Source organism: Puma concolor, chromosome C1 (genome assembly GCF_028749965.1).
Source record: "Puma concolor isolate L17-30 chromosome C1, mPumCon1.1.hap2, whole genome shotgun sequence".
NCBI lineage: Eukaryota > Metazoa > Chordata > Mammalia > Carnivora > Felidae > Puma > Puma concolor.
In genome coordinates, this window is record NC_141674.1 from 72,173,375 (window position 1) to 73,235,290 (window position 1,061,916).

At 37.7% G+C, this 1,061,916-nt stretch overlaps 7 protein-coding genes and 7 long non-coding RNA genes across 38 annotated transcripts; 4 read left to right on the forward strand and 10 right to left on the reverse strand.

The window, feature by feature from the left end:
* Positions 1–243: 243 nt before the first annotated feature.
* On the reverse strand, positions 244–13,169 carry BCL10 (BCL10 immune signaling adaptor). The gene is made up of 3 exons (XM_025935067.2): positions 12,841–13,169; positions 5,424–5,712; positions 244–2,385 (listed from the first exon to the last, which is right to left on the reverse strand). Exons 1-3 carry the CDS (start codon positions 12,895–12,897, stop codon positions 2,030–2,032), a joined length of 702 nt encoding a protein of 233 aa, XP_025790852.1. The 5' UTR covers positions 12,898–13,169; the 3' UTR covers positions 244–2,029.
* A 16,479-nt stretch (positions 13,170–29,648) lies between these two features.
* LOC112848663 (uncharacterized) lies at positions 29,649–81,222 on the forward strand. The gene is made up of 3 exons (XR_003222441.2): positions 29,649–29,761; positions 78,319–78,447; positions 80,906–81,222. It is a non-coding gene; the product is annotated as an uncharacterized LOC112848663 (long non-coding RNA).
* Positions 45,767–183,751, reverse strand: DDAH1 (dimethylarginine dimethylaminohydrolase 1). 5 transcript variants are annotated; one of them, XM_025912438.2, is made up of 7 exons: positions 183,309–183,436; positions 111,529–111,579; positions 85,494–85,593; positions 78,920–78,993; positions 77,973–78,092; positions 51,076–51,219; positions 45,767–48,818 (listed from the first exon to the last, which is right to left on the reverse strand). In XM_025912438.2, exons 2-7 carry the CDS (start codon positions 111,562–111,564, stop codon positions 48,702–48,704), a joined length of 591 nt encoding a protein of 196 aa, XP_025768223.2. In that variant the 5' UTR covers positions 111,565–111,579; positions 183,309–183,436; the 3' UTR covers positions 45,767–48,701. The 5 variants fall into 5 exon arrangements, with proteins under 5 accessions (XP_025768223.2, XP_086573565.1, XP_025768224.1 ...); XM_086717439.1 differs by lacking the exon at positions 183,309–183,436 and adding an exon at positions 183,038–183,133; XM_025912439.2 differs by lacking the exon at positions 111,529–111,579 and having other exon boundaries at positions 183,309–183,751.
* On the reverse strand, positions 179,197–183,010 carry LOC147578139 (uncharacterized). Its single transcript, XR_015254837.1, has 2 exons — positions 179,944–183,010; positions 179,197–179,701 (listed from the first exon to the last, which is right to left on the reverse strand). It is a non-coding gene; the product is annotated as an uncharacterized LOC147578139 (long non-coding RNA).
* A 10,477-nt stretch (positions 183,752–194,228) lies between the features above and the next one.
* LOC147578140 (uncharacterized) lies at positions 194,229–197,413 on the reverse strand. Its single transcript, XR_015254836.1, has 3 exons — positions 195,774–197,413; positions 195,399–195,535; positions 194,229–195,178 (listed from the first exon to the last, which is right to left on the reverse strand). It is a non-coding gene; the product is annotated as an uncharacterized LOC147578140 (long non-coding RNA).
* Positions 197,414–205,208: 7,795 nt separating this feature from the next.
* Positions 205,209–291,696, reverse strand: LOC112871726 (uncharacterized). Of its 5 annotated transcripts, XR_015254834.1 has the most exons (6): positions 289,526–291,571; positions 289,240–289,398; positions 216,414–216,615; positions 213,648–213,779; positions 208,394–208,530; positions 205,209–205,348 (listed from the first exon to the last, which is right to left on the reverse strand). XR_015254834.1 is itself a non-coding variant. In XM_086717441.1 (5 exons), exons 1-5 carry the CDS (start codon positions 289,785–289,787, stop codon positions 205,346–205,348), a joined length of 612 nt encoding a protein of 203 aa, XP_086573567.1. In that variant the 5' UTR covers positions 289,788–291,586; the 3' UTR covers positions 205,209–205,345. The 5 variants fall into 5 exon arrangements, 2 of the variants coding, with proteins under 2 accessions (XP_086573567.1, XP_086573568.1); XR_015254833.1 differs by lacking the exon at positions 216,414–216,615 and having other exon boundaries at positions 287,394–289,398; positions 289,526–291,589; XM_086717441.1 differs by lacking the exons at positions 213,648–213,779; positions 216,414–216,615 and adding an exon at positions 206,196–206,246 and having other exon boundaries at positions 289,526–291,586.
* Positions 249,939–265,140, reverse strand: LOC147578141 (uncharacterized). Its single transcript, XR_015254832.1, has 3 exons — positions 255,473–265,140; positions 250,895–255,224; positions 249,939–250,846 (listed from the first exon to the last, which is right to left on the reverse strand). It is a non-coding gene; the product is annotated as an uncharacterized LOC147578141 (long non-coding RNA).
* Positions 291,697–291,887: 191 nt separating the features above from the next.
* Positions 291,888–294,853, forward strand: CCN1 (cellular communication network factor 1). The gene is made up of 5 exons (XM_025935293.2): positions 291,888–292,215; positions 292,516–292,729; positions 293,080–293,436; positions 293,568–293,779; positions 293,893–294,853. Exons 1-5 carry the CDS (start codon positions 292,153–292,155, stop codon positions 294,193–294,195), a joined length of 1,149 nt encoding a protein of 382 aa, XP_025791078.1. The 5' UTR covers positions 291,888–292,152; the 3' UTR covers positions 294,196–294,853.
* Positions 294,854–296,898: 2,045 nt separating this feature from the next.
* Positions 296,899–408,416, reverse strand: ZNHIT6 (zinc finger HIT-type containing 6). 2 transcript variants are annotated; one of them, XM_086717443.1, is made up of 10 exons: positions 407,553–408,416; positions 406,354–406,419; positions 406,161–406,267; positions 405,991–406,076; positions 396,970–397,073; positions 374,284–374,352; positions 372,816–372,896; positions 371,105–371,182; positions 353,751–353,875; positions 296,899–302,702 (listed from the first exon to the last, which is right to left on the reverse strand). In XM_086717443.1, exons 1-10 carry the CDS (start codon positions 408,212–408,214, stop codon positions 302,686–302,688), a joined length of 1,395 nt encoding a protein of 464 aa, XP_086573569.1. In that variant the 5' UTR covers positions 408,215–408,416; the 3' UTR covers positions 296,899–302,685. The 2 variants fall into 2 exon arrangements, with proteins under 2 accessions (XP_086573569.1, XP_025790983.1); XM_025935198.2 differs by lacking the exon at positions 296,899–302,702 and adding an exon at positions 348,922–349,948 and having other exon boundaries at positions 407,553–408,413.
* LOC147578142 (uncharacterized) lies at positions 319,411–343,887 on the reverse strand. The gene is made up of 2 exons (XR_015254839.1): positions 341,590–343,887; positions 319,411–321,209 (listed from the first exon to the last, which is right to left on the reverse strand). It is a non-coding gene; the product is annotated as an uncharacterized LOC147578142 (long non-coding RNA).
* LOC147578143 (uncharacterized) lies at positions 321,314–323,687 on the forward strand. The gene is made up of 3 exons (XR_015254838.1): positions 321,314–322,067; positions 322,965–323,050; positions 323,430–323,687. It is a non-coding gene; the product is annotated as an uncharacterized LOC147578143 (long non-coding RNA).
* A 74-nt stretch (positions 408,417–408,490) lies between the features above and the next one.
* LOC147578144 (uncharacterized) lies at positions 408,491–434,183 on the forward strand. The gene is made up of 3 exons (XR_015254843.1): positions 408,491–408,643; positions 411,895–411,915; positions 433,894–434,183. It is a non-coding gene; the product is annotated as an uncharacterized LOC147578144 (long non-coding RNA).
* Positions 425,296–829,814, reverse strand: COL24A1 (collagen type XXIV alpha 1 chain). 5 transcript variants are annotated; one of them, XM_025934829.2, is made up of 61 exons: positions 829,672–829,814; positions 829,077–829,207; positions 819,188–819,252; positions 806,145–807,496; positions 797,722–797,775; positions 794,631–794,684; positions 768,784–768,837; positions 764,461–764,514; positions 751,442–751,486; positions 744,258–744,311; positions 742,986–743,030; positions 738,591–738,644; positions 735,416–735,460; positions 722,108–722,161; positions 719,616–719,660; positions 713,322–713,375; positions 713,200–713,244; positions 712,898–712,951; positions 712,583–712,636; positions 707,912–707,965; positions 676,659–676,712; positions 657,598–657,651; positions 656,121–656,165; positions 652,016–652,069; positions 648,143–648,187; positions 596,151–596,204; positions 591,402–591,455; positions 589,681–589,734; positions 588,108–588,161; positions 579,531–579,584; positions 579,232–579,276; positions 579,067–579,111; positions 563,891–563,944; positions 554,292–554,345; positions 550,992–551,045; positions 550,501–550,554; positions 548,768–548,821; positions 548,497–548,604; positions 527,146–527,199; positions 525,415–525,522; positions 521,549–521,602; positions 521,238–521,291; positions 520,538–520,594; positions 511,765–511,818; positions 498,981–499,034; positions 498,816–498,869; positions 492,267–492,320; positions 490,728–490,835; positions 474,939–475,046; positions 473,053–473,160; positions 472,905–472,958; positions 472,277–472,339; positions 468,791–468,844; positions 463,077–463,112; positions 454,408–454,443; positions 454,277–454,303; positions 440,148–440,213; positions 439,342–439,510; positions 433,002–433,111; positions 430,183–430,398; positions 425,296–426,761 (listed from the first exon to the last, which is right to left on the reverse strand). In XM_025934829.2, the coding sequence occupies exons 2-61, from the start codon at positions 829,130–829,132 to the stop codon at positions 426,615–426,617; spliced, it is 5,127 nt and encodes a 1,708-aa protein (XP_025790614.2). In that variant the 5' UTR covers positions 829,133–829,207; positions 829,672–829,814; the 3' UTR covers positions 425,296–426,614. The 5 variants fall into 5 exon arrangements, with proteins under 5 accessions (XP_025790614.2, XP_086573570.1, XP_086573571.1 ...); XM_086717444.1 differs by lacking the exon at positions 829,672–829,814 and adding an exon at positions 829,449–829,619; XM_086717445.1 differs by lacking the exon at positions 829,672–829,814 and adding an exon at positions 829,444–829,619.
* A 139,401-nt stretch (positions 829,815–969,215) lies between these two features.
* Positions 969,216–1,041,707, reverse strand: ODF2L (outer dense fiber of sperm tails 2 like). 12 transcript variants are annotated; one of them, XM_086717452.1, is made up of 17 exons: positions 1,041,489–1,041,706; positions 1,033,521–1,033,653; positions 1,032,745–1,032,870; positions 1,030,762–1,030,821; positions 1,030,566–1,030,637; positions 1,029,709–1,029,825; positions 1,025,701–1,025,886; positions 1,017,172–1,017,281; positions 1,015,857–1,015,992; positions 1,010,924–1,011,034; positions 1,008,766–1,008,870; positions 1,006,080–1,006,238; positions 1,004,549–1,004,634; positions 1,004,304–1,004,466; positions 1,001,405–1,001,530; positions 1,000,268–1,000,286; positions 996,770–999,161 (listed from the first exon to the last, which is right to left on the reverse strand). In XM_086717452.1, the coding sequence occupies exons 1-17, from the start codon at positions 1,041,665–1,041,667 to the stop codon at positions 999,118–999,120; spliced, it is 1,932 nt and encodes a 643-aa protein (XP_086573578.1). In that variant the 5' UTR covers positions 1,041,668–1,041,706; the 3' UTR covers positions 996,770–999,117. The 12 variants fall into 12 exon arrangements, 11 of the variants coding, with proteins under 11 accessions (XP_086573583.1, XP_086573578.1, XP_025791152.2 ...); XM_025935367.2 differs by lacking the exon at positions 1,000,268–1,000,286 and adding an exon at positions 1,035,708–1,035,870 and having other exon boundaries at positions 1,041,489–1,041,625; XR_015254840.1 differs by lacking the exons at positions 996,770–999,161; positions 1,000,268–1,000,286; positions 1,001,405–1,001,530 and adding exons at positions 969,216–969,506; positions 975,573–975,727 and having other exon boundaries at positions 1,041,489–1,041,707.
* Between the last annotated feature and the right edge of the window lie 20,209 nt (positions 1,041,708–1,061,916).

Genomic DNA, 1,061,916 nt, shown 5'->3' on the forward strand with positions numbered 1-1,061,916 from the left:
TATAAATCTAAAACCACTCTAAAAAATAAAGGCTACTAATTAAAAAAAATTAAAAAGTGAGCTCAGAATTGTTGTCTTTGTATGAAGTGATAATATGGTATCTGTAAAAAGTAACTTTGTCATTGCTGCATTCATCAACCTGTCCAATCTGTCATTCTAATTTATACATTTATGGCAATAGGTGGTTTTCAGTGTCTGAAGGAAAGAAAATTGACATCACAGGATTCAGAAAGCCCAAAAGGCTAGGTTTGTTAAAACATTAATTTTATTATCTGTATAGTTAACAGTCTGAAAGAAAACTCAGTGTTATAAACCATAAATGTAGGTGATACAGCGTATCCAAATTTTTTCGATCTGAGTAAATTCTATTTAAATTTTAAAAAGTAACCACATATCAAATTTTTATTGTCATCAACGAATGAAAAGCCTCCTTCTGCTTTTTAAAGAGATTTCTTCAAATGTAATGTTACTATTTTCTTATGCCTTGCTGAAGGTGAGATGTTTCCCTATAATCCTTAGAAAATGTTACACTACAAAAATCATCCAGGCTTGAAAAAAATTTTAAAGCCAATATGCCAATCTTCTTCATGACTGATAAATTCATTGGTCTATCCAGAAATGCAACTTGATCTCACAACCTGAAGTAATGTGTGTATAAAAATTGGCATATATAAAAAAGTATTTTAGGTATTTATTTCCTAATGAAATACTTGAAACTTCCAAAACATCCGCACTACAATTTAAAACCTTTTATTGTTAATAGCATATTCCATCTCTGCTTTTTGAAAGTAATGGAAATATATGAGACATATAATCAGGAAAATAGAATTATAATTTAAATAAAAATAGTGACAGCATAAAATTTATAAAGGTGTAAAATTAGTCAAACTTTGTTATGTAACAAAAAGACAGATAAGGCTAATGGCCACTTGTTCCAAACAATATTAAAGACAGAACTGTCACACACACACACACACACACACACACACACACACACACACACACACACTTTGTCCTAGTTATTTCAACTTGTACAGTGGTCTTCATTAAAAGCGAATGAAAAGCACAGAAAAACGTTTTTAAATCTCATCAAATTATATGCAATAGCAGGCTTTTGTCAAGATTTTTATGTAGGAATTAAAATGATAAGCAAAGACTGTGAAAATCCTAAGAAGGTACTATTAGTAAGGTGAGTAAGAAATGTATTTTGGCAAATTGAGATCTTTGGTGGTTCCAACCTCAACATTTCTCTCTGATGTCACCCCACATTAGAAGGGGACTCTGTGGGGTGCCTGGGTGGCTCAGTCAGTTGAGCATCTGACTTCGGCTCAGGTTGTGATCTCACGGGTTTGTGAGTTCGAGCCCAATGTCGAGCTCTGTGCTGACAGCTCGGAGCCTGGAGCCTGCTTCTGATTCTGTGTCTCCCTCTCTCTCTCTGCCCCTCTCCTGCTGGTGCTCTGTCTCTCCCTCTCAAAAATAAAATAAAATAAAATAATTAAAAAAAAAAAAAAAAAGAAGGGGACTCTGTAAGTGTCCCTAAGACCAACTGAGTGGGAAAGAGATTCTTTTCAGTACACTGGCAGTTTTCCTGTCAGTGATTGGCTTTATTCCATCCAGAAATAGCTTAATCTGAAAATTTACTGCTGAAGAATTGGAAAGGACTATTAGACCTCGAAAATTTCTAGCACAACTGCACTGAGACATTATTCCCAGCCTGAGACTCTACTCTCAAATAGAGCAATGTTCTCTGTTAGTCTTAAAACATAAAAAATGTGAACACACTCAAGATACCTCAAAAATGGAAAGAACAGAAAACACTGAAAATTACATGATCAACATGATTTTCTTTAGCTATCTAAAAGTATGCTTCTTTTATTCTAAAAGACTTTATTTACAAAGTATGCTTCCATTGCATTTTAAAAGACGCATATCAAATGTTAAGTCATTATAGCAATTCTATAAAAAGATTCATATCCTTTCAAATATTTTTTGTCATTATTAAAAAAAAATTAGAAGGCTGTAATCTCAGTCACTGACGCGAAAGAGCACGTGATCGTAAGGGAAGAAACATCTCACTAGAGTTTCCACAAGTTCCTCCTCCTTCTAACTGCAGCTCCGGCGGCAAAGGCGGGGCCCCAGGGTCCCCAGGTCTGGGAAGCGTAGTTGAAGAGAAGGTGGGATTGTCAGTTCTGCCCACTTCTAGAACAGGCAAATTCAAGGAAGACTCCGTAGAAAAAAAGGGGGCTGTGCTGGATTCTCCTTCTGGATGGTATATGACAGTGGATGCTCTCAGTTTTTCAGAGAAATTACTCTCATCTGAATTTGTTCTACAGAAGTTGTTTGTGGCGCCATCTGGAAAAGGCTCACAGCTGCTACATTTCAGTCCTACAATAAAATTATTCAGATGTAAATGAAAAAGTCACTAAAACAAAACAAAACAAACATACAAAAAAAACTCCAGCCCATACTCATCTTGTAAGTTTTGAAAGATTACAAGCTGGTTACCACACAACCAAAAATTTAAATAGCAGTTTATAAATTCTGTCATAATCCGTTTCATGTTTCATTTGCTTTTCCCAACAACCATGAAGTACACCATTATTTTTTATTTCCTAGATAAGGAAGTCATCGCAAAGAAGCTAAATGACATGCTGTAAATCACATTTAATTTGTGTACTCATATACTTAACTACTGAATGACCTGGAAAAAATTATGTGGCCCCTAAAATTTTTCATAAAGTAAGAAATAGCTTTCACAACTAATATTCTTTAGCATTCTGGCACAAACGCAGTAAGAAACAAACTGTAAACAGGGCATATGCTAAAATTCTATGAGTTAATACCAATTATAGATTCCTGAGTCATAGGGTGTTAGAAGTAGAAGGAATTTTAGAGGTCCCCTGGGATAGCTTCTCACTATCAGAGACGAGAAAATAGAGGCCTCAAAGAGTTAAGTCATGCCCAGCATTCTAGAACTACTTCATGGGAAAGTGAGAACTAGAACCCAGGTCTCTTCACATTAAATAATGTTCTGGTTCCCAACCTTAGAGTTTAAATGATAGTGGCTCTTCTGATCAAAGAATTTTACCATATCCAATGGGTATAGGTATCAATTAGCCTCAGGGTGAAAGAATGAACACAAACAAATTTTATCTGTTCGGCTTAGCAAATATTTAACCTGTCTATAGGCACAGAACATCCTGAGTTGACAAATTTTATGGAAAATCTGCAAAGTCTATAAAGTACATTTATATGTCATTTTTTCCCCCACTAGCTTTTCAGCTTCACAATACATTCAGCATTTCTGTTCCATGCTATATAAACAATTTTCTTTTCTTTCTTTCTCTTTTTTAATGTTTATTTATTTTTGAGAGAGAGAGAGAGAGAGAGAGAGAGAGAGAGAGAGAGAGAGAGGCAGAGAGAGAGGCAGAGAGAGGCAGAGAGAGAGAGGGACAGAGGATCCAAAGCAGGCTCTGTGCCGACAGCAGTGAGTCCAATGCAGGACTCGAACTCACAGACTATGAGATCATGACCTGAGCCGAAGTCAGACACTCAACTGCCTGAGCCACCCAGGCGCCCCTAAATGATCTTCTTAAATGTGCTCAGGAGGGAAGACTTCCAGTGTGTCCCAGTATGGACTTAACAGACTGTGAGTTTCTTAAGAGCAGAGTCCTAAATTACTCATTTCTGTATCCCCAGTGCCTAGAACAGCTGGAGTAGAGCTATATCACATGCACATTTATCTCAAGTGCTCTGCAGAAAGGCAGAGAGAGAGAGAGAGAGAGAGAGAGAGAGAGAGACGGAGAAGGGGAGAGAGAGAGAGAGAGAGAGAGAGAGAGAGAGAGAGAGAGAGACGGGGTTTGTGGGGAGAGGAGGATTTAAACAGTGCAGGCAATTCTATGAAGTATTCCAATTGGTCAGGGTGTACTCCGGGATGAGGGTGAGATGTGGGCGGTGAAATTTGCTGAGCCGTTAATCAACCTCCATTCCCACACCCTTCCCGTCTTGCCAGACTGTGACTCTAGTATTTAAAATTACGGATAACTTCTATAACATGATTCTTTTTTTTTTTTTTAATTTTTTTTTTTTTCAACGTTTATTTATTTTTGGGACAGAGAGAGACAGAGCATGAACGGGGGAGGGGCAGAGAGAGAGGGAGACACAGAATCAGAAACAGGCTCCAGGCTCTGAGCCATCAGCCCAGAGCCTGACGCGGGGCTCGAACTCACGGACCGCGAGATCATGACCTGGCTGAAGTCGGACGCTTAACCGACTGCGCCACCCAGGCGCCCCTATAACACGATTCTTATAAACATGCCGCCCACTTCATTCTGTGATTAGCAGGTGGAAGAAGAACTATCAGAGTTGGACTTACTATAAAAATACTTCGTCTATATATTGTTCTTCGTGTGTGATGTGCATTTTCAGCGGTTATTTTTGAACAGATTGAACTGACATTCTGCTGACTTCAGAAACCAGCTCCTGCGTATACCGGGATTTCATTACAGTTAGAACTCAGATTTCATTACCCTCAGAACACTGAGTGATAGTCGTCCACTTTTCCAGTGAAATGGCATGATAAAAGGTAAAAACAATGTAAATCAAATGTAATTCTGAAGCTGAAACTTTTTGAATAAAAACAAAATGATCATTTCTGGGTTTTCAGTTTTGTATTTTTCAAGAAAAAAAATTTTTTTTAAATTTTAAGTAGGCTCCACACCCAATGTGGGGCTTGAACTCACATCTCTGAAATTAAGAGTCACGTGCTCTACTGACTGAGCCAGCCTGGAACCTCTGTATTTTACTTTTAAAAGCACTGTCAGGGGCACCTGGGTAGCTCAGTTGGTTAAGCATCCGACTTCAGCTCAGGTCATGGTCTTACAGTTTATGAGTTCGAGCCCCGCACCGGGTGAGCTCAAGCCCTGCTCCGGGCCCTATGCTCTCTTCCTCTTTCTAACTGCACCTCATGGGATTCTCGCTTTCTTCCTCTCTCTCTGCCCCTCGCTCACTCACATTCTCTCTCTTTCAAAAGTAAATAAATAGCAAAAATAAATAAAAATTTAAAATTCAATAAACATTACAAATAAATGAAAGCAGGGGCGCCTGGGTGGCGCAGTCGGTTAAGCGTCCGACTTCAACCAGGTCACAATCTCACGGTCCGTGAGTTCGAGCCCCGCGTCGGGCTCTGGGCTGATGGCTCAGAGCCTGGAGCCTGTTTCCGATTCTGTGTCTCCCTCTCTCTCTGCCCCTCGCCCGTTCATGCTCTGTCTCTCTCTGTCCCAAAAATAAAAAAATAAAACGTTGAAAAAAAAAAAAAAAAGAAGTTTAAAAAACAAACAAAAAAAAAACACAACAAAAAAAAAACAAATAAATGAAAGCATTGTCACATTTAAATGAATTCTTGGCCACTTAAAATAGTTTACCTTTCAGATGTTCTAGTTTTATATTTCTAAGTTTCAGCACTTCATCTGTAATCTTCTGAATCAGGAAGTTCTGTGTTTTTTCTCGCCGAATAGATTCAACCAGCGTATCTAGTCCTTTGGGGTTTTCTTGTAAGTAGTCTAGTAATTTTCCAGCCCTTTTTCTACTTGATGTTCGGCAAGAAATTTCTTCAGTGTCTTCTCTACTGAGTATTTTTTTTGCACGTAGATGATCAAAATGTCTCTCAGCTATGATTTTCTCACACAGGTATACACGTAAATTTTCTAAAGCCTAAAAGATACAAACCATGCTTCAGTGTTTTTGTTTTTTTTTAAACACCAGAGGAAATCACATAGGTGACTGATTATTAGGTGACTATTATTAGAATCTTAACTGGTGGGAGAAAACGTACTGAAGTCAAGAAACTCAGGCCTACTAAGATCTATGTTATTAAGACAAACGGCCAAGCGGACAGAAGTAGGTCCTAGACTAAACATTGCTCAGTTTCTATGCTGCTTTAATCTCATCTTCACACCTACACACCGAGACCAGGCTATTATGAGGAGGGGGTGAATCTAGAGGGCCTGGGTCGTGGAAAGAGGGAGGTCTGCTGCGCGCCTCCACCTTCAGGGGTACAGATGAGAGCAGAGGCTTCCATACATTTTAGTTACCATTTAACAAGGAATCCGAGATTAGTCAGGACCAAAGAGGAGAGCTTAGTGAGGTCTCATAATTTATAACTTTCTCATGTTTGTTAATTTTCCATTTTCCTAGAGTAAAACAAAATAACAGTAACAATAATAATAACAATAATAATAACAACAGAAACCCTGCACTAAAAGGACTCATAATGTATCTATCTTTGGAGTCAGTTGGAAAGACTAACTCAGTGAGTCAGTTGGGAGAAGGAAAGCAGAAGGGGTGGGGGTGGGGAGGCAAACGCTAAAGAAATAGTGAATGTTGGAAGGAATTAAAGAAATGAAAAGGAAATCACAGAAAACAGACCTAGATCTGAGAAGTGCCTCAGGAAATTTAATTAGCAGAAAACTGATGTGGGTCCCAATAAATAGCATTAATAATTTGATTCTGCTGACTATACTCTAGCTCCTTCATTTACTAGATATGTGATCTTGGGTAAGTTAACTCCTCAGTGCCTCAGTTTCCTCATCAGAATATTATGAGAAATAAATACATGTAAAATACTTAGAAATGTGCCTGGTAAATAGTAAGTGGTCAATAAATGTTAGCGATGAAGACAGTGATGACTAAATGGACTCACAGGTATCATGATGAGCTAGAGGGAATGAAAGATCTTAGAAATACCCTACCTAGTACATGGTGGCAGGAAAGCAAGCTAGGTGAAGGGTTCCTATAGTTCTCAGGCCACTGAATTCCCACATTCATTTATGTATTCACACAACAAACATTTCGTATATCTAAATACCTACTATGCTATGTGCTGAGCATACAAAGATGAACAAGGCTTGGATCCTACATGCAAAGGGCACATGGTCTAGTTGGGAGAATACATAACAAACTCAAGCCAGTAATTATAAAACAATGTGAAAAGACCCAGAATTAAAAAAAAAACAAAAAAACAAAAAAACAAAAAACAAAAAAACCCAAAAAAAACACAAGTACTGGGAAAGCACAGAGTAAGCAACTAACTGTACCTCTAGACCTGGGAAGTTTACAGAGGCTATACTTGTAGCATGAAGGTGCACAGAGGGAAACACTAACAAGACTAGGGTAATTGGGATGAGGGGTGCATGTGAGGGTGGTGAGAAATTAAGCTGGAAAGGAAAACAGGTCAGATTAGGGAAGAACTGTTATAACATGTTGAGGAAAATACATCTCCCTGTAGCCAAAAGAGTCATCAAAGGTTTATAAATCAGAAGCAATAAAAAAAACTTCTGCAGAGGACTGGGGGTTGGGGGGAGCAAAAATTGGGAGACCCATAAGAAGATTGCTGCCATATTTTACATAAGCTATGTTGAGTGTATGAATTTAAGCTGTGGGGATGGAGACAATAGATTTAAAAGCTGAACTCCTCGAGGGGCACGTGGGTGGCTCAGTTGGTTAAGTGACCGACTCTTGATTTAGGCTCAGGTCTGAGCTCATGGTCCATGAGATAAAGCTGCACTATCACAGTTGTGCTGTCAGAGTGGAGCCTGCTTGGGATTCTCTTCCTCTCTCTCTCTGCCCCTCCCCCACTGGTGTCCGCACTGTCTCTCAAACAAACTTAAAAAAAATAAATTAAAGGGGCGCCTGGGTGGCTCAGTCGGTTGAGTGTCCGACTTCAGCTCAGGTCATGATCTCGCAGTTTGTGAGTTCGAGCCCCGTGTCGGGCTCTGTGAGGACAGCTCAGAGCCTGGAGCCTGCTTCGGATTCCGTGTCTCCCTCTCTCTCTGCCCCTCCCCTGCTCATGCTCTGCCTCTCTCTGTCTCAAAAATAAATAAAAACATTTAAAAAAATTAAAAAAAAAAAAAAAAACCTGAACTTGAAAAACTCCATCTGCTGTCATTTTTACCACTTAGATGCTGATCATTCCCAAATTTGTATATGCAATCAAGACTTTCCAAAGGTACTTGGACATTCCAAAAGTACTTCATTTTTAAAAAAAAAAAAATTTTTTTAATGTTTTTTTATTTTTGAGACAGAGGGAGACAGAGCGCGAGTGGGGGACGGGCAGAGAGGGAGACACAGAATCTGAAACAGGCTCCAGGCTCTGAGCTGTCAGCACAGAGCCAGACGCGGGGCTCGAACCCACCACCTGTGAGATCATGACCTGAGCTGAAGTCGGACGCTTAACTGACTGAGCCACCCAGGCGCCCCTCCAAAGGTACTTCAAATTCAACATGTCCCAAACCAAATTTATTACCTCTGCCTGTCCCTTTCCTCTGATATTCTTTTTTTGTTTTTTAAGTAGGCTCCACTCCCAGTGTGGACTGTAAAGCGGGGCTTGAACTCACAACCCCGAGATCAAGACCTGAGCTGAGATCAAGAGTCTGATGTTTAATCAAGTGAACCAGCCAGGTGCCCCTCCTCTGATATTCTTAACTAATTTGGGAGTACCACCACCCATCCAATCATACAATAAACCTACAACTCATCCTTGACTTCCTGTCTTTCACTCACTTGCCATATCTGATCACCCATCCACCAAGTCCTGCCAATTTACTCCTTATTTTTACTGAATCTGCCCCTTCACTTCATCTCTATTATAATCTTGCCTTAGTTCAGGTCTTTATCATATGCTGCATGGACTATTAAGAATAGACACCTAGCTGTACTTCCTAGTTCTTTCCTCCCACTCAAATGTCTCCTTCACACATCTATTAGATCTTCCAGTTTTTCAAGAAAAAAAGTACCATACGAATTTTACTAATATTGAAATACTGTCAGTGAATTTTGTAAAAATTTAAAATAGTGTGTTCCACCAACTTAAAAGATGAAGTTCCTCAACTATGGCAGAACAGTGGAGAGGTCGAGTTTGGCTCTGGATCAGGCCAACTTCAGTTCGGATCTTAAATCTGCCATATACTCCTGTAAGAGCTGGGGTAAGTTATTTAACCCCTCTAAGCTTTGGGTTCCTTACTGAAAAAATAGTGATAAACACTTCCCTTGAAGGACCTTCAGAAGGACTAAGTGAATATGAAGGCTCGACACAGTTCCCAATACACAGTAAGTACTCAATAAATAATAGCTGTTTGATAATGGCAGACAGGGCAATTCATAGTATGGATCCTGCCTACCTCTCCAGCTTAATCTATCACCACCTCCATGTGTCCTGGTACATCATATTCTACCTAAAATTGCTGTTTATCACTCTACAGTTCATTGTGTTTTTACCTTTGTCTTGTTTTCTCCTCTCATACCCAAAGTCTGCATTTATCCTTTAAGATTGAGCACAGTGGGCATCTCCTTCGCGAAGCTTTGCTTAAACTCCCTAGACGGAGTTAGGCACCCCTCTCCTCTGTCCCTGTAGCATCCTGTGCATATATTTCACTTTTCTATATAGCAGGACTCCACAATTCATTTCCACTATGTCTCACTACTCTTCTCAGCTACAGTGACCTCCTGTCAAATCTGATACTTGCCAGTCTTCATCTTACTTCTCAATAGGGTGGACACAGTTGACCACTCCCTCCTTAAAATACTCTTTTCTTGTTTTAGAGGAATACCACACTCTCCTGGCTTCATTCTCATCTCTGTGGCTGTAACCTTTCACTTTGTAAAACTCCCCTGTGATCTCCCTTTTCCCTTCCAGCTCTCAACTTCCTAGGTGAACTCATTCAATCCCACATTTATAGTTCTAGCTCAGATCTCCTTTCTGATCTTCAGACTTGTAGGTCTAATAGCTGATTTGACATTTTCACTTACCAATCTAATTCCACTCTCTTTCTCAACTAAATCTATCACCAAGTGATATCATTTCTACTTCAAAAATCCATCTGGAATTCCCTTGTTCCATCCATTTTGCCTGCTTTGACCCTGATCCAAATCACCCATTAGCTCTCAACTATATAAATTCTAAGAATCTCCGCACTGGTTTTCCTCTTCTCACTTCTGCTCTCCTCAGTTCATACAATACGCAAGGAGACTAAAAATATAATTCTTCAATAGGTCCCTACTATACTTGGGGAAAAAATCCCAACACTTTATTACCGTCTCTAAGACCCTTTATGATCTAGCTCTAGCCCACCTTTCTAACTTCACCTCAGGGCACCTGCTGCCTTCTGCCTTCTTCCAATTTCCCCAAGTCATCAAGGTCTTGCTTGCTTTAGGTCTTTTGCAAATTCTATTCTGCCTAGAATAGAATTATTCCCCCAGTTCTGTCATATTCTTCAGCAGCCAATTTAAATCTAATCTTCCCTGACCATCCTATTGCAAGTAGATTCCCCCCTGCTATTGTCTCAACACCTGTCTCCTTCATAGTACTTAGCTTAATCTGTAATCATATATTTATTAATTTTCAACCCTAACGACCTGTATGTTTAAAGCAGGCAAAAACCAGATATGTTTTGTTCAACTCTGTATATCTTGCACTTATCAGAATGTCAAGTAGTGTTATAGATGAATGTAAAATACATTGCACTTATCCCGTAATTGGAGATTATCGTTTTATGTCTGTCTCCCTCCTTCCAAGAAATCAAGCTTTTCAAACTGGGACTGTGTCTTAGTTTTTAATTTTTGAATTGTTAGAATCACCCATGCTTCACAGCAGAATGTAATCCATATTTATGAAACAGAACTAAATTCAACCAAAAAGATGAGGTAAAGAACTAGATGGGGGCAGGAGGTGGGGACGGAAGGAGCACAGTGAAAAAGTGGGATTTTCCAGGAGGATGGGTGGTGGTACACTATCCATCAAGACAGAGAATACAGCAGGGACAGCAAGCAGCTTTGGGGAAGGGATAATAAAAAGTTCAGTTTTTGAGTGTGCAGAAAAAAGAAGTGGATTTCCAGCAGATATTTGGAAATAAGCACCTAGAGCTGACAGATAAGGAAGTCCAAATATGTGTATGATAATTTTATTTTTTTTAATTTTTAAATGTTTATTATTGAGACAGAGACAGAGAGAGAGAGAGCAGGTAAGGGCCAGAGACAGAGAGGGAGACACAGAATCTGAAGCAGGCTCCAGGCTCTGAGCTGTCAGCATGGATCCCGACGTGGGGCTGGAACTCACAAACTATGAGATCATGACCTGAACCAAAGTCGGATGTTTAACCAACTGAGCCATCCAGGCACCCCTGTGTATAATTTTAAAACCTTCTGAAGTCATCAACCGTTTTGAAAATAGCATGAAAAAAATTTCTAAGAAAAAAATATGCACATACTTTTTTTTTTAATAGACTTCCCGAAACCCATTCATGATTCCTCAAGGTTATGAATTTCTGATATAGCTATAAATTGAAATCATGGAGATGCATAGTATCAATGAACTGATAGGAAAAAAATGAATTAAGACCTGGGAGACACTCCTCATATCTGTGATTGTGTACAGGTTTTATATTTATGCCCACTCCTAACCTCTCACAACCCCTTTTTTTTTTAATCAGCTGTAAATTGGGGACGATAATTATTTCCCTCAGAGGCTGCTGTAAAGATTAAATGGAAACATTGCAAAGTGTGTGACAAAAAAACCTGGAACACTGAAGGCTTAGTTCTTGACATTCCTGTTTTTACTGGCACAAATTTTATATAAAACAACATTCAGGTATTGTACAGTAGTTATCAGTGTCCCAGTCTTATCTCAAATAGAATGTAAAGCAGAGGCCTGACTGTCCTTTTTTTTTCTTTCCAGGCCCAAGAACAGTACTTTATCCATACAGTAAGTGCTCCATAAATATCTGAATGAGGAACCTAAGGCACAAATCCCAGTCATAGCCAGTTTCCTTCTACTGATGAGTCATACCAATTGTAATTGCGAGTTCAGTGTAATAAACCTTTCCAGGGAGGGAAAAGGGAAGAATTTAAGGTAGATTAACGTTTAAAAAGCTGCTGTTTTGTCCAGTTCACAAAGATGATTCTGTATACATACTGCAGTGTTAAACCAGAACTCATTTTCTGTTGAGTTTCTGTTTTGGCAGGTTTTTTTTTTTTTTGAGTTTCTGTTTTTAATTTGAAATTATGTAAAGTATTTTAGTGGTACTCCTATAGGTCTCACATGGCAAAACAATTAAAAGCAAAAGAGAACAAGAAATACCTTAACAAAGTCATTCTTTGCAAATAAGTATTAAGATGTGTGCAGTTCTGCAACATCCAAGCAAAAGAGACTAATTTAGGTACTGAGTATTTTCAGCATTTACCTGTATATTAATTTTCGACTACACCGCCCCCCCCTCAATTTAAATATGTGGGCGTTTGCCTACTAGGGGAATTCCAGGTTGTGCTTTCAGCTGTTGAGCTTCCCCCAACCCCCTTTATAAAAGAGTTTCACATATTTGCTTTGGGATCCTTTAACTGACTTTGCTCCAGGTTGAGCCAACGGCCTAAGGAGTCTGACTCAAGGATGAACCTGGGCAGTCGATTCCCAACAACGCAGCTCCAAAGTACAGCGGGGGTAAAAAAAAAAAAAAAAAAAAAACACCAGAGGAAGAGTGAAGAGTGGGCAAACAGCTGACTGCGAAGAAACGCTCCACTGGACAAGGTTTCAGAAACCCAAGCCCTGCTTTTAGCGATTTAAAACGTAGATTAACAGGTCACGGGGGATCACTTCCACCAAGGCCCTCGGATGTAGGGCTCCCAGCAGTCCTGCGGTGTCTGGACCTTCCGCTTCTCTGACCCGCAGGCTCTTTTCCGACTCGGACTCCCACTCCGGGTTTCCGCTTTCCTTGCCCGCCGGGCCGCAGCCTGCCCCTGCCCCCCCTCGACCCCCGGCCCTCGGCGGCATCTGGACCAGGCTATGCTACTTACGTCCTTCTTCACTTCTGTCAAGTCCTCCTCGGTGAGGGACGGCGCGGTGGGCTCCATGGCGGAGACGAGAGTTAATGCTTCTTCCGGGTCCGGGAGCTGCCGCAGCACCGCCAGGCCAGGCTGGGGGCTTCGGCCTCCGGGCGAAGGGGGAGGAGGGAGGCAGCCCCGGGCTAGAGGAAGAGGGCTGCCCCTTCGAAAACAGAGGGGCTCAGAGCTGAAACCCGTAGAGCTTCCGGCTCCGCCTCTAGGGCCCAGGGTGCTGTAGACTTTTACGATTCAAAGCGCGCTTAGCGCCGGGTTCCTTCCTCTCCAGGAGACTCGCGCGCAGGTCCCTCCCCTCCGCGGGGCTGGGCCAGCCTTAGAGCCCGCCCCATCTCTGCGTCAGCCAATCGGTGCCCCTGGATCCTTTCAGGCGTGGCTCCGCCCACAGCCTCCGCACTCTATTTGCAAGGAGAGGCCGGTTGGCCTCCCGGTAAGGACTCGTTTCCGTGGGTGGGGCCCGTTACTCCTCCTGCCGCCCGCCCCCGCCTCGGCAGGCTGCTCACTGGTGGAGGCGGGCTCGACCTGTTTGTACCTCTGGGTTCCTCCCTTTTTCCCAGACCCTGCCCTACAATATCCGGTTGCTGTGTTTGCCCACTAAAGTAGTTAATTTATTTGGTCGCGTACAGATTCGCCCGCGTACGCGTACACAATACACACAGACGCAGCTTAACTACAATGTTAAAGAACTTTTTTGAAAGACAAAAAACACTCATAATCCTCCTCCCCCTCTTTAATACTTAATTTAACGTCTGCATACTTTTTGGTTACTGTTTTTTATAATCCTATTTCCTTATTTACTCATCTGTATAATAAAGACATGTCTACCTTACACCTCTCACAGGGCTGCTGTGAGAATTAAATGATACTATTAATATGTGAAGTTCTTAGAGGTACTTGGCACACAGTATGAACTCTATTACTGTCTTGTATTACTCATTTATTGAGTTCTTAGTAACATGTTCTGGTCATCTTATCCTGGAAGAGTTATCTTATTTTTATGCAACAGACTGATAGCTATTCCCAGAATGGTATCTAACTACCAATAGAGGTGTATACAAAACAACATGAGTAATGAATAATGTGGGTAAGCTGAAAACAGCCTGGGCCCGAGACGGTGGTTTGGACGACATGCTAAATAAGCTATAGTATTGGTAGATAGAAATGGCAAGAGGACCAAAGGCAAACTTGGGAACTCCAACATTTTTTTTTTTCTTTTTTAAGTAAACTCTACACCCAGCATGAGGCTGAAACGCACAAACCAAGATCGAGAGTCCCATACTCCACCCACTGAGACAGCTAGTCAGGCATCTCTTGAAAACTCTAAGGGAAGGGAAACAAAAGAACCAGAAAAGAACAATGTTGCCAAACCCATATCAATGTAGTTTTGATCACATAACATTGCATCATAAGCTTTTAACAGGTTACATCATATGTCCTTTTCTATATTGTTACACAGTAGGGTACAATTTTATCTGATTGCTTAATCTTCCCACATCTTGGTATAACCCAATTTACTTAACCATTTGTGCTTTCATTTCACAAACATTTATTGAACGTCAACTATATGCCACATACTGTTCTAGGTCCTGGGGAAATAGCTATGAACAAAATAGATAAAAATTCTTTTTTTCCTGGAGTTTAATTCTAGCATACATGTATTTGGGGCAGGCCAGATAGACACTTGAAAAATGATATGTAAAGTTATCTTATTATGTTAGAAGATAATAAATGCTAAGAGAAAATACAAAACAGAAAAGTCAGATGATAGTGTCTGGAATGGTAATATTAATTTTTTTTTATTCAAGTAAAATTAACATACAGTGTTATAGTAGTTTCAGGTGTAGAATGTAATGATTCAACAATTCTATACATTACTCAGCACTCAGTGCTGGAGTGGTAACATTTAAAATACGGTGGTTAGCGAAGATCTCACTGAGAAGGGGAGATTTGAGTTATCACCTGAAGGAAGTGAAGGAACGAGTCATGTGGACATATGGAGAAAGAACATTATGAGTAGAGGAAACAGCCAATGAAAAGGATTCAGTGGGGCAGGGCAGGAGATGAGGTCCTTGTGTGCTACTCTGAACGTGTACTCTGACTTTACTCTGAGTCATATGGGTGTATTCTGAGTCAAACGGGAAGCCACTGCAGGGTTCTGAGCAGAGGAGTGACATGATCCGATTTATGATTTGAAAAAGGAACACTTTCACTGTTGCTTTGAGGGGAAGGAATGAATATGGAAAGGGGGAGAGCAGTGAGGGCACGGTCCCTGAAATCCAGGCCCCGGAGGTGGTGGCTCAGGCCACGGGTAGTAGCAGCGAGGGAGTTGGGAACCTTTGGAAGATAAGTGGGGACGCGATTTCATTTCCTTTTAAAAGGATTGCTCTGGCCGCTGAGAGTACACTGTAGGTGTAAGGGTGGAAGCAGAGACAACCAGAGGCTACCACAGTGATCTAGGGGAAGATAAAGGTGGCACGACCAGAGTGGGAACAGTGGTGAGCACTCCCCCAGGGTTACTTTATTTCCAGTTTTTCATTGTTATTAACAATTTTGTCCCCAATGTTTTCATCTACGTATCCTCCATTCTTTTTTCTTATTTTTAAATTAAAAAAAATTATTATTATATTTATTTATTTATTTATTGTAGCGCAAGCAGGGGAGAGGGGCAGAGGGAAAGAGAGAGAGAGAATCTCACACAGGCTCCATGCTCAGCATGGAGCCCAATGTGGGCCTTGATCCCACGACCCTGGGATCATGACATGAGATGAAATCAAGAGTTGGACGCTCAACTGACTGAGCCACCCCAGGCACCCTATCCTTTTTTCTTTTGAATGATCGTCTCCCTTGCATAAATTCTCAGGAGCAGGAGCACAGAACCCAAGGAAATGTCTTTTCATTTATATTTCCACAGCTTCTTTTCGATGTATTGATCCAGCCGTGTGTGGGAATGAACTGTTTTGCCACAACTATACAAGCTCTGCTCGCAAAGGTGGGGATTCAGCACCCATCAAAGTAAAGGGATTTGAATGATGCTGCTTTGACACATCCATTTTGGTCCAGCCATTAGGAGGTGGTTGCTCTTCTATTGTTGTTCTTTGTAAAAAGAAAACATTTAAAACACACCACACTATTTAAAGAAAAAATACTACAAACACCTATGTTCACTACCAAGATTTGACAAATACTGATATTTTGCCACATTTGCTTCTGTTACGGCTACTGATTACCAAATGTTAGTGACATTTCTGATTCTTGAGCCCTCTTTCATGACCCTTGCTATATATCTCTTTTCTTGTTGTTGACCATTATTTCATTTTTTGACACCTCTAACCTCCTTCTATCCTCCATATGCAGTTCTTTCTTCAAAAGTTAAGTGTCTGCTATGTCAGAAGCAGGAATTATGGACAGAGGATTGGGGACTGAGTGGGAATGGATGAGGAGCTTGGGAATTTTTTAAAGCTGAAAGGTTAATATTTTGTTTTTGAGGCCATGCCTCAATGTTCCCAAGTGGAATAGTCTGTGTCAAAGCAGCCACATCTGAATGTCATGTGCCTGATCACAGAGCTGGTTCATGGCAGACCTTGCAGTCTCCAGTCTTGGCTTTCTTTCTAGTGCACGATACTTCCTTCATAGTCATATGCATTTCCCCTTTTCTGCTAAACCACAGGTTCAGACTGTAATCAAGTTTGGGCCCCTTTCCAAGAAATAGCCCTGCCCATTCTCTACCTTGCAATCATTTTACCTCTTCCCCACCCCCTCCATCCCCACCTTGAGTTCTGGGTGCACCATCCGTCTCCTACTGTGAAATACGAGGCATCTGAGAAATGTACCATGAAGGACACAGTTTAGGTGCTGCAGACGCAGGACAGCATGTCATAGTGGCTAAATATGAAGAGTTAGCCACTGACAGACTCAGGCTGGTGTATTAGTGTCCTAGGGCTAGGACTAGGGCTGCTGTCACAGATTGCCACAAAGTGGGTGACTTAACAGAAGTTTATCTTTATTCATTTATTAAACATTATTTATTTGCTTATTTATTTTTGAGAGAGAGCACAACTGAGCAAGGGGCAGAGAGAGAGGAACAGAGAGAGAATCCCATGCAGGCTCCGCACCGTCAGTGCAGACCCTGAAACTGGGCTTAAGCTCACCTGAAGTGGGGCTTGAACTCACAAATGGTGAGATCATGACCTGAACCGAAAGTCAAATGCTTAACTGACTGAACCACCCACCAAAACAACAGAAATTTCATCTCTCGCAGGTCTGGAGGCTAAAAGTTCAAAATTGGCAGGGCCATGTTTCCCCTGAAGACTCCAGGGAAGACTGTTTCCTCGCCTCTTCTGAGCACCTGGTGGTTGCCAGCAATCCCTGGCTTTGGCAACATGACTCTAATCTCTGCCTCCGTGTTTACATGGCCTTCTCTGTTTTCCTACTGTATCTTTGTTTCCAAATTTCCTTCTTCATCTTCTTTTTAATGTTTATTTATTTTTTGAGTGGGCGAGAAAGAGAGAGAGACTGCACACGCATGGGAGAGAGGCACAGAGGGAGGGTGACAGAGAATCCAAAACAGGTTCTGCACTGACAGCAGAGAGCTGATGCAGGGCTTGAACTCACAAACTATGAGATCATGACCTGAGCTGAAGTCAGACGCTTAATTGACTGAACCACTCAGGCACCCCCAAATTTCCTTCTTCCAATAATGACACTAATCATTGGATTTAGGCCCACTCTAACCTAGTATGACCTTATCTTAACTCGAATGCATCTGTGAAGACATTATTTTCAAATAAAGTCACATTCCAAAGTTCCAATGGACATGGATTTTGGGAAGACATCATTCAACTTAGTACAGTTGGATTCTAAATTTGTCAATTATCAGCTATCTGACCTGAGAACAATTAATAAGCATTCATTAACTAACTAACATCCCCATAACTATCATAGGGATGCAGAGGGAGGGAAGAGGAAACCATTTTTGACTGAGGTATATTTAAATTGGACAAGAGGACTTTAATAGATGGCACTTTAACTGCTATTTAATGATTTATTCCAACACTTTCTGCCAGATACCAGGTGCTAGGTTGAGCAATGAATTCTATTCCAAGTGATTGTGAATTACACATTTCCTCTAAATAGTTGGAGGAAAAAAGTGGCCAGTTCTGATCCAGACACTTCTGGGTTTTAATGGCGAGACGATCTGTAGTGGAATTCAGACAGTTTAGCTCAGGAACTTTGTGAACTTTCCAAGCAGTCTGTCCCAGAAGTGGCTCCCAGTTTAGGAAAGAAAGACCAGGAGGGTGCAGGTAAGCATGGGCCTAAACAAATACTAGGAGGACATTCATAAGTACACCCTGAGACTAGGACATTGTTGGGGTTGATGAGGGAACCTGAAGGAAGGGATTAGTCCCTCTGCCTTGTGCTGAGGGGATTTGTTTGGGGAGGAAAAACAGGAATTTGGTATTAGAGGCTTACATGTTTATGGGACAAAGTACCTTAAATAGAGTTGAGGAGAGGCAATATCCTATGTACCAGCAGAGAGATCTTGAGGGAGCAGTTAGATCTCCCAGGCATACAAATACTTAGGAAGAAATATTCGCTATCGATTTATTTCGCACCCACTCTGAACCAAGAACGTTACATCTGCTGTTGCAATTTAATACCTGTTAACAATCCTTTCAGGTAGGCTTTATTACCCTCACTTTACAGAGGAGAAATCTGAGGCTTAGAAAACATTATTTGCCCAAGGCACTCCTCTACCAAGTAGCATAATCAGGATGCCAACTCAACATGTCTGATCACAAGGCCAGTGCTCTTAACTGCTAGCTACAGACTGAGCTAACTGCTTTAGGATGCAGTGATTCAGAGGAGCTAGGATACTAGAACATTCCCTGGGGCAAGGCCAAAGATATAATGCATTTAGGTCTGTTCTCTGTGCCTGAGGCAGGAAAAAGAAAAGCTAAGAAATTTATGGTGGGATTGTCCAACTCCCTACATGTGAAAGAGAGCATCCCGAGATTGTCAGGAAAAGAGTCCTCCAGCTTTTGATAGATCCTGAACTGCTACCTTACAAGAACATCCTGCCAAGGTGAGGAGGCTAAGGAATGGGTCCACTGCTCAAGGCCTAGGGATGTAAGTGATGGAGCATGACTCCAGAAGGTGGCATCAACACTATTGAGCAGAAGCTCAGGATTCTAGTAAGAAGACTTCTTAGTCTACAGTGAGTTTCTACAAATGGACCCTCCTCTGGTGAATGAAGAGATGATAACAAAACAGCTTTACATGAGTTCAGAGGTTCGTAGTTCTGTCAGATGGCACCTTGGGGTATATGTAAGGAATCTTGTAAATGAGAATGCCTGATCCTGCTGAAGATCCATGAGACACGAAGATCCATGGGTAACATTGAAGGGGCTTAAATACAAGTCACAGAAGGAGAAAGAAGATGGTACTTGCAAACTCCAGGTGGGGCTCCATTGCAGGCATAATTTGGGAAGGGCTAGTGAAGGCATAGCATATGAGTGCCCAGAGTGGAACGATACCCAGGGCTTCCCAGAGCATCATTTGAAAAACAGGGATCCAGATCCAAACTGAACTTCTCTGGAGTGGACTGAGTTGAGAAATACTAAGTTTTCTTTCTGGGAAGGTATTCAAGCATACATACCCCAGATAACTTTTTCTATGAGGGAATTCACAAACTGGAAGGCAAGGTGGTTTGCCTAAGTGATTTTGACAGTGCTACCAACTCTAAGCCTCTGGGAGACCATGTTCCTACTGCCAGAGCCACTTGAACCTTGAGAATCTTTGCTAAACAGAGGTAGGGAGCTGGCCTGCAGGATAGGAAGTTATTTTTTTCTTTATCTTTCCCCTAATTTTTATTTTATTTATTTATTTTTAATGTTTATTTATTTTTGAGAGAGAGAGAACAAGTGGGCGAGAGGGCAGAGAGAGAGGGAGACAGAGGATCTGAAGCAGGCTCTATGCTTTCAGTATGGAACCCAACGCAGGGCTCAAGCTCATGAACTGTGAGATCATGACCTGAGCTAAAGTTAGTCGCTTAACCGACTAAGCCACCCTCCCCTACTTTTGAAAATCCAGTTCCAGTGGGGTTTTTCCTTGGAAAGGACTGTCTGTGATAGCACACCACATCAGATCTACTATTTTTATTGATTAGTATTTAATCTATTGTTATTCAGCTAAAGTGTAGCTTCAATAAGGCCAGCATTTTATCTACTTTTTCAATGCTGCTTCTATAACAGTGCCTGGTAGATAGTAGGTGTTATTAAATGAACATGTGTCCCCAAAACTCATGTGTTGAAATCCTAGCCCTCAATGTGAGTGCTAGGAGGTGGGGTCTGTGGGTGGTGATTAGGTCATGAGGGTGGAGCCCCCAAGAATGGGATTAGTGCCTTTGTAAAAGAGACCCCACAGAGATCTCCCTTGTTCTTTCTGCCATGTAAAGATGTAGTGAGAAGTCAGCAGTCTGCTCTCGCCAGAACTGGACGTGTTGGCAGCCTGATCTCAGTCACACACCTTGTAGAACTGTGAGAAATAAATTTCTGTTGTTTATAAGCCAGTACAGTTTATAAGTCAGTAGTAATTTGTTATAGCGGTCTGAGTGGACTAAGATAGGAGGTGTTCAATAAATACATGTTGAATGACTGGCTAACGGCTCTTCAATCATATAAACTTCAGTTATGCAAGATGATTATGTTCTAGAGATCTGCTCTACAACCCTGTGCCTATAGTTAACAATACTGTATCATACACCTAAAACTTTGTTAGGAGGGTCAATGCCACGTTAAGTGTTCTTACCACCACAGAATAAATGAAAGCAAAATAAAATAATCATTCTTCTCTACGTCGGCAAACTTTTTCCATTATCCCCATCCAGTCCTGCAGAGTTCCCCTCAGCAGCCACTCTCATTTCGATGGCACACCAAGACACGGCTAAAGGAGAATTCCGTGTTCTGGAACTTCCTGACCTTAGCTCTAACCTACTTGCCTCAACCCATCCTTTGTCTGTCCTCCATTCTGACCTCCATCTTGTGGTCTCTGACTCACACCTCACTGTCTGATTTTCAGCCTTACTTCACTTGGCCTTGAGTCATCCCTTTACCACTTACTGTTCAAGTTCAGGCAAGTTTCCTAACTGCTATAGGCCCAAAGTTTCTCATCCACCCAGTAGAAAAGTTTAAATATGTAAAGAGAGGAGGAATAGAGGTGGAATGTTGGGAAATACTAACATATAAAGGATAAGAAAGAGCAACATCTTATCTCATAGATTGAATGCATGTAAAGTGCTTAGTTTCTTTTTTTTAAGCTCTATTTATTTATTTTGAGAGAGAGAAAGAGAGAGAGAATCCCAAACAGGCTCCACACTGTCAGTGCAGAGCCCAATGTGGGGTTCGAACCCACGGATCATGAGATCATGACCTGAGCTGCTATCAAGAGACTGACACTAGACCAACTGAGCCACCCAGGCGCCCCCAAGTGCTTAGTTTCTGTATACCAAATGCGCAGTAAATATTAACAATGATCACTTTTGTTATTGAGACATACTGTCACTATTAAGTCATCCTTCAGATCTGATGCTTGCCAGCATCTTCTTGATGATGACCTTGATTCCCCTCAGCCACAATACGGTTTCTCCCCCAACTATGCTGCCTTGAGGAAACTCAGCCCACAGGCTGCCTTTCTAGGTGCTGGTTCTCTCTTGGCAGCACCCATACCCTCTGGACCCACCTTCAGAGCAGACACAAAACTTGATCCTGTGTTTCTGATTGGGCATTGCACACCTACTCAGCTCTCAGTTACGTCAAGCTGCTGGATGTGAGGAGTAACCTGCAGCTTCTCAGCGAATGGGCAATGAACCAGCTTCACATGCTTTAAACTGCTTGGTGCTAACTCTCAAAACCCCCAAACAACCACTTGTGATTATCGGGGTTGCTGTCAAGATTAGCTTAGCTCTGTCAACCATCCACAGTTTCTCAGAATTATTGCTGTTCTGAGATAATTCCTACAGCAGTGAAAAGTGTGTCGACCTTTCTAAACAGAAAGAGCATTTCACTCTTGCTTTGGGAGAAAGAATTATTCCATTGTGCTTTTTGCAAGTACGATTCTATTGACCAATAAACCTGTGTCCCTCAGTGTATATTTTACCAAAGGATCTTTGGCAAGCATATTATCAATTTTGGAAGGCCTGATTCAGGAGAAAGGCAGTGACAGGATTTGTATTTTAGGGAACGATCCCTCAGGAAGCACTATGGGGGCCAGGATAGAGATGAATAAGACTAGAGCTTGGGAGGAGAGCAGCTTGAAGGTTGAGGCCCCAAACTCACAAAGTGGTACCAGGGGTGGGAGAGAGGGTGTGGATTTGAGGGAATCAGCGGAACCGCCAGGTCGAGATGTAAGCAGTACCCCAGCTCTGTTGTCCATAAGAAATCCAGTTACACTTGACATCTCGTGATGCTTAGGAATTTACTGTTTGGGGATACTTTAGGTGAAAATCACACATTGCCCCACAGCTTTCTGTCATCTTCCAGCCTCTGACTCATATTCTCCAGCCTCCAAAGCCTACGACCTCTCCTTGCTTGTTCAGAAAGGGTATTTTGGTGTCCAACTTCTAAAAACTATCAGTAACGGAGGCTTATGGTTTAATGATGTCTCTCCATACTACATTGTGAGCTCCAGAAGGGCACAGGTCTTCGTCTTACTTTCTGATATATCTAAGGTGCTTATAACAGTGCTTGGTTTATAGTAAGTGATAAAAAATATCTGTTGAAATGGAATAAACAAAGAAAATGTTGTTCAATATGTTGAATGCTGCAGAAAAAATTCAAGTAGAACGAGAATCCCTGGTTAGGTATTGGGACAGGAGCTCATTTGTGACCTTAGAGAGAGTAATGGAATAGAGTGTATTGTGGAAGCCACAAAAATGTTACCATTGTCATTTTAAATTCATTTTTTGGAAAAGATAATGAAAGCACATGGTTTTAGGACGTAAGGATATAAAGCCCCAAGTTTAGACTAGTCTTCTGTAAGATATTTTGGTCATTTCTCATGTCTGGCTCACCAAAGTTAAAATGTATTGGCCTGTATTTGGTGAAGATGATGGCTTGAGAAAAAAATATGCCTGGAAATATGCCCAGAAAACAGCCAGTTCCATTCTAAGAGAATCGGAGATGGAGTACAAATAAGCAGGAAGGAATTTTCTGTTTTCATCAGGTAAATACAAAACAATAGGTTTTGTTAATATATGTGGACATTTTGGGGTCAGGTTTCTTCTAGGGATACTTCAGTGCTTGCTGACATAAAATTGCTCTCTCATCTTTGCTCCATACCCTGATAGGGCTGTTTTATGTGTCTAGTATTATTTGACATCATAAGTCATGCTCTGACTCCTAGAAGAATGCACCTCTTCTAGCAGAATTTATAACCAGTGCCGGAGTCTATCTGCATCTCAACCTGTTTTTCTTCGTTACTTTCAGAGGCATGGATGGAGGAGTCTCTGAAGTCATCCTGATTGAGCCAGCAAATTGAGACTTAACAAGGCACTCAGGTGTCCAGACTTTACCACCCATGCTTATAAAAATTTAAATTTCCTTTTAAATATAAAATTGTGGTAGCTGGGACACCCTTCCCTTGGTTTGGTGGCTAGAAACTGTCTTCTGGCCTCTCTGGGAGTCCCCAGCACCATCTTGTGTGAAAGCAAATGAGTCCCTTGTATTCTTCCATGCCAGCCTCCTTGTCACTTGGCTACATTGCTGCTGGTGACCTGCGTGAAATTGCCCCTCTGTTGGGCATAGCTATCCCCATGGGTACTGACACTGCTACCGCCAGTTTGGCCTCAGGGGAGGGGACACTGTTCTGTCTTTTGCTCTTCAGGCTCAGGAACAGCAGACCCTTCCCCCCAGGTTGTCACAGCACAGAACACATCTTGCTATAACTTTTAGCAAGTATTTATTGCATGTAAAAATAACAGAAGGAGGGGCGCCTGGGTGGCTCCGTCGGTTAAACGTCCGACCTCGGCTCAGGTCATGATCTCGTGGTTCATGGATTCACGCCCTGCGTCAGGCTCTGTGCTGACAGCTCGGAGCCTGGATCCTGCTTTGGATTCTGTGTCTCGGCCTCTCTGCCCCTCCCCTGCTCGGCTCTATCTCTCCCCAAAAAATAAACATTAAAAAAATTAAAAAAAAAAAACAACGGAAAGTTCAAAATTGAGGACAACTTAATAACTAATATGGAATGTAGCTAACGTTTAGAGCCTGTAGGCTTAGATCCATCACATCTTAGGTTGTGGTCCCCAGAAGCGGACTCAGAGACACGGATATGAGCGCAAGTGGTTCATTTGGAAGATGAACTCAGGCAGTATTGGTAAGAGACTGGAGAAGTCATTCAGGGAAGGGAAGGGCCAAGGGAAGGAAATCTCAATAGGGTGCATCCATAAGAAGATTACCACTGTAGGCAGCTGGGGCTCAGTCACATTGGGAACCTTTGGGAGACAGTATAGATCTGGCCTGGCCAATATGAGAATCACTAGCCACGTGTGACTGCTGGGCATTTAAAATATGCCTAATCAGAACTGAGATGTGCTCTAAAATACACACTGGATTTTTAACCTACCAAAAATGTAAAATATCTCATTGATAATTTTATATTGATTATATATTGACACGATAATATTTTAGATATATGGGTTAAACAAAATACACTATTAAACTAATTTCACCTATATCATTTTCCGTGTTTTAAAATTTTTTTCATGTTTATTTATTTATTTTGAGAGAAAGAGACAGCATGAGCAGGGGAGGGGGAGAGAGGTGAGGAGAGAGGGAGAGGGAGAGAGAGAGAGAGGGAATCCCAAGCAGACTCTGTGCTGTCAGTGCAGAACGCAACTTGGGGCTAGATCCCTTGAACCGTGTGTTCATGATCTGAGCTGAAATCAAAAGTCAGACACTTAGCTGACTGAGCCACCAAGGTGCCTCTCATTTCACTCTTTTTTAATGTGGCTACAAGAAAATGTAAAATTACACATGTGATTTACATTACATTTCTGCTGGACAGTGCTGGTATAGACATGCCTCAGAATTGTCCTGAGGACTGAAGAAATTGGGTATATTTATCCACTTGCTCCAAACCACCACTGGCCGGACACTCCCCTGGGGGTGTTAATTCCCTGGTACTTCTGGCTGCCACGTGCATGGCAGGGTGTGCTTCCAAGCTTTTAAGTAGGGAGCCGGTAAGGTGCGGTGGGTGCCAAGGCATTTTGGGGGTACACTTTCTCATTTCTACCTCCCAAGGCCATCCTAACCAACAAACCCCACCTCCCCAAACAGGAGGTTTTCACTTGTGTTCATCCTCAGAATCTAGGCCTGATACACCCCCGGGAAAAGGAGGAGGTATTTGGTTATTTTTGTCCCCTTCACTCAGCTCTAGGTCAGCTTACCCAAGAAATAATTCAAATGACATCCCTTCAGGGGAGAAACATACCTTCACTGCTGGAGGTGAGGCCTGGCATTATGGTCTTCAAAAAGCACAAGGAGATAAAGCCTAATATCAGTACATTCCCCAAGATCTGACCCCTTAGTCAACTCTGCAGCAGGACAGCCACGGTTCAGCCCCCGTTGTGCTGCCCCAAGCCAAATCCAGCCACTTTCCCTGTTTTCTCCTCAGGGTCAGGTCCACTTATCTGTCCTGTAACCCTGCAGGAAACCATATGAACAAGAACAGAAAACTCCAGTAACAAGCATTATGGTATGGGCACAATGCCTAACCCATATGGAAGAGGGGAACATTTTAAGGAATTATTTTCGTGTTCTCACCACCCCTCAACCCTCACAATCCTTCTAACTCTGCCCTCTCTCGTTTTCTCTTGCACCCTGAGGATCTTCCTTCCAGCCCAGAAAACTAGATATGAGTCACCCAGTGCTTTAGAGGAAGGATGTTACTCTTGAGGCAGAGAATAAAGGAGGTGAATTAGTAATGTTTAAGTTCAAAAGTCCCTGGTACAGGTGTAAGACAGAAAGAGCCAGATGCATAGCTGCATAATTGCAAATAGAGCTCTGTCCCCAGACTAAAGATTCCATAGGCTGGGAGATGTCCCTCTCTCTCAAGGACAGAGAGATACCTGTACTCCACTGGAACATGGTTCCCAGCTCATCAGCTCACACCCCTGGAGACTTCCACCTGTCCTGAGCACCTAGATTAGATGTCCTGTTCACCTGTGGTGAGGAATGATCATTGGCTTAAATTACTGTGATTAGCTAGGTCTGAAAGTGACCACCTGTGCCCCAGGATTTCCTTCAGCTGTTCCCTCATACTATGTGGGAAGCCCCATTTCCAATAGCCCAGGACACTTAAAAGCTCCAGGATCGAAGTCTTGGTCACCTAGAGGGATCTTCACGGAGCAGTACCTGGGTGCATACTAGCATGGAACCTGACAGAACTGGCCCCGAACCTCTCCACAAGCCAGGACAGTGGTGGACACATAACTGCATTACACTTAGGGCAGGAACATTCTCCAAAGGAATCATCATTTTTGGAGATATGTTTCTGCCCAGTTATGACAAATCTTACATTAACGTGCACAGCAATTTCTCTCCTTGAAGCCAACATGTTTTACCCTCCCCACAACCCCAGTCTATTGAATAGACTTTCCACAATAAAGGAACAACTTTGCTCAAAGGTCAATCAATTGAAAACTAACAACAAGTGGAGCTCCTGGGTGTCTCAGTCCGTTAAGTGTCTCTTTGATTTCAGCTCAAGTCATGATCTCACAGTTCATGGGATGGTGGGATGGAGCCCTGAGTTGGACTCTGAGCTGATAGCATGGAGACTGCTTGGGATTCTCTCTCTCTCTCTCTCTCTCCCTCTCTCTCTCTCCCTCTCTTTCTGCCCCTCCCCTGCTTGCACTCACTCTCTCTTGCTCAAAAAACAAAACAAAAAAACAAAATACACACACACACACACACACACACACACACACAATATCAAGTATTCAAAACACCCAAGGTATGATTTCACTGAGGGTCATCTTGTATCACGTACCCCTGGGCTAAATAGCCAGAAAACCATTTGAATGAGTCAGAAATAGTGAAAGAGGAGGTATAAGGCTATGTGAGCTGGCCTCATAATTGCCCATGGAAAAATGTGTTTTGGATGCATTCAGGATACACCATCTTACTCTGTTGAGGTGGTTGCACTCAGTGGGTACATTCCAGGAGTTGTTTTCTCAGGCCCCAGAATCAATGAAAGAGGAAGGTGGAAAGTTGCCCACAGGATTTCTGTCACATGTGGCTTCTTTAGGCTATGTTCGGTCAGTAAATATTTCTCTGTCATTGACTTATGATTGCTGCTTTAGATCCACTAAAACTGGAAACAAGTGCTTAATGCCCTAGTGACCCAGCACACATTTCATAGGGTGACCTTTTATATTTTATGCTCCCAGTGCTAGATGATTATGGGTTAATGACAGAGAAAACAAATGGAAAATATCTGGACATTTGAAAAGAAACGACAATAAACTGCTTCTCAGATGTTATCAGTCTGGAGCATACCACGTGTTGATTAAGGTAAAGATGAGGGGCGCCTGGGTGTTGGCTCAATCAGTTAAGCCTCGGACTTTGGCTCGGGTCACAATCTCATGGTTGATGAGTTGGAGCCCCACGTTCGGCTCTGTGCTGATAGCTCAGAGCCTGGAGCCTGCTTCGGATCCTGTTTCTCTCTCTCTCTCTCTCTCTCTGCCCCTCCCCTGCTCACACTCTGTCTCTCAAACAAACAAAAAAAGAATAAACGTTAAAAAAAAAAAAAGTTGGTAGCATCCTTTGGGGTATTCCTCAGCCACAGACCACCGTCTCTGAACACTTCCAGCTGCCACGCCCGTACAACGTGAGCCTGCCCCACAGCTGCTGAGAAGGGATGTGGACACTTGACTCCAGCTGGCCCTGTCAGCTTCTCCTCCCGGAATTGGGAAATGGGTCTGTGGGGCTCCCGAGCAGCCACATTTGGCTCCTGTGCACAGGTCTGCAGTGAGAGAAGGAAACAGATGCACGGAGTAAAGGAGAGATTGACAACGCAGTGGGACGAGCAATAGCATCGCAGCCTCTGGCCCCTGGCCTTTCCGAGGCCGCAGTGTGCCACCTGTTTCATGGGTGCCGAGACGTACCGAAAATGCCCGTGGCTCTCTGTGCAAACCGTGTTCCCCGTTTTCTGACACTCAGCAGGTCCTTACTGCACACGGGCAGCACATGGCTGGAATGTCTCCAGGACAGCTCCGTATCTCTGGACGCCACATTCCTTCCTGTATTCTTCTTTGCATCTTGAAGGATAAATGGCTGGAGACGCTTCTCACTTCCTTCACCCGTTCTCCCACCAAAGAGGTTTTCTGGACCCTGTAGTCTACATTGAAGAGCCAGGGGGAAGATAAGCAAAGGGCAGAAGAACAGTTTCCTTTTTCTCCGTGGAGGTTCCCACTGCTCTATATTGAAAAGTTGATTGAATCGGGCAAGGGGGAGGGGAGACATTCCCTTCCTCCCTCCCTCTCTTTCTCTATTTATTCATTTAATTGGAACTCTTTAGGCACTTACCACATGCCAGGCATTATTTTAGATACTGTAGCTAAGGTACTTCCTGGAGCTTACATCATAGTGGAGGGAGATAGACAATAACTAAACATACAGCTAAAATAATTTCTGATAGTGAAGAGCCAAAAGTGGATAAATCAGGGAAGGAAGACAGAAGGTACCTGTGTGTATGTGTCCATGTGTGCCTATTTGGTGGCTCCTTTAGGAAGGGTGCGGTCACTCTGAGGGGGTGAGATTGAACGGACATGGGAGTGATAGAAAGGAAGGAGCTGGCCATGTGTGGAGACATGTGGAGAAAATGTGTGGAGACAGCTTTTTGGAAAGGGGTACTAGCATATGCATGGGTCCCCTCCTGAGCTCCTCACTTCTTCCTTTTTCTTTCCCTTTTCCTCAAATAGTAACTGAGCTCCCGCTAGGAGTCAGGAGCTAGCTGGAACAGACCCAAAGGATAGGACAGAGTTTTGCTTTGGCAGATTTGCTGAGTAGGTAAGGAGAAAGTGGAGTAAGTCACGAAAATACAGATGGTGTGTACGTAGCAGAAGGAAGTATAAAGTGCTGTTGGGAAGATAATGGGAACACAGGGGAGAGTGCAACTACCTGCCAAGTCCCTTTAGACACCTGCCCAGCTGCTGGGGCCCACAGGAGAAGACCAGCCTCTGAAACTCAGAAATTTCAGTTCCTTTCCAGCGTATTGGTCTTTACCTTAGATGCCTTTGAAACAGAGTGGGAAGCTTATTGGAACAATCCAGCAAAGCACCCACACCAAACACTAATGGGGAAGCCCGGCAGAAAATTGGAATTGATTCCGTTTGCTGAAAAAACCGGAAAGGTGGCTTTTATTTGCAGGACCAGGATGCTGACATGAAAATACACACATACAATGATCAGAGAAGGACAGAAGGGAAAGGAAGGAATTGGCAGTCGTCCCTGAAAATGTGTAATCCAAGAATGAAAGTTTTACAGAACAAGGAAAAAAAGCCTTCACACAACACAGGGTCAGAGTGAACTCTTTGGTACTTGTGTAACTGATTAAGGGTTTAAAGGAAACTGTGTATTTACTTAATGGTATGACTCATTTAAATGGAACAAACTTAGGCGAAAAACCACAATGATTAGGTTTTCCATTTATTGTTGTTGTGGGCTCATGTAACACTACTGACATTGGAGTCCAAAAATATGGAAACCACCGACAGAACCTGCCTATGTAAGGACAAAAGACAGACAGGTCGTATCATTTAAACGGTTTAAGAGGAAATGCTAACTCAAGCCACTATGTCATGCGTGCCTTCAGACTACAGCTGGTGGTGAGTGGGTGTTGGGTGTTAGGTAAACGGAAGAAGTGACTGCAGTGGAGGGAGGTGTGAATGCCAGAACACAATGGGGGTTTGTGGTAAACACCAGAAAGAGCATGGAATGGAGATGTGTTAATTACTGTGTCAGAATAGAACAGAACAGAATAGATCAAGGTAACCTCTTGAAGGAAATTGTCATTCTACAAGCATTTGCCTCAAGAAGACTTTGAAAGAAAAGAGTAGTCCTTGACTAGAATTAGTCTATGGCAGGGTTCCTTCTACTTGGTGAATTTGGGAAGAAAATGGGAGCTTGGCTCAGTGCCTCACTTTTTCTTCTAGGAAGCAGGCTCCTCTGCTGTGAGCACATGCTCTGCTCAGCAACTCTCGGCAGGCTCTGCCCCCACCCTGCTGGGAGAGGCTCCCTCTGCTCCAGCACTGCCTTGAAAGGGTACAGCCTGGAGCTAAGGTTCCATTTGCCAATAGATACAGGTCAGATCTTCCAGCCTAAGCTATATCAGTAATAAATGAGACATTTTGGTCTCCAACGACTTGGTCTTTTGTATTTTTTCTCAATAGGTTCAGAACTCAGGCTGGGAAGCAAAGCATTGTTACCGAGTCCCCAGCAGGGTCCTGTGGGGTGGTGAAATTTTGGGATGATAGTGGGGTGGTCTGGAGCCAACGACCAAGAAAGAATTCTTGAAGACGTCGTTGGTGTAAAAAGGTGATTTTATTAAAGCATGGGGACAGGACCCATGGGCAGTAAGAGCTGCACTGGGGTCGTGATGGGTAACTCATTATATACCCTCAAGTTGGGAGGCGGTCAGTGATAGAGTAAATCTCTAAGAAATTTTGGAAGCAAGGTTTCCAGGACCTTGAGGGGCTAGTTGTTGCTAGGAAAATGCCATTTATTACCATTTAATAAAATCTCAGTTATGAGACTCTTTAGATGTATATCATGGAGCCATGAGCTTGGAGTATGACCGCCAGTATATATCTTGGGGCAGCTGAGATAAAGGAAGTTGACTTACAGGATCCTTGAGGTTGGGATAATGTTAAGCTAGGGTTCTCTTTTGCCCCTAGCAAAGTGTCATCATCAAGGCAGCTGAGATCCTCAGAGGGAGGTCACTCTGCTGGTTTCAAGGACTTGTCAGTGGGCTATAGGCAGTAAGAGAATTTAATTTTTCATTTGCCTTAGTTTCCCACATTACCATGGCAAGCACTTAAACCCCTCTCCTTTGTTCTTGGGTAGCTGGGAGTGTCCAAGAAATATCACACAGATCCCACCTGGAGTGGGAGGGGGGGTGCTAGCTTGTGCTTTACCCCTCAGCCTGCCTCATGCTCCCTCATCATGGGGCACCTTAAAGGGTCCTCTAGAGCCGCTGCATTTGACATTCAGTTAGAAGTCTGTGAACTTGCCAATTTGGAGGGGCAAGTCTTTATGTTAGGACAAAGGAATCATATTGTGGTTTCTGATCCAATCCCCAAATCAAAAGTCACAAGGACAGACACTCCAAGTGCCAGGTGTGAGTTTGTAGTTGAACCACTTCTCACCTGAGCAAATCTATGTAGCAAGCTGCACAGTGTGAATTATTTCTCCAGAGAATCATGTCTCTATCTCAGCCACACTGGGAGGCCAGCTAGGTTTTTTAAATACCACCAATTCCCGTAGGAACCGGAATGTGCACAGAAACCAGAACCCAAAAACAAGAAAACAAAAAGCCAAAGACCCTAAAACTAAACAAACAACCTCCCACCCCCAACTAAAACCAGCACTTTAACTGATGGTATGTGACACATACAGGCTAGTTCCTGTACTGAAAAGTAAAACAAGGAAACATAAATTCTGTATAGCACTTTACAGTTAACAAGGCATTTTTAGACACATGTACTTTGATGTACTTAACAACCTCATGGTATTAATATAATCTCCATTTACAGGAAAGGATGGCAAGAGGAAGAAGAATGGGAAGAATGAAGGGGCTGGAGAGATGGAGACAGGAGATGGGTTAGACCAGGCCGGGGGAGCAGGGCACAGAGATGCCCAGGCCCCCAGTGCGCAGCTGTGCCTGGCTATGTACTGCATAGTCATATTTGGTGGTCTCAGAGATATCTGCCAGGTAGAAAGATCTAGAGATGTGAGATGATTGTCTTTTATGTCTCTAACTACATCAGATTCCAACAATCACTTATACTACTGGGTGAGGCCATACTGCCAGGACTCAGGTACTGGGCCTTGAAAGTCTTTGTTGTGCTGGCTCTGGGCCTTCTCAAATCAGGGCCGGCACATCAGAGCTAGATTTTTTCCACACATGTCCTTTTGGGGTTTTCTGGGACAGGCCTGATAAGGGTGGAAGAAAAGTTCCATTTATTGAGCACCTCTGATATATTAAAAATGCACAGAATAGGAACATGTGTAATATCTTTTAAAATTCTCTTGGGGCGCCTGGGTGGCGCAGTCGGTTAAGCGTCCGACTTCAGCCAGGTCACGATCTCGCGTTCCGTGAGTTCGGGCCCCGCGTCGGGCTCTGGGCTGATGGCTCAGAGCCTGGAGCCTGTTTCCGATTCTGTGTCTCCCTCTCTCTCTGCCCCTCGCCCGTTCATGCTCTGTCTCTCTCTGTCCCAAAAATAAATAAACGTTGAAAAAAAATTAAAAAAAAAAAAATAAATAAATAAAATTCTCTTACTGACCTACAAGGTAGGTGTAATGCCATTTTCTAAAAAAAAAAAAACATTTGAGCCTTTGGGAGGCTGACTTCTCCAATCCAACTCTGGCATCAGATAACATGTGAAATCTCTAGGAGGAACTGGGCAAACATTAAGATTAACGATAGGAAGGGCACCTGTGTGGCCTAGTTGGTTAAGTGTCTGACTCTTGGTTTCAGCTCAGGTCATGATCTCACAGTTTTGTGAGTTTGAGCCCTGCATCTGGCTCTGTGCTAGTGGCATGGAGGCTGCTTGATATTCTCTCTCTCCCTCTCACTCTGCCCCTCTCCCACTCGGACTGTCTCTGTCTCTCTCAAATAAAATAAAATAAAATAAAATAAAATAAAATAAAATAAAATAAAATAAAATAAAATAACTTTAATAAAAGGATGAATGAAAGGAGTTAGCAAAAGGAAAGGAGAGCACTTGCTGAAGACAGGGATGAAATAGGTAGAGAGAAAGCTACAGAGTCATGGAGTATAATGATTTACTTTGAGATATCAGGGACAATATTACACGATTTTCTCCCAATAATTGATTAAGTTTGCAGCAATTCAGTGAGGAAGAGTCTGTCTGAGAAGAAAGTTGCTCAAGAGGGAAGTATTCCTCAGAAGAAGCCACTGAGAAGGGAGCAAAGGGTGCCAGATTGGGAGCCCAAAGGTAGCCACCACCCAGATACGGAGAATGGAAGAAACTTTGACTCTTGACATCATTGCTGGGAGATGACCAGTTAGCACAGAACCCAGAATGAAATTACAGCAATATGGGAATGGAGTATTTTATGAGGCAGATTAACTGAGATGAACAAGTAACTTTTTACCTTTTACTCTACCCCCAAGAAGTAGGCATTATATGTCTATCTTACAACCTGAGAAACTGAGGCACAGAGAGGAAAGGCCTGACTTTGTACTGTTGTTGTAAGGATTAAATAAGAAAGTTCACAAAAATATCTAGCTCAGCCTGGAAAACAGAAAGTACTCAATAGCTATATCAACTTTTACTATTTTAACAGAGGAAGAAACTGAGTCTTACAGAAAGCAAATGCTTTGCTGGTGTTGGCTCCAGAATTTGGCTTAGGGTAGTGACCTGGTTTGGGATGTCGGGGGGACTGATAGGGGATTTGTCTTGAAGCTGTGTTTGTGTAAAATGCACACTGCATTAACTTGGCTCATGTATAAAAAAACCCCTACATTTTCTTACATGGTTATAGTCACATAAGATCAAGTATATTTCAACTGTTCATTACAATGATGGTTGTTGCCTTTGTTTGGAATAGCTTGAAATCTGATAGAGATCATGGGTGGCTAAAGCCCCTCTAAGCTACCTTTTGGTGTCACCACTATAATGGTCCAAACCAGCAAATGATAGACTCTTGATTAGAGGGCAGTTCTGATTTAGGGGTTCAGTCTTTACTACTACCCTGTGCCACTTCTGTGAGCAGCCAGTAGTTGTGACTCGCTGGGGGTTTGGTTTTCCTTGAGCCCGGCATCCTGCCTGAGGTGTTGGGGATTGACGGGCTCCCATACTTTTGTGAGTCTTTGGGTCCACTATCACTGTTTTCCACAAGCAAAACTAAGACACAGAAACCCAAAAGGTAGATTTCTCTTTCTTGCATTTTCTGAATAGCAGAGACTTGCAGCAAGTAAGATGAAGTGAAGATGGGTCTCCTCACCCTTTTCCAAATTGTTCTAGAAACCTGTCTCACAGCATTAGAACAATTCTCCTGTAGCTCAGCAGGCTCATGGGCTATGACAGTCTCCATTGAATCAGGCTTTTCATTCTCCCCTGGAAGGGCCCGTGGTGCTGTTGCTGGCTGCTTACGGATTACACTAATTGCACAGTATTCCTGGCTTTCCCTAAGGGGTCCTGTGGGACTTTGACAGTTTCTGGGTAGCTGTGGTGACAACAGGCAAGGCTGGGATTTTACAAACAAAGATTTCTGAAACCTGAAGAGAACGTAAAAGATACCAATTGGTAACAGCCTGTTCTCAAACTTAGACAAGAAGTGAGAGTGGTTTTGGTCAGCTCCAAGTGAAAAGCAAAGCCTGCCCCTTTCCTAAGAAGGGGATCACTCAATGATTCCTGGGTCACCAAATATTTATGGAGCACCTGCTATGTGTCAGACACTGGGGGTAGGATGCTAGGAAAGGCTGTTTCTGCTCTTAGCCTCTACTGTCTAAGGTGAGAACAGCCTGGGCACAGACAACCAAAAAGTGGTGTGCCGACAGGGGCTGTTGCCAAATGGGATGGTTAATTTTATGTGTCAACTTGCCTGGGCCATGGGATGCTCAAATATTTGGTTGAATATTACTTTGGGGTGTGTCTGTGAGGATGTTTCTGGATGAGATTAACATTAAAATCCGTAGACTGAGTTAAGCAGCTCGCCCTTCTCCATATGAATGGGCCTCAGCCCACTGAGGCCCTGAATTGAATAAAAAGCTGAGTAAGAAAGAATTCTCTCTCTCTCTCTGCTTGTCTTTGATCTAGGACATCAGTCTTTTCCCACCTTCACACCTGGACTCAGAATGGAACTTACATTATCGACTGTCTTGGGTCTCAGGCCCTCAGCCTTGGACTGGAACACAGATACCATTGTGTCTCCTGAGTGTCCAGCTCATTGGCTGTGGATGCGAATCCTCAGGCCCCATAATCATGCGAGCCAATTTGTTATAGTAAATCTATCTACTTCTCTCTGGCCTATTCATTCTGTTTCTCTGGAGAGCCCAGACTACACACCAAGCAATGATGGGAGCCCAGTGGGGAGCCATTGAAATGTCTTGTGTATTGAACACACTGCCTCTGAGTGTTTATCATGCTTCTGAAGCCTGGGGCAATGAGGACTGAGGCAGACTGCAGAGGCATCTGGGATATACCTCTCCTGTCTTCTTGGGCCCTTCCCCCCTTCCCTTTCTGTTTCTATTTCTTGCTTTTCTCACCAATCCCTGGCTCTCATTATCTTTAGGTTCTTCTCTTTTCCTTAAAACACTTGTTATCAGGGAAGGGTCAGATCTACATATTTCACAGGAGGATGTGAATAATTACTAAGAATTAAAGTGATTAATTGTTTAATTAAAGAATTAAAGTGAAGGAAAGCAAAAATAATATAAAAACAGGGAGGGGGACAAAACATAAGAGACTCTTAAATATGGAGAACAAACAGAGGGTTACTGGAGAGTGTGTGGGAGGGGGGATGGGCTAAATGGGTAGGGGGCATTAGGGAATCTACTCCTGAAATCATTGTTGCACTATATGTTAACTAATTTGGATGTAAATTAAAAAAATAAAATTAAAAAAAAAAAAATTAAAGTCTTACCTCTACCTCAGGGTAGGTGATTTTCTTTTTTCTCCCAGCAAGGGAACAAAGCTTCATCTGGAGCTGGTGTTTTGTGGGAAGAAATGCACGTATGGGCCAAGGAATAGGTGGCAGGGGGGCAGTTTCCTGGCCACAAAGCCTCCAGACTTCATATAGGTCTGCATGGATCTTAAACACCTCTGTTGGGACTTTGCACTTCTGGTTTCAGTCAAAGTGGGAGGGCCCAGGCCATGAACTCTGCCCAGGTCAGGCCCACAGCCAGGTCCTTGGGGGTCATGTGTACCAGGAAGGCCACCAGGTCAGCCCCAGCAGCCTCCTTCCCAGGTCTCCTTGCCTAAAGACCACATGAGAAAATGCAAATGACCACCTGAGGGTGCTGTTACTCCACACTTTTTCTACAAAGCCTGCTGTCCGCAACCAAAGATGTCTAGGGTTCCTTTGTTTTTAAGTCTCAACCAAGGGATGTCTCTGGGAGAGAGGGGCAATACATACTCTCAGATCTAGATTAATATGGAAAATCAGAGGAAAACTTTTTGCTTTCTGAAAATGCCTTGATCTGTAACAATTTTGAAATTTTACTAGGGTACTGGTTTTCCAGCGTGCAGCACAGAATAATGCTGTGGAGCACAGGCCACACTGTTCAAACAGAATCAGGGTTTGAGCCTTAGTGCCACATTCACTAGTGGCGTGACATTGTGCCGTGACTAAGTCTCTCTGGGCCTCAGTTTTGTCATCGGCTTCATAAGGCACTTGTGAGGAGGCACATAACACTTCTTGGCACCAGGCTAGGCACATAGAGCTTTTTAAAAAAGCTCTTATCGGGGCGCCTGGGTGGCGCAGTCGGTTAAGCGTCCGACTTCAGCCAGGTCACGATCTCGCGGTCCGGGAGTTCGAGCCTCGCGTCAGGCTCTGGGCTGATGGCTCGGAGCCTGGAGCCTGTTTCCGATTCTGTGTCTCCCTCTCTCTCTCTGCTCCTCCCCCGTTCATGCTCTGTCTCTCTCTGTCCCAAAAATAAATAAATAACCGTTGGAAAAAAAAAATAAATAAATAAATAAAAAAAGCTCTTATCATTAAATACTATTTGCAAAGTTTAAAAAAAGAGATCAAGAGGGCATCAGCTGCTTGCATGCCAAATGAAACATGACTGGGCCCCAAGGCTGTATAATTGCATGAGGAAGCTAGGGTTATTTAGACTGCAGGATTGGCCAGATCAGCCAAGCAAAGAAAATGCCTCCAGAAGGGTAACTTGATTTCTCTCTCCTTCTCCTGTCTAAAAATGGTGCAGTGATGCTGCATTCATAGGCTCACCTGGCCAAGAACCAGATTCTTTCAATATTATTCTCAGCCTCACCACTTCGAGCAAATATCTCATCTCCTTTTGCTTTATTCAGACTGTTGTTCACCGCAGCTCAGAAAAGCATAGTGATGGCCAAAATATAATGAGGGGTTTGGGAACTTGAGGGGAAAGGAATGATTACCAGTTAGCAAATTATTATATACACTATGTAGACTTCATGGTTGACACAATGAGGAACTTGGGATGAGTGGTAATTATGCACACTTGAGCTGAATTTTAGGAAAACATATAAAAGAAATGTTATTTCCTCTTTTAAAAAGGCTGTGATGGTAAGAAGCATTCCACGGCAATTATTATGCAGAGCGATTTCAAGGGTGAAATGAATGAATTTGTCCATGAATTTTAACTACTGAAGAAAAGGAAATCTAATTGGGGGCTAAGGTAGTTTTAGGAATGGCAGCTTATGAGTTTTGTACTGACAGGTGCTGGTGAAAAGCTGATTGATCTCATTCAAGAATATAAAAGGCTACAGACATCTGTATGGCACTGCATAGGGTCCCAAGTACTTTCACATAAATTCTCTCACTTGATGTTCCCAACTACCTTTTGAGATATGAAGAATATTATTACTGTTATTAAAAAAAATAGTATTATTGAGATATAATTCATATACCAAACAATTCACCCACCTAAAGTGAATTCAGGGGTTTTAAGCATATTCAGTTACATGCAGCTATCACCACAATCAATTTTAGAACATTTTCATTTTGTCAAAAAGAAACCCTCTATTCCCAGCTGTCACTTCCTCTATTCTCTCTTTCCCCTCCTCCTCCACTCTTAGCCCTAAGCAACCAGTAAGCAACCAGTCTGTCTCTACAAATTTGCCTATGCTAGAATTTCACATCAGTGGAATCATACAGTATGTAGTCTTTGGTGACTGGCTTCTTTTCCCTTAATGTTTTCAAGGTTCATTGATGTTGTAGCATGTATCAATACTCCATTCTTTTTAATGGCTGAATAATACTCCATTGTGTGGAGCTAACACATTTTGTTTATCCACTCATTTGGTATACATTTGGGTTGATTCAACCCTTTGGTTATTTTGAATAATGCTGCTACAAGTGTTCAGGTACACAATATTTGTGTGGACATGTGTATTCATTTCTCTTAGGTATATACCTAGGAGTGGAACTGCTGGGTCATTTGGAAACTGAATGTTTAAGTGTTAAGGAAATGCCAGACTGTTTTCCAAAGTGGCTGTGTTTTACATTTCCATCAGCAGTGTATGAGGGTTCTGATTCTTCACATTGTTGCAAATGTTTTATTATCTGACTTTCTGATTTTCCTCATTCTTCTTCTTCTTTTTTTTTTTTTTAACTTGGCTTCATGCCCAGCGCAGAGCCCAATGTGGGGCTTGAACTCACAAACCCGAGATCAAGACCTGAGCTGAGATCAAAAGTTAGATGCTTAACCAACTGAGCCACCTCGGCACCCCTGATTCTCCTCATTCTAATGGGTATGAAATGGTATCTCCTTGTAATGTTGATTTGCACATACCTGATGACTGATGATGTTTCATGTGTTTGTTGCTTATTTGTGTATCTTCTCTGGAGAAATGCCTCTTCAGATCCTTTCCCCATGTTAAAAATTGGGTTATCTTTTTTTTTTAATTGTTATTCAGTTTTAAGAGTTCTTTATATATTCTACATGTAATACCTTATCAGATATGTGATTGGCAAATATTTTCTCCCACTTGGTGAGTTATCTTTTAACTTTCTTGATAGTGTCCTTTGAAGCACAAAGTTTTCAGTTTTGAGGAAGTCCAATTCATCTATTTTGTTGTTGTTGTTGTTTATGCTTTTAGTGTCATAACTAAAGTATTTGGCCATTGCCAAATTCAAGGTCATGAAGATTTGCTCCTATGTTTTCTTCTGAGAGTTTTATATTTTCCCACTTAGATATTTGGCCCATTTTGAGTTAATTTTTATATATGGTGTGAGGGCAGAGTCCGACTTCATTCTTTTGATGTAGGTATCCAAGATGTTCCAGCAGCATTTGTTGAAGAAACTATCCTTTCCCTCATTAAATAGTCTTCACACCCTTGATGAAAATTAATTGATTATAAAAACACGGATTTATTTCTGGAATCTCAGTTCTATTCTAATGATCTATATGTCTATGCTTATGCCAGTACCACACTGTTTTAATTACTGTTGCTTTTGAAGTTTGCAATTGGGAAGTGTGAATCCTCCAACTTTGTTTTTCAATTTCCACAAAGTCAGTTTGTCAATTTCCACAAAGAAGTCAGCTGGGATTCTAACAGGTTTTGCATTGAATCTGTAAATCAATTTGGGAAGTATCACCATTTTAACACTATTAAGTCTTCTAATCAATGAACATGAGAGATTTTCCCACTTATTTAACTCTTCTTTAATTTCTTTTAACAATATTTTATCATTTTCAGAGTATAAGTTTTGTGCTTATTCTATTAAATTAATTTCTAAGTATTTTATTCTTTCTGATATTATTGTAAGTGGAATAATTTTTTCTTAATTTCACTTTCAGCTGGTTCATTGCAAGTATATAGAAATGCAGTTGATTTTTGATATTGGTCTTGTATCCTTCAACCTTGCCACACTCTTTTTACTAGGTCTAACCATTTTTTAGTGGACTCCTTAGGCTTTTATATAAACAAGATCATGTTATCTGTGAACAGGGGTACTTCTTCCTTTCCAAGCTAGCTGCCTAAAGTTTAGCCTGGATCTCCAAGTAATCTACCAATCTCCTCCCAACTGCTTTTCATGACAACCTCCACTGTTTTTGAGGGTGCCTTTAGTTTTTATTATTTTTTAAAGGAGATAGAAGTTTCCTGAATACCCCTCAAGGGAGCAGCTGGCGGGATAGCAGAGGAGAGGCTTTTCTGCTGAGAGCACCTTTAGACTTGAACTTGCAAATGAAGTCAGTTCTTTGGTGAGGAATTTGGAATTCTTTGTTCTATAGCCTGCTTTCTCCCCCTGGGCAAAATCTCTGATGCTTGGCTCTAGCTGGGGGCAGGGAAAATGGTGAGTTCTTCTCTGAGGCCTTTGCTTTAGTTGACAATGTTTGGTGGAGGGGGGACTGTAGCCTCAGGTCTTCTGGCTTGCCTCTTCTGGCTAGAACCGCCATCCCATTAGCTGGGGGAAGGGTGTTCGAGGTCTCATATTCTTCTTGGTGCAGTGCTCAACATAGAGCCTTTGTCCCATACAATTGAGGTTGGGAGGAAGAGGGGAGCCCAACTTCGCAGCCACACTTGCCCAGAATTTAATCTCAGCAACAGGTGGCGTGGGGCAGGTGAGAAATGGAGAGGTCTCTCCTCTCACCTGTGGGGAGAAAGGGCTCTGTGTTCTTAGCTCTCAGTCTAGAGTGGGAGGTCTCTCTCACTGAGCTGGAAAGGGAGGAAGAAACGTGCAAATACCATAGATTCTCAGTGATCTTACCAAGTTGGGCAGATTTTCTTGACTGTTTCTTCACTTGATTCATGCACTTACAACCATTTCCAGATAATGTTTCTTAAAAAAAAAATCTGTGTCAACTATTCTTCAAAAAAAAAATCTAGTGATCAGATTGGAGACTGTAGTTAATAATGCTGTATTATATACTTGATATTTGCTAAAAGTAAGTTGGCCTTGAGTACTTCACTAAAAAATATTATCTGTGTAAAGGTAATGGATGTGTTAACTTGACTGTGGGAATCATTTCGTCATATATACATATATCAAATTACCACGCTGTACAACTTAAATATATTACAATTTTGTCATTTATACCTGAATAAACCTGGAAAAAATAACCCATCAAAAAAAAATGTTCCTCAGTTTTGTTGGAGAGTCAGTCCACGGATCTCATGCAATCATGGTAGACGTGGAACTTTTATTATTGTTATTTAATAGATGAGAACAATGTTCATATGTTCAAGAGACTGGGGGGTAGGGCCCAGAGTGGGAAGGAAAGTCACCAAGGATCAGAACAGCACAAAACCTAATTATAGAATTGAAGGGTGGTAAAAGATGTTAGATGTTATCTATATTAGATTTTACCTGCTTGAGTAATCTCTCTACAACCACTCTTGGATGTGGTTCTTTAGTCTCTGCTTGAACACCTCCAGGAATGGGGAGCTAGCTGCTATTAGTTTAGACTGAATATCTGAATATTATCCCCAGGAACAACATAACCATGGCCAAACACAGCTTGAGCCTAGCGGGATTGGCTGTGTGTACAAACAGAAGGGGAAACAGAAAATAGGTTCTTTGGAATCCTAAACAACTTTATGTCACCAGCAGGTCATGAGCATGCTGTAAAAAGGCACCTAGCTGTTTTTGAACACCAGGTGCCCAAGGGACTGCTCTAATTTTAGAATTAACATAGTGCTTACTAAAGAGGTCCAGGACTCATGGGTCTGGAATGTGATGTACTCTCACCCTCAGGCTATGCAGACTCTTGTCCTACTGTTGATTCTGCTCCAACCATTTTTTGATGTTGAGAGGGAGAACCAGACCATAGAACTGGCATGTGCCTGAGCAATTTGCCAAGAAAAATGATTTAAATGCCAACCTTGAGAGACAGAGTTGGTGATGGCCCTTTCTGAAAGGGTAAGAGCTCATTTTCATAGTGTGGCATTGTGCTGAATATCCTCTACCCTTTCCAGATCCTTTCTCTGCCCTTCTCTGCCAGCTCTATGGCCCAGGAGGCTCACCTCTGAAGACGGCATTGCCTGGGCTCCCCCACTGGCCATCTTGCCATTTTGTTCAGTCATTGGAGGCACCAGCAGATCAGAGAGTGGAAAGAGAGGCTGAAGTTGGATTCCCTGTTCTGGAACCTGATCTCTGGCTGGAGCTGTGGACCTTCTTTCTCTGTCTCAGATGCAGTAGCATGATTTTCTGTCCTTGTTCTGCTGGTCATAAGGGTGCTGCTGACAGCTGGTTTCTGGGTGTCACCACCCCTTGTTTTTACCCTGAACATCCATACCTTTGACACAGACCATCATTCAAATCTCTTTATCTGATCTAAGGAGGGGTGAATTCTATTTCTTGTCAGATAAACTTCTTGTTACCATCCTTCCATTGATAACAATGTTCCTTTGGTCTCCCCTAATTATTATCAAGCCTAAAAAAGGAAGCAAGCCCCATGTTGCTGTCCTAGAATTAACTCTAGGGGACCTCATATGCTCACATGGGTCCCATGTAAACAAGACAGATGATTTTGTTCGTGTCCTGCCCTGGAATTTGAAGCCTCTGTTGCATCCACGAATGTGTTTATTCCACAAGCTCTTTCCAGAAGTAGAAGAGGTAACATTTCTACATAGCTTGGCTGTCGTTTAGAATCAGAAGTGGTTTGGTTCCTGAACGTTTCCTGCATCAATGTGAAGTATGTAGAGTCTTTTGCACCTTTGAGAGATAGTGGAAAATTTCAACACATAGCACATGGTTTCCTAATTTAACTTTGAGCTGTCATCCTATGAGTTCTATCCCAAAGTCCTAGCTAATCAATATGTTTCTTTGTCCATGAGCAGGAACTTAAAAAAATTCTTTTAAAACTTAAGCATAGGAAAAAGCAAGCTACTTTCTTAGGTCTATGTTAATTCACTGAAACTCTTTCTTTGTATTCATAGCTAGATGACTAAACTTTCTATTTATAAACAGAGGGGGCTTCCTAAGACCTAGAGACCCAACATTACTTTTAGGGATTCATGTCACAAGCCAGCCCAAGCTATATTTTACCAAGAGGTTAGCTGGCATACTGGTTTGAATCTTGTACTTATTTATAGTGACAGTAACATATTTGGCTCTTACACATTCTCCTAAAAGGCTGATAACCTCAGTTATCTTGTGCTATAAGTGGCCAGCTTTCACTGAGTTAGAAATGAATGTTTGGAGGGGGAAGGGAGATGGGGAACATTCTGATTTGCCAACAGTTGCTTCATGCAAGTATGTCTTCAGAACAGCCATGTCGGCTACCAAGGAAACCTGTGAATTCGCCATGGAAGCTGTCAGGCTAGCTTACAGGCATCAATGATGAAAATCTTGTTATTTCTGGAGCGGTGATTGATGTTTCAAATAGAAGATGACATTTTGATGGGATCCAGACTTGCTGTGATAGGAGTTAATGAGGATAATGATGATGATAATGATATTTACATTATACCTTTCTTCCAAAGAACTCTTCAGTCCTTTTTATCTCATTTGTGTTGAAAATGTCCCTTTGGAGTTGGGAGGGAAAGGTGTTATTAATCTGTTTTTCAGGAGAGAAAATACATATAGAGAGATAATTGCCTGGCTTTCAGGCTCCATTTTGGTGGTGAGAAGAGATATTTAAATGACAAATTAAACCAGGGGAAATTAAACTCAGCAAAATGCCAGTCTCAGTCCCCATCATCCTATATGATGCTGCCATATGCAGTAATATCACTCCCTGACCCCAAAGTCTTCAGGAGATCCTCACAGACTGCTGATTCAGTCTAATATCCCCTTTTAGCAGGCAAGACTCTTGACATCCCAACCTGCATGGTCTCACTGTTGTATTTCCCTGTGTTTCAGCCCAACAAATCTACTTGCTTACCCCTACCATCTGCTCTGCACACCCCATTCTCCTTCTACAATCTTCATCACACCTGCCATCCCTTGTTTAATGTCTGTCTTCCTCTGTGAATGTGAATTCTAGCAAAGCAGGTCCTGTCACCATTGTGCCCCCAGGGTCTAGCATAGTTAACTGGTACACGATAGGCACTTTTTTTTTTTAATGTTTATTAACTTATTTTGAGAGGGGGGCAGGAAAGGAGAGACAGAGAGAGAGAGAGAGAGAGAGAGAGAGAGACAGAGACAGAGACAGAGACAGAGAGAGACAGAGAATGAGAGAGAATCCCAAGCAGGCTCCATGCTGACACAGGGCTCCATCTCATGACCCTGAGATCATGACCTGAGCTGAAATTGAGAGTCCGATGCTTAACCCAACAGAGCCACCCAGGTGCCCCCACGAGAAGCACTTCTGAAGTGCATACTATGCTCTCCCACCTCCATGCCTTTGTTCATGCTGTTTCCTCATCCTCAAATACCTGGCCTCCCATCTTGGCTTACTGAAGCCTGGGCTGTCCTTCCAAGTCCAGATCAAACCCTGGTTCCTCTGTCAGGTCTCCCCTACTTGGGAACCACCATGGTGCTGTTCTTTTTAGTTCTTACCCTACCTTCTTTTGTGTCATAATCATTTGTGATCTTGTGTTGTCTTCCTTGGCCCTCCCACACTGCCAGCTCTGGAAAGACAGGAGCTGCACCCCAGAGCCTGGCAGTGTGCGCATTTGTTAAATATGTGCTCACTTGTCTAAAAATATTGTTGGCCAGCATTATTCATTCAGCTAAAAGTCCCATTTCCATAATCTGTAGCTTGTCACGAGAGGGGATTTTTCTCATTCTTACCTTCTGCCATTCTTCTGGAAGGCTGGGAGGAAGATCAGTCAGGAAAGCCCTGCCAACTCTTCCTTTAAAAAGTTCTCCTTTCTCTTCTGTGAGGAGTAAGTACTCTGGCACTTAGGTGGAGGGTTCCATTGCCTACGGGGGCCCTGGGCAGATGTGCCAGGGTGGTAGTTGGCATTTTCTTTTTCGCTTCCATGCCATTTCAATGCTGGCCTAGATAAGGGAGAACTAATCAAGTTGAGAAGATATGGTACAACAATGATGTCTCCAAGGAATTTTAATTACTCTGTGCTTCTAATGAGCAAGTGCACATACCATTTAGTTACCACGAGAAGACACCAGATTGAACTGACTCTGGGTGTGTGTGAAACCTCATAAGCAGCACATTTTTGACGGCTTGAAGACCCCGGGCTACTAGCAACATGGGCATACTGAACATCTGTGATATAACACTCCATATAAATTAGAAAGAACTGCTTCGACAACCGTATCATAGAATATTCAGGGCTGTTAAAATTGATGATGTAGATCTCTACTTATTGACATGGGGAGATGCCTTCAATCTATTGTTAAGTGGAGGCAGGCTACTGAACTGCATAATTATGTAAAATTATTCCACATTTATATCTGTACCTCTTTATAGATGTGTGGATATTCTTCAAAATATTAAGAAGAGCATCTCTAGGTTATGAAATTTTGGGTATTTTTTCTTTACTTTTATTTTTATAGTTTCTTTTGTATTATTTGAATTTTACTTTTACAGTGAGTGGTTATTTTTACAATCAGAAAAGGAAAACAATAAAGCTGATTTCAGCTCGAAAAAAAATTGGTGGAAATAAAAAAGACTCATTAAAAAATCTTCAAATTTCCTAAAAGATGCTTACTGCAAACAAACAAAAACCAAAACCAACCTCTTGCATGAACACAGGAAAAAATTGTTGCATGGTTTCCATGACTGAACCGTGTAATGTGCTGACCACAGTTAGGAGTGAAAGGGAACAAAGGAAGCCTTAAGGAGGAGCACATGTGAAATCACGATCTCCTGACCTCGCCTGGGTATCATGCACACTTTTTAGTGCCTGAAGTATGAAGTATCACTTCAAATATCGTTTCAACCCAAGATTTTGATGGCAGTGGATTTACAGGTACAGTATTTCTAATTATGGGACAACAGAGAAAACTTCCCATCTCTGACAGCAAGGCAATGGTGACTTCATTTACTACAGCAGTTTTTGTTGCAAAAAAGAGACACATGCTGTTGGTCACAGTACAATTCACACTTTATTCCATCGTGATTTGTATACTTGTAGGATCAGGACAACAAGAGACCAAAATCAGTGCAGAACTTCTCTGGACTAAAGAGCCGTGAAAGGCATTTACTGGTTTTGGCACACAGAGTGGATAACCATACATTGGCTGGAATGTGATGGTCAGCAAATCAAAATGCACACATCTAATACCATGTTGAAATCATGTCTGAGTTCTGTAGAATGTTAAAGATTAAATAATTACCAAGACTAACATGCAACTCTATATAAGTCACATTATTCATCTACAGACTATTTCCCCCTTAGAGATGAAGAGATAGCCTTAGTAATCTGTTCACAGTAGCTTAAAGAGCAATCAATACACATTAGAGATCTGCCTGCTGATTTCTATAGCGATTCATTAGAGTTGAAGAAATAATGCTAAATAATGTACTTTCTCTATATTGCCCCTATTAGATTGAATCTTACCGACCAAGTAATTCTGACTCAACTTTTCCTTACTTTAATATAATTCCTATTGTCTTCACAATGTCAAAGAGCAGCTTCTGTTAGTTTATTTATCCTTATAAATCACAACGGGCCAGAGGGGAACCTATGTAATAACAGGTTATCTTTCCTCCGAACAGAGAACATTATGCTTACGAGAACATCAAAAAATACTACTACTATGCTGCAGATATTTTGGGTTTTCACATCATCACATAGGGAGTCCAAAGAAGACAGCCTAGTCAGTTGACATAGCATAGAATGAGATTCTGTAGAAGAGGCACACAGATTCTAAGTGACTTCTTGGGACAGAGGAGCAAAGAGGGCAAGCAAAGGAAAGGAAAGGTGGAAAACAGCCTTCTGCAGAACAGATTGTTCAGAAGAAAAATCTAACTACCTGCAATCGACTATAATACAGTTCTTCAGTTGGGGATGACAGAAGTAAAGATATTAAAAAGTATATGCCACTTGCTATTAAGCCTCATGTGGCTGACTAGGTTAATTTTCCCCAGATTGTTTCTGAGATGCTGAACTCTTCCAGGGAGAAGTTCTGATTTTGCCAGCTCAGAGCCAGATTTAACCCAAAAGGGCAACCATAATTGTGGAAGACAATTTTTCCTTATTAACTTGAGCATGTGGGTAACATTCATTTTCTCTCTGGTAAAAACATACTATTCACCTATGATGAGACAATTCCAAATATGACAGTGACTAAGATATGGTTCATTCATGGGATGCTATAAAAGATATCTGCATGTGAAATGAATTTAAAGTTCAGCAAAAAGGAGAGGAAAGGAATTCTTCAAATCCTGGCATTAGATCATCAAATAAATGAAAAAGACAGATAGTAGTTACGGATGCCTTGGTTTTCTCAGAGGCTTATCACTTCCATTTGGTCACTAAACCTAAGAAATGATTGGTTAGAAATACATAGGTAAGCAGAGCAAGACTTTCAGTCATATTTCTTAATCTCCCTGATTGTTAATCTTGAACAACAAGCTACAGGCAATACCGGAAAGGTGGAGATGACTAGGAAGTTTGATAACATGCCTGGATCAGTCACCATTCCTTGGAAAGTACCATTTCCTTGGCCTGCTAAGAGGCTGTTTCTTTCAGGTTTAAGTAAAAGACAATGATCTCTCCCTTCACTGCGGCATTGTTCTTTGTAAGAGACTGGCATCAGTTTTAGGTTGTGTAATTTAAAAGCTAGAGAGGAAAGAAGTGTTAATTGAATTCCACAGTACATAATCATAGATATTTCAAAGTAGAATTGTCCATTGTCTGCGGTTTCAAGCACCAAGCGGATCACTTCCTGTACATGCTCCATCTGGCTCTCACTAGACCATCAATAATCACTTTTAGATGCAATGTCTCTTTTGAAAGAAATAACGTCGTTAGACCAGGATAATTGCAGGGGGGTAGAAGGCTGGAAATAGGGTGAGTCACGATGGGGGGGGGGTGGGAATAGAAATGAGCTGATGGAATAAATAAGAGTATTCCCCAAGGTCTGTAAATGGCTAGTGATAAAGCAAAAATTCATGGAATGTGACTTAAAAGACTTCCTAAGACATTGTACCCATATGGTGTTTCCAAGTGTCTTGATCTACGATCCTAGCAACCCTATGGAGCTGAATTTACCTTCCTAGCTGTGGTGTCCTACTTATGGAATTTAGTTATCTAGGGCAAACCCCATCAGGATATGCTTCTTTGTAGTTAACTCTTCCCCAAATAGTCTCTCTGATTTTGGTCACAATTCTGCTGAGGGACCTGTCTGCCTTTCCTGGGGAGAATGGAGGTGGTGGCCAAATACGTAGCCACGAGCCAGAGGAGACGGATGCGGCAGATGGGGGAGGCCTGCAGGAAGGTATCCAGAAGGCAAGACAGTGGATTTTACCTAAGGTAATAGAAGTGGGAAAGGCAAAAGAAAATAACTGGAAACAAAATTTCCAGAGTTCAGATGAAAAAAAAAAAAAAAAAAGAAGGAAACGGAGAGGATCCAGGAACGAGGGAATTTTTCAGGAACCAAAGATGATTAATGATACAGAGAAAAACAAAAAACAAAACACAAAACAACCCAGCCTATCTGACTGATCAAGAAGATACCCTTTAGCATATATTGGCAACTAAACAGCATATATATATTTCACACCAATAATACAAACACTAAAATGAGTGTTTCTTTACTATTATTAATCACAGTTCAATAATTCATTAGCTCTATATTTTCTAGATTGCTTAATTCATTTAGCAAAACCCACGGCTTAGGTACCACCGCAAGGGGCGGGGGGGGGGGGTGCAGAATGAAGCAAACTTGGAATCAGACTTTTGTAAACCAGAGTTAGTAGCACAGTGGCACAGTAGATTGTCAATGAACACGACAGGAGTGGTACAGTTATCGGCCTTGTGAGTGCAGTATTGCTGGCTACAAGGGAGGGACTTCAACTCAGGAGTCTACCTTCTTGTTAATTAAAATTGAGCAGCATGTGAGCAGCCCATCCACCTTTTCCAGTTCAGAATGGCTCACGGGGATCAGCATATGGTCCTTCAGCTTCTCATAAACCTGCAGCAGGAATCAAGGAAAGGTAAAGAAGAAGGATTGTGCCTCTGCCTCTGTCTTACCCTACCCCCACCTCCTTGCCTAGTGCAGAGAATTAATGTGGCTTGCAAGTTTAGGCATCTCAGCCATGTAACCCCAAGATGTGCATGCAATCTAGACCACATATGTGCCCACAGCCATACTGATGGAGCTAGCAGCACTGGTTAACCACCAGCTCTATGCTTTAACCTCAAAGGCAAAGATGTGTCAAAAATGTGGTTGTTACTAGAGATGCCTTCACTCTGCCGTTGTCACTGGGAGATTGAGTGATACGTGAAAGCCGGTGGCAGTGTTTTCAGCCTCAATAGTACTCTCCCTCTCCACACTTTAAAACCCTCTTAACTGTACTTTAGTGTTTCTTTCCTTACCAACACCACTGGAAAAACCTGACAAAACAGAATTTAAATGAAGTATTTCAGGTCAAACTGCTTTTAAATTACAGGTGTGAATTTTATAGCATCTTTTGACACTAATAGAAAGCATGTGTCAAAACTTCAAATTAACAGTCCACAGATTGTTCTCTGATGATCAAACAAAGCACATTTAAAAAAAAACAACAACAAAATCCCTTGAAAACACACTGTCTAAAAGCAATCTACCCTGCTTCTTCAGGAAGCACTTTGCTCCTTAACATTCAGTACAGTGGTTAATTAAGAGTGCTGGAGCCAGAGCTGGGCTCCAAACCCAGTTCTGTCAACTCACCACCTAAAGTGTGACTTCAACCAAAATGCCATGTCCCCTCTTAGCCTTGGGTTACTACTCTGTAAAATTAGAGTAGCAAGAGTGCCCTCCCAGGGCCGCAGTAAGGAATCAATAAGATAATGCACGCAGCGCACTTGGCCCAGTGCCTGGAGCAGGGGAAGCCTCAGTGAACATGGATGCTATCATCGTTACTGTTGATAGACACAGGACTGAATCCAGAAGAGGTTAATCATCATCTGGTTGTCAGATGATCACTGTGGCTGGAGAAGCAGGAACGATCCAGAGCTGTGTTTCTCCAAGTGAGTGCGGTGACCTAGGTACTTGTTGGTATTGCAGATTCTAGGATTCTAGGGTGCAGATTCTAGATCTAGGAACATGCTTTTTTAACAAACCTGAGGCACAATAAAATATGAGACCCACTATTCATCTGAGAGCTGGTTAATCCCCAGTATGAGGTAAGGGGTCCTATAGTTTCCTCAGCGTCACACTTTCCGCCATGGAAACAGAGAAATCATCTATGTATCTCCCCACCATTTTCTTTTAATCTGCCAAGAAGGTGACTAATTAAGATAAGCCTAGTAATTACACAATATCACATATTTAAAAGATAGCCAAAACATTTTCTAAAATGTTTAAAGATGTAAAATTTTAAGTTAGATGTAAAAAAAGATGAGTGGTTATCAAAGGCTCTTGTGTAATGCTCAGTATGAATATCTTATTCCTTCAGGCAGAGCTGAAGATGCTGAAATGCCTAAAACAGATATGGACATGTGGAGGGCCTATGGATGAGCACTGTTGTGTCTCCGTGGTTAAAGTAAACTGCAGTTGCTAAAGTATACAAATGAGACTGGCAGAATGCCCTGAAAGACAAAGCAACATCTTCTAAGACCAGAAAGAATTCCATATCTAGGGACAATTCCCTTGTTGGCACATAAATGCAGAGGCTCTTAGAGGGACAGGTAGGTGCCTGACTGCAAGTATATTTTCTTTTTGCTCTTTCTGATCCTTTGCTACCTGGGGTGTGCAGCCCAAAGCCCTTCTTTTTGTAGCCCTGACAATTAGCGGCCACCTCTGGGTCATTCATACTTCTCTGCCATAAGAAGCTAATGACGTTCTGAGGAAGGGCAGCTCACATTTGTCCGAAAACAATTCGAGTTGACCATCTAATTGTAGGTGTCTATGCTTAATGGGTATTTAAGTGTGGGGAGGTATGTGTAATCAGAGCTGGAGCACAGACTTAGGAGATCTAAGTACTTATTTGAAAAGTTCTGAATACCAGACACAATCACCTCAACTACTGTGCACACATTAGTGACCAATGACATGAATGAGAAGCGTGAGTTAAATCAAACTTTCCTTGTGACCTATATTATTCTTTCTGCTTTCATAATGATTTGATGTGTATAGAGGAAAAGGAAGTGCCTGTTATTTGTCACTCCATCATGAAAAAATTCCCTAGGCAGGAAGACTGTCATGGAGGCTTATTCAGCTGCAGTGGCCAGGAAGGAGGGTTTTTTACCTTTGCACTTTCTGGATACTCTTCTGGGGTTCGGTGTAGCAAGACGTGGCCTTTGTTGGGGATATTTAGGTATATACAGTTCGCGGCCATGTCATCAGGCACAGTGAGTTTGTCATAGCGGTGGTCACTCATCTGTTGCATGATCTATAAAGAGAAACAAAGCAGGTTTAAGCAGAGCATTTCCCCACACTTTCAAACAGAAGGAAGGCAGTGTGTGGGAATAAGCTTGCAACGGATGCCTAAGAATGTTCTTGTCAAGTTCCTGCCCATTTCCTCTAGTCATTGAGAATCCCAGGAGGAAAACTCGAAGAAGCTATGATTCTTTGGAAGAGCTGGAAGGGTTCTTCTTGTTTTGTTTTGTTTTATGAAAGTGTGCATTTGTGTGTAATTTTAAAAAGGTTTTAAAACTGTCCATAATTTTTTGTTTTTGCTCATAAGATCTATCACTAAGACATGAAATGGACACATATACAAAGGCCCAGCGGGGGTTTTGATGATATTCTTGGCTGAGTAAGAAGGGCTGCCCTGCTCTATAGGAAAAAGGGTCCCTAGTGGTAATCATTCTGGTCAATAATCTGATTTAGTAATAACCGCCCCCCCCCCCAATTTCCTTTGGTAGATACATTTAAATTGAATTAACCTGTTACAGGTGATGTCCTTAATACAATAAACATAAAAATCACTTGAGAATGTTAAACTCCTATTCCTAGGTCTCACTAGGTCTCATCCCCAGGGATTCTGGTCTGTCAGATTTGAAGTGAGGCACAGAAAATTTGCATTCTAAACCTCTCCAGGTAATTCTGAGGCAGATGGTCCCTAGACCACACCTGGTTAAAAAACAAACAAACAAAAAACCTGATGTAACAGGTCTATTCATCAAATGATGGGATTATTAATGCCTTACTATAAAAATAGTTTAAAAAAATCACAAAAATGAACTTTGCACAAAATTTAAAAATTGATCTCATTCTCGTCTTTTCAAAAAAAATGAAAACAAAAACCCAAAAAACAACCACAACCTCACTACAAAAATATCGAAACACCAAACAAACAAAACGAAAACAAAAAACAACCCCACAACAACTTAAATATATCTTGGGCTTCGCTATGCAGACTCTTTCCATTCTTTATCAATATCCATACATTATAAGGAATTTGCTGAAATGTCATGCCATAACGGTATACCAATATCTTTTCCACAATCTGGCTTGATCTACCTTTCCAGCCAGGTCTCCCTTTATCCCTTAATATTTGTATGGAAATGTGCTTCATATTATTAGGCCTCAGAATTCGGAAGCCTTGGCCACTCACTTGTGGCAGCAATGGACAGCAAGATTCACAGTATGGAAGAGTGCAAGAGACAGCACGTTCCCTGCAGAAAATTCATTCCAAAGACCACGTGAAGGGTGGCATATGGTAAGCTCCTACTGACCCACCAATCAGGTCAACTGCTCACTTCTCCTAGTGTGGAATATGTCAAGAGCCGGGAAAGAGCAAGAGGAATCTGATAATGGAATATCCTTGGCACAGAAGGAAACATCAGCAATGGGGATGAGCTTAAGCACTATATCAAAGGCTGAGAGACAAAGATGAGTAAGACACAGATCCAGTGTTTGCAGAGGTTATAGGCTAATGGAGGAGACTGGCAAACAATTATACTACAATAAGAACAGGCAGGGCACCATGGAAAACATTGAAAATTTATTATCTAGTCTCAAAATTCCCATTTTATAGATGAACAAACAGGACTGATAGAGAAGTCAAATAACTTGCTCAAAGTCATACAGGTAGATTTAAACCCAAATCTGTGCAACTCAAAACCTTTCTTAATCATCTTACTTTGCTCTCTTTCTTGACCTCCAGAGCTGCAGCACATCTCGCTTTCCTATAAACTACTATAACATCTCCTTTTCTGTACTCATTTGGTACTTATTATTTATTGTCCTGTGGTATCACTAACTCTTCTTTCATATGTAATCCTATTCTGACATGGTACAGTTTGGTATAGTTATAGGACTTGACTGGACATTTCTCTTGCACTTTTAAATTGTTTCCTAAAGGGATGGATCCAGAGAGGGTGTCATCCGATGGGTTGGTTCTTCTTTAGAGCCCTGATTGAGAAATCTTAGATCTACTTGGATATGTGGACATTTAAGAGGTTAAAGACACTCCTGGGGCACCTGGGTGGCTCAGTCAGTTGAGTGTCAGACCTCAGCTAAGGTTGTGATCTTGCGGCTTGTGGGTTTGAGCCCCATGCTGGGCTCTGTGCTGACAGCATGGAGCCTGCTTTGGATTCTCTGTCTCCTTTTCTCTCTGCCCCTCTCCAGCTCATGCTCTCTCTCTCAAAAATGAAATAAAAATTAAAAAATAAAAATGGAGAAAAAGTGTATAAAAATGAGAAGTTAAAGACACTCCTAAAGTGTAACTACTCTAAGCAAATTAAAAACATATTCAACTTAGCCCTCTTTATAAAGTGGGTATGTCCAGAAATAAAATGGAGAGGCTTATTTAAGAGAAAAACAATGCATATCCAAGTAACCCTCTTCTATTATGAATTTCTATGTAAACACATCTTATGCAGACTTTCTTTTTGGCTGCTTTCAAAACACATTAATAGTAGCTTTCACTGTATGGGAGGGGGCACATTAAACCATTAACTCTGGAGTGACCCCTGGGTTTGAGTCTCAGCTCTAGGCTTTAAATGTAAATTTAAGCTTTTTGTTTGTTTTTTGACTTCTTGGTTTCCTCACTATAAAACTGGGATAATAATAGCCTTTGATACACTTATTGTGAAAGTACATGAAGATAATGTATATAATGAGACACAGTAATAAGCCCTTAATAAGCTAATAGTATTTTATGGCAGCATGACCAGCCAAGTAGGGGTCAAGTTTCTAGTCTGCAATCAGAAAGAGGTAGGTCTGAATCCATGCTCTGCTATACACTAACTGTGTGACCTTGAGCAAGTCACTTAAGCTCTCCAAGGCTCATTTTCCTCAACTGTAAAATGGGATGACAATGTCATACCTATTTCCTATAGAGTAATTCTGAAGGTTATTTTAAAAGACAAAGCAAAAGAGATTATGTCTGTAAAGTGCTTAGCACAAGTTCCTAGTACATATTCAATGTGTAATAAATGTGCACCTTTCCCTCTTTGTTTCTTGCAAGTCATTTGGCATCTAGCAGGTGATCAAAATATGCTTGCAACTAATTGATTCATTTCTTCACCCCTTTCAAAGGATATAGCAAACTTCAAGAGTATACTGAGATGTTCACAATTATGTATGTGAACAACTGCATGTATAAAAATGAGGTACGGTCTACATCCAGAAAAAGAAACACAATTCATTTGTTAATGTGAACCGGGCTAAACCAGTGAGGCCAATGTTTGTCTTTTTCCTTATGCTGTACAATAGGACACTATACCCTGTGGTCCTAACCCAAATGATTTTGGATGTAAGATAATAGGAAGTGGTGGACCTGGGGCAAACTAGACCTGAAAGCATTAAAACAGAGAAAGAAAAGAAAAAACCTTATGTATATCAAACTGAACACATACATGTCTCTGTCAGTTTGTGACCTGTGATTTAGTGAAATAGTCCAGAAGCTCAATAAGCATGTTGATTTCTTCAAGATATAAGTGGAGCTATCTCTAAACGCAAGACAAAAACTAGGATTTATAAAACTTCTCTTCAATTTCTCTTAGTCAGTCTGGCCAGCATGTTTCTTTCTGGGTGCAGGGAATAGAACTGCATGATGTCTGAATCTCTGTTGTGTGTTGTTGAAGGTGGGCCAAGATGGTTAGTCTGCTCATTTACAGTTAGAACTATCATCCTTCATGTGGATTAGATACAGTTTATCTGAGAAGTTTATGATTTCTTCCAGACCACCGGGAGACAGTTCCCTGGGCCAAAGGTTTACTAAGTGGGACCTCAGTGATTCAAGGACTTCCCAAAGATCCTTAAAAAACATGGTATGTACAGCCATTGTTACCTGGTCAAGCTCAGACACAAAGAAAACAAAATCCAGAAAACTGAATATTTCCATTGACCCGATTTTCTAATCAACTGGGAGAACTGTGGGCAGCCCATTTTAGTCTATCACATTAGGCTAGTTGCTCCCACCATTCATAAGCACTAGATAATTGCCAGTTGGTTTTCCATCTGCTCTACAGATGATTCGCTGCATTCTTTATCCAAAGGTAAAGAAATCACCTATCCCTCCTGAGATGAGTTGAAAGAGAAAGAAGCATGGCAAAATCACACAGATAGGCCTGACTATACCTTCAATGGTCCCATGAGCAGCCCGGCCAATTTTCCCACCTCGCAGTCTGACTCATGCATGTCCGGTGGTGACAATGAAGTAGAAACATGGAATGTTGTACATTCCAGAGGAAGTGTTATCAGGGATCGTTATCAGTGCTGACTTCTTGTTTATCAGTGAGGGAACAAACTAAAATCTCCAAGGTTGTGCCTACTTCAGAAAGTGCCCAGTTTCTTCTGAGTAATGGAGACTGCAGATTTCCTTTCGTGGTGTGCTTTATTTACTTGGGTTCCATCTCTTTCTACCCTCTCTCCCATCCCCCACTCTCACTTCCTTGAGTGAACAATCCTGCCCCCTTGGTGCCTATGTGTTTGCTTTGTTGACATTTATTTGAAACTGTAATCACTGCTTTTCCTCACTCTTTGGTGTTTCTCTTTTTTCCAGACCTTATATTTATAATTTATAGCTTCTGGTGGGAGTATTCTCAAAATTACTGACATCAGAGCCAGTAGCCAACATAGCATTGTTTGAGGATAGTTTCATTTTTTTTTTTTTTTCATTACTGTCAGGAAAGGAATAATAACACCCTTGGTGGAGAAATAATTTAATACTGGGAATAGATAAAGTAACTCACCAATAAATTCTACTGAGAGTTATTCTTAAAATAAATGTCTTAACAAAGCCACCTTAGGAGAAGTTTTTCAATCAATTTATCAAGGTCCCACGGTTATCATTTTAAGACAGGTTAAAAATGTGCCAAAAGAAATGACTTTTAATAATAGAACAGGTCCCATTTGGAGCAGTGAGTGGTTCTGTTTAACTGTGGAAAGGAGAAAACACAAAAGCAATGCCAGGTGTAGTCTTTCTAAATGAAAAGGATTTAGGAAGTGGTAACTGTAAGTAATAAACAAAAAATACATTGTTTTTTTTTTTTTTTCTTGAAAAAGCTAAAGGTTCTGATTCTAAACACAAAGAGTTTCTGTGTTTTGGAACAAAGAACAGGTTTCTCTTTTCCTGTGAGAGTGATTGTTTTCCTTTCTCATATATGTTGCTATTGTCTGAATAAGAAAGCTTGCCATTTATTTATAGCTGGGTTCAGGAAATACATATATACACACAAGGCAGGGTGCGCAGCTCCCCATTTGGAGGGGAACACACAGAAAAAGATTCAGAAGACCATGTCTCTAACATCTTTCCTCTGTTGTTGGAACTGGCACTGTGAGGATGTGCTCATGTGGCCTGCCTGGCAGGGCATCGCCTCAGAGAGCTCAGGCTCCCAAGGAGGAAGATGCAGTCACAGTGAGGGGAGGAGATCTTGCTTCCTCTTTGTGGGTGCACAGAAGCCTTTGTTAAAAGATGAGCATCATTTCAAATATCTTGAGAATGTGGCTGTTGGCTGCTTAGTTCTATGTGCCAACATTTTTCCTAAAAGGGTGGAGGTGGTGCACTGCTCCAGAATGCTGTGTAAAGTGTTCTTTGAACCCCAGGGGATGTACTTCCTGCTTCTCACTGTGCCCCAAGCCAGAAGGGAAAGGAGAAAGCACCGAAACCCTCTATAGACACTCTAAATTCCCGAGAGACCCTAGACTCTGGCTAATATCTATGAGTCCTACACGGCTTGGAAGATCTGGGAAGTCAAGTCCCTGCTCTAACGTGCCATTTCTGACTTTTGCCATTTCCCAAAATAATTATTCCACTTTGTGCAAAACATAGTAAGTATTATTGGGATTGGACACAAATGGTGTTTAGTTCAATCCAACAGTCCTTTTCGGAGGCCCCCTTTGGGCTAGACACGATGGCAGTGAGAGGTGGCAAAGAGAAAGACACCCAAGGATAATTCAGTTGCAGACTCTGCCTTTAGGAGATGACAATCTATAATTTAAAGCAGGACAAGCACACGAAGGCGATGCCAGCAGTAAAAAGAAAGTCAACTTCACTTCTATTACAGACACCCCCTTACTGAAGAAGGCACGCGGCAGAGTGGAAATGGTTCTGAGGACCATCTTGGCTGCATCGTCGTGGTCTGTTACACAGCTGTGGGTTTGGAGGAATCGGCCTTGCTCCCCAGAGTAGAGCTGTCACAAAATAGAGTGGGAAATGTCTGGCTTTCAGCCCAAGAGAATTTGCATGGCTAGTTGCATTAACAACCAGGCATTTCCGTCAGTCCTAACGTTTCTGGGAATTTTCTCATTCAAAGGACTGGAAGACAGCTACATTCTCCCACTTGTTACTCATGGTTTCTTTGTATTACATCAATTACTTAAAAAAATTCTTGGGCTATGTTGTTTCACAGAATGGTTTAGGACTTATTGGTCAAATACTGAAGCAAAGGTGTATAGAAGGTATTTAGAGATGTTTAGGAAATATTCAGAGCACGGTTGGCTCACTCACAATTGATCTTTTATGAAATATACATATGTACCCATCTCAATGTATCAAAACAGTCAATATTAAAAGGGACAGATTATAGATTCTATTGAGATGTATGATATATGATGTTCAAGCCCACTACTTGTTGCTACTGGATACCTAAAATCCCTCATTTGTTTATACATCCATCAAGGTTTTATTGAGAGCTGACAATATACCAGGCATTAAGCCCAGGCAGTCCTTTTAAGGCTGGGTCAATATAACTACGGATAACATTCTAGAACTATTATGCTTTCATTTTTTTTTTTTTTATAGTCTTACAGTGGATCAACTCAAAATGAACAGAACCTGAGAGAGGTTGTCTTTTAAACATCCTCTCTGAATTGATGGGCTGTACATATCCTAAAACTGAAGTGACATGGTTCTTTTTAGTTAAAGCTGGGCCAACTTTCAATGCCAAATATTCCTTTCGAAGCTAGCTGCCATTTTCTCCACAACTCTCTCTCCTATTTGGAGCTGCTCCTTTTGTTCAGATCATAAGGCCCACTTGAATATGGGGATGAAAGACTTCTGTTATTCAAACTACAACCATAAACTGTATGAACCATTTCTCGAAGGGATCCTCAAAAACAATGGTTTCTGTGGAAGGCTGGGAAAAACTCACACGCTGGGAGGACCGCTCTGAGCTCTGTGAAGGGATGGGGAGAAGTGTATACGCAGGAGGAACAAGGGAGAGCCTCTGGGTGAGTTATAGTCCTCACTTTCTAATTTCAGGGGTGCAGGGGAAAGAAATTCAGACCAAAGCACCCCTTCCAAAAGGCAAAATCTGGGATCCTATCTCCTTTCTTACCCCTGCCCATGCATTCTCTAAGACTAGCTCTGTCGCAGAAGCAGATCTCCCACAGTCTAGTCCTTGTATGTTGTATCCAAGATATATCTTGTTGCCTCTTTGGCTACTGAAGTCATGCCCTGACTATGCTTCCCCAGATACCTGCACCCTAATCTCACCTTTGAAAATTAACTCCCTTGGGTACTGGAGGCTTGGTGATCTTTCAGGTTCCCTGTGTCACTGGATAGCAGGAAACAACTGCAGCATTTATTGAGCTATCTTCTATTTATTGGTGGTTCATCTATTCTTCATTTATTTCTCACAACAATTCACTTTTATGCATGAGGAAACCAAAGTTCTTAGAAATTTAATAATTTGTCCAAGGTCACATGTTAAGACAGTAAATCCAGGATTCAAGTCTAGGTACCTCAACCTCCAAGTTCCCACCTTTTTCCTGTCAAACTACCACCTCTCCAACATCCCTTGAAAGACTAGACTCTGAGGGGCACCTGGGTAGCTCAACTGGTTAAGTGTCCGACTCTTGATTTTGGCTCAGGTCATGACCTCACGGTCAGGAGATCGAGCCCCGAGTCAGGTACTCAGCGTGAAGCCGACTTGGGAGTCTCTCTCTTTCCTTCTTTCTCTGCCCCTCCCCTGCTGGTGCATGCACATGCACGCTCCCTCTCTCTCAAAATAAATATGTATTTTTTATTTAAAACATTTTTTTAATGTTTAGTTTTTTTGAGGGAGAGAGAGAGAGGCAGAGAGAGAGAGGGAGACACAGAATCAGAAGCAGGTTCCAGGCTCTGAGCTGTTAGCACAGAGCCTGATGCAGAGCTCAAACCCACAAACCGTGAGATCATGACCTGAGCCGAAGTCAGATGCTTAACCGACTAAGCCACCCAGGTGCCCCAAAATAAATAAAAATTAAAAAAAAAAAAAAAAAAAAAAGACTAGACTCTGAGCTCACAAGCTGGCAGCCTTTGGGCTAATTTTTCCTGTAGATACAACTTATTTAACATGCATATATTTTTTACAGTTTGCATTTAAATGCACTTTAGATGGAGAAGGTCTGGCTCCTGAAGCCATCTGAGTTCGCTACTGAACTCCATGGATTGGTTTCTTTAAAGCTGGCTGTTATGTTCTTTAAGTAGATGAAAGATGAGTAGAGCCTTTGGGGATAGAAAAAAAAAAACAGTGGGTAAAGAGGCATTATTGCTTCTAGAGCAGCAGAGGGGCAGGCTCTAAAGTGAGAGATAAGAAATGGCCAAACATACACACTTTGCAATGACATCCAGAATCAGTCCTGTTCACTCTGACCCTAGCACTGGTGGATTAATGCTTATTTTCTGTGTGAGTAAATATTCCTTAGTTATCTCATCAGCAGGGCATACATTTAAATTTTCTTTTGCAATAACTGTGATTGCTTTGCTTTGAGTCATTCAAAATCCTCTGCCCAGTCTGCTGGGCACAAACCCATTTGTCAAAGTGTTGCCTAGGGGTTAGAGAAGAATCTGTCCTCATGAAAGAGCTCCCCCCCACCCCCCTTCTGGAAGAAGATGAAGAAATTCATCATTGGGACCTCCAGTTATATCACTCTACCTGAATGTATACTCTTAGACTAGGTGGTTAAAAAAAAAATCTTTAATGTATGTTCGGTACTCTGAGATTTTTAGCTCCAGGAAGTAGTGTGTTGGTAAATGTAGGGGAAAATACATGCATAATATACCCACATAAGTTTATTATAAATTTTACTGGTATAAAGGATAGGTAGCACACAATTTATAAATAATAATAAAACAGTTAATATTCCTTACTGTAAATTTTGTATTGCCAATTGATTCTCACAACAGAATGCTTCTGTTGATTTTTTGCAGAGCTCGTGCATCTGACGCCAACCTATTGTTGCAATTGACAAACCAGTGTAGTTCCAACATGGCTATTGGTTGATATTTTTGTTTATCCTAATGAGACAAGTGAAACAATGAAAACATACATTGGAACTTCATTTGTTTGTTGATGATATGGGTGACTTCTTTGCTGAATTACATAATAGCTTTTGAATACTGGAAGAATACTCCCTCACTGTAATGGCTATACAAGTGACACACTTTTAAGTTTAATCTGTGGGATTAAAATTTCTTCCATCAGTTTCTTATGTCTGGACAATCAATAAAAAGCTAAATTAAGTTGATTTTTGTGATGCACACATTCCCACTGTTGTCAATTCCCAGTTACCAACATAACATTATTGAATACAGAGTTGGGAAGAGATATGCAATGGCATGCCATTATCGAATATTACCATCATGCATGTACACAACAGATGTAAATAACCTTTAAGAGCACAGCTAATGAATGGTAAAATGTAGTACAGGAATTAGGAAGTGATAAGTTTTTAGTATTGTTTTTAGTATAATTTATTTAGTCTTAAGTTCACATAATTTAATGTTTTAAGTTTATTTATTTATTTTGAGAGAGAGAGTGAGTGAAAGCAGGGTGGGGGGGGCAGAGACAGAGAGGGAGACAGGGAATCCTAAGCAGGCTCCTCACTGTCAGCACAGAGCCCAAAAAGGGGCTGAACCCACAAACTGTGAGATCATGACCTGAGCCAAAAATCAAGAGTAGGATGCTCAACCGACTAAGCCACTCAGGCACCCCTACATAACTTAATTTTTAATAATGGCTGTGTTTAACAACCAGCTGGCAAAATTCTGAAAATTTAACAATTGGCTCTCATAAGCTGGGAGGAGGTGGTTCCAGCGAACCACTGCCCTACACAGGAGACTTCACAGTTTTAGAAGACTTGGTTCCTGGATGTTAGTATGAGTTGGCTTTCATTAAAGTTACTTTAAGTAGCCCTACAGCCTCTTTGTTAATGACACAGATAACTTTAGCTTTAAAATTTGGCTCATATAACTTTTGCTTCCTCATGGCAAACAACAATTGGCGATTAACCTTCAGTGGGCTTATGAAACTCAAGAACTCTTGGAAGGGTGGCAACTGGGTTTGCTAAAGAGGAGCCTAAATTCACTGATGCTCTCAAACATGCCAAGAAAACGTGGAAAGACTTTCCCCTTTTCATACTAACTGGAAGCCTAAAGTCTGATTGTCCTATATGTCAAGAATGAAATGAGAATCCATGGTCTGCATTCTTAAACTTGGCACCGATTTAAATCATTGTTTTCCCTTTAAATCTTCTGTTTTATTTCTGGTTATTATGCTATCCTTCATGCATCTTTGTAAGCCACTTTTACAAAATGAGGTGAGGTAGGAGCATATAATTTCAGACAGTTCTTCTAGAAACATATTTTTAAATTATAAACAAAAAAACTAATTATGAAGAAAATCATAAAACACAAGCTTTTTGTAAAAGAATCAACTATGAAAAGTTAAGATTCTAGTGAACTTAAAACAACCATATACTTTTGTCAAAACTCATTGAATTGTACACTTACAGTGTGAAGTGTATGAAAATTAAGTGTTATTGTATGGAAATTATATTTCAATAAAGCTAATAAAAAAGACTGAAGTCTTCTTTCTCCCCTCTCTGCCACATCTTACTTGTCTCCTTTTTCCTATATGGTAGTGACATGGGTTCATCAGATCTTTTTAATTAATTAAAAAAATTTAATGTTTATTTATTGTTGATAGAAAAAGAGCACGAGCAAGGAAGGGGGAGAGAGGGAGGGAGACACAGAATCAGAAGCAGGCTCCAAGCTATCAGCACACAGCCTGACGCGGGGCTTGAACTCACGAATTGTGAGATCATGACCTGAGCCAAACTTGGCTCCTTAACCAACTGAGCCACCCTGGCATCCCCTTCAGTTGTTGTTGTTTTTTTTTTTTTTAACATACATACTTGAAACAAAATCTGCTTACTCTCCATTGAATTTGTCAGTAAAGGAGTCTGAACATCACAGGTCCAGAAGCTCCAACTCCATTTCCTTCAAAGGCTGGTAATGAAAATCTCTAGAGATGGGCGCCTGGGTAGCTCAGGCATCCAATTCTTGATTTCGGCTCAGGTCATGATCTCATGGTTAGTTGAGTTCAAGCCCCACATCAGGCTCTGCGCTGACAGTATGGAGCCTGCCTGGGATTCCCTCTCTCCCTCTCTCTGTGTGCCTGCCATACTCATGCGAGTCCACACGTGCACTCTCTTTCTCTCTCTCTCAAAATAAGTAGATAAACATAACAAAAAGAAAATCTCTAGAGGCTCTGTACCCACGAAGGCAATTACATGTGGCCTTGTTACTCAGTTTCTATAATCATCTCATATTTATTACGTTTTTGCCCATGTGTACGAAGTGGTTCCAATACCTGAAAATAGTATGTTACACAAAAATCTAATAAACGTTGGTACTGTATATAGCTACTTAATTCATGGCTCCTGAAAAACACTCTTGCTAGCACAGGCTACTTGATGTTCAGGAGTCACTGTTGTCCTTCATCAGGCATAAGCACCTTAACTATCATGTGCTCAGAAATCACAATTTCTGTGAAATAGGGTGGACAAATCTCATTCATATTTTAGGACTGGGTTTCTCAACCTCAGCACTCTGGATATTCTTTGTTTATGGGGGCTTCCTGTGCACTGTAGCATGGTTAGTAGCATTCCTGTCCTCTACGTACTACACGCCCACAGCATCCACTCTCCCACCCACCATGCTGTGACAAAAATATCTCCAGATATTACCAAATGTCCCCTGGGGGGCAAAGTTGCCTCTGGTTGAAAACCACTGTTTTTAGAATAAAGTCATCAAATTTATTTATATTTTAGGAAAAGAGCAGATGGTTATGGGAAAGAGGAGGAAAATTAACCAGAAAAAGAAAGAAATCAAATTTCCAAATAAGTATACTATTTACTCTTCAATTCTTCCTCTGAATTAACAAGAGCCCTGAAAAGAAAGAGATTAGTGTTTAAGAAAACAGCTGTTGTCCCCATATATCTTTTCCCAGAAACCAAAATACCCTGTAAATGACTACAACCAAACCATGGCTAATGGAGAAAACAGCCATCCTCATTTTTCCTACTCTTGTGTGGGGAGTTACCTGGCTTTCTGTGTTTCAAGTTTTATGTTTTGAAATGGGGTGGGGGAGAAACCTTGTTTCCTTCTGGATATGGCCTTTGCTAGTGTCAGACAGTGAATGTTGATAAAATAATCTGAGCAGCTGGGGAAGTGGTGTCATTTTATAGACTACTGAGAATCATAAGTTTGAGAACTAGGCATGAATTTGGAAATTATCAAGCCCATTTCTCTCTTTTTTTAATGTTTATTTATTTTTGAGAAAGAGAGAGAGTGCATGCAGGGGAGGGGCAGAGATGGGGGGACAGAAGATGTGAAGCAGGCTGTGCACTGACAGCAGTGAGCCCTACGTGTGGCTTGAGCTCCTGAACTGGGAGATCGTGATGTGAGCCGGAGTCAGATGCTCAACTGACTGAGCCACCCAGGTGCCCCTTACAGAAATGCAGAGAGATGAAAAAGTGACTTACCTAAAAGCACACAAAGTTAGTGAACTGCAAAGTGAGGACTAGATCTTAGCTCTGTGCCTCAGTCCAGGCTTTTCTACTGGTCTTAGTTTGGTGGAGAGAATTTAAGTGGGACAAGAAGGAACAACATCAACTCCTCCCCTATCTCCTCCTCCACGTCCACTTTAAGGGGGTCTCTTTTCTCTACAAGATCTAGATAAGAGTGTCTTGCACCTTATTCCTTGATTTGTGTAACATTATAGAGAACCAGTGATTCTCAACCCTGGTTACACACTAAAATCATCCAGGGAGCTTTTTAAAGAGTACAGATTTCTGGACCCCAACCATAGAGATTTTTTATTTAGTTGGTCTGGAGGGAGACAAAACAACAGTATTTCTATTTAAACACTTCTCCCAGGTACCTCTACTATGTAGACAGGATCGAGAACCAGTATTCTGTGCCCTCTCCATAATCTCTACCAATCTTGGGGGTAAATAAAGAGTGAGAGGGGAAAGGAGGCAGCTTATATTCTCATGTTATCTCTCGTCCTAGCTTCCAGTGAATTAGATCCATTCAGAGGTACAGTTATTTTATAGGTGCTACCCTTCTTTTAAACCATGGCAACATAAACAGGGACCTCAGGCTTCCTTTGATTGCCTCAAAAAATCTTATTCACATAGGGTAATAGATTTTTCTCAAGTTTGGCAGGTTGGAGTACTGCAGTAATAAGAACACTTAGAATAGAGAACTCTGATGTTCTTCAAAGACTTGCCAACCTTGCCTTGTGCCTCAGGCCACTTCTCACTCCCTTTTTAATTCTCTCTCCCTGTCTCCACGTTCCTAGTGCTTCTAACAAAGGACATTTGTTTTTGCTTTCTCTCTTGCTGTATTGTCTGGCGACCCCAAGCCTTCAAGGATCCCACCTTTCACCCCAAAGGAGTTGTATGTTCCTAAATAAAGACAATTCCCTCCTTCAGAGCAATTCAGGATTTGCTTCCCCCACATCTGTTCTTTGCTATCTTCCTAACTACCCCACTTTTCATTTGCATATCCACACAGCCCAGTGTAGCCCACATAATAAGGGGAAATTAATTCTACCCTTGACTCTAGGCCAGGGACTCCTTTCTTGGTTCAGAACGCGTCGTGTCTCAGTAATATTTTCACGGTGCCTTGAGGCCAACAAAACCTAATCACAACCAAAATAAACACAATACTCCTGTCCAAAGAATACCCTAACACTTTTTGTTTATTAAGTAGTTAGGTCCAAGCAATCTAACAGTAGAATTGTGTGTGATGTCTGACAGGTATATCTGTGCTATTTTTGAAAATTTAAAATAGGCCATGGGGCCCCCGCGTGAGTTTGCTGCAGTGTCTCAGCAGGCCTCCGTGCAATCAGGGAATTGTAGCTCCAGTGTAATTCACCCCTTGGTTATAGTTAGTGGTTCAGGGATGGGCAGACGCCCAATTCAGACTAATAAGAATGGACAAGATCCGAAGGAAGCGTCCTTACTTTTCTAAGAAGATCAATGTCTCTCTTCCTGAATACAGGTGAGCAAGCATGTAGTCAGAAAGCTGCTGGCAGTCACTGTGCTGCCCTGAATGGGAGCCAGCTTTATGGTGAAGTGCATCTGTGTAAGGTGAAGAAGAGAGACAAAAGAATCTGGTTCTTTGATGGCATCATTGAGCAGATCAATCAAAACTACTGTCAAGTCCGCATTACTTTAGACTACGGGGACCAATAAATCTCCGTTGTTTTGACAGCTTGAATTTTTCTCCTAATGCCTAATGAACATGAACAGCCTTCATCAATTAGGACTAAATTTGGCTATAATAGAAACTACCTGCTCTCCAAAGAGACTTTAAAGAGTTTATTTCTCTCTGATATGAGAGTTTTGAGGTTATAGTGTCATCAGGAGTCCAGGGTCCTTCTAGCTTTTTGCTCTGCCATACCTAGGATCTAGCCCTTGTCCTCGTGGTATAAAATAGCTGCTGGATGCTCCAACCATCACATCCCCTTTTCAAGCAGTAAAATTCAGGAAAGGGAAAAGGGTACAACTCTTCCCTTTCAGTCCAGATCCTGGATTTCACAGCCAGCACTTCTACTTTTATCTCATTGGTAATACTTAGTTTCATTGTTATAACTAGTACAAAGGAAGCTGAGAAATGACTATTCCAAGTGGCAATGTGCTCATTTAAAAGGAAGGATGGGATAAGAAGCTGGAAAAGGCCACTAGCTGAGAGTCATTGATTGATTCAGAAAGTAATATACATAGTTTTACCTTTCCATTATATATATTTTGATCCCTTGGGTGATTGACATACTACTTGAATTCGATTAAGTCAAAGTATCCAAGTCATCCCAGAAGGACAGACGATTATTGAAAAGCTTCCAGAGAGGCACAGTTACACCACTGGCCGTTTGTGCAGTGTTTTGCAGCAGTGCTTGGCAGATGGTAGATGCTTAATACACATTTGTTAAATGTTGAATGAATGAATAATCTTTTAGCAATGCATTTCAACATTTCAGTAACTATTAAAATACTCCTAAAGTCTCCAGAGGCAATTTCCTATAAGACACACTTACTCAGAGCTCAACCTTTAGTGAAGAGCAATGAAGAGTTGCCCATCAACACTTGTGCCATATCCTGTGCAATCAACACTGGTTACTGAATCTCTGACTTTAACCAGCTTTGGTTGCTCTCCAGAAGCCCTTCTCAAATTCTCCCTCACAAGCTGAAGGATGGGACCAAACTTCTTACCCAAACAGAGATCTGGGTTTCCTTCCTCCTTCCACTATTCCTACTTGAAGAATTTAGTATCATGTTTATTTTCAAGCCAGAGGATGGTAGAGCTCAGAAGAAATGTAGACTTTTCTATTCAAGTCTGATGGCCTTTATGCCTAATGAGAATTAGAACTTGCTTCCGATACATTGTTTTTAATAGGCAAGTGTTATCAACAGAGAGAAAGGCACCAGATGTAACACATGATATGTATCTTTTACTCTGTAAGCATCCCCCCCCCCACTAAAAAGATACATCATTTTAGAGAAAAGTTAGTTGTTCATAAGCATTTGTATTTCAATCATCTAGTGGAATTCTGCATTGTTTTCTTTCCCACGAGAGCTATTTCTCTGAAGTGCCAGTTATTTCTACTCAATGTGATATTATTCTGAATGATAGCAGTTGGCATTTTCTGTTCACTCTGTGGATTCCAGACAGAGCCAGTGTTTCTCACAGTGTGATCTGTGGATTACCTGCATCCAAATCATGCAGTGGTTCCTGGGCTCCATCCTCCTAGTCTTGCTGAATCAGAATTTCTCCTGGTGAACCTCAGGAATGTGACGTGCATTCAAATGTGCATTTTGGGTGATCCTTGGGCATACTAAAGTTTAAAACCCAGTAACTGAGACTTCTCAAATTAAATGAACATGATTTTCACACCGAAAAGGTATTATTACTGCTACTGATATTACAACTACATGTGAGCTATCTTGAGCTCTTATCACTTGCCAGAGTGTGGATGGAAAAACAAATGAGTGACTAGAAAATGTGCATGAGATGTAATATTTTCAACACCTTTCATTTAGCTTCCAATTGCCATTTTTTGGTTTTTATTTTATTTATTTATTTATTTTTTGGTTGAACTCTGTATGATGAGTCACCTGTGGATTTGTGGTCACAGCTTTGAACTTAATTCCACTTCAGAAAGAGATTAAAAGGGAATGGCTGTTGTAACATATTTCCAAAGCTTCCTTTTTTAACATCTGCAGACAGATAGTGTTTGAGTAATAGTGGGCCTCAACTGCAGCATCCAGTGATCATAAATGAAAAGTAAATTTAGAAATATTCTTTTTCTTTCCCAGAGAGAGAGAGAGAGAGAGGGAGAGAGAGAAAGAGAGACAGAGAGAGAGAGTGTATGTGCACACACATGCATGTTGGGGAGAAGCAGAGGGAGAAGGAGAGAGAAAATCCCAAGCAGGCTCCATGCCTAGCACAGAGCCCAATGTGCGGCTGGACCCCATGACGATGAGATCATTACCTGAACCGTAATCAAGAGCCAGATGCCCAACCAGCTAAACCCTCCACGTGCCCCAGATCTAGAAATATTCTTACAGATTGCTGGACTAATATGACATTTTGAAAGATAAAAATAAGGAGAGAGAGTGATTTTTAATAGCACTAGAAACACTAGTGGAATGGTTTTGCAGGAAGGTGGTGGCAAATTTAATTTGTTTCCCTTGCATGTCATTATTTCAAAGGATGGCCTAATTCTGGTATTGTATGAGGTGGTATGGATGGTTTCCTTAGAGGCTGGAGAATAATTCATGGTTAACATGTCACTTCTAATTTAGGGTCTATATTTTACCATATGCTTTATTAACCTTCAGCCAAGCAATAGGATACTCATTAACACCTAAGGCATGTAATACATGTGATTTCCACAGAGAAACAGTAACCTAAAACTCAACCATCCTCCCTACTAGCTCAACTGATACATTTCCTAATCCCTTCAACATTAAGGGTACTGGTGTTGGCATGGCCCAGAGTATCACATAGGCCGTGCTGTGATGCATCATTTCAGCCTGTGACACAGAAATCATCCTGTTTTTTTTTTTTTTTTCAAAGGAGGGGGCCAGTCTCTTGCCAACTCACTTCAGCCAAAAAAACAACAGGACACTGCTGGAGATGGAGGGCATGTAAATGTTGAAGTGATTTTTTTGGTGTGCCTTGAGAGTGAGTAGATAAAGATAAAAAAACAAATAAATGGAAAAGAGTAAAGGACAGAGACTCCAAATTTGGATGAGCCACAGACTGCTGCCAATGGAAAGTGAAATGGGAGCCAACCCCGTTAGTGTCTTACGAGCTTAGACATCGGATGTCTACCCGAGCCACTGTCAGTTGAATATGCCTGAGTATAGCCCAGTTCCCAAAATGTGAATCTAGGTCAGTGAAATCCAGCAACATACTTCTGCCCACTGATCTTCTATAGTTTGTTCCTGCGTGGAAGGGGAGGACTGAGTTCATGGTCCTCATGATAGGTCCTCCCAGATAGGGAGAACTGGAACTCTTTTCCCAAAATTCCACCAAAGTCACCCATCTGGTAGTCATTTCTGAAGTCATTTTGTTCATCATTGCCCCCTAGGACCTAGTACAATGCCTGGTACAGAGTAGGAGTTCTATAAATATCTGTCAAAGTGCTGATCGGCTCCTTTTTTCTCCCATGCTCCTCACATCCCTCAGTCACAGTGTTCTATTACTTTTCCAAATGGAACTCAGCTTCTGTACAGCCCTTTCTATTTTCACGGCTATTTCCCTCGTCCAGACCTCCTCTTCTTTATTTCCTGGACTGTGTGATGGCACCGAACTAATTTTATTCCTCCTAATCTTTATCCCTGTTAAATCATCACAGGCATACTGCCAGATAGATTTTTCTGAAACACCACCTTCAGCTTTTACACCTCTGCGAAAAACTCTGAGTGCCTCCCCACAGCCTGCAGGTAAGAAATCCCTCACTCTTTGACTTCTGGACCAGCCCCAACTTATGTCTGGAAACTTAACTTTCTTTCCCTGCACCCAGCCCTTGCTCCAGCCATTGTCTATGGATCATAAAATAGACATTTCCCTAGGTGTCCTGTTCGTAATAACCACTCCTTCTCTATGGCAGGCTTGCTGTTCATTATGGTCTACTCAGACTTTGACTCCTACCTCCTGTGATCACTCCCCCCTTAGTACTCCCATCCTCTCTATGAGGACCCTGTACTTATTACTCATTTATCTTATGTTACACTGTGACAGCATTTATATCTTCATGTCCTGTCCTATATCTTCAATCAGGCTGGAGGGACCTTGAGGGCAGAGACTGTTTCTCACTCATCTCAGTGTCCCCTGTGTGTGGGGAAGTATCTTTCATATAGTTGCTGCTCAATAAAGAGTTGCTGGAAGCTCATCCAGCAATAGGAAGCTCAAGCTTCAAGCTCAGCTGTGACTCTTTTCCTCTGCCCCGGTTTTATTTTTTCAATTGTCTTTTTTTTTTTTAAACAATTTTTTTAACGTTTATTCATTTTTGAGACAGAGAGAGACAGAGCATGAACGGGGGAGGGTCAGAGAGAGGGAGACACAGAATCTGAAACAGGCTCCAGGCTCTGAGCTGTCAGCACAGAGCTGTCAGCACAGCACAGACCGCGAGATCACGACCTGAGCCGAAGTCAGCCGCTTAACTGACTGAGCCACCCAGGCGCCCCTTCAATTGTCTTTAAAGAAGCCTTTCTGCAAAAGGGACAGTAACAAGCGCTTTTGGGAGCTTCACCTTTTTTTCCTATTAGATTTTTATGTATAAATTACAAAATGATGTTTGTTAGATATCCAATTTGATAGTTGGATGCCACTGATGCCTCCTCAAAGAAAGATGGAATTAGATTGGAGTCTGCTGTGGTTTTCTATCCTCAAACAGGCATGAAGATATTCAGCTAAGCACAAGTCTTCAATCATCCACAGCCATCGAAAGAACAATGTCACAGTGATCAAAGAGTCTACAGTCAACCCACTTTGGAACTATCCCTGTTCTGGTGCTACTTTTTGCCAGGTGTTTGCACATCCACATGTTCAAGACACAGTCCTTTACCCTGAAATTTCCAATGGAAAAGAATGAAGCTCTCATTCTCTAGTGAGGCTGATTCAACTTTGTTTAGAATGAGATTGAGTACAGGAGACAGGGGTCACCCATGGGGAGAGTTGGTGGCAGAGCCAGAATGACAACCCATGGATTACCCAAGATAACAAAGTTATCTGCTTAGTTCTCATAGCCATTTTGGACCTTTGGACAACTATGCTTCTTTACTAGAATCAACATATGATTATTTATTTTAATGCTTATTTTTTTTTTTTTTTGAGAGAGAGAGTATCAGTGGGGTGGGGCAGAGAGACAGGAGGACAGAGCATCCAAAGCAGGCTCCAGGCTGATAGCAGAGAGCCCAATGTGGGGCTAGAATTCAAGAACCCAGAGATCATGCCCTGAGCTGAAGTTGGACGCTCAACCGACTGAGCCACCCAGGTGTCCCAACATACTATTATTTTCAAAGGTACATTCTTTAATATCAGTAATGGTGTGTGAAGTTTAACCTTTTTGCCTCTTTGGCACAAAACTTCACACCTTGAGATCAGGTCCTGTTAGATGTGTGTGTGTGTGTGTGTGTGTGTGTGTGTGTGTGTGTGTGTGTGTGTTGGGGGAGGGGTATGGAAACGTGAGTCAAATGCAAATATCCTGCCCTCAGAAAATGATAACAGCGATTTTTTGGTCACTTGGAATATTTTAATAAGGAATTTTAGCATGCCAAATGGATTAAATATTGGCATTCAAGCTATTGCCCAGTTGTTATATTTTAAGTTATGCAATGTTGAACTCCAGGCAGCAAAAAGGTAAGGAGTTTCTAGCTTTTGATGGCTTTAATCATGACACTTTCTCTACTTTTATTGCTACGCAGAATGCATACTTTTGCACCTACAATGCATAGTGGCTGGATTCTTCAGGTGCGTGTTATTCAGGATTCTAAGCTAGGTGCTTTTGGAAGTTGCAGAAATCCATGAGGGCAGTGTGGCTCTCAACTTCATCTGTGCTCCTAGATCATCTGTGGAGCTTTTCAAAAATGCAGATGCTGGGGCTTGAACCCAGACCCAGAATTTAGGGTTCTCTGGGATAGGTCCAGGGCAGTGTGTTTTCAGAAAGTTCCGCAGGTGGTTTTAAACCACACTTCTCATTAGAAAACACTCATTTAAAGTCACTTAGGCCTTTTCTTTTGTAAGCAAGAGTCTTGGATTCAAAGGCCCATTCAGAGGACATTTGTTCGGTCACACAACAGATGCTTGATTTCCCCCTATAACATCCCATAAAGTCTATTGAGTATTTTTTGATGTCCCATCGTATAATGGACAGAATAAATGGTCCTTTAAATGTAATTTCTTCCTCTGAAATTTTCCTGAAACCTCAAGAGAATAAAACCCTATTATTATTCCCTTTCTCCTACTTGGCTAATTTTGCCTTCTTCCTGCCTTGGAACTAGTGCTGAAATTCAGCATGGCTGTTTTGGTCTCACAGCTTCAGATTATTTATGGCCCTATCATGCCAAAGTATTTTATTTTGGCCACCCCAGCCTTGTTGGCATACAGCTCTGGGAATATCGTCAGATAAGGCAACCGCTGCCAGGAAAAAAGCATAAACAGTTGTTACAAACTCAGAGGCGATTTGGTTTTCTGTTAATTTCTTAATTCAGACATGGTAGATTTTTTTTTAAGTCATTGTTTTGTGGGTCTCATGAATACAACTAGAACAGACAACCAAATAAGAAGACTAAATTAAACCTACAATGGGACTGTCAGCATTTATTTCACAGAAGAGACCCAAAGTGGGAAATCTTGTGGCTACACACCATAATTCCCTGTGACAACAACAACTAGAAATGCAAAGTCTTTGTTTTTCCATTTCAATCACCCTTTTGATACTAGTTAGGTCTCATTCTGTCTTTTGGTTTTTGCTATTTGTTGTTCCAGTTATCATCAAAGGAAATTCCAGGCAATAAAAAAACATACAAAATCCAAACACATTAAGGGTTTTTCCATTTCTTTCTTTATGTGACCATCTATAAAATAACATGGACATTTTTGGACAAAAAATCAATGCTGACGCTGAGTCAAAACGAGAGGAAATACTGTCTGAGTGACCTCTGTTATATCGTTAGTCATTCAAAAGAAAAAACATGCTTCGTGCTATGGAATTTAAATTCTCTGCGAAGCAGCCCATGTCCTCATTCAAGAAATGTTACAAATGCAGTTAGTTATTTCAGGAAGTAGATAAGAAACCAAAAGACATTTCCATCAAGATACGTTATGAGCATCTTAATTTAAAATTACAAGTCTACTGGATTTCCACTTACTATATTTCAGCTCCATTTACATGACAAGGACCAAAAAAAGGAGTGGTGAACTCATAATTCTTTTCTTACCACATCCTTTTAGTACTTCTATCAAAAGCATTTAAAAATAATAATTTGTTGTGAGACAAAAGAATGGAATTTTAATTTTAAAAAAGGCCAATAAACAAAATTGTAGATGCCAAAAGGAGCAAATAACTGGTTTCCTTGAGGGGTTAGGAAGGTGAGAGCACTCTGCTTGCTACCTGGCCAGCAGATGGCACAGCCCCCCCAGCTTGTCAGTTCCACGGGGTTTCCCGGTTTGAGCTTCCTCATCTCCCTAGTTTTGGGAAAACTTCAGCTAAATGTCACCCTCCCTCTTACTCTGCCTCCCTCCCTTTGTCTTTCCTTCCTTTCTCCACTCCCCCCCCCCCCTTAATTGACTGGAGGACTGAATGCCACCAAGGAGACTGAGTTAAAAATCAATATAGTGAGTCCCTCGAGAGGGCAGGAATTACAGTCTGTCCTCCTATGACAGAGACCATGTAATTAATCCAGGTTCCTGGAAAGCAAGTTGATTTTGGAATGGATCTAGAAAAAAAAAATGGATGAGATGTGGCACAAATCTACTTGTTGTCATGTCTTTGCCTCCCCAACTTTATTGAGGTATAACTGACAAAACTTGTATATATTTAAGGTGTATAAGGGCTGGGGGGAGGGAAAATGGGAAGATGTTGCTCAAGGGGTATGAAGTTTGTCTTGTTTTTCTTCATTAATAAAATAAAAAACAAGCTTGTCTGCAGGAAAGACAGGAATCATGTAGCAGGTAAAGTAAGGGTTTAAGGGTTAGACCCAGATTTTGGAAAATTACTTTATGTAACTTAATTTCAGCCCACTTCCAATAATACATTATATACATAATTCTGTAACTTTAAAAATTATAAATACAAAATAGCCCACTGGACCACAACTCCCTTACCTCTTAAAGTTTTGTCTTTTGTTTAACTTTAAATGAATGAAATAATAGAATACGTATTTTTTGGTGATTGAATTCTCTTGCAGTTAGAAGGGCAGGATGAAGGTATAACTGCCCAAAGGCATGAGCAGAATTATGGAAAGTATGGGGAAAACACTATAAAATGGACACGTTGCTCTAAAGATGAATTTTGCTTAGATAATAGTATTTCAAGGGTAAAACTTGATGTTAAATGTCTTTAGGTATTTGTTCAAATCAACCTAACCTCCAGCACCTTGGCCATATCAACAGGAAAATGCAGTAATAATATATCCTTTTTTCCTTCCTTTCATTAAATATACTCTGTGTTAAATGTGTATTAAATGTGCCCTGTATTAAATGTGTTCTGGCTTTTCAGCAGAGAGTTGCTCAAGTCTTCCTAGACTGATGATTTCATTTAAATATACAATGTACACACTGTTAAATCTACTACAACCTAGACAGATATGATGACTATCTCCATAAGATCCCACTTCATTAACCAAAATTGATTGCAACCCATTACAAAGTGTTTCAAATGCAATAAGTCTAACCAGAAACCCTTGGGCTCTCAGCTTTGCATGAATATGTAAGAAATAGTTTTCTGGCTCTGAAGGAGGCAAGTATTCCACAAGCAGGGACAGATGTGGGAAGTATTCAAGCTCTCAGTGTGTGGCACAGGAAGGCATGATTCACCTGTTTAAGTGTTATGCCCTTCAACAAGATGCCCAAATGGCCACAGGCTTCTCTACAGAGACATCAAGATTTGCAAGGGAAAAACAGACATCTGGGACCAAACTCACATCTTTCCTGATGGGTCAGATCCTGGACACTGCAGCAAAAAAAATGGGAAGAGGTAGTGGGTAGTTGGAGAGAGGAAAGGAGAAAGAGGAAGCCTAGCCAGAATAATTTTAAGGCAAAATAATTGGGAAAAGTTTTCCAATTGAAAAAGAACAGGTATAGAGTGAGGTGGGCAACTGGGAGGAAGAAAATTAAGGCCCAGGAAATCTGATTCCAAAACCCTGAGGTCGTATTCAAAATGTTTTATTTCATCAGATCTCAGTATTTTCACCCGTCAAATGGAAAAAAATATGTGTTCACTATGTGCAAATGATCTATTTGTTTCTATCTATTTGTCTTTCTGCCTATCTATGTCAGTACTGATATCTCCAAATTAGTAGTAGGACTTGCCACACTATCAATTTTATTGACTTTTCTAATACAGAAGCCAAAACTGTTCTCAAATAAATAAACAGTTGAGTTCACTAAATCTGAATTTCACCAACCCACCTAGTTCCGACCTGAGAACATGCCTGCATGGAGATCTCACTATTCTTACTTTGTCCATCTGCTTTCACTACAAATAAGAGAATCTTTTTGATGCTAGAAACATGGCAGGTAGGCATTAGCCAACTCTACAGGCCTGTGGCTTAGGAAGCACATTTGCTGATGGAAAACATGATCTCCAAAGAGTGAATGCCTTTCTAGTGAGGATTATTTATAGCTTCTGACACAGAAGGTTTCAAGTATAGAGTGAGCATCATTATTAACACTAACTCAAATAGACTCTACAGGAAGGAGGACTGTAAAGTCCACATAGGAGGCCCTTAAAAGATGTGACCTTAGAGGACTTGACTTGACAATGGGAAGGGAAAGATGAAGGGAGAAAAAAAAGGTGGTGAGTTACTAAGGCATACAATGGGACTTGGGGCTTGGCTTTCTTTTCCCAGGATATCAGTGGTCCTCTTTTCGGATTGCAAGGTCTTTCCCCTTCATCTTTTTTTTTTTTTTTTTTCAAAACGAATGCTGGTTCAACATCTCTAAAGCAATACAAACCCTTCTCTTCAGAAGCCCATGTTCAAAAGCCATGTTTCATGGAGAAAAGCTCATCTTCTTCCTCACTTTTAAGTCCCTATTTCTTCAGACTTCATCTGCTCCATCCAGTTGTATCTCCCGGAGCTCACAGGAAAACTCTTCATTGGTTAGACTAGTTTGTATGTGTCTGGCTCAGTCTTTACTTATACTGTGTCCCCACCTGAAACACTGTCTCACTGAATCCCGCCCTGCCAAATCCTTTAAGACCCACATCTAGGCCCATTTTTGTCTGTGAAGTTTTCTCCCAATATCTAGGCTTCAAGGAGCTCCATCCTGTGAAAGCAGTCAGGACTACTTCATAGAATGTTTTGTTAGTTAACCATAATTGTATTATTTCTTAATTTGTTAGATGTTTGCTTCTCCAGACTATTTGAGTAAGTGACCTATCTGAATTAGGGGCCAAGCTACTTGAGTTAGGGATCTAGTCTACCCAGAATGGCAGATGGGGCTACTTTTTGTAATTTGTCTACCCAGAAGAGGTTCCTTCTGCTAATTAACACAAGAGCACAGTATAAACCAGTTTCAGCCCTCTCCCTCCCTTATACTCAATTTCAGACATGTGCTGACCAACCCAGCTGCCATGGATAAACACCACAGTTAGACCCTGAGGAGAAAAATAATCTTCCTAGATCCTTTGAGTGATACCATCCATCAAATACTTTCTTTCAAGGCACCACCTTCTTTATGTGTAAAGTTGACATAGCCATCCAGATGAAGCAGAACAAAAAAGGGAGCATAGAAAAAGCCACCAAATTCAAGTTCTGAGGCAGGTTGTTTAGCAACAATTGTTAAAGTCCTAGAAATACAATCAAAGATATGGTATGAGAAAAGGAAGATGGAAAGGCCAGCAGAGCTGGCTGAAGAAGCTGCAGAAAATGCAGGGGGAAAATTCAGTAAATGGCAGGCAATGATTTCTTCTGAGACAAACTGCGCCAAGTCTAGCACTCAGGTAGACAAGTAAAGACCTAAAAGGGCACAAAAATTAATTGTGCACCTTGGGGCACAGACTTCCTCTCTTTGCCTGAGAAGAACTTCTCTCTTTAGTCCTTCAGTAAATCATGAGGAGGGGGTGGTAATGCCAGCCCACCATTTAGTGCTAGCCTCGGGGCCTGGGTTGAGTCATTTGATCTAGTTTTCATCTGCAAAATGGAGATAACTATCGCCTCTCTCACTTATTTATTCATCCATTAACCTGATTTTTATTAAGGGCCCACCATGGACCAAGCACGAAGGAGAACAATAGTGAGCAAAACAGACATAGTCTTTGCCCTGAAAGAGCGTCCAGATGATCTCACGGGGCTGTTACAGAGAAGGAACGGGTCTTTGGACTATAAAGCACTGTAGCAGTGGAAGGTTTTCTTCATTATCAATGACTTCCACTATTGACCTAGCTGTGTGATTTGGGCAAATCACAATTTTTCTGTGCTTTCCTATTCTCGCCTGTGAAATGAGACAAATTCCTGTCCTAAAATTTAAGTGTTCTAAATGCAAACAAAGAAGTTATAGTTTTTATGTACTTCCCAATCATGCCTTTCTAAAAGATCATTATCAAATATTTCAGACATACAAAAGGGTAAGAATAATAGAACAACCCCTTGTGTACCAACTATCTTACTTAGGAAAAGTGCTACTGGCTGCATGCCTTCCTTTTTCCAGGAGGAAATAACTGTGATGAGTTTGGTATTTTTTTTTTTTTATTTTAATTGTTTTTAATGTTTACTTATTTTTGGGAGAGGAAGAGAGACAAAGCATGAGTGGGGAAAGAGCAGAGAGAGAGAGGGAGACACAGAATCCAAAGCAGGCTCCAGGCTTTGCACTGACAGCAGAGAGCCTGACACAGGGCTCGAACTCACAGACGGTGAGATCATGACCTGAGCCGAAGTCGGAGGCTTAAACGACTGAGCCACCCAGACGCCCTGAGTTTGGTACTTCTTATTCTGTCTGAATCACGGCCTTTCTAGGAAACCTGGTGGATGAGTAAGAATGCTTCACCAGTGATGAGTTCTTCCAACACTTAGGTGTTGCTGGTTCTCAATGAATCTGAGGTCACGATAGTATATCTGAGAAAGTTCCAGTACCAGCCTATTCTCTTCCCCCCAATCCTGCTTGCTGCCCGCCCAGTAGACAGAATTAGAAAAAAAACATGTGGTAGGCATTGCCTGTTGCATTAAGAAGCATAGTTTTGTTTCTACCTTTAGGGCCTTCTGTGCAGATTCACTGGATCCAATTGCGATTAGGTTAGGCCCAGCCATGCTGCAGAAACTCTTCAAATGCAAAGCATCAGCCACCGGGACTGTGGAGACTGCATAGTCCTATGCGTATAATAGAAACAAGCAGTTTGGCATTGCAGAATAATTCTAAAACCGATTTAAACCTGCCCCAAATATGCCTATTTCTAAAGAGGGTGCCAGGGGCCCTGAATATCTGGAAGAAGAACTGGGACCTGTAGGTTTTGGTATTGCCAATTAAATAAAGACTACTTTTAAGAAGAAAGTGCAGAGACTTCTCTCTCAGATGTGTGACTGTGTCAACACCTAGCTTTGCTGCTTGATCTACGGAGTGGGCTACTCTGGAAGGATATGTCTGAAAATCCTGTGCAAACTAGAACCTCACACCCTCAAGACGGAAAGAGCTTCTTGGGGGTTATATCCCTTCCTAAGCCGTCTGGTGAGTCAATCTATTAATAATCAATAGAGTAAAGGGACCATGAGAGGATGTATGTGCAATATCTAGCACAGCTTCCAGCACATAATAGGTACCCGAGTACAAGTGATCCTTGATTCCAATCCGAAAAATCTACACTTCATGTTAGAGTTAGCTGGGTCCCCAGAATTTTTTTGAAGTCATTTATTGTGCCAGGAAATCTGCCAGGTGGTTGCATGATTATACACGGAGAGAAAACAGAAGACGTCCATGATAACTTTGTCTTTTGTGGCTATGGTAGCCCAATGCAGCTTATTTATTGAGAAATTTGAATTTGATAACTCTTAAAACTTCTAGCAAATGTACAAATATTAGGCATTATTTTGCAAAGCTGGTAACATATAGATACCATTATTCATGACATACTGATTCAATGTGTCTATGAATATTTATTAAATAATTACTGTATGCTGGGCATAAATTATCCTTTACCTACCTTAAAAGTATCAGCCAAGATTTCAGCACCTCGTTGATTTGTCCTTTTGGAAAGGCCCACAAAAAATTCTCTGCCTATAATAAATGTCATGGAACATAGTGAGTATGTGGCACCAGTGACGGCACACTATTTCTTTATCTGTAAATAATGACCTTAAAGCACCACACAGTTTTTTCCTATCACAGAAGGCAGCTCTGCTTGTACTCTGACCCCTGCTCTCTTTACACTAAACTGATTTCAAACCACAGTAAAACCTTGGATTGCAAGAAGCTTGTTCTGCCAAGTGTTCTGTAAGATGAGCAAACATTTCTAATAAATTTTAATTTGATAAACTAGTGATGTCTTGCAATATGAGCAGTACAAGACGCCGAATGTCATGATCGCAACTGAGCCAATGGTTCTCGAAATTCCCTTTGATATACAAGTGCTTTGGATTATAAGCATGTTTCCAGAACGAATTATGCTTGCAAACCCATATTGTCCTTAGAAAAACCTTTTTCAAATTCACAGATGTGGAAAGTAGAACAGTGGCTGCCAGAAGTTGAGGGGAGGAGGAACTAGGAAGTCAGTGTTTAACGGCTATGAAGTTCCAGTCTGGGAAAGTGAAAAAGTGCTGGAGATGGATGGTGGTGATGGGTGCAACACAGTGTGGATGTACTTAATGTCTCTGAGCTGTCCACTTAAAAATAGCTAAATGGCAAATTTTATATTATGTATATTTTACCACAACAAAAGAATAAAATTTTCACTTAGGAAATAATAGAATTAAACATATTAATGTGTAATAAAAAATTAAGTAATAGCAATGGAATGTGAGGAATGCTTCCTTCCCCTCCCCCCACCCCCAATTAATAATTCTAGGAATTTGTGATGAAGTCGGATTCCCTGTCTTATAATGATGATGTAAAGGCTGAAGAAACTATCTGGGTAAAGCAAGTTTAGGGCTGACTGGTCTTCAGGTCTGACTTCTAAGAGATGTCCTTAAAACTTTTATCTTTCGTTTCAAATCAAAATGCCTATCTACAAAGTACTACAGTTTAGGAGAATGGAACATTCTACTTATTTGGCTTTTCTGAAATTCCATAAATATTCTTCTCAGAAGGCAAAACCCTAAATAACAATGGTCTCCAACTTAGAGGCAAGCAAACAATTATAGTAGATTGCATTAGGCAATATATAATTGTGGGGGTTTTTAATCTCCCTGAATACTTTGAAAAAGAATTATACATAATATGTGAAAAAATATTCAAATTGAAATCAGTATATAGTTTGATCCAGAACATTAGGGTAAAGTATAAGAAGAGAAACCATGTAAAAAGAATTGCTTGATAGACTTTATAATGTTACAACTTTAATCCTCATGATGTCCTTATAAAAGAGGTAAATGACATAGGTCAAATGATGTTATGACAAGTTAATGGCTTATTCTGTTGGAAGATGGGAAGATTCCTTGGTGGTATACTGACATGTATTTTTTGGTTTGTTTGTTCGTTTTTGTAATGGTATGTTTATGTTGTCCCTTGAGAAAAGTCACTACATACAAATCAAAACTTAACTAAGGGAAAGGGTCTTTTATTTGACAAAAGTATTACTCACTTTACTAAAAAAGTCAGCTGAAATTTAAAAAGCAAATTTCTTTAATTCTTTTAAGACAAAAATAGATTTATAAATTAGATTTATACACAATTTTTAGGAAAAACATCTAACGGATTAAGCAAATTTAAACAAATTTATAATGGGGCTTGCATACTATTTCTATTTTAAAAGACTAAGGTAGCAAAGTACAAAGAAAAGCAAATTTGTCTCTTTAAAAAGTAAGTTGGACTTCTGTTTCTAGCAGTATGGTAGACTATATCCCCTAAATGGCCTTTCTGATGTAAGTAATAACTTCTAGAACTGCAAGATTAAAAAAAAAAATTGTCGTTACGTTTCTTATGTCATCTTTTTTTCTGTATCAACTCACCCTCTCACCTTATTCTTTTACAGAAGAAGCCAGGTCATTTGTCCTATTGATGATCCTACAGCCTGGATTCGGCTGGTTGCTTCCTCGTGTATCATCTAACATGAAAATGTTCCTTTATCCTTTGTATTTTCAGTAAACTGATAGTTTCATGTAGATGCTTAATTAGATCCTTGTTCAAAAGATTTTTTTTGGATAGGACTACTTCTGAGGTGGGGCTGCACTATTGCAGCACATCATGAGGCACATGACTGACTGCCACGTTTTCAGTGATACTAGAATAATCTGTGTGTTCCAGTGGTATTTTGGAAAGGCCAACAAAAAATTCTCTGCTTAATAAATGTCAGCCTGATTCCTACATTATAAAGTTCTCCGTCAAGCTCTCATATAAAGGTTTTAACATCGTGTGACCATCATTACACAGATCCATTAGTTTATTAGGAATCTACATTTACGGGCTAGAATTCTAAAAAGAAAAACTTTCTTAGCCAAGTATTTGGTTTACTTGAAATAGAATGCATAAAGGAAACACAGCTAAATGCCTGAATCTTTCCTTCCCTTATGAACTATCAGGGTAATGAGTTGGGTGTCCCTGCAACTTGCAATAATGATCGATACGTTTTTTAAAGAACACAAATGAGTCAAAGAATAAATCGTAATGGAAATCAGAAAACATTTAAAACTTAATGATAGCAAATATATATAAAAACAGGAAGGATTCCGCTAAAGCAGTACTTGAAAGTTACTTGAAAGTTACAACAGCTTTAACTACTTGCATTAAAGATGAGAAAAGTTTCAAAATTAAAGAAACAAAGTTCTAGCTTGAAATATAAGAAAGAAAGAACAGAATAAAAACAAATTTGAAGGAAGGAATTAAAGATAGAAACAGGAAGAGAAAAAGAAATATACAAGAAAGAGGATTCAACAAAACCCCAAATTGGTTCTTTGAAAAGATTAATGAAATCAACAGATCTCAGACACAAAAGAAAAAAGATAAGGCACAAATAAACATTATGAATGAAAAGGGGACATAGCTATAGTGCTATGAAGCTTAAAACAGATAGGAAGAAGATATGAATAAGTTTATACCCAACATTTTGAGAAGTTAGATAAAAACAAAGTATTAGAAAACAGAACTCTCGAAAACTGACTCAGAAAACCCTCAACAGTCATGCAATCATTTGAGGAACTAAATCAGTTTAAAATCTCCTGACAGAGAAAACTAGGGCCTGTTTCTAGGTAAGTTCTACCAAAGTTCAAGGAATGAACAATTCAAATAGTACTGAATCTAGGGAATGGAAACACAGGAAATATTCCCAATACATGTTGTGAGGTTAAGATAACTCTTTTACCAAAGCCAGACAAAGATAGCAAGCAAGAAAAATTACAGGTCACAGAAACAAAAGTCTTGAAAAAAAAATTAACAAACTAAATCCAACATTGTAGTAAAAAGAGAATATATCACAATGGAGTTTGACTTCACCCCAGGGATGCAAGACTGACCAATATCAGAAAATTAATTAGTGCAATTAATCACATCAGTAGATGCAAGAAAAAAAATCACACACATTTCACTGGAGTAAAAAGTTTATCACCTGAAACTCCATTTCTAGTTGTTTACTTGAGAGAAACTCTTATACACATTCCCAGGAGACACACACAAGAATGTACATAGCAGCACTGAAGACAACAGACAAAAACTGGAAAACACTCAAATATACATCAGCAGTAAAATGAATAAATTCATCGTGGTGTAGTTTTTCCATGGCATACCATATAGCAGTGAAGACACTAGCTACACACACCAAGTTGAATCAAAAACACACAAATCACAGAATAGTTCCTATAGCAGGACTCTAATCATACAAACCTGTAAGACAAGCAAAACAAAGAGGAAAAAAAAAAAAAGAGAGGAGGAGTGGGGTTCCTATGGTCCTGGCAATTTCTTAAGCCAGGTGGCAGGCACCGGGTGCTCATTTTATCATTAGTCTTTAAGTTGTACATAAACATTTATAACTCTTCTTTAGTTGCTCCATATTCCATAAAAATAGAAAAATAGAAGTAGAGGTAAGTTCATGATTATTTAAGAGAAAGAGGATTGAAGTAATTTCTTCCAGTAGCTGCTCGCCTGACTGACAAGATTCTCAGCAGAACTGGAGTGGGAAAGCTGCTTTCCTTCTGTCCATTTCTTGATCAGTTGTGGGGTTTTTTTTGTTTGTTTTTTAGTTCCTTGTTTTTTTCTTTAATTTTTATTTGAAAGAGAGAGAGAGAGAGAGTGTGCGCAGGGAAGAGGGGAGAGACAGAGAGAGAGAGAGAGAGAGAGAGAGAGAGAGAGAAAGAGAGAGAGAGGGAGAGAGAGGGGGCAGGGGGAATGCCAAGCAGGCTCCACACCAGCATGGAGACTGACACAGGGCTCCATCCTGGAACCCTGGGATCATGACCTGAGCTGAAATCAAGTGTCACCCAGGCACCCTTCAATCAATTGTTAATGAAACTCTGAGTTACAGAAGGAAGAGGACCCAGAAAATGTGGAAAGTGCTACCTGACTCTGCTGAGTCCAAAAATTGAAGGGCACCTGGGTGGCTCAGTCAGCTAAGTGTCTGACTCTTGGTTTCAGCTCAAGTCATGATCTCATGGTTTGTGAGGTCGGGCTCTGTGCTGGCAGCACAGGGCCTGCTTGGGATTCTCTCACTCTCTGTCCCTCTCTCTGCCCTTCTCTTGCTCATGCTCTCTCTCAAAATAAATAAACTTAAAAAAAATGTTTAAAATGCCAAATTTCATGTTATATATATTTTACCACAATTTAAAAAAGGAAAAACTAATTGAGAGGTAGGAAATAGAAGGCAGGACCAGACATCAGATGTAAATGAGGTGCCAAGCAGATAAGGATCTAATATCCCAACAGGATCTCAGTTTTGAATAAAATAACTTTCAAGATATTAACTTAAGGATTGAATGTTACCAAAAAAGTGCTTACAGATAGTGATAGAGGCAAGCCTCGATGCTTAGGTGCGTAATTAGAAGTTGGGGCAAAAACGTTAAGGTTGAAATGCTGTGGAAAGACCTCTGACCAGAGGAAGAGGTTCTTGGCATAAACTGTGCCATTACACTGAGAAAATTTCAGGGAATCTGTTCAGTTCAGCTGGTGAGATAACTAGGTGGCTGTGAGCACAGCTTGTTTTAAAGCATACTTCAAATATTATCAGTACCTGCTTACACATTATTTATTATATGGCTGTGTTCTGGTAAAGAAGAGTTTTATTGCAAGAAGTGTGATTTACACATCTAGCTGCTCACAAAAGCCTATTTTCTAAGAGAAACAGGCTGTTGTTCTGTGCTGCCAAAAAGAATGAAAGTGCCGTCAATGGGAGGCACAAAGAATATTCTCAGGGGAACTTACTAGGCAGATTCGAAAGAATGCCTGAGTCTGCTCAGACATGGCCAGAGCTGAGAATGTGGCATAGGCCTCCTTGACCCCCTTTTCTGTATTCTTATGGCTCAATGGGTGTACATACAATGCCCCAGAGGCAGTGGTAGCACAGGTTGTGCAGTGCACAACTCCAGGGGGTACTATGCATAAGCTTGTGATGAGAAAGGTGCCCCCTGGAGCTCAGCAACACAGTGGCTCCACCTAAAGGTATGTGACACTGAGCAAAGAACTCCTTAAATGTCACAGGATAAATACCTCTTCTCCAAGAAAATTCATTGTATCAAAATATAATACAAAAATATTATCTTTGCATTAAAATGAAGATGGCTATATTTTGCCTATATACAAGGGGTTCAATATAAAATTCATATCAGCTAAAACCTTAGACTTCTGAGAAACTTCATGCTTTCAGTGGGGCACCTGGGCTACATTCCCAAGGAACCAGTCCTTGCTGGTAGGGATCCATCCGTGAAACAGGTATTTATTCTCTGACATTCAAGTGAAAGTAAACTCTCACTATAAGTTACAAATTGTCAGTTTAAGTAGAATCAATCTGGGGATCCAAATTTTAGCACATGACTTTTCCAAAACAATAATACGATCATAAAAGAGTTAGAAAGATTAAATGCTACAATTACTGTTTTTTTTAGCAGCCATATTATACCCACTATAAAAACTGATTCTAGTTAGATCAATAATAGTATTAGCTGTTTATACTTGGCTGAGTTCTGCTATTATTCATCTGGCACTGAAGCCAAATCAATTTACACTGAAAATTACTTAAATTCATCTTGCTGTCCAGGAAGAAAATTATGTGTAAATGACACATCTTGAATTAAGAATCTTTTAAATACAAACCAGATATTATATCACAATGCAAAACAATGCACCCTGTAGAATGTAGTAGATGCAACCTATGAAGTGATAGGTACACCCTGATAACATTTTTGTAAAAAATATGCAAATACTACATGCATATAAAGGTCCTAAAAGGACATACACCCAAATGTTGGATGAAAGGTCATTTTTGTTTTTTTTTCTCTTTTGTGCTTTCCTGTATTTTCCAGCTTCTCTGCATTTGGCATTTTTACTTTGGTAATTAAAAAAAACCTATAGTTAAACAAGTGAATACAAGCCAGGTATCAGAAATAGTTTTGGATAGGAGAAAGTAAGGACTAGGATACCTGTGAATAAGACATCTCCACCATCTAAGGTTGCGTTTTCATCTTTCATCTCTACTAGATTGAGCTGAAGTTTTTCTAACGCTTCTTTCATCATGTCAACCTGTTGAAAATAAAGTGATTCAGATTAATATTCTACCATTTTCTGACAAGAAAACAAATCACCTAAAACTTATGAATGCTGAATCATGCTCCCATGTGCACACACTCAGACACATAAACCCTTGCGAATATATGAATATAGGTAGTATAGTTTGGACCAGCCATGACCAAAGAGAAGAAATTATCTATTGTAAGAGAAATTATTGTAAGAGAAGAAATTATCTATTAGAAATTGTCCAATTTGTCTCTGTCTAGTCTATGCTCACATCAGTATTATAGCCCCTTTTTCTTTTGGAGGCCGACTAGTTAGGACATATGAGTCAAAAAAGGTAGAAGGCAACACCCAATCCTCAAATTCTTGCCAGAAAGTACAAGATTTAATTTAATTTAATTTTATTTTATTTTTTTAAAAATTTTTTTTTTCAACGTTTATTTATTTTTGGGACAGAGAGAGACAGAGCATGAACGGGCGAGGGGCAGAGAGAGAGGGAGACACAGAATCGGAAACAGGCTCCAGGCTCTGAGCCATCAGCCCAGAGCCCGACGCGGGGCTCAAACTCACGGACCGTGAGATCGTGACCTGGTTGAAGTCGGACGCTTAACCGACTGCGCCACCCAGGCGCCCCCAAGATTTAATTTTAAATCTTAAGTCAGTCAGTTAGTCAGTTAGTAAGTCAGTCAGAATTGCATACACACAGAGTAATATATGGAAGAAATATTAATGACAATAACCAGTAACTTGAAATCTCAGCCCACAGGATAGTCATTATTTTCTATTCAAATATTTTCTAAAATGTCAGAACATCTAAGACTACTCTGTAAATCTGAACTGTTAGTTAAATTTAACCTATGTTCCTAGAGGTGATTAACACATACAATAATTGCAATCAAACCAAAGAATAGTTGAAAATGAATTTTAGGGGCTTTCTATGATTCCAGGGTATAGTTTAAAGCAGAGATATTCTGAGCTGAGTTAGGGAATACTTCTAAGTGAGGTTTATTTTAATGCAAGAAAAAAAATTAAGGCATAACAAATGCCCTTTGAAGTTCATAGTTTAATTCAAGTCTTTCCAGCTGCTCAACAATTTTTAGAAAATGTTTACTTCTTTGAGAGAGAGAGAGAGAGAGAGAGAGAGAGAGACAGAATGAGTGGGGGAGGGCAGAGAGAGAGGGAGACAGAGAATCCCAAGCAGGCTCCCTGCTGTCAGCACAGAGCCGGACCTGGGGCTTGAACCCATGAACCGTGAGATAATGACTTGAGCTGAAATCAAGAGTCGGATGCTTAACCAGCTGAGTCACCCAGCCACCCCTCAACAAAACAATTCAAGTATTTCTGAAGGTCTGTATAACCTTTGACATGGTAAAGACATATGTCGAGACAACATGAATGGGGCTAATGGAAAAACAAGAGATCCCATGACACTGAGAGAAGCAGGTAGTCCTGCCAAAATTCAGCATGCCCAGGACACAGAGTGAATTGTCAATGAAGAATTTAGGAGACACAACTACAGCAGTGTAACTTCTAAAGCAATAAAAATATGGGGATATTCTGACAACAAGCCTGACATTCATGCAGTCAAGAAAAAAAGAGGATACAAATTAAAATAAATATATCATCTCATCCCTGTGCTGGAACTCATGTAAAAATTCCACAAACCAGAGTGACTCAGAACAATAAAAAATTATTTCCATGGACAAACGGTCTTAATGTTGTAATAAACACATCTAGTGTTCTCTTTTAACAGGAGAATAGGTTTTTCTATGTAACAGGAAGGAGAATCATTGCTGTAGCATAAAAAAAGAAGCCGAATAACAATTACCAGGGCTTGCTGGGCTACAGTGAACCCAAGAAAACACACAACTGTTTCCTTTTGGCATCTGCCTCTGGGTCTATGGAAAATTCTCTGAGCTTGAAGAGAGGTCAAGAGAATGAAGCAGCTATTGTTACATTTTGTCTCTCTTATGATGCTACTGCTTCTACTATAACTTAACATTTCAAAGATTACTAGGAATACAGCAATTACATGTATTTTTCTGAAAAATGTATATGTAATATCAACTCAGGAACTTTATTCAATTCTTAAGAGTTTAAAGAGAACAGAAGTAGGGAGGCTAATATATATCAGTTTCAGAAACACTGTATTTCTTTAAAAGTCCTGTGTCTTTCAAATTAAAGTTTTAGAGGATAAAATGCTTGTGGTTTCTTAAAAGTTAAAACAGCTGCACCAACATGAGAAAACTGGCTTTTGCGCAAGGCCAGTACTTTATTTTTTTCTCCTTAAATATTCAGTCACATCTATATAAACAAAGTCGTCAGGATACAAACATTGATGATACCATATTACTTTCAGAGTTAAGGGTATGGACAAGTTAAAAAATTTATTAAATGTTAAGTAAATGGTTCTGAGAATCATAGAGCCATATGGCATCAAATCGGCAATGCTAACTCCAGCGAAGTTTCTGGAGAAGAAACGAGAGGCTGAACCCAGAGGCTGTCGACTGAAAACTGCAAACTCTTGGCATCATGGTTCCACAAAGCAAACTTGGAGGCAAACAAGGCCCAGTATTGCCGTGACACAGGGACCCATAGCAAGCCAGTTATTCAGGCAGTTAGCACACTAAATATAGCTATAGAAGTGGGAAGTTTTGCAGGAAAAGATCCAAACCATGAGCCTTCAAAGAAACTGCCCATTCTGTGGTTACATAGCCATGGTTAATGTTGACTTAATTAACTTTCAGGAGGAAAAAAAAAAAAACCCAACTAAACAGCACACCCACCTTTTACTGAGATGCTAACCTTGCAGGGTGGAACTTAGTGTTACTCAGGGTGGAGAGAAACTGTCAGACAAACAGTATTAATTCTAAAGGTTGAGCTGAATAGGTCATTTTCACCCATGAAATTGGAAATAAAAGGGTAAATCAGAGAAACAACTTTAATTTAAAATCTAACTACGTTATTTTCATACTCCAAAGATTTACACGAACTTTCTTCCTCCCCTTTACACTCTGCGTGTACTTGGTTTCATTCTTTTACTTTGTACTCCCATTTCTTTTTTTTTTTTTTTCAACGTTTATTTATTTTTGGGACAGAGAGAGACAGAGCATGAACGGGGGAGGGGCAGAGAGAGGGAGACACAGAATCGGAAACAGGCTCCAGGCTCTGAGCCATCAGCCCAGAGCCTGACGAGGGGCTCGAACTCACGGACCGCGAGATCGTGACCTGGCTGAAGTCGGACGCTTAACCGACTGCGCCACCCAGGCGCCCCTGTACTCCCATTTCTTCTTGCCCCCTTTTGGCTCCTCCTACCCTTTGATTCGCTATAGATTCCTTCTCTGACCACAGAGAGGTTCAGATCACCTCTACGGCTTCCAACCATCCAACCCACATGTCTTCCTCAAAGCTGGTACTAGTTTTGAGGTCATTATCTTCTCCTTCTTTTCTTAGTGCCCTCTCTGCGTCCCTTTCCTTCTCTCTCTCTTTTTTTGGAGTACTCATGTCATCATGGGGTGACACAAGTCACAGGCACTTCATAGTGTAGCGTTATGATCAAGGGCCTGCAATTCAAATCCCAGCTCAGCTACTTATTAGCCAGTGATAGCTTGTTTAATTTTTGAGCCTCAGTTTTCTCATCTTTAAAATGGGTGGTTGGTCATAATAGTACCAATCCCCTAGGCTCCTCCTGATGATTAAATACATGTAACGCACTGGGCACACTATAATTGCTCAATGACTATTAGATGCGAATTTTATTATTTTGGTGAATATCAGCTTATGTGGACCGAGTGACACATACTTGTACTATGAAACTGACGCACAAAAGGAAGCTGTTGCTTTTTCTTACATTTGTACAGATTTCTTATGTTTCACCCCATGACAGATTCCACCTGCTTTCCAGTGAATTAAAATGACACGTGTTTTCTGCAAAGCCAACGTAAAGTTAGAGCACATACACTGAAGACACATTTAAATCTGAATCATTCCAGTTTAATTTCTTTCCAGCTCCTGGAAGCTGTCAGGCTATGTGGTAGCTTTCTTGTCTAATCTCTGCTTTAAAACCGCCCCGCTGGATGCACTAGATAAGGCGGTAAGTGGACCTGTCTGCTAAGCTGCCCCACAGGACTCAAAGGGGCATCAGCCAAGATGATATAGAATGATGACAGTTCCTGAAGACATGACCACTCTAAACGACTCAATCGAAAGAACTCCCACTCCTTCTCAATGCCTGGTCCCTTTTCTTACCCTTTGTGTTCTACTCTCTTACCTTCTTTCATGGCCCTCATTTCTGTTCCCTCATGTGTCCTTCATGTTTACATCATCTTCCTGTCTTCTCATCTTACTCCTTTTGGGTTCTCATGGTGAATGGAAAGAACTGGGGATTTGAACTCAGGCTCTACCACTTATTAGGTATGCAACTTGGGACGAATTATACTTCCTGAGCCTCAGTTTTCTAATCTGCAAATTGGATAGTGCTTCCACTCTAACAGGAATTATGTAACAAATAAGCTAATATATACTGCCTGGCACACTGTGGTCAAAACCAGTAGCTGCTGATGTTATTGTTTTGCCCTAAATTAACTCAGTGCTTGGTTTGGATTCTGGCCACCTTTCAAAAAGAAATAAAAGATACAAATATACCATTTGATCCCAACTCTTCTTGCAAAATTTCCCCCAAATACAAAATACTAAAATAATTATAAAACCTTACACATTTTATTGGGAATTTATACTCCCAATAGCTTGTAAGAGCACTGTCATTAGTTCAGTATTCTTTACGTAGATGCCAATATTTTCACGTTGGCCCTGTCCAAAGTTGCTTTTGTTGCCTATTTTCAACAACGACCACTCTGATGTTTCATATCTTCCATTTGGATGTGGTGAATGTGCTCACAAGGCCTGATGAACAGTTTTGTGCTGCAGTCCCATTAAGAGTCTGCACTGACCTGTCTGCCAAGCTGCTTTCCTTTAGCTGCTCTGCTCAGTGGGGTGCCAGATGTTATGACCACGAATGAGGACACTGGCATTGGCTTGTCTGTGGCCAACATAACTCTGTTCCCCCCAGATCTGCCATGTGCTAGGAGCTGTGCTATCACCACTAGGTTTTCAGTGCCCATTTCAATGTTCCAAGTACTCATCGTATTATAAGAGCTTTAAAATTACACTGTCATCCTATTCACACTCTTATCTAGCTCTTAAGAGCTGAATAGCAGCAACATAGCTTTGTTGGTAGTCATAGATAATGCTGAGGAAGCCACTCAAGAAGCTGATGTGATGCCTCTATCATGTCAAGGCACAGCTGGCTTGAAACTTGTTGATACATCAAAGTTACACTGTGTTGTCCCTGGTCACACTCAAAAGGTCACATTCCATTTGTTTATGCCACTTTAATGTTCTTTGTCAATCAGCACATCTTTGATCCTGTGGCCACTTGGACTAGTGTACATTTGGCTGATTTTATAACAATACTTCAAGTCTCTATCATACTTTTATATATCTTTTCTCAGTCAACATTTCAGTTCAGCAAACTTTTAGTAGATGCCAACTTTTTTTTTTTTTTTTAACCTGGCTACAAATATTTAAACACTAAACCATAGTCCCTGTTCCTGGGAAGTTAACAAGCCAGCAGAGCAGATATACCTTATGAATATATAGTGATAATAAAATGAAATATTTGTTGTGATGCTCACAATAACTTGAAAAGGAAGTAAGGGCAGGCATCAGTATACCCATTTTACATATGAGTAAACTAAGGCTAAAGGAAGTTGACTGACTTGCTGAGTCAAGCTTTCCGAGCCCACGCTCCTGTTTGTGTTCCTATTCACTGCACTGTGTGATTATGATTTTCCCGAAGCCTCCACACAAAGCACAGCCCACATCAGAAATGAAGCTCATGCCTTCTGTTTTCCAACTTTGTACACTCAAGTCCACTTGGTATTACAAGATCCTATTTAAGAGGATCCAGATTCCATGACCTCTTCATTTCAGAGATGGGTGACATTTCTGTATACTAGGGTCTTAGAATGCTAAGGTGCAGTACAATTAAAACACTAAGTAATATGAACAGAATGTATAAACCACATCGGAAATGTTCACCAATGACAGCCTACATATTAATTACCACCCTTCAACTTTGGGATGCCTGAGGTTTGTTCAGTGGTTTATTCCTTAACTTTCCCACGTGTGCTAATTAAATTACTAAAACTAACCAGAACTACAAAAAAAAAAAAAAAAAAAAAAAAAGATCAGAGAGAGGCATAACATACTAAATGACTGCGTCTGAAAAATTCCTAAATAAAAACATATTGGAATCCTCTGCTATAATTTTAGGACAAAACTCTTAGGAGGAATTTACTTAGCAATGATAAAAGCAAACATTTGTATAGTCTTCCTGTATCAGACACTATCTTAAGAATTCATCTTTAATAATCTAACCCTCATAACCCAATAAAAGTTGTACAAGAATTATCTGTTTTAGAGACAAGGAAGCAGAAGCACGGTAGGTGACTTGACCAAGGTCTTACAGCAGCAGAGCTGAGATATGAACTTAGAGAACTTTACTCTGCAGTTTGTGTTCTTCTCTCCTATACAACTTGTCACTAACAAGATAATTTATATATCTACTATGCAGTCAGACAAAAATAAATATTAGAAGAGATTGTAAGCATTTATAATACTCTTAAAAACAGATTATGGGGGCGCCTGGGTGGCTCAGTTGGTTAAGTGTCTGACTTCGACTCAGGTCACGATCTCGCAGTTTGTGAGTTCGAGCCCCGCATCAGGCTCTGTGCTGACAGCTCAGAGCCTGAAGCCTGCTTCGGATTCTGTATCTCCTCCTCTCTCTGCCCCTCCCATGCTCATGCTCTGTCTCTCTGTCTCTCAATAATAAATAAACGTTAAAAATTTCAAAAAAAAAAAAAAAAAGAAAAGATTTAAAAAAAAAAACAGATTATGTTCAGGGTGTCTGGGTGGCTCAGTCCGTTAAGCGTCCAACTCTTGGTTTCAGCTCAGGTCATGATCTCACGGTTCACAGGTTTGAGCACCGCATTGTGGAGCCTGTTTGGGATTCTCTGTCTCTCTGTCTCTCTTTCTCTGCCTCTCTCCTGCTCTCTTTCTCTCTCAAAATAAACAACTAAACATTAAAAAAAAACAGATTATGTTCACTCTATTTGTATGAACAAAAATGTGAACTCAGCCATGCTGGAGGAACGGGGGTAGGAGGGACAGGCTACAAATTGCAGCAATGTGAACTTAGGTTTGGTTCAAAGATCCTATCCTAAATTTTGTTTTCCTAAGCATATATATAAACTAATGAATTTTGAGAACCCCTACTTCATCTTTCCAATTCCTAGATCAGATTGTGAGAAGGAGTTATTTGTAGAGAAATCTTCAGACAGTCAACAAAAGCATTTTAATTACAATGAGATTACAAAAGCACAGAGACATGAAGATACACTCCAAACCAAGTCACCACACACATTTCAAACCAATTCAATCAACTGGGAAAGATTCTGAGAATTTACCACATTGGGAACTATGGAGGAAGAATTCTACAATACCCAAGACTGCCACTGCCTGATGTATATACCATGTGCAAATCTCTCCCTTTGGGTGTTAAAAGAACCTATAAATGTGAGGAGATATCACTCCTATGATTAGGCACATTTTTATAGCACAGGTAAAGTTATTTTGCAGATGCAACTGAGTCTCTAATCCATTGATTTGAGTTCATTAAAAGGGAGATTATCTTGGGTGAGCCTGACCTAATATGATGAGCCCTTAAACGGGGGTTTAGAGGTCAGAGATGGAAGAAGTCAGAGAGATGTCCTACTAGTCTGGAAAAAAAAGCAAACAGCCATGTTGGGAACTGCCTTTAGAGATATGCCCGCAGAGCTGCCTCTAGGAGTTAAGAGAAACCCGTAGTCAACAGCCAGCAAAAAAACAGGGACCTTGATCCTACAACCACAGGAAATGAATTCTGACTACAACCTGAATGAGCTTGGAAGAAGACCTAAGCTCCAGGTGAGAACAGAGCCCAGCCAACAACCACAACCAGGTATGCCACACCCAGACTTCCAATCTGCAAAATCTGAGAGATAATAAGTGGGTATTCTTTTATTTTTATTTTTTTAAATGTTTGTTTATTTCGAGAGAGTGAGAGTGGGGGAGGGGAAGAGAGAGAGAGAGGGAGACAGAGAATCTCAAGCAGGCCCCATGCCATCAGCACAGAGCCCGATGTGGGGCTCGAACTCACAAACCATGAGATTATGACCTGAGCCGAAATCTAGAGTCAGATGATTAACCAACTGAGCCACCCAGGCACCCCAGTGGGTGTTCTTTTAAGTGTTATATTTATGGTAAGCTGTCACACAGCAATGGAAAACTAATACAGAAAGTTCCTAATTTAAACATTTTACTTTAAAAATTTATCTATAAAGGCCTTTGGTCAGAAGCAAAATGTTGAACTTATCTCTAAGTTGTTTATTCAGAATAAGATGCAAAAGTTCTTAAGATGTTCCTAAGAAATTCCCGAGAAAAAGAAAATGTTTTAACGGAGTTTAAAGTTTTAGATCCACCAACTTCCTTAATCCAATATTTACTAAAATGTTGTACAGTTAGATTTTAAAATATAGAAATCAAGTTGCAATACTGTTTTTTTAAAGTTACAAATCTAATACATGCTCATAGAAATGAAAATGACAGAAGTATATACCCTAAGTAGTAATGCAGAACAAAAATGTGCCTTGAGCCATCCCAGTCTTATTCTCAGTTTCATTCATTCAGTAAATATTGAGTATCTGCTCTGAGCTAGATACCACAATAGACAGTAATGAGTGGTGATCAAAAAATAGACATGACTCCTGCTATATAGTGCCCTTAGGGTAACAGATATTAAAGATTCACCGAAATCAACATATAGTTTACACATTATGATAAGGGTTATGGAGGAAAACAATAGTGTGCTTTGAGAAATAAGAAGGGTACATGATTCAGGGGTCATGAAAGGTCACTTTGAGGAAGTAACGTTTAAGCTAAGAAATAAAAATGTTTATAATGGTTATCTTTCCTGCTGGTGGGTCATCTGGAATTCTTCCTTAGAAACCAAACAGGTTTCTGGATAATTCTCAGATCACAAACAGCTTACTTTAACTTATGAAAAATTAATTAAGGCCTTACTATACTAAGAATATGGTCAACAGAACTGGAAATTATTCACTGCATTAAAATCTTCAGAAGTTATCAGGAAGAGTCAAGTAAATGTCATTAATCCTTTGATTATTCTGGGAACTCATGATATTTGTGGTCAACATATGTGAAAGTTTTATAACTACCTAGTTCATTTTCCTTTTTTTGAGCTTTGATAATTATAACTGTTACACGAATAAGATCTCTTGAAACATTTCCCAAAGACAATTAATATCCATTGCATTTTTACCATTGATTTCTTGGAATTCTAAACTTATTGGTTTATCTTGTGATATGGACTTCTAAACTTATTGGCTTATCTCTAGTGACAAGATCTAAAAATTAACCACAATATTTAGCATCTTGGTTCCCATACTTGTAAGATGAGGGGGTACAGGTCAGCTTAAAAATGAAGTCATTTCCAGCTCTACATTTCGAAGAGTTGGAGTCTCAAAACAGTTTCTGGCATTCATAAATGTGACTTTAACTGCAATTTTATTTCCCTCCAAGATAGTTTACTGAAAACATTCCAGATGGTTATTCATGAATAATGTATTCTAGACTTTAACCAAATTCAATCAGAAGCAAGAAGCTGAGTATATGGATGGGGAGGAGGGCGGTGGGAAGACATGGGAAACCCAAAAGTAGATGAAAAAATCTGAGAAGGATGCAAACCCTCAGAGGCCAAAAGAAGGATTCTGCTGCAGTGGGAAAAGCTGTATCTAAAAAACAAGGTGTGTGAGTGTCAACACTAACTTATGATACTTCATGTTTTTTTGTTTTTTTTGTTTATTAGTAACCCAAGGTGCTGCTAATTATCTGCCAACAACGATAATAATTACACTATGTAGAGCGCCAATAATGCCTTTCTTATGAGAAAACACATATCAGGGCCTGCTTAGCTGCTAACCTCTGCATACTTTCTTACACTAACCATTTGGAGGATAGGAAACTTCAACTTTGGGTTCATCCCTACCAGGATCAACTGTCATCTAAAAAAGGAGGATCTAACAAGCTCCAGGCCAATCCTCTGAGGCTCAGCATTAAGTCATTCTTTATACCTTGTTCCACATTAGACTATAAACCCAGGTGTGACTTTGGTTTTTTTCCCTGGAGTCCTGTGGCAGTAACTTATCCCAATCTCTTCCTATGAGTAGGGACCTTGTCTGTGCTCTCTCTAAAGATCTGAGCCTTAAACTACAACCCTGCACTGTAGATGGCCTTTCCAGGTGTACCTACTACACATAGATGGTACTGGTCACCTCTCTCTATCTCCTCAACATAGAATCAGTAACCCCAATGGCTGAGGAATCTACCTCTTAATCACTCATAACTCTGGCCCTCTTTTACAATATTAATGCCACAGACTTATCATCATTAGTAATATATAAAATTTATTAAGTTCTTTCTAAGTGCTAAGCATTGTGCTAACTGATTTTACATGGATTATCTCATATCAATAATAACATATCCCTCCTAGTCTGAATCAGTCAAGGTAGTTTCATCCCTCTTGCCAGGGACTGGTACACATGACCTAATTTGGGCCACTGAGAGGAAGTCTGTTGACAGTTCCGGGAGGTACAGAAAGAAACATAATCTCACTTCTTCCTTTGGATACTGTCTGTCTGGATATGGTACGTGGAACTGGTACTAGTCTGAGAGCCCAACCGTCATCAAGGATGACAGGACAGAAAGATGGAAAGAACCTGGGTCCTTGATGACATTATTGAGCTGATGAATCAACCAACTCCGGAGCACAGAAATTCTTGGCATATGAGATTCTTCATTTCCTTAATCAATTTTGAATTGAGTCTCTGTTAGTTGCAGCTAAAAACAATTCATTTACTTATATAACAAACCTGACAAGCAATATCCAAAGAGTTCATAACAATAGACCACATTACTAAAATTCATTAAGTTCTGATGTAGAAACAACTGTTAAATGGAGGGTTTTTCTTTCTCTAGAAATACACCTGACTTGCCATTCAATAAATTACACAATATGTAAGGTGTTATCTTAACTGATAATAACTGCTATTGTGGCTGACAAGAATTTTGACTAAATGCCATTAGTGACACTAAGACCATCCTGTTTATAGAAGAAAGAAGATTGTAAATAATAACTTTTAAAGCCAAAAAGAAGTATTATACTGCCTCAATTCTTTAGATTAAGCATAATTGTTATAGCTCCATATGTCAGAGTGGGAAATTGATGTTCTGACACTCTCATCTCTGAACCAGTGCTCAGATCTGGAGGACATGTGAATACAAAGGTTTGGCAGAAATGCAGAAGGAAAACTGATAGGGCCAGAGTACACAGGAAAGATTAAAAACAGCTCTGAAGGGGCGCCTAGGTGGCTCAGTTAGTTAAGCATCCGACTTGTGATCTCAGGATCATGAGTTCAAGCCCTATGTTGGGCTCCACACTGGGCATGAAGCCTACTTAAAACAAAACAAAACAAAACAAAACAAAACAAAAAACAAAACAATGGGGCTCCTGGGTAGCTCAGTCGCTTGAGCGTCTGACTTCAATCCAGGTCATGGTCTCGTGGCTCACAAGTTTGAACCCCGCATTGGGCTCTGTGCTGACAGCTCAGAGCCTGGAGCCTGCTTCAGATTCTGTGTCTCCCTCTCTCTCTGCCCCTCCACATGCTCTCTCTTTCTCAAAAATAAAAATAAAAACATTTATAAAAGAAGGAGGGGGGTACAAAATCTTAAAACAAAACATCTCTGAAGAAAACTGGGAATGAGTGCTCTCATTATCTGGAAAGTTATAGATATTCAAAGGCCCCTCCCAGAAACTGGAAACCTGCACATACAAGAATGAAACTGGATTACTTTTAACACCATACACAAAAATAAAATCAAATGAATTAAAGGCCTAAACATGAGACCTGAAACCATATAAATCCTAGAAGAGAACACAGACAGTAATAACTTTGACATAAGCCATAGCAATATTTTTCCAGATAGGTCTTCTAAGTCAAAGGAAACAAAAGCAAAAACACACTATTGGGACTACACCAAAATAAAAAGCTTTTTCACATCAAAGGAAACCACAGACAAAACAAAAAGACAACCTACTGAATGGGAGAAGATATTTTCAAATGATATATCTGATAAGGGGTCAATATCCAAAATATATGCAGAGTTTATACAACTCAACATCAAGGAACCAAATAATTCTACTAAAAAATGGGTACCATTGCAGCCACTCTGGAAAACAATATGGAGGTTCTTCAGAAAGTTAAAAATAGAACTACCCTATGATCCATCAATGGCGCTACTAGGTGTTTACCCAAAGAATACAAAAATACTAACTCAAAGGGATACAGGGCTACACACAGTAATAGCCAAACTATGGAGAGAGCTCAAGTATCCATCAATTGATGAATGGATAAAGAAGATGTGGTATATATACAATGGAATATTAGCCATAAAAAATGAAATCTTGCCATTTGCAGCAACGTGGATGAAGCTAGAGAATATTATGCTAAACAAAGTCAGTCAGAGAAAGACAAAAATCATATGATTTCAATCGTACGCGGAATTTAAGAAACAAAACAAATGAACAAAGGGAAAAAGAGAGCGAGCGAGCGAGCGAGCGAGAGAAGCAAACTAAGAAACAGACTCTTAACTATGGAGAACAAACTGATGGTTACCAGAGGGGAGTTGGTTTAAATAGGTGAAGGGGATTTAGGAGTGCACTTGTGAGGAGCATCAGAGGATGTATGGAAGTGTTGAGTCACTATATAGTACATTTGAAACTAACATTACACTGTATGTTAACTAACTGGAATTTAAATAAAAACTTAAATTAAAAAAAAATTAAAAATGAGCAGAGGACCTGAATAGGTATTTTTCTAAAGAAGACATACAGATGGCCAACAGACACATGAAAAAATGCTCAACATCACTGATCATCAGAGATAGGCAAGTCAAAACCACAATGAGATATCACCTCACACCTGTTAGAATGGCTAAAATCAAGAAGACAAGAAACAAATGTCGGTGAGGATGTGGAGGAAAAAGGAACCCTGTGCACTACTGGTGGGCATGTAAAAGGGTAAAGCCACTGTGGAAAACAGTATAGAGGTTCCTCAAAAAATTAAAAATAGAAATACCGTATGATCCAATAATTCCACTAATGGATATTTACTCAGGGAAAATCACAGCACTAACTCAAAAAGATATATGCACATCTACATTTATTGCAGCATTATTTACAATAGCCTAGACATAGAAGCCACCTAAGTATCCATCAATAGATGAATGGATAAGGAAAATGTGGTATGCACGTGTGCGTGCACACACAAAATCAAACATGCCATAAAAAAGGATGAGACTGCGCCATTTGAAACAGCATGGATGGACCTAGAGAGAATTACGCTAAGTGAAATAGGTCAGACTGAAAATGACAAATACCGTATGATTCCACTCACTCATAAACGAAACCTAAAAAATTGAATAAACAAAAAGCAGAATCAGAACTATAAATACAGAGAAAAAAATCGACGGTTGCCAGAGGTAAGGAAGATGGCAGGATGGGGCAAAATGGATGAAAGGAAGAGGGAGATACAGACCTTGAGTTATAGAATGAGTACGTCATGGGAATGAAAGGAAGAGTCAATGACACTAACAGGGACGTAATGGGACAGATGGTAACTATACTTGTGGTGGATATAGCATAATGTATAAACTTGTCAAATGACTGAGTTGTACACCTGAAACTAATATAACATGTGTGTCAACTATGCTAAAAGAAAAAAAAACCCCAAAACTCAAACACACACACACACACACACACACACACACACACACACACACACACCAGAGGCCCCTTGATAAAGATGCCAACATGAGAGTTTCCCAGAAGAAGCCTGAAAGCAACATTTAACTTTTAAAATGAAAAACAAGGCAGAAGCTCCGCTGGTCTTGTCACTCTCCTGACATATAATGCACTAATTCAAGTGGCCCATTTCCTTGTTGATGATAATGTACTGAATGTCTAAGAGCCACTGACATTCTATCTGCAGAGAACAAACAGAAATATGATTTACCACCAAATACCAAATAAAAATAAGTGTCAGCTGCCAAAAGGTTTGCAAAATCTAGTATGTTAAAAACTAGGGAACTGACAAGGTTCTAAAATTTTAAAGAAATTTTCCCAAAAGTCAAGAACCATAAAAAGTTGCTGTGCACACCATTCAAAATAAGCACCAGACATAGAGCTTGAAGGGCCCATAATTTTTTGTAAATTCAGAGAAGCTGCAAGCTGCCATTTATAAAGGCAAACAGGGGTAAACCGTGACAAATATTTTGTATGTCCAGAACACAATTAATACCTTGTAGGTATTAAGCTGCCTTAGAAGCCTTCCAAGAGACCCTTGGGCCCACACCAACTGCAGGCCCTGGCTGGGTTACATATGCCTTCTGTGTGCTGCCATGTTTCCCAGGGCACTCTACTAACAAAAGATCTGGCCACAATAGACTCTCCATATGTTTAGTAATGAGTAGCTGAAAAACTCTGCAAGTTACACATAATTTCTAGAAATGTTATAATAAACTTATGCTTCCTTTAAAAATATCCACTTTGTCTAGCTAAGGCATAGTAGGAAGGTGAGGTGACCTCTTCTAGACAGCTCTTACAACATTTCAAGGGTAAGCAGATTCATCTTATTTCTAAAGACCCCCAAGTGAGAAAACCATCCTTGGTCTATTTGTCACAATAATCACTAACTGAACTGCCACTCTTCTCTTCACCTTCTCTAATAATTTCATTCATTTTTCTGGTCATTCAATAATATTGATTCAACATTTTTAACACATCTGGCACTATTCTAGGTCCTAGAAACACATCAGTGAAGAGAGAAGATGTTTGTGTATATTCTGGTGGGGATATGAAGAGATCATAAATAATAAATAGGAAAAAATATTAAGTAGTAGTAGTAGGTACTAGGCAGAGAATTCAGGGAATGTGATATACAGGCATACCCCTTTTTATGGTAGTTTATTTTGCTTCACTTCTATTCCATTTTTTTATAAATTGAAGGCTTGTGGCAACCCTGCATCGAGCAAGTCTATCAGTGCTGTTTTACCAAGAACATTTGTTCATTTTGTGTCTCTGTGTCACATTTTTGTAATTCCTATAATACTTCAAAATTTTTCATAATTATTATATTTGTTACTGTAATCTATGATCAGTGATCTTTGATGTCACTACTGTAATTGTTTTGGGAAGCCATGAAACGCACCATATATGATGGTGAACTTAATAAATGTTCTGTGTGTTCTGACTGTTCCACTGACCAGCTGTTTCCCCATTTCTCTTCTTCTCCTCAGGCCTCCCTATTCCCTGAGACACAACAATACTGAAATCAGACCAATCAATAACTCTACAAGGGTCTCTAAGTGTTCAAGTGAAAGGCAGAATCACACATCTCACTTTAAATCGAAAGGTAGAAATGATTAAGCTTAGTGAGGAAGGCATGTCTAAAGCCAAGAGAGGCAGAAAGCTAGGCCTGTTGTACCACCCAGTTAGCCAAGTTGTGAATGCAAAGAAAAATTTCTTGAAGGAAATTAAAAGTGCTACTCCAGTGAACACAAATGAAAGGAAAGCAAAACAGCCTTATTGTTGATATGGAGAGTTTCAGTGGTTTGGATGGAAGATCAAACCAGCCACAACATTCCCTTAAGCCAAAGCCTAATCCAGAGCAAGGCCCCAACTCTCTTCAATTCCCTGAAGGCTAGGAGAGGTGAGAAAGCTGGAGGAGGAAAGTCTGAAGCCAGCAGAGGTGGGTTCATGAGGTTTATGGAAAGAAGGCTTCCCCATAACATAAAAGTGCAAGATGAAGCAGCAAGTGCTGATGTAGAAGCTGCAGTAAGTTATCCAGAAGGTCCAGCTAAGATAATTAATGAAGGTGGCTACACCAAACAACAGATTTTCAGTGCAGATGAAATAGCTTACTGGAAAAAGATGTCAGCTAGGACTTTCTTAGCTAGAGAAGTCAATGCCTGGCTTCAAAGCTTCAAAGGAGAGGCTGTCTTATTAGGGGCCAATGCAGCTGATAACTTGAAGTTGAAGCCAGTTACATGTACCATTCTGAAGATTTTAGGGCTCGTAAGAATTATGCTAAATATACTCTGCCCATGCTCTATAAATGGAACAATAAAGCCTGGATGATGGCACATCTGTTTAAGACATGACTTACTGAATATTTTAAACCCACTACTAAGATCTACTGCTCAGAAAAAAAGACTCTTTTAAAAAAAATATTGCTTATTAACAATGCACCTGTTCACCCAGGAGCTCTGATGGAGATGGACAATGAGATTAATATGGTTTTTTTTTTCTTTTTCAAAAGTGAAGAAACATTTTTTAAAATTTTATTATTTTTTTAATATAACTTATTGTCAAATTGGTTAATATGGTTTTCATGCTTGCGAAACACAACATCCATTCTGCAGTTCATGGATCCACAAATAACTTCGACTTTCAAGTCTTATTATTTAAAAAATACATTTTGTAAGGCTACAGGTGCCAAAGATAGTGAGCCCTCTGATGGGATCAAAATATATTTTCAAAATAGGTTTTCAAAATATATTGAAAACGTTCTGAAAGGATTAACTACTTTAAATGCCATTAAGAACATTGTGATTCGTGGAAAAGGGTAAAAATATCAATATTAACAGGAATTTGGAAGATGTTGGTTTCAACTCTCATTGATAACTTTGAGGGGCTAAAGATTTCAGTAATGGTGGTGGATGTGGTGGAAATAGCAAGAGAACTAGAATTAGAAGTGGAGCCTGAAGATGTGACTGAATGGCTGCAATCTCATGACAAAACTTGTACGGATGAGGAGTTGTTTCTTATGGATGAGCAAAGAAAGTGGTTTCTTGAGATGGAATCTACTTCTGGTGAAGATACTGTGAAGATTGTTGAAATGACAACAGAGGATTTAGAATATTACATACACTTAGTTGATAAAGCAGACACAGGGTTTGAGAGGATAGATTCCAATTTTGAAAGTTCTACTGTCCATAAAATGCTATCAAACAGCATCACATGCTCAGAGAAATTGTTGGTGAAAGGAGGAGACGATCAATGCTGCAAACTTCATTTCTGTCTTATTTTGAGAAATTACCACAGCTATCCTAACCTTCAGCAACCATCACCCTGATCAGTCAGCAGCCATCAACATGGAGGCAAGATCTTCCTCCAGCAAAAAGACTATGACCCACTGAAAGCACAGATGATGGCTAGCAGTTTTTTCTTAGCAATAATATATTTTTCAATTAAAGTATGCATATTTTTTACACATAATGGTATCACACACTTATTAGACTACAGTATAATATAAACATAACTTTTATATGCACTGGGAAACCAAAAAATTCAATTGGCTTACTGTATTGTGATGTGAAGCTGAACGTGCCACATCTCTGAAGTATGCCTGTAAAATGAATGGGCTAGATTGGGAGCTCAGGAATAGCCTTTCTGAACATGTGACATGTATGTGTCGACCAAGAGGACCAACACTGTTGCCATCAGGGAGAAGAATTTTCTAACAAGAGCCAGTGCAAGTCTTAAGATAGGAACAGGCTTAATTTGTTCAAGGAACAGAAAGATAGTCAGTATGGAGCTAAATGGATAGGACAAGTGTTATGAGATGAACTCTCTCCCCCCCACCCCTTGCCATTCATATGTTAAAGTCTTTACCCCCAGTATCTCAGAATGTGATTGTATTAAGGCCTTGAAAGAGGTAATTAAGTTAAAATGAGGCCATTAGTGTGGGTCCTAATCCAATGACTGGTATCCTTATAAAAAGAGATTAGGAAGTATACAGGTACAAAGGTGACACTATGTAAAAACATAGGGAGAAGGTAGCTATCTGCAACTCAAAGAGAGAGTCCTCAGGAGAAACAACCTGGCCCATACCTTGATCTCAGATTTCTAGGCTCCAGAATTGTGAGAAAATAAATTTCTATTATTTAAGCCACCGGGTGGTACTTTGTTATGGCAACTCTAGAAAACTAATACAGCAAGGTGGTAGATAACACTGGGGATGTAGGCAGGGAACAGACCATACCAAACTTAGTAAACTAGCATAAAGGATTAGAATTTTAAGTGTTATTAGAAGCCACTGGACATTTGAAGGAGGAAAGTGGCATAATCTAATTTACAAAGATAATTCTGGCTAGCTGCTTTGTGGAAAATGTATTGGAAGGCAAGAATGGAAGCAGAGAATTTAGCTGAGAGGCATTTGTAGTAGTCTAAGCAAAATATAATGGTGGCTTGGACAAGGTGATGATAGTGGAGACAAAAAAAAAATGGGAAGAATTTGGAATGTGTTTTGAAGGAGAGGTGACAGGACTTGCTGATAGATTAGATATGGGAGTGAAGCAAAAAAAAAATCAAAAATTATTTAGATTTTTGTCTTGAGCAATTGGGTGGATGATGGTACTAATTTCTGATACAGTAAAGTCAGAGGAAAGGAACAAATCTAGGGAGAAAATATGAGTTCTGTTTTAGCTAAGTTGATTCTGAAATATCTTCCAGATATTCTAGATATGGAGAGATCAACACATTTGACTATATTAATCTAGACTTCTGGGAGGGTAGTCAGAACTGGAAGTAAGACATAAAAACAGTATTTAAACCAAAGGAAATTAGAACTATCTCAAACTATGTTCTGCAGGAAGTGATGTGAGAAATCTGGCCTTGACAATTCCTCTTAACAACTGTATTCCAAGAAACAGACTCTTGGAGATATTTTTGAGCCATTGCTGTTGCACAATATGGTGGCTGTTTGCAGCAATGGAAGGAATAATCCCCCTTTGGCAGGAAAAGACTATTTAATGCACATACATTATGACTGCACAGATACCACCAGGATAAAGGGTCTGGAACACATGTGGATTGAAATGAACTTTCTGGATGTAATGTATGTTAAGGCTTCAAGTGCTATACTTGTTAAACATCGGTATGTTTTTTGTTAGATTCAATTTTGTGGAAGCTATAAAACAACAGTGGTATAAGATTTCATTCTTTCAGAAACCATCAATTTTGGAATTGTGATCACTTTGAACAGGCGACAGGGTGAAGTTCATTAAGCAAATAGAGTTAGCAAGGCTATAGGAAGAACAACTTTCAAACACATTTTAGATCAATTAGTCCAAAATAATTCATACCAAAGCAACTATAGGACTAAATGGATGCTTGCTGTGCTAATTAAAATACTCTTATTCAATTATTCAAGTGATTTGTATCTGGTTTGATATAATTTAGAAACCATTAGTATATTCTAAATGACTGTTGTATGTGCTAAAAATGAATAAGGCTGAATACCTTTTAAAAGTATTGTACTTACTAATTTTTTACCAATTGAAACTAATTTTCTTCACAACTGGTACAAAGCTGGTGCTTTTTTAACTGTACCACATTGCCCAGTGTTTGAACACAACATTCAGGATGGTTTTTGGAATGCTGGGATGATTTTTTTGGGAATACTGCTTTTCTTTTTTCCTTCCTAGTCTTAGACTATTTTATGTGTTTTGATTGAAGCCTTCATTAGCAATGGCTGTGACAGGCTCCAGTCATTGTTAGTAGAGGACATAGTAATTCATTCTGAGAAGTTGCCTTCTGATTCCTGGCTGGAGCATGGCAAGTGATTTTGTAAATATTCACCCTTTGTCATATGTTCAAACATTTGCTTCTCCTAGAGCTTATTTAAAATGTGTTACTGAAAAACCACCAGCTGAATATTTGTATGCTTATGAATATTAAGTAAAGGCTTATTTCCAACCATAGTTGTACAAAATGGCTAGTTTCAAGAAACTGTTCTTGTTTTTGACAGCTGTCCAAATTTTAACATAGTGGTAACAAAAATAGTGAATAATTTTTCTTCTCTGTTATCAAATCTGGGCATCCTTGGCTGGACTGAGACTGGAACAGTTTGATAATATTTTCCTAATAGAAACATTCCAGTCAACGTTTTACCAAGGAAAACTAATTATTGTCTAGCTGGTGAGTTTTGCCTTTCCCAAATTGTTTTAGGGAAAAATATGGTAGAATTCTTATCCTTATGATTTTCTTTTTTTTAAGAAAAAGTTTATTTATGTTTCCAATTATCACTGAGTATTAACTAACTTTTAAATAAAACATTTATCTGAGGAATAGCTACTAGTCCCTTCTATAAGATGGAAGGCACTTTGTATCTGGTTTTGAGTAATTCTCAAAGTACAATAACCTTAATGCCATCTAGATTCTCTTCTTATGAGGCAGTGCATGATGAAATTAGATTCTCATAAATGTCATTACCCCTATTTATTGTCTTTTTCCTTGAACCAGGGCTGAGCTGGCTAAGTTCCATTGTCTCTCAACTAGATTTATTATGGATCAGACGCATTCCATTTCACAACAGGAATGTGCTTATTATAAAATGTACAAAGCTTATAGTCTAACAAAGCACACAATCTGTTGGCAAAAACCACTTTGTTTAATAGTGGGTATAGTTTGTAAAGTTTTCGAATGTATCTGAACTAAATTTAGTATCACATAAGTTGACACTCAGATCTTGAAGTAAATACCAAGTGAACACAGTAATGTTTACGCTAAACGCAAAGCTAAATGTATTTTAGTATTATGCAAATATACTCCTTAAGTATTTCTTGTTGACATTATATAGTTAGCCAGATTTTCTTGTTGCTTCAGCTTCTCTCAGATAGTACCTCAGGAACTCTGAAAAGTAGATTAACTCTTTCAGATCTTAAGAGCGTAATTTCACATACTGTGTCTTTAGTGACTAATGTCATTTAGAATTTGTGCAATGAACTGAATGAAGCATATCCTTATAAATACCCAGGGAGAAACGAAGAGATACTTCTAAGAATAAGAACATGGATAAATTTAGCAGTTAGAAGACTATGCAAAAAACTAGATTGCAACATTTTTTTTATAAGTATGATTGTTAACAAAGGCTAAAAGGAAATACGCAAAAATGATTTAGGGCCCTGCTTGGTCAGTGGATAATGATTGTTGTCACTGGTGGAAAAAGCTGAATGCCTAAAACTCTGTCTACCTATCTACAACTGTAGTAATCACTCCCGAGGCAGATGCCAAGGCAGATCTATGCATAGAGGACATGGCTTGTCAATGCATGCTTTCTACTATTCTAAACATTCAAGTACTAATGTGACTCTGGGTAAGGAAGAGCAGACCACTTGTAGCCGCATTTCAGAAGTCTTTTTTGCCTGAGTTACCAACCCCTAGTTCACTGGTGGTTTGCTCCATTCAGGCTCTCACTGTGGGGCTACCTTGCTTGGTATACCAAGCTATCTATACCTTTGGACTGGACTTGAAACAGCCCCAGCCTAGCTTTAGCTCCTACATTTCTAGTCCATGAAAACACTTCCACAAACTCTGGCAGTGTATCTGTGCCCAACAAAGCAGCAATTTCTTGGCTCCGTATCTAAGCCGTTAGTCACTGAGTTTCTTGCTCTTCAGATCTCCAAGACCAGTGCCCAGGGCATTTCCCAAATACAGGGAATATCTATCAACTCTGAGTGGTCTCTGTAAAACCCACTCTCCCTAGACTCAAGATGAAAAAGGTAGTACATCCCATCCCACACATTCTATGCAGAAAAAATTAGAAATTACAGATCAGTAAAAATAAAACCATTAAAAATTCTTGTAATCCCAACACTATGTATAGATACCACTACTAATAATCTGTCACATAAACTTCCAAAATTTCCTATCGGAAATTGTTAAGGAAATTGTTTTTTTCCTCATGCTATTATAAAATTACACTAGAAGAACCCACATGCCACATTTAAATAAAATATGGGGCACTGTTATAAGGTAGTTTAAAAATGAACTCACACTTCAAATTGAGATTGCTTTAAAATGGACTTCCTGAAAAATTATCTTCGGAAAACAGACTTTTGTTGTAAGGTAGCTCCAGATACAAATAGTAAAGCTCCCTGTATTGGATTTCAAATTATTTCAATACTTTTATCCCTAAGCAAAGAATCAGATTTTTACAGTGGTAAAAATTTTTACAGTGGTAACAGAAATTGAGAATAACTTTAGGACCAATTAGGATATGTGTTAAAATTTGAGGGTACAAATCCATGTCACAATTCACAGAGGTTTTCTTCTTTAAATATACATGAATCAGACAGGAGAAGGAAACAAACATAGAAATATTTAGCTGCCCCAAAATAATTTGTTCTGAGACAGTAGTAAAGATTTTCTTCTGTGATGACATGAAGTTTAAGTCTTGAATCAATTGCTGGGAAAGTAACTTTACAATTGCAAAATAATTAATTATTAAATGTTGTACAGAAAGAGGTCCTCTGTTCTTTGTGGATATGCAGAGCAGACCTCTGAATGCACCTAGTGAACCCAGGTCCTCAGTATGTTGAAGACACCTGATATCCCATAACACACAGCGAGGCTGCCAACTCCTTGTCCACACTGACTACATGCCATGTAACCCATTTTATGACTCAAAAGGATTTAAAATTCATGAAGCTTGTTGAAAGCTCAACTGTCACATTCGACTCATTCCAAAGTGTATGGGAAAAAGAGCAGAGCAGACATTTCAACTGAGGCTATTATTATGCTTGAATAACCATATTCCATTAAATTGCTAATAAACCTACTAGAAGATGTTGATCACATCAACCATACAGTTGCATTCCCTTCCTTTATACTAACTTGCTCAATTTTGTTTTATGCAGTATTACTCTTTCTGTGCCCTTTATTCCAAGGTTGCCCAGAATTCAAAGCACTTATTCAGTAAGTTTGTAATCCAGTTTAGTGTGCTATTAACAGAATTCTTTAGAGAAGATCATGGAAAAAGAAAAACTTATTTTTGGGTCAGTGACCAGTTTTAAAGGAAACACATACTAAACCAGTTTAAAGGAAAAGGTCAGGATCCATGAGGTATTAAGGAAAGAAGAAAAAGAAAAAACATTCATTTCCACAATTTTCCGACATTCCTTAAAAATAAAAACAAGCCTTAGTATGGAATGGCAAGGTCCCGGCTCCCCTATACTGTGGGGAACAATACTGCCATTCATAGGAAGTTAGAAAGCAAGGGTTTTTCCTCAACACCAGGGAAGTTTTGGCTTCCCTTCTCTTTATTTATTCTGAGGTTCAAAATTGAACCCTATAAATCTTGAGTTAGTCTCTCAGAACAAATAATAATATGAAATGTATTAAATGCTTTAAAGTTTGCTTTTTACTAGCATAACTCATTAACTCTCTCTGCATTACAAATGGGATATTAAGCCACTGTGGTGTTAGTGTTAAATAATGAAAATATATGAAGCTGAATATATATCCCATAGAACTAGGCATTTTTAAAGAACGAATACACTATGTGTACTATCTGATGACTGAGTTAAATAGTTTATCCCTCATTTAAAGACTGATTGAAATCTATGATAGAAAAAAAAATCAAAGTTAAGGGAACAAATGTTTTAATTTAAAAACTCTTATATTAAACAGGAAACAATTTATATCCTGTAGTATTTTTTTTTTTCTATTCAGTATATCCATCTAAGAGCCTCAGAAGAAAGGATGGGTATTTCCAATTTCTTTCCATAGGGCAACTGGCCAGTAACAGAATGTTTTTGTTTTGTTTTGTTTTTTGTTTTCCTCACTGGTAAAGTCAAGCTGAATAAAAGTAAACTTTACTTTCTGGATTATTTTACGATTATGATAGTATTTGTATCTATCTTTTTAGGTTGACTAAGATTAGGTGTAGTGAAAGAGTTTTTCCTCCAGCTTCCTCTCTGAAACACATAAAAATAACTCTACATCATGCACAAAACTATGGTAGAGAGTAAGTAAATGTTAAAGCAGCAATAATATCATTCAGCAAAAATAAAGATGAGTAACAGCCCGATATAAAAAGCTGTGAAATTACAGTAATTTCACAACCCACCAGAAACAGCAAAATACACATACCATTACTTTAATAAATATTTATTGATCACCTAATAGATCACCTAATAGATGTCAAAGCTAGATGCAGATATATGTGTGATAAATTTCTGAACTGGAGAATTAAATGGAAAGAAACTAGCACATCATATAACTTATAGAATCATGGACTATTAAAATCAGAAGAGGTCTTAGCAGTCATACAGATCAAGGGACTAAGTTCCATTAGGTTTAATTAACTTTTCTCAGTCATAGAGGCAAAAGCAGGACTTAGGACCCAAGGCCCATGTTTACACTATAACAAGATTCCTGACTCAGTAAAAATTTTTTAAGACAAAAAGTCAATGTTAAGACTACTAATGTAAAATAGTTTCTACTTAAACAGTTTGAAAATAATTAATACATAATTAATTATATATACATATAAATTTAAATTGTCTTCTTAGACTCAAGTACAATTACCAGACTTCATTTATAAAGTTTTCATATTAGCTGGAATTTCACTTTTTGTGGCATGAAAGGAGGAAGCATCTGTCATCTAACAAAACCAAGATTACAGAATACATGTGGCTTGGCATCGGAAGACAAGAGTGGGGACCATAGCCCTCTGTGACATTATCTAGGTGGGCACATTTTTACAAGTTTCCAAACAATGCACAGTTAGTGGCCCAGGTATTTTTCAACTGATAAGAAAAAATTTTAAATCATAGCTATTTACAGTGTCTGCCAGCTTTTCCCTAAACGGTTCTTTCCCAAAGCAAAACATAACTCCCTCCTTGCCAACATACATACATGATACATACACACCCATGTACAATAAGACCTTTGAGTAATCTGAGAATTGAATATCTGGCTTCCCAAATAAGTTAACAACCTCTCTTCCTCTTATTAATATTTGAAGTCTACTCACATGAAAAACTGGAAAATATGTAGTATAAACTGTGATACAGTTTTTGTATTTGACTTCTTATTCTGATAGCCGAACATTTTGAAAATGTATCTAAAGTGAATACTAAACATGTGTCATATGAAGAAAGTTTTCAGCATGAATATGAGATAATAAAGTAATTTAGGCTGATTTTTACAGGTGACTTAACTGGACTTCATCCTATTATTTCAGCCATATTTTGCATATTGTAATTTAAAAAGGACATAAGTGAAAAATGATTTTGTTCAATACATATGGGTAGGTATCAGATTTTGAAAACCAGAAAGGGTTAAAGAAAATAAGGGTGAAGAAAACCTCCCCTATTAAAAGGTAAAATGATAGGGGAGGAATAAGCTATTAAGAGGGAGTTCTTTGGTATTTTTTCCTTATAGCTCCTCCTTCATAAACTTTCCCCTGTGTATGCCACATGCAAATCTTAACTTTGTTTATGTGCTTAGCATGTTTCTATTAATAAAAATTTCTAGTAACCTAATGGGAAGAGGATTGCATTCTGCTCTAGAAGGCTTATCTAAAAACAGCAAATTAATACCCTGTCTATGGAGACTGAGACTCTTTTTAACAAGTGAAAATCCTGGCAAATGAAAAACCCTATTCTTGCAGATGAAGTAAGCGTCCAGACAGCTATTCTGTGACATCACTAAGCCAAGCATAACAGGAGAAGACTCCATACATTTACCAGAAACTCTGCAGAAAATTTACAGTGACAGGTAAATAGAAAAGCCACTAGAACAATGCACACTTGAAATTCTAAATTAAAAAAAAAAAATCTCCAGAGGCAAATTTCAAAAAGCTTTTTACCTTTACCATGTTTAAATTTCTAATGTGCTTTAAATGCAAAAATATGACTTACGGACACACAGGTACTCAAAAATGTGATGAACACCATTTACTGCTCCATTATCTGTGAATAAATTATTTCCATTATGGTTTATCTGTGACAAATTTTACTTTCAGCCTCAACACAATCACACAATGGTAAGAGCTCTAAGAGGCCTTATAAAGAATTACCCAATCCCTCATTTTCACACATGAACTGAGGTGTGGCTGAATCCCTTGTTCAAAGTCACCAGCTAGGGGCGCCTGGGTGGCGCAGTCGGTTAAGCGTCCGACTTCAGCCAGGTCACGATCTCGCGGTCCGGGAGTTCGAGCCCCGCGTCAGGCTCTGGGCTGATGGCTCAGAGCCTGGAGCCTGTTTCCGATTCTGTGTCTCCCTCTCTCTCTGCCCCTCCCCCGTTCATCCTCTGTCTCTCTCTGTCCCAAAAATAAATAAACGTTGAAAAAAAAAAAAAATTAAAAAAAAAAAAAGTCACCAGCTAGTTGAATGTTCAGAGCTGTATCTCTTGTCATCCACAGCAGTGGGAAGTGCCCTTTCTTCATGCCCTTTGTACCATCCTCCCACCAACAGTGGCCAAAGTAGCTACATTCAAAGATGGTGCCTTTCTAAGTATTCCTCCTGGATGACTTTATATTCAAGCTTTCTAACAAATCCATGAAGTATGCACTATTTTCACCACTGTTCTCCACAAAAGAAAACTGAGGCACTGAAAGCTTAAGTAACTTTTCCAAGAGTCTGCCTCCAGAGCCACACCACACCCTCACTCTTAACCATTACAATACTGTTGACTTCTTTTTCTGGAGGGCATCTTTGTACTCAATGTTCAGTGTGCTTTAAACTGAACTCATCTTTTTCTCAAACCTGCTGACATCCTTACTTTTGAACGCAGTTAATATCATCCTTGTCCTCCTAGTCATCAAGCCTGTAACCTTGGAGTCATTTCTGACTCCTCCCTAATTCCTTACCCTTCTTCACATTTGTACCATTGGAATGGCTCTTGAACCCAAAACACGGCAATTTCCTAAATATGGCCTCATTCCCTGTTGTCTGAACAAGGCCTCCTAACTGGTCTCCTCCTAATGGCCTTCCTTTCTTCAAGTTATCATATTCATGGTAGCCAGAGCAAGCCTCCTGAAATAACAGAAATCACATTGGTTTAAAAACCTAAGCCTGGGGGCACCTGGCTGGCTCATGGAGCATGAGACTCTTTCTTAATCTGGGGGTCATGAATCCAGGCCCTGTGCTGGGTGTAGAGCTCACATAAAAAACAAAATAACCTGGGGCGCCTGGGTGGCTCAGTCGGTTAAGCGTTCGTCTTCAGCTCAGGTCCTGATCTCACAGTTTGTGAGTTTGAGCCCCGAGCTGGGCTCTGTGCTGACAGCTCAGAGCCTGGAGTCTACTTCCAATTCTGTGTCTCCCTCTCTCTCTCTGCCCCTCCCCCTGGTAGTCTGCCTCTCTCTCTCTCTCTCAAAAGTAAACATTAAAAAAATTTTTAAAAACCCACAAAATAACCCAAGAAAACCTAAGCTTACCTAACATTCACACTGGAAATTTTCTTCTAAATGTATAAATGTTCCCCCCACCCCGCCACCATAAATTATCCTTTGAAATCTTATTCAGTTGTATGAGGTTGATATTATTTTCCCTATTTCAAAGATGATCAATCAGGTCCCATGACATTAAATAATATGCCAGTAGACAATTTTAAAAACTACAAATTGTTATATATAAATGATTTTATTTTCCTATAATTGAACACATTTTCTAGAGACAGAAAACAATTCAGATACATGTAGTCAAATCCAGTAACTTCTTAATCATTTAAAATTTAAACTAAGTTAAATTCAGGTCTTTCCTTTTCTTCTCTACCTTTTTCTTTTTTATTTTTTTAAAGTCTATTTATTTGGGGGAAAGAGAGAGAGAAAGAGCATGGGAGGGGCAGAGAGAGAAGGGGAGTGAGCGAGACAGAGAGAGAGAGAGAGAGAGAGAGAGAGAATCCCAAGAAGGCTCTGCAATGCCAGCACAGAGTCGGATGTGGGGATCAAGCTTACAAACTATGAAATCATGACCTGAGCCGAGATCAAGAGTCGGACGCTTAACTGACTGAGCCACTAGGGCACCCTGCCACCTTTCTTTCTAGGCAACATTCACACTGAGCATTTATAGAGAGTCTTGTGCTGGAATATTCCAGGATATACAATCATGTCACCATGGTCCTAGATTCTTGATCACTGGCACTGTCATAGCTGAAATGGTCATATTCCCACTGGTCACTGGTTACATTGTCCATGTTGACTTCTCTGGCCATTTATTCCAATCCTGATCATAAGATCCCTTTGCACTACTGACTCTCTCCTTTGTCTGTCTGTCTCTCTCATTCATATACATGTTTTGAGATCTCTCTATGCTGGCTGATATGAATATGAACTATTCCCATGTATTGTGAGTTCCAGGAATTTTTTGGTCTATTTTCTAGTGTTTCTCTCTCCAGTGTTAAGTAGTTGCTCTTAAGTATGCATAGACTAATAAATTTGCAGCCCAAGACTGAAGGAACAATTCTGCAGATGTCTAGAATGCTCTCGTCATGAAGCTCCCTCACCCCCAGACTTCGTCCTGAAAATTCTACCATCTTGATCTCCCCATACTCTGATCTTTGTCCTGTGAACTCGGCAAGATCCCTGGGCTGTGTTCTGTTCCCCCTCTCTCTGGAAACTGACTCCAGACAGTGACCTGGGGCAACCGGACATCTCACTTCATTTGTTTCTATCCCTTTAAGGATCACAGTCCTATACTTCTTCTTGTACATTGTCTGAAAACTAGTGTTTCACATAATTGGTCCAGTTTTCTAACTGTTTACAGCAAAAGAGAAATTCCTGGAATTCCTGGCTAGCAGTAAAAGGCTCAAGCCCAGACACTAAAACATTGTAACTTTACTTACCTGAACCTATGTGACAACATTCTGTAATTTCTCCTAATTCAAGTGATTGTTTTTTCTCATTAAAACAGTGAGGACCAATATCCTCCCCTTTAACAAATAAATGGATGGTCTAGAAAATACTTCTGTAAGAACAAGTATAATGATTCTTGATGATTTTGGTGACAGTGGCATGAAAGGGAACAGACTACTAAGTGTGATAAAACGCCTTTAGGATTTATTTAAATGTTATTTAAAATGCTATGCTCTGGGGGGCACCTGGATGGCACAGTTGGCTAAGTGGCCAACTCTTGATCTCAGCTAAGGTCATGAACTCACGGTTCATGAGTTTGAGACCTGCATTGGGCTCTGTACTGATGGCCTGGAGCCTGCTTGGGATTCTGTCTCTCCTTCCCTCTGCCCCTCCCCTGCTTGTGTGTGCTTTCTCTCTCACTCTCTCTCTCTCTCTCTCAAAATAAATAAACTTAAAAAAATTTTTTTTTAAGTGCTATGCTTTGATATAGCTATTAACTCTAATAGAGCTTGGAAGCTAATTAAGAAGGCCATTTGAAACTATGCAGCAGTGTGTTTCTGGAGTGTGTTTAGGAGATGAACCTGTAGCAAAATGATTAATAAGAAAATGTAACCATTATATTAAAATTTACACAGACCCAGAAACACAATTCATAACTGCTGTGATTCTTCTCCTCTGCAATATCTATTTGAGCTCCTATATAAGAGAGCCATGGTAGGCCAGCGTACCTTTACTGAAGGAGTCAAAACCATCAGCACAGAGCAAAGCAGCTGAAAACATCGAACCACAGCTATACCCAGGGAGCTTTTCTAACCTGAAGCAAACAAAAATTCAGAATGGCTTGGGAAAAAACATAAAATTCAGGCCTGGAGAAGGAAACCAGGATCCTCTTAGAAGAAAATAAGTAGTAAATAGGTATTAAATATAATTTCAATGATGGGTGTTCCTTAATAATTTGCTTTTAGGAGGACTATCTCATTTTAAAAACCACTTTACGAGAGTATTATCAAGTTGGAAAATGGGTCATTCTCTTCTCCAGATCACTTTGCCCTGGGAAACTCCTATGTATGGACTGCAAGGCTTTACCTGATGGCAGTTTAGCCAGCAGTCAGGCTAACCTCTCAAGAGGGTGGGCCAGTAGAGTAACTGAGTCCATGGACACTGGAATCAGGCACTTATTAGGTCGGTTACCCTGAGACAATCCTCAACCTCTCCAAATCTTGGTTCCTTGACCTTGAGCTATTACTCTACCTGTCCAACTTTTGGGTCCTTGTTTTTAAAGTGGAGATTATAACTGTCTCCTAGGGTTGCGGGGATGATAAAGTGAAATAATGCATGTAAAAGCTTCAGCACAAAGCCTGGCACACAGCAAACAATTTTAGGTATTGTTACTGTGGCTACTATTATTAAGAAAAAAAACCCCAAACTGCTTCTTGAACATTAGCTCTGTAAATACAAGTTATATAGACAGTAAATGTCATAAACTATGAGACTATGGAAATAATCTGCATGGTTTGAATGAAAAGTAATTACATAATTTTAACCTATCTTTACTGTTTCCCCTAAGAAGTAAAGTTGGAGGCACAGTGGGAGGGAACAATATATTTATTTGTCTCACTTCCCCCCTCCCTTATTCCATTTCTAAATGTGTTGTCCAGAATCATTAGATCCCTTAGTAAACTATAAAATTACATTTTATATTAAAATTCATAGAAATTTCATTATAAGAATCCATAGGCAACTCCTCTTTAGCTTAGCTGGATGTAGCATTCAGGAAAGTCCTGGTATATACTACCACTCTAAGACCATTAATGGCTCTCTGAAAAAATGACAAAAAAGAAAAAAAGCATGACCTTCACTGTGCTCCTGATGAAGCTATTTTTATCTGCTTTTAATGTGGAATATTTGGTCTCCTGACTGATAGATGGCTTCTTTGTTAAGGTCCCACTGGTCCAAGTTTCACTAAAAGGAATAGAAATAGATAACCCCTGGGAAGTTGTACAGCAAAATGCTTAGGTTCACTAGCTTTGGAATTGAACAACTCCATTCAAATCCTTGTTCTGATAGTTGCTAGTTGACTGGGCAAGTTACTTATATTCTGACCCTCAGTTTCCTCATTTGTAAAATGGACATTAAAAGTTGTTTGTACCTGACAGGGTTTTTGTGATGAAGAAAATGGTATATATAAAGCACTTAGCATGGTGCCCTACCCACAGTAAATGTTATTTACTGAATATTAATTACTCACTCTGTGTTAAATTCTAGTCTCGGAATCCATAAGATCCGTACAAAAAACTCAGGACACTGACTATGTGCCACTTCCATCACTACTGATGGATTCATCCACTGAACAGATGTGTGCTGAGTGACAGATGCCATGAGGCCCTGTGCTCAATGTTTTAGTTACTCAGTTGAAATCCTTTTGTCATGAGGGGCTTTACCAGAAACTGTGAGGGCAGCATCTCTGCTCTCATGTTGGTGGCTACATCACTGTGGGACCTGGTGCAAGCCTACCACACTGGAGATGCCAACAAGTTAGTTGTTTTTTGTTTGTTTGTTTGTTTTAAATGAATATATACATAAGGGATGAATGAACCGAATGACAGGATACAAGAATGATTAAGATGAACTCTTTGACCTCAGAGAACTCACATTCTAGCTAAAGTTGGAATTAGCCCTCCAAAAGGAAAATGAAAGCGGGGAAGGCCTAAGGAGGATATTTCAGGTAGCAGGATCACCAGGAGTAAAATACCTAAAATTTCTATTACAGTTATGCTAATATAATTCAGCAGTAATGGCAAAAGAATGTGTAACCGAACTTGACATTTCTAGACCTTTTAACTTCCAACAACAACAACAACAACAACAACAACAACAACAACGACAACAACAAAAACCCCAAGAAATATCTTTATTACTTACCATAGAGAAAAGAAACTCTGGCCAACTTTACATCTGAAGTCAAAGGACAAAAAAGAATATACTGTCACATACTTTTCTAGGTCTGGTCAAGCCTAATCCTACCTCAGTGTCCTTGCCTTATTTGCAAGCGGTTAGGGGTATCCATTACTACCCCATCCTCTTCTCCACACTATGGCTAATTAGGAAGAAACAAAGGGAAATGGGGATCAGATATGAACTTTATACGGGGTCCCCTGGTAAGAATCTAACTGTAGAACTGGCAAGGTCTCCTGCTTTCCAATCAGAACTGAGAACAACCTGATCCATGAGCTGGGCCAATGTCATTTTAAAACCCAATGCACCAATATTCACCTCACCCACCTGTCCCAAGACATTCCACAAGGAAAGAGGAAACACAGGGGCACGCTTTGCTGAGCAAAGAGAGAAAGGTAGAATCTGCTTCCTACTTTGAGTAAAGTGACCTGCAAATCCACTAAAAAATGTAGCTGACCAACAACAGGATTAGCAATTTGCTGACAAGGATCAGAGGACCAGAATGGTTCAGTGCAATGGGCTCCTTTCAGGAAACACGAGGAAAAGAAATAAAGAGTTCCTGAATTTTGTACTCCACGTGCAACTTTTTACTTAGGAAAGAGAGGATGCTATTTGGATGAAATAGATTCTTGTTCTTGTGCTATAGACAGCAGAAAGCCAAGCTTCCTGATTTGGTTTATTTTACCTCTCACTAGGAATGGCCTGATAAGACAAGCTTATAACCTATAATTACCAAAACAGAAAAATAAAAAAAAAAACGACTCAAATATTTGTAACTCAAATATCCTAAATCCAAAGTTATTCCATTGTTTATATGTCTTATAAGTAATAATTTGGGAGAAATTAAATCTGTTGGTTGCCTGGGGGTGCAGTTTTCAAATAGTTCATCTTGAAGTCAATGCAAGGAAACAGTATCACCCAAGTTCAAGACATGTTTAATACATGTTTTGTTGAGATTTTATTTTGGTCATAAGGAGTGTAGATATAGGACCTCACAGTTGTTTTTGTTTTTTTTTTAATATTTATTTATTTATTTATTTATTTATTTATTTATTTATTTATTTATTTATTTTTGAGACAGAGAGAGACAGAGCATGAACAGGGGAGGAGCAGAGAGAGAGGGAGACACAGAATCTGAAACAGGCTCCAGGCTCTGAGCTGTCAGCACAGAGCCCGACACGGGGCTCGAACTCACGGACCGTGAGATCATGACCTGAGCCGAAGTCAGACGCTTAACTGACCAAGCCACCCAGGCGCCCCATAGGACCTCACAGTTTTTTGAGATGGTATTTATTTCAGCCCTGTTAATAATGGAACAGAACTAGGGAGCTGTGAAGGCCTACTTTTGTTTTTTGTTCTTGTTTTTTGGTCCATGTGCCTGAGTAAACCCAAAATTTTTGCTCAGGAAAATCTTGGCTTTGTTTTGCTGTATCTCTGCTACTTTTTCATAATAAAATCATGTGCTCATTGGCACAATTTATTTTTTTTATTTATTTTTTTTTATATATATATATTTTTTTCAATGTTTATTTATTTTTGGGACAGAGAGAGACAGAGCATGAACGGGGGAGGGGCAGAGAGAGAGGGAGACACAGAATCGGAAACAGGCTCCAGGCTCTGAGCCATCAGCCCAGAGCCTGACGCGGGGCTCGAGGCACAATTTATTAAAAACAATCAGGGAGGACTGCCTGAAGAACACACAGTCTACTACTCTTCCAGAAATACTAAAATGTACACCCAAATCAAGAGAGTTTACCTACTGTAATACTGAACTCAGTGAGTTGCACCTACTACAGAAAAGTGATAGATGATGGTATTTACATCATCACACTCTGGTCACATGGGGCCCCAAGAGGAAATTCTGAGCTTAGTAGTAAGAACACTATCAGTTCTCATTAACTGATTTGCCTGCATCTTTGTGTCCTCAGACTGAAGCACCTACAAGGTCCACCTCTTACTGCTGGCAGTAGAAAGCTTATAGTGGAATTTGTAGCCCATCTGTAACAGTGTCTAGACCATGTGTATCATAAACTGCATTTCTGGCTCTTCCCAATGGCAATTATTCTTATTTTCTTCCTTTATCCGTATTCTGATTGATTCTACTTTGTATTTTATATATCCTACTAAGCTGTCTTCTATTCCTTCAGCAGCATGAGGGTGCAAAAATGGAAAACATATAAAAATGTAAGCAAAGACATCACACCCACAATGCGATTATACTCTTCAAAGACACAGCAAGCAAATATCTGGGATTTCTAAAGTTTTATCTATACAATTCTAGAACAATGAGCTGAAAAGTCAATACTTCTCAGAACACTAACTTGCTACTCTTTCATCAGTAAATTTCTGTGTAGAAACTGCCTTTGGGTATTTAAAAGTACCTATGATAATAAACTGTGTTGATGCCATCTGACAATAAAATGACAATGTTCCCTTTTTCCACAGGCCTAGAGCTCCTAAGAGAGAAGAGAGACTACTGTGAAAACTTTAAATTCATTGAAAGTGAAATCCTCCATTATTGACATGTTCTTTTAAAAAAAATTGTTTTTTAATGTTTATTTATTTTGAATAGACAGAGCGAACACAAGGGGGGCAGGGGGAAGGAAAAGACAGAGGAGACACAGAGTCTGAAGCAGGTTCCAGGCTCTGAGCTGTCACCACAGAGCCCAACGCAGGGCTTGAACTCACAGACTGTGAGATCATGACCTGAGCTGAAGTCATTCACCCAACTTACTGAGCCACCCAGGTGCCCCAACAGGTTCTTTTTATTTGTATTTATTCACTTTTCATGGGGCAGAAAAGAACTACTAAATATATCCAAAATACTAACGACAGTTTTAAAGCATATACAGAAGGGCATGGTTCATAACTACCTTAAGGAAAAAAGGTTGCAATGAGGCTGAAATATAATTTTACTTTAAATTTTAAGAGAAGCAGCTTTTGAGCTATTTTAAAATTCCTTTCATTTAGCTATAGAATCAGATATTGTTACATATAAATTTTTAAAAAGAAACACTATTATCTTATTTGAAAGAAAATGTTTTCATAAACTGTTCTGCACCTAGTTCTTTTTTAATGTTCCCTGAAAGTGTCATTTTTTAAAAAAATTCACCTCCTGTTTCTCTTTTCCAGCTAGGGTCTAAGTGTGAATTTTTTTTTCTCCTCAATCCCGTCTTTCACCTAATAACAAATGAGACTGCCATCCAAATTTTTTATTGACAAAATATTTTGAAAAGATAGTATATATGAACTTACCACACTGTTTCAGACTCAGATTAATTTGATATTTTCTTCTGAAATCTGTAATTTCTTACAAATACCAAGATATCAAATGCTTTTCTGGATTTTCTGGTAAATACAGCTGACCTCAAGTTCCATTTCTAGAAAACACAATTAACCAATAAAAATCTCAGGATTCTTGTTTTTGCTCCAAAAAATATTAGTTTAACCTCAACAGATATCTGCTCTCTTAAGACAGCAGTGTATGTGCCCACAGAGGAGTGTCTGTTCCAAGTGATAAGAAGGGAATCTGTGAGTCGGCAGTGAGCTGGGACCCTCCCTAGGGCTTCTGGGGTTTGATCTGGAGAGGAATGATAGCAAGTTTGAGGAAAATTTTCCCTTGGGCATGGAAACTCCTGGGTTTAACAAATAGAATTACAGAAAAGAAGCAAAACAAAATGAAATCGTTATATCCAAGAAAAATCTGAGAAGAACCATTCAAAACGTGCGAGACACTGTGTACTTAAAATGTACTTGAAGGCTCATTTCTGTAAGGGCCGCCTAAACATCCCCAAGCTCTACTATTCAGGAATCTTATTTCCAGGCACAGTGTCCTGGAGCATTTGCAATTTTTCAGTTGGAACTCTCCGCACTTTAAAAATAGTCTAAAGTCAGAAATTGAAACACTGATCTATTTTTCAACCCCCAAGTTGCTCCTTAGTCAATATAACACTGAACCTTTCTGAACAAAGGGATTCTTAAGGCTGGCTGTGGTTCAGGCATGTCCTAAACTTATTAAGGGGAAAATAAGTTAGTCACAAAAGAAAAAAAAAATGTCTATTCTCAGTTGGAAAAAGATCTATTTTCCCCCCTAATGCTGAATTATGTATTAAATCAGTTCAAATTTTATTTTGGACCATTAATCTGTAATTTAACACAGTTGCTAAAATAAATGGATGTTTCAGTCTATTTTATGTTAGGTTGTTTACTAGAAAAATAATTCAATGGGCTGAACACATAAAATATAGTTTCCCTTGTGTGATCGCTTACAAGTAGATATATGTACCCTTGGCAAAATTTACATGTTACATTTTAACAATGTAATTGCTGACAATAAAACACTTTATGTAATACAAAACAATTTTTATACCTTAAGTCATAACTATATTCTTTCTGCTACCTTCAATAGGATAAGAAATCTTTCTATAACTAGTTTTTAACAGTAAATTTCTACAATATTTTAAATCCTACACAAAAGATTTATGGAATTTTCCTTTAAGAAATGCGTATTGTATTTCACAAATAAGGCTAATTAGAGACATGCAGAACAACATTACAATTCACAAATATTAAGAGAATTCAACAACCTCCACTTCTAGGATCCACTTCTTAGAGGATGCCACCTGGTCCTAAAGACCCATTTTACATGAAACTTCTCCCTAAAGATTGCAGGTGACAAACCTTGCAAGACCCCATTCTAGAAGGTACTGCTAGGCTTCATTTGTCCTTACCATAGCTGACTGCCACCAAACTGCCATCCAAAACTGCTTTAGGGAAGCAGTTCCTCCACAATCTTTTCAACAGATTCCCTGTTTTAACATCCACCTGTGTTACTGCAGAACAGTCTGACCCGGATTGAGCCATGGAGCAAATAATAACACTAACTGCAACTCCAGACAGAAAAAAATAGAAGTTAATTTTCCAGACTCTTGTGGGAATACAGAACATGTCTGCTGAAACTGAATCCAAGAGTTCAATGATATTGTAGACTCAAGTATTTCTTTATATTCCACGTAATGGCTTTTCCGTTCTCAGTGTTTTATAACACACTACTGAGCCATGATTTAGAAAGTGAGGGAAATTCTCCCTCTCCCTCCTTCTCTCTCTCTTTCTCAAGTTGAATTGTATGAAAAGTATTTGCAAAGTGAAACTCCAACAGGAAACCACAAGAGTTTTACCCTGTAGTGCTTACTGAATGCCACCCCTGCAATTTAAGTCAGTTTATGCTGGTTTTTTTAATTTTTATTTTGGGAGACCATAATCTCTTTATGCATTAAACTTAAAGTTCTTTCCTTTGGGTTTTATTTTGCTTCATTTTTGCCAGGGAATGTCCAGCTCTACCATTTGCCCTAGGACAGCCTAAGCATTACATCCTCACTCTGTCATTTACCTCTGTTTTATCCTCTCTGGGCAGGGACAGACACGTTCTTTTGTGGATACTGTTCAGCTACATTAGGACTTCTCTTTTTATGCGGGGGCTACCAGATTCTCTATCAGTTCTATACAGCTGCCACTTCATATTATTCTGAGAGCAGACATGCTAGCAAGTCTCTTCAGTTTAATTCAATGATAGGCCAAATGGGTTCGTTTCCATTTGATCTACAATCAAGCATAACAAAGATTACCTAAAAGAAATAGGATTAAAACTGTATCTAAGACTACAGAGGGAAAACACTCAAACACCTGAGGAAAAGATACTGTTTTTCCCTGACATTAAAAAAACTTACTGTAAAAATAATGTACTTGGTTCTATAAAGGGTGTATGTCATCAAATTGTTAGTACAGACATTGAGTTATTTCCTCTACACAAACACAGGTGTCAGGAAGTTTAAACACATAAATAGGGTCAGTCTTTATTTTTCTGTAAGCTTGCTTTGAAGTCTTAAAAAGTAATGTTCTGGGTCAACAGAACAGGGCTGGTAGTAGTACTAAGGTACAGTTCATTCCTTACTCTGCATTTGGCTGGGGAAATACTTGGTTTTTGGCTAAAACGAAAGTGCCCTCGATGAAGTCCTGCTTTATAGCAGTGAATAGTAAACTGGAGATGGCATGTTGGAATAGAGGTCTTGAAAGAAGGTGGGGTCCACAAAAAGAGGACCTCATAGAGAGAGGGGAGGCAGGAAGCCACGAATCACAAATGTTTTGTTTCTCTGCAAGAAAGAAGGCCAACGTGTAAGACTTTTCATGTGCTCTTATCCCAAGCTCCGCAACATGAGATCAATGTTCTCATCCACTCATCTGAATACATCTCTGTTGAAATTAGAAGTAAAACAAATAGCAATATTGCCAACTTAAAACAAACAAGGTTTGGTTGTGAGCATTTAAGAGCATATCAGTAACCAGTCCCCAACAGTTCTAGGGAAGCTGAGAGCTGAGTACCCACTATGTGACAAGGCTATGACGTTTCCTCACTTGAATCCTATAACAACCTGTTGTGATGTACTTTGTTATGTCATTTTACAAATGTGGAAGTGGAAGCACAAAGAAGGTAACTTGCCCAAAGTCACACCATCTAGAATATGGAGCAGCCAGGATCATAATTCAAGCCTGTCCAACTTCAAAGCCCACATTCTTATCTCCAAAGCTTCATCTTTATGAGAGATTTATGGAATAGCATTTTATCCTGGGAAACTAAAGAACAGACTCAAATCCAATAACTTTAAAAATAGCTTGTTTTTGGGGCACCTGGGTGGCTCAGTCGGTTAAGCGTCCGACTTCGGCTCAGGTCACGATCTCGTGATCCGTGAGTTTGAGCCCCGCGTCGGGCTCTGGGCTGATGGCTCAGAGCCTGGAGCCTGTTTCTGATTCTGTGTCTCCCTCTCTCACTGCCCCTCCCCCGTTCATGCTCTGTCTCTCTCTGTCTCAAAAATAAAAAAACTTAAAAAAAAAAAACTAAAAAAAAATAGCTTGTTTTTAAGTTAAGATTTGTTATGCTCTCTTTCTCTTTCTCTTTTAAAATCTGTAGTCCAAACATCCTTTTCCTCTCATCATATGAATCACTAGCCTCTATGATAAATTACGGGATTCTCAATAATGTGAAATTATCAGAGTCCCAAAAGAACATAAGGAAAACAATTATTATATATTTTAAAACTTGAAATATCAGTAAGGATATATATAAAACATAATAAACTTTATACATTCATAAATAGTAAGTTGAAAAAAACTACATTTTATTTTTATGGTATTTTAAAATTTCTACATTTAAAAACTATTACATCAAAGCTTTAAAATTATAGGCTAAATTAGAAAGAAAGTCTGTATGATTCAGAGAAATGAAAATTAAAGTACATTTAATAAAACCGGAAGAAAACCTTATTCATTTGAAACATAATAATACACACACACACACACACACACACGCACACACACACAGACACACACACAATTCTTCATTAAAAGAGTTTAGACCTTCCTAGTTGAGTTTTTGTTTTTGGTGTCTGCGTCCACTTTTTAAATATTTCCATTTCCTCCACACACATAGTTCTGAAGAGCTATTAACTGGAAGTTTTCTCCTATTTTTTCCCCAGTAGAAACCCTCCAGCTACACACTGACTTTCTCTTTGCCCCAAATATTAAAGTCCTGGGCAAAGTTTTAATTAGGAAAGAGGAGACATTTACAAATTTAATACATTTTGTTCTTTTTACAGACCATGTAGAATGAAGCAGCCTCAGTATGCTTGAAAAATCTCTTAGCAACTGAGAGCGGGGCTGGCCAACAATGGATGATTCATTGATTTAGCTTGAGTGTGCAGGAATGTCTGCCAAAAGGTCTGCACAAACTCACATTGCTAGACACTATGGTAAAACGTACTCTGACCTCTTTTAAAACTCTATCAGAGCGGAAAGTTAAACTTGCAGCTTTCCAGCAATTCACTGGCATCTGGAAATATGCTTGAATTACAATATCTTGCTTTTAAAACAATCAATGGACTTTCTTAGATTATCATTTTCACCTAATTAGACCACAGCTACTACTAATTAGGGATTTCCAAGGGGATGCCACTGTGTTTTTAAGCACTAGAAATAATGGTTGCCCATTCAATTTAAATCTGAAAGGAGGCTTTTTGAAATCAGAAAACTGAAAGAACTGATTGTTAGTTTTTCCGTAATATTGACCCAAGGATTATGCAAGATTATCTTAAACAATAATTTGCACATTTAAAATTGGTAAACAGTATGCAACAGATACCCAGTGTCTGTCAGTATATGTATATAGGTAGAGATTATACCAGAACATCCTATCTTATGCTTACATAAAATTCAAAAGAGTTAAATTCTTTTGCTTGCATTTGTCATTTGTCTCTTCCAACATCCATTGTAGAAATAGGTATTATTTCTCCTGCTTTAGAGTTAGAAGACAATGCACATGGAATTTAAATTGCTTGCTTGAGTTCATAGCTATGCAAAGGCAGGTCCAGGTTTACAATATGGATTTTTCTAGTTTAAAATTGGGTATCAGATTCATTGCACTACTTCACCAATCACAACTTCAGCCTCAGTAATGAAAATAATTCATGAAATCAAATTCTTTTTTTCTCCCAGTGTTGGAAAAAGTCATGTTTCTCAGTTTCTTTTGCTCTTGACAAACATAAGTACAGAACAAGGAATTTTCTGCTTTGAAAGAGTTTTGCTCTGGCTACTTTATCTTCCTCTTTTTTTTTTTTTTTTTTAAGTGTTTATATATTTTGACAGAGAGACAGAGAGAGAGAGCCAGGAGTGTGGTAGGGGCACAGAGAGGGGGAGAGAGAGACAGAATCCCAAGCAGGCTCTGCTCTTTCAGGGCAGAGCTCAACACAGGGCTCGATCTCAGGAACCTTGAGATCATGACCTGAGCCCAAATCAAGAGTTGGATGTTTAACTAACTAAGCCACCCAGGGGCCCCCATCCTCCTCCTCCTTTTCCTCCTCTTCTTCCTCTCCTTCTCCCTCTTTCTTGCATTTGTTTTAGGGGAGGGAGGGGAATATTCAAATGTAAAGATTAACCAAAAAATTCACCTCTCCCCTCTACTTCTGGTCTTTCTCTGAGAGGTAACCACCGTTATCAATTTGGAGTATTCTTTTTCATACCGTTATCTGGGTAATAATATATACATATAAAATAAGATCTATAATTTTGATTTGTGGTTTCTCTGTTTAATGTATTATCACATTATTCTATAAATTCCTTTTTTAAAAAAACACTTCTTAGAAATGTTTCCATATTTGTACATCTACTTCATTTTAAAAATGGCTAAAGTATCTCATAATATGTACCTTCCTTTCTGATCACGCTAATTACACACATCCACTAAAAATGTAGCTGTTCTTCCAGCATAGGCTAGATGGACAAACAGAATGAAACAGAAATATATGAAAAAGTACAAATGAGTGAGGATATTTAGTTTAATTTTTTACTCAATTCATTGATGTTAAGTCTATATATCTGACAGCAGCAGAAACAATGAGTGGGGCTACTACACTGAACAATTTGGACCAACTAGTAAAAACTGAGTAGTAAAGTGGAAAGGGTGGGGATCTTGGAAGAAAGGGGTCTTGTCGACTCTGGGATCACACAACAGGTACAGAGAGCTTTATGGGGCAAAATCCAATAAAACACACATGATTCCTGCTCTCACAGAGCTAATAACCTAACTCTAAATACCTTCCAACTTCATCTCCTGTTCTACATTCCCATGGTCACTGTGAGTCCAGAATCACAACATGTCTGGCATCAACTACTGTAGGAGCCCTAAGTGGTTTCCCTGAGTTTGGTGTTTTGAACTTCTAATCTACACGGAGATATCCCCAAACATCAAGATCTGATACATCATTGCCCTAATAAAACACCTTCTTCATTATTTCCCATTAAACTATAATACTGGATGAAGCACCACCATTTCAGCTTGGCATTCATAGTGTAACCTCCCAGTGTTTCTCCTGTCACTTAAATTTCTAGTCACATCAAACTTCCCTACTGGTCTGCAGAGATCCTCTGTCACACCTCTATGCTTTTTCACATACTGCCTACAATATCTTTCACCTTTCTCCATCTGGAACTCCCAACTCCTCATTCTAGACCCAGCTCAAACACTGCACCTTTTGTGAAGGGCTACTTAACTCCACAGCAGGTATTTAGCTCTGTGCTCCCAGAGCAGTTTGCATTCACTGCTATGATGGCATTTCATGCTGTAACAGCATTACTGAAATACATAGATGAGCTTTCAACTTTGTGTATAGCAAATGCTACTTATTGGTTAAAACCAATTTTGAGGGCCATATGCTAAAGTTTTTACCAAAACCCAAGCTATTGGTCAAAACTCATAGCTTCACTAGTCTTCGCTCCCTACTTGAAATGTTGTACTAAAAGTTAACTAGGCCATTTCAATGCCTATTTAATCATAACAATTCTCTTTATGTGTATACCAGGAGAGATTACGAAAAGATAGATCTGAAACAATTTCCTCAAAATTAATGTTAATCTCCTTTTCAGAAAAGGGAAAGTGAGATTATATGAGTATTTTTAGGTTTAGGTGAATATGATTCAGTTTAGAATGCATAAGTTAAATTCATTTTAAAAGATAATTTTGCAGTGGTAGGCATGGCTTAGTCCCAAGGATATTCTGATTGTCGATTTTACTTAACTTTATCTCATAAATAATTAAGTCTTTGCTTCTCTGATGGAACACTGAAGCAAGCAAACCAATGAGAAATATCCCCTTGCTTCTGGTATAACAACCTTTGGAAATACGGACCAAAACAAGGAGCAGACACTCTGATGTGTGAGGGAGATATTATAACAGTGTAGAGTCACCACCAAAGTGGGGTTAGGCTGTTGTAGATATCGCCTATGGGGCTGAAATGATGTCGTGAGATCCAACTCTATCTAACTATATTTTTCATAGGTCCTCTGACTAAGTGTGTCTGGCCAGGACCTCGACCAGCCAGTCTTGGTCTAGCCCACAAGTTATTACAACATCACAAAAACCACTGTAGTGCATGTGAAAATATTCAGACACCATTATCCATGAAACAGACCAATAGCAGTTTGACAGAGAGGAGGAGTCTAAGAGACAGCAGTAAACTGTTATAAATTATCTGAATTAAATTTTCACATGGTTTTTTTAGAATAGAATTATTGCTTCAAGAAAGGTAGGCTGGAGTTTTTGTTGTTGTTTTGGCATGGTTTTATAAATAGTTAACCTTCACAAAGTAGAGGAGCTGGAACAAAGAATTATGAATTAAACATTTGGCACAATTGCAATAAGTAGCTTAGAATTAAGATTTTAAAAACAAACTAGAAGTATTGAGGTCAAATAAGACAAAGAAAAGACTTCACACCACTGGAAGAGCCATTAGAAAGGTAATGGACCTGCCTTAAGTAAAATGCTCCTTTGCCTGACAAAGTAAATGCGGACCTTGATTTGGGGGGGGGGGGGGCAGGGATTGATGCAGTGTTGATTATCACATCATGCTATCACTGTGTCTTTCATTTCAGCATCCCAGCCTTTAGCAAAATGGCTGCTCAGTGTACATCTGTCTAGATCCAGATGCCAAGACAGCAGACAATTAATTCTATTGGGCCCTAAATATAAAGACTGTGAAAGAGACATCTGTAGCTCCTGATAGCTGCCATGATGACAACTGCTGAGCCATTTGAGGGTAAATGCTGTGTTTCACTCTCATTTTGAGGCTCCCCATGGAGATTGCTGCCGAAGATTCCTTAGAAGTATTCTGGTCCTGCTGGCTTCTGCTCTGAAAGGGAGGAATCTTAAGAAATCAGAGAAAGATCAGCTGACACCTCTGCCCTTAGCACTGCAGAAGCCAATCAATAGCTGGAAAAGGAATTAGAAAGGGATGAAAGCAGAACTTCTACCCCACCCAGGCCTGGAGGAATGTTCTACACTGATAGCATCAGGACTTCCTCCTAAATGATCAAGCCAATGTAGAATGTACTTGTGGGATTTAGGAGAGAAAGGCATTGGACTGATTTTTTAATTCCTACTTATACCAAATTCCAGGTGTAGTGCCAGTGGTATGAAATAGAATGAATATATTTATATTTATATTTATATTTATATTTATATATAATAATATATATTTATATATATATATATATATATTTTAATTAGTTTGAAACATTTTGTTTTAGGGCCCAGGACAATCTCTCATTTATTATAGATTGTCTTTATAATTCTACTCTATCTGATGATAACAATTTATTGAGTGTGGAGTCTACTATACTATGCTAGATGCTCTAATGCTATTTGTTAAATGATTTGAATGCAAAGATCATCAGTCTGCTGTTGGAACACAATTAAGAGATGTAGCTCAAACATCTCCGTTTGGTTCTCTCCTAAACTCCCCTCCCCACCTTCGTCAGGTTCCAGCCTCTATTGATGATCCATCCCTCTGCCTTCGGCTGGAGGGAGATAAGATGAATGGAGAGGACTTTTTCTCCATTCTTGGGTTGGTTCCCTAGGGAATGATGAAGCAAGCCTCTTAAGAAGAACACAAATAGTGAATATGTATAAAATAATTGGAGGAAAGGTGACTTTGTTAATATATTCTGAAATACATAGCTGGAGTAAGATGTAAAATAAGTTCATCACTGTGAATGCTTTGGTGGGAAAATAAAATTAAAGAAGTTTTGAGAAACCCATATGACATTAGCTAATAGAATGAATCCACATACCACCTTGCTACATGACTATTACCATTATTGAGCTACAATTATTTTTTATAGGATCAAGGAAATTTAGAGCCTTTTAAACAACTGAGCTGAATCTCTGATAACCAGGAAGTAAAGGAAATTTACTTATAATTTTACCATATACGGATACTGAACCTCAGTCCTGTGAACCTGTGCCTTTGCACATATTTTTTGCAGCTGCTGATATACTTCAGAGCCAAAGCTGAGCTTTGAAAGTTTGGATTCCTGTGTGTTGTGATAATCAGCTGGGGTTTGGAAATGCCTTCAAAAATCTAATGCTCTGGCACTTTAACAAGGCTTCTGAAAAAACAATTTAACATCTGGAATCAAGTATTTTGTGGAAGTCCAAGACCAACAGAGCAAAGAACATTTCTTTCAGTAACAGTTAAAATGTGGCACTTCCTTCTTCTTCATCAAATAAATGGGTTTATTTTATAAAGATTCTGAGGTGGTTTATAATAAGAAAAGTATGGAATAGAAGCAAGGTGTAGAAAATTGGATGCTGTAGATATTTATCAATGGAAGTTTCCCCTACATACGCTTCTATATTCTTTCACATCATTTTCTCTTCCAAAACTCAATTCTGAAAAAGAAACAAACTACTAAAGTAAAGCCTCCTTCATTTAGCCTTCCTAAGAGACTCTGAGTGAGGATAACTAGAGAATCTAGAGAGTTCACCTTTCACCTTTTCCTACATGCTTCAGAAAAAGGCAAAGACAATGACTGATGGTGTATTTCTTTCTTTCTTTTTTTTAGTGTTTATTTATTTTGAGAGAAAGAGCGTGCCCACACACAGGGGAGGGACAGAAAGAGAGGGAGAAAATCCCAAGCAGATGCCTTGCTGTCAGCATAGAGCCCGACATGGCACTCAATCCCACAAACCGTGAGATCATGACCTGAGCTGAAATCGAGTCTGATTGCTTAACTGACTGAGCCACACAGGCGCCCCAGAGCACGTGTATTTCTTCAGTCTCTGGACAGCCAGGTAACTTGGATCAAATGCAAAAAAAATTTCTACCGAACATTCACTAATTTTCTACAGAGTTTTGGATATTGTTGGAAAACTATATTGAAATATATTCTCCCCCAAAATGTGTTCCCTACTAATATAATAATAGATGACATCTACTGAGTGCTTCACATGTGTCATGTACTGTGCATTTAACTTCCAAAATAGTTACAGTAGACCCTTGAATAATGTGAGGGTTAGGGGTGCTGACCCACTGTGCAATTGAAAATCTGTGCATAACATTTGACTCCCCTAAAACTTAACTACTAATTGCTTACTGTTGACCAGAAGCCTTACCAACGATCTAAACAGTTGATTAACACATATTTTGTATATTATATGTATTATATACTGTATTCTTACATAAGGTAAGCAAGAGAACAAAAAATGTTATTAAGAAAATCATAAGGAAAGTACATTTACAGTACCATACTGTAAATAATCCACATATAAGTGGACACATACAGTTCAAACTCATGTTGTTCAAGGATCAACTGTATTATCTTTTTTTAAATGGTAAGTAATGCATACAGTGATACAGTGGAACTGGCACAGAGAAAGACAAATAGAACAGTGACCTACACATATACATAAAGACATGACTCATAACAAAGAGGACTATAGATTAGTAGGTAAAGGAGAGACCACTCATTAATAATGTCACAATGAGTTAGTTCTCCATATGGGGAAAAAATAGAAAGAAACAGGATCCCTTCCTCATATAATGTATAAGAATACATCTCAAATAGTAGGAAAGTCTTAAATTTGAAAGGCAAAACTCTAAAGTTTTAAAAAACAATATAAAGAGAAAGGATCTGATTATATTAAAGTTAAGAGCTTCTGTTCATCAAAAAATACCGTAGAGTAAAAAGGCAAGCGATAAACTTGGAAGCAGTATTTGCAAAACATGTATCCAACAAAGGATGTTTCCACAGCATATAAAGAATTCTTTTGAAAAAAGAAAACAACACAAATGAAAATATGGGCAATCAATAGGTACAGAAATTTCAAAGAAGTAGGAGACACTAACAGTGCCCGGCACATGAGAGGTACTCGAACAGAATGAATGAAAACACAAATAGCCCATAATCATATGAAAAGATATCCAACCTCACTGGTGATCAGGGAAATAAAAATGAAAATCACAGTGGGATACCATTTCTTACTCATTACACTAGAAAAAATTAAAATCAAATAATATCACATGTTGGAGGACATGTAATGCAATAAGCACTTTCATCCATTGCTTGTAGGAACATAAATAGCAATGATTACTTTGGGAAACATTTTGGCAGTACTTAGTATAGCTGGAAATATATATACCTTACAATCCACCTCTACAGCTAGGTATCAATCTGAGAGAATCTCTTGCACATGTGGCCTGGAAGGCATGTTTAAGACTACTAACTGCAGGATTGCTCATTACAATAGCAAGAAACTAGAAACAGCTCACATGTAAATCAGCAGTAAAATGGATACCTTTGATATATTCATATACTGGAATACAGCACACAGTAGTGTTAAGCAAAAGAAGTCACACTAAAAATACAGAGTTGTGATTCTCTTTGTGTAAAGTTCAAAAAGGACAAAAGTAAACACTATATTGTTTTGAAGGAAAACACACAGGTGATTAAATTATAAAGAAAAACAAGGGAATGGGCTAACATTAAATTCAGATGAGGAGTTACCTCTGTTGGGAGGACTGTGATTGAGGAGGGGTATCCAGGGGCCTTTTAAGTTTTGATTTCTTTTTTTTTTTTTTAATGTTTATTTATTTATTTTGAGAGAGAGCAGGGAAGCGGTGAGTAGAGAGAGAGGAAGAGAGAATCCCAAGCAGGGTCCACACTGTTCGTGCAGAGCCTGATGTGGGGCTCGATCTCACAAACCCATGAGATTATGACCCAAGCTTAAATCAAAAGTCAGACACTTAGCTGACTGAGCCACCAGGCACCACAATTTTTTTGTTTTTTAAGTAAACTCTATGCCCAACATAAACTTCAAACTCATAACCCTGAGATCAAGAGTTGCATGCTCTACTGACAGAGCCAGGCTGGTACCCCTAAACTGCTGTTTTTAATTCTCATTTTCTCAAGAGCTTTCACTGGGTAGTGTTCCTACATGTAACACCATGCTAGATAACATTGGATTTTATTTTATTGTCAGGAAGACAATTTTTACAGATGAAATCTACCAACTGAGAAATGATCAAATTACCAGGTGAGAAAATCTGATTTTAGTGTATGAACTGTCTTTAGTTGGGAGATGAAATCTGAGGCGTCTGTAGCCAAGCTGGCTGGGCTGGAAGGCCGTGTGGAGCACAGCGTGCAGCCAAGAGCTGGCTCCAGCCACGGACAGCTGCCTTCTCGCAGGGATGGGTCAGACCTCTGCTGGGTGAGGGGGAGGAGAGGAGAGGAAGGGGACTGGGAGCCAGGCCTGTGGTCAAGAGCCCCACTCACAGAGAGGCAAGTGGGCTCATTCTGCTTGTGTTCTAGGAATGTTGGTCCCCATCCCTACATCATGCCAGTCTGAGTCTCAACATTACCACCTCAGACACTCCAAATGTAGACAGTCCCTCCTCCTCAGGACAGGGCTCCTGATCACTTTTACAATTTCATTGACCGAGGAGCACAATCATATTTTCTGAGAATTCCAGCCAACAGGGACCTTTGAAGAAAACCAAGGTTAGACTGTGAATCCTATCTTGTTCTAGGGAGATCTTACAGCCCTAAAAATGTTCCTCTTTATCAACCTTCATATACATAACACTTCCGGTAATCAATAGAATTATCCAGCGGCGCCCAGGTGGCTCAGTCGGTTAAGCATCTGATTTTGGCTCAGGTCATGATCTCACGGTGGTTCATGAGTTCGAGCCCCATGTCAGGCTCTGTGCTGACAGCTTGGAGCTTGGAGCCTGCTTTGAATTTTGTGTCTCCCTCTCTGTTACTCCCTTGCTCACACATTCTCTGTCTCTCAAATATAAATAAAGGTTAAAAAAATTTTTTTTAAATAGAATTACCCAGCACAAAAAGAAGAAAACAATCTCTGTTACCTATATTACCAAATGGCAGCTACTTAACTTATTTGTGCGATAGAAACCATATCCCTCATGAACTGAAGAGCAAATTTAGGAAATCAACTGCAATGCATGGAAAATAATTGCAAAATACTCCAATTTGAAAACTAAAACTAGAAAAAAAAAATCATGCCAAACTGAGATTCTTTAAAAGATGGTCTTAAACAATGTCTTAGACATTTAACTGTTAAGTACATTTATGCACCACATACCATTCTACTAATGATGGCAAATATAATGGTTGCTTTGCGGAAAGACTGTAGGAAACGGTGGCAGAAGATAAGCTTTCAAAGAGTTTGATTAGGATGAGCATAATGACCAAATCTACAGAACTCTTTGAAAACACTGGTGTAAGAGGCTGAGACAGCAGCTTCACCTCTTTGAACCTCATTTGTTATTAAGCTTTGCTGCTGCTGCAGGCAGATAAGATCCAAGACCAAACACAAAAACACACATTTGATTTAGCAAGAGGCTTATCTCAGCAACAGGACCTACTCTGTTAAAAAAAAGTTGGCCCAAGTCAAGTATTTTTGCCTTTTTGCCCTAACAGTTCAAGGTCTCCCTTCAGTGTGGAAAAAAGTAAAAACATGAAAGGTCAATTTTTCTTCTGTCTCATTAACAGGACCAATAAACCTCGGTAAAATAAGAAATGTATGAAGTTCTTTCAAAAAATAAATTTCTTTTTATATGGTTTGCATTACATAATTTGGTTTATAATTTACAAGAAAGTAAATGAAAGACCATTGGTTTCGAATGGGGGAACTTGATGCTATAAAATCTGGTGGAACACAACTTATGGACTAAATGCCAGGGGAAGGCCTCACATTTCATAGGGATTGAATATTTCATTTGCATATCTCAGTTAAATGCCCGAGTTTCAGAGTAGTCAACAATTTTTGTATTTCAGGTTCTCACTGAAGCAGGCTAGAAAATGTATCATTTCTTTGGATGTTGGAAAAGCCCTTCTCTATTCAAAAATGCTTCTGCTGCCACTTTCAACACAATTCCTACTACATTCCCTGGGCTTTCCTGGCCCATTTGGGTTGATTCCTGGTTCAGGAGGTTGAAGCACCAGGATCGTCATGTCTGCCATGCTGTGCTTCCTACCCCATAACCAAGGTCAGAAGTGGGTCAAAGTGTGGAGTATAGATCATAGGCCAGGACAGGAGAAGCCAACCAGATCTACCCAAGTTGGCTACGTCTTCCCTGTCTGCTCACATTTAGTTGGGTTGATGCCTGCTTAAACAAGAGGGAAAGTGCCTTCCCTACCTCCGTGTGAAAAAGGTTGGTCACCTTCCCCTTCTGAGGAAACCAGTGGGACAGGATCTATAATCAATGGAGGGAAAGTTTCACTGGGAACACATAAGTTGACACATGGCAAACATGATAAGTTTTCTTAGGAAAAAAACCATTGAAGTTGCAGCCTAGCACAACTCTAGGGGAAACCATTCGCACTGAATTTTATATGAATGGTGTTTCTTGGAGTTGTGCAATGTAGTGACCCTGAGGACAGCCGCAACAGCAAGAAAGTCTTGGAAACATTAAAAACAACAACAACAACAAAAAAAACCCCACAAACTTTGTTTTTAGTTCAATTTTAGATTTACAGAAAAAACTGTGAAGCTAATACAGACATTTCCCATGTATCCCTGCGACCATCTTACATTAGCATGGCACATTTGTTACCGTATATTGGTACACTGTTAATGAACCAATACTGGCAGAGTTTTAATTATTAAAACCCATACTTTTCTGTTTCAGGATCCCAACCAGGACACCACATTGTATTTAGTCACCCTGTCTTCCTAGGCTTCTCTTGGCCGTGACAATTTTTTAGACTTTCCTTATTTTTGATGACCTTTGTGTTTTTGAAGAGGGCTGGTCAGGTATTTTGTAGAATGTTCCTCAACTTGGATTTGTCTGATGTTTTTATCATGATTAGACTGGGTTTATGGGTCTGGGGGAGCAGGACTGCTGAGGCAAAGTGCTACATTTTATCAAGTGTACATACTATCAGCATGACTTATCACTGTTGGTATTGACCTTGATCACTTGGCTCAGTGTTTGTCAGGCCTCTCCCTGGTGAAGTTACTTTCTCCCCTTTCTTTGGAAGACAGTCAGTTTGTACAGTCACACTTAAGGTATGGGAAGTTTTGCTCTATCTCCTTGAAGGCAGAGTATCTACATAAATTATTTGGAATTCTTCTGCATAGGAGATTTGTCTTTTCTCCCACAAGTATTTATTCAATCATTTATTTATATCAGTGCAGACTCAAGGATATTTATTTTATACTTTGGGTTATAATCCCATAGTGTTTTATTTACTTTGTTGCTCAAATTGTTCCATCTTTAGCCATTGAGAGCTCTTTCAACTGCTTTTTGTATCCCTTTGACACACTCTATCATTGTGTGCATTTTTTTAATGTTTATTTTTGAGAGAGGGTGTGCACATGTGTAACACACACACTTGCATACACGTGCAGGGGCGGGGCAGAGAGAGAAGGAGACAGAGGATCTGAAGCGGGCTCTGCACTGACAGCAGACAGCCAGGCCCAGGCTCAAACCCACGAACTGGGAGATCATAATCTGGGGTGAAGTGGGATACTTTACGGACTGAGCTACCCAGGCGTCCCCACTGTGCATTTTTATTTTTTATTTATTAAAAAAAACTTTTTTGATGTTTATTCATTTTGGAGAGACAGACAGAGCATTAACAGGGGAGAGAGGGAGACACAGAATCTGAAGCAGGCTCCAGGCTCTGAGCTGTCAGCACAAAGCCTGACTCCGGGCTCAAACTCATGAACCATGAGACCATGACCTGAGCTGAAGTTGGATGCTTAACCAACTGAGCCACCCAAGCATCCCTCCATGTGTGCATTTTTAAAAGTACTTCCTTACTTTCTGGCACTATAAGATGCTCCAGATTCATCTTGTATATTTCCTGATCTAGTGCTAAAATCAGATATTTCTCCAAAGAGTCCTGGTTCCTTTTATAGGAGAACAGTATAAGAAACCAAGATCTGGGTGCTAAGTATGCTTGTTACTGCTGGAGTGTTGTTATTTCCAGACCCTTTCAGCTTAGGAGCAAAAAATATATTTGCATATATTAGCTCTTGTATATACACATATCTATAAATATTTCTATATGTAACCATCTGTATTTATATTATGCTAAACATGAATTCATACTGATGTCTCCAACTCTGATCTATTACCATAGAGATCATTCTAGCTTTTCTTGTTACCAGTAAACTCTCCAACAATGAGAAACCCAGCTTCTACCAACTGCCATCCATTTACTTAATTGCTCAGTTCCAGTATAGAAATACCAGAATTGTTAACCTGCATCTTCAAGGCAAACAATTTTGTCCACTATGGTTCAGTGTGTATGTACTGTTTCCTTTGCCTTTTTTTTTTTTTTAACGTTTATTTATTTTTGAGACAGAGAGAGACAGAGCATGAACAGGGGAGGGTCAGAGAGAAAGAGACACAGAATCTGAAACAGGATCCAGGCTCTGAGCTGTCAGCACAGAGCCCGATGCGGAGCTCGAACCCATGGACTGTGAGATCATGACCTGAACCGAAGTCAGATGCTCAACTGACTGAGCCACCCAGGCGTCCCTGCTTTGCTTTTAATCTTACAGATTCCACACATTTCCAAAATTACACAGGTCAGCAGCTCTTCCCCCCACCTCCTTCAGTGAGGTGGTTTCATACCTTATAATGGTTAGATTTTTTGTTTGTTTGTTTGTTTGTTTGTTTGTTTTAATCATACTGTTTTCCATCCTGGGACTCCCAATCTCCTAAATGATTTTTTTAAGTTTGCATACATTCAGGTTTACTCTTTGTGTTGCAATGTTCTATGGGTTTTGACAAATGCATAGTGTATGTGTCCATAATTATAGTGTCATACAGAAGGGTTTCACTGCCCCATAAAATTGTCCTGTGCTTCATGTATTCAACCTTCCTCCTCTCTCCTGGAATTTCTGGCAACCACATCTTTTCACTGTCATGGCTTTACCTTTTCCAGAATGTCAAATAATTGGAATAATACAGCATGTAGCCCTTTCACACCAGCTTCTTTCATTTACCAGTATGTATTCAAGATTCATCCAAGGCTTTATATGGCTTGATAGTTCATGTCTCCATATTGAGGACTAACATTCCTTTATATGAATATATCATAAAAAGGTCCTAATAAGGACATCTTTGGAGTTATTGTGAATAAAGCTGCTATAAACATTTACATACAGGTTTTTGTGTGGACATAAGTTTTCAAGCCAGTTGGGTAAATACCCAGGCCATTACTGCTGGATTATATGGTAAAATTATGTTTAACTTTGAAAGAAACTGCCAAAATGGCTGTGCTATTTTACACTCCTATTAGCAACAAATAAATGTTCCTGTTGTTCTATATCCTTGCCAGTAATTGGCACTGTCAGTGTTTTGGATTTTAGCCATTTTAGTAGGTAGGTAGTGGTATCTCGTCTTAATTTGTATTTCCTACTGACAAATAATATTAAGCATCTTTTCATATGTTTATTTGCCATCTGTATATCTTCTTTGGTAAGGAGTCTTTTCAGACCTTTTGCCCACTTTTTAGCTGGGTTGTCAGTTTTCTTATTGTTGAGTTTTAAGAGTTCTTTGTATGTTTTGGACACAATTTCTTTACTGGACGTGTTTTGCAAGTATTTTCTCCCATCTGTGGCTTATTCTTCATTCTCTTAACAGTTTCCTTCACAAAGCACAAGTTTTTAATTTTAATAAAGTGTATTTATCCCATTTTTCTTTCATGAATCATGCTTGTGGTGTTGTACTTAAAAATTTGTTGCCAAACTGAAGTCACTTATGTTTTTTCCTATATTTTCTTCAAGAAGTTTTATAGTTTTACATTCTACATTTTGAGTTAATATTTATGAAAAATGTAAGGTCTATGTCTAGGTTCAGTTTTTGCTTGTGGACATCCAACTGTTCCCATCCTGTTTATTGAAAAATTATCCTTTCTCTATTGAATAGTGCTATGTACTGAATTGCACATCCCTAAAATTCATACATTGAAGCTCTAACTCTCAATGTGGTAGCATCTGGAGATGGGGTCTTTATGCGGGTTTAATGAGATTATTGGGGGATAAGGTTCTCATGATGGGATTAGTGCCCTTACAAGAAGAGATACCAGAGACCTTGCACTCTCTCTCTCTCCACACACATTCTGAGGAAAGGCTGTGTGAGCACAGTTCACCAGAACTGAACCAATGCTGGCACCCTGACTTACAGTTCTAGAACTGTGAGAAAATAGACATCTGTTGTTTAAGCCACCAAATGTATGGTATTTGTCATGGCGACCCACTAAGACAAATAACTTTTGTTCTTTTGTCAAAGATCAGTTGACTATAATTCTGTGGGTCTATTTCTAGGCTTCCTACTGGGTTCTATTATCTATTATCTATTATCTATAGTAAGTCTGGAAATCAGGTATTGTGAGTCCTCCAACTTTGTTCTTCTTATTCTTGCCTTTCCATACATTCTTTAGAATCAGTTTGTTGATATCTATAAAATAGTTTGCTGGGATTTTGATTGGGAATGCATCAAATATTTAGGAAATTAGAGAATAATTAATATCTTAATAATATTGAATCTTCCAATCCATGGACATGGAATCATTCACTTAGGTCTTTTTTCACTTTTTTATTCAGAATTTTGTAGTTTTCCACATATAGATCCTATAGATATTTTATTAGATTTATATGTAGGTTTTCCTTTCTTCCTTCCTTCCTTCCTTTCATTTTTCTTTCTTTTTTTTTGCTATTGTAAATTTTTTTTTGTTTTGTTTTACTTCAAATTCAAATTGTTCATTGCTGGCATATAGGCAAGCAATTAACTTTTGTGCATTAACATTGTGCCCAAGACTATGCTATCCTTTATTGGTTCTAGGAGTTTTGTTTTTATTTTTTGGTTTCTTTGGGATTTTCCTCCCTAGATAATAATAATTATGTCATCTGCAAACATAACACTGTTATTTCTTTCTTCTCAATCTGTATATCTTTTATCTCCTTGTTTTACTGCACTAGCTAGAACTTTCAGTATAATGATGAATAGCAGAGCTGGGAAAGAACATCTTTGCCTTTTTCTTGATCTTAGGGGAAAAAAATGTAGGCTATTACCATTAAGTTTGTTTTGTTTTGTAGATGTTCTTTATTAAGTTCAGGTAGTTGCTTTCTATTCCTAGTTTTTCATAGCTTTTATCATGAATGAGTGTTGGATTTTGTCAAATGCTTTTTCTCCATGTATTGATGTGATCATATGATTTTCTTTCTTCAACTTGTTCATGTGGTAGATTACACTGAGTGATTTTTTTTTAATGTTTATTTACTTTTGAGAGAGAGAGAGAGAGAGAGAGAGAGAGAGCAAGTGAGTAAGCCGGGGAGGGGCAGAGAGGGAGACAGAATCTGAAGCAGGCTCCAGGCTCTGAGCTATCAGCACAGGGCCCAATGTGGGGCTCGAACCCATGAACTGTGTGATCATGACCTGAGCCAAAGCTGGACGCTTAACCAACTGAGCCACCCAGATGCCCGAATATACTGAGTGATTTTCAAATACTGAATCATCCTTGCATACCTGAAATAAATGCCACTTGATTATGCTGTATAATTCTTTTTCTACATTGTTGGATTCAATTTGCTAATATTTTGTTGAGAATTTTTATATCTATGTTCATGAGATATATTGGCCTATAGAGTTCCCTTTTTGTAATGACTTTACCTGGTTTTGGTATTAAGGTAATGGTGACCTCATAAAATGAGTTGTAAAGTGTTTCTTCTGCTTCTATTTTCTAGAAGAGATTATGGAGAATTGGTGTCATTTTTTCCTAAAATGTTGAGTAGAAGAGAATTCACCAATTAAACTAACTGGGGCTGGTACTCTGCTTTTATTTTGTTTTGTTTTCTGAATGTCTACTTATTTATTTATTTATTTAGAGAGGGAGGGGCAGAGAGAGAGAGAGAGAGAGAGAGAGAGAGAGAATCCCAAACAGGCTAGACATTCAGCACAGAGCCCAAAGCGGGGCTTAATCCCATGATCTTGGGATCATGCCCTAAGCTGAAATCAAAAGACCGATGCTCAACCAACTAAGCCACCCAGGCATCCCTTATTTTGTTTTTGAAGGTTAATAATCACACTGGGATCAAGATGGAAAAGAGACTATGAGACTAATGAGACTAGAGTATAGTATGTATGATGCAAACTGATACACCCACGTCTTACTCCGCACATGTGAACTAAAGTGATATCTGTCAACACATAATATAGCTATAAGTACAGAAAAGAAGCTCTCTATATATGCAGATATCTAGCGAACATAATTTTTATTTATTTATTTTTTGTATCATGACTCACAAATATAAAGTGAACATGTGCTAAATATTGTACTTAACTCATTTTTTAAAAATGTGCATTTATTTATTTTGAGAGAGAGAGAGAAAGAGAGAGAGAGGGGGAGGGACAGAAAGAGAGGGAGACAGAATCCCAAGCAGGCTCCTCACTGGCAGCTCAGAGTTCAATGTGGGGCTTGAACCCATGATCCGTGGGATCATGACCTGAGGTGAAACTCAGAGTTGGAAACTTAACCAAAGGAGCCATGAGGTGCCTCTTGCATAATTTTTTAAAACTCCACTTGTTTTTCTTTCTTTCTTTGGCCAGCATCTCCATTTTTTCAAATATAAAATGAGTACCATCATCTCTCTCCTCTTTAGTTCACATGGGTATATAATTAGAAAATACCAATTTTTTTGATTTCTTAAAGGACTGAACATAGGCATATACACTATCCCTCTAAAGGAAATTTCTAAGCTCTGATATTAAAAACTTTAAATTTTTCTATATTTTCCAAATTTTCTGCAATGAATATGTATTAATTAGTGTTATGATTAGAAAACATTGCAAAATAAAGGGAAACCCATCTTTGGCTTTCCTTTCTAGTTTATCAATGTAAAACAAGTAGCAAGTGTAAATACACAAGAAATGGGCAAGAATTACATTAGTTATATGCAAACAATAATGAAAATTATCATTCAGTCTATTGTCGCATGCTATTTGTAAGGAAAGAGTATACTTTAAGAGTACACTTTTTTTTTACTGAAACATTTACTTATGCTCTGCTAAAAAGCTTTTAACATTTTGATTATGGAAATCATACAATATAATTCTTAAATTAAGCATTTCTTTACAGTTCATTTCCAGGTGAGCTGTCATGTCACATTAACTACTGGGTGAAGTTAGGCATTGCATTTCACACTGCAATTCTTTCACTGTGAAGCCCAAATCTCACATTGGGATTGTATGTTTTACATTTGTACTTTTCAAAGGTAATGTATCACTTCGTGTCTTATTTTCCTTTCTAGATTTTCACAGGTTCATCTTTGCAAGCTGGTACCCTTCTAGTAATTCAATTTTTCCTAAGTATTTTATTCTAACTAACCTGAACTTGCAATCATACCCATCCCCCCACCCACTAACACCCTCCCATTTCAAGCTTCTATGGCTAGTCACACCATTTCTCAGACATTTATATTTCTATGATGGATAAACCAGAGCTAGACTTTCCCAGTTTGTAATGAGTGCCTCAGGCAACACAAACAAAACATCACACATTTAATTAGAGAATGCATTCTTAAGCAGAAATATCAAAATACTCAGTTAAACAACTGTCTTCCAAGCCTGATCAGTATCAATACAATATAAGGGTTTTATATCAAATCTAGGATTTTACATCAATTAAATGTTTCTTTGCAAAGAACCTAAATCCAAGGATAAGTAAAGTTATTATGATTTTTGAAGTTTAAAAATTCCCCCAAAGCACATACAGTTAGTATAGTTGGTGGGTTGTTTCAATACAAGGATAGCTTGTGGCCTTAAAGAATTCTGGATTAGCTAAATTCAAATCTTGCATCTACCTTGTTTCAGCTGAGTGATCGTAGTCAAGAACAGTTACCCAGTTATTCCAAGCCTCAGTTTCTCTGTTGGAAGAACAGAGACTCGTTCATTCAAATCATTCAGAAACTTTCATTCCTTCAAAAAATATTTACGGGGGTGTCTGGGTGGCTCAGTCAGTTAAGCATCTGATTGCGGCTCGGGTCATGATCTCATGGTTTGTGAGTCTGAGCCTCACATTGGGCTCTGTGCTGTCAGTGCACAGCCCACTTTGGATCTTCTGTCCTCCTCTCTCTCTGCCCCTCCCCCGCTCACATGTGCTCTTTCTCTCTGTCAAAATAAATAACCATTAAAAAAATATTTACAGAGTGTCCATTTTGTGTTAGGCACTATTCTAACTGCTGGGGCTATAACAGTGAACAAAGCAGATTAAAAGAAATCCTGCCCTCCTCAATTCCACGTTATATTTATCACTAGTAGGAATAATTTCAGTATCTCCTTCATAAGATTGTTGTGAGAATTAAATTAGTTAATATATATATAACACTTAGAACAATGTCTGGCACACAGTGAGAGCTCATTAAATGTTAACTGCCATCATCATCATCAGATAGTTATTTTTCAAAAAAGTTTGCCTTTTATATTTTTCCATCCCTCGTATCCTTGGAACCCAGGAACAGTAGATTGAAATTAGGATTCTATGCGACATCACTGAGCCTCAGTTTCATCTGTAAAATGGTGATAATACTTGCCCTCTCCACTCCATAGTGTTGGTATAAAAATCAAGTGAGACAACTCATGAAAGGGCTTCATAAACTATCAAAGCTGTCATTAAAGATTAAAGATGTCATTATTCACCTCCTAGAGTAAGTAAGTCCATGCAGTCAGAAGTCCTTGAATATACATTTACTGAATTAGATGTCAGTTTATTGCCTATGTACCTGCATAGCCACTGATCAAGAAATCCCCAAATGCTTAAGACCCAAGATACTAGACACTTACAACTTGGTAACTAGCTACTGGTTTACTCAAACAAGTTCTGCTAATTTAATACTGGCTATCAGTAAGTTACCTGATATCTTAAAAGTGTTGAAAAACATATTTTTCTCTGCACACCTACTTGGGCTAAAATTTTGAAACCTTCTTACTACACCTTATGAATGATCTTAGTTCAAGTTCCTTATCTTACAGCTGAGGCAAACAAGGCTCAGAGAAGTTAGGTAAATTTCTCAGGATCATAGCTAGTTAGTTTCCATTTCACATTTAACCAAAGACAAGTACATGCTACGTTCACACATAAAACAGAATACAGGCCTCCAATTCTTATTTAAACCCTACTTGGTTCTGCAGTGTGTAAAGAACTTATCGTTCTTGTGGTTCTGGTTTTGTTTTCAGTTTTGTTTCTTTAAATGCAAGAGACAGTGGAAAGCAAGTTAGAAAAGAGGGCATTCTATATTATGGCATGTTGGAAAATCTAATGATTTTCTGAAATTTTTTATGTGAAGCTTCAAACTTCTAGTCATCGAGAAGCCTGCTCAGAACAAACAAACTAGTTACGGAACTTTGTTTTGGGGGTTTTATTCTAATTGGTTCATATGGTAACTTGGATTCAAAGAAGAATTTTACAGCTGTAAGACCTCTATATAGAAATGACATGTGCAAAATGCTTGTGTCCTGCCAGTCCATGCAGGGCCAGCTCAAAGGGACAGACAGGAATAGTCATCTATTTCCTTACATGATTGTTAAACTGGGTGTGTTTACATGACTGTCTGTTGTCAACTGCTCTTAGAAAACAAACAAATAAACATGGTGGAATACCTTGTTTCTCTCTAAGGATGTTATGGAAGTGAGAGTGAGAAAAAGTGTATGGGATAGAAAAGGTCATAACAGGGGTGGGTCCTTGATATTTGGGCATATTTTTTTTTCTTTTTAGTACCCCTCCCACCTCATAAACATTTAAGTATTTCCTAATGAACTGTCCTCCTAAATATCCTAGATGAGGGAGGGGGTAGGAAAGGCTGTCCTTCAGCTGTCATATATCTCCCCCAACACTGAGATCTGAACACGAATGAAAGAACTATAAGCCGAGGTACTGAGGCCCAGCCCTTACAGCATTCTTGGATTCCAGTCTTACTGGTTGGGGAAGGTTATAAACTACTTGGCAGTTAGATTTTAACTAGCTGAGTCCTAGCTAACTGCTACTACCTTGTCTACCCATATTAAGAGCCCAAGTAGTTTGTGTCACCCAAGACCCTTTAAGTTATCCATCTGCCTTTCCAGACTTCTTAGAATCAAGGCTCAGGAGAGGGATATTATTGCCTATGCAGATGTTTTCTCAGAGACAAACACTATTCAAGAAGGGTAGGGTTGTTGCCAGGTCTGTGAACGGATATCTGAGAAGGCAGTGGGAATGGTCTGTTCCCCACCAGCTTCCTGCAGCACACTCAAGACAAGTAACCCCAGACAACACAAACAGCCACCAGCTTGCCTGTTTACTCCTGCTTGCCTGGACAGCAAAGAAAACAGTGCTTTATTCAGGATGATCAAGCAAAGGCTCAAGATAGCCAGACTGAGCATCACCAAACAGGGAACTCTTTGAGGGCATGACCTCTCCTCCAGCTCCCATTTCCCTTTCCCCATGGGCTAACACAGTGCATGAAATAAAGCAGACCCTTGGCTAACCTATGCTAAACCAGTGAGAAGGCACCCCATCTCCCTCCCAAAGCTAGGATTCTGAGAAACACTGGCACACAGAAATAATGTAACTTCTGTTGGTATAGAGGCTTCTAGATATAGTGAAATCTATTTTATTTTTGTATGGATTATTCATGGCCAATTTTTATTTCCAGTAAATTCTACCCTAACTGGAATGATAAAGGAACACCATATCCCTTAATGGCACAATTGAATTGTATTCAGGAAATGTGGTTATTTTAATATTATTGTAAACCAAACATAATTAAGAATATGAATCTTCCCAGGAAAATATCACATGACACACTCCAGAAGCAAATACAAATGAATTATAGTTTACTTGATGATTTGGTTCACCCATTCAATCTTCTATTAGTTAATTCAAATGTTCAGCATTTAAGGCATCTATAAAAACAACAGAATTTTTCACTTTTCATTCTGGTATTTTAGCATCTTGAAGGTACAATGTGGTGAAAGCAAATTAGGGGCCTGAAATGATCAAGACCTGGGCTGATTCCTACAAACCGAAACCAGTAAAACAAACAATACTCTAGACCTTATAATTCCCCATTCAGTTTTGGCTTAAACTTATTGGTTCAGAGAAGATGACTCCAAACTATGAGATCTACTCTGTGACACTGATATTTATACTGTGTGATACAAATCTATGTAACAAAACTGGTCTGGGGCCACGATGCCAGACACGTGTGTGTGTGTGTGTGTGTGTGTGTGTGTGTGTGTGTATACAATATTCAATTTTGTTTTTGTTTTTAAGTTCCTGTAGGTGCCACTTAGGGATTTTCATGGAATGGCTGAGGTACCAAGAAGAGGTACAATTAGGAAATAAAACACCAAAGACCTGGCAGGGGACCTGGGCCGACAGAGGAGAAGTGTGGGTTTGAGCTTGGCTGAAGGGACGAAGAGAGGGTTTTTTTCTTGACCTCTGCATATGAAATCTACCTCCCCTTAATGACTTCAGAAAAATGCATTATTTGGTTGATATTTGTAGAGATTCCTGTCCTTAATGCTAAACAACAAGGATAACTGCAATAATATACATCTAGTATACAGACTGAGAACATAATTAGGATGTTCTACACAAATCTAATTAACATACAGAATTATAAGGATATTCGCAGGTATTGTCAATTCAACAACTAGGCAAATAAATAATATACATAAACCTTGTGCCAAATTCTCAAGCTAGAGAAAAAAACAGCAAATTAAAAAAAATCTCATTCTTCTATATTTTATACCATTCTTTGATAAGAATATCATTAAAATCATCCATGGTCTCTCATAAAAACAAGAAGGAAAAGAAAGAAAGAAATGAAGAAAGGAGGAGGGAGGAAAGAAAGAAAGAAAAGCATATCATTCAGAGAGGAAGAAGTAAAACTTGTTTTTTCAGATGACATGATCATGTATGTGGAAAGTACACACACAAAAGTGTGAGAATAAGTTAATTTGGCAAGGCTGCAGATAAAAGATGCAAGACTGCAGATGCAATTGATCAACTGTATTTCTATATACAGTAGTCTCCCTTATCCATGGGGGTATGTTCCAAGATCCCTAGTGGATGCCTGAAACCTTGAATATACCAAACCCCATATATGTTATGTTTTTTTCCTATACACACATACCTATAATAAAGTTTAATTTATAAATTAGGCACAGTAAGGGACAAGTAATAAATAACAGAATTATAGCAATATATCATAATAAAAGTTATGTGAATGTGGTCTCTGCCTCTCAAAAATCTCAAAATATCCCTCTCTCTTTCAAAATATCTTATACTGTGCTTACTCTTCCTTGTGATGATGTGAGATGATAAAATGCCTAGGTGATGAGATGAAGTGAGGTAAATGATGCAGGCAGTATGACATAGTGCTAGTTTACTAATGACCTGATAATATGTCAGAAATGGGATCATCTACCTCTGAACCATGGTTGACTGTTGGGTAACTGAAACCATGCAAAGCAAAACCACAGAAAAGGGGGGGATTATTGTATTGGCAATAAATAATTGGAAAATAAATAAAAAATACCGTTTATAATAGAACCCCCAAAAATCAACTAGTTAAGGAGACTATAAAATTACAACATATTGCAGAGAGGCATTAAATAAGAACTAAATATGCATTTGGGTCTTCTTTGTATGATTCAATATTGCTAGGATTACATTTCTCCCAAAATTGATGTACAGATTCAATACAATAAACACAATGTATAAACAGTAAATGAGAAAAAAATTGTGAAAAATTTTCAAAGGTACTGAGGCATACGATGCATGTAACATAATATTTTTCAGAAATAAAAATGAACAACCTACTAATACTGGCAACAGCATGAAGTAATTTCAAAAGGTTATGCTGAGCAAAATAAGCCAATACAAAACCTCCTACCTGGCAATAATTAAGCAGTGCCCTCACCTTTCCCTTGCCAAAGGAATGTCAAAGGAAACCAGCTAAAATAGAAGGTTTAATAAAATCCAGAGTCTCATAATATAATACCTAAAAGGTTCAGGTTTCAATTCAAAATCACCCATCACTCTAAGAACAAGGAAAACCACAATTTTAATTACATTAAACAGATACTCACCATCAACAGATACCAACACTGAGATGGCAGAGATGTTAGAATTATATGACAAAGATTTTAAATTTTTTTTTAACATTTATTCATTTTTGAGAGACAGAGAGAGACAGAGCATGAATGGGAAGGGGCAGAGAGAGATGGAGACACAGAATCTGAAACAGGTTTCAGGCTCTGAGCTGTCAGCACAGAGCCCGACGTGGGGCTCAAACTCATGAACTGCGAGACCATGACCTGAGCAGAAGTTGGACGCTCAACTAACTGGGCCACCCAGGTGCCCTGACAAAGATTTTAAAGCAGCCAGCACCAAATACTTCAGTGAGCAATTACAAACATGCTGGAAACAAATGAGAAAATAGAAAGTTGCATCAAAGAAACAGAAGATACAAAGAAGGACCAAATGAGCCTGTGAGACTAACTCTAAGAAAAGTTATAATATTCTTGTCATTAGAATTCCAGATGGAGAGAAGAAGGCAAGGCTGAAAAAGCACTCAAAGAAATAATGGCTGAAAACTTCCTAAAGGTGGCAAAAGCATAAACCTACAGATTCAAGCAGGTGAATAAATTCCAAACAAGATAAATTAAAAAAAAAAATCCAAACCACGATACATCATAGACAAACTTCTGAAAACTAAAGGAAAAAAAAAACTCTTAGAAGCAGCTACAGAGAAATAACAACTTATCTATAGAGGGAAAACAATTCAAATGACAATGAATTTTTTATCAGAAACTATGGAGGCTGGAAGGAAATGAAACATTTTTCAAATGATGAAAAAAATAACTGTCAATCCAGAATCCCATATCCATGAAAATGTCCTTCAGGAATAAAGGGAAAACCAAGACAGTCCCAAATAAATGAAAACTAAGATTATTTGTCACCAGCAGTCCTACCCTAAAAAATGGCTAAACCAGATTCTCTAGGTAAAAAGGTAATAATAAAAGAAGGAATTTTGAAATCTTTGGAAAGAAGAACTAGCAATCCCTATCAAAATAACACCAGCATTCTTCACAGAGTGAGAACAAACAACCCTGAAATTTATATGGAACCAGAAAAGACCCCGAATAGCCAAAGCAATCTTGAAAAAGAAAACCAAAGCTGGAGGCATCACAATCCCAGACTTCAAGCTGTATTACAAAGCTGTAATCATCAAGACAGTATGGTACTGGCACAAAAACAGACACTCAGATCAATGGAACAGAATAGAGAACCAGAAATGGACCCACAAACGTATGGTCAACTAATCTTTGACAAAGCAGGAAAGAATATTCAGTGGAATAAAGACAGTCTCTTCAGCAAGTGGTGCTGGGAACACTGGACCGCAACATGCAGAAAAATGAACTTGGACCACTTTCTTACACCATACACAAAAATAAACTCAAAATGGATGAAAGATCTAAATGTAAGACAGGAAGCCATCAAAATCCTCCAGGAGAAAGCAGGCAAAACCTCTCTGACCTTGGCCACAGCAACTGTTTACTCAACACATGTCCAGAGGCAAGGGAAACAAAAGCAAAAATGAACTAACTATTGTGACCTCACCAAAATAAAAACCTTCTGCACAGTGAAGGAAACAATCAGCAAAACTAAAAGGCGACCAACGGAATGGGAAAAGATATTTGCAAATGACATATCAGCTGAGGGGTTACTATCCAAAATCTGTAAAGAACTTATCAAACTCAACACCCAAAAAACAAATAATCCAGTGAAGAAATGGGCAAAAGACATGAATAGACACTTCTCCAAAGAAGACATCCAGATGGCCAACCGACACATGAAAACATGCTCAACATCACTCATCATCAGGGAAATACAAATCAAAACCACAGTGAGATATACGACCTCACACCTCATACCACCTGTCAGAATGGCTAACATTAACTACTCAGGCAACAACAGATGTTGGTGAGGATAAGGAGAAAGAGGATCTGTTTTGCACTGCTGGTGGGACTGCAAACTCATGCAGCCACTCTGGAAAACAGTATGGAGGTTCCTCAAAAAATTAAAAATAGAACTACCCTATGTCCCCACAATTGCACTGCTAGGTATCTATCCAAGGGATACAGGTATACTGTTTCGAAGGGGCACATGTATCCCAATGTTTATAAAAGTGCTATCAACAATAGCCAAAGTAGGGAAAGAGCCCAAATGTCCATCAATGGATGAATAGATAAAGAAGATGTGGTGTGTGTGTATATATATACATATATATATATATGTGTGTATATATATACACACACACACACACACACACATACATACACACACAATGGGGTATTACTTGGCAATCAAAAAGAATCAAATCTTGCCATTTACAACTATGTGTATGGAACTGGAGGGTATTATGCTAAGTGAAATTAGTCAGTCAGAGAAAGACAAATATCATATGACTTCACTCATATGACAACTTTAAGATACAAAACAGATGAACATAATGGAAGGGAAGTAAAAAGAATACAAAAACATGGAGGGGGACAAAACATAAGAGACTCTTAAATATAGAAAACAAACAGAGGGTTGCTGGAGGGATTGTGGGAGGGGGAATGGGCTGAATGGGTAAGGGGCTTTAAGGAATTTACTCCTGAAATCATTGTTGCACTGTATGCTAAAGAACTTGGATGTAAATTTAAAAAAATAAATTAAAAAAATAAGTAACACAACTATATGCTGTCCACTAAAAACTCACTTCCAACATAATGATATAGGTAGGTTCAAAATAAAAGGGAAGAAAAAGATATATCATGCAAACCTTAGTCAAAAGAAAATAGTAGCTATATTAATGTCAGATAAAGTAGACTTCAAAGCAGAGAAAACTACAAGAAACACAGACAGAGAGAGACATTACAATATGCTAGAAGGGTCAGTCCATCTAGAAGACACAGCAATCCTAAATGGCTGTGCACCAAACCACACAGTGGCAAAGTATGTGAAGCAAAAACTGATAGAACTGAAAAGGGAAATTGACAAATCAACAATTATAGTTGGAGACTCAACATCCTGCTCTCAGCAACTGATAGAACAATCAGACATAAAACAGCAAGGATACAGAAGAATACATCACCATCAACAAACAGCATATAATTGACATTTATAGGACACCTAACTACAGTGGGATATCCATTCTTTTCAAGTGCCCATAGAACATATACTAAGATATGTTAAACTTAATATATCCTGGGCCATAAAACGAACCTCATCAAATTTAAAAGAACTGAAAATATGCAGTGTGTTCTCTGACACAAACAAAAAATTAGTAACATAAAGATAACAGGAAAAGCTTCAAACATGTAGAAACCAAATGACACACTTCTAAATAGTCAATGGGTTAAAGAGGAAATCTCAGGAGAAGTGAAAGGACTTCACCGAAATAAACAAAAGTGAAAATATAAAATATCAAACGTTGGGGGATACAGCTAAAGCAATGCTAAACAATACTTTTCTTTCTTAGATCAGGAACAAAGCAAAGGTATTCACTGTTACCACTCATTCTTATTTAACACAGCACTACATAAGTTTTTTTTTAGGTTTTTCATTCATTTGGGATAAATGCATACAAACATACACAACACATACACACACCCCTAAAAGCAATAAAATTATCTTAAAAAGCAAATAAATGCTCATCTTGTCTCAGATGTCACCACTTCTGGTAAGTCTTCCTGGACCTATCTATTTTAGACAAGGGCCCCCATTCCACTGTGCTCAGTGTTTCTCTCAGTCATAATTCTTATCACTGCTACATTTGTCTGTTTATTTTTTTCCTACCCTTAATCCCAGTAGACTATGGTGTAGTGTCTAGCACATTGACCTCATGTAAGTAGGAGTTTTATTTTAAGAGTTGGCTGGATAACAACACAATCTAAAGTCAAAAGGGAACTGTCATCAGAACCTCAACTACCATGAACTTGTGGAGTAAACTAATTTCATTGCCACCAATTTTAGAGTCAGTGGACAAAGTCTGAATCTTGATTGTCACTGTTTCTACAGGGGTACCATTCTGGGAGTCTCTCCTCCCTCCTTTCTTCAGTAGCTTTCATGTGAGATGCAAGCAGTGCCCTTCACCCTCTAGGTTCGCAATTTTATAGGCATTTCTTGCTTAGTGTTACTCCATTTATAAGGGTTGCTCTTCCCGTATCTCATTGTATATCATCTCATTGAGCTCTACACAAGCCCTCCACAAGCTTGCTCATAAAATAGACCAATGAACACAGGAAAGTGGGAGGCAGCCTGGGTCCTTCCTCCTTGCCGCACAGTCTCAATTTAGGGCTGGTCATCAATTCCAATGTTTCCCATGAGTTCAATTCAATTATATAAAGATATTCATTATGTGGTAACACAATGTCACTGAGTCCTACAAGGCTCATTTGATTCACATGCAAACAGAAACTCTGCAAGCTCTTAGATGTCTATTTGCATTCTCTTCTTACTATACATGGTACTTCACAGTGCATGAGAGAAAAGAATTTCATATCACAGCAACAGCATCCTCTAGCAACTGAGACTTTTTTGAATTTCAATAAGGTAATGGGGGGGGGGGGGGAAAGAATGGCAAACAATGGTTGTAGTAATTAGGCCAAAAGCAAGAGCTGGGGAGTCAAAAAACCCAGTTTAGAGGAGCCTGAGTGGCTCAGTCAGTTAAATGTCTGACTTTGGCTCAGGTCATGATCTTTAAGTTCGTGAGTTTGAGCCCCACATCGGGCTCTGCACTGATGGCGGTGTGAAGCCTTCTTGGGATTCTCTCTCTCTCTGCCCCTCCCCCACTTGCTCACTCTCTCTCTCTCTCTCAAAATAAATAAATAAATAAATAAATAAATAAATAAATAAATAAACTTAAAAAAAAAAAAAAGGCCCAGTTTAGAATCAACTTTTCAGCATGTATTAGTGTGCAATCTTGGTCAAATTACTTAACCTCTTGAAGTCTTGGTTTTGATGCTTATAAAATGTAGATATTAACAACTGTCTCCAAGGATTAAGTGAGATAAGAACTCTCAAGTCACTGGCACACAGTAAACACTCCCTAAATGACCACTGGTGATTGTCATAGTCAATAGTGTCTGAGTTTAGCCCTATAACCTGGCATGCAGTAATGTACCAGGATCCCTGGTACAGGTTACTATATCCTCCTGGAGACCAAAGATTGGAGACAGCTACTTATGGAAGTAAGATTAAGCAGCATAAGACCCCACTGCTCATGTATGATGAAGTAACCTCAGAATTAGGAGTTAAGGGCCACATCTGCATTCCCCAAATGATGCACCATATTTTAAAATCAAAAAATGTACTTTGCTGGTGCCTTTATCAATTGCTATGCAATTGATAAGACGATTAGAAACAAGGTACAGAGTCCTTGGCCTTCACACTATAAATCCTGCAGATTATTTTAACTTCAAGAACACAATGAAAATATGATATTTTGGAAACAAGGCAGAGGAGATCCAGAAAAAACTACAATAATTTATTTTACTAGCACATAAAATAATATTCCCTATTATCTCTCAAAGATGTAAGAAGCTTTTAGTATTTAAATTTAATTTTTTAGAAGTGCATTTTCATAAACCTGAGAAAAATATGCAGCAAGATTTATGAAAATACTGAGATACTATATTTTATTTTCTAGCACGTGAAAATCACTAAGACAGCCAAAGAAAACTCCTGCTTTGTCTCTACAACCACTGTACTCTTCCTAGGAAGGTGAACCCACTCTTTCCTATGCCATCAAACAGGTGTTCGCTACACCAGAGCTAGTGTGTTCTATTAATGCCATCCACGTTGATTTAGTATTTCAGAGAACACAAAAGTGTGGTATAATGTGGGTAATGAAGGTTTTGGCAGAAACATCTTGGCAAAGATCATTAATACAAATGATGAGGAAGCAATAATGTACGATTGGTGATGTGCAGATATGTGCTATAGCAATACAGGCACACTGTGAACCTTGGTCAGAGCTGGCTCAGGCACCAGGCAGTGCTGACACTGTATAAGTTCTGTTGGCTGTGTTGGTAATGGTGCCGAGCACCTCTCTGGGCTTCACTATCCTGGGTGAACTGATCATCTAGATAAGTATTAGGATGGAGATGAGGATGGGTGTGGAGTGGGAGAGCTGGAAAGTTCCGGGCTTGGGAGAGCAGAGGAGCTCTACTAATGTACAGTGCTATTACTGGTGGGAAAAGAGGCTCTAAAAGAGGCAAAGCAATGAATGTTGTTGACAACTTGCGTTTCTTGCACATTTGAGCCCAGGCCCAGCCCTACTGCCTTGAATTGAGATAGGAGTAAACCTACTTAGGAAAGGCACATGGTACCATGATGAACAAGTTCACCAATTCTTTGATATTCCTCTAGCAGTAGGTAAAATCTAATTTCTTTTCCCTTGAATATGGGCCAGCCTCAGTGGCTTACTTCTAACGAATAAACTGTGATATTGCATGATTTCTGAGACTTGGTTAAAAAAGGCAATATAGCTTCTATCTGGCTTTCCCTCTCTCTCTCTCTGTTGCCCTGTCTCTTAGGTGTCCTGAGCTGACATATAGGAACCCCAGCAACTCTGGTACCACCATACAGGACACAAGCAAATCCATATACGGATGGGGAGAGAAGCCTGTGGAGCCTCAGCTGTGGCAGCCAGAAGCTATTGAGTCTTTCCAGTACCAACTGCCAGAATTGTAAATAATTATTTATTCCTTTTTGAGCCACCCCAGTTGACACCAAGCAAAGCAGTGACAAGCTATCCCCTCTAAGTCCGGCCCAAACGGCAGATTCATGAGCAAATTAAATTCTGTTATTGCTTTAAGCCACTAAGTTTTGGAATAGTTTGTTATACAGCATGAAATAATCAGAACAAGGATCAGGATGATGGTGGAAGATTTTCAAAGGGTCTTTAGCTGTGAGGTATGAAACATGGACATCTGGAAAGTTCTGTTGAGCACCCTAGGGTAGGCCAAATTATAACTTATGAGAAGCTAGTGGGAAAGATGAATAAAAAGTTCTAGAATAGGATGATAATGAAAAGGATAGGTTTTGGACTCAAGACAGACAAATCTGAATCTAAACAACTCCAATTTTTACTAAGTTTGTGATCTTAGTCAAGTTACTTAACTTCAACTTGCCCATCTAGAAAACTGTGAAAATAAAATCAAATTCATAAAGTTGTTGGGAAGATTAAATGAGCTGACAGTAAGTGCTTAATTAATGGTAACTGTTATTACCATTAATTAATGGTCACTATTATTATTACTATTATTATTTATGCAGTTTTCCGATAATTGCATTTGACCATAATTAGCAGTGGTGGGATACAATGTTCCAGTGTATGCTGGTTACCAACACATTCTACACAGACAATTCCACCAATTAATTGAGAATTTCCCACTGTGTCCTCTACATTCTCACCACTGTGCCAGAACCATGGAAACCGCAGAAGGTGTAGACTCTCACCCTGGGAAGCTGACAAGCTAAACATCCCAGACTGGAGTGGCATGTTGAACAACTGACTTGAGCTTCCCAAGTATCTGATGCAGTTACGACCCTCCGAGTCTTCCTGCCAAAGGGCTATGGTGCTGTGGAAAAGGCTTCTATCACAATCTCTGGCTGCTACAGAGATTTCTGCATATTACACATATCATGAATATGTAGCAATCAATACATTACACATTTGATACTCTTCTCTGTTTTCTGATATCTAATTTTAATATCTAATATTAATATATAATTTCTGAAATGATCTGCTCTTTAAAACAAATTTTAATTACCTAATTACTACATACTAAAAAGTTCTTTCTATGTAAAATTTAGAAGCAACTTAGGGGTGCCTGGATGGCTGAGGTGATTTGAGTGTCCAACTTTGGCTCAGGTCACAATTGTACATTTTGTGAGTTTGAGCCCTGTGTCAGGCTCTGTGCAGACAGCTCAGAGCCTGGAGCCTGCTTCAGATTCTGTGTCTCCCTCTCTCTCTGCCCCTTCCCTGCTCATGCTCTGTCTCTATCTCTCAAAAATAAATAAACATTAAAAAAATAACAATAAGACTATAGTATTTTACTTTTTTAAATTTTTTTATTTTAAAGTTTATTTTTAATTTTTTTCTTAATGTTTATTTACTTTTGAGACAATGCGAGAGACAGAGTGCAAGCAGTGGAGGGGCAGACAGAGGGAGACACAGAATCTGAAGTGGGCTCCAGGCTCTGAGCTGTTAGCCCAGAGCCTGACGTGGGGCTCGAACCCATGAACCGTGAGATCATGACCTGAGCCGAAGTCGGACGCCCAACCGACTGAGCCACTCAGGTGTCCCAAGACTACAGCATTTTAAATGCATGTGTTCTGAACAGTTCAGAGAGCAGAATTTGATATAATGTCTCATAGTGCTACATAGAGGAGTTTATACTTTTCTGAAAAAAAAATGGAGAGATTTCATTAAAAACCTGGATAATTATCCAGGTAAATAAAACAAAAGCTATCATGGGCCTTAAAATCCTTTAATTCCACATAGATTTTGCCCAGCTTATTAAGATTTTTGTCATCCCATTACTTTTGACATTACTGAATACTGAGTACCTGATAAACATCATTAGTTTATAAACATTATTAGTTTATCATTGAGCATTAAGTAATCTAAAAAGAAATACAAAATACTGTGGATTTAAGACGTTTTAAATTTCTATTATACTTTTTCCTAATCAAGAGCATGCTTTTTCTTTAAAGCAAAGTTTGATTTTTTTTTTTTTTTTTTAATTCCTGAGTCAGATCTGCAATCTTCTTTACAGGTCTGAACAACTCCATCATCTTTGGCTATTAGCCTTTCTCCTCTCTAACTTTCCCACATCCCTCTAAAACTGATGTGCAATACCTAAACTGCACTGTGAGTTTATAGGGGTTCAACCTGTGGTAAGCAGCAGCAAAGGATCACTATATAGTTCTACAAACTGTCTCCTGGAACTTAGAAGTTTTATTTCTCATCTACACGTAATACTCTCAATAACTCTTGTCTTTGAAGGGACTAAAGAATGTTATATAAAACTATTCAAGCTTCAACTTTTCATAGGTCAGAAACACCCAGGGGCTTTGGTTTTTAATGTAACTTCCTTAGATAAAAACCAGTTTCCTTTTTCCAATCCGGGAAGTGGATGTCTGTAATAGAACATAAATTACACAGTTTCTGATTTTACTGTCTAGACACCATCAACCCCCTTAACACTACCTTCTCTGTCAAAAGTCTGGGCAGGGCCCAAAAAAAACTGATGTCCAACTAAGCTCGGAAATATATTCCTTCCAACTAAAGCTGGCAGGACTCTCGTGAGCACATTTGAAGCCAACAAGAAAGTAGGACTGGAAAATTAAGAATGGTTAAAAAAAAAAAAAGAGGGCAAGTACAAAACCCTTTCACAAATTAACAAGGCTCAATGGCATCAAGTACTTGAAAGGTCTCCATCTCCACCTCAACTTCCAAATAAAGTAGGATATTGGCTTTGTAGATAAATGCAGACATTTTTATAGCCTTGCCATTCTCAGTAGAGGTTCTGCTATCTGACAAACAGATAATGAGAGAATTAAAGTGCATGCTCAAGAGGATAGCTATGCTCACCTGAATTTTTAGAGCTCCTCTTCTCTGAGCTTGAAGCCATCCTACAGTACACAAGTGAAAATTAGAGTTTAAAGAAGACAAGAAATCAGATGCTCGTTCAGAAATAGAGGGTTATAGAACTGTATGAGGACTGAAGATTCATTACCCTTCTTTGATAGCCCAACTGCTTTCCTCTGAGCCAGCCAGCTGAGGAAATGCTACATTATCCTAATAACAGTAGGGGTGAAAACAGTAATGATAGCTATCATTCACTGAATGATTACTATATGCTAGGCATTATACTAGATGCTTCGTATTTATTATTCTCACAACAGTATAGCTTTTAACTTTATGACATGTTTGCTACAGAGCTGGTCTGTATACAGAATAAAGGTAGCTGGTCTGCTACAGAATAAAGGTCTGTCTTGAATCACATATCTAAGGGGGATTATTTTCTGAATTTTCAGAAGGATGTTATCTTTTGATGATATCATGTTTATATATAGCACTTTAACATTACAGAGACTTTTCATATTTTTTAAAATTTCTTCTTCACAAAAGCCTTGAGGAGCAGGAATCATTATCTGTATTTTACATGCAAAGTTCAGGGAGACTGTGACCAAAGCCACATATCCATAAAGAACAAGGTGAGGGCTTGAACACAGGTGTCTTGATTCCAACTCCTTTGTTCTTCCAACCACACCAAAGTTGTCACCTATTGCATGGCCTTACAGAATGGCTCCCAAGAATATTATGCATGCTAAACTGTATTGAACACAGTCTACTCAATTCAATGAACATTCATTGAGCATCTACTGTGTACCAGTTATTGTGCTCAGGGCTGAAAGCTCAGAAGTGAAAAAAATGAGAAGTGGTGATACAGGAAAGGAGTTCATGGATTACTGAGGGAGAACATCATGCAAATAGGTAACTACGGTAAGAGTGTATGTGCTGACCCAAGTTTAGGGGACACAATAACTCTAAGAATCTGTGAAAGTTTCAAGGAATAAGGCATCTGAGCTATGTTAGTAGAATGAGTTCAGGAGTTCAGTAGGCCCTGTTTTTTAATCACCAAGAAAGAAAGGTAAAAGATTACTGATATGTGCAATGTAAGCCCTGCATTCAAGACCAAATATTTAGGAAGCTTGATATATGTGGTTTTGTAGGCCAGACCATAGGATATCAAATTAGGAGAGACGGTTAATGTTAGAAGCAAGTGAAGGGGTGCCTGGGTGGCTCAGTCAGTTAAGTGTCTGACTTCAGCTCAGGTTCCGTGGTTTCGAGCCTCGTGTCAGGCTCTGTGCTGACAGCTCAGAGCCTGGAGCCTGCTTGGGATTCTGTGTCTCCCTCTCTCTGTTCCCGCCCCTGCTCATGCTCTCTCTCTCTCTGTCTCTCAAAATTGAATAAACATTAAAAATTAAAAAAAAAAGCAAGTGAAGATACACCAAAGAATAAAAAGGTTCTTTTCTCCTTCCCAAAGGGGATATGCTAATTGAAAAGATCAGGTTACATTTTAAAGTCAAATAAATCTTTCCCAACAGTTAAATGTCATCTGCAACTCTGGCCATTTGTTACAATGGCAAACTGAAACATTACAGCCCAGTAAAGATGTCTGGAATACCTAGATGCTTGTTGTCTGGTGCATCTCTTTTGGGGCTGGTTAGAAATTGAGACACTCATGCTGAGCCCTGGGCCCTAGAGATTGCTCATGAACTTGGCTCCTGGAGTGCTTTCAGAAAGAGGGAAAGATGAAAGCCAGCCCTGCTCACTGGTTCACCTTCGTTTCTAGTCCCCCTTTCATCCTATCCTTTGGCAATCACACTTCAAAGACACCAAGGTGGAATTTCCACCTACCAAGGCCCCATATCCCAAACTGTCTCCTTCATATTCTTCTGCCCTTATTTAAACTCCATCTCCCTCCCTCTCCATCTCCTTCAAACCTCCCAACGTCAGCCCTAATCATCTAGTTTATGGCTTAGCGTCATGGAAATGTATTAAGTTTATGGGTGCAAAGTGAAGATCCCATCTCTAGTCAGTTCTTCCCCCACTCTCTCCTTCTCTCTTTCCGTTTGCTCTTCTCCTTCTCAGTTGCCACTCTTTTTGCAGCAATAGTATTTTATATTATGTTTTAATTTTCACTTGGAGGCAGGAGAGAAGGGACATAGGACAGGCCACCTTTCACCAGGAGAGAAAAGGAGGTCATCTTCATTGAATTTAAAAATTCAAAAGGAAAAAAGACCAGACTGGGGTCTCCTCATCCAGAGCACTTTTCGTTCACTACAGTTTAGTGTTCAGATTCACTTAAAGCAGGTGGCAGCTAGTCATATATGAGACACCAACCACTGCCTATTTATATGCCTGAATCTGCCCTGTCTACAGACTCTGCTGCTCTGAGTCTGGCTGCTCTGAGACCCCTAAAACACAGCTGAATGAACCAATAATGGGCACCTGACACAAAACTAGTCTATTCTCAGGCTGGCCAACTACCTACCTACTTGGTTGCCTGGCTCAAAAAATTAATATGGGCCATGAGACTCCCCCTTTGGGAGTTGGAAATGGAGAAATAGAAATTTGAGTTACATTGATACAGCACCTACGTTAAGGGGATATAAGGTAATTCTGGACCACAAGCAAGCTAAAGTTATTAGAAAACATGATAGGATACAGCAGACCCACAGAGAAAATAGAGAGCATGAGGAAAAGAGGGATTCCATGTTCCAAATGATTTTGGGATTTCAGTTTGAGTATATTCTTACAATTTCCTCCTTTTTCATTCAGCAGACATGATTGATTTTTAACAATCTAAATAATCTGACTAGAATGCAAAATCATTGACCCAGTAATATGATTGCTAATCTTAGCCTGGAGGTAGATCTGATAGCTCCCTATCTAGTTCCAAAGCTTGCCAAAGATTCAAATTGAGTTACCAGGAATTGTAGATTTAGTCACCCTGAGTTATGCAAAATGCTAACCAAAAGTTACACGGCCTTTGTTCTCTGAATTTCAACAGGCTAATCCTCAATGGAAACTCTGGAAAGATTTCTCTTTTGCAAAATTACCCTCTTTCCTCACAGTCAATCATCAAAACAAGCCAGCTGTGCCCCTGAATTCATCACTTTCTCTAACCCAAGGAAGACATGGAGAGCTTGTGCAGTGCTGTGTTCAGCAACAAATATCGACCAATTGTGATTGGGAGCCAGAATCTTCATCATCCTTTCTTGTGAGAACATCAAGATCTGTTAGTTTGAAGTTGTTATCCTGGATCATCAATCAGAATTCACGTTTCTAGCATTGCTAATCCTACTTTTTAATTCTCCCCATCCTCTCTGTTCTAAAAGATAAAGAATGTCAGGAATTATTAAGAGTGAGATGTTCTGAGGATCTGGCTTATTTTAGAGTTCTACAAAGGATTCACTTCCTCCTCACACTACCTGCCTTTGTTTACAAGTGTATGTCTCGAGTGCCAATATTCACATGAAAAACCTCTACATAAATGAGTGGTGTCATAATCTGAAGAAATGTGCTGTGCATCAACAATGGCTCTAAGTGCCCTCTATGGTTCAGGACACTCCAATGACTCAAATGACCTTTCTGCTAAAGGATTTGCATCACTTCCTTTGTTCTAGTTTTGCACTGTATGGAATTACAATAATGTGAATAATCTTTCTTTTACAGAAAACAACAGAAAACACAGGAAATCTACAAAAACAGTTTTGACAATTGAGATAATCACATTTTAATCTGCTTAATTAAACACTGTAACATTACTTTCCTACCAGCAAATGCCATTTTACTAAACCATACTAAAGTCAGTTTAGTGAGAATTCCAAGAACAGACTGATTTGTTAAATTGAGTCAGAAAAGTAGCATTTATTGATAGCTAATTACTATAGGAGGTGGAAAGGGAGAAGGAAAATTAAGAGTGTGCCCTAGTTAAGTCACGTTACCCTAAACTTCTCAATAGGTTGGACCTAACAGATACTTTAAAATATAAGAGCATGTGTTCCATCTGAGGTCCAGAGAGTAGAATGGTCCCCCAGGGCAAGACCAGTGACCAGGGATGGTTCTAACTGTGAGCAGAAGGAAGAAGCGTCATAATGGCAGTGGCATCAGAGACTCCAGCAAAAGGGAGCATGCTGATGGGCTCACCCCAGCATAAGGCAGGCTCGTGTCTGGCCTGACATTTACCAGGCAGATATATGAGAAGGCTGGCACAACATGGAGCCAAAGGGTTTGGCAGTTAGCTTAAGGAGGCCTCCCATATAGGACTGTAGGTCAGTCTTGAAGTCTTTCACTGGGGATCCAGGCAGGAAATCAGCAAAGGGTATCAATATATAAATGCAGTTAATGGAACTGGGGCACAACTTAAGCAAGGGTCATGTCAGAACAAGGCCAACAGCAGAAATGATGAGGTTGACTCACTACTGACTATTGACCTATTGACTAAGGAGTCTTCTAATTCCTCAGCTAATAGCCAGATTGCTCCAAGAGTTAGGAACAAGACCAAGGCTGCTGATGAGAACGATGGATTTAAAGTGCTGATGCACAATAAACACATGATAAATGTTATTATGCTGTTGTTTGTTGTGGGGGAAAGGATTAACCAGGAGAAGGCAGGTTGCACTGGAAGGAACCTATAAACCTGAAAATTAGTTCCAGGCACGAAGAGACACACATTTGGTAGGTAGAAATCTACGCACGTGGACAGAATGGATATCCAGAAAGCATGGTGGCAGGAACAAGTGGGTGGTGATGTCGAGGGTTAGGAAAAATGTGTGATGGTGGTGGAGAGATGGACACTGCGGGGTGCAGAAGTCAGAGCAGTCCAGAGGCAAGTCCCCATGGGGATGGAGTACAAGGCCAGGACTCAAGTCCTCTACAGAGGGGAGAAGGAATATTCAAAAGAACAAAATCAGAGCTGTACAGTGTGGGTAATGTATTCATTTTATTAAATATGGGTTACACTAGTCCCAAGAGCAAGACTGGAGAGAGAGGAAGGGTAAGGAGCCAATGGCTTAACTAAGCCATCACAGAAGTCAAGTGTCTTAGTTAATGGGGTTAAGGGATGCTGGAACCTAAAGCCAGGCATGTCATCCTACCCTCCCTCTTCTAAGATACAAAGACAGTAAGATCCAGGCATGCTTCTATGTGTATTCCTGCTCCTTCAACTAAAACTCAGGTGCACAGGAATGAGACAGGTTTGCAGCCTGCTTGTGTTAATTATTGTTTGTATTGTTGACCTGGGGTCAGCTGAGACACACACAGAGTTACAATAATATCTGTGTCAATAAAAGTGATAATCTGTCTCTTTCATGCATAACTCACATAATTTTTCCTTTGATTTGTCTCCAGGAAGACTGAGCAAGAGTTAGTGTGGGTGTATGGATAGAATTAACCCTTGTTTTTTACTCTAGAGAGCCAGGGGAGTTTCCTTCCTTGAGCTGAGGCTATCTTAGGATTCCTATTCAGACTCTTACTCATTACTCAGCATGCCTTTCTGTGTTTGTAAGTTAAGATCAAGGTTCTCCATGGGTTGCTTAACTATTTGGTGAGGAACCCTGCCAACAAATATCAAGCCCAGACTAAGTCCATGGCTGTAGATGCTGGTCAGATTCTGTGATTCTCCTAGGTGGGCAAGGTTTCTGGGCTAGCCTCATGGATTAGGAGGTAGAGGGATAGAAGGATAGGTAGTTGCTGAGCTGCAACCTTGTCTTCAGCCACAGAATCCCTTGTCTCTCATTCTTCTCGGTGCCCTCACTGGTGGATTAGACAATTGCCCTTTGGAGATATCAAACCTGTGACTTTGGTTTTTATATCAACAGGGAGGGTCTCGCTAACCCAAATCCTCTAATGGTTGGCATGGCTGCTTGTGTGTTTTCTGTAGTATAGTGGCCAAATGCTCAGGCCCTGGAGTCAGAAACACCAGGCTGTCCATCTCAGTTTCACTACTTAGTAACTATGTGACCTTAAGCAAGTCATATAGCCTCTCCTCAGTTTCTCCATTCATAAAATGGGGGAAACTGTATGGGTAAGATGAAGTGGGGTAGACAAAGCAGCAAGCATAGTACACAATAAGTGGTGGTTACATGTGTTCTTGAAACCCATCTAGCTCCCAAACTCTTTAATAGGGTGCATATTCTCACACAATTAGTCTCCTGGGTCTAACAGAGGGCTCTCCCTAGAAATTCCATAAAATAGGTAATCCTTTAACACGTGGCAAAAAGCTAGCCATACGCAGTGCCATTGCTATAGATCCTGCTATCAAAGGTCTGAGACCCACATCAGGCAAGCTGCGGGACTCCCTCAAGAGCTGGTTCTAAGATTTCTACAGAGAGGACTGTGGGACTAGGGACCCATCTCCAGATGTTGTGATGTTGTGGCAGGGCAGGCTGTGGTCCAATTCCTACAGGTGCTAAGTTTACAGTTTATTTATTTATTGAGAGAGAGAACATTTGTGCAGGTGTATGCATGAGTGGGAGAGGGGCAGAGAGAGACGGAAAAAGAGAACCCAGAGCAGGCTCTGCACAGTCAGCACAGAGCCCGACATGGGGCTTGATCCCATGAACATGAGATCACGACTTGAGCCTAAATCAAGAGTCAGACACTTAACCAACTGAGCCACCTAGGCACCCTCACTTCTCTGTTTAAAGCTCAAGACAATACAGGGCGCCTGGGTGTCGCAGTCGGTTAAGCGTCTGACTTCAGCCAGGTCACGATCTCGCGGTCCTGGAGTTCGAGCCCCACATCGGGCTCTGGGCTGATGGCTCAGAGCCTGGAGCCTGTTTCCGATTCTGTGTCTCCCTCTCTCTACCCCTCCCCCGTTCATGCTCTGTCTCTCTCTGTCCCAAAAGTAAAAAAAAAAAAAAAAAAAAAAAAAAGTTGAAAAAAAAAATTAAAAAAAAAAAAATAAAGCTCAAGAAAATAGAGGATGACAAAGAGCAGCATTATCCCCAGTTAACAGATGGGAATCCTAAAGTCCACAGCAATCATCTGCTAGCTCTTAGCTATACAGCTTTTAAGTAGAGTTGTTTTAAGACTTCCTAGTCCAGGTGCCCCCTCAATGCCAATCTACCTCTTTACTGCCTTAAGGAGTGTCTCTGGTAACATTATATTAGACCAGTTATTTATCATTTGATCAATGAACATTTACTACCTACTATTTAATAAGAGGTGTATGTAAAAACTGATACTCAAGTCCTTTCCAGCAGAGGTCTCTTATTTTTACAACCTTATGAAGTAAAACATCCTTTTCCTTTACAGTATTTACTGTTTTTAAATATGCATATATTTGTGATTGTTTATTTTATGGTTATCTCCCCACTTAGACTCCCTGATAAGGTTCCACTGGGGTGGGCATCATATTTGTTTACTTTATCAGTTTTACATACAGCAGGCACTCAATAACAATTAAATGAATAAGAGGCATGCTATCTTTTTTTACAGAATGACAAAAATGTACCCAAAGTTTATCTGCCTGAGTTCAGAGTTTCCAGAGTAGATCTGGGTCTTTAGAGTTGACTAAAGCTTTTTAAGAGTGCCTCTATCAGGGCTCCTCCTAAAAGGGTATCAGAGCTTAGTGGTCACAGTGCAAGTGACACTGCTCAGATCTAGTCAGAGACATCTTCAAGAATAAGCTAGTCATCTCTAGTCCGTAAGTAATAAAGTTACTGTAATCATTATGTACAGTCTATCATTTACCATAACAATGTTACTAGTGTAATCACATTTGTATAAGGCATCATAGTATTCAGTATACTTTGGTCTTCAACATCCTTGGGAAGGAAGAAGAAATATTTCAGTAGAAACTAAAACTTGTGAATTGCCAAAGATGATATAACTGAGAAGTGAAACCAAGACTCATTTCCAGGTGTAATTTCACCTTGCAATGAAAGAAGAATTTTTAAAGTTCTTAAAGGAAAAAAGAGAGTACCCAAATAAATAAATAAATAAATAAATCAGAAATAGGACAGAAGTAACAATCAACACCACAGAAATACAAAGGATTATAAGAGACTGACACAAAAAATTATACACCAAAAAATGAGACAACCTGGCAGAAATGCAAAAATTTCTAGAAACATACAATCTTCCAAAACTGAATCAGAAATACAAAATGTGAACATATCAATCAGTAATTAAAAAACTCCCAAAAAACATAAGTCTAGGATCAGATGGATTCACAAGTGAATTTTACCAAACATTTAAAGAAGAGTCAATACCAATTTTCCTCAAACTATTCCAAAAAACATAAGAGGAAGGAAAGCTTATAAATACATTCTATAAGGTCAGTATCACCCCAATACCAAAACCAAAGACACTGCCAAAAACCTCCCCAAAACCAAAAAAAAAAAAAAAAAAACCCAAAACAAACAAAAACTACAGGGCAATAGCCCTGAAGAACATAGATGTAAAAATCCTCAACAAAATATTAAGAAACCACACTCAACAACACATTAAAAAAATCATTCCCTATGATTAAGTGGATTTTATTCCAGGGATGCAAGGATGGTTCAATATTTGCAAATCAATCCATGTAGCACACCACATTAACAAAATCAAGGATAATAATCACATGATCATCTTAATACAGGCCGAAAAAACATCTGACAAAATTCAACATCCATTCATGATAAAAACTCTCAAAAAAGTGGTGGGTTTAGAGAAAACATACCTCAACATAATGAAGGCCACATATAAAAAACCCACAGCTAACATCATGCTCAATGTGCTCAAGCTTTTTATTTTGGTTTGCACAACAAAGGAAACCATCAACAACAAAAAGGCAACTTACTGAATGGGAAGATATTTGCAAATTATATATCCGATAAGGGGTTAATATCCAAGATATACACCTATATAACTCAACACCAAAACACAAATACTCTGATCAAAAAAATGGGCAGAGAACCTAAACAGACATTTTTCCAAAGAAGACATACAGATGGCCAACACATACGTGAAAAGATGCTCAACATCACTAATCATCAGGGAAATGCAAATCAAAACCACAATATAAGATATCAGAATGGCTAGACCAAAAAAGATAAGAAATACCAAGTATTGACAGGGATGTGGAGAAAAAGGAATTCTTGCTTCACAGTTGATAGGAATGTAAAATGGTGCAGCAACTGTGAAAAGCAGTTGAATTCCTCAAAAAATTAAAAATAGAATTACCATATAATCCAGTAATTCCACTACTGGCTATTTACCCAAAGAAAATGAAAATGCTAATTCAAAAAAAATATACACACTTCTATGTTTATTGCAGCTTTACAACAGCCAAGATATAAAAGCAACCCAAGTCACCACCAACAGATGAATGGATAAAGAAGATGTGTGTGTGTGTGTGTGTGTGTAATGTATATAATGTATATGTGTGTATGTGTGTATATATAATGGAATATTATTCTGTCATAAAAAAGAATGAGATCTTGCCATTTGTGAGAACACAGATGGTCTTGGAGGGTATCATTCATGATAAATGAAGTAAGTCGGACAAAAACAAATACCACATTATTTCATTTATATGTGGAATCTAAAAAACCAAACAAATGAACAACAACAACAACAACAACAAACCCAAAGCAGAAAAAGACCCATAAATACAGTGAACAAACTGATGTTTGCCAGAAAGGAGAGTAGAGGGATGGGCAAAATGGGTAAAAGGGAGTGGAAGACACAGGCTTCCACTTAAGGAATGAATAATTCACAGGGAAAGAAGGTACAGTATAGGGAATACAGTCAATAGTATGGTAAGAACACTGGTGACAGATGGTAGCTACACTTGTGGTGAGCATAGCATAACATATAGACTTGTTGAATCACTATGTTGGATACCTGAAACTAATGTAACACTGTGTGTCAACTATTCTAAAATAAAAATAATAATAACAATATTGTAATAATGTTGTATAGTGGCTACTCTCCTCTTGAGCACTGTGCAATATATAGAGTTGTTGAATCACTATGTTGTATCACCTAAAATATAAAATTATATGTTAAATATACTTCAATAAAAAGGGTAATAATAAAAAAATTAATAAAATAAAAATTTAAAGTCCTTAAAAATGGAAAACATATTAAATATACAGATACTAGAAATGTGAATTCAAATCTAAACACCCATAAATGAATAGTTCAGGATCAAATGGTAAATTGAAAGGAAGAGATTCTCTAGGTATTCTTTTACTTAGAAGATCAGGGGATGAAGAAGAATTATGGAAAGGGCAGTATCTTTTGATTCAGTTAAGGATGACTTACTCCTACAAAAGTGAAGTGGAGAGAAAGCTAGTGCCCTCATCAGACCTGCCTGTACAGTAGCCACATAGGTGTTGGGGGATTGATCCAGCTGCCCAAGCAGGCTCAAGCATATGTTCTAATGGTATTCCCAACCTTCTGACATGTTTCAGGTTAAGCCAGCATAGGGGTGCAAAAAGAGCCACAAATCCCAATTGCTAGGCAGAGTCTTCTTGTCTAAAGGGTTACGGCAGCAAGGCTGAAGCCAAAGGGATGGAGATCTTTAGTTTCAGGGTGGGAAGTAGCAAGAGTAAAGCACAGTCTCCACCTCAGGGGCTTAAATGACTGACAGCTCTCTAGAAATACAGAAAGCAGATAACATAAGAGGAGGGACTATCACTGACAGAAGAGCTACTCTGTGCACAGTACTGCTAGGCACTTTAACATGTTAATGCATATAGGCATCCTAACAAAGTTACAGATGGTCAACCCCCCCCCCCCCCATTTTTACAGAGGATGAAACTGAAGCTCAACTTGCTCAAGGCTACACAGCTAATAAGCAGTGGAACCATAATTTAAATTCATAGCTGTCCTCTTCCACCCCTGAAGGCAATGGAAAGGAGGAAAAAGCACAGCTCAAGGAATGTCACAGGAATCAGTCTGCCTCCTGAGGCAGTTTAAAAGTACATGTCTCTAGGTACCAGATTTTGTGTGAGGGGTATGCATGTTGGGAATGACAATGACTGAGGCACCTGAGATGATCTGGCACCTCAAGTGATGATGGATTTAGGGAGTGGGGCACACTGAAGATGCCGATGGGCAGATCAGTGCGGGGCATGGGAAAGTAGAATCGGTAGAAGTGAGGTTGGGGTCAACAAAACATAAAAATGCACTGGATTCTAATGTGGCCCTTTTATTTATTTTTTAAAAATGTTTATTTGTTCTTGGGGCGGGGGGAAGGGAGGGAGACTGTGAGTGGGGAGGGGCAGAGAGAGAGAGAGAGGGAGACAGAGAATCCTGAAGCAGGCTCCTCACTGTCAGCGTGGGGCTGACACGCTGTCAACGTGGGGGCTCAAAATCACAAACCATGTGATCACGACCTAAGCCGAAATCCAGAGTCTGTCACTTAGCTGACTGGGCTACCCAGGTGTCCCTAATGTGGCTTTTTTTTTTTTTTTTTAATTTTTTTTTCAACGTTTATTTATTTTTGGGACAGAGAGAGACAGAGCATGAACGGGGGAGGGGCAGAGAGAGAGGGAGACACAGAATCGGAAACAGGCTCCAGGCTCTGAGCCATCAGCCCAGAGCCTGATGCGGGGCTCGAACTCACGGACCGCGAGATCGTGACCTGGTTGAAGTCGGACGCTTAACCGACTGCGCCACCCAGGCGCCCCTCTAATGTGGCTTTTTTAATAACAGGTATGCTTTCTAAACAACTGCCATCCTGGCCTGTAATAACACATCATCATAATTTGGTGTACAAATGAAGATATGTCTAAGAATACAGAAATACTCTATAGCATTTATGTGAAGGAGTCCTTAATATTTGAAGTACCTACTTACTGAGAAGAACTCAAAACCTACCATCTACACTGTTTACTTTTCTTCCCTTCCTTTCCATCTCCTGCATTTTGCTGCATTTACACAAGTGGCTTTACCTTCCTACTAGGTAATAAAAGGAGACAAACAGCCTATTTGCTCAATGAAAGTCAGTGCCTCTGACACATGCCAAAATTCTATTGTTACTGCAAACAGCAAAGACTATCAATAAAAGGTAATTTTAGTACTTTTTTAAAGTTTTATCTTGGTCTCCTAGATAAGCAGATTTCAATGGCAAATACATCTTACATCACAACCCACAACACACTAGTGAACATGTATATATTTGTATGTATGTAAATGAAAAGACACCTGGCTGTCTTATGGGTAATGAACGTGCTCCGGTATTTTCAATTCTAGTTCGTTTGCAATAAAGCAAACAAAAAGTAGAGTGACCTGCTAGGTGGACTTTATGATCCACCTATGAGTTGAAACTTGCAATATGAAAATCACTATCCAGACCCAGAATATGAGGATAAATCCATGGTGGTAAAGGAACTCCCCAACAAGAGGAGGGTAAGGGAGGGTAAGAAAGTTCCAGGAACTGCATACACCCTTTCTCCTCCATTGACAGCTCTAAAAAGGGGTGACATCAAGAGGAAGGAAGGATGATATGGAGGTGATCCTGGGCTGAGAGAGCCCAGTGAAAAAGCAGAATTCATTAAAAAAAAAATATCTCTCCTGGATAGTGGTCCACCAAAATAATGTAACTCAAGAATCTCTCTAATCGGTTTTGATGATCTGCATCACTACTAAGCATTATACACAAGGAAGACATTGTTAGAAAACTGATTTTATCCCAACTTGATACTGAGTGTGTATAAACCGTATGTGCATATGTTGTGTGTTGAAAACAGTCCAAGGGACAGTAGCTGTTACATTTGCAGAGTTTCCAGTCATTAGGCTGACCTCAGGGCAGGCAAGTGTTTTCAGGGAGTGTGGATCGAATCCTAATTGAGCCCTCAGCCACGTTGAGGCCAGCGGGCAATGTCTTGTATGTTTTTCGTCATTTACTTTCAAAAAAGTGTTCCAGCCTAAATCCCCATTCCTTCTCCCCCTCACCAAGAAGCTTCTCTCTGGGGACCAGATTAGAAGCAATATTCGTCCTCAGTTCTCTTGCAAACCACTCCGAGGCTTCAGTTATCCAGCTCAGTGCTCACAAAGAAAAATGTTGTCATAGACATGACAATTGTACTACCCACTTTTTCTCATGTAAACATAGTTCCAAGATGCACAATTCCAAGCCCCTTTTCTACAAACACACAATTTCTCCAGTCACAGCAGCACACTGTTTGCCTCTATTATCATTCCCTTACCGAAATCTTGACAGCACTCCTTTTGAGGGGGACAAAAGAGCAGGTGTGAGAGTACACTCCACTCTCAGGACTAGGCTGCTCAGCTGTGACGGGGGTGGGGGTGGGGTTTACCACTGAAAATCGGATACCGTTTTCCTGTAATCACAGACTAACTTGTTCCTAACCAAATACACTTTGTCAGAATGAACCCAAACCTGTATGTCAGTCCAAATGACTCATACTTAATGAGCACCAACACTCACAAATATTGCTGAAATGGGTTACTTGAGGAAGAAAATTAAATTTCATTTGGGCGTTCCTCTGTAAAGGCTGAGATTTACACCTATTCAGTGTTGCACAAGTGTGAAAGAAAAATGGTGAAACCAGTGATTTTCAAGGTCCCTGCTAGGCCTTTAGTCAGTGGTCTGAAAATGATGTGAACATTAAAATTATGTTTTAGGACATTCTGTGTTTTGACATATTCTGGGGTTCTTTGAACAACAACAACAAAAAAGCGTTCTGAGTTTCCATCTCTAGTGGAATGGAAATCCTGACATTAGACACTTGAGGCTTCCTGGGGTCAATGCAGATAGCTTTCACCGGGAGGCTGCAGGCAGGAAAATGTCAGGAGTCACCCCTCTGGACGCAAGGAACTCTGTGGTTCAGTTCTGTGCTGCCACCACAGAATCCACTCTCAAAAAAATGGAAAAGGTGCCCATTCAAATGGAAACCATGCTTGCCTGTGTTAATCAATGTAACCTTCCCTTAACTGGCTTAGAATGTTACCAAAGGAGAGGCAGAATCCGTTTCTAGAGAATGGTGGAGTTGACAGTCTTTCTCCTCCTCATGTTCCTCAAGTAAGTTTTTTTTTTTTCTCCCCTGAATGGACAGGGGTCCAAATAGCCAGAAGGTTCAATTTCTAACCTAGGTAAATGGAAATAAAATGTGACTTGATATACATAAACATTTGGGATTTTTGCCATGATTCCCAGATCCCAACTGGACAACAGGCATGGTCCTCCAGAATTTCTATGAAGAGGCTGAAAGGTGCAATCTGGTTGAAAGGAGATACAGTGGGTTTTCACTTTTTTTTTTTTTTTTTTTTTTTGCCAATTATCTACAGCAAGGAATGTATTTTATATACGTAATTAGTATACACACAAACACAAATGTATCAAAATGAAAAAAGTTTCAGGACACTGTATTTATCCTACTATGTTGCAGTGCACTCTGACATTTTCTATTGATTCTGTTACAATAAACATAAAAGGGCTGGTCATGACCCACTGAATTGATTTCATGACCCCTCTATGATGGCTGGAGAGCAGCACTTTGAAAACACACACACAACTATACAAGAAGCCTTGTCTTGAAGCTGTGCTCTATTCATTGTTAAACTACTCACATGGGGTGGCCTGGGGAAGCTTGGAGACTAGGGGAGGCTGAAAGCTTTAGACATGCTTAGTTTGAGCGTAATGTAAAAATGAAATCAGTACCCTTTGTGACTAGGGTACTTCTCTCTCTCAACACTATTTTTTGCAGAAAGAGGAGCTGGAAAACCTGGGTCCCTGCTAGAGGACTAAGATGGCATAAGAAAAGTCAGAAGAATACCAAAAGCAAGAGCAAAATGGTTTCACTACCTCAAAATAAACCACTAGATTATAATTTCTCCACAGAAAACTCTTGAATTGGAAAATATGTTTATATCACAAGTGACCTAAAATATGACCCAAAGCTGAACTATAGTTCTTTCTTTGTAAAATGATGGTTCCCTAGGACTAAAAAAAAAAAAAAAAAAGTAACAAGAGAATAAAGTGGATGTGTTTTTCTTCCATTAGTATCTTTTAACTGCACCAAGATTATTAATTTTAGCTCTTTGAATGATTTCAGACAAAGAATGTCCAAGTTTACCACAAGCATATCTCCAAGCTTTAAAAATAATTACATCAATATCTTACTGTTAACAATATTAAATTATACATGGCTATAGAAAGAGCCTAAATGTCCATCAACTGATGAATGGATAAAAAAGATGTAGTTTACATATACAATGGAACGCTACTTGGCAATGAGAAAGAATGAAATCTGGCCATTTGCAGCAACGTGGATGGAACTGGAGGGTACTATGCTAAGTGAAATAAGTCAGTTAGAGAAAGACAGATACCATATGTTTTCACTCATGTGTGATCTTGAGAAACTTAACATAAGACCATGGGGGAGGGGATGGGGAAAATATAGTTACAAACAGAGAGGGAGGGAGGCAAACCACTGAGACTCTTAAATACTGAGAGCAAACTGAGGGTTGATGGGGGGTGGGGGAGACGGGAAAGAGGGTGATGGGTATTGAGGAAGGCACATGCTGGGATGAGCACTGGGTATTGTACGGAAACCAATTTGACAATAAATTATATTTTAAAAATTATACATAGGTAACTACAGAAAAGCTACATTTAAATGGGTATCTTTTTTCTTTCTTTATTCAGAAAAATAACATGCAGTTTTGGAAGACAAAAGTCAAAATTTAGAAAACAGAGCTCCAAATGTAGCACCAGGATTGGAAGTCAACACATATGTAAGAAGAGTTTATGGGAAAGAACTGCCATGGGCATGTCTAGCAAAAAACACAGCTTCCAGAACATATTTCATATCCGCTTGCTCTTCATTTCTTCAGGCCATTGATTCACGTTTGCCACAGACACATCAACTGGCAGACACTGATGAAAGTCATGGGATGATAGAAATTGTGTGGGTCTAGGGATATTATACTCTTCCAATGGCTTTTATCTAAAGCTTTCTATACAAAAAAAAAAAACTACTTTTCAAGTATGTTATGAATGGTTAAGGAAGCTGAGCTTTTGAAACAGAGTAAATTGAGCTTCATCTCATAATGGAGTATCACTAGCAAGACATAAGTTTTATGATTGGTTAGTTAAGTAGCACAAATATAGTGTCTCAGGTTGAATAAAAACCAGTATTTTTTATTCATCAAACCCTCATCTCACCTCACAAATGTAAATTATCAACATTGCCCCATCAATTTTTCCACATCTCTTATCCTTCTCTCACCCACCATGTCCCATCTCAACATGACCTGAGATCCAGAAAGAAAGCAGAGCATCTCCAAATTGTAAAGAATACTAGATATTCATATCAAGGCAAAAAGTCAAAACCGGCATCGCCCAACCTCTAGGATGGCGTTATATCCCTACCACGTTGCCTTTCACAGCATGTACAAAATTCAACTCTGCCAAGATGGAGAGATTTGTAAATAAAACCACATTTTGACAGCAAAGAGGAAATAGTTTTCTCTTATCTTGACTGGATAATGTTATATATATCTATATACTATGGGATGTCATATTTGCCTGATACATCCTAACGTGACAAATTTGGGGCCAAAGAGGAAAAATTACTGCGTCTGCAAAATAGCATGCTAGCAACCTCAAGAAATAAGTGGACAATTAGGAATAGGTTGTGCTAGGGAACCAAATCCCTTTAGGCCCCAAACAGGAAATAGTTAAGGATATAGTTCTCTTGGTGAACTTGGAGCTACAGATCCAAAATCTCAAAGTTCTGAGAGGGCATAGGTGGGCTTTTTTCAATCCTGCATCCTTTTCAACATTAATGAAATTATTTTTTACTGGAGTATCACCCTCATTCTACTTCATAGTCCTCTCTATCTCTGGAAGGCTGTCCTCTCTGACTTCTCCCATTACTTCTAGCTCAATAATCTCTTCTGAGAAGTCCTGGTGTGGGTCAGATATACCTCCTCAGAGTTTCCATAGCACCAGACAGAACTCTGTCGTGAAACCTCTCCCCTTGTTCTGCAAGCATCTGCCACCAGTCTGCATCCCTGGTGAACTGGGAGATCCTGAGGGCAGCAGTGAGATCTAATTCATCTCTATCTCCCTAGCACCAAACGTTGGGTCTGGCATGTAGGAGACAGTTGTTGAATGCATAAACATACAGGAGTCATGTAACTACTATTGCTTTACCTTCAAAAGCACAGTCATTTTTAATGCAATCATGCACTCATAATTCAGCTTCATCTCATAATGGATCATCATTAGCAAGGCATGAGTTTATATGATTGGTTAATTAAGTAGGACAAGTATAATGTTTCAGGTTGAATAAAAACCAGTATTTTTTATTCATCAAACCCTCATCTCATCTCACAAATGTAAGTTATCAACACTGCCCCATCAATTTTTCCACATCTCTTATCCTTCTCTCACCCTCCATGTCCCATCTGAACAGGACCTGTAAGCAAATTAGAAAACTCTAATATTTCTTAAACAAGAACAAAGAAATCAAATACATATTTTTAATTAAGGCAAAGGTTTATTTAATCACACATATTCAAATAAAGCAACATACTGATGTATTCATCTTCACTATAATGACAATTTACTCCTATGAGCGCACCTACTTGCAAAAGCAGCTTAGAGGTTGTATTCTCTTTAATTTGCTAACATAAACTAAGTTAAGTTTGCCCACAGTGATTTAAACTGACCCTGTAATAATGTATACTTTCATCTTTTTAGTCTGCTGTGCTTTTTCCTCTGGTCATACTTGCTTGGATGACCTAAACATTTAGAAACAGGAGTCTAAAGTCTGATGATTTATTCTTTCCATGTGATACTACTGCTCCTTCAGCACTCAGCTTCAGGAAGACCATGTACATTATTAAACTGTTTGACAATGATGAAGTGAACTAGGATGGCATCATATGCACGCATTTTAAATGGGATTTGTTGTTTGAGACTACTCCTGCTTGTCCATTTGGATGAAAAGTGCCTACTTATGAAATGGGCCTGAGGACTCTAACAGATTTAATACCTCATATCAGTTTAGGGAAAGCAATAAAAGCTAACTTCAAAGGTGAGGGGAGCATTGTGGTGGAACACTGGGGATTTCTTTATGGTAAATAAATATTTATTGACTATCTGGAATGAACAACACGCCATGTTCTATACAAGATACGAATGAAACTTCTCTTTCTCTCATTAAAATTTCAGTTATTTTAACTTTAATTATGATACCCCTTGAGCAGGGGAATGAACTCTACCACATGTCCAGTTAGAAAATGAGGCTTTCTGAAGTGGTTACAGAGTTGAACAGCAAATGCCAGTAAAATCAGTAACAACCAGCACTCAGTTTTTAAACATGCATCTCCAAATTTATAGTGAGATTCATAAGAGGCCATGAATACTTTATTTATGAGGCAAAATCAATGGAAGGTAAATCTATTTGTTCGAAAGTCTTAAGTACATTTTTCTGTGTTGAGGCATATAGTAATGGATAGATACACATCATTACTCTAATAAAACTAATTTTGAAGAAATATGAGCTCAACAAGAATTTAAATATATGCAAAAGCAATTTTCCAGCATATCTGAATTATAGGGATCCATCTCTGCCTTCTTAGTTTTATAACGATTCTCTAATGATTCTAGGAATCTCTGCAGAAAGCTCATTTTCAGCTAATAGTATCTAATAGAAGTCACTCCCTACTCATCATTATGTTCTTTATTTTCAAGGCTTTCAAGATCAACTGCATGGGAATAGATTGCATTATATAATAGATGTACTCCAGTTTCCAAGACATATCAATTTCCAAACATTCATTGCCAAGGCCAAGTAGAGTCAAAAAAGAAACATCCTGAAAAGGAGCAGCTGTTCTATCCAGTTGGAGGTGACAGTTTATCACGAACTATTAATCCGCTGCCATGGAAAGAGCCTCCAGCACATTCACCTTCCATCTTGGTGAGAGTAAGAGTAATTTCTTTTTTTTTTTTTTTTTTTTTTAAATTTTTTTTTTTTTTTCAATGTTTATTTATTTTTGGGACAGAGAGAGACAGAGCATGAACGGGGGAGGGGGCAGAGAGAGAGGGAGACACAGAATCGGAAACAGGCTCCAGGCTCTGAGCCATCAGCCCTGAGCCATCAGCCCAGAGCCTGACGCGGGGCTCGAACTCACGGACCGCGAGATCGTGACCTGGCTGAAGTCGGACGCTTAACCGACTGCGCCACCCAGGCGCCCCAAGTAAGAGTAATTTCTAATTATGGCTTAGGGCAGTTTTCTCACCTGATGTTAAAAAGAAGTTTGAGGAAATGTGTGCATTTAAAAAAAGCAATTGTCCAGCCTCCTGGTAAACAACACAATTCTGGACAAATTGTGCCTAGGCAATTCTGGGGTTTCATCAAGGGATACAGGAGTACTGATGCATAGGGGCACTTGTACCCCAATGTTTATAGCAGCACTCTCAACAATAGCCACATTGTGGAAAAAGCCTACATGTCCATCAACTGATGAATGGATAAAGAAATTGTGGTTTATATACACAATGGAGTACTACGTGGCAATGAGAAAGAATGAAATATGGCCCTTTGTAGCAACGTGGATGGAACTGGAGAGTGTTATGCTAAGTGAAATAAGCCATACAGAGAAAGACAGATACCATATGGTTTCACTCTTATGTGATCCTGAGAAACTTAACAGAAACCCATGGGGGAGGGGAAGGAAAACAAAAGAAAAAAAAGAGGTTAGAGTGGGAGAGAGAGCCAAAGCATAAGAGACTCTTAAAAACAGAACAAACTGAGGGTTGATGGGGGGTGGGAGGGAGGGTAGGGTAGGTGATGGGCATTGAAGAGGGCATCTTTTGGGAGGAGCACTAATTTGACGATAAATTTCATATAATAAAAAAATAAAATAAAATAAAATAATTCTGGGGTTTCATGTAAATGACCAGATAATTATTTTTTAACTAAAATGAAAATAATCTACTCTCATTTATGAGATGACGGAAGTAAAACATTCACTTTGTTAATATCCAACTGAGATTATGTATTGTTAGCTGTATAAAATGGGATTTAGGTAGTTGTTTTGTATTGATTTAATGTTCTGTTATGATTAACCACAACCGGCTACAAGCACTTCAAGCAAAAATGACCTTCACATTTTCATGAAAACCTCAGTTTGGTCACTTATTAGTTGTGTGTCTTTGGACAACTTACTTAACTCTGGTTACCTAAGCCTCAGTTTCCTTCTTTTAAATAAAGCTAATAATAATACCATGTTTTGCAATTCACACACACACATAACTTGGCACATGTTAGCTAGTCATTAGACATTGGCTTCATATTCAATTTGCCTCTGGGATCAAAAGGGTTATGCTTTTAGCCTAACCAAAGAATATACCCAGGGCCAAAATACGTAGATCCAAACAGTTAAGTGCTCTAATAAAAGGGGAATTTCTATCGAAATATGTATTGCTCACTCTTTCCATTTATACCTCCCTGCCCTACCTTAATGTCTAATTCCACTTTTGAGATTTATTACTGTGCTATGCATTGCCTTCCTAAAGAGGTCCCTAAAAATGCAAATGGTCCAGGAAAGGATAATTAAAGCCATTCTCACACTGTGAGAATGAGTCTCTGTTTTTTTCTCTCCTAGACAAAATATTCCACATACCAATCCTTGATACCTGGTAAAGGATAAAATAACTCTCAAAGAGGGGTTAAAGGGCACAGGATATACTTTACAATTTTGCTTGAGTAGCCTTTGTCAGTTAATCATTTATTAGGTACTAAAAACCTGCTAGAAGGAAAAATCAAGAAAATGGTATTAAAAGTTGCCTCTAAGAAAGGGAACCAGGTAGTCAGGTACAAGAGCAGGGAGACAACTTCACTGCATATTTATCCTCTTACACCTTTTCATTTTGGTATTGCAGAAGTGTATAATTTATCCAAAATTTTTAATTTTTTAAAAACCCAATTCTCACACCCTGTCACTTGTCTTACATTAGCTCTTAGGTATTTGTTTACAGGACATTGACATTTGTAAACTGACTTTTTTTCCTTCAGAAATTAAGCTGGATTCATTTAAAATATGACTGGTTCTCTGAGTGCCTGGATGGCTCAGTTGGTTAAACATCCAACTCTTAATTTCAGCTGAGGTCATGATCTCACAGTCACGAGATGGAGCCTGTGTTGGTCGGGCTCCACGGTGGGCATGGAAAAAGAGTCTCTCTTTTCCTCTCCCTTTGCCCCTCCCCCACTTATACATGAGCATGCACACACACACTCTCTCAAAAACTAAAAAAAAAAAAAAAAAGACTAGTTCTAAAAGCTAATTTATTTGTCTTTAAAGTATTAAACATTAAAATATTCCTATTCATGAAGACACAGAATTATGAGACACTTAACATTATTTGCTGACTCTGTACACAGTTTTCTTCACTAAAACTTAAGCTTCCTGCAGATAGTGTCTGTGTTTTATTAATCTTGGGAGGCCCCATTGTGGCAAACACTGCTTTCACAGAGGGTTATTTTCTTGAGTTCAGTTCTCAGTCCTTTCTTCCAAGAAAGAAAAGTCATTAAATATAACATGATGCTTTGATAAAGAAGGATTTCTCACAATTTTTATAAAAACAAGCAAAATAATAAGAGACAGAGTCAGGGGAAAGGAGAGGAAGAGTAAAACAGTTATAAGTCACCTGCACTTATAATGAAACTTTTGGGGCTCTATTAATTGAGAATGCTTGCAAAACACCAAATATGTCATAAGGAGGGAAATCTAAAGTCATGGACACACTTGTTCAAAAAGATATTTGCTGGGGCGCCTGGGTGGCGCAGTCAGTTAGGCGTCCGACTTCAGCCAGGTCACGATCTCGCGGTCCGTGAGTTCGAGCCCCGCGTCAGGCCCTGGGCTGATGGCTCGGAGCCTGGAGCCTGTTTCCGATTCTGTGTCTCCCTCTCTCTCTGCCCCTCCCCCGTTCATGCTCTGTCTCTCTCTGTCCCAAAAATAAATAAACGTTGAAAAAAAAAAAATTAAAAAAAAAAAAAAAGATATTTGCTGCATGACTCTTGTGTGCAAGGTCCTGGTTATAAAATGTTGAAGAATGTAGACGTGATCCCTGCCCTGACAGTTTTCATAACAGTGGAGGGATACAGAAAGGTAAAACAGGCCATTATCATAAAGTACGACAAATACCACAGAAGGGAGTGCAGAGAGTCATAGGCGCTCATAAAAGGAGAGCCAACCCTAGACTTGGTTGTCTAGTATCACAGTGGTTGTGACTAGAGCTTGAGTCCTACAAACCTGAGTTCAAATCCTGGTTTCACTGGTTCTACTCTATGATCCTGGCCAATGATTTAATCCGTCTAAGCCTCAATTCCATCAACTTGAAAGTAAGAATAATGATAGCACTGAGCTCTAAGAGTTGATGTGAGCATTCAGTGAAACCTGTGACATAAATCTGACACAATGTTTGGCAGATGGCAAGCACCCGAGAGAGAGTAGCTAGTAATATTAATGATACCAGTAAGCTGAGAAGTGCTGCATGAATATAAACAGCTAGGTAAAATGGAGAAGAGGAAAGAGGCGGAATGTCCCAGAAAAAGGAGAAATGTATGCCTAGAAAAGCAACAGCATGGTGAGCTTTAGTGAAAGAAGCTGGCTTGAGCCAAAGGGTTGGTAGGCACCTGGGGTAGGGTCAGAGATGCAACTGAAGCTGGAAAAGCAAGAGAGTCCAGTTCAATGGGTTCATAAAGCTTAATAGGGGTCCCTCAAGAAGTTTCATCGTAGCAGGGACAAGATCAGATTTGAGTTTTAGAAAGACCAGCTTAGTCACGGTGTGAAGAACAGAATAGAGAATAAGGAGACAGAAGGCAAGGATATCAGTGGCAATAATCTTAAAATAATGCCTTAGTCGTTGTGGAATTTCAGTTAGAGAGTCAAGTATCGCATGAAAAATATATACAACAGTACAAAGAAGGCCTTGAAGTAATTATTATCAGCTTGTTAATATCGGCTAGTTAGGATTTCATTTATTCATTTATTCACTCAACAACTAAGGCAGTAAACTGGTATTGTGAGCAGTTTCAAAGAGTATTAGTCACCCTGCATAGCCCTGCTTTCCAGAAGCACCCCATCTAATACAACTGCCCATATTTCTCTCTCCAGCTGGAAGGTCTGCTACTCTGCTGATTCAGATCATGTGCAATGGCAAAGGTGTTTTTGGGAGACCACGTGTACCTGCAGGAAGCTCAAGCTGGGAGGAAGTGCTACAAAGCAGATTAGGATGGATCCTAAGGTATGCAGATGACTCCCCTTCACCCTGGGAAGGAGAAATGTCACTGTAATGTCACATCACTATATAGTAGACTTCTCACTGCTCAAGAAGAAGCAAATCTTCCATGACCTAATATGAAGTGAATAATAACCAGCATTCATGAAATGTCCTATCCTATACATTTCAGATAGGTTAATAAATTTATTACAACCACTTTATGAAATAGGTATTATTATGTCCACTTTTCAGGTGAGAAAAATGAGGCAAGAGACACTACCCAAGGCCACAGAACTGGATGCAGTCTGACGATCCTACCCACTACACCATGTGGCCTCTGGCAGGGGGCCACCAGACCGATATAAGACTGAAGCCGTTCCAAAATGTATGCCTCAAAAACTGACAGAGAAAGATCACTGCCCACTTTAGCACTGGGAAGGCCAAACTTGGGAAGGTTTTATTACAGGAATAAAATGAAATGGATGATTAAATATGTGACAGTATGTTGACAGGAAACTGGATTACTTTCATCAAATGAGTACGATTTTGAAAAGGTTTCTGAAATCTTTTACTCTTTTAAGCACAAACCACAATTGTGTCATATGGCCTAGGATATACTAGTATTCAAATGGCGTTACATGCTTATCAGTTTAAAATAGAGTGGGCCATCTCACAAACCCAAAGGTGTGGCAAAGAAAATAAAAAGGTAAAGTGAAAAAGACCCATTACTCTTTTTGTTTTCTGCTAAGGCAGGGTGGAAAAAAAGATAAATTGTCTCAGTAAGAATTAAGTGGAATATGCTTATTCTTTCAGCCCATGTATGGTTCTATCAACTAACTAGCGAAGCGTGTGTAGAATAAGCATATTCAAAAAAAATTGTTTTAATGTTTATTTATTTTTGAGAGAGAAAGAGAGCGAGCAAGCCAGGGAGGGGCAGAGAGAGGGGGAGCCACAGAATCCGAAGCAGGCTGCAGGCTCTGAGCTGTCAGCACAGAGCCTGATGCGAGGCTTGAGATCATGACCTGAGCCGAAGTCGGAGGCTTAACCCACTGAGCCACCCAGGCGCCCTTAGAACAAGCATATTTTAACCATAAGCTCTATGGGGGCATTTCCAATGTGAATTGAATAAAGACAAAATAGAAGAAAAAAATCCCGAACCGCCCAGATATGAAAGAAAACACCAGCTTCTTGCAATGCCACTCGATGCAATAGCAACGGAGAGTCTTGAGCTTGGGCTCTTAGCCGGTCAATAAGGGGAATCCCAGGCCAGATGGCTTTTTAAAATCCATTCTCACTCTGTCTCTCTCCACCAACCTACCACGGGTTTAAAGCAATCACAGCCATTTTCCCAAGCTGCAATATTTTAAAGGAGTCTCTTTTCCTTGAGAACACAAAAAGCTCTAATTGTTAGAAGTTTAAAAACACAGAGAATAAAGATCATGGAATCTGTGAAACAACCATTTCTAATTAAACACAGACACACACCCCCAGCACTCTACCCTGAGTACAGCTTTTCACACCTAGCCTATTCACGAACACATTATTCACAGCTCACCAACAAACCATTCTTACAATCTGCTGGACTCACTCCTCACCACTCAAAAGTAACTCGGGACGCCCTAGGTCTGTGGGCGCCGACACCCGCTTAGTTCATCTGCCCCGCGCTGGTCCGAAAACCCTCGGCAAGGCTAGGGGGCTTCAGTGTCACCAACTGACGCTGCCCCCCACCCCCTCCGGGAGTCCTCGCCCGGCATCCGCCCGCCCGCCTGGAACAGCCACCCTCCCTGCCCCTGCTCCCTCGGAAACGCTCCGAGTTGCATCGTCTTTGCCACTGTTTAATCTTTCCAAATAAAAATGTCTGTGAGGTGGATTCCCCACCCCACCCACCTGCCGGAGTCCGCACAACCACACTCAGTCGGGTCGTCTTGGAGGCACCCAAGCTCTGTTCACCCGGAGGCGTGAACAATGAACTTCTCTCTCTTTCTCTCTCTGACTCTCTCTCTCAGACACACCCTCTCCCCCAAATGAGAAGTTTTAAACTAGCCCGGGGGCCAATTCCGCGATTCCGGCTGCAACTGGGGCGCGGGCGGCGGGCGGCGGGGGAGGGACCGGTGCGCGTCCCCGGCCGCGCCCCTCGCGTGGCCGGGCGGGCACTCACCTCCTTCCTCCGGCTCGGCGCTCCGGGTCGGGTGATGAGGGCCGTCTCCTCGCACACCACGGCCACGTCTTCCACGAACACGCAGTCGGGGAGGCTCTCGTCGGCTGGCAGCTTCACCACCTGCAGCCCCAGCTTACTGCCCAGCACGCCCACGTAGAGCTGATGCTGCCGCTCGGCACGGGCGAAATCCACCTCGTCGCCCTTGGCGCGCCTCAGCGCGTGCTGGCAGAGGGACTCGGGCAGCGCCCGCACCACGGCATGGGTGGCCCGGCCGAAGGCGGCGGGGTGGCCGAGCGCTGCCATGGCTCCAGGAGGCTGCGGGGCGGCGGCGGGGGCGCGGCGGCCGGGTCCTCCCGCGGGCAGCGCGCAGAGCCTGCGAGCGCCCGGCGGCTTCCCTTGGCAGCAGATGAATGTGATGCAGAAAGAGCCCCGCTCGCGCCCGGAGCCCTGCCCGCGCGACTGAGCATGCCCAGAGCTCCCGGCGCCGGCCCGCGCGCAGCCCGCGCGCCCACCCCGGCGCTCTCGGGTTTTGCGGCAGCCTACGTGGGGGTTGTAGTGGCGAGCACCGCACGAGGAGTGGGCTCGCGGAGGCGGCGGAGGGAGCGGGGAGCGAGCGAGCCGTGCGCAGGTGGGGGGACCTCGGTGGACCCGGCCCTGACGTTACCTGTATTCCGCCGCAGGTGCACACCTCACATCAGCCCCAAGGCGCACGTGGAGAGCGTGCAGTGCTCTGGGCAGAGTGACTGGAGGGCTTCTCGGGGGTCAAGAGGCAAGGGATAGGATGATGCCTCCGTGGTTAAATACTTTGACCTCTCTCCCTACTCTCTTGGTCCCAGGTTGCCCAGCACGTGGTACCACCCCCACTTCCTGGCGTGAGAATCTCTCTCTCTTCTTACCCAAGTCCGCCAATGACCCCTCACCCCAGGTGAGACTCGCGATTATAAAAAGAGTGCTTTTCTTCCCGTCTGTGATAAAGAGGAAGAGTCCAAAAACACACGTAGAGAAAAACAGACATATAGAAACTCAGAGTATTTCAAGGACAGTCCGTTGTCACGAACAATGTGATTCTGGTGTGTTTGTCTCCAGGGGCCGCAGACTAGGGGAGGCAAAGACCAAGCACGCTTTCCCCACTACAGAGAAGCGCTCACCTTGCGTAGCGTCAGACTTCATAGCGTTACAACTTCTCATCCCTGGAAAAGGTTTCCAGCCTTCTCCCTGGCCTTCCCCTCACGCCTGTACAGGCTCCGTGCAATTTCTCCTGGTATTTGTTGAATGTTTCTTTTTCCATACACCTTAGGCAGTGTCTTTCTCTTCTTAATGGCACTTAATGCCTATTTTTCTCCTCTTACATATCGTAGATTAAATCATCCATGAATTCTGTTTCTTTTGAGGGGAAAATCCACTTCAAAACCCAGACCCCAGCTCCAAAGTGATCTCAGGTAATAATCTTGTTTCCTCATATTCTGTAGCACATTTCTAATTTAAAGATTGATTAGATCATAGAAAACAATAGATTTGAATGAGACATCAGAAATCCTCTAACTTCCCACCCAGTGGTCCTGAATTCCAGCTAGAACATCTATGAAAATCATCAGATCTGAAACCATTTTATTTAAAACAAATTTTTAATGTTTATTTTTGAGAGAGAGAGAGAGAGAGCGCGCGAGAGAGCGAGTGCGCACGCAAGTGGGGGGAAGGGTGCGGAGAGTCGGACTCACAGAATCTGAAGCAGGCTCCGGGCTTTGAGCCCAACCACATGGGGCTCAAACTCAGGAGCCTTGAGATCATGACCTGACCTGAAGTCAGATGCTCAACTAACTGAGCCACCCAGGTGCCCCAGATCTTAAAACATTTTAAACCTCTCTTACTTACAAAGCGTATTCTACTTTTGAAGAGCTATAATGGTTAAAATCTTCATTTTGGGCTTAAAACCCACTGGTTCCTGTTCTGTCTTCTAGCCTTACCTAATAGGCTAGTATTCTTTCACATTACTTGAAGACAGTTCTAACATCTACACTGCCTGACACCACCCTCCCACCCACCATCTTGACCCCTTCTAGGCCTTGAGCCTGAACCACCAAAAAGTAACTAGTGATTTGGTTTCTAACATTCTGGTCATCTTCTTTTTGACACACACCAGTTCGCCTGTATCCCTTTAAATCATGGTATCTGGCCAGATTTCATTCTTTCTCATTGCCACGTAGTATTCCATTGTGTATATAAACCACAATTTCTTTATCCATTCATCAGTTGATGGACATTTAGGCTCTTTCCATAATTTGGCTATTGTTGAAAGTGCTGCTATATGAAATATGGCCTTTTGTATAAATGTGGATGGAACTGGAGAGTGTTATGCTAAGCGAAATAAGTCATGCAGAGAAAGACAGATACCATATGTTTTCACTCTTATGTGGATCCTGAGAAACTTAACAGAAGACCATGGAGGAGGGGAAGAAGAAAAAAAAAAGGTTAGAGAGGGAGGGAGCCAAAGCATAAGAGACTCTTAAAAACTGAGAACAAACTGAGGGCTGATGGGGGGTGGGAGGGAGGGGAGGGTGGGTGATGGGTATTGAGGAGGGCACCTGTTGGGATGAGCACTGGGTGTTGTATGGAAACCAATTTGACAATAAATTTCATATTTAAAAAAAATAAACAAAAATAAAATGTTATTAAAAAAAAAAAAATCATGGTATCTGGAATAGAAACAATTCTTCCTGTGTGTTGTGACCAGCACAGATGACAGCAGGATCCTTGTTCCAGATGCTAGGCTTCTGTTAGCACTGCCTAAGATTGTATTCACTTTTTAAATGATCCAGTGCTAAGGCTTAGGCCATAGGCTTCTTGCCAGAATTCTGGCAAGTTTTTAGCAAGTGGGTTTCTAGAAGCAGATCTGAGGATCCTGGAATGATTGTCCCAACTGAGCCTGGAGGAGATGTGATTTGCTTTCTCTCACCTGTCTCAAAGCTGACTTGAATTTACCCAGATGACGTACTTCTCAGCTTCAAAAGTGAAGTGTCTTAAGTGAAGGGCAGCTCTGACCCTGACACAGGAGAGTGTGGCCAAAAGTAAAATAACAAACCTTTAAGACCTACTTGGGGGCAAAACTCTTAGGGGCCCCAGGTAGCTTAGTGTCAGAAATCACTTAATGGCGGCCTTAGACAGGAGATTCCCACTAATGCTACAGCTGAAAGCTAACCCATGCACTGACGTTGCCCTTCGTTCCCTCCTTTACCCAACATTGATGCTACATCCGCTTCTAATTGGCCTCCACCTAGTGATGTTTATTCATGCCCTGTTAAAACCAGTGCCCTGTTAAAACCTGAATACTTTGCCACTCGGTGCCTGGAGCCTAACTTAGCGTGGGGTCTTGTATACCACCCTGGGCTCATGTCAGCCCAGCAGCCAATTAAAACTTAAACAGTTTTTTCTGTTAGCCATGTCTTTCCATACTGAAATTGGGCTGCTGGCCTTTTTTTTTTTTTTTATGTTTATTTATTTTTGGGAGAGAGACAGAGCGTGAGTGGGGGAGGTACAGAGAAAGAGGGGGACCCAGAATCCGAAGCAGGCTCCAGGCTCTGAGCTGTCAGCACAGAGCCTGATGCAGGGCTCTAACTCACAAACTGTGAGATCTTGACCTGAGCTGAAGTCGGACACTCAACCATCTGAGCCACCCAGGTGCCCCTGGGCTGTTGGTTTTTAAAAATTTAATCTTGTAGTTATCCTTATTAAATGCTATCTGCTTCATTCCCACTTGCCTACTTTTGATTCTGGCATCTTGTGCATTATTTATTACCTTTAGTTTTGTGTCAACTGAAATTTGATGAGCATGCCTTCTGTCTCCTCTAAGCAGTTGTCAAAAAGTGTTAGAATGTATATGTCAGTGAAAAGAATAAAAACACCAACTCCAGTAAATTATAGTTTACATGCCTTCCTGCTTGAAGTAATGAAGGGTCGTTTTTAGGAAAGCAGATTTTATTGAGCCTAATGCATCTATAAATTCATTTCCCCCACACATATTTATTGAAAATTCCCAAGGCTCAACACCGTATTACATACTTCAGAGACATACAAGAAGCATAAAAACATGATCCTTGACCTTGAAGAGCTTACAACCGCATTGGGAAAACAAGACATCCAAAATTGAAGCTATGGCAAGGGCACATGAAAGGCATAGACAACAAAGTGATATAGGCATTGAGGGAAGGAGATATCACTGTGGCTGATGGGTGTGGAAGAGAGCTGCTTAGAGGCAATTGGTCTTGGTTTAGTCCTTGAATAATTTTTAGGATGTGAATAACTGGAATGGGAGAATGAGATTTTAAGGAAAAGTATGTGCAGAAGCGAGACACATGTTCCAGGGATAACAGATCAGCTCAATTCACATATATATTGGTTAAGATAACTCTAGCTGCTACAACAAACACCCCCAACAAATATAGTGGCACAAAGTTGACATAAGTTTATCTTTTGTTCCCTTAAATCTAACACAGATGTTCCTGGTTGGTTCCTGACTCTTTTCCCCCAAACATGCAGGGATCCAGCCTTCTTCCATTTTGTGGCTCCAACACTTCAAAATATGGCATCCAAGCTCACCATGCTTACCTTCCTTAAGCTGAAAGGAAGGGAAAGCACATACAGCATCATATGTGAGAAGGTTAATGGGCCAGGCCAGGAAGTGATGCGTATCACCTCTGCTCATGTTCCTCTGGCTGGAATTCAGTCACATAGCTACAGTAATCACAGGGAAACACTAGGAAGTAAAATCTGTGGGCCCAGAAAGAAGAGGAAACAGGTTGCAGAAACACCTAGCTGGGTTCTGCCTCAGAGCACAATGGGAAAAATGGAAAATAAAGGTAGAATGGTAGAATAAGCTTTCCTCACTTGAGCAATGAAGAGACAAATGACATGGAGATTGAGTGTAGCTTCTAGAGTCAAACTTTGTGGGTGGAAGCATGGCTTTGCTATTTCATTGTATGATCTTAGGCATGTTACTTAAAAACTCTTTGTCTGGGGTGCCTGGGTGGCTCAGTAGCGTAAGCATCTGACTCTTGATTTCCGCTCAGTTCATGATCTTGCAGTTTGTGAGATCAAGTCCTGCACTGAGCTCTGTGTTGTCATGGAGCCTGCTTGGGATGCTCTATCTCCCTCTCTCTGCCCCTCCCTCATTCTCTCTCTTTTCTCTCTCTCTCAAAATAAATAAATAAACATTTAAAAAAAAGCGCTCTTTGCCACAGTTTCATCTTCATCTGTAGAATGGGAAACAATGAATTCATTATCACAGGGCTACTATGAAGGTAAATTAATAATGCAAGGTACTTAGAAAAGTGCCCAGAATAGTATCTAGCATCTAGATGTTTAATAAATATTATCCATTGACAGGTTGTGAACAGAAGGCTTTGAATGTGATTTCCTACCAAAGGCCAAACCACATATCCATATTCACTGAATTACCAGAGTCATACAGGTATCCTAATGCTTTCCAATTGAATCCATGGCTTTCCTAGGTTGACAGACCAAGTCTCACCTACAAGTATTGTCATAGATTCAGTACATATTTATTGAACCCTTGCTACATACTAAGTATAGTGCTAGGCACTGGAGATGTAATCATAAATGAGAATGTAGGATTTATTATAGTCAATTTGTTCTTTTTTGCTCTTCCACACATTTTAAGATTTTTATAACCAGTTGAAATTGGTTTAATTCCTTTGAAATACCTAGAGCTGTTTCTGTTCTCCAGGTGGACACTGATACAAAGGCAACTTTTCTTTCCCATTGATAATATTGCTGGTACCTACATTTGAAGTCAATTTTAGATAGCAATTATTTCAGGATTAAAACAGACATTCCTGCCTTAGTCCTTTCTTACTCTATTTTTAGAAGATTCAAGATTTACTTTCTTTTTTTTTAATTAAAAAAAATTTTTTTTAATGTTTATTTATTTTTGAGACAGAGAGAGACACAGCATGAGCAGGGAAGGGGCAGAGAGAGAGGGAGACACGGAATGTGAAGCAGGCTCCAGGCTCTGAGCTGTCAGCACAGAGCCCGACGCGGGGCTCGAACCCACGAACTGTGAGATCGTGACCTGAGCTGAAGTCGGATGCTTAACCGACTGAGCCACCCAGGCGCCCCAAGATTTACTTTCATTAGGGATGGGTGTTTGGGAATTCTAAAAGAGAATGAGGGCTCAAGGGTGTCCTTGTCCGTTCCAGTGTGAGGAATACTGGATCAAGTAAGTACCATCCATAAGTCTATATTCTGAGAATAAGTCCTGAGTGTTTACACATAGCAATCATTAAATTTTATGTGAAAAGGTTTACTGTGGAAGGCACCCATTGTTACAGAGTTTCCTTGACATCCAAGGAGTAAATGATGTTTGGTCAAGAGGGCAGGCAGTTAAGTTATAGACTGGGAGATGGTTCCCGGGTAGTCAGGGCTCTGGTTTCTAAAGTCAAGATGTGTAGCCTCCTAACTTCAGTTTCTTCAACTTTCATATGGGAACTCATTCACTAACCAAATATTTACCAAGCACCTGCAATGTGTGGTAGAGGAATATATATAAGCAGTGACTAAGGCGTGATAAACCTGACTTTGGCTCCTGGCCTTCCCGCATTCTAGTTGTGTAAACTTGGTGTGCCCTAGAATCATGCTCCACCATTTTCTGTCTTGCTCTAAGTCCTGGAGGACTGACCTGCATGGACTGCACCACCTGGGATCCGTTATTGCTGGCTTTGGCCAATGGGAGGCACTTACAGGAGACTGGAGGGAAAGAGGAGAGAGAGGTCAACATATTGATTCCTCTCACTCTCTTCCTACTTTTTCATGGTCCTGTACCATGCACACACTTCTATAATCATAGCTTCTGTCTGGTGGCCCCTTCTGAGTGATTCCAGGTTCTGGCTGGATTCTGATAACTACTTACATGGAAGTAATAAACAGCACACGTTTCAAAACCCACTTTTAAGCACATGACATTGAATACTTTTTAAAAACAAGTTGCAAAAAAAAAAGTCAATTCAGCATTTTCAGAAAGAGCATTTGGCAATATTTAATGTATAAGGAGGCTGTGTTTGGGGCCATCCACTTTCTCCAGTTTTTCAAAGTGTTTCCTGGAATTGTGAATGTTGATCAGAGTAGCTGCAGAAGGGATCCAGCATAACATAACCACCCAACATAACAACCATTACCTATGTGTTTAATGTAAAGATGTCAATGAAAGCAGCAAAGTTAGAATTCCTAACTCCCATTTTCTAGAAAGAAGCAGCTAATTTGCTGCAAGTCAGCTGAACCGCTTAACGGTGTTCCTTAAATGATCTACATCTGGAGGTGGTAATGGCTTCCCATTTTTGCTAGTCCCTGGATAATTCAACATCCCTTGTTGGTTGTCTTTAACCTGCCCATACCTCTAAGAACATTTTCTTTAATAAACATTCTCTTCAAAATTCTTAGTTGAGTATGCCTTTTTTTTTTTTTTTTTTTTTTTTTTTTTTAACCAGGGAGCTTTGTTGGGTTACTCACTTAACTTCTATGTAAATGGGAGTTATAACACCTTAATCTGTAGGTTGTTTTGAGGCTGAAATGTGATAGCATGTACAAAGGGTCTTATTGTGACCAGCACCAGGAAGTATTCAATTAATGATAACCACTAATATAGCTCTTCTGCTCTTGTGCCAGGCACTGTGACGAATACCCAAGTCCTTCAAATGAGATAACATATAAAGTGCTTACCTCGGTAACAGGGACACTGTAAGCAGTCAATAGGTGCTCTTGGCTCTTCAAAGCTCTGCTTTTTCTTCTCCCTCCCCCCTCCCGTACAAGGAACATTTCCCCTTTCTAAACCTCTGTAACCCTTTCTATTCCTCTCTTATGCTGTTTATTATTTTCTCTTAGCCGCGTAATAACCCATTGATGCCAGAGTCATCTACTTCATTACAACCACATTAGGAGCTAATGGGATAATCAAAGTATCCTCAACAGTACAGAATACTACATAAGTGTATTGAGTCTGAACAAGTTGTGATGTATTATGATGATTTGCAAAGGTTACTGTGGCCCTGAGCGTTTATAATTCCTTTTATTTTCTGTTTCTCAGAGCTTTTTGCAACACTGTCTTTCCAGAACTACTTTGTATGGTTATTTCATATTTAAATGTATGTCTGTGGGGGCACAAAAAGATTGCGAGAAAAGCCTTTTCAAACTTTAGGCAATCTAAGTGTTCAAGAAAAGAAAAGCATTTCTCTAGTTGAAATTGTTACACACACACACACACACACACTCCAGGGCTTTGATAAGCCCTCTTCATTTCTTTATGAAATTAAGTTGCTTCATTCCCTGATGAAGAACAATGAACTGCTAGAGCTGTGATTCCAGGGAATGGTCATGCTTGCTCTTGTGCTATCAATCCACACCTGTTTTAGCATTACATCAGAACACACATGTCCTAGGAGTCTTCTTTCCTGCTTCCTCTTTTGCGTCAGTGGTACTGCTCTCTCCTAGCTGCTGCTGCTGCTTCTCCTCCTCTCCTCCTCATCCTTGTCTTCTCCTTCTTTCCTCCTCCTTCTTCTTTTTCTGTTCCACTGCTTTTAAATGTTAGTGTTTCCCAGAGTTGTCTACTCTCACTCTATTTTCCTCAAACATTATATGCCCCCTCCTGTGGGAGCTAATCTACACCCGTGACTCAAATATCTTCTCAATGCCAACAATGCCCAGACCTTCATTTCTGGTCCTGCAATCTCCACTGAGCATCAGAACTGCCTAGAAGACACCCATGTTTGGCTGTCTCACAGGAAATCCAAAGTCAACATGCCCACCTCTGAATTCATCATGTTCCTCCCAGGATCTGTCTCCCCTTTCATTCACTCAGAGAGCTGCTCAAGCCAGTAATCTGAACATTATCCTTAGCTTAACTTTCTCCTTTGCTTCCACATTTAATCAACCATCCTATTCTGACAGATCAGTCTTCATAAAATGGCTCAAAATCCACCCATGTCTCTCCAATTACTCTGCCACCACCTAGTCCAGAATATAATTATTGGTCTTCTGGACTATTGCAACAGTCCTATCCAGAGTGGTATTTCTAAAATGCAAATCTGACCATGACACTCTTGCTTAAATCCTCCAGTGGCCACTCCTACTCTCAGAATTCAGTCCCAATGTTTTATCATGGCCTGCAAAACACCCCTCCACAACCTCATTCTGGTCACTTCCCCCTCCTTTGTCTTATGTGGGCCTCTGTACACGGTGTTCTAACACCTGGAATATGCTTGATCCCATCCCTGCTCTGGTAGCTCCTAATCCTCCTTTAAGACTCAGTGGAGGCATCACCCCCAGTAAGAAGACTACCCCGAACCCCTAGGCTAGATGTGGTAAACCTATATCCATTTTCACTCCCATCACAATACTGTATTACTTGCTAATTGAGGATCTCTTGGCAGACAGACACATCTTTTTATTGCCGAGTCCTCAATTCAGGTGTTTAGAGAATGGCTTAATTAAAGCAATGGATAGCACGCACCTCTCCGTATTTCCATCAGCCCACCTTTATAAGAATGGTTTTCAGCTCTTATAAAATAAGAGAATTATACCAGGCCCTGTTCCAGCTTCAAGAATCTATGATTCTTTTGCTCCAGATGCCTGCTACTTGCTGTGCAGTCGAGTTCATGGTCTGAGTTTGAATCTGGCTCTGTTACAGCTGTGTGATCTTGCACAGTTTGCTAACCTTTCTGATCCTCAGACTCTTGTATGCAAAACAGGAATGGTAATACTCATCTTAGATGGGTATTAAGAGGATTAAGTAAAATTATCTTAGGGGTGCCTGGGTCATTCAGTTGGTTAAGCATCTGACTTGATCTCAGCTCAGGTCATGTTCCCATGGCTCATGGGATCAAGCCCCACATCAGGCTCTGTGCTGGTGGCATGGAACATGTTTGGGATTCTCTCTCTCTCTCCCTCTCTGCCCTTCCCTGCTCACATCCCCCCTCTCTCAAAATAAATAAGTAAACATTAAAAAAAAAAAAAAAACTACCTTAAACAAATAGGACACATGTACTCCCTGTCCTTCTCACTGGTTTAGTCAGTATTCAGATAGCTCTTTGTTCAAATCCTGGCTTCTGTACAATCCTGATAAATCACCTTAACACACAGAGCTTTGAGTTTTTAATTTATAAAATGAATATAGACACCTACCTTATGGTTTTAAAAGATTTAGATGATCCATGTAAATAAAGCTTTATAGAATATAGTTAGAGTAAGCACTGATAAACAAATATTATCAGCTTCTGTGATGATGATGATGAAGAACCAGAAGGGGAAGGAGAAGAAGATGAAAAAAAAATATGCAAAACCTGACGATAATTAGCTTTCAATGAAGGTTACTCCTTTTCCTTTTCCTCATTCCATTCATGGTTGGGTAAAGCTTTATATACCCATTCTAGGGCCAAATCTCATTATAACAAAATTGTTGCCCAACTTCCCCTGACAAATGGGAAACTTATGTTGAATATTGGGTGAAAATTTGTTGCATTTTAAATGAACTAGTTTATATTCCATGTGCTTGATGATATACAGGGACAATCCTTATAAAGTCATGTAAAAAATGGTGTCAGATTATTTCCCCACACTTTTTACTTGCCAGCACCATTATAAAATTATAGTAGAAGGTCTCTTAAATTGGGACCTGCATTGTGTATAAATGAGTAGCTTGCAAACTTCCAGTGCTTTTTATTTTTATGGAGAAAGCCTCACCATCTCCATTACCTGAACTTTTACCTCTGAGGTGCTTGTTACACATTTCCTTCTTTTACCCTTTACACATTTTCTCCTCTGAATCATCTTTCCTCAGTTCCTCATCATCATGAACTGCTTTTCCTATTCTTTGTTCCAGTTATCTATTGCTGCATAATAAACTATCCTGGAACTTAGTGGCTTAAAACAATCATTTTATTTTGCCAATGATTTGTAAGTCACGAATTTGGGAAGGGCTAATCTAGGTGGTTCATGTCTTATCCATGTGGAATTGGTTGGGGCAACTGGAGCTGGAGGATGTACTTTCAAGATGGCTTCTTCACTCACATCTCCAATGCCTCAGTGTTGTCTGACCTCTCTCTCCTCTGAGTCTCTTCCTCCAGGGCCTCTCCAGGTGGCTTGGGCTTCTCACAGAATGGTAGTCTCAGAGTAGTCTCACTTCTTAATTGATAGTTGGCTTCCTAGAGGTAAGAAGTGGGGGGGGGTCTCACCACTTAAGGGCTACACATGAGACTGGCATGGCATCATTTCTGTCATCCTGTATTGGTCAAAGCTGTCACAGTCCTGTCCAGATCAAACAGAAAAGAAACAGACACTACCTCTTGATGGAGGGAGTGCCCATCATTATTCAGCCACATTTTTATTCTCCAAGTTCTGTTATTCCGGAAAGTACTTATATTTTTTTTTAGACAATTTGCCTTCAATTTCCTGAAGTTTTTTTTCACTTCCTGAATTAAAATCAGGGTCCATACATATACATTTACTTATGCAACTAGCACTATTTACTGACTAGTGCTGGACACTACTACTGTCCAGCAGGGAAGATAACTATTAATCAATCATACAATTAAATATTTATAAAATAAGTGCTATACAGGCAAAGGACTGGTTTCCCTGAACATATAATGACAGAAATATCTGGGGGATCAAGAAAGATTCCCCTGAGGAGGTGACTTTTGAGATGAGAATTGAAGGATGGGTAAGTATGAACTAAGATTGGAGAGAATACTCCAAACTAAGGGATCATATTAGCAAAGACAAAAAGTGAGAGGAAGCTTCATGTGTTTGAGGAAACAGAAAAGAAATCCATGTACTACAGCTGGAAAGTGGGTGATAGCGTTAATTCACTTTAAAAGTGAGGAAACTGAGGGGCGCCTTGGTGGCGCAGTCGGTTAAGCGTCCGACTTCAGCCAGGTCACGATCTCGCGGTCCGTGAATTCGAGCCCCGCGTCAGGCTCTGGGCTGATGGCTCAGAGCCTGGAGCCTGTTTCCGATTCTGTGTCTCCCTCTCTCTCTGCCCCTCCCCCGTTCATGCTCTGTCTCTCTCTGTCCCCAAAATAAATAAACGTTGAAAAGTGAGGAAACTGAGTGTCAGTGCCCAGCTGGGTGGCTCATATAAGGTTAAGGGCTCCACTAAGTGTGTTTCCTCAATAATGGGGAGTTTGCCAATGGTTTGCAACCTGCCTTCAGGCTTCTTTTACAGCCTTTTTTATTTTTTATTTTTTCAACGTTTATTTATTTTTGGGACAGAGAGAGACAGAGCATGAACGGGGGAGGGGCAGAGAGAGAGGGAGACACAGAATCAGAAACAGGCTCCAGGCTCCAGGCTCTGAGCCATCAGCCCAGAGCCTGACGCGGGGCTCGAACTCACGGACCGCGAGATCGTGACCTGGCTGAAGTCGGACGCTTAACCGACTGCGCCACCCAGGCGCCCCATACAGCCTTTTACAACTAGAAAAGAATTCCCTACAAACCTAATGATGTCTCACATGAGAATCACCCAGATTCAGAGAAAACAGCATGAAAAATCACCCTAAGAAAACATCTGCAGAAAATATAATACATCCTGGTGATATCACAGATACAAGTATAGTTTAAATGTAAATCAAGACGAAGTCATGCCAAGATTATCTAACTCTAAATGTGATTCATGATTCACACTACCCCTGTTATATATGTATAATTTCAATTTCTATGTGAAAGCTAGAGAAAAATGGAAATTTGTGTTCATACAGGTCATACATGTAGCTACTTATTCAATTTTCCTGAGAATTTATTTAAACATTCCATCAAATCAATATATGCATCAGTATAAAATGCTGCACAGATCATCAATAATTTGATAGTCTAGGATATTTTATGCTTCTATATCCTAACATGTGGGCTTCAGTTCTCTGTTCAGTTCTTAAATTACTTTTAATGTACTTATAACTGAGAAAAAATTAATTAACTATGTCATCTGCCAACTCAGAAGTAGAAAATAATTGGGCTTTTAAACAATTTTTTTTCAAAAATACAGAAAGAAAAACAAAAGCAAGATTACCTTGGAAAACATTCCCTCCCTGCCCCCTGCCCCTGGTGGGCATACATCATGTGACAGCTACATCACTTTAGGGGGAAAAGGGATAAGCATATTATATAGAAAAATCAGAATTGTATTTTTATGCATCTTTAAGAAGAAAGATGCTTCAATTCTAATTTACTTTTTGCCAAGAACTCTTTCTGACATCCTAATTAATGTTAGGGATTATCCTTTTAGTTGTATCCTTCCTTTTGACTTAATATTTCCTGAGCTTTACAATACTGACTGCCTCACTGTAATATTCTGATCCTCATCAGAAATGGTCATTGACTGGTAAGGAGGAGATCAAGGGAAGAGGCTGGGCATTGTCAGGAAAGAGTGATGAATGTCAATTGATGATGAATGGTCTAACATTTTGGGGAATAGTCCTCAGGATTTATATCACTCTGTAATATTGTATTCTATATAGCTTTATATTACTTTATAATATTTATTCTAAGGAATATGAAAGTAAATACCCTCTCAAAGGAATTGTATTTCCATTGCCTTTTGAAAGTTTAAACAATTTTTATTTTAATTTAAATTGTGCTATGCTTTTTTTTTTCAAGTTTATTTTGAGAGAAAGAGAGTGCATGAGCTCAAGAGCATGAGCAGGGGAGGGTCAGAGACAGAAGGGGAGAGAGAGAGAGAGAGAGAGAGAGAGAGAGAGAAAGAGAGAGAAAGAGAGAGAGACACTCTCAAGCAGGCTCAGTGCAACCAGTGCAGAATCCTACGCAGGGCTCGGGCTCGATCTCACCTCAAGATCTTTACCTGAGATAAAACTAACAGCAGGATGCTTAACCGATGGAGCCACCCTGGCACCCTAGTGTCTTGCTTTTAAAAGATTCATGGTTTGCTATAGCCCAAGAGGTAGTAACTGAAAAGCTTTAAGTAGTTAATAACTGAGATTATTTTTTCCTCCCTCTTTTATTTTATAAAAAGCACCAGAAGGAAATTAAATGCTTAATTAAATTAAACAAATTTGCTGAATGCTAGCATTACCATAACTAGTATTTGCACCATTTTTTTTTTAATTTTTTTTTTTTCAATGTTTATTTTATTTTTGGGACAGGGAGAGACAGAGCATGAACGGGGGAGGGGCAGAGAGAGAGGAGACACAGAATCGGAAACAGGCTCCAGGCTCTGAGCCATCAGCCCAGAGCCCGACGCGGGGCTCGAACTCCCGGACCGCGAGATCGTGACCTGGCTGAAGTCGGACGCTTAACCGACTGCGCCACCCAGGCGCCCCTATTTGCACCATTTTTAAAAGTGTATTTATTTATTTTGAGAGAGACAGAGCGCGAGTGGGGAAGGGTCGGAGAGAGAGGGAGAATCCCAAGCAGGCTCTACATTGTCAGCATGTTGGGCTCAAACTCATGAACTGTGAGATCATGACCTGAGCAGAAACCAAGAGTTCGATGCTTAACCAACTAAACAACCCAGGTGCTCCAGTATTTGCACCATTAATTGCTTATTGAGTATTTTGACAGTTTTCAGATAATCTGAATGTAGAGTAGGTTCGGCCCCAAATCAAAAAAGGCAGTGTTCGTTCTACATGGTATGGGAACAGGCATTCTGGAGGAGCCCATGCAAATATCATCAAAACACCAGCAGACCATCAAATATTGCTAGTCCAGTTTGCTGGGTCTTGTCTCAATCATGTTAGAGTGAAAATGGTGCTTCCGGCTTCCATCTGCTTGACTTTGCTTGGGGGAGAGTCCTGTTGAGCTGGCCTAATTACATTTCCTGGAAGACATCACATAGATCTGATTTGGGAGTTTCCAGAAATGACTATACCCATCTTAACACATACTGGAATCTAAGAAGATGCTATTTCCCCTTGTCATATTATTCTAAAGCAGACATTCAATTAAATTCAAAGAGCACATGTCTGCCCTCAAAGGAACGACTATGAGCAATTAAAAGAGAAAACAGAAACACGCGACAAAACAGCCACTTGTTGAGAAGCATGGGAGAATGAAACCATTGCAGATGGTTCAACACTTCCCTCAGTGGGTCAAACTGTGACATAGTCAAAATTCATCTTAGAAGTTTTTCAAAGCTTCCTCTCCCCACCCCACACACTGTTAGCAACTCCTATCCCTGCACTGCCTCTCTCAGTCAGGCTTAAACTGCTCCCTTCATAATCAAAATATATTTGCTCTGGAGTTCATTCTTTCAGATTCCTCCTAAGTGTCTGATTAAACCTAATAAGCCTATTTGTGCTAGGATCTTAGTAGATGAAAATAGCTTTAATCAATTCAATACTTTTTTATTGAGTGAGGAAGTGCTAGGCACTGTGCCTAATAATCTGTTTAAGAAACAGCTTCTCTAGGGGTGCCTAGGTGGCTCAGTCAGTTAGGCAACCAACTTCAGCTCAGGTCATGATGTCATGGTTTGTGGGTTCGAGCCCCACGTTGGGCTGTGTGCTGACATCTCAGAGCCTGGAGCCTGCTTCAGATTCTGTGTGTGTATGTGTGTCTCTTTCTCTGCCTCTCCCCTGCTTGCTCTCTATCTCTGACTCTCAAAAATAATAAATGTCAAAAAGAATTAAAAAAAAGAAATAAACTGTTTCTCTATTCATTTAAAAAATTGGGAACGAGTAGGAAGTCCTCCAATAAGGCAGTAGTTAAATAAATCATGGTTCTCCATACCTATGGAATACCTTGCAGCCACTAGAAATAAAGATTTTTAAAATAATGCTTCCATCCATTCAGTTATGGACGTTAACTAAACTTATTGTGGATAATCACTTCACAATCTGCACACATGTCGTTATGCCATACATCTTAAACCTACACCGAGCTGTATGTCAATTATATCAATAAAACTGGGGGGAAAAAAGAATATGCTTTAGTATGGTCCCAGTTTTATTTTTAAAAATATGCATAGGAAAAACCATAATGAAATATAATAGGAACTTTGTCCTTAATATGTGGGATTATATATTATTTTTATTTTCTGTACATGTTTCTGTACTTCCCAAATTTTCACCAAGGAACATACATTTGTGTTATAATCAGAAAATAAACAATAAACGTTATTTTTTAAAGGCAGTTTCTCTCTGGAAGAGTTGTCGGTCTAGTCCAGAAGATACTAGATTGAAAACAAACTATTAGTATGTTAAGTGTTATAGTTTTCTGTAAGAGCAACTAATCACCCATATACACAGGTGATGGAGGATTTAACAGCGACTGCCCATAATGATTTTGTGTTAAAGACTTTAACACCGTAAGGAAAGGTACAGCTCACAATTCCTGATACAAATCTTTGGTGCCAGGTGTGTTTCAAAACTCAGACTTTTTTTTTTGGGGGGGGGGTGCAGTTAGAAAGGTAATGTGAGTATATGCACTTACATAACACCCCTAATAGGCCTGGGCCAGCACTCCATAATCTAACATATTGATAGTCCCATTTAGTGAGGTGGGATTATTAGAATAAGAACTCTAAGGCTTCTCATGAGTCTAGGCCACCAAATTTGTTACTAAAAAGTCCCGTTTTCCAGAGCCATTTGGATTTCTGAATTGCAGTCTGTGGACCTGGATGGGAAATGTGGGGGCTCAGCACCACACCCCATGCAGGGTGGTGTTGGTCATCTACCTCTCTGCCCCCAGTTCGTTAGGCCCAGCACTTGCTCTGATGGTAGGAGTCATAAAACTGATTTCAATTCACTGTTAGAGCATGTGATCATATCTGATCATAGATACATGCACTCCAGGAGTGAAAATGCTCTAATTCTGTCTTGAAGACACATGTACTTAAGAGGTCTGAGGTTGTTTTAAAGGTGAAAGAAATGTTATCATAAACACACTTCACAAACATCTAAAAGATGTGAAGAAATATGATGATCTAAGTAGAAGTAATATTAATAGACCTGGCAAAAATGCATTTCTCAGTAATTTTTAAAGCTTGTCTATAAGCCAAACACTTCCTAATCTCTCTTGGAAGAACACTGACCGCTAAGTGACAAAGTGGCTGTGGTTTCAGACCTTAACTCTAATACTCCTGAGTTTATTGATACATAGCCAGTTCAGGGGAAATATATTATATTATATTATATTATATTATATTATATTATATTATATTATATTATAATGTTATAATATATGATGTGGTTTTTTTTCAATTTCTGTGGTATAATGAATTGTGTACAATGTCTGAGCTAATACTACATACAACTGAGGACAAGTAGCAATTTCTATGAAGTGACAGAGAGGCAGTTTTGGGGGGGAAATGCCAAGGATGATGATTTATTTGAAATCAACCTTGACAGTTTTCTTGCTGACAGAAAGGACTAGAACAAAGGTTAAATCCTTCATTTTTAGAAAACTACTTTGTCTTTCAGGCTTGCTCCTCCAAGCTCAGCTAGTTCATGAAGATCAACCATTTGACTTTCTCCCATGGATACAAGATCTTCCACAGTCAGACTTGCCATACAGAGCCTCTGACAGAAAAAGGAATTCCTCCATGTTTCTACCAACTAAACATTCAATGAATGTTGATTTATTAATGCCAGATCTAATTCCATCAAGATCTAATTCTACAATAATCCCTCAAAATAATGATTTAGCAGTCATTACCACCTTCTCTTCAAGTAACATTATTTTTTAAATGTTTATTTATTTTTGAGAGAGAAAGAGAGACAGAGCTTGAGTGGGGGATGGGCAGAGAGAGAGGGAGACACAGAATCTGAAGCAGGCTCCAGGCCTGAGCTGTCAGCACAGAACCTAACACGGGGCTCAAACTCATGAACTGCAAGATCATGACCTGAGCCAAAGTCGGATGTTTAACCAACTGTGTCACCCAGGTGCCCCTCTTGGAGTAACATTATTACCAGAACTATCACTATTTAGAGAATTCACTGATTTGACCTCCTCTATGCCTTCTCTGGCTGGAATCATAAAAACGGAAACATGGCCATAGGGCAAAGGCAGGCGAGCAACTTAAGGGACACATGTACCCTATGAGTCACTGGAAGTTGGCTATTTTGCACCTTTTCATCCATGTTTTCACATCATACTAAATTCTTCTGAGCCACTGATAGACTACTGTGTGCTATAAAAAGCACTAAAGCTTTAATAAGTGTCTGTTTTCATGTTAAATTCATATTTTATCAGCCTACTATAGATTCCTGTCTTTATCACCATCACATTAAACATAATTATTACCTGTTTAATATCATATAATGCTGGTTAGGCCCCATAGAAAATAAATTAAGGATACTTGGTTCTTCTGGGACCTTATGGCTTTGAACAGATGATGACAACAGAGACACATGAGCTTTATAGTAAACAATGGGATGAATTAAATTGGTAAAATGTTATATTGAGAACAAATGAGGCAGTTCGCTTAGGTAGTTGAGGAGTGTAGAGGCAATTATAAAAGCAATCCACAGGGAACTGCTTGTTTTTTAAAAGGCTTAATTAATTATTTAATTAAGACTCTCTTTCCTGGAGGAGGGAAAATCTGGAGATTTTGCAGATTTGTGACTGCAAAATAACTAAAATTCTGGAGTGGGAGAAATATTCCAAGACTTCTGTCATTTTTATATCCAAAGGTTGCAAGAAATGGCATCAGAACTAAGATCCAGCAAATTCTGTTGGATTTAAGTTTTGCCTTCAGCCACATGTCACTAAGAACAAATGTGCTATTTATATGGAGAAAAGTGTAAGGATTGTGCTCCAATGTATATCGGACTCAGACTTCAATGGTGCTCATTACTATAGAAAATGTTTTGGATTTTTTTAACTGAACACAAATAATGTATTTTTATGAAAAAGTAACCATAATCTCCAAAACAAAAAATATATACTGAATGGCATTATTTTACATTTTTGCAAAATGGAGGACAGCTGGATTCCTCTATCTTCTGCATTCAATCTATTGCAAATCTTGTTTTTTAAAAAATAACGATTGTATAGGGGTGAGTGGGTGGCTCAGTTGGTTTAGTTTCAGTCTCTTGATTTTGGCTCAGGTCATGATCCCAGGGTTGTGGGATCAAGTCCTGTGTTGAACTCTGCACTGAGCATGGAGCCTGCATAAGATTCTCTCTCTCTCCCCCACTCTCTGCTCCTCTATCCTGCTCATGTTCTCTTTCTCTCTCTCTAAAAAAAAGAATAATAATAATGATTGTATATATTTAAAGAGTACAACGTGATGTTTGATATAAATATACATAGTGAGATAATTATAGTTAACCTAAAAAGCATGTTCATCTCCAAACACATTTTCTTTTAATAAACTTTTTTAAATGTTTATTTATTTTTGAGAGAGAGAGAGCAAGCAGGGGAGGGGCAGAGAGAGAGGGAGACATAGAATTCGAAGCAGGCTCCAGGCTCTGAGCTGTCAGCACAGAGCCCGATGCTGGGCTCCAACTCATGAACCTTGAGATCATGACCTGAGCCGAAGTCAGATGCTCAACTGACTGAGTCACCCAGGCAACTCCAAACACATTTTCTTTTGTGTGTGTGTGGCAAGAACACCTGAAATCTTCTCTCTTAGCAAATTTCCAGTATACAATAAAGTTTTGTTAACTACGCTCATCACGCTATACACGAGATTTCAAGATAATATAGAAAATAAATGCTAATACATTAGATATATAAATGAACACATTTTAGCAGCATCAGTAAGACACTTAAAAGTCAATGAACTTTGAGAGCAAATTATTATGAGGCCATGTTTATACAAGCATGTCTTAATAGCTGGAGTTCAAGCATTTAATTTACTTTGTCCAGGGTAAACTGAATTAACAAAAGATAATGGGCCTAATTATAATATCTGTCTCCCTAGTACCATATTGACACAGCTGAAACCCTCCAAAAGGTGGCAAGTGAATTCTTTTAGCTAGAAAATATTCATGATTTGTTTTCTGCAAATATCTCAATATTTTAAAAGAGCATCTTTGAGAAAGTTACACGAGAAAGATACCTACTACAAAGTGACAGAAATCACCTTGCTGTCACTCTTACTCTCTGTCAAGCAAATGTGGAGCTGAGCCTTCTACCCAAAGGCTCACTTCCACGGGGTGACTTCTATAGATGCATAACTTACTTTGCCACAAAGCATACAAAATATGGTTTTCTGGAGATAAGGATGAAAATCCACTGGAATGAGAGCTGCCATCTATACTTTAAAATGTTAGAAATAAAATGCTCTTAAACAGAGGAAATCCTCAAAGAGATGCCTTAGTAGGGGGATGCCCAGCAGAGTTTTCAAAACATGCACAAAATATCCACACAATTGAAAGTCCCCCAACCCCCTGCAAAAGGCTAATGGAAAAATGGTCCTGACAGAATTCAGCTCTTACAAGTCAATCAGGACCTGAATAACACAATCACAGTGCAGAGAGTTAGAATCCTCCTGTGAGGCATTTTCCCTAAGCATTGGTTAGGATTTTATTATAGGCTACTATGACATTTTTGTCTTTAACATTTCGGCCAGAGTGTATATTTATTCATTCATTCAACCATCACATGCCTACTGGATGCCAGCATTGGGGATGCAAAATGAATATGCTATGGCCCCCAAACTTCTTGAATCTGACAAGAAGTAAAAAGCACATAGAGAATATTATTGCTGTTCAAAAATTTAGGGTGATGTCAAGAAAAACAGTCAACTCCATTTAGGGAACTTCATCAACAGAAACAAATAGAAGGGTAGTCCAGGCAATGGAAATGACATTTATGAAGGTGTGGGGACAGAAATAAAGGTACTTTGGGGTCATGGCAGAACAGCTCAAAATGAGTCCATGTAGGGGGGAGGTGCCTGGCTGGCTCAGGAAGTAAAGCATGTGACTCAATCTCATGGTCATGAGTTCAAGCTTCATGTTGGGCATAGAGTTTACTTAAAAAACAGTCAATGGGGATAAAGAGATAGGCCAGATGACCAATGGAGAAGAAATCTTTGATGGAAGTTAAAAGCAAAGAAATGGCCAGAATTACATTATTATATTTAAGGACAACACTTGGGAGTAGCATGATGTAATGTCTCTAGAACAACTGGATGTTTAATTGGCCAAGGTAAGTTGTGAGAGATGTTACATCTTTGTCCACAGAAGAGACACTGGCCTCTTTCAAATGAATGGCTTGGTCCTTCTCTCAGGAGTTGTCCTTGAATACTGGACCACCAATTGAGGGAAGCTGAAGAAGGCTTTACTCCCAGACAGACGACCAAGAGAGTACTCGGGAACCCATGGCCAACATCTTTCAATCAAACGCATGATACATGGGGTACTTCAAGCTCTGTTGTTGTCAGCAATGCAGATCCCAGGAAAGGGCAGTAGACAGAACTGTCTACATGATCACAGCAATTGTTAAATAATGGCCCAAGAAAGCAATTTAATATAACTGCTCATATTCCTTCATCTTCAAACGTCAATCTCTGCCGTAATTATTCTGCTAATCAATAATTTTCTTTCAATATAATCCATATTTTCCTTATTTCAATATAATATTGTTTTTCCAAGTGGTTTTATTATTATTTTTAAATGAATTTTATTTATTTAGTTTTCTGAAGTGGGGGCACATACACATAGCTCAAACATCAAAAGACAGAGAAGGATATACAGCAAAGGTTCCTTTCCACCCCGTCCTCTGTCAAGTTCTTATAGCCCCACAAAAAAGTAAACAACATTATTAGTTTCTCATTTATTCCTAGGACGTTTAGAATGGATATACAAACCAGTACAAGTATAGACTCTTTTCTTTTTTTTCATCCCAACACTACACTCTTTTGGCACCCTTTTTTCCCTACCTACAAATAAATCTTGGAGATTGTATTAATAAACTTGGGCGACCATAAGAAAACCCCATAGATTATGCGGCTTAAACGACAGAAGTTTATTTTCTCACAGTTCTGGAGACTGGAAATCTGAGGTCAGGGTGGCAGTATGGTTGGGTTCTGGTGAGAGCTGTCTCCCTGGCTTGCAGATGGCCACCTTCTCACTGTGTCCTCACTAGGGAGAGAGAAACAGTATGTCTTCCAGTGTCTGTTTTTATAAAAACAGTGATCCCACCCTGATGCGATCCCATCTTTATGACCTCATCTAACCCCAATTACTCCCCAAACACCATAACATTCAGGTTTAAGGCTTCAACAACACAGGAATTGGGGGGATGGGGAGACACACCCAGTTTATAACAGAGATCTTTCCATATAAACACATAAGGAGCTTCTCGATTTTTTTTAACAGTTACACAGTATGCGATTGTTACCATATACATCTTTAAGGTTGAAACTGAGAAAACTAAAGCTGTCCTTAATCATTCCTTATTAATAGGATATGCAGAAATAAAGCAAGAGGACACGAGTCCTAGAGATTGAAGTGATATTTCTGATGAGTTTACACATAAACTGGAATTATATGCTGATGATTGCTAGAAATGTATAAAAACTTAAGCAATATGTTTAATATACATTTACTAGCCCATCATTAGATCTTCCAAACTTTAGCTTTCTAAATCAAATATGGTTGAAATGATATCCTAATATGAAGTTACTGACTATATTTGAAGACGTGAAATTATACTAATAAAACACATAGCTATGAAATGTATTTTTTTCATGTCAATGCTTATAAACAATGGTCAGCTTACACCTGTTACTTAACTAGACATGTTATACAGGCCATTCGAAACATGTTAGTATATATTTAGGTTTTGAGAAAGGTATTAGTGTAGAAAAAGATTTAGTGATCTTTATGAATAAAGTTCAAATGGTTATTCAGTTCAGAAAAAGGGAAAGAATCCAGAATTAGGAAGAGAAAAAAAGTATGGCCACAAAATACTGCTAGACAACCTTACCAAAAGCAAAATATGACTGTGTGCTATCCCAGCAGCTTGAACTATCACTGCCTGAAGAAAGAGAAGGCAGAAGGCAGAGACAGAGTGAAGACAGGTGAACAGAATAATATGTTCTTAAAATATAGCTTAAATTGGATTCAGGGATAAGAGAGCAAGGAATCAAAACAGGGACCAAGGTTTCAAGCCTAGGTGACTAAAAAGTAACACTGTTGGCTGAGATAGGGTGGAAGATATTTAGGACGGGGTAAGAGTTTATTTTACATACCTCATGTTTGGGGCTAGTGAGATATGTAGGTTAAAATTACAGTGGGCATTTAACAGGTTGAAGGGAAGAGACAGAGATGAGATTTGTTTTAACAAGTATTTATGAGAACAAAAGAGAGGGGGCAGGGTAAGTAGGAGCAAGAACAGAATGACAGAGACAACTCCCATTCAGAGGCAGAAGGAAAAAGATGGGCATTAAAGGAGAGAGAAGAGTACTCAGAGAGGTGAACCAAAGCAGTGAGTTACAGACACTGAAAGAGAGGGCAGAGTCAAATGTGCCACATACTGGAAGAAGACTCAAAGATATGGACACCTGCCCCCGCCCTCCCATCCTCAACACATTACGACACATCAGATTTTAAGACATTAAGTAATGAGTTGATAGTGAGAAAGTAAAGTCAAGAAATACATTACATTGATAATTTTTTGAGATGACTGTTAAGAAAGATAGGATAATGATGTTATTCCATATTTATATTACACTTTACAGTCATAGAGTACACCCACATTCATTATCTCTTTTGATGATATCTCAAGGGGACAGTCCTGTAGGTAGATGTGTGGAGAAAGGTGCAGCAAAGGGGTAATCGAAGATGTAAACAGAAGTTGGCATAATGGATGGAGTTAGTTTCCCAGGGAGGTGAAAGAGGAAAGAATTTGGTGCTGGAAAACAGTTGGGATACTTCTAATTTTGACACAGAAAAAAGCAACAGTGAGTTGTTAAAGACACTATTTTGAGGTAAAAATAGTTAAGAAAGATTCATGACTAAAGCCTTGAAAGTAATCAAGGTAACCTTGAATGGAGAGCCCAGATGACAGGAGGCTCTGGGGCTCCTGTGACATGAGCGGGGAATGTTGATTTTGGCATAAAAAGTCAAAACAGTCTCCTCCCCCAGTCATGATCTCCCCATATCTCTAATATAATACCATGTTCTCCTATGAACGAAATAGTGAGTGGACACTGAAATACTGGAGCCAAGAGCAAACAGTTCAGTGTCTTAAATAAACCCAGCCAAGAGTTTTGGAGAAGTCCCTCCACTATAGAACTCAATTTATAAGTCTGCTTTGAGTTCCTACCCCCAACCCCTCTCCACAGGAAGCAAAAGCATTAAGCAAGCTGTTAGAATAATGCATTTCCCCCAGGACTTTTTCAAAGGACAGGAAGTCAGTCTATGGTCCAGCCTCCAGCCACCCTCTTGAGAGTTGTGCTTTTTCTTTTCTTTTCTTTCTAGTTTATTTATTTATTTGAGAGAGGGGGAGGGAGGGAGGGAGGGAAAGGGGGAGAGAGAGGGAGAGGGAGAGAGGGAGAGAGGGAGAGAGGGAGAGAGGGAGAGAGGGAGAGAGGGAGAGAGAGAGAGAGAGAGAGAGAGAGAGAGAGAGAGAGAGAGAAAATATCCCAAGCAAGCTCCATGCTCATTGCAGAGCCCAAATCAGGGCTCAGTCTCACAACTGTGAGATCATGACCTAAGCCAAAATCAATAGGAGCCAGAATCAATTAGGAGTCAGTCACTTAAATGACTGAGCCACCCACGTGCCCCTAAGAGTTCTGCTTTTTCTAAGATAGTACCCAAGTGTCTGTAACTTTCTCCATTAAAAGACATGCATGTTAAGAAATAAATTTATGTCTGTACTCTATGAGCTAATACGTTGGGAGGCAAAAATATGGTAAGTTTCCCTTTTTGGCTGAAAAATCCACATGACATGTCCACCTGGGCCCTGTAGTATCTTAGCTAGACATCTTGAGATTCTAGTCTTTTGGCTCTTTAAACCAACTCTACCATTAAAATATTAATTTCTTTATTACATCTCATATAAGATAAAGGTTACTATCTTTGCTTGCTCCAATAAACTTCCTTCCATGAAGAGAAAAAAATAAAACCAACACCTTAATGATAAGGGTCGACATGAACTCTTGATTGGACCAATCATATTACCCCATCTTCCTGGCTTGGTGTGCAGTTTGGGAGGGAGTATGCAACCTCCATTGATCCAATACAAGTCATTCTTGGGATTGTTTCCAGGCTGGAGCCAAATGGGAAGAAATCCTCTTTCTTTGCTGGTAGAAGAGCTTCTAGGAAAAGATGAGAGACCAAAGTTATTGGAAGCCATATTCCCCATGGCATAGAGACAGCTATCTGCAAAGATAACCTTGTCAGAAATAGAAACTCTTGTCAGAAATAGAGAGTGTAAGCCCTAAAAGTGTTCCTGACATTGAATTCAGACATCTCTATGATCAGTTCCCTACAACCTGTGTTTGGGTTACACCAGCCAATAAGTTTTCCTTTTTGTGTGTGCAAGTTGGGATTTGGCCATTTGCAATCCAAAGTAACCCAACTTGTGCACAGAATACCATATGCTTACAAGGTGCTCAATAAATACATGTTGATTATTTGCTTGCTTTGGTGTTACTGATTTTTCTATACTTTTTGCTTCTGAACTTTTCTGTGTGTCCTACAACCTCATTCTCAGTGAGGCTTGATCAAAAGTCAGGCTGCAATTTTCCGATAATAACTGGGAACCTTATCCCCCCAAAGCTGGCCAAGGCCATTTAATATGTCTGTGTTACAGCTTCCTAATCTGTAAAACATGGAAAATAATAATAGCAGCTACTTATCTAGCATCCACTATATTCCAAGTACTGGCCTAATGCTTAACATACATTAGTCTAGTTCCTAATGTAACTTTGTAACACATGCATAACAATCCCCATTTTACAGAGGGGGAAGCTGAGATTCAATGAGGTGAAATGAATTGACCAAAGTCATATAGCTTGAGTGACAGAATTCTGATCCATAGCCAGGTCTGTCAGAGTCTGTGCTCTTTCCAATGTCCTATGATGCCCTACTTATTCAAAAAGCATTTGCATGTGTATAATAAGATAATGCAGGTAAAATTGCCCTAAAAATAAAAAGTGATCAAAAATCGTTCTCCAATTGGCAACAAAAAAATGTGGAAGTGGGCCCAAATATTAGCAAGGAAGATTTAGGCTTAGAACATTCTGACTACTCCAATTATGGCATTAGAAGTAGTAATTGAAAAAATAAAAGCTGAATCTTATATAAATGAGACATTTTATGAAGACAGAAAGTATAGCCAAGATTCAGCTCCATTTTTGAAGCCTCAATAAAACTCTAAAAGATATAAGCTAAGTTAGCTTTGCTATGCTAGGGAGACATTTCTAATTTCCTCACTGAACCATCAATATGGAGGACCTGGCATTTCCTTCGTGGCCCTGTTAATGAAGTTGCTAGTAAAATATGAATATTTTCGCTTACAGATCCAGATGGTAATATCACTAGTGTTTAAAAGAAACAAACATATAGTCATGGTGTCTATGTATCATTGAAGTATGCAAATCCTATTTTTGTATAAGTTAACTGAAAGAAGGTTAAGACCAGGGCTACATGTTAAATGACATTTTGTAGAAAAATGCCTGTGTTCCTCAAGCTGTAACAACTATTTCAAACAAATTCAAGGAAACCATTTTATGAACTGTCTGCTATATGCCCATTTTCTTCATTAGACTATGCTGCTTTGGGCATAGAAATTGTGTCTTACTCATCTTTTTATCTCTAGAATCTAGTATAGGTAGAATTTGGCACAGGTTGCAATAGTACTTCTGTGGGTCCTGGGAATGTTAGCCTGCATGAACTTCTTCCACCATACAAAATATTGAAAATTGTATTTTATGACCATATTGGTAAAAAAGATGAATAGATTAGTTCTATATATTTAAACATTTCCTTTGACCTAAAATTTCTTTTTTTTTTTTTCCTTCTGATTTTAAAGGAAGTTAAAACATTTGCATGGGCCCCTAAAAGTCCTGTGGGCTCCAGGTGCTATGCCTATCTTGCATATGGATAAGTCAGTCCTGTTATGTGTTAAATACAATTTGGTTGAATGAATGAAATGAATAAATGATTTAAAATTAGTATTTAACTGGTGGTAGGAATTCTTAAAGCTTCTATTTTGAAGTCACTTTCAGTTTAAAATATTTTCAAAAAGCAAATAATAAAATTATCAAAAAGTACTAATATTCATGTAATCTGAAGCCAACTACTGACATACTACTGTAAACAAATTTAAAAACCAAAAGTAGCATAGAAAGTAGCAAAATAAATATTTTAAAATAATATCAGACATTGTTATAATTTTGAACAAATACAACACACCTCTCATTAAACTTTAAATATTTTCTTTTATAAACTCTGACATTCCAAGAAAGTCAGTTCATAAGGTAGATGCTTAAAAAATGGGGGTTTAGGGGCACCTGGGTGGCTCAGTCGGTTAAGCCTGTGACTCTTGGTTTTGGCTCAGGTCATGACCTTGGGGTTTATAGATCAAGCCCTGTGTCAGGCTCTGTGCTCCAGAACAGAGCCTGCTTGGGATTCTCTCTCTCCCTCCCTCTCTGTCCCTCCCCTGCTTGCACCCTCCTTCTCTCTCTCAAAATAAATAAATAAACTCAAAAAAATATGTGGGTTTAGGGGCACCTGGGTGGCTCAGTTGGTTGAGTGTCTGACTCTTGATTTCAGCTCAGGACATGATCTCACGGTTCATGAGAAGGAGCCCTGCGTTGGGCTCTGTGCTGAGAGAGCAGAGCCTCCTTGGGATTCTCTCTCTCCACCACCGCCCCCCCTCAAAATAAATAAATTTTAAAAATGTGGGTTTATGCTTGGAGCTACATAATTATTGACTATAATTAAGTTAAACACGTGCCCCAAATGCTAGAGCTGCTGCCTTTCACAACGTTGCTTTTGGAACTCAGCATTTCTCTACTGTTGTTTTCAAAGACATCTTTTTTAAATGGAAAATTGATTGATGAAATCTTAGCCATGAATAAATGCTAATGCATACACTAAATTAAAATGCTGTCATTTTATAAGAAAGCCTTATTGGCTAACTGTGCTATTTCTTCTAGTAATTCAAAGTCTAGTGTTTAATTTACAGAATGAAATGCGGAAATCAATTATTCAGTTCATAGTATGATAAGACTGATTTTCAGAGTTATGTTTCGGGAAGCAAACAGACTGACTTATTCACTGACTTAAAATGTGAAGTCTCATATCTGAGCCGTTTTCCCCACTTCAAAATGTATTGAACGATGTTCAAACTATGAGGAAGCATTTTTGCATTGTCTAGACAGAGTTGTGTGCAAATTAATATCTGGATAATAATTCAGATTCACCCTTCCAAAAAAGGGTATCATACATATAAAGTAGTGCTAGTATTTATGGGATGGACATTTACCAGAATTGCTCTTAAAGGCTACATAATAAAAGTGGATTAAAGCTGCCTAAATTAATTAACCATAGACACTGAAATGGATTCAGCTAATGGATTCTGCCTCTTCAGAGAGTGCCTCTTTTAATAATAAAACAAAAGCAAAAAAACATGTTTTCCTCCCTTTTTTCATAACATCTCACCATCTGACCAAGGGCAGGAGGGAGAGTGAGACTGCTCACACCATCCCTGAGCCAGCAGGAGGGAGAGGTCATCTAGTGATCAGACACTCCTGCTTCTCTCCAAGGGCAAATGGGCTGCCTCTGCAGCGGTCACATCCTGCTGCCCTTCGAAACAGGAAACCAGTCTAGAGTTTCAAGCTTACCTTCGGCATTGCATTACCGAAGCGGCAGTCTTGCCAGATCCTCGTAAAAGCCTGTTATATGTGAAGGTGGTGAAGGTTTTGAGGGTTTGGCAAACAGGAGGGCATTTATGTTTGGGACGGGGCACTATCTGGCTCAGCTATCTGCCATCTATTGGATGACTGCAAGACAGAGAGGTGAAACAAGCAAAGAAGAATGGAAGACACACAAGGTCATTTGGTCCATCTCATGCCATTAGGTAGAAGCACATTCCCAGGCACAGCTGAACCAATAAAGGGTCTTGTAATGAGACTGCTAGCTGCCCAAAGGCAAGTAAGGAGGAGCTTCAAAGATCTAGGTTGTGAATTGACAAATCACAGTTATTCAACTTGCTTTTCAGTCAGACAAGCCCCTATTTTCCCATGTTTCCCACACCACGTCCTGCTTTGGCCCTCTTATTGCTCATTAGCAGTTCCAGCAGAGGGCAGGCAGGGGAAAGGAGAAGAGACATATGTTGTAGCAGCCGATCGAGAGTCTTCTGAACATGTTAAGGCAAATTTTCTCCACTACTAAGAGCAACAACAGTCTTTTTGTCCAAATGTTGTTCTTGTTATTTGTTGTGTATCTGTGTATATAAGATATTACCACTTTTCAGAGTCTCCTCTCTCAGGGAGTTTACAGTCTGGTTTGGGAAAGCAAAATGAAGACACATGACATAGTGAGAAAGCCATGCTCTAAAGCATCCCAAGCTATCCCAAGTAAAGTCATGGTTTCAAGAGAAAGAAGACAGGTCTGTGAGTGCTGACAGTGCTAACATTTATAGATTGAAAGTAAAAATTGAAGTAAATAATTAGTGCAGAGAAGTGAGAATCAATGTCTGAGCAAGTGTAATTGCCGAAAAGTCTCTGAACAGGCTTGCGTGACAGCCTCATAGAGAGGACTTGCAGGCATCCTGTTAGAATTTGGTTTATGTGGAACAGGTCTCATCAGACCTCAGCACCAGGCCTCTGCAGTGATCAGCCAAAGTGAAGGGACTGGTTGGCATTCAGGACTGGCTGGCATTCCTGGAGGAAAAAAATTCAGTATCTTTCCATATCATCCATTAAGGTCTGTGTGACAGTGTCATGAGCAACTCGCTATGGGGAGGTCTTCATCAGATAAACAGGGCTGCAGAATTCATAGCCAAGGAATGCGGGCTGGAGAGGCACTCCCAGCCACAGCTGCTACCTGAACACCCAGGACTGGCTGGGAACCAAGGAGACGTGCTGAAACCAGGAGCCTCGGCGACGAATGGCAATGTTACAGCCGCTTAATCCTGAAATGAAAAGTAATTGCTTCTGGCTTAAAGAATAAAGGAAAAACAAGATCAGCTTTGGCTGAATTACATTTTTTTCCCCCAAAACAACCATGCTGTAGACCAAGGTTCTGAAACCTGCTTGGTATTTGAAAACGTGAGCAAATGGATGTTTTCTGTCAATATAATTTAAATCCATCCAGAAGCACTGATATATAAGAGCACTTGAATGCAAATACATTTTGATTAACATGATTAAATCAAATGTGTGTACTTTCGGCTATAAGGGATGACATCGAAAATTTAGCTTACCTAAATATAATTTTAGAAAGTCAGTCTTCAAAATAGCTGCTTCTCTCTTTTCTTTTCTTTTCTTTTTCAAAGCATTTTCTACCGAAAAGTCTCAGCAGAGGCTACCAGAGCTCCTGTTTTGTATAGGTGAAACTGAAAATGGAGAAATATGGGAGCAGGGGGGAGGGGAAAGATATCTTAATACTTGTAATATATTCCTGTGACGAAATTGTCTTTTCTACAGAAAAAAGAATTCATAAAGGAACTGCCAGAAGTTTAAATTATTGTTAGAAGGATCTGAAGATGGCTTTAACCCACAACTGAGTAAGTAATATTCGTATTTTTACTTGTTTACCTCTCAAGAGGGCTACAGAATGGCAAATGCCAGATTTTCTGTATACAGAGTCTCCATTTCCTGGAGAGCAAGAAGGCACTGACAAAGAGTAAAAACACAGCAAGAGTGAGAACAAAGAAATCTTGCCTTCAAGTTTAAATATATGTATTCGTTTAAAATATTTGCGGCAGACTCACAATGATATGGAGAAAACTAATTAAAATACTTCTTATTTCCTAGAGCCATATAAAATTGCCTACATAAACAATGATTTCACATGGTTTCACCTAATACCATAAGCCTTCACAGGAGTATCATCAGCCAATAATAACCGGTAAGGAATAAAACCCACTTTGTCTTCCTGCCATCATTCTGTACAAATACTAATATTATAAAACCAATATGACACATGCTATCCTACTGCAGGTGCTAACACTGAGGACATTCCTTACAGAAAAACCAAGGCTATTTAACAGTCATTATTCACAGCATATATTTCCTTCTTCATTAATTCAAATAAGAAAATTTGTTTTAATGTTTGTGTATTTTGAGAGGGGGGAGGGGCAGAGAAAGAAGGAGAGAGAGAATCCCAAGGCAGCTCCATGCTGTCAGCCCGATGCAGAGTTCCATCCCACAAACCAGGAGATCGTGACCTGAGCCGAAATCAAGAGCTGGATGCTCAACTGACTGAGCCACCCAGGAGCTCCCTGCTGCCAAGATAATGCTTTTACCAGAAGTTTTTTGGATACCACCAGTTTCTACATTTTATTTAACCTAACAGAACAGCATCATGGCACTGACAACTATGCCCACTTTCCTGTGAGCTCAGGCCGGTGACTGTGCAAGGCCAGCCACAGACCCAATAACTTGAGACAGTAATCATAAACATAAGGGCTTTTTTAAAATGAAGGGTGTCATACAGCCCATTATGTAAAGAAACAGCCACGAACAACACTGAGAATACAAAGAAAATCCACAGCTGATGCATTGTGCTCTCTGCTGGAATATGACACACAGCCAGTGACCCTGAAAGCCACAATATTTCCAAAGATGAAGGACCACGGCACTTAGTAACACTTTGAATATTAAAAAAAAAAAGCAGTCCTTTTTACATCAATACTCTGTCATTCTATGCCAGGAAAGGGGACTGAGTGTGGAGATGGCCCCACTTTTCTTTTTTATGCTCAGCATGATTCAGATGTTAGCAAGGTTTCTATTCCCATTAAAGAGAAGCCTTAGACAAGATTCCTATTCTTACAAAACATGAGAGTGTCAAAAGGAGATATAAATCTAAAGCATAATGTAAATATATATTTTAATGGAGATACACAGTACTCAAAAACGTTGAGGTGATTAGAAAGTGTACGCAATGTTGTTCAATGCAATTTTAACCCACATATATCACTAGCACGTTTAAGGCAGTCTGGGTTTTCTATGTAAGAAAAATGAAATGAGAGAAATGTAATCTCTCACGTCAAATATTATTAAATCATCAATGACACATTTTCTTCAAACCCTCTTACTCCCATACCAAATGACCTTGGGAAGAAGCAAAGATCTTTCTTTGCCCAGGGACTTCAATTACCCACTCACTCTTTAGTACCTGAATTTTGCTTTCTGGAATTACTGACAATTCAAGTATGATTTTCAGCATCCCCCCGCTGGGTGAACTAACTAACCCCCAAGTGCCTCACAACTTGCTTTCTGAAAAGAAATATATCTCTTCAAATTATACTTCATAAAAAGTGAAGATTAATGAGATCTTAAGATACAGACTTAATGGGGTTTTATCCTCTCCATCTCCTGGTCAGTATTCACCCTCCTCTTAAGCACCCTGCTGTCCTCTTTTCCTACTGTGAATATTGAAGAGATTCTGAGGAACAGACTCTCAGAAGTCAGCAGAGGTGACTTCACTGACGGGTTGCTTCACCTGAACCCAGCGGGTAGGGGCTGTAGAGGACTTTATACACCACATTTGGAAAATACAGCAAGCAGAGAGTAAACTTAGAAGGTTTCCCAGGACTGCTCTAATATTGACATTATTTAATTTCTTTAAAAGATGATTGACTATGTAAATCAAAAACAGTAACAACTGTGGGGCTTTCACATATGAAGGAGTATGACATGTAACAATAGTGCAAAGGACAAGCTGGGGAACAAGAAGTATTCTTTCATGAGTTTGTTATACTACGTGTGTAGTGATATAATGTGAAATCATAGTAGACTCTGTTAAGGATCAGCCACCAAAAAATAAAACAAAGACGTACAGCTTTTAGGCCAAGAGAGGAGATAAAGTAGAATATCCAAATATTCAGCAAATCCAAAAGGAGGAAGGAGGAAACAAAGGAATATAAAAACAGATGGGACAAAACAAACAGATGGAAGGGGGCAAATAGCAAGATGGCAGATACAAGCTCAACATCCACAATGATATTAAATATAATTAGACTAACCACTCCAATTAAAAGGCAGGGATTATAGGGGCGCCTGGGTGGCTCAGTCGGTTGGGCGTCCGACTTCGGCTCAGGTCACGATCTCGCGGTCCGTGAGTTCGAGCCCCGCGTCGGGCTCTGGGCTGATGGCTCAGAGCCTGGAGCCTGCTTCCCATTCTGTGTCTCCCTCTCTCTCTGCCCTTTCCCCGTTCATGCTCTCTCTCTGTCTCAAAAATAAATTAAAAAAACGTTAAAAAAATTAAAAAAAAAAGGCAGAGATTATAAAAGTGAATAAAAAGACAAAAATGAGTTTATAAGACAGATGTATATAAACATCTCTGTTTATATAGAGATGTACAGTTTGTAAAAGAAAAGCTTTAAATATAAGGTATAAGTATAAAGAATAACAGGTTAGAAGTAAAAGGGGAAAAAAGAATATATTTCTATTCTATAGCATTGACCTATTTGTCCTTTTACCAATACCACAATGAGTTTATCAATTGTAGTTGAATTTAATAAGATTCCCAGGTAATTCATATGCACACTAAATTTGAGAAGCAATGGGTAGATAGCCCTTTGGAGGTGTTTCGCAGCGATAAAAGGAATTATTTATTGCATGCTTACCAAAAAGAGAAAAATATCAAGTATTAGAATTCTACTTGATTCATGATCCAAGCAAGGTAAGAGATTAAGCAACTTACTTAAGGTCATAGAAATGAACCAGGCCCTAGATGTCCTGATTCCCAGACAACTGCAATGTCCACTAAGAACTTAGCTGTATAATTAAGAGTGACACTCATTCCAATAATAGGCAAGGAAAAAAGAAATTTCTATTGATCCACATATTTACTATTTCCAGCATTCTTCATTTTCCATGTTGATCTGAGTTTCCATCTGGTATCACTTCCTTCACCCTGAAGACATTAACATTTCTTAAAGTACATGTCTACTGTTGACAAATTCCCTCAGCTTTTATTTGGCAATGTTTCTCTTTTTCATTCGTTCTTTCTTCCTCCCTCCTTCTTTCCCTTTACTTCCTTTTGTTTTCTTTCTTGCTCTTGCTCTCACTGTTATTATTCCCTTCATTTTTCAAGGATCTTTTCACTAGGTTTCTAATTCCAGGTTAACAGATTTTCTTCCTTTCAGCACTTTAAAGATATTATTGCATTGTCTTCTGGCTTGTGGAAAAGTCAGATACTGTTCCCCTTCTTGTGCAGAAGGAGTTTTTCCCCCGCTCTGGCTGCTATTAAGATGTTTCTCTTTGGTCCTTGGTTTTAGATATTTGACTATGATGTACCTAGAAGGGGTTTTCTTTATTTCTATCCTCCTTATAGCTCATTGAGCTTATAAAACTCACGGGTTAATATTTTTCATCAAATTTGGATTTTTTTCCAGCTTTTTCTTGATATATATCTATATAGATATATCTATCTATATCTATCTATCTATCTATCTATCTATCTATCTATCTATCTATGTTTTATCTATCTATCTATCTATCTATCTATCTATCTATCTATCTATCTATGTTTTATCCCAGTCACCCTCTCCTCTCCTTCTGAGACTCCAGTTTCATAGATGTTAGGCCACCTCATATTACCCTACAAGTCAATGAGACTCTGCTCATTTCTAGTCTTTTTTCTCTATATGTGCTTCAGTTTGGATAATTTATATTGCTGTCTTTAAGTTCACAATTTTTTTCTGTCTCTAGAATGCAATGTACTGTTAAGCTCATCTAGAGATATTTTTTCATTTCAGATAACTTTCAGTTCTAGAATTTCTAGTTATCTTTTATAGTTTCCATTTCTCTCGTGAGACTTTTCCTCTATTCAGTTGAGTCTTTATTTTCTTTCAAATCCTTAAACATATTTATAAAAACTATTTTAAAGTCCTTGCTTGTTAACCCTAACATTTCTGTCATCTCTGCATATGTTTAATCCCTGAAGATGATACTGAAAGATAAATAAAACCCAAATAACAACAAAACCAATAGTTCTGTCAGAGATCACACATACTTAACTATTGGAATGCCAAGTACCCGAACCCTTTCCTGTCACCTGGGAAAGGGTGAGGGGTCAAGTGCCCTCCTCACTGCCACTTGCATTCATTGCCTCCTTCCCAATCCTTTATGGCTTAATCCTGGTGGGAGGCAGCCTCACAGGTCAGTACCTCTCTGAGATATTGTCCTTTTGGTACCACCACTGCTGCCATATTTTCTTCAGTGCTGTTGCCACTGGCCCAGGGCTGCTCCAGCTTTTCTCCGCAGTCCAGGCCGGCATTAAAGAGCCCTATCTTGTTGCTTCTCCTCTGGATGCTCCAAATGATGGCCCTACCTCTCCTGCTTCCTACTGCTTCTCTCTGCAGAGCTGAGGGGAAGCCCTGGAGGAGCTGGGCTGCCAGAACACTCAGGGCCTCCTGCCTGCCCTTGTCCCCTGAGGTTGGGCCTGTTTCTCCTCCAGCCAGATTTTCTCACCATCTACAGCTACTGGTCAGAGGATTGATTTCCCCCTGGTGGTAGCTCTTGTTGAACAAAGATTCATTAAACTGCTAAGTATTTGCTAGAACTTGCTGTGTGTATAGAATCCTATTGCTTGTCAGGAAAGAACTAAATAAACACACAGATTAATAATTTAAAACCAAATATTATGCTTTGGTACGAGTCCTCTGCTTTAAAAAGTTGAAGTCTACTGAACTCTATAGATGTTCTTTAGGTCTCACTAATTGATTTGCCAAATATATACTGAGAACATGAAATGTACCAGGTTCTGTCCCCAGTGCTAAAAATATAAGATAGACGAGATGCCTGATCTCACAGAGGCTACAATAAACAAATAATAACAGTTACTAGTAAGTACAATATCAGATAGTAGTGAGTGATCTGAAGAAAATAAAGCAGGATAATGGGACAGAAACTAATGAGAGGAGAAATATTGGATAGGGAGGTACAGGAAGGTCTCTGAGAAAGTGACATCTCAGCTGAATGACATGGAGATCTAGGGAAAAAGACAGTCCAGGCAGGGGGACAGCAAATTTATAGGGACGTAATAACCCAGGTAATGAATGACAGGAAATAAGGTCAGACAGAAAACCCAGCCCAGGTCGGGTAGTGTTTTCAAAGCTACAGTAAGGAGTTTGGATTTTATTCTAAATACAGTGGGAAGTACTGGGAAATTTCAAAAGGGAATGACATTCTGTGATCACACTATTAAGTGATCACTTTGGCTGCTGTGTAGGGACTAATCATAAAGGAGCAGGAGTAGAAGACCCCAAGACATACTAGGAGCTGTTGTAACATAAGAAATGATGGTTCTATAATTCCAGGAATTAAGTGTGTGTTCTATTAGATAATTCTCTCTGTTGATAGCCCATCGTGCAGGATCTGGATCTACTATGTGATAAAAGTAGATGACAAGGTCAATGGCCTCAAAGACCTTTCTATAATTTAATGGAGATGACAGGTAAAATTAGAGAACAAAGGGTGATATCTTGCTGGGGCAATAAAAATTGGCAGGCTCTTGACAACAGTCTTTGGCTAGTATAAAATCTTCTGGGTCACCCTACCGTAAATCACCACAGTGTTACAGAAGAACCAAAGAAACCATCATCCAAACCTTGACTCCTATTTACATAACCAGGCAAATTAAAAGCAAATATAACCATAATTGTCAATATTTACTGAGCTCTTAGAATGTTCCAGGCACTGTGCTAATGTTCTCCATGAATCATTTGATTCTTCCAGAACAGGACTATAATAATGATTATCATTCCCATTTTGTGCATTAAAAATACATGGCTGTTGGACACGGTAACTTGTCTAATGTTGCACAGAGGTACAAGGCTAAAAGCCCAGCCTGAAATCCTGAACAGTCTGACTCCAAATCCAACCTTATAAAGATGAGGCTAATGCTTCCCAAAGTTGCCTGATGTTAAGAATTAGCTGTGGCCATTGTTAAAAATACAAATTACCTGTACTTATCTCCATGCCTGGTCCCCCAAATCAGAATCTCCAGGGAAGAGTCTAGGAAGCTATTATTTTAACAATGGTCTTCAAATGACTCTTACTATATTATTCTTAACATAATTATTCTAATTATATAGTCTACAGTGGAATATGACATACCCAACATAAAGAATAAATGGAGAATATAACATAATGGAACAATTAAGGCTGGGGGCACTTATCAGAGACTCCTTGGAAGAAGTTTTCAGCTGGATTTTGAAAGGAATGCTGAATAAAAGTAAGCAAGCATTGCAGGAAAGAAAGCCATGAAAGAGACAAGAAGGAGAGAATTGGGTATGTAGGGCACTGATAAAAATTGATGTCCCAAGAAGAGGCGGTGACTTGATTCAGCACACACCTCACCACTCAGTTCTTACAAGAATTCGAGCGGTTTGGAGCATTTATAGGTTGCCAAAGCTGCCTAGACTCATTGGCCTGATCGTAGCCAAGATTGCCTTTGAAAGGCAATCCTTAAAACAAAACCCTATTATCATTCTCTTGGGTTAAAAAGTCAGAAAGAATCCTGTTTTCAGAATTTAAAAAAAAAAAACAAACTAAATGTGTTTACCTGATTTCCTGCAATAGACAAATGATCTCAGAAGACAGCCTTACTTGGGATATAACAATAATTTTTCTTTTATTGATTCATAGACATTCTTAAGTACATTTCCAACTGGATGCCGTAGAAGCTATGTCCTAAATTCTTCTACAGCATTACTTTTAAGAGGCAACTCAACCAACAGATGCTCATCAGATGCTGAAATATATAGGACTCCAGGAGCAGCACTAGGGAGACAATAAGTAAAACGTGGCTGTTAATCATGAGGGTTCAGAACCCAGTGGAAGAAGACAGACAATCAAATATGTAATTCCATTACAAGTCCTAGAATGGCGGTTTGTACAAAAGGTCACTCTACAGAAGGAGCAGTGGCTCTGCCTGGGGGAGTGAGGGAAGGTGAATGGCATTGCTTGCTGGGTTTTGGAAGATACACAGGATTTCGATGACAAAGGATGGAGAAAGTATTCTAGACAAAGGAGAAGGAAGAATAACACAGAGGTCGATGCCAAAAAGTGAGCATTCAGTCATGCAGGAGTCATGCCGGGCAGCCCACAATTTTTTTTTTTTTTTAAGTCTGCAGAATGTTTTTTTAAAAAACTACTTGTCCATGTTTAAAATGGGGAGAATTTGTACACAAACCTTTATTTTTGACTTACTGGAAACGCAAAGATTTAGCACCACTGGGTCCACATTCAACTGATCTTGAATAATAGCTACCTCTTTTAGAGGGAGATTCTTCTCCCTAGCCCACCCCAAACCCCACACCCTCTATTGTGTTATTCCCAGCCCTCCCTATGGGCATTTGTGGTTGTGACCCCTGACAGAGCACAGGCTACGAGGTGCCAGGAAAATGCCTTGAATGAGAATGTGGTATGAGAAGTCTGGAATCCTGCTTGCCAAGTGTTTTCAGACTTTACCATGTGGGTGATGGGGGAGAGTGAGACAGGGTAGGAAATTAGTGAGAGCTGATTTTTAGGAGACTCTGGCAGGTAACTTGGAGGCATTTAGATCGAATTATGGCACTACTCAGGAGGCCACCACAATAGTTCAAGAAAGACATGATGAAGACTGCAGTAGGAAGAGTGGTGAGGAAGACGGAGGCAAGGGGCAGAGGCATAAAAGGAGCTGAGGTTTAAACATGTTCCCAAACTGTTTATAAAAATGTTTAAACATCAAGAAAAATTGAACGAATAGTACAATGAATACCAACTGCTACCCAGATTCAACATCATCTTAACAACTGTTATCATTTTGCCATATTAGCTTTATTTTTATACACACGCACATATATACGTATATATACACATATACGTGTATACACGTATACGTGTGTGTAAAAATAAAGCAAATATGGCAAAATAACAGTATGCACACATACATGTATATATGTATATATATATGTGTGTGTGTGGATGTGTGTAGGTGTGTGTATGTATTTTGAAAGAAAGTCATAGATATCATGACACTTTACACCTAAATAACTCAAATATGCATCACCTAAAAATAAGAGTTTTCTTGTATATCACCACAATATCATTATCACATCTAAGAAAACTAATATTAGTTTTTTAATATCACATATCATGTCATTTAATATATAACTCATATGGAAATTTTCTCCAATTGTCCCCAAAATGTTTAGCTGTTTTTACCAAGCCAAGAGTCAATCAAGGTTCATATATTGTATTTGGTTGTTAGGTTTTCTTACTCTCTCTCCCCTGATGATAATGACTTTTGGAAGAATCCAAAAAAGTTGTCTTATAGAATACCTCACTTTACAGATTCCTCTGTAGGTTTCCTGTAATTTCATTGTTCTTTGATTTCCTGTAATTCCTATATATTTGAAGTTAGGTCTAAAGGCTTAATTAGATTGAGTTTAACACTTTTGGCAAGAATAGTTCATAAATGATTTTGTGAATTTCATCTGCATCACAGATGGATCAGTCTGTGAATGATCACATCAAAAGGAATACAATTCAAGGTTACCCCATATTATTGGAATAGCCAAATTAGTGACCCACCAGATTGCTCCTTTGCAAATTGGTAAGTCACCTGTGTGATGATACTTTGTCATTGTGTGAATATCCTGTTCTGAAATATTATTTCATTGGGGGTTGCAAAATAGTGACTTTCAAATATCACTTCTTCTACGGCATTCTTTTCTAAAGGTAAGATTCCCTCATCAACTAGGATGATGATATACATATTTCTCCTAAAAAGACAAAGTAAATGTTTAGTTCTTTCCCTTTTACTGTCAATTTCAGAGTAAGGATTTGTTACTTCTATTGATGTAAATGTTTTTCTTCTTCTTTCCATTACTTTTTGGGTATCACTATGGATTTTTATATTTTCAATGTTTTGCAGTTAACTACAGTCATCTTCAAATTGTCCAAATGTGTCTAGTGGAAGCCCTTTAAAACTAGCTCTTGTGTCCCTTTAACATGCCCCCATAAATCACTGAGCATTTCCTTAGTTCCTAGGATAACAGGATATCCTAAGTTCACCTTGTAGTTTCCCTGCTCAACAACTAGAATCAGAGATTTCTCCAAAGATCATTGTTCTTTTTAGTAGGTTAACGATGGAAACCAAAATGTGGATCTAGATGTATTTATTGTTCAAGGGGTATCATTGCTTCTATACTCTCCTAGTAGACAAAACCAGGATGGACAGATAGTGGTGCTGTATGCATGTATATTTTTAATTCATGAGTCCATACTGATATTTTTCATTAAAATTTAATATTATAATTTAATATGACAAATACTTTCCCATTAGATATTTTAAAGGATGGATGAATAGAAGCGGATAAGGAGTTGCACGTGTGAGGTAAGGAAAAGAAAGAACAAGGACTCCCTAAATTCTTAGATTGAGAATCTGAGTCTAGATGGATGGCACTGCTGCTGCCATCTTACCGAGATAGGAAGTAAGAAAAAATGGAAACACTCCTGGGCTATGGGTGAGGGATGAGAACTCAACTGTACATAGTTCAGTGTTTTATTATATTAGTTGTAAAATTAAATAATCTGCTTAAGAAGTGACACACACAGGTGAGTCAGCGTCAAGGATTTCACATAGGTGTAGAAATGTAAGCTATATTCAGAGTACCAGTCAAGAGTAATCTAACACTAAGTATTCTTCAAACACTGTTAACATCTGTGAAATGTCTGTACCCCAGTTCATGGATGAAGCTTGATACCTAAGTATGACTTATTAGGGTAAGAAAATTGAACTCAAGCAAAGGAGGAAAGAAAGAAAAACATAAAGGTGAAGATATTCTGAGAAGTAAAGGAGAAACCTTAAAAACAGTCCTGGATTTAAAATATCCTGTGTTAGTTTGCTAGTGCTGCCATAACAAAATACCACAGATTGGGTGGCTTCAGCAACAGAATGTTATTGTCTCACAGTCTGGAGGCTAGTAGTCCAAGGAGTTAAGGTGTTAACAGGTTTGTTTTCTTCTGAGTCCTCTCTCCTTGGCTTGCTGATGGCCACTTTTTCCCTGTGCCCTTACATGGTCATTCATGCCTTCATCTGTATTTGTGTGTCCCAATCTCTTCTTATAAGGACACTGGTCACACTACAGTAGAGCCCATAGGACCTCATTTTACCTTAATTACCTCTTTAAAGGCCCTGTTTCCCAAAGGCAGTAACAAATTGGGATTCGGACATCAAAATATGAATTTGAAGAGAACACAATTCAGCCCATAACATATAGGGTAGAAAAAAGCTATGTGATAATGATACATGTTTGAGAAAGTTAGGAAGTCTTCTCTATGGCTAGGTCTCATTTCTGACTGGACAGAGACAGCTTGGTAGATTACTCGACAACAGCTTGAGCAAGTTTGAGCTGATGATTACACGATGAACCACACATTCACCCACATTTCTATGGTCAACGATGGATATACAGAGAAAATTGGAGACAGAACATATCCACCCTGTTTCCGCCAAGATTTTCTAGGCTTTGAATTTGAGTCATTATGCTTAGCTTTGCTCTCTGCTGAGGTGGAGGGGAGGGCATTTAATCATTGCTTTTTCCTTCTTTTTCAGGACAAGTAGCCCTGTGCCGAATGACTCATCCGATACCAACCTTAACTGTCACAAATGACGGAGCGGCAGGTTTCATCTATCTTAGAAAAGGGGAAATTAAAGAGGAAGTCGATTTTTTTTTTTTTTTTTTTTTTTTTTTTTTTTTAGGATGCTAGAAGATTGGTGCTTTTACAGATGGGAAAACAAAGGCCAAAGGAGGAGCTAGAGAAAGACTTGAGGACCTGCCTGTGGACTTGCTCAGCTAGTAAGAACACAACCTTTTGACTCCTATCCCAATACTCTTTCTACTTCACCACAAACTAAGGAGCTCTTTTGCTATGGTTTTTTGGTTTTAAAACATTCTTGGAAGCATTGCTTACAAATGATTTGAAATGCCAAAGAACATTCTGGTATAGTGGTTAAGAACCCAGACTGGTCAAACAAACCTGTGTTTGAGTCTCAGCTTTATCATTCACTACTATATAGCCTTCAGCGGGTTGTCTAACTGCTTAAAGCCTCAATTTCCTCAACAATGGAATGCGAATAATAATAGCACCTACCTCACAGAATGGCCCTCAGGACTTTAACACATTTACAAAAAAAATGAGTAGTGTTAGGCACATGGTAAGTGTTCAACAAATAAGAGGTGTTATTGTTCATTACAATACCCTAACATTTATCAGAATTCAGATTTTCCTTTCTGGTTTCCTAGGCAAAAATGAATCAAAAGTAAATGAGTAAATAAATGAACATCATTAGTTAGACATCTTTCCATTTCACAGTCAAGAGGATGTTTATTACAATGCCCCAGGATCTAGCAGCTGAGCACAAGGGCAAAAAACAAACATAACAATTGAGTCAAATTATTTCACAACTTTGAAGATAAAAAATCACAGCCTAAGGAGAAAACCAAAATCTCCAAGAGAAAAGAAAGTTCTGAGACAAAAGAAGGGGGGTGGGGAAGAAAGGGTGTTATGCCACCTATAAACTCAACAAAAGCATTGGTACCAGCCAAGAGTGACAGAGACCACTTTCCAGATAAAAGAATGGAATTAAGATGCTGAAGAAAGTAAAAGTTATCTCCAGCAAAAAAGACTTATTTTTCAGAGTCCAGGATCCTTTAATGTGAAAAATGTGAAGAGGTTTTTTCTCACATAGAATCACACGAGGAACTGACCATTAAATCCTGACGGGGCCCTGCTGCAGTGACTCCCATAACATATCAGCTAATCACAGAGCCCACACACTTGAACAGGTTGCTATGTTAATTTTCTTTAATCAGTAATTTTTTCTAAAAGTAGCGTTCCAGGACCCTGCTGGGAAGCCTATCATTTAAAATTGATGAAATGCGATTACTGTTTTCAAGTGTCTATTTGTGCACAAGGGAAACTCTAGCCTCAACTGAAGTAATAGAGCATTTTAAAATAGATCACTAGCACAAGAGATACTTACTAAAAAGGCTATTTATTTTTGTCAATCTTTATTGCCTCAAAGGCCAAAGCAAGACCCAGAAATAAAAGCACAAAATGAATTTATCCACAATACACATGAAAAAGAAAGAGCCAGAGGGACTCTTCTGGAACAGATAGGTTCTCTGCTTAAAATGAAGGAGAAAGGCATTTTCAGTTACGTGGTCCCTTCATCAGTTCTTTGCTGAAATGGTTACAATAAGCCAGATCCATTCCTATTTTTTGTTCACTCTTTTCCTGCTGATTTCAGTTCTTGTCTAAGAGCTGCACTGGGAACATTCTGTAAGGCAATTTGGCAGTATTTAGAAAAATATTTAATATGATTATCTTTTGACCCAATAATTTCACTTGTAGGAAATTTTCCTATAGGAATTCTAATTAAAGTGTTTGAAAATACAGACATGAGGAAATTGGGGTGCCTGGCTGGCTCAGTCAGTAGAGCACGTGACTCTTGATCTCAGGGTCATGAGTTCAAGCCCAACACTGGGCCAAGAGCTTACTTAAAAAAAAAATCTTTTGAGGTGCCTGGCTGGCTAGGTCAGTATAGCATGCAGCTCTTGATCTTGGGGTCGTGAGTTCAAGCCCCACGTTGTGAGTAGAGCTTACTTAGATATGAAGAAATCTACTATCCCATTGTCTGAAATACTGTAAATTGAAAGCAATCTAAATGTCCACTAACATGAGCTGATTAAATAAATAAATACTGATTCAGCTATATATACACACACCCTGGAGTCAGATCACCTGAGTTCCCATTTTACTACAACTTATTAGTTGTGGCCATTTATATTTATTTTCTATTGCTGCTATAATAAGTTGCCACAGACTTAGAGGTGTAAAGCAACACAAACTTATTATAGTCTGACAGGTGAGAATTCCTATATGGGTCTCACTGGGCTAAAAGCAGTGTGCTGACAGTGTTGGGGCCTTCTTATAGAGTCTAAGAGGGAATCCCTTTCCTTGCTCATTCAGGTATTGGCAGAGCTCAGTCCCATGCGTGTGGTTGTAGGACTGAGGTCTTGGTTTCCTTGCTTGCTGTTGGCAGAGGCCTGCCCCTGGCTCCTAGAGTCTTCTTGCTGGTCCTTGCACATAGACCCCTACATCTCAAAAACAGCCACAGAGCATGGAATCTCTTGTGGTGTCATCTGACCCTGCTTCTGTCATCATCTCTCACTCTAACTCAACCAAGAAAGGTTCCACTTTTAGAGACCCAAGTGATTTAACTGGGCCCACCCAGACAGTCCAGACCAATCTCCCCATCTCAAGGTCTCAACCTTAATCCCATCTACAAAGTCCATTTTGCCATGTAAGGTAATACATTACAGTTTCCGGGGATTTAGATATAGACATCTTGGGGGGGGGGGCATTATTTTACCTGTCACACCTCTCTAAGCCTCAGATTCCTCATCTCCAAAATGGAGCTTCTTCCACATGTGGTTTTTATAAACTAAAGATGTGACAGACTCTTGGCACATCGTAATCACTCAGGAAATGTTAGCTATCACCACCACTGCTATGTAGCCAGTGAAAAAGAGATAGAGCCATATTACAGACATAGAAAGATGTTCAAATGATGTATTTGAGAAAAGTCAGCTATAGAAAAGTGTGTACAGTATAACCATTTTTTTTAAAGAAGAAAAAAGTAAAAAGATAAATACTTGTTATTTGTACTTACATGGGGGAAAATGGATGGATGCCAAAAGAGGGTTGTAAAAGGGATATTAATTATATCTGTAATATTTTCTTTCTAGTATAAATAAATGTCTGAGACATATATGACAGGATGTTTGCCTCTTTTTTTTTTTTAAAGTAATCTCTATTCCCAATGTGGGGCTCGAACTCATCACCTCAAGATCAAGAGTTGCACACTCCACTGACTGAGCCAGCCAGGTACTCCAGGATATGTGCCTTTTAAAGTTCTGGTTTGTTATATTCTTTACTTCTCTGTGTATATAAAATGTTTAAAAAAATTTTTAAACAACTTCATGGAGAAGTCAGAAATAGGGATGCTGTCCTGATGGTACATGTATTTTGTGTTCTAGAAAAAACAATCTAAGGTTTTATAGGTAAACATAGAATTAGGGCAGACAGATGAAAATGTATTTCTACTTTCTGTCCATCAGTTAGCACCTATTGAACACTCATAATAGGCTAAGGATAATATTGTTTGAAAAGGCCCAGGGGTGCCTGGGTGGCTCAGTTGGTTAAGCATCCCACTTCAGCTCAGGTCATGATCTTGCAGTTCATGAGTTCAGGCCCCACATGGGGCTCTGTGCTGACAGAGGGATTCTCTCCTTCTTTCTCTGCCTCTCTCCCACTAATGCGCATGCTCGCTCTCTCCCTCAAAATAAATAAACTTAACAAAGAAAAAATAATAAAATGCCTAAAATATGTATGAAAATGTTTAAGAAGACTTAAGCAGAAACATGTATGCAAATTTAATACAGTCCATAAATGTTGTCAAGAAACAAAGAAGTAATCAGAAAAGTGATTACATTTCAGAGAGAAATTTAATTTTGAGACAGATTCTGAAGGAGGAGACGTTCATAAATGTCTAAGAAGGAACAATTCAAATAAGAAAATGGCCTATATGAGGCACATAGAAGAGGCCTTGTCAGCAGAATGTGGGGAACAGTGGTAGAATAAGGTGGTTGGAGCAGAAGTTCCTTCTCCAAATTCTGAAGAGCTAGGAAAACAGATGTAGATATTTACATGAACATATGCACAGAAAAATGTCAATACACAATTAAATAGAATTTAGGCTACCAGGAAAATAGATTTGACATCACAGATTTACACTGACTGTGATAATCACCTTTTCCCCTATATTTGCTGGCTCCAATGGAGACTTGGTAAAAATGTAAAGTATGAAGCCAGTATTTATGAAGTGCTTTGAAAGAGAAAAAGGGAATGCTGATGGAGACCAGGAGTGAGCCTCCCTTCATTCTCTGTTGGAAGTGTTAGTGGAAGTGGAGTTATCTCTTTAGGGTTAGACGTAATTATTTAATAGATTAACATGGACAAATATCCTCCCCTCCAAAAGGACAATCTGTTTTGAAAATATTCTGCTTAATGCCATAAAATATTCTACTGTTGGGTTACATTCAGCTTTCTGCCTAATTTGAATGAAAGGCTCAACCTAATTTTTATTGGAGGGGATGTAGATGGCTATGACTGTAACAGAAAATTTGAGTCAGTCCTGATTTGTAGCTTACAGTACAGAGGGTGCCCCATGGCCCATCTGGCCAATCCCCAGGTCCTGCTGCCCCTGCCTCCTCATCACTGCTCACATCCTGATTCCCTCTACCGTTGTTCCAGATCTGGCCTCATCCCAGTTTGCCCAAATACTGTGGCAGCTTTCCCATAGTCTCCCCACCATACTGTGGCCACAGTGACCTCCTCCTCTCTCTTGCTCTGACAATCTGAACAGATTCCTGCTATGCTTAAAGTTGGACTCACAGTGGGGTTGCCTCACACTGATGTCTCTGTGAGTTGTGAGGTGGGTCATAGGCCATGTATTACTGATAATAAAGCCCCAAAGATTCCAGTGAGGCATTTGTCTTAGCTCTGTGTCTAGAATACCTTCCCCCATCGCTCAGTCACTGGCTCTGATATCTGGCAGACTCCTGTTCCTGAAGGTCTCAGCTCAGATGGGAATCCACAGTCTTGACTTCCCCAGCGAGTTCACACTCTTCTCCTAAAGCCTTGCTATGCTTTGTGTAGACTTCCACATAAGACTTGTCTTGTTTGATTGCAATTGTTTATTAAGCTCCTTGAAGATAGAGACCGTGTCTTAGTTTTTTTTACATGGTTAGTAAATAGCAACTTCTAGTACATTCTAGGCACACAGTGAACATCAATGGATGTTGAATAAATAGATTAGTACTACCACTGATATGGGGTAGAGATTCCCGTTAACTAGGTCAACATTTTTTCTCCCATTCCTGCTATAGATGACAGCAGGGAAAAACCTTTCTCCCTAATTATGTTATATAACATTGTCCCATAAAGTTTCTGCATTTTGAGAGCAAAGGCTGAAAGACTTTTTCCTTCATAAAATTAAAGATCTTGATTATTGGCAAAGAAATGATGCTAGATTCATTAGAAAGAGAGTGGTCTAGCAATTCTTTCTCTGTTTCTGTAACTAATTACAGATGAGTAATTTAAAAAAATTAGTATCCATAAAAATCAACTGCAAACCAATAAGGATGATGAGTTGAATCATAAAAATTCCATGCTATTTATATTTCCCCACACACACTCAGTGCATTTATTCTAAATGGAAAAGTACAAATATTGGGATAAAAACATTTAAACTACAGAAACAAGAAATTCCAAATGCTAATCCTGCCTAAAGGGCAGAATTTAATTCTGTGCTAAGCTACTGTATGTAGGATTAAGAGGCGTGGTTAACTGAACATTTGAGAACAATTACCACTGAGTCTATCATACATTTGTCTCACACATAATTTACACAATAAGCCCACAGTGGAGACTAATAAAAATGCTGTTTGAAACATTTTTTTCCAGCCACAAATTTTTCAGGCATCTCCCTCCCGGCCCCCCGATTAAAGATCATTTACTCCTATGGACTTAGGTTGGATGGCAGTGAGAGATTTTTTTTCTCTGATAGGTAGGGACAGAGAAATAACATTTCTAACTTGTTCTTCTTGGCTGTGTCCTTCCAGCCAGTCTTGGGCATCTGAATATGGAAATGCATGGTCCCTGTAGTTGTTTTATGGAATACTTCAGAGTGGAGTGGACATGCAAAGGAACACTTTTATTTACCCACTTATTTGTTCATTCAACAAACACATATGCTCCCAGAATTGTGCTGGGTTCTCAGGATACCAGTGAATAAGACAGGTCCCCACCCTGACAGTTCACAGTCTAGTAGCAGAGACTATTAAGCTAACAATTATAACATAGAACAAGGGGCACCTGGGTGGCTCAGTCAGTAAGCGTCTGATTTCGGCTCAGGTCATGATCTCACGGTTGGGGAGTTCGAGCCCCATGTTGGGCTCTGTGCTGACAGCTCGGAACCTGGAGACTGCTTCAGCTTCTGTGTCTCCCTCTCTCTCTGACCCTCCCCTATTAGCACTCTGTCTCTCTGTCTCAAAAATAAACATTAAAACAATTTTATAATACAGAACAAGAAGCCAGGACAGGTGGTACTCAGAGAGTTGCTGTGGCTCTGACACCTGTCTGGGATGGTTAGGGAGGGCTTCTAGCAAGAACTGCCATCCAAGTTGCATCTCAAATGATTTCTAGGGCCCAAACAGTTGAAAGAGGGGAGAAAAGTAGAAAATTCACAGCCCAGGGAAGAGCTGGCAGAGATGAGATTACAAGGGGATGTGGAAGAAGATAAGGCAGGATGGTGCTTACTGATGGAGTAGAGCAGATATCTGCAAAGATATGGGGTCTGAGACTCTAAAAGCAACTGCGTCTGTGGCCCTCCTTCCCCTCTTTCCTTGGGACACCTGCCAGAAAGAAGATAGCTGAAAGTTCAAATATATTTGAAAGAGACATTAAATTTCTGTGCAGCAGCATCTTGGCTGGACTGATTCTGGCATTTGCTCTCATTTTAGCATTTTGCAGGAAACAGGGTGATATGTGCCATCAAAGCCATAACTTTCCAACTACAGCCCAGCTCTCTGGCTGTAATTCCGTATTTGGCAAGAGCGTGACCTGGGGCAAGGGATTTCACCTCACTGTGCCTCAGTGCCTCACCTTTAGAACAATTTGCAGAAGGAAATGAGTGACTGTATATAAAGTACTCAGGACATAGCTTGGCACAAAACAAATGCCCAATAAGTATTAGCCATAATTATTGTACTCTACCCATGGGAAGTGCCGATGAAGCCAGTTATTTAAATAACCAGCACGTTATTTATAGGACTGGGCCCAGAAGTAAAGCTGTTGTTTAATGTCTTTGGCACTAAAAGGAGATTAGAAAAGTTAACCCTGTGAACACAAAGACTGAACTTTGGCTGCCTTTCAAAAGTTACAATGGAAGTTTCTGTTTATAACCATTCATTGAACATTCATTATCACCACACTTAGTGAAATGTGTTTACTGAATATCAGGCCTGGGCATACAAAGATACCTGAGTAGGTCTGAAAATCTGTTATTCATTCAATACATGCTTAGCAAGTATCCAGAAAGTGCAAATCACATTGAGGATAAAATGATGATTTGGACCTTCCAGCAGAAGGTGATACATGCTACAAAGAAGCAGAGATGGTAATAATGAAAACCTGCTGAATGCTTTCTTTATACCATGCTCTGTGCTAAGTGTCTTACTGGGATTATCTCTGAGTGCCTGGGAGCTGAGAGGATGGAATCATGGTTCTGAGCTGGGGGATCAGGAAAAACTTCATGGAGGTGGAAGTATTAGAACAGGATCTTGGGGGCGCCTGGGTGGCTCAGTCAGTTAAGCGTCTGACTCTTGATTTTGGCTGAGATCATTATCTCAGAGTCACGAGATCAAGACCCATGTCGGGTTCCATGCATGTGGAGCCTGATTGAGACTCTCTCTGCCCCTCCCCCCACCCTCTCACTCATTCTCTCTCTCTCTCTCTCTCTCTCTCTAAAAAAAGGACTGGATCTTGGAAAACACTTCTGGAGTGTTATGCTTAATCCTGGTTTTACAACTGAACGGGTCCAATGGCTTTTTCTAAAGATGCTTTTTCATACAAAAGGTTATTTTAAAGGAAATAGCCAACAAAATGGGAAAGTTTCTACTAAAAACTTTCGTCTGGCTACAAAATAGAACTACTACCAACCTGAGTCCAGCTGTTGCTTAAAAAATTAAGAACTTCCCATTACATTCTCCAATGTGATAGCCCTGTTGCCTGCAATGCAATCCAATCCCATTTCTCCCTGAATGCTCCTTCTTTCCCACAAATCACTGGGACTCATGTTTGCAGCAAACTCTGAAATCCTGTTCCCAATTATTGGTTGTGTAATTTATTGATAAAGCAAAGCCAAATATGAGTAAGAAGGAAAGCCTAATTAGAAATGAAGCACTCAATGTCCCAACAAGGAAAATTCCAGGGCTTCAAAAATAGAAAATCAGTGATGCATAGTTTGAGGGCTTTGTCACCAAAGAAATAATCCCAGTACTTAATAAACCAGAAAATGGATTAAACAGATGGGGCAAAGTTATCAGTGGCCGAGAATGGGCACCTACAGAGAAATAGAATGATTTAGAACCAAAATGACTCTGGTACACACTAAAGAATATCTATTTGGGTCCTGAAATGAACACGATAAAAAAATCCGTATGAAAAGAAATATAAAATCAGCCATGAAGAGAGAACATAACAGGGTATGGGCTGATATAGAAATGCCAGAGCTACTTTAAAAAAAAAAAAAAAGATTGATTAGCCAATTCAAAGAGTTGATTTGTAGGACTTTTTTTTTCTTTAATTGAACCGACCTCTTGAGTGAATCAACAAAGATGGTAACTTTTAGTAGAGTGTGGATGCAGCTTCATTTTAATAAGTTTGCCCTTAAACAGAAAACCTTTTCTCACAACAGAAAAACCACCCCAACAGCACATGTATCTGTATATTTTCTGCCTACACCTACCTGAACATGTTTCTAATCAGTTGACTACCTACATTAAGGCAACTCTTAGAGCCTGCATTTTGCTTTATAGGAGAAACAGCAAAGGCTCAGTATGTCTAAAAGTCTTTGAAAATTACAGGACTGAAATTATAGGACACTCAGTTTTGAGTGTTGGCGAGTTGCTGGATGGTCCTTCCCAGATCACTTAGCCTCCGTGTTTTCTAATTATTGTATTACACAACTAAAAAAATGATATTCACACATACAAACACACACACATGCACATCCCATACCCTTGAGCACGGAGAGACAACAGGCTGATCAGGAGGCTTCTACATCTGCAAGAAACAGAGAACGGGAGACAACAGGAAAACACAGTTTCTGAGTGACGGCAGAACAAGTTGCTATTAATGTCCCATCTTCCAACCACTGATGTGACCTAGGGGTCTTTCCCAGCCAGAGAATAATTTTAGGGAATGAGCTTCCTGGTGAGCTCACAGCTTAACACTGCTTGTATCACCATCTTGAGTCAGCAGTGGATAATGCTGTGCAGAATAAACTAATTTTAGTCATCTGTGGGATCCTTGTAAACGCTCCATAGTGACTTCAACAAGTCAGTGTGAACTTGCTATCTGTGCTTCATTTCCTGCTCTCAATAACCCACTAAGGGGTATTTTTAGATGATGACATCTTACAGGATTTGTCTAGGTGGGTTTCTTTGTTTTAGAGCTGGCAGCTGAAAATTCTGCCACAGATTCCAAAGTCAGGAGGCCTTCTGGTAAACGACCCAGGAAAGTGATTAACAAATATGGAAACAAAGAAGATGGAAATGTGTATCTTATACGTGCTACAGGAAAACAGTACTGCCCACCTTACTCTCATTGTAGCAACATGTTCCAGGAGCCTCAGCCCACAACTGCATGGAGGGAAGACAAGAGGAGAGAAAAATACTTATGCTGAAGCTGATACAATTTCCTCCAGCTATCATACTATACATTTGGAATGTGAAATGATCCCTCAGCTTCTTAATCATCCCGTTCTGTACTGCACCTCTGGGCTCTGAGTCATATTTCATCGGCAGTCAATCATATGCTGAATATAGAACACCTCTAATTTGTTCAGCATCTCATGGGTCACTGAGAAAGAATAGAGCCTCAGGACAAACTCCGCTGGTCAGATCACTCAGGTCCAGGTATGTGAGCGCATCCTGTAACACTCACGAACTCGTATTTCATGGAAGAATTGTGTGTAAGATGTTGCACTAGGGTTTTGTGTTTCTGAGAAAGATGCTGGGTTTGGCTGTAATTATCAAGGAATGTGGAAACCAAGAGGGGCTGAGTTGGGTGAGGAGAGTTGTAGGCAAATCAACCCCCCAGGGGTTGCCGTGAACAGTCAGTCAGGCGGAAAGAATGTGAAGGGACCCAGTCATAGGTAAAAGATGTTTTTGGGGTTTGTCTTTTCATCCTTAGAAACCTTCAGCCCTGGAACATTTGATATCAATTTGTCCCTGGTCTAAAAGGAGACTTAGACAACTTCAAAGGAAGTGTATGAGAGGCATAGGGAGGAGAGAGGGAGGGAGGGAGGGTGGAGGGAGAGGCAGAGTTGTAATTATTAATAGGGAAAAAGAAGGAAATGGTGTGTCCTGTAATTATTTGTGTAAGAAAGGCAGCTAAGAAGAGTTCCAGTGTAGAATTACCGGTTCTTGAATTCATTAAAAGTAACTCTGAGACTCTTGGATTTGGGGGGCCAAGACTTTGCTATAGGAAACTTCATTTAAATTCCTCTTTCCAAAGAAAACACACATCACACCAAGATATACAATCTATGTGTAGCTTCCTTGTGCTGGTGGAAACTCGGCCCCACTGACTGGTTCTTGTCTACCGAGAATCCCAGTGTCCTCATTTACCCCTCTAAAGGCGAGTCTGATGGGCTCCAGTTGAGCAAAGCCAGTCTTTCAGAGCAGAGACAGCTGCCGCTGTCTGGCCCATCTGCTCCTGAAAGAGGCCTGTGCGGCGGCCTCTGTGAACCACGCGGGCAGCTCTTCCACAGGATCCTAAGAAACCAACCTTTTGAGGAACGTTGTGTTAAGGAATGTCTGGAATGTTTTTCGTCCTGAGAGTTCCCGGGAAGTCTATATGGTCCATGATGAAGAACGGGCAGAGCAGTATTACAACGTTCAGGAAGACCAGTTCAGATCAGAGGCAGATCAGGGGGGGAATCATTAAGAGGAAGGATAAGACTGTCTCTTCTCAACCATTAAATGCAGTTTCAGAATTTCTCTCTGGATTCCAACTGCATCACACAGACCACCTACTATCGTTCCAGGCTAAAGTGACAGGGTAGGTGCTAAATAGGCTGTAAATTTTCAACGAAAAAAGTAGCGACTACCTGCAATTTGTTTTCATACTGGCCTTTAGCTTAGTGTGTGAATGTTGTTAAAATATCAGCATAACTGCACCTTTGACTTTATGTTATTAACGACAGTTATTCATAGAATCAGGAAGTCCTATTTCTAAATATGTTTTAAAAGTTTTAAATATATTTGAAGGTTTTAGAAATTCTATTTATAGGTAGGTGCCTGTATGCATGCATACACATACCCATATATGAAAATACATTTTGCCTGAATGCCTTTTTTTATTAGAACTGTAAACTTGCTAAGGCTGAAGACATTGCTTTAATAAAGATATTTAGCATTTAAAATCATATTTAGTGGGTAGGGTACCATGGTCATTTTTTTTTTTTACTTTTTATTTTGAATATTCTTCACCACAGGATTTCTCTGAAACTTTTTATGTGCATTCCACAATAAGAGATACATTTAAAATTTTCATTCAGTACACTCACATGTATATGTTTATATGGCATTTATATACACATATATGTGCAAATGTATATACATGTGTGTATGTATGTGTATGTGTATATGTCTATGTATGTGTGTGTGTATATACATACATACACATATATACACACATACATATGTGTGTGTGTATCCATACACACGCACTCAACAAAATTTCACAAAACAAAACCTACCCTTACAAAGTGAATGCATTTCTGGTATTTTCTCTTCTATTCTATTTCTTAAGTTGTATAAAATATCAATTATGACTCATTTTATTCATTTCCCTACTCATTAATGGGTCATAACCTGGAGTTTGAGAAATACTATTTTACTTGGCCCTTCAAATAATTTCATAATTCTATTAAAGAAAATAAAATGTTGTAAGGCAATAATACAGGTATCAATTTGAGATGAATTAAGGAAATAAGTGAGTGCTAATAAAACGACTGTATCTTTAAGTTAATATGATCATTATGTTATATTTTGAAGCACATTACCTTTTTAAAAATGAGAATAGTATGCAATCCCTTTCTTCTTTTTGAATAAGATTCTTTACAACCTTTCAAACTTAAAAATTAAGTTACCTCTTTTCTTTAGGCTTCTGACCCCTCCCTACTCCCCATTTTTTTTTAAAAGAAAAGATAGGGGCGCCTGGGTGTCTCAGTCGGTTGAGCATCGACTTTGGCTCAGCTCATGATCTCACGGTTCGTGGGTTTGAGCCCCACGTCTGGCTCTGTGCTGACAGCTCAGAGCCTGGGGCCTGCTTCAGATTCTGTGTGTGTGTGTGTCTCTCGCTTTCTGCCCCTCCTCTACTTGCACTCATTCTCACTATATCTCTCAAAAATAAGTAAAAATGTTAAAAAAAAGATAATGATATTTAATAGAATAAAAAATTAAGAGTAAGTCTAGCCTTTATTATAACAGATTTCTACTAGCTCATTTAGAATTATGAAAAGGCCATATCCAGCATGAGGATAAATGCAGAGTATGGCTCTGAGCCCTTGAAGATTCTTTAGAATTGATCTATAAATTTGACTTTTGAAGACAAGAGCAGACATTAGTTACCCAAAAAGGATAATAATTAAAGAAATTTTGTGGTGACTATGTGTGAATATGGAGATTCTGTCTGTAGTGTGTTTGATGATTCCCTAATATGGAGGTCCGGTACTTGTCAATAAAACTGATGGACTGGTCAGAATCCAGTAAGCTGACAACACTGAAAAGACTGCATGTTTCCCTTTAACCTATCTGATTTGTAAATTGAGATTTTTGCGTAATGTGAATTAAAATGGACCCTACTGGTACTTTTTCTTGATGCTGCCTATAGAGTCAACAAATTGGTGTTGAGAGAGAGGTATGTTAAAACCCCAAATACCACAAGGTGGATTCCCTGGACATTAAGACGGACAGACTCTTTTGATAAGAATGACCCTTTGACAATTACCTTACTGAATGGGACTTCTCATTAGTGGCAGGTGAGGTGGAAACACTATAAACTTCGTCCCCACCCAGAGCAGAGAATTATGACTACAGAGCTCTCAACATGCCTTTCCATCCTCCGTCCCCACCTGGCTTTCTTCACAGGGCCTCCCCTGATTTGCCCACCACACCCAATGCCTGTTGACCTCTGCCTCCCTCTAGCCTCTTGGTGCAAAAGGCAGGCAGGGGTGTTCTACTGTCCACTGTTGCATCTCCAAACTAGCACAGTGAACTAGGCACATTGGGTACTTCATAACAAAGGAATGAGGTAAAGAAGAGATGACTAAATGAATTTTAAATTAATCACCCACTTTAACTTGTAGCCCCCTCCAAGAGTCAGCCTTCTCTATATAGCCAGACTAGTGTGAAGCAAGTGCCAATCACTCTTCAGGGCAGCTCACTATCTCCAAAGCCAGCAGGCAGTTCCCTTCCAGGAGGCCTCTAGCCCCTTCCAGCTAAAATAAGAGGGAGGAAGCTAATATTTTATAGATAAGTTGCTATGGACAGCACTGAAACGTACACAGCTGACTCTTACCAACATGGAGGTTAGGGGCGCAGACCTTCTGCACAGTCAAAAATCCACATGTTTGATACCCCAAAAACTTAACTACTAATAGCCTACTGTTGACCATGGCCTCTCGGATAACATAGATGAACACATTTTGTATGTTACAGTATTACATACTGTATTCTTACAATAAGGTAAGCTAGAGAAAAGAATATGTTATTAAGAGAATTGTAAGAAAGTGGGGCGCCTAGGTGGCTCAGTCAGTTAAGTGTGACTTAACTCATCTCATGACTTAAGTCATTCATCTCATGGTTCCTGAGATGAAGCCCTCCCCCCGTTCAGCTCCCCCCCCCCCCCCATCAGGCTCTGTGCTGGGATTCTCACTCTTCCTCTTTCTCTGCCCCTACCCCCAACGTGTGCATGCGTGCATGATAAATAAACTTAAAATAAACTTGAAAAAAACTGTAAGAAAGAGAAAATACATTTACAATACTGTACTATATTTATAAAAAAAAAATCTGTGTGTAAGTGGACCCAATTATTTCAAACCTGTGTTGTTCAAGGTCAACTGTAAAAGGCTTTCCATGAAGATTTTTTTTTTTTTTAATTTTTTTTTTTTTTCAACGTTTTTATTTTTGGGACAGAGAGAGACAGAGCATGAACGGGGGAGGAGCAGAGAGAGAGGGAGACACAGAATCGGAAACAGGCTCCAGGCTCTGAGCCATCAGCCCAGAGCCTGATGCGGGGCTCGAACTCACGGACCGCGAGATCGTGACCTGGCTGAAGTCGGACGCCCAACCGACTACGCCACCCAGGCGCCCCTCCATGAAGATTTATTAAATGAAGGTACAAAGCAGGAGAATCCAGTTCCTAGACACTAACTACTCTCCTTCCGGTATGGTTAGGAAAGGTTCTGAACCAGGTGGACATAAAGGGAAGTCACTATCCTATGAGTTTGAATTATATGAAACTGTTATTTTAGTAGGTCAAAGACAAGCAAATATCGTCATCATACAGTTCAACCTATTACAGGTTTAAATGTGCTGCTGCCTCATTACTAGAAACAAATTGAGGTTGAATCCTGCTGATAACAACAAAGCCTGAATGACATTCCAGGCCATTAGCCACCTCTGGGGACTGAAGTGGACACAATGGCCCCAGGACTGCCCAGGTCAGTTCTTCCCAAGTGCATTCTAAGGCTCTTCAGTCTCACAAGACATTTTATGGGGAAAGAAGAAAAGGATTGATTTAGGAAATGCTGCAAACAGCATTCCTTTTCTAACATTTCCAAATTTGTATCCAACAATCAGATTAGCACAGCAAAGCATTGGAATGGTTCTACAATAAAGTTATTTACCCATGTTTAATCCAGGACATTCCAAATTTATTTGACCAGTGAAATCTTATTTGAATGTAATGCCAAATCTTATTTTAATGTAATGCTAATCTGCCCCTCAGATTAGCACAGCAAAGCATTGGAATGGTTCTACGATAAAGTTATTTACCCATGTTTAATCCAGGACATTCCAAATTTATTTGACCAGTGAAATCTTATTTGAATGTAATGCCGAATATTACAGTTAACAGTTTGCAGTTAGAGGGGCTATTTCTGCCCCACAATCCAGGCACTTCTGGCCTCTCCCAACCCTGACTCCTAAGGCCCGAAGCCACTACATAGTCAACACTGACAGAGATCCATTTCAACTTCTCACGTTTCTGAACAATGGGGAAAAGACAGAAGCTCAGGATACTCCACATGTTAATGCAAAAGTTGCATGTTAATGCACAAGTTGCTTTCTACTGATTTATGCAGATCTTCAATGCCATCAACCCAGTGTTTATGTATTTTAGTCAATGAAACTAATAGAGACCTGCCAATTATGGTATACCTACCATGTCACACTATATTATAGTTTATATATTCAATATCTCTTGTGTATATGACCCTGCTCACAATGAGCTGAGGAAGGAGGTATTTTTGCTCCTTCATTTTGCACTCTTTAGTGCCTCGAAGATGTTAAATTTTGTGGCCCAAAGTCCACAGCTGGGATTTAATGACACCAGTTCCTATGCTCCTTCCACACATTAATAAGACTTGACACTTATATAGAGCTTCCTATAAGCCAGGCACCAAGTTTTAACTCATTTAACTCATAATAAACCAATGAAGGTGCTATTACGGTCCCCATTTTGCAATTGGGGAAACAGAAGAAGTTAACCAACTTGCTTCAGTCACACAGGTCTCAAGAGACGGGGCTGGAATCCAGATTAAGGCTGATTATTGATTGGTTCTACAATAAAGAAAGCTATTTAACCACATTTAACCCGGGATTTTCCATACTTGTTTGACTAGGGATCATTTGTAGGCCATACCTGTTAACAATTTGGGAAAAATCACAGGTCTATCTCCTTCCACTTGATCCAGGATGCTCTAACCTTTCCCAATCCAGAGTCCATGCCATTCACTGATGTGCTTAAACACCCCATAGTCTCCATCTGCATACCTCACTAACCAAATCTCCTAGCTACAGAGGCTAGATGTCCAAAACTATCCATTTGCACTCTTGATTCTCTCTAAAAGCTTTGTAATATGACCAAATCAAGATAGCATCATTGTAAAGGTTAATGTAAAATAAATTATTTTAGATTATAAAGTGACTTTTACTTCCAATGTCCATATAGAGAAAAACAATCTTTTCTTCTTTGAGCAACTAAAAATACCAAAAACCCTTGAGGTTTTCAGTGCCGTGAAGCTACAAATTACAGTGTGAATATCAAATAATTCTATGAAGGTCTTGTAAAAAAACAAAACAAAACACTGAGTTCAACGCATCACCTTCAATCTCACCACTGCTGGGATGGCTAAAATCGAACATTTATTGGGTATTTATTATGGGCCAGGCACTCTGCCATGTGCTTTCCACAGATTATCTTATTTGGCAACAACTTTATGAGATAAATCCTGATGTTACTCTCAACCTAGAGAAGCAAAACCCAAGGCACTAGGAGTTTAAGTAGTATGCTCAGTATCACACAACCATCTAGCAGGTGGTGGAGCCAGGATATGAAAGAGAGAACCTGGTTTTTAAACGTTCCCCAGCCATTTTACATGTTAAGTCTGGGGTGCACAGAGCAGAGCCAAGTATGAACCCCCCAGGTTCTAACAAAATGATCATTTGCTGTTTGCAAGCCCTACATTAAAAGGTACATAACATCTACTAAAACCCTGGGGGAACCTTCAAAATCTGTCAACTGGAAATAGGATTCCAGTGGGGGAAACCCTAAAACCTTCAATAGCTCTAAGATGATATGTTGCTTTGGCATCTCTGGCTCATCTTAAAAGGATGTTTTTTTTGGAAGGTATAACTGAATAATATGGTATTAAAGAAACACGATTCGAGTTCTCATGCTTATCAAATCATAGTTGTCATTTCTAGGTTTGCTGAAGACTATCTTATAATCTCTTACTAAGTTGGAGGAAACCAATACTGTATACACAGAGATACGTTCTGCACTTTTCTTCCCTTTCCCAAAGAAGCTCACAAGGTTTTAGGATTTTTAGTTACTCACACTCAAAGCAAGGATTGCTTTTTTCTATATGGACATTTGAGGAAAACGTCACTTTTTATTCTAAAGCCGTTTACTTTACATTAACCTTTACAAATATGCCACATTGATTTGGTTACCTTGTAAGGTTTTAAGAGAGAACCGAGACTGCATTAAGTGCTGAAAAATCTAAAACAATTGGGAACTCATACAGTTTATTGTTTTTTTCTTAAAAAACACCCTCAAATGGGGGCACCTGGGTGGCTCAGTTGGTTAAGCATCCCACTTCGGCTCAGGTCATGATCTCACAGGTTGTGGGTTCAGGCCCCATGTTGGACTCTGTGCTGACAGCTCAGAGCCAGGAACCTGCTTTGGATTCGGTGTCTCCCTCTCTCTCTGCCCCTCCCCCACTCACACTCTCTGTCTGTCTGTCTCTCTCAAAAATAAACATTAAAAAAAGTTTTAATTTAAAAAATTACAGATGGATTTTCAATGATGTAAAAGAGATGAGAACAGAAGGTAAAAATGGTCCTTCAATGAGGCGTAGAGGCAGCCTTGAGAATGTGTACTTAAAGAAAATCTCTATGGCAAAAAAAATCATAGCATAAATAATCCTGGGAGGCAGTACAGGATGGTGGTTAAAAAAAAGGCTCGGAGTCCAAAAGCCCTGGTTCACTCATCAGGTATATAACCTTGTGCAAGATACCTATCCTCCCCGTATTTAGGCTCTTCCTATTTAAATGAGGTTGTTAACAAAACCCATCTCATAAGATTGCTTGCTGTGAAAATTAAGTAAGGTAATTTATAAAATGCCCGTAGGACAATGTCTGGTAATTGCTCAAGAACTGTTAGCTATTAAAAGCAGAAAATGTCATTATCATTACTGCACACATGAATGGGCGTGGAGAAGGTAAGTTAAAAAAAAAAAAAAAACAAGGATAATCATAGGTCTGCTGCTATAAACCTAAATGATAGAATTGACGTATTGTAGGTGCTCACTAAATACTGAATGACCAAATCAATCAATCAACCAATCAGTGAATGAATCAGTGAATAGAGTCACAGGAAGCAACGCTTAACTTTCAGAAAAGCTAAAATCTTTGTCTTCTGCAGGCTCCTTGCTCCCCTCTACTCTATCCGTAAGAGAACTTATCCACATAACTCAGAATACTCTTCCTATTCCCCATGCAGCATTTCAGTTTCAGTGCAGTACATTTTCAACTTTTTCCAAAACTAGACTAAAATAAACATGAGGACACAATGAACTTATAAACACTTTAAGTGACCTCAACATTATGACAGAAGAAAAAGATGTTCAAAGATGAGGTTATATTTAACACACCCTTGATTTCTAACTAGTATGACTTGAAATATATGTGTCTTGTGATAATATGTGTATTTTTTAATTGTTGTTGCTTTTTGCAAAAGGGTAACTATAAAAGACAAGGTACGGTGTTGAGTGAGGGAATAGGAAGGGAAAGCCAGGAAATTGGCTGTTTTCCTGCCAGTACGAGAGGTATCCGTTATTCTATGTTCCTTCAATTCAGTTATGTACCTTCAGAAATTACTTTCTGCTTCCTTCCAATTCTGAACCAGGAGCAAAATCACAAACACATTCGACAACAATATGTTCCTCTTGCGTAAATGTCTCTTCTAAGCCACATACATAATTAAAATCCTGTTGACTCAGGAATAACGTCTCAGAACTGAATGTCCAAACTCTGTAACTTGCTTCCTTTTCTAACCAGACAGCACAGCTGCCAAGAGCTTCTGGGCCCTCTGCCTCTTTTCTTCATGTATAATTATTATACATTATATAGCATATACTTGATTTGCCAAAGCCTGCCAGAAAAGGTTGCTGTGACTACTCATTTGAACTCTGTTTTTGGTCACATGTATACACAACATAGTGTGCCAAAGCAAAAGAAAAAAAGGAGGTGGGGTGGGAGTGGATGTGCTTAGCAATTTTTTCTTTCCCCATGGAAAGGAGATGGAAGCCATAATATATAGGAGATATATATCTAAATCCATATAGATAGATAGGTGACACAAAGATATATATCTTTGTATAGCAAACTTTACTTAAGGTGGAAGAATATTTTAAAAATCAATGATGTCCTACTATAACACAAATCCTTAGTTTCCAATATTTGAAATGAGGAAATAGATTTTAAAAGGTCTTCAAAATATATATGAGGCATAAAATAAAGCTCTTTGGCTTTCCTTCAGCTTTGGGCAGCACCAGATTTAAATCAGACACAAAAATCTGTCCTATTTTTAAAGACGTCTAGAGAAAGAGGTTGCACAATGTTTCTTAGGAAGTTGTTCCAATATTCCTCCCAGTCATAAAACTTACCTTCTAACCTAAATCCCTCACGTTCTGGTTTCAGTCCACTTCCTTCTGCTCTGCCTAAGTCGGGTTAAAGAACAGTTGCTCACTTACCAAACCAACATTATGACAATATTCCCAGTGCTGTGTGTTCTTTTCAGCAATGGAAATTAAACACACAGCCTGCAGTTGGCTGGATCTCGTCTATTCCTTCAAAACTATTTAGATAGGATATTGGCTCTCTTTCAGTTTTCTGAAAGTTCTCCATTCTTCCACAAATTTTCACAAAAACATGTCCTTCTTTTACAGGATTTACTCAATTATTTTAGTGCATATCTATATAAGCTACAAATAATTGGAGGTTTTAGTATCTATAGATAATTTAAATATATATAATTATAATTATAATTATTATTATTATTTTTTTACTGGATAGTTCCCTACTTGCATTCAGGTTTTTGTACCTTAGTTTAGAACTTATTTCAGAAAAACAAGGATCATCAAACTTTGGTGTGTATCAGAAAATTAGGGAAGTTTCTTAGAAATAAGATGCCCCAATCTTGGCCCAGACTCAGTAAATTATAATCTTAAGGGCCTGACATCTTTTAATTGCTCTCATTCAAAAGTCTTAATTTGGTTTAGTCAACTAGAGCATTAAAAAAATTTTTTTTTTTTTAACGTTTATTCATTTTTGAGGGACAGAGCATGAGCGGGGAAGGGGCAGAGAGAGAGGGAGACACAGAATCTGAATCAGGCTCCAGGCTCTGAGCTGTCAGCACAGAGCCTGACGCAGTGCTCAAAGTCATGAACCATGAGATCGTGACCTGAGCCGAAGATGGACAGACGATCAACCGACTGAGCCACCCAGGCGCCCCAACAAGAGCATTTTTTAAAGCTATCAAAACCATTGTTAAAATTAGAAAAAACAAACAAAACAAAAAAACACACAGAAAATAAATGTGTGTTCTTTTTCCCTTTGGTAAAGCCAATTCTGCTTTTGCTGTTAAAACTGACACATTAACAGAGTCACATATTTGGTGCTGCACTGAACACTCACATCACAATTCCCATTAGCCGGAAAATCAAAACCAAACCTACTCCATGCCTACAAGTTTCCAACACTAGAACTAAATGCTCTGCCAACAGGCTATTGATGTATAAAACTTTATGGCAGATATAGACTAGCACTTTCTGCAAGTACATTTGGCTATATTATAATGTATTCAACATAAGCTATGGGGTAGCTTTCTCAAAATTTCAAATGGGTTCTGTGGATATGTGCTTATTTAAAGGACCCTGAATGGCAAGGTAAAGAAAGAACTGATTACTGTATAAAACAACATGGAAGTAGAACTATCAACACAATGGGACGAACTGAAGAGGAGTGGGAAGGTTCTGTGTGACAAGCAAGAGTATCTTTTCCAGGAAATTTTTTTTTTAATTTTTTTTTTCAACGTTTATTTATTTTGGGGACAGAGAGAGACACAGCATGAACGGGGGAGGGGCAGAGAGAGAGGGAGACACAGAATCGGAAACAGGCTCCAGGCTCTGAGCCATCAGCCCAGAGCCTGACGCGGGGCTCGAACTCCCGGACCGCGAGATCGTGACCTGGCTGAAGTCGGACGCTTAACCGACTGCGCCACCCAGGCGCCCCTCTTTTCCAGGAAATTTTAAAGTGAATTTAGGTAGGTCTATGCTTGGATCCTAAACCAGATGGCCATATTATTATTATTATTAGTGTTGAATTGCCATAAAAGAGGAACACCGGAGGCTTGACTCCATGATTTTGCCCAGGTGGGCTTAGTTTTATTTTTCTCTGACATTCTTAAGCATCAGTATTGGATTACCCTAAGGGTCTGCCTTAGAAAGTCTGTGCTCTGCATTTTCCCACAAGCACATGAGCAAGAGGGAAAAAAAATAAAATAAAACCCCTCAAAGCTACTAAAGCAACCACAGAAATGCAGGTCAAAATGAAAAGGGCTCAGAAATCGAAGCAAAAGCAAAGAAGTGAAAGCAGGAAAAAGATGACAGCCAAACGCCAAGAGATACTCAAAGACAAGTCAGGTGTGCAAAGAGGCATCTCTTGTGATGGAAGCTTTTAGTATCTATTTGCTTAGCAACTCTCAAATTACAATATAGTATTAATATAGTCACCACACCACAAACCACACCCATATGCTTGGAACCAATATGTTATATGTCAGTTATATCTCAATTACAAAAAGAAAAAGAAAGAGAAAAAAAGTATTCATACCAATTTGTCTGTGAATGTGTGCTCATGCTTAGCACTGTTTCTCTTTGGATTCGGGTTCATGGTCCTGTTCCAGTTCTTCTCCAAATGCTCAAATTCTTCTTTCTCTGGTTCCTGTTTAAAGTCTCCATTCTTTAATTTTCTTCTCTTTTCCTTGTATATTCCCTTCCTTACAAATCTTATCTGCCTCCATGGATTCAACCATCACCTGAATGAATATGATTCTAAAAGGACATCTTTAGTCTCTGTTTTCCAAAATGAAATTACAAATTTCTAAATGCTCCCTGGACATCTCCATCTGGAGCTGGGCTCAAGGGGTCTCAAATCAAACATATCAGCTTTGCTTCCGCACTTGCTGCTTCTCCCATAAAATGTTCTAGATCACCAATTTCACCATGTGTGTGGGTGGAGGGGTTTCCCCCAATGCTGTCAAGCAATTCTTGGCCAGCTGGGTGTCCTACAATTTGACTCAATTCATACACTATCTACCCAGAGACAGCATCAGATTCCGCAGGGTAAGAGCTCAGTCCTACAACACTGCCCTCCCTCCATCCCCCACCACTTCAGAAGTCAGTTGCAAGCCCAGGTTACCTGTGCTTCTGACCAACCAGTTATAGATTGGAAGTTCCCTTGGCCCCCACCTTGGACTTCAGATGCGAAACACAAGTCCAGATTGTTATCTGCACTTCCGACCAATGGGCTCTAAATCAGAGGTTCCCACAACCTCCTCCTCGGGTTCCATTAATTTGCTAGAGTGGCTCACAGAACTCAAGATACATTTTACTTACTAGATTACAGGTTTACTATAAAAGGATATAATTCCGGAACAGCCAGACGGAAGAGATGGGTAGGGCAAGGTATGAGTACAGGGCGAGGAACTTCCACGTCCTCTCCTGGTGTGCACTCTTCCAGACACCCAAGTGTTCACCAAGCCAGAAGCTCTCTGAACCCTCTCCTCTTTGGATTTTATGGAGGCTTCATTAAATAGCCATGATTGATTAAATCACTGACAGCTGGCGACTGCTTCAACCTCCAGGCTTCCCCGTCCCCAGAGGTTGGGTGGGATTGAAAGTTCCAAGCCTCCAATCACAAGGTTGATTCTCCTGGCAACCAGTCCCACTCCTTAGGTGAAATAGAAAAGTCATTTCATTAACATAACAAGAGACACCTTTGTCTCTCTCGACACAGGAAATCCCAAAGGTTTGGGGAGGTATGAGTCAGGAACTGTGAAGACCAACTATATGAGAAATAGATATTTGGTTATCTAAATGACCAAACACATATTTTTCCTTACAAAGTACAATATCATATCCCATGTCTTCTATTTCTGCTAATAGTACAATCCTCTCAATCACGACTACCTCTCCTTGTGATGCACCCCACCCGTTGGCAAGTCCTGGTGATAACACCTCTCAGGCAAGGCAAAGGTCACACTCACTGTCACTGGTTCACTCCTTGATTAACCCTTCATTACCTCTTGCCTAGACTATTGGAATAGGGTCCCAAGAAGGTTCGTTCCATCCCTAACTGGTTCTTGAAAATACTGGAAGGTGATTTTGATGTCAAAGTTTGATTCTTCCTGTCTCTCCCTTTTTGAAATCCTTCTGGACTTCTCCCTTGCCTGTCAAACTTAGTTCAACCCTGTTTTTGTAAAAATACTCAGTTTACTGAGCACACTGTATGACAAGTACTTTGCATGTGTCATTTTCTTATTTCTCCAAAAAGCTTATAGAGTGTTTGTGTATGAAATAGAGAATTACAGTCATGGAATATTAAAATATTTCCACCAATTGTGGATATACCATTGATTCAATAACCTCTTTTAGGTGATAAAGAAGTATTACACTAAATATACATATTGACTGTTAGGTTTTTCTTGATTTCAAAAACATTAAAATAAGAAAAAAATGTGACCCTTTGAAAAAAAGGAAATATACCACTATTCCAGTTTATGCCAAGCCAATACTCTTTCCAATTTACTATGGCCCCCTTTTTCTAAGCCTAGGGTTCGACTTTTTAGTCTTATTTCCCTCTTTTGTCTTTAGGTTCCTTCCGTCTACCCACTCTTACACCTTGACCTTCATTTCTCCTGCACCAGGAATTTCATTCCTCCTTATTCCATATGTCCATGCAGCCTGGTTCACACCACCTCTCCTCCATTAACTCTTTCCTGATTCCCTAAATGAGAACATCCTCTTATTCTTCTGAACGATCATACATTTTATCCTCTCCTATGAAACTACTCTTGGTACCTTGTGATTGGGCTATGTATACTTTTATCTCTCCACTAGAATGTAAGTTTCGTTGAGATCCAGACTGTAACTCCTGTATCTTTAAACAATTACCCCCAAAGACATCCTCCTGTCCTCCCTACAAAAACCAGCAACTTCTTGCATATGATAGGCTCTTAGAAAATATTTATCGACTGGATGACTAATCAGAGCACATTTGTGATTTTCCCTTTATCATTCGTTATGATCAAATGAAGACTGATGGTCCCCAAGCATTTTGCCACTACCCAGCCAAGTTAGGAGGTTTGGTACTTCAAGAAAAGTTAATTCTCCTGCCATAATCAAGTCACAACTTGAAAGGCCTACCCAGCTGCACTTTTTCTAAGTGATAGCCTTTTTATTTCTCTAAGATTAAAACTCTTCTTTGAAGGAGGCTCTGCAGAACTTAGGCTAAACCAACCTTCCTTTTAAAAATATACAATCTTTTGGGGCGCCTGGGTGGCGCAGTCGGTTAAGCGTCCGACTTCAGCCAGGTCACGATCTCGCGGTCCGGGAGTTCGAGCCCCGCGTCGGGCTCTGGGCTGATGGCTCGGAGCCTGGAGCCTGTTTCCGATTCTGTGTCTCCCTCTCTCTCTGCCCCTCCCCCGTTCATGCTCTGTCTCTCTCTGTCCCAAAAATAAATAAACGTTAAAAAAAATAGATATACAATCTTTCTAAGTAAACACACACACACACACACACACAAAACAAAACAAAAAACACCAGAAGAAATGCTTGTGTGCTAAAGTAGAAATTTACTGTCATTTTGTTCTTGCCATTGCCTGGAGGGGAAGTTGTTGTGGGAAACCTAAATATTTTGTGCTCTTGGCCCTTGCCTTGGCATTTCATAGGAAAGTATTACAGGTAAAAAAAGTATTTCATCAGCATTTGTTTGCATTCCTGATTGTTACCGTCTCAAAAATTGGTAAGTGATTTTGTATAGATTTGTGTTTATTTATTTTGAGAGAGAAAGAGAGAGTGCGTGTGCAGGAGAGGGGCAGAGAAAAAGGGAGAGAGAATCCCCAGCAGGCTCCTGGCTGTCAGCACTGAGCCTGATGCAGGGCTCGAACCCACAAACTGTGAGACTCTGACCTCAGCCAAAACCAAGAGTTGGATGCTCAACCACCTGAGCCACCCAGGCACCCGTGTTTGTTTATGTTTTACAGGATATAGCAGAATCCTGTAACCATCTACCACTAAAACTCATCATTTCAGTAGTAGAGCTTGCAAACAATTTTAACCACATTTTCTTATTTAGTTCTCAAAACAACTTGATGTAGGTATTAATATACACATTGTTGGAATGGATCAATTGAGGCTCAGCATTGTTAAAGAATACTTTCGCCCAAGGTCATATAGATAATAATGGCAGAGGTTAGGGTTGAATACAGATCTCCTTATTCCAGACCTTGAACATTATTCATAATTGTACAAGGGAGCTCAGATGAGAAACTGGTGTTTTTAAATAGGAGACCATTTATGAAAGAGTCTGACAAAGTGCTGGTATGCCCTGACCTTTGAAAACACACCAAGAATGAATGATTCTGAAAGCCTAAGTGTGGGCATGCAGGAATCTGTGTGACTTTAAAATGTTACCTCATCCTATAAAAAATAAATAAATAAATAAATAAAATAAAATGTTACCTCAGCCCATGACTGCTCAGATTCTGAGGAAATCAGAATTCTCTACCCTTTCAAATCTCTTTTATGGGGTGCTGGGTGTCTCAGTCAGTTATGTGTCAGACCTTCAATTTCGGTTCAAGTCATGATCTCACTGTTTGTGAGTTTGAGCCCCACGTCAGGCTCTGTGCTGTCTGCACAGAGCCATCTTGGGATTCTCTTTCTCCCTCTCTTTCTGTCCCCCCCCCCCCCCGCTTTCTCTCTGTCAAAATAAATAAATAAACTTAAAAAAAAATCTCTTCAAGTTCTCCTGTTTCCAGCTATCTGGCTGGAATTCGTGTCACAAGAAAATAGGCAATTTATGTTAACCTCATAGCTCAATTTCTGAAAATCTTTCAACATCACAAATCCAGGTAAATGGTGATAAGATGTGAGAATCCAAGGGCTAGATCAATGTTTTCCCAATCTTTCAAAAGAAACAGTTCTCTATCTATACCCTCAACCAACATATTGATTTATGAAAAGCCACCCACAGCCAGGGAGAAAATGATGGCACCGATACTCAGGCCCACCTTGTCTAACCCCAAAGTATACTTGTGTGCCCTCCAGCCATCTTCCATTCTCTGTTTACCAAGATTAGGATTGTTATTTGGCTAATAATTGTTAAAAATGAAATGGGGAACCACAAGTTTTCAGATGACACCAAGACAATCTTTGAAACAAACTGATATTCATTGGCTAACGCTGGGTAATTTCACAAAAATGTATGAAATATGTTTAATCTTTATAAGGATCTAAAGAGATGGGCATACCTATCCCCATTTTATGAATGAGGATGCTAAGGGTCAGCAAGGTTAAATATTCACCCAAGATCACACAACTAGAAAGTGTTGAAGTTGGGATCCAAACTCTCTTTCTTCCAAGTCTGTGTTGTTAATGATTCTACTACACTCCTTCTCAGATCTATTTTTTTATGTAACATTAAGATAGAGATGAAGTTCAATATAATACTTCACCAGATTGTCTTTACAAGGATCCAATAAATGTGGTAACAAAAGACAACGAATGACCCAGACTCCCTCACACACTGGCTTCCATTTCCTCCCTCCTCTCTGGAGTTACTCTTAAATTCTTAGTCACAACACTGTATGTACATGTCTAACACACTGAACCGTAAAAATGACAAAACAACAATTCAAACATTCTGTTATTTTGAAGAAAACAACAATATATCAAGGATACTCTGAGATCTAATTGAGTGACAGACTTCTCCTAGACTGGTACAAGGCCAACTTGTTCATCATGCTCACTAAACCTCTAAACCTGTCTTTCATCAATTCCTGTGGTTCTAGACCACTCACCAAGACCAAAAAGTTGATCACTTCAAGAAAACATACCCACAACAACATGCAATCTTGTTTTCTAGTAATTCCCAGATTGGTTTAGGCAAGTTGAGAGGACACTAAAGAAAGGAGAAACTTAGCACTTCAATTGCTTATGGTGAAACTGGATGACAGAGGGTATAGTTGGTCTTTGGGCACGGTGCTTCCATCTTTGCATAAGAGTACTTGTCTAAGTAATTATTTGAGCATTTTTATGGGTTTTATCCATACACATTCATAAAAGTGGGGCTGACAATGGAAAAATACATACTGATACTACGATAAGAAGGATAAATCTCAAAGAATTAATACAATTAAGATGAAAATGGGAAAACAGTGGCCAAGTCAAAAGCAGAGAAACCTTTGCCTCAGTTGGATGATAGTTGGACTTTAGCCAGGACTCCAGGTATCCAGTGGTGAAGGGAAAGAATTAAATGAGAAAGCACAAACCAAATTCTAGAAACACACAATTAAAGATTATTTCTAAATACAAGATGTACTCAGGGATTTTATAGCACTTTTAGTTTTTTGGTCCCAAGATGCTGTTTACAATAGGCAAACCTATTATTTGAGTCTTGCAGATTTATACCTATTTGCAGGAATGCATTATGTACAGATGTACATAGAAAACTACCTGTACCTAGTTGTTTTGTCTCTATGCCCATTTGTTTAAGCTAAACAAAAACCAAACAAACAAAAATTGGACATCAGAGTGGTGAAGGCTGCAGAACATGTACACAAAAACCCAAGCAACTTCAGATTCAGGAGCTGGAGCAAACATCCCAACTTCTGCATGGGGAAGGGCCGAGGTCAGTGCAGCTGCAAACCAGCCTCCAGCAGGGGCTCAGGCACAGGCAGGTGGCACTGCTTGATGGACAGAAGGCTGTCAGGATTGCTGCTTGCTTTCAGATGTTGTGGGGAAAAGAAACTAGATACATGAATTGCATTTAAGTTCACTTTTTTTTTTTTTAAGTAGGCTTCCGGCCCAGCGGGGAGTCCAGTGAAGGGCTTAAACTCATGACCCTGAGATTGAGACCCAAACTGAGATCGAGACCTAAACTGAGATCAAGTCTCTTAAGTGACTGAGTCACTCAGTCGTGCTAAATTCACATTCTAAAGAGCAGCTAAATATACAACCTCAGAGCACAATGTCCTCAGAGCACAACACCCTCTGACAGTGTGTGCCCGATTTTGTCCTCAGTCTGCAGTTATAGTTTTTTCCAGTCAGACACCCAGAAGCTTTCTTTTAGGTGTGGTTTTAGCAGCCAGCCCTGCCTACCTTAATCAGACTGCCTTCCTTCGCACTGGATGAAGTGAAGAGGAAATTTCTACCCACCCACTCATCAGGGACTACAAGACTCAACTCACATCTTCCAAGCCTCAGGATGGAACACGAATCCTTTTAACTACCTGGGCACAGTAGCTGACTATCAGGAAACTGCCTGTGGCTTCCACACATTGCCACACTATTTACACAGCTGATGGAAGTTTGCCCTGGTGAAGAATCTGGCTCTGGAGGATTCCCCTTAGAATTCCCAAAGGGCCCATTCACGCTGTCACACCCGCACAGATGCCTGTGGAGATAGGAACTGTGGGGTTCATTTTCTAACTTCCTCTGTACATGCTATAATTCTTCATGTTTATTTAAAAGGGGGGGGTGTCAGAGATGAGCTAGGGGCATTACAAAACCTAACATTATATGAGGTATTTTCAAAAAATATTTTAAGTGAAGTCAACAGCCTCCTTCCCCTGCCACCCAATCATTCCTCTGCTTCATTCAGTGGCCCAAACTCTGCCTTCAAGTTCACAGGCACAAAGCAGGGCTGGGAGTGACTCCCAACAGAAAATGAACCTTTCCAAGGAAGAGAGAGGGAACCTCAAAAAGTGAACCAACTCTCACAGCAGAGAGGAAGCAGCAAAGCAGAAGCCTTAACATTCTTTTTCTTTAATAATTTAAAGGCTTACTATTAGCAAAGGAAAAGAAAATATCGGACAAGTGATTTTAGCATGACAAGAAGAGAAAGTGGAGGTGACAAGATGGAGTGATTTCCTGAAGATTATAAAGATAAGGGTTAATTTTCATCCTGTCAATTATGAAAATACGTTAAAAATGACAGAAAGCTATTCATTCCTCCAACTTACTACTAACTGGGATCACAGTGGCAGTTGAATCCTGCCAGCCATGGGGCCTGCTTTTCCCAGCCGTGAATGACCTCTTTGACTAGGAAAATTGGTCAGGAAACAACTCTCCTTTCGGGAAAGAGGTGTGTGTGAGACGTAAGTATATATCCAAAATGTTCCCTCTCTTAATTTCCTTCCCTTGCTGCCTAGCCTAAATAATTAATCTTCCTATATTGCTCACATAAGCTCCACCTAAATCAGCTCGAGCTAAAGAAGGAGGAGGAGGAGGAGAAAAGGTAACCAATCCTCCTACATATGTCCCACTTCTTTCCTTTGGAAGAGGCAAAAGTGTAATCTCAAGTTTAAAGGCTTAGGTTTTGGTGCCAAACTCTGAGTTTGAATCTTGACTCTGCTGAATGAGTATGCAACTTTGGACAAATGACTTTCAACTCAATATCCTTACTTGTAAAATGGGACAATTAGTGGTTCCTAACTTTCGGGGGTTTTCAGCAGATCAAATACAATACACAGCTGAAACAGCGTGAGCACTCAGTAGAAATTCAGGATGACTGTCAAGGGCTCTTTCACCTCTAAATGGTCAGATTCAAGCAAAGACAAAAGGCAAAAAACCCTAATATAGAGATTGAAAAAGTCACAGAATTCTGAACTCCTAATGCGGCAGAAGCAAATGAAAAACAATGTAGTTATTCTTTTATTAAAAGTCTAAATGTGATACTATGCTTGTGATTATTTACAAGCTAATGATATGTAAGAGGTGGGGAGAAAATGGTCTGTCTGTATACATGATGATAGGAAGAGCTTTACTTAAGAAATTAAGAACTTAGGGGCGCCTGGGTGGCGCAGTCGGTTAAGCGTCCGACTTCAGCCAGGTCACGATCTCGCGGTCCGTGAGTTCGAGCCCCGCGTCAGGCTCTGGGCTGATGGCTCGGAGCCTGGAGCCTGTTTCCGATTCTGTGTCTCCCTCTCTCTCTGCCCCTCCCCCGTTCATGCTCTGTCTCTCTCTGTCCCAAAAATAAATAAATGTTGAAAAAAAAAAAAAATTAAAAAAAAAAAAAAGAAATTAAGAACTTAGAGGCACGCCCGGGTGGCTCAGTGGGTTGAGTATCTGACTCTTGATTTCGGCTCAGGTCATGATCCCAGGGTCATGGGATGGAACCCTGTGTCCATGCTCAGCTCAGAGCCTGCTTAAGACTCTCTCTTTCTCTCTTTCTCTCCCTCTGCCCCTCTCCCCTGCTCACACTCTCTCTCACTCTCTAAAAGAAAAAAAAAAAAAGAAATTAAGAACGCAATGTCAAAATGAAGAACTAAAAAAAGAAAAAAGAGAAAAATACCTCCAAAGGAAAAGGTTAATGAATAAGCAACAAACTCACTTCATGTTCAGCTGATCTTCATAATAATGCTGCTGTTTGGAGACAGAAATAACCTCATATTATAGGTTTTCTGGGGTCAGGGAGGGAGTTGTACTATAAATTACCATGTACTCTGGGCATTGAGTTAGACCCACAGTGAAACTCAATCTCTGCCCTCCCCCCTCTCAGAAGGTCCAACTTAAACCCTTTCTCATCCCCTCAAAAGGGAAGGTTGGCCCTGTGATTAAGCAAAAAGCAGACAGAGTACATCAAATTTGGGTAGGAGTACTGGAACCAGATATAGCTACGCAGTTGTAGGTTACATAACCTTGCTGAGCCTCAGTGTCCTTAAGTGAAAAATGGGACTACTAACAGTACCTATCCCAGAGTCTGTGTGAGCATTCAGTGTGAAAATGTGCATTGGGAATAAAGGTCTCCCATCATTAAGTGGCAGCAGGCAGAGCCTAATCCAGTTGTCCATTCTATGGATAAATCTAGAGATGTTAAGATCTAGCTCTAGGTCACATTTCATTTCAAAGCCTGTAATTAGAACCTAAATCCCAATTCCCAATTTAGCATTTTCACACTAAACACAGCTTCTGCTTCCACAGAGCTTTGCAAGTATTTTCCCACATTGATTGTGCCCTTTTCTGAACATCAACTGCATTTTCAGCCTTTATTACCAGTATAACACATGGATACTCTCAAATGATAAATTTGTTCCCTCCGCTATATAATAAGTTCCCTGAAGTGACAGAAGAGGTTTCAAATGTCTTCTATCTGTCCAAAGGTGTCTGCTCAAGTGCTGGGCACATAATATTGTAACTGACTGATAGAGTGGTTTCTTTTTTTTTTTTTTTAATTTTTTTTAACGTTTATTTATTTTTGAGACAGGGAGAGACAGCATGAACGGGGGAGGGTCAGAGAGAGAGGGAGACACAGAATCTGAAGTAGGCTCCAGGCTCTGAGCTGTCAGCACAAAGCCTGACGTGGGGCTCGAACTCACGGACCGCAAGATCATGACCTGAGCCAAAGTCGGATACTTAACCGACTGAGCCACCCAGGCGCCCCTAGAGTGGTTTCTTTAGGAAGAGGTTTTACTCTGAGTAAAATGTCACTGTGAGGAAGATGCTGACCAGCGGTTCAGGTCTGCAGAAGATTAGACCAGAAGAAATGGGTTTTGAACATGCCCAAAGAGACACATAAAAAATTAACTGCAAGGCAATTTAAACACAGGATAATAGAACAAAGAAGGCCGAGGGTTCTCTCCTCATGTAAATATTTTAAAAATAGACGGTCTATTTTTAGATAAAAATAGGGTGACATGGGCCATTGGTTCCTAATGTGTAGTCTGTAAACCTCAAATGTTGTAGAATTACTCCAAAGAATCTGCAATTTGATTTGCACATCAAACTTTGTAGAGTAAATAATGTCTTTGTACCTCTATACAATATTTTCCCCCAAAGGCATGTACAGTCCGTTTTGATTGCATAAAACACAAATTCTATAAAGGCCTTGTGGATTTGGTTGTAACTTCTGTCCATTATATATATTTTCAATCAACCAGTGAAACAGTGGCTAACATTTATTGAGCATTTACAGTGTGGCAAGCACAGTGCTAACCATGTTATAAAAATTATGTTGTTTGCCTCTTATTACCGCCCAGAAGGGAGGTACAATAGTCATCCCCATTTTATGCATAAGAAACAGATTTGTAGAGTTCAAGTAACTCATCCTTTGGTTTTACTGGTAGTCAATAATGGAACTGGAATTGGGACTCCAAAGCTTGTGGTTTTACCCATTGTTAGGCCACTATCTAACTGACGGGTATAAAATATTATACCTATTTTCTTCCATGTAGGAGGTGGGTGTTTATCCATGAAATTTGATGTTTACAAAAAGATTCCCATATCTGTGAAGGTTGGTAACAGCACAAAAAGGAAGTTAAAAGTAGCTCCAGGATAATTAGTCCTGTGATTCTAGGCAAGCCAGGTGTTTGGAACTGAGGGATTCAACTGGTTGATACCAAGTGGTTGAGACAGCTCCAAGCAAGAAATTCTATCATTCTATAATTCAGATCAGCGTTTCCCAAAATAGATTCTGCACAACTCTGGTCCCAAGGGATGCTCTATAGAAAAAGTTTTCCACAGTCCACCAGTTTGAGAAACACCATAAACTAAAGAACCATTCATAGACAAAAGAGGGTATCTTCTTTTGGAAATCTACAATTATACCCTCACATATTAAAAGCTCTGAGAAGTCCTGCAGAGCACTGGCTTAAACAAAATTAAACACGTTCACTTCTTGTAACACTTAACAGGGAAAACTTTTTCATTTTGTGTAACCCGGAGTACCCTAAAAATACTTGGGCATCAATCTCCTCTGTACATAACTATGTCATGGAACTAGTTTCACAGACTATTCATAGGTTATAACCTCACTTTGGCAGCTAAAGCATTTCTGTATTAATGAGGTAGGCTATAAAAGGTGACCTTTGAATCCTCCCCAAACTACCATTCTATAGTGGTGTTGGCTTCCAGAAAGCTATTAGTCTAAAGGTATATTTAGCTAAGGACCATATAGCCCTGTAATTTTTTCTCTTCAAGCATGCAGTACAATTTTTATAATGACATTCTGAAGATTATGTTCTTTTATTCTTCAAACTCTAGTCTAATGATTCTCAAACTTTACCATGAGCAGAATCACCTGGAGAGTGTTAAAACAAGGATTGCTGAGTCTACCTCAGAATTTCTCATTCAGTAGATCTGAATGAGGCTGAAGAATTTACAGGACTAACAAGTTCCCGGGTGGTGCCAATGTTGCTGGTCTGGGGACTATACCACTCATCTACCCTCTTCTATTAGACTTAGACCTTGAAGTAGAACACGAAAGATGTTTGATTTCTGCTTCCATCATCAAGAGCTGTCATCTTTTCTCTTGTTTCTGTAAGTTTGACTCCTGAGTATTTAGCCAAATGTTTATGGTGTTTTCTTTGTACTTCACATTTTCCACTCGCAAGTTTCAAAAGCTTCGGGAATCAATGATGGAAGAAAGGAGTTACGAAAATAATATCTTTGATCAAGCTTTAATAGAAGATATTAATATATTTAAGAGTGAAATCTTATTTTCTTAGTTAATTATATGGATTAAAATTTCAGTAGCGTGAACTCTTCCTCATCTCCTTGGAGGAGTGACTAAGAAGTATTTTATAAATATAGGTAAGTTTTACATCACTGACACTTGGGCTCGGGATCCATTCACTGGAACCTGCAGACCTTTATGTCTAGACCTTTAATTTCTAGAATAGAAATTTTTATGATGCTAATGAAGCTTTAGAGTCAAGGGGTCTTTTGAAATAATGGCGATTATAAGTATAGCTACAGAATCACAAAATTGGCACTGCCTGGTATAATAGATGTGTGCCTCGAAAATTGCAAGTCAAATAATTGTCAGTTGGATCCTATTTACATATTTATAGATTCTAATTTTAGATGTGCCCAATTGACACTGTTTTCTAACTCTTCAGTGTGAGGTTTCTGATTCGTTTGCCCTCTCCAGCCCTACCTACCTGTCAAGGAAGAAAGGACAGAAACCAATCTTTACTGCACATCTTCTACGGGCTACCTCATTTCATCTATATCAAACCTCTGATGAGGAACTGATTCCAAGAAAAGTCAAGGCCCAGAAAGGGTCCAGTCACATGGTTAACTGGCAGCATTAGGACATAAGCCAAGGAGACTAATCCAGAGTCCCCTCTCCCTTCAGTGCCCCTCACCAACTGCTCTGCTTCAAATCCCTAGTGATCCTTCGATGGCATAGGGGAGCTCCTTCCTTAAAGGACAACTGTAAGGGAGAATTATTTGGTGTTGAGATGAATTACCCATAATCCAGAAGCCTTAAAATGATCATTTTCACATATGTGTCACCTTAGAAGTGAAGACACAATTTGAAAACATCAAATTAAGGGAGAGAGGCAGGGAGGGCACTAACTAATGGATAAAATTAAATCAAAATGTTTTACTAAGAAGGATAAAAAATGTTACAGCTTACAGATTGTTGTTTAATAAGCCCAGCAAACAACCCAAGGGTGTAATAAAGAAGGTATAATGTAAAGGTTCTCTAAGAGTACCTTTACATTCACCTGAGGCTTAAGAAGGCACACGCAGCACTAGCCAGAGTGAAGACAGCACCAACAACTTGCGAGCAGTACTGTGCTTATAGAAAGCAGTTCATGGCAGGGTAATGGTGAAAGGGAAAACATCCATCTACCCTGGCTCGGAAACTACCCAGGCTCTGAAACCCTGTGCAAACAAAGTTCTCCCAAGTAAGCTGAGCTCTGCCCACAGAGCATTCTTTAGGGCTTAGTATATGTGTAAGCTGAGTTCCCCACTATTATCCACACTATGTCAGGAAGAATTTTATGAATGTGTGACCTTAGGTTTTTAAGGGAGGCCGCAGAAGTTGACAATGACCTACGGTACCTGTGAATATCAGCCTTTCAGCGAAAAGAATGTTACTGACGAATCCAGGCTGCTCCAAAGCTCTGAAATCAGGCAAGAAATTGCCAGTGTTAATAGTTACTGGGATGTGAGAGGCACCGCAACTGGGCTGTTCATGATACCTCTGGGAAACTATTTGTAAGAAATAAACAAGGTTTGTGAATAGAGCTCTACTACTCTGGGACCTGCTGGTTTTCACTGGTTGATTTTCTAGATTACCTCGGTAACCTTATGTCAACAGAAACCTAGCTTCTTATGAACAAACTTAAATTCCACTGTTCTGCATAGAATGGTACCAACTACTTCCTCATTCAGTGTTGGGATTTGGATTTCTAGATCAGAAACACAGACCAACATTTACAACATTTACATTAACAAGTGACAGATGAAGTTCCTACTTTCATTCCTTCCTTCATGTAACATATATTGACTACCTAATCTGATGAGGGATGCTAGTGATACAAAGATAAGGCATGGTCTGTTTCTTCAAAGATCTCAATCTAATCTACAAAACATACATGAAATGCACACGACACTATAAAGAGACAGATGCTATAAGCATTGTGGAGACCAGAAGGTAGCAGCCTAGTGCACCATGCTTCACAGAGGTGATGTTTCAATTGGGTATAAACTGATGACTAGGGAATTTGCCTGGTGGAAAAAGGGTGATAGAAAGAATTCTTTAGGCAGAGACAAAATCATATACAGAGATGTGGCATTGAGATAGGCCATGGCATGCCAGGGAATGATAAGTTCTGTGTGGTTGAAGCCTCGAGTTTGAGGGGATGATGGAAGAAGCAGCAGAAAAGTTTAGCTCTTCTTAGCTAGGGCAAGGGTGTGAAGTGATCATGGGAACTGAAGGCAGGTTTGCAGGGCTGCTGAGGCATAAATTCACTGGGATGGGGGAGGGTGAGTGGGATGAATCCCAAGGGGATGACTAGTCTCACCAAGTATCCAATCCAGACACATCTAGACAAGCATTTGCAGACAGAAAGTCCAAGCATAGTGATGAACTGTACCAGTTTAAGCCATCATTTCTGGAGAGTCACTGTTACTGTCTCTCTCATAGATCAGGAGAAAAAAAAAGCCATCTCCTTTCCTTTTGAAAGGATACTATTTATACATGGTAGAATACTACTCTACACACACTGGCCATCTTTCCACCTCACCAACCAAATCTCACCTCTCCAATGCATCCTCCACACTGCTGCCAGAGTCATATTCATAAAACACAGCTTAAAACACAGCTTCCTAAAACACAGCTATAGAATCTGAAACTCAAGTTCTTTAGTGGTCTTAGCTTTTCCTCATACAACATACCTTTCTACACTTCTGTGCTTTTGTTCAGGTGGGAATGACATGCCTTTCTCTGCTGTTCTCAATCTGTCAAAATGCTATTTTCTATCAAAGTCCAGAATAAGGGCTACCTCCTCAATGAAGCCTCTTTTAATTCTTCTCATCATGATTCTTCCTTCCTTTTTGACCCATATCATCTTGCTGTTCCAACTAAGCACCAGTTTACTCTGCCTTGTCTTTTAGATGGTCTTTGGGAAGTTCCTTTGGAGTGGGCATCTTGACTAGAGAGAAGAAAAAGAAGGGTCAGAAGAAGGTTGGCATCTGGATAGATATAGTAACTGACTCCTGGACCAGTATCAGGTATTCAAAGGCAGTTCAGCAATAAATGAGACACAGTTAGAGGTTAAGGTGGAAGACTCCATTTTCCAAAGGTGGGCTGCAAAAATATTTCCAAGCTCTCCTACAAAGTGGCCTCTCATCAAGAAAGGGAGCCCAGGAGCGCCTGGGTGGCTCAGTCGGTTAAGCATCTGACTCTTGATTTTGGCTCAGGTCATGATCTCAAGGTTCCTGAGATCGAGCCCTGTGTCGGGCTCTGTGCTGACAGTGTGGAGCCTGCTTGGGATCCTCTCTCTCCCTCTCTCTCTGCCCTTCCCCACTCGTGATCCCCAAAATAAACATTTTAAAAATTATAAAAAATATATTTAAAAAAAGGGGGGGAGCCCATTTCCCTCTCCTCGAATCTGGGATGGCCTTATGACTCACTTGCAACCAAGAGAATGCTACAGAGGTAATGCTTCTGAGGCTAGGTCAGGAAAAGCCATGCAGCTTCCTCCTGATTCTTTTGGGATGCTGGCTCAACCTCCATGTAAGATTTCCAACCACCCTGAGAAGTGAAACACCCCATGTACATGTTCCAGTAGACAGTCCCAGCTGATCCCGTACTTCCAACCATTCCCACCAAGGTGCCAGGCATATAAGTAAAGTCCTCCTAGACCCTCTCAACCAGCCCATCTGCCAGCTGACTACCAATGAGCAACTTCAGCCGTCTCATCAGGGGCATAAAAATCTCCCAGCTAAGCCCTGTTCAAATTCCTGACTCAGAGAATCTGAAACATAATTGAATGGGTACTGGTTTTTTGTTTTTTTTATTTGTTTTCGTTTTACGTTTTCATATAAATTCCAGTTAGTTAACATACAGTGTAATATTAGTTTCAGGTGTAATGGGAACTGTTTTAACTTACTAAATTTTAGAGCCATTTGGTACATAGTAATAAATACCAGAAAAGCCAGGGAATGAATCTTCACACTGCTTTTTATTCCTAAAGCTGGTAAGTCTCCTGAAAGAGTGATAATCACTGGCCAATTCAAGATGAAAGCTTCTAGGGATTCCCAGAAACATTTAGGGTGTTTGGTAAGAACCACTGAGTGACTCGGGTCCTACCTGTGAACATGAGGCCAGAAGCCATTGGGGGCCCAGGGGCTATCAACTAAGGGCTGCGTTGCTGATCTGACCAGTAGAAAGTATTCCATCAAGGTCTGCAGAAGCTCATTGCACTTTATCAAAACCCAAAGCGGAAGGTGGAGGCATGAGATGATTCTTTGCTTGGCAGATGATAGAAACCAGATGCTTGATGAATACATATTGTATGATTTGACTGAATCCAGGGACTGGCAGCATTACTGGTGGGGCTGTTTACTGAGAGGCAATGGGCAATTGAAGCATCACAGGTCTCCATAATGGCCTATCATTGGAAATGTGATATAGATCTGGGCTCTCTTTTTGAGACATTTGAGTCAGAGGCTTGCAGGTTGGAGAGCCAGGCCCAGCCTGCTGGACTCTCTGTGAAGGGGCTTTCTGAAGATTCTGGCTGGGATTTGTATGTCTTGTCCTCTTCATATAACCCAGGCCTCTGTGCCTATACCACAAGCATCTTCACTTGAAGGTTACACCTGTTGCCCACACAGTACTTCTATTTCTCTTCCCACCATTCTGTGGAACTCATTAGCTAAGTGTTAACACCCACAGATCCCCCTATTTAAAATAGTTTTCAACCATTATTCTGAGCACTAAATGAAACATTCCTCTTTTCTGAGCTTACAATAGCTTCTTTTTCCTAAAGACCATATTTAAGATCTCTCACACTGATTTAAACCTATTAAATCCCTGAAGGAGAGGCCAACTCCAGACCAATGCACAGGCCCTCATAGTTACCCTGAAAGGGAAATAGTGAGATTTCTGATCCCTGAAGCAGCTTTCTTCTATTAGGAGATCAGAACCATGTCCTGTATTTTCAGAAGATCTATCATACTCTTATTCAAAGGATATTTTTGAAGTCATAATTCTGACTGAGAATGTGTTTTAAGCTAGGCTTTTACAAAAGTCAGATTTTGTGATGGTTTTCACATAGCTGGAAATTGTATTAGCCAAATATCATGTTTTCGTTAAATCCAAACAAATGACATAATTTTCAGGATCATAACTATATTTCCCTCACACAAATATTAGGAATCCCAGTCTCCTGGAGAAATCTCAACTTTCCTCTTTCTCTCTCTCTCTCTCTTTTTTTTGAATTAAGTCAGAGATTTGTTAACTGCAAGTAAAATGGTAAACAAAAGGGCCTTTCACTCATGGATTCGGGCTAAAAAAGCCTTGAATCAAAACAAAATGGAGATATTGGCTTTAGGAGCAGACAGAATCGATTGTTTTCGGGTCAGTTTTGGTTTGGGGAGCCTAATGAAGACTGATCTCTCAACAAAGGCTGGGATTAGTGTATTGCCATTCATCATCAATCACTAACTGGCCAGTGCATTGCCAGTTAGTAGCCCAAACTGCCTGTCTTGAGTCAAGATACTTTGTTTTCACATGCATTTTTCAATATTCTTGACTAATGGCATACGTGTTAGTCTATTAACAGACAAATATATGTTGATTAACATGTACATTACTATTTAAATATTTAAGAGGGATGGCTAAATCACTTTTAAAATGTGGTATTATGGGGCACCTGGGTGGCTCACTTGGTTAAGTGTCAGACATCAGTGGGTTTGAGCCCCACAAGAGGCTCCATGCTGTGTGGAGCCTGCCAGGGATTCTATCTCTTTCTCTTTCTCTGTCCCTCCCCTGTCGTGCTCTCTCTCTCTCTCTCTCTCTCTCCCTCTTTTCTTTAAATAAATAAAAACCTAAGAAATTTTTTATATGATAAAATGTGGTATTATGCTCAATTATGCTGTCATTTGAAGCTAAATTTTAAAAATCAAGCAGTGCATTTTCCAGTGGTTTATCTGCCTCCTTGTACCCTGAATTCCTTGAGGGCAGCCTCTGGGTATGATTCATCTCTGAATGCATCTTGGTGCCTGGCACAGTGCCTTGCACACTAGAGTGAAGTAAATAGTTTTGAAATGAATAAAAAGAAGCCTCTTTGAATAGGGAAGGGTGGATTCCACCTGAATGCACAGACTGATTCTTTGGCAAAGAATTTAAAAGGTTTAAAAGGAACATTTGTACTTGTAGTTTGCAAACACCTCCACACATATACTGTCTCTAAACCAAGTGCCAATAAGCTCATTTCACTGTTGAGTAAATTGACCTTTAGAAAGATTATGGGACTGGGCACTTGGGTGGCTCAGTCGGTTAAGCGGCCGACTTCGGCTCAGGTCACGATCTTGCGGTCTGTGAGTTCGAGCCCCACGTCGGGCTCTGTGCTGACAGCTCAGAGCCTGGAGCCTGTTTCAGATTCTGTGTCTCCCTCTCTCTGACCCTCCCCTGTTCATGCTCTGTCTCTCCCTGTCTCAAAAATAAATAAACATTAAAAAAAATTAAAAAAAAAAAAGAAAGATTATGGGACTTATCCCAAATTTTCTGATTCTTACCGCCACAAATACAATCATCTGTCAAAGTTCATTCAAAGAGCTCCATGTCTTTAACCTGTCTTAACCTACCCACCTCATTATTGTCAAAGCTATATTTATAAGGGGAGGGCATTGGACAGCACATCTAAAATTTCAATTTCTTCACTTGCAGCCAGATACGCCCATGCCTCATTCTCACAGAACACGAACAGTGGCTGATGAAATCTGATGTGGTCGAACTTACTTACCCAAACTTTTTTTTTTTTTTTTTACAATTTTTTTAATGTTTATTTATTTTTGAGAGAGAAACAGAGTGAGAGTGGGGGAGGGGCAAAGACAGAGGGAGACACAGAATCTGAACCAAGCTTCAGGCTCTGAGCTGTTAGCACAGAGCCCAACACGGGGCTTGAACCCACGAACTGTGAGATCATGACCTGAGCTGAAGTCAGACGCTTGATCAACTGGGTCACCCAGGTGCCCCTCTACTTACCCAATTTGTAGTGCATGCACATAAAATCTGGTGCTTGGCTTTGCAAACAATTAATCATCAGGTATAGTGTAGGGAGGTGATAAAAAATTGAAGTTAACCTGTAAAACCCAAAGATCTGGTCCAGGAGAAAGCTAAAATTAAGTCTTGATCAGAATGCTTCGACTTTCCTTGCAATATAAGGAATATGTAATGTAAAATTCTCCAAAATGTTAGTTATTTTGACACGTTTTAAAGTATTATTTAAATACACTTTCCATCATGATTTAAAGGCAGTCAGCTCCCAGGAGAGAAAAATACACTCCTCATCCTCCCGCCCCCTCAGTTCCACAAGTGAGGTGTGAGTGGCAGGTGGAGCAGAAGGCACGAGCGGGCTGGGGGGTGTTGCCTCTTCCTTCTGTGAATCAAGGCCAAAAAAAGTTCCTCACTGCTGCTGGTTCTTTGATCTCTCGATTCCTATTTTTAGAACACTTCTGTCCAATATCCTCTGCCCCAGTGCCATGACCTTTCATGACACACTTCTCCTTGTGGTTATTTTTGGGAACATATTCCTTTCCCCAAGTATTATTCCAGCTAGAATTAATGTATGAGGTAGATCAGTACAAGTCCTTGCTTGAAAAAGTACCCAAAGCACATGTTCCCACAGAAGGGTGCGAGTGCTGGTGTACAAAAGACAGATACATCATCCATATTTTTAGTCATCAAAGCATTCTAGAAGGACTGCTTAATGGAGTAGATACTACAACCTCATAAGACAGTATTATCTAGGTGCAGAACCTGAGCATGTGGATTTAGAAAATGTGTCCAGCACAGTTAACAGGTTATAAGTGTGTGTGTGTGTGTGTGTGTGTGGTTAAGGGGTAGAGAAAAAGGAGACGATCATAAAGCAAATACAGGATTTATCTCCACAGGTTTCTTTTTCAGACTTTACTTCTCCCTTAATCTACAAACCGTATATCGTATATAAGAGTTGGTGCCCACAGTGAGTGAGGGAAGGGCAGAGATCAAGCAGGCTTTCCCTGTTTGGTATCCTTCAGAAAAACATTTCTACACAGAATTTTTAAAAGAAGAACAAAAGTTGCCCCGCCAGAAATAAGAATAACACATAGATCCAGGAGAAAAAGCCCTCCTCAGTGAAGGCAGTAGTTTTTGCGTTCATCACTATACCTCCTATATCAAATATAGTGTTAAATGGCTACATCAATAAGATAATTTGATATATAAGAGCTAATCTTTTTTGAGCACTTAGTGTGTGCTTGTCACAGCTCTGTGACGAGCACTGTTCTTCAAGATCTACATAAATTAAATCACTGAATGCTACAATAAACCTATGAGTATGTGCTTGTATTGTCCCCAGTTGAGAGATGAAGATACCAAAGTATAAAGAGCCTAGATGTCTTGTCCCACATCAAATAACTGCTCTTAAGTGAGAGGGCCAGAATTCACCACCAGGCACTTTGGGGTCTAGAAATTATGCCTGGAGAGTAAAGAAATGGGTTTTCTGCCTCTGCTACATCCATGAGGAGCTTGAAGAGCTAAACTTACTCAGTATCGTGGGCTGAATTGTACCCCCTCAAAATTCATATGTTGATGTCCTAACCACTACGCATAAGATGACGATATTTAGAAATATAAAGCGGTAATTCAAGAGGTAATTAATTTAATATGAGGTCATTAGGGTGAGCCCTAATCCAATATGTCTGGGGTCCTCATGAGAAGAAACTTGGACAGAGGCACGTACAAAGGAAAGACCATATGAAGACTCAGGGAGAAGATGGCCATCTGCAATCCACACGAAGATGTCTCAGAAGAAACAAACCCTGGGAGTACATTGATCTTAGACTTTAGCCTCCAGAATTGTAAGAGAATAAATTTCTATAGTTTAAACCAAGTAATCTGTGACCTTTTGTTATGGCAGTCCTAGGAAACTAGTACACTCAGTGTTAAAGTGTAAAATGGGAGACAAGGAAAATGCATTTGGTCCACATCAGTCAAAACAAATAAAACCAACCCAAAACAGGGAGTTGACCAGTCACATAACTTTTATAAATTCACAATTAGGTGGGAGATGCTTTCAGGACAGCCCTTTTTAAAAAAAAAATTTTTTTTTAACATTTATCTATTTTTGAGAGGGAGAAAGACACAGCATGAGTAGGGGAAGGGCAGAGAGAGAGGGAGAAACAGAATCCAAAGCAAGCTCCAGGCTCTGAGCTGTTAGCACAGAGCCCATGCAGGGCTCAAACTCACAAACCATGAGATCATGACCTGAGCTGAAGTTGGACCCCTTACTAGCTGAGCCACCCATGTACCCTAGGACAGTCCTTTTGATGGCCCAGACAGCTCCATTCTTAGAAGATTCCTGATGAATACAGAGACTGAAAGATGTGACTCCAGTTATAGATTGTGGTGGGTATATAGTTTCTATGTGTATAGACTTTCTTGCTGTCAAGTATTTCCATGTTTGGAGTAACCCATTTACCAGATACCTCATGTTTTAAAGTAGTTTTTAGTATCAAGGTAATACTAAAAAAATGAGGATATAAAAATCTCTCATAATCCTATTATCCACAGATAAATGCTATAAACAAATAATATAAATGATCTTTATTTAATAGTGAGATCTCAATGTATGTAAATTTTTTTTATCCTGCTTTTGTTCAATTACCAGTTTTAAGAGCTCTTCCTCCAAGTCATTAGTTTTCAAAAAACATGATTCTAATGACTGCATGATATTACTTCCAAGAGATTATACTATAATTTACTAAACATAATACTCAATACTGTCAATGATATTGTGAGGCAGGCATTCTCCTAAACTACTGGTGAAAGTATAAAATGTTATGACCTGCAAAGCAGTTTGACATTATATATCAATATTATTAGAATAATTCACACCCATTGATCCAATAAAGAAAAGTAAAAGAAAAGCACTTATGTGTAAACCATTACCTTCTCAGTGAAGCCATCCTGACCAATTCCTTTTGATTTGCCTCTCTGACTTTTGATTTTGATTAATAGAGAGACCTCAGTGACATTCTAGATCATTCAGTATAGACACTAGTAGAGTCACATCTTAGTAGAAGGCTACTCTATACCTGCTTTAGAAAAGTATAAGGTCTTGGGGAGCCTGGATGGCTCAGTCGGTTAAACGTCCGATTTCCGCTCAGGTCATGGTCTCACGGTCTGTGAGTTCAAGCCCCGTAATGGGCTCTGTGCTGACAGAGCTGACGTTAAAAAAAGAAAAGTATAAGGTCTTAAATGGGTCAAACTTATCTGCATGTAATTTAACTACTTGCCAAAACAAAGCCTCACTATTCAAAGAAAGACAACAAATACAGAAACTGAACAATATAACATCTATAACACTCAGACATACCAAGAAGGGGAAAGTGTAATTCAGAATAAAGAGAAAAAATAATCATTAGAAACAGACTTCCTAAAAAGGACAGAGGGGTGGCTGTGTGACTCAGATGGTTGGGCATCCAACTCTTGATTTTGGCTCAGGTCATGATCTCACAGTTCATGAGATTGGGCCCCAAGCTGGGTTCCATGCTGACAACATGGAGCCTGCTTGGGATTCTCCTCCCTCTCTCTCTCTCTCCCCTCCCCCACATGCACGTGCATACTCTTTCTCTCTCTCTCTCTCTCTCTCTCTCTCTCTCTCTCTCTCTCTCAAAAATAAATAAATAAACTAAAAAAAGATGACAGAGATAATGATCCTAGGCAGATAACATTAAAATAATTACTATAGGGGCACCTAGATGGGTCAGTCAGTTGAGTGTCTGACTTCCGCTCAGGCCATGATCTTGCAGTCCCTGAGTTTTAGCACCATGTCAGGCTTTGTGCTGTCAACTCAGCCTGAACTGCTTCAGATTCTGTGTCTCCCTCTCTCTCTACCCCTTCCCCACTCACACTTTGTCTCTCTCTCTCTCCCTCTCTATCAAAAATAAACATTAAAAAAAATTAAAACAACTACTACAGCGATATACAATTATTTAAAAGAAAACATACATATAATGAGAGTTGAAGATATTTTTTAAATAATTAATATAACTCTGGGAATAAAGAATATAGTGCCTGAAATAAAAATTTCACTGATGAGGTTAACAATAAGACACTGAAGAAGAAAAAAATTAGTGAATTTGAGGGTTTAGCAATTTAGAATACATTCAAAATTAAGCACAGAAAGAAAAAAAGACTAAAAAAAGAAAAAAATGAACAGAACCTCCATGATTTTTGGAATAATAGCAAGCAGTCTATTAGCTGTAAAACTGAAGTCTCAGGAGAGGAGTAGGAAAAAAGAAAAACATGTGAAGTCCTGATAGTGAGAAATTTCCCAAATTTGACCAAACCTAAAAACCCATAGACCCAAGAAATTTAATGAATCTCAAGCAGGCTAAAAACAACAAAAAATAAACAGCACCAAGGTACATGATTACCAAACTGTTGAAAACCAATGATAAAGAGAAAATATGAAAACAGCCAGAGGGAAAGACTGATGACCTAGGGGGAAGGGTGCCTGGGTGGCCCAGTTGGTTGAGCATCTGAGTCTTACTTTTGGGTCAGGTCATGATCTCACGGTTCGTGAGACTGAGCCCCACATCAGGCTCTGCACCATCAGTGCAGAGGATTGTGTGTTGGGATTGTGTCTCTCCTTTTCTCTGCCCTCCCCTTTTTGTGCACACTGTCTCTTTCTCTCTCTCTCTCAAAAATAAACATTAAAAAAAAAAAGACTGATTACCTAGGGAGCAACAAAAATAAGAATTACAGCTGACTTCTTTCAGAAACACACAAGCCAAAAGCCAATGGAATAAGATCTTTAAAGCGTTAAAGAGGGAGGGGGAAGCCTGTTAACTTATAATTCCAAATCTGGCAAAAATAGTTTTCAAAAATGAAGGCAAAATAAAAACTGTTTTAGATAAACATGAGCAGAAATAAATTATCATCAACATACCTGAGCTATAAAATTATGTTTAAGGAAGTTTCTCCAGCAAAAGGAAAATCATATCAAATGGAAATCTGGATCTACACAAAGGAATAATGAGTATTGGAAATGATAAATACATGAGTAAATATGAAATACTTTTATTCTAATTTTAAAATTTCTTTAAAAGACAGTGGATTGAAGCAAAAAGAATTACAAGGCATTGTGGAGCTTAAAACATATATAGACATAAAACATATAATACAATAGCACAAAGATCAGAGAGGGAAATGGAAATATACTGTTGTAAGGTTTTTACATTATGCATGAAGCTGTGTAACATTATTTGAAGAAAGACTGTGATAAGTTTAACAATGTATATTGCAAACCCTAGAGCAAGCAATTAAAAAAAAATAGCATTAGAATGACTTTTACTTTAGAACTATACAGAAAAGGTTAAAAAGAATGTCTTTTTTAAAAAACCTATTTGTTTTTTATTTATTTTAAAGAGAGAGAGAGAGCACAAGTGGGGAGAGGAGAGGAGGGGCAGAGGAAGAGAGAGAGAGAATCCCAAGCAGATTCCATGCTCAGTGCAGAGCCCCATGTGGGGCTTGATCCCATGACATGAAACCATGACCTGAGCCAAAATCAAGAGTTGGATGCTCAACTGACTGAGCCACCTGGGTGCCCCAAGTCTTTGTTTAAAAAAAAAATTTTTTTTTTTGAGAGAGGGAGAGAGAGAGAGAGAGAGAGAGCACGTGCACATGCATGAGGAGAGGAACAGAGGGAGAGAGAGAATCTTTAGCAGCTCTGTGCCTAGTGCAGAGCCCTTGGAGGACTGGATCATGAGATCATGACCTGAGCTGAAATCAAAAGTAGGACGCTTAACTGACTAAGCCACCCACGTGCTCCTAAGAAGAGTTAAGTCTTTTTTTAAAAAATTTTTTTTTCAACGTTTTATTTATTTTTGGGACAGAGAGAGACAGAGCATGAACGGGGGAGGGGCAGAGAGAGAGGGAGACACAGAATCGGAAACAGGCTCCAGGCTCTGAGCCATCAGCCCAGAGCCTGACGCGGGGCTCGAACTCCCGGACCGCGAGATCGTGACCTGGCTGAAGTCGGACGCTTAACCGACTGCGCCACCCAGGCGCCCCTAAGAAGAGTAAGTCTTAACTCCCTTGGAGAAACAAAAAAATCAATTCTGACTTTTAGAAAATTGTTTATAAAAAGTCTGTCAAACTACTATCCATGGAATACTTAATTTGCTTCTCAGTATTAGTTTATAAACCTTTTCTCTATTGTTTTTGTATCTTTCAGTGGAAATTTTTAAAAAATGAGCATCTTGAGTATAAAAACACATTAAAAAATACATTCTTTGTACAATAAAATTTGTATTATGCTATTCTGTATTAGGTATTCTTTTACTTTTCCTCACACAACTTTAACAAAAAGATAAATGGGACTCTATTTCAAGGACCATATCATAGTGGTTTGGTTTATACATAGACTCTAGTGCTTGACTGCCTGGGTTCTAATCTCAGCTTTACCAGTTACTAGACATGAGACCGTGAGCATATTACTTAAGTGTTTTGTATTTCAGTTTCCTGTAATGTAGGGGAAATGATGCCTATCTTATAGAGTTGTTATAAAGAACAAATGACTTTAATACATTGAAAGCACTTAGAAAAATACCAGGAGTGGGCCACATGGGTGATTCAGTCAGTTAAGTGTCTGACTCTTGATTTTGGCTCGGGTCAGAATCTGTCTTGAAATGGAGCCCGTGTAGGACTCTTCACTGGGCATGGAGCTGGCTTAAGACTCTTGCCCTCCCTCGCCCTCTGCCTCTCCCCCGTTTGCTTATGTGCAAGTGCAGGTGCATGAGTACAACTGCACTCTCTCTCCCTCTCTCTCTTAAAAAAAAAAAAAGAAAAGAAAGAAAATAAGAAAAAGAAAAATACCAGGAAGGTATTAAGTATTGTAAGAGTGCTATCTATTATTATTCATGAAAATTTGTAAAATGCAGATAAAGAACTAATATTCAAAGAGATAATAAATACAGGAGATGTTGTAAAGAAAACTACTTGAGAACCAGGAGAGCAAGTTTTAGTTCTACCTTATCATTATTTATGTGGTCATAGACATGATGCTAAACTTCTTTGGGCCTTATTCATTCACTTGTTTGGTCCTTCCTTTCTTACTTCCTGTTGTCTTGAACAAATATTTACTGAAAACCTAGTACATTACACTGTGTTAAGTACCAAGGTATTTGTTCTCTCAAGGTTCTTATGGGGGAGAAAGTCACATAGACAATTAAAATAGTATAACATATTAAGCATGATGATGGAGATCTCAGAATTCCCTTCCACTTCAGAAAACCTATGGATCCATGGGCACATGGACTAAACACTGATTATTACCCTAAGGAAAGTCCATTTACAGTGTAGACCTTTATAAGTCCTGTTCTAATTTTGATCATGGTTCTGTCATTGATGATATTAGCTCATGGAATTAAACTTTATTAGAGACTGGATGAGTATGTGAGTGATTCCTTTCTGGATTTCCTTTAAAAAGAAGTTGTAAATGGAATCAAGGGTCAGCCTATTTGACAGCATTTCTTCTAATCCCTCCAGATAATGAAAACTTAATTGACTACACATTTTAATCCTCAAGCAAGAAGCTACTTTTAAGATAACATCACAGCAGTGACTTCCTACAATTTCCAGTTTGAACCTTTTTAATCTCTAATAATCACTTTGATTCAGGGTGAAACAGAAGGCCAAAAAATATATAATGACTTTTTCTTTTTTTTTTAAAGCCAATATTAGAAGTTTTAAAGCAATAATTTCATTGTATTAAATCATATTTAAGAAAAGATAAATATGGAGTTGATTTAGAAACTATCATAAATACTTGAGGACATCCAAAAATAAACTAACAATGCAGAGTATTTTAACAGTTTTCCACAAAGATCAATCATCTTTGTTTTATCTAAAATATGCTTTAATCAAAATAAGAACAGGGTGGGGGGGTGCCTGGGTGGCTCAGTCAGTTAAGCATCCAACTTCGCCTCAGGTCATGATCTCACGGTTTGTGAGTTCCAGCCGAGCCCCGTGTCAGGCTCTGTGCTGACAGCTAAGAGCCTGGAGCCTGCTTGGAATTCTGTGTCTCCCTCTCTCTCTCTGCCCCTCCCCTACTTGTGCTCTGTCTCTTTCTGTCTCTCAAAAATAAATAAATGTTAAAAAATTTAAAAAAAACTTAATAAAATTTAAAATATCATTTTAAAAAATGAAGAAGGGGGCACCTGGCTGGCTTAGTTGGTACGGCACGCGATTCTTGATCTTTGGGTTGTGAGTTCAAGCCCCACATTGGGCATACAGCTTACTTTAAAAAAAAAAAAAAAAGATATTGGGGCACCTGGGTGGATCAGTCAGTTAAGCGTCCAACTTCAGCTCAGGTCATGATCTCATGGTTCATGATTTCCAGCCCCATGATGGGCTCTGTGCTGACAGCTCAGAGCCTGGAACCGGCTTCGGATTCTGTGTCTCCCTCTCTTCCCTGCACCCCCTCCTCCCGCTCTGCTCATGCTTATGCTCTGTCTCTCAGTCTGTCTCTGTCTCAAACATTAAAAAAAATATATATGTATATATATATAAATATATATGTATATATACATGTAAATATATATGTATATATATAAATATATATGTATATATACATGTAAATATGTATGTATATATAAATATATAAATATATATAATTTAATGATATATATACACATATATATGTATATATATTTATATATATATCATTAAATTATATATATAATATATATTATTATATATATATTATATATATACACATATATGTGTATATATCATTAAAAATATATATATGTGTATACACACACACACACACACATATATATATGTATATGTATATATATATATAAATGAAGAAGAAGAAATGTTTCTGTTATGGATTGAATTGTGTCCCCCCAAAGGATATGTTAAAACGCTAGCTCCTGGTACCTGTGAATGTGACCTTATTTGATGTGGGGTGATTACAGAGTGCTATGGACTGAATTCTTGAATGTTTATGTCCCCCATCCCCACAAATTCATGTTGAAGCCTAGATTGCCAATGTGGGTGATATTGGGAAACGGGGGCCAATGCGAGGGAACTAAGCCATAAAGGTGGAGACCTCATGAATGGGATCAGTGCCCTTATAAGAAGAGATGAGAGATGAATACCTTCCTGCTCTCTTTGCTGGGAGGATACAGTGAAGACAGTTATCTGCAAACCAGGAATGGTGCTCTCACCAGACACTGGGTCTCTTGGGACCTTCAACTTGGAATTCCTAGCCTCCAGAACTGTGATTAATAAATGTTTGTTTTTAAGCTACCCTGTCTATGATATTCTGTTACAGCACCCTGAACTAAGACACAGATGTAATCAAGTTAAAATGAGATTATACTGGATTAGGGTGGACCCTAATGCAATGACTGGTACCTTTATAAGAAGAGGAAATTTGGACACAGACATAGGCACACCGGGGAGAAGCCATGTGAAGATGAAAGCAGAGATTGGGGTTATGCATCTAAAGCTGAGGAACAGTGAGGATTGCAGCCAACCACCAAAAGCTAGAAGAGGCAAGGAAGAGTCTTTGGAAGGAGCATGGCACTGCTGACCCCTTGGTTTTGGACTTCAAGCCTACAGAACTGTGAGAGAATAAATTTATATTGTTTTAAAGTCATCTAGTTTATGATACTCTGTTACAGCAGCCCTAGGGAACCAATAAAGTTTCTTCAACAAAATTCCAGTTGCAGAACTTCCATTTTGTGCTAAAATGGAGAAACAATGGCCATATTTACTTTACTACCTGCAACAAATAATAAAACTAGACAAAATGTATGATGAAACAACATTTTGTAGACATTGGACATCAAACAGTACAGTCTAGTGATTGTTTAGAGTGGGAAAATAAGAGATGAGACCTATAATCAACCCAGCTAACTGCCTAAAAAGAATATCCAGACTGGCAGGGGAACCCAGTCAGAGTCCAGCAGTCTCCCTGAGTTGATCAGACAGAGGTAGGTGTGTAGGGAAGCCAAAGTGTCTAGAGAATATAGTGCAGAGCACTGGACAGGGAAGAGCTGCTCAGAGAAAGCCTCAGAGATCTGAAAAGCACAGCCTTGGTGTCATCAACCAAGTACTGAATGGTGCATTCAGGTGAGGAAACTATTCCAAGGCTGGGGAAAGAACTGCCTAAAAGGAGTGGAAGGAACAATTCTTGGAACAAACATAGAACTGGGAATAGTTTCTGTTTTTACCAGCTAGAGTGAAAAACTTCTTGTCAGGGGACATCAGTTGAAGTACACAGAAAGGGTTAGCTTCAGTGGTGGAGACAAATTCAGCCTAGCCTAAATGCAGCTTTCATCCCTAACAAAGCTTAAAAATAAGACTTGAAAGGATCCAATTGTTTCCAAGTAATCTATGGTCCAGAACAAAATCTGAGAATATTTTTAGGAATATAAATATATTTAGCATCCAAGAAGATAAAATTCACAATGCCTGACATCCAATCAAAAATTGTCAGGCTTTCAAATAAGCAGGAAAATAGGATCTATGTTGAAGAGAAAAATAATTCAGTAGAAACAGACCCAGGAATGACACATAATGATAGAATTCATAGAGAAGAACATTAAAAGAGTTATAACTACATCCCATATATTCAACAAGGTCAGGTCACAAAAAGGTTAACTATGCTCTGTAGCTACATGGAAGATATTTTAAAAGACCCAAATCAAGCTTCTAGAATTGAAAATAGAATGTCTCAGATGAAAAATACAATAAATGTAAAAATAATACAAAAATGTGATTAACAGATTATATATCTTTCAGGAAACATTAATAAACTTGACATATAGCATTAAAAAATATCTAGAATGAAACACACAGAGGAATAAAAGACTAAAATAAAATAGACTTCCACTGAGTTGGTAAAAAATTCAAGTGATGTAATATGGAGTCTCCTAAATGCAGAGGGGGAGTGTGGTGACACCAAAAAAATATTTGAGGAAATAATGGCTGAAAAATTTTTCCAAATTTAATGAAAATTATAAATGCACAGATCCAAGAAATCCAAGCACAAGAAACATAAGAAAACTACACAAGGCACCTTACAAATTGCTTAAAACTAGTGATAAACAGAAAATTCGTAAAAGCAGCCACAGCAATGATACATTACATAGAGAAGAATAAAGATAAGAATGTCAGAAGACTTCTCATCAGAAACAACACAAGCCACAGCAGTGAGATATCTTTTACTGAAAGAAAAGACTGCCAACATAGAAGTCCAATATCCAGTACAAATAACTTTCAAACATGAAGGTAAAATACACAAATGAGTACATGAAACAACTGGTAAAAACTGAGTAAGGTCAGTAGTCTAGTTAACAGTACTGTATTCATGTGAATTTCCTGGTTTTATTGTACTCCAGTTATAAGCTGCCACCATTGGAGAAAGCTCAGTAAAAAGTTCATGGGACTCACTCTAGTACTATTTTTGCAATTTCCTGGAGTCGACATTATTTCAAAATAAAAAGCTAAGAAAATGAAAATTCAACAACTTCTTTTTTAGATACACAAAAGCTGAGAGACTTGATCACCAGCACACCTGCACAAGAAACATTAAAAGAAGTGCTTCAGGGAGAACTGCTGCAATGTCATAAGGTACTTATGCCGTATGCGAAACAGTATCAAATCACTTGAAGGTAGACTGTGATAAATTTAAAACATATACTGTGATCCCAAAAGCAACCACTGAAATAAAACAACAAAAAGTTATAGCCCATAAGCCAATGAAAGGAGTAAAGTAGAATTATCTAAAAAAAATTTAGTCTGAAAAAGGAAGAAAAAGTTGAAAATAAAGACAAAGAATAGATGGGACACGTAGAGAAGAGCAAGATGACAGATTAATCCCAACTGTATTAATAATCACATTAAGTGTGAATGGTCTAAACACCTCAATTAAAAGATAGAGACCTCAGGGGCACCTGGTGGCACAGTCAGTTAAGTGTCTGACTTTGGCTCAGGTCATGATCTCATAGTTCATGGGTTGGAGCCCCGCGTTGGGCTCTGTGCTGACAGCTCTGAGCCTGGAGCCTGCTTCAGATTCCGTGTCTCCCTCTCTCTCTGCCCCTCCCCTGCTAGCGCGCTCTCTCTCTCTCTCTCAAAAATGAAATAAACATTAAAAAAATAATAAAAGATAGATACCTGCTACATTGGATAAACAAGCAAAACAAGAAACCCACTTTAAATGTAAAGACACACATGGATTAAAAGTAAGAGATGAAAAAATATAGCATGCTAACAACTAATGAAAAGAAGGCTGGAGTTGGGAGTAGATTTCAGAGCAAAGAATATTATTAGGGATAAAGAGAATGTATTAGTGTTCTCCAGAGAGACCAAACCAAGAGGAGATATACATATAAATAGGTACAGATAGAAGATGTAATAATTGTAATATACATTACATAAATATGTATAAAAAAGAAGTGTATATAAAATATATAATAAAGTATATTATAAGAAATTGGCTCATAGGAGTATGGAGGCTGACAAGTCCCAAGATCTGCAGTTGGCAAGCTGGAGCCCCAGGAGAGCTGATGGTGGAGTTCTGCTCCTAAGGCCAGCAGGCTCAAGAGCCAGGGAGAACAGATGTTTCAGTTCAAGTCCAAAGACAGGAAAAAAAAAAAAAAAAAAAAGATATTCCCAGCTTAAAGGCACTCAGGTAGGAGGAATTTCTTCTTACTCAGCCTTTGGTCCTATTTAGACCTTCAAGGGATTGGATGAACCCCACGCACACTGGGGAGAACAATCTGCTTTACTCCGTCTACCAATTCAAATGTTACTCATATCCAAAAACACCGTCACAGACACCCAGAATAATGCTTGACCAAATATCTGGGAACTCCATGGCTTAATCAAGTTGATACATAAAATTAACTATCACAGAAGGTCATTTCATAATTAGAGAGGGGTCAATTTATCAAGAGCATTTAGCAAACCTTAATGTTTATGCACCTAATAACAGATGTGTAAAATACATCAAACAAAAACTGACAGAAAATCCATAAGTGCAGCTGGTGATTTCAAAACTCTTCTTTTAATTACCCAAAGAGTAGGTAGACAAAAATCAGTGTGAATATAGAACACTTGCACATCACTATCACACCACATAACCTAATTGACATTTATGGAACACTCTGTCTACAGCAGCATAGGTATTCTTTTCAAGATAGACTATATTCTGGGCCAAAAACTAGTCTCAAAATATTTAAGAACATTCAAGTCACACATAGTTTATTTTCTGACTACAATTAAACTAAACTCAAAATAAGTAACAGAATATTACTTGAAAAATATCCAAATAGTTGGGTAACACTTTTAAATAACCCAGAAGTCAAAAAGAAATCAAAAAGGAAATTAGAAAGTCCTTTGAACTGAATGAAAATAACAGCACAACATATCAAAATTTGTGGGATGCAGCTGAAGCGGGATTAGAGAGAAATCTAGAGTGCTAAATGCTTACAATAGAAAGAAAAAAAAAATCTTTAGATCAGTGACCTCAGCCTCCACATTAAGAAACTTGACAAATAAGAGAAAACTAAAGCCAAAGAAAACAGAAGAAAGGAAATAATGCCAGATGGCAAGTCACAAACAATAGTGGAATCAAATTAAACAGTTTTCTAAAATGTCACCAAATGTAATAGAATCCTGGAGTACAGTCCTCTTACCCAATATGCCCTCCCTTCTTGTCCACTCCCATTGTGGTCAACTGCCTAGGAAAAAGGCTTCAAAGAACTGGCCTTATGTTTCAAACTATGTAACGGAAATCTTTAGATTCACCATGCACCATTTCAGCCAAGGCCAAGAATTAATTTACATAGCCACTTGTTATCATTAGAACACCAGAAGACACAAGTTTACGCAAAAGGCTATAAACACCTGGACAGCTTACCAACCAAAAGTGGAAAGGTATTCAAGACAAAAATATCCCAACCCTTTGTTAAGGAGAGAGTGTCAGAGGACTCCCAAGGCTTATGCTGATACTATATCATAAGCATAGTCAATTAAGTTCAAGCAGAGAAAAATATAGTTTGTTCTTCCAAGTTTGCAGAGGAAGCACTGGGAATTCCAAGAGCAACACCGTCCAGTGCAATAAGAAAACCTCATCCCTAGTATGGGTCCATGTTCAGACAGAGATCCAGAAGAGATTGTGCCCATTGTACCTTCAAGAAAAGACTTACTACATAGTATTTACACACACATTATTTAGGTATGCCCTCACAGCTCTAGCCTGTACTGTCCTCAAAGTCAGGAACCACGCTTTTGTATCCCCAAAACCTACCACAGTGCAATCGATCATTAATGATTTAATAAATGTCCATTTATTTATTTATTTGCTTATTTATTTATTTAGAGCACAAGCAGGGGAGAGTGAGAGAATCCCAAGCAGGCTCCACGCTCAACACAGAGCCCGACTTGGGGCTGGATTCCACGACCCTGGGATCATGATCCTAGCTGAAATCAAGAGTCAGAGGCTCAACCGACTGAGCCACCCAACTGCCCCAATAAATGTCCTTTAAAAGGCAAGCAGAAACAAAAAAGTTATAACCCAGTGTGATAGCCTAGAGACTTAGAAAACAAAACAAGGCTTCAGATCCAAGTTGAAACCAAAGAACAGAGGCTTATTATCTCTTTTCTGAGTCCAATTAGATTTTAAAAACATTTAAAAAATGGATTTGTTTCCAGCCTTCAGTGAGAGTTTGGGTGGGACTGGGTTTTATCTGACCCAGTCTGCCCATCCTTTTCCCACAGTGCTCTGGAAGAAAGCAGAGAGCGATGACTCACCAGTTGGCACAATTCTTAGTTCCTATGTACTCACACCAAATTGTGTTCCAAAAGAGAGGCGTTTACAAAGGATTAAAACCTGGATGCCCGGGCCCTGGAATGTGGTTCACGTTATAAGCTTTCCAGCGTGGTGCTAAATTAACTGCACTTGGTTCCAGATGGTTAATGACTCATAAGTGGAGAGGTGACTTCAAGTGGAAATTGTCTCAATTCTTATTTATGCCACTTCAGAAGTCTTCCCTGAGTTTGCCCCCATTCCCATCCTCATCCCTACCTCCCTCTGTGGCCCGTGCTTTCAGGGTTGAAGCCCTTGCAAACAAACAGCCCAGCTGTGAAAGTAGGTCCTTTCTGGTCACCTTTCCTGGACTGAGAGTAAAGCATTTCTCTATTCAAAATAGCAGAAAGATGACCTAGAAGGTGGTGAAAGCCCAGAGGAAAGAAAGGTGAATGAAATCCAGATTAATTGTGGTAACAGGAAAAGAAAATGAATCCATGGGAATGTCATAATTCACTATGATTTTCTCATTTCAACTCTCCCATCCTTACCTTCCCCAACACAGGAGCACATGAATGTGTGTGCGCAAATATGCCTCAGTGTATTGGCCCAGGACCTTCTTCATATAGTCATCTAGCTTCCTTCTGAGTTTCCACTCTCTTTGTATTTGTTCTTTCTGTTACCTTTTATTGTTACCATCTTGCCTTTACGGAGCCTGTATTGCACTGTATTGCAGCCTTTGCCATGGCACTTCTCTTCTGTCTTTAAAAAAATTTTTTTAATGTTTCTTTTTAAGAGAGCAAGACAGAGCGTGAGCCCTGGAGGGGCAGAGAGAGAGACACACATAGAACACGAAGCAGGCTCCAGGCTCTGAGCTGTCAGCACAGAGCTTTTAGCGGGGCTCAAACTCCCAAACCACGAGATCATGACCTGAGCTGAAGTCAGACACTTAACCCACTGAGCCATGCAGGTGACCTCCCTCTGTCTCTCAAAGACAGAATCCCTAAATCATACTTCCGTCATTATTTCTCATTAAACTCCACACACATCCTTTGGAACTTGTCATCTGTCCCCAGATAGGAGAAATCACATACCTCTAAATCATTCTACACAGTGCTAAGCAGGGAAGCAAATGTAAGTGAAGGTTAATGTCACCATGCTTCCTCTCTGATTTTAACGATGTGGTGTTAATGTCGACAAGATGGTAATGATCTCGTTCACTTTAGTCTGTACCTCCTTTTAGAAGCTAGACTCACCAGTGGCTCAAAGACTTCAACATCAATAAGCATGAAAGTGCTAAGAGAAAGGGAAAGGCTGGCTCTATGAAGGGGAGGTAGTAATAATATAAGAAAACAGAGAAGGAGCAAACACTCATACAGGGAACGGAAATTCAGGGAGTCAGGACAGTGCAGCAGAAATGTAGAAACGGTACAGGTTTTGGAGTCACACAGGACTGGGTCAGAATGCTTGTTTGGTCACATTCTAACTGTCTGATCTTGGGCAAGTTGCTTAACTTCTCTGAACGCCCACTTACTAAGCTTAGAAAGATGTTAAAATGTTCACCTTAGAGGATTTTCTTGAACATTAAATGAGATAACCTTTAAGGCAGTTGGCTCCTGTCAGGTGTCCTGTAAATGTAAGTTCCCTTCCCTCCCCTCTCAGGAAAAAAAGATCCATAGTGATAAGAATATCTAACAGCACCCAAAGGGTTGCTCTTGTTTGTAATCAATGCATTTTAAGAGGCTCATCTTCAGGTTCCCACTTTTAGGTGTTTGCTAATGTCTCACGAAGATGTGCATGTTTTCTGCAATTGCCAGCTTCAAAGGGAATGTGGATGTTAGTGCCTGTGCATAACTGTGCCTGATCCCTCCCAGCCATGAAAATTTACAGACTGAACAAGTCCTCACATCTTTAAAGGGTGGGATTCTAAATTAGACATCCCTTGTTTGTATCCCCAAAGGAGTTTGGGTGCACTGTACCTAGAGCACCAATCACTGTATTGTATTACTTTTTTTAATGTTTATTATTTTTGAGAGAGAGAGAGAGAGAGAGAGAGAGAGAGAGCATGAGCAAGGGAGGGGTAGAGAGAGACAGGGGACAGAATCTGAAGCAGGCTCCAGGCTCTGAGCTGTCAGCACACAGACTGATGCAGGGCTCGAACTCACAGACTGTGAGATCATGACCTGAGCTGAAGTCGGACATTTAACCCACTGAGCCATCCAGAGGCCCCAATCAACGTATTGTATTATTTGCATAAACATCCACATCTCTCCCAGGCTGTGAGAGCCATGATGACAAAGTCTAGATATTCTTCTTCTTTGTATCGCCACCTAGCACAAAGTCTGGCATGCATACCGTATTTATAGGATTGACCTGAACTATCAATCTTCTGGATCTGCAGTCTTTCGGTATATAGTCTACACCTTCTAATTCCCCAGTGGCCTTTCCCAGAGTCTCAGAAATTCAAGCATTGAACACATATTATCTTTGTCCATTAAGAATTGACTGTTTAGGTGATCAAAGGTACAAACTCCCAGTTATAAAATAAATAAATCCTGGAGATGTCATGTACAGCATGGTAACTATAGTTAACACTACCGTGTTGTATATTTCAAAGTTGCTAAGAGAGATCTTACAAGCTCACCTCACAAGAAAGAAAACTGTAACTATATGTGTTGGTGGGTGTTACCTATACATATATGTTGTGGTGATCATTTCCCAATATATACAAATATTGAATCTTTATGTTGTACACCTGAAACTAATATAAAGCCATACGTCAATTGTATCTCAAATTTAAAAGAATGAAAAAAAAAAAGAAACTACAAAAAAGATTGTTGAAAAACAGTGGGGTTTCTTATTGTTTTGTCTTGTTTTTGTTTTTTGAGAGCTAAAGCCTACTCAAAGGAAAGGGGGTTCAAGATTTTTTGTTAAATGCCTAGGACTAGCCTCAAACTGCTCTTTGCTTTTTACTTATTGTCATAATGTTGGGCACCCCACCCCACCCTCACATCCAAGGCTGAGAGACACTTTGTGCAAGTCTCAGAGATACAGGGTGTTCGCAGTGGGTGCCTGGAGGGCTCTGTGCTTAGTAACTGTTGGAGGATGACCAATGGTTGTGAGCGGGAGCAGGTCTGTCTGCCTCCAGTAACAAAACTGATGGTGATGACTAAGTTACAGTAGAAATATCTCTCAATCTCTGAGTTCCTCCTTTGTCCTGACACATCTCTTTTTCTTCAGAGGAAATAGAAGCAAGCTTAGGCAAGGGGCTCTGTGTGGAGGGAACCCTCTTTTATTGTTTAACTCATTCATCACCAGACTCTCATGAAGAAACTGGGGCCCACAATTACTGAAAACCAAATAAACCCAAGACACACTTAGAAATACATTTAAAGGGGTGCCTGGGTGGCTCAGTCGGTTGAGTGACTGACTTCAGCTCAGGTCATGATCTCACAGTTTGTGAGTTTGAGCCCCACGTCGGGCTCTGTGCCGACAGCTCAGAGCCTGGAGCCTGCTTCGGATTCTGTGTCTCCCTCTCTCTGCCCCTCCCCCATTCATGCTCTGTCTCTGTCTCAGAAATAAATAAACATTAAAAAAAAAAAAAAAAGAAAAGAAATACATTTAAGTAACAACCACAGTCAGTTGTTAATGGGAAGTCAAGAAGTTGAGGGCAAGTTTCTACACTTTTAGGTGGGTTTCACAGAAGGCAAACCCCATGTTCTCCCTCAAAAGAAAAGTCTTTAGAAACAGACACTCTGCTCTCCCTCGATAGCTCTGTGCCCTTGCACCAGTTACTGACTGTAGCTAAGCCTCAGTTTTCTCATCATTTAAACGGACCTAAGATGGAATACTATAGCCAACAAGGTTATAAACATTAGATAAAATCACTAACTCAGCTATATGTATCAACTCCCTAGTCTTTGGCAGGTAAAACCCAGACCCCATAGGTATAACTATCCCCATGGCTCCTGTATGCTGAGGCCAAGTGTCAGCTGGCATTACTCCTCAGGCATGGTGTTTTGTATCTGGCTGGTCCCTGGACCACTTGAGTGCACGATTCCTGAGCTGGGGCAATCCCATTATTTTTTATAGGAGAGGAAACCAAGGCAAAAAGCCCTTCAGCTCACTATTGCCTGTAGGCAAATTTGCAATTCCATGATAGGCAAAGCCTGGGCGCTTTCTTAAATGGTCACTGGGGCTCCAGTGCAAGCCAGAAAACTGGGCTGCATGGGTTTTTTTTAAATCACTTCATCTATATACCACTTATCAAATGTTTTTACAGCTTGAGTTCATCTAGTTCAAAGAATGCAGAATATTCTCTAGAGAATAAAACTAGCTCATTCTATGCTAATTGTAGTAAAAGTGAAGGTAATGATGGGGCTTAGCAGTAGCAGTAATTGGAATTTATTAGGCACTTACTATGTGCCAAGCATCCTGCTGAGCATTAAACATGTCTTACGTCTTATTTCACATAATCAGCCCCACAGCCAGAATGCTCCTTTTCATTTAATCTTCGGACCTGCAAAAAGTTGGCAAGAATAAATTGCTTCAATTTCTCTGTAGGATCTATCTGTGTGCTCAAGTACTGTGCCCAAATCAAACCTTTTCTAAATTCTGAATGTGGTATGTGCGGTTTTAAGTGGGTAATTAGGAGACAGGTTATCTCTGGAAATAAAACACAAGAGGAGAAGGTTAATTCTTAATCACCTAAATCTGGAGCCATTTGATAGTGATTTATAATACATATCATATTGCTCAATCATGTTTAGAAGATGGGTTGCAGGGTGGAGTGGGAGAGGTGCCTTCTAGTCCGTTCCAACAAAATGTTTCTGTTACAGAACAAAATAAGTTCTGTAAGGTAAGGGGGTTAGAAATGCCTGGCTTCCTGTGGACAGACGCCAGGTGGAAGAAATAAACAGATATAGTTCCCATTGGATACAGATGCCCTAAAAAAAAAAAAAAAAGTGTTTCCTATTATGCTGCCAAGGCAATGCCAGCGGCTTACAACATAAATTCAGGGGGAGAAGAAAGGGGGACCCAGTAGTGTTTGGGAATAAAGTAGAAAATAAGAAAAAGACACATTCCAATTTTGTTGATAAAGTGTAAACTCCTACAACTGAGTTAAGTGGCACCCTTATTTTTTAAGTAAATGAAAGTCCAGTCAATCTAACAATTAATGGAGCCCAGGGTGCTATTATCTGATGTTTTTTTGAATGGCTGGGGGTAACAGAATGCTGGAGCAGGACAGGCTCTAGGGTCATTCATCTTAGAGATCACAACTGGCAGGGCCCAAACATTGCCTTCCTTGATTTGCCTAGGATTAACTTAGACGGAGTTTTAACTTAGATTAACTGTTTTAATTAATTGCCAACATGTAAAAAATTAAAGGACTTTACAGAAAAATCCAGATCCCTGGTATCCTTTAAAAAATGAGAAAATGGGCAAACACTGGACCTACATTTTCACCTATCAACTTCTCAGCACCCCCAAGGTTGGTCCCCACTATCACCATGGTTCCTCGATGCTGAGGCCAAGTATCAGCTACCACAAATCCCTGAAACATCATTTTTTACCTGGCTGATCCCTGTGAGCCCTTTAGTGCACATACCCTGAGCCAGGGCAACCCCATTATTTTATAGATGCTGAAACCAAGGCAAAGCCTCACATGGCTCCTGATGGCCAGAGTCCCAGTGTTATAACAGGTAAGGCCATTTGTAGAAGGTCCCAGCAGACCTGCTGCCAGTTCCCCAAAGGAATCCTGTAGTCCAGACACACTAGGTGTACCATCGTCATGCATGGTCAAGACCCTGTTCCCTCTGTCTCAAATGTCCTTCAGATTCTTGCTCATCTTGTGCTCGCTTCGGCAGCACTTATACAGATTCTTGCTCATCCTTTCAGACTCCAAGTATTTCCACCCTCACTCCCCATGCAGAGACGTGTCCACACACTACTTTGTACCTACTTCAGCAACAGACTGCAGAATCCTCCAGGGGAACATCAATGTTAAAGTGTTCTTTTTGCTGTCACTAATTCCTACCACAGTGCCATGACACATCATGAGCTCTGAATAAATCCAGGGTTCAATGGGAATAAACAATTTGTCCTCAGATATATAGATAAATATACTCATGATGTATAATGCAAAAAACAGGTTCATAGCATATTCAGCCCATAAGGAACACTCAGACTGATGAACAATCAAGTAAGTGACCTTGAAAACTTTATCTCTGTGACAAATGCAATTTCTACTAGCTAAAGCCTTGTTCCAGATGTTGAGACTCCTTGATCAATGTGGCTTGTGAGATATCAGAACCCCAAAGGTCCTAGATGTTTTTCCCACCAGCCTGCCAAGGTGCTTAAAAGCGTACTACATGAACGTATGTGCATTAAGGCTTTTCCCATTAAAATGCAACCCCCCTTCCCCTCTCCTCCTCAGAGGTTACCATAGCTTCAGTTAATTCATCAACTATTTTTCTATCCGATGCATTTATCCTGGAATATCTGGGTAAGTTGTGATAGAGTTAAATAAAGGTAAAGTTCTAGGAAAGGGGACAGGCCTGAATGCCTGAAGGAAGTGATGGGGAACAGGCAGTATGCACAATGTTCAAGTACAAGGCTTGTTGGAACCAGGACGCCTGGGTCCAGTTCTGCTACCTCCCAGGTGAGTGTCTTGGTGAGTCACTTACCTTCTGTGCCTCCATTTCTTTAGAGAGAAAATGGTGTTAACAAGAAGATCTGCTTCAATGGGGCACTGGTGAGTTAAATGAGTCAACATACAGGAGTCATTCAGAACGGTGCCTGACTTAGAGTGGTACTGTTTGCTTCTGCCATTACTAGGAGAGAATGGCAAGAGATTTAGCTCTGAAAGGGGTTGCTCCCGTTCTACCACCTACTGGTTTCCTTTCCCAATTTATACTGACGAAGGGTACAAGGTCTAGAAAGGATGGACAGCTTACCGAAGGCTGCAGGCTAGTGGACAGCAGAGCCAGGACTTCCCCTCCAGGGATCCGCCCCCACCCCACCCCCAACCCCCCCCGCCTAGGAATTTACTGACGAGGAAGAGAGGAATGGGCTGTGGAAGACCCAAAGAAACCGAGAGGCGAGCTCTAGCTACTCTCCTTTCTAGAGATAATAGGACCCAGGCCTTTGGGACTTCTCTCCAGAGTCGATTCCACGTCTCTGCTCTCGGGTGGGCTCGAAGCCTGAGCAAACGCCACCCTCTGACACACACGCCCACACCCCCGCGCCTGGGCGTACCCTCTAAGTCTGGCACAACGCAGCAACTCGCTGCCCCGCTGGGAGGAAGAGTCAACAGTGGGGTGGACGGGAAAAGTGACATAATCCGGCCGCGGCGCCCTTTGCGCCAGCCTCCCACGCAGCGCGGGCTGGGCCTCGGCCCTCGCCGGGGTGCGGGCTGGGGCTGGGCCTGAGCCGCGGCGGTCTCCCGCGCGCGCTCGATCCTGCGCCCGCCGCGCCTGAGGCCCCGCGGCCGGAGGCCCAGGCACTCAGCAGCAGCGCGGCGGCCGCGCAGTCGCCGGACCCGCTCCTAGTGCCGCCGCCGCCCCCCGGAGCTGGATGACGGAGTCCTGAAAGACTTTCACCAAATATGGGCCGGGGCTGGAAACGTCCTGCGGCGGCGCGCGCCGGAAACCTCGAGTCCTGCCCACCGCGGCGACTCAGGGCGCGCGGGCCGGGCAGCCGGCAGGGGGCGGCGGGCAGCGAGCGGCCTGGTGCGCGGACCGCCCCAGCCCGGGTCCCCCAGCCGCGTGGACCCCGCACCCGGTCTCCGCAGCGGTCCCCCGGGGCAGCCGAGGCCCTCCCCGCGCGCCAGTCCAGTTCCCGCGGTCAGCCGGATCACCTGTGGCGCTCCCTGCCATCACTCCCCAGGGTGGGGGTGGGGGAACGCGGCGGGGTGGAAGGGATGGCCCGGCGGCGCCACCTTAAAGCCGGCCTTTCGTCGTCACCACAAATTGTCCTGTTCAGTCAAGTGGCTGTAACAGGTGTAAGTTGTGAGCCTGGGTGTGCGGGCGAGAGCACCTGACTACGAGGGCAAACGCACGCACATGCACTCCTAACCGTCCAAGGCTGTGGTTCTCAGGACCACCAGCCGCAGCATCACCTGCGTACTTGTTAGAAATGTAGCTAATAAGAAATTCTGGGGTAGGGCCCAACAATCAGTCTTTTAATCAGTCCACCAGGTGATTCTGAGACACGCCAAAGTTTGAGAACTACTGGTCTAGGGCTAGGAAACCGGAGTCGTCAGTTTTAGGGTGATTCTTATTCTCAGTTGCCGCCAGACAGTGAGCCCTTCTTTTGGTGACCTAAAATTCCCTGGCAGCAGCGAGTGAGAGATGTCCCCATCACTCAGCTCAAACCTGGGAGCTGCTGAAGGCAACAAGCAGCTCCTTCTCTGTGCCTTGCAGCACAAGGAAACAAGGCGGCCCGTTATTCCATCATGGGGCGCGCATGCAGGGAGGGAGTGAGGAAAAAGAGCAAAAGAAACATGCAGAATTAGCATCCGAAGACACTTACCCATAAACATTTGCACATTTTCCTCTAATCTGTCAACGTGAACTGATCTGCAGCCCTGAGCGAAGAAGGCGAGAAGGCGACGGGACGTCTGGGGTTTCTGGACCGTCCTGAAGCCAGACGTGAGGAGCTGCTGTTCCTCTGGTCCGATGCCGTCGTTTACTAGCAGGCGCACCAGGACGCAGTATATGGAAAGGCTGTGCACATAGGTTGCTCCAGTCTCTCCCTCTCCCCCACCTCCTGGCCCGGTTTGCTCCAGCTCCCCCCCCACCCCCCCACCCCAACATACTCGCAGCTTTAAATGGGCGGCTGATGGTAAGGTTCTCTAAGTTTCTCCTCCAGGGCAAACTCATCCTCCAAGATTCCCCAACTGAAGCCCAGACACAAACCCACACACCCTTGTTAGAAAACTTTAATCTGATTTTTAAAGGAATCTCTGGAATGGCCTGTGTTTCAAAGCTGTGCGGCAGACTGAATCTCTTTGCATATCTCCCGTCCCCCTCAATAAAGGAGCAAGCAAGGTATATACACTGGCCAGTTGGATCATCCATTGTAATTTTATTTTAAATCATGATAGACAGATTGCGTGAAAAACAAGGAATTCCAAAGAATTTCCTGCTCTGGGAACAGAAGTTAAGTCTATATTTAACAACATTTGAAGCTGTCAAGAATGCTTTGTGGTTGGATAACAGAGGCAGAAAAATGTTAAAAACGCAGGCTACTGCTATACCCAAATATGGAAATATTGTTACGTCTGGTGTCTGATTCACCATCTGGAAATACTTACAACCATGAAGTCAAATAGAAAAGACTCCACAACAGAAGCCAGGAACACTCCTCTCCATTCTCTCCCCACGACCTCCTCCCACCCTGTACTGCGCCTACTCACCCCCATCCCCAGTCACTTCATTAAGAGGGAAACGATAATGAAGCTTTAAGGCAGGAAAAAAAACGTTTTCTAAGTGGTAATGGATGGACTGTCTTGAGTACCAAGTAGGGCCCAGATTTTCCTATTTATTTGCACAACACCTGACAAGTCCTGAAAAGTAAGCCACGCACCCCAAACCCTCCAACAAAGCCTTAGAGATCCTACTCCCACAAGCCAAAGCCTCTTAGACTTATGAAAGGGCACTTTTGAATGAATGAAACTTAACTCTTTCCTGCGCAGTTCTCTTTATTGGATAATGTTTTCATTACAATAGCTTCTCATTGTACTTATCAGAGTAATTCACAGAAAAGTTGGCACTGAGGGACTTCTTAAGCAAGACTGCTAAATTGTGAAGAACAGCCCTAACACATTAGAAAGGACGAAAAGTTCTAGAGCACATATAAAAGACTGGCATAATTACTTTGTGTTTTTATTAAAATTGCACAAGAATGTAGTTTTTGAAACTTTGAGGGAGAATTTATCAGTAACACTAATGATACTGATAGTGTTAAAGCAAACAGTGTGGGGGGTCTTCTACGGCATGTGTTGCAGGTAAAACAGGATCTTAAATTCTGCTAACAGTTTTATTACAGAACAGTATATCCGAAAATCTCGTATTCCTCGGTACTTGGCTAGAAAAGCATTGCAATCCATTTGAAATGGGAGGCTTCTAAGTGGTCCCAAGGAAAAGTGTTAAAAACCCCACGAAACTTTTAGCTTTAGACCCACTGGGCCCAATGGTGCTGGAATCTGGCTTGGCATTGCAGTATATACAGGTGATGATCTCAGGACAAATTACTGCAAGGTGGTCCCCTCTGCTTTTGGCTGGCTGCTTAGTTAGCAACGCCTCCCGACCGGGGAGGGAGGGAGGCTGGAAGGGCTTACCCTGTCTCCCGCATCCGTGAGGAAGTAGAAGTCAGCCTCCCGGAGAACTCCCTGCGTTTGTTTCCTCTCGGACTTCCAACCCAGGCAGTGGGCTGGAACTAAAGTGGGAACCTCCAAAAACAAACAAGTACGACATACCAAAAAAGGGAGGGGGGGCGGAAGGGGGAAGACCTCTGCCTGGGAATCTGCCAGACGGTGGGGGAAGCTGATTCCCCCCCCCCCCCCATTCATAAATGCCACTGCGGGTATTAATTTGCAATACACTTAACTTGGCTAATAAACACCATACCAAAGCTGGGACTTGATTCGAGCATGCCTCTATGAAATCCACAAATAGACTCCTGGCTCACAGACACACTCCCCCTCCCCGTTCGCCTCTCCATAGATAACTTGACTCTCACCTTCTTTGTAAACAAGCAAACAGCTCGCTGCCTTCCCGGGTGAGGGCTTCCAAGGCTGCCCGGTCAACTCGGCATCACCAAACAAAACCACTTTTGTTCCTCCCTCCCAGGTCCTCCCACCCTCCCAGTCCAGGCAAAGTTTTGAACTCGCCCCCCCTTGCCCCTTCCACCACCATCACCACCATCACGCCAGAAAGAGCCCTCCCAATCGAAGTCATTATTTAAAGTGGAAAAAACGGTAGATTGTTTTCTAGACGGGTCCAGGACAAAAAAAAAAAAAAAAAAAAAAAAAAAGGTGCAACGGAGCCAGGGGAGGCGCTTGGCAGCAGCCCGCGCCAACCAGCATTCCTGAGATGTTTGAGAATTCTGGAACGCGCAGACAGAGCCGACGTCACTGCAACACGCGGCGCCGCGGCCGGCCCGTATAAAAGGCGGGCTCTGGACGCTTGGGCAGACCGCGAGCGAGAGCGCCCCCGAGCAGCACCCGCGCCCTTCGCGCCTCCTCGGGAAGGACCTCAAGAGAAGGACGCTTGCAGCCCGCTCGCCGCCCCAGCCCTCGCCCTCCTGCCACCGGGCCCGCCACCCCGCCGCACGGACCGGAGCCTGTCCCGTCTCCCGGATCTACGCACCAGACCTCGACTGCTGCGCACCCGTGTATCGGCGTCTTTGCTTCCGCGCTCGTCCGGACTCCTGCGCGCCACAATGAGCTCCCGCACCGCCAGGACGCTCGCCTTCGCCGTCACCCTTCTCCACTTGGCCAGGCTGGTGAGTTCTTTTGCCTCCGCGCCCCCATCCGCTCTTCCAGGCCCTTCCCCTTTCCCCAGATTGCTCCCCGCAGAGAAAACTAAACTAAAAAGTTCGGGGGCGTTTCGGGTTAGCTCTTTCTTCAACCCCCCCCTGGAGACGCGTCGGGGGCCCTGCTGGCAGCCGCAGCCGCCAAGGGTGGCCGGGTTGGACGGATCAGAGACCCCCTGCAGACAGGGTCGGAGGAACCCTCCCTTCTCTGGGCTCGTCTGCTAACCGCGCCGAGTCTCACGCGTGCCTTGTCCCCCCACCCCCCTCCAGGCGCTCTCCACCTGCCCTGCCGCCTGCCACTGCCCCCAGGAGGCGCCCAAGTGCGCCCCGGGAGTCGGGCTGGTCCGGGACGGCTGCGGCTGCTGTAAGGTCTGCGCCAAGCAGCTCAACGAGGACTGCAGCAAAATGCAGCCCTGCGACCACACCAAGGGGCTGGAATGCAATTTCGGCGCCAGTTCCACCGCTCCGAAGGGGATCTGCAGAGGTAAGATGCTTGTGGTTTGGCCCCTTTAAAAAAAATAATAGTCCCCGTAGTCCAGAAGTTTAGTAATTTTGAGACCATGTATGGTGATGCTTTGTTGTTGGTAGCTTGGCAGAAAGGCACATGATTTCAGCAGTCTGGAATGCAATTCAGTGTGTCTGGGCCCAACGAAAAGCGCATACGGAAAAGTGATTCCTGACTAACTTATTGTTCTGGTCTGGAGTCCCCGAGGAATTGTAGGGAACTTTACCATAAATTGAATTTAACAGCAGAAAATATGTATGAGTTTCAGGCCGTGGTTGGGAATCTTAACTTTATCCTCTTTTCCCTTTCTCTTTCGGTGCTCTTTGCAGCTCAATCAGAGGGCAGACCCTGTGAATATAACTCCAGAATCTACCAGAATGGGGAAAGTTTCCAGCCCAACTGTAAACATCAGTGCACATGTATCGACGGCGCTGTGGGCTGCATTCCTCTGTGTCCCCAAGAACTCTCTCTCCCCAACTTGGGCTGTCCCAACCCCCGGCTAGTCAAAGTTACCGGGCAGTGCTGTGAGGAGTGGGTCTGTGACGAGGATGGTGCCAAGGACCCCGCAGACGACCGGGATGGCCTCCTGGGCAAGGGGCTGGCATTTGATGCCTCGGAGGTGGAGTTAACCAGGAACAATGAATTAATTGCGGTTGGAAAAGGCGGCTCCCTGAAGCGGCTCCCAGGTAAGTTGAGACTGAGCCTGAAAGACCTTGTACTGAAATACATTCCTAGTTTGAAGCTTTGTAGAAACGACTCCTTGAGTCTGTTGGTGTCATTATGCCTCTGAGAAATTTTCCCTCTTGTTTGTCTCTAGCGTTTGGAATGGAACCTCGAATCCTATACAACCCTTCTTTACATGGCCAGAAATGTATCGTTCAAACAACTTCATGGTCCCAGTGCTCCAAGACCTGTGGAACTGGTATCTCCACACGAGTTACCAATGACAACCTTGAATGCCGCCTGGTGAAGGAAACCCGGATTTGTGAAGTGCGGCCTTGTGGACAGCAGATGTACAGCAGCCTGAAAGTAAGTTCCGCTGGTGCTTGTTGGAGACTGTTGCCTGGCAGCTGGGCGAGATGTGAACCTCTCTTCCGAGACAAACACTGTTCCTAACTCTCCTTCTTTCCTCTTTCTTACAGAAGGGCAAGAAATGCAGCAAGACCAAGAAATCCCCCGAACCAGTCAAGTTTACTTATGCTGGATGTTCGAGTGTGAAGAAATACCGGCCCAAGTATTGCGGCTCGTGCGTGGACGGCCGCTGCTGCACGCCCCAGCAGACCAGGACTGTGAAGATGCGCTTCCGTTGCGAAGATGGGGAGACGTTTTCCAAGAACGTCATGATGATCCAGTCCTGCAAGTGCAACTACAACTGCCCGCATGCCAACGAGGCGGTGTTTCCCTTCTACAGGCTGTTCAATGACATTCACAAATTTAGGGACTAAATGCCACCTGGGTTTCCAGCGCGAGGGTGAACAAACGAGGGGGGAGAAGAGTGCCAGAATCACAGAGATATGGGTGGGGGCGGTGGGGGTGAGGGACTCATTGTAGAAGGGATGCATTGCTCATTCTTGAGTAGTATTAAGGTATTTTGAAACTGCCAGGTGTGCTGGTGCAGATGGACGGACACTAACGCAGCCACGATGGGAGAATACTTCGCTTCATAATATTGGAGCCCACGTTACTGCTTCATTTTGGAGCTTGTGCTGTTGATGACGTTCTGTTTTCTGTTTGTAAATTATTTGGTAAGCATATTTTTCTCTAGGCTTTTTTTCCTTTTGGTTCTACAATTGTTAAAAAAAAAAAAAAGATTAGTTGATCAGTTAAAGCCTTCATCTTTTGAAAGAAGTAAATGGGAGGGGGTGCCATCCCTTCCTGAAGGGGACACTCTGTGAGTGACCGTGAGAGGCAGCTATCTGCACTCTAAACTGCAAACAGAAATCAGGTGTTTTAAGACTGAATGTTTTTATTTATCGAAATGTAGCTTTTGGGGAGGGAAGGGAAATGTAATACTGGAATAATTTGTAAATGATTTTAATTTTATATTCAGTGAAAAGAATTTATTTATGGAATTAATCATTTAATAAAGAAATATTTACCTAATATCTGAGTGTGTGGCATTCGATATTTTCAGAGACTATCCAAAGTCATTGGCAAAAGCTTAGCGTATTATGCATTCTTTCAGTTATTCAACCAGGACTACTTGAGTGTCTACTTTGTGCCAGGAACTGTTCTCGGAGCTTGGGATAAGGGCAGGGAACTAACCTACAAAAGTAAGACAATGTCTGCTTTTATCTTCAGTTGAGAAAAATCTCTGCATGTAAAGTAATCTGTTTTTAAAACATGTTGAACACTTAGGCATCCTAGGAAGCACAAGGAATCTGAAGCTAAATTTGTGATTTAAATAGTAATGCTTTATGGGGTGCCTGGGTGGCTCAGTTGGATAAGCATCGGACTTGGGCTCAGGTCATGATCTCATGGTTCCTGGGTTTGAGCCCCGCGTTGGGCTCTGTGCTGGCAGCTCAGAGCCTGGATCCTGCTTCTGATTCTGTGTATCCCTCTCTGTCTTTCTGTCCCTCTCCCGCTCATACTCTGTCTCTCTCTCTCAAAAATAAATAAACTTTAAAAAAATTAAAAAAAAAATAATAATGCTTTATTTTCATAAGAATTCAAAGCCTAAGGGTCTCCATCACTCCATCATTGTAAGGTGGGTATAGTAGGGTCGTTTATCATTTTTAATTACTAGGTTATTATGCTTGTCACCTTGGAAGAAGAGAGAGGAACTTGAATGAAACAGTCCATAACCCAGGCTGCCCATATCTAAATTCATGGGCAAGATTAAGTCTGGTTGGATAATGTGTTATAGAAGGTCACTTGTTTATAACTTTATATTTTCCCAATATTGTTCTGAAAGCATAGGAGAGCTACCGAAAGATCGATCCACCCTTAGTTGGGAGCAGAAAAAAAGTCTTGGAGTCTATAGGAGTCAGTTTGTTTTCACTGAATGAGCTTGAAGCAATGACTTGTGTTAATCCTAATAAGCCAATGATTAGGTAAACATGCTGTTAAATGCAAAGGAATGCAAGGAATTTCAAGTACTTTTCCAATAGCGTGAGGACCGAGCTACCCCATCCCCCCTTTCCTTTTTATAATATACGTTATGCTGCTGGAGGAGGGAGCAGTTAGATAGAGTTGGCTATCCAGAAGGTCAAAGGCTAGATGCAGAGCATTCCTAAAAGAAAAGGACCTCAATCTTAGGTCTAGGAGAGGTTGAGAAGGCTGCGTCAATGTTTGTGAAAATGCTGGTAGCCTGTTTTAGAAGAATCTACCTCTTTAGAAAGCACTGACAATAAACCTTTTATAGAGAAGTTTTCCTTTCATTGACGCTCTTGGCTTCTGTTCAAATCCATAGTGAAATATTTCAGTCTGCACTTGGTTAAGAAAGTACTTGAATTTTTAGGTATCGAGAAAGTGCTTTAAAAGAGAAGGGGACAGCTCTTGGGATCCTGTAAAAAGTGATTTTTCAAAACAGTTTAATGTCAATGCCTTAATGAAGACCTACAGGAAAGCACTGCCTAAGAATCTATTTAAAAGCCTTACTGAAATGCATAAAGGTTCATAGAAATGTGACGGTAAAATGTATGGGCAAAGGCTCTTCTGATTTTGGCAATGTCTTGCCTGAAATATTACAACTTGTGCCTACCCAGTTGTCTGTTTCTTGCCCGCGGCATTGAAATTTTAAGGTATTTGGGAACTTAAACACCACCTGTGCCTTCTCCGATGCAGTTAAACTTAGTGCAATGTAACACGCGAAACAATAAAAGTGTGAGGTTTTTGTGGTGCAATCTTGTTGAGCAGACATCCAAATTCACGGGAAAGATTTTCACATTCCCAGGCACCAATCCTGAGGTCTTTTCCTCCAACACTAAAGCCCAGCAAATTGCTTCTTACATAGAGATCAAGGAGCAATATTTTATAGATCCTTTAAGAGCGTAAGGATGTAATAGGTATACAAATAAGCTCAAATGTGAAACAAAACCAGACATGGGAAAATACTGGATCTCTGGGTCCTTAACCTTATTGTAGTAAATACAATAAGAGTGATGCATAAAGTGGTAATTAGTGCTCAATTAGTGAAGACAAATAGGTACAAATTATGTCCATTTTATTTGGCTATAAAAAAAGTAAAGAAATTCAAAGTAGGTGAGAATAAAATTATGCAAATTAGAACATGGAACCTTTATCTACGTGCAGTGTGGAGCTCTGCCTACTTCAAGTACTGAGAAAACAAAATCCAACACCAGGCATTTGCACATATGAAATAGAAGTTACATATATAAACATGCATCATAATATACATGTGCCCCTCCACATACAGTAAAGATTTGTGTTCTTCTTACTTTCCAATCCAAAAGACCCTGGTGGTCTTGAGCTGTTTTTTTTTTTTTTTTCTTTTTTAATAGAGATGTAAGAACTGAGAGTCATAGGGTGACCTCAGAATCTCAGGAATTCAGTGAATTTTAAGAAATAGTCTATGGGACATTTAGCACCGTAAGTGGTCTCACTGTGATGATTTTCACTTAAACACATGTGTTATCCACTCCACAAAGAGATGCCACAGAGTCAAAATTAGCAAAGTATATTTTAGAGTTATTTTTCCAGTAGAGAGACTAGATTTGCTTCGTACACTGTCGTTTCTCCTGCCCTCTGGATCCTATTTGTAAGTCAGTGGAGCCACAGCAGGGGTCCAGTAGGACCACAGGACACAACAAAGCTGTGTTCTGAGCAGGGTGGCAGGTGATGCAGGGGAAAGAATCCCAGACTGGAACTGGGAGTCTTTTAGCACCAGCTCTGCCATTAATTAACTAGGTGATTCTGGGCAAGTGTCTGGATGGATCTCTCCTGTTTTAAAATGGAACCATAGCTTCCAGCTGTTTTTTTTCCACCATAAATATTCTTTTTCATATGCTCTCTTTGGTGCACTGACTTCCGTACCTTAAAAACTTCATCTCCTCAAGCAAACTGAATGTATGAAGTGAAAGCTACTTGGGTCTTTCTGTAGGCAAATGCACAATGCACTCATCTCCAGGAAGCCTTTGAAAACCGTAATGTTATTTGACCCTTCTTCGTCTCTGAAGTACTCATGGTTATAGGATGTGGCAATCCCTGGATCTCAGCCTATAGGTCCATGCTTTCATCTTCCTGCATAGCCCGATATCTGGGCCTCATTAAATCCCTGCCCTAAATAACTCATTCTTCAAAACAAGGCGCATTGTGAAGCATGACAATGATGTATGTGTCCTATGGATAGAACGAATTTATTTGTAACTTAGCTTTATTGGTGGTGGGCAACGCTTATCCACGTAATCTTATAAAGTGCAATTCAATTAAGCAAGTACCCAGACGCATTTGTTAGTGCTTTACGACGCTCAGATATTCTGCTCACATATTCGGAATCCACCCCTTTCACATGCCCAGTGCAAACATCCAAAGCTAAGGCATCATCATCTCTTCCCTGAATTACTTAAGTGGCTTCACTTGTGACATACTGTATTCCCTAAAGGTGGCTGCAGTAATATCTTCCACCCCACATAATTAATCTTTGTCGCTTCTGCAATGTGACCTTACTGCATGGATGGGGTTTATTCTACCCTCTTGGATCTGGTTGGGCTCTTTGCTTTAACCAATGAATATCCAGGAAGCAATGTACTGTGGTGCTAGTTCCAACTGTGGCGATGACTAGAAGCTCTTACTTCATTTCTCTTAGAAATGAGCTTCCATGAAAGAAGCACAATGACCCTGAGACCAGCAGGCTGTGAGAAGCCCATACCACACTGACAGGCCCTAGAGGATAAGAAGACATGAGGAGAAAGAGAAAGGTCAGGGAGAATCTTCATGTGCACGAAGAAACCACCTTGGAAGTAGATCGTCCAGCTCCAGTTGCTGATGTCTTGTGAATCAGAGATAAAATAGCTGTTTGAGTCCTTCCCAGATTTCCTGACCCATAAAATAGTGAGCAGACTAACCGGTTATTTTAAGGCCCTAAGTTTTGGGTGTTGTTTGTTGGATAGCATACATAACCCAAACATCATTGGTTTCCTGCAAAGATTCATTTTCCTTATGGGAACCAGAGTGATTCTTCAAAAATGTGAATCAGAACACGTCAACCCTTGGCTTAAAAGCTCTATGGCTGCCCATTACTCTTGGAATAACACTCAACTCCCTCCTTACTAAGTACACAGGCCCTAGACCCTCCCTATTTCTTCCTACTCGCCCTTGCCACAATCCCACTTGCCTTTTCCTCTTTGAACTAAGCCACATCAGTGCCTCTTCAGGGCCTCTGCACTAGCTGTTCCTCTGTCTCAAATGCCCCTCTTGCCTCAATGTCCCTTAATCTACACTTCTTTTTGTCATGCAGGTCTCAGCATAAATGTTACCTTCTCAGTGACCTTCCCTTGCCACCCAGTCTAAAGTAGTTCATTACATCAAGCAGTTTTATTTTCACCACGGCCCTTAGGCCTACCAGATATTATTTATTTACTATGTCTCCCCCTTCCAGAATAGCCTCTATGAGATGAGAGATTTTTGGCTTTTTCACCACTACAAAAGCATCACTTGATACTGTGCCTGGCATAAAGCAGATGTTCATTAATTTAGATTAATGCTGTCTTAAAACTGCATTATGTAGAAGGCACCCCTCCCTTAGCACAATGTCTTCTTCCTACCTCCCCTTGGGCTATCCCCTAGGTTGTTCCTCATTCATCCGTCCTTCTATTCATACATCCAGTCAATAGACACTTACCTGGCACCACTATATTCCATGTACAGTGCTATGGACTAGTTGATGAAGAAGCCTGGTTTCTTCACTTTGGGGACATACATGTAAGCAAAGATGAGTTAAGGTTAGGTTCAGCTGCAAATAAAATGCTAAATAAAAAATGGCTTAAATAACACAAAGGTTTATTCCTCTGTCATGTGAAAAATCCAGGTAGGCTGTACAGGGCTGATGTGATGCCCTAAGTTTTCGGGGACCAAAGCTTCTGCTATCTTGTTCACCATGTGTGGCCTCCGTTCCCCAATTCACCTCACCTAGCTGCAAGGAAGGCTAGGAAGTGTAGTTCCTATCCTGGGTTGCCACGTCTCCAGCTAAAAATCAGAGATCCTATTACTACAGAGGGGAGAACTAGTAGTCTATACCATATAGCACAAAATACATTATAAGAAGTAGAATAGGGCACAGAGGATGGTTGAGGGGAAAGCTACCAACTCTCTGAAGCTGGGATGAGAGAGGTTTCTTGGAGGAGTGGTCATCTCAGTAGTTTTTTCAAAGATACATAGGTCAGAAACTATTCAAAGGCCTTGGTGCTTGAGTTGGAAATTTCTGAAATAACCAGTGATACCTTTCTCATCTCAGCCATTAAGAGAAGTCAAAGACACCCACACTACCTGGGTTCAGAGTCTTACAGATCATTAGTGTTTGAAACAGCTTATATTCTTACTTTGGGTTCAGACGTATCATGAAGAGGTTATCCATATTAATGTTCTCAGAGAAACAGAACCAATAGGATACATGTATATGTGTGTGCACGCACACACACACACATCAAGAGAAAGAGAGATTTATTTTAAGAAATTGGCTCATGCGATTATGGGGGCTGACAAGTCCAAAATCCTTAGGGGAAGCCAGCAGGCTGGAAACTCAGGTAAAAGTTAAATCCATAGGTCAGGCCAGGCAGGCTGGAAACACGGCAGGGTTTCTATTGTGCAGTCTTGAGGCCAGATTCCTTCTTCTTTGGGAAATCTCAGTGTTTTGTCTTAAGGCTTTCAACTCATTAGATGAGGCCCACCCACATAATGAAGGGTAATCTGCTTTATTCAAAGTCAATCACATCTTTAAAATACCATTACAGCAACATTGAGACTGGTGTTTGACCAAACAAATGGGCATCATAGCCTAGCCAAGACGACACAGAAAATTAGCCATCATAGTACCTGTGTAGTAGAACCTTTTGGGGGCAAGAAGCTCATGTCCACTCTCTAAAATGGAATGAATGGGGTGCCTGGGTGGCTCAGTTGGTTAAGCAGCCGACTTCAGCTCAGGTCATGATCTCACAGTGCGTGAGTTCGAGCCCTGCGTCAGGCTCTGTGCTGACAGTTCGGAGCCTGGAGCCTGCTTCAGATTCTGTGTCTCCCTCTCTCTCTGTTCCTCCCCCACTCGCACTCTGTCTCTCTCTCAAAAATAAATAAAGATTAAAAAATAAATAAATAAAATGGAATGAATTTGAGCAGAGTCAGAAAAGGTAAAAGCTTTGCTAGTTATACCCAAGACGTTCCCAGGCCTGTCGTTGTGCTTATGCATGAGTGGGGAAGGGCTCCAGCATTTATTTGACATCAATCAGATTTGTGGGCTTCTCAGAAACGCTCCTGGTACACTGACCGCAAGGTCCTTCCGGAACTGGCAGGATCTACTTTAGTCAAGATGGCTACAGGGTGGGGGAGTGGAGAGAGAGCCTGATAAGACCTTTAGAGAAAAGCTTTCTGTAAATCTGTCTGGATACAGCAGGACACAATCCATCACTTGCACACACCCCGAGAGAGACAAAGAGCACTCCTTCTTCTGGCCCTTCGTGCAAATCCTCACTGTAGCACTGACACCACTATATTGTGACTCGTTCTTTAACTGCTCCCATGAGATTTTAAGCTCCTTGAAGGGTTTTGGTCAAAGCATGAGTACCAACTAAGAATAAATTGGAAGGAGTATGAGAACTGTGTTCTAACATCTCCAGATCTTCGTGGAGAAGAGAAAGCAAGTTTGTTCTAAATCGCCCCAGGGCAGAATTCCCAAGCTGGTGGCTTGGGCGGGATTGGGCCAATAGACAACGTTTTGTTCAACTGGCACAAGGTTTATAAAAACTGAGCTTTGTTGCCAATATTTGAAAGCTGAGAAGTTTTTTTTAAGAGGTCCGAACTTCTGGCTTCTTTTGAAAAATTCGTAGATCTGCAGCAGTGGACTACATTCTCTACATGGCAGCTTCTGCATGGTGAGAGCAGTGTTACAGCTTCCTCGGAGCGTGTGCTCTGCTGTTCACCAGCACAGACTGAGGAGAAGAGACACGTATGTGTCCGTGTGCGGTTGGGGGAGGTGAAGGGCGGGGAAGAGACGATCTTTAAAAAACACAGGTTCTTTCTTTACTGGCACAACCCAGAATACTCCTTGCAAGTGCTTAGAAAAGTAATGTTTAGCACGGGAACCGTGTTATAAGCACAGGAAAAATAGAGGCCACGTCATTCATTTCAGATGGCCATGGGGCTATAAACATGCCGTCACTTCCCAGCTTCCTTCTACGGTTAACGGTCTGTGTATTTTTGAGTAGAAGTATACCCATTCCACGTAAAATATCATGTCACATTTTCCCACCGACACCGGATGAGTTGATCAGAGATATACCCTGCATCCCGAACCTCTGCTGAATTTAACCAGCCATTTTTGTAGTGACCAAAGAGCCTTCCAAGGGGAATCACAACCCATAGCCAGGATTTTGCTCTAGAATTTTTTTTTTTTTTTAATGACTCAAAGTCCTTCCTTCAAGTGCTGTCACATAAAACTCATTTTTCAGAGACATTCAATAAACTCCAGAGAGACTGAGAACTTACGTCTAAGTAGTTATAGTTAGCTAGCCAGTAGCAGAGTGGAAGATGGACCTCAGAGGATTTATTCTTCAGGCTTATCTCTGACAGGGACATTTGGACACAGGAAAGCACTTGGGTTACAGGGAAGTTGGGGCTGGTTCTTTGGTGTCAACGTGGCTCCTGGGAAGACTTGGGCCAATGGATTTTCTATAGGCGAGTCAGGATCGTCAGCATCCCGCTGCAAGGATGACGCCCTTCTCCGGCAAACAGAGAATGATTCAGCATGTAAAAATTTGGATCTTCTGTTAAGGATATTTACTAGCTAAAAAAAAACAAACAAAAAACAAAAAAAACGTTGCTCATTCATGGAGAGAGTTTAAATTCTGGGCTCATGAGCAAAACTTGAGAGAGGTCCTTCCTATATTCCAAATTAGTTTGTTCTTGGAAAGGAGCCTATGTCTTTAATTGACTTCTTGCATTCAGAATGATACTTAGCTATTTACAGTGTTCTCTTTAATGTCTGGGTTTTTTTTCTTAACAAAAGGAAGGCATACTTATGCAAGAACATTGAAAGAAATACAGACTGTCAAAAACGAAGGTCCCTAGGAAACATTCCCCTTTACACACATGCACGTGCACCCACGCACATGCATACACACATACTTTTAAGTGCATAATGTGTATTATTCACAGATTTGGGGGTGTGACTAACTTGCATTTATTAATATTATTATTATGAACAAAAAAGATTAGACTATATATAGAGCTTTACATTTACTATACCTTGAAAGTCAATTAATGTTGATATATGCAGTTCTCCCAAAATCGCTATAATTGCTTTATAGATTTTCCTTGTATTATTGATATGCCACAATCTATTTATTCATTTATTTATTTAAGTTTATTTATTTTGAGAGAGAGAGAAAGAGAGAGAGAGCGAGCATAAGCAGGGAGGGGCAGAGAAAGGGAGAGAGAGAATCCCAAGCAGGCTCCACGCTGACAGTGTGGAGCCAGACACAGGGCTGGATCCCAAGAACCGTGAGATCATTACCTGAGTGGAAATCAAGAGTCAGATGCTAGGGGGCGCCTGGTTGTCTCTGTAGGTTGTGCAACCGACTTCGGCTCAGGTCATGATCTCATGGTTTGTGGGTTCAAGCCCCGTGTCTGGCTCTGTGCTGACAGCTCAGAGCCTGGAGCCTGCTTTGGATTCTGTGTCTCCGTCTCTCTCTGCCTCTCCCCTGCTGGTGCTGTCTCTCAAAAATAAATAAATGTAAAAAAATTAAAAAAAAAAAAAGAGTCAGATGCTTAACCGACTGAGCCACTCAGGAGCCCCTGGTGTGCCATAATTCATTTTCAAGTTTTCTCTCTCTCATTTGACCAGGAAAGGAAATCCCCTGTTGCCATTCTAACCTGAGGGATTGCATCAGAACTGGCTTCAGCCAACTTGAGTCTCATTCCCTTATCAGTGATAGGTCCTAATTGGTGATCCTCAAGGAGAAATCCTGTGGGGGTAGGGAAAGGTTCTGAGAAAAGGGCCTTTGATAATAAAAAGAGACTGGGAGAGGAAATGCCTTTCGTCTTTCCTGGGCATAACTTGTCTCCAGCCCAGGGAGGAGGCATCACTGACACACTGAAGATGACAAAGCAGAAAGGTGAAAAGCCCCTGAGTCTCTAAAGAGATCACTAAGCTGCTGAATCACCCAGAACTGGGCTCACCTGAAATGCAGACCTCTTGCTTGGTGTGATGATAAACCTCCTACTGTTTAAGCTGGTTCTGTTAAGCCAAATGTTACTTACAGCTAAAAGCATCCTAACTGATGATTTTATACTTGGCCCTCTTTGATGTCTGTAAGTTTTATAAATAATGTAGCAATAACCATTTCCAAAGGAGAAGAAAGTACTTTTAGATGTGAATGAATAAACCAACAAACAAATATTTGGCAGGAATATAACTCAGTTATTAACATTCACTGGGGCGCCTGGGTAGCTCAGTCGGTTAAGCCACCGACTTCGGCTCAGGTCATGATCTCGTGGTCCGCAGGTTTGAGCCCCGCATCGGGCTCTGTGCTGACAGCTCAGAGCCTGGAGCCTGTTTCGAATTCTGTGTCTCCCTCTCTCTCTGACCCTCCCCCGTTCATGCTCTGTCTCTCTCTGTCTCAAAAATAAATAAACGTTAAAAAAAAATTAAAAACAAAAACAAAAACATGCACTTGATTGGCTATGGGTCAGCTAGACATGGGTAACAAAAAGGAAATAATGACACACGGTCCCTGGTCTCAAGGGTAGCACATCTAGCAGAGTTAGTAATATATACAAGTAATTCTAGTGCACTGTAACTGTGCCAGAAACTTAGGAGTATGAGAGTTCAGAGGGTAGTCAGAAAAAGCTTCACAGAGGACACAGTATCTGAACAGAGTTTTGAAGGATGAATAGGAGTCTGTTTGGAATTATGTCCCAAGTTGAAAAATACCGAAGTATTCAAAGCCTATGAATACTATCAGAGTCAGCAAATGTACAGCCTCAGACAAGACCTGAGCACTAAAAGCCATTTTGCATCTTCACTTTTGCACTTGTGGCTGAGAAGAGGAAAAGCAGCCCTCAGTAGGGACCTACAGGAGACCTGTCCTGGTGATGGGGACACGCCTGTCCCTTCCATGGGTGTTACCTTTGGAAATCCCCCACCCGCACAGTAATAAGAGCTGCCAGCCTGCACAGGGTGAGGTAGCACTGACATCACCAGATATGAGCTGGAAATGGTGAAGTGCACCATACCTCCAGGAGACAAAAGTGGTCTGCTTCCCCCACACAATAGCCTTGATATGACAAGATAACCTCAGGCTGACAGGACCTAGCCTGGGCCTGACCCACCGGTGGGTCACCCAAGGCAGCCCCAGTGACTACTTGGACCCGGTGGCAAAGGCAAAAAGCCCAGAGAGAAGCGACCTGGAAAACTTGGTTACTGCCATCTGATGCTCTTGTGTTTGTGCCACAGGTCAGATTCCGGTAGGAGGCCAGTCCCTTAATGGCTTCCGGTTCCTCCTAGAATAATGCTCATCCTTACCACTAGCTGCGCGCAGTCTTCTTGTCCAGGATTTTAAAGGCTGTGGTAATGTGACATGCAAGCAAAAGGCCACAGGGACAGCTCCATGCTGGCTCCATAACCTCATCTATTCCTCCAGACACGAAAGAACTGTCATAATTGCACTCACAATCAAAGTGAATGTCGAGGAAAGGCATTAACTAAACAGCCAGGAGTCCTCACATTCTGTATAGGCAAGTGTGAATAAGTAATCCATGGTCTTTCTGTGCTGCATCAATGGATTAGAGGATTTGGATTTTTTTATTATGTCGATGCATTTGGTCTAAAGCATGCTGGGTATTTGCATATGCACCAAGGGACTTCTTGAACCCACCAGCCCCTCTCTCCACCCCCCCCCCCCATGCAGTCATCTTCCCCGTCATCTGCCTAGAAGCTGTACATTCTCTACAATCTCAGAAGAAACTAGGTCTCTTGGCATGTTGTGGGAACACAGCTATTGAAATAAATGGAACATGGCAAGTGTACAGGGCCAGCAACAGGAGCCACTGCTTTTTTTTTTTTTTTTGGGTGAGGAATGGTGACGCCAAAAAAAGAAAGGGAAGAAATCCCCTGTAACATTAGATAGACTGTAAGAAACTGTTCTGAATTTGGGCCAAAAAATCAAGATTAGCAGTCACACTGAAGTGTTTTTGTATTGCATTTTTGGCCTCAGTAACAGAAATTCATTCATTGACCTATATCTGCACACACACTTATATCTGTCTGTTGCACACACGCACACACAGCCTTGTGGTTTATAATTCCTGTTTGTTATAGGTCAGGTGTAGTGCTGGGTCCCGGAGGGTACAGTTCACTAAGGACTTGCGTCTACGAATCACGGGATCAAGAAGAGTGTCCTCATTCCTCAAGGGCTGCTACTGACACCTGTCTCTGCTACTTTGCTCCTCTGGTTTTCACACGACCTGCATGCAAGGGATTCGGGGCTAGGCTGCTACACACGCCTCACTCCCAGAATGGAGGGAGGGCAAGGCCACTCCAGCCCAGCTTCCCTGGAGAACCATGGAAAAGGGGCATTATTTTAAACTTATGATATACATTCTCTGCAAAGGGAAATCCACGAGGTATACTCACACAGGGGCCCAATTTTATTCTTCAACTATCAAACTCCACTTGGAGTCCTGTGGTATTAAACCATTACTTAGCACTTTCACGTACCCTATATCATCTAAGACAGGGATGACTGCAAGACACAACATCATTTTACATACCTTTAAGAAAAACCCAGCCAATTATGGCCAGCTATGTCATAGTTGCATGCTTGCAGTCAAATGTATCTTGATTACAGAGCTGTTAAAGCGTAAAAATATGTACATTCTAGAATCGATGATACCCAAGGGCTTGTCTAACTAGACTTACTTCTAGTGTAGTGTGTGAGTTCTCAGTGGGCAGGAACACATCTTTCTTCAAGATTTTTTAAATGTTTATTTATTTGAGAGAGAGAGAGAGAGAGTGGGGGCAGGTCAAAGAGAGAAGGGGAGAGAGGATCTGAAGTAGGCTCTGTGCTGACAGCAGAGAGCACGACGCGGGGCTCAAACTCAAGAACTGCAAGATCATGACCTGAGCCAGAGTCAGACGCTTAACTGACTGAGCCACCCACATACCCCAACAGGAACACATCTTATAGTCCTTCTCTACTTTGCTGTGTCTAGCACAGTGTCATGCACATAGAAAGTGCACAATAAACTTGATAATAAATGAATGATGATAATGAATGAATGAATGAATGAATGAATTGACTAGCTGAGACAAATTCTACGTCCCCCTTACAGCATTCAGTCAGCCCACTTGAATAGAGGTAAGAAGGTCCAGATTGGGTCTGCTTCTTCCTATTACACCCAACTTTGGAAACAGTCAGACTCAACGAGCAGACGTGGAGGGGGAGCCTTTAGCACTTACAGCACTTACTCAAGATCCGATCACCTTAAGCCCTGGTCAAGGAGCTGCTGGCCAGACACGCTGTGACGCCAGGCTCCTTGGGGACCTATTTATGTTTCTCCTGAAAACCGGTGTGTAATATCAAACTTCTGAAAATAAAATCACAGTTTAAGTGGACTATGGGAGCTGGCTATTTAGAGAAGCCTGCTGGCAAGTTCTCTCTTGTAAAGTCAATAACCAGCCCAGATTTATCTATTTTATGACTTTGTATTTTTCTGTATCGCGTTCCCGCAGAGCAAGGCACACCCTTATATTGAGTTTCCCCACAGTAGAGTCTTTGTGCTGGGTCAGTAGCTTGAAGCGTTTTTGCTACAACGGGCCTCTTCCCCTTGAGGGTTCCTGGTCTGCTCGGGCGGTCCCAGTTAGACCAATCCCCTCCCCCAGAGGCCAGGGCTTCGCTGCAGTGGATGGAGCAAATGGAAATCACATTTTCCTTTGTTTTGTTTACTTTAGAATGAAGTTACTTTTGACCAGAGAGTGGCATTCCAACTTTAGAGACATGGGCCACAATGATAACACAGGCATGAACCCTGCACAGAACACAGCACATGTGAGCATGCCACATGTGTGCGGAGGGAGAGGAATGGGCTTCATACCTTCGACCTCTGTGTACTAAGCATCTGAGACATTCCAGGTTCTGTTCTACTTCTTTCGGGGAACAAAGAGATGAACAAGACGCAGCCCGTGGCCTCACGGTCTAGTTACAGTAAGCTGTGCTGAAAAACAATGCAGGTGTGAGGCTGCCTCAGCCTCAGAGAGTTGGAGAAGGTTTTACGTGAAGTACAATCTGGAAGTCAGGTCTTGGTAGAAAAGGGGAAGGGAAAAAAAAATAAAAAAAAAAAAACAAAAAAGAAAAGCGGAAGGGAGAAAGGGCAAGCTGAGTAGTGAGAACAGCATGTGCAAAGGCACGGGTGTGCAAGACCGTGGGAACCCAAGAAACTGTCGGTCAGAGGGCACTCTGCAAGTATCTCCTTTTATTCCCATCCAAAGCCGGTGACACTAAGGTGAAAGACATCCCTGGACTGGATCCATAATCGCAAGGCCTCCAGGCAATCCTAAACTTGACTGCCCACATCTCCTGTTTCCCACAGACCTATGAACCTCTAGTCCTGGTGCTGTTGGTGCCACAGGACCCACAGGACCCACCGATGGGAAATCGGACCCACATTCTTGAAAAGATCTTCTCCTCTATAGTTTTGTAGGCTAAACGGTGGGAGAAGCAGGAGAGAGCCAGTTAGGTTCTTCAATGGTGGTTCTGGAACGAGGCTGTACTACCCAGTCAGAAATGCCAGATGGCTTCCTTATACTTGCTTAGTTCTCTTCACTTGCACATCCTCAACTGTCACATGCTTGCGAAATCTGCAGGCTCATATTTGCCTGACCTGCTCCTCTGAGTCTCCCCCCAGGGTGTGATAAATAATCCCCGGAAAACACAAGTTCTCATAATCCCTTCAAAGTGGTGAGAGACATCAGAGGCAGCGGCTATGGGTTTCTGAGGCTTGAATTCTCATATTCCTAATCTCTGGGCACAGTCTCCTGTCATCGCTGGCGGACAATTCTCCCCCTCCTTAATGGTGGGCATGTACCATCTGTTTTACTTAATACTATTCAGTCAGACGAAAAATGACAGAGCTCCAGAGGTGAACTGGGGGACCCTACACTTGGGAGCGACTTGGAGGTTCCTGGCTCCACCTACCCCCAAAACCCTTTCCCCACATCCTTGGCAAGGAGTGACCCATGCTTTTCTCACTCACAGAGGTGGTATCCTCTCTGCCTCCTTCTGTAGTTCATGCTCCAGAAGTGTGAGCTGTTCTTCTGAATACTAATGTGAAATCCTTCTCCCTGTAACTTTTAGTAACGGTTAATGGTTGTCCTCCTGGCAGTCCTCGGAATGAATGTGGTCCTCAAAATTATGTGCTCCATCCCTACCTGCATTCCCAGCCTTTCTTTTCTTTTCTTCTATTTGTTCCTTTGTTTTTTTTTTTTTTTTTTGTTTTTCCCTTAAACATTTACAGTGGGTACAATTATTCCTCACATGGTCTAGTCTTCGGGTCTTCATTCTCTAGTTGCTTGCTTCCAGATACACTTGAGTTTGCCAAGATCCCTCTAAAAAGGGGATATTGGTGGATTCACAGAGCCCTCTAGATCTCTCCTGAGTGCCAAGGCCAGGAAGCCTATCAGCTCCCTTCAGGACTCTAAGCGCACTTTTATTCACGAATCCACTTTCCCTACTAAATAGTGAGCACTTCTTCCCTAGCCTTTCCAGCACAAGTGCAGACAAGTTTCAGAAGCCAAGAGACAACATGATATAGGAGAATTGGGTCTTCACTTGCTTAGTATCCCCACACACCAGCGCAGAGCCTGGTAACCAGGCTGTAATAACTGTATGGTCCATCAGCCGATTCATTGGTTTAATGAAAGCAGGCTAAGCTTGCATTTAATTTCTAGGCAGTATGTCAATACTTATTAATATAATAATTCTTAACTGACATCTTAAGGTCTCCTCAGATGACCTTCTGTAAGGATAACCCACCACTTCTACTTGTGTTACTGCCTTCCCTTAATGTAAATTTAGGCTTTGGCATTTGTGTAACCCTTCCAAAATTTGATGGCTTAAAACAACAAGGACTTATTATTTGTCACAATTTTGTCTGTTGGCTAGGTGCAGCTGGGTGGTTATTCATGCAGTGACTCACTGAGCCAGGAGCTTGGGTGGGGGCTGAAACGTCCAAGATGGGCTCTCATCTTGTGGCTTCCCCATTGTTCAGTTGTTTAGACTGAGCTTCCTTACAGTCAAACAGTTGGCTTCTAAGAGGAGATGTTCCAAAAGGATGGTCCTGATGTGCAAGCACCTATTAAGCCCACTAGTACTTCAGACTCACTAATGTCGCACTGGCCAAAACAAGTCACATGGTCAAACCCAGAGTCAATGTGGGAGAGAACTGCACCTTCTTGGGTACCAGGAGGTGATTCACTGGGGGCCACCAGTGAATCCGTAGTCTTACAGTCTATTATATTTATCCTTATTAAGTTTCATTGTTACACTTTTGAGAGGGAGTTCTTTTTTTTTCATGGCTTTACAAATTCGGACTTTTTCTGGATATAGGCAATGAGGAGGAGGAGGAAGAGGAGGACACATCATTTATTGTCTATTGTGTGCCAGGTTATTCTTTACAAATTTATGATTCCTGAAAAACAGCCCAAGGACAGAATTATTATTTTCATTTTAGAGATAAGGAAAATGAGGTTCAGAGCATCTCAATAACTTCCTCAAGGTTTCACATTTAATTGAAGATAAGATTTCAAGGTAGGTTTCTAATTCCGAAGCATGTGTTTTCTTTTGTTGTTGTTGTTGCCGTTTTTTTTTGTTTGTTTTGTTTTGTTTTACCACTGTACGATGCTGTTTCTCAAAGTCTGCACTTTTGACTCAGTGAAATATATAATTCCCTGCCAAAATGATTTTCAAATTCTAATAAAGAACCCAAGAAGTCAGAAAATGCAAAATAACTTTTCTTTCTCTAGAGTTCCTTAAATGTTTAAATCTCATTTTGTCCCAGAGTATTTCAGTGTCTATACACACACACACACACACACACACACACACACACACGCACACATATATTCCCCTGAGAATTGAAGGAGCCCTAAAGTGCCGATCATACGGTAAGGCTGGGGTGTTTAAATATCTGAATGAAGGTTTTGATAAGATTCTATATACATGGTTATAAGGCAGGGTTCCTACACAAGAAAGCTGAGATTGAACTTGAAGTCAATCTTAACCCCATCCATACTGTCTGAACTGGCCTCCAAGTAGAGAACTATGCTTTTTTCTTTATCTACTCTGGTAAATTATTAAAGGGCTCTTCTGCCCAAGGGGAGATCATTAACTACCTGGGAGGTTGTGGAAGGCATCTGGCAGGTGCAGCAAGGAGAACCAGGGCAGCTCCAGTAAGGATGCAGAGCTGAGCCTCCTGAGGCAGCTTCCGCTGGTCAGCCAGAATGAGGGAAAGACCACCATGGGGGCAGGAGGAGATGGGGATGGGCCAGTGGGCAAGAAAGGAGGCAAGAATGGGATGGGGAAGAGGACCTCCCTTGTCTAGCTTGCAAATGGATTTTAAACTCATTAGGTAATAAAAATCCCATTTGCTTGATTGAAAATGTGCCATATGTACCTGCATTTGCCCACACTTTTTCCTTCCTCTCACGGAGAGTGCAACTATGAGGTGACAGCCTCGTTAATTGCAAAAATAGAGGCTGGGGCAAGTGACAGATTGGTCACTGGAGAAATGTTTATGTAGATGACACAGAAGAGCAGAAGTGGCTGGGAGTCATAGGACCTGAGCTAACCTCTTTACCAGCCCAATCTCCTCATGTCACAGCTGAGGTGAGACTTCTAAGGCAGGGCTTTTCCCTTGGCATTGGTGCTGTTGCCAATCTCCGTAGGTTTAATGAATGTTGTGGGGAAACAGTTGAAAGCACTTCTCCCAAGGAATCAGGGACTAGAGCATCTAAATCTTGGCCTTTAGGCCAAGGACTCACAGCCTACTTAGTTTGATGCTCTCATTCCATCCTTCAATGACTGGTCCTCTTGGAAAGGGGTGCAGCTGTTAAGGGAATTCTCATGCGTGTGATCTACTCTCTCAGCTTTTCCATCCACAGGATGGGCTCCAGGTACAACCTTTTTACTCCTTTCCTGCTCAAAAGATCTTGGAAGGCTTCCTGAAGTACCATGTGGTTCATCTTGAGTCATTCTCCACGACTCACTTGTGTGGTATCACTTGTGCAGCTTCTGGATGCTCTGTTCCCCCGAAACGTGCACACAAAGAAATGACCCGTCTTTTTAAAATTTTATTTATTTAAGTTTATTTATTCATTTTGAGAGGGACAGAGAGAGTGTGCAAGTGGGGGAGGGGCACAGAGGATCCAAAGCAGGCTTGTACTGATAGCAGACAGCCGGACACAGGGCTCAAACCCACAAACCACGAGATCATGACCTGAGTCAAAGTCAGAAGCTTAACCAACTGAGCCACCCAGACACCCCCAAATCACCTCTTTTTTGATTTAGTGGATGATAGTTTGTACACCATACTAACTAGGGGGTTAAACTTGGTACGGAAAGGGGTGGAAGAGAAAGATTTGTCCATGATTATTGTGCATATTTCCCACTGAGAACAAAATCAGGGGTTAAAGGTCCCTGCACTTTGGGAAGTGACCATCTGTGGGAGAGACAGATCAAAACAAATCGTTTTAATTCATGAGGAATGTGAGGTGTGAAAGGTCACACTGCATGGTCAAGGCCAGAGATGGGACTAGAACCCACATCTCCCACCTCCCAGGACAGGACTTTTTCCTCAACCGTGGAGCTGTCACCAAGCTCAGTATGTGTGACTATGTATAGGGTAGACATGTTGAAAGCCATTTCCTCTAGGCACCAGGAGTTCGGGGCTGAGAGGTACACACAAAGCCTTGTGGAGCCAGACCGCACAGCCTCTACTTCTGCCTGGAGCAGTCAGAGGAGGCAACACATCAGCTGAGCCTTTGAGGACAAGCTGACAAGAGCTTAGGGAAAGGCATGCCAGGCAGAGGGAACAGCCTGGGCAAAAGCGAGGAGGTGCTCTGGACAGCCTTGGGCTGCTCTGGCTAATGATCTTCAGCCCCACACAGTGCACATAGGAACCAGGTGCACAGTGTCTCCCCTCACGTTCTACCATGTGGGAGGGCCTCCCAAGGATGTCCAGAGAGCTCTGCCTCAGGTTCTTATTGTCTGAGGTCACTGAGCCTCCTGAAAGTATTTCAGGAATGTGGAGGCCTGACTCACTCTCTTCCTTGAGTTCACAGTCTGAAGTTCATAAAATCGCTTTCCCCTTTAGTCATTCTTATTCAAACATCGGCCCACATGCTTCACAGATGGAGCTGGCAGGAAGAATACGGGGACACATTTTTTGCCCAGGATGTGAAAGGAGATCAAGGGAAGATCATTCATCAAGGGCCAAGCCCCTTTGGCAGGGGCCATCTAAATGCACAGAGAATAGCTTGCTTTGTCAGAGAGTAGAGATCCTGGGCAGAAAGGAAGCCATGGGTGCTTTTGTCTCTGTGCCTCGGTTTCCGCATCTGTAAACAGGGACAATAACCTACTTCAGAGAGTCATGATGAAGGGTTAGATGAGTTAATCCATGTAAAGTACTTAGAACACTGCCAACACACAATAGGCACTTGATAAATACCAGTTTATTATTGCTACTATTGCTCACGGTAGGCAAAGAGTGAGGTTTCTAAACAAGGTGATGGGGGACAGAGGAAGTCTTCCTGGAATAGGACTGTATGAGCTAAACCTGAAAGGAAGGCGTCTTCTCCAGTGTGTAGAGTTGTCTGGATGAAAAGGACTTGGGACATGGTAGGCATACAGTGGAAGGGCAGTGCCAAGACTTGGAAGAGAAGGAACTCAAGTGTTGCACCTGGCCAGATGCCAAAGACAAAGTTTCAACTACAGTACTTCTCCAGGATGGAAACGGGTATCAAAATGCGCTGAGAATAAACACAGCGGACAGAGAAGAGACATCTGGAGCATGAGCATTTGGGCATACAGATAGTCCTGTGCCAAGTTCCAAATTGGTCGTCCACCTTATTTTTCCCGCTGCCATGTAGGCAATGAAATTTATCAGCAAGGCAAGCCAAGCACAGATCAGATGCTCTGTTTTCCTCTTTTCTGATTCCAGTTCCCTCCAGAGGACTGAAAACGTCAGGAGACTTCCAGATAAAAACTCCCACCAACACTGCGTGGGAGCTGGAACACATCACCAGTTGCCTTGATTCAAAGAGTTGAGTCCAAGCAGTCTTTCCATTGCTGGAATTCTGTTTGCATCAGGTGAACCTCTCTCTATCTTTCAGAACACTCTTCAGGGAAACGCTCACTCTCACTCTTTTTTTTTTTTTTTAAGTTTATTTTTATTTATTTTCAGAGGGAGAGAGAGAGAGAAAGCAAAGGGGGGGGGGGGCAGGGAGAGAGGGAGACAGAATCCCAGGCATGCTCTGTGCTATCAGCACAGAGCCCGACTCGGGGTTCAAACTCATGAACTGTGAGATCATGACCTGAGCTGAAGTCAAGAGTCGCATGCATAAGTGACTGGACCACCCAGGCACCCCAGGGAACTCTCACTCCTGCCCAACTTCAATAAGGCACTGGGCCCCCGAGTGAGCCACAGGGAAGGAAAGCACTCAGCCCTGTGGGACCCTGAGGATGTCTGGCCGGCACGGTGCTTGATTTCTTCCTTCTACTTCAGCCTCTCAGTCCTCCTCTTCCACTCAGTTGGAAAAGGCAGGCACCTGCCTCCGTGTGAGTCTGTCACTGCTGTGACCACAAGGTAAGAATCCTCCATGAATTTGGAAGCCTTTTTTTTTTTTAAGTAAAAATACTCCCAATGGAAGAGATGATTCAAGGATTTCACTGAAAGGCACTGAAGAATAGTATTCCCTGTTCAAAGAAAAAGATGGCTGAATAGATAAGAGAAGGCCACGTCTGCCCTATTTTCAGACCAATGAGCAGATACAAATTACATGACTCTCTCATTTCATGAAAAGAAACTGGAGAGTTGAGACGAGGTGATTCTTGAAAGAAGAAAGGTTATTAGATTCCTTACTATTAATCATTAAAATTTCTTAATTTTTTATTAACCAGCTTTAAAAAAATAATAAAATACACGCTTATGGCAAATAATTCAGTGTAGAAGGAAATGAGGTGAAAAGTACAATTCCTTTTCTCCACTCCACACCCTCCTCCCCATACCTTCCTGAGACCCACTCCTCAGCAGAAACCACTCTTAACAGTTTAATCCCCATTTTTCTAGAATTTTCTATGTGCATTCCAATCTCCTCTCATACTACTTTCCGCCTTTATACAAGAGGCCTTCAAACTTGGGATCTCGTGATAGTCTACTTCCCCCTTGTCAGTTAAGCTCTTCTAGTCTTTGGAAAGCTGGCTCCTTCAGTATTCTGCTAATGTCTGCTCAGAATTGTCACCTACCCAGAGAGATTTCCTGTGACCTCTCTAGTTAAACAGGAATCCTGTCACCACCGCCATCCTGCCCCAACAGTCTATGCTCACCACTGTCTACCCAACCCTTAGCACAAGGAAGGTATTTGAAAGATATGTGATGGATGCAAGCAGGCACACGTTAGGGGCACCTGTGTGCGCACGTACAGATTCTTCCCCAAAATATAAATGGGATGGTAGGCATAACACAGAGAATCCTGTCACAAATGATGATGATGACGATAATAACATTTCTTAAGCACTTATGTCGCAAGGACTATTCTAAGCTTTTTACATGTATTCTTTCACGTGGTTCTTACAACCACCCCATAAGATAGGCACTAATACTATCTTAGAATAGGAAACTAAGAGATGGAGCCACAGGGAGGTAACTTCTTAAGGTCACACAGCTTGCAAATGACTGAGTCAGCACATGTAAATTTACCTTCATTTAAAAATGACTGTTTAGCCTTAATTAATATATTTTTCAATTTTAATACACACAACATAAAATTTACCGTTTTGGCCATTTTAAAAAGGTCTATTTATTTATTTTGAAAGTAAGAGACAGCACCAGTGGGGGAGGGTCAGAGAGGGGGAGAGACAGAGAATCCCAAGCAGGCTCCATGCTGACAGCGCAGGGCCCGACTCGGGGCTCGATCCCATGAACCGTAAGATCATGACCTGAGCCAAAACCAACACTCAGATGCTTAACCGACTGAGCCACCCAAGTGCCCCCAGTCATTTTTAAGTATACAGTTCAGTTGCATTAAGTACATTCACCTTCTTGTGCAACTACCACCACCATCCATCTCCAGAACTTTTTTTCATCTTCCCAAACCGAAACTCTGGACCCATTAAACAAAAACTCTTCATCCCCTCCTCCTTCCAGCCCCTGGCAACCACCATTCTATTTTCTATCTCTATGAATTGGATTACTCTAAAGTTCCTCATTTCAGTGAAATCATACAGCACGTGTCCTTCCGTGGCTTATTTCACTTAGCATAATGGCTTCTTCAGTTAATATTTTAATGAGTAATTTTCAACGCTATTTTAATGTTATACTCATACTCATTGTGTACAAAAAGGCACAAAAAGACATAGAGTAAAAAGCAGGTTCTCCTCCTACATCTGTCTCCAGGCACCACAGGGCAGCCGCTCTTCCCAGTATCCTTCCATACACAATTATGCCTACATGCATTTTGTACACCATGAATAGCATATTCTACATATTGCTGTTTTGCGTATTTCCCACTTAACTATATACCTTAGAGATAGTTTCACGTCACTGTACATAGACCTGCTTCTTAGTAAATTCTGTTTATTGAAATATAATGTACATACACAAAAGTGTATATACTGTAAGCTTACAGCTGGGTAAGTTTTTACAAACTGAGCACACCTGGATAACTAGCACCCTGATCAAGAAATGGAACATTACCAGTTCCCTGGAAATCCTTCTCCGGCTCCTTTCCAGACACTACTCATCCCCTCACCAAGGGTATCCACTTTTCTGGGTTCTAAACAGACTAGGTTCATCTGTTTATGGAGTTTTTATGAAAAGCATCAGACTGCACATACTCTTGTGTCTGGCTCATTCCATGCCCCCTTATGCTGGTGAGATTCATCCATGTCACTGAACTGCAGCTGACATGGAACAATATCCTTGAATAAGTTAAAGGCCTGCTGCTGCTGCCGAGACGGTCTCCGCTGCTTGGAGGTCTTGTGTGTGGTATGCCCAGTCTCTCTAGCTCTCCCTTACGACCCTTGAATTCCTCTCGGTGGCTTTGTAAATGCCTTAAAGAGTCCGCAACTAGCCAAAATTCACCTCCAGCTGAAGAAGTGATGAAAACCAGCAGCCTCGTGTTGAGGTCTGTGCAGAAAGTTGCATCGGAACGAGCGGAGGGGAGAAAGGCCCAGGAGCCCTGCCCTCTGATCAGCATCTCTGCAGCCACAGCTCGGTAAGGCATGCTTTTTGAGGCCTCCTTCACTCAGCCAAGAACTCAAATCTCGAATTCCCCGAACATGAGGAATCATGACAAAGCACTGGTTTGCATTCCCTTTGCAAATGTTACTTCTAAAGTGGAGTCAAAACTACTTCCAAGTAAAGAGCTAAGCAGCTTTAACTAATATCAGCAAAGGGCCTAAGAAAAGAGATGTAGCTAATGTATACCATCTGTTTGTTTGCACTCTTATGCCCTACAATTCAGGGCAAAATACCAGTTTGGGAAAGGAAATGTCACATACAAGGTAGGAACAACATACTGACGGGGCAAAGTTGGACACACTGTTCAGCTTGGGTTGCCCACTTATGAATTTGAAATCCCTGTCAAATCAGTCCTCCACCTCCCCCCATCCTTAGTTTGGCAATGACCTGAGTATCTATTTCCAGATATGAGCTGTTAAGCAGCAGAACCAATCGGCACATTCGCGTGGGGCCAATCATCACTGCCCTGAGTGGCTCAGGAGGCAACATGCAGGACTGCATTCTTGTGGTTCGCCTTTCCAGAAAGGCCTTTCCCAAGCACCACATGCTGCCTGCAGTGGGTCCAGCAGAAGAGGGGGAGGAAAGGATGTGCCCTATGGCAGACTCTGCTTTACCACAATAATACCATGCTTCTCCCTTTGGCTCATTGCGTTCCTTCTCCCCACAAAGGCCTTCTTCTGGAAGGCTTCACTGCATGGGCCTCCCAGAAGAGCTCGTCTCTACCTGACAACCTGTAACCAATTAGTGGCTGCAGGGTATCCCTATCTCATTTAGTCATTTTAGCAGCAAAAATTTACTCAAAACTCAAGATAAACCAGAAATCATCCCCTGGCTTTCACTTAGAACATGGAAGGAGAGAAAGAGAGAATAAGCATATAAAAGAAGAGTAAAGAGCTTATGGGAGAAGTTGAAAACAAACCTTATCCAAGTCCAGAAAGAATATTCCATTTAATTTCTTTGTAAAGATTTTCTTTGCTGAGTAAGAGTACTGTATAAGGCATGTTTTCAGTGACTTTTTAGTCTGGTACTTACTGAAAGGTGCTATATACCCACTGCAGACAAAGGGGAAAGGTACAAAGGAGGACCACATACTCCCTCAGCTAGTTAAGGACAAAGGATGGTCCGCCAGGGCCAGAGTCAACTTTTAGTCTATATCACCAGGGGCTGCTGTTTCTCTGGCCCAGAGGCCAGGGGAGGCCACTCCCGAATAACTACCTACCACTCCGTTTGGCTGTATTCCACATTCCTTCCTGGAAACTTCTCTGAAAAAAGAGAATAGAGATGAGAAATGCCCACAGGGAAAGTTTTCTTAGGGGCCTACAAGCTCAACTGGCTGGAATCTGAAGAGGGCAAAAAATGGAATGTTCACCCCGAATGATTGAACAGAAGATAAGCAAACAGCAGGTGACAGAGCAAACACACAAGAAATATGATCTACCTACCCTAGGAAGGACTCTGGTTCTTGAATTCATCTTGAAATGGGAGGAGGTTCTTACTGACTCCGTGGTTTTGAACCCAAGTCTGAGCAAAAGCTGCACTCTTGATTCTAGAAAGAACAGTACAGAATGCAAGGGCCAAGGATTTTTAGAGCTGGTAGAGTCTGGAATCAGCTTCTTGGGAACAGAAGTTCCAAGAGTCAACAGTAGCTGGCAGCAGATAACCTCTCTAGGCTGGAGGATGGCACAATCCTGGACTGTCAGTGCCAGAAGCGATCTTAGAGATGGCTCCAGACTGAGTTCTTTGAGTTTCACGTGAGGAAACCTAGGTCCAGATGGGGTAAAAGGCTGGTCCAAAGTTACACACCTGGTTAATGGCACAGTTGGGAGCAGAACCGGTGAGCTGACTTTCATTCCCCTGCCTCAGCCGTTGTGTAACCCAAGACCAAAATAGTTGGGGGTCAGAAAGAAGGGGAAAAGGTATGAGCTTTGAGATCCATTAGTAATCCTACCATTAGACACACAGTGAACATCATTAGCCGGTTAAACTTGCTAATGTCTTTAATGTGAGAGGCGATATTTATTGCACTAAGGAAATGATGGTACAGTACCCACTTGCCAGACACTTTTTTCACGTTTAGGATTCTAGCAATAATACATATATAAAACGAGATTTACACATTTCCTGTCTAAACACATACCTTGACCATTCTATTATGTACACTGAATGAGTGAACATATGTCCCTTAATTTTGTTAGAAAAAAACACTTCAATTGAATTATACACAGAATGATGACACAGTTTTATGGTGTGTAGTTTAAAAACAAAATTGGTTAGGTCCCCCTTCCCTTTTCCACCATTTATTCGTTTTTTAAAAAGTGACTTCAGTCATAATGAAGGTGTTAAGAAAGAGGCAAAGACAAAAGTCCATTCAATCAGCCCTACGCATGTCCTAACAGGGTGAGGAACAGTTTGCCCAAGTGTGGAGTCCCCGGCTTGGGGCAAGGCCCCATGCCCATGAAAAGCATGGGTGAGTCACTGTATTTTAGATGCTTCTTTCTGAAGGCCCTTCGAGGAGCTGAGAGAAACTAGAACACTCAGGTTGAGGGAGGATACAGACTTTTTTCTCATCGTTTCCTAACATAGGTTAGAACTTCAACAGTCTAGAATGCTGAAAGAAACCTCTTGTATTCTATTCAAGGCTCATGAATGATATACTGTCATAGCCATTTAGAGTCTAGAAGGACTTTGGCAATCACCTAATCCAGTATCTTCATTTTCCAGATCAGAAAACAAGACGCCCAGTTAGATCCAGTAACTTGATAAAGGTTCGCGCAGGTTCTCAGCGTCTTCTGCCAACCTCTAGTGCGTGTACTCGAGAAAGGGGCTGGGGGTATGGTGTGGCAGGCAGCCTTTCAACAGGTCTGTGAATCTTCCAGAATGCATATGCAAAGTGCATGTGGAGCATTTTCCTGGCAGATTTTGATCTACATGAATTAAACCTGAATAGTTCAAGGAAGATTTTAAAACATTACAATTATAATCATCCTCCCTCCCAAAGGGTTCATTCAGGGTAGGTAGCAGGTGTGAGCACTTGGGAGACGAGTCTTCTGTTCTCTCAGAGGTGCTGAGGCCTATGCTGACCAGGGCTGACAACATGAAGGTGGGGGGCGGGGTTCAAAACCACATGTTGAGAGGGCTGCACTGTTCCACCCGACGGTGTCGCCAACTTGCTGAGACTCAGGAAGACCTTACTGCTTGCAGGGGGTGACCTTTTTAATTCCCTTGACAGCTGAGGTATACATTTTTCAGCAATTGTCCAGTCTGATGACAAATGTACACAAAACCAAGTTTGGCCAGCACGGAACACCCCTGGCTTCCCCAAAGCGCTCCAAACTTCAAAGGCCAAAAGATAGCTTGATGACTGAACCCATATCCTTGGGGCATAAATGCGACTGCCTCACCACTCCCTAATGGTGGCTACCATTTACTGAGCAGTTACTATGGTGCTCATGACCTGTTACCTTGTTGTCTCTCAGCAAGAGCAATGCACAGTAAGGGTAATGTTCTCTGTTTCAGAGACCCGGAAGAAAAAAAGGTCAGTCAGGGCCCAGTAACTTGCCCAAAGTCACCTGGCAAGCAAGTGGCAGATCCGATTAAACTTCTGGCTGTCTGACTCTTTCCCTTGCTTCCTGGGTTACCACCCAAGTAGGTGGACCAGTATCCCAGTTATCGTCAGGAGCCCTCCTTAATTCCAGTATTTGCCGTGCATGCGTATGACTTCCTTCAATTTCTCTGCACATTTCCACCAAATAAAACCATATGCTCTTCCATAGCAACACTGCAACACAAACATGGTGTAATCTTTATCCACTGCAGTATACAGCTTGAAAAGTTATTAAAAAAAAAAAAAAAAGCAAAAAATGAAATAACCCCCAAAACAAAACAAAAAAAACCTTTCACCAGTACACAGCTGAACAGAATCCCACGGTGACAAATACAAACCTACACACGGTTCTTTCCTTTAAATCTTTTCTTCTCTTTCCTTTGTAATGCTCTTAGAACACAAACTGAGTTGCAACACTTGTGACTAAGAAGGGGCCCGATTCAGTGATCCTTGGGCCCTGGGCGCGGGCCTCCTGCAGGACAATGGCCACTGCCCAATGCGTGAGCGCCAGTCCCCGTCCAGAATCTCCTGCGGCTGCCCCCTTGACCCACGCGGGGACCCTTGCGGAACCCAGAGTGGCTCTGGCGACCAGGCCAGGTCGTGTCCCCGCGACGCTCCCCGCAGGACAGCGTGTGACTGTGGGGAGGGGGCGGTTTCTGCCCTGCGGGACCAGGGGACGGGGCGGGCGGCCAGCCCTGCCATCCCCGCGCTCCCTCCGCACTCCCAGGGCGGTGCGTTCCATTCCATCCTCCGCCCCGAGCCTCCTTCGGCACGCGAAATTCGCCCCGTTTTACAAATGAAAGCCTCCACCCTCCCAGAAGACAGCAACTTGCCCTAAGTGACTGGCTGGAAAAAGAGAGCGGAGGGATTTGAACCCAGGACTTGTGTTTCCTTTTACTCTACCTCGCGTGGCGCCTGGCTGCCAGGGTGCTGGGGAACCCATGTGTCTGTGGTGACCTGTGTGGTTACTCCGCCCCGGTTGCGCCTCCAGGGGACCCGCTGGGTTTGGAGGCATCCACTGGAGTGATTCAGGTAAAGGCGGTCTGTCTGCCGTCCCTGCTTTCCCCTTGGATTCTCTTCTCCCCAGAGCCCTGGCTTTTTTTTTTTTTTTTTTAAGGCTTTCTAGGTCCTGACAAATGCAGAGGCCACAGAGACGGAGACACCTCAATCAACTAGTCAGGTGGGGTTGTGCCGTGATTTGCTCCTGTTCCTATAGGAGGTCCAGCACTTACTAGCTGAAGGGGGAAGGAATGCACCAGGTAAATGCCATTTTCCGGGTTGCACATTCAGGAACCAGAGAAGCTCGTTATGACCGGGTGCTAAAACCTGAGGAAATGTTCCTTGGCTGCTTCCTCACTGGACTCGTGCTGAAGTACCTGATGGTCTACTAAGGCGGTGGGTAGGAGGCTGAGGGACAGCCAAGTGGGGATAACAAGAACACCTGTCACTTCTGGAATACTTGGTAGGTGCTGGGTGCTCTGAGAAGCTCTTTATAATATTTCATCCTCACAGACCCAGGGGGCAGGTAGTATTATTCTGCTCTAACCCATGAGACATCCAAAGCTTTCAGAGGTAGTCTGTCCTGTCCAAGATCCTGCAGTGGCAGAGCCAGGCTCTGCCCAGGGCTTCAGACTCCAGAGCCTGTGCAGGAGTGACTTCCTCGTAGAAGGGGTGGGGACCACTCACCGGAGATACTCAAATAAGTGCACCAGGAGAGACCAGGTTATGCCTCAGACTCTCAGGCAGAACTTGAACCAGGTTTACGATAGGAAAAGGGTGGGAGGGGGGTGGATGAGGGTTGAGAGGAGAGGGAGTGGGAGTGTGTGGGGAGAGTGGGAACATCCCTGCTTCTTGTCCAAATCCAAAGAGAGGATCCAAGGTTCCAGTCAGGAAGGCTCTTTTTTTTAATCAATTGTTTTTTGTTTTCAGAACTAAGGTGGAAATGACCCAGTGAGGAAGGAAAAGGAGCACAGGCTGCCCTAGTCACACAATTAAAACATATATGCTGGCCAAAGGTACATCACTCCCCCACCCCTCCTTCCAGAGAGAGAAAGGCCCTTTCTGACCTAGAAGCCTATTAAAGCATTCCACTGGGGAATACTCTGACCCTTCTGAAGGCACACTGTGAGAACTTTGTTCTTTAGAATGTAGTCACACAAAGGGTTTTGTGCAAATACCGAGCTATTATTCTATAAATGCAAAGAAGCATTAGGGATGGGATGTGAACAAAAGCTGGACAGAGGGTGCACGCCCAGATGCTGTCTTGGCCAGGTTGCAATTTGAATGATCTAATGTTTTCTGGCTCCTTCTTGCTTTGCTTTTCCAATTTGGTTTGAATATTTGCATTACTGTATTATTTTCCCTGTACAATTGCTGTTGTCTGTACACAATTAGGTCATCTTCATAGCTGGGTGAGGAGACGCTGAGATGAACTACAGACGTGAGATGAACTATATAGCTGGTAGCTGGTTCCCCACTGGGATGTGCATTCAGATCCCCATCCTTGTCAGTTCCAAAGACTCTACCTGCACCCAGGATCTGAAAGCTTTAATGTGGGTCATCCGACCAAGTGGAAAGAACCACAGCATCCCTTTGTAATGGGGGTAAGCACATCCTGTTTCTATAATTTTCGGGTTGACTTGCTGATCTAATCATGCCATTCCTTGGGCCAAATCTAGCCCTGTATTGTAATATTCCAGACAAAAGAACAGACTATTTCCTGGTGGCCTGTGGCTTTTCTGGTATGTGGAGGGTTTGCTGAAGTTGACCCTGAGCAAAGGAGAAGGAAAGGGAAGTAACAGGGTGAAGAGGAGGGGCAAACTGCCCCTATAGGTGAAGCTAGAAATGCATATAGATGTTCAAGCCAGTGTAGAGGGTGAACGTTGACCTAGGACTTTGAAGAGAGATAGAAAGGCAACCCCAGAGGAATGGAGGCTTATTTTGCAGATGAAAGCTGATTTGGGCCATGTTCACAAAGTGCTCTGCAGTTCCTCACCAGTATAAAATCTCACTGGTAGACATTCCACTAATTCAGCTTGCTCAGCTATCTGGAATTTGTGTTTCTTTGGGAAAGGCCAGTGCTACATTTTATGTTTGTGCTCCCTTTAAAATAAGGTTGGGCTAAACAAAAGGAAAGGACGGGCTGTGATTAAAGCCACTGGGGAAGCCCCCTGCTCTTAAAGTGCTTCATAATCAGACTTGACCGTACTTAGCTCACTGAGTGCCCCATTCTGGCAGGACCATCTCTCTGGCTCAGCCTTCTCATTGTTTCCTGCTTGCTTCCTCTCTCCACTCACTAGATCTGAATCTATGACATTGACCTCGTTTCTCCTCTCTTCTTTCCTTTTTATCCAAATAACTCACACATCATTTATGTACTAGATATTTGATCACCTTCTGTGTCAGATATGTTCTAGATGCTGGATTTTATAACCAGCGATTGAGGACTCTCTGCTCTTACAGAGCTCAGTCTAAAGAGGAACACCGCCGATAACGTGTGATGGGCAAGACCACTTCAAGCATTCAAGTGGCTGAATTGTGAGGCAGCTAAGACTCCAAGAGAGGGCATACCTTACATCTGGGCTCTCACAGATGGCTGATGACAGGATTAGAACTAGAGAGATCATTTGAAGCCTGGCCTTCTGCCAGTACCTCCTTCCTGAGGCTGCCTAGAGCCCCACAGTCAGAGTCTTTTCTGGTTCTTTCTCATCCAGTTGCACATAGTTCATACTTACTCTTCTCCCAAGAGTAAGCTACTCCCATCTCAGAAAAGCTCACATTTGTCACGTAAGCCAGATATCTGCCCTAACTCCAAGAATTGACGTGCTGATAAATTGAGCTGATAGACATAAAAGTGCTTTGAGAACAGTATGGCAATTCAATTCTAAGTACTGAAGCTACTATCAAAGTAATACATTAGTTCAATTAATAAATCAGTAAAGGGATTAATCACTAATCAATACTAGGTTCTGTGGGGGTGACGCTATCTTCATGTATATAGTATTGCCCTTTCCCTAAAGGAATTTATGACAAGTTGATGGTACAAAGTTAAAGAGAAAACTAAGTAGGCATTTGCAGAGTGCTTACCATGTGGTTTTCCTTACAGTATCTCAAATAATCCTCACAATAGTCTATGATATAGGCATTATTTTCTTCAGTGTATGGATGGAACGCCCTCCCCCAAATCCTGTCTGTTCAAGCACAATATAGCATAGGAGCTAAAAGCCCTGGATCAGGACTCAAACTGCTTGAATTCATATCCAGGCACTGCCAATTACTGGGGACATGACTCAAAATCTTTATGCTTCAGTTGTAAAATCGAGATGCTAAGAATAGCACGTATTTGATGATTTCTTGTAAGGATAATGTGACCATACATTTAAGTACTTGCCACAGTGCCTGGTCCAGAGAAAGCCTGAGATAAAAGTTAGGTATTATTATTATCCAGCTCCAACACGTTTTTATCTGCAGACTTTCCAGAACCCCCATTAGAATTGGTCTCTCTTACCTCTATATCCTCATATCACTGTGGGCATGCCTCTCAGCATATTTTTATGTGTACCTGGTTATTAGTGTCTGGCACAGAAAAACCAATAAAAATGTTGACGGTTGGATGAATGGATGTTTCTGTCTCCCAGAACTATATCACAGTTCATAGAAGGCAGAGTATTGTGTTTCTAGCTATAAGACAGAACATCTGGATATCGTAGATAAAATATAACAAATATACTTTTAGATGTACAAACTCTCATGCAAATTAGGGAGGTCCTCACAACACACCACACACACACACACACACACACACACAACACGACTGGCATTCAAAGTGGTCAACTGCCACTGGATCTTTGCTGCTTTGGAAAGTCTATCTATCCAAGTGACTTTAAGGCTTGGTTTTGGGGGCTTTATGGGAGCCAGGAGACCAAAGTTAGTGTTCTCAAAAGAGGGAGTGTTGGAATAGAGAATTCTGCATACAAGTGAGACTCACAGAGGGACAGATATGAAATAAAAGGATAGATGAGAAAAAAGCCTGCCTATCTACAATGAAAAATGAGAAACTTCATCTGTCTTGGCCTGGACTTGTAAGATTTTATTTTATTTTTTTAAAACAATCCTTAATTTTTAAAAATGTTTTATTTATTCTTGACAGAGAGAGAGAGAGACAGAGCATGAGCGAGGGAGGGGCAGAGAGAGAGTGGGACACAGAATCCGAAGCAGGCTCCAGGCTTTGAGCTGTCAGCACAGAGCCCGACGCGGGGCTTGAACCCACAAGTAGTGAGATCATGACCTGAGCCGAAGTCGGACGCTCAACTGACTGAGCCACCCAGGTGCCCCGAACTCGTAAGATTTTAAAACACAGTCTTTCCTTCACACAAGTGGAGGATATGAATTTAGACTATCTCCATGGTCTGGGAGACTTCAGCTGTAAAATTAGTTTAAATTGTCCCCAGGTTTGTAGCATACCAGGGTAACTGGCACAAACAGATCTTCTGTGGAGAGATAGTTCCAAAGGTTTCACAGGAGTCTAACAGATAAAGTCCTACTGAACATGAGATTACAATTAAAATGAGAAACCACACTAAGAGGCAGGCTACCATGAGTGAAAGCCAGTAGAAATCACAATGAACAGAATTAGACATTATATAACAGTTACCATATACCAAATATAAATTGATTAAACTGTTTAAAGCAATAGAAAGGGGAAACGAAAGAAGAATAAACACAATCTAAAAAGACCAGGGGTGGGGCGACTGGGTGGCTCAGTTGGGTGTCTGACTTCGGCTCAGGTCATGATCTCACGGTTTGTGAGTTCGAGCCCCGCATCGGACTCTGTGCTGACAGCTCAGGGCCTAGAGCCTGCTTCGGATTCTGTATCTCCCTCTCTCTGACCCTCCCCTGCTTGTGCTCTGTCTCTCTCTCCCTCAGAAAGAAAATAAACATTAAAAAAAATTTTCTTTAAAGACCAGGGGCACCTGGATGACTCAGTTGGTGAAGTGTCTGACTCTTGATTTTGGCTCAGGTCATGCTCTCACGGTTCATGGGATTGAGCCTCATGTTGCATTCTGCACTGACAGCACAGAGCCTGCTTGGGATTCTCTCTCTCCCCCTCTCTCTGCCCCTCCCCTGCTTGTGCTCTCTCTCTCAAAATAAATAAACATTAAAAAAATAAAAACAAAAAAGCCAGGCAGAATTGCGAAAAACACTAGCTACTTCTGAAAATAAAATGTAATTATTAAAATTAGAAACAGTAAATGAGTACAAGTAGAATAGACACTGATAGAGAGAGAATTAGAGAACTGGAAGATAAATCTAAAGACATTACTCAGGCTACAACAAAAAAAAGAGAAGGCAAAGAAATGGGAAATGAGATGTTAAAGAGGTCAGGAATAAAAAAAAAATAGAATCTGAGAAAGGCAGTATTTAGAGAAAATAGCTAAAATATTTCCAGAATTAAAGAAAAGAAGTAGGCTTGTTTAATCATTGAATCAAGGCATCTGGCAAGTGTCTGGTATCTAGTACATGCCCAATACATGTTTGTTAAGTTGAACAGACACATGTCAGTTTTTATTTAAAAAATTCACCAGAGATACAGTTGTGAACAAAATAGACAAAATTCTTGTCTTTATTGACCTTGCATTCTGGATGAAGAAGACAAATAATAAGTAAACAAATTAATACTTAAAATACTTTTTGATTATAAGAAGTGAGATGAAGGAAGTAAATATATCTATTTAATAAATATTTTGAGATTGGATTTCATCGAAGAAGAGAGACCTCAATGATAAGTCAAGTGAAAGAACACATCCTTAACAAAGTATATAGCAAGTGCAAAGGCTCTGAGTGAGGAATAATGTGGCATTTTCAAGGAAGAGAAAGAAGCCAGTGTGTCGGGATCAGTGAGTAACATGGAGAATGGTATGAGATGTAATCTGAGAGGAGGGCAGGAGAATGGGAGTTTTTCCTTTTTTTCCCTGAGAGCAGCAGGAAGACACTGGAAGGTGTTAAGTGTAGGAGCAGTGCTGTCTGTCACCTTGGCTACTGTGTGGTGTGGGAATGGAGTGTAGTGGGGGCAAGAATGGAAGCAAGGAGCCTACTTAGTGATTTCAGTTGTCCAGGCAAAAGATGACAGAAACTTGGACCAGGATGATGGCCGTGTGTATGGAGAAAAGTGGTTGGATTTAGCTATTTTTTTGGAAGTAGAAACAGTGTATTTGAAGTGATGTTAAAGGTGAAGGAAAGAAAAGGAAGAATCGGGCAGGATTCCTATTTTTGGATTGAGCAACTAGGTGAAGAGTGGTGCCATTTTCCAAGATGGAGAAGAGTAGAATAGTAACACTTGGGTGGGGGTGAGGTGGGAACACGAAGCAGGAGTTCTGTTTGGGGCATGTTAAGCTTGAGATACCTATTACACCTCTAAGTAGACAGCTGTGTATGAGAATATGGAGTTCAGGAAAATGAGCCCCAAGCAAAGGACTGGTTGAATTTTGAGACATAGGTTTCCTTCAAGATCTTCCTATAACATAGGTTTGGACAGGGGTACACACTGGAGACTGACCACTTCCAGCTACAGACTCTGTGGGAATAGTCACTGTAGCTCCAGAGTTCAGTCAGGAGAATGTGCCTGCCCAGTGCCCAACCCAGCAGTAGAGCTTGGAGTGTTCCAGGCCCATCTAAACCAACTGCTTTTGGTAGGGGCTACAGTTTTAAGCCAGTATGCTTTCTGAAAGATGCCAAAAGACTGAGTACAGAAAAGGCTCGGTGACAAACCCAGGCAGCTCTTGTGAGAGGGAAGGTGGAAAAGTCATCATATAATCTGGCTCCCACCCACTCCCACCCACTAGCTCAGAGCATTGTATCTAAGAGATCCAAGGGAGTAGAGTCAAGACTATGACGCATCAGGAGGTACAAAGAAAAAGGAGATCCCAGCATGAGGTAATGACTGAAAAATGCCATAGCCCATTACATAAGCGAAAGTGAAACCTCTGAGGAACAAATAAACAAAGGGTATCATATTGATACAAAAATACAAGAAGCTCACTCTGTGGTTGCTGACACACATCATTGTGGAAACAAAACCATGTCCAAAGCGACTATGGTTCAACTTGGAACCACATGACAGGAGCTTTAGGAAGTTCCAAAATAATCAAGAATAACTTGAACAAAGTAGCATTCTTCCCCAGGCTTACGGTTTTGGGGGAAGGGACAAGCATCCCTCTGGAAAGGAGGGACAAGAATTCAAGGGGTCAAAGTGACTCAAGGTTCCACTTGAAAGAAGGAAACTACTGCAGCCTTGGAAGAGGACAGTAAGAGGAAGAGGAATGTCCATAAGCTGATGGACATTAGTCAGGATTCAGCTTTGAAGTTCACGAGACTATAGACTATACTTTTTTTCTCAGCCAACGTCCTCACTATGTATGTATATGTATATATCTATACTCACTGAGAAATTTGTCTTTTTTCATTGCTCAGGAAAACCAAGACTATTACTTTAATTCTGAACCGGATCATGTGCACTGGCCATTAGGATCACTTTGCATTGGCCACTAGGAAACTCAGAACCAAATCTGCACCCCACCCTTACTTATTAAGTACATAAATCATTAGGTAGCATGTAGCTTGTGTGGCAGCCTCACTCCTGGCTCAATCTTGATTCTATATCCTTATTTTTCTTTCATTCCCCATTTTCTGATTTAAAAAAAAAATAGTGTATTTCACATACAATGTGTTTTGGAATAAAGCACAATATAAATAAATAAACTTTCTGCCCAAACAAGGCAGCATGAAAAGCAGGCACCTGGTGGTATTATGACATCTCAGTGAGCCAAAGAGGTTCTAATTACTGTCTGTTAGACACTCACGTCAGAATCATTAAGTTCATTAGATAGACAGGAATCTTGCTTCAGCCATAAACAAGATGACAAATTAAACGTTCACGAACAAAAGAAGGAGGTATTCAAGGCAAGAAGGGCAGCGCCAATAAAAACAATCAAATGCGCAATTCCAATTCCTGTAGGGGTTGATTTCCACCCAGCCCAGGGTAAGGCCAGGAGCTCCTCTGGCCTGCCTGGGTGGTTCTCTTACAGAAACTTGGCTGTATCCTGGGTATGGTTGGTCCCTCAGCTTCTACCTACTAGGATCGACCACACTCTTGTCTAGACAAGTGGGTCAAAATCTCTGGAAAGGTTACTTTGCTTGGTTTCTGATTATTTTTTTTTTTTACATTTTAGTAGCTTTTATTCATTTTTGGTTCTTTTAAATTGCCAAAGTTACCCAACTTTAAGTTATAAAAGTAATGCAAAAGCAATGAACATTCAGGTAACACCAAAGATGTAAAATATAAAATCAAACTTCCCTTTCTCTCCCTCCTATTCCATTGCTTCCCTCCCCCAGTTCACCAAGCGTAACTGCCAGTAACTGTTCAGTATGGACACTTTTGGATCTTTTCTGTGCACATTCAGACATATTTACATATATATATACATACACTCATAAAGTCTATGTATAGCTTTATGTTTTTTAAAAGCATTTTTAAATTCACATTATTCTGTAACTTGTTTTTTGCAATCACTAAAATATTTGGGTTCTACTTCTATTACCTACCTACCTACCACATTCTTTGTATAATGGCTTCTGAATGAATCATGAAATCCTAGTAAAAATACACCATCATATATTCAGCCAATTAAGGAACATTTAGGTTGTTTCTAATATTTTGATAGTACACATTAATGTCATAGTAAACATTCTTATACTTGTATACTTTTGCTTTTTTTTTTTTTTTTTTCTAAGAGGAGAACTGCCGGGTCAAGGATATGTACGTGTTAAATTTTGATAGGCAATGCCAAATTATCTTCCAGAAAGACAGACCAATCTGTGCTTCCAGCAACTATGAAAGAGTGCCCTTTGTTCACATTCTCATCAACAATGGATATTGCCAGTTTTTTAAATTTTGGCAGAACTGATTAACAAGAGCTTGATACTTATTTTGATTTGTGTTTGTCTGGTCAGTAGTGAGGCTGATCATCATTTTTAGTCTTTCCTTTTACTATGGCTATAATAAAAGACAAAGTTGAAGGTGTGGTTTTTGGTTTATTTTTTTTAGATAGAGATAACCAATCAAAACAGTGATATTTTGAGCTACTGATCCCTGTAAAGATCCACATATGAATGTTCCACGTTTCCATGTTAGGAAAGTTAGTCATAATTAAATTCCCAAGGTCAAATTGGACCAGATGTTTATTCTGGGATTCATGTAATGGCTTTGGCCAAAAGCATTACAAAATGTCAGAACTGTATTCTGATAATGTTCCCTTGTACCACCATTATCACACTGTTACATGTAACAGAAACAACTCTGTTCAAGTTATGGAAAAATAAATTTATTAGACGACTACTGGGAGCCCACCACTGAGCTAATTAATGGACGACTGGGCCCCAGGAATATCATAGTGGTTTCGTAGCTAGCATGGTATGGCTGGGAGGTCACCTCCATAGAGCCAATGTTTCAAATTTCTTGATCTCTGTGCTCAAGAGACTAATTCTAGGGAGAAAGGATCTTATTGGCTTGACTTGGGCCTCAAGGGAGGAAAGCCTCTTCATTATAGTCCCAACAGACTGAATCTAACAGGAAAGAGATCCTTCTTCAAAAGGAAACTGCAGTACTGTAAGGAAGTGAAATGGATGCTAGTCAGCTGAAAACCAAACAAACAAAACTATCCCCTACACTAAACTTTACAATTGCCGTTTCTTCCCTTCACCTTGTAAATCTGCCCAGTCCCCACGGTCACTACAGATAATCTGACAGACAGTATGCTCCTCACATCCAAAAGGGGAGCCCTTGGAGCAGAATAAAGGAGACCATCCTATTCCTCATACTTTGTGCAATGCTTGTTCAAGAACTTTCCCTTTTTCCAGCCCTGGGATTAAAATATTTAAGTCTTAGAATAAGAACAATTATCCTGAGAGGTTTTAATATTGATCTTCTATCATTCTCCCTTCTCCCTGGGTTATCCTTAAATATATACAAATTCTGTTTACTCATTTATTCATCCAGCAATCACTATTTATAGAGAGCAACCTTTTGTTAGACATTGTTCTACGTGCTGAGGGAACAGTAATGAAATGGAAAGACACGGTCTCTGTCCTGGTAACCGATGAGGGAAAGAGTAAGCAAGGTTGGAACGTGGACTCTGGGCTTTATCTGAAAAGCAACAGAAAGTTACTCAAAGGTTTTGGGCAGGCAAGAAACATCAGATTACATTTTTTTTTTTTTCAACGTTTTTATTTATTTTTGGGACAGAGAGAGACAGAGCATGAACGGGGGAGGGGCAGAGAGAGAGGGAGACACAGAATCGGAAACAGGCTCCAGGCTCCGAGCCATCAGCCCAGAGCCTGACGCGGGGCTCGAACTCACGGACCGCGAGATCGTGACCTGGCTGAAGTCGGACGCTTAACCGACTGCGCCACCCAGGCGCCCAGATTACATTTTAGACACACCGTTCTAAAATGGTATGTAGAGAGAATGGGCTGCAAGTGTTAAGACCAGAAGTCAAGACAACAGACAGAGGACCAAGGAAGCAGCTAGATAAGAAAAAGCAATAGCCTGGACTAGTTTGGTGGCCAAAGAGATAAAGAGATATGGACAGAATAAGTAAAGAGATATTTAGGAGGTAGAATGAACAGGATTAGGTGATTGAAGGGTTCTAAGAAAGGAAAGAGACAAAGATAACTCTTGTATTTCTGGTATGAGCAACTGGATGACTGATGATGACAATGGATAACCCAGGAGGAGGTGGCTAGAGGCAGGTGGAGAAAAGGACAAATTAGCTGTGGGTCACACTGAGTACATGTGTGATTCTCATGGCAAGTTAGCTATCTGGTTTGCAGCTCAGTAGATTCAGAATATGGAGTTACTGGTGGGCATTAAGTCAAGGAGTTAGAAGACGCTGCCCAAGGAGAGGGGGTAAATTAAACAGAGAGGGTCACCAACATTGAACTCATAGTTTAAATAAAGAAACCCTGGAGTATGCTGATTCAATTGTAACTTCTGTGTCCTGTGGAGGACAACATCAATTCTTTTCTGTTGCAGTTTATTCTACTGTGTGACAACAGCCACCTCCTTCATTTGAGGAGATTAATAACTTAGGCAACACTCCTGGTAGACCTGCCATTTGGCTCAGCTCAGTTCCAGCTTGTTTGGAGAGAGAAGTGTTCCTCATCATGCCATATCCTCACACAGATTGTCCAGGTAAGTAGCCCACCTTTGGTTCAAGGGCTTACAGATTTCCAGGGCCAACGGACCCAAGGCTATACAGGCTATGGGTTGGTGGTGGTGGGATGGTGGGGTCCACCCTTGAGGACAGCCCAGCCCTGACTAGGCCCCGCCCTGCTACTCTTTTCTTTGGTCCTCACGGCAGATTTGAGGATTGAATTCCTTCCACACAGTGTGGTCCCAGTTACCCCTCTCCTGCCTCCCTCCCTTCCTCACTCCAGTGAGGGCTGGGCTATCCAGTCACTGGATATGGAAAAACTGTGCATTCCACCAGATCCTTTGTGTTTGTGTTTCTGTTTCCGTCTGAGGTACCAGCAAGACAAGAAGAGAAAAACACACAGGAGCACATTAGGTGGAGCTGGGATTCTGCTACACATTCAGATGACAGGTCACCTATAGACAGATGATTCAGGGATCAACCTGGAGTTCTTAATACAACCAAGAAGAGACTCAGAAAGCTGGGAATATGGGCAAAAGATCATCTTGAAAACCACACACAGTTGTGGTAAATAAATGCACAATTTAAAAAACGCATTTACAAAAATATAGGGGTCTCCAGTCTAGCCCTCGTGAATCCAAGGAATTGCTTGAACCTTGTTGGCCTAGCCTATGATCCCAGCTCTGACCGCTGTTGCCCATGAAGGCCTCAGTGAATTCCTCTTGGAGCCTCCAGACTTCCTTGGCTGGTAACTTGTTCCTCTTGGGACGGTTTCGCCTGAGTTGAGCGGCCTGGCCCCCAGCTGTGTGCCGGCCCTCTCTCCGGTAAGAGGAAACGCTTTCAGTTGAGTCCATTAACACAAACATTCAAAAGCAAACATTAAAAAGCCACAGATCATGTTCACATAAATAAAATAGGATTGAGGAAAGCTTCACCCCAAGAAACCAAAGGGGTGTTTAAAAAACTGCCCTTGCCTTCCAAGTAGGCAGGCAGCAAAGCCACAGCAATTCCAAAGGCTTGTGTGCTTGGTAGAGCTGGGTGGCTGAGGCCACAGACCTTTGAAGAGGAAATGCCATCCCTGGGACAGGCAGGCAGCCAGCCCCTGAGTCCTGAAAGTACCAGAGAAAAGCAGAAAGCAGTGAAAGGGAAGGAGAGGCACAGTGAAGAGGTAAAAAAGGGGAGGGAACAGAGCGAATAAATGGGGAGATTCTTCCCACTAGGGTCCCCACGCCCAGACCAAAGAGCCACTACACAGAGCAATTCACTGTGCCCCAGAGACGAAGTCGGGGCACGGACAGTCCTGAGCGGCGGGCACAACCCAGGGTGACTAAGGCTTTGAGGAGGGGAGTGTGTCGTCGCTGAGGGGTGGAGAGGGGTGGTGGTGTCTGGGCTGAGAGATGCCTTTGCTTTGAAAGCTTCAGAGGAAATTAACTTTACAAGGTACCTCCCTGTCTCCCAGAGTTATTAAAAGGAGGGAGCAAAGAAGAAATGGAAAAATGGTAATACCTCAGGAAGGGCTATGTGATCCTAACAGAAGGAAATGAGAGGAAGATTAAATGACGAATGTGCAACCTCCCCTTTGGGGAGGAAGAGCTCTGAATGTGACCTTGTGCAAATGGAAAAGAAACACAACAATGTGGCAAAGGGAAAACCGTGCATGCGCGTGAACACACACACACACACACACACACACACACACACACACCAGCTTTGAATATCGAGAGATAAATGACTAATTAAATACTGTAAAACCTCCAAGTAAAAAACTGTTAGTACCCTTGTCTCAAGAAGGCAGCACTAAATGCTACAGGAATGGCAGCAAGTGGGGGAGTTGGCGTAAATCAGGGGGTCACGAGAAGGTATAAATCTGGGAGCCTTTGCCAGTCTTAACAGTGGGGCCAATAGATGGAAAGCAGGCACTGACTGCTCTTTTGTTGTTGCTGAAGGAAAATAACCCACTACATCTAAAAACTCTTAAAAAAAAAAAAACAAAAACAAGGAAGCCAACTGAAGCCATCTATTTCACAGGGTAGGAAGCCAGGTGTTTTCCTGCATGTTAAAAAACTGGGATTTAAATTTTTAAAACCCTCCTGCCTGACAATAATCCTCAGATCAGATGAGGCCACCCTCGCCCAACTCTGGTAAGCCCCATCAGTGTTTGAAAGCACAATCCTTAGACGCTTGTGCCTGCCCAGACACATGCATCCAGCAACTTCTTTACATTCAAAACTGCATTCAGGTAGGATGGCAAATCGCAGGTTGAAAAAAACAAACAAAAAAACCCCCCACATTAGGGGAGACACAACCCATCCACTGTTCCTATTCTGTCTCTGTATTCCTAAGTCCTTTAGTCCCTCAAAGGCCCTTAGAATGGCAACTCTAGAAGGACTTTGATACTTCTGGAGAGGACACTCAGAGTGGCCTCCTAATGGAGGAGACACTCCTGTGCCTTCCAGATAGCACTATGTTTAGCCCGCCGTGAAGCAAACAGCTCCAGCTGGTTTCTGCTGGCTCCTTCATCAAAGCTGCTCCCCAAACCTCTCAACGCTCCCAAAACAGGAAGCCCTAAGAAGGTTAGGAATTTTCTTTACCAAACTAATAGAGTATCCTGATTGAAGTACCTCAGGACAGAAACTGACCAAACCAAAGCATTCGTGGTCATGATGGACAGCTCCTTTCTTCATGGAGAAAATAATTTTTATTTTCAATTTCTTCTAATTATTTTGTGTGTATCAACAGAGTTAGAAACAACCATAGCCACAGTACTGAATGTTTATCATGTGCCAGATGCTATATATGTGTTATTTTGTATAGTTCTGATAAGCCTGAGATGGGTACCATATTGTTTCCTTGTTAATTGAGGCTCAAAGAGGCTGTATAGCTTGTGAGAGGATATACAACTAGTACACAGAGTCAGGGTTTGAAATGAGTTCTTTTGAAATCCCAAACCAGTTCCTTTAATCAGTATACTACATTGGCTCCTAGGGCCAAAACTAGGTTTATTTCTGCAGCAGGGAAATAAAGGAAACAAGGAAACAAGGAAAAAACTCCATGTCGAGACCTTTGACTAGTGTAACTCAATGTCCTGTTTCTGATATTGACCAGCAGGGACATTAGGTTGACAAGGCTGGGCCACTATATTTAAAAAGTTGAATAATCTAAATAATCTTTGTTATTCATTCATTTATGTTAAATCCATTAATGTTTACAGTCTACATCAATCTCTTGGATATTAGATTCTATAAGTTCATAATTTTATTCATTTGCTACATTTTTATGTATCCTGAAACTACTTTTGGTAAGTGTCAAGGGAAGCCCTCATGTTCTAGTATTCTGTTTTTTAATAAATTGCTGATAGAATCAAGATAAAAACATCAATAGACTGGAACGAAAAGGTATAAGAATAAATTATAGGTCGTGAACTAAGCAAGGTTCAGTTAGTCAGCCTGTTGACTACAGAATGATGGTTAAAAAAAAAAAAAAAGATGGATGCTGTCACTCAATGGTCAACCATGGGATGTGGTAATCTCAGGCTGCCTTAATAGAAACATAAGGTCCAGGACAAAGGTGGGATAACTCTGATGTAGTCTACACTGCATACATAGTAAGTCATGTTCTAGACACACAGGTTTAATAACAACAAAGACATTTGAGTGTTAAATCAAAACAAAAATGATGAGAAAATAATTGAGTGATTCAAAACCACATTCCATGAAGTGTGTGTGTAGTGTGTGTGTGTGTGTGTGTGTGTGTGTGTGTGTGTGTTGAGGGAGAAGTGGAGTGGGGGCAGAGTAACTGACTTGAACATTTGAACATAAGGAGTGGATTCAGGGGAAAGAACTGGAACCAAATGGAAAGAAATTTCAAGGGGCTGATCGTGGCTCAGTATAAGGGAGAATTTTCTCTCAGAACTGCCAAAATGGAATGTGCTGCCTCCAATGGTGATAAGCTTCCCATCCATGGGGGTATTCAAATAGAGGCTGAATGACCACTTGTGAGAGATGGTGTGGAGGGAATTCAGACATTGGAGGTGGGCAAGGGTGGGGAAGCGACTCCATGATCTCCAGGATCCCTCCCAATTAAAGGATTCCACACTTAATATCTCTCACCCTTCATTCACCATCTGGGCAATCCCTAAAAAAGCCATTAATCTCTCAAAGCTTCAATTTCCCCTTCAGTAAAAGCGTTACATAAAACCTGTGAAATCACAAGTTTGATGTGAAAATGCTATTTATATTTTACTAGGATTCACATTATCATTATATTTGTGAAAATAAAAATATTCATGAGTCAACTAAAAGTCACCTTGCTTACCCTCTAAGGCATCTTGGAAGGCCTTGGATTGATCTCTCTCTAATCCTTTTGGGTGTCAGATCCCCAGATTCTGTGGTTCTGCAGACTTCAATCACACATTGGAGGTGACTACAGGGGAGAGTGGTTTGGAAAAGATGTCAAGCTGTTTCAAAAAGATGTCAAGCACATTTGAACTTCCTCACATTCTATCACTTGGGAAACTTTTGTTACTGTGGCAGTTGAAAATGAGAGGAAAGTACTCCAGAAGGACTGCAGAAATGACAGGTAAATGTTAGTAGGATGATTCTTCAGTTCTGCTTCTAGCTTGATTCTCAGGCTGGCTCCCCTTGTGGACCATGGGTACAGCCGTTCTAAAGCTCACATGCCATAAGTTAGCCCAGTGAGGAAGAGAGATTGAGTTCTAGCATTCCTAGTACAAATCCAGGGGCTCATCCTGAGATGGACTGACATGCCCATTCCTGAGCCAATTACTTTGGCTGAGAGGGTGGAATGGGGAGGAGTATCAATCCCAGCCAAACCATACAGCTGAGAGTGAGGAAAAGAAGCTCTTGAAGGAAATGTGGGGTATCGGGTAGAAGGACTAAGCAGTTTTGGACAGTCCAACCTCTGGCCACCTAACATCATCCCACAGCTTCCACACCTACAGGCCACATTCCCTTCCCGAAGGGAGATAATATAAAATCTCATCCAGTTACTAAAGCTAGATCCAAGTCCAATATTTATGTCAATGTACAAATCATGTTAAGTACCTCTTCATGGTTTAGTGATCTGTGGGTAAATAATAAGCCTAACCACACCCTATATATAATAGAAGAGAGAAAACAGAACTCCAATAAAAATTCCAAATTGCAAAGCAGAGAATGTAAAACATCCAGTGGCCATCACTCCTCATAACATATTATAATCTTTTGGGACAGAAATGGCAAAGACTCCCTATATCTTGCAGTGAAGTGAAGGTCAGGGTTGCCTTAATTTCATTCTCCAAGAAGATCTCCCTTGTCCATTATTTCTGTAAAAGAACCTCTTTAGAGGACCACACAGCTTTAGCAGCCACTGCTGGCTGGTGTAACACTGGAGTGTGTGTGTGGTGGGGGATGGGGTTCTGAGGACTGATTTAGGGATTGGGCAATTGATTTTGTCATTGGGGATTTCTCTGATACAAATCTTCATGGGTTTAGTTGGCTCCCATCTGTGTGTTTTTGGTTGTGATGGTTAATTTTATGTGTCAACTTGACTGGGCCATGAGTGCCCAGATATTTGGGCAAACATTATTCTAGATGTTTCTGTGAGGGTATTTTTGGATGAGATTAACATTTAAATTAGAAGACTAAGTAAAGCAGATAGCTCTCCCAATGTGGGTGGGTCTCAGCCAAACAGATGAAGGCCAGAGTGGAACAAAAATCCTCTAAGATTTTCCCTTCCTTAACCACCTTTGAACTGGAACATTCCTTCAGACTTGAACAGAAACATCAGTTCTCCTGGGTTTCTAGCTTGCTGTCTCACCTCGCAGATCTGGAATTGCCAGACTCCATAATCACAAGAGGCAATTCCTTATAATAAATTTACTTCTCTCTATATATATCTATATATCTATATATCTATATGTATATATATCTATATATCTATATCTATATCTATATCTATATCTATATCTATATCTATATCTATATCTATATCTAGATATACCCTTTTGGTTCCGTTTCTCTATAGAACACTGATTAATACACTGGTCAATTCCATGGGTTAGTAATAAAAGTAGAGATCTAGTTGATTAATAGCGTTTCATTTACAGCACAGGTGTGGGATGACTGCAATTATTGGTTTCTGCTTCCACACTGGCCTCTGTTTGGGGGCAATACAAAGCAATGATCTGGAGAGGGGAGGAACAGTTACGTTCCTTTGTCAGAAGGCAACACACCAGCTGCATCTTTTCAAAAGGCATAGCTATCCCTTTGGATAGGGTGGAAGGCTTTAACAAGAGGATTCTAGAAGAGGCTTGGGAGATCACACTTATTCCAGGTAATCTTTCTTTATCGCACTTTTCCTCCTTGTTTTGCTCAAACTAACTTAACTGTAGGAAGGAATCTGGCTTTTCCATTTAGTCAAGAATCCAAACTACTGAGCTCCATATACTTGGTCTGCCCATCACAAGCAGAAAGGATTTCTTTTCTTTTTTTTTTTTTTAATTTTTTTTTAACATTTATTTATTTTTGAGACAGAGAGAGACAGAGCATGAACAGGGGAGCGGCAGAGAGAGAGGGAGACACAGAATCTGAAACAGGCTCCAGGCTCTGAGCTGTCAGCCCAGAGCCCGACGCGGGGCTCGAACTCACGGACCGTGAGATCATGACCTGAGCCGAAGTCGGACGCTTAACCGACCGAGCCACCCAGGCGCCCCATGCAGAAAGGATTTCTTATAGCAAAGAATTTCATTCTTTCTTTATTTTCAGAGGCATTTGTTTCAAAGTAAATCTCTTTCTTGTAAGATTTACAAAGCTTCAACCTAGAATCAGTGCATCCTACAGCCTGAACTTTTTGTTCAAGTCCCTTAATGCTACAGCCCAGGAAGACATATGGACTGAGGGTCCCAATAGACATTAGACAACTATTACAGTCCCACAAAGAGTTGCCAATGGCCAACTACAGAAAAGACTTCAATACCCTTCAATACCCAATGTCCTTCAATACCCATTTAATTCTCCTCCTTAGTAAAAAGATCCACAATTTTTAGTCACATCGCCACTCAGAGTAAATACTTTCTTCCATTTCCTTGTAACTAGGTGTGGCCACAGGGCCAAGTTCTACAAATAGGATGTCACAGAAGTGCTGTGTGCAACAGCTATAAAATATCTTTAAAGGGAAAGTTAAGATTATTTTTCTTTTATGGACCAATGTAGTCCTTACACTGTAGCCTAGGATAGAGGTTCTCCTGTCTTGATTCGGCCAATTCCATAATCAAGGGCCTATAACTTGCCACACTTCATTTCCTAGTTTCAAATTCTGATATAGTTGACAGAAAACCCAACTTACAAATACTTGAATAAGGAAACAGAAAAGGAATGTATTGGCTAATGCATCTGACCACTCCACAGGGATAGATGGCTTGGCTTCAGGCTGGCTCTCCTTACGGAAGCAGAACAGGCTAACCCACTTTTAGCCTTACATTTTTACAGCACGGGAGAGTCCATGCCCGGCCTGTTCTGTAGCTCCCTCAGATTGCACCAGCTTAGGCCACCTGCACAGTTGGAACCAAACATGCGATCGCACTCTGATCTCTTCAGGCTGATGAAAACCCACCCAGGAGCTAGGGCTGGGTTTAATCCCATCCAAACCAGATGGCTGAGAACAAAGGGGAGCTGGTAGTTTCCAAGAAGAACTCAAGGTATGGTTACCAGAAAGAAGTGGGGGGTGCACGTTGGAGAGCAAACAACAGATTTTCACTATACCTTTTAATATAATCCATACTTGTACCATCACTTGGCCTAAGCTTTCTAGATTCATTACTGCTCTTTGGAGGAAGACAAAATGGGACTACTGGAGATTACAGATGATAATGAAGTACTTCTGCGTGGGCTCAATTATAGAATTTCAAAGCAAGTACTTTTTGATCTGTGAAAGGAACTAAGAAAGAACTTGCTTGCCCTCTCACTCCTAAGGGGCACCTGAGTTTGGTAGGAAAAAGAGAATCCGATTGCTTAGGGGAAAAAAAAAAAAAACAAACCAAACCTCACAACTGCTCCTCTTTCCACTTAGGAAAGTGAGAAAAGAACATCTGGATCCTGTTCTCCCTTCGACTATCCATACACAGGTCAGCCACAAACAGTGGCTTCCTTCTTGCAGAGTCCCATTAATTAATTAGCTGGAAGACTGGATGCCCGCTCTCGCTTGGCTTTCCTCACCACCCCAAGTTTTCCATTTCCAATGCTTAGAAGTTTTGTTTGTGAGGGTCCAAATGTGGCAGGAACTATTTACAGGCTCCTAAGCTGCAGTAGCTGCGGAGGCCAAAGATGTTGGCTGAACAACCGACCAACCTTTCCAGGGAGAGATCTGAAGCAGAGAATGTGAAAAAACACCTTCCAATCTGTCAGGAACATGGAAAAAGTTGCTGTCTCTTCTGTGTTGGCGGGGACCCTGAAGCACAGCATCACAGCATCTGGTCAACCAACCACCGAAACTTCAAAACAGAGATTGGACTCTACTGTTTTTCTTTAGGAACACAGAGCAGCAGTCAGGAGCAGGACCACAGGGCTCTGGGAAAAATGAGAAGTTACTGGGCTTTGGAGACCATCTTCACCACAGATTCATACCATATGGGCTTAACCTAGAATCGACTGTTTGAGGGGCCAACAGAAATCATGATACCAAGAGGTGGTGTGACCGTCTCTTCTCACAGTAAAAATAACTTAGAGTGCTTAGCAGAAACCTGGGAGAAGGGACATTTTTCTGCAGTAAAAAGCAAAACCACCACTTGATAGTCCCTGCATTATCTACCTCAGGGAGGTAAGAAATTTCCCTTTTAAAAATCACATGGTTTAATGTACTTCCCTCTCCTTGGTTATATGGTTGAGAGCATGGAAAGTGGCTTTAGTTCTATGGAATTAAGAGTTAACACGAAAAAACAAAACAAAACAAAATAATTAAAATGCACACTTCCCTGTTTACAAGGCCTTTCATTTGCTGCTCTGGTCTGTTCACGGATTTCCTCCAACCATCCCATTTCCACTTCTGAAGCCAATTCCCAACAGGTCCCAAAATTATACTTCCTCTGTGGTTGTCCTGACTCCCCAAGTCTATCCTGTCCAGAGGCAAGCCTCAACAGCTCTCAGCTGGGAGTCACCAGAACGCCCAGCACATGCTCCCCCTGCAACCTGACATAAAGTCAATGTGATAATCACTGACAGTTGCCTTTGCGTCCTTACATCCTTTCCCCGTGGGACCCTTACCCAGGTAGTCCTGGGGAGCAATGTTCTCTGAGGTCTGCTGCAACTGCTTTGAGCAGCGCTCAAATGAGTTGCGTACAATTCACAATTCATAATGGACAGTAGAACAGACTTGATACCCAGACCCTGGAATCCACTGAAAGAAACCGGCATTAGCATGAACAGCCGGTTTGAAACAAACTGAAACGATTGAAGTTTTTATGCCCAAACCAGCAAAATATGTGAGTAACATGGATGAAATACCCAAGAGGAATTAAACACACGGGGAGAAACTTAGCCTGCTGTCCATCATTGAGGAGAAAAACCTCCAAGAAAAGCAGTTTCACAAATTGTAAAGAAACTGTCCTTTTCCAAAAAATGTTAAAAGTAGTCTGATCACCCAGACGGAGCCCATGGAGGCTATGTGGCCTAAAAGTTAAGAATGTGACCTCTGAAGCCCACCTGGCCCTGGTTTGAATCCTTGTTTACCTATTTCCTCTTCATGTGACTAATGTGTTTGGATCTGTTTCTTGCTCGTATCATACGAAAGGGGGAAGATGGTAACACACCTAATTGACTCTAGAGCCCACACTTTAACATCTCTGAACTCTTTAGTCTTAAAATAGCTTTTGGCCAGGCCACAGTCACGATGCAGTTGTCACTGCCTGTGCAAATGTGGACTTGGTGGCTGTTTCTGGTGGCACAAATGGACAACTGCAGCCTTTCAATATTTTGGTTCATAAATCATTGTCCTGATTGTCGTGAAGCTTCAGGATGCCTTACCCAGTTAATTTCACTTACGTTTATCTTTTTATATGAGCATAGAATGATATAAAAATTTATCTCAATACCACATTACATCAATTCTACATTATTGTTTCATATTTCACCATCTCAAGTCAGGATGTGTCACACAGTTAATAAAGCTGTTTTTCGTTCTTGGTGGTATACAAAATAGTGTGTCGTACAAATTGATGGAGTCTTAGATTTGTTGAAATCAAATGCCTAAAAGAGCTCTTTATGTAAGTATAAACATTCTAAATTGAGTTCTTTAAAAAGCACTAGGTCATTAATTTAATTGGCAGCATTTTTTTTTTCTTTCTTAAAGTTACATAAAATGTACATCTTACCATTAATGCATTTTAGATTCAAAGAAATACAGCAGTACCTATTTCAGGATTGTGAGGATTCAATGTTAACAGTTATGTTTACAATAGTGCCTTGCTCATGCTAAATTCTAGGTTTTTAGCTCTTAATATTTATCATCCTATCAGTCAGGGTTTTTGCTGTAGATTGAAAGAGATCAATCTATAAAAATTAAAAATTTTTATAAAATTTTCAAACTAGAGTGCTTTCCTATTCCTCCTACCTCATCTCAATGCCCAATCTTTTTTTTTTTTTTAATACGTATTTTTTTAAATGTTTACTTTGAGAGAGAGAGAGAGAGAGAGAGAGAGAGAGAGAGAGAGAGAGAAAGAAAGCACAAGCAGGACAGGGGGACAGGCAGAGGCAGAGGCAGAGGCAGAGGGGGAGGGGAGGGGGAGGGGGAGGGAGAATCCCAAGCAGGCTCCACACCCAAGCAGGCTCCACACTGTCTGCACAGAGCCTGATTGGGGCTCGAACTCACAAACTATGAGATCATGACCTGAGCTGAAATGAAGAGTCCCAAGCTTAACTAACTGAGCACCCAGGTGCCCCTCAATGCCCAGTCTTTATTGAGGGCTTACTTCATGACTGAAACTGTGCTTATGTTCTCACGCAATAATCAACCACAGGCTTGGCCTTTAAGACTAGAAGAATTTCAGCAATAATTAAATAGAAAGATAATCCCAGGTGCAGAGAGGAATCAAGTGAAGGAAAATATCCAAGCTCTATCATTTCTCATTTAACAATTTGACCTAAGAATAAGCTTTAACCTCTCAGTCTTGGGTTTTCCATCTGTAAAATGGATTTACAGTAAATCCCATTAGCAATGCTATCAACACGACCACTTCCATTCTCCACCTAGCCTCTGTTCAAAAGTGGCCATGTGGGCTCAAATTCTTAACTCTTGGCGAAGAATAGGAGAAGGAAGGTGAAGCTGGGGAAGAAATTCAGGCTGTTTCAGAAGTGGGGAAGCAGAGGGCAGGTTAATCTCACATAAGGTTGATGAAACAGGCACTGACTACCTAGATTTTTGGACTCATTCTGTTATCCTAGAAGGACAAGTCAGATACAGGACTGACTCAGAACTGTCTCATTGACATTTTAGCCTGAGTGGACATCTGCCACCACATGGTGCCAAACTACAGAATGGACTTGGGACTCCAAAGTTAGACAGTAGTGGGCGCCTGGGTGGCTCAGTCGGTTGAGTGTCCGACTTCGGCTCAGGTCATCATCTCACAGTTCATGAGTTCGAGCCCCGCATCGGGCTCTGTGCTGACAGCTCAGAGCCTGGAGCCTGTTTCGATTCTGTGTCTCCCTCTCTCTCTGCCCCTAACCCACTCGCATTCTGTCTTTGTCTCTCTCAAAAATAAACATTAAAAAAAAAAAAAAGTTAGACAGTAGGAATTCCTGGACAGCTAGGTATATTAGCTCACCTGTCATTTCTTTCAGCCTGCAATAATACAAACCCATGTCATGTTACGGAATTTTTTGTGCCCCCACTTAGAGCAGGGCTTTACTGTCACATCTACTTCACTGGACTGTTGGGAGAAATCTTAAATGCTGATCCAAGCACTTAGTGCTTGGAATAATGCTTGGTATTTTGTAAGCTATTGATACATGTTAGCTATTACTCTTATTATTAATAGGATATTAAAAACATTTAATAACTGGGGCATTGGGTGGCTCAGGTCATGATCTCATGGTTCGTGAGTCCAAGCCCCGTGTCAGGCTCTGCGCTGACAGTGTGGAGCCACCTTCAGATTTTCTCTGTCTGCTCCTCCCCCATTCATGCTCTTTCTCTCAAAAAACAAAACAAAAAAAACCACCCCCCCAAAACAAAACAAAAAAAAACAACCACCCCAAACATTTAATAACCAGTATGGCATTAGCATCAGCCAATAAAGAGACACATACAGTGTGATCATAACTAGGACTTCCACATGCGGGGATCACAGCTATGACTGCTTAAGCTAGATCTCAAAGAATAGGTAGAATACATTCTTGTAGAGACAATGAGCAAAAAGGCAGGCACATCGGGGGTGGGGAAAAACCTGGGACGTCCATACAGATATCTTCTATGTTGTTTTGTGTGACCGAGGCAAAGGGCGAAAAAGAAAGGGGAGAAACAATGGAAAAAAGGAAGGAAGGAAGGAAGAGAGAGAGAGAGAGACAGAGAAGGCTATAAAATCAGGAGGTTGGGGCCAAGTCATAAAGGGTAAGGATTCTGGTACTTGATTCAGCAAGAAAAGAAAACTGGCAAGAGATTTGTGTGCAAAGACCAAAGGATACATTTGGTTATGAAGTTCAAAATGAGTGCAGTCCACCACACTCCAATATGGGAAATGTTTACATTATAGTTCATTTAAAGAACATATGCACACATACTTTAGATAGCTTTCACTGACCAAAGTTTAAAGAAAATACTTTGTAGTGAAGTAAGATCCCCAAAAGTTTATTTTAGGGCCTATTTTTAAATTTTTTTAAATGTTTATTCATTTTTGAGAGACAGAACACGAGTGGGGGAGTGGCAGACAGGGAGACACAGAAACCAAAACAGACTCCAGGCTCCGAACTGTCAGCACAGAGTCCAACACAAGGCTTGAACCCATGAACCATGAGTTCATGACCTGAGCCAAGTCGGATGCTTAACTGAGCCACCCAGGTGCCCTAAGGGCCTATTTTTTTTTTTTAAGTAGTATTCATTTTTTGAAGTATTTTCCTCCCGTTCAACTCTAATTTCAATATCAAAATTTCTCAAATGTTGACAACACTGGAAGTTGCCAAATCTGTGATGGCAACGGACTGGTGCTATGTGCATGTGATCAAACCAGCAGCAACATAACGTCAAACACAAACGGAAAGTATTTTTTCAACGCCTAACATGGCAACTGAAAGCAGCAATGACATCAAGCAGGAATTAAAATCTCTAGTTAAAGCCAATGAGGGTTTGCAGGTTAGTTTTGAAATTTACTCATGTTATTTCAAATCAGAAACCTCTTGCTATTTAACTCAAATAGTGTACAATGGACCTCTGCTCGTTTTGGATTCTCAGGAACTGTCTTTCCTCTCCTGCTCCCTTTCTCCTTTTTCTGATAATTTCCCCTTCCTTTGGGGTAACTCCTCTCCTCATCAGCTAAGGGATGGGATGTAACCCAATGTGGGCAAAATCAAAGTTCTTTCCCGAATTTTACATAACTCACTGCCGTGCTTTGGTTATGATGATGTAAGCCAAAACTGCCCATGGGTGCTGTCTACCATTCTCTCCTCCCTCCCCAAAGAGAAAGTCTGCCTGAAAGAGAAAACCAACCCAGGAAAAAACAAATGAGAGCTAAGTATGGGAGATGGAAGGATGGCTTCTTAGGGTGTTTAGACCAAGTCATGCCTGGACTTCTGTGTATATGAGCCAATAAGTTGCCGTTCATGCTTACACTACCTTGTGTTTCTGTTACTTGCCACTGAAAGACGACTGGTTAAAAAATCAAAGCGTACAAGATCCACTTGAAAATAAATTTTAATACAGTAGTGTATGGTTAAATAAAAGCAGACTGGGTATCTTTACTTAAAATTTAATGACTAATATGAAATCGAGTAGAACACACTGTATACGTCAACCAAATTAAACCAAATGTATAAAGGAAATTGTTGGCATTAGTTACGCCTTTAACATCTTATTATACACCGTGAAACCTGAATAGCACTACTTGCTACAGGGAAACAAATTGGCTCAACTACACTTTGGAATCTTTAATATCTATTATAGTAACTTTCTTTAATTCCTATTTATAATATGAACAGGTGCAAGCTTTGCTTACTGTAATTTATGGCTATTAATCCCATATACAATAATTAGCAATTATGAAAGGCCTACCTTGCCTTTGAAATCATTGTTTAAAAAATAAAGAAGGCCAGGTGAAGCTTTTCTACTTTTAAAATGTGATTTGTGAACAAAATGCAGGATGTTGAACTTAACATGGGTCAGGGAGTTTGTTTATTCATCCGAATTTGTCAAGAATCCAAACAGAGAGGCCCTCTAAAAAAAGAAATTAAGTCTTAATACTATGAACTTCTAGGGCTCTCAGTGAATTATTCCAACTTCACCCCCTCTAAGCAGCTGCCGTGGTTATTCACTAACACGTTTGTTGTAAATCCTGTGGGAATAAATATGTATATTAATCAAATGAATGGATACTTATATTTACGGGAACTACACTAAATTCTTTCCTAAGGAACAGTCTATAATTGAAAAATCTAATAGAATTCTAGACTATAGAAATGGCAAGCATGAATTACATCATGTAGATTTTTTCCCCCCTTTCAATTTCTTCCTGGGCAGGGGGGAAAAGTACCCTGGACAGGGGATAAATCCTTCGGTTGTCCAGTTTTCAATTTAAATTCTAGAAGAGATGGAATTCAATACTTTTCTTGGAAATGAGACTATGTCATCACAGATTTCACTGTCAGGAAATTGCTCTCCATCCGGATATTCAGATCACACATTCCTGTTGTGTACTTTATCCTACTTTTCCCAGGAACAATTCTGTGATGCATTTGATTGAATTCATCCTGTTTCTTCTTCTTTTTTTTTTTTAATACTTTAAATGTTTATTTATTTTGAGAGAGAGAGAGAGAGAGAGAGAGAGAGAGAGAGAGAGAGTGTGTGTCTGTGTCTGTGTGTAAGAGAAGGGACAGAGAGTAAGAGAATCCCAAGCAGGCTCCATGCTATCAGCGCAGAGCCCCACATGAGGCTCAATCCCACGAACTGTGAGATCATGACCTGAGCCAAAACCAAGAGTTAGATGTTTAATTGACTGAGCCTCCCAGTTCATCCTATTTCTTGCCTCTTTAGAGAAAACAAATTTCACTTACAGATTAAATATGAGTCCTGTGAAATCCCATTTAGTTGTCTCCCCAGAAATACTGTGAAAAAACGTAATTCTACACAAACCTTTCACTGCACAGGAAGATTCCTGAAGTTGATTGAGGAAGTATACCTATTTCTCAAATTTCAAGGCCTTATTTTCTAGGAATCATATTTCCACTATTACTTTTATGGCTAAAGGTCTTGTGGCGTTATTGTATTTGGATTCTCTTCTCCAGTTTTGATCCCAAGTTACACGTATTTGTGTTCTCCTATGCTCATCCTCTCATTATTCTATTTTTTCCACAAGCTTCTTTAATTAATGTCTCTGGCTTCCTTTTGGTCTAAAACTTATTCCAATTATAAACTACAAATGAATTCACCAATGTCCAATTTTATCATTGTTTTCTTAACCATTAAATACACAGATGCAACACAGATGTAATCATCTTTTACTCTTTTATAGCCATATTGCAATTTCATAACTGTATAAATTCCAATAAAACTAGGAAACTTTAATTTCAATATGTGAGATCATAATGTATACAGAGCTGCCATAAGGTATAAATTAAGCCATGTATATACATAAATGCACATATACATTCCAATAACACTTTGAAGAGTTCCAAGTGTTTTTTTTTTTTCTTTAGTTATTGCTAGATGTTTCAAAACAGCATAAAACTGCTCATCATAACACCCCTGTGTGGTAATGAGGAGAGTGAAATGGGAACAGGATGAAAGGCACAGAATTCATAATAAGACACAGCTCACTGTGCAAACAAGGACACCCAAATTCGTAAGCACCGATGGTTCAAACGATGAGGAGCCACTGATTTTCTGAACTGAATAGAAGAAATAGTAGTTAACAGTATTTTTTCATCCTGTACATGTGACACTCTACTGGATGCTAACCAAGTAAAAGATCCACTCAGTCATGTCAAGAGAATAAGTTACAAAGAATCCCAAAGACAAAAATGGGCAACTGACAGATCAGTTCTCCTGTGGATACAGATGTGTCACACGGCCTTTATGTTTAGTGAGGTTCTGTTAACAAGGATGCCAATTTTGCGGCAGACACAGGTGATCCTTGGGTCCGGTCTTGCATCAAACTATCAAACAAAAAAGTTTTCAGCCTACAGAATTAAGCATATTAAAACCCTGGGCCTAACTAAAATAAGCACTATGCTGATCAGGTGCAGAAAAAGAGTTCTTAGGAATAAGGGCCTTACAAGTCAATCTAAGAGGCTACATCTTTTTCAAAAAAAATGTTTAGATTTTTAGTTTAGTTTAGATTGTTTAATTACTTTCAGAGAAACAAAAAATTTCAACCACCCGCTGATAATATCCCAGTCATCCAACAGCTAGTCAATGCACAGTCCTCTGCAATTGTCTGGGAATTTTCGCCTTCTTCCTCCAGAAGAAGTGCTCAATTTTCATTGCCAATGTTCTTGGTAGATTCACTTTTCACTGAAAAAAATAAGTAAACATACAGTCAAGTGTTTATACTGATTCTGTTTAGCTTGTACTGTTTTTCCTTCTTCTCTCCTTCCTTCTGATGCATACCAACAGCACTGCTCATGGGGACAGACAAACCATGTCATGTTCCAGGCAGCCGGGATATACAGTTCTGGCCACAATAAAGAGACGATGTCTGAGAGTGGCAATTATATTTTGTGAGGCAACATGCTTCCTGACTCTGTGGAAGACTTGGGAATGGTCACTTCACAGTGTGGTTATGATCCCATATTGGTACCACTGAAAAGATCACTATTATCACATAGGCTGGCCAAGTGTGGTTGGAATAAATTTTTCCATAATTTTTTTTTAACTTAAAATTGAGGGTCAGTATATGCTGAGTGAATGCAGGCTGAGAGAAGACTAGCTAATCGCCTTCTCCTTCCTTTGACAGGAAAGATAGCATACAGCAGAAATGGAGTTCCTTTAAAGGAGCTGTCCTTACTACAGCAAGACTATGATTCACTTACTAAGCTGAGATTCCTTACGGACAGAAACTAGATCTTTCCCCCTTACGTTTACCTCCCAGCGTAGCCTGTCTGCTGAATCAGTATGAATGCAGGTCACTCTTTTTGTTTTGCAATCTGCAAAATGGGAACCAGAATAACAGCTCTATTTCATGGCACAGTGAAGCTAAATGGAAATCCTATATTAAAACACTATGAAAGTTAAGGCTAAAATACTGATTATTTTGCTTCAGGCTTACAGCCATTTATTTCTATTAAAAAGATAAGGGAAATAAAGCTCAGAGGTAAAGTGAATGCTCAAGGGCCCACAGCTTAATAGGAGGTGACGCTGGAATCATAAACCTACATCTTGCCTCATATTCAATTGCCGAGTTCCTTGGGGTTTGCCGATGTTACCTAGATTTCAGATTGTCCCAGCAACCAAGATGATGTCTCCTGAATCCTTTTTATAAATAAAACATTGAGACAGGTTCCATCCAAGATGTGGTCCTGATGCTTGTGGAAATTTACAAACTCCAGCAGAGTCCTTTCAAGTGTCTCCATGATAATACAAGTCAGTTGTTTCTTCTCTGGCTTTCTTTGCAATTTATACAAATTTTATTATAGCAACTCTTGCCCTGTAAAGTTTAGATGTCTGTTCGTGTGCCTGAGATCCATTCTCATCTCCTTACCCCACTGTATCACACACACACAGTGAAAGAGAAGAAAAAGTGGGGGTGGGTGGGTGGGGGAAGGAGGAATGAGGGGAGGAGAATGGATGAAAGGATTTATTGGCCCAACAAGGGACTGATGCATGAGTAGCTGCTGTGCTATGTATTTTCACTAATTCAAGTCATCAATCTTGGTTTGGATTCCTTCCTAAAGGCAGAGACGTTTTCTAATTTTGAGTTATCTTAGAACAACAGAGAAATATGTTTTGCTGATATTTTTAAATTAATGGACCTTTGTAGTATTTGGCATTGCAATTCGGGGAAAACTCTTTCTTTGCTTTCTTGAAGTTGCCTGTTTTCTTCTTTTAATAGCAGTCCATTCTTTTTTCCTAAGACTAAAATGCAGCATGTTCTTATTAAGTCATTTAAATCTACTAACTTACGTTGGCAAATAGGGATCTGTGAAGTAAGAAACACCATTCTGAGCACTTCCCGCTGGACTGATAAAGATGGTGACCAAGCACACCACATTCCCAATCTACTGGGCTACCTTAACTGCTCAACCTTTTACATTCCTTAAAAAGCAGAAAGCAAACAAACAAAACTTGCCTCTTGCCCATCAATACTGGCAGACTTTTGAAAAAAAAATTATGGCAATCTACAACCGTAACAAACATTATAACAATGATCAAGTGTGAAAACCACTGAATCCCAGCCCAGAAACACATTTTTCCCAAACTAGAAGAGAGACACCTTGTGCTCTGAACTCAAGATCAAAATCCAACATTTTTTCCTCCGGAGAGAGAAAGAATTTCAAGGCTCTCCAAAGAAAATGCCCTGTTCTTATATAACACTCCTCCAGCATTAAGGGACCACCCTGCCGAACATCCAAAGCTGTTGAGAATGTACAAAGAATCAGATATGTTAAGTGCTCACACAAAGATATGTACGTATGAAAGACCTGGCATTATTTTTAAAGTGTGTGTATTTCTGATGTGACAACAGTGGTATGGTCCTTCAAATCCTGTCAGACTAAGTTTTTTGCTACAGCAGCTCTAAATGATCCTCTATCCTGAAAGCACCAGTCACTTTTTTTCCTGTAAATAAGTCAAATATCACATACCCCCCCCCCCAAATAGCAAATTTTACTTAATCAGGTTCCAAATATACTACAAAAGTAGCCTTTTCTTTTTGCTTCATTACAGGAAGGCTTCCTCAGTGTGCATTCCTAAACAAGGTGAAAGAGGGGCTGTGTGTGCTATGTTTATTTACACAGACATGTTTGCCCTGGCTAGTAACCCACATTACCAAACATCTTTCCCTGAAACCAGCATTTAGAGAGCTATGTGAATTATATTAAGGAAAAAGTAAGATTTTACACAGCTTAAAAAAAAAGCGAAACTGGCCATTTACGACACACTTCTAATTTAATTTGAGAAAATAAAATTGGATATTTTCATTCAAATTGTGAAAGACATAAAGCCAAGAGTTAACCTAAGGATTTAGAGGCCCATAAGTGATTATCAGAAACTTCATGTTTGCTAGCTAAAAATCTAAGTCAAATTGTGACGCTGACAAAGTTTTGCCCACTTCGAAAAATAAAAACTCTGCTATTCATCTTTTGCCAAGAAAAAAACCCTATTATACACATGTAAGAGAACACCTTAAAACAAAGGTTACTGCCTAGTACAGCCTATGATGCTGGCAGAACAATAAATCTAAACCATACATTTCAAATAATTTTATTTAAAAAATAGATTTCAATCCAATCCAAGGATTCAATGGTCCTCTGGAGACTGTTACAAGGAAACTTGTCCTGTAACTGTAATTCTTAGCTGAAAGTGGTATCTAATGGTTTAAGCTGAGTAACCTCTCTCCCTTTTTAAAAGTAATTTCTGAATTTTATTCATCCTTTTTCTGGAGGTGTATTTGGCAACACAAACAGTTTACTTTAATCAGCAGTTGCAAACATGGGTAAGTCATTTTATATACTAAATTTTTACATGTACTATTTCCAGTTTTCATACTTCCTCCCAACTCCACTACTCACCAAAGAAGGTCAGTATCTACTTTTAAAGAATCACGAAAATGACAAAGAAACAAAATCAAAGAAAATAAAACCAGGGGGTTTTAAAAAAGATAAAGGTCAAGGCAACGGCACTAGCTTATTTAAACACAGTCCAAATTTTAACATGATGTTCTTTCAACTATATCCCTTTCTATAATGTAGGATACTAAAAATGTTTTACAATCCCTCATTTTAGGAATCCCTAAAGAGAGAGTTTTTACTAGAGAATAAATTTATTTGTTATTGGACAGACTGTTAAAGACTATTAGCTCAAAAAAAAAGACAAAAACACACAGAACTCCAAGAAGGCAAAGAATGTCCTTTTATAGCCATTCAAACATATTCATCTTAAATTGATTATGACAAGCTTATGTGCTCTCAAACACAACAGAATCAGCAGTCATTCATTTGGTTCCTTACAGAATTAACTGTAGCTATAGAGCAAATTCAGTTAAGTGTGTAAATACAGTGGGAAAACACATATACGAAGAAATAAAGACAGTCACGTAAGTGCTCGGGTTCCCTAGAGTTACTCTAAGTGTTACAGGGACAAACAGATGCACACTTACCTTGGTGAAGAACTTCCATGTCATTACTGGATTCTTTTAATACCACATGTAATGTTGGATACTCAATGATCACTTTGTTCCTCAAATTGTCACGGAGACTTTTATAAGGATCCAGTTCGTAATATCTTACAATAAAAAAAAAAAAACAAAAACAAAAATAAAAAACACCCTTAATATTCAAAGTTACCCATAAATAAAATAGAGTCCCTTCCATTAGAAAATTTTTAAATGTTAATGACATTAATAGTTATTTCCTTATAACATCTCTAAGAAAACCAGGTAAAAGAGCTATTACTATACAGGTTCTAAAATAAAATCAAGAGTGTATCAAATATGACATTAGGAAAGCTTTAGAACAAGTCATTTTCATATCACAAAGAGTAAAACTAACTTTTATATAATATCTATGTTTAATGTGTGATGAATTCTTCTTGGACAAAAGAATGACTAGCTAAAAATTCAAATTCCTCAAATACCTTTAGTTTGACCTTTAAAGGAAAAACAAACAAAAAAAAACCCTATCCCATGATAATTTTCAGTAATATGTGGTGTTAAAATAACTGACTACAAATACTTTTGTAACAAGCTCATTCTAATTATAAATCGTTCCCAGAAATTTACATTAGCATACAATTAAATTTGGCCTTCCTTTATCTTCAAATTAAAAAAAACAACAACAAAACAAAAAACCAAGTTTAAGTTTCTGGATGAGCCTGAAGCACAAAATTTAGGAAATACGGAGTTTATCAGTCATGGTAACATGACATAGCTGTCAAATGTGCCACAGGTAATTAATTAGATGCTAAAATTCTTTATGGTGTGCAACTCTCAAGCCATTACTTAAAAAAACTGTTTTTAGTTGATCAAAGATGCATTCCCCTAACATTCTCCCCCTTGCTTGCTTTCTTGGGTAGCAGGGGAAGCGGCAGAATTTCAGCTAGCTCACTAGGAGTTGCCTATGGGAATGTGTTGGCATGTGAATACTGTCACGTTAAAGAGGAAAAAGTTGAGAACATGTTCACCAGTGTAGCGCAGAAGTTCTCCAACATTTTTTCTTTCATCTCCACCAATGCCAGATGATATTCACATGCAAAACACACATCCTAGGCGATACCCAGCCTGACAGCTGTAAGTCCATCCTTTTCTGTCCCACTCAAGAAAACACACTGGATGGAGTACAAGTGATCAAGAATGAAGTGATCCCTGGAATACATTTGAATCTGTGAAGAGTAAATCATTCACAAACTTTGGTATTTCCTAGTTAGTAATAAATTATTTGCACCATAACTCGCAGCTGACTAAGAGAGACACGCAGTGCATGATTCCTCTGCAAGTCTGTCCCATGGAATAGTTTTCAAATAAGGGAAAATGGAAGGGCTTATTATCAAAATGCTCTGATTTCTTTTTCAGAAGGTGACAAGTGACAGAACAAGTGTAAAACCAAAACATTACTTATGTTTGCATGACCACATGCCCCACCCCTGGAATTCAATTCTTTGTTTTAGAATTACAGAAAATTTTTTATGTTGAAAAAAAAAAAACCCCAACTTACTCAGTTTTCCTAAACCAGCCACCCTAGTGCCCATAGGCCACGGAACGCACACATTCTTTTCCCTGTGTAATGTAACACAGATGTGCTTATGATACTTTAAAAGTGGTTCCAGCATTCAAGGATTAAATGCTTCACATCTTTTAAACATTATTTCCCTTTGAAATAAGCAGTGTTCTTTTAAAAGTTAGCAGTAATTATAAATAAGAGAAAAATGAGATTGAATTAGATATCAAAGTGTAAGATTAACTTTTAAAGTAAAATATAAAAGGATATAACCAAAATTTTCTAAGGAGAAAATATGACTTGAATGTTCAAATAGGAAACTTTCAAGTAGTAGCCTACAAATGCCTGCAGTGACTTATCTTCTGTGTATTTTAAACTGAATCCTAAGACTTCTATTAAGAGACATTTCACAAATGTCAGTTTTTGAGAAATAATTTTCATTGTATACTTAACGTTTTAGGTAATCTATGTAATCCCATTAGGTTTTTCTAGATTTCCAAAGATTAAAAAAAAAAAAAATTCTTCAAAAGCCACATGGTAGCTACAGCCTAATAATCTTGCTGACACAGTATAAAATACATTCCCAGCACAGGAACACCTAGCGATACTTAAAAATCACCATGTAATAAGTTATACACTACTTCAATCTTAAAACTACAATGATTACATGTTTAGTTAAAAAAAAAATTTTGGTCCCTCTTTTATGTGTGGAATACGTACTTTACTTTCTTTTACAAAGCACTTAGCATGCACAAAGATTTCTAAGAACTTATAATAAATTATTTTTAAAATATTTTATTCAAATACAGTGAAAATCTGGTATGTTGATGGTTCTGATTAGAATCACTGAATTTTCCTTAGTGTTTACCCTGAAATGTCGCAAACTTCTAATCACAGCAATATTGCTATTGAGTGTCAGTAAGCTTTGAGGCCTCAGCTTTCCAGTCTGTTAAAGAGGTTGGACTTCACTAGATAATCTTTTTAGCTGAAATTCTGAACTTCTGTGATTTTTCTACTACTGGTGGTTAGTCTTAGTCTACTATTTGCCCGTGATTAAAAAGTAAATTATGTGAACTGTTTATAAAGGAAAAGCTACCAAACACATATGGGGTAACATTTTGTGATCTGCATGAAACGAAACAGCAACTTTTAGTGGCTGTTTGGGTTTGGGTCTAACACTTGAATTCCAGTCCTGGCACCATCACTTACTGCTCTGTGATTCTGGACAAGTTACTTTACTTCTTTGACCCCCAGTTTCCACACTTGAAAACTGTTAGCTCACTTACTTAAGCCATAAACAAAACTTTATATTTATATTTACCTAAAACACATTCTGATGGAAACTAAAGTTCAGAACAGTTTTTTCTGAGTAACAAAGAATGGCACTTATTCTGTAAGCACAGAAACGCCTATTTCCCTTCTAATGCATTTTACATTTTAAACATAGCCTTACAACTTTCAAACCATTGTTTTAGATCGCATTTACTTCCAGGAGGCTAAAAGTACTTTGAATGTTTCTATTTCTATTATCTTTAGGCAAGGTGTAGAGTCCAGCTTGGCACTGCCTGTAACATTCAGTCTTTAGCTCTTTTGCAAGCCATTAAGCTATTGAATCCTAAGGGACAGCTTTATCGTTTTGAAATCTTCTCAAACTCTGGAGTTCCCATTAGTAGAACGGCTCTGCTACCATAAGACAAACTACTTAGGTTTGGAAGGATTAAGACACCAACATTTGTCTTTTTTTTTTCTTACCCTTAGGGACTCTCTGAGACATTTCCTCTTGTTATTTCACTTGCTTACCCTCACAGGCCTGGTAGCTGACCCTGTACAGGCAGCTTCACAGGGGCACTATAAGGCCAGCATGGCTCAGTAGGCTAAACAGGTGTTACAGTGATTGACATTATATAAATAAAAGTTGTCTTGATATTCAAGGGTATGCTTTTAATCCTGGCTCTGTTACTAACTTTCAAAGAAACTGGCCAAGTTCTCAAACTTCTTCCTCCACTTTATCTACAAATTTAGGATTAAAAAACAATTTCTCATAACTCAAAAGGAGACAGAATTTTAAAAAAAGTTCTAAACCATTTTATTTCCCATCTGATCACTGACACACCTTACATCATCTCCCTCTCTCCTCCTACAAAATACTGAAACTAAGCATGAATACTCTCCAAATTTAACAATCTCCTAGTAGTCCCTAAGTGACAGACCTTTTTCCACTAAAAAATAAAGTCACCGGATGAGGTGACCACCAAGATGACTCCAGCTTTATAATTCTGCAAGTATAGACATATGCCTCCTCATTCAGAAAGCTCAATAGTTCAGAACTGCAGTGGTAAATGATTCTAGTCTATCCATGGTATGACAGCTATGGGATGTGGTAAAATAAAGTGACCAATTACACATTTTAAAACTTAAGGAGGGTCTTACAAGGCTCTTACTTGTTCTAGATGCCATTTGTTCAGTCTTTTCTGATCCTCACTGGAAGCTCAATTACTTTTAAATCCAGAGGCTTGGGCTCCAATCCTAAGATCCTTAAGGCTCTTAAGGTCCTTAAGATCTGTGACTCCTTAAGGATTCTCAGCTTTCTTCATCAGTATGATGGAAAAGTTATCTAGCTTGTAAAGATTAAATAAGTGAATTTAACAGGTGAAAATGTTTCTAAAGTGGAACTTGCCCAAACTAGTATCAGTAATAACTTTTTATACTCCACAAAGATTTTATATAGCACCTCTAGCAGGGATATGACACATTTAGGAATTATGTTCATGATCTATGACAAGACTAGTTAGTAGGAGAAGTATGAACTTGTAGAGACAAACAGACCCATGTCCAAATTCAGGCTTTGTAAGTATAAACTGGTTTCTTTATGTAGGTCAATTTCTCAGAGCTTATTAAGCTTACTATCTTGTAGATAGGATACATACTATTACAATTAGTAATACATGTGGAAACACTGTAAGCACTTATTCATCAATTAATTCCTCAAATATTTATTGTTTACCACATACAGGTAGTCTGCTAGATAACAAAAGGTCATAGAAATAAAACCCAGTTTGTTGAGGGCACCAAAGAAACAATTATCACATTTCATTGGGACAAGTGTCATGATAGAAATCTAAAGCTAAGCAGACACTCAAAAAAACATTCTTTGTTCCTTATCCACCTGAAGATGCTCTTACAGGCTGCACAGTGCCTTTGATATCTAGGCACTTCATTTGCTAACCCTAGCTACCCGTTTTTATCTGGTTCTTAAAATCCCTCCTCCTTCAGGGATTTTTTTCCTAAATAACACAGGGAATTTTAATTAGCCGTACTCTTGTTAACAAGACATATTTCATCTGGTACTAAGTTGAATGTAAGAGTATGAGTAGTACAGACTCTTAATCTTCAATTTTTATTAGGAAGTAACACTTTGCAAAATATGGTGACCAGCTTCTTCAGAGAAACTTTTGTTAAAGGTTAAATAGTTCATGAATTAACTATACCACAGAATTATATTACTTTAGAGTTGGCAAGAACTTCAGTTTTTTGTTTTGTTTTGTTTTTTTTTTTCCTTTGGTCTTTCAGCTAAGGGCAATGAAGCCCTGAGAAATTAAGTATCTTGCAGAGGGTCACATACGGAAATGCATAAAGCAGATCTTGAGTTCCTTCACTCTACTGTTTGTTTGTTCATTTATTTGTCACTCAATACCTATTTACTGAGGGTCTGCCATATACCAGATACTGTTCAAGGCACTGGGAAAATAGTGGTGAACTATTAGGTATTCACTCGAGGTGAAGGATGAAGGCTTCCCAGGAAGAAAGTAATGTACAAGGTAGAGTCAGGAATAAGCTGGGTGTCCACAGGACTGAGTGGAAAATAGATATGGGAATATATATAGAATTCATAGTTTTGGTACTTATAAAAAAAATTAGGTACCTGGGTGGCTCAGTCAGTTGAGCGTCCAACTCTTGATTTTGGCTCAGGTCATGATCCCAGGGTCATGGGATCAAGCCCTGCATTGGGCTCTGCACGGAACTTATAGCTTGCTTAAGATTCCTCTCTCCCGCTACCCCTCTCCCTGGCTCGCTTTCACTCTCTCTCTCTCAAAATAAAATACATTTTTAAAAATTTTAAAAAAGGAGAGAGAGGTTTGGTTAGAGGGGAGGCTGAAGCTCTTTGGCTAATATGAAATATCTGAAATCACCTAGAAATTTCAACTAATCAAGTTATTCCCTCCGAAGAGTATATAAAGTTGGTTACCAATTACCATATAACTAGAATGTATAAATTTAGATTAACACGGAGAATTAAAATATACTTCCAAAGCTTTTAGAGAAAATTCTCATTTTATGTTTCACATAATTCCCATAATTCTTCAACAATCAATACAGTATATATTTGAAATGAGATCATCACTATGGAAACTGCAGACTTACAATCTGCTAAGAACTGACCATCATATCACTTTGGATCTACTCTTCAGTACAACCTCTCAAATTAAAATTCTCAGGGTCAGAGCTACTGAAACTTGGATAGCTGTGCTTGCATCTGTCCTGTAAACACTAACCCAGCTGTGGCAACTAGGTAAGCATCAGCTTTCCTACAGCTAACTACAGTTCTTACCATAAAACTGCTTCAAGCAGGATGCCACACAAAGCCCACTGGACATATCTTCTCTGATAAAAATATTTAGTGCTCTATGTATTTCCTTTATTACGTATGGACATTCTTCAGGTTGATTCTAACACTTTCTAGTCTTCAAATGATCTCTTGCTTCCTTTGTTCTCGAGTCTATATCCAAACTGTGACCAAAGGTTAATACCATTTTGAGCACATACTCATCTTGATCATGACTCTATGAAAAATAATCAACAATCCCAGAAAGGTATAACAAAGAACTGGGGTGGTTTTACATAATCTGAGAACATGGATTATGTCCATTTATGGCATGTGCTATATTGCAGAGAGCATACCAATGCACTGGAGATAAGCAGGCCTAGGTTTGGATTTAGGTATCACCATTTGGTGGTTACAAAGCTGCAGGCAGCACTCTCTGTAAAATTATAATATGTGTAAAATCTATAATGCATGAATACCATAATGTATATGTATAATGTATACAAAATGCTTACCAAAGCACTAAAAAACAGTAGGAGGCACTCATTAAGAGGTTGTTAGTAATACTATGCTTCCTAAAGATGTCTTTTTGCCTCTAGATTTAACCTTGATTTTAACTCACCCTCGCAGCAAACATTTTTTTGTGTTTGGGAAAACTTATTCAGGATCTTCACACTTTTTTGCTTATATTATGACCTAAAATAGTTTTGGAAAACAAGGATACTTTTTTATATTTTTAAATAGACATCTAAAATTTCATTTAAAATCTTTATTCACAAGTTTAAATAAAAGAACAGAATTTATCGTGTGGTGGAAAAACTGATGATTTAAAATGAAAATGTTACATCACTCCTAAGTAAATTCACTCGAATCGAAATATCACAGCAATGTGATATCAGTATCATCCATTTAAAAGATAATATGAACAAGTTCTTCCTCAATAGTCAGATCTTATATGGTTTCTTCTCCTTGAACTTGTATTTCCACTCCAGTTCTCCAAAGAATTTTATCCTGAATAATACATTTGTGTTTAAAAATCTTTTATTGATTACCCATTCATACTTTTCTGTATCAAAAATGTGTACGTAAGCTAAAAATTTAATTTTATTACCTGTGACTTTAATGCTTTAAATGTTACAATTTCTTCTGGATGGAGTAATTTTTGACAATTAGTATAAAATTGGTCAAAACACAAACATACAACAATTGAAGTAAAATTTTACTGGAAATGCATCTCTTAATGTGATGGGCAAGCATGGATGGCGGCGTCTTCTACTACATGCAAATTTGTTTACTACTGATTCTTAGATTAAGTAATTTACCCCACTTGTCTCTGCAGTACTCATTAATAGAATCGCATTTGAAAAGGAAAAGGAAAAAATTTAAGTGATCCCATCTAGAGAGCCCGCTGCTGTTATTTACTAACATCACAGTTTCTTTCAAGGGATCTAACTAAAAGGCAGCAACGGAGCCTGCAATTTTCACAGGACATCTGAAAGCAGCTGATGCTGTTCTCAGACATGCTGGAATCCCTTTAATGTTCTCTGATAATGTATTTAATTCTGTGCCATTATTCTCAAAATAATGTTAACTTCCAAGATCTTCAGTTTTCTAACAGCAGGACATTTTTAAAAATCCCAGCTTTTAACCACATACTATAAATTTCTTATGTAGAGTATCTTCAAAGTACATTTCCCAATTATTTTCTGTAAGCCTGAAATAAGATAATTTAATTTTCTACTTCTGGTTCAATTAAGCAAAGGATAAAGATTAATATCTTTAAAGATGTCAGAATCTGATTTCTTTTTTTTTTTTTTAATTTTTTTTTTCAACGTTTATTTATTTTTGGGACAGAGAGAGACAGAGCATGAATGGGGGAGGGGTAGAGAGAGAGGGAGACATAGAATCGGAAACAGGCTCCAGGCTCTGAGCCATCAGCCCAGAGCCTGATGCGGGGCTCGAACTCACAGACCGCGAGATCGTGACCTGGCTGAAGCCGGACGCTTAACCGACTGCGCCACCCAGGCGCCCCCAGAATCTGATTTCAATAAATCCAACTTAAAATCAAATTACTTATTTCTTTATACAGTTTCAATAATCCAACTGAATAAACACTTACCAAATGCTTATTGTACAGAAAATATGCTAGATACTGTATGGGAACCAAAACGTCCTCAAGGAGTTTACACCCTTGCCAGTGTTTCTCAAAGTATGATCATAGGCATAACTTAAGAGGCAGAGGATGTAAAAAAAAAAAAAAAAAAAAAAAAAAAAAATGCCGGTTTCTGGGTCCTATGTGAGACTGACTAAACCAGAGGCTATGAGGGTAGGCTGGAAATTCATATTTCCAACAACTGTCTCAAATGATTATGATGAACACTGAAATGTGAGAAGCACTGTTCTGAGAAAAGAAGAAATACAGGTTAAATGCTCAGCTGGGGAAATGTTTATGGTAAGAAGGGATACTGGCTAATAGGGATATGGGCCAGGTGGAAAGCAAGGAGGGATGTGGCAGGGCTCTGAGGAGATTTGGGCAAGAGACCAGGCTCTTAGAATCAACTAAGGCTGAGAGGTGGTATCCTGCAGACAGAGTTGAGAATCTAAGAAGTCAGAATCTGAGTGAGTTACATGAACTGGACATCAGGTCTGCTCTCAGGTAGAAAAGGTCTTTGCTTTCTGAGAATTGCGTGTTAGTAAAAGAGGTCAGGTGGATCTCATTTGAGGCCTTCACACAGGCAAAACCAATTTCTCTAAAGTGACACACAAAAAAGTATCCTACCTCTTTAACTTCACTGTAAATGATTTTTAAAACATTTCATGTTACAGATCCAAAGAAAGTAATCTTAGTTTTTATTTAAAAAACATCCTCTCAGCCTGGAAATAAAATCATCCAAGAAAAAGAACTCATACTTTTGCTGGTTGCTTTTCAAAAAAAAAAAAGGAAAGAAAGAAAGAAAAAGGTGTTCCAAAAATTATTAAATACAACCAGTACACTATGAAACAACAGAATCTGTGCATGTACAATAGGGTAGTATCCCCAAGAAGAGTAACAATCTTCTGTGATGTTCATTAAGTCAAAACTTAAATAATACTTTAGTTTGGCTTGGGTTTAAAATCTAAAGTCTCGACTTCATGTGCCAATCTTTGGAAGCAGAGTGATGGCAATTGGGGTGTGCTTCCATAAAAATAGGACAAGTCTGGAGTGTCTATGTAAAATGTCCAGGCCTTTCCAGGTACCTGTTATGCCTGGTACATTTAGTATAGAACTAAATGCAGCTCTACTGTAGCATTTACCACATATCTACTTTCTCTCCTAGACTGTGAGCTCCTTGAGGGCTAGTCTTTTAGAGGCCTGTGTATCATACTGTGCCGGCACATGGAAGGGACTCGAGGATACTTTAGGTCAAGTTCATTTATCAAAAAGCCTGTCTTCTGAGCAGGTACTGCTTTCTCAGAAGGAACTTTAAATTACACTGGGAGTTATTATAATCTCTTTTTCTGTTGCTCTCATTTTACATATTGAGAATTGAAGCCCTCAGCTAACTAAATGATATTGTCACAAATGACCAATAAAAATCCTTTAGAGCAGAGATTGGAAAACTATGGTCAGCAGGTCAAATCCAGCCCACTGTCTGTTTTTTGTGCACAAAGTCTTACTGGAACACAAGCCATACCATTGATTTATGTATTATCTATAGCTGTTTATGGGCTATAATAGCAGAGTTGACAATTATGACAGTATGGCCCACCATGCCAAAAACATTTACTCTTTGGCCATTTCAGAAAAAGTTGTCTCAGTCCTCCTTTTGGGTATTAAAATGGTAGCAACATCTAGCAAATAGAAGCACACATATATTTAAGTGAATTAACACACTACTTATTAAGAAAATTTACACTGAATTCATACTATAGGAAAGTCACTGACTCAGCACTGCAGGAAATGTGAACAGGAAGATGCCTAATATAGTCATTGTCTTCAAAAGAATGTATCATTGAATAGGATAAACTGTATTGGGAAAAAAATAAAACATGATTGCAGGAAACTATGAGAAGCACAACATATTTTTTGAGGCTTAAAGGATAAGGAAATCACATCTAGTTGGTGGGAAAGGATAGGCTCCGCTGCAGATACGGATACAGTCAACCCAGAAAAATGGAGAAGAGAGAACACAGAGAAGACTCGTTATGGAGGCAACCATGTAAAACAGGGTGGCAAGGAAAAAGTAAAAGATGGCTCTAAGGTCTTATGTCTCATATACTGCAAGAGTGACAGTGCCAGTAACACAGAGTAAGTATCAACATTTGCTGACTGCTTACCAGATGCCAGGAACATAACCCATTTAATATATATTTCTCACACACACACACACACACACACACACACACACACACACACACACAGAAAAAACAGATGTGGTGTGATGAGGTCTAAACAGTTTAAGATGTAATGAGATATGTAGGTGAAGATAGATATAAACCAGGATTTGGAGTTTGGGAGAAAGGTTGAAAATGTATCTAGATGTGGGAGTGACTGTACAGAAATAACAGTTGGTAACACCATAAGTACACAAGTTCCTCAAACCTCATATTCTTTCAATATCCAATTTATGTTAAAAGAAATATAAACTAGCATGATTAGGTATCTGCCCCCATGTGGCTAATGGTGAGTGGCCTGTTGGGAGTATAGCTAATATTGAACTTAGGCTACTTCCCACAAGTATAAGAAATACCAAATGGCTGAAACAAGCCATTATTTTAAAAATAAAAGTACTGTATAACATATAGTCAACTGCTAGCTACATAGAACTTTTTGTTTTAAACAGATTTCCTCCTTTTTCTAAGGAAGTAATCTCTAGGATTAAAACAATAATAAAAACTCTTATATTGAGTCAATTCTAAAAGATGTTGACCTGAATGCTGCAACTCCTAATACCTGAATAATATGTATTTACTGAGAATGATTGGCTATGTGCCAGGTGCTGTGCTAAGCCGCTAACATCTCAAAGTAATCTTCACAACAATGCAATAGCATTTCTGCCTTGATCCCCACTTTCAGGTGGGAAAAGTGGCTTAGGAACTTTCTAAGGTTTGTACCAAATTTATAACATTATTTCGACTTTACAGAATATCTACTTTGATGTAGGTTTTTGGATAAAAACAAAAACGTTATTTTGGAACATCTCTTAATTTGGGCTAGGTTTGAGAAGCAGTGTTCTAATAAACTTAAGTGTTTGCAATGGTGAGACTTTTGGTTTACAGTCTAGTCTGGAACGTCTTAAAGTAAAATCAGGTCTACTTCTCCACAGATTATGTATTCTGAAAGGATAGTATTACTATTTCTTACTGGAATATGTATAATCTTACTACGAATAGATACTAAGAACAAATGAACAGTATAAAATGACCTTTCTTTTTGCAAATAATGTTCCAAAAAACAATGCCACTTCTACTTAAAACTCAATGTGCCCTAAGCCTCTCCAGGCCCTATACCTCCATCCCTCCAGAAACAGATCCATGCCAGGAACCTCAGTCAGTCACCTTTGCTTCGTGTTTGTGTTCCCCCACTACTGTAGAACTGTACCCAATTCATTCTTGTATCAACCTCAAGTTTTATTTATATGCCTAGAAGATTAAATGTGCTTAATTAATGGTTTCTGAGTAAATTTGGAAAGAATTATCCCATAACAGCTTAAACCACACCTTTATCAAAACTAGAACCTTATATAAACATCAAAGCACAAAGTAAACATAAAGAAAGTGTAGCTGAACTTCTTTATGGAAAAATGGTTCGATTAATAAGTAAAATACAAAAAACAGATTTGGAAAATTACAACTGAATGAACAGTATCACACTTCGGAGTATTCAAAATTCTTCAGTCCATAATAGCATAAGTGAGCAGCAATACAATGGCTGCCCCTGAAAGTACCTGGCGTTACCAACATAGGCTTTTCTATTTCAAAACCACTCATTTACTTTCTGGGCTGGTTAAGAGGAGAAAAAGAGGCCTTGCTAATAACACAAGCACCTTACATGAATTCTCTTCCACTGGGAATGTAAGCTCCCAGGGACAGGAACGGTTCTCCTTACTGCCATCACCCCAATGTCTAGAATGATACCTGGACCACAGTGAGTATCACAAAGTGTTTGCAAGAGAATGAATACATGAATTTACTTAAGAAGCCACGTTAGCTTTTATAAGAAAACACAAATCCAAACCTTGTGTATTCTGGAAAGAAAACTCTCAAATACATCAGCAGCAAATTCCTTAGGGTTAGACTTGCATTCTATAATCCCCTAAATCTAAAAATAAAAGTCATGTATGGCAATGCTAAAAACTGGGAAACGTTTAAGTCTGCTCTAGCTCATCAGGTATATATATCATGAGACAACTGTTATAAACCCTCCAAGAATGTAAAACACAACCAGTGGAAACTGGCAACATCAAGTATTTGGTTAAAAAGACTTTACTCTGGAGTCACTGGAATGCTGTAAATCGTAGGATACATTTAAAATCAACAGCCACAAGGAAACTACATGCTTCTGCCTTGTAAGTACTTTTTAGGAAATAATAAAATCCTCCTATTTTAGCATGCTTATCTTATATCAGAAGTTTAACATTTAAAAACCTATAATAATCTTACTTAGATGTTCTCTGAATGTACTTTCCTTTAATGATAGAAGTATAATTATACATCTAAGTGTACAGCCTATCAATGACTGCATTATCTGAGAAATACTATGGTTACATTTTTTTTTTTTTTTTAATTTGAGACAGAGTGAGGGAGCAGGGGAGAAGGGCAGAGGGAAAGAGAAATCTTTTTGTTAATGTTTATTTATTTTGAGAAAGAGAGAGACAGAGAGCATGAGCAGGGAAGGGGCAGAAAGAGAGGGAGAGAGAGCATGAGCAGGGAAGGGGCAGAAAGAGAGGGAGAGAGAGAATCCCAAGCAGGCTCCATGTGCAGAGCCCAATGCAGGGCTCAATCTCACGACCATGACATCAGGACCTGAGCCAATATCAAGAGTCAGACGCTTAACCAACTGAGCCACCCAGGCACCCCGAGAGAGAAGCAGGCTTCACGCTCAGTGCTGAGCCTGATGTGGGGCTTGATTCCATGACCCTGAGATCACAACCTGAGCCAAATTAAGAGTTGGATGCTCAACCGACTGAGCCACCCAAGCACCCCTAAATATCTTTAGTTAAAAATATCAAATGACTAAATGTCCATCAACTGACGAACAGATAAAGATGTGGTTTATACATACAACGGAATACTACTTGGCAATGAGAAAGAAGGAAATCTGGCCATTTGCAGCAACGTGGATAGAACTGGAGGGTATTATGCTAAGTGAAATAAGTCAGGCAGAGAAAGACAGAAACCATATGTTTTCACTCATAGGTGGATCCTGAGAAACGTAACAGAAGATCGTGGGGGAGGGGAAGGGGAAAAAAAAAGTTACAGAGAGGGAGGGAGGCAAACCATAAGAGACTTAAATACTGAGACAAACTGAGGGTTGACGGGGAGTGGGGGAGAGGGGAAAGTGGGTGATGGGCACTGAGGAGGGCGCCTGTTGGGATGAACACTGGGTGTTGTATGGAAACCAATTTGACAATACATTATATTTAATATAAAAAAAATCAAATGAGGGGTGCCTGGGTGGCTCAGTTGGTTAAGCATCCAACTCTTGGTTTTAGCTCAGGTCATGATCTCAGTTTTGTGAGTTTGAGCCCCATGTCAGGCTTTGCATTCAGTGTGGAGCCTACTTTGGATTCTCTCTCCCCCTCTCTCTCTGCCCCTCCCTCACTTGCACTGTCTCTGTCCCTCTCAAAATAAATAAGCAAATTTTTAAAAAATCAAATGAAAATCTATTTCTAAATGTATCCTCATAGCATCTAATTTCATTACTCATGATTAGAAAATACTTGAAAACTGGGAAGTTTTATAGAAATTAGGATAACTATATCATGAAGCTGACTTAATCAGAAATATATGGTGTACCTTATCCCAACTTAGGATAAAAACTCCTTCACTGGAGTTTGAGATTATGATTGCCATAAAATAACGCCATCACTTTTCAAAGTGAAATAAAGTAGCAATTTTCATTTTATTTTTTATAACTTTTTAAAAAATGTTTATTTTTGAGACAGAAAGAGCATGAGTGGGGGAGGGGCAGAGAGAAAGGGAGACACAGAATCCAAAGCAGGCACCAGGCTGTCAGCACAGAGCCTGACATGGGGCTTGAACTCACGAACTGTGAGATCATGACCAGAGCTGAAGTCAGACGCCTAACCAACTGAGGCACCTAGGCACCCCTAAAGTGGCAATTTTTAAATCCATAACCTTCCCATCCTTTGATGCTTTTATAGATCACTGAGTTCAAATAAACAACTCAAATGGGGAAATCTGAATGGTAAGTTTTCTATATAGATAAGATAAAGTAAAAATACTTATCATGTTATTCAGATTAGCTCAGGTTTAATATCAAAATAGCTAATTCTAGGTATTCCTTGAAGTTAACACTCAACTTTTACTTTATTAAGCTATCAAAGGAATGATAGTCCCTTTGGGGACTAAGTTTAACCCAAGGACCAACTTTGGTCCTCCCTGGGTTCCTAAAGAAGGTATAAAATAAGAGACAATAAAGGACCTTGAAAATGAAGCACAAAGAAATTGAGTGTCTAGAATTAGGTCATCTGACCTTCAATTCAGTGTACTTCTTTGATGTTTCTTTGGGTTCAGGTTTACCCTCTTTGTTAAAATAAACCTTAGCAATCTGACTGGCATTTCCCCGTGCTCTGGTTCTCTTGTGCATCCTGATTTCTTTCTAATACAACTGCATGTAATGGTTTCCCCAACTGCTTCCCTCTGGATCATGTCATGCTATAGGCATTTCTGCCACATTTCTGCCACTCTCCTGGAAGAGCCTGGTCTACTAGGATATGCTGAGATCTCCATCTGGAGATCTCCATCCTCCTTGCCTCTTCAAGCATTTAGAGTTACACATTTTCAAGTTAAAAATGAATGCTATCTAGGCCCAAGCAGTCTGCCCTGTATTATAAACTTTAAAATGCTCAGTATTCTACCTTTTAATACATACAATCTTGGCTTCCTTGAATTTTGGAGGAAGAAGATACTATGCCCAAGAGTCAAGTTTGACTGGCTTAGTGAGCTGGCACATTTCTTCACTGGCCACTCCCCAGTTTGCCTTGACTTAAAAGGAAATATAGCAAACCTTCTCTTTCAGGTAATGGAGGAAAACAACAAAGAAACAGAACAAAAACCATTAATAAACTAAAACAAAAGAAAAAGAGAACCCCAAACCTTTTGTTCTTAGCAGTTGTACCAAAATGATTTGGGTTGTTTTCCTTAGCTTTGGTAAAGAAATTTAATTATTTGCCTAACAAATTAGGTAAATAAGGTGACCACAGTCAAGTTGATGCATGCTTATTAACTAAGAAAATGAACAATTCCATTCATGTAGCCATTAAAATAGTAGCCAATGGCTACTATTTATAATTATTCAAGGTCAGATAAGTACAACAAAAAAAATGATGAGGCAATCATTTTGATGGATAGCACTACCACTGTCTCCCTTCTACAATCCTTCTGGAGCCATTTACATGTTATCCCCACACTGGCAGTCTATGACAAGGAGGTGGCAAATGCTCAGAGTGCTGCAGAAGTGTTAGGATGTTGGACACGTCACCAGGTTGTCAGGAGAGTTGGGAGAGTATATATTAGTTCCACAGCCTAGAGAAGATGAGATGAGACAACTATCCAAAAAGTGATTTCATTTTTCATAAAAACCCTCAGAGGTGTTTTCTTAACAGGCTTATGAGACTGAAGCCATAGTATACTCAATAAGAATGCATCAAGGTATGGAATAGGAGTAACATTTACATGAATTAAGTAAGAAAAATATGGTAAATGTTAAGAAAGGGACTGAATCTGAATGAGGTAAGAGACAATAAAAGAAGGAAAAAATATTTAATGATTGACTGGAGGTAAATTCCAAGGGAACAATGTAAATGGTTTTGTTTAAACATGAATTTGTATGAAACTGACTTTAAAACTTTGCTAAGCAAAACTGAAAGAACGCACCTTTTACATCAGTATTTCTGACTAATTACATAAGCGTTTGATTACCAATTTCAAAAATACTGATTTTGGTTAACATGGATGTTGTAACTCTAGATAGCTATCTCTGCAAAACCCACAAAACTTTCCATCCTTTCCTCATCTGAGACCTTAAATCTTTAGGGGGAAGGAAGGGAGTAAAACATGAACTGCATGTAAATATACTACATGAACAAGTCTAGGGAAGACACACCTGGGTAGCTCAGTCAGTTAAGCAGCTGACCGACTCTTGGCTCAGGTCATGATCTCACAGTTTCATGAGATCCAGCTCCATGTAGGACTGAACGCTGATGGCGCAGAGACCGCTTGGGATTTTCTCTCTGCCCCTCCCCTGTTTGCTCTCATTCTCTTTTTTTTCCTCTCAAAATAAACTCTAAAAAAAAAAAAACCCCAAATAAAACAAAAACCAAAAAACAAAAAACCCAAAAAACAAAAACAAAAAAAACTTCCTCAAATAATACAGTTTGTTAGAACCCAGCTCTCCTTACATTTCTCTGCAGTATTTTTTCCATTGCAATACATGCAATGCTCAGTTGATCACATAAATGTTTGTATTCCCAAAGGCAAAAACTTGAACACTAGAACTGTTGTAGAGAATACTTCTTGAAATAAGTTAAAATGGGATTTAAGAATTTCTTAATTGTACATAATGCTATTTTAAAATATTTTAACCAAAATAATTGTTTTTAATGTTTATTTTTGAGGTAGAAAGAGAGAGAGAGGGCCTGAGTCGGGGAGGGGCAGGGAGAGAGGGAGACACAAAATCCGAAAGAGGCTCCACGCTCTGAGCTGTCAGGACAGAGTTCAACGCAGGGCTCGAACCCATGAACCATGAGATCATGACCTGAGCCAAAGGTGGACGCTTAACTGAATGAGTCACCCAGGCACCCCTAACCAAAGTAATTTTCAACTGAATTTATCCTGTAAGTCTGATTATTTTTAAATTTTAATTTGAAAGTCATACTGGTATAATAACTAGCTACTTGAGCTAATCAAGCTACTTAATTACATTTTAGAATTTGAAAATATTTAAAGAAATGGGGAGGGAAATAATTTTACCTTACTAAATTTTGCTGCATATATTCAACCTTCATTAAAATTTGGACCCCAGTCTGAGAGCGAATGTAGGCTTTCAACCTGAAATAAAAATGTCATATTGAAGGAAGCAAAACTGATTTTTAATATGTTTCAAGACAGTATCTACAGATTAAACATTTATGAGTAGCTAACAATACTTAAAATTCAACTAGCCAAGCACAGAAAAGGGGTTAAAGATATTTTCTAGCCAAGGATCTGAATTTTAAAATATTACCTTTCTTCTCTCTGTACAATATGTTAATTTCAAAAAAAAAAAAAAAAAAATCTATTTCAGTAAATTAAGTTAATCTTGCTATTTTATTTATTTTTTTAAAAATGTACCCAATTTAGTGACAGGTACTTTGTCTTACTGCCAAACATATGACCAATGATGACAACTGGATTATCAATAATAAGAAGGAAAGAAATACAACTATTATACATATTCCAAAGACACTGCTTGATATGGGACATGATTCTGGTTCAGTCTGGGTACAACCTTTCATTGGCACTAGAACATGAGATTTAATTAGAATTGGGTCAGACATTTTATTTATTTATTTATTTTTTTTTCAACGTTTATTTATTTTTGGGACAGAGAGAGACAGAGCATGAACGGGGGAGGGGCAGAGAGAGAGGGAGACACAGAATCGGAAACAGGCTCCAGGCTCCGAGCCATCAACCCAGAGCCTGACGCGGGGCTCGAACTCCCAGACTGCGAGATCGTGACCTGGCTGAAGTCGGACGCTTAACCGACTGCGCCACCCAGGCGCCCCAGGTCAGACATTTTAGAATCCACTCAGTTTAAAATTTAAACACTAGGTTACTCTGGAACCAAAATAAGCAGGTATCATCCAGAGAAAAGAAAGTCAACTGGGTTCCTGCTCAGGAAAACTAATCCACATTCTAATAAGAGTTTCCTATTTTGAGTGCTGCCTACTGTGTGTTAGACCCTGTATAGTAACTATATACATATGCCTTTTTTTTTTTTTTTTTTTTAAAGCTTCAAATAACCTTATCTAGTAGAGAAAATTAAGGTCTGGAACTTAGGTAACTTATTCCTGATCACACAGCTGAAAAGGGACAGAGCTGAGCTAGCTATCCTAGCCCATTTGTGTCCACACTACACTTCTGGAGATGAGGCAGAGTGTATCTTAATTAGTTTTATGAAGACCTGGCTGAAACAGAATTTTCCTGTCTTTTATAAGGGTTACTTGGAAACTCTTAATTTCAGAGTTTTTGACTCAATTTTAAAGAAGTTTGATTTAAGGGTTAAGAGTGCAGACTCTGATTCCACACTGGCTGGGTTTAAATCCCAGCTTCCCTGATTATTTGCAGTATGAAGTCACTTAAGCACTTTAAGGTTCCCCATCTGTAAAATGGACATATTAGCAGTAATCTATCTTCAAGGGTTATTGTGAGGATTAAATTAATTCATACATTTTTTATTATCTGCTTCAACGAGTATCTAGAAAACAGTGAATACTAAGTGTTGAGAACTGTTTTTGTTACTATCCAAAAGCATCATCTGTGACTGAAAAAGCCTTGAATAAATACCAAGGAAATGACACAGAAAGTAAACTGCACTGGCATATCACAGTCTAATAGTGTCATGGCTTTACATAATATTCACATAACCAATACCTCAATATTTTTAGTAATTTCAGAAAATTACAAGATTTTTGAAACATACCTTTGACGAATTACAGGATCAGCCTTTTCAGGATCAATGTAAGGTTTTAGGATTTCATTAATAGTTTTATCATCTGGTACTCTTCCCAACAACAAAAAAACAAAAACAAAACTTATTATTTATAAGTTGCTACTAAAGGTGTTAACTTAGAATTACTAAATCTTGTGGCTTTTTTGTTTAAATAACTGAACACAGACCTTTTATTTTACTCTTGGCAAAATATAACATCCTTTTAAGCAAAAATTACTTAGGAAAAAAGCTCAAAAAGGCTTCTTGGACACACTTAACAAAGTCCTAAAAAGCAATATTTTGAGAAGCTCCCTATAAATCAATTATAAAAACATGAAGCCTCTTTTAACACACACCTGTGCTCAAAGATGGGAAGAATGAATTCAGGATGAAATATATTTGAAAGCTACAGAAATTAAAAATCTGAAAAAAGGTTTCAGATGATGCTAATTTCAGTGCATGTTCAAATTTATTCATTCTAAATCATAAGACCAGGGTAAAAATTGATACTACTGTCCCTGGAAATAACATATTTCAAGTTTTTCAACTTTCCTGTAAGTATGCACACTGTTTTGAACTATAAAGCTACAGAAACAAAATTAAGACACTGAATGTGTAGCTTTCCTCATTTATACATTTTCATATATACCAATGTGCTACATACCCGTATCTAAAAAATTGAAGTCCTTTCCCTGACTTTAGTCTGGCATACAACTTCAAATAAGGAAGTTCTTCACTAAAATTCATAGCACAGTTGCAAAGAGAGGACACTTAATGCAAAATGTGGATATATGCTCAGTATATTACTTAAAAAGGAACTGGAAAATTTTCCGAAGGAACCAAATAGTACACAGTCATTAAAGTTTTTAAATGACACTTAAAAATATGCAAATATGAAAAAAGTAGGATAAAAAGTTGTTTATGCAAATTAATTCCAATTTTGAGTATACATATTTTGAGGGCTATACCACAATGTTAATAGCAGTAATCTTTGCATAGTAGAATTCTGGGTCATTTTTCATTTGTTCTACAACCACTCAACTTAAGAAATTGAAAGTTTTTAGCCCTCTTGTGTCTCCTTGCAGTTTTCTCCTTATGTCTGCTCCCCCTGCTGAAGGAAACACCATCATGATTTCCCTTAGAGTTTTACCAGCTCTGCAGATAGTTCTAAAGACTACACTGTTTTATATTTAGACGTAGAATCACACTCTGCATTCTTCCTTCATTTGCTCTTCTCATTCAACATTATTTCTAAGATTCAACCATGTTGATGTAGCTGTAGTTGATTCATTTTTCAATAGTATTGAGCATTTCACTGAATCAAGATACCAACAACTGAGTTATCCATTCTACTACTGACATACATTTACTGATATCACATTTAAGTTAACAGTTTATTTTAAATACAAAAACACAATAAAAACAAAGGAGTTCTTAATAAACATTGGTAGTACTGTACCTTTTTTCTATGTACACAGCTTGACTCTGAGGAAATTGGAGCTTCACATGCCAACAAAACTGCTGTTTTCTAAATGAAAAAAGAATCACATGAGGATCAAGGTAGATAATAAAAGTGTGCGCACAAATCAAACCTCCTGAACTTTCATTTTCAGATAATAATTTGAAAAGTATTCCTAGAATTTAACGTATCTTTTCTACTATTTCTTCTAGGATTTCAGAGACTATGTTTTTTAAACAATATACTTGCAAGGATTTTTAAAAGGAAAGCAAAATTAAGTGCAGCAGTTCTGAATTATAAGGACTTTATATTCCTGAATTAGAAGGCAATTTGTCACAGTTCAGGGGCTTTTGAGATCAGTGTGCTACTACTTGAAGTTTACAAATAAATTTGCTCATGACCAAAAATAATGAGCTGATGTCTTTGCCTGACTAGTCTGGAAATTAGGTGAATCAAGTGTTGTCCAGTTGCGACCAGCTGGCTGCAGATACTTCTTAGCCATGAGTACGTGCATTCAGTAGCAAAACAGTAGACAAGTTGGTTGCTAAGCAGAATGCACTCTGAGCTAGAGTCCCTTTGCTTCCAGGTCGAAACTTTGGTTTGATACATGATCAACCGTAAAAATTCACTAAATGTCTAATTTTGGAATGACCATGTTCTATTTAACATATCTAAATTTGGTGACACTATATACCATTCCTTCTTTTAAAAAAGTTACTGTTAGAAATACAGAATCCAGGGGCGCCTGGGTGGCGCAGTCGGTTAAGCGTCCGACTTCAGCCAGGTCACGATCTCGCGGTCCGTGAGTTCGAGCCCCGCGTTGGGCTCTGGGCTGATGGCTCAGAGCCTGGAGCCTGCTTCCGATTCTGTGTCTCCCTCTCTCTCTGCCCCTCCCCCGTTCATGCTCTGTCTCTGTCTGTCCCAAAAATAAATAAACGTTGAAAAAAAAAAAAAAAAAAGAAATACTGAATCCAATACAGAAATTTAAATGTTTTCACTGTATGATGGCTTTTACATGTTTTCATTATTTAGGAGAAATTTCTAACAACCCATTGTCAAGCAAAATGGCCAGCTTCACTTATAAATCTATCCTTTAGCAGCCTGGCTCCAAAATCTCAAATAGTTTTATTTTAACACAGTCTAGTAAAATATCTCCCACCAAACATTCATATGATTTAGTCAAATTTCTGTCAGAAGACAATAACCATAAAATCAAGTAAAAATCCTTCTATTAGGGTAAGTTATCACAGATCTGCTTATGGAAGTTTTCTTTAGTAACAAGACAGTTTTTGGCATTAGCTAGAAAAAATATGCTTGCTTATGCTTACGTTGAGAGTGCCACTTACCATATAAGAAAGTCATGTTAATATGTGTTTTTTTTGATAGAACAAAGGCATAAACACCCGTCACTAATTTAAAGACCAGATATCTGGGGCGCCTGGGTGGCGCAGTCGGTTAAGCATCCGACTTCAGCCAGGTCACGATCTCGCGGTCCATGAGTTCGAGCCCCGCATCAGGCTCTGGGCTGATGGCTCAGAGCCTGGAGCCTGTTTCCGATTCTGTGTCTCCCTCTCTCTCTGCCCCTCCCCCGTTCATGCTCTGTCTCTCTCTGTCCCAAAAATAAATAAACGTTGAAAAAAAAAATTAAAAAAAAAAAAATAAATAAATAAAGACCAGATATCTAAAATCTCAGAGGAAGAAACCTTAAAAAAATCTGAATGCAAATGTAAGTTAATGGTTTTAAATAAACAATTCTTCTAAAAGAAAACACCCCTGCAATGTTCGTTATCTATGAAAGAGGCAGAGCATCATATCACCATCAAGAAACTCAGAGGTGATACCTGGGTGGCTCAGTCAGATGAGCAAGTGACTCTTAATTTCAGCTCAGGTCAGGATCTCACTGTTTCTAAGACTGAGCCCCTGCACTGGGCTCTGCGTTGACAGTGCAGAGCCTACTTGGAATTCTCTCTCTACCCCCCCCCCCCCCGCCCCTCTCCTGCTTGTGTGCACTCTCTTTCAAAATAAACATTAAAAAAAAAGGGGAGACTCAGAGATTCCACATTTCCTTGTAAGAAATTGACTTTTTAATCCTGATGTATAATATGGTTTCTTTCTAAATATATTTGTTTTTTCCATGTTAAGTTATAGGAGAAAAAAAGATTATGAACTTGTCATCTTGCAGAATTCTAAATCATATTAAGTTACCCCAATCATTGCTTGAGTAATTTCAAGAACCATTTATCTTTCTTAACACTCAGTAGACCCTAAATACCATCAGAAAGTACTTAACATTCCAAAAACAAAGGGAGAAAAGCCCTTGGAAATTATTTTGCTATAGTTAACTAGTTTTGATTGTAAGGAAGTCATTCACTACTATTTTATTACATACACATTGCTAAATTACTATAAAAATCTTTCTATATTTGGCCTCAGTTCAAACATGAACAAATTTGAAAAGTACATTTACTTTTTAAAAATGTGATCTTGAAATATTTCAAAAACAAAGAAAAAGAAAGTATAAAGAACAATGTACCCATACTCAAGATTTAACCAACTTGCAAACTGCCATATTTATTCAAAATACTTTTTTCTTTTAAGAAATAAAAGGTTATTGATATAGCTGATGATCCAACTTGCTACTGTTTCTTGATCTCCTTCCCTTCCCATTCATTATCAGAGGTAAGTACTATCCTGAGTTTGGGTGTGTATTCTTACCGTCCATGGTTTTATATTCTATACACACACACACACACACACATATTATACCTATAAACACTATAGTATTTTGTGTAATATTAACATTTACTTCAAACTTACCATACTCTAAATATCCTATGCCTTGCTTTTCATTTACATTATGCTTTAGGTTTATTTATAATATATGCAGATTAGTTCATTTTATGAAAAATGCCAAACTCTATTCATTCTCTACTGATAGACATTATGACTGCTTCCAATTTTTTACCATTTGTTCTTCCATATTAAATTATGGTAAAAAAAATAATAATAATAAAAGACTATCCCTAGGGATGGGTCTATCATTTACCTCTACTAGTACAAAGGATTAAGTTAGCTTCATTGGAAAACTGTACTTTTTAACTCTAGGGTTAAAAGGCATTTGCAAACAGTAATTCAGAATAGAAGATTTAAGTGAACAAATGGACAAAGAGAGGTTGAAGGGTATTGTATAAGAATTCCTGAAATGGGTTGAGTTAATTAATCTCTAAAGTAGCTGCCAATTCTTCAGTGTTCTTGAAACTGATGTAGTCCTGACTGGGCAATCAAATCACTTCCTAAGTCTCAAAGAATTAAGTTTTTTAATTAAGTTTTTAATTTTAATTCCAGTATAGTTAACATATTCTATTAATTTCAGGTGTACAATTTTAGTGATTCACTAAATCTATTCATGACTCAGTGCTCATCATAGTAAGCTCTATCATCGATTTCAATTCCCCCCCAACCACCTCCCCTCTGGTAACCATCAAAATTCTTCAAAGGATTAAGTCTGTTTCCCACTTTTCGTAATTACACATAGTGATACATGTCCCACTTTAAAAATACACATACATCAAAATCTCAACATTATTTTTGAGGGGGATTGTGGATAATTTTATATGTTTTTTTGTATTATATTAGTAAGTTTTCTAAAAGAACACATTTTATAAAGGGAAAAAGTAATGCTTTAGTGAGTATCTTTATGTATGCATACCCCCACCCTCCACCGTAATTGTTTTTATATTTTGGACTATTTTATGAAAACACAGAATAAGGAGTAGAATCATGGGATAAAACAGTGTTTCTTAACCTAGGTAGTACTGACATTTTGGACCAGATAATTCTTTGTTATGGTGGGTAGTGCAAAGAGGGGGCAGAGGAGGCACTTTCCTGTGCAGGATATTTAACAGCATTCTAGGCCTTGACTAAGGAGATGCCACCCCAGCAACACCCACTCCTCCAGTTGTGACATCCAAAGATGTTTTCAATTATTGCAAATGTCCTCTGGGAGGCAAAATCACCACTGAATGAGAACCACTGAGATAGAGGTTTAAACACTGACTATTATATTGGGCGCCTGGGTGGCTCAGTCGGTTGAGCGTCCGACTTCAGCTCAGGTCACGATCTCGCGGTCGGTGAGTTCAAGCCCCGTGTCGGGCTCTGGGCTGATGGCTCAGAGCCTGGAGCCTGCATCCACTTCTGTACCTCCCTCTCTCTCTGCCCCTACCCCGTTCATGCTCTGTCTCTCTGTGTCTCAAAAATAAATTAACGTTAAAAAAAATTAAAAAAAATAAACACTATTATTCCTACTATATCAAGACTACTGTTCCCTAAATTAAACAAAATACTTTCAATTATGTCACTGTGTCCTTGCCAAAATTATCAATGTTCTCAAGAATGGAAATACTGTACCTGAATATTCTAGGGAATTTCGGCACCTCATGGCACACGTTTAGAGTTTGATGACAGACTGGTGAAGTAATAATGGCAATTATTAAACCTAATGTTCCCCTATAGACCACCTGACAAAGTAAGATAACAGTGATCTGAGTCCCATGAAACAAAAGCAACTACTCATGCATAGCAAAGTTTTTTCTCCTACCCCGTCAATCATGCATTCTTAATAGGAGCAGCATCACCCCAAAAGGGATAAAAATTTGTTTTGGGGAGGGTTAAAAATAATCTTAAATATTACAATGGTTTGTGGCCCTCCAAAGGGCCACTACACATAAACATATACACAGTATATCTGTGGTATCAAAATATCATGGGGAAGCAAATAGAAGGAAAATGTCTAAAAGGGCTCCTTGGGAGGCAATAAAAAAAAAAAGTTGAGAAACACATGTATTAAAAGAGGAAAATAAATGTTATTTTATACTCGATTTTAACAAGTTAATACAGGGCACTTAACAGCTAATGCTTATTAAAATTAAGGATCATTCTCTCCCACCATTTCAAGAAAGTAATATGTGTATGATAACACAAACTTACAGGGGGAGGGAAGTTCTATACCCATATTCTTCTAACTCCATGACTTAAAATGGTTAATTTTCATCTTGGAGTGCTACCATAATTCCAAGGAAGAAGAGGAGAAAACAAAGACAGATATCCGATCCTTTTAAATGGCACTGATCTCTTGAAACAAGATTTTCAAGCTCATTTATAACCAAAGAAGTGCAAATAGAAGTGAAATATTTTCACTTATCAGATTTACAAAGACATTGTTAAAATCAGAAATACTGGGGAAATACTAGGGAAGCATGGTGAAATGGAGACTTTCCATTGGTGATAGGAATATAAACTGGTGTGAGCTTCTGGCAATTCAAGTTCATAAAGACAAAAAATAAATATTCTTAATGAAAAAAATACACATATTTTTGCCTCAACAGTTTTATTTCCAGGAATTTAGTCCAAGGAAATAACTGGATGGGTAATGACATATGTTCATGTCCACTGTGCCACTCTTTATAATAGAAAGAAAAAAATCTAAATGGGTATCATCAAAAACTGATTAAACTATACTAAATCTACATAATGAATGAAAAAATGAGGCAGAACTCTATGCATTGAAGTAGAAAAATGTACGTGTTGAATGATGGCATTTATGTTTAAAATATATATTCATACATGTATTTACAAGTATGAAGGACATGCCCCAAACTTTTAACTATGGTTAGTTATTTCTTGCCATTATGAAAGGACTTAATTCTTACTTTATATGTCTGTATTAAACAAATCTTTGACATAATGATTTGCTATTTTTTACAATCAGCAAAGTCAAAAATGTTTGCACTGGCAAGTGCAGGATGGTAATAATCATAGAAAGGACTAATTTTAACATTCTTTTTAAAACTAAAAATCTTCGTTATTGGAAGTGTTCTTTTAAGAGGTTTCTTTTTTATCTCAGAAATTATTACCCAACCAGAACTAGGGTTACTTATCTAATCATTCTGACAGCTTCAAACCTAGCCTCCTCAAGAAATATGCTATAGCTAAGAGTTACATAAGAAGGCTGAATTCTAAGAACTAAGATTTCTAATATGAAATTAAATGAGCTTGATTATTTTTGTTCTTGAAAAAAGTCACCAATTTTCATCCCCCTCTCTTACTGGCTAACCAATATTTATTCGAAGAGCACTCCTAAGGGCTCACTAGGCATTTGGGATGAGTCCAAGGCAGGCTTCTGTTTAGGGCAGTAGGTCAACCACCAATCCTGGGCACTGTGTTTTCCTTCCATATCACTGTGAGAACAGTACAGTTTTCACATGAAAACACCTTGTTCTTCATGTATACTATACAGAGAGAGAATACTCAATATACTGTAAGAATGAGAGGTGGGACGGGGAAAGGATAAGTGGACTCCGTGCTTGAATCCTATTCAAGGCACCCCTTTACTTCTGATTTTTAAACACAAGTCCCTCCATGGGAGTAAGGAAAGCTAGAATTTCCACATGTCTAATCTTCAGAATGCTACACCACTAATTAGTAAAGTCCACAGGTTATGAAATCTATCAGTAGATCCTTTTACCAGATAGCACTAGCCAAGTAGTAATAGTAATAACAGTAATGCTTTCAGTAACGCTTTATTAAGTGCTTTCAATATGTCAGACATTGTTCTAGATGTTTTACATGTATTAACTCATTTAATTCTCGTAACTCTGAATGAACGCCATTATTTCACGAGAACTCTAAGGTAGAGAAAAGAAAAGTCCCTCCTCCAAGATCATTATTAAGCTGGGAAATGGCAGAGCTGGGATTTGAACCCAGACAGTACAATACCTCCAGAGTCTATGCTCTAATCGACTATTCTTTTAGGATCTTACCAGAAATGAAAGTTCAACAACAAACTATGTATTTTTATGTAACATCAATTCAAATATATGTTATGTTTTATTTTAAATATTTGCCTTCATATTTTGAAATAATTTTTAGGAGTTATAGTGAACATTTTAATTGCCTCCTTGGCAATCTCTTATCATCACCCTCCTTCCTAATCCATAACCACACTTTGACGAATAGAATCCATTCCTTACCTCTAGAGGCATGCACTTACTAGTCAGCTTAAGAAAACCACTATCTTATATCTTCCTTGACACAGTGACTCAGGATTGGGCCGATGACCTAGGTGGCTCAATTGTGGTGAATTTCAGGTTTCCTGTTCAGTAATGCTGGGAGAGAAGCACTCCTGGATATTTACTGCAACTCAAACTGTTACCAGGAGCATTCTATGACCATGAGGATTCAGCTGAGAGCACTGAAGATACCATGGAGAATCAGCAAAAAAAATGGGCCGTTAATGATGTAATTGAGTCATTTTATCTATGAACTCTGAAATCCATCCTATCTCTGGATGGATATTGAGTTATGACAGCCAATAATTTACCTTTTTATAGCTCAAACAGTTTGAAGTGGGTATTTTATTTCAAGCAACATAAAGCATCCTAAATGACACAAATAATTAAAGTCTTCTTCTTTCTAGGTTTCATCTTTCATTTCTGAACAGTAGAAAAGGGAGACAGACTAATCTGTAAACTGTCAACTGTTATGAAATTTGGAAGCAGCATATAATACCTAAAGGAATTTCAGGAAAAAAACATTTTGTTCCACTGTCAGTTATAAAACCTTATTTTAATTTAAAGCAGGAAGAAAATCTACCAAATTTTGAAACTCTTCAAGGAAAAAACAAATGTATAAAATATCTACATAATCCTTCACTCACAGCCATTTAATCTTTTAAAATATATTTCAAGAACAATTTTAAAGTCCCAAGAATAAATATAACTATTGCTCATAAAAATAATCCATCTATTTTATTAGGATTGGTACCATAATAAGTGTTTTTGGAAGACTGAATACAAAGGATCTGTGTAGTTACTTAGCATGGATTAAAATTACTGGAATTGGGGAGAATGAAAACCATAATTTTATATGTCTCACATCATTATGAAAATACTTTGAAAAGTTCCAGTTATATATTACATTTTGCTCTTTTAAAAATTAGTTTCACCACTACACAATAATAATAGGAAACAGGTTAAGTATGTGGTACTGGCTTTAGTAGACAGTATATTAAGAAAATGGATATAGCAGGTGAAATGAAAAAGCACATTTTGCTTCAAATAACTGATAAATATTTGAGTACTTAATAAAGCAGTTCTCAACTGGGAGTGGTACCAACCTGGGCAGTGGGGACATTTGAAAATGGCTGGGCAGTTCTGACCGTTCCAAGACTGGGAAGCACTTTAGGCATTTAGGTGGGCAGAGAACAGAAATGCTAGCCTTCCTGTAATGCATAGGAAAGTCCCACACAACAAAAAAACTGTCCTGTTCAAAATGCCAATAGAGCCCCTACTAAGAAACACTAGAATGCAGAAAGGAGAGTAGATATATATGCATACTAAAAATCGAACGCTAGCACTAAATGTGGCATGTGTTTTGTATTAGCTGTGAAGAGAATACGTACTATAGGAACTGCGGCAAAAAAGAAATTATGGAGAAGATGAGCTATCGTGTATTTTCACAGATGGCTAGAAAATAATGGATGAGGAAAACATTCTAGGATTAGGCGTGGTAACCAGCCTGGGTACACTCCATTGAATACATTAGGAAATCAGGGTGGGGACAGAGTAGGCTGATCCATATTTAGTATGGATCCCTCATATGAACAGGAAAATGTTCTGCTCAAAGTTTGACTGTCTGAACTCCCCAACCTGGCATATAAAGTCTTGCAAAGCTCAGTCCCAGTGGGGCTCTCTCCAGTCCATCCCCTATCACTTACCAACTCTCCTCTCACCCTAGTTTCTAGATATACATCACCCTAGTGTCTACATACACTGTCTTAAATTTACTACTTCATCCTTTTGCATCTGATATTCTCACCTCAAGACATCCTTAACTCCTCCTTGATTTTGAGCAAGTGACTATCACAGTAAAAACACATTTTATAAAGATGTATCAGGCATCAGTGCATCAAATGACTGAGGTAAGGAGACACTGAGGTGGGGAAAGTTCCCCAATAGTCCAGGGTGAGACAAAGTGGGCCTGCATGGGAGAATAGTTGATAAATACTGTACTGAAGGAAGTAGAAAGGGATACATGTTAGAAGCACATCATGAAGAAGCAGACCTGGTGACTAGGGAAGGACTTCCCTAACTGAACCACTCTGGGGACCCCAAGGTGATCAAGACTGTTTTCTATTTCCATGAATGCTGACTAACTGCCATCATGGAAAAGTACAACTTCTGTGACACTATGTCACAGAAACTTCCTTACCACTGTCTACATGGCCCCAGTAAGTATATGCCTGTTTGGGGAACCATTAAGTTTCTAGTCTTTCACACTGTTGTTTCCTAAGTCCCTGCTGTTGCTCTGAAACTCTTCCAACCAAACTATATCCAAAGCTGCTATGGCAGAGAAACCACAGAGCTAAACATTTTCAATTAATGAATAAGTTTGTACTGAGTCCCTATTATGTAATCCCTCAAAGATCACTGCAAAATCCACTTGTCCCCCCATGACCACAACTGCTAAACCCATCACTTCATTTTCCTTTGCTCTTTTCTAAAGTCAGTTTGCAGTAAAGTATAATCATATACTACTTACAGGTTATCATGCAAACAAAATACTGTGCTTTATGAAGTGGATCAGCACATAATTGCTTAAGGGAAAAAAGTGCTACTGACATTAATACAGAGGTAGATGGGTATATTATTGCAATATAATTAGAATGCTGTAATGCTATCCAAAGAAAAAAAGTTTTGTCAGCTGTACATGATTATTTCTTTACAAGAGAGACATCTAGTGGCTGACTTCTAAAACAGGATTGGAGCTCAATTATTAATTCACACTGTTGTTAAATAATGGGCACAATTCTATCTTCATACTGTAAGTCCAAGAGATACCCACAGATAGACAACTAAAGAACCCTGAGGCAAAAGGGACTTAAAAATTCAGTTGTAAACTGACAGTTGTAAAGGAATGGTAAGTAGGACTGAGTTGCTTAGAGGCAATGTGTAGACAAACTGAGGGAGAAAGGAAGGTCAAAAGTTGGGTCCCTTTCTGGGAAATGGGTGGTTAGTCCACACAAAAGAGCCCAAGCCTGGAATTTACCTAAAAATGCTCTTGGGGAAGGGGCTTCTCAGTCCAATTCTTTTTTCCAGTTGGTAAGTCAAAATGCATTCGTGACCTCCTTGCTGAATCCACAGACCCAAGTAGAAATAAAATAAAACTTCAATGATGGACTCATGTGACCAAATGAGACATGCTACTTAATCCAGGTACAACCAATACATCTCTAGGTTTGATATCCAGGGCTTCCTGTAGCAAAACACTAAAACGCTACTGAAAAAGAGTGGCAACTGTGGATAAAAATGTGTATTTTTTATATGATAGTACCAGAATACTTTTCAGAGATACTATTTACAACTCAAAATGTATAATGGTCCTGCCCACATCTATCAATGCCTTTTAAAATTACTACTTAAAAAAATTCATTTATTCTCAAAATAAGCATTTCATGCCAATGGTCTAAAATTCAAAAGGTACAAAACAGCAAATTTCCATCCCTGTCCCCTTCTACCCAATTTCCTTCCCTTAAGATAACCACTGTTACCAATTTGTAACATTACTCTGTATTTCTGACAATCATGCCATATTTGTACATTCAGACCTGCTTCATTCTTTTTCCATTATAAATACATACCATAATTTGTGTAAATAGTCCACTAATGAATTATTTAGATTCATACTACTCTTCTGCTATTACAACCAACACTGCATTGAATATCCTTGTATGTATTTCACTTTCCATTTTCTATGATTATATCTAACAGATAAATTTCTAAAAGTAGAATTGCTATGTCTTCCTGATCCATCTCTTTTCCACTACTGACCTTACCTTTGTACTGGGGCCAGTGCTTATTTTAAACCATTAGGACATTTTAGAAAAGATAATCTGAAAACCTCAATAGCATACGTTAAGAAATCCCGGAGAAATAAAACACAGACTGAGTTCATCAGCAAGTAAGAGATATCTTCAGGAACCAAAAGGAAGCAGGAACTAAAGACTATGGTGGAATGCTGAAGTTAGATCTGCTTTGAAAGCCTTTGCCAATCCTGGTAACAGGTTTGTCAACAGCCACGGGGTGATAGAAGACAAGATCTTGGGCCCACATAAGCTAGAGACCTTAAACTGGAATCAGAGCATAAAACCAGTGAAAGGGTAAACCAGAAAAATCCTGCATACCTATCAAAGGAAGACAACTAGGAAACTTATTGACCTTAGTTTGGGCTCTAGGGAGAAAGGCAGAGGGAATAGAAAGATCTCAATTGAAAATGCAAAACTATTGTTTCCTCAAACTGGCTGGGGTTCAAATTATCCCTACTAGTACAGTCTGGGAAACTTAAGATGAAGAAATTAAAGAGGGTCCTGAATTGGTGCCATGGAGTATCTTGGCATAAGTAAACCCATACCACCTTCTGTTTCAACTTGAGTTCACGGCTACATTTTAGATAAACAACAAGGAAACCAATCACCATAATCAAAAGTCAGCAGAAACAGCAGACAGCAGTAACAGACTTCCAAGAACTTCTGACACTGGAATTATTTACACAGATAATAAATATTCTAAATTATTAAACAAAGGGGATCTTAAACATGAGAAAGAAATACAGTTCTATCTAAAAGACAAGACAGACTGCAAAAAGAAACAGAACTTCTAGAAATGAAAAATAAAACTGAAACAAACACTCAATGCATGAGCTAATAAGATTAGACATAGCTGAGGAGAATGACTTGGAATAAACTACCTGAATAAACTACCCTGAATGTAGCGAAGACAAATAAGAAATTAAAATAATACCTTAGCATTTCCAGAACTGTCATATTCAGAAAGCACAAATCTCAAAGAAGATAAATAAACTTAAAAAACATCCCATGAGGGGCACCTGGGTGGTGGCTCAGTTGGTTAAGTGTCCGACTCTTGATTTTGGCTCAGGTCATGACCCCAGGGTCATAGGATCACACCCACACTGGGCTCTGCACTGACAGTGTGGAGCTTGCTTGGGATTCTGTCTCTCCCTCTCTGCCCGTCCCCAGCAATTTCTCTCTCAAAATAAAATAAAAAACAAATATACATTAAAAAAATATAAAAAATAAAAGACAAATCACATGAAGACCCATTTTGCAGTACTCCAAAGACCAAAGCGAAGATCTGAAAGTCAACTGAAGGGGGGGGGGGGTAAATATATAAAAAAGTGCTCTCAACAGTGGCAAAAAAAAGCAAGAAGACAGTGGAATAACTGAATGGAAGTACTAAAATGTCAAGATATTTCATATTCAGCTAAACTATTATGAGGGTGAGCTATAGGATTCCATATATGGAATTTTAAATCAGGCAAAACTCATCTTCAAGGGAAAAAGTTAGAACAGGTTGTCTATGGAGAGGAGAGGAGCTAACAAGGGAAGACCTTGCTGGAGTGATGGTAATATTCTACATATCCATAGGAACCGTGTTATACAAATATAGGCATACCTCAGAAATAATCATGGGTTCAGTTCAAGACCACCATAATAAAAGTAAATATTGCAACAAAGCCAGTTAAATGAATTTTTTGGTTTCCCAGTGCATAAGAAGTTATTTTTACACTATATGGTAATCTGTTAGTCTATTAAATGTGCAATAGCATTATGTCAAAAAAAACCTGTACATACCTTAATTTACAACTATTTTATTGCTAAAAAAAAAAATGCTGCCCATCATCTGAGCCTTCAGTGAGTCATAACCTTTATGCTGGGGGAGGGTCTTGCCTCAGTACTGATGGCTGCTGACTGATCAGGGTGGCAACTGCTGAAGATTGGGGTCACTGTGGCAATTTTTAAAATAAGACAGCAATTGGGGTGCCTGGGTGGCTCAGCTGGTTAAGCGTCCAACTTTGGCTCAGATCATGATCTCACAGCTTGTGGGTTTGAACCCCACATATGGCTCTGTGCTGACAGCTCGGAGCCTGGAGCCTGCTTCCGATTCTATGTCTCCCTCTCTGCCCCTCTCACTCACACTCTCTCTCTCTCTCTCTCAAAAATTAACATCAAAAAAAAAAAAAAAGACAACAACCAATGATTTCTCTGTAGCATGTGATGCTGTTTGATAGAACTTTACCCATAGAACTTCTTTCAAAACTGACGTCAATCCTCTTAAACCCTACTTCTTTATCAACTAAGTTTATATAACATTCTAAATCCTCTGTCATTTCAATCTTCACAGCATCTATACCAGTAGTAGATTCCAGCTTAAGGAACCACTTTCTTTCCTCATTCATAACAAGCAACTCCTCATCCACAGTTTTACTGAGATTGTAGCTTTTCAGTTGCATTTTCAGGCTCCACTTTTTTTTTTTAATGTTTATTTATTTTTGAGAGACAGAACGTGAGCAGGGGAGGGGCAGAGAGAGAGGGAGACACAGAATCCGAAGCAGGCTCCAGGCTCTGAGCTGTCAGCGCAGAGCCTGACGCGGGGCTCAAACTCATGAACTGTGAAATCATGACCTTAGCTGAAGTCAGACGCTTAACTGACTAAGCCACCCAGGCACCCCACTTCTAATTCACTTCAGGCTCCGCTTCTAATTCTAGTTCTCTTGCTATTTCTACTACATCCACAGTTACTGTCTCCACTGAAGTCCTGAACCCCTTAAAGTCATCCATGAGGGACGGAATCAATTTCTTCCAAACTCCTGTGAATGTTGATATTCAGACTTTTCCCCATGAATCATAAATGTTTTTTAATGGCATCTAGAATGGTGAATCCTTTCCAGAAGGTTTTCAATGAACTCTGTCCAGATCCATCAGAGGGATCACTATATACGGTAGCTATAGATGTATGAAATGTAGTTCTCAAATAGTAAGACTTGAAAATCGACATGACTCTCTGATCCTTGGGCTGCAGAATGGATGTTGTGTTAGCAGGCCTAAAAACAACATTCATCTTGGGGCGCCTGGGTGGCGCAGTCGGTTAAGCGTCCGACTTCAGCCAGGTCACGATCTCGCGGTCCGTGAGTTCGAGCCCCGCATCAGGCTCTGGGCTGATGGCTCAGAGCCTGGAGCCTGTTTCCGATTCTGTGTCTCCCTCTCTCTCTGCCCCTCCCCCGTTCATGCTCTGTCTCTCTGTCCCAAAAATAAATAAACGTTGAAAAAAAAAATTAAAAAAAAAAAACAAAAAACAAAACAACATTCATCTTATTGTACATCTCCACCAGAGCTCTTGGGTGACCAGCTGCATTGTCAATGAGCAGCAATATTTCGAAAAAAATCTTTTTTTCTGAACAGCAGGTCTCAACAGTGGGTTTAAAACACTCCTTAAACCATATTGTAAACAGATATGCTATTATCCAGGCTTTGTTCTTCCACTTACAGAGCATAAGCAGAGTAGATTTAGCATAATGCAGGATTTTGGGAATGGTAAGTAAGCCTTGGCTTCAACTTAAACTCTCCAGCTGCATTAGTTCCTAATAAGATAGCCTGTCCCTGAAGCTTTGAAGCCAGCCATTGGTCTCCTCTCTAGCTATGGAAGTCTAGATGGCATTTTCTTCCAATATAATGCTGATTTGTCTACACTGAAAATCTGTTGTTTAGTGTAATCACCTTTTTAAATTGTATTAGCTAGATCTTCTGGATAACTTACTACAGCTTCTACAACAGCACTTGCTACTTTACCTTGCACTTTTATGTTACAGGGAAACCTTCTGTCCTTAAATCTCACAAACCAACCTCTGCTAGCTTCAAAATTTTCTTCTGCAGCATCCTCACCTCTCTCAGCCTTTACAGAATTGAAAAGATTTAGAGCCTTGCTCTGGATTAGGGTTTGGCTTACAGAAATGTTGCTGGTTTATCTTCTATCCAGACCACTTTCTCCATATCAGCAGTAGGTCATTTTGCTTTCTTAACCATTCATGTGTTCACTGGAACAGCATTTCTAATTTCCTTCAAGAACTTTTCCTTTGAGTTCAGAACTTGGCTGTTTGGCACAAGAGGCCTAGCTTTAGGTCCATCTTGGCTTTGACATGCTTTCTTCACTGAACTTAATCATTTCTAGCTTTTGACTTAAAGTGAGAGACAGGAGACTCTTTCTTTCACTTGAACACTTTAGGAGGTTACTGTAGGGTTACTGGTTGGCCTCATTTCAATATTGTTGTGTCTCAGGGAATAGGAATCCTGAAGAGTGGGAGAAAGATGGGGAGATGGCCAGTTGGTGGACCAGTCAGAACCTACACAACATTTATCAATTAAGTTCACTGTCACATGAGTGCAGTTTATGGCACCCCAAAACCAACTACAATAGAAACATCAAAGATCACTAATCACAAAGGTCACCATGACAAACATAATAATGAAAAAGTCTGAAATACTGTGACAATTACCAAAATGTGACACCGATATGAAACAAGCAAATGCTGTTGGAAAAATGGCACAAGTAGACTTGCTTGATGAAGGGTTGCCACAGACCTTCAATTTGTAAATAACACAGTATCTGCAGAGCACAGTAAAGTGAATGAAATGCAACAAAAAAAAGTATGCCTATCTATGCATTTGTCAAAACTCAACACGTGTATTCTTAAGATCTGTGCATTTCACTGCACGCAAACTTTATATAAACAGGAAAAGTGAGGTTCCTATCTTTCAGACAATTGTTTAAACTTTTTTTTTCACTGAACATATCATGGATATCATTCCATGACAATATTTCTACAATTAATTTGTTTTTGTTTAACGGTTACCTAGAATTCTATCTTGTGAAGAGACTATCAGTTTGACTCAGTCCATACTGATGAACACTTGAGGTTGTTGCCAGTTTTTACACTACTAAAAACAGTGCTGCAACAGATATATATGTATCTCTATAAACTGTACTGATACATCTGTAGGCTAACTTCCTTGAGTAGGCATACATAACATTTTGAAAAATACTACCAAATTGCCTTCTAAAATGACCACTAAAGTATATTCTCAGCAACAGTGGAACAGCAAATTGGTCTGGCTAACCCATATTTTCATTATATATTATCAATAAATACTTATGTGCCACATATTATATATGGCATATATACGCATATATGTAGCATATATATATTATTACGGCATATATGTATTATATATATACATATCTTTCTATGACACATGTAAATATGTATCTTTCCATGACCACCTATTCTTATCCTTTGCCCCTTTTCCTAATTAGGTACCAATCTTTTTTTTATTAATGCATGAACACTCTTTGTCATACATGTTAAACTTTTTTTTTGTCCTGTTGGTCTTTCAATTTACTGTGGTCTTTTTTAACCACACAATTTTTTAAAATTTTTATGCAAATTTAGTTATTTTTTTCCTTTATGGCTTTGGATTAAGTATTTCCTCTCTTTAAGATTATGAAAATATACTAGTATTTTTTATTTCAAGTTTAGGATTTTGATCCACCTGAAATTCTAGTTAAAAATCCAGCTTTCCTCTGACAAATGGCAAGCTGACTGACTCAACCCCATTTATTAAGTAATTATCTTTATTAATTTGAAATGCTACCTTCATCAGATGCTAGAGTACCAAACAGCCTTACATCTAGTTTCTGTAATTTAAGCTAACTATAGATTTCTATGTCAATATTAAAAAATTTTACTAGAACTCCATAAATTTCAATGAGTCCAGCCTTATTACTCTTTTTCATATTTTTCCTGGTGCTTCTTCCATGTTTATTTTTCAAAATGAACGTAAGTCATATTATTATAAACTCTTTCCTTCTTCTCAAAAAAAAATCACAAATCAAAACCAAACAAAATTAGTATTTTCATTAGGATCACATCAGATATAAAAATCATTCATTTAAGAAATGTTATTTATATAATACCGAGTCTCCTAAGAAAGGTACCTTTTTCCATTTGTTCCAATCTTTTAAGTCATTCAGTAGAGTTTAGGTTTTCTTCATATAAATCTTTCATATTTCTTCCAACAGTAATTGATTAGCAATGAGTGAAAGTGAACATAAGTTTATATGCCCCACAAAGAGAGGAGGTAAACAAGTTAGCTCTGAAAGAGTCACTATTTTATTTATTTATTTTATTTTTTAGTATTTATTTTTGAGAGAGAGAGAGAGAGAGAGAGAGAGAGAGAGAGACTGAGTGCAAGAGGGGGAGGGGCAAAGAGAGAGGGAGACAGGGAATCTGAAGCAGGTTCCAGTCTCTGAGCTTTCAGCACAGAGCCCGACGCAGGGCTCAAACTCATAAACCATGAGATCATGACCTGAGCTGAAGTTGGACGCTTAACCGACTGAGCCACCCAGGCGCCCCTGAAAGAGTCACTATTTTAAAGAAGTGGTCTGGGATCTGCTCCAGAGAAAGCAGGTGAGTCTTCTACTGGACACATTTCCTTATCAAGCTCTTCTATTTTTTAAGAGAGAACGTCAATCTTGCTTTAGCCTAATTTATTCCTTTTTTTAAAAGGAATGTTTTAATGTTTATTTATTATTTTGAGAGAGATAGAGAGAGGGAGTGTGTGTGCATGTGCTTGGGGTAGGGGCAGAGAGAGAGGGAGAGAGAGAGAATCCCAAGCAGACTCCATGCTGTCAGCAGAGCCTGACACAGGGCTTGATCTCACTAACTGTGAGATCATGACCAGAGCCGAAGTCAAGTCAGAAGCTTAATCAACTGAGCCACTCAGGTGCCCCTCAATTTATTCTTAAGATAAGCATCCTTTAACTTTTCTTTATTCATTGAAGCTACCTATTATGACATTCCTGTAAATTCACCAGTCCTCTAAAATTCATCACTATTAAATACATTTTTGACCTTACAGATTGGTTAGTGTTATATTCCACCTTTGACTATAACATGAAAATTACACTTCCTATTCTTATAAAAATTCGCACATCACACAATTTTGCATATGAGACTTAGGAGATTCATACTGGTCAAATACTGGTCAAATACTCCTACCATAAAGGATACCTGGGTTTGCAATGAACCTATGCTTCTAAGGTACCTATTACACTTGCTATGTAACCTACTGATAGTTCTACAGAGGTAACTCAGGCACAATTATGGAGTATTAGTCACACTTCACATGAGGGTATTTAGGTTTTTTAAGCTTTGTATTTTGAAATAATTTCACACTTCACAGAAAAGTTACAAAAACACCACAAAGAATTCTTCACTCTGTTCAGAAATTAACATTGGAATGTTTAATTTTAAACAAGTTCCATTTGAGTTTTTTATTAAACTGTAACTCAAGCTGCTTAAATAAGCAAATGGGCAATTTAATACTTTAGGAGTTATAATAGTCCTCTTAGTATACAGGACTGAAATCTCATGTGACCAGTAACAAAGTCCCCAAATATCTGAAATTTAAAGATTTTTTTCTTTAACTCCTTAGCCAGCAAAACCTGCCTGAGCCAGTTCACAATCATTTACCCATTGTAATGTAAATATTTGCATGTTTCACTGTAGACATAGTATTGTTTATGTAATACTGCCCCAGACCTCCTAGAAGTGAATATAGTAAATTTACCATATCCCCAAGGGTTTCAGGTAAGAGAAGCAGTGCTAGGTACTACTTTAGTTATCACTTCATTTAATCCATTCAATGCAGTAAATTCAATCTTGCCCAAGGTCACCTACTGTGTACTAAATGGTAGAGGCAATGTTCAAATTTAGGTTTCTCGGAGTCAAAGCATTAATCACTTCTGAAAGTTGAAAAAGAGTATTGAAAATGAGTCTCTTAAAAACAGACTACTGGGGCATGGAAAGTGAAAATAAATCCTTTGAAAAGATGTAGTATCCCCTCCTTCCAGCAAGTCAAATTTTACACTTGAACTCAGATATCACTCTGAAACGTGTAGTCAAATGTTTCATATCTCAGTAGCAATTAAATAAAAGGAAATTTTGGGGCACCTGGGTGGCTCAGTCGGTTAAGTGTCTGACTTCGGCTATCTCGCGGTCCGTGAGTTCAAGCCCCGCGTTGGGCTCTGTGCTGACAGCTCAGAGCCTGGAGCCTGTTTCAGATTCTGTGTCTCCCTCTCTCTCTCTGACCCTCCACCATTCATGCTCTGTCTCTCTCTGTCTCAAAAATAAATAAACGTTAAAAAATTTTTTTTTTTTTAAATAAAAGGAAATTTTAAAAAATGTCATTTGAATCAAATTAGCAACATTTTTTTAAGAGATAACTCAGTGATAGCAAGATGTTTAAATAGGTATTCTCATATATCACAAATGGAACTGAAAACTGGTTTAGTCCCAGTTTAGTATTACTAGTCACATTTTCAGATGAGAAACTAAGACAAAAAAGTTAGGTGGTTTAGCTTAATATCACATAGCTAGGAGAAGGCTAATCATAAATAGGAACCTAGGTAGCTCAGGTCCAATTTGTGCTCTTAACCACTCCATTTTCCTATCTCTATACTATACAGAATTTTTTTACAACTATTTAAAATGAATCAAGATGACTGTAAGACCAAATTAAAGGATAAACAGACTGGTGAAAATATTCCCTATGAGAGTAAGATGAGCTATAAAAAGGCACATCTTAAAAGAGAAAATTCAAGAGCTCAGTCTTTCCAATCAGATATGCAAGAAAAATTTACATTCAGTTAAAGTGCAAGTATAACTACAACAGGCATTCTCATATACTTTCTGATGAAGATACAAAACAGTACTTTTTTGAGGAGGGTAATTTGAAGTCTCTCTCAAAAATTTTATTTTTTAATGCTTATTTTTGAGAGAAGAGCATACATGCAAGTAGGAAAGAGGTAGAAAGAGAGGGAAACAGGATCCGATGTGGGCTCTGTGCTGACAGCAGAGAGCCCAATGTGGGGCTTGAACTCACAATCCATGCAATCATAACTGGAGCCAATGTCAGACCCTTAGCGACTAGCCCCAGGCACCCCTCTCAAAATTTTAAATGCATGCAGTCTTTGATCCAGCAATTCTACTTCTAGGGATTGATTGCAAAGAAAAAGTCATGTAAGCACACAAAGCAATTTCTTCAAGGAAGAATTGTTTAATGTAATGTTTATTATGGCATTTCTAATAATTAAAAACCAGAAATAAGCTAAATGTTCATGAATACGATAATAATTAAATAAATATGGTAGTCATAACTAGAATACACTACTTAGAAATATGGCAGATTTGCATTAACAAATGCAGCTGCAGAAAAAAGTATCCTTTTATTCATAAAAATATTAATAATTTTGAACTCGAAAAGAGCCATGTAACTTTGCATACTCTTTGTATTTAATGTTGTATTATATTAATGGAAAAAGAAGAAAACATGATTAGAAGAAACACGAAATGTTATCAGTGGTCATATCCACATAGTAGAATTTATAGGTGCTATTTTTCCATTACACTTTTTTTTATGATGAAGATGTATTAGTTTTACAATTGCTACATATACTCATTTCTTCCTACACTCCAGTTAGTGGCTAGGTAAATTAATACACTAAAGGTCACAACTTTACACAATAGCTACCATGTGTGAAAGCAGCAAAGAAATTGAATCTAAAGGGGAACCCTCTTGTACTGTTAGTGGGAAGGCAAACTGGTGCAGTCACTCTAGAAAACAGCGTGGGGGGGATTCCTCAAAAAATTAAAAATAGAATTACCCTACCACCTAGCAATAGCACTAGTAGGAATTTATCCAAAGGATACAGGAGTGCTGATTCGTAGAGGCACATGTACCCCAATGTTTACAGCAATGCTATCAACAATAGCCAAACTATGGAAAGAGCCCAAATGTCTATCAACTGATGAATGGATAAAGGTGTGGTGTGATACCACACTCAATGAAATACTGCTCTGCGATGAAAAAGAATGAAATCTTGCCATTTACAACAACATAGATGGGACTGGAGGGTATTATGCTAAGTGAAATAAATCAGTCAGAAAAAGACAGGTATCATATGTTGCCACTCATATGTGGAATTTGAGAAACTTAACAGAAGACCATAGAGGAAGGGAAGGAAAAAATAAGAGACAGGGAGGCAAACCATAAGAGACTCTTAAATACAGAGAACAAACTGAGGGTTGATAGGGTGTGAGGGGTTGGGGAAGCAGGGAAAATGGGTGATGGGCACTGAGGAGGGCACTTGTTGGGATAAGCACTGGGTGTTGTAGTAAGTGATGAACCACGAGAATCTACTCCTGAAGCCAAGACTATTCTGTATACACTGTATGTTAGCTAACTTGACAGTAAGTTATTTAAAAAAAAATTTTAATAATATTAAAAAAATAATAAAGCCTGTTATGAAGTATGTTGCTAATGTCCTCATGGGAAAACACTAAAAAATTTAAGGAAAACCAACCCCAGACAATTGCAAATTCACCAGCAAAAGGCATTAATGCAGAAAGAGTCCAATTTGCCACTTCACAGATCTGAGGTGTAACAAAATAACTGAGTATAAATTTGGGTTCTAAATCCAAGAGACATATTGAATGTTTATTTTTGGAAGGGAAAAAGAAAAAAAAAAAAAAACCTCTAACATACATTCTTGTATCTATAGAGACCCCCAAATTTTACATTTGAGGGTACATGCTTTTTAGTGCTGAGAACTAAGCTCTCATAACAATCAGTCTGAATGGTTTCCTTCATAACACAGGAATATATTTTATATTTGAGAAGACATAAACCAGTTACCTTAAATTTCAAACAAATTATGTCAATTTCTAAATATGTCAGCTTGAAAATGCACAGTGGAATCATCTCATATTTGATAAATGCAAAACATTACTTTATTTCTGGAAAGCTACCCAGGAAAAAGCAAAATCACTTTTTATAAATATTCCTCTTGAAACATAAAAAAATAAATGGGTAATACCATCTCCTAATATAATATTTTTTTGAAAAGGTGGAAATTCTATTAGAGTAATGATAATTCTGATGGTTTTGCCTTTTCAATTTATGAAGTGGTAAAACTGGAAGGGAACCTTAGGGTTTACCTAGTACAACCCCCACATCATGCAGATGTGGCCCAGAGAATTTAACTGCAAGTTACTAAGTTGCAGTTACTAAGTTACTAAGAGGCTAAGGAAGGAGGAACTCACTCAGAAATTTTTTTACTCGAAATCCAGAAGGTGGACATTTGAAAAGTATTATCTAATAATTTAGTGGGCTACTTGTAGTATTTTGGGATCCTGTTCCCCTCTGTACTAATGGGACCTTTCAGACCTAACACTCTCAGAAAGCAGCAGGTTAATCTCTATTGCATCATCTATACTTCAGATTTACTACAGAGTAAGTTTTCCAAGCCTCTCTCTTCCTCAGAATTGGCTTTCAAGTGAAATTGTATTTCCCTAAGTAGAAAGGATTATAAATGCCAAACTGCTTGGGTCAAAATTGTGCAGGGTCCTGCTTTGATTCATCATTTTGCCCATGAAACCTCTGAAATACTTCCATGGTATCTTAGGTCTCAGATACACACATACACACATATACACACAAACTGTAAGCCCAAATTTTTATTATTCACATGACATAAAATTAGTTAAAATTTCTAAATGCTTATTTTCAATTTGTGCGATCATCTTGTCACAGACCAGTAACAAAAAGCTCACAGACTACACTTTGGGCAGCAATGCTCTATATCAAACCAAACCTTCAAAGATGTTCCTGATCAAATTAGAATACCCAATATACTAAGAATGAAGTTAGAAACTTACTTCTTATCAAAAAATGTTGAATTTTCTTTCCTCTTTGTGAATCCGTTGGGTAGAAGCTTTAAATTAATACCTTGTTTTCTAGCACGATTTTTCATAAAATACATCTAACAACCAAAAATAAATAAATAGAAAAATTAATTTTAAAATGCCTTAAATTTCAACAGTGAATAAAACAGTGTTCAAAATATAATAATTAACATTTATTGAGTACTTATGTTTCACAAACTGTGCTGAACATTAGTATCTCATTTAATCCTCACAATACTTTGAGACTGGTACCTACCTACTACTACCCTCAATTTAGGAAGGAAAGTTAATGAGATGCCAACATTATACACCTATTTCTGAGAGTGAGAGCCTATAATAAAACCCAGATATAGCTAATTCTGGAGGCTGTCTTGTTAATCATATGCTCTGTAAGCCAAAAGAAGGATTTAATGAGATGTTTAAAAACACAGGTCATTTGGTAATTCATAGGGGCTACTTGTACAGTTCCTTTTCTTTTACTGAACTTTTTCTTGATGTTTATTTATTTTTAGAAAAAGAGCGGAGGGGCAGAGAGAGAGAAAGAATCCCAAGCAGGCTCCAAGCTCAACACAGAGCCTGTTGCAGGGCTTGATCTCACGATTGCAAGAGCACGACCTGAGCCGATATCAAGAGTCAGATGCTTAACCAACTGAGTTACCCATGTACCCCTTTCTGAGGTTTTATACCATACTTGGCTGTATACAACTATACAGGTAGTTCACTCAAGGGAGGAACCAAGGCATTGCCTACTTACAAGGCTTAGCTTAATGTAGCTACTACTGTAGGCTATACAAAATGGGACATGTGAATATTCTGGCTCTGACATGTTTTACTCCACTACCCGTCTGGGTTGGCTGAGCAGAACTAGGCAATACCAGAAAGTAGTGAAGGAAGTAATATCATCAAGTTTTCTTCCTTGAACACTCAAATGGCAAAGTATAAGTGCAAGTTTTTGGTTTTGCAATGCTAAGAGTTAGAGAATTAAATCATAAGCCAAGGGAAAGGAAGAGTCAGCTATCACTTGTTAAAAAGAGAAATAATTTAAGAAATTACATGCAGTTTTATAACTTATAGGGCTTTGGTTTCAGTAATGGTAATGATTATAAGGACCAACTCTCCCACTGAAAACATCTAAGAATATCAGAGAATGGGGGAAAGACACATATGTAATAAAATACATTTCAAAATCACCTTAAAAAACACTGGAGAGCTGACAAGAAAACAAGAAAACAAGAAAATACACGCCAATATTTAACGAGAAGTGAAAACCAGGAGAGGTAAGCAAAGCAGTAATAAGAAATGGGCTGAAAATTCTCCAGATATTTTTTTTTTTTTTGGCAAATTTTGCAAATTCTGGCAAATACAGGCTTTTCCTTTCAACAGCTTTCTCAGTAAGAGGGTAGGAGTTATGACTCTAATCTTTTAGGAACCCCTCATGAAATGAGGCTGAGTCACAGAATATGCCTAATTAATATTCAGGTAAGGGTGAACCAGAAATAAACCCTACCCCCAGAGCATGCTAGGAAATTTATATCAGAATGACTGGAACAGTGGGGGCTGCAGGGGGTGAGGAAAAACAATTCATCAGAAGCTGTGGTCATGGGCCAGTTCTTACTCAGGTCTGAAATGATTTGCTTTGCTTGTGTGGTCAAGGGAATCTTAAACTTTCAACTTGATTTAGGATAGGCCCAGATTTGCAAAATTCCCAGGTACCTGGCACAATAAAAGGCCTGTGTCCTACTCTTGAAAAAAGTTCTCACAAATCATTTAAGAAAAAAAAGTAGCACTCAATAAAAAATAAGCAAGCATAAGGAATACAAGAAAACAAAGGTTAGCGAGCAGGGACCAAAAGAGAAAAAAAGAGGTAGCTGAGAATTCTCCATGTATTCAGACACTAAAAGAATCATACACAGATTGTAGAACAGTTATGCAAAATTAAAAAAAAAAAAAGAACAGCTTGAAAATACTTGCAGTGAAGAGAAACTATAAAAACTGACTCAGCAAATTTTTATAAGAACTAACTAAACCTAGAACATATCCAGAATACACTACAGAGAAAAAAAGATAAAAAATCAAGTAAGTTAAAGGATAGGTAGGAAGAAGATTTAACTTACATTTATGATAGTTTTAGAAGACAGAAGGAATAAGAAATGGGCTGAAAATTTCCCAGAACTGATCAAAGATACAACACAGATTCAAGAAATCTAACAATTCTCAAATAAGATGAAGAAAAAGAAAACATGCATGTTCATATTATAGTGCAAATAAAGAACAGAAAACATAAAAAAATGCAGCCAGAGTAAAAAAGATTTCAAAGGCAATTAAAAACAACAGATGACTTTGCAACAATAACAATGGAAGCCCTAAGACAGTGGAACAATAATTCTAAACCCAGAATTCTATAGAGAAAAATCATTTTAGAGTGAAGAATGGCAAATAAATAAAAATTCAAAAAATCTACAAAGTAACCCAAGTGGTGGTAACCAGCAAACCCTCTCTAAAGGATATTCTAAAGGATGTACCTGAGGCAGAAAAAAAGTGATCTCTAAGGGTCTAAGTTGATGACAGAAGGAATAAAGGGTCTAAGATGATGACAGAAGGAATAAAGAGCAAAGAAAGTGGGAAATATAAAGATAAACCCAAATAAACACTGGCTGAATAAAACAGTAACTACTGTATGGAGATTTTTTTTAAAAGTCAATTTAAAGAATTCAAAACAGGAAGAAAAGTCAGTATAAGGTTAAATGGAATTTAAGTTAACTGCTGATATACTTATATCTGCCTGCTACTTATCTTTATAAATACATTTTGTTGGAATGTAGCCCCCACCCATTTGTTTAAATATTGTTTATGACTGCTTTCTTGCTACACAATGGCAGAGCTGAGTAGTTGTGACAGAAACCATATTGGCCTGGAAGAAATATTTACTATTTGACCCTTTAGAGAAAAAGTTTGCCAACTCCTGTTTTAAGGTCTTTTGCATTGTCTAGGCATCTGGTTCAGGTACTGCTTAACTTCAGATATTGGCAAATTAAGCATGCATATTGTAATGTATAGCTTAACCAACGAAAGGATAGAAAAAGGGTATATAACTTCTAAACTGATAAAAGAGAAAAATTCAAATGATAAAAATAAAAAAAAAAAATCAGCCCAAAAGACAAGAAAAAGAAAAAAAAAACTGGGACAAATAGCAAAACTAAGGTGACACACTTAAAGTCAAATATACAGGTAATTTTATTAAAATGTAAATGAGGTTAATGATTCAGTTAAAAGTTACAGATTGTCAGATGGGAGAAAAACTGGAAACCAACTATATCCAGAACATAAGGACACAGAAAGGCCTTAAGTAAGGAAAAAAATAGCCCACACAAAAACCAACCAAAGAACTGATACAGCTTTGTAAATGTTAGTCAAAGTACAAAAAAAGCTAGAGACAGAGAGGGTTACCTCATAATGCCAAAGGTTAAATACACCAAGAAGTATTTCGTGAGGTATGCATTTAATAATTTAGCCTTAAAACACACAAAGCAAAACAAACTGAACCACAAGGGAAACTCACAGATCTGTTTGATTTTATCTATTGAGAAATGTTAACATACTTCTCTTTAAAAATTATAGACGAAACAGACCAAAAAAAAAGTAACATTATAAACAATTTGAACATAATTAATAAATCTGACCTATAAAGTATATATAGAGTACTATATTCAGCAACTGCAGAATTTTTTTTTAATGTTTATTTATTTTGAGAGAGAGAGCGAGTGTGCACATGCACATGCATACGTGCATGCAAACAGGGGAAGGAAGGAGAGGGAGAGACAATCCCAAGCAGGCTCGACACTCAGCACGGAGTCCAACACAGGGCTTGATTCCACGACCTGGGTATCATGACCTGAGCCTAAGTCAGGAGCTGGATACTCAACTGACTCAGCCATCCAGGTGCCCCGGAATATATTTTTTTCAAGCAGAGAACATTAAAACTTTGACCATATGCTGGGCCATAAACACAAGTCCTGATGGATTTGATTTGATTTGATTTCCTAAATGTTATATTTATTTTTGAGAGAGAGGGAGAGAGAGAGAGACACAGAGGGCAAGCAGGGAACAGGGAGAGAGAGGGGGAGACGTAAAATCTGAAGCAGGCTCCAGGATCTGAGCTGTCAGAACAGAGCCCGATGTGGGGCTCAAACTCACGAACCATGAGATCATGACCTGAGCTGAAGTTGGACGCTCAACCCTATTGAGCCACCCAGGTGCCCCATGTCCTGATGCATTTTAAAGGAATGAACTTAAAAGAGTATGTTCTCTGATCATAATGCAATTAAGCTAACATAAAAAAGATATAACAAAAGTTAAGAGGACACATTAACAAAATAGAAAAAAACATGTAATAGCAACTGATCTAGGAAAAAAAAGACATAAATAACCATATTATAAAAGAAATTACTATAACTCCTATAGACATGTAAAGGAGAAGGTTTATGAAGAACCTTATGCCAATAAATTTTAAAATTTAGGTCAAATGAACAAATTCTTAGAAAAATGTAATCTATTAATACTAACTCAAGAAGACACAGAAAACCTACACACGGTCCCACAAATAGTAAAGAATATACCTCAGTGGCCCAAACTCTAAGCCCATACTGGTTCCTTAATAAATTTTACCCAACTCCCAAGGAAGAAGTAATTACAATATTAGTGAATGCATCCAAGAATAAAATGGGAACATTCCCAAATAATTTTCTGAAACTAGAATCATACTGATACAGAAACTTGAGAATACCAAAATGGAAAATGAGAGGTCAATCTCACTAATGCACAGAAATACAAAATGAATGCATGGATAAGGTATATATACATGTATAATACAAATGAATTCTGCAAAGTATAAAAAGCTTGATATGATAATGACACACCATGCAAGTTTAGCTTAAAATAGAAAATCAATTAAAATATTATTCGTATTAGAAAATTATAGATTAAAAGAACACAAATGAAATAATCAAATACAGAAAAAGTATTTGATAAAATATAACTACCATTCATGATAAAATCTGATAACAAACTAGGACTAGAATTTCCATAATCTAGTCATCAAATTATTTCTAGAAAAAATTTAAGAGCAAACGTCATGGTGCAATTGTGGAAGTTTCCCCTCTATGACCAGGAGTTGCAAAACAGTATGTACAGAAGAGGTAACACAGCGGGCCTGAGACGGTTATCTTTAGGCTAGTGTGTGGGAATTTGAATGACTGGTAAATGGTTCCCTAAACTAACATAAAACTTTTCCTAAAATCGTAAGTATGGTTCACTGTGCCTGAATTGTCTGTAAAACAATATGGTTTGATTTCCTTTTCTTTTGGGAGTCTGGAATTTGGCACCTGCTAGGCAGAGGGTGCTTATGTGACCAGCCCCCATAAAAACCTTGGGCAGTGAATCTCTGATGAGCTTGTCTAGTAGATACTACTTCACATGTGTTATCACAACTCATTGACAAAGGGATTAACTGCATACTGTGTGGACTTGGGGCTTAAAACATAAATATCTACTACCAACATTAGTACTTGACACTGAATGGGAAGTCCTAACATAAGGCAGTAAGACAAGAGAAAGAGAAGAATAAGGACAGAAAGATAAAAAGAAATTGTGATGAAATGTTTAATAAATGTATTAACTTCACAAATGTACATAATTGAAAAATCTCAAGGTGTCTATTGATAAGGCACTGGGATAAATTTTAGTACTATAAAACATAGATTATAATTACACAAAATAAATAACAACAAAAATCTCATTCTTAAATACCAACAAAGAGATAAAAAAACAAAGAAAATGCTATTTAAAAAAGCATGAAAAAATAAAGTGCCTAGGAATAAACCTAACAAAAAATGTGTAAGATCTCCACTGAGAAAATCAGAGATATTAAAGCTATTAAGTAAATGCAGATACAACACAGTGAAGGATTTCAAGATTTAATACTGTAAAGAAGTCCAATTACCCAAGTTACTCTATAAAATAAATGCAACCCCTATCAAAATTCCCAGGAGAATTTAGGGGACTGTAGAGTCAACAGGCTGATTCTTCACATTTTTATAGAATTACTAACAGCCGTACCCATACTAAAGTACAGCCATACTCTAAAAAATGAACAAAGTCATAGGAAATACTCTATGAGATAATTAGTTGCAGTAAAAAACTACAATTAAGAGGGGTGCCTGGGGGCCCAGTCGGTTAAGCCTCCGAGTCCTGATTTCAGATCAGGTCATGATCTCACGGTTTGTGAGATCGAGCCCCATGTTGGGCTCTGTGCTAACAGCGAGGAGCCTGCTTGGGGTTCTCTCTCCTGCTTTCTCTCTGCCCTTCCCCTGCTTGCTCTTTCCATCTTTCTCTCTCTCTCTCAAAATAAATAAACATTAAAAAAAAAAAAACTACAAATAAAGGAGTGTAGTATTGGTGTATATAGATAAGTAGACCAACAGAATAGAACAGATAGGTCAGAAACTGCCGCAAGCATGTATGGACGTGTGATATATGACAAAGGAGGTCCTACAGAGCAGTAGGGAAAGGATGAATTTTTCAATAAATGGTGCTAAGAAAGTGGATTATCCATATGGAAAATTAAATGGGATCTCCACATGATACACAAAAATTAATTTCAGGTAGTTTACAGTCATAAATGCAAGATGCAATGCTTTACATAAAGCTTTTAGAAAATAATTATGGAAGAAGAGATTCATAAATTCAAAGTATAAAAGAGTTTCTTTATAAACACATAAAACTACTAACAATAAAGGAAATGTGCAATAAATTTGACTATATTAAAAAATTAAGACCATCTATTCATCAAAGACACTATAGAGAGTGAAAAATAAGCCTGGGAATGGAAGAAAGTATTTATAACATATACAACCACCAACAGGCATCCAAGAAATACAAGGAATCTCTACAAACCAGTAAGAAAAAGAAAGGTGACCAATAAAAAGATGAGCAAGAGACTTGAACAGGAATTCCACATGAGGAAATCCGAATGGCCAATAAAATATTTGAAAGATGCTCAATCTCATAAGGAATCAGAGAACTGCAAGTGAAAAACCCCAGTAAAATTACACAGCCAACAAATTTACAAAAATTTTAAAACCCTGACCATATCAAGTATTGGAGAGGATGTGACACCATTGGGAGTCTAAACTGGTATAACCACTTTGGAAAATGTTTTGGTTACATCCAGTAAAACAGAAGATGTGCACACCCCACAATAAAACAATTTCACTCCCAGGCGTAAACCCTAGAAAAAACAGGTGTGCACATAACCCAAAATTCATTAACAAAAGTGTTCATAGTTTTAAGGTTTTTTTTTTTTTGTTATTACAGAAAACCCAGAGCCCATGAACAATAGAATGGATAAATAAATTGTAATATGGTCATAAACTAGAAAACTATTCAGAAGAAAAAAATGGATCAGGGAATGGCACAAGGGAGTGGCAGGGCATTTTTGAAGTTGATAATGTTCTAATTCTAGACCTGGGTGGTAGTTAATGGATGTTCACTTTACGATTATTCATTGAACAGTGTATTCCTATTTTATCCTTTTTTTATACGTATGCAAGATTTCACGATAAAAACAAAAAATTTAAAGAGTATTTTTTAAGAAGAATTTTATGTTCTTTTTTTTAAAGTTCACTTATTTTTAGAGAATGTATGCACACGCGCACACAAGCAGGGATGGACCAGAAAGAGGGAGAGAATCCCAAGCAGGCTCAACACTGCCTGTTAGGAGCCCGACATGGGGCTCAAACTCACCAACCATGAGATCATGACCTGAGCAGAAACCAAGAGTCAGACACTTAACTGACCAAGCCACCCAGGTGCTCCTAAGCAGAATTTTAATTACCCTTAATTACTCTTGAGAAAAAATGCTGATGAATGATAATTTTCCTTTCAGATATGTGAAATGTCAAGTCTGTATCAGGACGGTAATACCAATAAAATCAGGTGTTTTAAAAGCAATAAAATTCTGCAACTCCAGTGCCAAAATGGCCTTTGAAAAAGGAACATAATTCCATGACATGATTCAATAACACTATTAAAGAATTTCTAGAATGGCAGTTGCAATGTATTTCAAACATGTAAACTTTAATTCTGCATACTGCTGAAGGAATGAAAAAGGGATAAAAGGGTATGAAAATTAATTGTATTAAAACAAGTCCTGTTAGTTTTTCCTTCAAAATTAGAATCTAGTCACTTCCCCATAATTTAACAGTATTATGCAAGCCACCATCATTTCTCATCTCAACCACAGTGATAACTTTGTAACTGGACTCCCTGCTTTCAATCTTCCACTTTTGCCCACTAATGCTCATTTTTCAGACAGCAGCATGAATGCTCTTTGAAAAAGCAAATGTGCTCAAAACACTGCCATGGCTTCTATTTTCACTTAGACTGTATTAGGAGCCCTTACCAGTTTCTCTAACCTCATATTCAATATTCTCCCCCTCACTCAACTATGTTTCAGTCACCCTGTCCCCATTTTAATCATCAAATGTACCAACCCCCCCCCCCCAAGCCAGTCTTTACTTATGCTTTTATCACTACCTGGATAGTCTTCCTCCAAAGGTTCACGTGGCTGCCTCTTTCTCATTATTCAGATCACTGCTTAAATGTCATCTCTTGAGAAGCTTCTCCTGACTCCTATATTGAAAATACTTTCACAATCTCCTCCCAACAAACACCATTTTCATTTTCTTTAATTTCCTGTGCTTTATGTTCCACAGGTACTTAACTCTATCTGTAATTATAGCTGTGCCTCTCCTCATCTGTCTCTCCCCACACTACAAGCTCCATGAGGGGAAGAACTTTGTTCTGGTCACAGATGTATCACTAGTAACTGCAATAGCTCTGGATCACAGTAGTCACTTAATACATTTATTAGGTTTAAAAATGAATCTAACTGAGTAAAAGGAATTGTAACTGTAAGGGATGAAAAGAAATACTTACATGTTTATTGCTTATTGGTCTTTTTAAGAAAGCATCTCTAGAAATGTAGTCTGCTGTTCTTGCCACATCTTCCAAAAATCGATAATCTAAAAATTTCAAAATAGAAAAATAAACAAATGACATACGCAATGGCCAGGAATTACCAATCTGCCATGCATAAGATGACTTACCACTAAGCAGATTCATTTCAGTAAACTGTTGTATGGAAACATATGCAGTTTTATCTCGAACTCCATTACATGTCAGTTCTGCTTTGTGTTTCTTTACACAGGGCAAACTGAAAAGACAAAGAGGAGGTACTTTTATACTCTGAGGTAAGAAGGGTATAGAGAGAGGTAGTAAGGTAGGAAATTACATATATACCTGCAGGAATATCGCATACAACGTGGACATTTGTACTTTGCTTCTTCTGTACCACAAGTTTCACACCTACAAAAGCCCACAAGAAACTTAATATTAATTCTACTTATTTATTCATAAACTTTAAATGGTGAGTTACTCATCACAACCGATTTACAGACATGTAGTCAGTGAATAAAGTATATGCCAGTAACCGATAAAATACTTGATAGCTGTCTAACATCCTTAGAAAATTCTCCTCTAAGAAACGGTCTCCAAATAACATTTACAATGTTGTCAGTACTACGTAATTCAAGAAGACGTATTAAATTTAAAAAAAAATCATCTCACTTTTGACTTCTTTTTCCTACTGCAATCAGAGAATGGTATCATTCACTAACGTTTTAACTTGTAATTCCTGGCAATCTGCTAACAATTGTATGTGCACGCATTAATGAGAAGTCCAATCCATGAATTTAGATACTTAAAGGCACACACACCAGAAAAAGAATGTAAGACCCAGTCAAATTTACAAAATGTCAGCTGCATCTTTTCTTCTCAACTCCACAGCCAACTTAGAATGAGGATTAAAATAACCTAGAAACACTATTAACCATCATCTATCTTTAACTGCTCTTCCAGGATCTTGGGATACTGAAAACCAAACTACAGTTATTTTTATTTGGCCCACTGTGTTCTAACAGTTAACGGTCCCAATTTTATTTCCTATGCTGTCACATGATCACACACTGTAAGGAAATTAAATCAAAAGCAGTAAATATTCATAGAACCCATAAATTAGACACTGAGTGACTTCAAGTGCATTTTTATCCAATTTTAACTTCTCCACTTTTTCATTGTTAGTTTTATTGGACTTTTCCTTATCTCTATCATCTCTTTAAGAATAATAGTGTGTCAAGAGCATATTAAGTCAAACCAGAATCTGGCCCAAGGGTTTTCTGGTCCCCAGAATTTTCACTTCCTAACTTGGCCACACTGTCCACTGGACACTAACAGCCTGAAGTATTTTCACTGTATTTGTTGTCATCTGACAAAACCCTGCCTTCCCAGTTCCCCCTTCCCTCCACCACCAACAGGCAGGCTCCAGGGACCAAAATTTGCATTTATTTTTCATTATTCTACATCTGGCTGCTAGATTTCCTTCAATCTAGACAACGGAGGACTCTACAGCATTTCCCCCGATGAATTTCTCCCTGTCCTACCTGGACATGGCCAGTTTCCGCTTGAAGCCCACTGGGGGATTTATGTGAGGTTCTTCTTTCATCTTTGTATCATCCATCACTTCTTCTTTTGGAAAATACTTCTCTTCTTTTACACACATTTCATCCATCATTTCCTCCTTTTTTATGTTCTGACCAACAAACACCTCCTCTTTTATCTCCATGGTAGCTTTCTTCTCTTCCTTCACATCTAGCCAGTCCATCACCTCTTCCTTCACCTTCACTTTCTCTTCCTTTACATCTGTTTCGTTCACCTTCTCTTCTTTTACCACAAAACTACTATCCATCTCTTGCTTCACTTCCAAAGTGCCTGGTTTCTCCTCTTTCACCTTAGGTCCATCCTCTACCTCCTGCTTTACCCATCGGCCATCCAGCATCCCTTCTTCCATTTCTGACCAGTCGGTAACTTCTTGCTTCACAACCGTTAGGTCCACTCGCATTTCCTCTACCCTTTGCCCAGTTCCTTCTCTATCCTCTGTCTTCCCCATTCCTGTCAATCCGTTCCCCGCCTCTACACGGCCGGCCTCCGTCTCGGCTGTGCCCCCGACTCTCTCTCTACCGGACTTGAGCCGTAGCCGCGACCCCTCCGCTCCACTCTGCAGACCTCCTCCCATTGTCTCTTCATTTTCAACAGCAATATTCATCAGCTCACGACCCTTGGCCTTTGCGGCCACTCTGTCCTTCAATGAGGCTTGTCCACGCCAAAAGGAATGAATTGAGAGCCGGAACACCGAAAACCACCCACGTGTGAGCCCGAAAGCCGCAAGCAGCAAACGCCGGCCTGGCGCTTCCGTCCGAATCGTCGTAAAGCAACGCTTCCGTGCTTTTCCACTTCACGACTCTTAGAGCCCTTTACGGCTCTGCGGCAGTCGGGCCAAGAGCCTCCGAGAGAATCCGAGTGAGGCCACGCCTCCCTCTTCTGAGGCGGGGCTTCGCCAAACCCATCCCCTGGGGGGAGGCAGCCTCCGCCCTCTTTCCCCGCCCCCCTCATCTGTGCGAGGCCGTACTTTTCCGTACAGAGCAGCAGTGCCAGGCGGAGAAGACCAGTGTAAAACCCTGACAGTTTTGGGATGGTAAGACCCACCCTGATCTGCATTAAGGATAAATCTTGTATGAAAATGGAAGAAATAGCTAATACCACGCCTCTGCAAGCTTCATTCTTCACCTGTACTCTGGAGACGACTGCATTACAGATCTTAGTATCATTGTGAAGATTAAATGGAATCATGCGTGGAAATAAGCTAATAGTTACTGAAATAAACTCAACATATGGTGGCTAGTGTTACAGGGTATCCTGAGAGGTTTCAGATAGGAAAGAAGAAATTAACTTTTCTTTCAATTCTGTAACAGTGCACAACACAGCCAGTTTCCCATTCCCAGAATCCTACAGGATTTTCTCTTTAAGACTATCTAGATCTAGATCTAGATATCTCCCTATTTAAAGACTGGGCCAGAAGGTCAATCCCCGAGAACAGATCTAAAAAATACACACACACACACAAAACAAAAAACAGGGCCGCCTGGCTGGCACAGTCAGTGGAGCATGGGACCATTGATCTCAGGGTGGTAAATTCAAATCCCACATTGGGTGTAGAGATTATTTAAAAATAAAATCCTAAAACAAAACCCACAGTTACTTTTCAAAATTATTATTATTACATACACTATTATGTATATTAGGAATCATCACATCATGTCTGCGAGGTGTTTTTCTCATTGTATAAGGAGACTTCATAGGAGATATAGTTTTCTTGCTGCATAAGGAGACTTCAAAGAAATGACTCCTCACCTGTAGGCTGCTTTGTATTACTTCCTCAATGCAGGGCATTTCGCTGTATTACTCATTGGCAAGTTGGTCAGGAAATGAGAATTTTGATTGGGTGAGCAGAGGAAGGGAGGGAGGGAGATAATTTTGAAACCTAGTTGGGGCACCAGGGATTAAACAGTGCTAGAAGGATCACTGAAGTAAATTGGGAAAGTTTAGTAAAATATTCTTGATGGGTAGTGGGAAAGAAGTTTCCAGAGGAATCATATGGATAGTCTCTTTCAGAGATACTTAGAGGTGCTAGATGCCCATGGAGTCAAAGAAAGCCTGACTGGATTTTCAGACTAGATTACATATTTACACTGGGGAAAGCGGAAATGACAGGAAGAATCCCTGTGGTTTTTGCTAAAGATAAGATTTGTGAGATGGGAGCAACAAAAAGGAGTGTTGATCCTCAAGAAAATAAAACCATCTGGATTTCCATTTAAGAACACAAAGAAAGTTCTGGAACTACAGATTAGACACCAGATGCATAAAGACTTTGTAAGATTTTAAAACTTTTGTTCCTAGGGGCGCCTGGGTGGCACAGTCGGTTAAGCGTCCGACTTCAGCCAGGTCACGATCTCGCCGTCCGTGAGTTCAAGCCCCGCGTGGGGCTCTGGGCTGATGGCTCAGAGCCTGGAGCCTGCTTCCGATCCTGTGTCTCCCTCTCTCTGCCCCTCCCCCGTTCATGCTCTGTCTCTCTCTGTCCCAAAAATAAATAAACGTTGAAAAAAAAAATTAAAAAAAAAAAAACTTTTGTTCCTACATTTGTTCTTCTTATGATCTGTGTGTTTTCTTCACAGTCACTGGAAGAAAAATTGTTACGCAAGTAAGGCTCTTCAATAGCATCCCAGCTAATCAGTTACCTAGGTTAAACAATCAATGCTGTGGGACTGTAGTTTTAATGGAAATATCAGAGATTGTGGTGGTATCGTTGAACAGTAGTTTTGAAGGAAAAGTGACACTTGGGTGGTCCTGAAGGCGAGAACTTTGGGTTGTTGGAGTATAGAGCATGGCATTGTATGCAAGGCTGGAGACAGGACAGGGACAGAGAAAGGGAGGCAGAAGTTATATGGAACTGTCACTGAATTCCTATCCAGTTCCTCAAACTCCTTTCCCTCCTTTTTCCACCTCACTGGAATAGTGGGACCAGCCCAGCTCCTTCACTTTAGGATTATATCTTCTTGCTGTACTATCACTTCTGTTTCCTGCCTCTGTGACAGGCATCACCTTGCAGCTCCCCTAACCACTTTGGGAACTGGCCCTTTGCCAAAATCATAGTCGCGTTCATTTTAACAGCCAGAAACCTGGGAGTGCTTTCTAGGAAAGCCTTTTAGCTGTGACTGAAGTGTCATGAAAAAGTATATTTTAAGGATGGTTAAAATCATTTCAGTGGCCCAGCAGACACTTTGTGCAGTCAACTGTATGGCTGACTGCAGAAGGAGGATTAGAAGGGCCTTTCCCGACCCTTCAATGGACAAGTAAGAAAACAAAGAGTCAGAGAAATAAAATGATTTGCTCAAGATTACGTGGCTATTAGTGGCAGCACTGAAACAGAAAATTAACATTCTGGTCAGAGCCTAAGATAAAGGCCAGCAAGTGGAATTTCAGCTATGTCCACCCAAGAGGCAGGAACCAGAAAGACTGGAGGCCTGAGTTTTATTTTGTATGGCTATGCGTTGTGATGTATTGCAGGTTGGGCATTTCAGAAACAAATGCTGATAGGAGTTATTAGGAATCAATACTGGTGAAAAGAAAGGAGAGCAAGCAGAATTGGCCAGAGGAAGCATTCAAATTGTGATACAGGTCTGACAAGCCTTGGTGAACTTGACGTGCAGCTCAGAGAAAGCATCTCTCTTTAGAGTGGCCCACTTCAGGCAGAACTGCTTCATACTTTATATCTTGCCCCACTCAGTCATCTGATACAGTCTGCCCCAGAAAGGGCATGATCGTGGGCAAGAGGCCTCTCTGCAGCTAGAGCTGACAGCTGGACTGCACTCTGTCTGGGTGGCACATGTCCATGGCTACGAGGGTGTGAATGTGTGCCTCTGTGGCCACATGGCCTCTTGTCACTGAATTGGCTTCATTCTTCTTTCTTTGAAGGCACATTGTCTCTCTTCTCCGTGTAACTTGCTAAAAAATACAGCCACTCCACAACTCCAAGACTTGTATATCCTCAGTGCATAAAATCATGGAGACTCTTGTCTAATTACAAATATCTGGGGGAAAAAATCTGATTCGATCAGCCAATTAAGGGAGGTAGGGGAAAGCACTGGGTTTAAATCTCCTTTGCCAGTAGCTATGTGACCATTCCAAGTCTCAGTGAATATATTTATGAAATAGAGACATTTATACTTATTTCACAGAGCTATTTTGAGAATTAAATGAGAAAATGTATGTGCAAGAGCTTTGTAAACAGTAAAGCATTCTACAAATATGGGTATTATTCTCTTCATCCTACTATTAATTTTGGAAGTCCTGCTGATGATAGCTTTGTTTAATTGTTTTCTCTTTCAGATCACGGAGGACAAAGTTGAGGTAATCAAATCCCTGGTTCTTGGCATATTTTTCTCATGCGTGACAACCCTCTCCTTAATATTGTCACTGTTTGTACATCCCTACTGTCATTACCCTGCCCCTCACTCTTATACATTTGATATGGCTCCCTATATATACATATGTCTTTGTGAAATACATAGTATTGTTTTATCATATGCATCTTTTTTTTTTATTTTTTATTTTTTTTAAAAAATTTTTTTTTTCAACGTTTATTTATTTTGGGACAGAGAGAGACAGAGCATGAACGGGGGAGGGGCAGAGAGAGAGGGAGACACAGAATCAGAAACAGGCTCCAGGCTCTGAGCCATCAGCCCAGAGCCTGACGCAGGGCTCGAACTCAGGGACCGCGAGATCGTGACCTGGCTGAAGTCGGATGCTTAACCGACTGCGCCACCCAGGCGCCCCCATATGCATCTTTTTAACAGCTTCTCTGAAGTATAATTCACATGAAATAAAATACACCTATTATAAACATACAATTCAATAATTTTAGTTTTAAATTTTATAGTTGTGCAACCATCACCCAAGTCCAGTTTTAGAGCATTTCCATGTACCCCCCCAACCCCAAATTTCCTTTTTCCAATTTGCAGTGAATCCCTGTTCCCTTATCCAGCCCCAGGCAACCATTGTTGTACTTTCCCTCCCCATAGATTTGCCCTTCCTGGAAATTTCATATGAAATAATACAACATGTGGTCTTTTGAGCCTGGCCTCTTTCATTTTGCATAAAGTTTTTGAGGTCCATCAATGTTGTAGCATGTATCAGTATTTTATTCCTTTTTTAAAAATGTTTTACTTATTTTTGAGAGAGCACAAGTGGAGAAGGGCAGAGAGAGAGAGAGGGACAGAGGATCTGAAGTGGGCTCTGCACTGACAGCAGCAAGCCTGATGTGGGGCTTGAACTCACAATCCATGAGATCATGACCTGAGCCAAAGTCAGACGCTCAACTGACTGAGCCACTCAGGTGCCCCAGTAGTTTATTCCTTTTTATTGCTGAATAATATTCCATTGTATGGCTATATCACATTTTGTTCATTCATCAATTGATGAGCATTTGGATTGTTTCTAGGTTTGGTATAATGAAAAAAATTGTTTCCACCTTCCCATACATGTGTGTGTGTGTGTGTGTGTGTGTGTATATATATACACACACACACACACACACACACACACATACAGTCTCATTTCTCTTGAGTAGATACCTGGGAGTGGAATTTCTAGGCCATATGGCAAGTTTATGTTTAATTTTTTTAAGTTTATTTATTTATTTTTGAGAGCGAGAGGCAGAGAGAGAGGGAGACAGAGAATCCCAAACAGGTTCCACACTGTCAGTGCAGAGCCTGATGTGGGGATTGAGTTCATGAACCTTGAGATCATGGCCTGAGCCAAAATCAAGAGTTGGATGCTTAACCAACTGAGCCACCCAGGCTCCCTTATGTTTAATTTTTAAGAAATGGCCAAACTGTTTTCCAAAATAGCCATGCCATTTTACATTCCTACCGGCAATGTATGAGGGTTCCAGTTCCTCTCCATCCTTGCCGACACTTGGTGTTTCTTGTCGGTCTTTTTGATTATAGTTGTATAGTCGTATCTCACTATGAATTTAATTTGAATTTCTTTTATAACTAATGATGTTGAGCATTTTTTCATGTGCTTACTGGCCATTTGTCTGGATTAGTGAAATATTTATTTAAATCTTTTGCCTATTTTTAATTGAGTTATTTTTTATTGTCAAATTATAGTAGTTCTTCATATATTATGGATAAAAATCTTGGGTAGATAGCTACCAAGATATTCCTTAATGATATAAAACTTTCCCAAATTATCCAGGATTTGTCTGTGTTGCCGACAGCATACAGAAGTATATTGTGGTGCTCCTGAGACTAGGTTTGAAAAATGGCTGTGGTTACTCTTTCGGGCAATTGCTCTCTTACTCTCTTTCCCACTTCACTCTGGGGAAAGCAAGCTATCATGTTCTGAATTGCCCTACCAGGAGGGCTCATGTAACAGTGAAGTGAAGTGTCCCTCCACACTTCATATGTTGAAACCCTAACTCCTAGTACCTCAAAGCGTGGCTATATTTGGAGATAAGTCCATTAGAAAGGTTATTGACTTAAACTGAGGCCATTCAGGTGGAACCTAATTCAGTATGACTGGTGTATATCTAGAAGGGGAAATTTGGACACAAAAAGATCAGGGATATATGCACACAGAGAAAAGACCATGTGAAGACACAGCAAGAAGGAGGTCATCTACAAAGACAGGCCTCAGAAGAAACCAAACCGCCAGCACTTGATCCTGGACTGCCAGCCTGCAGTACTATTAGAAAATAAGTTTCTGGGGGCACCTGGGTGGCTCAGTTGGTTAAGTGTCCAACTTCAACACAGGTCATGATCTCACAGTATTTGAGTTTGAGCTCAGTGTCAGGCTCTGTGCTGACAGCTCAGAGCCTGGAGCTTGTTTCAGAGTCTGTGTCTCCCTCTCTCTGTCTCTGCCCCTCCCCCTCTTGTGCTCTGTCTCTGTCTCTGTCTCTCTCTTTCAAAAATAAACATTAAAAAAAAAAAGTAAGTTTCCGTTATTTAAGCCATACAGTTTGTCCGATATTCTTACAGCAGCCCCAGCAACAACCAGCAAGGAACTGAGGCCTGCTAAAAGCCATGTGAGTGAGCTCAGAAGCAGATTCTCTAGTTCTAGTCGAGTCTTGACATGGCTGTAGCTCTGGCCAACAGTTGCGCCGATTCCTCACATTCAGAAAATTGTGTGACATAATAAATATTTAATGTATTAAACTGCTAAGTTTTGGGGCAGTTGCTACACAGCAATAGATAATACCGAGTCCTTGTATGGTTTGCAAATGTATTCTGCCAGTATATGGCTTGTTTTTAATTTTCCTAATTTTGTCTTTTAAAAGAGCATAAGTTTTACATTTTAATGAAGTCTAGTTTATCAATTCTTTAAATGAATTCTGCTTTTGGTGTCATACTAATAAATTTTTGGCTTGCCCAACATCCCAAAGATTTTCTCCTATATTTTTAAAAAGCTTTATAGTTTTAGCTCTTACCTTTAGATTTATAATCCATTTTGAGTTTTTTTATAGTGCAAATTAATTGATTTATTTTTCACAATTCTCTTCTGATCCAAGCACCATTTGTTGGAAAGGCCATCCTTCCCTTTTGAATTGCCTTGATATTTTGTCAAAAATAGGTGGCCACAAATGTAAGGATTTATTTCTGGACTTTCTATTCTGTTTCATTGATGTATATGCCTATCTTTGTACCAATACCACAAACTTCCTTGACTACTGCAATTTTTTGTTTAGTTTTAAAACTGGGTAATTAAGTCCTCCTACATTGGTTCTTTTTCAATATTGTGTTGGTAAGGATTGTATAAGAGATAGAAGTGTTGAATTGCCATGTTGTACACCTGAAACTAATGTAACATTGTGTGCCCACTATACTCAAAATATATATTTAAAAAAAATTTTTTTAAACGTTTTTTATTTATTTTTGAGACAGAGAGAGACAGAGCATGAACGGGGGAGGGGCAGAGAGAGAGGGAGACACAGAATCGGAAGCAGGCTCCAGGCTCTGAGCCATCAGCCCAGAGCCCGTCGCGGGGCTCGAACTCACGGACCGCGAGATCGTGACCTGAGCTGAAGTCGGACGCTTAACCGACTGAGCCACCCAGGCTCCCCAAAATATATATTTTTTAAATGTGTCGGCTATTCTTGGTATTTCGCATGTCCATATAAATGTCAGGATGAGTTTATCAATTTCTACATAAGAATTTGCTGGAATTTTGACAGGGATTGGGTGGAATATGTAGATCAGTTGGAGACGATTAGCATTTTAACAATGGTGTGTCTTACAGTCCATGAAAATGGAATGTCACTCATTCATTTAATGTCACTTAACAATGTCATTGTCAGATTGTCTTTTAATTTTTTTAAGACAAGCTGATATTTTATTTAGGAGATCTCATATATGTTTATGACAGATGTTTGCCTGTAGCTCTCTCTTCTTGTAATGTTGTCAGGTTTTGTTATCAGGGCTCTTTATGCTTTCTGGGAGAGTTCCCTAATTTCTACCTTGCTGATTTGTTATTTGATCGTATCCAATCTTAGTCCATCCACTAAGTTCATTTCAATCACCGTATTTTTCACAAATATGTATAAAATGTATACAGCAGTTTATCCAGCTTATTATTGCTTCATATTGCTAATATTCTCCCTTATCTCTTTGGACATTACTCATTCAAATTTCTTACTTAAAAAAAATCCATTAATTCTGCTCTGCTAGTACAAATTGTCCAGTTTTCTGAGAAATTTTGGATTATACTCCTCAGATACATTAATATTTTCCCCTGTGATCTCATATTCACGTGGGAATATCAGCAACTTCAACTGTAATTCATACTTGAAAGGGAGGCTCAAAATCCTGAGACTTGGATTATGATCCTGATTTTTTTTCCAGGTGGTGGGTAAGGAGGAGAGTGGGTAGAAAGCTTCTGGTGTTATAGCCAGGGCTCCATTAGAAAGAATCTGTTCATCGGGGCGCCTGGGTCGGTTAAGCGTCCAACTTCAGCCAGGTCACGATCTCGCGGTCCGTGAGTTCGAGCCCCGCGTCGGGCTCTGGGCTGATGGCTCAGAGCCTGGAGCCTGTTTCCGATTCTGTGTCTCCCTCTCTCTCTGCCCCTCCCCCGTTCATGCTCTGTCTCTCTCTGTCCCAAAAATAAATAAATGTTGAAAAAAAAAAAGAATCTGTTCATCCATGAGGAGAATATGCCCCTCAGGCCATCTCCCAGTATGCCTGCATTTGCCATTGCTCTCAAGAGCTACTGTGTTCTGTGGTATTACCCAGAATCCGGGGTAGAAGGAAGAGAACCTGTTGCAACCCAACCTGTACGTATAGTTATCAGCTTCCCTGATGTTATGCCACCTCCATTGGCAGGTGTTCAGCTGGCCTTGCTGTGTTATGCCCATCTCAAGTTGGGGTGGGCTGTGATCCACCTAGGGTAATGTGGGTAGACAAGAGCATACCCAGAGACACTATTCCTCTATTCTACCCCTGTTCCATCTCCATTAGTGTCCATCTATGACTCTAGGCCTTTCTTTCCCCACTGCAATGGGCCCCAACTCACTTCCCTCTTCTACAGGTTTCTCAGACTCTCTGAGGAGGCTCCAAGATTCATTAGCACCCTCTCACTTATATAACATCTTCAGGATTAGACTTGGGAACTCTAGGAGGTAATAGTGTTATTAATTTGCTATCTTTTCAGGAGCTGGATTTCTCAGATAGAACTTTAAAAATAGGGATGATAGTAACTTTCTGAAATGACTTCAGAGGTGTCCCAAACACCCTTCTTATGGGCTTCCCATGATATTACTCAGTTTTTTCCAGGATGTAAGATGTTTCATTATATTCACAAAGGTTTCGTTATATTCACAACTTTGAGGCAATGCAGCAATTCCCACATACTTTTCCATGGACTGTTGTATCAGCATCAAATATGGTGTGCTTGATAAACAACAGATTTCTGGTCTTTCTGTAGAGGTACTTAAAATGGAGTACCTTTTTAAGTACTGGCTGGAAAGTCTTTGTATACTTACGATGTGTAGTCATGTTTGGGAACCAGTGGGTGAAGGCATTACAGTTACGTTGTCCAACATGATAGCCACTAGCCACAGTGGCTACGAACACTTGGAATGTGGTTAATCAAATTGAGATTTCCTGTAAGTATAAAATGTTCACTGGATTTCAAAGATTCAGTGCATTAAAAAAATGTTAAAATATCTCAATAACGTTTTTATATTGATTACATGTTGCAATAAAAATATTTTAGATATATTGGTTATGTATACTATATTATTAAAATTAATTTTACCTGTTTTATCTTTTTTTTTTTACTTTTTTAAATGTGGCTATTAGAATATTTTAAATTACATGTGTGGCTCATGTATTTCTATTGGACAGTGCTGTGCTAGAAGAGGTTGTTAGAATTCAAATTCCAATTAGGTGAGATTTAGATAATGTAAATATTCAAGAATTAGCTAAGTGTGGTAGTTCATTTGTTAATTCAGTCAATAAATATGTGTCTCTTCTTTGTTCAACCTGCAAGCCTGAGCATCTTTGCAAATCATAAGTTTGATGCTAACTCCTCAAAATGCTTTAATGTTTAACTTGCTCTTAGGATAAAGAACTAAAGCTTTATTATGGCCTTGCAAAGATCCCTCATAATCTGACCCTTATCTTCTCTTCAACCTCATCTCTAATTACCCATCCTTCAGCCAGCAAAAGTAGGCCCGGCTTTCCTAAGGAAGCATTCATTAGGCGCTCCTTCTTCTCTCTGCTGGGCCTAAGTCACAGTCTGTGTGTGTGTGTGTGTGTGTGTGTGTGTGTGTGTGTTTCTTTCAAAGCACTTGTTTCACATTGTAATAATATATTCATGAATATTGTCATTTGCTTAGCATCAGTTTCTCTGCTAGATGGTAAGCTCATCAAGCACAGGGACCTTGCTTTTTTGCTCAGTTTGAATTGCCAACTCAGAGCATAGTCTCTGGTTCACATTATGCAATAAAACATGAAGACATCAAGGATGTGAACACCTATTTGCATCATACGCTGTGCCATTCTGGGTGATTATAAGCATTAACATCTATACACTGCCTTTAGGGACGTCACCATCTAGTGAAGGGAGACAGGCATGGGAAGAGCAATAACAACCCCAGTGAAGCAAGTGTAGAAGACAGAATATGACCTAAAGGGGAAGCAGCAAGCATTCCTTTATGGGGAAAGTTAGGAAATTTTTCCCAAGGAAAACTAACTTGAAGAAAGAATAGGAGGTGGCCAGGAGGACAAGGAGGAGAACTTACCAGGCACAGGAATGAAAACATGTAGTGTCTTCAGGGAACATTAGATAAGTTAGGTATGGCTGGAATGTATTGACTCTGATGAATAAAGAAGGTGAACAGGATGACAGGTAATAAAAGGCCCAGTCACTGTGGCCTCCTAGGCCTTCAGAAAAGGCCTTGAATTTCTTTATTCCATAGGTGATCAGGAGCCAGATTCATTTCCTCAGCTTGGGTTCTAAGATTGGTACACAGAAGTAGGTGATCAGAGAAGAAACCATAGGTTGGTTCTGGGTATGATTATTCTATAGTGGGGGAGCATGACATACTGTGATTTGTATGGGCCTATTATTACAACACAGATGATTTGTTTCCAAAGAATTGGCTGCATCTATTATTGGCAAAGGCACTATTTGGATGAAACAAATAAATCATGATTCAGGAGGTTCAATCATAATTGATGAGCCTTTAGAAGAATCCAACAATTGGGTCATTACTATTAGAGGAATCCAGGACCTAATACAGAAGGCATAGCTATTTGTAGCAGAGAAGTATGTGGAATAGCTTTCTAAAAAGATTTTAGAAAAAAAAAATTGTAAAAAAAATTTTATTATGTATTTATTTTAAATTTATTTTCTTTTAAACACCTGAACCCAGAAGGCAGTAAGTTTTACCAGCCAGAACAATACTTGGTTATAAAACAAAACTAAATAAAGTCTGATTGTTTTAATTTCTCAATTCCAACTATGAAACCAAAAACATTTTGATATCTAGTAATTAAGTTTTGTTCAAATTTTTTTATTTTTTCATTGTAGGAAGACAAAAAATATAGTATTTTTCTATGGTATACTGAATTGTGTAGGAAATATTTGGGAACAATTAAAAATTATTTTAACTGAATCTTTTATACCGTGTCTGGGCATTTGTTTTGGTAGTTAATGGCTTACCCTCTTTTACAAATTGAACTGTTCCAGTGAGAAAAATTGAATGTAATATCAATAAAGTACAAATAAAGTTTTTTATATTCTAATAGTTGAGAGAAATTTGTATCCCTTCATGAAGAATGTTTTTTTTTCATGAAACTGGATTTCCAGTGTTTGCTTGAATAAATTAGAATTTTTTTTAATTTCAACTCTAAATTTGTCCTAAACTCGATACCTAATAAAATAGAATTATTTTTAATGGCTTGTTACTGAGATTACTTTGCACTTATGTACAGTCCTAAAATTCCACTGCTGGGTACAGCTGAGATGATAACTCAGATTCCCCACCGGTCACTCTTCTCTAGAGGTGCCATTTTTCTAATTTAGCTTTGAATTATACCAGGACTCTGAATCCAAAACCCCCAAATTGCATAATTGTGTACCCAGGCTGAGGTGACAATGACTTAATCATACCTTCAGAGCCAATTACTATGTAGGTCATGTTGAAAAAGTTATGCTTGAATAGGGCAGGGCACAATACATTTAAGGCTTAGCTTACATTTATTTCTGAAACTATAAAAACTGCTAGTCTTGTATGGGAGGATCAAACTTAACATTTTAGTCAGAAAATGAGTTATGCTGAGGTGCCTGCTGCCAAACCCCATGTTTCTACTTCTCAGGCCATTTCTGTGCCACTAGCAACATTCCTTCTCTTTGTTTATTGTAGTCATCAAATAATAAAAACTTATTTGCTACAGAAAGAACTACTTATATGTTTCATTCCAGGCAAAAAGCAGGGATAGATCTAGGTTTTGTTAAGCCTAAGGCTCATATAATTTAGGGTCCTCTCTACGGAAAACAACTAAAAATTACTATACTATCTGCAAACTTTACAAACATAAATGCTCATGTGAAGACATTTTGAAGGCCACTTTGGGACTCTAAAACTTAAATTTATTAGCTTCATGGTAACTTTGCCTCTATAAAAGCATATTTTAGGTGACCTTGAAAGAAGCAGGAGAAGATGACATATTACATATGGGGAAAAACAATATGAATGATGACTTCTCAACACAAACAGTAGAGGCCAGAGACATTAGATTGACACATCCCAAACTGCAGAAAAAAATGCAACAAAGAATTTTATCTTTAGATAGACAAAACACTCTTTAAAGAAAAAAAAAAAACTTCAAATAAACAAACCCCAAACTGGTAGCATTTTTCAACAAAAATGATGACATTATAGGACAGTAGAGGCATCCTTAGAAAGAAAATGCCTGACAATCTGGACTTCTATACCCAGTGAAATTGTCCTACAGACAAAATTGTTTTTAGACAAACAGAAAACAGAGAACTTATTAAAGAAATACTTGGGGCGCCTGGGTGGCTCGGTTGGTTAAGTCTCTGACTTCGGCTCAGGTCATGATCTCACAGTTTGTGAGTCTGAGCCCCACGTTGGGCTCTGTGCTGACAGCTCAGAGCCTGGAGCCTGCTTCAGAATGTGACTCCCTCTCTTTCTCTGCCCCTCCCCTACTCATGCTCTGTCTCTCAAAAAATAAATAAACTTAAAAAAAATTAAAAAAAAAGAAATACTTAAGGGAGTTCTCCAGAAGGGAAATTCAAGGAATAAAGGAAGAAAAGTACAAGAACGTATAAGTACGTAAATAAAACGAAGTAAGTATTGTCAGTTTAAAATATCAGAAAATAAAAATATCCTATAGGATTCTAAATATGTGCACAATTAAAATAACTGACAATAACACTCCAAAATGTCTGAGAGATAGATGGAATTAAAGTTTTATAATATCTGTGAGTTGTCTGGAAAATACTAATTTATGTAACCTCATTTTACCAATCCAAAGGAGGGCAAGAAAGAAGGAAAAAAGAAACAAATTAAACAGATGAGACAAATACAAAAGAATAGTAAAATACCAGGTTTCAATGCAAATATAACAGTAATTACATTAACTAAACAGACTAAATACTCTAATTAAAAGTCTAAAATTCTCAAAATAGATTAAAAATAAACAAAAATATAACCAATCATATGCTGAGTGTAACAGATATGCCTAAACAAAAGGATGAAGAGATGTTAAAAATAAAAATACGAAGAAAGATATACCATGTAGACACTAAAAACAATACAGAATTGGTATGGTCCCAAGAATTTACACCATAAAAACTGGCTAACCCTATGAAGTAAGGATTGTTTCTCTTTTCACCCTAGAGAGCTAGTTATTAAACATTTACCAGCATACCTCTGGATAAAGCTATGGTAAATTTGAACGCAACTAATTACAAGTATAAAGCAAAAATGTGGGAGGTAAAAGGAGAAACAGGCATATACATAATCACAGTTGGAGATTTTAACACACTTCCTTCCTATAACCAGGAGCAGACAAAAATAAATTTGCCCAATATAGATAAGGAAACAGAGAATTAGTGACTTAACCAAGTACTCAAAACCAGTGAGCGAGAGGGTTAGAACTGAATTCATGTTTTATGCATCTAAATCCAATATTCCTTCTGCTCTGGTTTTATATTACAAACAACATTTATGATATTTATTTATAATGACCACTGTAATTCCTACATTAATATATACAAATGGGGAGAAAAGGAAGGCACATTTTGTAATTGTATACTGTTACAGTTGCACCTTATTTTTAGAGAGCCTTCGTATTTATTATTAAAATATAAAATGTATTGTCACAAAACAAATTATGGGGATGGCCTGGCTTTAAAACAGATGAATAACTTTATTAAGGAATTCATCACAATGTCCTTTGGTGATAACTATCATGGAGCTTATCATTGGAACACTTAAAATCTTTAATGATGTTGATGATGATGACACTGTTGCTGATGAAGACGATAGCAGCTTTATGCCAGGCAGTTTTATACTTTCCCGTGTCAATTTCTTGAATCCACTCAACCACCCAGTGAGAAAGTGTGATAGTTAATTGTATGTATCAATTTGACTAGCTATCGGTGCCCATATTAAAAATTATTTCTGGGTGTGTCTGTGAGGGTATTTCTGGGTGAGATTAGCCTTTGAACCAGTGGATTTAGAGAAGTAAATTGTCCCTCTACCACAGTGTGAGTGGGCATCATGCAATCCACTGAAGGCCTGAATCAAACAAAAGGCAGAGTAAGGAAGAATTTGTTCCTTTTTGCTTTGTCTGCTTGCTTGAGTTGGGACCTCTCATCTTCTGCAGCCCCCACACTGTATTTTAAGCTACTGGCTCCCCTGGTTCTCCGGCCTTTGGACTTTACCAAATTACATCACTGGCCTTCCTGGATCTCTAGTTATAGACAGTAGATTGTGGGAATTCTCAGCTTCCATAATTGTGTAAGCCAATTCCTTGTAGTAAATTTCCGTAAAAAATATAAAATAAAAATATTTTTTATATTATACATTTATAATATTACATGTATATTATATATACAATCTCTATCTCTATATCTCCCATTGATCCTGTTTCTCTAAGCACCCTAATTCATACAGAATTTTACTTTTATTATCCTCATTTTGCAATGAAGAAACTGAGACAATGAAGAATATATAATATACCCAAAGTCATACAACTAATCCACAGAGTACTCTTAATCACTATACATACTATACTGCCCATGATTACGTTAATTAAAATGTGCTTTAAATTTAATATTTCAAAAACAAAAAAAAACATAAAGTAAGGTATTTCTATATATATTTCTTAAATGATATCTAGGAAAACTACTTATGTCTCTGAAATAAGTTTTTTGGGAGGGAAACAAAAGGTATAGTACATAGACTGAAATTAGAGAACAAACTGGTTTCTTTCATTTAGAATCAACCTACCTGTACACCTTAAAAAAAAATTCTGGGGTATCTGGGTGGCTCAGTTGGTTAAGCGTCTGACTCTTGATTTCAGCTCAGGTCATGATTTCATGATTCATGAATTCAAGCCCTGCATTGGGCTCTATGTTGCTGGTGTGGAACCTACTTAGGATTCTCTCTCTCTCTCTCTCTCTCTCTCTCTCTCTCCCCCTCTCTCTGCCCCTCAGGCATCCTCTCTCTCTCTCTCTCTCTCTCAAAATAAGCTTAAAACAAAACAAAAACATTTCCATGTTCCTCAAGCAGGATATCAGACATTTTTGCCATAGCCCCATTTAAAAAAATTGTGGTAAAATGTACAACATAACATTGGTCATTTTAAATAAGTTTAAGCATACAATTCAGTTGCATTAAGTACATTCACATTGTGTGTTCCATTGTATGTACACACCAAATTTTGTTTATCGGTTCATCTGTTGATGCACAGTTGGGTTATTTCCATCTTTTGGCTATTCTGAATAATACTTCTATGAACACTTGTGTACAAATATCTGTTTGAGTCCCTTCTTTCGATTCTTTTGGGTAAATACACAAAGTAGAATTACTGGGTCATATGGTAACTCTATGTTTAACTTTTGAGAAACTGCCAAACTATTTTCCACAATGTTTGCACCATTTTACATTCTCACCAGCAGTGTATAAGGGTTCTGCTTTCTTCACATCCTCACCAACCCTTGTTATTTTCATTTTTTTTTTTCTTTTGGATAATAGCCATCGTAATGAGTGTGAAGTGGTATTTGTGGTTTTGATTTGCATTTTCCTAATAACTAGTAATGTTGAGTATCTTTTCATTTGTTGGCCATTTATATATCTTCTTTGGAGAAATGTCTGTTAAGTCCTTTGCCCACTTTTTAATTAGATTGCTTGTTTTTTGAGTTGTAGGAGTTTTAAAAAATATATCTGGGATATTAATTCCTTTTTTAGATAGATGTTTTGCAAATATTTTCTCCTATTCTGTGGGATGTCTTTTCACTCTCTTGATAGTGTCCTTTGATGTACAGAAGTTCTTAATATTGATGTAGTCCAATTTGTCTTTTACTCATTTTGAAAGTGCTTTTAGTGTCATATCTAAGAAGTAATTGCTAAATCCAATGTTGTGAAGACTTTCCCCTATGTTTTCTTCCAAGAGTTTTATAGTTTTAGCTCTTACATTTAGGGCTTTGATCCATTTTGAGTTGTTTTGTATATGATACCAGATAAGGGTCCAACTTCATTCTTTTATAGGTGGATATCCAATTTTCCCAGCACCATTTGTTGAAAAAACTATCTTTTTCCCATTGAATGGTCTTGGCACCTTCGTTGAAAATCAGTTGACCATATATGGGAGTATTTATTCTGTGCCATGACTTTATTTTGTACAAATAGGAAATAAGCCCTGTAATCCTCTTATAGGTATGTAACAGATGCTTTCTAATAATGTAAACATACAAAAGGACTATTCCAGAGGGCCATCATATGTAATAAAAGGATATGGTTGGGGTGTCTGGGTGGCTCATTTGGTTAAGCGTCCGACTCTTGGTTTTGGCTCAGTTCACAATCTCATGGTTTGTGAGTTCGAGCCCCACATCAGGATCTGCACTAGGAGTCTGCTTAAGATTCTCTCTCTCTCCTTCTCTCTCTGTTCCTCCCCCACCATCTCAAAATAAATAAATAAACTTGAAATAAAAAAGGATGTGATCACAGAAGAAGAAAAACAAATACCACCAAAAAAGATTTAAAGCATATTTTTATTATAGATAAGTATGGTTTGCTGTGGCTAAAGATATGTTTATAATGAATGTATAAGTTTTTCTATATACCAAAAGGTATAATATTTCTCTTTTAATACTGATCTAACATTTCTCTGACAACAAGGGAAGTCTGAATGGGCTGAGCCTATTTTAAATGGCTAAAGACTTTTTTTCTCCTGAATGTTGCTTTAAAGACTGGTAAGTTGAATTATTTTAGATCCCAACACATTAAATTTAAGAATAATGAAATAAAGTCAATGAATACTACAAGACATGTAATTCCTATGAAGCAGAAATAATGGTTTTTATAATTTAAAACAGCAGCAATTTCAAAAGATTTGCTGAATTAAAACTTTACAAAATATATATATACATAGTATCATTCCAGATGATCATGGATTTTTAAACATAGTATATCACAACCCCAAACTCTAACCCAAACCTACTACTGGATGTAGCTGGCTTGTAATATTTTTTACAACAATTTAAAAAATAAAAACAAAAGAAACCTCCCAATTCTCTTGTGCATAAGCACAGGTTACAGTGCGCTGGCTTTGCTTCTATATCCACAAAGAGAATTTTAAAATAGAACAAGGACTTCACATAAATAATGTTCCACTTGTTATTAAGTATGTAACCAAACAAATTAAAATAAGTACTAACAACCAAAACATGTCTTGATGTAACCAGTACATACACTCTTAAAGAATGACAAAGACGAAAAAAGAAATAAAATAGTCTATGAAAGCCACAAGCACCTTGTTTTAGAAAGAGCACCAAGCAACACAAAAAGGCAACACATAAGAGGTAGTGTACCACCGGCTAAGATGTATATGCCCATCGGGGACCTGAATACAGCTTAGTATTTGGGAAAATAAGACATATTAGACTGTGGCTTGTAATTTTTAGACAGAAGCATTGCACATTTGGGAGCATTAGCCAGTATTGCTTCCATAGTGCTCTGCAGCTCCAGCTGTCTAATGGGTACTTTGCTCTCAGTCAAAAAATATAGGATACCCTGAAGAATTCCATGTTTATAAATTTTCAGTTCTAGGGAATTCTCTAAGAAAGCACAGATCAATATAATTTTTAAAAGAATTAAATACTTTATCAATTATAGTCCTTTAAAAATGCCTTTTCTCCTTCTTAGGAGGAAATCTTTTCTTCCTGAGATTCTTTAAGATTTAGCCAATGCTTTATTCCATGCATTTCACAATGATAGTATCTTTCTGTCTATATTTTTCCCTCTGCAGCAATTACCTGGCCAACAGCAAGAATTCTGAACTAATTCAGAAACCTTAGAGAAAGCATACAGAACTGCTTTCAATGTAGTACTTCCTTTCAGTTTTGAGATGAGGAAGTTTTTGTACTTCAATTACTGGAAGCTGATTAGGGTCCTGGGTGTGAAAAAGGAATTTTGCCTTATGCCAGCTGCCATCTTGAATCTGTAAAACAAGAACAAAGTGCTTTGATAGGTAATTGTGTCATTAGCAATCATTCTCGGCAGACAATGCCCTTCGCTGTCAGACAATGCAGCTTAGTTTAAGGGTTAGAGCTAATGAATAGGAAGTCCCTAGAAAGTAAGTGCTGGCACAGAGTTAGGTGCTCAGTGGTTAACAATCACTATGACTAATTGAAGACATGGTTTATTCTTTTCTCTAAATGGCAGTATGTGTTCTGATTTTTCAGTCTATGAGGCTAAGGCTTCTGCTTCTGCTCTCTGTGGATCGGTACGAAGGCTGTTCCTAATATTCCTGATATATTCTTAATATAAGTAACACCCATCTGCTCTGTGTTCCTTTACGTGGGACTGATTCTTCAGGATGGGCATTCTTCTTGGATGAAAGGCAATGAGCTATCTCAACCTTTATGTACTTTAGGTAGGAAATAACCAGAATTGCTTCAGTCAGAAGCAAATTATAATTATGTAAATCATCTTTTAGCTTTCTTTATTGCCAGTCTGTGGTTACTGTTTATATAGTTTCTTTCCTCTCCTCTTTCTAGGCCTTTCTGTTTTTCTTATATACTATATGCTCTTTTGTTTCTGATAAATTTTACTATGGAACAAAAACACCTTATGATTATGATTCAACAAGATAAAATAGATAAACACAATTGACTAGTTTTGTGAAGCTTTCTATTAAGTTTATTCACTTCCTCATTTACTGAATTATTATATAAATTTTAATATTTGAAGGATCCTTAGAGATTATTTAAGCTATGAATTCCATGTACTAGTCATCAGCTTGGTGTTATAACTAGAACTAGAGTTCGGTGTGTAAGACACCATTAGATTAACTCGTTAAGTCTTTCGAGCAATATTTATTGAGCACTAAGTACAGTTGACCCAGTTGAATAAGATTCAATCCTCTACTTTCTTACAGTGCTTGGGAAATATGAAGATGAATAAATTAGTTCTGGTGTTTGAATACTAGCAGCTTATACATCTAGTTGGAGAGAGGGGAAACGCAAACAAATAGACATAACACAAGACAATATGCCAGAAGTATAATATAAATAATGTAGACAGCGAATGCTGAATTCCTCATTTCTCACTGAAGTACTCAGGGGAAGCTTCATGAGTTCAGAATTCAGAACTTAAGATGGGCTTTAACGTATGCCTAAAGTTGCCACTTGGTTAGAGAGGGAGAGAAGGCATTTCAGAGAAAGGTAATGACATGAATAAAAACAAACATACAAACAAAAAAACAGTTGGAAAAGTAGAAGATGGTTGCAAAAATAAGCCTAGCGTGGTGTTTTAGTGCACAGATTTTGGCCTGGAACAGACTTTGATAGAAATCCAGGTACAACCAGTCTCTTTACATACAAAATGTGAAAAATAAAAACCTCACACAGTTGTGAGGATTAAATGAGTTTTCAGTTAAAGTACCTACCTGTATGGTGTGGCATGGGCTTTGGAGTTAAACACACTTGGTGTTTATTTCCTAGTCTTCACTAATTAGCTGGATGACTTGAGCAAGTTATTTAACCTCTCAGTGCTTTCACTTTCTTATTATTAAGAGAGACTTCTTTACAAAGCTGTTATAATTAAATAAAATAATGTATGTAATACAGGGTACTTGCTATATAATAAAGCCCTGATAACTAGTAGTAGGAATTATTGATGTTATTATTATTGTTGTTGTTGTCATTATTTCTTCTTCTTCTTCTTCTTCTTCTTCTTCTTCTTCTTCTTCTTCTTCTTCTTCTTATGTCGGTTTGGTCTTAGCTTTGGGTTGACAGTCAATCAAAGCCCACACTAGAAATGTAGGTTGGGGCCTGACTGTCCTAAGTGCTAAACAAAGACCTGATAAGTTTGGATTGTATTTCAGAGATAGTGAGTCACTGAAAGTTTCTGGAAAAAACTGTAAAAGTTAAATGAAATTGTTGGTAATGTTGATCTCTGCTTATAGAGATGAGCTGTATGTTTGCCTCTCATTTTTCTTTTTTTTTTCTTTTTTTTTAATTTTTTTTTTCAACGTTTATTTATTTTTGGGACAGAGAGAGACAGAGCATGAACGGGGGAGGGGCAGAGAGAGAGGGAGACACAGAATCGGAAACAGGCTCCAGGCTCTGAGCCATCAGCCCAGAGCCCGGCGCGGGGCTCGAACTCACGGACTGCAAGATCGTGACCTGGCTGAAGTCGAACGCTTAACCGACTGCGCCACCCAGGCGCCCCTGCCTCTCATTTTTCAAATACTCAAGCCCTATTTGTCTGAAAATAAAATGTTGTGAAAAAGTAGAGTCCCTTAGAAATGGTAAGAGATGTTAAATCACTAGCACACAAGAAAAGGAAACCTAGCTACTTAAAGCCATTAACGATACGTATATAAAGTGGATATTATTCTCTATAACAGGGTCAGGAAACTCTTCTGTAAAGGGCTAGTAATAAATGTTTTAGGTTTTGTGCACCATACAATCTGTCACATTTATTTAACTCTGCCATCATAGTGTGATAACAGCCATAGATAATAAGTAAATAAACAGGGGTGCCTGGGTAGCTCAGTCAGTTGAACAGCCAACTCTGGTTCAGGTCATGATTTTGTGGTCCTGAGTTCAAGCCCCGCATCAGGCTCTGTGCTGACAACTCAGAGCCGGGAGCCTGCTTCAGATTCTGTGTCTCCTTCTCTCTCTGCCCCTCCCCCACTCACATTCTGTCTCTCTCTCTCTCTCTCTCTCAAAAATGAAAAACATTAAAAAAAGATTAAAAAATAAGTAAATGAACAAATGTGGCTGTGTTCCAATAACATTTATTTACAAAAACTAGTGGTGAGCTGGAGTTGGTCTGTGGACTATAGTTTGCCACTACCTGCTGTTACAGATTTTTTCATAAAATTATAGATTTTTTCATAAATTTGTTATTTAATTTTAATAGGAAAAATGGGCTATGATTCAAATATTGTTTGGTAGGGCCAGCCAATCTGCAAGTCTGCCCACATTTGGTATCGGGTGTAGCAACCGACAAAATGAAATACAACTGACTTGCCTCTATAACCTGTCTTCCATGAAATAATGAGATGTGGAATCACAGTGGTGAAAATATATGGAAGAAATCTACTTATATGCTCTGTCCATCTAGGTGTAATATAATTATTCAAGATGAGGAACAAAAATTAAATCTATGTATTAACATCTATTGCATATAAAAATCCATGGATGACCAATGTGTGTGACAAAAGTTGACGAGATATAAGCAAATGCTTGATTCTGAAAAATGTAATTTTATTACAAATTGGGGACATTAAAACTTACTACCCTTCTGGATCTTCAGTTTACAATTAAAGTCTTATTCTGATTATTTTAATTTTATGGTCTTGTAATTTAATGTTAGTTATACTGAACAATTCTAAAAGTGCCATCCCTTACCTTGCAGTCATCTGAAAGCACCTTAGGTTCAAGTAGAGTGTTTTCTTCAAAAATCTGGCCATTCCATCCCTTGAAGCCAATAGGTAATCCTGAGCCACTTGACTGAGCACTTGTCCACACTGGTGTGTTTAGACAGTGAATAGTGATGATATGGGTGGCTTCTGAGCTCAGTAAGTGAAGGAAGTTCATCTGGACTTTTCCAACTCCAAACTCCAACTAATGTCATAGAAACAATATACAGGTTATAAGATGTGGCAATTGATAAACTTATAATTTGGGGGAATCTGAGGAAAGTCCTTGGAATGCAGCCTTGAGAAAACTACTTTCCTTGGCATTTAAATGCCAGTCAACAGCGTATGACTGAACCACTGGCTTTTGCAGGGGTGGGGAGCAGGGAATCCCTGATTTATAGCATTTTCTGATTTCCATGGTGTAAACACTCCTACCATGCCTGATTTCAGGATATCATGGTGGTGTCACTGGACATGGAGTTGGAAAGAGACACAACTCTTTCTGGATGAGTCTGTATGAGCAGGCTTCAGCATACCATTAGACTACTAGATGTGACAAAAAAAATTATAATTTTTATAATGTTATCTAAAATGCATTAATAATTAGTTGTTGACTAATAATTTTTTCCACAAAAATCTGAAATTGTGTATACTTTCCTTGCAGATCGTTTTTGGAGTTTCCAAAGATAAGTTAGAAGTTGCAATAATAACTTGTTGAGTAATTTTAACTATGAGAGCTTTTAAAGATCAGGATAGAATCTTCTTCTTTGTGTTGCCGGCCCCTAACGCAGTTACAGTCATACAGCAAATCTTCAGTAAATGTTTATTGAAATGACTGAATGCATAACAAGTATTAATAATAAAGTCAACAATATAGAGCAAAATTAGAGCAAGGAGGTCTGATCGCATATTTCCCAGGCTTGGGCAAGGAAAGAGATTTTTCCTTTTTTTCTTTCTTTAATTTTTTTTTTAAATTTATTTTTGAGAGACAAGAGAGAGACAGAGTATGAACAGGGGAGGGTCAGAGAGAGAGGGAGACACAGAATCTGAAGCAGGCTCCAGGCTCCGAGCTGTCAGCACAGAGCCCGATGCGGGGCTTGAACTCACAGACTGTGAGATCATGACCTGAGCTGAAGTCGGACGCTCAACCGATTGAGCCACCCAGGTGCCCCAAGAGATTTTTCTATAGTTTTTGACATTTATTATTATTTTAGCAATATTCAAGCAGAGGTATGGTCATAACATAAGTGAACAAAAATGGTTTCTACAAGGAATTTATATGAATTTCCAAACATGAAATTAGAAAAATATCAGTTATGAGCTAACAGAGAAAGAAAAAAATAAAACAACAATCAAAAAAGTAAAAGGAACAGAGAAGAAAGGCAAAGGAAGGTCAGTGAGGCTGAAAACATGGAAGGATCATCATAAGGAACATTAGAGTTTAAGTAGTTCAGTTTCCTTTATTTTACAGGTGAGAGTCACAAGCTTGTAAACTATTTAACCTTTCTAAGACTTAGTTTCTTTGTTGGTAAGGTAGCGTATAACACTGACATGGCAGGGATGCTATAAGGATTTAAGGAGCCACATGTCACCTAGCACAGTGCTGGCACAGAGTAGGCCCTTTGGTGGCTCAGAGTGCCATTTGCCAGGGTAGTAGAGGAATAGAAATTAGAACCCAGGTCCCTGATTCCAAGTTTACCATTCTTTCCACTACCTGCCCAGTCTTTCTCAGGTTGAGTTTACAGATAGGAGAGATGGGAGAGCTGATTCAGTCAAGGAAGGAATTGGAGTGCAGCTCCTTCGCTACTCCTGTCTCCTTTGCACACCCTTCCCAGTCCCCATCTTTCTTCTGTGATAATCCAAATAAACATTCTGGGCCAAATCCAGGGGAGTGAGTATGATCATGCAGATATTTGCAAGTAAGATTATCATGCTGATCTTCATCAGAGGAACATGGATTCCCTAGGAATGGAAGAATCTTTCCTTCCTCTGCTTTGAGGTTAGTAATAATGGTGAATACCTACTGAGATGAACTGGTGAAACACCCCGGTTAGTGAAGAGGGATATTTTAGGAAAGGGTAGTCTAACAACAAGCAGTGTAGAGATTAATAGACCACACATTTTACTTGCTGTGTCTTTATAATGGACCAAATATACAACAGGCATGTGTATCCATTCTTTGTCAATGAGAAATAAGTTCTTGGTAATAATACCAAACTGGTTTAACCAGAAAAAGAAAAAAAATGCAGTTTTGATTTCTTCAGTATTTGTTATGTGTAGAACTAAGCTTTAGGTTTTAAAAGTGCTTGTTATAATCTCCAGTATCATACCAAACTAACTTTCATTCATTCTATTATACTTGAAAGAAGTTTTAAATAATAGTCAATGGATATTTAAGGCAGGTTCTTTTGTGCTAAATCACCAAAAATAGTAAGCTTTGTGGCAACATTCCTCTTTTAATGATATCATTTTCAGAAAACTTTAGGTAACTGATTACTAATTACAAACACTGGGGATTTTCTAATGTATATGTATGCATAAAAACATACGTTCCACATTTTTAAAAGGAAATTTAAAAAGCATAATCAGTAGAGTAAGCCAAGATATGTCAATCATAAAAGACATCATCAAAATGTCAAGATTCACTAGAATTACTTTTTAAAAACAAAAAATTTCTTATATGTGGTAGAGAATGATACCTTGCTTCCATTCATAAAATTCATAATTATTTAAGGTTACAGAATTTTAAAAGTTATGTTCCCTGAAACTGGGCAAGTACTCGCATGTGTTCTACAATTCAATACATACCTTTGTTACAGAAACAGGAGATAAACATGTCTGACCACCAGCACTGAAATTGCAGAAAACCTCAATGGCATCTGAAGGGCATCCAAGATTTGGATCAATCCAGTATTTTCCTATTAATTTATTGTAAAACACAAAAATACTTAAATGCCATACTAAAACCTATTTGAATCATCATTACAAATTATCATACTTTAAATATACATTTTTATAGTCTTAACTGTAAAAAAACTTAGAAGATTATAAAGATATTTACATTTAGTCAATGAATGAAAGCTGCAAGCATTATATGAAATTGATACCAAAAATACTGTATTTTTCACATGCCTATCAACTTAAGGGCATTTTATAATTTTAACAAAAAATGGTATAATGGCTGAATTTATTGCCTCTTTTTTTTTTTAAGTTTATTTATTTATCTTGAGAGAGAGACAAGCAGGAGAGGAACAGAGAGAGGGAGGGAGAGAATCCCGATCAGGCTCTGTGCTATCAGTGCTGAGCCTGATGCAGGGCTCAAATTCTCAAACTGAACCATGAGATCATGACGTGAGCTGCAACCAGGAGTCAGACACTTAACCAACTGAGTGATCCAGGCCCCCCTACTGCTTTCTATAGATGAGACCATCAGCTTAAAGGAACCGTCTAAAGTTACATAGTTAACAGAAAAGTTGCAGTTAATGTGGTATATGTGTATATGTCTGTTCTATGTGATTACAGAGTTTAAAAAAATACATACTATATACATGTACATGTATGTTAAATGGAAACAACTTCAATCTCCCTGAGGTAAAATATTACCTTTATGAATATTGGCATAAAATTAATAAAACATTCTTTGTTTTCAGACAGAAAAGGTACAATTAAATGGTTATCTTTTTTGTGGTTTCTTCATCAGATTTGCAAGTGAGAAAAACTGAAGTCCCTGTACCGAGTGTAAACCTGCCAACCTTTGCCTTCACTGACTGCTCAGCAGAATCAAAAGGAGTCTTGAAAGTCAGTCTACAGGAAATTCTCAGGCTGAAGAAGGATTGATCTAGCATCTGAGTTCCAGAGTAACGGGCTCAGAATATTGCAGGAGCACCTTATTCTAAAAGCAAAGACTAAGAATTTTTAAATGAGAGATAGCTCTGCTTTCTTGCATTAAAAAGGCAAGACAATCAAACAGTACTTGTCATTTCTTCAGTAGCGAGGAATCCTTGTCTTTCTTACCCTATTGCAAAGATTCCTCTCCTGCAACCTGGGCTTCCTCTGGTCCATTATTTTAGATTTCCAGAACATCTTCAACAACTCTTTACTAACTCTACTAATCTTTCAAAATGCATACCTCCTGAATTGGTGGCTCCAAAAGTAGGGACTCTGTTGCAATGTTTTTCAAATTTTAGTGGCATTAGAAACATCTGTTAAAACAGAGGTAGCTGGACCCCATCCCCAGAGTTGCTGATTCATTAAGTCTGAGGCAGGCCTTGAGAACCTGCATTTCAACAGTATCTAACTCTGGTCCAGGGACATTTGAAGACCTACTGATCTATTAAGATATGGAAGAATTTGGTGAATGAAATCCTATCCTCTGCCCCTCCCCCCTTTTTTTTAATCTTTCCCTCAGAATTTCAGACATTTTGTAAAGGTTGTAGAAATTAGTGCTGGATTTTTTACCAGGTTCTAGAGCAGGCTTCTAGTCTTATCTAATGACGTAAACACATAATCTTCACTACTCTCTCTTGTCTTCCAAGAAACCGTTTCCTTCTACTATGTGAGCTTATTAATAAGTTCCTTATAAAAAGTTTTCCATCAACCAAACTCTCATTGTTATATGGGGAAGAATGCTTTGAATTCAGGTATTATGCTGTACAACGGTGAAATGGTAGAGACTTCATAATTTTTTTAGGATACGTTGAGCTATAAATGAAGCACCATACCATAATATGTCTTTTGTAGGCCCAAACGTTCTAACCCAAAACTGGCTCTCCCATGGGCACAACACTTCCCTTGCAGCTCTTTCAAGTTCTGTCACAGCCTCTATTATCTTTGTGTTTGGAGTAGGGAAGGTGTCTTTCTTGCCCTTCACTGCCACCTCCGGACCATTCTTCCTATATTTTTCCTAAAACAACTCCATGGTAAAACTACTGTCATTATATTACATCATCCATTACCCCTTCCTCTTGCAAGCCACTTTCTTTGAAGATTTTATCATTGGATGGCTATTACTTTCATAAAATACACTTATGACCTAATTCTTGGTGACACGGATGACACTTCCAATACCCTGGCCTCTCAGTTCCTTGAACTCTTCTGCCAATGTTCTCGTACCCTTCCCCTGCTCCCCCCACTGCCCCATTCACTTTAACCCTCAACTTCCCCAGGCTGCACCCTAGCCTTTGTCATTATCTACAAACTAGAATTCTGCCATTATTTCACCTCTTCTCTTTTGAACCCATTCTCTATTGTCCTGACTCCAATTATTCTTCCATCCTATCAGGACCTACAATCCATCGATAATATTTTTTTCATGATTTCTCATAATCATGTGTTCGATTCCCTCCCTACCCAAGTAAAACCCACAGATCTTTACTAAAATTACTTCCTTGGAGACTTCCATAACATCCCTGCCCTGCCACAATTCATTGTGCTTTGCCTTATCAAATCCCAACCTCATAGAAGTCCAATTCTCACCCGTACCTGCACAGCTAAATGTGGCTGAAGAAAAATACAACTACGTGGACTGGACTCACTTTAAATTCACATGTTTGTAAGACTGCCAGACAACAACACCATGGTTCCCTAGTTCGTTCCCTCTGTTGCTCTCCTAGGTAAGTGTTTGAAACCTTCTCTTCTTCTCTCACCTTTGTTATACCCATCTCTTCACCTTTATTCTTGACTGATAACCTTTCAATGTCACTGAGGCAACTGAGGCAATGTGAAAGGAGCTTACAGAACCTCCGGCTACCACATCTCCTTACCTATCTGTGCTTGCACACATATGTTCTGCCTTCCTTCTTATTATCGTGAATCGACTGTGTTCCTATGGAAGGCTTGTCTATTACACCTTCAGTTTCAAATTCTTCCTCTCTTAATTTTCTTGAGTGTAATTCTGCTTGCTGTTTCTGCCAGTTCTCATTCATGGTGTTTTATCGACCGGTATGCCTCAGTATATTGACTGTGTGTTGGGCACTACCTTTGAGAAATGATTTGTGGAAATAATTTGAGCCCTAGGATGATGGTATATTTTATAGAAGACTTTTGTTTCTGTTAGACATGGGATGGGGGGTACTAGCAGTCTGGAATCATCTTAGTCCAAGTTCAAAGCTTAAGACTCTGAGCTATCTTCATGATGTGAATGAAGCTAGGCTATAGTCTTGTCTCTTCCAGTTTATGTTTACTTTCAGAGTGGAGCCCTTTGAAAACCTAAATCCTCACATTTGATGGGCCACAGATATCAATTTTTGACCCGAGCCCCACGAAGCTACCAAAAGCTGTATTTAGAACACACCCAGGGCAAAAGCAGTTCTAACTGTGTTCATTTCTTTGCTGTCTCCTTCAAAATGTTGGCTTAAAATTCCCTCACTATTTTGTTGGCTATTTGATGCTTTTAACTTGAAAACAAATTTTAAAAGATATTCAGCCTGGCAATTTGAATTACCTCCTTCATTACTGGAAATGGAAACTCTCTGGCTCTATAATTTTCTCTTAAAATCTGATGAAGTTTTAACCACTACTATTCCTCTTAACTGCTCTTGTGAAGCTCACACAGAGCATCATGCTGCGAAATTCAGTAGCCTTTCTCAGGAACCCAGTCGATCCCTTCCTCAGGCAAAATTTTCTTCACTACTGTTCATCTAGTTTTCCTCCTATCAGGGATAGCTTCTTCTCAGTTTTCTTTGCTAGTTTCTCCACATTTCCCTGATCTCTACACATTGAAGAGCCCGAAGGCATAGGGTTTAGACCTCAGCTACCTCAGCTTTTCTTTCTCCGCCTAGTCTTTAGGTAGTTGTAAGCAGTCCAGGGGCATTAGATACTATTGATATGCAAATGACGTCATAATTTTTACCCCTAGCCAGAACCTTTCTCTAATAGCCACCAACCTCCTTGACATTCTTACTTTATGCTGAACAGACATCTCAAATGAGATATGTCTAAAACCGAACTCCTGATTTTCCCTCCAAAACTTGCTTCTGCATCTCTCTTACAGCAACTCCACACTTCCATCCATTAGTCAAAAAGCTTAGAGTCATCCTCTATCATTCTATTTCTCTCATAACCCACATCCAAATTATCATCAAGAACTGCTGGCTGTACCTTAAGGCAGAGCCAAAGACTTGATCATTTATCACTTATTCTACTAATTCTAGTCCAGCCTACCGTCATCTCTTACCTGGATCTTTTTCAGTGGCCTCCTCAATGGTTTCTTTTACTGTTGTCCTCATTATATTTGCAATACATTAGCCAGAATAATATTTCAAAAATTTAAGTCAAATCCTATCCTTCCTTTGCTGCAAAACTTTGAATGGCCTCCCACCATATTCAGAATAAAAGCTGGAGTCTTTTGAGTAGTCTGTAAGATCTTATATAATCTGGTTTTTTGGATATCTTTCTGACTTCATTTTCTACCACTTGCCCGTATGCACTCTCTTCTGGTCACTGGCCTTTTTGTTAATCCTAGAACATACTACATATACTCCAGTCCCAGGGCCTTTGCATTTGCATTTGTTCTTTCTGCCTGGAAAGCTCTTTCTCTAGATTTCCTATAGCTTGTACCTTTACCTTCTTCTGATATGGCTCAAATGTCATGTTCTCAGAGATGCCTTATCTAACTACTGTACTCGAAAACTTCACCCCCACTCCATTTTCTATCATATCCCCCTTCCCTGCTGTTTTGTGTTTCTCTATAGCATTTGCTGTCTCCTAGTGATGAAAATATTGTTGGGCATTAAAACCTTTCTGATACCTTGCAATCCATACCACTTAGTTATTTTTCTTACAAAGAAGGCAGACCTTGAATTAGATTTCAGTCATTTGTATGTCTTAAAATGTCTTTGTTACTTTCAATTCGATAGAATTTCATGTTTATGCCATCAAATATGAGAAAGAATCAAACAGAATTACTGTAGGCAGCTGTAACTGTCTATATTAGTTTAGTTTTTGTAGCAATTTAAGGCAGGAAATATCTATAGAAGTTAAGCATTTTATTAATATAAATAAAATGAATATTTTCATTGCACTTATAGAATGGAAGCTTATGTTTTTGGACAAGGGTGTGTGTGTTATGTGATGTATATGTGTGTATATATAATTTAAATAAAATATGGACTACTAGTTACCATATAGAAGAACATAACATTTTTTTTTTCAAATCAGCATATGTGTCATCGCTACATATAAGTTTTTAGCAAAAAATTTAACTACTAATATTGATCGTACAGCTGACCACAGATCCAATAGAAATTAAAATTAAATGATATATTACAGCAGACAGGGTTCCCTTATCTATCATTAGATAAATAGAACTGTTCTACTTGCTTTAAAGCTTTTCCTTTATGGTTCTATTCTAAATTCATTTTTGTACCTCTGGTTAATGGATTTGGGGCTATCAGTGTACGAATGAAAAAATTCCAAGAATACCAAACCATCTTCCTACTCACTGACTCTATAGTGATGCATTTAAATTCCATTTTGGGGGCGCCTGGGTGGCACAGTCGGTTAAGCAGCCGACTTCAGCCAGGTCATGATCTCGCAGTCTGTGAGTTCGAGCCCCACGTCAGGCTCTGGGCTGATGGCTCAGAGCCTGGAGCCTGTCTCCGATTCTGTGTCTCCCTCTCTCTCTGCCCCTCCCCCATTCATGCTCTGTCTCTCTCTGTCCCAAAAATAAATAAAAAATGTTGAAAAAAAAGTTTTTAAATTCCATTTTGTGTAAAAGCCACAATTTTAGGAGATGTGCTGATGGGGGCTCTCCCATGTATATTTTTTTCATGTTATCACCTTTGGCGGACCCGACAGGTACTCCTATTAACCCAGAGGTCAGTCCTCCATATTTTAATTGTTATCATTATTATGATGTGTTCCAAACATGATGTGTAAGCAAGTACTATAATTAGAGTGGAGTATGAAAAGTTGGGGATCAATTAGGATGCATAGAAGAAGACATTTGTAATGTAAACCCTCAGAAAGGGATACTCTGGCTTCAGAATCATGTCTCCCTCTAAGAGTATTTGGTTTTTGATAACATTAAAATGCTTTCCTATAAGCGTTTTATCAAAACGATTAAGATTCAAAATGAATATAGTATCAATCTCAGACACACTGAAATGATGGAATTAGACATCAGAGTTTGAGAAAACCAAGAACTTACCATCTGATACTTTGTGTTCACAGTTAAGCAAATCTCTGCAGATTCGTGCTGGGTTATCTCGTGTGCCAAGAGGATTCTTGATGCTGTGCAGTAAATTGCTAAGGTAGTTCAGGGTTTTGGATATCTCTGCACCGTAGTCAATTAGAGTCACTTCAGTATTTTGGTAGTTCTGCCAAGTCATCACAGGAATCATATTAGCAAAAAACCAGAGTAGCCAGCAGCATTATTGAACCCTCATCATCAACATGGACCAAGGCAGAAGAAAAATGTATCTTTGTTGTGTGCGGTGACTTGGGAGTAGGATGTAAAGATCAGTTTATATTCAAATATAGCCATCTATTGTATATTTTATTAAACTGGATCCTAAGTAAGGGATTAAATTCACTCCAAAAGCCTAGTTTTCAAGCTAACATAAAACTTAACAATTATTATGCCCACTGTAGTATATTATTTTTTAAGAAATTATACATTGAATAGAGTTTAGTCAAGAAAAATGAGTAACAGTGATAGATCCCATTTTAAGAAATAGCTAACTTCATCAAACTATTTTCTTCTACAGTATCTAATTCGTTGTTTAAAAATTCCTTAAATGATATTACACCTTTTAAAAATGTTTGCCTTAAAAAAAACCCATGCATATATTTCTGCTTATTAAAAATGTTTACTTTGTCCTTAAAAGTAGTTTCATTACGTTCAATCTGTTTTAAATACAATCTTTGAGATAAAGCCACATTTTGGACTCTGAAAAACTTTCAGTTTAATTTGTATATTGAGAGTGCCAATGTAAATAAAGCCAGATATATTACCTCCATCTGTAGGGCAGCATGTGATTCAATCAAGGCTTGAATAGCAGCATTGATATCCATTTGTTTCTGTGTAAAACAAAACCATTTGAGATTAGCAGGAACATCAACACTGAGTACTCTAAAGTAAGGGCTGTAAATTCTGAAAGCAGTGCTGTTAAAGTACACTAGACTTATTATCTGAAGGGGGTTTGTAACTCTTATGGTTAGACACATGCTGCAAATTTTGCCTGGATAACTGGAAGGACAATATGCTGCCTTCATCCAAATCTCGAAAGTCTGCTAATTAAAACAGGACCAAAGTCTAGAGTCCTCAAATGAAAAACTATTTGTCACTGCTGCATAAACACACACACACACACAAGTTACTCAAATGGAAGAAGAATGAAATATGACCCCCTCAGTTAATAAATTGTGAAGTGAAGAATAAATAACTGTAGTAATTTATAACAGTTACATTCTTGGAAGGAAAATATAATAAAATACTACTGTCCTGAGGTAGTCACCACATTCGTTTAATCTGATACTTCTGCGGTCTTAAAAACAATTTCTGAAGTTGGAAAATGCACCATTAGTCCCAAAAGAAATAATACAGCATGAATCCAATCTCCTCCTGCATTTAATAAAAGATATTTTTAGAGAAAGGCTCAGCATAACCATTAGTAAAAGTCTTTTTGTATTTTATTTTTTAAAAAAGCTTGGAGACTAAGAAGCCTGAGTTGGGAGAAAGTTCTGTGAAATGGCATCTGTGTACACAAATCAAGCAATCTGATTTCCTTCAGAATGATTGTGTTCCTAAGATATCTTTTTACTTGGAGGGCCATACAATAAAAACTGTTTTCAACAGATCTCTCATAACTCAAGGCTGGTAATTTGAAAAACTATTTAAAATGATGGGACAATCAATAAAATGCACTCTTCCTTGCCTCAACATGTGGTTTTCATATTGGAAAATAATTGACTCATTCTGTGCATATATACTGCCAAACACTGTGATACATATTGAGGATAAACGGTAAGCTAAAAAGAAAACTGCCCTTGTGAAGCTGAAGTTTAAGGGAGAGAAAGGCACTAATCAAATCTTAAAACCACACAATTACAAATTGTGATATGTGCTATGAAAGAAAAGAAGTGCTTGGACCCATGAAAGAAATTAGGGGGTTTCAATGAAATCTGGAGGATGAGAACTTTGGAAGGAGTAGATGAGGGAAGGTTTCCTTGAGATAGTGACATTTGATCTGAGATCTGAAGATAAATAAGAATTGTTAGGAGAGGGGGTGAGAGAGCTTTCCAGGCAGAGTAACAGCCTTGCACAAAAGCTATGAGAGAGAGAAGCATGACCTATTCAAAAAGCAGAAAGGGTCAGCCTAAAAGGGTCGGATTAAATAATTCCGACCATCATGCCTGGGTGAATGAGCAGATTTTGGACATGGGTCTCATGTCCAAAATATTTGCACTAAACATGGGCAATTGAATTAAGTACTAAATAACAGCCATCCTTGTATTTTCCAGGTGGTTTGTTATTAGGGCTTTGATCTTAGAACACATAGCATAAGCAGTTCTCAAACTCTTCAGTTTAGGACTTTTTGCACTTTTAAATATTATTAAGGGACTTAAAAAACTTTTATTTACATGAGTTATAACTTTTGGTATTTACCAAAGTAGAAATTAAAACACAAATTTGTGTTATTGCTTTAAAATAACCCATTATACATTTTTTAAAGTTTATTTATTTATTTTGAGAGACAGTGAGCACAGGCAGGGGAGGGACAGAGAGAGAGAGAGAGAGAGAGAGAGAGAGAGTGAGAGAGAATCCCAAGCAGGCTCTGCTCTGTCAGTGCAGAGTCATGAGATCATGACCTGAGCTGAGATCAAGAGTGGGAGCTTAACCGACTGAGCCACACCCCAACCCATTATATGTTAATACAAATATTTTAAAGTAAAACAATTGTATTTTCCAAAACAAAAAAATCTGAGAAGAATGGCACTGTTTTATATATTCGTACGTATCTTTAATGTCTGGATTGATAGAAGATAGCTAGATTGTCTTATTTCCTTCAGTATTCAATCTGTTATGATGTTATTTTAGTTGAAATATATGAAGAAAATCTGGCCCTGAAGAGACATGCAGTTGGAAATAGGATTATTTTAGTAATCTTTTTGGATAATTGTGGATATTCTTTGATACTATACCAAACTTGACAAATGATAATTTCTTAAGGGTTAGTTGAAATTTGAAATCTGAAATCAAGTCTATGAACTTTTTGTGCTTTTTTATATTAAAATCTATTGGTCTAACTTGAACTGTGAAAGACTCTTTTATCTACCCATGATACTGTTAACATTGCCCATTGATTATTTAGAAAATAACGGTTCATCAGGGTGCCTGGGTGGCTCAGCTGGTTGGGCGCCGACTTCAGCTCAGGTCATGATCTCATGGGTTCATGGGTTTGGGCCCCTCGACGGGCTCTGTGCTGATAGCTCACAACATGGAGCCTGCTTCAGGTTCTGAGTCTCCCTCTCTCTCTACCCCTCCCCCATGCGCACGTGCTCTCTCTCTCTCTCAAAAATAAACATTAAAAAAATAAAAAAAAAGAAAGAAAATAATGGGTCATGGAATTATGCAGATCTTCCAAATTTGGACACATTTCATTATTTATTTTTTTTATTTATTTTTTTTTTTATATAATTTTTTTTTTTTTTAATTTCTTTTAAATTTTTTTTTTCAACGTTTTTTTTATTTATTTTTGGGACAGAGAGAGACAGAGCATGAACGGGGGAGGGGCAGAGAGAGAGGGAGACACAGAATCGGAAACAGGTTCCAGGCTCTGAGCCATCAGCCCAGAGCCTGACGCGGGGCTCGAACTCACGGACCGCGAGATCGTGACCTGGCTGAAGTCGGACGCTTAACCGACTGCGCCACCCAGGCGCCCCGACACATTTCATTATTAATATCACACAGTTACATTTATTAACACCATCACCAATCTCAGAAAAGTGGAAGTACCGGGAAGCTGTCAAACACATAGTGGTAGATAGAAGTTTTCCCCAATTTTTATTTTTGCTTGAAAGTTTGAGACTTATCATTGGCATCGACTTCTGTCAATAGTTTCCTTGAAATGAGAGGCTTGATTCATTCATGTTGAAGAAAATATCTGCGGAGGGGCGCCTGGGTGGCTCAGTCTGTTGAGCGTCTGACTTTGGCTCAGGTCGTCATCTCATGGTTCGTGAGTTCTAGCCCCACGTCAGGCTCTGTGCTGACAGATCAGAGCCTGGAGCCTGCTTCGGATTCTGTGTCTCCCTCTCTCTCTGCCCCCACCCATGCTTGTGCTCTGTCTCTCTCGCTCAAAAATGAATAAACATTAAAAAAATTAATAAAAAAAAGAAAATATCTGCTGAATACTCATGAGTGTATAATATTGTTAGTCTATCTAGTAAATATGGTGTTCTATGAAAAGAGCAGCCAGTTCAGTTTGTAACTGAGACAATTGCACAAGTGCTTTTCCTTGAGGTAAATACTATCCTCTTCAGTATGCAGCAGAAGTGTTTTTCTATATGTTCTTCTATTTTGTTCTAGAGATTGCTAAAAAGTTGTATACTCAAGATTGGAGATTTAGGAGACAGCAGAAACAGTGGAGTAATGACCTCCCAGAATTTTCTCCCCTATAAAAGCAATGAGAAAACTGGAAAAAATGTCAGAATGAAGTTTTTCAGGACTATGGAAATTAACAAAATGCTTGCAGCAATCTGGGGGGCATTTATTTAAGAAAAATATCTGAATCTTGGTAAGGGCAGTGAGCTTCATGGAACTTTAATTTGCCCTATTCCCATGTCTTTCTTTTCAGCTCTGTGGTAGCCCTAAAAATACCAACCCATAATTACAGTAAAAACAAGAAGCCAGGAAGTCATGGGGGGAGCAGAATGGGGTTGGAGTTGCTCTAAAGCATCATTTCCAGTGAATTATTATTATTTGACCTGCCTGGTAGTTACCTGGAAGACACCATTTGCAAGGCTGTCTTTATTTTACCCGACTCGCAGCTCATCCAGTGCAAAATACCTTTTCCCTAAGAGTGTTTTTCAAAAGCATTTAGAGGGAATTGTTTAACTTTGTGGCTGTCTGGAGCACTGGAAAACAGTTGGGGCAAGCAACAAGCTAACAAAAAGCTTACAAGAGAAAGGTAGGGAATGATGTGTCCCCACAGGAAATCTGAAAAGCTTTGACATATTTCTGGAAATCTAGAAGTCCATGTGCATTTGTAGCATTGTGCATATGCTTAGAAAATATCTGAGAAGGCCCTAAGCTCTTTCCTCTGGCTTTCAGTCTCTGTGAAATCAGGAAGTTAAAGCTAAGGCATAGTTTTTAATCACCTGGCAGAGCAATGAAGGGGTGCTCCAACATACACAGAGACATTTGTTAAAAACTGGGAGACTTACTGGTTCTGCCATTTAAGGAAATCTCTCTCCACTTGTTAGCTGACCACTAAGCTGAGTAGAGACTTAAGTGGTCACACATGTCAAAGCATAGAGACTTTACAAAATTCAGAAAAGTCAGTAAACAAAATAACATACAACAACAAATAGCAACAAAAATAAACCCAGGGTTGAGGGGAACAATTTTATTTCCAAAAATGCCTCATTACTTTATTTACAATGTACAGTCTTTGACAAAAAAATTACAAGACATGCAAAGAAACATTAAAGTATGGCCCATAAGCAAGCAAACGGGTAATCAGTCAATAGGAGCTGTCCCTGAAGAAGCCTAGACGTTGTACTTAGTAGACAAAGACTTTTTAAAGCTATGGTAGATACGTTAAAAAAAAAAAAAAAAAAAAAACTAAAGGAAACAATGTCTATAGAACTAAACAAAAGTATGAAAAAGATGTCTTACAAATAAAGAATATCAATTACAAAAAAAAGGAAATTACAGAAAAGAACCAAATAGAAATTCTGCAGTTGAAAGGTACAAAAAGTGAAATGAAAATTTACTAGAAAGGCTCAAGGGTAGATTTCAGTAGACAGAAGAATCAGTGAACTTGAAGATAGGTTTATTGAAATTTTCCAATCAGAAGAGTATACAGGTAAAACAGTGAAGAAAATGAACAGAGGCTCTGAAACCTATGGAACACCAACAAAAATACTAACATGTGCATAATGGGGGCCTCAGAAGAGGAAGAGAAAATGGGCAGAAAGAATATTTCAAGAAATAATAATGGCTGTAAGACAGTGATGAGAGAAATTAAACAAGAAGAAACAAATGGAAAGATATTCTATGGTTATGGATCAAAAGAATTAATATTTTGTTTTGTTTTTTGTTAAAACGTCCATATTACCCAAAGTAATCTACAGAGTCATGCAATCCCTTATCAAAATTTCAATGGCACTTTTCACAGAAATAGAACAAACAATTCTAAAATTTTTAGGAAGACCTTGAATAGTCAAAGACATCCTAAGAAGAAGAACAAAGATGGAGGCATCTTGCTCCCTAATTTCAAGCTAGTAGTAAAAGCCATAGTAATCAAAACAGTATGGTACTGGTATCAAGACTGACACACAGATCAAAGGAACAGAATAGAGAACCCAGAAATAAATCCATGGATATGTGGCCAATTAATTTACAACAAAGGAGCCAAAAATATACAATGAAGTAGGGGCAGTCTCTTCAATAAATGGTACTGGGAAAACTTGACAGGAACATGCAATAGGATGAAACTGGATCACTACCTTAACCAGACACAAAAATTAACTCAAAATGGATAAAGACTTGAATGTAAGACCTGAAACCATAAAACTCTTAGAAGAAAACAGGTGGTAAGTTCTTTGATACCAGTTTTGGTGATAATTTTTTTTTGGATTGACACCAAAAGCAAAGGCAACAAAAGCATTGTAAACAAGTGAGATCACATCAAACTAAGAAGTTTCTGCAGAGCAAAAGAAACAATCAGCAGAATGAAAAGGCAACCTACTGAATGGAAGAAAATATTTGCAAATCATATAATTGGATATGTGGTTAATATCCAAAATAGACAACTCAATCACAAAACCCTAAAACAATCCAATTAAAAATTGGGCAGAGGATCTGAACTGACATTTTTCCAAAGAAAAAATAGAAATGGCCAACAGGTTTATGAAAAGGTGTTCAACATCATTAATCATAAGGGAAGTGTAACTCAAAACCACAATGAGCTATCATTTCATACCTGTTAGAATGGCTATTATCAAAAGACAACAAATAACAAGTGCTGGAGAGGATGTGGAGAAAAGGAAGCTCTTGTAAACTGTTGGTGGGAATGTAAATCGGTACAGCCACTGTAAAATACAGTATGGAGATCCCCCCCAAATAAATAGAATTACCATATGATCCAGCTAGTCCAATTCTGGGTATTTATCGGAAGAATACAAAAATGCTGATTTGAAAACATATATGCTTTCCTATGTTCACTGCAGCATTATTTACAATAGATAAGAAATGGAGAGAACCTGAACCACCTAAAACTAATATAATGTTATATGTCAATTATACCTCAATTTAAAAAAGGGAATGGATGAAAATTTGATGAGAAACATTAATCTACACATCCAAGAAGATCAATGAACTTCCACAGATACATCATAATCAAACTGTTGAAAGATAAAGACAGAGAGAATCTTGAAGGCAGAAACAGAAAAGATTCATTATACCCAAGAGGTCCTCAATGAAATTAACAGCTAAATTTTCATAAAAAAATCATAAAGGTAAAAAGGCAGTGGGACAACATATTCAGAGTGCTGAAAGAAAAAGACCATCAACCAAGAGTGCTATTTCAAATAAAACTATCTTTCCAAAATAAAGGAAAAATTAAGAAATTCCCAGATAAATAAAAACTAAGAGAATTCATCACTAACAAAACTTCCCTAGAAAAATAATAATTTCAGCCTGAAATTAAAGATTACTAGGCAGAAACTTGAATCCAAATAAAGAAATAAAAAGCACTGCTAAACATAACCATACAGGTAAATATAAATGAGTATAGATTCCACACAGCCAAAACAATCCTGAAAAAGACCGGAGTTGAAGTCCTCACATTTCAATTTCAAAACTTACTACAAAGCTACAGTAATCAAAACAGTATGGTACTGTCATAAAGACAGACCAATAGACTAGAATAGAGTCCAGAGGTAAATCTTTACATATATGGTCAAATGATTTTTGATCAAGATGTCAAGACCATTGAATTGGGAAAGAACAGTTTTCAACAAACAGTGCTGGGAAAATTGACATCCACATATAAGAGAATGAAGTTAGACCCTTATCTTACATCATATACAAAAATTAACTCAAAATAAATCAAAGACTTAAATATAAGAGTTAAACCAATAAACCTCTTAGAAAGCACAGGGAAAAACTTCATTACATTGGATTTGGCAATGACTTCTTGGATATGACACTAAAAGCAAGGCAAGAAAATAAAAATAGATAAATTGGACTACACTAGAATTAAAAACTTCTGTACAAAGAACACTATCAACAGAGTAAAAAGGCAAACAAAAGGAGAAAATATTTCTATCATATATTGGATAAGGGATTAATATCCAGAATATATAAAGAATTCCTACAACCTAACAACAACAAATAAGCAATCCAATTCAAAAATGGGCGAAGGACTTGAATAGACATTTTCCCAAAGAAGATATATAAGCCAATAAGCACATTAAAAGATGCTCATCTTCACTAATTATTGGGGCAATGCAAGTAAAAACCACAAGTAGGTGCCACTTCACACCCATTAGGATGGGTGTTATAAAAACAACAACAACAAATAAAACAATATAACAAGTGTTGGCGAGGATGTAGAGAATTTGGAACCCTATGCAGTGCTGATGGGAATGTGAAAGGATGCAGCTGCTATAAAATGCAGCATAGAGTACCTCAAAAAATTAAACATGGTATTAGTATATGATCCAGCAATGTCATTCGTGGGTGTATACCAAAATGAATTGAAAGGAAAGACTCAAGCAGATACTGTACACCTATGTTCATAGCAGCATTATTCACAATAACTAAAAAGCAGAAGCAATTCAAATATCTCCCTGGATAAACCAAATGGGGCATGTATACATATAATGGAATATTATTCAGCCTTAAAAGAGGAAAGTCAGACACATGCTGCAATGCTGTAGACGTTATGCTAAGTGAAATAAGCTGGTCATAAAAGGACAAACACTGTCACTTATATGTCACAAATATGTACTTATATGTTCCTGGAGTGGTCAAATTAATAGAGACAGAATGGTAGTTTCCAGGTGCTGGGGAAGGGAGGAATTGGGAATTATTGTTTAATGGATACTGAGCTTCAGTTTTGAAAGAGCAAAAAAGTTCTGGGGATGGGTGGTGGAGATTGTTGTACAACAACGTGAGGCCCAAATGTCCATCAACTGATGAATATATACATATATATACATATATGTATGATATGTATATGTATGTATATATATTATATGTATGTATATGTATATATATATTATATGTATGTATATGTATATATATACATATATATGTATGTATATGTATATATACATATATATATTATATGTATGTATATGTATATATATACATATATATATATTCTGGTGATCAGAATCTCAGTGATCAGAAAGAATGAAATCTTGCCATTTGCAACAACATGGATGGAACTAGAGTGAATTATGCTAACTGAAATAAGTCAGGTAGAGAAAGACAAATATCACATGATTTCCTCATATGTGGAATTTAAGAAACACAACAGATGAATATAGGGGGAAGGAAGCAAAAATAAGATAAAATCAGAGGGAGGAAAACCATAAGAGACTCTTAAATACAGAGAACAGACTGGAGGTTGCTGGAGGGGAGGTGGGTGGTGGGATGGGCATTAAGGAGGGCACTTGTTGGGGTGGGCACTGGGTATTGTGTGTAAAGTGATGATTCACTGGGTTCTACTCCTGGAACCAATACTACACTATACGTTGACTGACTTGAATTTAAATGTTAAAAATGGAAAAAAAGAAAACCCAAAAACCAATGTGAATGTACTGGATACCACTGAACTGTATACTTAAAATGGTTAAAATGTTATGTATATTTTACCAAAACTAACAATAATAAATAAATATGCTCATTATCCTTTACACTTAACCATCCTACTGCTGGGAATTAGTCCTATAGATATGCTGCAAAATGGTATGCATATGGACAGGACATTTGTACTGGTGGTATTAGCAAAAGACTGGAAATAAACACTCATCAACAGAGAAATTAGATGAATAAACTAAAGGGTATTCTTTTTTAAAATTATTTTTGAAAAGTTTATTTATTTTTGAGAGAGAGAGAGAGTACAATTGGGGGAAGGGCAGAGAGACAGGGGGACAGAGGCTCCAAAGCAGGCTCTGTGCTGACAGCAGAGAACCTGACACAGGGCTCGAACCCACTATGAGATCATGACCTGAACCAAAGTTGGACACTTAACTGACTGAGCCCCCAGGCACCCCAAACTGCAGGACATTCTTAAGTGAGATGACCATTTTTTATTTTCTCTGAGTGTGGCAGTGACAAATACAGTGACTTTTAGTAGATTAATAGTGTAAAGTATGGTATTTGATGCATACTAAGGTACCAGCAACTTTAAATGCCAACTCATAGGGGAAGGGAAGGAAAAATAAGATAAAAACTAAGATAAGACAGGGAGGCACACCATTAAGATTCTTAAATACAGAGAACAAACTGAGGGTTGGTTACTGGAGGGGAGATGGGTGGGGGGATGGACTAAATGGGTGATGGGCATTAAGGAGGGCATTTGTTGAGATGCCCACTGGGCGTTATGATGAATCACTGGGTTCTACTCCTGAAACCAATACTACACTTGTATGTTAATTAACTTGAATTTAAATAAATATATTAAAAAAATTAAATGTGAACTCAATGAAAAAGGCTTTCCCCCCACCCAACAGGCATTAGAGAAAAGAAATGTCATAAAACTTGGCCACCCATGAAATTTCTTGGCAATACACATATTTGTATAATTTCTAATGTATTCCTAAAGCCTAGCTCATGCCTGGCACATAGTAGGCATTCAATTTGTTGAATTTATGAATGTTTTCCCAAGGATAGTCTTTAGTGAGGGCAGGCCCAGAGAGACTATTATGAGGATCTGCTGGGAAAGTCATTCAGCAACATCTAAGTACCCACATCTGAGTGTAAAACTCTCATTAGGTGCAGTGAAGGAATCCAAAAGCAGTAGCTCCCTCCATGTGCTCTTGTTAGAGAGAACACATTCTCACATGAACATCACTTAAAGTTATAAAAACATGCACATAAAATAGAAGACAGACAATAGGAAGTAATCAGATTGTTGGCACTAATGAGGAGAACTAGGATTCATTATACCCTGGGGAAATGAAATCTTCACAATTCTTTCCCAACTTATTTGAATAAAATGTAGATCCAATCTGAGCACTCTAGTATTTTGAGGAGAAGTGTTATTTAAAAAAAATTTTAAACATTTATTCATTTTTGAGAGACAGAGACAGAGTGTGAGCAGGGGAGGGGCAGAGAGAGAGAGGGAGACACAGAATCCAAAGCAGGCTCCAGGCTCCGAGCTGTCAGCACAGAGCCTGATGCGGGGCTCGAACCCATGAACTGCGAGATCATGACCTGAGCTGAAGTCGGGCACTTAACTGAGCCACGCAGGCACCCCGAGAAGTGTTATTTTAAAGGTGTCTGAAGTCTTAAGATCCCTGGATAGTGTAAACATTGATGGGATAGGAACTGGTTTCATGTCATGCCCCTCCCCATAGTGGAAGTAACCACTTGTTCTAGGGAATCAAAGACTGCACCAGCAGCTTCAGCCTCTAAATTCACCAAACCCGGTTTCACAGTCGAGCCACTAATTGTAAATCAGTTGAATACTCCTTATCTCATCTAGTTATTTTTAATGATTACTATTTCCAACCCCCGTCCCAACACACATACTCATCTTGTTCTTCCCTTTACCCCACTGATCATTTTTGGTTAACTTTGCCATCCCGTTGTAGATTTGCTAGTTTCTAAATATCTTACCCATGTGCACTAAGGTCTGACCATCACTGTGATAATATCCTCAAATTCAAAAGTACCATCAATATATATTCCTTTTCCTGAAACATTTCCTTTTAGCTATTCTACTTTAGAAACTTGGGCAAGTTACTTTACTTTCATAGGTCTTAAAAAAAAGAAGTTAAACTGGATTAGAGGTTTTCAAACTTATCTTGACCCATAGCAAGAAATACATTTCTACATCACGATACGGTCCACACAAAAATACATACATTTAACTGAAGTTTTAAAAAACCGTATTTATTCTTATTAGGGCTGATAGACTGATTTTTTTCTTTTTTATTGAAGTAAAATTCACATAAAATAAAATTCACCATTTTAACCATTTTTTTTAAATTTTTTTAACGTTTATTTATTTTTGAGACAGAGAGAGACAGAGCATGAACGGGGGAGGGTCAGAGAGAGGGAGACACGGAATCTGAAACAGGCTCCAGGCTCCGAGCTGTCAGCACAGAGCCCGACGCGGGGCTCGAACTCACGGACTGCGAGATCATGACCTGAGCCGAAGTCGGCCGCTCAACCGACTGAGCCACCCAGGCGCCCCGTTAACCATTTTTAAGGTGTACAATTCAGTTGCTTTTAGTAATTCACTAAGTTGTGTTGATAATTACCACTACTTAATTTTGAAACATTTCTATTACCTCTAAAAGAAACCTCATACCTATTAAGCATTCACCATATTTTTTCTATTCTATTTAATTTAATTTAATTTAATTTAACTTAGAAATGATTCTGAATAAGACTCACTAAACTGATCTAAGGAACCACTAACTAGTGAGTCATAAGTCAGTCTGAAATAAATGCTACATAAATTACTAAGAGAACGTCTGTCTCTAAGTCTATGATGCTATTCCATTCTAGACATTATTGCCTTCCAAATGAAATATTCTGTCTTAGAGGATTCCCCCTGTAATTTTCTAAGAGGTACAACTTGCTTTTGGGCTCAATTATTCATTCATTCATTCAATAGATAATCATTAGGGCGTGAATGGAAAAGAAATTTAAAAAAATAGTTTCTACCCTTCAGAGAGTTCACACTCGAATAATAGAAAGAGACTGGAATGAAAACGAATGAGTATAAATAAGAAGGGGAAGTGATTGGTTCTACCTTTGCAGTGTGATGAGGAGAAGGAATTAAGAAGTTTCAAAGAAGATATGATCATAAATTGACCTCAGAAAGAATATATAGGTATTTTCCCATTGATATTTATACTTGTGCTCTAGAAGTCTTCTTCTCAGGGTTAAAATGTCACTTCCTTAAAATAGACTGTGAAAATCCCAGAAAGATAATATAGAGAAACCAGCTTTCATATTGGCCAAGAAGAAGGAAGGCAAAAAGAAAGGAATAAAAGAAGGAAAGAAATAAACTAACATTTATTAAGTATCTACAACATGACAAACACATGTATTTTCTTATTTAATCCTACTAATAATTCCTCAAAGTATATATTCTTATCCACATTTTGTTCAGAATAAACATCTCTCACACTACTTCATTTTGGCTGTATAGGAACACATACAAACATTTCTAAGTGAGACAGGGCTATGGTGCCACAAAATTTGGTTATTTCAGTGTGAAATTTTTCACTAACCACATCTAATTTGCCAATGATCTTTTAGGACTTGTCCTTTCTTAGGAAAGCAGCTATATCAAAATAATTATAGAGTGGGAAGGCAACTGATGAAGGTATCTGTAACCCAGGCTTTGTGGAGATCCAAGAAGAATGGAGATAGAGAGTAATTTAAGATTAAATATAGGCATTCCCATTAAAGTGCATGCCAGGGAAGGTTTTGACCCTGTTCAGATGGCCAGAAAGGGGGAGTAATTTTAAAAAATCATGGAGAATGAATCTCCTATTTCCAAGGAGATAATCTTCCTATGGCATCTTTCTTGAAAGTTACTCTTCACCATGATAAAAAGCTAAGAGGTATGAAGAGTTTCTGGCCTGTTGAGAATAGATCATAGTGATCCAGCAACTAGAACTGTCAGAAACCGAACGGACACCAGTGCAGCATGTGGAAATAAGTAAGGCTAGAAGGCATAGGACTAGGCGTTGTTTGGGATAATGTAGCCAGTGGTGGATCTTTTTTAGGGAAACAATCTGATCAAGGACCATTGTATTTGACAAGCCTGCTATAGGAGTGGGGCATGGGTGAGGTTGGAGATGGAAGGAGATTCTTGCAGGAAGCAGGAAGACAAATAGATTATTGGGTATGAGAGTGAATGTAAAGCATATGGGAAACCAAACTTGGAACATCAGAGGCCAGGAGATACCAGCTGATAATGAGGCAACAGAAGCATTGCTTCAAAGATAAGGGTAGCAAGCTCTAGGTTGTTATAGATAACAAGCAAATATAGAAGTCTGAAGGCTACTACAGGCATCAGCAACTGAGATGGATTCTTGAAAGCCTAAGAAGTGGATTACTGGTTGGTAGAAAAACATTTAAAAAAAGGAGAGACAGAAATTAGAAGTAGGAAGAAATGGAGAGAGTTAGTATTTTTTGAGTACTTATTATGTCAGGCATTATGCTGAGTGATTTACTTTTTAATTATTATTATTTTTTTTATTTTGAGAGAGAGAGCAAGCAGGGGAGAGGAAGGGAGGGAGGGAAGGAGAGGGAGGGATATATATATATATATATATATATATATATAGAGAGAGAGAGAGAGAGAGAGAGAGAGAGAGAGAGACAGAGAGCATCTCAAGCAGGCTCTGCTCTGTCTTGTTTAAGCCATCAGGTCTATGGATAGTTATGGCTATAACATATTGAGCCACCAGGACATCCCTTTACTTCTTATTTAAAACTCAAATCCACCAAGAAAGTAAGACCATCCTCTTTTTAAAGACAAGAAGTCTGAGTCTGAGGCTTAGATTTCATTGTTATACCCGGGGAGGGTCTATATCAGATTAGCAAAAGAAACAGAGGTAAGGAAGAGAAACACCTTTTAAACAGGGAGTTAGAATAAGCTTTAAAAAGCTTTAATGTAATATATGAAGATAAAGTAAACAAAACCACGAAAACTTACTCTTGGGCCAGGTGCTCCAGGTGGACCCTATAACATGACAAATTTTAAAAAGAATTTGTCAGTAGATAATCTCAAACCAGGCAAGCATATAAGCATCAACAGTAAACAGATATAAATGTAAATAAACTCACTGGAGGCCCTGGTTGACCTCTTGGCCCTTGGGGACCCTAGAAGACATGAAGATAAAGTATAATATGTATCTTATGCATATGGTTTGGTATAAACAAGACAACCAAGATTCAACCCCTAACACTGCCTTTCATGTGAGGCAGGTTCTTAAGATTCAAAGTTGTTTTAATATTTTGAAGCTATATGCTCTTTGCACTCAAATATCACACACAATAATGAACAAGCTGGATATTTACTTTCATGTTTTATTGATACTAGACAATAAATTTGTTCATTTTAAAAATCTATTATAAATATAATATTTTAAAATGTTAATACTGCCTAAGTATGTTTTTTCCTGTTATTTCTATATACCATCCACCTAATCAGCAAAGATGAAAATTTTAGTGTTCTTAGATACCTCCTTTTCCTTCAATATCCACCTATAATTTGATTACTACTGTTGAATTCACCACCATATTCATAGTAACAGTCTTAGTTTAGTGTTAATCATGTACTGTAGACTGAATGTTTGTGTTCCCCCCAAATTCACATATTAAAGCCCTGATCTTTAGTGTGATGGATTTGGCTGTGGGGTTTTGGGGAGGTAATTAGATCATGTAGAACCCTTATGTGGAGTCCTTCTAAGAAGAGACACAAGAGAGATGATCTCTCTTTCTACCATATGAGGATATAGCAAGAGGGCCCTTGTCTGCAAACCAGGAAGAGGACCCTCACTTGACATTGAACCTACCAGCACCTTGATCTTGGATTTCAGAGCCTCTACAACTATGAGAAATAATGTTCCTTGTTTAAGCCATCCAGTTTATGGCAATTTGTTATAGCAGCCCAAGCTGACTAAGATACCATGTTTTGCCTGGACTCCTAATATGACATTCTGACTTTATTCTGTCTACTATGCTAACTACACTGTGCTTGTAAAATGGAAATCTAATCAGGTCATTATTTAGTTAAAATGATTCAATAGCTCTTTATTTGTCTAGAGATGATGTAAACTTCCTTAAAGTGATAGCTGCCATTTATTGAGAACTTACTGCATGCCAAGGTGCGTGCTCACTTTCTGAGAACTAACTGTACGCCAACTCATATGCTACATTTCCATTTTACAGTGAAGAAAGTGGCAACCAGCAAATAAGGGACTGAACTAGGATTAAAATGGAAGTCAATCAAACATAAAAGTATATGTTCTTTTTTTTAATTTTAGAGAGAGAGAGTGTGCAAGTGGGAGAGAGGGGCAAAGGGAGAGAGAGAGAAACCCAAGCAGGCTCCACACTCAGCACAGAGCCTGATGCAAGGCTAGATCCCATGACCCTGGCATCATGACCTGAGCCAAAATCAAGTCAGACGCTCAACCGATTGAGCCACCCAGGCACCTCAAAAGTATGTGTTCTTAATCAATGTACACCCCTACCTCCTCTTCAAGATCTGGGCCTCACCTCTACTTACTCTCCCCAACACATCCTACACCCCATCGATAACCAACTACTTGTGGATCTCTGCATCTTCAAAATTCTTTCACACATGCATTCTCTTGCATGTGCTATTTCCTTGACCAGGAATGCTCCCCCTTACCTCCTCTATCTGTGTAACTCTCATTCCTCTTCCAGTATGTCTTTAAAACTCTATACTTACCTTGCTCACCCATCCCCAGCCACCTCCCTCATGCTCAAATAACCACTTCTCCATTTCCTAGGACATAACACAGTGGAAAAATCCCTAGGGATGTTTAAGAGTGTCTTAGTCACCTTTTCATTTCCTGGAACAAGAATAGTGTCTACTTCATAGTAGGTGTTTGAAAATTGCAACTGAATGGATGAATAATGTAAAAAAATTACCTCGTATTAATTTAGAAATTAGAATAGTTAAAATGTATGTAGTAAAATGTGAAAGGTTATGTTGAATTTTTTAAAAATGAAACAACAGTAATCATTGTTAAGAATGTCTGCTCAGGCCACTTCGGATCCTCTGTCCCCCTCTCTCTGCCCCTCCCCTGTGCACATGTGCTTGTTCTCTCTCTCTCTCTCTCTCTCTCTCTCTCAAAAATAAACAAAAAATAAACATTAAAAAAAAGAATGCTCAAAATTTAACTTACTTGATGGTCAACTGAATGTTAAAACCATATTGAGCCAAATTCAGATTATGGTTAAAAGATGACAAAAGATCTCTCTTCAGTTGAGATCTGAATAATGTTGATATCATGCTTGACTTACATTAATTATTTCCAGAGCTGTTGATTCTAAATATACTGTGAAAACTAGAGCAAACAACAGTAACTTAAAAAGGATAGAGCACTCCAGTACCATGCTTGCTGGACATTTCTTAGTTTGCATGGCTTATGATTATGATTTCAAGTAAAGAATGTACAAAACTTGTACCGCAGAAGCTACGTGATAAATTACAGAAAGGCAATGCTGGAGATAGCCTTTAAAATTGTTTTTAATGTTTATTTATTTTTGAGAGAGAGAGAGAGAGATGGTGCATGAGCAGAGGAGGGGCAGAGAGAGTGAGACACAGAATCTCAAGTAGGCTCCTGGCTCTGAGCTGTCAGCACAGAGCTCGATGAGGGGCTCAAACTCATGAACCATGAGATCATGACTTGAGCTGAAGTCAGATGCTTAACCAACTGAACCACCCAGGAGTCCCTAAAGATAGCTTTTTAAATATATAGAGGTTCAGAATGAATTTGGCTTGTAAGTTTCTCTATTCTGGAACAACACTGTAAAAGTAAACCATTGACATTTAACCCCACTTAGCATATTTCTGACATTTGCAAAATCTCACTGGTGGTTCAATACAAAAAATATATCTTATCTGTGACTTTGAAAGAAGAAATTATCACAGAAAGAAGAAACTATTTCTACTGCAGATTTTATTGTTTCTTTTCAGCTTGTTATACAAAACAAGTCAAGTCATCACAAATGTCATCAAATGAAATACTTAAAACCAAACAAGACAGGGCAAGACAGCCCTAAGAAAACAACTGTCTAGAATGAAGCAATTAGCCAAGTAAAACAAAATATTATTCAACAATATAACATTTATTAGTTTTCTATTCCTTTAGTCCACCATTAAGAAAAAGTGATTCACTCTCTCTAGCTACTATATAAAAAAGTATCTAGGGACACCTGGGTGGCTCATTCGGTTGAGTGTCTGACTTCAGTTCAGGTCATGATCTCACAGCTTGTGAGTTCAAGCCCTGCATCGGGCTCTGTGCTGACAGCTCAGAGCCTGGAGCTTCGGATTCTGTGTCTCCCTCTCTCTCTGTCCCTCCCCTGCTCCATGCTCTGTTTCTTTCTTTCTCTCTCTCTCAAAAATAAACATTAAAAAAAGTATATGAATCAGTTTATTATAAAGGCAGTTTATAATAAAACCATGATTGTCTATGTTAATTTCCTAAAGGGAAACTAATTTATGTAAATGATTACGATGGTTATTTGGCCATAGTCAAAACCCAACCATTGGAAATAGACTTTCTTTCCATTTAATCCCAGAATTTACATTTGATTCTTCAAAGGTAACATATTTTTTCTTACACTTTAAAAAATATTGATAAGTGCATGTCTTTGAACCTGAGTATGTTAGACTTTGCCTTTTTGTGAAGGCAATCTTGATTTAATTTCATAATCTTTAGGCTGGCTTAGGTACAGAGAGCTTCTTTATTCTCAGTTATAAATTGAGAAGCTTCCATTGCTTAGCAGCATCCTGAGTCTCTACTCAGTAGGTGTAACTAGAAACTCTTCTTTTTTCCCAGTTGTGACAACCAAGTAGAGACCTACAAATTGCCAAATGTCTACTGTGGTGTATATGTGGTGGGGGGATGGCTCCTGGTTGAGAACAACTGATTTAGAGGGTTTAACTGGGAGTTTATTAGTAATATTAAATAATATTATTAGAAGTAATGTGATTAGGATGGAATCAGTGAATTGTAAGGCACTGAGGATAACTACAAATTAGGAGTCGACTCACGTGGAATCTGCCATGTAAATGGCTGGACTATTCTAAATGTAGGTGAGGGGTCTATACATACCATCTTCCTTACCCAAGTTGCTCCTAAACTTATTTTTGAGAGGTATGATGATTAATAGAAACGTACAATGGTGTGGGAATCGGGAGACCTGGGCTCTGGTCTTGTCTCTATACCTAATTAACTGTATTTCCTTGAGTGAGTTGTTGCACGTTTGGATCTCAGATACCTCAACTGTAACAAGATTTGGTGAAAGATCAATCTCTAAGGTTCACTTCAAAATTGTGATTTTCAAATGTTTTATCAATTTTCTTCCTCATATTTTGCATGTATTCTAAAAGGGATACTTCCCATGTATTGTTTCATGAGCTGTAGCCCTTTTTTTAAAGGCATGAATCATTATTTGGTCTTGGTAAAAAATGGCATAGCTTTATAAATTGGTAAGAATGGCACACTTTATAAATTCTTATGCCAGCTTCACGGAACATTTAAAAATAAGATTTACAAAGCCCGCTTGATAGATTCTTGTGTTTCTGATCTTTGTACAAAAGAGTGGAGTGTCATATTTGTCTCAATACAATAGATCTTCGCTAATAAAAATTCATTCCAAAAATGCCCCATGTACTGGTATTATTTGAGGCTGACCCCCTCGAGGATATTTGGAAATATAATAGCTAGAAGTGTTCAGGCATTCAATTATTTAAATCATTCCCTTAAAACAAACCTGTAGAATATACTGAAAAAAAATCCTAATGAGAGTATAAGTAATGTTACTAAGCTTTTCGAGATTATGGTTTAATTGCACATTTTATGGAGTAAATTAATTGCAGATGATCTCTAGGAATTAAAAAATTACTTTTTTTTTTTTTAATTTTTTTTTCAACGTTTATTTATTTTTGGGACAGAGAGAGACAGAGCATGAACAGGGGAGGGGCAGAGAGAGAGGGAGACACAGAATCGGAAACAGGCTCCAGGCTCTGAGCCATCAGCCCAGAGCCTGACGCGGGGCTCGAACTCACGGACCGTGAGATCGTGACCTGGCTGAAGTCGGACGCTTAACCGACTGCGCCACCCAGGCGCCCCAAAAATTACTTTTATAAAGTTCCTTAAACCATAGTGGAATCAAAAGAAAATAGATGGTAAAAAGATATTTAATACCAGTTATTCAACAACAAAAAACCAGAATAAACCAATAAATTCTAATGTGCCACAGCTAATGTGGCACATTTTCAACAGCTAATGTTATTACCCATACTAAATGCTGCTGTGTCCCCTTCCTTGTACTAGGAGTCTGTACTTTATTTATGAAGAGAGCTATGGGAATCAACAGAGCAAAAGACTAGTAAGTATATCAATTCAATAAATGCTACTTTACCAGCCAGAATTGAAAATACTTGTTAACTTTTAATTTTAGGGAACAGCATTTATTTATTTATTAATTCATTTCTCAAATATTACCCACTACATAGCAGGTTCTATTCTGGATACTGATAACCAATGTATCAAACAAAGTTCCCTGCTCTCCTAGAGTTTATATTCTAGCAGAGGAAACAGAAAAATAATTTCAAATACTGCTAACTACTATGAAGAAAACAAAACAGGATGTTGTGAAAGAGAATGACCAGGAATGTGAGACTGAACAGTCATGGAGGGCTTTTCTAAAATGGTATTTGAGGCGAGACCTGAAGCATGAGATAAGAACCAATCGTGTGAGGAACAGATTGCGTTTTCTAGGTAAAAGGAAGGCATGTTCCAAAGAATAGAGACAAAAGCAGCTTGGTGGCAAGGGGAAAGGGGCACATCATGAGTTTAGAGAGGCCAACCAGGGCTAGTTCTTGTAGGGCATGGTAGAAAGGTAAGGAATTTGGATTTTTTTCTAAGTGCAAGAAGGAGTCATAGGAAGGTTTTAAAGAGGAGAGTGATAGAATCTGGTTTATGCTTTAATGGTATCACTCTAGTTGCTGTGTAGAGAACGGATTGTAGTGGAGAAAAGTGGAAGGAACACTAGGAAGTCAGGAATCCAAGGAGACATCATGGCAATCTGGACACAAGAGCTAGTGATAAAGAGTGGGAGAGGTGTGTGAATTCAGAATAGGAATTAGACTTGACAGGAGCTAATCTCTGCTTTAAAGAACTCTTCCTTATGTTCTATGCCTTTCTTTGTTCTTTTTTGGGGGATCTGCTTATTTTTCTTTTATGTAGAATCATAAACTCTTACAGCTGGAAGGGACTTTGAGGGTATAAATTCTAATTCCCTACTCAGTGCAAAACTACCAGTCCATTAACTCAGAAAGATAGTCATTAGGCTTCTAGAGACAAGCATTCATTATCATGTAAAACTATCTTGTTTTAAAGCAGTGCCTTATTATATTAGCAGCTCATTATTATATTGAGCTGGAATCAGCCTCAGCATTCCATCCATTTAGTTAACAGTATCTATTCTGCGTTAATTATGTGTTAAATCCTGTGATGGGCTTGGAATTAGGGCAAGTCAAACATACTTCCTGGTCTCACGGAGCTCACTGTCTGTGAGGGAGCTAAGCACAGAAACTGAAAATTCAATTCAGTAAGTAAATAATTTAAAATTTATTCTCTAGAGTTACTCATATTATACGTATTCTTCCTTTCAAATATTTAAAGACAGCTATCATGTTCCAAAACCTCAAATATTTTCTAATTTATTCACCAGTAATTTACTAAATATTTATTTAGCACCAACTATACAACACAGGTACTATCTTGGGTGTTGCAGACATAGCTTTAAAACGAACAACAGGTAAAATATCTGTGTCATGGAGCCTATATTCTAGTGAGGAGAGATATAATAAGCAAAAAACAGGTAAAGAAACAGGTTTAGAAAAGACAGGGAATTGAGGCAGATGGGCACATTGCTATCTTACACAGGCTAGGCAGAAAAAGCCTCTTTGATAAGAGGACATTTAAGAAACGACTGGGGAACACTTGCCAGGCATTGTACGAGGTCCTGGCTACTAGTTCTTATGTCCACAGGTGGCAGTTGGGTTGAGGATAAAATGTCACTTAACTTAAATTAACTTAATTACAACCTCACAAATAGGAACTACAGGGATAAAAAACATGGGCAAGAAAAAGCAGGTGCAAAACCCAGGAAGCAAAGAGAGAGCAATGAGAACAAGGAAAGGGATGATAAGGTTGCAGAGTCTGGTAAGGGTTAAACATCCCAGCTATTTCAACTGGTTTTTCTAGGACATGGCTCCTCGATACACCACTGATCTGAGACAGCCTTTCTCTGAATATGCTTTAATTTTGTCCATGTTCCCCTTTGGGGATGGCCTGACTGGTGTTACCACCTGCTTTATTCTGGGTGCCATATGTCTATCAGTGCAACCTAAAATTTCAGGCATAATCTGCTGAATTTGCAAGCCATCAGAGCCACTGAATTTTCTTTCACGTGAAATGCCTGTGAAATTGTCAGAAGTACTTGAGGTTTCCTAACTCTGACAAAAGCTGACGTTCCAGCCACAGTACTTGGAGAGAACTGGTCAGGAAGACAGTTGGAGACAGACAAGTCTAGAAAATGAACTAATTCCAAGCCTCTCTACTTTTCCTTTCCCCTTTCCATTCCTCCTGGGAAATATGACTTCACTGTGTACAGATATCCTTGCTTTTGGCTGTAGCAAGACTGCTGAGAAGATAGGAAGGCCACATTTCTGCAAATTAAAAACATCTATTTTAGGGCACCTGACTGGCTTAGTTGGTAAAGCATGCAACTCTTGATCTTGGGGTTGTGAGTTCAAGTCCCTCGTCGGTGTAGAGTTTACTTAAAGATAGTATCTTAAAAAAAAGAAAAAGAAAAACATCTACTTTGAAGCCCTCTGTGGGTTCTTAGCCTCTCTGAAACCACATACATTTCCTTTCTCAGCTAATTAATATAACTGCAACTTACTTATTCTGAGACCCCAAGCACACCTTATGGTGACAAGCAATGTCAGCTGTCAATGCAATTTCATTATCTTTTAAGCCAAGACTTTTCTGCAACCTTTAAATTTATTCTTATTTGCCTTCTGCACTTGGTTTTAATCCCCCTCATATTACTCTGTGCCTGCTCTCTGTTTATGGCTGCTGCTTTAGTAAGTTCAGCAGGATCTCTGCTGGGAAAGTGGCTTCTTGACAAAATACCTTCTTTAACCTGGAAGCATTGGCATCCCAGAAAAGTAGGAAATAGTGCCAGTGTAAGCCACTTAGTGCTGGAAAGTGCTACGTGTACCTTTTGTCCATCCTCTCACAATTGTTTCCAATTGGCTGAAATATACAACAATTGATATGCTTCTGCTTTGCACCTCTTTAGCACTGAGTGAACACAGTGGGTATATCCTTGAGGCGATGTGGCAGTCCTCTTATTCCAGCACTGGTGAAGAAGGCTCACAAGGCAAATGCCTGATGCCTGACAAGGCAAATATGCCATTTCACACAGTGATCTGGCAAGAATTTGATCAGCAGGTTCTTAAATATGTTTAGGGGTTATCAGGTTTCACTGTAATGTACTATCTAGATTAGTTCTACTTCTGAAAAACTGTAATTTTATTTTTATTTCACAAGTATCAGAGACATAATAATAATAATAATAATAATAATAATAATAATAAGATAATAAAACAAGGTCCTTGCTTTCATGGAACTTATATAGCCTAGTGACAAGTGATAATATAACCATAAATTTAAACTTACAGTTTCACCTCTAAAGCCTTTTTCACCTCTGGGTCCCTACAAGAAAACAGGAAATGTTAGTTTAGTGCTATTGATAGTTATCTATCAAATGTAGTTGAGGCTATACACAGAAACATGATAACTTATGTTTTTGTTTTTTCTATCCAGCAAGACATATTGAGTAAATTTATATAAATTCTAGTTTCCTTTTCCTGAGTAAAGCAAAGCAAAACAAAATCAAAAACAAAAACAGTTTATTGATTTATCATACTATCCACGAAGTGAGTGAGACAGGGATAACAGGCACTTAAATCAAAACAGCTGATCTGACAATCAAATACCAAACCACTTAGAAGGGAAGTTACCAGATTAAATTCTTCTAATCTTTGTCTTCCCTAGCCTTTGAAAACCTTGTTTCTAGGATGGTGCCTTTTTTTTCACCTTCTCTTTCTATTCCTCCTTCTGTACATCCCACAAATTTTGATATGTTGTATACATTTTCATCCAGTTCAGAATATTTCTAACTCTCTTTGAGATATCCTCTTGGATCCATGGATTATTTAGAAGTGTGGGGTTTAATTTTCAAGTGTTTGTAGATTTTCTTATTATCTTTCCAATTTACTGATATTTACTTTAATTCCATTATGGCCAGAAAACATACCTTGTATGACTTCAGTTCTCTTAAGTTTAGTACAAAATTTTTTATGACTCAAACTATAGTCTATTTTGGTGATTTTCCACGTACACTTGACAAGAAAGTGTAGTCTGCTGTTAGATGAACCTACTGTTTTAGAAATTCCTGTTAATATTTTTGTTTTCATCCTTGTGGAAATTATTTATGTATTTTTTTATTTTGAAAAAGATAATATTCTTCATCTTTTCAAAAACCTGAATTTACACTTTCACAATATTTTATGATGTTTTCCATATCAATCCACATGTCCCTAGATAATTATAATGCTTACTTAGTATTTAACAAATGATAATATTTTTATTGAATTTTCTACTAGATTATTTCTTTTTTTTTTTTTTTTAATTTTTTTTTCAACGTTTTTTTATTTATTTTTGGGACAGAGAGAGACAGAGCATGAACGGGGGAGGGGCAGAGAGAGAGGGAGACACAGAATCGGAAACAGGCTCCAGGCTCTGAGCCATCAGCCCAGAGCCTGATGCGGGGCTCGAACTCATGGACCGTGAGATCGTGACCTGGCTGAAGTCGGACGCTTAACCGACTGCGCCACCCAGGCGCCCCTCTACTAGATTATTTCTAATTTTTGTCATGATAACCCTGTGATAAATATCCTTGTACTCCATAAAAGTTGTCCTCCAGAAAGTGTTTGTAATTGCACGCACACCTGCAAAATATGGGAGTCTGTATGTCTTGACACATGCCATGTACTATAATTCTTTGTTAATCTTGCAGGCTAAAAATACGATCTCATTATTTCACCATTAATATTACTTTTTTGTGTGTTTCCTATCTTGTTACTCACTCATTTTTTAAAATGTTTTTATTTATTTTTGAGACAGAGAGAGACAGAGCGTGAGCAGAGGAGGGGCAGAGAGAAAGGGAGACAAAGAATCCGAAGCAGGCTCCAGGTCCTGATGCGGGGCTTGAACTCACAGATTCTGAGATCATGACCTGAACTGAAGTTGGGTGCTCGACCAACTGAGGCACCCAGGTGCCCCTGTTATTCACTCATTTTAAACCAGGATAGTAACTTCCAAACACTAATTAAAATTTTTTTTTAATGTTTCTTTGAGAGAGAGCGAGCACATGTGCAAGTGGGGGAGGGGCAGAGAGAGAGGGAGACAGAGGATCAGAAGTGGGCTCTGTGCTGACAGCAGAGAGCCTGATACAGGGCTTGAATTCATCAACTGTGAGATCATGATCAGAACCGAAGTCAGACGCTTAATCGACTAACCCACCCAGGTGCCCCCCAAAACTAATTTTTTTAACATTTTATTTTTGAGAGACAGGGAGCAACAGAGTGCTAGCAGGGGAGGGGCAGAGAGAGAGGGAGACAGAATCTGAAGCAGACTCCAGGCTCTGAGATGACAGCAGAGAGCTCAATACGGGGCTCAAACTCATAAACCATGAGATCATGACCTGAGCTAAAGTCAAATGCTCAACTGACTGACCCACCCAGGTGCACCCCCCACAAGAACTAATTTTTAAGATATCTCTATAGAACTTGTTTTTAATACCCTCCCTCACCTCCAGCCCAGTATTAACAAGTAGGTACATACCTTTCCATACTTTTTTTTTTTTGATGAAATACTGACAAATATATTAATGTATGTATGGGGTGATTGGTAATATTTTATAAAACTGATGTCATATTGTATACTCTTCTGTGAATCAGATTTTTCACACTTAACAATACAGCATGAACAACCACAAGTCCACTGAACTAGATATAACTAGTTGTTTTCAATAGTTGCATAATATTCTATGAAATGGCTAGACCACTATTTACTCAACCATTCCTCTACAGATGAACATTCATGTGATTTCAAACTTTTTTTCCTAATATAGCCAGTACTGTGAAAAAAACTTTCTATAATTTATGAGTACTTAATTTCTATGGCACAAATTTCTCAAAGTGGAACTGATTGGTCAAAGGGTATATGTACTTATATTTTAACAAATATCCTTCCATGAAGGCTATAATTCACATTTCTACTGATGATGAGTACTGTTCTCCCTAATCCCCTTCTGAGAGGTTAGATGTAATATCTCATTATTACTTTAATTTGCATTTATGTGACTGTAAGTTAGGAAAGCATCCTTCCAAATAATTATTGACCCTTGGGATTTGTTCTTCAATTTTTTATTGAGTTTCTATCTCATACTAATTTGTTTTTAAAAAAAAATTTTTTTTTCAACGTTTATTTATTTTTGGGACAGAGAGAGACAGAGCATGAACGGGGGAGGGGCAGAGAGAGAGGGAGACACAGAATCAGAAACAGGCTCCAGGCTCTGAGCCATCAGCCCAGAGCCTGACGCGGGGCTTGAACTCACGGACCGCGAGATCGTGACCTGGCTGAAGTTGGACGCTCAACCGACTGCGCCACCCAGGCACCCCTCTCATACTAATTTGTAAGAGCTCTTTATACATCAACTCGTATGCTTTTGCAATTATTTTTGCCCAACTTATATTCATTTTGTTTACGGACACTTTTTCCATACAAAATTTAAAATTTTCAAGTATTCAAATACATATTCTGTTCTTTTGTGGTTTTCAGATTTCCTTTCTTATACAAAGGGTCTCCTCAGGGGCACCTGGATGGCTCAGTTGGTTGAGCATACAACTTTGGCTTAGGTCACAGTCCCACAGTATGTGAGTTTGAGCCCCACAGAGGGCTCACTGCTGTCAGTGCAGAGCCTGCTTTGGATCCTCTGTCTGCTTCTTTCTCTGCCTCTCCTCTCCTCATGCTCTCTCTCTCTCAAAAGTAAATTTAAAAAACATTAAAAACAAACAAATAAATAAATAAACAAATAAAGGTCTCCTCAACCCTTAAGCTATACTTCAGCTTTCTAGATTTGTTTTTTATACTTTAAAGTCTTTTTAAAAAAGATAAAAAAAAAGTTGGGTGAAATAGTTTTCTGATTCCTTATAGTAATGCTGTGACTTAAAGTAATTCCATCTCCCTTTCCTGTCACTGGTATAGGAATGGACATGTAGCTGATCAATGGACATGAGGAAAAATGCAGTGGAAGGCTTCTGGAAAAAACTTAATTTTTCCCAAGATAGGGCTATAGATCAGTTTTCACTTTGGATAATTATATCTGGATGTAATTGCTGAGAAATTGTAGTCATCTTTCTATAAGCCCAATTATGAAGATCACATTCAGGATGATAGAGCAGAGACGTGGAAAGAACCTGGTCTTGGACAACATAACAAAATCACTAAGTAAGCCAAATCCGAAGCCCTTCCTACCTCTGGGCTTCCCATCAATGTGATACAAATTTCCTTATTATTAGAGCCAGTTTGATTCAGGGTTCCTATTAACTTACAGCCCAAATCATCCTGATACACCATTTCTGTTATAATTAGATTCCTATATATTCCAAGATCTAATTTTGGGCTCTAGCCTGTTAAACTCATCGATTTGTTTATTCCTTTGTAATACCCTATAGTTTCATTTACAATGATTTTGAAGTAATGTTTCCTTATTTGCAAAAGCAAGTCTTCCATCCCCCACCACTATTTTTTTTTTTCCACAAAGTTTTGGCCACTCTCAAGTGATTATTCTTTCATAGTGAACTTTTCTTAGAAGTTTCTTCTTAGAATGGAAAAAATAGAATATGGAAAAAATTTGACGCGCATGCTGAATATTACAAGGGCTTTTAAGAACTATCTGTAAACAAAACACAGTGAGGTATTTTAATTGAGCCATTTCTTTATCATGGTTTCCTTGACCAATTGATATTTCACATTTTTGACAGAACAGAACAATCACTGAGTAATCAAAACAGTATGTGTTCCTTAGCTTATTGAAGAACCACCCACCAAAATATGAGAATTCTCCCACTTAAAATCTCCCACGTAGACTATATAGCTCTGAGTAGTAAATGCTGAAAATCTAGAGAAGTGTTGACTTATACATTTCATATTTGTAAAATCAAAAATTCAGCAACTTTGGTGGGAAATTCTTCCCTAATTTATCAAAGAGAATAGTTGGACTTAATACCTGAAACATTCCATTTTATATATTAAAACTCTATGTCTCTCTACATAACACTTTGAAATCGTTCAAAATATTGGTTCCCTGCAGGGAATACACCTTTCCTCCCCAAGTCTCAATTTGCCCCTATCTACTGGGTTCTTTCTTTTGTATTTTTACACTACTGTTGGTATTGTAAAACTCTCCCATGACTTCACCAACCATTGTTTTATTTGTCAAATTTATAAAGGCACTGGTATCTACTAATTACCTCAGTCCTCTCCAGATGCACCTTGAAAGGAGGAGAAAAGCACTGTTCTTGAAGGAAGAAACATCACCTATGTCATTCACTAGCTGTACCACCTTGAATAACTAGGCGAACCTCCATGAACCTAATCTGTTTCCCTGTGTCTTAAATGCAAATAATACCTACTTCAAACGTTTTCTGTAACAATTTGAGAAAAGTTATTAAATGTTTAAATTCTTTAAGAATTTGACAAAAGTTATTAAATGTTCCTTCCTCACTGAAGTATGTACTTTATCTTCTACTGTAACTTATTTTCTTAAAGATCACTGTTAACTACTCGCTTCTTGAAACTCACCTATCTGAACCTTGTGCTTTTCTGTTTTTCCTGCTTTTTCCTGTTTTTTTTTTTTTCCTGTTTTTCCCACCAACTATCTCTTTACTTTATAGTGGACACTTCCAAATACTCAAATCTTGGCTGCCTTTTGCTATACTTTCTCCCTCAGAACATGGATTCTTTTTCGTGCGTTAGTGATCACCTCTATGCTAATAATGCTCGACCCACCTCCCTTGTTCTATTTTCCTTTCTCTACTCCACAGTTTTAAGTGTCTACCTCACTATATACACCTTCCTCATTACACATATAATCTCTAAGTTCTCAGTAATCACCTTCCAGATGAAAACATAACAGCTGTTTTTGCCCTTGGCTTCTCAAACACTCAGCGTGATCCTTTTTGAATTACTCCAGAAATAGGATTAAAGAGGAAAAAACAAGAATATGAAAAAGAAAAGGAAGACCTATATTGTAACAAACTTACAGTTCTACCTGTTGGGCCTATTATACCTTCTTTGCCAAAGGGGCCAGTGTTTCCCTGTTGGGGTAAAAGAACATCAGTCAGTCTCACTGCCGGTATAAAGAAGAAAAATTCTAGAAAATTTCTTGTGCAATGGTAAAACAGTCCATATCTGCATCATTCAAATTTTTATTAAAAATATCATAAAATCAGGAGAAATCATAGTACTTTTGATTTGCAGCATGTGACACAATTCTGTACATTATAGATTCCTATCGGGAGAATTACATCTGTATAATTTCTAACAAACATAAATCAGCCTTATAATTTTCATGTAGTGATATAACTTCAATGATGCCATTTTACATGTGGGTCATTTCATAACAAATGCAATTACTTTACATAAAGAAGACCATATAGAATGATAAACAAAAATTTTGAATAACTTTCTTTACAGATGTTGAAGGAGATGTCTAAGGGACATGCAACATGGAACTGAGAGAAAGTATGGGAACGAAACACAGAGCATCACAGGTGACCAACCTCAGTTTCTCCATCTGTTACATAAGATTGCATACTTCATAGGGCCATTATTAGAATTAAATGAGAAAAATGATTTTGAAACCGTAAGCTGTTATTGATTATGAAGATCACCTTGAATAAGCCCAATCTGGTGAACTCCTCCCAAACTAAATATGGAACATATCTTTTTTTTTTAACTGAAGTATAACTCACATCCAATATTCTATTAGTTTCAGGTGTACATCACAGTGATTCCATGTTTTTATACATTATAAAATGATCCCCACAATAAGTCTAGTTACCACCTGTTACCAGACAGAGGCTACTATAATTACTGACTATATTTCCTATTCTGTATATTACATCCCCATGACTTACTTATTTTATAACTGGAGGTCTGTAACTCTTAATTCCCCTCACCTATTTTGCCTGCCTCCCAACTCCTCCTCTCCTCTGGTAACCAACAGTTTGTTTCCATATGTCTACGTGTCTGTTTCAGCTTTGTTTTGTTGGTTTGTTTTATTTTTTAGATTCCATATATAAATAAGATCATACTGTATTTTCCTTTCTCTGTCTGAATTACTGCTTCTTTATGAATACAAAACACCTGATTTAGTTATTTTCCCTCAAACTCCATGCCCAATTCCACTGGCAGCAAATTTCAGTCTAGAAAGAAGTCTCACACTTAACCTGAACACTTAAATGTAGATATCTAATAGGATTTCTTTGTCCAACTCCTGCTAAGGTGCAGAAAATACTATCAGTTGAGATCATTATGTCATGGAGTCTATCAATAGATGGACTAGAATGAGCCTAGAATGAGAGAAATTAGCTGGTGCTATAAAAGTAAATCTAATAGAATCACTTTTAAACACAAGGATTGACTTTAAGTGATAATTTGTAAATATGGTACCTAAATCTCAAAGATCCACAATCAAATAAAGAGAGTTGATTTCCTAACCTAATCAAATATAAGCCCTAGACTGGTTTATCACTGAAAAAAAGTCAACAAAGCTTTAACATAATGAACTTGACTGTGATCAAACTCTTTAGAATGATTTGTTAAAAGAATGGAGAGGTATTCATGAACTCTAGAAAACAAAGATCAGAACAGCAAAAAAAAATTGTCTATGTTTATTTAAATGTGTCCGAAAGATGAGGTGTTATGATTTTAATGGTTGGTGCCAGTTAACTACATAAATAATCTTTGAAATGGAGGACAATTAATCCAGATTTCCTACTTCAATTAATTTAATTTATTTAATCATCAAGTATTTATTGATTATTGAGCAAGAACTAGCCACTTAATATCCATTCTATATTCTAATTACACAACTAGCAAGCAACTTTGTAACATATTATTTGGTCATTCAGCTGTGGATTAAAATTTTGGTTCTTCTACTTGCCACCCATGGCCTTGAGCAAATTACCTTTCAGAGACTTCGTTTGCCCACTTGAAAAATGGGGATAATAGCATCTCTTGCAGTGTTTTTATGAGGATTAAATGATCTAAGGGTAACGCACTGAGCACTGGTACATAATAGTTTCTTACAAAACATTAACCTATCATGACTTTCGCTTGTATCTATAATGACTTAATAAGAGATAGCTGCATTTATGCATTAGTATTTGTAAGCAGTTATCAGAACTTTACCATTGGTGAACTGATACAATTTCTGGAGCTGCAAAGCAGTATAGGCTCAGACCCTGGCCGACAGAGACCCAGCACTTTGTAAGATTCTGCTTAGAACAGATGCTAGGCAGGAAACCAACTTCTCTTTGAGTAGCAAGAAAGGATTAATTGATTGAGAACTTAATAAAACTAGAATGAATGGGTTTAATTAGTAGAGAACTTAACATACATAAGAACTTCAAAGCAATATTTATTGTAGAGAAGCCTGTCCACATATAACTCACCTGTGGATAATCAAGAATAGGGCTTTATATAAAAGCCCTAACTTTCCACAGTTCTTCAGAAATCATAAAAATAATTAATAAATTTGCACCTGAAGAAATGCTGAGGAGGGTCTTTAAATAACCACGTCCCATGACAACACTGACCTTTGTATTACCGAAAAGAATTTATGCTAAGAGTTGGGGAAAGGGTGCAGGATTTCAAAAATTTGACTTTTCATTTAATATTTTGTGTAAGACAGTGGTTTTCAGCTGTAAGGTTTTTCACGACTCCTTTCTCCTACTTCTGGACCACTCTCCTGCCTCTCTCTGCTCTCTTCACCCTCGCCCTGGCAGCTGCAGTTAGCCTAGGGGGTGCCACTGCTGCAGGCAAACCACAGCTGGATGTTTTATAGCTTGTTTTCTTTTCAGTTTTATACATCATCTCATCAATTAGGAGACTGGTTAGTAGAAACAGAAACAAAACCAAAAAGCAAAAAACACACCAACAAAAACTGCTGATGGCTTATCTATCCCTATTTATATTTGCTATAGTTTGCAATTCCAGGCACCGTCCAGCTAATTGGAATTCTTCGGACCCCAATCTTCGCAACTCTTTAAGCAGTTCCTCATCACTCTCTAGGGATACCCACCCCTGAGCTGGGGAAACATTGGTATTGGGAAATATTTTTCAAAGTGTGGGGTGAGGAGCTCTGGCCATAGGCAAGCCTCCTCCACATGGCGCATGGGTGTGGTCTCTGGTCTCTGGTTATATTAATGCTGATAACATGAAACCCTTTATTTTTTGTTCGGAGCGTAAGTTAATAAATACATTATCCAGTGTCAACATTAATTCTGATATGTACTGTAAGTAAGAGCTAGGAATATGGTTGTCTATGGGGTCTTTTGCTCAAATTAGTATGTGAACTGAAAAAGGCTGAGAACCCTTGCATGTGATCTAATGGGTTTCTATCTTAAAAGTCATTTTATTAAGTTATTAATTTGGAGTATATCAATTTCAGAGTTCTTAATGCTGATTCCTGCAATCAGCAAAGACACACAATTTCTGGGCAAGTACAATGACTTTATACTTACTCTCTGTCCAACGGGACCTTTAGGACCTGATATTCCAATGATGCCAGCATCTCCCTCAGGACCCTAAAAATATAATAAAAATAAAAAGTCAAAATCTTTAATTCTATATGGACATTTTACAAGTGAAATAATCTTGTAACAATTTATTAAGAGTTGGCTCTGAAAATATGGAATGTAAATGGATAGTTAAAGATGTGCATGCTGAGTGCTTTGGAGGAACTGTACTAAAGTGTGCAATTTACTTTGAAGTACACCAAAGTGAATTGAGAGAGGGAGAGAGGGACAGATAGATACATGATAAAGCAAGTGGAGTAAAAAGCTATGGTAGAATCTAGGTAATAGGTATACGGGTTTTCACCCATTCTCTCAACTTTGCTGTATGTTTGAAAACTTTCACAATAAAATGTTTGGGAAAATGGAATGTGAGGGAGACAAAAGCAAATTATTCAATAAAATTGGTAGGGAAATCTATAGCTACACAAATTTTAAATTAACATATTTAAAATTCAAACATATAACTGTACCAACTGAAATTTTACAGATTAAAATATACAAAAACTCAAGTCAGAGACTAAACACTGGTATTTCAACATCTTTCTGATGAATAGCAGAAAACATGTAAAAGTACCCTGGGGCCTGGGAATCCTTGGAAACCTGTCAAACCTTGGACACCATGTTCTCCCTGCAATGTGAATAGATACGATCATCATTATTGTGCAACGGTGGCCTGATCTGGAGAAAAATAATACTTAGTGAATTTCTGAGTTGGCACATACAGGCTGCCCTTTAAGGCCAGGCTCTCCACGTGGTCCTTGATCACCTTGTGCTCCTCCGTGGCCTCTTTTACCTTGAATTCCAGGTTGTCCAGGTAGTCCTTGTTCGCCCTATGGGCAAAAAAAGAAAGGTGATCTTGACTTTAGAATCTACCAACATAATTGAAACCCAAATACAAGTCCATCTTTAGGTATAGTACAGGACACTCAGGAGATCAAATTCTGCATGGTCATTCTTCCTACTGATATTTTCCACATAAGTAATATTTGATTATAATGAACAATACGTGTAGCAGTGGGGAAAGAAAATTCCAAGGATTATGGCCGTAAGTGTGGAAAGAAGAGGGAAGGGGGTACCTAAAAGCTAGAAAGAAGGCAGTGGGGCTAACGAGAGAATGGTGAATGTGCGGTGTGTGTGTGGGTTGTATATTACATATGACGGAATGTGCACTGTATTTGAGTTGGTGTTATTTTGCTGTGTTCTTCTCACCATACAGAGATGATTCAGCTTATACAAGAAACAAAGCAGATTCTCCTGAAGTGTGAACCCTGGTTTTTGTCATGGTTGTCTTTTCAATCCTGTCATTAAGAAATTTCTATTACCTGTTTCTCAAGGTTCCTTTGATATAAATTCCCTTTATCTCCTCTAAAATTCCACTTAATGATATACTCAATCGCCATTATTTTATTTGCAAAGGTTAAGTCTTTTCTAAATTTACTTTTATTTTGTTTTTCAAGTGAAAGTTGAAATATCTTTCACACCATGTCTAAAAATAATAATCAGGTAGAGTTTGCAGATAAGTTAATGAAAAATGAAGCTTGGTAGACTTTGATCAAAGATTCTTTAAGATTAGCAAATTATCTTTCACCGTCTGAAGACAAAGATATAGCTTTGGGACTTGACAAATATGGATCCTTTTTATTGCAGATTCACACATTAAAGAGAGGAATTTTATTTCTTTTCCTAGTTTTAGCATTTGTTCAACTACTTTGAATTTTAGTGGAAAGGGATGAGTCATTTCCAGTTTACCCATATGGATCAGAATATCTGTACATTCTTTAGAAATGGAACTATGAAAAGTTAAAAGGTAATATGATGACGGTGACAACGTCTCAATCCTAGGCTTTTATGAAATCACTTTAGACACTAGACTAATCTCTTTGTTGTCTGGGTCAGTTCTGCACTGAGATAGCTCTGAAACAGGTTTTGTTTGGAAAGCCTATTGACATGTGACAACATTCCATTCAATGCAGGATTTAATTACGATCACTTTGACTCTATGAAATAAGCTCTACTCTTATCAGGTTTATAAATTGGTTGGTTAGGTTCAGACTCAGAGGGATAGAAAGTGTATCTAAGAAAGTATGAATCCAGAAGTAATAAGATTTCTCTTTTTTTCGGAGGAGAAGGTAGATGACAGAGGGGCAAGAAGAAACAGAATGAGTCAAAGGGCATTTTTAAAAAATGTTTATATATTTTTGAGAGACAGAGCATGAGTAGGGGAAGGGCAGACAGAGAGGGAGACACAGAATCCGAAGCGGGCTCCAGGCTCTGAGCTGTCAGCACAGAGCCTGACGTGGGGCTCGAACTCGCAGACTGTGAGATCATGACCTGAGCTGAAAACAGATGCTGAACAGACTGAGCTGCCCAAGTGCCCCAAAGCATTGCCAGTTCTGAGTTAATGAGTTGTTCTGGCAAATTACATGCACTGTGGTTATCACAGGAGATGAGTATGTCAAGGCCATACACTGTTTTTCCTAATGTGTTATTATTGGTCAAATTTTAAAAAAATGATTAATCTTACCATTGTGTGATATAGCCAATGAACTCAGGTACAATAAGCATGTTAGTAGTGCTCCTCATCCATCAGAAGAAAATGTTAAAGTACCTTTGGGCCTGGAACCCCTGGGCTTCCTGGAAGGCCTGATGGCCCCTTGGCTCCTCGAGGACCTGGAGACCCAGCTGGTCCTGTTCTTCCTGGGCTGCCTCTGGTGCCCTAAATAACATAGGTAAGAAATAAAAACTGAGGGTATTTCCTAAAACTTCATCCAGAGGCTCAGTAACTGTAGGAGGCGTTGGTGTTCTGAAAGGCTACTGTTGACACACTGCTCAGGTTTGAGAGTTATCCTGGGCTTCTTTCCCAAATAAGTGAAATATTTAAGTCATGTTTTTACCTACCTAAAGTCTCTAATTATAGTTAATATAATGGTCTGAGGTATTTAAAATGAAAATACTGAGGCAGTACAGTCTCTTAGTACCTTCTGACTTAAATAGCCTAGGTGTAAAGTATGTTCATTGTATTCTAACTTTCTGTATTATATTTGGGTGTGCATGACAACTCTAATAACTGATTAATGTTTCCTTAAGAAAAAAATTCTATGGATATTAACCAGACTTACTGTGGTGATCATTGTCTCAATATATACACATATTGAATCATTATGTTGTATACCTAAAACTAATATAAGCTCTATGTCACTCATATCGCAATTAAAATTTAAAAAGTTTAAAAACTTTTTTTTTAGAGTTTCTGAGTGGTTCATTTGTTAGCCCAGCAAGGAAAGTCACTTACTGACATGACTTAAATCATGTACCCAAAGTAAACTTGTTTAAGATTAAGTTAGCCTTTTGGCAAGAACAATGGCCTGAAATGTTGAAGACATTAGAGCAGCATCAATAAGCAATTAAAAAACAAGGTAAATGCTTTGGAATGGTTTTCCTTGCCTCTTGATGAACTGACAGATGTTAGCATTACAACTCAGTTGTTTATTTGGGGAGTCAATGCTGTGTTAAAGTGACTAAAGAATTAACGTATATGAACAGTTTGTAATTGACTATAGGTGAGGAAATTTTCAAAGACATTAAAGCACTAAATCAGTACAACCTCAAATGGAATCGGCTAAAATGTGATAAAACTGATAGCAAAGCATTGGACGAAGATTTACTGGACAAATTTACAAAAATTGTGAAAATGTACAGTACTTAAAGCTAGGGATATTCATTTTATTATTCACCATCAGTTACACTGAGGAAAATACTTGAATCTAGCATGTATTGTTGAACAAGTATTGTCAACAGTGAACTCCATTGACTCTTGCAACCTTCATCCATTCTGTGATTTTTTTGTGTGAAAATAGAACCTGAATATCCTCATTTTCCCTATCACAAAGCAATTTGATGGCTTGGCAGGGATAAAGTTTTACTGAGCTATTTTGAGACCAAGATTGAAATTGTTTTGAATGAGAAGAACCACCCTCAACCTCTATTATTGAATAATGAGTGACTTCAGATATTAGATTTTGCTACAGACCCTATAATGTTTATCAATGAATTCAACCTAAAATTACAAGGCAAGGAAATGCCTATTTGTGAAGCATGTACTGTGGTAAAATCATTTCTTTTTAAGTAATGTCTATGCCCAACATGGGGCTCAAACTCACAATTCAAAGATCAAGAGTCACATGTTCTCACCAGCTGAGTCAGCCAGCCACCCCGTGTGGTAAAGTTATTTTGATGACAACTAATGTTCAAATCACAAGTAATGTGAAGCAACTTTTATATATTTCCTATTGGTGTCAAGAATTAAAACAGTAAGTGAGACCGTCATTTCCACATAAATTTGTAGTGGGTAGATTTTCTGAGCTCAGCTACTGCCAGTAGCATTTTTTAGCACTAGAGGCAAGAAATTTGTGTACTTCAAAATCCATTTAACTGTGCAGCTGAGAAGTTTTCACCTAAAGTCCAATTGGATATGAATAATATGCAATGTAATGACATAATAGAAGGCAAATATCAAGAGAAGATTCTAACAGAATTTTATAAATTCCTTCCAAGCAATGAATAGGCACAGTTAAAATCATATGTTTGTGACTTTGGTAGTACCTATCTGTGTGAAAAGAATTTTCAAAGATGAAGTATGTAAAACATGCAAAATCTCATTATAGGTCAGCATTAACAAATAAAAAGAAAATTTTGATGATATGGAACTGTAATAAGCTAAATGTTATCTCCCTCCCACAAATAATTCCATTTTTTCTCATTACTAGAATTGTATTACCAACAAAAAGTTGTGCCAAATTTTATTTTGAATTGCATGAAGAAAAACTTACTGAAAATCTATTTTATCTTTTGTTGCATAAGTTCTTAAATAAAACCCTTAATTTTGCCTCTTGCCTTGCAAAGCCTAAAATAGTTACCAATATTTACAGAAAACATTTGTTGACCTTTGTTCTAGATGACCACTACTTTCTCAGTTGATTCCTGGGATACTAAATTGGGTTGTGCAATCATTCTTTCATGCATTCAGCAAAAAATTGATGATAATATAGAATACCATTTATGTGAAAGGAAGGTACCATGGGAAACCATATGGGGAATACAAATATAAATATGTTTTTGTTTTCAAGGAGCTTAACATTAAGTGAAAAGGATAAAATGTAATTATATAAACAGTTATAATAAATACAGAAATATTTTAAAAATTGCCAGATGAGAAGAGAGATAGAAAGCAAATTCTAGAGAGGTTCTGAATAGGGGAAATTACTTTTGGTGCTGATCAAAACAGGAATTACTGATAAAGTAGAGTAGAACTGGATCATAAGATAAAGATATTGCCCTTAAAGTTACAAATGTAATAGGAAAGATGATTTGCTAAAGAGAGTATTCTTGTAGAAGGCCTGGTTGGGAGAATAGGATTTAAAGATAAAGCCAATTTTGAATATAATACTAAAGTATTTTTCCTTTTTTCTCCAAGTTATTTCCTCCAAATTATATCATCGCATATCTTTTTATTTTCTTACTTACAGTGAATAATTCAACATAGTTAAAGAATTACCTTTTCTATGTAGATTTTCTTCATGACCACAAAACTCACTATAGTAATAAATGTAAATGTATTCTATACCACTACGTGCCATGTACTATGCTGGACACATAGAGAGAGATGCCTACAGAGTATAGGTTCATATTCCTAGGTTGACCTTTAAACTTTTTTTGTCCCAATCTACATTAGCCATTTTCTCTCTCGTCATTTCTCTACAGTAGTGGTTCTTGATATTTGTAAGGAACCGTTATGAAGACAAAATAGGGGAAGAGAGAGAGAAGGAGAGAAGGGGAGTAAATGAGAAAAGAGAGGGAGAGAGGGGAGGTAGAGACAAAGAGACAGGAAGAGAGATGGGGAGAGAGAGGAAGGTGGGGCAGAGAGAACATGCGCGCACACACACACACACACACACACACAGAGAGAGAGAGAGAGAGAGAGAGAGATCCACATTGTGAACTTAAGTTTCAGGTGGTTATATGGTTCTTACATATTGCTTGCATCTTAACCTAAGTGCACTTATCTCTATTTCCTTCCCCTTGTCACATGAATTTGAGGACCCTGGATGTATGTACTCTATCCTATTTCTTTCCCCCTGCCACACAAATCCTGGATTCAGGACTTGGTGTCATTTAAAAAATTTTTTTTAAATCTTTATTTATTTTTGAGAGAGAGACAGCTGAGCAGGGGAAGAACAAAGACAGGGAGACACAGAATCCGAAGCAGGCCCCAGGCTCTGAACTGTCAGCACAGAGCCTGATGTGGGGCTCAAACTCACAAACTGTGAGATTATGACCTGAGCCGAAGTAGGACGCTCAACTAACTGAGCCACCCAGGTGCCCCGGGACTTGATGCCATTTTAGAACTCATTAATGCAAATGAAAGCAAATCCAGTCAGTCACCTGAGACCTTGAGATAAAATTTCAAAATGTTTAGTGAAGATGTAGGTGTCATACCAATGGCCAGGTGTCTAATAGAAATAAGACTTTATAGAAAAGGCAAGTCTCAAAAACAAATTTTGATGAATAGTGCCCTCTCCACGAAAAACAAAAAAAGGTGAAAAATGTAAAGAAACCAATGGCCTGCAGAGAAAGCAGATTCTAAAAGGTCATATAAAAGATGGAAGGAAGGGTATGTAAGCAAGGAAAAAAAAATCATACAGACTTAGGTTAATATATAGACTTAGGTCCAGTGTTAAACTAGGTGAAATGTAAGGATTTTTTTTTTAAAGTGGATTGTCTTGCAAAGCTGTGAATAGCCTATCCTTGGATGTATTATAGAACTAATAGATGCCACAGGGAGAGGATATAATATGACAGATTACCCTAGACAATTTGAGGATACCTCAACGTTCCAAAATTCTGAAACATTAGCACTTCACTTGTAATTTTAGGCAATTTTTAAGACCTTTATTTGCTAACAGTAAAAAAAAAAAAATGTATCTTTTGGGTAACGCATGGACAATGGACATTCAGACACTGCTGAACGCTCCTGAAGTCAATAGGTCTTTTTAGCTGAGAATAAAAAGGACCCTAGAACTAGTCCGTAGGGTTAACTGAAAACTAAAAACTTTACTTGCAGTGCTATCACATATTTAGCACAGCACAATGACTATGTTCCAAGTCATTTACTGTTCATGTTGGTTTCTTAGAGAGAAATTTGAGGATAGTAGCAGAGTGTTCTGTACAAAGTTCCAAACAATGTTTCATACAAGTAGAGAACAAATATTTCTTATTATGAACACAAAGATGGATGAGTAATTTTGCTTTCAAGAGAAACAGATGCTTATGCCTAGGCATTCTTTCCAATGTCTTACAAATGATTTGTCTAACACCAAGAAGCAAAGAGTAAGTCATTCTGAGTGAATTTTAAAATGTAAACAAAACCACAATTAATTTGTTCACAGATGATGAAACCAATAAACTCTGGAGGAAGTGTCAGTTTTGATTGGACTGAAACCAATGACTGCTTAATCCTTGATATTCTAAAGAAACAAGTACTTGGGTCAGTAATCAACAACAATAACATCAGCCACAAGAGTTACTTCTTATTGTCATCTATGTATCAGAAACTGTCATGGTAATATGGTTGTATTGTTTTATTTAATCGATGTCAGTTAAGAAAAGAAGAGGGATCCCGTGTCTTTTACTTTGACTTCCCTGTGGGGAAAGGAAAGAGTAGTTTACGTATAAATTTGCCTTCAATCTGGAATTGAATGGAAAGATCTGGAAAGGAAAATGGAGTTATCTGCACACATTAGAAGGACAGAGAGAGGAAGATTTTGGAACAGTGATGACTGGTTTGTATATAATAGTGAAACATCACAGAGAATGTCCCTAGCTCTCTTAATTTAGTTGCCTTAATCTCATTAGGATTGAAACAACTATATTAAGAAATAAGTAAGAAAGAAATAAAATTTGCTCAAGACAGGCAACAATAGAAATCCACATTTTAAAGTAGATTAACAAAGGGGTGCCATCTTTAAAACTATGTTGAATGAAAAGATAAATATTTTTAATGTTAATTTTATTGATTTCTCAACAGAATAATAAATTTAAAGTGACACTAAACGTCAAATTAGTTGATGTTTTCCTTTAAAGTAGCACCTCGAAAATTACTAAAAAGTTTTTTTCTTTCCCTACTGCCAAGCATTCTTTGTGTTCCTAGCATTATATTTATGTAGTTATTTATTGTGTGAGAAAATAGCAATTAAAATTAATTTGCTTTCTACAGAGCGAAAAATAAGTATGATGCCCTGAATTTTTTTGCATTATTAGGCAACATAAGTACTGCATTTTTTGTTTAAGCCAGCAAATCAACGAGTTAATAAAAGTAATGCTTTGCTTCCTTTACTCCAAGCAACTAAAAACACTTCTGTTTAAGTAAGAATTTCTCATTTTATTTGGTTTACTAAATATATCCCTCCTAGGAAAGAATTGGCTGTTTAAAAAATATGGGATAGGAATTATTAGGTGATTATATGCAAGGCTACATTATATCTAAATAGTGTAGCATTCATAACATTTTCCTTCAGTGCCAGTCATAAGTAATGCGGTCAAAGGCTGGAAATAAGATTTATGAATGAGCTGTATACTACAGTTAGGAGATAACTTTAGTTTTGAATCTCTAAACATATTAAAGCTTATGGAACTTGGAGCAGGGTTGAGACAAGTCAGGTTAGCTTGACTTAGGTTATTCTCAAGAGTATACAAAACTAACTCTTGTTCAGCCTTAATGAATGTAGGCATTTCAACATTGTATTACCTCACAGAAATTATTCACACATTTCCATTAGAACAACTGGTGGTTTGTCAGTCTTGTAAAATGGACAGTGCAAATGTCACTCTAATATTGGGCAAAATTAATGTATCTTACGAAATCTCCTTTACTCAGCCCAGAACGTATAATCACAGGACTAACAAGGACTGAAAGAAGTTATTTCATTTATGCTTTGGCTCTCAGACATGTCTAGGCTCACACTACTATGAAGAAATAAATGTCCATCTTTTATTTCAAAAATAGCAAATCTATACCCATACTATTTTATTTGATCCTCAGAATCCTGTGAACATGCCGATTCTTTCCTGACTGCAGGTTTTTCCCTTTTGATTCCTTCACATAGCGTGTTCTTCCTTCATTCTGTATATACCTGGCTCAGTTTCCTGAAGGGATATATAGTATAAATATACCCCAGTATGACTTCCTCAGTGAGGCCTCCACTGTCTACTCCATCTATAATCTACTTCCCACATGTTCTATTTCAAAACCCTATTTATTTCTTTCATGGAACTTAGCACAATTTAGAATTGCCTGATTTGTTTATATATGGACTCCTAGTCAATTACTAGGCTGATCCATATTGCATTATGAATTGTTTTTAGGTCTAAAATGGTCAAATGTCAGAAGTTTCTTGCTGTTTCATGTATGTTTCACGAAGGCAATTCTTTGTCCATCTTGTTCACTGCTCTATTCTCTAACTCCTGGCTCATATTAAGCACTAAACAAATATTTTTGAATGAATGAATGTTTGCTTAACCATGAATATCTATTACTATGGAAAGATGATAATAGCTCAATAATAGACATTCACATAGAATGTCTCATTTGATACTCAGAAAAACCATATAAGTCAGGTATTTTTGTATTGCTGGTATAGATGATGCTTAAGACATTAAGTAGGTGACACATCCTAACTTTATTTGGGTCTCCGAAGTCATTGTTATTATGCAAAGAATATTCATTCTTCAAATATTTACTGAGCTCCTTCTATAGGCCCGACACTGCTAAGTGCTAGGGATGCAAAGATGAATAAAACACGATCCCCATTCTACAAGAGTTTGCAATCTTTTGGGGGCAGAAAGATGTGAAGATATGTAATCAGCAGCCATATGATCCATCCTCTGATGGAAGCAGTGCATACAGTATACATAAGTTCAGAGCAGGGAGGCTTAACTCTGAGTGAAGAATCCAAAGAAGAGTGTCTGAAGGAGGCAACCGTTCAATTAAGTCCTAAAAGAGCAAGAAATTATTCATCCTAAAGTCAGAGAGAAAGATGGAAGAGCTTTCCAAGCAGAAGGCATAAATTGCATGTACAAAGGCATTAAAGTAGGAAAATATGCAGAATTTGGAGGAATGTCTAAGTAATTAAGCATACCTGAAAGGGCACAGTATAGTGGTTAAGGACATAGGTAGGCTCTGAATCTACATTGCCTGATTTTGAATTCTGGCTCTATTATTTGTTGTCCATGTGACCTCAGGCAAGTTACTTAGTCTCTTGGAGTCTCACCTTCCTTTTCTGTAACCTGGAGATAATAGCTCTACCTACTTGATGTTTTTTTTTTTTGTGAGGATTAAAAAAACTTCATCCATATTCAGCACCTTGAATAGTGCCTCGCACGTGCTAAGTGTTTAATAATTGTTAGCCGCCATTATGACTGAAATGCACAGCAAATGTGAGGAGAAAAGTGGACTATAACACTGGAAATGTAAACAGAGGCCAGATCATGAAGGATCAACATTCCAAGAAGACTATGAACTTTATTGGATTGAGAGTCATTGGAGACTCAACTAGGAACATTACATCCTTTAGCAAATCTTTCATTTTGTTGCTAATAAGCAGCCAAACAGACTGTGTTTTGTCTGCTCTGGAAGAGTTCCTAATGAGCAGTTAATGGGCCAAAACAAGCAGCACAGGGAATAGAGAGAAAGTAGCAATCAGGATAAACCATAATTGGAAATCACCCTCTTAATAATCAAGAGTTGACAGGATCTGCTGATGGTATGTTTCTTTCTCCAAAATACTGTGAAGAAAGAAATGTATCTTCTCAGAAACAGAAGTTTCTTTAGTGTGACTAGCTCACAGGCTAGAGAACACACCAGATGGGTGGCAGGGCTGCTGGTGTTCTTTAACAGAGGCTTCCACGGTGGTCTTCCTACTCTGTGCTTGGATTATGAGTGGGCTGATGAAGTGTGTTTTTCCTTCCTATACTGGGCACAATCCACAAGTGGAAAATTTAAGACTTTCGATGTTCTTTTAGGACAAGCATCTCATTTTATACAACACTTAAGCTTATGTTCACCTGACAAAGTGCAAAGTCAAGATTGAAAGGCCTTGATTTGTCTTAAGTCAAGATGTTAGTTTTGTTTCTTTCCCTCTTTTCCAATAACCAATTTTATAAGTTGCAGCAATAAAAAAATAAAAAGACCGGTAAGCCTTCATTTTGATGACAAATAGATTTATGATCTTTGCAGAGAAAAGTTGTTTTCCTTTTTCATAAATGATTGAGGCACTACTGAAGTCCAACGCAATGAAAACAGCATGGTAGACTCATTTACTACAGATGTGCTAAATTGACGAGTCTCAAAACACTCATTTATACAGAAGGAAATTCACACAGGCAACTGTGAGTCTCCCCAATACTATCCTTTAGTTATAGTCACATGACCTTGGAAAAACACCGAAACTGTGGAGTGAATATGCCAAGAATTCTTTAACTCCTTGGCCACATCAAAAAAAAAGAAAGAACATTGTTTAGGAAAATCAGGCAGTTGCATAATGCTAGAAATCCCAGAATAAATATTTTTCTCAGTGGAAAAATCCAGCAGTCTTTAAAGGTAAGCCAAGAAACACCATGGTGCCATGATTTAAAAAAATAAAATAAAAATTACAAAAAAAGACCAATGGAAAGATGTCCTTATCCGTTGTTGAAAATATTCCAGGGAATATGCTAGTATTTAAAGACTGTTACTATCTCTTAAGTAGTTTTTCTACTGCCACAGTAAGTTTCAGAGATAATTACTTAGAAATCATTTCACCTAATGACCAGTTTGGCCATTGTTACCTAATGTCATTGAACAGACCAGTTCCTTATAAAAACTATTATTCTGCTTTCATATCATATATTCTACAGGGAGCAGAAATACTTACAGAAAAATTTTCTGTATTCTTAAATACCAATGGCATGTGTAAACCTTGGGGCTTTATTTAAAGGGGATTCCTCAAGGGAAAGTTAATTTTGTTTTTATTTTGAAGGCTACAAAACATTTCAATATTTATGACATTCTGATATTCAAAGTATGCATGTGAAATTTTTCTTATTCTTTGAAAATGCTAAAAAGTAGGAGATGATGAATTATGATCTGATACCTAATTGCTTACTAATAGCAATAGCAGATACCATTCAGCTTCATGGATTTGGGAGGTATACAACATTATTGTAATTCATTTCAACTCCTTTCATCATAAGATTCCATGAGGTTTTTATACAAGTCATGTATAAAGGGACATGTGGCTCTGAATCTGTTTTTTATTTTTATTTTTATTTTTATTTATTTATTTATTTTATTTATTTTTTTGGGACAGAGAGAGACAGAGCATGAACGGGGGAGGGGCAGAGAGAGAGGGAGACACAGAATTGGAAACAGGCTCCAGGCTCTGAGCCATCAGCCCAGAGCCTGACATGGGGCTCGAATTCATGGACCGCGAGATCGTGACCTGGCTGAAGTTGGACGCTTAACCGACTGCACCACCCAGGCGCCCCTGAATCTGTTTTTTAAAAATGACTTCCTAATTAGAAGTGGAATAGCTTACAAAGTGGAGCTAGAATATGCATGTTTTATTACCTAATTCATACTGAGATTCTCCTTGCTCCTCATTATGTCTTCAGCGTCTCCATATCTACTAGGTCTATCTAGCATTTAAATGTGGTTAAGCTTCTCTCACTTAAAAATAACTTCTATAATTTCAGTTTCATCTCTAGTTATTGCCCTCCTTTCTCTTTCAGGGCCAAATTTCTCCATTGAATCGTCTGAATATCTTGATTTCCTCACTGTCCACTCTCCTCAAGCACTGCAATCCTATTTCTGCATCCCCTGCATCAGATCAAATGGTTATATGCTGATGTTACTGATGCTCTCCATATACTAAAGTATAGTGGTTATAATTTTATCTTTTTAGATTTTGGTACTAGTCAGTGTCTGTATTTGCAAATACCAGAAACTAATCCTGGATAATTTAAACAGAAAATTTACTGAAAAGGTACTGAGTAGCTCACAGACAAATCCAGAAAGCCAGGTTCGCAAAATGCATAGAATTGAAGGAAGTTTAGGTAGCCAGAATTTGGACACTGCAGAGTGCATCACCGCAGCTTGCTAGACATGGACTCCAGTCACCCCTGGAACCTGAGTGCTGTTGGGGTTACTGCCACTGCCACTAGAGTAGAATCTCTCTATTATCCCTGCTTCTGTGTATCACTAACTCCCCAGCCAAAGGGCTAGCTAGACATGACTGATTGGTTAGGCCTAGGTCATAGGCCTGTGTCCTTGTTTCAAGGAGGAAATGGGAAGTGAAAATCTAGAATCTGACTTCTGTAGAAGGTGCCCTCCCCCCACCAAGACTCAAAAAGGGAGTAAACATAAACATTTATAAACATAAGATGGGGTTAAAATGCTGAGTAGCCAAAAACCAAAAAAATAAAATTAATAAAACACATGTCCATCACAATCTCTCAGGATTATTAGATCTAGTTGATGACTTTTTCCTTGAAATATTTTTTTTCCTGAGTTTCTATGACATTACATTCTTTTTCTCCTACCTATTACGATCACTCCATTTCAGTCTCCTTTGTAGTCTCCTCTTCCTTCTTTACCTGATTTCTAAATGACAGAAATCCTTACAGCTCAGTACCAGACCTTCTTTCCATCGTTTATTTAATATTTGTATTTTTCTTCATTTGTTCCCCAAATCTATTCACTGTCGCTTCTCTATCTTGCTGTTTGTCCTGGGAATTTGACCTTCATGGACTGTTATCATCTGGGTTCCCTTGTCCTCTCTTCACTTTCAGTTGGGGTTGGCCAATGGGGTACATATCTCTAGGATATTAGAGGAGAAAGGAGTACTATATTTGTTTCTTCCATTTCCTCCTGGCTTTGACATTCTGTCAGTGGCTAGGTTACGTTCAAATACAGCTCCTGTAAGGTGCCCCTTTTCCCACAGCTCCAGCCCTCAGCTTGGCTCTCGACTTGACATTATTTCTTTCCTTTAACCTTTCAGGTCTAAGGACAGTAACCACATCCTACTGTTGATAGTCTCTGGATTCTCCCAACATCCCTTACTGGCTGTCTTAACCCTTTCTTCATTTCTGTAAATATTTTTTTCAAAATTCAAAAGTAGATGGGGCACCTGGGTGGCGCAGTCGGTTAAGCGTCCGACTTCAGCCAGGTCACGATCTCGCGGTCCGTGAGTTCGAGCCCCGCGTCGGGCTCTGGGCTGGTGGCTCGGAGCCTGGAGCCTGTTTCCGATTCTGTGTCTCCCTCTCTCTCTGCCCCTCCCCCGTTCATGCTCTGTCTCTCTCTGTCCCAAAAATAAATAAAAACGTTGAAAACAAAACAAAACAAAAGAAAAAAAAACAAAATTCAAAAGTAGAGTATTTCATCTACTTTCTAACATGACTCTGATTAAGTACATTTCTATATGCTGATGACTCTCACATTTATATCTGACATTCTCTCTGAGCTCTAGGCCAGAACATCTAATTGCCTAAATGTCATAACGTTACCCATAAAATTTGGGCTTCCTTCACTGTTTGCTTTTTTTCATGACGGGCAGTATAATACACCAAGTTAGGAACTTGCACAAGTTAGAAATTTGGAAGTTATCCTTGACATCCCTCTCCTTCCCTTACCTCCCTTAACCAAATATCAAGTACTGTAAAAACTACCTCCAAAATACCACTAAATCCACCCACTTCTTTCCATTTCCACTTCACTAGTCTAGTCCAAACCATGAAGATATGCAGCCTGAAATATTGCAATAAATAGTCTTCTTATTAGTTGCCTGTATCTATGCTTGCCCCTTTCAATCCCTTTTCCATAATGAAGCCAGAGCAAGTCCTTTAAAAATGGAAAATTGGGATAATGTCCCTCCTAACCTCAACAGGGTACTAGTATCTTCAGATAATGCTCAATATCCTTAACGTGTCCTTCAATATTTACATGATGTGGCTCTTGTGTACTTCAATGGCATCAAACTGTATCAGCATACATCTTGTTCACTAAACTTTAGCCATAATTGCTAATGTTCTAGTTTTTCAAACACACTATGTTCTTCCTAGCTTTGTATATGCTGTCATCTCTGCATAGAATGTTTCTTTCAGGCTTTCCTCACTCACAGTAATCATTCCTAATTTATTAACTCCTACTTATTCTTCAGTGTCATCTCTCTCTTTCTCCCTACCCTCTCATAACAAGCCACTTTACTGACATAAATTGCAAAGTACATAATTTGATAAGTCAGCATAAAAGATTTCACACATTTGTGAAACCATCATCACAATCAAGATAATATATCTGCCCCCTCCCTCAAAAGCGTTCCTTTGGTAAGCCCTCCTTCTCATACGTCTAGCACTCCCATCTACAGGATACCCCCGATTTGCTTTCTGTCACTACAGATTAGTTTGCAATTTTTAGGATTTTACATAAGTAGAATCATACAGTATGTGCCCTTTTTTGTCTCTTTTTCTTCACTCAGCATATATATTTTGAGATTCACTCATGCTATAGCATGTGTCAGTAGCTCATTCTTTTTATTGCAAACTAGTATTTCATTGTACATACATACCACAATTTGTTTAGCCAGACACCTCTTGAAGAACATTTGGGTTATTTCCAGTTTAGGGCTATTACAAAGATAAGTGCTATGAATATTCATGGACAAGTTTTTGTGTAGATACATGTTTTCATTTCTTTTGGCTAAGAGTAGAAAGGCTGGGTCATATGATAAGTATGTTTAATGTTTTAAGACACTGCAAATGTATAGGTAATTGATGTCTTAATGGTATCTGATCAGTGAACATGGTATATATGCCACTTATTTAGCTCTATTTTAACTTTTGTCAGAAATGTTTTATAGTTTTCAGCATATAGATTTGCACATTTTTGTGGTCATGTTATCCCATTTTGGCACTATTGTCACTACTGTTTTTTAAATGTTACTTTCTGATTGTTAATTGTTAGTATATAGAAATACAATTGAAGTTTGTATACTGATCTAACAACCTGCAACTCTGGTAAATTTACTTATTTTTTTCTTGTAGAGTCTTAAAGATTTTCTACATAGATGATCATGTTGTCTATGAATAAAGAGAGTTTTATTTCTTCCATTTTACTTGTTTTTATTACCCTCACTAGAACCTTACTTAATTGATTAGAACCTCCAGTACAGTGTTGAATTTGTCATATATATGTGAGATATCTGTAGGAATATGAGGCCTCAATGGTTAGTCTCACAAATACCTAGACTGGAAATACTTTTCGGAGGAAGTACTGAAATAATAATAGAAACAAATTCAGGAGATTCTATAAGGGATATTGAAAGTAATAGTGATAAAATAGCTTGATTATTACTCAAAAAAGAAGCAATGGAAATAAAAAGAGAAAGTAAATGCATAAAAACTAAAAGTAAAATCAAGGCAATATCAAAAAGTGATGGAGGCAAAGAGTAGTTTATAGAGACAAAAGGAAATGAGAGGACATATAAGTGCTTGTTTTGTTAGAAATACAGATAGTGATACATTTAACAAATCAATACAGTTAATACATACCAATATATACATATTTGGTTCTTAAGTTCAGTGCAACTGGTACAAAACACCAATCAAAAAAGAAAGGGCAACTTTCATTTTATTTTTGAAAAATGTTTATTTATTTTTGAGAGAGAGACAGAGTACAAGTCGGGGGTGGGTAGAGAGAGGGAGACACAATCCCAAGCAGACTCCAGGCTCTGAGTTGTCAGCACAGAGCCCGACATGGGGCTCGAACCCATGGACCAGGAGATCATGACTTGAGCAGAAGTCAGATGCTTAACCGACTGAGCCACCCAGGCACCCCAAGAAAGGGCAATTTTTAAACCAGCAAAAGAAAATTTAGTGTATCCAATAGAAATCAGGAAAGAAAAAAAAGAAGACAGAAAAGAAATAAGACAGTATAAGACAAGGAAAAGACAGAATTAAGATGGCAAATATTCTTAATGGAGAAATTTTAGATGCGTTCTCTAAGATCTGTGCAGTAGAAGAATGTCCCCTATTGCTACTACTGTTTAACATAGTATTGAAGGCCCCTACCAACTTATGTGGAAGGAAAAAGAAGTGAGTGTAAGGAAAGAGATCAATCTGCCATTATTTGAAGGTGATACTGTCTGTCTTAAAAACCCAATAGAAACAAAAGCAAATTATTAGAAATTTAAAAAAATCCAGTTGTATAGAATATAACCTGAATTAGTGACATTCTTTAAATAAGTAATAACTAACTAGAAAATAAAATAAAAAATAATACACAAAGTCTTTATTAAGAAGCAATACTCCATATTGATAAGAGCAAAGAATATGGAGTTAGGCTGTCTTTTAGCTATGAGACACTTGAAAGTGATAATCTCAGTGCCTCAGAATGTATGTAGGTATGTATGTATTTTTTTTTAACTGAGGTATAATTGACCTCAGTTTCTAGATGCATAAAATGAGGATCGTAATTGTATATATCTTATAAGACTGTAAAGATTAAGTGAGTTGATGTAGTCAAACACTTTATCATGGTACCTGGCACATAGTTAGCATTATATGAACTTTTGCTGTTATTATTATGGAAATATTTCATTATAGGACAATAGAAAATTATAAGAATAAATATTTCATCTATTTGATTAACTAAATGGTAAGTTATGAATTTTCTCCCAATAAAGCTATAAATTCAAGACAAACCCAATGACAATTCAAGTTTTTGTTTTGTTTTTAGAGAAACCCAGCAAATCTAATCTCAAATGTATGGGGTAGAAGTGTAAAGAAGGGGAACTTGCCCCATTAAATATGAGGACACATTGCAAAGCCATAGAATAAGAACAGTGTGACCATACAAACAGACCAGAACAATTTTTTTCTGTAGAAGGCAAGAGAGTAAATATTTTAGATTTTGTGAGGCCATTGGTCTTTGTTGCAACTACTGAACTCTGCTTTGTAGTACAAAAGCTGCCTTCAATGTTCCAAAGGTGGCTTAAGATATTTGATGAGCTCAAAACACGTGGGTTGTATAGTCCCTAAAACTGTGCTTCTTTATGGTTCTTATTTATAAGCTTTTATATGTGCAAAAATGGTATATATTATATATGAGTTATTAGATATAAAATATGCAAGAGAATGTACTCATTGACATTCCCTGGAGATCATAAACATAATTCCAAAACAACTATTAAAGCAGTGATTGGCTAATCTGAGACAGTATCACAACTAAGAAAGCTAAAATATATATGGTCTAGCAAAAAGACACTTATAAATAAGAAATAAAAAGTAAAGAGATATTCATTCTACTCACAGGAAGTCCCTGTTTTCCTGGTAGCCCAACTTTTCCAGAGTTTCCTGAAATGCCATCGGCTCCATGGTATCCTTGCATGCCTTTTGGCCCAGGTAGGCCTGGAAGACCCTTGGTAATTAAATTACATGGATTATAGACAGATGCTGTACAAATGTTTAAATGACAATTACCTTTGGGAGGGGGATGTTTACATTTTTAATACCCTACCCCAGGATAAATTTTCCTGTCTCCTGAATTCCTTTTTGGATTCCACAGATCAGGTAACTCTTTAAAAGTTCCCTAAGCAGAAATGCCACCAAGCTAACTAAAATGTGCTGTGTAAGCTTTTCAGCTTTAGTGTAATTCTCTGATACTTTTCATTGTACTGGCCCATGCTTTACCCAGCTATGGTGAAAAGTCAGCTGTATGCATCTGTCAGCATAGGAAACAGCTATCATTTACTATCTGCAAAACCTCATGCCATATTATTTTCTCAAGAAACAAATTACAAAACAATAATTTATCAAAAAACTACAAATTACAAAACAATAATTTATCAAAAAACAATAACTTTTTGTTATCATTTTGAAATAGATGATTATATGACTGAATAAAGGTCTGAACATTTTTTTTCTACTCTTGGGTAAGTGGATATTACCCATATGAATCTCTGGTCTGAATGTGCTTATATTTTGTGTTCGTTTTCTCTTCTTTTTTGAGCCAACACAGGCCACCCAAAGTAGACATCTCGCCCTTGGCTGGGGAAGACCAGCAGGAAGTTTTGAGCTGCTAATAAGCCAGAAGGGGAACTTGCCCCATTAAATATGAGGACACATTGCAAAGCCATAGAATAAGAACAGTGTGACCATACAAACAGACCAGAACAATTTTTTTCTGTAGAAGGCAAGAGAGTAAATATTTTAGATTTTGTGAGGCCATTGGTCTTTGTTGCAACTACTGAACTCTGCTTTGTAGTACAAAAGCTGCCTTCAATGTTCCAAAGGTGGCTTAAGATATTTGATGAGCTCAAAACACATAATAAGCCAGTCAACACATATTTGCCTGCCTAGAGGAAGCTGATGGCTAAGGTAAAATCAATCTTTATTCTGTGATGAAATGATTTAAAACATTCTTTTCTAAGACTTTCTGTTCTACTTGCCAGGGAACTGAGAGGCTGAGTCCTTCCATTACAATCCAGCTTAGGCTTTTTATTCATGCTTGAAGATCTCTGACCTTTCTCACCAATCATTTAGTTATATTTCCAGTTCCCTGTTTTCAGTGGTTCATGATCAGAGAGTAGCATGAGTCCACGGAGAGAGCTCCATAACACCGGAAAATAGCATCCTTCAATTGCTGAGACTTGTATTTGTACAGCAAGCTTGGTTTTGAACTCATGGTCATATTTTGTTCCCTCTGTGTTCCAGCGTGGGCTTAAATTATTTTTTGAAGACAAGCTGATTTATCCAACACTTGTCATAATTGGCCCCAAACCTTTCTGCTTGCTGAAGTTGCCAATTCTATTTAGAAAAACAAGAAAGATGAAAAGGGTCTATTACTTACAGGAATCCCAGGTTTCCCAGCAGGGCCAGGAGTGCCTTTTTTCCCTTTAGGACCCTAAAAATGTGAAGCACAGCTGTAATTGATTGTAATAAACTTAATTAAACTGAAGGCATAGAAAAGAACCCTAGACCTGGATGCCACAGCACGTAATGCCACTAACTAGCTGTATATCATTGAGATTGTCATTTAACCTCCCTGGGAGTCATTTTCTTTATCTGAAAATGAGAGTTTGACCAGATAATCTATAAATTTCCATCTAGCTCCAAATTCTATGGTGTAAAAATTTAAATACTGGCTCTAAAAGGGAACTAAATATTATTTAATAAATGTCCACTTTTTCAGACAGAGCCTTTGCCTTCCTATTGAAAGTGGCAAAGTGATTTATTAATTCAGTAAACATTTACCAAGTTTTACGTATCAGGTACTCTGTGCTCTGTTGGGAATGCAAAGTCAAAGTTACTGATCTCAAGGCACTCACAGTGTAGTAAGGGACATGAACCAATAGCCTAAAATGTGCTTATCTGGAAGCATAGACAAGAACATACTTGTGAATCAAAGAAAAGATATTTATTTCCCACGGAACTCTTTGTTTTTCCATGTGGGAGATGTTTTAAATCATAATTGATTCAGCAGTAACTGGTCTGCCAGGATAGTTAGGAATTTTGCCCTTGCAAATCATGCCATTATTGTGATGATATCCTAAAATTATTTTAAAAAGAAAAATGTGGAAAAGAATGACCTAGTTCACAAATAAGAAAAAGAAGCATATTGTCATTACCAGACACATTTCTCAGAAGTCATCAAAAGTTGTCACAAACAGGATAATTCCACCAAAACGGGATGTTAAGTTATTCAAATTTCAGATAAATTGTGCCAAAGATTCAATTTGAGAACAACAAAGTAAATAATTTCATAACGTATTACATCTTCTGAAAATGAACTTAATATTTTAAGAAGAAATAGTATATGTACTAATAGAAAAAAAGGGCATTTTGTATAAGAGATAAAAATCTAACTTTGTTAGAATTTGGTAATGGGAAGCTATATGGAACAAGAGTTCTACCTCCAACTTGGAGAACTACTTTACTTGACTTAAAAGGTCACTAATATAAAGTGTTTCTAAGGGTGAGGAAACCAGAAAATGAAACAGTAGATGATCTGAGTTAAGTTGAAGGGGAAGAAATTTCTGGAACATATGCTCTCTAAAATAAATATACCTTTTAGGACACAATAAAGAAATAAAATAAAACTACAAGATTTTAAATACTGAAAAAATTGTGATTTCAGGTATCTCTAATAGCACTAATTAAATAGTATATGAACTATGATAATATTCAAATATGTTAGCCAGAGTATTTTTTCCTTCACAGTATTTCTTTTTATGCAAAGTGATAGACCTGCTCTAGATTTGAGATTTTCAAAATAGACTTTCCCTTAGCTTATGGATTTCAACATAGTCTTCTGAAACTCATGGTGAGGTAATAATTTTAGAAGGATATAATATTTTGAGAAGAATACATTTTTAAAAAGAAAGCCTAATTTTTATTTTTTATTAAATTTTATAACTTTTCCCCCAATGTTTATTTATTTTTGAGAGAGAGAGAGCATGAGAAGGGAAGGGGCAGAGAGAGAGGGAGACAGAGAATCTGAAACAGGCTCTGTGCTGTCAGTGCAAAGCCTGACATGAGGCTGGAACCCACAAACCGTGAGATCAGGGCCCCAGCTAAAGTTGGATGCTCAACTGAAAAAAAATGATTTTTAAATATGAAAACTCTATATTTGAGTATCAAAAACCAAGGTAAGGGGCGCCTGGGTGGCGCAGTCGGTTAAGCATCCGACTTCAGCCAGGTCACGATCTCGCGGTCCTTGAGTTCGAGCCCCGCGTCGGGCTCTGGGCTGATGGCTCAGAGCCTGGAGCCTGCTTCCGATTCTGTGTCTCCCTCTCTCTCTGCCCCTCCCCCGTTCATGCTCTGTCTCTCTCTGTCCCAAAAATAAATAAACGTTGAAAAAAAAAATTAAAAAAAAAAAAAAAAAAACCAAGGTGACAAAGGAGTCCAGTCATACAATTTATGCCATAAAGAACAGATTTAGAATTATAATAGTATAAGAGAAAAATTTTTCTACTTAAGGGGATATAAATATCTTCAAGTTGGTGAAAGGTAAAAACAAAAGCATAAGAGAAGCAAGATTGTTTGACACTGACAGGAATCTCTGAGAAGGGCCCTTTATACCTCACTCTGCCCTCAAGTCCTGGTTTGGGGGAAGCAATAATACCCTCAGATAAGTATGGGAATTTGGGCACAGAAACAATGGCTAGGGAGACTAAAGTCCTCATTTAGAAGTCCACATGAACTGCACTAAGTGTCAGCAGTAGAGTAGAAATTTCTACATTGGAATGTCTAGGCTGGTGGGCTTGAGAAAGTCTGAGTCCCACCAGCACCCAGCATGGTATGGGGATTAGCAGAATACATTTCCACTTGGCCAAGAACAGAAGCAGGTAGCTCTTAAAGGCCTATATAAAAGAGACTTTGTACCTTTTCTGTACACAGAAAATAGCTATACATGCCAGCATGGATTAAAGAACTTCTGCAAGGAGGGCCAAGGTAGATGTCAACATGGTCGGATGATGGCTACTAAGGACCTAAATGGATGATGTGCATTTCAGTGCATACTGGTATAAATAAATGACTGAAGACCAAACTCACCTTCCATTCCTCTTCCCCACCACTGCCACCCAGAATGTAACTGCAGACTTGACAAGAGAATGAATAGGAAATCTCTAAATCAAACGCAGGATATTTGTATGGATGGAGTTAAAGACTGTTAATTGACTAGAATGTTCTACCAATTAGGTTTCTACTACCAGGCAGGATGGGCACTCAGGATGGATGTTAAGTTCCATCATAAAGAACATAAACAAAATTATATTTTTAGTATACCTGAGTTTGTGACTTAAGGTTCAAACATACTATGCATGTAAGTAATGGCTTTACTCCAAATGCTTATATAAAAAAATAAAAAACAAAGAGATTCACATATCATCACAGACTGATTACATTTTGGGATGACCATTATGTTGGGGATTATTTCAGAAAAGCTAAATGTTGTGCACTGAAATCTACATGTATGGGTCTGTTATCATGAAAACTAGGATGTTAATCAGACCTGGATGGGCATCAGGAAGCAGCTTCCGATAGAATAACACAAAAGAAAAAGTATGACTATAAAAATTATTTTTGAAGTATACTTTGCTACTTGTAATAGGACAATTGTGGTAAAATCTGCCTATTGAAGACAAAAAGTATTTAACAAATAACAAAACTGTAATGTCTGCTGTTTTGAGATGTTCAAATCAGGAAAGATTTCCTTATTACAATTATTGTCATCATACTAAAAGGAAGTAGGCCAGCTAGAAAAGCCATAGTCTAACAGTGGAGATTTTAAATGTATAAAGATCAATAAAGTGTAGAACACTGATACTTTAAAAAAACTGCACATTAAAAAAAATCTCAAAATGGAATTGTTGGCTTATAACTAAATTAAGAGCCAGGCATTACTAAACATTAATCCTACGGAGAGGTAGTCTCTTATTTGTAGGAAATTATAGATTTAGGCCAAAGACAAAGATAATATGTTGTTATATGAGGTGTTGGTACATGACTGAGTTGCTATCATAAGAAGGAAAAGAAAGTCACTCTTCAACTAATACCCAGAACTCAACTATAGTAAAGCTAGAAGTATTCTAATGCTACTTTCAAACTTAACTTACTCATGTTATTCTATTTAAATATTAAGTACCTCATAAATCAATAAATAGACTTTACTGTTTTAAATGGATCTGATCTCAAATAGGCCATCATGTTTTTCAAAGCTAAGCCAGACAAAAGAAAAAGCACAATTTTATGCTCACTCTAAAGACTACAAATAAAAATCGTTTGCCTTTCCTATTTGATACTGGACATTTTAAAAATGTGTCATCATAGTCCAAAACCTGTTATTTAAATGAAGTTGAGGATAGTTACCTCAATACTTAGCTAGTTCTAACTTTGTTAGGACAGATTTACAATACAAACACAGATTTAGAGTTAGGCAATAATTATACTCTTTCTCTCTCTTCTTTTTTTTCTCTAACCAAGAAATTTCAATTCACTGAAATCTGGAATTTTGTTTTGGAAGAAAAATAAGATTTTGGCTTGAGTCTTAGTCTTGGAAAGCCATTATAGGACAGTTCACTACATTTAAATTACAAAAGTCTTTTTGAAACTGTAGTGGTTCTGCTATTGGATTTGACTTGTTCTTTCTCTCTACTGTGTCATGAATGAGAGCCCAATGAATAAGTTAGATGGTTAAGTAAAATTAATCATAAAAGATTTCAAAGTAATAGCAGGCTTTTGTATAATATTGGGAGTCAAGAAATAAAGTTTCTATTGTTAGTTCTGTTAACTAATTCTGTGATCTTAGGTAACTCAATCTGTCTGAGGCTTAAATTTCTTCATCTGTAAAATGAGAGGGTGGTCCAGATGATTTTAAAGGGCCATTTCTAAATCTAAAAAACAAATTTAAAGCTTTGCAAAAACAAGAAGACAGTAATTGGACAGGATCCACCTGACCACTGAAGGTGTCCCTAGTGAATAATACATGGTCAATGATTATTCTTGTAGCAATTATTAGTATTTTAAATTCTTTTTTAAAAACGTTTATTTATTTTTGACAGAGAGAGAGAGAGCACAAGCAGGGGCAGAACATAGAGAAGGAGGCACAGAATCTGAAGCAGGTTCCAGGCTCCCAGCTGTCAGCAAAGAGCCCGAAGCAGGGCTTGAACTCACCTATTGCAAGATCATGAACTTGAACTCACAAACCTGAGATCATGACCTGAGCTAAAGGAAGACGCTTAACCGACTGAGCCACGCAGGAGCGCCTAAGACGCTTTTTAATGTAACCTTGAACTGTATGTCAGCATTGCCCAAGGCAGGAAAGAACTAATTCCCTTGAATTATACAGAATTTAAACCATGGCTTCTCAGAATCTTTTGGCTCTGATACCCAGGGTAAGTTGACCACGTAGGCTGGATATGTCGTTGTTTAGTAAGAAGATATGATTTTCACTGGCATAATTTTAACAGATACTAATAAATACCAAAACATTTCTTCTTCCTGAGATATGTCAAAAAAGAAAAAGAAAATACTAAGAATATGAAAGTACTAATTCTAAGAGATGAGAAATTTTGGGATCAAACCTTGGGGGAGCATTTGCATCCTTAGGCACTTAATGCAAGTCACAAGAAGGCAGTAGCAGTATTCTAGGTTCCTAGCTGTTTCCACTACTTTTTCCAATTTTGGTATTAAAAATTCTAAGCGGGGGAGGAGGGGTGCTTGGGTGGCTCAGATGGTTAAGCGTCCGACTCTTGGTCATAATCTCATAATCTCATGGTTCGTGAGTTCAAGCCCTGCTTCTGGCTATATGCTGATAGCTCAGAACCTGCTTGGGATTCTCTCTCCTCTCTCTGCTCTTCCCCTACTTATGCACACATGTGCTCTCTCTCTCTCAAAATAAATAAATAAACTTTTAAAAAATTCTAAGTGAATGAGACAATTATCTTCTCTCTGTGTGTTTTCTCTTGTTAAGGCTTGCCTTCCATGGGATATTTTTATTTTTTATTTATTAGTTTTTATTTATTAAGGAACCTGACAAAGAGTTATTAGGTAGATGTAAAGACCATTCAAAAATGGCTTTAAGGTGAGTGAACACCTATGTAAAATCAGATTCACCTCAATTTTATTACTCCTTTAAGTAGGAAGCACAAAGTATGGGTGAAGATTGCTTAACAAATTAGGAGAAATGTGGTTTCAAATTCATTACTTTTTATCCATTCTCACCTAATTTATTATTAAAATTACACTAAATTTTTTTAAGAATTCTATTTAAAATCAATAGCATGTGAAATTAGAATGCCATGAAATGCAGGATAGCAGTAAACTGATGGTACAAATCACAAAGCAAGTTATAAGGCAACAACCTTCAGTAAGGTTGAGGCAACATCTATCAGTGCACAGGGAAAGAGACTACATCCAATAAGCTAATACATTTTTTGGTTTGTTTGATAACAGATAACTGACTTATGGAAAAAAAAAGTGTTTTAAACAAACTGTGAGTCTGTGTCACATAGTCAAACTATTTCTCCCCCTACTCTACTACAACAACTAAGTAGGTTTGATTGATAGGGTTTCACTTTGCAATGCTGGTCTTAAGGCCTATTGGTACTTCTGCTTGAAATCCCAAGGAAAGAGGAGTAGTTTGAGACAACCTTAAGCAATTTTTACCAGAAGGCTGCTGGTAAAGGGAAATGTGGATGGCAGTCAGAACACATGAACTTAATCAATAATCTTGTTTTAGCACAACTATTGACAAATACTCTGATTAGAGGCCTACAGTGATCCTTGCTCTGGAAGGGTGAATGATCATTTAAGTTATGATAAACAGCAGCTCCTATGTCCCTGCTCTCTCAAACCAACAGTAAGTTTCAAATTATCTTAAATAATTTCAACTTACTTCAGATCCTCTCTCTCCTTTTAGTCCTTGTTCACCCTCGTCACCTGGCTCACCCTTTAATAAGAAACCAAAGAGAAATCACATAAAAAACAGACACCAAATAAGATATATTAACATTAATTTTTTTTCAATGCCAGAATCACAAAGAACGTTCTCAAAACATACTGGGGGCCCTTGCTGTCCAGTAGCACCTCTTGGTCCTGGTATACCCATGTGACCCTAGGAATAGAAAGATTATATTATTAGAGTAAATAGAGACATGCAACTCAGAGAGGAGGGTAGTATCACTTAAAATGGTAGCAAAATGTTACAAAATTCAATTTAAATATCAAAAATTATGATTCTTTTTCAGAAATATTACAGAACATAATAGCCACTGGATATTATGACAATTGAGAAAGCCTGTAAAGTTTTGTTTTGTTTCGTACATAGGTCAACATAGTAGGTTGAATGGTAGTACACCTAAAGATCTCTATGCCCTAAACCCCACAGACTGTGAATATGATCTTTTTTGGAAAAAGGGTCTTTGCAGATATCATTAAGTTAATGATCTTAAAAAGAGATTATCCTGAATGGCCTATGACAAGTACCCTTAGAAGAGAGAGATAGATACAAACAACAAAGAAGAGGGTCATGTGAAGGCATAGACAGAAAATGGAGCTATGCAGCCACAAGGAGCATTGTCAGCCATCAGAAGCTAGAAGAGGAAAGGAAGAATTCTCTTCTAGGAACTGCAGAGAGAGCAAGGTCTGTTAACAGCATCGTTTCAGATTTCTGGTATTTAGAACTGGGAGAGAATAAACTTCTGTTGTTTGAAACCGCCCAGTTTATAATAATTCTGGTCAGGAAACTAAGACAGTAAATAACCAAAGAAATAAAAAGTTTGAGAACAAATTTCCTTTTTCAGCCTATTCCTATTGTAGAAGTATACCACTTGGATATACCACTTGGATAAATTTAGTATTTATGGTATTTACACCACTTGGATAAATTTAGTATTGAAAATTGGGAGTCATTAATGTATATAATGCCAAGACACATCAAGTGACTTTGATATTCAGCAGTCTGTCATCACCCTAGTCCTCCTAGGAAGGAATGCTGACCTACCACATTTCCCTTTTCAAGTGTGTAAATAGAAACTAGCAACAACCCAAGGGCATGTCAGATTATGCATAAAGAATTCTGCATGCAGTCTCATTCTTCCCCTTCCCTACCGTCCTTTTCACTTTAGAATTTCTTTCCTCCTACTCTGTATATTACAGAAAGAATGCCATAGAAAAAACAGTTAGTAGGCTCATCTCCTTTTTCTGGACTAGGAGAGGTAAGGATTGCCTATATAGACTAATGATATTTATCTCACAGAAAGATCAGTTTAAGCTCTCTTTGTTTGCATTCTTTGAGGCAACTGTTTGTGGTTTTAAGATTCAACCTCCTGATTAAAAAAAAAAAAAAAGAATTATTTAACAGAGTGAACATTGCCAAGAGACAAAGACTGTTTGGAAGGCTTTCTATAGAACATGGCCATAACTAAAGAGAATACCATTACCACACATGGCCTTACTAGCAAAACATGAGCAGAGTCAACAATAACAGAATCAGGTCAGTCAAGAGGAAATGTGGTGTAAGTATATATGACTATTATAAGTCATTGATGAAGCAGAATTCAGGAGAGAAGTGATTGGTGAAAGGATGAAGTTACACAACGTAGTGAGAGTGAACAGATGAGCAAACTATAAAACTCAAGATCATGATGGCCAGTGGTGACTTTGCCACCATTTTTGTCTGTGTTTTATAAAGACCTTTTTAGAATGGTCATAGAATAGCCAATAGCTTCTCCTGGTTTTGTGAAGTCTGGATACAAATCTCACTAAAAACAAGCTTGCTTTCTAGAAGTTTCACTGTAATTCCTCTAGTTCTATTTCAATAAAAATTGAGAAGGGCCATTTTCTGCAATGTTAAAAATTAAATATGATGTAGTAAATATTATTATAAAGTTATGTAGACAAGGTTATGGGAAGTGATTGACTTTGATGTGATGATAAGCTGAATCTTGAAGGATGAGTGTTCCAGGCAGTAAAGTAAAAAGAAGATATTCTGACAGAGTGGATAGCATGGGGGAATAAATGAAGATTTATCTGACAGAACATGTTAAGTGGAGAATGGATTTGAGAGGGCTATGACTAGGGATAGGGAGTCTAGTTTGGAAGCTATTACAATAATTCAGACAAAAATGATGAAACCTAAACTGAAGTAGGGCAAAATGGCTAGATTCCAGAGCTATCTAAGGTCAAAAGAAATGGCCAATTAAATTTGAGAGATGAGAGGAGAGAGAAAGGAGAGGAGGGAGAGAACAAGAGAGATAAAGAGACAGAAAGAAACAAAAGGAGAGAAATAGCAACAGACACACAGAGAGAGCAATAGACGGAGGGGGACAGAGAGATACAGAGATGGACAGAAAGATAGAGAGAAGGACTATTCATTTATTGGCTTGAACACCTTAATGTCTGATGGTAGCATTCACTGAATTGAAGACATAGAAGGAATATGATCAAGTTTGGGGAGGATGATAAAACTGACCAAACCAAAGTGAAATGGAGTTTGAGCTAGAACATAATTTATTCCATGTATTTATAGGACTTCATCTCACACAAATTTAGTCTGATTTAATTTTGGGTATCTGTATATTTCTGCTCATATTTTTAAAAAGCAGATATTGACAGTATAATATGCTTATTCCCACTATATTTTCTGTCTTTCTCAAGCCTTACATGAATTTATCTCGACCTTTGGGATGTATAGTTTTCTGGATGACAACTATAATTTACTATATCTGTTTTTATGCTGATTAAATGTTCTTATTATATGTCTTCTACATGTGATGTCCACAGAGGCAAGTACTGTATCTGGGGTATCCAGTATTATACTTATGTCTTCTAGCTCTGTTCCTGGCCCATGGAAGACACTCAAATATATGATGAGTGGACAGAGGTTTTATTATGCATGACACATAAGATCTGTCATGTATAATAATTCCTAATAAGTACTAAGTACTTACTAATAAGTATTTATTGATGATAATGAGCAAGACACATGACTTTTGTAATTCTCAGTTCCTTCAAGAGGAAAAAAGAACAAAGGATGGTGAACAAGATTTTAAAAAATTTCTAACTGTTCACAGCAAAATGGAAGCAAATCTACATTATCATTCAATTTTTTTAATCCCAAAAGATAACTGTGAGCTCACTACAATTGTAAGAACATTTGTAAATATAAAAATGTTTTTAAAAAGATTGGTGATAATCATTCAGTCATAGAAAGGCATGGAGTACTAAAACTTTCTACAACATCGATTACAATATAATACATTATATTAAGTGAAATGAAGCCAGACACAAAAAGCTATATATTATACAATTCCATTTATATGAAATATCCAGAAGAGATAACTCAATAGAGTCAGAAAGCAGAGTAATGGTTGCCAAAGCCTGGGAGAAATACAGACTGACTGCTTAATGGGTATGGGGCTTCCTTTCTAGGGTAATGTAAATGTTCTGGAACTATGTAGCGTGTGATGGTTGTACAATATTGGGAATGTACTAATATCTTTGAATTGTACACTTCAAAATTGTTAAAATGGTAAATTTTATATTATGTGTATTTTAGTACAATTAAAAGGGTTGACGATAATGTTAATCATTAGTTTACCACAGTGAAATGATAGTATATACACTTTAAAATGATAGAAAAACAAACATTTGAAAATTTCACCTGAGGCTACAACAGAATAATCTAACTATAAATAAAGCACAGTTCCCCTGTATGAATCAAACTTGTGCTTGGAAAACCTGGCAGGGGACAAGTGTGGATATTTCATGGCTTTCAGATGTCTAAGCAATAAAATTATTATGGCTGCGTGGTTCATGATGGCTTGTTTAGAATAAAACCACCAACAAATTACAAAATGACCTCTAAAGACTAAGGACATAGGATAGAATAAGACATAAAGGAAGATGTGTATCAAACTAATTCATGAACTATTGACAACTGAAAACATAATCAGGAATATTTGTGGAATAAGGAAGGAGAAATTGATTCCACAGTGAGCCCAGGAAGAAGTTCTCTGATGAAGGATTTCTGAATAAGGTGTGACTATTCAGAATAAGACAGGCAGGGTTTCTCTTCTGCTAGCCAGATGAAGAGATTATTTTCTTCTTCGAAAAGAATATTTATCTGTTTGTTTGCCAGTAAATTTGCTAGTTTAGCAACCAAATATTTCATAGTTGGTAGAGGCCAAAAGAAGATATTGCAAAAACTTGATTTTCCTGAGAATGTGTGAAGTTATGCACAGAAAAGACTAAGGAAGGGGTTTTCCAAAATGGCGCAGAAGCATAGAAGTTCTCAGCTTGTCTCATTGCTGAAGTGCAGCTAGATCAGCACCAAACCATTTTGAACACCTAGGAAATTGATCCGATGATTAACACAACAATCTGCATAACTTGAGCCACAGAACTCAGCAGGTACACGGTGCGAAGAGGTGAACTGGGGGAGAAAAAGTTGTAGAGGGTAAGGAGGTGTTTTTCTGGACAGAGAACAGAGAAAGGAAAAGGAGGAGAGTACAGCACACTAGGATCATGCAGGAAAAGCACTCCCCCCAAAAGTAGCTGGAAAGAGTGGAAACACTGACAAGGGACTGAACAAGAAATCTGTTCTTAAAAACCACTGCTGGAGAGAAAGGGGAGGGTTACAATACCATTAGGAATCTATAAACAGTGGAGCACAGATTTGGAAGTTCTGGAGCTCAATACCTGGCAGTGCTCTGGTTTTGAGTAAATCCCCAGGAGCAGACAGCGAGGTTCAAGGGGTCTGTGGGCCACAAGGGGAGAAGGGGTTCCCCTGCTTTGAGTGCATTTGGTAGAGGCCATATGGCCTCCCCACAGGCAAAGTTCCCAGTGGACTCTGGAGAGCAGCCTCATTTGCTGATATTGGGACAAAGACACCAGAATGCAGTGAAACCTGGCTCTGGCTGTATGTTGTGATTTGCCATAATCTCTGAACCTCCGCTGCTGCACCATTGCATGAACACATTCTGGTGCAAGCTGGCCATTGCTCAGTGAGATATTCCCCCAGAGGGTCAGAGTGGGTCCAACCTGCAGGGTTCTCTGAAATGAGGGGTTTGGAAACACATCCCCATCTGAGATAAAACTCAGGAGGGAGGTGCTGCCTAACAGGCTGATGACTTGGACATGGACAGGGTATAAGTGGGGAATGGACAGAAGCCTGAGACAAAGGAGGGGTTCTTGATTGTGGGTCGGTGAGAGCACAAAATTTCTGTGCCAAAAACTAGGAAGTTAGGTGAAGCCATTTCCACTGCCCCTGCCCATGCACACGGGCATGCACGCCACACCAATCCACCCCAGTAAGCTGAGCAGTGCCACCTAACGAAGAATGGAGCTGTTACAACAAGTCCCACCCAACTATGACCTCCAAGTGCAGCCCCCTACAAGACCAGCACAAGTCACTCCATGTGCTTAGTGTATGGACTATAGAGTGCTTCATAGTTTGAGTTCTAGGAGAAACTGGATGTAATTTCATTCAGGTTTCATTCTGTTTCCTGGTTTATCTATTCTTTTTTTTTTTTTTTTTTTTTTTTGCTTCTGTGTTTGTTTAAATTGTTTTTCCCCCTCTCCTTTCTTTTCTTTTTCTTGGATAGAGAAAAATTTATTTTTATTTTCTTTTTAAAAAAATATGTTTAAGTCTTTTTACTATGTTCTTATTTTTTTGTAAATCTTTTTATTCTATTCCACTTTCTTCATTTCATTTTATTCTACTTTATTATATACTTTTTTATGTTTTTAAACTTTTCTTACTATTTTTTTCATTTTCTTTCCTATTGTTTCTCTATTATATTAAAAATTTTCAACAACCACCAAAACACACGTAGGATCTAGCTTCCTTTATTTATGTATTTTTTTGTTTCTCATTTTCTCATTTTTATTTTTTACTTTATTAATTCTTTTTCTTCCTCCAAAATGACAAAACTAAGGAATTCACCCCAAAAGACAGAACAGGAAGAATTGACAGCCAAGGGTTTAATGAACAGAGATATAAGAAAGATGTCTGAACTAGAATTTAGAACCATGATAATAAGAATACTAGCTGGGGTTGAAAAAAGCATAGAATCCCTTTCTGCGGAGATAAAAGAAGTAAAATCTAGTCAGGACAAAATTAAAAAGGTTATAACCAAGATGGAATCAGATGGATGCCACAACAGCAAGGATGGATGAAACAGAGCAGCGAATCAGCGATATAGAAGAGAAAATTATGGAGAATAATAAAGCAAAAAAAAAAAAAGAAAGAAAAGAAAAAGGGAAGCTAATGCAAAAAAGCATGGTACAAGAATTAGAGAACACAGTGACTTACTAAAAAGGAATAACATCCAAATCATAGGATTCCAAGAAGATGAAGAGAGAGAAAAAGGGGTAGAAGGTTTATGTAGAATATTATAGCAGAAAACTTTCCTAATCTGGGGAAAGACACAGAAATCAAAATCCAAGAGCATAGAGAACTCCCATTAGATTCAATAAAAACCGACCATCAATAAGGTAAGGCATATCATAATCGAAATCACAAAATACACAAACAAGAAAAGAATTATGAAAGCAAGGGAAAAAAAGTCCTTCACCTATAAGGGAAGACAGATAGGGTTCACAGCAGACCTATCCACAGAAACGTGGCAGGCCAGAAAGGAGTGGCAGGATGTATTCAACGTGGTAAGTTGACAAAATATGCAGCCAAGAACTCTTTATCCAGCAAGGCTGTCATTCAAAATAGAAGGAGGGATAAAGGGTTTCTCAGACAAACAAAAACTAAAGGAGTTAACTAAACTAAACCAGCCCTGAAAGAAAATTTAAGGGGGACTCTCTGAGGGGAGAAAAGATGACACAAAACAAAAAAGTCAAAAGCAACAAAGATTAGAAAGGACCAGAGAACATCACCAGAAACTCCAACTCTACAGGCAACACAATGGCACTAAATTCATATCTTTCACTATTCACTCTAAATGTCAATGGACTAAACGCTCCAATCAAAAGACATAGGGTATCAGAATGGATAAGAAAATAAGATCCATCTATATGTCATTTACAAGAGTTTTAGACCTTGAGATTGAAAGTAAAGAGATGGAGAACTATCTATCATGCTAATGGTCACCAAAAGAAAGCTGTGGTACCCATACTTATATCAGACAAACTAGATTTTAAAATAAAGACTAACAAGAGATGAAGAAAAGCATTATATCATAATGGGTCTATACATCAAGAAGATCTAACAGTTGTAAACACTTATGCTCCCAATGTGAAAACACTCAAATATATAAATCAATTAATCAGAAACATAAAGAAACTCATTGATGATAATACCATAATAGTAGAGGACTTCAACACCCCACTTACAACAATGGAAAGATCATCTAAGCAGAAAATCAACAAGGAGACAATGGCTCTGAAGGACACACTGGACTGGATAGACTTAACAGATATATTCAGAACATTTCATCCTAAAGCAGCAGAATACATATTCTTCTTGAGTGCATATGGAACATTCTCCAGATCAGATCACATACTGGTACACAAATCAGCCCTCAACAAGAACAAAAAAATCAAGATCATACTGTGATCATATATTCAGACTGATCATATATTCAGACCACAACGCTATGAAACTCAAAATCAACCACAAGAAAAAAATTGGAAAGACCACGAATACTTGAAGATTAAAGAACATTCTACTAATGAATGAATGGGTTAACCATGAAATTAAAGAGGAAAATAAAAAGTACATGGAAGTCAATGAAAATGATGACATGACAGCCCAAAACCTCTGGGATGCAGAAAAGGCAGTCATAAGAGGGAACTACATAGAAATCCAGGTGTTCCTAAGGAAGATAGATCTCAGATAAACAACCTAACCTTACACCTTAAAGAGCTGGAAAAAGAACAGCAAATAAAGCCTGAAGACAGCAGAAGATGGGAAATAATAAAGATTAAAGCAGAAATCAATGATATAGAAATTAAAAAAAAGTAGAACATATCAATGAAACCAGGAGCTGATTTTTTGAAAGAATTAACAAAATTGATGAACTCCTAGCCAGTTTGATCAAAAAGAAAAAGGAAAGAACCCAAATAAATCACGAATGAAAGAAGGGAGATCACAACCAACATTGCAGAAATACAAATAATAATAAGAGAATATTATGAGCAATTATATGCCAATAAATTGGGCAATTTGGAAGAAATGGGCAAATTCCTAGAAACGTATAAACTACCAAAACTGAAACAGGAAGAAATAGAAAATTTGAACAGACTTATAACCAGGAAAGAAATAGAATCAGTAATCAAAAATCTCCCCCCGCCTCCCAAAAAGGAGTCCAGGGCTAAATGGCTTTCCAGGGGAAAGCCTGGAATTTTACCTGGAAACATTTAAAGAAGAGTTAATGCCTATTCTTTTGAAACTGTTGCAAAACTAGAAATGGAAAGAAAACTTCCAAACTCATTCTGAGTCCAGCATTACCCTGATTCCAAAGCCAGACAAAGACCCCACTAGAAAGGAGAGCTACAGACCAATTTCCCTCATGAACACTGATGTAAAAATTCTTAACAAAGATACTAGCCAACTGGATCAAACAATACATTAAAAGAATTATTCACCACGATCAAGTGGGATTTATTCCTGGGATGCAGGGATGGCTCAATATCCACAAATCAATCAATGTGATACATCACATTAATAAAAGAAAGAATAAGAACCACATGATCCTCGGGGCACCTGGGTGGCTCAGGCGGTTGAGCGTCTGACTTTGGCTCAGGTCATGGTCTCGCGGTCTGTGAGTTCAAGCCCCGCGTTAGGCTCTGTGCTGACAGCTCAGAGCCTGGAGCTGCTTCGGATTCCGTGTCTCCCTCTCTCTCTGCCCCTCCCCTGCTCATGCTCTGTCTCTCTCTGTCTCAAAAATAAATAAACATTAAAAAAAAAAAAAAGAACCACATGATCCTCTCAATAGATGTAGACAAATCATTTGACAAAATACAACATCCTTTCTTGATAAAAGCCCTCAAGAAAGCAGGGATAGAAGGATCATACCTCAAGATCATAAAAGCCATGTATGAAAGACCCACCATTAATATCATCCTCAATGGGGAAAAATTGAGAGCTTTCCCTCTAAGGTCAGGAACATGACAAGTGTGTCCACTCTTACCACTGTTTTTCAACATAGTGTTGGAAGTCCTAGCCTCAGCAATGAGAAAACACAAAGAAATAAAAGGCATCCAAATTGGCGAGGAGGAAATCAAATTGTCACTTTTTGCAGATGACATGATACTCTATGTGGAAAACCCAAAAGATTCCACCAAAAAACTGCTAGAATTGATCCATGAATTCAACAAAGTCACAGGATATAAAATCAATGTACAGAAATTGGCTGCATTTCTATACATCAATAATGAAGCAGCAGAAAGAGAAATCAAGGAATCAGTCCTATTTACAATTGCACCAAAAACCATAATATACCTAGGAATAAACCTAACCAAAGAGGTGAAAAATCTATACACTGAAAACTATAGAAAATTTATGAAGGAAATTGAAGAAGACACAAAGAAATGGAAAAACATTCCATGCTCATGGATTGGAAGAATAAGTATTGTTAAAATGTCAATACTTTCCAAGGCAATCTACATATTCAGTGCAATCCCTATCAAAATAACACCAGCATTCTTCACAGAGCTAGAACAAAGAATCTTAAAATTTGTATGGAACTAAAAAAGACCCTCAATAGCCAAAGCAATCCTGAAAAAGAAAATCAAAGCTGGAGGCATCATAATTCTGGACTTCAAGCTGTATTACAAAGCTGTAATCATCAAGAAAGTATGATACTGGCACAACAACAGACACATAGATCAATGCAACAGAATAGATAACCCAGAAATGGACCCACAAACATATGGCCAACTAATATATGAAAAAGCAGGAAAGACTATCCAATGGAAAAACAACAGTCTCCTCAGTAAATGGTATTGGGAAAACTGGACAGTGGCATGCAGAAGAATGCTCCTGGACCACTTTCTTACTTAAAATTAAACTCAAATTAGATGGAAGACCTAAATGTAAGACAGGAAGCCATCAAAATCCTAGAGGAGAAAGATGGCAAAAACCTCTTTGACCTTGGCTGCACAGCAACATCTTACTTGACATGTCTCCGCAGGGAAGGAAACAAAAGCAAAAATGAACTATTGGGACCTCATCAAGATAAAAAACTTCTGCATCGCAAAGGAAACCATCAACAAAACTAAAAGGCAATCAACAGAATGGGAAAAGATATTTGCAAATGACCTATCAGATAAAGGGTTAGTATCCAAAATCTATAAAGAACTTACCAAACTCAACACCCCAAAACTAAATAATCCAGTGAAGAAATGGGCAGAGGACATGAATAGACACTTTTACAAAGAAGACATCCAGATGGCCAACAGAAACATGAAAAGATGCTCAATATCACTCATCATCAGGGAAATACAAATCAAAACCACATTGAGACACCACCTCACACTAGTCAGAGTGGCTAAAATTAACAACTCAGGAAACAACAGATGCTGGGGAGGATGTGGAGAAAGGGGAACCTTTTGCAGTATTTGTGGGAATACAAACTGGTGTCTGGAACAGTATTGAAGTTCCTTAAAGAATTAAAAATAGAACTACCCTAAGGCCCAGCAACTGCACTACTAGGAACTTATCCAAAGGATACAGGCGTGCTGTTTTGAAGGGGCACATGCATCTCAATGTTTATAGCAGTGCTATCAACAATAGCCAAAGTATGGAAAGAGCCCAAATGTCCACTGACTGATGAATGAATAAAGATGATGTGGTATATATATACAATGGAATATTACTTGGCGATGGAAAAGAATGAAATCTTGCCAGTTGCAATGGAACTAGAGTGTATCATGCTAAGTGAAATTATTCAGTCAGAGAAAGACAAATGTCATATTACTTCACCCATATGTGGAATTTAAGATATGAAACAGATGAACATAAGGGTATGGAAGCAAAAATAATACAAAAACAGGGAGGGAGACAAATCATAAGAGATGCTTAAAGATAGAGAACAAACTTAGGGTTGCTGGAGGGGTTTTGAGTGGGGGGATGGGATAATTGGGCAAGGGGCAATAAGGAGAACACTTGTTGGGATGAACACTGGGCCTTATAAGTACATGATGAATCACTGGATTCTATTCCTGAAATCATTATTATACTATATGTTAACTAACTTGGATGTAAATTTTAAAAAATGAAAAAATGAAAAAAATGAAAAAAACCTGAAAGTGAACTAAAAAAAATAGAGTCATGTTGTTTTTCAAGCAAAAAAAAAAAAAGCTAAGGAAGTTTAAGATGCTTTTCAAATTTTTCTGGAAGCAGTGGGTTGGCTTCTCAACCCAAAAAGAACCTAAATACACCGAATTCCTTGGATTAAGAAACACTTATAGATCCAAATGTTATGTAAATTGGAAACAGAATATACGTGACATTCAAAAAATGTTTCTCTAAAAATAGAAGAAGTACAAGATGGCCACCACAACAATTTCACAAACATTTAGAATGACCTTCAACATTTACTTCAAAGAGAATTTTAGGAAGTGAAAGTTGATTTTTCAGATTTCAGGCTTGAGGAAATTAATATATTGATGATAGTTACCTACCTACAAGCTTGTCCATTCAATCTGGCTATTTAAGTCTTCATTTCAAATATGGCCACTGATATTTTACATGGGAGAGGGGTATATTGGATCAAACAACCCATCAATTCACTAGTAAAAATGAATTATGTTTATATACATATTATACACTATTATGTACAAAACTCAGAACAAAACATTGTAGAAGAAAGAGAGAGGTCATATTCAAATTAGGGAGCTAAGATATCTGCACATTAAAAATAATTAGCAAATATATTAGCAACATAAGATGGTAAAATATTTCTATTGAATAACTTCTATAAATAATAAATATTATAGGACTGAGGAATATGGAAAGATTACTGTTAGGGTGAGCTTAGGAAAAGGGAGTCTGTACTAGATTATGAAGGAAAGATAGGATTTATGTAGATAAAGTTTAGATAATACTGTGAGTATGTACAGAATGTTGTGAGAAAATGAATGACATAGAAACTATAGGGAGAGAGTTAGCAGATGACCAATTTGTTTAGCAACTGACACTATAAACAGGAAGGGAAGAGAGATAAGACGGGAATAGAGAACATCCTAAACATAAATATGCTAATAAAAATGACACGGAATAAATTCTATACATAATCTAATACAATTTTGGCTGATGAATTTGGTCTCATAAAATCCTTCTAAGAGTGGAAGAGGACAAAAACTGACAGAAGGCTTGAGAATATAATGACATTCATCCACCTATTTGACAACTCTATTGAATTCCTACTATACATCAGGAACATTATGTTCTAGAAATTGGGTATATAATGATGAAAAAGCCAGACAAGAGTCTCATTTTCATGGATCTTACTTTTTGGTAGGGAAAGATAAGACACTAAACAAAAAACCAAATGTATATAAAAAAAGTGGTTAGATAATATAGATGGCATTAAATATCATGAAGTAAATCTAATATGATGCAAAGTGAAGAATAGAAAGAGAAGGACTTTCCCGAAGTAACATTTCAGCTGAGATCTGATGATGAGAAAAAAGCAGCAATGGGAGGAGGTGAAAATGAGTCCAGAAAAAAAGGAACAGAAAGTACAAAGAACTAGGCTTCTTCTGGGATCAAAACCTTAAGATATTACTCATAACTCAATGATGCTTATTTTCATTTGAAACTGAGCAAAACCACCAGAGAACACTGATTCAATTTAGAAGCAAGGTGTGAAATTTGCTGTAATTACCTTATAGCCCTCTGCTCCAGGCTCTCCTCTCTCTCCTTGTTCCCCCACAGGACCCTACAGAGACCACATGCAAAAACAATCAGTTCCACAGCTGGATCCAAGTATTTGTGAATGCAGATAATACAGTTAGTGTGGCATATTTTTTCCCCCAAAAATGTGAAACCAAATGTATAATTATTTGTTTAGTTCCACTAATATATCTCAAAAGACTGAATATCAATAACATTAAGAACATCATAAGCATTGAATTATTTGAAGAGAATCTCAAAATGATCTTGCTAGGAAAAATATTGAAGAAATGAAGTCCACTTAAACATTATGAATTTTCAGATGGATGAAGTATGTTATACATGATGTCAAATTAACTTGCATTTTTACTTAATGTTAAAATGATAGAAAAAGATTTAATCTGGATCATTCAGCCATGTAATCATTCCATTAATTAGAAGATCAATTTAATCATCTTTTTATTTATTTATTTTTATATTGTGAAGTACAGTTGGCATACAATATTATAATAGTTTCAGGCATACAACATAATGGTTTGACATTTATACACATTATGAAATGATCACCAGAATAAGTCTGGTCACCATCTGTCAGTATATGTAGTTATTATAATACTATTGACTATATTCGCTATGCTGTACTTCACATCCCCATGACTTACGTATTTTATAACTGAAAGTCTATAACTCTTAATCCCCTTCACCTATTTCACCCATCTCCTTATACCCTCCCCTCTGGCAATCACCAGTTTGTTCTGTGTACTTATGAATCTGTTTCTGTTTTGTGTTGTTTTGTTTTTTGGACTCCACATGTAAGTAAAATAATACACAATTTGTTCCTCTCTTATTTCACATAGCATAATGCCCTCTAGGTTCATTTTTGTTGTCATGAATGGCAAGAATTCACTCTTTTTATGGCTAAGTAATATTACATTTTGTGTGTATGTATATATATACATCTTCTTTATCCATTTGTGTATCAGTGAACACTTAGGTTGTTTCCATATCATGGCTATTGTAAACAATGCTGCAATGAACATACATACAATGAAGATACAGGTGTATGTATCTTTTCATATTATGTTTTTCAACTTTTTTTTCAGATAAATACCCAGATGTCAAATAGCTGGATCCTGTGGTATCTCTATTTTTAATTTTTTGAGTAATCTCCATACTGGTTTACGTAGTGGCTGCACCAATTTATATTCTACCAACAGTGCATGACGGTTTCTTTTTTTCCACATTCTCACCAACATTTGTTATTTCTTGTTCTTTTTTGATACTAGTCATTCTGACAGCGATGAGGTGAAATCTCACTGCGGTTTTGATATGCATTTCCCTGATTAGTGATGTTGAGCATTTTTTCATATGTCTATTGGCCTTCTATACGTCTTCTTTGGAAAAATGCCTATTCAGGTCCTCTGCCCATTTTAAAAATCAGATTGGTTTATTTGTGTTGAGTTGTAGGAGTTCTTTATATATTTTGGATATTAATCTCTTACTGGATATATCATTTGCAAATATCTTCTCCCATTTGCCTTTTTGTTTTGTTGATGATTTCCTTTACCGTAAAAAACTTTTTCGTTTGATGTAGTCCCAATTGTTTATTTTTGCTTTTATTGCCTTTGCCAGAGGAGACACATACCACAAAAATACTGCTAAGACTGATGTGCCAGAGTTTACGCCTGTTCTCTTTTGGAAGTTCTATGATTTCAGGTCTTACATTTAGGTCTTTAATCCACTTTGAGTTTATTCTTGCATGTAATGGAAAAAAGTGGTCCAGTTTCATTCTTTTGCATGTAGCTGTCCAGTTTCCCCAACACCAATTATTGAAAAGATTATATTTTCCCCATTGTATATTAATTGATCATATAAGTGTGTGTTTACTCCTGGGCTCTCTATTCTGTTCCATTGACCTATGTGTCTCTTTTTGTGCCAGTACCAAACTGTTCTGATAACCACAGCTTTGTGTGCAGTTTGAAATCAGGCAGCATGATACCTGCAGCTTTCTCAAGACTGTTTTGGCTATTCAGGGTCTTTTGTCATTGCATACAAATTTCAGATCATTTGTTCTAGTTCTTTGAAAAATACTATTGGAATTTTGATAGGAATTGTACTGAATATGGAGCTTGCTTTGGATAGCATAGACATCTTAACAATATTAATTCTTCCAATCCACAAACAGTGTATCTTTCCATTTATTTTTGTCATCTTCAGTTCTTGCATAAATGTCTTATAGTTTTCAGAATATAGGTCTTCTGCCTCCCTGGCTAAATTTATTCCTAGATATTTTTATTCAATTTTATTTTTATTCAATTATAAATAAGATCATTTTCTTAATTTCTCTTTCTGATAATTTGTTTTTATTGTATAGAAATGCAACAGATTTCTGTATATTCATTTTGTATCCTAATTTAGTAGTTGTAATAGTTTTTTGGTGAAGTCTTTATTTTGTATTTACAGTATAATGTGATCTACAAATGTTGACAGTTGTGCTTCTGTCTTACCAATGTGGATGTCTTTCCTTTCTTTTTCTTCTCTTATTGCTATAGCTGACATTTCCAGTACTATGTTGAATAAAAGTGGTGAGAGTAGGCATCTTTCTATTATTCCTGATCTTGGAGGAAAAGCTTTCAGCTTTCCACCATTGAGTATGATGCTAGTTGTGGGTTTGCCATATATGGCATTTCTTATGTTAAGGAATTTATTGAGAGTTTTCATCATAAGTGGATGTTGAATTTTGTCAAATGCTTTTTCTGCATCTATTGAGAAGATCATGATTTTTAGCCTTCATTTTGTTAATGTGGTATATCAAGTTAATTGATTTGCAAATACTGAATCATCCTTGCATCCCTGGAATAAATCTTATTTGATTGTGGAATATGATCCCTTTAATGTATTGCTGAATTTTTTTTTTGATAATATTTTGTTGAAAATTTTTGTATCTATGTTCTTCAGGGATATTGGCCTATACTTTCCTTTTTTGTACTGTCTTTTCTGGTTTTGGTATCAGGACAATGCTAGCCTCATAGAATGAATGTGAAAGCATTCCTTCCTCTAATTTTTCTTGAATAGTTTGAGAAGGATAGGTATAAACACTTCCTTAAATGTTTGGAAAAATTCACCTGTGAAGCCATCTGGTCCCTGAGTTTGGTTTATTGGGAGTTTTTTGGTTACTGATTCATTTTCATTACCAGTAATCAGTCTGTTCAGATTTCTATTTCTTCCTGATTCAGTTTTGGAAGATTATAAGGGTTTAGGATTTTATCTTTTTTTTTTTCTAGGTTGGCCAATTTCTTGGCAAACCTGTTTGTAGTAGATTTGGGGATGCTGTGCTTTTATTTCCATTTGTCTTCAAACAAAACTAATATTTAGTTAGCAGAATGTTGTTTAGCTTCCATGTATTTGTGTATTTTCTCCATTTTTTTCTTGGTATTTATTTCTAGTTTCATATCATTGTGATCACAAAAGATGCTTGATATGATTTCAATATTCTTAAATTTATTAAGATGTTTTTTGTGGTCTAACATGTGATTTTTCCTAGATAATGTTCTGTGTGCACTTGAGAAGAATGCATATTCTGCTGTTTTTGAATGGACTGTTCTGTATATACCCATTAGGTCCCTCTGGTCTAATGTGTTGTTTAAGGTTACTATTTACTTATTGACTTTCTGTCTGGATGATCCATCTATAGACGTAAGTGGAGTATTAAAGTGTCCTACTCCTATTGTATTGCTATCAATTTCTCCCTTGATGTCTGTTAATATCTGCTTTTTAAATTTAAGTGTTTCTAAGTTGGGTGCATAGATATTTATAATTGTTATATCCTCTTGTTGAATTGAACCCTTTATCATCATGTAGTGCCCTTCCTTTTGTCTTGTTACAGTGTTAATTTTAAAGTCTATTTTATCTGATATGATACCCCTGGTTTGTTTTTTTTTTTCATTTCCACTTGAATGGAGTATTTTTTTCTATCCTTTCACTTTCAATCTGTGTGTGTCTTTGGGTCTGAAGTGAGTCTCTTGTAGGCAGCATATAGATGGGTCTTTTTTTTTTTTAATTTTTTTAATGTTTCTTTATTTTTGAGAGAGAGACAGGGAGACACAGCGTTTGAGTGGGGGACGGCAGAGAGAGAGACACATACACACACAGAATCTGAAGCACGCTCCAGGCTCTGAGCTGTCAGCATAGACCCTGATGTGGGGCTCGAACTCACAGACTTGAAATCATGACCTGAGCTGAAGTCACTTAACTGACTGAGCCACCCAGGTGCCCTGAAATGGGTCTTATTTTTCTTATCCATTCAGTCACCCTATGTCTTTTGATTGGAAGATCTAATCCATTTACATTTAAAGTATCAACTGATAGGTAGGTACTTAGTGCCATTTTGTTAACTGTTTTCTGGTTTGTATATGTAGTTCTTTTCTGTTCCTCTCTCGCTCTCTTCCTTTGTGATTTGATGATTTTCTTTAGTGTTATGTTTGGATCCCTTTTCCTTTATTTTTTTGTGAATCTATTGTAGGTTTTGGTTTGAGGTTTCCATGAGTTACATATATAACACCCTATGTATACAGCAGTCTATTTTAAGTTGATGGTCACTTAAGTTCAAACACATTCTAAAAGCCCTACATTTTTTATTCCCCTCTCCCCATGTTTTGTGTATTTGGTGCCATAATTTACATATTTTTATCTTGTATATCCCTTAGGTAATTATTGTAGATATAGTTGTTTTTTCTACTTTTGTCCTTTAACCTTCATACCAGCTTTATAAGTAGTTGATCCACTCTCTTTACTGTATGTTTACTTTTACCAATGAGCCTTTTTCTTTCATAATTTTTTTTTACCTCTATTTATGATGTTTTCTTTTCCATTTTAAAAAGTCCCTTTAACCTCTCTTGTAAGTCCAGTTTAGTGGTGATGAATTCCTTTAACTTTCATTTGTCTGGGAAACTCTTTATCTCTTTTCTTTAATTCTGAATGACAATCTTTCCAGGAAGTGTATTCTGGTTGTAGGTTTTTCTTTTCAGCACTTTGAGTATATCAGGCCTCTCCTTTCTGGCCTACAAAATTTCTGCTGAAAAATCAGCTCATGATCTTTTAGGCGTTACCTTGTAAGTAACCAGTTGCTTTACTCTTGCTGTTTTTAAGATTCTCTCATTACCTTTAATTTTTGACAATTTACTTACTCTCTGTTGGTGTGAACTTCTTTGGGTTCATCTTGTTTGGAGCTCTCTGTGCATCTTGCAGTTGGATGTTTGTTTCTTTCCCCAGGTTAGGGAAGTTTTCATTTATTATTTCTTCCTTTTGTCTTGTTACACTCTTTGCTTTAAAGTCTATTTTATAAGACTTCTGTTGATATTTATTGTCCAAGAGGTTCCTTAAACTATCCTCTTTTTCTTAACCTTTTTCTTTGTACTCTTCAGTTTGGATGACTTCCACTACCTTGTCTTCCAGATCGCTGACCTGTCTATATCCTTTAATCTGCCATTGTTCTCCCTAGTGTATATTTTTTTTCATTTCAGCTATTGAATTCTTAAGTTATGATTAGTTATTTTTTCTATTTTTCTATCTCTTTGTTGAATTTCTCATTGTTCAATGACTCTTCTTCTGAGTTCCATGAGCATCTTTATGACCATTACTTTGAATTCTTTATCAGGCAGATTGCTTATCTCTGTTTCGTTTGGTTCCTTCCTGAGGTTTTGTCTTATTTTATTTGGAACGTCCTCCTGTCTCCTTGTTAGGCCTGACTCACTGTGTGTGTTTCTATGTATTAGGTAGATCAGCTATGCCTCATGGTCTTGATGGAGTGGTCTCATATAGAAGGTGTCCGTTGGGCCTTAGAAGCACACTCCTCCTTTGTCACCAGAACCAGGTGCTCCAGGAGTGCCCTGTGTAGTCTCTTTGTGCCTTCTTATTGCTGGCATGCTTGTGAGTGGGGCTGGCTCCTGGCCCATTGGCTGCAATGACTGGCCACAACTGCTGTGGGCACACTGGTGGGCAGGACTGGCTCCTGACATGGCTGGCTGAGAGGCCTGGCTGTGGCGGCTGTGGGTGTGCTGGTGGGTGGGATAGCCCCTGGTGTGCCTGGCTATGAGGTCAGGCCAGGACTGTTGTAGGCATACTGATGGGTGGGCCTTGCCCCTTGTTCCTGTCAGGAGCCACTCTGGAAGGGCGCCAGTCCAGGCCAAAACTACTCGTTTGGTGTGTTGGGACAAGAGCTACTTTGGAGAACACCAGTCCTGGGCAAGGCCACCTGCAGGGTGTGGCAGGATGGGAGCTGTTTTGGGAGACACTGTTTAATGATCTTTTTAAAAGCATCTAATAGCTACCTACTTTAACATTCTTGATCAGAAACTCTGTTGTTTATTCTTTTTAATTTTTTAGATATAAATTAACCTAATAAAAATTGCATCTATTTATTTTAATCTGTATGGTAGTAGCTAATAAACCTACACTTTTAACTTTTTTCCAAATATTCCTAACATAAATTCTTTGATATGATAAACTATTCAAATTATCTAGTGTAAATTATACTTGGAAAAGCAATTTTTGCATACGAGGACCTACTATCTAAAAAGAAAGTCAAATTGAAATCTTTGTGAAAACCATAAAATTGATGAGGACAATTGATTGACAAATTTTTTTTTTTTTTATTTTTAAAAAAAAAAATTTTTTTTTTCAACGTTTTTATTTATTTTTGGGACAGAGAGAGACAGAGCATGAACGGGGGAGGGGCAGAGAGAGAGGGAGACACAGAATCGGAAACAGGCTCCAGGCTCTGAGCCATCAGCCCAGAGCCTGACGCGGGGCTCGAACTCACGGACCGCGAGATCGTGACCTGGCTGAAGTCGGATGCTTAACCGACTGCGCCACCCAGGCGCCCTGACAAATTTTAACTTATTCCTATGTGAGTAAAGATATTTGACATAATGTAAGGACAATAATCTCTGACTCTGTTTTAATGATTTAGAATATTCTTGGTTTAAGTTTCACACCTGTTTTATGTCTACTAGACAAAATAATGATTGTTATGCTAGACTTTTAATATATTTATTATATTTTAGTGACATTCTTTGATTCTGGCGTACTTGAATCTGGGGAAAAAACAAGCACTTTTATACACTATTTGCCCATATGTTTCCATTTGCTTTTAAGTTTTTGCATTATTTCCATATTTTTCCCTGTTGGGGCTTTAGAGAGACTAGAACATATTTGATAAAAACCTTATATATATTTTATAGATAAGTATGCCTCTATATGAGATGACTTGATTTAATCAGAATAATTCTAAAATCTTTTGTATTTCTAAAACAAAATATAACTTTCACTCATCTCCAAAGAGCCAGATCAAAGTACCAGAAGTAACTACGTAATGTGATCCTTCTGCTTTAGTATTTAAACATATTTTTTAATGTTTATTTATTTTTAGGAGAGAGAAAAAGAGACAGAGCATGAGCCGGGGGAGGGGCAGAGAGAGAGGGAGACACAGAATCCAAAGCAAGCTCCAGACTCTGAGCTGTTAGCACAGAGCCCAAAGCGGGGCTTGAACCCATGAACCATGAGATCATGACCTTAGCAAAGTCAGATGCTTAACCGACTGAGCCACCTAGGCACCCCTAGGATTTTTAAAATCTTATATGATATCATGTAGAAAATTGAAAATCAAACCAATTATATTTATTTCTATGAGTTAAACACTTTTATTCTACCTATTTAATTTACATATGTCCTTTAAGATTATTTTCATAAAATATGAATATAGAGATGGTCATTCAGATAATCAAAGCTACAATAGCTACTTTTCTTTTTTTTAACATATATTTTTAATGTTTATTTTTGAAAGAGAGAGAGAGTAGGGGAGGGGCAGAAAGAGAGGGAGACACAGAATCTGAAGCAGGCTCTAGGCTCGGAGCTGTCAGCACAGAGCCTGACGTGGGGCTTGAACCCACAAACTTGGAGATTGTGAGCTGAGCTGAAGTCAGATGCTCAACCAACTGAACCACCCAAGTTCCCCTATAATAACTTTTCAAAACAGAGTTTATAGTTAACCTTCAGATACTTAATTAGAAGACTATGGACCAGTGATCTTCAAAGGGTATTGGTTATAATAACTGATTAAGTTTTAAAGTCATTTGGTAACTATATGTAAATTACTATAAAAAAGTATACAGGTCAGATTTTTTTAATACTCAGAAATAAATCTGAATTTGATGATTTTTTAAACATTTTTTTACTATTTATTTACTTTTGAGAGAGAGAGAGAGAGTGAGCAGGGGAAAGGAAGAGAGAGAAGGAGACACAGAATCCAAAGCAGGCTCCAAGCTCTAAGCTGTTAGCACAAAACCCGATGCAGGACTCAGATCCATGGACTGTGAGATCAAGACCTGAGTCAAAGTCAGATGCTTAACCAACTGAGCCACCCAGGCGCCCCATGAATTTGATGATTGAAGAAATGTCTGCCCTAAAATATCTAGAGTATAGTATTTTGATAATCTCTGCAAAAGGTTGTTATAGTGCATTTCATGCTGAAAGTTAGATTTGGAAAGTCACCGTAATTAAACTATATATTATGCTAAGGATCTTGACTTGGATATAAATAGATTTTACATTTAGATAATACAACTATAAATAGTATGTGCCTACAAAACCATGTTATGAAACTAACAGAATAAAACTCCCTGAAAAGATGTGATTGGTCATATGAATCTATTATATTCATTGCATTTTATCTTGAAACATCAAAATAATTTTAGAAAAAGACCTACTGGTTCACCTCGAGGCCCAGGTGGTCCTAGCACTGTGCTATCTTCTCCTGGATAACCCTATAATGAAGATAATTATTTACAAACAAAATCAAATCAATAAAATAAACTTTGAAATATGTAGCTTATCATTGTCTCATATGTTATGACATCTACAATCTGGCTTTATCTTTTTTAAATGGAAAACTTTACCTATAAAACTTAGCACAGGATATTTTATACAGTTGTAATTCCTATATAGTTCTCAGAAGTGTCTATCAGCTTTAATTACATACAAAGCAGTTTAGGAATTTGTTCAAAGTTTCAGGTTTCCAGTGATATTGCAAATTAAGAGTAGTATTATTATAGTTATTCTTAACCCAGAACAATTTTACTATAAATTTCACTATAAACATACTGGTCATTTAATCTAGAGTCTCACAATCTGTTTCAACAAGTAATTAATTTTAAGTTTACAAAGCTTTATAGATTACAAAGTACTTTACCATATATTATTTCATGAATATCTTGAAACAACCTATTGAAGACATTTTAATGACTTAAATTTTCATCTCTTGGTATTTACCTTCTAGAATTTGCAATTCTTCCCAAATTGAAAAGTGTTTTCTTTTATTCTTTGAAAATGTTTCCATGCACACTTTCAGAAAGAACACAAAAATTAAATATTTAACTTTAGGATTGCAAAGTCAATATACACACATACCTTTTCTCCTTTAGGTCCTGGCAGCCCAGAAAGGCCTGGCTGGCCCTGGTGGCCCTAACAAAAGGACAAGAAAGTAGACATTCTCTGTATCATTTGTGCATGTTCTACCTAATACCACCAAGGACATGCCATTAGATACTGCACTATTCTGAAAGAAAAACAAGATTCATTCTCTAGGGGGATGAAGCCTAAATGCAGTAGCAAGGTTTATCAGTGAGATTTCATCTTAATCTGCATAATTGGAATGACATCTTTATATAACCATTTTCATGCAAATACACACATTTTAATTTCCAATTAGAAATGATTACCCTATATCCTGGAATTCCTGGTTCTCCATCAGGTCCCATCAATCCTAAATGTCCCTAAAAAACAAAGTAAATATTAGAGAGAAAATAGCCAACTGCTTGAACCATTACACTTGTACTCTGATTACTCAAAAGTTAGAATTTCTGAAGTATAATATTTTACTTAGTCTGAAATGGGAAAACAAGAAATAACATTCTAACTTCTGTCTTATTTTTCTTCTGAACCACAAAAGTCCCACCAAAAAAAATGTCTCTTCAGTTTACTTCTGGATGAATATTCTTAATCATATTAAGAAAAATACTTTCAGTTGTCAGAACCCTATAGGTTTTCAGCAAGTTCTTGGAAATGTAATGTGTATCTGTCAAAGTTTATAGTATATATATATATTTTTAATGTTTACTTATTTTTGAGAGAGAGAGAGAGGACAGGGGAAGGGCAGAGAGAGAGAGAGGGAGACACAGAATCTGAAGCAGGTTCCAGGCTCTGAGCTGTCAGCACAGAGCCCGGCGCAGACCCCGAAATCACAAACCATGAGATCATGACCTAAGCTGAAGTCAGACGCTTAACGAAATGAGCCAGCCAGGTGCCCTTATATCTGGTCCAAGTTTATGGTAGATGTGCCTCACTGAATATTAGAGTATAGCCTGAAAGTTTTTGATATTATCATGATGGGATCATGGAGAACTCCATACTCATTGATAGTTTCAGATGCTTTGATGAAGAAAAGTTTCAGCTCTGGTCAAAGTTGTCAAAGGAGAAATAGTTGGCAACTTATGTGTGATAATCACTCTGTTATTGCTCTTATTATCAATATTTTGCAGATGAGGATACTACATAATTTAAGGGTTATTCATAAATGCCTCTAAAGTACTGAAAATGTGACTCAGACAACTGAAAAGAGCAAAAATAATAATCCTAAAAACGTCTTACCTTTCATACTACCAAAAATTTCCACACCAATTCTCCTATTTAAGTTTGAAACTAAATAGGAGATGAGAAAATTAAGGCACAGAATAGGTTCATGCCTAACCAAATATCAGATTAACCAGAAGCTCTAAATATGATTATTTACCCAAAGAACCCATGAGAACTACCTATCATTTAAGTGGATATAAAGTTAAAACATAAAAGTAAGTAGATTTCTTATACAGCACCAATAAAAAGATATAATGGAAAAAAGATTGCATCATAAATCATAAAGTCCATAAGAAACCAACAGTAAATCTAACAGGATAGAGGTAAGAACAGAATAAAGGAAATAACAAAACTTTATTAAAGGACATATAAGATGATGTAAGTAAATAGAAAGACATATACTGCTTCTCTACTGAAAGATTCAATGTTAAAGGAAAATGAAGAGCTGATTTTATTTTATTTTATTTTTTTTTAAATTTTTTTTTTTCAACGTTTATTTATTTTTGGGACAGAGAGAGACAGAGCATGAACGGGGGAGGGGCAGAGAGAGAGGGAGACACAGAATCGGAAACAGGCTCCAGGCTCTGAGCCATCAGCCCAGAGCCCGACGCGGGGCTCGAACTCACGGACCGCGAGATCATGACCTGGCTGAAGTCGGACGCTTAACCGACTGCGCCACCCAGGCGCCCCGAAGAGCTGATTTTAAAGTTCACATGGAAGAGAGAATTAAAGTAAGAGCTGAACTTTTCAGAAAAATGAATTATGGAATACTTGCTCTTCTCAAAAGTACTGTAATAATATAACAATTAAATAGTGTGGTATTGAACCCCAAAATAGGCTAACAGATTGACAGAAGAAAACAGAGAGAATGAAAACAGGTCAATAAATATTTGAGAGTTTAGTTTAGTGGGATACAGAGTGACTATTTATTAAATGATTTTGAAACAACTGAAAATCTACTTGGAAAAAAGAAAATCAAGTTCTTTACAACTTATCTCACAGCAAAATAATAAACTTCATATGAGTTAGGAATAAAAATAAAGCTATAAAAGAATTAGAAGAAGGATATGGAAGAGTATTTTTATGTACTTTAGGTAGGGAAGGCATTTCTAATGAAGAAATAAAACCTGTAAAGTAAAAGAGTGACAAATTTGAGTATATAATAATTAAAATCTCCAGCAAAAAGATATCAAACAAACAACACTAAATGTTAAATGACAGAAAGAGAAATTGTATTTATAATACATTTTGTAACAAATTAACAAAAATATATTATCTAAGGGACCCCTGGGTGGCTCAGTCGGTTAAGTGTCTGACTTGGGCTCAGGTCATGATCTCACGACTTGTGAGTTCAAGCCCTGCATTGGGCTCTGTGCTGACAGCGTGGAGCCTGGAGCCTGCTTCGGATTCTGTGTCTCCCTCTTTCTCTGCCCCTCCCCCATCATGCTCTGACTCTCTCTCTCTCTCTCTCTCTCAAAACTAAATAAACATCTAAAATATATAAAGAGTTATTACAGTTTAATAAGAAAAAGACAGCAACCTAATGTAAATCATGTAAAGTGAATATGTAAAGGCAATTTCCAGAGAAAAAAAATCACTTAATTGTAATCGGGGAGATATAAACAGAAAGAAAATGAGACACATGTTCTCATTTATCAGATTGTCAGACATCAAAAGGGTTAACATGAAGTATTGGTGGTGGGAGTGTATATTGGATGAAACCTTTTGGGGAGGCGGTTGGAGAACATGTGTCAATATTTTTAAAGTGAATATTCTCTTTCGACAAAATCCAAAGTAGGAACCTACTTTGAAGGCAATATTCTGGATTAGTTTCCATGTTTGTTAAAAATTAATCATATTAAATAAAGTTTTGTAACATACAAGCCCAAATCAGGAAAATATTAGTAATTTAAATCAAAGGAAGAAAGACCTGAAGTGGTAAGATGAATATGTCAAATGAGCCTGAGATAAACTTTCCTCAGACAACTGATGAATTATACAATGCTCTCAAGAAGGCTTTGGTGAAAAGTCTAGCATTTGTGACATTTAACGGAGACTAGGAAATACACATGCATTTTGTAGATAAGCTTATGAAATAGTGAAAACACTAAGTTTAATAATTCATGCATCTCTCATGCTGTGACTTTCTAAACAGGTCCAAATATATTAGCAATAACATTTTGCTATTATAGGTTCAGAAGTATTTATGCTACCCTTGTTTCCAACACTATATAAAGTTCATGCAAAAGATTAAATATTATTAGATGTTACAGATATTGATCAGAGCCGGTTTAAAAAAAAATCTCCATGAGCATGTAGAGTCCAAGCTTATAAAGAAAAATCATTTTTTTTTCAACGTTTATTTATTTTTTGGGACAGAGAGAGACAGAGCATGAACGGGGGAGGGGCAGAGAGAGAGGGAGACACAGAATCGGAAACAGGCTCCAGGCTCTGAGCCATCAGCCCAGAGCCTGACGCGGGGCTCGAACTCACGGACCGCGAGATCGTGACCTGGCTGAAGTCGGACGCCTAACCGACTGTGCCACCCAGGCGCCCCAGAAAAATCATTTTTAAGTAAATCTAATTTTCAAAAGCAATATGCCAATCCTGACAGCATAGTTTCATACAGATATTAAATTCTTATTTTAAGGGCAAGGCATATAAACTTTCCCACTTAGGTTAAGAGTTATAATCTGAGTTTTTAAAACTTCATTTCATATTTTATTTCCATTTTGAGTTTTTTCCCCTTTCCCTTTTTCATGTCCAGAAACCACTAAGCCATTTAAGTACTGTGGAATGCTTACAATTCTCCACAGCTCATGGAGGTAGATTATTTTCAACGGAACTATTGCTTTCTCTGTAAAATTAATCAAGGGATGAAACTTTAAGGACATGGATACATTTCTTTTCCATCCACAGTGAACTCAGGTCTGGAAATAAATCAAATACTAACCACAGCACCTCTCGTTCCTCTGGCCCCCTTAGGACCACTTTCCCCAATTTGTCCGGGAGCACCTCTGCTTCCGATTTCTCCGGTGGGCCCTATTTGTCCTTTTTCACCCTGTGGATGTCGTTAGTAAGAGAGAAAAGTGGGAAAAGACAAATTTTTACCTAGATGAATTAACTATATCATATATCTGAATGACACCGGAGGATAGTCTGTAAGCAAAATTCCGTAAATAGTAACTTGGGTTTACCTAGCTGGTGGTAGAGACTGCCACTGACAATAATAACATACCATCACCACCTAGGTTATCTGAAAGATACAACTGAAAGTAATTTAGGAGAAAGAACATTAAAAAAAATAATTTTGGCCAAACAAGCAGGGGAGATCTGGTGTTCATGTTGAATTACCAATAACCAATTTTTTTTATTTTGAATTTGTTAGGTATGTATGCATGCATGCATGTATTTCCTGTTATCATGAGAAAACATAGACTGTATAAGAAACCTGCTTCTATACACAATTTCAATCCCACAAAGATCTATTTAATGTATACAGTTTCCAGTGTATGTTTCTGTATATTCAGTGGCTTGGAGTCTGCCTTTAAAAATCCATAACATATTTATATCATTTAACATCCTTCTGAAAACTAGTTATCTTCTGTTTTCCATCAAGCTGGCTGATCATTCTCTACCACCAAAATATGGCTGCTTTTAAACAACTTTAAGTGCTATAATTCATTTTCTGAAAATGGGAACCAATCTGTTCTGCTGTAGACAATAAAGTCGATACAAAGAAAAACTAGACTGTGATCATAGTCAGGAAGGAAGTTTTTGGTATTCATAATAATTCCCAGGGATGCAGGCTACTGTAAAGAATTATACTGTCCCACTTCTAATGTTGATTTTAGATATAACATCAAGTATGATGAAAAGAGACTTCAGTATTGGGGTTATTTTCATGGGTAAGAATGGCTACTAAAATTCACCACATTCATTTTTCTTTACTTCTTATTCTAACTAATCCTGTCTCTACATTATGACAAAGATAGGCTGGGTGTATGTTAGTAGAAATGATAAAATTAGACTTTGGGAACTAGATATGGTGTGATTTGAAGCTAATTATAGTCATATATTCAGAACTGTTGTATTTGAATAAGAAAATCATACTTGAACAAATTATTGGCCCCATACAGAGATGAATTTTTCATTATAATGTTCCAGAATTTTATACATTTTCATTTTAGTAAGATATAAAAGAAACATATAAACCATATTCTGGATGTGTGTTTCTAAGTCAATATATGGGAAAGATAAAATAATTAACCTTTTCAATTTAGATAAACATAGTACTAATAAACCCAGAAACAATCTCAATCATAATCTTTTCCCCTAAACATTTTACTAAAGTTGTTACTAATACACAAATGGTGTAGTATTTTCCTTTTCTCTCTTTTCCTGCCCAAAGTCTACTGAAGAATTTTTGGCAAACAGGAGAAGAAAAGGCAAATATCTTCACAGAAACTACAGAGTGAGACAGTTGCCTTCAAATAATTAAGGCAATAAATACTCCTAAGTAGAGTTAAATATTAATTTATATAAATGTGCCTTTTAAAACCAAATTTATATTTCTTTATTACCATATATCTCATGCAAATAAGAATATCACAGCATTCTATGGAGCTCAGAGCACATCAGAAGAAAGGAAGCCTTAAAAAGATGTAAAAAAAAAAAAAATTACCTTTTTGCCTGGGCGACCTCTTTGCCCTGGAATTCCCACAATTCCTTCAGATCCCTGAATGTCCAATATAAAAAAGAAAATAAATTGTTAAAGAAAGGACTAGATGGCATATTTAAATACTTACATCACATAATCACTGAATTGAACATTATGTAAAAATGACGGTTACTTTTCAACAATATTGTGTTTGCATAATTATCTAAAAATAGGTCATGATGATTTAGCGGTCTGTTACTAATGAGTAAAATTTACATAGACAAACTGGTCAAGATAGACAAAATTAAACTGTTCTTTATTATAGGAAGAAAATTATTTGGTTTCATCACCATTTTAATTAGTGAGACTGTAATTAAACTAAACCCAATGCATCCATTTTAATTTTAGCAGTTCTATGAGCTACTACTGTGGGTTCAACATCTTGTTGAATGTATAGGATTATAAAATATATATATAAAACATGGTGAAGAAGAATCTCAAGATCTTATTGGAGTAGTAGATTAAGGAGGTTTTCTTTGGTCTGTGGAAAAAAGGAGAGAGGGAAATAGATGGAGAAAAAAGAAGTAGTCATATTCAACTTTAAAACAGTATTCTCATTTTAATCTGTATTTTATTCAGACAAAGTAGACTGAAAGTTTTCAATACATACTTTTTTTTTTGTAAAATTGGCTAAAATATTTTAGATGTCATGTGAATTTGCAGGTCAACAATAATTAGGCTTAAATGAGATCCACAGTAAGCCAGGGTGCAAGTTCTGAAACGGCCAACAATTAATCACAGCACTCCTTGCATTAGTTTGGAAATGAAAATGGAAACCTCAAATTTGTGTCCCAAAGCTTGGCAAACTGCAAAAATGATGTAGACAAGAAATAAATTGTGGTTTACCACTGTGCTATGGAGGCTCTTGATAAATATTTGTTGAACGAATAAACAGATACCTAAGGAAGTGACTCATGCCCTATGCTCCTCAGTAAATGCTCTTCTAGCCTCAGAAAGTCACTGAATTTAGAAGCCAAAATGGTTAAGTTCTATTGCTGTAGTTCTAGCTGCATCCAGAGGTCAAAATGATAGTTGCACTAACCTGAGATTTCTTTGCGGTTAATATGGACTTTTAAAAAGAGGCAGATTAACTTTCATTAGAGGGTAATGGTGTGAGCTTTTAAAAGTCAGACTGCTAGTTTCATAGTCTGGCTCTGGTCACCTCACAGCAATATGACCATAGGTAGATTGTTTAACTTCTAAAGGCCTCAGTTTCCTGTTCTATAAAAGAAGTACAATACCTCTTCAAAGAGTTATTAAGATTAAATGAGATAGTGCATGTAAAGCTAAAAAGAACCGGACTTTAAACTGAAGAATTTAGCTCAGTGTTAGTTCTCACTAACGTCCGCTGCCTTTTTCAAGTGTATTATATAACATTTGAATGTATATAAAAAGATATTAGAAGGTACAATAAATACCCATGCACCCACCACCTACTGTAAGAAAGAGAAGATACATATGTTAATTGAAGTCCCATATGCACACATACCTTTCCAAACACATTACCCTCTCCCCTCACTCAGGTGCAACCATTGCCCTCAATTTATCATTCCCAAGCATTTCTTTATACCTTTACTCCATTTGTATGTATCTCCAAGCAGTATGTGGTGATGTTGCATGTTTTCAAACTTTAAATAAGCATACTTAATGCATTCTTTGGAAACTTTTTTAACACACATTTTGCTTTTGAAATTAATCAGTGTCTTTAATCTACTCACTTTCTGTTTTTCATCCTACGGGATTCTATTTTCTTATCAAACCACAGCTAATTTAACCACTTTTTTACTGATGAATTTTGGTGTTTTTTTTTTTTTTTGTCCTGTTACAGATAATGCTTGTGAACTCATCTATGTGCCATGTTAAAGGTGGTTGTTTTGTTTTGTTTTTGTTTTTATGGAATAGTCCCAGAAGTTAAACTGCTGGGTTGTAGAATATGTACATCTTTAGGTATACAAGAGAATGTAAAATTATTCTCCAAAGTAGTTTTTTTCAATTTCCATTCCCATAGCAATGTTTCAGAGTCCAATTACTTCAAATCTTCTGTAAAGCTTGGTACTATCAGACTTCAAATATGTCCATTTCATTGTGGTAAATGATATTTTATTTGTGTTTTCAATTTGCATATTTCTGATTATTAAGGAGGAATGATTATCTATTCACACCGTTATTTCACATCTATATGTGATTCTGCTCAATATTCCCCTGAGCTGGACTTACTGAGTTATCCATAAAAGTTTTTACATATATTCCTGATACCTGTATTTTGCTCATTCTATATAACACAGATCTCTTCTCAGCCTGCAGCATATTTTTTCACTTTGTTTAATATAACTTCTGATTAACATAAGTTTGTGATTTTAACAGAGTCATATTCATCAGTATTTTCTTCTTGTCTTACTTCTTTTCAGTGTTTAGGAGATCCTGACTGCTTCCCCTCCCTTCATGAGGTCATAAAATGTTCTTGTAAATGTTCTCATGCTTAACATTTTGATTTTCACAATTAGGCCTTTAATTGGAATTTCATTCTTTTGTGTGCGTGTGTGCACTGGTTTGAAGGAGTTGTTTTATTTTATTTTGTTTTCCATTTGGATAACCAATTAGGCCAGTACCATTTATTGAATATTTCATCCTTTCCTTAATGATTTGCAATCTGTGATCAATGTATTAAACTTCATGTTTCAAAATATACTAAGCTCTGAGTCAAGGTTACCTTCTATTTCCACTGGTCTCTTTGTCTTCTGTGAATGAACATGACACTGATTAAATTACTCTAGCTTCAATCATAAGTTACGGTATCAGGTAGGGTAAGTTCTCCCTTCCACACACCACTCTGCCCCAACCCTTGTAAGTTGTTCTTGAAAATTGTTTTGATATTGGTCCTTTGTTCTTTCATATGAATTTTAAAATCACTTTTCATTAATCAGGTCCTATAAAAAAAGTCTTATAGGGATTTTGACTAAAATTGTATTGAATTTATAGACTAATTTAGGGGAGAATTGATAATTTTTTTGATATTGAGTCCTCCTATCCATGAATATAAAATATCTCTCCATTTATTTAGGTCTTTGTTAATAAACATAATTTTTTGACAAAAATCTGCAAATCTTTTGTTAGGTTTATTTCTAGTTGTTTAATTTTGTTGATGATTATATTATAAATAGTTTTTTTTTTGTTTATTTATTTATTGAGAGAGAGGGAGAGAGCAAGCAGGGGAGGGGCAGAGAGAAAGGGAGAGAGAGAATCCCAAACAGGCTCCATGCTGTCAGTGCAGAGCCCGATACAGGGCTCAATCCCATGAACTGTGAGATCATGACATGAGCTGAAATTAAGAATTGGATGCTCAACCTACTGAGCCACTCAGGCGCCCCCAGTAAATATTATTTAAGGTTTTCTAAACTGCTTGTGGCTGGTGAAGAAGAATGGAATCTATTTTTGTATATTCTTATATTTAGCATCTTGCTAAAATCTCCTTAATTCTAATAATTTGTCTGTAGATTATTTCTCTTGTACCATACTGGCTGGGTTTCTGAGTAAATGTTGGATAGAAATGGTGAATAGTGGTGATCTTTGCTCATTCTTTGAAGTTTCACCATTAAGTATGATAGTCAACGTGGATATTATATTTTACTAAATGCTTTTTGTTTCATTTATTGAGATCATATTTTTAATTCTTTAATTTGTAAATATGTGACTTAAATGTATAATTTTAAAAAATGTTAGGCCTTTGTTGCAATACTTGCACAAGAGGGAATTCACTGACACCTTTATTATATCAGCACCTCACAATGAGGTGCAATGAATTCAACTATTCAGGTGTCATCCAACACTACTGCATGGCAATGTTATCTGCCAACCACCATGCAGTTTAGACATCACTGTAAGTGTTTATATATTTAAATACCAACAAAAACTTGTGGAGAATATAAAAATTAAAGTGATAGGCCTCTCACAAACGTGTATAATTGAGAAATTTGTCATTAGTCTGTAAGAGGACTTACACATTCTTCAAACTTCCATTTTCGCCTCAGTGTCAAGTGAATGACCTTGCCTTATACTGCACTGAGACAGAGTAGCAATCAAACAAGAGCCACCTCCTCTTTCCCACACCCGATCTACCGACATACCTCCTTATGCACACACATATTCCGCCTCCCTTCTCTTACAAAGGAAGAAGTTTCTCTGTTGCTTGTCTGAAGCCAGTGCCTCACTTGTATCTAAAGCCCATGTTCCCTTCATGGCCTTCTCTTAACACTTGCACTATCATTTTTTTCCTCTTGACTACATCATTTCCGACAGCAATTAAATAAGCTAGATAGCACTCATTAAAAAACAAAAACAAAACCCTTCCTTGACCTCGTGTCCCTCCCTCCCTTCCTTTCTATTCACTCATTCAATGTTTCATGTACTTTTCTAGTTCAATCTTTACTTCCCCATCACAGCAGAACTTTTTGAAAGACCTGTTTATGCTCATTGCCACTATTTTCTTACTTCTCATTCCCTCTTCATTTGGGCTTTTGTTCTTACCACAGCTCTGAAATTGCTTCCCTTTCAGGTCACCATGTAACCTTCATAAAGCTAAATCCAATAATCCAATGGCTCATTTTATCTCAACCTTTTTTCATTCTTGAAAAATTTTAAGGTTTTGTTTATATGGCAGCATGCTTCCTGAATTTTTGGCTTCCTTATATAACACCTCCTTATATTCTAATGATTCCTAAAATTATGTCACCTGTCCTGACTGTATCATTGACCTTCTGGTTATCCTACCTACTGACATCTTTTTGAATTTCTAATAGGGATTTCAAACTTTATGTGCCTCAAACTGAACCCTTGAATTATCCCCTCAAATCCCTAAATCTTGTCTCTTTCTTGTCTTCTCCAACTCTGCTATAATGTGGCAGTATTTTTAAAATTATCAAAATTGCTTTTCAATTTTGCCTTTTTGAATATATGGACTTTACCCTATTCATAGCTTGAGGGGGTCATATGCCCAAGGGTTATATGTACTAAGAAAATTTTTCTGTTTTCTTTGTTTCCAACTTTAATAATTCACAAGTTGACCTTGGAGCACCCAGCATACAGAGCTGTCCTATATTATAGAGAAGACACATCTTCCGTCTACTGCAATAGAACTCTAAGGCTTTTTACTAGGTGATAAAAGGATGAGAATATGATATAGGAGAAATAGAGAGAAAGCCAGGTTGTTGTTGTTGTTGTTGTTGTTGTTTTTCTTTTGGCTCCAGGAGAATACAGAAGCGCAAAAAGGGAGGGAGAGACCTAGATGTTCAGATTTTCCTCTTTCTGAGTTTTGGTAAAGTGAGACTCTTGTTCCCCACTACCTCTTCAGGATACAGGAAAGGTACCTTCTCTCTAGATAGCACTTGGTTTATGGCCATATCACTTTGGATGCTCAGGAAAATCAAAATGATGAACATTTGTTAAATTTTCCTAACCTACTCCTTGATTCCTATATGATGTAGATAGCAACTTAGAAATACCTGGGGAGCTTGTGTATGTGTGTGGTGGGGGAGTGGTCATTACTCTAGAAAGACATGGCTCTGTCATAACGGCTGATGAGCAGACTTCCTGGGCCAGAGCTGAATGAGAATCCAGAAGACCTGAGAGGGATCTGCAGATTAGTGGAAGCTGATTAGAGGGAACCTCTCCCAGAAAGGAAATGAAAATTACTAACTGCAGACATTATCATCAGAGGCCAGCAGGGTAGGCAGTAAGGAAACTGACAAGGGACATTACCATGTTCCTATCTTAAACACCTGCACCTAGATCCAAAGCCTCCTCATCCTTACCATCACCAGACACTCAGACTCTCTAATGGAAAAGAGCAAAAGAGGGAGGTCAAGAGCTGATAAATTTGAGAAGCAACATTGTAAGAGTCTGAGCATTACCTACAGAGACTACTAATTTATAGGAACAAATTGTTTAAGCTTTCAACTGAGTTGGATTTAAAATTTTCTTTTGCCCCCAAGCCTCCAACCATTCCTCACTAATCAGTAAGTTAGAGCTTGTGAGGAAAACCAAATAAACCAAAAATAATGAAATCACATATATCCACATATGTAAATACCAATTTGTAGGTCTGTAATATATTTAATGATATGATCACCAGTTCAGTTGCTCCAGCTAAAAACCAGGATTTATTCTTCATTATTTTTTCCCTCTTTCTCAACATCCAAACAATGAGTGATTACAGTCAGCTGTATCTCCAAAATATGTCTTAAATGGGATCACTATCCCCTATCTCTATTGTCCCCTTACATTCCCAACCATACTACTTTTCATCTACACTATTGCCATGGCCTTCTAAGTCCACTTTTACCCTCATAGTCTATTTCTTCAAGATTCCCCAAATGATCACTAAATTAACATTTAGTGAAATTAACATTTCAAACCCCTTGACCTGTTTAAAACCTTCCAAATGGCTGCACATTGAAATCAGAATCATCTTCAAATCTCTTATTATGGTCTGTAATCCTCTATATGATCTGGCTCCTTTTATTTCTCTGATGTTATGTTTTCAAGTTACTCACTACATTCCAATTACTTGGCCATTCCCTCCCCCCCCACACCCACCCCATCTGGCCCCTTTCTAATAGTGCATCTAATACATGCCCTTTCTGCCTTAGAGCATTTGCATTTAAATGTCCCCTCTACCTAGAAAACTTTTACTTAGATATTTACATGACTGGCTGCCTCTTATCCTTAGACATCTGGTTCAATGTAACCCTAGGTAGTCCTTCTGTGACCACCCCAATTTAAAGTGGTCTATTACCTAGTCACTCTTTATCTCATTACCATGTTTTCTTTTCCTCACAGCACTTATCACTCTCAGAAATTATCATTCTTGTTCACGTTTCCTTCCCACGCCGCAGTGTTAAGTTCCAGGACAGCAGGGACCTTGTCTGTTTTGTTTATTGCTTTAACATTAGTACCCAGAACTGTGCCTGGCATATAATTGATGATTAATAAATATTTAATAAACAAATGAATGATAGAATGCATGCCCCAAATTGAAAATATTTAGCCTTAATCAGACAGTAACCTAGGCTACTTGGTATTCATTTGTAAAGAAATAACATCTTAAAAAACATGTACTAAAGTTTGTAGTAAAGCCAAAGTTTATGAACAAAAGGTGAAGAGTAGTGAGACATTTTTATACTACCTTTTTGTTTCTAAGAAATGTAACATATGCATCTATTGGGAACATTTTGCACACTAAACCTTTGTACATTTGAAGAACACATTATATGTGAAAAAGGGGATTGCTATTGCATTTTCTTTTGTCATTATAACCGGAAAGATTTCTCCTGGTTCTTTTGTCCACATCTTTTTTCTCTTCAAAGACAGGTTGCTTCTTCTTTTTGTGGGGTGGAGGGGAGGACGTGGATTGGGGGGGATGTGGGATGGGGTTGGAACTTCCACTGATATTAGGCTGGTTTATTTTATGCTTGTTCTAAAAATGCATAAGAAATATCTTGCTGCAAAATATTTGCTTTTAAAAGGCAACCCTACCGCAACTCATTTGTGTACTTAGAGGCTTGCAGCAGACTGGAAAAATAGCAACATTTTCTAAATGAGCATGTTTTAGTAAACTTCTTCAATAATTCCTAACATAAGAATGCTTTTATATGCTGACAGAGAATAGTTGGCTTTATGCTGAGCCTACTCATTAAATAGAAGGAGTTGAGATTCCAGCCTATTACTTTAAATATGTGAGAGTAGCTGTATTGTCTTGAAAGTAACACATCACATCTATTTAAAAAATTTTTTTAATGTTTATTTAGTTTTGAAGAAGAGAGAGAGACAGAGCATGAGCAGGAAGAGGGGCAGAGAGAAAAGGAGACACAGAATCTGAAGCAGGATCCAGGCTCTGAGCTGTCAGCACACAGCCCATAGGTGGGACTTGAACTCATGAACCACGAGATCAGGATCTGAGCCAAAGTCAGACGCTTAACCGACTGAGCCACCCAGGCACCCCACATCACATCTATTTTTTAAACAACTTTGAGATACAAGTCATATACCATATATGAACCTGTTTAAAGTATACAATTCAATGAGTTGTGCAACCATCACCACAATCAATTTTAGAACATTTTCATTGCCCCCAAAAGAAACCCTGTATCCACAAGCAGTCACTTCCCATTTCCTCCCAACCACCATCCCTAGTAGCCATAGGCAATCGCTAATCTACTTTCTGTCTGTCTAGATATGCCTTATTTGGGACATGTCATATATCATGTGGTCTTTTTTGACTGGCTGCTTTCACTTAGCATAATGTTCTCTTTTCTTTTCTCTTTAAATGTTTATTTATTTTGAGAGAGGACAAGTATAAGCAGGGGAGGGGCAGAGAGAGAGGAAGAGAGAGAATCCCAAGCAGGCTCCATACTGTTAGCATGGACCCCGATGTAGGGCTTAATTTCATGAACTGTGAGATCGTGACCTCAGCTGAAATCAAGTCTGACACCTAACGGACTGAGCTACCCAGGCACCCCTAAGCATAATGTTTTCAAGGTCCATCAGTGTTGTAACATGTAGGAGTACATCATTTCTTTTCATTGCCAAGTAATAATCCATTGCATAGATACACTACATTTATTAATATACATTTACAAATCATCAGTTGAATGATCATTTATGTTATTTTGGCTATCATTAAAATGCTTCTATAAATAGTCAGGTACAAAATTCAAATTTTGTTTGAACTGTGCTTTCAATTCTATTGGGTATATACCTAGGAATAGAATTGGTGGATCATATAGCAACTCCGTGTTTATCACTTTGAGAAAATGCCAAATTGATTTTCAAAGTGGCTGTACCATTTTATATCCCATCAGCAATGTATATTTACATCTTCAGCAACATTTGATATTTTCTGTTTTTTTTTTATTTTTAATTTTTTTTTTATTATAACCATCCTAGTCAAGTGAAGTGGCATCTCGTGGTTTTATTTGAATTTTCCTAATGGCTAATAATGTTGATCATCTTTTCAATTGCTTATTGGCTAACTATATATCTTCTTTGGAGAAACATCTGTTTAAATGTTTCACTCAATTTTTCAATTGGCTTATCTTTTTACTACTGAGTTGGAAGGGTTCTTTGCATATTTTGGATACAGTCCTTTATCATATATGATTTGCAAATATTTTCTCCCTTTTCATGGGTGTCTTTTCACTGCCCTAATGGTGTTTTTTGAAGCACAAAATTATTTTCTTTCTCTTTTCTTCTTTCTTTCTTTCTTTCTTTCTTTCTTTCTTTCTTTCTTTCTTTCTTTCCTTCCTTCCTTCCTTCCTTCCTTCCTTCCTTCCTCTCCTCCATCCCTCCTTTTTTCTTTCCTTTTTTTTTTTTGTAGGTAGGGTTTACATCCAGTATGTGGAGCCCAACATGGGGCCTGAACTTACAACCTTGAGATCAAGAGCTGAGCTGAGATCAAGAGCTGAGCTGAGATCAAGAATTGAATGTTCAACCAACTGAGCCAGCCAGCACAAAACTTAATTTTAATGAAGTCCAGTTTATTTTTTCTTTTGTCACTTATACTTTTGGTGCTATCTAAGAAAACTTTGCATAAATCAAGGTCATGAAGATTTACTGATATGTTTTCTTCTAAGACATTTATAGTTTTAGCTCTTAAATTTTGGTCTATGATCCATTTTGAGTTAATTTTTGTGTGTAGGATAAGGGTCCAACTTTATTCTTTTGCATGAAGGTATCTACTTGTTTTAGCACCATTTGTTGGAAAGATCATTATTTTTCCCTTTGACTTTTCTTAGCACATAACATGTTCTTGTAATTCAAATTTATCTTGTTCTATTTTTGTCCCCTGGGATTTATTTTATTCGTTGAGACAGCCAATAATGTTAGATATAGTAAACAAAGTTTGGGAGTTATAGAATGATTCCTATCACAGGTTATGTTCCTCTTCTGTCTGAAAACTTTCAATGCCTTTTTACTACACTCTGAATAAAAAAACCAAACTTTGTACCATGATTTAAATAATCCTTCATGATCTGCTTCCTATTTATTTCTTCAAGTTCATCTCAAAAAACTTTTCACTATTCTCTATGCTATAGCTATAATTAGCTTCCCTTTAGTTTTCCAAATACATCTAGACCATTCCCACTTCCAGATATTGGCCCTTACTATTCCATCTGCCTTGAGTGATCTCTCAAAGTTCTTGGCATGACTGGTTCTTTTTCATTCTTCAGGTCTCAACTGAATCCTTCCCTCAATGCCCTATTGGAAATAGGCTTCTATTCTCTTAACCAGCTATTATTTTTCATCACCCTATTTGTTTCATCATTGCATTTATTGCTATCTGCAATGATCTAGTCTATTGTCAGTGTTCACAATATCATAAAATCTGAGATCAGGAATCTTGCTAATCTTGTTCCTCCTTGGTATTCCCATTGCTTAGCAGAGTTCTTGATTCATAGAAGGTACTCAAAACTTTCTTTGAATTAATGAATGGACAAATACATTTTATAGAGTCACAATCTATGAAGCTAATAAAATTTTGGAGCATCTAAGTTAATGCTTTTTTTTTTAAAAGCTATAGAACCTTTTCTTCCAAAGAAAGCCTATACAGAATCTCATGTTAGATATACATACGAAGATTTTTTTCTGACTCACATAGTAATAGAAGAAACACTCTTGCCCATTCAGCATCCCTCCCTGACACAGTCATCTTGGGAGGCTCTGCCCAGCTCCAACCCCTTTATCATGTATAATGTGTAAACTGAGAAACCAAAGAAGGACTCACCCAACAATGTACAGCTCTTTAGTGGTAGAGTAGGGACAGTGGTAGAGCAATTCTTGCATAATGGTCAGTGCAGAGGTCTTTCTATTTCTGTGTTGCTTTATGACACAACAGTTCAGAACAAACAAGCCTAAGACCAGAGTCATAAAAATCATTCAGAAGACAAAGATTTAAATAAGTGCTTTACTCCTTAATGCCACTGACCTCAAATTTCCAAACTTATTATTTTTTAGGGTTTCCAAGGAAATTATCTCAGAAATACGATTCATGTATACCTTATTATTCTTTTCTAACTAATGATAAGTCCTTTCATCTTTCTGACTTTGCTTTGTAAGATCCTATTAAAAAAGCTTCTTAGCTTTATTTTGCTTCATCTTTTCTCAAGACATTCCCCTATTCCTAATTATCATACCCCTCTATCTATACAGGTGGGAAAAAAATCACACTTCAATAAATCCAACCAAGTTTTGTCCTAACAGATAAGACAATTTCATTTTTACATATTCAACTTTTAACTTCCATAGCTTCACATCTGTTTAGATGTTAGATAGTACAGTGATAGATTTTTAAAGAAATGGATGACAGACCATAACTCAGGCAGATGTTTCTTCTCAGATGCTTCCAAATTCTTCTCGCATACAGAGTTATGCATTTAGGCAACTGAATACTTTAGCATAGAATTCAAGCATAAAATACACATTTTAAAATTATGCTCAAAGTAGTCTAAATCTTAGATTTAGGAATTTGTTACTGATGCTTCCCCTGCTTTATTTTTCAACCTAGTTCTCATTTTCCAGTCTTCTAGAGAGAAGAACATTTCTTTTCTTGAAAAATAAATTGTATTTCTTTTTTTCTCACTGTCTTGTTTATTTTTCAAGAATAGGTAGCATCTTTGTGACATTGCCTAAGGAAGAATGTTTTTAAAGTGAAAAATAAATCCAACATCAGGCTGTCTGATTAAGCAATAGTTCCTTGGATCATAAAATTCTTTTGAAAAAAAATGTGCCATGGTATTTTTATTGGGTTTATGAGCTGAAAGACATTTAAAATTCCAAAGAGAACAACAAAAAGAATAAAAAAGAAACACACATGTGTTGTTACTAAAAAAGGCACCAAAGATGTGTACAAGGCAAGATTATTCCTGGGAAAAATTATGAAGCAGATGAAATCTGTGTTTATCATTTTTCTATGTCTTGTTTTGAGCCTCTTTTTTCATCTCTGTTCTGCCCATCACCAGCTGTCAGGCTGCATCATCCCCATCTGGGGTTCCTGTCTGTTATCCTATGGCATGGCTAGACCTTTTATTTAGTTCTGTGTTCTTCCTACCAACATTTAGGATTCTGCTGGGGAAGTAAGCTAGGTGATTAAAAAAAAATCCATGCTAAAGTATTATTAATTGTTAATGACTTTCTTATATAAAAATAATTTGGTAAGAATTCTCAGAAAGATAATTACACTTTTTCAGCATTTGTTACGTGGTTTCTCTGTGAGTCCAGCCCTGATGAGTCCTCTACAAAAGATGAAAATGTCAATATCCCCAAAAAAAGGCAAAACATAAGCCCAAGGCTGGTCACCTCATGGAGTAGTGTGGCTTAGAGGCATAGAAGTCAGACAATAAAGGAGCTAGAGTCAGCTCTGCCATCTGCAATTATACTTATCTTTCTCTGAGTCTATATTTTTCAGTTGTAAAGTGGGGAAAATAAAGCACTACTGGATTATTGGAAGGATTCTGTGAGAAAATGTAAGTGAAATTCTATTGTTCAGTGCCTGGACCAATAGTTTGAAGATAATATTGGGGGGTGATTCCCCAGTGCTTTATATTTGCTGCAGTGAAGCACCTATCATAGTTTTCCAGGACTGAGAGAGCAGGATGGAATAGAAATGGACACTTTACCACTTATGTAAAACCAGAGGGAAAAAAGACTCAACTTGCCAATTGCTAAAAAACAGGAGACATTTCTGATTCATCCTCAAACTTCAAATGTCACTTTGAAATACATTGGTATAATTATCTATTATTTTGGAGAAGAGGTGAGATAGCATTATTTTAATAGATACTAAAGGAATTATAATTATGGGTAAATGATATGAATGGCAAGGTAGTCAGTTTGTGCTTAATTTATGGTATTTGTTGTATTCTTCCAGATAGGGCTTCTTCTTAGTTCTTGGAGATGTAATTGAGATTACTAGGGGCAGGAAATATCTTTAAAAGGCTAAATAAGACCCCTAGGGCATGGCAAAAAGAGAAATCATTTTACGGTAGGGTCATAAGTAACGACTCCCAAGATATGAGAATGTCTTCAAAGGCAAGGATACTTAGAAAAGTAAAGAGAGAATAATCTTGGGAGGAGAACACATGTTTAAACATGTGAGATAAAGACGAGGGGACAGTAAAGTAAAAAGACAAAATGTCCAGAGAGGCCTTATCTAGAAGATGTAACAAATATCATAAATTAAGGATTTAAGCAAGAAAAAAGCTGTTCTCATTATTTATTTACATCTTCTATTGGCTCTGTGGTGAGAGAATCTGTCCAATACATTTAAAATTTCCCTTGAAGTAATACTACAATTTTATATCAGATCCTGATAGTTTAAATTATGCCTGCAAAGGACTTCTTATGGCATTCTAGAGTTAGGACATTCCTCTACAGGAATAATGTCAGCTCAATGAATAAAAATCAGAAATAGTCAATCAAACCAAGTTTGAGATAACACAAAATGTTCCCCTTCAAATGCTTTATGACAGAATTTCCATAGCTGAGGTGACATCATCAGGATAGTCACTTAAGTCATTCCTGAATTCAGCCATCCTCAGAAGAAGACCAAGTAGCTAGTATCCATATAAAAGACCCACCATTGTGAAAATCCTAGAACCTGGGGGTGAGGCTGAGGCACTCTCCTAGATCACAGGGATACAGAAGGACCAAGCAGAAAGGTAAGAGTAAAGATTTCACTTTGATTGCATTGTCCTTTCCTCAGACCAGCAGAGTACTGCATCAAGTGGCTCCCTTGGCTTATAGTTTCTCCAGTGAGGAAAAGAAAAATCCAAAATGCACATTTAGCTCCCCCAGTATTGTAGAATGCTTCCAAGGTAGCCCAATAAAGTTTCACCTCATGGGGATCATTGGGAAAGAATGCAGACTTGACTACTAAGGATCAGATAGAGACAGAGAAGAGAGGCAAGGATTACAGCATCCTGCACCAGATCTTGGTGGACTGCATTCTTGATTGCAGTAGCACCTGAGCAGAGATCCCAGCCAGTGATTCTGCACATCTGCAGAGCTGAGTTGGTGGCTCTGTCTGGTCAGAGATCTTGGCTGAAGTGTTCTGCATTATTTGGGTCCCCAGCCAAAGGGTCATACTTGCTGTGGAGCCCATTATATGTCCCTGAGTAGTCAGGGAAGCAAACCTGAAACCTTGCCCAACAGCTAAGCATATACTCCCATCTCACTCAACCAGGATTGCCTGGCCATAGAATTTGGGCATTTGTGGAATCCATACTATAGACCTACTCAGACAGGCAGCCAAACCAGCAGCCCCGTCAAAATGTTGGGCATGACCAGAGAATCTGAACAGTGGCCCCAGACAGTCTTGGAACTCAGCTTAAAGTACTGCCCAGCTGTAAAGTCCAGCCAACAGCTCTACCCAGCAGCAAAATCTAGTTAATGGCCCTGTCCAGTTACTAAGCACAGCTTGCAACTGTGGATAGACAAGAAGCCCAGCAAGTGGCCCTGCCCAATCACAAAGCATAGACTTCAACCCCACCCAACAAAAGAGCTCAATAGTAATGCTACCCATGAAGCATATAGTCTCCAGCCTCAACCAACACTGAGATATAGCTGGAGGCCCCACTTGACCAGAAAGCCAGGCAAGTGACCTTAAGCAACACAGAGGCACAGCCAGTGGCCTAGGTAATCATGAAGCGCAGTCTGCAACTCTGCACAAAATTGGGACATAGCCTGTGGGTCTGTCCCACTGTGAAACCCTGCTTGTTGTCTCATGAAAATGGAGTGCAGCCAGTAGCACTATCCAGTTAGGATGCACAAGATGAGACCTTGCCTAAATACAGAGTCCAATCAGAGGCATTGCCTTGCCAGGCAATACAGCCTAAGATCTCACCCTACCAGCATCCTTACCCAACTAGGGTGCCTATTCACTGGCCTCACTTGAACATGAAGTTCAAGACAGCAGGCTCACTTAGCTGCAGAGAACAGCCAGTGACAACCCTCCCCCAACTTCAGAACGTGGGTAGGGACCTTGCACAACTGGAGACCCCAGTGGCAAGCTGTACCTACCACAAATTCTACCAGTTAACCAGTCCAGTATCCCAAACAAAGTAGACTGGTGAAGGACTTTCCCTGCCAAAATGAACCTCTAATGTCTGGAAGAGAGACTACTTACTCAAATGCGCCGATACCAGTGCAAGGATACAAGGATCATAAAGAATCAAGTAAACATGACAACACCAAAGGAAACTAATAAAACTTCAATAACTGATATGAAAGTAATGGAATTTCATGGACTTTCTGACAAATAATTCAGAGTAATCCTCCTAAAGAAGTACAGTGAGCTATAAGAACACACAAACAGACAAGTAAAATTAGAAAAACAATGCATGAACAAAATGAGAAATTCAACAAAGAAATAGAAACCATAAAAATAAATAAAATAAAAATCCTAGAGATGAACAATACAATGACTGAACTAAAGAATTCAATAGAGAGCTTCAGCAGTAGACTGAACCAATCAGTAGCAGTGAACTCAATAAGTTATTTGAGGTCACCCAGAGGAGTAAAATGAAAAAAGCAAAACAAACAAAAGAACAAAGTAAAGTGAAGAAAGTCTATGGTACTTATGAGATAGCATCAAGTAAAATAATACGTGCGTGCATTGTGATGAGACCAGAAGGAGAAGAAAAAGGACCAGAAAGTCTATTTGAAGATATAATGGCTGAAAATATCCCAAAAACGTGGGGAGAGAAATGGATATCCAGGTTCTTGAGGCCTAAAGGATCCGAAATAAGTTGCATCTAAAAAGAATTACTTTGAGACACATCATAATTAAATTATAAAAAGTCAAAGACAAAGAGAATTTGGGGAGCAGCAAGAGAAAATTGACTTGTCACAAAAGAGAGCCTCCATATGACTATAAGTACATCTCTCAGCAGAAACTGCAGGCCAGTAGAAAGTCAAAAATTTGCTTCAAAATACTGAAAGGGAAAAAAAAGTCAACCAAGAATACTATACCCAGCAAAGCTGTCTTTCAGAAATGAAGATGTGATAAGGACTGTCCCCCCAAAACAAAAGCTTATGAGTTCATCACCACTAAGACTGTCTTACAAGAAATACTAAAGGGCACTTTTCAAACTCAAATAAAAAAATATAATTAATGTCATAAAAACATGAATGTGTAAAATTCACCAACAGATATAAATATATATACATATTCAAAGCCAGATTCTCTAATATTGTAATGATGGTGCATAAATCACTTATAACTCTAGTTAAAAAGTTCAAAAACAAACATATTAAACTAAAATAACTAAAATAATTTGTTACTGTATACATAATATAAAAAGATGTAGGGGCGCCTGGGTGGCGCAGTCGGTTAAGCGTCCGACTTCAGCCAGGTCACGATCTCGCGGTCCGTGAGTTCGAGCCCCGCGTCGGGCTCTGGGCTGATGGCTCGGAGCCTGGAGCCTGTTTCCGATTCTGTGTCTCCCTCTCTCTGCCCCTCCCCCGTTCATGCTCTGTCTCTCTCTGTCCCAAAAATAATAAATAAACGTTTAAAAAAAAAAAAAAAAAAAAAAAAAAGATGTCAACTGTAACATTAATGACCTGAAATGTGAAGAGGAGAGAAGAAGTAAAAGTATAAAGTTTCTGTATGCTATTGCAGTTGTTACCTGCTTAAAATAGGATGCTATATTTTATGTAAGCCACAAAGGAAGAGTGTGGTCGATACACAAATTTTAATAAAAGATTAAGTCACACTGCTACAAAAAAGTCATAAAATCACAAAGTAAGACAATAAGGGAGAAAACAAGGAAGAAATGATCTATAAAACAGTCCGCAATTAATTAAATGTCAATAGGAAGACCTTATCAAAAATTACTTTAATTGTAAATGTATTAAATCCACTAATCAAAAAATACAGAATAGCTGCATGGATAAAAAGACAAGAGTGACCTATATACTGCCTGCAAGTGACACTTAAACTTTAAGGACACACAAAGACAGAGTGAAGAAATGGAAAAAGATACTTCAAGCAAAAGAAACAAGGGTAACCAAGAGAAAGCAGGGATACTTACACTAACATTAGACAAAGTAGACTGTAAGCTAAATAATCATAAGAGAAAAAGAAGGTCATTAAATAATGATAATCAATAATATATAATTATAAATATTTGTGCACCAAACATTGGAGCTTTTAAATAGATAAAGCAAATACTAACAGAAATAAAAGAAGAAATACAAAGCAACATAATAATAGTTGGGAGACTTTAATAGCCTACTCTCTAAAATGGTTATATCATCCAGGCAGAGAATCAATAAGACAACAATGGATTTGAATAACACTATAAACCAAATATACCTAACAGACATATATAGAATATTCCATCGAACAGCAGCAGAATATACATTCTTTTTAAGCCTACATGAAATATTTTCAAGGACAGATCATATGTAAGGTCACAATGTAAGTCTCAACAAACTTAGGAAGATAGAAATTATATCAAGCATCTTTTTAACCACAATGGTATCAAACTAGAAATCAACAATAGGAAGAGAGCTGGAAAATTCACAAATACATAGAAATTAAAAAGCATATTCCTCAACAAACAATGGATGAAAGAAGAAAGCAAAAGGGAAATAAAAAAATCGTTAGACAAACAAAAATAGACACACAACATAGCAAAATTTATGGAATGCAGCAAAAGCAGTTCTAAGTGGGGAGTTTGCAGTGATAAGAGCCTACATTAAAAAAAGGAGAAAGATCTCAAATAAGTAACTGAACTTTACACCTCAAAGAAGTAGGAAAAAAAGAGCAAACTAAAGCCAAAGTTAGCAGAAGAAATGATGAAGATTAGAGCAAAAAGTAAGTGAAATAGAAAACACAAAAGTTATAGAAAAGATTAACAAAAGTAATACTGTAAAATCTTGGATTGCTTCATATATTGTAACTTGTTCTGCGAGTGTTCTGCAAAATGAGCCCACATGTCTAATAAGTTTTAACTTGATAAATGAGCGATGCCTTGAAATATGAGTTATCATGACACTGAACATCACATGATAACAACTGAGCCAATAGTTCTTTCTTTCTATCACTAAGGGATTGTGGGTGATCATCTTCCATGCTTGGATGCTCAGTCACAGGCCGTGTGGTGTTTGGCAGAAATCAGTGATTTTTCAAAACATTGGAAGGTACGCACAAATGGTACTAGTATATTTTTTGTCACTTCAAAGGACCTATTGACAGTCCTTTGCTTTTCCACACAAGAGTAAGCTTAAGAATGCTTTGCTTCATTCTAGGTCATTGGATAGTTTCCTGTTAAAGTTTCATGGAAAGAAAAAGATTCAATTGAACCAATAGACAGTAGTGATTCTGTTAGTGATAGTGAAAGTCATCCTACACAATAACCCTCCTCTCTCTTGTCTCCCTCACACCAGCCACGAAGGTTTTCAAAGGTCAGTGCAGGCTAATTTGCTTATTTTTCTTAATATTTTGTATTTTCTTTAATATTTTGTATTATATTATAGTATTATAATCATTTTTATATGAATAATTTTGGATTGTGAAACAAATCATCTGAGTTTCCATTATTTCTTATGGGGAAATTTGCTTTAATATACAAGTGTTTTGCATTACAAGCATGTTTCCAGAACAAACTATGCTTGCAAACCAAGGTTTTACTGTAGTTGGTTTCTTAAAATGATAAACAAAATTGACAAACTTTTAGCTAGACTCACTAACACAGAAAGGCCTCAAGCACAGTTAGAAATGAAAGAGAAGACATTATAAGTGAGACATTATACTACAGAAAGACTAAGGTTCATAAGAGCCTACTCAGATACAATTATTTGTCAACAAATTGGACAACTTAGAAGAAATGGATAAATTCCTAGAAACATAGTACTTACCAAGACCGAATCATGAAGAAATAGAAAATTTGAATAGACCAATAATGAATAAAGAGACTGAATCAGTAATGAAAAACCTCTCAACAAAGAAAAATAGATTTTGCTGATGAATTCCACCAAACATTTAAAGACAAATTAATGATAATATTTCTCAAATTCTTTCAAAATTTTGAAGAGGAAAAATACACCCAAGCTCATGTCTACATTACTTTGATACTAAAGCCAGATAAGGATATTATAAGAAAATAAAAGCACAGCCCAATATCCCTAATGAATATAGATGTAAAAATTCTCAACAGAATAGTAGCAAATTAAATTCAGCACATTAAAAGGATCATACACCATGATCCAGTGGGATTTATTCCAGGAATGCAAGGATTGTTTGTCTACAAATCAATCAATGTGATAAACCCTACTCAGAGAATTAAAGAAAACCATATGATTATCTCAATAGATGCAGAAAGAGTACTTGGCAAAATTCAATAACCTTTCATGATGAAAACTTTCAACAAAGCAGGAATGGGGGGAACAAACTTCAACATAATAAAGGTTATATATGACAAACCCACTACTAATATCATGTTCAACAGTGAAAGATTGAAAACTTTTCCTCTAAGATCAACAACAAGAGACCAAGGTGCCCACTCTCACCATTTCTATTCAACATAGTACTAGAAATCCTACCCAGAGAAATTAGGCAAGAAAAAGAAATAAAAGGCACTCAAATTTGAGAGGAATAAAACTGTCCCTGAAGATATACATTATCTTCATATAGAGAAAACCCTAAAGACTCCACAAAAGAAATGTTAAAATTAATAAATGACTTCAGAAAAACAACAATATACAAAATCACCTATAAAACCCAGTCATGTTTCTATACACTGACAATATATATCTAAAAAAGAAATAAAAAACATTCCTATTTATAATAGCATCAAAAATAATAAAATACTTAGGAATAAATATAACCAAGGAAGTGAAATATCTATGCAGTGAAAACTATAAGACATTCATGAAAGAAACTGAAGACACATAAATGGAGAGATATATCATGCTCATAGGTAGGAATAATTAATATTGTTAAAATATCCATATTACCCAAAACCATCTACAGATGCAATGTAATTCCTTTCAAGATAACAGCTGCATGTTTTACAGGAACAGAAAAAATCCTAAAATTTGCCTGGAACCACAAAATACCCCAAATAACCAAAACAACATTGAGAAAGAAAAATAAAGCTGGAGGTATCACACCTATTAATTTCAAACTATATATACTAATCAAAACAGTATGATACTGCCATTAAAACAGACATATACATTAATGAAAAAGAATAGAGAACCCAGAAATAAATGCATGCATATACGGTGCATATATGTGCATGCATATACACTATATATATGTGTGTGTGTGTGTGTGTGTGTGTGTGTGTGTGTATATATATATATATATATATATAGTGGGTGTGTATACATATATATATATATATATATATATATACACCATTTTTTTCAAATGTAATTTGACCATATATATGTATATACATATATATGTATACACATATATATAAATATGGGGTGTGTGTATATATATATATAGTATTGTGGTTTATATACACAATGGAATATTGTTCAACCACAAAAAGAAGGAGATTCTGACATGTGCAACAACGTGAATGGACCTGGAAGGCATTGTTATGTGCAGAGGAAAAAAATACTATATGATCTTATATGTGTATGTATAATATATGTATATTATCTACAAAAAACTGAAATCATTGAAACAGAGTACATTGATGATTGTTGCCGGTAGTGGACAGATGGGGAAATAGTCAATGGGTACAAGCTTCCACTTATAAAATAAATAACCCATAGAGATCTAATATACAATGTGGTGACTACTTCACAGTATTATATATTTGAAAGTTGTTAAGAGAGCAAATGTGAAATGGTGGATGTATTAACTAATTCTATTTGGTAATCATTTATATATATGCATATATATGTATATGTATATATGTGTATCAAATCATCACATTGTACACATACATACACATACATACATACATTGTACACATACATAACATTGTACACAATGTTACTTGTCAATTATATCTCAAAGTGGGAGAAAAAAACTTCAAGGACTTGTGTGTCACATGGAAAAAGTGTCTTTCTTCCTTGGATATTAAGTAGGCTGATAATCAGTCCCTGGTTTGGCCCTCTTTCAAGTCACAGTTCCACACTTTCAATTACTCAATGGACGTATAAGGCAATCAGAATGTGTCTGTGTTTGTGTCTGTGTGTGTGTGTCGGTATGTGTGTGTGTGTGTGTGTGTGTGTGTGTGTGTAGATGTAGGGGACTGAATTTACTGAGTACTCAAAAATGAACCCAGCACTACTCACCGGAGGACCCATCAGACCTGGTCCACCCAAGGGTCCTGAAGCCCCTGGTAAGCCCGTCTCTCCTTTTTCTCCATCTTCTCCAGGAAGACCCCTTCCTCCTGGGTTTCCCTGTAACCCAGTAGAAATTTTTAAGAAAGGGAGAGCAACACAATAATTACATCACACAATAAGCAGATTTTTGTTTAGAACATAAAAGTAATTATGTAATTATGTAATATTTTAAAGATTTCATAAAAAATCTACTTATACATAGTGAGAAAGTATAATTTACCTTTAATCCATCTTTTCCTTGGAGACCTTCTTCTCCAGGTGCTCCTGGTTCACCCTATTGTGTAGCAAAAACAGTAAGATTTATTGTTTTGTTAAATCATTCACCTTAACTTCTTTTTTCTCCTGATATCTATAGAAAGTAGCAGGTTTTTGTACATTTATTCCTACTTCTTTATTTATAAGGGTTATTTGTCAGTATAATAAGCTTGATATAATTTGCTTGGAATAGCTCTGAAGATGATTTAAAGAGTCAGTATTATAAATTCAAAAAAAGATGGTTCCAGAATGTTATTTTTTTTTTTCAATGTTTATTTATTTTTGGGACAGAGAGAGACAGAGCATGAACGGGGGAGGGGCAGAGAGAGAGGGAGACACAGAATCGGAAACAGGCTCCAGTCTCTGAGCCATCAGCCCAGAGCCTGACGCGGGGCTCGAACTCACAGACCGCGAGATCGTGACCTGGCTGAAGTCGGACGCTTAACCGACTGCACCACCCAGGCGCCCCTGGAATGTTATTTTTTAGATATTTAAGAGAAATATGTATTCATTTGTATCTCTGCAAATTTATATAGCTAGACCTGTGTTTCTGAATTCAAAGACTGTAAATACTACATCTCTTAAAGTTGTAGTACCTTCCTGTACCGAATTAAATGGATTAATATGACTTAATTTAGTTAAAATCAGTGTACCAGATTTTTATGGTCTGTATTTTCTCTTTTACAGGGGAGATGCAACAATAAAGGCCCTGGTACATCAAGAAGCTGTCTTCTTAGATAGAGAACTTCACAGAAAAGTATAGCCATACTCTATGAAGCTATTAAAGTAGTACTGGCTCTTTTGTTACCTGAAATATTTAAAAGTAAGTTAATTAGTGCATCTTTACAGTTGCCCCATTGCTCCCACCACTGACACTTCCATTACCCAACCCTCTGCAAATAAAGTGAAAATGAAAAAGACACTGGGTGTAAGATATATCTCCCTACTTTGCCTTTTAGTATGCAAATGTCTCTTAAAATTATCTTGGGAAAAATTTACCACAGCTTAAAGGCTGTCTATAGTAGAATAACTTCTCTAAGCTATCCAATTATACTTCTTTACAATTTTTTCCTCAAATCTTGATAACTTTGTGTGACTCTAGAATTTTTTTAAACATAAATTAGATTGTGATCATTTTTTGCCCTGTTACGTCAGGGAATATCCTGAGAGTTGATTACTATTATTTGTGAATTTCTTCTTTTTTTTAAGTTTATATTTTAAATGTTTATTTACTTATTTTGAGACACAGGCAGAGAGAGAGGGAGAGAGAGAATCCCAAACAGGCTCCATGCTCAGCACAGAGCCCAATGAGGGGATTGATCCCACAAACCATGAGATTATGATCTAAGCTGAGATCAAGAGCTGGATGCTCAACCGACTGAGCCACCCAGGTGCCCCTGTGAATTTCTTCTTAAGGTAACAGTAGTGACAATCACAGTGACTCTGAATATGTGTAAAGCATTCTGCAGAGTATACCCAATACCGAGAAAAGGATGTATGAGTTTAGGACTCCAAACACTACTAATACAATGTGGACAGGGTTTTGCATGCAACTATAGAAATATGAAATAAGGACAAATGTTTTCTTTTATGCACCAGAAAGGTTCATTATGCATTTTAAAGATTTATTTATGCTAAGTTTTGAGTCTGTGAACTACATAGGCCAGTGCATTAAAATGGTTCCCAGCAGACATTTACCCGTAACCCTGGTTCTCCAGCAACTCCAACATTGCCTGTAGGTCCAGCATTTCCCTGAAGAAACAAAGGGAAAGATTAAACTTTTTTTCTACTAAAACAACATGTCTAATACTTATGGAAGGCATATCATGAGGATAGGAGTTTTAAAACACTTCCCAGTTTTTTCTTTTTCCTGGATTAATTTTTTGATAATATTTTGCCCCACTAGCTTTATCATTTATCATTTCTATTTCTTCTCTCTCTCTTACACACACACTCACACACACACACACACACACACACACACACACACAGTATAGGTAGATAGATAGATAGATAGATAATTTTTTCTGACAAATATATTTTCTGACTTACTTGAGAACACTTCCCATTTTTATCTGCTATCCTTCACTTGCTTTCAGAATTATGGGTATTTGCCAAAATGTGGCAAACATAGGGGATTCAGTATTGAAAGTTTAGAGACCATTCCTTTTACTATTTAGAAAGGTTACCTTTGCACCTGGTTCACCTTGCAGACCTGCTTCTCCCTCAATACCTGAAGGGCCCTAGAAGAGAAGATTTGACACATTGTCTGGATATATTCCTTCACCAGTTGCAATGTCAATAACAACCTTATAAGAAGATGGTAGTAGTTTTTAGCCCAGAGTGAGATACCTATGTTCAGGAAAGTATTTTGCTGTTACTTTATAAACATCATCGCATAAGACCAGATAATTCTGGGACCTTTTAATAGTTCAAGTGGTAAGACAACATCACCTAAGTTAGAACTTTTAAGACCAGTTTCTTCAAATTCTTCGTCTCATATTTTAATCCTTGGCCCTCATATTTTAATCCTTGGTCAAAGAGAAATCACTTCCCATTTCCTCTTCTGATTTTCTACCCTCATATTCTTACATAATATTCTCTGTTTTTTCACTTTTTACTCTTCCATCCATTTCCGTTGAGCCCTTTGGAGCACACTCCCTTTAAAAATTTCAGTTTTCTTTATTCATTTTATAAAAAATATCACACAGGGGCGCCTGGGTGGCTCAATCGGTTAAGTGTCTGACTTCGGCTCAGGTCATGATCTTGTGGTTCATGAGTTCAAACCCCATGTTGGGCTCTGTGTGGACAGTTGAGAGCCTGGAGCCTGCTTTGGATTCTGTGTCTCCCCCTCTCTCTGTTCCTCCCCCAGTCGCACTCTGTCTAGCTATCTCTCTCTCAAAAATAAAGAATAAAAAAAAATCACACAAAGGTGATATGAGTTAATTCACATTATGAAAGATGTTTATGATATCTTTTCCACTTTCCTTTCATGGGTGGGTCCAGTTGGGAAGTACTTGGCTCCTTTTACCTTGAAAACGTAAACTTCTTACAACCTCTGGCTATCTCTAGACCTGGAGCTCCTACAATTGCTATTGCATTGTTTTTTGTTTCAGAGATGCTTCGGGGATGTATATCTTGTTTTGAGCATATTAAAGATACCCTCCCCACTCCCCTTCCTTGTTCTACCTTCTTCTCTCTCTTTCACGTGTATGTATGTATATGTGTGTATGTATAATTACAAACACATGCATATGTATTTTGTAATTCCCATGTTTTTGGAATAGAGAGGTAGTTTAAAGCATTCACTCACAACACTATCTTGACCAAAAGCTTTCTGTTTCCTTTCTACCTTTCAGTGATTCCTCAGTAGTTCTGATCCATGGGTGATACTCTTCCATAGAACTATTAGAGCTTAAACTATCTTTTATGTCATAGTATCTATCTCATAGGGTGTTATGAGAATCCATTAATACAGCAAAGCACACAAGTACTGCTAGGCACATAGAAAATGCTCCATAATTGTGGGCTATTATAATTATCATTAATATAATGCAAATTCATAGTTTCCTTCTAAAAGCTTGACTTTTAGTAAGGTATATCTGCCCTTTCACTTGCCTATAGTCATTTCCCTCTCCCATTATCCTCAACCATTATTCTAAACCAGCAAATTTCCCTCAACTGACCTACTCAACCCCTACTTCTTATCACAACAGAAATTATGTCTCCTACTCTGTTAAAAAAACTTCAAGTTATTAGGTATGACTTTTCTCAGCTTTCTTTAGGCTCAGAGGATGTGGCATAGTATAGGTTATCGGCATTAGTTTTTGAGTCAGATGTGTATTCAAAGCCAGGCTCTACTAATTCTTAACCTTGGGCAGATTAGTAGATGATGATCCCCATCTCCCTGATAATCTTCTCTGATCTCAGGAAAGGTATTGCCATCCATCCTGTTGCACAGCCTAGAAATCTGGGAATAATTTTTCACTTCTCTTTTCCCTTTACTTCCCATATTCTACAAATATGAAGGTTCTGCAGAATTTCTCAAATCCATCCACTTCTTTCCTTTTCTATACTTACTACTTTAGTTCAGAAGTTCATCATTTCTTGCCTGGTTGAATGCAAAGGCCCTTTAGTAGGTATACATGGCTTCACTCTTGTCTTCTCAAATATATCCTCTAAGCAGCTGCTGGAATTATCTTCCAAAGATATAAATCTGACTTTATCACTGCCCTGCTTATACCTTACAATGATTTAACACAGCCCATAAGATAAAACAAAACAAAAAGGCAACCTAATGAATTGGAGAAGATATTTACAAATGGTATATTTGATAAGGGGTTAATATCCAAAATTTATAAAGAACTTATACAACTCAATACCAAAAACCAATAATCCAATTAAAAATGGGCGGAAGACATGAATAGTTGGCCAACAGACACATGAAATGATGCTCAACATCACTCATCATTGGGGAAATACAAATCAAAACTACAATGAGATGTCACCTCACACCAGTCAGAATGGCTAAAATTAATAAAACAAGAAATAACAGGTGTTGGCAAGGATGCAGAGAAAGGGGAGCCCTCTTACACTGTTGTTGGGAACACAAACTGTTGCAGTCACTGTGGTGGGGTTTCCTCAAAAAATTAAAAATAGAAGTACCCTATCATCCAGCAATTGCACTACTAGGTATTTACCCTAAGAATACAAAAAACACTAATTCAAAGGGATATATGTACCCTGATGCTTATAGCAGCATTATCAATAATAGCCAAATTTTAGAAAGAGACCAAATGTCCATCTACTGATGAATGGATAAGGAAGATGTGGTGTGTGTGTGTGTGTGTGTGTGTGTGTGTGTGTGTGTGTGTGTGTGTACATACCATGGAATATTACTCATCCATCAAAAAAGAATGAAATCTTGCCATTTGAAATGACATGGATGGAGCTCGAGAGTATTATGCTAAACAAAATAAGTCAGAGAAAGACAAATACCATATGATTTGACTCATATGTGGAATTTAAGAAACAAAGCAAATGTTCACAGGGGAAAAAGGAGAGAGGAAAACCAAGAAACAGACTCTTAACTATAGAGAACAAACTGATGTTCAAACCAGAGGGGAGGTGGGTGGGGATATGGGTTAAACAGGTGATGTGGATTAAGAAGTGCACCTGTTAGGATTTGCACAAGGTGTTATCTGTGTTGAATCACTATATTGTTCACTTGAAACTAATATTACACTGTATGTTAACTGGAATTTAAATAAAAACTAAAAAAGAGAGAACTTTATGTGTATAAAATTAGGTTCACACAACAGTCATCCCTACTTTTAATGGAATTTTAGGCTTTGTTTTCTGAATATGAAACACAACACTACAGAATTATTCTTTAAATATATACTTAATGTATCAACTTTACCTTGAGGAGTCTTATAAAAAGTACTGAGTACTAGTGAAATAACAAGAAAGAGGCACAAAAAAATTACCTCAGCACCCGTTTCTCCAGGGGGTCCAGCATCACCTGGCAATCCTCGTGGTCCCTATATTAAGATAAAATTTAAGATCTGAGAATCAAAGTTACTCTGTATTTCAATTAACATATGCATCTAAATATGTAATTTATAATATATCATATGTAATAGAATACATAATTCCTTTAACAATGTATTACTTTACTTTTGTATAAAAAATTATAAGTTTATAGTTGATTCATTTGTGTGCATGTGTGTGTGTGTGTGTGTGTATGTTATGTGTATGTGAATAGTATTAGGCTATGTTTGCATTCAAAAGAAAAAGAAAGAAAGGACAGTACCTTTCATTCCCTAATTCACTCATCCCTTCAATAAACATTTATCAAGCACCTAATAAGTATGAAATATCATGCTAAGGGTTTTCAAAAGTTACCTTATTTAGTGGATATGACATTCCTGACAAATATGTGACAAAAAATAGCATTTTTAAAGAAGCAAATATATGACCTCCAATGAAATAAAAATATGTTGTAGTTTATATGATATTGAGTCCAGTTCAACAATATCTCTGTTTCACATGAACAGATATAACAGTGTTTACCCATATAGATAATCACTAAGGTGCAATAAATGCATTTTGGGGCCTTGGTGGGAATCTTGGCCACTGTAATATTGAATAGTATAATTTTAAGTAAACAAATATTGAATAGTTTACTGCATAAACATCAGATTGCTGAACTTAAAGATGTGTGGAAGCCATTTCACTGGCTAGAATTATTTTAGAATAATACTTATTTAGCAACTACAATATAATGCTGTTTCTCCAGCCATCCAAAGAAGCTACTTGCAGTTTTTGACCTTTTTAGAAAGCACAAAGAAGCTGTTTTCTGATTAAGATAGTTAAAATTTTCTATGAGATTATGCTCCCTAACAATTTTGTGAACACCTCACTTTAAAAAAAAAGTGTAGTAATGGGAAGGAAAAAATGTGCTATCATTGGTTGTCTTCAACTGTTTTCTTAATTGTTACAGTCAGTAATGTTCATTTTAACATTTAAAAAGTATGGCAAGTACCAAAAAAAAAAAAAACCAGATTAAGTATGTATTAAGTATATCTACCATTCAGAGGTTACACTGTAAATATTCTTGCATATTTCCTTCTAGCTCTGTTGTGGGGGCATACTTATAAATAATGTAATTATCTGTTTTATGCTTAAGATTCTATTTTGAATATAAATATTTTATCATGTTGTTGTAAATACTTCATAACAACTTGTTCAACAGATACATAATATCCATTCATCTCATATTCTATAGTACTGTAATCTAGTCATTTTCTTAATAACAGACATTTATATTGTTTCTATATCTCCTTTACAGTAAATATTACTTTACTAGATTTATTATATGCATGTTAGACTATTTATCAGTGAATGTTAGGACCTGTACCATCAGGTGATATTGTCAAATAGCTGAGATAAATATTTGAAGGCTAGGGTTGTAAGGTTGCATAAGCCATTAAAGGTATTAAGAGGTCAATGATGTTTTTCATTTATGGCTCATTAAATATTATGTATAATATTTAAAAATTTATGAATTCTCCTCAGAATGTATTTCTACACTGTTATAAAGATGCTGAGAGAAACACGTCTGTGCAGATGTCTTTGTGTGTATTCTGAATATTCTCCCTTAGAAGAGAGTCTGAAATGTACCATTATTTAGTCACAAAGTCAAGTACGTTTCCGGAAAGGTTGCAATAACTAACTTTTCACAAGAAATACATAAAAGTAAAATCTATTTCATTGAATTCATGCCAACACAGAATATTCATTTTTAAATTCTTCTTTAATTTGATGGACAACCTCTTATCTTAAAATGTGTATATATTTAACTATTAGCAAGGCTGAATATCATTTCTGTTATTTGTTTATCAGCTATCTGTAATAATCTATGTATTACTTAATCATGTCTTTTGCCTATGTATTTTTGGAGTCATTTATAAAATTTGTATGAGTATTTTATGTGTTGTGGACACAGACTTTCAGGCATCCTATTTTATTGTTAACATCTGCCCAGTATGTAGTTTATCATTTTATTTTTAAAATATATTATTAGGGTGCCTGCGTGGCTCATTTGGTTAAGCATCTGACTCTTATTTTGACTCAGGTCATGATCTCACAGTTTGTGGCTTCAAACCCCATGTCGGTCTCTGATTCTCCCTCTCCCTCTCTCTTGGCCCCTCTCCTTCTCGTGCACATACTCTCTCTCAAAATAAATAAATAAGTTTAAAAAATATATTGTTAAAGATAACTTTTTTCCCACTAAGTGTGATCACTGTTAAATCTGTTAATCTTTTAAGACTTTTTCCATCACAATTAAGATTAAAACATCTATTTCCATTTAATTATTCTATATTATTTCTTTTAAGCTTTTTAAAATTAAAGTTTATTTATTTATTTTGAGAGAGAGAGGCTTAACTGACTGAGCTACCTAGGCATCCCTAATACATTAATTTTAAAAATCGTCAATCTTTTAGTTAGGTAATAATTTGACTTTCTACTTAAGTCTGTTTTTGGGTCTCTTAATGAAGTTTTGAAGTTTTCTTCTTATGTGCCCCATCCAATTCTCATTAAGTTTATCCTTATGTATTGTGTTTCGTTTCTATCTACAGTGGGATATTTTTTTCTATTATATTTTATTACTTGTACACAGAAAAACTTATTTTTAAAAATATTTATGTCTTGCCATTATATTACTCTATCTCAGAAATTGAAAAATACAGAATTAAGTTTTTAGGTTTTACAAGTTTTTGGGGCTTTTTTAAAATTTCACTAAGTAATAATGCTTTCCTTTCCTTATATTATCATTTCTGCGTCATATACCACTACACTAGCTAAAACTTTTTGAATAATGTTAGAAAATATAGTGACCGTGATCTTATCTTGTGGCCTATGTTTCTAGTGTTTTAGTGTTTCTTAGCAGGTTGGGTGAGAATACAAGATAAGTTACTTTCCCTTATTACAGAACTATGCTTATGTTACTAGAATATTTTGTTTTAACTAATAAACTTTATTTCTTACAGAAATTTTAGATGTATAGAAAAATTAACAAAGTACAGAGAGTCCCCATATACCACCCCTGCCTAGTTTTCCCTATTATTAATATCTTATATTTGTTACAATGGATAAACCAAGATTGACACACTATTACTAACTAAAGTACACAGTTTACAATCTGTGTTCACTCTGTGTTGTACTGTTATATGAGTTTTGAGAACTGTACATCATGTCTCCATCGTGACAGTATGATACAAAATAGTTTCACTGCTTCCAAATTGTCCTGTTTTCCCCCTATTCATCTCTGGTCCTCTTCCCCCAACACCTGGCAACCACTGGTCTTTTTAGTGTCTGTGTAGTTTTACCTTTTCCAGAATGTCATATAGTTGGAGTCATAAAGTATTTATACTTTTCAGATTGGCTTCTTTTACTTATCAGGATGCACTTGAAAGGTCCCTCTGTCTTTTTGTGGCTTAATAGCTCTTTTCTTTTTATTGATGAATAATATTTCATTATATGGATGTACCACAGTTTGTTTATCCATTTACCTTTTGAGGACATATCAGTTGCTTCTACCTTGGGCAACTATAAATAAAGCTGCTATAAATATTCATGTGCAGGTTCTTGTGTGGACATTAAATTTTCCACTTCTAGGGGCGCCTGGGTGGCTCAGTCAGTTGAGCGTCCAACTTCGGCTCAGGTCATGATCTGGCAGTCTGTGGGTTCGAGCCCCGTGTTGGGCTCTGTGCTGACAGCTCAGAGCCTGGAGCCTGCTTCAGATTCTGTGTCTCCCTCTCTCTCTGCCCCTCCCCTGCTCATGCTCTGTCTCTCTCTGTCTCAAAAATAAATAAAAACATTAAAAAAAAAATTTTTTTTTACATTTTCCACTTGTTTTCATAAATATTCAGGAGCATGATTGCTGGATCATAATGGTAAGAATATGTTTAGCTCTGTAAAAACCTGCCAAGTTGTGTTCCAAAGTTGCTGTACCATTCTGTATTACCATCAACAATGAATGAAAACTCAGTTATTCCACGTCTTTGTTAACATTTGGTATTGTCAGTGTTTTAGATTTTAGCCATTCATATAGGTATGTAATAGTATGTCACTGTTTTAATTTGTACTTCTTTAATGACATATGACAAGCATATTTTCATATGTTTCTTTGCCATCTGTATGTCTTTGGTGTAGTGACTGTTCATATCTTTTGCCTACTTTTTAAACGGATTGTTTGTTTTCTTATTATTAACTTAAAAAATTGTAAATGTTTATTTATTTTTGAAAGAGAGAGACAGAGCACAAGACAGGGAAGGGCGGAGAGAGAGGAGACACAGAGTCTGAAGCAGCATCCAGGCTCTGAGCTGTCAGCACAGAGCGCAATGTGGGGCTGAAACTCACAAACTGTGGGATCAGGACCTGAGCTGAAGTCGGATGCTTAACCAACTGAGCCACCCAGATGCCCCTCTTATTGTTAACTTTTAAGAGTTCTTTCTGTATTTTGTATACAAGTCCCATATCAGATCTGCATTTTGCAAATGTTTTTTCCCAGTGTGTTGCATGTCTTTCATTCTCTTAATATATCTTCCACAGAGCAGAAGTTTTTAATTTTAATGAAATCCAACTTATCAATTTTTCCATTCACAAATAATGCTTTTGGTGTTATATGTAAAAAGTCATTGTTAAATCCAAGATCAGTGAGATTTTCTTCTTATGTTAACTTATAGAAGTTTTATAAATTTTAAACTTAGGTCTATAATCCATTTTGAGTAAAAGCTTTTTTTAAGTATTTTTGAAAGTTGTATTCTGAAACCTTGTTATTTTTTAAAAAGTTTATTTATTTATTTTGAGAGAGAGAACCAGCAGGGGAGGATCAGAGAGATAGAGAGAGATCAGGGGAGGGACAGAGAAAGAGAGGGAGAGAGAGAGAGAATCCCAAGCAGGCTCCGTGTTGTTAGCACAGAGTCCCAACCGTGAGATCATGACCAGGGCCAAAATCAAGAGTTGGATGCTTAACCAACTGACCTACCCAGGCGCCCCACATGCAACCTTGTTATAACTGCTTATTGGTTCCAGGAGTGGTTTTTGTGTATGTGTGTCAATTGTTGGGGTTTTCCACATGGTTGAGTTCATACCTACTTTGTTACTGTTTTCTATTTGTTCCTCTTGTTCTTTGTTTGTTTTGTCTTCCACCCTTTTTTTAGCCGGCTGTGAATTTCAATTAATTCCATTTTCTCTCTTATTTTACCATATCAAGTATACTTCTTTAAAAAATTTTTCAGTGGTTTCTCTAGAGTTTGCAATGCACATTTATAATGAATTCAAGTCTATTTTCAAATAACACTATATCACTATACTTAGCCATAAAATGTGAGACTAAATACACTGTTACAATTACCATTTTGCACCAATACCTGTTCTATTAAGAATAAGAAAAACAAATGACTTGATCTTACTTTTATATATTCCTTCTAAAGCTTTTCCTTTCTTCTGTTTCTAGAGTCTCATCTATATAATTTTCCTTCTCTATGAAGAACTTCTTTTAACATTTCTTACAAGGTTGGTCTACTCGTGACAAATTCCAACAGTTTTTGCTTGTCTGAGAAAATATATTTCTACTTCACTTTTGAATTCCCAGTCTGAAAATTTCTAAGTCTCTGACATATCTGAGTCTGTTCGTGATGCTTGCTTTGTCTCTTCAGACTGTTTTTTCCCCCTTTTATCCTTTCCCCCCTTTTATCCGATATTTTGTTGTTGTTGTTGTTGAAAGCCAAGTAAGATGTAAAACGACCCAAGGTAAATAGGTCTTTAGTGTAAGGTTTTATGTTATCTGGCTGGGAATTAGGCTGTGTTTACTGTTTGCTGCACTATGGTGTCAGAGGATAAATTTCCTCCTAGTGTCATTGTGTTTGTCTTGTCCATTGTCTTCAGGCTTTCCCAGAGACACCTTTAAAAGGGTTTGTGTCTGTAGTTCTTTTAGCTGTAATCCTCAGCTATTAAATAGGAGCCCTATTTATGTGGTGGTGAGTTAAGGTGGGGGGGTGGGAAGAAGCATTCTATAGCTTTATGATATAGAAATGGCTAGGGCTGGGAATTGTTCTTCCCAGTTCAGTAGGCTTTGGTGAAACCCCAAACAGTTAGCTCTGACAAAACAGGTTCCCTTGAGGGCAAGCCTTGTTAAGGAGAACAGAGAACTCTGGGTATATTTCAAAGTGGTTATTTTTCCCATCCCACTGCTAGATGCAGAAATAGACATTTCTCTGAACTTTATAGTGAGAACCTAGCAGGTCTCCTGGAGGTAAAACTCAGTAACAAGTGGGGCCTTCTTAGGAGCCTCTCTTAGTTTTTTAACACTTAAGATACTCTAAACTGTGTCTTCAGCAATTTGTCAATTATAGTTTAAAGTGCTCCTACCATCCAATTACAGGCTTCTGCTTCTGGTAAGCTCTGGTTCTCTCTATCCTCCTGTCTGTCTCTCCAGTTTTCAGGCAATAGTTTGTCCTTTGACCTCATTGATCTAAAAAGAGTTGTTGATTTTCAGTTTGCTAGGCTTTTGCCTTATTGTAAGAAGGGGAATGGCAGCTTCCAAGTTCCTTACAATTCAGACCAGAAATCGTTTTATTATAAATTTTTAATAAATCAAGAGTAGTTGTTGAATTTTAATGAGTACTGGGTTTTGGCATTTTCCCAGTATATCTGTTATATGTTATAATAAGGATTTCTTAATATTAAGTAATTTTCCCTTTGTAATTCCTCTTTTGCATCATCTTTCACTTCATTCAGTTAATTCTTTTTATATAGCTGATTTTACTTGATATTTTTGGTATTTAATTGAAATTCATCTCTAGCCTTTCATTTTTTCTTTTTCTGTATGGCTTTAGAATTGTCAAAATTTTACTGAGACACTGATATGGGATCTTCTTTCATCATTTGTTTCTAGAACTTTTGCCATTTTTAATATCTTCATGAGTAATTTAATGTTACTTTTCATCAAATACTTTTAATTAACCTGAGAATCCTGATAATTATCTTTTAAGGTAAGTGGAAGTGACTTCTGGTACTCAACTAAGGAAGTGTACATAGAAAATAATATTTTTTAAATTGGAGGGTATATTCTAAAGCAAGCTTATCAAGAATTGACCTTTTTTAAACTATAGCATTCCCCTCATCTTCCTTTTTAAAGGCAATTTTCAATGTTTAAAGATAGCAAAAATATTTATTTGGGTCAGCCAGACACTTAGGAATCATACTTCACATATGGAAATCTATCTCCTATAGATTTTATATCTCCTTTTGAATCTTTTATATCCATACACTTCTTTTTTTCTGCTAATCAAAAGGGTTCTACCATCTCTTACTTGGATTATTGTAACAGAAAGCAGTTCTTGTCCATTCCTAGTCCCTTCCAATTTGTTTGAATAATCTTTGCAACACAATAATATCATCATAAAACTAGCCCTATCTCTTCAATGACATTATTTTCTTCGTATGATAAAAATACAAATCCTTGGTAATAGGGCTCATAAAGCTACATGTTTTGTTCTCTGCCTCTTTTGCCATCCTTTTCTTATACTTACTTCCTACCTGACTCTGTGCCCCCACCAGGCTAGTCTTCTTTAAGATCTTCAAATAAATACGCAGAGCTTCCTCTCAGCTCATGTTCTCTCTAAAATGACCTCTCCCCATCTTTGCCTAAGTAACTACTATTCATTCTTCAGATCCCAGCTCAAATGCTCCTCCTCCTGAAGGCTTCCCTAAGGATAGTTTCTCTGTTATACATTCTCTTAGAATTGAATGCCTGTACTTCACAGCATTTAGCTCAGTTTGCAGTTTTCCATTGTTCTCTGTGATAATCTAATTAGTACATATTTACATCATTATACTGAAACCTCCATACTTACCACCATACTCCCAGTGCTGGTACTTAATGAATATTTGTTGACTGAATGAATGAATGGTCAACTATCCAAACCCCAATATTTGCATTGCAATGAGCAAATTAGTTTGAATCTTGTCTGGGAAAAAGACAACTCTCAGGGGTCTTGACTATAGAAAAGATGTGGTCTCTCTTAGTATTCTTAAAATATAAATCTCCACATATCTTCTGTGTCTCTCATTTTACCAATTTACTTCCTTTCTTTTCTATAATTTAACTAGGCAACTCAAATATACAAAGCAAAGCCCATAACATCCATTATAAGCTTATTTGCATTTTATTTACCAGACCCACTGACCCAGTGACCTGAATGTCAAGTTTTAGGTGCTACTAAACTATTAAATTGTTTATACTTATAGTAACAAACATTTTCTTGTATAAAGCCTAAGCTATTGTCTCTGCTGTTGGCATAGCTCTTTTGACATACTTTACTTAAATGTGTTCCTTATTAAGTTAGTTTCCATTGCATTTCACTGCATCTAAAATTACTGGCTGACTGATTTTGCTTTTTGGGTATAAGACCTTTTGTTAATTCAGTTTGACAAACATACACTAAATTGATCTAATATGCCAGGTATTATACCAGGCAGGATTATAAACATGAGAAAAGTGGTCTCTAACTTCAAAGAGATATAAAATTTTTAGAAGAAAGAGATATTTAAGTAAATAATGTTAAAGACGGTTGCATTATTTTTGGTCAAATAAAGGTTAGGATACAACAAGAGATATAAAACAGGGAGAGAACCAAAAAGAGTTCATTTGATAAACTCATTTTTAAAATTCTTTATTTGGAGAGATTTATATTTACAGTTAAATGTTTACTTCTTGCTTAGAGAGATTACACCAGAGATTAAATATGTAAAGGAGGAAATGAACACAATTTGGTAAGAATAGCTCTTTGTTAAATTTTCCACTTGCTACTAGCTAAATGAATCATGCAAAGGCCACCTGTAAACCTTTGGGTCAACTAATAGATAAGATCAACCCAGTAGAATTTCCAAGACTATATTGTATTATAAATCTTACAAGCATGTTATAGCATATTACACCTAATACTATTAACCAGAAGAATGACTACATAGGAAATAAAGAATAAGTTGTGAGAAAGTCTTTCCTTTTAACAATCATTTTCCATGGAAATTTTATAATCGAATCATATTTATGAAATTGTGATGTAAGATTTTACATTACTGGTGTACCAACATTTCTGTCATGTTTGTGCATTTGGGCCCATCAGATGTAGAGTTTGGCTTCTTTGTACGGTATTTCATTACAGAGTTGGCCACAAAAATATGATTGTGTGTGTGTGGCAGTGTAATAATCATTATAAGAACAGCTAGCCATTCACAAAGAAAATTTCTGTAAGTCAATAAAACAGAGCTGTCTTTGTTGAAAATAGAAATATGGGAAGTTTTAGCAGTTCCAGAGAGATAGGAACATTTGACAATATAAGACCAGAAAGGTAATAAAAACTATATTCACAGCAAAATATTTTCTATAGAATTAGGTGTCCATGATAAATTCTGCTTTCAAAAATGTACCACCACAGTACAGGAGGGCAATAACAAGAAGGTAAATGTATATTATGAAGAAAATACAATTAGAAAAATAAAAAGTTAAACTTACTGGTTCTCCTTCAAGTCCTCTGTCTCCTGTACTCCCAGGGGGTCCTTGTAAACCCTGAATAAACAAAGGCAAAATTTGAAGAAAAAGTGATGCTTGAACATGTTTTATTTTCCTTACCTTAGCTTTCCTTTATAATCTTCCCACCTAACCTATCTGTCAACCTCTATTCTCTCTTTTCTTTTTGTGCTAAAATATATATAACATAAAGTTTTCCATTTTAATACTTTTTAAGTGTGCAGTTTTATGGTATTAAGTACCTTCACATTGTTGCACTACCATAATCACTATTTATTTTCAGAAACTGTTTATCTTCCCAGACTGAAATTCTATCCCCATTAAAAAACATCCTTTCTCCCTCCCCAGTTCCCCTGGAAACCACAATTCTTGTGTTCTGCCTCTAATTTGATTACTTAAAGTGCTTTATATAAGTAGAGTCATACCACATTGTTCTTTTGTCTCTGACTTATTTCATGTGGCATAATGTCTTCAAGTTTCACCAATATTATAACATGTATCAAAACTTCCTTCATTTTTGGAAAGGAGGAGATGCTAGTGGAGTATGAAAACCCTAGGCTCACCTAGTCCCACAAATACAAGGTAACTATAAAATCATCCTAGTACCCCAGAAATCAACCTGAAGACTGAAAGAACAAACTCCACAACTAAAAGGAGAGAAAAGGTCACATTGAAGAAGGCAGGAAGTATAGAGACATGGTTTAGGGAAGAAATGGATCCTGGCTGCTGTGTAGGGGAGGGAGTAATGGTTTTAGAGAAGGTCAAGAGAGAGGAGCACACAAGGGAATGCAAAATGAGAATGTTTCCCATACTATTGGCTTAGGAAATCAGAAGGGCTGAATTTTGTGAGTTTTTGCACCCACTGGGGCTTAAAGCCTAGAATTTTAAAGGTTAACAGGCTTGGCAGAGATAGAGCCTGAAAAGCACTGCACTGCTCTTGGACAGAAGGCAGGCAGACAACCTAGGGGCATACAGTGTGGAAACAGTTATAAGAAGAACTCCTCAGGCACAGTGGGGAGATGATTCACTCTTCTTGGAGTAGGTCTCTGAGAGGCAGCTTTCAAGGAGATGCCTCTCCACTTCTCTGGAACAAAGTTGCTGCCAACACCATTTTTCTCCCCCATCCCTCAGCATAAACACAGAGCCACCTGCAGGAAAAAGCACAGTGCTGGCACTGTCTGCCTACCATGCTTACACTAAGCCCCACCACCCTGCACTCTGGTGGAACTGCCTTTCTCGGTCATGCCTGCCTCAGTCCCAGTGTGGCAGGCTACTCTGCAAGAAGACCAACACAAATCCCTGACCACACCACATCTGCCTACTAGAGAGTTTTGCAGGGCCTCAATTCTGGTGGAGGTGGTGACAGGTCTCATTTCACAAGCAGACTAGAGAACACCTAGTTACATCTCACCACATTCAGGCCAAGGGCCAATAATTGCCCACAGTAGGCAAGAGGAGCCTCTGCCAATGAACAGCCTGAAGGGTAGAGCAGCTGGAACAAAATAGTAGGGCATATGCAGCACACACTGGAGACACTCCCTGAAGTGTCAGGTCCTGGATAATAACTTATTTCTTCATAAGGTCATTACTTTCAGGAACAGGAGACATAACTGGCTTTTCTAACACACAGAAGCAAGCAGAGACTTAGACAAAATGAGAAGCCAGAGGAATTTATCCCAAATGAAAGAACAAGATAAAGTTGTGGCCAGAGATCTAAGCAAAACATATATGAGTAACATGCCTGATGGAGAATTTAAACCATGATAAGGATACTCGCCAAAGTTGAGAAAAGAATGGAGGGCATCAGTGAGACCCTTATCACAGAGATAAAAGAGTTAAAAAAAGAATCAGTCAGAGGTGAAGAGTGCAATAAATAAGATTAGAAACACACCTGATGTAATGAACATCAAGTTGGAAGAAGCAGAGGAATGAATTAATGACCTAGAAGACAAAATAATGGAAAGCAATAAAGCTTAACAAAAGAGAGAAAGAAGAATTATGCAAAATGAGAATAGGCTTAGGGAACTCAGTGGCTCCATCAAACATAGTAACATTTGTTTTATAGGAGTCCCAGGAGAAGAAGAGAGAAAAAAAGGGGCAGAAAATTTACTTGAAGAAATAATATCTGAAAACTTCCCTAATCTGGGGAAGAAAATAGACATCCCAATCTAGGAGGCACAGAGAATTTCCATCAAAATCAACAAAAGTAGACTCACACCAGACATATCGTAATTAAATTTGCAAAATTTAGTAATAAAGAAAATATCTTAAAAGCAGCAAGATAAAAAGAGTCTTTAACTTAAAAGGGAAAATCCATAAGGCTAGCAGGAGGTTTCACAACAGAAACTTGGCAAGACAGAAGGGAGTGGCATGATATATTCAAAGTGCTGAATGGGAAAAATCTGATGCCAAGAACACTCTATCCATCAAGGCTATCATTCAGCATGAAAGGAGAGATAAAGAGTTTCCTAGATCAACAAAAGCAGAAGGAATTCATGACCACTGACATAGCCCTTTAAGAAATATTTGAAGAGATTCTTTGAGTGGAAAGGAAAGACAAAAAGTGACAACCTAAAGGCAGGAAAAACACAAAATCAGTAAATCAGTAAAGGATACAAAATATAATAACATACCTAAAACATGGTGCAGGAGAGGAGAAAAGAATGGGTTCAAAGTTAAATGACCATCAACTTTAAATATAGACTGCAATATGCAGAGGAGGTTATTGACAAATCTAATGGTAACCATATATTAAAAACCACTAATAAACATGCAAAGAATAAAAAGAAATAAATACAAATATATCACTAAGAAAATCAGAAAACCAGGAAAGCGGTGAGAAAGGATCAGAGAAAATCTCGGGAAACAACCACAAGAAAAATAATAAAATGGCAATAAATACATATCTATCAATAATGACTTTGTAAATGGGCTAAACACTGCAATCAAAAGACACAGAATGTCAGAATGGGTAAAAAAAAAAAAAAAATAAGGCCCATCTATATGCTGCCTACATATAGGAACAGAGAAGTATTTATCATGAAATGGATGTCAAAAGAAAGCCAGAGTAACAATACTTATATTGTATAAACTTGACTTTACTTTTTGAAAAATGTTTATTTAATTTTGAGAGAGAAAGAGAGAGAGAGAGAGAGGAGGGGCAGAGAGAGAGGGAGACACAGAATTCAAAGCAGACTCCAGACTCTGAGCTGTTAGCACAGAGCCCAATGTGGGGCTCAAACCCATAAACCATGAGATCATGACCTGAGCTGAAGTTGGACCTTTAACCGACTAAGCCACCCAGGCATCCCAATAAACTAGACTTAAAAAAAAAAAAAAAGACTGTAACAAGAGATAAAAAAGGACCCTATATAATCACAAAGGGGACAATCCAACAAGAAGATATAACAGTTGTAAATATTTATGTACCTAACGTGAAGCACCCACATACTTAAAACAATAACAAACATAAAGGAACTAATTGATAATAATACAGTAATAATAGGGGACTTTAACACACCATTTACATCAATGGAGAGATGATCTAAACAGAAAATCAACAAGGAAACAATGGCTTTAAATGACATGTTGGACCAGATGGAATTAACAGATATATTCAGAATATTCCATCCCCAAACAGCAGAATACACATTCTTTTCAAGTGCACATGGAAAATTCTCCATAATAGATCACATATTAGGTCACAAAACAGTCCTCAACAAATATAAGAAGAATGAAGTCATACCATGCACCACACACTATGAAACTAGAAGTCAACCAGAAGAAAACATCTGGAAAGAACACAAATACATGGAGGTTAAATAATATGATACCAAACAATGAATGGGTTAACACATTCATGGCTTTTTGGGTCAACCCAAAAAAGAAAATAAGTACATGGAAACAAATAAAATTGAGAACAGAATGGTTCAAAACCCTTGGGATGCAGCAGAAGTGGTCCTAAGAGAGATTATATAACAATACAGGCCAACTCAAGAAACATCTCAAATAAACAACCTAACCTTACATCTAAAGGAGCTAGAAAAAGAACTACAAACAAAACCTAGGGCCAGCAGAAGGAAGGAAATAATAAAGATTAGAGCAAGAATAAATGATATAGAAACAAACAAACAAACAAACAAACAAAAACCCACGATAGAACAGATCAATGAAACCAGATCTTCTTTGAAAAAAATCAATAAAACTGATAAACCTTTAGCCAGACTTACCAAGAAGAAAAGAGAAAGGACCCAAATAAGTAAAGTCACAAATGCGAGAGGAAAAATAACAACCAACACCACAGAAATATAAAAATTTACAAGAGAATATTATGAAAAACTATATGCCAGCAAATTGGACAACATAAAAGAAATGGAAGAATTCCTAGAAACATGTAAACTATCAAAACTGAAACAGGAAGAAATAGAAACTTGAACAGACAAATAACCAACAAAGAAATTGAATCAGTAATCAAAACATTCCTAACAAACAGAAGTTCAGGACTAGATGGCTTCACAGGCGAATTCTACCAAACATTTAAAGAAGAGTTAACATCTATTTTTCTCAAACTATTCCAAAAAAACAGATAAGGAAGGAAAACTTCCAAATTTATTCTATGAGGCCAGCATCATCCTGATATCAAAACTAGATAAAAACACTAAAAAAAAAAGGAGAATTATAGGCCAATATCTCTTATCAACATAGATTCAAAAATCCTCAAATAATACTAGCAAATCAAATTCAACAATACATTAAAAAAAATCATTCACCACAATCAAGTGGGATTTATTCCTGGGTTGCAAGGGTAGTTCAGTACTTGCCAACAAATCAATGTGATACATCACATTAATTACAGAAAGTTTAAGAATCAGATAATCATTCCAAATGATGCAAAAAAAAAAAAAAAGGTTTTGACAAAGTAAAACATTCATTCATCATAAAAAACCTCAACAAAGTAGGTTTAGAGGGAACCTACCTCAACATAATAAAGGTGATAATATGAAAAACCCACAGCTAATACCATCTTAAATGGGGAGAAACTGGGAGCTTTTCCTATGGTCAGGAATAAGACAGGGATGTCCACTATGACCAATTCTATTCAACATTGTACTGGAAGTCCTAGCCACAACAGTCAGACACCAAAATGAAATAAAAGGCATCAAATTGGCAAGAAAGAAGTAAAACTTTCACTGTTTGGGATGATATAATGCTATACATAGAAAACTCAAAAGACTTCACCAAAACTGCTAGAACTGACAAATGAATTCAGTGAAGTTGCAGGATACAAAATCAAAGTACAGAAATCTGTTGCATTTTTACCCACCAATAATGAGGCAGCAGAAAGAGAAATTAAGGAATCAATCCCATTTACAATTGCACCAAGAATATAAGATACCTAGGAATAAATATAACCAAAGAGGTGAAAGACCTGTACTCTGAAAACTATAAAATATTGATGCAAAAATTGAAGATGACACAAAGAAATGGAAAGACATTCCATGTTCATTAATCAGAAGAACAAATATTGTTAAAATGTCTATGCTACCCAAAGCAATCTACACATATAATGCAATTCTTCTCAGCATTTTTCACAGAGCTAGAACAAATAATCCTAAAATGTATATGGAACCACAAAAGACCCCAAATAACCAAAGCAATCCTGAAAAAGAAAAGCAAAGCTGGACGCATCACAATTCTGCACTTCAAGCTATATTACAAAGCTGTAGTCATTAAGACAGCACAGTACTGACAGAGAAAGAGGCAAATAGATCAATGGAATAGAATAGAAAACCCAGAAATAGACCCACAACTATATGGGCAGCTGATCTTCAACAAAGCAGGATAGAACATCCAATGGGAAAAAGACAGAATCTTCAACAAATGGCATTGGGAAAACTGGACAGCAACATGCAAAAGAATAAAACTGAACCACTTTCTTACACCATACATAAAAATAAATCCAAAATGGATGAAAGACCTAAATGTGGGACAGGAAACCATCAAACTCCTAGAAAAGAACACAGGCAGTACTTCTTTGACATCAGCCATAGTTACATCTTTCTAGAGCTGTATTCGGAGGCAAGGGAAATAAAAGCAAAAATAAACTATTGGAACCTCATCAAAATAAAAAGCTTCTGCACAGCAAGGGAAACAATCAACAAAACTAAAAGGCATCCTATATAATAGGAGAAGATATTTGCAAATGGCATATGTGATAAAGGGTTAATATCTAAAATATATGAAGAACTTATAAAACTCAAAACTCCAAAACCAAATAATCCAGTTAAAAAATGGGCAGAAGACATGAATAGACATTTTTCCAAGGAAGACATACAGATGGCCAGCAGGCACATGAATAGATGCTCAACATCACTCACCATCAGTAAATGCAAGTCAAAATTACAATGAGATATCACCTCACTCGTTAGAATGGATAAAATCAACAACACATGAAACAACAGGTGTTGGCAAGGATGTGGAGAAAGGGGAACCCTCTTGTACTGTTGGTGGGAAAGCAAACTGGTGCAGCCACTCTAGAAAACAGTATGGAGTTTCTCAAAAAGTTAAAAATAGAACTACCCTTTGATCCAGCAATCACACTACTAGGTATCTACCCAAAGAGTACAAAAACACTAAATCAAAGGGATACATGCACTTTGATATTTATTGCAGCATTATCTACAACAGCAAATTATGAAATCAGCTCAAGTGTCCATAGACTGATGAATGGATAAAGAAGATGTGGTATACATCTACACACACATGCGTGTATACACACAATGGAATATTACTCAGCCAAAAAAATTAAAAGAATGAAATCTTGTCATTTGCAATGACATGGATGAAACTAGAGTGTATTATGCTAAGCAAAATGAGTCAGCCAGAGAAAGACAAATACCATATGATTTCATTCATATGTGGAATCTAAGAAACAAAACAAACAAGGCAAAAGGAAAAAGAGAGAGAGGAAAACCAAGGAACTCATAAGTATAGAGAACAAACTGGTTACTAAAAGGGTAGTAAGTGGAGGGATGGGTTATATAGCCAATGGGGATTAAGGAGTGCACTTGTGATGAGCATCTGGTGATATATGTAAATGCTGAATCACTGTATTGTACACTTGAAACTATTATTTACTCTGTATGTTTAACTGGACTTTAAAGAAAAACTTAAAAAATTTTCCTTCATTAATAAAGTCCAATAATATTTCATTTTATATGTATACCATATTTTGTATATCTATCTATTCATCCAGCAATGATGGATAGTTGGTTTTTCTACCTTTTGGCTATTATGAATACTGTTCCTATAAACACTGGTATAAAAGTGTCTGAGTCCCTGCTTTCAATTCTTTGAGGTATATATCTAAAGTGAAATTGATGGATACTATGGTAATACTATGTTTAACTTTCTGAGGAACCACCTAACTGTTTTCCATAGCAACCCCACCACTTTACATTCTCACCAGCAATGCACAAGGGCTCTGATTTTTCTCCATCTTTGTCAACACTAGTTATCTTCTATGCAAATGTGTGTGTGTGTTTTTTTAATAGTAGTTATCTTAATGGGTGACAAGTGGTATCTCATTGTGGTTTTGATTTTCAGTTCTCTAATGACTAGTGATATTGAACATCTTTTCATATGTTTATTGGCCATTTGCATATCTTTTTTGAAGCAATGTCTCTTCAGGTTTTTTGCTCATGTTTTCATCAAGTTGTTTTTTGTTGTTGAATTGTAGGAATTCCTTATATCTATCTATATTCTTATACTTAATCCCCACTAATATACAGTGACAAATATCCAGAATTACTTCAAATTTAGATTTTGTACCTTTAATATTGATATGAAAATGATTTTTCCTCCAAAAATAATAACCTTGTGATATATTAGTAAGTATAACTTATGCCCTTAAGACCTGGAGAGGCATAGGAGTCTCAGAACCTAGACGACCAGAAATGTCTAAATTGAGCTAATATCCTTTATTTTCCCCTATTTTTATACCATGCCATCTATGGTACCATTAACTTGAGTCTCAGAAGTGGAGGTATATTCTAAAATAGTATGTAAAACTAAATAGAATTCCACGTCTTCTTTGATCCTTCCATTTAAAAATTTGTGGAGCATGTATGATGTGCCAGACACTGATGACTGTTAATGATGTAGAAAATACTGCCCTTGTCTATTTGCAATTTGCCTGCTCTATATTATTGACCTTGGGAAGGTTGGCAAATATACGGTGGATCACAATCACCATTTTATATTAAAACTAAAAGCTAAGAAAAATATGACATTAAATCGGAAGTAAAGACATTAAAAACTCCTAGCAACATAAAGCTTTCCAAGTGATAGCCATTAATGCTATATTTAGTTGTGTATGGTTCTCTGGTTAAGGAAAGGAAGATATGTAAAATCACAGACTCACATCTGACTAAGGCCCTATTTCAGTCATGAAAATTATACGCTGCCTACATTAAGGATTCAAAATGAAGAGACAGAATCAATGTAAGGGTTCCCTTTGTGCTTGCTATACCAACTGACACATAGAGCAGAAGTTCAGAACCTTGAATAATGTCTGCCCAATTTGCTTTGTGAAGTATGTTTGTATACAATATCAAGCTTAATATATACTTTTAATGATGTCATTGGTGCATAAAAGCTGTTTGGCAAAGTTATGAAATAATCTATGGATTCTACTTATTTTTATTAGAGACAGGAAAGGAAAGCATAAGCTGGTACAAAATAAAAATTCCCTTTAAGGCTTTTCAGATACTATTGAAAATATATTCTTTGTAGTAGAACTTCTTGCTCCATTACTTCAATCCAGCAACTACAATAATGATGACCAGAAGAACAAGTATGTGGTTGCTATATATTGAGAGCCTATGCCAAATACATAATGAACATCATTTGATATAATTATAGAAAGTATCTCATTTTAAAGACAGGAAAACTGAGGCTCAGAGATATTAAATAATTTGTATAAAGCCAAAAACAGTTAGTTAAGTGGCAGAACCACTATTTGACTTCCAATGTCTGACTCCAATGCCATGTTCATCTACTATACTGAACTGCATTTTTCTAATTTCAACAAGAAATCATTTAATGCCTTTTCCATTTTCAGTAAGTGTACAGATCATCCTCAAAGACTTTTTATGAGAATAAGCAAGGAAGCATATGAATGTTCTTTCATTGTAGGATTATAAAAACTATGTGCATCATTATCTGAAAAGGGAGGAAGAATTACTTTTTCTTTTGTAAAGATTAAGAAATAAATCTTTCTCAATTAATCTGAGTTCCTCCAGAGAAAACTACTTAAAGAAGAACCGTTAAGAGTTTCCACTTCCAATATTGGCCAATAGCTCCTATCAAACTAACATACAGGTATAACTATAAACCCAAGACAAAATATTTTTAAAAAACATTGGAGAAAGACCCAAAATAGGCAAAATTTAGAGTGGAAAGGTCTACATGTAGAAGAAAGGAATTTCACTGTCTGATTTTTTTTTTTAAATATGGCTTTTCACAAAGAAGGTAAGATATGTAGGATAGTTAAGAAAAAAGGGGGATAAAAACCTGCAGCCTTACTGGCATGGAGACCCAGAGGGTAGAATATGGAATGACCATAGCTGTAGGGAAGTCAGCTGTATGGAAGAGAAAGTCAGAGAGGAGGAGCCTGAAGTTCTGAGTATAACCTCTGCCTAATTCTCTTGCTGGCATTTAAAGTATGTATTGATGTGGTAGAACTGAGCAGCCCAGCAAAGCCTAAAAGAACTGGACAGATATTTCAGCAGCCATTTACCACAGAGGAGAGAATATCTGGAGTTTAAAAGCAGTCAAGTAAACAATTTGCCAAATTAAAAACCAAAATGAAACAAAGAGCACTCTTTAAAGAAATATAACAGAATTTGGAATTTCTACAACAAATCATTTAAGATGTCCAAGATATAATTCAAAATTACTGGACAGGAAAAATTTCCCATATTAACAAGAAAAGGCAATTAACACAACCACACTCAAGATTACCCAGATAGAATTATCCCATAAGGATTTTAAAGTAGCTATTTAAAATATGCTCAGTAATGTAAATAAAAATACACTTATGGTGAATAAACAAACAGGAAATCTCAGGACAGCATCTATAAAAAATGGAAGTTATAGAACTGATAATTAAACACCGGAAATAAAACTTAAAAATTCAATACCATAAATAAAATTTCACTGAATGGACTTAAAATGTGAGTGAAGATAGAGTCATATTACTCTATTGAAAAAAGTAAAAAGGAAAAAGATTAAAATAGGAATGAATAAAAGCCCCAGAGACCTAAGGGATGATATCAAAATGTTTAATATATAATTACTTGGAATTTTTGAAAAAGGAAAGGAGAAAGAAGATAAAATAGAAAAAAAATCAAAAGAAATAAAGTGGAAAATTTTCCAAATTTAGTGAAAATAGAAACTTACATACAAAAGAATCTCAGCAAATCTCAAGCTGAATAAATGTGAAGAAAATTCATCTAGGCACATCATACTTAAACTACCAAAAGCCAAAAATAAAGAGAGAATCTTAAAAGGAGCTAGAGAAAAATGATATATTACATATGGGGGAAACAATGATAAAGATAAATGTGGAATTCTCATTAGAAATAAGAAAATGGCCATGTCATCTTCATAGTGCTGAATGCAAACAAATAAAAGAAAATCTTGTCAACCCAGAATTCTATATCCAGTGGAAAAATATGATTTCACTCATATGTGGAATTTAAGAAACAACAAAAAAAAAAAATGAGCAAAGGGGGGGGGGAGAGAGAGGCAAATGAAAAAAGAGACTCTTAGCTATAGAGTACAAACTGAGGGTTACCAGAGGGCAGGTGGGTTGGGATGGATGAAAAACAGATGATGGGGATTAAGGAGTGCATTTGTGATGAGCACAGGGTGAGGTATGAAAATGCTAAATTATTATATTGTATACCTGAAACTAATATAACACTGTATGATAACTAACTGGAATTAAAATAAAAACTTAAAAAAATTCATGTATAAGAAAAAAATGATAGTGAAATAAAGACTTTTTTTGTAAAAAAAAATACTGAGAGAATTCATGACTGGCAGAGTTTGACTATAAGAACTTCTAAAGGAAGTTCCATAGGCTTCAGGGAAATGAATACATTTGGGTATGTATATATCTATATCTATATCTATATATCTATAAATATATATATATTTGGAAATGTATATCTATAAAAAGGAATGGAGAACATCAGAAAAACTAAATGCATAGATAAAAAAACCCACTACTTCCCCCCACCAAAACCGTAAAATACATATTTCACTTATGTTAAACCCAAAATACTTCATTTATATTAAAGCAAAATTTTAACTTTGCAATAAGGGGTTTATAGCACACACAGATATAATACATAAAACATTTATGGCATAAACAACAGGAAGTTGGTGGTAAATGGGTCTATATGGTTGCAAGTTTCTTACAATTGTGTTAAGTATCACTGTTAACTCTAAGAAGACTACAGAAAGTTGGGATATGTACTGGCAAACTGCAGTCTGGGAGTCAAATCTAGACCAGCACTTGTTTCTACAGAAAAAGTTTACTGACTCATGACCTAGAATAACCACTTAATAGTGGTTAATAAAATAATAGTGCAGGGGCACCTGGGTGGCTCAGTAGGTTAAGAGTCCAGCTCTTGATTTCTGCTCAGGTCATGATCTCATGGTTCATGAGATCAAGATGCGCATAGGGCTCTGTGCTGATAGCATGGAACCTGCTGGGGATTCTTTCTCTCTCCTGCTTGTGTGCTTTCCCTTTCTTTCTCTCTCTCAAAAATAAATAAATAAATAAACTTAAAAAAATAATAGAGCAAAGAAGTATAGCTAAAAAGCCAATATCTAAATTAAAATGGAGTTCTCGTTGCCAAAAGAAGGCACTGAACAACAACAGCACCACTACAAGGAAAAACAATCATAAAATGATTGACCAAAGTACAACCAAATTGATAAATACATTAAATGGAAATGGACCAAACACAAATTAAAAGGTAGAGATTTTCAGTATGAATGAAAAAGCAAGACCCAACTATAAGACCCTCACTTTAAATACCAAACCACTTTGGGGTGCCTGGGTGGCTCAGTTGGTTGAGCAACTGACTTCAGCTTAGGTCATGATCTCGCAGTTTGTGGGTTCGAGCCCTGCGTCAGGCTCTGTGTCTCTCTGTCTCTCAATAATAATTAAATGTTAAAAAAAATTTTTTTTAAATACCAAAACACAGATCGGTTGGTTGAAAGTAAATGAACAGAAAAGATAGGCTATGCAAACTGTAAGTGAAAGAAGTCTGAACAGACTTATTAATCAAATAAAGCAGATTTCAAAAATAAATAGTATTATTAGGAATAAAAACTATTGCCAGAGATATAGAGGAATATTTCATAATGATAAAAGGGGATCAGTTGATCAGGAAGACATAATCACCATAAACGTGAATACTCTAAAAATAGCATTTCAAAATATATAAAGCAAAATTTGACAAAACTAAAGAGAGAAACAAAATTACAAAATCATAGTTGAAGATTTAACAGCCCTAACTCATCAACTAAAAGAATATCTAGACTAAAAAATATTAAAAATAGTTATAGTTTTTTAAAATATTTATTTTTGAGAGACAGGACAGAGCACGAGTGGGGGAGGAACAGAGAGAGAGGGAGACACAGAATCCGAAGCAGGCTCCAGGCTCTGAGCCATCAGCACAGAGCCCAATGCAGGGCTTGAACCCACAAACTGTGAGATCATGACCTGAGCCGAAGTTGGACAATCAACTAACTGAGCCCCCCAGGGGCCCCAATAGTTATAATTTTTATAAGATTCAGAAATCGAAAAACAGTTACTCAGGTTTTACCACCTGAATAACACAATAGATCATGGCCCTTCCTCTTGATTTCTCCTTTGAGCCAGATCTACACATGGATGGAAGGCAAGTATAGGAAATAGTGTTGGCCCATAAACAAATGTACTTTTCCTGGTTATCTTGACAAACAGAATACTATATGTGTTACCATTTTTCATTTAATATATGGCTTTAGAATTACGACAATTTAATCAAACTATATAGCTATTAGGAGGATGTACTGGAACAAAAGTCAATCTGACCTTTCTATTATATAGCGCTGCCTGCTTGTTGACAGTTGCATAAATGACTAGAGACATTGAGATTACTCTCTGTAGGATCAAATAAATCTTTGGGGACATCTGGATTTCTTGGATTGATTGATCCTAGCTTCCCTAAGATCTCAAAAGCCTATTTCTGTTCAATCAAGAAGACAATATAGGTATAGAGCCATGTAAACCTCAATAACTACTATAAATTCATGATTTAACGTCCAATACATGTCATCCACTAAAGTAATTTTACTCTTCCAGGAGTCTAGGCATTGCTTGACTTAAGCTATGGTTACAAAATGGTTCTAATGTCTTTTATTTGATTGAGGAAGTCAAACATCACATATCATATTTATCTAGGCATATCTGATAGGCTGCAAATAAAAATAAAATTCTAAGGAATATCAACAATATATAAAATAGGTAAGTAATTTTTTTTCTCTAGACCTCATTTCTTTACAATGAAAAGAATGAACTCAATGGGCTCCAAATTTCTCTATGCATTGCTACATGTTAGCTTTGTATACAGTGTAGTAAAATGGAAAATATCTACAGAAATAACATTTGCATTGATATAACAGAAACCAAGATGATGAATATTAATACTCAAAGAATATTCTTTGGGGATGACTTCAGTTAATAACACTGTCACACACAAGTTCTTTCCCTGAATACATTTTTCTCTTTTAGGTTTCTGATGTTTTAGATTTGACCACTGTCAAATATAATGCCATTATGGGAAACAACAGGCAGGGGGCAGCAGATTTCAAAGAGGAACACATAAATGCAATGACATTAGTGACAATTGCTATAGCAGGAAAAAACATTTTTCTCTTATCCTTTTCTGGCTCTTCAGTTGCCAGCCATTTAAATTATTATCTAATTTTAGAATTTTAAATTGAGTATGTATATGTACATGACAAAGCAAAATATCATTAAAATTATAATTATCATAAAAATCACGATTCTAAATAAAACCAGAAATGTATGAAATGTATGAAAGCTCATAAGCCTATGTGCTCAAAATTTTTACATATGTGCTATCACATATATGTGTGTACATATGCACATATATAAAAATATATATATATATTTATATATCTATAAATACATACATATATATTTAAATATATATTTGTTGTTTTTGTTTTTAACATTTCTCCCCTTCAGTTAGTGAACGAAGACCTTGTGATCTTCTTTTGGTTGACAAACTCCTGCCTGTTTCTATGCTATGACCATAAAAGAGAACTTGTTGCCACTCAGGGAAAAAACTATATACTTCTGAAAAGATTTTTTGATAGTAGGAAAATACGTAGCATTCGCTAATATTAAAAACTCTAAGAGCAGTGCCACGGCAAAGCATGATGACAGACATACGTCCACATTCCAAGGGTCTGAAGAGCACTGGACTTAAAATGAAAGTAGGCAAGAAGCCTCAAAGAAGTTTCTTGTTATGTTAGCTTTATCAATATTCCATTAATTTATACAATATTGCGCCATTTTATTTTAAAATGGATTTTACAGAAAAAAATTTTTTTTTATTTTTTTTTAACGTTTATTTATTTTTGAGACAGAGAGAGACAGAGCATGAACGGGGGAGGGGCAGAGAAAGAGGGAGACACAGAATTGGAAGCAGGCTCCAGGCTCTGAGCCATCAGCCCAGAGCCTGACGCGGGGCTCGAACTCCCGGATCGTGAGATCGTGACCTGAGCTGAAGTCGGACACTTAACCGACTGCGCCACCCCGGCGCCCCTAGAAAAATTAATCATACCTAGGGTAGAGTAAAAGTAACAGTTATCACCAACAGTTTATAGGTGGGTAAACCTCAGCCCTACAATGAGGATGCAACTTGCTCAAGTAAAACACCACCCTAACGACTGAAGGAGGAAGAGAGCTGGTATTCTCTTAGTCTAGCACGTGGAATAGTCACAAGAGTTGTGTCAGAGAATAAACTGAACAAAATTTATTCATTGTTTAACTATTCTTTATTACTTACTGGTTTCCCTTGAATTCCTCTCTCTCCAGGGTTTCCAGTCTTACCCTATATAAGGAAGAAAATGCTTGGGTCAAGTAACTCCCTCACCAATTATTAATCACACATGGAGAAAAATGGGGAAGATTTTACACATTCATCTTTAATGTTAAATGTTTTACTACTTACAGTAAGACCATAAGGCCCTCTTTTTCCTTGATCTCCTTTTTCACCCTAACAAAGTATCAATACCAGAGGAATTAATACAAATGTGAATTATGGTCTTATACATGCTAGCCTACACTCACATACAAGAAAATAAGGCATCAAGTATGTAGTTCAATATTTAAAAGAAAACATTTCTCTGTGTGTAATAAAAACTCTATGTATGTTTCATATTTATACCAAGAGAAAATTCAGAACCATACTTTTGTAAGGAAGGCTCAAAAAAACTTAACTGCTTATGAAATGAGAAAATCAGTGTTTACCTTGGAACCTTGTATACCTTGTTCCCCTATGAGACCATCTGGTCCTCTTGGTCCCTAGGGATGGAAAAACAAAATCCTCTTCTTAATTTAAAATTTTTTTTTTTTAACATTCTGCATCCTTACAAATAAACACACTGTGTTCTTCTTGACAAACTCCTATTTGTTTCTGTACCATGAACACAGAAAATAATACAGCTAGGTATATGGATGAACCTCTTTGTATGGGACAATCAAGCCAGTATTTTCAAGATTTAAGGCCAAAGAATAAAATATAAGGCCATGACAACAGATGATTCAGTTGCGGAGGTGGTTACAGCACAGGTTTGTTATTTCACTATTTCGTTCATCTTGTTCACTCAGGAGCTAGCCACAATAAATTCTAAGGACAACTCTACACTAACTTAAAAGTGGCTGGCTTGTTTATCCAACTGTCTACTTGAGTTTTATATCTTGGGAATGGCATTTTTCTCTTTGTTAGAAAATGAGGGCTGACTGCATTGTGCCTGTTATGCACCTGCTTGTCAGTAGTTACTGGAAGACGGTTGGGGACACAGAAAAGGGACAGAAAATACAGCTAGGAATGAATATTCATGTAAATTTAAAGCTAAGTTAAGTTGCTATCAATATTCTGTTAATAGCTGTGAAGAACCAGTGGTTGCAAAAGTCACTCTCTAAATAAATGGTAGTATATGTCTCCATGCCTAAACTATAACTCTCCTTAGAAGATCTGATCTTAAAGTCCCTTTCAAAGGGAATAACTCAGTTCTGTAACACTGACAACACTGTCGCATCTACTGTGGAAAAGGACTGCATTCAGTGTTACAGGGATACACGACTATAAGAAAATTTCTCCTTCACGAAGTTTATAGAATGGTAAGGTAAATTATACAACTGATTATAATATAGGGAGAGAAAAGGCATTTAAGGGTGAAAAGGATTCAAAGGAGGGAGAGAGTTTTCACTTTTTTGTTTAGGGAATAAAGATATCATTTTGACAGTTGGAGATCATGCTCTAGAAGGAACTCTGGACAGAGGGATAGGATGGTATGAGAAAAGGGTACAGAGGTAGGAAACCCAAGAATGAAAAAAAGGTAGTCTGTTTAGATTGTTTATTGATTACACGTAGCATTTCTTAGTATCTCTATATTAAGTATTTTCTATACTAAGAAATTTTTGGAAAGACTGGGACTTGAAAGGTGAAAGACTGGAGTTTATTTTTAAGTCAATAGGCAATGAGAAGGCACTGAATGAATAGTGATACACATTTCCCAATACATCATGCTGATACGAAGGAACACCTTAGGTGAGGTTGCTTTAGCTTTCTGTTCTTCAAAAACTGCTTACTATAATAGCACTCTCTTCCTGGGTACTCCTAGGGTACTGCATTCCCTGATCCTCTTACGCACACTCATGGGATTAGAGAGAAGGCTCACACTCCATGAGGATCTCCACTGGTCAGACTAAAGTTAAAGCCATAGCTCTATAATCTCCGTCTGTACTTACAGTACTCCACAATTTGTCCCTAACTTCCGTTTCTGCCCTATTTTTCCATAAAAGACTGTAAACTTGAATTACAGTCTTATTGTGTAGAACCTTGAATGTCAAGTTGAGGAATATGGACTCAATTGAATAGATAAGAGACTTTCAAAGTGTGTCACTCATTTAGCAAACATTTGCTGAGTGCCTATGATAAGCCAGGCGCTGTTTCAGGCACTGAAGATACGGTAGGGAGAAGAGACACATCCCTAAATACATAAACAATGAAATAAATATATAAACTTGAACTATAAAATGACAATAAGTAGTCAAGTGTAATGAAGTAAAAAAAGAACTCAAGGGACTAGAGAGAATTCAAAATGGGGACCCCAATTTTAGAAAGGGTGGTCTGAAAAGTCTCTCTAAAATGACATATGGGTAGACACCTGAAGGAGGTAAGATTTCAGGCTTTGCAAATAACTTGGGGAAGATCATTCTGGCAGAAGAAATTGAAACTGCAAAGGTCCTGAGGTGGGGACAAGCTTGGAATGTTTAATAGTTAAGTAACTAAAATTTAAAAAAAGCAATTATTAAAGGATGACTGAAGTTTTTTTTTTAAAAAAATTTTTTTTTCAACGTTTATTTATTTTTGGGAGAGAGAGAGACAGAGCATGAACGGGGGAGGGGCAGAGAGAGAGGGAGACACAGAATCGGAAACAGGCTCCAGGCCCTGAGCCATCAGCCCAGAGCCCAACGCGGGGCTCGAACTCACGGACCGCGAGATCGTGACCTGGCTGAAGTCGGACGCTTAACCGACTGCGCCACCCAGGCGCCCCAGGATGACTGAAGTTTTAAGTGCAAAGATTCCTCAGGACCTGGTTCTAATCATCACCTTCACCTTAAAAATTCAGCAGCCTGTATTGATTCTCTTTCTCTGTCTCCTTTTAAGCACATTTCTCCTCTTTCTCACCTGTAAGGAAACACTTTACAAAAATTTTTGGAGTCATAACAGAAGGTGGTTGAGGGAGTACAAAAAGGAAGGAGTGTGTCTGGTGACAGATGGTAGCTACGTTTGTGGTGAGTAGGGCATAAACTCAGTTGTTAAATCACATGTAATACACCTGAAACTAATGTAACAACGTGTGTCAACTATAGTTCAATTAAAAAAAAAATGTGTCCACTGTTATTTGGGTACTCAACTCTTTTGCAACCTGAAATCTCTATCTTTCTTGGACATTTTGTTATAAATAACTAGTAGAGTGAGGACAGCATTAATAGCAAACAAACTGGAAGTGTAGGTTTGCTTGGGTGGAGAGGGGGTATTTAAAAAATACTTTCATATTATTATTTCATTTACTAAATGAGGACTATATGGGGAACAAAGAAAGAGAAGTTTCTGCTCCTACAGTGATGACAAAGATAACCACATTTAGTTTTTTCTTTTAAAGGTCTAAGTATAGCAATTGCATTAATTAAAGCCTGTAAAGCCTAAGGCTGCTAATTAAGATGTAAGGCTGGAAGAACACTAGGAAAGCTCAATACTCTCTATGCTTCGGTTAAGGCTAAATTAATTAACTCAAAGCTTAGCTTTATCAGTGTGTCTAAGTTTCATTCTGATATCAGTTGTAAAAGTTAACCCTGGGTTAGTTAACGTGCCTTCTTTGACTCCTGAGGCAAAGTAAGTTTTAGGACAAGATCCAAGAGAGATGAAGAGTATTATAATAGGCATTTAATGGGCATAAAGTTAATTTTTTTTAATGTTTATTTATTTTTGAGAGAGAGAGAGAGAGAGAGACAGAGCATCAGCAGGGAGGGTCAGAGAGAGAAGGAGACACAGAATCCGAAGCAGGCTTCAGGATCTGAGCGGTCAGCACAGAGCCTGAAGCGGGGCTCAAACTCACGAACCGTGAGATCATGACCTGAGCTGAAGTTGGATGCTTAACTGACTGAGCCACCCAGGTGCCCCAAGTTATTTTTTTTAATACCTGCTTTAAAATATCTGATTATCTATAAACCTCTTGGAGAATGTATGCTGGCTAAATAAAATATCTGATCTTTATCCTTTTTAAGAAAAAGTTGGCTACAATAAGTGGCTGTTAGTAGGTTCTAAAAACTGGAATAAAGTCTGATAACTCAGTCCATAAATTAAACATGTTTCATAAAATAGCAAGTATTTGAATTGTAGGCAATAATCTTAAAGGGTTAACACAATTCCTGAACAATCAATATAGTCCTAGAAGTATTACAGGATAGGAGACAAAACCGCTATTTCATATATATGCTACAATAAAAAAAAAAAAAACTGTGATGAAAACACATAAACAGCACACTTGTTTATGTAGGAAGCTTTTATGAGAATTATAAGACCATCTCTATAACACTTGTAATCAATTTTAATAAGCTAAAGTATCTATGAATGAAAGAAACAACCCTTATTCACAGAACAAATGTCTTTCTAATTTGGATTCAGTATGTTTTTCCTTTTAACCACATCCATCTGTCTTTGCTTGACCCCTCTATTAATTTTTTTTATTTTTTATTAATTTTTTTGATGTTTATTTAGTTTTGAGAGAGACAGAGACAGAGTGTGAGCGGGGGAGGGGTGGAGAAAAAGAGAGACAGAATCCAGAACAGGCTCCAGGCTCTGAGCTGTCAGCACAGAGCCCAACACAGGGCTCGAACCCACGAGCAGTGAGATCATGACCTGAGCTGAAGTCAGACGCTTAACCGACTGAGCCACCCAGGAGCCCCAGATCCCTCTATTAATTTTAAATTACTCAGGTGCCTAACTAATTATGCCTAGCAGTCTTTTCTGGCTCTTGATTAACACAGCTGGAACAAAACATTCTCTTAAACAAAAACTAATATTATCTGTGACTTTTTGTGGAAAGATCATTTCATCCTAGTCTTGTTATAAATTCTTCCAGGAGAAGAAACCACACAAGAAGCTCCTCTTCATCACTTGGTGTCCTCCAGGTAGTGCTAGCATCAAGCCTAATCACAAATGCTGATGGCTGGTTTCCCAATATGGTATACATTTCCTTGAAGAAGCCACAATTCAAAAATTTTATAATCCTATACATTCTATATCTTGCATACAAAATCTAAAACATATTTCTAATACAGCCATTTCAATCTTTTCTCCCTATTTAAATCCTAAATAGCATAGAATACAAATCATTTAATTGAATGCCTCTATACCACCCCTCTAGAGGAAGGACACAAAATCTGAAGTTGCCTAATGATCAAAGACCCAATCCATGGGCAAGAAAAGAGAGGATAACTTTGCTAGGTGTGCCATCTCTTCTGTCAGGGCAGCTGGACACAGGACACAGAAGTACACATTGGGGAGATATCACCAGATCAGTTACTTAGCCCCAGTGAGTTCCATGTGTGCATGAGGGACAGCAACTAAAGTTGTGCTGATTCTTAGTGACCCAAAAAGGCTAACCTACCATCTTTCTGGTACTATAGTAGAGAATCCGCTAGCCTATATCGTCTATATGGGGGATATGATTGTATATATTATATGTATTAGCTTTGGCATGTTAAGTTATTTTACTACACTTAAGTAACTATTCTTTTTTTTTTAATTTTTTTTTTTAATGTTTATTTATTTTTGAGACAGAGAGACACAGAGCATGAATGGGGGAGGGGCAGAGAGAGAGGGAGACACAGAGTCAGAAGCAGGCTCCAGGCTCTGAGCCATCAGCCCAGAGCCCGACGCGGGGCTCGAACTCATGAACTGTGAGATAGTGACCTGAGCCGAAGTCGGACGCTCAACCGACTGAGCCACCCAGCCGCCCCATTAAGTAACTATTCTTTAGCCAAACTTCGCAGGTGGAAAAAAGCATAGAGTATGTAGGATAAATAATAGTACTTTACATTTGTGGCAAATCTCCCACCTAAGAATCTCAAATCATAAGAATGATACTTTCAGCCTATCCTGCTTTTTTTTTTCATCTATATAAGAAGCAGGATTTTACAACCTTCACAAAGCAGGTTAGACAAATTTTCATTATTCTAAATTATTTAGGTTGTTTTCTGGGATGGCAGACATTGTTGGCTGTCTGAGCTTTTCTTATCCTCTGGAAATTGTACAGTATTGTACAACATTTCAAATGCCAAGCAGGCTGTAACTAATTAAATAGAAAAATCCATGTGGTCCAGATCTGAAACGTAGTTAACACTGGATCCTCCATGGTATGAGGAGAATGCTTGACAAATTGTAAGAAATCAGTAAATGTTAGATAGTTGAATGACAGATGGATGGGCAGGCAGACCCCTAATTAAGAGAGTGTCCTATTATTCATGATGTTCACATGGCCATGTGATAACAGTGTAAGTCACAGGCAACACAGTAAGGGCACATAAGCACTAGTTCCATAATGATAATTCTCTGTGTGATCTCAGTGTCAGTGTGCCTGGGCACAGCTTCCTCTCCAGTGTACTGTGACACAGTTGTGTGCCACAAAGGGGTTACAAATGTGCTGGGAAGATCAACCCCCTCAGCCATTGGCATGGCAGAGAAGAGCTGGAGCACAGGGACTTTGAACCAGATACCTTTTTCATTTATCTCAGTGGGTTAGACATATATCGTCATCTTTCTTTTCTCTCTTTCTTTTTCTTTCTTTCTTTTTTCTTTCTTTCTTTCTTTCTTTCTTTCTTTCTTTCTTTCTTTCTTTCTTTCTTTCTTTTCTTTCTTTCTTTCTTTCTCCCTTTCTTTCTTTTCCTTCCTTCCTTCCTTCCTTCCTTCCTTCCTTCCTTCCTTCCTTCCTCCCTCCCTCCCTCCCTCCCTCCCTCCTTCCCTCCCTTCCTTTTTTCCTTCTTCTTCTTCTTTTGAAAGGGCAGACCTACGCTGGCCAACTCCATCTTGTTCTGTGTCCTCCACCTTGACCACGCCTCCTCCCCTTGAGTAACCTCCCGCTCACCTGTTCAAACTTCCCATCAAAACACGCCCTGGCGACCTGCTAACAGGACTCTGACCCTTCCCCAGCCAATCGGCTGAGGCCACAGCCATTACCTCACCAACTGCCCCTAGACCCCAATAAAACCTTTGTGCTTTTGAAACTCGCTCTCTCTCCCCGGTATCTCACCGCTGCGTCGGTGCAGGTAGGGGATTGAACTTGAGCTAGCTCGAATAAAGGCTCTTTTGCTTTTGCATCGGACTCGGCTCCTTGGTGGTCTTTGGGGATCACGAATTCTGGGCATAACACTTTTTTTTTTTTTTTGCTAATGGAAAACATTGGGAAAGATGGACCTAGAATATTGAGATCACATCCATAGTGGAGAAGAGTTTGATAAGAAGAAAAGAGTGGAAACGGGAAGATACTAGGTGACATCTAGAATGGAACTTTCTAATAATACATTCTTTTTCAAATATTCTGGTCTTCAGTTCTTTTTTTTTTTGTATTCTCAATGTTCATGAATTGCCTGAAATATTCTCCTGCAAAGGAAGTGTGTTCATTCAACAAAGTCTTTATTTCTAAATAAGATTTCCTTGTTTAGTAAGTAATGAATGAACTTTAAATAATTGTGAGAAGCCATTTTGGGAGAGAATCAGTAAATGTATCTGGAGGATAAGAAGAAAATAGGCCATTGAGGAGGTAAGAGTTGAGGACAAAGTGGCAAACTAGAAAAGGGTAACTATCTACCCAAGGGTCATGGGGAGGTCAGAAAACCACAGAGCAAATGAACTTTCCATACGAATTAGCAGATAGCACAAGTGGTTCAGAGGAGATCTTGCTCAGGCACATGACTTCTACTTGGACAATCAATAAGACCTCAATTACTTAATTAACAAAGGGCAAAACACAGCAAAGTATTCTGCTTCGTTTCAACTCTCACAAAACTGGTTGAACTTTCTCACTCTGACTAATACAAAGCCGAATAAACACATTGGACCCGACCAAGTATTGAATGGTGGCAGGGTGCAGACCACTACATGACAGTGTGGGTACAGATCATCTACTGTCATTTTTTATTCTATTATTTTAAACACCATTTGGACTAAAGTAGATGTGGCCATCGAGATTATTTAGAGATTGTAAATCTATAACCCAATAAGAAAAATAGTTTTTCAGAAAAGAAATAATAATAGAGATAAATTTGCTCTCTTTCGTCAATCTTCACCTAAAACACAGGGCATGAAGCTAAAGCTGTTCCAACTGGGCATTCATAATACTTTTCTCCCATTTGCCAACTGGAAAAGGCAATTTTTGTTTTGTTTTTAACAAAATTTGTTAGTTGGACAGCATGTTTTTAGAATTTATAAATATTTTCTTCACTAGCTCTAAAATTCAAGGTAAAGCCAAGGAAGAAAGAGAATTCTTAAAGCCCACATATTCAAATTTATCAAGGGAGAAAAACTCCTTAATAAGCATTCGCTTGGGAGTAAACACACTAAGATTTGAATCCTGGTTTTGTCATTTCTCTCTGTGTGCCTATAGACCATATACTTAAACGTCTCTGAGCTCTGTTTTCCTCGGCTAGAATATCTGAGACTATACGTCTTCTCTGGGTAGTTTTAAGTATTAAGTAAAATAATATATGTAAAGGTGCCTGGCATGTGACAAGCATGCAATATACTGTGGTTCTGATTTCTCAAAAAAAGGATTTAATGTTTAAAAGACTCAAAGATTGAAAGATTTCTAATTACTAAACAATGACGATTATATCACTTCTGATTTACAATGAACAAACTCTTAGTTATCCTGTGTGTGTCTTCATTCCATTTTCTATCGTTCTTATTTTGTCAGGATGTTACTATGTAAGTCTGTTGTGAGTAGAAAAATAATTTATTTAAACATCTTCACATTTATAATTTTCCCAAAGAGTGGAACTGGAAATTGAGAATAAGAAAGAAGAATTCTATGTAAATTAGTAAAATTTGTAAAACATAAAACGGAAAAGTGTGGTTTTATCGGTACAAATGATTATGGTCACACTTAAATTAATGTAAGTAGTTCATCTAATGTAACAAAAATAAGGAAAAAAACAATAAGCACAATCTAGAAGACATGGAGCTATTTTTGCTGAACGCATCACATTTATGAAGCCATCTTTTTGAGGTTAATGTACTTCCTGCATTAGATAACTTACTCTTTGTCCTTTAGGACCTTGACTTCCAGGTGGTCCTCTTGCTCCCACATGACCCTACATGTTGAACATTTAAAAATCAGTTATAGAATTCACAGGAATGTTATCAAAATAGTAGTTATGACCTTGGGAATCTTAAAATAAAATTGGTTAGTCTCCTTAAAAATATGCTTTATTGGGCCGCCTGGGTGGCGCAGTCGGTTAAGCGTCCGACTTCGGCCAGGTCACGATCTCGCGGTCTGTGAGTTTGAGCCCCGCGTCGGGCTCTGGGCTGATGGCTCAGAGCCTGGAGCCTGTTTCCGATTCTGTGTCTCCCTCTCTCTCTGCCCCTCCCCCGTTCGTGCTCTGTCTCTCTCTGTCCCAAAAATAAATAAATGTTGAAAAAAAATAATAAAAATATGCTTTATTTCTGAAATAAATGCCATACTTTCCTCCCCAATATTCTCCACTCTCCCAGTATTCTAAGTTGTTTTCAGGAGGAACACATATAGAGTGACAGTGGAAAGAGACACCCATCTAGCCAGTGAAGTCAGCTGGTACATCAAAAAAGCAATGGCTATTGTTGCAGGATTTTTTTCCTCATGATTCTAGACATTTATGATAATCCATCACATAAAAATGTATGTTTCCTGTTACTGTGAAAAGTCACAAAATGCACCAAATTAATATGCCACAAATAGACTGTAATGAAGATTAAGTTGTTACTTATTACTAAGTCAATTACAATGAATTTTTTATAGTCTTCAATAAAGACTCAATTAGAAAACAAAATTTATTTATCTATATAAAATTAGGTAGGTAAAAACAGTGATCTTTTATAGAATGTTGGGTTTATTTATTATCTTATGTGAGTAAAAAGATTGGCAACTGTACCGATCAACACCAATCTTCCTAATTTTAGAAGTCAATAACATGTCTCTCAGTGTACTGGAAAATCAGGCCTCTCTTTAAAACAGGAGCTTCACAAAACAGCATAAATCATTTCTGATAATAGCTCTGTTGAGGTGATTATTAAGGCTTATCTTTTTCATATTTAAGTTGATGATAACGGTCAAATTTTGATAAGCCAAACTTTATTTCTTTACAGATATGATTTTATTACCTTTCTCTATATCACAAATGGAGTATTTTCAAAACTCAATATTTGTTCAATGAAGGTATATTTTCTTCGACTTTTATCTGGGCATTTGAAAATATTTGCAGATTTCTAAGGAAAATATGTTGGAACTTGTTTGTGATTTGTTTATTTAAGCTCACTTCTAAGCTTGATAACTGACGCTGTCTTCTTATACATGGCTATTCAAAAGAAAGTTTAAATTTCTTTTTGTTTTAGACTACAGAATTGTCCAAATTATTAAAAGTGAGCGATAAATAATATAGCAAGTAGAGTCAAGGGAGTTTAAGATACCATGACATATTCTGGAGTGTTTTGCCTTGACTGGGGAGAGAAGTGGCCTCCATCAATTTATACATTACTTATTTTGCATAAAAGCAAAAAATATAGTATAACTAAAATCATACAATTAAATTTAAATAGATGTCCTAGAAGGGAATATAAAGTCTTTTCTGTACTTACAGGTAATCCCAGGGCACCAATGGGTCCTGGATCCCCGGGAGGACCTGGATATCCCTAAAATTTGAATAAAAATATGAAAAACATAAAGTCTCTGTTCTATCTGATCATTTTCATTGAAGACAAACCAGTAAATTATAAACAGCAATAAAAGGTGTTAATGTAATAAAATCTCTTTCCTATCAAAGATATAAAAGGCCATAGGAAATATTCCACAGTTAGATAATAGAAATAAATAATGTTGGGCGCCTGGGTGGCTCAGTCAGTTAAGTGGCCAACTTTGGCTCAGGTCACAATCCTGCAGTTTGTGGGTTCGAGACCCGCATCAGGCTCTGTGCTGACAGCTCAGAGCCTGGAGCCTGCTTTGGATTCTGTGTCTCTCTCTCTGACCCTCCCCTGCTTGTGTTCTGTCTCTCTCTGTTTCTCAAAAATAAATAAACATTAAAAAAAATAAATAAATAAGTAATGTTTACAGGGAAGCTGTGAACCTTTTATTAGTAACACTTTGGCTAGGAAAGAAATTTTCAAACCAGAATCATATATTATGACCTACTGAGAATAGAATATTCATCTTATATTCTGTAGGTTTTGTTATGCTATGAATAGATATATGTTATGTTATATAGACCATGAAACCATTTCAGTGTCAGAAGTCAGGGAATTCTATAATTAAGGAATGTGAATGTGTAGAAATAGTGTAGCCTGTCAAATTTTAGAAGTACCACACCTTTTATGATATTAATACTAATCTTAGTAGGCAATAATCCCTGAAATTGATTAACCTAATGGGTATGTTAAATATTTTGCTTGACAGCAATTGGACATAGGTAAGAAAATAATCTTATAGTATTTTGCTGACAATACAGAATTTAAAACTAAAGAATAGCTTAGGGGGGTGCCTGAGTGGCTCTGTTGGTTAAGCGTTCGACTTCGGCTCAGGTCATGACCTCACGGTTTGTGAGTTCAAGCCCCTTCTCTGGCTCTGGGCTGATAGCTCAGAGCCTGGAGCCCACTTTGGATTCTGTGTCTCCCTCTATCTGCCCCTCCGCTGCTTGCCCTCTGTCTCTCACATTGCCTCAAAAATAAATAAACATTAAAAAAAAATTTTTTTTTTAAAAGAGTAGCTTGGGTAAAATAAATTTGTATATAGTATTATGTGCCACCAGATCTATTATGATATATTTTGGGAAAGCAAGATTCTTTTATAAATTTTTTTTGTTCTAGTTCCTGTCATGTTTAGAAACTATTTAATAAACTAAAAAAAAAAAAAACAATCTATATATAACATCTGTCAGCTATTACTACCTTAAAGGTGCAAGACAGTAAGATGAATTCGGATTCTGATCTTTTATATATCAAAGAATTACTTCAGGACCACAAACTCATAGATGAGTGGCAGTGATGATATGTGTCATATAAACTATAAGTAATGAAAGAAAAGTAGAATCCTAATTGAATTTTCTTTTTCATCCATTTCAGCTAATTTATGGCAGTTTAATTCTTCTCTTAAAACGATAGACTCACTTGACCAAGCCATCTGATTTGCATGCTTGTTAGTGCCAATCAGCATTTGAAAGGTAAACTGTTTAAGGGAAAAGAAAATTCTAATGGAAATATACTATAAAATAGAAATTTTCACTTACTTAAATTCCATTCAAGGCAATCCCACCTCTGGAATTACTATGTTCTTTGGAAATATATATTTCAAATCACTAAGCTCTTACCATGACACCCTTTTCCCCCTGGGGACCTTGTGGACCTGGACTTCCACGTTCTCCCTTTTAAAACAAAGAAAAAAAAAAAAAACACTGAGGCAAGCTAACCAGTCATGATTGAGCTAAGTGAAATTGTCAGAATCATACCTTACATGTATATCTTACCTTAATTGCTAATACTTTTTAATTTACAGATTTTGCACTTTACCTTCAAGTTGCTAGACTTTTAAGACAATAAAAATCCCCCTAAGGTATATTTCAAGGGATAAAATACTAAAAGTATTGTTGCTTTGTAAGGAGAAATGCTTACCATTTTGAGACATATAAAATAGTAGTAAAAGTATCAAAAATATTGTCAAAATTAACTAATCTCTATAACCACTGAATAAAATTTTATTTCTGTTCTGTCAACCTACCTGAGCAATTAAGTATGATCAGGATAATCAAACATGCCATAGCAGATTAAAGTAATTAAACTGATTCACATTAAAATTCCCAAGATTGTCATAATCTTAGTGCAGAAGATTTGGCTTTGCACAGAAGAAACTAAGTCAGAATGAAAATATTACAAATATTTATTTTTTGAAATTATCTGATTTTGTATATGTCATATTATTATTGATTGTCAAAAATCAATAAATATATATTAAGCACTTTCAATGTACAAGAGTTGGAGAGATCTAACGGAAATTTGACTTAGAGTCTACTCTCAAGTATTTGGAGACATGATATTAACAAAGGTAATCAATTAGAGGACAATTAAATTGTAAATTGTGTGGTGCTTATTCTAAGTCCAGGAAGACAAGAAATCAGGAAGGATTAGAGGAATCTGGGAAGACTTTATGGAGGAGATAAGGATTTCAGTCCTATAGTTTGGCTTTGAATAAATAGAGGGAAGAGGAGAGGATATTCTAAAGCAACAAAATAGTGAGAATAGGAATTGAAACAGGTATGTCATATACGAGATGGGAGAGAGAAAGGTTTATATTGGAGAATATTAGAAAATTTGTTGGATGAACTGATTGAGCCAAGATTATGTAGTACCTTGACAGTAAAGTAGAGGAGTTAACAGGGTCAGGAATAGGGGGCCAATGATGGTTTTTAAAAATGTTTCATCATGCCCATCAAAATTAGTCCTCTTGTAGTACCTGCGATGGATTAGAGGATTTAAAGGGAAGGGCAGGGTAAATATGACAGGAGGTAAATTTAAGATAAACTGGTAAGAGTATGTCTGAGGGGATAGCTTTGGAATGACTGTTAGAAAAGAAAGCTTATATATATATATATAAAAAGAAAGCTTATATAGAAAAAACTCTAAGTCATGCTAAAAGATTAGGCATAGAGAATGAAGGAAAAGGGAAAGTAAATATGGATTTCACTCTTTTTATTCCAGAAGACTGGAAGAATTGAGATAGGTATAAGGCACACTAATAGAAATGGGATAATTGGGAAGAGGCCAATTTGAATGTGGGGGGAATATTGATACACTTTAGATATGTTGACTGTGACTTAATTTAAACATTTCAGTACCAGAAGTCTTAGCCGTAGTAATCAGACAACAAAAGAAATAAAAGGCATCCAAATCTGCAAGGAAGACGTCAAACTTTCACTATTTTCAGACATGATACTCTTGTAGAAAACCCAAAAGACTCCACCAAAAAATCGCTAGAACTAATACATAAATTCAGCAAAGTCACAGGATATAAAATCAACATACAGAAATCTGTTGCATTTCCTGGGGCGCCTGGGTGTTTCACTCAGTTAAGTGTCTGACTTGATTTAGGCTCAGGCTTTGATTTTATGGTTGTTGAGATTGAGCCCCATGTCAGGCTCAGTGCTGACAACACAGAGCCTGCTTGGGATTCTCTTTCTCCCCCTCTCTCTGCCCCTCCCCACCTTGCATGCATGCGTGCATTCTCTCTCTCAAAATAAATAAAAATAAAATTAAAAAAGAAATCTGTTGTATTTCTGTACACCATAATAAAGCAGCAGAAAAAGAAATCAAGGAATTGATCCCATTTACAATTACACCAAAAAACAATAAGATACCTAGGAATAAACCTAACCAAAGAGGTAAAAGATAGTACTATGAAAACTATAGAACACTTATGAAAAAAATTGAAGATGACACAAAGATATGGAAAGACATTCCATGCTCATGGACTGGAAGAACAAACAATGTTAAAATGTCTACACTATCCAAAGCAATCTACACATTTAATGCAATCCTAATCAAAACACTAATAGCATTTTTCACAGCGCTAGAACAAACAATCTGAAAGTTTGTATGGAACCACAAAAGACCTCAAATCGCTAAGGCAACCCTGAAAGAGAAAAGCAAAGCTGGAAGCATCACCATTCCAGACTTCAAGCTGTATTACAAAGCTGTAGTGATCAAGACAGTATGGTACTGTCACGAAAATAGACACATAGATCAATGGAACACAATAGAAAAGCCAGAAATGGACCCACAACCACATAAGTAACCAATCGTTAACAAAGCAGGAATGAATATCCAATGGAAAAAAGACAGTCTCTTCAACAAATGGTGTTGGGAAAACTGAACAGCAACATGCAGAAGAATAAAACTGGACCACTTTCTTACGCCATACACAAAAATAAATTCAAAATGGATGAAAGACCTAAATGTGAGACTGGAAACAATCAAAATCCTAGAGGAGAACACAGACAGAAACCTCTTTGATCTCAGCCACAGTGACTTCTTAGTAGACGTATTGCTGGAGGCAAGGGAAACAAAAGCAAACATGAACTATTGGGACTTCATCAATATACAAAAGCTTCTGTACAGCAAGGGAAACAATCAACAAAACTAAAAGGCAGCCTACAGAATGGGAGAAGATATTCGCAAATGACATATCTGATAAAGGATTCGTTTCCAAAATCTATAAAGAACTTATCAAACTTAATGCCCAAAAAACAAATAATCCAGTTAAGAAATGGGCAGAGGATAAGAATAGATATTTTTCCAAAGTAGATGTCCAGATGGCTAACAGACATATGAAGAGATGCTCAACATCACTTATCATCAGGGAAATGCAAATCAAAACCACAATGAGATACCATCTCACATCTCTCGAATGGATAAAATTAACAAGAAACAACAGATGTTGGTGAGGATGTAGAGAAAGGGGAACCCTCTTACACAGCTGGTGGAATGCAAACTGGTGCAGCCACTCTGGAGAACAGCATGGAGGTTCCTTAAAAAACTAAAAATAGAACTACCTGAGGACTTAGCAATTGCATTATTAGGCATTTACCCAAAGGATATAAAGATACAGATTGGAAGGGATACATGCACATCGATGTTTACAGCAGCATTATCAACAATAGTCAAACTATGGAAAAAGCCTAAATGTCCATCCACCCAATGACTGACGAATAAAGAACATCAAAAAGAATGAAATCTTTCGATTTGCAGCAATGTGGATGGAACTAGAGTGTATTATGCTAAGTGAAGTAAGTCAGAGAAAGAAAAATGCCATACGATTTCACTTACATGTGTAATTAAAGAAATAAAACTGATGAACATGTGGGAAGGGAAAATAAAAGAGAGAGGGAAACAAACTATAAGAGACTCAACAATAGAGAACAAACTGAGGGTTGATGGACAGAGGTGGGTAGAAGATAAGCTAGATGGGTAATGGTTATTAAGGAGGGCACTTGTGAGGCGCATTAGGTGTTGTATGTAAGTGATGAATCACTGAATTCTATTCCTGAAACCAATACTGCACTGTATGTTAACTAACTAGAATTGAAATAAAAACTTGAAAGGAAAAAAAAAAAAAAAGGAAGGAGTAGCCAAAGGTTTCAAATACTTCTAAGAAAGGAAAGCTAAGGAACTGCTATTGTTTCTGTATCTATGATACTGTCTGCCTTAAATGTTGTGCCAGATAAACTACTTACTTACTTGTAAGCTAATATATAAGAAATATTCAGTGGATAGGGTGAATACATATTCTTTGTTGAACCCCAAAAAATTCGGATGGAAATAACTAGAATATTATTTAATTTACTTCTAGTCCTGGTTCCACTTAATTATTCACAAAGTAGCCTCATGTAGTAATTGCACTAGAACATCATGTTTACAAATTATATTCAGCAAGTTAGGTTTTAGTCAAAGAGTCAAAGTTTTTGGGTTATTATCTACTAGTCCATTATAAGATTCCATAAAAGAAATTTTAAATGCCCTTGGAGGTTTCAAGTAAAGAATTACTTTTTATTAAAAAAAAAAAAAAAAAAGCTTCCCTAAATTTGAAACTCAACATGGAAAATCACTCCCAAGTAATGATTTTAGGTAATCTTTAAGCAAATTACAATTTCCATTACAATAGCCAGGAATATCCATGAATAAATGCATACTGCATTCCAAGTGGACAGCAAGAGATTGTGACTGAGACTTGGAGCAGGTAGTGATTACTTATTCTCTTTCAAAATGGCTTCCTTTAGGGGGCTTGCTCTGATAAAGTAGATTTAAATATGGTCTAATCATAAATCTAGACCATCAGTTTCATCTTTTCAGAGCACAGTATCACAACCTAAAGAGTACTCTGCCCTTTAAAAATTAGAAACATATATGCTATTAGCTATATTCAATATACTTAAGATATTCAGGACAGGTGATATATTTTAAGTTATGAGTGATTTCTAATTAATAACATAAAATACCAAATACCAAATACCTCCTTTTACTTTAGCCTGGCATTCTTACTACTTAAAAAAAAAAATGAATGAAATTACCTTTTCACCAATGCTTCCAGTAATCCCAACTTCTCCAGGTAAACCGACAGGTCCCTTTTAGGAAAAAAATGTAACAGAAAATACACATTTATTGCATTGCTATTACAGCATCTTGGTTTTAAATCACCTGTAATCAATATGTTTCCTTCTAACTTATCCTAAATTTTATATTAGAATGAAATTCTTCCTAGTATAGATGTCCAACCTATGACTTCACATCCAAAATTAATCTATTCACTCAATCAACAAATATATATGAATGTCTAAGGGGTGGCAGGCCTGTGCTGGGAGGCACTGTTTCAAATCCAAACACAGTTCCTGCCCTTGTGGAGTTTATAATCCAGTGGATGTTATAAAAAGTTGCGGTTTTTCCATAGCTTCTTGATGTGAGTATATCAGCTGAAGAAATCCTTTCTGTGACTTCTTTGAAAACTTCTAATACCACGACATGCCCATTCATTAATTCACTGTCACTCAAGAAATATTTTGTGCCTGCTCTGTGCCAGGTACTACATTGCTTTGCTGAAATTTCATTAGCAGACCTAGGCCCTGCCCTCATAAGGCAAAAGAGTCTTATACAGAGACAAAAACAATTAAATTAAAAAATGAATAATTACAAATCATCATATTGGCTCATAAAGGAAACAACTATGATGCCCAGGCAGAGAGTGAAAGAGAAGACCTATGGAAAGATGGTCAGGGTAAACCTCAAGTTTGACATCTAATCTGAAAGCTGAAGAATAAGAAGAGGTCAGTAGGCAAGAGAAGACAGAGTAAACCGCTTGAGTGAAGAATGAATTAGTGTGCTGAAAGAGATGAAAGAAAGCAATCATAATACAGTTTCAGAGTGAACAATGCTCCGTGTTCATCCACCTTGTCTTTATGGATTCTACTTCAAGCAGGATAGAAAACACAAAGAATAACAGGACAAGTTTTACAACAGCAGCATAATCCTTCTCCTGTTTTCAGTTATGAAGTTATTTTCTACTATTATTTAGAGATGTATGAAGCATTTTCTTTTTCAATAGCTACCAAGCAAAGACCCTGCTTAAATAGATTATTGTACAATAATATGCATTAGTATATAGAAGGCACCTAAATCATGAAAAAAGAATTTGATGTATTGAAGCTAACTGAAGTTAATACATGAGGCATAATTTTATCCACATATATTTGTATCATTATCCATATCAATCTCTTCTCTCTCTCTACCTACATACCTATACACTTACCTGTGTATACCTACCTACCTACCTGTCAATCTATCTGGTGATCAAGGATATACTAACATATGTTAAGCACTCCTTATGTGCCTGATTTAATCCTCACAACAATCATATTTGATAGTATTATCCTGATGCCCCTACAGAAAAGACAATGAGTTAAATAGCTTGCTGAGGTCAATGAGTTTAAATAGTATAGATGAGTTTAAGTGGTTATTGAGCACTTGAAATGTAGCTGGTCAAAACTGACATGTGCTGTAAATGTAAAGATACCAGATTTTGAAGATCTACTACAAAAAGAAAGAAAAAATTCAAATCATTGTTTAAGTTGGTTACATATTGAAATGATAATGCTTCAGAGATACTGGCTTAAATAAAATATTACTAAAATCAATTTCATCTGCTTCTTTTTTTTTTTTTTAATTTTTTTTTTTTAATTTTTTTTTTTTTTTTAACGTTTATTTATTTTTTTGGGACAGAGAGAGACAGAGCATGAACGGGGGAGGGGCAGAGAGAGAGGGAGACACAGAATCAGAAACAGGCTCCAGGCTCTGAGCCATCAGCCCAGAGCCCGACGTGGGGCTCGAACTCACGGACCGCGAGATCGTGACCTGGCTGAAGTCGGAGGCTTAACCGACTGCGCCACCCAGGCGCCCCAAGATTCCTAATTTCAGATGACCTAGCTTGCTTGTAGGCAAGCATTCTCAAAGGCAAATACTAGACAAATCTAAGTAGCAGTTGCTACTTAGATGCTCTCTTTAGTTCACCACAGTCCATACCAATTGCTCTTCTCTCTTATACCTGATCCATTTTACTTACTTATACTACCTGCCTGCTCCCAGTAGGGCATTTGAGTTTGGCACTCCTGATTTAAGTATTAGAAGTTGCAGTCCATCAAAAGGGCATACTTGGAAGAGATAGGTTCTCACTGGAAAATAGGCAGTTCACAGACTTACATCCTTGTCCACAGGGACTCTTTAATGAAACGTACATTAGGAGAACATAAATAATTTATTAAGACTTTGAGTCTTGACGTGCCTGGGTAGCTCACTCAGTTAAGCATCCAACTCTTGATCTCAACTCAGGTCATGATCTCGCATTTCGTGGGTCTGAGCTGTGTCAGGCTCTGTGCTGACAGTGTGGAGCCTGCTTGGGATTCTCTCTCCCTTTCTCTCTGTCCCTCCCCAGTTCCCTTTCTCTCTCACTCTCTTTCAAAATAAATAAATAAACTTTTAAAAAATTAAAAAAAAAAAACTCTGATTCTTCCCACTAGTTTTCTTTAGTTTTTTTTTTTTTAAATAAATGTTTATTTATTTTGAGAGTCTGAGAGAGAGACAGAGAGAGAGAATGAGTAGGGTGGTGGCAGAGGAAGAAAGAGAGAGAATTTTTTAAATATAATTTATTGTCAAATTGGCTTACATACAACACCCAGTGTTCATCCCAACAGGTGCCCTCCTCAATGTCCATCACCCATTTTTCCCTTTCCCCCACCCCCCATCATCCCTCAGTTTGTTCTCTGTATTTAAGAGTCTCTTATGGTTTGCCTCCCTCCCTCTCTGTTTGTAACTCTTCTTTTCCCCTTCCCTTCCCCCATGGTCTTCTGTTAAATTTCTCAAGATCCAAATATGAGTGAAAACATATGACATCTTTCTCTGACAGACTTTTTTCACTTAGTTCTATCCACCAGTTCTATCCACATTGCTGCAAATGGCATGATTTCATTCTTTCTCATTGGCAAGTAGCATTCCCTTATATATAAACCACATCTTCTCTATCCATTCGTCAGCTGATGGATGCTTAGGCTCTTTCCATAATTTGGCTATTGTTGAAAGCACTGCTATAAACATTGGGGTACATGTGTCCCTATGCAACAGCACTCCTGTATTGCTTGGGTAAACTCCTAGTAGTGCTGTTGCTGGGTCACAGGGTAGTGCTATTTTGAATTTTTTGAGGAACCTCCACACAAAGAGAGAGAATCTTAAGCAGTCTCCATGCTCCACATGGAGCCTGACTTGGGGCTCCATCTCACAACACTGAGATCATGGCCTGAGCCGAAATCAAGAATAGGATGCTTAACTGACTAAGCCACCCAGGAGCCCCTCTTTAGTTTCTTATATCTATTTTCAAGCTATACACTTCTGGAGAAAAAAATTCTAAATTAGTGTTGTCGGAATGATGTACATTTTCCCAAAGATGAAATGTATAAAATTTCATTCTTATTTCATTAGTTATTTATTATATACCAAGTATAAGACACTATACTAGTCAATTTAGAAAGAGCTAATAACTAAAATACAAAGTATATAGTAAAAATATTACAAGAAGATAAAGTCTATAGAATTTCAGATAAAGTAGTAGTCAGCAAAGTGACTCCAAAGACTGGCTACCTCTTTTTGTAAATAAGTTTTACTGAAACACAGCAATGTCCATTATTAACCTATGTTCTATGGCCACATTTGCTCTGCAAAGGCAGAGTAGTTGTGACAGATACTCTATAGCCCACAGAGCCCAAATCATTTCTCTTGGATATTTAAGGGAACTACAAACAAGTAACTGAAGCCATAGCCTTCATGTATAAGAATTATCAGCAATTTATACCTTTTTGGCCAAGAATTTTCATTAAAAAGTTTCAAAACACTGATTCCACATCTTACACACATTAAAGAAAATGACAAAGACTAGAACCAAAACATGCTGTGTGTCAAGAGCTGGACAACTCTATACAAACTGAAAACACTTCACTTCTTATAAAATAGGATACATAATAGTCTATTTAAAGATTTTGTAAGCTAAAGCGGAAATTCAAAAGGCCAAAAAGCCTTGTGTGCAATAAATCACTTGTTCGAACTGAAAAGAAGTTATTATTTTTTTCCAAATGTCAGTAGAAACTCTAAAATACACTAGTGCCATTTTTTAAAGTAACCACATCCTACTTGTTCACTAAAGACATATAAAATTAGAGTATTTCCTAGTTGAAACTAAAATGTTAAAAAAAAATTTTGTACAAAGTTCTTAGACTTAATAATTGCGCCTTAACAGTGGTTTAGAACTTGTCTACATTGTTTCAAATTTTCAGTGTGGAAAGGATTGCATTTGCAAGATAAAAAAAAAAAATCTCAGCCCCCAAAGCTCTTTAAATTCACTTGAAAATGTTATATATAAGACAAATTCTCTATGATATAGCTCTGTTTCATCTTAGAAACATATTAGCTTCAATGTTTGCATTAGTGTGTACTCTCTGTTTAAAAATAAAAATTTTAGAAGTCATCTTACCACAAAAAAGTAGTAGTACTCAGTTGTACTATATGCAATTGCTGATATTTTAATTTTACCTTAAAAATTGGTAATCTTACATGATGCACCCTAGTACAAAATTTCCAGGGTAGGAGAAACTGAAGACTGGTCAGATATGAAAATGACAACTTTAAGCACTACGTGGGAAAATGTACTTCTATATCTAATATTTGTTTCTCCATTTTAAATTCTCATACCTTCACATATTTGTCCAAAACAATGAAAATACAGACTGTCGTCAGCTTGGACAGATATGGGGAATTTATAGAAAAGTGGAAATAAAGTGTGTGTAATCTATCTGGATAAGAAAGAGGAATTCCTTTTTAGATACGATGAATAGGAGATATATACTGGACATTCTGATAGGAATATTCACTGCACAATGAAGTATGCAAGTCTAGAGCTAAGGACTATTATTATTTTTATTTATTTTATTTACTATTATTATTATTATTATTATTATTATTTGTGAATAATCAGCAAATAGACAGTAAAGACCTGGAGAGTAGATAAGTCACCAAAGTGAGTACGTGGACTGAGAAAAGGAAAGGCCAAGAACAATAACATTTAGAAAACAGGATGAAAAAAAGAAAACTTATGGAGTTGACTATACATGGAAAATATATGGTCAAAAGGAAGATATTGTCTATTTTTTTTCTCTATAATTTTTTTCAGGACGTTTCATTTAGGAGTAATTTTATGACCTGATAAACATGAATGAACCTTTTCTGTTTGTTTGGAAACACATCACTGTTCCTAAAAAACTAACCTTTGGATCACTTCACCCCTATTTTCAAATGAAATCTATAAGCTAAGGAGATAGTTATTTGACACTGTGACTTGGAGTAAGCTACTTTAGCTCATTTGCCTCATCCTTTACCATTCAGGAAGCTGTCTGTAACCTCAAGTTCATTTGTCTGTGTGCTCTATACGTTCATTAGTCTGCATTGCTCTACAAGGCAAGGATAATGCCTTATCTAATACTGTGTCCCTTATACCTAGCACACTCTTGGAATATAGAAGATAATTAATAAATATGTATTGAGTGAATGACTAAACAAATTAGATAGAGCAGTAGTGATGGAAATAGAGATGAGCTGCCCACACGGCCCTTTAAGAAGATCTTGCTGCTGTAATCAACTTCTTCAAAGTCTAGGCTTCAGCAGAGAGGCCTACATCCAAAGACTAAAGTGAGAGTATGAAGGCATGCCCATTTTTGCCTAATATGGGATTACTCTGATGGGCCATATATGCCCCAGAGCTCCCTAAAGGGTTGTTTGGACTCTTATTTCTTCCAGTGGAAGGACAGAGAAACTGAGTAAAAGCCTAGGATTTAACAGAATGATCAAACTCTAGGGAAAGTAAAATCTCTAACCAAGACAAGCCTATTAGAACAAGGTCAGGGCCTTGGCTGGGGAAAAAAAAAATGGGATCCTGACACTTGTCATGGGGACACCTGTATAGAAGTCCCTGAAGATTTTGAATCACCAGACTCCTTCGAACTCTATGAGCTTACAGAAATGGCCTACTTTTTAATGCTAGTAGTCTCTCCTATAGAAAATGTGTACCCCAATTAGGCTTTGTCTATACATCCTCTTTTGGCCATTATGCCAATAACTAGGGGTAAGTCACAGTATAATCCATCTGGAGCTTGCCATGTCTGATATAGGAGGAACAGACAATACGCCAAAGAAATGAAAGATCCAGCCAATGTATACTGGTAGGAGCTGGGAGAGTATGTGGGAACCCAATTTTAGAGGTACTTAATCAAGGGAGCCATGACATAATATAAAAAAACATAAATATAACAAAAAATAGATATGAAAGAGTTTATTAGTTTGGGAGCACTCTTCAACGATATAGGATTTAATACCCTTGCACGTACCTCAAGAGATTGTGAAAAGTCCTGTAGTGGGTCTAAGCTTTGAGGTAAGCAGCTTTGCCACTTGGGCCATATGACTGGGCAGACCCTATGGTTTTAGAAACATTAGAGGTGGGAAAGGAAGCCATGTAGAGCTCACAGCAAGCTGTGATAGGAAGGACATAACAGGCTCCTTGGGTTTTGAGGCAAGGCCATGCCATTTGCAACAGAGAATTTTTTGTGTTTTGAAAATCAAATTCTAGCGTGCTACTAGGCTGGGGTAGAGACTGAGCACCTAACCATGGGACCAAATGACCATGCATCTGGATCTGTCATAAGCTGTCGTATCAGACAGAAGATAAATGGTTCCAGTGCATTGTGGGATGGAACATGAGCACAACAGAGGTACAGGCGAACTGAATGAAGAAGTGGTCTAGATCCCCAAACTCTTTTTCAGCAGACACCTTTGGGTATCTAGGAGAACCCTTATGTCCAGCTGCTTGAGAAGGAAAAAGTCCACGCTTGGTTTATGGATGGGTAGTCTTAATGCTATGGAATGAATGCTTGTGTCCCCTCAAAATTCATATGTTAAAGCTCCATTGGGATGGTATTTGGAGGTAGGGCTCTTGGGAGGTAGTTAGGTGATGAGAGTGGAGCTCCTAGGGTGGGATGAAAGTCCTTATAAGAAGAAGAGAACTAGCCCTTTTTCTCTATACCATGTGTGGATATACTGAAAAGACGGCCATCTGCAAACCAGGAAGAGGGCCCTTACCAATCACTGGATCTGGTCAGTGCCTTGATGTTGGACTTTCCAACCTCCAGAAGTGTGAGAAACACATTTGTTGTTTAAGCCACCCAGACTGTGGTATTTCCTTATAGCAGCCTGAACTAAGATACTATGTAGTTGAGAACCAAAAATGGATAGAAAATGCACTATAGCTTCAGTGAAAGTGTCTTAAAAGGCAATGACAATGGAATATTTGTAATGAGCAGAATTTCTGGGAGTGCCCCAGACCATCCACCTTGTGGGAAGGAGAAGTGGCTTCAGGTTAGAATATATACAGACTAGTGGGTATTTGTGAGTGACCCAGCTGGTGGGTTAGGCACTTGAAAGGAAGGAGACTAACACTGGGAATAAGATTTGAGAATGAGGTGTTTAGATGGGCACATTAGACAAAACATTTGTATCAAATGTTAATGCCTACTAGAGAAGGTCAAACATGGAAGAATTACTGGAAGGATACAGAATGATTTGGAAAGTTGACATCAGCAAGTCTTGGTCATTAGTCATCACGGTGCTGGATAATGGGCATATGAATGAAATGGGCATGGTGGGAGAGATGGAAAGTGTATGCATGAGCCTGACATCATGGGTTCCCATTTAACAAGGCTAAATTAATTACTGCTGCCACTGAATAGTCACACTGCAAACAACAAAGAACAACACTGTGCCTATAAAATGATGCCATTCTTTGAGGAGAACAATCAGCTACTTGGGGGGCAAGTTCACTCGGGAAAGGTCAACGATTTATTCTAACAGAAATGACATACTCTGGGAGTAGGTTGCTTTCCTACCCTCAGGCCTCAATTAGCAGCGGTATCTGATATCTTACAAAATATCTGTCTTACAAGACCCCCCCAAAATTGTGTCAGAGCACGACACCCACTTTATAGCAAAAAAGTTCTGACAGTGGGCCTATGTTCATGGGATTTAATAGTTATATCACATGACTACAAGAAGCTTCCAATCTGACAGAGCATTGGAATAGCCTGCTAAAGGAGCAGTTAAAGTGCCAACTAGGAGGTGACAGCTTTTAATGATAAAGCATCACTCAAAGGATGAAAAAGTATACACACTGAATCAAAGACAGTTATGTGGTACTGGGTCTCAAACAGGAAATATTCATTGGTCTTGGAACCAAGGGGTGAAAGCAGGATTAATCCTACTTACTACCACCCCCAACATCTCTGCCTGTACTTTCCATCCCACAAAATGTAAGCTCTGCTGGAATAGAGGTCCTAGTGCCCAAAGAGGACATATTTTTATCAGATGATACAGTAAAAGTTCCATTGAACTGCAAGGTTTGTCTGCCCCTTGAGCACTTCAAGTTCTCTGTATCTGAGCACCAGAAATCAAGGAAAAGTCACCATTGTGGTATAGTTAATTTACCCTGATCATCAGAAAGAGGGGGAAGATTGATATCATTTGTGGTCCTAAAACTAAATGCAGTAGGGGCTATAATTTGTACCTCTCACTCCTTTTCTAAAAGTTTTCCTTCAGGAAGATAACCCAGCAGAATCCTAGAGGAGCATCTACCTGAAAGGATATGAAATCAATCCAAGTAACACAAGGAGTGCACTGTGGTGAACATCAATATGGGCCACCCAGATACTCCATCAAGGAAGAAGGTACTGCTTAAGCTGTCATCAGCTTCAGAGGGCCTTCTTGACCACACACCCGTCCCATGGTGGCCCTTATACTATGAGTTAGAGTACCTGAGTTAGAGTACAAAAGCCCAGCCATTCAGCCCAACATGATAGGTTATGAAAGATCCAGAGTTTTCTGTAGGGATGGCTGAGATTTAAGTAGGACCCCATCAGTTTGACTTCTCCATCTATTCAATCTTACATCCTCTTCCTCTTTCCTCAAGTGTTACTTACTAATAAATACCCTGCAGCAAAATGCCATTGCAGCAGTCTGCTTGTGGAATATCCAACTTGTGCTGACATGTTTCCCTAAATATAAGTCTCAATCCACTGAGGGCCATGGAATTACTGCAAAGTATCAGTGAGTCCATACATAGGCACTGAAAGTATGCTAAATACATGACTATTGTTGGTCTATAAAACTGACCTTTATTCATGAAAAGATTAGAAATAACTAAGAGTATGTCTAAATCAGTAAAGGCAGATTTCCTTTTTAAATCTTTCCTTTGACAAGATATGTGTTAGTAGTGTAGCTATAAGGTACCTTAAGCCTACTTTTATTGTTTCATGATTTTTTTAACTTTAAGTTTTAGTTAGTTAACATACAGTGCAATTCTGGTTTCAAGAGTAGAATTCAATGATTCGTCACTTACATACAATACCCAGTGCTCATCACAACAAGCATCCTCCTTAATAACCATCACCCATCTAGCCCATCTTCCTTCCACTCATTTCCCTCCCACATATGAGTGAAATTTTATGGTGTCTGTCTTTTTCTGACTGACTTATTTCCCTTAGCATAATATACTCTAGCTCCATTCACATCATTGAAAATGGCAAGATTTCATTCTTTTTTGATGGTCGAGTAATATTCCATTGTACATATATGCCACATCTTCCTTACCCATTCATCAGTCAATGGACATTTGGGTTCTCGCCATAGTTTGGCTATTGTTGATAATGCTGCTATAAACATCGAGGTGCATGTACCCCTTCAAATCTCTATTTTTGTTTTCTTTGGGTAAATACCTAACAGTGCAACTGCTGAGTCATTAGGTACTTTTATTTTAAGTTTTTTGGGGAAACTCCATACTGTTCTCCAGAGTGGCTGTACCGGTTTGCATTCCACAACTGTGCAAGAGGGGCTCCCCTTTCTCTACATTCTTGCCAACACCTGTTATTTCTTGTGCTAATTTTAGCCATTCTGACAGGTGTGAGGTGATATTTCATCATGGTTTTGATTTGTATTTCCCTGATGATGAATGATGAGTGATGTTGAGCCTACTTTTAATGCTTGGGTAATGACTGTTATCATCCTTACGATAAACTGAATGCTTAATGTTGTTTAAATAAAAGGGAGGAAATTGTTCTTTACATATATATGGTTTCTGGGGATTGGCTTGCAAGTCCAAAGAATAAGAAAACAGTATTTGGAATGTATCCCATATGCAACTGAGGGAGACACTCTGAGACAGTAACTGGAGTGAGATGTTCATCCCTTTCCCTTTGTGCTGAGTGATAAATCTTGTCTTGATAGATAGGGGATAAAAGTTTTCAAGCTCACCAAAAACTGAGGACACTTTGCCAGCAAAAAATTTATAGCTTATTATAATTTATTTTTCAGAGTATTTGACTCGCTTTACAAAACATTATTTAAGCATATTTTTTTAAGTAAGGTACACTTATACTACATGCAGACATAATCACTACATCAATATCTAGTGCCCAAGAATTCAAATAAACCAAATGAATAAACCATATAGCACAGCACTTATGCTAAATCATACCTGTTACTAAATACAGGAGTTAGATAGCTCTCAATTTTTTTTGGAATGATGTACAAGTAAATAAAAAAAATGATTACTTATCTGTGTTATCTACTGTCTTTGAAGCTAAGACTGTGCCTAATTAGCTTTATTAATTTAAATTTTCTGAAAAGTGAAGATAAACTATCTATAAACACTGGTGACTTACTAAAGAAAAGCCAATTATACAGAAAGCCTGTATTCATTAACACTTTAAAAAGTATAGACATGCCCTAAAATAAATTCATTCATTCATATAGTCAACAAACATTATTTGAGAATATAATACATGCCAGACATTAATAAATAATGTGGAATATTTTATATAGTCAGTTAAATTTAGAATACAGACAAACATTTCATTATTTTAGAGGCTCCTGATTGGACAATAGTTTATTGTGACATCAGTTCCTCCATTTCAGACTCTTGGCATTTGGATATACAGGTTTTCTAAAATATATAAGTCAATGGTCTTCTCAGTATGCAAACAGGGATTTCAGTCTCTGACATTTCCCTAACAACTACCTGATTCTTACTTCCTTGGATCATACATGGAGTCATGAAATAAAAAGTTAGAATGAAGTTCTGCCTCAGGATCGTCTGGCAATAATTAAAAGAACATGCCTGGAATGTCTCCTCAACAGATGCTTTTACTCACACTTATGTTATGAGAAGCTTGAGAATAGAAAGGCAAGTGATACTGTTCTCTCTGCACTAAACTGCCTGGCATCTGTTGTTTACATTATCCCACTCTTTTGAATGAGTCTCATGACAATAAATCAAAGGTGATAAAGTAAGTATCAACATAGGGCTAACACCTAATCTTGGCTGAACTTCTTAAATTATTAAAGATATAAGTTGGATGAGAAATGAGAGAAATTCTCCTGCTATGACACTTGCTGCAAAACATTTGAACTGTAAGCTCTCCCTAAAACTCTAATAAACTAGCAAGATCATTCACAGAAAAGAGTATATGCTTATAATCACAGCACATTTTCCCCCACATATAAAGCATTGAATTAGTTCTGCATTCTTTCATGCAGATCTCATGTCTTGAGTTTTTGTTCTTGTTTTTTGCATGGATTCTATATGAAAACAAAATTAAAGTCAGAAAATCTGTTGTCTGATGCCTCCTATCAAACCCTTCTTGCACCAAAATCTCTGTACCTAAAACTGAGGAAAATAACAGGATGGTATTTATAGATTACTAAAGATTTAAGTTCTAGTTTAGATATTCATTTATGAAGCAGGTCATGGAACCAGTTTGGGTCTCATCTTCCCAATTCTAAAAAACAGAGGATAGACTAGGTAATCCCTCTCATACATTCCAGTACTAAAATTCCATAATCTCTCTCAAAGCTTCCATCAATAAGATTCTATAAGGAAGATGAAAAGCACCCAGGCACATAAAGATATTTGAAATCTTTTGAGCAGGTGATAAAGAGATCTATTTTTTTAAAATATTTACTTATTTGTGTGTGTGTGTGAGAGAGAGAGAGAGGGAGAGAGAGAGAGAGGGAGAGAGAGAGAGAGAGGGAGGGGCAGAGAGAGAGGGAGACACAGAATCCAAAGCAGGCTCCAGGCTCTGAGCTGTCAGCACAGAGCCTGATTCAGGGCTCAAACTCTTGAACTTTGTGAGACCATGACCTGAATCGAAATCGGACTCAACCAACTGAGTCACCCAGGTGCCCCGGGATCTTTTTTTTTTTTTTTTTTTTAATTGGAGTACTTTTATTTCATAGGGAGAAAGGTGTATCTGGCATTCTGGATTTTTCAGCATCACTAAAGAAACTATTTACTGACAACATTCTACAGAAGGCAGATTTTATGAACTCTCATAGATCTTCATTGTTTTCTTTAAACTCATTATTACTTTAAAAAATGTATAAATTTGTATAAGCTCTTTGAGAGTAGACTATGTTCTGTTCGTCTTGAGGACCATTTCAGCTAATCTCATTGCCTAGCACCTTACTTGGCACAGTGCAGTTGCTCAGTAAATATCTATAGAATGAATGCATGGCATAAACTGGATATTTGATTACTTTTTAAAATTCAATTATAGCTAACATATAGTGTTATATTAGTTTCATGTGTACAATATGGTGATTCAATAATTCTATACATCACTCAGCGCTCATCATGACAAGTGTACTCTTGATTCTCTTCACCTATTTCACCCATCTGCCCACCCATCTCCCCTCTGGTACACATCAATTTGCCCTCTACAGTTAAAAGTCTGTTTTCTAGTTTCTCCCTTTTGTTCTTTGTGTGTTTCTTAAATTCCACATATGAGTGAAATCATATGTTATTTATCATTCTCTGACCTATTTCACTTAACATCGATGTTGCAAATGGCAAGATTTCATTCTTTTTTATGGCTGAATAATATTTCATTGTATGTCTACACACATATACTATGTGTGTAGATACCCACACATATATATACCACCTCTTCTTTATCCATTTGTCTATTGATAGGCATGTGGGAGGCTTCCATAATTTGGTTATTATAAATAATGCTGTAATAAACATAAAGTGTATATATCCTTCCAATTTAGTGTTTTTGTATTCTTTAGATAAATAACCAGTCGTGTGATAACTGGATCATATGGTAATGCTATTTTTAACTTTTTTAGGAACCTCCAGTGGCTGCATCAGATTGCATCACTACCAACAGTGAAATAGGGTTCCTTTTTCTCCACATCCTCACCAACACTTGTTTTTTCTTGTGTTTTTAACTTTAGTTATTCTGACAGGTGTGAGGTGATATATTATTGTGGTTTTAATTTGAATTTCCTTGATTATGAATGATGTTGAGCGTTTTTTCATGTGTATGTCCACCATATGTGTATTTTCTTTGGAGAGATATCTGTTCAGGTCTTCTGCCCAATTTTAAATTGGATTATTTGTTTTTTTGGTGTTGGGTTATATAAGTTCTTTATTTTCTGTACTAACAATTTATCAGATATGTCATTTGCAAATATATTCTCCCATTCTGTAGGTTGTCTTTTAATTTTGCTGATTATTTCCTTTGCCGTGCAGAAGGTTTTTATTTTGATGTACTGTCAATAGTTTATTTTTGCTTTTGTTTCCCTTGATTCAGGAGACATATCTAGAAAGATATTGCTATGGCCAATTTCAGAGAAATTACTGCCTATGCTTTCTTCCAGGATTTTTATGGTTTCAGGTCTCACATTTAGGTCATCAATCCATTTTAAATTTATTTTTATGTATAGTGTAAGAAAGTTGTCCAGTTTCATTTTCTGCAAGTAGCTGTCCAATTTTTAATTGACCATAAAATGGTGGGTTTATTTCTGGACTCAATTCTGTTCCATTAACCTATGTGTCTGTTTTTGTGCCAGTACCATACTGCTTTGATTACTACAGCTTTGTAGCATACTAGAAGTCTGGGATTGTGACACCTCCAGTTTTGTTCTTTTCAGGGTTGCTTTGGCTATTTGAGGTCTTTTGTACTTCTATACAAATTTTAATCTTATTCATTCTAGTTCTGTGAAAAATGCTGTTGGTATTTTGATAGGGATTGCATTAAATCTGTAGGCTGCTTTGGGTAATACATACATTTTAATAATATTTGTCCTTCCAATCCATAAACATGGAATATTTTTCCACTTGTTTGTGTTGTCTTCAACTACTTTTATCAATGTTTTATAATTTTGACAGTACAAGTCTTCCAACCCATTGGTTAAAAACTTCTGGGGGCGCCTGGGTGGCTCAGTCGGTTAGGCGTCCGACTTCGGCTCAGGTCATGATCTCACAGCTCGTGAGTTCAAGCCCCGTGTCGGGCTCTGTGCTGACAGCTCAGAGCCTGGAGCCTGCTTCTCATCCTGTGTCTTCCTCTCTCTCTGCCCCTCCCTTGCTTGTGCTATGTCTCTTTCTGTCTCTCAAAAATGAATAAATGTAAAAAAAATATATTTTTTTTAAAAATAAAAAAAATTAAAAAAAAATTAACTTCTGTATTCCTAGGGATTTTATTATTTTTGGTGCAATTATAAATGAGATTGTTTTCTTAATTTCTCTTTCTTCTATATCATTACTAGTGCATAGAAGTGCAACAGATTTCTATACATTAAGTTTGTGTCCTGCAACTTTACTGAATTCCTTTGTCAGTTTGAGTAGTTTTTGGTGGAGTCTTTAGAGTTTTCTCTATGTAGCATTATATTATCTGTAGATAGTGAAAGTTTGGCTTCTTCCTTAGTGATTTGGATACCTTTTATTTCTTTGTTATCTGATTGCTGTGGCTAGGACTTCCAAAACTATGTCAAATAAAAGTGGTGAAAATGGACATCCTTGTCTTGTTCCTGACCTTAGAAAAAAGTTCTCAGTTTTTCCTCACTGAGTATGAGGTTTGCTGTGGGTTTTTCATATATGGCCTTTATTATGTTGAGGTATGTTCCCTTTAAACCTACTTCATTGAGGTTTTTTTTTTTCATGAATTGATGTTGTACTTTGTGAAATGTTTTTTTCTGCATCTATTGAAATGATCATATGGTTTTTATCCTTTCTCTTGAGATGATATATCACAATAATTAATATGCAATAATTAATATCACAATAATTAATTAATAATTAATATTGAAACACCTTGCATCTCGGGAATAAATCCCACTTGATTGTGGTGATTTTTTCTTAAGTTCATTTACTTATTTTGAGAGAGAGAGAGAGAGGGAGAGAGAGAGAGAGAGAGAGGAAGGGGCAGAGAGAGGGAGAGACAGAATCCCAAGCAGGCTTCTCACTGTCAGCACAGAACCCAACACAGGGCTTGAATTCACGAACTGTGAGATAACACCCTGAGCCAAAATCAAAAGTAAGACACTCAACCAACTGAGCCACCCAGACATCTCAATTGTGGTAATTTTTTAAATGATTGTGGTAATTTTTAATTTAATGTGGTAATTTTTGGATTTGATTTGCTAATATTTTGTTGAGGATTTTTACATCTATGTTCATCAGAGATATTGGCTTGTGATTCTCTCTCTCTTTTTTTTCTTTTTTTGTAGTGTCTTCATCTGGTTTTGGTATCAGGGTAATGCTGGTCTCATAGAATGAATTTGGAAGCTTTCCTTCCGTTTCTATTTTTTGGAAAAGTTTGAGAAGAACGGGCATTAACTCTTCTTTAAGTGTTTGGTAGAATCTGCCTGCCAGGCCATTTGGTCCTGGACTTTTGTTTGGAGTTTTTGATTACTGATTCAATTTCATTGCTGGTAATCCATCTGTCCAAATTTACTATTTCTTCATGCTTCAGTTTTGGTAGGTTGTCCAATTTTGTTGGCTTATAATTTTCATAATATTCTGTTATAATGCTTTTCTGTGGTGTCAGTTGTTATTTCTTCTCTTTCATTTCTGATTTTGTTTATTTGACTCCAATTTTCTTTTTTTTAATAAGTCTAGCTAAAGGTTTATCAATTTTGTTGATCTTTTCAAAGAACAAGCTCCTGGTTTCATCGATTTATTCTATTGCTTTTTTAGTTTCTATATAATTTATTTCTGCTTTAATCTTTATTATTTCCTTCTTTGTACTGTTTTTGGATTTTGTTTGTTCTTCTTCTTCTAGCTACTTTAGGTTTAAGGTTAGTTGTTCATTTCAGATTTGTCTTGCTTATTTATGTAGGCCTCTATTGCTATAAACTTCCCTTTTAGAACTGCTTCTGATGCATCTCAAAGATGTTAGACCATTCTCATTTTAATTTGTCTCCACATATTTTTTTAAAATTTCCTCTTGATTAATTGAAGACAATCCAGCTCAGCCACAACAGTAAGGCATACATAGGAGACACCTCTGAAGTGCCAGGTAGATTCTGGTGAACAAGGAACATTGCACTGCAGGGCACTACAGGATCTCTTCCTCATAAGGACACTACTTTCAAGAGCAGGAAACATAGCTGGCTTTCCTAACACAGAAACAGACACAGAAAGTTAGACAAAATGAGAAGACAGAGGAATATGTCCCAAATGAAAGAACAGGAGAAAATCACAGCAAGAGAGCTAAACAAAATAAAGATAAGTAATAGGCCTGATAGAGAATTTAAAGTAATGGTCATAAAGATATTCATTGGACTTAAGAAAAGAGTAGAGGACCTCAGTGAGATCCTCAACAGACATAGAAAATATAAAAAAGAACCAACCAGACATTAACTCAATAACTGAAATTAAAAATATACTAGATTGAGGGGCGCCTGGGTGGCTCAGTCGGTTAAGCCTACGACTTCGGCTCAGGTCATGATCAAGTGGTTTGTGAGTTCGAGCCCCGGGGGTGGGGGGGGGGTGCTCTGTGCTGACAGCTCAGATCCTGGAGCCTGCTTCAGATTCTGTGTCTCCCTCTCTCTCTGCCCCTCCCCCACTCACACTCTGTCTCTCCCTCCTTCAAAAATAAATAAACATTAAAAAAAATAAAAAAAAATACTAGATGGAATAAATAATAGACTAGAGGAATGGGACAGTGTAAGGGACAGCAATCAAGCTGAATGTGAGGGAGAAACAAATAATAATGATAAAAAAAAGAAAATAGACTTAGGAAACTCAGAAATACCATCAAGCATGATAACATTTGCATCATAGGGATCCCATGAGGAGAAGAGAGAGAAAAGGTAGGAGAAAATTTATTTGAAGAAATAATAGCTGAAAACTTCCTGAATCTAGGAAACAGCAATACAGATCCAGAAGGTACAGAGAGTCCCCAACAAAATCAACCCAAGGAGGTCCACATCAAAACACACCATAATAAAAAGGGCCAAAAGTAGAGATAAAGAGAATTTTAAGAGCAGCAAAAAAAAAAAAGTTATATACATGGGAAATCCTATAAGGCTATCACCTGATTTTTCAGCAGAAATTTTGCAGGCCAGAAGGAGTGGCATGATATAGACCTGTGGAGAGTCTGCTTTGCCTATCTTCAGGTCATTTTCTGGGTTATTTATATGATGTGGGCATTGTGTAGTTGTACCCATGGGGCAACATGAGCTTAGGATCCTCCTACTCCATTGTCTTCCCCAGAAATCTTGGATGCTGTATTCTTAATTAAAATGTTAAAACTGTGGAAGTTCCCACAGTTTACTTATATATAAAAATGTGAGGGGCGCCTGGGTGGCTCAGTCGGTTGGGTGGCCGACTTCGGCTCAGGTCACGATCTCGCAGTCCGTGAGTTCGAGCCCCGCGTCGGGCTCTGGGCTGATGGCTCGGAGCCTGGAGCCTGTTTCCGATTCTGTGTCTCCCTCTCTCTCTGCCCCTCCCCCGTTCATGCTCTGTCTCTCTCTATCTCAAAAATAAATAAAACGTTAAAAAAAAATTTAATAAAAAAAAATGTGATGATCTTTACTTCCCTGTTTAAGTTATTAAAAATAAGGAAGGAAAGTGGAGAACAGAGAGGAAGAAAATGTCATCAAGATATGGTCTTCTCTTTTTTGGCAATGACAAATATTTTTTAACTTGTATGCCAACTGTTTGGATGATGGTTCTTTGCAAGCCCACTTGACTGATACATGTGACATTTCTGGGCTCAAGTGTAGGAGAACATCCTTAAGATACACTGCAGAAAAACCTGAAAATCTCTCCTGAAAGGTGAAGGTATCATTTGCCAGAATGATATCATACTGGGTCACATTTGTCCTTCAATTCTTGCACTTTGATCTCCTCTTGCATAAGTTATTCCTGCTAGTTTTGAATATCTACCCTACTTCATTTTGACCATTTTAAGTGATTGGCTTATTCTTGGCTCATTTTGTATATGAACATGTATGATGTATGCTCACTAATTCTCTAGAATTGACTTTTACCAAACTTGGTTTGGTTTTGTGACATTGTAGAATATATTGGGTAAATCAGTAATCTCACGAGTACATTACTGGTATAAAACTCCCTCTAGGCAGACCCTTGAACATTTACTGTGCTGATGTTAAACGTAGTAGCATAGCATAATACGGTGCTGAAAATACTGAAGCTTAATGATACCTGTTTGAGAAGGTAAAGCAATTTCACAAAATCCCCATGTGAGTTCTTAGGTTCTTCATACTACTGAATTTCTCCAAAAAATGTTAGCAAGGTGGCCTTGCCTACCACCATGCTGGTCATATCATCTTCCCCATTACTCAACTCAGGGCATGTAGAAATGTGGTAGGCCTGTATAAATATATATATGGATTCTTCTCATTGAGTAACATGAAGTTTTTATGCCAGAGCACTGGCACTCCTTTGGAGTCCTTAAAAATGTACAAATGCCAATCAAACTATATGTCAACATAGCCAAGGACAACATATAAACCCTTAATTCATATGGATATAAATATTCAGACTCCTTACTTAAAAAGTGAACAATGATGGGACAGTTCCACCAAAGAAAGTTAAATTCTAGAAGATTATCCAATAAGAGGACAAGACTGCAACTCAACTACCTCTTAGCTACCTGGGGTACCACATCTAGCCAAATAGGCTTACCGTTTGTTATTATTCAAGATACAAGCCCATTGGAAGTTTCTAAAGAAAAACCTTGCATATGATTTTGTATGATCCTTCTTTTGCTTTGGAGCCCAGCAATATACATAGGGGGGCAAAAAAAAAAGAGAAGCAATTTTCTCATTCTTTAATGACTGGAATCTCAAGACCATCACCAACTGATCTGCTGTCCATGGCACAGATGTTACACAGGTTGGCCTAATTATGTGGCAACCCGTTACATACTAAGCTAGATCTTGCATAGAGGGAGGGCAGAGTGCAGTTCCAATTTTAGGTGGTTCTGAATTTTAATAGTGAGGTGAATGAACCCATCTTCAGACTTCCTATAGACAGTTTGAAAGACTATCTGCAACTGTAAAATGTTTTCTAGAGGAATAGTAATGCTTTTTCATGACTTATTTGTGTTGATAAATCACCAGTTACTTGGAAGATATTATGGTATATGCCTCCAATACTGCCTCATGTGAACACTGTATCTGCACATCTATGCAGAAAAGACTTGACATAGCAGGCCTGAGATTACAATCCTTACAATGGCCTGCTTACCAGGATTGCTATCCTTACAGAGGCCCTTTACTGGCATCTGGGACCTTGGATTTGGGGATGGTTCCCACCATTTCTGGAACCAATAAGAATGCTTCTTTTCAGAGTGCCTAAACTGTGCAAATAATTTAGTTTATGTTGAGTACGTGCTTTTCTTCCGGGAGTCTGGAATTTTGGTATGCACTAGGCCAAGGGTACCTGTATGAGCAGTTTCAATGAAAACCTTGGGTATTGAGTCTTTGATGAGCTTCCTTGGTAGAGAACATTTCACATACATTGTCACAACTCATGAGTTAGTCCTGTGTGAGTCTACTGAGAGAAGATTCTGGGAAGCTGCACTGGATTCTCCTAGACTTCACTCCATTCACTTTTTCCCTTTGCTGACTTTGCTCTGTATCCTTTCACTGTAATAAATCATAGTCAAGAGTATAATTATATGCTGAGTTTGATAAGTCCTTCTAAGAAATCATCGTATCTGGGAGTGGACTTGGGGACCTTCCAACACAATGTCTTAGAGTACCTGTGTTAATACTATTTCCGTGAGAAACTTGAACAAAAAAGAGAAGCAGAATTTTCTTGTTATTCTTTTCTTTATGCAAGAGCAGCAGCAGCAGCAACAGATACAACCACTGACTTTTTTAAGCATCATCTGTGCACAGGCTGTATCTGAAGCAGTTCTTATTTTCTAATAAATATGTAAAGATAAATACATACATAAAAAGATAAACATGTCAACAATAAACATGTAATAAAGATATATATAATAAATGTATAAATATATATAAATGTGTATATATACACATATAAATGTAAACATTTAAATCAACAGGTAAAAAGATATTTTCATTATAAGTTTTACAAATGAAGAAGACGAAATTCAGTTTAGAATTTAAATCTATATTACTTCAAACTCATGCTGTTTCTAAAACATCATATCCATTCCTTCTCCTTCAAATGTAACAATTATTTAACTAACAGAACCACATTTTTATATGGTAGTTCATCTTCGCTTTTCAATATTCAAACTGAAATTTGAAATTCTTATTTTTCTCTATGTTATATGCATAGTACCTGGCCAAAATAGTAAAATAGTGACCACAGAAAGAAAGAAAACCAGTTAGTGTGTATTTATGCTTGTCCCACAGAGAAAAAGGGATAATCTTGGGTTCTAAAACCTTAGGAATAAATGAGATATTAAATGTAAAATAGTGGAGCGCCTGAATGGCTCAGTTGGTTAAGTGTCTGACTTCAGCTCGGGTTATGATCTCACCATGTGTGGCCTCAAGCCCTGTGTCGGGTTCCATGCTTGGGATTCTCTTTCCCTCTCTCTCTTTGGCCCTCCCCTGCTCATGCTTGCTCTCTCTCAAAATAAATAAAATAATAATAAAAAATCGAATACTGTGAGGGAGATAGTATTGTTATCCCCCTTTAAAAAATGTAAAATAGTTAGTACCTGGCATCAACAAATGCTTTAATAACTATTAGTCCCTATTTCCTCATAGGTGAGGAACGGCTTTGGTGTTTGGACCAATTCCTTAACATCCTTGTACCTATTCCTATGTGACACTGAAGTGTTTTAGATTTGCCTACCATAAGTAGACGAGCACACAGACGTTGGCAAATACATGTGGAACTGAGCTGACTCTAGTTGTCGTTAGGTTGGCAAGCATTTCAATCCAAAACATATTTACTGAATTTCTGCCAAACACCAGGCAAGTGCTAGATAATTAGGAAACCAAGATGAAGCCCCCTGCTTACAATCTAGAGCCCCAATACAGAGGAATAAATGCAAGTTAGTGTAGTTGGCATGGAGAGAGGAAAAATTACCAGCAAAATTGCCTTATTCAAAATATACACAGTCTTTCAGTTTTATCTAAGTTATATTAACTAGAAGCTTAATGAAAATAAAATAAATGACCATTGGACAGATTTTCATGCTGGGCATGCCATATTTGTGTGTCTACTGACACCAATGGAAAAAAACACAACTGATTCTTTAACAATAAATAACCTCTGGCAATTCTACTACAGGAAACAAAATCATTGTTTTAGAGAGCTTACTTTGTTTTAAAATAAATGTAATTGATTGAATTTCAGTTGGCATGCCAGATTGATATCTCATTAAAAAGACATTAAGCTATAATGCTTTCTGAAATATAAAAACTCTATTAAAATTTTTTTTAATGTTTATTTTTGAGAGAGAGAGTACAAGCAGAGGAGGGTCAGAGAGAGAGGGAGACACAGAATCTGAAGCAGGGTCTAGGCTCTGAGCTGTCAGCACAGAGTTGGATGCGAGTCTCAAACTCACAAAACATGAGATCATGACCTGAGTTGAAATCAAATACTTAACCAACTGAGCCACCCAGACGCCCCTGAAATATACAAATTCAAATCCAGGATAACAACCACTAAGTTTTATCTCATATTTTTAAAAAGAGAATTATTTAAGAGAACTTCATTTATATCCATAGTACATGATATAAAGTTTTTTTTGGAAACTCTTCATCATAGAAGCTTCCTGGAACTTGACAGGCATGCATGCTATGCCTGTCTAAGATATTTCCAGGAAAAATGAAATTCATAGTCATGTAATTTAAAAAATATGCTATAAGAACTTATTCCACTATGTTTCCCTCAGGCCACTGATGTAAATTGATGTTTTCGAAATAGTCTATTCCTTTCTCATCACTTTTTGTAGGGTTAAATATCAATTGCTCGACATCTGTCTTGGTGATTATTTTTTTGGATTAGACTCCAAAAGCAAAGACAACAAAAGCAAAAATAAACAAATGGGACTACATTAAACTAAAAGCTTCAGCACAACAAAGGAAATCAGAAACAAAATTAAAAGACAACCTACTGAATGGGAAAAATATTTGAAAATTATCTATCTGATAAGGAGTTAATATCCAAAATACATAAATAACTAATATAACTCAACAGCAAAAAAACCTGATTCAAATAGCCTGATTAAAAAAGACAAAGGATCTGAATAGACATTTTTGCAAAGAAGATATACAGATGGCCAACAGGTACATGAAAAGATACTCAACATCACTCATCATCAGGGAATGCAAATCAAAACCACATGGTATATCACCTTACACCTGTTAGAATGACTATTACCAAAAAGACAAGAAATAACAAGTATTGGTGAGGATGTAGAGAAAAGGTAATCCTAGCGCACTACTGATGGGAACATAATTTGGTGCAGCCACTATGGAAAATAGGAGGTTCCTCAAAAATTAAATGACATATAACACATTTTTTTGGTAGCTAATAATAAGCCATTCACTACTATCCTGTTTCTTCTATTATAAATTTATTACTTTATGGGATTCTATGATCCTTAAGGGGGGTGGTAATCATATCTTTCTGTATTTCCACAATATGCTACAATACTAAGTAGTCAAAATATTTAATGAGAGATACAACATTAAAAATACAAAGATTGACAATTATTTAGTTTTTATGGGGTTTTCTGAAATTTTTGCTTGGCATTCTATGCTGACACACTTCTGACAACTTTTTATCTTTTCAGAATCTTCATTTCTATTTGGGTTTTTATTTAATATCAGTATCTTCCACTAGACTGGAAAAGCAGTCTGGTTCCAGAGTCTTTACTTTTGCCACTTTATTATACTGACCTAAGGTATTTTGTTTTCATAGTCATAGTTGTATATGGTCCTCACTATTTCATTCAACCAGTATTTACAAAACACATAGCAAGTGAAAGATTCTTGTGCTAGATAATATAAAGGATTTAAATAGGAATATAAACATCCCCCAAGATGCTAATAATCAACCATTGATTGGCTCTGTCTCTCAAAAAGAGAGCCAAGGGATATATATTGATACCTAAGACACAAAAATTAAAGTGTTAAATGTGATAAAAGTCTATATTTTATAATACTTAACAGGATGGAAGTTTATTTTCAACTGAGGGATTTAGGAAAAATTTCCCACATGTACCATTTGAGCTGGGCTTTTAAAGAACAGATTAAAAAAAGAAAAAAAAAACAGATAAGATTTGGATATAAAGAGATAGAAGGGTAGGACATTTCAAAATAGAACTAAGAATCATTTCAATCATTAATCTTTTTTAAAGTTTATTTGTTAACTTTGAGAGGGAGACAGAGAGAGGGAGAGAGAGAAAGTGAGCTCACAAGCAGGTGAGGGGCAGAGAGAAGGGGAGACAGAATCCCAGGCAGGTGAGGGGCAGAGAGAAGGAAAGACAGAATCCCAAGCAGGCTCTGCACTAACAGCAATTCAGGACTTGAACTCATGAACCATGAGATCATGACCTGAGCAGATATAGAGTTGGATGCTTAACCAACTGAACCACCCAGGCACCCTGCAATCATTAATCTTTGAACAAGTATTTATTTAACACACATTATCTAGCAGGCACTGTATATGAGATATAGTCCATGAGTTCAGGGGGCTTTTACTTTATCTCCTAAGTATCTTTCATAACTTGCCCTTTTGCCTCTGTCCTAGTTAAAGTACTTGACTATCACCTCTCCCTAACACTACTGCAATTACTTCTTTACTGGTGTCCCTTTATTTCCTTTTGTTTAAAATTTTTAAATCTTTTTTTATGTTTGAGAGAGAGTGAGAGTGAGAGAGAGTGAGAGAGAGAGAGAGAGAGAGAGAGAGAGTTAGAGTACAAGCAGGGGAAGAACAGAGAGAGAGGGAGGCATAGAATCCGAAGCAGGCTCCAGGCTCCGAGCGGTCAGCACAGAGCCTGACATGGAGCTTGAACTCAGGAACCGCAAGTTCATGACCTGAGCTGAAGTTGGATGCTTAACTGACTGAGCCACTCTGGCTGCCCTACTTTTATTTATCTTATGGCTAGCATGACATTTCCAACTGGCTAATTTGATTCGTTTATAATGTTACTATAAATGCAGCACATCCTTACTGCCTACAGGATAAAATGTGAACCATGCACAGGATAAAATATGGATGGCATATTTATAGGGCTCTTCATTATTTGATTAATCATTGTTTACCTGTTGAGACTCTTTCTTCACTCTTTTCCCTTCTCACAGTATGAAACTTATAGCAATTCAGTATATGCTAGATTCTCTCATGATTATCAACCTTTGTACAGGTCTGACCTGTTACCTGGAGTGCTGCCTGAGAGCCTGCTCTATTTCTAGGAAAACTGACATTATTCAATATCCTGCTCAAGCACTGATTCCATTCCAGAGCCTTTTCCTGGTTCCCCCATATAGAATGTAGTGCTCTTTTCTTGCAGATATATGATTATTGTATTATAACTGTTTTCTACATGATTCCCCACTAATGAATCAAAAGTAAGAACCATTTTTTTTACCTTTTATCTGTAGCATCTGGTGGAATATTTAATAAATAATTGGTATACAATTAATATTTGTGAAATAGTGAGAGCCTCAAAAGCCAGTGGAGCAAGGTTGTAGAATAAATGATGAATGCAAGATATAATGTAAATGTAGAACTTACAAGGTTGGTCATTTACCAAAGGTAAGTGTGAAGGAAAAGAGGGCATACAAACAAAATGCTGAGCTTTGAACGCTGGGCAACTGAAGGGTAGTGGTGCTGATTATGGAAAATGCTGAAAGAAGTAAGAGTCAACCAAGATAGGAAGCTCCTGAATGCACATCCCCCCACAGACACACCAAATGTATAGCTATACATATGGAGAAATTCCCTGCTCAAGAGATCCAGAAATTAGCTGAATGACTTCTACATGTGTGGCAAATGAAAAAAATGCCCACATCAAAACAGGTTGGAAAGGCTAAGACATACTCTTACCACAAACTCCATTCCTGGCATAGCACTATACAAACAGGGGGGTACTCCCAATCTCCCAGCTTCTTCCTAAAGAGAAAAGGGTTTAAACCCCATATCTGGCACCCCAGTTTTTAAGACTCCCACCAGAGGGATGGGCTCCTCAAAACCTAGTTCTGGGAGTCAACAGGGCTTACTCCACAAGACCCATTAGATTATAGTAAATGAGAAAACAATTCTTAATGAATAAATGAACACTTGCCATGGCTACTCCCCCAGATCTCAGTGTAGAAAGAGCAGACAATATCATCTATCTCTCAGTCTTTCCCTGAATGAGACTTACTGCATACTTCAAAGCTGCTACCTGAGGGCCAAGTTCATAATCTAGCAGGAACCTAAGGGCTGGCTGTGATCTTCCTCAGAGATCAGGAAAGCTACTGGACATCTCCCCTGCCTTCTCCCGCCAGTATGCTCCAGGTCACTAGTTTGTATATGTACTATACTCCAGTTTCTACAGCTGCCACCTAAGGGATGGGTCTCTTGGCTGGATTGTATGGCTTGGATAGCCAATACCGCTCACACTCACAAGTACCATGGGACTGCAGCAAGCAAAGATGCAGTTCTTAACCAGCTATCCATCCAAGGCTCAGTCTGTTAGGAGCAGCCAAAAGCAATGTCCATATTTCATTCTTTCCCTGGAAGGGGTTTATTTGCATATTTCAAAAGCTGCCACCTGAGTGTCAGGCTTCTAATTTAACAGGCATTTAAGGGCTGGCTGCAATCCTTCCCCAGAGACTGGGAAAGCCAACAGATACCTCTCCCACATTCTCCCTCCTGCCCACTACAATAATAAAACCAAATTGCCAGTATCTCCCTGGAAGGCATCTGGCACCCCAGCTTTTGAAGCTGTTGCCCAAGGGACAGGTCTGCAGATTGCCTTAACAGTCAACAGAGATTGCATTTACAAGTTCCACAGGACTGGAGTAAACAAAGATATAGTTCTTAGCAAGTATAGGAGCACTCTCTTATGGCAGTATACCCAGGCCATCACAAGGGAACAGGCAAGAATGACATCTCCCAGTTTCTCCCTGGAAGGGGCTTAACTATGTACTTAGTTCTACCCAAGGTCCAACTTTGAATCAGCCTGCATATAGGTGCTGACTATGATCTTTCCCGTGGAACACTGACAGGTATCAGCATACCCTCAACTATTGGGAGCCACTAAGGAAAAACAAAGAGGCTTGGACACTCACAAATTTGAGAGACATCTAGGTGCTCAGATCAGGTGTGGCTCATCTCTTAGAGGAGATCATTCTCTCAAGACTGGGAAAGGTGGTGGTTTTATCTAATGTACAAAAACCAATGCAGAGAGTCAAGTAAAATGAAAAAAAAAAACAAAAAAACCCAGAGGATTGTGTTCCAAATAAAAGAACAAGATAAATCTCCAGAAAGGTCTTAATGAAATAGAAGTAAATGATTTACCTTACAGAGAGTTCAAAATAATGGCCATAAAGATGTTCAATGAGGTCAGAACAATGTATGAACAAAGTCAATTTCAACAAAGATAGAAAATATTAAAAAGTACCAAGTAGAAAAATCATAGAACTGGAGAATACAATGACTGAATTGAAAAATTCATTAAATTCATTAGAGGGACTCAACAACAGACTAGATCATGTGGAAGAAAAAAATAAGTGAACTCAAAGACAGGTCCATTCAGAGGAACAAAAAGAAAAAGAATAAAAAAGGGTGAAGATGTGCTAAGAGACTTATGGGACATTACCAAAGGAACCAAGAGAGCCTCAGAAAGATAAGAAAGAGGTAGAAAGCTTATTAAAAAAAATAATATCTGGAAATTTTCCTAACCTGGAGTAATAAACAGACATCTAGATCCAGGAAGCCTAGAGAGTTACAAATATGATTAATCTAAAGAGAACACAACAAGATATTTATAGTTAGATTATCAAAAGTTAAAGACAAGGAGAGGATCTTAAAAGTAGCAAGAAAAAATTCAACTTGTACATACAAGGGAACCTCAATAACAGTATGAGAAGATTTTTTCAGCAAAAACTTTGTAGGCCAGAAGGGAGTGGGGTGATATATGCAAAGTGGTAAAAGAAGAAATTGCCAACAAAGAATACTCTACCTGGTAAAGTTTTCCTTCAGAATTGAAGAACAGATAAAGTTTTCCAGACAAGAAAAAGTTACAGAAGTTCTTCACAACTAGACTAAATTTACACAAAATATTAAAGGAAGTTCTTCAAGCTGATATGAAAGGATGATAGTTAGTAACTGGAAAACATCTTAAAAAGTATAAAACTCACTGGTTAAAGTAAATATATAGTTAAATTCAAAATAGTTTAAGGTTTCAGTGGTGAATAAATTACTTATAACTCTAGCATGAAAATTTAAAAATTATTAAATATAATTATGGCTACAATAATTTGCTAATGGCTATACAACGTAAAAGGAAACAAATTATGACATCAAAAACAGAAAATGGGGGGCCATTGTATGTGTTCAAAAATAAGTTACCATCAGCTAAAGTTAGATTGAAATAATATGTTTTATGTAAGTTTCATGGCAACCACAAGGCAAAAGGCTATCAGAGATATCCAAAAGATACAGAAAAAGAAATAAAATCATACCACTACAGAGAATCACCAAATCACAAAGGAAGAGAGCAAAAGAGGAAGAAAGGAACAAAGGAATTAAAAACAATCAAGAAAGAATTAACAAAATGGCAACAAAAATCTCCTAAACAAAAGACACAGAATAGCTGAATGGATAACAAAAGAAGATGCAACTAGGCACTGCCTATAAGAGACTCATCTCAGTTTTAAGGACACAGTGAAATGATGGAAAAAGATATTCCATGCAAATGGAAACTAACAGAAAAGAGAGGTAGCCACATTTATATCACATAAAATAGACTTTAAACCAAAGACTAAAACAAAAGACAAAGAAAGTTATTGTGTAATGATAAAGGAATTTGATCAAGAGAATATAATATTTGTAAATATTTATGCATTCAACTGTACCTAAATATATAGCTGTACCTAAATATATATTAACAGATCTGAAGGCACAACTATAATAATGGCAGAGGACTTCAATACCTCACTCTCAACAATGGATAAACCATCCAGACTGAATATCAATAAAGAAATAGTGAATTTAAATTATATGTTAGACCAGATGGACCTAACAGATGTATACAGAACATTCCATCCAAAAACAATAGAACACACATCTTCTCAAGTACACATAGACCATTCTCGAGGACACATCACACATGTGGATCATTCTCTAGGATACATCATACACAAGGGTCATTCTCCAGAATAGATCATACACATGGACCATTTTTCAGGATAGATCATGTGTTAAGACAAAAATTAAGTCTTAATAAGTTTAATAAGATTGAAATCATATCAAATATCTTTTCTACAACAGAAATCAGTAACAAGAAGAAAACTGGAAAATTCACAAATATGTGAAACAATGTCATATACCATAGCATCAAAAATAATAAGATACTTAGGAATAAACTGAAGATAAAAGATCTGTATACTGAAAACTAAAGACATTGATGAAAGAAATTGAAGAAGACATAAATAAAATATCCTATGTTGATGGATTGGAAGAATTACTAATGTTAAAATGTCCATACTACCTAAAACAATCTACAGATTCAATGCAATCCCTATTTAATTATAATAGCATTCTTTACAGAAATAGAAAAAATAATCCTAAAATTTGTATAGACCCACAGAAGACCCTAAATAGCCAAAGAAATCTTGAGAAAGAATGAAGCTGGAGGTAGCACACTTGCTAGATTTCAAACTATATTAAAAGTTGTAATAATAATAATTATAGCAATACCATAATAGTAGGAGACTTCAACACCCCACTCACAGCAATGGACAGATCATCTAATCAAAAAATCAATAAGGAAACAATGGCTTTGAATGACACATTGGACCAGATGGACTTAACAAATCCATTCAGAACATTTCATCCCAAAGCAGCAGAATATACATTCTTCTCCAGTGCACATGGAACGTTCTCCAGAATAGACCATATACTGGGACACAAATCAGCCCTAAGTAAGTACAAAAAGATTGAGATCATACCATGCATATATTCAGACCACAATGCTATGAAACTCGAAAACAACCACAAGAAAAAATTTGGAAAGGTAACAAATACTTGGAGACTAAAGAACCTCCTACCAAAGAATGAATGGGCTAACCAAGAAGTTAAAGAAGAAATTAAAAAGTGTATGGAAGTCAATGAAAATGATAGCACCACAACCCAAAACCTCTGGAACGCAGCAAAGGCAGTATAAGAGGAAATTATATAGCAATCCAGGCCGTCCTAAAGAAGGAAGAAAGATCTCAGATACACAACCTAACCTTATGCCTTAAGGAGCTGGAAAAAGAACAGCAAATAAAACCCATAACCAGCAGAAGACAGGAAATAATAAAGATTAGAGCAGAAATTAATGCTATCGAAACCAAAAAACAAAACAAAAGTAGAACAGATCAATGAAACCAGAAGCTGGTTCTTTGAAAGAATTAGCTCTTTCAAGCTAATCTTGATTTTTGAAATCAAGCCAAAGTTTGATCAAGAAGCCAGTTTGATCAAGAAGAAAAAGGAAAGGACCCAAATAAGTAAAATCAAGAATGAAAGAGGAGAAATCACAGCCAACACAACAGAAATAAAAACAATAATAAGAAAATATTATGAGCACTTATATGCCAATAAAATGGGCAATCTGGAAGAAATGGACAAATTCCTAGAAACATATACACTACCAAAACTGAAACAGGAAGAAATAGAAAATTTGAACAGACCCATAACCAGTAAGGAAATTGAATTAGTAATAAAAAATCTGCCAAAAAACAAGAGTCAAGGGCCAGATGGCTTTCCAGGGGAATTCTACCAAACATTTAAGGAAGAGTTAACACCTATTCTCTTGAAACTGTTCCAAAAAATAGAAAAGGAAGGAAAACTTCCAAACTCTTTCTGTGAAGCCAGCATTACCCTGATTCCAAAACCACACAGAGACCCCACTAAAAAGGAGAACTATAGACCAATTTCCCTGATGAACATGGATGCAAAAATCCTCAACAAGATATTAGCCAACTGGATCCAACAATACATTAAAAAAATTATTCACCACGACCAAGTGGGATTTATACCTGGGATGCAGGGCTGGTTCAATATCTGCAAAATAATTAATGTGATTCATCACATCAATAAAAGAAAGGACAAGAACCATGTGATCCTGTCAATAGATGCAGAGAAAGCATTTGACAAAATACAGCATCCTTCTTGATAAAAACCCTCAAGAAAGTAGGGATAGAAGGATCATACCTTGAGATGATAAAAGCCATATACGAGCGACTCAATGCTAATATCATCCTCAATGGGGAAAAACTGAGAGCTTTCCCCCTAAGGTCAGGAACAAGACAGGGATGTCCACTCTCTCCACTGTTATTCAACATAGTATTGGAAGTCTTAGCCTCTGCAATCAGACAACACAAAGAAATAAAAGACATCCAAATCGGCCAGGAGGAGGTCAAACTTTCACTCTTTCCAGATGACATGATACTCTATATGGAAAACCCAAAAGATTCCACCAAAAAACTGCTAGGACTGATTCATGAATTCAGCAAAGTTGTAGGATATAAAATCAATGCACAGAAATCGGTTGCATTCCTATACACCAACAATGAAGCAACAGAAAGAGAAATCAAGAAATCAATCCCATTTACAGTTGCACCAAAAACCATAAAATACCTAGGAATAAATCTAACCAAAGAGGTGAAAAATCTCTACACTGAAAACTATAGAAAGCTTATGAAAGAAATTGAAGAAGACACAAAGAAATGGAAAAAGATTTCATGCTCCTGGATAGGAAGAACACATATTGTTAAAATGTTGATACTACCCAAGGCAATCTATATATTCAATGCAATACCTATCAAAGTAACACCAGCATTCTTCACAGAGCGAGAACAAATAATGCTAAAATTTGTATGGAACCAGAAAAGACCCCGAATAGCCAAAGCAATCTTGAAAAAGAAAACCAAAGCAGGAGGCATCATAATCCCAGACTTCAAGCTATACTACAAAGCTGTAATCATCAAGACAGTATGGTACTGGCACAAGAACAGACACTCAGATCAATGGAATAGAATAGAAACCCAGAAATGGACCCACAAACATATGGCCAACTAATCTTTGACAAAGCAGGAAAGAATATCCAATGGAATAAAGACAGTCTCTTCAGCAAGTGGTGCTGGGAAAACTGGACAGCGACATGCGGAAGAATGAACCTGGACCACTTTCTTATACCATACACAAAAATAAACTCTAAGTGGATGAAAGACCTCAATGTAAGACAGGAAGCCATCACAATCCTCGAGGAGAAAGCAGGCAAAAATCTCTGATATTGCCCGCAGCAATTTCTTACTCAGCACATCTCCGGAGGCAAGGGAAACAAAAGCAAAAACGAATTACTGGGACCTCATCAAAATAAGCTTCTGCACAGCGAAGGAAACAATCAGCAAAACTAAAAGGCAACCGACAGAATGGGAGAAGATATTTGCAAATGACATATCAGATAAAGGGTTAGTATCCAAAATCTACAAAGAACTTATCAAAGTCAACACCCAAAAAACAAATAATCCAGTGAAGAAATGGGCAAAAGACATGAATAGACACTTCTCCAAAGAAGACATCCACATGGCCAACAGACACATGAAAAAATGCTCAACATCACTCATCATCAGGGAAATAAAAATCAAAACCACAATGAGATACCACCTTACACCTGTCAGAATGGCTAACATGAACAACTCAGGCAACAACAGATGTTGGTGAGGATGCGGAGAAAGAGGATCTCTTTTGCATTGTTGGTGGCAATGCAAGCTGGTGCAGCCACCCTGGAAAACAGTATGGAGGTTTCTCAAAAAACTAAAAATAGAACTACCCTACGACCCAGCAATTGTACTACTAGGCATTTATCCAAGGGATACAGGTGTGCTGTTTTGAAGGGATACATGCATCCCCATGTTTGTAGCAGCACTATCAACAATAGCCAAGGTATGGAAAGATCCCAAATGTCCCTCGATGGATGAATGGATAAAGAAGATGTGGTATATATGTACAATGGAGTATCACTCGGCAACCAAAAAGAATGAAATCTTGCCATTTGCAACTACGTGGATGGAACTGGAGGGTATTATGCTAAATGAAATTAGTCAGAGAAAGACAAAAACCATATAACTTCACTCATATGAGGACTTTAAGAGACAAAACAGATGAACATAAGGGAAGGGAAACAAAAAGAATATAAAAACATGGAGGGGGACAAAACAAAAGAGACTCATAAATATGGAGAACAAACTGAGGGTTGCTGGAGGGGTTGTGGGAGGGTGGATGGGCTAAATGGGTAAGGGGCATTAAGGAATCTACTCCTGAAATTATTGCTTCACTATATACTAACTAATTTGGATGTAAATTTTAAAAAATAAAAAATAAAGTTAAATTATAAAAAAACCTGATGAGATACAAAAAAAATAATAATGATAACAACAACAACAATGTATTGGAATAAAAAGAGTCACACAGATCAATGGATCAGAATAGAGAGTCTAGAAATAAACTCATGCATATATAGTCTATTAATGACACAGGAGCAACTCCTGGAAGAAAATATAGAGAGGGGATAACTCCTTGACATTGGTCTTCGCAATATTTTTTTATACTTCACATCAAAAGCAAAGGCAGGAAAACAAAAATAAACAAACAGGACCACATGAAACTAAAAATCTTCTGCATAGCAAAGGAAAGCATCAACAAAATGAAAAGCAGAATGGGAGAAAATATTTGCTAACACATATCTGATAAGGGATTAATATCCAAAACATACAAGGAACTCATACAAGTCAATAGTAAAAAGGAATAAACCAATTTTAAAATGGGCAAAGAATCTGAATAGATAATTTTGCCAAAGAAGATCTACAAGTAGCCTCTGGTACATAAAGATGTTCAGCAGCACTAGTCATCAGGGAAATGCAAATCTCAACCACAATGAGATACCACCTCCCCCGTTAGAATGGCTACTATTAAAGAGACAAGAGGTAATAAATGTTAGCAAGGATATAGAGAAAAGGGAACTCTTTTACACTGTTAGTGGGAATATAAACTTGCACAGCCACTCTGGGAAACAGCATGGAGGTTCTTCAAGAAATTGAAGATAGAACTACCGTATGACCTAGTAATTCTACTTCTGGGTATATATCCAGAGGAAATGAATTATTACCTTGAAGAGATATCTGTGCTCTCATGTTTATAACAGCATTATTTACAAAAGCCAGTGTATAGAAACAACATAAATGTCTGTTGATGTATGAATGAAGAAAATGTGATATATATATAGATATCTATATATATGTCTGTCTATCTATCTATCTATCTATCTATCTATCTATCTATCTATCTATATATCTCTCACAGTTATAAGACTGAATAAGGTCTGAGGACCTAATGTATATCACTGTGATTACAGTTGATAACAATGTATCATATAATTGAAATTTTCTAAGAAAGTAGAATTTATATGTTTTCACATAGACATAAAGGTAAATAGTAGGGTGATGGATATGTTAGTTAACTCTTTGGGGGAATTCTTTTGCAATGTGTACGTATATTAAACATTTTATATTTTAAATATCTTACAATGTTATTTGTCAATTACACCTCAGTTAAGCTGACAAAATGGACTGATATGATAGAAAATTTTATTAGTGGACATTTTAAATGATCTTTGATAATATACAGAAGTAGAAAACCTCAAGGAAAAGAAAAAGAAAATGCTGAGGGGAGGAGTTGTATGTAATGGGTTTGGGAGAAGGGGTGATGAGTACAGATTTGAATCCAATGAGGCTGTGATCATAGATGGTTACTACTCTGCATTGTGAATCCAATGAGTCTGAGGAACAATTTTTAACTTTAAAGAAAACTACGGATCAGAGTAGTCTTTTGGATTTACCTTCATTTATTATTTACTTCATTTATTTCTCAAATATGTTACACTTCGCGTTTAGGTTTTGCTTCACAAACCCTGATCCTTACAGGACTTGATCTAGTACTGGAAAGACATGTAGAGGTGCCTGGGTGGTTCAGTCGGTTAAGTATCCGACTCTCGATTTTGGCTCAGGTCATGCTCTCACAGTTCGTGAGTTCGAGCCCCATATCAGGCTCTATGCTGACAGTGTGGAGCCTGCTTGGGATTCTCTCTCTCTCTCTCTCTCTCTCTCTCTCCCTCCCTCCCTCCCTCCCTCCCTCTGTCTCTCTCCCTCAAAATAAATAAATAAACTTAAAAAAAAAGACATGTAAATAAGTAAGGACAATCAATGAATGATGATAGAAGCGTGTATAAGGTATAGAGGATAAAGTAATCAAGGCTTAGAGGAAGTGATGCTTGAGCTGACCTGTGGAAGACCAACAGGTATTTGTGAACCAGAAAAGATGAGAAGGACATTACCAAATAAAAAGTAATAAAAGCCAGATGAGGTGCGACCACTTGTGCCTTACTTAACTCCCTCCAGCTACTCTGAACTGCTTACAATACAGTTTTGCAAACACTCCAGATATTTTGTGTTTCCATATGTTTTATTCTCATGCTGCTGTTCCCTTTGAAATGTCTTTCCTTATTCAGATTGTCTCATGATAGAATGTCATATTTTCAGACTCTGTTCAAGTACACTGAAGTCCTCTTAAGAAACAGCCAGTAGCAAAAAAATTAGAAAAACTACCTTTCATTTCTTAATTTATTTCAGTTCCATCATATAGAACATATATTTATTGTCAATGTTAAATATATTAGGCATATGTTCATTGCTATGGGAGGCAGTTTTCTGTATAGATAATTCAAATAAAAAAGCAACTGTGACATAAGTCAAAATAAGCTAAGGACCATGATAATGGACATAAAGTAATGAAAGGCTTAACAAGAAAAGAGACTGAATCTAATTTTGGGCAGAGACACCAGAAAGGACTTCATGGTAGAGCAGATGATTTGAGAGGGGTCTTGAGAGTTGATGTTAGGCAGATAATAGGAGTGGGGAAATGAAGACCTTTGGAGGTGGTAGCAACAATCCAAAACAAAGGCATAAAAAGTGGGTTGCATTTAAGGAACATTGAATGGATTGGGAAGTGTGAGAAAAACAAGTAAGTATAAAGATAGGTGAGGGATGTATTGTAGGCAGCCTTAAAAGTCAGGTTGAAAATTCTTATAATCTATATTCTTAAGGCCTCTACAGATTTATTCCACTTACTATATCCTATCCTCCTAGCATTTTTGGAGGAACTTGTATCATCTAGGTCTTTCCAGATTTTAGTGACTAAATTGATTTTACCTTTAATGGCATACTCAACACATAGAGAAACATAGATTTTGACAGATAATTTTTCCAAAACTCATTAATCAGAAAGAAAATCCACAAAAAAGCAAGCATATAATCCTTGTACCTCAGCAGCTACAATATTTCCATCTGGCACTGAAGAAATAAAAAGGTTTTATAGTTATAAAAAGTTTCTATAAGACACACAGCTGGCTGTATTTATGGTTAAAGTAAAATCCTGATTTCACGTAATTATTTTTCCTGTGGTCAAGAGAAACATGCATCTTTTTAAACAAAAATGTTGTGATGTTCCCCCTCAGGCTGTTTTGTCAAGTTGATGAAAAAAAGAGACTTCATAAACATAAGATAGAATGCAAATGCAAAATATCTCAACTTAATGTGAAATAAAGTCTAATGACATCCTTAGAACCTTCCCCAAAGTAATGAAAGAATAACTCACTAAAACTTAATATATGGAAATCCTTTGACTCTTAGAACAGAACTTCAAAAAAAGTGTATAATGTTCAGAAGAATGTTTCTAGTGAACTTGTGTACATATAGAGCAGATTTCTTTGTTCTTGGAAAATATTTCCTGGTAATATTCTTAAGTGTTTGTTAAGGAAAAACAAAAAGACACATTGCAGTAGAGTACTTTGGATGTACATGTGGCCTACATATAAATGCAAATTAACTCATTATGTTAATGCTTAGTACACAAAATCAATGTGTGGTGGCAACACAATATGTCTACAAGTTTAATCTGGTTTTTTATTTGAAGGAATCACATTCGCACTTAGTGCTTTCTTTGTTAATAATAAAAGAGTAATGATGCAGAAGCGCATATGGCAGATTAATTTAGTAAGGGCTGGTGTAGCCCAAATAAAGTGTAAATTTTTATGAAAGGAAAAGGCAAACCATAGCCTGTAGGCCAAATCCTGCCTGCTGTCTATTTCTTTTTTTTCCCCACTATTTTTATAAATAAAGTTTTACTGGGAACACAGCCAGAGTCATTCATTTACATATTGTCTAGGACTGTTTTTGTACTACAGTAGCAGAGTTGAGTAGTTATGACAGAGATGATATGGCATGAAAGTCTAGAATATATAACACCTGGCCTTTTACAGAAAAATTTGCTGACCCATGTTCTAGAATGAATATAGCTCCTTAGGTTCCAAATCCAGTACATTGGTTACATAGACCTTATGTATTTTTTTAAACAATCAGGACCATAAGAATTTTTTCACTAGTCTTACTCTCAGTCAAAACTGCATTTGCCTTCTGCAAAAGTAGTCGTGCCAACAGGTAGCCCAAGGCAACCCCTTTACCCTGATCCCTACATGGACTTCCATCAGTTCATCCCATTCTTTGATATGAACAAGAAATGCACTCTCCATCTTATAAATTCTGAGCATAAAAACGTCATTAGAAATCTTTGCCATTTTCAGTGATGTGCAAATATTTAAATAAAATAATGCATTACTAATAAATGAAAATAGTGTAGCTTTTATGCAAACAGCTTCAAGGGAAGTCCCCTAGCACTCCCTTCCAATCAAAGTGCCACCCCCAGACCCCTGTATATAGAAATTTAGAACCGCCATTCCCTCAAGAGCTATGATTACCACATTGTAGTATTTCTAGTTAAGAAACCAGTAACATGTTTTTAGTCAAAGCTGGGGGTTCTCTATCAACATATAAAATCTTATGGTAGGCATCAAAATAATTTTTGCTTCTTTTTTTTTAAAGACTATCTTCTATAATAGGATTCATGTTTTGACAAAACTATGTGTATAATTCTTTACTCACTTTCTAGATGACAAATCACTTAAGGATCAAGCTTTATTTGGTTGTATATCTAGCACATGGTAAATGTTCAATAAGTATCTTTTGAATGATAGAATAAATAAGTGAAAGAAATAAGTTTTCTAGTGTCGAATCATAGGATAATATTTAAACTCATTTAGATTCTGAATCTTAATGTCCCAGGCTGAAATATAGAATTATATTAAATGTAATTTAAAAAATCCTTAAGAGGGGCGCCTGGGTGGCGCAGTCGGTTAAGCGTCCGACTTCAGCCAGGTCACGATCTCGCGGTCCGTGAGTTCGAGCCCCGCGTCGGGCTCTGGGCTGATGGCTCAGAGCCTGGAGCCTGTTTCCGATTCTGTGTCTCCCTCTCTCTCTGCCCCTCCCCCGTTCATGCTCTGTCTCTCTCTGTCCCAAAAATAAATAAAAACGTTGAAAAAAAATTAAAAAAAAAAAAAAAATCCTTAAGAGTGAATCCTGAAAAACCAAAGGGAACAAAAAATAATAATTAATTCTATCAATTCTAAAATAAGTGACCAAGTTTATGTTTCCTTAGAATGCTAATAGGCTTAGCACCCTAGGCAGGAAGCACACTAAACGCTTACATTTGAAAAAGACTAATGTTATTGTTTATATTTGGAAGCACCAAGTTCCATTTTAATTTCTCTTTTATTTGATTACTTTGAAGCAGTTTATTGCTATTTTAATTTGGGCAATCTGGAATTTATTAGACTAAGAAGTGTACTCTTGTTTATTACTCTGCAATATCATATGTATGATAAGTACCTTGTTCCCTGTATTATGCCACAAATGTTGGCACTTATTCCTTTCCCCAGAATATTTTACTTTTTTATAGTTACTCAATGTGTACTTAGTAAGGGTAAAATAAAAAATATATACTTAATGTAAAACAAGGTTTATAAGCCTTTACATTGCTAAGATATGCTTGGCTTTCAATCACTTCTGTGTTTTTAGCTTGTAGCACAGTATCATGTGTGTCATTCATTTTCCCCATAGAAAGAAATTTTGTCTTTTATAATCATGTGAATTTTGTTTTCATTTTTGTTGGTTTCCCCTTAATAACCACTCATATGTGATTTAATCTTGGTCTACCTCTTCTGACATTTGCTTTTGTGATATGAACAATTTTCTGTAATCTTCATTTTCCCATATACTTTAACTTTCATAGGTGTAAAAAAAATTAGGGCCACTTTGACACAGTATTTGTTATTTTCTTAGTAATTTACTTCACTGTTTACAGAGAGATGTCATAAATGTCTAAAAAAAATAGTATATTTTATAGCCCAAAGGACTCAGAAATCCTTCCACTATTCCCAGAAATTTGTTGACTCCCTGTCCCTTGAGAAATCTCTTGCGTTTGTCATTGAAAAACTATTGGCATCTAATTTATGAATAGTTCACCTTGGAGTTACCTGCACCTGGTTTTCAGAGAATGGTAGGTTTGGTAGAACCATCTTTAATTCACTTCTCTTCAATTTACCTGAATTGTAATGCCATATGTTTTCTCTGTTCATATCCACTGATATGTCCACACACTGTGTGCATTCCCTTCTGATTTCACTGATATATACTTCTTTCTAATTTTCTACCCCTCCATGAGCTTAATACTATAGTGAAATCAATTTACCCTGGTTTCTTAAATTGAATAAGTATGCTACTTACACATTTCAAAGATGATAAATGTCAAATACATGATCCTAAAACATAATAATTTTGGCACATCTATGTTTTTGAGACGCTTCCTCAAACCATAATGTGCTATTTGGGGCGCCATAATCTCTAACTTTATACAATAACAAGACAATATGTATTCATTAGAAAGACAATTGGAAATCTTCATCTCATGGTTAAAAGGAAACAGGGTGCTAAATTACTTGATTCTCTGAAACATGTTTTCTTCTGTATAAAATAGAAGTAACTTCTATTTCCCAGAGTCTTTGTGAGGATTAAATATACACAAAAATCCTTTGTGAGGATTAAATATACTTTGTGAGAATATAACATATACAAAGTATCTGACATATCACAGATTTTCAATACATAGTAGCTATTTTATTATATTCACGTAAACATTCTTCTCATGATTGTATGTATGATGGATATAAATTCTGTATAACTTTCTATTCTGAAAAAAATTACCTCTCCCTGCCATATAGGAGACATACAAGAGCTTTGTAGCTGTCTTACAGGTATGTGACCTTGGAAACAGGAGGGGAGGGATGACCTTTTTAAGATAAAGGCCCTGTGACTCCAGAGGCCTTATAAGGGCAATTTGATAGAGTCTTACTTTGTTCTTATTGTTTGGCTAAATGGTGCTGTCTGCTCCTGGGACTTTTCCTCAAGAAACTATGAGTTACTTTTTTATGATTTAGGTAAGTCCATCTAAAGCTAGCATCCTCCTTTTAATGAAAGGAGAAAAGCAACTTCCTAAATAAAATCAATTTGTATCAAGTTTGATAATAATTTCATGGTAATGCTACCAGAGAGCAACAAAACTAACCACTGTAATAAATTAGGTTTTGTGATAAGCAATTCTAAAATATTTTCTTCCAGACCTTCAAAAATCTTTCCTGATTCCATTGTATATATACATTGAATTATATTTCAATACTTCTCAGAAATTAATAACATTTGACAATATTTTAAAATTTAATTGCCAGCATGACCTAAGAGATTACAAAGTAAAATTATGTTTTGCTCATTTCCAAATCTAAGTTTCCATTTAAAGGCAGTTTCCATTTAAATACAGGACAACTAAAGTAGATTGGGAAGATGGCAGAGGCTAAGCTCACCTCCTCCCATGGATACAATTAGAGAACACTCACATCAGTGTAAATAACACAGAAACTGACCCAAAAACTGGCAGATCAGACTTCACAACTAAAGGTAGAGAAGAGGCCACAGTGAAGAGAGTAGGAGGGACAGAGATTCAGTGGGGAACAAACAAACTAGCAGTTAACAGAGTGGGGGAGGGAGCTGAAGGCACAGAGAAGTGGGAGAAACAGACTATCACACCAGGAAGCCCTCGGGAAGATGAATTCCCATAACATTTGGCTTTGAAAGTGAAAGGGGCCTGGTGCCTGGGTAGCTCAGTTGATTAAGCATCCAGCTTTCGATTGGCTCAGGTCAAGACTGATTGATTGATTGATTGATTGAGTAGCCTCGGGCTCTGTGCTGACAGCATGGAGGCTGCTTAGGATTCTCTCTCCATCATTCACTCTGCCCCTGCCCCACTTGCTTTTGCACTGTCTCTCTCTCTCTCCAAAAATAAATACATAAACTTTAAAATATAAGGAACGTGAAAAGGGCCAAATTTCCATGAGTTCTTACAACCAGCAGGATTTAAAACCTGGAATCTTAAATTTCAGTGGGCTCAGCTCTGAGAGAGCCCAGAGGTCAGGAGGAAGTGGAGTCCCCATACTTAAAGAGACAACATGACAAACACCTCCACAGATATACCTAGAAGCAGCAGTTGGAAAAACACCTGGCACAGATGGGTGGGTGAGTGTCCAGGAGGGACAGGGATCACAGGAAGATCCCTCCAGGAACAAATGAGCTGGCAGGCACCATTTCCCTCCCTTGCCCCTCAGCATAAATACACAACCACCTGTGAGAACCCAGCGCAAAGCCGAATACACCACCTAACTTGCTTACACTAAGCCCTGCTCCACTGGGCTTCAGCAGATCTGCCCCTTTCACACCTGCCCGAGTACCCCCACAGCAGTTCCCCTCCCCTAAAGACCAGTGCAAACCTTGTTGACACCGAGTCTCCTAAGCATTGCACTTAGTGGATCCACCCAGGCCAGCCCCAGTCCCAGCAGCCATAGCAGGTCTCATTTTGCAAGCAGACTGGCATGTACTATGCTAAAACTGTGTGCCTCACACGAGCACAGTCCCAGCAGAGGCAGCATGTCCCCGAAGTAGTGCCATAAGCCTGGCAGTGTGCAAAGAGCTCCCTCAGGGGCCAGCACCATTTCAAAGTGACTACTGCCCCAGAGGGTGGGGTAGATAACTATACACTAGACCAGATGGATTTAACAGATGTATTCAGAACATTCTATCCTAAAACAACAGAATACACATTCATTTCAAGATCACACAGAGGACATTTTCCAGAATAGATCACATATTCTCCAGAATAGATCACATAAAACAAGTCAACAAATTCAAAAAGACTTAAGTCATACTATGCATCTTTTCTGACCCCAACACTATGAAACTAGGAAGCAACCATAAGAAAAAATGTGGAAAGAGCATGAAGGTTAAACAAGATGCTCAAATGAATGAGCCAACCAAAACACCAAAGGCAAAATAAAAATTTACATGGAGAGAAATGAAAATGAAAACACAGTGGTTCAAAATCTTTGGAATACCCCAAAAAAGCAGTTCTAAGAAGGAAGTTTATAGCAATTAAGCCTACTTCAAGGAGCAAGAAACACCTCAAATAAACAACCTACCCTCACACCTAAAGGAACTAGACAAAGGGGAACAAACAAAATTCAAAACCATAGAAGGAATGAAATAATAAAGTTTAGAGGAAAAATAAAAGATATAAAATCTAAAAAAAAAACAAAAAATAGGACATATCAATGAAACCGGGAATAGGTTCTTTTAAAAGATGAACGAAATTGATAAACCTCTAGCCAGATTCAAAAAAAAAAAAAAAAGGAGAAAAAGAAAGAAAGAGGAGTCAAACAAAATTAGAAATGAAACAGGAGAAATAGCAATCAACACCAGAGAAATATAGAAAATTGTAAAAGAATATTATAAAGAATTACATGTCAACAAATTGGACAACCTAGAAGAAATGGGTAAATTCATAGAAACATATAACCTACCAAAACTGAAGCAGGAAGAAATAGTAAATTTGAAGAGAACAATTAATTACGAGCAGGGAAATTGAACTGGTAATCAAAACAACTCCCAACAAACAAAAGTCCAGGACCAGATGGCTTCACAGGCAAATTCTATCAAACATTTAAAGAAGCGTTCATACCTATTCTCAAACTTTTCCAAAAAATATAAGAGGAAGAAAAACTTCAAATTCATTCTATGAGGTCAGCATTACCCTGATATCAAAGAGACATTAGAAAAAAAGAGAATACAGGTCAGTATCTCTGATAAACATAGATGCAAAGGTCTTCAAAAAAATATTAGCAAACCAAACCCAACAACACATTTAAAAAATCATTTACCACAATCAGGTGGGATTTATTCCTAGGCTGCAAGGGTGGTTCAATAATTACATATCAATCAATGTGATACATCACATCAACAAAACAAAAAAGAAGCATATTATCATTTTAATAGCTGCAGAAAAAGCAGTTGACAAAGTACATCCATTCATGATATAAAGCCTCAAAAGAGTAGGTTTAGAGGGAACATACCTCAACATAATAAAAGCCTTATATGAAAAACACACAGCGAACATCATAGTCAGTGAAGAAAAACAGAGTGTTTTTCCTAAAATCAGGAACAAGATGTCCAATCTCATCATTTTTATTCAACATAGAATTGGAAGTCCTGGCCACAGCAATCAAACAACAAAAAGAAATAAAATTCATCCAAACTGGTAAGGAATGAGTAAAACTTTCACTATTTGTAGATGACATTATACTACATATATAGAAAACCTGAAAGACTTCACAGAAAAACTGCTAGAACTAATAAATGAATTCAGTGAGGCTGCAGGATACAAAATCAATGTACAGAAATCCATTGCATTTCTACACACTAATAAGGAAGCAGCAGAAGGAAAAATTAAGAAAACAATTCCATTTACAATTACTCCCAAAATAATAAAATAACTAGGAATAAACTTAACCAAAGAGGTGAAAGATCTGTACTCTAAAAAGTATAAAACAGTGATGAAAGAAACTAAGGACAACACAAATGGAAAGACATTCCATGCTCATGGATTGGAAGAATAAACATTATTAAAATGTCTATACTACCAACAGCAATCTACAGATTTAATGCAGCCACTCTCAAAATACCAACATCATTTTCACATAACAAAAACAAACAATTGAAAATTTGTATGGATCCACAAAAGACCCCAAAGAACCCAAGCAATCTTGAGAAAGAAAAACAAAACTGGAGGTATCACACTTTTGGATTTCAAGTTATATTACAAAGCAGTAGTAATCAAAATAGTATGATACTAGCACAAAACAGACACACAGATCAATAGAACAGAATAGAAAACCCAGAAATGAACCCACAATTATATGGTCAATTAATCTTTGACAAAGGAGGCAAGAATATGCAATATGAAAAAGAGAGTCTCTTCAACAAATGGTGTTTGGAAAACAGGACAGCTACTTGCAAAAGAATAAAACTGGACCACTTTCTTATACCATATACAAAAATAAACTCAAAATGGATTAAAGACCTAAATGTGAGACCCGAAGTCATAAAAATCCTAGAGGAGAATATAGGCAATAATTTCTGATATTGGCTGTAGCAACTTTTTTCTAGATATGTCTCCGAGGCAAGGGCAACAAAAGCAAAAATAAACTATTAGGACTACATCAAAATAAAAAACCTCTACACAGCAAAGAAACAACTAAGAAATCTAAATGACAAGCTACTGAATGAGAGAAGATTTGCAAATGACATATCTGATAAAGGGTCCAAAAACATAAAAAGAACTTATACAACTCAACACCAAAAAAACAAATAATCCAATTAAAAAATGGGCAGAAGACATAAACAGACATTTCTCCAAAGAATACATACTGATGGTCAAGAGACATGAAAAGATGCTCAACATCACTCATCATCAGGGAAATGCAAATGAAAACTACAATGAGACATCACCTCACACATGGGAGAATGGCTAAAATCAAAAACACAAGAAACAAGTGTTGGCGAGAATGTAGAGAAAAAGAACCCTTGTGTACTGTTGGTGAGATTGCAACTGGTACAGCCACTGTGTAAGATAGTGTAGAAGTTCCTCAAAAAAAAAAAAAAATTAAAAACAGAACTACCCTATGACCCAGTAATCACACTACTATTTATCCAAAAACTATAAAAACAAACACTAATTTGAGAGGATATATGCATCATATGTTTATTGCAGCATTCTCTATGATAACCAAATTATGGAAGTCACCCATATGTCCACCAATAGATGAATGGATAAAGAAGAGGTGATATATATATAATGGAATATTATAAAGCCATAAAAAGAATGACATCTTGTCATTTGCGACAACATGGATGGAGTTAGAGAGTGTAATGCCAAGTGAAATAAGCCAGTCAGAGAAAGACAAATACTATATGATTTCACTCATATGTGGAACTGAAGAAACAAAACAAATGACTAAAGGGGGAAAAAAACCAGACAAACCAAGAAACAGACTCTTAACTATACAGAAAATCAGATGGTTACCGAAGGGGAGGTCAGTGGGGGAATGGGTGAAATGAGCAGAAGGGATTAGGAGTACACTTATCTTGATAAGTATTGAGTAATATATGGAGATGCTGAATCACTATATTGTACACCTGAAACTAATATACCACTGTATGTTAACTACACTGGAATTAAAATAAAAAATAAATAAAAGAATAAGATGGGGCACCCTGGGTGGCTCAGTCGGTTAAGGGCCCAACTATTGATTTTGACTCAGGTCGTGATCTCAGGGTCATGAGATTGAGCCCCACATTGGGCTCTGCACTGGGCATGGAGCTGTTTAAGATTCTCTCTCTCCCTCTCCCTTTGCCCCTCCCCTGTTTGCACGCTCTCTCTCTTAGAAAACTAAACTAAACTAAACTAAACTAAATTAAACTAAACTAAACTAAACTAAAATAAAATAAAATAAAAAGGGGCCCCTGGGTAGCTCAGTCAGTTAAGCTTCCAACTTCAGTTCAGGTCTGATCTCGCTGTTTGTGGGTTTGAGCCCCACATTGGGCTCTATGGTAACAGCTCAGAGCCTGGAGCCCGCTTCAGATTCTGTGTGTCCCTCTCTCTCTCTGACCTTCTCCCGCTCACATTCTGTCTCTCTCTCTTTCTCAAAAATAAACATTAAAAAAAATTTAAATAAAATAAAAAATAAAAGAGAGAGAATAAGATAACAGGCCAATTGATAAAAATAAATAAAAGTTAAAGACAGGATAACTGATGGTTGCTTGGTGCAGATAAAAATGCTTGGAACAGGAAGTACAAAATACAAATATGAAACCCAGACTTACTGCTTACTAATATGAATTGGAACACATATAACTTCAATAAATTTCAATTTCCTCACTTACAGAGTGTCAATAAGATTTATCTTAGTAGGGTTGCTTCGAGATTAAATGAGATAATAGTTCTTCAATAAATACAATTCTTGGGGCTGCTGGGTGGCTCAGTCAGTTGAGCGTCCGACTTTGGCTCAGGTCATGATCTCACAGCTCCTGAGTTCGAGCCCCGTGTCGGGCTCTGTGCTGACAGCTCAGAGCCTGGAGGCTGCTTTGGATTCTGTGTCTCCCTCTCTCTCTGCCCCTAACCCACTCACACTCTGTCTCTGTCTCTCTCAAAAAATAAGTAAACATTAAAAACATTTTTAAAGGGGCGCCTGGGTGGCTCAGTCGGTTAAGCGCCCGACTTCAGCTCAGGTCACGATCTCGCGGTCTGTGAGTTCGAGCCGCGAGTTAGGCTCTGGGCTGATGGCTCAGAGCCTGGAGCCTGTTCCGATTCTGTGTCTCCTTCTCTCTCTGCCCCTCCCCCATTCATGCTCTGTCTCTCTCTGTCTCAAAAATAAATAAACGTTAAAAAAAAATTAAAACAGGAGTACTGATGCATAGGGGCACTTGTACCCCAATGTTTACAGCAGCACTCTCAACAATAGCCAAATTATGGAAAGAGCTTAAATGTCCATCAACTGATGAATGGATAAAGAAATTGTAGTTTATATACACAATGGAGTACTACATGGCAATGAGAAAGAATAAAATATGGCCCTTTGTAGCAACGTGGATGGAACTGGAGAGTGTGATGCTAAGTGAAATAAGCCATACAGAGAAAGACAGATACCATATGTTTTCACTCTTATGTGGATCCTGAGAAACTTAACAGAAACCCATGGGGGAGGGGAAGGAAAAAAAAAAAAGAGGTTAGAGTGGGAGAGAGCCAAAGCATAAGAGACTCTTAAAAACTGAGAACTGAGGGTTGATGGGGGGTGGGAGGGAGGGGAGGGTGGGTGATGGGTATTGAGGAGGGCACCTTTTGGGATGAGCACTGGGTGTTGTATGGAAACCAATTTGACAATAAATTTCATACATTGAAAAAAAAAAAAAATAAAAATAAATAAATAAAATAAAATCATTACAAATAGAAAAAAAATTTTAAAAAGTTTTAAATAAATACAATTCTTTCCTTTCATTTTTGCTTCTGACTCCACCTCTATTGTTCTTGAAGGAATTGGTTATAATCCAATTTAGAATCAGCCATCAGAAGCTCTATGATTCTAACAGTTTTGTAATGAGAAGTGGAATACCTGATTTTGAGGATTATCCATGGCCTCTTCCTCTTCCTTTCTCCTCATCAGTCATTTACTATACACTAGCATACCAGAGGGCAGGCAGAAAACCAGAAAGGACACAGTAGATTGCTTATGAAATCTTGCTAAGTTGATAAATTAAGGAATAAATGATGTCAAGTCAAGTAGTTTAGTTATAGAGTTTAAGAGATAAATTATATAGTTTAAGTTATATATAAGAGTTATATATAAGAGTTATATATGAGTTAAGTTATATAGTTTAAGAGATAAATTAATATGGGTAGACTATAGGGCCATCCTAATAATTCCTTCAAGTGGATGGAAAAGTAGCAACTGAAACTTTATGTAGTCACTTCATGAAAAAAAAATCCAAATTTTATATTCAAAATAACAGAGGCACCTGGGTGGCTCAGTTGGTAGAGCGTCTGACTTCGGGTCAGATCATGATCTCGCAGTTTGTGAGTTTCAGCTCCACGTCGTGCCCTGTGCTGACAGCTCAGAGCCTGATGCCTGCTTCGGATTCTGTGTCTCCCTCTCTCTGCCCCTTCCCCACTCATGCTCTGTCTCTCTCTGTCTCTCAAAGATGAATAAATGTTAAAAATTTTTTTTTATATTCAAAATAATGAACCAGAAGAGAATCCTGGGGGTTAGTGCTAACCATTTTCCACTGACATGTCAATTTCCTGCTACAGGAAAAAGCCTACATGGTTTTGAGTAGCTCAGCGATAAAGGAAATAGAAGTTATTATCCCCTTCATGAAGAAGGCTGTGGAGCTGGTGCCTCTAAAATACTTAGCCCTGTTCTGTATGCTCCAGTGACAGAAAGACATAATGAAACTGGAGGAGAGCCAGAGAAAAGAAGCCAAATTGGCAGGTAAGAGGAAGACTAGAAGCATTTAAGTTCTTAGAAAAAAGAGTCCTAGATTCTTAGAATTGGAACTATTCTTAGACATCAAATATACCAATTCCTTATGCTTCCAGAATATTCCTGATGAATCATAAATAGTTTAGTTATCAGAGGCCTATGATATGCTGGGGACTGACTAGAATCCTTCCCTTTTTTTGCAGCCTATGTCCAAATGATCACATCAAATATATCTCAAGTGCAGTCACTTCTCTGACATCCACTGCCATCATGCCGGCCCAAGTCATCTTTCTTTCTCATTTCGGCTGCTACAATAGCACTGTAACTGGTTATCCTCTTCTTCTCTGCTCCTCATAACCATGTTCCAACTTCCCAATCCATTGCAACCAGAGTGATTGTAAAACACAAATTAAATCATGTCATTGGCTTACTTAGAATACTTCAATGATTTTCCATCTACTTCAGGATCAAGTCCAAAGTAATAAACATGGTCCTGAATGATTTGGCTCCTGCCTCCTTTACTAATAGCCCTTAGCTTTGCTTTTTCCTTGGCTCACCAAGGTCTGTCCACATTGGCTTCCTTTCAGTCCCTATAAAGCTAAATGCTTTCCCACATAGGACCATCCCATATAACAATAACCACCACCACCACCATTACAGCTAACATTTATCAAGTTTTTACTATGCGATTGGCTCTGTGAGAAGTGCTTTAAGTGCATTATCATATTTAATCCTCACAAGAAACTCCATGAGGTGTTTTTTTCATCCTTTTACTGTTGAGAAAATAATATTTAGAGAAATTAAGGTATTTCTCTAAAGCAAGGTAAGTCCAAAGGTGAAAAGTATGCTATATTGCATATTCCAGTAAAGTTCTTTGTCTCTACCCTTCCCTAGCTAGATCATACCATGCTTTATGGTCACAAATCATATGTCATTTCCTCAAAACAGTCTTCTGTCATTTTCTGGTCTAAATTTGGCACCTGTGTCATAGTCTCTTAAACTTTTCCTCTATAGAATGTATCACAGTTTGTCATTATGTATTTCTTTATATAGTTGTTATTTATTTAATATCGTCAAACCTCCAACAGACTTTAAGTTTCATGAAGGCAAGGATCATAGGTCCAATAAATGTGAATGAATATAAATATAAAAAGCTGCTGAATACATGATTGAAGAAAGTCATCCAAACATTGTAAGAATGAGGTGTTGAATCACTCCATGGGAGAGTCTAAGTGTTAGAAATTCTATTAAAATATTTTTGTCTACAAAAAAAGCTGTTCCCTTATAATGTCTATTCACTGATCCTAATTCTGGTCTCTTGACCCATACTGAAAAACTGGATTCTTTTCTCTTTTATACCTCTTTAAATATTTTCAGTCTAGAAAGTTAAAGGCAGAGAAGACTGGCAATTAAGGTGGGATAATTCCAGATTTATTCATAAAAAATAGAATGCTAGAGTGAAGAGGACAAAAGGGTATCTTTTGGAATTCCAGATATATTTAGGGCACATTCGCAGCAATTATTTGCCTACACTACATGAATGTAAGAAGAACACAGACCTGAGATATTGATGGGGCTGCTGCTGTTGGCATGCTATCATAAACTGCGTTCTGATGTGTATAGATCAAGAAAGAAACAAAACTGGAGGATGTCCAATTAAAGACAATTAAAAGACTTTCAGAAAGATTGGGAAAAGTAAAAACTAGCTATTCAATTACCACTAACCTGAGATGTCTCAAAATTACAAGACTGATGTCAGGAAGTGCGATCATATCTTCCCATAACTCTTGTGAGTTCTGTTTTAACAGAACTCTGGATTAGATAAACTATATTTCTAATATTTTGAAATTAAGAAGATAAAATAAAAGCTGGGGATTACCAAGAGGCAAAAATAAAATATTCTTTAGGCATTACATATTTTTAACTCAATAGAGCCACTAAACTTCTTTTTTAAGTCTTCATCTCCTATCTTGAATGAGAAAGATGGAGCCTCAAATATGAAAAGGCCCTTTTGTTTGACAATATATTTGACACTTAAAACCTTTCGACAACTTGTAGGCCAAGTGGCTGTTAAACCAACACGAAACATCCCTAGCTATGTTAAATGACTTGATGGTGGGGGGATCCTTTCACAAAGTATATGTATATTAAATCATCAAGTACACTTTAAATATCTTATAACTTTGTCAACTCTACCTCAATACACTTTGGATTTTGAGATGTAGGTTTTGAGTTTGGAGCTCTAGGTTTTAATCTCAGCTCAGCAATTTATTAGCTATGTAAATCTGAACAGGTTTCTTACCGTGCTTCAGTTTCCTCATTTCAAAAACCAGAATAACAAACTGTGTCTTGTCAAATTGTTTGAGAACTGAATGAAATACCACAGTATTAAAAATCACCTAATATTATGCCTGGGATATAGAAAATGATCAATAAATGTTAATTTCTCTCCAATAACAGAAATCCACTCTCTGCCAAAGCACTCCATTTCCTCTTTGGGTAACACTAGCAATGGGTTCTTATGCTATGTGGAACTAGTCCAACATTACCAGGTAAATTACGCTTAGAAGTTTAATATAAGATATTATATTAAGAAAAGATGCTCTTCATTGGTATTTTAACTTTGGCTATTAATTCTAGTTTGTATATATTTCTTAAGCAATTTATCACTCTGAAGTGGCAGAATTTAATTTCTTTGAGTGACCTTAGAAAAATATGAGTTACAATTATATTTGAGGAGAAGTCTTGAATGATCTAATTGATATAAATAAATACTCCATTGAAATTTTCCTTCTCAGTAAAAACAAAAACAAGAAATTCTTCTAGTGATTCAGGATTAATTGGTATGGCAATGATCTTTTAAGATTAAATGGAGCCTTCTTATTTTTTATTAAGAATAATGACTAAAAATAACAAGGAGGGTGCCTGGGTGGCTCAGTTGGTCGTCTGAGTCTTGGTTTCAGCTCAGGTCATGATCTCACCATTCATAACTTAGAGCCACATGTAAGGTTCCGTACTGACAGCCAGGAGCCTGCCTGGGATTCTCTGTCTCCCCTCTCTGCCCCTCCCCTGCACGTTCTCTCTCATTCTCTCTCAATCTCTCTCTCTCTCTCTCTCTTTCTCTATCTCTCCCCCTCCCTCCTTCTCTCTCTCTCAAAATAAATAAATTAAAAAAAAGAACAACAAAAGATAAGAATATCAGAAATGTATTGCTGTTTTACTACAAGACCAGAAAATATAATTGTTTAGTTACTTAAGATTGCAAAATAACTTTTAAGAAAATTTTATTTTTATCTAAGTCATAAGATAGGTTAGAGAGAATAGAATTTGCTCATTTAACCTATTAAATGGTACCACTTGCTTTTTGATAACCCAGCACACTTTGTAAATAAACTCACTTGCTTGTATCAATTTACCATTTTATATATGTTATACAGGTTCACTTGTTAGAAAATGTTTTAGCTGGCTTTTCCTAGTGCAGATAATAAAATTACTGCTAACATAACTGATTCAAATATAACACAAAGCCTCCTACTCCTGCAAATTTAAATGTAAATTTAAACAAGTCAAACTTTTTTTGAGGAAAGGGATTATAATATGTTTTCCAGTATATTACCTCTTAATTTAATCTTTCAAATCTAAAGAAAAATATTTTTAAATTTAGTAACTTTATTAACTATTTTATGGTTTGAGAAGTTGTAGCTTTTTAATAATGAAAAATGTTAAGGTCAAATTTAGATTGAAACGATCAGAACTAAAATTAAAGATCCATTAGAAATAAGAATGCTTCTGAGATTATAAGTATATTGGACAAAAATAACAGTAACTGCATTTCCCCTCATTTCTCTTGTATAGTAGATTTTGTCTGTCATATCACAAGTGAGTTTAAATTTGTAGGAACTATGAATTTTATATTCTGAATTTTATAACCATAGGTGGTGGTTAATGTGACTCGTAAACATGCTTACAGATGATGAAAAAAAAAATAAAAGAGCATAAAATAAGCTTACTGTTTCACCAATCTTTCCAACGTTTCCTTGATCTCCTACTTCTCCCTGTTGATAAATAATGTAAAGCTGTAAAAATAATTATTTTTCAAACAAGATCACTCATGACATTGCTTCCATTTTCATTTTTAATGTAATTAGTCAAAAGGTGAAAAAAAAAAAAAAGGTAAAACTTAGTTCATCAAAACTCTGTGATGGTATACCTGGGGAATGTCATCTTTCCACTCCTTCTATTCAAATGGTATTTACCTATTTTCTTAAATTACATGCTTCGATTTATGACTTTTAATAACTTTTAAAACATGCAAATAAGTTTTAAAATGAAATATTTGTTGAGGTGTACCCTGTAAGGGGCAGAGTGATAAGGGCTGTGGAAGATATTAAGAAGAATAAAAATAAAGCCTTTGCCCACAGGAAAGTGCTATTTGTTTCAGGGGAAAGGATCTCACAATGCGAGGCAGAATACAGGCCACAATTAAGTGGTAAGAGAGTTCATAGGGGCTTGCACACTGTGGGCTGGGAAAGCTAGCACTAGCTTCACTGGGGAAGGAATGTATATTCATTCATAACCTTAATTAGAGTCTATAGCCTCTAACACTCTGAAAACTCTAAGCTTTTCACCAATCGTTTGGTCGCAAACTTGACCTAACCTGAATTTATTTTTTAGCAAAGCTCGATCTGATCTGAGTGAGGCTACTCATCGTCTTGTTTATTTTAATTAATGTGAACATCCTTATGTTTCACCACAGAAATATTAGTGTTTCTAACTATGGTGTGCTTCCCATACCCTGCTGGCAACGTTAAGTAAAATATAGTATACTCACCATGTTATCTTTTGATAATTCAAATAGCAATGATTTCAGATAATAGATCATAAAACTGTGTATGAGTTGGACCCTGAAGAACAGGTGATACTTCACCAGTGATAAGAAAGGTCCATTTTTGGTATGAAAGGTAGAAGATTAAATTCAGGGTGCCACATATAATCTGACAGGAATGTAATCTTATTTATAGAAATAGGAAATTAAACCATCAATTTCTGTTTAAAAATTGGTAATTACAATTCAGTGTGGAATAGTAAAATGTTAAACTGCACTAAACAATATTGTAGCCACTAATGACATACAGAGAGCTACTAAGCATTGAAATTGGCTGGTGGGAACTGAAAAGTAATGTAAATATAAAATACACCCTAGATATTAAGCACTTTGTACCAAAAAATAATATATCTCGTTAATAATTTTAATATTGATCCCATGTTGAAATGATAATATTTTCATATCTTGGGTTAACTAAAATATATTACTAAAATTAATCTCACTTGTCTCGTTTTACTTTTATATTGTGGCTCACATGCGTGATTCATCTTATATACTCTATTTGATAGTGCTGATTTTAAGCACTAAAACCTAGTATTCACATGAGTAACCAATTTGAAATAATTTTTTAAAGACTATGCAAATTTTCATTTCATTTCTATATGCATACATTAAACAGTAAACACTGGAGCACTGTAGTAGTTTGTAAACCCTAGTTTTGACTGACAATTCACTAGATGGCTTTTATAAAATATTTGTGGCAGAATAATATATAGATCATTGATTTCCTTGTATTTCCCCCTCCTTATCCAATACCCCTCTCAAATTCTAAGGGAGATGGACAGTTTATGCTCTTTAGTGTTAGGGGAGGTTTGTGTTAACAGGTAGAAAGCAGAAGTCGGTTGCAGATTACCTGCATTCCTGCTTTAGTTTTCAGAGAGCCTGAAGTTAGGAAGTGAGTTGTCTTTGAGGGCAACAAGAGAGAGAGGAATATTTCCCCAGGCCTAGGGAGAGGACAGAGATCCTAGGGTTCTGTAAAAGGTGGTATGACCCTTAACCAACTCCCAAGTGCTCCCTCCAGGAGTGTCAGCATCCCTCAAGGGAATGCCAGGTTCTGGTCAATAGCTATATTACACACCAAGACTAAAATTTCAGGGACAAATACAAGGAGCAGGACATTAAAGACCTCCTTTATCTCCTGGCCATGCAGATGCTGGCATGATTCTAGGAGGGAGGCAGGATGTCAATATGATTAAGATTCAGTTTCTTGCCAGTTTAACTAGATGGTAGCTCACAGGTGGAATTTTTAGAGCTATTGGACAGTACAGAGATTAATCTCAGTCAAGGAGAAATAAGCTTTCTGTTGATAAATATCATGCTTCCATTTTTTGTATAACTTGAAAGTCAGGTACACATATCCTCCCCAGGATAATTTTAGCCACAGGCAGAGAAGCTGATACATTAGAAAATATTTTAGCTCATATTTCTTTATTAAGTAACCTAAAAAAATATTGTTTGGCTTTTCCTTAGATTCTAGTATCACAAAAATAACTGGTTTAATATAAATGATGAATTCTAACTTTAAGAAATTTAGCTATAGTGCTGTAAAGTTTTTTAATTTTTCCTTAAGTTTTAATTTTTTTTAATGTTTATTTTTGAGAGAGAGAGAGAGAGAGAGAGAGAGAGAGAGAGAGAGAGAGAATGAGTGGGGGAGGGGCAGAGCAAGGGAGACACAGAATCTGAAGCAGGCTCCAGGCTCCAAGCTGTCAGCACAGAGCCCGATGCGAGGCTTTAACTCATGAACCGTGAGATAATGACCCGAGCTGAAGTTGGACGCTTAACCAACTGAGCCACCCCCAAATTTTTCCTTAAGTTTTAAATTTGTATAAATTGGGGTGCCTGGGTTGCTCAGTCAGTTATGCGTCCGACTCTTGATATCAGCTCAGGTAGTGATCTCACGGTCGTGGGACTGAGCCCAGTGTCGAGCTCCATGCTGAGCATGGAGCCTACTTGGGATTCTCTCTCTCCCCCTCCCCTGATCATACATGCTCTCTCTCTCTCTCGCTCTCTCTCTCTCTCTCTCTCTCTCTCAAAAATAAACAAATAAATAAACATGAAAACAATTGTATAAATCACCAGTTCTTATGAGCTAGTTTCTTTTAGTTCTTAGTATTATACATATAACCTGCTGCATGGCTTTATATTTGTTGGTGTTCAAGTCATTCAAAACTTGGAAACAAGGCAAAAAAGTAGGTGACCCATCCTTTCAGTGACAGTAAGTGGTGAAGGCCACCCCAGTGACTATCTAGGGAATTAGAATCACTGTAATTGCTTAAAGGACCCAGACTTTATGCAATGTAAATTATATATTATGTATATGTAAATTATATATTATATACATATGTAAATTATACATCTATATAATATATAGGTAAGGGTTCCTGGTGGCTCAGTTGGTTAAGGGTCTGACTCTTGATTTTGGCTCATGTCATGACCTCGTGGTTCATGGGTTTGAGCCCTTCAGTCAAGCTCTGTGCTGACAGTGTGGAGCCTGCTTGAGATTCTCTGCCTCCCTCTCTTCTGTCTCTTCCCTGCTTTCTCTCTCTCTCCGTCAAAAATAAATAAACAGAATAAACACACACACACACACACACACACACACACACACACACATATATATATATATGTTTAGTGAAGTTATATTTTAGATTTCTGTCCAGTGTAATGAAGAGTTGGGGCCCCCAAATTGTGGTTTATTCTCCTGTATCTACCCACAAACTTTAACATCTCTTTTTTCAATTACGTATCTATTCAAATAAAGATACATATATAAACACAGTCACAGTCATAAATATTTATAGATAGATATATAGATATTGATATAAAGATATATGGCTTCTCAAACGCTATTTGAGCCAGTTGTAACATGTTACCGGTTTCCTCATTAATAAGTTGAATAGAATCTTTGACAGGTGTTCATATTATATTTTTATTAAAGTCATCATTTAAAATTTTTGAAAACTATACTTTACAACTGGTAATAAGTCAGCCACTTTACCTTTAAGCCTTCTGGTCCTGGTTCACCTGCATACCCCTTTTGACCTGGTTTTCCCTAGAAGAGAACAGGAAAAAAAAGGAGTTAACATTTAATCATTTTCATTTTTAGAAGTTTCCAAACATTTATGTAATTCAGACCATTCTATGAGATGAAATACTTCAAAATTATTTGATAAGTGTATTTTATCATACCCATTAGCCATGGGTATGGCTACAGTGTTTAACTGTTTACGGTATGCCCAGCACAGTTCTAGGGGTGGGGACTGGAAGAGTGCACGAAGCATACCTCTCCTACATAGAGCTTACATTCTAATAAGGATGATATAATATTTAAAAAAAATAAGTAAAACATATAGTATCTTAGGTAGTGGTAAAAGTGAAGGACACAAAGTAAAGCAAGGGAGGGAGATATCAACTGCTGTGGGGGTTTTGTTGAAATTTTTAATAGGAGTTCTCTGAGAAGGTGGTAATTGAGTAAAGACTTAAAGGGACAAGTTATTTGGCTATCTGAAGAAAGTGTATTCCAAGCAGAGGAAAAGAGCATGTGCAAAGGCCCTGAGGCAAGAATGTGACTGGTGTGTTGAAGAAACCATGAAACCATGAAACGTCAATGAAGCTGGAACAGAGTAAGAGGAAAAGATCAGTAGAAGATGAGGTCAAAGAAAGGAATGGGGAATGGGAAGCCAGGTCATGTAGGGCCTGGTAGGTTATACCAAGGGCTTTGCCTTTTACTCTGAATGAAGCATGAAGCCTTAGAAAAGCTTTGAGGAAAGAAGTGTCATTATCTATGCTTTAACAAGATCACTTTGATGCAAGAGCAGAAGTAGGCAGTCCAAAGAGGGCTGAAATAACCTGAGCAAAAGATGACAGTGGCATAGGTAGTAAGAGAGAAGGTTGTGAGAAGTGGTAAAACTGTGTATATAGTTTGAAGGCAGGGATTACAGGATTTGCTCACAGACTGTGTGTAAAATGTGGGAGAAAGAGAAGAGTCAAGAATAAATTCAAGATGTTAATCTGAGTAAGGGACTAAATGAAATGGAGAAGACTGTAAGAAGAAAGGTTTGGAGGGTAAATTGGGAGCTCAGCATTGGACACTGCTATTTGATAGTCTTGTCAGATACCTAAGTGCAGAGATCGTCTGATAGTTTTACATGCCCAGAGGTTCAGAGGGTAGAAAAATTCTGATCTAAACGTATGATTTTGGAACTCACCAGCATTTTGATGGTATTTAAAGCCATAAGACTTGACCAGCTTATCTGGTCCAGTGTAAACAGAAAAGAGAATAAGTCCACAAACCAAACCACTCCAAAATTTTAGAATTTGAAGAAATGAGGAAAATATGCAAATTTCCTACCAGAGAGTTAGGAGGAAGACCATGCAAGTGAAGAAAGTGCTTCCAGGAGGAGAGTGTGATCTTGTCCAATTCTGAAGATTATTGAGTAACATGACGACTAAAAAATAACCATTGAATTCCACAATATAGACGTCACTGATGACCTTAATGAGATGATTTGTTTTGGAGTAGTGGGGACCAGAATGGTTTCAGCAGACAGCGTGAGGAGAAAAAATGGAAAGAGCATGTATAAACAATAATTTTTTTAAAGTGTATTTATTTTGAAAGAGAGAGAGAGACTGAGAGTGCAGGGGAAGGGTAGAGAGAAAGGGAAAGACAGAAAATCTCAAGCAGGCTCCGTGCTGTCAGTGCAGAGCCCAACGTGGGGCTCAAAACCATGAACCATGAGACAATGACCTGAGCCAAAACCAAGAGTTAGACGCTTAACCAATCGAGCCACCCTAGGGCCCCGACAATAAAATTGAGTATTTTTACTGAAGAGGGAAGGTGAAAAAGGTAACACCTGGAAGAAAACCTGGGATCAATATAAGTTTTCTGTTTTGTTTTTAAGCTGGAAGAAATAATAACATCTTTATTTTCTGATGCAACTGATCCATTAGAGGGAACAAAGTTATGATGCAGGAGAAAGTGGGAATAAGTAGGCAAGAGAATAAGATATGTAGTAAACAAGTAGAAGTTTGACCTTAGCTAGAAAAATGGCTGTTCATTCACAATAACAGGAGAGAAGGCAGAGTCAATGGCATAGATACAGAGAGGTGGGTAGAAGCAATACTAGAAACTAGAAAAAGAGTATGGAAATAGAATTCAGAATGCAATCAAAGGGACAATGTAGTGTTTTAAGCATGATGAGGAAGGATGTGAGGTTATGAGGGAAGTAGGAATAATGGAAAGGCAATAGGATCGATGGGTTAAAATTCTTATTGGGCCTGTGGGACTAGTTATAAGAGAAAATGTACTAGAAAGAAAGGAGATTATGGTTGGAGAGTGAGAAGTTTGAAACTGAAAATAAGGAGAAGCTGGTATTATTGGTAATGACAAGGTAAAGGTTATGACCACAGCAGTTAGTACCTAAAGAGAGCAGAGAATAAGATCACTGCAGGAGAGGATGTCAAGTCCTAGATATTGGGTAGATCGATCTACAGTATGTGGTTTCTAGTACTTAACAACTGATGTCTGATTATACAAAATTTGATGGAAAAGTGTGTGGGGAGATTGTTAAATATAATACTAATTTATAATACTTGCCAGGTATTATAGATTTGCATTTTGTTATTCCTATCCATTAACAAATACTTCCCTATTGTTCTTTCTTAAAACAAAACAAACAATTCTCCAGCTTTCATTGTATTTTGACTACATACAAAAGCTTTAGTAACTTTAAAATTATATTTAGGACTTCTATCCAAAAAGTTGTTCTAATTTTTACCTCTACCTTGCTTGAAATTGTCTAGTGCTTTCCTACCAAGCACAAAGTAAAGAATAAAAAACATCCTATTACTCTTAAGTGTCAATTGCTCTGTAATCAATTTGCAGATATAGGAGAAGAAATGTAATTAAGAGTCTAAATTATTAGATTAGTCTATGATATTTACAAAAAGAATTTTGAGTAATACACTTCATTCACATTGTTTTGGAAAAAGCCTTAGCAAGAATATTTCTTTCATCTTTAGTAATGTAATACTCAGACATTATAGTAATTAAGAAGTAGTTATACATCATCTCTACATTACAGAAGGAATCTCACTGGAATCTGTATCAGCCCATTTATAATCTCTTTGAATTCAAGAAATTCAGAGCATCAGGGCTGGAGTCATCACTTTGGGTCCTATTTAAATTTTGTCATATTAGCTTTCTCTTGAGCATGGAATGCTTGAGCATGTAATAGTAAATTAAAGACTTATTTTAATAGTTTAAAAAAATGTGGACAATGTCTCGCAGGGTTGTTTTCCAGATTAGAGATGATTCATGTAACATACTTAGAGCAATACTAGGCTTAAATTGATCTGAAACCAATGGAAGCGACAATAGTAATAAATATTAAGACTCAGTAGATAAGACGCAATGATGGCTCTCCTGAGTTCTAGAGAAGTAAATTTTAAATGAGTACATTTTAAAAGGTGCAAAAGAAAAAATTACTGTCTCCTTAAATGTAAAAATGTTTTAAGAACCTGTATGTTATGATGTTTCTCATAAGAAAGAGATGTAGTTCATGTGAGTCTAATGATTCCTCTTAAAATAAATGTGATAGACACACCTTAAGTATCTCATGATAATGTAAGTTTTGGTCATGAATGCCCAAATTCTTAAATAACTTATTTTCAGAACTTGAAAACAGGCCATTCGTATATTACTACACAATATTAACTGAAGAAAAAGTTGACAGAAAATGCATCTTATTTAGCTTTCCATAATTTTACTGGCACACTTAGACAACAGAAATTTCCAGAACATCATTAAAATGGCTAAGGCATTTAGCTTTCTATTACATTTTGAGAAAATTTATAAATAATTAGCTCAAATTACTAAGACCATAAAACCACTGTCAGAACAAGTAAATATGCAGTACGCATAATATCATTTAAAATATCCCTGGGAAATTCCAGTTATAGGCTTATATTATTTGGAGGGATTGTATGCTTATAGTATGTTTTTTTCCTTTGTTACAACTTAAAATTTGGTGCTATTAAAAGACAGTCACACAACAGTTGTTTTAAGAGAAGCACTTTTTGAAGAGTATTTATATGATACTTACTCTTGGTCCCAGTTCTCCAAAGAGTCCAACTGGTCCTTCTTCTCCCTTAGATAAAAATCAGAACGTTTCATGGCCTGAAATAAGTACTTAAAAATGTAAACACTTATTCTATTTATTCTGAAACCTGAAACTCACTCTGAGATGTGATGAAAATAAAGCTGTGGCTTGTTTGTATTTTAGAACTGTATCATCCCATAACGTTTTAATTTTTTCAGTTACAACACCACATCTACTCTAAGGGAATACCTGTACTATTTGACTGTTTTTAAATTTGTAGATGGTAAAAGTAATATATAGAAAATTGAGAACGAATAAGAGTAAAAGTGATTAGGGTATCCATCACAAAATCAGGATATCTGACAAGGAGCTAATATCCAAAACATATAAGGAACTTATACGACTCCATACCAAAAGCCACAAAAATCCAATTAAAAAATGGGCAGAGGACCTGAATAGACATTTTTCCAAAGAAGACATACAGATGGCCTGGAGACCTATGAAAAGATGCTCATCATCCCTGGTCATGAGGAAAATGCAAATAAAAATCACAGCGAAGATTAACAATCACTGAGATCATAAATTAAGGATAACCTTTACCTTCTTGGGCTCAGTATCTCTTCCCACTCAATTAAGTTCTGAATAGATGGAAATTAATATCCATTGGTATATTAAAATATTATTGGCAAAGAATGCTTGCTCTTGGTACATTTTAATATTTCATTCATTTAATAAATATAGCTTTGATTCTTAGTTCTGTTTTAAGGAATAGAGATATAAAGGTATATCAGATCCTACCCAAATGGAACTTAATGTCTAGAGCTCTCTTTAGACTAACTTATAAGTCCAATGTCCTTGGGATCAAACCAGTTACAATGTCATAAAATATAAAATCTTGTGTATTCTTCTAGGATCAAAAAATGTATAGAGTAACATCAAAAAATAATTTTTATACATTATTCTTAAAGAAAATTAAAAAACAATAAATGTTTTTATTATATTTATTGACATATTTTCTAAATATACTGACTTTTCACCTTTAAATAAAAAGTTGATATTACCATATCTGAATAGCATACACAGACCTATCTAGCTTCATATAATCTACTTTATTTATTTGATCAACGAACATTTTTCTCAATTCACAATTCAATTAAAATAAAATTTCTTGGGTCACAAATATAAAATAGACACAAATAGTAAATATACATCCAAGTACATATGAGGGAGATTCTAGCTCAGATTCCTCAGACATTCCATGGAGATCACTGGCATAAATTATTTAATGAATTCACAACACTGAAAATGATTCCAAATCCCATTTCATAACTGCCAGTGTAAAATGGTAACTTAAAAAATCCTGTACGGCAAAAATTGTCCACACTAAAGCAATGTTTTCTTTAAGCAAAAAATAAAGTCCAAGGAAAAGGGGAATACTTGAACTAAAGCAATTTGACTGGGGTATTTATTTTTTCCATACCTGAGGTCCTTTGAGACCAGGAGGTCCTGGAGGTCCCCTATTTCCAAGGAGTCCCTATAAAAGAAACATAGGCACAAGCAAGAAAAACTTCAGCTCAATTAAGATTTTTCAATCAGCATTAATCTGGATATGGGCAATACAATTTGGTACCATTCTTTTCCCATTATGAAGTTATCAAATTGGGTCAGAGGGTAAGTGACCAAAAAGTATAGAGCATCTAAAAAATTGGGAAATGTAGTAAACTTATTCTTTAAAAATATGTTATCATTCAAATAATCTGCTCAGTATGTTTCTCTTCAACCAGACACAACCAGACACTCAGAAAAAGTACTTCTAAATTTAAAGCAATGGGTCCTGGGGCTCCTGGGTGGCCCAGTCGGTTGAGCTTCTGACTTCAGCTCAGGTCATGATCTCGCAGTTCACGGGTTTGAGCCCCCACGATAGGCTCTGTGCTGACAGCTCAGAGTCTGGAGCCTGCTTTAGATTCTGTGTCTCCCTCTCTCTGCCCCTCCCCTCCTCTTGCTCTCTCTCTCTCTCTCACTCTCAAAAATAAAATAAAAAATAAACATTAAAAAAAAAGCAATGGGTCCAATTGTTAATTTGATAATAGTACAACAAATACATAATACAGTATCCACAATGTCTAAAAACAGATGGAAGAGATATATGCTGTTTTAATATCCGTTAAGAGACTAGCAGAATCTAGGACACAATATTTGCACTAAATGTTCTTCAGTTTATTTCCCTTCTTAATACAAGCTGGCAAAAAGAGGAATTTGCAGAAGAAAGTAACAATCTGAATGTGATTAGCAATTTCACGATTAAAAGAAATCTGTTGTTACTCAAAATGCATGCTATTAAAAATCGAATGCTCTGAATAAAAATTCAGCAAAGTCACTTAAAAAAATCTTTCTACTTCAGAAAACACCCTGTACTATCTATTTAACATGGTGACATTTTTCTTATTCAGTTCTGTTCCTCTAACCATTCAATGTGTCAGCAAAGTTTTAAGTAAATCTCTTTTAAAAACTACCTTCTGCATTATTGCTTTTAGTGATTCTATAACCATTCAAAGATTTTATCTAATTTTTAAATGTAGTAAATAACTATGCCAAATAGCAAATCTATCCAGGTAGCTTTAATCATTTGTTCTGGAATGCAGCAAAGTGACAAACTGCACTAAAATCTTGTCTTCACATTATGCCTTGCTCTATCTTTGCTAAATTGCAACACAATCAAAAGGTGAAAAACTCTTGGTCAGTTTAAAAGTCTACAATATATTATCACAGGCTTATTATGTACATGGCGCCATTGGAGAAACTGCATGACCTCAGGCAATAACTTAATGTTTTTGTGCAGCTCTCTTATTTTTCATTGGAAGAGATGGATTAGATTATTGAAATGGGTGTATGTTGTTGTATGCAAGTCCAACATACATTTGTTTTTTTTTTTTTTTTTCAGGCAAAAGCATCCTAATTTTACCTAGGGAAACACTTTCTCCCCACTCAGCCCACACGATTTGAAGGGAGGTGAGTCCATCCCTGACTAAATTTGAGGGTGGACATGTGACATGTACCTAAGTCAGCCAGCATATTCTACACCCCCAGAAACAGTGATTGGTTCAGTAATGAGCCAGAAACCCACCTCAGCCTAACTAAAGGAAATTCTGGACTACATTGGAACAGTTGGGAATAGCATTAAGGATGATGGGAAATCATGAAGGAGAGAGAGCCTGAGAATGAAATCCATAAATTAACACATAAAGAGAGTAGGAGTAATTGGATTCTAATGATATTGTTTGGGGTCCTGGATTTAGTTGTTTGAATTCCTAAACTTTGCTCATATTTATATAATCATGTTTAAGTTGCATTTTCATTACTTACAACTGAAAGAATTCTGACTGATACAATGATGTCTAACTCTTTAGTATCCAAAATATTCTTCAAGATCTCTAAGTGATAGGTTTTAAGTATTTAGACTGACAGAAGGTATAGAATCAATGCTATGATATTTAAGTTCCAACACAGGACAGCTAATGCTTAACTATTTAATTAATTCTTCATTCATTTTTCATCCAACATTTATTAATTTTCTATGTGTAAGGTATAATAAATAGCACATTAGACCCTGAGTATACAAATACAAATGAAACACAGTTCCTATTCTCAATGAATTCCTAATTTATTATTGATGATGGCACTTTAAAATAAAAAATAGTACATAAGAGTTGTAATCGAAGTAGAAGTAAAGTATAATGGGAACTCAGATGAAAGAGAAACATCTTCTCTGGGAGAGTCAGAAAGTTTGTAATATTTGCAAATAATTTTTTGCTGAGTTATCATCGGCTAACAAAGCCGATCATTTTTTTTTGTAGCATAAAAAAAGCAGACACTAAGAATCTATTACCAACTCCTGGGGCTCAAGACATTGATGAATATACAAGTTTCGATTAGTGTGTACGTGTAAGAAACGGACTCAGCTCCATATCCAGGGTGTAACTAGCTGATGGCTGAGCCATAAAAGAAAACTAAGTTCCCTTATTCTCTCACTGCAGAGAGAGGTATTTTTACCCTGCATAGGTGGTATTACTGACCAAGAAACAAAAAATAACTCTCTCAGGGAAGCAGATAAATCCAGAGCCTTTTTTCCTTTCTCTTCCAAGACCAATTTACAATCTTAAAAAAATTATAAAGGCAGAATTAAAAAAAATACTAGTTATATGCTGTTTATTAGAAACACAACTAAAACAAAAATACGGGGAGATTTAAAGTTCAGAAAAGTAGAAAAAGATATGCAAGAGATTCACCAGCTCAAAAAAGCTGAAATAATCATAGTAGTGTTACATATGATAGACTTCAAGGTAAGACAGATTATTAGAGTTAAGAGGGTCACTAAATAATGATAAAAGGCTATGTTCACCAGGAAGAGATGAAAAACTCTCAATTTTTATGCAACTAATAAATTCCACTACATGAAGTAAAAATTGATAGATAAAGATAAATTGAGTAATCTAATGTTAGACAGGGAAATTTTAACACATTTCTCAGAAATTACTAGATCTTGGCAGATAAAAATCAGGAACAGAGAAGACTGAAATAGCAAAGTGACCAATCTTGATCTAATGGCCATATGTAAAACACCGAATCCCCAAGATGGAGTTTACAAAGTCCTTACAAGCACACGTGGAAGATTTGTGAAAAGTAATCTCAAGAAAGAAATAAGGCCATAGATGAGTATCAACAGTTGCATCAATCACAAAATTGCAGTACATCTACATAGTGTGTTACTATATAGCAGTAAAAATAAATAAGCTGTAATTACATGCATCAGCCTAGAATATATGGGAAAGAAAAGACTGAGTGGCAGGGGCAAATCACTGAAGATTTAATGTACTATGGTTCTATTTATATTAATTTCCAAAACAAGCAAAACAACACATTGGTAAAAGTGTGGTAAAAGTATGGTAAAGTATGGCAAACACAAGGGAGTTGTTATCTATAAATGCAAGAAGGGAAGTGAGGGATACTTGAGAAACTTACAATGGTCTAATTCTTAACATTAATACAGTTTGTGTTATTGTCATTGTTTAAATTGTGCACATCTCATATTTATCATGTTAAACAAATTCTTTTTTTTTAATTTAAAATAGAATCTGAAGTCGAGTCTGGATATGGATTTCATCTCTGAAGCTTACTAGGGCTATAACCTGAGTTTCCTTATCTGTAGAATAATGTTACCATCATCATCATGAGGTTGTTACAATAAATAAAAGGGTACCTTGAATATAACAGAGACTCAATAAATATTAGTTTTCTTCTTATACATTGCATGTTGATTAGTGTTTACAAGTCTTTAAACTGATATTGCACTTATCTACCCCATATATTCACTACATTCATATTTAAATTTGCTATTATTGTTCTTCTGAAAACAACTCTTTCATCATTTTACTCTCAAAATCTTCCATAGAGTAAAAGAGTGGAGTTTCAAATGCAACCGAAGTCGTTATCAGCTTAAAATAGATTGCTATAACCTAAGAGGTTTCATATAAACCCCATGGGAACCACAAAGTATCTATAAAAGATACACAAAAGAAAACAAGAAAGGTTTTGAAGCATGTCACAGCAAAAAATTCAACAAAACATAATGGAAGACAGCAAAAGAGGAAAAGAGGAACAAAGAAGCTATAGGACACAAAACAATTACAATGAACAAAATGGCAATGGTAAGTTTTTCTTTATTAGTAATTACTTTTTAAAAAAATGTTTATTTATTTATTTTGAGAGAGAGCATGTGCAAGTGGGGGAGGAGCAGAGATAGAGGGAGAGAGAGAATCCCAGGCAGGCTCCACACTTATCACAGAGCCTGGCTGTGGGGCTCAAACTCACAACCATGAGATCCTGACCTGAGCTGAAGTCAAGAGTCAGATGCTTAACCAACTGAGCTACCCAGGCACTCCAGTAATTACTTTAAGTGTAAATGGATTAAAGTCTGCAATCAAAAGACTTAGAGTACCTGAATGGATTTTTTAAAAATCCAATTATATGATATCTACAAGAAACACACTGTAGACAACATATAGTGAAACTTGGAAAAAGGTGTCCCATGCAAATGATAACCAAAAGAGAACAGGTGTGGCCCTACTTACATGAAACAAAATAGACTTTAAGTCAAAAACTGTCATAAGAGACAAAGAAGGATATTAACTAATGACAAAAGGGTCAATTCACCAGGAAGATATAACAATTATAAATAAATAAGCACCCAATATCAGATACCCAAATACACGAAGCAATCATTGACAGAACTGGAGGAAGAAACAGACAGCAACACAATCAGTGCAAGAGATTCCAATGCCCTATTTTCAATAATTAATAGAACAAACAGACAGAAGTTCAATAAGGGAAACAGAGGACTTGAATAACACTAAAATCTAAATGGTCCCAATAGATAAAGAACATTCCACACAAAGCAGCAGGATGTATTTTCTTTTCAAGCATATATGGAACATTCGCCAGCATAGATCACATAGATCACATATTAGGTCACAAAACAAATCTTAACACATATAATAAAATTTAAATTATGCCAACTATTCTTTCTAACCTTAATGGTATGAAAGTACAAATCAACAGAAGGAAAGCTGAAAAAGTCACAAATAGGAAGAAATTAACACACTCTTGAAGAACCCATGGGTCAAAGAAGAAATCAAAAGGTAAATTAGAAAATATCTTGGGACAAATAAAAATGAAAACACAATATACTAAAGTTTATGGGATGTTTAAAAGCAGTACCAAGAGGGGATTTTATTTATTATTCATGTATTTATTTTTAAAAGTTTATTTATTTATTTATTTATTTATTTATTTATTTATTTATTTAGAGAGTGCAAGAGCACACGTGCAAGTGGGGAGACGCAGAGAAAGGGCAAGAGAGAGCTAATCTGTGCTTAGCTTAGAGCCAGACTCCATTGTGAGATAATGACCTGAGCTGAAATCAAGAGTCAGACACTTAACTGACTGAGCAATCTGCAACCCACAGGCCCCCTAGGAGAGAATTTTAAAATGGTACACACCTACATTAAAAAAGATCTCAAATAAGCCACCTAGCTTTACACCTCAAGAAACTAGGAAAAAAAAAAAAAAAAGAACAAATTAAGCCCATAGTTAAGAGACAGAAAGAAATAATAAAGATTAAAGCAAAATAAGTGAATAGAAAATAGGAAAACAATAGAAAAAATGAATAAAACTTTGTAACAATTAATAAAACTTTTGTTAATGAAAACAAAATTGACAAACCTTTAGCTAGACTAACAAAAAGAGAGATAATACTTAAATAAAATAAAAAATGAAAGAGGAACATAAGATGCTAGTATGAACAATTATATACCAACATTTTGGATAACCTAGAAGACACACATAAAATTCCTAGAAACACATATCCTACTAAAACTAAACATGAAGAAATACAAAATCCAATAGATCTCTGAGTAGTAAGGAGATTGAATCAGTAATAAAATATATCCCATCCAGGAGAAGCATAGAACCAAATGACTTCACTGAGGAATTCCATAAAACATTTAAGAAAGAATTGATGCAAATCATTTCAAACTCTTTCAAAAAGTTGGGTAACGTAAAATTTCTGTTCACAGATGACAAGAGGAGGGAACACTTCCAAACTCACTTTATGAGGCCAGCATTACCCTGATACCAAAGCCAGACAAAGACACTACAAGAAAAGAAAATTACAGGCCAAATTCTCCAATGAATATAGGTGTAGAAACCCTCCCCCCCAAAAAAAAACCTAGCAAAATGAATTCAAGAGCACATTAAAGGACCATACATCATGACCAAATGAGATTTACTCCTGGGATATAAGAATTGTTTACATATGAAAATCAATCATATGATATACCACATTAACAAAACAAAAGATAAAAATAACATGAGTATCTCTATGGAGGCAGAAAAAGCATCTGACAGAATTTAATATTCTTTCATGATAAAACACTCAACCAACTAAAAATAGAAGGGAATTACCTCAACCTTATAAAGGTCATATATGAGAAGTCCACAGTTAATATTGTGCTCAACAGTAGAAAACTGCAAGCTTTCCTCTAATATTAGGAATGAGGCACGGATGCTCATTCTCATTGCTTCTATCCAACATAGTACTAGAAGTCCTAGATAGAGCAATTAGTCAAGAAAGAAAAAAATGCATCGAAGTAGGAAAGAAAAGGTAAAATTTCTGTTCACAGATGACAAGAGCATGTATGTAAAAAATGCTAAGGATGTTAGCAACATATTGTTAGAATTAATAAATGAATTCAACATAGTTGCAGAATTACAAAATCAATACACAAAAATAAGCTACATTTCTATACGTTAACAAGAAACAATTCAGAAAGGAAATTAAGAAAACAATCCCATTTACCACAGCATCAAAAACCATAAAATATTTATGAATAATGTTAACTAGGGAAGTGAAAGATTTGTACACTGAAAATTATAAAACATTGTTGACAGAAATTAAAGATGACACAGTGAAAAAAAAATAAAGATGACACAGTGAAAGATATATCATGTTCATGGACTGGAAGACTTAATACTGTTAAAACATTTACACTATGAAAAGTAATCTACAGATTCAATGGAATCCCTGGTGAGAACTCAATGGCATTTTTTGCAGATATAGAAAAAACAATTCTATCATTCATATGGAACCACAAAGAACCCTCAATAGTCAAAACAATCTTGAGAAAGAAGAAAGCTAGAGGTCTCAATTTCTTGACTTCAAAATATATTGACTCGAGTCATGATCTCACGGTTTGTGAGTTCGAGCCCCGCATTGGGCTCTGTGCTGACAGCTCAGAGCCTGGAGCCTGCTTCAGATTTTGTGTCTCCCCCTCTCTCTGACCCTCCCCCACTCACACTCTGTCTCTGTCTGTCTCTCTCTCAAGAATAAATAAACATTAAAAAATTTTTTTAAAAATGCTATAATAATCAAAACAGTTTGGTACTGGCATAAAGACAGATATATAGACCAATGAAACAGAATAGAGTACCCAGAAATAAAACTACACACACATGGTCAGATAGTCTTTGACAAGGGTGCTATGACTACAATGGGGAAAAGATAGTCTTTTTAACAAACAGTGTTAGGAAAACTGGATATGCAAAGGAATGAAATTGGATGCTTAAATTACACCGTGCATACAAATCAACTCAAAATGGATTAAACATTTAGACATAAGACTTGAAACCAGAAAAGTCCTAGAAGAAAACATAGGAGAAACCTCCATTATATTGGTCTTGATAATGACTTTTTGTATTTGACACAAAAACAAAGGCAACAAAAACAAAAACAGACTAGTAAATACTTCTGCACAGAAAGAAAACAACCAACACAGGGAACAGGCAACTTATAGAATGAGATAAAATATGCATAATCCATAAATATGATTGTTTAATATATAACATAATAAGGAACTCCTACAACCCAACAGCAAAAACCAAATAAACCAATTAAAATAATGGCCAAAGGACTATAACAGAAATTTCTCCAAGTAAAACACACAAATGATTGAGTATATGTAAAATGTTCAACATCACTAACCATTAGGGGAATGCAAATCAAAGCCACAAAGAGACATCACCTCGTAACTGTTAGAATGACTATTACAAACAAAAAAGGAAATAAATGTTGACAAGGATGTAGAGAAATTAAAACCCGTGTGCACTGTTGGTGGGAATGTAAAAAAAAAAATAGTGCAGCCATTATGGAAAACTGTGTGGAGTGCCTCCAAAAATTAAAAAATAGAACTACCATATGATACAGCCACCCCACTCCTGGGTATTTACCTAAAAGAATTGAAAACAGAATCTCAAAGAGTTAAGTGCATTCCCATGTTCAACGCAGCATTACACAATAGTCTATAGGTGGAAACAACTTAGATGCACATCAGTGGGTGAATGGATAAAGAAAATGTGGATATTTAGACTACTGGGCAATGGACTGTTATTCAGCCTTTAAACGGAAGTAAATTCTAACATATGCTACATCATGCATGAAACTTGAAGACCTTATGTGAAGTGAAATAAGCCCATCACAGAAGAACAAACACCGTATAATTCTAGATATATGAGGTATCTAAAGTAGTGATCGTCATAAAAGCAGAAAGTAGAATGGTGGCTGCTACAGGTTGGAGGTAGAAATTCAAAGTTGCTGCTCAACAGGCATAGCCTTTCAGTCATGCAAGATAAAAACGGTCTAGCGATTTGCTGTACAACATATGGATATAGCTAACATTATTGTACTGTACACTTAAAAATTTGTTAAGAAAGTAGACTTTATGTTATGTTTTTATCATTACAACAAAAAATCTTCTTTGGGCTTATTAGCATTTAAACTTCTCAGCTTTATATTTAAGATATGTCACAATCTGACTCCTAACTTTTTTTTTTTTTTAAGACTGATAGGTTTACTTTTGCCCTCCATCTCTAGTTCATTTTTGTATTTATTGTATAAAGACTCTCATTCCTTGACTCTACCTGGCCAAATCCAATCCATCCATCTCAAAATCCTTCTGTAAAGTTTTTCAGAAAAATGCCATAATAGTCATTCCCTGAGCTCCTTATTGTTCATTTATATGTTGCCTAGTTATGCTTTTTTAGCTTTTCCCATGTGGAAATCTCACACTTCCGGAAAATTACAAGTTCCTAGCAGACAGAAGACCATGTTTTAATCTTATTTCCAAGTAATTTCTTAACACAATATCTTACGCATTGTACAAACTCATAAGTATTTTTCAGCTGACTAAATGATGTCTGGAGAATAAAATGGCTAGTGTAAGAAATCTTGATTTAGCACATGAAATGTGCTCAGGGCTGAGCTGAGGTGCTCTTAGAAAACTATTCAGAGGTATGCATTTTTCTCTTACCGAATTAGCTCACCTCTACATATGATCACATGACATTTTCATAATTCAGTGTGAAGGTTATTTCCACATATTCTGTAACATAATTTTACAAATTAAAACAGGCTTCCTATTTCTAATAGTAGGCTTTCTCCAAAAACTTATCAGAGATGTCATACAACAGAAAATAACAGCCTATTTTACCACCCCTAATTCCACAGCCAAAGTAACAACACAAACCATTATAGGAATAAATAAATTATTCTATTTACTGGAGAACAGAGAATATTTATTGGGCACTTACTTTCTGAAGTAAGCAGCAAAGGATGGTTTTTCTAATGTTATGAGATACTTGAAAGCAGATGGCCAAATCGGGTGGTTCTTAAAAAGGCTCATGAGAGTATGTTTTGTATCTATATACACACATATATATACACACACATACCCATAATGAATAGAACCATAATCAACATAAGTTTCCAATCTTAGTTTGAGGTTTTTAGTCAACTGGCAGAAAATGAAGAGAAAATAAAAGGCTTCTTTAGAGCTGTGCCAAATTGCTCTGGAAAGAACCCAACTGGCTTACAAATAGGGTAACCATGTATTTCACATAGAATGCACATAATTGTCTTGATGACCTCCTTGAATAGCCTCAACAGAGCTTTAGTAATTGATATTGTCCCTACTTTCCAAACAAGATATGTATATTAAAATAAATGAAGTTCTAAGATGCTTCCGTGATATTGCGTACAGAACTAAAGATCACGCTAATAGGGTCAGCATGTTTGACTCTGTTCTTCCCTTCTGTTTCTAGAAACGACTTCAATAAAAATAATGAAGCACCAAGAAGAAAAACATAAGCAGACGCTTCTTAACCTACAAAACAAAGTCCTTCTTCTTTTAAAATTTTCTGGTCCTTTTGATAAAATAATCTCTTCTGAAATGTTATTTTAAAATTCAGTAATTTTAAACAATCAATTAGTCCAGTGATGTTCCTGATGAAGCTTAAAGTTCCTGTTTATTGAATACATTTAGATAAAGTAATCCACAAAGTAATTATTACTCATTGGAAATTCAACCATTTGTATTCATTAAAAGGTCTGGTTTTCAGGGTTTTTTGTACCACTTTTAAACAATGTAATTCTAAGACTAAAAGAAGTAATGAGAAGGAAATTTTAAATATCACTATTGTAATATTGGTTGGTTTTATCAGTTGGTTTTCTTCAGTTCTATGACATTTTTCTTTACAAAACTTCAAGAGAAACAAATTTTCCAAACTGAAAAGAATTTAGAAAGCTACCTGGTTCTTCACCTAACATGAAATGCATACTTGAAAACATTAAGTTCCATTATCACTTCCTTTTAAAGTAATTCTTAATTTCCTAGAGCAGAATCTGTTTCTCATTTATCTAGGTTCTCATAGCACTTCACCAACTCTTTAATACAGCATTTCTTACAACATTTTGTGCTATTTTTATGGTATCTGTCACCAAACTGTTACCTCATCCAGGGGCAGAACCATGGTTTAGAAATCTATAATCTTTATAATCGATATAAGGGGCACGTGGGTGGTTCAGTCAGTTGGGCGGCCAACTTTGGCTCAGGTTATGATCTCATGGTTCATGGGTTCAAGCCCCGCATCAGGCTCTCTGCTGACAGCTCAGAGCCTGGAGCCTGCTTCGGATTCTGTGTCTCCCTCTCTCTCTGCCACTCCCCTACTTGTGCTCTGTCTCTCTCTGCCTCTCAAAAAAAATAAATAAATAAATAAATAAATGTTAAAAAAAATTAACAACAACAAAAAGAAATCTTTATAATCTCACATTTACTCCTTGGTCTAACACATAAAAGAAATTCAATAGATGTTAAATAAATGAAATACTGAGTGGATGGATAAATGCATGTGTGTATATATGCATCAAGTTCAGTTATGTAGCAGGTGAAGGGTTAAACATTATAGAAGTTATCAATTCCATTCTCTATACTACCTTTCTCTCTCAACATCGCCTCATGCTACTATTTCTATTTTTAAGTTTGGTTTACTGTGATTTCTTGATTGTTTCTACCTTGATGTCAAAGAGGAACTTCAAACTAACTATACCCAGAATGAAACTTCTTGTATTTCCCATCCTCTAAACCTGCTCCTCCTAAGTTTCCTATTTAAATCAATGACAACAGTAACTCAAGTAATAGTCTCAGCTTTATCCTCGAATTCTCTTTCATTTAATAAATTCCAAGTTATATTGTTTCTATTTCCCAAATAGTTTTTAAACACAGTCATTCAATCAATCATGCATTCAGCCAATATCTATTGCATTCCTGTTATATGTTATGGACATTATTATGATTATTGTGATGTTCATAAAATCAGTTAGGCTCTTCTCTCAAAAGCTTATAGTCTAATAGAGAGATAAATCATCAGTTGTAATATATGAAGGCAAGAAGCTTTGAGATTTGAACAAGTATAGTACGGTTTGGTATTCTAAACAGTTTAGCTGGAATAAGGTTTTCGGAAGAGTGATGCTTCCATCACTATATGACTATGTATGTCTGTATGATTATAGACAATAGAGTTAGAGAGACAGGGTAGGTTATAAAGAACCTTGCATAAAAAGTAAAGAAGTGCGAGCCTTAACCTGGAAGCATGGAGATCACTGAAGGAATAAGCACAAGGATGACATGATAAGATCTATACTTTACAAACATTATTCCATCATCTACTCAGAAGCAGATTTGAAGAAATGCCAGACTGGAGGCTGGAAGAACAAATGAAGGATTATTACTAATGCTGGTGAAAAGTAAAAAGGGCCTGAGCTACAACATTGGCAGTGAAAATGGTTTTAAGTGCAAAGGGGAAATTTTGATTCAAGAGAGAGATCAGTGTAAAGGTAGGTGATAACTGATGGCATGAGGTTGTTCAGTAGTTGAGGAGAGGTTTTGCTGCAAAACGTGTGTGGGACTTGAATACAGAGAAAGAGGAGGAATATTTCTTCCATAGAGACAGAAAAAAAGGGAGAAACATTGCTGTATATATGGAAACTTTGTAGGTGGCCAATAGGGTTGCCAGATAAAATACAGGATGCCCAGTTAAGTTTGAATTTCATGCAAACAACGAATAGTTTTAGTGTAAGAGTGTTCCACATATTACACTTCCATCCTCTCACAGGCTTCCTTTTCCTGAATGCCATACATCTCCCTTGTCTGGATGCAAATCCTACTCATTCATCATGTCAGCTCAAGTGCTACCTTCTCCGCACAGTTCCCTATTCCATTACTTGCCAGACTGGAGGCTGGTATTACAAATTGAATATTATTCATATGGTTATTATAAAAGTTTTCTTGCAGATCTTTCTCTGGATTGTAAGTCTTTTGAAAGTAAGGATCAATACTTTTCATCTTTGTGGACAGTCTAGCACAATGGCTCATATGAAAGGCAATCAATAAATATTGGCTGATTGATTGAATGCTCTATTTCAGATCTTTATAATTCTTTTCTAGCTTTTACGAGTTCATCTCCTTGCCTTCAGTTTCCCTCCTATTTAAGCCCTCCTCCATGCTGACTGATATATTTTTAAAACATAAATCACCCAGGACACTTTACTACTTAAATATCTTTGATTGCTTCATGATGCTCATGAATAAAGTAGAAACAGTTTAGCATGGTATTGAATGTTTTCCACAATTTCGTACCAAAGCTAAGTGGTTAAGAACTGGGTTAGAATCCTGGCAAAGTCACTTGATAGTTATGTGACAGCAATAACTAAACCATCTGTAAAATGGAGATAATACTTAGCTTATAATGCTATTGTGAAGATAAAATGAGATATGTGTAAGACATTTACTATATATAGTACTGTAGTATTTGACACTATAGTACACTAACAAATACAGCTATTATTAACATCCTTTTGAAATGGACAGATCATTTCTTGTGCAAGAAACAAGATGACTTTTTATATAACTTTCTTAGAGGCCAACAATTCTACCTATGTTATTCTTGCTGAATAATAACTGAGAAAAGAAAAATATTTAGGTTTGTCTTTATACTTTAAAGTGTCTTAATTGAAAAGAAATCTTTATTCCCTAAAAGAAAATAAGTCCTATGGTTGCATGTCAAAATTTATTGTCAAGACCATGCGTTCTGCATTTTTTTTCATTATCTTAAAAAAATTATAGGAGGATTATAAAGTTTGAATGCTCGATTGATCTTGATTAATCTAAAATTCATGGTAAATATCTAGGAAATTTTATTATAAAACCACACCCAACCAACCTTATTTGATGCATTTAAGCCTCACTGGTAGTTTTTAACACCTGTCACAAATACAATGTCCTCCACAAATATGTGCAGTTAAAACAGATCATGGTCAGTATGGGATATTTTGGACATAGTTATTAAATTATTAAATTAAATATGAATTAAAGAGTAGTATTCCAGTTTATAATATTAAATCCTCAAGAGGCTTAATTAGTTGCTTGCAAATTAAAGTAGGGCTTTTTAAAATTCCTTCATATATGGCTACATAAAAATATTTTATTGGTGAATATTTATGAATAGTCAAAATTATATCCACACTACCAAATATAATAAAACTTGAGATTCAAATATCTTATCTATCCTAGATCATTTTACCAAAACACATATTCATGTGTCAACACTAAAAAATACACTGTTTTTAACCTTGAGACAATGATAATTTCTATTTAATACAAAGTTTTTCATTTTCTCAAATATTTCTCCTCTCTATACATGTACACTTTAACAAGTCAATTAAATCAAATGCTTTACACTATCTCTATCTTTATCCCTCTTCCATATTGGTTATTTGTTTGAGTACTGAATTACTACTGACTAAGTTAGGGAAAGGAGGAGGAGAATAAAGCCATGTGGAAATCCCCCTCCCATGTTCTCTATCTTCTTTCATATTGTACAGATGAGGCTGTTAGCAGGACTGAAAGCTCCCTGGAACTTCAGCCTTATGAAGAAATGTGAGCTGGGCCCTTTTAGCTACTTTAACCTTTTACTAGTCTAAATATTCCTAAAGTTTCCAAATAAAGCTTGGAAGGCTAGGAAATCACAAATTTAAAAACAAACCTAATTTCTTTAGAAGTGGTCTTTTTTCTCTCGTTGTTACACATCTAGTTGACAGAATTACAAAAGCAGCAAGAGAAAAACAGCTTGTTATATACAAGGAAACTCCCCTAAGACTATCAGCAGATTTTTCAGCAGAAACTTTCCAAGCCAAAAGGCAGAGACATAATACATCCAAACTGCTGAAAGGCAAAAAACCAACCAAGAATACTCTACTAGTAAGATTATCATTCAGAATCAAAGCAAAGATAAAGAGTTTTCCAGACAAGCAAAAGCTAAAGGAGTTCATTACTACTAAAGTAGCCTTACAAGAAACGTGAAAAGTACTTCTTTAAGTTGAAAAGAAAGAACATTAATTAATAGCACAAAAACATATGAAAGTATAAATCTCACTAGTAAAGGTCAATATACAGCAAGGTAGTAGATTATTATAAAACTACTATGAAGGTTAAAAGACAAAAGTAGTAAAACTAACCATAATAGTTCAGGGACACACAATATAAACAGATGTAAAATGTGATGTCAGAAAAATAAAATAAAATGTGGGAGGTAGTAAAAATGTAGACTTTTAGAATTTGACCAAATTTAAGTTGCTATCAACTTAAAATAAACCATTATGTGTATACGTATATGATGTTAAACGTGAGCCTTGTGTTAACCAAAAAGCAAAATCCTATACTAGACATACAAAAGACAATAAGAAAGGAATCTAAGCACAATACTAAATAAAGTCATAAAAACACAGGGTAAGAGAGCAAGAGAAAGGAACAGAGAAGAACTACAAAACATCCAGAAAACAATGAACAATAGGCAACAAATACATACCTATCAATAATTATTTTCAATGTAAATGGACTAAATATTCCAATCAAAAGACATAGAGCAGTTGAATGGATAAATAAACAAGACCAATCTATGTGCTGCCTATAAGAGATTCACCTCAGGTCTAAAGATGCACATGGGTTGAAAGTAAAAGGAATGCAAATGCAAATGAAAAGAAAGTTGGAATAGTAATACCTGTATAAGACAAAACAGACTTTAAAACAAAGACTGTAGGTGTACCTGGGTGGCTCAGTTGGTTAAGTGGCCAACTCTTGATTTCAGCTGAGGTCATGATCTCATGGTTCATGAGTTTGAGCTCTGCATTGGGCTCTGCACTCACAGTGCAGAACCTGTATTGGAACTTCTGTCTCTCTCTTTCTGGCCCCCTCCCTCTCATGCTTTCTCTCTCTCTCTCTCTCAAAAGTAAACATTAACAAAATTTAAAAATTAAAACAAAGACCGTAACAAAAGAATAGCATTACGTAGTGATAAAAGGGTCAATCCAAGAAGAGTATATAACATTCATAAATATTTATGCACCCAACACAGAAGCACCTGAATTTATAAAGCAAATATTAACAGACAAAAAGGGAGCAATTGATAGTAATGCAATAATAGCAGGAAACTTTAATATACCACTTACATCAATGGATATATCATTCAGACAGAAAATTAATAAGGAAACATTGGCCTTAAAAAACACATTAGATCACAGGGACTTAATAGATGTATACAGAACATTTCATCCAAAAAATGTGAACTACATATTCTTTTCAAGTGCATGTGGAACATTCCCCAGGACAGGTCACTTATTAGACTATAAAATAGGTTTCATAAATTCAAGAAGATTGAAGCCATGTCAAACTTCTTTTCTGACTGTAACAACATGAAGTTAGAAATCAATTACAAGGAAGTGAGAAAAACACAAACACATAGAGACTAAACAACATGATACTAGACCACCAATGGGTCAACAAATAAATCAAAGAGGAAATAAAAAAATACCTTGAGACAAATGAAAACAGAAATCTTTGAAATAACTCTCCAAAATCTATGGAGCACAGCAAGAGCAGTTCTGAGAGGGAAGTCCATAGCAATACAGGATTACCACAAGAAACAGGAAAAATCCCAAATAAACAATCTACATTTATACCTGACAGAACTAGAAAATAAACAATGAAAGTCCAAAGCTAACAGAAGGAAAGAAACATTAAAGATCAGAGTGGAAATAAATGAAGTAGAGAAAACAATAAAAAAGATCAATGAAACTAAAAGCTGGTTCTTTGAAAAGGTAAAAAAAAAATTGATAAATCTCTAGTAAGACTCATCATAAAAAGAGAGAGAGAGGGCCCAAATGAAATCAGAATAAAAGAGGAGAAGTTACAACTGACAATACAAAAATACGAAGAATCATAAGAGACTACCACAATTATACACCAACAAATCGGAAAACTTAGAAGAAATAGATATTCCTAGGAACACACAACCTACCAAGAAATAAAAAAAAATGTTAATAGACTGAATTAAAAGTGATAAAATTAAATCAGTAATTTAAAAACTCCCCAACTAACAAAAGTCTAGGACTAAGTGGTTACATAGGTGAATTTGACCAAACATTTAAATAAAAGTTAGTACCTATCCTTCTCAAATTATTCCAAAAAAATAAAGAGGAAGGAATACTTCCAAATCCATTTTACAAGGCCTGCAGTACTCTGATACCAAAACTAGACAGAAACAACACAAAAGAGAAACTTATAGGCCAATAAACCTGATGAATAGCATTGCAAAAATCCTCAACAAAGTATTAGCAAACTGAATTCAACAATACATTAAAAGAATCATACACCATGATCAGTAGAATTTATTCAAGGAATGCAAGGATGGTCAACATCCATAAATCAATTATGTAATACACTATGTCACCAAAACAAAGAATAAAAATAATATGATCATCTCAATGGATGCAGAAAATCGTTTAACAAAATTCAGCATCTACTTATGATAAAAACTCTCAACAAAGTGAGTATAGAAGGAATATATATATATATATATATGTGTGTGTGTATATATATATATACATATATATATATATGTGTGTATATATATACACACATACATATATATATATATATATATATATATATATATATATATATATATGATGGCCAATATAACAAAGGCCATTTATGACAAACCCACAGCTAACATTATACTCAATGGTAAAAAGCTGCAAGATTTTCCTTTAAGATCAGGAATAAGGCAGGGATGCCCATTCATACCACTTTTACTCAAAACAGTACTAGAAATCCTGGTCAGAAGAGTCAGGTAAGAAAAAGAAATAAAAGTATCCATAATGGAAAGGAAGAAGTAAAACTGTCACTATTTGAATATGACATGATACTGTATACAGCAAACCCTACAGATGCTACCAAAAATCTATTAGAACTAATAAATGGATTCAATAAAGTCACAGGATACAAAATTAAGGTACAGAAATCTATTGCATTTATATAAACTAATGACAAGCTATCAGAGAAATTAAGAAAACACTCCCATTTATAATTGCATCAAAAAGAATAAAATACCTAGAAATATATTTAACCAAGAAGTGAACGGCCTGTCCTCTGAAAAGCTAAGACATTGTTGAAAGAAATTAAAGACAACCCATATAATAGAAAAGATTTTTCTGCTCATGGATTGGAAGATTTAATATTGTTAAAATTTCCATGCTATCCAAAGCAACCCACGGATTCACTGCAATCCCTATCAAAATACCAATGGCATATTTCACAGAACTAGAAGGAAGAATCCCATAATTTGTATGGAACCACAAAAGATGGTGAATATCCAAACCGTCTTGAGAAAGAAGAACAAAGCTAGAGATACTAAGCTCTCTGATTCTCTTTCTCTTTTTATCTTATTTTTCCTTCCCTTCCCTTCCCTTATGTTCATCTAGTTTTGTTTTTTCTTAAGTTCCACATATGAGTGAAATTGTATGGTGTCTGTCTTTCTCTGACTGACTTATTTCACTTAGTATACCCATTGGAGGTAAATCATCCCTGTTGGAGGCAAGCCACAAGAGACTCTTAAATACAGAGAAGAAACTGAGGGATTCTGGAGGGGTGTTAGGCTAAATGGGTGATGGGCACTTGTTGGGATGAGCTCTGGGTGTTATATGTAAGTGATGAATCTTTAAATTATATTCCTGGAATCATTATTACACTATATGTTAACTAACCTGGATTTAAATAAATAAAAAAAATAAGTTCTCTGATTTCAAACTACACTACAAAGCTATGGTAATCAAACAGTATGGTACTTGCATAAAACAGACGTACAGATCAATAGAATAGAGGACCAAAAGAACAACCAAACATGAAAACAATTCCTGATTACCTTGAAATAAGTTGTACAGTTTATTAAACGCAGCCGAGAAAGTTCAAAATATCCAGACATGTTCTGATATTCCTAAAGTCTTCTTTTACCCATTCGCTGAGATTTGAGATTAGAAAACACTCTTTCTCTCTGTCTCTCCATATATATACACACACACACACACACATATATATGTATATATGTGTATATATATAACCAAAATAAGAATGACCATATATATATACACATATACATATATGTATATGTGTATATATATATAACCAAAATAAGAATGACTATATATATATATATATATATATATATATGTTTGTTGTGTTTGTTTTTTTTTTTTTTTTTTACCTTAGATCCTTCAGGGCCATTTTGTCCAGGAATCCCAATATCTCCTGGAAAACCCTAGGGAACAAAAAATATAGAGAGTTTACTCAATAGCCATTACTGTAATTCTAGTAAGCATTTGAAAATTTCCTTTGCCATTCTTTCATGCCCAGTTAAAGTAATTTATACTGCTCAAAAAGTTAATATTAAAGGTTAATTATTGCACAGTTGTTTAACACTGGAATACAGAACTGACAAAGTGTTACGTCCCTTCTAAGAACTCTCACGCCATCTTGGAGTCCTGCAAGGTCACTTAATGTAGTGTTTTGACTTCTATTATTTTCCTCATCAGATTGTAAACTCCTTGAAGCAGTTTTATGTCTTAAGAACTATTATATTCTCAGCAACTATTATATTCTTGACAACCTGGCACATAGTAAGTGCTAAAAAAAGTTATTTTGTTGTTGTTGTTGTCATTGTTGAGTGACTGATTTGCTTCTTTTGGGGAAAAAAAAAGACATGTCTGATGGCTACTTCTGGCCCCTGGGCACTGGCTTACAACCACTGGTTCAGAATATCCCCATGGATAATTCATAGTTCCTGTCCATCCTCCAGATGAGTCTGAAACATCTTCTCATTCCAGGAAGCAAAAAGACTATAAAAGGTATCAGATCTAGAGTTATGTGAAGAGCTCTGAGGGAGCTTGAAGAGGATCCCACTGGGCAGATATGGGATAATATGAACTTCAATAAGGATAAGAATTGCAATGGATTGAAACATATCAAATATTTTTGCTATTCATAAGTTCATAATGATACAACAATTAAAGAACTGCCCTCTTTTAGAGGATTAAAGGAAGCCAACTCATTATTTTGAAAACTGGTAAAGAAAGGTGAAGAATCAAGCATTTACTCTACTTTTCCCATGTATACTGTGCCACTACTAACCAAACAGTAGACAAGGGGATGTATTCAGCCAACAAATAAAAAAGAAATGATACAGCAAAAATATCTGTATTTTGCAATCTTCTAATGATTTAATACATCTGGGCATTTGAGTCATCAACTGGTACTAACATCATTAAAACAAAGCGATAGCTAGACATTATGTACTTTCTGATGAAAGAACACAGTATCACCTGTAGTCCCACCAAAAATAAATAAGCAAAACTGAATATGGTCAGGCCTCTCTATGTTACTACCCAGGTCACATGACTGGGGATCTTCAACAGCTAAATTGTAAGGGGGAAAAGGGAAATGAAAAGAGAGCTTGTAAGCTGAAAGACATAGCCATAAAATAAGCTTAAACTATAGTTTTAAAAGATGCATACTTGAGTGATAAACCATAAAAGAAAAAAGAACTGCTAACTTTTGGGAGGAGAGAAAGGCTTGTGGTTGTGTTTGATGTAACTATAAATGGGATTGTTTTCTTAATTTTCTCTTTCTCATAGCTCATTATTAGTGTACAGAAACATCACCAATTTTGTATATCAATTTTGTGTACTTTCTTAATAGAAATAGTCTAATCAATTTTTATCAAAAAGCAGAAACTGAATTGGCTTTAAAAATAATAAGTGAAAACATGTCCTCTATTTTCAGACTTCTCACATCTGTTTACTGTACTGAGAAGAGTGACTCAGCATTCTCTCCAGTAAAACCAATGTTTTATTACTCTCTAATCACTAAAGGCTGGAGACAAATTCGCATGCATTTTTTACAGCAAAACCTGGAACTAAACTATTAGCAGATTCGATTAGTATCCTGGGAAATCATAAGGGTAAAATATGGTCATTCTTATTTTGGCACTAGTTAGAAGTTTAGAAGCTAGAGTGTCCTAATATAGTTAAGTACATCATGATCTATGGCATATAGTGAGCACTTCAGTATTTCTTTGATAAGAGTTATGAAGTCTCTGTTTTCTACTGAAATATACAGTCTTCCCAGTTAAAAATGGTAAATGGATAAACAATCCACAAATAATTAAATCCAATGGGTAAGTTAATTATGGTATATCAGAAAATGAAATAACCTGGATGTAGCAACCTGGATGTAACTCCAACGTGTTATACTAAGTAAAAGAAGCCAGACCAAAAGAAAGTATACACTATATGAGTTCATTTATACAAAAACTTTAGAAAAATGCAAATTTATCTATAGTGACAAAAAGCGGATCACTGGTAGCCTAGAAAGGGTAGGGGCAGGAAGGTCAGAGAGAGGGATTACAAAATGTAAATTAGGAAATTGTTGAGTTTGACAGATATGTTGGCTATCTTGATCTTGGTGATGATTTTGTGTTATACATACACACAAAAAATGTGATTAAATCATGCAATTTAAATATATGCAGCTTACTTATGTCAAATATACCTCAATAAAGCTGTAACAACAACAAAAAAGGTAATTGTGTTTTGGCAGGAAACAGTCTGTAATGATTTGAAGAACTCTAGAGAGAAATATAATTTATTCATTGAACTTGTCCCCAGATCAAATCAGTGAAGTTCAGATTTTGGATTGTTTTGAAAGTAATAGCATATTCAATTTTAATAACTGGTTGAAAATAAAGTATATGTTTTGAGAAGTTTATACTTTCCTGATATTTTATAAAGTAGCTTTAAAATACTCTTGTTATAGACAATAGCATCACTTAGGGCACTTAACTCTCATAAAATTTTCAAATTTTCATTGATTTTTATACTCATTGTGCTTTAAATATACAATAACACAATACAGTTGACTTAAATTTATCTTCTTAGTAGTTTATAATTCTGAACAAAGTAGAAATGAATACATTCTTAGAAAAACAGTCATATTAAAACAAGATGAAATTAATAAATCATTCATATAAGTTATGGATTCCTAAAGGGCAAAGTTACTCAAAGCCTAGTCTGCTGTCAGCATACTGTATATTCAATAAAAAGTCAATAGCTTAAATTAATGACTAAATTAACAATGAATTGTTTGAATACTTGTATTTTTAATTTTGCAATTTCAAAGTTATTTTTTGTTTAAAAACAAACAAAAAACTACCCTCCCCCAAACCCAACTATCATAGCCTCTATGGATAGGATTGCAATTTTGCATATGCAAGCAAGAAAGAATGCAGCCAGAGGGAGAGAGGTTCTGTAGGGGAGCATTTCATTTGAGACATGGATCCAAAAAACAATCATAAGGTTTTATTCTTTAACATTTGTGGATGTACATGTCATGTCAGTAATATGGTGAGTCCAAGTAAAAAAGTAATAAAAAAAAAAAAAAAGGATTAAAACGACCTTTGCTGAGTGAGAATAATCCATGCAAAAGTTAATGCCAAAAAAAATATTTGACAGGGCAGAAGTAATAAATTCACTTTCCAAGTAAACTATAGAAACTAAACTTTAGCACAGGGCAGCATGTAACTGCAGACTGAGGAACTGTTCTGTCTTCTGGGAAAACCACAAACAGAAAATATGCACTTCTGGAAAAATAAAGGCAAAATAAGAAATTCATCTAGGTATATGGCTTTCTTTCACTCTCTTTTGCTGTTTTAGAATTAAAATACTGTCAAAAACAGTCTTTTTTCATTATGATATCATTGAAAATCTTTGCAAATGATTACTGCTATTCATATATTTTTGCTTTAGCCATTCTATATTTTTGAGTAGTAAATATAGCACAGCTGAATTCCATATATATGTAGCATTCTAAAAACTCAGCAGAGAAAATCCAGAAACAAAGACAATGAAAATTCCTTATAACACAAGGAATTCCTTATATACTCTCTGAATGACTTTTTAAATAAGACTTTAAATATTAGCAGTATGTTTGAAGTCACTCTTAAAAGAACCTACAAAGTCAATTGCAAAGTCCACTTTTATTTTACTGAAATCCACACAAAACCATACCAAACTTACAATTTTAAGATAAACAATGTCAACCATTGTTTGATCCTTAGGTTTGGATAACCTATGGTGACAAAAAGCAGGTCAGGGAAGGGAGGATCATGAGAAACAGAAAGGAAGTCACAAAGGTGAACAAAGAAATTTTGGGTTTTGATGGATGTGTTCACTATTTTGATTGCGGTGATGGTTTCATGAGTTACACATATGTCAGAAATTATCAAATTGTACAACTTAAATAAATATAGTTTGCTATATGTCAATTACACCTCAATAAAACTGTAAAGCAAAAAGATAATTGATACTGGGTATTTTTAGATAATCACTGCCCTTTGGTAGACAACACTCTGCAATTATTTGAAGACCCTTAGAAAACTTGTCCCCAGATAAAAATCAGGTAAGCTCAGATTTCAAATTGTTTTGGAGGTAATAACATGACTATGATTTTATACTTACCTTTGGATAAGTATCATTTTAGGTACTCCATTTCTATATATTTGATTCATGTAGAATTATTATGAGTGTCTTTATTAATTAAAGAATATCAATTTATTCATTCAACATGTTACTATGTATCAGCCATTGTTCTTGGCATTGAACATATACTAGAGAACAAAAATATTCCTTGGTATCATAGAATGTATATTCTGGAGACTCTTTATCTCAGATTCTCCCTTTTTCAGTGTGTGTAAGTTTGTGGCAAGGGGTGGGAAGTTAGGTGATTTAAAAGCTGATTTATATTGTTATGAGGAACTGGTATATATTGATTTCCTACTTTTGTTCCAAATGCACAGCTATAGTCTTGGGTCACTCTATTTTGTTTCCTGTTCTTTCATGTCTCCAAGCAGAATGAATACTGTGGCTACTTTGTTTCTTTCTAAAATGAATCTGATTATTTGACACTCACACCTATATTTAGGCCTCAGGGAAAAGAATGCACTTTACTCCAAAAACCTGGCCTTGGAGCTATAAGCAATACTTGATCAAAATATTAGCTTATCTTCCTTTGGAGAATGGAGAGTATATTTTCAACTGTGTGGGTGGCTGTACTATGTTACTAGAGGCATTTTGAAAACTGTATAAGTGGGTGCAATGGTACATGTAGATACTTGGCGTCAAAGATGTAACATGTAGAGGGCATCTTCTTTTTTATCTGCTCACCGTCTCTTCAGGAAAATACTCTTCCCCAATTTGCAGTCCATGTGCTTCTGGTCCCCATCCCAGTTTACAGGGGTAAGTAAATAGCCCAAATCTTGCCAATTACAGTATTCCATCCCCACGAGTACTGTGATTGATTTAAAGATGATCATGTACTCCAAGCGAGATTGGCTGGAATCTACCTTAGAATATTTGCTGGAGCTATAAAGAAAGAAGAATGCTTTCTTTTTGCTAAGATTGCTAACTGTGAGGGAAATATAAGCCTAGAGTTGCCAAGGGCCATATTTTCCACAATGTGTTCCTGTGAATGAAGCTAACAGACATAAGTAAAGCTAATAAGTGGAGAGTGTCTTGATTATATTCATCAAATTCCTGTATTTGGCCAAATGTCTAGGCATAGATACTGCTGGATTTCCTGATTACATTAGCCAATCCTGAATTTTGCTTAAAACTGTTTGAGGTAGGGGAGCACCTGGGTGGCTCAGTTAGTTAAATGTCTGATTTCAACTCAGGTCATCATCTCATCGTTCATGAGTTCGAGACCCAAATTAGGCTCTGCACTGACAGCGTGGAGCTTGCTTGGGATTCTCTCTCTCACCCTCTCTCTGCCCTTCCCCACTCACTCTCTTTTTCCCTCAAATAATAAATAAACTTAAAAAAAACTGTTTGAATTATGTTTTGTCATTTTTAATGGAAGTAGAATTGACTAAAAAACTGAATTATTTGTAGTTTTAAAATACACATAGCTTCCTTTTATACCTCTGCTGTGATACCCTTGCCCTCTGTTTCTATTTGATAAGTCGGAACTATTTCATCAAGTCTTTGCTCAAGCAACCATACTTCTTGGAAGTCTCCTTTAACTCACTGCCCCAGGTTCCTTCATCATATAATTGGTTGCCAACTCAAATATAACATGATCTGTGAAGCTTTTCACGGTTTCCCTTAGCCAGAATCAGTAGCTTGTTCCTTTATATTCCTATAGAACTCTGCTAATATGGCTATTTAGTAGTAATCACACTATACTGTAATTAAGGGTTTGTTTCTTTATTCCAATAAAATGTGAGCTCATGGAGGAAAATAAATGTATCTTACTCAACTCTATATCTCTAATATTTAACTTAACATGTTGCTAGCGACAATTCTCCATGGCCTCTTGTATTTTTGCACATTATACAAACGAGATGTTAATCATTCATTGTTCCAATCTATATTTTCAGGGATTTTTGTATAGTAAAGATGGCTATAGAATCTCCCTCTGTAGCAAAAGGCAGGAATATAAACTTCCATATAATAATAATCTTTCTGGAATACATTTATTTTTTTAAATAACTGACCATTATAAAAGATTCAGTTTCTCTAAGTTCAAAGTTCCTCTTATGTAATATAACCACTGCTTATGCAAATGTCATCTAGCCCTCTTTGCATCACCCTGTGAGAAGGCTCAGAAAATCAGAGCAAAAATACTGATACTCTGGACATTGCTATTGCTAAGAATAATAAACAGTCCTTTGTCTCTGTCCCATGAGTTTCGTGTCTTCTAATAGAATCTGTGAAACTCTCAGGCTAATTTGTTGGCTTGGATATAGGATAAAATTTCAGATTCTTCACAGTCTCTGACAGTTCTGATGATGAGAATGGGATACAAATGGAGACACAGCTTTCTGGAAGAGGAAGTGTGAGGGCCTTACCAGGTGATTAATGGGATTTGAGGAAAGTCCCTGGGAATAGGCAGTGAGCATGTTAACCAAATTTTATAGTGAACCAGGTAATAAATGGGTCTCCACTTTATTGCCTGCTAAGAGGAGCAACTTGGGGAGATGGGTGTAGGCCAAGTACTGGGAACCAGAAGTATTTTCAAAGACGGTTGCCTTAGTTGTTGCTAATTCTCCTTGGAGTGGAAAGACTTCCTCATCAACCTAGTAAACAGCCTCAGGCCCACCTCAATGTAACTACAGTAGTAAGTACTATTAGTGACAGCAACTAACAGTACTAAGATTCAACCTGGGTAGGCAGAAGATTCTGTCCCCTTTCAGACAGCAGTTATGGAAACTCCCACCTGAGTTTGAAAGGACAGAAATCTGTGATCATTACTGGAAGCAACCAGGAAAATCAATAAAACTTTGGCTGGTTCACTTGAGAGATGAGGGGACGGGTTCCATATACAATACAAGAATTGTGATAATAAACTTGACTATCTAGCTACTAGAAGTCTCTGCCTTGATACCACTTTGAATCGAAGGACTTATGCAATTTGGCACCAACCTAGTTTTACAACCTTATCTATTACCCTATACCAACACATGGAATCTGCATCAGCTAGCCAGTTTCATTCATTATTCTGTAAATCCACAATGCATATTACCTAGGATCTGTTTATGTGATTTACCCTGCCTGGAATGCCCTCCCCTTTTGCTACCATTTACTCATCAACAATCTAATTCAAGATCCATCTTTTCCATGAACCTGTCCCTAATCCTTCCATCTCCTGTTAATCTCTCTCTACTAACACTGTACTATATAATGCTACTTATTTAATTCTTACATGGTGCCTTTACTGTTATCTAAAAGTATTTGTATATATCTTATTTATCCCAAGTAGACTGTAAATTGACACAAATTATGAACAATATATTATTTTTGTGTGCATCCTATAGTGTTTACTATGCATAGTAGTAGTCCACAGTAGGAATATGAGAAATGATTTCTTATTGACTAATTCAACTGATTTAATCACATATTTCTTTCAGCACAAGTTTTTGAGTAACAACTAAAAACAAAATTACTCAACTAAACCCAAGTGATAAAAGATAACAAAGAAGTAACTAGTTTAATTAAAGCGAATTCATTTGGACTAAGATCCACCCAACTGGCCATAGGCTGGCTTATTCAAGTCCACTGAGGTGCTAAAATGTACATTTAGAAGCATGACTTTACTTGATATGAGCAGACTCTCCAAATAAACTTCAGCATTTGACTCTAGGGAAGACCGCCCTAGTGGAAAAAGAGGACCCACTGGTTGGCCACTTCTAATATCTCTGTGATTAGTGGTCTCAGCTCATTTTTGTAGTAAAACAATTGGCTCCACTTACCAAGAACATCGTCCAAAATTCAACTATTTGGCAATCTCAGTAGTCCATGGAGGTTAACAGCTGAATCAACAAACATTCTCACTACCAAGCTACCACATTTGAAGGTGGTTTGCTGCCAGAACTGGGAGGAAACATGGGATTAGTGCTCAAAACTGATGCTGCTATGCCGAAAGAGTGAAGATTCCTGTGTAGCACTTTCCATATGTTTTTGTTAAAAGCAAACAAAGAACTAGCATAGAAAAAAATTTAACCTTATGTTTTAAAGTACGTGAAATTTTATCTTGGGCCATCGCTAATATTTACAATTCAGTGAATAGGTAAATGCAGATATATTTACTTCTCTGTCACTTTAACAATTTGCCTAGGGGCGCCTGGGTGGCGCAGTCGGTTGAGCGTCCGACTTCAGCCAGGTCACCATCTCGCGGTCCGTGAGTTCGAGCCCCGCGTCGGGCTCTGGGCTGATGGCTCAGAGCCTGGAGCCTGTTTCCGATTCTGTGTCTCCCTCTCTCTCTGCCCCTCCCCCGTTCATGCTCTGTCTCTCTCTGTCCCAAAAAATAAATAAATGTTGAAAAAAAAATTAAAAAAAAAAAAACAATTTGCCTAGAATAAGCACAACATTAAGGAGAAAAAAGCTTTGAAGAGGTTTGAAGTGACATTTATTGAGATGATCTTTAATGATGAACAGTCTCTTCAATATCAATGGCAAATAACTTGGCATTTACAACAAAAACTTAAGAGCACTTTGCTTTCACTGACTTTTATGAAGATCCGAGCTTCTGAACTAGCAAGAAATATTGTACTAGCAAGAAATATTGGCCAGTCTTGTCCTGTCGTATTGGCAGTACAGATGACAACTTGTATGGTATGATTAATTTGAGGAGTATCAAAGTTTCTAATCACCCACAGATTTTTTTCTGCTCACTAAATGACACGTACAATTCAAGACTCATTACATTGGTTCCAGGTTTCTGTTTAGTGTTAAAATGTAAATATCTTTGAAAGGAGATTATGTTGAAGTTAGCTGTTCTGCTAACCATTTACTGCTTGAAATGAAATATATTTATCAGGTCTTTCTTCCATAAACAAACTTTGATGGGAAAGGTAAATTATGGAAAGGAAAAGAGACACTGGTTATTTGAGATGGACAAGAACTCATGCTCAAGGGAAAGAACATAGGAGAAACCAGAGGTCATAGGAATTAAGTTTTTGGCTATTTTATAATTTTCTCTGGGGACTAAACTGATTCTAGATTATTTTATTATTATTCTGATTATTTTAAGAAAATAATTGATTTTTAATTTTTAATTTTATCAAACCAAATTAATCTTGATGTCCAGGAAAAAAGACAGATAGAGACAGTGGAAGTTTTGACACAGTTTGAATTGAATATTGATTTCTTGCATATAAATGCCTTGAAATCAAGACCAAATCTAATTGACCTCAGCATTTTTTTTAGTGAACATATTGAGAGATGATCTGTTGAAAGGAAGAATTGGACTGTCTAAAGAAAAGCCTAAAAGGAAGAGATCTTCCTATAGCTGGGTAGACCTTTGGGTTCTAATGATCAGACAGTCATTCACATCTACATGACTGCCAATCATATTGTATGGAGAGAATGTCAGAGATTACTGCCACCATTAAAAATATAAAATGTGTATATGTGGTGTTCTCTGTCAGAGCATTGTTTAATTCACGAGACTGGTGCCTACAAAAATCAGTTGGATTGTGGAGAATGACTATAGACTACCACAATCCCACTTGAAGCTGCTGTGTCAGACATAATATTATTACTAACACAGATGACTAATGCCTTCTGTATTTGGTATGTAATCACTGATTTGATAAATGCATTCTTTTCCTTCATAATCAAAAGAAAGTTAAAAAAAAGAGTCTGCATTCAAGTGGGGCCCTTCCAATCTGGAAGTTATCGGCAGTCCATCTTCACAGAGACAGATAAGTATTTTATAAGAGTTTACTTTCCTTCCTTTAGAGCCTCAACTAGCCCAGTATCTAGAAAATTATAGAATGCCTAATCCACAGGCATGGAACCCCACAGAAAATAATATCTGAACAAGATATCCTCTTTGTATCAAAGGAGGTACCAGAGTATGCCTTCAGTGATTCATTGACCTTCACCTAATCTGTACCATCTAGAGGTAGCTAGTCTTACAAAACATTGGAACTGCCTTCTAAAGTTATAATTGAAGTGCCAACTTAAAGGAAACAATATAAAAGGAGTACCACCCTTTGGGATATAGAGTATTTTTTAAGTCAGAGACCTGTATATGGTGCTTTTGTCCACAATAGGAAGGATACGTGACTTTGGAAACCAAGGAATAGAAGTGGATGTCATCCTATTTACCATCACTCCCAGTGACATCTAGATTTTGTACTTTCTTTCCCCACAACCTTGGACTTTTCAGGGTTAGATATCCTGTTACCCAAAGGGGCTCTCTCTTGACAGGAGACAGAGCAAACATCCCACTAAGCTAAACATATGGCTGCCAACAGGGCACTTTGGACTTTTTATGATGAGGTATGGGCAAACAAGAAGAGGAGTCACCATATTGGCATGGTTAATTGACTCTGAAAAACGAAGAGGCAAGACTGCTTTTACACAAAAAGGGCAGAAAAGAATACACATGGAACTCAGGTGATACACTGGACATCTCTTAGAAGTCTTATCAAGAGTTCATATTCTTCAGTAATGAAGATTAAGGTTATACCACCAGGTAAGCCACCAAGACCTACTGAGGTGATAGCTGAGGGTGAAAGGAATTTAAAATGGAGAGTGAAGGAGGGAACAATGAGTACCAGCTGTGACCCCAAGAGAAATTAGACCATCAGCAGCCATATGACATTTGACTTACATAGATGAATTAGACCAAAAATAATGAAGACATAGTAAAACCTAAAGAATATAATAAAGAAGAGTAAGTCAGTATATACTAAAATTCACATTTGATAATAAAAACATACCTCCTTGGCAAGTATATATTGAACATTCACAAAAAATGATCACAAAAAGAAAAAGACTGATAAGCTCCACAAAATAGAACAGCAGCCTCTGATAACAATGCAACAAAAATAAGAATTATTAACAAAATCAAAACCATTGGCACTCCCAATGGAGTGGAAATTCTAAATCTCCTTTTTTAAATAACTCTTGGGTGAAAAGGGAAATAACTGAAATTACAAAATATCTAAAAGATAATAGCGATAAAAGTACTCCATACCAGAATCTTTGAGATACATTTGAAGCAGTAATCAGAGAGAAATTCATAGTCGTTAACAGTTTCAGGAATGAAAATAAAATAATGAAAATAAATAAAATTAAATCCCCAACTAAAAAAAAAAAAACCAACATAAACCATAAGTATCTCAAAGATATATATAATAAAGATAAAAGGGGAAACTAATTATGTAAAGAAAAGAAAAACAGAAGACAATAGAAACAATTTCAAAAATGTTTTTGAGAAAAAAATAACTGGACAAACTCAATCAAACCTAGCCAAGAAATAAAAGGAGAAGCACATATATAAATATTTAAGAAATTTTTAATGGTACATTGGAAATAACCATTAAAACAAAAAATTAAAAATCATAAAGAGACTATTTTGTGGATTTATATGGAAGTAAATTTGAAAACCTAGATGAAACATAATTTCCTAAGGACAATTTAACAAAGCCAATCCCATTAGAGAGCTTAAAAAGGCTACTTTCTGCAGAAGCAATAGGATAATTCAGAAACTACCCCTTAAAAAGCATCGATTACAGATGGTTTCACAGAGGAATTCCACCAAAGCCTCATAGATAAGATAGTCCCAATATTCCATATATTACTCCAGAGTACTAAAACTGAAGATTTCCTAATTATTTTTATGAAATAAGTATAACATTAATACCTAAACTTGATAAAGAAGTACAAAAAAGATTGAATATTATAAAGATCACTTATAAATATTGATGCAAAAGTACAAATAACTATCAGTAGAATTAGCATTCTATTAAGAAAATATACCATGATCAAATAGAATTTTTTAAAAAATGCAACAGAAACTAGTGATTATATAGAAATAGTCAATTCATAGAAATTATATAGAAATAGTTGTTATATAGAAAATAGTTAATAGAAAATCCATTACTATAATATACCATATAAATAGATCTCAAAAGAAAAAGTATATAATTATCTTCATAGAGTTTGAAAATATAACAAATATTTGACAAAGTATAACAATCATCTCTGACTAAAAAATATCACTCAAAAATAGGAACTGGTGAATATTTCTTAACATGATAAAATACATGCATATTTTAATTTTAACTCAGAATTTACTTCATGAGGAATCACTATAGTATTTCCATTAAGATCAGGAACAAGGCAAAGAGGAATACTACTTCCAATTCTTCAACATTTTACCAGAGGTATTACGATGCCATTACACATAAAAAATTGAATCATAGGTAAGAGAACTGAGAAAGAAGAACTAAAAGGATCTCTATTTGCAAATTACATGAGAGCATGTCTCGAAAACTTTAGAAAATCCTGAAAAAACTAACTCAAAGATAAGAAACCATTAAGGTAGCAGGATATGAAATTAGCATTCAGAAAATCAGCAATTTCCATACCCATACAAAACCTGTTAGAAACTAGAATAGTAGAGAAAATCCCATTTATAATAGCAACAAAAAAGATGAAATACCAGGGAAAAAATTTAATAAAATAAACCTATATGTACAAAACCTCTATGAGGAAAACTTTAAAACGTTTCCTAAAAAACACAAAAGCAGACTTGAACAAATAAAAGATATTCATTATTCTTGGACTGGATGACCCAATATCATAAAAATGTCACTGCTCCCTAAATTAATCTATAAATATGTCTAATAAAATAATAATTATTATTAAATGCAAATCAATAGAAATAATATTTTTTTAGTGAAGCTAGACATGTTGATGCTGAAGTATACATGCAAAATACAAGTATGTAAGTATAGGCAGGAAAACACTGATAAAGAAAAGTGAAGAGAATTTATATAGCCTTTTCAGGCATTAAAACATACTATAAACTACTATTAAGTAATAGTACCATAAGGAGTAAGTTTTAAAGTACCAAGACTTCATTTGTTCTGATTACTTATAGCTTTGTAATATAGCTTATAATCAGAAAACGTGATGTCTCCAGCTTTGTTCGTCTTTGTTTCTTCTTTTAGGATTGCTTTGGTTATAGACTAGTAAACAGAATAGCCCAGACATAAACCCATGCATATACAGTCAACTAATTTTTGACAAGGGTAGCAAGAATGTGTAATAGGTGAAAGACAGTCTTTTCAATAAATTCTGTGGGGAAAATTGAATATCCACAAATAACAGAATGAAACTGGAACCCTACCTTACACCACTCACAAAAATGAACTCAAAATGGATCAAAGACTTAAATATGAAACCGGAAACCATAAAACTGCTAGAAGAAAACAGGCAGAAACCTCCTTGACATTGGTCTTGGCAAGGATTCCTTGGATAAGACACCAAAAGCACAGGCAACAAAGGCTAAAATAAACAAGTGGGAAACAATAAAAAAAAACAAAACCTGAAAAGGCAACTCATATAATTCAATAACTAAAAAACAATCCAATTAAAAATGAGCAGAGGATCTGCATAGACATTTTTCCAAATAAGACATACAATGGCCAATATGTACTTGAAAGGGGGCTCAACATTGCTAAACATCAGAGAAATGAAAATCAAAACCACAATGAGATATCAACTCACACCTGTTAAAATTACTATTATCAAAAAGATCAGAAATAACAAGTGTTGGCAAGATGTAGAGAATAGAATCCTTGTGCACTCTTTGTAAGAATGTAAATTGGTGCAGCCACTAGGGAAAACAGTATAAAGATTCTCAAAAAAATTAAAAATAAAACTCCATATGATCAAGCAATTCTATTTCTGGGTATTGATCTAAAGAAACAGAAAACACTAACTTAAAAAGATATATCCACCCCTATGTTCATTGCAGCATTATTCACAATATGTGAGATATGGAAAAAATCTAAAAACATACATTGATGGGTAAATGGATAAAGATGATGTGATGCAAAGGAGGGAAGATGGCAATGGAGTAGTAGGACCCAAGGATTGCCTTGTCCTGAAAATACAACTAGATAACTATTAAATTATCCTAAATACCCCAGAAATTGACCTGCAGAAAGGCAGAACAAACTCCACAACTAAAGATAGAGAAGAGAACACACTGAAGAAGGTAAGAAGTAGAGAGATGCAGTTTGGGAAAGAAATGGATATGGCTGCTGTGGTGGGGAGGGAGTTGCAGAGAAGGGTGAGAGACAGGCTAGCACACAGGGGAGTACATGTGGAAAATGAATCTCCATAGCAATTGGCTTGGAAAGCCAGAGGGGCCCTATTTTGTGAGTTCTTGAAACCAGCAGGGCTTAAAGCCTGGAGTTTTAAAGGTCATCTGGCATGGCTGAGATAAAGCCTGGAAGGCATTGCCTTATCTTAGAGAGAAGGCAGGCAAACAACCTGCAGACATACAGCATGGAAACAGTGATTTGAAGAGCTCCTGGGGTACACAGTGGAGAGGTTATTTGCTCATTTTGGAGCTTATCCCATAGAGGCAGCATTCACAGACAGACCTCTTGGGAACAAAAGAACTGGCTGACACCATTCCTCTGCCCTGCACCGCACCAAAAGCACAGGGCCACCTGCAAGAACAAACACAGTCCAATATTCACTACCTAACTTGCTTATGCCAAGTCCCACCTCCGCCCATGCTCTGGTGGAATAACTCCCCTCCTCCTCACTCCCCACCCAGCCATGCTTGCCTCAGTCCCAGTGGGCCTGCTCTCCCACAAGACCAGCCAAATCCCTGCTCACATTGCATCTTCTCATGAAGGGGGTTGCTGAGCATCAGTTCCAATAGAAGTGGCAACAGGTCTCATTTCACAAACAGATCAGAGTACATGTAGTTAAAATATGCCACATTCAGGCTGGGGACCAAACACTGCCCACAACAGGCAAAGAGAACCTCTGTAGACGACTGGCCTAATGGATAAAGCCCCCAGGACAAGACAGCACAGTACACACAGCACATGCTGGAGACACTCCTGGAAGTACAAGACCCTGGGGAATAAGGGAACACTACACAGCAGGGCACCAAAGGGCCTCTTCTTTGTAAGTCCATTACCCTCAAAAACAGGAGATATAGTTGACTTTCCTAACACAGAAATAGGCGCAGAGACTTAGGAAAAAAAATGAGAAGACAGAGACATTTATCCCAAATGAAAGAACAGGACAAAGCCAGAGCCAGAGATCTAAGTGAAGCAGATATAAGTAATATGCCTGATGGAGAATTTACAGTAATGATCATAAAGGTATTCACTAGACTTGAGAAAAGAGTCAAAGACAGGAGTGATACCCTTACCATAGAAATAAGGAATAACATAGCAGAGGAAAGGGCTCAGTAAACCAAATGAGAAACACACATGAAGGAATGAACAGCAAGCTGGAAGAAGCAGAGGAATGAATTAATGACCTAGAAGACAGAATAATGGAAAATAATCAAGCTGAACAAAAGAGAGAAAAAGGAATTATGCAAAATGAGAATAGGCTTAGGGAAATCAGTGACTCCGTCAAACAATAATATTCATATTACAGGAATCTCAGAAGATGAAGAGAAAGGAAAGGGGACATAAAATTTATTTGAAGAAAGAATAGTTGAAAACTTTCCTATTCTGGGGAAGGAAACAGATAACCAGATCCAGGAGGCACAGAGAACCCTCATGAAAATTGACAAAAGCAGATCCATACCAAGTTATATTGTAATCAAGTTGGCAAAATATAGTGATAAAGAAAAAAATTTTAAAGCAGAAAAACAAAGGAAGATAGCAACATACAAGGGAAAATTCATGAGGCTGGTGGAAGATTTCTCAACAGAAACTTGGCAAGTCAGAAGGGAGTGGCATAATATATTCAGTGTTGAATGCACAAAATCTGAAGTCAAGAATACTCTATGCAGCAAGGCTATCATTCAGAATAGAAGTAGAGATAAAGAGTTCCCCAAACAAAAGCCAAAATTGTACATGACTACTAAAGCAGCCCTGTAAGAAATATTAAAGGGGACAATTTGAGTAAAAAGGAGAGAACAAAAGTGATAATAGAAAGGTAGAAAACACAACAGTAAAAATGAATTAGTCTGTAAAAAGCCAGTCAAGGAAATCACAAAATAAAAGGATGTAAAATAAACAACATATACCTAAAATGTGGAGAGGAAAGGAGTAAAGAATGGGTTCAAACTTAAATGACTATCAACATAGGCTGCTATATGCAAAAGAGGCTATATACAAACCTAATAGTAATCATATGTCAAAAACCACAAATAAATATGCAAAGAATAAAGGGAAAAGAATCCAAATGTATCACTAAGAATATCAGCAAATTGTGAAAAAAAAAGACAAGAAAGGATCAGGAAAAATCTTCAGAAACAACCAGAAAACAAATAATAAGATGACTATAAATACATACCTATCAATAATTACTTTCAATGTAAATGTACTAAATATTCCAATCAAAAGGCATAGAGTGACAGAATGGAAAAAAAAATCAAACCTCGTTCATATACTGCCTTTAAGAGACTAATTTTAGACCTAAAAACACCAGCAGACTGAAAGTGAGGGGACAGAGAAAATGTTATCATGCAAATGGATGATTTAAAAAAAGACCAGAGTAGCAATACTTATATCAGAGAAAACAGACTTTAAAACAAAGACTATTACAATAGACAAAGAAGGATACTATATTATAGTAAAGGGGACAATCCAACAAGAAGATATAATAATTGTAAATACTTACGCACCCAATATAGGAGGACACAAATATATAAAACAGTTAATAATAAACATAAAGGACGAATCAATAGTAATACAATAATAGTAGGGGACTTTAATACCCTACTTACAACAATGGAAAGATCATCTAAACAGAAAAATCAAAAAGGGAACAATGGCTTTAAATGACACACTGGAACAGATGAATTTAACAGATATATTTAGAACATTCCATCCTAAAACAGCAGAATACACATTTTTTTCAAGTACACTTTAAGCATTCTCCAGAACAGATAACATATTAGCCCACAAAATAAGTCTCAACAAATTCAAGAAAATCAGAGCCATACCATATACCTTTTGGACCACAATGTTTTGAAACTAGAAGTCAACCACAAGAAAAAATATAGAAAGAACATAAATACATGGAGGTTAAATAATATGCTACTAAATAATGAATGGATCAATCAGTAAACAAAAGAAGAAATAAAAAAGTACATGGAAACAAATAAAAATGAAAACAGAATCATCAAAACCTGTTGGGATGCAGGAAAAACAGTTCTAAAAGGGAAGTTTATACCAATACAGGCCTAACTCAAGAAGCAAGAAAAATCTCAAATAAGCAACCTAACCATACACGTAAAGGAGCCAGAAAAAGAAAAACAAACAAAGCCTAAAATCAGCAAAAGGAAGGAAATAATAAAGATCATAGTAGAAATAAATGATACAGAAACTAAAAACACAATAGATCAATGAGAACAGAGATGTTTCTTTGAAAACAATCAATAAAATTATTAAACCTCTAGCCAGACGTATCAAGAAATAAAGAGAAAGGACTCAAATAAATAAAATCTCAAATAAGAGAGGAGAAATAACTACCAGCACGACAGAAATACAAGCAATTATAAGAGAAAATTATGAAAAACTATACGCCAACAAACTGACACAAACCTAACAGAAATGGATAAATTCCTAAAAACATATAACTTACCAAAAGTGAAGCAGGAAGAAATAGTAAATTTGAATAGACTGAATACAACAATTAAATTGAATCAGTAATAATAATAAAAAAAACTCCAAACAAACAAAAGTCCAGGACCAGATGGCTTCATGGGCAAATTCTACCAAATACTTAAAAAAGAGTTAATACCTCTTCTTCTCAAACCATTTCAAAAAATAGAAAATAAAGGAAAACTTTCAAATTCATTGTGTGAGACCAGCATTACTCTGATATGAAAACCAGATGAAGACACTACAAAAAAAGGAAACTACAAGCCAACATCTCTAAAGAACATAGATGCAAAAATCCTTAAAATATTAGCAAATCAAATCAAACAATACATTAAAAAAATTATTCACCACAATCAAGTGAGATTTATTCCTGGGCTGCAAGGGTAGTTCAATATTCACAAAGCAATCAACATGATACATCACATCAATAAGGGAAAGGATAAAAACTACATGATCATTTCAATAGATGCAGAAAAAGCATTTGGCAAAGTACAACACCCATTCATGAAAAAAACCCTCAACAAAGTAGTTTAGAGGGAACATACCTCAACACAATTAAGACAACATATGAAAAACCCACAGCTAATATCATCTTCAATGGGGAAAAACTGAGATCTTTTTCTCTATGGTCAAAAACAAGGCAGGGATGTCCACTCTGACCAGTGTTATTTAACACAGTATTAGAAGTCCTGGCCACAGCATTCAGACAATAAAAAGAGATGAAAAGTGCCCCAATTGGCAGGGAAGAAGTAACTTGCACTATTTGCAGATGACACGATACTCTATACAGAAAACCTGAAGACTCCACCAAAAAATTGCTAGAAGTGAAAAATGTATTCAATAAAATTGCATAATACAAAATCAATGTACAGAAATCGGTTGCATTTCTACACACCAATAATGAAACAGCAGAAAGAGAAATTAAGGAATAAATCTCATCTACAATTCCACCTAAAACAACAAGGTACCTAGGAAGAAACCTAACCTAAGAGGTGAAAGATGTGTACTCAGAAAACTTAAAACACTGATAAAATTCCAGATGACACAAAGAAATGGAAAGACATTCCATGGTCATGGACCAAAAGAACAAATATTGGTAAAATGTCTATACTATCCAAAGCAATCTACACATCCAATGCAATCCCTATCAAAGTACTAACAGCATTTTCCACAGAGCTAGAATAAACAATCCTAAAATTTATATGGAACCACAAAAGATCTCAAAGAGCCAAAGCAATCTTGAAAAAGAAAGGCAAAGCTGGAGGCACCACAACTCTGGACTTCAAATTTTATTACAGAGCTATAGCAATGAAAACAGTATGGTACTAGTACAAAAACAGACACATAGATCAATAGAACATAACAGAAAACCCAGAAATAAACCCACAACTGTATGGTGAATTAATCTTTGACAAAGCAGGAAAGACTATCCAATGAGAAAAAGAGAGTCTCTTCAACAAATGGTGTTGGGAAAACTGGACAGCTACACGCAAAAGAATGAAACTGGACCATTTTCTTATAACATACACAAAAATAAAGTCAAAATGGACTAAAGACCTATATGTGAGACCTAAAACCATAAAACTCCTAGAGGAAGACACAGGCAGTAACTTATCTGACATGGGCTGTAGCAATATTTTTCTAGCTAGGTCTCCTGAGGCAAGGGAAATAAGAGTAATAATAAACTATTGGGACTGCATCAAAATAAAAAGCTCCTGCACAGTGAAGGAAATAATCAACAAAACTAAAGGGCAATCTACAGAATGAGAGAAGATATTTGCAAGTCACATATCTAACAAAGGGTTAGTATCCAAAATATACAAAGAACTCATAAAATTCAACACCAAAAAACAAATAATCCAACTAAAAACTGGCAGAAGACATGAACACACATTTCTCCAAAGACATAGAGATGGCCAATAGACACATGAAAAGATGTTCATCATCACTTACCATCAGGGAAATGCAAATGAAAACTACAATGAGTTTAATTGTATCACCTCACATCTGTCAGAATGGCTAAAGTCAATAAGACAACAGACAACAGTTGCTGGCAAGGATACTGGGGAAAAGGAAACTTCATGCACCATTGGTGGGAATGCAAACCTGTGCAGCCACTCTGAAAAACAGTATGGATCTTCTTCAAAAAGTTAAAAATACAAATATACTTTGATCCAGCAATCACCCTACTGGGTATTTACCCCCAAAATTACAAAAAAACACTAATTCAAAGAGATACATGCACCCTGATGTTTATAGCAGCATTATCTACAATACCCAAGATATGGAAGCAGCCCAAGTGTCCACTGATTGATGAATGGATAAAGAAGATGTGGTATAGATGTACACAATGAAATACTATTCAGCCATAAAAAATAATGAAATCTTGACATTTGCAAACAACAGAGTTAGAGAATATAATGCCAAGCAAAATAAGTCAGAGAAAGACAAATACCATATGATTTCACTCATATGTGGCATTTAAGAAACAAAACAGACAAGCAAAGTGTAAAACATAGAGAGAAATCAAGAAGCAGACTCTTAATTGTAGAGAACAAACTGATGGGTACCAGAGGGGAAGGGGCTAGGGGGAAGGGTTAAAAAGGTGAGGGGATTGAGGAGTGCACTTGTGATGATGAGCACTAGGTGATGTACTGAATTGTTGAATCACTATATTGTATATCTGAAACTAATATAATATTTGTATGTTAACTAACTGGAATTAAAATTAAACTTAAAAAACCTAATGTGATGTGTGCGCGTGCGCACACACACACACACACAGGAATATACTAAACCAGAAAAGAAAGAATGAAATCTTGACATTTGAGACAACACAAATGAACCTGGAGTGCATTATGCTACATGAAATAAGCGAGAAGAAAAAGAAAAATACTGTACTTTATCACTTCTATGTAGAATCTTAAAAAAATAGCTGATTTCATAGGAACAGAGATTAGAATGGTGGTTGAGAGTGACTGGGGGGAAGCAAAACAGGGTGTATAGGTTCAGTTATAAGAATACAATAACATGAATAGAGATGTACAGTTAGAAGAAGAATAAGTTCTGAGAATCTAATGTACAGCATGGTGACTGTAGTTAAAAATATGGTATATTTGAGATTTAGGTTCTGGGAAGGTGGAAGCGTAGGAGGACACTGGGCTCACCTCGTCCTGCTGATCACTTAGATTCCACCCACATCGGCCTAAATAACCCAGAAAACTGCCAGAAGACTAGCAGAACGGACTCTCTGGAGCCAAGCATAGAGAAGAGGCCCACGGAAGAGGGTAGGAAGGGAGGAGAGGCAGTGTGTGCTACAGGGACTGGCAGAAGGGAGCTGGGGGCAGTGGAGGGGCAGCCCGCCAGGCAAGGCAGAGCCCCCGAAGTTTGGCTTGCAAAAGTGGAGGGGCTGGACTGCGTGAGTTCTGACAGCCAGAGGGACTTAACATCTGGAATGTTAGAAGTCAACAGCTCTACTCTCGGAGAGCAGGGAGGGTGACAGGATGCTGGGAGGGAGAATTGTTGAGCTCCGGACACAGAGCTCAGCTCTGCAGGGGAACAAAGGCACTGGCAAGCAACATTTCCCTCTCCCATCTCCCAACTGAAATTCCAAAGGAACCAGTTCCCGTCACCAAACTTGCTTGTACCACGCAAACGCCCAACGCTGTGCTTCTGTGGATCCATCCCTCCAACGGGCCTGCCTCCCTCCTGGTGCGGCAGGGCCCCTCCCAAAGGGGACCACCTAAGGCAAAGTGAGCTAAGCCTACCCCTCCCGCCCCCGTGAGCCTTGCTGATCCACCCCGGCTAATACATCCTTGGCCAGATCCCATCGAAGCAGCGCCACAAGCCTGGCAGTGTGCAAGCAGCCCAGACAGGGGCCACACCACTTCACAGTGAGTCCTGCCCCTGGGAGAGGGGAAGATAAGGTACACACCAGACTGACTATGGCCCCAGCAGTGGGCTGGGGGCAGACAGCGGGTCTGACTGCGGCCCCACCCACCAACACAAGTTTCTCTGGACAGCACAGGGGAAGTGCCCTGCAGTTTGGAGCTACCTCAGGGACTACCCAAAATGACAAGACGGAAGAATTCTCCTCAAAAGAACTCCAGCTAATGAATTGATCAAAACCAATTTAAGCAATATAATGCAACAAGAATTTAGAATAATAGTCATAAAATTAATCGCTGGGCTTGAAAAAAGCATAGAGGACAGCAGAGAATCTATTGCTACAGGGATCAAGGGGCTAAAAAATAGTCACGAGGAATTAAAAAATACTATAAATGAGGTGCAAAATAAAATGGAGGCGGCCACAGCATGGATTGAAGAGGCAGAGGAGAGAATAGGTGAATTAGAAGATAAAATTATGCAAAAAGAGGAAGCTGAGAAAAAGAGAGATAAAAAAATCCAGGAGTATGAGGGGAGAAGTGGAGAACTAAGTAATGCAATCAAATGGAACAATATCCGTATCATAGGTATTCTAGAAGAAGAAGAAGAAGAAGAAGAAGAGAGAGAAAGGGGCTGAAGGTGTACTTGAACAAATCATAGCTTAGAACTTCCCTATCTGGGGAAGGAAACAGGTATTGAAATCCAAGATGCATAGAGAGCTCCCTTCAGACATAACTTGAATCGATCTTCTATATGACATATCATAGTGAAACTTGCAAAATACAAGGATAAAGAAAGAATTCTGAAAGCAGCTAGGGATGAACAGGCCCTAACTTACAAAGGTAGACATATAAGGGTAGTAGCAGATGTATCTACAGAAACTTGGCAGGCCAGAAAGGAACGACAGGAAATCTTTAATGTGATGAACATAAAAAATATGCAGCCAAGATTCCTTTATCCAGCAAGTCTGTCATTTAGAATAGAAGGAGAGATAAAGGTTTTCACAAACAAACAAAAACTGAAGGAACTCATCACCACTAAACCAGCCCTACAAGAGATCCTAAGGGGGATTCTGTGAGTGAAACATTGCAAGGACCACAAAGTACCAGAGACATCACTACAAGCATGAAAACTACAGACATCACAATGACTCTAAACCCGTATCTTTCTATACTAACACTGAATGTAAATAGACTAAATGCTCTAACGAAAAGACACAGCACAGGGTATCAGAATGGATAAAAAATCAAGACCCATCTATTTGCTGCCTACAAGAGACCCATTTAGACCTGATGACACCTTCAGATTGAAAGTGAAGGGATGGAGAACTATCATGCTACTGGAAGTCAAAAGAAAGCTGGAGTAGCCATACTTATATCAGACAAACTAGACTTTAAATTAAGGGCTGTAACAAGAGATAAAGAAGGGAATTACATAATTATTACAGGGTCTATTCATCAGGAAGAACTAACAATTACGAATCTCTATGCACCCAATACGGGAGCCCCCAAATATATAAAACAATTAATCACAAACATAAGCAACCTTGTTGATAACAATGTGGTAACTGAAGGGGACTTTAATACCTCATTTACAACAATGGATAGATCATCTAGACATAGGATCAGTAAAGAAACAGGGCCCTGAATGATACATTGAATCAGATGGACTTGACAGATATATTTAGAACTCTGCATCCCAAAGCAACAGAATATACTTTCTTCTCCAGTGCACATGGAACATCTCCAAGATAGATCACATACTGGGTCACAAAACAGCCCTTAATAAGTATAAAAGAACTGAGATCATACCATGCACACTTTCAGACCACAATGCTATGAAACTTGAAATCAACCACAGGAAAAATCTGGAAAACCTCCAAAAGCATGGAGGTTAAAGAACACCCTACTAAAGAATCAATGGGTCAACCAGGCAATTAGGGAAGAAATTAAAAAATATATGGAAACAAATGAAAATGAAAATAAAACAATCCAAATGCTTTGGGATGCAGTGAAGGCAGTCCTGAGAGGAAAATACACTGCAATCCAGGCCTATCTCCAGAAACAAGAAAAATCCCAAATTCAAAATCTAATAGCACACCTAAGGGAAATAGAAGCAGAACAGCAAAGACACCCCAAACCCGGCAGAAGAAGAGAAATAATAAAGATCATAGCAGAAATAAACAATATAGAATCTAAAAACACTGTAGAGCAGATGAAACCAAGAGTTGGTTTTTTGAAAAAATAAACAAAATTGGTAAACCTCTAGCCACGCTTCTCAAAAAGAAAAGGGAAATGACCCAAATAGATAAAATCATGAATGAAAATGGAATTATTACAACCAATCCCTCAGAAATACAAGCAATTATCAGGGAATACTATGAAAAATTATATGCCGACAAACTGGACAACCTGGAAGAAATGGACAAATTCCTAAGCACCCACACACTTCCAAAATTCAAACAGAAAAAAACAGAAAACTTGAACGGACCCATAACCAGTGCAGAAATGGAATCAGTTATCAAAAATCTCCCAAAAAAATAAGAGTCAAGGACCAGATGGCTTCCCTGGGGAATTCTACCAGCCATTTAAAGCAGAGAGAATACCTATCCTTCTCTAGCTGTTCCAAAAAACAGAAAGGGAAGAAAAACTTCCAGACTCGTTCTATGAAGCCAGCATTACTTTGATTCCCAAACCAGACAGAGACCCAGCAAAAAAAGAGAACTACAGGCCAATATCTCTGATGAATATGGATGCAAAAATTCTCAACAAAATACTAGCAAATCGAATTCAACAGCATATAAAAAGAATTATTCACCATGATCAAGTGGGATTCATTCCTGGGCTGCAGGGCTGGTTCAACATTTGCAAATAAATCAATGTGATACATCACATTAATAAAAGAAAAGAACCATATGATCCCGTCAATCGATGCAGAAAAAGCATTTGACAAAATTCAGCATCCTTTCTTAATAAAAACCCTTGAGAAAGTCGGGAGAGAAGGAACATACCTAAACATTATCAAAGGCATTTATGAAAAGCCCACAGATAATATCATCTTCAATGAGGAAAAACTGAGAGCTTTCCCCCTGAGATCAGGAACACAACAGGGATGTCCACTGTCACTGCTGTTGTTTAACATAGTGTTGGAAGTTCTGTGGGGCACCTGGGTGGCTCAGTTGGTTGAGCATCTGACTTTGGCTCAGGTCATGATCCTGCAGTCTGTGAGTTCAAGCCCTGCGTCAGGCTCTGTGCTGACAGCTCAGAGCCTGGAGCCTGCTTCGGATTCTGTGTCTCCCTCTCTCTCTGCCCCTCCCCCACTCATGCTCTGTCTCTCTCTCTGTCAAAAATAAACAAACATCAAAAAAATTAAAAACAAAAAACAGCGTTGGAAGTTCTAGCATCAGCAATCAGACAACAAAAGGAAATTAAAGCCATCAAAATTGGCAAAGATGAAGTCAAGCTTTCACTTTTTGCACATAACATGGTATTATACATGGAAAACCCAATAGACTCCACCAAAAGTCTCCTAGAACTGATACATGAAGTTAGCAAAGTCACAGGATACAAAATTAACGTACAGAAATCAGTTGCATTCTTATACACTAATAGTGAAGCAAGAGAAAGACAAATAAAGAAACTGATCCCATTCACAATTGCACCAAGAAGCATAAAATACCTAGGAATAAACCTAACCAAAGATGTAAAAGATCTGTATGCTGAAAACTATAGAAAGCTGATGAAGGAAATTGAAGAAGATACAAAGGAATGGAAAAACATTCCATGCTCATGGATTGGAAGAATAAATATTGCTAAAATGTCAATACTACCCAAAGCAATCTACACATTCAATGCAATCCCAATCAAAATCGCACCAGCATTCTTCTCGAAGCTAGAACAAGCAATCCTAAAATTTATATGGAACACAAAAGACCCCGAAGAGCCAAAGTAATTTTGAAGAAGACCAAAGCGGGAGGCATCACAATCCCAGACTTTAGCCTCTACTACAAAGCTGTCATCATCAAGACAGCATGGTATTGGCACAAAAACAGACACATAGACCAATGGAATAGAATAGAAACCCCAGAACCAGACCCACAAACGTATGGCCAACTAATCTTTGACAAAGCAGGAAAGAACATCCAATGGAAAAAAGACAGTCTCTTTAACAAATGGTGCTGGGAGAACTGAACAGCAACATGCAGAAGAATGAAACTAGACCACTTTCTCACACCACTCACAAAAAATAAACTCAAAATGGATGAAGGACCTGAATGTGAGGCAGGAAACCATCAAAACCCTAGAGGAGAAAGCATGAAAAGACCTCTCTGACCTCAGCTGCAGCAATTTCTTACTTGACACATCTCTAAAGGCAAGGTAATAAAAGCAAAAACAAACTATTGGGACCTCATGAAGATAAAAAGCTTCTGCACTGAAAAGGAAACAATCAACGAAACTAAAAGGCAACTGACGGAATGGGAAAAGATATTTGCAAATGACATATCAGACAAAGGGCTAGTATCCAAAATCTATAAAGAATTCACCAAACTCCACACCCAAAAAACAAATAATCCAGTGAAGAAATGGGCAGAAGACATGAATAGACACTTTTCTAAAGAAGATATCCAGATGGCCAACAGGCACATGAGGAGATGCTCAATATCATTCCTCACCAGGGAAATACAAATCAAAACCACACTGAGATATCACCTCATGCCAGTCAGAGTGGCTAAAATAAACAAATCAGGAGACTATAGATGCTGGCGAGGATGTGGAGAAACGGGAACCCTCTTGCACTGTTGGTAGGAATGCAAACTGGTGCAGCCACTCTGGAAAACAATGTGGAGGTTCCTCGAAAAATTAAAAATAGATTTACCCTATGACCCAGAAATAGCACTGCTAGGAATTTACCCAAAGGATACAGGAGTGCTGATGCTTAGGGCACTTGTACCCCAATGTTTACAGCAGCACTTTCAACAATAGCCAAATTATGGAAAGAGCCTAAATGTCCATCAACTGATGAATGGATAAAGAAGTTGTGGTTTATATACACAATGGAATACTGCTTGGCAATGAGAAAGAATGAAATATGGCCCTTTGTAGCAACGTGGATGGAACTGGAGAGTGTGATGCTAAGTGAAATAAGCCATACAGAGAAAGACAGATACCATATGTTTTCACTCTTATGTGGATCCTGAGAAACTTAACAGAAGACCATGGGGGAGGGGAGAGGAAAAAAAAAAGTTACAGAGAGGGAAGGAGGCAAACCATAAGAGACTCTTAAAAACTGAGAATAAACTGAGGGTTGATGGAGGGTGGGAGGGAGGGGAGGTTGGGTGATGGGCATTGAGGAGGGCACCTGTTGGGATGAGCACTGGGTGTTGTATGGAAACCAATCTGACAATAAACTGCATATTTAAAAAAATGAAAAAGAAACAAACAAATATGGTATATTTGAAAGTTGCTGAGAGTAGATCTTAAGCATTTTCACCAGAAAGAAATTAAAGAGTTAACTCTGGAAGGTGATGGATATGCTGATTATATTCATCTTGGTAATCATTTCACAATGTATTCTACATATCAAATCATTACATTATATACTTTAAGTATATACAATCATATTTTTAATCTAAGGAAGAAGAGATTCACATAAGTGAATATGTCACTGTTTTGGCCAGTAGGACGTTCAGACTCAAATTTACAATACAGTTCCAATAAAAAGTATTGGACTTTGTGGCTATATTTTGGGAAGATGGTTTTTCAATCTCAGCTGAGTTCTTAATACAGCTCAGGAATTATTTTATAAGTCTCTAGTTACTTCCCCACTTACTCTTCACAAATCTACTCAAGCACCCTCTTTCTGGATGCACCCAGTCCTCTTAGTCTTGGGATTGTCTCATATTTATAAAGAAAACAGAATCTACCCTATTTGATCTCTTTCAACGTCTTTCTCCTTTTGAAACAAATCCCTACACTTGTGCTATGCATAATACATTTATTCTTGTTCTTCCTTGCTTTTTAGAGAAATGTGAATTTGGGTGCAATATTCAAGTTTTATAGTGATTGGTTCTCACCCAGTACTAAATATTTTTTAATTTCCAAAGTGATTTTTTTTCTTTTCTCTGTGCTTTTAAGTTACCAAAGTTTATCTTACTGCCTTTAAATTGTTAATTTAAAACCGATTGCACTGTAGATAGAGAATGTAGCCTTCGGGGTGAATGTCCAGGTGTAGTATTTTCAAACCTTGTTTCATACATTCTCCCTAAATGATTTCATCTGTTAACAGCTGCTTCATCTAATACCACCATGTGGATGACAACAAATAATTATCTCTAGTCCTATTCTCTTCTGAGTTTCAGGTCTATAGTTTTCTATACACTTATGAGACTAATTTCCTATATGTCCAACAGGCTCTGCAGTCCTAACAATCTCAAAACCAAAGCATTATCTCTACCCCTCTGAATATCTTCCTCCTTCTCCCTTTTTACTATTTTTAGACTGGTAATCCCAGGGGCACCTGGGTGGCCTAGTCAGTTAAGCGTCTGGCTTTGGCTTAGGTCATGATCTCACTGTTCGTGGGTTCAAGCCCTGTGTTGGGCTCTATGCTGACAGCCCAGAGCCTGGAGCCTGCTTCGGATTCTCTGTCTCCCTCTCTCTCTGCCCCTCCTCCACTTGTGCTCTGTCCCTCTCTCAAAAATAAATAAACATTAAAAAAAAATTTTTTTAGAATGGTGATCCCACTTTCTACCCAACTTTTCAAGCAAGAAACATTAAAATTGTCTCTTACTGCTCTCTTACACAAACTAAATGAACAGAACTGAGTGGTTCAAGTGCTGTGAATTGTATGTCCCAATTATTTCTGGAAGCCATCCTCTCTTCTCTATTTTAACAGGCTCTCATTATTTATAGCCTGGTCTTGCCTTACTTATCCTCCTAAATAGCCTCCAATTAGTCTTCTCACCTCTCCTTTCTTTCTTTTTTACCTTTGTGCTCCTGCTACCATGCACCTGTTGAAAACACAAGTCTGATGATTTCATTCCCCTTGCTTAAAAATCTTTGATCATTGCCTATAGTATAAAGTCTAAATTTAGCACTACATATAAAACCCCTTATCTGAGAAAAGTCATGTACTATACAGGTAGAAACTTTTGAGTCTTGATACAATATTAAACATACTATTGTAAATTCTTAGATCTGCAATTCTATCAAAAGCCTAATGTTGAGAGGGATTTGGATAAAAGTGTTGCCTCATATAACTGCCTATACATTATATTCTTATGTTTAAAAAAGTATGATCTTTAGATTAAGCCCCTTTCCCAAAAACACCTTGACCAATTATGAGAATACAGGTTACATCTTTGGCTCAATGAAAACATTTAACACAGCTGAGCAGGAGGAATGGGTACAGTCTGACAAGGTTAGAGCTCAGGACTTTGTATTAGTAGTGCAAAAATCAAGACAATGAGACAATGTTTTGAATGATGATTGCAAATCATTAAATCTCTAAGGCAACAGAAAAAGAAAAGAAACATCTTTGGAAGACCAAGTAATAAGTAAAAACATGGCCCATGCATCCATCCTTTAACCTAGCTTTAGGAAAAAGAAAAAAATGATCCCAAATCATACTGATTATAAGGCAGTGACACAGTCCTTCTTAGCATGCAAACTATCTGTAACTGTTACAATAGAACAACCCATATTCAAAGGCACCTGGTGGCTCGGTAAGCTAAGTGTCCAGCTTCAGCTCCATTATGAGCTCATGGTTCGTGAATTCAAGCCTCACATCGAACTCTGTGTTGATGGCTCAGAGTGGAGCCTGCTTCAGATTCTGTGTGTTCATCTCTCTCTCTCTGCCTCTCCCTGCTACCACTCTGTGTGTGTCTCTCTCAAAATGAACATTAAAAAAAAAATTTTTAAAAAAGAACAACCCATGCTCATAATAAATCATCTTTAAGGCTAGTAAAAGATAAATTAGGTCTGTATCCTCAGTATGAGAAGACAAGTAAATAGAATTCATTCCAGGCAGGTTTTCATGAAAAATTATTAAAAGCAAACAGGCTCATAAAATATATAAAGTTATATTAATGTGTTAATTACTATTTTAATTATTCGTTAATAATTACTTCAATTACTCAAAACAATTTCTTTCTTTCCAGAATGGTGACGTCAATATATTACTGTATTTTACCTCCTACTATATCCCTATTAATAAAACTAGGTACAATGTAGATTTTTAGATTTTTGAACTACCAATATGCAGTGTATTTTTAAATTAGACAATAAGTAGTAATAGGCATTGACTGAAGAAATCAACCAACCCTGAAAGACAGCTGCAGGGTAAGAAGTAGATTTTATGGTTTACAAAGAGAGGGAGAAAGTATCAGTAGAATGCTATTTCTAGAAATTCTGCCTGCTACTCTGACACTGAGGGGATTTCATTGCTCTGATTTATTTATTCTGAAGCCAAATTCATTTTCTCAGCTTTATTGCTGCATCTATGACTCTGAATTAGGTGTGTATGTGTATGTATAGGTGTATATATATATTTTTGGCTTATATTTCTGAATATATGTATTTTTGGCTTATATTTCTGAATTAGAGTGAACTTCAGAAGTTATCTCCATGTGGTATATATCTTTGACTCATAAAATGATTTTTAAATTTTTTTTAATGTTTATTCATTTTTTGAGAGACAGAGATAGAGTGGGGGAAGGGCAGAGAGAGAGGGAGACACAGAATCCGAAGCAAGTTCCAGGCTCTGAACTGACAGCACAGAGCCTGACATGGGGCTTGAACTCACAGAACATGAGATCGTGACCTGAGCTGAAGTCGGACACTTAAACGACTGAGCCACCCAGGCACCCCAACTCATAAAATGATTTTTAAAAAACTGAAATGTTTCATCTAAGAACCTTGTGTTCTATGTGAACTTGCAGGAAAAAAAAAAGACACTCCAGATCAAGCATTCAGCCAAAGTCAAAATTTCAAAGAATAAACAAGTAAATTTGATATATGTACTACAGACTTAATTGTATTTATTCTAGAATATGAGATCCAAATGATAATGCATATAACAAAAATTGGAAGCATTTTGTATTAAAAATTCAGTGGAGCTTATCCTGAAATTTGATTTTAAACCCTAAGTATGTGTTATTATAGTTATTGTTCAGAATAAATAAATCAGCTGTGATCTAATAAGGACTATAATGTGGTTAATACCTTTCTAGTTCCTTGGGATCACTGTTGCATACTTTCTGACATAGGAGAAAAAAAATTAATACAAACTATTTACAAAGATATAAACTTTAAAGAATCTTTCTTAAGCCTATTATGTAAAAACATGCTTTACAAGCAAGTTTAATTTTTTTCAACTTTTATTTCAAATTTGTTATCTTCCAACCAACATTTTACCTCTGGTCCTGGAGGGCCACATGGTCCTTGGGGTCCTGGGTCACCCATTTGGCCCTAAAATGGGGATGAGAGTCAGCGTATAAGCATTAACCTAATAAATACAAGTTAAAATGGAGACAGACATATGGTAAGCAAACAAATCAATGTATTATGCCACACAAAATTATAATGGCTTTTTAGCAAACAGCACTCAATATATTATGTCAAACAAGGTTGTAACTACCATTCAGAAAGACTTAATTTGTAACCATCATCTCTGTGGAAAACTTACTTTTAAAACGTGTATGGATGTAATATATATTTACTCCTAAGTGCTGGAGATACAAACAAATTACTGAGTTAAGCGCTCAAGTCAAGAAGAAAAGTGTGTGTGTGCGTGTGTGTGTGTGTGTGTGTGTGTGTGTGTGTGTGTGTGTGTGTTATCCAGAGATAATAAAGTTTGACTCAACAAGGTAGAGGACTCTAGATGAGGAGTTACTTTTATAAATAACCAGAGTCCTGGGACTATCCCTGAAAATTCCTCTTTCCGTTGATACTACAAGGGGCCCGATTTAGCAATCAAGAATTATGTGGATTTAAGTCCTTGTTGCTTAATCTCTATTAGCCTCAGTTTCCTCACTAATAAAATAGGAAAATAATGCTAACAGTATTAACATTGTTACAGAGTCATTGTGAGGATTAGAGACAATACATGCAAGGTTCCTAGCACAGTGCCTGGCACATAGAAAGTACTCACTAAATGTTAACCAATTCTATAACCATTAATTATTCCCTTCATGTCCTCTATCCTTTCCTGGATGATACCTATAATTCCTAGATTGTTTGATCATTATATTAAAATGCTGAGGATTTCTTTTCAATATCCCTGAAGCCATTTTCTGACTTCATTTTCTGACTTCATTTTCTGACTTTCATTTGGATTAACGAAGTGAAATCAGGGCCAGAGAGAAGATTCAGAGGAGAGACAAGTGGTCATAAAGCCTGAAACTAGAAAGGGCTGGCAATATTCTCAAGAGATTGAAGTATAGAACAGGGGGGGACCAGTAGTCTAATACCCTTGTTTTCATAAGAGAAACTGTTGAATTCATTATTTCTGTCACATTAAATTTCTATTCAAGTTTCAGATTTGACTTAATAGGCCTCAGATTACATAGAAATACAAGATATAGTATGCATTTATTCACATCTCAAGAAGTAAAGCACCGTTTCCCATAAGCACTAAATTCATTCTCCTACATTGCTTAGATATCTGAGTTTCAGGACATAAAACAGTACACAATGAAACTACTGCAATCAAATTTAGAGAAAATTAATAGTATTACATAAAACTTCATTTAAGTTCTCCTAAGTAAACAAAATCATCATCTGTCATAATCAATACTAGAAGAGGCTTACATTATTAAAATGGCAAGTACCTCTCTTAAAGAGATAAAGATAGAGCTCTCACTGGAGACCTCTGGTGGCAAAAAGCAAACCAGAAGCTAAATTTACAAGCTGTGAAGGAAAAATACCTACTAGGTCTTTGTTTTCAGAAACACTAATCGACAACCAGATACTTAAAAACACATTTTGGAATAATTTCGTTCATTCTTCAGAATGAATCTTCACTTTGAAAAACTTCAGCTGGAAGTTTCCTCAAATGTCAAGTCTCTTTTATAAAAACAGCTTTCAAGTAAGTTTTAGACAAGGGAGTAATGATTACATACACCTCTATAATTGACAGCAACTTCTAGTTAAATGTGTGGAAAGAACATAATAATTGTCTTTGTTTTTTTTTTTTAATTTAACATTTATTTATTTTTGACAGAGAGAGACAGAGCTTGAATGGGGGAGGAACAGAGAGAGAGGGAGACACAGAATCCAAAGCGGCTCCAAGCTGTGAGCTGTCAGCACAGAGCCTAAAGTGAGCCTCAAACCCACGAACTCTGAGATCAAGACCTGAGCTGAAGTCGGACACTAAACCGACTGAGCCACCTAGGTACCCCAATAATGTCTTTGCTCTAAGGAAAGAATATTTCTTAACTTCTGATTGGTAGTTTTCTCTAGTTTTTAAATGCTTGTAGAGCAAAAGCTTCCTTATTGCAAAATGTAAAAAGCCTTCCAAATCAGGACATTCCTTCTTTTAGCTTGTAAATACTCTTTCACGTTACAACTTGGATTCATTTGGGGAAAAAAAAAGTCAGTAATGTCATCATCTTGGATAATAGAAAACCCAAAGTAGGAGATATAAAATAAGAAAGACATCCTTATGACTATGGCATTCTTTTCATGCTAGTAAACAAATGATTTAGATAGGCACTAACTTGTATAGTTTCTTTTTAATAGATTGAGTGCAAGCAATTTTTCATCCAACAACTGTCTCCTTCCATAACTGGGAAAAGTTTCCAGGTCAAACCTCTACAAGTTTTGTCCACTCATAAGATATAAACAAGTAATAAATAAAGTTAGAAACTAAAGATTCTCACAAATATTAATTCTTAAGTTTTTATCCTATCTTCGGTCTGATATATCATTTTTTTCAAAGAGTTGATAAAACAAAAAAATGGTCAAGTATCTCCTACCAAAGTCCCTGCCGACATTAAAAAATGTGTTTTTTTTTTTACCAGAATAATTAGAAAGGTACAAAATGAACAAGCAAAAAGCCTCATTCTTATCATCTTATGCTCCCTGAATCACTGCCCTAAAACACACATTAGAGTTGGTTCTGGTGATTTATTCCAGGAAAAAAAAATTAAGGGTTTTAAGACCATGTGTTAAAGATGAGACAGGTTCTCTGCCTTTTCTGTAGCTGAGACTAGAGAAATACTGGCAAACACTATCCTGAGAGAGGCAACTAAAGAGTCACAGATTTGCAAGGAACCTTAAATATGATATAGTCTCTCAGTTTAAACAAGAAATTGGATATCACAGTGGTTAAATGCCCTGGGTGATAGCAAGTCAGGGCTGGGACTAAAATCTAAGTCTCTGTTTCTCAGACCAGTATATCCCTCCCTGCCCAGCAATAAACATGTTATCAATACAAACTGTGTCAAAAAGTAAGGGGAGGGGGAGACATTAAAAAGGTTTACTTTGTATAAGTACGTGAAGCATAACAGAATATTGGTATCATTTATTACTTAGTATTGTCCTTAGAAAATGTCTTGTACCAGCTCCTTTTATTATTATCAGAAGTCAGAAAACCCTCACACAATGAACAATGAAAATACAAGAAGTTAGGGTCTTACTTTGCCAACCATTGCAGATACGGTAAGTTCCTGTTACGTGGTTTAGAATCATCCTTGAGTAAAGGCTTTTTGCCAGCTTCATGACCTACTCTCATGTCCCTTATTTATGCACTTTGTAACTTCTAATATTCAACTGCTGAGCACAAGTCTGGGTACATGACTGACCAAGTATACCCTGAGTCTGAGGCAAAAAACTAAGAAGAGCAAAGCTTACCATTAGACAAACAAACAGATGCTGAAAACGGTTCTGTGGAATAAATAATTCCTGAGAGATGTACATGAAATGCTTGCACTGTTAGAAGCCAGACAAAATGGGGTATATAAAGTACTGTAACTTAAAGCTGCTTGCATCTGACAAAAAAACAAACAAGCCTGACATAGGAGGGCAGAGTTAGAGGGAACACGAAGATTTGCTCCGGAAAACAATAATCTTTTTTAAAATGTACATTTTAATGTTTTTTAATAAATTATAATTTTCCGTCTAACTTTTTCTATCTACAATCACCTTCACCTTCATAGAGTTGTAAACAATATTAAAATCCTAAAACAATCTTAAAATGTTAAATTCTCAGACAGTATGGCACAGTGGCTAAGTGCATGAGCTCTGACATAGGTGATTACCTGGGTTTTCCCAGGTGGCCACCAACTAACTACGAAAACTTGGGCAAGCTGTTCAACTTTATGTCTCAGTTCCCCTAATCTGTAAAATAAGAATAATAACAGTACCAACTTTATATGATTTATGTAAAGATTAAATTAGAGGCATAGACTTTCGAATAGACACTGGAACTTCGTAAACACTCAATAAATCTTAAATATAATAACTTTTATGATTTTTAATATATAGAGACATACTTTTAACTCATGTTTTAACCATTATTTAAATGATTTTAATTACTCAGTAATTTTAGTTGTATACTTTGTTGGGTTTTGTGTTAACTACAGTACAAGGTATCCTTTCTTTTCAACTAATTGATGCCCAAAGATTAAAAAAAAAGACAAAGAACTAGAATATTTTTGCTCACAGAGTGTGACATGCTATCTTTTCTTCACAATACTTTTTTTTTTTAATGAAATACATTGGAATGAAAGATATTTGGAAAAATTAAAATAGTATTTAAGGTGTTTTATATTTTCTGTTTTAAAAATTCCATGTTTACTTGAAATACTATCCATGATAGATCAACCAAGATCTTTAGGGCTCTCAGAAATTTGGCTTGGCCTGGGATGGGGGGTGGGGGCAGGAGGATGAGGTCCAATACTCTGTGGAATGTGGGCTGAAAACTTCAAGGATTAGGTGTACCCTAAAAACTGAAGAGAAAACAATGCCAGCCTGGTAGGCTTATATCTTACTTCTTATATTCCACTAATACCAACAATTGTCAAGACTCCTGCCATGCTGTGCACTTTGTGAATCATAAAAAACAAAGCAAAAGTTCAAACCTACTGAAGGTCCTGGCTTTCCTCTCATCCCTGGTGGTCCTGGAACACCAACAGCACCCTAAAAGAAGAGAATATTAGAGGAAAGATAGAAACTCTTTCACCAAAAAAGGCAGATGTGCCTCTATTTACGAATTACTTAAAAAATTCATGGAATTAATCCAAGAAAACTGAGAAACAAGACATGTAAAACCATATTGATACCATATCCTAATAAACTACATGGTTAAAATAATGATTATTCCTTTCTTTTCAAAGAATTTATAGTTTTTCACGGACTTTTTTTTGTATTTCTATAAACTTAATGGTGAAAAAAAGTTACCTTGTCTCCAGGATACCCTGGTTCTCCTGGCTCTCCTGCAATGCCTTGCTCACCCTAGAGGGCACAATTTTATACAAAGACATTTAAGCAACACAAACATGGCAATATTATACAAAAGTACAAATGTTTATGGAAGAACAGCTTCTTTATTTTTCCTACTTCTGAGAAAAATTGTATAACTGACAGTACAGATTGGATCCCATATATAAAAACAAAATATTTTATAAGTTGTGTTGACTGAAAAGAAAAAAAATAAATGTGATAAGAAATTAACTCTATGATAATGTAAATATTTAAATCACCTTATCACCTTTGATTCCAGGTAGGCCCTTATTCCCAGAAAGACCCTGAAAAAAAGAGGAGATGTTTTGTGACATTGTAGAGAAATTAAAGGGAGATATCCATTATGTAGATACAGACATACCACAGGGCCAGGAATTCCAGAAGGTCCAAATGGTCCAACAGGGCCAACACTGCCCTGAAATGCAGTAAGACAGAAAGGCATCATTAAGCATACACTAGGATTAGAAAGAGAAGAATGTAAACTTGATTAATTAACCCAGAACAGTTCGTCTCACTAAGTTCCTACATGTGCCTTGTTCTTCCACAATTTCTTTTTCTCTCCACATGTATAAATTATACCAATCTTTGAAACCTCAGTGAGGTCATCCTACTCCCGGAAGCCTATTCATACTGGTCAAGTCCACAAGGATCCTCCCTTTCCTTTAGCCCCTAAAATGCTTAACTGTCCATAACATTCATCTTGAAATATTTCTCAAACTAGTTAAAATCTTGAAGATAAGGGAAATATTTTAGTGCCATGTTCTCGGGATGTATTTGATAAATACTTCATTTGATCATCTTATATTTTTCTTTCACCCATTTATTCAGGAAATACTTTTTGGGCAGTTACTATGTTCCAGGCATTCTAATGATTTTATTTCATGATCTGAAATTTGCAGAATGATAAAATGCCATAATCTCAGGGATAAGCTGAGTACTGAACGAGACTACTCTTCTGGGCTTCTCTCATTCATTCATCATTTAACATTCGTTGGGCATAACATGTACACAGACACTGTAGAAGTGTTGAGGAAACAGATGAAAGAGACATGGTCAGCAATGCCAAGGTTCTCAGTTTAGTGCTCCAATGCAAGATCTCTCAAAATCATAACTACCACTATCATCTCCTGTAGGTAAGAGCCTTAGGAAAACTCCTCAAATACTTCATCTTAGAAGACAAAGGACAGTAGCCACAATAAGGATATTTGAAAGTAAAATTTGAAAAAATGGCTTGGGGATCACTTACAAGTTTTGTGTCAATGACACCTTCATTTTCCTTCTTTCTCTTACTACCTCCCTGTGCCTGGCTTCAAAGAACAAGTTGCTTTAAACCTCCCTTTTATGGTTCCCAAATGCTAAGAAACTCTTAAAGGTATATGTATCACAGTGCTCAAAAATGTTGCTCCTTTTAGTTATAATTCAAATTTCTCAGGAAAGCATCCCAGACCCTCACTACCAGGTTTCCACCAACTCTCCTAGTTTTCTCTATTTCCATTTGTCCTTACTCCTCCTTTACGTCTCCCTCCTCCAAATCCTACATTCTAACCACAATGGACTGTTTTCCATTGTCTGAACATGCTCTCTGCTCTCTCTTTTCACATGCTCCAAGCCTTTGAAGATACAGTGACCAATACTGAAATGGCCTTCTACTGCACTTCACTAGTGAACCAGCAATATACTGCACTATATACTTCCCACCCACCCCCCCCGCCCCGTCTCTCTAGTCTGAGCATTCTATGGAAGCAGAAGCGCGTTTTATTGATTTTTTTATTTTCCAGTTCCAACATATAACTGACACACAACAGATGTGAAATAAAGTGTGGGATGAATACTGAAGGACCTGTCAGAATAGCCAGAATAAAAAAGAAATAACAAGTGCTGGAGGGGATGTAGAGAAAAAGGAACGCTTGTGCACAGTGGCAGAAATGCCAATGGGTACAGCCACCGTGGAAAAGAGTATGGAGGTTCCTCAAAAAATTGAAAGTAGAATTACCCTATGATCCAGAATTCTACTACTGGTATTTATCCAAAGAAAAGGAAAACACTAATTCAAAAAGATATATGCACCCTATGATTATTGCAGCATTACTTACAAGAGCCAAAATATGGAAGCAACCCAAGTGTCCATCCATAGATGGACATAGATGTCCACATATTATATATATTAAATGTGTAATATATATATTATATATTATACATATAAAAATACATATTATACGTATAATATATATAATATATATATATGTAATGGAATATTACTCAGCCACTAAAAAGACTGAGATCTTGCTACTTGTAACACCCATGGATGGACCTTTTACCCTAGGGTAAAATCCTAAGTAAAATAAAGAAAGTCAAATGCCATATGATTTCATTCATACATGGGATTTAAAAAACAAAACAAATGAACACAGAAAAAAAAGAGACAAACAAAAAACAGACTCATAAATACAGATAATAAACTGGTGGTTGCTAGAGGGGAGGTGGGTGGGGGGATGGCTGAAATAGATAAAAGGGATTAAGAGTACATTTATGATGAGCACTGAATAACGTATAGAATTGTTGAATCACTATATTGTACACTTGAAAGTAATATAACACTCTATGTCAATTATACTTGAGTAAAAAAAAAAACTAAAACAGTGATTCTAGAGCTCTATCTCCCAACATCAAAGAGCATTTCTAATAGTCTACATTTATAGAATACAAATTTCAGAATGGAAAATATGACATCTTTACTTCTAAGTGACTCCGAAAGTCTGTGAAATAGAACTAAGATAAATTATTTCCAACATGTTTAATCCTGAAATATATGAGACTGTGAGAAGTAAGGAGTAATACTTTCCAACTTAATAAACAGATATGCAATATGAATACATCCCTGACAAATTCTGTCAGTAGGAACAATTGTTCTTATAATTACAGTGGCTAGTTTATGCAAAGTTCATAGCTTTAAAAATTATGAGAGTTTCAAAAAATACAATAAACATTTCTGTTTGGAAATTATGCAGCAATAATCTATGCAGGTATGGAAAAATATAAGCAAATAAACAAATACTTCTTTTTCATCCTGCTGTTTTTTTCTATAGGCAATAATATTATTAACTTTGTTTCAGTAAATATATCACTGTGCGGAGTCTAGTATCTTCAGATGCATGTACTTTGTATGCATAATCTACTATTTTACTTTTTAGTGACTCTAAAAGAGAAATCACAAAATAATAAGTGTTGAAAAATATCAAAGTACATACATGTTATAAAAGATTTAGCAAAACAGAGAATTAAAAAGTAAAATGGTATGGATGTAGAAACCTCCAAGAGACATCTAACATTTTGTGGTATGTTACAAGTTGTGTGGAAAATCCTAGTCCTGAAAAACGATGGCTTTCTGAAAGCAACCCATGACAGGCTAAGAGCAGTTTTCAGTTCCACAAGGAAAATCTGAAGGCCTTCAGCACTCTCTCCCTACCATACTCCCTTTCCATGAGAAGACGGAGCAGACAGGAGAAATACTTCCACGTATGGCAGCTTAGCTGTCTGGGATATAGCACCACAGGGAGAAGAGCCTCCCACAGAGCCAGAAATAATAAAGAACTTTCGAGTCAAAGTGAGTCAAAGAAAGAGAGCTTAAGGATAGGCTCTTCAAATAAAACCAGCAGCCTCTAGCCAATTAGAGCTCATATGAGTGAGCACAGTGTAGGGAAGACTGTGCAACCACACCCACCCACACTCACAGGTTAAGAAAGCAAATGACAATGACAACCAGTTGCATGGAAAAAATAACTTAGAGAAAGCTATATTATCTCTTGTCGGAAACTATACTTCCTGTATGAAAACAAGCAGATGTAGGCTTGCAGATAAACTGGGTGAGCAAACTGTTTATTCTGAAATATAAAGGTTCTGTATCATCTTTCCCAATTATCTCCAAAACCTCAGCTCCTTCCATTCCGCTCCTATCCCTCCATACTTCTTAGGCTGCAATCCCCCAACTCCTCTTTGCATTTCCAAACATTGCATTTTTTTCCACTTCTTTTGTGCATTTAAGGATTCTTCTGCCTAAAGAGCCCTTTTCCTGTTTCTACTCCATTCCACTCATGCACAAATTTCAAGATACGGTTAAAACACATCTCTTTTGCGAAGACTCCTCTCCCAAGATAACATAAATTGCTCCTTTCTCACTGGTTTTTAGTCCATGATGGCAGTGATCACATTATATGACATTGCTTATTTTTCCTTCTATTCCACTATATTATAATGTTGCTAAAAATGGAAATCTTGTTTGTAGTTTTAGGCCTAGCAAAAGTCTAGTTCAGCATTTGATACATAGTAGATGCTCACATTATGTGGATTAAAAAATTTAATAAATATAAAATGGAGGTAGAAATACCTGCTTTATCTACTTTACATCTCATTGAAGAACAAATGAGATATGTGTGTGAAAAGTATAAAGTACTATCCATATCAATGTAGAGATGAGGATTACAAAGATGACTGTTAGTATCATCAGCCAGTTTCTCTTCTCTAGATCTCTTCCCATCTACCAGAGGGTAAATTGAGAAAGAGAAAGGACAAAACAAAAACAAAAACAGAAACACACAGTTATTTTTACTAAGCCCTATTATGTGTTAGAACTGTGCTAAGTCCTGGAACTGAAAAATGAGTAAGAGTTCAGTGTTAGATGCAAAAGGAGAGGAAAGTGTTTCCGGTAGACAAACAAGTGCAAAGGCCATATCATAGGAAGGCCGCATGGCATCTGAGAATAAACAATTTTGCTAGTGTACAAAGTATGTTCTCAGGGTGCAGATGAGAACCAAGATAGTCTGGACATGCTAAGAAGTTTGGTCTTTAACTTCAGCAAAATAGCAGAAGCATGTGAGCTAACCAACTGATAGGTTAAATGAAGAATGCAGAAAGAGTATCTTTGGAATCCAACTCCCTTCCCCAGCTTCCTTTCTCTCCCCATTGGGAAGGCCACTGACTACCACCTAGGGGTTTGATCCTATTCTAAGTTCTGAGGAATAAAAATTAGTCCTTTGGATTTCACCTTCACATAGAGCTTCTCATGAAGCCTAAAGAAAACTCTTAAGATAAATGGCATTCATTTTAAGGTGATATAAGTCTTAAGGAGGCAGTGTAGCACATGGGTAGGATTTTGGACTCTGGATTTGGATCACCTGGCTTCAAATCTAGGCCTAACACTCAGAACCTGAGTAGTCTTGGCTTGTTCTGAGAATTAAATGACCTAACATTAAGACTAGCACATGGAAAATACTAAATAAAAGTGAGATATTATTGTATTATTGCTGATTTTATTATTATTATACTAACAGTATCATGTAAAAGAAAAGTTTAAATGTTATAGACTTAACTCAGGTTCTCTGACTTTTAATTCTCTACTGTTGCCAGCCCCAAATGGCTAGTTAAAACTTATTATGCTGATTTTTTCTATAGTTCCCATAACTGAATTCCTGATTTATTCCTTTGGTCAAGTTGTCACCTTCTGCCTTTGGGTAGTTAGGTTGGGCAGGGGCAGGGTGTGTGTGGGAATTTAAATGTAGAGTCAGAAGACCTGTGTTCAAGTTCAAGCTAAAAATAATTGTGGCTATAATTTATGGCATAAAACTCTGGAGTCTTAATTACCTACTTCACGTGTTAAAGCAAGCTCTAAGTTGATTTTTAGGGAAAATCTTACCTCTGCTCATGGTCATTTCCTATTTTTATTTGGATACACATAGTTTACTTTTAAGATTCTATTTTCATTAGGCTTCTTACAGTTCATAAAAGTGTGTCAAACATGCCTTTAGCTCAGCTGGCTGTTAAGCTACATGGTTCTAAATTTATATAAAATATCTGCAATTTATACCGCTGTCATGAACCATAAGATTGACTGACAGAAATATATTTATGAAGACAGCAGAAATAGCAGTCTGTTTGCTTCAGTGAATAAACTTTATCAGGTATCTATCTGAAGTACATTGCTTTGGCCTTCATAGAATTGCTTTTACTAAACTGTACTTTGCCTACATCAGAAACTCCAGTGAAACTCAGAGTTAAATTCACTGAATTAAACTGATTACATGAACAAATAATATAGTCACTTATATTATTAGTATAATAAATAAATTGGGCATTAATATGTTTAGCAGCATTAATAAAGTACAACTACTACCTTTTGTTCAGGATGTTTCCTAACCATTTATTCAATTTTATTCCAGAAATAAAGTCTATAGTTACCATGTGCTGTGATGTGGTGTGGTATGGTATTTAGACCTATCTGTATCTATCCAGACCAGATGGTATGAAAGACTATTTCAAAGGAGAGAAGTGGCTGTTCTATGTCATGCGTTTGAAGAAACTGAGTCTTAAGTTACCTATTAATGTACATGTGTACACATAAATCTGTAGAAATTTGTTATTGTAGGTTATCAAATTTGTTATTTGTTATTGTAGGTATTTGTTATTGTAGGTTATGTGTACACATAAATCTGTAGAAATTTGTTATTGTAGGTCTAATTTGCACATCGGGTGGGAAAACACATTTGTACAAGTCTCATATCCAGCAATGACAACAAAGCATCTCATTTTTCTAAAGATTTTAAAATGCATCTAACAAATATAAACACAATATTTTATAAGAATGGTAATAGTTGATACTCACTCTAAGCCCAGGAAATCCTGGAGGGCCAATGCTACCTACAAGTCCCTATGTAAAAGAAATGTGCAAAGTTGGTTAAATATGATTCCAGACTATGTAGAGTGTTTTGTAAAGACAAAAACTTTTAGGAAAAAAAAAAATCAAATTTTACCCTCTTCTACAGCTAACCTCTGATTCTTCCCTACTCTTCTGTATCCTCCTAAGAAGTGCAAATCTCTGGTGGACGTTTATGTTCTTCAAAAATGCCCTTGGCTCCATGCTTTTGGATGCCAGGACTATGACCTAGCCTAGGATATAGATTGTTTGATGTCTTTTATTTCGCTAATAAAGGAAGTAAAACCCATAAATAGTCAGCATTATAGACATAACCAGCCTATATATTGTATAAAAGGATAGGTGGTCAGCATATAGAGTTAGAAGAACATTTTCAGATAGTTTAAAACACTCTCCACTCTTGAAGTATAATATTTAGATTCTCTACACTTCAGTTTTCTCATTTACAAAATAGGAAAATAACATTTGCTCTCACTGTTTTAAATCACAATGAAAACTGTCATAATGCATAAAAGGTTTTGAAAAATTTCTCACAAATATAAGAAATTACCAATACCATTAATTATGCATATAACAAAAGAGATTTTAAATCAATATTAATTTTTCCAGTTGATTTGTGATGGTCTTTTGGACTTGTCATTACAGTCCTTATGGTAATTCCTAACCCACTCCATGTCAGTGTTACATCATTTACATGATACAAAGTACAAGAACAGCACCTGCCTTTGCAAGTTGTTTTGAAATTAAGGCACAGTATAAAATATAAAGAATTATGAACGAATAAACAAAAAATCCAGTTTATTCTTCTATGTTAAAGATATTAAAGCCTGAAAATGCTCTTCAAGAAGCATTATATTTAAATAAAGAGTAGATTTCAAAAAGACACATTTCATATATGGTAAAAGTCCAACCCTAACAAACTTCATGTATACTGAATGGACTGACAAAAAAATTAAATAAGATGGCTTCACAGTAGTTATGCAAGTACATAAATGGTATGAGAAAATGAGAAATGGTAAGAGAAAAGTAAATAATGCTTACTTTATTTTCTATTTTATTTATTTATTTATTTATTTATTTATTTATTTATTTAGAGACAGAGACAGTGTGAGTGGGAGAGGGGCAGAGAGAGAGAGAAAGAGAGAGAATCCCAAGCAGGCTCTGTGCTGTTAGAGCAGAGCCTGACATGGGGCTTGAACTCACAAAACCATGAGATCATGACCTAAGCTGAAATAGAGAGTCGGATGCTTAAATAACTGAGCCACCTAGGTGCCCCAATAATGCTTACTTTATTACTCTTGAAATGAAAAGTTCCCCAGAATCAAGGGCAAGAAAAAGATGGTAAACATTCTACTTAAAATATCATTCAGGTTTTTAGCAATTTCTTTGGAGATCAGTTCCACTCTTATCTGCCAAGCCTCACAACAACTAAAACTTTGACTAAATTAACTGAATAAGCTAATAAAGTCATAATTTAGAAAAGCAAATTAAAAAGAAATATTTTCTAACACTTTAAGTATAAATACCTAAATATAGGAACTATTCTCAATTTAGGCTAAACGGGCTTAGTGGTTGACTCTTATTCACCTTAAAATCTTATTAAAAGAGTCTGTTCATGGAATAGATTGGGAGGTATTTGCTAGATGCTCTTTGAGAGCAAAAAAGTTTAGATTTTTCTACCTAGCATCAAAAAAACGACAGTCCATCACCATTCTTTGACAATATAATTAATTATAGAATGGTAACTCCCTAACCTGAAAATAATAGCTGAAAAATCCCAAAGGAGAATATTTCTCTATAAATAGATACCTAAAAATCAGGTAGATCAATGACAGGTTTGAGTCAAAAAGCAATCACTGAGAGCACAATTTTTACATGAGGCTTGTTGGTACATTCATGTACATGAAAGACTTCTCCTCACCCCCAAAATATGTCTTATGTTCATATATTTCTAATATTTTACTTAAGCAGTTACATTTAACATGGCCACAATAATTAATTTTGATGATTATATCCCAAGACAGAATTTACTCAGAACATTTTTGTTTTATTTCCCACAATGAAAAATTACAAACTGTTGGGGCGCCTGGGTGGCTCAGTCGGTTAAGCGTCTGACTTCGGCTCAGGTCATGATCTCACGGTTTGTGAGTTTGAGCCCTGCATCGGGCTCTGTGCTGACAGCTCGGAGCCTGGAGCCTGCTTAGATTCTGTGTCTCCCTCTCTCTCTGACCCTCCCCCCATTCATGCTCTGTCTCTGTCTCAAAAATAAATAATCTTAAAAAAAAAAAAAAGAAAAATTACAAACTGTAATGTGCACAGAGGTATCAAAGCTTTCTGGCCAATGCTGCTTATGTGAATGTCATAGTGAGGATGGCAAATGTAGGTGCTGGGGCATCTGGGTGATGTCAGATTGCAAGGCTGGACCATCACAGTGTACTCACAGGACTGCCATCAGGGCCAGCAGGGCCTCTGTCTCCAAAGTCACCTGGAAAACCCTGGACCAGGGAAAAAAGAAGAAATGCCATTAAAGCCAACATAGATAAAGAATTCATTTTTGTTCTATTTACTGCTAAGGAATTTACTAATAGGAAATATTTATTTCCTAACTTTTAAATTGTAGTGCAAAAAAACTTACATTTGTTTTGCATAATACTTCATTGATTTTGTTAAGTATACTATTTCTATGATTTGCAAAAATTATTTTAGATGTCACATAATATATACAGAAAACTAAATTTGAGAAAATATACATTTGTTCATTATTATATAAAGAATCACTGAATGAGAGGGAACATAAAGATTTCTTCCTGACCAATCCATTAGTTCTCTCCACTATTTCATGCTGGTCCTACCCGCACATCATAAAGAATAAAATGACTAATGTTACTTAAGTATGTACATAGCATATTTACCATGTGCTAAGGGCTTTAAACAGTTTAGTATACACACACTACTTCATTTTATCTTCATAACAGATCAAATTAATGAACATTAATATCCTCATTTTGCATTTGAGAAAACTGGAGCACAAAGAGCTTAAGTCACTTGTACTCGCTAGTGATGAGCAGGACTGAGATTTGAGTGGAGAAAGTCTGAACGCAGAGTCATGTTTTTTCTTCTATTCTATACTGAATACTTTAGCTCATCATTTCAAGATATGATAAACAGGTAAAAAAATACCATCTCCGTACTGTATTATTGGGGAAAGCCATAATGCACATACATACTGCAACCATAAAATGCAGTGCCACTGAAAATTAAACTTCCTCAATGCCTGCTGAGGAAGGATTCTACGTTGTAAAACTATGAAGGATAGTAAAGTGACACACTTTCTTATTACATAGTCTTTTGTAAAATAACTCAATCGCTTACTTTTACTTTGATACTAAAATTTTTCTCTAAAGATTTGCCACTAGACTTATCAATTTTAAAGCTCTCTGTTTGAAGACTACTTTGCAAAATGATTTGTAGGATTTATTATAATCAACATTTTAATAACATTCATTTTTAAATTGTTATAAGCCTCACAAAAATTGAAGTACATTATTAAAGTCTTATAATCTCTTTATTAGGCAAGCCACTTATTAAATATCTATTTAATAGATTGCCAAAATCACTGGTTCACTAGTACACACATGAATGCACAAAATTTAAAAGACAGTTTAGCAATGGAAAAAGAAGTATGATATTTCTAAAACATAATTAACTCATACTAGAAGCAGTTTTTCTTATTCTGTAATCAGAGGATAATGCAAAAACCATCTGCATAGTCAAACATAGTGTAGCCATAACCTCTTCAAAGTCAGTTGAAGTTCAGGCAGGCATTTTGCTTTCCTTGTCCTTGGAAGTCAGATTCTGTTGTCAACAAGCTCACATATCGGCAATACATCATACTATTCGGTATGAGCTAATAAGGATATTTCAAAGTATTTATGATGTACAGGTAATGGAAAAAGTAGAGGAAAAATTCTGTAATAAATCTGAAACAGAAGAGATGATTGATTTTTTAGATAGATCACAAGTAGGTTTTTCAGAAAGCTCAGTGAAATAATAAAGACTGGGGCACATTTTGCATGATTCCATTAATGTGAAGTGTCCAGAACAGGCAAATCCACAGACATAGAAAACAGATTAGTGGTTGCCTAAGGCTGGTGGTGCAGGGAGAATTGGGCAGTGACTCCTAGCAAGTACAGGGTTTCTCTCTGGGTGAAGAAAACGTTCTAAAACTAGTCTGACAGCTACACTACTCTGTCAATATAACAACAAGCACTGAATTGTACATTTTTAAAAGGTGAATATTATGGTATGTGAATTAGGTCTCAACAGTTTTTCACAAAAAATGAAGACACAATCAGTCTGAACAAGGAGCAGAGAGAAACCATCCTTGGGGACTCACTCAGGATTGCTCTCTGGGACTGATTGGCCCCATCCTCATCCAGTAGGAGGAGCTGCTCTCCAGTTCAGCTTTCCATAAAACTAGTGATTTTTATGCCCCAGGAGGGGAAAGGGGGGAGATCAATTCTTCACTTAGAACAAAACCTGCACATACATAATAAATAATAAATTACTTATTAATTTCAACTACCTATTCTCCTGGTAGTTCAACAAAATATGTAATAAATATTAGGTGTTCAACTTGACTTTGCCCCTGAAACAATTTAATTAAACTGAGTATTATCTACTTTTAAAATTTTTATGTACCATTTCCCCTCTCACTTCACTACTCATTAAATGTTTCACTTCATTCTTAATTCTCTAGTCTAGACAAAGATCATTTGTTTTATTATTTTTAGTCCTTTGTACATGTTGACCATTGTGTCATCAATTTCCGAAATAATTCCTATTAAATCTAGACACACTTTCCTGTTTAATGAAATATAGCATAGCTAATGCCACAAAAAAAAACCCATAATTATATTTGGCTATGTACTGGACATTTTATTTTAAAAAACATCATGCCAATGTTTTATGTTGTTAAGTATGTCATTGTTTCCTTTTTATCAGTTGTATTTTGCATGGAATTTATCAATTACATGCATGATTTTTTTTTAATCCAGGAGAGGTTCTATATTCCTTAAATTAGGAACCTAAAAGTTTGCAGCCACAAATCTTCATTGTCAAAAACCTATCTTAAAAGACTCATAGTGAAACATGGAACAATAGTGACAAAACACTTTGTCTTTGTACTTAGAATACAAAAGATAGTTTCTACAGTTTCTTTCTCCACTGGAAAGAATTTGTTATAAAATGCAATACTAGATTTTCTCTCATATTTACCTAGTGGAAAATTATAACCATTAATTTAAATCGAATTGTGCTTCCCTAGAAATATATTCACACTGCCAAAGGATTTAATAACCATTTTCCAGGATTATTGTCCATAGGGAAGCTTGAGTTTTTCCCTTTCTTGTCCCATTTGCCAATTTCATCAACATAGTAACTGTCTACTAATGGGCAAGCCAGAGTTGCACTGCTCCTTCTGTGTTGTGTATAATTCTCTTTTTTTTCCATTTTTTCCATTTTCATTGTTTTCATCAGTTATAAAATTTTATTTTATAAAGAATATGACATTCCAGGAAATTCATTTGATTTCTTCAAGTTGTGAAAAATTTTCTTGCTTATTTCCAGTTTGGTCAATATAGTGGACAGACTTTAAGGTGACATCCAATGATTCCAATGCTTTATGTGATACCCACCCTCTGAGTGTGGGTCGGACTATGATTTGCTTACTCTAACCAATAGAGTGCAGCACCGCTGGTGGGATGTCACGGATGTGATTATGTTCTACTATATAAGACTCCATCTTAGCAGCCCAGAACTAAAGACTTCCCTTGTGAGCTTGATAGAGTAAGCAGCTGTGTTGGAGATGCCCACATGGCAGGGAATTGTGAGTGAACTCTAGGAACCGTGGACACTCCATAGGACCTAAGGGTGGCCTATACCCAAGAGCCGGCAAAAATCCAGGGCATTCAATTCCACATCTTTAAAGAAATGAAGTCTTCTCACAACCTGAATGAGGCTGGAAGTGAACTCTCCCCAAGACAAGCCTCCAGATGATCTTGCAGCCAGCTGACACTTTGATTACAGCCTTGTGACCCTGAGCAGAAGACTGGGTTAAGTAGTACCTGGACTCCCTACCCCAGAGAACTGTGAGGAAATAAATGGGTGCTGTTTTAAGCCACCAAGCTTGTGATATTTGTTATGCAGCAATAGAAAGCTAATAAAATTGGTAATTAAATCTTTAAATAGAGAATGTATAAAGTCCAATTTGCAAATTTTACTAAATGGTATTTTTCAATATAAGACTATTTGCATTGTTTCTAGATTTTAAAAACTTAAATAGATCACATCTCTGAAGACTTTCTATGGCTTTTCATTTTCTATTGCAAATTATAATTACTATCAATATTAGTTAAATTAAAATTTTATATTCACTTAACATTTTAAAAATTTCATCTAATTAAATATCTATATTTTAAAAACTTCATTCTAGCATTTCATATTCATCTACTTGCTAATGTAAAGAATTTTTATTATGTTTCATGAAGTTTGTGTCTATAGTTATGAAATGCAAATTTAAGAGTAACATGAATTGCTTAATAATTTAAAATATCTCAGTCTCTAAGTGTAGCTGTTGCAAATACTGCACTAACGTTATTACCTCTGAAACCATAAATCATAACATAAAAAGAAAGAAGAAAACAGAAGTCTGCATTATCAGGAAATAGTACTTCATTATACAGGATTCTATTGCATTCATACTGAAAGGAGAATTAGATAAGCTAATTAATTCATCTTTCCTTTTTAAAAAAATTTTTTTTAATGTTTATTTATTTTTGAGAGAGACAGAGCACAAGCAGAGGAGGGGCACAGAGAGAGGGAGACATAGAATCCAAAGCAGGTTCCAGGCTCTGAGCTGTCAGCACAGAGCCCAACGTGGGGCTCAAACTCACAAACCGCGCGATCACGACCTCAGCTGAAGTCGGACGCTTAACGGACTGAGCTACCCAGGCATCCCTCATCTTTCCTTTTACCAAGGTGCTTTGATGGCCGGCTCAAATCCTCTCCACAATCTTGAGCATTTTCTGTCTCTAATTTTGGCAGTGGACCACCTACTAATTTCATGGCATTCACACATGAGATTATAGGCCACAGAAATGGAGAAGAATTTCTCTGAGGCCTGAAGACACTAAACAGCTTCAAAGATGGACCACCATGATTCTCACTTCCTGATATTAATGCCTTTGTGTAGTCCCCTCCCATTTGGAATCATGGCTGGCCCACGTGGCCAACAGAATATAGATGTACAGTGTGACTTCTGAGGTTAGATCATAAAAGGCACTACACATTCCACCTTGCTCTCATGGACCACTTTATTTTGGTGCAAGTCAACAACCATGTCCTGAGGACACTCAAGTTGCCATGTGGAGAGGTCCCTATGGAGAGGAAATGAGATCTTCCAGCAACTAGCACTATGTGGCTGGCCAGCAAGTAAGCCACCTTAAAAGCAGATCCCCCAGCCCCAGTCAAGCCTTCAGATGACAGTAGTCTTGCCCCAAATCTTGACTATAACCTCATGGGAAACCCTAAGCTAGACCCACTCAAATAAAGCATTCCTAAATTCCCAGTCCACAGAAACTCTGAAAAATAATACATATTTAAATAAATATATATATAATTGTTATTTCAAACCACTAATTTGGAGTAACATGTTATATAGTAATAGATAATACATAGTAACAAGAGTGATGGTCTAGGATGATTGGTCATATTGCTCCAATGCTAACTGCTGGGTCCTGAGTGACAGAACCACTCATGTGTTTTGTTTTGTTTTGTTTTTAATACATTTACTTTCTTTGTGATGTAGAGGGTCCTCAAAAGTGCCGAGCCCAGATCAAGTTTCTCTCTTGCCTGGGTCTAACAATGGTATTGTTATCAAACATGGTAGTTATCAAACGCTAAGAACTATTCTAGATTTAGTATGCATGCATATATGTTTGGTGTTAATATTTTAGAGTGTAGGTACTATACTTGATAGTATGTCTAAATATCTTAAAACAGTGGAAAACTTACAGTTTACACAATCTAGTAAAATGATCATTTCCCTAGTTCTACAAAGAAATTGGAAAAATACTGCATACAAAATAATTAGGAAAATATGGGAACCAAAATAACCATAAAATACTAATGACTACATTTATGGAATTTAAAAAAAATATAAGCAATGCAAAATTTTTTTGTTAAAGGCCACAGTTAACTATGAACATACTTTGTTCTTTTCAGAAAACAATGGTTCAGAAACAACATATTCAATCTAAAGTAGAGATAAATAAGAAATATTATAAAGACATATACACTAAATAGACATTACCAACAAAAACAGAAATTCAACTTTTCCCAAGACTAAGCATTGAAAAGAGAAGATCAAACTAATTTGTCTAGGATTAGAAACAATAAAATAAAACCTGGTAGTTAATTCTACACATTCTACACATGAATAATTATTACCATGAAATCATGATATTTTTAAATCGTTCAAAAATAAAGCACAATTACTATAGGAAAGGGCTAGAATGTTAAGTACTCTGTGAAGATACAGTCTTTCCCCCTTTCTTTTCACCTTCCTTTTCATCACAGGTAGGACAATTTGATCCATATTTCAAGGGTTGACCATGTCTTGTTGGCTAAAACTAATTTTAAACTTTGGTAGGAATTTAAGGAGTTCTAGCCCAATCCTCAGAAATTGAACATCAAGTCAGGCTTATGGTTATCCTAGTGATGATCTGGGCCTCAATTCTCATTCATGTTCCTACTTTGTTCTTTTATTTTCCCCGTTTTTTTTTTTTTTTATTTAAATTTTACTTAGTTAACATACAGTGCAATATTGGTTTCAGGAGTAGAATTCAGTGATCCATCACTTACATACAATACCCAGTGCTTATCACAAGTGTCCTCCTTAGCACCCATCACATATCCAGTCCTTCTCCCACCCACCCACCTCCCACTGTCAACTCTTGTTTTTTTCTCTATCATTAAGAGTCTCTTGTGGTTTTTTTTCCCTCTCTTCTCTTCCCTCTCTGTCATCTGTTTTGTTGTTCTTTTTTTTTAAAGTTTATTTGTTTATTTTAAGGGGCGCCTGGGTGGCTCAGTCAGTTAAGCATCCAACTTCGACTCAGGTCATGATCTCACAGTCAGTGGGTCTGAACCCCGGGTCAGGCTCTGTGGTGACAGCTCAGAGCCTAGAGCCTGCTTTGGATTCTGTGCCTCCTTCTCTCTCTCTGCCCCTCCCCTGCTCACTCTCTGTCTCTGTCTCTCTCTCTCAAAAATAAAATTAAAAACATGAAAAAAATTTTTAAGTTTATTTATTTTTGAGACAGAGAGAGAGAGAGTGCACTCATGCCAGCATGAGTGGGGGAGGGGCAGAGAGAGAAGGAGAGAGAATTCCAAGCAGGCCCTTGCAGTCAGCGTGGTGCCCAATGCAGGGCTCAATGCCATGACCATGAGATCATGACCTGAGCCAAAATCAGTGGTCAGATACCTAACCAACCAACTGGACCACCCAGGAGCCCCATCTGTTTTGTTGTTCTTAAAGATTGGTTATCATCTGTACTCCAGTTGTGGGAATTGCAATCTGCCTTATTCTTGTGTCCACAAAGCACTTTTGGTATACATTATGTTCTATCCCTTGTTCATAAGGACCCCACCTTATTCTTGCCATTTTTCAACATCAAGAACACAGTCCCTGAACCCAAGCCAACCCCTGTGGGCATATTTGCACTCACATTCCTGACTTTGATAACCTACAAGACAGTTTTCCCTTATGTTATCTGCACTGAAAATAACTGCCTGCCTGAATTTTCACCTGTTAGTGTTATATCTCTATGAAATCATGCTCTGCCTGGACGTCCCCCAAATTACCAGCTATAGTTCTTTGAGTGTCTCTCTTCTCTGTACCTATCCCAACCTGAATGGTGGGTTTAATTCAAAGTCCTGTCTCTTCCATACATCTTGTCAAGCTATAGTTAGCCAAATATAGTCACTATAGACTACAACCAGTAAGTAAAAATCAGAAAAAAATATTTTTCTTAAAAGCGACAGAATCACTTAAAAATTAATAACAATTTTTCAGAATGCTCTAGCAACAGTAGTACTTTCTCTAGGATCAAATTAACTACAACCTTTTCCTCAGACAAAATACTGTCTCCAAATTCTTGATAAAATGTATGTATCTGAGACACTACTGTGCAATACGTATTTAAGACTATCCTGGGCTAAGGATAGAAACTAATAACAGATGTCTAACAGAAGGATTTTATATTCTGAAATTCTAACACTAGAGTTAGAAGCCAAAATACAGTTTACTTTAAATAGACTCTTCTAACAAGATGATGTATGAGAAAAGAGGAGGAGACAGTTCTTTCTATAGTTAGAAAAGTAAACATCTCTGAAGTCCAGGTAGCTTATGGGTGTTATTTTGTCTACTATTCTAAGACTATGATATTTTGATTTTCATAGGAAGAAAACTAAGTACACTTTTTCTTTGTCAAACTTTAATGTAATATGATTTGATTATTTATAATCTCTTCCAATCAGGCCTGCAAAACTCGTTTGAAAAGTCTCTATATTTTGACAACAATTTTCTAGGCGTTGTTGAGAGTAAATTCCAGCTCCAATTTCATGTTTATCTTCAATCCCGACAAGTCAGTTCTAGCATAAATATTTTAGCTCTGTGGAGTAATGTAAATTTGCATAACCAACTTAGTACAACAAAGAAACTACTGATTAAATCGGTCCGGGAGCCATGTAAAATGCTTCTTTAAAAGCAACTATAGAATTTCCTGATTGTGGTACTACAGAACGAAGTCTGAAAACTTTGAATTAAAAAGGAAGCTGCTTACAACTGGGTAGTACATATAAAATTTGATGTTGACAAATATATAGGAAACCTCTCCCTGCCTTCCCTTTTTAACAGTGTTCTTTTTTTCTATTATAAATCAGTGAATAACTGATGCTTTTAAAGAATCTGGCTCATCAGATATGTTCCAAGAAGCTTTTCAAGTAGATAGCAAAGCACATAAAATAGGATGGTAGTTCTATGGTATTTAAAAGAGTCTTGACCAATAAAGATCGTCTACTACCTTGTAGATTGTGGTACTACCTGTGGAGATCTCTTCCGAAAGAACTTGAGATGAATTCAAGTTATACCCACAGATAGCAAAAAGAATGGATGAATAGCACTTACAGCCCCATAGCTGTCCTCTAACATAACTGACAATAAGGATTTTGATCTAACTTTTTTGATTTGTAATATGTAGGGGTTGTAAGAGGAAGGAAAGAGGTAAGAGCTATAATATCTCAATAGCCAAAAGTATGAGTACACAAATATTGACTAATATATAACTGATTACATGAGGTCTTTAAAAATAATTGTAATGATTACTAGTAAGTACCTTTTACTAGGATCTTGAAATGTGTTACTATAACAACTTTTATATACTCTGGTCCTAAAATATACCCAATTTCCAGCAAAATCAGTTTTCATACCTTTTCTGGTTGAAAAAACAGAAACACATTGTGTTGTAAATTTCAACTCAATCTATAAATACTGAATAAAGACAACGTTTTACTTGGGGAGAAATTTTCTGGGAAGTAAGATTTAAAATGAGATAACGTTTAACCCAAACACTAAATTTAAAAATAGCAGTATGAAGCTAAATACCAAATAACTCTTGGACAACCAAAATAATATGTTATTTTGAAATGTGTCCATTTTCAATAGCTTTAATATAATATTTATACTATTTAGGAGAAGATCTCTCTTACTTGTAAGTCTATCATTTCATTAAAAAAATACAGATGTCGCTAAGGAAGCTGATTCATAACAACTTAATTCCATAGTCCGTGTTTACTCAGGAAAAGAAGTGATGATTTGGCTGGCAGAACAAGCTACAGTAGCAGAATAGCAAGTCTTCTGAGCCTAAGTTCAGTAATGTTACTATATCACTGAAATATTTTGGACAGGATTTTTACTACTCCTCTATGTTTCTGTGCTATATGTATATAGCATATGATTTCTCTATATAAGAGAGAGATATACATATTAACATTTTGTTAAACTATTTATATCAAACACACAGCTTTGGTATATAAGTTAGAAACTGACTCAGTTGTGCAAAGAAGGTCATGTTAATATTTACAAAGGCCTAAACTTGGATTTTGAAGTTTTCTATGCCTATTTTGACTGTCAAAGTGTTTCATACCATACATAGTACAGAAAGTGAAGTAATTCATTTTATCAGCTTCTGGCCTTAATTTCAGAGACTTTAAAAACCTGTGTAAAATATCCCATAAACGTTACGGAATTACCTAAAAAGTGTTACTAGTTTTCTACAAATTACATTGTAAAATTACTTCAAACTGAATCATATTCTATGTTTGTAAGACTGCATACTTCTATCTACCTAAAATTTAAGGAAATGAGAAAATTTAACACAGAGAGAATAATCAGATTAATTAAAGGGGAGTGATAATTATAATAAAGTACATCTTCTAGTATTAATACTAATGATCATAAATGAAATGACATGGGATCCACATAGCAGTACCCTAACAAAGCATGAACCCACACTTCTAAATAGCTCTGAAGTCAGCAGAAATTTTGAATTAACAATCCTCGACATATGCATAGCCAAAAGTTTCTTAGATACAGGTACTTTTAGATTTCAGTATTTCTACGACTTCTGTTATATTCTTTCAGACATATAGATTTCTGTCATCGTCTTTATGGTGGCCTGGGATGCTTTAGTTCTGCAGCTGTGTTTGAATATCAACTTCATAAATAATAACAAATAATATACATAATTTAATCAATTACCAAGAAAAAACGGCCATATTTATATTCCACACACTTAATATTTTCCACACCAGAAAGTGGACACATCATCAAAAGGTATTTTCCTTTTACTGCTATTAAAACAGTAATAAGTAACCATTCTTCTCATGGAACATTAATAATCTAAATTGAAATAAAGTTTCCCATGATGCATAATATCCCATGCTAATACGTTTGCCCTTATTTAATGTCAAAGCTATTTGAAGATGATTTTACTTGTAATAAACAGAACATAGGGGAGCATTTATACATAAGATACTATTCTAGAACAGTGTCTGAGGTCAGCATTGGCATAATTTGACTTGCGGCTGTAACTGTATCTTAAAGTACTGTGATTTCCTCATAAACATGGCCAAATAATTTAGTGGTAAAACCAAGAAAAAGTACATATAGCATACATGACATATTACAGCACCAGACAGATTTTCTACTATAAACACTGTTTAGGAAAATGGGATACATATGTTTTTCAAATATAATTTTCCCAAGGATCTAAATCTGTGACAAGGGCATATGTTTTTAAAGGAATAAAATTTTACAAATTTTATAACATAAAGAACAGTGAGATCAACCCCGCAATCACTCCATTCATTATTTTTCCACTGTTTTCTTGAACTTCTCTTTTGAATTCAATAGCATCTGTGGAATAATTTTATAATTCTTTAGAGAGTAAAAAACCAGAAGCTATCTATAAATTTCCATGGATAATTTTATAGTTCATGGTAGAGTAGGAAACTAAAAATTACCAATACATTTTCAAGATAAAGTTAATATCCACAGAAATCCAGCCATATTAATAAATGAAGTTGGTAGCTATGTAAGTGGCATATTACAAGGGCTTTGGGAAAATACTCTACTTTCTCAACAATGCCTAAAATTCCACCATTGCAGATTACTTAATTTGTCTTAAACTACACTTATAATATAATTACTAATGGGTAAAGTAACAGTGGAAGCATTAGAAGTAATTTACATAATAACCATAAATAACTTTATTCATTCTTTCACTAATGTCATACTTTGATAGGAGAAAAAAGGAAGAAAATAAAGATGAAGAATGGAGAAGACAAGAATAAGGAAGATAAATTTCACCTACTGTCAATTTTGAGACAGCCTAAATCTGCAGTTAGATAGATATTTGCACATGATAACTAGAGAGGTATTTCTGTTGGGGTATATACGAGGACTTAAACAAAAAGAAATAACATTTTGCAGTATAATGGAGTGTAATTAAATGAGATGATATACAGAATATTTATCAGAGTGCTTAAGAACTAAAAATGGTGATGGTAACAATAAATGCTGGAAGATTAGCTTTAAAGTTCAATATAGATGTAAGAAAACAAAATGGCTGGCTTATTTTTAATTTCTTGACAGTTTGGTAAGCTTTTCTTATTAAATTGAATTTTTGTTTTAAGTTTATTCATTTTGAGAGATGGAGCCTGCGCAGGGGAGGGGCAGAGAGAGAGGGAGATACAGAATGTGAAGCACGCTCCAGGCTCTGAGCTGTCAGCACAGAGCCCAGCCCGTTGTGGGGCTTGAACCTACGAACTGAGGTCACGACCTGAGCTGAAGTTGGATGTTCAACCGACTGAGCCACCCTGGGACCCCAATAAATTGAAATCTTTAAAGTGGAACTTTAAAACAATTTTATCACATTTTGGCCAAATATCATGAAAAAAATTAATCATGTTCTTCTAAGCAGTGTGAGTAGCAGACAGCAGAAACACCTAAGGAGTAAGGAAAAGGATCCTGGGTTTATATTCAGAGAAGCTGAGATAAATTCCTGGTTTTACCACCATTATCTACGTGATGCTGAGCAAGTCTTTGAACATCACTGAGCCTCACTCTCCTCACCTATATAACGGTGACGTTAATACCGATTCTAATCTACCGTCAAGAAATACTGCAAAACTCAAGAATAAAATGCTTTAAAAGGATATGAATATTCTGGTGAGATTTGTTCTCTTTTACAATTATTATCAAGCCTTTTTTTATACATACCAAAATTTTAGAAAAACTGTTATGAAAAACCCAATTTCCTTCCTAATAGACTAGAGAACACAGTGTAGCACAGAAAGTGTTACCCTAATAAATACCTCTGGATAGCAGTAAAACAACACGAGTGAAAAGGAGGTGGCTAGTTAGCTAAACTAACTCAGCCAGGATAACGTAAGGATGCTTCCCTGAATCACAGTCTTCTCCTTTGTTAAATGATGGGGATGTTGGATGATGTCAAAATTTCCTCCCATCTCTGAAATTATTATATCTGGCAAAATTCACTTTCCTTGATTTTTTTTTTATTTTTTTATTTTTTTTTAATTTTTTTTTTCAACATTTATTTATTTTTTGGGACAGAGAGAGACAGAGCATGAACAGGGGAGGGGCAGAGAGAGAGGGAGACACAGAATCGGAAACAGGCTCCAGGCTCTGAGCCATCAGCCCAGAGCCCGACGCGGGGCTCGAACTCCCGGACCGCGAGATCGTGACCTGGCTGAAGTCGGACGCTTAACCGACTGCGCCACCCAGGCGCCCCTCCTTGATTTTTTAAAATCTGAAAATATAAGAAGCTGCAGGGAACTAGTTTCTAAACTAATGTCTGAAGCAGGCATTCTTAAAACCTGTAAAATATGAGGGTTAATAGTGATATCATTAGTATATTAAATTGTTCATGTATTTTCTGTGACATTTAGTTTCTTGTAATAGGGATAAAAGTCCCTTCCACTGATCTATTAAATGGTTGCTATTAATATATCTATTATATATATATATATATATATATATATATATATATATCTAATATATCTATTAAATATATTGCTCTGAACGGAACCTCAAAAAATAAAAATTGAATTACCTGTCTTCCCTTAAGACCCTTCTTTCCCCGGATCCCAGGAACACCCTAGAATATACAGATGTCAAAAGTAAACACTTGTTGAATAAATGAATAAGATATTACAGATCTTTTCTTTCTCAAACATCGATTAATGAAGTATCACAAAGAGAAAACTGAATTATTCTCGAAACTGGTATGACATTCAGAAAATCTTCAATATATTAATTTAATTGAAGTGGCTCTTTTTCTCCTTCATAACAGAATCCTGATTTTATTCTGGAATGCATTCTATCTGTACTTCCAAATGGGATCCTACCATTCCTCCGGTGATAGTTCTTTGTCCAGAGGTAGGCACACAACCACATAAACAGGAAGGTCTTATTTTCCAAAACCTAAGGGACAATTAACCTCCTCTCTTCCCTACCTCTTCGACTGGACATAAATGAAAGCACATTTAGCCCTTGCACTGACAATTCTGCAACCGGGTGGGAAACCTGCCTTAGCATAAAGCCAACATTAGGTGAAGCAAAGTAGAGAGGATGATATCACTGTGCTAAAGATCATATTGTGCCTACATCCCACCTAACCTATAGATTTCTGGTTATGTAAGAAGTAGTAGGGCATAATACTTAAATGCTCAAGCACTGGAGCCAGAACATCTGTGTTCAAATCCTGGCTCTGCTCTTATTACCTGTGTCTTGCATATATCCAACGACCCAGTAAATCATTTGCTGTTATCGTTACCATCATTATTAAAAATTTCCTCATTTTTAAGCCAGTTTGAGTTGGGATTTTCTGTAACTTGCATTCTAAATACCCTCACTTACATAATCACCTTGAGACTTAGACTTACCTATAAGCCTTAGAGACTAAGAAATCTGCCAAAAGCATGTAGCATGGGTTTATAGGTACATAGAGCTAACTTAGAGGATATCATTGGTGGCAGTAATCCATCCACTTTCACTTCAACAGTGTTTGATAAAACTCATCTAATGTCTTCTCAAAAAGCACGGGTGAGCGATAGGACTCATTTCATTAAGACTTTATACATCTTTACATAATATAGTCAACCTTTTTTTTAAGAGATAAGGTAATTATTTTTTACAACTTTAGTAGGGCCACTAAATCTCAGCAGGAAACCTAAGGATAGTACAGACAAAATTATATAAACACTTTGTCATATATATACACGCATACACACGTTACTGACTTTCAGGAAGGAATTCTTTATATTTGTTTTTGGAAGGGATTAACATTATACTCTTTTTTTTTTTTTCCTGCTCTTCTCTACACTTCTTCTCTACTCTCTTCTCTACACGTACACATTTTATAACACAATAACAATACCCAGTTAGCTATATCATTCATAGTTTAATGAAAATTTTGAAGTAGCCAAATAATATTAGGACATGGCACCCATGATAGCCATAATATCACAAAATGGTCTTACATTTATGACTTGAGACAGATCTTAATATTTTCATATAGACTGGTCAAAACTAGTGAGTATGATTACAGGCAGTGTGCCTAATGATGGTCAGTGATAGGATCCTCAAATTCAAGATAATAACATTTTGCAAGGACATATAATTTTGCTTTATTTATTACATCATTAACTAGAAATAAGTTCATGTCTAAAGGCCAAGAAAGGATTGTATCATGTGCAACAGAGTAATAAAAATGTAAACTGTATATACTTCTTTGGGTGAATGAGAAGCATTCAATTCTTTGCATGACAGATTGGAAACATGAACTCTAAGTCTGCTGTATCACATGACAATCAGGTAGCTTAGTTGTGGGATTACACTGAAGATATTTCTGCAAGTGAAAGAAATGACTTGCATATTCATCAAGGGAAAATCTTCACCTCATCTCACCAAAGAAGAATGAACATTTTGATTGCCACAACAGCACATTTAAATTCTGAATATTTCTTCTCTGTCAGGAAATTCACAAGTCATTACAAGAAAATGTAATATAACTCACTCAAACTGACTGTATGTTTGAAAAAGTCATCTAGCAAAGAATAATTTGGTTTACTTTCATTGGCAAAAACCAGTTTCCAGAAATGAAAACTCTGGCCTAACCACCATGCCTACAAATAATAGAGTCAAATGCTAAATTCTGAATATGACTATATTTTCAAACCTTATGATAATATACTAATATTATTCAATTCTATCTTTTTCAGTGAATACTGACAGTACAAATGAAGTAATGCAATAGAAATCACTGAACAGTACCGAAAGTAGACATGATGAAGTTGGAATACCAAAACTCTGTACTTAATTGTTCTAAGATAACAACCATTTTTGCAAAGATTCTATCTTTATTCACAAGAGCCTATATTTATGAACAGCTATCTTCCATTATTAAATTAAACAAAAACATATCTTCTGAAGCTGAATTATTTACTATACATTGTATTGAAAAGTACAAGACCTGTCAAGAGTTTGTACTTAAATACTAATGGATTACAAGATACAATTTTCATAAGCAGATATTTTAATATTTCAATTTGCATTTTTTAAAAATTAAATTTAAAAAGCAAACCAGGGACGCCTAGGTGACTCAGTTGGTTAAGTGTCGACTCTTGATTTTGGCTCAAGTGATGATCTCACAATCATGAGATCCAGTCCCACGATGGGCTCCACAGTGGGCATGGAGCCTGCTTAAGATTCTCTCTCCCTCTACCCCTCTCTCTCTCTTTTTTAATGTTTATTTATTTTTGAGAGAGACAGAGACAGAATGCTAGTGGGTTAGGGGCAGAGAAAGAGGGAGACACAGAATCCGAAGCAGCCTCCAGGCTGTGAGCTGTCAGCACAGAGCCCGACATGGGGCTCGAACTCACAAGCTGTGAGATCATGACCTGAGCCGAAGTCGGATGTGCGACTGACTGAGCCACCCAGGCGCCCCTGCCTCTACCCCTCTCTTACCCCCAACTTGTGCATGTTCTCTTACAAATAGATAGATAAAAACAAATAAATCTAACCATATATATTTGTATCACCTTATTTCCTTAAAACAAATTCGGTAAAATTCAAGAGAATCTAATTATATATCTGGTAGGTGGTTTTTCTTAAAAGGTGGTTTGCTTCACACAATAAGATTACCTATCTGATAAGTGTTTATGACCTCTGTTGTCCTATCATAAGCATATCACTTTAGAAATAATATTTGAAGGAAATGGACTTACTCTTTCTCCTTCAGGTCCCAGTTGTCCTACTTCTCCAGGAGAGCCAATAAAACCCTTAAAGTAAGCAAATAATCTTTTCATTTGAATACTTACCCTGTAAGGAATTTCAAATAGAGATAATAAAATTATTCCATAATAGTGTGAAACTATTAGGCTTAACAGAATAAATAACTTCCCTTTGCCTTATCACCTTCCTTCCAGAAGTTACAGATCAATCTTTACATTAAAAAAAAAAAAGTAGGGAACATAACTTAAGACACAGCGGCCAATGAAAATCAAGACCAAATCCTTTCATTGAATTTTATAGTGGGCAGAAAAATATATAATTAACTAAAAATTAAGGCAGAATGGAAGTATCAAAAGATATTAAGTAGCATGAAGGAAGAAGAGATCCATTCCAATGTGGCAGAAGGTAAAGTCAAAAAAGTTTTCAAAAGATACTGACACCTGAGATAGGACTACAGCGTAGCTAAAATCCTGATAAGCACAGGATGGAGAAAGAACACTGCCAGCAGAACAATCGCAGAAAGCAGAATCAGAGAATTTCAGGGAGTGTCTGTAAATGGTAACAGATAGCATTATACTTGTAAGATGCTTTGGAGAAAAGCAAAAACCCACTGTACCTTAAAGAAGATTCCAATTGGTCAGACAACCAAAGGGTATTTATATATAACTATGCAAGGTACTTTATCCTAACATACTTTAGTTATAACCTAAAGGTAAATAAAGAGGTAAATAATCTCTTTACCAATTTAAAAGGTAAAGTGTATGATAGTTTGGAGAGTACATTAAGGCGAGACTTAAATTTCAAGCTAAGAGTTTTAGACTTTATATTTTAGGCAACTGGAAGCTACTGCCTTTAAAGGACTGTGATAGTGACCTTAGGTTAGGTTGTACTTGCAAAATATTAATCTGTTGGCAGAATATAGAATATATCTGAGGCAAGAAACAGTGAATGTAGGAAAATATATTAGAAGGCTCTTTCAATGGTCCAAATTTGAAGGCTTATGAGCTTGGATTATGATTCCAAAACATTATTTTCAGAATCACCAGCTACAGATAGCCTCAAGTTTAAAAAGACTTAACTTTTATTTTAATACATACAACTGAATTTTTTATTATAAACAAAAAGAAGAGACACCCTAACTGGTATACACTTATCACTGAACTAAGAAATCAACTGAAAACTCAAGAGAAAGTTAGACCTCTATTCGATATAGCCTGAATAAGGTGCAAAAACATTTTAAAGATTTTAATGAATAATTACATAGGTATTTCATAAAGGTTTCCTGAGAATTATTATGCTGGTTCTAACAGAATATAAAATGTCAGCAGCACCCACCAAAAAAGTCACACGGAGTTGTGATCATTCTCAAGACTCTGTCCCTAAACTACAGTTTAGTGTGTAATGAAACAAAGAACATTAAAAAAATAATAATATATATGCTTTTCCGTTTTAGATTGAAGGTTTTATATCCAGTTAGAGGCAATTTTGTGTCACCAGTGTGCCACTAAAAGGTCAGGAGAGGCCCTACATACTTCTATTGTTTGAGGCAACTTGCATATTATTATACAAAGAATTGCCAAAAGAGGATTACAAAGTGATGGTCTATTTTAAACATATGCACTTAATGTAAAAGTAATTATAACACCACAAAATGAAATTAAATAATGCTGTCAGTCAAAAGATCATTTATCACAGGATTTATAAAAATATTAATTTACAGTACATAGTATGTGGTATAGTGCAATAACAAGATACAAACCAAAAAAAAAAACCTCTTACAATCCTGTCAGCATGTTTTTGTGATTTTTGTCCTTTTAACCAAATGTGGATTTGAAGTTAATGTTAAAAGTCTACATTTGAGAACCTCTGTGCATAGGAAGCCTAGAGAAATGGACTTCTTGATTCCTCCTGTATTCACAAAGGAAAATTAAGGAATCAAATCAATTAAATCAATCAGAAAAGAAATTATATTTGTTATTTTGAAAAATGTTTTTTTAATGTTTATTCCTTTTTTTTTTTTTTTTTTTTGATAGAGAGAGACAGAGCGTGAGTGGGGGAAGAGCAGAGAGAGAGGAAGACACAGAATCTGAAGCAGGATCCAGGCTCTGAGCTGTCAGCACAGAGCCCGACACAGGGCTTGAACTCACAGACCATGAGATCATGACCTGAGCTGAAGTTGGACACTTAACCGACTGAGTCACCCAGCTGCCCCTAAAAAAAATGTTTTTATGAAGCTGCTGTCAAAACCTAAAAATACAACTTAAAAAGGGTTACAACCCAGACTATAGTTTCCATACAAATGAAAAAAAAAAGCAACAAAAGGATGTCTATCATAGTGCAAAAGGATGTATAACATATAGTGACATAAAGAAGAACTTCGAAATAGAGGAATCATTGAAGCAAGATGAGAAAATACAGTAAGAGAAAACTGCATGGTGCCAAATAACGTGTCTTGGTGGTACTAGCTAATGCACAGAAGAGACTCTCAAATTCCAATAAAATGAAAGAGTCTGCAAAGAAAATGCATGCTATATGCTAGGCACTGTGGTTTAAGAATGCTAAGCTCAACAATAGCCAAATTATGGAAAGAGCCTAAATGTCCATCAACTGATGAATGGATAAAGAAATCGTGGTTTATATACACAATGGGATACTACGTGGCAATGAGAAAGAATGAAATATGGCCCTTTGTAGCAACGTGGATGCAACTGGAGAGTGTGATGCTAAGTGAAATAAGTCATATAGAGAAAGACAGATACCATATATTTCCACTCTTATGTGGATCCTGAGAAACTTAAAAGAACCATGGGGGAGGGGAAGGAGAAAAAAAAAGTTAGGGAGAGAGCCAAACCATAAGAGACTCTTAAAAACTGAGAATAAATTGAGGGTTGATGAGTGGGAGAAAGGGGAGGGTGGGTGATGGGCACTGAGGAGGGCACCCTTTTGGGATGAGCACTGGGTGTTGTATGGAAACCAATTTGACAAAAAATTTCATATTTAAAAAAAAAAAAAAAGAATGTTAAGCTCAAGGGGACACCTGAGTGGCTCAGTCGGTTAAGCATCCGACTCTTGATTTCAGTTCCGGTCATGGTCTCACAGTTTGTGAGATTGAGCCCCACGCTGGATTGACAGCACAGTCTGCTTAGAATTCTCTCTCTCTCTGCCCATCCTCTGCTCGTGCTCTTTCTTTCTCTCTCAAAATAAATAAATAAATAAACAAACCAACAAAAAAAGAATGTTAAGGTCAGGTGGTTATTATCATAACTACCTTAATTGCAAGTTTTATTATCATTATCTAATAAGATTTTTACATGAAGGAAAAAAACCAAAAAAGCAGGTCCTTCTAACTCCAAAGTCCATGTTCTTGACCACTAAAATATCTTCTTCCCGGATCCAAGTCAATATGTGCTTTTGGTACAGTTTCTAATTAAAAAAAACATATGACTTGTCCCCGCTATATTTTCACTTAATGCAAGAGTAGAAACAGTATGAAATAGAGGTAAGAGTACAGAATAAAGGTGAAAAGACTTTGGGTCTACTTCTAGCTAGCTATGACTTTGCTAAGTCATGTAAATTCCTTAGCTTACTCTTTTCTCACCTGTAAAATTCCTTCACAGGATTGACAGCAAAATAAGAGAAGAAAATACACATGAAAGTATTTGAAAATATTTAGGAATTAAAGACATCATTATAGCACATACTGTGTAAAATACATTATGCTTTATTTCAAAAAGGCATTTTAGATAATATAAGGCATGCAGGTAGATTCTGGAAAATAACTTGCCATTAAAAATAGAAAATTTTAAAAAACAAAAATTTTAGTTTACTTTTTAATTTTTCTTAGACTACCTTTGATTTTAATGTGTAGGACACTACATAAGATATCACGGTAATTATTTTTACTCCCTTAATGATTTAAAGTGACTAACAAAACTCCTTAATGGTTCAGAAGTACAGTGGTATATTCTCGATATGATAAGCTTATTTTCTTCTTTTCAGATATATATATTTTTTACTCCAGATAGTTTTTGCATCATATTATCTCAGCCTTGAAATTAATATGAATTTTGTTTCCTCTTCATATTTTTTTATCATGATTTCTTAGGTCTATAGACTTCATATATAAATTATACTATAGAGTATATTCTAACACACCAGACATGCTAGAAGCCAGAAAGTATAGAAAAGAATGATGTAAAACTACTATAAGAGTGCTTTCTGTTGCCATTAACAGTGAATGTATCTATTAAACAAATGAACTTCTTTTTTAGGCTAAACTGGCATTATATTCAAAGCTCCTACACAAGTGTGAAACTGATAACTATTTTATATATTTCATCCTACTTGTATGCAAGCATGCTTACAAAATGATGAAAATGCTTACTTACTCGTATACCTTTAGGACCTGGATTACCTTCTGGTCCAGCTACACCCTAGTGTGAACAAAAGACATCATCATCATACTACAGTATTTTGAAAGCATTGTTGATAAATAAAATGAAATGGGTACATAAAGAGGTATCATTTTTCACAAGTATAAAATTCAGAACTAGGTATACTTAATGAAGACTATATATGGTCAAGAAGTTTTAGCATTTCAGAACCAAAAGAGGTTCTGATATATATATATATAATATATATATTTAGAGGCACTATATATGTGTGTATATATATATATATATATGTTTTTAGACAGCCAAACAAGGTAGATTAACACACATTATAAGATATAAAAAATAAATTTTAATTAAATTATTTCTCATTGGAAAATTGTCTTCTTTTAAAACACTTCTAGTTAAAATATCTAAAATATATTCCCATAATTTAAAAAAATACATTTTAACTTCAGATCAATGTCCATATACTTGAACATTTATATTTTATGTTTCAGATAACATAAATCATCACTCGGTGGTAAGACTGTAATATACAATACCTTCCATGTATTTTTAAAGGCCCAAAATGTGGAATTTTGTTAACTATAGATTACTTTTTGGCATTTTCATTTCCCTTATTCTTGAGAATAAAAAAGATATTATAACTATAGTTTTTTAGTATGCTAAATGAATAATCAATTTCAAGAGTAAGCCTTCATGAAAACCTATGAAAGAAAATTTATTCTGTTAGTAGTCTACAAGAAAGAAAGTTATAAATTAGAGGGAAATAAATATGAAATAATTAGAATGAATTTTCAAAACCATATACAAAGACTTGAATTCATTTCAGATAAAAGTGTTTGGTAGTGGTATATATAGCACTATCAAACTCTCAAGTTTTTATAACTCTGCTATTAAAAAATAATACTTGTTATCCAATCTGAACTCTTACCATTACTTCATTTTAGTCAGTGGCAGTATTGTAAAATCAGCCACAGGATTGTTTTAAAATCTTATTAGACTCTTGGGCATTTTAATTTTGAAGGTTCCATTGTATCACATCATACATGTTTAAAAACTCTACTCCAATTTTACACATAACTTTCTACAGTAAGATTCTGGAGGATTTTTATAATTTTGATTTTGAATTATTTTGCCATGAGTAATTCGTTATTTGATAAAAGTAAACCAATTATTATTTGAACACTAACTCTGAAAATCAGAAAGTGCAATGCATTAATACAAAGGAACATAAAAGGAAAAGTATAAATATAGTTACCTCACCTGCCTGCCAGGGTAACCACGTGAACCAATATTACCAGTGAATCCTGGAATTCCCTGAAATAAAAAACAAAATAAATAAAACAATACAACAAAACCAAAAGAAGCCCAAGGAAACAAATTTGGCACAATTATAATATTCAAGTTCAGAAAGAATTTTTTTCGCCACAGAAGGACCAAAGATCCTACACATTGTTTATCTGACTGAAATCACCTACTTGAAATTAAAATGAGCCAAAATAACTAAATAAATGTAAATAAAACTGTTAGATTAGGGCTCTAAATGAGACATTGATTATTAATGATAAATCCAGGATGGAAAATTCCAGCACTACATAAATAAGACACCTATCCTAGAAAGAGTTGGTACATTAATATCTTTCTTTTATTTTTTTAATAAATATTTATTTGAGAGAGCACAAGCAAGGGAGGGTAAAGAGAGGGGGACAGAGAACTGAAGCAGGCTCTGCACTGACAACAGTGAGCCTGATGTGGGGCTTGAATTCATGAACCATGAGAACATGACCTGACCCAAAGTAGATGCTCAACCAACTGAACCACCCAGATGCCCCAAGAGTTGGTACACTTCTTAATAACCAGTGTCTTTTTATATTGTCTTGTGTCTCAATCATTTTCTTACCTCAACATCTTGCATGTTAAGCATGATGTCCTTAATGTCTGAGCATGAGCCCCAGAAGACTAAAAGGGGCAGTGAACTTCAGAACCAACCTCTTCTTCCTTCCTAAAATAAACTTTTTTTTTATAGCAAGTCTGATTAAGAAATGGATATTGAGTGGTAATTACCTCAATCATGATATATCTCTATCTAAAAATTCAAACAGTGACACTGGAATTGTAAATTCATTTAAATTTTTCTTTTTTGTTTTAGAGAGAGAGAGACAGCATGCGCAAGCAGGGGAAAGGGGCAGAGAGAGAGAGATAGAGAATCTTAAGCAGGCTCCATGCTCAGTGCAGAGCCAACACAGGGCTCAATCCCATGAACCTGATATCATGATCTAAGCTGAAACCAAGAGTCGGATGCTCAACTGATTGAGTCACCCAGGCACCCAAGTAAACTCATTTTTTATTTATTTTTTAAAAAATTATGTATTTGAATTCAAGATAGTTAAAATACCGTGTGGTATTGGTTTCAGGAGTGTAACCCAGTGATTCATCATTTACATATAACACCCAGTGCTCATCCCAACAAATGCCCTCCTTAATGCCCAACACCCATTATGGTTTGCCTCCCTCTCCGATTTTATCTTATTCTTCCTTCCTTTATCCTATATTCATTTGTTTTGTTTCTTAAATTCCACATATGAGTTAAATCATATGATGTTTGTCTTCCTCTGACTGACTTATTTCACTTGCTTAGCATAACACACTCCAGTTCCATCTATGTTGTTGCAAATGGCAAGATTTCACTCTTTTTGACCACTGAGTAATATTTTATTGTGTGTGTGTGTGTGTGTATATATATATATATATATATATATGAATCTGGATGCAAAAACTCTCAACAAGATACTAGACAACCAAATTCAACAGTACATGAAAAGAATTATTCACCATGATCAAGTGAGATTTATTCCTGGGCTGGAGGGCTAGTTTAATATTTACAAATCAATCAGTGTGATATACCTCATTAATAAAAGAAAGGATAAGAACCATATAATCCTTTCAATAGATGCAGAAAAAGCACTTGACAAAATACAGCATTCTTTCTTGATAAAAACCCTAAAGAAAGTAGGGGTAGAAGGAACATACCTCAACATCATAAAAGGCATATATGAAAGGCCCACAGCTAATGTCATCCTCAATGGGAAAAAACTGAGACTTTCCCCCTAAGGTCAGGAACACGACAGGGATGTCCACTCTCACCACTGTTGTTCAACATAGTACTGGAAGTCCTAGCCTCAGCAATCAGACAACAAAAAGATATAAAACTTTTACTCTTTGCAGATGACATGATACTCTATGTGGAAAACCTGAAACACTCCACCAAAAAACCGCTAGAACTGATATGTGAATTTAGCAAAGTCGCAGGATATAAAATCAACGTACAGAAATTGGTTGCATTTCTATACACCAATACCAAAGCAGCAGAAAAATAAATCAAGGATTTGATCCCATTTACAATTGCACCAAAAATTGGAAGATACCTAGGAATAAACCAAACCAGAGGTAAGATATCTGTATGCTGAAAATTATAGAAAGCTTATGAAAGAAATTGAAGACGATGCAAAGAAATGGAAAAACATTCTATTCTCATGGATTGAAAGAACAAATATTATTAAAATGTCTATAGTACCCAAAGCAACCTACACATTCAATGCAATCCCTATCCGAATAACACCAGCAATCCCTAACAAAATAACACCATAATACTACCCAAAGCAATCTACACATTTAATGCAATCCCTATCCAAATAACACACTAACAAACAAACCTAGTAAATTCATTTTACATTGGCAACTTTGTATTTTTTATTTTCAAACAAGGTTTGCTGAAGGCAGGCTGATATATAGAGAATCAAAGGCATAAGAAAGGAAGCTTCTACAGGCCTAGACCATCAAGAGAGAAGAAATATCTCCATTTGTTTTTACTTTCATTGATACACTATTTATTCATTCATTCATTAGTTTATTCAGAGTCTAGATCTGTTAAATAATTCTTGAGCCAAGGAAATGCCAGAAGCATACATGTTGAACTGCCTTTACCTAACCTCAAATGGTGACAGCAAAGGTAAATTTCATGGATTACTTATTTATTATGTAAAATTCATTTCCTTCTTATTGTTTGTAAAACAGATAAAAGACACTAGCCCTTTGTCCCTCTGCTCCGAAGCACACAGAAGAGTATTACCTCCAGTTTAAGTAGAAAAATACTATAAAATGCTCCCAAATTTGGAAAATCTATAGAAAGAGAAGACCAAGGAAAAGACAAATGGAGGATCATAGGTAAAGTTTTTGCCCTCCCATTCTATTAGATATGAAGGCTTCTTATATGTCTTTATTTCCCCTTTCCTCAGAATCTCTCTCAATTTTGTTCTCATTTTTCTCCCTCCTTTCCTCTTCCTCCAACAATTACCATTTATCGAGCACTTTTTATGTGTCAATCACTATGCCAAGCACTTTACATATATCCTACATCTATGAGATAGATGCTATTTTCTCCATCCTCCATTTGGCATAAGATACAGAGAAGTTATGAAAATTGCCCAAGATGCCACAGTGAGTAAGCAGCAGAGCCTGGATATGAACTGAGACAATCTGACAAAAGTTGTGTCATGCACACACACATACATACACATATCATACATACACATATGTATGTACATGTACATATAGACATTCATCCATATATATGTGGATGGCAATGGACATGGCAATGGACAATTTAACGGAAAGTGAGTGAACAAGTGGATTTCTGAGAATTGCAGAATAAAATTCTTTTTTTTTTTTTTTTTTAGTGTTTGTTTATTTTTGAGAGAGACAGAGACAGAATGCAAGTGGGTTAGGGGCAGAGAGAGAGGGAGACACAGAATCTGAAGCAGGCTCCAGGGTCTGAGCTGTCAGCACAGAGCCTGATGTGGGGCTCGAACTCACCAGCCGTGAGATCATGACCTGAGCCGAAGTTAGACGCTCAACCGACTGAGCCGCCCAGGTGCCCCTCTTTTTTTTTTTGTTTGTTTTTTTTGAATCCTTATTTATTTTTGAGAGAGAGAGAGAGGCAGCAGAGCATGAATGGGGGAGAAGCAGAGAGACAGGAGACACAGAATCCGAAGCAGGCTCCAGGCTCCAAGCTATCAGCACAGAGCCTGATGCGGGGCTCGAACTCACCAGCTGTGAGATCATGACCTGAGCTGAAGTCTGACACTTAACCAGATAGGCCACCCAGGTGCCCCTGCAGAATAAAACTCTTATCTACATTTGGAGAGATTTAGCCTATGAATTTCCAAAACCATATTTACATACTAAATATTACCTTACTACAATATATATAATATTATATTCCCATAATAACATTCATTTAGCACCTATCTTATGCCAGGCACAATTTCAAGTATTTTATGTGTAATATCTTATTTAATCTGCCTAGACCCTAGAAAGTAGGTATCATTATTTATTTTACAGATTAAAAAATGAAACGTAGAGCATTTGTCACCAGTGGAAAGTCACTCAGACAATAAGTGGGAAGCCAAGATTTGAGTCAGCAAGTCTAATTCCAGAGACCACCATCCCAGGCTGCTTTCCTGGTATAGTGCTAAAGTGCACATAACTTCCAATATTACTCTAAGGAAATTCTAATTTAATTAGGAAATTAAATCTCTAATTACGAGATTTGCCCCAGTCTATTTACAACAGCTTCCTTTATCCCTCATCCAATTCTAAAATACACAGGCCTATATCCAGACATTCACAAAACCTTCTATTAAGTTATGCCAATAGAAAGAAGTGAAACAAATTTAAAAGACTGTTTTTATTCTGTAGGTCACTGTCTGGCTAAGACCAACCATCATCGTTTTCATTCCTCTCCTAGCCAAATTAGGTAAATTGAACTCTCTATTAAAAAGCAATCTGTTTTAAGACATAAAGGAAATCTGACTTTGAATGGATTTTCATAGCGGGTATTAAGGCAACATGTAGAGATTTAAGACATTCCAGCTGCAAAGAGAAATACACAAAAGAATTCTGCTGGATGCCTAAATTCTGCTATCCTGGAATAGCAGTAAACAAAGTAAACAAGTAAGCCTTCAGCATAATCCTACATGGCATAAACATGTCTAAACCAACCACACCCTAAAATCACTGTGACAACCACAGAAGCTCAAAAGAAATTCAAAACAAACACTACAACTCAATTCACTATGCACTTAAACGTGTTAAAAACAAAATGTGGCCCACTTAAATCTACAGATTGAATGGAGCAGTTTAGACACAAAGTTGTATCTTTAGACCCTGCAGAAATAAGGAATAGGAAACCTGCTCCAATCCTACTTCTAACTTCAAGCATTAAAAGCAAACACCCTGAGACTATCAGACTTCATCGAGAATCCCAGCACTGCTACCAAGTAGAATTAGTAAAGTAGAATAATAATTTCGGGATCACAGGATTATTGTGTAAAGAAGACAGAACAATGTGTAGAAATATATTTAAAAGTGGGTAAACTGCAATAATTCTTAGTGTTGGTGTGTATTAAATTAGTTAACATGTGGAAATATTCAATAAATAATTGTAGTACTAGAAGTTGTAGTTAATAGTAGGTACAGTTTAGTAGCTAATAAAGATTCAATAAATGGCAGTTCCTATTACTAGAGCTTGCACAGATGATACAATTATTTTCCAAATGTTTGTCCACCGATTTGTAGATATTTATAAATTTTCCAGAAGTAAACATCTCCTACCAAATTAGTTATGCTCCTCTTAATTTCTACAGTGTTTTCACAGTTAAAATGCAAAAGGGTTTTAATTGTATTTCACAGTTAACACCAATTTTGCCCTTTTTTCTGGAAATAAATAGAATGAAAAGCAATAACTGATTCCAAAATACATTTTCCAACCTTTAAAATTGATTTTAGATGCTTCTAAAACACATACCTCCCTCAAAACAATAACAAATATACTAAGAACTAGGTTATAGAGCTATGAGGTTATATAGGTTATATAGCTGTGAGAACACCCGTTAGTACTGACGGGTCAATTTTTCACTTACTTGTGAAATAATTAGGTTTTCTTCATTAGAATTCATACATTTGTGCCAAAGCAGTTTTCTAGAGATTCTTTTTTTTCTCCCTGGGGACTAATCCCTCCTGCCTTTCTGACTTTTTCCCCCTAAATGTTTTCCAGCCCTTGTTTGATTCAAGAAACTGAGATTACACCTATTACAGGTACATGCATCACTTGTTATATTTAGTAATTAGTAATTTTGAAAAATTGTGTCTCAGGGACTGAACAGAGTGTACTGTAAGGGACACTCTCTGCTGAATCTCCAGTAATGGTGTCCCTCACCTTAGTTAGTTTCTAATTAGTTAGTTTTCATTGCTTTATTCATACTGACCTAGTACACATTGTGTTGAAAACAAAAGAAATGGCTTTATTTTTCTCCCTATGATATATATTGTTTTCTGGTGGGGAAGACAAAGAATTACAAGATAAAAACTACAAGGCTCCCAAACTATTTTGGCTTTTAAATATGTGTGTAATGGACAATAGCATATGTGCTATTCTAATTTGGATTTTTATTAAAATTTATTTACATTCCTTCATGCAAGGGTCAGGAAACTAACAGCTATGGACAGGCTTTTGCAAATAGGCAAGCCCCTGAAATTGTATAAAAAATCAAATGTGTGAAAGAAAATATAAAAACAAAAAAATACAAAGTAATCAGTTGTGTGTATGCACATGTGCAGGTACATGCATATGCATGAATATGTGTGTTTTCTGGGGAAAGAGCTCATAGCACTTATGACATTCTCAGAGGGGCTTTTGAACCTCAAAAGTTTAAGAACTAGTTGCTCAGTTGGCTAAGCATCCAACTTCGGCTCAGGTCATGACCTCATGGTTCATGGGTTCACTGTGCAGAGCCTGCTTGGGATTCTCTCTCTCTCCCTCTCTCTCTGCCCCTTCTCCACTTGTGCTTTCTCTCTCTCAAAATAAACAAACTTAAAAAATTTTTATTCATTTATTTATTAAAAAAATGTTTGTATTAGTTTTCTTTATTTTTGAGAGGCAGAGAGAGAGAGAGAGAGAGAGAGAGCGAGCACGAGTGGGGGAGGGGTAGGGAGAGAGGGAGACAGAATCCGAAGCAGGCTCCAGGCTCTGAGCTCTCAGCACAGAGCCAGATGCGGGGCCCCAACTCATGGACCATGAGATCATGACCTGAGCTGAAGTCAGATGCTCAACTTACTGAGCCACCCAGGTGCCCCTTAAAGAATTTTTTTTTTTAAAGTTTAAGAACTGCTGTCCTGGAATATGTTAAGCAGATAGTTAAAGTCAATCAGGGGTTTGGGAAAAATAAACAAAACTATAACGTGATTAATTGAAAAAGTTTGTCCTGCACTAAAAATTGAAAATAATTGAGAAGAAAATCTTAAATAAGTGGGGAAAAAGAATCTCTCAAGGAGTCCCTAATGTGTGTCTTTTTTTACTGTAGAAGATATAAGTTTTACGAAGTACTTACTGGTTCACCTCGGAGACCTGGGAGCCCCGGATGGCCTTTGAGACCCTGCAATGGTAAAGGTGAAGACATGTTATGAACAGTAAATTCGTACAAGCAAAAGAACTAAACAAAGGTGCCAAGTTGGTTCCCCCCCCCAATTTGGTTTTCTCATAAATGAATGTTAATTCTTACTAATTTATTACTTACTAATCTTCAATTTGAGCGTTATTTGAATTCTTTGTTACTATCAACTGAAATGGTAGCATAGTATTGAAAAAAGAATACAGAACAGCATCTTTTATATAAAGCTGGTATCCAGCAATGGATCTGCTAAATCTTACTGATGCTTTTTAACAGTTGGTTTTAGTTTATTAATGCTGAAGCAAAATGCTGTCAGACAAAATCTATTTGTAATTATTGAAAAACTGGACCATATCCAGGCAGTTTCTCTAATCCAATCATTGTAATCACACTCCATGAATGAGCTAAGACAAATCAAAGAGGCCACTCACAGGTCCTATGACAAAAGGGGCTTTATTGAGCTAAAAAATCAGTAACAAAAAAATTTTCCATATACTATAACCAAAATCAAATATTTAATCTCCATTATTAATACCCAAAGATATAAAATAGATAATATCCTTTTTCTTCTAGAAAGATCTGTGAGCAAAATAAGGCTAAAAGAAGGGACAGGAAGAAAGAAACATTCTCATCGATATGCACAAACCTTAATTATAGATCACCATGATAGATCAACCAAAGAAATTAAATATTTCATAAATCATGGCATTATTAAAGTTACTCATTTACCTACAGCATCTAATATACCCAATCTTTTAGCTCAAGTTTGCTCTGAGTTTACATTTTTTTAAAGATAGTTAAAGATCAGCCTAATTACAAAATATGAGATATATTGTTCTCAGTCGTCCAAATGTCACCTGAGATTCCACAAATAAAAATATCGTCAAAGCTAAGTCACTTTTTTTTGAGAGAGAAAGTTGGGGCAGAAGATGAAGAGAGAGAGAGAGAGAGAGAGAGAGAGAGAGAAAGAGATAGAGAATCCCAAGTAGGTTCCATGCTCAGCGCAGAGCCCAATACAGGACTTGATCCCACAACCCTGGGATCATGACCTGAGCTGAACTCAAGAGTCAGAGGATCAACTAACTGAGCCACCCAGGTGCTCCTCTTCACTTTTTATAATAGGACATAAGAAATGTCCTCAGCAGTAACAAGGTGGTGGTGGCTCCCTAAGATGAGACAGCAGCTCTAGGAAGGTGGGAGCTAAGCAGCTCCTGAGGAAGTGTCAGGAAGGTGAGTAACGAGAAGCCAAGGTAAGAGGCACATAGGTAGAGAAACCTCTGCCATAGGCTTATCTCTTTTACCTTTTTTAAAAAAGTGTTTATTTATTTACTTATTTATTTTTATTTCTGTGAATGCTTGAGTCTAACTACATGCTTCCCTTTCTTTGGCTACCACTTGTTTTTCTGGCCAGAGATTCCTCCCTCCCCTAGCCCAAGATGAAAAAAGCATAACGTCTTTAATTTACATTTCCTGAAGCAGTTTACAACAGTGAAGTAGGCATGTTAAACATGGTATCTTCTGTATGTACAATTTCCTTTGAAGGGATTGTTTCTCATCCAGAGACTCTAATAAAGGGGCAGCAACAGTCATGATCTTTTCTTCATGAACTCACTCCTGCTCATCTCAGCCACAGGAAACAACACTTGATCTAAAGGAGGCCAATACAAAGTCTGGCCAGAAGGCAATGAAGTCACTCGGAATAAAGAGTTTTGCCTAACTAGGAACAAGCTGGGTCAGTCAAATTCTTTTTTTAATTAAATGAAACTATTTTTTAAAAAGGAAAGAAAGAAAAATTCAGGTACTAAGCAGTAGGGGGCTGAAGCGAGAAAGATTCACAAAGGTTAAGGGGAATTGAGATGTCACAAGAAAACCAAAGTATAAACACAGAATTTAGAATAAGCAGAAACTATGTTAAGAAAGTTGTTCTCAGAGATAACACAAAAGGGCAGATGTGGGAAGAACAGAGAGTAGCAGTACTAGAAAAGTACAGTAAAAGATCCACGGACTAAGGCAGCTACGCCACTCAGAGCTGCTTTGAATCAGTGCTTGTCTCCATAAGACCAAGTTACATTACAGCACCTATTTTTAGATTCCGTGGGTCCCTGCTTCCCTTAATACTACAGAGAGGACTAAAAGAATTTTCTCTTCCTTGAGATAGCCTAACTCTCCATTCTTTGCAACCAGAAGAGCCTGAGTTAAACAAAATGTTCTGGTTGTCTTTTCACTGCTAACAATAATAAAGAACAGACCAAGCAGGCTGAGTTCTAGGTCCAGTTTTGCCACTAACTAACTACAGCATGAGCTTTGAAGTCTATATTTGTAAAAATGATGGCAGTGAGTAAAATTATTTAAAATTTCCTTTTAGAGCCTAAATGTCCATCAACTGATGAATGGATAAAGAAATTGTGGTTTATATACACAATGGAATACTACGTGGCAATGAGAAAAAATGAAATATGGCCTTTTGTAGCAACGTGGATGGAACTGGAGAGTGTGATGCTAAGTGAAATAAGCCATACAGAGAAAGACAGATACCATATGGTTTCACTCTTATGTGGATCCTGAGAAACTTAACAGGAACCCATGGGGGAGGGGAAGGAAAAAAAAAAAAAAAAGAAGAGGTTAGAGTGGGAGAGAGCCAAAGCATAAGAGACTGTTGAGAACTGAGAACAAACTAAGGGTTGATGGGGGGTGGGAGGGAGGAGAGGGTGGGTGATGGGTATTGAGGAGGGCACCTTTTGGGATGAGCACTGGGTATTGTATGGAAACCAATTTGACAATAAATTTCATATATAAATAAAAAAAAATAAAATAAAATAAAATAAAATTTCCTTTTATTGCTAGCATTCTGTGATTACTTGGATCTGTAAGAAAGCCACTGCTTTTTTTTTTTTTTAATTTAGCTTCATTGAATGAAAAACAAAGGCATATTTATTAGTTAATTTGGCCATTCAGGCATAGGCAGAATTTAAGTAAGACTGATGTATATATCAGAGAAAAAGCAGATTCAACCATAAGATCTAAATCAAAGGTGAAAAGCATAAAAGACTGTTAAAAACTGAGAACAAACTGAGGGTTGATGGGGGGTGGGAGGGAGGGGAGGGTGGATGATGGGTATTGAGGAGGGCACCTTTTGGGGAAGAGCACTGGGTGTTGTATGGAAACCAATTTGACAATAAATTTCATATATTGAAAAAAATAAAAAAATAAAGCATTATAAAAAAATAAATAAAAATAAATAAATCAAAGGTGAGGACTCTGAGATATGTAAATGGAAAAGAATGGGTCAGGTCGGAGGCTTTTATAGTCTAGTAAAAGATAATTGTAAATCAGATTTGAGTGGAGGAATAAGAGACAGTGGAGAGCTCCTTATAGAGTTTAAACTGAAGTTCCTTATCTATTCTATTCAGTGTGGTATCCCCAGTGTCCAGAATAGTGCCTGGCTCATAGGAAGTGCTCATTAATTACTCAATGAAGGGACTTGGATGGATGAATGAATGAATTGATGGAAAGACGTGAATGGATTTGAGAGTAACCTGATTCTAGTAACTAGATTCTAAGTATCTAATATGACATCTCAATTCTCTTAATATTAAAACAAATTGTAGAAAGGCCTCCTTCTATTCCCTATATTGGTGACTATATTCCTTATTTATATTCTACTTAAACACTAGTCTGTAAAGTTTTAAAAAGCAAAGGGAATAAATTCCTGGGAAAAATGCCTACATTCAAATTTTGACATAGCTCCAATCTAGGGACCTAACATTTTATTTTAAAAAATAGCTTATAGTATACTCTTTTGAAAATATTATTTGAGTCACTGTTTTCTAACTCACATAGGAAGAATAACAAAAAGTCCAGTAAATAACAACATAGAATTTTTCTTGGATGAATATATTGAAAAAAAAAAAAACCAACAATGTGAACACAGTCCTTAAGGAATGCCAATAGGAAAATTTACAAACTCTGTTTTAAAATAGATTAAAGACCCATTATAATAAATCATACAATTGTCTAAATATTTGTTGTGATAGAAAGCTGCCTTACCAAGAATTACAATAACAAATGGGACTTAGGATCTAATTTTAACAGAGAGTTTCATGTTAATACTTATTTTAACAAAAATTTGACCCCTAACAAATATGTTGTCAATAGGTAACCACACATGACCAAAGAGAGAGAGGGAGGGAGGGAGGGAGAAAGAGAGAAAGAGAGATAGGGGAAGGGGGGAGATACAATTAAAGAATTAAAATCATAAATATTGAGATGGGAAAGAAAGAAATTTCAAGTAGATACTGAACTTTGCCCAAGTAATTAAAATTTTGGATGCATATATAAAATGTTTATCCATAAGAAAGTTGGTGGTACCACTTATATACAGGCCATCCTCACTGGACATATGGTACTACAGGCCCATAAAACTGACCATCCAAGCTGAAACCATGCAAAGCAATATTAATAATGGGAAAAATTACAAATGTTCTGTGACTTTTAAAAATATTTGTCAAAATGTTAAAAATTCTGACAGTTAAAATTGTGTAGGGAAATGAAAAAATGTCCAACTAATATTTGGTGCAACATAATTTAAAAGATTAAAAACATTGAGAACTAAAGTATTTCTTTGAAAAAAATTTATAAAGAGTAGTTTGAATGGTGCTTGCCTTCTTGTATAAATTACCATACTGAGCAAGCATATTTTCTGTGCTTTGGCAAATTATCACACTCTTTTCTAACTCTGGATCAACTTTGAACATTTTATCCTTAGTACTTTCAATGCCATGAAATAGTTCCAAAAGTTCTTCTAATGTGAAGGGTGTTTTGCTGGTGTTACTCTTCTGGGACATCTCTCTCCTATTCATCACAACCCTTTCCTCATTTATGTCCAAAAGTTAACCTTCCCTGTGTTCCTCTGGCTGCATTATCTAGGGTCTCTCAACTGGGAGCAGGGTCCTAGGGTCAGCTATTTTTTCTATAATTCCATTTATGTTCAGTTCTAATTTTAAGTCCTGTGTTATCATGATTCCTTTATTTTGTTGTACTTTCATCTTTGCTGGTCAGTTACCTCTTTTGATTATCCATTTGTATAACATATCACATAGGTTTATCACTGAGAGACAAGGAAGCAACACACTACGTACTTTGTTGTCTGCATAATCTGAATAACAGATGCACAGTGAACAATCACCAACTGACTGGATGAAATGATGTGACTGGTCATTGATCTTGATGCATAGCTGTTATTTACGTAGTTTTTATAGGTTATGTTGTTTTGTAGACTGAAGAGACTATAGCAGAGTTTGTACTTTATGCAATTAATCGCAGTTAATAACTGTGGTTAATAACTGTGGTAAGTGAAGTTTGAACCATGTTGTTGGGAGACTGGTGTTATTTTCATTAAACATAGTAACTGAAATTTGTGTATATTTGAACCATCCAAAGTGAGGAATGCCTGTATATATATATTAAGAAAAATTCTCAATGACCTTATGATAAAATCTCCATGTTGTCAACTTTATATATTATTAGTGTTCTCCTTTTAACAGTCTTTTCCCCTCACTAGATGGAAAAGACACATATTCACTCAGATAAGGACTTTTCTCCTATGGCATAAGACCACTTCTGTATTGTCACCTTACCTTTCTATCTGGGGCCTCCTTCTATAGACTTTAGGTTTCAGAAAGGTAGAAGCATTCCCCTCCAGAGCCCACAGAAGTGCCAAAGAAACTGGAGAGTAGATGATTTGCCTTTGGCACTCCCCTTCTTAAAACCCATCAGGTAGTTCTCTATTACATGATAAATTAATAGACGCAAGTGATACATGATGTAAGTTCCTTTATGAGTTTGCCCCTGAATAGCCCTCAAGCCTTATCTCCTGACACCTCCTGTCTCACACTTCATAACCCAGGAACAAGGAACTGCTCTTTGCCTGCGAGCCTCTGTTTCTGCCATCTCCTCTGTGTAGCTAGCATACATGTCCACTAACTACCATATCCTCAGCATTAGCGGCTGCTCATCCTCAAGATGCAGGTCAGATGTTGCCTCCTTCCCCGTTCCCTAAACACTCTCCCACTGCCCTCAACTACATCCTACAATAACCTTTTCATATCTTCATTATTGCCCTTGTCATAGCATAATACACTTTTGTAATTTACTTTAGTGTGTTTCCTTTCTTTAGACCATAAGCTACTGGAAGACAGGGACTATACCTTATTTACATAATACTGGTTTTCTGAGTGAACTGCAGGGCAAAAGGATGTGACTAAAACAAATGTAGCATTTGAGAGAGTTACTGACAGATTTTATCTCTGGAAGGAAGCTGCTCTTTTGTTTGAAGCAACCTCCCTGGATCTTTTGCTTCTGTCTAGTCTCAGGAAGTTAAGGCAAAGGTGGGATGACCATGTATATAATCGTGTGAAAGGCAACACCACTGACAGATCAGTAAACAGGTTAACTAGTTCTACTCAGCCTACCTAAAATGGGATGAAATCCTGATAAGAGGCCTCAGGGAAAATAAGACAGGAAGAGACACTGATTTGGGAAGCAGAGAAGCAGAGAAGAGAAGAAAGATGACCACTAGGACTGGGTGAAAGGGCACAATCAATGAAACGTAAGAGCAGCAACCTTCAGTCACTCACTAATAATACGTGCTGGACACTAGGCTGAGATACTATGTAAGGACTCCTAAGTCACTCATATATTTCCCTTTAGCCACTGCTACTTCAGCGTTGTTTGAAGGCAGTAGTAAATCTTATTTTTCTGTAATGTAAGAGCATTGGTTTACAGATTAGGTAGTTGCAAGTTTCTAATGAAACTTGTCAATCACTACAGGAGTCATAGTGACAATGCCTTGAGGGATACAAACAAAGGCCTATATTCATGTTTTGGCCAAAATAACCAGAGAAAAGCATGGCAAAATTGAGAAACAGTGATAATATGACCATAAAAAAAGATGAAATCAATAGCTATGAGAATGGCAGCACTTCTTGGGGCAAGGCAATAAATAAGAATAAGAAGAGAATAAGAAGTTTAATTTTTTTAAAAAACAAATAAATTGAAGGAGGATCCCAGATAACTGGAGAGCTTGAGGGGACTCACATTACAGGATTAAACACCACACAAACCTCTCTATTCTACCCGCTTCCCCTTCTTCTTGGAACATACCTCCCTCACGCACACAACACACTTGTGCCAACCTTTGTCCCAACCTCCTCACAATACTGACCCACTAACCTCCTTTAATCAGTACCCGGTTTCTACTGTGGCCCCGTCAACCCTAGTAATAGTCCTTCTCAACTAGTTCTCAGAGAAAAAGAATATGATAAACTAATTTTCAGAATGGTGTTATATGACAGATAACAGCTTTTTCTGAGAACACAGATTTTTTTTTTTTTAATTTCTGGAAACCGAAATACTTTTAGCCAAATGAACTCATCCTTAATGTTAAAACGTCAATCACAAGAGCCAGACTGAGGAAAATATCTTTGGACACAGGGAAGTTTCCAAGTCCCGCAAATTACACCACTCTGGTAACCACTGGCTTGCCTGTGGGGGAGTTCAGTACTGCACTGCCTTGGTCCCAGTGTCCCCTACCATTAGTGGGAACGGAGGATTGCAGAGAAAGGAGATGGCAAGAGTGGAGACAGCACAGACCCTATGCACAGCCTTTGTATTAGACGTCCAGTACAATACTTGGACTGGGAACCAACCCAAAGCACAATGTAGCTTTGCTGAGTTTTACAAGGATAGTGGGCAAGGGAGAAAATAATCTAGAGAGTCAACTGTGGAGCAGCAGAACTCTCCTTATTTCTCTCTCCGGGCACAGATTTTTTATGCCAATCCTGATTTTTTATTGTCATTCTCATGGACATTCAGCATTATTGTAGCTCCTTAGTACTGTCCTTGCTTTAAATAGATTATGAAAAGCTGTCTAGTTTTTGAGTGACTAATAATTCACAATGCATTCCACTTGATGCTTCACTTCTTTTTTCCTTTCCAACTTTATAAAGATATTTACTGTGTTCCTCATATGTAATGGAAAACTTTTTAAGTAATTGAAATAATTCCATCAAAACACAATTAAGAATTTGCACTGATTTACAATTATCACTAAAAAACCATAGTAATTAGTATTTTTGATATTCAGAAAAATACTGCCAAACACTGTTCATAAAAATCTGTATTAAAATGTGTGCTCATATTTCACCATTGCTGTGAGCTATATGCCTTTATGCTAAGATGTGCTTAACTGCTCCCATCTGGTTCATCCTCTTGATCCTACAAAAAGTGTTCCAATTGAAATCACTGTCAATGTTCTTACAATTTTAAATAGCAGACTTCCAACATTAATATAGCAACTGATTGCTATATTAAAAAACAATTTTAAATCCATCTGGAGTCCAAGCTCAGAATTATGACTCTTGTCTTCCATCCAACACAGCATACACTCTGGATCCAACTTATCTGCCTTTTGGCACAAATTTAGACACTGAGTGGGAAGTAAAAACATACTTTAGTTCCTAGGAAAATAAAAATTACATGAAGGTGGCTAAGTTGAGGCAATGTAACCAGTCAATTTGGGGAAACACATTGCTTGTTAAGATGTTGATACTGGTTTAAAAAAAAAATTGGGAGGAGAGAGATAAAAAATGAAAAAGAAAGAAGCAAACTAAAAAATCTACTGAAAGGTGGAAAAAGACAGCAATGCTGCTAATTCATTCACTTTGTTATTTCTCTCAATATTACTTATGTTCAGAATGTTTTTAATAGCAACCTTCTGTTTATTAATCTCAACAGTTTTCATGAGCTGTTGAGTGTTCTCAACACAACTTTCTTGCAGCCATTTTCAAAATTACTTGAGTACGACTTATATTAGAATAATTTTAATATTTCCAGATACTTTCAGAGAAAAGGAATAATGAAGTCATTATTATCTGTCATCCAAAACTATATCTGTTCCCTTGGCTTTCATGAAAAGCAAAATTTTACTTCCTCTTGTACACATGCCAGGAACAGTCAGCAGTACTAAATACACATCCTACAAATACTGATTTAACAAACGAATTAATTAATGGAGAAGCAGTATTTGAAGCTATTAAGAGCAGTCATGTGTCAAACAGGCCTGGATTTGAGTCCTAACTCAGCCAATTAATAGTAGTGTGGTCTTGGGTAAGTGATTTAACCGTTTTATACTTCAATTAACTTATTTATGACATAGTGAACATACTGTCTGGCTTAATGAGTTGTTTTTGTTTTTTGGTTTGTTTACTTTGGAGAGAGAGCTCAGGAGAGGGGCAGAGGGAGAAAGAGAGAGAATCTTAAGCAGGCTTCATGCTCAGTGCAGAGACTGACGTGGGGCTCCTTCTCATGACCATGAGATCATAACCTGAGCCAAAATCACAAGTCAGATGCTTAACCAACTGGCCACACAGGCACCCCTCAATGAGTTGTTTTTAAAATGAAAAGAAATAGGGCTCAGCAGAGTGACTGGGATATGGCACATAATATATCAGTAGTAATAGTTATAATGATACTTTATAAAATAGTTTAAAGATAAAAGGATGTAATAAACTTTATATTAAACAAAACCCAAATACTTTGCTCATCTCTCATGATATGCAAAGAATAGTTAAAAGCACAGTTGATCCTGTAGCAGTAAGTTTTATCTCTCCATCCTTCCATAATTCTGAGTGACAATGAACAATTCCCTTAACCTCTCTGGGCTTACCTTAGATTTCTCACTTACAAAGTGAATAATTTAAGTTCTTACCTGGACCTTAAGAATTCACGTAGCACTAACATCATGGGTGGAATTGCAAGGATGAAAGAAACAGGAGTCCCAGGTTAGAGCTAACACGAGCTACTTTTCTAGGTTGTCCTAGCATGGATCCAGTTTGCAAGAAAGTAACCTAGAGTGACCTAGGTGGTTCAAAACATGAACCAAAACTAGTAAATTCCATAAAAGCAGCTCACAGTTAACTGAGCATTTTATCCACTAATTGGTCTTGCCCTTCTCCCTTCTATACAGGCCACAGGAACAGTCTATCAAGCTCATTTTGAATATACTTCTACTGTATATTCATATTAAAACAAGACATGCACATAGTGTGATAGAAACTTGTCCCAAGCCTGATATGTGAAGAATCAATTTAGGTTTAGATTGAATCCTTATGTCCTTTCCCTAGAAATACTTGTTTGTTTTTTTTTTAATTTGTATATAGTTTCTATTAATAGCCACACTCAAAAATTCTCAGAAAAACTACAAAATCATCTCAAATGTTTTAACACTTTTCTAAACTACTGTCAAATCATAGTGAACCATGAATATTTCATTTTTCAGAAATAAATTTATTTTTTTTAATGTTTCTTTATTTTTGAGAGAGAGAGACAGAGATACAGAGCGTGGGCAGGGGAGGGGCAGAGAGAGATGGAGACACAGAATCGGAAGCTGGCTCCAGCCTCCCACCTGTCAGCACAAAGCCTGACGTGGGGTTCGAACTCACGAACCCATGAGATCATGACGTGAGCCATACTCAGATGCTTTACTAACTGAGCCACCCAGCACCACTGTTTCTAATATTTTCAACAAAACTTTCTCTAGAGAAAATTCAGCTACCGCCGCTATCTGACCACTGGCTTCTATATGATCAGCTTTAACCAAAAAAAGGCAGATTTTAAAAGTTTAAAAAATCATATAAGAGGAAAGGAAGTCTCTGAAGGATAATCTGTAGCCCAGTTTGTTTAAAATAATGCTGTATTTCACTTTACTAGACCTATACAGATCAAAAAGAATATATTAATCTTAAGATTTTAAAATGCTGGTAAGCCAAGACATATATAATATATGCACAGGTCTTTGAAAGCCATATCTTCTGCTTTAAGTAAGCACAATTCCAAAGTTAAAATGATAATGTGGTATAATGGTTACAATCAACTTTTTAAAATTTGTCTCTATAGATATTTCTATGCATAGTCCTCTACACAATAACCACTCCAATATTACTTAGAGTTCCCTTTCCTGAACTGCTAATTAATTTCCCAAACCACAGGCATCATTTAACTTCAGAAAGTAATGATTCGGTTTTTCGTCATATGTAGTATCATTCTTTAGGGTGAAATATTGTATATTTAATATCAGATAAAATAATTAAAATAATTTCCATATTATGAGATCTTTGATGCTATTCGTCAGTACAGTATCTTCAGAGGTTTATTTAGTGGTTAGAGGTACACTGAGTGGCATTAATTGAACAGGTTTGTGACTATATATCAAGACCAATTCTGTTAGAAATGATCACTCTCCAGTCTCTGTCTCCATGGGAGCAACTACAATCAAAGAAGTGATCAGAGTCTAAGTACTGTTTCAGATGAAAATTAGTTTGAAGGCCATAAAAATAATGGTAGTGTGGGCATGGGAGGGAAAATACTCCATGAGATCAAAATCTTTTTCATCATTTTAAAATTCAGCTCTTTAGCAGGAGTTATAAGGGAAAGCAAACAAGGTTATATTTACGAAACCAGATAAACAGCTGATGGTTAATATTTGTTAGGGCTTGCAATTTGTCTGACACTCTATTGCATGGATTATCTCACTTCTTGTTCCCAATGACTACCTATAAAGTGGGTAGTATTATCCTCACATTTTACAAATGAGGGAACTGAAACATAGAGAGGTTAAATACTCTACCCAAAGTCATTGGGACCTAGAAAATGGCAGATGGGATTTGAATCAAGTAACCAGAGCCTGAATACCACTTCCAACCAAAATGTCCCAAGAGAAAGGGTATAAGACATACAAGAGACATCGACACAGCTCATTATTATATGTATTTAGATATCCATATCAAGTCAAATACTGCTCTTCAATATTTTGGGGCCTTTAATACTTAGATATTTTGTATCTTCCTTTTCCCTGTAGAAAGTCAACAAGTCAGTGTTTGGGTGAAAAAGAAAAACAAGCTGAACATATAGAGGAGAAGCAGGAAATGGAACAACATATTTTATGAAATAATTCTAGCAGCTGTATTAGATTCCTTTTCAACTCAGAAAAATATGTGTTGCCGAATACATATTGCTATTGTTTGTTTTTTTTTTTTTAATTTTTTTTTCAACGTTTTTATTTTATTTTTGGGACAGAGAGAGACAGAGCATGAACGGGCGAGGGGCAGAGAGAGAGGGAGACACAGAATCGGAAACAGGCTCCAGGCTCTGAGCCATCAGCCCAGAGCCCGACACGGGGCTCGAACTCACGGACCGCGAGATCGTGACCTGGCTGAAGTCGGACGCTTAACGGACTGCGCCACCCAGGCGCCCCGCTATTGTTTTTTACCTGCTATTCTCAATCCTGACTTCTGCCCTACTCTTCAGGCCTCATATGTGTATGTATGTGTGTGTGTGTGTGTGTGTATGTGTGTGTGTGTGTGTATATATATATATATATATATATATATATATATATATACACACACACATATATATATATACACATGTGTGTATATGTGTGTGTGTGTGTGTGTGTGTATATATATATCATGGCAGTGATTAGTATTTCTTAATACAATGAGAACCCTTTTAAAAAAAGTCAAAAGTATTACCTATAACCAAGTATACCTCGCTTTGAACAAATAAAAGTTAAAAAATGATTTCAAACTTTCGGAAGTAGGTTATTGCCCTTTTATAAAAAAGAAGAAGAAAAGACAAGCTTCAACATTCTGTCAGTGACTTTGACTTATCCCTGCATGTGAATTTTGTTCCCTTCATTAACTGACGGGTTTTAGTTTTCATAGGGCATTGCCTTTTGTGGGCAACACTCTCCTGGATTAGGAGAGCATCCTAATTCTTTTTGCTGAGAAAAGGAATTTAAAACATTGACTTTGGGCTCCACTTCAAAATGAGATTTTAAGACTTGAAGAGCTCCCAGACCCAGATGACAAGGATTATGTCAAAGTAAAACTACATCTTACCTTATCACCTTGCATACCAGGGGGGCCCATTAATCCAGAAAGGCCTTGACTGCCCTAAGAACAAAACACAAAGAGAGGTTTAATGTTATGAACAGGAATTGAAAAGTAGAATTCCCTTGCTGCAGGATTTCATCTCCATCATCAAAATCTTACTGCATTCATTCCTGATCTTTGCAAGTAGGCTTAAGTTACACCTTTTCTCAGGGCCCTTTTGAGACTTTTTCTGAGGCTCCCCACATTTCTCTCTTCCCATGCTGAATGCCTGCACCTTACTTCCTACTTCATGCCTCTGCCCCCTTTTTTTCTGATATTCTTTTCTCTAGGAATGCCCTCACTCCCTAAATTCCTGTCATTCCAAGATTTACTGTGTTTTAAAAATCTAAAGTTTACTAAAAAAATCTGTAAGGGGGGCACCTGAGTGGCTCAGTTGGTTAAGCTACAGACACCTGCTCAGGTCATGATCTCAGGGTTTGTGAGTTCGAGCCCCACATCAGGCTCTCTGCTGTTGGTGCAGTACCTACTTCAGATCCTCTGTTCACCTCTCTCTCTGCCCTTCTTCCCCTTTGCTCCCTCTCTCTCAAAAATGAATAAACATGAAAAAATAGTTCTATGAGCGTGCTGTGTGGCAGCTGTGGAGGGCTCAGGCTGGCATCTGGTGGGATTCCCATGAGGAGCCTCCAGGCAGGGCTGTGGCGAGCAGGGCTGGGCTCACATGGCACAGCAGAGAAAGGGACACTTTTGCTTCCGGGGCTGTGCTGGTGTTGCCTGCTGTACCACTGGGAAGTAACTGCTGAGAAAATTTATTGGGAGGATGTGTGTTTGGCTCCCGCAGATGGGACTTCACCTATTAGGGCCGTCCATTCTCCTGATCCCCCAACTTTGATGAGGGCCTGCAAGCCCATCTTGGGGTGGGAGGGAGAAAGTATACTGATGTGAGGGGGAAGGAGTGTCTGGTGGGCAGAAGTGACAGTGAGAGACAAAAAGGAAGCTGTGTGAATGGGGTTGGAAAAAACATGTCAGAAAGGAATGAGGAAGGGGCACCGGGGTGGCTCGGTTGGCTAAGTGACCACCTCTCGATTTCCGCTCAGGTCATGATCTCACAGTAGTGGGACTGAGCCTCTCTCCCCTCCAGTTGAGCCCTGTGCTGGCGGGCGCAGGGATGAGTGTGGAGACTGCTGGGGATTCTCTGTCTCTCCCTCTCTACCCTTCCCCTGCTCATGCATGCGTGTGTGCTCTCTCTTTCAAAACAAATAAACTTAAAAAAAAAAAAAAAAAGAAAAGAAAAAGAAAAAGGAATGGTAACAATCTTGAGACACTTTGCTCCAAATGCAGTTTTACTTTCCTTCCTCTCTTTCTTTCTGCTGCAGCAAATATGTTATGCACGAAAAAACAATGTTGTGAAAGAAAAAAGAGTACTTAAGTAATAATCCTAAGTAAACTAAGTGACTGTGTTCTGTTTAATATTTACTGCACTATGTACTTTAATGCGTCATCAAGTTAAACAATCAGAAGAGGAAAGAATGTTTCTAATGATTACCAATTGAATACCTTTCCATTTGTACTAATTTCATTTTAATACCTCTTCTTGACATTTTATTAGGATGGCTTCCATTTGTGATGGGGTGAAAGTTATACAGGTAACATATATATATACACACACACACACACACACACACACACGTATACACACACACACACACACACACACACACACACACACACACACATATATATATTTTACAATTAATAGAGGGAAAAGAAAGCTGCACTAGGAAACAGGTTATTGGAGGCTTGTCTCCTTCTACTAGTTCTAATCGTGGGTGGATCACTTTACTTCTTTTAAAAGTTCCTCCATCTGGGGCACCTGGGTGGCTCAGTCAGTTGAGCGTCCAACTTCAGTTCAGGTCATGATCTCACAGCTTGTGAGTTCGAGCCCCTCATGGGGCTCTGTGCAGACAGCTTGGAGCCTGGAGCATGCTTCGGATTCTGTGTCTCCCTCTCTCTCTGCCCCTAACCCAGTCGCATTCTGTCTCTGTATCTCTCAGAAATAAATAAACATTTAAAAACATTAACAAAAAAATTAAAGTTCCTCCATCTGAAAAATGAGAATCTCTCACTTGCCTTATGGAAAAGGACAATTACCACTCCTTAAAAGTTAAGGTCCCAAAAGGGCTTAAACACTTCAATTAAATGCTCTATGAGAGATGTTCTTTAGTGAATGTTCTATGCTGAAAGACCAGCCCCTGCATTTCTTTTGTCGTTATGTCACTGACCATATATTTATTATAAAAATGGCTAAGTGATTAAAACCAAAGCACTCTTGTTATCCACCCCCTCAACTCTCACCGTTTAATGTTTATACATGTATTCATAATATATGTATATAACTAATATCCTGCCTCCTCAATATATGTGAACCCAATTTAATATAAATATGTTTAATAAATGTTTTAAAATTTTGCCATTTTAGAAATACATCTTTCAATTTTAAAAGGTGTATTTCACTTAAAGCTCAATGGCAACATATCATTAAATCCTGTATCTTACTACATTTCTCCCATCTAGCAATAACCACAATTAGTAAATGAGTAATTCAAAAAGTGAAAAAAAACTGACATACTTCTTAGCCTCAATGCTAATGCTGAATCATCCTGTATTTCATACAGAAACTGTATACATACTGAACCACCCTATATTTTGGACAGGGAAGCCATGAGTAAAGATAAAACCAAGTATTTGATATAAATGGGAATGCTTAATTTGGGGAAGGTTATTTAAAGCAGACATCATAATGGAATGGAACTCTAATTTCTAAATTTTAAGTAAGAAATCAAATGTCCTATATTTAGATATTTTAAAAGATGGCATTTTGTTTCTCAGACTGCAGGATATTCTTCCTTGCAATAAGTAAGGGACCAATGAAAATATGTTTCTAATAATAAATTTCAATTCTTTTTCTAAAATATTTATATTCAGAGAACTCAGTTCCATCACAGGAATGAAATTCTCAAAATTCTAGATTAAATTTTTTTTTGAGGATTTACTTGTCAGTATAACATCTGCAAAGTTCCTTAAAATGGTATGTTTTTTTTTTTTTTTTAAGTTTACAAAGTTATCTGTAAGCCAGTTAAAAGATCAGATTTCAACACAGGAACCATCAAAATTATTCAGGGATTTTAAAAGTTTGTGAATGTACACCACACAACAAAAACATCCCATAATTGTATCACATTCATCAAGTGCTTGTCTAAACAAAGCTTCCCAGATGTATTCCTAAGGCTCCATTTGTATTCATCCTCACTGGAAAACAGTACCTTTCTCCTAATAAAGATTTTGTTGCTATCTTTACTTTAAAATACTAATTTATTTTTACTTCAATGTATATGTGTTTGACAGCATTATGACAAAATGAAATGCATATTAGATTACAATTCAGACAAATATATCATTAACTCCGCCACTTACTATTCATGACACATTTAAATTCAATGAATTCTGTTTTCCTTTTTTTTTTTTAAGTTTATTTACTTATCGGAAAGAGAGAGAGAGAGAGAGAGAGAGAGAGAGAGAGAGAGAGAGAGAGAGAGAGAGAGAAAATGAGCAGGGGAAGGGCAGAGCGAAAGGGAGAGAGAGAGAATCCCAAGCAGGCTCTGCACTGTGCTGGTTACTGCGGAGGCTGATGTGAGGCTTGAACTCAGGAACCATGAGAACATGACCTGAGCCAAAACCAAGAGTCAGACACTTAACTGACAGCCACTCAGGCTTTCCATGAATTCTGTATTCTGGAAAACAAGGTAATGATGACTGCCTCTCTTGCAGTTACTGTGGTACTTAAAAATGGTAAAGTACATGGAACTATTCTCAAAAAGGTGCAAAATAGCATTGTAATTTATGTATTATTGTGTGTATGCCTTTTAACAGCAAGTTTTTGAGATTAGGGCCATATCTTGCTCTAATTTTTCGCCCCACCCTACCCTAACTGGAAGGTAGCAAAATGGTAATCACAGTAGACACTCAATAAAATTAATGTTAGGATTTCAACTGATAAATTAATCTGATATAATCTATTTTTTAAATATTTCTTCCTTCATTAAAATCTGCTAGTTTTCTCTCTTCTCTGTCTAATATCAAGTAAAATCTACATTTTTGGGAATGCTTGCATGGCTCGGTCTGTTAAGGGGATTCTCTCTCCTTCTCTCTCTGTCCTTCCCACCCCTCAAAATAAATAAATAAACATTAAAAAATGTTTAAAGAAGATAAAAATGATTTTTTTAAATGCCTGAAATATATCTCCATGATTTTAGTCCACGGGCAACTAATTACCTTTTTTCCAGGAACAGCTTGACCAGGGGAAAGTCCTGGATCTCCTTTGGGGCCCTAGATAAAACAATTATAAAACACTTGGTGAAGCATAAATTATGTATAGCATATCACACTTCTTCAGCTGTATGTTTCATCAGATGTTACATATATGATATTAAATAAAATTATTTTTTTTTCAACGTTTATTTATTTTTGGGACAGAGAGAGACAGAGCATGAACGGGGGAGGGTCAGAGAGAGAGAGGGAGACACAGAATCGGAAACAGGCTCCAGGCTCTGAGCCATCAGCCCAGAGCCTGACGCAGGGCTCGAACTCAGGGACCGCGAGATCGTGAGATCGTGACCTGGCTGAAGTCGGACGCTTAACCGACTGCGCCACCCAGGCGCCCCTAAATAAAATTATTTTAAATTGAGGTGGGCATGGATTATTTACTTTTTTAATGTATATTTTTATGAGCCTCATTTTTAAGTGCTGAGATTGTCAGACATAGATGATTTTTAAAAGCTAATAAAGTTATACTAGCATTGAAAGATCTTTCTTTAAGGGACCCACAGACAGGCTTTATTAACTTATCCACTTTTGTGACACATTCAGTTATAATTCCTATGTTAGCATTGGAAAACTGGTTACTTTTAGTAAAAGAAATCTGCTTATAATTCTTTTAATTTTAAGGTATCATACCAAGTTTAAACACTTTCCAAAATTTTTCAGTGTACATACATTACTTATGTAATAAAGAAAAAAAAAACAAAACTATAGCTCTAATTCCCCACATAGATACAAAAATAAATTCTTTTCATACTCTGGGAATCATGTTTTACATTTCAAGAGAAATATGACACTAGGTCTCAGCCAAATTTGTTTGCACAATATTAAAGTAACCTTTCTTATTATGCATACTGGCAAAGTATCTCTTTTTCTACCCATCTCATGAAATGAAGAGCCACAATTGAGACTTTATAATTCCAATTCTGATTTCACGACCATTCTCAACTAGTAATTATTTCCATTCCTAAAGAGTTCTAAATGCTATTTTCACTCTATGAGAAATAGTCATGTTTTCTCTCACATAATCACATTTCTTTCACATACCTTTCAAATACTCAAACTGATGGAAGAAGGAAGACCAAAAGAAAAGTCCTTCATGTTCCCCAGTAAGTCTTTTCATTTTACAAATTAGAAATAAATCTTCACTGGCAAAAAGGTCTATGTTCTAAAGTCAAAGAAAATTTTTAAGGAAAGGTGGTTTTCCAGGTTCACCTCTTCCCTTTCATAGCTATCACCACTTCTATCACTAAGTCTACAATTTATGTATGTATGTATGTATGTATGTATGTATGTATGTATGTATTATTTATTTATTTTTAAGTTTACGTATTTATTTTGAAGGAGGGAGAGCTTAGGAGCAGGGGAGGGACAAAGAGAGAGAGAGCCAAGTAGGCTCTGTGTTGTCAGAATGGAGCCCAATGTGGGGCTTGATCTCACGAATGAAAGATCATGACCTGAACTGAAATCAAGAGTCAGACCCTTAACCAACTGAGCCACCTAAGTGCTCCAAGGCTACAATGTTAGACCACTGATTATAAAATTATGGGATGCAAGAAACAGCTTTAGTAATATGATATCTCAAAATTTAAGAACTCAATCTATTGACAACAACAGCAACAACAAAGGTGACATACTTAGAATTTATAAGAGATATTAGAGCTTATCTACTAAAACACATTTTATAGATAAAGAAACAATGAAGGTCCAGAAAGTTTAAATGAATTGATTAAAATTGCTTAGAAAAGTACTGGCAAACCAGGTCAATATTTTTTTCTCATATCACATTATCTAGTAAATAAAAATCTTGTTTTAATAAATTGTTATCTTTTATTAAAAAACCTAGCCAACGGATTTGAGGCAATATTTACAAAGAATTTTAAAAGAAGTTAAGAAATGATGGCCCTTGAGAATTTTAAATATAATAAAGTTCTTTGTGGCTAAAGTTTTTACTTATAAATATCACATTAAAAATTCTTATTTTTAGGTTCTATCTGAAATTAATATTATCTATCTGCTTTCTTAATACTGTCAACTAATTTAACATTTCATCCTCATTAAAAAAGAAATATCTAAGAAATGGGATAAAAGTAATCAACTGATCAATAAAAATCATATTTAAAGATAGAGCTTTCTCGGGGCGCCTGGGTGGCGCAGTCGGTTAAGCGTCCGACTTCAGCCAGGTCACGATCTCGTGGTCCGTGAGTTCGAGCCCCGCGTCAGGCCATGGGCTGATGGCTCGGAGCCTGGACCCTGTTTCCGATTCTGTGTCTCCCTCTCTCTCTGCCCCTCCCCCGTTCATGCTCTGTCTCTCTCTGTCCCAAAAATAAATAAAAAACGTTGAAAAAAAAATTAAAAAAAAAAATAAAGATAGAGCTTTCTCTTATTCATAAGCTTTATTATCTGGGCAACATATCTTTAAAGAAATATACACCTAATCTCTTTTATTCTCCCACAAATGTGCTTGAGTTAATTGATCAACTTATTCTACAACCATAATTCCAAGTCAACATGAAGGAAATGCTCTTAACCTGGCCAGTTGTGGGTTGATCCTCCCTAGAATAAAATGAATGAGTAGAGATTATTGAACATGCCAACTTTACCTAAAATGTCAAAGAAGTAGGGTATATTTCTCTGTATTGAAGAATACTCCAAAATCTCTTACTTTCTCCCTCATTTTGTATTAATTTCATGACTCCCAACATGCTTTTAGTCATACTTGATGGCTTTTCAAATCCTCTTTGTTATTAAAAATGTTTATAGGGGGCGCCTGGGTGGCGCAGTCGGTTAAGCGTCCGACTTCAGCCAGGTCAAGATCTCGCGGTCCGGGAGTTCGAGCCCCGCGTCGGGCTCTGGGCTGATGGCTCAGAGCCTGGAGCCTGTTTCCGATTCTGTGTCTCCCTCTCTCTCTGACCCTCCCCCGTTCATGCTCTGTCTCTCTGTCCCAAAAATAAATAAACGTTGAAAAAAAAAATTTTAAAAAATGTTTATAAATTAATCATAATTGACTTCGACTTTCAATATTGACTTGTACTTACTCTTACATGACTTTTGTTAAAGGAGCTCTGTGTTCTTTTGAGTGTAAGAGGAAAAGGAAGTTGCCTATCCTTTATTACTTTATTACTCAAAGAATTCTCAAAGTCCCACCTATTCCACTGTTCTGCTGTGTAGTCTAAAATCCTCATTAACAGAGCAGCTCTTTTAGACTATTATTGGATCTCCAGAGGGACCTCTTTCTAGGGAGGGACACTCCCCAATTACTAGATCCATTAACATGTTAGATTAGATTTACGGTATTAGTCCATTCAATATAATGGAAAGAGCACTGGGCTTTGGAGTGAAAAGACTGAACAAATCATTTAATCTCTCTGAACTTGAGATTCCTCCACTGTAAAATGGGAGTAGCAATAATAATAAAACCTACCTAGATTAGCTTATAAAATATAGGGTCATATAGGGTCAAATTCTCTATAGAGTATAAAAATGTAAGTATTAAAAATAACAAGATTAAAGACAATAATTGAAATCAATTTTACAATTATTGCTAACTTAAAAAGCAGAGAACACAATTCTTGAATGAATCATTGATGGAGCAGCAGAATTTAAAAATGAAAGGAATTTGGAATTAAAAATTCAAATCTGGATGAGCTAAATTGAGAGAGTCCCATAAAAGAAATACTAAGTAAAATCATCTTGAGGTAACATCACTTGAATATTCTTCACTGTAACATTAGTAATAACTATACAAGATTCATAATCTGAATTTTAAGCATTGCATTCTCTAACCAACACTTCCTATCTTTTTAGGTCACTCTCTAAGTCTCTACAACTTTAACAACTATTTGACCTACTGGAACTGCTAATATGTGATCCCACATTTTCACTGTGGTGAAAATTTATCCCCCATGTGGCCTCACTTTCAATCCTTAAGCAGCCTAAATACCAAGGTCTGACATACATAAATGACACCAAGCTTACCTGGAAATTCTTTTTTGTAACATTTATTTTAAATATTTTAATTAATGTTTATTTTTGAGAGGGAGGGGAAGGGCAGAGAGAGAGGGAGATAGAGGATCAGAAGCAGACTCTGTGCTGTGAGCTTGAATTCACAAACTGAACTCACCAACCATGAGACCATGACCAGAGCTGAAGTCAAATGCCTGACTGAGCCACCCAGATGCTTGCAATTCTTAAATCTAAACTCACCATCTACTCTGTCCCATGCACTAGCAGTTGAATGTGATTAAAAGGAAACAATCATGCTGACAAATTTTATTTTAAATTCATGACTTTTTACATTAATTTGTTTTGTTTTTTGGTGTGTCTAATAAATTACCTTAGTCAATTCACTTTTCCCATTTTCATAGATAATTTTGTTTCATACCCTCTCTCTTCACTCTGAGTGGGTGATCTTGCTTTCAACATTCACAACCTGTCACAAACAAATCCACTACCTCACCTAAATCTGTTCCAAAATACTCTGCCTTCATAAGCAAACCCACCATTCTCTCTCATCAGTATATCATTGATACTTTCCTCCCTGAATTATTTTAATTTTTACTTTTTTCCAGGACAATTGACATCACCAAGTAAACACACTGTAATTTCTCCCATTTTAAAAACAACTTTCCTTGCACCCGCATCTCCCTTCTCTGCTCCATTACACTACTTGCTGTTTGAGAAAAACTCTTAGAAACTTGTCTCTGTTCATGAGGAGAGACTTCATTCTCTCCTGGACTTAATCCATTCAGGCCGCTGTCCCTACCCTACCACATTGGTCATTCTTTCCCAGTCTCCTTTGCTAGTCCCTCTTCTTCTTCCTAATATACTAAACTCTGGGGTACCCTAAGACTTGGTCCTTAGACACTTCTGTCTATATTTATCTATACATATAAGTATACATATATGTATAAAACTATTTGAATACACAGAAGAGCAATAAAAAACCAGGGCACACTGGAGGAGATTCAACTCTAAAAAGAAGAACCACAACTGGTACAGTATACATTTATACAGCTTTTCTTCTAAAGACCCTCCCCAGTCTTCATGGAATGGCTAGAAGTCAAGCATAAAACCATAGACATTTTAGCTAATGGTGTCAGAGGACAGAATGTGAGACTACCTGAATAACTGTAAATTGAGGGAGAAAAATCCTAGGAAGAAAGTAAGAAGACAGTTTCCCCCCAGATCTGGATAAAGACTCTCTTCAGTTCTTGGCTGATACCGAATATGGTTGCATGAGACAGATTCCAAAGAGTTCACCAAAAAGCAACAAGCAATATTTATAATGGAATATAAATTTCAGCTGCTGGCCACCACAGGAGAAATAGTTTGGGGTTTGAGCCACATTGCTTTAAAGGGACATGGTAAATGCCTTGGTAATCACCTTTCCATTGAAATTCAGGAAGAGTACCTGGGTGGCTCAGTCAGTTAAGCATCCGACTTTAGCGCAGATCATGATCTCACAGTTCATGGGTTTGAGCCCCGTGTCGGCTCTGTGCTGACAGCTCGGAGCCTGGAGCCTGCTTCAGATTCTGTGTCTCCCTCTCTCTCTGCCCCTCCCCCACTCACACTCCATCTCTCTCTCTCTCTCTCAAAAATAAATAATAATTAAAAACATTTAAAAAAAAAAGAAATTCAAGAAGGGCTATACTTTAGAAGAAAATACTATATCCTTGAATTAAAACTGACATTAACACTGTAAACAAAACTGAAACAAATCTGTCCCTTAAAAAATTTACCAAATCTGTATAAGTTTATTAGCCAGTTATTTAACTCCCTACAGAACAAACGAACAAACAAACAAAAAAATCACAGTCATCAAAGGATTTCAAAGGAAGACAACAGAATCTAAAGTTCTTCAACATATCATCTGTAACATCCAGTATATAATCAAATTTTTCTAGACATACAAAGAGAAGTAAAATCTGACCTGAGTTAAAGAAAAAAAGTGGTCAATACAAACAGACCTCAGAAGGACCCAGATATTGGAATTTGTAGTTAAGGATTTTCAATTATTATAAATATGTTCAAAGACATAAAGTAAATGATCATCATAATTACCGAACACAGAAATATCAGCAGACAAGTGAAAACTATGCAAAAAGGAACAATAGAACCCTAGAACTGATTATACAGTATCTGAAATGAAAAACTGTCTGGATGAAATTAACAGTATATTAGAGAAGGCAGAAATTAAGTTTAGTGAATTTGAGGAGAGATCTGTAGAAGTTAACTAATCTGAAGTAAAGAGTAAAAAATGACAAAAAGGAGCAAAGCTCTAGTGACCTGTGGGACAACATTAGGTAGTTTAACATACATGTAAATGGAGTTCCAGAAGGAGAGAAAGAATGGGACAGAAAGATTATTTGAAAACATAATGTCCAGGGGCACCTGGGTGGCTAGTCGGTTAAGCACCCGACTTCAGCTCAGGTCATGATCTCATGGTTCCTCAGCTTGAGCCCTGTGTCGGGCTCTGTGCTAATAGCTCAGAGCATGGAGCCTGCTTCAGATTCTGTGTCTCCCTCTCTCTCTGCCCCTCCCCTACTCACTCTCTGTCTCTCTCTCTCAAAAATAAACATTAAAAAATTGTTTTTAAGTAATAAAAAATAGAAAAAATTAAAAAAAAAGAAAAAAATAATGGCCCCAAATAACCCAGATTCATTACAAAAAAATTTAAACCTTACCGATCCAAGACATTCAGTGAGCTCCAAACAAGAAATATCTAACAGAAAACCACCCCTATGAACATCATAGTCAAACTGCTAAAATCTAGACAGAGAAATATCTCAAAAGTAGCCATTGAAAAATAATACATTACACTGAGGGGAATTACAACTAACTGCTCATCAGAAACAGTACAGATCACAAGACAAGAACCACAAGCATCTTTAAAGTGCTGGAAGAAAAACACTGTCAACACAGATTTTTATACTCCACAAAAATATCTTCCAAAGAACATAGATAAAATAAATTTCAAGTAAATAAAAACCAAGAGAATCCATCACCAGCAGAACTGCATTCCAAGAAATAGTGAAGGAACTTTTTCTAGCTAAAGGGAAGTGACACCAAACTAGAAACTCAGATCTCCAGGAAGAAATGAAGACCCCTGGAAACGAAAACAAATAAGGAAATATAAATGACTCCCTTTTTTGTTTCCTTTCTTAATTTCTTTAAAGACTGATTACTTAGTATGAAAATTACTACATTGTACTTTGGGGTTTATAATGATATAGATGTAAAATAAATGACAACAAAACACAAAGGATAAGAAGAGTGGGTAAATTGAATCATGATGTCATATGGGTCTTATATTTTACATAAATGGCTACCATATTAATTCTAGTAAACTAGAATGAGTTAAGGATTCATATTATAATCTCTAGAGCAACCACTAAAATCAATCAATCAATCAATCAATCAGAGAAACTATATGGAATATTAAAGAATATGTGATTAACCCAAAAGAAGGCAGTAAAGGAGGAATAAGGAACAAAGAACACATGGGATAAATGGAAAAGAAATGACAATGTGGGCTGTGACCCAATCATACCAGTAATTACAGAAATATAAATGGACTTAACATTCCAGTTAAATATCAGAAATTATCAGACTGGATAAACAAGATCTAATATGTATTGTCTATAAGAGATGAATTTTAAATATAGATAGGCAAAGGAAAAGAAATATATATACCAGGCAAACAATAAGCATAAAAAAGCTGGTGTGGCTCTGTTACTATCAGACAAACTAGACTTCAAGAAAAGGAGTGTTACTGGAGATAAGAAGAGATATTTGACAATGATAAAAAGTATCAGTTCATTAAAAAGATACAACAATCCTTAAACACGTAGGCAGAACACAGAGTTACAAAATAAATGAAACAAACACTGACTAAATACTTCCTAAACACTAAACAGAGAAATAGACAAATCCAAAATCATAGCTGGATATTTTAACACACCTCTCTCAGTAATGAATGGAACAACTATATTAAAACCCAGAAAGGATAGGGGCGCCTGGGTGGCTCAGTCAGTTAAGCATTCGACTTTAGCTCAGGTCATGATCTCACGGTTTATGAGTTCAAGCCCTGCATCAGGTCTGTGCTGACAGCTCAGAGCCTGGAACCTGCTTCAGATTATGTCTCCCTCTCTCTCTACCCTTTCCCTGGTCATATTCTGTCTCTCTTTCTCTCTCAAAAAATAAACATTAAAAAAAAAATAAAACCCAGTAAGGACAGAGAAAACTTGATCACCATCCTCAACCACCTTAACCTAATTGGCATTTATTGAACACTACAACCAAAAATACAAAATACACAATCTTTTAAACTTCAGCTCAGAATGGAGTGGCATGATATATTGAAAGCACTGAAAGAAAAAAATCTGCAGCTAAGAAAATTCTATACAGCAAGGCTGTCATTCAGACTAGAAGGAGGGATAAAGAGTTTCTTAGACAAAGAAAAACTAATGAGTTCATGACCACTAAATCAACCCTAAAAAATGTTAAAGGGGACTCTTTGGATGGAAAGGAAAGACCATAAATGAGAATACGAAAATAAGCACATCTGTAAAAATCAGTAAAGGAATTCAAAAATTAAAGGATGTAAAAGGGGAGAGGAGTAAAGAATGGGTTCAAACTGAACCATCAACTTAATAGAGACTGTTATATGCATAAAATGTTATATACAAACCTAATGGTAACCCCAAATCAAAAACCAGTAGTAGATATGCAAAGAATAAATAGAAAGGAAGCAAGTACATCACTAAAGAAAATGAGCAAACCATGAAAGAGAGCCAGATAAAAGAATCAGAGCAAAAACTACAAAAACAACCCCAAAAAAGTAACAAAATGGCAATAAATATGAATCTAACAATAACTGCTTTATTTTATTTTAATTTTTTAATGTTTAATGTTTAATGTTATGAGAGAGAGAGAAAGAAAGAGAGAGAGAGAGGAGAGAGAGACAGTACTAGTGGGGGAGGGACAAAGAGAGCAGGACACACAGAATCTGAAGCAGGCTGTAGGCTCTGAGCTGTCAGCACAGAGCCCCCGATGCGGGGCTCAAACTCACAAGCTGTGAGGTCATGACCTGAGCTGAAGTGGGTTGCTTAACCAACTGAACCACCCAGGTGTCCTTATCAATAACTACTTTAAATGGGAATGGACTAAATGCTCCAATCAAAAGACACAGAGTGACAGAGTGGATAAAAAAAAAGACCCATCTATATACTACCTACAGGAGACTCCTTTCAGACCTAGACACCAGCAGATTGAAAGTGAGAGTATGGAGAAACATTTATCATGTAAATACATGTCATAAGAAATCTGAATTAGCAATACGTATGTAAGACAAAATAGATTTTAAAACAAAGACTGTAACAAGAGACAAAGAAGGACCTATATAAACATAAAGGGAACAATACAACAGGGAGATATAACAACTGTAAATATGTATGCACCCAACATGGAAGCATCCAATACATAAAACAGTTAATAATAAACATAAAGGAACTAATCAATAGTAATACAATAACAGTAGGGGATTCTAATACCCCACCTATATCAACTGACAAATCATCCAAAGAAAATCAATAAGGAAAGAGTGACTTTGAATAACACACTGGATCAGATGGATTTAACAGATATATTCAAAGCATTCCACCCTAAAATATCAGCATACACATTCTTTTCAAGTGCACATGGAACATTCTCCAGAATAGATCACATATTAGATCACAAAACAAGTCTCAACAAATTAAAAAAAGAGAAAGACATACCTATACATCTTTTCTGACCACAATGTTATGAAACTATAAATCAACCATAAGAAAAAATATGGAAAAAGCAAAATATATGGAAACTAAATAACATGCTACTGAAAAATGAATAGGTCAACCAAGAAATCAAAGAAGAAATAAAAACTTAGAAGGAAACAAATGGAATTGAAAACATACAGATCCAAAAATACTGAGGATGTAGCAAAAGAAGTTTTAAGACAGAAGTTTATAGCAATACAGACCTACCTCAAGAAACAAGAAAAATCTCAAATAAACAACCTAAATTTACATCTCATAGAGCTAGAAAGAGAACAACAAACAAAATGCAAAATGAGCAGAAGGAAGGAAATAAAGATTAGAGCAGATATAAATGATATAGGAACTAAAAAAACCAATAGAACACATCAATGAAACCAGGAGCTGATTCTTTATAAGATCAATAAAGTTGACAAACCTCTTGCCAGCTCAAAAAAAAAAAAAAAAAAAAAAGGAGAGAGAGAGAGAGAGGACACAAATGAATGAAAGAGCAGAGATAACAGAGACACCACAGAAATACAAAGAATTGTAAGAGAATGTTACAATGTTATGAAAAATTATAGGCCAACAAATTGGACAGTCTAAAAGAAATGGATAGATTACTAGAAATATATAACTTACCAAAAGTTCCCCAAGGTGGGAAGAAATAGAAAATTTGAACAGACTGATTACCAGCAATGAAATTGAATAAGTAATAAAAAAACTCCCACCAATTACAGTCCAGAACCAGGTGGCTACACAGGCATATTCTACCAAACATTTAAAGGGTTAATACTTATTCTTCTCAAACTATTTCCAAAAAAGGGGGGGGGGGGCGGGGTAAGGAAAACTTCCAAATTCATTCTATGAGGCCAGCATGACTTTGATACCAAAACCAGATAAAGGCATCACAAAAAAAAAAACAAAAACAAAAAAAAAACAAAAAAAAAAACAACAGAGAGAGAGAGGTGGGACGGAGGGAAGAACTACATGCCAATATCTCTGATGCACATAGATGCAAAAATCCTCAACAAAATGTTACCAAACTAAATCCAACAGTATATTTTTAAAAAATACCACGATCAAGTAGGATTTATTCCTGGGATACAAGGGTAGTTCAATATCTGCAAATCAATCAACATGATACATCATATCAACAAGAGAAAGGAAAAGAAGAATCTGATCATTTCAATAGATGCAGAAAAAACATTACAAAGTACGACATCCATTCATGATAAAAAGTCTCAACAAACTAGGTTTAGAAGGAACATAACATAATAACAGCCTTATATGAAAATCCCACAGTGAACATCATACTCAATGGGGAAAAACTGAGACCTTTTCTCTATGATCAAGAATAAGACAAGGATGTCCACCCTCACCACTTTTACTCAACATAGTATTGGAAGTCTTAGCCACAGCAATCAGACAACAAAAAGAATGAAAAGGTATCAATTGATAACGAAGAAATAAAACCTGCACTATTTACAGATGACATGACAGTATACATAGACAACTCTAAAGACCCCTCCAAAAAACTACCAGAACTGGTAATTTAGTAAAGTTGCAGAATACAAAATTAACATACAGAAATCGGTTGTGTTTCTATACACTAATAATGAAGCAGCAGAGAGATAAATAAAGAAATAAATCCCATTTATGATCGCAACAAAAATAATAAGATGCCTAAGAATAAAGTTAACCAAAGACATGAAAGACTTATATTTTAAAACATTCATGAAAGAAATTGAAGACAACAGAAACAAATGGAAAGACATCCCATGCTCATGGATTGACAGAACAAATATTGTTAAAATGTCTATACTATCCAAAGCAATCTACAGATTTAATGTAATCCCTATCAAAATACCAACTGCGTTTTTCACAGAACTAAAACAAACAATCCTAAAATTTGTATGGAACCACAAAAGACCCCAAATAGCCAAAGCAATCTTGTAAAAAACAAAACAAAACAAAACAAAACTGGAGGCATCACAATTCCAGACTTCAAGTTATATTACAAAGGAATAGTAATCAAAACAGTATGGTACTGGCACAAAAATAGACACATGGATCAATGGAACAGAATAGAAAATCCAGAAATGAAAGCACAATTATATGGTCAATTAATCTTCAACAGATCAGGAAAGAATATCCAATAGGAAAAAGATAGTAGTCTCTTCATCAAATGGTGTTGGGAAAACAGGAAAGGACCATGAAAAAGAAAGAAAATGGACCATCTTCTTACACTATACACAAGAATAAATTCAAAATGGATTGAAGACCTAAATGTGAGGCCTGAAACCATAAAAGTCCTAAAAAATAGCACAGACGGTAATTTCTCTGACATTGGCCATAGCAATATTTTTCAAGATATGCTTCCTGAGGCAAGGGAAACAAAAGTAAAAATACATTATTGAGACTACATCAAAAGAAAGAGCTTCTGCACAAAGAAGGAAACAACCAACAAAACCAAACAATAACTTTCTGAATGGGAGAAGATCTTTGCAAATGACGGATCTGATAAAGGGTTAGTATCCAAAATATATAAAGAACTTATAAAACTCAACACCCCAAAACCAAATAATCCAATTAGAAAATGGGCAGAAGACATGAACAGACATGTCACCAAAGGGACATACAAATGGCCAACAGATACACGAAAAGATGCACAACATCACTCATAATCAGGGAAATGCAAACCAAAACTACTAATATTACCTCACATCTGTCAGAATGGCTAAAATTAAAAACACAAGAAACAAGCGTTGGCAAGGATGTGGAGAGAAAGGAACCCTCTTGCACTGTTGCTGGGAATGCAAACTGGTGCAGCTACTCTGGAAAACAATATGGTACCTCCTCAGAATGTTAAAAATAGAACTACTCTACAATCTAGTAATCACACTACAAGGTATTTAGACCCAAAATACAGAAATACTAATTCAAAGGGATACATGCATCCCAATGTTTATTACAACATTATTTACAACAGCCAGCAGCCCAAGTGTCCATCAATAGATGAATGGATAAAGAAGATGTGGTGTGTGTATGTGTTTGCACATATGTAATATGTGTAATGGAATATTATTCAGTTATGAAAAGAATGAAATCTTGCCATTTGCAAAAACATGGATAAAGCTACAGTATAATGCTAAGCAAAATAAGTCAGTCAGAGAAAGACAAATACCATATGATCTCACTCATATGTGGAATTTAAGTATCAAAACAAATGAGCAACAAAAAAAAAGAGAGAAACAAAGCAATAATCAGAATATTAATTATAGAGAACAAACTGATGGTTACCAGTGGGAGGTGAGTGGGAGGAATGGGTGAAATAGGTGATGGGGATTGAAGAGTACACTTTTCATGATGAGCAGGGAGTTGAATCAGTATATGGTACACCTAAAACTAACATAACACTGTTAACCATACTGGAATTAAAAGTAGAAGCTTGATAAACAGACAAACAAACAAAAAACACAAATCTTTTAAAGTACATGTAAAATATTCATCAAGATAGATCACTTGTTGGGCCTTAAAATACCTAAATACATTTTAAAATATTGAACTCTTCCATTGTGAGCTCTCTGACCACAATGCAACTAAACTAGAAACCAACAGCAATAACTAGACATTAAACAAAACAACATACTTCTTTTTTTTAATGTTTACGTTTTTTTAATTTTTGAGAGAGAGAGAAAGAGAGGAGGAGGGGCAGAGAAAGAGGGACAGAGAGAATCCCAAGCAGGCTCCATCTCTCAGTGCAGAGCCCAACGCGGGACTTGATCTCACGAACCGAGATCATGACCTGAGCCAAAATCAAGAGTTGGATGTGTAACTGACTGAGCCACCCAGGCACCCCCAAAACAAAATACTTCTAAATGACCCATGAGTCAAAGAAGAAAGCACACATTTCAATTTGAATGATAATGAATATGCAACATATCAAATTTTGTGAGATGCAGTTATATCAGTCCTTAGAGAAAAATCTATAACTCTAAACGCTTCTATTAGAATAGAGCTAAAAAGAAATATTAAATAGTCCATGGGGGGGGGGACCAAAAGTTACTTCTTTGAAAATATTAATGGAAATGAATTCTTGATTTCTTCCCAGACAAAAACAAAAGAAACCAACCAAACAAAAATCTGACATCACGTTCCTTCTCATTCCAATAGGTGGTAGCTCCCACGATACCAGCGTTCAACTGGTTAAGACAAAGATTATCTTTGACTCTTCTCTCTCACGCCGCATATGTAATCCATTGGCAAATCATGTTGACTGTACTGCAAAATATACCTACATTTTGACCACCTCACACCATCTCCACTGTTACACTCTACTCCCTGCCATCATCACCAATGACATGGACTTGGGTAGACCAGTGAAGCGGTCTTCAAACTGGTGTCCCTATTTCCACCTTTTCCCTCCTGCAATCTATTCTCCACATGACAGCCAGAACTATCCTTCTACAAATAAATTGGATGATATGACTTACCTAGCTAGAACTTTCCAATAAATATCCAACACAGAATAAAATCCAACCAAAATCCTTACCTACACAGTCCTACATAATCTAGCTCTGGCTTTCTCTCTGATCTATCTTCCAGGATTTATCTTATTCAGCTTATCCTCAAAGACTGCAAAACAGCCTCCTGCCTCAAGGCCTTTGGACTTCCTGCGTTATTTTTGTTGTTTTTCAAGCCTTTCCTCACCAGGATTACAAAAATGGTAATTTAAAATTCTAACATGCTTTCCTCATTGCCTAGCTTTTTCTATGAAGAGAAACTACCTTCTTTCATCAACTATTTAGTTATCCTGATGTTAAATTCTATAAAAAAAAAAAAGATAAAAAAGCAAGATGCTTTTTAAAGAAAACTTTTATTCTTTCCCCTTATTTTTCTTTTATTTGTCTTTTTTCAAAATAATGATATTGTGGTATAATAAAAATATATATTTGGTCTTTGTTCCTGGCTTCTGGCACACAGTTCCTAAAAACCTTGGAATTTCCTGAGTCATACAAGTGTCTTTTGTTATTCATAACAATCCTCTTTAACCACATCTGAGTTTATGCTAATGAGGTGACTCAGGGTGGTGCCCATAGCTTCAGGATGGGGACTAGTCACCAGAAAGGCAAAAAAGTGGCTAGAGGGTGGGAATTTAAGAGAGAGGAGGGGGTGCCAGAGTCTGAGTTACATAAACTTTTGAACAAAGAGATTCCAAGAGATTCCCAGTTGGTGAACACAGTGATATGCCAGGAAGGTGGCACACCCAGACAGGGCATGGAAGTTCCGAGTCCCCCACCTTCCATACCTTGCCCTATATGCATCTCTTCCATTTAGCTATTCCTGAGTTGAATTCTTTATAACAAACTGGGAAACCTGTTTTCCTGAAATTGTGAGCTGTTCTAAACCAGTATCAAACCTGGGGGAGTGCAGGATTGTGGGAGACACTGAATTGGTAGTTAGCCAAACAGTAGCATGAATAGCCTGGACAAGCCCTCTGTGGCTGGCATCTCAAGTATAGATAGTCCTGTGGGACTGAGCCCTTAAACCTGTGGAGTCTGACACTAACTCAGAGTTGAATATCCAGTTTGTATGAGAGGATGTGACAATTTCAGAGATGTCATTCCTTAGCATCATCTAAAGGTGACCGGTGAGGGTTTGTGTGTCTGCTTGCGTTTAGCATCATTATCACTCAAGGATTTAGAGATACTTGATGTGATTCAAACCACTGCAGTTATCCTTAATGATGTTCAAATCACATCATTCTTTGGCTGGTAGAAGTCTTACAAATTGGCTCCAGAATCCTTTTGACATGACCCTAATAGTCTTTGATACCCAGAAGGAGGCATTTTTAATATATTTAAGTCATGTTTTAACTGAAATAACAAGCACGGAATCAAAAGAAAGGACCGTACTATTTTGTCTGGTCCTTTTAAGAAGGTCCCTATGTTGACCAGAATAACAGAAGCACCTCAGTCTTTAGCATCTTAACATGCTTTATATTTTCAAAATGCAGGACTGAAAATTTTTCATAGCAATGCAGTTTAACAAAAATTCTCAGAATGGGTCCGCATCTATATTCAATACATTTATTTATTCACATATAAATAAAATAGGACTTCTTGTTTAGAAGACATAGGGACAGAGGGTCGAAACCAGGAATAGAGATAACACTACGATTATTCTTTGTGATTCAATATTAAGTATTATTAATAACATTTAATTTAATACTACTAATAGGACACTGTTGTAGCTTATTAAGGTTAGATGTTTCATTTACTCGATTAAACTTGAGTTTTTTGGAGTTCTTTTTACTGGCAAAGATTTTTTTAAATTTAATTTAATTTTAAAACATTTTTAACTGAGTATAGTTGACACATAATGTTACATTAGCTTTGGATGTACAGCACAGTGATTCAACATCTTTATACATCATGCTATGTTTACCACAAGTGTAACTACCACCTATCGCTATACAATATTATGATATCATTGACTATATTCCCTATGCTGGGTCTTTTATTCCTGTGACTTATTCATTCCATAACTGGAATTCTGTATCTCCCAATCCCCTTCACCCATTTTACCCATCTCTCTCACCTTCCCTTTGGCAACCATTAGTTTTTCTCTGTATTTATTTGTCTGATTCTTCTTCTTTGTTTATTCATTTTTTTGTTTTGTTTTGTTTTGTTTTTAGATTCCACATATGAGTAAAATCATATGGTATTTGTCTTTCTCAATAACTGGATTAAATTCGAAGGAACTATTGACCTTGATTAAAGTAAGATAAACTGCGAACGTTTATGGGAAGATTTTAAGTTTCCTTTAAGAAGTGTTTCTGGGAAAGGAAATATCTTGACCACAGAAAGACTGCCTGGACTAGAATTATAAGTATATGGTAGGCTGAACATATAGACTCTGTATTCATTACTTATGTTTAAAGATCTGTTGTATAATTAATCTTGTGTTTAATTAATAGTAATAAAACTATTCATCGCCCTGCAAATAAAGTTCATTAAATAGATAAATATGGTAAACTGTGAACTCAGATGGCATTTGCTGACAAGAAAAAAAAAGCCATTCTCTCCAGTAAATAGGAAATGGTCTTTACTTTCTTATATTTTTTTTAGAATGACATCATTTCTGATGTTAGTCCCCTGATTTCAGCTAATGATTTTAGTTAATGAGATCAATTGTCTTTATTTTAAATAATACTAGTCTCACTAATGCTTAAAAAAAATTGCTATATAACCACTAAAATTTTGTATGGCACTTAGGCTATTAACAATTTAAGAACATAGGTCTCAGGGACCAGAGGTCAGTGTCACTCTTTGTGCAATTTATCTTTATATGTTATTATCAGTATCCACAGAATAAGCTGGACCATTGGAATAGACATGTTTCATTACTATTGTTAAATGAATTCATAAAGTCTTTAAATTCCATTAGGTTACCCCACTCTACCCTTCCTCCTTCAGGTAGTGTTTTATAACTCCTGTTTTGAAGGACAACCTGGTATTAGGAAGAGAGTAAGACAGATTCAGTTCTGAATGCAACTCTGCCAGTTATAAATTGTGTTACTTTGGTTAAGTACTTAGCTCTCTAAGTGTGTTTTCTTCTGGGCAAAGGAAAAGGTAATAAAACCTACTCTGAATGGTACTATTAATTGAAATGAAACTGAATGACATGACACACACATAATAATTGTCAGATATGAGAAGCTCTTTCCCTTATGATACCAGTGCCTTGGTACTAATGTTAACTCAGATTTTTGATTCAGTTTAACATTTATTGAGTGCCCAACACATGCTGGGCACTGGGATAGACACAAATGCAAAGATGTGTAAGTTCTGGCCCCTGCTCTCAAACAACTAAGAGCCTATCACGAAGGGACCAGCACATGCGTGAGAACTCATATCATCTGAAGAGAGATAAGAACTACCAAGATCAGTTTACATTTCTTGTCCTTTATGATAAATACTAATTTTATTGTAAAAGCATAACAGAAAATAAATTGGATTCACTTTTGCATAAATCTAGAATATTTTAGCAAAATATGCTTTATTCTTATAATTTTTTTAATGTTTATTTATTTTTGAGAGAGAGACAGAGTACAAGACGGGGATGGGGCAGAGAGAGAGGGAGACACAGAATCTGAAGCAGGCTCCAGGCTCTGAGCTGTCACCACAGAGCCCGACACGGGGCTCAAACTCACGAACTGCAAGACCATGACCTGAACTGAAGTCGACCCTCAACTGACTGAGCCACCTGGGCACCCCAGCTTTATTCTTTTTTTTTTTTTTTTTTTAACGTTTATTTATTTTTTTGGGACAGAGAGAGACCGAGCATGAACGGGGGAGGGGCAGAGAGAGAGGGAGACACAGAATCAGAAACAGGCTCCAGGCTCTGAGCCATCAGCCCAGAGCCCGACGCGGGGCTCGAACTCACAGACCGCGAGATCGTGACCTGGCTGAAGTCGGACGCTTAACCGACTGCGCCACCCAGGCGCCCCATCCCCCAGCTTTATTCTTATAAATGTTAACCTAGCCTTATAAATAGAATATATTTACATACTGTCTTAAGGTATTTTCTTATTCTTTTTTATTTTACTTGAGAGAGAAAGAGAGAGAGAGAGAGAGAGAGAGAGAGAGAGAGAGAGAGAGAGAGAGAGAACGTGACTACATGAGTTGGAGAGGGGTGGAGAGAGAAAGAGGGAGAGAGAATCTTAAGCAGGCTCCATGCTAAGTGACCTTGAAATCATGACCTGTACTGAAATCAAGAGTCAGATACTTAACAGACTGAGCCACCCAGGTGCCCCTCTTTTTGTTTAATTTACCAAATAAGAAGTCTGGTATTTTCAGTAAGTCACATTTCTAATTTGCTTAGTTGCCTTATAAGTAGCTCCTTCAAGAAAAGAAAAATAATATTTCTTAAATGTCAGCCCGTACAAGTATTCTACCAGATGCTTTGTGTGCTTCAAAACATGTAACTTATATAAGGAAGCTCTAGGTTCTAACGATTTTTTATGAAGCACATCAATCCAAATATGCTTGTATAGAGATTCCATTGTGTGTTGAATTTCCTATTTCAGTTAAACCTTTCTGAACTTGCGACTGCCTTAACTTGTTCTTGCCATAATTCAGGTAACTTCCTTTTGAATGTACAGATTATTTCTTGTGCAAGGAACAAGATGACTTTATACAGCTTGTTATTTACAAGGAAACTCCCCTAAGACTATCAGCAGAAGCTTTGCAGGCCAAAAGGAAGAGGCACAATATATCCAAACTGCTGAAAGGCAAAAAACCAACCAAGAATACTCTACTAGTAAGATTATCATTCAGAACTGAAGGAGAGATAAAGAGTTTTCCAGACAAGCAAAAGCTAAAGGAGTTCATCACTACCAAAGTGGCCTCACAAGAAATGTTAAAAGTACTTCTTTAAGTTGAAAAGAAAGAGCATTAATTAATAGCACAAAAACATATGAAAGTAAAAATCTCACTGGTAAAGTTAAGTAAGTTTACAGCAAGGTAGAGGATTATTATAAAACTGCTATGAAGGTTAAAAGACAAAAGTAGTAAAAACAATCATAATACTTAGTTAAGGGACACACAGTATAAAGAAATGTAAAATGTGACTTCAAAAAAATAAATAAAATGTGGGAGGAAGTAAAAATGTAGACTTTCAGAATTTGACCAAATTTAAGTTGCTAATCAACTTAAAATAAGCCATTATATATACATATATATATATATATATATATATATATATACATATATGTATGTATGTTATATATATGTATATGTATGTTGTATACAACATATACATATACATATGTTGTATACAACATATGTAGCAAATATATATATATGTATATATGTTATATATACAACATACATATACATAACAAATATATATGTATATATATATATATTTGTATATATATATTTGTTATATTTGAGCCTCATGTTAACCAAAAAGCAAAATCCTATACTAGACATACAAAAAACAATAAGAAAGAAATATAGGCACAATACTAAATAAAGTCATAAAAACACAGAATAGAGCAAGAGAAGAAGAAACAGAGAGAAACTACAAAACAGTCAAAAAACAATAGGCAACAAGTACATACCTATCAATAATTACTTTAAATGTAAGTGGATTAAATACTCTAATTAAAAGACATAAAGTAGCTGAATGGATATATAAACAAGAACCATCTATATGCTTGCTGCCTATAAGAGACTCACTTCAGATATAAAAACACACAAAGAATGAAGGTGAAGGGATGGAAAAAAAAATTTCCATGCAGATGGAAACCAAAAGAAAGCTGGAGGAGCTATGCTTACATCAGACAAAATGGACTAAAACAAAGACTATAGTAAAAGACAAAGATATTACATAATGATAAAGGGGTCAATCCAATAGGAGGATATAACATTTGTAAATTTTTATGCATCCAACATAGGAGCACCCAAAGATAAAAAACAAATTCTAATAGATTTAAAGGAAGAAGTTCACATTAATACAATAGACTTTAATACCCCATTTACATCAATGGATAAATTATCCAGATAAAAAACCAATATGGAATCACTGGCCTTTAATGGCACATTAGATCAGATGGACTAAATAGATATATACAAAACATTCTATCCGAAAGCAGCAGAATATATATCCTTCTCAGTGCACACAGAACATTCTCGAGGATAAATCATACATTAGGTCACTAATCAAGTCTCAATAAGTTTCAGACTGAAATCATATGAAACATCTTTTCTGACCACAAAGATATGAAACTAAAAATCAATTAGAAGAAGAAAATGGAGGGGCGCCTGGGTGGCGCAGTCCGTTAAGCGCCCGACTTCAGCCAGGTCACGATCTCGCGGTCCGGGAGTTCGAGCCCCGCATCAGGCTCTGGGCTGATGGCTCGGAGCCTAGAGCCTGTTTCCGATTCTGTGTCTCCCTCTCTCTCTGCCCCTCCCCCGTTCATGCTCTGTCTCTCTCTGTCCCAAAAATAAATAAAAACGTTGAAAAAAAATTAAAAAAAAAAAGAAGAAGAAAATGGAAAAGTCACAAATATATGAAGATTAAACAACATGCTACTGAATAACCAATGTGTCAATGAAGAAACCAAAGGAGAAATTTAAAAATGCCATTAAAATACAAATACAACTTACCAAAATCTATGGGATGCAGCAAAATCAGTTCTAAGAGGAAAGTGCATAGTGATACAGGCCTACTTCAAGAAACAAGAAAAATCTCAAACTATCTAACTTTACATTTCAAGGAACTAGAAAAAAAAAGATCAATGAACTAAGAGCTGGCTCTTTGAAAACATAAATAAAATTGACAAACCTTTAGCTAGACTAACTCGGGAAAAAAGAGGGCTCAAATAAAATTTTTTAAAAAGATTTACAACTGATATCACAGAAATACAAAGGATCATAAGAGACTACTATGAACAATTATATACGAGCAAATTGGCCAACCAAAGAGAAACGGATAAATTCCTAGAAAAATACAATCTTCCAAGGCTGAATAATGAAGAAATAAACTTTTGAATATGTTGATTACCAGTAAGATTAAAGCAGTAATCAAAACCCTCCCAACAAACAAGAGTCTAAGACAAGACAGATTCATTGGTGAATATTACCAAATATGTAAAGAAGAGTTAATACCAATGCTTATCAAATTCTTCCAAAACGAAGAGGAGACAATGCTTCCTAACGCATTTTACAAGGATACTACAAAAAAAGAAAACTACAGAAAAATATCCCTGATGAACATAGATGCAAAATCCTCAACAAAATACTAGCAAACTAAATTCAACAATAAATTAAAGGGATCATCAAGTGGGATTTATTCCATGGATGCAAGGATGATTCAACATCTGCCAATCAATCAATGTGATATATCACATTAACAAAATGAAGGCTAAAAATCAAAGATCATCTCAGTAGATACAGGAAAAACATTTGACAAATTTCAACATCCATTTATGATAATAACTTTCAACAAAGTGGGTATAGAGGTAATGTACCTCAACATAATAAAGCCATATATAACAAACCTAAGCTAACATCATATTAAAGGGTGAAAGGCTGAAAGTCTTTCCTCTAAGATCAGGAACAAGACAAGGATGCCCACTACTACTACGTTTAGCTCAACATAGTATTAGAAGTTCTAGCCATGGCAATTAAGCAAGAAATAGAAATAAAATTCATCCAAACAGAAAGGGAATGGGGAGCCAGGTTGGATCAGTGGGTTGAGTGTCCAACTCTTGATTTTGGCTCAGGTCATGATCTCACAGTTTGTGGATTTGAGCCCTGCATTGGGCTCTGCACTGACAGTGTAGAGTCTGCGTAGGATTCTCTCTCTGCCTCTCTGGCTGCCCCTTCCCTACTCATGCTCTCTCTCTCTCTCTCTCTCTCTCTCTCTCTCTCAAAATAAATAAATAAATAAATAAATAAATAAATAAATAAACAAACAAACAAACATAAAAAAAAGAAGAAAGGTAAGAAGTAAAACTATCATTATTTGAAGATAATACATTATATATAGAAAACCTGAAAGACTCAACTGGAAAACTGTCAGAACTAATAAATTTAGTAAAGATGCAGGGTAAAAATCAATATACAAAAATCTGTTGTATTTCTATACACTAACAAAGAACTATTAGAGAAATTTAAAAAGCAATCCCATGTATAATTACATCAAAAGGAATAAAATATCTAGGAATAAATTTAACCAAGGAGGTGAGAGAACTGTATGCTGAAAACTGTAAGATATTAACAAAAGAAATTGAAGAACAAATAATGTAATATATTCTGTACAAATGGAGTGAAATAATTCATATTATTAACATTAATATTAAAATGCCCATAGGGGCACCTGGGTGGCTCAGTCAGTTATGCACCTGACTCTTGATGTTGGCTCAGGTTATGATCTCACAGTTTGTGAGATCAAGCCCTGTGTTGGACTCTGTGCTGACAGTGGGCAGCTTGCTTGGGATTCTCTTTCTCTTACTCTCTCTACTTCTTGCCTGCTTTCCTTCCTTCTCTCCTTCTCTTTCAAAATAAATAAGCACACATATATAAATAAATAAATAAATAAGTAAGTAAGTAAGTAAGTAAGTAAATAAAATGTCCATATCCAAAGCAATCTATAGACTCAATGCAATCCCTATCAAAATTCCAATGACGCATTCACATAAATAGAACGAATAATCCTAAAATTTGTATGGGACCTCAAAAGACCATGAATAGCCAAAACAATCTTGATAAGAACAACCAAGCTGAAGGTATCATGCTCCCTGATTTCAAACTATATTTAAAAAGTATGATAATGAAAACAATATGGTATTGACATAAAAAAAGTCACATAGATCAATGGAATGGAATAAATAGCCAAGAAATAAACCCATGCACATATGGTTAATTAACTTATAACAAAAGAGGCAAGAGTATACAATGGGTAAAAGATAGTCTCTTTAATAAATGGCCTTGGGAAAAGTGGACAGCCATATGCAAAAGAATGACATTAGACTACTCTCTAATACTATACACAAAAATAAACTCAAAATGAATTAAAGATTTTAATTTAAGACCTGAAACCATAAAACTCCTAGTAGAAAATATAGGCAATAAGTTCCTTGACATTATTCTTGGCAATTTTTTTTAGATCTGACTCCAAAAGTGAAGGCAACAAAAGCAAAAATAAACAAGTGGAAATACATCAAATTGAAAACCTTCAGCAAAGTAAATCATCATAAAAATTAAAAGACAACTTACTGAATTGGAGAAAACATTTCCAATTTCTATATCCTATAAGAGGTTAATATCCAAAATGTATTTTAAAAACTCACAAGGACGTAGAGAAAGGGAAACCCTCTTGCCCTGTTGGTGGGAATGCAAACTGGTACAGCCACTCTGGAGAAGAGGTTCCTTAAAAAACTAAAATTAGAACTACCCTGTGACCCAGCATTTTCACTATTAGATACCTACCCAAAGGATACAAAAATACAGATTCAAAGGGGTACATGCACCCCAATGTTTGTAGCAGCCTTATCCACAATGGCCAAACTATGGAGAGGGTCCAACTGTCCATCAACTGATGAATAAAGAAGATGTGGTATACATACATAATGGAATATTACTCAGCGATCAAAATGAATGAAATCTTGCCATTTGCAACATGGATGGAGTTAGAATGTATTATTTTAAGTGAGATAAGTCAATCAGAAAAAGACAAATGCCATAAGATTTCAGTCATATGTGGAATTTAAGAAACAAAACAGATGAACATATGGGAAGGGGGGAAAAGAGGAGAGAGGGAAACAAACCACAAGAGACTCTTAATGATAGAGAACAAACTGGGGATTGATGAAGGGAGATGGGTGGGAGATGGTCTAGATGGGTGATGTAATATCCACTGGGTGCTGTATATAGTGATGAATCCCTGAATTCTACTCCAGAAAACAATATCGCACTACATGTTAACTAAAATTTAAGTTAAAAAAATAAGAGGGGTAGAAAGTGGGAAAAAAACACCCATACAACTGAACATTGAAACAAAACAGTCAATTAAAAAATGGACATAGGATCTAAATAGGCACTTTTTTTTCCAATAAAGATATACAGATGACCAACAGGCACATGAAAAAGTGCTTAACATCACTAGTCATCAGGGAAATACAAATCAAGACCACAATGACTTATCACTTCACACCTGTTGGAATGGCTGTTATCAAAAAGACAAGAAATAACTAGTGTTCGTGAAGATGTGAAGATGGGAACTCACATGCACTGTTGGAAGGAAGGTAAACTGGTGCAGGCATTATGGAAAACAGCATGGAGTTTCATAAAGAAATTAAAAATAAGTTATGGAGATGAAAAATACAGCTTAGGGAATATAGTAATAATATAAAGTAAAAGTAAAAATAGAACTACCATATGATCAGGGCACCTGGGTGGCTCAGTCGGTTGAGTCCAGCTCTTGGTTTCGGCTCAGGTCATGATCTCATGGTTTGTGAGTTCAAGCCCCAGATCAGGCTCTGTGCTAACAGCACAGAGCCTGTTTGGGATGGATTCTCTGTCTCCTCTTTCTTTGCCCCTCCCCTTCTCTCTCTTTCTAAATAAATTCCAAAAAATTTAAAAAAAAAAACACCTAAAAAAAAGAACTACCATATGATCCAACAGTTCTACCTCTGGGCATTTCATCAGAAAAAAAAATAACACTAATTCAAAAAGATAAATGCACCCCTATGTTCATTGGAACATTATTTATAATAGCCAAGATATGAAAAGAACCTAAGTGTCTAACAATGGATGAATGGATAAAGAAGATATGGTATAAACACACACACACACACACACACACACACACACACACACACACACGCACAATGGAATACTACTCAGCCATAAAAATAAATGGAAGACTACCATTTGTGTTAACATGGATGGACCTTGAGGGCATTACGCTAAGTGAAATAAGTCAGACAGAGAAATACAAATATTATATGATCTCACTTATACAGGGAATCCAAAAAACAAAACAGGTGAAGAAACAAAACAAAATTTATGGATTCAGAGAACAGAGTGGTGGTGGTGAGGTAGAAGGGGGTGTTGCCAAATGTCCAAAATGAGTAAAGGGTGTTGGGAGGTACACACTTCCAGCTGTGAAATAAATAGGTCATGGGGATGTGATGTGTGGCATGGGGACACAGTCAATGGTACTGTAGTGCATATTCGAAGGTTTCCAGGAGAATAGATCATGAAAGTTTTCATCATAAGAAGAAAAAATACTTTTGGTAACTTATGGTAACAGATGGCGGCTGGACTTACTGTGGTGATCATTTGCTGTGTGTACAGGTGTCAACTCATCATGTTGTACACTTAAGATAATATAATATTTATGTCAACTATGTTTCAATTTTAAAAAGAGTTAAAGACCTTCTTTAATAATGTCAGGAAAATAACATGATACTCACTAGTCATCACTCACCTTTGGACCTGGTAATCCAGGTAACCCAGGATTTCCATGTGGCCCTGGTATGCCCTGCAAATAGTAAAAAAGGTCAGATCGATCTTAGAACAGATACAAATAACAGTCAGTTATAACTGACTATAAAACAGTTGTTTTAGGGGCGCCTGGGTGGCGCAGTCGGTTAAGAGTCCGACTTCAGCCAGGTCACGATCTCGCGGTCCGTGACTTCGAGCCCCGTGTCAGGCTCTGGGCTGATGGCTCAGAGCCTGGAGCCTGTTTCCGATTCTGTGTCTCCCTCTCTCTCTGCCCCTCCCCCGTTCATGCTCTGTCTCTCTCTGTCCCAAAAATAAATAAAAACGTTGAAAAAAAAAAAAAACAGTTGTTTTAGATACAAATAACAGTCAGTATAAATATTTCATAGCATAATTTAATTAAAATGAATGTTACCTCTTTTTTTTTTTCCACAAAGCTTTTTTAATTTTTTCTGAGATGTTGGATTGTTCAGCCTTGGAAAGGAGAGCTACACTAGAGCGGTACTGCAGTTTCTGTCTTTTGATTCAAAACACTGTCTTGAGGTGTTTACCTCCTTTATTTTTCACCCCTATCTCCAGCCATACTGCATAGTGCTACTACTAGAAGCTATGCAGAGTAAGAAGCCTAAAAACAAGGAAGTGCAAATGGATACTCCGGTCAACATGTGTTAACCCTTTCTGTACTTGAGTTTTTACTTATGCCATTATGTATCTCTTAAAGACTCATTTCATTTAACTTTACCCCCTACAGCTGCCCAAATCATTCTTCAAGTGTCAGCTAGATCCCACCTCAGTTTTATTTATTTTATTTATTCTTTTATATAAATATTATGTGGGGCTTGAGCTCACAACCCTGAGATCAAGACCTGAGCTGAGACCAAGAGTCTGACACTTAACCAACTGGGCCACCCAGGTGCCCCCCCCACCTGTTTTTTAAATCCTAGATATACCATGATAAAGTGATTTCTCTTTCTTACTAGCTTTCATAGAAATTGCTACATGTAAAGTTAATTTGTACTTAACTGTATATCGCTTTAGGACATTTATTAGACTGTTCTAATCTGTTATTTAAATATTTTATTGCCCTTTTAACTACTTTATGACATGTGCCATTTAGTTCTAGGATTAAAAATTTTTTGAAAACGGACTGTTTTTAGTATTACCAGTATAGCACTTGGAACATATTAGACACTCAATAAATACTTGTTGGTTTGAATTTAATAATTGCTTCTATTTATTGAGTGCCTACTATATGTAAATAACTGCGTTAATGCTTTACATTTCTTATTACTAATCCTTATGACAATCCTGCAAGGTGGCTATTTTTACTCCCCTTTACAAGTGAAGAAACTTAAGCTTATGGAACCATCAAGTGGAGGAACTAAGATCCACCTCTAGAAAACCTTCCAGGTCTCCAGGCCCCCTACACTCATTTGGGTTTGGTACCCACGTCTCAGCTCTTCAGCCATACCTCTATCTTAACATATAACATATAGTTAGTAATTACTTATTTTTCTGTCTTTTCAATTCTGAATTAATAGAGCATCGTGTTTCAGAAAGGAAAGGGGTGTCAGCAATGGCAGTATTGGAAGTATATCTAGCAAGACTAAAACTAAGGAAAACGATTAGATTTTATGATATGTCATTTGCAACCTTCAAAAATTATTAGATTAAATTATTATTAAAATAAATTTTAATAAAATAGATGGAAAAATTTATGGGGCTTTACACATAAGCATTGATGTAGGGCCACGGCATAAACTATTATTTTATAAAGTTCAATAGGGCAACAACAGTGAGCTAGGACAAAAACTAGGAAAAATTAATAACAGTGAAAGTTTGAGGTTTTTTTTTTTTTTTTTTTTGAAAAGGGATAATGGTTTGGTTGTTGCCACATGAGCTAAAATCTAGGGAGAGAAAAAAAATGTGAAGTTGCAAGTTTTAAGTTAAATAATGGAATGGAGATAAAATTAGGAACACAAATGTAATAATTAGCCTGGAGAAGAGGAATACTGTTCCTTCCTTAAAGAAAGGATTAGACAAATAAGTGAAAAAAATAGGTAGAAATGAGGGAAGGAAACTGGTGTACTATGAGAATAGATGGAGACTCAGACTGAAGGTCTTGCTGTAGGAGAACAGCCTCAGTAGTGGGATTGGTACAGAGAGAGATCCAGTCCCCAGAAAGGTGGGATCCAGACAGAGAGCCAGAAGAATGGAAATGGTCTGCCGGCTATGGGAGTGGGCGTGTGGATGAGAGACTGGAGGAGGAACGTGATAGGTCAAGTATAGAGAAGTGAAACAAATGTTTAACCGCAGCTACAGCCAGTGAGCGTTCGTCTGCGCCTTCTTGTCCGTATGAGGACAGGAGTTGACTGTGAATATGGACGACTTAAAGTAATATTTCAGGACGCTTTTTCACTATATTGTGTGTAAGATAGACAAAAATCGGGACAGAAAGTGGATTATACACGGCATGTGCATCTGTCTTTATAACACACGGTTGCAGTTCCTTTTCTGGCTCTTGGAAGAATTTCTGTTAGTAAAAGTCCACATTTATTTTTTAGGTTTGAAAGAAACAAATTTTAACACAGCAGTAAATCTTTTGTTGGACATGTGTAATGTGAGAAACCACTGCTGATCCTTAAGGCAGCTTTTTCCTCAGGTTAATTATTTTTCTAGTCAGTAGCTCCAGCATTTTCCACTATGTAATCCAGGAATGTACTATTTTAAGGCAACCCACTCCTCCTCATTTCCCAAAGCAAATGAAACCCACCTCGAACTATCAACTACCCATGAGATCGCTTTATAACTAAGAATAATGTTACAAGTAGCACTAATTTATAAATTTGATAATCCTTCTCAGGCAGGTTCACAGAGAGTGCCTTGGCTGGGTGTTTACGGTCAAATAAACAAGCTGCACGTGTTCCTGAGTTTCTCTTGAATTGGCAAAGGTAGACTAAGTTTGAAGACCCAGGCAGGTTTCCAAAGGAAGTACATACTGTACGATGCTGGGGAAAAAAACACACTGCAGTGTTACTAATTCTAACAGCAGTGGGACACAGAGCCCATTTACTCACCCGTGGACCTCTCCTTCCTGATGGGCCTGGGATGCCTGCTGGACCAGGTGGACCCTTGGAAAACAAATGCCAAGATGTTAGGCACAATTATGGACACATCTTTTCTCACAAGACTTATTAAGATTCCCACTTTAGGGCTTTGTTTTCAGTCCCCAGTTCCCAGCTGATGATGATTTTAAAGTAATATGAATCCCCTCACCCTAATCAGCAGGGGTGAGAGTTGAAACTCAAGTGTCCTCTTTAATCTGGCCAGAAATGGCCGTAGGAAGTCTGTGACTTATGGTTACAGCCACTGTATCTGGCTTTTACAGGAACCATAACTAGTAGTTTTGTGGGTAACTTTTACCTAAATTTACTTTTACTACTGAAGGCAGAATTCAATTTAGGGTTGGGAGACCAACAACTACAGGTCGTTTCAGACACATTTCAAAAGACTTGCCCGGAAAAATTAAAGCACTGACTATGTTATGTTCTCTTAAAAGACTTATAGCAAGGATCTGTATAATGTGTTAAACTGTTATGAGATCCTTCTTGTATATTCAGTAATAAATCTGCCTTGCACCAAGTATAGCATACCAGGAGTTCAGTCAGAGACTTAAATGGTTTGCAAAACAAAGTAAGAAAGCAAACACTGATCAATTTTTAAAGCATTCTGATTAAATATACTAAATAATATTAAATATATTAAATAAATACTAAATATGTTAAGTAATATTGAATAGGAAGAAGTAGTTTCCTTCTTTACTTCCTCACGTGATGACTTATGTCGTCTTTTTTTACTTTAACAATCAACTGGGGCAGAATAAATGTTCATTTGAGACGTGGTTAACATATGCATTCATTCATGTTGCATTCACTTAATTGTTGCAGAGCACTCTGCTGATACGGAATTATTCTTGGTGTCTCTAGAGCATACACATATTCCACTTTACAAATATTCATTCAAGGTTGCATTAAAAATAGCATGAATGTTGAAATTCGGCATATCAAGGTTAAAGTGCTGGCCTTAGCATTAACACATAGCATGGCCTAAGAGCCTTGATTTTATGCAGCATTTTTTTCTCATTCCTCATTCTGATATTATCTACTCTTCAGAACTTTCTCCTTTTTTTTAATATTACAGCTGTTTTGAAGTTTTCTAATCCTCTTTATATTTTTCAAGCTATTTTCCTTTGATTGTATTTTTTCTTCTCCCATGCCCTAACTTGATTTAAAAAAAAAAAAAAAACTATTTATTTATTTATTTATTTTGAGAGAGAGAAAGATAGTGCAAGTGGGAGAGGGGCAGAGATGGAAGGACAGAGAGAGAATCCCAAGTAGGTTCTGCACTGTCATTGCAGAGCCCAATGCGGGGCTTGAACTCAACAAGCTGTGAGATCAATACCTGAGCTGAAGTCAGATGCTTAACTGTCTGAGCCACCCAGGCACCCCAATAAAACCTTTCATATATCTCCTAACATTGAGACAGAAGTACTATTTCCATTCAACCTCAGACGGAGGGCATCCTCCTTCCTGAACTGTTCAAATATTTTAACAGCTATCATTATATCACTAACGTCCATCAAAAATTGACTTTCACTTATTTTTTTTAAAAACTGAAATCCTTTTCACAATTCTGGTTCTGTTGTTATAATCGGAAGTTAACAGCTATTTATTTGAAGTCCCAAAAAATAAGAAAAATGAAAAACTAAATGGAAAATTAAAACAGAATGTCTAGTTTGGTTTATTACCCCATGACACTATATTACAACAAAAGAAAACAGTATTCCAATTACATAGAAAAGGTAATTAATATTAGATACTGGGCAAGAAAGAAAGTCTATTTTATGTCATGATTGAAATATTTGAGTTATTTAATAAGCACTGTATAAAAATCAATTTTAACTTCTTCACAAATTTGCATTTTCAAATCACTGAGAATAGATTAATAGGGATTTCTACAAACTAGGGAAGAAATTTGATTCTATATGGCATGACTTGTTTGATGAAAATAAGTGATTTTCTATAAATAAAGTTAAGTACTAAAAATGGCACTTTAACTTTGAGGTTATTGCTTATTAAGAGAAAGGGATGCCTGGGCTCAGTTGTTGACCATCTTGATTTTGGCTTAGGTTATGATCTCGTGGTTCATGTGATCTAGCCCTGCTTCAGATTCTCTCTCTCTCTCTCTCTCTCTCTGCCCTTCCCCCTTTCACACATGCCCACTCTCAAGAATAAATAAACTTTAAAAAAAGTTAAAAAAAAAAAAGCATAATTCCATGAAAAGAGTAACGGTTTTGCAATTGTCTAATCTAGGTTCAAATCAGGTCTCAGTGATTTACTAGCTGAATGACCTTGGACAAGTCAGTTACTCTTTCTAAGCCTTAGTTTCCTCATCTTTAAAATATTGATGATAGGGGCACCTGGGTGGCGCAGTCGGTTAAGCGTCCGACTTCAGCCAGGTCATGATCTCGCGGTCCGGGAGTTCGAGCCCTGCGTCAGGCTCTGGGCTGATGGCTCAGAGCCTGGAGCCTGTTTCTGATTCTGTGTCTCCCTCTCTCTCTGCCCCTCCCCTGTTCATGCTCTGTCTCTCTCTGTCCCCAAAATAAATAAAAACGTTGAAAAAAAAAATTAAAAAAAAAAATAAAATATTGATGATAAAGATCTACCTTTCAGTTATTGTGATCATTAAAGATACTGTATATAGAATAACTACCACTATGGCTGAGAAATAGTAGTTAACCAGTAAACTATAGAATAATGAATTTTTTAAAGGTATACATGGTGCACAGTAAGCACTCAATTAATGTTAGTTATAATATTATAATTACTAGGGGTTTTTTGTTTGTTTGTTTGTTTTAGATAGAGTGCACATGAGTGGGGTAGAGGGCAGAAAAATCTTAATCAGGCTCCAGCTGAGCCTGATGTGGGGCTCAGCATGGGGCTTGATCCCATGACCATGGGATCTCAACCTGAGCCGAAATCAAGAGTCAGGTACTCAACCAACTGAGCCACCCAGGCTACTAAGGTAATTATTATATATTATCAAATATATAATTGTCTTAAATATATTCACTAGACCAAAACTTCTAAAAGATAGTAATGCCTGGTCAATTAATCTTGGAAGTCCTGCATCTAAAATTCCTTTTAAAAATTCATTCACTCATTCATTCATTCACTCATTCGATAAGCATTAGTAAGCATCAAGCCCTCCGACAGCTTCGAGTCTAGAAAAAAGACACACGTTAACAGATAAGCACATAATTATACATTTTACTTAATGATATGAAAGAAGAGAACAAGCAAGCGACAGAGAGATTAACATAGCTAGTGCACCTAATTTATTTGTGGTATCAGAGGAGGCTTCTCTGAGGAAGTAAGTGCTCATACTGAAAAGATGAATAAGAGTTAGAAAAGAGGAGAAAGTAAAATTCCAGAAAATAGGAATAAAATGAACGAGGGCATGAGTAAAAGGAAACAAACAAAAAGCACAGTCTTATTGAAGAAGAAAAAGAACACTCAGGGAGAGTAAGAGAAAGTGGCAAAAAGGAGGCTGCAGAGGTAAGCAGGGGCCAGATCACACACCACTGCACAGGTTATGATAAAAAGTCTTTCATTTATTCTAAGTGCTTTATTCTTCTGCCACTGAAGAGTTTAAGCAGCTAACTGAGGTGATCTGGTTTGTGTTTTTAAAAAGATCACTAGAGAATTTACATAAAACATGGCAGAATGAAAACATTTTTAAAACTACCCTCCATCCCTCAAAACCCACTGAAAACAACAAAAACACTGAAAGAAAAAAAAATCATCTCCAACGAAACAAGGAAAGGACCACAACCACAAACCACAAAATATGAAGATTATTTTCCAAATACTGAGAAACTTTGCGGTAAGGAAAGATGTTGAGAGATGACCAGAAAGAAAAACCTCCTCAGATTTCAAATCTTGAACAGGCTACAGATATCTAAAACTATCAGTCTTGAATGTTCATCTCAAAAATGCTTTGATTACACAATGATGAGGCTTAAGGGAATGAGAAAGCCACAGTAGATATGATTAATGATCCAGTGAAGACCCAGCTTCAAACAGCCAAGAGTAAGAAAGGTGGAACTGAAGAGGAGGAACCCATCATTGTTATGATCTACAACCAAACCTCCTAACCTCAGAAGATGTCTGGTGGGGACAGGGGGTGAAAGACAGGAGCATAAATCATCATATTAGTTCTTAGAGGGCCTATGAAATAAAAGATTTCATAACAAATTGTACATGAAAGTAAGAGGAGATACGTCTCTGGATAGAGGACAAAATAAATATAATAAGATGGCGTTTAAAGGTAGCAACCTAAAGTTGACACTGTGTACCACTCCACCTTAGTTCCCTCTGTTTCTCCCTATGCTATTCTAAAACAAATAGTGCTCCAGTTAGAGTTGCCTTTATTTTATTTATTTATTTATTTTTTAAGTTTATTTATTTTCAGAGAGAGAGCATAAGCAGGGGAGGGACAGAGAAAGAAGGAGAGAGAAAGAATCCTGAGCAGGCTCCATGCCGTCAGCACGGAACCAGAGGTGGGGCTCAAACTCACGAACCATGAAATCATAACCCCAGCCGAAATCAAGAGTCAGATGTTTAACTAAATGAGTCACTCAGGTGCCCCAGAGCTGCCTTTATTTTAAAAATGGCTAATAACCAGAAAGAAACCAGCCAGGGGCCTTTACATACTTATTGAGGGGAGGGGAAAGTATGAGGACAGAAACATAAATTAAAAGTAGATGAAAATTGTTTACCAGAAGAGGAATTACTTCATGCAACAGAGAAAAAGTCCAGTCATATAGTTCACTATAGATGCAAAGGATTTCAAGATGCCATGTTTCTATAAAAAGAGAGGTCAAAGAAGAGTTATAAGAAATAAAAATAACAATGAAGGTAATGAAATGTGAACCAGAAGAGTTTAAGAAATACATGAAAGAGAAAAAAGAAACCATTATAGATGAAAGCCATGTCTGATACCATAAAAACTGATTAAATACAATTTAAAAATCAATGAAGGAATGTGAGTGCAGAATAACTGAATTCACATGAAACAAAATAGAAAAAGCAATCACACATACATGCTTGTAGAGAAAATGATAGATAATGTCTATCATCACAAAGGACATCCTGAAGAAGAATGTGGAAAAATGGAAAAGAAAAATATTTGAGGATATAAGGGGAGATGTTTCTATAATCAAATAAAAATAACCTTTGTATCAAAGGCATACCATAAAAAAAAACTGATACAGACTGATATAGGTTTAATAAACTTCAGAGATGATTGAAGAACTGTACGGGCATATGAAAGAAGAAATGGTCACCTACAGGTAGGAAAAATCAGGCTGGCCTGAGATTTCACATGGTAACATCTACTTCAAGAAGTGGTGCAACAATCCCTACAAAGTTCATTATTTCTTCATCATCCACACTTTCATTAGCTTCCTAAAAAATCTACCTTTAGTCTTCTACATTATGCTGAAGTTGGACTCACAAAGTTGACTTTCCCATCAGAAGAGCTAATGCATTTCTTCCACTTTTTCTCAGTCCTCATCCTTTTTGACTTCTATGTAGCTTTTGGCACTGCTGATCAATTTTTTCTCAAAACTCTCTTCTTGGGCTTCTGTGACAGTGCACTATATACTTCTCTCCCATCTGACTGTTCATTCACACTTCTGCTTTTTTTCTTCCATACTCCCAAAGCGAACATTCCCCATGATTTGACTCTTGACTCTACGCCAAAATCCTTTCTTTGAAAATTATCCAACCCTACACCTTCAGCTATAATATTGATAGGAAGACTCCTGAGTCTACATTCTTATCATGATCTCTCTTTTTCATTTCAGCTTCTTCAACTTTTCCAAAGGCTGACTGAATTTTCAATAGTACCTGAAATGTTTTAACTTAACTTCCTCTCCTAAAATCGACTTCCTCTCTTAGTTACTAATTTTAGTAATGGTATTACCATTCTTCCAGTCCACAGACTTAAAACTTTAAAGTCATCTTTCTCTTCCTTTTTGTTTTGTCCCTAGGTCCAATTAATTTCCCATATATTTCTTCAAAATATCTCCTGAATTCTACCTTTTCTTTGCATTTTCACATTTTCCTAATGTCTTAGTTTTGTAACATCAAGATGGTAGTGGGAACTTCCTGTCTGTGCTGGGCACTACTAACAGACTGACTTCTCCATTAATATCTCTGCTTAGAAACCTACAAAATTCCCCATGAGAATGAGATAAAGTAAGAACTATCAGTTTGACAATTAAGACTCTACAATCTGACAACATCTATCTTGGGTCTTATCTTTGTCCAACAATATTCAGTCTAACATCATGAGAGAGTTTAAGCTTTAGAGGCAAAAAACGTGAATCCTGGCTCTGTCATTTATTAGCAATGTGGTTATGAGCAAGTAAATTGACTTTTCTGGGTTTCAGTTTCTTCACCTGAAAAAATGGGGATAATAATTCCAACCTCACCAAGTTATTTTAAGATAATGAATTTAAAGGGCATGGTCAAGCATCTGTCACAAAGTAAAAACTCAGTAAATGATAGCTATTATGCTGCTTTTCCTATTAAAAAAATAGGTTCGTTCCTTTCACCTATCAAATTATATCCATTCTTTGAGGCCTACATTATAACTAATTTGTCCACAAGACAATTCTGAATTATTCCGAACTATTCCAAGCTATTCCAAACAGCTCAGCCTTAAGTGATCTTTCATAGGGATCACCTCAGAAAGCACTTCTCTTGCTTTTGAACATTTGTACCTTATGCACTTAGTTTGTAAGCTCCTTCTGAGCAGTGACTGTGTTATCCATGCTTTGTGTTCCTGCTTTTCCCATAACAGAAACTAAGTAAATATCTGTTAAATATTACTGCTTCATCCATCAATATTGAAATGACTAGTTTGGGATTTATAGAAGAGATTTATGCTCATCTCATCATACTGAAGAAAGTAAATGGCTTCCATAACTATTTGCTTAATATGACCTGCCCAGTGGCTCAATTTTATTACTAATATGTTGATAATTAGTTGCTATCACTGAAAAGAATTTCTCTATAATAATGTTATTCATACTTTATTTTAAGACATTTAAATATTCACTCTAAGAGTTGTTCAATACCTATCAAGTCATTTCAAGCAAGAACCACAAAGGAAACATAAGCTAAGCAAGTGACATCATCTTCTCCCATCCAATGGCTTCTGAACTAAAACAATGATTCAAATTTTATTTTCATAAAATAAAAAAATACTTTAATATATATTTTAGTCTGCTTGTGATTAAAAATATTATTTTCTAAACACATAAAAGTTAATTATTTAACATATACAAACATAAAAGGCAAAAACATAATGTTTCTAATGTGATTTTTTTAACGTTTATTCATTTTTGAGACACAGAGAGAAACAGAGTGTGAGTGGGGCAGGGGCAGAGAAAGAAGGAGACACAGAATCCCAAGCAGACTCCAGGGTCTAAGGTGTCAGCACAGAGCCTGACATAGGGCTCGAACTCACAGACCATGAGATCATAACTTGAGCTGAAGTCAGACACTTAACCAACCGAGCCACCCAGCTCCCCCCAATGTAATTTTAAATAGCTTAAAATGGGTTTTAAATGATTTATAAATTTTTCAAATGCTCAGCTGTAATTGCACCTACACAACGACAGAATTTCAGAGCTAAAAACATCAATCTATTATCGTATAGTTTTGTTTATACATTATCAAATAAGTGATTTCGCTATTTGCTTGTTTTTTTCATTGAATAGGCCGATGAGCTCTTAGTTACTTTTTGTATTAGGTAGATGGAGCTTTTATTAATCTGTAAATGTAAATTAACTATACCATTAAAGATGTAATGAAATATGTTACATTTAGAACAATAATGTAAGGTTTTGTTTTTTACCAGGCAGTGATTCACTACAAAATTATCTCTAAAGTAAATTTTACTCTCTATTTTAGTTCATTTGATATTATTTTGCTGAAAGAAGTGTTTAATGATTATCAATTAATTTAATTGATGTATTTAACGTGTTTTTCTTTAGTGTACTATAACTTTTATATCCTTCTCTTAACATGACTGTGTATAAGTCTATGGTTTTTCTATAAAGAATGCTAATCCAAATTTAGCAGTTGAATTCTTGGTTGAATTTCAACTGAACAAGAAAAATATATAGCTTACTCACCACTTTATCAGAATTAAGTAACCTTTCAGCCTGCCAATATAAACAACAAAAAATATAATATTTAAGCCAACACTGCATTCTGGCTGGATGCATTATAGTAACCGTAAATTCATCACTATAGCCAGGATACATGTCTGAAACAGATCTGATCTATTCTGTATTCTTCAGTCTAGTGATTTTTGATAAGTTAATGCATTAAGACAGATTTAAAAAACAACAACAACAACTTACGGGAGGTCCAGTGTCCCCTTTTGGCCCTCTCAGATTCTCCATTTCGAGCATTGTATTAAGATCCTCATAATAATAATAATAATCATAAAGGTCAGTCTCATAGCTATTTTCGATGGGATAGGTAGCATCAGGATCAATTTCACCTTCCTTCCTTAGGTCAAGGTGATTGTCCACAGATGGCTCATCTGTCACTCTGTATAAGGTTGTGTTTAAAATCTGTTGCAGTTCCATGAGTTCATTAGTGTGTAGATTTGCTGTGATAGCCTTCTTGAGATTAGTAATTGTTTCTTGTTTTATATGTGGAAGAATAGATGATATCTTCTTAAATGGTGACAGACCAGTTAGTTTATCATTATGTTGTGTGACATTGTCGGATACATTTGAAAAAGAACTAAATTTCTCCTTGCTATTTGTTTTCGCCTTTTTGAGGTGATGGGTCATTGACAGACTTAAATTTGTCTGAGTATGTTCCTCAGTGATCATTTCTTTGTCTTGAATCCCATGGTTTACAAGATCCACAGCAGAAACATTCCTTGAATGAAGAGAAATGAATTGAGATTTTGGTATTTGGTGTTCTTGTTGCTTATGGACTGTTGCAGAATCATTATTTATGATATTTGGAATGTTTTTGCCTTTGGTAAATGTGTCCTCAGACAGCACTTTTTCACCAAATTGTTTGGGCAAGGGAGAGTTTTCCAGTATCTCAGCTGGTACGATGGTTGTATGAAGATGGTTTGTCTCAGGGTGACAACGATGTTTCACATATCTACAATAGTTTGCAGATGCTTCTGCAGAAGGAATAATATCCAACTGACATACTATTCCTTCAAAATGGACAGAATTATTATTCATATTTCCTAGTGTAAACACACTGTTAGAATCAAAAGTCTGGACTTCCAAAAGAGTCTCTCTGCTAAAATATTTCTTTCCACACTCAACAGACATTGAAACAACTTGGTTTCTAATAGTAATGGCAAAGAAGTGCCATCGCTCATCATGAACACTGTAGTTGAAAAACACAGACTGCTTTCCTCCAAGGTATACTACTAATTTTTTAGGTAATAATTGCACTCCTAATTGCAGTCTATTTTTATTTCTAATGCTGAAGAGAAATGCATTGTTTACTCTATGTGACTGTAACCCAATTAATATTGTAAATGGCTGTTCTAAGTTGAATGGTAAAATTTTCATGAGAGGTGACTCAATATAAGCATCATTTGTTAAAATGACACCTGATTCTGTTAAATGGACCCCCTGAGGTAATGGTGTAGATGATGATGGTACAGCAGTCACTGATGATGAGTGTCTTACATCTTTGTCTCCAAGGCCTAGTTGATGAAGAATATCTATGCCTGGAAATTAAAAAGAGAGAGAGAAAGAGAAAGAGAAAGAATCTTACTCTTATGCATTCAGGTGTTCATATGAATGTTTGAGTATGAGAAAATATTCCTTGTCTGTATCAACAGTAATCCCTAAAATAAGCATGCTCTATCAATTTCCAGTTCATGAGAAACATGGGGAGGAAGAGTAAAATGTTATACTCAGTAATTTGAAACACACACACGTAAGCACATACTAATGCGTGCATACCTGCACACACACACACACACACACACACACACACACACACACATACACACACACACACACAACCAATATTCCTAAACCTAAAATTTAGTAAATGCTCTCTCATTTTTCTCAATCAATTAAGGAATCATATTTGTTACACCAATGAATATTACTTCTTTAATTTGGAACTTAAAATTTTATGACTTCTAAGTTAAAGAGAAACTGGGGACACAGTTACAAAAAGAAATTTATAACTTGAAAACCACTGTACAAATTAAGTTCACATAATCTTTTAAACTATAATTTTTCAGGTTTTTTTCCCTGATAGCCTTCTGGAAATTTACAAGTTACGCAAGAGTTCTCCCTGTGCCTAATACTGTAAGGGTGTGCTACACATAAAGTATTCAGTCACCCTGATATCTCCTGGACAAGCAAACTTAAATTCCTATTGTTGATGATTACCATACTTTTTCTTTCCCTTCCAAGTTTCTCTTGCTTCTGTTATTTTCTCAGTCCTCCAAGGTAATTTTTATCAAAGCAATTTTTAGACCCTTTCCAATATTTGTTACATAATATGAAATATAGGTCGTATATAACATAAACTTTATATATAGGTTGTACATAATATAAACTTTATATAATAATGGCTTTTTTCTGGTTTATTTTCATTGCAATGTTACTAATAGTATACTGTTTATCTCCCCTATCCAATTATAAACTCTTGGAAGACAGATTCTGTGTCTAATTAATTATTGGATATCTACTATTCTTGCCTTGCAAATAGTTCTATAATTTCTAAATGAATGAATTTGCCCCACCAGGATCTTATCAGATGTCGCATTTCTTTCTATAGTCTTATAAAATTAAATACAATTTGTGAAGAATGATGAATCCTGTATTAGAGATGTAGACCAGTTTAGTCAGGCACAGGATCATTATTATTTTGGGTGTTATAAATCTCCTACCTGTAACTTTGTATATATGTAATCATTTCTAACAAGAAATGTCAAATAATATGAATTCATAACTGTGATAAGTAAGAAAAAAGCTTTTGTAGATTAGCCAAAAAAATGTGAATTATCTTAGTTTTTCCTTTATAGGAAATTAGTAGATATTCGATAATTCATGTTTATTACAAATAGCAAAAATAATAGCAAATATCACTCATGCATAATCTAGCAATACAATTAAAATGTTTTCTCACCAGAGAGCTTTATAAAATACTCAGGTGTTTTATTTTAAGGTTATAACAACCATCATTTGTAAAGCAGTCATAGTTTTATAATAGTTTCAAATGTTATAAATGTTTGTATCTAAAACAGTATGACAGTGTCTCTTAAACTTTTCCACCAAAACATTCCTAACAGCAGTTTAGAATTATATGTGTCTCCAGGAATTTGGAGGAATATTTTAAAGAGGCCCCATAAAAATAAAAAAAAAATCTTTGACTTCTCATGTTTTACAATTATAATTTAGGAAAAACTTTAATTTTTCTCTATAACATGGCTATATTTGTTTTAATATATAACATGAATTACCAGTGAAATCAGTTAACTATCCCCATCCTCAATCTTCATTGAAAATTTATATTCCTGAAACAACTGTCTGCTTAGTCAGTGACTCTGAGTATTCCTTCACAATGGTTTCTGCCTCTAAGAAGGTGCATATCTCAATCTGAGAAGTAATCTATGTTAGAAACACTGCTCCTTTGAAAATCACGACACTTAAAGTGTATATAATCATATATTTTGTGAAAGTTATCATTATAATATGCCAAATAGGCTATCCTTACACATAGGAAGTACCATATTTATGTGGCATGATATCAAGGGCTTCTACTTACCCAAAGAAATAACCCCTGCTATATACTGCCTCAAATTTCTGATTCCATTAAAGGAAATATCACTGGAAAGGATATTATTTGAAACCTGTATTATATATACGTGTGTGTGTGTTTAATATTTCATATATTTTCCTTCAATTCTAATTTAGAGTTTTTATAACAAATAGCTGAGATTTTTAAACAGTCAAAAGTCTTTGAGAATTTGCTATTCATAAGTCTCTTGTTATCAAACCATCCTTCCATTCCTGAAATAAAAGCTACTTGATGGTTATATGTTACTCTTTTGATACCTTGCTGGATTCTTGAAGAACAACGTATGTAGAATCATTACATCAATATTTACAAGTTAAGACTGGTCTGTTTTTTCTCATATTGTACTACCTTTATCAACTATAGTATTGATTCATTATTTTCTATGACCTAGTTTAAGTAGAATTTATTAGGCTAAGTTTTAAAAACAGAAAGTACAAATTAGACACCATTCTCTAATCACAATGCTAACAAGTTAGATTTTAATAACAAAATCAGAAGAAAAAAAAACAAAACCTTTAACTGGAAAATTTAAAGATTTTCTCCTAAATCATTGGGGTCATTGGGAAAATACAAATAAAAATTACACAGTTTTTAGAAAAATAACAAAAATTAAAATACTACATACCAAAATCTATGGGATATAGCTTAAGAATTATATTTTAGATAGATTTGTATTTTTGTTCTGTTATCTTTAAAATGATAAAAATACACAATGTCCCTAGTCCTCTTTATTTAGACATATCTATTATTTCTTTCCTATGGATAGTGTTTCCTTTTCCTTTTTTCTCCCTTCCTCCCTTTCTCTTACTATCAGAATTAGCTTCCTAGTATTGACTTTTTTATTATTAAATATCTTTATAGTACTTTTTATTTGATTTATCAGCTTTGGATAATATTAATTCCCAGCCAGCTTCTACATATGAGCCAATCAGCAAACTTAATACACTTCCTGTCTTTTTTCCCTCTTCCCTTCCCATTTATCAGTGATTGGACCATTCCTACATTTGTATGGCATTTATATTCAGTTCTGTTCCCAAATTTTCTTCTTATACAGCCAGTCTTTGTAATCGTTATTTCAGTTATTTCCTTTTTGATGAAGTTTATCCTCTATTAGTCTCCTCAAGAAGCGTTCATGGAAAATTTCCTGGATATTTGACTTTTTAGAATTGTTTGTTGATAGCCTCGTATCTTAAGTTTCACTGGATATAAAATTCTTTGCTGATACTTTCTTTGAATATCTTAGAGATATGATTCCACTGTCTATTGGTGTGGAATGTTAGGAAAGAAAAGTCTGAAGTCGGCTAATTTTATCTCTCTAAATGACTCATTTTTTTTTTTTACCAACATGCCCCAAAGAGCTGTTCTTTATCTTTGAAGTAAAGTGCAGATTTTATTAGGATATGGCTTCATATTGACCATTCTGGATAAATGTTTCCAGGCATATAGATGCCCATTTGTTGTTTAGATTCAAGTTTAGTTGTTGTTGCTTGCTTCAGCAAAGTTTTCATGAATTACATCCTTGAATATTCTATTTTATAGTTTTGGTTTTCTTCTTCAAAAATTCCTATTATAATAATGTTTAATCTCCACTGCTGTCTTCTGTGTCTGTCATTCTTTGTAATCGCTTAAAATATGTTCTTTATCTTCAGTTCTGTTTGATTTTCTCACTTCTGTCTTTACCATGTTTCCTATAATGTCTAATCTCTCTTTGTGCTCCTTCCAATTTCATCTTGATTTATAAAATTGTTTTCCTACGACATCTTTTTCTGAGTTCTACAAGCTCACAATTCATATCCTTTTAATGTCTTGCCATCTCTTCCTTCTCCTGAGTTCTTATATTTCTGTTTTATGATCTTCCTTCATAGAGGTGATTTTTTTTTTATGTGTACATTCTCATTTTGCTCCTTTCTCCTATATCTTCCTTATTGTAGCCTTCTATTTAGTCTGTTATAGTTACTTTTAGTTACTTATTATTTCATAGCCCAACAATTTATAGAAGGATGCTGGGGAGAAGGCAGAGGGCCATGCCTTCCAAATCTCAAAACCCCAAAGGGCTCTTTCAGCATTACCAGAGTTTCCTTCTCAAATGGCTTTTTGATATACCTAGCCTTTTTCTCTGAACCTTCTAGCAGAACTTCTATAGCCAGCCTAGCTGGCAACACTTTACTCTCCCTCCTCTCTATCCATTCTCATTGGTATATGCTTCAGAATGAATCCTTCACCTTAGGAAGTAGATTTGTGCATGTTTTGGGATCTGTCCCCACTGGTCATTTAGCTACTATGTGTGCTTCTTGACCCCGGGCAGCTTCTGTCCACCCCAGTTCCTGTAGCACTTGTTTCGTACAAGGGCTAAAGGTGAAATATTTCAGGGTATGCTCCTCATCTTTAGGAAGTGTGGTTATGCTGGCACTTATATGCTTTTGTCAGCATATTTTGAGTTTGCAAATATTATCAGTCCCCTAGTTTTGCTGAAAATGGAGTTTTCAGGGTTATTATTTCATTAGTTTTTTTATGATATCTAGAAATGGAAGAAGATAATATCTCATGGTTTCAAGTTCATACACTTCAAGTATCTATTTCACAGATGAAGAATTTGAGGCCCAGAAAGATTAAATAACCTGGTCAACATCACACAGCTGATAAATAGTAGAAATGAATATGAGTCCAGTCAGTGTAGCTTCAAAGTCTCTAATCTTTGCCTCATCACACTGCCTTACAGGCAATGTGTTCTCCACATCACCTCACATTCCCTTTGGCAAGCCTCAGGAATTAATCATTATTCCCACAGAATCTCACAGTGGGGAATATTCTGTAAGTGGCCACCAGAGTTGGTATCTGAGTGCATTTCTAAATGTTAATCCAGTTTTTCACTTTCAAATCTTAGTGTGAATATGTTTAACAAATGCTTTGAGCAGATATTGATGGGAGAACAGAGGACTCTTAAGGATAAAAGGCACAGATGAGAGGGGGTGGGGAGAATAGGAGAAAGACTTCTGTCAGAGAACAGACTCTTCATTGTTAATTTAGGTCTGGCCCTTGATATCACCAAATTGCAATTCGGAGGTTAAATTTAGATAATTGGTACCAGTGAATATAGCAAAACAAACAAATAAACAAAAAACTTACTTGTCTATAATAAATTACTTGTTTCATGAGTGGCCCTAACCGCATAATCAATCCAGTTTGTGTCATACAGGAAATCAGTTACTTTTTAAAGAATATTGATATCTTCATTAAGTGCTTTGCATTTTTTTCATTAAGAATTTTTTTTAATTTTAATTTATTTTTTTTATTTGAGTATAGTTGGCACACAACGTTCCATTAGTCTCCAGTGTTCAACATAACGATTCAACAAGTCTGCATGTTATGCTGTGCTCACCATATGTGTAGGTACCATCTGTCACTATACAATGCTGCTACAATACCATTATATTCCTTATGCGGTGCCTTTCATCCCCATGACTTCTTTTCCATAACGGGAAGCCTGTACCTGCCACTCCCCTTCATCCGTTTTGCCCATCCCCCCACCCCCCTTCCCTCTGGCAACTATCAATTTGTTCTCTATATTTATCAGTCTGATTCTGAGTTTAATTTGTTTATTCATTTGTTTTTTGTTTTTAGATTCCACATGAGTGAAATCATATGGTATTTGTCTTTCTCAGTCTGACTTATTTCACTTGTGCTTTGCATTTTTTTAAGGAATAAAAATAACAGCAGCATTTATTAATTCTACATACCAAGCACTGGTCTCACAACTTTATTAAGCCACATAATTCTCACAATAACCCTACGAGGTAGGTACTATTGTTAACTCTGACAGTTATAAAAACTAGGTCACAGAGAATTTAAATAACTTTCCCAAGGTCACCCAAGTAGGATGTAGAGGCAGAATTTGAAAGCAGACAGTCCTCTGTACCCAAATTCTCAGCATGGCAACTTTAAGGAATGCATATGTCCTCTAACAGTAGAACTGATTCTCAGAGAATACATCATGGTGTCACCAAGACAACACTTTACTCTTTTTACTGTAAACACCAAGCCTAATGACTTCATCCAAAACATGATTTCAATAACCACACATGCTGACTCACAAACTTCTCTTCTGGACTTGCATATCCAATTGCCTACCGAATTTATGCAATAGAGATTAGATGTCCTGCAAGCACTTCTAACTCAACATATTTTCCCCCAAATCTGTTCCTCTTACTTTAGTGCCTCTCTCACTGAAGAGCCCCACTATCAAACCACTAGCCAGAGTAATATTTTTATAGTGTGAATTATATCATGCCACTCTCTTGAACCAAATCCTCCAATGGCTTCCCGTTGCAGTAAAAATACAATCCAAACCCTTTCCATGGTGTTATGAAACCTATGCCATCCGCTCCCTTCTTACCTTTCTTGATCTCCTCTCTTTTCATTTCATCCCACCTAACTTAGGACCAGCCACACTGGTCTTTTCTTATTCCTTAAAACCACTAACCTCATTTTGAATTCGTGGTATTTGCACTTATTAATTCTTTGTGTTTAGAATGCTCCAAACCTTTAGTTCATTCAGATCTAGGCTCAGATGTGACCTCTTCAAAGAGGTCTTCCCTGACAATAATATCTGAAAGATAAAATAGTCATCCATCTGGCCCCAGTGATTCTCCAACATCTTACTTACTATGCTTTATTTTTTCTTCACATCACTAAAAATTTAGGGAGACATAATTAATAAATATATGATATATATATATATACATATAATCATATATATCACATTACATATGCATATACATTATATATCACACTATATATGTATACATGGTCCATGAGGGTAGTACTTCATCTTGTTTTACTGTTATATTCCAACATATAGAATAATGACTAAAACAAAGTGAGTCCAAAGTATTGTTTGAATGAATGAATGAATCAATCAACCATCTAACGCAGAAACCTGGCAATCACCATTGACAATTCCTTTCCACCCATTCTCCATAGCTATTTAGTCAAGTCCAATACAAGCCTTAGTTAAGCTCTCTTTACTCTTAGATTATCATATTAGGCTCCTAATAGATTTCTCTGCCTCTTGTAAGACACCCTTATCCAATCTGTCATCCACACTGCTGCCAGAAAAACCTTTCTAAAATACAGAACAAAATGAACATTTAGTTCATGACACTGCTTCCTATAACACCTCGGTGGTTCTCACAGCTTTTAGTACAAAACTCAAATTTCTTACTTCAACCCTCAGACTCTTAGCGATCTAATCCCTGCCTGCATTTCTAGTCTCGCATCTCATGCCTTCCTAACAAGCTTTCTTTTTTTTAATTTCTGCTACATGTCAAAGGTGATCAAACCTAAAAGATCAAAACAGGAAAGTTTAGAATGTAGGAAAAAAGGATCACTCTCAGCAAGATAGTATACTAGAAATAAAAGGGAATCATTAAACAAGGAATGAAGTATCCATGGTCTTTCAGCCTTGTGGATATCCTGTTTAAAAAAACCTTTTTACCATTCTCCATCTCCTCAATCTTTCATTAAAGGATTATGGCTTCATTTTTTTTAATGTTTGTTTAGTTTTGAGACAGCAGGGGAGGGGCAGAGAGAGAGGGAAACACAGAATCTGAAACAGGCTCTAGGCTCTAAGCTGGAAGCTCAGAGCCCAATGTGGGGCTCAAACTCATGAACTGTGAGATCATGACCTGAGCCAAAGTCTGATGCTTACCCGACTGAGCCATCCAGGCACACCCCTTCTTTTGTTAATGTTTTAGGACTTCATTTTAAAATAAGTTTCTCACTGGTATTCATATGAAATGGTGAGTCTGTGACACAGTTGATGAGGCTGAGTAGATTGGCACATTTAAGAATATCCTTATAACTGTGAGTGGTATGGTGGTTTTATTGCAAACTGTCAAGTTATACAAGTGAATCATTGGGACCCCCATCTTGATTTCACTTTTTCAAGTCCTCCCACCCTTTCCACTATGGCACCCAAAGCCTATAGGCTACTTATGTAGTAAAAAATTTAACCTTGCCCAAAGAACAGGCATGTTTGTTCTTCGCTCCTGGGACGTACTCTCTTAAGCTCTTGAATATCTTGCCTGATAAAAATATTTTTGTTTATCTGAGGGTTGTGGACCACATAAGATAGTCCCATAATGTGATTTATAGTAAGAGATTTGGTCATGTGGCTCAAGAGGGCCTGGAGACTGAGGTCAGCTACATGGGCAGTCCACCACGTCTACATGACGGTGCCCCAATAAAGACTCTGGACATAAGGGCTCAGGTGAGTTTCACTGGTTGGCAACATCCTGGGCATATTGTCACATGTCATTGCTGGGAAAGTTGACACTGACTCCACTGAGAGAAGACAAACTGGAAGCTCCATATGTAGGACTTTCCTAGACCCTAACTCAAGTGTCACTTCCCTGGGTTGATTTTAATCTATATCCCTGGTGCAATAAACCATAACAGTGAGTATAACAGATTTCTCTCAGTTCTATGAGTCTTCTAGAGCATTATTGAGACTGAAAGTCATCTTGAGGACCCTTAAACTTGCTGTTGGTGCAATGCCCCCTCACATATTTTTCCTTCGATGATATCTCCTCACTCCATGGCATTCTTCAATCTCAATTTTTTTTTTACCTTTCTTAAGTTTCTTGCCATATCAAGATGAATGTGTGTGTTTTTTTAAATCCCATTCTTTCAGATCCTTGCTAAGTATATCCCTGCATGCTAAATTTACTCTTTAAATTACCTCCTTTTTAAGCTTTCAGTATAATTTTGGTTTGTTGTTGTTTTGTTATATATTAATGACAAAAACATCCTACTCAATTCTCTAATAAAATAAATAGAAAGAAAACACTAACACAAGAGTATTCCCAGAAAATGAAAGATGTTTCTACATTGAAAGGGCCTACTGAATGCCCAGCACATTAAGTTGAAAAAAGACCTGTACCAAGGCACATTATTGTAAAATTTCAAAACATCAAAGATAAACAGATGATCTGAAATATTTAAGAAAGAAAATAAAACGGTCACCTATAAAGAATTACTATAAAAGATTTCTTGAACTGCAAGGCAGAAGGCAATGTCTTTAAAACAGAGAAAACTATTTACAGCCTAAAATTCTGTACCCACCCAGATTACCCTCATGCTCATGTGTGAAATAAACACATTTTTGGAAATGTAATGTACACATTTTCAGGAGGCCACTGGATGATACACTCCATTCAACTAAGGAAATGGATGATGAAAATGAAACACGAGTTCTAGGACACTGGATTTAACACAGATGCGAGGCATTAACTCTACAGGAAGTTTAGAGAATTACCAATCCACAGAAGAACAGGAGAATTTTAGCTCCTAGAAGGAATCATCCCCCACCCAAATCAAATGGTTGGAATATTTGGTATTTTTTTGGAAAATCTTTTTCAAAGAAGGTTTAAAATTCTTTTGGAGTATCTGAGAAGAATTAGTGATAGTGACAACTCCTGATTAAATGTTACATTATTGTGTCATGCCAATTTAACAAAAAATCTATTTTAGGAAAAAAGTACTTCTAAGTTTCTGATAACACACTACTGTTTTCATTTCATTTTTTTTTAACTCAGAAGTATCCAATTTTGGGATGTTAAAGAGGTTTTAACAAGATTTTTCTTTTTATTAAGAACTCACAATAAAATGTTATGGTTATAGAGAGACTAAAAATTGTGAAGTACACCCTGAAATAAAGGAGCATTATTTTGTATTCTATAAATGAAATCTTAAGGTTGAAAGATATTATTTCCTTCATTGGTTCCGAATTTTTTTTAAAAATCTATTCAAAATTATTCAGTTTTCCTTATATCTTTCTTTGCCTCGGTTTTTAATATCTTGATAATGCTACCTTTTGTAAAGTATTAAACTCATGACTCCAGCAGATGGCAATTATGAAGCAAGAAGATGTGTAGTGAAAAAAGAGTTTTTTGTTGTTGTCAGAGATAGCCTAGATTCAAGTACTACTGCATGAGCCTGAGTAAGCTCCTTCTTTGAGCCTTAGTTTCTTTATCTATAATCTCTATCCTGCAGGTTCATTATGAAGATTAGAATAATGTATATAAGTGCCGGCAAAATATATATGTAACTAATAATGGCAATTTTCTTTCTTTCTGATCTTCTCTGTGGTCCAGGAGGCTTACTTGTAAAGAATTTGTAGACTTCACAATCAAAATACTTGAGTTCAAATCTTAGTTCTTCCATTTATTATCCTGTAACCCTTGGAGTCGTTACTTATTCTTCTTAACCTTATTTCCAGCAATTCTATCACGAGCATAATTACAAAAAACCCTGTGATGAGATAGTGGTGAATATATATTCTACAAGCATGGGATTGGTACATGATAAGTTCTCAGAAGGTTTAAGTAATAACAATGAACCAGAAGATATAGTTTCTCTCCTCTTCATGGTTAATTAAAGCAAAATAAAGTAACAGAAATGACTCGGTAAGACTAGCATTTCATGAAGTTATATGTGACATGTGACCTATTTTAACCATTTCCCCATAAAACAGAATTAGAAAATGCCTTCCAAGATACATTTTAATTCATCTACATGCTACTTGGCCGAGAATACTTACCTACTTATCACTTTGGTCAATCAGATACAGTAGCACCCCTTCCTTTGTGCAACCTCTTGCTACCTATACATATTTCCCTTTCTTGTCTCTTTCTTACTGATATTTAGTTGACTGAGCAAATTGCCAAGTGGCTTGTTGAATTGGTCACTGAATTGAAACATTGGTTTTGTAAGAATGAATAATTTGGCAGCCCTGCTAATGTAAGACAGAGGAGTAAAAAAATAATGATAATAATAATGGGGACATGGTGATGTCTGTAGTATGTCTGTAGATCCAGCATAGTTTCATAGTTTTTCTCTTTGACTTTGGCGTTTTAGTTTTTAACCTTTGACAAGACACTTGTTTTTACACTTTGAGGCCAGAGACACTATCTTACTTAAATTTCAATCACTGGCAATTAAGATATTATGTGTCAAATACAAGATACTTTTTAAAATGTTGCTTAATAAATAAATTAGAGTATACATAGATTCCTGAAACTCTATCACCACACTACCAGAACAACTAGCTAGCAAGCAAAAAGAAAACATTGAATTATTTTCTAAACCTCTCCATTTAAATCAAATAAAATCCCAAACCCACTGGTATGCAAATTTTATTTTGTTTCTTAATGATGTAAATCTAGATGGAACATTTAGTATATGCTTGTGTTGTTTCAAGAAGTGCAAAGGTAATTCAGTCACAGCTTACCACCCCCAAGAACTCCCACTTAAAATGAAGTCACAAGCAAAGCCTTTTCACTGTACACAACTTCCCTTTTATAGAGAGTTTGCTTAAAAAATGTAAGCAATTTCACAGACGGAAGATCTGAGTAATTTCTTAAAGGTCATATTTCCCCCTAAAATTGGTTTCTTCACCCTTACATTCTCATTGTACTGGGTAGAATTTTTTATTGTTGCATGTTGAAGTTAAGGTTATGACGATTTTACAGTCATATACTTTGCTGTTTGGAAGCAGAATTTTTATATAAGCAAATACGTAGCAAGGTAGCTTTCTTACCTTGTTCTTGTGCATGAACAGCACTGTCTGCCACACATAGCACAATAAAATGAAGAAGCAGTTTCCTAAAAACAAAGGGGGTGGATTTTAGAGGATATTTACAACCTATAAATCATATAAAATCCAAAATGAACTCTAGTGCATGATTAAGAAGTAAGCTATTATTTTAATTAACACAGTATTTTAATAGTCATATTGGTTAAGAGCAAGGGCTCCAAATTTAATTCCACCTTTGCCACTTACTGTATGACTCAGGAGTACTTTCTATTGCCCTGGTGTTTCTTCATCTGTTAGATCTATCTCATAAGGTTTTTGTAAATTAAAAATTTTCATGTAAAGCACACAAAACAGTACCTGGCACACAGGAAGCACTCCATAAATGTGAACAAGTATAAATGATATTATTAATTATTATTATCACATATTATGTCAAATTATCATACATGCAATTTTATACAAAGTAATATGTTTACACAAAGCCACATAACTTATAGTCACTTAACCACAGTGTTTACAAATTGATGGAAACAGTAATTTATTTTTGAGAATGAGAGAAAGAGCAGAGGATGAGCAGAGGTGGGGCAGAGGGAGGGAAAGAGAGAGGGGGGAGAGAGGGAGAGAGAAAGAGAAAGAGAAAGAGAGAGAGAAAGAGAGAGAGAGAGAGGATATCTCAAGTAGGCTCCACACCCAGTGCAGAGCTGGAAGCAGGGATAGATCTCATGACCATGAGATCAAGACCTGAGCTGAAATCAAGAGCTGCATGCTCAATCCACTGAGCCACCCATGTGCCCCAACAGTGATATGTTTAAATAAATGTTTATATGTAAAATCCTTTTGATTATCATATTGAAGCCATTTGAATGTCACTTGCACTAAATTCATGATACTCCATTCAGTTCTGAAAACAGCAATGGCCTGTAGATGTCAACATCAAACACTTTGATTTGCAGTAATTTTGAGCATTGTACTCAATCACCGCAGATCAAAATGTTCATTCATATCGATAGCTAAGAAAAAATATTTTGTGATTTCTTTTTTTAGTATAACCAAACTTTTGATAGATTTTGTTAAGGAGTCTTCATAATTGGCTATATCGACCACCCAAGTGAAATTCACAGAGATAAATTCAAAAAGGAATGAATGATAAGCTTGCTGAAAACAGTATTTTATTACCTGATTCTGTTTTCTATTCTAAATCAGAGACTCCTCAAATGACATTTGTGCAAAATGTAGTTCTGTAAGGAGTGATTACAAAGCCATCTGAAAATCATTTTTTCTTAAAAGTTCCTGGTATACTAAGAGCAGTTGGCACATTTCCTATTTATTACCAATAATAAATGTTTTTATCTTTATCAACTCATATAAGGAGCATGCTAACATAACAAAGATAATCTTTTACAAAGTGGGCCAACAATATACAATTATACTATTCTCTTTGGTATAATGGAACTATCATTTGTATTAAAATGGTCTTAACCATATCTTAGTAAGTGAAAAATGTGCAGTCTACGGTCATGCTCAGTACAGAGCACAGCTTTGATAAGACAGTTTTGATAGAATACTTAAAACTGTCGCCAACTCTATAAACTAATTAACTGAATAATTACAGAAATCTCAACTGATATGGGCAAATGGCTGAACCATAACATTTTAATGAAGCATATAACAGACTCTTATGTATGGTGTCATCCATGTAAAACAATGGTTAGTTTGCTAAAAGAACCCCCTGAGGAACTTGTGAAAAATGTAAATTCTGGGCTTGTCTCAGAGATTATGAATCATAAATTTGGAGTGAATCCTCACTTCGGATACATTTTTAAGTAGGAGATTCTAATATAGATTGTGCATATACCAAACTCTGAGAAAAAAAGAATTTAGAACATTTTCTATTTATAGTTACATTGTACTTAAAACACAAATATTATTTTGTTAAAATCACATATATCTAATTTTATGACACAACATTAGGTTATCCAACCCTTGTGTTTTGTTTTATCCTTTTCTCCTGCTCTAGATCAGTGGTTTCAAACTTTGCTATGCATCAGAATCACCTCAGGGCTTGTTAAAGATTGCTGGGCTCCACCCAGAGAGCTTCTGACTCACTAGGTCTGGGGTGGGGGGTGAGAATTTGCATTTATAAAGAGTTCCTAGGCAATGCTGGTGCTGTATGTCTGGGGTTTACACTCTGAGGACCACTGTTCTGGAACAGATGATGCTCAAGAGATGATGAAAAGCCTGTTTGGGATCTGTTTTTTATCTTCACCGCACAGTGGAATCAGCTGGGGAGTTTTAAAAACTAATACTCGGGTCCTGCCCTCCCTACCCCCTGTCCCACAGATTCTGATTTTAATTTGTGTGTGGTACAGAGATTTTTAAACACTCCCCACCTGGTTCTACTGTGCAAACAAGTTGAGGACCTCTGTGTGAGATAAAAATGCTATCTCTAGGTTCTCCAGGATAGATCCCAGTGTGATCTAGACTTTGAGTAGAAAGAAGCTCTTTCCCTTTCAAATTTATATTTCAACAAAATAACTGACAGGATATATATCAGTGAGACTAAAAAGTAAGGATTATAATCACCGAAGGAGAGTACATCAGAATTATGCTGTCTTAGCAGAAAATGGAATGTGAAAGGAAACACTCAGGGGCATCAGCTGTACTTCCCAAGGTAATCTGGCTCACTTAGAGTTTAGAAACAACCCAACGGGCACTTTTTCGTTCAGAGCAAGCTAACTAATGAAGAGTACAGCAACCGGCACTATTCATTTAGCAATTCAGCCAACTCATAGACTTCCCCAATGACCTCAGGGGAGAAAAATGAAAAATAAAGTTCTTTCTAGACATGCTAACAAGTCCATTCCTGGTGTAAGGCAGGAAAACCTGAACACATCAAACATCCCTTAGCCAGGTGATCTTAGGGGATTATGACAAACCAGTTGAGCCATACATTATGTAAGTGTACCTATGTATTAAAACTGATGACTAATAGAGAGGTAGAGATTGATGACTGAAATAGAGATTTTCTTTCTCTTTTTCTAATCATGCCCCAAACTAACAGCCAACTAAGGAAGAACATATGGATATCCATATCCATAGCAATATGGATTCCATTATTCCTAACCACCACCCCCCACCCTCCCCTGAAGCTCCAGCCATATCGCATTATACTGTATTTCCTGGAGAGACCTTCTAAGTGTCTGAAATGCCCTCTCAGTCTTCACCTGTCAGAATCCTAAGTATCATCAAAGCCTAATTTGAATAACATCTGCTCCGTGAAGTTTCCATCATCCCTAAAGAGGGCTGGATTCTGTACTCTTAATGCTATAATTGTAAATTTATTATATCCCATATATATTGTACCTTTTAGGATTAATTAGTAAGTAAATATCTGAACAAGCAACAAGTTTTCACCTTTTATCTATTTCTTACATGAAATTGACAACTAGTAAACATTTTTAAAAAGGAAAGGAGAAACAGTAACATCTCCCAATGAATGAGGAATTCAATTCTTCCCTATGGACCTAATTCTTTTAACACTTGAGAAAAGGAAAGTAAAATAAGGGTACTTTTAGTTGGTTGTCCAAAGAGAGAAAGAAGAGAAAAAAGAACTTAAAAATATCTGTTATGATAGGTTAAGTGGAAAGGCTTCCTCTCATTTTTTTCATTTTAACTGTTTTTCTCATCTTTGAAGTGGGAACACAGAGAAGACATCAAGCTTAATTGACACACTCAGTTAAAGAGCCAAACTCCATCACTGTATGAAATGGATGTCTAATAAATCCAAGCTTTCTGGAAAATGGTTGGGTTGGGCTTGTTTATTTCTTTGGTTTTGCCCTCCTCCCCCATGATATCACACTTACTATACATTCACTTAATTAAGAAAAAATACACATTTCCACATTAGCCGATAATAGAGTTCTCAGGGGCATCAGCTGTACTTTGTGCTTGTCCCATTGTACTATGCATGCATTTAGTGCAAAGTCTTGCTGGAGTCCTTGAATAAGTTAAAAATTAAACCCGTATTAAGCTGGAGAGAAAACAACATGGTTAATAAGAAAATAAAACTACACTGGAGTCAAAATACTAAACCTGCTTCTATTTGTAACTTACGCTGTGACCTTGGGTGGGTCATTTCAATTTCCCGAGTCTTGGCAACTTCTCTATTATGTGATGGTATAATACAAATTTCATATTTTACATTCCAAATATAAAACCTCAAAATCTCTGTGTGTGGTGGGCTCCTGTTAGTATACTAGCATTAGATGACAAAGATCAAATTATTTAGCAAGATATTCCATAAATCACCATATATAATAGACATGATATTTAACAAGTCTGGAAACGTCTTCCTACAGTTCCATGCAATACTCACTCTCTTAATTATGTAACCTAAAATAGTCTACTAAGTTTGCTCACTTGTTCACATATTTACTTCAACAAAAACTCTAGTTGGTATATTAAATATGAATACTTTTCTTTTTTTTTTTTTAAATTTTTTTTTCAACGTTTATTTATTTTTGGGACAGAGAGAGACAGAGCATGAACGGGGGAGGGGCAGAGAGAGAGGGAGACACAGAATCGGAAACAGGCTCCAGGCTCTGAGCCATCAGCCCAGAGCCTGACGCGGGGCTCGAACTCACAGACCGCGAGATCGTGACCTGGCTGAAGTCGGACGCTTAACCGACTGCGCCACCCAGGCGCCCCCTGAATACTTTTCAAATATTTGAAGCATGTCTGTTTTTGTTCACTTTTCTGTATGTCTGGACTGTAAGTCACTAATATAAACTAACCAGAACATATACTCAGGCATTACACAAAAACAGACGGGATCTAAAAGAAGTCAACAATATGGTAACAGTCAATAAAAGTTCAGAAAATATAACCCATGATCTTAATATCTGAGGATTTCTAACAAAATATGAAATACTCTGTGTGTCTGGTCTGCTAGCCACATTTTCAGTGTGACAGAAGCCACAATCAAAACATAACCAGACATGTGAGAGGTGAAGGCCTGGAGGGGATCAGACAGGAAATAGATATCCAAAGACCATACTCAGAATATTTAAGGAACTAATATCCATCCCAGGCATCTTCCCTAAATAATTCTTAGAGCTATTCAACTTTCTCCTTTTCTGAAGGGTTTTAGTTACTTTAAGGGAATCCCAGGCATCTTTTTGTTTAGGCTGCCCATGAGACTCTCAGGTATTATGTCTTCAGGCTACTAAAGCTCATTCCTACATAGATTCAAGTTAGAATAGTAGGAAGGACTTGTGAAATCTCGGGAATAGGGAATTTGTTTTGTGAGCTGGTGATTTTAACTTAAACCAGTTGGAAAAGGCAAAATAATCTGAAAACCACTCACATGTGATATACATAGATAATTTCAACAATTTCCATTACACTACATTTACAAGTCAAAAACTTTGTTATGACAACTTTACTTGTTGCAAAGATACAGAAATAGAAAAAAATCTGTCCTTTATTCCTTAAATACCTGAAAATCATTTCTCATCCCAGCAGTGGGGATAAAGCTGGGTGATTCAGGGAGTAGTCACTAACTTACATACAATGACTTTCTCAATCAGTTCAACTCAGTAGGTACTTGTGTAACTAATGCAGCGTGAAGCATTAGAACTTTTGGTTAATTTCCAAGTGTAGAGGGAATTTATGAAGTACGGGGAAGATAAATGCCTAAGGACTTCAAGGGATCAAAATGTCTAGAGTCCAATCAGTAGCAGGGAAGAAAAATACCTCAACTAGTCTGTCCTTGTAATACCACAGAGATTGTTAAAATGATTGCTACCTAGCCTTAGCGAAGTTCCTGACACACAGCACTGTTAAATAAAGATTGTTAAATGAATGAGTCAATCTTCAGTTAGTAAGACTATCAGGTGGTCTTGAGTTTCAATAAACATACAACTTCTCTAGTGTCTTCTACACGCACACTGATTCCAAGACCAAGGAGTGAGGTCATCCTAACCTCCGTATGTTTAGCTAAGAAAGTAACCTGGTTTAAAGGCCTGTCACAATCTGGTCTCTGGTCTCCAGATTCAGCTCTGGTCATTCCTTCTCAAGTATGTGTGCTTCACCCAACTTCATTTCTTCCAGGCCCTCAGATGAACTGTGCTGTCTCACCATTCAGCCTTTTAATGTTCTGTCTGGAAAGTTCCATGCCTTTTCCAGTTAGGTCTCTGTGTGGATTTCATTTCCTTTGGTGAGCCTTTCTTTCCAGGATTACCCTTCCATATACACCCCACCTTCCCAGGACTGCTAGGTGTCCTCCTGTCTATACCTTTACCTCTTTTTGTTATACGTGGTTGTTCATTTTCTTTTTCCAATACCAGATTGGGCACATAGGGAGGACAGCAATTGTGTTTCTGTCTTGCTCCACCACTGTATCCCTTCTGCTTAGAACAATGCTGGGCACATAGCTGGCGCTCAGAAAACATTTGTTGAATATATGAGTGCATGATTGAGTGAATGAATGACAGAATAATGTTAGCCCTTTACGAGAATGAAAAGGAAATGGTCTTCACTTCTCATTCAGAGTTACAAGTTCTAAAATAAGTCACAGTTGCAAAGCATGGCAAGGAAAGTAGCACAGCTATTTTAACTCCCAGGATAAAATTTATTTTTCTCCTGTCACTTCACAGATTACCAAGCAGAATGTCTAAGCAACACTCAAAATTACTTTCCATAATTTACAATACCTGTCCTTGAGACATCAGTTTTATTTTAAACATCTACTTGATAGCAAAGATAACTAAGCAACTTTAAAGAATAGAATTTCATGCCAACTAGGAAATAGATGTTTATATTCAAAACTCCTCCCCGCCCCCCACCTTGGTTATGGAAACCCTGTGATTACAAGGATAGTATCTAACCTTGACTTTTGGTTTTAATCTCCCTTTATTACTTCCACAAATTCACATTAAGCAACTCGCCTAAAAGCAGGACCATGCGGGGCAGCTGGGTGGCTCAGTTGGTTAAGTGTCCAACTTGGGCTCAGGTCATGATCTCACAGTTTGTGGGTTTGAGCCCCACATGGGGCTCTGTGCTGATAGCTCAGAGCCTGGAGCCTGCTTCAGATTCTGTGTCTCCCTCTCTCTACCCATCCCCCACTCATGCACTTGTGTCTGAGATCACTCTCTCTCTCTCTCAAAAATACATAAACATTAAAAAAAAAAAAAAAAGCAGCTCCATGAAACAAAGGATCCAGTTTTAAAACTGTAAATGTTTTTGGATGACTAATCAGAATTGTGATTTTTAAAAAACTGCTCCTGCTCGTACAAAAACTTCACCACAAGAGGATGGTGGAAAATTAAAACCTCAAGGATTTCATTAGAAACTCTAAGGTTTAATTCAGTGGCTTGACATTATCATCAGCTAATCAGCTGCTTCTGCCAAGTCCCCTCCCCTACAGGGTTGGTAGCAGTTTTTGTTTTTTCAAATTGAAGAACGCATAATTCTTTAAGGAAGTTGGATTTTTTTTTTTTTTTTTTTTTTTTTTTTTGAGAAACAGTTTTCTCAGATCAATCAGCAACTACCTTTTCCCTACTTGGCATGTGTATAGTTGGAGGTATAAGGGGCTGCAATCTGATGTAACTTTGAATTACTTCTTTTTTTTAAATTTTTTTAAATGTTTTTATTTATTTTTGAAGGAGAGATAGAGCATGAGTGGGGGAGGAACAGAGAGAGAGGGAGACACAGAATTCAAGCAGGCTCCAGGCTCTAATCTGTCAGCACAGAGCCCGATGCGGGGCTCAAACTCACGGAACTGTGAGATCATGACCTGAGCCGGAGTCGGATGCTCAACCGACTGAGCCACCCGGGCGCCCCTCTTTGAATTACTTCTTAATTGTCTGCAGCCCACCCTCACTGACAACTGTAGTGGAATAAGCTGGATGTCAAGGAAGCTGCAAGGTACCCCCTGGCAGACAGGCCTTCTAGACCAGTGTGTTCTCCCACAATCCTCTATCAACCAACCCCAGCGTCTCTCTGACAGGGTTCTTTTCCCATTCCACGTAGTCTAATTTTTCCTCAGTTCCTTGGTGTAATCCATTCTGTTTCGTTTCTCTGCCTCCCTCCCCCCAATCATCTGGACCCAATTTACAAACCCCAAACTGCCCAAAAATTTATGCAGGGCCTTTTCTGGGAGCGTCTGGAAGGGAAGCGTAAACCAGACAAGACAGAGGCCAGGAGCAGAAGATCTGCTTTAATCCTCGAGATGGAGCAAAGCTACCAAACCCGCGGATGGCTGGCTGGGCAGCGACGCAGGTCTTACTCAGTGTCCAAGGGAAAACCCTCGGGTTGGGAGCTGGCCGGGAGCGCAAGAAGGGCACAGGGATGAACGCGGAGGCGTCGGCCGGACAGGCGGTGGAGGGCCTCACCCAGCTTCTCCCGTTGGAGCCTCCCCTCGGGGACCTGAAGCTCATTCTACCATTCCACCCGCCCGTATCAGCAGGAAGATGCGAGTGGTCCCGCAGGATCCGCGGCGCCTGGAGCCCGGCTTTCCAAGCGGGTCCATGCTGAGGGGCTCTTCAGAAATGTGGCGGGAAACCTGCCTGGGAAGCTGGTGCGACCCACGTGAGCCGCCCTGGGGAAGGTGACCAGCATTGCCTGACCTCTTCTGGGACCGGGACCTCCCTGGTCGCGGGCACCTGGACCCACGCCCAGCGTTGCAAGCCTTCCTCCCCACTGATTCGTCCGGCTGCGGGAGCGTGGGAAGGTGCGTCCTCGGTAGCACGGAAGCCCAGCCGCCCAGCCGCCCAGGCTCCAAGGGGTCAGAGGAGAGAGAGGGCGAGCCCCAGCCACGCACGGCTGCACGCGGCTGGGAAGCACATGTGCACACAAACACTGCCACAAGGCGGTCTTTCTCCGCGCCCCGCCTCCCTCCGCCTGCCCTCAGCGGGCACGGTCGGTTCTGCCCCCTGCCCACCTCCCACCTACTCTCCCAAGGGGCAGCTTGGGGGAGAGAACGACCACAGCCACTTTGGTCCCGCCCGCCCCGGGGCCAGAAACAAACTTGCATAACCCACTGACCTCTTCCCGGGGAAGCAGGGTAGCCAGCCCAGGCACGCACCCCCCTCCACTCTCTGATCCCAGTGAGGGAGTGGGAGCAGGTACCAGCGCCCAAAGAGGAGGTGGGGTGCCAGTCGGGGCCTGCGCTAACCCTCCGCGGGAGGAGCAGCCCCGCCCCCGCGTCCAGCCCCTTCCCCAGTGACAGGCCGGTGGAGCAGGACGCAGCCTCAGCCCCAGATGGGCAGCACGTGTGTTGGCCTCCTAACAACAAGAGGAGATTGCCTCTGAGTGCAGTCGCGCCCTGATGCCCGAGGTTTTGCCGGTACCCTCTCCCCAGCTCCGGCCCCCCTGCCCCACGTCTGTTCCCCGCGGTCCAGGCTGCGGCCACAGAGCCCAGAGGACCGCCAGCACCCCATCAATCCCCAGGCTGAACGCCGGAACAAGCACCGCGAGAAAGCAGAACCTCAGCCAGGGCCCTGAGAAAGAAGGAAGGAGGGCGCGAGGGCGGCGGGAGCTGGAGCCCCGGCGGGCTTCCGAGCTCAGCTCGGGAGTCGCGGGAGCCGCGGGAGCCGCGGGAGCTGCGGGAGCCGCTGCCGCCGGAACCGGGACGCGCGCCAGCGAGCTTTTCCTTACCAGCCGCAGGACCTCTTTAGCATAAACTGAGAGATCCGCTGGCAGGAGGCTTCCTTTCAAACACGGTGTTTTACAAATTGAGGAGACAAGGGGAGGATGCCACGGCTGCTCGCCGGCTCCCAACTTTAAAAAGTGCCAAGGAGCGGGAGCACAGATCTCCGACCCGCCCAGTGGGTCCAGGGATTGGGGAGAGGGGTGAGTCTAGCCCTTGCATCCTGGCGATTGGGCTACTTACGTTTTTGCCGTGTGGGAGACCTTTCCACGCCTTGTCCTGTGGGCTCCTAAATGCATTTGTATGCATTTGTCCCTGCAGCGAAGCACTAACGGAAAACAGAAGGCAACTCCGAACTGCTAAGGGTGCAGGTACTGGCCATGAAAAAGGAAAAAAATAAAAACAAAAAAACTCACATGTAAACGATGCTCCAAAAACCTCAACGACAACAACAACAACAACAACAAGGGAGGAGGGAAATAGGAAGGGGGGGGGAGAAATAGCACGCAAAGGGTAGATCTACGCGAGCTAGGCTTTCTAGTTCCCTAGCTCGGTAACGGACAAGCCCGGGGGGGAGCGCTCCTCTGGGAGGGCGGGCGAGAGGCGAGACCTCACTGGCAGGCGGCGGGGCGCCGGCAGCAGCTGGAGCTCGGCCGCGAGTGCAGCCCTCGAGTTCACTTGCGGTTCAAAGGCGACTCTGTGACTCCAGTGGAGCCCTCAGCTTTGGGCCTGGGAGGAGAGAAGGGTTGGGGGAGGGAAGGAGATGAAGGGGGTGAAGGGTGGGGGAAGTCCTTGGAAACAACCCGCGCCGGAACATTTGTCAGACAAGCTCACACACCCACTTCGGAGATCTAGTTGGTGCGAGGGGGCCGGTGGCAACTGCAGGCGCTCAGCTTTGACTGCCGCCGGCTGCTTCCCCTGGAAGAAGAGGAGCGCAGCAAATCCGGCCGGTGTTAAATTTCACCGCTCACTGACTTGCAATGACATCACCAAACACAGTGCACACCTCCCCCTCCGCCCCGCAACCTACCCCCGACCCGAGCCCGGCTCCCGCGCCCGGTCCGCAAGCCCCTGGGCCCGCAGCCGCCCCGGCCACGCCCCGACGCTCCAGCTTCCCACGCCACCCTCCCTCGTCGTCCCCGAAACTTGTAGGTGACTAGTATCCTTCCTTCGTCCTTTTTTCCGGCAGTCCCCAGTTTGATGTTTTCCGCTTGCCTGTCTCCCATCCCCAATTTTTCATCTCCGTCCTCTTCACACACACTGTCTGGAATTATACTCAGCGGGACCCTTCATTCTGCTCCGACTTTCTTGTGTTTTTGCAGTGATGCTTGTGGCCTAAGCCATATTATAAACGGACTGTGACGGTCTCCTTTCTACCTTTCCTCCCCTTCACTCTTGACTTTCAGTCTGCCCCCTGTACAATTTCTGCTTTCTGCCCTCCTCCAGCTTATGAGCATGGATTAATGATTTGTGTTTATGCATCTAGAACAGGCTAAGAGACTACAGTCTTTCCAATTTGAATACCTTCTCCAATTTTTGTAACACATTTTTTTTTTTTAACATAAGCTTCGATCCCCTCACAGCCCTTTCACAGCCTGAGACGTCTACCTTCCAAATTTTGGGGGGGAAATTAACTTTCTGATTTTATCATTTTATCAATAAGACTGGAAATTACAGGAGGCCAGGGATCTATTATCTTACTCATCACTGTATTTTCAGCACCTAAAATACTACTTAGCATGTCTGTTTAATGAGTGACTGCTGTATACCATTGAATATCATTTCTCCAACAAGTTTTCCTGGTCTATTCTGGGTGCCGTCCACAGCTAATGATCCCTCCACATGCTGAAAACCATCCCAGACTACACACATATTATAAAAGTTAAAGAGAGCATATTGGTGAATGGAAATGATTGATGCAACCGTTGCAATTTTAGGAATTTTTTTTCCAGGAAAAATTTGGGGAGTTTTTGTTTGTTTGTTTGTTTGTTTGTTTGTTTGTTTTTGTCCAGGAATACAGAATTTAATTCATCTTTCTTTCCCTCAATTTTTCAACTTTTTTATTTTGAAATAATTTTAGCTTTACATAAAAGTTACAAAAATAGTACAGAGAGTTCCTGTATACCCTTCACCTAACTTCCTCTAATACTGATAACGTACATGCAGCAGTACAATGATCAAAACCAGGAAATTACCATTGATACAATGCCATTAACTAATCTAGAGCTCTTATTCGAATTCTGTCAGTTTTCTAAGATCTCCTTTGTCTGGCCTAGTATCTAATTTAGGAGCCTATACTGAATGTAGTTAATTAATTAACAAAGAGATTAATTAAAACTGTTATATCTCCTTAGTCTCCTCCCATTTGTGGAAGTTCCTGTCTTGTTTTTCATGACTTGGACATTTTGAGGAGCACTGGTCAGTCATTTGGTGGAAGATCTCTCAATTTGGATTTGTGTGATATATTCTCATGATTAGATTCAGGTTATGTATTTTTGGCATAAATGCTATCTGAGTGATGTTGTCTCTTTCTCAGGGCATCATATTGGGTATATATAATGTTGATATATCTTATTACTAGTAATGCTAACTTTGATCACTTAGTTAAGGTGTGACCTGCCAGGTCTAACCACTGTAAAATCCCTCCCACCCCTTGATTTCTGTAACAAATAGCCACGGCTTTCTGGAATCCTTCCAGAAATCCAGGGCTGAGGGATGATAGTCATTCTTAAATAGCCTTAAACTACATTTTTTCTATTTTTGGACTACTAGTCAACTAAAGAATGGTAATTTGGTTTGGTGGAAAGAATAGATAAGAATTAAGCAGTAATTCACCTAATCTCTCCATTTTCCCATCAATCATTAAGGATTAAAAACATTTTTTTTGTTGTTCATAATGTTGAGTGTGGATATTTGAATGCCGTGTGAGTATTATTAAAATGTATCTCAGGTTCTTTGACTACAAGAAGAGAACAGTTGCTAGAGGTCTTATCAAGATGCCAAAGGGTACATACACATAGCTTCAAATAGAGTACATTTGTTTGTGGGAGCAGAGGCATTTGCCTAGTAAAAAATAAACAATATAAAGCTTAAATGCTATAGATTTTTTAGGATGGTAGACATTCGTACAGATCAAATTTATCAAGACAGATTAACCAAAGACCCTGGGACTTAGCTGGGCCTTGAAAAGTGAAAATGATTTTTACAGGTTGAGCAGAGAAAGATAATATGTTTGGAAATGGAGAACAGGGGACTCACAAAAATGGGCAAGAGGAGGATATCTTAATTATATTCAGAGGAAAAGAAACAGATTCATCAGTTTGGATTAGAAGTTTGTGCATCACGGGGAGCCTGGGTGGCTCAGTGGGTTAAGCGTCCAACTTCAGCTGAGGTCATGATCTTGCAGTTCGTAGGTTCGAGCCCCGTGTCGGGCTCTGTGCTGACAGCTTGGAGTCTGGAGCCTGCTTCAGATTCTGTGTCTCCCTCTCTCTCTGTCACTCTCCTGCTCATGCTCTGTCTCTCTCTCTCTCTCTCTCTCTCTCTCTCTGAAATAAATATTTAAAAAATTTAAAAAAAAAAGAAGTTTGTGCATCAGAAGGGAGATTGAAAGCAAAATATGGAAGTCTCTGAATGCCAGAATAAGGGTTCATTCAGTCATTCAATATACCTACTATGTGCCAGGAACTCTTCTAGGCACTGAGTTACACTGGTGAAAAAAATGTGTGAAAATTTTTCCCTTCATGGAGTTTATATTCTACCATTTAATATTTGGTCTATGAGCAATAGGAAACTAATTAAATAACTTCAAACTGATGAAAGATTATGTTCCAAATTACCATTTTAAGAAGACTGATCAGTACCAGATGTCAAGATTGAAAAGAGAGAAGGTTGGAGGATAAGTTAGATGTAAGTGTTGAAATATGCTAGTATCTTGAACTGTGGGAGAAATGATAGAAAAGCTAAATAAGAGAATCATTATTAAAAGAAATTAGGAAGGCCTGATAACTGGTTACATTGGGAAGGGAGAAAATAGAGATGAAATTTCAAGTCTGAATGACCAAAACATTATGCCATTGGCCAATGGTCAGGGAAGACAACTAATTCAGTTTGAGACATATTTAGCTTGACATCTTGGTAGGAAATTCTACTGGAACCATCCAAAGGTCTGTTGGAGTTGAAAGCTAGTGTTCAGGAGAGAGGCCAAAGCTACAGTTTTAGATATCTTCATTATCTGCAAGTGGTATTTGAGATTTTAACAGTGGAGTCTATTTTCAAAGAAGTGAATATCAAAATGGAGAATAGAGAATCAAGGATATAAACTTAGGTTACAGAAAGTGGGGGGAAACAATGCAGAATTAAAAGACACAGAACCAAAAGTATGCAACATTATTAACTAATAGTACAGGAGTGCAAAAAATAATAATATAGTAAATACTTCATAATATTTACTATGCATGACATAATATTTACTATGCATGAGTATTATTTTAAGTACTTTTTAATCTTTTTAATATTTATTTATTTTTGAGAAAGAGAAACAGAGTGAGTGGGGGAGGGGCAGAGAGAGAGGGAAACACAGAATCCGAAGCAGGCTCCAGGCTCTGAGCTGTCAGCACAGAGCCCGATGTGGGGCTCGAACTCATGAACCATGAAATCATGACCTAAGCTGAAGTCAGTCGCTTAACTGACTGAACCACCAGGCACCCTTGTTTTAAGTATATTTTTAAAATATATTAACTCATCCTCTTAATGAATCCTATTAAGTAGACACTTTTTATTATCCTCATTATACAGAGGAGGAAATTAAGGCAGAAAAAGATTACAGGTGAATCTTGATCAACTCAAGGAGTTAGTGTGAGGAAGGAAAGGAAGGAAGGAAGGAAGGAAGGGAGGGAGGGAGGGAAGGAAGGAAGGAAGGAAGGAAGGAAGGAAGGAAGGAAGGAAGGAAGGAAGGAAGGGAGGGAGGGAAGATGGAAGGAAGGGGAGAATTATTGACAGCATCAACTTTATCAAGAGTCAGTCTGCATGGGTTTAAATCTTGATCACCAGTTTTTTGATCAGGCAAATTAACTATAATTGACCCTTGAAGAACATGGATTTGAACAGTGTGGGTCCTCTTATACATGGATTTTGTTCAATAAAATACTATAAATGTATTTTGTCTTCTTAGGATTTTCTTAACATTTTCTTTCCTCCAGCTTAATTTATTGTAAGAATATTGCACACGAGTTGCTTTCTACAATTATGGATTCCTGAGTCTTATGCTTAGAAATTCTGATTGAGCATGTCTGAGGTAGGACTCAAGAATCTGCATTTTAAACAAGTAATTGTTAAAAGTACTATAAGTAATTGTGGTACAGATTAACTAGTGATCATATGTTAACATGTCAATCCATTCTTGACTTAGTTATTGAACACAATGCTTATTGACTGCCTGTGAAATCTCTTAATGAGTAAGTACTCTCATTCATATGTACCTGGGAGGAATCACTGTGACTTAATTAAAATTCCATGATTAAATATTTACTGAATTAATGAATAACTAAATAAAGAGTGTCATGCCTACTATGTATTAGGCAATGTCATAAGACTTGGGGTTATGAAGAGATGTGGCATAATTACTACTCTTAAGGAGCTTAAAACCTGCTAGAGACAGAATCTAGTAAGAAAAATCAACTGGTATACATGATTATAAGAAGAAAAACCAACTAGTGATATAGGGCAGTTGGGGCACAAAGGAGATAATACTCAATTCTATTAAGAGTGAGTGGAAGCACTTGAAGCTTGGGTCTTTAAAAATGAGTAGGTGAAGGGGCGCCTTGGTGGCTCAGTCGATTGAGAGGCTGGCTTCGGCTCAGGTCATGATCTCAGAGTTTGTAGGTTCGAGCCCCGCATCGGGCTCTGTGTTGACAGGTCTGAGCCTGGAGCCTGCTTCGGACCCTGTGTCTCCCTCTCTCTGTGCCCCTGCCCCTGCCCTGTTTGTGCTCTGTCTCTCTCTCTCTCTCTCTCTCTCTCTCTCTCTCTCTCTCCTTCAAAAATGGATAAAAACATTTTAAAAAAAATTTTAAATGAGTAGGTGTTACAGGGCACCTGGGTGGCTCAGTGGGTTGAGTGTCTGATTTCGGCTCAGGTCATGATCCAACAGTTTGTGAGTTCAAGCCCCACATTGGGCTCGCTGCTGTCAGCCTATCAGGGCAGAGCCCACTTTGGATCCTCTGTCCTCCGCTACCTGCCTCTCCCCTGTTTGCACTCTCTCAAAACTAAATAAACATTAAAAATAATAATAAGAAGAATGAATAGGTGTTTGCCAAGTAGACAAGAAAATTTAAGCCAGTCTGGGTGAAGGTGGTGGCACAGGCAATAGCATGGAGGTATTAAAGCACCATTATTATGCTTTGGTGCTAGGAGGTATCCTAGCACCATTATTAGTGGCCTGTGATTGGAATGGCTATAATATAGAGATGAGTGTGGAAAGATCATGGAGTGCCTTCATTGACATTTGAGAGATATGTGTTTAAACATTACTCATTTTAAAATATGGGCCCTGGAAATTAAGATTTCATTTTGTGTTTAGTACATGATGCACCTAAGTTAGAGAAACAGAATTTGTTAAAGTGATAAGGGATACTTATTCTGGCTACAATCATTAGGTGGGGGCCCCAGGCCAATAGTTGGAAGGATTCTTTAACTGGAGGCTTTGAGAAGATGACAAAAATGTTCATATAAAGGACTTGTTCACTTTGGGAAGAGAACAAATACATTTGTCAAATAGCTAATGAAGGCATGTTTCTATACAATGTATTACAAATGATAAAATATTGAATACCTCCTCATTGGAGAAATTGATGAAAATTCTTAGCTTGGATGTTGAGGACATTTTTCTAGGTCTGAACCAATGTGAATTTCTCATCTTTTATTACTCAAACTTTTTTTTATCTTTGCTGTCGCTATTTCCTTCCCAAGTCTGTTTATGCTAGGATCTTTCTTCCTTTCTTCTTTCCTTTCTTCTCAGTCTCATGAATTATTTCAAATGTACATCTAAAATGATGTTCCTTTTTTACTTTGCTGGTCCAGGAGCTGGTGAGCACTACATAATGTGTTCTTCCATGTAGGTGCCCGTGTTCTTTGCGACGCTTTGGGCCATGTGGTGCTGGAAGTGTGTTTTATTCTGACTTTTAGTGGGAGGTGCAGCATGTTTATTGAGACTAGATCTGAAAACCAGACAGAAACACAGACAGTCTTGATACAGTTTGCATAATACAGAGTCCACCATTCCAATCTGACCCAACTACATTCCCTTTGAGCAGGATCAGTTCCCTTAATTCACACAAACTATAGCCTAGCTTACCTGTTCAAATAAAACCTGGAAGTACCAAGAACGAAGATACACCCATTGTCTACTAATTACTTATCTCTGACATTCCAGCTGCCTGTTTCTCATTCCTTCTGTGTAAAGTCTCACTGTTCTAGCCAGTTAGCACAGATTCTTTATGGAATCTTTATGGAAGCTACCTATTTATTTGAAGGCAACTCGCTTTTCTCTGGCAAGGAAACTTAATCAGTTTTAGAGTCTTAACCAATGGACTAGGATAGTCTGAGTCCAAATATCAGACAAGATAAAAAAAAAAAAGGGACACATAGGTACAGTAGATTGTCCCTCTGATATTTTATTTTGGTCTGCCATTCAAACGTGTGTGTGTGTGCGTGTGTGTGTGTGTGTGTGTGTGTGGTGTATAAAGTTTGCACAAAATTAAAATATAGCTTCAGGGATGTTCGTTACAATGGGCATCATGCCAATGAAGCAAAGTGTTACAGTGACACCATTCATACCACTGAAGTTCATGATTGTTAGCATTTCCATTTTTTAATATATTCTGAATGTTTGTTTATTTATTTTGAAAGGGGGAGTACAAGCAGGGGAGGGACGGAGAGAGAGAATCCCAAGCAGGTTCACACTGTCAGCACAGAGTCCGATGTGGGGCTTGAACTCACAAACCACAAGATCATGACCTGAGCCCAAATCAAGAGTTGGATGCTTAATGGAATGAGCCACCAGGTGCCCTATGCCAACATTTCTGTTTTAAACCCCTTCTGAATGAATTCCAAAAGCTACAGTATTACTAGAGAGCCTGTTAATTTTCAAATGTATATTTAAAGTTAAATTAAAACTAGTACTTTGGAGTGTGCCTTTGAAACCTTAAAGATTTCTCCCCTGACTCTCTCTTCGCATTAAAAATTACTTGCTGTAAACAATGTGCTCCTGATACCAGATATAGTAGCAATGTAGAGACAGGAGACAGACTGATTGAAAGAGAATTCTCTATAGAGATACATATTTTTCTAAACTTTTTAGTGTATCTCCACCCAAATTCCTTTACAGAATTGTTATAATGGAGCTATTTTATGGGAATAATAGGTATTTCAGGAGTGAGAGGAATTTCTACTCAGATTTACTTTTCCTGACTCTCCTCTGGCAATTCCCCTCAGTTTTCATAGTACAAAATTCTAGTCTAAAACTTGTGGAAAAAAAGTTTAATGTTAACATCTTTTATAATTAGAGTATGATATTTTTCTAGATGTACACAAATAAAATAGTTTTTAAATAATAGCTTGCAGCTATGTTAACAGGTAATTGTGGTGCATAGAATCATAATAGCATACTAAACAGCATCTCGTAATATTAAAAAAAATTTTTATCAAGAAATATATCATGGGAGGTGTCTGGCTGGCTCAGTCAGTAGAGCATGTGACTCTTATCTCAGGGTCGTGAGTTCAAGCCCCATGTTGAACATAGAGCCTGCTTAAAAAAAAGAAAAAGAAAAATGCCATTGAAAGGGTACATCACATGTGAATAGAAAATTTAGAGAAGAGGGGCGCCTGGGTGGCGCAGTCGGTTAAGCGTCCGACTTCAGCCAGGTCACGATCTCACGGTCCGTGAGTTCGAGCCCCGCGTCGGGCTCTGGGCTGATGGCTCAGAGCCTGGAGCCTGTTTCCGATTCTGTGTCTCCCTCTCTCTCTGCCCCTCCCCCGTTCATGGTCTGTCTCTCTCTGTCCCAAAAATAAATAAACGTTGGAAAAAAAAAAAAAGAAAATTTAGAGAAGAATAAAACACGGTACCAAATGGGAGATGTCACAATATTAGTACCTTCACGCCTCTCTGTTCTTCACTCCCCTCCCTCTACCCCCACTGTCACCCCAGTCACATCCTCTAACATTTTAGAAAACATTTTATAAGAAGGTTTAGGTTGAAACAATTTTTTTTTTCAAGTATATGAAGAATTACTATTTATACTCAATGGCTTTGTGAAAGATGATGCTCGGGGTTATAATATTTCTTTCTCCGCTGAAAATAAATCCTTTGGTTTTTAGCTTCAAACACTTCTACATTTGTCCAGTGTGTCCATGGCTATATCTATGAGACTCATCTAGACCTTTGGCTGGAAAGAGCTCTCCCATTTCTAATCTCTCTGCATGCCACAGTTGTTTCCCAGCAGCCCCGAAAAAAAGAAGAGTGTATGATTAATACCAGGACTCAATATAACTACTCTTGATTCTGTTGGCCCTCATCCAACGGAGAAAATGAATCCAAATGATTACTTGGGACCCTCTTGTACTGTAAAATAAGAGTTCCAATAGAGTCACACTTTTATTTATACCAAGGTCTCAAAGATTTCAGATTGGCAAGAATTCCAACATGAAGTTTTCTAAATTTGCCCTTTGAATTGCACATTCTAAAATTATTTTTTCTGACAAAATTCTTAGGTTTTAATATTTACTATGATACAGTACGTGCCTCCCATTTTGTTCCAGCAAACACTAGAGCTTATACTAACCATATGAACTAATCACATAATTTTCCTTCTATTTTGTTTAGGGTTTGTACACAAATGTTAAATCAAAATTCTTTCCCTGTGCACATGTTGAGAGAGAGATAGAGAGACAGAGACAGAAAGAGACAGACAAGACTCAAGAACCAATTTCTTTCTCTTTAAGTTTATCTATTTAGCTCATATTTCCACATTTCAATTTAGGAAGTAAATTGACTAGGTTTTACTTGGATAACAGATTAATCACTTCTCTCCTCAAAGGAAATTTTAGTCATGTTTAAAGACTCTATAACAGTTCTAACAGTTCTTTAAATTAATAGTTTTGTTAATATTGAATAAAACTTAAGGAAATGCAAAACCACTTTGCTGTTTAGACTGTCTCAAAATTAGGGATTTAAGATAGTATCTGCCCACAATAATCACTGATCATTTTCTTCTCAGAGGAAGCATTTAGTTTAGTTTTTTTTTCATTTACCCATCCATATAGCCACTATCCCCAAAGTGTGTTTTAACAAAATATTTGTAGCCTAGGACAAGAACAATGTATTTTGGAATATATATTCAAGGGGAAACTATTTAGAATTCCATTAGCGCCAGCCCAAAAGTATGGGGCATTACTTTGGTTAAAGAAATACTAAATGTGGATAAAAAATATTTAGGAAATATAAGAAATGGAAAGAATTAGAATGTGCCTTCAAGGGTAACCAGACTAATTCTAGGAGAGATGGATGTTCTTCCTAAAAATCTTTGGTTTAAATAAAATGCAAGAGAAATAGTGTTGGACTACATTAGCTAAGATGATTTTTTTCCCCTGGATCAGCATTTTATAAAAGAAGGAATATGAAAGGAAGGATTTTTAAATTCATGGATCAGATTGCATAAAGGATTGTTTCCATTATATGAAAGTTAAGTAGCTTTTGAATGTCGTGAATGAATATCTGCTTTGTGTAGAATCCTTCTTTTAAATGCGCTGTGATATTAAGCACATTTATGTAAATAATGGGTGATGGTTTTAATATTATATAAACATCACCTTTGTTACGTGATACCTCTAAAAGATTCTGCTGACCCTGTTACTTTTGGCTTGAGAAATCAGTGAAATCATATAGGTTTTTAAGGAAATCCACAGGAATGTATAAAATTCCCCTCACTCTGGATGAGAAAATCAATGCTCTTCTTATGTACCTACATTTCTATAGGCAGGTCTGTAGCCTACAGCTGGAATAAGTCCATGTACATTTGTATGCGATAGGGTAGAGTAGACGTAACCCAGTATGGGATCAAATCCTAGCTTTGCCCCTTAAAAACCATGGGATCTAAGGTAGATTATTTAATTTCTCTCCTTTTCAGTTTCCCTGTTTGCAAAGTAAGGGTAATACTACTATTCATGTTCATGAGGGTGCTGTGAAAATTAAATGAAATAATCCATGTAAGGTGCCAAACAATCTCTGACACATAGCACATGCTCAATAAATGTTACGGCCTCCCAACCACCCTCTAAGGTCTGCAGTCCTGGTATTGTTTATCCCAACTTTACAAATCATAAAACAGACTTGAAGACAAAGCTCAAGTCACAGAGCTAATGAGTAGCAGAGTCACATTAGGAATACAGGTCTTTCTGATGGTAATGAAAATGATAATAATAACAGAGGTAACACTATTTCTGATGATAAGGATAATAACAGTAGTAACATTATTATTATTTTTACTATTGTTAATGACTTTCATGCTGGTTGATTGATTGGCACTTTACTTCTTATTTGCGACTCCTTCAAAGCTTTCATTATAGACAAGAAGTATCCTCTCACAGAGGGATAAGGTTGTCTTTCCTAGCTGCATGGTACAAGCCCAGCATGACCAGAAACAGTCCTGTTTGTTTCACTTGGAAACAAAACAAAACAAATGCTGAAATTACTTTAGCTATCAGTTCAAACTGGGATGCATCTGCCTCCAAACCTCTACAAATGGTAACGATTACTGTTGTTTTCTTTAAATTTTTTAAGTGTTTATTTATTTTTGAGAGAGAGACAGAATGTGAGTGGGTTAAGGGCAGAGACAAGAGGGAGACACAGAATCCCAAGCAGGCTCCAAGCTCTGAGCTGTCAGCCCAGAGCCCAACGCGGGGCCCGAACTCACGAGCTGTGAGATCATGACCTGAGCCTAAGTCAGACGCTCAGCTGACTGAGCCACCAGGCACCCCGCGGTTACTGGTTTTAATGTTGATGATTTGCCACCACTCAAGACCTACATTTATATCCCATAAAAGAGTGTGTATTCACAGCTAGTTTACATGTGACATAAACATCCCTATGAAGCCTAGAGTGTTTGCTTTAGACTCTTAGCCAGTTTGCTCACCAGATATTAGCAGGCCAGAGCCCATGTCAGTGCCACAAAAGATATGTTTCACTAACACAGACAGCTTAATACTGGCTAGTGAATCTAGTATAATCAGGAGAAGAAAATCCTTTTTTCCCCTTATTGGCTTCAATATCTCTGAAAACCTAGGAAATCTGCGGCCATGTGTGTACAGGATAAAATATATATTTCCTTATAAGTGAATCAATGTTGATCCTAGATAAGGTTCCAAAGGGGTTAACTGAAAAAACTGCTCAGACGTATGTGTGTACGTGCATTGCACACACACAAGCTGTGACCATGTGAAGCCAGTATGAATTCACAAACAACAAGATCTGACAGACTAATCTAATTTCCTTTTTGGATAGATTGGCAAAACTGAGGGATCAAAGGAATGCATATCAATACAGTGTATCTGAATCTTGGCAAGACATTTGACTAGATTTTTATGATACTCTTATGGAGGAAAAAAAGAGAAATATGTTTTAGATGATAACAAGCCAAATAATATATAATTACTCAAGGGATGCTAATTAATAAATAGATATGAACTGGCATAAATATCTTCCAGTATATCATAAAGTTCTGATGTAAGCTCTTCCCAAGTTGAAGTTTTCAGTTCTTAAATAAGGACATTGAGGACATTTGAGGATACTGATCAAATATGGAAACCATTTATCACTGGGATTTGAGTGGGGTGACCAACTTTTCCCAATTTGCCTCAGACTTTCCTACTTTGAGCACTGAATGTCCCAAATCCTAGGAAACCCCTTAGTCCCAGGCAAACCAGTGTGATGGTTAGTCACCCTAGATTTGAGCAGTGACTATGAGTTAGAAATGACCAGGCAGCAAATGACCAGTTCTGTCTGATTCATGACAGAACCCTAGTATGTTTGAGGAGCTATAAGTGGTTCAGGGTTGGAAGCAAATACTGGTACACAAGAACAGATAACTAGGAATAAGCTTCTATAGGATTTTTTTAAATTGTGGGGAAATATGCATAAAATTGACAATCTTAAAAAAATTTTTTTAATGCTTATTTATTTTTCAGAGAGAGAGAGAGAACACACAAGCAGGGAGGAGTAGAGGGAGAGGGTAAGGCATAGCATCTGAAGCAGGCTCCAGGCTCTGAGTGTCAGCACAGAGCCTGATGTGGGGCTCAAACCCCACGAACCACGAGATCATGACCTGAGCCAAAGTGGGACTCTTAACCAACTGAGCCACCCAGGTACCTCCATAAAATTGACCATTTTAACCATGTGTAAGTGCATAGTGGCTTTAAGGTCAGAATTTCGTTCCTTCTTAAGGCTAACTTATGTGTGTGTGTGTGTATATATATATATATATATATATATACTTTTTGTTTATCCATTCATCCCATGCATTCATTGAGGGACACTTGGGTTGCTTCCACCTTTTGACTTGTGAAAAATGCCACTATAAACATGGGTATACAAATATGTTTGAGTCTCTATTTCAATTATTTTGGGTACATGCCTAGAAGTGGGATTGCTGGATCATATGATAATTCCATTTTTAATTTTTGGAGGAACCTCCATACTGTTTTCCATAGCAGTGACACTATTTTACATTTCCATCAGGAGTGCACAAGAGCCCCAGTTTCTCCACATCCCTGCCAAAAACATACTTTCTGTTTCTTTATTTTTTCATATAGTAGCCATCTTAATGGATGTGAAATGGTACCTTATTGTGGTTTTTCATTTCCTTAATAATTAATGAGGTTGGTCATCTTTTCATGTGTTTATTTGCTATTTGTATATTTTCTTTGGAGAAATGTCTATTCGAGTCTTTGCCCATTTTAAAAATTGGGTTGTTTGTTGAGTTTTAATTCTTTATATGTTATAAATAGCCATCCTATGGGGTGTGTCCACAGACTTTTAATGCCACCAAATGCATTTAGGAATATTCTCTCACAAGATGAAATTATTTAAGAATTTTGAACAGACAGTATGAAGAGATTTAAATTTAGGCGGTTTAGTCTGGAGAAGAATGATGAAAGGGGAGGAAAGCCTGAAGCAGGGTGACAATACAGAAGCTCTTTTCGGTATCAGTCAAGCAATAGTGAAGACCTTTGGTAGTAGAGTTGAGGAGGAAGAGATATACAAGAGATTTTAACAGGGCAATATCGAAAGGGCTGGATGACTGATGAGTGGGAGAAATCCAAAATGATTTCCCGGTTTGTTACTTAGGAGATCAGGTGGATGGTAGCATCATTCACCAAGCTCAGGAGTCGAAGGAAAGGTAAAGTCAGTTTTAGATAAATTGAATATGAGGTACCTGTGAGGCAGCTACATGGATATGCCTCATTGGAACTCAGCTCACAATCTGGGCTTGAGATAGACTTGTCACTGTGTAGGTGAACCCGGAAACCATATATTGTCCAAGGACAGTGTGTAAAGTAAGAAAAGCATATTGATTTCTGAGAAACACCAAAATTTATGGGCTGGGCAGAGCAAGAGAAGCCCACAGAGAAGAGCAAAAATAAATATCCATGAAGGTGAAATTTATATGGATACAACTTCAGCTCAGTGTAAGGATGTTCTAAAAGTTAGAGTTGCCCCCAAAATGGGGGGAAAATCCTTTTGGTGAAAGTGAGTTCCCAACTACTAAGACTACCATTTGCCTGGATGTCACAGGAAGGATTCAGTCCCTGGTGAGGATTCGGTTTTCGCGTTAAAAATATACTTTTTAATGACTAGACAAACATACTCTTTCATCAGAAAACAATGAATTAACAAAACCCTGAGAGATCTAGTTTAAGACTTGAAGTTTCCAGGACTGATTGAAAAAGAAGAAATACATGAGGCTTTTTCAGTCTTCCAAATCAAGAGCTAGGCATATCCCACTCAGAAACTGCTACACATATTTTTGGAATATAAGCCAAAATAATAACTGTGATTCTCTTATAAATAATGCTTGCTGAAAGACTCAGACATACTGGCCAAAACACTTTGGTTCCAGTAAGAGAACTTGCCAGCTCTTCGGAAGACATCTCCCCCTGTGTCAAAAGAAGGCTCTGTGTGTGTTACAGTTTTATTTACAGTTTTTAATTATGAATATTGGAACATAATAAATAAAGGAAATATGAATAAGAAATAAACCAGCATTATGCTTGTTCTCTGTCCCAAATCACGCAGTTTACAAAATCCCTGGGAAAAGGAAAGCAACAGAGTAAAATCTCTCCAAAGAGCCACTTGATAAATATTCCATCTTCTGGCTGGAAGGAAAGATAGCAACCTTTGCTTCGGAGTCCTTTATTTCGTCCTGTAACTTATAACGAGGCCCACCTGCCTCAACATGCTGACTGACAGCACAGCGGCATTCTGTCGGGCAAGGTCTGCTCCCAGAACCCACCAGACCTGGATGAAGTTCAGATCACCAGTTAATGCAAACTCATTACTGGTCTCCGACGAATGGTAACTGACTTTCCAAACAAATACGAACAGTCTGGGAATTATCTCTATAGTCTACACATAGGCAAAGCTATTTGGAAATGAAGGCAGTAAGTCCTTTTTGTGTCAAAGCCTGAATTATTCATTTTTTTTTGTCAGCCCTGGCATTCCCACCTCTAAGAAAGTGAGATTTCTATAAAAACTGCACCATTCTAATATCCTTTCAGTTCAGTGATGATTTGAACCCTGCCTCGATCATTTATTAGCTATGTAACCTCAGCTGTCTTGCCTTGGTTTCCTTATCTGTCAAATGAGTTATAATACATTAAGAGCTTATGGGGGTGCCTGAGTGACTCAGTTGGTTAAGTGTCCAACTTCGGTTCATGTCATGAACTCATGGTTTGTAGGTGTGAGCCCCACATCGGGCTCTGTGCTGACAGCTCAGAGCCTGGAGCCTACTTCGGATTCCGTGTCTCCCTCTCTCTCTGACACTCCCCCACTTGTGCTCTGTCTCTCTCTCTCTCTCTCAAAAATTAATAAACATTATGGGTGCCTGGGTGGCTCAGTCGATTAAGCATCCGACTTTGGCTCAGTCATGATCTCATGGTCCATGAGTTTGAGCCCTGCATCGGACTCTGTGCAGACAGCTCAGAGCCTGGAGCATGCTTTGGATTCTGTGTCTCCCTCTCTGCCCCTTCCCTGCTCATGCTCCGTCTCTCTTTCTCTCTCAAAAATGAATAAACATTTTTAAAAATTAAAAAAAGAGTAAACATTAAAACAAAAATTTTAAAAAGAGTTTATAACAGCATGGATACATAGTACTCAATACTCATGCAGGATATGCAGGGTTTCTGTACCCATCGATTTAAAGAACTCATCAAATCAACTGATGTTCCTCCTGAATGAGCAAGGGAAGAGGGCCAACGATGGTTAGAAAATTAACCTTTGGTTCAAAGTCAATATAGATTGCTTCACTCGCTGAGCTATTGGTTTAAATCACCTTTTCACACCTATTCTTCAGGGTCTAGGGTCTCCAATCCCTTCCTGATGAGAAGTTATCTCTGGTATAATAACATCCTCCAAATCTTCAGCATTCTGACCTGTGTAGGGTCATTAGAGTTCCAGGTGAGAAGAGGTTTGGAGGCAGGAAAAAAACAATTGCTAAGAGCTGATATCATCTAGCTCATCGATTCAGTTTTTGAACTAAAGTACCTTTCTATTTTAAGCTATCACCATTATCACCAAATCACAGAACTTTACAGCCGGAAGGGACCTATGATTATTATTATCAGATCCAATCATATGTGTGTGTGTGTGTGTGTGTGTGTGTGTGAGAGAGAGAGAGAGAGAGAGAGAGAGAGAGAGAGAGAGGGAGAGAGAGAGAGAGGCAGAAATGCTAAGTCATTTGCTCAATATTTTTTAACAAATTAGTGGTAAAGAACTAAAATTCACCACTCCTGGTTCAGTTCCTTCATTCATACTTTTATCCAACAACTATTTCTTAGATTATTCTGATGTGCAAGATATTGAGAGTAAGGAGGTAAACAGTCTCCCTATAGTCTAGAGGAGATTTATACCAAGTAGATGGGTACTATGTTTTAATGGTAAAATATTAAGTGCTTGTTGGGTGGAAAGATACTAGAAGGGCATGTTAAAGTCTCCTGAAAACAACTCATCATCATTGAGTAGGACTTACTTTGGGTAACATTGTCTAAGGCTTTAGGGATATAAATATACAACGGCACAACTATTACCTTCCAAAGGCTGTAAAGCTTATCACAAATATAGTAAAAACCATCACATTGCATGTTATATGAGTGCTGCAGACAGTACAGTACTACAGTACTTGGAGAGCTTGCCAAGGGATGGGGCCATTGGGGGAGATGAAAATGACACTAGGCTTTGAAGGAAATAACATTGTGTGCTCAAAATTTATCCCAAGAAAGCAGAATTGCGATTCTTCCTTATGTCAAATCTGATTCCGTCCCTCAGTATGATGGGTGTTCCCATGACAGTCTTTTTCAGAACTTAGAAGGAAGAACTTAAATGTGATGGCCTTAGAGCCTCCCTTCCTCTGCCATATGTCTTATTTTCTCTATACTTACTATTATCCTCTCTCATGGATTTTTTTTAAATATTCAAATGCATTTTAGAGATTATTCACCTATTCCATTCTCAGTATCCCACTCTAGCTGTTCCTCAACAAAGCCTTTTCCTAATCCATCCTCTTAAGACATATTTCACAATAGGTTTTATTTTTTATGTTAAATTTTGACATTTTCCAAATATAGCTCAATATGTGACTTTTAAGTAAAAAGTTTTCCAAACAACAAAATTGTCACAATGTTACTATTAAATGTCTTTTAACCATACAAGTGTGAATTCGTGTGCGTGAATTTTAAAATAAGTATTAAAGTCTACCAAATGAATGATAAGAAAATAGATTAATATCAAACGCCTGGGCATTATTAACTAAACTTGGATAAACTGGGGGATTTTTCAAATCAAATACAAAATCATCAGCCCAATATGATTAGGAGAAAAATGATTAGAAAAAAATTTGTATGTTGCATTTCCTAGGAATCTTCAAATGTTTGTTTAAGAATAGCCAAAGCAGGGGTGCCCTGGTGATTCAGTTGGTTGAGTGACCAACTTTGGCTCAGGTCATGATCTCACAATTTGTGAGTTCGAGCCCCGCATCGGGCTCTGTGCTGACAGCTCAGAGGCTGGAGGCTGCTTCGGATTCTGTGTCTCTCTCTCCTCTTCGTGCTTTGTCTCTCTCTCTCAAAAATAAATAAACATAAAAAAAATTAAGAATAGCCAAAGCAATTGCATTAAAGATAAGGTACCTAGACAACTCTTTGAAATCATACTTCTAAAAATGTATAAATTTCCCAAGTTCCCTACCTTATTTAAAGAATAAGTTATTTTCCCAGGAAAGAAGCTTCACTTTAAAAAAAAAAACCACTCCAGTATTTTCCTTGCAAAGAAATAAGTCAGATAATTCCAACACATGGAATTTTACTTGGGGAAAATGCAGAAATACAGGGAAACTTTAGTAACTCTTTGGTACTAACTACCACTATGAAATTCCTAGAAGTTTTCTTCTTGATGAAAGATGATGAGATAATAATCAATGTCTACTAAGAAACAAAATAAACAAAAAAACCTGGAAACCAGCAGCAAGTGGTTATATGAGATCCGTATGATATTCTAGAAAGAATCTGGACTGGGATCAAGATGCCTGGATTTGCCACTTACAAAGCAGAAGAGAGTGACAAATGTATATACTTGTGAAACCATCAGCCCAAACAAGACATGGCATGTTTCCCTCACCCTAGAAAGTTCTCTAGTTCTCAAATGCCATCAATCTCCTCCCCCATCCCTGCCCCAGACAGCTACTGATGTTATTTCTACCACTATAAATTAGTTTTACCTTTTCTAGAACTTCATGTAAATGGAACCATATTATATATATTCTCTTGTCTGACTTTTCCTGTCCAGTTGTTTTCAAGACTCATCCATGTTGTCATGTGTGTTAGTTTTCCTTTCTGCTGCAGAGTATATCTCATCGTATAAATATACAATTTATTTATCCATTCCCTTATTGGTGGACATTTGGGTTGTTTCCAGCTTGGGATCATTTTAAATAAAACTGCTATGGGGGCACCTAGGTGGTTCAGTTGGTTAGGCGTCCAAGTTAAGCTCAGGTTATAATCTCACATTTTGTTTGTTTGAGCCCCACATCAGGCTCTGCACCGATAGTATGGAGCCTGCTTGGGATTCTCTCTCTCTCTCCCTCTCTCTCTGCCTCTTCCCTCTCTTATGCTTTCTTTCTCAAAATAAATAAATAAAAAAACTGCCATGGATAATCTATCATCCTACTATTTGTTTTCCATTTGTCTCTTCAAAGTATTTGTTCCTCTGTTTCTTCTTTCCTGCCTTTATTTGGTTAACCAAATATATTTTTAGTTTTCATCTTATTTTCTCTATTGGCTTCTTTACTGTAACTTTTGTTTTTAATTTTTAAGTGCTTGCTCTAGCACTAATGATATGCATATTGAATTGATCAAAGGCTATTTATAGTCCAATATTTTACCACTTACTTATACCAGACTCTTCACACTTCCTATATGCTATTCCCATGTTACAAATGCAATAATTTACAAGAATATAACCCCATTCACCTGCCCTACCTTTGTGTTGTCATATCTGTTACTCCTTCAGAGCTGTCAACCTCACTTTACAATGTTGTTATTTTCCATTTAAATGATAAATGACTTTTATATTTACCTATTTACTTATCATTTCCAGCACTCTCCATTCCTTGCTATAGATTGGGGTTCCATAAAGCATTACTTCCCTTTAGCCTGAAGAATATCCTTTACCATTTCTTATAATGCAAGTCTTTATTAGAAGAATTTTTGGAAACTGTTTCTGGAATTCTTCTAAAATTGAATTGATAGGTTTTTTTTTCTTTCAGCCATTTAAGGAAATTATTCCACTGTCTTCTGATAAGTTAGCTATTAATTGTATCATTACTATATTGTAATTAATATGTCTCTTTCCCTTCTACCTTCCAGATTTTCTCTCTCTTGGGTTTTCACCAATTTAATGTTTTTTTCTTTATTTATTACTGCTCATTTCTCAGATATAAATCAATATTTTTAATCAAATTTAGGAAATTGTAGTCATTATGCCTTCAAATATATTTTATTCTCTATACTCAGTCTCTTCACTTTGGGGACTCTGCTACATGTATGTTAATCTATTTGATATTGTTCCATGGGCCCTGAGGCACTGTTAATTTTTCAATTTTTCTCTCTGTTCTTCAGATTAGAAAATCCCTGATTCATTGATTCTTCTGCCATCTATACTTTGCTGTTAAGTTCATCTGGTGAATTTTTTATTTTAGTTAGAATTTTCCACTGTAGAATTTCCATTTCTTCTTTAAGTTTTTGTACTCTGCTGAGATGCTCTCTTTCCCCATCAAGATCACACATTCCTTTACTTACTTGAACATATTTTTTCTTCAATTCTTTTAAACATATTTATAATGGTTACTTTAAAGACTTTATTGCTAAAACTAATATGTGGGAACTCTTGAAATTGGTTAATATTTACTGCTTTTTTCTTGACTATGAGATTTGTTTGCATGGCTAATAATTTTTGTTTGCATATAAAACTGTGTAGATGATTCCGTGCAGAGACACTGGATTTTGTTCCCTTATTTTGAAGAGGGTTGATTTTTGTTCTAGAAGTTGTTTAACTGCTGATCAACTTGAACTTGGGTAACTGTGGTCTTACACTTTTCTAGCTTGGTTCTGTGGGAATTCCAATGTGTTTCCCCCATTCCTTTTACTAGGTTATGTTTATCTCTGGGGGTTGGGGAAGAGGTTGGAAGTTTGAATTTTGTTACAGTGGATCTAAACTAGGTTTTATTCTAGAGTGTGGTTCTTCCTCATAAAGTATTACCTTACTGATATTTCAGCTGAAGGGCTGGGATGTTGATGAGATACTAACTCAGTCTCTCTATTCTGAGTGGGCTGGAATTCTAATGTTTTCCTGCACTGCCTGGACTCCAGCTTTCTGTAGCAGGGTCAAGAAATTGTCCCCAGACAGAGGGCAACGGTGAGGCTCATCACGTGAGCTTCCCTCCTCTCAGGGATTACTTTTCTGCTGCCTGTGATCAAATGCCTGCAAACAGTTGCTTTGTACATTCTACTTAGCTTATAATTATTTATGGCAGGAGGATAGTTCCATGCCAGTAGCAGAAGCCCTTCCCAGGTATAAAATGACTTTGCTTTCTTGTTTGAATGACTAGGTGGTGATGGCCCCATTAAATACCATAGAAAATCTGGGATCAGGAGCAAGTTGAGGATGAATGGTGGTGACTTAGGTTTTGTTCCATTGCATAGAAAGTGTGAGAGAGGCTGCTAGACATAGAGTTCATTCATTAATACTTACACTTAAAGTTGATCACCATTTATGCATACACAAACTATTCTTTCCTATTATGTTACCTTTAAATATCTTCTTTAAACTTTAAGAAATAAAAATAACGTTGATTTGGACTCTTCCTTGAGTGACTTTAAACTAGAACCAACGTCATAGTAAAGAAAATGCTTGTTTCCAAAGTAACTTGTCAAAAACTTGAAGGTTTTTTTTAAGGTGGAAAAAGCATCGATTTAATCTTATTGATAAAACTATTCCTCTCTTTTTCTTCCATGTTGCATGAGTATTACCATTCAGCTCTTGTAGACTAGATATAACTCAATGCCACACACATGTGTTCTGAAGTAAAACTCCTCCAATGTACCAACCACAAATATGAAACAAAGGTGCTGACACAACTGGAAGAACATGAGCAATAGTGATGAATATATTTGGGTGTTCCTGTGGGCTAAGGCAGGAATGAAAGTAAAAAACACTCTCATACAACTCTGAGCCATCACTATTCCACTAGACATTTCAGTTTTACCAGTTGTAGTATGAAGGGCGATTGGGGATTAGACTGTAAAATTCTCTTGGCAGTCATTCAAGGGCAGCCACTGTTGAGTAGAATTTATACCACATCCATTTTTGCATAACTGTGCAGGTCAGCTTCCCACTTGCATCCAGTCTATGGCCTTCCTCATACATGGTCAACAGCTAAGGGGACTGCAACCTCGAACCAAAGGTCCACAGGGATTTGTATCCTCTGTCTTCCCTTCTAAACATGATAAATGCTGGGTCTCATCACAGGGAACATTTGGATGCTGCAAATTTATCAATTTTACTCCCCTTCTCCCTCCTCCCCCTCCCCTCTATGGCCTGTTTCTCACTATCTCAGGTTCTGCTCTTGGTGCTATATGGACGTGTATGAATTTGAACTAATTTTGGTTGCATGAAGACAAACAGAAAGTGTTACAGTTTGCTTGGAGTGTTATGGCAGAAGTCAAAATAACCCATAATGATTTAGCATCCATTAGCTAGATTGGTGATCATTCGAGGACAGGCTGTATTTTATTTACTTTGTGTAAATTCTTGGTGCCTAACTCAGTGCCTAACCCATGGAAAGTGTGCTTGACAAATCTTTGCTCTTGAATGAATGACAGGAAAAGACACCTGTCGCCGCAGTTACTTTGGCATAGGACACTTCACAGAAAGGTAGTATATTGGCATTTCGTCATCTTCAGTCCAAACTGCCCTCAGATGCTTTCCTGACATAGTGGAATAAATTGTTTTTCACCAAAAAACAAAACAAAAAAATAGATGCTGACCAACTTTGACATCTGAATCCTAGTCTCATTACTTACTGCTTAGCTGTGTGGCAATAGACAAGCTACTTTAACATCTCTGGGCCTCAGTTTTCTCATCTGTAAAATGCAGGCAATAATTGTACTGACTTCATAGCATTCTTGTAAAGATAAAAAATAAATAGCATTATACATATATTTGTCACAATAAGATCTTAATATATGGTTATTATTATAATTGTTGTTATGAAATCATTTTAAGGAGATAAATTAATAAGAATGCTATAAATAAATGCCAACTGGTAGGTTCATAAATGCTAACCAGAAGTAACAAATACACATACTTTGGTAATCAACCAAAATATGACTACAGACCAAGTAGAAAATAATAAATTAGTTCTTGTACAAGCAAAGATTATTAAATACTTGCAGCCTATTCTCATGCCTGAAGTAATGTGCAGGTATATTTATTTACTCAATAACTATAGTTGTCTGAATTGTGTCCCTCCAAAAGTTATGTTGAAGCCCTAATTCCCAGAACCTGTGAATGTGATCTTCTTTGGAAATGGGGTCTTTGCAGATATAATTGAGTTACAACCAAGCATATTAGAGGGGGCCCTAAATCCAATGACTGGTGCCTGTATATGAGAAAGGAGAGGGCTATCAGATACAGAGACACAGATACACAGGGAAGAAGGTCATGTGAAGGCGCCGGCAGGGAACAGAGTGATGAAGCCATGAGCCAAGGAACACCGGCAACCACTAGAAGCCAGGAAGGGGCACTGAAGGATTCTTTCCCAGTCCTTCACAGACAGCATGGTCCTGTTGACAACTTGATTGGGGACTTTAAGGCTGCAGAACTGTGAGAGAATAAATTTCTGTTGTTTAAAGCCACAAAGTTGTTGGTACTTTGTTATGGCAGCCCTAGGAAATCAATACAATAACTTAACGGCAGAGTGGGGGTGGGGGAGCACTTTTTTCTCCATTTTTAGATTTCATTGTGAAACAAAGCTTTAAAAATATCTTTAGTTGAATTTTGTTTAAAATATATGGTTTGTAGGCAGGAACTTCACACTTCATTTTCCTTTTTAAATTTTTTGGAGGGGAATGATATAAACTATGGAAAAACAACCGCAGGAAGAGGTATTTTAAACATGGGGATATGTTTAAGTAATGTTACTGATCTTTAAGGAGTGTTAGTTACATTCTAATAATGTGGAAGTTCTTTATAATGTTTTCCAGGAGACGGGGTTTTGAACTCTATGTGCAGGAAACCATTACTTTGGGGGAAAATATTGCTTTATGGGTCTCCGGCTGGGATTTTTAAGTGTTATGTATGAGAAAACATTGAAACTGGGGGAAGAGAAAGATGTTATAACAAAGTGATCTTTATTATGTTTCAAAATACCAAATTCTGAGGAGTGTTAATAAGCATCTTTCAAATTCATTCTTATTCAATTGCTTTTGTTCACATTTCTGGAGTTGATTTTACTTGTGTTAAAAAAAATCTCCTTTGGAAGTAAAATCAAAATTTAAACACAAAGCCTTTCAACCAAAACCACACAATACTTTTTGAGAAATCACAGTTCTAGTTAGATTAGAGAACACAACACAGCTATCTAAATTATCAACAAACAATTGAGGTCATTAAGTACTAGTGGGTATCCAGGATTTGGGCAGTGGGCAGCATGGGTGAGAAGAAAGAGCTTTGAAGTTACACAGAGTCCAGATAGTTGTAGGACAATGGTCATTTCAGTTATATTTATTTTACCTTTTAGTTTTCACACCTATGTAATGGAATGATTCTTTTTTTTTTAATTTTTAAATGTTTATTTATTTTTGAGAAAGAGAGAGACAGAGCGTGAATGGAGGAGGGGCAGAGACAGATGACAAAGAATCTGAAGCAGGCTCCAGGCTCTGAGCAGTCAGCACAGGGCCCGTTGCAGAGCTTGAACTCATGAACTGCAAGATCATGACCTGAGAGGAAGTAGTACGCTCATTCCCACTGAGCCACCCAGGCGCTCCTATAATGGAATAATTCTTATACACCATTGGTTCTTGAAGGATTAACTGAACTAATATACACAAAATGGATACAATAATTTCTAGCACTTACAGAAGAAGCTCAAATATATTTTCTCCTTCTCCACTGAATCTTTAACCTACCTTTGAGATGACCTCGCCGTCTTTACATCCGGGAATTGAAGAGAGGCTGGATGAAATGCCAACACTATTTTCATAGACCCAAGTGATAGTGCAATGACTAGAAAATTCCAGCATCTGCCTTGGCAGCATGGAACCTGTTAGATTTCCCCTGGAAAGAGCAGAAGCTTTCCATCATACCGGGCAATGCATGGAATTTCTCGTTCAGGTGTAATCACATTCTGTCTCAGAGCCTGATTTCTGCTTACTTCACAATTCCAGTATGGCACAAGGAAAAGAATATACTGAATTGGGAGCAATGAGAAATAGGTTGGGGTACATATCTCTAATCTATTTAGTCCCTAATTCCTTCAACTGTAAATTCAGCAGGTGAGAATAGATTGATCTCCAAGATTATTTGGGGGATATATTAGCTAAGGTATATTTTGGACTCAGAAGGCCATTGGTTTGAATCTTGGCTCAACTACTTAATTGTTCAATTTTTGCCAAGTCATTTAACCTCTTGGAGCGTTAGCTGCCCCTACTGTAAAATAGCCAATAATACATAACTGAAAGGATTGTTGTAAGGATTCAATGAGAAAAGTATTATAAGCACCTGGCACAAAGCAGATACTCAATAAACAGTAGCTCCCTTTTACCAGAGGAGTATTTCTCAAATATAGCATGAATCAGCATCACTAGAAGGATGCGAAAAAAAAAAAGAGGTAAAGCCTCCAGAATTTCTGAGTCAGTCCATCTGGAGTAGGAGTAGGAGCCCCAAACTTTGCATTTCTAGTGACTGCCCAGGTGATGCTCCTGATCAGGTGTTGAAAAACAATGCTCTGCATCAGGAGGTGGCAAAGTACAACCCTTGGGTTCAATTTGGCCCGTTGCTTCCTTTTGTAAATTAAGTTTTATCGGAACACATACATGTTCAATGGTTTACATATTGTCCATAGCTGCTTTTTTCCTGTAACAGCAGAGTTGAGCACTTACAACAGAGACTGTATAGCCCACAAAGCCTAAAATATTTATTATCTGGCCCTTTACAGAAAAGTTAGCAGACCTGCTGCAGGCTATCATGTGGTATTCTTCCTAAGGAGTTTTAGGGCTCTGACAATTTGTTTAAAATGTATTTCCTGTCAGGAGGCCTAGATATCTTCCCAAATATTAGAAAACATAATCTCTGTGAGCCTGAAGACTTATTTAACTGAATCCATGGAAATATAATTATATCCTTGCACAGTGTAGCTGCTAAGATGTCTCTTGGTTTTGAACCCAAACTTTGGATAAGTTATTTTACTTCTTATAGGTTAAATAGTAATATTAACAGTACTCATCACATAGGGTTATTATGAAGACTAAAGGGAGTTATACACTTGAAGTACTTAGAAAATTCCCTTACATACAGAAAGCCATCAGTGTTAGGCATTACTATTATTAAGGGGAAAAGCACATTCAGAGTACTCTGTTCTCAGAACCACATTTTCCCTTTCCAGGTTCTTCAAGCTTTTTAACTGGTACCTGAAATCATAAAGTGTATTCATTGTATGTTTATAATAGCAATATAGCCACTTACTCTAGTTGAAAATATTTTATCACAAATATTGTTATCTCTAATAGTTATCAAAAGCAAAGAGACAAAATTGCATTTTTATGGGGATGATTCATTAGAACTAATGACGAAATTAATAGGGCAGATTTAGACAAATCTGTTCTTTCCAGCACTCCTATGTGGAGCCTTAAAGTCTTTTCTGAAGTGGGAAGGAGATGAAAGGTCCTTTAAATTAAAAAAAAGTCCGGCTTATCGTCCGAAGGAATCTCTGTGGTCAAGTTTAATTTTCTGTCCTGAGTTGTTTGTTCTGAGTCTGAGGCTGTCCAAAAAAGTCTTGGAAAATAAGTTCTCTTCGGGTTCTATCACAGAGCTGTTTTGTTTGTAGAACTTTGCCTTCTAATAATCTTTGAACTTGAAGCGCCGAGCACACAAATGATGAACTACAGACGCTTACTCGCGACATGAACACAGTATCAGTCAGGTCCACCCTCTTTTCCATCATCTTGACTGTCATCTGGCTCTTACTTAGTCACGAGTGTCCTTTACCTCCTAACAGTGCAACAGTCTTAGAGTAGGGCAGATCTCTGTTAGGTTCATACGTTTGTTTGTTTTTTTAGAACTCGAGAGCCAAAGCATAAGAGACTGTTAAAAACTGAGAACAAACTGAGGGTTGATAGGGGGTGGGAGGGAGGGGAGGGTGGGTGATGGGTATTGAGGAGGGCACCTTTTGGGATGAGCACTGGGTGTTGTATGGAAACCAATTTGACAATAAATTTCATATATTGAAAAAAATTAAAAAAAAAAAAAAGAACTCGTAAGCCTGGGTCTCTATTTCCTCTTTGCCAAAATGGGATAATTGACTAATGTGGGTATTGCGAATATTAAATCTGAGAGCATACAAATACTTTGCATAACTCCTGATGCATGTGAGGACTCCGCAAATGTTACAATTTGTCTTCCACCCCCATTACCCTTGCCATTTTTTTTTGCAGTCAAATGCTCTTCCCCTGAGCTATACCCCCTACCCCCGCCATTTTTTGAACTCTGTAATGAAACCTTGTAAAGTAATCTGTCTTTACTTAGTCCTTTAAAAATGGTTGCCTAAGAATCTTGGTCCTTTAAGCTGAACTGTAGCCCTCACTCAGGCAGGAAGAGCCATGTGTGAAAGAATTAAAAGCAGCTGGGCTAGGTACAGGCTTTCCTTTTAAAAGGTGGTTCAGACAGCACTGGACAGTACAATGGGGCCAGAGGAATCACTTAGGCCAGGATAAACTAGCTGCTGCTAGGGAGTAATGGATTGCTGTGGAAGAAGCCTTGTAGTGTTAATAAGACAATGAACACTAGGGTTAAAAAATAGTAGCTAAGTTCAAGTTGAAACAGATGGAGTTGAAAGCAATGAAAATGGCCTGAGGCAGTTATGGGTGCAAAAAAGGTGAACACACATATATTTTAGGGAATTGGACTGCTAAATTAGTAAGGATACAAACAAGAGTTTGAAAAGAAATGTCCTCTAACCATGGTATTGTATAGGTCAGACTATATAGCATAAAGATGGTATTATTTTGATTAAAAATATGAGTAGGTGGAGAGCTTTTCCCTACATCTGTAGGGTACTTCTCTACTCTGGAAGTAAGTCAGACCATCTTACCAATATTTCCCCAATTCCATATACCCTGGTACAACCTTGGAATTGCTGGTGAAATCTCCATTAATTTGCAATTAATCCAAAGTTGTGGAACAAAACTATGCAGCTTTCTCTTGAATCAAAACCCAACTCTGAATCTTTAACTTTGAAGATAAAGCTGCACAGTTCAACCTTCACTTCCCTCTACTTCTCTGCTTTCAACCCGATAAACTTTTTTCCTATTCTCTAAGCAGTGACTCTCTATTTCTTAGTTCCTGGTTACAGAAGTTGGCTTCATCTGTCCATCTCAAACACATCCAGAGAGCAGTAGGAATCACTTGAGTTTCAGGATTCCTATTTATTATGGTAGATGATTGAAAGGCGACCTGCAGAAGTCTTTTTTTTTTAATTAAAGTATAATTGACAAACAATATTAGTTTCAGGTGTACATAATAGTGATTTGATATTTTTACACATTATGAAATGATCCCCATAAGTCTAGTTACCATCTGTCACCATATTGGTATAACAATATTAAGAACTTAATTATCACTGACTAGTCTTGAACTAGTATGTGTACTTTTGTAAATAACATCTTTGGAAGTTTCTTGTAACATTAAACAACCAGAACCTCATAAAGGTGGAGAACTGAATTAAAGATAAAGGGTTCAAATATATTTTATTTGCTACAGAATATGGCACTTACACAAATTCATCTGGTGTGCAGTTTAAATTTCCACCCTAATTCTAATTAATGAAGAATTCAAACTTCAAAGCAAGGAAAATTTGACTGGATTGGTTTGACCAAGGTTGATCTGACCAAAACTTTTTAAAATCCAATTATTCCTAATTTATTCCAGAATCTCTGTTCCCAAAAAGGGCTTATATTCAATTGGCTGTGAACAATAATCATAGCTTAGTATAAATAAGCTAGTTATTTATTGATTAGCTGTTATAGAAACATTTCAGAAACATAAACAATGACAACAACAAACAGTTTAGAATTTATCTAACATCCTCAGGAATCGAACTACGGTGTCAGGGGACCGCTGTTATGGGTTATGTGACACCACTGGATGAAAGAAGAGGGCGCTGAGAATCTACTGAACAGAACAGAGAGAAAGAAGTACCCCTTCCTCCACCACCAGTGCCTGCCTCGCACAGCTATTAATTTGTAAAACTCATTCAGTCTTTCAAGATTAAATTATGGACGTTTAATTTCTCCAAAGAACTGGCTCTGTGGCAGAGAATTTATCGAGAGGGTCAGACAATTACACAATGGTCTTAGGACAATGTGTAAAAAGCATGCTGATGACTACAATGATGTCTTTGTTTTATGCCTGAGCATCTTAATTTTATTTGGCCTTCTTGATGCTGGCGTTAGAACACACAAACAGCTGTTTTGCATCAATGCTCATTTGGTACATTCCACATAGTCCATCAATTTGAAGTGCAATCAATCAATTCCCCAATTTTTCAACAACCACAAGGCCAGATAAGATATGCTTTCTTAAGACAAAACGGTTTCAACTCTGAAACCAGCAGCATTTTACACTAGTCATGTACTTTCTTCCTCTTCCCCACGAATATATTATTTTCCTTTGCCTTTAGCACCCATGACTAATAATACCCTGCCTACTTTCAGTCTGTGTGCTGTCCTCATCTCAACTTTATTAGTTTATCCAAATCCATTTCTGTGAGTGACCATCACAGATGGCATCTTTTATAATTAGCACATTGGTCATACAGATTTAGTATCGTTTAGTGGATGGGAGGATAAAATTTGTGTCCAATGGCCCAAGTCCTCTCTCTTCTCTGCCCTTCACTTTGGGATCCTCACTCATCAAAAATTTGTTTCTATTATCAAACAAGCTGAAAAACATCTTCCATCATTTATATATGTGAGTGGATACATGGGAACAGGGGGGAAGAAATGTGACCATATAAATCCACAATATCAATATTCTCAAATGCATTTTATATCTCATCAACATGCAAAATGCATCAATGTGCAAAATGCATCCCCTAATGCAGAAAGGTAAAACATTGTGAGAAACTCTTAACAGTTTTTTTTTTTTATAAACAAACCACCACCACCACCACCAACAACAAAACCCACTGCAGTTAGTGTATGGCTTACATAGTAAAAATACCTAATAAATATTTATCAGATACCATTTAAATTACAGTGAGCCAAATTCCCTTTAATACAAACTAAACTTAAGAAAAAGAAACTATTTTAGGTATTCATTTTCCTAATAGCAGTTAATATGGCATGGTTTGGGTAATTTCATCCTGCAACAGAAATTAATGGAATTCCAAATAAATGTATGATCTATGAATTTGGCAAGGAGGGAAGAATAAAGGTGACACTGACAAAGTTAGCATATATTAAAGTACAAAGAGAAACAACTGAGATGAAGCAATCTTCCAACACTGAAGAAATCATATGCAAGCTATATGTCAAATAAACTTAAGAGTGCCTCCTTGTGTCAGACTTGTAAGGTGGAAAATTCAGTAATGGAGAACTTAGAAAATGACCCAACTATGGCTAATGACCACTGTTTAATGGGAGAATAATATTCATTAGCTATTACTCGTGATACTTGTGGACATGATATCTTTCTTCCATTACTCAGTTACTAGAAAAATGAGATAAATCTAAGCCAGTTCCTCTGTAATAATGTGCATGGTGTTTCCCCAAATTTGTAACACCTGAAGATTCACTTTCTCTGTGTTTTCTTGGAGTAACACTGCTGACCGAGGTAATCTTAGAATCTTCTTCTGAATGAAAAACTCTGGTTCTACTAATTGGGCTCTGGTTTGGGCCCCTAAATGGCTCTATCTCCTGATCAAGTTCATGTGAACGGTCTCCATCAGTACCATACCAGATTGCTGTCTCGATGCCAGTCCTAATCTGATCATGGTGCCTAATGAGTTCTAGTCCCTCACCTGCATGCCTGTACTTAAAAATGTTTATTGTTTTCAATTGCTCAGTCCAAACATGATTTTATTGTTCCTCTGATCGCTAGCATGTGCAAAAAAGCTACTGAACTTAGTTACAGTCTGAACGTGGGGCAGCACGCCAATTCTGAGATAAGTTTCCGCAATCAAAATTACCTGTAATATCAACTGGAATGAAGAGAAAGCATGGAAGAACATAAAAAGAACAGAAGAACCTAGGGGGAAAGTACATCTCCCCACTTATTTGTCTTAAGATGTGTTTCGAGGATCTTCTTAGACTAAGGATCAAGACCATTTCCTGGTTGCAAAGGCTCTATATTATTAAAGCAAAGGGCATGGATTTTCCACCCCAGGTTTTATTGGCAAATGCCCAGCTCTGATATTGTACATGTAGTATGTGTATGGGCAATTTGAAACAGACCTTGGAGTCTCCAATGCTATCAATGATTACACTTCTTTTCTCTGAACATAAGCATCAACTTCTAAACATGTTTTTTTTTTTTTTTTTCTGACATCTACCATCCTACCCCCTGGACTATGTCAGATGATTGTCCCATCTGTTGGAGTAAAAGTCCTGATTTGGCCTGGATTTGGACTTTATTTTTTCCCCACTTCAATCTATCAGAGAACACCCTAACCCATCAAATCACGAGAGCCCACCTATTTCTTCACAGAATGACCGAGTCTCCTCTGATCCCATTGGCCTACCTGGGCTCCCAGTCTAGGTCTTCCCTCAGGGTCTTGGTTTCTTCCCTCTGGGTCTTGCTGCCTGACAAACTCTGCAAGACCTCGGGCTTCAAATGCCAAGAATCCTGCTCCAGAGTGAGTGGGCGTGATTATCCTTCTAAGTGACAGATGCCCTCTTGGCTTCTGTGTCTGAGGAAACAATATACCACCTTCCAGTCGGACATACTAGCATCAGTGAAATAAAAAAAGTTTGCACTAGGTAAGTTCTAAAATCTCTTTCAGATCTAAATTACGGATTTCACATTTCATAGATGAGAAAACTGAGACTTAGTGAGGTTGACTCTTCAATAAAAAGAGAAAAATACGAAGTTGCCTACTGATAAAAGTGGAGGGACCATCAGAGATGTGCTGGTAGATGCTTAACAACCAGATCTCAAGGGTGGGAAAGAAAAAAGTCCTGATTTATAGCATTTCTGTGGTGTAATTCTAGTGCTGATTTCTATGGTGTAAATACTCCCATGATGGTTGATTTCAAACTACCAACATGAGTCAACAAGCTACAAAATTACTTATAATTTAACAGTTAGCTCTTGAGATCTGGTACCAGTCACTTCTAGTACATCCCCCGAAATGTTCTTATTTGATAGTGATAATGGTAGGACCACTTAGTTGCTTCTATTTGCCCTGAATTTCTCTAATCTTTACAGGTAAGATCACTTAACCCCCAAGCTGAGGGCATAGCACCATTCCAGATTCTGACACTAATGCTGCCCCTAGACTCAGGGAACATAAGGCCCCCTAAGGCAGTAATTTGTTAAGCACTGACTTCTTCAGGTTCCTCACATCCCTGTTCCCTGCCTTGTTCTTTGGTTCTACTCTGAGGATATCCAGTCTCCTCGGGGACTGGCTGGGCTGCCAAAGAACCCACTCACCTCAAGACTTGGGTTTCCATAGACAGTAACTAAAATCCATCCCCAGATACATTCATGAGTTTATTTTACTCTACTTTAATATTTTATCTAGTTGTGTAGGTGAGAACTGAAACACTGAGAGCAGCAGCCACAGATAAATTGTGGAAAAGAGGCATCAAGGCGGTGTGAGAAATGCTCATAATGCATGAGCTTCCAGATCTATAGCCTGTTATTTCTTTTTTTTTTTTTTTTAATTTTTTTTTTCAACGTTTATTTATTTTGGGGACAGAGAGAGACAGAGCATGAACGGGGGAGGGGCAGAGAGAGAGGGAGACACAGAATCGGAAACAGGCTCCAGGCTCTGAGCCATCAGCCCAGAGCCCGACGCGGGGCTCGAACTCCCGGACCGTGAGATCGTGACCTGGCTGAAGTCGGACGCTTAACCGACTGCGCCACCCAGGCGCCCCATATAGCCTGTTATTTCTAAAGACACCAGGCTCCTTTATTTTCTTTCACTTTTGACTTGTAAAAGACCAAAAATTCACAAAAGCCTTTGCTGCTGAGTCAAAGAAACATCAGAATTATGTAACCCCCCCCCCACCCCGATCAAAAGACATTCCACTATGATATCATCAAAGATATACTGAATTCAAAACGTAGCCTCGGAAACTCTTCATGAATAGGTATCATTTTGAAACCAGAAATTAAAAAAAATATGGTCTCTGGTACAAAAATGAATGAACAGTATACACAGTCATGATCACAAATTGTAATTCACTGATCAACCTGTTAACAATTCAGAGAAAATCAGTCCAACGGCAGAGAAATAAACAAGAATGCATCTAACAAACTTTTATGCAAACCTTTAAAATTATAGTTATGAAGACCAGGTAACCACATGAAGAATGTTTAAGATTTTTTAGGGTAAGAAGATACAAAGTTGTCTATCATTAATAGTTTAACAATGTTTTAAAACGTACATAGTAAAAAAGCCCTACGAGACACTCCTAAATTGTTACATTAGGGTGGGAATTATTTTTTTCCTTTTTTCCTTTTTTCTCACCTCCCAAAGTTTCTATAATGTGGTAATGTTATTCTTATACTAAAAGAATATCTAAGCTAAAAACAAACAAATAATAAATTCAAAAGCAACCTGGATCCCTAACCAAGATCTTGACCACTCTTAACACGAGAACCCGCTTGCCCCAAATAAGACCCTTGCTGTGCATGTGCAAAACTCAAGGCAGCCGTCATCACAACTCTCAGACCAGAAATACCATCTCAAATACCAAAAGACTTGGGGCAAAGTGAGGACAACTGAGGCTCATGCTGTTTTCTCAGCTCCCCCCAGGAAAAGGCCAGGCATCCTTCCTTGCCACATTGTTACTGCTATAGAATGTCTCACCTCAGCTACAATCTACTACTGATCATCCCTTCCTTTTACCAGGTTTCTAGATCCTTTACTCCATTGCTGACTCACTTCCTTATGTCTTCAACCTCTGTGAACCCTTGGATGGAGAGAAAAACTTGGCTTCCTTGTTTCTCTCAACTGCATCCAAAACTACTGATCCTCCCCACTCTGCTAAAATCTTATCCTTCTTGAGGCTCCTGTTATTCCATTGTCCCACTTCTATCCTTCCGTAGTAATGTTGTTTACTGTCTCTTGGTTACTTCCTGTCGTTCACTGAAGACTTTGGCATGTTGCTCACCATCCCCCTCTTTACCCCCACAAACAAAATGCAAGTCTGGATTAATCCTATATCTGCATTCTCTACTCTTATACTGGAGTGGCTAAAAACTGCTGAAAAGCAAATAACTCTGCTACAAATTTGTGATTTCCCAGCGGTGCTTCCTCAATCCTATCTCATTCATCTTTGTCACAGATGGAAAGAAAGGTCTTTGGTCAACAAAGTAGCAAGTTGCATGGAGTCTGTGCCACTGTCAATTGTCTCGTAGTTCCAAATCCACCCTTCAAATATATACTCTGTGATAATGGATGGAATTGCTTTAAGCATTTCTCTGTTAAGTGATCATGATGTTAAGCTTTCTCGGTAGAGCGCGCTGGAGGGACACTGCAGGAGGAAGGGGCTCTCTTCAGGTTTCTGGCTGTAGAGCGGTGGGTGAGCAGTGCGGGTGTGAGGACATCTGGTGGTATTTGGCCCTAGGCACTCACCCAGCAGGCACTGGCCCTCAGGGACATTGCAGCCCCAGCACAGCCCAATGATCATCTTCCTACTGCCCCCTCTATACAGATATCCTGTACAGGCTATACAGGAGGCTCCTGTTGGTATCGGCTCCCTGATTGTTTGCACTCAACCCCCTCCTTAGGTGTGGCTCCCATTGTCCTCCCCGTGCTGTGCTCCTCCCAACCTCACATTCCCCCCCACAGGGACATCAGGCCTCTACCTGGGCTGCAGGAGGCCTGGTGTCCCACTGCTACTGCACACCCATGCACTGGCCACCAGCTGTGGCTCACCAGCCATCACTGCATGCCAGAGGGTTCGTTCCTGTTTCTCCTGTGACTGCAGATCAGCTCTGGCCAGCAAATCAGCAAACTTCTCTGCCATTCACTAGGTTCAAATACACATTTCTCCAATGAGATTTGAACCATGGCCTTGGGGAGAGGGCTGCCTTCCGAGTTTGTCCATCTCCTTCTGTCCTAGGATTCCATAAAGAGTAATCTTATACCCTAAAGTTACTCTCTTATTATAGTTTAATAACTCCTTGTATTAAACTTCCCCAGTTTAAATCTCGTGTGGTCTCAGTCTTATGATTGGATCCAGATGGCTAGAATCTAATAATCTGTCTCATTATTTACTCAGAAAAGATGAAAGCAGTCAGTGGAAGATTTGTCTCCACTTGCTGCTTCCACTTGAAGTCCTATCCAGTCTTCTTTTTTTTTTTTTTTTAATTTTTTAAATGTTTGTTTATTTTTGAGACGGGGGGAAGGGAAAAGAAAAGGGAGACACAGAATCTGAAGCAGGCTCCAGGCTCTGAGCTGTCAGCACAGAACCTGACGTGGGGCTTGAACCCACGAACCGTGAGATCATGACCTGCGCTGAAGTTGGATGCTTAACTGACTGAGCCACCCAGGTTCTGGCTTCTACCCCATTTACTGAAAATATTCATTTCAAGATGACCAATGATCTTATTGTTAATGTCAATGGATGGCATTTTGAACCTCATCTTTTTTGACTTCTCTGCTCCATCTAATACTGACTGGTTGCTTTTATTTTGTGACACAACATTCTCCTGCTTCTCCTTCTAACTTCTTTGATAATTTATTCTCATCTCCTTCAGAGGCACTTCTCTCTTCCTGTTTCTTCAAATTATGATGTTTTTCCAGGATTCTGCCCCTGGTCTTCTCCATGTAATTCCATGTGACTCCTTCCATTCCCATGGCTTCAACTCTTGTTTACATAGGATGCATCCCAGATCTGTACACTTTCTTCAGATCTCTGTCCTGAGCACTATCTTTCCTGTATATATTTTCACCACGACTCATAGACAACTCAAACTCAGTGCGTCCAAACAGAAATGAACATCTTCTCTGCCAGATCTATTAATCTATTGATCCCATTCATCTATGAATAACTCCACCAGTCACCTTGTTCAAGGTAGGCACCTGGCTGTTATTTCACATTGTCTTTCCCTTTCTCATTTTCAAAAGCCATCAGTCACAAAGTCCCATTGATCTCCCTCCTGAATAGCTCTTGAATCTTCCAATTTCTTTCAGTGACATGACCCATACCTTACTAAAAGGGTATAATCTAAGTGAATAGGAAACATATTCAAGGAAGAAGTGGACAACATGAGAGGGTGCGTTGCAGAAGGTGGTTACAGCTTGTACAAGAGCATGGAGACATGAAGCAGTATGATCTGAGTTCATGTTGTTCTTTGCCATACCTGCAATATGGTAAAAAAAACAAAAAACAAAACATGTTTCTGTGAAGGTATTTTGCACATGTGGTTAACATATACAACTAGCTGACTTTAAGTGGATTACCTTTGGTTGTATAGGTGGGCCTTCTTCAATCAGTTGAGGGCCTGAAGAGCAAAAATTGAGGTTTCCTGGAGAAAAAGAAATTCTTCCTCAAGACTACAACATTAACTCATGCCTGAGTTTCCAACCTGCTGGCCTACCCTACAAATCTCAGGCTTGCGAGGCCCAATAACTGCATGAGCCAATTCTTTAAAAAAACATATGTACATGCATATATATCTTTATTTACTTATATTTATATATTATATATATCCTACATACATACACACATGCACATCTATCTCCTATTTCTTCTGTTTCTCTTGTGAACCCTGATACATCTGTAAAATTCCTTCACTTGGCCTACTTAAATACTTGATGGCCAAGACCACAGATGGGTTTATCTCAGAGTTTCAGACTCTGCAATTTCCCTACATTCAGCTAAATCACAAGATATGAAAACCAAAAATCATGTTTTTCATATTCCATGTATGAAGTCATGTGGCATTGTGATAAGAACTGTACTTTTTAGCAGTTAGAAATATACTTTGTTGGAATTTTTGGCTATGAGAAAAGAGAAAAAACAAAATATGTCAGGAGAAAACCAGTTTGATTATCAGTAAATTAACCGGCCTGACAGCTTTAGCAAAGATTAGTAATTAATTACTCCTTTGGATAGAAAAAGAAAAAAACTAACTAGTTCAACAAATAGATGCAAAGAAGTCAAGAACTAAATTCCATTTTTGGCTGCTGTCTTAATAACTTTTCTGGTTTTTTGTTGTTTAAACAAAGAAGCTGTGGGAGCAAGGAGGCAGTGAGAAGTATCTTGTTGGCACATTTCATTTAATTTCTGGTGTTGAGAACTAGTACAACGAAAAGGTCAAGTTAGCATCTGCAGCAGGCAGGAGAACCCATTTGCAGTGTCCAAAGTATCTAGTGATCTGGAGGGGACATTCATTTTATTTTTCCCATGACAATTGTTTATTATAAAGGTGAACCCTGATTATCATTATGGACAGTAGTGGGGATCAGCTACCAGCAGGGTACTTGATGTCTTTCTTTGATTTCTGAAGGCGACATTCTTGAATCAAATTTCCGCCCAGAGATTATCTGAATTAGTTCAGGGATTATTAACATTTTTGCAAATGCAGTGAAGTCTCTTTTTATAACAACTCCCCATCCTGAGATGTTATGTCATATCTATACTGAGGAAGCATCCCCAAGTGTGTGCTCTTTACTCAAGAAAAAATTTAGCAGAACCAATGATCCCTGCAAATGATGCTTTGACTCATGCTAACCTCACAGTGCCTGAAAAGAGCTCAGAAGATTCTCTTCTTTGTTCATTTGTCAAACAAATATTTTAGAGACTTTTTTTTCTCTTCACTTTCAGGATAGAGATAAGGAAAAGAAGCACAGTTTTAAAAGATCTATTGTTTTGAGTAGAGACATGTCAGTTCTAAATTAAACAAGTGTATTAAAAAAACTTCAAGAGTCTAATGTTGTATGACTTGGATTTTTAGCTTCATAACAGGTCCTTGCACTTAGAATGGGCATTAAAATAATTATGGAATGCATAACCTGAAATGTAGCCCAATTATCAACTGAACTGCATTGGGAAATCACAAAGTAAGCTCAAGAACACCATAATAATATAACAATGGAGAACTGAAAATTTGGGGGTGGGATTTAAAGACATTAATAACACTGTCTCAAAAAGCGCCATACAAATTCAGGGTGGTTTTTTTTTTTTTAAGTTTTCAAGTAAGATTTGACTTGACCTTTTTCTTCAAGATCGAAATTTGCCAACTAACCCAGTTTGTAGGTCCCCTGTTAGTCTTTATGACAAATTTTAGTGGTGTATGATTATAAAAGTCAGAATCTACACAAAAGCCAGGAATTTGTCTTGTTTCTATTGTGGAAAGTTCCATTTCTGAGTCTCATCTTAACATTACCACCACAACACCACAATGTTAATGTTACAGACATTCTGGAAAGGCACAAGGGACTAGGAAAATAAGTTGTCAATCACTGCCTTAGCACTCAAACATTTTTTTAAGCTGAAAGAATAAGTAAGAATTAATGAAAATTGGATGGTGGTGGGAATTCTAAAGTGTTTTTGGTAGGGGCATTAGATCATTACCCTAACCTAAAATTCAGTTATCATGAAGGTTATGGTGCTACATATAAATAATAGGCTTATGTCAAGTCTCCAGTCATGGGATCTGATCCTCCTCCAGACAAAGCCATAAATAATGTTGCGTCAGTTTTTACAATTGTGGAAAGTAAGTACTACGTGAGAAAAAACAAAAATAATGAAAAAGACTTAGTTATATTTTAAATATAAAAAATATTTTCATTAAATAGAATAACATATATTAATTAAGTCCCTAAGAAGAGCATCTTGACATATTGAAGATAGCATATGGATACATGATAAGCACTTGAATGTCTGCTAAAAAATACTAAAGAAGCATGTGATTGTTCTTATGTAATGGAGAAAACTTTCTCAGATTCCCTCATTATTCAGCAGTTGTTGGTGGCACTTAGCACAAAAATTGGTATTTCAGTTCAGTTCCAATTGAAGTAACTGTCCAGTATTGGAGTCCCAGTCATACATTGGTTTTGCATTAGTTACGCAGTAATGGGGGATTGTTTGGCCATACTGTTGACTCTGGACCTTCAAATCATTTATACAGAGGCACTCTATTCATTCCTGAATTTACAATGCCACAGATGAATTTGCAACAGAGAGACCCTCCCTCTCTTTTTATGTAAGAAATGAGGAAACTGCAGGGGCAGGATTTGCAACTTAGTAGCGGCTGAAGCCTTGCCAAAAGCCTGTCTCAGGGGTAGCGGCTGTGAGGACTAATCATCACTCCCACTTGGGAAGTGGTGGGGGAGGTGGCTAAGAGTCTCAGCTTGGCCGACATCCCAGGAGGAGGAAGCATACTGGAAGCCGAAGGAGTGTCACTGGTGAAAATGAGAAAAACTGGCATGTAGCTGTGGCTGTCAGCTCCCCCAAAGTTGGGATCTTCTCAAGTGTCACCAAAGGAGAACCAAAGGCAAGGTCTGTGAACAACCACAGATATAATAAGAGGCTGGGAAACAAGACTCAGTCAAAAGGTTTAGAGAACTGGGATAATTTATTCTAAAGAAGGGAAGCTGAAAAAGATGTATCGTGGGCTACTTACGACTCAGTAGGAAGAAATAATTCTACAGTTGACTGAGTCATTATGCAACAAGCCAAGCGTTTTCACATACTTGACTGCCATTTTATCTTAGTAGTAACCCAGTGAAAAATCATCTTATGGATGAGGAAACCGAGGCTCTCAAAAGTTAAGCAGTCTACTCAAATCACACAGCTGATATGGACAGAGCTGAGATTCTCTTCCAAGTCAGCCTGACTGCCACAGTGTTTCCCTACAGGGCAGTGACTTCTCTACAAAGTTTTCTATTCACAGATGGATTTGCTTACCAGCCAGAGATGAGGCTCTAACAGGGTAGGAGAGTGGTCTGTATAAACATCTTAGGGCTCTAGTTGCCTTGTGTCTGATAATGGCAACACGAATTGCACCTCTCTCCCACACTGCCTACCCAACATGGTTGCACACTTGTTGCCAGACTATAGAAGGATTTTCTTTTTTTTAAATTTTTTTAATGTTTATTTATTTTTGAGAGAGAGAGAGAGAGAGAGAGAGAGAGAGCATGAGCAGGGGGAGGGGCAGAGAGAGAAGGAGACACAGAATCCAAAGAAGGCTTCAGGCTCTGAGCTGTCAGCACAGAGCCTGACACAGGGCTCGAGCCCACAAACTGAGATCATGACCTGAGCCGAAGTCCAATGCTTAACTGACTGAGCCACCCAGACATCCCTAGGACTTTCAGTTCAAATCTCTGAATGACTCCAAAGCATAATGGTAGTTTTATACACACCCATACACGCATATATACACTCATGCCTCCCTCAAAGCATTTGGATTGAGGTCATGTACTTCAATAAAACAGCCAGTGCTTTCTAGTAAAGAAGCCTAGGACTCTGACTTGGCCAATGTTGCCTAGAGAGTTAAAGACAATAAAGTAAGTCACTACTACAAAAGTGCTTCAGGCAGAGACTAATACCAATAACAGTCCCACTCACCACATCCTGGGGCCATGGGTAGGTGGCACCATTATAGCTGGTGTTACATTATATCTGACATTCCTAAAACAAGAGTAAGGCAAAGAGGAAACTGGGGTCACCTGGTCCAGTTGCTACATCATTCATGAGGAACCTGCCACCAAATAATCTTGGTCTAGACAAAAATAGAAGAGTTGGTATTTCCCAACTACTCCAAGATACTCCCACCAAGCTCCCATATAGTATTATGTGCTTCCCAAGTCCCAGAAGATGTCAAGACTCACTCCCATTTATTCTCATTTATTCAATTTCTTCAGGCCAAGTACACAGGTTCTACACTTAGTCATTCTACCTTTCTGCTTCACCTCCCAACCCTATTCCTACATACCCTGTTTTCCAGCCCCACCTTACTCCTTGCTGTTCTCTGAACACTCCATGCATGATCACACCTGCAGACTGTTGCTCATACACTTTCCTGGGCATGGAATTTCCCTACTGCTTCAAATGGCAAATTCCTATTCATCCTTCAATAGCCCAGTTCAAAATAGTCATCTCTGTGAAAAACTTCCAAACCTTGTACTCAGTAGCAATTAATATGTAAACATAGTATGGCATTTATGATGGTGTTATAATTTCCTTACTTCCAAACAAATCTTTATTACATACACTGATAGGAGTAACTGTACTACTTTCTCATCTCTGTGTTCTCTCCTTTTCTCTCTTGTTTGACATCAGGGCCACTCTCCTTTAGAAGGCACTTGTGAATCTGGAGCTCTAAGAGGGGCCATGTGGAGTCTGGAGGATGGGAAGCAGGAGGCTGATGTCTGGGGATTTGCTGTGGGTTTAAGGCAGAGAGAAGTAATGAAGACCTTGGGTTTCTATTTAGATTATATTCCCCAGGTTACCAGACTTGGAAAAGAAGCAGCAGTTGAGTGCAGAAACCTTTCCCAGAAATGAATCCTATATTTGTTTGAACTGCCCTGAGAACTGAACTGGCACTTATAGGAGAGGGAAAAAAACTTCAACCTCTGTCGTGGAGTCACATTTAATTAATATTTGCTACATTGGCTTGAACTGAAGAAAACTCTGACATATGTCAAATTAAGTTCTTCATCCAGATCTGGTCTTAAATATAACTTTCTTACACAAACCCCAGAAGCTCCCTTACCTCTGGCCCCAACAGATTCTTGGGGTGAAGTCCCTGAAGGGTCCCTATTATATGAAAAAGATTAGGTTATTACTAACCATTATCCCCACGGCCCTGATTATTTTCTTTAACTGACTAGTTAGCCAGCAGTGGGGGAATGATGCTTGGGGAATAGATTTGAAAATGCCTGAAAGTTCTGGGAAAGAAGACATCATAGAAAGGTGTTCTGAGAAACTCTAACGGGAAAATTCTGCAATGCACAGAAGTGTGAGAAAGGTATTAGGAGTCTGGAGGTGACTAGGAAGAAGGCCAGACTAGAAAAGATAAAAACTGAACACTGAGAAATACCTAGATCAGCTTGGCTTGACTTGTCAGATTTTCTCTAGCTGTGGCCTTGCTTACCATATGCCTATGCCCTCTAAACTGGTCACCAGTCAGAGAAGTGGGCATATGACTTTTAAAAGCCTGAGTGTGCCTACTCCCATTATGTCCTCCTTCCTAAAATGATTGGGAATCACAGCACCACAGGGAGTTAGGACTGCCTGCAACCTGAGCTGACAGCTAATCCAGTCCTTTTGGGAAAAGACAAGAAATCCAATGTCAAAGAACTTAAGAAATTACTCAAGGTCACATCGAAGCACTAAATCTCATTCTAGGCTATCTATACACAATGCTGTCTCGATATTTTTACAAAACAAAGCTAAGAGGTTTATATAAAAAATTATTTTTCTATAAAGCACCACATTTATAAGGGCAATATTCTTCCTCTCAACTATATTTACAGGCTATAGTCACGCTTTTGCCCCAGACAAACCACCTCATCCTTAAATGCTCTAAGGAAGGTGTTTTGCTGGTTATCTCTACCAGTTCCATGATGGGCTAGTGAATACATTTTAGTGCATTCACATGCAGCATAATCTGGTGACCTGAGCTAAACTCTATAGTAGCTGCAACCTCTGAGTCTCAATTTCCTCTTTTGTAAAATGAGAGTAGTAATATTTACCTTGTGGAGGTTTGTGGCGGTTAAATGTAAGGCTCACAGAAAACTTTTAGTATAGTGCCAGACATTAATTCTCATTAATGCTAATATTATTATTCACATGCTCTTTCTTTTGCTTACACTACTTAAAGTTTCCACACTATATTTGTTTTATATTAGATACTTAGTTTCCACCCCTTCTTGGTATGTCTTGCCTGGCTTGTTTGGATCTGTCATTCGTTTATAAGGGTCTAGGATGTGCCTGGCACTGCTCCTAATAATGAGGCTGCAATAAGAAGGCAGACGCAGATCTTTGCTTTAGAATCTTCTTTCATGTGACAGCTCACTGATGGAGGCTCTCTGATAACTCTACTCTGACAACATTCTGCTTTCAACATGACAGGTGTGACATCTACTTCATGTTCACATTTCAGTAAAAAAAAAAAAAGGTATTTTGAATGCTATTATTTTGGAGTATTCATTATGTCTGATTTAACAAAATCAAAATAACACTAGCTTAAGCAAAACAGAATTTTGTTTGTTTGGTTTTTTTCCCTCTCATGTGGAAGTCTAAGCTATTAGGTGGTTTGGCGGTGGGATGGGGTCATAATTCTGCTACTTGAGTTGTCTAGGGATCAAGGTTGCCTTTATTTTATTGCTTCCACATCCCCTAGGCTGTAGTCTTCATCTATTGGTCAAAGCTGGGTTTTACAACCACATCCACTACCAGAGAAAGTGGGGGACAAGCAGTGTCTTTTTAAGGGCATGACTTAGGAATTGCATATATACCCTTCCTTTCCATCCTATGAACCAGAACTCAATCATATGGTCATATAGCTGAAAAGGAGATTAGTCCCTAACTGGGAAACCACATGACCAGCTAAAACTCAAAGGGAAAGTGGATATTGAAGGTCAACTCTTGGTATCTTCTGCAAGCAGAGAGGTGGCACTCTGGTGAAGGATACTAGCCAACCAGTGAGAACCTCAGAGATACAGGAGCCTCACTAGACCATGGATGAGAAGGACTCCACTGTTATAGATGAACATGTTCCTGCATCATTCATACATGTGCTATTTGTATAAATGATATAATAGGGCATTTTCAGCTTTTATTAAAAGAAGAGTTACTTACGTTTGGAGGATATTTCAGCAAAACACATTGACCATTGTCAAACATTTATTTAGAACAATAACAAAAAAGTTATTTTGGCCACATGAAATCTAAGATGCACATTACTTCATTGCAAAACAAATGATTGCAACTTGTATTCTTATCCAAGGGCATTACTGATTAACTCCTAGATCCACTGGACCATGAGTAATTTCCACCAATCAGATTTCAGTCATGAATAGAGTCCTTAGTTTACTTCATCTCTCAGAACAAAACCACAGTAATCAGCGTTGTAGTATTTTATATGAGCAACATACATATTCACTGATACAAAGAAATTAGCTAATTATCAGTTAATGAAAAACGTATGACCCTTACAAAATTATCTCCCAGCAGAGACAAAAGCCTAGAACAGTTGACTCTATATAAAAACAAAAATTCAGGTGACTTTGGACAAACATGATATGGCCACATATAGAATTGGCTCTTAGGGCTTTGCTAGCTCCAGAGTTGCTTCTGTTTGGACACTACTATTTAGCTATCAATTTGAAGAGAAACTATAGATGGCACAGAAACATTAAGTTTCCTATCATGGCAAACTAAGCCCCATAACATAATCAATAGTTAACATTTGTTGAACTCTTATTATGCTAAGCACGTTATATAGGCCATTTTATTGGCCATACCCTTGCCTGCAACACAATATTGCCTCTTAAACAACAAACGATCTCTGCTTACCTTTTTTATCTCATTCCTTGACACTTCTAGCTCTACAAAAGATCCAGCTATCCCGAGCCACTTGTATTCCCTGACACATGTTCTCTTTCCCCCCATTTCTCTTTGCTGAAATGCCCTTCTTCCAGCCTTCTCACCTGGTTAACTCCCACATACCTTTCAGATCTCTGCTCAGATAGTATCTCCAACTGGCAACAAGTCTTCCCTGCTATCACCTATGGCCAAAATAGAGAGACCACGATAAGTCTGTCTTTTATGCATTCCCATTCCCCTATCCCTTTATTTATTTGCATATTCCCTGGGACAGAAAGCTCCTTGAATGCAAGAATGCTGTCACGATGGCCTATGTCCCATGTGCTAAGCATCATGGCTTATACATAGGAATGTACACAGGATGGAGCAGGAGACCTGACACTTAAAGGTGAGGTCTCCCCCACCCCAGGGGATAGTTTCTATTTTCCTAAAAAGATTGTCACTAAAAGAATGTAAGTTTCACAAGAGCTGAGAAGTTTGTCAGATTTATTCACTGATGTACCTCTAGAGCCTAGAACAGGGCCTGGTACCTTAGAAAAACCTCAATATATATTTGTTGAATGACACAACAAAACAAAACATCTACACTTGTTAATGATGTCATTTACTTTGAAAAATATTAGACTGAAAAGCTTTTTTATATTATTGTTTCTCTAAAGTTTCCCAATGCCCATCCTTTTATTAGATATATGTTTCAATGTCAATTATTGATTTTATTTTTTACTGTGATTTATAAAGATGCATGCAAGCAGAGTTTGTAAAATACATATTATTTTATATTTTTGAAAAACTTCTTGAAACATATTCTAGGTTATCTATAATTCTGATTCAAAATAATACATGCAGGGGTGCCTGGGTCAGTTAAGTGTCCATCCTTGGCTCAGGTCATGATCTCATGGTTTGTGAGTTTGAGCCCCCGATCCAGGCTCTGTGCTGTCAGTGCTGAGCCTGCTTTGGATCCTCCAGCCCTGTCTTTCTCTGTCCCTCCCCACACGCGCACATATGCACATGTGCTCTCTGTTTCTCTCTCAAAAAATAAACACTAAACAAATAATAATAAAAATAAAATTAAAAATATATAATACATGCAGACAGGAAAAAGTGGGGCAATAAAAACCATCAATGATCATCTCACCAGAGTGATAACCACTTTTAACATTTTGGTGTCCTTCAAGACTTCACATTATTTTCATTTTCTCTCTCAGTTTGTACACATATGTGATATATGTGTGATATGTGTGATCTGTATATCAAACATACATGTACAGATTGAGAGAGAAAATATATATTTACATATATGTACATATACATACACACATATTTGAACATATACACATATATATGGTTTTACGAATGTATAATACATGCTGCCTTATAATACTCTTATTCACTTAACAATTATTATAAACACATTTTTGTATCAGTAAACACTTTTCCACATTGCGATTTAACCTACTTTATGGATTTATCCTCTACTAGACAATAAGCAACCTGATAAATCTGGTTCAATGGCTTATTCTGAGTGAGGAAGAACATAGTAGCCCTCCATAAACACCCGTTGAATGGATGAGTGTTGTATCTAGATCTCTAAGCACACCCTTGGTGGTTCCCACTGGATACATTTTTTTCAGGTCTAAAGTCTCAGTGAGGGATTATTCACCTCTAAGTGGTAGCTAGCTACCTGAGCTACCTCAACCACAAAAAGAGGAGAATGGTGATAAGAACCAAGAGTCAGGAGCCACAGCTGGACCTCCTGAGGCACGAGAATTGGGAAGCCCCAGGTCTGTAATTCCACTGCTACCCTCGCCCATTCCTCTGCGTGCCCTGCGCTATTCTGGTCACTCCCTGTAAATCAGCTCTCTGCTCTGTGGACAAGCAGAGCTGACAGAATCAGACTTTCAGCTCACGTATTTCTGTTCGAGTAATGAACAGAGCACAAGTAGCATCTCTGGGTTCCATCTTCACCCTCAAAAGATAGAGAATCTGAGTCAGCGGTCCACATTGTCTGTTGTTAACTGGGAGACAGAACGTGTAATAACAACTCATGTCAGCGGGAAGGGAAAGGTCAAGAAGGAGGCCCATGAGCCAGTGATGTTAGAGGTGATTCAATGTTAATTACATTGAGGTTAATTACCTGAGGTTAATTATCTGAGGTTAATTACCTCAGATGTATGTCTTGGAGAGCAGTAGAAATGAAAATGAAGAATAGATGTTACCATAATAGAGGCATACAACAATTTTCCACAAACATTTCCAGCAATAACTTACCTGATGGCTCTATGTTTCTAAGGGCCCACCCTCTGCATCACAGTGAAACAGGTCAAATTTGTCATCTGTTCTGTTCCAGCTTCAATTTCAGAGTCCCCCTCCCTCTGCTAAGTTAGCCCCCTTTCTCCCTACTGAGCAGAAGCCCAAACTGTGTCCCCCTTCCCCTGGAAGCTTTTCTCAAACTTTCACAAAATAAGGTTCCATTTCCTCAAAACTATTTTCTCTCTCTGCAGATCTAATGAACAAGGTCTTTACTAAGTTAGCAACTGCAGTGACTTATTTATATATACCTCTTCTTGTTCCAAAAAGGATTAAGGGCAGCTTATGAGGATACTTAAAATAAAGCAAGATATCTTAAGTAAAAGTAGGAAAGAAAAACAATGGTAGGAACATAATATGAAGCCAGAAATAAGGTTAATTTTAAAAAGGTTTCTTTCTACAACATAAAGGCCTATGAGTTTTCTATGAATATAATTTGGCTCAATGTTGAAGTAACAAGCACAAAAAAAGAAATCTAATTAGTTGCCCAATTCATAGTGTTCAAAAGGTAAAAAGAGACCAACTGCAAAGAAGTAATTCTTGATATTAAGACTAAAATAGAATTGCTCTTACGTCACTATAAAGATGACACAGCCTAATATTATTTAAAAATGTCCTCACAAAGATAAGTTTATTCAGGCCTCAGTAGGGCTGATAATATCACACTCAGAGCTGAAGTAAGGGGTCAGCCTGCTAGGCATTTCCCAGGGTTGCTAGTTCACAAGAATCATTAAAATGTTATCTTCGATAAATCGGAAACCTAAGGCCAGTTGACTAAAATTTTCACACATGACTTTATATGTATCTGGTAAAACATAAATTGAACTTACCACATGGGATTCTGCTGAAGAAAATTGTGTCCTTGGATCAAAATGGGCACATCGCTAACTCAATTTAGTCTTTTGTGGTACCTATGAGTAAGTTTTTTTGTGCAACTACAGCTAAGATCAGCCATGTCTCAGGCACCTGAAGCTGAAATTCTGAATATGCATAATTCATGGGCTTGATGCACTTACTGGGAAGGAATGATTTATTCACACTTTAAATAATTTAACATGTCTCCCAAGAAGTTGTCTAATTCCGAATATTGCAAGTAATAATTGCATGTAATAAACTCCTTATTTTATTTTATTTTATTTTATTTTATTTTATTTTATTTTACTTTATTTTATTTTATTTTATTATTTTTGAGACAGAGAGAGAGAGAGAGAGAGAGAGAGAGAGAGAGAGAGAGAGCATGAGCAGGGGAGGGGCAGAGGGAGAGAGAGAGAGAGAAATAGAGAGAGAATCTTAAGCTCCACTATGTGTGGAGCCTGACATGGGACTCAATTTCACTACCACAAGATCATGATCTGAGCTGAAATCAAGAGGCAGATGCTTAACCAACTAAGCCACCCAGACACCCCCATAAATTCATTATTTTACTTAATTTTTTTTTTTTTTTTGAGAGAGTGTGAGTCGGGGAGGGGCAGAGGGAGACAGAAAGAGAGAATCTTAAGCTCCACCCAGTGTGGAGCCCGACTTGGGGCTCGATCTCACAACCATGAGATCATGACCTGAGTTGAAATCAAGAGTCAGATGCTTAACCGACTGAGCCACTCAGGCACCCCCAATTAGCTCCTTATTTTAAACATGAAGGCATTTGTACTCTATTTCCATTATTAGAAACCATTTTTTCACCATCGCCACTAAGTAACTATTGAAAAAAATATTTTATTTGTTTATTTTATTATTATTATTTTTAATGCTTATTTATTTTTGAGAGACAGAGTGTGAGCAGGGGAGGGGCAGAGAGAGAGGACGAGACACAGAATTTGAAGTGGGATCCAGGCTCTGAGCTGTCAGCACAGGGCCCAATGTGAGGCTCAAACTCACGAACCATGGGATCATGACCTGAGCCGAAGTCGGACACTTAACTGACTGATGCTCCCCTGGAACCCCTTGAAAAAATACTTTAAATAAAGATATTGGTTTGATGAGGTATCCCATTACTGTCTTGTCTAGGGCTTCCATCTGTCTCAGTCCAGACCTGATTACACCAATGCTCAATTCAATAAAAGCAGCCCCACATGAGTACTGATGACCTAATGTGCTGCTTCTTCCAGAAGAAGCTAGTGGAGCAAAAAGAAAAGAGATTCCAACTCTGTGGGTAAGTGCCTCTGTACACACTTATTTACTAGTGCTGAAATCCAGGTAGAATATAACTTGAGTATGATCAAATATTATCAACTAAATGGGAAGTTACTTTAGAAAGTTATTAACAGCTGGTTAGAGCTAATAAAAAAACCAAAAACAGAAATAAAACAGACAAAATAGATAAAACAGCAATGCAAAGAAAGCCTATAATACCAACAGTTTTTATTACTCCACATTTGGTTAAGTAATTGGGGTCAACATTTAATGCCTCAGTCTATGAGGAAGAATCAGTCAACATTCATCAGCCCTTTATCCTTTGCAAACTTCACAAACACCTCATAAAGAAGGATGGTTATCATCTTAGAAAGAATTATGACTTCTTTGAAGAAAGACTAGATGTTATACTTAAAAGTTCAAGGTGGTACAGTGAAAACTAACTGTCCACAGAAAGATTGGGAGTCTGGGAGACTAGCTTCATGGCCTCTCTAATAAAATTCTGCTGATAGGAAAATATGAACTATTTCTGAAAGAATATCTTTCCAAAATTTTTAAGAAAATTTAGCCAACTTGTTCTAGTTTGTACACAAAGGAGTACAAATAAATATATTTTAGAAAAGTAGCTGGGATCAAAATATCTGAGTAAATTTCTGAAAGAATTTTAGGGCCCCTCAAATCTTTAAAAAGTGCTACTGCTCTCCTGAGAAGTGCTACCTACAATAACATGCCCTATGTTTTCATACACCAAAGGCTGAGAAGAAAAATAAAAACATATGTGGCTGGGATTTCTTTTTTTAAGAAAAGAAAACCATATTTAAGGTTTCCTGTCCAGATGCATCAGTCAGACACATCTTGCTTGTCTGCCTCTATAACATCCTAACATCCGGTCACAGTGCACAATTTTATGTGAACTGACAGATTCCTACCAGAGGAGAAGGGAACTCAAGCTTCTGAACTGTAAGTTAATTGATGCCACAGAAGTAGTTAGGATGGTATTTTCCCCCAGTTAACTCTTTTAATTTAAATTTATATCCATCACAGTTCTTGTTTGGATAAAAAAAAATAAATGTGTACCTTGGGTCCAAACTTGAAAGCTTATTTTTGGTCCTGTCAGAGTCATTTAAGCAATAAAGAAAATGTCTCTGTTCTTGTCTTCCCTTTCAAAATTGTCTTGATAGACTAATATCTAATACTCCCTCTATAGGGTGTTTTGTTTCTGGGCTATGAAGATTAATGGTAGGAAATAGCTCAGCTCAGTGTTTTAAATTTTAGGCTTTGGAGTCAGATAGACCTGAGTTGACCTCTATATATTGCTGTATGACCTTGGGCCAGCCACTGAATACCACTAAGGTCTGGATCCCCAATTGTAAAATGGGATAATAATAGCATCTATCTCATAAGTAGTTGTAAAATTAAATGAGATAAAGCATATCTTCATACTTAAGCACTTCATACTTAAGTGGTGCTAAGAACATAGTAAATATTGACTATATGTTAGCTTAAAAATAAGAAGCCACCAAAAAATGGCATACCAGGTAACTTGGGACAATCTCCTAGTGACAATAACTAGTAGAATAGACAAAACATACTTTAAAAAATTGCTTGAACACACCAAAGAGCTAACAAGGTAGTAAGGAATTATGGGGGTAATATCTAGAAGAAGTAGATTTAGACAGCATGATATTAGAGCCCTTTTCTCCCTTGGGATTTCTTCCAATTCTGGAAAACATAGCTGAAAATCTGAGAAGCCAAGTAGACCTCTTATCAGCATCATGGAGTTAGGGGACAAAAACTGGAGTTCAAGGACTTCCAAAGGGAGAGGCTTTGCATTAGATAGTAGAAATAAGGGTCAACTTGAAACAGGTCCTGGTACCGATGAAAGTCTAGTTTCAAATCATCTCAATCACAAGTTTTTATTAAGGTGAATGGACATTTATGGGGTCCCGAGTTGCCTACAACCATGTAAATACTTTCTGGGGAATAGAAAATCACCCTCAGCTTCACATTCTGTCTAGAATTTTTCATATACAATGTCTGGTGCTCAATCAAAAATAACTGTATCTCTTTCTTCTTAGATAACTCAGTTCATAATCCATTAGTAAAATAGGTGTTTTGAGGGTGATAGGGCACTAGTTCAACCAATTGGGTAATGGGGACTGAGCATGGTGATGAAAACATCCAAGAAATGGAGGATGATAAAGATGATGGGAGACTGGTTACAGACATAAGAGGTTTATCCAATAAGGAAACATATTGAAGAAGATAAGAACCAGGTTTCTCCTGTCAGAGAAGTCAAATAAGGAAGGAAAACTAGAATAAATCCTTTGGTGCTAGATTAGAAGTGGGGTTTTGTTGTGAATTTGTGTGATTCAATATGTATAGATTGAACTAGGAATGAATATAAATATAAATGTGAATGTACCCACATCCACACACATTCCCTAGTTCTGTCCAATGGGAAGGCCTAAGAACAAGACACCCCAATAATATTGAGTACCCCTAGCATGAAGGTCTTGTTTTCTAAATTCCATTCTCTACTAAAAGAAATTAGAACTTCTTGGAAAAATGGTTAATTCCTGGTTTATTCAGAGAATGGATAAGCCAAGCCTGGAATATCTCGTTAGGTCATAAAATAAAGAAGTGTTCAAATAATGAAGGGACATGTCAAAAGAGACAGAAATTAGTTTCCTATCGCTACATAAGAAATTACCACAGACTTAGAAGCTTAAAACAATACATGTTTATTATCTCATAGTTTCTGTGGGATAAATGTCTGGGGACCGTTTTATCTGAGTTCTCTCCTCAGGGCCTCATAAAGCTGTAATCAAGGTATCATCTGGCCTGTGTTTTCACCTGGATTTTTGACTGGGGAAAGATGCACTCACAAGCTCCTATAGTTTGTTAGAATTCATTTCTTTACACCTTAATTTCTTGAATGTGACATTATTCCTAGAGGCTTCCTGTCATTCCTTGATATTGGATCACTTACTTTTTCAAGTGAGAAAAAGCACGAGATGTGTCTGCTAGGAGGTTAATATAAATTACCACCAAAACCTGACAGTGTATTACAAGAAAAAATTACAGGCCAATCCCCCTCATAACTTAGGAATAAAAATCCTAAGCAAAATGCTAGTAAACAGAATCCAACAGTATATAAAAAGGATAATACGTCATGGTCAAGTTAGATTTACAGAACTGCAAAACTTCACTGACAGCATAGAGCCTCCTTGGGATCCTCTCTCTTTCTCTGCTCTTCCCCCACTTGTGCACATGCACATGCTCTTTCTCTTTCTCAAAATAAATAAATAAACTTAAAAAAATAAAAATAGGGGCACCTGGATGCCTCCATTGGTTAAGCATTCAACTCTTGATTTCAGGTCAGGTCATGATCTCATGGTTCCTGAGATTAAGCCCCCCATCAGGCTCTGCACTGACAGTGTGGAGACTGCTTGCAATTCTCTCTCTCTCTCTCTCTCTGCGCCTCCCCTGCTCACACTCTCTGTCTCAAAATAAATAAGTAAACTTAAAAAAATACAAATAAATAAAAATCCTCAGATAAATTATTATAAATAATGAAGCTTAGCAATGTCATTGGATACAAAGTAAAAATACTTAAATTAATTGACTTTTATATTTCAGCAACAAATGGAAAATGGAAATTTTAAAATTTCTATGCACAATAGCAAACATAAAAAATCAAATACCCAGGAAGAAATCTAAGAAAAGTTGTGCATGACCTCTATATACACACATACACACGTGCACGTGCAGACCACACACACACACACACTACTGAAAAATTTTTTAAAAAGATCTAAATAAGTAGAGGAATTTACCATGTTCATGAATTAGAAGATTACCTACTTTAAAGATATTACATTTTCCCGTATGGAACTAATGGAATCAATACTATCTCTTACAAAATCTTAGGGCTGTGTGTGTGTGTGTGTGTGTGTGTGTGTGTGTGTGTGTGTGTATGGTAGAAATAAGCAAGCTAATTCTAACATGTATATAGAGATGCAAATGACTAAGATTGGTTAAGACACTCTGGGAACATCACAAAGTGTGAAAAAAACTTATTCTTCCTGATGTCAAGAGTTATTATAAAGCTATAGCAATTGAGACCATGTAGTCATAGTAATAGCTCAAGGATAGAGAAACTACCAGTGGACAGGATAGAAAAAGGACAAACGGACCCACACATATATGGGCACTTGATTATGATGAAGCAGCACGAATGGAGCAGTGGTTAAACAATGATCTTATCAATAACATTTGTTGGGTCCATTGATATTAATATGAAAAATAGTGAAACTTAAGACCTTACACAATACAGTCAAAATATTCAATAGAATAATGGCAAGAGACTTGAACAGGCACTTTACAAAAGAGGATATCCATATGGTTGATAAACAAATGAAAAAATAATTTCATTATTCACCAGGAAAATGCAAATTAAAGCTATAATGAAAAATCTCTACCCAGAAGAATCAGTAAAGTGTAAAAGATTGATACTACAAAGTTTGGGCATAATGTGGAACAATGGGAACACTTACCACCACTAGCGGAAGTAAAAATTGGTACGACCACTTAAAAAATTTACAACATTCTTTACTGAAGTTGAATGAATGCATACCTTATATACACCTGCAACTCTAGGTGTATACTAAACAGAAAGGCATGCACATGTGTACCATGAAACATGTTTGTGAGTGTTCATTAGCAACACTCTTCATAATAGCCAAAACTAAGAAACAACCCAAGTGTCCATCATTAGTAGAAAGAATAAATAAATTTGCTATATTCACACAGTAGAGTATGACATAGGAAGGGAAATGAACAAAATGCAAATACAGAAAACAGCATGGATGAATCTTATATCTTCAACTGAATGAAAAATCTTGTCACAAAATAGTATAGACTGTGTTTCCACTTACATAAAGTTTAAAAACTATCATGCAAGTATCTGGGATAGTGGTTACCTTAGAGGAAGAAAGAAGGGCTAATGGTTGGGAATGAGCACAAGATGGGTTTATGGGAAGCTGGAGATACTGTTTCTTGAATGAAATGTTAATTACATGATTGTTTTGTGATCATCCTGAGGTCTACATTTACATTTTGCTCACTTCACTAGATGTAAACTAGAACATACTGTATTAGCTTCTAAACGTTTTCTTCATTGGTTTCAGGGGAGGGACCAAGTAAGACTCAGGAAGAATCTGGCTAATTAGTGCTAATACCATTACCAATTAGTGCTTCTACCATTACTATGTTAACTTTTATATTTTTTGATGTGATGATATAGTTCTTTTCTTCCTAATTAGCACTGCCTAATTCTTCATACGCAAAATGTAATAGTGACCAAGAGAAATTAGAAAATTGACCCACGCAAATACAAATTTCCTGGAGAAAGGTAAGGGAAATGTAGCAGTAAAACTTGGGCTTTTATCATATTGATTGTTCCTGTTTGACTCTGGGGAATAGCACATCTTGTTGGAGCTGAGATAGTATTTACTTATCTTCTTCAGAGTGGAGTGGTAAGTGCTAACTCCTGAAAGGATGTAATATTTTAAAGGATAGATGATAGATACTTAAAACCCAAATCTCTGTAGTATGATTTGCACACATTCACAATCCAATAAAAAATTTCTTCAAATTCTCTCTTTCAATTGTCGTTTTCCTTTATTTAAAGTGAACTCATGGGATGATGCCAACATCCTCAGGCTATCATGTACCACATTTCTTTTTTAGGCACTTCATTTCCCCAAACTTGCTTTTTTGTTGTAGTCAGGCAGATCTCCCAGGTGACGCTATGGTTTAGTTCCACAAATTTCAGTTACGTAAGATGAATAAGTTCTAGAGATCTACTCTACAACGTTGTGCCTATGGTTAACATTATTAAATCATGCACTTAAACGTTTAAGAGGGTAGACCTCATATTAAATGTTCTTGCCACAAAAATATTTTTTTAATATTAAAAAGCCATATATTGACCACTTACTGTATTCCAGGAATCCTGCTTTAGCCTCTCTGAAAAGGCCTGTGTCCCATTCATAGGCACAGATATTAGACTTTGTTCCATAGGAATTTCCTGATGACAACATTGCCAAAGCTTATTTTGGGATTTTGCTTCACTTTATGGTGAATTCTAGAGTGAATGTTTTCACTTAAGAATTCAAACAAATTGAAACAATGTTGTATTCTACATGTATGCATTTTGACTTTCATCTCTTACAAAGGGGGCTGGAGGAGAAAGGTCAATAGGAAACATGAGAAACTAAAGTGGAAAGAGCATGACTTTAGTTGGGAAAGTGTAATCGAAACCAAAATAATGAATACATCAAGTTACACAATGAAGCATCTGTCATTACACCACAGTGTATGTATAATAAGCCACCAAAGAAATAGCTGCCTAATTTAATGGGATTAGAGCTAATTGGACTAGATGCCTCTTCACATAAATAATCTCCTGTAGGGAATGGAAGTACTTCTGGAATTTTCTCCATTCTGTAAGTAATGGGTGTGAAAAGGAAATAGGAAAACAGATATGTTTGATCCCTTTGGAAAATATTTTAGCTTAATTAAAAGTGTATAGCTTTGTAAGTACCGAATAATGTATGCCAGTGATTAGGCCATTTTCATAATTTGATAAAGGCTTCGAATTTCTATAAATGATTGTGAAGTAAGCTTGTAAATATCCAGACATAATACAGCAAGTACACGTGACCACATTAAAGTTTGTGAATGTAAAGGCACACGAGGATTCCCAACAACACAGAGTAAATAGTAAAACCCCACCACAGATTGCTACAAGCCTGATGGCAGAAATGGCTTTTCCATTTCATTTCCTGATCTCACAATCCTGAGTTATATAACATGTTTAAAATGAATGAATTTGTCTCCTTGATGAGTTTCCCAGTCCTCAGTTTTAAAGAGGAAATGGAAAAGACTGTGGTTCCCGCACACACAAAAATGGTTATATGTGTTAGCTCACATGCCTCATTTTTATTCAATCCAAAATAAACTTTGACCCTCTGATACTGTAGGTGGCTCCTTGGGGAAGGGCTTCGGGAGCAAACGAGCACATAGTTGTGGCATGTAAACGAATGCTCCTGGCCAGGCCCTTTCAAAACCACAGTATCCCTTCCCCTCCTGCACGGTGCAGGTCAAAAATAACTATCAGAAGAATCAAAATCTTTCCACTTTGTTTGGATCTCTTAATTAGGAAAAACCATGCAAAATAACTTATCCAGACTCCATCATAAACAATTAGCAACTGCCTTTTAAAAGGCCTATGGCCTTTTGACATTTCAGTTACACAATTCAAAATAATTTCAGAGGACAGTTAACTTGGATCCTCTTCCATTTAGCTTTATCGTCCTTTAGGGTATACACATGTGACTTTTTTTTTTTTTTTAAGTGTATTTATTTATTCCGAGAGAGACAGAGACAGAGCAACTGAGGCAGGGAGAGTGGGGGAGAGAACCCCAAGCAGGCTCTGCCCTGCCAGCACAGAGCTTGACCTGGTGCTCAAACTCACAAAACCGTGAGATGATGACCTGAGCCAAAACCAAGAAATGGAGGCTTAACCAACTGAGCCACCCAGGAGCCGCACGCATGTGACTTCGTAAGCTACAGGTTCCATGGAAGTCCACGAGCTGCGTTCACTGTCTTTGCTGATGCTGTTGTTCAGCATCTCTGTTTAAGGTAGTGAGTCACTCACTCACAGTGCATGTCCTGGGAGAGAGATCCCGAAGCAGATGGAGGGTGAACTCCCTGCCTCAATCCTGACACTTATCAAATCACAGGTCCCAGTTGAGGCAGATGGCAGCCACTACCTCAGAATCCACATATGTAGAAAGGTACTCAATTTCCAAATACCCAAACATGTAACTGAGCTGACATATCACTAGAGATGATTGCGTCTTTAAAAGAAAATTAGCCTCATCGAGCAAAACTGTGGCTAATTTTAATTTTCTTACCTCCACTCTCTTTTCCCAAATGCCTCATGAGCAGTACCTTTCTGGGCAAATGTCTTTCCAAAGCAAAAAGGACCAAGGACAGGTCCTGGTTGAGAAACTCCGGGGTTGACTTTTAGTGTCCTCCAGAAGGCTCAGTCAGAGTTGCTTAAGATTTTATTTTCTTTAGTATAATTACACTTATAATGATGATAGCAATACTTATAGCTACTATTTGTTGAATATTTACTATGTATGAAATAGGTACTAATATCATTCTTATTTCATAGGTGAACAAATGGAAGTTTACTAAATTCACCAACTTGCCCAAAGTAGATTCTTAACTACCAACTTATATCATCTCACATTTCCTTTTTTGCTTTTTTCTTTTAATTTTATTTCTTGCCTTGTCCTAAAAAGAGAGTTTGATGTAGAGATGTTATTTTCAGTGTCCAGTTGCAAGTTATTTATTAAAGTAGCATTTCCCCCTGTCTATCATAAACATTTATGAGAATATTGTTTTAGATTATTGCTATCAGCTTATTGGGTTTAAATAAATTGTAGCAAGAAAAACAAGAGAGAAAATGGTCAGAACCTTAGCTCTAGTCCTAGCTTTGTCAATTCTTTCCTTGCTGCCTGCCCTTGAGAGAGCCCTGTGACATACCTGAACCTCAATTCTGTTATCAATAAAATGGGTAAGGCAATAGCATCTATCCTGATCACATTACAGAGGTTAGTTATTAGAATATTCACAAACTCTAAAGTGCCACACAGGTGTCAAATGGACTTACCACTACCCATATGATCCTAGATGCTCCGCAATCCCAGGAGGTCTTGCTCCTGCCTCGCGAGGCTTAGCTGTTCATTTTGGAGGACTGAACATGGGTCATATTCTCAGTTACATATGTTCAGGATTCAGTTTAGCAAACAGCATGGGGACTGTGACTTTGCATGGTTGAACTGGCATATCTCGACTCAATGTCTGAAAGGCAATGAGCCCTGAGAATAAGGTTGATACTTTATTCAACTTAAATCCTTAGACCTAGCACACAGTAGGTGCTCAGTAACCATTAGTTAAATTAAACACACCAGATAAATGAAATCTGATCATAGATCCAGAGGTGGAAATTAACTTTCTTCCCAAATTCACAAGTGGAAAACCTGCCCATTCACTGCCATAGAATAGTTAAATTTGGCAGATTAACAGAGTTTTGAAGATTTGGGATTTTACTCCTGACCACTCTGTTGCTTTTCTCTCTAATTTGGGACAACTCCATGCCAGAACAAGTCTGATGTTTTAACTTAAGTGAATATCAAAAATAGAGAAAGCAACTGTGACAACACAGTTCCTAATGAATGTAACAGTGAGGCAGAAAAGAGAGCAGAGTAGCTTTAAGCTGTGGAAGAAAAAGAAAAAGTTACTGCCAGGAATGCTGGGAAACTGTCAAACCCACAGCTTCTATGAAAGCCAGAATTCTCCTTGTGAAAATAATGACAAGTGACATCCGAGCTGCCCTTTTACAGCTTACTATACAAAAGGCATCTGTGCCTCTAAGCACAAGGGCTGAAAATACAGAGCAGGCAGTATAGGAAGATGCAGGTTAGGAAGCCTGGAAGGCCAACACGGAGGCAGAGTCCAGAGGCTAAGAGGACTCTGCCGTATGGTTCATTATCATGATTCAGGGTGGGATTGTCTTGGTCCGCAGTTTCCTGAAGGGGTTCATCTCTACCTCACAGAAGGCACTCTGGGGTTTGAAAACTTCATTCCATTCCCTAAGTACCCTCTGAATGGACCAGGATGTGCTTCAGGTGAGGTGATCCTGGAACAGTCCCCCTAGTACCAGATCAGTCTTTATCCATCCCATGTTCTTCCACGCTGAGCTTGGGTTAGTCATGGAGTGGAGTGAAGTTGGGGTGAGCGAAGGAGAGGTGGAAGGACTGCTGATGTCTGATAAAGCATTTATTCCATGTTTGACATTTGGTTAGACTCCAGAAAATCCTACCCAGGATACAGAGTTTAACAGACTCCAAATGTCATTATGCTCTCTCTGCCAAGGACATGCCCTGTATTCAAAATCTCTGGGACACAGGACAATGGAAACAAAAAGCAGAGAGGCAGAGAGAAAACAAACACCTATTCTCTCCCCGGAATGTAATGATTCTACAGCATGTTTCAAGCCGAGGGATAATTCTCTATTTAGAACAGCACACATGCCTCTACATGTATGAATGAAACAATACTCATAGTTAGACCCACAGATATCACTCAGCCCAAAATCATTTCAATAAATTCATTTAGTTAATGCACAAATATCAACAAGAGGATGCTTTCTACTTTATTACTAAGAGAGGGTCTAAACTACCTTCTTTTAAAAAAAATTTTTTTTTTAACGTTTATTTATTTTTTTGGGACAGAGAGAGACAGAGCATGAACGGGGGAGGGGCAGAGAGAGAGGGAGACACAGAATCGGAAACAGGCTCGAGGCTCTGAGCCATCAGCCCAGAGCCCGACGCGGGGCTCGAACTCACGGACCGCGAGATCGTGACCTGGCTGAAGTCGGGCGCTTAACCGACTGCGCCACCCAGGCGCCCCAAGACTACCTTCTTTACCAACCTCTTCCACTCTACAGATAGATCCTATTATCCTCCCTCATTTTAAAGATGAAGGAACTGAGGCTTAGTGAGCTTAAGGAAAATGACTAGGGGATTTGAATTAGGAACTGTGGGCTTTATGAGCACACTCTTCTGACAAGTCCACAGCACAGCCTTTGACGCCTGAGAAACTTGACTTACACATTTTACAAATATGGAAATTGAGACTTAGGAGTTGCCCAAGTTGACAACCAGAATTCAAGGGATCTGGATTCAAAGATATGTCTTTCTGACTCCCGAACCTATGCTCTTGCCATTGCATTGCGTTGCTTGCCAAGCTTCAGGGAAGAAAGAAATCAGGGTAGAAATAAGGGCAGTTTTAACTTTGAAAGCTGCCTTAGAACAGCCAACATAATTGGAGTAGACATATGCAAATTAAGCTCTACTGTTATGTAAATATCCTTCTCTGCTGTCCCTAACAATTTCATACACAGCTGGCTATTTATTGCCCTTGAAGAAATCCAGGTTAAAAGCAGTGCTGTAAATTGGATGTTTGTTTTTCAACTCATCAAATTTCAAATATTCACCAACAAGGAGGTGTGTGAGAGAGTTCTGGGAATAAATGCTCTTTCCTAAGAAAGATCTTAGTGGTCTTTTCTTCCAGACAGTCAGAAAAATAATGTATCTGGCAGTTTCTCTCCCATCTCTCTTTCTAATAACCTCAGAGTCATAGTCAACTGGCTGGTATGTGAAGTGTGAATGGCTTCTATCACAGGGAGACGTGACCTTGGCAAACAAATTGGAAAGGCAGATAAAAACAGATTACTTTCTCATTTCCACCGTTGGGCTCACTCAGAATAGTAGATTTTCATCCTGAAGCCTGAGTCCTTGGAAGTGGTAGAAAACATTAAGTCTGGGTCAATAACTCCCTATGAATATCAATACAGGCTTTCTTTCAGTCAAGAAAAGCTTTGCACTATCACCATTGGGTAGTATGTCTCCTTTGCACATCATTAAACAGAGAGGGGTCAAATATGGGGAAAGGAGTAGGGAGCCCTGCAGAGAAAATGAGCTATGTTTCATGCAGACACATGTCTCTATCCCAGTGGAATGTTATTAATACAGAACTAGGTTCCATCACTAAGGAAATAGTTTCTTTCTTCTCATCTCTGGTTGCCCACATTAGGGTCGTCATGGGTTGAATTGTGTCCCTCCAAAAAATATATGTTGAAGTCCTAACATATCTTTGAAGTACTTCAGAATGTGACCCTATTTGGAAATAGGGTCACTGCAGATGCAATTAGTTAAGATGAGCTCATTCTTTTGAGTCGGGTAGGCCCCTAATCCAATATGATTGATGTTCTTATAAGAAGATGGTCACAGGAATACAGGGAGAATGTCATGTGATGATAAAGCAAGATACTGGAATTATGCAGCTGCAAGCCAAAAAATGCAAAAGGTGCTGCCAAACTACCAGAAGCTAGGAGGAGGCAAGGAAGGATTCTCCCACAGGTTTCAGAAGGAACATGGACTTACCTACAACTTATGTAAGAATTCTACCCTCCAGAACTGATAGACTATACATTTCTGATGTCTTAAGCCACCCAGTTTATGGTACTTTGTTATGGTAGCCCTAGGAAACTGATACAAAGGTCTTTGGATTCAGTCAGAGGCAATGGATTCAGCCTGTCAGTATCATGGTTTCTCGAAGCTATAGCTCTTATTTTAATGACATATGCCCAATACAGATTACAGCCATGATGGAAGCCCAGAAGTGTCAGCACCATAAAAAGAGGAGGGTAATACAGAGCTGGTCATCCCTGGGCTTCAACCAGAAATCCCCTCCCTCCTTTCCCAAGCCTCACCTCCCTCCAAGGACCCCAAGAAAACACATTTCCACATAAATTAATCCCACTGTTCATTTTACTAAATCCCTACATATACAGTTGAAATTTTAAAACTATCAGTTCTAGGCTACCTACCAGATGTCTTTACTCCTGTTTGTGATGTTTAACCTTTGAGCTATTGGTAACAAGCTCCACAAAGGGCTAGGGAGCCCCACCCTGACTTTTAAGATTGTTTTGCATGCGTATGTTTGTGATCATAACAGACTAAAAATTTCAAGGAGGAAGAAGGAGGAGGATTTTATACTACAGAATAACTTAGAATAGTAAGTGCCACCAAGGCATTTCAGCACCTCACCTGTTACTAGTCACTCTGAGGTTCTGAAGCAACCTGAAAAAACCTCCAGCTGACAAATTGCAAGAGCCCAACACAAGATGTAAAAGTACATGGGGCTAGAGCAGGCCTCAGGTAGTATATATATGCTGTCCCTCTTTTTCTTATGTCAATGTCAATTCAAGTTGTAGGACCTACATTAAGAGCAGAATGCTGCCCCACCTTCTCTTAATCTCGTTAAGTTCTGAGATCCTGACTGCACATTTAGTTTAGTTTAGTTTAGTTTAGTTTAGTTTAGTTTAGTTTAGTTTAGGCCATTTCAGCTGGCTTTGATTTGAGTTCACACTTTTAGCAAATTCAAATGCTAAACCAGCTGGTTCCTCTAATCTGCAATTTTTCTAACTGCCAACCATGTTCTTGGAGTTTGCTGACTCTTCTTAGCTCTAAAAGAAAAAAAACATCAGTCCAGCTACCTCCTTTCTTTAATTTTACTTTCACATAGGACACTTCACTTCTTTTTTTTTTTTATTTATATATGAAATTTATTGTCAAATTGGTTTCCATACAACACCCAGTGCTCATCCCAAAAGGTGCCCTCCTCAATACCCATCACCCACCCTCTCCTCCCTCCCACCCCCCCATCAACCCTTAGTTTGTTCTCAGTTCTCAACAGTCTCTTATGCTTTGGCTCTCTCCCACTCTAACCTCTTTTTTTTTTTTTTTTTGCTTCCCCTCCCCCATGGGTTCCTGTTAAGTTTCTCAGGATCCACATAAGAGTGAAACCATATGGTATCTGTCTTTCTCTGTATGGCTTATTTCACTTAGCATCTCACTCTCCAGTTCCATCCACGTTGCTACAAAAGGCCATATTTCATTTTTTCTCATTGCCACGTAGTATTCCATTGTGTATATAAACCACAATTTCTTTATCCATTCATCAGTTGATGGACATTTAGGCTCTTTCCATAATTTGGCTATTGTTGAGAGTGCTGCTATGAACATTGGGGTACAAGTGCCCCTATGCATCAGTACTCCTGTGTCCCTTGGATAAATTCCTAGCAGTGCTATTGCTGGGTCATAGGGTAGGTCTATTTTTAATTTTCTGAGGAACCTCCACACTGCTTTCCAGAGCGGCTGCACCAATTTGCATTCCCACCAACAGTGCAAGAGGGTTCCCGTTTCTCCACATCCTCTCCAACATCTATAGTCTCCTGATTTGTTCATTTTGGCCACTCTGACTGGCGTGAGGTGATACCTGAGTGTGGTTTTGATTTGTATTTCCCTGATAAGGAGCGACGCTGAACATCTTTTCATGTGCCTGTTGGCCATCCGGATGTCTTCTTTAGAGAAGAGGACACTTCACTTCTGACACTTCTGGTCACCAAATGTGTGCAGGTTTTTTCCCACACCGAGCCATTCTTCATGACATCAGATGGATTCCTATAATTTAACTCAATTCTAACCCTCTCTACGTGGAGACAGTGCCAGATCCCACAGATTAAGAGCCCAGTCCCACAAGACTGTACCCACCCCATCTCAGATGACAGTCCCCAGGTTACACACAACTTCCATCTGACCTGGCTACAAATTGGGGGTTCCCACGACCCCCTCCTCAGAATTGATTAATTTGCTAGAGGGGCTAATAGGACTCATGGAAACACTTACTTATGCCTTCTACCAGTTTATTCAAGGATGTGATAAAGGACAGAAATGACAGTTGGGTGAAGAGATGAATAGGGCTAGATCTGGGAGGATTTCAAGTGCAGGATCTTCCCTCCCCATGGACTAGGGTGTGTTATTCTCCCCGATGGATGTGTTCATCCACCTGGAAACTCTCCAAACCCTCTATGGAGGCTTTATCACATAGGCCATCATTAACTCCATTTTAAGCCCTTCCCCCTTTTCAAGAGAAGGAGGATAGATCTGAAATTTCCAAGCTTCAAATCATGGCCTGGTCTTTTGGTGACAAGCCCTGATTTCAGGAGCCTACCCAGAGTCACCTCATTAGAACTAAAGACACTCTTATCACCCAGGAAATGACAAGGATGTCAGACAAGGTCTGTGTCATGAACTGGGGTCAAAGACCAAATATTAGAACAAAAGATACTCCTAGTGTTCTTATCACTTAGGAAATTACAAGGGTTTTAGGAGCTCTGCACCAGGAACTTGTAGTAGAAACCAACTACTTTCTAGTAGAAACCAACATATATTTTATATTATTTCACATTAGCTAAAGCCATTTTTTTTGCAATGTCTCTCTGAGATCACTGGCCCACAGAAGTGAAATGTTTAACACTGACCTACACATTTTATGGCATTAAAAAGCCATCCTTCATACTCTGTTGACCTCAGTTCAGTTAGAGAAATACCCCAAGCTTAGACTTGTATAGAGAGATGAAACATTAAGTTACTTTTTATTTGGAGATATTTTTATGAATAGGCCATAGTCTGTTCAGTTTTTCCAAACCATTACACTTTGCCTTGTGTAGACTCCTCATTTGTCCTTAAAATGGAGCATTTCTTTGTGATAACTTTGTTTTAGAGTCTTCTCCCTTTATTTCTTGGTTAAAATACACATAAAATATTTAACCATTTTTAAATGTATAGTTCAGTATATTATTTTTGTAATAGGCTTTATATTAATGTTTCTGCTGTTTATTAGCCAACCCAACTGACTATGTGCCAGATAGTGTTCTAGATGATACAGATATAACAGTAAATAAGGCAGAGAAGTCCCTGGTGTTTGTGGAATTTATAAGCCAAGGCAAACTGTTGCAAATTGTTAAATCTAAACACAACGTTAAACCGTCATCCGTGGTTTTCAATCTTGGCTATACTTTAGAATCTCCTGGAAAGCTTTAAAACATCTTAATGCCAGGACTTCTGGTACCAGACATGATAGAGTAGCTTGAATTAAAGTGATCTTTCTACTGAAAATAACTTTAAAAGCTAAACAAAGTACACAACTGTGTGAAGTCATTGGAAAGAAACCAACTCTGGTAGGACTTGAGGGACTAATTCCTGAGAGAAGGGAAATACGGCTTCATATTCACATTGGCATTTTTCCTTGAAAGGCGAAATCCCAGAGAGGTAAGAACTGTAAAAAACCTTAAAGTGTTGTGCAATTCCCCCTTAAAGTATTGGATCATTGCTAAGCTGTGCATGTACAGGGCAAGGCTCCAAGACACTCAGCAAAAAGCAACAAATGAAGGCTATATTGCTGAGCAGACTTCAGTGTCCACACAGTGCTAGGGAGATCCAGGTTGGAATCCCCCACCAAGGTGCTGAATCCTAGATAAATACCTTGCAGTTTCATAAGCCAGAGAAGGGCTACCCTTTAGGAGGAGGGGACACACTCAGGGATGAGGGCAAAATTAAAATAGACCAGCCCCAACAAAGTCCAAAACCAGCCCTTAACAGGATCACTATGATCTTCTGACTCTGTATATATTGGCCAGAAGATGTATTAACTCTCTTCAGAGGAAATGACATCATTAAGAGACTGTAACTTTTAATGCAGTTTGCCTGCACTTAGTTTTAAAAACCAAATTAATAAAAATCAAAAGAAAATAAACCTATAGGTAATTCAGTTATTTTAAAGTACCCATCTAATACCTCTAATATCTATGATTAGTATGTTCAATACATAAAAAGATAGTGAAGAATTAAATGGAAATTCTAGGACTGAGATACTGTAACTGAAATTAAAATTTCAATACATAGATTCAACAGAGATTAGACATGGGTGAATAGAGAATTAATGAACTGAAAGATAGGGCAGTGTAAAATACCAAGATTAAGATTCAGAAGAACATCCTGATGCCCAATTATATCAGAATTTTAAGGAATGGGACCCAGGCATCAGTAATGCTCGTATGGTTCCCTTACGAATCCTGTGCACAGCCTGTCAAGAATCTCTGTCCAAGAGAGTTTTAAACAGGGAGTGTGTGTGTGGGGGGGGGGGGGGTGATATGCTTTGGGCTTATGTTTTTAAATGACTATTGGAAAATAGTAAGGAAAATAAATCGAAGGAGATAATGTAGAAGCAGGGAGATCAGGTAGGGTGATCCAGCGCTTGATTGGGGTGGTCTAGACAAGAGATGATGCTGACCCTACAATGGCAAATCTCGTGGTACAAAATAAGATCCAAGACAAGCAAGGGTGAGATAATCTAGGACTTGCTGATAGATCAGTGGGAGGTGAGGATGAAAGAAGAGGAGTTCTTGTATAGCTAAGTGATTCTCATCCAGGAGCAATTTTTTAGGGGACATATGGCAAGATCTGGAGACATGTTGATAAACCTCCTAAAGGCACTGACACCTCTGAATATAAGGCATTTTCTGGTCCAAATGTCAACAAAGCTGCTGTTGAGAAAATTTTGTTTAACCTCTTAAAAAGGTAAGCCTTGCCCCACAAACTAGCTTTCCCCTTTTTGTACAGGTGTTTTCAACTAAACTATAAAATTCTAGAGAACAAGACCATGTCTTTAACTTCTGTGTCTTCACTTATACTGCCTCATACATTAAAAAATATTAATAAGCTTTATTTTTTACAGCAGATTTAGGTTTACAGAAAAATTGAGTGGAAAGTACAAAGAGTTCCCATATACCTCTTCCCCTCACACACAATTTCTCTGATTATTGACATCTTGCATTAGTGGTGCATTTGTTATAACTGATAAACTAATATTAATATATTATCGTTAACTGAAGTCCATAGTTCATATTACATTTTTATACAAATATCTCTCAACAAATAATCACTTACCAACTAATGTGATCATTTGTCAAGAGACATGACAGTGAAAAGAAAGGAAGAAGGGAACTACCAATAATTGAGCACCAATTATATAGCAAGCATTATGCAAGTCAATTTATATATATATAATTCATATATATTTATATGTAATATTATTATTATATGTAATCATGTCAATAACTGTGAGTTGGGTATTGTATTCTCAATCTTAAGGATGAGGCAATTTAGGCTCAGGAATTTTACATTATTTGCATAAAGGCATACATCTAGTAAGTGGAGAAGGTGGAATGAAACATCAAGGCCCATATTCATGTAGTTATACCAAATACTCCTTTTCTCCCTTTTTTTCCCCTCTCACATTTCCTATTTTATTTTATTTTATTTATTTTTTTTTTAATTTTTTTTTTCAACGTTTATTTATTTTTGGGACAGAGAGAGACAGAGCATGAACGGGGGGAGGGGCAGAGAGGGAGACACAGAATCGGAAACAGGCTCCAGGCTCTGAGCCATCAGCCCAGAGCCTGACGCGGGGATCGAACTCCCGGACCGCGAGATCGTGACCTGGCTGAAGTCGGACGCTTAACCGACTGCGCCACCCAGGCGCCCCTCACATTTCCTATTTTAAAATGTCTTCACCTGCTTCTGGTGCACAGTCCCAAAAAGTGAGTGGTCCCACAAGTCCTTTCCCAGCCTTGTCTCTCAACTCCACAGTGGAGGTCCATGTGGTTCCAGTCTGTGCCAAGTGGCTGCCCCACCCGTGATACTTTAAAGCCAGGCTAACAGGCTAACACACCCACACAAAACCGTAAAATCAGCTGCAAACACTAGCAGATGTTCAACAGTCTCTCAGCTCCCACTCTCACCTCCCTTCTTATCCTGGCCTAAACTGTGCTCATTCTCATCAATCCAGTGCTGAACTCTGAAGTCTTTCTTGTCTCGGTTCCCCAGCACACCTTCTGGCTTAGTTTGAATCTTTCACTGGGGTACCTCTCCTTGTCTCAGATATGTCAGGGAAAGACACCTTTATTTGCTCTCAAACCTGGGTCTGGACTGGAATCTTAGTGGAGGGTGAACTCTGATTCTCAGAATGTTATGGATGTTAAGATTGGATGGTGTTGACTGATCAGATGAAATGTGGGATGGGGCTGGAAGGCCTGCTCTAGACCAGAAATAGTTCGTAAACATTCTTTCTACCCTCTGCCTCAGGAGCCTCAGGAGGTGCCGGAATTTAGAAACAACCCATACCAGAGCACCAGTGCTCCAATGCGAATGAACTGCTGGGGTAGTTCCGTATTCCCACCCACCTCCTTCACTTTGCTTTTGTATGAATTAGTCTTTTCCCTCTAAATTATAAATTCCTGTGGGAGCAAGAATCATTTTCAATTCTAACCATATTTCCTCAAAATTCCAAGATCTACACAAATCTTTTGAACTTCTATAAAGCACATTGTTCTGCTTCTTTTGAATGATACTGAAAACCCCAATTCTTCGCCTCTCTCTATGATATAATTTCACTGTAAATGGATTCACCACTGTCATCAAAGCATTACTGAATTCACGGCAGGAACTTCATTATAGGGTCCCAGAAATGGATCTTGTTTTTGTTCCCTTTCCTGAGCTTCTCTTTTGTCCTTTAAGTAACGTTGGGAGAAATGAAATTTATCTAACAGAAAATCTCTTCTCATCAACTATAGATATTGTTTTCATGACATCTCCACAGGGCCAGGAGTCCTTTGGATTTTCCTTCTTTCCTTCTCTCCTTCCCTTTCTCTCTCCATGCTTACCCTTCCTGCCACTTTCCTTCCCTTCCCTCCTTTTTTGTAGTGCTGTTGATGTCCCCTTACATGCAAATGGTTTCAAGAGAAACCATTGTGGGTGAAAAAGATCACAATGCTTATGAAAGACTCTCTTCTTGATTCTTAAGCTTCCATTTATTCTAGACATTTTACTTCTTCCTCTCCTAGGTCAGTCTAGTCATTTTGTGCTATTTCTGGCAGTTCATATGCTTGGGGGAAAATGTACACAGAAGAGAAGGAAAACAGAATTTTCTGCTTAGTAAAATAGGATAAGAAAGTAAAATTTGGTTAGTCAGTCTCCTTAATAAAACACCAGACCTTTGATGGAACATGTTTTCTTAAAAAAAAAAAAAAAAAGCAAAAAGACTGTTAAGTATATCAGACACAAAAGTAGATAAAACACAATATACAATTTTAAAAATAATGTGCAACCACAAAGGGTATGTCTCTCCTTAAATGATGCTTAAGCCAAAAATTTTACATTCATCCTTGACTTTTCACTCACACACATATCCAATCAATTAGCAAATATAGTTACTTCTACTTTCAAAAGCAGAAAAATGGATACCTTCTCCTTACCTCAACTGTGCCATCAATTGAGATGTGCCACTACCATTTCTTGCCTGCGAGATAAGATATCCCTGCTTTCACCCTTGGCATTCTTTACAATCTATTTTTTTTAAATTTTTTTAATGTTTATTTATTTTTGAGAGAGATAGAGAGACAGAGATAGAGACAGAGCATGAGCTGGTGAAAGGCAGAGAGAGAAGGAGACACAGAATCCAAAGCAGGCTCCAGGCTCTGAGATGTCAGCACAGAACCCAAGGTGGGGTTTGAACCCACAAACTGTGCAATCATGACCTGAGCCAAAGTCAGATGCTTAACTGACTGAGACACCCAAGCACCCCTATAATCTACTTTCAAACACAATGACCAGAATGATCCTTGCATATGACTAAGTCAGAACTTGCTGCTAGCTATTCTGCTTAAAACCTACAATGGCTCTCCATATCACCTGGCATAGAGTTTGGCAAACCAGAGCCTGGAGGTTAAATCTACTCACCATCAATTTCTTTAAAGTTTTATTGGAATATAACCATGTCTGTTCACTACATATTGTCTATGACTGCTTTCATGTTAAAACAGCAGAGTTGAGTATTTGCAATGGAGACCCTATGGTCGATAAAGCCTAAAATATTTACTACTTGACCCTTTATAGAAAGTTTGCCGATTCCTGACCTAGCACAAAATACTCTACACAGCACTACTGACAGCTCTACCTCTCTGACTGTATTGTTTATTCTATTTCAGCTGCAATGTACTCACCACTTCTCCCCAAAGATACCAGGCATATTGCCATATTAAGACCACTGCACTGTTGATTCCCTTTCCTTAATACGCAACTCCCCCAGATATTAATGTGGCTTATTCTCTTAACTCTTTTAAATCTTGGCTGAATCATCACCTTCTCAATGAAGTGTACCCTTACCACTCCACTTAATTTTCAACCTTCTTTACCCACTCTGATCTGTCTTAACCCCCACACGTTCTTATTTTTTCCATAGAACTTATCACCTTTTAACATGATAATAATCTAATAATGTATTACATACACTGTTTACTTTTTTGTCTCTCCTTATGGAATATATTCTCCATGAGGGGCTCTTGTACCCCACGTACTTGTAGCAGTGCTTGGCACATAGTAGGCATTTAATAAATACTGGTTGAATGAAATGATACTGAAGAAATAGAACATTACCATTCCTCCGAATCCCTCTATGTGTCCTTCTGTAATCACACTCCTACCTGCCCTCCTTTTATGTAAATACACTTTGAATAATTTTTTATTCATTTCTTTGCTTTTCTTTATAAGTGGACCAAACCTATATATATATCCCTATAAAACTTATGTTTAGTCTAGCCAGCTTTGTAACTTTATAAATTGAGTAATTGTTGTATGTATCCTTTTGAAACTTTTCTTCCCCTCAACATTGTTTATAACACATTCATATTAATGTATATAGTTATATTAATTTTCATTGCAGGATAGTATTGCAGTGTACAATACACTAGAATTCATCTATATTTTCTACAACGTATGTATTTAGGTTGTTTCAGTTTTTTATTATGAACCATGCTGTCAGGAACATTCCATATACATCTTCTACATAGTGTAAGATTTTCTCTAGGATTTGTACCAAGGAGTGGAGTTCCTGGGTTGTAAAAATTGTACATATTCAGCTTTATTGGATAATAACAAATTGTCTTTTTATAGGGTTACACAAATTGATATGTCCACTAGCAGGATAAAAGAGTTCTATTCTATAGCTCCGTATCCTTAGTAACATTTGGTTCTGTAAGATTTCTTATAGTGGTGATGGATAGTGGTAACTCATTGTGGTTTCAATCTGCATTTTTCTGATCACCAAGAAATTGAGAATCTTTTCATATGTTTATGAGCCATTTGTGATTCCTTTTCTGTGAAATGCCTGTTCATTTGTTTTGTTTTGTTTTCCTACTGGATTGTTTTGCTTTTTCTTACTGGGTCATAGAAGCTTTTTTTTTTTTTTTTCAAAAAGCATAATTTTCTCAAAGTCTTAATTTTTTTTTAAAATCTTTATTCACTTTTTGAGAGACAGAGACAGAGCGAGCAAGAGTGGGGGAGGGGCAGAGAAAGAGCAGGACACAGAATCCAAAGCAGGCTTCAGGTTCTGAGCATTCAGCATGGAGCCTGACGTGGGGCTTGAACCCACGAACCATGAGATCATGACCTGGGCCAAAGTTGGACACTCAACAGACTGAGCCACCCTGGCGCCCCTCAGAGTCTTAAATTTAAGGGCAACTGCACTATATATACAACGTAACAATGCCAGAGGGCAAAACTGTCTTAAAGACTAATATAATCCGTAATGTGGAATGATGATCCTGACTGACTGAGAACAATTTATATCATACCTGTTGGCTCAGCATTAAAGGAAGAAATAAATAAATATTCAACAGAATATATTAAAAGTGTGGTCCTGGGTTAAGTTAGCCAAATAAACAATATCTTTGAAGAAGATTTTAATTAAAAATAGGTAAAATGAAAATAAGGGTGTGTGCATAAATGAGGTTGTATTTCCATAGAAACACTGACCTCATAAACATAATTAGTGAGTATGTACTAGATATACTAATCTTTAACTCATTTTTTTACTGTTAGAAGGACTTTTTTCTTTTACAGTTCCACACAGAAACAATGATGAAAACTGGCATTAGTGATCTGTAAAGTAAATATCAACATTTTTTCCAAGGGTTATGTTAATGTACACCCCAGCCAAATTACATTTACCACAATTCCAAATGCAAATCTAATCATTCCTCTATCTTAGAGTGAATGATGCCTATTCATTGCTAAAATGGAATATTGTTCCAAGGAACTGAGAAATAAATCCCATGATACTCTGTGGCTGGACATACTGTTCTCATTTGGGAAACATTTCAGCTATTCATGCATGTCCTCCATTTTGTTTAGTTGAAAAGGGATTTCCTGTGTATGTATCTATGTTAGAAAACGGGATAGACCTTATTCATTACACAATCTAAACCAGGGAATTTTAGTTTCTTTATCTATTATACTTGGTTGACATTGTTTTATAACAGGTTAAAGAAACTTGTCACAGAAAATTCAGTGTCTCAATATTTATTGAGAAACGCCTTTCCTATTGTCCTAAATCCAGCCTCTTTATCTAAAGTGATATCAAACAGTAATTATAATAAGAAATAAAGTAAATTTGAAAGTGACTTGTGAACTTGTGGCTATAGAACATATTATTTATTTAAATAAAATTATTTTAACTATTTAGGAATAGAAAGATAAGTTTCCAGTTTGAAAGGTCCACTGACAATCAAGCACAATAAACAAAACTAGACCTACATCAAAACATATAATTGTGAAATTTCAAGACAGTAGAGTTAAGAAGAACGTGTTTAAAATATACAATGACCACAAACACAAAACAGCTCACCTAGGAATTACTGAATATCACGTGACTATAACAGCATCACTGGAAGCTGGAAGATAATGGCATAATGTTTTAAAATCTCGGGAAAACATTTCTGACCTGTAATCTTACACAAGGTCAAACCATCAATCAATTGTAAGAGCAGAACAAATATATTTTCAGATATGCAAGGTCTCAAAAACAAAAGCCATTCTTCTCTTTTCAGAAAACACTACTGGAGAACATATTTCAACAAAAAGAAGGAGTAAAACACGTAGAGAAGAGATATGGAATCCAGAAAACAGAGAATCCATCATAAGTGTGACGGGCAAAGTATCCCAGGATGGTGACAGGAGAGAAGATCCCAAGAGTTTGGTTACATAATCATTCGTACTTCTGTCTCTCCAGATTGAGGACCTTCGCCAGGACAGTCAGTGAGTCCTATTCATCTGTGCAGACTCAGCACCTAGCAAAGGGCCTTGCCATATAGTAAGTGCTCAAGAAATATGTAGTGAATGAACCTGTCAGGTTAAGGCTAAGGCATTAAAGGTATGTTCTTTCTGAACAAACTTGGCTACACCTAATTCTCCATCCTTAGTCAATTAGATGGTTGATGGTTTAATTAGAAAGCACTGAAGAGCATTATTAACCAAACATCAATGTTTTCAAATCCTCTCTGAAGTAGTGATTTTTATAATTTTAGTGAATCAGCTTCTTTTATTTTTACCTGAAGTCAATAGTTTCATAGACTCCTCAATCTGCTCTATCTTCTCAATTTTGAATCACCCAGGCTGAAAGCTAGAGTTCACCCTTGATTCCACCCTCGTTTATCCCTCCACATCCACTCAAACTTAAAACCCCTTCTCTCCATTCCCATAGTCTTAGCTCAGATAATAGTATTTCACCTGGATGAAGACAGAGTCTGTCTTCAATCTCCCTTTCCCTACGTTATCACCACACCAATCAGGGGGAAACTTAATAGGAGAATGAAGGACAGCAATTAGTTCTGACTCGAGATGATTTATGTGAGAGAATCCAGCATCATCACTGGCACAAAACAGATTTCCAAAATATATTTGAGGATTTTTGCATTTTGGTTGTTTTGGTGGGGGGTAAGGGTCAGGGAATTGGTCTGGACAAGGTGAAATTTAAGCTGGCCTTGAAAGAGAAAACTCCTGTGCCTAAGAAATTTTTTATATTTTTCTGTGATAAAACAGGTGCCATTTGCCAAAGGTTGAATTTTGCTTCTTTGCAAAATGAAATATGTAACCCCTCACAACACTGAACTTCCATGACCAACGCATTGTATCACTTATGATAAACATGCCGTGTTTTTCTGCGGAACAAACCTTTTCTCATGCATAACCATAAATCATGAAGCAAGGATGTATTTCAAAAGAAAAGTGACTGCCTATAATTCAAAGGAAGCGGCTTCCCATTAAAAGTAAGGGAGAAGTTAGGGGGAAAGTTTCCATGTGGGAGGTTGCTATTTGTCCACACTTCCTTCCTGCTAAAACATCAGTTCTTCGTTTATTCACTTCTTCTTCCTGAGTGAATTTGTCTGTTCTTTAAATAGTCCTCACAGTATTCTGAGTAACCCTGAGAGCCACCAGTGGACACTGAAACCAAGACTTCTTTCTGATCCTAACAAAGGAATTAAATTATTGGTTCTTACTTCCTTGTTCTCATTCACCTCCCTACTTTTCCCCAGCAACCCCCCCCCCCCCCCCCCCCCGCCACACACACACACAAAGGACCATATAAAATGCTTCTGTATTGGTAAGGCTAACAGAAGCAAGTCAGATTCTATTTTGTTTCAATCTATAAAAGGGAGTGAGGAAGTTTAAAAAGTAAAGTTGAAGCTATGATTAGATAAAAGGGTTAGATAAGACAAAAATCTGTGGTGCTGTGCTGTGGAGGGTGTTGATATTTCCAGGGCTTGGTTAGGCTCTGAGCTGGTGAACTCTTAGGCAGTTTGGGACCCGGGCTGTCTCTACTGATGCATACCTGTGCTTTCTGAGTTCTTAGAACATGAAGTTATCATCAGCCATAGAAGTATATTAGTAGTAACAGTTGTAGTAATAATTAACACTTATTGGGTGCTTACTCTGTGCCAGGAACTGTAGCTATGTCTTTATATACCTCATGTAATTCTTACAATAATCCTACGAAGATCTGTATTTCGCTAATGAACAAACCGAGGCTCAGAAAGAAGTTACTTGCCCAGGGTCATTGAACAATCAATAGCAGAGCCAGAATCTGAATCCTTAGGATATCCGTTCTCTGATCTACAGGTTACTTGAGTGAACTGAATGGAGCTGCTGAATGTTCAACTTGGCAGGTCATTGCTGCCACTCTCCCTGATGACATGACTCTAACTGGAAAAAATTTCAATTTGGATTTCAAAACAACATGGCTGCTGTCATTCTACTGTTTTACGCAAAAGCAAATAGGGTTGAGAGGAATGACAATCAGGCTGGTGGGCTGGGACTGAGTAGAAGGAGAATTAGGTTCTACAAGTAAGGTTAAATTGGAGTTCAGAGGTACTTTGCTAAATATTGTGCTACAGGTAGTGTGACATTGGGCAGATTCTAAGATGGTTTTGAGAGTGAAAGTTGGCTAATGAGGTAGGATATTAGAAGGCAAAGACTATAGTCCAGGCACCAAATACTGTAGTCCAGGCACCAAGGTTGAGTAAAGAAACAGAAGCATCTGTATCTTTAAATAACAGAAGTAGTTTTCACTTTAGAACAGCAGTTCTCCATTTTGACATCAGATTGGAATCACATTTATAGTTCACTCTCTCGGAGAACTATTTAAAAAGGCAGATGCCCGGGACCAGTGGTATGCTTAAGCCAGCTTTATATTCACTTGCAGGCTGAACACTAGCAAATCTTTCCAACTCAATTTTCAATGGCATCACGTTTGTTGCTTGTATTTATGTAAGTACTTACACCATGGAAATCGGCAAATGCTACAAAATCAAGGTGTCTTTTCCTGGGAGAGCCTGTTGCTAACATTCACCAGTACACTACTGCCTGGGTCTAACCTCAAAGATTCTGATTTAATTGGTCTGGTGTACAGTCTGGGCATCAGGAGTTTTAAAACTCCTCCAGGTGATTCGAACATACAACTAAGCATAGCTGCTCTAGTCTAAAGACCAGCACTCACAGTGCAGACCTCAGTACTGGCATTGTTTGGAGCATGTTAGAAATGTAGAATCTCACCACACCCCATGACCCCTGGGCTATTAAATCGGAATTAGCACTTTAACAACATAGACACAATAAAGTTTGTGAAGTACTAGTATAAAACATTTGTAACAGCCAGGGCACCTGGGTGGCTCAGTCAGTTAAGCATCTGACTTCGGCTCAGGTCATGATCTCACAGTGTGAGTTTGAGCCGGTGTTGGGCTCTGTGCTGACAGCTTAGAGCCTGGAGCCTGCTTTGGATTCTGTGTCTCTCTGCCTCTCCCCCACTTGTGCTTTGTGCTTTTTTTAAACATTTGTAACGGGCAGGGGCAGTTGCTTCTAGTCCACTACCTAATCATATAAAAATGAAAAGACAGAAACAGAGTAGCAATGAAGAGAGAAGGGCACATTGGTGAGCACAAAAGAAGCACAGCCAGCCCACAGAACAGATGTAGCTGGGAACCATTTGCAAGGCTAGGCTGAGATCTCAGGTTTTATTTCTCTGTTCTTATTATCTATAAATATCCTACTCATGTGACTTTTACAATATTCTGTGTCAACCGTCATCTTTGATGTTTCTTTAAAGAACTGTGGAAAGATGCAAAAGAAAAATATGTGGCTTAATTAATTAATACTATCTCTCACAGCAGCACCTTTTTATTTTATTTTTTTTCCATGTTTTTATTTATTTTTGGGACAGAGAGAGACAGAGCATGAACGGGGGAGGGGCAGAGAGAGAGGGAGGCACAGAATCGGAAACAGGCTCCAGGCTCCGAGCCATCAGCCCAGAGCCCGTCGCGGGGCTGGAACTCATGGACCGTGAGATCGTGACCTGGCTGAAGTCGGACGCTTAACCGACTGCGCCACCCAGGCGCCCCACAGCAGCACCTTTTTAAAGCATTCCCATTAAGCTCATAAAACCTGACAAGATGGAAGTCCCACTAGACAAAGCATCAAGGATAAAGTTAGGTGTACCGGTGATGAATAATGATTTCACATTGTCTTTACATAGTATTACATTATATTTCTTTTTTGGTTTCAGACAGTTGGCCTCTGCTAATGTTGAGCTGAGGAGAGCCTAACATGTGAGAAGACCTCTCTGTAACTTTCTGGATCTAGCTCATAAGCAGTTTAATGGAAAGGCGTAGAAATGTTCCAACCTACATCCAACAAAATATTGAACACCCAATGTTGAAAAGAATTATGGAATCATTCAAATCTGAGAAGGACCTTAGAAATCCAACCCGAATCACTGCTGAATCCCCAAAAGATCTGTTTCCCTCAAGAAGCATGCAAATAATTTCCCAAATTCTTTTGTCATCTTCCACCGAAGATGGAAAAGGAACATTTTCATCATTTATTCACACGATAAACTTTACTGAGTACTTGCTCTATGCAAAGAACTGAACTGAATACCTGGGATACAAAGATGAATGAAATATCTCTCTTTTATTGATTCACAGATGACCCAAGAGACACATTGCTGTAGCCATCCACTCCCCGAACTTAGTGTGCCTACCAAAACTTTCAAAACAGAAATCAGAAATCTGAAAGTATTTCTCACTGAGAAAAGACTGAGGTTGGGCCATAATTTCTAGTGGCTACTTACTTAAAGAATTGTATCATTTCAGCAGAAAATAAAAAAAAAATTAAAAATATTTGAGAGAGAGCAAGTGTGCATTCACATGCAAGCACATGGGGAGGGGCAAAGAAGGCAAGAGAGACTATCAAGCAGCCTCCATGCTCAGCACAGAGCCCCATGTGGGGCTCAATCTCATGACCATGAGATGATGACCTGAGCTGAAATCCAGAGTTCAATGGTTAATCAACTGGGTCACCCAGGTGCCCTCCAAATTATTTATAAAATAGTGAAATGAATGAAGATTATTTCAACAGAAACAGTTTTAGCTGGTTGGCCAACTGTGGCAGCACTGACCTCTTAATCTGCAGGCTGGCATTTTCTGGTTGAAAAATATAATTCAGCTTGCCTCCTTACTTTTTTGTCCTGAGACAAATTCTTAGCATGAGACAGCTTGTAGGACCAGAAGTAAGTGGTGGATAGGAATCCATTCTATGCACAGGCTCTTCTGCCAGACAGGATTAGAAGTTTAAGGGAAAACCAACCTGAAAACAAACAGGTTCTCATTTCCAAAGTAAAAAAATAAATAACATTCCAGTTTGTCACTACAGTCTTTTCAGAGGAGCAGGATTCAGAATTTCAGCAGCTTCCTACATAAAAACATTGGACTTACAACATTGATTTGTGCCATCAGCAATTTGACCAGAGAACGTGCCCTTAAAGAGTAACCATCCTCTAAGACTTTTCTATTTGTTTACTCTCTATAAAGTCTTCTTTTCTCCCTCTAGTGACCCCAGCTGTGTCTTGGGCCACTTAAGGAGAAGTCTGAGATCCCTTTTTTAGAAACTGGAAAGTCGGCATTCTTGCACAGAGAGAAAGGGGTGAGCCAACTAACCCCTCCTCTTATTTGCACAGTTCATTCAACAACAGCAACAACACCACCACAACATACCTTTTCCATATGTAACCTCAGATGAGGATGCGGATTCCTCAATTGTTTACAACAAAATGTGAAATGGCCTGCAAGCCAGTCCAAATGTATGTCGCCTGGATTATGTCAAGTCATATCCTTTCCCCCGTGGAGCAGAGGCCCCCATTTGGCCTGAAGTTTGCTTGGCAGACAGAGTGGACTTGTTGCTCCAGCTGTGTCTGATAAGCAGATGACAAGATAAAACATTATATTCATTTGAGTCCTTCACTAACTAGCACGGTGGAGAAAATCAAAGGCCACAATGGACTGAGCCCTGTATCTGTGCAGTCTTGATTCAAAGCAATAAGGGGTAATATTCTTCATTTTTTAGCAAATCTGTGAAGCAGCCTTCAAGTTCATCTTGCTTATAACTCATCAGTTATAAACATGCTGAATAATAAACTATCACAAAGTCCTTGAAGCTATCTTCTCAAAACTGGGAATACTGGTGTGTTTTGTTTTGCTTTGCTTTGCTTTGCTTTAGAGGTATATGCAGAAATAGTCAGAAATGAGATTAATTCATTGAGATTAATTCAATGATTAATTCCTTGACAGTGAATTATTATTAACAAATAGTTACTATTTCTCACTAAGCTTTACATTTAGTAAGTCGTGTTTGCATCCATTATCATTCATAATTTTCACAAACCTGTCAAGAGTGTGGCAGTATGAAATAGGTCGCGGATCTGTTTGAACCCTGCTACAGAACTTACCAGATGAGTTACCTGAGGCAAGATATCTAACTTTGCCAAAGGCTCAGTTTCCTCATTGTGAAATGTGGGTTAATAAAATTTAAGTCATAGGAATCTGTGAAGATTAAATTAGATGACCTCCTAAATTGTCTTATGAGTATTACATGAGATAATTATGTAAAGCTCTTAGCATAGTGCCTGTCATATAGCATCTGCTCATTAAATGGTAATTCTTACTATTATTAGACTGGGCAGGGTAGATGACCACATTCAGAGATGGTAAATGATTGCTCGAGGGCACATAATCTGTTATTCCAAACACAGGGGACCAAAACCCAGGCCTTCTGCCTCTGCCTCTTGTATATTTCATCTGTACACATGGAGTTTTTCTTCATGCAAATGGAACTGTACTAGATGCAGCAAGGGATGAAAATAAATGTTAAAAAAGAAAAAAATATATACAGTCCAGACTTCTACTTCAAGACAAGATGAAGTCACAGGAACTAGGCCTTCCCTCCTACCTAAAAAATCCAGAAAACAGACAGAATGTATAAAATAACAGTTTTCAAGACACTAGGCATCAGGCAATGAAGTATAGTGGTCTCTGAAAGATGGAAAAAAAGAAAATGAACCCTATAATTATCCCAGATTTATACTTTGAGAGAACTTCCTGGGTGTGGTACAGGAAGGGGAAAGTAGGAGGCACCCAAAGGACATCCTGAATTAAGGAGATGTAGCTAAAAGCCTGGGGAGAGCAAGGCAGTGATTTGATAGGGCAGAATATTAGAGAGGAGACACCTACATAGAGAAAATTCTGGAAATCTGCATGGGGGGGGGTCTCCTTGAGTATTCAATTGAATAATGATCAGTGCTTGTGCGTAAAGATATCAATAACAAGAAGATAACTGGAAAATCCCCAAATATTTGAAAACTAAATAACATACTTTGAAATAACCTAGGGGTCAAAGAATAACTCAAAAAAGAAATGAAAACATAGTTTGAACTGAATAAAACTAGAAATACTACATATCAAAATTTATAGGATGCTGTTAAGAGAGAAATTTATAGCATTAAATGCTTATATTAGAAAAAAAAAATATATATATATACACACACACACACTAAGGGAGAAAATATATAAATATACTAGAGGGGAAATTTATAGTATTAAATGTCTATATTAGAAAAGAAGAAAAGTCTCAAATCAATGACCTTAGCTTCTACATAAGTAAACTAAGAAAAGAAGGACAAATGAAGCCCAGGGTAATTTCAGAAGAAAGAAAATAATACAAATAAATGCAGAAGTCATTAGAATAGAAAACCGCAAACAATGGCGAAAAATCAATTAAACCAAGCACTGGTTCTTTGAGATCAATAAAATGTGTAAGCTGCTAGCAAGGCTGATGAGGAAAAGAAGACAGAAAATACCAACTACCAACAGCAAGAAGTAGAGAAATGACATCATTACAGATTTCTCAGTGTTAAAACTATAAGAGAGTGTTATGACAACTTCATGCCAATAAAGCTGCCAATTTAGATGAAATGGATACATTTCTTCAAAGATACAACCTACCAAAGCTTACTCAAGTTGATTCTGTAGTTAAAAACCATTCCGCAAAATAAACACCAAGCCCAGAGAGCTTCATTGGTAAATGTTTATGTAAGAAATAATACCAATTGTGTACCAACTCTTCCAGAAAATTGAAAAGGAAGGAATATATACCAGCACATTATAAGATGTCAGTCATACTCTGATTAAAAAAAAAGAGAGATGGGGCGCCTGGGTGGCTCGGTTGGTTAAGCGTCCGACTTCGGCTCAGGTCATGATCTCACGGTCCGTGAGTTCGAGCCCCCGTTGGGCTCTGTGCTGACAGCTCGGAGCCTGGAGCCTATCTCAGATTCTGTGTCTCCCTCTCTCTCTGACCCTCCCCACTTCATGCTCTGTCTCTCTCTCTGTCTCAAAAATAAATAAACGTTAAAAAAATAAAAAATAAAAAAAAGAGATAAAGACATTATTAGAAAACTACACAAACAACAACAAAACTCAGCAAATTGAATCCAATAATATGTACAGGGAACAATACATATGTCCCAGGAATACAACATTGGTTTAATATTTTAAAAATCAATGTAAATAACCAGATTAACAAAATAAAAAGTAAAAACTATGTGATAATCTCAGTAGTTGCAAAAAAAAAAAAAAAAAGCATTTTACAAAATCCAACATCAGTTATTGGCCCCAAACTCTCAGAAATCTAGGAATATAGGAACTTTTTCACTGGATAAAGGACATCTACAAATAAACCAAAAGTTTTAAGTAAAAATCTGCTATATAAAAACAGACAAAAGCAAAGCTATTTTGACTAGGGAAAGTTCAAATCCCCATCCCCATCCCACCTTTCCTGTGAAGCCTAGGGCAATGCCACTTGTCTCTCAGGGTCCAGAGTCATGATTTGAAAATCACTACTATGTGGTATGGGGACCCATGGAACCAGGTCATCAACAAACAGTTATTGACACCCTACTGCTCTATGTGACAGTTGTCTCATGAACATGGCTAGAAGTCAGCCTTAGGGTAGTGATGGTATATAATGCCTTAGTTCCAGGTAGAGTCCGGCCATATATGCCTTGCTTATAGTAGGTATTCTATGTCGGCTGGATTATAAGAAATGGCTATATAAAGTATAAGATCATAGAGTAATGACTCGTGCATCTCAACCTGAAGAACATCTGTCAACACCAGGGGTACATAAAGCCATTAAATAAACATACAGAATTTTTGAGTTTTAATTTGACTTAAAGATGGGTGCAAAAGTTATTCTGCCATACAAATACATATGTGGCAAAATATAGTGCTGTATTTTAAAGAACAAAATGTGAGATTTAAAGGAAAATTCAGGCTTGTAGCAGCTAGTCTCAAGATAAGGGAGTAGGTACTCATTTTCGTCTGTTATCAGCGGTTCCAAAGTGAAGAGGTTTGAGAAGCACTAAGTGAATCTAAATGCATCATCATGTTGCAGGTAAAGAAACTCAGACCCAGACTGTTTACCAGGTTTATTGAGTATTGACTGTTTAGCAGAGTTAGATGGTGGGTAACTCTTGACGAGGTATCCTAAAGGCCTACACCTTTGGAAGTATCTGGAAAAAATATGATCTGTTCAAGGAGTAAAAAATTAGATTTAAGAACTTTCCACAGATCAGCTGACCAAATGAAAGGGGTGAGGGGCACCAATGTGGCCAGAGTTAATGTACTTATATTTTCAAATTAATTAGGAGGACCATATATCCACATGTAAAATCCTATCATCAAGACCATATATAATAAATTCCAGGTAAAGAATTAAATACACTGAACACAGCAGGCATAGAGTACAGAGAGAGACAGCACTTTTCACTGTTAGGATGGAAACCTGAAGTTTGGTAGTCTCCCAAGGAAAAGAAGAGGAGAAACTTACATTTTCCTTCCTTAAAACAAACAGCATATTTGAAACACCCCAAATCCTACAAAGCACATTTTCCTTATGAACTTAAACTGGAGGTAGTCTACCCAGGCAGAATGGGTTGCCATGGTGAGGGCTGGATTACATGGCCTACAAGGTCCCTTCCAGTTTCTAAAGGTGTATGGTTCTACAATGACACAGAACTGCCCATCCCTGTCTGCTGTGTGATGAAAATTTATAACATGCATTTGCTTAGTGTTTGCCTTGTGAAATGGGTAGAATTTGCTATTCACTTGTTTAATTTCAAATGAGCCCTTCATTAGTAGCTTAAAGTAATAAACTCTGAGAGGCACTATACCTGTCTCACACAACTGCATGTGAATGTAAACAAGAACAAAATACACAATAGCTCATGGAAGAATGAGCAGAAGGACAGCCTGTGTGAAAAGCAGGACACGGCGTATTTGCGATACCTGGACAGAAACTAGAAGAAAATGGCTTTTGGAATTCCACACCAAGAAAGTAAATTATCTTTAATGGAAGAGAACTGTTGGCTATATAGCTGAGTCTTTTACTACCATCAAATGAACCCTTTGTTAACCCACACATTTTTTAAATGGGCAAAAACACTTTCAATTATTAGCATTGCCTTGAGGGCCTCCACTGAGCATCTTGTTCAGTCTTCTGTCATGCAGATGTTCACTTGGTTAGCACTCAAGAAAGAAGCAGACAGATTCATTAAGAGACAGGCAGACACACAAATTCCTCTTCGGAAAATTCACCACAAATTTTTCTTAAGTGCTTGCCTTTTATGATTGCTGTCATGGACATTTCAGTTCAGACTGCCATGCCTCTCTCATTTTGAAAGCTACTGAGAGACTCTATCACATGCCAGGCTTCTGCAGTAAAGCACTGGGCAGGGCAGGGTTGAAGAGCAGCAGGGAGGTAGGCATCCTGGCGCCTGATGCCCTGTTCCTACGCTATATTCCAATCTTCCTGGCATTACCCCCTTCACCATGAGTTGTCATTAATTCCTTCCAGCTTCTACTCCAAGCAGATCCTGCTTCCCTGATTATATTCTGGGATTCATTTGCTGGGCCTGGGCCTAGCTTGGTTACACATGTGTAACTACTATTGAAACCTAATACTGCACAACAGAATACTGGATGTTGAATTGGCTTTCTCCTCTATGGGCTGACTAGGCAAAGAAGATAACTGCCTCTCCACTAAAATCTTGTGTATTCTGTTACAGCCTGAAGGGCTTCTTCTCTGATTTGCTCCTAAAACCTGAAGGGAAAAAAACAAGGACTGCTGAACCCACTGACGTTCCCAAAACCCAGCAAATCTTGCTCCGCCCCCCTCCCAGAGTCAGAAGATCTCTGCTTTACAGTTTTTTTGGGGTGTTTTTTGAGAGAAAGAGACGGAGAGAGAGAACACCTACTCATGTAAGTGGGGGAGGGGCAGAGGGAGAGAGAGGAAGAGAGAGAATCTCAAGCAGGCTCCACACCCAGCGAGGACCATGGGATCATAACCTGAGCCAAAATCTAGAGTTGGACACTTAACTGACTGAGCCATTCAGGCACCCCTGCTCTACAGCCTCTTAAAACTCTCTCTGGATGTAGTCATATTCTGTGTGGCCTCAGCAAGGAGTTCCACACTAAATTATGGGCTGCTTAGGAAGATGGGAGGAACTACTGATAGTTAGGGGAGAGAAATGGGACACTTGCAGTCCAGATCATATAAGGAAGCTTACCTATCTGATTCGGTCTGGTAATGATATTGCAGAGCTCTCTGCACTGGGGTGGGGCTCATCTTCATGTGAGGCTTGGCACGAAGCAGTGTGTCCAGCTTGAAGCCAGAAGCTTAAGCCAACTCCTAGGGGAGGGGTGCGGGAAGGAGTGAGGTAGGTAAGATGTGGAATGTAAAGCAGGAAGCTGAGTAGAAACCCAGGAACATGTGGATGATGGAGTACAGCTCAGCAGGCTCCCAGGAACCTGTGGATTCATACACTAATTCTAGAACCCTTCTTCAGGTCCAAAAATTGTTCCTTGTGACCTGCCACGCTTGGTTCACAGCATGCAGGTCTTTTATCACCAACATGGGATGGGATTGGGGCAGGCAGGGTTTGATCACTATTTCTGCATCGTTGATAAAATTGCGAAATACATCAAGATCATTAAGAAATTCTTCTTGAGTCTAAAGAAGGATGGAGCAAGTAGCCAAAGTGGTCATCCAGCATTTCACTGGCTTGACTAAAATGTTTCAGTTTACAAGAAGCCATTTTTCCAGGGGGCAGTCTAGGTCTATTATGCTGAAACTTTCCTAAGTAATCTTGGTTTGCTCCCTTTCTTTGGTGTTTTCCTTGGAAAAACTTGACCATTTGGAGAGCTTCCTGAAAAAACTATGCTCATAACCTGCAGACATGTAATCACGCTATTTATCTTGCCACATTTCTGGTACCAGTTGTCAAGTTATTATGCTTTGAAAAGTACCAGTTCCTCTCTACCTTTTCCAACCTTAAGCAGGAGCCCTTGATGGAAACTGACTTCATTAGCAGCTCTCAAAAGACCCTCAAAATAGCAGTAAAAGAGCAAAACACTGGCTTTCTCCAGAAGTCTGTAAACTGAGGGATAAAGTGACTTTCATCTACTCTTTTTCTGTTTTGAGCGTACTTATGAGGTGGTAGAAAAAGAAGCTGAAGATAAAAATGTTTTTTTCACAGATTATATCTCATGTTTACTTTTGCCAATTATTATTTTTTTTTTATATACTATCTTGCTAAAGAAAGGACTTCCCCCCAAACAGAATTGTAAGAGGAGACATGAATGGGCTATTTATGAAAAATAGGTTTTGGAGAGGTTGTCTGAGGAACTGGATTGAATATAGAGGTTAAATAACTTGAAAGTTTTGCATATGACAGGAGAGTGATTCGGAGGTTCGGGGACTTAAAAAGCCCTTTGGAGAAAGCCTGAAGGCACCTTCATATCCTAAAAGACCAACACCATATTCCAAGATTTTCTTTGGTTTAATTTGGTTTAAAAATATCTTCTGGGGAACCTAGGTGTTTCAGTCTGTTAAGCGTTCGAGTTCAGCCCAGGTCATGATCTCCCAGGTCGTGAGTTCGAGCCTGGCATTGGGCTCTCTGCTGATAGCTCAGAGCCTGGAGCCTGCTTTGGATTCTGTGTCTCCCTCACTCTCTGCCCCTCCCCTACTCACGCCGTCTCTCTCTCCTTCAAAAATAAATAAATATTAAAAATAATTTTTAAAAATCTTCTGAATGGATCTGAATTGCAGTTTATAAGTCTAAACGGAAAGGTGAGACTGTGGAATATTATGTTGGTTTCTGAGGGATTTAAGTATAAATGAATGAAACAGAAAACACAAAACCAAGAGAGACAATCAATGAAGCTGGCAGTTGGGTCTTTGAAAAGATCAACAAAATTGACAAGCCTTTAGCTGATGTGACCTAGTAAAAGAAAGAGAAGAAAGAAATTAACAGAATTAGGGATGAAGGAGGGTACATCACTACTAACTCTACAGAAATTAAAAATAATCACTTTGTGCCAACAAATTAGACAATTTAGATGAAATGGACAAATTCCCAGAAAGCCACACATTACGAAACTGACTCAAGAAAAACAGAAAATATGAATAGACCTATAATAAGAAAATAAATTAATTAGCAATTAATAATTCCCCCACAAATAAAACCCTAGTCCTTCTGGCTACATTGGTGAATTGTAATAAATATTTAAAGAAAATATAATATCGATCACTTATAATGTCTCAGAAAATGGAAAGAATACTTCCCAATTAATTCTAGGAGGCCAGTATTACTTTAATACCAAAGCCGGAAAGAGACAGGTGAAGAAATTAAAACTACAGACAAATGTTCCACATGACCAATTTATCAAATGGAATCAGCAACATATAAAAAGGATTATACACCATGACCACACAGGATTAAAGCCAGAAATACAACCTTGGTTTAATATATCAATGTAATGCGTCTGATTGATAGAATAAAGGAAAAAACAAAACAAAACCTGAAAGTCTTAGCAGAATGTAAAAAAGAAAAAGCATTTGAAAAAATCCAATACACTATCATGATAAAAATTCTCAACAAACTAAGACTATAAGGACATATCCACAACTTGATAAAGGGCATCTACAAAAAAATTCACAGCTAACATCATACTTAATGTTGAAAGACAAAACACTTTCCCCCTAAGATCAGAAACAAGACAAGGTTCTCCTTTCACTACTTCTTCTCAACATTGTGTTGGAAGTTCTAGTGACTGAAATAAGGGGAAAAAATAAGTTTCTATGTTGAAGAAGAAGATATAGTATATAGTAGTGTCATTATTTGCAGAAAACATGTCCCTATATGTAGAAAATACCAAGGAATCAACCAAAAACCTATTAGAATTCATAAACTAGTTAGCAAGCTCATATAATTCAAGATCAGTATATAAAAATTAGTTCGATATCTATACTATCAATAATCTAAAAATAAAACTAAGGGAACAATTATATATTCACAATAGCATAAAAAAGAATAAAGTACTTAGAATTAAATTTAACAAAATGAATGATGAACTTGTGCACTGAAAACTACAAAACATTGTTAAGAGAAATTAAAGAAAATGACCTCATATGTATGGTCATTTGATTTTCGGCAAAGGTGCCATGATAATTCAGTGGGGGAAAGGTAGTCTTTTCAACAAATAGTATAGGAAAAACTGGATGGTGACATACAAAACTATGAACTTAGATCATTACTTCAAACCTGATGCAAAAATTAGCTCAAAATAGATCACAGAATAAATTTAAGAGCTAATACTAAAAAATTTCTGGGAAAAACAGAAGAAAATCTTTGTGGCCTTGGATTAGACAGGGTTCTTAGATATGAAACCAAAAGTATAATCCATTATCTACTAAAAAGTGATAAAATTATGAAAAGTTTAAATTTTTATTTCAAAATTTAAAACTTTTTATTTTCTTACTGGCATCTTTTTAAGTGCAAAAGGTAAGTCACAAACTGGGAGAAAATATTTGCAAGTCACACATCTGATAAAGAATGTATATTCTGGGGCACCTGGGTGGCTCAGTTGGTTGAGTGTCCAACTTCAGCTCAGGTCATGATCTCGTGGTTTGTAAGTTCGAGCCTTGCGTCAGGCTCTGTGCTGACAGCTTGGAGCCTGGAGCCTGCTTTGGATTCTGTGTCTACCTCTCTCTCTCTGCCCCTCCCCTGCTCATACTCTGTCTCTCTCTCTCAAAAATGAATAAACTTAAAATTTTTTTTTTTAAAAAGGATGTATAGTCAGCATATATAAAGAATTCTTACAACTCAACAATATGAACAATAAAATGGGCAAAGAAATGGGCAAAATAATTAAAAAGATACTTTACCAACAAAGATGTAGACTGCTAAGAAATACATGAAAAGATGCTGTACACATTATTCATTAGAGAAATGCAATTTAAAACCACAATGAGATACTTCTACACACCTACCAGAATGAACATAATCAAAAAGAAAAAACAATTCCAAGCATTGGTGAGGATATAGAGAAACTAGAACCCTCTTCCATCGTTGGTGGGAATGTAAAATGGTACAGAAACCTGGAAAACAGTTTGGCAGTTTGTGAAAATGTTAAATGTAAACCTATCATACAACTCCAAATTCCACTTCTAAGAATCTACCCCTAAGAAATGATACTGTATGTCAACACATGTATGTGAATGTATTTAGAAGCATTATTCATAACAGCCCAAAACTAGTAACAATCCAAACTGACTGAAAACAACCCAACAATTGGTAAATGGATGCACAAAATGTGATATATCCATAGAATAGAATCCTTTTCAGCAACAAAAAGGAATGAGGAACTGATAAATGCTACAACATGAATGAATCTCAAAAATATTATGCTAAATGAAAGAACCAGATGCAAATGATGATATTTTATGACTGCATTTGCAGAGTATGTTCAGCAAAGGCAAATAAATATACAGAGATAGGAAGCAGATCAGTGGTTGCCTAGGCAGAGATCAACCTCAAAGAGATAGGAGGGAATTTGGGGGGGAGTGATGAAAATGTTCTAAAACTCGATTCGGATTGCAGTGATGGTTTAGCAACTCCATAAATTTACCAAAAAAATCATTCAGTGATATACTTTAACAGTAGGTGAATTTTATGGTATGTAAATAAGGTCTCAATAACACTGTTCAAAGAGTAAAGGGTAAATTGTTCATAGCGATTTGAATAAAACTGAAATTTTCTGAGCTTCATCCTATTTATTGAGCACTAAACAAGTGTCAGGTATTGTTAAGAGTTTTATGAAGATTGTTTTTATTTAATTATCATAATTACTCTCTAAGGTCAAAATTATTTTCCCATTATACATAAGAGGATACGGCCACAGAGAAAATAAACAAAAATCAGGCCCATTCGGCTAGTAATCTGAAGAGCAGGGATTTGTTTTTTATTTTTTTAATTTTTTTTAATTTTTTTTTTCAGTGTATGAAATTTATTGTCAAATTGGTTTCCATACAACACCCAGTTAAAGAGTAGGGATTTGAACCTGTATTTCTCTGGTAGCAAGGCCCAGGCTATTAATCACTACACCTTAGTATCTGTCTGCAGACTTCTTAGCAAATTAATTTTGGCTTTGTCTGATATGTGAAATAGACTACCTAGTTTCCTACAATTTCTTCCTTAAATATCTTGACAGACATGTGAGTTTATTTTCCTCCTTCCCACCTGGGTCATTCGCTTTCTCATCAATTACTGTGCTTCAGTGTTTTTTTAATCTTCATCTGTGTTTCAGCTGTGTTTTAATCGTCACTTGCATCAGGTAACTGCTGCAGTGCTTGACATCTTGGATCAACAAAGCAGAGGACTCCAGGCTATGAAGGGAAATTCTTAGTGCTTGGAAAAGCGAGTTTTCCATAGCTTAAATTTTGCATTAACAGTAGGCCTTTTGAGTCCATTGAATCTGGCAACTCTTTGGAGAAGTATAAATTGATCACATAGTACATATTATAAAAACCCATTTGTCTCTAAACGGTTTCACATGAGACACAGTTTATCCCACAGGTTAATTTTCTAAATTAAATCCTTGTCTAAAGTCACAACACTCAGAAGAACCAGGCTTCATAAATGGATAGTGGACTTTTTCATTAATAACAAAAAACAGCATAAAGCTGAAAGGTCCACTGGGTAGATCTGAAATGTGGGAACAATTCATAATTGAGGGCCTAATGTTCCATTTTTAAAAAATCTCTTTGAGGTATCATCAGACAAACTTAAAAATTCTCCACCACTGGCCATTTCCAAGTACAGATGCCAGTTTGACCACACATTTTAAACATGTGTCTGGAGAATTTTATGTAGCTCCTTTTACAAACTTAAAGAGAAATATATTCTCTGTTACCAAAGAAAATTGGTCTATTGGGAGGATTTAGAAATGGAAAAAATGTAGAAAATAATCCACAAGTAAATACTAGAGCAGTTTCTATTTGTCCCTATGCCTACGCTGGTTATAAGTTAGGCTCTGTTGAAGGCTACACACATATGTTATGCATAAATGTATTTTGGAAGAAAGGTAAGGAGAAAGAAGCTATGACCAGAGGATGGTATAAAAAATATAACCCATTTTACTGCACAGTTGTTGCTAAAGCATACTGTCAGCTAGGACCACCATGTGGTGAACCATGCCCCATAAAAGAGCATATCTATGGCCACTTAATGGGACAATAAACCAATAAATCAACACACTGTTGCTGTAGCACAATTGCAACCAGAGACCCGGCTTCTATATTCAGACAGAAGACGTACCTGTTCAATCGTGCTTCAATTATCTTTCATTTATTAAATTTAAATTTAATTTTTTAAATTTAGCTTTATCAGAGAATTCCTTGATTATCAGGTGATTTTCCATTTATCCGTTTTGCCATTTATCTGTTTTTACCTAAAGCTCATTATAGCCAACCTTTGAACCCAGGTATTTGTCTACAGGTTCAAACCAGTTTCCCTGTTTCAGAGAATGGGAAGCTACAAAGGAACAAGCTCAACTGTTGTTAGAAAATAAAAGTAACCACTGAGACTGTGGACCAGAGGAATAGGCGTTGGTCCATGACTAAGACCACAGGTTGTCAGCGGCAAAGGGCATTCAGCCTGCAGGCACAGGACCATGCCCCCAGCACCACAGCTCCTGCACTAGCAGGGACAAGACTGAGCCAGTGACAGGCTTGTCTCGCTAGCATTGTCTGGTCAGTCCATCTGAAGGCAAGGAGGGTGGGCACGGATCACAGGAGAAGAGTTACGTTAGTGCCCACAATGCAAGATAGTTCTCCCTTACCTTGGACATGGCTCAGGGAAAGAGGAATACAGGATAGGTCATAATGTGGACTCCAAGACAAGTGTGTTCACTCTTCACTAGCACCCCAGAGTCTGAAGATACAGAAGGGCTAGTGTTGGATCTCTCCTTCTAGTCTCAAAAGTAATACTGTATACACTGCAGTGTGTCTTCTTCCCCATGATCTCTTAGGTGGGTACGAATGTTAATACCCACATTTACAGATGATGCCCCTAGTTTGAGAGAGAGCAATGGGCCTGCTATAAAGTGTTTCGTGCATTGATGACAGAGCCAAGCTAGACCCCTGTCTTCCCATCCCCATCCTGACATTCCCTCTAGTGAAAAACACTGACTCTCTGAAATCAACACTGCAAGACAGGTTTACTGTTTCTTCTTTTCAATGTAGTCATGAGGGGAAGACTAGACTTCTTAAGATAATAAGAAGGACCCTGTTGTACCAGCAGCATATAAAACCCAACTCTGGACAGATGGTTTTAGCATTTCCCCCTCATGTTCCTTCCCTGTTCTTTTTCTTGGTTGGTATCCTGTGGCATGTGTCCTAGGCGACCAACTGCCAATTGCCATTCTGGCTAAGGGGCCCCACGGTTTCCATTCCGAGGTAGGGGTTACAATTCCACATTGAAATTTGGTTTGGATTGAACTTTGGGCCACGATTCTCATATTCAAATGGGGAAGAAAGATCTTCTCCACAAAGGATTTTTTAAGTTTCAAGTACAAAGAGAAAAAAGTGACAAGTCCAAATTATTAGAAGTTATTTCTGGTGATGATCATCAGCATCTTCCCCCCACCCCCACCAAATATTGTTGTTCTACACAGCACAGATTGACTACTGGAATGTCATCAGGAACTGCTATTCTGGAAGCTGTTGAAAATGTCATACAGACAAAAGAGAAGTTCACATTTCAGAACATCTGATGTTGTAGTTTTCCAAAATACCTTCTAGAGAGCAATCTTGTCCACCATCAGTCTCCTTAGTGGGATTTTTGTGTACAAAAGCCTCTTGGGAACATAGTGATAACAAACTAAAAGAAAATTAAATATTATTGCTTGTGTGAGGTTTACAGTTTGAAAAATGCTTTCCTACCTCTGACACATTTAAACTTCTTAGGCGGCTTCTACGTTCTGTTACACGTGAGAGGAGGGACTGAAAACCTTGCTCAGCTTCTCACCTAGCTATTGAGGGATGCAACGGACTCAGAAGCATGAGCTACAGTCAGGACATGTCAATGCTCCTCACAAACAATTCTTTAGAAAATAGGCGCGCCTGAGTGGCTCACTCAGTTAAACGTCAGACTTTGGCTCAGGTCTTGATCTCATGGTTTGTGAGTTCGAGCCCCATGTCAGGTTCTGTGCTGACAGCTCGGAGTCTGGAGCCTACTTGGGATTCTGTGTCTCCCTGTCTCTCTGCCCCTCCCCAATGTGTGCTCTCTCTCTCTCTCTCTCTCTCTCTCTCTCTCTCTCAGAATAATAAACATTAAAAGAAGTTTACTAAAAAAAGAAAATAAAAAGACTTTAGGGGCGCCTGGGTGGTTCAGCCAGTCAAGCATCTGACTCTTGATTTCAGCTCAGGTCATGATCTCACGACTTGTGATTTTGAGCCCCACATGGGGCTCCATGCTGACGGCACAGAGCCTGTCTGAGATTCTCTCTCTCCCTTTCTCTCTGCCCCTCCCTTGCTTGTGCTCTCTGTCTCTCTCAAAATAAACAAGTGTTTTCTTTTAAAAAAGAAAAAGGAAACTAAAAAGGCTCTAAATAGTTATGTGAACTCCCAGTGCCATGTGGAAACAAAGCTTTTGAATTTGCTCAATGCTGCATTTGGTACCACCTTTAAGGTGAAATGCAGACATTTCCCTTTGTGCCACCACCCCTGGGAGGGGCTCTCTGCCAACTTACCATTCACTAAAATGCAAAGGGACACCTATTTCTCTGGTCTTTCAATATGACCCAGCCTGCTGCTAAGAATGAGAAATGAATCCGAAATTAGGAACCAAAGTTGTCTACCTCATACTTCTCTGAGGCCTGCTGTTGGGCCAATAGGGAGAGGAGCCACCCTGATTATACCTTGTTGTCCCTGAATTAGAGGCAGTTACAGGCTTCCTTTCCTGCACAGCACTTTTTTCACCATTTTCTCATAGCATATTCCATGTTAGATTATGATTTTTTTTTTTTTGTTTATACTACAATTCCCCACTATGCTGCGACCCTTTCTGAAGCTGAGACTGTTTGTCATCTAAAAAGCACAGCACCTGGCACAGAGGACAGGCTTAACAAACACTCATCGAATGAATGAGTGTGACATAAGGAGGTCTGCCGTATGAATGAACTCAAGAGACTCATGGCACATTCGCACAAAAGCATCCCCATGGCAGAGGTGTACTGGCTATATCAATTGCCTGATCCATTTCTGGCCAGAAGGAAATGTTGTAGAGTTAGAAAAATAATACTCCTGTTCATCTTAACTTTTCTTTTTCATGAAGAAGAAAAACACAGAGAGTCTCTGTTTATGGATATGGTGCTACCTTTCCATAAACTAGAGGGCAGGCACATATCCCCGTTCCAACAGTGGGGATGTGCTAGATCAAACCATTCACACTCTCTCACCTTTCCCCTGCTAACCAACTACATATTTACAGGTTGACAAGCCTGCAGTCAAAGTGTAATCTGGGGTCAGCTTGCAAGAAAAGACAAGCTGAAGGGAGATGTAGCTAAATCAGGGTCAAGGAAAGTGGAACGCCTGTTACAGATTAGCACTGAACAAAAAGGCTCTCACACCATGATGACCAAAGACAAATGGGTGTTTGGTCTTTGATCTTTGGTCTCCAACTTGCTTCTCCAGTGTTGTGAGCAAACTCACAAGTTGAAAAAACTTACCCTCAGAGCTATGAAGAGGTGGAATGGGGCTGCTCTTCTGACTCTAGAGCCTTTCACCAGCACTTCTATAGAAAGCGTTGCTGCTTCTACGAAGCACATGTTTTCTTTATTAATCCTCATGGAGGAAATATCACATAGCTGTTAACAGTTTATTGTGTAGGTTTTTCAGACAGACTGACCTTGGTTGGAATCCTGGCTTCCGTTAGGACCTTGGGCAAAGTTTAACCTCTCTGAGCCCCAGTTACCATCTGTAATGAACAGATAATAACAGTAACTTTCTCAAGGATTAAGTTTAAATAAGGTAATGTACCTAAATGATTTGGCCAAGTGCATGGCCTATAGAAAGTGCTTTAAAAAGGTAGTTGTAAATGATGTAAATATCATTCTTACCCTTTTGAAGACACTTTCTGCTTCCCCACCCACAGAGAGCTGTTCTGATAGGCAAATGAAGGAAGGCAAATGAAGGTGCTTACTCTGCACCAGGTCTCAAGGATGTGGGCTGAGAATCCTGACAGTCTCTATTTAGTCACAACACCTGCTGACTTGATTCAGCCCATGTCAGGACAGGACAGGACCAAGCCTGCAGTTTCTCCTCATCACACAACTCTTTTCTCTAACCTTCTCTAGCCCATACTACCTGGCCCTGGCCCCAGGGAAGACATGACACAGGCCATTGGAGCCAGATGTCTCATTAACTTGGCCAGGAAGATAGCTTTTCTTAGAGAGACTTTTTTTTTGCAAAAGAAATTTCTCCTTTCAAGTAAAATAACACTGACCGAAATCACCAGGCTATGCCAGCGACATCAGGGCATCGTTAAAGGAAAAGGCTTGACTAAGCAATGTTTATAATTTCAGAGTTGTTTGGAGTTTACAGTGTAATTTATGCCATGTGTTCTATCATTAACAGTTTTTAAGACCAACCTATTTTTTTTTTATTCAACTGAGTACAAAACACCCACTTATGACACGGCATCTCCCATAATAAGGCAGACACACTCTTTCATTGAACTGGGAGGTTTCCTTTGTACACCATTATTTGTTGGGTAGCATTTCCCTTCAACTATCTAACTGGCTACAGACAATAAAAACAACTTAAAGAGCAAAGAGTTCAATTTCAAGGTCTACTTGCCCAGAATTTGTATTGCGAGCTGTCTGCTGTAGGGTAGTTTGGTTTGCTGGTAGGAGACTGCCTTGATTCGTGCTTAAGAACTGGGAACATCTCTGGGGCTGAGCAGAGCCTCAGATGTATCTTTCAAGAATGCTTTGGGGGCAACAAGGCAGGGCTGCTTTATGTGGAGTGAAAGGGAGGCCACAGCTGTGAGGAGTTGAGCTCTGACTCCTATCATGTAGCTGCCAGAAGCACATTGTTGAGCCTACCACAACACAGACCCTTAGAAGGGCTCAGTTCCTTCTCAGAGGTCTGACTCTATGAAATATGGGCTGTGTAGAATAGTCCCTAAGGAACACTGAACTAGTGGAACATTTAGTGCAGCTTTTAAAAAATGTACCAACAAAACTCTGAAAATAAAACAAGACACACACACAAACACAGATGCACAACACACCCCAAACCTAACCTCTGCCTTGGTTTAGGTTTTATAGAAGAGGAATAAGACTTGATATACTACTTCTGCAACATCAGTGAATACATGATGTTTACAAGGTAAAACTATAACGGAAGGAAGTTTACAAGGTAGAACTATAACGGAAGGAAGCTCTTTGTCCCTGATTTGTTTCTATGTTACTGCTTCCTATCCATGATCTTGGTAACTACCAACAGCCCAAACACTTCCTGCACTGACTCTCAGGCCTTCCCAGTTCACAGAGGAAATGAGGCATCGGTAACACGGCTTTGGAAACCCTATGACAGACATTGTGTTTGGGAGTATATGAAAGATACAAGATAACAGACATCTGAATCACCCTGAGTCATGCTGAGTGCCTTCCTCCTTTACACCCATGACCAATCGGATGCTGAATTCTATCTGCCTCTTAGGAAATCCTTTAACTATGACCCCGCTTGCCATCCTTGGAATTACTTCCCTGGCTCTTGCTAGCAGTACTTGACAGCCTCTTCACTGGGCTCCCTGACTTCCCCTTTCTCCTCTGCCATTCTATTTTCAATACTGCTTCACAATGATCCTCCCAAAACACAAATAAGCCCTGCCCAACAAATTCCAATGTTCTGTCATTGACTACAGAATAGAGTTCAAACTCCTTCCAAGAGCCTTTGATGGTCTGGGAATCTATCTGGGTTCTGTCACTGACTGGTGTTTGCCCTTAATCTTTCTGAGTCTCAGCTTTCTCACCTATAAATGAGGATAATAATAGTACTGACCTCACAAGGTTGTCATAGGGGTTCAGTGAGATAAGTAAAAAGTCTTAGTGCCAGATATAGAAGAAGTGCTAAATGAAAGCCGTTACCAATGCCCATAGCTCTCAGCCCACAACCCTTACACGGAATAACTTGCAGTTCCTGAAATATCCTATGACGTTTCATAGCTCAGCAACTCAGTGCCTGTTGTTTTTCATTAACTGATTTATTATTTGTTCATCATATATTTATTGAACACCTACACACGTCTGTGGTCTCAGCACCAACAATTTACTGACTGCCAAAGACATAGCAATGAGCCAGACAGGGTAGGTACTAACTTTCCTGAAGTTTATATTCTAGAAGTGAAGACCCAGATAATAAAATTAGAAAGACTGATAATACTAAATGTTGGAGAGATGTGGAGCACTTGGAATTCTCACACAATTGCTACTGGGAAGGTACATGGTTCAGCCACTTTGGATAATAGTTTGGTAGCTTTTTATAAAGTTAAACAGGCACTCACCACATAGCCCTAAAATTCCACTATTAGATTACTAAATAGAAGAAAAAAGCATATGTCCATATATGTAAAGATTTGTACATTAATTTACATTAATGTTCACGGTAGCTTTATTCATAACAGTTCAAAACTGGAAACAATCCACATGTCTGTCAAAAGGTGAATGGATAGATTTGGTATCCCTACAAAAGAGTATTATTCAGTGATACAAAGGGATGAATCAGCTGATACATGTGTCAACATGGCTGAATGTTGAAAAATTATGTTGAGCCAAAAAAAGTCAGATTATCAATAAATATATACTATCTAGTTCCATTTATCTATTCCAGACTAGGCAAAACTAATTTATAGGACTAGAAAGCAGACCAGTAGTTACCCAAGGTCAACTCTGCAAGGGAGGGAGGGAGCAGAATGGACTACAGAGAAGGAACTATTCGGAGCAATGAAAATATTCTATATCTTGACAGGGGTGATGGGTATGCATATTTTCACACTTAAAATGGGTACATTTTTTGTCCATCAACTGAGGAATGGATAAAGAAACTGTGGTTTATATACACAATGGAATAGTATGTGGCAATGAGAAAGAATGAAATATGGCCTTTTGTAGCAACGTGGATGGAACTAGAGAGTATTATGCTAAGTGAAATAAGTCATACAGAGAAGGACTGATTCCATATGTTTTCACTCCTATATGGGTCCTGAGAAACTTAACAGAAGACCATGGGGGAGGGGAAGGAAAAAAAAATGGTTAGAGAGGGAGGGAGCCAAAACACAAGAGACTCCTAAAAACTGAGAACAAACTGAGGGTTTATGAGGGGTGGGAGGGTGGGGTGGGTGGGTGATGGGTACTGAGGAGGGCACCTGTTGGGATGAGCACTGGATGTTGTATGGAAACCAATTTGACAATAAATTTCATATTAAAAAAATAAAATAAAAAAGGCAAAAAAGTCAATAAAATAAAATGTGTACATTTTTAAAAATGTTTTAATGTTTATTGTTGAGAGAGAGAGTGCAAGCTGGTGAGAGGGGAAGAGAGAGAGGGAGACAGAAGATCCAAAGCAGGCTCTGCACTGTCAGCTCAGAGCCTGATGTGGGACTTGAACACACAAACTGCGATATCATGACCTGAGCCTAAGTCAGACGCCTGATCGACTGAGCCACCCAGGTGCCCAAAATGGGTACATTTTATTGGATTTAAATTATACTTCAACAAAGTTGAATTTTTTTTTTAACGTTTATTTATTTTTGAGACAGAGAGAGACAGAGCATGAACAGGGGAGGGGCAGAGAGAGGGAGACACAGAATCCAAAACAGGCTCCAGGCTCTGAGCTGTCAGCACAAAGCCCGACACGGGGCTCGAACTCACGGACCGTGAGATCATGACCTGAGCCGAAGTCGGACGCTTAACCCACCAAGCCACCCAGGCGCCCCAACAAAGTTGAATTTTTTAAGAAATAAAAATAGCCAATGTTTATTACTTAAGAGGCACCAAATACAAAGAAATCCATTACCCATGTGGAGAGCTAAATCAGATAATTCAATCCTTAAAGTTACAATCATTAACTTAAATATTACCTTATACTTCAGGTGAGTATTTGTGGTATTTCAACTTAAACTGAATACAACCCAGGTAGATTGGAACATTCTCCAGTATTCCTGTATTTTTAAGTCATTTAATGATTTCTTCTGTAATAAGCATTGTGCTTAATCTTAGGGAAACAATGATAAAAGACATGGTTAAGACAGATAAAAAAAAAACCCACAATTACAATATAAGAAATGTTTTAATAGAGTTATATGCAAGGTGCTATGGGGTGTGGGCAACTGGGTGGAAGAGTGAACATGTAAACTTGAGGTGTCAAATGGAGATATTGAGTAAGAGTCTGAATGTAAAAATTTGGAGTTCTCCAGTTGCCAAAGAAACAGACTTGTGAATTATCAGCATGTGTGTGGTAGCTGAAGTCATGGAAATAGATGAGACTAAGAGAGAGAGAGTGCAGAATGGGGAGAGAGGTGAGGATAGACATCTAAGGGTCAGGAGGAGAAGGAGGAACCTTTAGGGAAGTTTGAGAAGGAGTCATGTGCTGTCATGGAAACCAAGACAGAAAGAATTTCAAGCTGGAGGAGTATCCCCTGTGTAAACTGTTGCAAAGAGATCAAGGAAGATAAGGATTTGACAACTAGTTAGATATAGCACAAGGTCAAGGAGTGGAGCAGAGGCCAGACTGAATGGTGAGGAATGGAAACAATGAATGCTAGGGCCGTGGAAAACAGAAAAAGATTCAGAGAGGACAATTATGGGGGAAGTTTTAATAAATGCTGGGGAGACTGAAGCCCAGAAAGGTGAATGGCTGTTACTTCTGATAGACTTGATTGTGGAATCCAGGCAACTGCAAATTTTACCTCTATCCTTGAGAATTCAGTTAGTAAAATTAATTCTAGTATGAAGTGGAAAACCTTAGCTTGGCACCCAGTTTAGAGGACATTTCTACAGCTGACTTTTTCTCCCATGATTTAATGGCTACGATTATTGATCACCTCTATGTGATCAATAATCAAGCCTGGCACCAGGCTTGTGTCTTGTAGATCTGGTCTTTGTGGTTTGTCTGCCTCTGGGTACTATCGTAAGTACAAACTCCAGACACACTTAAAAAGATTCTTTGAAGTGAATGAAAGAGGCTGAAATCAGAAGCCAAACACTCATTAGAATATGCTGTTCTTAAAAGGTACTTTGATATAAGGTATTTTCATGCAGAAACCCCGCTCCTTTTTGGTGTTGCCCACGAATGTGAGACATCACACCAGGACTGCAATTCCCAGGGCCAAGCCAACAGCTTCGATGAATTGCCCCTTGCCAACCTGAAACTGCCATAAAATGTTGTCTTTCTCCTGAGGGTGGCCATGAGGCTGCTTCCCCTTTGGTGGCACAACATGTAATAGCAGAGAGTGAGCATCGACCTGGACAGTGAAACGTGGCTCAGTTTGATTGCATTTTAGATCCTAAATAGAAGAGTAAATGTTCTGCATGTCTGCTATCAAGATCCTAATTCCAATATTTATCACTCCTGCCAGGTCTCAATTTCCAACTGTTAAATGAAAGGGCATTGAGTACCACCCTACATTTGTATATGGGTATTTGTAAGTGCCACTGTATATGCCATCAAAATTCTATTTATACTTCATAATCACATACGATACTGAGTGTAATTTATATGTAGAGATTGTTTACTTTGAAAAAAGAGAGCTAATAATTTTGACTAAATCATGCAGTTTAGAAAATGTTCCAATAGAGTCAGTAATCTAGTGTACTTTTAATTTAGTATAATGCCACCTGCCTTAATTCACATTTGTTCTTTCAATGTGGTTCAGTTAAAAATAAAACAAAAATTTTATTAGAAATGATACCTTTGATGCAAGGTCTTAATAATTCCATGAAAGAAAAATAAAATAAAACAAAACTCAATGACAACTCATTAAACATTTTAACCAAAAGATGAGAGAGAGAGAGAGAGAGAGAGAGAGAGAGAAAGAAAGAAAAGAAAGAAAGAAAGAAAGAAAGAAAGAAAGAAAGAAAGAAAGAAAGAAAGAGGGAGGGGGGAGGGAGGGAGGGAGGAAGGAAGGAAGGAAGGAAGGAAGGAAGGAAGGAAGGAAGGAAGGAAGGGGGAGAAAAGGAAAGGAGAGAGAAATTGTATTCTATTTAAGGGATTGCAGGTTAGGGAAGATTCCTATTTTATCTCACGTGTATAAATGCAGAGTTATCCCTAAGCAAAAATTTTCTGTTGTTTTAAGATTAGATATCATTAGGGGCGCCTGGGTAGCTCAGTTGTTTAAGCTTCAGACTTCGGCTCAGGTCATGATTTCACTGTTCGTGCATTGGAGCCCAGCATCAGGCTCTGAGCTGATAGCTCAGAGGTTGGAGTCCGCTTTGGATTCTGTGTCTCCCTCTCTCTCTCTGCCCCTCTCCCGCTCATACTCTGTGTGTCTTCCTCTCTCTCAAAAATAAACATTAAAAAAAATTAATAAAAAATAAAAAGATTATGGGGCACCTGGGTGGCTCAGTCGGTTGAGCATCCGACTTCGGCTCAGGTCATGATCTCACAGTTCGTGGGTTCGAGCCCCGCATCAGGCTCTGTGCTGACTGCTTGCTCAGAGCCTGAGCCTGCTTCAGATTCTGTGTCTCCTTCTCTCTCTGCCCCTCTGCCACTCACACTCTGTCTCACTCTGTTTCTCAAAAATAAATAAATGTAAAAAAATTTTTTTAAAATAACATAAAATAAATAAAAAGATTAGATACAATTAAATAATGACGTTCAATAGAATAATTGTTAGAGAATGATTTTTATGAACTAAAATTCTGAGAAAACAAAGAAATTTTATTTTATAATATTTTTAAATGCTCATTTTAACCAAATAACTACAGATAAGCCTTTTATGTGTTTATATCCAAACAATCTATAGTGGGATCTAAGCACCAGTTGGATAGAGGGAAAGTAGTGAATAAATTAGAAACAGATATACAAAGAAACCCAAGAAAAAACAATTGCTGCTCTGCTTCTTCAAATGACTTTCATAAAATAATTCAGGTTTCTAGCATGTCTGAGATCTGAAGTAATTGTCAGATGCGCAGGACTCAGGAGCTTGTGAAAGTGAATTCAGCTCAAAGGAAAGACAAGAGCCACACCAGACTGACAAGACTTCAGGAAATAAGAAACCTCATAAGCCAGGCAGTCTGACCACCAGTAGTAACATCCTTTGGCTGGATGGCTATAGGCTTCTGAAAGTAATAATCTTTGCCATGTTTTCTTCCTTTTCAAGCCATTAGATAGTTTGTATAAACATTAGGGTATTATACAGTATTCTAATACAGTATTAGAATGAACTTACACTGTATTTCTGTGATTAGCTTCCTGATCTAGAAGACTTCTGAAGACCCTATTTCCCTAGAAAGAGGGTTCCTACCATTGTTTAATCAAATTTTCCTGAAGAGTGAAAAGAAAACAGTGGATGACTATTAAACTCTGGGCACCATTATATGTATTATCTAAACCTCACAGCAACCTTGTGAAGTACCATTATCTCTTTTGCAGATGAGGAATCTCAATCTGAGAGACATTAATTAACCTGACCAAAGTTACACAGCTAGTTAAATTAGCGGCGGAGTCTCAATTTAAGTAAAGCCTGGCTCCTTACAAAACATCATGCGACTTTCCAAGATGAAACCTCCTTTATTTAATTTGGTAGATTTTTTTTTTTTTTTAGATTTTATTTTTAAGTAATCTCTATACCCAGTGTGGGGCTTGAACTCACAACCCCAAGATCAAGAGTTGCATGCTCTACCGACTGAACCAGCTGGGCATCCTGGTAGACATTTTTTATCATATACTTAAGAACCTACTATTAAAAAGAAGGTATACCTGAATGTGAATATTTATTAAATCTAGGAGAAGACACTGACCTTGACTCATATCTCATGACCCTACTTTGGTCCTTGTAGCAATGCATCAAAGAAAACCTCCAGAACCTTCTGGCATTTCCTGGAGAGTGGTTGTAAGACTTTGCATTTCCCAGATATCTCCAGGAACTGAAGAGGTTTTGTTTATTCTCTACAGATTCAGGTGAGAAAATAACAAGCCATAGGGAAGGCTTGCCCTTGCTTAAAGCCTAAGACTATGACTATCACTATGACTGTGATGGCTCAGTGCAAATACTAGGTACCAGTGGTCACTTGCAAGTTTCCCTGGAGAGCCAGACCTGCTCCCTAACTGCTAAATGTTATTAATAAGAAACACACCTAAAGGGAAAGGACAAAGAAAAGGCAAACATAAGTGATTATTAATAATATACCAGGAAAATACATATAAAAAAAACCCATACCTACAATAATAGTAGACTAAACAAGAATTCAAGAATAAAAAACTGTACTATGAAATGACAAAAGCTATCCTTCACAAAGAGGATATAATATTTTTGTGCCAAGCAACATTAGTGCCATATAAACCAAGAGTGAATCCAATTATAATATTGAAAATAAACAGTTTAGAAACATATAATGAATGATAGATATACACATACCAATATGTAATTTACATCAAAGAATATATATTCTTCCAATTATGATATTTGATTGTATATTTGGCTATAAATAACCTTAATAAATTATAGAAAACAGAAATAAAATTCCAATAAAATTAGAAATCAACAATAAAAAAAGAAACACCCTATCTGTTTTTGTTTTTGTTTTTGTTTTTTTTAGAGAGAGAGAAAGAACCTTAAGCAGGCTCCACACTCAGCACAGAGCCAGACACAGGGCTCGATCCCACCACCCTGGGATCATGACCTGAGCCAAAATCAAGAATTGGATACTCAACTAACTGAGCCACCCAGGCACCCCAAGAAACACTCTAAATAAACCCTAAACCAAAGTAAAAGCAAACTATTTAGAAAGTAGGGGCGCCTGGGTGGCGCAGTCGGTTAAGCGTCCGACTTCAGCCAGGTCACGATCTCGCGGTCCGTGAGTTCGAGCCCCGCGTGGGGCTCTGGGCTGATGGCTCAGAGCCTGGAGCCTGTTTCCGATTCTGTGTCTCCCTCTCTCTCTGCCCCTTCCCCGTTCATGCTCTGTCTCTCTCTGTCCCAAAGATAAATAAACGTTGAAAAAAAAAAAAAAAAAAGTAATAACATACCACTTCATATTAAAATATATGAGTATAGCTAAGGCTAAATTCAGATGAAAATGCACTCTTTCAATACTTCTATTACTAAAATATGAATATTCAAATTAAATGTTTTAATATTAAATGTAATACTTCTGATATTAAATATTAGAAAATAGTACCAAAATAAATCAATACAAAGCAGGAGATATGAATTAATAAAGATAAAAGATTAAAATAATAAAATAAAAACCAACAAAAAGAGTTACAAACTGAAAAGCCTCACTAAGTCTCATTAAAAGGAAAAGAAAGAGATGGGGCGCCTGGGTGGCGCAGTCGGTTAAGCGTCCGACTTCAGCCAGGTCACGATCTCACGGTCCGTGAGTTCGAGCCCCGCATCGGGCTCTGGGCTGATGGCTCAGAGCCTGGAGCCTGCTTCCGATTACTGTGTCTCCCTCTCTCTCTGCCCCTCCCCCGTTCATGCTCTGTCTCTCTCTGTCCCAAAAATAAATAAAAAACGTTGAAAAAAAAATTAAAAAAAAAAAAAAAAGGAAAAGAAAGAGAAAACAAAACAGATGAGACTAGTAATGAGAAAGATATCATAGATAATGAATAGGATGTTATGTGTGATTATAAGACAAATCAGTTTGAAAGACTGAAAGGGGCGCTTGGGTGGCTCAGTCAGTTAAGCATCCAACTTTGGCTCAGGTCATGATCTCATGGTTCATGGGTTTGAGCCCTGGGTCCGGCTCTGTGCTGACAGCTCAGAGCCTGGAGCCTGCTTCAGATTCTGCGTCTCCCTCTCTCTTTGCCCCTTCCCTGCTCACACTCTGTCTCTGTCTGTCTCTCTCTCTGAAAAATAAGTAAACATTAAAAAAAAAAGAAGTCCGAAAGAACTATATGATTTTTCTGTAAAAGTATAAATTAACAAAACTGATCCAAGAAAAGTTAGAAAAAAAAAACCCTCCTGAACAGACCCATAACTGTATCCTAGATTGGAAAGATAATTAAAGACCTCCCATTAGAAAAAAAAAAAAAGTTATGCCACAGAAGCATGTATCAAGACAAGATAGTTTTATAATTAGGTTCTATTTAATCCTTAAAAACAGGTAATACATATGGTTTTGTGTGCTATACCAAGCCACAAAAAATGTATAAACTCCCTTAAACCTTAAAATCTGGTAAGTACAAACCATAGGTATAGTTATTGAAAAATAAACTTCACCTATAGAAAGGATTAATGGGAACTATTTCTTTGCAACAAATATATAAAAAATCAAGATTCTGGCTCTCTAATTGCTCCAAGGTACTGAGACAAATCAGGCAGGAGCACTCCACAGTGTCTGGGTAGGATATCCCTGGGTCCAACCCAGAGACCATTACCTGTATGAGTACTAGACCAAGTTTCTAAGATGAAATGAGGCAGCCAAATCTTGTTCAGAAGATGGCAGTTATCACTAGGTAAGTTCAACTCCTGTAAAGGCTTCTTGACCTATTATTTTCTTAGCTAAAACTTAAACAAAACTTCACTGTGTCAGGCACTGGACTAAGCATTTCTGCATTATTTTCTCATTTACTTTCAATATCCCCATAAGGTAGGTATTATTATTATTCACATTTTGAAGATGGAGAAATAGACTTTCCAGGTCATACAGGATGGAAGTGGCACAGCCAGGATTTGAATCCTGATGAGAACCCAATCTAGAACCACTCTGTGTACGCTTTCCCTAAACCTATTCTGCTGGGCCTTCTCATCCTATCACTGTATATGCTATTATTTTTGCCTATAACACTTAACCAAAATAATAATAGTAGTGGTAACCACAATAAAAGCTATTTTTAAGGTAATAGCTGCCATCCATTGAGTGATATGTTCTGAGCACTGTGCTAAGAATGTTACATGCATTATCTCATTAAGTCCTATGAGGTAGATATTATTCCATCTTTCAACAAAACATGATGGTCTGCACGTTCCAAAGGCACAGTGGAAGGATTTGGGAGGACAGTAGTTGGTGAAAGAGTGTTTCATGACAGTATTCTCAAAGAAATGTCCTGGTAAGCAGCAACATTTTTTATCACCTTAAAATATTTCCTAATGAGAGTAAAAAAAGAAAAAATTTTCCAAAGATTACATGTTTACATATAGTTTTACTATCATTGAGAGGTCATTAACCAAGTTAAAAGAAGCTGTTGAAAAGTCTTGATAGAGTACCATTAAAACATTCCACATCTAATCAGGAAGATAAAGGAATCAATTACTCATAAGGAAAATGCCACTTAACACAAGAGAGACATCAATCTTATCTGACCTCATCAGTTATACCCTCACATAATTTTAGCATCTTTAGGTAAAGTTAGAATCTATTAATACTAGAAAAGACAACACTGTATATCAACTACTCTCTCTTCCAAATATGTAATTTTTTGTCTTCCCTGGGTCTGATAAATTGGCCCAAGGTAAGAATCCCTAAATAAATACCACTTGATCCTAGACAGTGTTACTACATCTTAACTGTGGTATTAGTTTTGATAAATTTGGGGAAAAGGCACAGAGATTTTGATTCCACAGAGCAAATGGAAGAAATACAACACTTTAAAAATTGTCAACTTTACATGGCCTATTGATATTTAGCTAGTTTGAATAAAGAAACCTGTCCTTCCAACTAAATAAGAGCCTCTTTAAAAATCTGTCATTATAGAAAAGAGAATTTTAAAATATATTTTGGTATCAATAGGGAAAATTTGAATATGGCTTGTATATTTTTATTGTGATAATGTTATCATAGTTATTTAGGAGAATGTCTTTATTCTTAGATGACACATACTAAAGTATTTTGGGGTGAAGTACCATGAGTTCTACTACTTTTAAGTGGTTTAACAGTAACAAAGGGGGGTAAAATATAGCAAAATAAGTGTGGTGACTCTACATGAGGGGTGTATGGCTTCTATTATACTAATTTTCAACTTTTCTGAAGGATTATTATATTTCAAAATAAAAATTTAAGAGAAGAAATGTGATTACAGACTTGTGTCTTAGTAGCTAACATACAAGTCATTGAAATGCTTTCATTTTCATATGTTCCCACATTACTATTTATCCCTAACATTAATTAAGACCTACCAATGTACCAGGAAGAAACCACTATAAATAGATATAATGGCCCCATATGGAAAACTCAGACAAACGCTATTTCTTTTAAGCTGTACTTCAGAAATACTTAGGGAACACCACAGAACCTTAGTCCATTGTGATTTGGAGAGATACCTGGAACACATTTATAGTAGCTGCAGTATGCTGATGACACATGGGTTCTTGTTTTTCATATTCTTTACTTTTCATCATGTTTATAGACAACATGTAAAACCCCCAAGCCCAGATAAGAGCAGTCTTACTGTAAGCATGTGGGGGCTCTCTTGACCCTGACTGACTGAAGTCAGGAAGACTGAAGAGGGGTAAAGCTCCCCAATTCTTGTGGGAGGTGTGGTGGGGGAATTTCCCACCCATAGAAAAGGTCGGAAGCATCAAGAATTTTTAAAGCTCCCCAAATAATTCTCATATGTAACCAATGATTCTCATTTGAGAACCACTGGTCTAGAAAATTGTTTCTTGGTGTGTCCGTGGACCACCAGCATCCACATCACTGGAAAACTTGTTAGAAATTGAGAATCTGAGGCTTCCCCCCAGACACACAGAATCAGAATCTGCTTTTTAACAAGATCCCTGGGGATTCGAATGTACATTCAAGTTTGAGTACAACAATGGGTACAATGATCCAGCAGGTAGAGGCTGATCCAATACTTCAATGATATTTGACATCCTTGTCCTATAGCCAGACTGTGATAAAAAAAGTTTTGTCCGTAAAGAACTCAGTCTTAAACTTATAGATGTCCCACTCTTCCAACTACTTAAGACTTTATAGGACAAGAAGAATTCCTCCAAGTTCCTCTTAGTAACTGCAGAGTACTTCATAGATCCTGAGTGTACTACAAATGTCTCTTGATCATGCCAGTAGAAATAAGAATGCTTTGAAATTAGAAGCTATATTTGATCAAAGGACTATAGATCTCATGGTATAAACATAATACACCAGTCCTTCCTTGAAAGTTTAAGGAATATCAGTAAAGAGAATAATACTATTGGCTTCCTGATAAGCTCTTTGCAATCTGTGGATTTTTAGGAAACTAAAATACAGTTCACTTTCCTCCCTTATCACCATGGCTACCAAGTGCCAAATTATTTCCTTTAACCAAATACATTGAGAAGGCCTGTGGATTTTTACTATTTCATTCCTTTCTATTTACAGCTTAAAAATGTAAATTGAAACTGTACTTTAACGAAAAAAAAACAATTTTCTGAAGGTGTTCTCTGGAGAAAGGCAATGAAAGGTGAAATAAATTATGGAAAGTGTTTATTGATAGCAAACATGTGATGTTTTTGCAGCACAGGTGACTCATTAATTCAACTAATAGGAAAAATATGCCACATGAGTAAAAGCTTTCCAAGGATGGTTATGGACATGATAATAAAATTTTGTGCATTTTGCTGCTTTGGGTTTGTTGTTGCTCTTGATGCACCAGTACAGCATTCTAAAACCTTTCCCCACAGCGCGTTTGACACATACCCAACCAAATAAATTACTATTCCCAGCTTGACTTCTAGAAAGAACAAGAATTTCACATGCCAACCCATGGCTGAGCCATAGTATGTATTTGCTGAAAATAAAAAGAATAGTTGTCATTTAGTGAAGGCTTAACATATGTTAGGCACTGCATTAAGTATATTCATGCTTTGCTTTACTCAGCTCTCAAACAACCCTATGATACATCAGTCCCATTCTCCAAAAGTGGAACATGAGGCTTAGAAAGCTTAATTTAGTTGCTTTAAACCAGCCAACAGAGACCAAGCTCTTCTCCTATAATACTTCTCATTGTCAGAAAGATTTTCCCAGCAATATCTCTTGACCAGAACTGGAATTCTGTGAAACATGCCGGATGGCAAAAGCCTGACCTATGGGTCTTCTGTGCTTTTAGCTCATCCTCATCTTGCCCAGGAGGAACATAGTGCTGGTAGGATCATCTCAACAGAAGGTGGCAGTACGTGGCACCGAGACTTCTTATAATGCCAGGGATTTCCAAGAAGGAGCCAGCTTCCTACTTACAGGTTTCCTACCTCCCCATACCTCTTGGTCCTCTGCGAAGGAGATGGAAGGAAGGGATAGTTGTAGAAATTATTTATTAGGATAAGTCTCTTAACCCAGGCCATTCTAACAACAACAACAACAATCCTGATTTCATGTATTGCTTTGGTATATTTAAAACGTTGTATATTGTCAGAAATAGTATATGTTTTATCCAAGACTTAAAAATACTGTAACTTATTAAGTGTATAAGAGTTCAATCCTTTCTTTCTATTTTTTTCAATGGCAGAATCCCTTGCATTCCAAAGTCAGTTATGAGGGTAAGAGGACCTGCCTATCAAATGGATAACAAAAATATTATTCATCACAAATAGAAAACACCCACTGAAATACAATCATATTTTAATCATTAAAGGAATCTTGTGATCTCCATAGCTGGATACAGGTCTTATGAGCCTTATATTCAATATATACATGGTAATAGAACACAGAAATACCCTCTCATATCCACTTCAAGGAAGAAATCATCTGGCAGCATACACCATAGTTTATTGAGTCACTCAATATGTCTAACTTTCATATATTCTCAGCTTTAGGCAACAATATGTCTGCATACATCCATGTATGTGACTAGTGAACTTCAACAGATGTTTATTTTGAACTTAAAATACACAAATTAAATCAAATTAAATACCTACAGGAAATTAGATTTCAAGCCAATCAAATTACATGAAGGAACAGATAAACTCTGTAAGATTAAAAAGTTAATAAAATATTTTAAAATATTTTTAAAACTTTAAAACTGACATTAGTTTTTAAATTATAGTTACCCTCAATATACCAAGATAGTAAGTAGGTTAGCTCATAAATGAGTTGTGGGCAAATTGAGATTTCTATCTTCTAAGAGGCTAGTTGTGTGCAAATACAGGATTTTGAAATTCTTTTCACCTAAAAATTGATAACACTTCCAGAAGGTATGTGTTTGGTTGGATAGGACGACAATAAACCACTGCCTTGGATCAGCAAAAACTTGGGGTGGTCCTTTTTCCACGTTTTTAATCTTAGATATCATCCTGAGTCCAACACGTCTGCGTGTCAAATGAATGTTTGCAAAATGTCGTCATCCACTGGGAGCTAGGAAAATTCAACTTTGGCCCAATGCTAAATATATATGCATACATATACATACACACACATATATATCAGGAGAATTCTTCAAGGAAAATACCAATTCAAGGTCTGAAAGTCAACATTTGTTCTCCAAATGTCCATATTGTCCATATGTATGTACTCAGATCCTTATTTTTCTTAAATTTTTGAATGAAAAGTGATGAAGTTCTGCCATGCCACAATATTACAAAGCCGAAATTAATAAAACAGACAGCATGCTTAAATTAAAGAATTTGGAGACATAATGATTGAAAACACAAGCTCTGTGGATAGACCTTAACAGTCACTTCAGGTTGCTGTGTCTCTGGTTATCTGATCAGTAAAGTGAGGTAATTATAATTATCTCATAGTGTTGTTATGAGATTAAATAAAATACTATATGCCAAGTACTTAGCACACTGCCTGATTCACAGTGGTAAATGTAGTGTTATCGAACTATTCTTATTAGAGCACCTGGGTGGCTCAGTCAGTTAAGCATCTGACTCAGTTTCAGCTCCGGTCTTGATCTCAGAGTTATGAGTTCAAGCCTTCTGCTGTGCTCCACATTGGGCATGAAGCTTACTTAAAAAAATTCTCAACAATAGTTTTAATTATAGAAATGAATGGCTGAATACTGCCTCAGTTGTGTTTGTCACCTTCATGGATAGTTCAAGGGAATTTCTGCAGATTGGCAGTTCAAAGACTGAGACTCTTAGAAACTACAAGACTTCTTGCCCCACTCTCACCTCACCCCATGGATGATCTGAAGAGGCATTTAAAAGGCTATCACTCTGCAGGACTCCCAGTTTCTATTTGCAGTTCTAATCCAATGCTTATGACTTAGTTTGCATGTTAACCCCGTTTCTGAAATATGGGTGTGGACAGAGTGTGCACAGAGTGTGGGGAACAGAGTGTGTTGTCCATTTTTTCTCAGAAACCTGGACATATAAAGCCAAGTCAATGTAGCCCAAGCCTGGTACAACAGAAAAAATGTTACCCAAGTTTAGGCCTAGTGGAATTATAATCTAGTCAGCTTTGAAAATCAGAGTCAAGATTTCAAAGACACATTAATTAGAGTCACACTATCAAATCCACCAGATCAAAAAAAATCTACTTACAATCTTTTACACACCATTATGTTTAAAAATTTGTTAAAAAGTTTGCCTTGCTATCATGTGTTTCATTTGGCAATAGTTTTGTCAGGTCCAGTGAAAACCCTATTCATCAGATTTTAGAGCATTTAAATATGGCTGTTTTGAATGTTTTTGTAGCCACAGCTGGTGCCAACGTGTTGATAAAAAGTCATTCAGGAAAGCAATTCTAAGAATATGGTTGCCATTGCTATTCTCTCCAGGCCAGGTGTGTAGATCAAATGTCAAGCTACATTGCCAGGTCTGATGCATAATTAACAGACACTAGGACATTTACCACTTGGCAGCATGGAACTGAATAAAGAAAACTAAACACAATTTTAGAAGCTTACCAAGTGAAACTTAGAATAAGTGGTTCTGCGCTATCTCCTCCCTTCTACCTGCTGCCAAACAAAATTAAATAATATTATTTTTCAATTAGTTAATATCATACAGTTTACAAAGTACTTTCACATGCATGACTCATTTAACCCTCAGATCCACATGAAATGGAGTTTGTGAAACTCTGGAAGAAAGCATTGTTATTCATATTTTAAAAGCTAAGATAGGTGAAGTGGTCTATGCAAAAACAGAGAGATAAACAATAAATCTAGAACTTCTTCTTAAAGTGCCCTAATGATCAGAGCACCAACAAAAAACTAAGACTCTGAGATGCATCAAACATTTGGAAACCTATGGCTCACACCACTGGTGGCCAGACCAGCTCCAAAGATGCCAAGAGACTGACGTGGCATAGAATGGGTTCCAGAAGCCTACTCTTCCTATTATGACCAGTGGACTGTGGGCTGGCTCTTGAGATCTGAAAGGAAGAGAGGATATAGATTCTAGGGTATAATGTTAAATTACAATGGTATATTCTAGTGGGTGGAACTGAGAATATTTCTAATATCATCCAACAGAGCTAATAATTCTGATACTGTCAACTAAAAAAAAAAAAAAAAAAGAAGTCCAGCATCTGCCTTTGCTTATATGTGGCTAGATTTCAAATATTTCCAAACCATATGTGGATTTAACATGGATTTGATGATACCGTATAGCTGCTTTTTGATTTCTTGGTTGACTTTTTTTTTCATGTTGGAAAGAGAACACAAAAGATCAAATGAAAAGAACTGTTGCCAGAAAAATGTTTAGTCCATCTTTCTTTGCACAACTTTGGATTCATAAGTTCAATCTTGTTTTATTGACCTTATAATTTCCTGATGTTTTTACTTATTTTTTCTTAATCCATATATATATCTACAAATTATTCTCATAGCCTCATCCATAAATGACTTAATACATGACAGGAATGTAGTTTTATATATAAAATATCCAATCAATGTCAGAATTCGTAGATTCCTGAACAACAGAAAAAGAATCCTAAAATTCTGTAGGAAGAGGGTTACATACAATCAATAGTTCCATTTTATTTCCATAACATATCCAAAGGCAGCAGGCAAAATAAAAAATAAAAATTCAAAGTTATATTTGGTTGGCCAGGAGATCAGACTCCAAAATTTTTGTAAATGCTGCCCAAAGCAACCGAGTTAGCATAGAAGCCCCATGGGAGGAAGTAGAGTGAAGCCCAGCAGAGAAACAGTCCAGCAGTGGCAGATATCAGAAATTAAGAAACAAACAAGCAAGCAAAACCACTTCCCAAGCTCAGAGACACATTCTGAAGAAGCTAGATTCCTTTTCTGAACCAGGTGTAAGAACGGAGTTGAGCTGAGTATCAGAACAAGCCTCACTGAACCTGGTTCATTCAGAGAAATAGAGGAACCAGTGACAGCTAAAAAAAAAATAAAAATAAAAATAAAATAAACTAGATTTGCAGGAAGCTTAGTGCCATCTAAGAAGATGACAGTCTTTCTTTTGTGAAAACCATCTAGTTTTCATGTGTATGTATAGAAGATCGCCTGACCTCTTCCCACTTTTGCAAAGGGCTGATATAGGAAATTCAATACTTTACATAAGGAATATATCTTTGTATGCTACAAAACTTTGAATGTATCTTTGTACAAATCAAAATTCAATATATTCAATGAGGAAAATTCAAAAAATTCAATAAATAACACAGCACCAATACAAAAAAGCTATAAAAATGAGGAGTAAAGCAACAAACTTTATTATCAGATAAAAAACACTCAGCACAGCAACACTGCTACAGAACATATAAAATTATGAATGAAAAGGTTTTCCACAAAATAATAAAAACAATCTCCTCTATAAGAAAAAGTCACAAAGTAGAAATGCCAGATCTTAAGAAGAAAATGTTGAAACAGAGGAGATGAAGCATAAGCTATGAGAACTGAGGAAAGAAGCAGAAGAATAAAATAAAACTGTCACAGAAATTAAAATGAAACTGGAAAAAGATTAAGGGCAACACATTATGGAAAACATACAAGGGACATAGAAGATAAAATGAGAACAACAAATATTATAAAAAAATAAAGAACTAAAAGGGATTGCAGAAAAAATGAGAGCTGTAGATAGGTATAGAAGATCCAACATATACATAACTGGAATCCCTAAGAAGAAAATCCAAACAACAGAACATAACTATTGAAAGACGTAATTCAAGTAAACTATCGATAGCACACAGAGTGTGCTAGGATGAATTTAACCAAAATAGTCAACATGGAGACATAATCTAGTATATCTACTTATCTCCAAAGATAAGAAAAAACCTTTTGAGCAATCCAGCAAAAAGATCAAGTATGTTATAAGGAAGGAAATAATCACAGTGAACTTGGACTTCTTCAGAGTAACATTTATCACCAGGAAAATATAATATAAACAAAATATAATCTATTATGCAAGGAATTAGGAAAGAAAGCAAGAGTTAAGGATTTAACATCAAACCAAAAGAGACTTTAAATTTACAGGCTAGAGATTACAACATGAAACAATTCCAAGACTATTGTTCCCATCCTTTCTTCACTAAACTTCTAGAGACAAAGGACTGTCAGTGAGCTTTAATACACTTAACTATAGAACCAAGACCAAAACACATTTGGAGATTAGAGGGACATAAGACAATGCAAATATTTTATTTCTTGCCAAGGTAGAAATTATACCATGAACAGAAACTGGAAGAAAAAATGGGAAGGAAAGTGGGAAAATAAGAACACAGATTCCCTCTTGTGTAGTATCTGGAGTAGAAGTATAGCATTTAAAGGTGACACATTAAGTAATACCCACATAAACATTTAACAATACAAAGGTAAATTCTAAAGCTAAGTGATGGAGAAGAGATAGGGAAAAAAGGAAAAATAGGAAACATTTTAATCTCATCATTACTCATATAAGGGAACTCACAGACAATGCCTAAAGAACTAAGACTATTAAATAAAGCTATAATTGTAAAAGTAATAGGATAAAACTGCAAACCTTTCTTAATATCAATAGAATCACACAGAGAAAGAAAAATGAAGAAAACAAAAAATATACCTACACTTCCTTCTCTCTCCCAGCCTGCACCTATGCTTCCCTATAATCAATAGATGAAGAGAAGACTCAGGCCTGGTTTACAGATAGTTCTGCACAATATGCAGGAACCACCCAAAAGTAGACAGTTGAAGTACTACAGCCCCCTTGTAAGACAGCCTTGAAGAACAGTGGTGCAGAGAAATCCTCCTGGTGGGCAGAACTTTGAGAAGTGTACTTGGTTGCTCACTTTGGAAAGAGAAATGGCCAGATGTGTACTGATATACAAATGCATGGGCTATGGCCAATGGTTTGGCTAGCTGGTCAGGAACTTGGATGGAATTGGCGGACATGATTGGAAAGTTGGTGACAAGGAAATTTGAGGAAGAGGTATGGATAAAATTCTCTAAATGGGTAAAAATCTCCATAAGGATAGTTGTGTCCCATGTGAATGCTCATCAAAGGATGACCTCAGCAGAGGAAGATTTTAATAATCAAGTGGGCGAGGCAAAATGACCCATTCTATGGATGCCACTTAGTCTCCTTCTCTAGCCACCCCTGTTATTGTCCAATGAACTCATGAACAAAGTGGCCACAATGGCAAAGATGGAAGTTATGCATAAGCTCAGCATCATGGACTTCCATTCACGAAGGCTGACCTGGCCATGGCCACTGTTGAGTAGCCAATCTGACAGCAGCAGAGACTAACACTGAATACCCAAAATGGCACCAGTCCCTGGGGTGATCAGACAACTATCTGGTGACAAGTAGATTACACTGTATGGCATCCATTATGGAAGGGGCATTGATTTATTCTTACTGAAACAGACATTTACTCTTGATATGGATCTGCCTTTCCTGTACACAATGCTTCTGCCAAAACTACAATGCATGGATTTACAGAATGCCATATCCACCAGCATGGTATTGCACACAGAATTGTTTCTAATCAAGGAACTCACATCACAGCAAAAGATGAGAGTCAATGGACCTATACTCATGGAATTCACTAGTCTTACCATGCATGCTTCCCACCACCCTAAAGCAACTGGAATGACAGAATGGTAGAATGGCTTTTGAAGATTTAGTTATAGCACCAGGTAGGTATCAATACATGGCAGAGCTGAAGTAAAGGAGAACTTGTATGTGTTCTGAATCAGCATCCAATATGGTGCTGTGTTTCTCCCATATCTAGGATTCAAGGGACTGGGAGTGGCACCAGTCACTATTAACCCTAATGACCCACTAGTAAAATCTTCCTATTCCCACAATCTTATGCTCTACTGGCTTACAGATCTTAGTTCCAAAGGAAATAATGTTTTTACCAGGAGACACAACAATAATTTCTAGAAATTAAAACTCTCATTCAGCCACTGTGGACTCCTTATGCCTCTAAAACAACAGAACAAAATGGGAGTTATCATGCTGAGTGATTGATCCTGACAACTAAGGGAAAATTGGACTGCTACTCCACAGTGAAATAAGGAAGAGTATTGAAATACAAGAGATCCCTTCAGATGTCTGTTAGTATTACCATGCTGTATGATTAAAGTCAATGGAAAACTGTAAGAACCCAATCCAGGCATAACTACTAATGACCCAGGCCTTTTAGGAATGAAAGTCTGAGTCACTCCACCAGGTAAAGAACCATGACCAGCTAGGTGCTTTCTAGAGGCAAAGGGACTATAGAATGATAGTAGGAGAAGGTAGTTACAAATACAAACTCTGATCACGTGACCAGTTACAGAAGGAGAACTGTAGCTGTCATGAGTATTTCATGAATATTTCATGTTTGTGTGTGTGTGTGTGTGTGTGTGTGTGTATGCAGCAAATATCTTTGTTTTCTTTCCTCTCTTATTTCCTTATCATGTAACATAAGATGTAATAACTTTGCTTTATAGTATTTAAATATAGTTAATTTTACATCACAGTATTTAGGTTACAGGATATCAAGGAAATGGGTAAACATCATTAAGAGAATCTGTCCCTCTTCTGGGTAAGGAGTTAATGCATTTTTACTTGTACTCAGGGTAGTCATATCATGTTAGTACAATTATGATGCTGTTACTATCTGTATTTGGATATTAAAAATGGTTTAAGAGATTCATATGGGTGCCAAATTGACAACGGGTGGACTTGTGATAGTTAACTTTATGGGTCAACTTGATTAGGCCATGGCATGTCTAGATACTTGGTTAAGCAATATTCTGAGTATGTCTGTTGGTGCATTTCTGGAAGACACTAACATCTGAATTAATAGACTGAGTAAAGAAGATTGCCTCTCTAGCATGAATTGGCCTCATCTAATCTGTTCAAGGCCTGAACAAAAGGATGAATAAGGGTGAATTTACTTTGTCTCTCTCTAGCTCACTGTCTTCAAATTAGGACATTGGTCTTCTCTTGCCTTTGGACTCAGCCTAAGACGGAAAACGTACACCATCAAGTCTCCTTGTTTTCAGGACTTCAGACTCAGACTTCAAGTTATACCATCAATTCTCTTATTCTCAGGCCTGTGGACCCAGATTACAACTATACCATCAGCTCTCCTGGGTCTCCAGCTTGCCAAATGCAGATCTTAGAACTTGTCAGCCTCCATAATCACATGAGCTAATTCTTCATTATATTTAGAGAGAGAGGAGAGACAGAGAGAGAGAGAATTTCCATCCTATTGGTTCTGTTTCTCTGGAGAACCCTGGCTGGTTCAGATTTATGAAGTACTAAGAATATTAATAAAGTTATAATTACAAAAGTAACAGTGAGAACAAAAAAGCATTCCTTTTTGTTGTTCAAGTTTAGTTGACATACAATGTTATATTAGTTTCAGGTATACAACATAGTGATTTGATAAGTCTGTTCATATAGATGCTGGAGAGGATGTGGAGAAATGGGAACCCTCTTGCACTGTTGCTGGGAATGCAAACTGGTGCAGCCACTCTGGAAACCAGTGTGGAGGTTCCTCAAAAAATTAAAAATAGACCTATCCTATGACCCAGCAGTAGCACTGCTAGGAATTTACCCAAGGGATACAGGAGTACTGATGCATAGGGGCACTTGTACCCCAATGTTTATAGCAGCACTCTCAACAATAGCCAAATTGTGGAAAGAGCTTAAATGTCCATCAACTGATGAATGGAAAAAGAAATTGTGGTTTATATACACAATGGAGTACTACGTGGCAATGAGAAAGAATGAAATATGGCCCTTTGTAGCAATGTGGATGGAACTGGAGAGTGTGATGCTAAGTGAAATAAGCCATACAGAGAAAGACAGATACCATATGTTTTCACTCTTATGTGGATCCTGAGAAACTTAACAGAAACCCATGGGGGAGGGGAAGAAAAAAAATAAGTCTATTCATTACACAATGCTTACTATGATAAATGTAGTTACCATCTACCACTATAAAAAATTATTATAATTTTATTAACTATATTCCTTATACTGTACTTTTCATCTTCATAACTTATTTATTTTATAACTGTAGGTTTGTATCTCTTAATCCCCTTCACCTACTTCATCCATCCCTCACTCACCTCCTTTCTGGAAATCACCAGTTTCTTCTCTGTATTTATGAGTCTGGTAAACCTTTCTTAATATCAGTGGAATTACACCCATACATTAAAGAAAAGAAAACCAAAAACAGGCCTTATATTCAAAGACCTGAAAACTATAAATTTAGAAAATATAAAATAACTAAATACAAAACTATCTGTTACATTGATAAATGTAAGAAGGCTACAAGATTAGATTAGTAAACCCACTCTATACTGTCTTCAAAAGCACCTAAAATAAAATAATCCAGAACAGCTAATCAGAGAAGAATGGCATACCAGGTAAATAAAAGAAAGAAAGAAAGAAAGAAAGAAAGAAAGAAAGAAAGAAAAGCAAAAGTTACAATATAATATCAGAGAAGGCAGAACTCAAGTTAAAAAGCACTAAATAAGGCAAAAAAAGAACTTTATAATACCAAAGGTAATTATATAATGGTAAACATATAACATTTATGACTATATATGCCTCAAGTAACTAAAGAATATATAATAAGAAATAAAACCTTACTAAAAATGGGAAACTTTAATACACCTCTCTAGGCTAAAACAGATCAAGAGAGAAAAACATTAAGGATATGATATAGATGACCTATGTAACAAAATTAATTAGACTTATTTAGTTATAAATGTCACACTCTATATTCTAAAAAAGAGATAACATCTTCTATTTAAGTGCCTATGAAAGAGTACAGAAATTGGTAATGTACTAAGATCCAAAGAAAACCTCAATGCATTACAAAAACTAGAAATGGTATGGACAAAATTCTCCAATAACTATTCAATGCTACTAGTGAACAGTAAAATCAGAAAATAAAAAGTCAATATCTCTTGGAATTAAGAAAAATTCAGTTATATGATTCTTAAATCAAAGAGGAAAATTCAAAACCAAAATTGTAGAACATCTAAAAATCAATAAGAAAAAAACACATTGCTAAAGCAATGCTAAGAGGAAAATCAAAGCCTTAAATACTTCTATTACAAACATGAAAGAATGAAAATAAATAACTGGAGCATTCAACTTAAGAAACCAAAAAAGAAACAAAACAGAATGAAGGAAAGACAAAGGAAGAAATCAGTAAAGATCAAAGCAGAACTTAAGAAGTTAGAAAACATATGATGTATTCAAGGTGCTGAAAGAAAAAAGCCTGCAACTAAGAATACTCTTTCCAAGAAGGCTATCATTCAGAATAGAAGGAGAGATAAAGAGCTTCCAAAACAAACAAAAGTTAAAGAAATTCGTGACTACTAAACCAGCCCTACAAGAAATATTAAAGAGGAATTTTTAGATGAAAAGGAAAGGACATAAGTAAAAGTAAGAGAAATAGGAAGTGCAAAAGCAGTAATGTTAAGTATAGCTATAAAAATCAGTCAAGGAATTCACAACATAAAAAGATGTAAAATATGACACTACACACCTAACATGCAGCAGGGAGAGTAGTAAAGAAGGGATTCAAACTCAAATGCCTATCAACTTAATAGAGATCATTATATACATAAGATATTATATATAAACCTAATGGTAGCCACAAATTTAAAAAAACAGCAATAGATAAGCAAAAAATAAAGACAAAAGAATACACAAATACACACAGAAAACTGTGTAAGGAAAGAGCAAGAGAAGAAACAGAAGAAGTACAAAAAGAACCATAAAACTAGTAACAAAATGGCAGTAAGTACAATCTATCAATAATTACTTTGAATGTAAATGGAGAAAATGTTCTAATCAAAAGACAGGGTGATAGAATGAATACAAAAGCAAGATCCATCTGTATGCTACCAACAACAGACTCATTTCAGACCTAAAGACATGCAGATTGAAAGTGAAGGGATGGAAAAGCATTTATGACGTAAATGGAAGTGAAGAGAAAGTAAGTGTAGCAATATTTACATCAGACAAAATAGATTTTAAAACAAAGACTGTAACAAGAGACAAAGACACTATATAATCATAAAGGGAACAATCCAACAAGAAGATATAATGATTGTAAATATTAATGCACCCAACATGAAAGCATCCAAATACATAAAGCAGCTAATAACAAACATAAAGAAAGTAATCGATAATAATACAACAATAGTAGAGAACTTTAACATCCCACTTACATCAATGGATAGAGCATCCAAACAGAAAATCAACCAGGAAACAATGCCTTTGAATTACACATTGGACCAGATGTATCTAACAGATATATTTAGAACATTCCATCTTAAAATACCAGAATACACATTCTTCCCAAGTGTACATGGAACATTCTCCAGAATAGATCACATATTAGGCCATAAACAAGTCTCAACAAATTTAAAAATATTGAAGTCATGCCGTGCATCTTTTCCAACCACAATGCTATGAAACTAGAAATCAACTACAAGAAAAAATCTGGAAAAAACACAGATACATGGAGGTTACATTAACATGCCAGATAGATAGATAGATAGATATCACATATATAAATAACATGTTAAATAACAATGAATGGGTGAATAAATCAAAGAAGAAATCAAAAAATGCATGGAGACAAATGAAAATGAAAACACAATGGTCCAAAAAGGGATGCAGCAAAAGTTGTTCTAAGAGGGAAGTATATAGCAATACAGGCCTATGTCAAGAAGCAAGAGGCATCTCAAATAAACAATATAACTTTACACCTAAAGGAGCTAGGAAAAGAAGAACAAACAAAACCCAAAAAGTAGTAGAAGGAACAAAATAATAAACATGAAAACACAAATAAAATAGAAAATCAAAAAACAATAGAACAAATCAATGAAATCAGGAGCTGGTTCTTTGAAAAGATCAACAAAGTTGATAAACCTCTAGCCAGACTCATCAAATAAATAAACAAATAAGTAAATAAATAAGAGAGAGAACTCAAATAAACAAAAACAAAAATAAGAGAAATAACATGTAGAAATACAAAGGATTATAAAATATGATGAAAAATTATATGCCAACAAATTAGACAACCTAAAAGAAATGGATAAATTCCTAGAAACATATAACCTTCGAAAACCAAATCAAGAAGAAATACAAAATTTGAACAGACTGATTACCAATAATGAAATTGAGTCAGTAATCAAAAACTCCCTAGGGTCGCCTGGGTGGCTCAGTCCATTGAGTATCTGACTTCAGCTCAGGTCATGATCTCATGGTTCATGGGTTTGAGGCCCACGTCAGGCTCTGTGCTAACAGCTCAGAGCCTGGGGCCTGCTTCAGATTCTGTCTCAGTCTCTCTCTGCCCCCTCTCCTGCTCATGCTCTGTGTTTCTCTCTCTCTGAAAAATAAATAAACAATAAAAAAAATATTTTTAACTACCAACAAACGAAAATCCAGGACCAGATGGCTTCACAGATGAATCCTACCAAACATTAAAAAAAAAATAATACCAATATCCTGGTTTCTCTTCAGATCATGTAAATCTTTCACCTTTTACTAAAGAAGAGTTAATACCTATTCTTCTCAAACTATTCCAAAAAATAAGACAGAAAACTTCTAAATTCATTCTATGAGGCCAGCATGACTCTGATACCAAAAATGTAAAAAGACACTACAGAAAAAGAGAACAATAGGCCAATATCTCCGATGAATATGGAACGCATATATCAAAACCAGAAAAAAAAAAAACATGACAGCAAAAGAGAACTATAGGCCAATATCTGTTGAACATATTTGCAAAGTATTAGCAAATCATATCCAATAGTATATTTAAAAAATCATTGAACACAATCAAATGAGATTTATTCCCTGGGCTGCAAGGGTGGTTCAATATTCACAACTCAATCAACATGATACATCACATCAATAAGAAAAAGATAAAAACCATATGATCATTTCAATAGATGCAGAAAAAGGATTTGACAAAGTACAACATCCATTCATGATAAAAAGTAGTTTCATTCATTCATAAACAAAGTAGGTTTAGAGGGAATATACCTCAACATAACAAAGGCCATATATGAAAACCCCACAGTTAACATCATACTCAATGGTGAAAACCTGAGAACTCTTCCCCTAAAATCAGGAACAAGACAAGGATCTCCACTCTCACCACTTTCAATCAACACAGTACCAGAAGTCCTAGCCACGGCAATCAGACAACAAAAAGAAAGAAAAGGCATCCACTTTGGTAATGAAGAAATACAACTGTCACTATTTGCAGATGACATGATACTATACAGTAAACCTGAAAGACTCCACCAAAAAAACTAGAATTGATAATTGAATTCTGTAAGGTTGCAAGATACAAAATCAATATACAATACCCATTGCATTTCTTTACACTAATAATGAAGTAGCAGAAAAAGAAATTAAGAAAAAAAATTCAATTTACACTTGCACAAAAAAAAATAAAAGTCCTAGGAATAAATGTAACCAAGGAAGTAAAAGACCTGTATTATGAAAATTATAAAAACATGGATGAAAGAAACTGAAGAAAACACAAACAAATGAAAGATATTCCATGCTCATGGACTGGAAGAACAAATATTACTAAAATTTCCATACTACCCAAATCAATCTATAGATTTAATGCAATACTTATCAAAATACCAACTGCATTTTTCACGGAAATAGAAAAAATAATCCTAAAATGTGTGTGGAATCACAAAATACCATGGATAGCCAAAGCAATCTTGAAAAAGAAAAACAAAACTGCAGACATCATAATCCCAGATTTCAAGATACACTACAGAGCTGTGGTAATCAAAACAGGATGGTACTGGCACAAAAATAGAAGACACATAGATCAATAGATCAGAATAGAAAACCCAGAACTGTTATTATTATATAGTCTTTTAATTATTATCATAAATCATATGGTAGATTAATCTTTGACAAAGGAAGTAAGAATATGCAGTGTGAAAAAGAAAGTATCTTCAACAAATGGTGTTGAGAAAACTGGACAACTATATGCAAAGAATGAAACTGGACCACTTTCTTATACCATACACAAAAATAAACTCAAAATGAATTAAGGACATAAATGGGAGACCTGAAACCATGAAAATCCGAGAAAATAGCACAGGCTACAGAAACATCTTCCTACATATGTCTTCTGAATCAAGGGAAACAAAAGCAAAAATAAACTATTGGGACTACATCAAAATAAAAAGCTTCTGCACAGCAAAGGAAACAATCAATAAAACTAAAAGGTAACCTCTTCAGCAAATGGTGCTGGGAAAACTGGACAGCAACATGCAGAAGAATGAACCTGGACCACTTTCTTACACCATACACAAAAATAAACTCAAAATGGATGAAAGACCTAAATGTAAGACAGGAAGACATCAAAATCCTCTAGGAGAAAGCGGGCAAAAACCTCTTTGATCTTGGCCGCAGCAATTTCTTACTCAACACATCTCCAGAGGCAAGGGAAACAAAAGCAAAAATGAACTACTGGGACCTCATCAAAATAAAAAGCTTCTGCACAGTGAAAGAAACAATCAGAAAAACTAAAAGGCAACCGACAGGATGGGAGAAGATATTTGCAAATGACATATCAGATAAAGGGTTAGTATCCAAAATCTATAAAGAACTTCTCAAACTCAACACCCCAAAAAACAAATAATCCAGCGAAGAAATGGGCAAAAGACATGAATAGACACTTCCCCAAAGAAGACATCCAGATGGCCAACTGACACATGGAAAAATGCTCAACATCACTCATCATCAGGGAAATACAAATCAAAATCACAATGAGATACCACCTTACACCTGTCAGAATGGCTAACATTAACAACTCAGGCAAAAACAGATGTTGGCCAGGATGTGGAAAAAAAGCATCTCTTTTGCACTGTTGATGGGAATGCAAGCTGGTGCAGCCACTCTGGAAAACAGTATGGAGGTTCCTCAAAAAACTAAAAATAGAACTACCCTATGACCCAGCATGGCACTACTAGGCATTTATCCAAGGGATACAGGTGTACTGTTTCAAAGGGACACATGCACCCCCCATGTTTATAGCAGCACTATCAACAGTAGACAAAGTATGGAAAGAGCCCAAATGTCCATCAATGGATGAATGGATAAAGAAGATGTGGTGTATACATACAATGGAGTATTACTCGGCAATCAAAAAGAATGAAAGCCTACCATTTGCAACTACGTGGATGGAACTGGAGGGTATTATCCTAAGTGAAATTAGTCACAGAAAGAAAAAAATCATATGACTTCACTCATATGAGGACTTTAAGCCACAAAACAGATGAACATAAGGGAAGGGAAAAAAATAATATAAAAACAGGGAGGGGGATAAAACAGAAGAGACTCATAAATATGGAAAACAAACTGAAGTTTACTGGAGGGGTTATGGGAGGGGGGATGTGCTAAATGGGTAAGGGGACTAAGGAATCTACTCCTGAAATCATTGATGCACTATATGCTAACTAATTTGGATGTAAATTAAAAAAAAAAATTTAAATTAAAAAAAACTATAAGGTAACCTACTGAATGCGAGAAGATATTTGCAAATGACATATCAATAAAGGCCAAGCCTCTAAAATATATAAAGAACTTATACAACTCAAGAGCAAAAATAATAATAATCCAATTAAAAATGGGCAGAAGACATGAACAGACATTTCTCCAAAGAAGACATATACATGGTCAACAGACACATGAAAAGATGTTCAACATCACTCATCATCAGGGAAATGCAAATCAAAACCACAATGAGATATCACCTCATACCTGTCAGAATGGCTAAAATCAATAACACAAGAAACAACAGTGTTGACAAGGATGTGGAAGAAAATAAGTTTTCATGCACTATTGGTGGGAATGCAAACTGGTACAGCCACTGTGGAAAACAGTATGGAGGTTTCTCAAAAAATTAAAAATAGAATTACCATATGATCCAGTAATTCCACTACTGAATTTACCCAAAGAATAGGAAAACACTAATGTGAAAAGACACATGCACCCCTATGTTCACTGCAGCATTATTTACAATAGCCAAATTATGGAAGCAGCCCAAGTATCTATCAGATAAAGAAGATGTGGTATATATATGCAATGGAATATTACTCAGCCATAAAAAAGAATGAAGTTTTGTCACTTGCAACATGGATGGAGCTAGAGAGTATAGTGCTAACTGAAATGAGTCAGTCAGAGAAAGACAAATACCATATGATTTCACTCATATGTGGAATTTAAGAAACAAAATAAATGAACAAAGATAAAGAGGGACAAAACCAATAAAGAGACTCTTAACTATTGACAACAAACTGATGATTACCAGAGTGGACGTGGATGGGGTGATGGTTGCAATAGGTGAAGGTAATTAAGAGTACCCTTCATATTATGAGCACTGAGTGAGTACAGAATTGCTGAATCCCTATACATTACACCTGAAACAAATATAACACTATAGGTTAACTATACTGGAATTAAAACTAAAAAATAACATAAAAATTTTTTAAATAAAAAAAAACAAGTTAGAAAACAAAAACTGAAACCTGGTGCTTTGAAAAAAGTCAACTAAGCAGATAAACTACTGGCTAATTTAGTCAAGAAAAGAAATGAAAACTTGTGCTAATAAAGTCAGCATTGAGGGAGAAATTACCACAAAAGTGAAAAAAAAAAGACCAAATCTTAGTAAATTGGACTATTTTCTCAGGAACAAAAATATCACAACTGACCCTACAAAAGATATAAAATAAAACAGCACATGAACAGCACAATTTCCATAGAAGAAACAAAGAAATTCATCAAAGAGCTACTACTGCCTCCTGCCCATTTTCCCTAGCTAAAACACCAGGTAGAAATAATCTCTCAGGGGAATTCCATAAAGCTTTCAAAAAACAGATATTTCCAATGCTATTTAAAATGTTTTAGAGTGTAGAGAAAGAATTTCAGTTTCTGTTTTTGAAGTAAGCAAAACACTGATGATAAAATCTAATAAAGCCCATAAAAAAGAAAACTATCTCTAATCTCATGTATGAATATTGAAGACAATTTCTAAATAAGTCCAGCAGCACATTTAAAAACAATGCATCTTTTCCAAGTAGAATTTATTACAAGTCTGCAAAGGAGGTTCAGTATTAGAAAATTTATTAATCTATAGATATTATCTCTCAATTAGTAGGCATAAGAATCATGTTATCTTCATATACATTAAAAAGATATTTGACCAAACTCAAGACCCATTCTTCATGAAATTCTTAAGAACATATTTATCAATGGATAATTCTTTAAATATTAGAAAATTTTTATTCCAGCCCCCATCAGTATTATATTTCAGGGGAAAACACAAGAGCATACCTACTCAGGAACAAGGCAAGAATGGTCCTATCACCGCTATTATTTAACATCGTACCAGAAGTACTAGCCAATGCAATTATGGAAGAGAAAGAAATTGGAGATGGGAAAATTAAAAAGCAAAGTTATCACTATATGCATATCATATGATAACATACTTAGAAGACCTAAGGAAGTCAACTGAAACACTACTACAAACAAAAAACTCAGTAAATTAGAAGGTGCGAAATTAATATCCAAAAATTTTCATATAAACAATAAATATTAATTGAAGATATAATGGAAGAAAAGACCCCCATTTATAGGTAAAACGTCTAAAAGTAATGTTCAAGACCTTATAATCTAAAGAAAAAGAATATTAAAGTATTCTTTGAAAGAAAAAAGGAAGTCTTGAACAAATGGAAAAGCATTTTGGATAGGAATACTCACTATCATAAAGACATTGATCCTCCCTAAGTTAATTGTTAAATTTAGCGTAATTTCAATAAAAGTAAAATTCAAGTTTTTTTTTCAGAACTAGAGTTTAAAATTTATTGATTTTAAAATCTCTATGAAGATATCAACACAAAGTCAGGAAATCTCACAAAAGGAGAGTACTAACGGTGGAGAGGGTTTGCTTTTGTCAGATAAGGCCTGAGTAATTAATAAAGTACACTGCTGACACACAAGTAGGCAAAAAGACAAATGCAACAGAATATACAGTCAGAAACAGACCTAAATACATATGGAGCTTTAGTTTTAATAATGTGATATCTCAAATCACTGACAAAAGGAAGTACTATCAATGAATCATCTGGGAACGACCAGGAAGCCATGTGGAGAAAAAATATAGCTTGATCTATACTTTACATCATAACCCAAGATAAATCCCAAATGGGTTAGAAATTTATCCTACACATAAGAATAAAATGACATCTTAAAAGTATTCATTGAAGCACTAAACCAACATATTGGCAATATCTATATGCTCACCAATAGGGGACTGGCTAAATGCATTAATAATATATCTATAAAATGGAATATGATGATTTTGTGTTTTAAAAAAAGATATTTCACATCAACGTATTATATCAAAAGACCTCCAAGCTATAATAAGTGAAAAGAGCAGGGAGCACTAAAATGTGCAAAGTATGTTGTTAACCTGTACTTTAGAAAGAGAAGAAATATATTTGCATTGACTTGTATATGAATAAAAATTCTTATGAAGTATAACTAAGAAACCAACAAAACTTGTCAACCATTAGGGATCTACATGTAGCTAAGATCAAGGATGTGAGGGAAATTTTTGGCTATATACATTTTTATACTTCCTCATGTTAAACCAGGTAAGTACTTATTCAAAAAGTAAAGTTAGTACATAGTGTCATTATTACTTTTAAATGACAAAAGTCCTAATTTAATTATAACCAAAAAACCTTATAGGAAGGTCTATAAACAATTTTCCAACTAGCAGAGATATATTTATTTTACCAATAAATGTGTCCATATTTTTTTTGTAAATAAATATCTCTTTAAAAAGAAAATGCATCCCTGAACTCTACAACCTAGGCCAAATGCCTGTGTTTTCTATTTCTATTTGTATTTACACACATACTTATATATCCCCTGTACTGCCTTAAAACACTTATCATAATTAATAATCAACTCATAATAAATTGTTCAGTGTATGTTTTCCATCCTAGGAATGTAAACATGACAAGGGCAGCAAACAGGACTGTCTTGTTTACTTTTGTATTCTATAGTGTTGACACATAGCAGGTGCTCTCCACATAAAAGAGTTATGTTTTAAAATCTAGATGTTTTATTTCTATTTTATTCAGAGTGTCAAAATAATTATTGATATCTTCCTGTCTCACTGCTACTTAGATGGAAGGGCTGAGCAAGATGCTTTCTGACATTCTCCCTGCTATGCTGCTTCATTCAGGTAACCTTGCTTTGGGAGAAAGGGTTAGAGTGATACCCTGTTTGCAGGGACCTCTGAGGTTTCAAAGCTTGATATGCTCTCAAAAGGAATCCTGGAATTTTCTCCACATCCATTCTACTCTTCTTTTACTAAGAGAACTCTCCATATTTATCATGTTTGGGTGAGGCTAATGGCCACTACAGTTAGAGATGACATTTTCCAGCTTCCCTTGAAACTTGGTGAAGCTTCAAGTCTTGGTTGTAGCTATTAGGTTTTAGCAACAATTTTTGCTTCGTGTCCTTCAAAATGGAGTTGCTTTCTCTTTTTCCTTCCTACGGCCTGGAACGTGGATATGGCACAGTGCAGGTGAAGGCAACTGGAGCAAACACCTTGGAACCAGTGAGAAAAGCCAGTGGAGCAGCTGGCAGAGTCACCCCACCAGCCTGGGTCCCTAGATGACTTTGTAGGGCGCAGCACAATTACCCACCTTGACCTATGATATGAGACAGAAAGAAGCTTCTAAAATATTTAAAATACTGTACTTGGAGTCACTTTTTTAAAATGGCTGTTTCCCTAATAATGGCAATATTTAACTCATGGGGTTCTTAGTGGCAGGATCTATTCTGCAGAGAACAAAATCCATTCTACCTAGTTAAAGAAAAAAAAAGGACTTACTATATAGTTCATTAGGTACCTCATGGAATTTTTTGGAAGGCCAAGGAAATAATCTTGGATTACACACTGTCAAGAGCAACGTAGCCAGAAAAAAAATGTTCAACTCATGACAGATTTATTCCAAAGAAAATCCCACTGGTGAGAGCACCCTAAGCACAACCCCCACCAGTATCGTCCATTTCCCTGTGTTCCACGCTGACTTGTTGAACTGTAAGAAATGAGCACAGGAGCTACTCGCAGAGCTCAACTGAGTCCTGTCTCTCTGGGCCATGCCAGGGTGGGCTCTGGATGTAATGTATCCATCTACATAGCTCCTGGCATTAATGTCTCCTGTAAAGAAACTTCTGTTTCAGTCTGTTGGGGTGTTTGGTGCTTTCATTTGCTCTCAGCAATATCACTGAATGGCCCATTTCCTCTTTAACGGTTCCTAAAAATGTGATCTTTCAAAATTTTTCCTTATAAGTTTAGCATAATAAAATGCTTTAAACCGTGGATGTAATTTTCAGCAACAGAAGAGTCATCCTGCCACAATTCTAAGCCTAATTCCAAAACCGTCCCTGAAAGGACACGATTTATGGACAAAGAATGAGTTTAAGTCATAAAGTGGGCAAGCAGTCAAAATAGATCAACTTTCAATTATTAACATTCTGAGCCATATGTGAATTGACTGGAAACCAGAACTTGGAGCCATAAACATGAAGACTTGTTCTTTCCTTTCTGTCAACTTAAATACCAAAAGTACTTTAGGAAACCAAAGAAACATGAAAATTTGTAAAGGAAAAAGACTAGAGTGAACCTATTTTACTTTTAATGCCAGGATACCCTTGCACATTCTTTACAATGTTTTATTTAGTTCAAATTCAGTATTTTCTGTAATTTTTACAACTTTCCTCAAAAGTACTTCATTGTGACTCAGCATGGTATGCCACCTTCATATATTTTCGCAGAACTTAAAATTGTCTCTTTGGTATTTAGAACATTTTTCATCTTAGTTTTGCCAGAAGTCTTTCTACATTCTCACCTTCCTTATGAAACAGAAAAATACTGGCTTCCATTACCTTAATGAATGCTCACCATTATTTAATGCTTCAGAGAGTCAGATTCTAACTAGTTTTCAAAGTTCTTTTCTCTTTCTATTGTATTGGCAGCCACTTTTCACTAGGACTCCATCAAATATGTGTGCACCGCCTCCTCTTTCCAAATGTATTTTTCATAATTTTTCAAGCTTCATTGAAGTGGTGTCTTAAGTAAAACCAAGAGGCTCTGAATGAAGGTTTCTAAGTTCACCCAGAAAGTAAAGAACTTAAGTATCTGAGTAAGCCACACTGCTTCAGCCTTGTCAAAGCCACTCCAGTATGCTTTTCAAAAATGTTCTGGGTATGTATCTATGCACCAGAGACTTGAGGATTACCGAAATCTGACCTCCAAGAGAGTGGCTTCACTATGTTTTTAGATTCAATCTTTTTAAAAACAGTTGTATTCAGGTATAATTGACATATAATAAACGACATATATTTAAAGTGCACACTTGCATGATTTGATATGATATACACACCCATGAAACCATTATCACAATAAAGGTGAGGAGTATGCCCATCACCCCCAAAATTCCTTAGTCCCCTGTGTGTGATCCTAAAACTCAGAACCCCAGGAAACCACTGATCTCCTTTATGCCCTTACAGAGTGGTTTGCATTTTCTAGAATTTTAAATGAATGTAATCATGTAATACGTATTCTTTTGGGGGGAGGGCTATTTCTCCCCATTTTGCATAACTGAGATTCATCCATGCTGTAGCATATATCAAAAATTCATTCCTTTTTATTGCCGAGTAGTAGTATACTACATAGCTATACCATAGTTTGTTTATCTATTCATCTGTTCATAAACTTTTGGGTTGTTTGGGTTGTTTTTAAGCTATTACTAATAAAGTTGCTGTGAACTTTTATGTACATACAAGTGTTTGTATAGAGTTAGGGCTAAATTGTGTTCCCCTAAAATTCATATGTTGAAGTCCTAACCCCCATTACCTCAGACTATAGCACCATATTTGGAGACATGAGCTTTTATAGAAATGGTTAAGTTAAAAATGGGCCATTAGGGCAGGCCCTAATCCAATGTGGCTCATGTCCCTGTAAGAAAAGGAGATTAGGATACAGAGAGACACCAGGGAGGGACATGCACAGAGAAAAGACCATGTGAGGACACAAGAAGGTGGCCAGAGAGGCCTCAGAGAAAACCAAGCATGCTGGTACCTTAATTTTGGATTTCTAGCCTCCAAAATTGTGAGAAACTAGATTCGTTGTTTAAACTACCTAGTCTGTGGTATTTTCTTATGGCAGCCCCAGCAAATTAATACATACAGACATATACTCCCATTTCTCTTGAGTAAATACCTAGGAGTGAAATGATGGGTCATATGGTAAGTATAAGTTTACTTAGTTTTAAGTGAAAAGTAAAAGTGTTTTTAATAAACTGAGAAACTGTTTTTCAAGGTACTTATACCATATTACATGCTCACCAGCAGGACGTGGGAATCCCAGTTCCTTCATATTGGTAAGGTCAGTCTTGTTAATATTCGTGATTCTAATAACATGTATTGCTAGCTCATTGTGGTTTAAATTGCATGTTCCTAATGACTAATGATGTGTATCTTTTCATGGACTTATTTTTCATTCATGTTATCTTCTTTGGTGAAGTGTCTGACCAACTCTTTTGCCCATTTTTAGTTAGGTCATCTGCTTTCTTACTACTGAGGTTTGAAAGTTCATTATCTATGTCAGCTACAAATTTATCCAAATATATCAGATCTATGATATGCCAGATATGATTTGCAAGTATTTTTTCTGTGATTTGCATTTTCTTTCTTTCTTTTAGGAACATAAGTTTTTAAATTTGACAGAGTCCAGTATGTCATTTTTTTTTCTTTTATAAATCTTGCTCTCGGTGACATATCTTAAGAAATCTTTGTTTAATTCAAGGCAGCAAAGATTTTCTCTCCTGTTTCTTTCTAGAAGTTCTATGGTGCTGGGTTTTTCACGTATATCTATGACCCATTTTAAGTGATTTTTTTGTAAATGGTGTAAAGTATAGATGAATTTCTTTTCCCCCCCTCACCACTTGTTTAAAAGATTATCGTAAACCAGTTGTCCATAAATTTGTGGGTCTGCTTCTGGATTCTATTTTGTTCCAGTGATCTATTTCTCTATCTTTACATGAGTGCCATGCTGTCTTGATTACAGTAACATTTTATTAACCTTGAAATCAAGTAATGTTAGTTCTTCAATTCCAATCTTTTCAAAGTTGTCGTGACTACTTTATGTCCTTGGCATTTCAATATGAATTTTAGAGGTTTATCAGTATCAACAAAAGACCTGCTGGGATTATGACTGAGATTGTATTAAATCTTTAGAGTCAGTTTCAACTAATTGATTTGTTTTCCTAGTATGGTTCGTATTTTCCTGCTTCTTTGCATGACTTGTAATTTTTAATGACTAGCAGATATTGTGAATTTTATCTTGTTGGGTGCTGATATTTTTGTGCTCCTGTAAATATTCTAGAGCTGTGTCCTGGGATGCAGTTAAGTCACTTGGGAACAGTTTTATCCTTTCACACTTTATTGGACTGGCCCAAAGCAACATTTAGTCTAGAGTTACTTATATTCTACCACTAAGGCAAGATCCTTCTGTGCACCAAACCCAATGTCCTGTCAATCATGGGATTTTCCAGTCTGGCTGGTAGGAGGGGATACTATTCTCTTCACTGTGTGAGCATTGGGCACTGCTGCCTCTAACATATTTAGGCATTTCTTCAGGTAGTGTCCTCACAGGTAAGTGCTAATCAGTACTCAGCTGATTAAGGAGAACCCTTTGCAGATCTCTGTCCTCTTCTCTCTGTGCAGCTCTTTCCTTTCCAGTACTTTCCTGTGAACTCTAGCCATCTTAGTTTCCTGGATCTCAGCTTTACCTCTTCACCTCACAGAGTCCACTGCTAGCTCGTGTTCCTCCTCCCAGCACTATGGCATGGAAACTCTCCAAGGTGGTAAGCAGGGGGTAATCATAGAGCTCATCTTGTTTCCTGTCTTTCAGAGATCACTATCTTTTGTTGCCTGATGTCCAGTATTTTGAAAACTACTCTTCCCTATATTTTGTCTTTTTTTTTTTTTTTTTTTGGTTTTACTGGCAGGGAGAACAATATGGTTCCTGTTACTCCATCTTGGTCAGAAGTCAAAGTTCCTCACAATCTTTTTTCTTTCTTTTTTTTTTTTACCATTGTTTTGTAAACTCAAGATAATACAGGTAATGCAATTTTTAGACAATTATGTCATTGATTAAAACTTCTTAATAAAAAGTTAGCTATTCTAATTCACTTATTTTTGTTTTGTTGTGTCATTCAGGAACTACGAACTCTGATTTGTTATGGCCGCCAGACTGTGTTGGCTCATAAATAATAGCCTATTTGCCAGACCTTCATCAATAACTAAAAATGAGTGTAAAGAAAAAGTTTTAAATTAAGCAGCTGTTTCAAATTTTGGTTAGAGTGCTAAAATATTCTCCAAGAAGCATAAGGCTTACTGTGTACCAGACACTGTGCTAAGTGTTTTACATACCTTATCTCACTTCATTCTCTCTCAAACCCTATGAAGTAGATAATATTTTTAATATACAATACTTAGAGGAGGAAACTGGGGCCTAGAAAAGATATATTTGTCTAAAATTAACAGCTAGTAAATAACATAAATGGAATTCTAGGCTAGAGAGTCTAATTCCAAAGCCACCTTCATAATCACAATCAATGTAGTTCTGGCATACATAAAAATGGAAGAGCAGAACAGAGGAGAGCTCAAAAACAAAACAACCACATCTATGGGAGTTTACTGTATGATAAAGATGACACAAATTAATTTAATAATTATTGCTGGACACCTGGCTCTGCATTAAGAAAAAAATTACTATAGGGGCGCCTGGGTGGCTCAGTCGGTTAAGCGGCCGACTTCGGCTCAGGTCATGATCTCACCGTCCGTGAGTTCGAGCCGCGCGTCGGGCTCTGTGCTGACAGCTCAGAGCCTGAAGCCTGTTTCAGATTCTGTGTCTCCCTCTCTCTGACCCTCCCCTGTTCATGCTCTGTCTCTCCGTCTCAAAAATAAATAAAACGTTAAAAAAAAAATTTAATAAAAAAAAAGAAAAAAATTACTATATCTCACACAAGAAAAAAATGCAATTCACAATTTTTTTTTAATTAAGGTAAAAAATAGAAATAGTACTAATGAGAATATAGAGCTTAGGAGTCATAGGTTCCTATGTCAGTCAGAGTGAGCTAAGTGTGATGCAGTAATACAGACAACTTCAGTGCCTCAGTGCCTTGACACAACAAAGGTTAATTTCTCCATCATTTACATGTTCAACACAGATTAATGGGCACTCTGCTCATCATGGTCACTCAGGGACCCACGCTCCATTTGAACATATGTTTCCATAATCACCACAGCAGGGAGAAGCAGAGGTTTCCAGATGGAAATAATTAGTCTGACCTTGAAGAAGCCACATGACCTGTGGCAGCAACCCATTGGCTAAAATAAGCCACATCAAATGTTAATGTCAAAGGGGTTGAGAATAGTGCAATTCAATCAGATACCTGGAAGGAAAAGAAATGAAATATTCTGAACAGCCTTAATAACTGTTCCCTTGTCTTATTCCTCAATTTCATGAGAATGCTGCTACATTTTATTTTTTTTTTTAATTTTTTTTTCAATGTTTATTTATTTTTGGGACAGAGAGAGACAGAGCAGGAACGAGGGAGGGGCAGAGAGAGAGGGAGACACAGAATCGGAAACAGGCTCCAGGCTCTGAGCCATCAGCCCAGAGCCTGACGCGGGGCTCGAACTCACGGACCGCGAGATCGTGACCTGGCTGAAGTCGGATGCTTAACCGACTGCGCCACCCAGGCGCCCCTGCTGCTACATTTTAGTAGTAGGCATGATTTTTGTTTTTGTAGTTGCTGTTGATTTGTGAAAAATTATTTTTGTTATATCTTAATTTTATCATATTTATGTGATATATTTATGATTTTTTATATGTATATTTTATCATATCTTTAAAAATTCTTTTTAGCAATTTTTCTTTATTATAAGTTTGTCATGAGTTTTTATCAGGAAGCAATGAGAAATTTTATCTTTTCATATCTATAGAAATAAGCACTGTTTTTTTCTCCTTCATCCAATTATTATAGTTTACTGTATTTGTCTAAATTTTTTTAAACGTTTATTTATTTTTTAGACAGAGAGAGACAGAGCATGAACAGGGGAGGGGCAGAGAGAGAGGGAGACACAGAATCGGAAACAGGCTCCAGGCTCCGAGCCATCAGCCCAGAGCCCGACGCGGGGCTCCAACTCACGGACGGTGAGATCATGACCTGAGCCAAAGTCGGACGCTTAACCGACCAAGCCACCCAGGCGCCCCTAGTTTACTGTATTAATGAATTTCCTACTCTGAATCATTTTTGAGCTGCAGAGGGAAAACCTTACTAAATCACAGTTTATTATTATAAACTAATATTTTGCATAAATGCTTCTGGTTTGATATATTTCAATAGTTTATTTTGAATGTTTTCATTATCATATCTGAAACTGGGTTACACAGTTTGATGTTTTTGATTACCTATATAATTCACCAGTAAAAACTAACTCTGGTGTCTCTAAGAAAGTATATTTTAAAACATTTTAAATTTCTTCTATGGTTGTTGGTTTGTTCATATTTTTTACCTTTTCTTATGTTGATTTTGGTTAGCTTAAACAATTCATTCTATCTAGATTTTTTTTACAAAGTTGTAGATGGTAATTTTAATTACATTTTTAATCTCTATCTATGGTTATATATCCTTCTCGTTCATAATATTTACATTTGTATCTGTTATGGTTTTTTTCTTCCTCAGAACATGCCATTTATCTGTTTTACCAACTTTTATAAAATTGGCTCTTGATGTTACTTATTAATTTTTACTTTACTACTGTCTTATTCATTAATTTCTGCTTTTTATTCTCGTATTGTAACTTTGTTCAATTTCTTGGATCTTTTCTAGCTTCTTCACACAAAAGCTTAGTATGTTTCATTCCAATTATGATCATTCTATGTTCTGTGTCTACTGTCTCCTTAACTGTCACAACTTCTATCCAACAGCTAAAAGGTTTCTCTCTGGAGTGAGTGTGTGTGCGTGTGTGTGTGTGTGTGTGAGTGTGTGTGTATTTTAAAACCAATAATTTGACAGACATTTGTACAAAAGAAACAACATAAGCTTCATGAGGGTAGGACTATTCACTTCACAAAGCCAAGTGCTGTGCTGTAAAGTATTTGGTGAATAAATACATGTACCTGTTCCTGCCAAACATTTCTCTGGTTCTTGTCTCTGTACCTGGAATGCCCTTTCTCATTTTTGCTAGGTAAATGTGTGTTAATTCTTCGAGATTGGTTCTGGGTCAATTTGCCAAAAAATCAACTGCAGAAAGCCCAACTTTCCACCAGGCCAAATTGTGAAATTTTCTTATTCCTTTGAACTCTTTACAAAGCTTACAACAATTCACATTCAATGGGACAGTTTTAACAGCTTTTAAACATTTATGTAAACTTTCAGTTGACCAGTTTTCATTTTGTTTTCATAACAGCATTTTAAGGAATGTTTAATTTGTCTCTACAAAGATTCCTGCTGCTGCAGTTGGAAAAAGCTGGGACAGAGAAAAGGGATTTCTACTGGGGACAGATGAAAAGAAGGGTCAGCACACATTGTTTCTCAATGAGAAGCAAGATGTCAGCACAAGAAAAAGGAAAAATTCATGGAGTATACATTCATAAAGAATATATTCTCAATTGTAATTTTATAAATACATTCTTCTTATAAATCAGAAGATGCATCCAGGTTCCTCCTCTGTTCCCCACACATTTTGCCCCATTTGGCCTCACCTGTGTAACCTCCTTCCTTCTGGTAGGGCTGTGCTGTGTGCCGACTGCTTCCTGTCTCTTCCCAAGTAGTCATTCCATCCCTGTTCCTTCTAGTGTGAGCAGCAAGGAGCTAGGGCAGAGACAAACTCAACATTCCTTCAAATGCTGCTATGGAGACAAAATGAAAACTAGCCCATCAAAACTAAATTAGTGAAAAGAAACAAGTAAATTCATAGAAGCGATTATTTGGTGAACTGGACTCATTGCCTCCAGAACCTCACTCACATCACGCCTTCTCTACAAAGCCTTCTCTGACTCTCCTTGGCTGAATTGGTGGGTCCCAATACACCCTGTTCACGCTTCCAACACATCACTTTGAAGTGACTTGAAGATAGAAGCATTCTATCTTAGTTATCTGATTTCTTAAGTAGCTCAATCTCTATACAGTTTATCCATTCAACATCCACTTAAATAAAAAAGTTTCCTCGTTGAACAGATATTTATGGAGGTGGGCACAAAATGGGTGAAGGGGTCAAAAGCCACAAACTTGCAGTCATAAAATAAATAAGTAATGGGGATATAATGTACAGCAGTGGCTGTAGTTAATAATGCTGTATTTCATATCTGAAAGTTGCTAAGATGGCAAATCTCGAAAGTTCTCACCACAAGAAAAAAAATTTTTTTGGAATGGTGTATAGTGATAGATGGTAACTAGACTTTTTGTGGGGATGGATCATTTTTGTTATATATACGAATATCGAATCATTATATTGTACACTTGTAACTAATATGTTATCTGTCAATTATACCTCAATTAAACTTTTTTGTTAACCAAACAAAACACATTTACCATGAGCTGACTATGTGCTAGAGATTATAATAGATACTAAAGACTAAGGTCCAGGTTCCAGTCCAGAGATCATGGTCTGAAGAAGGCAGACCAAATTTCAGATATCCTTATATTCACCCTTCTGCTTTGCATTGTGGTTGGCAGAGTCTGTGCTCAGTAGAAGTGCTAAGCAGATTATAGGCATGTTGCCACTAAAATAACCAGAACTACAAGTTCCAAGTACACTCACAAGTGTTATAGCTAACATTTAAAATAGAAGCAGAAAACATTTCAAGTCCAAGAAAGTTTATGAGGTGGTTCTGAAAGCTACATTTTCCAATTCACCAAAATATTCAACAACGGCAAAAGAAAAAGACAAAGAAAATTGTATAATGAGATACACAGTATTCAGAATGTCCCGTGAAGCAAGAAAAGATGGGATAGCCCTGTATTTAAAGTTTGGATACTGGGGCACCTGGGTGGCTCAGATGGTTAAGCATCCAACTTCAGCTCAGGTTATGATCTAACAGTTCATGAGTTTGAGCCCCGTGTTCGTGAGTTTGAGCCCCGTGTTTGTAAGTTTGAGCCCTGTGTTGGGCTCTGTACTAACAGCTCAGAGCCTGAAGCCTGTTTCAAATTCTTTGTCCCCCTCTCTTTCTGCCCCTCCCCCACTCATATTCTCTCTCTCTCTCTCTCTCTCTCTCTCTCTCTCTCTCTCTCTCTCAAAAACAAATAATAAACATTAAAAAGATAGTTAAAAAAATAAAGTTTGGATTCTGAAACAATCCATTTCATTTAAGCTTCAACAATAATAATCCAGTAACTATGTTTAAAGTCATTTAAAATGTCTTAAATGATCTGTTAGGTGTAAACTCATTGAAAAATATATTAATTCAGCCCTAATCTGATTCAAAACATAACCCATCAGTCCCAAGATGTTAAAAATCAAACAGTGTTGAAACATTCCCAGAATCAATGTCTTATAGCTTCCACATGGCTGATCAAAAACATGCAGAAACACATAATAACTTAGGAAGTTCAATAACATAAAAAAAATGACCACAATAAAATTTAATTCAAGTCTAACCCTCAGGATCTTTGAAAACTATCTAAATTAGTCTGGATACTTAAAAACAGAAATTATCTTGTCAGATATTCCCCCAAACAACTGTCTTAAAATAAACTTCATCAGAAATCTAGGTTTATTGGTAGTCAGAAAGGTCGTTGGAATCTCCATCCTTAGATATTCTGTTCAGGAGTAGTAGGTAGTAAATAGGTTTGAGTCTCAGCACATTTTCAAATAGAGTGCATGTTAGGCTGACTAATGTCACCCCCCCCCCCAAAATACATAAGTCCTAATCCCTTGGAACCTATGAATGTCACTTTATAGGGTCAAAAAGGACTTTACACATATAATTAAATTAAGGGTTTGAGATAGGAAGATTACCCTGGATTACCTGGGTAGATAACATTTATTGCGGTTATAAATTATAGTTGTATCATAGTTACACTTTGTCAATATAACTATTTAATTTGGAGGCACAATAGATTAGGATAAATCCTGTAGTCAAACTGATATGAAAGACAAAATTATCAGGATAATTAAAGTCAACATTCTCTGTTCCACCTTTCCTGAATGAACCAGAATTCCCTTATTTCCTATTTAGGCCCAAGGGCCAGACTGTGCCTGTAGGCTATCACAACCAGATACTCACACAATTGCCTCATTGATTCCCATTAAGTAACTCATATGCTCTGAGTTATAACTAGATCTAATTCAGGACCTGTCAGGCTGTCAGGCCAGATTTCCATGATGCAGCCCCTGAACAAAACATCTAAGGCCAGAGATTCCAACAACCTCTTTGATCCTATAAATTTAAAGAATCTTTGGAGTAAGCCCTCTGCCCCATACCACTTCTTGGAGACCCAGATAAGTTCTGGGAGGTGTAGTTTTGCTTCCTGAATTGCTCTGGATGATCTGATCATCCAACAATTTCCCAGCCATCCTCACCATCATTTAATCCATAGCTACACAATTGAGACTATTAATTAAATCTCAGGTAAAAGCTTTAACTTTACATCTTTGTAATTAAGAGATATTTTTATACACACACACATGCCAAAATCCTTTTTAATTAAAACCTTTTGGTAGAAATACTCTTACTTTCCATTTTGGAGATGGTGAGAAGTATATGAAAAGTCTGATTCTGCTCAGGGCATTCCTGTTTTAAATCAAACTAATTTTTCCATAGAATTTTCAGTGATTTTTTCCCCACTCTTAATACACTTCAGCCAGGCATGTTCCCTTTGAAATTAATTCCAGTTTGTGAAATTCAAAAGATGAAGACTAGTAGGAATTTAATTTCATATTGGTGGTTTCTGTGGCTGGGTAAACATTATTAATGTTTTCATAATGGCATAATAAGTGATTTAATTCACTAAGCACAATGGACATATGGTACCATATTTGTATTAGCTCTGCCCAGTACATGAAATCACTGAGTATAATTCATATACCTATTTTTTCCAACTAACCCACTGTATTTGAATATGAATTTGTCACCATTAGTGAAGATCTCCAGTTAATATGAACTATGGCGGGAGAAAATACACCGTTAGATATACAGGTTAATAACCTGAACATATAAAAAATGGATGATTAACAATTTAATTCTGCAAATATTGGGATCTTACTATGTGACAGGTTCCTGTATCCTGAACTGGGGATAAAAGAGTGTTGAGCCAGATCTAGCCCTGTTCCATGGAGTCTAGTGTACAAACGGGGTACAACTCTTGCCAGAGTCACGATGTAGGTAATGGTGGCAGAGAAAGCAGGCTGTCTTTCTCACTATCCATTCCAACCTCCTTTGCTGTAAATGAAAATGCGTGGGCCTTTCACAAAAGGCAGGAAAAAAATTTTCCTTCCTTCTATGGTCTTTCCCACAACTTGTCAGGGTGGATTTTTTTTTTCCTTCTTTGTCATTTAATGTCACACTCCCAGAATGGCGGGGGCACTCAGGTTATGAGTGCAGACACTCCTCTCCCGCGCGCAGGGGCCCTGCCCACAATTCTGCACGCTGGCTGCTGGGTTTCCTTTCTCACCTGCTGCAGGACCGAAACCTCCCGGAGTCCAGTCAGGCATCTCTCTTTCCCAAGGCCTGCCACCCCAGTCCAGAGGATGGGCCACCTGTCAGTGCTGTCACTTCCACGGCCAGACGTCCTAAGCACCAGGACAGAGGCAGGTAAGAGACTCGCCCCCCCCCCCCCCCCACCGTGTCACCTAAAGCTTGGTGCTGTCATCAGCTTGACAGGAGGACTTCCTAGAACTTCGCAGCCCGCTCTTCCCACAGATGCCCCAGGGCGCATGCGCCTGAACAGAACCAATCTCCGTCTTCCGCGTTCTCACTCCCACGCCCGGGAGGCCAACGTAGCTGGACCATGGAGGCTTGCGGTGCCAGGGGATGAGGTACAGACTGGCCAAGAACTTGTCACAGGGAGGTGGCAGGAGGAAGGAGCTGAGAGGTTCCAAGCTCCCAGTGCCAAATCCACTGTCCTAAACAAAAACACAAATTTGAAGATACAGTAGGAATTTCAAGATGGCAACCTCAGAGTGTTGAAGTCCCAAGAATGTTATCTTTCTCAGCGTGGGATCTTGAACAACTGCATAAGTTACATGCTCATGAAGCAGCTCCTGAGTGGAGAGAAAGGGTGGGAGGCTTTCATCTCATGCCTTTGGTTAGTAGCAAAGGTTTCTCGTCATCAGTTTCCTGAAAAAATGTCAGGAAAAGACTGTGAGGTTCTTAGCCATGCAGAAGCTGTGTGATTTTTGGAAACTAGTAGGAGCTGTTCCTAGAAGCTCAGTACAGAGTCTGTTCTTAGAGCTTTTCCCATAATTCTGTAAAGCATCTAATAGCTGGCAATAATTCCCATAGCCCAACCAGAAGGGTTCAGTTGCAAACAACAGAAAGCACAACGGATACAGTATTATAATTCTGTCTGGAGAGGCATGAAATAGGAACATTCCAGGAATCAATTGACTGTGGTGGGGGCACGTTTAGACACAGAAGAAAGCATTTTATGTTGCAAATGTCATTCAGTGCTAGAAGAAGAACCAGTTATACTAAAGGAGAAACATCACAAAAATGAAACGGCTATGTCATTCTTCACTGCTCTTTATAGCATGAGTTGGAGAGGTTGTCGAGGCAGAGCAGTGATTAAGTTTGAAAGTGGCAAATAGACACAAATTGTGTCCTTGCTTAGCAAAAAGTAGGAATTGTCCTCATGATGCATGAGCTTTAGATTTAAGTATATTTACTTGCTGTGTTACCTTGGGTGGTAAATTAATTCTCCAAGTCTCAGGTTCTTCATACTATCCTTCCAGGGTAGTTAGAGATGATTTATAAAAAGAACCTAGAACAATATCTAATACAGAGTAGATACTCAATAATTACTGTTATTATAATAAAATAAAATTTTGTGTGCAGGAACAGGCTTAGAAACATGTAGATTGCTACCATGTTGTCACCCCTACATCTGGGTACATCATTCAAAGCAACACCACCCCAATTCTCTATTGGATTCCTTGGCATCCATCTCCTATCCTCCCATCTATCCATCTACTGATCCAGTCAACTCACTTATCCACCCATCTATCCTTTCTTCCTTCTAAAACTAGAACTGTCATAAAAGTTGGAATTCAGTATTCAGAAGCCTCAAGACTGCCTCATAGCCATCTCTCACAGCAAGCCCTGAATTAGAGGAGGGATTTACTCCAAAATAAAATGAATTTAAAATGCATATACAACTTTATCCTCAAAAAGTCACATCACATTTATAACAATCACAGGAATACTAAAAATTTCCATATGTTTTGTAGGAGGTGGGTCTTCATGTCAGCTCCATCCTCCATATTAAATATTGATGAAAAATCTTTCTGTATTTTTGTATGTACCATTTCCTCAGCTTAGAATTTCTCTCCCTAGTTGATGTGATAAATTTAAGGCCCAATTCATATTTCTGCTCCTCTTGAATCTTGCAGCTCTCCCAGCAATGATCACCCCCTCCTCACTACCAACATTGTGTCTTGCGCACACCTTTACAAAGCACTTCTATAGTAAATTACAAGAATTTGTTTATATTTGAGATCTTCGTTTATATTTTAAAAAATCTAACACCTAGCTCAGTTGGACACCTAGGGGTGCTTGATATATGCTGAATCAATTAAGAGCCTTAACAGCAAGCCCAAGCCCTTCACTCCTGACTCCATCCCATGCCAGCTCAGTTTAGGTTTCCCTCTTCAGTTATGGCCAGCAGCTCCACCCATTCTTCCCTCCTCTTGCCAGAGCTGTGAACCCAGCTCATTGTGTGGGGCAGCAGCATCTCCCCAGATCTCATCCACCCATTTCCATGCCCCTGTTCTGTCCTGTACCCTCTCAGACACATCCTGGAATTTAAAGGTATGAGCAGAGGAAGACAAGGAGGCAAAAACAAAACAAACCACAAAAGGGTTTCAGGAAGAATAGCATGATCGACAATGACAAATGTAGCACAAGGTAAGAGAGAGGTTGAAGTGCCAAATGTATTGAGCCTTACCACGCTCCACTTTCAAGCAAGTTGTAAAGAGTAGACAAACCAACAAGGCAGATGAATCTTTTGTCCTTTTGGACCTTGCATCCTACCATGCTAACACAATAAGCGAACAAATAATGTAATCATAGCTCCGAAGTGTGACAAAGGGGAAGAGGGAGATAACATGAAGATGTTACCTATAATAGTAAACAGTTACTTATAATTACTCTTAAATTACTGCTGTATATCAAGTCTTGTTCTAAATACTACATGTGTATAATATCATTTAATCCTTACAGCAATCCTAGGAGATAGGTGCAGTTATTTCCTCAATTATAGATGAGAAACTGAACCACGGAGGGGTTAAATGATGTTTCCAAGGTCACAGCCCATGCGTGTTCTGGGGAAAGCCTCTCTGAGAATGGATATCTGAGCCAAGACCTGAGGGATGCTGACCCAGCCAGGGAGAGAATCCCGGGCTACAGGGAGAACAAGTGCAAAAGCCTGGAAGTGGGCAAGGGTTTGGGGGACTCGAAGATTGGAGAGGAGGCTGGTGGGGATGGATGATCAGGAGTGTGGGGGCAAGTGCAGGAGATGAGGCTGACAGGGAGCAGGAGCTGATCAGTTGGCTGGCACGTTGCATGAGGAGGTGGCTAGTGAATCTGGAGTGACTTGAACAGCTGCAAAATGGAGCTACGGGGGCAGAAGTTAGGCTTAGTGGGTTGAGGAGAGAATGGGAGGTACAGAAGTAGAGACAAACATTCAGAACTGCTTAAAGAAGCCCTGTTTTAGAAAGGGGAGAATGGGTGGTAAAGAGAACCAAGACGTGGGGTTGAGAAACCTCAAATATGTGTAAGTGCAGTAGAAAATGAGAAGTTTAAAACATAGAAGAAAGGAGAGATGATTTTCTGAGCCAGTTCTGAATGTGCACTGAGGGGCTGTGATTTAGGGCACAGCAGAGGATTTAGGGTCAGACAGGGGAGGGTCAGCAATTCCAGTGTGACTGGAGTGATGGAAGGAAGGAGGAGCTGGATGCATATAAGCTTATAACGGAAATGGAAAAAAGCTGGAGAGCTAGCATCTCCTTCTTCTATTCTGTCTACTTCACAGCTGTGTCCCACTCATCTGATTGAATACTCATGTCCAAACTTTGCTAGAATTAAGGCTGACTCTTACTCCTCTTGGACCTTGTCCTGGTCCTGTGTGCGCACTCCCAAGTCAGGCTCTTTCTGTAGATTACTGCTCCTGGCTCCTTCCCCGCTGACCAAAGTGTGTTCAGTACAACAAAGTGCCTTGTGTCTATTTTCCTGAGACCTTGGAATACCTAAAGTCTTAGAATGGCAGTAATATACACTCAAAAATTAAAAATAACACATGAGAATTTATCTCTTCATCAATGAACTTTGTGACAAATGGCTTACTATGTTTGTAAACCTCACACCATGAGATGACACCAAAGAAATTCCATAGCTCCATTATCAAGGAAAACATTTCTGTATTGGGTGGAATGAAATCCTATGAACAATCCCTTCAGGCAGCACTGATATCGTCAACCTAGACTGAATGGGATCATAGATTCTGACAGAAAATTCCACTGGTGCAAGACATCAGTGCAATGTGTTCTATAAAGCTCTTCTGATGAAATGACATATTCATTCCAAAACACCTCCCACAGCTTATTCATCTCTTTTGAGAAAACTGTAATGGTTGTGTCTCTCCATTACTAATAAAGAGAATAAGGACAATCCATATAGAAAAGGATGGGTTACTTGCACTACTCAAAATGAGTTTTCCATAACAATTTACTCAGTTTTGAGAAGTCAATTCTTTCTTCCTATGAAAAGGCTGAAATTGTTGACATAACAATTGTTAAAGAAAATTTTCTCAAACTTTCAGGTGTGAGATCAGAGCATCTAACATATTAAATGGTGATTACAGTTGATAACATTGTATTATATAACTGAAATGTGCTAAGAGAATAGAACTTAAATATTCTCATGCACACAAAAAAAGATAAATATGTGAGGTGACAGATGTGTTACCTAGACAGGACTCCTTTCACAATGTATTCGTATATCAAATCATGCAGTACACTTTAAATACCTTACAATTCTATTTACTAATTGTAGCTCAATAAAACTAAAAAAAAAAAAAAAATAGTAGAATGATTTATATGCATCTTTCCTTCTCCCCCATCCCACCCTCAATTTTTTTCCCCGCAAAAAGTAAGCTCTGTTGGGCAGGAAAGAGTATGCACTCTAAATTATTATTTTTTTAAAAGATTGTATGTACAGAAAAATTTTAGAGTTAAGTACATTGTACTATACTGTCTAAACATCATATAGGTCAATCATAGTATTTTTCTATCTAAAAACTCACTATTTTAAACTAAATATCCTAGATTTAATCTAAATATTCTGTTTAAATTATTCTTCAGTCACAAGAAATAAGAGACTTTACCATATTAGTAGTCTGAAATATGAACAAACAGACTATCTGAGGATTGAGTGGAACACTCACGAAGGAAGAATATGAAAAGTTAAAAAAAAAAAAAAAGGCAGTCAGGAGCTCCAACAAAATGGCACATTTTTCTAACAATGCCATTGCGAGTTTGATCAATGTTTCTCATGATAAGACGTGTAAAGCCCTAAGTTACCTGCCAGTTTTATGTTATCAGACATCAAATTGATTCTGTTTCCAGATTTTTGCATTACAATTGAATCTAAGAAAAGAAAGCTGGTAACTACTAACTGTTAGGTTTTGTAATGTTTTACTATTAAAGAGAAAGAAATAGGAGTTGTATTTAGTTGTATTGGGTATTGTTAAAACATAAACTGAAGTATAGTAAATATTTTAAGAACTTATTTGAGCAAATATTGTTTCTAATTGGGTAGCACCAAACAGGAAGTGAATTGGAGTGCTCCACTGACAGGAGCTACCTGCGAGACTTTTATAGTGAAGAGGTAGAAGAAAGCAAGGAAATTGCCTGACTGGCTATAGGTGAAGCATTTGCTTTATTAGGAAAAGCTTAATTGGTTGGTTGTGATTGGTTGTCTTCAGGTTTTGACTTCTTAACCCGGGAGGCATTTAAAGGCTTTCGTTTTACTTTGCGTACACTAGGCTGCTAAGGTATTAGAACCACCTCTAATTACCGCCTTGTTTAATTAATGTAACATTATATATTTTTAGTTACAACTTACCAGTTAATTTGAGATAAGAATGAAAACTAGGGTATGGAGACATCACCATACAAGGCTGATTTAAAAAACCAAAAAAGAAACATCTGACTTAGAAGATCCTGTGTAGATTCCCTACTGGATTTAACTCAACTGACTGAACATTACTTTGCTTTCATAAACTTTTGGTTGCCTATGGTTTTTCAAATAAAATGACCAAAAAAATGCATTATTACATCCATGTTTTGGCAATTATTAGTTAGGACACTAACTTTAGCTGTAAGCACAACTGAAAAGTGGCTTGAGTAATTAAGAGAGCTAACTCTTTTAGGTAATAAAGTGTCTTATGTAAGGCTGTCAAGGACTGCAGCTCCAGATCATTGACAAACCAGGGTCAGTCCTATCTTTCTGCTCCCCCGTGCCTGGCATGTGGCTTTTCTCCACATGGTCATGAGATGGCTGCTATACTGCCTCATGCCTCATCTCCCATCAGGGTCAGGGGACCTTAATTTATCCCTTTAAAAGAGCAGTTTCAAAGTTTCATACAATGACTTACATACTACCAGCTAGAATTCGGTCACATGGTCACCTCCAGTGGGTAGTCTCTTAGAAAGTTGAGTATCCTAGCTTTCAAGCCATTATGCAGAAAAAGGCAAGAATGAAAGATTGCTAATGGCTTTTAAGCCACCCTGTCTGCCTCTGTGGTCAAGGGGGATGAGGAAGTTTGTAGAAAATACGAATAGGGCATCCAAATAATTTTCTAAATCACAGAGAACATTTCCTTAAAAAATACTGACGTTTATAAGTATTATTGGTTGGTACTACAAGGCTGATCTTATTGATTTGGGGAGTCAATGTAAAAATCATTTACTTACCAGTGAGATGGTTTCTCAATGTGCTATGCTCCTGTCATGATTTGACCTTGGGCTGACCTCAAATTTTCCAAATGCTTCCATTTAAACTCTGGCCACTTCTAGACACTCAAGCTTCAGAATAACATAGATCTCAGCCCCATTATTCCTTTTCCAAGCTGTATCAGGAAAAAAAAAAAAAAACGGGCACTGCAAGTTTGTATAATTCTCTTAAGTATCAGCTAGTTAGGAAAGCAAGGTGTTAAATGGTCCCACTTACATAATGATTCTATATATTAGAATCAGCTAGGAATCCTTTAAGAAATTCTGATAAACTGATTTTTTAAGAGCTCTGTAGATAATTCTTACATGCAACTAATGCTGAAACTACTGGATTAGAAGAAGGAAAAAACTAGAAATAGCATGGAAAACCTTGATCAAGTTATTGAGCCTCTTTAAGCTCAGTTTTCTCATCTATTAAATGAGTTAAACCATATAAACAGTTTCATGCATAACACATAGTAAACACTTAATAAATATTAGTTATTGTTTTGATGATGCTAACATATATTTTTTAATATGAAATTTATTGTCAAATTCATTTCCATACAACACCCAGTGCTCATCCCAACAGGTGCCCTCCTCATTGCCCATCACCCACCTTCTCCTCCCTCCCACCCAATATATTTTTGAAAAAAAAAAAAAAAACATTCTGTGAGCAAATGGAGTTTTTCCAAGGCAAACAATAAACTGTAAGAGCAGAGATCTTGAAGATAGCAAAATTGGGTGTTTAAATCCCAGCTTGGCCACTTACTAGTTAATTTGACATTGAGCAGGTAAACCATGTGATCTGTCTCAGTTTTTTCATCTACTAAATATGAATAACAGCTATTTCTCAGGTTTTGAAGATTAGAAGATATCATGACTGCTAAAGTGTAATTTTCAAAAAAGTAAAATCACAACTCTTACACAAATATAAAACAGACATGTACCAAAGATTTTACTCAACTCTTCAATTACTGAGGGAACAGATATGATGGCAAGACCTGTTCAATGAGAATTTTACTTACAAAGATCTACAATCTACCAGTCAAAATTCATTTGCATTGATGTGAACAGAATTATTTGCATTGCTATTTGTTTTCACAATCTGACAGCTACCCCTGGAAAAGACAGCAGGAATCTTGCCCATTTCCAAGTCCTAACATGCAGTTGAAGCACACAGCAGAGTGTACCCACCATGTATTAAGTACTGATTAAATGGTGGTTCCAGTTCTTGTTATTGTTGGGCAATATGATCATTTACCTAAAGAAAGCAAAGCAAATCAACTAAATGTATTAAGACAGATTAGTCATTACTATGACACTAAGTATTCATGCTTTACATTCCTCTCACTACTATAAACATACCAATGATAGATGTTTTTATGTAAAGAAAAGTCATGGTCATATTCAAAAGTAGGGCAATAGATAATCGGTAGCACTAAGCAGGAGCTGAGGCCTCAGGCAGCCCAGAGTTGGACTTCTGTGGAATGACAGAGTCAGGTGTCCTTACTAAAGCTGGAAGCCAGGACAGTGTTACTCTTCACCAGCTTAATGACTGGATCTCTCTGATATCTCCAATCACCAAGGGACAGAAGCCAGAACCACCGACTAAGATCATGCCTTGGGCTAGAGGTGTAGAGGCAACCAAAAAACTGATAGACTGGGAGGCTTGGAGAAGAGGAAGATGTAAACTCCCACATAAAATAAGTCATAAAACTAAAATTTCAAAGAAAATGAGGAAAATTAACACTAAGAAAGGCAGCAAATAAACTTAATCAGAGTGTTAATAATAGAGAATATGATACGGCCATTAATTGTGGAATATTTAACAACATGGAAAAGCATGTTAAAGGAAGGAAAACATGTCAAGGGGAAGTCAATGTTTGTTTGCTTTTTTTAATGTTTATGTATTCTGCAAGAGAGAGAGAGAAGGGGAGGGGCAGAGAGAGAGAATCCCAAGCAGGCTCCTTGCTGTCAGCTCAGAGCCCGATGTGGATCTCAATCATGGGTCCCTAGTCTCACAAATCATGAGATCATGACCTGAGCCAAAATCAATTCAGATGCTTAACCAACTGAGCCACTCAGGTGCCCCGGGAGGTCAACATTTTTAAGACCAGTCTGCTCCTTGGCCACTAGCCCTCAGCTCCATGTCTATCCTGTTTTTCTTCCATTGCAGGGAACTGGAAGTCTGCATACTCCAGTCTCTTCCATACTCTCTTTCCAGCTGTATCTCAGAGAGAATCGCCGATGGGAGACACTGGCAGAGACTGGGAATGAGGAGGACTTCCTGTTGGAGGTAGCTCTGACAAACACGGCAGGGCACCAGGCAAACTTGAGCCCCTTGACAGGCAACATGGTTTGGACAGCAGGATTTCTGGACTCGTGTAACATCAGTAGGATTCTTTTTTAATTTATTTTAATTGTCGTTTTCTTTCCAGTCAAGCCAAGAACCTTAGAAGAGGTTCTATATTAAGAACATAGCCAAGGAAGTGTAGGATTGTCAATGTGGTTGTTTTAAAGTTAGCCTCTCAGGCATTGTGATTGAAACATAACCCTGATGACTTCCACAGTGTAATAGAATGCTTCACAAAAGGTTGCTGAATTGTGGGATGTAATAAAGTCTGCCTAGCTTCATTTCCAGTGCTGCAGAACTCCCTGCTTCCTGTAAGTCAGCTGCAGTTAGGTTCCAGCAGCGTCAGGAGCACAGTGGCTCCTGAGGTCTAGGCAACAACATCTGCCTTTCTGCTGCTCCTGTCTTGGGCATGGTAGCAGCCTCCAGCCTCCAGCCAATCTTTAGGTGAACACGCCTTCCCTTTTTTGGTCCTTCATTTCCTTGGACATACTCGTAACTACTTTTCTGTAGTATGTTCGCTCTGGGTGGACACTGACTGATAGAGCTGGCTTCACCAGCGGAAAGCAGGTAACATTCAGCATTTTTATATATGCTGAAAACTCTGAGGAACAATGATACTTAAGGAACTGTGAATGCCAGTAGGAACTGACTTGTTATGCTAAATAAATAACTTACACACTGCAAATGTAGATACATATCTATAGAAGGAAGGCCAGTTTTCTTTGGTTACTAGAACTGCAGGTGATTTTTATGTGGTGAGAGGACTACAAATGCTGGAACCAGCTTCATTGGGCTCAAATTCCAGGTCTTCTACCTCCTACGTGTGTGGCCTTGGGCAGGATTTTTAACCTCTCTGCCTCAATTTCTCCAAATGCCAAGTGGTTGAAATAATCTCTCAAAAAGTCACTTGAAGAAAAAAGCCAGTAAGTGAAGTTAAAGAACACAGGAAAGAGCCTGGTGTATAGTATTATATAAGTGGTTTTCCCAGAAATCAATTTTGAAAATGATTTAAATTTTCTCATTCTACTAAAGGATATATATTATAATCGACCAGAAAATAGGTCATACAAAAAGAAAGATGTGACATTCCATAAAAAGAAAGTATAAGTCATTTTAGAGATACTGTTAAATTTTTAATTTAATTTTTACAGTGTCACAGGGCTTTAGAAGCCATATCCTATTAGAAGCCTATCCTAAACCAACGCTTGGAGATTGTGGGAGGGGACTACATGAGGGTGTGAAGGAGATGGGAATTGTTGTGGACCACCTTGGAGACTGGCTAGCACAATCTGGAACGGGAAGGTCACTGTCATGCTTATTGCCAAACTAATTTTTTCACTGAGCCAGTTAGTAATGCATGCAACTAAGAGTAACAGGGACCCCAGCAAAAAAGTGATTTAAACAAGAAGAGGTTTATTTCATGCCACAAGAAGTCCCAGAGTAGGGAGTTCATACCTAGTATGGTGGTCAAGGATGCCATTGACCTGGGTCAACAACCAGGCTCCTCCTGGCATTGAGCTGTAGCACTCTTAGTGATGACAACAGCTCTAGCAGATTCCCTGGCAGAAAGACACCATGTGGCACCAGTGACCTTCCCTTTACACCTCATTGGTCAGAATCTCAGCATGCAACTTTTAGCTGCAAAGCAAAATGGGGAATTGGGTTTTTAGATAGTCCAGTCTCTAGTGTAGATGAAGGCAAGGAAAAACAAGGAAAACTGTGTTGATTGAGCCCACATTTTCTAAGTTCAGATTTTGAACAGTGCATTTACCTAAGGTAGATCATGAGGCAGTAAATATTGGAGCTACATTGTAACATAAAAAAGTATAGGGCTTTACATGTAAGAGGTTCTTATGAACTGTTTCTTGAGTTAATATATTATATAGTATTAGGTATTTAGCATCTCTTATAAGCATTAACCTTATACAAGCATTTCCTAGAATGACTTTGTATCATATTTGCATTCATTGAACAAAACAGATTTTCCATTACTAGGAAGCAAAAAGAGTAAAACAATACAATAATTTTATGTAGTTTACTTTCTCTTAATTTCAGGGTTTGCATTACAGGTTTTAATCTGTGCATGAAATGCCAAACCCAGCTCCACTCAGCTCAGTGTTTCTCCTGCCACCCACTGTGCCTCAAACCTTTTCCCCTACCCTATAGATCTGTCCTCATGTGTAAGTTCTTTTTCTATCACTGTTCTTCTTTGTTCAGAATTTTCTTCTTTAAATAATATAAAAATAAACAGTGATAGGGCAAATGATTAAACACATTCCCTTTAGAAAAAAAAAATCGATGTTATAAGAAACTTTGTAAAGGAAACAACCCAAAAAACGAACTGCATTCTGAAAACACCATGAAATGCCAACATAGCATTTTTTGTACTTCAAAAAAATGTCTTCAACTTTTATGCCAAACTTGACTTGAAAATTGAAGCTGTTAAAAATACACACTTAATTTAGTAGCTTTTAATTCACAGGGCTTTTTCATGGGTGGGGTTGCAAAGTGGTAAGTTGAATTTTGCCACAGAGGAATATACTGCCTCTGTACAAGTCAGACTTTTTACTAAGAATAGACTTGTGGGATGCAGGATAATTAAAAAGTGCTTGGCATAATTGAAGTTCTGGTGAGGAAATGATTAAAGTCATGGCCTTGCATGTTGGGTGTATACAAACTACTTTAAAACTTGGATACTGGAATGTATGGCCTTAAAAGGATTGCATTAAGATGAAAAACATAAAATGCCACTGATAAACCATACTTTCATTTTTAAATAGAACTGAAATCACTAAAATTATATATTGATTTTTACATGAATAGTGAAACTTGCTACACCTATTATAATATAGAAAAAATGTCTTTTTTTTTTAAAGGGTAGTATGCTTTTACTTAAAATAGACAATGGAAAATAAATTACAGAAAAATGTTTACTTGGCCATTTCAGCATTAACTAACATTTTCAATGTTATTCAGTATCTCTAGCTTTGTGGGTCACTAAAATTTAAAAGTATTTAAAATTAAATCCTGTTATTTATGAAAGAACCAGATACTGTTTCTTTCTTGGACTAAATTACTTAAAGAATCAGGCTTTTTTTTTTTTTTTTTTTTTTTTTTTTTTTTTTTTTTAATGGTTGAGCATTACGAATAGGCAACTATTAGCAGTGGCTACTTTGGGGAGTGGAATCCAGAGTAAGAAGCAGCTGAAGTAATACTTTTTAACATCATATTCCTTAGTACCATTGGAATCTGCTTTTAAATAAACACTATTACCACCATAATTAAGTTATTAATGATAAAATTAAGTTGAAAGCCTTATTGAATCAAAATCACTTAAGAAACTGAAAAATAAGGCATGAAAAAAGAATTGCCTTGGCTGAAACTTAAAAAATACCTTCACATATGATATGAACTAGTTTCAAAATAGACTGGACCTAGATCGGGAATTATCATCTTAAGATCATACAGGAAAACTAAAATGATAACATTTTGTTTTGTGTTATAGTATTTTTTAAAATCTATCCTAAAAATCAAGAAACCTCATATTCCTTATTAAATATCAGTTGACCCGTTAACAAAAAGAAAGACCATCTTTTTCAGAGTAATTTTGAGGTCTCAAAACATGCTTTAATTACCAGTTTCAGGGTTCCCAGGTTAGGTGTGAACCCCATGAAATAAGTTAAAAATAAAAAAATATAAATTTAAATGATTATTTTACATATGGCCACAACATTAGTTTTTATTTTAAAGTAATATTTATAGTGCACTATTATAAGACCAACAAGTGGTTTTATTATCAGACTAAATTATCCTATACTAAATTATTAAGGACTGGGAAGGGGAGAGGACAGAAAAAGTAGCAAACTCCTATCTCCATGAAAAGGCATTGAAACAAAAACAGTGAAAGAGGCACAAATTATCAGGCAAATATGAAGAAAAGGCGTGTAAAGGTAGCAATACTTACACTATCCAATTATAATTCAAGACAAAAAGGCATAGAAAATGAAGCCTATTTACGTAGTATAATTTATAATACATCAGCTTTGTGACTACCCACAAAAGATTAAAAAGTGAATGGCCTAAGACCATCACTCCCTTTAAAAGGAGTAGATAATAATATGCAAATAATAGCATCAAATTTTGTAGAATAAAAATAATACATGTAGGAGGACAAATGATCAGAAACACACATGCAGTGGGAGACTTTAACGTACATCAGCAATAATATATGACAGATAAAACAGACAAAATAAGGAAAATTTACAAAATTTAGAAAAGTCATAATGAATAAATGCAGAATAACAGAATTAGAAAATCACCATTTTAAGACTCCCTAGTGAAAATAATGGATCTTGGCAATGATTATCAATGGCTGCCTAAAAGCATTTGGTAAAAGTTGACATAATTCTTTTTAATGAATGAAGCAGTCTGATATCACTTGAATCCACAGATCCATTTTAATGGTAATAATGGTAGGAAAACCAGACATTACATTACTCTTAATGTGATGCAATTGAAAGAGTATTCAGTATCCACCTATGACGTATTCTTGCCAAAAAGATTTAAAACTGAATTCAGTCAAGATTTTAGACCTAACTACTGGTTTACAGGAAATATAGAAGATGCAGAAACATATTAAATAATGCCATCAGGATGTAATCAGCCAAATAGACTATAAGAAACTCTGTGGGGCAAATGATCCAATTTATTCTGTAAATAAATGTCATGAAAGGGGAACTATTAGATATTCAAGAGACATGTCTACCAAATGCAGTGTATGAATTCTGTTTGGATCCTGATATGAATAAGTCATTTGTAAAAAGACATTTTAAACACAAATTATACTCAATAAAAGTACAGTGTTAGCCATTAATATTGTTAATTACAATCTTATACTGCCTATTTAAAAAGGCAAGAGTATCGACTGGAATACTAACAGAATTAATTAGTAATATAACTAGAAGATAAAAATGATACTTTTCATATATACTATTAATCACTAATAAGAAGGTAACAATTCTTGATCTATACAAAAAAAATCCAAAATTCTTAGAAATAATTTTACAATGAAATATGTGTAAGCAGTTGGAAAACTGTAAAACTTATACTGATAGATACAAATGCCTAAATTAATTGAGAAATGGGGTTATTTATACCTTCTCCCATTGCCTTAATAATCATTAAACATTAAATGTGCTTTAACTCATCCTACAGTATACCTTGGTTCCTTATACTCTTATTAATCTACTAATTAATAATGTATGCCAGTTAACTTTATTATTTGTTTATTTTAGTAAAAATATCTCTTTTTACTTAGGAATCCCAAAATCATGAACTGAAGTATATAGTTACAGAATGATCTCATTATTAGCAGTTAAACAGAGAATCGTAATTGGATCCTTTGCCTTTAACAATTTGGGGTTTGCTAATTCATTTGTAAACTTTGTAGGACTGGGAAGTTACTGTAGCCCATAAAGTTTCATTATTTTTCTGCTATGTTCCATTTATAAGGCTTCTACCACCAGCAGCAACCTGATAACTCTAAACCAGTTTAGGGAATATTGCTGTCCTCACCATTCCAGTATTCTTAGTATTTACAGTGATTACATTGTCCATATAATGTAATTGTGGCAGGAATTAATGCCATCACCATAGGCCATTGTTCTCTCTACATATTTACCATACCATAAAAGGACATCAGATTGAACCAATCAAACTGTAATGTGGGAATACATTCTAATAAGGCATCATTCCTCAGCTAAGTATCACAGTAAATTCTCAACATATTCCTGGTTCAACTATTTATAAATTAAATAAAACATTTGTTTGTGAAGTAGACCTAAGTTTACATTTTTATAAACCAAAAGATTTTCTAAAACTGCAGAGGATCTTTATTTATCAACTGTAAAATACTAAGCTATCCAAAGACTTAGAATTTAAAGAGTTAAGAAAATAACAAATAAACAAAAACTCAACCATACATGTCATTTTGTTTCAGTCATTTTCCCATTGCAAATAATAACTTTATCTCAGCTATTACAAAACCAACTATACTGCACTCCTTACAATGGAAATTCTGTGTTCTTCTGGATGAGGAAAATCTGTAATACAGAGAAAGAACAGAAGAGAAACAGGTGGCAAACAGGCGAATAAGTTGCTAATTTATGTTTCCAATTAAAGGCTATAAGTAGTCTAGATGAGCCATGGAATAGAGACACAGAATGAGGAAGGGTACAGGGATTCTGGCACACCTACATATCATCCCAGATCCAAAAGGCATCTAGAGTTAGTACTAGTTCTCTGACAAGGGGTGTGAGAAAGTATTCACAGAGTCTTTCATAAGAGAAAGACCAGAAAAGATGAATGAATTTATTAAGGCAAAGGGTCTCAACCAGTGCCACACATAGGTTGCAAATGTGAAAGTATTGATTTCAACTTGTAAAGTGGAGTGATCTGGCCAAGACCTATACTGGCAAGAGCTCTGGGCCAGAAATTTCTAGCTATTAACATCCTCCTCTATTTACTATAGTTTGACGTTTAAAAAATATTATTTTCCATATGTGTCATGGTTTGGAAAAGGTTAGGAAGCTCTGTTGTGTGGGAAGAAAATAGATCTTAATCATCTTTGTATGTTCAGTATTTGGTAGCTATGTTTTGTGAGGGGGCAGTTACCAATGCTGGACATGGCTAGAAACTGGGAGTTCAACCTTGGCCCCTGGGAGAAGACTGCTTCTGAGGGTCATAGAAAGCAGCAGAGCTTTAGTGGTTTGTGGAAAATGGGGGGCAAAGGGGTGGAGACTGAAGGGTGGCAAATAGACAGCATGTTTCCTCATCAAGCAATTTCTTGAATTCTGAAGTCTGTGTGGGGTAACTGGCTAAAATCTTAACCTGAAAACCTGTGAACAGAGCAGAATTACCTGCAGTCATCAGTGCTTAAGAGGAAAAGACTCTCACAGTCTCAGTTCAAATTCCAAAACAGATATGCCACTGGAAAAGGGATGACCAGAGGTCATTACCTGATTGGATTAAAGTAACCAGCCCATCCTCACTTAATCTGCTTAAAGAAAAAAGGTAGACCCTCTCTGGCAAAAAAATTAGTCATCTTTAATGTCTACAGCTCTTTAATAGAAAGAAATTTGGAATAAAACATATTTTATATAGAAGAAAAATCAAAGGAGAGAAAAGGGATAAAACAAGTAGTCCTAAGAGGGAAGTATATAGCAACACAGGCCTACCTTAAGAGGCAAGAAAAATCTCAAATAAACAACCTAACTTTACAACTAAAGAAACTATAAAAAAAAACAACAAATGAAGACTAAAGCCAACACAAGGAAGGATATAGTAAAGATTAGAGCAGAAATAAATGATAAAGAAACTAAAAATAAATCCAAACAATAGACCAGATCAATGAACCAGAAGCTGGCTCTTTAAAAAAAAAAATAATAAAGTTGATAAACCTCTACCTAAACTCATAAAAACAGAAAGAAAGAAAGAAAGAAAGAAAGAAAGAAAGAAAGAAAGAAAGAAAAAAAGAAAAAGAAAAAGACTCAAATAAAATCCGAAATAAAAGAGAACAGAGAACTGAAACCATAGAAACACAAACAACCAAAACCAAAGAGATAAAATTGTAAGAGAATATGATGAAAAACTATATGTGAACAAATTAGACAACCTGGAAGAAATGGATAAATTCCTAGAAACATATAAACTACCAAAAGTGAAACAGGAAGAAATAGAAAACTCGAACAGACCAATAACCAGCAAAGGAATTGAATTAATAATCAAAAAACTCCCAACAGACAAAAGTCCAGGGCCAGATGGCTTCACAGGTGAATCCTACCAAACATTTAAATATTTATTTATTTATTTATTTATTTATTTATTTATTTATTTATTTATTTATTATTGAGAGAGAGAGAGCATGCGAGCATGTTGGGGGGCAGGGAGGCAGAGAGAGAGAGAGAGAGGGAGAGAGAGAATCCCAAGCAGGCTCCACACTGTCAGTACAGAGCCTGATGTGGGGCTTGATCTCACTAACCATGAGATCATGACATAAGCCAAAGTTGAGGGTCAGATGCTTAACCAACTGAGCCCCCCAGGTGTCCCACCCCATACCAAACTATTCCAAAAACTAGAAGAGGAAGGAGAACTTTCAAACTCATTCTGTGAGGCTAGCATTACCCTGATATGAAAACCAGATAAAAACTCCACTAAAAAAGAGAACTATAGACCAATATCCCTGATAAACATAGATGCAAAAATTCTCAATAAAATACTACCTAACCAAATGCAACAATATATTTTAAAAAACCATTCACCGCAATCAAGTGGGATTTATTCCTGTGTTGCAAATGTGGTTCAATATTCACAAATCAATCAATGTGATATATCACATCAATAAAACAAAGAATAAGAACCATATGATTATCTCAATTGATAATCATTTTCTGTTATACAGAAAAAGCACTTGACAAAGTACAACATCCAATCATGATAAAAACCCTTAACAAAGTAGGTTTAGAAGGAACTACCTCAACATAATAAAGGTCACTTTGAAAAACCCACAGCTAATATCATACTCAATGGGGAAAAACTGAGACCTGTTCTTTTATGGTCAGGAACAAGACAGGGATGTCCACTCTCACCACTATTTTTTTGTTTTGTTTCGTTTTCTGTTTTTACTTTTATTTGCACGTATTTTATGCAGAATTTACTCCCCGGCCATCAGTTTTTGTTTCTTCAGTTTCTTCTGGGATATCTTTTTCTTCTGTGCAACCTCCTCTTCTGGTTTAGGAACAATCCACTCTTTTTCAGTAAAGATCATCTCAATGTGGCAGGGAGAACTCATGTATGGGTTAATCTGACCTTGAGCCCTGTAGGTTCTACGCCGCATTTTTGGGGCTTTTTCACCTGGATGTGCTCAATGACTGGAGAATCTACATCTAAACCCTTAAGTTCAGCATTACTCTCTGCATTTTTAAACATGTGCAGTAAATATTCAGCACTTCTTTTTGGGCCACGGACCCTGTGTCCTGCCCCACTGTTTGGCCTGGGCACACCTACCAACTCCACCATTGTAGCATCAGAATGGCACACATTGCTTCTGCGAAGTGACATTTTCAGATACTTGGTAGCTTTTTGGATATGCATACCCTTGATGGCCTGGGCAGTTTCCCATGTGTTCTTAAAGTGAACACAAAGATTTGAACCTCTTGATTTGCATGATTTTGTCAGGTTTTCTGGGTCAAGTGAATAGTGAACCATTTTCAGAGATCACCTCAGGCTGCTTAAGGAAAGAGCTCTCACTACTATTTTTTTTTTTTAATTTTTTTTTTCAACGTTTATTTATTTTTGGGACAGAGAGAGACAGAGCATGAACGGGGGAGGGGCAGAGAGAGAGGGAGACACAGAATCGGAAACAGGCTCCAGGCTCTGAGCCATCAGCCCAGAGCCTGACGCGGGGCTCGAACTCACGGAGCGCGAGATCGTGACCTGGCTGAAGTCGGACGCTTAACCGACTGCACCACCCAGGCGCCCCTCACTACTATTTTTTAACATAGTACTGGAAGTCCTAGCTGCAGCATATCAGAAAACAAAAAGAAATAAAAGGCATCCAAAATGGCAAGGAAAAAATGAGACTTTCACTGTTTTCAGATGACATCATACTCTATACAGAAAATCTGAAAGACTCCATCAAAAAATTGTTTGAACTGATGCATGAATTCAGTAAGTCACAGGATATAAAATCAATGTACAGAAATCTGTTTGCATTTCTACACACCAATAATGAAGCAGCAGAAAGAGAAATTAAGGACTCAATCCCATTTACAATTGTATCAAAAACAATAATATACCTAGGAATAAAACTAACCAGAGGTGAAAGATCTGTATTCTGAAAACTATGATACACTGATGAAAAAAATTAAAAATGACATGAAGAAATGGAGAGACATTCCATGGTCATGGAATGGAAGAACAAACATTGTTAATGTCAAAACTACCCAAAGCAACATACACATTTTGTTAATTTTTTGTTTTAATTTATTTATTTTGGAGAGAGAGAGAGAGAAAGACAGAGTATGAGTCAGGGAGGGGAAGACAGAGAGGGAGACATAGAATCTGAAGCAGGCTCCAGGCTCTGAGCTGTCAGCACAGAGCCCAATGCAGGGCTCAAATTCACAAACTGTGAGATCATGACCTGAGCCAAAGTCAGACGCCCAACCGACTGAGCCATCCAGGCACCCCAAGTCAGACGCCCAACCGACTGAGCCATCCAGGCACCCCAAGCAACATACACATTTAATGCAACCCCTATCAAAATACCAACAGTTTTTTTTCACATAGCTATAGCAAACAATCCTCAAATTTGTATGGCACCACAAAAGACACTGAATAGCCAAAGCAATCTTGAAAAAGAAAAGCAAAGCTGAAAGCATCACAATTCCAGACTTCAAGTTATATCACAAAGAAATCTGTAGTGATCAAAACAGTATGGTACTGGCACAAAAATAGACCTATAGGTCAATGGAACAGAATAGAAAACCCAGAAAGGAGCCCACAAGTACATGGTCAATTAATCTTCAACAAAGCAGGAAAAAATGTCCAATTGGAAAAAGATAGTCTCTTCAACAAATAGTACTGGGAAAATTGGACAGCTACATGAAAAAGAATGAAACTGGACCACTTTCTTACAGTATACACAAAAATAAACTCAAAATGGATTAAGGACATAAATCTGAGACCTGAAGCCATGAAACTCCTAGAAGTCAGCACAGGCAATAATTTCTCTGACATCAGCTATAACAACATCTCTCTAGATATGTCTTTTGAATCAAGACAAACAAAAGCAAAAATAAACTATTGGGACTACACCAAAATTAAAAGCTTCTGCACAGCAAAGGAAAGAGTCAATAAAACTAAAAGATAACCTACTAAATGGGAGAAGATACTTGCAAATGACCTACCCAATAAAGGCTAAGCCCCCAAAATATATAAGTAAGTTCTACAACTCAACACCAAGAAAACCCAAATAATCCAATTAAGAAAGGGCAGAAGACATTAACAGACATTTCTTCAATGAAGAAATATAGATGACCAACAGACACATGAAAGGATGCTCAACATCACTGATCATCAGGGAAATACAAATCAAAACTACAATGAGATATCACCTCACACCTGTCAGAATGGCTAAAATCAACAACACAAGAAACAACAGGTGTTGGCGAAAATGTAGAGAAAGGGGAACCCTCTTGCACCATTGGTGGGAATGCAAACTGGTGCAGCCACTCTGGAAAACAGTATGGAGGTTTCTCAAAAAATTAAAAATAGAATTACTATATGATACAGTAATTCCACTACTGGATTTACCCAAAGAATAGGAAAACACTAATTCAAAGGGCAACACGCACCCCTATGTTTACAGTAGCATTATTTGCAATGGCCAAAATATGGAAGCAGCCCAGGTGTCCATCAGTTGATGAATGGATAAAGAAGATGTGATGTACACATACAATGGAATATTATTCAGCCATAAAAAAGAATGAAATCTTGCCATTTGCAATGACATGGATAGAACTAGGGAGTATAGTGCTAAGTGAAGTCAGTCAGAGGAAGAATTATATTGTACCATATAATTTCACTCATAAATCAAATTTAAGAAACAAAACAAATGAGCAAAGGGGAAAAAAAACAGAGAGGGAGGCAAACCAAGAAATAGATTCTTAACTATAGAGAACAAATTGAAGGAAGTGGGTGGGGGAATGGTGAAATAGGTGATGGGGATTAAGGAATGCATTTGTTGAGATGAACACTGGGTGTTGTATGGAAGTGTTCAATAACTATTATTGTACAACTGAAACTGGTATTACACTGTATGTTAACTAACTAGAATCTAAATAAAACCTTGAAAAAAGGAGAGAGAAAATGTCATAGAAATATTAGGGAAAAAAATGGATCAAATAGAAAAAGAAAAAAGACCATTAAATCTAATTATGTTAAAAATTAAATATAAATAGGCTAAAATATATAAATGAGGATTGTCAAACTGAAAAGGCTGCAAGCAAACAAACAGAATATATTTTGTGGTTTACAAAATAAAATATAAAGCTATAGAAAGGTTGGGAATAATAGGATGGAAAAAGATATACAGTTGACCCTTGAATAACATGCAGGTTAGGGGCACTGACCCCGTGCACAGTCCAAAATTCATGTATAATTTTTGACTCCCCCAAATCTTAACTATAGCCTACTGTTGACTGAAAGCCTTACCAATAATGTAAATAGTCAACACATATTTTGTATGTCATATGTATTATGTATAATATAATGTATTGTACAATAAAAGAGACAAAATATTAAGAAAATCATAAGGAAGAGAAAATACATTTACAGTACTTTATTTATTGAAAAAAAAAAATACCTGTGGACCCATGCAGTTCAAGCTTATGTTGTTCAAGGGTCAACTGTCTATGCAAACACTAAACAATGAAAGCTGGCATACCTATACTAATATCAGACAACATACTTTAAGGCAAGAAGCATTATTAGAGATAAAGACATTTAATAATGATAAAAGGAGTCAACTCATAGGAAAACATCCCAATTCTAAATCTGTATGCAACAAACATAGGTCAAAATAGATACAGGAAACACTGACAGAATTAAAATGAGGAATAGAAAAATATACAATAATGATGGGAGATTTTTATATACCTTTACTCTTCACAAATTTAATATTATTCAGGGAGATAGAGAAAATTGCCCGCCTGCCTTAGGACACTGCCCCCATAACTAAAACTGACAAGAATGTTTTTAAGGAAAAAAAAAAAAAATAACAGACCAAGCTCTCACATGAACAGAGAGGTAAAAATCATGAACAAAATATTAGCAAATTAGTTTAATCCAGCAATATACAAAAAAGATAATATAGGAAGAACAAATGGGTTTTTTTTCAGAAGTGCAAAGATGGTTTAATATTTGAAATCAATTAATCTAATTAACACTATTAACCAAAAAGAGGAAATCATATAGTTATTTTGAAAAATATATTAAAATAGCAATTCATAAAATCCAATATTCATTCACATAATTTAAACCCTTAGCAAACTACGAATAGAAAGGCATTTCTTAATCTGATAATCTATCTACAATAACCCACAGAAAACAGCATACTTAATGAATTATTGAAAGCTATTCCCTAAGATTTCAAAGAAGAAAATAGTATCTGCTGTCATTATCTCTATTTAAAATTGTATAGGAAGTCCTATCCAGTGTACTAAGGAAGAAAGATAAGAGAAAGGCATATGATTAGAAAGGAGAAATATGAGTTTTATTTGTAAATGATACGATTGTATACAAAAAAAAAAATCCAAAAGAACGTATAAACTATTAGAATTAAATTTCATCAATATAACTGAATATAAGGTAAGCATATAAAAATGAACTCTGTTGCTATGTCACAACATATATATAAAATTTAAAAAATAATACTATGGATAGGAAGATCAAAAAATCAAATACCTAGGCCTAAAAAAATATGGGTAAGGCATTTAATTGAAACTGTAAAACATTACTGAGAGGTTTTTCTAAAAATTTGAAGTAAGGGAAAGGATATACAATATTCTCAAATAGTAAAGATGGGGGCGCTGGGTGACTCACTTGGTTAAGGATCCGATTCTTGATTTCAGCTCAGGTCAGGATCTCACGTTTCAGGAGATCAATGCCCCACCTTGGGGTCCATGCTGAGCATGGAGCCTGCTTGGGATTATCTCTCTCCCTCACTCTCTGCCCCTCCCCCGCCTCTCTCTCCCTCTCTCTCTCTCAAAATAAATAAACAAATACTACAAAAACTCAGAATGAAGAAAGTAAACAAACAACTCACTAAGAAGTCAAAAATATTTTATATGTCTATCTCCAACAAAGATTTGTATCCAGAATTCATTGTATACTAACTACAACCTAACTTGACTTTTTTTTAAAAGAATGGGTGACATCTACTCATTTTTTTTAAGTTTATTATTTATTTTGAGAGAGAGACAGAGAGAGAGAGAGAGAGCATGCATGCGTGAGTGTGGGAGGGTCAGAGAGAGAGGGAGAGAAGGAAACCCTGGTTTCACACTGCTAGCGCAGAGCCCCATGCAAGGCTCGATGCCACAAACCATGAGATCACAACCTGAGCCAAAATCAAGAGTTGGATGCTTAACTGACTGAGCCACCCAGATGCCTCCTAACTTGACTTTTAACAAGATAAAAAAATTTAAAATCGGGCCACCTGGCTGGCTCAGTTGGAAAAGCATGTGACTCTTAATCTCAGAGATGTGAGTTCAAGCCCCACTTGGGTGTAGAGATTATTTAAACTAAAAAAAAAAATTAATGCAAATGAATATCAAATAAATAGACATGTAGGAAAATAAACAGCTTCAGGTATTACTTGAACTGACACCAACTAAATATTAGAAACAAAAGTATAGACTTCTAAAATTATGAACAAATATTAATATTTACAATTTCAAAACTCCTTGTAATTTTCAGAGCATGTTCACATTCCCACTTTACAGTTTTAACTAAAATTGAAAGATGGCTTGACAACATTGCTGTTCATTTGAATGTTGAATGACAAGATTTAAGTGTTCTTACTAGGTGCCAGGCATTGGCTAAGCAATAGAGTGGCATAACAGAAATAGTTCCCACCAGCATCTAATTATTACCTTAGAATAAATGCCTAAGTTGCAAATTACTGTAGCAAATGGCATAAACAATTGTGTTTCAAGAACTGGGAAATTTTTCATGGCATTTGATACTATAATTCATATCTAGGCATTTATCCTAAAGTAAGAATTAGATGCATGATGAAATTCACTGCAGAAGAGTTTGTAACAAAGAAAACATGCAAACAACATAACTATCCAACAGTGGAGCAATAATTAATATATTATGGTATCTCCAGAGATAAATGGAACAGTAAGTCCCATGAGTACCATGTGAGAATTCTCACTTTACCCCATCTTTTCAAAACTAGGAATAACCTCTTTAAAATTACTGTAGGGAAAGATGAGATTTGTTTTCATTTACATTTCTTTATGACTAAATCTGAACATCCCGTAAACATATTTGTTGGCCATTGGTATTTCTTATGACTTGTCTGTTTTTATCCTTTGGCCATTTTATCTGATGGACATTTGCATTTTATTAATTTGTAAGACCCGTTTATATGTTGAGCAGGAAAAAGAAAAGTATAGAAATCTTTGTGTCTACTATATTCTCAAGGGTTAGGCTTGGTGTTTTAATAGGAGTCAACTCATTTAAAATTAAAATTCTTATCTCTTATTTTAACTTGATGAACACTATCAGAAAGGCTAAAATAGAATTCTCAATAAGCCAAGTTCAAAATACTAAAACTCAAGTTAGGCTCTTGGCATGGAAATGAAAATGTATGAAGTTTTAAAGAATTAACTGTGCTCATCTGTAGAAATAAAACAAAATATTTTAAAAATAAAAAAGTTTTAGATAGTATTCAGGTGACATTCAAGAAGTTTTAGTTACCATTAATTACACAAATGAAATTATCATTCTAATATGCCTTACCATATTAGATTCAGATGCCCTTTCTATTCTGTTCTTTTAAAAAAATAGATTTTTTTAAGTGATAAAGCTTTAAGTGACTTTAAGCTTAAGTGATAAAGCTTAAAGTGACTTTAAGCTTGCAAAAAGTGGTCACAGTTTGTAATTAAAATATTTATTTAAAATAACATATGACAGCAAGAGGCACCTGGGTGGCTCAGTCAGTTGAGCGTCTCACTTTTGGTTTCAGCTCAGGTCATATCCCAGGGTCATGGGATTAACCCCGCTCCAGGCTCCACGTTAAACTTGGGAGTCTGTGTAAGCTCTCTCTCTCTCCCTCTGCCCCTCTCCCTGGCTTGCACACACTCTCTAAAATAAAAATAAAGTAAAATAAAGTATGACAGCTAATCAGTTTTAATTTTTCTGGTTTAAAGCTTAGTGTGTTGTCAATATTAACTCTATCTAATAACAAACGATATGGAGCGCTTATAACAGTCCTTCTTCCCTCTAATCCCACCCCAAGCCATGCCAAAGAAAGAAGCAAGATACTTAATTTTTTAATATGCCTGAACTTTCCAATTTTAAGAAAATCTTAAATTTTAAGGAAAATATTTTTTATTTATTTTTAATATTTTCTTCTCTTGTGGAAGTGTTATTGAAAAGCACCACAACAGTTGTAATGTTAAATAAATCAAAAACAGTAAGTTATACCTAGCACTTAAGCAACTATCCAAATTCAGTAGTATCAGAAGAAGAGAAGACAACATATGGGATTTTTATTAATTTTTATAAAAAAAAAAAAAAATTCCTCTTCAAACTACCTGAAGCAACCTATTCCACCTCCCTGACTTACTCCCAACTCCCTCCCATTCACCACTGTAGCCTATGGGACACACATGTGATTATAAACAAGGTCTGCATCCTGAGTCTCTTCAGACTCCACCTGCACATGAAAGGAAACCTGCCGCCTCACCCAGGAAACTGCTTCCCCTGCAGACAGCAAGAGAGAATGCTATTCATTCTTCTGGACTCTGTAATTTCCATACCTTTCCATACCCCTCCTCCTACCTTGAAGTTCAGAAGTAATGGCAGTATCACCATCCCTCCACCTACCTATCCATCCAACAAATATGTACTTAGTGTACAAATATGTACTTAGATTTAACAACCTTTAAAATCCAGTGAGACAAATGCAAAATGACCAAACAAATAAAAAATTGCCAATTATGAAAGAAAAGAGTAGGAAGCTATATGAGAAAATGAAGGGGATCTAGTCAGGCCAAAGTAGGAGAAAGAGTATTTCAAAAGAAAACAAAGGAGTGAAGTTGGTCTTCGGGGAAACCAAGTGCAACTGGGTATAGAGGGTGAGGAGGAGAGTGCTGGAGAGGGTGAGGAAGTGGGTAGAGCCTTGAGGCCATGGACATGAGGGCCAGAACATGCAAGACCTTAAGGGTCAGGTTGAGGACTTTGGATTTTATTCTAAATGCAACCAAAACCACCAGGAGAGTCTTAAAACATCCACTCCTTATCACAGTGACCTACTCATCTGCCCACATTTAACCGGGATGCTTGCTCTTCAGCTCCACCCCAATCCCTTCCGCGTTCTAGATGGCTTCAACGTCTATGCCTTCTCAGTTACACAGCATCCTGTGCTCCGGTGACCTCCACTCCACCTCAAGCAAACCTCTCCCTTTTTCCTTGTCCCAAACTATTCCACCTATGAAAATCCAATTCCAGTATTTCATTCTCAGACCAGTCCTACTCTTCAACCTCCTACCAGTCCTACTCTTCCACTCCCTAGCATGCCTGTCCTCCAACCTTCAAAATTTATTTGATTAGCCAAAAATTGAAAGTAGTTCAATCTCATTGGAATAGTGAAAACTTATTACTGTTTCCTCCATCCCTACCAAGGCATGTAGGCTTCTCTACACCTTCCTCCATGCTCATACCAACATATGTGAACTCATTCACAAATAGAGATGCTTGATTATGGAAAGTGAATCATACCAAATACATAATTCTGTCACTCTTAAGGTTAAACATTTTATAAAAATAAAAGCTATGAACAAATCTCAAGCCAGCAGATACAGATCGAATTCATTCTTCAAGTTGCCTTACATTACTCTAGGTGCACACACCGCCGGTGGTTCCCCTCCAAAGGGAACTTTCGCTTGTTGTCTGGTGCAACTTGCTAACCCCTGAACACCTTGAAGTGGGCTCTTCTGTGGAGCAACGTGCTTCCAATGTTGGTAGTTGAGGAGAACTGATGCTCGTGACTGAAAACATCTGGGAGAAGAATGGTTTTTCACAGCCCTCCAGCAGAGGATAGCAGGTCTCAGGCCATAAGAACAGAAGCCATCCACCTTTCACCACCTGGTTTGCCACTGCCCAAGAAATGTGCATGGTGGCCTGCTGGCAGGTATTGAGGGAACCACCACCATGAGTAGGCGAGGAAGATTAAAACTCACTTATGGGGTTTGGAAAGAAAGATGGCCAGCAGGACAGAAACTTGAGATTCCTTCTGTAGTAGAACCAATGGAAGAAACAGATGAGAATTTTAATGAAAATATAATGGAATTACAGCACAAAAAACAAAAAAACAAAACCCAGTACTTTCAGGAACTAAAAAACATGATTTATTAATTAGAAATTCAATATCCAACAGAAAGAGAATGACTGCCCTTGAGAACCACATTAGTGGTCAGAAAAGTCAGGTGGAAATACCTCACAAGAAACCCTGTGACAGACCCCGAGGGAAAAGGCAAGTCGTGCGGAGATCAGATCCAGGAGACGAAACAAGGAGGAGGAAAGGAACATGTGGAGAGGTAATAATCACATAAATAACGGAAAACAACTTTTAGCATTCAAGAAAGTCTTGAGTCCCTGAATATCAAGGATAAAGAGGAAACCCTGCCAGGCTGTCAGCACTGTGGGACAAGGACCTTGTGGGATGGTGGAAAGCTGGAAGTAGAGGTGCTGCTTAGGGACACCAGGGCACTGACTCCAGGCCTCCCTAATGCTGGGTTTGGTTCACACACCAGTAGAGCCCAACGTCTATACTTAATGCATCACATGGAAACATTAAGCACAAAGACTGCTAATGTTCTTCTAGGGTCTGGCAAGCTTCCTGTTGTCTTTTGTCACTAGCATCTGAGGACCAGCCTCAGAGACTCCACAGTAGTCATTTCCTTTCACAGTCTATCTGAAACATTGCAAGTGCTTTTTTTTTTTTTTTTTTTTACTTATTTTTGAGAGAGCGAGAGAAAGAGCGTGCAAGAGCATTAGCGGGGAGGGACAGAGGGGGGAGAAAGAAGATCCCAAGCAGGCTCCGCACTGTCAGCACAGAGCCTGATGCAGGGCTCAAATTCACAAACTCTGAGATCATGACCTGAGCTGAAATCAAGAGTTGGACGTTTACTTGACTGAGCCACCCAGGCATCCCTGTAGGTACTAATTTTTAAATGTTATATGCCCAAACTACTTTGGTAAAAATTAGAAGTATAATAAAAAGAAAATATTCATAGATAAGGTAAATGCATGATTGTTAAAAGAAACCCTTACTTTTATTTATGACATGTATATGAAGGTAGTATGGTCATAGTTAAGAGCAGAGACTCTGGAATCCTACCACTTACTAGCTCTGTGATCTTGGGCAAGAAACCTTTTTGTGTTTTGGTTTCCTGAAAAATAAATGGAGTCAATAGCACCTACGTGTTAAATGAAAAGATTCAATGAGCTAGTACATGCTCGGCACAGGGAGCTTTGTCTGGCACATAGCAAACACTCGGTGAATAATAGCCATGCTGCTGCTGCCACCATTGCTTGCGACAGGAAAACCGCACCGTACGTAGAACCTTAACTTCAGAATCAGAAGAGTTGAGCTCAGCTGCCAACTTTAAAAGTTAAGAGTTTTATACCACAGCCACGGTACTTAATCCTTCTATGCTTACATTTTTTTCAATTGTAAAACAGGAATATGAATACCTTTTTCTTTCAACATCCATCTGTCTATCCACAAACATCACCTGAGCATTATACACCAGCTATTGTCTAGTGGCTGGAATAAAAATCTGAGTAAGAGCTCACAGTCTAGTGAGCTCGTAGTCTAGTGAACCATACTCAGGAACCTTAGTTTCCTTTCATGTGAGCATTTCTTAAAGCTCCCTTTGCTTTAGGAGGTGAAGAAAGGACCACAAAGGGTAAGTATGCGTTTTAGCAAAAGTACTATGATTTAAAAAAAAAAAAAAAAAGGCAACTTTAATGTTGTTAGCAATTGTTGGGCAAAAAATGTGGCCAGGTCCTGAAATTACTGTGTGGTGGTATTTTAAGAAAAATACTATCGAGCAGTCGGGTCATTGGCAAGTAACTCCTGTAGACCATATGGCAGTCTTAGGACTGAGGGAGACCGGAGAAAAGCAGAATCGCATTTCTGGTCAGAGAAGAGGATAAAACATCTCGGGGAGACTCCTCTGTCCAGAGGCTGGACCATGTAGTAGACAATTTGCCTCTCTGAATGATCTTTTGAGACATGAGTGTCCTTTGAATAAACAGCTCTCAAGCCATTGTCTGAGAGGAGCTACTATTACTGGATTCCTTGTTGACTACATCGGTCCCCTTTGAGAGCGTCCTGCCTTGGCATATAGAGTGGGGGATTAAAGTGGGAACAAGCTCTTGGTATCTCTTCTATGTCATCACAATAATAAAGACCTTATCCTAAAGCTTCCTGGCATTAAGAGTGCTTATTTTGATCATCCCAAGGGAGCTGTCTATAGGAAGGGGTGGGACAAGTTGTTCCCCTGTAATCTTTTAGTAAACTCAGGGGGCTTTAGAATGTTTACACTGATAACACCAGACAATCACTAATAAAAAATTAAACACAAAAGAGACTGAATTCACAGGAGAGTCCAAATGCCCATTCTTTATAAAGAAACAGTGCGGGACAACATGTTTTCATCTGTCACCATCAGTTGGCATTTAATAGCTATAATTTAAAATTCTATATTAAAAGCCTCACAGAAATTAGAATCGCATCATACTTGAAACAGTATTAAGTACATTGAGACATTTGGAATCTTTAGAAAGTATGTAATTATACCATTTTTAAAAATTAATATCCAGAATATTTTCCTTGATTTTATATATATATAGCGCCACAATGTAAAACAAACTATATGGGTTATTCAAAATCATGTATTTGGCTCATAATCAGCCTAGCTTTATTACAAATTCACTTAAATGGTGGCTATAAACAAGATTCTGGTTTCTTTTGTGTACGTGAAAAACATTCTAAAAACCAGTATCATTTAAATAAGTATTAAATTAAACTAGAGCTAAGTGGAAATTATCTGGCAAAAAGGAATACTGACATCTATATCTTAAAGTTGCAATTGGATAATAAATTATATTTTAAAAATGTACATAAAAACTCTACTACTCCCACCCGTAAATTAAAGTTTATTTATTACCCAATCATGTTTTAGACTTAAAGTAAAATCCTATCGCTTATAGAAAATAAATCCAACAATTTATCCAAACATTGTTACATAAGAAGTTTTAAGAAACTGTAAATAATTCTTAATACTCTCATTTTGATTCTCCGACTTTTCAAGACTATGTTGTATTTCTTTCAAACATACTTCCTGGTGTTGTGCTTTCTAAATAAAAGAAGAAACAAACATAATCAATTATGGCATTCATATCAAAGGATCAATTAATAATGACATTCATATCAAAGGAGAGTCACAATGTAAAATTTATATATACACTAATTAAATACACAATTTTAATTTTGAAGAGAGAATTCTAACATCTGATATGTTCATTATTTACTTATCTTAGAGCTCACTTTTCTTTAAAATTCAGCATGACTAAAGTACATACATGGTTGATCTTTACTGTGATACTATTTTATTGAAACTATCATAATTAATTTTCACTACCTTTAACATGACCTATTTTAATACTAGTTTTTGCCATTTTCTCTGCCTAAAAATTTCTATTTTATACCATAAGACTTCTGCTGCCTTAAAAATTCCAGTTTTTATAATATGAACATTTTTAGAAATCTTTAAAAATAAAAAGAATTCTAAATATTATAGGTGTTCTTTATTTGAGGAAAAAATTCAAAGCCCAATATATTTTTAAAAATATTCAGCTGCACACAAATTCCCAAATCGATCTGTTCACTGAAAATACTTCAGATAGATAAGTTGCAGATACCATCTAGCTTCCAACTAAAATGTACATACCTTCAAAAGAGAAAGAAATCTTTGCATTCCTTCCTATCAGGTATTCAATGATACCTGATACCTTCTGAAACTGAGTAATGCCCTTTGGGAGAGGGAAGTGGCATGGGATGAAACAATGTGTGAGGATGGGCTACACAAAATCATAGAATGAATATAGTGAATCTTTGCGGAACATCAGTTTTACTCAACAGTTTGGAGGGAAAAAATTAATATGAACACACTTATATTGTAGGGTAGAATGTGAAATGTTTGCGGATTATAGGATAATGTATTAGACTCCAGAGACATTCAGGCTTCAGGAAGGATGGCCTGGGTTAAGGGGGTGGGGCCATGCCTGGGTCTGCATATCCACCCTGCCCCAGGTGAAGCACTTGGGCAGGAAATCTGAAGAAGCCTGCTACCCTGGGCGGGGTGCTGTGGAAGACACCAGGATATAATCAACTATGGGACAGGCTCTCAGGGTGCTTCCAATTCAACTGGAGCTAAGATATGTATATAAAATAAATACTGACCTGCCCACGGAACTGTCCCCTGAAAGGACAAAATACATAGACTCATTTTTCAGTAATGTCCAAACCAATGTTTAGAATTCTAGATTTTTACTCCTGTAAAAATTATCAGATTTAACAGAACCTCAGATCTTAAACTTCTTTCTTTTGGAAGCTTTAACGAAGTACTGGGGAATTATAGAGAAACCCAACTTATATTACTATTTTTTTTAGAACTTTAATCACACATATTTTATAGTATCAAAAATTCTGATGGTGGGAAAAACATTAAAAAATCAATCTATAAATAAAAGAGATTTAGAATAAAGGGAAGGCCCATGCTACATTAAAACTGAGAAACGTTTGTTCTGATTAAATTGCCATGGCACTTTTGATGGTGATAAAATGAAACTAAAATTGCATGCCAAAAATCATTTAACTTTTGAATCTTTCACGTTTTCAACTTTTAGACACTTGGGAATACAAAAATAGTTTTCGTGGTGTCTCCGGCTCCCAGAAAAGATAAAGTATCATCATTTTCTATGTAACCAAGTAGATAGTTTTCAAGTAATTTAGTCACGACTAGTGCTAGCTCTCATAGTGCCTTATGCCAACTGACTACTTTCATGAATATTTAGGAAAAGACATTAGAAGATTAATTAAACACGGCCAATTTGGTATTCTTATTTCATGGCTGAGTGGCTCAAAGCACCCGTCTCATATGCAGATATAACAATACTGAATATTTACTTAACACAAACTCATCACCTTCTAAAATATAATATTCATTACTCAAGACAGATATCAAAATCTAACTCATAATAGTTTAAATTGTGTATCTTAAAAAAATGAAAAATTCATACCAGAAATTCCTAAGTAGATTATATCTGTAACTTTCATTAAACAGTCATCATGCAAAACTAATATGCAGGAAAGGGCCTGATGAGACTTGGGGAAATGTAATAGAAGCTACCAAGGATGCAGTATAATAATTCTTTGGCATAATCATGACATCTTAAATTTTTATGATTTATATAATTTATTTTTAATATTACCAGTAAAGCAATCCCCTCACTTCATACTTTAACTAAACTATACAGTAAGAATGTTAAATGCTAATTTACTTTTTATGAAAATATATTAAGCCCTACAAATACTTACACTGTTCATTTTGCAAACAAGTTGACTTTGTTCTTCATTTTTCTTTCTAAGCTCAGTTTCCAGATCTAATATTTTAATCTGTAAAGCCCTCTCTCTAGATGACATTTTCTCTATTTCTTCAGAAACCTATAATTTTCATTAAGAGAGTAAAATAACTAAATATGCTTTCTTTAAAGTATGACTTAAACACTTGACATAGTTATACTATACCTCTTTTTTCTGAACAGATATTAACTGTATATTAGCTTAATTAGAAAATGTCTAAAGATGTTCTATCTTGAAAAAATACATATAGCATAAGTATGCTTATTTCTCTTTGCAGTTAAAAATATCTGCAAAATTAGCTTGAGATGGAAGAAGTATACACATTTGCACTCCTCTGTGACTTGGGTAGGTGTTTTTCCCACTACTGTATTTTTTTAACCTACTGAGGCCAACTTGCCAGTTGCCATCCTACTGTATGGATATTCACCGTGGGGTCTAGAGTGCTGACAGAGCATAGAAGGTTCTCATCCAGTGCTACTCACAGATTGGATGGATGAGATTGGGACAGAGCAGGAGATGTATACACGTCACTCACACACAAGAAACTGTTTTTTCATTCATTCACTTACAAAGTGGTCTGAATTTGAGTTTTCTATTTCTACGATGGCTTATTTTAGCAGAAAGCCTAGCTGAGCTATGTTCATCCAATGATTCAGATATGTGGGAGCCTTTCTGCAAGAATTCTGGGTTGGAGCCAGAAGAGTAAGAGTGGAGGCAGGGCTAATTCAGGAGTAAGGAGCTAGTGGGAAGGACTGTCCTCTAACTATATTCCTACTGTAAATTTAGTTCTAAGTTATTGTAATTTACAAAAATTTCTTTTGCACAAATTCCAAAGGCGACTGTGAGTGAGGGATGCTTGCAGGATGTAAAGCTGTAGGAGAAAGAGCCCTTGACAATGTCCTCAGTGTGGACAATGGTGACAGGGCAGTGCTGGCACCCTCACCTGGCAGGAACTAGAGACAGCCCCATGTTCCAGTGCAGCAGGAGAGAAAGGAGAACGTAGACACATCTCTGGGGAACTCTCAACACTTCTGAGAAGGAATCTGAGAACACCTACCATTTCTGAAGTCTACCTAGGCTGAACCCAGGATAAAGGCATTTATTTTCCTTTCAAAGGTTGATGGGGCTGAGAAATCTGGATTACATTCCTACCGTTGGCAATACATTTTGCTACCTAGTTTTTATTCAATGTTGTGCCTTTCAAAGTCAATTTAAATTGGTTTCCCACAATTAAAAAAAATCTAGATAGATAGATAGATGACACTTGCAATGTATGAGCCACACTTCAAGCACATCAGATTTTATCTAACTTATGTGGAATTGCCATTCACAAGTTCGTGAAAGACATGGGTGGAAAAGAGTTTAGAGGGAAAGATTCAGAATTTGGTAGTGGACATGTTAAGGTTGAGATGTTAAGTAGAGATGTCAAGTAAGTAGCAGAAAATCTGAGTCTAGATTTCAGGGGAGAGAGAAACCTGGGGAAGAGATACACATTTGAGAGTCATCATGGTAAAGAGGATCTCTTTTTAGCACCATTTAATCTGATGAGGAAACACATCATCCCCATTTACTAATTAGGAAACTAAAAGTTTAGAGAAGTGACTCACTCTGGGTCAGGGTGTAATGTCACCCTGAATTCAAACCCAGTCAGAGCCAGAATTCAAACCTAGTGCCTGTTGGAATCCAAAGACCACTTTATGCCCTTTCAAGATTACATTTTCAAATCATTTGATAAATGTATTTTTTCCTTAAGACCCTCCTGAATCATTTCCCAACACCCCCAGTTAAACTAACGACATCCTCTGGTGTACCTTGCACCCTCCCACTGTTGTAGCACCTACATGCTGGATGACGTTTGTCTGCTTGCCTATTATCTCCCTATTGGACTATGAGTGTCCTGAGAGCTGGGGCCAGGTCTGTTGGAGATGGTAAAAAAGACATGACTTCTAGGTAACCCATGAGCTGGACCTGGGCAATTGGAGGTTCCCCACCTTCTCCCCTATCCTTGAGGTATGTGTTTTGCTTTCCTTCCCTGGTCCCAGTAGCTGCTCCAGGTAAATAGCCTTGAGAATGAAATGTGACGTTGAGATTTTCTGGTCTGGGTACATGACTGAACCTAGTTAAAGGGCTTCCTTATAAACTTAAGAGTCTGTCAGGTGGCTGTGGAAATCTACTCATCTTGTGGCTGTCCAAGACAACTCTCATGTTCCCTTGCTTATTAAACCTGCCATTTTCCAACCAGGAATGGTGCATCTCTTTCTACGGTCTCTCTCTGCCCTCCACATGTGGGTTTCTGATTACACCAGGGAAACTGCCGATGAGCTTGGGAACGAACAAGGTCTTATTCATCTTTGCATCTCGAATACTAGCAGAGTGCCCAACACACAGTAAGATATTTATTAAATGCGAACCAAATGGATTTAACTGGAATTCAATTTTTCTTTAATTCTTGTATGTATTTATGCAATAATATTAGGCAAAAAGAAAAGGGAATGGAGCTTTACACCTCACCAGATCCTAACCAAAATGTTCGATAATTTGCACAACTGCTTTTTATTCAAAAAAACAAAACAAAAACAAACAGGAGGGGGGGAATTCTTTCCATGTTTTCCATCTCTGCCCTCTACCCTGCCACATCATCATTCACCTAGTGAAGTAATTCTGTACCAGTAATACAGCTGTTTAGCTCCAAAAGGGAAAAGTTGGTAAAAAACAAAAATGTAATTGCTCTCTTCACCCTGTCATCAGGATAAAAACAATAACTGTCGGTTTGGTAAGATGAGATATTGTCTGTTTAAAAAGACGACTCTTCGGTAAACTAATTAAAAAGTTTCTAAATAAAGGCCATCTGTACCTTTTGTCTTCCTTCTTCTAAAGCAGCTTCCAGCTGTCTGGCCAATGCTGTATGTTCTGCAGATTTCTCTTCAAACTTAAGATTGCTGTGCTTAAGACATTCTTCTTGGTTTGCCAGTTTCTTTTCAAGCTCTTTATTTTCTGCATCCATCTGTTCTAATTTTCTTTTTGCAGAAAACATATATTTTAAAATTATAGTGTATAGAGAAAAATGTAACACCAATTTTAAGTCAATTTAATACTTACTGTTTAAGGTTTTCACACTTCAACTGAATAAGATAATTTTCCTCTTCCAAAGAAAGCTTTTTTAGAAGATTATGATTTCCATCAACCTAAAAGAAGGGGGGAAAAAGTTTTCTTGGTTATTTTCTTTATAAGCAACTTCCAAAGAAATCTATGTACTTTAGTGTTAGAATAATCATTAAAGAAACAAGAAGGCCTAAATATTATTATTACTCCTACACAGAGAGACTCAAAGAAATAATTACATTTTTAAAACAGAAGTTCTTAAATTCCTGATTAAGTTTTTTTTTTCAAAAAAACTATGCTGTCTCATAGGAAATCATCTACTAGAAGGTTTTTTCTGAAAGATGGCAATTAAAACATTCTGAACAATGCTTTGTTGAAAAAGGATGTTTATTTTATTAAGTAAATTTGAAGACTAAAACTCATTAATCTCCTATTGTTGCATATTTAGAGTTACTCTTACAGTTTCCTGCTTCATCTCAAGATAGTGAATGATAATTGAACATCTATGAAGTTAACTATGAGTGAAAACTGTATTTGTGAGAAGCAAAATAAAATGAACAAACAAATCAACCAAAGACAACTTGTTCATGCCAAGACCAAATACTCTTCCCATTGCTTCAAAAGCTATACTTATTTTAAGAAGCCTTGAAAATAATTTTTTTCTCATAATTTAATTTATAATTTGGGTTATCTACGTAGATTTGGCATTCTCCTACAAAAATCTCTTCTCGGGAATTTAAATTTAGCAAAGATTTATTTGCATGTTTTTTTTAAAAGCAGGATGCATTTCAAAATTAAAATCCCGGTTACATTTGGAAGATAGACAGGGAGTTGTTTTTGCAAATAAACAAAAAGACTTGCTACCTCCTTGCATATACTTCTTTGAAAAAGTAATTAATTAAAAAAATATTTGTAAGAGCTTACTCTGTGCTAGGTATTGAATCAGAAGATGGTATGTGGATTCTCTCTCTCCCTCTCTCTCTTCCCCTGCCCTGCTCATGAGCATACTGTCTCTCAAAATAAATTAATTAATTAAAAAAAAAAAAAAAGGAGATGGCTATGTGGTGACTAACAGGGCATCGATGATCCCTGTTCTGATGGAAGTAAAAAAAATAATAATAATTGAGAATAATCCAAATGAATTTGATGCACAATTCTAATGAAAATAAATTCTAATTTTTGTATGGTAAGTTATGATAATTTGGCTTATCATGATATCAAAAAGATATATGTAAACATAGTATTGCTCCTCTCATGCTATTACTGTGTTCTCAAATGTCTAAATACAGATTTATACATATAAAATGAGCTATTTTAGCTACCAATTTTCCACGATAAAATACTATAAGAATAGGTTGCAAAATATTACAGCATCTGCAATAAACTGATAAATTGACTTAAATGGGAGTTAAAAAAAAACAAAAAAGCAAAACAAATCAACCCCTGACATGAGTGCCCTCAACTGGTGAAATCACTCCAGAGTATTCCTTTAACGTATCTAGAAGACAGCAAAATGACAGCTGGACACCTGGCCCTGAAGCTCCCTAACGGTGTGCACCTTGTCCGCACATCTCTCCCTGTAGTGCTGCACACTCTCCTGACACTCGTGAAGCCTCCGTTCCGCCGCCGTCACCGAATCGCGGACGTGCTCTAACTCCTTCAGATGAGACTCCGTCTGGCCTCTCATCTGAGTTGGAGCATTAGGGAAATAAGTGCAAGGTCACACATTCAGCATTAATGTCTTCACTACCTTACATACTACATATGCTCGTAATACAATGAGTATTTTAGGTATAATGGTTTTAAGCAAAATGATTCAACCAAATAAATACGAATAAACATGAACTTGGACTCTGCCAACTAAGAACATATAACTCAAAAGCGGGCTGCAATTTAGTTTGCAAAAAGTCTGTTGAGTAACTAATATAACACTGTATGTTAATTATACTGGGATTAAAATTTAAAAAGTAGTTGAAAATAAGTTTGTTGAGTAAATGCATATAATATTAGCCTGCAGGGAGAATGTTTAACGTACTGAGGAAAGCAAACTTCCTGAATCCTGTAATTTATACTCAGGCATAGTTATTACTAGTAAAGCTAGTGTGGTAGTTTTCTACTACCCAGCCATCAGTCTAAAGTAATCGTCACTCTCTGTCATTTAGTCTTGTAACTCAGATCTTTTAGTCAGAACAGCCTTGCTACACTCATCTTCGTTCAGGTTGGTGGGGTTTACTATATATTATTTCTAGTTAGCTAATGTCATCAGTACTCAGTAGACTGTAACTTCATCCTTAGTGTTACTGTGAGCAAGTCTCCCTAATTTTATCTACATTCATCCCTTTGGCTAGTGCGGTACCTCACTGTGGCATTTTTGTGGAAATGTGACAAGAAGCAAACCTAAGAAATGCTTACATGGCTAATTAAGAAAAAATAACAAGACATATGGCATTTAGGATGTTTATAGGAAGGAAAAAACAAGAGCCAGACTCTGTCCCTGAGACAGGGAACACCTAGAGCTACCGTGCATCACCTGGCACTCTTGATCACAAAAGGTCAAGCAAGAACAAAGTGTACCTCTGGGTCCCCAAACATCTAAGAGCCCAGGAGAAAACCATGAGAGTCAACAGTGGAAAAGGAAAAATCTCATCTTAAAAAATGACTTTTCTAGGGGCACCTGGGTGGCTCAGTCAGTTAGTGTCTGACTCTTGATTTCGGCTCAGGTCATGATCTCACATTTCATGGGTTCAAGCCCCATGTCAGGCTCTGTGCCAACAGTGCACATCCTGCTTGGGATTCTCGCTGTCTCTCTCTCTCTGCCCCTCCCCTCCTTGTGTTCCCTCTCTCTCTCAAAAGTAAATAAACTTAAAAAAAAAAAATGAATGGAAATTTCTTAAAAAAAAAAAAAAAAAAAAAAAGACTTCTGGTTTAATACCAGTTAGAAGACATTGTGACCTCGTGGTACCTGAAAATTACAGGCTTCTGCCCCATCAGCCTTTTGAACAGGTTTTTTTTTTTTTTAAATTTTTTTTTTTTCAACGTTTATTTATTTTTGGGAGAGAGACAGAGCATGAACGGGGGAGGGGCAGAGAGAGAGGGAGACACAGAATCGGAAACAGGCTCCAGGCTCTGAGCCATCAGCCCAGAGCCCGACGCGGGGCTCGAACTCACGGACCGCGAAATCGTGACCTGGCTGAAGTCGGACGCTTAACCGACTGCGCCACCCAGGCGCCCCTTGAACAGGTTTTTTTAATAGGCTTTTTATTTACAGTGCTGCTTAGCAAAAGAGACCTTTGCAGTGGTATGTCTCATGAGAAAAAGAGACCAGAACACATGAAATGCTAGACATGCTGCTAAAAATAGGTGAAAAGTAATTCTAAGAAAGTAGTCAGTTGCATGTTAGGTGGGATATCTTTATCTCTGTTTAACCAGCAGAATGCCCACTCTGGCTGACCTCTTCTTCACACTCATGCCTCACTCAGACATCTCGATCCCAAATGTGGGGGCAACCCAGAGATAGTCACCTTATTATACTCAGTTGGAAGTGACTGGTAACATCCCATGATCTCTCCAGCTAGGAGTCAGTGTCCTAGGACTTCCACTGCTTCCTTACCAAAACAACATGACAAGACCCAAAGAGGGATGAGGTTTCATTTAAAAAGTTAAAAATATTCGCAAAAACATCCTAACTTGCCAACACTGGCCTTCCCCTCATTCTGTTGCAATGGGGTGACAACGGGAAATGATGCTGTTTTTTTAATATTATTTTTCCTCCAAATATTCTCTGCATTTACCAGAGAATATTTACTTTGCTTTTTAGACACAAAAGATTTAGTACCAGAAACAAAAAGGTGGGATTAAAAACGAGAGATATTCAAGTTTGCATATTTATGGTTGAGGAAGCTCAGGGATTAAGTGATAACCATTTTTTTTTTGAGCTATGTTAAGTCTGCTCTTATATCAGAAAAATTAAACATTTATGCTGTTTTCAAAATATTAAGGAAAAAGTAAAAAAATAAAAAAAAACTCATACAAACATTTCAAGCCTGGAAGAAACATTATCTCTTTAGAAAACAAACTCCTACAGAGACTTAAGACAGATAATTCCTAGGTCTAAACTACAGAAAACAACCACAATGAAAGAATAGGTATAGTACTCATAAAGTACAAAACGTATAAATAAAATATTATTTTATTGCTTAAAACATCAAACTCACCTTCTCTAACTTTTTATTTTTGTTTTTTGTTATTAGGTTATTTTCATGTAGCAAATTTTCACATCTGCTTTTCACGATTTCAGCTGCTTCTTGCAACTTTTGTATCTGAAAATAGAGTAACATATTTTATTATTAAGACCACAATGTAAGGGCACCTGGGTGGCTCAGTCTGACTCTTTGTTTTCGGATCAGGTCATGATCTCAAGGTTCGTGAGTTTGAGCCCTGCATCAGGCTTTATGTTCATTGCATGGAGCCTACTTTGGATCTTCTGTCTCCCTCTTTCTGGCCCTCCCCTGATCATGATCTGTCTCTCAAAAATAAATAAATGTTAAAAAAAAAAAAAGGCTATAATGTAAAATAAAAAGCAAATCACTATTTCCCTATCAATACCCTCAGTATCTTTATCTTATGTTATTCCTGCTTTAATATAAGAATAGATCAGTGCTCTATTCCAAACTACAATCCTTTTATGACTTATCTGTCTTTTCCCATCAATACTTCTAGTCTCTCCCCTTAAGACTGAATATTAGAGAGATCTATACTTGCAGGTCAATGAACTTTAAGGAGAACTAAAAAAAACAATAAAAAAAAATCTGAAGACTAAGGAGTAATTGAAATATGCTGACATGTATGTCCACATGCATATTTATTTGGGAAGAGTCAGATTTATTACAACAAAATAAAATGCGTTTTTGTTTTTTTTTTTTTAAAAAGAACATTTGATCCAAACTATACCAATTATTTACCAATTCCATACCAATTATTTTACACTCCAAAATTTAAAAATGCTCAAAAAAAAAAAAAAAAAAAAAAAAAAAGAAAATCTAAGCACTTCATACAAAGCCCAGAGCCTAGAACATGCACAGTATTCTTGCTGAGGGATTAAAGCCAAACACAGAGCTGGAGGATACAGATGTCATTCTCCATAATGTGTCCCGCAGTCCACTATGGCCTCCATCTTACCTCTGGTCTGGTAAGCTCCACATGACTGCAATATATATTCTTTAAGTTTATTTTTATTTATTTTGAGAGAGAGAGAGTGCAGGGGAGGGGTAGACAGAGAGGGAGAGGGAGAGAATCCTAAGGAGGCTCCATGCTATCACCGTGCAGCTCAATGCAGGACTTGAACTCATGAACTCTGAGATCATGATTTGAGCTGAAACCAAGAGTCAGAAACTCAACCAACTGAATCACCCAGGAGCCCCATGACTACAATATTCTAACTGGATGTCTCAACTTCATTTTCCCATCTAAACCATCCAGATGTACTTCCTTCCTACCTATCTACACAATGCCCTGCTTAAGCTTTTACCTTTAGTTCATTATTCTTTAATTAAAATGCTCTCTCATCCAGTAAAATCAAGCTCTGTATTGACTAGTCTGTTACCATTGTTCAAGGACCTGCATAAGTCCCATCTTCTCATACATATTTTCTTGAATACTACATTTCCAAAACATAAGGTTTTCTATAAATTGCCACTGAACACATGCTGTATTCCATATATATTTTTATATGTTCTTTTCCAGGTCTTTCATGTGACTAAATCAGAATTTTACTTTTTTTATTGGGAAAGAGGGAGTGTTGAGCTTTAATGACCCTAGAAGGGAGTCATTATTCTACATCAATACCATGACATATATAAGATGACAAATAAATATAACTAAGTTTAACAAGATTGTACCTAAGGTTTACATTACACCTACATAATTAATTTTAGATTGACTTTTAATTCTTCTTAATGTTTATTTATTTTTGAGAGAGACAGAGCACGAGCATGGGAGGGGCAGAGAGAGAGAGGGAGACACAGAATCCAAAGCAGGCTCCAGGCTTTGAGCTGTCAGCACAGAGCCCGACACAGGGCTCGAACTCACAAACTATGAGATCATGACCTGAGCCAAAGCCGGGTGCTTAACTGACTGACTGAGCAACCCAGGTGCCCCTAGATCTACTTTTAGGAATACCCAGTATATACATAGTCAATGTATGAATCAGGAATCAGCAGAATCATCTACTTATAAAAATATATGAGGCGTTAAGAAATAGATGGGACATATATTCTATCACAAGATAATAGCTCCACCTTAATTTAGATCATTAAAAATGCAGTGTTTTAAACTGTCTACAAAATTTAACATTAAAATGAATGCAATAGTCACCTGAGTTTTATATACTTCAATAAGGGCTTTCTGTTGTTTTTCTACTTCTTGCAATTCTAAGAGTTCATTTTCAACAGAAACAACCTCATCCTTCAAAGCAGCAAGGGTAGTCTAGCAAAGAATATATAAATAGATTTTATAAATCATTAGAATTCACTTATACTCTGGTGCTACAGGGTTATAAAAACATAACTCATTTATCAACAAAGTTAATAACATAATTATCTTTATTGCATAAAATTACCATTTAAATTTAAGAAGTTTAAAAAGTTAGTAATAATGAATAACTATAATAAGACTTATGTAAGACATATATTTTTAAAACTTTTAAAATTTCCTGACAAAGAAAGACTTGGAAAATAGAAAGACCATGTTCTTTGATGGGAAGACTCAATACTAGTGACATATCAGTTTTTTCAAAACAATAACACTTTAAGTGCAATTTCAACCAAAAATACAACAGTTGGGAGGAGGGGGAATATAACAAAGTTAATTTTAAAATTCATATGGAAAAATAAATGGGAAAGACTAATACAATTCTGAAAGAAATACTAAGGTAGAGAATCTCAGTACTTATTAGATATTAGGTTGTATAAAGAACTAAAATTTTTAAGTTTACTGTGTGTGTATGTGTATGTAAATATACATATACATATATATAATATATATATATTTAATTTTAGAATTTAAAAGTCAATGGAAAAGACAAAGAAAAATACACCAAAATTATATTTAGTATATGATAAAGGTTGAATTTTTAAGTCAATGAGAAAAATGTGGATCACTAAATAATGGTAATAAGACAACTATTTAATTATTAGAAAGAAAATAGATTAACTAACTCCACCCAATATTATTTTTTGTATTTATTTTTACAAAATATATTTATATACTTACTTAAAATAAAGCTTTAAAATTTTTCACAGAAGATACAGCTAAAATTTTGATTTTAGGATAGCAAAACCCCTACTAAGCATAGAATCAAAAAAAGATATCAAGCATTCTAAGGGTTTGGGATTTTACCTTCCAAGTTTACAAGTTAGCCTGGAACAGTTTCATGGATGCTAGCAAAGGATGTGAGACTCCTGGGTCAGAGACACAAAACTTCATTGCAGCAATAGCAGTAGCCAGATGCCAGATTTGCGGTAGCTTCCTAAGCCCCAGCTCCCACAGGGCAACACTGTGAGGGCCAGATGACACTCACACCTTTCAGGGGAGGCACTACCGAGGCGCAACGCTGAGTTTAGGGAACCCAGATCTCTTATAACAGGCAGTAAGTATGTCTGCCCTTTGGTAAGGAAAACATTGCTATCTCCAAGGATGTCCATTATACAAACATCCTTGAAAAGATAGTCTGGATCTCAAGCAGTCAGTCCTTTCTACTTGTAAGATATGCAGAAATGTGACAGACTCAACAGAAGCCATAAAAGAAAAAAAATATGTATACATACATATGTGTAAATGCATCTCCCTGAACTTCATTGCCCCCTCGAAAAATTTAAGAGGCAAACAAAATGTAAAAGAGAATAACAAATTATGACAAAAGATTAATACCTGAGTTCTTACATGTTAATTAGAAAAAAGACCTAAAGGATAATGAGTAGGTAATTCATAAAGGCAGAAATGTAAATGACCAATAAATACATGAAAAAACATATTTACTGGTCATTAAAACATACTCTGGGCACTGGATATTCTTCTATTAATGAAGAAAAGAAACAAAAAATCCCTTCCTTCATGGGGCTCACATACCCCATGTATGGAAAGACAAAAACAAGGGATAGATGAATGCAAAACAAGAACATGAAGTAAAACACACCCTACATGAACTGTGGATGGGCCAAGGAGGTCTCCAGAAGGGACTTTTGAGCAAACACTGAAAGTGTGGGTCTTTGAGGGGAGGGAATTCCCATAGAGCAAGGCAACAGTGGGAGAAGCCCTGGCCAGTCTGGGAAAAACTGTAAGGTCAATGTGGCAGGAAGGGAGAAACCAAAGGGGATAGTGGAAAGATGAGGCCCGAGAAGTAATGGATAGCCAGGTGGAATAATGCTTTGTAGGTATTTATTAACCAGGTATCACTGGAGGGTTTGGGTGGAGCAGTGGCATGGTGCGACTTACATTTTTATGGGAACGACTCTACTGCTGCACTGTAATCTGAGTGCAGGTAGGGTGGAAATAAAGAGGCGTTGGGAAGTCACTGTAACTGTGAGATATGCTGGTGGCTTAAACCACGACAGTAGCAGTGGTGCTGGGGAGAGATGGTCAAATCCTAGATCTATCTGTAGTAGATCTGCTGACAGACCGGAAGCAGATGGGAGAGAAAGGAGTCAGGATGACACCAGGTAAAAGAAGGGTGATTGCTGTTACCTGAGATGAGGACAACTGTAGGATGAGCTATTTGGGGGAATACAGAAGCTCTATTTTTGTTGTTGTTGTTGTTGATTTTCCAGAGGGGTGGGGGGGATGAGCAGAGAGAGAGGGAAACAGAGGATCTGAAGCAGGTCCTGCACTGAAAGCAGACAGCCCGATGCAGGGCTCAAACTCACGAACTGTGAGATCATGACCTGAGTGGAAGTCTGACACGTAAGGGCTGAGCCACCCAGGTGCCCCTACAGGAAGTCTATTTTAAACATGCTAACTTTGAGACACCTATTAAATACCCAAGTGGAAATTTCAAGTAGGCAGTAGAATACCTGTCAGGAATTCGGGGGCAAGGTCTAGGCTAGAGATATAAATTTGAGAGCCCCCAGGATATACCTTAAAGCCCCAGCACTAGATGAGATCATCTATCAAATTTGGAGAGATCTCTTCTAAAATTGTCTAGTACTGGAAAAAATATAGGGACCCAATTATGATGGGTAATTTGGAAATATATAACACCAACACTAAAAATGAGCCTTCCTTTTGACCATATAATTACAATTCTATCCTAAATGTATCCTAAGAAAACAGATATGCAAAAAGACTCAAGGAAACTGTCCACATTTTTATTTATAGCAGCAAAACACTGGAAGTAGTTCAAAATCCCCAAAACTATATGCTAAAATAGTAACTTTAGTTTCAGTTATGAGATCACAAGAGATTTTTAAATGTTTCCCTTTATGCGTTTCTGTTTTTCCAACTCTTTATAATGAACAAATAGAACTTATAACCATCCAAATAAACTCTTGCAATTTCAAGAGAAGAGGTCACTGGGTCTTGAAAGCAATATCAGCTCAATTTTTTTTTCATTTGAAACATCAAAATCTAAAATTATTCTGGTCACTAAAAGTAACAAAATACAACATCTAGGCAATTTTGCATTGCAAATAACATATGCCAAACACATCTAAACTTCTTTCCTTAAACAAAACCCAGAGAATAATCAATTAAAAATACATGTTTGCAAATTATTCATAGGATGTAAGATGTAAATTTTAACCCAATGATTTTTATACCAGGTAAATTTAAAATTAATTCCATTTACCACGTGATTAAAAATTAGATTCATAATGGATGAAATATTGATTATGCTAATCTTTTCTCTCTGAAGGCTATCAAGGAAATTAAGGAAATAAACATAATAAATAAAATTGTTTCCTCTTCCAAGAAAAAACATTTTAAACATTCATTCAATAAATATTGAGACCTCAGTGTATGTCACACCTTCCCTGGGCATTCTGGGCACACAAAGATGGGAGTTGATAAAGAGAGATTCATCCTAATTGAAAAGACTGTGGGGGAAGTAGCATTTGAGCTGAACTAAGGCAGTTCTGAGATATCACCAGGAAAAATAACTGCAAACTGGAAATACAGTAAAACTATAGGAATAGATAGAGGAAAACATGAATAAAATGCAGAAAATAATGAGTATTCATATTTGGCTAGAGCCCAGGATAACCAGAAGACTATATTCCCCAGTCTCCCTTGCACCTAGTTGGGGCCACGTACCTGAATAAGTAGAAGGTAGAGTGGTACGGAACTTACAGGAATTCTCCCTGAGAGGAAGTGAAACAGGAGATGAAAAGAAAGGGGGGGAAATAATTCATCTTTTTCCCCTTGCATCCTTCTGCTCGAAACTTGGCTATAATGACTGGCGCTTCAGCAGTCATTTTGGATCATGAGAGTCATAACCTAGGAATGGCAATGGGGGAGAGCTAAAAAGAGGCTAGGTTCTCTGATGCCATATCAGCTTTGAGCTGCCAACTCTGGCCTTCTTTTACATAAAGAGATTCTTTTCTGTGTTCTATTTACTATCCTCCAAAAATTGTATTAAAAAACTGAAAAGGATGCCGTCATCTTTAATCAAGTCTCATCTGGTTACATGTATCTCTAATTGAGAACTCAAACATTTTTTTCTCAGAAAGTATAAAAAAACTTCTCCATTTTTCTCTGGTACACATACAAACCAATCACCCCTTGGATTTGATTAAGTTGGAAAATTCTTTCTGGTTATGAAGCAGCCAAGAACATACTTTCTGGTTTCAAACAAACCAGGCCTGAGGTTACATCCTATCGTAACCATGACACCTAGAAAAAAATCTTACACATTAAAGTTAATGTAATTTTGGATGATTCAACAGATAAAATTGGAGAACAAATAGTTTTTTAAAAAGTTGAAACAGTTGTTCAACCTCACAAGTCTTATTTAATATTGCTGAAAACAACTTTAACACGTATCTGTGTATACAACTATAAACACAAATCTATACACAAGTACATGTCTACATGTGTATGTACAGATATATAGAATATATATATATCTATGATATATATCTATGATATGAATATATAGTTTTATAAGTTGCATATTATAATGATACTCTAATACCCTGACAAACATAAAGGACAAAATGACACAACAGCACTATCCTAAGCATGCTGTTATTTCCAGCTACTTCTACTATGTTGTCATTAGACAATATATACACATACACACAGGAACACATATTACCTTTAATTTTGTATTCTCAAGATTCAGAGTTTCATTTTCATATTCAACTGAGTGAAGTTTTCTAAGAATTTCTTCACATGAATTTTTACCAACGTCTTCTACTTTCTTCAGGTCTTCCAAAAGATTAGTAATTTGCCTTTGTGAGATAAATGATATATTTCATAAAAGTCACAGAAACTTTCATTTAAATAATGCTTTTTAAGTGTGCTTATAAAATTATTTTGGTAGGGTGCACTGTTTCAAAAGTTAATACAAGCCATGGACCAAGGTAAACAGGAAGCAGTTATCTATCAGGTTACTACCTGAGTAACACTGATTAGCAATTATTACCCACCAATGAAGCCAATGAGAAATTACACAACATTCTCTTCACTATTCAATAAAATGTCTAAACTGTCATCCAAAGGTAGTCTGTCTGTCTCTCATTCACACACATGCACATACATATACACAATCTCAGGGACAAAGTTAAATAAAAGGCTCAAGTGAGGCAATACTTCACCTTTAGAAGCAAATGATACACGCTAGTTTACAATGATAAAACTGAAGAGAACATACAGAAGATAAAACATTTAAAAACAGATATTCAGGGTTCATTATTGTTAATCAGTAATAAATTTGAATAAAAGATATGCATTTTGAATCACTGATTTTTCTTTGTTACATAATCCAGGCACTTAAAGGAACAATAACTTTTAGGACTTTGAAACCATTTATGTTTTTATTGTAAACTCCGTTATATATTTTTATACATTCTTGCTCAGTAGAGAAATATTACTTCCATTTGAAGACAAAGCAGTGTTAACATTTACTGCAAATAATAGATGACACATACTCAAATACTAAATATTAACCTACAAAGTTCAAAATGTGAACACCAATGCACTTTTTTTTAATGTTTATTTTATTTATTTTTGAGAGACAGAGAGAGAGCGTGCACAAGCAGAAAAGGGGCAGAGAGAGAAGGAGACAGAGAATCCTAAGCAGGCTCTGCACTATCAGTACAGAGCCAGATGTGGAGCTCAAACTCCCAAACCATGAGATCATGACCTGAGCCAAAATCAAGTGTCAGACGCTTAACCGACTGAGCCACCCATTCCCCCTAGCCAATGCACTTTTTAATGGGTAATCATTTTATTGCATTTTTGTAATAGAATAAGAAAAGTTTACAGAATTATAAATAGCAAGAATATCAAATCATACGGACAACCTTTACCACATGTAACCCAGAAGAACCAAAATGCAAACCACTTAAAAGAGGAAAGAACTAAAAACACTTATTAAACACTAAAGAGTTTCTAAATTTTTTTCTTACTTTTTCATTGTTTCAATCTGAACTTCCAATTCAGTTTTTTCTATTACAATTTTCTCATAATGACTTTTCCAGGTATTGGAAGCTGAAATTGTTTCGGACAGCTTGGCTTCCTAAAAAATACATCAAGTACTCATCTTGTAATTAAATAACACTTTGGTTTTGTGCAGAGCCCTAAACACAAATACAACATAAACAAGGAAATGCTCATCTTATAAAGGATGGAACTCTTGATACAGAAAATTTTAGAGTACAACTCCGAACATAGGAAGCTTTTAAAGTAAACGTTGATAGTATCTTTAATTAGTATTGCTTTATATGCGCACAGCGGTAGTTCTAACACATTTTAAGGATGTTAATATAACTATTTTCAAACAATGTTTCATAATTAATGAGGTTAATTTCCTTCCTATTTCCTGAATTTTCATTTTGCATTCTATGTATAGAAGATGTTAACAACCACATAAGCATCAGAGGAGAAAGAAGTCCTCAATGGTAAATACAGAAACTCTTTGCAATTCCACAATTCCACAGCATTTAGTAATCCTTATTATGGATAAATAAATGCCTTATTTCTCATTGCTATGATGATGTCAAGCTGTTTTGTAGAGGTCACTCCCATTGGCCTTCAGATACTGTTACTGTTAGCAAAGAGATGAAAATTATAGTGATGGCTTTATCCATTTTGAATGTGAGCTCCCAGACGTAGATTTTTGTGTTTCATTCATTGCTAGGGCCTTGAATAGTGCCTGCCATAAAGAAGACTCTCAATAATAGCTGTCAAATGAATCTACCCTTTACAAACCCACCTAGTGAGCTACAGTCTTTGTGCCCCCTGCCCACATTAGAACAACAAACTCACTAGGAAGACAACAGCGCCAATAATTATTAATCAGAAGATCCAGAAGAAGCAAGGATAGCCACTGATATTTATTGGGGGCTTTTTTCCTTACTTCCATCATTCAACTACTTTTTTGGTTTACACTTTTTTTATAGTAATATTGTTGATACACTGAATAAAGCCTAGTATTCTGCTTTCATATTTTATGTAAAAAGAATTTTAGGTTGCACTATGAAGTTTAAGTTGGACTGTGTGTGTGTGTGTGTGTGTGTGTGTGTGAAGTGTAAGTTGGATAATATTCTATAACATAAAGATTCTTAGAAATTGTAGAGGAGAGGGAAGATGGCGGCGTAGGAGGACGGTGGGCTCACCGCGCGTCCTGCTGATCACTTAGATTCCACCTACACCTGCCTAAATAACCCAGAAAACCGCCAGAGGATTAGCAGAACGGAGTCGTCGGAGCCAAGCGCAGACGAGAGAGGCCCACGGAAGAGGGTAGGAAGGGCGGCGAGGCGGTGCGCGCTCCACGGACTGGCGGGAGGGAGCTGGGGCGGAGGGGCGGCTCGCCGGCCAAGCAGAGCCCCCGAGTCTGGCTTGCAAAAAGCGGAGGGGCCTGACGGACTGTGTTCCGACAGCAAGCGGGACTTAGCCGCTGGGAGGTCATAAGTTAACAGCTCTGCTCAGAAAGCGGGAAGGCTGGAGGACAAAGGGAAGGAGAGCTGCTGAGCCCCAGGACGACAGAGCTCAGTTTGGTGGGGAACAAAGGCGCTCGCCAGCGCCATCTCCCCCGCCCATCCCCCAGCCAAAATCCCAAAGAGAACCAGTTCCTGCCAGGGAACTTGCTCGCTCCGCGCAAACACCCAACTCTGCGCTTCTGCGGAGCCAAACCTCCGGCAGGGGATCTGACTCCCTCCTGCTGCCACAGGGCCCCTCCTGAAGTGGATCACCGAAGGAGAAGCAAGCTAAGCCTGCCCCTCCTGCCCCTGTGCACCTTGCCTACCCACCCCAGCTAAGACGCCAGATCCCCAGCATCACAAGCCTGGCAGTGTGCAAGTAGCCCAGACAGGCCACCCCACCCCACAGTGAATCCCGCCCCTAGGAGAGGGGAAGAGAAGGCACACACCAGTCTGACTGTGGCCCCAGCGGTGGGCTGGGGGCAGACATCAGGTCTGACTGCGGCTCCGCCCACCAACTCCAGTTATACACCACAAAACAGGGGAAGTGCCCTGCAGGTCCTCACCACGCCAGGGACTATCCAAAATGACCAAGCGGAAGAATTCCCCTCAGAAGAATCTCCAGGAAATAACAACAGCTAATGAGCTGATCAAAAAGGATTTAAATAATATAACAGAAAGTGAATTTAGAATAATAGTCATAAAATTAATCGCTGGGCTTGAAAACAGTATAGCTGACAGCAGAGAATCTCTTGCTACAGAGATCAAGGGACTAAGGAACAGTCACGAGGAGCTGAAAAACGCTTTAAACGAAATGCATAACAAAATGGAAACCACCACGGCTCGGATTGAAGAGGCAGAGGAGAGAATAGGTGAACTAGAAGATAAAGTTATGGAAAAAGAGGAAGCTGAGAAAAAGAGAGATAAAAAAAATCCAGGAGTATGAGCGGAAAATTAGAGAACTAAGTGATACACTAAAAAGAAATAATATACGCATCATTGGTATCCCAGAGGAGGAAGAGAGAGGGAAAGGTGCTGAAGGGGTACTTGAAGAAATAATAGCTGAGAACTTCCCTGAACTGGGGAAGGAAAAAGGCATTGAAATCCAAGAGGCACAGAGAACTCCCTTCAGACGTAACTTGAATCGATCTTCTGCACGACATATCATAGTGAAACTGGCAAAATACAAGGATAAAGAGAAAATTCTGAAAGCAGCAAGGGGTAAACGTGCCCTCACATATAAAGGGAGACCTATAAGACTCGTGACTGATCTCTCTTTTGAAACTTGGCAGGCCAGAAAGAATTGGCACGAGATTTTCAGTGTGCTAGACAAAAAAATATGCAGCCGAGAATCCTTTATCCAGCAAGTCTGTCATTTAGAATAGAAGGAGAGATAAAGGTCTTCCCAAACAAACAAAAACTGAAGGAATTTGTCACCACTAAACCGGCCCTACAAGAGATCCTAAGGGGGACCCTGTGAGACAAAGTACCAGAGATATCACTACAAGCATAAAACATACAGACATCACAATGACTCTAAACCCATATCTTTCTATAATAACACTGAATGTAAATGGATTAAATGCGCCAACCAAAAGACATAGGGTATCAGAATGGATAAAAAAACAAGACCCATCTATTTGCTGTCTACAAGAGACTCATTTTAGACCTGAGGACACCTTTAGATTGAGAGTGAGGGGATGGAGAACTATTTATCATGCTACTGGAAGCCAAAAGAAAGCTGGAGTAGCCATCCTTATATCAGACAAACTAGACTTTAAATTAAAGGCTGTAACAAGAGATGAAGAAGGACATTATATAATAGTGACAGGGTCTATCCATCAGGAAGAGCTAACAATTATAAATGTCTATGCGCCGAATACCGGAGCGCCCAAATATATAAAACAATTACTCATAAACATAAGCAACCTTATTGAGAAGAATGTGGTAACTGCAGGGGACTTTAACACCCCACTTACAGAAATGGATAGATCATCTACACACACGGTCAATAAAGAAACAAGGGCCCTGAATGAGACATTGGATCAGATGGACTTGACAGATATATTTAGAACTCTGCATCCCAAAGCAACAGAATATACTTTCTTCTCGAGTGCACATGGAACATTCTCCAAGATAGATCATATACTGGGTCACAAAACAGCCCTTCATAAGTTTACAAGAATTGAAATCATACCATGCATACTTTCAGACCACAATGCTATGAAGCTTGAAATCAACCACAGAAAAAAGTCTGGAAAACCTCCAAAAGCATGGAGGTTAAAGAACACCCTACTAACGAATGAGTGGGTCAACCAGGCAATTAAAGAAGAAATTAAAAAATATATGGAAACAAACGAAAATGAAAATACAACAATCCAAATGCTTTGGGACGCAGCGAAGGCAGTCCTGAGAGGAAAATACATTGCAATCCAGGCCTATCTCAAGAAACAAGAAAAATCCCAAATACAAAATCTAACAGCACACCTAAAGGAAACAGAAGCAGAACAGCAAAGGCAGCCTAAACCCAGCAGAAGAAGAGAAATAATAAAGATCAGAGCAGAAATAAACAATATAGAATCTAAAAAAACTGTAGAGCAGATCAACGAAACCAAGAGTTGGTTTTTTGAAAAAATAAACAAAATTGACAAACCTCTAGCCAGGCTTCTCAAAAAGAAAAGGGAGATGACCCAAATAGATAAAATCATGAATGAAAATGGAATTATTACAACCAATCCCTCAGAGATACAAACAATTATCAGGGAATACTATGAAAAATTATATGCCAACAAATTGGACAACCTGGAAGAAATGGACAAATTCCTGAACACCCACATTCTTCCAAAACTCAATCAGGAGGAAATAGAAAGCTTGAACAGACCCATAACCAGTGAAGAAATTGAATCGGTTATCAAAAATCTCCCAACAAATAAGAGTCCAGGACCAGATGGCTTCCCAGGGGAGTTCTACCAGACGTTTAAAGCAGAGATAATACCTATCCTTCTCAAGCTATTCCAAGAAATAGAAAGGGAAGGAAAACTTCCAGACTCATTCTATGAGGCCAGTATTACTTTGATTCCTAAACCAGACAGAGACCCAGTAAAAAAAGAGAACTACAGGCCAATATCCCTGATGAATATGGATGCAAAAATTCTCAATAAGATACTAGCAAATCGAATTCAACGGCATATAAAAAGAATTATTCACCATGATCAAGTGGGATTCATTCCTGGGATGCAGGGCTGGTTCAACATTCGCAAATCAATCAACGTGATACATCACATTAACAAAAAAAAAGAGAAGAACCATATGATCCTGTCAATCGATGCAGAAAAGGCCTTTGACAAAATCCAGCACCCTTTCTTAATAAAAACCCTTGAGAAAGTTGGGATAGAAGGAACATACTTAAAGATCATAAAAGCCATTTATGAAAAGCCCACAGCTAACATCATCCTCAACGGGGAAAAACTGAGAGCTTTTTCCCTGAGATCAGGAACACGACAGAGATGCCCACTCTCACCACTGTTGTTTAACATAGTGCTGGAAGTTCTAGCATCAGCAATCAGACAACAAAAGGAAATCAAAGGCATCAAAATTGGCAAAGATGAAGTCAAGCTTTCGCTTTTTGCAGATGACATATTATACATGGAAAATCCGATAGACTCCACCAAAAGTCTGCTAGAACTGATACATGAATTCAGCAAAGTTGCAGGATACAAAATCAATGTACAGAAATCAGTTGCATTCTTATACACTAACAATGAAGCAACAGAAAGACAAATAAAGAAACTGATCCCATCCACAATTGCACCAAGAAGCATAAAATACCTAGGAATAAATCTAACCAAAGATGTAAAGGATCTGTATGCTGAAAACTATAGAAAGCTTATGAAGGTAATTGAAGAAGATTTAAAGAAATGGAAAGACATTCCCTGCTCATGGATTGGAAGAATAAATATTGTCAAAATGTCAATACTACCCAAAGCTATGTACACATTCAATGCAATCCCAATCAAAATTGCACCAGCATTCTTCTCGAAACTAGAACAAGCAATCCTAAAATTCATTTGGAACCACAAAAGGCCCCGAATAGCCAAAGTAATTTTGAAGAAGAAGACCAAAGCAGGAGGCATCACAATCCCAGACTTTAGCCTCTACTACAAAGCTGTCATCATCAAGACAGCATGGTATTGGCACAAAAACAGACACATAGACCAATGGAATAGAATAGAAACCCCAGAACTAGACCCACAAACGTATGGCCAACTCATCTTTGACAAAGCAGGAAAGAACATCCAATGGAAAAAAGACAGTCTCTTTAACAAATGGTGCTGGGAGAACTGGACAGCAACATGCAGAAGGTTGAAACTAGACCACTTTCTCACACCATTCACAAAAATAAACTCCAAATGGATAAAGGACCTGAATGTGAGACAGGAAACCATCAAAACCTTAGAGGAGAAAGCAGGAAAAGACCTCTCTGACCTCAGCCGTAGCAATCTCTTACTCGACACATCCCCAAAGGCAAGGGAATTAAAAGCAAAAGTGAATTACTGGGACCTTATGAAGATAAAAAGCTTCTGCACAGCAAAGGAAACAACCAACAAAACTAAAAGGCAACCAACGGAATGGGAAAAGATATTTGCAAATGACATATCGGACAAAGGGCTAGTATCCAAAATCTATAAAGAGCTCACCAAACTCCACACCCGAAAAGCAAATAACCCAGTGAAGAAATGGGCAGAAAACATGAATAGACACTTCTCTAAAGAAGACATCCGGATGGCCAACAGGCACATGAAAAGATGTTCAGCGTCGCTCCTTATCAGGGAAATACAAATCAAAACCACACTCAGATATCACCTCACGCCAGTCAGAGTGGCCAAAATGAACAAATCAGGAGACTATAGATGCTGGAGAGGATGTGGAGAAACGGGAACCCTCTTGCACTGTTGGTGGGAATGCAAATTGGTGCAGCCGCTCTGGAAAGCAGTGTGGAGGTTCCTCAGAAAATTAAAAATAGACCTACCCTATGACCCAGCAATAGCACTGCTAGGAATTTATCCAAGGGACACAGGAGTACTGATGCATAGGGGCACTTGTACCCCAATGTTCATAGCAGCACTCTCAACAATAGCCAAATTATGGAAAGAGCCTAAATGTCCATCAACTGATGAATGGATAAAGAAATTGTGGTTTATATACACAATGGAATACTACGTGGCAATGAGAAAAAATGAAATATGGCCTTTTGTAGCAACGTGGATGGAACTGGAGAGTGTGATGCTAAGTGAAATAAACCATACAGAGAAAGACAGATACCATATGGTTTCATTCTTATGTGGATCCTGAGAAACTTAACAGGAACCCATGGGGGAGGGGAAGGAAAAAAAAAAAAAAGAGGTTAGAGTGGGAGAGAGCCAAAGCATAAGAGACTGTTGAGAACTGAGAACAAACTAAGGGTTGATGGGGGGTGGGAGGGAGGAGAGGGTGGGTGATGGGTATTGAGGAGGGCACCTTTTGGGATGAGCACTGGGTGTTGTATGGAAACCAATTTGACAATAAATTTCATATATAAATAAAAAAAAAAAAAAATTGTATCCGTAAAATAAATGCTATGAAGAAAATTTAAGACATGATATGATAGTTGGGGGACTACTTTAAACAGAGTGGTCAAGGAAGGCCCCTCTGAAGAGATGTCAATTACAAAGATAACTGAATGACTAAAAAAAGAACCAGCTATTGTGAACCCGAGAAGAACATTACAGCCAGAGATAACAGCAAACAACAAATCTCTATACATTAGAGGAATAGAAAGTAGGCCAATATGGCAAAAAATGTAGGACCGCCAGGCAGTGTGCTTTGACATGTATTTTCTCACTTATTCCTCCCTACGGTGATATGAGATAATAATATTGCCCATCTCCTATTTTATAGTTAAGGAAACTGAAGGTTAGAGAGGTTGGGTGCCTTACCCAAAGTCACAAGGTTCACAAGTGGAAGAGCCCTCCTATACCGTGATCTGGAGCAGGAGCGACATGATGCTATTTAAATAGGAAAACCCCGAGGATGTGAAGGGCTTGATTGGCTTTCACCACTCAATAACACTTCAGGTATTCAACTAAGTCTTATAACTTTCTGGATTTTGAACTTATTCCTCAATTCTTTTTGTCTAGATAAATTCTTCTGAATGTAGATCATCTTTAAATATTAACACCTGAGCTTATAAAATATTAAGCTGCTTTGTTTACACAGAGTTTATACAAGTCTGCTTTCAATTCTAAAAGATCCTAATGCTATAAGCCTTAACATAAGTTCTTACGAGGTCCAATACCAGTGAGACATTAAAAAGAGTAAATATTTTATTAACTGTTAATTGAAGAAATATAATAATTCATCAAAAACAACAAAGTACTAACTCCAATTTTCAACTTTGCACTACACCCAAGGATAACTTTCACATGGTGTGTTTACATCAGCAAATGGTTTTAAGTGCATTACAGAGTTCAAATGAAGTGAATTGCTGAATAAAGTCATATGGTTTAATAACATAAATCAGCATTTCCCAAACTGGTGTTCCTTAGAACCCATTCCAAGAGTTGTTTTGTGGGTAAAACAAGAGTTCTGTGGTTAATAAGTGGTGAGAAACTATGAGTTCAATACTCCTCATTATTGTTTTACTTTACTGAAGGCCTACTCAGGGTCTTTAATATGCTAATGTATACTGTCTGCTTCCAAGGGGGAATATGTATGAAGCATTACCCTTAGTTTGCATTAGATGCTTTGGGACACATTTAATATATCCTTTAATAAAGTTCCCAAGGAAAGACTGATAAATTTCAATATGCAAATGTGACATTTTATATAATCTTTCAAAATAAAGACTAAAGCAACAGAGTAAAGTTTTTCTAGTGTCAGTAGCATTAAGAGAAGAATAAGATTTATATTAAGCATTATGACATTAACTACATAAACTAAGTACATAGAACAGTAAACAAAGAATGTATATATACTTACCCGATCTCTAATTTGGGAAGTAAGGTTTTCCATGTCTCCAGTAAAGTGTTTAAGCCTTTGTTTGTAAATTTTAGATGCCTTTTTTAGAGCTATAGTTTTTTGCCTACTTGATTCTTTCATTGCTACAGCTTCATGCTTATTCTTTCTCAGTTCTAAGTTCCATTCAGTTATCTTGGTTTCTAAGCTCTAAAAAATATATATATTAGTAATATTTAAATTATTTTGGAACTCGATCTTTATGTAACATTATAAACATATATAATCTTCCATGGATTTTATCAAAAGGATTAATCATAGGATTAATAACAAGCATAACAGTAAAGAAAGGTAGTTTTACCATTGTTTATTTGTAACCAGTTGTAGAATGAAAATTTAAAATATATAAGCCTACAGAAAACTAATCCTATTCTTATTAAAGGTACTAATATTGGTGATTATGGCACAAGCATTTTCTTAAAACTTTCGTAATTAACTAGAACTTTTAAAAATTTCACATCTAGAATATTATACATAGTACTGGTTATGAAAATCAAAAAAACATAATTGAGCTGGAGACAATTCAAACAAGATACACAAAGCTTAAAGGAATCAGTAGCTCCCTACACACATTAGGACTCTTTAGTTGCAATTATAAAGGCTTAAAGGACATATGATCAAAATCTACAGACCACAAAAGATACAGATGAGATAAACACAGGCTTACTTAGCAAATTTTAATTTACTAGAATTAGGGGGAATGCCTTGACACTTCAAAGAATTACATCAAGGGCAATAAAAGTGTTCCTTTATCTAGTAACTTTGTGGGAGTTATTAATCCAAGACTAAAGAGGCTTAGAAAGGTAAATAACTATCAGATCCATAAGAATTAGTAAGAGTAAAAAGACATCTGAGGGGCTGAGGGATGTGTTTCTGTCCATTGACTTTAATGGTGTTAATTGGCATCACAGTTTCCTTACATATCTCTTGGTGGCATAACTAGAGACAGAATATTAGGATGGATGGATGATGGATACGATTTAGTGTAACTCTCATGCTTTTATTTCAAATTAAGACTTTGTATTTAAAGTATTTGAATACTAAATATCTAAGAATTTAGAGACTTAAGATTTTAATGCTTTTAGGGGCGCCTGGGTGGCGCAGTCGGTTAAGCGTCCGACTTCAGCCAGGTCACGATCTCGCGGTCCGTGAGTTCGAGCCCCACGTCAGGCTCTGGGCTGATGGCTCAGAGCCTGGAGCCTGTTTCCGATTCTGTGTCTCCCTCTCTCTCTGCCCCTCCCCCGTTCATGCTCTGTCTCTCTCTGTCCCAAAAAATAAATAAAAAACGTTGAAAAAAAATTAAAAAAAAAAAAAAAGATTTTAATGCTTTTACATTTTTTCAAAGTTGCATAATACTGAAAAAATAGTTAAATTATTACAGAATTTAGGTTTCAGTGTAACATGTTTTGGACAATCATTTTAATGAAAAAAATCAAAGGAGTCACAGTAAAAGACTGGGTTTTCTATTCAACTCCATGATCAATAAAAACTATGCTTCTTAACTTCCACTAAAATTGAGATTAAGAAGTACAACTTGGGGTGCCTGTGTGGCTCAGTCAGTTAAGCATCTGACTTCGGCTCAGGTCATGATCTCACGGTTCGTGGGTTTGAGCCTCACGTCGGGCTCTGTGCTGCCAGCTCGGAGCCTGGAGCCTGCTTCAGATTCTGTGTGTGTGTGTCTCTCTCTCTGCCCCTCTCCCCCGGCTCACGGTCTGTCTCTCTCTTTCTCAAAAATAAATTAAAAGTTAAAACAAAATAATAATAAATAAATACATCTTAAATAAGATTTAAAGACTTGTTTTCTTTGAAAAGTGAACTAGGTAGATTATGAAAAGTAGCAAAACACTCTTAAATAGTCTTTAGAAATGTATTTAAACTAAAAACAAAAAAATCCCATGAAATGTTTTCATAAGTAGTTGGAGGAAAACAAGAATAAAAGCAGTCCAAGTCTACTGAAGACTCCACAGGAAATACAGCTGTCTTCCTCTAAGAAACCACAGGGTGTCACCATCACACCACAAATAATTGCTACAATTTCAGCAGTAAACCATTTTCAACACCAAAGGTGAAATAAATTTTTTTTTTTTTTGGAATAAGGTTCTAGCCAGGGCATTCTCACTAGACTTATCCTATCTCACATTTGATCACTATTAGGGAGTATACCAAACTACCAAATTATTTTTATAGTTTCAAAATAAATAACTCCTCACAGTCTTTTGACAAATGAACAGAAACATAAAGTCAACTACTTGTCTTTCCCTATTTCCAAAGTAGTATACATGCTGCACATTATAAAGATAGCTATTCTGTGTCTTCTAAATTGTGAAAATATTCTATATCTAATTGTTATATAAAGATCCAGAAAGAACTGGGTTCAAAGTATCTTTGGGATAGTTCTCACAGAACTAAAATACAATTAAAAAATTTTTAAAGACCTACATAACAAACTGACTCAATTGAGTCAAAACTAAAATACTAAATAACTGAAATTTATGTTACCAAAGTGAGCTCATTATCTTTGATTTCGAAAAAGAACCTTGTGAAACCTAATGGAAGAATTCAACTCTGATCCCCCAATTAATGCCTTAAATTCCAAAACTGTGTTAGAGGAAATGTAGAAAAATCAGTAACCTAATGCAACCTCTTTTAATTATTTCTAAACAGCGGTATTTTTGTAAAGGAATTTAAACTCAAAGTATTGAGAGAATGTCACTGCAAAATCTTAAGATTTTAGTCTTATATTCGCTCTCTAAATTATCATATAAAAATTGCTAACATTAACTTTAAAAAATCATTTAATATTCCATTTTTAAATTGAAGAAACATATTTTCAAAAACTTCCCCAACTGCTCTTTGAGGACCGAATTAAAACTTGTGAGATAAAGTGTGATAGATGCTTATCTGAGGTGTCAGACCACACGCATGCTATTGTAAATACCATAACAGAGGAAGGCAATATCAACTGCCGCTCATCTGGGATGCCCTAGACCACCACGCAAAGGACAAAGGGGATCCATGTGGGAAAGTGCTCAAAAGAACATGTAGGAGGACAGAGGACAAAGGACAAAATTCGCATTCCGCATAAGCCTGCTTAATGTCCCTTTACTGGGCAAAAGCTTTTCCTCCTTGAAGAAAAAAAAAAACCAAAACATCCCAAGTGAAGTCTTGAAACATGCCACAAGTTGCAAACACCTGCAAAAGCAAACAAATTTAACACAGATGTGCTCACATTCAATAGGGGCTATCTTTGCACACTTTCCTGAAAATGAGAACACTGTGTCTTTTCCTTCAGCAAAAAATAATGACAATAGATCCAGTTAGCTTGTGTCATATCACAGAACCTCAATTTCTTCTTTCAAAATGCCTGTGAGGTTTCCAAAAGAATATTTAAACCAGAAACTGAGTTTAAACCAAAAAGTTCCCCTTGATTACACTGCTAAAAAACTGCATAACAAGAATGCTACTCAGTTTTCTAAATACCAAAGCTAAGTCAACTGATTTTAAAGTTGTTACCATTAATGACAAAAACAAAAATAATAAACGTTTACTGACTGCCTACTAATGTGAGAGTATATATTTATGTGTGGATGTAGAAAATAGAATTCTATATACCAAAACATTAACAATGGTTTTGGTATTTTTAAGTTATTTTAATTTTCTCCTTTGTATGTTACAAATTTTCCACAATAAACATAAATTAACTATATAATGGGAAAGATTTTTAAAGATATTCAAGCTCTAGAAATCCTTCCTAGACTGGTACTAAAGAGAGAGAGCATTTTTATATTGGGATTTGGAATCACATCTTTGGATGAGCCATAAATCTTAAGATTTGCCTCAAATATGTATTTCCCATGGCAACACTTAGATTGAATTTTTCCAAAACCACCAAATTCCAGAACTAAGGAAAGGCTTTATAGTTGTTCATTAATTTTATCACTTAAACTATAAAAGTGAGTGAATATTTATAACCTTTATATATTCTTTTAATTTATCATTCTCTGCTTCCTTTTTACGAATTTGGAGCTGTAGTCGTTCATGTACTACTTTTACTGATTGTGAAAAACGGTTTGCTTTCAAAGCATTTGCCTGTAACAGAGAAAACAAACAAAAAAAAATGTGTTACTTCTCAAAAATCTTTAACTTTATCCATACTTAGACATGATCTAAAAAGTTAATAAAAAGCAAAGTACCACTGTAAATTAACCCTGATCTCCCCCATTATAAATATATTTTATATAAACTATGGGGCTATTTAATCCTCCCCCCTTTTATTTAATGGTTCCTGATAATCTCCTTTTGAAAAGTCCTATCTATCCTAAGTAAATTATATCTAAAATGCTTCTACAGGGGCACCTGGGTGGCTCGGTTGGTTAAGCGTCGACTCTTGATTTCGGCTCAGGTCATGATCTTATAGTTGTGAGATCAAGCCCCATATTGAGATCAAGCTTCACGTTGAGAGTTGAGAGTGGAGCTTCCTTTAGATTCTCTCTCTCTCAAAATAAACAAACATTTAAAACTAAATAAATAAAATGCTCCTACAAACACCAAAATTCCTCAGTTTATACTAAAATTGAAATACAATACAAATTTATGCATAGTTCCTAATATATAGTGATTTATGCCAATTAATCTGACCTAAGTATCATAAAAATCTTTAAAAAAGAAACTGAAAAAAAAAAGATATTTCATAAAAACTTGTAAAATATCCAAATAATCTAAAAACATTTCTGGGTCTATTTTTGAGGATATGGGCGCCAGAATGGAAAGAGGGAAAAGAGGGAGTCAATATTGAGAAAACTGATAAATTAAGCTCAGAATCTGCTTACCTTTTCATTCTGAAACAAACAAGAAAGTTCTTGAATATAGGTCTCCTTTTCAAGTAGCTTCTTCTTAAGATTCTTCAGCAAATATAATGTAAGAGTTAGAAATATCACAATTTGGATAATGTTGACTAATTTTATAAAAACAAGCAGCACATACATAAAAAATGTCAGAGTAGACACAAAGTGTAAAAAGACTTACAGTATTTTCATTTTCATTATCAGTTAGCTTCTCTAACATGCTGGATAAACTGTCCTCTACCTATAAAAAAAAAAGATATTATAAATCAGTGCTCACAAACATATTTCTCTACATATAAAAGTACAAAGAAGAATAAGCATCACTAAAGAAATTAATACGGGCAACTTTTATGCACAGTTTAGATTTTTTAAAAGGTCATCAGATGGATTTTTGCCTGAGTGTTCCAAATCATTTTGTGTCCACAATTTATGAAATTAATTATATACCTAATTTCTAAATAACACCTCAGACAGTAGAAGCCAATGACATAAAAACCACAAAAATCTCGGGGCGCCTGGGTGGCGCAGTCGGTTAAGCGTCCGACTTCAGCCAGGTCACGATCTCACGGTCCGTGAGTTCGAGCCCCGCGTCAGGCTCTGGGCTGATGGCTCAGAGCCTGGAGCCTGTTTCCGATTCTGTGTCTCCCTCTCTCTCTGCCCCTCCCCCATTCATGCTCTATCTCTCTCTGTCCCAAAAAAATAAATAAACGTTGAAAAAAAAAAAATTAAAAAAAAAAAAACCACAAAAATCTGGGGTGCCTGGGTGGTTCAGTCAGTTAAGCCTCCAACTTCAGCTCAGGTTATGCTCTCACTGTGGGTTCAAGCCCCGTGTCAGGCTCTGTGCTGACAGCTCAGAGCCTGGAGCCTGCTTCGGATTCTGTGTCTCCCTCTCTCTCTCTGCCCCTCCCCTGCTCACACTCTGTCTCTCTCTCTCAAAGAAATACACATTTTTTAAAAATCTTATACACAAAGACACTCATGGTGCTGTTTACAAATAGGTTAAAAAATATCAGCAAACTTAATTCTATCAAGAATTTTTTTTAAAGAATTACAGCACATCAGTAAAAGAATTCTAAGTAGACATTTTAAATGAGAACATAGGAAAACGTTTATTTATTTTAAGGGTCATATTCCTGCTTGAGAAGGTGAAAAAGCTATGAATTTCTTTCACCCAAAGACGTTTATACCATGTACAAATAATGCAAAATTGTACACATACTTTCAGAGGGCTCATGGACTGCATAGAGCCCACTCTTTGACTCTGTAAAGGTACATAGTGGATTGCCTGGCATACTAATATTTTCATTTCTGTTGGGTATATACCACTTGTAAGTGAATGTTCACAGCAGTTTTATGCATTACAGCCAAAAAGCAGAAGCAACCCAAATGTCCATTAATTGAGAAACAGACAAATAAAAATGGTATAGCCATACAATGAAATATTATTCAGCAATAAAAAGGAAGCGCTGACATGTGCTACAACACGGGTGAACCTTGAAGACTATATTAAATGAAAGGCAGTTATGAACAACCACTTATTATAGGATTCTATTTATGTGAAATGTCCAGAATCAGTAAATTCATAAAAACAGAAAGTAACTATTAGGGTAAGGAGGGGCTGGTGGGGGTGGGAGATAGACGTGGTGATGAAAACGCTCTCACAGTGTGGTGACTGCTACACAATTCTGTGAATATACTACAAATCACTGAATTGTACACTTTAAAAGGGTGAACTGTATGGTATGTGAATTATCTCTCAGCAAACTGTTACCCTCAAAAAATAAAAGAATATATAAACACAGTGGTACAAAGTAGCTAAATTCTAAGAAAATTTTACTGTAATCAGCTGAAATGAAATATAACAAATGAAAAATTTTGAAATAGAAGATACAAGTATATTTTCTATAAAAACATGCTGCTTTCATGTAGAACAATTTGTGAAATACTAAGAGTCAGGGTTAGTTTAATGATTGCCATTTCAAACAAAAATTCAGGAATTCTTTCCATTTCAAATATACCAAATTTGAAGTTTCAAATCCTAAAACAAGTATTTAGGATATAGGCCAATGAAAAGTATGCTCATAATTTAATTTCTACAGTTTCAGAAATAGTAAACCCATCAAGTGAGAAACAAATCTATTAAATTAGTGCTTAGGGTCCTTACTTGTTGGTATTCTGTCTTTCTAAGAAGATGTTCTAAAGCTTGTTTTACATGTTTAAAAGTGTCTAATTCTTTTGTTAATTTTTCCTTCTGTTTAGCAATCTTCAAATTGAATGCAAAAAGATTAGCCTGACAAAATATAAGAACCACATACACATTTTAAGATACAGTATTAAGACACTCTAAAATACAATGTTGCTATTATCAAATAATAGTTTTTTCTAGTAACAAAATCATTTTTGCACATAGTAAATTTTGCCAAGTTTATTAATAGTAAATAGGATTGTATATCATACATTAAAGTAATGAAATCAAAATAGGGCTTAAGCCCTAAAGTATTTCAGGCATTTATTTTAATAAAACTAATAGAATACAGTCTATTTTTTGTCTCTAATTCAAAATTTAGTACACTGAAATTAGAGAATACAGGTTTCTATTCCCTATAACACTATAGAAAACAGATCTATTCATCTGTCAGAATATTTTAGTTTACATTCACTCTTGGAAAAGTTGACTCTCTAGTTCAAATTCAGGTAAGTCAAGCACCAAGGTATACATTTTCTAGCTTAGCTTCTTATCAAGGGCATGCCTGAATTATCTTTGAAGGAAAGAATTGCAGTTAAAGACATAGGAATAAAGAAGAATGATAAACCTGCAATTTTTTTGTATCAAATACCAGCATATGAGCATAACTACATTAATAAGGGACCACAGGTAATGCATTCTGAGTATTATGCTAGCTTTCCATTTTATAAGATGTTCACAAGTCAAGTACTCACATTTTCAAAACTAATCTCTTCAACGGTATCCTTAAATAATGGCAAAAATAATTCTACAGAACAGGTTGCCAATTCAGGTTCCTTAAATGTTGCTTCCAGTTCAGTCTTTTCATTTACGATGTCCTGCTTTCCACTAGATGTGTACAAATAAAATTTAAGTTAAATCTGTCACATATTTATGCAAATATAGCACAGCTTGACTAAATATTACAGTTCTACAAACTGCTCTCCAAAATGTAACAGTAAATTGTCACTGAAAACGTATGGAATTTTTCCTATACTCCCCTATTTTTCTATACCTAATATACACAGTTTTTAAAACACTGAGATATGTGAAACACAAAACCACCAACAGCAATGTTTCACTGTGCTACCTGATAATTATTGAACATCTCTTTTCTAGTTTATAAAATGACTTGCAAGAATGTGTATGCCTTTTTTACTTCCCTTCCTTCTCCCTACTCTAAACCCAAAAGATTTGCCTTACTCCCAAACTGTTTCTTTTAATTTACTGTTCAAAAAAAAAAAAAAAAAAAAAACTCCAAAGAATAAATAAGCTAACCAAATGAAACACAAAATAACTGAGCTCTCCAGATCTCAAAAATTCCTTCACACTTGACTTTATAATGAACACCATTCAAAACAAAACTGTTAACATTTGCCTTCTTGATTGCGTAGGCATTACTGTGCATCACTGTAAGAAACGTTTCTTTGGTCACATTTTACACCCTGAAATCAGGATGCTTCTTGTAATCTTTGTTAGTTGAGAGGCAGTCCTGAGCAGTCTTTCCTGCACATGCCCAGAACTTACAGAATAGATGGCCAGTGATGGGATGCCATGCCAGAGATGGGATGCACACTTTTTAACCCCTAAGAATGCAGGGTCATAGAGGGATTGAAGGAGCTGGTGAAGCAAGAATGCTTAGCAACATTCCAGAAGCAAGACTCCAATACAGGCTTGCTAGATAGCATAATTAAGAGCCCAACACCAATAAATTTTATTTCAGCTAAAGATGCTCCTAAGAAATGCCATATGACCAATACTCTCAATAGCAAGGAAAACTCTGAGTCAAAAAGTGACTCAGAAGAGTTGGATTTTGAGTATAAAAAAAAAAATTTTTAAGAATACCATACATTTCATTTTTATATAAGCACAGTTACTTGAAGTAAAAAAAAAAAAAAAAAAAATAAATCTAAGTTTGAAGGAGTTTTTTCAAAATCTATAAATAAAATTCCATGTGATAAGAAAACATGTGTCTTTCTTTAATAGGCAGCTTTTTTCTTTCTTTACAAAACATAACATAATGGCTCATCAACAACTGATGGCATCTTAGAGGCTATGTCAGAAAGCAGATTGCGTTCTTAAGCACTGGGCCTAAGAGGTTAGTTATAAATGACAATTGTCCATTATTAAAACCCATGGGCAGAAGAAAGTCAAGAATGGTTATATATGACCAAATATCATCATCATTTAAAACAAGCTAAACTAGAGGTTGGATTGTACTAGCAATAGTCACAATAATGGTGTTTTAAGACTGTCATTTTGGTGAGCAATGAATCATACAAATAACAAGTATATTCCCTGCTCTAAAGAAGATAGCAAAATATGACAGGTATTTGTTATATGGCAATGTTCCAAATGACAGTGAATTGATACTCATCAACTACATTTCCAATGTTCCACAGTATTTATACTTTCATTTACCTTAGCTATAATAATTCTCAATAGTTAAGGTTTTCATTTTCATTTGCTTTCATTAAGATTCCAAAAAACCAGCCAAATTCTGCCAAATGAGTACATTTGTGACGAGGTTAAATAAATACATGAATTGCTAGATTTGAAGAAGATACTCTTGGAAGAACGCTGTATTTGATTCAAATAATTTACCCTACAGACAAAACATGAAACCCTGAAATCAGAAAATTAGATATTCCCTGCTAGCATGGAGAATACCAGCTGAGGGGCACCTGGGTGGCTCAGTCAGTTAAGCGTCCGACTTTGGCTCAGGTCATTATCTGGCGGTCCATGAGTTCAAGCCCCACGTTGAGCTCTGTGCTGACAGCTCAGGGCCTGGAGCCTGCTTCCGATTCTGTGTCTCCCTCTCTCTCTCTCTGCCCCTCCCCTGCTTGCGCTCTCTCTCAAAAATAAACAAACCTTAAAAAAATTAAAAAGAAAAAAAAGAATACCAGCTGAGATGACTTTCACTGGCAGGCTGCAATAAACGTTCATTCTCTGGGGTACTTTTAAAATGAGGACATAGTTTTTCTGAATGACTTCCATCAATTGCAGATTTCTCCATAAATTTGGTAAATGGATTTATAAGTGGCGTCCACAACAACTTCTCATAAGCTGAAAGTTATGAAATATTATGAAATATTTTAGTCATTAAACATCATTTCAGTAGACTCTTTTTTCTGTCATTACCCTGTAAAATAAAAATCCTAAACAAGTATAAAGAGTAATATTTCACAGACAAAATAGAAATTATAACTGCTACTCATTGTGATACTAATTCAAAAAGTATCAAAATTGCATTGCTCAACCATTCAACAATTGCCAGTCCCCAGACACATTTTCCAAAAGGCCTGTTATTTTCTACATAACAAAAATGTAGAAATTTTTATTAATCTTTTTCTTGAGTATTATAATATTTTAATTCAGTCAAACTAGAAAATAAATATAAAAACTATGGTTAACTCTGGTCCTCAGTTTCATTGTATCTACCCAATAGGAAATGTAGGTCATTTACGCCTAGAATAGCAGAAATTTAATATACTTTTAAAGTATTTGGCAACAATAGCCACAAGGAAGATTAAGTTATTCTTTTGAAAGTAGATCTTTCAAAATTAAATTTATTCCCAGATCCCAGCTCAATCTAGGATATTCTTTACTGATAATAGATGACAATACTTCTAAGTTTTACTATACAACTGTTTTCACTCAAACTTAGAGATGTCATTTTTAAAAAAATTTTAAGTTTATTTATTTATTTTGAGAGAGAGAGAGAACAAGTGGAGGAGGGGCAGGGAGAAAGAGAGGGAGAGACACAATCCCAAGTAGGCTCTGTGCTGTCAATGCAGAGCCCAATATGGGGCTCAATCTCATAAACCCTCAGATCATAACCTGAGCCAAAATCAAGAGTTGGACCCTTAACCAACTGAGCCACCCAAGCACCCCAGATGTCATGTTTTTAAATATGAATACTCATGAATATCTTCAGAACTGTTCCATTTTAGGTAATGTTAGTGCTTTAGCAATCATTAAAGCTATGTTTTCATAACTCCATTATATGATCATGTGTCTCCCTGACTTCATCTGTCTCCCTGATCATGTGTCTCCCTGACTTCATCTGTCTCCCTGATCATGTGACTCCCTGACTTAAATCAAATGTTATATTTAAGATTTTCTGCATGTTTTCAGAAATGTTACCTCTTTGTAATTTATTTTTATAAATCTGCGTTATACAATACATATGTTCAAGAAATTTCAATACTTTGGGTAGATGTGAAGAAATTATAGGTTGAAAATTACTCATAATAAAAAAAAAAGAAAATTACTCATAATATTTCCAAATTACAGACACTTCTAAAGTGTTTGTAAAAATGTATCTACTTTTGTCTGAAGTTTCTATTTATCACCGAGACAAATATTTAGGATATAGGCCAATGAAAAGCATGCTCGTATTTTTGAAATACCAGCAACTCATGTACAAGTAGAACTGCTAACTAACCTACCGATAGTCCCAGATGATCTACTTAAATGCTGCAAACATGAAACATCTGTTAGTAGGCATGATATTGTGAGCTATCTGAAGTCTAGAAGAATTTAAAAATATACAGATACACACAATCAAATGAAAAGCCAAACCTAACAGTGAAGAAGACTATGATCTGGATAAGGCACTGCAATCAGTAGTACTATCATGTACTGAGTTGTTTGGTTCCAATAGCTACCCTACTCACAGAGGAACTGGTCTTTACTTTCAGCCATTCGCTTGTTTAGAATTTGTCTCTCTGCACATTGGCATCTCAAGAAAGAATACCTTATTTATATTTGAATCCTCAGCACCTACAAGCCTTATAACAGCAAAGCAATAATTGAAGGAGAGAAGACTCAAGGTTTAGAGCAGTTAATGTGATGAATCAAGACAGTTGCTTTTTAGTTATTCACCTCACTGATCCATCTTTTTAGGGATCATTAAAAGAAAAATGTTTCCTATATTTGGAATAAAAGTTCAAAAATTAATGTAAGAGGATTAGGGGTCTTCAATTTGTAGACATATTTTAAAAGATTCAGTTTGGCATCAGTATTTTAAAAGTAAGTTCTCACTTGGCTTTGTGGGTTATTGGTAGCTACTTATACAATTTTTCTAAAGTTTTATCATAAGATGAAATCATACAACATTTTTCTGCTTCACCTATTAAAAAAAAGTAACCATGTCTTACCTTAAAGAATAAACAAAGTTAACACATTGTAAAAAAGAGATTTTAGAATGACTTTTAGCCCAACAGTCAAAAAAAAATGTTACCTTCATTACTGATTCTTCAAAACATAAAGAACTGTGTAAGTCTCAGACATTTCCATAGAAATGATCAACAATGATATTCTTACAACGTAGAAGTATTTTCTAGGATAAAAATTGTTCAAAGGTTCCAAGGCATTCCGCTATTTTTGTGCTGTGACAGTATTATAATAACCAAAACCATATGAGTGCCGAAAAACAATGTAATAATTTTCTTTAGCATAGAAAGTCCCACCTTTATAAAAAGTGCTATCATTTTAGTGGACCAAACGTATTCTTGTATGGAAAAGCAGATGTTTCACAAGAAAATGCTTTCAATTACGTGGAATGTACTGCCAAATGACAAATACATTATACTTCTGTACAACTTGGTGGTGAGACAAAGACATACTCTGCACACATTATTTAATAATCAAAGCCCCAAAGATTACCAATTTAAATATATTTTAATGTTTAAAGAATTGAATTTCCTATACAAGGATGACTTTACCAGCCCCCTCTCAAAAGGGCATGTACTTAAAGCTTTTTCCAGGCGTGGTCATGGTTTATGCTGACCCAGCTACACTCACTAAACTATGTTCCATTTTGGCCAACAACCAGCATTTGAGGAATGGCTGTTCAGGGACTGTAATGCTAGCCACGGTCAGAGAAAGAAAGATCCCAGTTCATGACCTTCCTTAGCATCTAGATTGCTCTAAGTAAGCAAACCAGCTGCAGACAAATATGTATTCAAAACTATCTCTCTGGAGAAAAGCATAAGAATCTCACAGATTTGAACTTGTTTTGCCAAACATTAATTCTTGGAAAACCAGCTCCCATTGGACTGAAATAGTCAGCAAAGAACACAAAGTAGATACAGGAATGCTGCTCGTTTCTCTCACTGTATCTACACACTAGTCAAAGTTCACTAGAGAAGAAACTGTAGAGTCCCGCAGAACAAATGTGAGTGTGGCAAAAAGGAAGAGAAAAAGGCATTCTAGGCAGAAGGTGAAGTACAAGCATGAGGAAGGAATCATGAGGGGACATGATTTGTAAGCACAAGTGACAAAGGATGACACTGGACACACTGACAGTGGTCACTGTATGCCAAGCTCAAGAGCTTGAATTTTTTCCTAAGCATTAAGACAGACCATGAAATCATTTTAAGCAGGGTAATAACAGACCAGAAGTACCTCTTTAAAAGGTAAATCCAGTGCTATTTTGGAGAATGGACTAGGTATATGGAGGGGGAGAAACGTAGAAGCAATGAAACTGGTTACTAGGGTCTCAGAGAGATGAAATTCCAACATTCATTTCCTAGAAAAAATTTTGAAGAAATCAAAAGTTGTTTCCACTGGTGATAAGAACATGAAAAACAATGAAGGAATTAGAATTAGAATAGCAAGAGATCAGTACAGACCAAATATAACACCTCATTTACCCACAACCATCTGAATGGATTGTTCCACATATCCGTTCCAGAAAATGACAGTTTATCCCTTTAAATACCACAATTAACCTACTATTTAAAGAAAATCTTCTGGAAGTACTGCTTCTTTTTCAAACAGAGTACAAGTAGCCTAAATGCAAGTTAACCACTCCTTAATGACTCAGAGGCGGCATACATATTAAAATGAAAGAATACTGGGCCAGACTCACCCGTTCTTAGTCTTGGGAGACACCCGACATGGACACCTCTTAGCCACAGTGAGCATTAGTTTTCTCTTCTACAAAATGAGAATAACCTTTGCCAGCCAAAGCTGTGGGGAAGTTTGAACAGATGAAGTAACACTTACAGGTGGGGGTTTTGTTTGAATGTTTTTTTAAATGTAGGGTCCCTTTGGCTCACTATTGTGGCTGCTTTTCCCACCAGGTCTTCTTTTTAAATTTTTTTCATCTTGGGGAGCCTGGGTGGCTCAGTCGGTTAAGCGACCGACTTCAGCTCAGGTCATGATCTCACAGTTCCGTGGGTTCGAGCCCCACATCGGGCTCTGTTCTGACAGCTCAGAGCCTGGAACCTGTTTCAGATTCTGTGTCTCCCTCTCTCTCTCTGCCCCTACCCTGTTCATGCTCTATTTCTGTCTCAAAAATAAAAAATAAACAGTAAAAAAAAAATTTTTTTTTAAATAAGTTTTTCATCTTAAAAAAAATCATCCTGAGTCAATCACCATTCCTTAAATCACTTGTAGGCCTGAGTTATCTGTATAAAACCAACTTTTCAAAACAGAATCATTACAACTCTTCAAGGTAGTCATAATTTGAGTACTACTAAACCAGATCCCAAGGGGGAACAATGGACTTGCAAAAGAACTGAGCCCAGGGGGTAGATGTTATATCAACCTCATTGTTGTGCTCAGTTCCTTGGGTCTCATTCATTTGTACAATATAAACAAAGCCATTTTCTCATACCTTTGGGGTTTTGGTGATACAAAAAGTATATTATTTATACACATAAACTGTGAAAGTAGAAGAAAAAAAGAAGCAGAAAATGGTCCCTAGCTGTTAAAGAATTACAAACATGAACATGACATGCTTATTGTAAGCGTAAGGAAATCAAACTAATTTTAAGACAGGTTTTCTGCGATTTGTTCCTTTAACTAAGTGGTGTTTAAAAGGACTCCAAGAACCTCATTCATTCCAAAACACCTGAAGCCTTACTATGAGTGATAGGGAAACTTTGTCTCCGAAATAGACTTTATCCCAAATACCAGCCCCACTGTGGCTATGGTTTTCTCAATCAACAGCAAGCATTCCTTACTGACTATACTCAAAACCTGGCATTGGTTTAATCTCCTTTATTACAACCACTCCAAAGTGATTATTATTACCCTCATTTTCCAGATAAGGAAACTGAACCTAGGAACGTTAAGTGGTCGGTCCCCAAGGCCACACATTTTAAGCGGTTTCCTAAGGAGTCTGGAAACCTAGAAGGAACCTGGAGGACTTAATTTCCGAGGCTTCCTGGAGTATTCTTCACTTAGGTGCCCCAGGGCCTACTACAGTCTGGTATATTATATAGTGGTCGCTTAAAAGCCAGCCAAAAGAGCCGGCCGGGTATGGGCTTAGTTCTGGATAAAACCATCGACTAAAACTTGCCCCTCTGTCCCAAGGATCACACCCTCCCTAGGAGTACGAGCCTCGCTGCCTTTTTCCCAGCCCAGGCAGTCAAGCCTGGGGCAAGTAGGAGGTATGGGCAGAAAGGAGCTAAAGTCTAGCGAGAGACTTTCACTTCCGGGACCCACCACAGCCCCGGCCACCAGAACCCCGAAGGGTGCCCGCGGTAACCACAAAAAAGCGGTCCAAGCCCAAGCTTCCCCCTCCCCAAAGCGTGCCTACGCCCCCACCCCTGCGTCAGCACGCCCCCGTGACGTCAGCCCGCCGCCGCTCCGCCATGGAAGGAAGGGGTCCGAAGGAGCTGGCAAGATGAAGCTGAGGGGAACGTTAGTGGAAATCACGGCCAGCGTACCTGTGCTCTCCAGCCCTGGGTCGGCTAGGAGAGAGCGGGACGCAGGGGGAAGTGCAGTAGGTGATAGCTAGAAAAGAAGTCAAAGGACGCGAGGTGGCAAGCAGGAGAATTCCTAGAACCGCTTGCGTGGAAGAGTGCCCATCCAGGTGCAACTGGACGAAAACGGAGCCAGTAACCATCGAGTAGCTTCTCTGGCAACGGCTGCCCCGCCCCTTCCGCCGAGCCGCAGCCGGCGCAGCCAATTGGCTGGGCTCGGGAAAGCAAGCGCCGGCGTCTGTTGCTATTGGTGGGAGTGAGGGAGGGGGGCTGGGGAGAGGCGCTTTGTCATTCAGTTGCTGCCCTGGGTCAGATTTTCCCGCTCGCCGCCCAAACCTTTTGTTTTACGAAAAGGCAGCACTTGTGTGTAGTTACCAAAAATCTTCACTGAGTTCAACCTAGAAAGGGAAATAAGGCCGACTGGTTCCGAATTTTTCTGACACTCGGCCTGGAAGTGCTCTGCTTTTGCTTTTTAATGAGATTTGAAGAAGCCAAAGCAACCGCGACTATAAGAAACTTAGTTTTAAATTAAATATATGGTACTGCCGTTTAGCTGAGATCCTTCCCCAGGGCTCTTTTATTCTCCTGTTAAATGTGGGAGCCGGACCGTGATCTCCAAGGCGCCTTTCAGATCTCCGATCTCTGACCTAAAGCCAACTGGTATGATTTATAAACTCCTGAAGAAACAAGGCGAGATTTAAATTGAAAAGTAAAAACTCTCCACCTCAACTTAATGCTCATGTTAAGAATTAGACACCATCATATGAAGTACACAAACAGAGCAACTATCAACTGAGCAATTTAACCATGACAAGGCATACCTCGTTATTGGTTTTACTGAAGAATCTTTTCCATTGATGATTCCAGAAAAGCTTTTTTTCCCCCAGTGCTGAACGTCCAGCAAAAAGTTAATGATAGTTAAAAGTTCATAACTGTTCCATATGTGCAAATGCTAAAAAGCACTGAGGACTGGATCCATCTCTTACTGATGGGTCATGATCTCTGTCAAGTCATCTACTCTAGTCTGGGCCAGTTTCCCATTCTTTAAAAAAAGGAGGTAGTTGGACATGTGGAATTGGGGCAAGGAACGTAATTTTGAGGGTCTTTCCAGCACTTACCTAGGATTCTAGCTAACCTTGCTAGCTTGTCATAATAAGAAAAATAATTGTACACAGAAGATAGACTTCTTTTATTAAAAATACTTATTTTAATTAAATTGCATTGGTATTAGACGTGACCACCTTTATTAGCCATTCAAAGGGAGAAACATTCACAATAATCTCGAGATGATTACATTAGACTCAAATTGACTATTTTAACCAAACTGTCCAGGTAAATATGGTATCCTTCATCCTCTAAATCTAATCTGTTCTAATCTAAGTTTGAAATCTGTTGGATAGTGAATTTTGGGGTAGAAAGATCACTTATTTTATATAATTTAAATGGAAAAAAAATTTCATTCCAGCGCAACCTAAACTGCCAATCAATTTCCCCAAATATCATTAAATACCGACTACCTATGAAATAATCCATCAAGGATTTCTTCATAATTTAAAGTAGAGGCCAGCATACTTTCTCTGTAAAAGGCCACATAGTAAATATTTTAGGTTTTGTGAATTATACAGTCTCTGTCATACTTTACTCTGCCAATGATGCATAAAAGATGTCATTGGGGATATATAAATACATGGTTTCTCTGTGTTGCCGTAAAACTTTATTTACAAAAATAGATACCAGGATAGATTTGGCCCAAAGGACATTGTGTTCAGACCTCTAATATAAAGCATTTAAAACATCAAGTATGTCATAAACATTAAACTCATTAGTGTGTGCAGGATGCAACAATGCAATATTGGAGAAGTAATTTTGTTTTCCTTCCTCTTGGGAAGAAATATATAACGTAAAAATAGCAAACAGTGAAATATTAAAGACACTTGATAAATACAAATAAAACTTAGCAAAATAAAAAAGCCATTTAAAAACAGTTTGGTTGTGTAATAAATTATTTTCATAGGGTTTATCCTCTACTCTGAATCGCATTCTTTCCAACATGTTTTGGTTTTCTTTTGCTGTTTTAATGAACTTAGTGGTTTAAAATAACAACCATGTGGCAACAGCTGGTGTCTCTCATCCAGTTGCAACCAGACTGCTGCTGAGGCTGGAATATCCAAGATTATTTATGTTTGGTGACTTGGTGGGTTCAATTGGGAGGCTAAGGCCTCTTGTATTGTATCCCTGTGGCTCTGCATGTGGCCAACTTGAGCTTTTATTCATGGCAGGTGCATCCCAAGAGTGAGTGTCCTAGGCAACAAAGGAAGAAGCTGCAGATCTAAGGCCACACAAGTTACACAGAACCACTTCTGCTGCAGTTTTCTGTCTAAAATCTATCAGAGAACCAGCCAAAATACAAGAGAAAGAGCAAAAGATTCTGCCTCTTTTAGGACAGTGTCAAAGTCACATCAATGGAAAGAATTTACTACACACGGCATCTAAGGTATGTGCTATTTCCTGATCATCAAGTTCTATCAGCACAGTATCCTAAATGTAGTAGACTAAAGTGATACCCACAAGTTGATGAAATGATCATGGTCCCTGCACACTAAAGTAGGACAGAGAACTAGAGAACTAACATAGCCCTTATGTAAGGCAATAAATTCTCTGACATTCTCTCACTTCCAGATAAAATCAAACAACTTCCTCTGTTCTGTGCATATTAGGATGAGTAAAAGACATTTGCCAGAGTGATACCTGCATGCTAGGTATTAGAAATTGTGTTTATTCCGGGCACCTAGGTGGCCCAGTCAGTTAAGCGTCCAGTTTGGCTTAGGTGATGATCTATGGTTCATGAGTTCAAGGCCTGGGTCAAGCTCTGTGCTGACAGCTCAGAGCCTGGAGCCTGCTTCAGATTCTGTGTCTCACTTTCTCTCTCTGCCCCTCCCCTGCTCTCTCTCTCTCTCTCTCTCTCTTAAAAATAAATATTGGGGCACCTGGGTGGCTCAGTCAGTTAAGCATCCAACTTCAGTTCAGGTCATGATCTTCCAGTTTGTGGGTTTGAGGCCCACGACCAGCTCTGTGCTGACAGCTCCAAACCTGGAGCCTGCTTCGGACTCTGTGTCTCCCTCTCTCTCTGCTCCTCTCTCTCTCTGTCTCTCTCTCTCTCTCTCTTTCTCTCTCTCTCTCCCGCTCAAAAATACACATTAGAAAAAGAATTTAAAAAAATAAAAAATAAACATAAAAAAATTAAAAAGTAAAAAAGAAGTTGTGGTTAGTCACCTGATAAAAAGACTGCATATAGATCCACATTTTAGATGACCCGTTCATCTTCTACCCAGACTGAATAGAAGGTTAAATGGGAATGTGGTGAGAATCACCACTCAAGCATCTTTAAAGTCTTTGATGGTGGCAATAATCACTAGAATCCCCCTAGAAATATGGTATGGATTTTGGTTTACTTTCTCGGTAGAAAAGGGCCATTCGAGGGCCTACTAATTGGCCTTCTGATTATAATAGCCATGAATGAAGAAGCAATGCCAAGGTGTTGTAAATATGAAGTTCAGGTCTCTTTTCATCAGATCTAGCAATTTTTCATTTCAAGTATAGGGACACCATAATCAATCACCCACTGCTAAAGATCCCTCCTAGTCTAACAACTATGGTTACTGTTCTGGCCCTGCTTCCTATAATGGTAACCATAGCTATCTCATCCCTGATGGTTAAGTGCTGTCACTTGGCGTCTGCCACTTTGAGAGCCTATTATTTCCCTTAGGGAATTAGGGATCCTATTTAATTGCAGCATCTCCTAACTTCATCCCTGGGCTCAGAGGACAGCAATATTTTCTCTCCCTCACAATATTTTCTCAATGCATTAGTGAAGAGAAGGTCCTCCAGGCCTTTTTAGGACACAATTGGAGATAGGTGACTGGGTCACACATGATAAATCCATTCCAATCATTCTATCTCCTTAAGTCTTCTAACTCAATCTTCTAAAATATATCATGAGATTTCTAGCATCTCAACTGGATTTAATGCAGGCCACCATTGGACCCACATTTCAACCAACCAAGCAAACCTTTAACCACTCCCAGATGCTTAGGCAAGCATGATGAATCCATGGTCTTTGGTAAGTATATCCACACTGATAATTTCGATCTCTTCGAAAATTAAATTCCTTCATCACTAGTCTAACACTCTCGAGATTCATTATCATATTCCATAGGTTTCTGCCAATCTAAATAAGCAAAATCTTGCACATTTTTTTTTCTATGAAAGACTTCTCCCAGGTCAGACTTTTTACTTGTGCCCTGGAATATATTGAGATCTAACTCTGTAGATCTATAGATCTAATAATACTGGCATCTAGTAGGTAGAGGTCAGGGATGCTGCTAAACATTCTACAATGCACAGAACAGCCCCTACAACAAAAACTTATTCAGTCCAAATGTTAACAGTGCTAACATTAATCAATCCTGCCCCCACATAGAGGCCACTAGCAACTTATGGCTACTGAACATTTAAAATGTGAGTAGTCTTGAGACATGTTGTAAGTGCAAAACATGATTTTGCATATGAAAAAAAAATCTTCATTTTTATAATAATCATTTGTTGAAATGATAATATTTTGGGTATGTTGAGTTAAATAAGATATATTATTAAAATTTAAATTTTGTTCTTTTTTACAGCTTTTAAGTTTGCTACTAAAAAATTAAAAATTATGTATATGGCTCACATTGTATTTCTACTGGATGGTACTGGTCTAGAGATATAAAGAAGTGATAGCAGTGAATTATGGGGAGAACCAGGTACTCTTCACAAGGTTAATTCCTCAGATGAAATAATTTCTGAATTTTCAAAGAAGACAAGACCAGCTTTATAAGAGAAGGAAGACTTCTTCAGACAGCAAAGAGCTCTTTAGGGTCTATCAAGATGATAGAATTATCTAAGTACGCTCTAACAGGTTATTACAATTCTCAAGATCCAACTTCTCAATCAATGTCTTAATTTTTTACCTAAAAGACCTAGTGAGTCTGTTTATTCCATTTACCTTGGAGTTCAGTCTTTGACAGCATTAATAATTGATTTGGATGTGTCATCCTAGCAACCCATAGAGATATATTTCTAAGGAAATCATAGAAGCTCTCTGGACCTCTGAGCTTGTAACATTTTTAAGCATCTTAGTGCATTATAAACAGCAAAACCACCCCTCAATCTTCGTATTCTTCATTTCTGCCATTCCCATGAAAGACTTCCATCAGTAACTACTTAATTCCTGAAGCCTACAGGCCACTTTTAAATTCATGTATAATTTAAATTCAATAAAGTGTGCAGATATTAAGTGTTCAGAATATGAGTTTTGACAATTATACACACCATGAAGCCACTACCTAAAACAAAATCTAGAACATTTACATGAACCCAGTAAGTTTATTTGCATTTCTTTCCAGTCCATTAACCAAAACTACCTTCACCCCCATCACACATGCATACTCTAAGACAACCACTTTCTAACTTCTGCCATTAGATGTTAATTTGCTCATTCTTGATTTTCATATACATGCAATCATACAATACATATTCCTTTGCATCTGCCTCCTTTCGCTCAATACATATGTTTTTTTAGATTCATTTATGTTGTTGCCTATTTTGGTAGTTTGTTCCTTTTTATTATGAAGTAGTAGTATTCAGTTATCTGAATATATCACGATTTGTTTATCAACTCTGTTGACAGGTATTTAGTTATTTGCAGTTTGGGATTATCATGAATAAGCCTGCTATGGATATTCTTATGAAAGGTAGTTTATGAATATACACTTTCATTTTCTTATCTAGGAGTAGAATTGCTGGGTCATGGGATATATACACATGTAACTTTACAAAAAAATGCTATATCTATCTCAAAAATCATTGTACCAGCAGTGTATGAGGGGTTCAAATGCTTTAATCCTTGCCAACATTTATTATAGCCACTTTTTTTGGTTAATTTTAGCTGTTCTAGTAGGTGTGAAATGGCATTCATTATACATCATTTGCATTTCCCTGAAACTAATGATGTTGAGCACCATTTTAATAGTTATGAACCATATGTATATGTTTTATGAAGTGTTATTTTCCCCAATTTTTTATTTGGTTGTCCTTTTATTATTGATTTGTAGGTGTTCTTTATGTTTTCTGAAAAAAATCTTTCGTGAAATATATATAATGAATATTTTCTCCCACTTTGTACCCTGACTATTCATTTTCTTAATGATACCTTTTAGTGAGCAAAAATTTTAAATTTTGATACAATCTAATATATCAACATTTTTCCTTTTATATTTTTGTGCTTTACAACTCTATATTTGTGAGTATATTATATTTTTTCTAGACCTTTTATGATTCTAAGCTTTTATATTTAAATGTATGATCCATTCTGCATCACTTTTTTATAAGGAATGAAGCAGGTGTCAAGATTTACTTGATTTTATACAGATATCCAGTTGTTCTACCATGATTTATTTGAAAGGCTTTCTCTTCCACATTGAATTAACTTCTTGCTTTTCCTGAAAATGATTAGACCATTCATGTGTGGGTCTACTTCTGGACCTTCCATCCTATCCATCCAGTAATGGATAATCAAAACATATGCCAACATCATATTCTCTTGACTACTGTGGTTTTATTTAAGTTTTACAATTAGGTTAACTTCGTTTACCGTAAGGTAGGTTGTCCACAGGGTAAGTTAAACAAGGACTGAACAAAGTCTTGGGGAACAAAAGGCATCACTTTTACTAAAGAGAAAGTGGGTGTCTTAGTTCAGGCAGCTATGACGAAAGAACTACTAACTGGGTGGCTTAAACAACAGAAGGCTATTGCTCATGGTTGTGGAGTCAGAGAAGTCCAAGATCAAGATGCCAGCCAATTCAATTCCTGGTGACCTCCTCCTGGTTTTCAAATGGATACCTTTTTGCTGTATGTTCACATATGAGAGAGGGAGGGAGAAAGCGAGAGAGAGAAAGAGAGAAAAAGAGTGCTCTCACGTCTCTTCTTGTAAGGGCACTACTCCCAAGAGAAAAGCTCCACCTTCATGACCTTAATTACCTCTCAGAGCCCCACCTTCAAATATCATCACAATGGGGATACAAATTTGGGGAGAATATAAACATTTAGTCTATAGGAGTGGGCAACATATTACCTGTTGTTGAAAGAGGTCCTTACCAGAAACCACTGAGACAGGCAATACTCCAGTTCTGCACTAACTAAGCCATTGTAGTTTGGGCTGGACATAAATGTGGGGTGAGGTTGATATGAGTTGTTATAATAACAGTGGCTACAGCAAGGGCTTTGAAAACAAACCAACCTATATTAATGTTTTCTAGCTACAAGTCTTGGGCAAGTTACTCTACTTCTCTAAGCTGTGTTTTTCTTAAATAAAAAAAAAAAAAAAAAAAAAAAAAAAGAATAGTTCTCCCTGATAGGATTGTTGTGATGATTGTGGTCATATTTGTAGAGCATATAGCCCTGTCTCATTAAATCATAGGTGTCCTATAGGTGGTAGATATTAGTAAACAATGGTTGTTTTAAGGTGTAAAGCACATGATATAAAATCAAGAATTCTATCTCTCTTTTTTTAAGACATTTTTTAAAAACAAGTTTTAGGTTCATAGCTAAATTGAAAGGAACACTCAAAGATATGATATATATATTCCCTGTCCACACACATACATAACCTCCTCCATTATCAACATCTCTCACCAGATGGAAAATTTTTTACAATTGATGAAGCTACATTGACACATCATTATCACCCAGAGTATACAGTTTACATTAGGATTCATTCTTGGTGTTGTATATTCTATGAGTTTGGACAAATGCATAATGACTTTATAATGCATAATTACAGTATCATAAGAGTATTCTCACTGCCCTAAAAATTTCCTGTGCTCTGCCTTTTCATCTCTCCCTTCCTGCAAATCCTTAGCAACCACTGATCTTACTGTCTCCATAGTTTTGCCTTTTCCAGCATGTCCTATAATTGAAATCATATAGTATGTGTCCTTTTCATATAGGTTTCTTTTAGTTTGTAATATGCATTTAAATTTTCTCCATGTTTTTCATGGTTTGACATCTCATTCCATTGCCTGGATGCACCATAGTTTATTTTTCCATTTACCTACTGAAGAACATCCCAGTTGCTTCCAAGTTTTGGCAATTATGAATAAAGCTGCTATAAACATCCACATAGAGGTTTTAATGTAAACATATGTTTTCAATTCCTTTAGGTAAATACCAAGGAGTGAGACTGCTAGATCTGATTATCTCTTTTCATCCAGATATTTTCCACAGAGTTTGAGGCCTCAGACATGAGTCTTTTTAAAAAAACTGTAGTAGCATAAGTGAATCTACTTTTCCTTCTCAACTATAAATGATTCCAGTAATTACCATAATTTGCAAAAATCCAGGATGTTTGACCAGTTAAATAAGGACTTTCAAATTCAGCCCAAGTTGTAGCATATATTCAATATTTACTATCACTATAACTATTTCATGTATGGAACATTTAATATATCATATAGACAATTTTTAAATCAAAATAACTTGTTTTAATATCATACAGAAAATAACATTGCTTATCCTTATATTGTAAGCTCAGTATTCTATCCTACAGACATTATCATTTCTTTGGCTGACCAAGGGAAAATGATGCATGAGTGTGAAATTTCCTTCTTAAAATATATTATTATTTGGCTCTGATTAGGTTTTAAAAGCTTTAAGAATAAATCTAAGCAATTTAGGTCTCATGGCATAAAGATGTTATGTGGTCATAGAGAGTAGAGACACTATTTTATTATTCTTGTATTGTTTGAAAATCTATGAATATAACTAAAAGTTTATTTAAGAATTAGTTAACTATTTAAAGAACACACATAATTGCATAGCAAAGGAGAGCATCAATAACAGAAAAATGCAGCCTAGTGAATGAGAAAAGATATTTGTAAACGATATAGCCAATAAGGGGTTCGTATTCAAAATATTCAAAAAATTCAAATAATGTACAACTTGACACAAAAAAACAAACAATCCGATTTAAAAATGGGCAAAATAACGGACTAGACATATTTTTAAAGAAGACATACAGATGGCCAATGTTCAACACTACTAATCACCAGGGAAATGCAAATCAAAACCATGATGAGGTATCACCTCACACTAGTCAGAATGTCTAATATCAAAAGACGAGAAATAACAAGTGTTGGAAAGGATGTGGAAAAAAGAGAGCCCTCATACACTTTTGGTGGAAATGTAAATTGGTGCAACCACTGTGTAAAACATTACGGAAGTTTCTCAAAAAATTAAAAATGGAAACACCATATGATCCAGTAATTCTACTACTGGGCATTTACCCAGAGAAAATGAAAACACTAATTCAAAAAGAAACATGCATCCCTATATTTATTGTAGCATTCTTTGCAATTGCCAAGATATGGAAGCAGCCCAAATGTTCATGAATAGATGAAGGTACAAAGAAGGACACACACACACACACACACACACACACACAACGGAATATCACACAGCCATAAAAATAATGAAATCTTGCCATTGGTGACAATATGGATGGACTTAGAGAGTATTATCTTAATGAAATGAGTCAGATAGAGAAAGACAAATACCATATGATTTCACTTATGTGCAAAATCTAAAAAAACAAAACAAATAAACAAAGGCAAAACAGAATAAACTTGTGGTTGCCTGAGAGGTAGTGGGTGGGGGGATCAGTGAAATAGGTAAAGGGGATAAAATGGTTCAAATTTTCAGTTATAAAATAAATAAGCCACAGGGATTAAAAGTACAGCATAGGGAATATAGTCAATAATATTATAATAATGTATGGTGACAGTTACAACACTTAGGAACGTTGAGTAACTTATAGAACTGTCAAATAAATATGTTGTACACCTGAAACTGACATAATATTGTATGTGAGTTATACTTCAACAATAAAACAGGAAAACAAAAACAAAAAAATAAACAACACTCTGAAAATGATGAACTCCTAGGTGTCAAATATGAAGAAAAACATTCATAAGGAAATAAAATGTGGTCCTTTGGAAACAGAAGATTAATAATGCAGGGATACAATATGAAATTGGCATAGTTAGCACATTTGGTCTAGTATACATTTTAAGAAAAACTTAAGAAAGCTGAAGGATTAGTCCTGTTGTTTGCTTTTTTAAAAATAGTTTTCTTTTAGGCCCGTTTACTTTGGATGGGCTTTTGTCAGTAGGTCTTCTTCCCCTAGTTTATTGAAGTTCAGCATGATCCTTTTGTATGGAAGAGAAAATTGCTTGGTCAAAATTCTACCTAGAAGATGAAAATAATATTAATTTTTTATCAAAATATCATATAGTCCACATACTAAACCACTTATGTACATGTTTCCAAACACTGATTGGCACTGATTTAGAAATATCAATGCTATTTTTTTTAAGTGCCTTTATCAGTTGTAACAGTTTGGGTTGGAAGTAACAGAATACCTGACTAATGATGGCTTAAAGAACTGGAGCGTTTGTTACCTCACACAATAAGATGTCTGGAGTTAGGCACTCTCCAGATTGGCACAGCTGTCACCAGTGTCATCAGAGATACAGGCTCTTTCTAAAACCTTTCAGCTCTACTACCCTTTACTTTTTGGTTGCCCTCTTCACCTTCCACCTAAGGGCCACTGAGGCTCCCTCAGCTAAGTGCCTTCTTTGGAAAGAAAGGTGGGATTTTCCTAGACATTTTTCATTTATTTCAGGGAAGAAAATATTATCTATAAACGATCTCACCATCACCATCTCCTTCTCCTCCACCTCCCTCCTGCTAGCAGACTAATCCTTAGATTACCGGCTTGAGTCAGGTCACAGAGTTGTGCCCCAATATGAGGGAGGCTTGGAAAAATGAGCCTCAGACATTTTTGACCTCCATCTTGGAAGACAGCTTCTGCCAGCAAGAAAGTGAAGGAGGCAAGCTATTGTCCAGGCAACTAATTGTGCCCATGAAGGTGCCACACACACCAGAGAAAGGCCATAAATTAATATAGTTTAATATTTATTTTCTTAAGTTTATCTGTTTTGAGAGAGAGAGGGAGAGCAAGAGAGAGAGCAGAGAAGGGGCAGAGAGAGAGAGAGAGAGAGAATCCTAAGCAGGCTCTGCACTATCAGCACAGAGCCCCATGCAGGGCTCGATTCCATGAACCATAAGATCATGACCTAAGCCAAAATCAAGAGTAGAGGCTTAACCAAGTGAGCCAACCAGGTGCCCCTGTATTAATATTTATTAAACTTTTATTGTGACCTAAATAGAGTTTTAATCACTACATGTACTCTTTTTTTTTAATGTTTATTTATTTTTGAGAGAGAGAGAAACAGAGCACGAGTGGGGGAGGGGCAAGAGAAAGGGAGACACAATATCTGAAGCAGGCTCCAGACTCTCAGCAACTCGTGAACTGCAAGATCATAACCTGAGCTGAAATCGGATGCTTAACTGACTGAGCCACTCAGGCACCCCACTCCATGTACTATTTAAATTTTACAACAATTTTACAAATGTGGAAAGTGAGGCATGGCGATATTGAATAACTTACCTAAGGCCACACAGTCAGTAAAAGGCAGAGCTGCAATTTCAATCCAGTTAGTCTAATGTCAAAGCCAAACTCTTGACCATTTAATTGCTGTTTCCGCATGATCCTAATGAACAGGATTAAAGGTGAATGCCAATAAAAATTTATGTAATTGAAAACAGAAGTGGCAGACATTTTTAACATATTCTTAGACTCTGGAATTTTACTATTTTACTATTTTTCTTTATCCCCTGCTTAGTAAGTAATTTACAAAGTATGACTCATTCCTATTATCTACATTATAACTCATCCAAGTGGAGATAAAACATGTATATGATATAATGACATTTAGGATAAATTATGACACTAAAAAATTCATTCCTTTATTCTTCGTTGAAAAATACAAAATGCTTCCCAAAAAGTTTCTTTTAAAAATCTGTGACTTGCTCACAACCACTGCTTTTAAAATACCGTCGGGGAGAGGGAGGTAAGATGGCAGAGCAGCCTGGAGACCCTGAGCTTGTCTTGTCCGTGAAACACAGTCAGCACCAAACCATTTTTGCGCACCTAGAAAACTGATCTGAGGATAAATACAATAATCTGCATAATTTGAGCCACATAGCTCAGCAGTTAGGCAGTTACGTGCTGTGGAGAGATGAACTGGGGGAGAGAAAAGCCACAGAGGGTAGGGAGCTGTTTTTGTGGATGGAGGACAGAGGAAGCGGAAGAATGCAAAACATCGGGAGAGTGCAAGAAAAACACTCCCCTAAAAGTAGCTGGAGTGAAAACACGCAGGGGACTGAACGAGAAATCTGTTCCCCAAAACCACTAACGGGAAGAAAGGAGAGGGTTTCAATACTACCAGGATTCAATAAACAGTGGAGTGCAGAATCTGAAGTTCTGGAGCTCAGTGCCTGGTGGTGCTCTGGTGAGGAATTAGGATGAATCCCCAGAGCAGGCAGCAGGGTCCGTGTGCCACGCGGAGAGAAGTGGTTCCCCTGCTTAGAGAGCGTTTGGTAGAGGCCATACGGCCTCCCCACAGGCAAAGGTCACAGTGGACATGGAGAGCAGCCACGTTTGCCGGTATTGGGACAAAGACACCAGAGCGTAGTGAAACCTGGCACTGGCTATGTTGTGATTTGCCATAATCTCTGACCCTCTGCCACTGTGCGATTGCACAAGCGTTTTCTGGGGCAAGCCAGCACCCAGACATTGCTCAGCGAGACCCTCCCCCAGAGAGTGGAGGCTGGACCAAGCCACAGGGGTCCCTGAAATGCAGGATTTTGAAACATAACCCCATCTGAAATAAAACTCTGGAGGGAGGTGCTACCTGGTAGGTGGGACAGCTTAGACATGAACAGGGCAGAGGCCAGGGGTGGACAGAGGGCTGAAACAAAGGAGAGGTGCTTGATTGTGCGTCGGTGAGAGCAGAAACTCCTGTGCCAGAGACTAGGGACCTAAGTGAAGCCATTTCCACCTCTCCCACGCATGCGCACATGTGCTACCTTGATTCACCCCACTAAGCTAAGCAGCGCCCCATAGTGGAGAACGGAGCCATTACGCCAAGCCCTACTCAACTGTGCCCTCCAAGCACATTCCACAAGACCAGCACAAGTCCCTCCACCTGCTTAGTGTATGGACTATAGAGGGCTCCATAGTCTCAGTTCTAGGGGAAATGATGTAACTTCATTTGGTTTTTATTTGGTTTGCTGGTTCATTTATTCGTCTGGGGTTTTTTTGGTTTGTTTTTTTGCTTCTGCTTTCGTCTAAGTTGTTTTTTTTTCCTTTCTTGGATACAGAAAGAAAATTTTTTGTTTTTTTATTTTAATTTTATTTTTATTAATTTTTTACTTTATTTTTAATTTTTAATTTTTTATTCTATTTAATTTTCTTTATTTCATTTTATTCTATTTTATTATATAATTTTTAAAATTTTTTAACATTTTCTTACCCTTTTTCTTTTCTTTCCCTTTTTTCTCTATCCTATCAAGCTTCTTGCAACGAGCAGACCAAAACACACCTAGAATCTAGCTTCCTTTATTTGAGTTTTTGTTTTGTTTTTAATTTTTTTCCTCCCTAAATGACAAACTGAAGCAATTTACCCCAAAAGAAAGAACAGGAAGAAAAGACAGCCAGGGGCTTAATCAATACAGATACAAGCAAGATGTCTGAACTAGAATGTAGAGCCATAATATTAAGAACACTAGCTGGGGTTGAAAAAAGCACAGAATCCTCTTCTGTGGAGATAAAAGTAAAAATCTAGCCAGGACAAAATTAAAAATGCTATAACCAAGATGCAGTTTCAAGTGGATGCCATGACAGTGAGGATGGATAAAGCAGAGCAGCCAATTGGCAATATAGAAGATAAAATTATGGAGAATAATAAAGCAGGAAAAAAGAGGGAAACAAGGCAAAAGAGTGCAATACAAGACTTAGAGAACTCAGTGACTTATTAAAAAGGAATAACATCCAAATCATAGGAGTCCCAGAATATGAAGAAAGAGAAAAAGGACAGAAGGTTTATGTGAGCAAATTATAGCAGAAAACTTTCCTAATCTGGGGAAGGATGCAGACATCAAAATCCAAGAAGCAGAGAGAGGTCCCCTTAGATTCAACAAAAAGCAACCATCACCAAGGCATATCATAGTCAAATTCACAAAATACACAGACAAGGAAAGAATTACAAAAGCAACCAGGGGAAAAAAAGGTCCTTAACCTATAAGGATTACATTCGCAGCAGACCTATCCACAGAAACTTCGCAGGCCAGAAAGGAGTGGCAGTATATATTCAACGTGCTGAATCAGAAAAATATGCAGCAAGTATTCTTCATCCAGCAAGGCTGTCATTCAAAATTGAAAAAGAGGGCCACCTGCGTGGCTCAGTTGATTAAGCGTCCAACTTAACCTGAGGTCATGATCTTGTGGTTTGTGAGTTTGAGCCTCGTATTGGGCTCTGCCCTGACAGTTTAGAGCTTGGAGGCTGCTTCGTATTCTGTATTTCTGTCTCTTTCTGCTCCTCCCCCACTCATATTCTCTCTCTCTCTCTCTCTCTCAAATAAAAAAAAATTAAAAAATTAAAAAAAAAATAGGAGAGATAGAGTTTCCCAGACAAACAAAAACTAAAGGAGTTCATGACCACTAAACCAGCCCTACAAGAAATTCTAAGGGGGACTCTTTGAGTGGAGAAAAGATGAAATAAAACAAAAAAGACCAAAAGCAACAAAGACTAGAAAGGACAAGAGAATATCACCAGAAACAACTCTACAGGCAACACAGTGGCACTAAATTCATATCTTTCAGTACTGACTCTAAACGTCAATGGACTAAACACTCCAGTATCAGAATAGATTAGAAAACAAGACCCATCTATATGCTGCTTACAAGAGACCATTTTAGACTAAAGACACCTGCAGATTGAAAGTAAAAGGATGGAGGGGCATGTGGGTGGCTCAGTCGGTTGAGCATCTGACTTCAGTTTAGGTCACGATCTCGCGGTTTGTGAGTTCGAGCGCCGCATCAAGCTCTGTGCTGACAGCTCAGAGTCTGGAGCCTGCTTCAGATTCTGTGTCTCCCTCTCTCTCTGCCCATCCCCTGCTTGTGCTCTGTCTCTCAAAAATAAATAAATAAATGTAAAAAAACCTTAAAAATAAAAAATAAAAAGGAAGTAACGGGATGGAGAACAATCTATCATGCTAATAGTCGTCAAAAGAAAGCTGGAGTAGCTGTACTTATATCAGACAAACTATATTTTAAAATAAAGACTGTAACAAGAGATGAAGAGCATTATATCATAATTAAGTGTCTATCCACCAAGAAGCTCTAACAATTATAAATATTTATGCCCCAAACATGAGAGTATACAATTATATAAATAAGTTCACCACAAACATACAGAAACTCATTGATAATAACACCATAAGAGTAGTGGACTTCGACACTCCACTTACAGAAATGGACAGATCATCTAAGCAGAAAATCAACAAGGAAATAATGGCTTTGAATGACACACTGGACTAGATGGACTAAACAGATATATTCAGAACATTTCATCCTAAAGCACAATACACATTCTTCACAAGTGCATGTGGAATATTCTCCAGAATAGATCACATGCTGGGACACAAATCAGCCCTCAACAAATACAAAAAGATTGAGATCATGCTTTGCATATCTTCACACCACAATGCTATGAAACTCAAAATCAACCACAAGAAAAAATTTGGAAACACCATGAATACTTGGACATTAAAGAACACCCTATTAAAGAATGAATGGGTTAACCAAGAAATTAAACAGGAAATTAAAAAGAACATGGAAACCAATGAAAATGAAAACATGACAACCCAAAACCTCTGGGATGAAGCAAAGGCAATCATAAGAGGGAAGTAAATAGCAATCCAGGCTTTCCTAAAGAAGGAAGAAAGGTCTCAAATATACAACCTGATCTTACCCTAAAAGAGCTGGGGAGGGGCGCCTGGGTGGCGCAGTCGGTTAAGCGTCCGACTTCAGCCAGGTCACGATCTCGCGGTCCGTGAGTTCGAGCCCCGCGTCAGGCTCTGGGCTGGTGGCTCAGAGCCTGGAGCCTGTTTCCGATTCTGTGTCTCCCTCTCTCTCTGCCCCTCCCCCGTTCATGCTCTGTCTCTCTCTGTCCCAAAAATAAATAAAAAACGTTGAAAAAAAAAAAAATAAAAAAAAGAGCTGGGGAAAATAAAACCTAAAACTAAAACTAAAACTAAAGCCAAAAACTAGCAGAAGAAGGTAAATAATAAGATTAGGACAGAAATCAATGATATCGAACTTGAACAGTAGAACAGATCAATGAAACCAGGAGCTGACTCTTTGAAAGAATTAACAAAATTGTTAAACCCCTAGCCAGATTGATCAAAAAGAAAAGGACCCAAATAAATAAAATCAAGAATGAAAGAGAGATCACAACCAATACCGCAGAAATACAAACAATAATAAGAGAATATTATGAGCAATTATATGCCAACAAATTGTGCAATCTGGAATAAATGGTCAAATTCCAAGAAACACATAAACTACTAAAACTGAAACAGGAAGAAATATGAAATTTGAACAGACCCATAGCCAGTGAAGAAATTGAATCAGTAATCAAAAACCTCCCAGCAGGAGACCAGGGCCAGATGGCTCTCCAGGGGGAATTCTACCAAACATTTAAAGAAGAGTTAACACCTATTCTTTTGAAGATGATCCAAAAAATAGAAGTAGAAGGAAAACTTCCAAACTCATTTTGCAAGGTTAGCATTATCTTGATTCCAAAACCAGGCAAAGACCCTACAAAAAAGGACAACTACAGACCAATTTCACTGATGAACATGGATGCAAAAATTCTCGACAAGATACTAGCAAACCGGACCCAACAATACATTAAAAGAATTATTCACCATGATCAAGTAGGATTTATTCCTGGGATGCAGGGCTGGTTCAATATCTGCAAATCAATCAATGTGATACATCACATTACTAAAAGAAAGGGTAAGAACCACGTGATCCTCTCAGTAGATGCAGAGAAAGCACTTGACAAAACACAGCATCTTTTCTTGTTAAAAATCCTCAAGAAAGTAGGGATAGAAGGATCATACCTTAAGATCATAAAAGCCATCTTTCACAAAAGATATGATAGAGAAAAGATATGAAAGATCCACCGGTAATATCATCCTCAATGGAGAAAAATTGAGAGCTTTCCCCCTAAGGTCAGGAACATGACAAGTATGTCCACTCTCACCACTGTTTTTCAACATAGTGTTGGAAGTCCTAGCCTCCGCAATCAGAAAACACAAAGAAATAAAAGGCATCCAAATCAGCCAGGAGGAAGTCAAACTTTCACTCTTCACAGATGACATGATACTCTATGTGGAAAACCCAAAAGGCTCCACCAAGAAAGTGCTAGAATTGATCCATGAATTCAGCAAAGTCACAGGATATAAAATCAATATACAGAAATCAGTTGCATTTCTATACACCAGTACTGAGGCAGGAGAAAGAGAAATCAAGAAACTGATCCCATTTACAATTGCACCAAAACCCACAAAATACCTAGGAATAAACCTAACTAAAGAGACGAAAAATCTATACACTTGTAAACTATCGGAAGCTTATGAAAGAAACTGAAGAAGACACAAAGAAATGGAAAAATATTCCATGCTCATGGATTGGAAGAATAAATATTGTTAAAATGTCGACACTACCCAAAACAATCTACATATTCAATGCAATCCCTACCAAAATAACACCAGCAGTATTCACAGAGCTAGAACAAATAATCCTAAAATGTGTATGGAATCAGAAAAGACCCTGAATAGTTAAAGAAATCCTGAAAAAGAAAACCAAAGCGGAAGGCATCACAATTCTGGACTTCAAGCTGTATTACAAAGCTGTAATCATCAAGACAGTATGGTACTGGCACAAAAACAGACACAGAGATCAGTGGAACAGCATAGAGAACCCAGAAATGGACCCACAAACATATGGCCAACCAATCTTTGACAAAGAAGGAAAGATTATCTAATGGAATAAAGACACTCTCTTCAGTAAATGATGTTGAGAAAACTGGATAGCCACATGCAGAAGAATGAACTTAGATCACTTTCTTACACCATACATGAAAATAAACTCAAAATGGATGAAAGACCTAAATGTAAGAGAGGAAGCCATCAAAATCCTAGAAGAGAAAACAGGCAACAACTTCTTTGACTTTGGCCACAGCAACTTCTTTCTTGACATGTCTCCAGAGGCAAGGGAAACAAAAACAAAAATGAACTATTGGGACCTCATCAAGATAAAAAGCTTCTGCACTGCAGAGGAAACTATCAGCAAAACTAAAAGGCAACCGACGGAATGGGAAAAGATATTTGCAAATGACACATTAGATAAAGGGTTAGTATCCAAAATCTATACAGAATTTATCAGACTTAAGACCCATGAGACAAATAATCCAGTGAAGAAATGGGCAAAAGACATGAACAGACATTTTTCCAAAGAAGACATCCAGATGGCTAACAGACACATGACAAAATGCTCAAAATCACTCATCATCAGGGAAATGCAAACAAAACCACACTGAGATATCTATCACTGCACACCTGTCAGAATGGCTAAAATTAACAACTCAGGCAACAACAGATGTTGGCGAGGACATGGAGAAAGAGGAACCCTTTTGCACCGCTGGTGGGAGTATAAACTGGTGCAGACACTCTTGAAAACAGTACGGAGTTTCCTCCAAAAATTAAAAACAGAACTACCCTATGACCCAGCAATTGCACTACTAGGTATTTGCCCAAGGGATACAGGTGTGCTGTTTCAAAAGGGCACATGCACCCCAATGTTTATAGCAGCACTATCAACAATAGCCAAAGTATGGAAAGAGCCCAATTTCCATCAACTGATAAATGGATAAAGAAGATGTATACATATACACACATATACATACAATGGAATATTACTCAGCAATCAAGAAGAATGCAACAATGTGGATGAAACTAGAGTGTATTATGCTAAGTGAAATAAGACAAATATATGATTTCACTCAGATGTGGAATTTAATATACAAAACAGATGAATATAAGGGAAGGGAACCAAAATAATAAAAAACAGAGAGGGAGACAAACCATAAGAGACTCTTAAATACAGAGAACACCCTTACTGGAAGGGTATTGGGCTAAATGGGCAAGTGGCATTAAGGAGGACACTTATTAGGATGAGCACTGGGTGTTATATGTAAGTGATGAATCACTAAATTCTTTTCCTGAAATCGTTATTACACTATATTGTAACTAACTTGGATTTAAATTTAAAATAAAATAAAATACTCTTAATATTTTTATATTGTGAACATCTGATCTTAGCTAAAAGATCATCCATTGTACATTTTTAGTTTGTAAGATGACTCTATTTCTAGTAGCCAATTATATTAAATTTATGTTTAATTATATTAAGGAACTGATAGATTTTTCCTTTTTCCTAGTTACGTGCCTCTAAAGAGACCCTACTGAAAAAAATTCCTATTACTTTCTAATGGAGAAAAAAAATAAAAACAGCTGTGTAGTGAAAGACATACACTGTACTAACCATGTTTTCAAGTTTCTCCCTATTTTTTTTGTAGGAGAATAGAAAAAGGCAGAAGAGAAAATACTCATATGGGAGACACAAAAAGAATTGATGAGTAGTAACTGAAAAGAAAGGAAATCCAAGATGATCTCAGTTTAAGCAGAGCATTTATTGGAATTTTCAAGCAAGCCACAGTCAAATGTGGAGGTTATTCAAGAAAACTGGGATCAAAGTAAGGGGCTAGGTACTGCAGATAGGGGAAGAACTCGGAGACCATAGCTATGCCCAAGCTAGTCAAATGGAAAATAGCAACTTTAGGGAATAGAAGTGACATATCACAAGAAAAAGAATGTTAGCAGAATAAATACTTTAACATCTAATTTAGAGGAGAAGAAATAGAAATGAGTTGAAGTGGCTTTTGAAGCCATTCAGGAAGATCAGTGACTAAGCCAGAAGAGTCTTTAAGAACCCTCCTTGGCCAGAATCCCTCCTGGGGAGCACACTTTATAACCTTCTGAGGTTGAAAGGGATCCCTTCTAGCCCTCCCAGGCTGCCTGGTTTCTAAGTGGTGCTAAGGACTTTGAGGGGCAGGGCATTGGCTCTGCATGAGACCAGGCAGGGGTTTTGTGGGTGGTGGTTAGTTAGCTTTTGCTGTTGAAAGTAAGGAAAAGAGAGAAAGGAGGAGAGATTAGATCCCTCGGGATAGAAAGAGACGGAGGCGAATGGGGGGCCAAGGGCACTCCA

Coding starts and splice junctions, on each gene's coding strand:
- COL24A1 (XM_025934829.2), bottom strand. CDS start 829,132: ATGCATTTAGGAGCCCACAGGACAAGGCGTGGAAAGGTCTCCCACACG. Junction 712,637..712,897: donor CAGGGTATCCTGGAGACAAG/GTAACTTTTTTT, acceptor CTCTTCTTTTAG/GGTGCTGTTGGTGTTCCAGG. Junction 454,444..463,076: donor AAGGCTTTAGAGGTGAAACT/GTAAGTTTAAAT, acceptor CATGTCTTCTAG/GGTCCCCAAGGGCCAAGAGG.
- LOC112871726 (XM_086717441.1), bottom strand. CDS start 289,787: ATGGATGATCCAACTGGCCAGTGTATATACCTTGCTTGCTCCTTTATT. Junction 208,531..289,239: donor AAATGTGCAAATGTTTATGG/GTAAGTGTCTTC, acceptor ATCTTTTCCTAG/AAGCTCTTCTACCAGCAAAG. Junction 206,247..208,393: donor CACCAAGCCAGGAAGATGGG/GTAATATGATTG, acceptor CTCTTTCTTCAG/GCAGTGATAGTTCAAGCTGC.
- CCN1 (XM_025935293.2), top strand. CDS start 292,153: ATGAGCTCCCGCACCGCCAGGACGCTCGCCTTCGCCGTCACCCTTCTC. Junction 292,216..292,515: donor TTCTCCACTTGGCCAGGCTG/GTGAGTTCTTTT, acceptor ACCCCCCTCCAG/GCGCTCTCCACCTGCCCTGC. Junction 293,780..293,892: donor AGATGTACAGCAGCCTGAAA/GTAAGTTCCGCT, acceptor TCTTTCTTACAG/AAGGGCAAGAAATGCAGCAA.
- ODF2L (XM_086717450.1), bottom strand. CDS start 1,041,667: ATGGTTACTGGCTCCGTTTTCGTCCAGTTGCACCTGGATGGGCACTCT. Junction 1,033,654..1,041,488: donor CCCAGGGCTGGAGAGCACAG/GTACGCTGGCCG, acceptor GTACACATCTAG/TGGAAAGCAGGACATCGTAA. Junction 1,030,822..1,032,744: donor GAAAGACAGAATACCAACAA/GTAAGGACCCTA, acceptor TTTTTTTTATAG/GTAGAGGACAGTTTATCCAG.
- BCL10 (XM_025935067.2), bottom strand. CDS start 12,897: ATGGAGCCCACCGCGCCGTCCCTCACCGAGGAGGACTTGACAGAAGTG. Junction 5,713..12,840: donor TGACAGAAGTGAAGAAGGAC/GTAAGTAGCATA, acceptor TGTATCTTTTAG/GCTTTAGAAAATTTACGTGT. Junction 2,386..5,423: donor AAAACTAGAACATCTGAAAG/GTAAACTATTTT, acceptor ATTTTATTGTAG/GACTGAAATGTAGCAGCTGT.
- DDAH1 (XM_025912439.2), bottom strand. CDS start 183,611: ATGGCAGCGCTCGGCCACCCCGCCGCCTTCGGCCGGGCCACCCATGCC. Junction 85,594..183,308: donor CGCCGAGCCGGAGGAAGGAG/GTGAGTGCCCGC, acceptor TATTTTCAACAG/GTTGACATGATGAAAGAAGC. Junction 78,093..78,919: donor TCTTGGCTGATACTTTTAAG/GTAGGTAAAGGA, acceptor TTATACGCATAG/GACTATGCAGTCTCCACAGT.
- ZNHIT6 (XM_025935198.2), bottom strand. CDS start 408,214: ATGAATATTGCTGTTGAAAATGAAGAGACAATGGGAGGAGGTCTGCAG. Junction 397,074..405,990: donor GACCAATAAGCAATAAACAT/GTAAGTATTTCT, acceptor TTTGGTTGTTAG/ATGTATTTTATGAAAAATCG. Junction 374,353..396,969: donor TCAACATTTTTTGATAAGAA/GTAAGTTTCTAA, acceptor TTTTTCATTTAG/AAAACAGCAGTTTTGTTGGC.